At 42.4% G+C, this 974823-nt stretch overlaps 13 protein-coding genes, 4 non-coding genes and 1 pseudogene across 54 annotated transcripts; 12 read left to right on the forward strand and 6 right to left on the reverse strand.

Annotated features, from left to right (window-relative positions):
* The first annotated feature begins 332 nt into the window (after positions 1–332).
* On the forward strand, positions 333–88602 carry AP1G1 (adaptor related protein complex 1 subunit gamma 1). Of its 3 annotated transcripts, none has more exons than XM_007993750.3 (23): positions 338–693; positions 27356–27559; positions 42793–42917; positions 44177–44318; positions 46264–46360; positions 47814–47890; positions 51630–51725; positions 52528–52608; positions 52799–52897; positions 56117–56172; positions 58739–58852; positions 61582–61722; positions 63652–63706; positions 67101–67223; positions 67452–67541; positions 68726–68853; positions 70423–70527; positions 71504–71645; positions 71843–71969; positions 78440–78547; positions 78677–78837; positions 82819–82917; positions 84438–88602. In XM_007993750.3, exons 2-23 carry the CDS (start codon positions 27359–27361, stop codon positions 84537–84539), a joined length of 2469 nt encoding a protein of 822 aa, XP_007991941.2. In that variant the 5' UTR covers positions 338–693; positions 27356–27358; the 3' UTR covers positions 84540–88602. The 3 variants fall into 3 exon arrangements, with proteins under 3 accessions (XP_072871644.1, XP_007991941.2, XP_072871645.1); XM_073015544.1 differs by lacking the exon at positions 338–693 and adding an exon at positions 714–952; XM_073015543.1 differs by lacking the exon at positions 82819–82917 and having other exon boundaries at positions 333–693; positions 84438–84700.
* Positions 36084–41618, forward strand: LOC103233177 (uncharacterized). The gene is given in 2 exon segments (XM_073015691.1): positions 36084–39579; positions 41611–41618. Coding segments are annotated over 2 exon segments (291 nt in total). The 5' UTR covers positions 36084–39296.
* On the forward strand, positions 59178–59263 carry LOC119627770 (small nucleolar RNA SNORD71). The gene has a single exon (XR_005244003.1). It is a non-coding gene; the product is annotated as a small nucleolar RNA SNORD71 (small nucleolar RNA).
* Positions 88603–94245: 5643 nt separating the features above from the next.
* Positions 94246–171202, forward strand: PHLPP2 (PH domain and leucine rich repeat protein phosphatase 2). 3 transcript variants are annotated; one of them, XM_007993714.3, is made up of 19 exons: positions 94246–94600; positions 104348–104637; positions 117304–117437; positions 125667–125857; positions 131817–131942; positions 134540–134694; positions 136427–136573; positions 136973–137203; positions 139335–139537; positions 144073–144133; positions 147071–147166; positions 148830–148985; positions 152172–152372; positions 157125–157287; positions 157574–157704; positions 158944–159054; positions 160556–160750; positions 162806–163037; positions 166068–171202. In XM_007993714.3, exons 1-19 carry the CDS (start codon positions 94250–94252, stop codon positions 167220–167222), a joined length of 4329 nt encoding a protein of 1442 aa, XP_007991905.3. In that variant the 5' UTR covers positions 94246–94249; the 3' UTR covers positions 167223–171202. The 3 variants fall into 3 exon arrangements, with proteins under 3 accessions (XP_007991905.3, XP_007991908.3, XP_007991910.1); XM_007993717.3 differs by lacking the exon at positions 152172–152372; XM_007993719.3 differs by lacking the exon at positions 104348–104637 and having other exon boundaries at positions 94496–94600.
* LOC119627761 (small nucleolar RNA SNORA70) lies at positions 120892–121026 on the forward strand. Its single transcript, XR_005243996.1, has one exon. It is a non-coding gene; the product is annotated as a small nucleolar RNA SNORA70 (small nucleolar RNA).
* On the reverse strand, positions 149956–150062 carry LOC119627817 (U6 spliceosomal RNA). Its single transcript, XR_005244039.1, has one exon. It is a non-coding gene; the product is annotated as a U6 spliceosomal RNA (small nuclear RNA).
* A 2862-nt stretch (positions 171203–174064) lies between the features above and the next one.
* Positions 174065–189808, reverse strand: MARVELD3 (MARVEL domain containing 3). 2 transcript variants are annotated; one of them, XM_007993722.3, is made up of 3 exons: positions 189296–189808; positions 186576–186703; positions 174065–175702 (listed from the first exon to the last, which is right to left on the reverse strand). In XM_007993722.3, the coding sequence occupies exons 1-3, from the start codon at positions 189754–189756 to the stop codon at positions 175065–175067; spliced, it is 1227 nt and encodes a 408-aa protein (XP_007991913.3). In that variant the 5' UTR covers positions 189757–189808; the 3' UTR covers positions 174065–175064. The 2 variants fall into 2 exon arrangements, with proteins under 2 accessions (XP_007991913.3, XP_007991911.3); XM_007993720.3 differs by lacking the exon at positions 174065–175702 and adding an exon at positions 180489–181961.
* A 38487-nt stretch (positions 189809–228295) lies between these two features.
* TAT (tyrosine aminotransferase) lies at positions 228296–237691 on the forward strand. The gene is made up of 11 exons (XM_007993724.3): positions 228296–228539; positions 228695–228799; positions 231098–231165; positions 232016–232174; positions 232380–232518; positions 233030–233082; positions 233858–234010; positions 234295–234423; positions 234750–234833; positions 235878–235976; positions 236402–237691. The coding sequence occupies exons 1-11, from the start codon at positions 228305–228307 to the stop codon at positions 236540–236542; spliced, it is 1365 nt and encodes a 454-aa protein (XP_007991915.1). The 5' UTR covers positions 228296–228304; the 3' UTR covers positions 236543–237691.
* A 1843-nt stretch (positions 237692–239534) lies between these two features.
* ZNF19 (zinc finger protein 19) lies at positions 239535–322676 on the forward strand. 5 transcript variants are annotated; one of them, XM_073015546.1, is made up of 9 exons: positions 239557–239603; positions 256149–256201; positions 308865–308974; positions 312334–312383; positions 313238–313399; positions 315805–315865; positions 317036–317162; positions 317687–317800; positions 319752–322676. In XM_073015546.1, the coding sequence occupies exons 6-9, from the start codon at positions 315833–315835 to the stop codon at positions 320852–320854; spliced, it is 1377 nt and encodes a 458-aa protein (XP_072871647.1). In that variant the 5' UTR covers positions 239557–239603; positions 256149–256201; positions 308865–308974; positions 312334–312383; positions 313238–313399; positions 315805–315832; the 3' UTR covers positions 320855–322676. The 5 variants fall into 5 exon arrangements, with proteins under 5 accessions (XP_037864227.1, XP_072871647.1, XP_072871648.1 ...); XM_073015547.1 differs by lacking the exon at positions 239557–239603 and adding an exon at positions 289003–289121 and having other exon boundaries at positions 256148–256201; XM_038008299.2 differs by lacking the exon at positions 256149–256201 and having other exon boundaries at positions 239535–239603.
* On the reverse strand, positions 262408–266312 carry CHST4 (carbohydrate sulfotransferase 4). The gene has a single exon (XM_007993725.3). The coding sequence runs from the start codon at positions 266076–266078 to the stop codon at positions 264912–264914; it is 1167 nt and encodes a 388-aa protein (XP_007991916.3). The 5' UTR covers positions 266079–266312; the 3' UTR covers positions 262408–264911.
* Positions 317691–348652, forward strand: ZNF23 (zinc finger protein 23). 21 transcript variants are annotated; one of them, XM_038008296.2, is made up of 8 exons: positions 317691–317800; positions 333900–334060; positions 334992–335109; positions 339421–339485; positions 340097–340146; positions 342015–342191; positions 342884–342991; positions 346355–348652. In XM_038008296.2, exons 6-8 carry the CDS (start codon positions 342158–342160, stop codon positions 348145–348147), a joined length of 1935 nt encoding a protein of 644 aa, XP_037864224.1. In that variant the 5' UTR covers positions 317691–317800; positions 333900–334060; positions 334992–335109; positions 339421–339485; positions 340097–340146; positions 342015–342157; the 3' UTR covers positions 348148–348652. The 21 variants fall into 21 exon arrangements, with proteins under 21 accessions (XP_037864224.1, XP_037864221.1, XP_037864223.1 ...); XM_038008293.2 differs by having other exon boundaries at positions 342065–342191; XM_038008295.2 differs by lacking the exon at positions 340097–340146 and having other exon boundaries at positions 333900–334609.
* Positions 348653–365258: 16606 nt separating this feature from the next.
* On the forward strand, positions 365259–368351 carry TLE7 (TLE family member 7). Its single transcript, XM_038008058.1, has 9 exons — positions 365259–365566; positions 365681–365703; positions 365850–365908; positions 366263–366478; positions 366585–366826; positions 367042–367183; positions 367330–367483; positions 367862–367935; positions 368247–368351. Exons 1-9 carry the CDS (start codon positions 365286–365288, stop codon positions 368349–368351), a joined length of 1296 nt encoding a protein of 431 aa, XP_037863986.1. The 5' UTR covers positions 365259–365285.
* A 3281-nt stretch (positions 368352–371632) lies between these two features.
* On the reverse strand, positions 371633–371705 carry TRNAM-CAU (transfer RNA methionine (anticodon CAU)). Its single transcript has one exon. It is a non-coding gene; the product is annotated as a tRNA-Met (tRNA).
* Positions 371706–388760: 17055 nt separating this feature from the next.
* CALB2 (calbindin 2) lies at positions 388761–421529 on the reverse strand. The gene is made up of 11 exons (XM_007993713.3): positions 421366–421529; positions 408036–408112; positions 405425–405514; positions 402387–402467; positions 397243–397299; positions 396529–396606; positions 395939–395994; positions 395584–395623; positions 394181–394234; positions 393366–393437; positions 388761–389459 (listed from the first exon to the last, which is right to left on the reverse strand). Exons 1-11 carry the CDS (start codon positions 421457–421459, stop codon positions 389343–389345), a joined length of 816 nt encoding a protein of 271 aa, XP_007991904.1. The 5' UTR covers positions 421460–421529; the 3' UTR covers positions 388761–389342.
* A 68533-nt stretch (positions 421530–490062) lies between these two features.
* Positions 490063–497053, forward strand: CMTR2 (cap methyltransferase 2). Of its 7 annotated transcripts, none has more exons than XM_073015552.1 (3): positions 490063–490171; positions 490687–490768; positions 493413–497053. In XM_073015552.1, exon 3 carries the CDS (start codon positions 493433–493435, stop codon positions 495743–495745), a length of 2313 nt encoding a protein of 770 aa, XP_072871653.1. In that variant the 5' UTR covers positions 490063–490171; positions 490687–490768; positions 493413–493432; the 3' UTR covers positions 495746–497053. The 7 variants fall into 7 exon arrangements, with proteins under 7 accessions (XP_072871653.1, XP_007991889.2, XP_072871654.1 ...); XM_073015553.1 differs by having other exon boundaries at positions 490081–490187; XM_073015551.1 differs by having other exon boundaries at positions 490131–490237.
* On the forward strand, positions 490064–970117 carry HYDIN (HYDIN axonemal central pair apparatus protein). 3 transcript variants are annotated; one of them, XM_007993708.3, is made up of 88 exons: positions 532186–532273; positions 535634–535732; positions 543652–547314; positions 588879–589035; positions 590803–590928; positions 597364–597483; positions 600740–600874; positions 613997–614196; positions 624137–624261; positions 641591–641792; positions 648797–648980; positions 662617–662716; positions 676264–676382; positions 681981–682204; positions 690680–690747; positions 701937–702172; positions 704113–704213; positions 706657–706792; positions 709176–709340; positions 710806–710958; positions 745620–745858; positions 749460–749733; positions 752182–752325; positions 757449–757592; positions 763435–763748; positions 789720–789842; positions 790524–790602; positions 793556–793675; positions 793935–794144; positions 796263–796400; positions 799676–799853; positions 802259–802386; positions 806347–806480; positions 806945–807081; positions 807314–807441; positions 807593–807784; positions 808328–808477; positions 811051–811290; positions 817064–817232; positions 819796–819975; positions 822172–822345; positions 826527–826700; positions 829443–829657; positions 835769–835906; positions 837877–838060; positions 840942–841083; positions 843535–843697; positions 856458–857084; positions 859241–859459; positions 869175–869383; positions 869601–869783; positions 870536–870655; positions 874262–874421; positions 874529–874701; positions 877093–877291; positions 882175–882274; positions 883752–883851; positions 885792–885960; positions 886451–886689; positions 888632–888749; positions 893796–894000; positions 895023–895258; positions 898445–898596; positions 898708–898897; positions 901468–901570; positions 901795–902082; positions 904212–904354; positions 907639–907857; positions 910143–910303; positions 913219–913316; positions 914143–914350; positions 915505–915717; positions 916199–916337; positions 918541–918706; positions 921807–921954; positions 927018–927225; positions 927727–927948; positions 933280–933449; positions 935943–936141; positions 937983–938141; positions 940813–941090; positions 941906–942125; positions 945133–945345; positions 946528–946691; positions 947576–947726; positions 958592–958822; positions 967692–967916; positions 969635–970117. In XM_007993708.3, the coding sequence occupies exons 4-88, from the start codon at positions 588901–588903 to the stop codon at positions 970115–970117; spliced, it is 15348 nt and encodes a 5115-aa protein (XP_007991899.3). In that variant the 5' UTR covers positions 532186–532273; positions 535634–535732; positions 543652–547314; positions 588879–588900. The 3 variants fall into 3 exon arrangements, with proteins under 3 accessions (XP_072871650.1, XP_007991899.3, XP_072871651.1); XM_073015549.1 differs by lacking the exons at positions 532186–532273; positions 837877–838060; positions 840942–841083; ... (40 more) ...; positions 967692–967916; positions 969635–970117 and adding an exon at positions 490064–490171 and having other exon boundaries at positions 835769–836616; XM_073015550.1 differs by lacking the exons at positions 837877–838060; positions 840942–841083; positions 843535–843697; ... (39 more) ...; positions 967692–967916; positions 969635–970117 and having other exon boundaries at positions 543652–545667; positions 835769–836616.
* LOC103233166 (small ribosomal subunit protein bS16m) lies at positions 852808–853404 on the forward strand. Its single transcript, XM_007993700.3, has one exon. It carries the CDS (start codon positions 852880–852882, stop codon positions 853291–853293), a length of 414 nt encoding a protein of 137 aa, XP_007991891.3. The 5' UTR covers positions 852808–852879; the 3' UTR covers positions 853294–853404.
* On the reverse strand, positions 924585–924699 carry LOC119627773 (U6atac minor spliceosomal RNA; annotated as a pseudogene).
* Positions 970118–974823: the final 4706 nt, after the last annotated feature.

Here is a 974823-nt window from a genome sequence, read left to right on the forward strand (position 1 = left end):
TGTTGCAAAGACACCATAAAACCATAGAATACCACCTGGAGCATGCTCCTTCAGTTAAAAAGAAAGCAAAAATCTTACAGGAGACAGCAAAGAGCTTGGGATGCCCGTGGATGAACACCATTTCAGCCCTGCTATCTTCTCTGCCCCCACCTGCCTCGCCTGCTCCCACTTCCTGGACTACCTGACCTAGCTCCACCTCCTCCAGGTGGCCCCACCGCTTCCTGGTAGCCCAGCCCCTCCCCCGCCTCCCGCCAAGCGGAACCAATGTCTGTCCGCTCTGGGGTCGGCCGGATCTTTCTCGCTCAGACTCTTCGCAGCGGTGACTCGGCAGCAGCGTCTCGCGTCATCAGTGACAGCCCCGACCCTTGCTACGCTTTGCGTCGCTCTGCCAGAAGCAGTCGCCTCCTCCTTGGCAAATAGTCCTCGGCAGGGTCTGAGTTCTTGGTTAATCCGAGAGGAGAGGCACGAGAAGTTGCAGTGCGGGGACACGGAAGCGACTAGACGAGGAGGCCAGGGAGCGAAGTTTCCTCAGTAGTGTGTGAAGTTAGTTAAAAACTCTCTCCTTCCTTAGGATCCCTCCGCCTGCAGTAGCGGTGGTGAGGCCGAGGGAGCCGCCATTTTGGATGTTCGGTTCCTGCTGCCACTGCTGCCGCCGCCCCCGGAGCTGCTGGTTTCATTCGAGGTTTCGGGCCGGTGAGTGTCACTGGCGGCACTGAGAGCATATTGCTGCTTTTTGCCCCGCCACTGGCGCGGGCGCTCGACCGGAAGCTTCCTGTCAGTTTCAGGGGTCCGGTCCCAGGCTGTGGGTCTTGAGAAGAGAGGACAGAGAGGCTGGGCCAGGAGGGGCCGGGAGCCCCAGGGGCTGCTCCGACTTCTGGAGGCCCGACCGCGAGGCCTCGGACCGGGAGGTTCCGCGCGCAGCGGTGTTCCGGGTAGTGGCGTTGCCCCGCGGGTACGGGCCTCCTTGAACCTTTGACTTTCTCAGGCTGCGATCTTTGAGGGCTCATTCAGGGAGCCTGGGGTTTAGCGCGGCGGGCCCCACCCCCGCGTGTCTTCTCTGAGCCACGTACCAGCGTTCTTGTGTCTTGTACCCGTGTCAGGTCTCTTAGATAACTCTCAGCATTTCCAAATGCCCAGTTAATCGCTGCCTGCCCCTGCGGTGCCGTCCTCTCGGAACCAGACATCGGCCTCGCCTCTCTCTAACCTTCCGACCAACTTCTTTCCCAATTTTCCGCGCGCGCGTGTGTGTGTGTGTTTGTTGTTGTTTTGTTTTTTTCAGCCTACCTGCGAGTGTACTGTTTACCCTTTTCTCAGTTCCTGGGCCTGCGGACGTCAGCGTCTAATAATTCTCCCGGGCTTCCTGATTGCCTGAAAGAGTCGGGACGATTCAGTTGATTGTTTCCCGGTTAGGAGACTTGGTGTAGGAGATCCATCGAACCACTCGCTCAGAGTGTGCTTCAGCAGTAATGTTTATGAGGCAGATTAAATGGCTTTTGGGAGGCGGGAGCTGTCAAATGTTTTCTCATTTGTGGATTCCCTCCCTGTGCTGAACACTTAGCTTTTTGGTACTCACTGACACTTGTGTGGTGTTTTTTTTTTTTCTCCTCCCCTATTACATATCCCTGAGCATGGAAATCTGTCCATGGAGAAAAATATTAATCTGAGGTAGAAAGGAGAGTTGAGCTGCTTTACAGTGATTCGTTAACCGAGGAGAGGAGTTAGTGCTTTCTTAGTGACCTTAACTTTGAGGTGTTTGTACAGTAATGATCTTTGCTGACTGATTCTAAAAAATACTTGTAATGACTTCATGTATTGGGTTTTTCTGGGGATAGTTGAATTTTAAATATTCACTTCCACCCTTCCCTAGAATACTTGTCAAATACCTAAGTTGTCATACAGCCTAACTTTCAAGTTTGAAAAATATGAACCCTCTAAGTACTAGTAATCTAGTCACTTTTATTCTAAAAGCACGTTTGCAGTCTAGCATGCTTGAATGAAAAGTATTTCTTTGTTTTAATTTTTATTATTATTATTATTTTTTGAGACGGAGTCTGGCTCTGTCTCCAGGCTGGAGTGCAGTGGCACGGTCTCGGCTCACTGCAACCTTCGACTCACTGCAACCTACGCCTCCCGGATTCAAGCAGTTCTCCTGCCTCAACCTCCCAAGTAGCTGGGACTACAGGTGCACGCTGCCACGCCCGACTAATTTTTTGTTGTTGTTGTATTTTAGTAGAGATGGGTTTCACCATGTTGCCCAGGCTGATCTCGAACTCCTGAGCTCAGGCAATCCGCCCTCCTTGGCTTCCCAAAGTGCTAGGATTACAGGCGTGACCCACGGTGCCTGGCGAATAAAAAGGATTTCACAGTAATTCACTGATATATTTCCTACGTTTCAAGTTAGGCGAGTGTGATTGAATCACCCTTATTTCATCTCAGCCTGGGTTTTTACATCTGCAAAAGAGAAGTTAACTTATTTGAGATCACAGTCTAGTGGATGAAATTTAAATTTATAACTTGAACTGAGTCAAGCTTTTTAATACTGCTAAGCCACATATATAGATGCATTATTCTTATCAGGTTATTGAAATGAGATTGTAGATAAATTCCTGTATAGGTCATATGATGTCTCAGGAGAAAACAATATTTTCAGTGTAAATACTCAGTGATCTTGTTATTTGTTTTAAGGAGATTTTTCAAAAACATGTTAGTTACTATTAGATATGTAAGTTCTGTATTACCCTGAAGCTATGTAATTTTCTCTTTTGGTTTAAAGGAACTGTCAAACACTGAACACCTGTGTAATGATCGCTCATTTACTAAGTATGCCCTCACAGTTACTACTGAAATGTGCCATTTCTGACTTAGACTTTTCAAGTAAGGTGTTAGCAGAGCTATCACATAGATGTTAGTTAACTCAGTGTTTTTCATGCTTTAATATATTGGTATTTAAATGTCATTCAGGCGGTTGCTCTGTGGCTCATGTTTGTAATCCCAACACTTTGGGAAGTGGAAGGTGGATCCCTTGAGCCCAGGAGTTAGAGGCCAGCCTGGGCAACACAATGAGACTCTGTCTCTACCAAAATATTTTAAATATTAAACTTTAAAAAATTCATTCTTTGATAGTTTGCATTCACTGGGGGAAGGGTCCTTTTGCCTTAACAAATTCCTAGCAAAGTGTTGTTTAGTGCACCATTGATCAGTGCATATTTGAATGTCTGCTTTGTGTTTAGGAAACCTCCGTTTCTTTTGGGAGCAGTTGCTTATTCTTTGGTCTGACCTCTGTCATTGATAGCAGTTCTAGATTTGAGGGCAGATTTTAGAGTGAAACTATAAAGTACAGAAATTGCCAGGAATGCCTTGGTGATATTTCACCCCAGTGTTTATTTTAAAAAGGAGTTTTAAAAATCAGTGGTATGCAAACCAAAACCAACTTCTTTATGATTTATAAAAACTCTTATTTTTTATTATTTTTATTGTTTGAACAGGGTCTCACTCTGTTGCCCAGGCTGGAGTGCAGTGGTCTCTGCTCACTGCAGCCTGGACCTCCTGGGCTCAAGCAATCCTCCTGCCTCAGCTCGCCACGTAACTGGGACTACAGGCGTGTGCCACCACATGGGGCTAATTTTTGTATTTTTTGTACTGATAGTATTTTGTCATGTTGCGCAGGCTGGGCTCAAGCAATCCTCTTGCCTTGGCCTCCCAAACAAAGTGCTGGGATTACAGGTGTGAGCCACCTCACCTGGCCAAAACTCTTTAATTTTTACAAATTTAAAAAATTGAATGAGTATTTTCCAAGAGATTATTTTTAATTAAAAAAGTTGAATTGGCAACCTACATACCAAAACACATTTTCCACAATGCTTAATCCCCTTATTTGCATTTGATGAGGATTTTAAAATTTTGTGTATATAGCAGGACTTAATTGCTATCAAAACTTTAAAACTCTTACTTAGAGCTTCAGAAAATTAAAAAATACTATTTTAAGTGCTTGTAATTTAGTCTATCCTTGCTTCATGAATTGTTTTCAGTTCTTGTTGTTTTGTTTTGTTTTTTGAGACAAAGTCTTGCTCTGTCTCCCAGCCTGGAGTACAGTGGCTGGATCTCGGCTCACTGTGCAACCTCCACCTCCTGGATTCCAGTGATTTCTGCTGCTTCAGCCTCCCAAGTAGCTGGGGTTACAAGCGTACGCCACCATGCCCAGCTAATTTTTGTATTTTTAGTGGAGGTGGGGTTTCACCATGTTGGCTAGGCTGGTCTCCAACTCCTGACCTCAAGTGATGCACCCACCTTGGCCTCCCAAAGTGCTGGGATTATAGGTGGGAGCCGCTGCGCCCAGTCTGTTTTCAGTTCTTGATTTTGGCTTTCTTTATTCTCTGTTGCTTTTACTCAGTTTCTAATGCAGAATAGTGTTGAAAGTAGCAAACAATTTTTTTTCCAACTCCTCTCAGCTTATAACTAACAAGCAATTTTATTTTTATTGATGTATTGATTGAGACGGGTTCTCACTCTTTCACCCAGGCTGGAGTGCAGTGGTGCAATCTCAGCTCACTGCAGCCTCGACCTCCTCCCAGGTTCAAGTGATCCTCTCACTTCAGCCTCCTAAGTAGCTGGGACTGTAGGCATGTGCCGCTGGATTTATTATTTTTCTTTTGTATAGACGGGGTTTCGCCACATTCCCCAGGCTGATTTCGAATTCCTGGGCTCAGGAGGTCCTCCCACCTCTGCCTCACAAAGTGCTGGTATTAAAGGTGTGAGCCACCATGCCTTGCCCACAAGCAATTTTAAACTTAAGAGAGTAGGCCGGTGCAGTGGCTCATGTCTGTAATCCCAGCACTTTGGGAGGCCGAGGCAGGCGGATCACTTGAGGTCAGGAGTTTGATACCAGCCTGGTCAACATGATGCAATCCCATCTCGACTAAAAATAAAAAAGTTAGCCAGGCATGGTGGTGCGCATCTGCATTCCCAGCTACGTGGGAGGCTGAGGCAGGAGGATTGCTTGAACTGGGAGGTGGAGGTTGCAGTGAGCTAAGATCGTGCCACTGCACTCCAGCCTGGGTGACAGATGGAGGCTCTGTCTCAAAAAAAAAAAAGAAAAAAAAATTAAGATAGCCTATAGGTTTATATAGTCTTTTGTATTTCTTGGCTTACAGGTTTTGAAATTATCTTTGTTAGCCGGGTGGCTCACGCCTGTAATCCCAGCACTTTGGGAGGCCGAGGCGGGTGGATCATGAGGTCAGGAGATGGAGACCATCCTGGCCATCGTGGTGAAACCCTATCTCTACTAAAAAATACAAAAATTAGCTGAGCATGATGGTGCATGCCTATAGTCCCAGCTACTCGGGAGCCTGAGGCAGGAGAATCACTTGAACTCGGGAAGTGGAGGTTGCAGTGAGCTAAGATCGTGCCACTGCACTCCAGCCTGGGGACGGAGCGAGACTCCGGCTCCAAAAAAAAAAAAATCTTTGTCAAAATGTAGTAGCATTTTTCCAGTTGCCTTTTTGTATAGAAAATTTTATTTCAATGAGGTCAAGAAAGAGAAAAGAGAAAAAAAGAGTTGTCTTTTTTTTTTTTTTTTTTTTTGAGACGGGAGTCCCCCTCTGTTGCGCAGGCTGGAGTGCTGCACTGGAGCAATCCCCGCTCACTGCAACCTCTGCCCCCGGGTTCAAGCAGTTCTCCTGCCTCAGCCTCCCAAGTAGTTGGGACTACAGGTATGCGCCACCATGCCTGGCTATTTTTTGTGTTTTTAGTAGAGACGAGTCTCACCCTGTCGGCCAGGCTGATCTCGAATTCCTGGGCTCAAGTGATCCACCAGCCTTAGCCTCCCAAAGTGCTGGGATTACAGGTGTGAGTGCGGTGTCATTTTTGCTTTGAAGATACATGTGAAGTTTTTTCTTCACTGACAAAGTAACACAATACACTTAATATGGCATGAGTTTTGGTTGCTGAAGAAACTGATTAAAGTTTGAAGGGTCCAGAAGTGGGAGGAAAAAAACACACTTGACAAATGTGTTGAGTCAGCATTAACACTTTAGCATAAAAGGGCAAGGTTTACGATGAGATGATTGAAATGAAAAATGCTTTTTTTCACTAGGTACTCGGAAATTTTACTTTTAAAAAAAGCCTACTCAGACCATTGGAGAAATTTGATTAGTAAATTATAAATGTTGTTGGCAAGAAATTAAGTAGGTTTAGAAGGAAGAAGGCAGTTTTTTAAAAGATGAGGAAAAAATACATGTGATTTTTGTAACTTATAAATAATTAAAAACATCTTATTTTTTATTTACTTTTTTGAGACAGGGTCTCACTCTGTCACCCAGGCTGGAGTGCAGTGGTGCCATCTCGGCTTACAACAGCCACCACCTCCCGGATTCCTGTAATTCTCATGCCTCAGCCTCCCTAGTGGCTGGGACTGCAGGCACCTGCCACCACACCTGGCTCATTTTTGTATTTTTAGTAGAGACGGGGTTTTGTCATGTTGGCCAGGCTGGTCTCGAACTCCTGACCTCAGGTGATTCACTTGCTTCAGCCTTGCAAAGTGCTGAGATTATAGGCATGAGCCCCTGAACCTGGCTGAAATATTTTAAATATTTCAAAGATATGTAAAGATGTTACACATTTTCTAAACCTAAAAATAAACTTCACTGGCCAGGCCTGGTGTCTCATGTCTGTAATCCAAGCACTTTGGGAGGCCAAGTCGGAAGGATCACTTGAGGACAGGAGTTCGAAACCAGCCTGGGAAACACAGTGGAACCCTGGCTCTACGAATTTTTTTTTTTTTTTTTCTTGAGACAGAATCTCCCTCGGTCACCCAGGCTGGAGTGCAGTGGTGCGATCTCGGCTCACCTCAACCTCCGCCTCCTGGGTTCAAGCGATTCTCCTGCCTCAGCCTCTGAAGTAGCTAGGATTACAGGTGCCCGCCACCATGCCCAGTTAATTTTTGTATTTTTAGTAGAGCTGGGGTTTCACCATATTGGCCTGGCTGGTCTTGAACTCCTGACCTCGGGTGATCCACACTCCTTGGCCTCCCAAAGTGCCGGGATTACAGGCATGAGCCACCATGCCTGGCCCCAAATTTTTTAAAGTAGCTGGATGTGGTATCTTTGCCAGTAGCCTTAGCTGCTTGGGAGGCTGAGGCAGGAGGATCACTTGAACCCAGGAGTTCAGGGCTGCAGTGAGCTAGGACTGTGCCATTGCACTCCAGCGTGGGTGACAGAGAGAGACTATCTCAAAAAAAAAGAAGTAAAAAACACTTCTTTTGCTTCTTTTTATGACTGAACAATTTCTCAACAGTGAGGTTTAGTTAAATAGGTTCACTAACTTGAGCTGTAAAAACAGTAATGGACCTCCTTTTGCTTTGTGTTGTACAACTGTATAATCATTTATATAAGTTAGCTCTTTCAACCAAATACACATTGAGTATCCCTTATCTGAAATGCTTGAGACCAGAAGTGTTTCATATTTTGGAATTTTTTGGATTTTGGAATATTTGCATTACACCAGTTGTACATCCCTAATCCTAAAATCCAAAATCTGGAACACTTGAAGAGCATTTCTTTTTTTTTTTTTTTTTTTTGAGATGGAGTCTCACCCTGTTGCCCAGGCTGGAGTGCCGTGGCGCGATCTCGGCTCACTGCAAGCTCCGCCTCCCGGGTTCATGCCATGCTCCTGCCTCAGTCTCCTGAGTAGCTGGCACTACAGGTGCCTGCCACCACGCCTGGCTAATTTTTTGTATTTTCAGTAGAGACGAGGTTTCACCTTGTTAGCCAGGATGGTCGCGATCTCCTGACCTCGTGATCCGCCTGCCTTGGCCTCCCAAAGTGCTGCGATTACAGGCGTGAGCCACCGCGCCCGGCCTTGAAGAGCATTTCTTCAAGCATCATGTCAACAATAAAAAAATGTCAGGTTTTGGAGCATTTCAGATTTTGGATTAGGGATGTTTACCCTATAGTGTTACATCATCTATTCTATGACAGTCGTAATTACCCAAAATTTTAACAGATTATCAATGAATATGCTTCAATATTTCTCTCAGTGCTTAGTTAAGTACTGTATATACTCATATAAATGTACATATGTAGAATTTTTTTGTTTTTACTAAGGAGAGATCCTATTATTTATATTACTCTATAACACGCTTTTTTTTTTTTTTAAACATGTCATGGTCAGTAAATATAATTCTTTTTCTTGTTTTGTTTTTTGAGACAGAGTCTTACCCTGTCGCCTAGGTGGAGGCAACCTCCACCTCCTGGGTTTAGCGATTCTCCTGCCTCAGCCTTCAGAGTAACTGGGATTACAAGCACCTGCCACCACACCCAGATAGTTTTTGTATTTTTAGTAGAGATGAGGTTTTGCCATGTTGGCCAGGCTGGTCTCAAACTCCTGACCTCAAGTGATCTGCCTGCTTTGGTCTCCCAAAGTGCTGGGATTACAGGCATGAGCCATCACCACGCCCGGCCAATATAATTCTTTTTTGTTTTGGTTTTTTTTGAGACGGAGTTTTGCTCTTGTTGCCCAGGCTGGAGTGCAATGGCGTGATCTCAGCTCACTGCAACCTCCGCCTCCCAGGCTCAAGTGATTCTACTGCCTCAGCCTCCCTAGTAGTTGGGATTATAGTCATGTGCCACCATGCCCCACTAATTTTGTATTTTTAGTAGAGACATGGTTTGTCCATGTTGGTCAGGCTGGTTTTGAACTCCTGACCTCACATGATCCGCCTGCCTCGGCCTCCCAAAGTGCTGAGATTACAGGCGTGAGCCACTGTGCCTGGCCAATATAATCTTTATTATTATTTTTTAAAATAAGAGATGAGATTTTGCTGTGTTGCTCAGGCTGGTCTTAAACTCCTGGGCTCGACCAGTCTGCCTGCATCGGCCTCCCAAAGTGTTGGGATTACAGGCGTGAGCTACCGCACCCAGCCACTATTAATTCTTTATTATTATTGTTGTTGTTGTTGTTGTTGTTGTTGCTGCTGTTGTTTTAAGATGGAACTTCGCTCTGTTGCCCAGGCTGGAGTGCAGTGGCATGATCTCGGCTCACTGCATACTCCGCCTCCCAGGTTCACGCCGTTCTCCTGCATCAGCCTCCTGAGTAGCTGGGACTACAGGCACCTGCCACCACGCCTGGCTAATTTTTTGTACTTTTAGTGGAGACGGGGTTTCACCATGTTAGCCTCATGATCTGCCCGCTTCGGCCTCCCAAAGTGCTAGTATTATGGGCATAAGCTGCCGCACCCGGGCTATTATTTTTTTTTTTTTTTTTTTTTTTTTTTTTTTAGGCGGAGTCTGGCTCTTTTGCCCAGGCTGGAGTGCAGTGGCCGGATCTCAGCTCACTGCAAGCTCCGCCTCCCGGGTTCACGCCATTCTCCTGCCTTAGCCTCCCGAGTATCTGGGACTACAGGCGCCCGCCACCTCGCCCGGCTAGTTTTTTGTATTTTTTAGTAGAGACGGGGTTTCACTGTGTTAGCCAGGATGGTCTCGATCTCCTGACCTCGTGATCCGCCCATCTCGGCCTCCCAAAGTGCTGGGATTACAGGCTTGAGCCACCGCGCCCGGCTATTTTTTTTAAGAGGAGATGAGATATTGCTGTATTGCTCAGGCTGGTCTCGAACTCCTGGACTTGAGCAGTCTGCCTGCCACGGCCTCCCAAAGTGCTAAGATTACAGATGTGAGCCACTGCACTCAGCCCACAGTAAATATAATTCTATCTTGTTCTTTTAAATAGTCGTATTGTGTCTTGTAGCATGGCTGTACCATAATTTATTGTTATTTTCCTGTGAACATTTAGATCATTTCTAGATTTTTGCCACTTAACAAAGTGCTACAATAAATATCCTTGTACATGCCACCTTATTTGCTGATGCTTTTATTTCTGTAGCGTCTCCAAAGTGGGAATTCTGGGTTAACAGAGAAATATATTTTAAATATTTTAATTTCTAGATTACTCTCTAAATAGGTTACCATAATTTTCATCCCAAGTAGCTTCTTCATATCATCAAACCACTGGGCGTAAATACATAGTTTAATTTTTACTAGTCTGCTAGATGATAAATGGGTCATGCAGTTTGTCTTAATTTTGACTTCCCTGTTACTGGGGCTAGCCTTATTTGGTATGTGTAATGGCCACTGGATTTCCTTTATTCAAAATTGTCTGCTCATGTCCTTGGTTCATTTTTCTTTCTTTCTTTTTTTCTTCCTGTAGGAGCATTTATGGAATATTAATTCTTTTTATATGGCATGTGTATTTTTCTTGTCTTTCATTTATCCTTTTTTTTTTTTTTTCTGGGAGACGGAGTTTTGCCCTTGTTGCCCAGGCTGTAGTGGTGTGATCTCAGCTCACTGCAACCTCCGCCTCCTGGGTTCAAGCGATTCTCCTGCCTCAGCCTCCTGGGTAGCTAAGATTACAGGCGCTCACCACCATACCTGGCTAATTTTTGTACTTTTAGTAGAGATGGAGTTTTGCCATGTTGACCAGGCTGGTCTCAAACTCCTGACCTCAAGTGATCTGCCCGCCTTGGTCTTTCAAAGTGCTGGGATTACAGGCGGGAGCCACTGTACCTGCCCTCATTTATCTTTTAACCTTATTTGTTTCACAGACATTTTCAGTTAATTCTATATATTCCTCTTTTCCTCTTTGGTTTCTGAAACTGTCTTAGAAGAGTCCATTCCAGCTGGGTGTAGTGGCTCACGCCTCTAATCCCAGCACTTTGGGAGGCCGAGGCTGGCGGATCACAAGGTTAGGAGATTGAGATCATCCTGGCTAACACGGTGAAACCCTGTGTTTACTTAAAATACAGAAAAACTAGCTGAGCGTGGTGGCACGCGCCACCGGGAGGCTAAGGCAGGAGAATTGCTTGAATTTGGGAGGCAGTGCAGTGAACTGAGATCGCGCCACTGCATTCCAGCCAGTGGGACAGAGCGAGACTCCATCTCAAAAAAAATTTGTTTATTTTATTTTCTTGTAGACACGGTCTCACTGTGTTGCCCAGGCTGGTTTCTAACTCATGGCCTCAAGTGATCCTTCCACCTTGGCCTCTAAAGTATTGGGATTACTGGCGTGAGCCACCGCACCCGGCTTTAACAGTTTTTGATGATAATTTGTGTGTGTCTATTTGTTCAAGTTTATTTTAGGTCTTTCAACAAATGTTTTATAGATTTTATTTTTTTTTCATATAGTTCCTATACCTTTCTTACTAAATTTATTCCTATGTATTTTATTTTTATACTATTGTCAATGGGACTGTTTATCCTCCATTTCTAACTAGTTAATATCAGATACATCAATTAAAAGTAAATATTATACCATCTTTAATTATCTGTGGACAACTCCCCCACTCTCCTTGTATATCCAGAGTTAATAGAACTTGGATTCATGAAGAATATGCTAGGGAAAATTTGTCATCTTAGTATTATATTAAGTAACTTTTTTTTTTTTTTGAGATGGAGTCTTGCTCTGTCGCCCAGGCTGGAGTGCAGTGGCACAATCTCAGCTCACTGTAACCCCTGCCTCTCGGGTTCAAGTGATTCTCCTGCCTCAGCCTCCTGAGTAACTGGGGTCACAGGTGCGCGCCACCACGCCCGGCTAATTTTTGTATCTTTAGTAGAGATGGGGTTTCACTGGGCTGGTCAGCCTGGTGTTGAACTCCTGACCTCGTGATCTGCCTGCCTCAGCCTCCCAAAGTGCTGGGATTACAGGGGTGAGCCACCCCACCTGGCTATATTAAGTAACTTTCTAATGTTTTTGCTTGTCATCCTAGGGAAGAGTACCCTTAGATACATTTTTCTGGAATGAATGACACCTTACTAACTTCGAAAGTTTACAGTTGCTTTATTTATATGTTTTTGTTAATTTGTTTGATTTTTTTTCAAAGCAAGTTTTATTCCAAGTTTTACATGCTCATTACTTGAAAGATAGCAGACTATATATATAAGTTAAAAAGGCATCTATATTTACATCAGATAACCTCCTTCAACATTAATTATACACTTTGGGTGATGTTTTTAAGCCAAATTTTTGTTTTGAGAATTTGAAGATACTTCTTGAATTGAGAGTACTTTAGTATGGTTTTGCTAATAAGATTACGGTTGGGAGAGTGAAATTTTTTAAAATTTCATTAGTGTCAGATGTTTGTTTTGTTTAGCTATCATTGTTTACTGGCCTTTATTGCTTTTCGTGCATATGTACACACACACACATATATATATATATAAAGTTTTTTAAGAGTCAGGGTCTTACTGTGTTGCCTAGGCTGGTCTTGAACTCCTGGGCTCAAGCAATCTGCCCTCCTTGACCTCCCAGAGTACTGGGATTACAGGCCTGAGCCACTGCACCCAGTCTGCTTTTTATGCATCTCAGTGCTGTTGAATTGTTAGTAGGCATGTTTGCATTTACAGGCATTTTGCTTTTTAGAGCTCAGTTCTTGTGAATTCTGGTTATGGATAATTAAGCATAAAAGATTCCTGTGATTACTGTGACAATTTAGGGAGAATTGAACTTAAGTCCTCTTAGAGGGATGCCAGCTGGCTGCCTAGACAGGGTGGGGTGGTATCTCAATGTGATCATGCATTCCACAGCCTATTCTTTAGCCTTGAAGATCCAGAAATTCCATTTTAGTAGTTCATCTCCTAGGGGTGATTGAGACCAATCAAACACACTGATTTGTAAGTTATAATAATACTTTAGTATTGTAATTCACAAGGAGGGGATATGCTTTTCTCCTGAATTACCTGTGTCTGCATTCCACAGGACACTATTCCTTATATGGAAGTACTTGGGAGTTGAAGCGCTTAAGGAAGCATTTAATAATCAGAAAGTTGCACTGTGAGTCTGAAATCAGAGCATATAAAGTTGGTCTTGAGTGTTTCATCATTTTAGGCCGTGGTGAAACCTGATTAAAGAGTTATGCTTGTCTTACAATGGTGTTTGCCTCTCTAATGACCAGAATACCTATCCCCAGATTTATTTCATTTTATTATTACTAGTTTTGAGATAGTCTCACTCTGCAACCCAGGCTGGAGTACAGTGATTCGATCTCAGCTCACTGCAACCCCTGTCCCCTGGGCTCAAGTGATCCTCCCACATCAGCCTCCCGAATAGCTGGGACTACAGACGCATGCGCCACCACGCCCAACTAATTTTTGTATTTTTAGTGGAGACTGGGTGTCGCTGTGTTGCTCAGGCCAGTCTTGAACTCCTGGACTTGAGCAGTCTACCTGCCTCAGCTTCCCGAAGTGCTGGGATGACAGGCGTGAGCTACCACGCCTGTAATCTGGCCTGTCCCCAGATTTAATTTCTCCTGTTCAGTGAAGTTCTCACTCTGGTCTTTTCCGTTTATTCACTCTGTAGACCATTTCCCTTCTGTGAACACATTTCTTCATATAGGGGAAATAGGTGTGCACCCCTCTACTCCCCTCAAAAGAAAGAAAAGCACAAAAACACAGGCAGTGAGAAAACCAGCTAGGCTAGACCAGTGTAATCATAGCCAGAATATCTAAGATGTATTGTAAAGTAAAAGTCTGATGGAAGCATAATACAATCAGTTGATTTGGTTTAAGCTTTCCTAGTGTCACATTCTAGTCATAGTATTTTGCAAGTTGTAAATGCGTTAAAGCAACTCAGATATACCTATGAAATAAAAATCTGAAATAGGGGTTCTGTATGGCACATAATATAAAAATACAGGCCATCTGGAGAATGCAAGAGGGAAAGCATGGTAACTTCTTTGGAGGGTTTTGCCTAATGTTAACTTACATCCCTTGAACATTCTCAGTCATACTTAAAGTCTGTGACTGACACGGTATTCAGTGGTGAAGTTAATTGAAGTCTCATTTATTTGCTTGAGTCTTTTCTCATTGTTTAGCCAGAAAGACTTCTTCAAGTACAATCTTTGTTGGTTAGGAAAATAGGTGATTTTCATGGTGAAAAATTAAATTTTAGAATTTTGTTTTTAGATTTAGTGCTCAAATAACCTGAGATCTATTAGGGGAAGACAGACCACATAGCTGCAGGAGCTCCAACTTTTTGGTTGTGTCCTTGATGGTTGGCTATCAGTAGCTGAAAGTGCACAGTGAGCAGTGTGAGTTCTGAAGCAGGGAGAATGTTATCTGGGCAGGGTAGAACAGAGAACTGGGTTGAGTTCTGACAGCCTTTTTCCATAGCTGTTGGTGAGCAGCCAGTACACCTTTATTTTGTGTGCTTTGAAAAGGACAATTTAACTTTTTTAAAAGATATTTTAGCATTTAGGATTTAATAAATACAGTATTTATCAAGTTTGTATTCTTATAGGAGGATACAAGAGTGAACAAGGCAAATGAGGATCTAGCCTTAGGGAGTTTATTTAGTGGGAAAAATGGTTTTTCAAAGTTTTTTTTTTTTTTTTTTTTTTTTGAGACGGAGTCTCGCGCTGTCGCCCAGGCTGGAGTGCAGTGGCGCGATCTCGGCTCACTGCAAGCTCCGCCTCCCGGGTTCACGCCATTCTCCTGCCTCAGCCTCCCGAGTAGCTGGGACTACAGGCGCCCGCCACCGCGCCCGGCTAATTTTTTGTATTTTTAGTAGAGACGGGGTTTCACCGTGGTCTCGATCTCCTGACCTTGTGATCCGCCCGCCTCGGCCTCCCAAAGTGCTGGGATCACAGACGTGAGCCACCGCGCCCGGCCTTCAAAGTTTAAAAAAAAAAAAAAGGTACTTCTCATGGCCTGAGAATGGTATTGCTGTATGAGAAAAATCTTTATCCTTAAAGGGATTTGTGGAGATGTTGGAAAATAGCCATCTTCCCCATCTTAGCCATAAATTTTGGGGAGAATTGAAACACGCACACATTATTTTTTCTTCTTCTGTTTAAATTTTTTTTTCCCTTTAGTTTGTTTATAATTTTGATTCCTTGGGCATGTAAAGTAATCTTATTTAGTTTAAGCTTCAAAACCCAATTTTGCTTAACCATTTTGGGTAGAAATTTTTCTAAAATGAATTTTATGTTTCCTTTTTTCCTCTGTTTTTATCATTATCATATAACTGTTAATGAAAACTGAAACACATTAATCTATAATCCGTGTCCCTTAAGTCAGACTTTTAGTATTTTTGTGTTCCCTTTCCATCCTTGTTTTAAGAGATGTTTTTATTATTTGCTTTAAAAAAACAGGACAAAGAGGGACACTTTATTTTGTTAGAGTGTACAAGCCATAATGATATAAAATATGGAACACTTAAGCATAGAATGAAACCATTGACATACTAAATGTAAGTGGTTATATATAAATGGAGAAATTGAGAGAAACACAATCATAGTGGTAGAGTTTAACACACCTTTCTCTGTCTTTGATGGGTCAGGTAGTTAAATTAGTAAGGGCAGATGGTGTCTGAACTATAAAATTTTTAGAACTTGGTTATAATACAGATATAATTTTGTATTCACGTTTTTTTCCCTATGCATTGAATGTTAAATGTTAATCTTATTTTAACCACTTCTTGGAGAATCAAGGTCTTTTCGTAAAACCACATTATGGGCTGAGTGTGGTTGCTCACGCCTGTAATCCCAGGACTTTGGGAGGCCAAGGGGGGCGGATCACTTGAGCTCAGGAGTTTGAGACCAGCCTGGGCAACATAATAAAACCTCATCTCTACAAAAGATAAAAAAAATAGCCTGGTATGGTGGCTTGCGCCTGTAGTCACAACTACTTGGGGAGCTGAGATGGGAGGATCGCTTGAACCAAGGAGGCAGAGATTGCAGTGAGCCGAGATCCCGCCACTGCACTCCAGCCTGGATGGCACAGTGAGACCCGGTCTCAAAGAGAAAGCGAAGAACAACAACAAAAACTACATTGTAGTACTATTTATAATTTATTGGTGCTCCTAGGACCTTAGTGGGAGTTGGCTACTTTTTGGATACACACTAAGTAGCTCCAGACTGTTTTAAAAATGCTTGTTTCTGCTGTATATAGGTTTTTATTTGTTTGTTTTTGTTACTGCTTTTGTTTCTTCCCTTGGTGTTGGGTGACATTTTAACTATCATAAGTGTCCTTTTCTAAAGCAGTTTCTATCTCCTGGGTCCACCCTCCTCCCCTCTTTCCCTTACAGTTTTCTGATTTGTAGCTTCTATTCCAAAACAGGCTGAATGAGGACCTCTATTTGGAGTAAAGTAGATGTTTTAGTGTGTTGATGTGTCAGTCTGTGTATTGGCTGCTTGAGATAATAAAAATGTGTTTTTGGATTCTCAGCTATGTTCTGTATAGTTTCATTACTGTGTTCAGCACTTTTTAAAAAAAAGTTAGAGTTTATTATTGTTATTTCTTTTGTTTGTTTGCTTTTTGTGTTTTTGAGACAGGGTCTTGTGCCATTGCCCAGGCTGGAGTACAGTGGCCCGATCTCAGCTCACTGCAGCCTCACTCCTAGGCTCAGGTCATCCTCCCACCTCAGCCTCCCAAGTAGCTGGGACCACAGGTGCATGCATGCCACCATGCCTGGTTCATTTTGTTGATGTTTTGTAGAGACAGGGTTTCGGCATGTCGCCCAGGCTATTATTGAACTCTTGGGCTCAAGCGATCTGCTCGCGTCTGTCTCCCAAAGTGCTGTGATTACAGGTGTGAGCCACTGTGCCCAGCCTCACTTGTAATACTTGTAATTCTTTTTTTTTTTTTTTTTTTTTTTTTTTGACAGAGTCTCGCTCTGTCGCCCAGGCTGGAGTGCAGTGGTGCGATCTTGGCTCACTGCAATCTCCACTTCCCGGGTTAAAACGATTCTCCTGCCTCAGCCTCTGTAAGTAGCTGGGATCACAGGTGTGTGCCACCATGCCTGGCTATTTTTCGTATCTTTAGTAGAGATGGGATTTTGCCATGTTGGCCAGGCTGGTCTCGAACTCTTGACCTCAGGTGATCCACCCCCCGCCCCATGCTCCCAAAGTGCTAGGATTACAGGTGTGAACCACCGTACCCGGCCTTCTCACTTGTAATTCTTTAACTTCCTGTTACTTCCAATGCTTGTTCCTGTGGTGTGCCTCCTTCCTTTCAGGGCTTTGGCCAAAATAAGGACTCACATTTCTTTGTTTTTCAGGGTTGGAAAAGGCTGAGATTTTCAGAATAGACTTTCTTATATATCTAGGGGTAGAAATAAGTAAAAGTTCCTGAAGATTTGTCCTTGCCCTTCTCCACATATGTGAAGCATTGTCTTCTCTTTCAGTCTGATTTTACCAGTTTAGAATGCCAAAAGGGACATAGCTTAACAGGTGGCTTTTTTAACCTGCCTGTGTTTGGAGGGCGCCGTCTTTCTTTTTTTTTTTTTTTTTTGAGATGGAGTCTCGCTCTGTCGCCCGGGCGGGAGTGCAGTGGCCGGATCTCGGCTCACTGCAAGCTCCGCCTCCTGGGTTCACGCCATTCTCCTGCCTCAGCCTCCCGTGTAGCTGGGACTACAGGCGCCCGCCACTTCGCCCGGCTATTTTTTTGTATTTTTTAGTAGAGACGGGGTTTCACCGTGTTAGCCAGGATGGTCTTGATCTCCTGACCTCGTGATCCGCCCGTCTCGGCCTCCCAAAGTGCTGGGATTACAGGCTTGAGCCACCGCGCCCGGCCGGGCGCCGTCTTTCAACCTGCCATACAGAAACTCCTGTCTAGACATCTTGACACCTTTATGGTTCAGATTAATAGAACTTTTTCTAGCCTTCCATGTCCCATAGTTCCCGTCTCTATTTTACTGACTCCGAAAATGACTTCATCTTTGAGGGAGACTACCTTCAGCCATCGCTTGTATAAGAGTTTAGTGTTGGCCTGGCACGGTGGCTCACACCTGTAATCCCAGCACTTTGGGAGGCCAAGGCGGGTGGATCACCTGAAGTCAGGAGTTCGAGACCAACCTGACCATGTAACATGGTGAAATCCCCTCTCTACTAAAAATACAAAAATTAGCCAAGGATGGTGGCGCATGCCTGTAATACCAGCTACTTGGGAGGCTGAGGCGGGAGAAGTGCTTGAACCCAGGAGATGGAGGTTGCAGTGAGCGAGATTGTGCCATTGCACTCCAGCCTGGGCAATGAGCGAAACTGTCAAAAAAAAAAAAAAAAAAAAAAAATTCAGTGTTAGCTTTTATAGGCCCAGCCGTATGACCATATCTTAATACATCCATTACACACAACCGGTTTTTTTTTTTTTTTTTTTGAGACCGAGTCTCACTCTGTCACCCAGGATGCAGTGTCACAACTTACTGCAGCCTCAACCTCCAGGGCTCAGGCTATCCTCCTGCCTCAGTCTCCCAAGTGGCTGGGATAGTAGTCGTGTGCCACTATGTTCGGCTAACTTTTTTTAATTATTTGTAGAGACAGAGTTTCCTTATGTTGCTCAGACTATATACAGCATTCTTCACAAGATTTTGCAATAATGTTTTGTTACTTGAGTGGTTAAATATGCCTTTAAGCAGGTTAGAACAATTAGTAATTTTCTCAGGTATATATTCTATAACTGATCAAATAGGTCTTAATTGTTTAGCTCAAGGCCTTTTTTGTTTACTTTAAAATAAACTAAAGTTAACATATGGTAAAATTGACGCTTCTGGTTTGCTGTTTTACAGTTCTCTGAGGATTTTGTTTTTGTTTTTTTGTTAATATTTTTTTGTTTTTTGTTTCTTTGAGACAGTCTTGCTCTTGCTCTGTTGCCCAGGCTGGATTGCAGTGGTGTGATCTTGGCTCACTGCAATCTTGCCTTCCAGGCTCAGGCAATCCTCCTGCTTCAGTATCCCAAGTAGCTGAGACTACAGGTGTGTGCCACCACGCCCAGCTAATTTTTGTATTTTTTGTAGAGACAGTGTTTTACTATGTTGCCCAAAATGATCTTGAACTCCTGGGCTCAAGCAATCTGCCCACCTTGGGCTCCCAAAGTGCTGGGATTACAGTCATGAGCCGTCACACCTGGCCTGGTCCTGTGAGTTTTAATTCATGTATAGGTTTATGTAAACATCACCACAATTAGGATATAGTTTATTGTCTCAGAAAAATTCTTACTGTCCCTTTTTAGCCATCCCCCAACTCTAACTACTGGCAACCAGTGATCTGTTCTCCATTGCTATAATTTTATATTTTCAAGAATATCATATAAATGGAATCACTCAATACCTAACCATTTGAGACTTTATTTCAGCATAATGCTTAGAACTGTGTATGTTATGGTGTGTGGTAATAGTTTACTCCTTTTTATTGCTACATAGTATTCCATTTTATAGATTTACCACATTTTGTTACAGTTTTTGGCAATTATGAACAGAACTTCTCTAAACAGTTTATGTACAGTTTGTGTGAACATAAACTTTCATTTCTCTAAGGTAACTTCCGATTACTGGGACATGTGCTACGTGTATGTTTTAGTCCATAATCAGCTGCCAAACAGTCTTCTAGGGTGGCATTATCATTTTGCATCCATACCAGGAATGTTTGAGAGTTCCAGTTGCTCTGCATCCTCCCAACATTTGATATTTAGCCAGTCTAATAGGTGTCAAGAGATTCTTATTTTGATATTAATTTGCATTTTTCTAATGCCTAATGTAGTTGGGTATCTTTTCTTTTTTTTTTTTTCTTTTGTGATGTTGTCTTCTCTTTCACCCAGGCTGGAATGAAGTGGCACGATCTCGGCTCACTGCAACTTCCGCCCCAAGGATTCAAGTGATTCTCCTGCCTCAGCCTCCCGAGTAGCTGGGATTAATAGGTGCCTGCTACCGTGCCCGGCTAATTTTTGTATTTTTAGTAGAGACAGGGTTTCACCATGTTGTTCAGGCTGGTCTCAAACTCCTGACCTCAGGTGATCCACCTGCCTTGGCCTCCCAAAGTGCTGGGATTACAGGCATGAGCCACTGTGCCTGGCCTCTAATTTTTGTGTTTTTAAAATTTATTTATTTTTGAGACAGAGTCTCGTTCTGTTGCCCAGGCTGGAGTGCATCTCGGCTTACTGCATCCTCCACCTCATGGGTTCAAGTGATTCAAGCAATTCTCATGCCTCACCTCCTAAGTAGCTGGGACTGCAGGCATGCGCCACCACACCCAGCTAATTTTTATATTTTTAGTAGAGACAGGGTTTTACCGTGTTGGCCAGACTGGTCTCGAACCCCTGGCCTCAAGAGGTCTGCCCGCCTCTGTCTTCTAAACTGCTGGGATTACAGGCGTGAGCCACTGTGCCTGGCCTAATTTTTGTGTTTTTGGTAGAGACTGGGTTTTGCCTTGTTGCCTAGGCTGGTCTTGAACTCCTGAACTCAAACGATCTGCCCACCTCGGCCTCCCAAAGTGCTAGGGTTACACAGACATGAGCCGCTGCTCCTGGCCGTGTTCTGTTCTTGTTGGTTGGGGTATTCTATAAATGATAGTTTTGTTAGTTAATGTTAGATACATTTAGTTGATGCTGGTCTTCAGGTCTTCGTATTCTTGCTGATACTCTGTCTACTAGTTCTGTCGATTATAGAGGGAGGCATGTTGAAGTCTTCTAACTATAATTCGGTATTTGTTTATTTTTCCTTTTATATCTATTTTTGTTTTATGTATTTTTAGCTCTATTGTTACATACATTCACAACGAGGATTTGTTGTTGTTGGTTTTGGTGAATTCTCTTATCAATCAGTGGATGGATAGAGAAGAGAAAGGAGAGTGACTTGTCCCATGTTATTGGGATTAAGCTCCATTGATCAGAGAAAAGAGGTCTCCTTCTCCAGTTTTTAGTGTCTACCTGTCTGTCACTGTTATTGCTGTTCTGCTACAGCCATGGGTATTGCAGTATTGCCTAGGGGTGGGGTGGGGGGATGGAAGTGGTTGGGGGAATAAAGGTCCAAGCAGAGAACTTCTGTTGTCCTTGATCTTTCTTTTCCTGCTCCTTGTACCAGAAATGTTTTTTTCTTTGAGCTCTTTTTCTCTGCACCCAGTGAGTACTTCTTGGTTTTGGGCTGCTGTTGGGTTCCAGCTTGACAGCAATACTAGAGGAAAAATGATGATTTTTTTTCTCCAGCCCCCTTTCTGTTACTTACTTTTCAGAGTCCTCAAGAAGCTGTGGCATACATTTTGTCTAGGATTTATAGTTGCATCCAATGGGAGAGACAAGGTGGAGTGTGCTTGTTCCATCTTTCCTAGAACCAGAACTTTGATCTTAAAATGTTTTTTCAATGCTTAATTTTTTTCTTTTTTTGAGACGGAGTCTCTGTCGTCCAGACTGGAGTGCAGTGGCATGATCTCTGCTCACTGTAACCTCCGCCTCCCGGATTCAGGCACTTCTCCTTCCTCAGCCTCCCGAGTAGCTGGGATCACAGGCACGTGCCACCACGCTCGGCAAATTTTTGCATTTTTAGTAGAGATGGGGTTTTGTTAACCAGGCTGGTCTCGAGTTTCTGACCTCAAATGATCTGCCCACCTCGGCCTCCCAAAGTGAGCATGAGCCACCGTGCCTAGCCTCAATGCTTGCTTCTTTACTGTATGTTAACTTTTGTTTTTCATCCATGCCTATTTAAGATATTTTCTGGTGATAAATAAATCAAATAGTAGTAAGCTATCAAAATTCAAAGAAAAAATTACTGCTTTTCTCTAAGCTAGAGGCAGCCTATTATTGGAAGAAGAGGACTGAATTGGGGCGTTACCAAAGGTGAGTCAGGCCAGTAACTAACTCTGTGACCTTGTACAAAGTAGTTAAAGCCTGTATCCTCAATTTCCTCCATAAAAAGCTAGTGGCAAGAACTGTATTTCTGTGATTCTGTGAGTGATAGCTGGGAATTTACTCTAGATAACTTGTTTTTCTCTCAGCTGGCTTAAAACTCTTATGATTGTTTTCTCATTTGTCTACATGTTTTAGGTCTAGATTTAAGCCTTTTTCCAATGGTCTTTTCGTTTAGTTTGTAGGATCATTGAGGCCTCGGTAGAGAAAAGTTATTTTCTTCTTCTTTTTTTTCTGAGATGGTGTTTCGCTCTTGTTGCCCAGGCTGGAGTGCAATGGTGTGATCTTGGCTCACCGCAGCCTCCGCCTTCCGAGTTCAAGTGATTCTTCTTCCTCATCCTCCCGAGTAGCTGAGATTATAGGCATGCGCCACCACTCCTGGCTCATTTTGTGTTTTTAGTAGAGAAGGGGTTTCTCCATGTTGGTCAGGGTGGTCTCGAACTCCCGACCTCAGGTGATCTGCCTGCCTTGGTCTCCCAAAGTGCGGGGATTACAGGCGTGAGCCACTGCGCCTGGCCTGTATTAGGCCATTCTTGCACTGCTGTAAAGAAATACCTCAGACTGGGTAACTTGTAAGAAAAGAGATTTACTTCGCTCATGGTTCTTCAGGCTTTACAGGAAGCATAGTGCCGGCATCTGTTTCTGGGGAGGCCTCTTCTTTACCCTTGGCAGAAGGCAAAGCGGGCACAGACACTTCACGTGATGAAAGCAGGAGCAAGAGAGAGAGAGTTGAGGGGGGGAGATGGTGCCACATACTTCATATGAACTCAGAGTGAGAGGTCACTTATTGACAAGGTGATGGCTTATGGTGCCACAAACGTTTAAATGACCATGACTCATGTGAACTCAGAGTGAGAGCTTGCTTATCAATGAGGGAATGGGCCAAGCCATTCATGAGGGATCCCGCCCCAATGATCCAAACATCTCCCACCAGGCCCCACGTCCAGCATTGGGGATTACAATTCAACATGAAATACGGGCAGGAGCAAGTATCCAAACTGTATCACTGTCTCCTCTCTCTCTCCTCAGTATTTTTTTTTTCCTTGAGTATTTTAAAACCCAAGCAATCATATAATTTCCTCTGTAAACGTATTGTACATTTTTATAATGTTGGGAGAACTTCAGCCTTGGAGTTCTAAGACCTGGTTCAGGTGTTAGGTTAGCTCTGTCCCTTATTACCTTTGTGATCTTGAGGAAGTTGCATAATTGCTTTGAAATGAAGTTTCTTCATGGGAAAAATGGGGATAATGATCTCTACTCTTTTTTTTTTTTTTAAACGGAGCCTTCCTCTGTCAGCCGGGCTGGCGTGCAGTGGCGTGATCTCCGCTCACTGCAACCCCCACCTCCTGGGTTCAAGCAGTTCTGCTTCAGCCTCCCGAGTAGCTGGGAGTACAGGCGCATGCCACCACACCCAGCTAACTGTTTTTGTATGTTTAGTAGAGATGGGGTTTCACCATGTGGGCCTGGCTGGCCTTGAACTCCTGACCTCAAGTGATCCACCCGCCTCGGCCTCCCAAAGTGCTGGGATTACAGGTGTGAGCCACCGCACTCGGCCAGTGATCTCTACTCTTAACTTCAAGATAATCTAAAGGAACAAATGAGATAATAAATGGAAAAGTATTTTATAAACTTCAAACGCTAGACCTTTGAGTATTTTTATTAAAAAGTAACAAAAACAGCACTATACAGATAGCTTTATATAGTAGTTTAAGACACACAACCTTAAAGGAGACAGTATGGCTCCTCTTGGAGGAGCATATCAGTACCTAGGGAGTTTTTCTAAATCCAAAATGCGCTAATCCCTACTTTGAGGATTAATGCTATATTGACTGGGATATCCTCCTGGTGTGTTGGGTTAGAAAAACATTGAGAATCATTGACTTAAGGATTCTACAGGTAATAAGTACTGAAAAGGATTGTAATGATATCTTCATCAATTTTACTATCGTTTAAAATGTTCTTAGTCAACATTGTTGACTACACATGATACACAGTGATGTGTTTTTTGTTTGTTTGTTTGTTTTTTAATTGGGAACAGAGTCTTGTTCTGTCACCCAGGCTGGAGTGCCGTGGCACGGTCTCAGCTCACTGTCAGCCTCTGCCGCCGGGTTCAATCGATTCTCGTGCCTCAGCCTCTGGAGTATCTGGGATTACAGATGTGCGCCACCACGCCCAGCTATTTTCTTATTTTTTTTTTATTTTTAGTAGAGACGGGGGTTTCACCATGTTGGCCAGGCTGGTCTCGAACTCCTGACCTCGGGTGATCCGCCAGCCTCGGCCTCCCAAAGTGCTGGGATTACAGGCGTGAGCCACTGCGCCCAGCCACACAGTGATGTTTTTTCCATCACTGTGGCTTAGCTTTGTCCTAGAATTTCACGTAAATGGGATCATATAATATGTACTATATTGTGCCTGCTGCCTTTGCTTAGCAGAATGTTAGCTTAGAATGTGTTTGAGACTCTTATGTTGTGTATAACTGGTTCTGTTTTATTCTGATAAATATTCCATTATATGGATATACCATCATCCATTTACCTGTTTATGGACATTTGGATTGTTTTCAGTTTTTGACAGTTATAAATTAAATTTCTATGAACATTTTATGTACAAGTTTTGGTGAAGATACATATTTTCATTACTCATGGGTAAATACTTAGGTAAACATTGAGTAGATTTGCTGAATTATATGCTAAGTGTATGTTTAACATCATAAAAACCTGCCAAACTGTTTTCTAAAGTGGTTGAACCATTTTTATTCCCGTGGGCACTTTATGAAAGTTCAGTTGTGCTATGTCATTGCCAAGTCTTGGTATGGCAAGTCTTTAATTGTAGCCGTTTTTGTGGTATCTCATTATGGTTTTCTTTTTTTTTTTTTTTTGTAACTGCAGTGATCTGTCATCATGGTTTTAATTTGGTTTTCCCTGCTAACTAATGATATTAAGCATCTTTTCATGTGCTTACAACCATTTGTCTGTTTTTTCGAGAAGTGTTTGTTCTAATATTTCAGCCTTTTTTTTTGTTTACCCACTTTTTTTTTTTTTTTTTTTGAGACGGAGTTTTGCTCTTCTTGTTCAGGCTGGAGTGCAATGGTGCGATCTCGGCTCACCACAACCTCTGCCTCCCGGGGTGCAAGCGATTCTCCTGCCTCAGCCTCCAGAGTAGCTGGGATTACAGGCATGCGCCACCATACCTGGCTAATTTTTTGTATTTTTAGTAAAGACAGGGTTTCTCCATGTTGGTCAGGCTGGTCTTGAACTCCCGACCTCAGGTGATCCACCAGCCTCGACCTCCCAAAGTGCTGGGATTACTGTCGTGAGCCACCATGTCCAGCCTTTTTACCCACTTTCTAATTAAGATTGTCTTATTATTGAGTTGTAAAAGTTACATACCCTGAATGCAGGTCCTTTGACAGATATGTATATTGAATATTTCTCCCTTTCTGTGGCTTACCCTTTCTTCCTTTCTCTTTCTCTTTCTTTTCTTTTCTTTTCTTTTCTTTTCTTTTCTTTTCTTTTCTTTTCTTTTCTTTTCTTTCTCTTTCTCTCTTTCTCTCTTTCTCTCTTTCTCCTTCCTTCCTTCCTTCCTTCCTTCCTTCCTTCCTTCCTTCCTTCCTTCCTTCCTTCCTTCCTTTCTTTCTTTTTCTTTCTTCTTTTTTCTTTCTCTTTCTCTCTCTCTCTTCCCCCCCCCCCCCTTCTTTCCTCCTTTCCTTCCTCACTCACTGCAACCTCCGCCTCCCAGGTTCAGGCGATTCTCCTGCCTCAGCCTCCCAAGTAGCTGGGATTACAGTCATGTGCCACCACACCTGGCTAGTTTTATATTTTTAGTAGAGACAGGTTTTCATCATGTTGGCCAGGCTGGTTTCAAACTTCTGACCTCAGGTGATCCTCCTGGCTCAGCCTGCCAAAGTGCTGGCATTACCGGCATGAGCCACTGTGCCCAGCTGGCATGCCTTATTTTCATAATGATGTCTTTTGAAGAGCAAAAATTTTAGACTTTGATAGAGTCCAGTTACCAAGTTTTTCTTTTATACTTCCTGGTTGTGTGTGAAGTCTCTCTGTTTAACCTGTTTGCAAAGATTTTCCTCTGTGTTTTCTTCTGGAAGATTTTTAGTTTTAGCTTTAACTTTTAGGTTTGTGATCCATTTTTAGTTAATTTTTGTGTATTGTGTGCGGTTAGGATTGAGGTTAATTTTTTTGCCCCATGGAGAGATATAGTTGCCAGCACCATTCATTGAAAGACTATCTTGTTCCTATTGAATAACTCTGGTCTCTTTGTTAAAAATCACTAGTGCATATTTGTATGGGTTTATTCCTCAACTTTTAGTTTTGTTTCATTCTATTCTTTTTTTTTTTTTTGAAATGGAGTTTCACTCTTGTTGCGTAGGCTGGAGTGCAATGGTGCGATCTTGGCTCACTGCAACCTCCACCTCCCGGGTTCAGGCGATTCTCCTGAGTAGCTGGGATTACAGGCATGTGCCACCATGGCTGGCTAATTTTGTATTTTTAGTAGAGATGGGGTTTCTCCATGTTGGCCAGGCTGGTCTCAAACTCCCGACCTCAGGTGATCCACCCGCCTCGGCCTCCCAAAATGCTGGGATTATAGGCGTGAGCCACCGTGTCTGGCCTGCTTCAGTATATTCTTAAATTCAGTTAGTTCCACATTTCCCTGATTACTATAGCTTTGTAGTAATTATTGAAATTAGATGGTGCACATTCTGTTTGTTGTTGTTGTTTTTTGTTTGTTAATTATTTAGGCTGTTTTATGTCCTTTGTTAACTTCTTTTTTTACTTTTAAAAGATATTCATGACACTAATAGCATTATTTTCTGTGATTAGTTTATTTTTTCCTCATCACATTTTCAAAGTATATGCAGTGTACTGAGATGATTACAGTTTGTCGAATGTGTTTTAATCTGACAGTTGGTCTTCTCAATCTCTCATATTTTGTTGAGTTGAGCTATGATTGTGACCATATTTATTTTTGTTGAGCTATGTGGTGTGTAAGAGCAGTTGAACAGAAAATATCTATCTTTTTTTTTTTTGAGATGGAGTCTTGCTCTGTCACCCACGCTGGAGTGCAGTGGCCGGATCTCAGCTCACTGCAAGCTCCGCCTCCCGGGTTCACGCCATTCTCCTGCCTCAGCCTCCCCAGTAGCTGGGACTACAGGCGCCCGCCACCTCGCCCGGCTAGTTTTTTGTATTTTTTAGTAGAGACGGGGTTTCACCATGTTAGCCAGGATGGTCTCGATCTCCTGACCTCGTGATCCGCCCGTCTCGGCCTCCCAAAGTGCTGGGATTACAGGCTTGAGCCACTGCGCCCGGCCAATATCTATCTTTTTTAAGGTTAGGCATAGACCTTTCCTTATTACTTTAAGGATTGAGTAAAGATTTGAGTTGTATTAGTTTCTGAGATATTTTGATATTAGTGATGGACTTTACATATTTAGTGTATTCTTTGTCTTATGTTGCTTAATGTAATACTTAGCCATTTTTGTTTGTAGCCTTTCCAGAAATGTACAGAGTTGAGAGGTCTGTATGTAATAGCTTTGCTGAAGCTTAGCAAGCTTTGTTTAGCTTAGCTGAGCTGAATTTGGGAAGTCTTGAATTCTTAAAAACTAGTCAGAAATTTAAATGTGAAGTTGTGTGAATAGTTTTGGTAGTAAAAAATGTGAACATCTCTATTTAATGTCTTTGCATATCCAGAGGATGCCAGCCCCCATCAGATTGCGGGAGCTGATCCGGACCATCCGGACAGCCCGAACCCAAGCTGAAGAACGAGAAATGATCCAGAAAGAATGTGCTGCAATCCGGTCATCTTTTAGAGAAGAAGACAATACATACCGATGTCGGAATGTGGCAAAATTACTGTATATGCACATGCTGGGCTACCCTGCTCACTTTGGACAGGTAGGCTGGGCTGAGACTACATGTAGCAAGGGTATTCTTTGACACTGTTGCTCAGGGATTGTCCATCTTTTTCTGGTGGGGAGGTGCTTTTGATAGCCTTGTAGTCTGATTTTTGTGGAACTGAGGGTAAGATTGAGAGAACAAGCTGCAGATCCAGAAAGGCATGATACTGCCATCAATTATCCTTTCCATTGGGAGTCTGATTATGCGGATGAGAGAATATTTTGATGGTGACAGCCAGCTTGCTTAAAGATTGACCAGGATTATGTGATTGTTCGGCCACAGTGCCTGGACTATAATGAATATTTAAGAAAATGTTTCTTGCTGGGCATGGTGGCTTGTGCCTGTAATCCCAGCTACTTGGGACACTGAAGTGGGAGAATCACTTGAGACCAGGAGTTTGAGATCAGCCTGGGCAACATAGTGAGACCCTGCTCTTAAAAAAAAAAAAGAAAATAGCCTGGTGTAATAGAGCATGCCTTTAGTCCCAGCTGCTCAGGAAGCTAAATCAAGAGGATTTCGAGTTTCGAGGCCTCAGTGAGCTATGATTGCACCACTGTGCTCCAGCCTGGGCAACAAAGTAAAATCCCATTTCTTTCTTTCTTTTCTTTTTTTTTCTTTTTCTTTTTTTTTTTTTTTTACAAAAGGGCTTGCTAAATGTCGTCTTAATTATTTTCTCTGGGCACAATGTTATGTGGAGAAGTTCACAGTATTTTTTTTTTTTTTTTTTTTGAGATGGAGTTGTTTCGCTCTTTTTGCCCAGGCTGGAGTGCAACGGCACGATCTTGGCTCACTGCAACCTCCGCCTCCCGGGTTCAAGTGATTCTCCTGTCTCAGCCTCCCGAGTAGCTGGGATTACAGGCACGTGCCACTGCGCCTGGCTAATTTTGTATTTTTAGTAGAGACGGGGTTTCTCCATGTTGGTCAGGCTGGTCTTGACCTCCCAGCCTCAGGTGATCGACCTACCTCGGCCTCCCAAAGTACTGGGATTACAGGCGTGAGCCACCGCGCCCGGCCCACAATATGTTTTTAAGGAAATTAGGTGGTTGCCAATTGGTGGTGTCTATTTTGTTCTAATTACTTTGTGCCTTGATTGCTATAACTTGAGCAGATCTGGCTGCTGATTGTCTCCCATGCACAAATGGTTACTATTTAATATGTCCAGTGTGGGTTTTGAGAATGATAGTCTCAATGATAAGTCCTTTCTTCTTTCCATGTTTGTATTGTCATAAGTGGAGTTTAGTCACGGAAAAGGAAATAGTGAGTTATTTTTTATCTCATATTAATGCTATTAAATTTTATTTTAATAATTTAAGAATTGTATTATATGCTAAATAGTCTCTCTAAGGAACATACTGCAAAACTGAAAGAAAGAATGTTTAACACTATCAGGAAAGATAGCCAGCAGCTTATTTTCTGTTTAGGTCAGTAATTTCAGTGGAAGGAGATCTCCTGCCCCCAAGTTAAAACAAAAAAGTACTGGATTTAATGTTACCAGACTGACTTGGGTTTTGTGCTTATCTTCGGGTTTGGAGTAGGGTCAACATCTTTAGAAATATATGATCGAGAGTGGGAGTCCATTAGTTTCCCAAAGAAAAATTGATGTGTTAGTATCAGAGGAAAGGGGACTGGATCAAAAGAAAAGGGGCCAGGCAGAAGCAACTACCGGTTCATCAATATATTCACGTATTTGGTTTGGGACAGAATTAGTGTCATAATAGTATTCTTCTCTTTCACAGGAATTGTTTCTAAAATATAATACATTCTTTGAAATATATTTCATATTTCATTCATACAGTGTTAGAAGTGGAATTAAACCCTGAAGCTCTGATGTTTCAATTATAAGCTTTATCACATCAAAAATTGATCCAGGTGGTTATCCATATAGTACGTGCCATAGTATAAAGCAGATTGATGCCCATGTGTTCTTGTTGATTGATTTTAAGTATTAGGTTAGATTTACAGAAATCGGATATATTAGAAATTGGGCTATAAAAAAGTCTAGTGAGGGGGAAGACTCTTAATTCCTCAGTGATAACCATTATTAACATTTTGTAAGCAGTACATTTATATATTCCCGATTAAGTTCTTTAAGAGCATATTCTTTTTTTTTTTTTGGAGGCAGGGTCTTGCTCTATGGCCCAGTCTGTGGCTCTGTGATGGCTCACTGTAGCCTCAACCTGCTGGGCTCAAGCTCTCCTCCTACCTCAGCCTTTCGAGTCACTGGGACTGCAGGTGTGTGGCACCACACCTAGCTAATTTTTTTTTTTTTTGAGATGGAGTCTCGCTCTGTCACCCAGGCTAGAGTCCAGTGGCGTGATCTCAGCTCACTTCAACCACCTCCTACCGGATTCGAAAGATTCTTCTGCCTCAGCCTCCCAGGTAGCTGGGAATACAGGCGTGTGCCACCACACCTGGCTGATTTTTGTATTTTTTGTAGATGTGGAGCATTACCATATTGGGCAGGCTGGTCTCGAGTTTGTGACCTCCTTATCTGTCTGTCTCGGCCTCCTAAAGTGCTGGGATTATAGGCATGAGCCACCACGCCAGCCCCAGCTAAATTTTTTTTTTTTTTTTTTTTTTTTTTTTTTTGAGACGGAGTCTCGCTCTGTCGCCCAGGCTGGATTGCAGTGGCGGGATCTCGGCTCACTGCAATCTCCGTCTCCCGGGTTCATGCCGTTCTCCTGCCTCAGCCTCCCGAGTAGCTGGGACTACAGGCGCCCGCCACCACGCCTGGCTAATTTTTTGTATTTTTCAGAAGAGACGGGGTTTCACCGTGTTAGCCAGGATGGTCTCGATCTCCTGACCTCATGATCCGCCCGCCTCGGCCTCCCAAAGTGCTGGGATTACAGGCGTGAGCCACTGCACCCGGCTCCCCAGCTAATTTTTTGAGTCAGAGTCTCACTCTGTTGCCCAGGCTGGAGTGTACAGTGGACACCACAGTCTTTCTACTCAGCTCACTGCAGCCTCGACCTTCTGGGAACCACACCAGGCTAATTTTTGTTTTTTTTTGTAGAGACAGGGCTTTACTGTGTTGCTCAGGCTGATTTTGAACTCTTGTGCATAAGCAATCCACATGTCTTGGCGTCTCAAAGTACTGAGATTATAGGTGTGCACTACCATGCTTGGCCAGCTAATTAAAAAAAAAAAAAATTTGGGCTGGGCGTGGTGGCTCACGCCTTTGCCCAGCACTTCGGGAGACCGAGGTGGGCGGATCACGAGGTCAAGAGATTGAGACTATCCTGGTCAACATGGTGAAACCCCGTCTCTACTAAAAATACAAAAATTAGCTGGGCATAGTGGTACGCACCTATAGTCCCAGTTACTTGGGAGGCTGAGGCAGGAGAATCGCTTGAACCCGGGAGGTGGAGGTTGCAGTGAGCTGAGATTGTGCCACTGCACTCCAGCCTGGCGACAGAGTAAGACTCCTTCTCAAAAAAATAAAAAAATAAAAGAATTGTAGAGTAGGGATTCTGCCACATTGCCCTGGCTGGTGTTAAACTCCTGGGCTCAAGTGGTCCTTGGGCCTCAACCTCCCAAAGTGCTGTGATTATAGGTGTGAGCCACAGTCCCATTACTAAGGGCAAATTCTTGAATTTGGAATCAGAGTAGATACAAGATTTTGGGGGATATTTCATTTTGTAAAAAAATCTCTATATATTTTCTAAGATTCATTTCTTTAATGTGTTTAAATAGAATGTGCTTTTAAGGTTAGGTGGCATTTTGGGGTATTTTGGGACTTAATTATTTGATAAAATATTTAACTCTTAGGTAGAAAGTGTAAATGCTCAAGAAAACTGCTAAAATTGTATCATAAAATATTTTTCTGAATGGGACTAGGAATCATAATTTTAATTTCTTGTTCTGTTTCCTCTGTTTAAATGAGTCACCATCTTGTTCATATCAGTAATTTGGTACCCCACCCGTTGGAATTACCTTTATAATACACCTGTGAAAGGTTCATATCTAGGTTTTGTCACCTGCATGTGTGAATCACAGTGCTGTTTTCATCTAGTGTATAATAACAGCCACTTTTTTTTTTTTTTTTTGAGATGGAGTCTCACTGTGTTGCCCAGGCTGGACTGCAGTGGTGTGATCTCGGCTCACTGCAAGCTCCACCTCCCGGGTTCACGCCATTCTTCTTCCTCAGCCTCCCTGATAGCTGGGACTATAGGCGCCCACCACCATGCCCGGCTAATTTTTTTGTGTTTTTAGTAGAGACGGGTTTCACCGTGTTAGCTAGGATGGTCTGGATCTCCTGACCTTGTGATCTGCCCACCTTGGCCTCCCAAAGTGCTGGGATTATAGGCGTAAGTCACCATGCCCAGCCTACTTTTTTTTTTTTTTGAGACAGAGTTTAACTTTTGTCCCCCAGGCTGGAGTGCAATGGTGCAATCTTGGCTCACTGCATCCTCTGCCTTCCAGGTTCAACTTATTCTCCTGCCTCAGCCTCCGGAGTAGCTGGGATTACAGGCGCCTGCCACCATGCCTGGCTAATATTTGTATTTTTAGTAGAGACGGGGTTTTACCAAGTTGGCCAGGCTGGTCTCAAACTCCTGACTTCAGGTGATCCACCTGCCTTGGCCTCCCAAAGTGCTGGGATTACAGGCATGAGCCACCACGCCCAGCCTGCAGCTACTCTTTAATTGCATTTTATTTGTTAGATGCAGTGTTTATTATGGTAACCAGTAGCTACATGTAGCTATTGACCTCTTGGAATGTGGCTGTTTCAGCTCAGGTGAATCCTAAAGGAAAATAAGGTTTTTTGGGGTACTTGATTTAGTTATTGGAAAACTTTTTTTTTTTTTTTTTTTTTTTTTGAGATGTAGTCTTGCTCTGTTTCCCAGGCTGAAGTACAGTGGCACGATCTCGGCTCATTGCAACCTTCACTACCCAGGTTCAAGCGATTCTCCTGTCAGCCTCCTGAGTAGCTGTACTACAGGCACCCGCCACCACACCAGCTAATTTTTGTTTTTTTGGTAGAGACGGGGTTTCACCATGTTGCCCAGGCTAGTCTTGAACTCCTGACCTCAAGTGATCTACCCGTCTCAGCCTCCCAAAGTGCTGGGATTACAGGTGTGAGCCACCACACCTAGCCTAGTTATTATTTTTTTTTTTTGAGGCGGAGTCTTCACTCTGTCGCCCAGGCTGGAGTGCAGTGGCTCGATCTTGGCTCACTGCAAGCTCCGCCTCCCGGGTTCGCGCCGTTCTCCTGCCTTAGCCTCCGAAGTAGCTGGGACTACAGGCGCCCGCCACCGCGCCCAGCTAATTTTTTTGTATTTTAGTAGATTTCGTGATTTCGTGATCCGCCCGCCTCGGCCTCCAAAAGTGCAGGGCTTACAGGCATGAGCCACCGCGCCCGGCCCCTAGCCTAGTTATTATTGGAAGACTTTTAAATATGTTTTAAACAACCTGGGTATGTGAGTCTACTTTATAAATAGTAAATTTTATGAACTCTAAATACAGTTCAGCTATTTCTTTTTTTTCTTTTTAGTTCAGCTATTTCTGATGAAAATGTACAAATTGAGATGTGCTGTAAGTGTAAAGTACATACTTTTATTGAAACTTTAGTGGAAAAGCAAGTGTAAAATACCTAATTATAATTTTTGTGTTAATCATATGATGAAATGATATTTTAGATATATTGATTAAAGAATATTATTAAAACTAATTTTACCTTTTTAAAAACTTTTTACTGCAGTATCTAATATGATGCTGATAGAAATAAAATATAAGCCACATTAGAAATTTAAAAATTTCTAGTAGCTATATTTTATAAGTCTTAAGTTTTACAGTAAAACTTAAGGGGTAGGGTAGGATGGACACAGTAACGTATGCCTGTAATCCCGGCACTTTGGGAGGCCAAGGTGGGGGGATCACCTGAAGTCAGGAGTTTGATACCATCCTGGCCAACATGGGGAAACTCCATCTCTACTAAAAATACAAAAATTAGCCAGGCGTGGTGGTGGGCGCCTGTAATCCCAGCTACTCGGGAGGCTGAGGCAGGAGAATTGCTTGAACCTGGAAGGTGGAGGTTGCAGTGAGCCAAGATCATACCATTGTATTCCAGTCTAGGTGACAGAGCAAGACTCTGTCTCAAAAAAAACAAAAACAAAAACAAAAACTTTGCCCTTCCTTGCTGTACAAAGGATTTGAGATGGCATAAACTACCAGCATCTACATTAAAGAGAAAAAAATAGTAGAAATTGAAAGTTGGAAAAAGGAAGCATTTAGAGCATAAGGCCTGTGTAGTTGCTGTTGGCGTGACAGCTAGGGCAAGAAAAGAGACAGTCACCTGTTAGGTCGTTGTTATTGCCAAGATGGAAGGACGAAACTGCAGAGAACCAGACTGCCTGGATGTGACTTCTGGCTTTGAGCACGATTTTTAACCTTTCTGTGTTTCAGTTTCCTCATCTGTAAAATGGGGACAGTCTTAATGCCTACTTTATAGTGTTGTTATGAAGAGTAAGATAGTAAGTGTTAGACACATATTTTGTATATAGAAAGCCTCAAACGTTATGCGTTTTACCATTTCCTAAAGGACAGCAATGTTTTTTGAAGCACTGAATTCTAAGAGATTTTTTTATATGGACCTTTGGTCTAGGAGTCTCTTAATAATGTAAGAGATAGTATCCTCAGCATTTTTATAACAAAAGTGGTCATAGATTTCCTGTACTGTGTGTAACCTTTTTCCGTGTGTGGGTTAAGCACAACCCAGAAATATTAATGAATTATCTAAAGAAGTAGGTAGATTGCAGGAGTAGAAAACTGGTGGCTCGGGGCCAGATTCTTCCACAGATGTGTTCTTTCTTTGTCCTGTATGGTATTTAAAATGGTTTCTGCTAGTATGTAAAAACAAAAAAGAATTTCCATAGAAATCTGGATTCCTAATTTCTCTTATAAAAATAATAACATTTGTGAGATGGAAATCTACGTTTCCACATGTCAGTAGTATGCTGCTTCTAGGCTGGGCCTGATTCTGTTTTTCCCCAGTTCCAACCTTGCTTGCTATACCCAATTACCTGTGTAGGATATTCTTCCCTTCCATCTGTGTAGCATAGGACTGCACTTCTTTAGATTCTCTAAATTTTGCAGTGTTCTCCATAAATTCTTATACATCTTTAAAAAAATTTTTTAAAAATTTCCCTTAAAACACAGGATTTTTAGGTCTTACACATCTTTGGAGAAATATATTTGTAGGTTCTTAAGAGCTCTTGTTTCTGTTGCAAATAGTATCCTTTAAAATTTTAAGGCCGGGCTTGGTGACTCAAGCCTGTAATTCCAGCACTTTGGGAGGCCGAGAAGGGTGGATCACAAGGTCAGGAGATCGAGACCATCCTGGCTAACACGGTGAAACCCCGTCTCTACCGAAAAAAAATACAAAAAACTAGCTGGGCGAGGTGGCGGGCGCCTGTAGTCCCAGCTACTAGGGAGGCTGAGGCAGGAGAATGGTGTGAACTCAGGAGGCGGAGCTTGCAGTGAGCCCAGATCTGGCCACTGTACTCCAGCCTGGGTGACAGAGCGAGACTCCGTCTCAAAATAAATAAATAAATAAATAAATAAATAAAATTTTACATAATTATGTTTTAGATCTATAGTGATACAATTGATTTTTAAAAATATTTATCTACTTTGCCACATTATTGAACTTGGTTCTAAGAGTCTCTGTAGACGTCATTGTTTCCATGTAGTCAGTACTACTATTGTCTGCAAACAATGGCAGTTCTGTTTTTTTCCTTTGACATCCTTATACATTTTCTTATTTTCTTATTACAGTGTACAGGTAGTACATTATTGCAAATAAGTGATGATAATAGCCACTCTTGTTAAAGCTGTAAACAAATGCTCTACAGTAATATGTGGGTAATTCATATAGGGTTTAGTAGACACGCTTTTTCACATTAAGGAATTTTTTCTTAAAAAAAAGTGCTTAAACTGGTACTATGCCTTGAAAAGCCTCAGAATTAATGACCAGACCCATAGCAATGAGCTATCCTTAAGCCTAGATTGTGGTCTCCAAATACTACTTTCAGCCCATTTGAAAGATGGCTGATCCCAAATCCAGGGTAAGAAAATGTACAAAATAACGATGTTACTATGCCAGAAAGCAGGGAAGACTGCAAAGATCATGTCAGAAGGTTTCAGTAGTCACCAGAAGAGGCTGTCATACCCCCAAAAGAGATACTTTGAACATTAGTAAGAAGAATAATCACCTGAGCATGATGGCTCATGCCTGTAATCCCAGCAGTTTGGGAGGCCGAGGCGGGCAGATCACAAGGTCAGGAGTTCGATAACATCCTGGCCAACATGGTGAAACCCCGCCTCTACTAAAAATACAAAAAATATAAAAATTAACCGGGCGTGGTGGCAGGTGCCTGTTAATCCCAGCTACTCAGGAGGCTGAGGCAGGAGAATCGCTTGAATCCGGGAGGTGGAGGAGGTTGCAGTGAGCTGAGACTGCGCCACTGCACTCCAGCTTGGGCAACAGAGTGAGACTCCATCTCAAAAAAAAAAAAAAAAAAAAAAAAAAGAATAATGATGGTAGGCGGGGTGCGGTGACTAACACCTGTAATCTCAGTCTTTTATGAGGCTGAGGCGGGCAGATTGCTTGAGCTCAGGAGTTCGAGACCAGCCTGACCGACATGGTGAAACGCCATCTCTACTAAAAATACAAAAATTAATCAGGCATGGTGGCAGATAACTGTAATCCCAGGTATTCTGGAGGCTGAGACTTGAGAATTGCTTGTACCTGGGAGGCGGAGTTTGTAGTGAGGCAAGATCGCACCACTGTACTTCGTCCTGGTTGGCAGTGAGACTCTGTCAATAAAAAGAAGGATAATAATTGTAATTGATTGAAATAAACATTTATATTACCTTTCCTTAGCAATAGTATGGCCTTTCTTCTATATAGAGAAGTTTCTTCTTAGAGCTATAGTCCAACTAATAAATTAAGAGAAGAATTCGAATATAATGATTTTGCAACCCATGATGATCATCAGTGCTGCTAAAGTCACAAAAGAGAGACAACTACCAGAAATAATTATATGCCTCCTGATGAAAGTTCATACCAGTGGCTCTAAGTGGTGCATATTTGCAAAATGAGATCACAACAGAACAAAGCAAAACCTGAAAAATCTGAATTTGATCAAGCCTCCTTAGGTATATAACCCAGATAAACTGTCCAGTATACAAAAAGTACTTAAGCTGGTACTATGCTGGGGTACTACCCCCCAGGTGGATAAATTGTCCAGTATACAAAGACATGTATGTATAAGAGTATTCATTTCAGCAGTGTTTCTAATAGTAAAACATTGCAAACAATCTCTTTGTCCTCAGATAATAGGTAAGTTGATATTCAAAAGTGGGATACTATGTAGCAATGAGTTTTAACTGAATTGGAACATCTTGTCTTGATGTGAGTAATACTCAAAGCTGTTGAGCGAAAAGAGCAGGAATACAGTTTGATATTTGTTTAAAGTTTAAAACATTTAAAACCACCTGTCTCTCCATGTGCAGTAAGAGTATATGGCATGGCAGTCATGAGCAGCAGTTTGGGGTTTTGATTACTTCTGGGATGGAGAAATGAGATTGAGGCCCAGTACACAGAGGGCTTCAGTTGAATCTGCAATGTTAAAAACTTTAAAATAAATAGGGTGAAATGTTAAGATTTGATAAAGCCGCTTGGTGGGTCAGTGACTGTTAAGTGAGTTTTATGTATTTTGAGTGGAATATTTCATCATTTTCTCAAAAGAAAAAATTGGACTCACTAGGAATGTCAGGTTTTTGTTTTTTTGTTTTTTTGTCAGAAGAATGAAAACGCAGACTCTGCTCTATATAGATTTTATGTTGCCAGGCCTACATAGTGGTAGTGCAGCTATAATAAGCTTGCTTTTCAAAAATGATGATTTTAGGTGTGTGTGTATAAACCAGGCAGTTATTTCTGAATATTAAAAAGAAATAGATTGGGTATGGTGGCTCATGCCTATAATCCTAGCACTTTGGGAGGCCGAGGTGGGCGGATCACTTGAAGCCAGGAGTTTGAGACCAGCCTGGTTAACATGGCAAAACCCCATCAATAATAAAAACACAAAAATTAGCTGGGGTTGGTGGCACGCATCTGTAGTCCCAGCTACCTGGGAGGTTGAGGCATGAGAACTGCTTGAACGTGAGAGTCAGAGGAGGTTGCATTGAGCTGAGATAGCACCACTGCACTCCAGCCTGGGTGACAGAGTGAGACTGTCCCTCCTACCCCCCAAAAAAGAGAGTCATCTAGAAAAATTTTGTAAAAATTAAATTGTTGATGTCTACATCAAATTTACTCCATCATAATATCGGCAGGGGTGGGGTGGGGGCGGTGACCCATAGTTTTCAAAACTCTCCTACCTGTTCTGACCAGTTAAGTTTGGGAACCACTTCTTCAGGCACTATATTTGTTACAAAGGGAGCTGAAAACTTCAGTCTCTTAGGCTTGTTGCTAATCTCTGACTAGAATGCTTCTGCTGTGAAGTAAAAGTTTTCCGTTAATTGTGTGGAGTGTGGATATAAAAGCTGGACTGTTTACTCTGGTCTTAAAGTGTCTGCTACAGTTGTGGTTAGAAATGTTTCAGGTGGGTTTTTCAAGTAGCTTTAAGTGGAGTAGTAGTACTCCACTGAAATATTTGAGATTGTTACCTAAGGGGCAGATGCATGTAATGGATTACTTTTTTCCTTCTGTTCTTTAACTCATGCAACAGTGTGGAGTTTTGCTTTTGGAGATTTGGAGATTGCTGTGGAAAAATGGATGCCCTCCTTTTGTGTGCATCTCCCCCTTTGTACTTTTTTCCCCTAACCTTTATCTTTCTTTTTCAACATTTGAAAACTGATAACATTTTTTTGAGACGGAGTCTCGCTTTGTTGCCCTGGCTGGAGGGCAGTGGCACGATCTCAGCTCACTGCAACCTCTGCCTCCCGGTTTCAAGTGATTCTCCTTCCTCAGCCTCCCAGGTAGCTGGAATTACAGGCGCATACCGCCACGCCTGGCTAATTTTTTGTATTTTAGTAGAGACAAGGTTTCACCGTGTTGCCCAGGCTGGTCTAGAACTCCTGAGCTCAGGCAATCCACCCGCCTTGGCCTCCCAAAGTGTGTGGTGTGAGCCACTGTGCCCGGCCTTGATAACATTCTTAAAGATTAAACATGGTATATTCTCAGCACTGTTGCTGGCCACTTAAGTATAAAGTGTGATCAGAGTTAATCCATCACTGGAGTGTATATATCAGATGCTATTTCCAGTCATATAACCTTACGTTTTCCCTTAGATTTGTCACCTTCAAAAAGCAAATGCTTGTTTTTGAAGCAGAGTCCCTGTATAAATGGGGGGACTATTGAAATATTGCTTGCCCCTTTAACTTTTAGTTTTTCTTTTTGCAGTTTAGGTTTTAGGTAAGGGTTTTTATTTTGTTTTTTTGCTTGTTTTTTTGGTTGGTTGTTTAGTGTTTCCCCCTCTTCTCTATGACTGCTGCACACAGAGAGAGGGTGCAAAGTTTAGGTATGTCTTAAACAAATGTCACAAAAAACAACAGCTTGTATTCATCAGTCACTGATGACTTAGTGTGTCTATCTTAAAACTTTACCCGACTGAGCAGCCACTGCTGCTGCTGCCACAATGCCAGGTTCCAGCCTCAGTCACCCTCCACTGTCCAGGGCCCCTCTGTCTTGGTCCTGGGACCCTAACTCCCTGCCAGCCCCAGTCCCAACACCATGTTGGAGAAAAGTGTGGAGGCAGTGGCTGAATTGGGCACCAAGGACGTGAAGGAGAAGGTGGAGGAGAAGGCAAGCCAGAAAGAGTGAAAGAAGGAAGTGGTGGAGGAAGAGGAGAATGGGCCCAAAGAGGAAGATGATGATGATGAAGGGCCCGAGCTGAAGAGAGCTGCTGAAGAAGAGGATGAACTGGATCCATAGTAGCAGAAGACAGAATGGGGCATTGGCATGCGCCCCTGCCAACAGGCTGGGGATGGGAGGCCTCTCTGGGCCTGGAGGTTGGGTGGGAGCAGACAAGTCCAGCCACTCTTCACCTGGCTCCCTGCTCGGGGCCCTGCACCAGAGCCCCCACCCTCTTCTTTCTACCCAGCTTTCTCATTTCCACCTCTCCAGACACTGACCCCTCCATCCTCACTCTGCCATTGTTCCACCTCCTCACCTGCTCCATCTGAGCTCCCCAGCTGGCCCCAGTTGCTCCTGTCTCTTTGTTTTCTTCTTGCCTCCCTCCTGCCTAACCTCTGCATCCCTAGCCTCATGTCCTGCCCCATCCCTATCAGCTGCCTGGGATCTCCCTCAGATTCCCTCCTTTCAGACAGCACCAGTCTGGGGGTGGGACCAAACCCCACAGCTGCCCCCCTCCCCTCCCTTTCTTGTATAGTTTTTTTTTTTTTTTTTTTTTTTTAGACGGAGTCTCGCTCTGTCGCCCAGGCTGGAGTGCAGTGGCCAGATCTCAGCTCACTGCAAGCTCCGCCTCCCGGGTTTACACCATTCTCCTGCCTCAGCCTCCCGAGTAGCTGGGACTACAGGCGCCCGCCACCTCGCCCGGCTAGTTTTTTGTATTTTTTTAGTAGAGACGGGGTTTCACCATGTTAGCCAGGATGGTCTCGATCTCCTGACCTCGTGATCCACCCGTCTCGGCCTCCCAAAGTGCTGGGATTACAGGCTTGAGCCGCCGCGCCTGGCCTAGTTTTTTTTAAAATTATAAACAGAGTTTGGCTCTTCTGCCTAGACTGGAGTACAGTGGCACGATCTCAGCTCACTTCAACCTCTGCCTTCCAATTTCAAAAGATTCTCCTGCCTCAGCCTCCCAAGTAGCTGGGATTACAGGCACCCACCACCACACCTGGCTGATTTTTGTATTTTTAGTAGAAACAGGGTTTCACCACGTTGGCCAGGCTGGGCTCGAACTCCTAATCTCAGGTCATCCACCCGCCTCGGCCTCCCAAAGTGCTGGCATTACAGGCATGAGCCACTGCTACCAGCTGCCTTTTTTGTATAGTTTAATAAAGAAACGGTCATCCTTAAAAAACAAACAAACAAACAAAAAAACACTTGACCCTAAAACCACAAAGTAGTATTAATGCCTAAGAGTATGTCCTATTCCTAATAAAATGTTTTTGGATAATTCATTTGTGCAATGCTTAGGGTTTGTCAGAAGTAGGATTGAATGAGTATGATGAAAATTCTGATATCTGATTCTTGGAACATTTGCTTTCACTACTAAAATATTTATAGAATTATGAAATGAGAAGCTTGAAAAACCAGTTTGAAAAAGAGTAAGATTTGTTTGATAATATTTTAGCTTCTGATTTTCTCATTCACCTTAGTAAATTTTCTGTTTACATTGTAAAGATGACTTTCATCAACTTCTGTTTCAGAAATTGCTTTTTAAATTTTAATTGAACGTGAAGAAGAAAGGGAAGGTTTGTTACTTACATAATCTTTTCAATTTCACAAGGCATTTATGTTTTCCTTTTTGATCCTGGTTATTTTCCTTGGAGACTTCTTTGAAATGCTCGTGATAGTATTCAGCTAACTTTAGATGTTTTTAATGCAGGTACATTGAGAAAGCAATTTTTAAATAGCTTGAAACAACTCTGTGGAACTGTTTTACTTTCCTCAATTTCACTTTTGAATTTAGTAGATAAATTCGTAATGAAAAGTAGTCTCACGTGATTTTAACTTCCTGTTACACAGGTCTCCATTTGAGCCCCTTTCCTTGGGATGTATGATTCTAAAGGGGATCATGGTTTTTAAAACTCTTCCTTGTTAGTCTGTCTTGTGTTCGCCCTTTGCATACTGCTGTAGAGGTAATATTTTGGCCTTTTCCATGTTTGTCAAGATGGAGTGATAAAGTATGTCAGTGATTTTGAAGGTGTTTCAAGAAAGGCCAGGTAGAGGGACAAACTAATTTACAAGATCTCTTGAGCCGTAAGAAGCTATTTCTATCAATGATGTAAAGAAGAAATCATGTAAATCATTTTAGCTTAATTCCACTACTGAGTTTTCCTGTTTTTTGTTTTTTCTGGATTAGATTCCTAAACCCTTGCCCTCTCCCATAGTACTTGGATCAAGCTCTAAATGTACTTGATTCACATACTTTCCACATTATATTAAACTTAGTTATTGCCTCTCTTTTTTAAAATTAATTATACATTCCTTATGGTTAGAATGGGTTGGTGTATTTCCAGTTACTAAGTTTTTTAATTCCCAAAATGGAACCATAGCTTAAACACACGTTAGGTGCTCATTTAATGTAACTTGGAGATTAAGAATTTGATTTGTTAATCTCTTATTACAATACTTCTAGTTTATGTTTGTTTGAATCTGCAAAACTAATGTAAAACAGATTATTTGAATGGCAAGTATCATGGGGCTTTGCTAAAATGATCTGTTCTTGAACTTGATTTCTATTAAGATATGCAAAGGTCTTAAATCTTTGCCTTCTAAAAAGATGTAGGTAGTTTGGCCGGGCATGGTGGCTCATCCCTGTAATCCCAGCACTTTGGGAGGCTGAGGCGGACGGATCATCTGTGGTCAGCAGTTCGTGACCAGCCTGGCCAACATGTTGAAACCCTGTCTGTTCTAAAAATACAAAAAGAAAAATTACCTGGGTGTGGTGGTGAAGGCCTGTAGTCCCAGCTACTTGGGAGGCTGAGGCAGGAGAATCGCTTGAACCCAGGAGGTGGAGGTTGCAGTGAACTGGGATCGCACCATTGCACTCTAGCCTGGGCTACAAGAGCAAAACCCTGTCTCAAAAAAAAAAAAAAAAAAGAAAAAGAAAAAGCCAGGCGCAGGCATGGTGGCTCACGCCTGTAATCCCGGCACTTTGGGAGGCCGAGGCAGGTGGATCAGCAGAGCTCAGGTGTTCAAGACCAGCCTGACCAACATGGTGAAACCCTGTCTCTGCTAAACATAGAAAAATTAGCCAGGTGTGGTGGCTAATTCCTGTAATCCCAGCTACTCGGGAGGCTGAGGCAGGAGAATGGCTTGAACCTGGGAGGCTGAGGTTGCAGTGAGCTGAGATCGCACCATTGCACTCCGGCCTGGGCAACCAGAGTGAAACTCCATCTCAAAAAAAAGAAAAGAGTTAGGTAGTTTGATGAAACACGTTTGTACTTTAGCCAACTGGGGACTCTGGGTTAAAAACATTGCTTTTCTAGATTATGGTAGCAAGTTTTTAATTTCTTTTTTTTTTTTTTTTCCTTTTTTGCAGTTGGAGTGCCTCAAGCTTATTGCCTCTCAAAAATTTACAGACAAACGCATTGGCTATTTAGGGGCAATGCTGCTGTTAGATGAAAGACAAGATGTCCATCTTCTCATGACCAACTGTATCAAGAAGTAAGTCTTACTTTTCTTTCTTCTAACAACTATTAAATACTTTGTTCTTTTTTGTATTTTCTTTGAGATGGAGTCTCGCTCTTTTGCCCAGGCTGGAGTGAAGTGGCTTACCCAGGCTGGAGTGAAGTGGTGTGATCTTGGCCCACTGCATCCTCCTCTGCTGCCACCACCCTCTCCCGCTCCCCGCTCCGACCCGGGAAGTGATTCTCCTGCCTCAGCCTCCTGAGTAGCTGGGATTATAGGTGCCTGCCACCACGCCTGGCTAATTTTTGTATTTTTAGTAGAGACGGGGTTTTGCCATGTTGGCCAGGCTGGTCTTGAACTCCTCACCTCAGATTATCCACCCGCCTCGGCTTCCCAAAGTACTAGGATTACAGGCTTGAGCCACTGCGCCTGACCTACTTTGTTCTTTTAAGTCTTTTTTGTAATATAATATCAAGAACTTCTATTTACTGAGTTTATATTTACTTTCCAGAGTATATTTGAATTGCTTTTAGTTCAGTAGTTTATATGTAAAGAGGTTAAGCAAAGGGTTAAAATTTGTGTAGGAGGCTGGGTGCGGTGGCTCATGCCTGTAATCCCAGCACTTTGGGAGGCCGAGACGGGCAGATCACGAGGTCAGGAGTTCAAGACCAGCCTGGCCAATGTGGTGAAACCCTGTCTCTACTAAAAATACAAAATACAAAACTAACTGGATGTAGTGGCACGCTCCTGTAGTCCCAGCTACTCGGGAGGCTGAGGCAGAAGAATCTCTTGAACCTGGGTAGCTACTCAGCCTCCCGAGTAGTTGGGATTATAGGTGCCCGCCACCACGCTTAGCCAATTTTTACAGTTTTAGTGGAGATGAGGTTTCACCATGTTGGCCAGGCTGGTCTCGAACTCTTGACTTCAGGTTATCCGCCTGCCTTGGCCTCCCAAAGTGCTAGGATTATAGGTGTGAGCTCCCCCCCACCACCCACCAAGTTTGCTGAGTTTTCTAAAGTGTGTGTCTTTGACATCCAGTAGATAATATGTTTTTCAACTTCTACTGCTTTGGTACCTGAAAACATTGGCTTGTAAGCCTGGTCAGTCTGTTTTCTGTATTAATAATATGTAATAAAGTTGGGATAAACATTTTCTACAATAAATAATTTTATTAATTGTTTTTGTTGATTGGAGAAATCTTGAGTTATTCTGCACTAGTTTGAAATTGTGAAGCTGCTTCTTGGGGAGCACCAGGCAGAGCATGCTTGTTCCTACCTTCTTCTTTTCTTTTGCAGTGATCTTAATCATAGCACGCAATTCGTCCAGGGGTTAGCACTTTGTACCCTCGGCTGCATGGGCTCCTCAGAGATGTGCAGAGATCTTGCAGGAGAGGTAGAGAAGCTCCTGAAAACCTCCAACTCTTACTTAAGAAAAAAGGTAACTTTTAATGAACCAAATGTCTGTTTGGATTAGGGAGTATTATGGAGATCAGAAGGCAGATTACCAATTTTTGAAAGATCTGATGATAATGTCATTTTTTCTGTGCAGTAAATTTATTTTACATGATTTTGTATTAACCTTAATTCCTCTTTTTTTAAGGAAATGATTTATAAACAAACAAATGTCACTGGATATATCCTAGGTGGCATACCAAATTCCTAAGTTATCTGATTCTAAACAGTATTACAACAAGGTGATTATGAACAGATTTTTATGAATTTACTTTTGTCCTAATAATTAGTGCCCATATCTTTGTATTAGTGCCTTTGTATCTCTGGAAGGGCAGTTCCGTTGGTACCTAGATAATTATTAGGGAGTGATGTAGAACCCACTTTCCGAATGAATTAGTAATAGAAGAGAATTATTCTTCTATCTGATTTTATTTGTTGATATAAACATTTTATTGAGTTTTTAAAAATTGCTTGAACCCTACAACCTTTGAAAATGAAGTGTATGGAATTTAGAAGTCCAAGAAATGAACATAAACTGTGATCCGTTTGGCATTTACTGTGCCTCTCTATTAATGGTGTGGGAAAGAGGCATTGAAAGGGCCAAGCCATTTCCCAGGATGATATGCAGTTAATGATGGCTGCAAACAAAGTTAAATTATTTTTTTAATTTGTAAGCTGGTCCTTTTTCTTAAAGAATATGTGAGCTACTCTTGTTCAGAAAACTCATTATCATATGAAAATGAAACGTACCTTCAGGTTAGAAAAAATATATTTTTTTCCTCCCAAATATAACATGGGTGGAATTAGTAGAAATTTTTTTTGTTAATACATCTAACTTTTATGGTATTTGACTCAAACATTTAGTAGTTATAGTTACTTTGCGGAATATGCAAAATCAGTGTTTAAATGTACTTTTATTTTCCAGTGAACAAGCTAGTAAGACCATCTTTAGTAGAGACTAAGTATTTTTCACATGATTTTCTTGATGTCTGCAGAGTCATTTGAGGGCCACATAGATATTATTAAACATAACAGTAGATTTATAGCATTTACAGTATATATCTTTCAGTTGTGTAATGTTTTTTAGCCTGTTAGTCATCTCACTCAGAGGTATGATTATCACAGATTGAGATCCTTATCTATTTTTACTTCCTCAAAACTCCACATAAGTTATGTTTAACTTGTTTGATAAATTCATATTAATCATATATAGTCTAATGTAGAAAGTTTTTGCCTACTTGTCTAGGCAAAAGGGAGAGGTGAGCTAGAAGATCTCTTTAATATAATAGTATAAACTGGAAATCCCCAACCAGTTAATAAATACTTTTCTCTCCTCTTAATTTTTTTTTTTTTTTTGAGACGGAGCCTCTCTCTGTTGCCCAGGCTGGAGTGCAGTGGCGCGATCTTGGCTCACTGCAAGCTCCGCCTCCTGGGTTCACACCATTCTCCTGCTTCAGCCTCCCCAGCAGCTGGAGTACAGGTACATGCCACCATGCCCAGCAAGGATTTTTAATTTTATTTTTAGTAGAGATGGGGTTTCACCGTGTCAGCCAGGATGGTCTCGATCTCCTTTACCTTGTGATCCGTCCGCCCCGGCCTCCCACAGTGCTGGGATTACAGGTGTGAGCCACCATGCCTGGCCTCCTCTTAATTTTTTTAAAAATAGAGGCAGGTTCTTAATGTGTTGCCCAGGCTGTTCTTAAACTCCTGGGCTCAAGTGATTCTCCTGCCTTGGGCTCCCAAAGTGCTGGAATTATAGGAGTGGGCCATCACCGTGACCAGCTGTAAATCTAATATCTAACCTCTTCTTCTTTATTTTTCTAGTGGATGAACAAGTTGGTGAGATTTTTGTGTTGGTGGTTTTTTTGTAAGATTGGTTGCCCTGGCATAATTGAAATAAACCTTTTGTTCTTTTATTGTTTTTTTTATAGGCAGCACTATGTGCTGTTCATGTCATCAGGAAAGTTCCTGAACTTATGGAGATGTTTTTACCAGCAACAAAAAATTTATTGAATGAGAAGAACCATGGTAATGTAATTTGGATGCGTTCATGAAGTATTGAGGGAGAAAGGGAAAGAGAAAAGGCTTGAGGCTGTGTTAGTCCTGTGTCTCTCAGTATAGTGGAGTCACCTTTCTGCTGTGCCTTAGACACTTTTCCAGGTGTCTGGTCTGACAAACCTTTCTACTCACATATCCTAGTTTTATATTAGAGATTGATTCATAGTAAACTTATCTTTCATCTCTGATCCTCTTTTACTATATTAAAAATATTAAGTTATTAATATCTAGTGTAATATATAAATGAGCCTACCCATAATTTTCATGTGTAAAATCCTTTGATTTCTTGCCTATTTTACAGTAAAAGAAAAAATTTCATTATCATGTGGTAGGAGTGTAAGATTTGTGCGTCTGGGCGTAGTAGTTCATGCCTGTAATCCCAGCAGTTTGGGAGGCCAAGGTGGGCAGATCACTTGAGCTCAGGACCAGCCTGGGCAACAAAGTCAGAACCCATCTCTGCAAAAAATACGAAAATTAGCTGGATGTGGTGGCACATGCCTGTGGTCCCAGCTACTTAGGAGGCTGAAGTGTGAGGATGGCTTGTGCCTGGGAGGCAGAAGTTGCAGTGAGCCAAGATTGTACCACTGCACTCTTGCCTGGGCTACAGAGCCAGACCCTGCCTGACTCAAAAATTGTGAAAATTCTTTTGGGTTATTTCTGATGGAAGCTTGTATTAGGTACTCAGAATCTTTATATAAAACAGAGGAGTTAAATGGAATGGGGCTGTTCTTTTCCCCAAACATTTTATTCTTATTTGAAGTCAGTGAAATAAGTTTTTGAATAGAGAAAATTCATGTGTCTTAAATGCTCAGAGAAAAAATTGTGTGGTATATTTACTTTGACAAATTCAGTGCTGTGCCCAGAATGCTCCAAATATACTTGTTGAACAACTGAATTACTTAGAGCACATATTTATTACTTAGTGAAAAGAAAAGCATTGTGAGATTGTTTTTACTGACTCTGGAGTAAGTAAATTTACTTTGTCATCCACAGTTAATCTCAGAGTTTTGATACGTTTTATCTGGAAATTTAAAATCTTACTAAGATTTTTGCCTCTTGAATTATCTGTTAGAACTCAGATAATAGCTGATTAAGTATAGAACAGATGATACCTAGCTTACATTGTATGTTTTTATGGATATTATCAGATGGAGAGACACATGTATTGGTCGTCACTTTTTAATAATTATTTTGGTCACATAATTATTGAAAACATTCGGATTTTACTGACTTGGCCAGTTTTAAATCAGGCATCTATTAAGTTCCTCCTTTGTATTCACTTCAATGCTTAGATTCTTTAGGGGATTAAAAAGCAAAAGTAGCAACTATCCTTTTGGAATTGACCTTCAGGAACTCAAAGCCCTGTTCTATAAAATTGAATAATAGGCCTCATTTTTAGTTTTTCTTTGATCTTTTCTTTCAGGTGTCCTCCACACATCTGTAGTCCTCCTCACAGAAATGTGTGAGCGAAGCCCAGACATGCTTGCGCATTTCAGAAAGGTAGGTGCCATTCTCTATGCCTGAGCCTTTCTTGATTGAAAAATGATTTTCCTGAAAAGTACATGATTTTCTTACTTATTTATTTTTTTGAAAGCAAGCTATGAATCTGAATAAGGGTTTTAACTAGCCCTGCTGTGCAGTTGGGCTGGAAGCCAGATTTAGGCATATAAGTAAGAGCTGGCACTAGTATTGTGTTTTTCTTTTCATGATAGAAGTTTTCTCTCATTGTTGGCAGAGACACGAATCTCGCGTGTTTTATCTGCTGTTTTCACATTTGAGTCAGGAAACATAATCTGAGGTCAAATTAAAACTAGGAGTTTTGTGTGTATGTGTGTTTTTGTTTTTGTTTTTGTTTTTTTGAGACGGAGTTTTGCTCTTACTCCCCAGGCTGGAGTACAGTGGCACGATCTCGGCTCACTGCACCCTCCGCCTCCTGGGTTCAAGCGATTCTCCTGTCTCAGCCTCCCGTGTAGCTGAGATTACAGGCATGCGCCACCGTGCCCATCTAATTTTTGTATTTTTAGGAGAGGTGGGGTTTCACCATGTTGGCCAGGCTGGTCTTGAACTCCTGACCTCAGGTGATCAGCCTGCCTCAGCCTCCCAAAGTGCTGGGATTACAGGTGTGAGCCACTGCTCCTGGCCTGTTTTGTTTTGTTTTTTTTTAAAGACAGGAATTTCTTTTCTATTTTTTTAAGGTTAAAACTCAAAATTTTTTTATTGCTTTTCCCCTACTGTTCATTTTAGGCCATTGACTCCTGTGATGGAAGTCCTAGCTATCTTAAGTACCCCCTTCTCTCTCTCCCTCTTTTTTTTTTTTTTTTTTTTGAGGCAGTCTCGCTGCGTCACCAAGGCTGGGGTGCAGTGGTGCAATCTCGGCTCACTGCAACCTCTGCCTCCTGGGTTCAAGTGATTCTCCTCCCTCAGCCTCCCGAGTAGCTGGGACTACAGATGCCCACCACCACGCCCAGCTAATTTTGTTTTGTATTTTTAGTAGAGACGGGGTTTCACCATGTTAGCCAGGCTGGTTTCGAACTCTTGACCTCAGGTGATCCACCTGCCTCAGCCTCCCAAAGTGCTGAGATTACAGGCGTGAGCCAGTGTGCCCGGCCTATTTTTTTTTTTTTTAACTAGTATTTTAAAGTGGACATTTCTATTTCTCCACTTAATTTTAGAAGACAGTAGTAAGGAGCACTCAGAGGAAGACTGTTCTTTGGGTAGTTACATGCATTGAACTTCTTTTATAGGATGCTGGTCATTCCATAAATAGGACTCGCTTTGTACTTTAGATCTAGTAAGGCTCTAACAGGAGTTCTTTTTTGGCTTTTTTTCCCTTAGATGTTCATGTCTTGATTAAATTATTGTAATATAGTATGAGACCCGTATCTGTCCCTAATGCTTGCTTTGTATGTTTTGTTCCTGTTGTCTGTTTGGAATCCTGCTGTATGTTAGAATGAAAAGGTAAGAATTAACCCTCTTTTAGATGGTGCATGCTGGCATTAGGTCCTTAGTAGCTTTTGTGTATCCATCCACAAATGTGGCTTTTAAAATATACTAATGCTGAAGCTGTGCTTAATACTGTGAGTTATTGTTCTAGCATTTTTGGCTAACTTCCTAGTCTAGTTTTTGTTTTGTCACTTAAACTCCTGACTCCAAAGTCAGCCTTGGATTTCAGTTGCAGCCTTTCCTGAATTGTAAACCTTCTTCTCTGCCTTTTCTTTATCTTTACTTGAGAAACTTTGAGCAGTTTTCCAGTGACTTTGGTGATGGCAATTCCAGATCAGTCTGGAGCTTTGACACAAAATGCTACTGCTTTTTGAAGTAGATATTTTAGAACGGTATGTGGGTAACCTCATACTTTAAAAAGCTCTGTATGTACTGCTGAGCTTTCAGTTCAGACTTAGAGCTTTTATTTCTCCCTTACCTGTACTTACTCTTACACAGAAGTTTTGAAATATTAAAAGGATTTTGAGGTAGAGTAGTGGGCACCAACTGATTTTCATGGCTGCAGCCTTCCCCTATGTCATCTTATTTTGTTTGTCCTGTCGTCAGTTTTAATAACTTGCATTTTTGTCTGAAAAATGAAACTGGGTTCCAAGAATTGTATGCTGAACATTCAGACATTTGTGCTCTGTGTCCCAGGGTAATCTTATGTGATGTGCTGGCCTTTTGGCAGTGGATAAAACAATTTCTGAATTTAGTAGCCCAAGGAAAAATGACTTTTCCAAGAAATAAACCAGATAAAAAATAACTTGGGTTATATGTAGTACAAAAAAGCAGACCATTGGGAAGTGTGCAAAATAAGCTTGGTAACTACTTGGTCTTCATTTTATTATAAAAATATTGATTTAAAGTGGTTTTAAAAGGTATATTACTATCTCTAATATAACTTTGCCCATAGTTGACAGATGTAATGAATTTACAGATCTCCATGGCTTAGATTTGTCTTATTTGGAGTTGTCCAAATTAGACTTTGTTTAGGTGACTTATAAGAGTTAATTCCAAACTGTTATGGCTCAGCTTATTTAAATTCATACATACTGTGTTTTCTTGTATTTAGAAGTGGCCTTAATGTTTTGAATGCTTTGAGTGCATGCGTTGGATATAGCTTGGCTTTTCATCTCAGTCTTGATCCTCTTTTAGGCTTGAGGAGTAGGGAAGGGACAGAGTCTAAATACAGTGAGAAAAAATAATTGAGTTGCAGCAGAGTTGTAGCTAAAATTGCCTGCAAAAGAGATGCAATGCAGTTCACTTTGCACACTTTTTAACTTAATTTTTGGTCTTTAAAGTTGTTTATATAGCTAAAAATTGAGTTTTTAGTTGGAAACGTAAAGAGTTCCTGTTGTGGCAAACTTTTTGTTTTAATATCAAGTAATTGATCAACAGAAATGAAATGAGTGCCAATATTTAAAACATCTTTGGCTTGACAGTAAAATTGCCTTTACAATGTGTTAGGACTCTTAATGGATAAAGTAAAGGAAGGACAGAAAGGAAATTCCTGATTATAAGGAATGTATAGTCTCATTGAAAAGATAAGAAAACAGACCACAAAGCTGTATATGTAAATAAGTCCTGAAATTTTAAAAAATTGTATCATATGAGTTAAGAATAGGAAGAGGAAATTATTCATGGCCTTGATATCTCTTAAGATGAAAGATGTAATTTTTTCATGTGTCTTTTCCATTTGATTACTGTATTACTGTTGTCAGCTTTGGTATTCCCTGTTGTTTGTTGGAAAAGGGTATAACTCTTCTATCTTAAGAGTTTTTTTTCTCTATTTGAGGTTGTATGTTCTAAAGCTATAATGTGAATAAGATCACCAGTTGTATTTTGGTGTGATGACATGTTATATGCAAATGTTTGAATGGATGAAAACTGAACATGTTTTTGCCACCTAGGCATGTCAAGTTCTGCAGAAGTAGAAATGCAGTATGCCCCACAGGCATCTGTTTTACCTGGTTCCCATAGGCTTTCTGATCCAGTATTATTTGTAATATCTTCACATATAACTCTGGCATAAAAAAGTCTGGTTTGGTTTTATCCAGATAAAATACATACTTCTTCTTGAATATTGGCCTAATTTACTCCTAAGTTTATCAAACATCTACAGTATGCTAGTATATTAAATCACTAGAATTTGCTTGGACTCGGACCCTTACACCCTTTTTCTAAACCAAAGGACCTGCTTATTCATGAGACATTCTTCAATATTCACTGTTTTTTGATGCATCTTTCTCTGCAGCTTGTGCCCCAATTAGTTCGTATTTTAAAGAACCTCATCATGTCCGGATATTCACCAGAACATGATGTTTCTGGTATCAGTGACCCCTTTTTGCAGGTGAGGTTGAAATAATGTTTTAAATAAATGTTATATGAATTTAATATCTTTTAAGTAAACCATTTCCTTCCTCTTAAGTTTGTGTTGAGTAGAAATTTGGTAGTTAATTGACTAATTATATTAATGAATAGTGACACAATTCTGTATTAGATTATGAGGATACAATTACAAGTTTGTTCTTTTTTTTTTTTTTTTTTTTTTTTTTGAGACAAGGTCTTGCTCTGTCACTTAGGCTGGAGTGCAGTGGCACAATCTTGCCTCACTGCAGCCTTGACCTCCCAGGGTCAAGTGATCCTCCCAGGTAACTGGGATTTCAAGTGCATGCCACCGTGCCTGGCTCATTTTGTATATTTTGTAGAGACAGGGTTTTGTCATGTTGCCCAGGCTGGTCTCAAACTCCTGGACTCACGCAACCTGTCCACCTCAGCCTCTCAAGGTACTGGGATTACAGGCAAGAGCCACTGTGTCCCACTTAAAATTACAGTTTTAATAGTCAAAATCATTTACTATTTGGATTATTTACTATAGCTCTGCAGGTTGTGGTATGTGGTAGTATGCTTTAGCTGTGGAGTACTGAAGTGTGGGTTGTCTTATAATAACGTTATTAGATGTAGAAGCATTTATAGCTTCTCTAAAGAAAATGTTTTCAATTCTTCTGTTTGATTTTTGACCATTTCTGATATGAATAAATGGTTCCAAATGAAGTTCTAAGACTTCATTTAGTCATTTGAATTTCATACCAAGATGAGATTTCTTTGTGTGAGACATAATTTGTTGACACCTCTCATATTTTGCACATTAGGTACGCATTTTGCGGTTATTAAGAATTTTAGGACGAAATGATGATGATTCAAGTGAAGCTATGAATGATATATTAGCACAGGTGAGTAGACCAAACTTAAATATTTATTTTAGTTTCGCAGGGAGTAGAATGATTATGGTTATATGGAGCAGTTTTTATTTGTGTTTCCTCATTCATAGCTGTAATTACAAAATGCCTCTTGTTACCTGTGGATATTTTTTGGAAGCATTGTTTTTATCACTTACGTACTGCCCTTAATATGTCTTTTCAGGTTGCCACTAATACTGAGACTAGTAAAAATGTAGGAAATGCTATTCTTTATGAAACGGTTTTGACTATCATGGATATTAAGTCAGAGAGTGGATTGCGAGTAAGTCGTTTTAAATCTTTTCTTCCCCCCTAAATGTTTCATTTAGAATGGTTGACTTGGACTGGAGTACTTCAGAGTTGTATTCCATTTGGAACTCAACTTTAATAAAGAATGATGCAAAATGTGGAATGCTTGATTTTTGGTATCTGAAATACCATTCCTTCCCGCTGAAGGCTTAACATTGATTATAATAAACTTTGGGAGATCTTAGATGTAGCAGTATAGTGAATATATTTGTCTTATCATTGTTGATGTTAACCTTGATCATTTGGTTGAGATGGTGTCTGCTGGGTCTTTCCACTGTAAAGTCATTATTTTTTCCTTTGTAATTAAAAATATTTTGGCAGATATTTTGAGACGATGTAAACATCCTATCCTCAGATTTTTACCTATCAGTTTTAGTATCCACCAGAGGATCTTGCCCACAACAATTATTAAGATGGTATTCTAATGACAAATTTTCCATTTCCCTCATTTTTTTCTTATTAAATAATTGGAATTCTTCTATAGAGAGGAGTTGTCCCTTCTCCTTCATGAATTAGTTCATTTTGTCATTTATTAATATTAGAACTGTTAGCCCATAGCCTTGTAAAAAACAAATGTACTAGAGTATAATATTTGTGTACAGTTCTTTTTGTCTTTAGCATTATAGTATCTAGTCAGATAACCAAAGTAATTTAGGTTAAGTCCTTTTCCTCTCCCCACCTTTCAAACAGAATGGTAACATAGTATATATATTGTTCTGCACCGTACTTTGTTCACCTAACATTATCTTGGAGCCAGTTCCAAATTCATGTATAGAGATAAGTCTTGTTCTTTTTTTCTTAATTGTGATAAAATATATATAACACAAAATTTACCATTTTCAGCATTTTTAAGTGAACAGTTAGTACACTCATCTTGTTGTGTAACCAGTACTGTAGTTTATCTCCAGAACTTTTTTGCCTTAAAGTCTATATCCATTAAACAATAACTCTCCATGCTGTAACTACCTCTAGTCCCTGGCAACCACCATTCTACTTCTGTCTATGAATTTGACTACTCTCAGGTACCTCTGAAGAGATATAAGGAAAAAACCCAAAATGTTTTTTCTACTCTTTACTGTCTACCCTCACAGAGTCATTCAACACTTCACTTCTTTTTTGTTTTGTTTTAGGGACAGGGTCTCTCTCGGTTGTTCAGGCTGATCTTGAACTCCTGGCCTCAAGCAATCCTCCCACCTCAACCTCCCGAGTGATGTGAGCCATCATGTCCAGCTCCAACATTTCACTTCTGACACCATATGTGTTGGGGCTATTTCCCTATACATCAGGCAGTTTTCTGGTGGATACCAGCTGGGTATCCTCTAATTGAATTCAATTCTGACACTGTCTCCCTGGAGATAAGGTGTCACATCCCGCTGGGTGCGGACCTATAATCCCAACGCTTTGGGAGGCTTAGGAGAATGGATCACAAGTTCAGGAGATTGAGACCATCCTTGCTAACACAGTGAAACCCCGTCTCTACTAAAAAAAAAAAAATACAAAAAAATTAGCCGGGCGTGGTGGCAGGTGCCAGCTACTAGAGAGGCTGAGGCAGGAGAATGGGATGAACCTGGGAGGCGGAGATTACAGTGAGCCAAGATCGCGCCACTGCACTCCACTGGGCAACAGAGCGCGACTCCGTCTCAAAAAAAAAAAAAAAAAAAAAAAGGTGTCACATCCCATGAGGGCTCAGTCCCACAAGACTGATCCCCCCACCCCAACTTCAGATGCCACTCCCAAGCTCAGGTTGTGACCTGTGCTTCTCACCAACCAGCTGTAAGTCAGGGTTCCCACAACCCCCGCCTCAGATTTAGTTAGTTTGCTCGAGTGGCTCACAGAACTCAGGGAAACACTTCACTTATGCTTGTTGGTCTGTTATAAAGGATATAGATGAACAGCCAAATGGAAGAGATGTATAGGGCAAGGCATGTGGGAAGGGGTTGGAAGCTTCCATACCCTCTCCAGATGTGCCGCCCTCCAGGAAGCTCCACATATTCAGCTATCTGGAAGCTCCTCTGAACCCTGTCCATTTCAGATTCTTGGAGGCCTCATTATGCAGGCATGATTGATTAAATCATCGGTGATCAGTTTAACCTTCAGCATCTCTCCCCTCCCCAAGGTCGGGGGATGGGACTGAAAGTTCCAACCTTTTAATATCATGGTTGTTCCCCTGGCAACTAGTCTCCATTCTGAGGCTATCTTAGGAGCCCATTGAGAGTCATATCATTAGAACTAAAGATGCTGTCACACAGGAAATTCCAAGGGATTTAGGATTTGTATGCCAGGAAACAGGGACAAAAACCAAGTATATATTTCATCATATCACAGTACCTCATATAAGTGGAATCATACAGTTTTTATCCTTTTGATAAGCATATTAATGTCTTCAAGGTTGAACCATGTGTCAGTCAGAATGCATTCTGTCTTAATGGCTGCGTGACATTCCATTGCATGGGTGTGCCATGGTATAATTAGCAAATTTGCTATTAACGGAGTTTTAGGGTATCTCCTATCATTTGCAGTTATCAGTGGTGCCACAGTAGACTTTTGTCTATATGTACAGTTGTTTGTCAGATCAATTCCTAAAAGTGAAATTGATAAAACAGAGAATATACTTTCACTTTAAATATAGTTATTTCCAGATTTCCCTCTAAAGAGGCTGTACTAATATTATTCTTCCACTAACAAAACACTGTCAAAACATTAAAACGACCTTCCAGCACTTACCTTTAGTGTATGATTTTAAGAGTTTGCCTTTGGATTTTTTCCTTTTTTTTTTTTGAGATGGAGTCTTGCTCTGTTGCCCTGGCTGGAGTACAGTGGTGTGATCTTGGCTCACTGCAACCTCCGCCTGCTGGGTTCAAGCGATTCTCCTGCCTCAGCCTCCTGAGTAGCTGGGATTACAAGCATGCACCACCTGCCCAGCTAATTTTTGTATTTTTAGTAGAGACAGGGTTTCACCATGTTGGTCAGGCTGGTCTTGAACTCCTGACCTTGTGATCTACTGGCCTCGGCCTCCCAGAGTTCTGGGATTACAGGCGTGAGCTGCCGTGCCTGGCTCCAGTGTGGTTTTTTTTTTTTTTTGGTTGACTAGCAGTCTGTGAAGCACCAGAGGCCAGAAAGTTACCCTTTAAACACAGGAAACAATATAAAACTTTAATTTTCCTAAATTTTGACCTATGCCATTTCTCTTTAGGTTCTAGCCATAAATATCCTGGGTCGTTTCTTATTGAACAATGACAAGAATATTAGGTAAGTCAACTGAAATATGTCTTTTATCTTGGGTATTGTAAGCCCAGTATTTTAAGAGTGATTTTGCTCAAGATTACACATGTATTGAGTCACATATCTAGAACTTATAGCTCAGAATTTTTATGTTTTTCTGGTCTTAACACTACTGTTTTGTAAAGACTTGAGGATTTGTCTCATGGCATATAGTCCTATTTGTTCTGTAAATCGGGAGTCAGCAGAATTTTTCTGTAAAGGGTCAGATGGTAAGTATTTTAGACGTTATGGGCCATGGAGTCTTTGGTAACTACTTACCTCTGCCCCTTAGCATGAAATTAGCCATAGACAATATGTCAATGATGAGTGTGGCTGTGTTGAATAAAATTGATTTACATCAAACTTGGGAACTAGTATGAAAAAAATATTTTGATATACAAAAACAGCAGAGAGCTGGATTTTACAGGTAGGCTATAGTTTGTTGACTGACCCCTGCTCTAAATTAAGAAAAATGTAACATTTCAGGTAGCAAATCTGGAATGTCTTTGTGAACTCCAGCTAGTTTTAGCTAGTTTTTTAGGTAAATGAATTGATCAGTATTATCTTTTATTTTGGTATTTTCCTGTATGTAGTACGTATTCCTGCTTACCTGTTTTTCTAATCAGGAGAAGTTTTTCTTATATTAAACATGAAAAGATGTGGAAGCTAGGTGTAGTAGCTCACACCTGTAATGCCAACACTTTGGGAGGCAGAGATGGGTAGATCATGAGCCCATGAGTTCGAGACCAGCCTGGGCAACATGGCAAAACCCTATCTCTACAGAAAAATACAAAAATGAGCCAGGTGGCTTGGTGGTGTGCACCTGTAGTCCCAGCTACTCTGGAGGCTGAGGTGGGAGGATCACCTGAACCCAGGAGGTTGAAGCTGCAGTGAGCCGTGATCATGCCACTGCATTCCAGTCTAGGTGACAGAATGAGACCCTGTTTTTTTTTTTTTTTTTTTTTTTCTCTCTTGAGACAGAGTTTTGCTCTTGTTGCCCAGGCTGGAGTGCAGTGTGGCGCAATCTTGGCTCACTGTAACCTCCGCCCTCCGAGTTCAAGTAATTCTTATGTCTCAGTCTCCCGAGTAGCTGGGTTTACAGGCACACGTCACCACGTCCTGCTAGTTTTTTGTATTTTTAGTAGAGACGGGGTTTCACCATGTTGGCTGGGCTGGTCTCTAACTCCTAACCTCAGGTAATCCACCTGCCTCTTCCTCCTGAAGTGCTGGGATTACAGGCAGTGAGCCACTGCACCTGGCTGAGACCCTGTTTCAACAAAAAAAAAAGATGTGGAAATAATTATTGTGGCATCCTGAATTATCTTCTCCTTCTAAAGAACACTTGGATTGCTAGGCGCGGTGGCTCACACCTGTAATACTAAGTAGCACTTTGGTAGGCTAAGGTGGTAGGAACGCTTGAGCCCAAGAGTTTGAGACCAGCCTGGGCAACATAGCGGGGGACTCCATCTCTATTAAAAATAAATACATGAATAAAATTTTAAACCTTAACATACTAAGTTAAACACGTGGATTTTAAACTCAAATTTTTATAGAGGCAGTTTTGGTACCAGTATCATGTAAAAGCAGAGAAAACTCAAATGGTAAAATTGAAATTGCATTATGGGGCAAAGGCAGCCTTAAAAGGCATATTATATGCTCTCTTTGTTTTACTATTTGGAAAACTTTAAAAGAATTGAGTCAATCACTTTTATTTACTTTATATTTAATTTAATTTAATTTTTTTTTTTTGAGACAGAATCTCGCTCTGTTGCTTAGGCTGGAGTGCAGTGGCATGATCTCGGCTCACTGCAAACTCTGCCTCCTGAGTAGCTGGGACTACAGGCGCATGCCACCACGTCCGGCTAATTTTTTGTATTTTTAGTAGAGACGGGATTTCACCGTGTTAGCTAGGGTGGTCTTAATCTCCTGACCTCGTGATCCGCCTGCCTTAGCCTCCCAAAGTGCTGGGGTTATAGGCTTGAGCCACTGCACCCAGCCCCAATTTTATTTTTTTTGAGACAGAGTCTCACTCTGTCGCCCAGGCTGGGGTGCAATGGCGTGATCTCAGCCCACTGCAACCTCAGCCTCCCATGTTCAAGCAATTCTCGTGCCTCAGCCCCCCAAGTAGCTGGGACTACAGGCACTTGACACCCATGTGCCCGGCTAATTTTTATATTTTTAGTAGAGATAGGGTTTCACCGTGTTGGCCAGGTTGGTCTTGAACTCCTGACCTCAGGTATCCGCCCGCCTTGGCCTCCCACAGTGCTGGGATTACGGGTGTGAGCCACCATGCCCGGCCTACTTTTAGAAGTTTAAATGGACTTGACCATGAATGCAAATCTAAAATCCAGAGCTTCTCCTGGTTGCCCTTATTTTAGATTATGGTATCGCTTATACCTTTGAAATGTTACTTTTATGCTCACTAACTTTCTTTTAAATATTTAAAAATATGTGCTTTCTCTTATCCATTAGACGTCTGTCTATTATTTAAACAGAGAAAAACTATCCTGAATTTTACATTTTAACTCTGTTATTTTGCAACTGTTTCATCTAGATACGTGGCTCTTACATCTTTGTTGAAGACTGTACAGACAGATCATAATGCAGTACAGAGGCACAGAAGCACAATTGTGGACTGTCTTAAAGATTTGGATGTCTCAATAAAACGGTAACAAACTGAGAGCCTTTCTCAGTCTACTGTTTTTGGTAAATTGAGTGACAGATTATTGATAGTTCTGTGCCCCTGCCATGTGATACTTTGTAATAGTTTTCAGAGCAAGAGTGTTGACATTTGTGTATTTAGTCATTGTGTTCATAGATGGACTCTGCTGAGTGAATCCTTTTTTAGAAGGGATTGGCAGGGAGAAGTTTAGGTTATTAAGGAGGCCAATAAGAATACTTAAGTGCACACTGAAGTTGTCCTTGGCTCTTTGAAAAGTATAACAGGCACAGAGAATCTTGGCAAAAGTTTACCTAAGGGAGGTACTGTGCTTTGTGTGTTGGAGGATGAAAGTATGGAGTGATCCATCGGCTAAGTGTCTTATCACAATGCTGACACTCAAACTGCTGACAGCACACGTTTTTCACAGTACTTACCCCCCAGGATCCTGAAGGCAGCGTGTTTCTTAGAACAGTGTATCCTGAAATGACTGTTAGGCAGCAGATAGCACTCTCAAAAAGCATAAATCCCTTCCCTCAATGGAGTAATTCTACTGGAAATCTTTTTAGAACTCTAGGTGTTTGTAGAACCTAGCTAAAGTTGGCCTCTGAACTTTTGGTTGTATGTTCAAATCTAGAACAAAGTATATTTAAAGCGATCTCTGAAACCATTCAGTCAACAAACATTTATTGATGCTGAGTTCCTTTGATTTACACAGAACAGGTACAAATAAAAGGTGCTAAGTGCTTGAGCAATCTATAGATAAGACCTAAATTTAATAACACCAACTTTTATGTAGCACTTTGCAAAAGATTTTTTAAGTACCCTCTCAGTGGGTTCTCAGAGCAAGCCAATGAGAGAGCCTAAGCAACTACTTCTATCCCTAATTAACAGGTTAGTTAAAATTCGGTCCCACAGGGATCAAATGACTTAACCTAAACCTTAATCCTTGTAAGGGGCAGTCCTGGGAATAGATAGTAGCCTTCTGACTCTTTTTGTGTTGTTTCTCTCTAGCTCATTACTGGGTTGTGAATTTCAAAAGAAGTGAAACCTGTGTCTCTTTGACAGGATATATAACAGTAAGAGCTTAGACTCTGGAGCCAGACTGCCTCATTTCATATTCTGACTCTGCCTTTGATAGACTAGGTCAAATTACTTAAACTTTCAGTGCCTCAATTGCCTCATAAGTAAAATGCAGATAGAAAGGCAACCACTTCATAGGGTTATGCAGGATAAATTGAATTAATATATATAAATTACATAAGCACCCTATAAGTTATTATATCTAAGGATTGAATTTTTGCTACGTATGTGTTAGCTTAGCTAAGATGAAAGTATCCCCTACTTGTTGATTTTTTATTTTTTTTTGGAGACGGAGTCTTGGTCTGTTGCTCAGGCTGGAGTGTGGTGGCGCGAACTTGGCTCACGGCAACTTCCGTCTTCTGAGTTCAAGCGATTCTCCTGTCTCAGCCTCTTAAGTACCTGGAATTACAGGCGCCTGCCACCACACCCAGCTAATTTTTATATTTTTAGTAGAGACGGGGTTTTGCCAAGTTGGCCAGGTTGGTCTTGAACTCCTGACCTCAGGTGATCTGCCCGCCTTGGCCTCCCAAAGTGCTGGGATTACAGGCGTGAGCCACTGTGCCCAGCCTAAGTTGTTACTTTTGAAAGTCAGTGTACATACAGTGTTTGATATTATTGACCAAGTATGGAAAGATGCATATAGTAACCTTACAACTTTTACATTTTAAACATTCCTATTTTTCACTTCATTGCCAACTTTGAATAGGCAGTTATAGAAACTCTTATTTGTCCTCATAGCACATGCCATTTTTTTCCTTCTCATGGCCCTCATTTTCCCTTTGAAATTTTTTTTTTTTTTGAGACAGAGTCTCGCTCTGTTGCCCAGGCTGGAGTCCCTTGCCTCACTGTAATCTCTGTATTCCGGGTTCAAGCAGTTCTCCTACCTTGGCCTCCCTAGTAGCTGGGACTACAGGCACCCACCACCATGCCTGGCTAATTTTTGTATTTTTAGTACATAAGTGGTTTCACCATTTTGGCCATGCTGGTCTCAAGCTCCTGACCTCAGGTGATTCACGCACCTTGGCCTCCCAAAGTGGTGAGAAAACAGGTGTGAGCCACTGTGCTCGGCTTTGAATTCAGTTTTTAATCTGAATTTCTGCATACCTTTTGATAGAAACTATGTTACATCATCTTTGGACAGAGTAGGGTGTAATAAAAGTAGAATATGGTGACTTCACATGTCACATTTTTAAGGAATGAGGCTGGTAGGTATTATTATTGGGTAATACATTTGTTGCCCCTCTTTTTGAGACTCTTAGGTATTCTAACTTCCACATTTGTAGAACAGCCTGTTGAACCCAAACTGCATGTTTGGACTTTAGTGGTATATCTCATAGGGACTTTTGAGGAAAAATATTGCATGAAGATTCAAAATATCAAAACTAACTTTGATTACATAAAAATACATCTCCTTGGTATCTCATAGGGACTTTTGAGGAAAAATATTGCATGAAGATTCAAAATACCAAAACTAACTTTGATTACATAAAAATACATCTCCTTGGTTATTTTGTGTGCAAAGATTGGGATCACAAGATTGTGCAAGGACGTTAGCACATCTGGCAGTGCTTGGTGTTCACAGAGTGCATACCTGGGTCTTTGTTTCATTTCCACTATACATTTTGTAACTGTTTTTAATTTTTCCCTTCTGCAAGGCGTGCAATGGAATTGAGTTTTGCCCTGGTAAATGGGAATAATATCCGAGGCATGATGAAAGAATTACTTTATTTTCTGGATTCCTGTGAGCCAGAATTTAAAGCAGACTGTGCATCTGGAATCTTTCTTGCTGCAGAAAAGTAAGATTTAATTTTTACCTTTATTGGTAAAGTCTGCTTGGAACTTTTGGAAGTGTCTTTAAAACATGGGGAGGGGGCTGGGTGCGGTGGCACACACCTGCAGTCAGCAGTTTGGGAGGCCGAGGCAGGCGGATCACGAAGTCAGGAGTTTGAGACCAGCCTGGCCAACATGGTGAAATGCTGTCTCCATTAAAAATACAAACATTTGTTGGGCCTGGTGGCGCGCGCCTGTAGTCCCAGCTTCCCGGGAGGCTGAGGCAAGAGAATCACTTGAACCTGGGAGGCAGAGGTTGCAGTGAGCCGAGATTATGCCACTGCACTCCAGCCTAGGTGACAGAGCAAGACTCCATCTCAAAAACAAAACAAAACCAACAACAACAACAAAAAAAAATGGGGAAACGACTGTAAATATGTTTAAAACACATAACATTTATTTCAAGCTCTCAGCTGAGACCAAAAAAATGTTACACTTTTATGAAATCTTCTCGTTTTTCTGTTCTTTAACCTCTCGTCTCTGATGCTGTTTTTTGTTTTGTTTTGGTTTATTTGTTTTCGTATTTTTTTTTGAGACAGGGTCTCACTTTGTCACCTAGGCTGGAGTGCAGTGGCATAATCTCCCAGCTCGCTTCAACCTTGACCTCCCAGGTTCAGGGGATCCTCCTGCCTCAGCCCCCCAGGTAGCTGGGACTACAGGTGTACGCCACCACACCCTGCTAATTTCTGTTTTTTTTGTAGAGATGGGGTTTCACTATGTTGTCCAGGCTGGTGTCGAACTCCTGGACTCAGGCGATCTGCCTGCCTCAGCCTCCCAAAGTGCTAGGATTACAAGCGTCAGCCACCACACCTGGCCTATGGTGCTGTTTTAATAAAGGAAATAGAAAAGTTACAACATCTGAATTGCTGCTCTATGCAGAATTTTGAGGAAGTACCTTATGATTTTAGTAGTATAGCTATTCTTTCTCTTCTTTCCACTCTGAATTTAAGGAAACAAGTTTTTAGTTCTAATGTTGTCTTGGTCTGAAAACAGTTCGTTTTTTTCTTTGTTCTTTATCCTCTCCTGCCCTGACTGAATGATCATTTTCTCTGAAACTGAAAACAAATCTCATTTCTCAGCTTAGCAACTCTTATTGCGATCTTATGGGAAATATCTGAGTTTGACTACATACTCTCTCTTTTTTTTTTTAGTTTTAGAAATGGGGTCTTGCTCTGTAAGCCATGCTGGAGGGCAGTGGGCCAGTCATAGCTTACTGCAGCCTGGACTTCTGGGCTTAAGCCGTCCTTCTGCCTCAGCCTCCTGAGTAGCTGGGACTATAGGCGCAAATCATCATGTGCCACTAATTTTTTAATTTTTATTTTGTAGAGATGGGTTCTTGCTGTGTTGCCCAGGTTTGTCTGGAACTCGTAGCCTCAAGCACTCCTTCCTCCTTGGCCTCCCAAAGTACTGGGATTATAGGCATGAGCCACTGAAGTCAGTTGACTGTATAACATTTTATCACTCTCTGAAATGGCATTTGTGGCTAGATTTGAAGTTGAAATGTTTCCAGATATGTTCACTTATCCAGGGAACCTAGAAAAGACTGTAGGACAGGATTTTCTTTTCTTTGTTTCTTTCTTTTTTTCTACAGTGAGCCGGCTCACTGTAGCCTCAACTTACAGGCACAGGCAATCCTCCCACCTCAGCCTCCCAGAGTAGCTGAACTACCGGCACCCACCACCACACCCAACTAATTTTTGTATTTTTTGGTGAGACGGAGTTTCACCATGTTGCCCAGGCTCGTCTCGAACTCCTGAGCTCAAGTGATCTCCCACCTCGGCCTCCCAAAATGCTGGGATCACAGGTGTGAGTCACCCTGCTTGGGCAGGATTTTCTAGTCACTGAAAACAGTATATTTTGCTGGTTCCAATTGTCCCTCTCCATTGTTTTTTCAGGTATGCACCTTCCAAACGATGGCATATAGACACAATTATGCGTGTTTTGACAACGGTAAGTACTTTTCTTCAGACAGCACATACAGAGTGCTGGGATATACTAATAAATGTGGCATACAAATCCTTTGTTATCGTGAGGTTTATGTTCTAGTCAGGGAGGTAAGAAATTCACAAGTAAATAGGTAACATTAATGTCAGTTAAGAATAAATGCCATGAAGAAAAACCTAAAGCAGCATGGAGGAATATAATGATGGCAGGATAAGGTGGGATATAGGGCAACTGGCCAAGTGTTTTAGATTAGAGTAGTCAGGGAGGTCTCTCAGAGGAGATAACCACATAACATTTGAGTAGAGACCTGAGAGACATGTGGTACGATCCATGCAGAGATCTTGAGGAATAGTGTACCATACAGAGGGAACACTAAGTGCAAAGACCCGAGGTAGGAGCAGGCATGGCTTGCTTGGAGAGCAACAGAAAGGCAAGTAAAGCTGTAAAGTGAGAGAGGCAGAGAATGGTAGGAAGGATGTCAGAGACATAAGCAGGGGCCAGACTATGTAGGCCTCATGGGAGCTTACATTTTATTTTGAATATGTTAGGAAACCATTGCAGGGTTTTGAATGGCTAAAGTTACTCAGGATTTGAAATCCTGTTTTGGGTGGGATCCTTTCTTTGGCATTCTTGCAGAAATTTGGGGTTTCTGTGTTATTCAATTAGTAGGCAAGGATTAGGTATTTAAGAGTAAAAATGCAAGTGCAGTGACATGTAAGAAAAAACCATTTCCATCTAATTAAGTCACTACAAGTAGATACTGTAAAGGAAAAGTCACAAATTTAACCATATTAAAATTAAAAACTTGAATAACAAAAAGGGGAATAGTCTATAGATTTAAAAGGCAAATAAGGCCGGGCGTGGTGGCTCAAGCCTGTAATCCCAGCACTTTGGGAGGCTGAGACGGGCGGATCACGAGGTCAGGAGATTGAGACCATCCTGGCTAACATGGTGAAACCCCATCTCTACTAAAAATACAAAAAACTAGACGGGCGAGGTGGCGGGCGCCTGTAGTCCTAGTTGCTCGGGAGGCTGAGGCAGGAGAATGGCGTGAACCTGGGAGGCGGAGCTTGCAGTGAGCTGAGATCACACCACTGCACTCCAGCCTGGGTGACAGAGCGAGTCTCCGTCTCAAAAATAAATAAATAAATAAATAATTTTAAAAAAAGGCAAATTAACAACTGGGGAAAAAGTGAGGTATCATTTTTTCACATTTCATAATTTCTAATCTAATTCCCAGTATTAAAAAATAGAGAAACAGGCAGTATTCTTCACTTTATGGGAGTGTAGGATGATGCCATCTTTTTTACTGTGCAGTTTGGTAGTATGTAGGAAAAACCTTAAATTGTACCCTTTGATTAATTAATTCAATTTTTAGGACTTTAGCCTGAAAAAATAATAGGACAAGTACACAAAAATGTGTATGTAAAAGTATTCATCCTAATCTTGTTTATAGTAGGAGAAAACCGGAAACAACTGGTAGTTCCCAAATGGGGATTAAGTAAATTATGAAACATCTGTAGGGAAAGAATGATATCATTGAAATTATGACTTATGTATTTGTTGACATATGAAATTATGACTTATATGTATTTGTTGCTGTGGAATTCTCTCTGGGGTGTACTCACGTTTTAGTTTACTTACAATGAATTAACTTGGTAAAAGGTTAAAAGTTAATAAATTTGATTAACAAGGGGAAAAATTATAATCTAACAAAATGTAATGAACATAATGATGAATCAAGACATATTTTCCTAGTTTTCATGAGGCTCAAAAGAAGGGAGAAATGGGCACTCCTGAAGGAAAGTGTTTATAAGAATTCAAAACCTTTTTTAATATGCCCCTGATTTTATTTTTCTAATTGACTTGTGTTCTCTTATTATAATCATGTGATTTGTTTTCTTTAGTCTGTTATGTGCTGGATTACATTGATATTTGAATGCCTAACCAGCCTTACATACCTGGGATACATGGTCAGAGTATATATATATATTTTATATATTTGTTGGGTTTGATTTGCTAATATTTTGTTATTTTTATATCTATATTCATGAGAGAGATTGGCCTATAGTTTTCTCTTATAAAGTTGTTTTTGACTCATGTGTTATTTAGAAGTATGTTCTTTTAATCTCCAAATATTTTGGCATTTTTTTGCAGCTGTCTTTGTGTTGCAGATTTCTAGTTTAATTCTGTGTGGTCTAAGAACATACTTTGTATGATTTATGTTCTTTGAAATTTGTTAAGATATTTTTTATGACCCAGAAGGTGCTCTTTCTTGGTTCATTGTTAAGTTTGAGAAAAATGTGTATTCTGCTGCTGTTGAATGAAGCAGTCTTATTATACATGCCCATTAGAGCACCCTGATGCTTTCTTGTATTTAATGCACTCTGCTTTAGGGAAGGATGTAAATAAGCTATACTGCAAATTACCTGCTTTTTAGCTTCTCACCTTCCCTTTTGACCATTTTCCCAAAATTCTTCCTCTTTGTGTTTCTTAACCGTAGTGGTCTGATAAAACCGTGATCACCTAGCTGTTTTTTTTTTTTTTTTTCCTTTCCAGAATACACATGGTTAGGACTGGTCTCAGTCTTATAAATTAAATCTGTTGTTCTATTTAGGAATGGGAGATTGACCAAGGTTGGGTGATAAAGTTTTAAACCTTTACATCATCATCATCATCATCATCATCATCAGTAGTAGTAGTAGTAGTAGTAGTAGTAGTAGTGATGGAGTCTTGTTGTGTGGCCCAGGCTTGTGTCAAACTCCTGGCCTCAAGCAGTCCTCTTGCTTCAGCCTCCCAAAGTGCTGGGATTACAGGTGTGAGCCACTGTGCCCAGCCTTGCTTTTAATTTGGACAAAGAGAAAATTTTTAAAAATAAAATTTAAAAATTTAACATATTTAAGTAAGACTTTGAAGTTTGAGCTGTTATGAACCTGAGAATTGGAACCAAATTTATCTTTGAGGGTGTTTTGTAGAATTCTTCTTTTAAAAACAACAATAATAGCTGGGCGCAGGGGCACACGCCTGTAATCCCAGCACTTTGGGAGGCCAAGGCAGGTAGATCATCTGAGGTCAGGAGTTCGAGACCAGCCTGACCAACATGGTGAAACCCCGTCTCTACTAAAAATAGAAAAATTAGCCAGGCATGGTGGCATGCACCTGTAGTCCCAGCTATTTGGGAGGCTGAGGCATGAGAATCACTTGAACCTGGGAGGTAGAGGTTGCAGTGAGCCAAGATCGCGCTTTTGTACTCCAGCCTGGGTGACAGAGCGAGACTCTGTCTCAAAAAAAGAAAGAAAGAAAGAAAAAAGAAACACACAGTAAAAAGAAACACATAGCTAACGCTTGTTATCATCACTGCTGTATGTTTCTAGGGGTAATTGTCTGCATTTCCTTTTAGGCAGGAAGTTATGTTCGTGATGATGCAGTCCCCAATTTAATCCAGTTAATAACTAATAGTGTGGAGATGCATGCCTATACTGTCCAGCGCCTGTACAAAGCAATTCTTGGTGATTATTCTCAAGTAAGTACTTCATTCAGCTATTTTAGCTAAGGGATAATTTTACTCTCAAATTTTCTGGTGTATTTTTCTTCTTTTTTTTCCCCTCCTCTCTCCCCTTTGGTATGACTTTATTTCTAATACTCTAGATATGCACAGTTTTGATCTTTATTATGAGATGACCTATTATTTGCATTAAATGACTTTGGAAAAATTGAAGTCCTTGAGAAATGTTGACTTTTCTTTTCACAGCAACCTTTGGTACAAGTGGCTGCATGGTGTATAGGTGAATATGGTGATCTTCTTGTATCTGGCCAGTGTGAAGAGGAAGAGCCTATTCAGGTACTCCTTGTCACTCTTGGTTAAGTGGGGGAAAATAGTGGTTTTGGTTATAGGAGAGTAGTGTTTAATGGGGAGTTGAGGTTGATTCCTTGAAAACTTTTTAGGCCAGGTGTGGTGGCTCATGCCCATAATCCCAGCACTTTGGGAGGCTGAGATGGAAGTATTGCTTGAGCCCAGGAGTTTGAGACCAGCCTGGGCAACATGGTGAAACTCTGTCTCTACAAAAGACACAAATATTAGCCAGGTATGATGGTATCTAGTCCCAGCTACTCAGGAGTGAGACCCTGTCTCAAAATATTTTTAAAAATACCCAACTTTTCAAAGAATCAAACTAGAATTATATTGGAAAACCTGCCATTTTTTGAAATGGAACTTATTGAGCCATTGTGAGATTTTTTTTTTTTTTTTTTTTTTAAAAAAGAGTCTCACTCTGTCACCCAAGCTGGAGTTCCGTGGCAGGATCACAACTCACTGCAGCCTTAATCTCCTGGGTTTCAAGCGATCTTCCCACCTCAGCCTCCTGAGTAGCTGGGACTATAGGCATTCACCACCATGCCTGGCTAATTCTACTTTTTGTAGAGACAGGATTTCACCATGTTGCCCAGGCTGGTCTTGAACTCCTGGACTCAAGCAGTCTGCCTGCCTTGGCCTCTCAAAGTGTTGAGATTAACAGACATGAGCTACTTTGCCCGGCCCCATTGTAAGATTTTAAAACCACTTTAGACCCAACTCCCTGTCCTAGTGGACTGAATTAATTGTTTCTCTTACCTTCTGGCTGATAAACAAGAAGAAATGAGACATGTGTCTATGTTCTTATTTGCACATTAAAGGACTGGCTTTAAAAGGGAAAATTGTGGCAACAGCACTTGAACTCTGTATGTTTTTCTTTTCTTCTGTTTCTGCCACTTGAAGTTCTAATATTGCTTCTTAGCCCCAGTGGTCATTTTTCACTCTTTTAACCCTCACCTGCTCTGGTTGATAGAACCAGAGCACTTTTTTTTACCCCCACCTACTCTGTTAATAGAACAGCTTGGACAGTTACCCTAGTAAAGCACAGGTTGAGTTAGAGGCTTTTGTAATGGTAGGATTGTCTTTCTGGCTGCATCCACTGACTTAATACCAGATTTAGATGCTTAATCGTGCTACTCATTCTTCATTGTCTTCTTTTTCCTCCTCCTCCTCAGGTAACAGAGGATGAAGTATTGGATATTTTAGAAAGTGTCCTAATCTCTAATATGTCCACCTCTGTGACACGAGGTTATGCCCTCACTGCCATTATGAAGCTTTCTACTCGATTCACTTGTACTGTAAAGTGAGTATTGAAGAAACATAGGGTGAACAGGTTTTGTAATTAAAAAACAAAACAAAAAAAAACTTGATATCATGGAAAATTTCAAGCATAACAAAAGTAGAGGGAATAATAACACAAATTTGCATTACTTATTTCTGAACAGTCACAATGATCAATTCATAGTTAATCTTTATTCATCAGCACTTTGTTCCCTCTCATTCTTTTACTCCCTTGTGGATTATTTTGAAGCAAAAAAGTTAGGAAGTTTTGTTTGTTTGTTTGTTTGTTTGTTGAGACAGGGTCTCGCTCTCTTACCCAGGATGGAGTGCAGTGGTGCCATCATAGTTTACTGCAACCTTGAACTCCTGGGCTTAAGGGATCTTCCTGTCTCAGCCTCCTAAGGAGCTGGGACTATAGGTGCACACAATTGTGCCTGGCTATTTTTAAATTTTTTTGTAGAGAAAACATTTTTAAATGTTTTTGTTTGTTGCCCAGGCTGGTGGTCTTGAACTCTTAGGATCAAGCGATTCTCCTGCCCTGGCCTCCCAAAGTGCGGGGATTACAGATGTGACCCACTCCACCTGGCCTAAAAGTTACGTTTTTAGAATGAGATTTCTAATACCTTTTTTTTTTCTTTTTAAGTTGAGAATCTACTTCCCCACATAAAGGTTTTGGTTTATTTGTATTTTATATTTCATTTTGTTTGATGACAGTCTTGCTCTGTTGCCCAGGCTGGAATGCAGTGGCATACGATCTCGACTCACTGCAACCTCCACCTCCAGGGTTCTAGCAATTCTCCTGCCTTAGCCTCCCGAGTAGCTGGGATTACAGGCGTGCACCACCACGCCTGGCTAATTTTTGTATTTTTTGGTGGAGATGGGGTTTCACCATTTTGGCCAGACTGGTCTCGAACTCCTGACCTTGTAATCTGGCCAAGGTTTTGGTTTTTTATATTTTGACATGTCTTAATAGGAATACAATCATGAATGTTTTGGTGATTAAATCTTTTAATTCTTCTCTTTGCTATTTTGAATAAAGTAGATTCTCAGGTCAGTTTCCCACCCAAGCATATTTAAGGCAAACTTAGTTCTTGTAGTCTTTCTGCTTCACTTTTAAATATGAAGTCTTGTAAAAAATGGTATTGAATTACTTTTAAAATTCTGAACTGGAAGAATGTGGGGTCAACATTTTGATGCTCTGACCCTTTTATAGATAAAAAATTGTTTTAAAATTATCAAAGAAGAGAATGAACAGTACAGATTTTTTTTTGTGGCAAAGTAATAGTTGGTACTTTTGTCTAGCAAAGTTTAGGGAGTGGCATATATATATGTTTTTTCCACACCATCATTGCTGCAGAATGGGGGCGGCATGTTTAATGGCCAAAAATCTAGTGTTGTAATGAGAATAGTATCATGTGAATGTCAGATAAATGGATGAAAATGAAGTGTTTTGTTTTTGAAAAATTATATAAATCAAGAAAAGAGTATTTCAGTATTATAACCAGAAAATTCTGGCTTATTAAACATTATCTCTGCTTATTTGTGAATTTTCTTTTGGGTATTTGATTTTGTTTGTCATTTTATCCTATAGCCGAATTAAGAAAGTGGTTTCCATCTATGGAAGCAGCATTGATGTGGAACTCCAGCAGAGGGCAGTAGAATATAATGCACTTTTCAAGAAATATGACCACATGAGGTGAGCGAAAGAAACTAAGCAATGCGTGTATATCTTAGCATCCTGGCTAAATTGTCATGGTAATCCATAAAGAAGATTCATTCCTTGTGCTTTATTAGTTGGTCCTCATATCCCTATTTAGTTCTAATTGCTTGACTGCTTCTGTTTTGTCTGTCTTCTGTTCTGCCTAGTCTCTAAAGAAATAAATTAACTCCTTTCTTTCATTCCATCTCCAACCCTTACATTTTTTTTGGTATGGAAAGTTTGCTTTATTTTCTATTTTATTTAGTTAAGAAGCGGGAGGCCGGGTGTGGTGGCTCACGCCTGTAATTCCAGCACTTTGGGAGGCCAACATGGGCAGATCACGAGGTCAAGAGATTGAGACTGTCCTGGCTAACATGGTGAAACCCCATCTCTACTAAAAATACAAAAAAAGTAGTTGGGCGTGGTGGCACACGCCTGTAGTCCCAGCTACTCGGGAGCTGAGGCAGCAGAATCATTTGAACCTGGGAAGTGGATGTTGCAGTGAGCCAAGATCATGCCACTGCACTCCAGCCTGACGACAGAGTGAGACTCTGTCTCAAAAGAAAAAAAGAAGTAGGAGTTGTATTTTTTCAAGACAAATAATCTCATTCAAATTCCATTACTGTTAACATTTTAGTGTTTGTCATTCTTGTTTTCTTCTATTATGTAGTATCTTCTTGACTGTTAATACCTATGGATTTACGTTTCTTTCATCTCAATCTCCCTACCACTGAAATATATGCTTTGGGATTTAGCTGGATAGTCTGTTTATTCAAGATTTTTTTGTCTGCCCTTAATCCAGCCAGGAATTTAGGTCATGTATTCTTGTAATCTACCTTCTATTTTAGTGTGTGTGTTGGATGGGGAGGGGAGATGGATCTCCATGCTTGGGCTCAACATAGTTAATGGTGATTATTTTGGGTAGGGAATCTAGGTTAACTGCCTAGAATTTAACCACTTCAGATTCTTCTAGGTCTGCTCTACTTGAGAGAATGCCTGTCATGGAAAAAGTGACCACAAATGGCCCTACTGAGATTGTGCAGACAAATGGAGAGACAGAACCAGCTCCACTAGAGACCAAACCACCACCCTCTGGGCCACAGCCCACCAGCCAGGTAGCCAGCCTTTCACTTGCTCATCTGGGGCTTCTTATGATTTTATAGTCCCTTATAGCTTGTCTCTTAGCTGAGTCCTTTTAATGTTCCTGGGTTGGTTGATGATTTCCTTCCTTATTTTTATATACTGAAAGAGTTTTGCTTTAGATGTAAACTAGACAAATAATAATGAATTGAGGTGTTGTTACCTTGTTTAGGCCAATGATTTATTGGATTTGTTGGGAGGAAATGACATAACACCTGTTATTCCAACTGCACCTACAAGCAAACCATCTTCTGCTGGTGGAGAACTTCTTGATTTGCTGGGAGACATCAACCTTACAGGTGAGGCCAGTCTGGAGCTATTTAATACCTGGGAAAAGATAGAGGCCTTGGGGAAAAACTAAACTGAACCCAGACTTTCCAGCATGTGAATCATTTGAAGATGGGAGAGGCTAAATGAGAAGCAAGAATCAAATCTTCACAATATCCGGGTTATACGTTGTCATGCTGATGCTCTTAAGATAATTTATAGGGATTTCTTAAAGGCAAACTTCTAATTTTGGGTGAATAAATTATTCATAGTTTTTTAAGATAGAAATTACTTTCCCTGGCCGGGCACAGTGGCTCACGCCTGTAATCCCAGCACTTCGGGAGGCCAAGGCAGGCAGATCACCTGAGGTCAGGAGTTCCAGACCAGCCTGGCCAACATGGTGAAAGCTGTCTCTATTAAAAATACAACAATTAGCCGGGTGAGTTAGTGCATACCTATAATCCCAGCTACTCCGGAGGTTGAGGCAGGAGAATCGCTTGAACCTGAGAGATGGAGGTTGCAGTAAGCCGAGATTGCACCACTGTGTACTGCAGCCTGGGTGACAGAGCAAGACTCTGTCTCCAAAAAAAAAAAAACTACTTTCCCTTTCAAGCTCAAAAAATATATCCTATATCACCTTTGCTTTTAGTGTCCCAAGACATGACTTCTTGGTTCCTTCCCACTCATGGTTAGTTTTCAGTAGCTGTGACCATTTGTGGAGAGATGTTAACCTACTGCCTACCTTTTATCTTACTTCCCTTCCACACTTTCTATAATTAAAGCAACTGAAGGAGCAATCACTCATAATATTCAAACGTAACTTTTCATTTGGGAATATTTTTTGTTTTGTTCATATATAACATTCATTTGTAATCGACATGTTCAGCAATATGATAAACCCGAGTCCAATACAACTTTTTTTTTATTTTTATTTTGAGATGGAGTCTTGCTCTGTTGCACAGGCTGGAGTGCAGTGGCGCGATCTTGGCTCACTGCAACCTCCACCTCCTGGGTTCAAGCGATTCTCCTGCCTCAGCCTCCTGAGTAGCTGGGATCACAGGCGTGTACCACCGTGCCCTCCCTAATTTTCGTATTTTTGGTAGCAATGGGGTTTCTCCATCTTGGTCAGGCTGTTCCCGAACTCCTGACCTCATGATCCACCTTCCTCGGCCTCCCAAAGTGCTGGAATTACAGACGTGAGCCACTTTGCTCGGCCTTTTTTTTTTTGAGACAATCTCACTCTGTCACCTAGACTGAAGTGCAGTGGCGTGATCTCAGCTCACTGCAGCCTCTGCCACTCGGGTTCAAGCAGTTCTCCTGCCTTAGCTTCCTGAATAGCTGGGATTACAGGTGCCTGCTACTGCACCTGTCTAATTTTTGTAGTTTTAGTAGAGACAGGGTTTCACCATCTAGGCCAGGCTGGTCCCAACCTCGTGGTCCACCCGCCTCAGCCTCCCAAAGCGCTGGGATTACAGGCGTGAGCCACCGTGCCCAGCCCACAACTTCTGTCCTAAATTGCAGTGTAAAGTATAGCTGAAAGGTTAAAGTGTCTTTTTTTTGTTTTTTTTGTTTTTTTTTTGGAGACAGAGTCTTACTCTGTCAGCAAGGCTGGAGTGCAGTGCAGTGGCACGATCTCGGCTCACTTCAAACTCTGCCTCCCGGGTTCAAGCAAACCTCCTTCCTCAGCCTCCTGAGTAGCTGGGATTATAGGTGAATGCTACCACGCCCGGCTACTTTTTTGTATTTTTAGTAGAGATGGGGTTTTGCAGTCTTCTTTAAAAGGATAATGGAGAGTTAAAGCGTACCTGACCTTGAGTAAAAAATAGACATAGGATAACAAGTTGAATGGTTAGCTAAGCTCATTCCCACAGGCTGATTTTTTTTTTTTTTTTTTTGAAACAGAGTCTTGCTCTGTCGCCCAGGCTGGAGTGCAGTGGCCAGATCTCAGCTCACTGCAAGCTCCGCCTCCTGGGTTTATGCCATTCTCCTGCCTCAGCCTCCCAAGTAGCTGGGACTACAGGTGCCCACTACCACGCCCGGCTATTTTTTTGTATTTTTTTAGTAGAGATGGGGTTTCACCATGTTAGCCAGGATGGTCTCAATCTCCTGACCTCATGATCCGCCCGTCTCGGCCTCCCAAAGTCCTGGGATTACAGGCTTGAGCCACCGCGCCCGGCCCTGATTTTTTTTTTCCGTAATACAGTGGAGTCACAGAGTATAGGATTTATATCTGTGTCTTGACAAAATTTCAAAATGCTACTTGTCATGTACTTATGAATCATTTATAAATGGTCAATTTCAAATCCTGAAATGCACTGGCAAAGAAAAAACAACCCCATAGTTAAACCATAGCATATACTTCACCAAACATGTTAGTATTTCCATGTTAGTATATAGCCTTCATAATTATAATTTTAGGTGACTAATACTTTATCAACAAGTTTGCACTATTGTTTACTCAGTTCCTTAGTATTGGGTAGTTTGTTTTTTGTTTTTTGTTTTTTTTTTTTAAAACAGAGCCTCGCTCTGTTGCCCAGGCTGGAGTACAGCAGCACAATCTCATCTCACTGCAGTCTCTGCCTCCCGGGTTCAAGTGATTCTCCTGCCTCAGCCTCCCGAGTAGCTGGGATTTATTTATAGGCACGTGCCACCATGCCCAGCTAATTTTTGTATTTTTTTTAGTAGAGATGGGGTTTCACCATGTTGGCCAGGCTGGTCTTGAACTCGTGACCTCAGATGATCCGCCTGCATTAGCCTCCCAAAGTGCTGGGATTACAGACATGACTCACCGCGCCTGGCCAGTATGGGGTATTTTGTTTCTAGATTTTTCTTACCTAGCGGCCTCAACAAATATTACATCAATTTGTTCTTATGTTGGATTAATTTTGTAGACTAAGTGACTTAGTCCTTCTGAATCTGGTTAAAATTAGGATGATTAATACTTACTGCATAAAGTATTTGTGAGGCCCATTGACCTATTCAGTGCATGATACATAGTAGTCACTTGGTAAATATTAATTTACCTTTTCCTCAATTTATATGTTTAACTGCATAGTCATAAGCATTGTATATTATTATTTTTAAAAGCCCTATTGGGTGAAAATTTGGTCTTATTATATTTTATTTTTATTATTATTTTTTAAATTTTGTAGCCCTCTGCCGGAGTTGGCCAGCAGGGAGGGGCCCTATTATTTTTTGATCACAGGGAATGTTTAATATTTATTCACATATTTGTATTATAGATGAGGTTCCTTTCTGAACATTCTCCTTGTATCCTTAACTCATTTATTGTGGAGTCTTTTCTTTTTGTTCCTACTTTCTTGTTTTCCTAGTGTTATATGTTAAAGCAAAATGATAAAATATTAAAAAGTCTGGGTTTTCTTTCCTTATTCATAATGTGTTTTAAAGATGGTTTTCCACTTTTTACATTAAATTTAAAAATTTTGAATTCTAGATCTCTTAATTTATCATTACAGTTTTACACCATTATATAGAAATTTAAGTCAGTAGAAACTCAGAAGTAGATTTAGCATGTGTTTTTAAAGGATTTCGAGCAGTAAGTTTCTGCTCTTCTCCCGAACTACCTTGCTATACTTTTACAGGACCAAAAAAGGTGAAAATTTGAGGTAGTTGGGGACCTATATGCTGCCTGTATATCTTGAGTAGCCTCTGATTTTCCATGAGAACACATTTCTAAAGTAGTTTTGAAAATGGGAATTGGGGAAAATTTTCTCGATTAGATTTTTTAGACTAGGAGAACCATAGGAGTATTTGTTTGTCTACTTCATTGGTAACCTGCTGGACTGCACAAATGGTGTTTGCATTTATTTTAGCTTCTTGTGCTTGCTTAGCCATCTGTATTTCTGTTTTCTTTGCTAATTTTTAGTATGTCATTTACTTTTTTTTTGTTTTTGAGACAGTGTCTCGCTCTGTCACCCAGGCTGGAGCGCAATGGCGTGATCTCGGCTCACTGCACCCTTCACCTCCCAAGTTCAAGCCATTCTCCTGCCTCAGCCTCCCAAGTGGCTGGGACTACACGCGTGTGCCACCACACCCGGCTAATTTTTGTATTTTTAGTAGAGACGCTATGTTGGCCAGGCTGGTCTCAAACTCCTGACCTGATTACAGGCATGAGCCACCACGCCCAGCCTGTCATTTACTTTTCTAGTGTTCTTTAGTATCTTTTTTCCCCCTCATTCTTGCTGTCAGTTTCTTTAAAAAAAAAGATGATATTCTAGCCTTCCTTTATTTCATTGTGTTAATGCTTTTGTAAATGGCATATTTTCAGTTAATTTCACAAGTAGTTTGAAATCTATTTAAATATAAAATACATTCTGGCTGGGCGCGGTGGCTCAAGCCTGTAATCCCAGCACTTTGGGAGGCCAAGACGGGCGGATCACGAGGTCAGGAGATTGAGACCATCCTGGCTAACATGGTGAAACCCCGTCTCTACTAAAAAGAATACAAAAAACTAGCCGGACGAGGTGGCGGGTGCCTGTAGTCCCAGCTACTCGGGAGGCTGAGGCAGGAGAATGGCGTGAACCCAGGAGGTGGAGCTTGCAGTGAACCCAGATAGCGCCACTGCCCTCCAGCCTGGGCGACAGAGCAAGACTCTGTCTCAAAAAAAAAAAAAAAAAATATATATATATATACACACACACACACACACACACACACATACATATATATATATAAAAATACATTCTCTTACTTTTGCTGTATTTTCTTATGCTGCTTCTTCGAATCTTGATTTCCCCCATGTTCTATGAATTATCTTCTATTGTGTGATTGTCAAGTTGTTCTTACTTGGAAAGATTAAATAAGAATGGTAATCTATTTCTTTTTCCCACCCCACTTTATACCACCCCTCACAGGGGGTGTGTGTGTGTTTGTGTGTGTGTGTGTTAAAATTTGTTATACAGCATTTAACATCTAGAAAATTCAGTGAGTGTTTTGATCTACCTAGTTTGTAAAATAAAATATTAAGAGGGTTGATGTTCGTTGTGTATTTCCTTCTCATCCCATTTCTTTTTGATTCCAGAGGTAACTACTGTCTATCCTAAAGTAATGTTTAACATTGGTGTTTGCCATTCCTGTGCATTTCTTGATATAGTACATAGTATTGTTTTGCCAGTTTTTACCTTTTTAGACATGGTATCCAACTGAATGTGTTCTTTTCTGCACCTTTTTTTGCTAAACATTGTAATTGTGAGAATGAGTTATGAATAATCCATGTTAAGTGTATTTCTAGGGAACTCACTTTTTACTGTTGTACATGTGTAGTATTTTAGTATATCAATATATCAGTTTACTTATTCATTATCAAGATGATATTTTGGTTATTTCCAGTATTTCACCATTAGAAGTGTTCCTGCTATGAATGCTTTTGGATGTATCTCCTAGTGAACACATGCAAGAATTAATTAAAAGCATTGCTAAGAAGGGGTAATGGGTTCTCAACTGGGGAAGATTGTGCCATCCAGAGGTTGGCAGTGTCAAGATATTTTTGGTTGTTACAACTGGGAGGATGCTACTGTCTAATGCATAAAAGCCCAGGGATGCTACTTAATATCCTACAATAAACAAGGCAGCCCCCTACAACAAAGAATTAGTAAGCCTAAAACCTGTTACTGTCAAGGTTGAGAAACCTCAGTTTAAGGATATACTGATGTTCAGCTCTACTGCTGCCAAATTACTCTCTAGATTGGTTGTGCCAGTTTACCTTCCTATAGCAGAGCTTAAAATTTCCCATTGTTCCATGTTCTTGCCAACATCTGAAATTATCAGGTATCAAAATTTTCACCATTCTTATAGACATGAGGTAGTATCTGACTATAATTTTAAATTCCACTTCCATCATTACTGGTAAAATTGAGCATATTTTTGTAAGATTCCCTTTTCATTCAGGTTTCCTCTTTTGTGACTTGCTTGTTTTTATATCTTGACGCTTTTAAATTGGGTTATCTATTTCTTATTGGTTTATAGAAGACAGTATCGTTTGGATACTTATAGCAAACGTTTTCTCACGTCTGTGGGCTCTCTCTCTCTTTACCTTTTTTTTTTTTTTTTTTTTTTTTTTTTTTGGTGACAGGGTCTTGCTGTGTCCCCCAGGCTGGAGTACAGTGGTATAATCACAGCTCACTGCAGCCTCAACTTTTCCGGCTCCAGTGATCCTCCCACTGCAGTCTCCCAAGTAGCTGGGACTACAGGCGCACACCACCATACCCGGCTAATTTTTGTATTTATTTATTTTTTTTGTAGAGACAGAGTCTTGCCATGTTGCTCAGACTGTACTTTTTCTTACAGTATTTTTTAATAAACAGAAGTTGCTTGTTTTAAAGTACTTGAGTTTTTAGTTCTTTCTCTTTGTGGTCTGTGCTTTTTGCATCTTGTTTAAGGAATCTTTTCCTCAACCTGAGATTGAAGTAATTTTCCCTATAATTTCTTGATAAGCTTTGTCATGCTCTCTAAGGTTAACTTTCCATTGAAATATTTCCTTTAGGTGCTCCAGCTGCTGCTCCTGCCCCTGCCTCAGTCCCACAGATATCCCAGCCCCCCTTCTTGTTGGATGGGCTTTCATCACAGCCTCTCTTCAATGATATTGCTGCAGGTACGATGACTGTTGTTACCATCATTACGTGGAGCACTGAGTAATGAGGTGGTTATTAAGAAAAAGAAGTAATAATTCTGCAAGCATTAGGCTGACTACAATAAGACTTATCTCCCTGTACTTTCTCAGGCATCCCCTCCATCACAGCATACAGTAAGAATGGCTTGAAGATAGAATTCACCTTTGAACGGTCAAATACCAACCCCAGTGTAACAGTGATAACGATACAGGCCTCCAACAGCACAGAGCTAGATATGACGGACTTTGTTTTCCAAGCTGCAGTACCAAAGGTACTACAATGTCTTCTTTAGATGTTTCCTTTGATTAAAGATTGGCTGATTTTTTTTTTCATGTGTTTGGTAAAGGATATGTTTTAATTTTTACAGACTTAATTCAAACTAACAAGTTACCTGTGGTTCATGGAAGCATATCATTTTTAGTGAATAATTTTTACTAGGTTACAAGTATTCTGATGGTTAGTATTGTAGGATAAAGAAAAACAATTCTAATACTAGTGAGAGCAGAATTCTACGAGGTGATCAGTTAATGCTCAGGGCATTGAGGATAGGTTAGGCTTTAGTAATACAGTGTTAAAGGCCTAAAACATAAAATCTGGCATAGGATGAAAGTTAAGTAAGATGAGAGACTTTGTCTATCTGGTATTATCTTCTAGTTAACCAGATCAGAATTGAAATTTTTTGTGTCTTGATACATATGTGAGAGAAACATTCCTCCTTCATTAACATCCAATTTATTATAGATATAGTAACTGTTCTTGTGAATCAAAGTTTGGTTTACACCAAATTTTAGTTTAAGGATATTTATGTTCATTTTTCAGTAGTGAAAAGTCTTGAAGCCAGGTGCAGTGCCTCACGGCTGTAATCCCAGTACTTTAGGAGGCTGAGGCAGGCAGATCACTTGAGATCGGGAGTTCGAGAACCTGGCCAACGTGGTGAAACTCTCGTCTCTACTAAAAGTACAAAAAAAAAAAATCAGCCGGGCATGGTGGCGGGTTCCTCTAATCCTAACTACTCGTGAGGCTGATGAAGCAGGAGAATTGCTTGAACCCAGGAGGCTGAGGATGCAGTGAGGTGAGATTATTATGCCACTGCACTCCAGCCTAGGTGACAGAGCGAGACTCCATCTCAAAAGAAACAAAGAATTCTGAATAAAGAAAAGTTGAGAATGAGGAGTGGGTAGTTTTTCTTAAAAAGGTGAGACAGTAAGTATTTTAGGCTGCTATCTGGTCTTTATTGGTACTCAGTTCTGCTCTTATAGTACAGAAACAGCTGTAGATGACATGTAAATGAATGAACATAGTTCTGTTCCAATAAAATGTTATTTGCAAAATCAGATGTTGGGCCATTCTTGGCCAATGGGCCATAGTTTGCCAACCACTGGTTTAGACTGTGCTAACCTAATCTTGGCAGTGGCATGTGAAATACGGCATTTAGACATTCTGACAACACACTTTTGGAAACTGAGGATGTTTTGTTTGTGGGTACTGCTGATTTGCAGTCTTTTTTTATTTTTTCCCCATCCTCTGACTCTCATGCAACCTTCTTTGCTTACACTTTGTAGGAGTCAGAATAATTTAGATGTTTAAGAAGCAGTTAGCTGGACACGGTGGCTCACACCTGTAATCCCAGCAATTTGGGAGGCTGAGGAGGGTGGATTGCTTGAACTCAGGAGTTTGAGACCAGCCTGGGCAACATGGTAAAACCCCATCTCTACCAAAAATACGAAAAATTAGCCGGGCGCGATGCTGTGTGCCTGTGGTCCCAGCTACTCAGGAGGCTGAGGTGGCAGAATCACTTGAACCCAGGAGGTGGAAGTGGCAATGAGCCAGGATCGTGCCACTGCACTTTAGCCTGGGTGATAGAGTGAGACCCTGGGTGATAGAGTGAGACCCTGTCTAAAAAAAAAGAAGAAAAAAAGAGGGGGAGCAGTAGTGTCATGTGGTGAAAGACCACTAATGAACTCTAGAGCCATTCTGTTTGGATTTCAATACTAGTTGTATGACATCAAGAAAGTCACTGAACCTCCATGCCTTGGTGTCTTCGTTTGCAAAGAGGGTGGTGATAAAGATAGCCACTTCCTAAGGTTGCTTAAAGGAATAAACAAGTTTTTTGAATTAGGCACGGTTTGAAGCACTTTTCATCTGTTCAGTGCTCAGTGTATTTACATTCTGCAACTTAGGTTTTATACTTGTTACTTTAGGCTGCTGCTCCAGTGACGTATCACCTCTGCTATTAAACCATGACCTTATTTTTGGTGGTGTACTGTACAGTGCAGTATGATAATGTATTTTCAACTTAAAATACCATATTTTATAGGTTCCACTATGTACTATTTTTGTGTTTTAATGTTTCTGAAATTGGGGTACATTTTAAAATTGATATCTTGTCATAATTCAATGGGCAGCATGTTTTCTATCTCAGTGGTACATAAAATAATGGTGTGAATTACAATTGATGGTATCTTACATTTAATGAAATATAGTAATTAATAATTTAGCTTACATAATTTAATGTGGCAGTAGAATTATGAATAAGACCCAATATTTTTATAATTTTATATGTGTGTATATATAATTTTTTTTTTCTTTTGAGATGGAGTCTCGCTCTGTCACCCAGGCTGGAGTGCAGTGGCCGGATCTCAGCTCACTGCAAGCTCCACCTCCTGGGTTTACGCCATTCTCCTGCCTCAGCCCTCGCCTGGCTAGTTTTTTTGTGTTTTTTAGTAGAGACGGGGTTTCACCGGGTTAGCCAGGATGCTCTCGATCTCCTGACCTTGTGATCCGCCCGTCTCGGCCTCCCAAAGTCCTGAGATTACAGGCTTGAGCCACTGTGCCCAGCCTTTTTTTTTTTTTTTTTTGAGATGGAGTCTCACTCTGTCACCCAGGCAACCTCCGCCTCCTGGGTTCAAGCAAATCTCTTGCCTCAGCCTCCTGAGTAGCTGGGATTACAGGCAGGTGCCACCATACCTGGCTAATTTTTGTATTTTTAGTAGAGATGTGGTTTCGCCATGTTGACCAGACTAATCTAGATCTCCTGACCTCAGGTGATCTGCCTGCCTCGGCCTCCCAAAGTGCTGGGAATACTGTGCCCAGCCCCCAGTGTAATATATCTGTACGTTGAGAGTGAATCTTCACTCTTGTAACTTTTGGCCCTAGAGAAGACTAGTGTCTCTCTCTCTCTGTCTCTTAAATATTTTAAAAGTTTAATCTACTTTTAGGAAAGATTTTCAAATTCTAGTTTATAGAATAGCTACATAGTATAGTATGGTTTACCTAGCTTGCCCTATATAGCATTTTTGAGATGGAGTCTTGCTGTGTTGCCCAGGCTGGAGTGCAGTGGCATAATTTTGGCTCACTACAATCTCCGCCTCCTGGGTTCAAGCGATTCTCCTGCCTCAGCCTCCCAAGTAGCTGGGACTACAGGCATGTGCCACCATCCTCAGCTCATTTTTGTATTTTTAGTACAGACGGGGTTTCACTGTGTTGGCCAGGCTGGTCTGGAACTCCTGACCTTGTGATCCACCAGCCTTGACCTCCCAAAGTGCTGGGATTACAGGCGTGAGCCACCGTGCCCGGCCAGCACTTTCATCTCTTATTTCTATAAGTAAGCAAATAAACCCTACCAGCATTCAACAAAGTAATAGTGTTTGGCTTATCTAGGTCTTTTGCTGTATAGGCTGGTTCTGCAAATCTTTCCTTTCCTTCTGTCATGTGGAGAGGAGGCTCTGACACATTCTAGATTATGTAGGCTTTAAAAAACAAAAGTTCAAGTCTCTGGGTCCCAGTCATCCAATCACACAAAAGTTTAAAAGCTCATAGTTGGTGACCCGTATGTTGGTTTGCTATTTTTGGAAAGCTTTTCTTTTGGTTTCTTTCTGCCTGTTTTTTAAGCCAAAAGCACCCATATTTTACTTGCATAGTTGAACAGTTACTATTAAGTGAAGTTGCCAGAACAAGAATTGGTCAGCTTCTGAAAAGAGGTAGGCTAAAATTCCTTCTGCCAGAAAGGAGAATGTGGTTTATTGCTAGTGGTCATGATCAAAGAACTGAACAGTGGATTTTTGCAAATACCACAGTGAGTCAGTTCACGTGCTGTGAATTCCTGATATCTAGAAAACTAGTAGTAGGCAAAACTTAGTAGTAGTGAAATCTGTTACATGACCCATCATCTGGCTGTCTAAATGTTTTTTGATATCTCTGACCTAGCATTGTGTATTTCTTTTTCTGAAGAGTGCCCTTTGTTCCCCCCTAGACATTCCAGCTGCAGCTTTTGTCTCCTAGCAGCAGCATTGTCCCAGCATTTAACACGGGGACCATCACACAAGTCATTAAAGTTCTGAACCCTCAGAAGGTGAGTAGCACATTTGTAGCCAGTATCTGAGCTGAAGTGTAAGCATATTTCCTGAAATAAAATTCTGCTTTGTTTCTTTTTTCTGACTCATAGTTAGAGAAGAGATCAATGAAAATGCCTGGTCTAACTTCCTTGCTCTTTTGTAAATAACAGATGGAACCCAGAGCCATCAGGTGGCTTAGTGGCATCTTATTAAAATGCAACTTCAAAAAAAGCTAGATTAAAGGTCTAGTTTTGGGGGGTAGGGGAGAAGCTTAGACATTTTAATTTATACACAAGTTGAAATCTTAGGTAAGAGCATTTGTTGAAACCAAATATCTACATTTACTGCTACAGTTATTAAGAATGAATAGCAAAAAATGGAGGCATTTTAAATGAAGCAGCCAAATGAAAAATAGCTTTAGAAACTGAAATTAAGCAATATTTTTATTATCTCAAAAAAATAAACTCACCTTAATAGTAATCAATTGGTTTTCAAACAGTTTTTGAAGATGGTTCAGAGAATTTCTTTAATAGAGCTCTACTAGTTGCTCATAAATAACAGTATACTTTCCTTCTCTTGTAACACTTGCCCTTCCTCTGCTATTCACTACATTTTGAGCATCTGCCTCTATAGTACAAGCACAAATTCCTTTGACCATCTGAAACAGAGTAAAACATTTCTTAATGCATTTGTATTTGAAATCTGCCACATAAAGTAAAAAGTACCTAATTGAGTTCTCTTAAAACTACTGCTATTACCTGTGAGTTAAGTCATTTTTAAACATTTTATGCCTTAGGAACAAAAGGCACATTCACATTTACTGTAGGTTTTTCAGACAAAGCAACAGTATATCTGAATGGAGAGCATACGATGAGTATATGTTCATCTCATTTTTTAAGAGACTTGGATACAAGGTTTGAATCTTTTTGAAAAGGACTCAGCAAAATGTTACGTGGAAAATGCTCCACAGTGGCTCACGCCTGTATTCCCAGCACTGTAGGAGGCTGAGGCGGCCGTATCACCTGAGGTCAGGAGTTCGAGACCAGTCTGGCCAACATGGTGAAACCCCGTCTCTACTAAAAATAAAAATATTAGCTTGGCGTGGTGGTGGGTGCCTGTAATCCCAGCTACTCTGGAGGCTGAGGCAGGAGAATTGCTTGAACTCGGGAGGCAGGGGTTGCAGTGAGCCAAGATCGTGCCACTGCACTACAGCTTAGGCAATAAGAGCAAAACCCTGTTTCCAAAAGAAAAGTGTTCCTGAGGGGTTCTGTCCTTTTAATGCAGTTCAAGGATTAAAGCTAACCACGTGTTCTGGAGATGTGCTTTCTCTACTTGGTGGCATGGTGTTGTTTGTTAGCTTCTTGACTGAAGCCTAGAGTACTGGGTGTTTTTTGTTGTTGTTTGCCTGTGTGTCATTCTTGACAGACAGCTTTACTTCAAGTTTTGACCTCTAAGATTAAAAGTCTATTTGTGGACTGGACAGATGCTGGAGATTTTATTTCAATATATAATTTGCACTTCTCTTTTCCCCTTATAGCAACAGCTGCGAATGCGGATCAAGCTCACATATAATCACAAGGGCTCAGCAATGCAAGATCTAGCAGAGGTGAACAACTTTCCCCCTCAGTCCTGGCAATGAGGGTTTGGCACCATTCTCATTCTTATCCCACTCAATCAAAGGAACTCTGGGAAGGAGGTTGTGATTGCTGGCAAGTCCCCCCAACTGTACCACGGGCATGAGGAGCTGAAGAGAACTGCTGAGGAGGATTTTCCTAAAGTTACTGCTGACCTTGAAGCATTGTTAAAGACTAATGTCCTCTCCTCCACTGTTGAGGCTGGCTGCTTCTGGAGGCTACTTTGCACTCTTCCTCTTCTTCTCCTTTTTCCGCACTGCTCCACCCCTCCCACATTTACAGCCAGAATCAACATTCCCTGGGCCCCTGAGGAAATAAGCAGCTGGTCTGGAGGAGAGGACTGCAATCCATGGCGAAAAACACTCACTTTGTCTCTGCAGCAAAGAGTTGCCCCTTCTTTCTACTGTTGTTTCTCTGTGGACTGGGCAAGGTGGGGTATTTATTCCTCACTAGCTGGGTTACCATCTTCAGGCGCTTTCAACATCTGGTATTCGGAATAGAAATGTAATAATGGACATTAGGGAGCCCTGCCTTTTTCTACTGGTTCCCCCAATGTTTGAAAGAGGCATTAGGCTCCTGGTAGCCTATTCTGTGCATTGCTGTATACACACAGACACACACATGTATGTTTGTTATCAAGAACTGGTCAGACCTTGCGAGTTTTTGTAAACACTGGACAGATGGAGTTAAAAAGAGCTTTTGTTGAGATTTGGCATGAAGGATATGGTGCTCTATTTGTAATAGAAACTTCCAAGGCTCTTCCAGCTCCCCTTTCGCTCCATTCTTTAGCTGTAGTCATGAATAGTTTCCATGATATTCAAAACTGATTCCCTTTAAAGTACAAAATGGTCACCTTCTAAAAGATATATTCATAGTTATTAATGACCCTGTTCCCACCGCAAATTTTAAAGTGCTCCTAAGCCCATAACTTGCCTGTTTGAACTATGGTAATGGGTGGAAGAGGAGTTCACCAGTTTTAAAGATCAGACTCTGTATCAAAAGTACCTTTGCCCTTAGGAAGAGTGAGTATTGGAGTCATCTATTACTCCAAACCTCCCTTTTTATTTCCTGAGCCTGGCTTGGACCTTGGCATTCCGTTTGAATTCCTTCTAACTGGAACATTTGTGTTGTATCTGTAACACTGGCACTGAAATAAAGACCACACGGTTAAAGAAATCTTTCCTATATTGTACTTTATGGTGTTGGAGTGAAGCCTTGTAGCTTCCATACCCCTATGTCAGAGGAGGTCTTACGGACACCATAGGGTAGGAATAACCTTTCCTCAGTCTGAGAAATTGGTCTCTTTTAAAAGACAAATCTCATGAGTATCCACATCAAAGACCTGAGCTTTTTAAACTAGTGAGAGTGCCAAGTGCTTTTAAGAAAGGACCCATGTGTTATCAAACTTTGAAATTGAGTAGCTGGAGTGAAGTAGAGGTGACTCTCTCTGTGGTACACGTTGAATGTACTATGTACGTTCAAGTATTCAGGCGCCGTGTCTTATATACTGAAGAAAGAAAAAGTGAGGCCCACCTTGCACTTAACAATGTTTGCAATTGTTACTGTATTGAATACAGTATAATGACTACTATGGCTTCAATCTTAAATCTGGAAACAAATATCCTTTTTTTTTCCTCTTCATTTCACCAAGCCTTCACTTAAAATCTTCAGTATCTTGTCAAATCTAGCTCTGTATCAGATGCTGGACTATTCCTAACATTTGACAAACTGGAGTTGAACTAAAGGCTCCACAGGGGAAAGTTCCTGGTCTTATTAGGATGTATGAGCAAGATCTGCTAAAACTTACTCCAGTGGGTAAATGGTTGACTGAGTCAAGGACAGGATATTATCTCCTGCATAGTTTTCAGTAATGTAAGTGTGGACTAGTGCATATTTCAGACAACTGCTCTGCCTGTGCAATGAAAAAGAGCCTTTAAGGGTTTCTTTGCAGACTGATTTCATTGGATGGATACTTAATGCTGTGAAACATGATAGGATTAACATAATGTTGGTGGATTTCTTGAATAGAATTTGTCTTAACATTCCTCTTTGTGTAGAGGCTTTATTTTCTCTCTTATATTTGTAGCTAACCAGCTCAGGTTTTTTATTTGAACTGGGTTGAATTTCTGAAGAAATCTGTTCAAGACCATGCTATAAGACACTGTCAGCTAATGGAGCTGGGAAGGGTCTACTCTGCTGACAAAGCATTTCCTTGGGTGATCATAGTTTTGAGGTAGAGTTTATGATCATTCATAGCTTTGTCTAGAAGGAGTAAAATATCATGGCCTTAACACAAAGGGTGCTGCGTAGAATATGAATTGATTTCGGAATCTGAACACAAGCACCATACTGAAGGACTAGCAGCCAAATAACTGCCTAGGATACTGATGGTTGTGAAGACTGTTTCAAATGATTGGATCTTTGAAAGCTTCAGCGTGCCTTAGTTTCTAGGATCAGAATTAGTTTTCCTCTCCCTTGGCCTTGCAGCTAAATGGAGAAATGTTTCAATTTCTGTGAATACTTGCACATTTCAATAATTCCTTTCCCGAGTATAACCACTCAAGGGGGAGCAAATTGGGATGGATTTACAACTTCAGAGGTATTGTGAGGAAAGAGCATTTTCCAAGGCTGTTTTAATAACCATGGGGTGATAAGCAGTGAGCCCTCACACACTTACTTTGACAATTTCACATGCACTTGTACCTCATTATTTCCCTCTTCAAGAGTCGATTTATTCTAGTCTCTGCCCCATCCCGGGGAATCCTAAGGGAGAATTAATTCATCTAAGTAATCTCAAAAAACTGTAGGAAGGATGCTTTCCCAGAGAAGCTTCTCCCATAGTGCTTTGGTGCTGTTTCCTTGAGGTGGTTTGGACAGTCATGGAAGTTTTAGGCTGTGCATAGTTATCATCTGTTAATTTTAAGGTCTTTCTCATTTAAACATTCCTCAGTGTAACATTTGGGAGGGGATTCTTTCCTCTTGCTGGTTTAAAGGTGTGATTCGTACTCCTTGTTTGTCCCATTCATATATGAAAATAGACTTTTAAAACTGTCCAACACTAATGATTTCTATAACATGCTTCCCATTTTTTTTTTATGTCGTAGAAGAGATTGGAAGTTAGGGAGTACTGCTTTCAAGGTTCAACTTCATTGTCTTCTGCATTGGAAAATATTTGGGCCATGAGAACTAGGGGAAAGGAGTTTGAATGTGTATATTTTTTTCTAGTGAATGTATTTTAACCACAGTGTCCTAAACTGAGAAAGCTAGAGAGGAAAAAGTGGGTGTTCATGAACTTTGCGGTTGGGAGAGTGGTTTTACATGTCTGTGTATTCATGACTTTGGGAGTGGGGAGGATCATTGGAGAGAGAATTGCACAGAAAGTCCTGAAGTTTAAAACACTTTTGACCAGCTTTGGCTCGGGAGAGTGGGGCTGCGTATAGAACTGGAAGTGAATAACTTTTTCAAGCAATAGCAGTGAGTGGGTCCCATTGACAGGGTTCCAGGACCTGGAACACTTTAACAGAAGGAAATGCTGAAGCAGCTTGCACAGTTGCTTTACAAACTTCCAAGACGCTGATTCTGGCTTCAAGATGGAGCATTGGAGTTGGTTTTTTGTTTTTTGTTTTGTTTTTTTCCTCAAAGAACCTGCGGTTGCGCTTTGTGTGTTTTGTTTTTGTTTTTGGTTTCTATTTGGGGGCCCCATGGGAAAGAGCTTCTGAACTCTTTCCTTTATGAACTCCCACTGTGTTCCTATAAAGTCCCTTTTCTTTCATAGTGTTGTAAGTTACATTTTCATTATACCCCATCACATCTTCTTTACTGTAAAAATATTAAGAAGCTGTTTCCAAGTGGGACAGCTAATGAAGCTCTAATTATTGCAGACATATTTTTGAGATGTAAAAAAAAAATTTAAAATTAAATGATAAGTCTTAGAGGCGAGTGAGGAATAAAATGGATGTAAACATTTACATGGGATGCATTAGAATTCTGCTGTGTGTATTGTCTTTTGGTTGAAACAAATTATGAACAGTGACTAATAATAAAAAGTCAATACTCAATGATTTAAAATTTGCTTCCTTGCTTCTTACAATTGGATTAGAAGACTTAGATGAATTCTTATTCCAGAGGTTGAGCTAAACTTACTGACCTGTTAGTATTCCTTTTACACATAAGTCTCACCAAGAGACGAATTTGAAACACTTCAAAAGTTGTGGTAGTTAGGTGCGGTGGCTCACGCCTGTGATCCCAGCAGTTTGGGAGGCCGAGGCAGGTGGATCACCTGAGGTTGGGAGTTCGAGACCAGCCTGACCAACATGGAGAAACCCTGTCTCTAGTAAAAATACAAAATTAGCTGGGCATGGCGGCGCATGCCTGTAATCCCAGCTACTCGGGAGGCTGAGGCAGGAGAATTGCTTGAACTCGGGAGGTGGAGGCTACGGTAAGTTGAGATCATGCCATTGCACTTTAGCCTGGGGTGACGAGTGAAACTCGGTCTCAAAAACAACAACAACAACAACAAAAAACTTGTGTTATAGACAGTGAAAAAGTCCTAAGTGCAATTGGACATTTTAACTATAATATGATTAATTTCATGCTTAATATTCTACATAGGTGAACTCTCAAGGCACAGAAATCAAGATGAAATGTATATTAAGGGTGGTTTGGGTTTTATTTATAAGCTGTTTTTTGTGAATTGTTCACGTGTATCTGTGACTGGGCAGAGGAAGGCTTGACCAGTCAAAATGAGCTGTATTTCATGGTTTTTTATATGAACTGTGTATTTTGTATATATTAATTTTTGTAGGGATGTGGGCTTGCTGTGTTGCCTAGGCTGGTCTCGAACTCTTGGCCTCAAGCAATCTTCCTGCCTCAACCTCCCAAAGTGCTGGGATTATAGGCGTGAGCCACTGCACCTGTCTTATGAACTCGTTTTGTTTTTTTAAGACAGAGTCTCGCTGTGTCACCCAGCTGGAGTGCAGTGGTGCGATCACTGAACACTTCAGCCTTGACCTCCCTGGTTCAAGCAATCCTCCCACCTCAGCTATTCTAGTAGCTGGGACTACTGGCATGCACCACCATGCCTGGCTAATTTTTTTATTTTTTTTTTCCTTTGGTAGAGACAGGGTCTCACTATATTGCCCAAGCTGGTCTGAAACTCCTGGGCTCAAGTGATCCAGTAGCCTTTCGGCCTCCCAGAGTTATGGGATTACACACATGAGTCATCGTGCCTGGCTGCCAGCTCTGTTTTTTGGAGGTTGGAAGCTTTAGATTTTCTGTTACTCTGATGATCCCTGACAGTCCCTTGATGAGAAGGGGGAGGGTGTGATAGTCGATTGAAAAGGAAGGGTGTAGGCCCTGGCAGTTATCTAGTTTATGCAGAAGTGCCCTTTGGTACTGTTTGATAAGCAACATTTCTATGATCTTATGTATGAGTTAGTTAAAATTCATAGTTGTTTCTAATATTAAATTTAGTTGGCACCTTCATGTAATATAGAAGAAAATATAAAAGCTACAATAGAAAAGTTTAGCTAATAATAGACATTTATTTAACAATACAACAAATAAGCTGGGCGCAGTGGCTCAGGCCTATAATCCCAGCACTTTGGGAGGCTGAGGCAGGTGAATCACAAGGTCAGGAGTTCGAGACCAGCCTGGCCAACGTGGTGAAACCCCATCTCTACTAAAAATACAAAAAATTGGCTGGGCGTAGTGGCAGGCACCTGTAATCTCAGCTACTCAGGAGGCTGAGGCAGTAGAATAACTTGAACCTGGGATGCGGAGGTTGCAGTGAGCCGAGATTACTCCACTGCACGCCAGCCTGGGCAACAGAACGAGACTCCGTCTCAAAAAAACAAACAACAACAAAAAAACAATACAACAAATAGTATTCAGATTTGAATTTCAATTCAGAAGCAAAAAAATAATAATTTTTATCATTTTTAAGGGTTTTCTATCCTATATCCTCTCCCCAGTTCAATTGTCTCCATATTTGAAAAATACCAAAATGTTCACGGAAAAAAATTTCTCCAAACTTTGAAGCTAGGTAAATACTGCCTGTTTATTTGGAACCAAAATTAGGAATATCCAAATCTGCTCAACCTATTGGGAGAATAACAGGATTTAGGTCCAAAGATGACTGTGGATCACTGGAGTAGGTACTAGATATAAATAAGTAAATATAAGTCTTTTATGGTTCCTCTCCCAACATCTGATAGGAATGAGCTTTCCTTCTCCAGACTTCCCATTTTGTAGTGAAGATCTGGAAAAGCTCCTGTCATAAAGAATGTGTGTGCGTGTGTACATACCAGAGAGATGGAGAGGGGAAGCACAGCTGCTATAGGAAGGAGACAGAAAGGAGAGATCCTGATGACTTCTCTGTCTCTTGGCTTGATCTAAACAGTGATTTTTGTAATGATGAACCTGCAGTGAGGGCAGATGAATTTTCACATAAAAAAAATCCCAGAGGAATTTATTTTTAGGGTTAGTCTCAGCTGTTTACCATTTCCAGAAATTGTAGTTACATAACCCTTGGCATACATAATGCACACTGCCTTGAACTGGGGGAGAACATCACTATGTGACCTTTGAAACAAAGTATAAAATGTTAATGGCACTACATGATTTGAAAAAAATCAACTGGTTGTCACTACTGAATTGGATCTTAAATCATGGGAACCATTAAAGGTAGTTACAGCATAAATTAGCCCCTGAAACTTTTGGGTGGATGGGCTTTTTTTTTTTTTTTTTTCCCCCCACGTTTTCCCTTTTGAAAGAGGGACTACTGTTGCCAGAATGAAGAAGTAAATAACAATGCTTTTGCCCACTATTCCTTGAATTAAACAATTATTCACCACTGCTGTTCCCCAGCATGAGCTTAAACTTTAGTTCTGGAACAAGATCTTTCCCTTTTGTGTAGTCAGTTAATAAAGAGCTTCTACTCATGAAATCTGGAAAACGTAATGTATAATGCCTCAAGAAACAGGCTCTTACAGCCAGGTGTGGCTCACACCTGTAATCCCAGCACTTTGGGAGGCTGAAGTGGGCGGATGGCTTGAGCTCAGAAGTTCGAGACCAGCTTGGACAATATGGTGAAGCCCTATCTCTACAAAAAATGCAAAAATTAGCCAAGCGTAGGTGGCGCTCACCTGTGGTCCCAGCTACTGGGAGGCTGAGGTGGGAGGATCACCTGAGCCCATGGAGGTTGAACCTGCAGTGAGCTATGATTGTGCCCATACTGTACTCCAGCCTGAGCAACAAAGTGAGACTCTGTCTCAAAAATAAAAAAATATGGCCGGGCGCGGTGGCTCAAGCCTGTAATCCCAGCACTTTGGGAGGCCGAGACGGGCGGATCACGAGGTCAGGAGATCGAGACCATCCTGGCTAACACGGTGAAACCCCGTCTCTACTAAAAAAAATACAAAAAACTAGCCGGGTGTGGTGGCGGGCGCCTGTAGTCCCAGCTACTCAGGAGGCTGAAGGCAGGAGAATGGCATGAACCTGGGAGGCGGAGCTTGCAGTGAGTGGTGATCGCGCCACTGCACTCCAGCCTGGGCAACAGAGTGAGACTCCATCTCAAAAAAAGAAAAAAAAAAAAAATATATATATATATGTGTGTGTGTGTGTGTATATATACACACACACACATATAAAAAAGGCTTTTTAGAAACACTTTTTTTTTTTCTTGAGATAGAGTCTCCCTCTGTCACCCAGACTGCAGTGCAGTGGCGCGATTATCTTGGTTCACTGCAACCTCCACCTTCCAGGTTCAAGTGATTCGCCTGCCCAGCCTCCTGAGTAGCTGGGCCTACATGCTTGCGCCCCCACACCGCCTAATTTTTGTATTTTCAGTAGAGACGGTGTTTGACATGTTGGCCAGGTTGGGTTCAAACTTCTGACCTCAGGTGATCTGTCTTCCTTGGCCTCCCGAAGCGCTGGAATTACAGGCATGAGCCACTGCGCCCAGCCAGAAACACTTGTTCTAAACCACATTTCTTTCTTATCACTGCTTGTCTGCCCTTGGTAAAATTTGTTTCTGTCATATTGGTGCCTATTCGTTATATACCAGTTTTCCTGTTGGGAGAAATTACCCAGTAAGCACTGAAATGGGAATCCAACTACTTTGAGTACCTTTCTTGAACATAATTTCAAGGTGGAAGGAAAATCCAGGAGGTGGATGACCTAAGAGTTTTCTCCCCACTTAAACCAGGCTCACAGTGACAAGTTGTTTTTAATGCATTAACATGAGACCAAGAAATGAAGATTACTGGAGACTGGAAGTTTGGTATATACAAAGCTAACTCGTGAAGGGAGAAAGTAGGTCAGAAAGGGGTCGGAACCTGCAAGAGCCAAATTTGGTCCTGGCATTTAAAATTATCTCCAAATAGATACATATCTCAGATGGGGGACACAGACTGCCCTGCTAAATCTAAAAGTCTTGTACTAAGCCTGCAATTAAAGTATTCTAGACATACAGTTAGTCTGAATGAGGCAAACTGAAGCAATGGATAATAGGTGATTTTTTTTTTTTCCTTTTGAGACAGGGTTTCACTTTGTCGCCCAGGTTGGAGTGCAGTGGCGCGATCGGCTCACTGCAACCTCCGCCTCTCGAGTTCAAGCGATTCTCCTGCCTCTGCCTCCCAAGTGGCTGGGATTACAGGCGTGCGCCACCCTGCCCAGCTCATTTTTTGGTATTTTTGGTAGAGAAGGGATTTCGCTATGTTGGTCAGGCTGGTCTCGAACTCCTGGCCTCAAGTAATCTGCCTGCGTTGCCTTCCTAAAGTACTAGGATTATAGTTCTTCAAAAGTGAAGAAATTACTATTTTTTTTTGCTGTCTAATTTCTTACATGTTACTTGAAGATTCAACAACCTGTGTACGAGGTGAAGCCCTAAAAATCCGCAAGTCTAGAAGCCTTCCTAGAAAAATTTAGGAGAAATTCACAGAGTACTTTCCGAGAAACCGATTGGATCTTCAATTTAGAATTTCAGAATTACAATGGCTGTTATGAATCCCCACTATACATTAGGCACTTTGCATGCACTAAATCTTCATAACTACTTGGTAGATTTTAATCTCTATCTCACAGCTTAAGAACGAAAGGCTTAGATCAAGTAACTTGCACAGGGGTATAGAGCTAAAGAAGGGCAGAGTGGAGATCTGGAATCAGGTTGGCTGACTCCAAATTTGGTTCATTGGCCACAAAACTACCATCACTGAAAGAACGAAAAGAAAAATACAAAACAAACAACGAAAAGGAAAAGAAAATGTTACCTTTTAAAAGTTTTTTTTCTGAATCAGCCTTGCAAATAAATCATAAAACGGCTCGCAGGCCATATTACTGCTTGAAGCAGAGCTCCAGGAGGAGGAAAGGGAATTAAAACATGGTTGGGAGGTGAGCTGACGTTTTGTACGAGGTTGGGTTGAATTTGCTTAAGAAGGTCGCACGCATCTCTGATAAGGAAGAGAAAAGGCCTTGCCAAGGTGAGTATTCTCAACAGTTCGTTCAACTGCTTGGCCAGTGAGGGAAGTTACAAGAGCCACCCTGGGCAGAGGGCAGCGTCCTGTCACAATTGACAGGTGCCGGCGCCACCTGCTTCTTCCTCCTGCGGGTTTCTTAGAGGGCGGGGAAAGCAGCAAATAACCCTCCTTGCGCTCTAGTCCTCCAAGCCTAGGGCGGCGGGCAGTGGAGGCCCTGCGCCCTGCGGTGGCGCCAGGTTATGCCACGCGGGCCGCGGCTGGGATGCGGCTTGGCGGCGCCCGGGCCACTCGGCGCCCGCAGCTACGCAAGTCCAGCGAGGCTGCGGAAGGGGCGGGTCCGGCGAGGCTGCGGGAGGGGCGGGGCTGGCGAGCCGCCGGAGGGGCGGAGCCGGAGGGCCGCGGGGGGCGGGGCCGCCGGCTGCTCGCGCGCGCCGCCGAGGTTCCGCACGCCGTCGCGCGGGCCCGGCGTCCCTGTGCAGCCTGGGCCGCCGATGGGGGAGGTGGAGCCGGGGCCCGCGGGCCCCCTGGAGCCCTCGGAGCCGCCCGAAGCGCCGGCGAGCCGCCGGCCAGGAGGGATCCGGGTCCTGAAGGTGAGGCGGGCGGACGGACGAGCGAGCCGGCGAGCGGGCAGGCGGACTAGGGAGGGAACGAGGGAGGGTAGAGGCCGCTGCCGCCTCCGCCCCCGCCCCGCGCGTGGCTGAGGCAGCCGGCGACCCCCGCCCGACGTCAATCAGTCGGCCGACCCACCTCCGGCTGGGGACGCCGAGGCCTCCGCGCCGCGCCCCCGTCCAGGCCTCGGCCGCCTCGGTCGCCTCGGTCCCCTGCTGCTGCCCATCCCTGGCCGCGCGCCGCCCGCCTCGCAGGCCCACGCCTTCGGGCTGCCGGCAGCCGCCGCCCACCCGGACCCTTCGCCGCCCCCGCCTGCCTCACCGGGCTCGGGGCCCGGAGGCCGGCTCCTGGCACAGGAGCAGGGCTGGAAGTACGCAGGGCTTTCTCCTCTCCCGGACACCTGAAGACATCACCCCAGCAGGAGAATGGCGGCGGCGATTGGCCGGCGCCGCGGAGGGCTCGGGGCCGCGCCGGGTGGAGCCGGCTCCTCTGCCCTCTGGGCTCGCTACGCGAGGTGCCGGCTGGGAAGGAGGACCCGCCCCGCTTGGAGAGAGAATTCCCGCTGGAGCTGCGTCGCGGGGACTCGCTGGGCGTGATGTGGAAGGGAGGAGGGGCCGGGCCGAAAGGGGCATTCCTGCTCGCGGCAGCGGGGCCCACTGCCCAGGGAGACGGAATGGGGGAGCCGTTATGCAACAGGCAGCTAGCGGGGCTTCTTGGCAGGAACTGGGGGAGTGGGAGGATATGAAAACAGATGCAGGCAAGAGGGGAGTGGAACCTTGAAGGTGATGACAAGTAAGTTTAAATACGAAGGAATGCACAAGGTGGGGTGGCGATAGTGGGGAGGAGAAGATGGTAAAAGGGAGGGGTTGTGCGAGGCTGACTGGGTGGAGTTTTTTACTAGCGTTTGACAGAGTTGCAGAGAAATTTTTCTGTAGGTCAAATATGTAAACTAAATGTCCTTACGCAGGTGGAATGGAATTCCTTCTAGAGTTCTACATGAGGAATTCAGGATATGAAACTTGCCCAGTAGAAGGATGGAAAGGACAGAAAATTTAGATTTGATGTGTTTCAAAAATACATTGCAAAACAATGAAAACGTATGATGTTAAAAATACATTAAGTAGTAGTTTATTGGGATTGAGGTTGAGCAGTATTTCCATGTTATGAAGGTTGTTAGTACGATGTCACAAAGATGGGAACACGGAAAAACAATAATAGAACCTGGTGAATCCATGGAAAACCATAAACTGTAAAATTTAAAACATTTTTTGTGCTATTGCCTCTCAACAATTTTTTTCTTTTATTTATTTATTTTTTTTGAGACACCTCACTCTGTCACCCTGGCTGGAGTGCAGTGACTTGATCTCTGCAATCTCTGCCTCCAGGGTTCAAGCGATTTTCCTGCCTCAACCTCCTGAGTAGTTGGGATTACGGGTGCCTGCCACCACACCCCGCTGATTTTTTTGTATTTTTAGTAGAGACAGGGTTTTGCTATGTTTCCCAGGCTGGTCTTGAACTCCTGATCTCCAGTGATCCGCCCGCCTTGGCCTCCCAAAGTGCTGGGATTACAGGCATGAGCCACCGCGCTCGGCCTCATACAGAAGTTTTCTTAAGTAGCCGAGTGGTTGAATTTTGTGCCAAGTGATGCTGGAAAAGAAGTAGTACAGTAGAAGACTCTGAATTGGAAAGAGTCATCTCCCACCCATTTTTCTCCGAAGACCCTTCAGAAACTTCGTTCTTTTTTGTAACTCTTTTATACCTCATACCAAATCATGAACATCATTATTGTCAAATAATACAGATATTCGTCAAAAGACTAATATAACTAAGCCAGTCTAAGCCAGACTAGATCCAGTTCCATCTATCCTGGGATACTGGAAAATTGCCTTCAAAATGTGCCCCCAGATTGATTTAGTGAATTGGTGGACCATAGGTTTGTAAGTTTTCCAGATGTTTCCTACAATTTGGGGTTTATGGTTTTTTAGTAATGATTAACTGTTTTTTACTCAGCTTATAGAAGATATGAAGTTACAACTAATATCGGTGTGTGCCATGAGATTCATTTTTTTTTTTCCAAGAATAGTTTTGGGTGCTTAGCAAAGTATGTATAAACAATTAATGCCAAAAAATAAACTTAAAAAGATGTTTTTTAGAGACATAACCTTATTGTGTAGCACAGGCTACACAATAGTTCAGTGGTGTGATCACAGCTCACTGCAGGCTCAAACTCCTGAGCTCAAGTACCTCAGCCTCCCAAGTAGTTACGACTATAGGCACATGCTTGGCTAATTTTGATTTTTATTTTTGTACAGATAGAGTCTTGCTATGTTGGTCTCAAACTCCTGGCCTCAAGTGATCCTCTTAACGTTGAGCTCTCAAAGCACTAGAATTACAGGCATGAGCCACTGCACCCAGCCCAAAAACGTTATTATTATTATTATTTTTTTGAGGCAGAGCCTCTCTTGCCCAGGCTAGAATGCAATGGCGCGATCATGGCTCACTGCAGCTTCTACCTCGTGGGCTCAAGTGATCCTTTTTCCTCAGCTTCCTGAGTCGCTGGGATCACAGGCACATTTTTTTGTTTGTTTGTTTTTTGTTTTTGAAGTAGAGATGCGGTCTCACCTTGTTGCCTAGGCTGGCCTTGAACTCCTGGTCTCAAAGGCTCTCTCACCTCGGCATCCCAAAGTGCTGGGATTACAGGCATGAGCCATCGCACGCTGCCCCAAAACATTTTTAAAGCACTGACATATTCTTCCTCTATCTCATCCCACCCCTCCGCACCCCTTTCACAATATTTCATAACGTGTATATTCCCAGATATAATAAGTCTATATTGTTTTACAATAGTTTCAAATGCAGAAACATCTTCCACCTGAGAGTATTTAACATTTTTTTTTCTTTTGTTTTGTTTTTTTTTTTTGAGATGGAGTTTCACTCTTGTTGCCTAGGCTGGAGTGCAATGGCACGATCTTGGCTCACCGCCTCCCAGGGATTACAGGCATGTGCCACTATGCCCGTCTAATTTTGTATTTTTAGTAGAGACAGGATTTCTCCATGTTGGTCAGGCTGGTGTCAAAGTCCCGGCCTCGGATGATCCACCCGCCTCAGTCTCTCAAAGTGCTGGGATTAAAGGCGTGAGCCACTGCACCCGGCCATATTTCACATTCTTACAGAACTAACTGAATATGGAGAGTTACTTTACCAGACCCTGTTTATACCATGTATATTTTTTTATTGTATGTGAATGTGTAATAGTATATCACCTTTGGACTGATCATTGCCCTCATAGATCAGCTTTATTTTTAGAGTTAAAAGTATAAAACTGGGCTGGGAACAGTGGCTCACATCTGTAATCCCAACACTTTGGGAGGCCGAGGCGGGTGGATCACTCGAGGCCAGGAGTTTGAGACCAGCCCGGCCAATGTAGTGAAACCCATAGTGAAACATAGTGAGAAAAATATATATTGTTTTAAAAATTAGCTAGGCATGGTGTTATACCCCTGTAATCTCAGCTACTCAGGAGGCTGAGGCAGGAGAATCGCTTGAACCTGGGTGGCGGAGGTTGCAGTGAGCCGAGATCTCGCCACGGCGCTCCAGCCTGGGCAACAGAATGAGACACTGTCTCAAAACAAACAAACAAAAGTATAAAATTGAAGCAGTGGGTACTTAATTAATGGTTTACCCTCAAGACTTCTGCTTTCTAGAAAGATTTTTTTTTTTCTCTGAGACGGAGTCTTGCTCTGTTGCCCATGCTGGAGTGCAGTGGCGCAATCTCAGCTCACTGCAAGCTCCGCCTCTCAGTTTCATGCCATTCTCCTTCCTCAGCCTCCCGAGTAGCTGGGACTACAGGCACCTGCCACCACGCCCAGCTAAGTTTTTGTATTTTTAGCAGAGATGGGGTTTTACTGTGTTAGCCAGGATGGTCTCGATTTGACCTCGTGATCCACCCGCCTCGGCCTCCCAAAGTGCTAGGATTACAGGCGTGAGTCACTGTGCCCGGCCTTTTTTTTTTTTTTTTTTTAAAGACCAAGTCTCCCTCTGTCACCCAGGCCGGAGTGCAGTGGCATGATCTTGGCTCACTACAGTCTCTACCTCCTGTGTTCAAGTGATTCTGCTGCCTCAGCCTCCAGAGTAGCTGGGATTACAGGCACGTGTGCCACCACGCCCGGTTAATTCTCTTGTATTTTTAATAGAGACAGGGTTTCACTATGTTGGCCAGGCTGGTCTTGAACTCCTGACCTCAGGTGATCCCGCCTGCCTCAGCCTCCCAGAGTGCTGGGATTACAGGCATGAGCCATTGCACCCGGCTAGAAAGATCTTTTTTTTTTTTTTTTTTTTTTTTGAGACGGAGTCTTGCTCTGTAGCCCGGGCTGGACTGCAGTGGCCGGATCTCAGCTCACTGCAAGCTCCGCCTCCCGGGTTTATGCCATTCTCCTGCCTCAGCCTCCGGAGTAGCTGGGACTACAGGCGCCCGCCACCTCGCCCGGCTAGTTTTTTGTATTTTTAGTAGAGACGGGGTTTCACTGTGTTAGCCAGGATGGTCTCGATCTCCTGACCTCGTGATCCGCCCGTCTCGGCCTCCCAAAGTGCTGGGATTACAGGCTTGAGCCACCGCGCCCGGCTAGAAAGATCTTTAAATCTTAAATACGTTCTTTGTATACTTGTTGGATGTGAGAGGTGATTGTAATTGTGTTCCCTTTTAAATAAATTTGTGATAACAGTTCTATAAGAGTGAGGGGAAAATAGTTTTCTCAACCTAGCAATTCCAGTAAAATGGTGATTCTAAAAGTTGAAAGCACCTCAGAGGACAGTGTCATCTGCAGTCCTGGCTGCTAGGAAGGTTTTTCCAGCAGGTCACTGATGTGTTAAGCAGTGGAGCAAGACATTCTTGAGAAGAAGGAAACACTAGGCAATTCAGCAGTGGCTAATAATAGCTAAACAGTCCATCTAGATTGTTGCTATAAGCCTTTGCTTTGCTTAATATCCAGGCCTTTTAAGTGCCCATTGGTCAGGTTTAAGAGAATGATATCTACTGAAATTGTAACTTAGCAGTTTATCTTTTTAGGGTGGAGTATATCATGTAAACAGGAGATAGATCCTTTGAGGTAAATGATGACCAACAGCATGTATATTTTGTTGTTGTTTTAATCTTTATTTTATTTCATTTTAATTTTTTTAGAGACGCAGTTTCACTCTGTTGCCCAGGCTGGTCTTGAACCCCTGGCCTCAAGTGATCCTCCCGTCTTGGCCTCCTGAAGTGCTGGGATTGCAGGCATGTATTTTTTTTGTTGTTATTTTTGTTCTGTTTTTTTTTTCCTTTTTTTTTGGAGATAGAGTCTTGCACTGTCGCCCAGGCTGGATTGCATTGGCGTGATCTAGGCTCACTGTAACCTCCACCTCCCAGATTCAAGTGATTTCCGTGCCTCAGCCTCCCAAGTATTTGGGATTACAGGCACCTGCCACCATGCCCAGCTAATTTTTGTGTATTTTTAGTAGAGACGGGTTTTCATTATGTTGATCAGGCTGGTCTCGAACTCCTGACCTCGTAATCTGCCTGTCTTGGCCTCCCAAAGTGCTGGGATTGCAGGCATGAGCCACTGTGCCCAGCCGAATGTATGTTTTGATAATGTAAAGTTCCTTACGGAATTTATAATCTAGGGTAAATATTTATGTGCTAAAAATGACTGTTAAAAATCATCACAGGGCCAGGCGTGATGGCTCATGCTTGTAATCCCAGCACTTTGGGAGGCCAAGGTGGGTGGATCACGAGGTCAGGAGATTGAGACCATCCTGGCTAGTACGGTGAAACCCCGTCTCCACTAAAAAAACAAAAACTTAGCCAGGTGTGGTGGCGGGCGCCTGTAGTCCCAGCTACTCGGGAGGCTGAGGCAGGAGAATGGTGTGAACCCAGGAGGCGGAGCTTGCTGTGAGCCGAGATTGTGCCACTGCACTTCAGCCTGAGCGACAGAGCGAGACTTCATCTCAAAAAAAAAAAAAAAATTCTCACAGAAGAAAAATCAGGCCTGGTGTGGTGGCTCGTGCTTGTAATCCCAGCACTTTGGGAGGCTGAAGCAGGAGGATTGCTTGAGTTCAGAAGTTCAAGACCAGCCTGGGCAACATAGCAAGACCCCTTTTTTTTGTATTAAAAAAATACAAAAAATTAGCTGGGTGTGGTGGCATGTGCCTGTAGTCCCAGCTACTCTGGAGGCTAAGGCTTTAGTATCACTTGAGATCAGGAGTTCGAAGCTGCAGTGGGCTATGATCACGCCACTGTAGTCCAGGCTGGGTGACAGAGGGAGACCTCATCTCAAAACAAAGAAACAAAACTTCCTGGGGTCTTCCTTGACTTTTCTAAGATTTAGAAGGTCAGTGGACCATTATTTGACCTTAGAAAGTTTTTCTTTTTTTTTTTTTTTTGAGACGGAGTCTTGCTCTGTTGCCCAGGCTGGAGTGCAGTGGAGCCATCTCAGCTCACTACAAGCCTCGCCTCCCTGGTTCACACCATTCTCCTGCGTCAGCCTCCTGAGTAGCTGGGACTACAGGCGCCTGCTACCACGCCCGGCTGATTTTTTTTGTATTTTTAGTAGAGACAGGGTTTCACCGTGTTAGCCAGGATGACCTCGATCTCCTGACCTCGTGATCTGCCTGCCTCAGCTTCCCAAAGTGCTGGGATTACAGGCATCAGCGGCCGTGCCCGGCAACCTTGGAAAGTTTTCTGAAGAAGACTTTTTTGTTGATTATGTGGAACAGTGTCTGCTTATTCTTTCTTCTCCACTGAGTACAGAATGCAGAGCTTCGTATAAATATTGCTGTACTGTATGGAATACTGTTTTCAGATGGTCCGGTTAATCTTTCCAAAATATTAAAAATGAGGAATATTTAACATTTAGCAGTATTTACCTGCTAAATATTTAACTATTAGCAATATTTGACTATTTAGTGGTTAAAATTATTTAGTAGTACAAATACGATGGTGCCTATGTTTACACAGTGAGCACTTGAATGCCCTTTCATTCAGAGATGTTCAGCTTTGAGAAAATGCATTTGGTGAGAAAACTAGTTCTCACTTGTAGCAGGGGTTTATCCTACTTCTGTAGTTAGAATCAATAATCCTCATGGTTTTGAATAGCAATGCCTGAATCCCCAAGATCTGCAAAACAGTCAGTTTTCCTGAGTTCGTCTGCATTTAAACAATAAAGCCATTCTTACTCTGGTTTTTCTTTCTTCCCACATAGAAATACCTGCTAACTTTTCATTCCTCTTTCTCCACCATCTTTAGAAATGTATTACCTTCAAATATTTAATCTTAGTAATTATAAAAATATTTGCTGTATTTATAGGTATTTCTATTTTCCAGTGAGGAATACTACTAAAAGTATTTTATTTACTCCCATTCACTTTGCAGCTGCTGCAAATATGTAGGGTTCTCCATAGAAATGGGGATTTTTTCCCCCCAAGTTTGTTCAGCTTCTTGCCAGAGCTAATTGGATTAAAGTACAGATTGGGAATAAATTTCTATGATGTCAGCTGAGTTCTGCAAACACTCCTGTGTCACCCAGGTGTTGACCTGCTAGAAGTGGAGAAGAGGAAGAAAAATAAATAAATAAAACCCATTGTCATAGATGTGGTATTAGAGGTGTATTCAGGGTGAAGAAGTTCTTAATTCTGTCTAGGTAATTCGTTAGTTCTATCTAGTAAAAATGTCTGGTAGTCATTAATTCTGTCTAGGGAGAATGAGGATAGGAGATATGGAAGGCTCCATAGAGAAGGTGATGCCTGAGTAGGATTTTGAAGAACAATTTGTCATGGATGAGGTGCAAGTTGAAGAAGGATATTTCAGACAAGCCACAGAATTGTGGTGTACTTGGTGTGTCTGGAGAGCTGCAAGTAGTTGGATGTGATTGAAACATGGAGTAAAGGGCAGCAGTAGGGAATGAAGCTGGAGAGGTGCAGCTGTGGAAGTGTCAGTGGAAATTTCTTTTTTATCAAAAAGAACAGACATAGCCCATCATAAAAATAGAGCAGGCAAATGTTGATCTTTAGAAACTTGTTATATTGCCTGTAGAAATTGTTTTTGCTTTGAGATAACTTTGCAATATATGAATTTCACATACTTAAATTATCAAATGCGACATTAATTTGTTTTGTTTTAAACAGTGCAAGAATAGAAAGTATATTTGTGCAGTATTGTGCCGACATTGCACTTGGCTTATTTGGGATGTAAAGTAAAGGGTTAGGACCCTAGAGAGACACACATTTTCATAAGGAGACATGTCCAAAAATGTTTATTGCTTAATTGTTTCTAGCAGTGAAAAATTGGAAGCAAACTAAATGCTGTCAGCAGGAGAGTGGATAAAGTTTGGTGTATTTGTATAAGGGAATATTATTCAAATGAATGAACTGGGTATAAACACAGTTGTATCTCTAAAGCAATATTGAACTAAATAAAATTACAGGGTGAAGCATAAGTATTGTTAAGGATTAGATGAAGTTTAAATTAGATAAGACAATACTATGTATGGTTTATAGATAAAAGTTTTTGCTTTTTTTTTTTTGAGATGGAGTCTCACTGTCACCTACACTGGAGTGCAGTGGCACAATCTCGGCTCACTGCAACCTCCTGGGTTCAAGTGATTCTCCTACCTCAGCCTCCCAAATAGCTGGGATTACAGGCACGTGCCACCACACTCGGCTAATGGCTAATTTTTTTTCTTTCTTTTTTTTTTTTTTTTCATTTTTAGTAGAGACAGGGCTTCACCATGTTGGCCAAGCTGGTCTTGAATTCCTGACCTTAAATGATTCACTCACCTGGGCCTCCTAAAGTGCTGGGATTACACGTGTGAGCCACCTTGCCCAGCCTAACGTTTCTTTTTTTTGAGATGGAGTCTTGCTCTGTCACCCAGGCTGGAGTACCGTGGCACTGTCTTGGCTCACTGAAACCTCTGCCTTCCAGGTTCAAGCAGTCTTCCCACCTCAGCCTCCCAGGTAGCTAGGATTACAGACGTGTGTCACCACGGCTGGCTAATTTTTTTGTATTTTTTAGTAGAGATAGGGTTTCACCATGTTGGCCAGGCTGGTCTCGAATTCCTGACCTCAAGTGATCCACCCGCCTTGGCCTCCCAAAGTGCTGGGATTACAGATATAAGCCACTGTGCCCAGGCAAAATACTGAAATTTCTATTTTTGAGAGACAAGGTCTCGCTGTGTCACCCAGATAGGATTGCAGTGGCACAATCACAGCTCACTGCAACCTCAAACTCCCAGGCTTAATCTGTCCTCCACCTCAGCCTCCCAAGTAGCTGGGACTACAGGCATGTGCCACCATGCCTGGCTAATATAAAAAAAAATTTGTAGAGATGGGATGTTGCTATCTTACCCAGGCTAGTCTTGAACTCCTGGCCTCAAGCAGTCCTCTCATCTTGTCCTCTCAAAGTGCTGGGTTTACAGGCCTGAGCCACTGCAACCCACTGTTTTGTTATTCTTGACACGTTTTGAAAAACACAAGAGAGGGTCAAAGAAGATGATGGATAGAAACACAGCAGTAAAGAAAATTAAGTTATCTGAGTTAATAATGAATGAGCATGACAGCTGTAAAGTGCGCCACAAAAGGAGGGGATACATGAACAGAGTGTTGGGGAATATAAAGTAGAGAGAGGTGGGGTGAGGACTGAAATGTTTAATTCAGTCAGATGTTCTAGCTAACGATTTCTTTCTCTTGATATTTTTTAGAGAAATATGAAACGCAATGGGAGCAGAAATTGTTTGAATAGGAGAAGTAGGTTTGGTTCTCGAGAAAGAGACTGGCTAAGAGAAGATGTAAAGAGAGGCTGTGTTTACCTTTATGGAGCAGACAGTACCACTGCCACTACAACCACCACCACCTCCTCTTCCTCTTCCTCCTCCTCCTCTTCCTCTGACTTACATCTCGTCCTTTGCACTGTAGAGACACCAGCATCGGAAATATGTGCTGGAGAGGGAAGAGAAAGTCTTTATTTACAGCTTCATGGAGACCTGGTCAGGTGAGGTCTCAGTTTTACCACTCTAATTCTACTGTAATATAAACAATGTTTCTGCTTAGAACTGGACTTTAGGATTTTAATTCTGCCGGAACTAGTGTTGGTTATGGACTCACTGGGCCTCAAGATTTGTCCTTGGAAGGCTGACTTTATGAATCTTGAATTTAAAAACTACTGACCAAGGAAAATTTGAGAGTTCTTTGATTTGGAATACACCATAGGTCAGATATCTAAATTTAAAAATAAGTATTTTAAAAGTTAAATTTCTTTGGCTGGGCATGGTGGCTCATGCCTGTAATCCCAGCACTTGGGGAGGCTGAGGTGAGTGTATCACTTGAGGTCAGGAGTTCGAGACCAGCCTGGTCAACATGGCGAAACCCTGCCACTACTAAAAATATAAAAATTAGGCATGGGGGTGCACACCTGTAATCCCAGCTAGTCAGGAGGCTGAGACATGAGAATCTCCTGAACCTGGGAGACTGAGGTTGCGTTGAGCCGAGATTGGGCCACTGCACTCCAGCCTGGGTGACAGAGCAAGACTCTGTCTCAAAAAAAAAAAAAAAAAAAAGTTGTTTTTTTTTTGAAAAGTGTAAATAGAATGAAATTTTAAAAAGGGTATAGAGTGAGATGTACTTTTCTGTCCCCCATTCCTCAACTACCCAAGCCTGTTTTTGAAGATAGTTATTACCAGCTTCTTACGCATGCTAGGAGTATTCTGTTTAATTGTAAGCATGTATGTGCCCATGCATGAGTATGTCTCTACATGTATTATAAATTTTAAAACTCTGGTGCTGTGTGCAACACATTATTGACTTAATATCTTTTAGATATCTTTCCATGTTAATATTTATATAGTTGTCATTTATTTAATGGCTGCAATAGTGTTCAATTTTGAGTCTACTATAATTTTAGCCAATCTTCTATTAATGGACATTCAGGTTGTTACCAGTTCTTTGCTACTACAAGAAGTGCTGCAGTGAGTATCCATGTACCTGTGGTATCTCTCATATGTGAGAGTCTGTATGATAAACTCCTGGAAGTGGAACAGCTGGGTCAAAGGATATGAACATTTTTAATTTTCATAGTTACTGTCAAATTCCTCTTCATAGAAGTTATATTTCCATCAGAAATATGAAAGTATATCTGTTTCCCCCTCACTTTCTCAAAAACATGTTAGTATTAAATTTTATATATAAATAGAGACATACACATGCATGAGCTCAGACTTGCTCGTAAATAGAAATGATTGTTAACAGTTTTAAAATTAGAGAATCATAAAGTCAGCATTCCGGGCCAAGTGACTTAGATTTCTGCAAATGTGATAGGAATTTTGTTGTTTTGTTATTTTAATTTTCATTTATCTTAATGAGCATATTTTCATGGGTTTAAAAGCCGTTTATGTCTTGAAAAATTTTTATATAAATGTGAAGGAACTATTTTTATAACAGTCTTATACTATGCATGTGAACTCTTTCATTCAGCTTTTTAAAGAAAATCACTGTTAGTTCTTTGAATTAGATGTCAAATAAGAGCTCTTTAAATGCCTGACCATGATTTTTCTCTCCTCCCTATTTCCTGTCATTAAAAAAATGTCTTGAAACAGAATTCAAAGCTGTGGATTTAATACTGTTGAAAGTGAAAAGGAAGCTCCCACTTACACCTTAGAAGTGTGGTAATAATAGTAACACCTTTAGCTGAGCTAAAATTTGATGTCATTTTTAAAGTCTAAACGGAGATCTACTATGTGTTCTTTTTAGGATTTGGACTAATTCCTGAAAAAGTAGATTAGCATTTGAATGTTTTCCTTGTTCACCAGTTAACTACATTTGCTAAATCCATTTGTAAAACGAAAGGATCAGACAGGGTGATCCTTAGGCTTTTCTAAATCTTAACACTGACTCTGATCTAATTTTATCAGGTGGAAAGCCTTGACCTAGATTATATCTGGTAGTGGTTGATTAACTTATTTAAGTGTATGACGTATTCATTTGTGTAGTAATGTTTATGTATACAAAGATACTAGAAATATGAAGAAAACCCCACTGGAATTGACTTGCTACTAGTAGTTGTGTAGTTAAGAATCTGAATATGATAGTTTATTTACTTATGTGAATCTCAACTGTACTTAAAAGTGAGGAGGTTGTTTCTTTTTAGCCCTGTAGCCTTCATCATTTATAATGAAATAGCCCTTTGAAGGTATAATTGATTAGAAAATAATGAAAACACTATTGAACTGTGGTTTCAAAGAGTAAATATATTTTCATTGCTGGAGTAGGAGCTCAATAACTTTTATCCAGCTAAGGATGATGATGATGGTAGATTTCAGCTGACATTAAGTGCTTTCATGTGTTAGTGTGCTTAGTGCTTTATGCGCATTTTCTCATTAAATCTTCACAGTAACTCCAAGGGAGTTAGTATCATTACTTTTAGATGAGGAAGATTGAGTCCTTGAGGGAGATTCAGTAACCTGCTCAGGGTCAGGCAGGTACTGCCCTGCAGTTGGAATGCCTGAATCATTCAAGGTAGATGATGGACTTCGTTCTAAGTAAAGGCCAGCTGTGACAGAGGAACTGGCACAGCAGCGACCTTTCCTCAGTTTCACTATTTAATCGCACTTATTTCAAGATCGTTTTTGATCTGTTACTCAGCTGTTTCTTGTTTATGATCAGTCTTACATTATCTAATCAAGGGAGTAAGTACTTTCTTCTAATAGCCCTTTATCAGCTAATTGACAATCTAAGGCATTATCTTTTTAAGGAACTTTTTGCTGATTACTGAAGTATGTTCACCAAAGAAATTTTGGAAAATTAAAAAGCATAAAGAGAAATGATAATAATCAATGCTTATGCTTTATGTAAATTACCTCATTTAATCCTCACAACCATCTTGTGAGGTAAACACTGTCCCCATTTTATAAATGAGGAAAATAAGATTTCACAGGGTGAAGCATCTCATCTAAGTGCAATCAGCTACTAAGTGGTAGAGCTGGAGTTTGAATCCTGGCATTCTGACACTACATCTGTCTTCTGTATTGCCTCCCCATAGTAACATTATTTTTCCCCAGATCTTTTTTCAATTCCACATACTTTTAAATATTTATGTATTTGGGCTCATATATTCAGTTTTATATCCTGTCTACTTAGTGGATCGTCTTAATTTCTTTCTGTCTTTTTTTTTTTTTTTTTGAGACGAAGTTTCACTCTTGTGGCCCAAGAGGCTGAAGTGCAGTGGTGTGATCTCAGCTCACTGCAACCTCTACCTCCCAGATTCAAGTGATTCTCCTGCCTCAGCCTCCCAAGTTGCTGGGATTACAGGCATGAATCGCCATACTTGGCTAATTTTTTGTATTTTTAGTAGAGATGGGATTTCTCCATGTTGGGCAGCCTGGTCTTGAACTCCTGACCTCAGGTGATCTACCCGCCTCGGCCTCCCAAAGTGCTGGGATTACAAGCGTGAGCCACCGTGCCCGACTGGATCATCTTAATTTCATGGTGTCATTAGAAATTCTTTAGACACCAGTTTTAATAGTTACAGAATATTCCTCTGTATGGATACACTATAAGTTGAAACATAATATGCAATAATGGTTTGGAGGTTGGATTCTGGAATGAGAGTGTGTGGGTTCAAATCCTGGCTTCGACAGTTACTATACAGGTTATATATAATGCTGTGTGCTTCAGTGTAGTAATCTGTAAAATGGAAGATGGTAATATTTACATTATTGAGTTGTCATGAGGATTAAATTAATTATACGTGATATGAAGATTAAATGAATTAATACTTGTAGTGCTGCTTAAACTGTCCACCTGTGGGGCTTGTTCACATACAGATTCTGTTTCAGTAGGTTTAGGTGGGGCCTGAGAATGTACATTTCAATTAAGCTCCTAAGAGATGTACTGTACTTCAAATAGCAAGGAAGTAAAGTACTTCGATTGATGTCTGGCACCTAACAAGTGCTCGTAAATATTACCTATTTCAGTTGTTTGAAATCATGCAACTCTTAGAAGTGGTGTTGCTTTGACTAAACCATTGCCTATAAATTGTCACACTGCTGATTTCCCTAGGCTAGGTCCTGGAAATGGGATTACTGGGATTAAAATTACCCCACATTTTCTCTGAGTTATTCATTACTACTTTTTTTTTTTCCAACCATGAGTTATCACTCAAATATAACTCAAGATTATTACTAATTTATAGAATTTTAGCTCTTGAAGAAACCTTAGAGAGACCATCTGCTGGTGAAACTAAATCTACCCTACAGTCGTCCCACCTTGCCATTTGGAAATGTGTGTGGGGACAGGGTTTTTGGGTTGTCATAACTGCTGGGAGGAATTACAGAATTTAGGTGGCAAGGGCCAGAGAGGCTTATTGAAATGTGTGTGTGCCAGGTGCAGTGGCTCAAGTCTGTAATCCTAGCACTTAGGGAGGCCGAGGCAGGAGGATCGCTTGGGCTCAGGAGTTCTAGATCAGCCTGGGCAACATGGTGAAACCCTGTTGCTACCAAAAATATTAATACAAAAAATTAGCCAGGCATGGTGATGCACACTTGTGGTTCCAGTGCACGCAGTACTTGGGAGGCTGAGGTAGGAGAATCGCTTGAGCCTGGGAGGCGGAGGTTGCAGTGAGCCAAGATTGCACCACTGCATTCCAGCCTGGGCGACAGAGAGATCCTGTCTCAGAAAAAAAGAAAAAGAAAAATGTGTATCGGACAACCCTGTACAGCCAAGGATTTTCCTGCCCCAAAAGTCAGAAACTTCCCCATTAGGAAACACTGAGGCCATTACCCGTTGTTTAATAAATGTGAAAATAGACTCAGAGGGTTCAGGTTGAAAGCACATTCCTGCAGCTGGCTGATGATAAATTGGTCTTGTCTCTCAATATGCTGCTGCTTACAATTAAAATATTTGGCTTGACTTTTCTATTGAACTGTTTTGAGTGATAAAAATGACTCACTAGTGAAGCTTAGTGTAATCATTGCCTCCTGTCTGAGAAGTTGTTAAGATCATTTGTGATAACATGGATTGCCCTTTGGCTGATGGTCATATACTTTTATTCTTAGTCATCAAAATAACCAAGAGTTTTTCTTTTTTTAATTTTTATTTTTTCATTAATCAGATGAGAAGAGAAACTAAGATTTCTGAATAGTCAGTAGCTATCTTTTAAAATTATTTTAGAACCAATAGGGTGTGTATAACAGAAAATAGCGCACTTGGGATTTAGGATGCTGAGTTCTGATTCCCGTTTGCTGAGTCACTAAAATTTTGTTTGCCATATTTTGAAATTATAAAGGTGGAATGAAAAATTCTGTTTTAGGATGTGTACTGAACTGATTACCACTGAATGGGGAAAAGGAGTTTTTTTCCCTACATATTTTTGTACTATTTAAAAATTTTTAAAGAGTGCTTTATATGTTACAAAATTGGAATATAGGTAAATAATTTATTTTGAAACATTTTTTATCCATTTTAAAACTTCCGAAATCAGCATATATATTAGAGTTGATGGTAGGTTACAGTTTAATTGGCAGAATTTTTTAAAATTTATTTTTCTTTTTTAAAAAATATAGAGATTGAATCATGCTATGTTGTCCAGGCTGGAGTACTGTGGCTATTCACAGGCCCTATCATAACACACAACAACCTTGAACTCCTGGGCTCAAGTGATTCTCCTGTCTCAGCCTCCTGAGTAGCTGGGACTACAGGGGCACGCTACTGCACCTGGCTAGATTTTTCTCTTTTTTTTTGTTTTTGAGATGGAGTCTCACTCTGTTGTCCAATCTGGAGTGTAGTGACACAATCTCAGCTCACTGCAACCTCTGCCTCCTGGGTTCAAGTGATTCTCCTGCCTCAGCCTGCCGAGTAGCTAGGACTACAGGCACGCACCACCACTCCCAGCTAATTTTTGTATTTTTAGTAGAGATGGGGTTTCACCGTGTTGGCCAGGATGGTCTTGATCTCTTTGTCAAGCGCGTCTGTGTGAAGAGACCACCAAACAGGCTTTGTGTGAGCAATAAAGCTTTTTAATCACCTGGGTGCAGGTGGGCTGAGTCCAATAAAGGAGTCAGCAAAGGGAGATGGGGTGGGGCAGTTTTATAGGATTTGGGTGGGTAGTGGAAAATTACAGTCAAAGGGGGTTTTTCTCTTGTGGGCAGGGGTGGGGTTTACAAGATGCTCAGTGAGGGAGCTTCGGAGACTCATTACCCACGAGAAGGAATTCACAAGGTAATGTCATTAGTTAAGGCAGGAGCCGGCATTTTCACTTCTTTTGTGGTTCTTCAGTTGCCTCAGGCCATCTGGATGTATACGGGCAGGCTTGGACTCAGAGGCTTCACATTCTGGTCTTCTTATATTAATAAGAAACACAAAACAAAATAGTGGTGGGGTGTTGGGGTGGCAGAAATTTTTGTGGGTGGTATTGCAGCAGGATGAGCTGTGGACAAAACCCCTCAGACACTGAGGTAGTGAAGGGAATGGCTTTAATCAGCTGGGTGCATTGGCAGGCTAACGTCTTAAAATCCGAGCTCATCAGGTGCTCAGCTTCTGTCCCTTTTAAGGGCTCACAACTGGAAGGGGGTCCGTGTGAGAGGGTCATGATCGATAGAGCAAGCCAGGGGTTATGTGACAGGGGCTGCAAGTACTGGTGGTCAGAGTGAAACAGAACAGAATGGGAGGTTTCACGGTGTCTTTACATACAATGTCTGGAATCTATAGATAACATGAGTTGCTAGGTCAGGGATGGAATTTTAACTACCAGGCTTAGGTCAGGCAGGCCCAGGCCTGGTTTCCAGTCTGGTTCCTAGGCGCCGGGCTACCTGCCTTTAGTTTTGCTTCTCTTTCCTTTTCTGAGTATAAAACAATATAAAACAATATGAGAGAGTCTCTCTCTTCCCTTAGTATGGAGAGATAATGGGCGATGTTTCTCAGGGCTGCTTTGAGCGGGATTGGGGCGGCGTGGACACCTTAAAGAAAGGCTTTGACCTCGGTGACCTCGGGATTCGCGCACCGCTGCCTCCCAAAGTGCTGGTATTACAGGTGTGAGCCACTGTGCCCTGCTGATTTTTCTTTCTTAATGGTTATTCTGACACCAGCTGGCTTGCTGTAATACAGTTCTGACACTGACTGCCAGAGTTAGTGCAGACTTCACAAGTTAAAGGGCAAGGTCCCCAACAAGACTGCCCTTCAGACTCCAGCTGCACTTCTGACCAACTGTCTACAAAGAAGAACTTGGCAGAATTCAGGAAGGTGCAATACTTACAATTACAGTTTTAGCTTGATGCAAATCAGCACCAGCCAACTGAAGAGACATATAGGGTGAGGTCTAGAAGAGTCCCAAATATGGAACTTTGTGCCCTCTCCCAGTGGAATCAGGGCCTGTCACCCTCCTACCATATTGAGCAGTTCATCAACTAGAAAGCTCCACTGAGCTTCAGTACAATGTTTTTATTCGGGATTCTTTATGAATGCTTGATTGGTTGAATCTTTGACCTCATAATTCAACTCAATCTCCAGCCCCCTGTGCTTCCTCACCCAGGTCAGGGTGGCTCAGAGCCCCAACCCTCTAATCACATGGTGGTTGTCTTTTCTGGTGACCAGCCGCTGTCCTGAGTCTTCTCATCTCTTAGCATAAACTGAGGGGTGATCCAAGGGGCTCATGAATAACAAAGACACTCCTGTTATTTAGGAAATGCTAAGGATTACAGTCTTCTACCAGGCACCAGGGACAAAGACCAGCTGTATTCTTTATTATTCAGCAGTGGTGCATAAAAAATATTGTATCTTTTAAATCGTGATATATGGGACTTATCGAAATAATGGTAATTTTAAAATGTAACTCTTTTAGGTTTCTTGGTGTGAATAAGTTAACACAAGTGGTTTGAGCTCTCGTCTGTTTAAATTATTTTAACTATATATAAAATAATTTGGTTTGCCTAAAAAGAACCTAGGTTTTATGAAACCGACACAGGTTCCTACCCTGATATCATTATGTGCTAGTTGTGTGACTCTGAATCTTATTTTTCTTTTTTTTTTTTTTTTTTTGAGACGGAGTCTCGCTCTGTCGCCCAGGCTGGAGTGCAGTGGCCGGATCTCAGCTCACTGCAAGCTCCGCCTCCCGGGTTCACGCCATTCTCCTGCCTCAGCCTCCCGAGTAGCTGGGACTACAGGCGCCCGCCACCTCGCCCGGCTAGATTTTTGTATTTTTTAGTAGAGACGGGGTTTCACCGTGTTAGCCAGGATGGTCTCGATCTCCTGACCTCGTGATCCACCCGTCTCGGCCTCCCAAAGTGCTGGGATTACAGGCTTGAGCCACCGCGCCCGGCTGAATCTTATTTTTCTTATTTGCAAAATATACATAGTTTTGTAATAAACACTTTCAGCAAAACTAATATACATAGTTTTGTACTAATTAAACACTTTCAGTTTTGTACTAATTAAACACTTTCAGGTATGAAATAAACATTCATCGAAATATCCCTATTGTTTCTATTTGTATTATCTGTATTATTGATTTTAACATTTGCAGATTTTACCTTTATAGGTAAAGGATTATAGGCAGTCAAGGACTGAGTTTTAATCTGAATTTGATGTAGAACATGGTACTGTTCTTTGTTAGGGTCTTTGATTCGATGTGTTTGATTTTAAAAGTGTAAGATTTGGCGCCCCCCACTATTAACTAAAACTCTTGTGAAATGATACTTGGAATGAAATTTTCTCTTCTCTTCTTACATATATCTTAACTACAGGGACTGCTTAGAATAAATAATACAGAATGATACTACTCTTGGCTAAGAGGTATAATCTGCTGTTAACAGCATTGCTGTGTCCATTGGCTGGTTTGGAGAGAAATTACCATATGCACCTATATTCAAATTTACATGTACTGCAGTAGCTCTTACAAGCATTTGAAGCAAACCAAAACTGTTACTCCAAAACTATTGTCTCCTTAAAGCAGTAGTAGAAGTAATTCAGTTGCTGAATAGAACTTTTTGTTGCCAGCATTACTTTCTCTCACACCTGTTTTGCAGTATATAATTTCCCTTTGATTGGTGAGAGATTTAACAAATAGCTAATTACCAGACTCTTAAACTTTTGGAACTTTGAAACACAAAATTGAACTGTAAGCACATTATAGCATTTCCCTCCCCAATACTGTCTACTTTTTTCAGCAGATGAGTTTAATGAGTAAATGGAATTAGTCCTTCATTTTACTTGTTTTTGTACTTCTTGAAATACTACTCGTTTACTTAGAAGAAAGAAAATACTTTCTTAGGGTAGATATGTATAAGGAGGTCCAGGTACGGTGGCTCATGCCTGTAATTCCAGCACTTTGGGAGGCCAAGGCAGGCAGATCACGAGGTCAGGGGTTCGAGACCAGCCTGGCCAATATGATGAAACCCTGTCCCTACTAAAAATACAAAAATTAGCCAGACTTGGTGGCGTGGGCCTGTAGTCCCAGCTACTTGGGAAGCTGAGGCAGAAGAATTGCTTGAACCCGGGAGGCGGAGGTTGCAGTGAGCCAAGATTGCACCACTGCACTCCAGCCTGGGCAACAGAGTGAAACTCCGCCTCAAAAAAAAGAAAAAGAAAAAGAAAAAGACCTGTATAAGGAGGGTTTCCAAAATCTACAGAGCCTTTTTAGGTCAGGACATTTGGTCGTGTGAAATATGTCAGAATTAGGATGCTTCCATTTCTCTCAGTTTTCTAAAGAGAAATAGAAAAATAGAGCACACGAGATTTAGCCTGAAAGTGTAATTATTTGTTGGGCCTGAATATGTGATCATTATATGGAATGATAGTGTTTAAATACATTGAACTGTAGGGGTCAGGTAGAATTTGTATTATATTAGGAAGGTATCTTAAGATACTTGATAGACCCTTGATTTCTGAGATGCTCTAACAATCATCTGGCCCAGTTTGATTCTCACAGGTGTTTCTTCTAAAATATCTGTGACAGATGGCTCTCCAGGTCTCTCTGAGCAGTTTTGAGAGGCAGTTCGTTTCATGGTTGATCATCTCTAATCGTTAAAATTCTTCCTCATATTTAGCTTAAATCTACGAATGCACCTTCTCATTGTTCCGAGTCCCATTCTTCGGAGCAGTATAGAGTAAGTCCAATCCGTCTCAACATTTGAAGATCTGTCTCTTTATATCCTTACTCTCCTTGTCTTCAAGTTATCCTCCCGTCAGTTTATTCATATTGTATGGTTAGTTGACCTGTCTCCAGGATGCAGTTTATGAAAAGTCCTCCTTAAAACATATCTTTCTCAGAAGAATCCCGTCATTGTGCTGGGAAAATGCCTAACGTTGTCATAGACAATGAATTTTGTAAATTTTGGTTTTTGTTTGGCTAGGGATTAATTGTAATTGATGTCTACATAATCTGAAAAGTTTATTTCCCTTTTCTCTTTAATTCAGTCTTTATTGGTCATTATAGGCTTTTGGTCTTTGATCATTCCCCATGTAGCAGTTCATTCTGAGTTTATTTGATAGTTTCTGGAAGCTAAAATACTGAACCGAGCAGTCAGGAGAGGCCAGGTGGTGGTTTTATTTTTGTCTTTTTTGTACATCAGTATGATTTCTGTTCCTAAATTATCATTTTGTTACAGTTGTTTATGTTCAGCTTTGTAGTTGTTCAGCTTGTTGCCAACAGCATTTTCTAATTCTTCAGCTACAAAATGCAGACGTTGTTCATATCTTTTTGTCATGATGGGAAATGCATCATGTTTCTTGTAGTTAATAATATAATTCTTAAGTTTTCTTTTCTTTTTTTTTTTTTTGAGATGGAATCTCACTCTGTTGCCCAGGCTGGAGTGCAGTGGTGCGATCTCGACTCACTGCAAGCTCTGCCTCCTGGGTTCACGCCATTCTCCTGCCTCAGCCTCCCGAGTAGCTGGGACTACAGGCGCCCGCCACCACGCCCGGCTAGTTTTTTGTGTTTTTGGTAGAGATGGGTTTTGTTTTTTTTTTGTTTTTTTGAGACGGAGTCTCTGTCTGTCGCCCGGGCTGGAGTGCAGTGGCGCAATCTCCACTCACTGCAAGCTCCGCCTCCCGGGTTCACACCATTCTCCTGCCTCAGCCTCCCGTGTAGCTGGGACTACAGGCACCCACCACCACACGTGGCTAATTTTTTTTTTGTATTTTTAGTAGAGGCGGGGTTTCACCATGTTAGCCAGGATGATCTCGATCTCCTGACCTCGTATTCCACCCGTCTCAGCCTCCCAAAGTGCTGGAATTATAGGCGTGAGCCACTGCGCCCAGCCAGAGATGGGTTTTCACCGTGTTAACCAGGATGGTCTTGATCTCCTGACCTCGTGATCCTCCCACCTCGGCCTCCCAAAGTGCTGGGATTACAGGCGTGAGCCACCGCGCCCAGCTATTCTTAAGTTTTCTAAACAGAGTTCTTTAAATGTTCTTTTAGACCTTTTGAACACATATGGACTTTGCTGTGCTTGCTTTTGGTTGTTGTTTGAGATGGGAGAAATATTCTATTTTTATTCTAACTAAAATTGTTAGTCTCAAAAGTTTTTAGAATAATAATTGTCAACATCTTATTGAACACTTACTACATATGAGATATTTTGCTAAGCACTTTTCATACTATGTAGTATCTTGCTGTAAGTATATAAATAAATTTAAACATCTTATGAGTTAGGTATTATTGTTATTCCCATGATAATGATGAGGATTTAAAAGAGTGAGAGTGAATAACTTGTACTGGGGCATGCAGTTGGTAAGTGGCAGGACTAAGACTTGAACCCAGGCAGTTGACTGTTGGAGCCCATATATTTAGCCACTGTATTTATAACTGTTTGGTTTCTGGTAAAAGCATTATAAAAGAGCTATCTTGCTATTATGACTGTTGTAGCCCCTTGTATCAAAATACACATTGATCATTTTTTTTTTTTAATTTAATATTTTTCAGTATTTTAAGTCTGTAATTTAAAATACAGTGTTACCAGAGGCCACAGGTGATTGCAGGACATTCTGGTTTTACCTTAGCTTTCAGTTAGGACCATGTAGTAGAATGATTTTTAGGGAGTTATTTTAAGGCGGATAAATAAATGGAAATTCTCAATTTTAATTTCTAATTTGGTAAATATCAGTAGATATAACACATGTAAACAGAAACTCTTTGTGATCCCCAAAGTATAAAGGGGTCCTGACACCAAAAACTTAACACTTGTTTAGATTAGTTGTATCATAGAATATTAAAGAAAATCTTGACCTAGGAATAAAAATCAAGACCAGATTTTTTATATTGAGTTACTAGTTAGCCATGAAAAGGAATGAAGTCATGTCTTTGCAGCAACATGGATGGACCTGGGAGTCATTATCTTCAGTGAAATAACTCAGAAACAAAAAGTCAAATACTACCTGTTCTCTCTTACAAGTGGAAGCTAAATAATAGAGTGTGGGGTGATAGGCATTGGAAAAGCAGAAGGCTGTGAGGGTGGGATGGGGATGAAGGATGAGAAATTACTTAATGAATACAATATACATGATTCGGGTGAGAATTACAGTAAAAGCCCAGACTTCACTACTAAGCAGTATATTCACATAATAGAATAGCACTTGTACCCCTGAAATTTATACAAATAAAAATATTAAAAAATTACATGAACCATTTTTATTACTTACCAAATATATGTATTTTTTTGAATTGTGTAATCAGGAGACTGGAACCTACTGAACGACCTCTTCAGATCGTTTATGATTACTTATCCAGGCTGGGATTTGATGATCTTGTGCGCATACAGGAGGAGGCTACAAATCCTGACCTCGGCTGTATGATTCGATTTTATGGTGGTAAGAATTTATCAGTGGCTTTGTATGTTAACTACTTTTAAGTTGGTCATTTGTGCCTCTGTCTGCCGTCAGCTTTTTAAAAGTATTTTATCAAAATTGAGTTTTAAGCCAATTAACTAACGTAGTTAACACCAACCAAACAATAATAAAAACCAAGAGGTCAAGGGTAAGGGAACACTTTAAAAATATCTTCTCTTTTTATTTTTACTTATTTTGCGCTTGTATTTTGCTAACTTACTAGCATTATTTTATACCTTTGCCAGAATCTTGACTGGATCATGCTTTAGTAAATTATTTTTTCAAGCTCCTGATAAAGCCTGTAAACTTCTGGATAGCTCAAAAATGTTGAGACTAAGTAGTTATTATCATATATGACTTGACGTTGATGAATATACCTGTCAAATTTGTATATTGGTGAATTTAGTGGGGTTTAAATCTAGGATTTTTGACTTCTGAGAAAAATATTTTAAGATGAATTTGAAGAACACAACCCATCTATCACTATAATACTTAGTTAAAAAAACAAAAACTTGGAGCACAACAATTTTCTTATCTGATTGTGGTTGAACCCTAGTTCTGCATTGTGGTAGCCTCCCGTTGTCCATGGGGATTATATTCCAAGATCTTTAGTGGACAACTGAAATCACAGATGGTACTGAACTCTATACATACTATGTGTTTTCCTGTATACACATACCTGTGGTAAAGTTTAATTGATAAATTAGGTAAAGTAAGAGATTGACAATATTTAATAATAATATAATTATAGCATTATACTGTAATAAAAGTTAGTGAATAGTCTGTCTCTCAAAATATCTTGTCCTATACTTACCTATTTTCAGACCATGATTGACTGCAGATAACTGAAACCTTGGAAAGCAAGACCACAGGTGGCAAGGAGGCTACTCTGTATATTTTTGTTCTAGAATGAAAGTTGAACTTTTCTTTTACATGCAGTTATATTGCACAGTGGTTGGCTCTGATGCCCCTACTTTTCCTACCACCACCTGATAAATTATAGCATATGCAGGATCTTAATATACTATACCCTTAAGAGGATATTTCCAGTAGAGTCTAAAAGAGTACCAGTTTGTAGTACTTAAATTTTGAGGGGTCTTTCCAAAAGTAAGCTCTGTTGATGTAGAAAAGCTGGTATAGTTTGAGTGAGAAAGTTAAGTTTGGGATGAAACTTAATAATTTTTGAAAATAGTCAATAATGCACCTGGTACCAAAAACAGAATTTGGATAGATTGATAGATGAATTAGTTATCTGTTGGCTCTGTAACAAATTGCCTCAAAACTTAGGACTTAAAATGGTAATACATACTTAATAATTATGTAGTTTTTTGTGGGCTAGAAATCTAGGAGCAGTTTAGCTGGAGGGATAGTCCTGGCTTGGGTTTCATGAGATTTTAGTCATCTGAAGGCTTGAGTGGGGCTGGAAGATTCACTTTCAGCATGGTTCACTCACCAGCTGCTGGTAGGAGGCCTCAGTTCCCTCTTCTGTGGATCTTTCCATAGGGCTTCCTAGGTGTCTGAGGCAGGAGAATGGCGTCAACCCAGGAGGTGGAGCTTGCAGTAAGCCGAGATCGCACCACTGCACTCCAGCCTGGGCGACAGAGTGAGACTGTCACAAAAAAAAAGAAAAGAAATGAGTCACTAAACACAGCCCATACTATAGAGAGAGGAATTAGCTCCAGTGTTTGAAAGGAGAAGTGTCAAGGAATTTGTGGGTCTATTTTTTTTTTTTTTTTAATTTTTTATTTTTTTTGAGACAGGGTCTTACCCAGTTGCCTAGGCTGTATGTAGTGCAATGGTGCCATCATGGCTCACTGCAGCCTCAACCTCCCAGGCCCAAATGATTCTCCCACCTCAGCCTCCCAAGTAGCTGGAACTACATGCACACACCACTGCACCTGGCTAATTTTTGTATTTTTTGTAGAACTGAGGTCTCGCCATGTTGCCCAGGCTGGTCTCAAACTCCTCGGCTCAAGTGATCCTCCTACCTTGGCCCCCTAAAGTGCTGGGATTACAGGCATGAGCCATCATGAGCAGCTAGATCTGTAATAAAACTGATGCAGGATTTTTTCTTGACGCCTTTATGGGACTTGTGACAGTGGTGCCCCATTTACTCAGCCCACCCTGCTCATCCCTTGTGGGAAGGGAACGTGCAGGTGAATGAGTGTGGGAACTGGCTAGCTGATTGGACACTGGTGGGAACAAACTGTGTTCATTGGGTTCTGTTGTACTTCACCCTTTGTGGGATGTAGCACATAGAAGAGTGTGAGTGCAGGAACTGGCTGTCTGCTTTAGCACCAGCAGGAATAGATTCTTTGCAGGCTTGCAGCAGTGTCCAGGTGGGGGTGTCTGTGATCCCAAAGCCCCAGAGGACATGTTATAATGCTCTCTTAGCTCCATCATCTGCAGACAGCAGTGTGTTATCAGCTCAGTGTTCCTTTTGCCTTGTTGCATGGGGCGGGTGCTGTCCACCAGCGAGGGCAAAGAGCCAGTGTGACAGTCTTTTTGAATACCAGCACTTGATGTGTCTTGAATTCTTGTCTGGTGCCCAAGAGGAATGAGGTCATGCAGACAAATTGAAGGATGGTGAATGCGGAGAATTTTATTGAATGAAAACTGCTCTCAGTGAAAGAGTGGAGCTGGAAAGGGGATGGGAAGGGCAGGTCGCTCTCCCTTAAAGCTTCTGTCTTCTGAAGTCAAGTCACCTCTCCCTGATGTCCGGCTGCTTGTCTTCTCTGCTGGCTGAGTCTGGCGTCTTTATAGGCACAGGATGGGAGATGCTGTAGGTAGTTTTGGAAAAGGCAACATTTGATTGGTAAAAAGACATTGTTCAGAAAGAACCATTCGGGAGAGAGCAGACAAATAGGGATGGGAATTCTCCCTTTGGGCCACAAGTTTCAGGCTTTTCAGCTTGCAGGTGGGGTTTTGCTGGAGACCCGCCTATGTCTGCCTGGAATTTCTCTGCTTCCTGCCTCTATCAAAACTATCATATAAAATATGCTTCACTCTCACCTTTTTACTCCAACCACCCAGTTCCTGAAACCAGACACAACTATTGTTAACCGAAGGAAAGAGTTGAAGTATTCTCTTTGAAGTAAATAGCTTAGTAATCAGCTTTAAATATTTTATGTGTAGAATTTTTGGTGCATTATCTTAGTTGGATTATAGTGTTAATAAGGTCAAAGTCATAAGGGCCTGAGTGCAAACCAGTTAATGTTGTGTTCTCTGGTTATAAAAGGACACTGGGTAGTGTCCCAGTCAGCCATTATGCAAATGCCAGTTATCAGTCTTGCTGGAGAGGGAGTGCTAGGGGAAAAGTGAGTGGAATGACTAAGTTCAAATTCATGATATAAAAGCTGTGGAAATAACATTTCACTAAAGTCAGGTTGAGTAGGTAGCATGATTAATCATGGGATTAAGAGAACATATAAATCCTCTGTAGCCAGTTAAGCTGACTGTGTTCCTTTCCTCATGGGGGCTCAGTGTGCAATGGCTGCACACAGCAGCTTCCTTGGTAGTATACTCAGCCTGATTCTTGTATGGGTTGCTCTAAGGGACCTTGGAGACAGGCCTTTATCCCCAGTCTAGGCTCCAAACAGGTATGCGAGGTGCCTTTGGAAAGCCCCAGGGCACTGTGGCCGGGGTTCACATTGGCCAAATTATCATGTCCATTTGCACCAAGATGCAGAACAAGGAGCATGTGTTGAGGCCCTATGCAGGGCCAAGTTGAAGTTCCCTGGCCGCCAGAAGATCCACATCTCTAAGAAGTGGGGCTTTACCAAGTTCAGTGCAGATGAATTTGAAGACATGGTGGCTGAGAAGCAGCTCATCCCAGATGGCTGCGGGGTCAATTACATCCCCAACAGTGGCCCTCTGGACAACTGGCGGCGGGCCCTGCACTCGTGAGGGCTTCCACTGTGTTGCCCCCTCTTAATGCTTGCCAATAAATCCTACTTCCTGTTCACCTTAAAAAAAAAAGAGAGAGAGAGAGATAGAGCAAACCCCTTACTTGTGTTGGAGAAAGTGGCATAGAGAGAGTGTGATTTGTTAGGGAAGTTGTAGCTCTGGGACTGTATAGCTCAGGTAGCACAACTCTGTGCCTGAACATTTCTCTGTGTACTACATTCTCTGCACACATTGTTTAAAACAGCTTTGTCAAAAGAGCATAAATACAAACATCAGAAGCCAGATGCAAAATAATTACATCGTATGTTTCCATTCATTTAAAGTTCAGAAAACGGGCTAAACACAGCCATATTGTTTTGAAATGTGTGGCAATACTATTCTTTATCAAAATCTGTTCTTTCATAATAACAAAATTGTAGTGGGGCATATAACTGCCTGGCTACAGCCCATTTTGCAGCCTCTCTTGCGGTTAGATGTGTACATGTAACAAAGTTTTCTTCCATGGTATGGAGTGGACTTGATGTGCGCCACTTCTGCCTGTGCACACAAACCCCCAGTGTGTGCTTCTCAGGGCTCTAGTGCTCTTTTCCGCTCTGGTGGGCTAGGATGGCAATAATCAGAGCAATTGAAGTCAACTGTGGAAAATTGCAGACCCTGAGTTACTTTAAAAAAAAAAAAATTTATTTATTTATTTATTTATTTATTTGAGACAGAGTCTTGCTCTGTCGCCCAGGCTTGAGTACTGTGGTGCCATCTTGGCTCACTGCAACCTCCGCCTCTCAGACTGAAGCAGTTCTCCTGACTTAGCCTCCTAAGTGACTGGGATTACAGGAACCCACCACCACAGCTGGCTAATTTTTGTATTTTTAGTAGAGACAGGGTTTCACCATGTTGTCCAGGTCTCAAATTCCTGACCTCAAGTCATCCGCCTTCCTCGGCCTCCCAGAGAGCTGGGATTACAGGTGTGAGCCAATGTGCCTGGCCAGAACCTGAGTTTTTGAATGACAGTGTTGACCCCTGGTGAAACAGAATGCTCACTTGAATGAATTAAATTCCCGTTGCTTGAGCCATTATATTCTGTTTGCTACAGCCATAGTTAATACAGGACATATACAAAAGCGGCAAAAATAAAAAGAGAGCCAGGAAATTGTTATAAAAGTCAAGGGAGTGACTGAGGAGTGCAGGGAAGAGGACATGATTCTTACAAGTAGAATTTTTTTTTTTTTTTGAGATGGAGTCTCACTGTGGCCCAGGCTGGAGTGCATGTTGTCCAGGCTGGGTGCAGTCTTGGCTCGCTGCAGCCTCTGCCTCCTGGGTTCAAGCAATTCTCGTGCCTCAGCCTCTCAGGTAACTGGGACTACAGGTGCCCACCACCATGCCTGGCTAATTTCTGTATTTTTTAGTAGAGACGGGATTTCACCATGTTGGTCAGGCTGATCTCGAACTCCTAACCTCAGGTGATCCACCCATCTCGGCCTCCTAAAGTGCTAGAATTATAGGCGTGAGCCACTGCGCCCCGCCACATTTAAAATTTTGACTCAGCATTCCTAAATTGCACAAATAGGTGTTACTAGTGTATACTCGATTTGGTAGAATTTGAGAGTACTTATTTCCCTACACCTTTGACAACATCAGGTATCATTGTTAATCTTTGTCCCAATTGCAAAAATACTATCTCATGTTACTATGCATATTTAAAGCTTCTTTGTTAAAATATAGGAGGAACGTGGTAGAAAAACATTCCACCACCCTAATACAATTACTTTTATGATTGCGTATTTTCTTAGTCTTAATTTATACGTATATTTTATATTTTTATTCATATATTTTTGCTTTTCAAACATTTGGTTTTTAACTACGCAAGTGTAATGTGAATATGGTGTCTTTATCTGTGGTGTTTTAATTTGTTATAATTACCTCCTAAGTCCATTAACTGCTCTATAGATAATCACCGTCAATTTGGTGCATACCTGTTCAGAATTTTCCAACTTGATTATTTCTATATAGTATATATTCATAGAACCATTTGGATTTTGTTTATATAAGTGGTATTATTTGGTATTGATCTTTGTGCTTTTTTCACCCAAGAGTTTGTCTTGGAGATCTTAACTTGTCAGCATTTGCAGAACCATCTTCTGTATGCATTTCTTTTTTCTTTTTTTTTTTTTTGAGACAGAGTCTCACTCTTGTTGCCCGGGCTGGAGTACAGTGGCATGACCTCGGCTCACTGCCACCTCCGCCCCCCGGGTTCAAGCGATTCTCCCCCCTCAGCCTCCCAGGTAGCTGGGATTACAGGCGGGTGCCACCACACCCAGCTAATTTTTGTATTTTTAGTAGAGGTGGGGTTTCACCATGTTGGCCAGGCTGGTCTTGAACTCCTGACCTCAGGTGATCTGATGGCCTTGGCTTCCCAAAGTGCTGGGGTTACAGGCATGAGCCACTGTGCACTGCCCTGTATACATTTCTTTAAGGAGCATAGTATTGAACATCATGTATGCATTATAGTCTGTGTAACCATCTCCTTAGTGATAGATATTTACTTTGTTTCCAGTTTTGGATGGTTAAAACAGCCATGTTAGTAAAATTACTTCTTTGTACACCTGCGTTCCTTCAGAGTGATCTCTAAGCGTGAAATTATTGGGTGATAGGTTACTCACATTTAAAATATTAATAGTTACTACTGCAGAACACTTTTATATCCTGTCAGTATAACAGAGTACCCCTTTGCCTCCAATATCACCTTTCAATATTATTAGGCTTTAAAATGTTTACTAATCTAATAGATAAAATGATGGTCTTTTTGTTTAAATTTCTTTTTCCCTAATTGCTAGTGTGGTTGAGAATTATTTCATGTTTTCATTGGATCTTTCGGTTTCTTTGAATTACTCATTGATATTTTTGTACATGTTTCTGTTTCTCTTTTTTCATATTGATTTAAATGACTTCTGCGTGTATTCTGAATATATATCTTTTGGGTACTGTATTTGCGACTCAATTTTTTCCAGCCTGTAGCTTTATTTATTGCTTTTTATGGTGCATATGTTTAAAATTTTTCTTTAGTCATTATTTAGTCAATTTATTTATTTATTTATTTATTTATTTATTTATTTTTTTTGAGATGGAGTCTGGCTCTGTCACCCAGGCTGGAGTGCAGTGGCCGGATCTCAGCTCACTGCAAGCTCCGCCTCCCAGGTTCCCGCCATTCTCCTCCTGCCTCAGCCTCCCGAGTACCTGGGACTACAGGCACCATCACCATGCCCGGCTAGTTTTTTGTATTTTTTTAGTAGAGACAGGGTTTCACCGTGTTAGCCAGGATGGTCTCGATCTCCTGACCTCGTGATCCGCCCGCCTCGGCCTCCCAAAGTGCTGGGATTGCAGGCTTGAGCCACCGCGCCCGGCTTTTTTTTTTTTTTTTAAAGACAGGGTCTTGCTATGATGCCCAGGTTGGCCTTGAACTCCTGGGCTCAAATAGTCTTCTTGTCTCAGCCTCCAGAGTAACTGGGACTACAGGTGCACACTTCTTTTAAAAATAGTGCTCTTACCAAAAACTTCACGTCTTTTCTGTTTTAATGTGCTGTTTTGTTCACTGTATCTCAGTCATATGAAGGCCTCTGATGGGAAGTAGAATTTCCACCACCATGATCAGGATAGTTGATTGAAGTACCAACCATAAGCTTTTCTGTATTAGTGGCAGAGAGATGGAGGATTATGTACAAAATTAGAGTACTCCTATAGTTACTAATATATTCCTTCTAGAGTAGACTGATAACAATAGTGGTTGTCATTTATTCCATGTTCTTTTTGTACCTAAAACTGTGCTTAGTATCTTATACTCATTATCTTACTTAGTTTTTATAAGAATTCCCAGAAGGTAGGTTGTGTTAAGATTCAAACTATATAAATGAGTAAAGTAAAGCTTAATGAGAATAAATAGTTCAAGGAAACAAAGTGACAGAACCAGCATTCATGTTCAAGTATATCTGACTCCAGAGTTCATGATCTTAACCACTCTACCATACTGCCTTTCTCTAGGTACATAGGAGATATAGGTGTTGGAAGAAGGGTTAATTTAACAATAGCATCCAAAGTAAAATTTTACTTCGTAGACCAAAACTCACAGGTAGTCCTACTGTATATAATTAAGTGATGGATAATATGTGAGGACTAGATCTAATTTTGTCATAACTCTATTGCTTGGTTACTTATATCTATGAACAAGGTTGCTGAATGTTGACACATATTTTTCCCTTTCTGTATTCTTATACTACTTTAATGATGGATTCTGAAATATTGTTTCCTTTTCAGAAAAACCATGCCACATGGATCATTTGGATCGAATCTTACTGTCTGGCATCTATAATGTACGCAAGGGAAAGACCCAGCTGCATAAGTGGGCTGAGCGCCTAGTTGTCCTCTGTGGTACTTGCCTTATCGTCTCCTCAGTGAAGGACTGTCAAACTGGAAAGATGCACATTTTGCCTCTGGTTGGTGGAAAGGTAAGACTCATAAAGTTAAATTATTTTTCATTTGGTCATCTTAATTAAGAAAATGTCTCCTATGCTTTTCATAGCTTTTATTCATATCTTTTCAAAGAAGCCAGTATGGGCATTATTAAAGATGATATGAGAGACTCCGAGAGGTTCAGAGGCTATTATGCCCCAACTCCTGTTGCAGAACCATCTGTTCTAGACATCCCCCCCTCCACTGCTAGGCACTAGATTCTGGGACTGACAATAGCCAGAGTCGACAGTGGATGCTACCAGTAGAAGTTGCCTTTGGAAATTAGAAGTAGCTGCCAGCGTCTGTCACCAAATAGATTCTTTCTGGGTTTTTTTTTTTTTGGTTTTTTTTTTTTACCCCAATTAAATTAAAACTCAGAGTCTGAGGTAGTCATAAGATGTGATCCAGCAGCCAGGGAGCCATGCCATTTCTTCCGTCTGTCCTAGAGGAGTCTCCATCCCAGGAAAGGAGTTCACCTGTTAGTCAAACAGAATGAATGACCAATTACCATAAACAGATATTCTAATATTTATAGAAGGTATGTATATATGATTTTACTCTGTTTTGAATCTTAAATGTCATAAACCAATCTGAGTTCAGGAGGACTTCCAGACAAAATTACCTCATGAATTCACACTTTGGATCAGGCATCCAATCTGATCCAAATACACAGCAATATAGATAGAACACATGTATTAAAAAGATAAATAAGCTGGGCGTGGTGGCTTGTGCCTGTAATCCCAGCTACTCAGGAGGCTGAAGTGGGAGGATCACTTGAGGCCAGCAGTTTGAAACCAGCCTGAGCAACATTAGCAAGACCCTGTCTTGGCTGGGCACAGTGGCTCATGCCTGTATTCCTGGCACTTTCTGAGTCCTAGGTGGGTGGATCACTGAGGTCAGGAGTTCAAAACCAGCCTGGCCAACATGGTGAAACCCCATCTCTACTAAAAATAATCTTACAAAATTAGGTGGGCGTGGTGATGGGTGCCTGTAATCCCAGCTACTTGGGAGGCTGAGGTAGGAGAATCACTCGAACCTGGGAGGTGGAAGTTGCAGTGAGCCAAGATCATGTTGTTGCTCCCCAGCCTGGCAAACAGAGCAAGACTTCGTCTCAAAAAAAAGAGAAAAAAAAAAAATTAGGTGTGGTGGTGCGGCGCCTGAAGTCTCAACTGCTTGGGATGCCGAGGTGGGAGGATGGCTTGACCCCAGGAGTTCAAGTTGCAGTGAGCTATGATCATGCTACTGTATCCTAGCCTTACGTGACAGAGTGAGACCCTGTCTCTTAAAAAAAATAAAAAAAAAAAAAATGAATGAATGAATGAATGAATGAATGAAAAGACTTAACTGAGCTTAGAAATACAGAATAGAAACGTAAAATGATCAGAAGGTCTGAGTCTGTGGGCCTTCTGGGCTCTGGGTCTGAAAGATTGTGGCAGCCCAGGAATTCGGCTCCTATAAGTATTGAGGTCTAATAGTTTGCTGTTCATAATGGGGGTCCTGGGTTAGGCTTATAGCATAAAGCCAGGCTGATTGGTATTTTTTGTTTCTGAAAGAAAGCTAAAACAAAAACTGCCATTAAGCACTGACTGGAACCAAGGTTTATTTCTAGCTGTGGTCCTAAAGAGGTGGGAGAATCCAGTTATATGGCCTGTGACCAGGAAAATGAATGAAATCCCTACTAGTTTAATGAATGAATGTAACTCCAGTATCAACCATGGGGCAGGAACCCACCACTGTCAGTATGAGGTCTTGGGGGCTGAAGAACAAAGTGAAGAAAGTAAGTAGAGTTGTTTGAGAGGGAATGAGTGAATGAGGACAAGGTTGGGGATTGGTGGAGATGAAGCAGCAGATAGGGTAAGAGAGAAAATGAACCTACCATTCAGGTAAACCTGAAACGTAAACTCCCTCTCACACACATCAAAAAAACAAAAAAACAAACAAAAAAAACCCACAGAGAAATTTAATACTAGGGAGGATTTCCACAACCTCAACCATCAGAAGATAAACTCACTTCAGATTGAAATGAAAATAAATGAACATCCTGAAAAAACTTGAAAATAAGTGTGTTTAGAATTTTCTAAGAGAGAATGGAAGAACAAAAATGGAAAACAAATTCAGAAATCAGAATGTCTGCCTATGAAAAAGCCAAGTAGAATATTGGAAATAAAAATATAGTTACTAAAATTTAAAACTTAAGTGATTAAACTCTAGATCAGACAAAGAATTGATGAAGAGTAATTTTGTCTATTCTGTTTGCTAGTACAATTTTGTTCAGGGTAGCAGTATGTCTAGGATCAAAAACTAAATCTTCCAACCCCTCTTGTAGCTACTGAGATATACACAGAAGTTTCCTGGAAGGGCTTTTGGAAAAGCTCTTTAAAATGGATAGACTTTTAAAGAGCTTGACCTTTAAAGGTCATAAAGGGATGGCTTGACCCTTTGCCAGTCCCTCAGTGTCAGAGGTGGAGCAGTCATACGATGACTGTGAGTTGGCAAGCATATGTCAACTATGGCATTTGAGGAAGAAGCAGCCTGGGTCCTTGCTGGCATATGGAGCCGTTAGCCTAGTCCTGGACTGACACCTCTATTTTTTTAAGCCACTGTTTAGTAGCTGAATGTAATTAACTGATGTACTGAAGAATTTAACAGATAAAAAAATGATAAAAGAACCTTTCAGAAAAGCTCTGGTATACATCTTACAGGAGTTCTAGAGAAGAGAGAGGAAGAAAAAAGAGAAGTAATATATCTGAAACAATAATAGCTGAGAATTTTCTAGAAGTGAAGACAAACATGAGTGTTTAGATGTGGCAATGTGTTATTAAGTGAAGTGTGATACACTCTTGGGATAAGAGGCTGGAAGCATCAAATAATCTTAAAATTTATTAGAAAAATTAGAAGAATTTAACAATAGCCACTAAAATTAGAGGAGGAAAAGAGAATATGGAAAACTTTGTAACACTAAAATAAGGCAAGAAGAATTGAGAAAAATAGCATGTTAAATTATCACGAATTATAGTGATAGTAATAAATCCGAATATATCAGTAATCACAATGATTGTGATAGTCAGATGTTATTTTAAATACTATTTGCTGTTCATAAGAGACATAATTAAAACTTACTCTTAGAAGGTTGAAGGTGAAATGAAATAATATATACTCGTCAAATAGCAATCAAAAGAAAATTGGTGTGGTTATATTTATTAATAGCATATGAAACATATGAAAGTTTATGTGCAACAAAGGATTTGTATTCAGAATATATAAGGAGCTTTTGCAACTAAGTAACAAAAAGACAAACCCAGTAAAAAACTGGGCAAGAGATTTGGAGAGATCCATCATCAAAGCAGATATACAGGTAACAAACACATGAAAAGATCTTCAACCTCATTTGTCTTTAGGGAAATGCAAATAAAAATCACAGTGAGATACTGCACACCACTAGAATGACTAAAATTAAAAGACTGATGAATAACAAGTTTGGCAAAGATGCGGAGCAACTGGAACATTTATACATCATGGTAGGAATGAAGTTACTTTGGAAAACAGTTTATTCATTTTTTGTAAAATTAAGCATATGCTTTTCAAATGACCCTGCAATTCTATTTCTAGTTTTTTATCCAAAATAAATGAACATATGTTCTTACAAAGACTTGTACATGAATGTTCATAGCAGCTTTATAATGGCCAAAAACTAGAAACAACTTAAATGTTCATTGACTTGTGAATTGATAAACAATTGTGATATATCTATACCAGGAAATACTGCTAAGCAAAAAAAAAAAAAAAAAAAAAGGAAAGAACTGCTGATGCAAGAGCAAGGATAAATCTTGAAAGTATAATTCTGAGTGAAAGAAGCCAGATACAAAAGTCTATTTATTGAATTATTCGATTTATATGAAATTCTGAAAAAGGCAAAAAATTGTAGTGTTAGAAAACAGATCAGTGGTTGCCAGGGCATGGTGGGGAGGGGGCTGACTGTATAAGAACACAGAGGGAAGTTTGGGGGCCATGGGGTTGCACATTGTATTTATTCATTTATAAAAACTCATGAAATTGGTTATTTATAATCAGTGAATTAAAAAAAAAAAAAAATCAAGGCCAGGCGTGGCACAGTGGCCGACACCTGTAATCCTAGCACTTTGGGAGGCTCAGGCAGGAGAATTACTTGAGTCCAGGAGTTCAAGACCAGCCTGAGCAACGTAAGTGGGATTCTGTCTCTACCAAAAAATGAAAAATTAGCCAGGAACGGTGGCAGACACTTGTAGTCCTAGCTACTCCGGAAGCTAAGGCAGGAGGATCACTTGAACCTGTAAACTTGAGGCTGCATTGAGCCATGATCATGCCATTGTACTCCAGCCTGGGTGAAGCATGACCTGTCTCAAAAAATTAAAAACCAGTGAATTTTATTTTAGGTTATACCTCAATAAAGCTAATGCCCAGAAAGACTTTTGTGTGTGTGTGTTTGAGACAGAGTCTCGCTGTGTCACCCAGGCTGGAGTACAGTGGCACGATCTCGGTTCACTGCAACGTCCGCCTCCCGGGTTCAAGCAGTTCTCCTGCTTCAGCCTCCCAAGTAGCTGGGCCAAAAGGACTTTAATGCAAAAAGCATTAGTAGGGATAAAGAAACTCATTACAAAATGATAAAAGGAACATTTCACCATGAATATTTAATAATTCCAAAGTTATACATATGTAAATATAATATCAACGTCTGTAATACAGAGATTAAAATAATTACTCAGGGAAGTTGACAAATTATAGTGAGATTTACAGATCTTTCTCAGTGTTTGACATTATATGATTCTCTGTACTTTTCTGTGTCAAGCATTCCAAAATATTTAAAAGATTATGCTAAAACAATCAGTATCTATTCATTTCAATAATATTCTTTATTTTGACACAGACTCATTCAGTTGCAATGATTTGTTACTAATGAAAAATGGTTATGTTGTATCACAATTTAATATTGTGAAAAGTATTTAATTTTAATTAATCTTTTTAATATTCTCTTTTCTCGAAGTATTTTGTTTCTGCCACTTGGTTCAATCTTTAGTTGGCAAAGAAACTTAATGTAAGTTTCCATCTGATTTGCCAAGCTATGACATAACAAGTGAGATACCAGACAAAAAGATGTAAGTGGTTCCATAACTATAAAAAGACTGCTTCCTCATCAAAGCTATATAGGTTGAGTTGTTGGGATTTGGGGGAGAATTTCTTTTTTTTTTGAGACAGAGTCTCTCACAGTCGCCCAGGCTGGTATGCAGTGGCACACTCTTGGCTTGCTGCAACCTCCACCTCCTGGGTTCAAGTGATTCTCCTGCCTCAGCCTCCCGAGTAGCTAGAATTACAGGAGCCTGCAACCACACCTGGCTAAGTTTTTGTATTTTTAGTAGAAACGGGGTTTCACTGTGTTGACCAGGCTGCTCTCGAACTCCTGACCTCGTGATCCCCCCCGCCTCAGCCCTCCAAAGTGCTGGGATTACAGGTGTGAGCCACCACGCCTGGCCGATAATTTCTTTAAGGAGCTGTTTTTGTATTGTGTATTCCTGCCACCACTCCAAATAGGAATGGGGGAAGTTTTTGCCTCTTTTCTCAAGCCTAGTAAAAGAGATTTGAATTGGACTGAAGAGGACTTGGTAAGAGTTCCATGCAGTAAGGGGGACATAGCGTACTGGTATCCTGCTTCCTGACCAGCAAGTCCTAAGGACGAGAGGTCCTACCCAGCTGCTTGTGATAGAGCAAAAGCACAGCTAATGTGTTGGGATCATTGTGTACTCCTTGGTTGTGTTCATGTGTGACCCATTGGCAGGTGGAAGGGGACAAGTGGGGAGAGAGAAAAAATAAAAAGTAACTCTATTTTAAAAAATTCAGTTGTTCGTCTTGTGATTGCTTTTTGCTTTTTGACTAGGATTTTTTTTTTTAGTGGTTCTGGTTTTCTCCCCTCCTCTTCTTCAGATAGAAGAAGTGAAGCGACGGCAGTACTCCCTTGCTTTCAGCTCAGCAGGAGCCCAAGCTCAGACCTATCATGTCAGCTTCGAGACTTTGGCTGAGTACCAGCGATGGCAACGGCAAGCATCCAAGGTGAAAAGTGGTAGGATGTTCTGATGTGTAGATAAGAATAGAGAACCCCAGGCTGGGCGCAGTGGCTCATGTTTGTAATCCCAGCACTTTGGGAGGCCGAGGCAGGCGGATCACCTGAGGTCAGGAGTTCGAGACCAGCCTGACCAACATGGTGAAACCCTGTCTCTACTAAAACACAAAAAATTAGCCAGGCGTGGTGGCACACACCTGTAGTCCCAGCTACTCGGAAGGCTGAGGCAGGAGAATCGTTTGAACCTGGGAGGCGGAGGTTGCAGTGAGCTGACGTCGCGCCACAGCATTCTAGCCTGTGACAGAGCAAGACTCCATCTCAAAAAAAAAATAGAGTACCCCAAGAGAAATGTATTTTGAAACTGATGGCCGGGTGCAGTGGCTCATGCATGTAATCCCGGCACTTTGGGAGGCTGAGGCAGGTGGATCACCTGAGTTCGGGAGTTCGAGACCAGCCTGACCAACATGGAGAAATCTCATCTCTACTAAAAATACAAAATTAGCCGGGCGTGGTGGTGCATACCTGTAATTCCAGCTACTCGGGAGGCTGAGGCAGGAGAATCGCTTGAACCCAGGAGGCAGAGGTTGCAGTCAGCCAGGATTGTGCCATTGCACTCCAGCCTGGGAAACAAGAGCAAAAGTCCGTCTCAAAAAAAAGAAACTGAACTTATTCCCAAGATGGCAAATTATAATGATAGCAAATTATAATTTTTAATTTCCTTTCTAGGCCTTTCCTGAGTATGTAGTGAGTAAAATCATGGAATTCCACCAGATCTTTAACTTATTTATATATGCATAGTACAAAATGCTGTCAAAAATGTTTGCAGGTGCATTTTCCTCTGTACTATCTCTGGGAGGTAGGGCCTTAGAAGGAATTAAGACACAAAGAGATTTGACCCTTGAAGGAATTGAGATACAATGAGATTTAAATGACCTTCCCTTGACTGTAGTAGTCAGTGATAGATGGATGCATTCCATAACTTGTGTCCCAGTGCTTCTCGGTCTGCATATGTTCAGAACAGCCTTGGTGAACCACTTCAAATGTGCAGTTATTGATGATGGGACAGTGACCTCTCATGCCGTCACAAACCATTATTCCTATATGCCAAGGATAATTAGTCTTTCAACTTCAACATCATTTCTGCTCTTTAACCTTTAAAGAGCAATAAAGTGTATTGTGATTTCCAAATTCTCTTTTTCTTCTAGCTGTCTTTGCAGGATTTTGTATAAGAGATTGTTATAGTATAAGGACATACCATCAAAACATGAATGACTTCTCTTTTTTTTTTTCTTTTTTTTTTTTGGAGATGGAGTCTTACTGTCACCCAGGCTGGAATACAGTGGTGCAGTCTTGGCTCACTGCAACCTTTGTTTCCCGGGTTCAAGGAGGTCTCCTGCCTCAGCCTCTGGAGTAGCTGGGATTACAGGTGTGTGCCATCACGCCCAGCTAATCTTTGTATTTTTAGTAGAGACAGAGTTTCACCATGTTGACCAGGCTGGTTTCGAACTCCTGACCTCACATGATCTGCCCACCTTGGCCTCCCAAAGTGCTGGGATTTTGGTGTGAGCCACCACGCCCAGCCATGAATGACTTTTCTAGTGATACATTGTTTCTTTTTTTAGATCAATTTTTATAACCCATATTATATTAGCATACTGTTATAGAACTATAAAGCTTGTTTTGATTTTATTATTTTATAGTTATATTGTGTTGGCTGTAAAATCTGCTCTGAATAAAACTGGTCCCAGTTTTAAGTAGCTATTCTATTCTTCTGCCCTTTTAAAGAGAAGTTAATTTTTTTTAGTGTCTTTTGCGTGTTTAGCAGTGTGCTGTGTGCTTGGTTATTTACTTTTATCCTCAAAGCAGTTGAAGAAACTGCTGATAAGTGGCAGAGCTAGTGTGGCTACAAAAGGCCATGTCTTTTCATATCACACTGCCTCTTAAAGTTTTTTCCAGTTATTTCAAATCATTTTAAGATAACTCCTTGCGGCCGAGCGCTGTGAATCAGGCCTATAATCCCAGCACCTTGGGAGGCCGAAGAGGGTGGATTAACTGAGGTCAGGAGTTCGAGACCAGCCTGGCCAACATGGTGAAACCGTCTCTACTAAAAAAAACATTAGCCTGGCCTGGTGGCACATGCCTGTAATCACCGCTACTTGGGAGGCTGAGGCAGAAGAATTGCTTGAGCCCAGGAGATGGAGGATGCAGTAAGCCGAGATCATGCCACTGCACTCCAGCCTGGCTGACAGAGCATGACTTGTGTCTCAAAAAAACAAACAAACAAAAAAGAAGAGTACTTCCTGCATGAAGTGTTAACTTTCCATCTTTAATGATATGTGTTTTTCTTTTTTTACCTTGTACTTATGGAGACTTTATAACTTGTACCCTTGTTTTTCAAGTAGCTTATGGTTTTAGGAAAAAGTAAAAATTAACTGGTATTTATAAATGAGTAATTGGATCTTATTGCCTTTTTATTTTTTCCTGTCTTTTTAATTAGTGTCTTTTTGTGTAAATGTCATTGCATTCTTTGCTGGGTGATAGACATCCAGTACTAGCTCAGAAAGCTCTTCTCTTTGATGTTATTCAGGTGGTGTCTCAGCGAATCAGTACCGTGGATCTCTCGTGTTACAGCCTTGAGGAGGTTCCTGAGCATCTCTTCTATAGTCAAGATATTACCTACCTCAACTTGCGACACAACTTCATGCAGTTAGAAAGACCCGGAGGCCTCGACACACTCTACAAGTATGTGGAGAATGGGTTTCCAGACCTGTTAAAACCAACTCATAATCAGTATCTTATGACTTCTACTTGCTACCATTGGATGTATATTCTAAAATTTCCCCTCCCTTTTGAAGAGGAAGTAAAAATTTTTATTCACGGAGTTCTCCTACCTGCCCTTTCCCCCCATAAAACAGAAGATTGATGTAAATGTTCTATGAGCTTCTGTTGATCTGGGTGATCTTTTCATGTAAATCATTGACACTGATGCGTGATCTGCCTCCAAGTTACATCAAGAGATTTCGTATATGGGAAATTTTTGAATTAGAAGTATAAAATTTAAATAACGTAAAGGAGATAGGCCTAATTATAAGAATTTCACTCTGAGAGATAAGGCTGTATCTTCCCTTTGTACCTTCCACTGCCAGCTCTTAAGCGTTTAGTCAGCTGTGATGCTTCTCTCTTCTAATACGGGAACCATTTTAGCCCTACAGTACTATGACCTACTTGTTATTCCATCTCCTTTATTAAAATATATACCCCATTCCCACCCTCCACTCATCCCACCTCACTCCTCCACTTAAAAATGGACGCAGTGAATAAATATGTGTTGTAAGTAATTGTCTGGGCTTCTGGAGGAAAAGGTAGAAATTGGAAATTAAAGCATTCAAAGTGATTTAAATTAGATGGTGACTAAAAAGATAATATACATTAAAATTACATATTTTACATCCTTCCTTAATAGCTAATAATTTTTGTGAGTTGCTATGAAAAAGTAGTAGTCCAGTTTGAGGGCTGGATCATAAATTCTGAATTTAAAGCACCAAGCCAAAGGAATAATCAGCAGTCACGGTTAGGTCATCTGAAAATCACAAGTTGAAAATTTGAAAAAGAGAAGCATTAGAGTGAGGTATCTAGAAGCAGGTGATTCATATGTAGAAGCAGGTGCTTGATCATCATCATGGAGAACTTCTCAGCCTTACCATCTTGCTCTTGTATAATAACAAAACATCCTACTCCCTAGTGGAATTACCAGAGTCTCTCATAAAAAGTTCTTACTAATGAAACCTTTAACATCTTAATTTTAATACAATGGATATCAAGAAGAAACCCAAGAGATCCATTTTATAACAATGCCATCTCTGGGTAAGACAATATAGATACTTCTACTTCCATGAACAAAATAGAAGCACTAAAAGTTACTATTTTGTGTATCAGGTCACATAATGGTAAAATGCTGTCACATTCATTATTTTCAAGCTCTAACTGGTTTATTCATTTTATATGACATTTGAGCCAACATAATTTCAGTATGAAAAAAGAAGTTGCTTATTAAAAATGGGATTTGATCTACATATTTGTTAGCTGTTGCTCTATGAGTTGATTAATTCTTGCAAGGCTTTTGTATATTACATGTAGAAATTTAATGAAAAATTTCAAGCATATCAAGTATGATGAAATACAAAAGAATTATACCAGCATGAGCTGTTCTTCAAGATTGTCTACCTTTTTAAAGAGAAAAGAGAGCTCCTGTAATGCTAGACCTGGTTTCCTTCATCACATGGACTGTGCATTAGTCATCTTGGTGTCCTCTGTCCCCACTCAATGTTTGATGTGTAGCGAGTGCTCAATAAGTATTTTTGGAATACTATTATAGTCATTTAAAATGGATTATCAAAGGCCATTGATATCCCTCGTAAAGATATAGTAATAGATGTATTGAAATGCAGTATCCATTTTTGCCTTTGCTCTTTAGGTTTTCTCAACTGAAGGGCCTGAACTTGTCCCATAATAAACTTGGGTTGTTTCCTATATTATTATGTGAGATCTCTACCCTGACTGAGCTCAACCTTTCCTGTAATGGATTTCGTGACCTACCAAGTCAAATTGGCAATCTGCTAAAGTAAGTAACTTTTACTAGATTCATCTTTTCCCTTGCAGGATAAGGAACTTGCCTGGGGTTTGGAATGAAGGTAGTACTGTGAGCTCTTGCAGTGGAATAAATCATGTACTTACTAGGATTCTAGTCAGCAGCAGTTTTTGACATCATAGATCTACCTGCCTGTAGCAGGGACTGATCCCTCAGCTTCAACAGCAGAGGTCTTAACTCTTTTAATGTTGGGGTGACCATTTGTGTAAGTTATGTGTAAGTCATCTGTTAAGTCTGTATAGATGGAGAGTTAGGACACTACTATTTTTGGATTGATAATTAATTAGTGACATAAATCAATCCCTAACTCTGATTCTATGCATTCCAGTGAAACCTTCCATAAAGTAGACTTGTTTTGTTTTCTTCCTATAGTCTTCAAACCCTCTGTCTTGATGGCAACTTTCTGACTACTTTACCTGAAGAACTGGGAAATCTACAACAGCTTTCCTCCTTGGGAATTTCGTTCAACAACTTTAGTCGAATTCCTGAGGTTTATGAGAAACTCACTATGTTAGATAAAGTGGTTATGGCAGGAAATTGCCTGGAAGTCCTGAACTTAGGGATGCTGAATAGGATGAACCATATCAAGCATGTGGATTTAAGGTAAGGTTATTCTTTACCGCAGCTTCCTTTAAATTGACTCCGTTGGACCTTTATGTCTTCTCTTTATGAAGATTTGTTTAAGACATTAGGTTTTTTAAAATTTTGTTGTCGTTGTTTTGAGACAAGGTCTCACTTTGTCACTCAGGCTAGAATACAGTGGCACGATCTCAGCCCATTGCAGTCTTGACCTCCTGTTCTCAGGCGATTCTCCCACCTCAGCCTCCCAAGTAGTTGGGACTTCAGGTGCGCACCACTAGGCCTGGCTAATTTTTTTTCTATTTTTAGTAGAGACAAGGTTTCACCATGTTGTGCAGGCTGGTCTCAAATTCCTGGACTCGAGCAGTCCACCCACCTCAGCCTCCCAAAGTGCTGGGATTACAGGTGTGAGCTGCCACGCCTGGCCCATAACATTTAGGTGTTTTGAACAGTGTAGAAATGTGTATTTTCAAAGGTATAGTAAGACTTTAGTTATCATTCAGTAGCAGAGAGATTAAGGATCATGTAGTTGTACCATGTGATAGAGACTACCAAATTGCCTTTGACAGAGGTGGTTTTTGCTCACCTTCCCATCAATGTATATTTTTTATTTTTTAAATTTTTTGTAGAGATGGAGTCTCACTGTGTTGCCCAAGCTGGTCTTGAACTCCCTGGCTCAAGTAATCCTCCTGCCTTGGCCTCCTAAAGTGTTGGGATTACAGGTGTAAGCCACTGTGCCCAACCCCTCCAACATTGTAGGAGAATTCCCATTTTCTCATATCTTTGTCAGTGTTGGATTTTAGCATTTCTTTTTCTTTATCATCAGTCTAGTAGATTGAAACAAGTATTTCACTGTTTTAATCAACATTTATTTACATAGCAGTGAGGTTGAACATCTTTTTATATGTATATTAGTAGTTTGTAGATTTCCATAAATGACATTTTTCTGTTGAGTCATTAGGTTTCTTCTTGATATCCATTGTATTACAATTAAAATGTTAAAGGTTTCATTACTAAGAACCTTTTATGAGGGTTTTATTTTCTAGTCATAACCTTTTCCTAATTGAAGCTGGTAAAAAGACACCTATTGGGTGTTCTGTAATTTACAGTAAACCATTGATGTACCTTGTAAAGACAGTAACAGAGAGTTTTTGTTTTTGTTTTTTTAACCACACTGGAGACTTGAGAGATTTATAGAAATACAGGAAAGTGAGAACAGACCTGCATAAATTAAATCATATACTTGTACAGAAAAGAACCCAGAGGTCATTTTGTATAGTTTACCTTTGAACTCTTCGATATATGTGTGTGTGTGTGTATATATATGTGTGTGTGTATATGTATATATACATACACAGATTATTTCTTTGTCTGTTAATTAATTTTATGTGAACCTTAGCACTAGAGATAGAGCAGGCATAGCAATAGGAGGCAGTATGGTTCTATCCTTATACTCTGGACATGGTACTGTTGTGACTGCTTTGCTACTCTCTCACTCAAAAGGTTGTGTTCATCTTCCTGTTCCTTTGTCCTACTTAGTGCCCACCTGACCTTATTAGGTGTTTGGATATAAGTGTTTAACTTGTTTATAGATATGGCCTCTTTTTTCCTTCTCTTTATTAGTTTGTATATGTATTTGCCAATCTGGATTGTCTGACTTAGCTGTACCTTGATTTATTCATCAACTGTAGTTATTTATATAGTATCTTGCAAAATGAGGCAAGTAGTGAAATTCTTAAATTGTTTAGGAAACAGAGAAAGGGAGCCGGGCACGGTGGCTCACACCTGTAATCCCAGCATTTTGGGAGGCCGAGGTGGGCAGATCATCTGAGGTTAGGAGTTCAAGCCTGGCCAACATGGTAAAACCCTGTCCCTACTAAAAATATAAAAAATTAGCTGGGCATGGTGGGGGTGCCTCTAATCCCAGCAACTTGGGTGGCTGAAGCAGGAGAATCACTTGAACCCGGGAGGCGGAGGTTGCAGTGAACCAAGATCACGCCATCGCACTCCAGCCTGGGCAACACAGCGAAACTCCGTCTCAAAACAAAAAGAAGAGGAAACGGAGAAAGGGATCATGGCTGTCCTATTTTTTATTCTGGTAAGCACATTTAATAGACTCTTGTTTCTGATTATTTTCTTGTTTCTGCATATTAAGGATGAACCATTTGAAAACCATGGTTATTGAAAATCTGGAGGGAAATAAACACATCACCCACGTGGATCTGCGGGACAACCGACTGACTGACTTGGATCTTAGCTCCTTATGCAGCTTGGAACAGCTGCATTGTGAGCGGAACCAGCTGAGGGAGCTAACACTCAGTGGCTTCTCCCTTCGGACCCTCTATGCCAGTTCCAACAGTGAGTTTTCTATCCAGCCTTTTGTTTTTTCTCTTTCAGCTGTTGTCAGTGCTTTCTAAGAACAGTGGCATCTGTGGTGTTCCTCAGCCACTCTGCAGGATGGGGTTTGTGGCTCATTGAGGCAAAGCTTTATCATTTCACTTTGCTGTCAATACTTAAGTGGTTGCAGTGTGCATAAAAAGACATGGCAGGATACTTTGAGCTTTACTAATTGAGCATAATAAGAGGCATTCCACAGAGTAGTGGTGGTGGGGAGGTGGGCAAGCATGTTCAAAACAGAGCATCAATAATGGTCTAAAACGGGTTGGCAAACTATACCCCAGGACTGCATCTGGCCTGCCACCTCTTTTTGTATGGCCCATAAGGAATGGTTTTTACATTTTTCTAATGGCTGGGTTAAAAAAAAAAGTCAAAAGGAGAATTTTGTGACTGAGCATGGGGGCTCACGCCTGTAATCCTAGCACTTTGGGAGGCCGAGGTGGGCTGATCACCTGAACTCATGAGTTTGAGATTAGCCTGGGCAACATGGCGAAACCCCATCTCTGCAAAAAATACAAAAATTAGCCAGCATGGTGGCACACCTATGCTCCTAGCTACTCGGGAGGCTGGGGTGGGAGGATCACTTGAACCTGGAAGGCAGAGGTTGCAGTGAGCTGAGATCATGCCATGTGTGTTCTCTTTTTTTTTTTGAGATGGAGTCTGGCTCTGTCACCCAGGCTGGAGTGCAGTGGCTGGATCTCAGCTCACTGCAAGCTCCTCCTCCCGGGTTTACACCATTCTCCTGCCTCAGCCTCCCAAGTAGCTGGGACTACAGGCGCCCGCCACCTCACCCGGCTAGTTTTTTTGTATTTTTTAGTAGAGACGGGGTTTCACCGTGTTCGCCAGGATGGTCTCGATCTCCTGACCTCGTGATCCGCCCGTCTCGGCCTCCCAAAGTGCTGGGATTACAGGCTTGAGCCACCGCGCCCGGCCTGCCATGTGTGTTCTCATGAGAGAACTGGGTGAGACTTGTGAGACCCCATCTCAAAAAAAGAAAGAAGAATAATTTTGTGATATGTGAAAATTACAATGAAATTCAAGTTTCTATGTTTCTAAATGAAGTTTTACTGGAATGCAGCCACAGTGGTTTGTTTGCATGTTATTTATACATTCTTGCTCTTGTGCTACAGTGGCAGAATTGAATAGTAGTAAGAGAGACTGTCATATGGTCCACAAAGCCTAAAATGTTTACTGTTCAGCCTTTTACAGAACAAGTTTGCCAATTCGTGATTTAAAAGCTTGTGTAGCCTCAGTGCTAGAATGAGAAGCCCCTGATTTCAATAGTGATATGCCCTAAGAATATTTTTCAATGAAAAGGTCCTCATATTTGTTGAGGCCATTCTTTTTATGGAAAGTTCTTTACCATTCTTTACTTTCGATATGTGTTTAAGGAAGGAAAGGAAAATAGGTTAAATTTTACTGTCAGAAAAAGTGCAAATTTAAATAATAACGTTTTATACTCATCAAATTTAAAAAAAAAAAGGTAATTCTGAGTGTTTCCAGAGGTGAGGATAAGCATCTTCCTGAGCACTCACACACTGCCAGTGAGAGGTGACTGGTAAAACCACCCCAGAGAGCAACGTGACAGTGTTAGAGATGTCGAGACACACACATACCGTATTCTAGAAGTTCCCTGCTTGGGATATATCCCACAGACACCCACATGTGCAAAGGAGATATATACCAGATTGTTTATCACTTTTTGTGAGCACAAAAAAGTAGGATTTTGAGGTGGAGTCTAGCTCTGTTGCCCAGGCTGGAGTGCAGTTGCCTGATCTTGACTCACTGCAACCTCTGCCACCCAGTTTCACGTGATTCTCTTCTCTTAGCCTCCTGAGTAGCTGGGATTACAGGAGTGTGCCACCATGCCCATCTAATTCTTATATTTTTAGTAGAGACACGGTTTCATCATATTGGCCATGCTGTTCTTGAACTCTTAACCTCCAGTTAGCTGCCCACCTCAGCCTCCCAAAGGGTTGGGATTACAGGCGTGAGCCGTTGCACCTGGCCTAAAAGTAGGATTTTTAATAGGAAAATGGGTAAATCAGTAGTGATATATTTATGCAATCGAATATTGCACAGCAATGGAAATGAATGTACTAAAGCTTTGTATGGTAATATGGATAAATTGCAAACTTTTTTTTGAGCAAGGAAAAGTGCATAATTAAATGTATATTGTGATAGTTATATCAAAATTTAAAACACAGATATACTGTTTTCTTAGCTATAAGTATGCCATTAGTATGAAAGAATACATAAGAGTGATGAAAACCATATTCAGGATGATGTTTACCTCTTGGTATGTGTGGTATTTTAATTATTTAAAAAAAAAAAGTCTGGGTTGGGCACGGTGGCTCACGCCTGTAATCCCAACACTGTGGGAGGCCGAGGTGGACGGATCACCTGAGATGAGGAGTTCGAGACCAGCCTGGCTAACATGGTGAAACCCCGTCTCTACTAAAAATAGAAAAGATTAGCCAGGCGTGGTGGCGCGTGCCTGTAATCCCAGGTACTCGGGAGGCTGAGGCAGGAGAACTGCTTAAACCTGGGAGGTGGAGGTTGCAGTGAGCCAAGATTGCACCACTGCACTCCAGCTTGGGCAACAAGAGCAAAGCTCCGTCTCAAAAATGAAAAAAAAAAAAAGGTCTACAGCATATAAAGCAGAATGTAGATTTGTTAAAAGCTATATGATAGGTGAAAGAGGGTTCATAATTTTATTCTCTTTATTTTTCTGTATCTGTAAACTAGATTATACAGATAAAAGTTGAGGACTTCTATTTGCATTGCCTTTTATTATATTATAGAAGCTTCAAATTATAGCTTAGATTAATTGCTTGGTCAGAAGAGTGTTAAAACTGGTGAGTGTTGACTTACACTGTTTATAGATGCCTGAAACTGTGGTAAGTCCTAGCCGTGGAGATTTTTGTTATCAGGCCCATCCCTATCCTTAATGTGTCTAAAGAGTCTGAATTCCAGGCCGGGCGCGGTGGCTCAAGCCTGTAATCCCAGCACTTTGGGAGGCTGAGATGGGCAGATCACGAGGTCAGGAGATCGAGACCATCCTGGCTAACATGGTGAAATCCCGTCTCTACTAATAAAATACAAAAAACTAGGCGGTCGCCTGTAGTCCCAGCTACTCCGGAGGCTGAGGCAGTGTAAACCCGGGAGGCGGAGCTTGCAGTGAGCTGAGATTCGGCCACTGCACTCCAGCCCAGGCAACAGAGTGAGTTTCCATCTCAAAAAAAAAAAAAAAAAAGAGTCTGTATTCCTGGCCTTACTGGAAAAGACCTCATCAACAGGCCTGCAGTCCTAAATATTTACTCTTTGTAAATATTTATTTACAAATAAATTAAGTATTTTAATAGTATTTAAATACTTAAATACATAAAAACTTGCAGTTTTGATGCCTCAAAGTCAAGAACTCTGCTTTGCAGAAAGAAATTATCTAAATGTGATCAGTTAATATTGGGAAAGCACTGAACTTGACTAGTCATCAGGGATATGCAAATTGAAACCCCTATGTGGCACCACTACACACCTACCAGAATGACTAGAATGGACTGAAAATCCCAGGGGCAGCTGTTGGAGTGTAAATTGGTATAACCGCTTTGGAATACTGTTCAGTAGTATCTCCTAAGGTGAACAGAAACATACCCTCTACCTAGCAGTGCCTCTTCTAGGCTTATGCTCAAAATAAGGACTTATATTAGTTCACAAAAGCCATGGACAAATATGTTTATAGAAGTACTATTCATAGTAACTGCAAACTGGAAAAGACTTACATGTCCATCAACTCTAAAATGGGCAAATAAATTGTGGTATAGTCACATAAAATAATTTTATACAGGTATGAGAATGAATGAACTATAATCATATGCAACTGTATAAACAAATCCTGTAAACATACTGTGGAGTGAATGAAGCCAGAGAAGTAAATTATACATACTGTGTGCATATATTTATGTAGATAGACAGAAGTAATTATACCTACTGCTTGCATATATTTATGTAGACAGGCAAAAGTAATTTGGTACTTGGTCAGGATAATGTTACCCTTGAGGGGCAGTGACTGGAAGGGGAAACATGGGGCAATTCCCAGGGAACTGGTAACGTTCTGTTTCTTGATGCGGGTGTTGGTTCCATTAGTGTGCTCAGTTTGTGAAAATTTACTGAATTATTGCACTTTTCTGTATTTATGTTATACTTCAATTAAAAGTTAAAATATTTCCTGTTAACGTTTAACTACTGCTTAACCTTGTATAAAGGCAGTGCGGTACATAGGATTCTTCAATTAGCTGTTACATTTGTTTTTCAAGACAAATTGGGATCAAACAGTTAGTCAAAGTGAGTTTTCAGTAGTTTTTGTCTTTAACTGGTTTTAGTAGAAGACATCAGTTTTCTTTCTGGTGATTTCACTAAGCTGCTTTTCCCTTGTCAGCTCTCAGTTACTTTCTTTTTTAGAGGACGTCACTAACACCTGTTTGTTTATGGATTAGGGCTGACAACAGTGAACGTCTATCCAGTACCCAGCCTGCTCACTTCCTTGGATCTCTCCCGGTGAGTGTCGCTGATGAGGGTGGTACCATTTAAGAGATACATGTGGATTCTTTGGCAGTTTTGATGTACAAGAAGTCTTAAGTATTTTGAAATATTTGGATAACCTGGAAAAAGGAGAAAGGATGAGTGGATCAATAAGTTTAATAGCCTTACTGTATAAAGGAAGGATTCTCTTGAAATAGTAAGGTGTCTATGAATTACTCTTTCTTAAAGACTATAGATGTAGAATGAGATGCAAACAAAGAAGACCTGTTATCTTCATGGCACTGATTCCTGTTTTGTCAGTTGGACTTAGATAATTCTTGATTTTTAGATAATGGGTTTTTGTTTGGTTTTGGTTTTTTGAGACGGAATCTCACTGTGTTGCCCAGGCTGGAGTGCAGTGGTGTGATCTCGGCTCACTGCAAGCTTCGCCTCCCTGCCATACTCCTGCCTCAGCCTCCCAAGTAGCTGGGACTGCAGGCGCCCGCCACCACGCCCTGCTAATATTTTCTATTTTTAGTAGACACGAGGTTTCACCATGTTAGCCAGGATGGTCTTGATCTCCTGACCTCGTGATCCGCCCGCCGCAGCCTCCCAAAGTGCTGGGATTACAGGCATGAGCCACTGCACCTGGCCAGATAGTGGGTTTTTAAAATACTATTTATTTATTTTGTACTCCTATAACTCATATTGGTCTTATTTTTGAAGGAATATTAATTATATTCAGGACTTTATTACTCCTCTCAGTGGCCAGAAACAAACGTAAATGAGGTTTGTTTTTCTTTTATTCATTTTCAACAACTGTTGGGCATTCTGGGTTCAGTGGTTGAGTTTTGCAGTCTAGTGGCAAGATGAACAATGAAACAAGCAGTGACAGGGCAGCATCCTAAGTGCTGTGAGTACAGGATGCCCAGAGCAGATCAGAGGGGCAGTGGGCAGGGTCCTATGCGGTCAGGGCTGTTGTGAAGACTCAGTGAAGTGATAGATGCAGAATGCATGGGATAGTACCTGATGTGTAGTCACCCCAAGAAATACTAGCTGTTGTAACCAGGTTTCTTTTTGTTGATTTCATTACTTTATCATTATCATTTTGAGCTAATGTTTTAGACTCCATTTCTTTCTGCTTATCTTCCCAGCAAAACCCCAGCATGGATCAGTACTAAAATTTTACCTTTTCCATTGGGCTTGATCGTTGCGAAAGAAAATCACATCCAAGTAGACACCACTGCAAACTCAAAATTTCCAACCTTATCTGGAGCTTATTGGTTCTTTCTTTTGCCAGCTCCTTCCAGTGTCCTCAGCATCTACCTCCCTCAGTGTACCCCTCCCCAGTCTCCTCCATACTGGAACTTAGCGTCCCACTTGATTGGGAAAATAGAGACCATTGTGGGTGGTTTCCCTCAGCTTCTGAACACCCACCTTGCTTGAATTTATATAGATGCATTTCATTCTCAGCTTCTCTCCTCTGTTCATGGCCAGTCTAGCTGTCTGTGCCTATGACCCCTCCACTCCCACTGCCCTGGACCTTGCTCTGTTCGTACTCATTGTCCTCCTCCCTCCCCTTCCCCTTCCCCTCCTCTCGTGTGTGTGTGTGTGTGTGTGTGTGTGTGTGTGTGTATGTGTGTGTGTGTTTTCAGCCTCTTTTTTCTTACTCTGTACACACACTTTATCTCTTCTGTCATAACAAAGTTCCCTTTACCTCACAACCCCCCAGCTATTGTCTTAGTTCCTTTCTTCCCCCTTTTGTCCAAATTTCTCAAGAATTGTGTGCATTTGTTGGCTTAGTTTCTTCAGTCCCCATCTGCTTATCCCTCTAACAATTCAGTTTAGTTCTGCTCTTATTGGAACTTTTCTGTATTGACACAGTTAATCTTGCTCTCTTTTCTCCAAACATGCTTTTTCCTTGACTAGCTAATACAGTCTGATTTTTTTCATGCCACTTTGACCATGTTTCTTTTGCGTACCCTTCTTCCTCAGCTAGCCCTTTAAAGGTTGATTATCCCCAGGGTTCTGTCCTTGGTCCGCTATACTCCATTGGACGCGACCTCATTTACTCCAGTTATTTCAGCTACACTCACATCTCCAGCCCAGGCCCTCTCCTCCGGGTGCTCCAGCATCACCAAGCTGCATGTTGTTCCCCATACACATCATGTGTTTCTTCTCTTGCCTCTGTGCTCTAGCTCATGTTGCCACCCAGTGCTTGTAATGCGCTCCTCACCTCAGGCTATTGTATAACACCTTCATATTCTAACCCACGTATTTCTTAGAGAGCTTGTTTTGATCCATTTTAGGTAAAGGGTTTCCTTCACTAAGGTATAGCAATATGTGTGTTTCTCTTACATAGTGCTACTTCATTCTGCCTCATTTTATCACTCGATAAACCCATAGATATCTTGAGGCCTAGAGAAGCTGTCACATCTGAAAAAAAAATTCTCTTTACTGAATATCTGCATAGTGCTCTACTGATTATTTGAGCTCACGTTCTAAATGGTTTGAAACTTTTCCCCCACTAGTTATCTGTTGCCTTTACTGTCTCACTTTTATTCGTTCTGTTCATTTTCCCTGGAATTTGCTTCTTTTCTTACCCAGTCATTACCTGTGGAAGTCTTAAGTCATCTTTGTAGGTTTGTTAATTATAATTCCTTATCTTTCCCTCATCCCATCCCATCCCAAGTGTGCTTTTTTATTGCAGGAAGCCTTTTTATCTTCTTTGAGCATATAGCATGATTGATCCAGTATTCTACATTTTCAAGTACTTGTCTCTCCTCTCCCTTCTAAGTCAACAGCATTCATTGAGCACCTACTATATTCTAGGTAATGTACCAAGGGATGCCTTGGAGACAGTGTCCATGCCCTCAAGGGCTCACAGGCTGGTTAATGGATACATTACAGTCTAGTGAAATGAGTTCCACTTGTCATCTTAAATGTTGCCATTTAATTATTTATTTTCTGCAGAAACCTGCTAGAGTGTGTCCCTGACTGGGCCTGTGAAGCAAAGAAGATAGAAGTATTAAATGTGAGCTATAATCTTCTCACAGAGGTTCCCATAAGGTATGTGTGCCTGAATGCATATATTACGTATATATGTATGTATGTACTAACATTTACGTGTGTGTGTATTTAATTTTTTTTCTAGATTTGGGTTGCTTTTTATTCAGTGAGTGTTGAGTACCTGTTGAGCATGAGGCAGTGTGATGTGCTGTAAGGAACATAGTAAAGGCTAAAGCATGGGCTTGGCTTGCAGGGAACTTAATGAGAAGATAGTGTAACATATGTGGATAACTGTGATGAAATAAATATACTAAGAGTTGCTGCCATAGGTTGGTGACATGATAGTAACAATAGTTAATTTTTTTAGGATGAGCTATTATAAGCTAAGCAATGTTGTAAGAACATCACTTTTATGATCTTACCTAATCCTTTAAAAACCTTATTATATATTTAATAGGTACTCTTCATCTTAGAAATGAGGAAAGTAAAGCTTAGAACAGTTAGGTAACTTGTTGAAGGTTGCACTTAACCAGGAAGTGATGGGAGCTGGCATTTGAAGGTAGTCTGTCTTTTTGGGAGGCAAGGGTGTGGGACGGAGACAGGGTCTCATTCTGTCACCCAGGCTGGAGTGCAGTGGCACAATCACTGCTCACTGCAGCATCAACCTGCTGGGCTCAGGTGATTCTCTGGCCTCAGCGCCTCCCTCCCAATAGCCGGGACTAAGGGTGCACACCACCACACCCAGGTAATTTTTGTATTTTTAGTCGAGACGGGGCTTTGCCATGTTGGCCACACTGGTCTCAAACTCCTGGGCTCAAGCGATGGGCCCATCTCAGCCTCCCAAAGTGCTGGGATTACAGGCATGAGCCACCACACCTGGCCTTGGATGTAGTCACTTTTACTGCAGAGCCCTCACTCGTAATCACTACACTGTATAAATTAAATGGAGAAAATCAGAATAAATTTGAATAATTAGGGAGTGTTTCATGGAGAAGATGGCATTTGAATTGACCCTTACCAGATGATGGGATTTTTTTCTAAGTGGTGGGAGAAAGAGAGTGGCGCTTAGTGAGGGGGGCAGGGAATGATATATTCAAAAGCACTGAGGTATAAAATATATGGTTATTACCTATGGAGTCTTTAAAATTAAACTACAGGCATTTAACATAGTAAATATGAACATAATCTTTGGAGTCAAAACTTAATTCAAGTCTAGACTTTACTATTTACTATGCAGTGTGAAATCTTAGGCAAATCAAAGTTACCAAACCTTTCTGAATGAACTTCATTTTAATGAACTTCATTGTTAAGTGGCTTAGCACGTTTTAAGCACTCGATAAATAGTAGTTTTTATTGTAGTGAAATGTTACGAATTTATTCACAAGATGTGTTAATATTAATATACTGAATTTTTGGTGCTGCTTAGACTTAAAATCTAAATTGATTTATTCTAAAATTTGCCTTTTTAGTTTAGATCTCCTCTGTGCTGTTTGCCTTTATTAATTCACCTTTTCTCAGAATGACCTTAATGACTTCCTGGTGGGTGGTAGGTAAACATATGGTCATAGCTGCTTTCTTGGCTCAGGCACTTGTCAGTGAGTATACGGTCTAGGAGAATATGTTTCTGTAAGTTAACTGAGTTCAGTTAAATGGGCCAAGACAGCCTCAAAAAGAATGAGTTAACTAAGTTTTTTATTTGTTTGTTTGTATGTTCCCCCCCTAGAATTCTGAGTAGCTTGAGTCTTAGAAAACTGATGCTAGGACACAATCACGTGCAAAACCTCCCAACACTGGTAGAGCACATCCCCCTCGAGGTGTTGGATCTTCAGCATAATGCACTCACGAGGCTGCCAGACACCCTCTTCTCCAAGGCCTTAAAGTAAGTACCATAGGATTTTTTTCGGAAGAGCAGAATCATTGGCTGAACAGACTGCAGTAACTTATCATTGAAGTGACCTTTGGAACTGTATTTACAGAGAGTTTACCTATAGTCCAACTATGGGTGGAGACTTATTTGCAATTTTTTGCAATTTGCAATGAAACAAAATATGACAGTGTTTTATGAGGCAGCAATTCCTAGTTGAAATAACTGTCAAATCCTTAAAGAGGTTTCTGTGTTGTAAACAGTTTCAGAAAGGTTGAGAAAATTCAGGCTTTCATCTCTGAAAATGAATACAGTTATGATATTTAAAGATAAATGACATTCTGCTCTGGCTTCTTTGGGCAATGTAGAGCTTTTGCATTGGAGAGAAAAGGACATACCACTAAAGTTAATTTGGTTTTTGCTTCTAGCTTTACCAGACTGCCTTTGAATTATAGTCTTTATGTGCGAGCTTTTTGGGTACTTTTTGAAAACTGTATTTACAGGTAATGTCCTTCCAAAAGGTGTCATTGCCTTCTCACTATAAATTAACAAATAGATGACATGTCTTCCTATTTTAGGCCTGTAATCAGGTTTACCTAATGTGTACATCACCTTTAAGTGAAAGCTAGTTTTGTGGGGTTTGTTTGTTTTTGTGGGTTTTTTTTTTTTTTTTTTTTTTTAGAGACATGATTTCACTCTGTCACTCGGGCCGGAGTGCAGTGGTGCAATCATAGCTCACTGCAGCCTTGACCTCCTGGGTCTAAGTGATCCTTCCTCCTTAGCCTTCTAAGTAGTTGGGACCACAGTCATGTACCACCACACCTGGCTAATTTTATTTTTTGTAGAGACAGGGTTTCACCATTTTGTTCAGGCGGGTCTCAAACTCCTAGACTCAAGTGATCTGCCTGCCTTGGCCTCTCAAAGTGTTGGGATTAACAGGCATGAGCCACTGCACCCAACCTGAAAACTGGTTTTTTGTTTTTTTTCAAATATGGAATGGTTCACAAATTTGCCTGTTATTCTTGCTCAGAGTCCTTGCTAATCTTCTCTCTGTCGTTCCAGTTTTAGTATATGTGCTGCCAAAGCGAGCACTGAAAACTGGTTTTTAATTATATTTTTCTAGAACATGGAGAAGGCAATATTGTCTTCAATTTAGAAATGGAGAAAACAGAGATGAATAGTAGTTAATGAACAGGAGACGTAAAAACTGTTCAGCGCACAGTTGTCTGGCTTGTTCTCTCTTTAGCAGCTTATACATCTCTTAATGTATAATACAGTTGGTTGCATATTCTTCAGAATAAAATCTTTGGAAATTCTAAAAAGTATTTAAAGGAAACTTTCTTTATGTAACATTTATATGGAGTCTTGATGCAGTTGTTAATCTACAAATGTTTGTTAGCAATGCATAATGCTGCATTTGGTCCTCATGATAGTCTGAATAAAATTAGTTTACAACCTTAGAATCTGTAGTGAGTAACTTAGCTGTAGTGAACTGTCAGTGGTATTTATTTCATGCTAACTCTGGACAGAGCTTTGTTGAGACCACAACACAAGCAGACACACAGTACCCACCATTAGCTTAAAAGCTAATTCGTTAATGTAAAACTTATATTTCAATATAAAAAGTGAATTAGGGATTATGGATCATACAACATGAAGAAGACCTGAGAGCACACAAGTTTTTTTTGTTTGTTTGTTTGTTTTTTTTGAGGCGGAGTCTTGCTCTGTCACCCAGGCTGGAGTGCAGTGGCACTATCTCAGCTCACTGCAAGCTCCGCCTCCTGGGTTCACGCCATTCTCCTGCCTCAGCCTCCCGAGTAGCTGGGACTACAGGCGCCTGCCACCACGCCCGGCTAATTTTTTTGTATTTTTTTTAGTAGAGATGGGGTTTCACCGTGTTAGCCAGGATGGTCTTGATCTCCTGACCTCGTGATCCACCCATCTCGGCCTCCCAAAGTGCTGGGATTACAGGCTTGAGCCACCGCGCCCGGCCGAGAACACACAAGTTTAATAATAATAGCTGCCTTTTATTGAGAATGTTCTGGACCGGGCGCGGCGGCTCACACCTGTAATCCCAGCACTTTGGGAGGCGGAGGCAGGCGGATCATGAGGTCAGGAGATTGAGACCATCCTGGCTAACATGGTGAAACCCCGTCTCTACTAAAAATACAAAAAATCAGCTGCGCGTGTTGGCGGGCACCTATAGTCCCAGCTGCTCGGGAGGCTGAGGCAGGGGAATGGCGTGAACCTGGGAGGCGGAGCTTGCAGTGAGCCGAGATCGCGCCACTGTACTCCAGCCTGGGTGACAGAGTGAGACTCTATCTCAAAAAAAAAAAAAAAAAAAAAAAAAAAAGAGAATGTTCTGTATATACCAAATACTATGTTAGGCAAATTTTTAAATTATTCCATGTTTTGTCTATTAGATTGGCAAAGATTAAAATGGATTTGTAATATTCAGTGTTGACAGTTGACAAATGTGTGACAAACTGGCATTCTTAATAGTCTTCTTGTGGAAGTATAATTTCTTTTTTTTTTTTTTTTTTTTTTTTGAGACATAGTCTAGCTCTGTCACCAGGCTGGAGTGCAGTGGTGTGATCTCGGCTCACTGCAACCTCCGCCTCCTGGGTTCAAGCAATTCTCCTGCCTCAGCCTCCTGAGTAGCTGGGACTACAGGAGTACTCCACTACGCCCCAGCTAATTTTTGTATTTTTTTTTTTTTTTAGTAGAGACAGGGTTTCACCATGTTGGCCAGGATGGTCTTGATCTCTTGACCTTGTGATCCGCCCACCTTGGCCTCCCAAAGTGCTGAGATTATAGGCATGAGCCATCGGGCCCGACCTAGACAAAAGTTTTTCAAAATGGTGTATTTGTAGTTCAGAAATATGTGAACATGATATTCAGCAACATCCTTTCAGGAGGCAGTTTGGCAGTAAAAGATGAAGTTAGGTTAGAATCAGGCACTCCAGAAGCCTGGGAAAACAACCAGACTTGTACTTTCTTCTCTCTACTTGGTTTGCATGACTTGAGTAAAAGGAACTTTGGGTTGGATAGGATCAATTAGAGAAAAACTACTTGGAGAATGTTTTTTTGTTTTCCATTTGGGAGCTTGGAATGGCAGCATTCCATACTGAGGTGACATGATGGTTTCTATATAGGAAGGCAACAAATAAAGGAGGTGATGATCTGTGTGTGTTCTGTCAGTCTCAGATACTTGAATGCATCTGCAAATAGTCTGGAGTCTTTACCATCCGCCTGCACTGGCGAGGAGAGTTTGAGTATGTTGCAGCTGCTTTATCTGACCAACAATCTCCTGACGGATCAGTGCATACCTGTCCTGGTGGGGCACCCGCACCTGCGAATCTTGCACCTTGCAAACAATCAGTTACAGACCTTTCCTGCAAGGTAAAATGAATGCAGACTTTGTTCATTTCAAATACACAACGTTAATTCTACATTTGTCAGAAAAAATGTAGCCATCTGACTATGACTCTTTGTTTACGTTGACTGACTTACAGATGCTATGATTTTACTAGTTGAGTGGCAAAATCTCATCTTAATAGTTAGTACCCTGTTGCTAAAATATGTTTTATTTTTAGTTGTGACTACTTAATTATGGTCTAATAATCTAGAAAAGTACAGGCTTATGAAACAAATTGTGAAGACAATTTTTTCTTTTCTCTTGTCAGCATTGTTTTATAAAATGCTGTTATTTATTCATAGTACAAAAATGGAATGCTTACTGTATGTCAGGTATTGTGTAAGTTACAGTCTCTGCTCTCTAGGCATGTACAGTCAAATTGGGGAAATAAGTGGATAGGCAGTTGCAGTGCAGTCTAAGAAAGGTAGGGTGTTTGGCTGGGAGTGGTGGCTCACGCCTGTAATCCCAGCACTTTGGGAAACCAAGGCGGGCAGATCACAGGTTCGTGAGTTTGAGACCAGCCAGGGCAATATGGTGAAACCCTGTCTCTACTAAAAATACAAAAAAATTAGCCATATGTGGTGGCACATGCCTGTAATCACAGCTACTCAGGAGGCTGAGGCAGGAGAATTGCTTGAATCCTGGAGGCGGAGGTTGCAGTGAGCCAAGATGGCGCCACTGCACTCCAGCCTGGGTGACAAAGTGAGACTCTGTCTCAAAAAATTACTAAATAAATAAAATAAATAAATAGAAACGCAGGGCGTTGAAGAAGATATGTACACATTGCCAGTCACGTTGCACAGAGCCTGGGGATGAGGTTAGGCTCCCTGAAGGAAGAGATGAATAGTAGTTAGCCAGGCTACACCTATAAGAACACGTAAGAAAGATGTTTAATGCTGTCAAAGTTTGAGACAGTGTCAGTGGATAAGTAAATACCTTTCAAAATACATTTGGTTAAAACAGCAACTTTAGAACTTTTTTTTTTTTTTTAAAAGAGATGGGATCTCGTTACGTTGTCCAAGCTGGTCTCGAACTCCTGGGCTGAAGTGATTCTCCTACCTCTGCCTCTCAAATACCTGAGACTGCAGACGCATGCCACCATGACCAGCTAAAACTTGGAAAATTTAACACCAGAAAAATTTATGCCATGAAAGTAGTCATTAAAAATAATACTTTCAAAAACTAAGAACTTGGGGCAATGACATTTGATATTAATAATTTTTGATGAAATTATATGTATGTAAATTATAAAATTTTAATTTTTATGAACATTTACCATTTACAAAGTGAGATAGAGCTTAAGAAAATACACAGGAGAAACTTGATTGCAGTTCAGGTGATTCTCCTGCTTTAACCTTCCAAGGAGATGGGACTACAGGCATGCATCACCACACCCAACTAATTTTTTTTTTTTTTTTTTTTTAGATGGAGTCTTGCTCTGTTGGCCAGCTGGAGTGCTGTGGTGTGGTCTCGGCTCACTGCAACCTTTGCCTCCCAGGTTCAAGTGATTCTCCTGCCTCAGCCTCCTAAGTAGCTAGGATTACAGGCATGTGCCACCACACCCAGCTAATTTTTTGTATTTTTGTAGAGACAAGGTTCCACCATGTTGACCAGGCTGGTCTCAAACTCTTGGCCTCGTGATCTGTCTGCCTTGTCCTCCCAATGTACTGGGATTACAGGTATGAGCCACCGCGTCCAGCCCATACCTGACTAATTTTTTAAACAAAAACTTGTAGAGGCTGGGTGTAGCAGATCACGCCTGTAATCCCAGCACTTTGGCAGGGCGAGGCAGGTGGATCACGAGGTCAAAAGATCAAGACCAGCCTGGCCAACATGGTGAAACCCTGTATCTACTAAAAATACGAAAATTAGCCAGGCGTTGTGGTGGATGCCTGTAATCCCAGCCACTCAGAAGGCTGAGGCAGGAGAATCGCTTGAACCCAGGAGGCGGAGGTTGCAGTGAGCTGAGATCGTACCACTGCAACTCCAGCCTGGCAATGGAGCAAGACTCCATCTCAAAAAAACAAAACAAAACAAAACTTGTAGAGGTGGGGGGGGGGTCTCCCTATGTCCAGGCTGGTCTTGAACTCCCGGCCTCCAGTGATCATCTCACCTTAGCCTACCAAAATGCCGGGATTATAGGTGTGAGCCACTGTGCCTGGTCAGCCTCCTTGAAAAAATTCAAATAAGAGCTTTTTACTTTTTATTTTTATTTTTTTTTAATGACTTCTAAAATGAATGCAGAATCTTAATTTCAGGGTGTGGTAGATCTCTTGAAATGTTACCAGATTAACCTAATTGATCTCAAATATGTTCATATAAAGTGAAAATAATGGACCACTGACAAATTATATTAGTTTATGAAGCTGTTGGATGACACATAATTAGCTGCATAATGCTGTAAAACTATGAATCTCACCTAATTTGATGACACTTTTATTGTTGGAGGGGTCAAAAGCAGGTTGATATAAAACTTAAAGAAAATGAAAAAAAGTTAGTAATAAAGACAACAATTAGGCCGGGCACGATGGCTCATGCCTGTAATCCCAGCACTTTGGGAAGCTGAGGTGGGTGGATCACTTGAGATCAGGAATTTAAGACCAGCTTAGGCAACATGGTGAAACCCATCTCTACTAAAAATACAAAAATTAACCGAGTGTGGTGGCGTGTGTCTGCCTGTAATCCCAGCTACTCAGGAGGCCAAGGCATGAGAATTGCTTGAACCTGGGAGGTGGAGGTTGCAGTGAGTGAGATCGTGCCATTGTATTCCAGCTTGGGCAACAAAGCGGGACTCCATCTCAAAAAAAAAAAAAAAAAAAAAAAAAAAAGACAAGAATGAACATCACAAAAAATAGAGTAATCTGAATATATATAATAAAACTGAGTGGAATTTAGGAACAACATATTTTTAAAAATGAGTGTTCTCTACTAAATAGCAAATCCACTATCAGTTCATTTCCTGAGCAGTGTTATAATTGTATACGCCCAATACAAATCTTGTTTGTTTCCTTTGAACTATTTTCAGAATCTAGCACAGTTCTGGGTACTGAGTAAGAAACTGAGTGAGGAGGCTGCATTTCTATTTACAAGTCAGAAAAATCCAGGCAGGATAAGGGAAAACAACGTGAGATTTGGACATGGGAACACTTTAAAAATATATTGTTAAGTAAAAGAAAGTCATAAATACAATGTATATAATATAGTACCTTTTTTTGTTTTTGTTTTTGAGACAGGGTCTTGTGTCGCTCAGGCTGATGTGCAGTGGTGCAGCAATAACTCATTGCATCCTTAAACTCCTGGGCTCAAGCGATTGACCTGCCTTAGCCTCTGAAAGTACTGGAATTACAGGTGTGAGCCACCACACCTACCTGGCCTATAATACCATTTTTTAATTTGAAAAGTATAGTTTCATTCCTTAAGAAAGACAAGAATACTATCTACCAAAATGTTATCAGAGATTATCTTTGGCAGTAGCATTAAAAGATTTTTTTCCTGTTTGTCTCTATTTTTCAGTTTTTTTCAGTGAGTATATATTATCAGAAAAAATAATTGCAATTTACAAAGCTTAGTCATTTAAAATTATGAAATTTCTAGGAGTAGAAATTATTTACGATATATGAAAAAGGCAAGATATAAAATTTATGTAAAAACAAATATGAAAAATTTGGTAGGAAATTCAGCAAAATGATAAAAGTAATTCAGATTGCTGGTATTGGCGATTTCTTTTCTTTATTTTGCAGACGTTCTCTCCAGGTTAACAGCAGTTGATTATTTTTATAATTTTTAAACCAATAAATCAAAATAAATTAGAATGATTTGTAATAACCTAAAGGTGTTAGTCTTAAGGTGTTTTGCTTACCATGTAGAAAGCTTTGCTCAGTCATGGAACAGTGTGAATCACTTGCCTCACAGCACAGTGCTGTGTATATAATAAGAACTTGATAAATGTTTAGTGGAGGTGAGTTAATGTCATGAATGGGTAAGTGTAGAGATTTAAAATTCAAAAGAATCTTAGCGATGGGCTGGGCGTGGTGGCTCACACCTATAATCCCAGCACTTTGGGAGGCTGAGGTGGGCAGATCACCTGAGGTCGGGAGTTCGAGACCAGCCTGGCCAACATAGAGAAACCCCGTTTCTACTAAAAATACAAAATCAGCCAGGCGTGGTGGCGCATACCTGTAATCCCAGCTATTCGGGAGGCTGAGGCAGGAGAATTGCTTGAATCCGGGAGGCAGAGGTTGCGATGAGCCAAAATCAGACCATTGGACTCCAAACTGGGCAAGAAGAGTGAAACTCCGTCTCAAAAAAATAAAAAAAGAATCTTAGTGATGATTTAGTACAACCTCATGTTTTACAGCTGAGGGTATTGAAGACTGCTGACATTGACTTACTTAGTATTTTGCTGCTAAATACTAAGTGGTATAGCAAGCAACAAAACTAACCCCCAGTTTGAGGCCACTCCTTTTCCAGCCACTTTCTGTACATTAGGTAACAGGAAGATGTTCCTGCCCACAAGATCCAACAGCCCTTGAAACACACTGAGGGAGATCAGGCTTAGTTACAGCAGGAGTAGTTATCTTCTTGAGCCGTTGCCTTTCCTGGTATTCCTGGTATCGGTTTCATTTCTCACCAGTCATCTGGCAGTGGACCGTGTCGGCCTTCTATACTCGGAATAGCACTTCCTTGGCAGCTGCTCAGTCTTGGTACATTCTAGTATTCTAGTGTTTCTTTTTCAGCAAACTAAATAAATTGGAGCAATTGGAGGAACTGAACCTAAGTGGCAACAAGCTTAAAACCATTCCCACAACCATAGCAAACTGCAAAAGGCTGCACACCCTTGTTGCACACTCCAACAACATCAGCATTTTCCCAGAAATACTGCAGTTGCCTCAGATCCAGGTACTTCTGTGTGCTGGAATGATGTCCTTACTGGGGGAAACGGCAGGAGAGTGAATGAGGTTATTCTCCTTTTATAAAGAAGAAAGGAGTGTGAATGAGATCGTTCTCATAAGGAAAAATATTATTGTCTTCTCATGTATTCTGGTTTGGGACCAGAGTGTATGTAATGAATTCCTGGGAAGAAATTAAGTTCCTCTTTGGGGATATAGTAAGAGATTGGACACTTGGGAGTAAAGAACTAAGTCTCTATGATGTATTTTCTTTTGATTTCTCTATTTTTTCTTAGTTTGTAGACCTAAGTTGCAATGACTTGACAGAAATCCTGATTCCAGAGGCTTTGCCTGCTACATTACAAGACCTTGACCTGACTGGAAATACAAATCTGGTTCTGGAACACAAGACACTGGACATATTTAGGTAGGAAAAAATTTGAAATGGAATCTCTGTGTGCTCTTAGGCCCACCAGCCATGTGTAAGTCTTCCTTAGTACTGTGGAGATCTCTATTAATGAAAGGAACAGAATGAATTTAGGCCATAAAGCCCCTAGGTTCTCTTCTTTGATTAAGTTATGAATAGATGTTGTATCCAGTAGCCAATCTGTTTATATTAGGACTACTCCATGGCTACTACCCACCCACATACTGAATATTTTCACAACAGGCATAGATGTTTTAGGTGGCACAGATTATATAACATCTAAGAGACAATACAAGTTCATCCATTGTACCAAGACTTCATTGTATCAAAATACTTAACATAAATAGATGGTTGGCTAAAACTTGGAAATCTTTGTTGTGCTTAGTTTTTGATTGAAACTCTTACCCCTTTGATCCTCCTACCCCTTTCCTTTCTCTCCCCTCCTCCTTTGCCAGTAGTTAAGCATACTATTTTCATCAGTCTTTCTGGAAATGAATCTTAGGCTGTCCATAGACTATTTTATTAAAAGATATATTACTGTTGGCCGGGTGCAGTGGCTCACGCCTGTAATTCCAGCACTTTGGGGAGCCAAGGTGGGTGGATCACCTGAGGTCAGGAGTTCAAGACCAGCCTGGTCAACATGACAAAACTCCATCCCTATTAAAAATACAAAAATTAGCCAGGTGCGGTGGCTCACACCCGTAATGCTGCACTTTGGGAGGCCGAGGTGGGCAGATCACTTGAGGTCAGAAGTTCGAGACCAGCCTGCCCGATATGTTGAAACCCAATCTCTACTAAAAATACAGAAATTAGCTGGTGGTTGTGGCAGGCACCTGTAATCCCAGCTACTCGGGAGACTGAGGCAGGAGAATCGTTTGAACCCAGGAAACAAAGGTTGCAGTGAGCCGATAATGCGCCACTGCACTCCAGCCTGGGCAACAGAGGGAGACTCTGTCTCAAAAAAACAAAAGAATAAAGAAATACAAAAGTTAGCCGGGCACGGTGGCATGCACCTGTAATCTCAGCTGCTCAGGAGGCTGAAGCAGGAAAATTGCTTGAACCCGGGAAGCAGAAGTTGCAGTGAGACGAGGTCATACCACTGCACTCCAGCCTCTGTGACAAGAGGGAGACTCCGTCTCCAAAAATAAAATAAAATAAAATAAAAGAATACTATTGTTGGGATAGTTTTTTGTAAAATACAGAAGAATATATGGTTTAATCTTCCTTCACCTCCCACAGCCATATTACAACCCTGAAAATTGATCAGAAACCTTTGCCAACCACAGATTCTACAGTTACATCAACTTTCTGGAGCCATGGACTGGCTGAGATGGCAGGGCAGAGAAATAAGTGAGTATATTGGCCGTGGAGACTGAGAAAGAAAAAAGGCAGCCCCTGGCATCTGAGAACTGGCCTGATGCTCATAATAGCTAGGCCATGTTGTACTGTTGTACATAAACAAATCATAGAACATCAGTGTCGGATAAGATCCCTTTGAGATCATGATAAAGTTTTAAGACAAAAACAACACAAATGTGCAGTCAACAGAATACGAAACACCCTCTTTCATGGCTAAGATGGGTAGATGCTACTTTCTTTACCAGTTACAGCTTTATCCTCCTGCTAATTTTCCTTCCCTATAGATAAGATTTATACCCAGCCATAGAATGGCCCCACTTTCTGATGACACCCAGTCTAGTATGATCCTCTTCCTTAGACCTTCCCCAAAGTGACCGAACCAAAGTCCAAACCCTGTAGTGGGTTCTTTTTAGCACCCCTTACCTGTATACCCCAAGGTTCCATGGGGTGCACTCTCATTTGCTATAAGGAGTAATAAACTCAACTTTTTCACCCCTAGGTGTGCTCTGGTGGTCTTTGGCTGATGGGCCGTGACAAAAGTAATCCTTAGTCACTACTAAGAGCAAGTGTTTTATCTTACCAGCCTTTGGCAGCATTGCAAAGCTAATATGTACTGCCCATGAATGCGGCTGTTTTCCCTTTCCTTAGGGCATTAGCTCTTTAAGATGTAGCTTAATTATCATGTCTAGGGACTTTTCTTATGTGTAGATTACGATTTGCTTCTAGTCTTCACCACCTTTAGTTAATACTTACGTTTTTTTTTTGTTTTTTTTTTTTTGAGACGGAGTCTCGCTGTGTCTCCCAGACTGGAGTGCAGTGGCACAATCTCGGCTCACTGCAAGCTCCACCTCCCAGGTTCACGCCATTCTCCTGCCTCAGCCTCCCGAGTAGCTGGGACTACCGGCGCCCACCACCACGCCCGGCTAATTTTTTCTATTTTTAGTAGAGACGGAGTTTCACCGTGTTAGCTGGGATGGTCTCGATCTCCTGACCTCGTGATCCACCCGCCTCGGCCTCCCAAAGTGCTGGGATTACAGGCGTGAGCCACCGCGCCCAGCCAATACTTATGTTTTAAAAGAATGCTCCCGGCCAGGCACAGTGGCTCACGCCTATTATCCCAGCACTTTGGGAGGCCGAGGCGGGCAGATCACAACGTCAGGAGATCGAGACCATCCTGGGTAACACAGTGAAACCCCATTTCTACTAAAAATACAAAAAAATTAGGTGGGCGTGGTGGGTGGTGCCTGTAGTCCCAACTACTCGGGAGGCACTACTCGGGAGGCTGAGGCAGGAGAATGGCATGAACCTGGGAGGTGGAGCTTGTAGTGAGCCGAGATTGTGCCACTGCACTCCAGTCTGGGCGACAGTGCCAGACTCCCTCTCAAAAAAAAATCTCAAAAAAAAATAAAAATAAAAAAAGAATGCTCCCTGAAGAATAATATTTTACCAGTAACTTTTTTTGATGATTGTGTTTCTCATGTTTCTGTTATAGGCTGTGTGTCTCAGCGCTTGCTATGGATAACTTTGCAGAGGGAGTGGGAGCTGTGTATGGCATGTTTGATGGGGACCGAAATGAGGAGCTCCCACGCCTGCTGCAGTGTACGATGGCAGATGTGCTTTTAGAAGAGGTACAGCAGTCGACTAATGACACAGTTTTCATGGCTAACACCTTCTTGGTATCTCACAGGTAAGCAGGTGGGTTGAAAAATCCCTAACTCAGTTCTACATTTGGAAAATATGTCTTTCTAAACCAAAAGGTCAGGGTCTAAATTAGGGTCTAAATTATGGATACAGGATCAAGGAAAGAACTCACGTTGTTGTCTTCTATGATCATTCTCTATATGAGCATGGAGTGTGGGGACTTTGGCTCTTTCAAAAGTCCATGGGGTCATCTGTTTTCTCTGTTGAATCCAAAGGCTGCTGAGGATCTGGGAAGCCCAAAATTTATGTGCAAAAGGTTGTGTGTGTATATATATATATGTGGTTGTACATTTTGAGGAGGAAGGTGGTCAGCTTTCATAAGATTGTCCAAGGAGTCAGTGACCTACAAAAGAGTTAACCAAATACTTATGAGATTCATAGGTTTAGAATACCTCTTTCTGGGGTTTTACCGAACTCATCTTCTAAGTAAAGTCTAAGCCACTTAAAGGCAAAAACCCTATACAGATGCTCCTCAACTTCGAATAGGGTTACATCCTGATAAACCCATCATAATTTGAAAATGTGATAAGTAGAAGCTACATTTAATACACCTAACTTACCAAACATCATGGCTTCACTTAGCCTACGTTAAATGTGCTTGGAACGCTTACCCCATTAGCTTATAGTTGGGCAAAATCATGTGGTGACACAGGGCACTGTATTGGTTGTTTACCCTTGTGATCAAGTGGCTGACTGGGAGCTATGGCTCGCTACCTCTGCCCAGCATCATGAGAGAACATCGTGTCACTAGCCCAGGAAAAGATCAAAATACAAATTACAGTTTCTACTAAATGCATGCAGTATTGCTTTTGCACCATCGTGAAGTCAAAAAGTCTTAAGTTGAACCATCGTTAAGTCGAGGATATCTGTATAACCTAACTGTAATGGAGTATTTGCATATCAGGTGGACTGATAAAGGATATGAACAACTGAGAGGTTGTTTGTAAACTTGTATAATCCAGGTTGAAATGGAACAGCTTGGAGCTTGAACTAGTTTTTTTTTTTTTTTCTTTTTTGAGACGGAATCTTGCTCTGTCTCCCAGGCTGGAGTGCAGTGGCGCAACCTCGGCTCACTGCAAGCTCCGCCTTCCGGGTTTACGCCATTATCCTGCCTCAGCCTCCCGAGTAGCTGGGACTACAGGCACCCGCCACCACGCCCAGCTAATTTTTTTGTATTTTTAGTAGATACGGGGTTTCACCATGTTAGCCAGGATGGGCTTTAACTAGTTTTATCTGTCATAACAAAAGCGAAGTGTTAGGAAGGAGTCTGTTTTTCAGTAGTATAATTGAACTAGAAACTTTGCAAAATAAAGGGTTTAGGAAAGGGAACTCAATTTATGAAGCAACTCTTGAGCCAGGAACTGTAGTAAGTATTTTTCATGCTATATATTTTATCAGAGAAATTTCTTGGAGGAATCGCTTGCTGAGGGTCTGTAGCCAGAAAATGGCAGAGCTGGGATTTGAAACTAGGTCTTTTGCTAATGTCTGTTCCTCATTAACATTGTTTCCAAGTACAGATGCGTGGATGCCCTGCATATGGGGGAAATGCAAGAATCATGGTCCTTCCCTCGAGAAACTTAGAACCTAAGTGAGTGGTTCTCAAAGTGTTGTTCTAGGACCAGCAGCCTCAGAATCACCAGAAATTTCTTGGAATGCAGTTTACTGGGCCAGCCTCTTACCCACTGATTCAGAAACTCTGAGGCTAGGGCCCAGCAGTCCCTGTTCTGACAAGCCCTCAGGGGATTCTGATATGCTCAAGTTTGAGAGCCCCTGAATGAGGGAAGTCTTTGATCAGACAAAAAAGCTGTGGAGAAAGATGCAAAAGGGAGATTCTCTCCCTTTCGTAAACCTTTTCCTCAGCTGAGAATGGAGGCAGAACTGTCTTCACCACCATCAGCCACAGCAAGTCTGCAGTTAGGTGGATAGGGTCAGGCTGGTTCACGATCACATGGCAAAAAAAAAAAAAAAAGATGTACGTGCAGGACCACCACTTTCTTCTAAAACTAGCCACCACGTCTTCTTTTTCTTTCTTTCTGAACAGGAAATTAGGAATGGCTGGCCAGAAGTTGGGCTCCTCCGCTCTCCTGTGCTACATTCGCCCTGACACTGCCGATCCAGCAAGTAGCTTTAGCTTGACTGTAGCCAATGTTGGCACGTGTCAAGCAGTCCTGTGCCGAGGTGGGAAGCCAGTGCCCCTCTCTAAAGTCTTCAGCCTGGAGCAGGACCCAGAGGAGGCGCAAAGGGTGAAGGACCAAAAAGCCATCATCACAGAGGTGTGTTCCGCTCCCTGCCAGTCACTTCTGCTCCCCAGATCCAGTGGAGGCTGCTTTGTGTAGAGGTGATGAAGGCCCATTTTCTTCCTATCACGCCCTGTAAATTGTATCCAATCCAGATAAAAGTTCAATTCAGATGGTTTCAGCTATAGTACTAGAAGAAAATCTGATCAGTGACTAGCACAGAGAAGAAGCAAAGTGAATTAGAAATACAAAATCCTCATTTGTCATCCTGTATATTGATAGCTAGCTTGTAAAATGGATGTTAAATGTCCCCTTAGCTAATTTCCAGCTCATCTGGTTTGTTATTCCAAATAGAAGAAAGAGTTCTCTAGTTTGACATCTCCATTCTGAAATGCAAAGTTTCAAAATGTTCTGTGTTTATACTCTTATGTGGTGTAGTGCTCTGGTTTTCTGTTTTGATAATGAAACATCAGTATTTCTACTGTTTTTTAGCTTTTCTCCTTTTTTAGAAATTAACATTTTGCTCTCAGAGAAACTTTAGCAATTACTTGTGAACATTGTTTATCACAAAGTGGAATTCCTTTCAGATCTTTTGAGAACTGTAAATTGGATTGTTTGTTTCTGTATTGTTGAGTTTTAAGAGTCTTTGTAGGCCCGGCGCGGTGGCTCATGCCTGTAATCTCAGCACTTTGGGAGTCCAAGGTGGGCGGATCACCTGAGGTCAGGAGTTTGAGACCAGCCTGACCAACATGGAGAAGCCCTGTCGCTACTAAAAATACAAAAAAAAAAAAAAAAAAAACCAGGCATGGTGGCGCATGCCTGCAATCCCAGCTACTTGGGAGGCTGAGGCAGGAGAATTGCTTGAACCTGGGAGGTGGAGGTTGCGGTGAGCCGAGATTGCGCCACTGCATTCCAGCCTGGGTGACAAGCAAAACTCCGTCTCAAAAAAAAAAAAAAAAAAGAAAAAAAAATCTTTGTATATTTTGGAAACAAGTTCTTTATCAGATACATGTTTTGCAAATATTTTTTCCCAGTCTGGGGCTTGTCTTTCCATTCTTTTAACAGTGTTTTTTTGGAGAGCTTTTAGTTTTAATGAAGGCCCACTTGTCAGTTTTTGTCTCATGGATTGTGCTTGTGGTGTTGTATCTAAAACTCATGGCCAAACCCAAGGTCACCTAGATTTTCTTCTATGTTATCTTCTAGAAGTTTAGTTTTGTGTTTTACATTTTGGTCCACGGTCTGTTTTGAGTTAATTTTTGTGAAAAGTGTAAGCTCCCTGTCTATATTGGTGTTTTGCATGGAGGTGTCCACTTGTTCCAGCACCATTTATTGAAAAGACTATCCTTTGTATGACCTTTGCTCTTTTTTCAGAGATCAGTTGACTGTATTTGTGTGGGTCCGTTTCTAGACTATTCTGTCAGAATTCTGTATTAAAGTTCATCTAAGGAAACAAAAATCAAAAACCATCATTATTAAGTGATTGATACTATTAGGATTCTGGAAATCTGAGACATTAGTTTTGGGAGGCTCAGTCAAAACAAATGAAAGATAAAAGATAGTATTTTAAATTTTTCATTATTTTTAGAGACAAGGTCTTGCTGTGTTACCCAGTTTGTACTTGAACTCCTGGATTAAGTGATCTTTCTGCTTTAGCTTCCTGAGTAGCTGGGACTATAGGCACATGCCACTGCGCCTGGCTTCAGATAACTTTTTGTTTGACTTGTCTTTTTATAGAATTTGGATAATGTTTATTCTTTTTTTTTTTTTTTTGAGGCAGAGTTTCATTCTTGTTGCTTAGGCTGGAGTGCAATGGCGTTATCTTGGCTCACCGCAATCTCTGCCTCCCGGGTTCAAGTGAGTCTCCTGCCTCGGCCTCCCGAGTAGCTGGGACTGTAGGCGCCTATGCGCCACTATGCCTGGCTAATTTTGTGTTTTTAGTAGAGACAGGGTTTCTCCATGTTGGTCAGTCTGGTCTTGAACTCCCATCTCAGATGATCTGCCCACCTCGGCCTCCCAAAGTGCTGGGATTACAAGCATGAGCCACCGCACCTGGCCAGTGTTTAGATTTCTCTTAGGGGATTTTAGACAAGTAGGAAGTATTTTTATAAATGTTATTTTAACCACAAACATTTATTGTTTGTCCATTATTTGCCAAGCACCATACCTTTATTATTTTACTTAATCTTAACAATAACTCGCATGAATTGGTGGGCCCTAGCCCCAGAGTTTCTGATTCAGTGGGTAGTTGTTAAACTCTCATTTTCATTTTTCAGATGAAGAAAGTACAGTTTAGAGTTTATGACAAATTCTGGCAGATAAGGTCAGGTCTTCTCCCAGAGGGTAACTGCAACTATGAAATTAATTTATTGATGACTTTAGAGTTTTGTTTTGTATTTTTTTCTTTTCTTGAAATCAGTACTACAAAGTGTGTGACTTGTGAGCATTCCCAGCCTGCAAGCAGGGTTGCTCTGTTTCCTCTAAGTTTGGAATTACAGAGGTTTTGATTTGATCAGCTGTTTATTCTTGGTGCAGTCCCCAGAGCGTAGGTCAATGATGCTGCACATCTCAGACTTTCCCTTTTTAGGCTGAATAACCTTAGAGATTATTCGATGCCTTAACTACCAAGATTGTCTTTACCATTGGTATCTTTTCAGTCCCAGCTAATATCCCTTTAAGTGAAAAATCACTTTTAGTGACCTTTCTGTTTCATCCTCTCTGAGAGTACTAGTGATAGAGAATTAATGATAGTTCTGCTTGTTGTTTTTCTATCATGTTTCTCTATTTATAGACATACTGAGGCCTGTTTTTCATGTTAAAGCAAACGTCTTTTGGGATGGTGGTGCCTTTTAGTCACCTATTTTTACTTGACTCTATAATAACCATATAGCATTTTGTCTTTTAAGACTTCTTTACATTTATTTCTGTGCATCCACTTAAAATTACACTAATCCATAGGAAAAATCATATAGTTTTATTGTAGATCCCTAAGCACTGTGATCTAGAAAGATATCAAGTTGCCTATCATTGTTGCTTGTTTCTCAGAATTTGTGTCCTGCTCTTCTCTAGGACAACAAAGTGAACGGGGTAACCTGCTGTACCCGGATGCTGGGCTGTACATACCTCTACCCTTGGATCCTCCCCAAGCCCCACATATCTTCCACTCCACTGACCATTCAAGATGAGTTGCTGATTCTGGGAAACAAAGCATTGTGGGAACACTTGTCCTACACAGAAGCTGTCAATGCTGTACGTCATGTACAAGACCCATTAGCAGCTGCTAAGAAGCTGTGCACGTTAGCACAGAGCTATGGCTGTCAGGACAACGTAGGGGCGATGGTGGTTTATTTGAATATTGGTGAGGAAGGCTGCACTTGTGAAATGAATGGGCTCACCCTCCCAGGTCCTGTGGGATTTGCTTCAACCACCACTATAAAGGATGCCCCTAAGCCAGCCACTCCATCCTCTAGCAGTGGGATTGCCTCTGAATTCAGCAGTGAGATGTCCACCTCAGAGGTGAGCAGTGAAGTGGGGTCCACTGCTTCTGATGAGCATAATGCTGGGGGCCTGGATGCTGCCTTGCTTCCAAGGCCAGAGCGGCGCTGCAGCCTCCACCCAACACCCACCTCTGGGCTGTTTCAGCGCCAGCCTTCTTGTGCTACCTTCTCCAGTAACCAGTCTGATAATGGCCTGGACAGTGATGATGACCAGCCCGTTGAGGGGGTCATAACCAACGGCAGCAAGGTAGAGGTAGAAGTAGACATCCACTGCTGCAGGGGGAGGGATCTGGAGAACTCACCCCCTCTCATAGAGAGTTCTCCTACCCCGTGTTCTGAGGAACATGCTAGAGGGTCGTGTTTTGGGATCCGAAGACAGAACAGTGTGAATAGTGGCATAGTCCTGCCAATGAGCAAGGACAGGATGGAGTTACAGAAGTCTCCCTCCACCTCCTGCCTCTATGGGAAGAAACTCTCCAATGGCTCTATTGTGCCCCTAGAGGACAGCCTCAACCTCATTGAAGTGGCCACAGAAGTGCCCAAGAGGAAAACTGGCTATTTTGCTGCCCCCACTCAGATGGAACCAGAGGATCAGTTTGTTGTACCTCGTGACCTGGAAGAAGAAGTGAAGGAACAAATGAAGCAGCACCAGGACAGCCAGCTCGAGCCTGAGCCCCACGAAGAGGATCGGACCGAGCCTCCGGAGGAGTTTGACACAGCACTGTGACCACCCCACTGGGCACAGTGTGGGAGGAGGCTATGCAGGGTTGGGGTAGGAACCTGCCAGAGGCATTCTGCCTCTACATTTCTTTTTGTTGGTTTGGGTTTTGTTTTGTTTTGTTTTGTTTTGTTTTGTTTTGTTTTTGAGATGGAGTCTCGCTCGGTTGCTCAGGCTGGAGTGCAATAGTGCAATCTCGGGTCACTGTGACCTCCGCCCCTGGGTTCAAGCCATTCTCCTGTCTCAACCTCCTGAGTAGCTGGGATTACAGGCACCTGCCATCATGCCCAGCTAATTTTTTTTTTTTTTTTTGTATTTTTTTAGAGATGGGGTTTCACCATGTTGGCCAGGCTGGTGTTGAACTCCTGACCTCAGGTGATCCACCCTCCTTGGCCTCCCAAAGTGCTGGGATTACAGGCGCGAGCCACCACGCCCAGCCCTGCCTCTGCATTTCTAAACCATAGCTGTGTGGGGTTGAACTCGGAGCCAAAAAGAGTGAGAGCCATCAGTGGCTGGCTCTGGATAAACTAGTAGCCACCATCAGTGTTAAGTTTGATATTTAACCTGCATTGGAATTCCCAGGGGTACTGGGAAGAAAGCAGCTGTTCTGTGTCAGTCCTACCACCTGCCATTAACCCTTTCTCTCCTAGGATCATTTTGAGAATTTGCCTGCCTGGGCAGGAAAGGGACTATTTCTGTGGAGGAAAAAAGTGAAGATCGATTCTCTTTACTAATTGCTGCTGATGGATCTCTGTGACAGAGAAATCACCTTATCTCAGACTAATGGGGTGTGATGTGACTAGTCACATGGCTTTTCATTCTTCTCTACGAGAATACAGCCTATCAAAATGATGTCTGTTGGAAATGTAGAACCAATCAAACATAATTTATGTATGTAATGTAATAAGAGCACTTTTCATTGACTGTGAACTTTTTATTTTTGAATCTGCACTCGAGCCAATCTTCTTAGAGGCAGCCCGGCACCTTCATCCATAGGCAGAGAGAGAATTGGGTGTTGGAGCCTTATGGGAGGGTATAGGAAAAGGACCCTGTGAAGTTGATTTAACTGTTGGATGTCAGACTGTGAAAGCTCCTGAGAAACTTGGGGTAATAGGATCTTCTTTTGGGGGTGAAAATGGGGAAGGAGTGAGGACCAAGACTACTTCTCCCTAGATCAGAAAAAGAGAATTACCCCTTGACACGTATGATACCTGCTAGGTATTTCCCAAGGAAACTGAGAGATTGGCCTCTTTCCTTAGCACGTGGAGGAATTGGCAGGCAGCTTCCTAAGGGGGAGGGCCAAGGCTGACACTGCTTGCATCCATATGACCTTAAGTTATGGCAGATGACTCTGAAATGGACTGAGGCCAATGAGAACAGATGAATGGAGCGCTCAGGTTAGACTTGTTCCTTCTCCTGTGCTGGAGGAGAGGGATGGTTCTCTAGAATATTGGAAATGAGTTGAAGGCTTGCCTCTTGAATGTTGAACAGTGTACTCTTCTGAAAACTGCATACTCTGTGTGGTTTTAGAATACTGGGCTCAATACTAACATAAGAAAGACACTTCATTGAGAAATTCTTAAGCTTACAGAAAACCTGTATTTTTTGCACATTCCACATAACCCTAGCAAAATGCAGTTTCTTCATATTTCTGTCACTTTTTCCACTTGAAGATTTGCTTAGGAAAATTCCTATTCCCACAAAATGTTGGCATTGCTTGATTTTACCCAATGGGGAGTGTGCTTTGAATTTTTGGAACACTTCTACAATTAAAAATAGAGTAGAGCCATTTTTTATTTGTTTCATCAGAAACAATACATTAAAGAGAGGGTTAAATATAAATATATTTTCGTGTGTATTTTTGGGAAGTTTTTGTTCAAAGCAGTAGTCAAAAACCAGATGACCTGTCCATAATAATTGTGTGTCTTCATCTTCTCAGAGGCCCCGTGCCCATATGCACGTGTCATTGAGGTACACTCTTGGGGGATTTGGTACACTCTAACGGATGTCTAATGTTCAACCCCTCGAGAATCTGAACTTGATTCCCCAAATTGTCAAACTACTGGTCAGCTATTGAAAAATTTTAGAACTCAGGTCTTCGATTTGAAGTAGGGAACATAGTGGCTCACGCAGAGTTTAGGTGCTGTTAGAAAGATGGGAACAAGAGTGTTTTGCCACCTTATTTTTATATGGGAATTTTTTTTTTAAATGAAGAAAAAATGAAAATGAAATAACCCAGGATGATAGTGATGAATGATGTAAAATATCTTACTCAGACGGCAGAACCTTCAGGCTATAGAATAGTGATGTCCAAAAATTAAAGTTATTTTGGGAATATACCACTTTAATAGTATAGTCTCATAAAAATTATTATTTATCGTGAACCCCTTTCTTGTCTGCTATTCGTTTCCCACCCTACTTACTGGAACTCCCTCAAATCCCAGTTCTGAAATCACCTTACCAAAAGTAAATGTATTTACTTTTTAGTCAGCAGAACTCTGTAATTCCAAATGTTCGTCTGTGTGCTAGAATTATTTTCAGGAACCATTAGGTTGTATTGAAAATCTTTATTATAGTCAGTACCAAAACTGATTATTATTTTTTGCAGTCTCCTTTAATTCATGTCCTTTTGTAGTTGCCCTGTATTAAAACAGAGGGTAAAAAGGCCATAGCCCATTATGAAAAATATGATACAAAACTCTTTGACCTATGAGGTAATTTACAGACATTGTGTTTTCTAAACAGGCTGTCGGTGAAAGCCAGTATCTGCTTCCAGGTGAATGTAATCCACTTCCGAGTACTTTACCCAGAGGATGTGTTCCCTGGGTGGGCAGAGTACAGTTGATCTCTAGCATAGAGATTCTGGCCTCTGCATATTCTCAGGTCTCTGTGTGTACCTCCCATTGAATAGAGAAGCTTAAGATAATTTCTGAGAGAAGAACACTGCTGATTATGGGAGCAGTTTGGGAGTCCATGGAAAAAAGAAAAATACATGTGTCTTGGCAGCTACCGTATATTTCAAATGGATTGGAAGGATATTTGAAAATTTGAATGTGGGTATGATGTAAAGCTGCAGTGCACTATGAAGTCAAGTCATTGAATTACCACTCCTGATACAGGGCTTTATTGTACTACTGTGAAGTGTATGTGTGCAATACATTGGTGAGTTCATTTACTGGTGTACGGAAGAGCTAGCAGGAGCAGTGTGGTCATTGCTGGGTGCTATTACAGGTGCTTGTAGTGAGTGCTTCTTTCCAGGAGATGGAGCCAGTTGGGTGTGGCAGATCTACTGAATATCAAATGATGCTCTTCTTCCCATTTAGACCTTTAGCGAAAGCTGGTACTTGGAAACCACAGGCTCACCTTCTCTGTCTATCCAATAATTATTAATGAAGAGACCTCCATAAGGGAGCAGCTGGCTGTTATCGATAAATGTACCAATTATTAAATAATTAGTCTCCAAGCCATTCAGTGATGTCTTCAGCATCACTATAGAACTGTCTTGTGTCACTTTTTACTTCCTTCTGGGTGGAGGCTTTCAGACTCCCAATCATGAAGGCAAGTTAATCTTTCTCTCCAGTTAGTGACTTTTGCCCCATAGTTGGGTAAGCACTTCCTAGATTGAGAAAAAGCAGCTACAGTCAATCCTGCTCTGTTTCCCTCATTTGGTGATCAGTCAGTCACACATAAGCTCCTTGTATTCTAAATTTCATGCACTTCTCCCAGATGCTATAGGGTTTTCTCTCACTGTTGCCAATGGATGTCATCCAGACAGTGGGCTCATATCTTATGGTTTTGTGCAATCACTGTTGTATTGTAGTCCTAAGACTCATTATAGTGTATTTTTGATATTTTTGAAATGTGTTAAATTTTTTAATTCAATAATATGAGCCAGAGCATGTTGCAGCAAATCTATTGTTTGTAAAAATAACAATAACAATAATAAATAAAATAAAGTGGAATCTCTTTTTCATGGCTTTGTTTTAAAATGGAGTGCTTGTTATTTCGTAAGTATTTTAGCATGAAGCTATAATTTTCTCTCCTAACTTGTTTGTAGAATTGGGTTCTTAACCAAAAGCACCTGCAGGATTTTCCTGGGGAAGATAAGTGAGAACAAGCACATTAAACCACATTCCATGACACTGCAAAGCTATGAGTTAAGGTAAGAATAAATATTTTTGATCAGCTTTTAAGCTGAAATGGCAATACAGATTTTTACTTCATGAAACACTATGTTTTGCCTTGGTTTATGTGCTTACAGAAATCACAGAGCCAGGAAAAAGGAAAAAAATCAGGAAACACTGTCCTTATTGACATGCAGGTTATTAGCTGACTACCAGAAACTCAATTGTAAACAATCCACAGCTCCATCTAAATGACAGCTGATGACATCGTGGAAAAGCCGGTCATTATGTTTTTCATGACAGCTTTGGTGTAAGAAGGAACTTCAGAGTCTTGGCTCATGAGCTACTTAGAATCTAGTTAAGCCTCTAAATTGTTGCTCGCCTACCTCCACTCCCGTGGGTGTCTCCCATAATCTCTGGACTTTGAAGCAAGAGTAGCTACCTCTCAACTGATTGATTGAGAGGTTGGGTCAGGGTCTTGCTCTGTTGCCCGGGCTGGAGTGCAGTGGTGTGATCTTGGCTCGTTGCAACCTCTACCTCCCATGCTAATGCGATCCTCCCACCTTAGCCTCGTGAGTAGGCAGGGCCATAGGCAAGCACCATCACACACAGCTCATTTGTAATTTTTGTAGAGACATGGTTTTGCCATGTTGCCCAGGCTGGTCTCGAACCTCTGGGCTCAAGAGATCTGCCTGCCTTGGCTTCCCAAGGTGCTGGGATTACAGGCATGAGCCACTGCACACTGCCTGCTACCTCTCATTTTAAATAAAGGTCAAGATAAAGTCATTTATAGGTTTCCTCTTCATCTACCAGAAGGAACTTTATTTATTTTTTGAGACAGAATCTTGCTCTGTCACCCAGGCTGGAAGTGCAGGGGCGTGATCTTGGCTCAGTGCAACCTCTGCCTCCCGAGTTCAAGCTATTCTGCCTCAGCCTCCCAAGTAGCTGGGACTAGCACTGCCATGCCTGGCTAATTTTTTGTAGTTTTAGTAGAGACAGGGTTTCACTGTTACCCAGGTGGGTCTCGAACTCCTGAGCTCAGGCAATCTGCCCTCCTCGGCCTCCCAAAGTGCTGAGATTACAGGCATGAGCTACCGCGCCCGACCGTTTATTTTTTTTGAGTCGGAATCTCGCTCTGTCGTCCAGGCTGGAGTGCAATGGCGTGATTCCAGCTCACTGCAACCTCTGCCTCCCAGGTTCAAGCGATTCTCCTGCCTCAGTCTCCCAAGTAGGTGGGATTACAGGCATGCGCCACCACACCTGGCTAATTTTTGTATTTTTAGTAGAGACGGGGTTTCACCATGTTGGCCAGACTGGTCTCTGACCTCAGGTGATCCACCCGCCTCGGCCTCCCAAAGTGCTGGGATTACAGGCGTGAGCCACCACACCTGGCCAGAAGGAACATTTTAAACACTTGGTTCAACAACTATTTATTGAGCACCTTCAACATGCTTTTATACCTCAGTTCCACCAGACACACACCTCCCTCAGCCAGCATGGCAGAAATGAATCAGTGTCATGCGATATAAATTCCCTCATACACCAAAGGCCACAAGAGTATGTCAGTCACTCAGAACACCTTCCAGCGTGTGATTCGGTGGGCCTGAGTTTTGCCTCTGCTACTTAAAAGTTTTGTGACTTCAGGCAGTTACTTAACCTCTCTAAGGCTGTTTTTCTCATTAAATGTTAATATCTTTTATCAAAGGACTTGTTTATCATGATACTGTACATACCACCTAACCTTGAACCTTGTCTCCTCATCTGTAAAGTGTGAACAGTACACCTTGGCCTGACTGACAAGCGGTAGTAAGAGGTTTGCTAAAGCATGGTGAACGTTATAAAGCCGTAAGAAGTGGGAGTGGTGTTGTTACAGTGATGGTTCCATTCCCTTGAGAGGAGCTGCCATCTGGAGCAGTACTGGAGTTGGACCTGGGCACAAGGTTGGGGTCAAATAGGCCAAAGTCTCCATTTTATCAAGCACAGGACCCAGACGTGGGCAAGGATCTAACAAGGACCTATTTCAGGGAATACGTGCTAGGTGAGACTAGCGGCTGGGCTTGGTGGTATTTCTCTGGAGGGTAGGTGGAGAGTGGGTCGCTTGATTCTGGCTGCAGTTAGACTTCTCCTCTACCACTCAGTGAAAATTGTGTGGGACTTAGCCACTGTCTTGGGCTAAGGGTGATGGAGTGGAGACACTTTTCTGTGTTTTTATTTTTTTTTGAGACAGAGTCTCACTCTGTCACCCAGGCTGGAGTGCAGTGGCGCGATCTCGGCCCACTGCAACCTCTGCCTCCCAGGTTCAAGCAATTCTCTGCCTGAGCCTCCCGAGTAGCTGGGATTACAGGTGCCTGCCACCAGGCTGGCTAATTTTTTTGTATTATTTGTAGAGAGAGGGTTTCACCATTTTGGCCAGGTTGGTCTTGAACTCTTGACCTCATGATCCACCTGCCTTGGCCTCCCAAAGTGCTGGGATTACAGGCGTGAGCCACCGTGCCTGGCCAAGGCACCACAACTTTTAACCTAGCAATGTAGATATCCAGTTGATTATTTTCCAAGCTTTATTTTTATAAAAGTACAATCTAGGTCTTTTCCGCTTAGGTAGGAGGCTTAGCTTCAATCCTTTGTCCTGAACAGGTTCCATAAGAATTCACTAGTAAAGAGCAAGAGGACAATTAGAAAAAAGAACATAACGAGAATGTATATTTCTAGTTGCCTGTGATTTGAACTAATATATTTGGGACTAGCTGTAAAGTATAAGAATAGGTATAAAACACGCAAGATTAAAATTACTAAAAGAACTTTATTTTTAAGATTCAGTGTTAGTGATCTGTTAGATTATGAGAGCAGTCCAGGGTAATGAGATTACTAGCTACCTTTGAAGGCCTACTCTATGGAGCACTGTCAGGAAATGCAGAAATGAAAAAGCCTCTAGTATGCCTTCATGGTCTAATAAAATCAACTGTCCTATCTTTTTTGTTGTCGTCACTGTTGTTTTTGAGACAGAGCCTCGCTCTGTTGCCCAGGCTGGAGTGCAGTGACGTGGAGTAGAGTTTGCTCACTGCAAACTCTGCCTCCCAGGTTCAAGTGATTCTTGTTGTTTAGCCTCCTGAGTAGCTGGGATTACAGGTGTTCACCATCAAGCCCAGCTGATTTTTTTTTTTTTTTTTTTTGAGACAGAATCTCGCTCTTGTTGCCCAGGCTGGATTGCAATGGTCTTGGCTCACTGCAACCTTTGCCTCCTGGGTTTAAGAGATTCTCCTGCCTCAGCCTCCAGAGTAGCTGAGATTACAGGCATCCGCCACCATGCCCAGCTAATTTTTGTATTTTTAGTAGAGATGGGGTTTCACCATGTTTGCCAGGCTGGTTTCAAACTTCTAACCTCAGGTGATCCGCCTGCTTTGGCCTCCTAAAGTGCCGGGATTACAGGCGTGAACCACCACGCCCAGCAATTTTTTTGTATTTTTAGTGGAGACAGGGTTTCGCTATGTGGGCCAGGCTGGACTCAATCTGCTGACCTCAAGTGATCCGCCCACTGCAGCCTCCCAAAGTGCTGGGATTACAGGCATGAGCCACCGCGCCCAGCCTCAATTCTTTAACTTTGCCGCAGTCCAAAGAGAGCATTTGTAAAGTCAAGTGTGTGAAAACCATAGTTGTCTAATGTGGGGTTTTAAAAGACCTGTCTTTTTAAGAGAAACAATGTGGGTTCACACTTAGGTCCTGGAAGATCTCAAACTGTTCCAGACCACAGGTATTCCGGTGCCTCACTGTAACTCCTGGGCTGTTCTCGGCTGCCTTTGTAGCGCTTCTGTTCTCGGTAGCTACGCAGGGCCAGCACCACGCTGGCGCCGTACATGATCACCAGAAGACAAGCAAAGGTGGCTGCTGCTCCATCAGTGCCTGCCAGCTGGCAGTTCATCCAGGTGAGACCCCTGCGGGCATAGAGCCTCTCTCTTGTTTTGCAAGTGTCGGTGCTATTGATCTGCAGAGCCACGTGGAGGTAAACACCAATGCCTGTGCAGTAGCCCACGGCCGCTAGGAGGCTGAAGGCGGCCTCCGTGAGGAGCCACTTCCCTGACAACATTGTTAGACTCTTGGCTCCTTGGAGTAAGACGCCCATGGTGAGGACCCCCAACCCCAGAGAAACAGCCACGCCACCATATATCAGGGGCGACCGGAGGATCGTGTACTGCTGGTCCAGCTGCCGAACCTGCTCTAGCTCAGTGCCCTCGAATGGTGAGTAGTAGTTGTTCCCAAAGCCACCGCCACTGGAAAAGCTGGCACTGAATCCGGCAAGGACAAAGTAGGAGGCCACGATGCATATGAGAACCATCCCATTCAAGACCACCTCCACTATCTGCACCACACCTAGGAGAAGAGAGATTCGGGCTTTAACACTGACATTACGCAGCCTGGCCAAGCCAGAGACATACCACAGGCCACCTGATTTTAAGGACGTGGTCAATTCAATGTCAACATTTTTTTTTTTTTTTTTTTGAGACAGGGTGTTACCCTGTCACCCAGGCTGGAGTGCAATGGTGTGATCTCGGCTCACTGCAACCTTCACCTCCTGGCTTCAAGTGATTCTCCTGCCTCAGCCCCCTGAGTAGCTGGAACTACAGGCACATGCCATCATGCCCGGCTAATTTTTGTATTTTTAGTAGAGACAGGGTTTCACCATGTTGGCCAGGCTGGTCTCGAACTCCTGACCTCAAGTGATCCGCCTGCCTTGGCCTTCCAAAGTCCTGGGATTATAGGCGTAAACCACCTCACCCAGCCTCAACGTCAGTACATTTAATTTGCTTTTCGTTTTTGTTTTGTTTTTAATCTATGTTTGAAAAATCGAAGTACCACTCTGAAAAAATTGGGGGCAGTTTCTTAAAAAATGAAGTTTCTTTAAAAACTTACCATGTGACCCTGCATTTATACTAAAGAAACAAAAACATGTCCACACAAAGACGTGGACATAAATATTCATTGTAGCTTATTTATAATAGCCAAATATTGGAAACAACCCCAATGCCCTTCAGTGGGTGACTGGTTACACAAACGGGTACACCCATACCATGGGCTACCCTACTCAGCGATAAAAAGGAATGAACTCCTAGGCTGGGTGCCGTGACTGACGCCTGTAATCCCAGCACTTTGGGAGGCTGAGGTGGGCAGATCACTTGAGGTCAGGATTTGGAGACCAGCCATGCCAACATGGTGAAACCCCATCTGTACTAAAAATACAAAAATTAGCCAGGTGTGGGAGCAGGTGCCTGTAGTTCCAGCTACTCCGGAGGCTGAGGCAGGAGAATTGCTTGAACCCAGGAGGCAGAGGTTTCAGTGAGCCGAGATCATGCTATTGCACTCCAGTCTGGGTGACAAAGTGAGACTCCATCTCAAAAAAAATAAAAAAATAAAAAAAATAAAGGAATGAACTCCTGATACATGCAACAACTTGAATGGATCTCAAGGGAATTGTGATGAGTGAAAGAGAACCAGTCTTGGCTGGGCGCAATGGCTCATGCCTGTAATCCCAGCACTTTGGGAGGCCAAGGCGGGTAGATTACCTGAGGTCAGGAGTTCATAACCAGCCTGGCCAACATGGTGAAACCCCATCTCTACTAAACATACAAAAATTAGCTGGGTGTGGTGGCAGGTGCCTGTAATCCCACCCACTCAGGAGGCTGAGGCAGGAGAATCACCTGAACCCGGGAGGCGGAGGTTGCGGTGAGCCAAGATCGTGCCATTGCACTCCAGCCTGGGACGACAAGAGCGAGACTCTGCTCAAAGTTACATACCGTGTGATTTTGTGTATGTAACAGTCTCAAAAGGACAAAATTATAAAGAAGCCCAGATTGGTGATCAACAGGGGATAGGAATGAGTAGGGATGGGGGAGGGAGGAAGAAGATGGGTGTGACTATGAAGAGTTAGCACAGGGATGGATGTCCAGGGTAAGGGAACAGTTCTGAATGTCGTCGTGATGCCGCTCACAGAAATCTGCACATGAGATAAAACTGCTTAGAACTAGGAACACATACAAATGTGTGCAGGTAAAAGGGGGAAATCTAAATGAGCTCTGTAGATTGCTACTTTCCTGGTCTTGATATTGTACTAGTTATGCAACATATTATCATTAGAGAAAAGTGGGTTAAGGGTACACAGGAGTACTCTGCACTGTACTTTTGTGACTTCTTGCAAATCTATATTTCCAAATTAAAAGTTTCTAAAAAATTGAAATGACATAAGGTATAAACTGAGAAATTTCACTCATATCCAGTCTCTTGTCTATTGCCAACCGCTTTCATTGGTTTCTAATATAATTGTCCAGTGTTCCTTTATGCAAATAAAAAGCATGTTTAAATCTGCATTTCATTCCCTTCCCTGCATTTTTGCACAAAAGTAAGTGTACCACGTACACTGTTCTGCATTTTGATTTTTTCATTTCCTATATCCTCCAGATGTTTTCCGATCAGTTCCTACATTTTGTTAAGTGGCTTCGACTTCGTTGTATGGATGGATTCATCTATTCAACGAGGACCTTACTGACAGATACTTGGACTGAAAGGAACCCACAAATGGCACGAGGCAGAGGAAGCCAACAGGCCAACAGACTAAAGATCCTCTTGTCCGAGGTGAGCTTTTATTTGTTACTGACAGAGACCCCAAACCCTTCTTAGGTGTCCTTCTGGGAGAGGGTCTCCTGCCATTCCCTTGGCGTTCAGGGATGAGCATGAAGAGAAAAGCAAATGAACCAAGAGCAGGACCACCAGGTTCAAGTCCCCACTTTTTACTGCCTTGTCATCTTGGCCAAGCCATTCAGTCCTTCTAAGCCTCAGACAATCTGACAAATGAAGCTAAGCCTGCCAATCTTCACCCACAGGGATGTGGGGAGGCTCAAATGAAAGCAACTGTGTGAGGGGAGGCTCAAATGAAAGCAACTGTGTGATACGTCGGTGTTGTGTGGGAAGTTAACAACAAAAAAAGCAAGTATGTGAAAATACTCTAAAAACAAAATATTATACAAATGGATGGTGACGCTACTCAGCAATGTTTCCAAAATGGAAGGGGATTGGTGAGAAACATAAGAAAGAATGGGATAAATGTAAGAAAAGTGTGGCTTCCCTGAAATCAGGACAACCCTTAACACACTAGGGGGTACCATGATGTTTATAATCACGGCAGTGAAAGACTCTAAAGTTACTTAGGCAACAGCTACTCAGCTTGCTAATCCTATCTCCTGCTGGGCCCACACGAATTCCTAGTGGTCCACAGGGACGTAGCAGTTGAGGGCTCTGATAGTTGAGAAGCTACATTCTTTAATTTAAAATTGAAAATAACATCAGACTAAAACTGTCCACTCATCACTCAGGCACGGTAAGCTACTGGTTTATATACACTCTCCCTACAGCAGAGCAAGTGACTTGACCCAGACATCATTCTAATTCTTGGGGGTTAGTGGACCCAACACCTTTCTCTCCCTTGGTTTTCCTTCTGCATGGACGTTAACATTTCACCCCCTGAAGGGAAAAGAAATACTCTACTAAAAATGTGGAAGAGTGGGACGTTTTCCTCTGGGATGGACTCGCAACCCAGGCAGCATCTATCTCTTAGGCTACAAGGGAATAAATCTAGATCTTGCCAACCACCCATTGACTGCGCCCATTGACAGGAATAATGGTCTTCTGCCATTATTTGTGTTGGGACTGTTGAAAGAATATGGCCAGGGAATATTATCCTAGGTTCCAGTCAGGGTTGGCCTGGCTTAGCTATCAATATCAAGCAGGCTCAAGTATTTCCAAGCATGCTGCTAGTGCAGAAAGACACATGGGGCAGGGGAAGGGGAAAAGGGTGGTGAGCAGAGCTAGCAGTAGTTTATGGTGGGATGGGACAAGTCTCCGGAAAGACAGCAGAGGGTTTGGTAGAGGGAAGCAGAGATCCTGAAACAACATGAGATCTTTGTTGTAAATAACGTCTTTCTGGGTCTGGCATGGTGGCTCACGCCTATAATCCCGGCACTTTGGGAGGCTGAGGTGGGTGGATCACTTGAGCCCAGGAGTTCGAGATGAGCCTGGGCAACATGGTGAAAGCCCATCTCTTCTAAAAATAAACAAATTAGCCAGGCACAGTGTCATGGGCCTGTAGTTCCAGCGACTCGGGAAGCTAAGGTGGGAGGATAGCTTAAGCCCAGGAGGCAAAGGTTGCAGTAAGCCGAGATCCTGCCACTGCACTCCAGCCTGGGTGACAGAGCCAGATCCTGTCTCAAAAATAAGAAATAAAAAAAAATAAAAAAAGGCTTTCTGGGTGAGGCTGTTTTTGTGGCTGATCATTTAATAATCTGCTTAACTATATACCTATACCTGCCTTTGAACTTTAAATGTGGTCCTAAAAAAAACTGAAGAGAGCAAATCAACTTTTTTACTTTTTATTTTTCTAAAATACATGTGCAGTCAAGCCATGCATAAATGAAAAGTCCCCTTCTCTTCAAAAGCAAAACTGTTAATACTTTCTGATGTTATTCTTGAAGAAATTTTCCAATCATATACAAGCATATATATATATTTCCTTTTCTAAACCCAAACGGAACTCACCTTTTAAATGTGACAAATGGTCTGTGTTTAAGAGAATATGATAAATGTATTGTAAAGAGGACATCAACTCCAAATTAAAATTCTTTGGATTTTTTATTGGATTCACATAAAGCAAAGAACTTATTCACTGGACTGAGAATAGATTGTAATGTTCCATAAGTCATAATTTAATGTGCAATAAGAACCCATGAAGTTGGCCAAAAGTAACACTCTTCTGTTGGGAAAGGTTTTACATTCTTTTATTCTGGATGGATCCTGAATTCTAGATGCTGGGTTTAATGCTTCACACAATGGCACATTTACAAGAGGTACAAAACACTTATTGAGCTTTCAGGGCCACTGTGGGGGGCTTGCAGAATAGCCTCTTTGCAACCCAGAGAATTAATCTGATTCCTGTTTCCTCAGCCCACGCCTACCTCCAACTTAAATTTTACATGAGTAGTTTCCCAAGAGTCCCCACCCCCTCCATTTGCAGAATTAAGGAAGTAGAAGGACTGGAGAGTTCAGTGTGGAAAAACGTGTGGGCTAATCTGCTTGAGACAGCTGTATTTAGAAAAATTCAGGCTGAAGTGTGGTCTCATGTCTATGTGGCTCTCCATGGACTTTTTTTTTTTCCTAGTATTTTGGCAATAAGGTCTTGGTCTGTTGCTCAGGCTAGAGTGTAGTGTCACAATCATAGTGCACTGCAAACTTGAACTCCTGAGTTCAAGCAATCCTCCTACCTCAGGCTCCGAAAGCTCTGGGATTACAGGTATGAGCCACTGTGCCTGGGAACTTTGAAGATGAGGTTCATCAAACTCTCTTGGTGACCTCCTTTTGCTGACTGAAGAGGTGCACTCTGTTGTAGCACGTGCCTTTTCCGTGTGGCTCTTGGGCTCCAGATTTTTGCTTTTTTTTTTTTTTTTTTTTTGAGACGGAGTCTCGCTCTGTCACCCAGGCTGGAGTGCAGTGGCGCGATCTCAGCTCATTGCAACCTCTGCCTCCCAGATTCAAGCGATTCTCCTGCCTCAGCCTCCCAAGTAGCTGGGATTACAGGCGCCCACCACCACGCTTCGCTAATTTGTTTTCTATTTTAGTAGAGACGGGGTCTCACCATGTTGGTCAAGCTGGTCTCGAACTCCTGACCTCAAGTGATCCACCCACCTCAACCTCCCAAAGTGCTGAGATTGCAGATGTGAGCCACTGAGGCCAGCCAATTTTTTGCTTTTTGAAAAATAATTTTGGTTGTTCCCTCACTCACAGAGGACTCCAGAAGCCAAGGTCTGTTGCATCCATGAACACCGCTCCACGTGACTGGAAGCTCCGCCCACCACACCAACGCTGGCTCGATGCTTTTCCAGCATTGGAAAGTTCCACAACGAGGGATTCTTGGGAAAGACAGTGGCTCAGACTAACTTCCACCACCACTTGCATCTGGCAGAGTGTTTTGGAAACCCTTAAAACTCAAACATTTCTGCTGGCTTCTCTTTTAGCTTCCTGACTTTTCGGTAACCCTTTATGGCCAGGACAGCCCCCAGGGCAAAGACCACAATGCCCAGGGCAGCAAAGATTCCAGCTCCTACATCTGCCCCGTGGAAACTGCATCCAAAACCACTGTAGCCTTTGCTTTGGTACAGCGCCTGCCTCTCTTTACACACAGGGGAGGCGTAGGCAGCAGAGAGGTAGTGGAAGTAGAAGTACAAGGCTGGGATGTACCCCCCTGAGATAAGCACGTCCAACAAGCCTTCAGTCACCAGCAACAGCGGACAATGCCACGGGACTCGCAGGACACCCAGAGCAATGAAGAGGCAGCAGAGGGCCATGAGGGCTCCACTGCAGGCCATTGCCGCAGTGACCGTGGGCAGCTTTAGCTGGTAGAACTGGACATCCAGCTGCTGGGCTTTCTCCCCATCAGCACCATCAAAGCCACTGTAAGCCCCTCCGAACTGGTAGTAGTAAATGCCCCCTAAGCTGGTGATGCCCGTGTAGCCCCCTGTGGAACTGTAAGACACAGAGCTGCAGGCCAGGATCAGCAAGTTCAGGAGAACCTCCAGCATTTGGCAGCAGGCTGCAAAAAAAGGGTGTTACCATTTTTGAGTGATGCTGTTTGGCACCAGGAGACTCTTCCACCTGAGGCCCACCTTCCGCACAGGGCTCAGACCCCTGTAGGCTTCTGCCCCTGAGGAAGGCCCGAGGCCAAAGCAGCATGATTAAAACTAGAGGGTAGCAGGGAACTGTGGTCTCCAGAAACGGTGCCAGAAATACTATGGACTCAGAGGGGTGACTCTCAAAAGAGCAAAGCAGTCTGCCCTGAGAGAGGGACAGGAGGATGGTGGGAGAGATCAGGCCAGTGAGCAGAAACAAAGCCATCCTGGATGGAAGGACAAGAACATGCCACCTCCCAGCACCAGAAAGATGAAACAAGGCCGGGCGTGGTGGCTCACGCCTATAATCCCAGCACATTGGGAAGCCAAGGTGGGAGGATTGCTTGAGCCCAGGAGTTTGAGACCAACCTGGGCAACATAGTGATACCCCATCTCTAATTAAAAAAAAAAAAAGACTGGGTGCGGTGGCTCACGCCTATAATCCCAGCACTTTGGGAGGCCAAGGCAGCTGGATCATTTGAGGTCAGGAGTTTGAGACCAGCCTGGCCAACATGGTGACACCCCATCTTTACTAAAAAATACAAACATTAGCCAGGCGTGGTGGTAAGCACCTGTAGTCCCAGCTACTTGGGAGGCTGAGGTAGGAGAATCGCTTGAACCTGGGAGGTAGAGGTTATAGTGAGCTGAGATCGTGCCACTGCATTCTAGCCTGGGCGATACTCTGTCTCAAAAAACAAAAACAAGCAACAACACAAAAAACTAAACAAGTTATCTCCTTTTTTTTTGAGACAAGGTCTCACTCTGTCGCCTAGGCTGGAGTACAGTGGCACGATCACGGCTCACTACAGCCTTGACCTCCTAGACTCAAGCAATCGTCCTGCCTCAGCCTCCCACATAGCTAGGACTACAAGTACATGCTGCTGGGCCTAATTTTTGTATTTTTCTGTGGCATAGGTCTTGGTGTGTTGCTTAGGCTGGTCTTGAATTCCTGGCTTCAGGTGATCCTCCTGCCTTGGCCTCCCAAAGTACTGGGATTACAGGTGTGAGCCACTGCGCTGGTCATTATCTCCTCTTTATATATGTTTGTGGTGAATACAATTTGTAAAGGGAAAGTTCTCCAAGTCTGAAGAAAATCACAGAGCTTAAAAAATACAATAATTCAGAAAAAAAGCATGGAAGTTACACATCAAAATGTTAACCGTGGTTCATGTATTAGAAATAAGAAAAATTGGCCAGGCGCAATGGCTCACACCTGTAATCCCAACACTTTGGGAGGCAGAGGCAGGCAGATCACCTGAGGTCAAGAGTTCGAGACCAGCCTGGACAACATGGTGAAACCGTGTCTCTACCAAAAATACAAAAATTAGCCAGGTATGGTGGTGCATGCCTGTCATCTCAGCTACTCAGGAGGCTGAGGTGGAAGAATCTCTTGAACCCAGGAGGCGGAGGTTGCAGTGAGCTGAGATTGCACCACTGTATTTCAGCCTGGGTGACAGAGTGAGACTCTGTCTCAAAAAAAAAGAAACAGAAAAAATTAAGTTAATTAAACCCTTAGTGCTTACTGAATTAAAAAAAAATTTTGTTTTACTGTTCTTAGACTTTAACTCATAAGTATGTCTTAATGTTTAATGCTGTTTTATTTAGTTCCCTAAAGAGTGTATCTGGGCTGTGATATTTTCCCAGAGCTGGATTTTTCCCGGGCCCTTGGCTTCTTTATCTTGGAAAAGGAAAACTGGCCGCTTTCCTTAAAATAAACCTTAGCGAAATATAACTTATATGCAACAAAACGATCCACATTAAGCATACAGCTTGATGAGTTTTGACAAATGTGTGTGCCACGTATCCATAATCAAGACACAGAACATTCTCATTAGCCCAGAAATTTCCCTAGTGATGCTTTGTAGTCAATCCCTCACTTTCCTTGTCAGCAAACCACTGATCTGCCCTCTCTCATTAGAATCTAGTTCTGCCTTTTCTAGAATATCATATAAATGGAATCATACAGTTATGTGCTTTTATGTGTGTGGCTTCTTTTGCTCAACAACATATAAGCTGGGTGCTTCTGAGCTGGAAATTGTACATGCTGCCAACACCGGCCTGTCAATATCCCCCTGATGTTTGATAACCAGATTTTATGCCTGGTTCCAGTTGGTCTATTCATGAAACCAAGCTACACATTGTGTCATTGAAATGATGATGCTCTCTCAAGTGTGATCTTTATACTGTATAATTTTCCCCCAGAATGCAAACAACATTATTGTTTTTTTTGGTTTTTTTTTTTTTTTTTTACACTCTCTCATCATTTTATGTATGAAAGTTATACAGCCAGGTGTGGTGGCTCATGCCTGTAATCCTAACAGTTTGGGAGGCCGAGGTGGGCGGATCATGAGGTCAGGAGTTCAACACCGGCCTGGCCAACATGGTGAAACCCTGTCTCTACTAAAAATACAACATTTAGCTGGGCATGGTGTCACGTGCTACCTCCTAGCTACTTGGGAGGCTGAGGCAGAAGAATTGCTTGAACCGGGACCTGGAAGGCAGAGGTTGCAGTGAGCTGAGATCATGCCACTGCACTCTAGCCTGGGCTACAGAGCTATACTCTGTCTCAAAAAAAAAAAAAAAGATAGTTATACTTACTTGTAACAACAAAAAAAGAAAATGTGGACTTAAGAAAACATGCAATGTAACAATTGCCTATAATAACAACCAATTAAAAAAAATCACTGTGAATATATTTTTTCCTGAACTTTATGCATATATTCATAATTTTTTTTGTTTGCTCTCAATAAGAACACAGTCCTCTGGATATCTTACTGTACTTCTCTGAAGCTCAGGAGTTGTTGACAGAATTACAGGCCATGAGGTTGTGCAATATCTGCAACTGGAGTAATGATCCTTGTACGTGCATCACCCAGAGCCCTTTCCTCAAAGTTCCTATAATCCTATAATCATATGCATCTTTGGAATCACCCTGAGATTACATTGTCAGGTATGAGCTCCATGAGTTCTCTCCCTTGGGCTGGAACGTTTTCTCCCTTAGTCATAGTAAACCTAGAAACATTTCTCACCAAATCATGTGACCTGTAAGCTCTCACCCAGACAAACCAGATTTTCTTCATTGCTGGCAAGGCCAAGACCGCTAGAATGGGGAACCTGGGGACGCCACATTTGGGGTGGATACATGATAGGATGAAAGTGTTTTTCAGACTGTGGGTCCTAAATAAGTATGGTTTTTTTTTGTTGTTGTTGTTGTTGTTTTTTTTTTTTTTGAGACGGAGTCTGGCTCTGTCGCCTGGGCTGGAGTGCAGTGGCCGGATCTCAGCTCACTGCAAGCTCCGCCTCCCGGATTTACGCCTTTCTCCTGCCTCAGCCTCCCGAGTAGCTGGGATTACAGGCGCCCGCCACCTCGCCTGGCTAGTTTTTTGTATTTTTTTTTTAGTAGAGACGGGGTTTCGCCGTGTTAGCCAGGATGGTCTCGATCTCCTGACCTCGTGATCCGCCCGTCTCGGCCTCCCAAAGTGCTGGGATTACAGGCTTGAGCCACCGCGCCCGGCCATAAGTATGGTTTTTAAAAAATGATTTTGTTTTTAATGAATGGGATAGAAAATATCAGAGTACTTGGTAGATAATAGGGTCCGTATGGTTTCACAACATTTTTGTTTGTGTGTGTGAACTCGGTCTTAATGTAAAAAAATATATATTTAACAACCTTGTGAATATGTGTGTGTATATATATACATATATATATATATTTTAATTTTTAAATTCATTTTTTTGAGATGGAGTCTCACTCTGTCACCCAGGCTGGAGTGCAGTGACATGATCTCTGCTCACTGCAACCTCCTCCTCCCAGGTTCAAGCAATTCTCCTCCTCACCACGTTAGCCAGGCTGGTCTTGAAGCCCTGACCTCAAGTGATCCACCCACCTTGACCTCCCAGAGTGTTGGGATTACAGGCGTAAGCCACTACACCGGCCTTTTTTCCTTTTTTTTTTCTTAAACTAGAGATGGGATATTGCTGTGTTGCCCAGGTTGGTCTCAAACTTGTGGGCTCAAGAGATCCTCCTTCCTGGGCCTTCCAAAGTGCTGGGATTACAGGCATAAGCCACCATGCCTGGCCTCAGTCAATAAAGTTAAAAAGCCACTGATCAAGTGTTGGGCGTCAGATCTTCAAGGAGAACAGGTGCTGCAACTTGGCTGCCCACGCCAGGTGATTTTCCCTCTCTGTTAATTCAGCCGCCTCGCCAGAAGATACCTCCTCTGACAGCTGGCAGCTCATAGCCAGTTCCACCTACAGGCCTCTGCACTTCCACCTGGAGTCTGAAAGCTGCAAACATGGCTGCTTGCCTCTGCAAACCCAGGGCACGTTTAAGGAGAAACACAGGAAATCTAGCAGCACTTTTGAGACGTTCTACTTTTTTTTTTTTTTTAAGAAAACAAGAACCTCACAAGTACAGAAATGAAAATGCTAGGAACCCACAAGGGAATGTGCTTAAATTTTTGCTTCACCAGCTCAGACCATTCCTTCCAGAACCACCAGTGACAGTAAATGATTGAACAGCCTGCAAAACAGCTCACCTCTCCCAGTGCACAAGTATTTGCATTTATGGCATTCCAGGAGTCCTTCTGCCTCTGACTGGTAATATTCCACCTCCTCTCGTCCAGGCCTGGGGGTCGAGGGCAGATATCTCCCCGAAGGGGGTTCACTATAACCAAAAAGCATACATGGCCATTAGGAAATCTCTCGTTCAATAATCTCTCATTCAATAGTGTTCAGGATTAGAACCCTTGACTCCTTGTGCTGGGCCCAAACATTAAAGACTATGCAGAACAGAAATAGAATTTGTCCCAGTATTTTAAACTCCAGAGAATTCTCTGGTTTAGCGGCCCCACAGGACATCCGAATACTTGGCCCAACTCTGCTAGCTAACCACGTGACAGATGCTGTGCTCTGCACCCCTGAGCACTACCTTTGATGGTTTGTCTGCCCCTGGGAGCTGTCTAACCAGGTAGCTGCGAGCTGCCTTCCTGTGAGTGTGAGTTCTCAGTTCAGCATGCACCAGGAGTCTTCAAAACCAGTTTGCATTCACATGACTCCGATGCCCATCACATTATTTCTTCCCCTGCCAACCCTAGCATTTTCTGTCCCTTCTCTGCTCGCTTTATGCAGCATATCCTAGGCTTTGTCTGAGATTCAACAGGGGGCTGCATTCTACTTGCTGGGCTCCCACAGTCTTTCTAGAACATCATGTCTCTCTTAGGTTTGAAATTTTAAAAACTTTTAGCATGCTCAGGAGGCCCCTGTTCATCTCACTACACTCACGACCTTGGGCTCACAGACCCAGCCATAATGAACTATCCTCTTCCCCTCAAAAGATGACCGCTTTCCCATGGCTCTGGGTTACTTCAGAAGCTATTCTGCTTGGGACACCTTTCCTCTTTCTCCCGAGTCTTGCTTTTTTTTCTTTTTCTTTTTTTTTGAGATGGAGTCTCACTCTGTCACCCAGGCTGAAGTGCAGTGTAGCAATCTCAGCTCACTACAACCTCCACCTTCCGAGTTCAAGCAGTCCTCCCACCTCTGCCTCCCGAGTAGCTGGGATTACAGGCATGTTCCACCGCGCTCGGCTAATTTTTTTGTATGTTTAGTAGAGATGGGATTTCGCAATGTTGGCCAGGCTGGTCTCGAACTCCTTACCTTCAATGATCCACCCGCCTCGGCCTCCCAAAGTGCTGGAATTACAGCCGTGAGCCACCACATCCGCCTGGCACACTGGTTTTTAAAGAAACCTAAAAATGCAGCTCTGGATTCTCCCAGGTCCTGCAGTTGCAGTGCAATGGGCTTTAGTCAGGGAAACAACAGCGGTTTCCCTGGGCGCAGCTTTGACTGTATCTGGGCGCACCCTTTGTCATGCTAGTTGGTTTTAGATAATGTAACATAAACTCAGGATAGGAGCTCTCTCGCTGTGTGGACATAGCAGGGAGAGAGACTGGGCTCAGCCGCCAGGTCCCCGGGAGAGGGGAGCCTGACTCCTCCCCCAGAGAAGAGGCCAGGTGTCAAAAACCAGAAAACCAGAAGCAGTCTCACCCCAACCTGTCTCCTGTTGGAGCCGGCAGTGGTGATGTCGCGTCTGCTCACGGTTCACCGCGGGGGGCACATTATCTGCGTATTCAATGGATGGAAAAAAACACCAGGTCCCCTCTTGTCTTCCCTTCCACCCCCACCTTCCCCTAGCTCAGAGTCTTCCAGTACACCCTGAACCTTTCTCCTTACAAGGGGCTTATGGGAATTCTGTGCGAGGCAGAATTCTGTGCAAAATTTTTTTATTAGGAGGGTGGGGTCTCAAGCAGCGTGGGATTCGAATGACGCTGCTTAGACCTCACTGGCAAAAGGGAAAACAAACCTGTACCCTTCAGTGGGGGAATTTTACGTAGACTTAGTTCTTTGGTTAAAAATGTAGCGTCTCCTGCCTTTTTTTTTTTTTTTTTTGAGACGGAGTCTCGCTTTGTCGCCCATGCTGTAGTGCAGTGGTAGGATCTTGGCTCACTGCAACATCCGCCTCCCGGGTTCACGCGATTATCCCGCCTCCGCCTCCCAAGTAGCTGGGACTACAGGCAGCCGCCACTACGCCCGGCTAAGTTTTTGTAGTTTTAGTAAAGACGGGGTTTCACCATGTTGGCCAGGCTGGTCTCGAACTCCTGGCCTCAGGTGATCCGCCCGCCTCGGCCTCCCAAAGTGTTGGGATTACAGGCGTGAGCCACCGCGCCGGCCCATCTGTTTTTGAAGGCCCATGTTCCTGGGAGGGGTAACATATTAAACTATTAACTCTTCATTGGACTTCCCAAGTGGGCGGCCCGGCCACAGGTAAGGGGACTTTGGAGTCGGGAAGGGCTGGCTCTGGAACACGGGACAAGGGTCTGAACCCCAAGGCGCAGTCCTGTGACCATGCGGGGCGGGGCGGGCCGGGGAGGAGCCTGGGGTGAACCCCACCCGCCTGGTCTCCTCCCACCCCTCCCTCTCCGGTCCCGGGCCTCTCTTTCTCTTCTCCAGGCCCTCCAGTCCGGCCACTGCTCACACGGGGGTGTTTTGCTTTGTTAATTGGGTTCAGGCCACAAGAAAGGGGAACCCTAAAGTTTTCCTTCCCTGCCAGGTCGCCTCCGAGAGCGCAGAAGGGAGAAACGGCATTTGTTCCTTTAAACGGGCTCCTAGAACGAGAACCGGGGGACGCCAGGGCCTCGTGGGCCGGCCTGGGCCGCAGGCGTCCCCGGCGCGGAGGTCGCAGCGCCCCGGCCCCTCTCACCTTTCGGGTCCTCGGTACCCGGGGCCCCCCTTCCTGTGCGTCTGCGGCGGCTCCGGGGCTTCCCAGGGCGCGGGCCCAGGAGGCGCGGCTGAGTCCCAGGTTGGTCCCCGGGCTCCGTCCCGCGTCCGGCTTTGGCGCGGCTTTTCCCAAACTCCGTGTTCACCTGCGCGAGGGCCCGCGTCCCTGTGTCTGTCCCTGCGGGGGCCTCGGTCCGGGTCTCTCTTCCTCTCCCTCTCCCGGTCCCGATCCCGGTTTCGGTCCCTCTCCTGGTCTCTCTCCCGGTCCCGGTCCCGGTCCCGGTCCCTTCGCCGGTTCCCGTCGCTGCTTTGCTCCCTGCGCGTGTCCCCGGGTCGGTCCCGCTGTCGATCGTGGGCGCGGTCTCGGTCCGGGTGGTGGCGCCGTCCCGGGTCCCGCTCTCTCGGCTGGGCCCGGGGCTCGCGAGCCCCCGACGGATCTTCCATGGCCCGGTTCCGTGTTCCCGCCCGGGAGCGACCCGAGGGCAACAACCAACAAGTTTCCTGGGCAGGTGGCCAAACCAGGGGGCGGGGCGGGCACTCACCTGTGCGCGTGCGCGCTAGTCCGGGAGCGCACCTGAGCACGGGCGCCGTCAGGGGGCGCCCTGAGCGCGGCTGGGGCCAGGGCAGGAGGGGTGCCTGTGTGCTGGGTGGGGGCTAGGGTGCTGCTGCTGGAAACTCGGGCGGGGCGACCCACAGCCGCGGCTTTCTGTCCCGAAGTAACCCCTTGGTGACCCCACAAGGTGGGCGGCCTAGGGGAGCCAACTGTGGCCACCTCCCCTGGCTCAACTTACACAATAACTTGGATTTACCTTCCCAGAACGTACCCATCCTCTCACTCACTCAGCCAGCCATCCATTCATTCACCTACCCACCCACTACCCGCTCATCCACTCACCCACCCATCCACCCACTCACCCACCCATCGACCATCCATCCATACCTCCACCCACTCACCCACCCATCCAACCATCCACCCATCCATCCATCCCTCCACCCACTCACCCACCCATCCAACCATCCACCCATCCATCCATCCCTCCACCCACTCACCCACCCATCCAACCATCCACCCATCCATCCACCTATCCTTCCACCCACCAACCCTCCATCCATCCATTCATCCACCCATCCACCCACTCACCCACCCATCCACCCACCCACTCACCTGCCCATCCACCCACCCACCCACTCACCTATTCACCCACCCACCCACTCACTCACCCATTCACCCACTTACCCACCCATCCACTCTCACCCACCCTTCCACCATCCATCCACCCCCCATCCACCGTTCATCCACCCACCCACTCACCCACCCATCTACCAACTCACCCATCCATCAACCCATTCACCCATCCAACCACCATCCATCCACTCACCCATTCATCTATCCATCCACACACTCATTCACCCATCTACCCATCCATCCATCTGGCCACTCACCTACCTACACATCCACCCCCCCACTCACCCACCATCCACCTCTCCCTCCACCCATCCACTGTCCCTCTTTCTCCCTTCTTCTCCTGTTTTCCTTATACCACCTATGTTGTAAGGGGCTTTCAGCCAGTTCATCTATTACAATAGTTCTGGGCTTACAAATAGCCCTGTTTTTTAAAAATGGGGACTTACAAAATTGGCAGCTTTTAATTCTGCCAAGTAAGGATATTACAAAATATATACAATTGCCATCTGGTAATTAATTCTTTCAGCAAATATGTATGAGCACTTCCTTTAGCAAGTACTGGAGATATAGTGTAAACTTTGCAGGGTGATTCCATTCTAGGGTTTCAGGAAATGGAAAACAGGTAGTAAACAAAGAAATAAGACAGTGTCTAAAGTTTAATGGGCAGGGCAGGTTTCCTTATATAGACCTGGGAATATGTCATTTGAATTGAGTTCTGGATGGCAAGAAGGCTGAGAAAATGTCCCAGAAAGAGAGAAGGTTGAGGAACGCAGGAGCTGGACAAGGAGGTCCCTGGGAGTAGAGTTGGTGAGCACGAAATGATGCTGGAGAAGTGGACCAGGCAGATGGTGTAGACGACAACAGTGTGCGTTTCTATTCTAAACAATGGGAGAACATTGAAGATTTTGAGGGGAGAGTAACTGTTTCTGACTGATATGTTTGAAAGACCACTCTGGCTTCTGTGAGGAGGATGGATGATGGGGGCCCACAGCAGAGGGAAGAGATGAGTTATGAAGCTGCTGAAGGAGTCCAGGTGAGGGTGATGGTGGCCATGGAGACAGTGACAAGTGGACAGGTCTGGGTTGTAGTTTTGGGGAAGAATTTATAGTATGGATCGGATGTGGGGGAATGAGGGGAAGGGAGGAGTGACCAGGTTGATGGTGGGGTTTTTTTACTGAGACAAGGGAGACTGGATAGAACCAGGTTTCTGGGGACATTAGAGAGTTCCATTTTGAACATGCTAAATTTGAGATGGCTATCATTCATCCAAGTGTAGATATCTAGTTGCAGTTGAATATATGAGTCTGAAATATGGGGAGAGGGTTGGGCTGGAGATGCTCCATGGGAGTAGAGAAAGAGAGAAAGTAAAATGGAAAAGAGACTTTGGGCAGAGCCCCCAGGGAATTCTAACTTTTAGAGCTAAGACTCAAGAGGATTAAGAAGTAATGAGTTAGTAGACCGGAAACCAAGAAGGTGGGGGTGACCAGACATCAACCTCCAACCCACAGAAGTGCTGCTGTGAGCCCTGAGCCTTTCTTCCCAGAGTGGAGAGGATGGGGCCAAATTCTAGGACCTTCCACAGTCTTTATTGAGCAAAGTCCTGTTCTGAGCCCGGGACAACTATGGATGCAGAGGAAGCCTGGTGAACAAGCAGACACAGGATAGTTTGTGGAACGGCATAGCCATTCCTCTCTTATACCTTCCGTCTTGACCTCTGCAGACCTCTTTCAGAATAAACAAATCCTCAAACCAGCTTGCCTTTTTTTTTGAGACAGAATGTTACTCTGTCGCCCAGGCTGGAGTGCAGTGGCACCATCTCAGCTCACTGCAACCTCCGCTTCCTGGGTTCAAGCGATTCTCCTGCCTCAGCCACCTCAGTAGCTGGGATTACAGGCGCGTGCCACCACGCCCAGCTAATTTTTGTATTTTCAGTAGAGACAGGGTTTCACCATGTTGGTCAGGTCTCGAACTCCTGACCTCATGATCCGCCCACCTCGGCCTCCCAAAGTGCTGGAATTACAGGCATGAGCCACCGTGCCCAGCCCCAGCTTGCCTTTTAGTTTCATTTCTCTTTGTTTTGTATCTTTATATGCAAATTATTATCATTTTGCCACATTTATTCCATCTCTATATGGATGTAAACTTTAAAAAATGAAACATTTGTGCTAAATTCCAGACACATGGCTCTCCCCCTAAATACTTCAATATGTTTTTCCAAAGAATAACTTCCTCCCACACAGCCAGATTACAGTGAGCACAATCCAGAAATTTAGCATCGATATAATATTATCAAATATATCCTCTATAACCCAATTCCCTTATTATCCCAATAATGTCCTTTATATATACTCTCTCCCCACTTAAAATCCAAGGATTCAATTAAGGATTATTCATGATATGTGAATAATGCATTGTCATGTCATCATCATCATATCTGTTTAGTCTCCTTTAAGTCTCCTTCAATCAATAAGTTTCCCAACAGTTTTTTTCTCTTTCACGAAAGCACTGATTTTTTTTTTTTTTTTTTTTGAGACAGAGTCTCACTCTGTGGCCAGGCTAGAGTGCAGTGGTGCGATTTCAGCTCACTGCAACCTCTGCCTCCTAGGTTCAAGCAATTATCTGCCTCAGCCTCCCAAGTAGCTGGGACTACAGGCATGTACCACCATGCCCAGCTGATTTTTGTATTTTTAGTAGAGACCGGGTTTCATCATGTGGGCCAGGCTGGTCTTGAACTCCTGACCTCATGATCCACTGGCCTCTGCCTCCCAAAGTGCTGGGATTACAGGTGTGAGCCACTGTGCCGGCCTGCTTAGGTAATCTCTAAGAAGCTTGAGGCTTTCTCTACAGCTGTCCTCTCCTTCTGATCCCTCGCCAGAACTGCCCTTTACAGTATGTTTATGGCAATATAGGATTTTTCTAGTGTGCTCTTCCAAACTCTTCTAACCTCTGGCCACTACCTAGTTCCAAAGCTGCTCCCACATTTTTAGGTATTTGTTACAGCAGCACCCCACTTCTCCTACCAATTTCTGTTCAGTCCATTTGGGCTGCTATAACAAAATACCATAGACTGGATAATTTGTAAAGACAGAAATTTATTTCTCATAGTTCTGGAGACTAGGAAATCCAAGATCAAGATGCTAGCAGCTTTGGTGTCTGATGAGGGCCTGTTCCTCATAGATGATGGCTTCTAAGTGTCCTCACATGGTAAAAGGAGCAAGGAAGCTCCCTTCAACCTCTTTTATAAGGGACACGGATTCCATTCATGAAGGCAGAGCCCTTATTACTTCATCGCTTTCCCCAAGGCTCTGTCTCTTGATACTATCACATTGGGTATTGGGTTCCAGCACCTGAATTTTGGGGAACACTGACATTCAGACCATAGCATACCCTTTCCAAGTCAGGTGGCCCTCTGTTGGGTGGCAGGCAATTCCCCAGAGAAGGAACAGCTGTGACTTGCTGTCAGTCAGTGTCATCGTGGCTGGGGGATGGGTATATCAGCAGGCAAAGGGGATGCAGAGCCCCTCTCAACAAATGATCATTGCAATGATTTCCTTGTGAATTGTTCTAGGGTTCGATTCACATAAATACAAGCAGAACAAATCTATATACACTTCTTCCCAATTCACACAAAAGTTAGTATAGTTTTCTGTTTTCTGCCTTGCTTTTTTCATGAAATTTTCTGAAGATCTTTTCATATTGGTAAAGAAAAAAGTTCCTCATTCTTTTTTTCAAGCTGCATAGTACCCTGCTGTATGAATGTAGCATAATTTATTTAATTAGTCCTCTGTTGATAGACATTTGGATTATTTCTAATCTTTTGCTACTATAAAGCTGTATGAATGACCTTGTGTGTTATTTTGCATTCTCACATGTGCATCTGTGGTGTAAATCTCCAAAAGTTTAATGTCTTAAAAGTGACCTAGCCATCCAAAGGTGGGAGAATCACTTGAATCCGGGAGGCGGAGGTTGCAGTGAGCTGAGATCGCGCCATTTCACTCCAGCCCAGGAGACACAGCAAAACTCTGTCTCAAAAACAAAAAAAAAGAGCCTGATGTATTGTATCTGTAGCCTCAGTGGTGAGCATGGCAGGGCTTGGAATGGAGTGAGTCTTTAATGAAATGGTGAAGGGACCAGTGGTTAATGTCTAAAAAGTGACCTAGACATTAACTTGTTTGTTTGTTTGTTTTTGTTTTTTTTTGAGACTGAGTCTCACTCTATCGCCCAGGCTGGAGTGCAGTGGTGTGATCTCGGCTCACCGCAACCTCCACCTCCGGGGTTCAAGTGGTTCTCCTGTCTCAGCCTCCCGAGTAGCTGGGACTACAGGCACCTGCCACCACACCTGGCTAATTTTTATATTTTTAGTAGAGACAGGGTTTTGCCATGTTGGCCAGGCTGGTCTTGAACTCCTGACCTCAAGTGATCCACCCACCTCAGCCTCCCAAGACATGAAACTTTTGACAGATTGCCAAATGTCCCCCACAAGAATTATATAGATTTGTATTCCCAACAGTTATACATTAGAGTGTCTATTTCCCAACAACTTCATCAACAGCATGTATTACCAAAATTTTGTTTTTTTCTCCCTAAACTAAATGTCCTTTAAAATCTAGGTGGAGGTAGCCATGGCCCCACAGCTCTTGCACTCTGTACATTGGTGGAAATGTGATTAAAATCACCTTCCCAGTGATGTTAAGAACTGTTTTTTTTTTTCTGATTATAAAAATAATACACAGGCTAGGCTTGGTGGCTCACACCTGTAATCCCAGCATTTTGGGAGGCTGAGGCAGGAGGATTGCTTGAGCCCAGGAGTTCAAAACCAGCCTGGGCAGCATAGGGAGACCCTTGTCTCTACAAAAAACACAAAAATCAGCCGAGTGTGGTGGTGCGCACCTACAGTCCCAGCTACTTGGGAGGTTGAGGTGAGAGTCTCACTGTCTATCCCAGGCTAGAGTGCAGTGGCCCAGTCTCGGCTCACTGCAACCTCTGCCTCTCCGGTTCAAGCGATTCTCCTGCCTCAGCCTCCCAAGTAGGTGGGATTACAGGCGCATGCCACCACGCCTGGGATAGACAGCGAGACTCCCATCTAAAAAATAAATAAATAAATAAATAAATAAATAAATAAATAAACTCTCATATAGATATAAAATGAACATGTTCAAGATTTTCTTTAACTCAATGATCATTGAAGAAATCAAGCAGATATTATAATAGGTTCAAAAAAGAATATGAAGAACAGACCCATTTGTAGACCAGGAATAATGAAATAAATGTGCAAATGGAGACAAATTTGTTTTGTTTTATTTTGTTTTTGTTTTTACAGAGGGAAAGCAAAATCAATTGACTTTCTACTAGACAGAATATAATTTGCATGTTTATAGACAAGAATTTTTTTTGCATTGCGACCAATTAGCTATTTTGTAAAATAGCTCAGAGTCAATGAAAGACTAGAGTCAGATACCCTGGAGAAGTGTTCTCTAGACAATGAAGTTTTTCACTGAAGTCCAAGTGGAAAGGCATTAGTTTTCTTCCAACTGGAAAGGTGAGATGTTAAATGGTCTGGGAGCTTTGGGGTTTGGGAAAATCTGGGTTTGAGGCTAGTCCGGAGAAGCAGTAGCGCCTCCCGGTGGTTCTGATTCAGCAGGCTGGGAACGGAACCCGGGCATCTGTGTTTTCGCATAGCTTCACGAGGCACCCTAATTAAGAACCGGTGTGTTAATTTAGCACTCAATATTCCATCCTAAAGAAGTCTAATGTAAGAATAATCCAAATACTTACCTAAGTTTTTCTTTAAGCAAATAAACATTTCTGTTGGCTTTGGGTACAGGCAATGGCATTTGGGGACACAGAGTTGACTTTTTCCATTTGGTTTCTTTGAGTGGTTTCTTTCAGCCTTCGCTTATGAGGGCGGCAGTCCTTAGCTATGTGGGTCAAGGGGGAAATCCTTGCACAGTCTCCGCGAGATCTTCTGATTCTCTTTCCCACTCAGCACATCCTGTGCTCGCTGTCAGACCCTGGACTCAAGCTCTGCCGGCAGAGGGGACTTCGGGCTTGGTTAGTTCCTACGCAGGCGGCTCTAGGTGGGAAAGGGAGCCTGCAGGTGGCGCAGAGCTGGCCAGCAGGGGGCAGCACAGGCTCAGGCTGGAGGCGCGGGAGCCCATACGATACAGTCTTCCTCAGTTTTGAGAATTCCCTGCCCCGACTCGGCCGGGGTGACCGGAGTTCTCTCATCCAGCTGTGAAACAACGCGTGGAGTTCACTATTTAGGTTTTACTAAATAGGTTCATTACTTCCTGAACTTCGCGTAATACATAGGTGAGACTGAGCTAGGGAAATTACTCACCCTCCCTCTGCCCCAAATGCAACCCTCTCGCTTGCAAAATGGGGATAATTGTACCTACCTCATAGGCTTAAATAAATAATGTGCATAACACTCTGGAGCAGTGCCTAACGTATATTTATACTACACATGTATTCGCTATTCTTTTATTTAAAAAAAATTTTTTTTTAGAGACGGGGGTCTTGCTATATTGCCCAGGCTGGTCTTGAACTCCTGGGCTCTAGCCATCCTCCTGCCTCAGCCTCCAAAGTCCTGGGATGACAGGTGTGAGCCCCCACGCCTGGCCTGTATTAGCTATTGTTATTGCATTGCTATTGCTTATCAGGCACTGTGGATGCCATTGTGATGCAAGGAAGAGAAATAAGATAGTTGTGCTGGCAGAGAGCTCACAGCCTCATGAGAGAGGCAGCTAAGTAAATTCTTTGTGACACTGGGAAGAAAAAGATGAGCATGAGGTGGGGGCAGGGTATGGAGGCAGAAGTAACCAAAAGTCTTTGGGAGGCTGAGGCAGGCGGATCACCTGAGATCAGGAGTTCGAGACCAGCGTGGCCAACATGGAGAAACCCTGTCTCTATTAAAAATATAAAAATTAGCTGGGTGTAGTGGTGTGTGCCTGTGGTCGCAGCTACTCAGGAGGCTGAGTCAGGAGAATCGCTTGAACCGAGGAGGTGGAGGTTGCAGTGAGCTGAGATGGCGCCACTGTACTCCAGTCTGGGCAACAGAGCAAGACTCTGTCTCAAAAGAAAAAAAAAAAAGACAAAGGAGTGAAGGGAGAGCCTTCATCTTCTGAAGGGTCGCTGAAAATTAACTGACAAAAGGCAGATTTATAGGAAAAATAGAAATTTATTAATGTGTAGGAGAGTCTTACAAAATATAAGATCTCAAAGAAAGGGAACAGAGTTGGATGCTTTTTTTTTTTTTTTTTTTTTTGGGAGATGGAGTCTCCCTGTCACCCAGCCTGGAGTGCAGTGGTGCGATCTTGGCTCACTGCAACCTCCACCTCCCACGTTCAAGCAATTCTCCTGCCTCAGCCTCCGAGTAACTGGGACTACAGGTGTGTGCCACCACACCTGACTAATTTTTGTATTTTTAGTAGAGACCGGTTTTCACTGTGTTGGCCAGGCTGATCTCAAACTCCTGACCTCAAGTGATCCACCCACCTTGGCCTCCCAAAGTGCTGGGATTACAGGTGTGAACCACCGCACCTGGGCTGGGTTGGATGTTTTTATACCATCTTGAGGTTACAGGAAGAATAGGGGCTTGGACTCTGGCAAAACAGGTTGTGGGAGAGGGAAAGGAGGACTGGCTAGCGAAGGTGGTCTTGTTATGTAGCTAAAACTTCACAGGTAACCACTCTCAGAGAGAATAGATATGAATGTTTCTTTCAAACCTTTATTTTTTATTTATTTTTATTTTTTGTAGAGATGGGGGGTTCTCACTATGTTGCCCAGGCTGGTCTCGAACTCATGGGCTCAAGTGATCTGCCAGCCTCGGCCTCCCACACACCCAACCCCTTTCAAACCTTTAAAGGTGTTAGACACTTACTTAACCTTCCCTAGATTTGGACAAAGGAGGGCTTCAGAGAAAGCCTGGCTGCATCAAGGCAGATTTTCTCTATAGATAAAATCTCCCACAAAAGACAGCTTTTCAGCTATTCTTGTATTTCCAGTTCTTCTGAATAGCCAGCTTGAAATGTATCAAAGAAGTCTATTTTGGAGCAAAATATTTTTGTTTCCTTTAGTGGCTTCCAGGAGAGAGAGTGCTTAAGGAGAGTTTTTAGGAATCAGTAGGACAGTAATCTTTTTTTTTTTTTTTTTGAGATGGAGTCTTGCTCCATTGCCCAGGCTGGAATACGGTGGCATGATCTTAGCTCACTGCAACCTCTGCCTCCCGGGTTCAAGCAATTCTCCTGCCTCAGCCCCCCGAGTAGCTGAGATTACAGGCGTGTGCCACCATGCCCAGCTAATTTGTGTATTTTTAGTAGAAGTGGGGTTTCACCATGTTGGCCAGGCTGGTCTCCACTCCTGATCTCAAGTGATCCACCCACCTTGGCCTCCCAAAGAACTAGGATTACAGGCATGAGCCACCACTCCCAGTCCTGTAATCCTTACGTTTGATTTCACAAGGGAAGAAGTAAAGGGGAGCAAGGAAAGAACTAAAGGAAAAAAGGCAGAAGAGGGAGGCAGGGTCAGATTATAAAAAGCTTGGAAAGCCAGGCATATGCAGTTAGTCATTTCTCCTACTCTTCTCACTCAAGACACAGTCTGACTCCTTCCTGGGAATCTGAAAATGATCTGTCTAAGGTCACTGACAACTTCCGAACACAAATGACACATTTCGATCTTGAACTTACTCAACTTCTCTGTAATAAAAATGTTATAACTACCAGTATCTGACATTCATTGAGCACCTGACATTCACTGAGTATTTTGAGCATCTGTAGTTCACTGAGTATTTATTTGACCATCAGTGACTCATTGTTCTCAGGCAACGAGTCACTGATCGTGTATTCTCTCTGGGTCTGTGGTCTCCGAGCAGGTGCACACAACCTCTCACTGTAGTGAAGGGAAAAAATCCGAGACCTCTATTTAGTTTGTAAATATTATCTTTTTGGGAATCTCTTTTTCTGTATCTGATTTATAAAGTAAATAGTATGTTAGTACAGCAGTTCATAGATATAATTTATAAATACATGTATTCATGTTGGGATTAGGTTTGAGAGTACAGGCTGTATGGAGCCACCAGAGATGGCTTTTAATTAGAGAAGTACCTCAGTCAAATTTGTTATAAAAATAACATTGCAGGCCAGGCACGGTGGCTCACACCTGTAATCCCTGCACTTTGGGAAGCCAAGGCAGGCAGATCACAAGGTCAGGGGTTTGAGACCAGCCTGGTCAACATGGTGAAACCCCATCTCTACTAAAAATACAAAAATTAGCCGGGTGTGGTGGCGGGCGCCTGTAGTCCCAGCTACTCGGGAGGCTGAGGCAGGAGACGCGCTTGAATCCGGGAGGCAGAGGTTACAGTGAGCCTAGATGGTGCCACTGCACTCCAGCCTGGGTGACAGAGCAAGACTCTGTCTCAAAATAAACAAACAAACAAAAACCCAAAAAACATTCCAGCCTAAGCTTGGTGGCTCATGTCTGTAACCACAACACTTTGGGAGGAAGAAGCAGGAGGATTGCTGGAGACCAGCCTGGGCTACATAGGCAGACCCCCATCTGTTAAAAAAAAAAAAAAAGTTAGCTGGGTGTGGTGGTGTGTGTCTGTAGTCTCAGCTAATTGGGAGGCTGAGGTGGGAGGATCATTTGAACCCAGGATGTCGAGGCTGCAATGAGTCATGACTGTACCACTTCACTCAAGTCTGGGCGACAGAGTGAGACTCTGTCTCAAAATAGAAAAATAAAAAATAAATAACATTCCAAAATATTCTGGAGGGAGAGCAGGTCCCAGCTGAGGCCTTGGGAGGGAGAAAAAGTGAATGTGAGAGATATTAAGAAGGGTAATTACATAAGCAAGAAGGAGCAGGTGATCAATATTGAGTGAGAACAATAAGTTACTGATGGTTGAATAATGAACTACAAATGCTGAAAATATTCTCTACCACACTGCGGATCAGAAATTCAGGAGTGGCTTGACTGTGGGTCTGTGAGTCTCCCTCCACGTTACAGCCAAGAGGTTGTCAGCGACTGTAGTCATTTAGGCTTTAATGGGGCTTATTCTGTGGAAGGGCTGTGTATGCAAAGCAACCCCCAACCACAGAAGGAGCCAAGAAACTAAAGAACAAGGCAGGTGAATCCAGTTTGTCAGTAGAGGATGAATTATTGGGGAATTTACAGGTGGAAGTGTGGTCTTGGATGGCAGCGAGACAGATCACTGCGCCGTTGCTTCCCAGAGGGCTTAGACACCAGAGGGGAGGGGTGCATATGCCTGCCGTATAGACGCAATTGAAGAAATTAAAGGCAGCCCTCCAGAGCAGGCAAGAATGCTATGTGTGTCACAGCCTATAATTTGCGGGATAACATCAAGGTTGCTTTGGCTTAAAGGCAGGATTTATAGTGAGTACATATTCTTACATAAAGGGTAGTAAACAATGTTGGAATCAGGAGGCACTCTTGGGGCCTGGGGTTAATCAGCATGGTGGATTAGCATCCAAGATGGAGACACTTGAGTCTTCACAGGGCTTGAGGATCTGCTCCAAAGCTGGCTTGCGCAAGGTGAGCCTTTCCACAGGGCTGCTGTGGTGTCAGCAAAATATGGCCGCTGACTTTTTCCAGAACAAGAGAGCCAAGAGACCAAGATGGAAACTCAATGCCTTTTAAAAAAAAATTTTTTTTGAGATGGAGTTTTTGCTCTCCCAGGCAGTGGTGCAATCTTGACTCATTGCAACCTCTGCCTCCCAGGTTCAAGTGATTCTCCTGCCTCAGCCTCCCGAGTAGTTGGGATTACAGGTGTGCACCATCACGTCTGGCTAATTTTGTATTTTTAGTAGAGATGGGGATTCACCATATTGGCCAGGCTGGTCTCGAACTCCTGGCCTCAAGTGGTCCACCTGCCTTGGCCTCCCCAAGTTCTGGGATTATGGGTGTGAGCCACTGCACCCAGGCTGCAATGCCTTTTTTGACTTTTACCTTGGAAGCCCTGTGCTATTAGCTCCACAGTATTCTATTGGTCACAGAAGCCAGCCCTGGAATGTGGGAGGATCGCGACAAGGCTGAAATCACAGAGGGCAAGGATCGTAGGGACTGTCTTGGAGACTGGCTATCCCACATGGGAATTATAGCTTTTTTTGGTTTTGTTTTTTTGAGATGGAGTTTTGCTCTTGTTACCCAGGTTGGAGTGCAATGGCACGATTTTAGCTCACTGCAACCTCTGCCTCCCAGTTTCAAGCGATTCTCCTGCCTCAGCCTCCCTGGTAGCTGGGATTATAGGCACCCGCCACCATGTCCAGCTAATTTTTGTATTTTTAATACAGATGGGGTTTCGTCATATTGGCAAGGCTGGTCTTGAACCCTTGACCTCAGATAATCCACCAGCCTCGGCCTTCCAAAGTGCTGGGATCACAGGCGTGAGCCATCGCGCCTGGCCTTTTATTTTTTTTTAATGATATGAAGTTGATGTTGTGCTATGTTGCCCAGGTTAGTCTCAAGCAGTTCTCTTGCCTCAGCCTCCTGCGTAGTTGGGATCACAGGCACATGCCACTGCACCCAGCTTTATCACTCTTCTTTTGATATATGATATCCTTAAGAATTTTCCCAGATTGTGAAGACCTTTTCAGAGCATCCCCTGTTTTCAGAAAAGGTCGATACAATCATGTATATATTAACTTTATTTATTTTTTTAGACAGAGTCTCACTCTGTTGCCCAGGCTGGAGTGCAATGGTGGAATCTTGGCTTACTGCAACCTCCGCCTCCTAGGTTCAAGCGATTCTCCTGTCTCAGCCTCCCAAGTAGCTGGGATTACAGGTACACACCACCACACCCGGCTAATTTTTGCATTTTTAACAGAGATGGCATTTTGCCATGTTGGTCAGGCTGGTCTCAAACTCTTGACCTCAAGCAATCCACCCACCTCGGCTTCCCAAAGATCTGGGATTATAGGAGTGAGCCACTGCACCTGGCCTTATTAATTTTAAAAGTAATGTCATAATGTAAAAAATAACCCCTCCCCTAGTTATTTTTTTGCATATATTATAAAGGCTTTGTCTGCAAAAATAGTTACATGTTTTATTTTGTTTTATTATTTTTAAATTTTACTTTAAGTTCTGGGATACAATTGCAAAATATGCAGGTTTGTTACATGGGTACACATGTGCCATGGTGGTTTGCTGCACCCATCAACCCATCATCTAGGTTTTAAGCTCCACATGCATTAGGTATTTGTCCTAATGCTCTCCCTCCCCTTGCCCCCACCCCCCAACAGGCTCTGCTGTGTGATCTTTCCCTCCCTGTGTCCACATGTTCTCAGTGTTCAACTCTCATGAGTGAGAACATGCGGTGTTTGGTTTTCTGTTCCTGTGTTAGTTTGCTGAGAATGATGGCTTCCAGCTTCATCCATGTCCCTGCAAAGGACATGAACTCATTTTTTATGGCTGCATAGTATTCCATTTTACATGTTTTATATTGTTGTAATCATAACGTGCGTAACATTTTGCAGTATGATGATGAGATTGAGGCCATGGTCTCTGGAGCCAGATTGCCTGTGTTCAAGGCTTGATTTTGCCACTTATTATCTATGTGACTATGAGAAAGTAACGACCTTGCTTTGCCTCAATTTCTTTATCAGTAAAATGGGGATAATAATATCTCATAGGTTGTTGTGAAAATTAAATGAGTTAACATATTTAAGGCATTTAAAACACTGCCTGCTACTTAGAAAGGGCCGACTATGAGTTTGCTGCAATTATAATTTCTCTTAGCATTATGTCATAAAACACTGTTTTGGGTTAACTTGTGTCTTTCCCCCAAAAATATGTGTTGAAGTCTTAACCCCCACTGCCTCAGAATGTGACCTTATTTGGAGGTAGGGTCTTTTTAGAGGTGATCAAGTTAAAATGAATTCATTACGGTGGGCTATTCCAATATGACTGGTGTCCTTACAAGAAGGGAAATTTGGACACGGAGACACACATAGAAGGAAGATGAGGTGAAGACTCCCAGGGAGAAGACAGCCCCTTACAAGCCAAAAAGAGAGGCCTGGAACGCATCATTTTCTCAAAGCCCCGAGAAGAAGCCAACCCTATCAACCTCTTGATTTCAGACTTGTAGCCTCCAGAACCGTGAGACAATACATTGTTGTTATTTAAGCCATCTAGTTCATACTACTTTCCTACAGCAGCAGCACTAGCAAACAAATATACACACTTTCTTTTTTTTTTCTTTTCTTTTTTTTTTTTTGAGGCAGAGTCTTGCTCTGTTGCCCAGGCTGGAGTGCAGTGGCATGATTTTGGCTCACTGCAACCTCTGCCTGCCAGGTTTATGCCATTCTTCTGCCTCAGCCTCCTGAGTAGCTGGGACTACAGGCACCTGCCACCATGCCTGGCTAATTTTTTTGTATTTTTTTTAGTAGAGATGAGGTTTCACTGCATTAGCCAGGATGGTCTCCATCTCCTGACCTTATGATCTGCCCGTCTTGGCCTCCCAAAGTGCTAGGATTACAGGTGTGAGCCACTGCGCCCGGCCTATGCACACTTTCTCATGATAGTATATAGTCTTGATAATTGTTATTATGGCTAGGTGCAATGGCTCATGCTTGTAATCCCAGAGGTTTGGGAGGCTGAGGTGGGAGGATCACTTGAGGAGTTTGAGATCGCCTGGGCAATATAGCAAGATCCATCTCTACAACAACAACAACAAATTAGCTGATTGTGGTGGCATGTCCCTATAGTCCTAGCTACTTGGGGAAGCTGAGGTGGGGGGAATCACTTGAGCCCAGGAGGTCAAGGCTGTAGTGAGCTATGATCATGCACTCCAGCCTGGGTGAGAGAGTGAGACCCTGTCTCTTAAAAATTTTTTTAAAAATATATAATTGTGATTATAATGGATACCTGCACCTTTGAATTGATGTTATCACAATTTGCTTAGCTGTTCCCCAATTGTGGGCATTTAGAAAATTTTCAGTGTTTCAATATTAGCGCTCATGCAGAAATAAACATATTAGTAATGACAATGGCAGCTGGTAGTGTGCTGGAGATGGCTTGCACTGGTTCACAAGAACTGCTTATATATTTCTCCAACTCAGCATTCAGTGACAGCATATTGGCAGCTTGAAATCAACCATGGTGGAATATTTATGCCAAAGAAATTGCAAACATTGTAAATCAGGGACTTACCACTGTGAGAGCCAGTTGTTAAATATTCATCCGCACACCACTGATTGCAACCAAGGTATATTGTTTACTAAGAGATTACTGTGTGCAGGGCTCTATGCACTGCTTTTCTTTTCTTTTTTTTTTTTTTTGAGAACGAGTTTCACTCTTGTTGTCCAGGCTGGAGTGCAATGGCGCAATCTCGGCTCACTGCAACCTCTGCCTCCCAGGTTCAAGCCATTCTCCTGCCTCAGCCTCCCGAGCAGCTGGGATTACAGGCATGTGCCATCACGGCCTGCTAATTTTGTATTTTTAGTAGAGATGGGGTTTCTCCATGTTGGTCCGGCTGGTCTTGAACTCCCAACCTCAGGTGATCCTCCCGCCTCGGCCTCCCAAAGTGCTGGGATTACAGGCATGAGCCACCGTGACCGGCCTTCTATGCACTGATCTTTACTGCATTATCTTACATATTTCTCAAAAACTCTGTGAAATAGGAAGATGATGATGACGATGATGATGATGATTATTATTTCGAGAGCAAGAGGGATCTTGCTATTTTGCCAAAGCTTATCTTGAACTCCTGGGCTCAAGCAGTCTTCCTGCCTCAGCCTCCCGAGTAGCTAGGATTGTGGACACATGCCACCATGCCCAGCTCAAAGTAGGAAAATGATTATCTTCATTTTGCGGGTGAGGAAGTGGAAGTTAAGTAACTCATCCAAGGTCACACAGTTGGCTTAAGTGGCAGATACTGGATTCAAAATCTGGGTTTCTCACTTAGTTATTTTTTTAGGGTACATTTTCAAGAGTAAAATTCTTGGACCAAAGAATAGAGATCTTTCTTTTCTTTTTTTTTTTTTTTTTGAGAAATTGTCTCGCTCTATTGCCCAGGCTGGAGTACAGTGGCACTATCTTGGCTCACTGCAAGCTCCGCCTCCTTGGTTCATGCCATTCTCCTGCCTCAGCCTCCCGAGTAGCTGGAACTCCAGGCACCCACCACCACACCAGGCTAATAGTTTGTATTTTTAGTACAGATGAGGTTTCACCATGTTAGCCAGGATGGTCTCGATCTCTTGACCTCGTGATCCGCCTGCCTCGGCCTCCCAACGTGCTGGGATTACAGGCGTGAGCCACTGAACCCGGCTGAGATCTTTTTGTGTCTCAATGTGTTTTGCCACTTTGTTTTTCCAAACAAAGGGAACTGTTGTGGCCTACGTCTGAAACATAGCCATAGCAAATTGGAGTCCTGTGTAATTATTTGTCTCTCTTCTGGGCCCCTCCACGGTTTCAGGACTGCACAGTGCCCTCTGAACATCGTTTTGTTTACTACCATAGCACCCAGTGATGAAGTCCAGGAGGTGCTGGAGAAAACTGCAGTTCTCTAGACCTTAAGAGGTCAGTGATGACACGTGTACAGTCCTTGCCAAGGAATGGCACCTGCATCAGCTCATCTGTGGGCCCGGGCTACCTTCTGCTCGCTGACGTCCCCTGTGTGCCCTGTCCTGCTCTCAAGCCCTGCCTCCCCGAGTCGTACCCTGGTGTTGGTGATTCCCAACTTCGGTTTCACAATCTCCCAAGGAAGGCGGATGAAAGAAGGAAGTAGGTTAGGACCAAGAAGGGTGGAACTCTGGAGCTCTGACTCTAAGAGCCAGTTTCCAGTAAAATCTGGACACAAACAAAGCGTGTTGCTCACCACGTCGAGACTTCTCCATTCAGCATCCATCATTTCCTTCTCTGGGAATCCATGTCCACCTCCCAGCAGGCTGCAGTCTCTACCTCCACATCCCCTATCCCCCAGAATTTGCTCCAAGTTAACTTTTACACAGAGGAACAAGTGATCTGTTTCTTTTTTTCTGTTTCTGAATTTTTTTAATTTTCTTTTTTAAATTTAGAGACAGGGTCTTGCTCCGTGGCCGAGGCTGGAGTGCAGCGGTATGATCATAGCTCACTGCAGCCGCAAACTCTCGGGCTCAAGCCATCCTCCCACCTTGGCCTCCCAAGCCGCTAGATCTATCTACAGGTGCTAATTTTTCAATTTTTCTTGTATTTATTTATGGGCTTTTTTTTGTTTTGTTTTTTTTTGAGTCAGCCTCACTCAGGCTGGAGTGCGGTGGCGTGATCTCAGCTCACTGCAACCTCTGCCTCCCAGATTCAAGTGATTCTCCTGCCTCAGCCTCTGGAGTAGCTGGGCCTATAGGTGCGTGCCACCACACCCAGCTTATTTTTGTATTTTTTTGTAGAGACGGGGTTTCACCGTGTTGGCCAGGCTGGAGCGAAAAGTGTTTTTTGTTTTTGTTTTTGTTTTTTGAGGCGGAGTTTTGCTCTGTTGCCCAGGCTGAAGGGCAGTGGCGAGATCTTGGCTCATTGAAAGCTCCGCCTCCCGGGTTCACGCCATTCTTCCTGCCTCAGCCTCCCGAGTAGTTGGGATTCCAGGTGCCTGCCACCACCCCTGGCTAATTTTTTTGTATTTTTAGGAGAGATGGGGTTTCACCGTGTTAGCTAGGATGGGTCTCGATCTCCTGACCTCGTGATCCGCCTGCCTCAGCCTCCCAAAGTGCTGGGATTACAGGCGTGAGCCACTGTGCCCGGCCTGGAGTAAAAAGTTTTAAGCAATGATGAGGGAGAGAAATGTGATGTGATCAGAAAATACTTTGGGATGATATTACTCTGGCTGCAATATGGAGAACAGATTAGGATGAGGGAAGATTACCAAGCAGGTGATTACAAATTGTTCTGCCAAGAGGTGATGGTGATGTAGCTAGGGCTAGGAGGAGATGAAGAAACAAAGAGAAGGAAATGGATTCCAGAGATATTTAGGAAGTAATTTTTTTTGTTTATTTTGTTTATTTTTAAATTTTTCCAAAAGTTATTGGGGCCCAGGTGGTATTTGGTCACATGAATAAGTTCTTTAGTGGTGATTTGTGAGATTTTGTGCACCTGTCACCCATGTGTACATTGCACCATATTTGCAGTTTTTTATTCCTTGCTCCCCTTCCACTCTTCCCCCCAAGTCCCCAAAGTCCATTGTATCATTCTTATGCCTTTGTGTCCTCAGAGCTTGGCTCCCACATATCAGTGAGAATGTATGATATTTGGTTTTCCATTCCCGAGTTACATCACTTAGAATAATAGTCTCCAATCTCATCCACGTCACTGCAAGTGCTGTTAATTCATTCCTTTTTATGGCTATGTACTATTCCATCTATATATATACCACAGTTTCTTTATCTAGTCATTGATTGACGGGCATTTGGGATGGTTCCACGATTTTGCAATTGTGAATTGTACTGCTATGAACATGCGTGTGCAAGTATCTTTTTCGAATAGTGACTTCTTTTCCTTTGGGTAGATACCCAGTAGTGGGATTGCTGGATCAAATGGTAGTTCTACTTTTAGTTTTTAAAGGAATCTCCACACTGTTTCCATAGAGGCTGTACTAGTTTACGTTCCCACCAGCAGGGTAGAAGTGTTCCTGGTTCACCACATCCACGCCAACACCTACTGTGTTATGATTTTTTGATTATGGCCATTCTTGTGGGAATAAGGTGGTATCACATTGTGATTTTTATTTGCATTTCCCTGATTATTAGTGACATTAAGCATTTTTTCATGTATCTGTTGGCCATGTGGATATCTTCTTTTGAGAATTGCCTATTCATGTCCTTAGCCCACTTTTTGATGGGATTGTTTGCTTTTTTTCTTACTGATTTGTTTGAGTTGGTTGTACATTCTGGATATTAGTCCTTTGTCAGATGTACAGATTGTGAAGATTTTCTCTCACTCTGTGGGTTGTCTGTTTACTATGCTGACTGTTCCTTTTGCCTTGCAAAAACTTTTTAGTTCAATTAGGTCCTAGCTGTTATGTTTGTTTTTATTGCATTTGCTTTTGGGTTTTTGGTCATGAAATCCTTGCCTAAGCCAATGTCTAGAAGGAGTTTTCCAGTTTTACCTTGTAGAATTTTTATAGTTTCAGGTCATAGGTTTAAGTCCTGAATCCATCTCGAGTTGATTTTTTTATAAGGTGAGAGATGAAGATCCAGTTTTATTCTCCTATATGTGGCTGGCCAATTATCCCAGCACCATTTGTTGAAAAGGGTGCCCTTTCCCCACTTTATGTTTTTGTTTGTTTTGCAAAGATCAGTTGGCTGTAAGTATTTGGGTTTATTTCTGGGTTCTCTATTCTATTCCATTGGTCTATGTGCCTATTTTTATACCAGTAGCATGCTGTTTTGGTGACTATGGCCTTATAATATAGTTTGAAATCAGGTGGTGAGATGCCTCCAGATTTGTTCTTCTTGCTTAGTCTTGCTTTGGCTATGTGGGCTCTTTTTTCGTTCCATATGAATTTTAGAATTTTTTTTTTCTAATTGTGTGAAGAATGATGGTGATATTCTGATGGGGATTGCGTTGAATTTGTAGATTGCTTTTGGCAGTGTGGTCATTTTCACAATATTGAGTCTACCCATCCATGAGCATGGGATGTGTTTCTGTTTGTTTGTGTTGTCTATGATTTCTTTCGGCAGTGTTTTGTAGTTTTCTTTGTGGAGGTCTTTTGACCTCTTTGTTAGGTATATTCCTAAGGTTTTTAAAAAATTTTTTTTAAATTTTTATTTATTTATTTATTTGCAGCTATTGTAAAAGGGGTTGAGTTCTTGATTTGACTCTCTGCTTGGTCGCTGTTGGTGTATAGAAGAGCTACTGATTTGTGTACATTAATCTTGTATCCGGAAACTTTGCTGAATTCTTTTATCAGTTCTAGGAGCTTTCTGGAGGAGTCCTTAGGGTTTTCAAGGTAAACAATCATATTATCAGCAAACAGTGAGTTTAACTTCCTCTTTGCTGATTTGAATGCCCTTTATTTCTTCCTCTTATCTGATTGCTCTGGCTAGGACTTCCAGTACTATGTTGAAGAGGAGTGGTGAGAGTGGGCATCCTTGTCTTGTTCCAGTTCTCAGAGGGAATGCTTTCAACTTTCCCCATTCAATATTATGTTGGTTGTGGGTTTGTCATAGATGGCTTTTATTATATTTTGTGTGCTGATTTTGCTGAGCCTTTTAATCACAAAGATATGCTGGATTTTGTAGAATCCTTTTTCTGCATCTATTGAGATAATCATGTGATTTTTGTTTCTTAATTCTGTTTATGTGGTGTATCACATTTATTGACTTGCATATGTTAAACCATCTCTGCATCCCTGGCATGAAACCCACTTGATCATGGTGGATTATCTTTTTGATATGTTGTTGGGATTCAGTTAGCTCGTATTTTGTTATGGATTTTAGCATCTATGTTCATCAAGGATATCAGTCTGTAGTTTTCTTTTTTGGTTATGTCCTTTCCTGGTTTTGGTATTAGGGTGATGCTGGCGTCATAGAATGAATTAGGGAGTGTTCCTTCCTTCTCTGTCTTGTGGAATAGTGTCAAAAGGATTGGTACCAATTCTTCTTTGAATGTATGGTAGAATTCTGCTGTGAATCCATCTGGTCCTGGACTTTTTTGTGTTCGTAATTTTAAAATTACCATTTCAATCTTGCTTCTTATTATTGGTCTGTTCAGGGTATCTAATTCTTCCTGATTTAAGCTAGGAGCATTGTATTTTTCCAAGAATTTATCCATCTCTTCTAGGTTTTCTAGTTTATGTGTGTAAAGGTGTTCATAGTAGCTGTGAATGATCTTTTGTATTTCAGTGATGTCAGTTATAACATCTCCTGTTTCATTTCTTAGTGAGGTTATTTGGATTTTCTCTCTTCTTTTCTTGGTTAATCTTGCTAATGGTCTATCAATTTTATTTATCTTCAAAGAACCGGCTTTTTGTTTCATTTATCTTTTGTATTTTTTTTTTTTTTGGTTTCAATTTCATTTGGTTCTGCTTTGATCTTGGTTATCTCCTTTCTTCTGCTGGGTTTGGGTTTGGTTTGTTCTTGGTTCTCTAGTTCCTTGAGGTGTGACCTTAGATTGTCTGTACTCTTTCAGACCTTTTTTTTTTTTTTTTTTTTTTTGAAACAGGATCTCACTCTGTTGCCCAGGCTGGAGTGCAGTGGTGTGATGTCAGCTCAATGCAAACTTCACCTCTTGGGTTCAAGCAATTCTTGTGCCTCAGCCTCCCAAGTAGCTGAGATTACAGGCACATGTCACCATGCCCAGCTAATTTTTGTATTTTTAGTAGAGACGGAGTTTCACCTTATTGGCCAGGTTGGTCTTGAACTACTGACCTTAGATGATCTGCCTGCCTCGGCCTCCCAATGTGCTGGGGTTGCAGGGCTTGAGCCACTATGCCCGGCCTCTTTCAGGCTTTTTGATGTAGGCATTTAGGGATATGAACTTTCCTCTTAGCACTGCCTTTGCTGTATCCCAGAGGTTTTGATAGGTTGTGTCATTATTGTCATTCAGTTAGAATAATTTTTAAATTTCCATCTTGATTTTGTTTTTGACCAGTGCTCATTCAGGAGCAGGTTATTTAATTTCCATGTATTTGCATGGTTTTGAAGGTTCCTTTTGGAGTTGATTTCCAGTTTTATTCCACTGTGGTCTAAGAAAGTGCTTGATAAAATTTCAATTTTCTTAAATTTATTGAGGCTTGTTTTATGGCCTATCATATGGTCTATCTTGGAGAAAGTTCCATGAGCTGTTGAGTAGCATGTGTATTCTGCAGGTGTTGGATGGAATGTTCTGTATATATCTGTTAAGTTCATTTGTTCCATGGTATACTTGAAATCTGTTTCTTCGTTGACTTTCTGTCTTGATGACATGTCTAGTGTTGTCAGTGGAGTATTTTTTTTTTTTTTTTTTCTGAGATGAAATTTCACTCTTGTTGCCCAGGCTGGAGTGCAATGGCGCAATCTTAGCTCACAGCAACCTCCGCCTCCTGAGGTTCAAGTGATTCTCCTGCCTCAGCCTCCTGAGTAGCTGGGATTACAGGCATGCACCACCATGCCTGGCTAAGTTTTTGTATTTTTAGTAGAGACGGGGTTTCTCCATGTTGGTCAGGCTGGTCTTGAACTCCCAACCTCAGGTGATCCACCCGCCTCAGCCTCCCAAAATGTTGGGATTACAGGCATGAGCCACTGCACCCTGCCTCTAGTAATTGTTTTATAAATTTGGGAGCTCTAGTGTTAGGTGCATATATGTTGAGGATTGTGATATCTTCTTGTTGGACAAGGCCTTTTACCATTATATATTGTTCCTCTTTGTCTCTTTTAACTGCTGCTGCTTTAAAGTTCATTTTGTCTGATATAAGAATAGCTACCTCTGCTCGCTTTTGGGGTCCATTTATGTGAAATGTCTTTTTCCACTCCTTTAAGTTTATGTGAGTCCTTACATCTTAGGTGAATCTCCTGAAGGCAGGAGATAGTTGGTTGGTGAGTTCTTATTCATTGTGCGGTTCTGTATCTTTTGAGTGGAGCATTTAGGCCATTTACATTCAATGAGTATTGAAATGTGAGGTATCATGCTCTTTGTTGCCTGTGTACTTTGGTTTTGTTTTTTGTTTTTGCTTTTTTTTTTTGAGACAGAGTCTCACTCTGTCACCTAGGCTGGAGTGCAGTGTTGGGATCTCAGCTCATTGCAACCTCCGCCTCCCGGGTTCAAGTGATTCTCCTGCCTCAGCCTCCCAAGAAGCTGGGATTACAGGCACCCACCACTATGCCTGGCTAATTTTTGTATTTTTAGTAGAGATGGGGTTTCACCATGTTGGCCAGGCTGGTATCGAACTCCTGACCTCAGGTGATACACCTGCCTTGGCCTCCCAAAGTGTTGGGATTACAGGCATGAGCCACCTTGCCTGGCCCTTATTTATCTATTTTTTTTTTCTGTTTTAAAGAAAGGAAATAGGAGTTCCTGGGAGACCCCAGAATAGCCAGCATTCTCATTTCTTATAGTTATTGATTGTTGCTCTGACATCAGGCAATATTACATCACCATCTCTGCACTTTCTGTGGGCTTTTGTACAAGGAACTTTGCAGGATCAATCGTTGGTCATTGTTTGTTGGTTCTTCCGTCACCCTCTTGCATCCCTGGGTGGCCCCTAGTTCTTCCCCATCTCATTTACAGGGATTTAGCTTTGCTTTGGCCACCTGATTCTCATTTGTGGAGGGAGTGGGGGTGAGGGGGATGAATAGATTCATCCCTGTGGCACACGCAATAAGGTGCAACACTAAACTCATCGAGCTCGACATTTCCCAATATTTGCTCTGGCAGAGGTAGGGAGCTAAAGCTGATCTTTTGTTCCAGGGGACCAAAAACTATTTTGTAAAGAGAGGGGAGCAAATACACCCAGCCTTAGGTCGAGAGGGCAAGAGGTTTGGAGGGCAGTACGACCAGTGTTCCTTTGCTTGTCCACTTGGCAAACTGTAATTCCTCCTTCAAGTTTCAACTCAAGGGAGACACAGTCCCTGCTCTTCCCCCAGGTTCATCCTGAACCTCCTACAGACCTCCATGGTGAAAATAATTTGTTTACTGGCCTCTCACCTCTGTATTGGGAATGCCTTATCTACCTATCCCCAGCAACTAGCACAATGCTTTTCACATCAAGGGCACCCAGCAAATGTCAATAAAACAGAAACCAACCAGGGCAGGTTGACTTGGTCTTACTTTTGCCTCTTGATATTCACCAGCCAGAAAACAAAAAAGCCTAATCAACTGGGGGGGCTGAAGGGAGGTCACTTTGGTCACCAAAGTTAATAATTTTTGTTGCTTTATTGATTTCTTAAATGCCACTTAAGTACTGTACCAATAGAGAGAGGGAGGGAGGAAGACACACATACACACACACACACACACACACACACAGAGAGAGAGAGAGAGAGAAAGAGACACAGAAAAAAGAAAAAAGATCACCTCCAAAAAACAAAAGAAAACAAAACAAAGCAAAAACCTGGTTGAGAAAGATGCCACTGAATCTCAGTCCCATATCTGACCCTTCCAAGTAATTTTGTAGAAAGAGGTGGAATGACATCAGTTGGAGGGTGTCTTATTGGTCCTTGCAGGTAACTATCCTTTGGGAACAAAATCTATTCTGTATTAGGAGGACAGCAGCTTGGTGTGGTTTTGCCATTAGGAGTCTCCCAGTTGAGGAATGTTTGCAAGCACCATAAACCAGAACCAATTTAGGGGACACAAAAATCCCTGTCCTCATCACCATTGCAATGTAAACTCAACTGGATTGCTCACCCCTGGAGCCCATTCTCCATATTTCATTGCCAGAAAGATCTCAAACTTCACACTCCTCCTTTAAACCTTCAGAGGGATTTACCTTGTACTTGGAGTAAAATCTAAACTATCCAGAAGACTCCCCCCCCACCATTCTACCATATTCCCCCCAACTCTCCAAGCTTGGCCACACCAGCCTTTTGGGTCCCATTTCACAGGGAAGCTGAGGACTGTTACAGCCGAGGAATAATCTCCGCTCAGTCTTTGACTTCCAAAAAGGATCCTTGAAATCCATTTTAGAAGTAATAGTTGTAAAAGTCAGAGCTTTTGATTCTCTTCACTTTAGAAAAGGAAAGAAAAAAGGCTTTTGGCAAATCAAATGAAGGAAAGTTCATAGTTTACATGCAATGGATTGAGAAGACAGCTCAGATGAAAAAGCAGAACAACCCTTCCCTAAGCAGGGGATTACAACGGGGACATGGGAGGAGGCAGAGTGGCTGGGAACTCTGTTGCTCTCAGAGTCCTCCTGCCACCCTCCTGCAGATGACTTCCCACTTTAGAGACCAAATTTGGAGACTCATTGAACTGCCCTGTGTAGACAACCACTGTCCAACAGCCAGTGACATTCACTAAGCTCAGGATACAGAAGGTGGGCCCAGAACATGGGATGGAGAGGAGGGAGGAGAAAGGGAAGTTGTCTAAGCTTGGATGGGAGAAGCCCAGGCCCAGCACTCAGTGCGGTGGGGGGGATGGGGGTAGATGAAAGCCAGTTGGCCCCAGATAATTTCCTCCCAAGTTGTGACAGTCTATGATTGCCCAATTCACCCTTGTTAAACCTGATTAAGATAAATCCTATCTAGCAGTCAACTGGTCCAAAACTAATTTCTAGAACAAGACTGAAACCAGTGCAGTGGCTCAAGCCTGTAATCCCAGCACTTTGGGAGGCTGAGGCAAGAGGACTGATTGAGGTCAGGAGTTTGAGACCGGCCTGGGAAAGATAGTGAGATCCCATCTCTACCACAAATAAATAAATAAATAAATAAATAAATAAATAAATAAATAAATAAGCCAGGCACAATGGGACATGCTGTAGTCCCAGCTACTCAGGAGGTTGAGGTGGGAGGATTGCTTCCTAGCAGTTCAAGGCTACAGTGAGCCATGATTGTGCAATTGCACTCCAGCCTGGGAAACAGGGTGAGTCCCTGTCTCTAGCAAAAAAATAAATAAATAAATAAATAAAATAAAATAAAAATAAATAAATAAAAATAAAGAGTGGGATATTAAATAATTAATAGCTTTCAAATTCCTCTTATAGAACCCATCAGGGGCTGAAATCATTGTTCTTTGAAACCATCTATCCATAGGACTCTCAGAGAAGGGCCAGGAAAATGGCTAGATTTGAAGATCCTTTGGTGAGATGAGTGTGTGTGAAATCCCTGTGCTGGGAGGAGTGCAGAGCCCTGGTTCTGTGCAGATGTGAGCAGAAGGACAGCCCTCATCTGCATCTGTGTTTGATCCCACAAGTCTGAGCCCAACTCCCACAGAGTAGGGTGACCCTGCTGACCCACTCTGTTAGCAGCACATGTCTACTATGGATTTTATTATTTTAGTTTCTGAGTGGGGCAGACACACTCTCCCATCCCTTCATGTCCAGAGGCATTCATAGGTGACTAGTTGACATCTATACAACTGGGGACATGAAAACAAATTTTTCTGTGTTGAACCAGTAGCCCTTGTTCATCCTCTTGGAAGCAAGACAAAGCACTTTCTCTCTGACATCATCCCTGCCACGTTCTGCTTTGCTTACCCCAGCCCCCTTGGCTGGTTGTGCCCTGAGCACACCAAGCACAGTCCCACCCCAAGGTATTTGCCCCTGCCATTCCATCTGCCTGGGGCGTTGTTCGCCCAGTCATCCACAGGAATCATACTCATCTCCCATTAACCGTCACTACCTTAGGGGACCATTCTAGTGATCATCCATAAAATACTACCCTTTCTAACCCCACATCTTGCTTTATTTTTCTTTATGGCATTGGTGCCTTCTAACACCTGTTTCTCTGTTTATCACTTCTCTCTCCCAACAAGAATGTCAGCTTCATGAAAGTAGGGCTCGGTTTGGTTCTTTCATTGTGGTATCTCCCACATTCAGGACAGAGCCTGGCTCATAAACACTTACTGAATGAGTGTATTAACGAAACATGGTTGCAGGACTCTTGCCATGGAAGAGCTTTAAGTGACAAGTAGGCACAATGTCCCACCTCTCCTGTCCCACCTCTTCAGGTTTAACTTGGTTGAAACCTGAATCCTCTTATTTGACTTGGTTCACTCTTATTCCATCTCATTCTTTTTCATTCTCTCCCTAGCAGTCCTCCCATGAAACATATGTACTCATCTTCTCCAATCCTGGAGACCCCATTGTGTCTCATCTTTGTTTTGCCCATGGTGCTGCAGGAACTCGATGTTCCCAGACTTGGGTAATTCAACTGTCATTTGGCCCTATCAATGGTACTCTCCCTTCTGCAGATTCTGGAAGTGAATCTGGATAAAGTTTGCTGAGTTGCATCACTCTAGCACTTGTTTCCGGGCAGAATAGAGAAGGAGTGGTCTTGAGGCCTCCCTGCGGGATGGTCATGACAAACCCTTTTACCTTTGGAGCATTCTGTGCTTCTTGGCTGACAGAATTCTTCAGAACTACAGACCATGGGAATCTACTCAGGCCTCTCTACAGCATAGACGCTAAGCTCAGTTCCTGTCTTGTATGGAAAGCAGACCTTGTATTACCCACCAAAGCACAGAATAGGGAATGCTTCAATATACTGTGCTACCCCAAGATACTCTTCCTCATGAAAAGCCCTGTCTTGTGCTCAGAGCTCTCACTGCAGGGGGAAATGTAGACCTGAGTAAAAGGCCAAAGGATGGAACTCCCAAGGCCAGGGATCCCAAATAGGTCAGCAAGAGAGAGAAAGGTTTTGTATTTCATGTCATTATTTAAACCATATTTTTGGTTGATTGCTCAGAAATCAGGCTTGATGGGAAAATAATCTCTTTCTTTCCCTTTGTACATATATTATAGCCACATCTATATATCTTCCTCTTATTTATAGAACTAGTTAGATGTTTACAAGAGGAACTGGGCTCCATTTTGGATACTAACATTCATGAAATTTTTCCAGGAAGGACAAGGAATAATATACAAGGGCTGACCAATTATGGGACCTTGGAGAAAGCTACAAAAAATTGATTTGTTTAGCCTGGAAGAGAAAAAACAAATGATGCTTTCTTGAGAGTACAGGTAATTCAATATGTAGCAGGATGCTACCTCTGCTCTTGAAAGTAGCTTGTGAAAAGTCTTGAGATTTAAACACTGAGGTTCTGTGTTTAAAAGAGGGTGACTAGAGACCCATGTATGCAGGATGACCTAAAGCTGATGACTTTTCAGGATTATCCCAATCTCTATTACTCATAGGAACCTGTGATCCAGGTGAGAAGTGAGGGGTGAGATTTTGGTTTCCAGACACTTTTGGTTGTGGTTTGGGGTTGTGGTTATGGGGTCCCAGAAGGAAACAGATGTTGTGCACAAACTAGGCAATTTGAAAGGAAATTAATAAAGGAAACATGCAAAGATGTTCTGGCATAAAGTAATTTACTTTTGATGTCTTGTACTTCTGAATATTGACTGGAAATATTTGAGTGAATCTGACTTGGGATTTCCCATACAGTTGCAGCCATCTTGGTCTGGTGTCATCTGAAGGCTCACATGGGCTGGACATCCAAGGTAGCTTCCTCACTTACCTGTCTGGTACCTCACTGCTTCTCTCTGTGTCCTCTCTCACCAGCAGAGAAAACTAGATTTCTTACATGGATGCTCAGGGTGCCAAGAGCGGGAAGCAGAAGTTGGCATGGTAACGAGCCTATCCCTGGAACTGTCACAGCGCCACCTCCCCCAACTTCCATTGATCAAAGTAGCCACAGATATATCTATATATCTCTTTGGCTATATGGCTTGAATCTGAGACAGCCAGATTCAAGAGGGTAGAGAAATAAACTCTACATCTCAATGGAGACCTGGCAAGGTTGCATTGCTGAAGAGCATGTGGGATGGGAGTGTTGCTGTGGTTATTTTTGGAGACTAAAGTGAATCAATTACTGCATGCATCTGATAGAAAAATCAGCAATGGTTTCTGTAAAGGTGATCTTTTGGTGTTCCTGTGTATTTGTTTTTAGCTATTGCCACTGTTTGGCTGTATTTTGTTTGTGGGCTAGATATGGGGTTGAGAAGGAAGATATGCTGTGACACCAGATAGTCAACTAGGAAATGAACCAAATTTCCATTAGCTGGTGAACAGATACACAAAATGTGGCATAGTCCATGTGAATAATGGAATATTATTCATCCGCAAAAAGGAATGAAGTGCTGGTACATGCCATAACATGGGCGAACCTTGACGACATTATGCTAAGTGAAAGAAGTCAGATACAAAAGACCATATATTATGTGATTCCATTTTTATGAAGTGTCTGGTATAGACAGATCCATAGAGGTGAAAGGTAGATTAGTGATTGCCAAGGGCTGGAACAGAGAGAAATGGGAGTAACTGCTGATGGGATAGGGCATGGGATTTCCTTCTGGGATGACAACAGTGATCTGAAATTGGATAGTGGTGATGGCTGTATCATTTTGTGAATATAATAAAAGCCACTGAATTATACTCTTGAAGAGGATTAATTTTATGGTATGTGAATTATACTTCAATTAAGAAAAACACAATCAACAATGTGTTACTACAAAAATAACAGGACATTGTGATCCAGAGGTAGGCTGATAGGTTGGACCATGGTTTGGACTCTAGATTATTCTGAATGTCAGAATGGCAAACATGCAGAACAATTTCCCAGGGACCTAAGTGTATTTTCTTGGTGGCTTCCTCTGTGAGTATAAATGACACCCTTTCTTGATGAACGCTAAGAACTAGAGTGGGATTCAGGTTTTAACCATTCTAAGTGAAGGAACACTAAGTTCCAACTAAATGAAAATGACTGAGTTAATGGCCATGGTTTAAATGGTTATGCAAAGCACAAAACAAACAGGATGATGTTATTTGCTAAGCTTCATGAGAAAGTGGCCCGCAAGCATTTCAATCAGCAAACAGATGAAGATTCTATTTTTTTTTTTTTAACCTTTAGAGCTCTGATGTGGAATGAGTGGCCGTAACTTTAAAAACTTAACTGGTCTTTCCAGGACCCATGAGAAAAATATCAGACAAACCCAAATTCAAGAATATTCTATACCAAAACTGCCAAGGTCATGAAAAACAAAGTCCAAGAAACTGTCACAGACCAGAGGGGGCTAAGGAGGCATGACCACCAAATATAATGTGATATCCCAGATGGGATCTTGGAACAGAGAAAGGATATTAGTAGGAGAAACTAGTGAGATCTGAATAAAGTGTGGAGTTTAGTTAATATTAATGGGCCAATGTTTGTTTCTTAGTTGTGACTAAGAATTTACCACGGTAAATATAATATGTTTAAACAGGGAGAAACTGGGTGAGAGGTATGTGGGAACTCTACTATCTCTGCAGCTTTTCTGAAAATCTCTCTCTCTCTCTCTCTTTTTTTTTTTTTTTTTTTGAGACAGAGTTTCACTCCATTGCCCAGGCTGAAGTGCAGTGGCATGATCTCAACTCACTGCAACCTCTGCCTCCCAGGTTCAAGTGATTCTCCTGCCTCAACCTCCAGTATAGCTGGGATTACAGGCATGTGCTACCACGCTCAGCTAATTTTTGCATTTTTAGTAGAGACAGGGTTGTTGCTCAGGCTGGTCTCAAATTTCTGACCTCAGGTGATCCGCCTATCTTGGCTTCCCAAAGTGCTGAGATTACAGGTGTCAGCCACCACCTGGCTGTGAAAATCTTTAAATAAATAGTTTCACTGAAAAAAAGAAAGCTCAACCAGGCTCACCTCTCTATTCTGACAGCCTTCTCCCTGTCTAGCTTACGGGGTATGTGTATGTTTGAGAGAGAGAGAGAGAGAGAAAGAGAGAATGACATGAGATAATTGAGATAATGAATGGGAGAGCAAACCAAAAAGCACTGTATAAATGTAAGGCATTATACATTATCAAAGTCCAACCTGGTCTCTTAATCCCTCCTAAATTCTTTACCCCACCATCTACAAATACAACAAATATGCAAAGACTTTGGTTTCTCTTCAATTACCACTTCTTCCACCGTTTTTCCCCCTCTGGATTATGTACTGTAATTCATTGCCAACTGGCTAACGAGTATTGAACACGGCTTCTGTAAAGTGCTGGGCCAGACATGAAGGAGGATATTGAAAGTATTAAGAACGTCTCCACTGTGCACTTCCTCACCTACAGTCGGCTAGGGGAATTCGAACATGTACATTCTCTGTACCCAACAGTTGAGTGATAACCAGTGATAATTCAGGGTGCAAAGACACAAAATAATTAATAAAGATGAGCAATAAAAGGTTGGAGAGTAGTCCATGCTCAATCCACATAGTTAATTCACTATTTTCTTAAGGCTTTCCCAGTTGGCTCTGTCTTCATGTTTTCTCTTTTTATATTTCTTACAGAAGAAAAGACTATGCTTCTTAACTTACTTTGTCCTCTAAAGAGAGGCAGCCTTATGTGGTGAGATCTGGAGCCAGATTATGAAGCTTGAACTCCAACTCGCCACCAATTACCAATGTGACTTAGCTTTCATTTGTGAAGTGGGAATGAAACAGGCTCTACTTCTAGGACTGATGTGAAGATGACATGACTTGATTCAGGTTCAAGATGCCAGATAGGGCTAGGTGTGGGATAGATGCCCAATCTGCATAGGTGGAGAAAAGAAAGGGTGTGAGAAACAGGTTTGTAAAAATGAGGGCCCTGGGGTTTCAGGCGACTATTGAAAAGCAAGTTTACAAAAATTTTTATATTCTTAGGAAAATGTTCACAATATATTGTAAAATGAAAACCATGGAATAAAAAACTCTGTATATCTAGAAAAAAGTAGAAATTTCAAGATGTTAATTGTGGGCAAAATGGTTAACAGTGGTTATCTCTAGGTGATGGTGTTATTTTACAAATACTTTTCTATCAGAAAGTAGAAAGGTGGTTGTGAAGGGCTAAGGGGAAATTGAAGGGGGAATTCGTGCTTAATGGGTGTAGAGTTTCAGTTTCACAAGATGAAAGAGTTCTGGAGATCTGTTGTGCAACAATGTGAATAAACTAAACTGTACATTTAAAAATGTTTAAGTTGGCTAGGCATACTGGCTTATGCCTGTAATCCCAGTACTTTGGAAGGCTGACGTGGGAGGATCACTTGAGGCCAGGAGCTCAAGACCAGCCTGGACAACATAGTGAGATCCCATCTCTATGATAAAATAAAAAATTGGCAGGGGGTTGTGGTGTGCATCTGTAGTCCTAGCTGCTCGGGAGACTGGGGTATGAGGATCACTTGAGCCCAGGAGTTTGAGGCTGCAGTGAGCTATGATCACACCACTGCACTCCAGCCTGGGCAACAGAGCCAGGCCCTGCCTCTTAAAAAAAGTTAAGATGGTAAATTTAATGTTAAGTTTTTTTTTTTTTAACCACAATTAAAAAATTTTAAATACAAAATGGCAAACAACAGTTTTACGCTTAAGAAAAAAAAAAGGCCAGGTGCGGTGGCTCACACCAGTAATCCCAGCACTTTGAGAGGCTGAGGTGGGTGGATCACCTGAGGTCCAGAGTTCGAGACCAACCTGGCCAACATGGTGAAACCCTGTCTCTACTAAAAATACAAAAAATTAGCCGAGAATGGTGGCGGGCACCTGTAATCCCAGCTACTTGGGAGGCTGAGGCAGGAGAAACGCTTGAACCTGGGAGGCGGAGGTTGCAGTGAGCCGAGATCGTGCCATTGCACTTCAGTCTGGGCAACAAGAACGAAACTTTGTCTAAAACAACAACAACAACAACAGCGAGTGCTTCTACAATTTACTGGGTCCTGACTTCGCTGTAAAGTTTATCTGGCATCAGGAAAGCTTCCCAGGTACACTTGGGTCCTCTCATGTTCTCTCTGTCTGCTTTTTTTTTTTTTTTTTGAGATGGAGTCTCGCTCTGTCGCCCAGGCTGGAGTGCAGTGGCGTGATCTTGGTTCACTGCGACCTCCGCCTCCCAGGTTCACGCCATTCTCCTGCCTCAGCCTCCAGGTGGGACTACAGGAGCCCGCCACCACGCCCGGCTAATTTTTTTATTTTTATTTTTTTAGTAGAGACGGGGTTTCACCGTGTTAGCCAGGATGGTCTCGGTCTCCTGACCTTGTGTTCCGCCCGCCTCAGCCTCCCAAAGTGCTGGGATTACAGGTGTGAGCCACCGCGCCCGGCCCTTCTGACTGCTTTCTACTAAGGGAAAACATTAGCTGCAGAAGAGCGCGTGACTAAAGCTTGTTTGCCTTGTCTGTTTTCCCCTCTGATTTAGGTTTCGTTGTCAGCTGCCAAATCCGAGGCAAGGGTGTGTCCATGGTGATAACTTCTGGTACAGCAGCCCTTGTCCCCATCACACACCCCTTGGCCCTGCAGATTCTGCGTCAGTGGCACTATTTGCAGGACAACCTGCCAAAATTTTGTGCTGGTTGTTGTTCTTTGATCTGTAAACCCGAGTCTCAGCCAGTTAGGTTGAAACAGAGGAGACTGGGCCAGTGATCTCAAAGCAGCTGTCTTGTTGCTTTGCAGTGGCTTCCTAGGCCAAAGTCCTACCTGTGAAAAAGATGAGTCCCCCTGTAGACAGACGGGTGAGGGACATGAACAGACAATTCACAAAATGGCAAGAGCAAAGAAACATGAAACATGACCACCCTCGCTAAAATAGAGGGGACAGAGTTAACAGAAATAACAGCAGCACTTGGATACCATTTTTCTTCCATCAATCAATTTGGTAAAGGTTTTTTTTAAAGAAAATAATTCCCAGGGTTTGCAAACAATTACTGTTAGAAAGGTAAATGGCCTTTCTTAAAGCAACGTGGCTGTGTGTATGAAGAACTGTAAGAATGTTCATTCTGGAATACAATATTCTGGAATAGCATATGCCAGAAACAGATTCAAGAAGACATAGGAATTTAGTACAAAGTGACATTTTAAGTAAAGAATAAGACAGATTTCCTTTTCTGACTATACTGAAGACAGGATAACCTAGATAATCTTCACTTACAAAAATATTTAGACATACTTGATAAAATATAACCAAATGCCTGAGCTCCCAAGATAAAAAGGGAAGACCCCAGGGGTCACAACCTGTAAGGGAATAATCTAAGTCTCCTGGTCTAATGTCCAGTTGGAGACAAGACACCAATCTTACAGGCTGTGTGAATGTGGGAGGGGGAGTTGGATCTGAGTCTCCTTGAAAATCTGAACCTTGAGGCCAGGTGCGGTGGCTCACGCCTGCAATCCCAGCACTTTGGGAGGCCGAGGCAGGAGGATCACTTGATGTCAGGAGTTCAAAACCAGCCTGGCCAATATGGTGAAACCCCATCTCTACTGAAAATACAAAAATTAGCCGGGTGTGGTGGTGTGTGCCTGTAATCCCAGCTACTCGGGAGGCTGAGGCAGGAGAATCGCTTGAATCTGGGAGGCGGAGGTTGCAGTGAGCTGAGATAGTGCCATTGCACTCCAGCCTGGGTGAGGAGGGTGAGACTCCCTCTCAAAAAAAAGAAAAGAAAATCTGAACCTTGAGTGACAGAAATCAGTCATAGTAGTCTTCTCACACTGAGAAAAATCTGATCCTTGCTTGATCTAACTCTTCTAAAGACCAATGGTCTCAACCTCTGACAAAGATTCTCTGGTTGACCAGACTTTCGTCAGGCTTCTGGATCTTCTTCTAAGCCCACCTGCCCTTCCTTGCAAGATCCAGTTTTAGCAAAGAACCCTGAGTCATTATGGCAAGATTTCCCAGCCTGCATATCTGACCGGGTTCCTCATTCTTCGCTGTCCCCCAGGGGATGTTTGATCACCATGACCTGTCTTCAGCAGGATGACACTGACACTGGCCTTCTAGGTCAGTTTAGCAGAATCCCCCTTATTCCTGATGATTCCTCTTACTTTTTCCATCCTTGGCTATAAACCCACACTTGCCATCACCATTTTTGGAGTTGAATCCAATCTTTCTTCCCCACTGGAAAATCCATTGCAGTGGGCCATCTAGCTATTGGAATGGTCCTGAATAAAGTCTGCTTTATCATGCTTTAGCAAGTGTTATTGAATAATTTTTTTAACACCTCTGAGTCTCTGTCCACCTGGAGAACCACTATAGTATCACTCAGTGGGGTACCTGTGTCATCTCTAAAGCACAGTATATTGTCATGACAGATAGTCTGAACTCCAAGAGGTTGTTCAAATTAAACATATTTGCATTGCTTTCGTCTTTGTATAGTCCGTCATTGATCAATTTGGCAGCAGGTCTATCAATATTTGGAATGTGACTCCACATCTAGGAAACTATCCCTCAAATAACAGGATATGCATAAAAGTTCTCTATCAATCATAAATGTACAAGGACATTCAATATGCCTTTATTTATTTATTTATTTTTTGATATGGAATCTGGCTCTGTTGCCCAGGCTGGAGTGCAGTGGTGCAATCTCAGCTCACTGCAAGCTCCGCCCCCTGGATTCACGCCATTCTCCAGCCTCAGCCTCCCGAGTAGCTGGGACTAGAGTAGCTGGGACTACAGGCGCCTGCTACCACACCCGGCTAATGTTTTGTATTTTTAGTAGAGACGGGGTTTCACCGTGTTAGCCAGGATGGTCTTTCTCTCCTGACCTCGTGATCCGCCTGCCTCGGCCTCCCAAAGTGCTAGGATTACAGGCATGAGCCACCGCGCCCGGCCTTATTTGTAACAGGAAAAAATATTGGAAGCTGTCCCATGTCTGATGAGAGTAAACACTATGCAGACATTAAAAAGAATGAAGTTGATCTCTCTGTATGAAAATGGAAAAACTGTTCACGCAACGCATTATTTACTTATTTTTATTTTTTATTTTTTGAGACGGAGTCTCACTCTGTCTCCCAGGCTGGAGTGCAGTGGCACGATCTTGGCTCACCACAACCTCTACCTCCTAGGTTCAAATGATTCTCCTTCCTCAGCCTCCCGAGTAGCTGGGATTACAAGTGTGCACCACTGTGCCCGGCTAATTTTTGTATTTTTAGTAGAGATGGGGTTTCGCCATGTTGGCCAGGTTGGTCTTGAACTCCTGACCTCAGGTGATCTGCCTGCCTTGGCCTCCAAAGTGCTAGGGTTACAGGCATGAGCCACCATGCCTGGCCCACACATTATTAAGATTTTTAAAAAAGCAAGCTACAGAACAGCCCTGTCCAATAGACAGAGTGCAAGCCACACAGTGACTTCAAATTTCCTAATAGAAATATTTTAAGACATAAAAATAAATAGGTGAAATTAATTTTAAGAATGTATTGTATTTTATTTTACTCAGTACACCATATATATATATATATATATATATATATATATATATATATTTTTTTTTTTTTTTTTTTCCCCCTGAGGCAAGGTCTCATTCTGTCACCCAGGCTGGAGTGCAATGGCATGATCACAGCTCTTTGCAGCCTTGACCTCCTGGGCTCAGGTGATCTTCCTACCTCAGCCTCCCAAGTAGCTGGGACTACAGGTGCATTCCACCATGCCTGGCTAGTTTTTGTATTTTTTTGTACAGACGGGGTTTCGCTATGTTGCCCAAGCTGGTCTTGAACTCCTTAGCTCAAGCGATCCATCCACCTTGGCCTCCCAAAGGGCTGGGATTACCGAAGGTGTGAGCCACCACAGCCGGCCCCAAAATATTCTTTAAACATGTAATCATATAAAATTATTATGAGATATTTAATATTCTTTTTTTATACTAAGTCTTCAAAACCTGATGTGTACTTTACAACAACACATCATTTTTTTTTTTTTTTTGAGACGGAGTCTCGCTCTGTTGCCCAGGCTGGAGTACAGTGGCATGATCTTGGCTCACTGCAAGCTCTGCCTCCCGGGTTCATGCCATTCTCCTGCCTCAGCCTCCCGAGTAGCTGGGACTACAGGTGCCCGCCACCATGCCCGGCTAATTTTTTGTATTTTTAGCAGAGACAGGGTTTCACCGTGTTAGCCAGGATGGTCTCTATCTCCTGACCTCGTGATTCGCCCACCTCGGCCTCCCAAAGTGCTGGGATTAGAGGCGTGAGCCACTGCGCCCAGCCACAACAACACATCTTAATTCTGACCAGCCACATTTCAAGTATTCAACAGCCCCTTTGACTAGTAGCTACGATATTAGACAGTGCAACTATAGACCACTTTTAGTCTCTATTTTTTTAGCAACTCCCAAATCAGCTATATACGTATTGTAATAAACATAGAAAACATTTGGAAGGATATACAAGAAATGACTAGAAATGTTTTTTTATATGAAATGGGAATGCAGGGAGGGAAGGTGATCGAGGTTTCATTCATGTATCTCTCTATTTGAATTTATTATAAAAGGATATATCATATTTACTAAAAACATAAAAGAGAAAATGCTTATTCTTTTCAACACAGTCCATGTATAGAAATCTGTCTTAAGGAAATCATAAAATATATAAACTAACATTTATGACAAGGATGCCCTTGGCCCAAGACATGAATAATTTTGTCTAGTGTATCCATGCTATAGACGTTACCGGCCATTACTGTATAAGAAAAACATAGCGTATCTAGGGTTCAGTACTACCCATGGTTTCAGACATCCATAATTTCAGGCATGCACTGGAGGTCTTGGAGTGAGCTCCCTGTGGATAAGGGGGGACTACTATATTCAACCCCACTGGAGGCGTGACTCCCTGAAAAGTGGATGGAGAAGAACAAACTGATGTGAAAAATCTTTGTCTTCTAACAAATATACAGATAGGATCTGAACGTGGGGAGACCACTGAGGCTTCTCCTAACCCTTCAGTGGGTGGTCTTTTCCATCTGCTCACAGGAATGTTGAGATTTTGGCTGTGGACCTTGTGTTTTGCTTAGCAAAGTTGTTTTGTGTAGATCGCACCTGACATTTTAAATTCTTCCAATAACCATAGGAGGTAAGTGAAGAATTCATGCACAGTGCAAGGATAAAACTGCACAAGTTTCCACTGCCTTGGAAACCCTGTGCTTTTCAGATATTTGTTGAATGGAACTTAAGTGCCCAATTTGTTCTGATTGGAGCAAACCTTTGTGGATTGACAAGGAGGGGTGTCCAAGATGTAGGAAGTAAAAAAAAAAAAAAAAAAAGTTGCCAAACAAGGTGTAGAGCACGATCCTATCTGCGTTTTGAAATCTATAAAATTATGTATCTATGCACCTATATCTAATGTATCTATCTCTGAATGGAGAGAAAGAGCCTGACCATTACCACCCTCTACCCCTGGGAGTGAGAATGAAGTATCCAGGGAGCAGGTGCAAGGAAGGATGCTCACTTCTTACTTTATATTTCTGTACTGTTAAAATTTTAACAGGCTGTTTTGTAACAATAAAAAACATTTAATAAAAGCTATCAGCTGTAATAAGAACTACCCTCTGACAGTAGATATTCTCAAATCATCTCACCAAGGGCCCAGAAAGAGTTAACACAGGAGAATTCCAGATGTTTGAAGTGAGGACAAATTCCTGCTTTGAGGGTGAGAGGTGGGCTTAGGGATAAGAGGCAATGAGGAGGGGAGAGGAGGAAAGAAGCTGAGGGGAGGGCTGGCTGCTGAGCTCTCATTCCCAACCAATGGCATGAAAGTTTCAGGCTCAACGCCCGTTTGTGGAGACTATTTCAGGAGTCAGGATTTGCATCTGAGTTCATTGCCACTGTAACCTGTCAAAGAAGAGCTAAGGGAGCTTTCAGGCTTCGCTTCTTGGAGGCTGCTTTCTCCTTTACTTGGAAGGTAAAAATCTCAAGCCCAAGCTGATCAGGCAGTGGTGATTGATTGGACTATTCACTTTTTTCTTTTTGGTGTATTGATTTCTTTTTCCAACTAGGGCTATAGGATCCTTATGGGATAAGGTTTTACTTTTACTCACAATGATATTTACATGGAACTTCTAACAAGATGGAGTGGTTCTTCCTGGTTCTCTGCAGATGACAAGAAGTGTTAGGTAGATTTTCTTGGATAGGCTCGCATGGAAAGGAGGGAGCACCTATTCTTTGACTGACGAACAATTTTCATGTTATTCCTTCTTGGTTTCACATAGAGCATGGCTAAGCTTTGACAGGAATTACAGATGCATGTAGCAAATCCTACTTAAGTATGATGGGTTCTTGCTTTATTTTCCATCTCAGTAAAAAGTCTTAAAACTCCCCTCATTCATAGTAAAGCTACTTTACGAGAGAAAGTAGAAAAAAAAAGAGAGAGAGTTTGGAAAGACACTTTTAGTGAATTCACCCCAACGTTTAGGTCCAAATGTAGCTCCTCTCTCTCCCAGTGCTGTTTTCAACATCACAGGGACCTTCTTTCCCCTCGCAGGCTTCGCTAGTGATGGACCCATACGTGATTCAGATGAGCAGCAAAGGCAACCTGCCCTCAATTCTGGATGTGCATGTCAACGTTGGTGGGAGAAGCTCTGTGCCGGGAAAAATGAAAGGCAGGAATACCAGGTGGTCCGTGAGGCCCTCAGACATGGCCAACAAAACTTTCAACCCCATCCGAGCCATTGTGGACAACATGAAGGTGAAACCAAATCCAAACAAAACCATGATTTCTCTGTCCATTGGTGAGTTGGGGGACACTACTGAGGGGCTGTCATTGTCCCCCTCTACTCTCATGTTCACAGACTGGTTGGAGAAGATAGGAGTTGGGGGTGAGTCTAAGTACTGAACATGGGAGAATAACTTCTTGGCTTCTTTTGTTTTTTCCTCCCATAAAAAGGGGACCCTACTGTGTTTGGAAACCTGCCTACAGACCCTGAAGTTACCCAGGCAATGAAAGATGCCCTGGACTCGGGCAAATATAATGGCTATGCCCCATCCATCGGTAAGCCCCTTCTGACACTCCATACCTGGTGGCTGCCAAATCTTTAGTGCTATAATAACAGGACCAAATGTCTAGTAATTCTCTTCACTTTCCTGATGCATCATTCCTAAGGAGAGGCTAAGATTACACGGCCCTTTGGATTTGGGAAAGGGGTCTTGGAATGCTTAAATACAAGGCATCAAGGTCCAACTTCTTTCCTGGCTTTCTTTAGCATATGGGCACTTCCTCTCTAGGCTCCCAAACATACTTATTTGTCAAGTAAAGTGCCTGTCCTATCATTACTAATTCTAATTTGAAGGCCTTGAGTCTGGCAGGAGCTTTGTGTTTGCTGAGCCTCTAGGTCCTAAATGGATTTACTTATTGCCCTGTGTACATAGCTCCTTTGCTTTCATTTCTGCTTCTCTATGTATTGAAAGCCTATTTTCATTATGTTCCTGAGCACACTGAAATGCAATTGTTACTATTTAAGACTAAAGAGGTTAAACAAACAAATAAACAAACACCCAAGAACAACAAAAAATAGGCTGTCAAACTGAAGGATAGAAGGTTGTTTCTGATAGATTGAAATTACTCCTTTTTAGGTTTAATTCTCTCCATCTACTAAAAATTTCTACCCTGAATATTTTGGTAAAGTACATGATTCCTTGACTTTCAATGTTGAACATTTTTTTTCCTTATGTGTACATAGAAACACATTCTTAATGCAGAATAAAACTCCAGTTTCATGATAAAATCAAATTTTAAAAACACTTTAAAGAGTTATATCGGGGACTTCGTGGTTTTTCGGTTGATTACTTACATTATATAAAGTTTCATACAACAAGAATAAAAACAAAATCAAGACCAAAAGTTAAGTTGTAAGAAAAGTTTCTAATGACTTTAATATCCAAAGTATTAGGAAACTGGTTTAACCTGAAAAACCAAAACCAAATCTCCATTTGACAAATGTTCAAAGGTTCTGATCATTTCATTTCAAAGGAGATACAGGTGTTAATATATATCTAAAAATGTGTTCTTCCTCATTAGTAATTAAGGAAGTGCTGATTTGCATAATTTTGAGAGACCCATCTGTACTTATTAAATTAGTAAACATTATGAAATAGTGCCTCTAGCCTTGCTAACTTGTCTTTTTGAATATAAATTTTGCAAAATATTAGGATGAGCATGAAACTGCTGATACTTCAAGCTTGTAAGCCAACATTTGGAAATATTGCACAAAAATAATTTGAAATAAAAATTTGTACAAAATACTGATAGGAATATTACATAACATAAAAATCTTAAAGTGGATCACATGAATTGAATGCGTTGATTACAACTTCTTTTTTTTTTTTTTTTCTCTTGTTGCCCAGGCGGAGTGCAGTAGCGCGATCTCAGCTCACTGCAATCTCTGCCTCCTGGGTTCAAGCGATTCTCCTGCCTCAGCCTCCTGAGTAGCTCAGATTACAGGCACGCGCCACCAAGCCCAGCTAATTTTTGTATTTTTAGTAGAGATGGGGTTTCTCCATATTGGTCAGACTGGTCTCAATCTCCCGACCTCAGGTGATCCACCCACCTCAGCCCCCCAAAGTGCTGGGATTATAGGCATGAGCCACCGCACCCAGTGATTACAACTTCTTACAAAATACAGTCCCTAGAACTTAAAGTATTAAAAAAAAAATACAGTCCATAAAAAAGATTTAGGAATAATAGAAATCCTTATTTTACACAGAATAAAACATAATCACAGAAATCAAGATGGTACAGAGTATTTGGGGAGCTCTTCCTTGTTATCGTTTATAAGTTTGTGCTTATACTAAAACTGTAAAACATAAAATGTGAAGTGAATCTCCTTTATCCACAGTGGCTGAGAGCTGAACTAAATAGAATGCCTTATGAGCAGGGGCAGAGGCAGCCTGAAGCCCATGCTGGACCTCCAGGGCATAGCTGTCAGTTCAGGGATGAAAGCTTCATCTTCTGGCCAGGCACAGTGGCTCACCCCTGTAATCCCAGCACTTTCAGGAGGCTGAGGTGGGAGAAGCCCATGAGCCCAGGGAGTTTGAAATCAGCCTGGGCAACAGAGGGAGATTCTGTCTCTACAAAAAAAAAAAAAAAAAAAATTCAAAAATTAGCTGAGTGTGGAGGTGCACAACTATAGTCCCAGCTACTCAGGAGGCTGAGGTGGGAGGATCCCTTGAGCCCAGGAATTTGAGGCTGCAGTGAGCTATGGCTGTGCCACTGCACTCCAAGCCCAGGTGACAGAGTGAGACACAGTCTCTAAAAACCAAAAAAGTTCCACTTTCCACTCTTTTCTTTCAGGCTTCCTATCCAGTCGGGAGGAGATTGCTTCTTATTACCACTGTCCCGAGGCACCCCTAGAAGCTAAGGTGAGCCTTATACAAAACACAAACTCTGAAGCAATTTAGGGTAAACTATCCCCTCTTTTCCTAGTTTCTGTTCCACAAGAAGTACAGGTGTCAGAGGGGGAAAAGCTGAGAATAATTTCCCTTTAGCAATTTGAAGACTTCTCATAGAGTTGGGGTCACTAATCAGTGATTACAGTTAATGTCATTACAGTGTGAGAATGACCATCCCATACAACTTAATGTGGTGTCTGTCTCAAGGAGGCTGAAAGGATCCAGAGAGCACCTATATTTGATTGTCTGTAAAAGATCATTTGAGAATAACTCATTAACACCAAAAAATTATTTAAAAAAATTTTTCCAATAGGATCTTTAAAAAAAAAATTGTAGCTTTTCTCATTTACTGTAAGGTCATTTAGAGAGAAAGACAGAAGTACCAGGACATACTGAATTGATGGCAGTGCCAAGTTTAAATGATGTCCTTCCCTCTATGGTCTACTGTGTGGGGTCAGCATTTTCTAACATAATATGTGTCTGTTCCCGTGTGTCAGACAAGAGCCAGGCTTCAAATCTCTGGCCAAAAGTAAATAAATAACCAGGCGAAAAAGGTCCAAGGCCATCATGCTCTCTCATGGAAGTCTGCTGAGTCACAGCCAACCTGTCCGTTTTACAGTGATTTGTTTAAGTGGCCAACATTTCAACAATCGTTATCAACATATATAAATTTCTTTTGGTTTTGGCTTAGTACATTTCCTACTACTTACAACTTGTTAAAGGAAGTTCACAATTGCTCCCAATTCACCCACCTGACAACTTCTTTTCTCCTGTTGCTGTTGGAATCCCTAATGAAATTAACCTTTTATTTGCTTCACAGGATGTCATTCTGACAAGTGGCTGCAGTCAAGCTATTGAAATGTGTCTAGCTGTGTTGGCCAACCCAGGGCAAAACATCCTGGTTCCAAGACCTGGTTTCTCTCTCTACAGGACTCTGGCTGAATCTATGGGAATTGAGGTCAAACTCTACAATTTGTTGGTAAATGACTTTTTAATCTTAGACTCAAATGCTCAGTTATTACCCTGTAAAAAATATGTGACCATTACTTCAGCAGAGGAAGGTCTCAAAGTGGTGGTTGAAGCCAGAGACAGACTTTATTGCTTACATGGGACCCTTGAGATAAGTGAGGATTCCCCCTAAATGTTTCCGAATCATCTTAGTCTCATCCTTTCTTTTTCTTCAGCCAGAGAAGTCTTGGGAAATTGACCTGAAACAACTGGAATCTCTGATTGATGAAAAGACAGCTTGTCTCATTGTCAATAATCCATCAAACCCCTGTGGGTCAGTGTTCAGCAAGCGTCATCTTCAGAAGATTCTGGCAGGTATGTCCAGCAGACTTCACAGAGGACGAGGTGGGGACAGAATCCTTCAGCTGTTGTGTGAAATGACAAAAACCAGTCAAGTTCCAAGCCTGAGGTGGAGGTGGGGAGCTCCATTGATGTCGCTCATCAATACTGTGCGATAGGAGTGGTAGGGCTTGCCTAAAAGAAGAAATACTTGTCTCTTTATCACTCCCAGGAGAAAAGTAAATAATACTTGCCTCTTCATCACTCCCATCATGTTGAAGATAGGGTCTGAAATATCTAGTTACCTAAATGGCAAATTCAGGCTCTGCACTCTGGAAGAGTATATTAAGAATTTACAGTTCTTAAATAGGAAGACAAAACACACAAACATCAAATGCAAAGCACACTTTGTGCTTTTTGTCTTCCTCTTTAAGAATGGTAACTTCTTAATATTACAGGATAGGGAAATTACATGATATTATGTGACTATTACGTGATAAAGCAATTCACATTAAAACTGATTTCAGCATGTTTCTTTTATTTTTAGTGGCTGCACGGCAGTGTGTCCCCATCTTAGCTGATGAGATCTATGGAGACATGGTGAGTCTTGATCAGGATATATCACTACAATAATCTCAAATTATTTTATGAAAACTTTAGAAGTGGAATAAACGGAAGCAACTCCTAATTGTTTCATTACAGCAAATCAGTATCCCTGCACTTTTAACAAATATACAGACCCACAACTCCTTAGCCAGTTTTCCAAAACCCAAAGAACTTTGGAAATCCAAACATTCTTGGAATTCACTTGGTTGCAAAACCTGATTTGACCTGATATTTGTAAATTTTTATTTTTCCCACTTATGGATCTATATATTTGTTAAGAGTGTGGGGAAATTGGCAGAAATGTCAATATTCTTGATTCAGGTTACTATCCTAGACAGCTCTGAGAGTGTTACATAACATACGGTAAATGTGCTACGTGGCCTTTCTAAAGCCCAAACCATTCTGGATTATGAAACATACCTGGCCCCAGGAATTTCAGATAAGAGATTGTGGACTCATATTTTAAATCTCTAACTCCTATAGACAGGAATTTCATAGAGTCAGCTTCATGGAGTTGTAAATATTACTGGGCTAGGTTCAGTTTCCTTATTTTAGGCTTCCTTTAATCCAGTCCAGATACCAAATTAAATGTCTTTGTGTAGTCCCCTTTGAAGCCTCTTGCAATCCCAATCATGCTTCAGGGTAGGGATGATCCCATTAATCCAAGGACCTGTCCCTAGTGATAGAAGGAAACGGGTAGGAGGCATGGGATCTGGGATTGCATTGAGAAGTAGACAAGAAAACAACCACAACCAGTACCTCTTCTCAGGTGTTTTCGGATTGCAAATATGAACCACTGGCCACCCTCAGCACCGATGTCCCCGTCCTGTCCTGTGGAGGGCTGGCCAAGCGCTGGCTGGTTCCTGGCTGGAGGTTGGGCTGGATCCTCATTCATGACCGAAGAAACATTTTTGGCAATGAGGTAAGAACAATATGGTGAAAGATTATGTGTAATTTAGGGTATATATTTACTTCGTGAGCACAGTGGAGACAAGGGAGGCTTTTTTCTTTTTTTTCTCCTTGTCAGTCACACAGCAGGTGTGTGGCAGAGCTGGGCTATGAACCCAGATGGTCTGATCTAAGAACGCCACTAGACACCATCACTTCCCAATATTAAAAATCTGATAGAAAGGTCAGAACAAGAAATCCTAAGACAGAGACGCTTAAGAAAAGCTAAACAACATGTTTCTTGTGTCTGTCTTTTAGATCCGAGATGGGCTGGCAAAGCTGAGTCAGCGCATCTTGGGACCCTGTACCATTGTCCAGGGAGCTCTGAAAAGCATCCTACATCGCACCCCGGAAGAGTTTTACCACAACACTCTGAGCTTCCTCAAGGTAAGGGCAGTTCCTGCCTTCCACTTTGGGAATTTGGGAGTCAGAGAATGCCACCTGTGGAATTAGGAATAATTGGTTCTCCTTTCTGGAGTCATGTTCCAATATTAGGAGATGGCATCGGTGTAAGCATCCACCCACATGTTTCTCACTTGCGGCCATTCTCTCTGCCCCTGGTGAAAAGCTTCAAGTGATAGAGCTTTTTCTTTTTCACTCCTTATGCCAGAACATCACACCTACATTCTCAGTCTTCAACGAGGGGTCTGTTTTTAATGACTTGTCTTTTACTTAAATTTTGATCCTTGATTTCTCCTTGCCTCCTCTTGTAGTCCAGTGCTGATCTCTGTTATGGGGCATTGGCTGCCATCCCTGGACTCCGGCCAGTCCGCCCTTCTGGGGCCATGTACCTCATGGTGAGTATGTGGGTGGCAGGCCCTAGATCTATGCATGTTGTAAGGCAAAGGGCAGTCATTCAGCAGAATTGCCACTACGCAGGGTACAAAGACAACCAGCTAGCCTCCTGGGCCAGGCAGTTTAGGAGTTGTCTTCTTCTGAATTGTCCCACTGAGGTAATTTAGCCTCTATCAGTTCTCATAAAACTCTTTAAATGACTGAATTAGGCAGGGCATGGTGGCTCACGCCTGCAGTCCCAGCACTTTGGGAGGCCAAGGTGGACGGATCACTTGAGCACAGGAGTTAGAGACCAGCCTGGGCAGCATGGTGAAACCCTGTTGTCTCTACAAGAAATAAAAAAACATTAGCTGGGCATGGTGGCACACTGCTGTAGTCCCAGCTCCTCAGGAGGCTTGAGATGGAAGAATCACTTGAGCCTGGGAGGTCGAGGCTGTAGTGAGCCCTGATCGTGCCACTGCACTCCAGTCTGGGAGACAGAGTGAGACCCCATCTGAAAAGATGAGGAAAAAAAAAAAAGATTTATTTCTTCAGTACAGAGAATCATTTTATATATGTAGATACAGGGAAGATTTAAGACACAAAAAAGAGGCTTTTTATACCATTGTAATTCTCAACTGGGAGTGATACTGGTTCCCTAAGGGTATCTGGGAATACACGGGAATCTTGTTTGTTTACAGAATGACTAGGGCTGCCATTTTGTGGGTCAGGGATGTTAAATATCCTCCAAGGGGTGGGCTAGTCTCATGTCATAAAGAATTGCTTGGCCCTAATGCCAATAGTGTCTCTTTTGAGACATACTAGCATTCTATTTCCAGCTTTTATTTATCAGCGTCTGGGAAGGAACTCTTTAATAAATTATTAATAAAAACATATCCTCTCTTCCCTGAGAAAAATTCCTAAGTATTAGCCCTCTTATTTAGCAGGGATCAGTAGTACAGTTCCAAGACATCTTTTAAAGTAGCCCCTATCTTAATTTCTGGCATAGGAAATTGGCCTGTTCTCCCTCCTTCTGATAAGTTGGCCTCTCCCTCCTGTTGGTATAGGTTGGAATTGAGATGGAACATTTCCCAGAATTTGAGAACGATGTGGAGTTCACGGAGCGGTTAGTTGCTGAGCAGTCTGTCCACTGCCTCCCAGCAACGGTGGGTGCCTGTGTCTCTCAGTACATTCTCAACAGTTTCTAGAGCCCCAGGGCAAGCTCTGAGCTGATTTTTAGTCTGATCTTTTCTCCTCCAACAAAATATCTTCTCATTTGAAAAGATTCAAACTGATGTGTCTCATGGAGCCTATTTAAAATTTGCTTCTCCCCCCGATCATAATTCCATCCATATTGGGAAGAAAAGTTGTAAACAAACGTTCTAGGTGAGAGGAAATCGAGCCTGTCCCACAAGTCCTTTTAAGATGAATGAACTCAGTTGCTGACTTAGCATTCCAGTGATGGGAACTGAATGAACTGATGGCCCTGATGAAATGGTACCACTTCTTGTGGATCAGGGTCCTGACCATTTTAGGGTTGTCCAGTACCAGACTCAATTGCTCTGAAAGTAACAGGCTTTTCTTTAAGCAGTGCTTCGAGTACCCGAATTTCATCCGAGTGGTCATCACAGTCCCCAAGGTGATGATGCTGGAGGCGTGCAGCCGGATCCAGGAGTTCTGTGAGCAGCACTACCACTGTGCTGAAGGCAGCCAGGAGGAGTGTGATAAATAGGCCTGCATCCATTCTCCTGAGGATGTGTCCCATCTGGGGAGGGCTGGACTAGGCCTTGCGGCTCCTCAGGGACTCAGGTGGCCCTACTGGAGAGGGGCCTCAGATGCACCATGTCAAGAGTTTAAGATTGTTCCTGCTTTTCCCCAAGTACGATCACATCCCAGATTCTCCCTTGCTCTGTGCTGCTGGAGTGACTCACTAATTCATTAATCTGCTTCCCTGTTGTAAGATTTCTTCCTTTTTTTCTTGAAAGTACCAGGTGAACAAAGTTTACCAGAAAGCAGTTGAGACAAGAAAATAAGAGCTCAGGATGAGGGAAAAGAAAAAGATTGAGAGAACTTATGCCCCCCAACCATTTCCTCAGACTCAAAGAACATACTCTCTCCAGGCAGGTCTGAAGGTCAATGCTCTTATTGCCTCACTTCAGGTATACCTCACTTTATGCAATAGAATTACAACTGGAAAGAAGTTGGGGACACATGTATTTGGTTAATTACATTTTAAACACATTAGGAAACGTTGCTATTTTAACTTTTTATTGATTTTTGGGGGGAGTAAAGAATTGTGATGCAAATGAATATCCTTTAATTGATTGACTTCCTAAATTTAGATTTGTGTGCATCAGGCTTTCGTTTTTTTCTTTTTTTGGAGACAGAGTCTTGCTCTGTCACCCAGGCTGGAGTGCAGTGGTGCGATCTCTGCTCACTGCAAGCTCCGCCTCCCAGGTTCAAGCGAGTCTCCTGCCTCAACCTCCTGAGTTGCTGGGACTACAGGCGTGTGCCACCATGCCCAGCTAAGTTTTGTATTTTTAGTAGAGACAAGGTTTTACCATTAGCCAGGCTGGTCTCAAACTCCTGACCTCAGGCAATCTGCCCGCCTGGGTCTCCCAAAGTGCTGAGATTACAGGCATGAGCCACCACGCCTAGTGGCATCAGGCTTTCTTAAAGTGACAGCACATCTGTACTAGAGCAAGCAGGAATTAGAGACCTTCCAGAAATACTACTGTGTAAGGGCGAGAAATATCTTCACTTGTCATTGTTATACGATTATTACTTTTGCTGTAATGTTAATATTGATTTATTAATATATATTATATTATCTTTTCATACATTTTCTAAGAAACATTTATATTGACGAGATCTTTTATTTTGCCGAGGGCATAAATTATTGTTTTTCTTTTTTTTTTTTAATAAACTTTACTAAGTATGACTCTTCTGTGATGTGTTTTTTTTTTTTCCTCTGTTTGGGAATTTCTAATCCCAGGCATTGCTCAGTCTCATTGTTTCATTACCTATGAGGTTTCATTTACTTCTTTGTAAATGTACTGGCTTTTGGAGTTAAGAAACACAATTCCTAAAACATTTTATTTGGGAGCTCAACTTCTGGCTTCCTACTTACAAACAAGGCAAACTAAGAAGCAGTAAGTTATAACCTCTGGCCTTTGTCTTTAATTTTCAACTTTTTGGATCCCTAATCTCTGGTCCCAAGTTACTACCCTTGCCTAGATCCACTAACCACTCACTAGGTCACAAAGTTGATGCCTCTGGCTTGACCCCACGAATGAGAAGTGTCCTATTTTTTTTTTTTTTTTTTTTTTTTTGTTGCAAATCTTCGTAGGCACAGTTGCCTGTTTAATTATTTTCCTCAGTCCTTCCCTTAGAGTAGGGAGCCTTAAGTTACCTTTCAAGGTTGGGGGTTAGGAATCTATCACAACCAGTCTAGAGATTTCTCACCAAGGGAAATTTTCCTTATGTAAAAGAGGAACTTCAGGTCTCAACCCTGCCAATTAATGTCCTTCACAAAAATAAACAGCATATGTTCCCTTTTAATTGAAGTTTGAGTTCACTGAGCTCACAGCAAAATTCACCTTTTAATTTTCTTCAGCAAATCCAAAATGAATATACAAAGGATGAGATGAGATAAAGATTTCAGTTTCCCGTATGTCACCGCTGCCAATTTTCCAAAAAAGCCAGGCTCCTCTTTTCCTGTTCCTCCATCCAAGCTCCCAAAGATCTCTAACCAGAAATAAACAGGAAGACTCCGTGATTTACAAAAGACGTTTTAGCTTCACACGTACAGAAACTTCTACCCAGCATTACAGAATTCTACTGAGACTTCTTAAATTCCTGAGTTTCCTTGGTATGTACAATTTGATAAGGGAGCCAATGGCTCTTCAAACATTTAAAAAGAACACATGCACACTGGGCAATTTCAAACGATACAAACAAACGCAACTGTCCTTTCTCATTCCTGTCCTTCAGTCACCCACTTTCTTCTCCCCTGAGGAAATCAGTTATCAGTTGCTGGTCATACTTTGCGATTATCCTGTGCCTATGTAAATGTGTGTGTGTGTGTGTGTGTGTGTATGCACTTCTCCTTTTTTCAAATCAACTATTACTCAACTTTGTAATTCTGCGCGCTATGGAGGTCAAAGGAGGGATGGCATTGCTGGGGTGTCCCCCACGTCCCGGGTGTCTCTAGATAAAAAAGGAACTACCGGGCGGCGGCTGCTTCCCACACAAGCTTAAAATTCCCGAGAGTCAACTGCCAGTTGCTTTGGGTGGTGGCGTCAGAGTGTCTTCAGATAACACGAAGAATGTGTGTAAAGATCGGAGACGGCCGGGCGCGGTGGCTCATGCCTGTAATCCCAGCACTTTGGGAGGCCGAGGCGGGCTGATCACTTAGAAGGCTGAGGCAGGAGAATCGCTTGAACACGGGAGGCAGATCCGAGTGAACCGAGATCCCGCCACTGCACTCCAGCCTGGGTGACAGAGAGGGACTCCGTCTCAAAAAAAAGGTCGGAGAGGAGGGCTCTCAGCTGCGAATTCACCTTTTCTTTCTGTGACCGAGACCCGCCTTCAGGGTAACTGGAGAGTATCAACACAGGGTGATACCAAGCGCCTCACAGCAGACCCTGGCCCACATCAGCATCCCGGCGACCTGCGGCTACGCAGGCGCGGATGCGTGTTTAGGGGCTCGCGCTGCTCAGTGTGCATGCGCCGTCGCTAGGCAACAGGGCACTGCTCCGGGCGTCGGCGTAGAATTTGAGCTGCGGGCGAAGGTTAGTGCCTTTATTCCGCCCCTACTTTCTCTTAGGATGTTACATTTTGTTCCCTTTTTCAGCCTGTCTACCCTGGTCACACCCTGCTTCGAGTTTCTTTTCCTCCTTTGCCCCCGGTTTGGGCTCTGACTGGTGGAATTGTTCCAGGAAGTTGACGAAACATCCTCGGCTTTGTAATCACCTGTTAACCTCTCCCAGCTCTAGATCAGAACCAGCAACTTCCATGAGTTGTGACGCAGAGCAGAAAATCCTTTTAGCTGGTAATCGCAGCACTTTGGGAGGCCAAGGCAGGCAGATCACCTGAAGTCAGGAGTTTGAGACCAACCTGGCCAACATGGTGAAATCTCGTCTCTACTAAAAATACAAAAATTAGCCAGGTGTGGTGGCAGGTGCCTGTAATCCCAGATCCTGGGGAGGCTGAGGCAGGAGAATTGCTTGAACCCGGGAGGGAAGTTTTACAGGCGTGAGCCAGCTCACCCTATCTCTTAAAAAAAAGTCCAAAAAGCTTTCACATAAATGTCCATAGCCATATTATTTATAATAGCCAGAAAAAAAAAAAGGAAACAACCCAAATGTTGGATAAATAAAATGTGATGCATCTATACAATGGAATATCATACGGGAGTGAAAAAGAGTGAAATACTGATTCATGCTACTATAGTACATGAAAGAATCTTGAAAATGTTAGTAATCAATATAAATGTCCAGAATAGGCAAACTCATTGTATTGCTCCATTCTTGCACTGCTATAAAAAACTACCCAAGACTGGGTAATTTATAAGGAAAAGAGGTTTCACAGTGCTAAGAGTTATGTGGGCTGTACAAGCCTCTCCTTTTGAGGAGACCTCAGGAAAGTTACAATAATGGCAGAAGGTGAAGGGGAAGCAGGTACATATTCACTTAGCCAGCAGGAGGCAGAGGAAGGCACTACACACTTTTAAATGAGCAGATCTTGGGAGAACTCTATCACAGGAACAGCAAGGGGGAAGTCCACTTTCAAGATTCAATCACCTCCCACCAGGCCCCTCCTCCAACACTGGGAATTACAATTTGACATGAGATTTGGGTGGGGACACAGAACAAAACCATATTATTCTGGCCCTGGACCCTCCCAAATCTCATGTATTTCTCACATTGCAAAATACAATCTCTCCTTCTTAACAGTCCCCTAAAGTCTTAAATCATTTCAGCATTAACTTAGAAGTCCTCAGTCCAAAGTCTCATCTGAGACAAGGCAAGTCCCTTCCACCTATGAGCCTGTAAAATAAAAAACAAGTTAATTACTTCCAAGATGCAATAAGGGTATAGGCATTGGGTAAATACTCCCTTTCCAAAAGGGAGAATGGCCAAAACAAAGGGGCTGCTGGTCCCATGCAAATTCAAAACCCAGCAGGGCAGTCATTAAATCTTAAAGCTCCAAAATTATCTCCTTTGACTTCATGTCTCACCTCCAGGCCACATTGATGCAAAGGGTGGGCTCCCAAGGCCTTGGGCAGCTCTGCCTCTGTGGCTCTACAGGGTACAGCTGTTGTGGCTGCTTTCAGAGGCTGGAGTTGAGTGCCTTCAGCTTTTCCAGGTGCATGGTGCAAGCTGTCAGTGGATCTACCATTCTTTGGTCTGGAGGACGGTGGCCCTCTTCTCATAGCTCCTGTAGGCAGTGCCACAGTGAGGACTCTGTGTGGGGGCTCCAACCCCACATTTCCCTTCAGCATTCCCCTAGTAGAGGTTCTCCATGAGGGCTCTGCCCCTGCAGCAGATTTCTGCCTGGATATCTAGGCATCATCATACATCCTCTGAAATCTAGGCAGAGGCTCCCAGGCTTCAACTGTTGCCCTCTGTGCACCTGAAGGCATAACATCACATGGAAGCAACCAAGGTTTTTGGCTTGCACCCTCTGGAGCAGTGGCCTAAGACATATCTGGGGCTATTTTAGCCATGGCTGGAGCTGGAGCAGCTGGGGCACAAGGCACCATGTCCCAAGGCTGCACAGAGCAGTGGGGCCCTGGGCCCAATCCATGAAACCATTTTTCCCTCCTAGGCCTCTAGGCCTGTAATGGGAGGGGCTGCCATGAAGGTCCCTGAAATGCCTTGGAGACATTTTCACCATTGTCTTGGCTATTAACTTTCAGCTTCTCTTTACTTATGCAAATTTCTACAGCCAGCTTGAATTCCTCCTCAGATAATGGGTTTTTCTTTTCTACCACATGGCTGGGTTACAAATTTTCCAAACTTTTATACTCTGCTTCCTTTTTAAATATAAGTTCCAATTTCAGATAATCTCTTTGTGCATGCATATGAGTGTATGCTGTTAGCAGCAGCCAGGCTACATCTTGGAACACTTTGCTGCATAGAAATTTCTTCTGCCAGATACCCTAACTCATTTCTCTCAAGTTCAAAGTTCAACAGGTCCCTGGAGCAGGGGCACAATGCCGCCAGTCTCTTTGCTAAAGCATAGCAATAGTAACCTTTACTCCAGTTCCCAATAAGTTCTGTGAAAGAAAAATACACCTTGGGGCCCCAAAATCACTAAGCTAAAGGGAAAAGTCAAGCTGAGAACTGCTTATGGCAAACCTGCCTTTCATTGCATTCAAAGTCATCCTTATGCACACTGAGATAAATGCATATTTGATTGCCTCCTTTGGAAAGGCTAATCAGAAACTCAGAAGAATGCAATCACTTGTCTCCCACCTACCTGTGACTTGGAAGCCCCCTCCCTGCTTGAGTTGTCCTGCCTTTTCAGACAGAACCAATGCTTATCTTACATATATTGATTGATGTCTCATGTCTCACGTCTTCCTAAAATGTATAAAACCAAGCTATGCCCCAATGACTTTGGGCACATGTTGTCAGGACCTCCTGAGGCTGTTCATGGGTGTGTGCCCTCAACATTGGCAAAATAAACTTTCTAAATTTACTGAGACCTGTCACAGATATTAGGGCTTCACAGTTTCTCATCTTCATCTGAGACCTCCTCAGCCTGGACTTCACTGTCCATATCACCATCAGCATTTTGGTCACAATGATTCAACAAGTCTCTAGGAAGTTCCAAAGTTTCTCCCATCTTCCTTTCTTCTTCTGAGCCCTCCAAACTTTTCCAACCTCTGCCTGTTACTCAGTTGCAAAGTTGCTCACACATTTTCAGGTATCTTTATAGTAATGCCCCTCTTCTATGGTACCAATGTTTTGTATTAGTGCATTCTCACAATGCTATGAAGAACTACCTGAGACTGGTTAATTTATAAGGAAAAGAGGTTTAATTGTGCTCATAGTTTTGCAGGCTGTATGGTTTTCTGCTTGTGCGGAGGTCTCAGGAAACTTACAACATGGCAGAAGGTGAAGGGGAAGCAGGCACATCTTCACATGGCCAGTGGGAGTAGGAGGAGGTTCTACACACTTTTAAACAAGCAGATCTTGGGAGAACTCTATCACAAGAACAGCAAGGGGGAAATACACCCCCATGATTTAATCACCTCTCAACAGGCCCGTCCTTCAACACTGGGAATTACAATTCGACATGAGATTTGGGTGGGGACACAGAGCCAAATCATATTACTTATAGAGATAGAAAATAGTTACTTCTAGAGCTAGGGGTGAGGCCATATGTGGGAGATGGAGAGATATGGCTAGTGGGTACAGAGTTTATTTTTGGAGTGATGAATGTATTCTAAAATTGATAATGGTGATGGTTACACAACTCTAAAGAAAGTAAAAACCATTGAATTGTACAATTTAAGTGGGTTGAGTTGTGTGGTATGTAGATCATATCTCATTAATACTGTTTTTTGGTGTGTGAAAAAAAGATATAAAGGAGTCAGACTTTAGGAAGATCAACTCAAATATCTGTGCAGCATTTAAAAGATTTTTAGGTTTTTAAAGAAAATAAAAAGCAGGTAAGATTGCCAGTTTGTATCTATCTGTTCATGGTGGAAAATGGTAACTTTTTATCATGTTCATCCTAGTCACAAACATTGTGATGTTACTTCACATAATCATTCTAAAAGGCAGAGACAAAATTCATTTTTTTAAAGATAAGGAGTGCACACTTACAGGAATTACTTAGTTTGGGGACTAGAACTAGATGGGGTGACCTCATCATTGTTGTTTTATCTAAGGGTACAAAGTACTTATTTTTCCTGACTCTGGTATTTCATAATGGAAGCAGGGCAAAGGGTCAGTTGGGCTTCTACACTGGGAGCAATAAGAAATTTCTAGAAAAACATCTGAGATGTTTCTGTAAATAGCAGAATTAGCATGTGTGCTAAACTAGTGGTTTTTACACTTTTTTGGTTCATGCGTTCCCTAAAATAATTTAGAATTCTTGACTGTGAAAATTGAAACATATATAAAAGTAGAAGCAGTAGTATAATTAGCACCAATATACCCGTCACTCAGATTTAATGACTCTCAAGATATTGCCATGTTTGTTCCTTCCTTCTTTTTCTTGTTTTCTTTGCCAAAAGATTGTAAAGCAAATCCTAGACATCATGTTAGTTCTCCCCATAAGCCTCAGTACACATCTCTAAACACATCATTTCTTAACCACAGTGCCACATCATATCAAATAGTAAGATATTTTTGGTTGCCTCCAAAATGTCTACTTATCCAAACAAAGTTTAAGCATTACTTTTTAGTTTTATGTCTTAAGCTTAAATATCTCTTACTCTAGAGAAGGCCCCTGTTTTTTTCCTCTTCTTTTCATACCATTGACTTGTTCAGGAATGGCTGTCTTATAGAATGTTCTACATTCTGGATGTGTTTGTTTGCTTCCTTGTGGTGTCATTTAACTTGTTCATTTAACTAGAGCATGCATTTTTCAACAGAGATGATATTGGATATTTACTAGAAAATTACCTTCTTTTTTTGTTGTTGTTGAAACAGGGTCTTGCTCTGTTGCCCAGGCTGGAGTGCAATGACATGATTACAATCACAGCTCACTGCAGCCTTGACCTCCTGGGCTCAAGTAATCTTTCTACCTCAGCCTTCCCAGTGGCTGGGACCATAGGCACATGCCACCATACCCACTTAATTTGTGTATTTTTTGCAGAGATGGGGTCTCACTATGTTGCCCAGACTGGTCTCCTGGGCTCAAGTGATCCTTCTGCTTTGGCATCCCAAAGTGCCAGGATAATTTTCTTTCTTCATCTTGTATTTCTGTTTTATGTTTTACCCTAGTTTTACGTTAACGTTATCCTTATCTTTGAAAGTATTTTATTGATCATAGTTCTTTGCCACAAAATTACTGACTAATATGGCAGGTTGCTAGATGTTCCCCAATGCCTTTCTCTCCTTCTTTTGTAGTATTAAAACTGCTGATGAGGCTGGGCATGGTGGCTCACACCTGTAATCGCAGCACTTTGGGAGGCCAAGGCAGGCAGATCACCTGAAGTCAGGAGTTTGAGACCAACCTGGCCAACATGGTGAAATCTCGTCTCTACTAAAAATACAAAAATTAGCCAGGTGTGGTGGCAGGTGCCTGTAATCCCAGATCCTGGGGAGGCTGAGGCAGGAGAATTGCTTGAACCCGGGAGGGAAGTTTCAGTGAGCCGAGGTCGCACCATCGCACTCCAGTCTGGGGAACAAGAGCAAGACTTCATCTCAAAAAACAAACAAACAAACAAAACAAAACAACAACATCAAAAAAACAAAACAAAACAAAAAACTGCTGATGGAATGGATCAGGATCACTTTTCAGTGAATTTGTCAACTTTGGGGTTTCCAGACCATACGGGTAGGTTACATTTGAGCACTAAACCCATGTAAAGGAATGCCTATGCTTACAAACTGTCATGAGAGAGTTTTCTTTTTTTCTTCCCAAGGGCCAGAAAAAGAAATATTTCTTTATAATCCATCTTGTTACTCAACCTTAACATTTGGAAGGGCTTGGCTTCGTGGAGAGGTCTAAATTTTAAATTCCTGCCTTACATGGGTCTAAGTCCTCCTCCGCTAGTGTTAAACTTTAAACCCATGATTACTGAGATAGTACGAGCATAAGCATACTCTTATTTTCCAAATTTTCAGGCCTCTCTTTGTTTTTGCTTCTTTGGGGAATTCCCTTACTCTCTTGCAAACGTGGCTCTGAATTTGAAAATACGTTTGTTATATTTTATCCATAATATCTAGATGTTTTGAAGCCCAAACATTTTCGTATGATCTTTCTTGTGATGTTGCTTTGGAAGTCTCCATACTTCTCTTATATCCGTCCTTCTGTTCTCCTCCGCCCAAAATATTTGTTCCATAGCAGGTACAATTATCTGCCATTATCAAACTGTTTACTTCTTTGCCCTAAGTGTAACTTGGCTCTTCCCCTAAAATCACTGTTCACTGTTTGTCCTTTTTTTTTTTTTTTTTTTTTTTTGAGACAGAGTCTTGCTCTGTCGCCAGGCTGGAGTGCAATGTTACCATCTCGGCTCAGGGCAACCTCTGCCCTCAAGTAATTCTCCTGCCTCAGCCTCCCAAGTAGCTGGGATTACGGGCATGTGCCACCACACCCAGCTAAGTTTTGTATTTTTAGTAGAGATGGGGTTTCACCATGTTGGCCAGGATGGTCTGGATCTCCTGACCTCATGATTCGCCCACCTCGGTCTCCCAGAGTGCTGGCATGACAGGCATGAGCCACCGTGCCCGGCCAACTCACTGTTTGAAATAGCTTTTTCCCCACATAGTCCAGACTCTAACTTACTGTCTTTTTCATATCTGTACTCCCCCAGACTCACACAATAACCAGCTTCCTTTAAAACATGTGCTGAATTACTTTATATCCTTTCTGTGCACACTCCCTTATTTATTTAGGGCCTGATATGTGGGAAATTTCAACATCTCTGTGGATGGCCTCACCCACACTCTAACCTCAAGGCCTCTTGCTTATTCCAAACATGAGGAGCTATGCAATCTACCCCACGATGGCCACCCACTCCCAAAGCCACACCTGTGTTCCTTGTCATCACCTGAACTAGACTATTTTAGAATTCGTAATCCCGGACATATAATTTACTAACCGCAAGCTGCTCACCCTCCAACCGACTCACAATCTGACACCTGCACATTATTCAGCCGTTTAATCTCTTCAAACATTTCCCAAGTCCATTAACTCCCTTGCATTGTTCCACTTCTTTTTTTCCCCATGGTGCTATACTCTGCCCACATTCCTGCCAGCAACCTCAACTTCTTAGCTTCCTTATAATTCCACAGCATCTACCATGCATAGCCTCTACGTGGGATTAATCTGATCCTGAACCTTCTCAATTTCTGTACTTAAAGTAAAAATAAAGGTAAATGGGTGCCACTGGTACACGGTCTCTGGCCTCGCTAGGGTCTCAGGACTGTTTTAGTAATCCAAACACTGGACCAAGTGCTTCCTTGAGTTGAAGATGGCAGGCCCATAGAATGAGAGGAGCCTGGGTGCTTCAATTACTGCTCAGAGAAAAGCTATTTACTGACCATGTTGGTCTTCATTTGAGCAAGAAAAAAACTTCAGTTGTGTTTGAGCCATCAAGCATTTGGTGTCTGTTTGTTGTAACAATTACCATTACTTTAATGAATACAATGAGATAATCTTAATTTTCATCAGCAATAAGAGAAAATGTTATTTTATTTATTTATTTATTTTAGATGGGGTTTCACTCTTGTTGCCCAGGCTGGATTGCAATGGCACAATCTTAGCTCACTACAACCTCCGCCTCCCGGGTTCAAGTGATTCTCCTGCCTCAGCTTCCCGAGTAGCTGGGATTATAGGCATGTGTCACCACACCCAGCTAATTTTTTATTTTTAGTAGAGAGGGGGTTTCACCATGTTGGTCAGGCTGGTCTTGAACTCCTGACCTCAGGTGATCTGCCTACCTCGGCCTCCCAAAGTGCTGGGGTTACAGGTGTGAGCCACTGAGCCTGGCTGAGAAAATATTATTTTAAACCAGCAATATAAAATTTAATTTCTTTCTTTCTTTTATTTTTCAGGCAGGGTCTCACCTTGTCGCCCAGGCTGGTCTCGAACTCCTGCCTCAGCCTCCCTAAGTGCTAGGATTACAGGCGTGTGCCACCACACCTGGCCTAGGAAATGTCCTTTCATTTTTGCTTCTCATCTCCCTGGTCCTATGTGCCTTATCCCCTATAGGGCTCACTAGTTTTAGTTTCTCATGTATTCTTCAGAGTTTCTCTATGAGTATATAAGCAACTTTGAGTATAGTTTTATTCTCCCTTAAAAGATAGCATGTAATCCCAATTTTATACTTTCCTTTTATTTCTCCTTTTCCTTCTCCTTCCTCTTCCTCTTTCTTTTCCTCCTCCTTCCGCTCTTCCTCTTCCTCCTCCTTCTCTTTCTTCTTTGCCTTGCTCTGTTGCCCAGGTTGGAGTGCAATGTTATGATCATAGCCTGCCGCAGCCTCGAACTCCTGGGTCAAGTGACTCTCCTGCCTCAGCCTCCCAAGTATCTGAGACTACAGGCATGTGCCACCATGCTCAGCTAATGTTTTTAATTTTTTTTTTTTTTCTGACGGAGTCTTGCTCTGTCGCCCGGGCTGGAGTACAGTGGTGTGACCTCGGCTCACTGCAAGCTCTTCCTCCTGGGTTCGCACCATTCTCCTGCCTCAGCCTCCCGAGTAGCTGGGACTACAGGTGCCCGCCACCATGCTCGGCTAATTTTTTGTATTTTTAGTAGAGGCAGGGTTTCACCGTGTTAGCCAGGATGGTCTTGATCTCTTGACCTCGTGATCCACCCACCTCAGCCTCCCAAAGTGCTGGGATTACAGGCGTGAGCCACTGCGCCCGCGCCTCAGCCTCCCAAAGTGCTGGGATTACAGGCGTGAGCCACTGCGCCTGGCCTTGTTGTTTTTAAATTTTTTAACAAAAATGAGGTCTTGCTGTGTTGCCTCAGCTACTTTCAAACTCCTGGCCTCAAGCAATCCTCCTGCCTAGGCTTCCCAAAGAGCTGGGATTACAGGTGTGAGCTGCCATGCCCAGCTTGCCTTTTTGTCTTTAACAAAATATACTGGGGAATTGGGGAGTTTTCCATATTTACACACAGAAATTTCTCTCTCTGTCCAGCTGCACAATATTATAGTATGGTTGTACCATAATTTTTGCCAATCACTAAGAGATTGGTTGATAAGATAATTGCTTAATAAAGAAATTAGGGTATACTTTGTTTCGTACCTTTGGGGAACAGAAGCCCAAGGGAAGAGCAGCTTGCCCAAGAAGCAGTAGCAACAGACATGTGCCTGGAGGGAGCATGATAGCATCTGCCACGTGGAGGAGAGCATGAGCCGTTCTCCAGCACTAGAGAAGATGGCATTGCAGCCAGCAGGAATGTGGCATCATTCTAAAAGCAGTGAGAATGACACTAATGCTGTCTCCGAGTTCACCACTTCCCTCTTAGGCCTGCACTCAACCCCTCTACTGCTGATTTCCAGTGTTTCTACATTAACTACCACCTTCTTTTTAAGAACCAATGAATCTCAGACATTCCCATGGCCCAAACTCTCCCTTTTCAACACCATCTTAACTGTGCTTCAGTAAACATGAGTTGTCAACTCTCAAATGTATGTCTCTAGTCTAGACTTCCCTTCTGAACTTTAGACTTGCGCATCCAACTGCCTTCTCCCATCTGTACTTAGAGGTCACTAAAGTTTTACCAATTCATCATTTCCACGCTCCCTCCAGGCACCTGTGTGTTGCCACTGCTTCCTGGGCAACATGATTCCTTAGGACTTTCTACACATAAGATTATGTCATCTGAAAATAGAGATCATTTTACTTGTTTCTTTCCAATCTGGATACCTTTTATTTCTTGCCCAATTTCCCTGGATAGAATCTCTGGTATGATATTGACTATAAAGGTGAGAATAGACATCCTTGTCTTATTTTTCATCTTGGGGGAAAAACATTCATTCTTTCATCATTAAGTATGATGTTAGCTGTGGGTTTTTCATAGGTGCCCTTTATCAGTTTGAGGAAGTTCTATTGTTGATTTTTAAATCATGAAAGGTTGTTAGATTTTGTCAAGTGTCTTTCTGCATCTATTGAGATGGTCAAGTGGTTTTTATCCTTTATTCTATTAATATAGTGTGTTATGTTAATTGATTTTACAATGTAAAACCAATCTTACATTTCTGGACAATTCCCAGTTGAAAATGGTGTATAATTCTTTTTACATGTTACTGGATTCCATTGACTAGTATTTTGTTGCTTTTACATCCATAGTCATAAGATATATTGGTATGTAGTTTTTTGTGTGATATGTTTGTCTGGTTTTTGTATCAAGGTAACATTGACTTCTAGAATGAATTGGGAAATGTGTAATATTTTTCTGTATTTTGGAAGAGTTTGAGAGGATTTGTAGAAATTATTTAAATGTTTGTTAGAATTCACTAGCAAAGTCATCTGGGCTTGGGCTATTCTTTATGAGGGTGTTTTATTTTATTTTATTTTTTTAGATGGAGTCTTGGTCTGTCACCATGCTGGAGTGCAGTGGTGCAATCTCGGCTCACTGCAATCTCTGCCTCCCGGGTTCAAGTGATTCTCCTGTCCTAGCCTCCTAAGTAGCTGGGACTACAGCTGCGCACCACCACACTCAGCCAATTTTTGTATTTTTAGTAGAGACAGGGCTTCTCCATGTTGGCCAGGATGGTCTCCATCTCTTGACCTCGTGATCTGCCTGCCTTGACCTCCCACAGTGCTGGGATTACAGGCGAGAAGTTTTAAATTACTAATTTAACCTCTTTACTTGTTATAGGTGTTTTCAGATTTTCTATTTCTTCTTGAGTTAGTTTTGGTAGTTTGTATCTTTCTAGGAATATGTCCATTTCATCTAAGTTATCTAACTGGTTGTTTTTAGTATTCCATGATAATTCTTTTTATTTTTGTAAGGTCAGTAATAATGTCCCTCTTTCATTTCTGATTTTAGTAATTAATCTGTTTTCTTTTATTGGTCATCTAGCTGAAACTGTCAATTTTGTTGATCTTTTCAAAGAACCAGATTTGGTTAGACTGTTTTTTGTTTTTTTTCTTTCTCCCCCTTCTCACTCTCTATTTCGTTTATTTCTGCTCTAATTTTTATTGTTTCTTTCTCTCTCGCTCTCTCTTTTTTTTTTCCTTTTTTTTTATGAGATAGGGTCTTGTTCTGTTGCCCAGGCTGGAATGCAGTGGTGCAATCATGGCTCACTGCATCCTCGACCTCCCAGGCTCAAGTGATCCTCCCACTTCAGCTTCCTGCTGAAGCTGGAAGTGCACACCACCATAGCCACTAATTAAAATTTGTTTGTTTTTTTTGGTTTTTGTTTTTTGTTTTTTTTTTTAGAGATGGGTGCTCACTATGTTGCCCAGGCTGGTCTCAAACTCCTGAGCTCAGGTGATCCTCCTGCTTTAGTCTTCCAAAGTGCTGGATTATAGGCATGAGCCACCATGCCTGGCCTATTGTTTCTTTCTTCCTTCTTGCTCTGGGTTTAGTTTGATTTTCTTTTCTTGTTTTCAAGGTGGAAGTTTAGTTTATTGATTTGAGATTTTTCTTCCTTTTTTAACATTGATGTTTATAGCTAAATACTTCCCTTTAAGCACTATTTTAGCTCTATCCCATAAGTTTTGGTATGTTGTATCTTCACTTTCATTCATTCTTTTAAAAATATTTTCTATCTCTTTATTGATAATATTTGTTGGATGAGACATTGTCAACATACCTTCCTTTAATTCTTTAAGCATGGTGTCCTTTAGTTCTTTGAACATGTTTACAATAGAGGCTTTGAAGTCTTTGTTAAGTCCAACATCTGGGCTCCTCAAAGGCATGTTCTATTGCCTGATTTCCCCCCTTTTTTTGGGTCACACTTTTCTATGTCTTTGCAAATCTCATTATTTTTGTTGAAAATTATGCATTTCAGATAAATTTTATAGATTCTGGATATTAATCCCCCTCTCACCTTGGGCCCGTTATTTGCTTTTTTATTTCTTTAGTGACTTGACTGGAACAGATTATTGAAATCCATTTCCCTCATAGTGTAATGTTGCTCCTTAGAGAGTGAAGCCTTGGCCATGCACATAGTCCCTCTGATGAGCTAGATGACTGGAGTTTTAGCAGGGTTCTCTTTAATTATGTCTTCTCTGGTCCCCTGTTAAGCTTCTTTCTGGGCTGACTTTATTGGTAACATATCCAGCTGTTAGCCACCAATAACTGCTAGCTGGTTGCTCTATTTTTTTTTTTTACACTGTCTAGGGCATAAATTGCTCCATCACCTGATTCAACTAGTCAGGTCCCTTTGCTGGGGCAGTCTTTGAGGCTTGCTTCGAGCCCAGGAGGGCTCTGCTTAGCTGTCTCTTTCTCTGGTTCTCTGTTAAACTTCTAGCTGGTCTACCATTTTATTTGTTGCTAGTAGTTTAATGGAGCTAAGAGCCTCCTCCTAATTGTTTACCACCAAAATCTCCACTGTTTTTGACAGCACACTTAGGCATGAACTTCCTCACATTTTCCTCTAAATAAAATGAGTCTATTTCATTTCATTTTTCATTTCATTTTTAATTTCATTTTTCATTTCATTTTTCATTTCACTTTTCATTTCACATTTCATTTCATTTCAATCTCCCGGGTTCAAGTGATTCTCTTGGATCACCCTCCCGAGTAGCTGGGATTACAGGCGTGTGCCACCATGCCTGGCTCATTTTGTATTTTTAGTAGAGGCGGGATTTTGCCATGTTAGCCAGGCTGGTCTCAAACTCCTGGCCTCAGGTGACCCACCCCGCCCCGGCCTCCTAAAGTGCTGGGATTACAGACATGAGCCACTGCACCTGGCTCAGTAAGTCCTTTTAGAAAAAGTCTCTGAGTTTTTTATTCTTATGGCCTTCTCTCCCCCTGGACAGAATCTCTACCACTACCTCAGAGTAGGGGTCCACTTCTTCTGAAATGATACACCTGCCTTGCTCCACAAGTGGAGCCTTGGATTTGGATGGTAGCCCGTAGTCTTTCTAGCCTGCTCCTCCTGGCATAAAACCTATGAGTGAACTGGTGTGGAGGTAATTGAGACACAATTTTCTGAGCCTTCTGTGCCTGGGAATAGCTTCTGCCATACAAGTGGGGACTGGCTTTGGGAAGGAAACCCCAATTGAATCCCCTGCCTCAACTTCCAAATAGTAAAAGAGTTTCTGAATAGTAATGGAAGGTGAAGTATGCTGAAAGAAAAGAGATGAGAGACCAGTTAGGAGGCTCTTGTAGAAGCTCAAGAGAGATTTGAGGTTTCTTTGGATTTGAGGTTGGATTAACACTGTAGCAGTAGAGATGGTTAGAAGTGGTCTGATTCAGGGTATATTTTGGAAGTTGAGCTCACAGGACTTGCTAATGGATAGAATGTAGAAGGTGAGAGAAAAGATCAAAGATGACTATTCTCCCAAGCCATTCCTTTAACCATTCTTGGCCATTATGAGAGTAGAGAAAGAAAACAAGCCAGAAACTTTCTTCTTGGAGATTTGGCTAAAAACCAGGTTGTAAAGCAATCAGTCAGCAAGTATTTGCCAAAGGCTTGCAGGTGGCAATCGATTAGTTCATAAGCTTCACCCTATGAACACATGTGTTGCCAGAAAGGGGTCCTGATCCAGACCCTAAGAGAGTATTCTTGGACCTCATGCAAGAAAGAATTCAGGGAGAGTCCATAGAGCAAATTAAAAGCTAGTTTATTAAGAAAGTAAAGGAATAAAAGAAGGGCTACTCCATAGGCAGAAGAGCGGCATGGGCTGCTCAACTGAGTGTACTTATAGTTATTTCTTGATCATATGCTAAACAAGGGGTGGATTATTCATAACTGTTGTGGGAAAGGGGCAGGCAATTCTTGGAACTGAGGGTTCCTCTTACCTTTAGACCATAGAGGGCAACTTCCAGACATTGCCGTGGCATTTGTAAACTGTCTTGATGCTGGTTGGAGTGTCTTTTAGCATGCTAATACATTATAATTCATGTATAATGAGCAGCGAGGATGATCAGAGGCCACTTTCATCACCATCTTGGTTTTGGTGGATTTTGGCCAGCTTCTTCACCACATCGTGTTTTATCAGCAGGGTCTTTGTGACCTGTATCTTGTGCTGACCTCCTATCACATCCTATGACTAAGAATGCCTCACCTCCTGGGAATGCAGCCCAATGGGTCTCAGCCTTACTTTGTCCAGCCCCTATTCAAGATGGAGTCACTCTGGTTCAGACACCTCTGACACATGCAGCTCTTCAGAAAACCAGCCATCATTTTCAGCCTCTCTTGCACAATAATATTACTATTAAAAATACAAGTCAACTTCACTTTTTGAGTCTCTGCTTTGCCCACCCCCTCACTTGTGCTAACCTACTCGACCCAGCACTTCTGAGCTGTTGGCTTTAAGATTCAGCTTCCCTTATTTCTCTCAAAGAGGAAACTTTTAAATGGTGGCTCTGTCTTATCTGGATCTCTAAGGATGTCACTATGTTTCTCAGAGTAAAAACTTCTGTTATTGGCTGAATATGCCCTTTTTCCCCCAAATACCATATAAAGGATGACCCCTTTACATATAATGCAGATAGAATCAAGGTCTTCATTCACTAAGCAAACATTTATTGAGTGCCTACTATGTGCCAGGTACTGTGCTAGGCATTGATTATATCATAGCAAAAAGACAGTCTTTTCCCTCAGAGAGTTCAAAGAACATGCAAATTGAATGGTTTTATAACAGTGTTATATTATATAAACTATGATTATATAAATCGTACAGCAGTGGCTTCCAACAGGGAGTGGGGAGGCAAGGCAGGCAAGACTTTCAGAGATGTTGAAACACGGAGGATCAAAAATATTAGCCACAAAAGTTGGGAGTGGGACAAAGTAGGGTACTCCATGTAGGAGAAATAGCATGATCTAAAATCCAGAGGAAGATGTGTATATGGTAACTTGATAGATCTACAAATATGAGTTGGGTAGAAAGTAGAGTCTAAGAAGGAGGGATAAGAGAGGGAGACAAGGGTCAGATCATGAATGTAGCATTCTAAATGACATTAAGCAATTTAGACTTTCTGAATTTTTTTTTTTTTTTTTTTTTTTTTTTTTTTTTTTTTTTTTGAGACGGAGTCTCGCTCTGTCGCCCAGGCTGGAGTGCAGTGGCACGAACTCGGCTCACTACAAGCTCCACCTCCCGGGTTTACGCCATTCTCCTGCCTCAGCCTCCCAAGTAGCTGGGACTACAGGCGCCTGCCACCTTGCCCGGCTAGTTTTTTGTATTTTTTAGTAGAGACGGGGTTTCACCGGGTTAGCCAGGATGGTCTCGATCTCCTGACCTTGTGATCCGCCCGTCTCGGCCTCCCAAAGTGCTGGGATTACAGGCGCGAGCCACCGCGCCCGGCGACTTTCTGAATTTTTAATACAGTGTAGATACTGGATTGATGTTGGCAGTTTGGAGGCAGGATGATAGTCAGTGGTTCAGGGAAGAGGTGATGGTGGCAGGAACAAGGCAGGGAGGAGGAGGTGAAGGGAAAAGAGAAGCAGATGAACTTAAATGCTGACCAGGTAGAATCAACAGTTCTTGGTGAATGACTAGGGGAAGAAGTCAAGGGTAAAGTCCAGGTTTTGGATTTGGCAAAAAGTTGGAAGGTGGGAAAGAGACCCAGGAAGGATGAGGAAGCTTGGCATGGTCTGGTCTGGAGGAGGGGAAAATCATGAATGCAGTGTTTGGACACTGAATCTGAGGGTCTTTTGAGATGTCAAATCAGTGATAGGATATATAGATCTGGAACTTAGAGAAGACTGAGCTGGGGATATACATTTGCAAGTCATCCACATATAAGTGGTGTTCAAAATCATGGGCATGGATGAGATTGTCTAAAGGGAAAGCCTACAGTGAAAAAAGAAGAGGCTCGTCTATGCCTGAGCCTTGAGGAACTCCAACATTGAATAGCTGTGTAGAAGAGAATATTCTATAAAACACTAAGAAGTGTCCAGAGAAGTGGAAGAAAAATTGGGATACAGTGTTTTAAGGAGAAAATGGTCAATAAGGTTAATTGTTGCTGAGAGTTCAGGTGAAATGAGAATTGGAAAATATCTGTTGGAGTGAGTGAGCACCATGGAATTTAATTTTTATTGTTTCCTGGAGCTGGTTCAGGGGACAGAAGGGAGCAAAATTCAGATTGGAGTGGGTTGAGGAGGAAGTGGAAGGTGAGAAAACAAGGCCCATGAATGTAGACAACACTTTAGGACAGTTTGGCTGTGAAGGTGAAGAGAGAGAGGCTAGTAACTGGATCAGGATATGGGAACGAGGGCGGGGGCAGGGTGGGTGAGGGGGGTTTCAAGAAGGAAGATCATTAGGTTAAAAAAGCCAAAGAGAAGGATTTAGTGGAAGAGAAGTTCAGCAGAGAAGAAGTGAATAATAAAAATGTTTAGTTCTTGAGAAGGTGGGAGAGGATGGAATGCAAAGCCGTGATGGTGGGACTCGCCGCCAACAGCATATGGAACATCTGTACCATAATGTGGTAGAAGAGGGAAGATGGGCTATGAAGGGAATTTATATGTTTGGCATTGGAGAGTTGAAAAGTTCCTGTCTGATGACTTTTTTTTCCCCTCTGGGAAGGAGCAGAAGAAATGTGGTCAGGAGATGAGGAATGAGATGACCCATAAACTGAGGTAGGTGATCGTAAGTTCCATGTGAAGTAAGCTTCCCTTGCGTGTGGGTCTCTGTATTCAGCATTTGCCTTGCTGGGGCTTAGGAGAAGACAGGGCGTTAGGTCCATCCAGAGTTATGATTGCTAGAAACAATTCAGCATTTCCCAAACGAGTCTTTCTCAAAATACTCTCCTGACAGATTGTAATAGGTATGTTGAGAAAACAAAAAATGTTCCCTGGTCAAAGTTTGGGAGAATCACTCTATTTCTCCCTCTCTCTCTCTCTCTCTCTCTCTCTTTCTTTATTTCTCTTTCTATTTGACGGAGTCGTGCTCTGCCACTAGGCTGGAGTGCAGTGGCCAATCTCAGCTCACTGCAACCTCTGCCTGCCAGGTTCAAGCGATTCCCCTGCCTCAGCCTCCCAAATAGCTGGGACTACAGGCGCGTGCCACCATGCCCAACTAATTTTTGTATTTTTAGTAGAGACAGGGTTTCACCATGTTGGCCAGGATGGTCTCAATCTCTTGACCTCGTGATCCGCCTGCCTCGGCCTCCCAAAGTGCTGGAATTGCAGGCGTGAGCCACCGTGCCCGGCCACTCTACTCCTTACTTAATGTAACTCCAGTTAAATTTAATATAATCAAGTTTTTCAAGTTTATTTGCATCCAGATTGCTTTGTGTGTGTTGCATCTATAAAGGCCTCATAGCTTGGTTTATGATACATCGTAAAAGAACCAGGGGCCTGTTTTCCTTTGAACATGTTTCCATCATCAGCACTTAACCATCGAAATCCACATTGATTTAGGGCAGAGCAAGAGCTAAGGCCTGAAAGATGCCTCATTCTTTTTTTTTTTTGAAATAGAGTCTTGCTCTGTCCTTCAGGCTGGAGTGCAGTGGCGTGATCTCCACTCACTGCAACCTCCGCCTCCTGGATTCAAGCGATTCTCCTGCCTCTGTCTCCTGAGTAGCTGGGATTACAGATGCCTGCTACCATGCCCGGCTAATTTTTGTATTTTTAGTAGAGATGGAGTTTCATCATGTTGGCCAGGCTGGTCTTGAACTCCTGACCTCAAGTGATCCATCCACTTCAGCCTCCCAAAGTGCTGGGATTACAGGTATGAGCCACTGCGCTGGCCGGTACCTCATTCTTCATGAAGAGCAGCTTCATGTGTTTACTGCATGTACGTTTCTGTCATTAAAACACAAACAATAAACTAGCCTCCTTATTGTCCTTTTAGGTTCATAAGAAGCCCACTTGAAAACTGGTCAGGGGGCAGGCACAGTGGCTCATGCCTGTAATCCCAGCACTTTGGAGGACTGAAGCAGGAGGATCACTTGAGCTCAGGAGTTCGAGACCAGACTGGGCAATATAGGGACTCCCCCATCTCTACAAAAAAGAAAAAAAAAAAAAAGAAAACTAGCCAGGAAAGCAAGCCAATGCCCATCCCACACGGTTAGGTTGAGGGTTGGGGATGGGGAGAGGACACTAGTCAGAGTTACTTGTATTGTTATTATTTTTTTATTATTGAGAGAGAGTCTCCTGCTGTCACCCAGGCTGGAGTGCAGTGGTATGATCCCAGCTCACTGCAAACTCTGCCTCCCAGTTTCAAGTGATTCTTCTGCTTCAACCTCCCGAATAGCTGGGATTACAGGTGCCTGCCACCGTGCCCTGCTAATTTTTGTATTTTTAGTAGAGATGGAATTTCACCATGTTGGCCAGGCTGGTCTTGAACTTCTGATCTTAAGTGTTTCACCTGTGTCAGCCTCCCAAAGTGCTGGGATTACCAGCATGAGCCACCGCACCTGGCCACTTGGGTTATTTTTTTTACTACTGCAACTAACTGACGTTGTCATAGGTCTTTACGGTTTGAAAATTGCTCTTCTATGTGTGACTTACTTAATCACAATTAATTATTGTTGAGCAAGGAACATAGTTGGGGGTTTGACAAATGAAAAGGTATGTTGAGAAAAAAAGAGAGGGGCTGGGGAAGGAGCTGAAAATATTAGGGACAGTGGATTCAATCATACATTCTCAAGGGAAGTGACTGTGGAGTGGTAAAAGTTGGTTCTTGGGCAGGGGGCAAAAACCCTTAGATATTACAATGGTTTGTAGTCCTTCAAAGGGCCACAATACATAAACAAATTGACAGTATATTTGTTTTGTTTTGTTTTGTATTGAGACAGGGTCTCACTGTGTTGCCCAGGCTGGAATGCAGTGACACAATCGCAGATCACTGCAGCCTCGACCTCCCAGGCTCAAGAGATCCTCCCACCTTGGTCTCCTGAGTAGCTGGGACTACAGGTGTGCACTAACACTTCTAGCTAATTTTTGTATTTTTTTGTAGAGACAGGGTCTCACCGTATTGCCCAGGCTAGTCTTGAACTCCTGAGCTCAAGCGACCCACCTGCCTCAGCCTTCCAAAGTGCTGGGATTATAGGCGTGAGCCACCACGGAGCCCAATGGTATATTTGTGATATTAAAATTTTGTATGGGGCGGTGGTGGCGATTAGGAAAACAACGTCTACAAGGCTTGCTGGAGTGGTGATTGGGGATGATAATGAGGGAAAAAAAAAAAAAAAAGGTTGAGAAACACTGCTCTCAAGCCTGCAGTGTCTACAGAGCTTTTTGGCATTCATGAATGGTGTCTCTGTTCCCAGTCACTTATACATGTTTGTCTAGCACATTTGCTTCAGGCTTCATTCATCCTGCCCATTTTACCTGAGGCCCTAAATGGTCACGTTTTGCTTCTTTAAACCCTTTCCTCCTCTGGCCACAGGTGCCTGAATTAGGGTGGACATGAGCCATGACTAGTTAAGGCACAGAAAGTGAGTGGTCCCAGGAAGGCTGACTGCACCTCACTTCCTCTCCTCAGTCTTTTCTTGGTTCACCTTGTGTGATGCAGCTCTGTAGTTTTGTAATAGCTACTCTACTACTCTCCTCTTGAGATGGTTACCAATGGAGTGGGTATTAAAAAGCCCTGGTTATATCTCCCCAGTCAGGACATTTGGGCTGGTGGCACATCCATTTGAATGAGGTTGGATGAGATGAAAGGGAAATCCATTTGAGTCATCAGCTCTTTATCCTTATCCCTGGTTGGTGTAGAGTGGGGGTTTTCAACGACTGCACAATTGACATTTTGGAACAAATAATTCTTTGTTATAGGAAACTGTCATGTGCTTTGTAGGATGTTTATTTAACAGCATCCCAGGCCCCTACACAGTAGATGCCAGTAACACCGAATCCCCCACTCTCCAGTTGTGACAATCAAAAATGTCTACAGATAAATAGATAAAATTATTGTCAATTAAAAATAAAATATAGTCGGGCTTAGTGGCTCATGCCTGTAATCCCAGCACTTTGGGAGGCTGAGGAGGGTGGATCACTTGAGGACCGGAGTTCAAGACCAGCCTGGCCAATATGGCGAGACCCTGTCTCTACTAAAAATACAAAAATTAGCCAGGCATGGTGGTGCACACCTGTAGTCCCAGCAACTCAGGAGGCTGAGGCAGGGGAATTGCTTGAACCTGAGAGGTGGAGGTTGCAGTGAGCCGAGATCACATCATTGCCCTCCAGCCTGGGTGACAGAGTGAGACTCCATCTCAAAAATAATAAATAATAATAATGATAATAATATAATAATAATAAAATAAAAATGTCTCCAGACATTGTCAGGTGTTCCCTGTGGAACAAAATTGCCTCCAGTTGAGAACCACTGTTGTAGGTAGAGAACCTAAAAGATCAGGAAGTATAAATCTCATCATTTCAGTATGATCAGAAATGCCATAGAGGGGTTCAGATCAGAAATGGGAGAAAAGCATCGTAACTATGACAGTCACAGCTAATGCTGAGTGAGTGCTCGCTAAGGATGTTCCACACATTGACTCATTGGCCCTCCCAGCAACTCCAAGGAGTCATCCTGCTGTTATTCCACCCATTCTATACTTGAGGGATTTAAGACATGGGGATGTTGAGGAACTTGCCTGAGATCACCTAGCTGGTAATAGCGGAGTCACCCAGACAGCACGGTTCCAGTGCCCAAGTGCTCACAAGTGCATAACCTCTCCTCTTACTGTCATGGTTCTACTTCCTTATCCTCCAGGGGGCGCAGCACAGTACCAAGCACACAATAGGTTCTCATTAGACTCATTGATTCTGTCCATATTGACTTGGCATCTCCTGGGGCACTCTGTTCCCAGATCTCTGCATGGCAAAAACTCCCTTACTTGGAGGGGGTCTCTGCTGCAATCTCACTTTCTCTGCGAAGAGGTCTCCTATTGCTTCTGTAGAATAGCACCCTCCTTCACTGCCAAGCCCCTTCCCTTTATTTTTCTTCATAGTACTTAGCATCTGACATATATTTTTTGTTCTCTTGCCCGCAACAGACTAAAATGTCTGTTGTATGAAAGGAGAGGCTTTGCCTGTTGTGTTTGCTGCCATATCCACAGCACCTAGAAGACTCCTAGGCATATAGTAGATACCTATTAGTTGTGTGGAAAAAATGAAAACATCCCTTAGCTGAGTGGTGTATTCAAATTTCCTTACTCTGGTTATTGGTTACACTTTTCCTTGTCACTGCATTGAAAAAAACAAAGCAAAACAAAACAAAACAAAAAACACAAAAAATCCTTTCTCTGAATGACCAGGGACCTTTATCCAGAAGTGGGGCATAACCCTTGACACAAGGGGCAGCGTGTTGGAGACCCTCAACTAATGCCTATCAGAGGTCTATTGTTAATTGGACTAGGTCACTCAGAGTTCATTTTTACTTTTGCTTTGTTGGTCTGTGAAAGTAATTCAACAGAGTCATGATAATGTACATAGTTAATGAAGTTAATTTATATTTAGCTTGGGTATAAATCACATAGTAAATTATAAATGATATTTTGAGAAACATATTACAGACAATTCAATGGCAGATTTTTGCATAAAAATTAACAGACATTGATTCTCTCTCTCTCCATAACCACTATTCATAAGCTGAAAAAATGTAGTTTTAATGAAAGTGTATTAAAAACTTAGCAACTGCTCTCATTCTATAGAACATGAAGCCACGGCTGGGTACGGTCTGTAATCCTAGCATTACACGGCCTGTAATCCCAGCATTTTGGGAGGCCAAGGTAGGCGGATCACCTGAGGTCAGGAGTTCAAGACCAGCCTGACCAACCTGGCGAAACCCCGTCTGTACTAAAAAATACAAAAATTAGTCAGGCGTGGTGGCGGATGCATGTAATCCCAGCTACTCGAGAGGCTGAGGCAGGGAGAATTGCTTGAACCCAGGAGGCAGAGGTTGCAGTGAGCAGAGGTCATGCCACAGGACTCTAGCCTGGGTGACAGAGCGAGACTCCATCTCAAAAAACAAACAAACAAACAGAAAGAAAGAAAATGAAGCCACATAGTAACTATAGATAGAAACGTAGTTAAGTTACTGTTGACACCCCTTTGCCTAAAACCTATTCTCTTTTCACCATCCAGATAATTATTTATAAATTTTGAGACCTCCACTCCCTGACTCCCAATTGCAAACAGTAGGACTTGGAGCAGTTGCCTAGTTTGGCATTTTGTAAAGAAATCTATTGCTGCATTGCAATTAGGCAATTCAGGATGTTACGGTTACATTAGACTTGAGAGAGGCTCATTCCCTAAACCCTAAAAATTAGCTTTGAGAAATTTGATCATTTCACCCCTAATCTGGGTTTAAACTCATGTACAGACTCTATGCAGCTAGACAGGCTGAGGTGGAAACACCTTTCTGTTGTTGGGGGTTGGGGATGGGACAGATGTCTCTGAATTAGAACACCATCCTGTATGCTTGTCACCAGTTCTCATGTCCCCAGATGCCTCGTATGTCACAATTGTTGCCACTCTCACCACTGAATCCCAGTTCCAGCCTCCTGAACACTTCAACAAGAGACTGTGCCATTGTTCACTGCAGTCTTGTTCAACACTGGGTCAGGCTTTTAAGATTATGTAGCATTTTTTTTTTTTTTTTTTTTTTTTAGGCAGTCTTGTTCTGTCACCCAGGCTAGAGTGCTGAGGCGCTGTCTCAGCTCACTGCAACCTCCGCCTCCTGGGTTCAAGCAATTCTCCTGCCTCTGCATTCCGAGCAGCTGGGATTACAGGTGTGCACCACCATACCTGGCTAATTTTTTGTATTTTTAGTAGAGACATTGTTTGTCCATGTTGGCCAGGCTGGTCTCAAATTCCTAACTTCAAGTGATCTGCCCACCTTGACCTCCCAAAGTGCTGGAATTACAGGCATGAGCCACCACAACCAGCCTATATAGCATGATTTTATATTATGCACTCTATGCTATATAAAAATGCCATGATATTATATATTCTTTAGACTTTTTGGCCTAGGAGGATGGGGTTGAATGAGGGATTAGATGACACACATATAAAAATGAATTTAGACCAGAGTTGTCCAATCAAACTTTTGCAATGGTGGACATTATATCTATGCTGTCCAATATAGTAGCCACTAGCCTCACGTGGCTATTGCGTCCTTGAAATGTGGCTAGTGTGACTGAGGAGCTAAGAATTTATTAAATTTTAATTAACTTAAATCTAAACAACTATTTGTGGCTAGTGGCTACTCTATCAGAGAGCACAGATATTTTCTTCAAGGGTGTGGCTCTTAGATTCTGGACCTCATTGGATATCTCAGACTTGGAATGCAGGCAATTTAAAGCTGTTCTAAAGTGGATCTTGAATAACTCTGAGACTTCTGTGTGGCTAGTCTCTTTTCTTGTATCAGGATGGGGTGATCTTTTTGGAGAAGGACAAGCAGGCATCACATAGGGATGGCTCATAAAGAGGTTACTAACTTTAAAACAATTCAGACAGAGACCAGACTTTCAGAAGGGAAATCAGAGGTAGTTGAGTCTACCACTGTCTCTTTCCTCACTGGCCCTCTTCACTGTGTTCACACCGTCATCTGCTGTTCTGGTTTTATTTTTAATGCTGGGAAATTTTACTCTGACATTGTTTAGGGGGTCAACATTTGCCTTGTAGAGGCAAGCGTTTGCCTGGGAGATCCTAGGCTCTTAGGAGTTTTTAAAGATTTGGACATTAGATTAAATTAGCTTCTTTAAAGCCACATGTAAATTAACTTCAAGAGACCCAGCTGGGAAAAGTAGCTACTGAAGTATCTCAGGCAGTGGAGAAGCTCAATCACTACTCGGCCGAATGGAGTGCAAGAGTTCTGACCCGACATCCAGGACGCTTTATGAAGCTCGTCAAAAGGTGGCAACAAAAAGAAAGAGAAAATGACACAATCTCTCAGACTTGGACAAAGTGAGATATTTAAAAAGTCAGGACTCAGAGGTCCACAGAATTCCAGACATATAGGGAGCTTCCTTCTATTCTTTCTAACACACGGACATCACCCGTGTCAAGAGCAAGTGGCATACATACTCTGCGTTTGTGGAAGAGTCACCTTTCTTGGAGCAAGAAGGCGAACAGTGTTGCTGCCTGGTGCAAGGTGCGCTAGTGCCAGGCTAGCCATGGAAGAGTCACCAGAACTCCAGCCCCCATACTGGGGGATTCTGATTCTAGCAGATTTGAGGTAGTGCCTGGCAATCTGCATTTTTTAACAGGTGAGATTCTATTGTAAAACTACATCTGGGGGCTCCTGCCAAGATTGGTAGTAACAACTTTTCTTATTGGGAGAAGTGGCCAGGAGGAGCGAAATAGCACCAGTCATACTAGAACTGAGGTCCTCTGGCTGAGGGATCAGAGTAAAAGAACTCTCTGCCCAGACCCTAGGGTGACACATATGGCATTATCACAACTTATACCTCACACAAGAAAGAAAGGGCTTAGCTGCTGATTGTCTGTTTTCCACCATTTCTTGAGAGGGCATAGACTTAGTTCATCATCTGAAACCAAACATTATCTTAGCAATTTTCCATATAAATGGGTGATAGATAATAGCAAAGGTGTTTTAAAAAACCAATAAAGATGATTACATCTATTCTTAGCTTAGGATCCCATAAGAATGAACATTTACTGCTAATAATTAAGAAGTATAAAAAGGGACATTCTAAACAGAATCTTATTTTGGAATTTTAGTATTAACAGATGGCAGCTTCACAGGTCAAAGTCTCCTATGTGATAGGAAAATGCAGAGGGGAAGTGATATTCAAATGCAGCCCAGGCACCCTGTGAACTTAAGAGCTTGCTCTTTTGTGCAGAGATTTTGTTTCATATTTCTGATTACCGATAGCTGTGATGATCAAGCTCACAAGTAGGCATCCAACCTTGTTCCCACTTCCTTCCTTGAATCCACTGGGAACTCCGAGGGCTCAGAATTTGCATCTCTGTGGAAAATGCTGGTGAGCTCTTTGGTGAAAGATCCATTCCCCACTGGGCAAGATGTGGACAGGGAGGTTTATGGATCAATTCCACTGATACCGTGTCATGCTTAATAGGGCTCCAGGCCACAAAGTCTCTGAAGTCTGCCCAGACAGGAAGATCAAGAAAAGAAGAAGAGCAACACCCTGTTTCACTGGTGGGATGTGCTGCTCACATAAGGTTCCCGAGTCTGTTTTCTAGACACAAGCATGGACACAAAAATCCTTCTGCTTGAGTATGTGTGGGCACAACTCACACTCAGTGTGATACCCACAGACATGTTGTTAAGGCTCAGAGATGTAGGCAAGGCTCAGAATCATTCAGAGAAAGCGACTGAGGCTGACACCCAGGTGGAGGCAAAGCCTTCTCAACCCTCTTAGTGGTTTTGCTCAGGGACAGTCCAGGTAGACAGAAGATCCAGCAACAGGTTTCTCTGTTCTTGTTCAGATCTAACGTGACGGTAGCCCAGCAAATTCATGGCATCGCCACAGGCTTTCTGAAGTCGAGAAACCTTTTCATAGGGCAAAGACCAGCGCCAAGCCTGGGAGACATTTAGGGCATCCCTGGCATTTGTTTGGAAGGCGTGGTCACCCATGCCCTTGCCTCGGGTGATGTTATGCACCCAGGTCTGAAGATGGGGCAAGAATTCCAACCCCACAAATTCATACATTCGGGAAGTCTGGGCCACAGGGGCTCGGACCAGGTCCTCATAGCGCACGAGCAGGTAGCGTTCCTGCAGGGCCTTGGGCAAGGACTGCATGGTCTTGTAGATCTCCAGGTGGCTTTGGCAGATGACCTGCATTACATAGTAGGGTTGGTCCTCCTCCTTGAGTTTGTGCTCATGCTGCCCCATCACAATGTGACTGTCAATCATGAGATCTCCCTTTGTGCGTTCTCGGGAACGGAACACGGCCCGGGGGTCCCGGACCAGGTGCACGATGTGCAGGTTGAGGGAAGGGTCTTTCAGCAGCGGGTAGAGGGACTGCAGGTTGAAGAAGCGCACCTCCTTGAGCACCACGTGGCTGTAGGAGTGGCAGGCCTTCTCCACCACCTCAAAGGGCTGTTGACTGCACAGGAGCCTGCAGTGAGCCTGGGGGATGATTTCTTCTCGTGGGATGATGTCACAGGCAGGTGCGGAACACAGGGCCCGGCTGTTCTCCCACTGGAAGAGGCTGGACTGTCTCCGGGGACCAGGTTCCATGTAGGCATCAAAGACGCTCATGTCACACAAGAACACGGCCCGTATCAGATCCCGCACTGCCATGTGAAGCGTCCAGGCGGTGCTCTGCTTGAAGGTCATCCACACATGCCAGGCAGGCTCCATCAGGTAGAAGACATCTGGGTGCTGCCCAAAAAGCTGCCCCACAAAAGAGGAGCCAGAGCGCCAGGAAGACAGAACCAGCACGTGCACGTGCATGCGCTTGGGCTGTGCCTTCATAGACAGGGAGCTGATGTTGTGGCTGTTCATGTAGAAGAATAGAGCCAAGATGGCCATCTGGAAAACCAGAAATAGCAGGAGCTTCATTTTTTTAGGCAGTAGCATTGTGCTGAAGTGGCAGACCTTTAAGGAACAAATAGAAAGGGTGGAGTTGGGCTGCTGTTTTACTGTTTGCCTTCTATTCCCCTTCTGGCCAAAGCCACCTGCTCTCTGACCCTCCACCAAGGAGCAACATGGGAAACCAGAGGATTCCTGCCAACAGTGGCGCCAATTCCTCTCCACATCATTTCCTGTCCGTTACACATAGTGTGTTGATACATTCTCCTTCAGGGTCTTTAATTCCTCTTTCCTGGTCTTTCTAAACCAAGCCGCCTTGCCCATTGGTTTACCAAAAATATCTGAACTGAGCCATATTTAATCAACATAAGGAAATGGCTCCATCATGGTGCCCTGCCGACAAGGATGTCTTCAGACAGGCCATGTAGGGGAGGCTTCACCTCAGTCTAACTCAAGTCTTGGTTGAATGCCTTGTGATTCCTGCAGAAACAGAGGGACATAAGCCACCTAGTGGAGAACTGCCTCGAGGCCACTGCTTACTCATCCCTCCATCATAAGGGAGACCGCAGCCAAGACTGTGTCTCATCTCCCTCCCTCACTGCAATTAAGCACAGGACTTTCCACTCCAGTCCCTCAAAGGATAGGGCTGCAGGCTGTACAGCTGCTTGGCTTTAGTTGGAATTGTCTCCTCAAAGGCAGAGCCAGGTGCTCATGGTGCCTGTCACCTATTTATCTGCTAGCTGGTGTTCTGCCATCAGTGTACAGTGAAAAGTCTACTTCTAGCACCTGACCTCACCTGCCCATTTCTCACCCTGCCCTAGATAGCAAATCCTTCTGATTTGGTGTCATCCCGTGGGACCAAGGCCATGGGGAGTTGATCCAATGTTGACCTTGTATCTGTAGGTAATAAACTGTCTGACTCTATTTGAGCTGAATTAGAGTTATTTGAGCTATTAGAGTCTCCTTACCTGCCAACTCTAAGAAAGCATGGCAAGCCAACCTAAGTGCTACAGATCTCAGAGCTGTGTCACTCTTACTGGTGATACTTGTGACCCATGACTCCCACACTGCTGCTTGAGGCATGCTTGATTACGTGGGACAGCCTACTCAGGGCAGCTCAGTAGAGTTGGGCAAGCATGTGTCACACAACCCTAGGGAGTGCCATCCCATCAAGAATTTAGATATGTATTTTCAAAATGTTTTTTTGTAGGTGACAGTAAAGTATCTTGGTCCAACAAAATAAATACATTAAGGCCAGGCGCAGCGGCTCATGCTTGTAATCCCAGCACTTTGGGAAACTGAGCTGGGCAGATCACTTGAGGTCAGGAGTTTGAGACCAGCCTGGCCAACATGGCAAAACCCTGTCTCTACCAAAAATACAAAAATTAGCTGGGTGTGTTGGCGCATGCCTATAGTCCCAGCTACTTGAGAGGCTGAGGCAGGAGAATCGTTTGAACCTGGGAGACAGAGGTTGCAGTGAGCTGAGATCACGCCACTGCACTCCAGCCTGGGTGAAAGGCTGAGACTCCATCTCCAAAAAAACCCACAAATAAAACAAAACAACAAAAAAATAAGTATATTAAGATGGTTTTCCAGTTGATAGACAGTAAATATCTAGAGAAAGGAGTCTCACTTTGTGATTCGTACGGAGTCTCATACTGACTGAAGGCAACATTTTGCAATCAGGGCTTGCTTTGTGTGAAAGGGCCATGGTTCCCAGTGCTATGCTAGCATGTTATTCCAAGGGAGATTTTAACCTCCTTCCCACATGACTTTGTCATTCTGGATGACCTTCTGACATAAATAACTATTGGGAGAGAGAATAGCTATTGCACATAGTAAAATATTCATAGTAGTAGTAAGGCATTTATTTGTATATCACCATATACACAAGAAATTCTCCCTTCTGGCTTTAGTAAAAAATAGAGGCTAGATTTCCAGATGGTAACTGGGGCTGGATTTGGGGGTCAGCTATTTTTGTGGTGGCGGGTCTTATACCATTTTTTAAAAAAGTTTTTATTATTTATTTATTTATTTATTTTTGGCAGAGATGAGGTCTTGAAATGTTGCTCATGGCCGAGCACAGTGGCTCATACCTGTAGTCCCAACACTTTTGGAGGCCGAGGCAGGTGGATCACATGAGGTCAAGAGTTCAAGACCAACCTGGCCAACATGGTGAAACCCTCTCTCTGCTAAAAATACAAAAATTAGCTGGACATGGTGGCTGGTGCCTGTAATCCCAGCTACTTGGGAGGCTGAGGTAGGAGAATCACCTGAATCCGAAAGGTGGAGATTGCAGTGAGCCGAGATTGTGCCATTGTACTCCAGCCTGGGCAACAAGAGCAAAACTCCATCTCAAAAAAGAAAAAAAAAAAATGTTGCTCAGGCTGATCTTGAATTCTTGGCCTCAAACAATCTTCCTGCCTCAATCTCCCAAAGTTCTAGGATTACAGGCATGAGCCACCATGCTCAGCCTAAAAAGTTTTTAATAGGTAATAGTCACATGATACGAATTGTTTTGAAAAGTATCTACAGACTTGGAATTTAAAACAAGTGTTTTCTCAGATTCTGTATGCAGGAAGGAGAAAAGTGCCTGCCAGCCTGCAGCCCAGCCTGACACACCCCAGGCTTTTAACATATGTCACTGCAGAGGGGAAATCTTTTTTTTTTTTTTTTTTGAGACGGGGTCTTGCTCTGTCGCCAGGCTAAAGTGCAGTGGCGTGATCTCGGCTCACTACAACCTGCTGCTCCCGAGTTCAAGTGATTCCCCTGCCTCAGCCTCCTGAGTAGTTGGCACTATAGGCTCACGCCACCAGGCTCGGCTAATTTTTGTATGTTAGTAGAGACGGGGTTTCACCATGTTGACCAGGATGGTCTTGATCTCCTGACCTTGTGATCCGCCCGCCTCAGCCTCCCAAAGTGCTGGGATTACAGGCGTGAGCCACCGCGCCCAGCCAGGAGAGGAAATCTTATGAGAAGCACTTGTGCCTGTGAGGGAGGCCTGTAGTCAGAAATTAGGAACTTCTAGAGCTATTTGTCAACATGGGTAGTGACATATCTTTAAAGGGGTCATAGTATTTTTCCAGAGGAAAGAAAACCTAAGAATTTTACTAGCTGACAAATCAGTCCTCTCTTCTTTTCGTACTGACAGCTGCTATGTATCTGCTAGCTGGCGTTTTGTCATCAGTGTACAGTGAAAAGTCTATTTCCAGGACCTGACCTCACCTGCCCATTTCTCATCTTGCCCCAGATAGCAACTAAGTTTTTTTTGTTTTTGTTTTTGTTTTGAGATAGAGACGTGCTCTGTTGCCCAGGCTGGAGTGCTGTGGTGTGATCTTGGTTTGCTGAAACCTCCGTCTCCCGGGTTCAAGCTATTCTTCTGCCTCAGCCTTATAAGTAGGTGGGACTACAGGCACACACCACCACGCCCAGCTAATTTTTGTATTTTTAGTAGAAACGAGGTTTCACCATGTTAGCCAGGCTGGTCTCGAACTCCTGACCTCAAGTGGTCTGCCTGCCTCGGCCTTCCAAAGTGCTGGGATTATACAGGTGTGAGCCACTGTGTCTGGCCTAAGTTCATTTTTTAATGTGTCTTTTCAGTTGCTTTATGTGTACACAAGAACATTCAAATGTGTATGTGTTCTTAATTTTTTTCCTCTTTAAAATGTAAAAAAAAAAAAATTCAAGTTATCTGTTCTGTGCTGCCCTTCATTTTTAGTTGTCAATATGTCTTAGGGAGCATTCCAGGGCAGCTTGTAAAGCAGTTCCTCGTTCCTTGTTGCTTCGAAGAAGTATTATATGGACTAACCACAGTTTATTTAATCAGTTTCCTCATTGATGGGCTTACAAGTTGTTTCCAGTCTTTTGCCATTTCACATGCTTCAGTGATGACCTTTATGTTCACAAACCATCACACATGTATGTAAGATCACACATGTATGAAGGCAGCCTTCATACTGATCAGAAACTATTATCTATGTCCAGGGCTCCAGAGACCTGCGAGAGTGGATTTTAGGAGAGAAACTGGGCAGCCACAAAGGAGACTCTTGGCCCTTATAGCTTTCTTCCTGAAGGGAGAGCATGCTTTGCCAGTTCGTGGGTTTTCCTTGGAAGTCCCCTGAACCTTCTGGGAAGTATGAAATGACTCAAGCCAAACCTTGGGTGGCAATAGCAGAAAAACCCCTTTTCTTGCATTCATAATAACTGCTTTTCCTCTGGATGTGCCAAAAAGATCCAGTGAGGATCATCTCACCTGCATGCCTGAAAATCACTTGCTATATGGCAGGAAAATGTCAATGAGTGGTAATTCCTGCCCTGTAGTCTTAGCCCTGTAGATTAGAACAGGACCGGCTAGGCTGGGCGTGGTGGCTCACGTCTGTAATCCCAGCACTTTGGGAGGCCGAGGTGGGTAGCTCATGAGGTCAGGAGATCGAGACTATCCTGGCTAACACGGTGAAACCCTGTCTCTACTAAACATACAAAAAATTAGCTAGGCATGGTGGCGGGCACCTGTAGTCCCAGCTACTCAGGAGGCTGAGGCAGGAGAATGGCGTGAACCAGGGAGGCAGAGCTTGCAGTGAGCCGAGATCGTACCGCTGCACTTCAACATGGGTTACAGAGCAAGACTCCATCTCAAAGGAAAAAAAAAAAAAAAAAAAAAGAACAGAACCAGCTAGGATGTGCTCCTAGTTCTTAAAACTTGAGTGCAAGAGGAAAATGATTAGAAACTAGGCTATTATTGATCATGGTCCAAGGATATCCTTCCTCCCCGCAAAGACTGAAGAGGTGACTTTAGCAAGAGACTTCTCCTAAGGGCAATGTGAGTACGAGAAAAAGTTTGGAACAAAAATAGGAAGCAATGGAGCAAAACCAAAAGGAGAGGAAAATGAGAAGAACTTAACCTGTATACACTTATAAGGAAATGGTGATAGAATTTTATAAGCAGGGCTTATAATTAGGAAAACGCTAACATTTCCTAGGGATTAGGAGAATAGACCTTTCAAAGTGACACCCTCCCTTCCTCCATCCAACTTGGGGCCAGTTCTGTGTCCTGTGCGGGGGCTTGATGGCTATGGGCCCTCCTTGCCTGCCAACTGCTGCTGGCCTGAAGCCCATTTCCTCCCCAAGCTGGAGCTGGGCCTTCTAACTGCCCCCAGTTGTCCTCAGGTGTTAGTTGTCCACGGTTCTGAGGCACTCCCGTGGAAATCCTCTGACTTATTTTTCTTTCTGGGAGCACTTGCCCTGGCTAGAAAGCGTAGCTTTTGTGAAGCAAGTTCCATCCCTTGTCACTGAGCCTCAAGACACATGAGGATCTAGACGACACATGATGGGCTGGCCGGAGAGCCAGGGGATACTTTAGGATGTATCTTGGGCAAAACTCGTTTCTGAAGACTATAATGAGCAGCAGAGGCAGATGCTCCTGGGCCTGGGCAGAAGCGAGGTGATGCGAGTCAGGGCGCTTCATGGAAGGGGACTCTTCAATAGTGTCCTCGAATCCCGCTCTCCCATTGCCAGAATTCCCAGCTGTTCGTCTCTAGGGTGGCCTTTGACGTCGACCTTTCTATTCTGTCTCTCAGCATCTCCCCATCACCCACGGCTGCCCAAAACTACCTTTTTCATTTTTAAAAAAATTACTGTTTTTTTTGAGATGGAGTCTCACTCTGTCAGTGATCTCAGCTCACTGAAACCTCTGCCTCCTGAGTTCAAGTGATTCTCGTGCCTCAGCCTCCCAGGTGACTGGGATTACAGGCGTCTGCCACCATGCCCAGCTAATTTTTGTGTTTTTAGTAGAGACAGGGTTTCGCCATGTTGGCCAGGCTGGTCTCAAACTCCTAACCAGAAGTGATCCACCAGCCTCAGCCTCCCGAAGTGCTGGGATTACAGGTGTGAGCCACCACGCCTGGCCCAAAATCTTTTTGTTTTCTTTTTTTTTTAGAGTCAGGGTCTCACTCTGTCACCCAGGATGGAGTACAGTGGTGTGATCATAGCTCATTGCAGCCTTGAACTCCTGGCCTCAAGTGATTCTCGATCCTCCTGTCTCAGCCTCCCCAGTAGCTGGGATCACAGGTGTGTCCAATCACACCCAGATAATTTTTTTATTTTTCACTAGAGACTGGACCTCGCTATATTGCCCAGGCTGTTGTCAAACTCCTGGCCTCAAGCCACCTTCCAGCCTTGGCCTCCCAAAGTGCTGGGATTACAGGTGTAATGTAATCCCACTGCACCTGGCCAAAAGTATCTTTTTAAAGCACAAGTCTATCAACTTCCTGCTTAAAAATCCTTCAATAAATTTCCAGTGTATATGGGATTAAATAAACATCCCCACGCTTTGCACCTGGGGTCCTTCATGGCCTAGTCTTGATTTTGCATCACTCCTCTCTGTTTTAGTGCCTTAGGCTCCCAACTTTCAGTTCTTCCAAACTTGCCCTGTGATTTAAAAGCCCTGAGATTTTTGCAGGACAGCCACTGTTCCTTCAAGAATCTGACCACAGCCTGCCTTCTCCCTGAAAGAAATTCTGTCTCTTCCTCCTGAGATTTTTTTGTTTTAATTTTATTTTTTAGACAGAGTCTTGCTCTGTCACCCAGGCTGGAGTGCAATGGCACCATCTCGGCTCACCGCAACCTCCACCTCCTGGGTTCAAGTGATTCTCCTGCCTCAGCCTCCCGAGTAGCTGGGATTATAGCCACGCCCAGCTAATTTTTGTATTTCTAGTGGAAACGGGGATTTGCCATGTTGGTCAGGCTGGTCTCGAACTCCTGATCTCAGGTGATCCGCCCGCCTGGGCCTGCCAAAGTCCTGGGACCACAGGTGTGAACCACCGCAACCGGCCCCCTCCTGAGATTAATTTGTTTCCCAGACCTTCTGTTAGCAGCCTTCCATCTTGACAGTAAAAGGCTGTATAAATGCCTCTCTTTTCTCTGGGCCGCTATAGCTTAAGGGAAAGGCTGTGTCTTATCTTACAGGTAAATAACAGTTCTACAAATGATCAGGGCTCGGCTCATTAAACACTTGCTAAATAAATGAGTAAGTGAGTAAATAGATGAGCGGGCTCAATCTCCTGATCAAGATTGCGCCACTGCACTCTAACCTGGGCGACAGAGCGAAACTCCATCTCAAAAAAAACCAAAAAACCAAAAAAACCGCACAGCAATTGCTAGAAAGCAGAAAACCAAAGGAGCTCCTTTAAGAGAATGAAACGTAAGTATCCCTTTCTGAAATGCACACGGGACACTCTTCAGCATCACTGACTAAAATTTAGGCTACTGCATGGAGCAGTGAGCACATAACCCATGCCGTCTCAGTTACTTGGACCAAGCTACTAATAAAGTCAGAGGCATGGGTTAGATGCAATATGGCACAGTAACCCTCAGTCCAAAAAACAGTTACTATACCAGGCATGCATTAATTAAAACCAGGAGGGAAATTATTTTTCCCTACCTGTATGAAAATTAGTTTTAGAAAACATTTAAAACATAAAAACCTCATTGCTGGGTGACAGGCTACCTTGCTGGAATCAGCTCAGTTACTAGGCTGACAAAGCAAAACAAAAAACAAAAACAAAACAAAAAAACCCAACCTCAGCACATTCCATCATCACCACCCCAAAAAATTAATTTAAAAACATGTTGCCCCAATGATGGGTGAGCGGTATCATCTTAAAACACAAAGGACAGCCATTTCTGAGGAGTCAACAGAACCTTAGGATCTTGAAAACACCACCAAAGAGGTGGTGAGAAGGGAGAATCTATGTTTGGCACAGGAACCACGAAGGTGCCTAGACTCTCCCCAGACAGTGTCAGGAGGATTGGACCTGGGTCCCACCAGGGCTGTGTCACTAGTGCCAAGGACAGTGCATGGCACATAGGAGGTGCTCAAGGAACATCTATCAACAAATGACAGGTGAACATATATTGTACAGTGTTTTTTTTACTATATGAGACCCAGAAAGGAAGATTGAGCAAGATACTATAAACCAAAAATAAAATTCTAAGTCCCCCCCAACCATCTGAAAGGACTTCCTCCTCAGCCAGGACTCTGTTTTTTTTTTTTTGACATGGATTCTTGCTCTGTTGTCCAGGCTGGAGTGCAGTGGCATGATCTCGGCTCACTGCAACCTCGACTCCCCAGGTTCAAGTGATTCTCCTGCCTCAGCCTCCCGAGTAATTGGGATTATAGGCACGCGCCCGTGTAATCCCATGCCTGGCTAATTTTTTGTATTTTTAGTAGAGACGGGGTTTCACCATGTTGGCCAGGCAGGTCTCGAACTCCTGACCTCAAGTGATCCACTGCCTCAGTCTCCTAATAGTGCTGGGATTATACCCGTGAGCCACTGTGCTCAGCCAGGGGTCTTTTTAAAATTTAACTTGAGAGACTGTTTCAGGCCATGACAAGAAGTGGGGGTCTGACATGCCTCATTATACCTCTCCAGCATTAACACCAACACAGACCTTAAGTCTGATAAGAAACATGTTACAACCTGTTCTCTCTGAAGCCTACTACCTGAAGGCTTCCTCTGCAAATAAGAACTTGGGTCTCCACAATCCGTTATCTTAATCCAGACACTCTTTTCTATTGATCTCAGGTCCTTAGATAAACTCAACCAACTGTCAACTAGAAAAATTTTAAATCTACCTATAAGCTGGAACCTCCCACCCATACTTTTTTTCTTTCTTTCTTTCTTTCTTTTTTTTTTTTTTTTTGAGATGGAGTTTTGCTCTTGTTGCCCAGGCTAGAGTGCAATGGCAGGATCTCAGCTCACTGTGGACTCCACCTCCCAGGTTCAAGCGATTCTCCTGCCTCCACCTCCCAAGTAGCTGGCAGTACAGGTGACTGCTACCTTGCCCGGCTAATTTTTTTTGGTATTTTTCGCCATGTTGGTCAGGCAAGTCTTGAACTCCCGGCCTCAGGTGATCCACCTGCCTCAGCTTCCCAAAGTGCTGGGATTACAGGCGCAAGCCACTGCACCTGGCCAGATGTATTTCTTAAATGTATTTGATTAAAGTCTCATGTCTCCCTAAAGTATATAAAACCAAGCTGCACCCTGACCACCTTGGATACATGTTCTCAGGACCTCCTGAGGGCTGTGTCATGGGCCATGGTCACTCATATTTGGCTCAGAATAAATCTCTTCAAATATGTCACAGAGTCTGACTCTTCATCGACAATATTACATTTATTTTACACATAGAAAAGTATTTCAGTTCCAATTAGAAGTTTCAAACTTGTCCAAGGCCATGCAAGATAGACGTATCTTCTACCTTAGCTGATATGCTGGCGCCATAACTTAATCATATTGCACATGGGCATGGCGTTCCACATTTTTAAAGCCCTTTTAGCTGCAATTATGATAATGATCCAGTTAGATATTTTAGACAGTGATGAGCCATTTCCTCATTTTTCAGAATAAATAAACTAAATTTTAATTGATTGGCTCATCCGGGATAATAGCCCTTTCTGGATCAGAACCCAGGTTTTGGGGGTCCCAGGGCTGAGAGTTTTCAATGGTCACACTATCCCTCACCGGAGCTAGAGAAAACCTACAGTTCCTTACACCTCCTGCCTTCCACTCCCCAGCAGAAAACAGAGGAGAAGCTGCAGGAAGTACAGAAATGTGAGCTCCAAAGCCGGGATCTGAACTAGTCTGTTGCACCAGGGGACCATCTACAAAATATACATCAGAACAGCCTGACCTGCTTTCTGGGCTCTTTTGGACCCATTTAGGGATAGAGCTGGTGGGGCTCGGGGCTGCTGGTGAGCAGCTTGTGTTTTAGTTTACCCAGAAAATTCCCCAGGTGATCTGATTTATCCCCTCTACGCAAACCGCCTTTGCCACTGTAATCTCCAGCTTAGCTGCCAGAGGTTATCTGTTACTCTTGCTCAAGCAGCTCTGGGATAATGGCTCTGCATTGGAGTCGTACACAGAAATTCTCTCCTTACCTTGTGGCTTGGGCTTCCCTGCTGCTTTTGAGAGGCTCACTGCTAGCCGGGCCGTGCGCTTTTCTCCTCTGACTCACCAGCTCCCCTCTTGGCTTCCTCCTCCTGCTTGCTTTTGCATAACCGTCCCTACTCGGAGCACATTTCACTGTCCTCTCCCTTCTGCCAAAAACAAAAAAGGACCCACCTTGCAAGATGGGCTTGAGAAAGCACTCGCTCCCAGGAAGCTGTGAAAGTAACAGCTTTAACACTGGTGAGACTCGAGGGGTGGGGAGACTGCTTGAGGTGGGCTGGGAGAAGCAAAGGAGGAAGCATTTTCCCCTAGACTGGAGGCATCCTGGAATGTTGACTCCTGAAAGGCAACTGTGAAGGTCAACTCCCTTGGGGGAGAGTAGGGAGGGGGGAAAAAAGGGAAAGAAAGAGGGAGAGAGACCCAGGGAGAGCTAGTAGATGAGGCTGATAGGGAAATTTCTTGACACTTACAACCGGACAGGCTACAAAATCTCAAACCTGATTCCTAGACCTTATCTTATCTCTGAGGAGAAAATGTGAAAGTTATTTCTTGCATTGCACCTGCCTGCTCACTCCACCCTGGGTCTAGGGAGGTAACATTTCTCAGCCTCTGTGTCGTGTTCAATATCTTCACCCTTTCTACAAGAGGTAATAAATATTTTCTGGGAGGACATAGATGTACTGGCTTGGTGGTACAGGAGAAAAAAAAATCCCATTTAAGAAAAAAAGAAACAAGTTATCATTAAAGATGACAACTTCTCCCTTGCTGTGTGCCCTTGGACCAATCACATACCTACTCTGTGCTACTTTACACAGTTGTCATGAGTCTGAAACAATGGATGCCCATGAATAAACGTAAATTGTGGCGGAGAATGGAAGCCTCAGACTTTCAAGTCCAAGATCTTGCCGGGCAAGTCATACCACCTCTTTGAGCCCTAGAATATTGTCAGTGTTAAATAAGGGTAACAATAGCTATCTTACAGTATTGTTGTGAATGTTAGGATTAATGCATGAAGCTCCTAACACAATACTATGACAATATAAGAGTTAAAAAGTGGTTGTTATTATCGAATAATAATACCTCCCCACCCCCGCACAACTCAGCTGCCAGTTCCTTTTCCAGACCTTGGAAGAGAGAGAGCAGGCAGGGATGTGTGAGCTCTGGGATGATCTTTGCCGATTTCCATCAGCTGAGTCCACTAAGCACAAATGTCAAGAACCTGTGGTGCTTGCCTTGAATTGATTTCAGTTGTGTGGCTCTTCCTCCCTTCTTGTTTCTCTCTGGCAGAGAGAAGAGAAATTTCTCTTCCTCCAGTGAAGGACTTTGGGCAGAGGTGTAACTGGAAGCACTGGAACTGGGCAGTTGGTAGTTTTGCTTTTATGGACAAAGAGATGATTCAGGTGCTGGCACGACAGAGTGAGATGGCGCAAGGCTTCATCACGCATAGTCAGAATAGTATGTAATAAATGAAGTTTATTTCTGGAATTTTTCCATTTAATATTTTCAAATCGTGGTTGATGATGAGTAGCTAAAACTGGGAAGCAAAACCGTGGATAAAGGGGGACTCCTGTAGTTTTACTCCAGCCCTTTCTAACGTTCTTTTCATGTTTTTTCAGAGCCTTCCTAAATACAGTGAGGTCACTCAAATACACCATAACCCCAAGTAATTCAGATCACCTGCCATCTTTCCCTTGCTAGGAATTCATGCTGGTAGAATACCATCAGCCAAAGAAAGGTATCATCTGGTCACTAGTATACGGTGGTAACCAGCATATTCAGATACTGGACTTCCAAGGGTCTACCACATTCCACAGCACTGGGAAGAAATTTGAATGTTGGTGTCTGATATCCAGGCCTTCCTGTGGAAGTCCTGCAGTCCACGTCTCTAAGGCAGCACTGTCCAATAGCAGTCTCTGTGATGATGGAAATGTTCCATATCTGCACTAAACAGTAGCCCCTGCCCACCTGAAACGTGCCTAGTGCTACCATATTGGATCATGCAGTCAAGTAAGAGATCTAATCTTTTTCTTTTTGAGTTTCCAAAATCTGATAACAGATATAGACCTCTGTAGAAAAATGTACAGTTGTTCATAGTAGAAAAATGTGCAGTTGCTCATTTACAAACACAAAATCATATGCAATGCCAAGGAATCCCAAGTTTAAAATCCCTACAAAAGGCTGTGGGTACTTGAAGTGATTTAGACAATTATCTCCTGGGGACCACTATTCAGCAGAGTGGCTGTTCTCATCTTTGCCCTTGGAAGTCTACCATCTTTACTGTCGGGGGACCCACCACGCCTGGCTAAATTAGCCACCACGCCTGGCTAATTTTTGTATTTTTAGTACAGACAGGGTTTCACTAAGTTGGACAGGCTGGTGTTGAACTCCTGATCTCAAGTGATCTACCTGCCTAGGCCTCCCAAAATGCTGAGATTACAGGCATGAGCTACGATGTCTGGCCTGTTGGGATGTTTTTAAGCAGAGGCTTAAAAGTAACTTGTGCAGCTGGATGTGTTCTTGCTCTTGTGTCTAAGTCACTGCCATGAGATCATGCCTGCTGGGTGAAAAGCATGGGAAGCACATCCAAATTACCACAGTTGTCCTAGCTGAGGCCATCCTAGATCAGCCAATGGCAGCTAACCACCAGACACTTCAGTGAACCCAAGCCAAATCAGTAGAACCTCCTAAGCGACCACCGTAGATGCATGAGAAATGAGATTTTTATTGTATACCACTGAAGTTTCATGGTTGGTTGTTACTCTGCATTCTGGTAGCCTTAGATAATTGTTGCAGAGTCCCTTCAGCATAGCCCTGTCACAAGCCTCAGCCATGTCTGTCTTCCCAACTCATGTTGGGAGAGAATCACCTTTTATCTGTGTATATCACCTCTTGTCTGTGTATATCTAGCACTCAGCACAATGCTTGGCCCATAGAAGGCGCTTGGTCAAAGTCTGGGAAAGGAAGGAATGAATGAGCCTTTGTTCAACCTTAAAAAAGGAAACTTTTTTTTTTTTTTTTTGAGACAGAGTCTCACTCTGTCACCTAGGCTGGAGTGCAATGGCATGATCTCAGGTCACTGCAACCTCTCTCTGCCTCCTGGGTTCAAGCAATTCTCGTGCCTCAGCCTCTCGAGTAACTGGGATTATAGGCATGTACCACCATGCCCAGTTTTTTTTTTTTTGTTTTTTTTTGAGATGGAGTCTTGCTCTGTCATCCAGATTGGAGTGCAGTGGCGTGATCTTCGCTCACTGCAACCTCCGCTTCCCGGGTTCAAGCGATTCTCCTGTCTCAGCCTCCTGAGTAGCTGGGACTACAGGCGCCTGTCCCTACGCCTGGCTAATTTTTCTATTTTTAGTAGAGACTGGGTTTCACCATATTGGTCAGGCTGATCTTGAACTCCTGACCTCAGGTGAACCACCCACTTTGGCCTCCCAAAGTGCTGGGATTACAGGCATGAGCCACCGTGCCCGGCCTAATTTTTGTATTTTTAATAGAAACAAGGTTTTGCCATGATGCCCAGACTCATCTCAAACTCCTGACCTCAAGTGATCTGCCCACCTTGGCCTCTCAAAGTGCTGGGACTACAGGCGTGAGCCACTGCACCTGGCCGGAAAAGAAAACAAAACAAAACATGAAACTGCAGAAAGGTTAATAGCTGCAGGGCATATGTATCACATAAAGATGTGAAAGCACTTCAATCTCCAAAGCTCTTGGTTCATGTGGGCCACCGCGCCTGGCCTTTACTTTTCATTTTTAAGACAGTCTCATTCTGTTATACAGGCTGGAGTGCAGTGGTGCAATCACAGTTCACTATCACCTTGACCGCCCGAGCTCAAGCGATCCTCCCACCTCAACCTCCCAAATAGCTGGGACTATGTGTTTTTATTTTTTGTAGAGACAAGGTCTCACTCTGTTGCCCAGGCTGGTTTTGAACTCCTGGGCTCAAGTGATCCTCATGTCTTGGACTCCTAAAGTGTTGGGATTATAGGTGTAAGCCACCGCATCTGGTTGCTTTTAACCTTTGAGCAAGGGAATGACATAATGAAGTGTTGGGTCAATCTAGCTGCTAGATTCTAGCATTATGGTGGAATGGTTTTTGCAGAAACATGTTGAACGTCATATCAAATAATTTAATGCCAAAATACTATTATGCAGATGTACCCATTTATTTAAAAATCACGTATCTCTTAAAGTCTAGATTGATGCGAGGATACGAATGAACAAGAAATCATTTTAAGATCATAAGGTTTGCTCTTCTCTTCCTGACAGTCATCTAGTTTGTGGCCTATTGTGAGTCCATGAATTACTTGTTTCTTTTCCGGGTATTGGGTTGTCCTCATTTTCCTTTGTTGTGCCTTTGATACTCTCCCTTGGGTCCTGTTGGTCTAGTTCCTTGAAAAAATAATTATAGTCAGGGGTAGAGGTCAGAAGAATGAATGAGACTCCATGAAGCCAAAACTAGAATCAACATTGGGATAAACTGTTCTAAGCTCCTTTTCCAAGAACACAGTTCACCTGAGTTATTATAGCATTTACCTTTTGGGTGTGAGGATGTTATTTTGCCTTTGAAGTGTGTTTTATAATCCACTGATTGGACACATTGCTATATTGCTGTCACTATTTCTTTTTATTCAAGAGGAACTTAGAGTTAGGAAGGATAAATAACTTTGTCCAAATAGTTTTGTTATGTTAGTCACAGAAGCATGTCTTTTCATACTCCATGCCTAAGACCTGCTGTTTCTTCTAGAATGTTCTCTTCCCCACCTGACTCTTATGCCACCTGCCAAAAATTCAGCCTTCTAAACCCTGTTCAGACATGCCTTTCCTGCGTAACCTTCCCTTCTCCCCGTGCCAGTTCTTTCTTCCTGCCCCCCAAAGTAAATTGTGCAAACCTCTGTAATGATGCACATGCGTTTAATAGGGGTCTTCCCTTTTGTGGTCCTAGTACCAGCATCTAGTACACAGTAGGTGCTTAATTAATGTCGGATACAAGGGGAGAGAATCTAAAGGCAAAGAGGAAAATTTTAAACTCTTCCAAAATCTAAGCAAAAGATAAAAGAGGCAGCACCTAAAACCAGTACCTCTTGGATTAATTTTTTTCTTTAAGATGTTGGGGAAGGAGGCTTCTCAGTCCTCCCGCAGCCATCAGGGGGTCGTCGTGGGGTCGCTTTCCCGGCTTCACCTCAGGGGCTCCCACGCGATCTCCGCAGCCTCCCTGGCACCTTACCAGGGCGTGATCTCTCCCAACACCTCCCCGCAGCCCCTGTGCTCTACACAGTGCACATGCGCTGTGTGCCTTGTTGCGTTTCACACGCTGATGCACCCTCTTCATTCCTCTTTGTCCTTTTCTCACATTTCCTTCGCCCAGGAACTTTGTTTTCACCCTTAGAGGACATCTGCCTTTCTGGCCACATTCTCCACCCAGAGCCTCCCTGGAGAGCTGGCAGAGCCCCACTGCGGCGCCGGGAGGGGGCTTCTGAACCCTGGGCTGCGCTTTCTCTTGGCACGAGGCGTTTTCCTTCCAACTTCTCTAATGCTCAATCGGGCAGTGAGGACTCAAGGAACGTGAGCACAATTTGGTTAGGGGGCGAGGAGGAGGCCTACCCTGGCAGGCAGGCCGGCTTTTCCAGCTGCTTCTAGCTCCTTGCAGACAAACCACTGGTCCCCCAGGCTTAGGGCTGAATCCTGTAGGTGGATAGTCCTGGGGTCTCATGCACAACCCATGCCAGAAGAATGTTTTTATTTTCTTATTTTTGCTCACTTGTATTTTTGGGGGGGCGAGGGGGCAGGGTCTGCTCTGTTGCCCAGGCTGTAGTGCAGTGGTGTTGTCATAGCTCACTGCAACCTTGAACTTCTGGGCTCATGTGATTTTCTTGCCTCAGCCTCCCGAGTAGCTGAGCCTACAGGTGTGCACCACCACTGGAAAGAAGATTCTAGAAGAAACACCTGGCCCCCCCCCCTTTTTTTTTTTTTTTTTTTTTTGGAGAGATGTAGAAGTCTTGCTATGTTTGCCCAGGCTGGTCACTCCTGTATTTTCTAATTTTTAAAAGTGCACATGTATTTCTTATGTGATAAAAACCCTTAAATGCAAAAATATCTTCTTTGGTAGTAGGGATCCTTTGTGCAGCAGACTTGGCGGAAATCTCAAATATTTGTTGAAAGCGCATAAAAGAAAGTGTGCATCAACTTTATCCCGAATCCTGCCTCTTCTGAAGTTGTAACTCAGATGCAGCCTTCTCATAAAACATTTCCTTATATCTTCAATTACATGGGCCTACAAAGCCTTATCTGATCTGGCCACGCCCAGCCCATCCCTCACTTACCCGCTCACCTCCTGCTGTTTCTCATTCCCGAGGCTCTGAAACCTTGGCCTGTTCCTCCGGGTTGTTCCTGGCACACTGGAGAAAATCGATTAATATTTGTTGAATGAGTGAATGAATGTGACCTCTTCCTGGTTTGTATCATTCGGACAAAATCTGTTCTGTTCTATAGTTAGCTATTTGTCCTATGTCCCCTACTGTTAAGCAACTCGAGCCCTCTTACACCCTGTGATATGACCCACGCGGTGCCTGGCACAATGCTTGGTATGTAGTAATAACAAATATTAACAATAACAGTAGGAAGAGTTGTTACTTGGGTGATTACTAGGGGCCAAGTACTGTATTAAACATTTATAAGTATTACCCCATTTATATATTTAATGACTGTGAAGATACCCAGATTATAGGAATGCATACAGCCATAAACGTAGACTTCTATTCTTAGTGCTGCTTTAGAGTGGAGGAAGCTGAGGCTTAGAGAAGTTAAGTAGCTCACCCAAGGTCACATTGCTAAGATGTGGCATTACAGGAAAATGCAATCCTAAATTATTTATCAGATCCATAGTTTTCAAAGTGTGGTCCAGAAACCACTGGGGTCCTCAAGACCCTTTCAGGAGGTCTGTAGGTGCAAAATCATTTTCATAATCATGCCAGGACATTGTTTGCCATCTTCATTCTCGTGTGTGTGTATGGTGGTATGTTGGAGTTTGCTGCAGGCAGATTGTCGGAGCTCAGGAGTTCAAGACCAGCCTGGGCAACCATCTCTACTAAAATAGAAAAAATTATCTGGGTGTGGTGGTGTGTAACTGTAGTCCCAGCTACTCAGGAGGCTGAGGCACGAGGATTGCTTGAACCCATAAGAGCGAGGTTGCAGTGAGCCGAGATCGTGCCACTGCACTCCAACCTGGGCGACAGAGTGTTTAAAAAGAAAAAAAGTTTATGTACTATAAATTTAGATATACAATTGCTTCTTGGCCTTTTGGCTAACATCAAGTTAAACTTAGATATAAACAGTACTATATATTACATATAATCTACATACTGAATCTACTTTGTACTTTTTATTTATTTGTTGGTGTTTAATTTAATCAGTGATTTCTTCAGGTTTTGCTTTTATTGTTTTCTCTGTATTTTCCTGTGCTGATGCATTTGGAGAAAGCAGGTAAATGCAGGTTCTATTCCCAGCCAGGTCACCTATTTGCTGTGTGATCTTTGGCAAGTCTCACCATGGGTCTCTGTGACCCACACCTGTTGCACAAAGGTGAGCTTGCCTTTGAGGGACAATTGAGAGGGAAACAGAAGATCCAGGCAGCAAAGTCATTCAGAAAGGCAAAAGTGCTATTCAAAACCTAAGTAGTACTGCTAACTCTTCTTAATGCTGAGGACTAAACTCTGATTTTTAAATCTTGCCCAAATTCCTATCTAAGAGTTCTGAGAATCATGCTCTACAAACCATAAATTCTCATCAGATGGGTTTTATTTAACTTTATATATCATGACTTACTTTCCAATCTGATTGTGGCATAACATTATGTGACAAAGAAGAAAGTCAAAATATTTTACCCCAAAACTCGTTTCTTTGCCATGTTTTGAAATGGTCCTGCAAAGCTGTCCTTTGTGGCGGAAAATGTGCATCTAAAGAATCTCTATTAACATAGTTAGATCTTTTTCTTCCAGATCCTCCCAATCTTGAAGAGATTAAGTAAGAGTCTAGCACCTTTTAAAGGTCTGAATAGGAAGCAATTTGTCATCTGTTGTCTCTAAGGGCAGCCACTATAAGACTTCAAAAGAACCTTGGTCTCCACAATCTTTTATCTTAACCTGAACATTTTCTTTCTATTAATTGCAAGTCTTTAGACAAACTCAACCAACTGTCGATCAGAAAATGTTTAAATATACCTTTAGCCTGAAGCTTCCCACCTCTCAACCCGCTTTGAGTTGTCCTGCCTTTCTGAACCAAACCAATGTGTTTCTTAAATGTATTTGATTGATGTCTCATGCCTCCCTAAAATATATAAAACCAAGCTGCACCCCGATCACCTTGGGCACATGTTCTCAGGACCTCCTGAGGGCTGTGTTATGGGCCGCGGTCACTCATATTTGGCTCAGAATAAATCTCTTCAAATATTTTACAGAGTTTTGACTCTTTGTGTTGACAATGCTTAATTCTCGAAATACCTTGAGAAAGAAACAGGAAACTAGATATTGATTCCAATTTCAGATTAGCACAGTAAGACATTAAGGAGTGTTCTCCAAGTTTCAAAGCAAGTCAGTAACGGTTGAGACCGCTGTTATCTGCCTTTTTCCAGTCTTTTGAGGAAATATTCTCAAAGCAAGGGGTCGGCAGTCAGTGGTCTTCAAAGTGGGAAGAGCAGAGTGGACAGTTCTAAGGGACTCCAGTTTTAGATCCTCAGCTTCATGTGTGGTCTTCTGGGAATGGCCCTGGTTGCTTGTGCAGATGCTCCTTTCCCAAGTGCCTCCTGTAATCTGTTCTCTTGCTTTGCAAAAGGAGTGCATACCCTTAACCTGCCCTGAATTGCCCCTGGGAGGCAACAACTCTGGGGCACCAAACAAAGGGACACTTTCAAATATGGACTTCTGAAAAGGCTCCTTTAATAATCAAAGAGGAAGAGGGGAAAACTTGCCTACCATTTACCTTCCATTGTCTTGTACATTTTCCTATTGGGAGGAATTGGCCTGCAAGTGGATATTCTGAATTGAATATTGTGGAGTAGGAATAGTGGAATAGAAGTTATTTCACCTCTTCTGAGAGAGGTTCCGAGATGGCTGAATAGGAACAGTTCCAGTCTACAGCTCCCAGCTTGAGCAATGCAGAAGATAGGTGATTTCTGCATTTCCAACTTAGGTACTGGGTTCAGCTCACTGGGGCTAGTCAGACAGTGGGTGCAGCCCACAGAGTGTAATCCGAAGCAGGGCAGGGCATCTCTTCACCCCAGAAGTGCAAGGGGTTGGGGAATTCCCTTTCCTAGCCAAGGGAAGCCATGACAGACGGTACCTGGAAAATCAGGACACTCCCACCCTAATACTGCACTTTTCCAACGATCTTAGCAAATGGCATACCAGGAGATTATATCCCATGCCTGGCTCAGAGGGTCCCATGCCCACGGAGCCTTGCTCATTGCTAGCATAGCAGTCTGAGATCAAACTGCAAGGCGGCAGCGAGGCTGGGGGAGGGGTGTCCACCATTGCTGAGGCTTGAGTAGGTAAACAAAGTGGTTGGGAAGCTCGAACTGGGGGAGCTCACTGCAGCTCAAGGAGGCCTGCCTGCCTCTGTAGACTCCACCTCTAGGGGCAGGGCATAGCTGAACAAAAGGCAGCAGAAACTTCTGCAGACTTAAATGTCCTTGTCTGACAGCTTTGAAGAGAGTAGTGGTTCTCCCAGCATAGAGTTTGAGATCTGAAATGGACAGACTGCCTCCTCAAGTGGGTCCCTGACCCCTGAGTAGCCTAACTGGGAGACACCTCCCAGTAGGGGCCGACTAACATACAGCTGGATGCCTCTCTGAGATGAAGCTTCCAGAGGAAGGATCAGGCAGCAACATTTGCTGTTCTGCAATATTTGCTGTTCTGCAGCCTCCCTCCACTGGTGATACCCAGGCAAACAGGGTCTGGAATGGACCTCCAGCAAACTCCAACATACCTGCAGCTGAGGGTCCTGACTGTTAGAAGGGAAACTAACAAACAGAAAGGACATCCACACCAAAACCCCATCTGTATGTCACCATGATCAAAGACCAAAGGTAGATAAAACCACAAAGATGGGAAGAAACCAGAGCAGAAAAGCTGAAAATTCTAAAAATCAGAGCGCCTTTTCTCCTCCAAAGGAACGCAGCTTCTTGCCAGCAACAGAACAAAGCTGGATGGAAAATGACTTTGACGAGTTGAGAGAAGGCTTCAGACAATCAGTAATAACAAACTTCTCCGAGCTAAAGGAGGATGTTTGGACCCACCACAAAGAAGCTAAAAACCTTGAAAAAAGATTAGACGAATGGCTAACTAGAATAAACAGCATAGAGAAGGCCTTAAATGACCTGATGGAGCTGAAAACCATGGCATGAGAACTACGTGACTCATGTACAAGCTTCAGTAGCTGATTTGATCAAGTGGAAGAAAGAGTATCAGTGACTGAAGATCAACTGAATGAAATGAAGTGAGAAGAAAAGTTTAGAGAAAAAATAGTAAAAAGAAACAAACAAAGCTTCCAAGAAATATGGGACTATGTGAAAAGACCAAATCTGTGTTTGATTGGTGTACCTGAAAGTGACGGGGAGAATGGAACCAAGCTGGAAAATACTCTTCAGGATATTATTCAGGAGAACTTCCCCAACCTAGCAAGGCAGCCCAACATTCAAATTCAGGAAATACACCACAAAGATACTCCTTGAGAAGAGCAACTCCAAGACACATAATTGTCAGATTCACCAAAGTTGAAATGAAGGAAAAAATATTAAGGGTAGCCAGAGAGAAAGGTCAGGTTACCCACAAAGGGAAGCCCATCAGACTAACAGTGGATCTCTCAGCAGAAACTCTACAAGCCAGAAGAGAGTGGGGGCCAATATTCAACATTCTTAAAGAAAAGAATTTTCAACACAGAATTTCATATCCAGCCAAACTAAGATTCATAAGTGAAGGAGAAATAAAATCCTTTACAGACAAGAAAATGCTGAAAGATTTTTGTCACCACCAGGCCTGCCTTACAAGAGCTCCTGAAGGAAGCAGTAAACATGGAAAGGAACAACTGGTACCAGCCACTGCAAAAACATGCCAAATTGTAAAGACCATCAATGCTAGGAAGAAACTAATGAGCAAAGTAACCAGCTGACTTCATACTGACAGGATCAAATTCACAATATTAAACTTAAATGTAAATGGGCTAAATGCTCCAATTAAAAGACTCAGACTGGCAAATTGGATAGAGTCAGGACCCATCAGTGTGCTGTATTCAGGAGACCCATCTCACGTGCAGAGACACACATAGGCTCAAAATAAAGGGATGGAGGAAGATCTACCAAGCAAATGGAAAACAAAAAAAAGCAGGGGTTGCAATCCTAGTCTCTGATAAAACAGACTTTAAACCAACAAAGGTCAAAAGAGACAAAGAAGGCCATTACATAATGGTAAAGGGATCAATTCAACAAGAAGAGCTAATTATCCTAAATATATATGCACCTAACACAGGAGCACCCAGATTCATAAAGCAAGTCCTTAGAGACCTACAAAGAGACTTAGACTCCTGTACAGTAATAATGGGAGACTCTAACATCCCACTGTCAACATTAGACAGATCAATGAGACAGAAAGTTAACAAGGATATCCAGGAATTGAACTCAGCTCTGCACCAAGTGGACCTAATAGAACTCTCCACCCCAAATCAACAGAATATACATTCTTCTCAGCACCACATCACACTTATTCTAAAATTGACCACATAGTTGGAAGTAAAGCACTCCTCAGCAAATGTAAAAGAATGGAAATTATAACAAACTGTCTCTCAGACCACAGTGCAATCAAACTAGAACTCAGGATTAAGAAACTCACTCTTTGTGGCAATAAGATACCAGATTATAAACAGGACCTAATGCTGTGCCAGGCAAGGGTTAAGTTATGCACTCCTACACTTAAAAAATCAACTATGTTCTAACTGACACAAGGTTTTTCTTTTTCTCTGGCAGTTAAACAAGCACTGGCCTCAAGATAAGCAATGTTAAAGTAATCTGCAGCTCATCTACCACCAGGCACCAACTTACTGAGTCCACCTATTCCACAAGCCATAACTACAGCTTTGATTGGACAAGAGGCTGATTTTAGTAACTTTCTCCAGCTAAGAGATCACAGACCATGGACTGGTTCTGGCTGGTTTACAGAGGTTGTGCACTTGAGGGCCTTTATGTCCCAGCTTCACCTTTTTATGTAACTGTGATAAATTTAAATGTTAAGTCTCCACCCCAAGGTGAACATGGGTCATAAGTTACATGCATGTTTGTTCAGTATGCATGCATTAGGATCACCTTCATGAATATCCATAGTTCCTCCAGTAACCTGTTGAATATATGTAATTGGCCAACCCACTCAGCTCAAATTCCTGCCTTACCCCTCCCTCCCTCAAAATGCCTGCTTCTGGGCTTTGACAAAGGCTACATTCCCCAGCCTGTTAGGATGTAGGCTGTGACCCTTTATAAGAAATAAAGTCTCCTTTCCAAATTTGGAGATCTTATGATTTTTCAGTTAATACAGGAAAGATTAAAATAATGTAGCTCTTGCTGGATGCAGTGGCTCACACCTGTAATCCCAGCACTAATCAGTCAGTCTTATGATCTCGATCTTAATATTAATGCTGGTCAGTTGTGAATAAACTACAAAAGGGAGGGGATATAATGGGGCATGTCTGACCTCTTGTCCCATCATGGCAGGGAACTCAGTTTTTAAGATTTCTCTGGGGTCCCCTTGGACAAGAGAGGGTCTGTTCAGTGGTTGGGGAGTGATATAGTTTGGATGTTTGTCCCCTCCAAATCTCATGTCAAAATGTGATTCCTAATGTTGAAGGTGGGGCCTGGGGGAGGTGTTCGGGTCATAGGGGCTGATCCCTCATGAGTGGTTTGGTGCTGTCCTTTCCATAGTGAGTGAGTTCTCATGAGATCTGGTTGTTTAAGAGTGTGGCACCTCCCCTCTCTCTCTTGCTTCCAGTCTCACCATGTGATATACCTGCTCCTGCTTCACCTTTCACCATGATCATAAGCTTCCTGAGGCCTCACCACAAGTTGAGCAGATGCCAGCACCATGCTTCCTGTACAGCCTGCAGCACTGTGAGCTAATTAAACCTGTTATTATTTATAAATTACCCAGTCTTAGGCATTCCTTTATAGCAACACAAGAATGGCCTAATACAGGGGGCTTAGAATTTTTTTTAGTTTAAATTCCTCCTACTTTTATTTTTTATTTTTATTTTTTTGAGACAAGGTCTCACTCTGTTGTTCAGGCTAGAGTGCAGTGGCGTGATTTCAGCTTACTGCAGCCTTGACCTTCTGAGCTCCAGTGATCCTCCCACCTCAGCCCCCCAAGTAGCTGGGACTAGAGGTGCACGTCAGCTCATCTGGCTAAGCTCTTCTTTTAGTAATGTATCTTACAAGATGTGTTCCATAATTTATTTCTCAGTAATTTTAATAGTATTCCTCAATAATGCCTATTAACACTTTGCTATAGTTCGTTTTCCCTCCAAATCTCATGTTGAAATTTGATCCCCAGTGTTGGAGGTGGGATCTAATAAGAGGTGTTTGGGTCTTGAGGGCAGATCTTTCATGAATAGCTTGGTGCCATCCTCAGAGAAACGAGTGAGTTCTCAACCTCTGGATTTCTGCAAGAGCTGGTTGTTAAAAAGAGTCTGGTATTTCCCTCTCTTTTCTCTTGCTTCCTTTCTTGTCATGTGATCTCTGTGCATGCCAGCTTTCTTTTGCTTTCTGCCATGACTGGAAGCAACCTGAAGCCCTCACCAGATGCAGATGCTGGCATCCTGCTTCTTGTCCAGCCTGCAGAACTGTGAGCCAAACAAACCTCTTTTCTTTGTCAATTACCTGGCCTCAGGTATTCCTTTAGAGCAACACAAACAGACTAAGACACACATTTATTTGAATTTTAAAAGTCAGTGCTGGGCGCAGTGGCTCACGCCTGTAATCCCAGCACTTTGGGAGGCCAAGGTGGGCGGATCACCTGAGGTCGGGAGTTCGCGACCAGCCTGACCAACATGGAGAAAACCCATTTCTACTAAAGCTACAAAATTAGCCGGGCGTGGTGGCGCATGCCTGTAATCCCAGCTACTCAGGAGGCTGAGGCAGGAGGACGCGAGGTTGTGGCGAGCTGATATCATGCCATTGCACTCCAGCCTGGGCAACTAGAGTGAAACTCCATCTCAAAAAAAAAAAAAAAAAAAAAAAAAAAAAATTCAGAGAGAAATTAACTCTGATTATTTTTATTGGTTTGAAAATGAGGATCAGAGTGTCCAATTAGGTTATATGCTGGGTATTTTTCATAGGTGAAATGAAATAGATTTCCAAGGCTTTTTAACAAGAATGTATTTAAAACATGGGATGAGATAAAAATATTTTCATTGAAAAAATATTAAATTGGTGATAGTGGTTTGATATAAATATTTTGATTTTCCAAGATTTTTTGAGGATTATCAGGTTAAACAAGGTCTATCTTAAGTGAAAGAATAATAGCAGGCTGATGCACTGTAATCTTAGTGCTTTGGGAGACTGAGGTGGGAAGATTGCTTGAGGCTAGGAGCTCAAGGCGAGCATGGACAACATAGTAAGACCCCCATCTCTACAAAAATAAAAATAAAACAATTTAATGGGGCATGTTGGTGCATGCCTGTAGTCCTGGCTACTTGGGAGGCTGAGGCAGGAGAATCACTTGAGCTCAGGAGTTCAAGGCTACAGTGAGCTGTGATTACGCCACTGCCCTGCGCTACAGCCTGGGTGATACACAAGACCTTGTCTCAAAAAAAAAAAAAGAATAACTGGTATAATTAACTATAATTTCCTGTCTCAAAATTAATAATTAGTAAGTCTAATTAATAAAATAATTCTCAAAATTAATAATATAATAATGATAATTTCTGAAGTTGAGTATACTAGTTTCTAAAAATTAAGAAAGTGGTGACTCTAACAACTAGGGAACAAATTCTTTTGCAGGTTTCCATTTACTGACTTTCATGAAAATTGAAGGAGGATCTCTATTTCATAATGATGGATCCAGGTCATATCATTGATAGCTGCTGAAACCATTAGATGAAAAGCTAATAACACTGAACCCACTGCACACACCACCTGGGAAGGATTCTTACCAAAGTATAAAATCTGAATCTGACCAAGCCTTGAGATCTAAAGATCAATTTTCAGGAAATTCAGGGGCCAGAAGAGCATGTTAAACAGTAAGCCAAGGAGATGCAAAGAGACTTAAGAGAAATATCAGCCAAATGCAATTTGTGGGCCCTGTTAGGGTCTTGAGTTAAAAAACCAACACTAAAAAAGAAAAGAAAGAGAAGAAAAACCAACACTAAAATCTAAACCAAACCAAAACAAAAATATGTGTGAGACAATTAGGGGAAATTTGCACGTTGGATGGATATTGAATGACTTGCATTTCTTAGGTGTACTGGTTTATAGTTATGTTTTCAAAACATCCTTATTTTTAAGAGATACATAAAGTATTTACAGATGAAGTAAAGGTGTGTAACCTGGGATTTGCTTCAAAACAGTTCAGCAGTGATGAAGTGGCGTGTGGTGGAGAGGAGATGGGAAAGGTAGAGATGAAACAAGATTGGCCATGGGTTGATGATAACATTGTTGACTCTGGTGATGGGCACATAGGGATTCTTTTTATTCTTCCATATTTGTGTAGACTTGAGCTTGTCAATATAAAAATTAAAGAATAAATAAAAACAAGCCTAAAAAACAAATTAATGCATTGAAAGAATACCTAATCTAGCCATGAGCTGATAGATCACTAAAGATACATTTTTGAGGAGGGGTGTGGTGGCTCAGGCCCGTAATCCCAGTGCTTTGGTAGGTGGAGGTGAAAGTCACTTGAGGCTAGGAGTTGGAGACCAACCTGGGTGAGACCCCTGTTTCTACAAAAAAACTTTTAAAAATTAGCCAGGTGTGGTGGTGTGTGCCTGTAGTCCCAGCTACTTGGGAGGCTGAGATGGGAGAATTGCTTGAGCCCAGGAGTTCGAGGTTACAGTGAGCACCACGGCACTCCAGCCTGGGTGACAGAAGGAGAGACTCTGTCTTAAAAAAAGAGATAATTTTTTTAATGATTAACAACTGTGTGATTTGGGACATAAAACTCAAAAGGATTGAGTGACTGACACTGATATCTCAAAACTCTCCATTTCCATCTTCTTGTTTGTGTAGACATTGCTTATATTTCTAGAAACAAAATTTAAAAATAGTTTATGATGAACTCTCATTCTAGCGTAATATTTATCCACAAATGTGTAAACAAACAGAAAAAAGCCCCACCCAACCCATTAAAACATCTGTATTTTAACAAATTTTTTATTTTTGTGTTTAATAATTATTTATGTTATTTATCTAATACCAATAATAATCAATTGAGAATAAGTTTCCACTATTTGAAGACTCTGGTGTCAGTAGAGTTTTTAAAGATTTCTAATTTAAATTATATGGATATTTTATATATGATAAGATAATTGGGAGAAGACTTTCAAACCTAAAAAATTATACAAGGTTGAAAGTTTGTGGAGTGGTGTAATGGAAACATAATTTCAACGAGGAAAAGAAATGATATAAAATGACAGTTAAAGAAAAGATTGTTCATATACTTTTTAAAATAGGCAATCAAGTCTGAAATTAATAGTGCATTAAGATTGTGTGGCTATATTTAAAAGAATGATGCAACAGTTTTATTTTAAATTAAATCCTTTGCAACTATTTATACTTATGTTTGAAAATATTAAATATTAGCTAAAAACACATGGGGGATCTGGGTTTATTTTCTTTTATGGATTTTTAAAATTGACTAAAATTCATATAACATAAAATTAACCATTAACTATTTCAAAGATTACAATTCAGTGACAGTACATCCACAATGTTGTACAACCATGATCTCTTATTTCTGAGACATTTTCATCACCTCAAAAGGAAACTCTGTACCCCTGAAGCAGTTACTCTCCATTCTGTCACACCCCCTGCAACCCGCAACTGCTTGTTTGTTTTCTGTCTTTATAGATTTATTTGTTCTGAACATTTTGTATAGGTGAAATCATGCAGCATGTGGCCCTTTCTGTCTGGCTTCTTTTGCTTAGCATGTTTCAGTACTTCATTCCTTCTTATGACTGAATAATATTCAATTGTATGAATACACCGCATTGTATTTGCTCATCAGTTGATGGACATTTGGGCTGTTTCCATCTTTTCACTATTGAGACTGGTGCTGCTGCAACAAACATTCCTCTACAAGGTGTTTGTTTGAGTACCTGTTTTCAGTTCTTTTGGGTACAGAGTATTCCCCCTTTCTGCTATTTCAGTTATTCTTGGTCATCCATGGCCTGAAAATATTAAACAGAAAATTTCAGAAGTAAACAATTTCTAGGTTTTCAATTGCATGTCACTCTGAGTGGTGTGATGCAACCCCTCCCTGTCCCACTCTGTCCTGCCTGGGCCATGAGTCACATCTTTGTTCAGCGTATCCACACTGTTGATGCTACCCATCTGTAAGTTACTTGGTAGCTGTTTTAGATATCAGATCGACTTCATCACATTGCAGAGCTTGTATTAAAGTAACCCTTATTTAATGGCCCCAAAATGCAAGAGTAGTGATGCTGGCATATTGTTATTGTTCTATTTTATCATTGTTGTTAATCTCTTACTGTGCCTAATTTATAATTAAACCTTATCATAGGTATGTATGTATAGGAAAAAAACATGGTGTACTATGCACGATTTGGTACTATGCACGATTCCACGTATTCACTGCGGGTCTTAGAACCTGTCCCCTGAGGATAAGGGGGGACTACTATATACTTAGCAGTGGAATTGCTGGTAATTTTATGCTTAACTTTTTGAGGAACCACCAAACTTTCCCACAGTGATTGCACTGTTTTACGTTTCCACCAGTGATGCACAAGGGTTCCAATTTCCCCACATTCTCCACAACTCTTGTTATTTTCCATTTTAATTATGGCTGACCTAGTGGGTGTGAAATAGTATTTTGCTCTTTTTTTTTTTTTTCTGAGACAGAGACTTGCTCTGTTGCCAGGCTGGAGTGCAGTGGTGCGATCTTGGCTCACTGTAAACTCCACTCCCCGGTTCAAGCGATTCCCTTGCCTCAGCCTCTGGGCAGCTGGGATTACAGGTGTCCACCACCACGCCCAGCTATTTTATTTTTCTTCTATTTTTAGCAGAGATGGGGTTTCATCATGTTGTCTAGACTGGTCTCGAACTCCTGACCTCAGGGAAGCCACCCACCTTGGCCTCCCAAAGTGCTGGGATTACAGGCGTGAGTCACCGCGCCCAGCCTCTGTTTTGATTTTGATTTGCATTTCCCTAATGACTAATGACATTGAGCGTCTTTTCATGTGTTTGATGGCCATGACTACCTAAACTAAATTTTTAATAAAACTGTTTTAATTGGTATGAAAGCAAAAAAAGGTTGCAGACCATGGCTTATAAGTGAGAACATGCGGCATTTGGTTTTCTGTTCCTGTGTTAATCTGCTTAGGATAATGGCCTCCAGCTCTATCCATGTTGCTGCAAAAGACATGATCTCATTCCTTTTTATGGCTGTGTAGTATTCCATGGTATAGATGAACCACATTTTCTTTATCCTGTACAATGAAATTTGAATGCCAAAGTGAGTCCCTTGCATACAGTGAATGTTTCCCATACTGGTTTGTTGGTTTGTCATAACAGCCAGAAGGGACCTTCTATCCTTGCAGATATTCTTTAGTGAGAGTTCACTGGGAAAGACACTTCTATGTCAGGCTGGAGGAAAGTGAAGGAACCAGGAAGCATGTGGGCAAATGGATTTGTGGCTGGCCAAAGAGTTGTGAAAGTAAGAAAGGAGAGTCTCCAGACTCTAGGAAAGCAGGGAACACTGTGAGTGGCAATCTCCCCAGGTACATTGCTAGATCACTGGATAGCATCCTACTCCTATAATCCCTACGTGCTCCCTAACATGGAATCTGGTGCATAGTAGGTACAGGTGTCTGTTGAATCATGTTGGTCACTGTTGATCTCTGTCCCGTGGTGGCTCTGTCGACTCCCCCTTGTCTCCTTGATAGGAATTAAGAAGTAGACATCTTGGGTGCTGCTCCTACTCTGCCCTCATCCCTGCCCATCTCAGTCTGACATCCTCCATGTTTCCCCATGAGTTCCTATCAGTGTGTCCCTTGGATCACTAGTTTTAGTGCTAAATATCCCCGATACTTTTGATCATTATTTCTAGAAATCCTCTTCTTCCTTGTCATTTCTATTATGTTTGTGCTACCTATAGGCATGGCTGTGTTTGGGATCCTAGAATCACACCCAGTCCTCTGTGGTAAAGAAGAAATTGTGAGACTATGGCATTTTTTTTTTTTTTTTTTTGCTGATAGACCTTTACCGCAGATGTTTTGTAGGTTTATCTAGGGTTATTCACTGCCTCTAAGGCTCCTCTGCAGAGGGTATAAGCCTGCTTGATAGCGTTTTGAGAGCCAGGTGGGACAATGGGGCTGGGGCAGTGGAAAGACCTTGTGATGTTTGTCTGTTCAGCATGCACACTTTTAATCATCTCCTTGTTTTAAATCCACTGTCTCCATCTGGCCCTCTGCTGGTTTTTCCCCCAGAGAATAAAGCTCCTGTATTGCACGGTTTGGGAGGAGAGGTCTCTGGCCTTTGAAGGTGGGAATGAGATCGGCGGGTCCAGTTGATCCTTATACATCTGTCACACGGCTTGCCTCTGCCTTGTGAAGTCTCTGATGCCCGATCCCTGAGCCTTTCCACTGGGTGAATCGGCTTGCTTCCTGGTATCACCCAAACTGTGAACATCTCTCATCTGCATTTGTCTCTTTCTCACTCTCTTGTCCTTGGGAATCTGCATCCTTTTCATCCTTTAAGTGTCATGTTATGGGGCTCAGGAAATGCCCGTGTTCATTCCACTCATATCTAATATGCAACTATTCCTTAAAATCAAGTCCATGCAATGTAATATTCTGCAGTTGTTATGGGAATAACATATATCTACATGTCTGGACATGCTAAATGGGTAATATAGAGCGTTAAGTGAAAAAAGCAAGTTGTAGGTTGGCTTGTATAATATGACACTATTTGCATTTCAAATTTTAAATATTATCTGTAAATACACATGTGTATACATATAGTATGTATATATACACATATATAGAGAGTAACATATATTTTCCTAGCATTATCTGAGATAATATAAATAAATGTCAAAGTACATGTGGAGGGCTAGTGGAGTATTTTCATGTAGCCAAAATATTTAAATATTTCATGTAGCCTGGACTGGGCCAGGCGTGGTGGCTCATGCCTGTAATTCCAGCACTTTGGGAGCCTGAGGTGGGAGGATCACTTAAGGCCAGGAGTTTGGGACTAGCCTGGGCAATATGGTGAAACCCTGGCTCTACAAAAAAATTAAAAAATTAGCCAGGTAAGGTGGTATGCACCTGTAGTCACAGCTACTTGCAAGGCTGAGACAGAGGACTGCTTTAGCCCAGCAGGTCAAGGCTGCAGTGAGCGGTAATGGTGCCACTGCATTCTCCAGCCTGGTCAATAGAGTCTCTCTCTCTCTCTATATATATATATATATGGGACTGATTTAAAAGGCTAGGCATTCTGGTGAATGTAAAATTAACTCTGAGGGTCATGCAGCCGGGGAGTATCATTCACATTGTGTTCTATATGCCTGGTTCCCCCTAGAGTTTCACAACTGCAGTGGCCCTTCCTGGGAGGTCCCCAGTGGGAGAAGCTGTCATTCTGTGAAACATTAGGGAGTGTTCATTTGCAAAGGAGTTGCTTCTCCCACATGTAATTCCGAGTGACCTGTGCCCCAGGATGTGTGTGTTTCACTGTGGTTAATGATCCTCTTGAGCTATGCCAGGGAGGCCAACTCACAAGGTGAATAACGACAGATAGACTTCTATTTACAGAGATGCCAATTCTAGCACGTTGTGGGAAACCTAGATTTTCTCATGAAAGCAACTAGCTCTTCCTTCCTCCAACCACCCTCACCTCCCAAACAAACAACTCCCATATCAAACAAGAAGAAATGGAAAATTTTCAGTTCAAGCTCGATGGCACGAGGTTGAGAGGAATTTAGCCACATAATTGAATGTTCTCTAGGAACAGGTCTCTAGCAGTGGTTCTCAAGCTTTACTGCATAGTATAATCACCTGGGGAGGTTTCAAAAATCCCATGCCCAGGCCGAATGCATATGGAGAGTTGTATCTTTGGACAGGGTTTCTCCACGTTGGCACTATAGACATTTGGGAACAGATAATTCTTTGCTATAGGAGCTCTCCTATGCACTGTGGGTTGTTGAACTGCACCCTTGGGCTCTACCCACTAGATGCCAGTAGCACACTTACCTAGTTGTACTGACCAAAAGACATATCCATGTATTTCTAGTAGTGGGGCAAATCACCTAGTTGAGAATAACTGTTTTGTGGGGTGGGTCCCAGGCACTATATTTTTTTAAAAAAACTTCCTAGGTGATCCCAATATGCAGGCAAGTTTGAGAACCAGTGCTCTGATGGATCTTTCCCTTCAGAAGCGTAGCCTGGTGGTAAGTCCCAGAAATTTTGGAGTACGTTTTTATAAACTGTGATATAATATTGATTCAGTAAGAACGGATATATTCTGAACCAGATGAGTGGATCCACTCATCCTATCTAGTAGACATCTGTTTCTTTCCATCAAGGGCAGTATGGAAAACAAACAGGCTGTGAACAACTTGATGAGCCAGATGAAGGGTGTCATGAGCCAGATGAGCTTATAGAAGACAGAGAACCTTTACAGCGAACAAGGTATGCAAACTAATGAAAGGTCTAAGCAACACTAGAAAACCACAGGGAGTACGTTATTGGTGACAAGATAATGTCTATCACTGACTGGAGGTCCTCTGTGGATCAAAGTCTTCTGCTAGAGAATCTATTTACATGTCATCAAATAAGAAGGAATCTAAGTTAATAATAATAGTAGTAGTAGTAATAAATAGGGCTGATGTAAAGAACACGCATGTCAATACTTCTGAAACGTGCTTTAACCTTAACTGTTGTATATAAGCACTTACGTAATTTGAGTGCTTCTCAGTCTCACTGTGGCAGGAATTGTAGATGGGCTCACGCAAAACCCCCCTTTCCATCTTCTTACTACTATGGAAGCAAGAAAGTAAAAAAACTTGCCTTCCAGATTCCTCTGCTGTTAGGAGCAGCCATGTGACATAATTTTGGCCATTAAGAATGTACACTCTATGAGAACAAGGGTTTTTAAATTTTTTCTATTTTGTTCTCTGCTGGCCAAAACCCATCACATTGTATACTCTAAACATCTCTGGTCTATTGTACATTAATTTTAAACCCAATAGTGTACAAAATTAAAGACCAATTGTTAAGAAAATCCAAAGGCAAATTACAAATTGGAAGGAAACATTTTCTTGGCCCTGAAGGAAATTGAGGTAAGGATCCTGAGGCACTGAGACCCTGCGCTTAAATTTCAGGTAAATTGCAGAGCTAGCTGAAATTTATCCTGCTGACACTAGATGTCACCATTGTGCTATGTAAATGTAGTTGCTGCTCAGAGTGCTGTTTAATATTCAGGATAGAGTCAGGCTCTTCAAATGGTTGAAGATTGTTAATTTTTATTCCGTCTTGATGCCAGAATATGGACTGGTTCAAAAATGATGACGCTAATAATGATGGAGGAGAGCAAAGATCACCTGGTGGCCATCAAGCAGACCATCTGGAGGCAAAACTCCTTGTCTGAGGAATTAGGAAGTAATTAGACTTCCCTATTATCTAAAGCTGGCATCTGGTACCAGACTTCTTCCCCCTAAATGTATAAGTAACCACGAGTTCTATACATCTCCGAAATCCATGCACGTTGAAACTCTAGCACCTAATGTGGTCCAAATTACCCTTAAGCTCCTGCTTTAAGGTCCATAAATACCCCTGAGGAAAATCCACCAGCACGCTCAGCCCTCTCTTGCTGAAGTGCCCCACTGCACTCTTCTGCAGTGTTCTTCTATCTAATAAAACTTTCCTTTTCAAATCTATACTGTAAATTCTTTTTTACCACCTGCAAGCCAACCACTTTCCATTGCCGGGGCTCTGATACCTCGCCTGGCAGGGATCAGAGAAGTTTGTACAAGGAGCAACAAATAAGATAATTCTACCCAGTGTGAGACCACATTTACATTATTAAAGCAAATAAATATGCAAAAAAGATTCAAGCTATGTTGGAAAACACCTAAAATTAAATATTTGAGATGAAGTAGGCCGGCCGCGATGGCTCACACCTGTAATCCCAGCACTTTGGGAGGCCAAGGCAGGTGGATCACGAGATCAGGAGTTCAAGACCAGCTTGACCAACATGGTGAAATGCTCTCTCTACTAAAAATACAGAAATTAGCCAGGCACGGTGGTGGGCGCCTGTAATCCCAGCTACTTGGGAGGTTGACACAGGAGAATCACTTGAACCCAGGAGGCAGAGGTTGCAGTGAGCTGAAATCATAGCACTGCACTCCAGCCTGGGTGACGAAAAAAAAAAAAAAAAAACCAGATGAAGTAGGGCATAACATTGCAAATCACTAACTAGATGCAAACTTTGGGTGTGCTTGGGGAGAAGAGAAGAGGGAAGAGAAAGAGCTCAGGAATGAACAAAGAAGCTCAAGGGAAAAGTAGCTCAGAACACCACCAATGACAATCAAGTAAAATAAGAAGAAGTATGAGGATGGTTAATTACTACTTCAAGGTAACAGGCTTGGGAGGGAGAAACAGATTAAAATGGCATGTTGAAATTCTGAATGAAGTTGCTAAGACACTTGAACAAAAACACAGTAAATTCACAGAATTGCAGAACTTTGTGTGCAGAGTGAAAAGATGGGAAGAGAACAGTGCTAGCACACTGCGTTGGGCTGTTCTTGCCTTGCTATAAAGAAATACCTGAGACTGGGTAATTTATACAGAAAAGAGGTTTAATTGGCTCATGGTTCTGCAGGCTGTACAGGAAGCATGATGCTGGCATCTGCTCAACTTCTAGGGAGGCCTCAGGAAACTTACAATTATGGCAGAAGGTGAAGGGGGAGCAGGCACATCACATGGAAGGAACAGGAGCAAGAGCAAGAGACAGAGTGAGGAGGAGCCATATCCTTTTAAACAACCGGATCTCAGGAAGACTCACTCACTATGGCAAGGACAGCACCAAGGTGATAGTGCTAAATCATTCATGAGAACTCCACCCCTATGATCCAGTCACTTCCCACCAGGCCCCACCCCCACCACTGGGGATTACATTTCAACATGAGATTTGGGCAGGGACAAGTATCCAAACTATACCCAACACCATCTTTAGAAAACAAGGCACTGGAGCCCAAACTCCACACATGCTAACTCTCCATGAACTGCCAATATGTTCAAGGAGCCACTCACTCTCTCACTTGCAGGTCTAGCATCCGAATCTGCACACGATAGGGATCTTCCACAAGACAGGAGCATGAAAAAGAAATGTAAGAGATAAAAAACAAGAACGTATAAAAATAAAAGCTAATGTACTTAGCTCAGAACAAAGAACTAAAAACCAAGGTGTCACTTTGGTCTGAAACTCTTTTTTTTCTTTTTTGATGGAGTTTTGCTCTGTTGCCCAGGCTGGGGTACAGTGACGTGATCTTGGCTTACTGCAACATTCACCTCCTGGGTTCAAGCCACTCTCCTGCCTCAGCCTCCTGAGTAACTGGGACTACAGGCGCACACCACCATGTCCAGCTAATTTTTATATTTTTTATTAGAGATGGGGTTTTACCATGTTGGCCAGATTAGCCTTGAACTCCTGACCTTAGGTGATCCGCCTGTCTCGGCCTCCCCGAGTGTTGGGATTATGGGCATGAGCCACTGTGCCCAGCTGGTTTGAAACTTGTAGGACAAAGATATGTAATGAAATCTCTGCAAGCGAGCTGACCAAAGGCCCTTCCTCCTGTTTGGTGTTGATTAGATTCCAGAAGACTTTTGGGGGGGGTTGTTAGATTCCTGTAGCTCATTTTCATTTTATTTCACCTTACTATATGGATGTTCTCTGTGAGTAAGCCAAATCCTGAGGATAAATTATTTCAAAGGATCATCTTGGAATCAGAAGAAAACTATTTGGTAAATTTCTGTTGTAATACACTTAATCTGATTCCAGTGCTGAAGGGCCTAGTCTAGGGTTTTCAACTCTAACTTTTTTGTTTGTTTGTTTTTTTGAGAGACAGAGTCTCGCTCTGTTGCCCAGGGTGGAGTGCAGTGGTGTGATCTCAGCTTACTGCAAACTACACCTCCCAGGTTCAAGCAATTCTCCTGCCTCAGCTTCCCAAGTAACTGGAACTACAGGCGTATGCCACTTCGCCCAGCTAATTTTTGTATTTTTAGTGGAGATGGTGTTTCACTATATGTTGGCCAGGCTGGTCTCAAACTCCTGACCTCAGGTGATCCGCCTGCCTCGGCCTCTCAAATCAACTCTTACTTTTTAATAGAGGCTTTTACTGGTATAAGCAGAAGAAAGGGAAAACAATTTTTCTAATACTGTCTGATTTCATTTTTTACATTTAAGCCTACCGTGATAATTTATTTAGCTGTTAAAAAGTCTTAGTTTTTCATAAACTTCCATAATTTTATAAAACTTACAGTTATCTTCCAAAGTTAATTTGGAAATTAATTTTACACCCCAGAATGCTATTTCCAAGTGAATTAGCATCTTAGGTGGTGGTTAAGTCCCTACGTGGAAATGAAAATCAGTTTTTCCATAATGGAGCAATTTTGTTATATGTATATGTCAGTGCAACAAAACAATTACAATATTAGCAAATTCCAAGTAAAAAGTTCCTTCCATTTCATTCTCTTTATTAAGACAGCAGGTATAATGCAAGAGAAATTAATTACAATATAATGCAAGTTCTATAAATGTAAATATTTTTTGTCTATTTTATTCACTGCTCTATCCCCAGAACCATACCTGGCACATAACCAGTAAAATCTTGATAAATATTTGATGAATAGATAGCCATTGGAGAATTAGGAGTTTATTGAAGATGTTATGGAGGAGGCCTCCTGGGAATGTCTAAGGGCTTTAAAAGTTGATCTCTTAAACTATGGTCATTAATAACAAAATACAGAGAAAGCCAAAGGGTGGTTAATGGACGCAAAAGGAGAACTAGATAGCAGGACTGAGTTCTATCTTTCTAAAGCATAATAGAGTGATTATAATTAACAACAATTTATTGTATATCAAATAGCTAGAAGAGTGGATTTTGAATGTTCCCAGCACAAAGAAATGATAAATGTTTGAGGTGATGGATATACTAATTACCTGGATTTGATCATTACATATTATATATATGTATTAAAATATGACACAGTATCCCATAGGTATGTCCAGTTATTATATATTAATTAAAACTAATAACAAAAGCAAAAATATAGTTTTCCATTCCACATTCAAGTTTTATCTCTAGTTCGTCTACTATAATTACCCATTACCAAGGTCTTTTTTTTTTTAATCCAACACATTTAATGAAGAGGCAGAGAGGGAGACTGAGTTTTCTGAGAATATTTAGTAAATATTGAAAAAGAGAAAAGGGAAAACAAAGATGTTTAGGAAGAGTGTGCGAGGAGCCCCTAGAGTTGGACTTGAATAAAATAAAATCAAGCTCCTGGATCAAACTACCAACTCATACTAAGCTTGGTGGGGAACAAGGCAAGATGTTAAATAACACCACAGCCAAACACAGAATGGGAGAAATTCTGTAGGACAAATAGCCCAGTGTCTTCAAAGAACAAATGCCATTTTTAAAAGGAGGATAAATTGTTATATATACTTAAGAGACTTAAGAGACATATTGCTAAATGAAGTATGATGGCCTTGTTTGGATCATGATTAGAAAGAGCACCTGTAGACTGGGCTAGGTGGCTCACACTTGTAATCCCAATACTTTGGGAGGCCGAGGTGGATGGATCTCTTGAGGTCAGGAGTTTGAGACCAGCCTGACTAATGTGGTAAAACCCTGTCTCTACTAAAAAAATACAAAAACGTTAACTGGGCATGGTGGTGCATGCTTGTAATCCCAGTTATTTGGGAGGCTGAGGCAGGAGAATTGCTTGAACCAAGGAGGCTGAAGTCACAGTGAACCAAGATCATGCCATTGCACTGCAGCCTGGGGAACAACAGCAAAACTATGTCTCAAAAACAAACAGACAAAACAAAAACAAAAACAAATCCACCATAACAAAAAACAAACAAACAAAAAATCCACCTGTATAAAGACATTTTTGAGACAATCAGGGAAAATTGAATATGGCTGGGTATTAGGAGGTATTAACAAGTCTTAATATAATTGTATTATCTTTATTCCCTTATCTTTATCTCCTAGAGAAACACAGTGAAGTACTGACAGTAGAAGTGATATGATGTCTGAGATCAACTCCAGCAAAACAGATAAACAATAACAGCAAAAGTGTGTGTACACATGTTTACGTGTGTGTTTGTAGGAGCAGATGCAATGAGATGGGCACCACTGTTGAAGTTGGTGATGATGGATGGGCACTAGTGGGTCCATTATACTACTTTACAGTGTAACTTTTAAAAATCTAAAATTAAAAGTTTAAAAAGTATGGGCCAGGCACGGTAGCTCACGCCTGTAATCCCAGCACTTTGGGAGGCTGAGGCGGGTGGATCAACTGAGGTCAGGAGTTCGAGACCAGCCTGGCCAACATGATGAAACCCTATCTCTACTAAAAATACAAAAATTAGCTGGGTGTGGTGGCGGGTGCCTGTAATCCCAGCTACTTGGGAGGCTGAGGCAGGAGAATCTCTTGTACTCAAGAGGTGGAGCTTGCAGTGCTGAGATCGTGCCACTGCACTCCAGCCTGGGTAACAAGAGTGAAACTGTCACACACACAAAAAAATTTTTAAAATAGTAAGGAAAACAAGAAAGAAAAAAACTCCAGGCAACTCTAAAATAATAAGAATGCACACAGAACCATATTTAAATATATATATTTTAAATGTGGGCATGTGTATATTTGTGAGAAAGGGACAGAAGTGTGGCCTCAGAGCTTCCAGTTGTGAAAGGTCAAAGAACATAGGCAAGAGGAGCAAGAGGAAGGACGGCTGATTACATCTCCCACAAGTTTCCGCTAGGTGGTACTGTTGTGGTCCTTATTTTATTAATATAATTTTTATTAAAACTCTGCTGGTTTGACACAGTTGAACTCCCATTCCATAAAACCCTACTTCTGTGTCTTCCAAGATTCTACGTTCTCCTGGTTCTCCTCTCTTAATTTGAACCTATGTCATGAGAGGGTTCCTCTTCCTGTTTCCTTGTAAAATGTCATTGCTTTCTAGGGTTCCTTCCTTAACCCACTGCTTTCGTCCGTGGTGCTCAAACACTAAAGTGTGTCATAATCATCCAGGGTATATATGAAAAATACAGAAACTTAGGCCCCTATTCTATTTAAATGAACCATCTGGGCCTTTGAAATTGTAACCGAAGGCAGGTCTGGTCGCTTGTTGCTTGCAGAATCCAATAACAAGAGCGAGGAATGATAGAAAGAAAGTGACATTATTTACCAAAACTTGCAGTGGGGAAGTGGCCGGATTCACATCCAAAGTAACCACTTCAAATTTTAGGCTGAGGACAAGGGCTTAAAAAGGGGAACTTGGAATGGGAGGCATGTGAGAAGGGTACTGAGTACAAGGTCTGCGTGTCTTGTTCCAGTGGCTAACTTGAGCGGTGGTCCACTTGGAGTGTGGGCTGATATCATCTCAACAATGGCCAGGTTGTTGACTAACTGCCTTGAATTTCTGGAATTTTGCCTCTAGGTCCCTATGCTTGGTCTGTTTCAAGATTAGCCCCTGGAATTCCTAAGTAATCACATAATTAGATACCAGCATATAGTTAGATAAATGTGCATGTTGTAAGGAAATGTATGGTGAGAAAGCGAGGGACGTGGTGTTTCAAAGAAAGTAAATTTCAAGGCTATATTTTAAGACTAAGGAGAAGAAAACAATGATACATGCAGTAAGCTTCAAGGTTATATCTTCTTTATTTTTTGAGACGGAGTCTCGCTCTGTCGCCCAGGCTGGAGTGCAGTGGCGCGATCTTGGCTAACTGCAAGCTCTGCCTCCTGGGTTCATGCTATTCTCCTGCCTCAGCCTCCCGAGTAGCTGGGACTACAGGTGCCTGCCACCATGCCCGGCTAATTATTTTTTATTTTTAGTAGAGACGGAGTTTCACCTGTTAGCCAGGATAGTCTCTATCTCCTGACCTTGTGATCCGCCAGCCTCAGCCTCCCAAAGTGCTTGGATTACAGACGTGAGCCACTGCGCCTGGCCAAGGTTATATCTTGAGACTAGGGAAAAAACAGAGAAAAGAAAAAAAGGTTTTAAAATGCACTTTCAGGCTAGGCTGTTTGGTTACAAATTCTTTGTTGGCTTGGTGTGATCCCATCTGGTCTTACATCTTTATCCACCCATATCACTACCTCTGCCCTACACTTTCCCCTGGGCTTCAGACGATATGTCCAACTAGATGTGTTTCCATGCAGACATCAAAAATTCATTATTGCTTGTCCACCTCTCCCTTTGAAACCTCACCATCTACTCAGTTATCCCAGGCAGAACCCAGTATAATTTTAGCCTTCCTCCTCTGACTTACCAAATAATTAGAGTTACAATTCTGATAATGGTTTATATTAATTGAGTTTGATGTAGAACAAGTGTACTCTCACATGCTGCTAGTAAAGGGGAAATTGGTACAAGCGTGCTGAAAACCTGCATCTGACACAGACATTTAAGAGACATATTGTTAAACGCAGCATGAGGACCTTGTTTAGGTCATGATTAAAATAAACCACCGGTAAAAATGTATTTTTGAGACAATTAGGGCAAATGGATTATGGCTGGGTATTAGAGGATATTAAGAATTGTTATTAGCTGGGCATGGTGGCTCGTGCCTGTGATCCCAGCACTTTGGGAGGCTGAGGCAGGGGATCGCTTGAGCCCAGGAGTTCAAGACCAGCCTGGGCAACATAGCAAGGCCCCATCTCTAAAACATTAAAAAAGGAAAAAAAGTATTAATAGTAATAAAGTTGTGTTATATTTTTGCTTATACCACCTGGTCTGGTGTCAGTTATTGACTGAGGCGAAATGTGTGATATCCAATGACTCAGCAAATTTACTTATAGGTATGTTTAAGAAAGATAAGAGCTTATAATTATCTTATCTTTAAGAAAGATAAGATAATTCACTTATAGGTATGTTTAAGAAAGATAAGAGCTTACGTTTAAGAAAGATAAGAGCTTACCAGATGTGTGAAAATTTTTATTGCAATTATTCATAAATAATCTTCAAGGTTATCCATAAGAGCCAAAAAGTAAAAACAAAAACTAAATGTCCATCACAGTAGATTTTTTTGGGTAAAAAATGTGGTTTATTTAACAATGAACCATTAAACAATGACAAAAATGAATGAACTATAGTTATATCCAATAAATGAATCTCAAAGATATTATATTAGATGAAAGAAACAAGCTGCATGGTTCTATTACAATGTGATTCCATTTATACAAAATTTAAAAACAGGTAAAGCTAAGGTGATGGAGGTCAGAATAGCGATTATTTTGGGGAGGCTATTAACTAGGAAGGGGTATAGGAGAGAGATTTCTGGGGTGCTGGGGACGTTCTTTATCTTGATCTGGTTGGAGTTACATATATAAATATTCATCAAGTTGTACACTTGAGATTTGTACTCTTTACTGAACTTAAATTATACCTCATCTGGGCACAGTGGCACGTGCCTATATTCCCAGATATTTGAGAGGCTGATTGGGGAGAATCACTTGAGTTCAGAAGTGCAAATCCAGCCTGGGCAACATGGAGAGATCCCTACTCTAAAAAATAAAAATAAACCTCAATAAAAATGAAACAATCAATTAATTAGAAATGTAGTAAATGTTTACAATAAGTTAGACATGAAAATAAGTTATTTTCATATGTTGTTTAATCCTCTCAACAGCCTACAAAGTATTAATATTGTACTTATTTTATAGGTGAGAAAATTGAAGGCACAGAGAATCTAGGTAGCTTGCCCCAAATCACAGTTAATCAATGGAGGCTTGGAAACATTAGTTTGACTTAACATATCTCAACTTCTTCACTATGAGACATAGAACTACATATCTGAGGCAGTGATAGAGTGCTTATGTGTGTATACTGAGGCCAAACTATCATGGTTTGAATTCTGGCTCTGCCACATAGGAGCTGTGCATGACTTTGAGCACGTTGTTTAATCTTTCTGTGTTCAATTTCCTCATCTGTAAAATGGGAATGGTATCATCATATAAGGTTCTTTGGCCCTTATTTCAGAATTTGATGATTTTTCCTCTTACAGTTACTGTTGCTCTTCTCTCTCTCTTCCTGAAGGGACTGAGGTCAGAGAGCTTGTGTCCATGGTGTGAGAGCATAGAAAGGCATATTGGGACTTGGAATACCATCTAGTATATTGTTCTGGAAAGCCAGTTTGACATGGTGGAAAGAATCTAGGGTTTAAGTCTTAAGTCTGCTACCTATTATATGCTGTGGCCTTACTGAAACTCTTTGAGTCTTGATTTTCTCTTACTCATAATTCATTCTGCATTGAGTGCCTATATTATCTGTCTCACTCTCCCTTATAGTAAGGGAGTATAATCATTTATGTCCAACTCTTTATTCATCAAAAAATGCTTATTGATCATGAACTGTGTTATAAACAGTATTCTAAAAACTCGGGATACAGTCATGGCCAAGATAGAAAAGCCTCTTTCTTGAGGAGTTTACATTCTGCAGAAAGCCTGAGGGTTGCTCGTGAAGACCCGGGTCATGGTCCCATTTGTCCAGACTTGTGTTGTGGAAGTCCCAACCAAACAGCAAGTCCAGCTCGTCATCCCCTCATCCTGGAAGTCGTCAGCTCATGATGAGCTAGCCATTTTGGCACTCTGATCTCCTAAGAACCAACCCTGAACTGCCACCAGGCTTTGCTTATACTATCTGGTCTGGTAGTAACAAGTGTACAGATGCCCAAACCCACTGAGGTTTATAACCATTTTCAAATGTTTTAATTAAAAAGGTTGAGCACTGGATTAACTCCAGAGCCTATTCAGGCTCAATTCCTAAGCTATTAATAATCACTAATATCTAGTGAGTGTAATAATTACTAATATCTAGTGAGTGTTTAGTATGTGCTAGACACTGTACTGATTTACATGTACTAACATCTAATCCTCACAACGATCCTGGGAATAAATATTATTATTATCCTAATTTTAGAAATAAGAAAATAGTGACACTTACAGGTTAAGTAATGTACCAAAGGTCATAGAGTGGTCCTTTGGCCTTTGAAACAAAGCATCCTGATGCCAGGCTGTGCTCCTTACCAATGTGTTATACTGTTGTAAAGGAGACGGGACTGAGAAACTCTAAGTCCCCTGTTTGTTTTGTAATTCTGTGACAGTGATCACAAACCTTTTGACAGTCCAGCAAAATTCTGGCCAGAGTTCTCTTTTGTGGACCCAGAAAGCCATAGGTACTAACACTGTAGAGCTCTCTCTCTTACCAAGCTTGGGATAGCATATGCCCTGTGCTTTTGGCATTTTCTGTTTCATTTAGAGGGCAAGGAGGGCAAGGGTCTGAGGAGCCTTGAATGTTGACTTGGACTCCAGGAGTAGTGGCAAACCACTGGAGGTTACAGTGCATAGAATTAAAGACACCCTGAATGGTATAATCTGGTTCATTTTACAGAAAACAAAAGCTGCTCACAGACACAAGAATCTTCCTCAATGGCCTCTGAGTGGCAGAGCTTGTGAAAGGAAGCTGATTCACTGCTAGTGAACCAGAACTCAGGAAGACCAGTAAGTATCCAGGAAACACCACCACTATCTAGGCCTGTGGTGACGGCGGTATTATCATGAATTCCTTCCTGACAGTCAAATGCTTCCGGGCAGAGGCGATAGTTTTCCTAACCCACCCAAATGGATAATGACCCAGGCGTGATGTTCCTCAGGAGAGAAAAAAGTGTGTACGAGGAAAGGAAGGGGATGTCTCCCAATCGTAAACACCGAGATGCGGGCAAGTTGCACCTTAGAAAGAGCAGCCGTGCGCATGACGCACTTCCGGCCTCCAAGCGACCCACGCGTGTGACGCACTTTCGGCCTCCTAGCGCCTCTGGCTAGTAGTGCACTTCTGGCCTCTGTTTTGTGTACGCGCTCAAAGGGGCCAAGGTGCAAGGACTCACGGTTTGGAGGAGCTTGGGTTGGGAGTGAGGCAGCATAGCAGTCCAGACTGGTCCCTTGAGCATAGCTCAAACAAGGAGACGGGGAAGGGCGTCACTGTACAACTGTGGCTGTGTGGGACCTGGGTTTGCTCCTTGGAGGCTGTACAGCTGCAGGCTTTACTGCGCACACACTGGAGTTGGAGAAAGAAGCCCCCAAGGATGGGAAGATGACAGAAATGTCTGCAGATGGCACTGAGGCCAACTAAGAGATGGCCCCACTCTTAGTTGGGGACAGCTTAAGTCTTTAACCAAGGCTGTTACAGTGTCTGTTTCTTTTGAAGAGGCAGATTTGGAGACCTGTGTACAAACAAGTATCATTGTCCCGTAGTCTTTTTTATGTTTTTGTTTGTTTTGTTTTGTTTTTGAGACCAAGTCTTGCTCTTGTCACCCAGGCTGGAGTGCAATGGCACCATCTCTGCTCACTGCAACCTCTGCCTCCCGGGTTCAAGTGATTCTCCTGCCTCAGCCTCCCGAGTAGCTGGGATTACAGGTGCCTGCCACCACAGCCGGCATAAGCCACTGCACCCGTCTAATTTTTTGTATTTTTAGTAGAGTTGGGGTTTCACCATGGTAGCCAGGATGGTCTCGATCTCCTGACCTTGTGATCTGCCCACCTCGGCCTCCCAAAGTGCTGGGATTAGAGGCGTGAGCCACCGCGCCCGGCCACAAGATACTCTTTAGAAGGGAATCTCTCAACACGTAAAAAAATCTAAGCAAAGGCCGGGCGCAGTGGCTCATGCCTGTAATCCCACCGGCCAGGTGTAGTGGCGGGTGCCTGTAGTCCCTGCTACTTGGGAGGCTGAGGCAGGAGAATGGCGTGAACCCAGGAGGCAGAGCTTGCAGTGAGCCGAGATCACACCACTGCACTCCAGCCTGGGCAACAGAGTGAGACCCCGTCTCAAAAAAAAAAAAAAAAAGCCATAATCATATACCATACTCTGGGTGTCATGATGTGATAATACTCATAGCTTCAGTTAAAGATAGTGTAGGAGTTAGAGGGAGAGCTGGATAGTTAGGCTGTGAGGTAACCAGAAAGAAAGGTGGTTCCCATTGGAATCTAAGGAATGGTGGAAGCTTGAAAGTAATTATGTTTGATGGTAGAGACTGTGACAGACGTGAGTACGAGTATTGTATTAGTTCGTTATCACAGTGCTATACAGACATACCTGAGACTGGGTAATTTATGGAGAAAAGAGGTTTAATTGGCTAACAGTTCCACGGGCTGTACAGGAGGCATGCGGGGGAGGCCTCAGGATACTTACAATCATGGTGGAAAACAAAGGGGAAGTAGGCACAATCTTCACATGGCCACCAGGAGAGAAATAGCAAAGGAGGAAATGCAACACACTTCAAAACAACCAGTTCACATGAGAACTCACTATCATGAGAACAGCAAGGGGGAAATCCGCCCCCATAATCCAATCACCTACCACTACCTCCTCCCCCAACACTGAAGATCATAATTCAGCATGAGATTTGCCTGGGGACACGGTGCCAAAACATATCAAGTATACATTTCCTTAGAGGTGATACACTGGCTGGGGAGACATGTTGATGTGAATTAGCTATTATTATTAATAATCTTGAAAACTCTCTGGGAGACTTTCTAGACAAATGAGAGTGGAAATTTTCTTCCTTTCCACTCCCTGCAAAACAAAAACAAGTTATTCCCAACTCTTTTTGTTTTTTATTTTAGTGTTCTCATCTTCTGCCCAAGAATACATTCAATTCTTCACCGAGTTAACACACAAGTTCCCATGTTTCTAAAGCCTAATAAAATTAACAATAAAGACTTGTTTTTGTTTTATATCCAGACTTAATAGTCATTTATGTAATGTAAATATCCAGAATAGGCAAATTTATAAAGTAAGAAAGTGGTTGTCTAGAATTGGGGGAAGAAGAGAGTTGTGTACATGTGTGTCTATTAATTTTCTATTGCTGCTGTAACAAATTGCCTTTAGTGGCTTAAAACAACACTAATTTATCTTAGAGTTTTGGAGGTCGGAAATCCAAAGCGGGTCTCACTAGACTAAGGAGAGAATCTGTTTCCTTGCCTTTTTCATCTTCTGGAGGCCACCTACTTTCCTTGACCCTTGGCCCCTTCCTCCATCTTCAAAGCCAGTGCAGTTGGGCCAAGTCCTTCCTGTGCTGTCATCTTTGTGGTTCTCTTTCAGTTCCCTCTTTCACGTTCAAGAACTCTTGCGATTACTCTGGACCCACCTGAATAATCCAAGATAATCATTTTTTTAAAGACAGGGTCTCGCTTTGTTGCCCAGGCTGGAGTGAAGTGGCTCAATCAAGGCTCACTGCAGCCTTGACCTCCCAGGCTCAAGTGATCCTCCCAACTCAGCTAGTAGCTGGGACTGCAGGCATGTGCCCACACCTGGTCAATTTTTGTTCCTTTTTGGAATTTTTTTTTTTTTTTTTTTTTTGGTAGAGACAAGGTTTTGTCATGTTACCCAGGCTGGTTTGAACTCCCAGGCTCAAGTGATCTGCCCACCTGGGCCTCCCACAGTGCTGGGATTACAGATGTGAGCCACTGTTCCTAGCCCCAAGATAATCTTAAAGTTGGCTGACTAGCAACCTTAGTTCCACCTGCACCTCAATTTCCCTTTGTCATGTAACCTAACATACTCACAGGTTCTAGAGATCAGGACATAGACATTTTTGAGGAGAACAAAACGCCATTCTGCTTACCAGAGGGAAAGTGAACAGTGACTGCTGATGGTTATGTGGTATCCTTTGGGGAGATGAAAATGTCCTGAAATGGATTGTGGTGATGCTTGCACAAGTCTGTGAACATACTGAAACCTACTTAATTTTATACTCTGCATGGATGAATTGTATGGTGTGTGAATTAAATGTTAACAAGGCAGGTGTGTGTGTGTGTTCAGTATTTCTAAAACTAAATTCTTTCCCTTTCTTATCTGAAACCAGCTCCTCTTCTTCAATTCCTGATCTCAGCTAATGGCACCTTCATCTATCAGGTAATCTTAAATTCATGGCCATCACAAATTTCTCTGGCTGCCTTGTATTCAGTCATTTAAAAAAATATCCACCGTTTTCACTTCCTAAATAGTTACTTAATATATCCCTCTTCAGACCTGGTCTTTCTTTCTTTTTTTTTTTTTTTTGGAGATGGAGTTTCGCTCTTATCGCCCAGGCTGGAGTGCAATGGCGCAATCTCAGCTCACTGCAACTTCCACCTCCCAGGTTCAAGCAATTCTCCTGCCTCAGCCTCCGAAGTAGCTGGGATTACAGGCGCCCACCATTACACCTGGCTAATTTTTGTATTTTCAGTAGAGGCAGGATTTCACCACGTTGACCAGGCTGGTCTCGAACTCCTGACCTCAGGTGATCTGCTGGCCTTGGCCTCCCAAAGTGCTGGGACTACAGGCTGAGCCACTGCGCCCAGCCCACTGACCTGGTCTTTCTTAACGTGTCGGGGTCTTTACCTCTAAGGAGGGCAGCTTTTTTGTCCAACTTCCCTTTGGCAATCTGATGACACCTTCAAAACCAAGGAAAATACAATTAAACAGTTTTTTAGAATTTGTGATACAGAAATGTAAGTGCATCTTTACCAACGTGATGAAATGAAATGACAAGACTTAAAGGTGGGCCTCTAACAACAAGAATAATTTCAAATTAGTGACGAGAATAGCCATATTCTGAGATCTGCATCAACTGTAATGTGATATGAAAATATCTGTGATTTCTATCGGTGACAGTCACATGTGCGGCCGATACTCCTGTAGTTTGTTGCCAACATATAACAGAAGAAAATGCTAAATTTCGGTTAGAGATTAGCGAAAACAATGATATACTTTCTTTCCTATTCAAGGTCTCTGAGGATCCCCGGGGGTGAAACTCCTCCTGGGGGGTAAAAGCACACAACCACTGAGAAGAGCGCTGCGGCATCCTAGAGAGGACGCGTGTGAGGCTTGGTGCAAGGCCAACGTAGTGACGCACTTCCGTTCACGGACCGCTTTCTGTTTTTCCTGAGGTGAGTGTTGGGGTTTGTCGCCTAGGAGTCCTTGCTAGGCTCAGGCACTTCACCTGTAGAGAAGGCAGTCGTCTTCGTCCCTGATGCCTCAGTGGAGGGAGACAGGGCGGCCCCTCCAGGTCCCGGCAGCAGAGGCTGCTCGCGGCCCATCCCTGTCTCCGTCTGATGCCTTCGCTCCCCCTTGCCCGCGTCGGCGCCTTGGGAAATGTAGGCTGTGGATATGGGCGGCTGGATTGAAGGGATGCCTGTGTTCTCGACGCCGCCCAAACCCATCTCCTCATTGGGCCACAGCTGCTTGCTGAGCAGCATTGTGCCAGTTGCTGCTCTAGATTCTGGGGATGCAGTGGTGAATGAGGCGGAGCGTCGGCCCCGCCCCCAGGAAGCTTTCCGCCCAATGGGAAAGCCATATATTAATCAAATCTGGTCATTTCACTCCACCTGCCCGTGACTTAGTGCATGTAGATCGAAGACCAAGTTCCTGACCTGCGCAAAGCGTGGCTTTGTCCCTTGTGACTTTTTCAGCAACATCTAGCAGCACACTCTCCCTTGACTGCTACTACAGCCTTCTTGATCCTTGACTTCTAGAACATGATTTTGCGTATGCTGTTATTTTGTAAAGATTTCCTTCATACCTTAGTTAATTTATATTCTTAAGCTTTCCCATCCAGGTTACTTTCCCCTGGCAGTGATAAGTTGTGAGCTTAAAAGTTATTTGAGAGAATTTTGTTTAATGTGTCTTTCCTTTAGACTAAGCTCTGTGCGGGACGGGGTTGTGCCCCTTCTCTCTACTTCATCTCTTGTGTGTCACACGTGGCCTTGTATGAAATATGTATGAGATAAATATTTGTTGAATGAAGAAAGCACAAATCAATATATAATTTCAAACTGGGTTAAGTGGTATATAGGAAAAGGAATACGGCACGAGTGGAGCGTTTAACAAGGGCACCTGACCTGGTCTGTAGAGAGATCATGATGTGAAGATGAAGGGTGGCTAGATTACTGGAGAAAATGGCAGGCGGAGAATCTCAGTTACAATGGTTCTGAGGTTGGAGAAGAGTAGTTCATACAGAAGAAACAGCAGGTATGAAGGTCTTGAGTTAGCATAGAGGAAACAAAGAAGGCCATTGTAACTAAACTAAGGGAAAAGAGGAGGGTAGTACAAGATGAGGCGCTCAGAAAACAGCATCATGCATTGAGTCCCTGTAGGGAAGACAATGGCTTTTTATAGAATATTGCTGTTTAGAATACAAAGTGTCTGTAAGAGATGATATAGTTAAAACAACAACCCAGATGTCTTAGTGTGTTGAGGTGGCCCTTCAGGGTCCTTTGGTAATCAGTTTCTGGTTTTCACAGCCCTTGAATGGGGCAGTGAACAAAAAAGATGCCTGCTCCAGGTCCAAGCAAAGGAAGACTTACTCTGAGATTTTTTTCCTGAATTTTCTTGGCCATTCTTGTCTATTATTTTATATTAACCTTAAAATCATTTTGCCAGCTTCTAAAAGCATTCCTGTTAGGATTACTATTGGATAGAATTTAATATAGTTATTAAAGGCATGACTTGATGAGGTGCGGTGCCTCATGCCTGTAATCCCATCACTTTGGGAGACTGAAGTGAGCGGATCGCTTGAGGCCGGTAGTTTGAGGACTAGCCTGGGCAACATGATGAAACCCCGTCTCTACTAAAATTACAAAAATGAGCCAGGTGTGGCAGCACATGCTTGTAATCCCAGCTACTTGGGAGGCTGAGGCAGGAGAATTGCTTGAACCCGGGAGGCAGTGGTTACAGTGAGCTGAGATCGCGCCATGGCACTCCAGCCCAGGTGACAGCAAGACTCTTGTCTCAAAAAACAAACAAAGAAACAAACAAAAACATGACCTTTGAAGCCTGGTAGATCTAGTGTGCGATCTGAGTTCATCCATTCACCAGCTGAGTGATCTTGGTAGAAGAAATTATTCTGTTAGCCTTGTCTTCTCATTTGGGAAAAATTAAAGGTTCAAAAGATTGTTGTGAGGACTAAATAAGAGAATATGTATTTTTCATCCAAAAACATGATACTTGCTGTTTTTAACCTTTTATGTTCTCAGTCTGAGGTCTGAGATTCTTCTCGTTAGGTTTTGCTCTGAGTTTATTAGTGTCTTTTGCTTGTTTTGCTCTTCATTTAGCTTGGTGTTAGTGAGGACATGCTCTGGTGTCCTAGGACAAGTTGCTTACTCTTTCAAAATCTGTTTCCTCAGAATTAAAAATTCCATGGTATGATGTGGATTAAAAAGTACGCATTTATACACCACTTACCCTGTGAGCATTTAGTAAGTGATTGCTGCTTGTTATTGGCAAATTTATTGCTTTAAAGAGAGCATTTTACTGGGCTGAGCTCACTGTTGGTTCCCTCTGTTTCTTCCTTCAGCCTTTGCCTGCTAGAGGGAGCCCAGGTCATGGCAGCCATACCTCTGAAAGCTCGACACCAGGTGAGCTGTGGATTCCTGAGGTCAGCTTTATGGATGTCTGATTTGAAGGAAATGAGGGGTGGTGGGAGGTGGATAAAGGTGATTCTGGCAAGTCTTAGGGCCAAAACAGTAGGAAAACCCCTGAGCCCAGGAGTTTGAGACCAGCCTGGGGAACGTGGCAAAACCCTGTCTCTACAGAAAATACAAAGATTAGCCAGGTGTGGTGGTGTGCACCTATAGTCCCAGCTACTCAGGAGGCTGAGGCGGGAGGATCACCTGAGCTGGGAGGTCGAGGCTGCAGTGAGCTGAGATTGTGCCACTGCACTCCAACCTGGGTGACAGAGCGAGACACTGTCAAAAACCCTATTCTTTTCTGTTCAAAAAAGAACAACAAAAAAGAGAGAGAGAGAGAGAGAAAGAACCGAAACCAAAAGAAAAAAAAAAAAACCCCAAGAAGCATGAGGCTTGGTTGGCAGAAGCTGTTACAGATTGTCTTGGAGCTGTAAAGATGAGCTAAAAGAGCTACCCAGCAGCAGTTTAATTCTAGAAGCATCATTTTCTAGGAAAAGCCATCGAGGAGCAGAGTGGATTGTGCCAGGAGAGTCTGAGCTCCCTCTACAGGATGCTCTTGAGCACAGGCAGTGCAGCCCTTTATACAAGAATCTAATGGGAGTTGGATGAGATAGGCCCATCAGTGCAAACCATGACTCTGTGCTTGTTTCATGGGCATAAGGTTTGGGGCAGGGTGAACACATGTGGGAACAGATAGATTGGCTGGGAATAGGGAGTACCTAATAGGAACAGGTGGGTCCTGAGATACCATTTGAAGCAAATTGTCCACTTGTAGGTATAACACTAAAAGACTGAAAATATTTACTAAATCAAAGAGATTTTTACCCTAGGAAGGTTAACTAATAAGAGACTTTTTTCCTAGGGTTTAACAAATGTTAAATAACATTTTATGACAGTAAATTTTATATCCTAATGGAAGCTTCTCTGGTAGTGAGAGAAGTTCCAGATTTTTCGTTGTAAAAATAGTCATATAATGGTCTAATATCCAGTTCTTTCACCTTTTCTCATTACCCATCCCTCACAGGACTTTCCCTCAAGCCCCTACCTGTCCCCTCTGCCCCACACTCTGGCCCGGAGCCAGAGGATTGGCTCTGTGGCAGCAGGAACCTGTTGTTTTAGGAGATGGTGACCTTCGAGGATGTGGCTGTGCACTTCACCAAGACAGAATGGACTGGCCTTTCCCCTGCCCAGAGGGCCCTGTACAGAAGTGTGATGTTGGAGAATTTTGGGAACCTGACTGCTTTGGGTAAGGCCATTTTCCTCCTAGGACTCAGATCTGTACTTTTCCAGTTTCCTTCCTTCTTTTACAGCCTGGGGGGAGGGGTGTGGAGTGGAGAGGAGAGGTTGTCTCTTGTGTCCTCCACTAAGTGACTGCAGAGCTGAGGCTCAGTGACCAACTTCAAAGATTGCTGGGTAGGGAGAGGTCTTGGGTCACTTTGGTCTCTCAGTGAAGGGAATTACTGTCCCCTGGTAAGAGTATGTCCCATCTTCCATGGGGCTTCCAAGGTAGTAGTTGTTGTCTGGGGAAGGGTGTGTCCCCTTCCCTGTGTTTGCTTATACCTTGTAGATCTCACTGACTGACTTATCCTTGAGTGTTTTTTTTAGGAAGAAGTAACAAATGCTCGGTTTCCTCTTGATCAGAATCTCTTTGGCCTTCTCCAGTTGAGAACCCTCTTCTATGAGTCTTATTCTTACTGAGACTCCTGGGATTTTCCTTCTTTTGACACAGCAGATACAGGGCTGAAAAGTACCATTTTCTTCTGTTTTCAGGGTACCCAGTTCCCAAACCTGCATTGATCTCACTTCTGGAGGGAGGGGATATGGCTTGGGGCCTGGAAACACAGGATGATCCCCCGACAGAGAGGACCAAAAACATCTGTAAAGGTAAGTGAGGCAGATTTAGAACCAACAACTATAGAGTTTTATGGAGCACTATATTTTAAAATGAACCATGCTGGGCAGGATTTAAATAAAATAGATGATTTCACCTAATAGGTAAAATATGAAACCTTTTCCACCAATCTTAACTCTTACCAACATGTAATCACTCAGTATGTCTCATCTGCAATCCTTGAATCCATTGCTTCTTTCTGAGTTTCAACATTGCCTACCTTAGTTGTCCTCCTTGGTTGGGATGGATTTATTCAGGAGCAGTGTTTGAGCAACTTGCCATGTACCGAACTTTGTTTAAGAAGTTCTGGAAGATACAAGTTATGGAGACAGATGTAAAAAGCGAAAAAGAAAAGTATTAAGTGCTATTGGGAATGGGATGGAGAATGTGAAGGTAAAATGGGCCAGATCTTCCCAAAAGTTGGCCATAAACGGGGAGAGTTGAGTCATATAACACTAGGAAGTCATGGCATGGGAGGAGCTTTTTGAATTCATAGGAATTCAGAGCTGAGCACAGAGTGTGAGATTCCTTTAGAATAGGCAAGTGGTTAACTAGAGCAGGCCATTGAGAAGGTGGGTGGAGAGTCTGAGATAAAAAGACAGGTCTGAAAGGGTACTCTAACACAGCTGGGTTGAAATGACCCCCAGGAAGAAAAAAGGAAGGCTGAATCTTAACCATTAAGGGATATTTAATTTCAGTGAGAGAAGGAAGAGAAAGTAGACAGTCAAATAGTCTGATGGGGGCCACCAAGAGCAAACAGTGAAATTGAAGGCAGAGGCAGGAGTTTCAGAGCAGGTGGTTTGCAGAGAGCAAGTAACATGGAAAATGGTGAAGCTGGCACAGCACTTCAGCCTCTTATTCTAAGAATCTGAAAAAGAATCATCAAGACAATTGAGAACCTGGTGGTCTGTTCTCACATACTTCCTCTCTCTAGTGATGATTCTTTTTCAGACTCTTGATTACCATGTTTACTTCAATCTCAGATTACTCCTCTCCCAACATTCTCCTTCAGGGTTCCCTTACTCACACTTATATGATGAACTTGATTAACCATCACGTGAGTCCCAGGTAACCCAAATTAATGTTAAAACCAAGCCCAACATTTCATATAAAATAGATTGACTTTAACTCATTCAAAATGTCATCCAATGTTTAGGAACACAAATGCCATTTTATGGGCTGTTTGTCTCCTTTTTGCTGATAGGAGAAAGAATACTATCAGTCTAGGTGTGTCTAAGTAAACTGTTCATCGCTTTTCAAATAGTCTAGGACAGTAGTTTCTCTGCATGTTTGAGGTTCAGCAATTTTAGGGCATTTCCTCATCATATGTAGTCCATCTGTGGGTCTGCAGTTAAGAACCTCTGGACTAGGTAATCTTACAACGTATTAAGAATAATGCTCTCTAAGCACTTCTATGTTTTTCTTTTTCTCTGTCTTGCCACAACCCAGTGTCCTTAATATGCAGTGTCTTAAGTCTTTTGGGACATCTGCAGGGTGTGAGTTTTTAAAAAGAACAACAATTCATCCTTTGCCTTTGCTTTCTGATTGATGCTGTTCTGTTTCACTTTCTGATGCTGAGTCTTGCCAGCCCCAGTGTCACTACTTGTTCTTAAGACCTGTGCCTTTGGCATTTTACAGGCTGTAAGTAGCATCAATTCGAAAGATATTAAATCATGCCAGGGACAACCAGAAGTCATTCAAATATTGGAGTGGAAAAGCTTAGGAAGGAGTCTCATGTGTGATGTGTCCACTGATACTCTATTCCACCTCGATGTTCTCTGCCTGTGTGATATTTGGCACTTTCATTTTAACAGCCTTTTCTTCCTAGCGTGCTGATGTGAAAGTTGAAATGATCTCTTTTAAAGCCTTACCATTTTCAATGCTCTATTGTTTCTAGTGTAGTTCTCAGGTGGCATTATTTGTGTTTTCTATCTCTTATGTCAGATGTTGAGACCAACATTGACAGTGAGTCCACATTAATCCAGGGAATTTCTGAAGAAAGAGATGGGATGATGTCACGTGGTCAGCTGAAGAGTGTCACTCAGAGAACTGACTTCCCAGAAACATGTAATGTGGAAAAGCACCAGAACATCCCCACAGTGAAAAATACCCGAGGAAAGGTTCCAAGAATCCCCTGTGCAAGGAAACCTTTCATATGTGAGGAGTGTGGGAAATCCTTCAGCTACTTTTCTTACTATGCTAGACACCAGAGAATCCACACAGGGGAGAAACCTTTTGAGTGTAGTGAGTGTGGAAAAGCCTTTAATGGCAATTCTTCATTAATTCGGCACCAGAGGATTCACACTGGAGAGAAACCCTATCAGTGTGAGGAGTGTGGGCGAGCCTTTAATGATAATGCAAATCTGATCAGGCATCAGAGAATCCACAGTGGGGACAGACCCTATTACTGTACAGAGTGTGGAAATAGTTTCACCAGTAGTTCCGAGTTTGTTATACATCAGAGAATCCACACTGGGGAGAAACCCTATGAGTGTAATGAGTGTGGCAAAGCTTTTGTTGGTAATTCACCCCTACTTCGGCATCAGAAAATCCACACTGGAGAGAAACCCTATGAGTGTAATGAGTGTGGCAAAAGCTTTGGAAGGACTTCTCATCTAAGCCAACATCAGCGTATTCACACAGGGGAAAAGCCTTATTCTTGTAAAGTATGTGGACAAGCCTTCAATTTTCATACAAAACTAACTCGACACCAGAGAATTCACAGTGAGGAGAAACCCTTTGACTGTGTAGATTGTGGAAAAGCCTTCAGTGCTCAGGAACAATTAAAAAGGCATCTGAGAATTCATACTCAGGAGTCTTCCTATGTGTGTGATGAGTGTGGAAAAGCCTTCACTAGCAAAAGAAATCTTCATCAGCATCAAAGAATCCATACTGGAGAGAAACCCTATGAGTGTAGTAAGTATGAGAAGGCCTTTGGGACTTCTTCCCAGCTAGGTCTTCTTGAGCATGTCCACTCTGGAGAGAAGCCTGTGCTGGACATTTGTCGTTTTGGCCTCCCAGAATTTTTTACCCCCTTTTACTGGTAATAGTACACTCCAGTGAAATGTACTGAGTGGATTCCATCTTCTACTCAGGAATGGAATGTGTGACAGAGGCCTGACTCAGCCTCTGATCCATCCCTCAAGCCGCAGTTACTGATTCAGATGTCAGTAGATGGTCCAGTTAGAGTCCCAGGATTGCAAGAGCTAATAGGAAGAAATATTCTCCGCACCCCCCCCACCCCCATTGGTTTTAACGCTGAGAAGAACTCCTAGACTCTCACAGAGGCTGAGAATGAAGTCCTCACAGCAAAAAAGGCATCTGAGAATTGGAGAGCAGTCAAAGACTGAAGATGATGTTTGAACAGCCACATTAAACCATGCCTGAAGCTAAAAATACATACGGGTTTTTGAATTGCAGCAGCCAATAAATTCCATTTTCATTTGTTTGGTTTTGGCTTTGGCACATTTGAGTTAGGTTTTCTTCCTTTGGAACAGAATTTTGACTTAAACAGTATTGTCAGTGTAGCAGTTGTTTGAAGTCTTCAGGGATAACAAAGCCGATGGAGAAATGTTTTGTGTGTATGATATGTGGGAAAGTCTTTAGTTATAGTCATGGCAGCTCCTAAACCCCATGATTGTGATGAGATTGGGAATCCCATTGTAACACTGGAGAGCCCAGGTTATATCAGACACCACCAGTAGATAGAAGTTCTAACAACTTGAGCTCTGTAACAAAAATCTCATTGTACTACAAAATTATGTCTGCACCAGTGACTCCATTCTCAGGAAAAGTCTTAACTAGGAAACTAAAAGCTTTCACTCTTAAAGCTTTCATTTTCTGTTTATTCAGTTTTTTATTTGGAATGGATGCTACTCTAGGCCTTAAACTGGGAAATGCCAGGCTATTGTAGCTATTATAGCTTGGCATTTGCCATCTTAATTCCTAGGACAGCATGCCCGCTTTGCCCTTTGCCCTGGCTAGGGAGCCAAGGAAATGCCACGGTTCTCGGTCATAAGACACACTGCAGAGATCTCTCAGTAGGAAAATAGAGCTGGCCCTTTGGTGATGAATGTAAACTGCACCCTTTTTTTCTCACATGTGCCCTTCTGCTGCCAGCCAGTGTTGGAATCTCCCTACCCAATTCCAGACTGACTGACTTACTCATTCTAGCACCTGGGTGACTTCACCACCTCTTCCTTACTTGTCAGCAGATGGATGAGCAGTTGTATCATGTGCTTGGGTTGACCAATGAATGATAGACTTGGGGAATTAAGTAAACACTTTTTAATTGAAGTATAACACAAACACAAAAATGCATGAGTCAGCCAGGCGCGGTGGCTCACACCTGTAATCCCAGCACTTTGAGAGGCTGGGGTGGGCGATTCATGAGGTCAAGCGATGGAGACCATCCTGGCCAACATGGTGAAACTCCGTGTCTACTAAAAATACAAGAATTAGCTGGGCGTGGTGGTGCGTGCCTGTAGTCCCAGCTACTCAGGAGGCTGGGGCAGGCGAATCGCTTGAACCTGGGAGGCGGAGGTTGCAGTAAGCCGAGATTATGCCACTGCACTCCAGCCTGGCAACAAAATAAGACTCCTCAAAAAATAAAACCATGAGTCATGGTTGTACAACTTGAATTTTTACAAAGAACATAGCCTTATACTCACCAAGATAAAGAAATAGAACACAGCTCCTTACAAGTCTCCCTGTACCTTATAGTCCTTACAGAACCTGTACCCTGACTTCTGTCACCAGAAATTATTTTGCCTGTTTTTGTTCTTTTGTGTCAATGGAATCATCAGTACAGATTAATTCTCATTGCTATGTAGTATTCCATTACATGAATATACCACAATTTATTGCTTATTGTTGGTGGGCATTTGGGTTATTTCTAGGGGGATCTTTTTGAAGGCAGAAAATCTAAAAGACACTCAGAAAAAAAAAAACCTGTTAAAGTAACCATGGTTAGGGACTGCTTCAAATGGTGCTGCATCAACCCAGCTGCCCTGTAGTAAATAACAGCAGATATATATATATATATCTTTTTTTGGCACTTAACATGTGACAGAGACTTTCCTAGTCACTACACACATTTACTCAATATGATAACTTTTTGAAGAGTGTGCTATAATTAGCTCCATGTTACAGCTGAGAAGACATTAATTAGGTTTCCTAAGGACACAGTAGTGGAGTAGGTATTCAAACATGGGCAGTCTGGTTTCAGAACTCATGTTCTAGCTGTTGTGCAGTATGGCCTTATAGAAGTTGTATGTAAAGTATGTGACACTGTGTCTTGGTAAAGGAAGAGAGATTATTGGAAGAAACAGATATGGTCCTTAGGGGTGGAGGAGAATATTAGGATCAAGTCATGATGGGGAGGCTGCATTTGGCTTCACACAATGGGAGGTGGAGAAGTGGCATCAGAGAGGAAATGATAGGTTGAGATAGAATCATAAAATATGTCTAGTACAAACTGTCCCACTAGAGTTGTCATTGAAGGAGGTAGCATGCTTCTTGTAGGGAGAGGATCTGGTTCTTAGCACTGCCTCCCTGTCTTATTGGCTATGTACCTCTCAGCACCGTCTGAAAATGGGTGTCTTCATATCATGTACCTGAACCAGAGAGCTGGCTCCACTGAGGTCCAAGTGAGCTTTGTACCCCCCCCCCCCCCACCCACAACCCCACTTCAGCTTTGAGGTGTAGGGATAGCTGAGTGAGGTTTGTTTCCTTTTCTCTGTTCTTCACTACTGAGTAGTTAGCTCCCTTGGCCCCTGACCCCAGTGCCACTGTCAGGAAGCCCCCTCGAATTGAGTAACTGTCCTTGAATCAGTTATGATTAATGTATTAGTTTGCTTTGGCTTAACAGAAATCGATTCTGACAGTTCTAGAGGCTAGAAGTCTGAACACAATTTCCCTGGGCAGAAACAGTTTGTCAGCAAAGCCACACTCCCTCAGAAGGCTCTGGGACAGAATCTGGTCTTTCTTTAATCTGCTGGTGGCTGCCGGCATTCCTTAGTGGCAACATCACTCCAGTCTCTGCTGTCTTCACATCGCCTTCTCTGTGTCCAATCTCCCTGGTCTCTCTCATAAAGGCATTTGTGATAGCATTTAGGACTCATCCAAATAGTCCAGGATAATTCCTTATCTTAGGACCCTTAATTTAGTGACACCTGCAAGAACTTTGCCATTTAGGGCAACATTCACAGGTTCCAGGAATCAGGACCTGGTATCTTTGGATGGCTGTTACTTAGCCCACCACTGTCACTGAGGTTCATCTGTATATATCAGAAAACCCCTAAACAAGACACCCTAATACAAGATAGAATTTTTCTCAGGAGTCTCGAGATAGCCCAGGGCAGCTAAGGCAGTTCTACAATGTTAGTGGGGACTGAATCTCCTTCCAAAGTACCACTTGGCCATCCTCAATGGGGCCATTATCCTCATGGTCCAAGGTGGCTGCTAGAACTCCAACCATCAAGGGCTTGTTCCAGACAGTAGAGGAAGGGGAAGAAGAGCATGCCACTTTGCCTTAAAGAAGACTTTCTGTAAGTACCACAGAACACTTCCAGTTAAATGTTTATTTCAAGAACTTAGTCACATGACTATACCTGGCTCCCAAGGACACTATATCCTTCAGTTGAGTGGCAGTGTACTACATCAAATAACTTCAAGATTTTGTTTAGGAGGAGGAAGGAGAACAAGTGCTTGAGTGGGTAGCTAGCAGCCTCTGCCATGGCACATGACTGCCATCGAATTCTACATGTCTAAAAGCTTTGGATAAGGAAAAAAAATCGGTGTATAGCTGGCTGTGCTATTTGAATTTCAGTGTGCATAACAACTCTAGGATAGGTGCTATATTTATCCCCAGATTACAGGTTGGCAACAGTGAAATCCAGCAGATTGATGGGAGAACAGAGCAGATGCCTCTGAGATGCATGCCCATCACTTTGGCACACCTCTCGCTTTTGCTGTAGCTGTGGTGAACAGTTGTATGTGAACTTAGATCTCCCCTTGCACTGCTCAGACACTCCACATGCCTTCTGACATTCTGCCTCAGGCACTTTTCCAGAGCTCACTCAACTAGGAAGCACAGCCTGTGAATACATAGGGCAAGTTAGCAATCCCAGAAAAACCCTTAACGATGCTGGACAAGAGCTTGAGGATAAAGGTTCCAGTTTCCCATCTTTCAAGTGGACAATTAGAGGAGGAATTCTTTACTCTTTTCTGGAGGTCCCAGTGCTCATAGCATCAACCTTTAGAACACTTTATATTGTCATTTCCTCCTATCCTGTCTCACTCCTTGGGTTCTTTTAGTCCTGCTTCCTGGGATCATCTCCTGAATAAATGTGCATTCGAGTCCTTGTCTCAAGCCCTGCCTTCAGGGAAACCCAAACTAAAGGAGTGAGACAGAACTTTCAGGCAATAAGAATGTGTCTTGTATTCCAGTAGTGAATATTAGTCTACTCAACTGAAATTCTTTAGATGTTAGAGGATGGCCCAGATGAGCATTTTTGTGATGAAATCCCATTCTGTTTTCAGTGGTGGCTGCATTCTCATTTCTACTTCAGAGAAGCTTCCTCTCAGAGCAACTATGCTGTGGGGCACAAAGTCTTTCTGTGTGTCACTGAAGTGCATAATCTTACATAGACTAAGTTGTTTATATAACTGTAGCTCTGTGTGGCCAGGAGTTAAAACATGGTAAATATCACAGTTATCAACTTGTAAGGAGGACCTGGCAATGCATGTCCCTCAGATTATCAAGTAAAACAAGCACTTGGAGCCATGCAGATAAAATAATCCTTAGAAGTGTGCCACATACAATAAATGGTTTTATTACTCACTTTATTTTTTTTTTTGGACACAGGGTCTTGCTCTACCACCCAGGCTGGAGTGCAGTGGCACAATCATGGCTCACTGCAGACTTGACCTCCCAGGCTCAAGTGATCCTCGTACCTCAGCCTCCTTAGTAGCTGGGACTACAGGCATGTGCCACCACACCCAGCTAATATATATATATATATATAATTTTTTCTTTTTTTTTTTTTTTGAGATGGGGTCTCACTTGTTGCCCAGGCTGGAGTGCAGTGGCATGATCTCAGCTCACTGCAACCTCTGCCTCCTGGGTTCAAGCGATTCTTCTGCCTCAGCCTCCTGAGTAGCTGGGACTACAAGCAAGTGCCACCACGGCTGGCTAAGTTTTGTATTTTTAGTAGAGATGGAGTTTTACCATATGGGCCAGGCTGGTCTCGAACTCCTGACCTTGTGATCCGCCCACCTTGGCCTCCCAAAGTGCTGGGATTACAGGCATAAGCCATGGTGCCCAGCAGTTTATATATTTTTTGTAGAGACAGGGTTTCACTATGTTGTCCAGGCTGATCTAGAACTGCTGAGACCAAGCAATCCTCCCACCTTGGCCTCCCAAAGTGCTGGAATTACAGACATGGGTCACTGTGCCTGGCAACAATTATTTATTTGGTGACTTCTGTGTGCTAAGCAACATGCTAGATGATAGCACATGATGACAGAACATGTTACTGATGAGCAGCATGGAACTTCTCTCCAGTTCCTGGTGCTGCTGCCCTGTTCTGAGCCACCAACATTTCTTTCCTAGACTACCACAATTGCTCATAAGTAGTCTCCCCACTTCTGCTCTTGAATCTTTCTAATCTATCTGCCAGTCAGCAGCCAGAGTGTGCTTTTAAAAATATGAAACAGCATGCTTTTCTTAAAACATTTCAATGGGTTTCCATTGACCGTGGAATAAAATCCAAACTCTTTAACATGGCCTGCAAAGCTCTAATGACTTTGTGGCGTAGCACTTCATCCCTCTTCTCTCCCCATGATGTGTCAAGCTTTGTTTTTTTTTCCCCCACTGAAGGGCCTACACATGTTATATCTCCTGCCTGGAATGCTCTCTCTTTGATTATGTGCCCAGATATTTCATTCTTATCTTTCAGGTCTCAGCCCAAGATCACTTCCTCAGGTCTTTCCTTACCTCCAAGTTAAAATGGTATTCCCTTCATATTATCTCCTGAACACCTCGCTCTTTACCTCCCTCACACAAATGAAAGTTTACAGTAATATATTTATCCAGGTGTGGATTTACTTAAAACTTGTGTCCCCCACTACACTCTATGTTCTACAAAGACTGTAACATGTAAGCTTTGTTTTTCTTCATCTACAAAATAGATATAATACCTTTTGAATCCTCTTCAGTATGGATGTGAAGAAAGCATTACATAATAAACATAAATGTGTCTAATAATAAGGTGCAATTCCGATGAAAGATGTCTTTGGGCCAGGCATGATGGCACATATCTATAATCCTAGCACTTTGGGAGACTAAAATGGTTGGATCACTTGAGGCCAGGAGTTCCAAACCAGCCAATGCAACATAGCGAGACCCCATCTCTACAAAAAAGAGAAAAGAAAGAAAAATGTTTTCATGGCTCAGAACACCTGAATGCAAGCTAACTCACTAGGAAAGGAGTGTAACGTAGTTGAATAAAGCAATTGGGATACACGAAGTTTCAAATTTTATTACATTTTTATTATGTTCAAGTAGTGTTGAGGTAATTTATTGTTAACAACAAGAACAATACATAGTTCCTTGTCTTTTAAATCTTTCAAATACAAATAATTTATGTTTACAAAAATTTTTACGATGTAAGAAAGCTTCCCAAAAGAGCCTCTCTTAGCCATTTGAGTCCACAATAAATTCTCATCCTTGGAATCTCTGAATTTTGAGGCAGAGTGATAGAGAAGACAAGTAGGAACTGGGGCACTGGGTGATATGTGTCAGGTTCTGACCAAATGAGCTCAAAGAAAAGAATAGGGTGAGATTAAGTATCTGGATATCAGGCTTAAAATATAGCCAGCGGGAAGCCGGGCGTGGTGGCTAATGCCTGTAATCTTAGCACTTTGGGAGGCTGAGGCGGGTGGGTCACCTGAGGTCAGGAGTTCGAGACCAGCCTGACTGATATGGTAAAAACCCATCTCTACTAAATGTACAAAAATCAGCCAGGCGTAGTGGCGGGCGCCTGTAATCCCGGCTACTTGGGAGGCTGAGGCCAGAGAATCGCTTGAACCCGGGAGATGGAGGTTGCAGTGAGCTGAGATTGTGCCACTGCACTCCAGACTGGGTGACAAGAACAAGACTCCTTCTTAAAAAAAATAAAAATATATATAGTAAGAGGGGACCAACACACCAGGTTGGAGGACAATGGTTCTGAGGCCAGCCCCAGAACCTTGGAGAGCTCCACAGACACCTTACTGAGTCGGAGCTAGCACCTTGGACAGCACCATGGCTTCTCTGTTTTCTACTGCTGTTCTTTGTACCTGATGACACTATAAACACACATTGCAGTGGTCACAGTTAATTTCCTGGGACTTTCGACTCCTGTGTACCTGGCAATTGTAATCCTCTAAAATCAGCAGTCTTTTAGAAGGTTCTTTATGACAAGGTGGGGGTTGAGATTCTTTCTCTTCCTTCTAGGAACTTCAGCATCAGAGCTGATAATTGGACCGACTCCCTTGGGAGGTCTATGGGATTGGTACCAAGTGTCATTGTGTTATTCTGGAGGCCAACGTCCTTCAAGTTGGGAGAAAATGTGTAATACCTGGTTGTACTATGTAAGGAAGAATGCTCAGGGCTCTTCCTAGGGACATATAAGCAAACTATCAGGCAATACACGTGAGAAAGATGGTATGTTATACTGATTTGGAGACAGGCTGCTTGATTCTTTTTCACGCCCTGTCCTCACTTGTTAACCCCAACCTGTTAACCTATTTTCAGAAACATACAATGGATTGGATCTGCTTTCTCTGTGGTAAAAAGCTTTTTTTTTTTTTTTTTTTTTTGAGGCGGAGTCTCGCTCTGTCACCCAGGCTGGAGTGCAGTGGCCTGATCTCAGCTCACTGCAAGCTCCGCCTCCCGGGTTTACGCCATTCTCCTGCCTCAGCCTCCGGAGTAGCTGGGACTACAGGCACCCGCCACCTCACCCGGCTAGTTTTTTGTATTTCTTAGTAGAGATGGGGTTTCACAGTGTTAGCCAGGATGGTCTCGATCTCCTGACCTCGTGATCCACCCGTAAAAGCTGAACTTGATTGTTGTTAGCAAGTTTCTGTGAGGTTATGCACAAAAAACTTTGAAGGAGTTTGGCACTGTAGGTCTTTCTCCTAGTTATAATATGTCATATTTACAAACTTATGTATTACTAACGTCCTTATTGACAAATAAAAAAGTGTAATCAGGTCCACAAATAATTCAGAGGAGGGGAAAAGTTAACATTAATTGAGCAACTACTGAATCCTGGTCCCTGTTGTATGTACTTTAAGTAAAAAAATATATGTACTATTTACAGCAACTGTGCACTATTATCTCATTTTTCAGATCAATCAATGGAATTTCAGAAAAGCTAAGTGGTTGTCCAAGGTCTCATAGATAGTAGGTGAAGAAATCAGGACTTCTCAGTCCTGTACCTTTATTTTTAATTTTTTTTTCTGTGTTTCTTTTTGAATAGTTTCTATTGCTATGTCTTCAAATTCACTCATCTTTTTTCTGTAATGTCTAATCTGCTGTTAATCCCATCCAATGCATTTTTATTGCACATTATAGGTTTTCATCTCTAGAAGTTTGATTTGGGCCTTTTTTATATCTTTCATTTCTCTACCAAACTTTTAGATGTATCAGATGTGGTTGTAATAACTTTTAAATGTCATTGGCTATGAGTTCTGTTGTGACTATTTCAGAAGTCTCTCAGGATTAGTTTTTAATGTAATTTCTTGAATTGTGAGTTACTGGTCCAAGTAGGTAGTATTAATTTAAACTCTACTTAATGATGCAAACTATGATTATAAATTTTTAGAAGACATTTCTACTACTTCAAAGCTTAGGCAAGGATCATAAGATTTTTTGTTATCTCTCTTTGTTCATGAGATTTAAAAGAAAATTATCCTTTCATGAGTCCAGGCATTTGGACGAGTATATGTGTGTGAGAAAAGTCTCTCTTCCTATTCCTTGTTCCTATAATATGTCTCCTGCATATTATAATTCTGCTTTCTCAGATATCAAGACTTACAACTCTTCACCATTCCTACTCCTGTTGGCCAAAGCATCAGCTGAGCTCCTCAGTCCAAACCAACCCCTCTGGTTTTAGTTTCTTGTTTGGTTTTGGTACCTGGGTACACTTTCCTGTGAGTTAAGTATTTGAAATCATGTTGAATGTTATATCTTATTCTAAATTTCTAGATTCTAGTTTATATTATTTGTTACATTGCCCTCAATAGAATTCTGTCTAATAATATTTATTGTCTTAAACTTATTATTATGAGATACTAATATAGCTATGCCATTTTTCCTTTAACTTAATACTTGTCAGATATATCTATTTTCCATTCTTTGACTTTCAATACTTGTGCATTCCTAAGTTTCAGTAGTACCTTATAAGCATCTTCCTTCCTTTGTTTCCTTCTCTTTCCTTCTCTTTTCTTTCTTCTCTTCTCTTCTCTCTCTCTTTTTCTTTCTTTTTTTTTGACAGAGTCTCACTCTGTTGCCCAGGCTGGAGTGCAGTGGCATGATGTTGGCTCACTACAACCTCTGCCTCTTGGATTCAAGCAATTCTCCTGCCCCAGCTTCCCCAATAGCTGGGATTACAGGTGTGTGCCACCACGCTGGGCTAATTTTTGTATTTTTAGTAAAGACAAGGTTTCACCATGTTGGCCAGGCTGGTCTCGAACTCCTGAGCTCAGTTGATCCATCTGCCTTGGCTTCCCAAAGTGCTGGGATTATAGGCATAAGCCACTGTGCCCAGCCACTTCTAATATTTTTTCTATGTAAACTTTAGAATCATTTTCACAAGTTTTAAAACAAATCCTATAGGGGTCTTATTTAGTATAACATTGGACTTATGGATTAAATAAAGAAAACTATCCTTCTTGCTGAAGGATTACCTGTGCCTTTCCATTTATACAAGGGGTTTTCATTGGTTTAGTCCCCAAATGTTTAAAATTTTCTTGATATATGTCTCATACATTTATTCATAAACTTATTCCTATGTATGTTTGGTTGCTTTGAGAATAAGACCTCACCCTACCCTAGTACATTTCTCCACATAGATTAAATGATTTGTTCACAGCTCACATCAATAAGTAAGTAAAAATTTTATAGCATGAAAACAGCCTTGAACTCCTGGAATGAACATCAACCAGACTGTTGTTTTGCCACAGTTTTAACGAGAAGCAGCAGGCAAAGCCATCTTTACTCTGTCCTATTAAAACCAGAAACAACAAGAAAGATTTTTTCTTCTTTGAGATGGAGGTTTGCTCCTGTTGCCCGCACTGGGGTGCAATGGTGCAATCTCAGCCCACCACAACCTCCGCCTCCTGCGTTCAAATGATTCTCCTGCCTCAGCCTCCTGAGTAGCTGGGAATACAGGCATGTGCCACCATGCCCAGCTAATTTTGCATTTTTAGTAGAGACAGAGTTTCTCCATGTTAGTCAGGCTGGTCTCGAACTCCCAACCTCAGGTGATTCCCCCCACCTCAGCCTCCCAAAGTGCTGGGATTACAGGTGTGAGCCACCACGCCCTGCCAACAAAAAAGATTTTTAACATGAGAAGATTGTCAGCTTTCCCTGGTGGTCAGAGAGGAAGGGCTTTGGGGAGGTCTTGGGGCTGCAGGACAAAGGGTGCAGGAGAAGAAGCCTTAGAGCTGAGCAGGAGGAAACTGACACTACATGGCTGCAGGCCTGGTGTGGAAATGAATTTCTAGAATGCTGTGGTCGAAGAGCCAGCTTAATTTTTTAACTGTTGTGTTGTGTGACTTTTCCATCCTTCCTCATTTCTAGGGGTATTAGTTAGACTATGGGCTTGGAAATTAATTTGAAGAACCCAAATAAATGTGGTTTAAATTTGATAAAAGTTTATTTCTCTCTCATGTATCATCAGAAAATAAGCCATCTGGGGCTGATATAGCAGCTCTGTGACTCCTCCTTTTGGTTGCTCTGTCATGCCCAGCAGCCACACCCTTATTCACATGGTCCAAAATGCTCTGATGCTCTCCCTTGTCAACGTTCCACCGGGTCGATGAAGGTCTGGGGCCAGGGAGGGCATGTCCCTTGTCTTTAAGGACACAGCATCACATTTTCTTACGTTTGCCAGAAGTTGGTCACATGGACACACTTTGCTTTAAAGAATGCTGGGAAATGTGTGCTTTTTCCCTGACCTTTTATGTTCCTTGTTAGAAATTCTGTAACCATATAAGAATGGAAGAACAGGGGATGACAGACGAGAACTGATCTTCATCTCTCCAGACCTACCGTAGAGCTTTTGAAACTTGGTTTGTGCATTATTATCTCATTTTTCTGATATGTCTGAAGTAGAGTAGGAGTTTTGTGGTTATTTAGAGAGCTTTATTTTCTCATCTGTAAAATTATGCAATGGGTTTGTGATGCAAACATTTGGGGCCAGCATTTATGTGATCTGCTGATTCCTTCCTATTTCTTTCAACAAGTCCTCACTCCTGATTTCTGACCCTAGAAAGACGTGAGAACCAGAAATTATTGACAAGAGCAACGTAATCCCCAGCTATTACTCTGCCCAATCATTTTCTTAATGAGCTCATTTTGGAAAACAGTGAAGATCAGGGTCAGGGCAAGGCAGAGAAGGGCACCTGGCCATGGTCACTGTCATGGTCCAAGGCATAAGACATATCCTACCCTTGGGGACACACAAAGTAGGCTTCTGCCTAAGAGTTATGGCTGGAGCCTTTGGACCATTGTCAACAACAAATGTTTATTGCTCTCCTTCTTTCTGCCAGGTTATTCTCTAGCTGAGGATGATGATGTTGAACAAGATAGACATAGTGTCTGTTCCCTGAAGCCACCAGAGAAGACAGACATATAAATAAGCTATCACCATTAAATAAGTACACAATGCTGTGATGGCACATAAATGAGTGTCCTGCCTTATTCTGGATGATCAGGGAAGGCTTGCTTCCCATGCAAAAATTGGATTTGAGCTCACACTTCCAGTAACAAGTCAAAATGGAGGGTAGGAATGGGAAGGGAAGGGCATTCTAGATTTAGATAACAGCATTTTTAGCATGTAGGGCTGAAGTGGAGTCAGGGAATGAATGGGAGTGATAAGAGGCCACAGAGGCAAGTGGGGGCCAAATACCAGTTTCCCAGTGCAGTAGCGTTGGATGGATCAGTGCTGGAAGGAAGAAAAACCTACATTACCAGGGTTGGGGTGTGTGTGAGGGGGTGGGTAATTTAAGAGTCGTTCAATCTAGTGGCTTTTAGTACTGTCTGCCTTCCCCCAGAGCTCATTTTGGAATTTTATGGTAGGTATTTTGTTATATTTGGTGTCAGTGGTAACATTGCTACTAGTGTTGTGGATGGGAGCCAGGATCCTGCAATGTACAGGACAGTCCTGCTCACTGAAAAAATGTTCACTTTCAAATGTCTTGAACATTCAGGTAGGTGAAAATTCTATGTCTAAATTATCTGAATCTAAACCTGTTTTCTGGATAAACATGTATTTTTGCACAGTTTTAACATACACTGATGTTCCAGGAATGTAATTATTGTATAATCAAGAGACGATTGTCCTGTGTTTCATTCAGAACTTCACCAAAATGTGTTTGCCATTTTGCATCACAATTTTGTGATTTTTGAAACAATATAAGTCACAGCTTTGTGGCTGTGGCATTCAGACAACGTCTATGTGTAAAGGCGACCACCTCATTAGGTCTCCTGAAGCAGCCAAGACCAAACACATTGAAGTATGTGACAGATGACGTTCCTCTTTTTTTTCCTCTTTCATTACACTTAAGGCATAACATTAGTTTTTAACATGTAGGTGTGTATGTTATGTATGATTTTCTAGGCCATTATGTATGAGTATCAGGTCAGGAGAGTAAGATGGACATTACAAACTATTTGTTAGCAAAAGGGGGCAGTGGGTGTGAGTGACAGCACGCCATCCACTGGTCCAGTTCCAAGACTCCCACACGTGGCCGCACCTGCAGCTTCACCTCCCCGGGCTGGGTCCCTGCTTGGCTCTAATTCTTACCTGCCCTATTCCCCAGAGGTAACAGTCTGCGTGGGCCAGACCTGAGCTAGCCGCCCGGGCTGTGGCCACAGCTGGCCGGGCGTGACCACCGCCAAGGCGGAGAGACCTTGCTCCTAGAGAGGCCCGGCCGCCTGGTGACGCACATCCGGCAGCGCCGGGGAGCAGCTGGCTGCGGAGGTGAGTGCAGGGCTCCGGGCCCCGTGGGCCGTGCCCTGTCCCACAGGCTCTGGGTCTGGCTGAGACTCACTCCCACCCTGGGTGCAGCTGGGTCTCCGGTGGCCTACGCTGCCAGGAGGCCCAGGCTGGGAGAGGGAGCAGGGCGGCGGCCCGGGGTGCTCTTCCGCGCTCCTCGACTCCAGCTTTGGGGTTTGTGGCTCAGTAGGTTGCGCCCATTGGAAGGGGAAATCCATGTTGCTGTCCCAGCCACGAGGTCCCGAGCATTTAGCACTTGATCAGCTGGGGGAAGATGTGTCGGTGCAGCTAAAGGGTGGAATATTTGCGGGCATGAAGCGGCCCGAGGTGATACCACAAGTCGTTTGATATGCTGAGGTCTGGCAGGAACATTAACCTATGTGCATCCCAAGTATGGACCGTGTGGTCCCAGGCTCCTGACATAGGGTCAAGAATTAGGGCCGCGTGGGAGCACAGAGCCCCTCCCAGTCACCCGGCAGCAGAAGCCCGGCTTTTGGAGGACACTGTCTCTTGGAGCAGTGTCAGCCCTAAAAGGTAACTGAGCCCTACTTCTCTTGGCTCTAGGGTGACAATGACCTGGGAATGACTTCCACAACGTAATTACGAGTTCACTCAGTTTTAGAATATGTTTAATAGTTTCAGAATCGCTAATTCACACCCCCATGAAAAGCAAATTTACTACCTAAAGTACAGTACTTGAATACAGGTCTTTTTATCTTTAATCTTATGGTGTTTAGTCAAAATACTGTTTTCCAAAGTTGCTTACCCCTTTTGTTTCCTACCACTTAGGTGTAGTTATGTTCATTGTTAGGCACATTGGCTGTTCTTTGTATTACATTTTGGGTCCTCACTTTCACCCTATCCTTCCTGGTTTATATATTTATTTACAATATGTATTTATATGTTATATATATAGTAATAAAAAGCATCCATGAACATACCACTCAATTAAGAAAGAGAAGATTGCCAGTACTGCTGAATTTATCAATGTATTCCTCCTCCTCAACCCAACTCCCAGCCTTCAACCCCTAGAGGTAACAGTTATCTTGAATTTTGTGTTAATTGTAGCCCTATTATTTTAAAAAATAAGTACATATGCATGTGTCTGTAAGCAACGTACTTAAAATTATTTTTTTTTTGAGCTTCATATAAGTGGCACCATTGTGTGTATAAGTCATCTGGGACTCTCATAATTCGATGTTAAGTTCCCAAATTCTTTCTGTGTGTAGCTTCTGGGTTATGTTCCATTGTAAAAACTGTATGAAAATTTATCGATGTATTTTCAGTGAACATGTGGGTTGTTTTCAGTGTTTTGTTATTAAAATGTGCTGATAACGTTTTTGTACATACCTCCTATGTATGAAAGTTTCTCTAGGATGCAAATTTTTAAAATTAGGCACAAATGTTGAATTATGTTAAACACCTTTGGTATCTGTTTTGTTTTTTGTTTTTTTTGAGACAGAGTCTCACTCATCGCCCAGGCTGGAGTGCAGTGGCATGATCTCGGCTCACTGCACGTTCCGCCTCCTGGGTTCACGCCATTCTCCTGCCTCAGCCTGGAGTAGCTGGGACTACAGGTGCCCACCACCACCATGCCCGGCTAATTTTTTGTATTTTTGGTAGAGACGGGGTTTCACCGTGTTCACCAGGATGTTCTCAATCTCCTGACCTCGTGATCCGCCCTCCTCGGCCTCCCAAAGTGCTGGGATTACAGGCGTGAGCCACCGCGCCTGGCCTGGTATCTGTTGAGATGGACAGTGTGTTTCTCTTTCTTTGATTTATTAATGTGAAAAATATACTAATTAGTATCCTAACGTTGAGGTTTATCTTCGTGGGATAATCCTACTTACTCATGATGTATTTAATGAACTACTGGAGTCTATTCCTTGATAGAATTTTTGCATTAGAATTCATAAATGAGACTGGTCTATAGTTTTGCATCAGTATTGTGCTGGCACCATAAAAAGAATTGGGAAACTTACTTTGCTGTGCTCTGCTACGGTTTACATAGTGTTAGAATTACTCATTTCCGAAACATTGAAAGGATTTGCTCATGACACATCTGAGCTCAGTGTTTTGTGAGAGTTACTTCTTCATTGGCCATCTTGGTTTAATTAGGTAAAAGTAATCAAGGATTATGTAGAAAATCTGTATAATATCATAACGGGAAGGATTGGGAGGGAGCCAAGAGACCAAAGAATGCCTTGGACAAGTCCAGCTTGGCAAGTAGATGAGTTTATCAGGACTTACATACTTACTCCTGGATGGCAGCAGGACAGCTTTAGAGACCTGTGCTGCCCCTCGTCTCAGTACTTTTAAGAGAATTTTCTGGCTCTCTGTCTACTGCATTTAAACGATGAGACTTTTCTTGGTAGGTTCTCAGTACTTTCTAGGATGTTTATGTTCTTGCAAACACCTGCTCCTCTGCTGAGCCCCATGGTCTTGACTCACTGCCCAGCCTTCAAGGTTCAGGCAGCGGGTATACACCCTTGACTAGCTGAGTGGGGTACCTATCACACACTACGTATGTAACTGGTAGAGTTGGTTTATCTAAAAATGGAGTTGTATATTCTCCCATCACAGAATAAGTTTTCTTTTTAAACACCAGATAATATATTTTTTTAAAGGGACACGAGTCACAGAAAAATCCTGAAAAATGTGTAAAGTAGAATTGGTAGATTGAATTATATAACCAGCATGCAGTAAAGCCAGAACTTATAAACAGAAGAAATTAGCAACAGCAAACAATCCTAAGCAATTACTAGGTCAGAGACAAAACAGAATTGCTGACTGACTATAAAACAGTAATTAAAACATGAAATATAAAAACCTCTGGAATATGGCAAATAGTGTATCCTGAGGAAAATTTGTGGCCTTATAGGCTTTAATTGCCAAACAGGAAAGAATGAAAATAAATGAATAAGTCAATAGGAAAAAGCCTTTTGTAGTCTAAGCTTCCCCAAAAGCAGAACTTGGAACAAAGATTTGTATGTAGGAATTTATTTAGGAATGTGGTCGCAGGGGCAGAGTGAAAGACAAGGGGAGTGAAATAGAGATGGGAGAACTGGTACAAGGATGCATTGGTGTGCTCGGCCCTCAACAGGCTCTGCCTTGCAGGGCCTTTGAGGAGCCTTGGAGTCTTAAGGCTGCCCTGCTGGGGGATCGACGGGGAAAACATTTATCCATTGGTTTCTCTCCGCCATTGGTCAAGGGGGTCCCACAGGTGTTTACACCCCTGCACTTCAGGGCCCAGCAGGTGTCTACAGATGTCCCACATAGGACACCAGAGAAGCCCCAGGGCAGGAACCAGGTATAGGTGATGTAGGTGCTTGTGAAGGTTCCGGTAGGTTGCAGCTTCACAAAGCTGACTAAGGCCTCTGTAGAACTGGACTAAGGATGAGACAAGAGGATTGGAGTGGTGCTTACACTGCCCCTTACAGAGTTGAAGGAAGAAACTAAGACAACAGAAGTAGTGAATTTGAAACAAATAGAAGAAAGTAGTGTTGCTCAGCTAGAAAAGCTGGTTCTTTGAAAACAAAAGGAAACCACATTAAAATAAGTAAACCACAGCTCAGCCTAACTGTATTAGTTTGCTTGGGCTGCCATAACAAAATACCATAGACTAGGTGGCTTCATCAACATACTTACTTCTCACTGTCCTGGAGACTGGAAGTCCAGGATCAAGATGCCAGCTGATTTTGGCTCCTGCCAGGGCTGTCTTCCTGGCTCATAGATAGTAGCCCTCTCGTTGTGTCCTCATATGGGGGAGGTAGGGGGTGAGTGGGTGCGTGGGCTCTGGGTCTCTTCTTCTTCTTGTAAAGGCACCAGCCCTATTGGACCTCATTTAACCTTAGGACCTTTAGTCCCACCCTTAGGACCTCATTTATCCTTATTACGTCCTCACAGGCCCCGTCTCCAAGTACAGTCACTTGTCTCATGAAGCTAGAGCTTCAACATATGAATTTGGCAGGGACATAAATGTTTAGTCTCTAACTCTAACCCTGGGAAAAAGGTCTAGAAAGCACATATATTCAAAAGAAGAAGTGGGAAAAGCAAACTAGCTCTGGATATGGAGGAAATGGAAAGAATCATGAACCAGTATTTTCTGCAACTCTGTACTTGTAAAGTTGAAATCCTGGAAGAAATGGATGATATTCTTTAGGAAAATGTAATTTCAAGAATGACTTCAAGGGCAGTAAAAGTCAGAAAATTACCAGTCCATGTGTTTTTGAATACAGTGAACAAGAGGTGCTGGGTCACGGGACTGGCTGCTACAGTGATCTTCTCTCTCAGGAGCTGAGGCAGAAGTGCAGGCCTTGGCTCATTCACTATCAGAAGACTGGAAAGTATGGGAAACAGCCTGGTCCCTAACTTCCAGCTCAGCTTCCTAAGGATAGCCTGTGCTGTCCTTAGGAGGACTGACCTCCTAAGACCTCTCCAGAGGTGTTAGGATTCTTGAAGACATTCAGAGCTCTGAGGAAATGGGGCAGGATACTGGGGGGCAGCTTCCCTCTTCTCCAGGCGCTGCCTCCCTGAGGCTTGACTCCCTAGGCCTGTGTACTGGGGCTGCAGCCCAGCCAGCCCAGCTTCTCCTGCTGTGATACTGAAGATGATACTTGTTTTGAGAAAGAGAAATAAGTCAAAGATCTTGGTATTGTCCTATTTCTTAAACTGAATTGTTGATACATGACTCTTTGCTTTATTTTTAGGTTCTGCCTACATTTTATTTATTTTTATTTTTTATTTTTTTGAGACAGTGTCTCACTCTCATCACCCAGGCTGGAGTGCAGTGGTGTGATCTTGGCTCACTGCAGCCTTGACCTCCCGGGCTCAAGTGATCCTCCTACCTCATACTCCCGAGTAGCTGGGACCACGGGCACGTGCCACCACTCCTGGCTAATTTTTGTAATTTTTGTAGAGACAGGGTTTTGCCATGTGTCCAGGCTGGTCTTGAACTGAGCTCAATTGATCCACCCACCTTGGCCTCTCAAAGTGTTGGGATTATAGGCACAAGCCACCGTGCCCAGGAGGTTTTATATGTACTCTTCTTCTTATGATTATTTTTAAATTTTTGTTTATTTTTAAATTTTATATATACACTCTTCTGTGTGTGTGATATGTATCAGAATTGTAAAGTCCTGGGTTTCCTGGCAGTGAATTTCAGTGTCATAGCCTGGAGTCCTAGGCACTGAGCCAGTGAACAGATCACTCCCTTCTTGGGCAGCTCCTGTTCGCACTCTTATTTGGAGGCAAGCTGCCTGTGTCTTGCATTTTCTGTGAGGGGCTGTGTTGCTCTGGTGGGGGTGGCTTGCCTCACACTTGTCTCTCGTTGTGTTTCTCCTTAGCTCCAGTCCTTCTCTGAGAGGGGGACCAGGGGATGGCAGCCATGCACCTGACAGCCTGGCCCCAGGTGAGCTGTTGGTCCTTCAGCTCTTCCTCTGGGCAGTTTCAGATTGAAAAACATTGAGAAGGGGAGCTGGTGAGCTTCGGGATGACAGCTGCTTCCACCTGCTGGACTGGAACTTACGGGAAAGAGGTGTTGTGCGGGGCAGGTGGCAAAGACCAGGACAGTAGCGAGTGGAGGCAGCGGGAGAGTGAGCAGGAGAGCAGGAGGGTGGTGGTCTTCTGCACACTGAGGGTCTCTGTTCCTGTCTACAGAAGCACCCCCAGCATAGGGCTCTGGGTGAATGGGGACATGGAAGCTGCCCCTGTGGGATGTTCTGTGCAGGAGTGTGAGTGGAGGACAGTCACAGAGGATTGGACTATCTGTGGTGGGGATGTAGGGAAGAGGAATAGCAGGACCTGATCAGAGAAGGATGGCTGTGCCTCTTAATTCAGGGATAAGGGAAGGTCACAGGGAGTGGAGTCAAGGAAGGGGAAAGAGAGTCACATGGGATGAAATGTCTCATTGTCCTTGTGAAGCTTTCAAAGCTTAGCATGCAGACTTTAGGTATCTGAGAACTTTCCACCCTGTCCTGCAGAAAAATAAACCTGCAAACCAAATTTTCCATACACTTTCAGGGACTTCACGGATCCCCCGAAGCTCATCCATGGACTTCCATGGACTACAGGTTGGGAACAATCATAGCCATAGTCATACCAGTTGTATCGTTGGAGGCTTACTATGCTCCAGGCGCCATGCTAAGTCCTTTGTACGGTCGTTTGGTCCTGACAGCCGCCCTCTGTGATAAGTGCTGTGTTGTACTCTTTCCACCTAAAAAGAAAAGGCAAAAGGGGAGCAGAGTAACTTGCCCAGGATCACAGAGTTATTTTGTGATTCAGAACTGCTCAGCCATAAGGCAGCTGTGGAACCAGTGATGTTAACTTGGTCAAATTTGTGATGTGTATGGAATAACTGGTAAGGAAGATTCAAAAACACGGTGACCACTTCACAAAGAAGAATCCCACTGGTCCCGTGACATGGGCTTCATCAAGGAAAGCCATCATTAAAGAGGGATCCAATTCAAGTAATGCTTAAGAGAAAAATCACGGCCCGGTGTGGTGGCTCACGCCTGTAATCCCAGCGCTTTGCGAGGCTGAGACGGTGAATCACTTGAGGTCAGGAGTTCAAGACCAGCTAGCCAACATAGTGAAACCCTGTCTCTGCTAAAAATAGAAAAATTAGCTGGGTGTGGTGGTGCGTGCCTATAGTCACAGCTACTCAGGAGGCTGAGGCAGGAGAATCGCTTGAGCCCGGGAGGCAGAGATTGCAGTGAGCTGAGGTCACGCCACTGCACTTCAGCCTGGGTGACAGAGTGAGACTCCATCTCAAAGAAAAAAAAAAAAAATCTTTCAGACATAGAGAGTCAAAGGATTCATGATAATAAGGAAGGCGGGAAGTCAAGAACAATTCCCAGGTTTCTGGCTGGGGTTTGTTGTATGGATGATTCTGACCCCATCTGAGGTGTAAATTCAGAAGGAAGTGCCAACTTACTGGGGTTGTGGTGGCAGCACACAGTGAAGACATTATATTTTGTGCGCAGAAGTTCCTTGTTGAAGGTCACACAAAGAAGACTCACAGAAACACCTAGAGTTTGGACTAGAATTGCTGTTGGGTGGAGGTCAGTAGACTCCAGGAAGACACATCCTGGCAGAGAACAGTTGAGCAGCAGATCCCTGCCAGTGAGCCCCTGTGGTTGTTAGAGCAGGTTGAGGTGGGCAGAGGGTGGGCCTGCCAGAGGCTGCGGCTGCCCAGGAGGGGTGGTTGGGCCTGAGAGCGACATGCAGCATCCCTGAGTGGTGAAGCTTTTGCCAACCACATAGCTTAGTGATGTAAAGGTAGAGTAGCCGGCCAGTGGGAAGGCTGATCTCCCTGCTTTCCCAAATGTTCTTGGAGAAACAGTGAAGCTTTCAGAGAAGCTGGAAAGGATTAGACTTGAATAGGAGAGGGTAAGGAAAATTCTGGCTTTCTAGGAAGACCCCACAGCCTGGGCAGCATGGAGCATCTGTGGCTGGAGGTGCTCAAGCAGAGGCTGCACAGCCCCTTGTTAGGGGGGGTGTGAGGGGAATCCGGTGGGGCTGAATGAGACAGAAGCCGTGGCTGATGTTTGGGGGTGGCTTGAGCTGTGAGGATGAGGGTGATGGGTGGGCAGCGGAACAGGGCTGAGGTTAGGCACAGGGGAGCCAAGACCTCAGGGGAGTGGTGTGGGAACTGCTGGTGGATCTGCCCCAAGTTTGCCGAGAGGGAGCAGCTTATCTAAAAGAGTGGAGTTGGCTTTAGAGAATTTGCTTATGGAAATTTTTTTTCTTTCAGCCTGTCTTATGTTACCTCTTATTTGTGTGAAAAATGGCATGAGGTTTCCCTGCTTTGGGAGAAGTTGGATGCTCTGTAGTTTACTTTCTCGATGTTTTTTCTGAGATCTTTCCCTTGTTGTTAATATTTTGTGCTCTCACAAGCACCCTCCCCAAGCCCTTATACTGCCCTCTGCCCCTCACTTAGGGCCTGAGCCATGGAATTGGCCCTAGGGCAGCAGGAACCTGTTGTTTCAGAAGTTGGTGACCTTTGAGGACGTGGCTGTGTACTTCACCCAGGCGGAATGGAATGGTCTGTCCCCTGCACAGAGGACCCTGTACAGGGATGTGATGCTGGAGAATTATGGGAATGTGGCCTCCCTGGGTAAGTCCTCTCTGCCCTGGGAATCTGGACTCTGCCAATTGGGGTTTCTGGCTTGCTTCTCCCTTACAGGTTACTGGGGGGATCTCTGGTAATCCTTTACTGAGTGAGAACCCCAGAGCTGTTCCTAATTTCCTAGACTAAGAGGTTACTGGCAGAGGCAAACACCAAGCTTTTTGTAGGCCTATATAGGACTTTGCTTGGAACTGGTATGTACTGTTGATCCAACACATGAAAGCTATATTTTGGAAACACTGGAATCCAGTGACTTCCTGTTCCATAGTGGCATCTTCAGTTCCCCCCTCATCTTACCTATCTTGAGTCTTTTCAAGGATCTCAGTGTACTCTGGATATTTCAGGCCAAGGTCGAAAAGTGGTATCCCTTTGGGCAGAATCTCCCTGCTTGCCCTGCATGAGGTCTCCTAGGCCTACGGTCTGGGCCCTTCCCAGGCGCTCCCACACTTTCCCAAGCCTTCACTCCCAACCCCCACACTTGCCTCCCAAAGCCTTAGACGTCTCCAAGGTCTCTCTAGTCCTTCCTAAGCCCCACAGTACTTTCCTATAGTCCTGAGGCTTGGGACCTCCTGGGGTTCTTACCTTCCCTCCCCACTGCTGAGACAATCTGAGAAGAGGCTTAGGAATTTATCTGTGGGAGATTATTCATCTGTCTCTCCTATTTACCTCTCCCAAACCAGGATTTCCACTTCTCAAACCTGCTGTGATCTCACAACTGGAGGGAGGAGGTGAGCTGGGGGGCCCATCTCCACTGGCTGCAGGAACAGGCCTCTGGGGCCTCCGGACTGGTAAGGAAGGTACATATTTCCCATTCTGTTGGAATTTAGCACTTTAGGCATAAATCCAACTTTAGCAACATATAAACATACTATGTTTATTGGCCGGTCATACAGAGTAAAGTTTAAGTACATTTTGATGATTCATAGAGATAGGTAGTCCTTATCTGTCTTCAAAGTTTGTTGTGTCTAATTCCAAGAACAGATCTTTTTTCAAACCCTTCATTCTGACTCTTTTCAGTTCTTAATTTTGGAATCCTGCCTTTCTCAGACAAAATTAATGGACTCAGTAATTTGGGGGTTCCTTGGCATTTCTAAGCATTGTTCATATAGTGTGGAGGATACAGAATTAACAGCCTTTTCACACAGACAGAAGTGGTTAAAAGCACAGTCTTTAGAGGAGACTTTTCTGAAGTCCAGTCCCAACTGTGTTGCTTCCTAATTTGTGTGACTTTGAGTGGGTTGAGTGTTCTCATCTCTGAAAATGGGTTAATAATAAAAGAAGGTAATAGTACTAGTCTTGTGGGTTGAGGATTAAATGAGATAACACATATCAAGTGCCTAGCTTATAGTGCATGCTCAGTTCAATATTTTTATTTTGGTGTTGGGGAAGACAGCTGTACACAGGGAAGGTAATGTGGAAGGGAGGAAGTGCTCTTGATTTTTGCTTCTTAAATGTGAATGTGTAAATGAATCCTGAGGTCTTACAGATATGCAGTAAGTGTGGAGTCTGCATTTCTATGAAGTTCCCTAGTGATGTGGCGATGCCAGTACTTCTGGTTACCAGACCACACTTGAAAGAGCAGGGCTCCAATTGGTGCCAGCAGAGTAGCTGCCAAATGACTTCTCATTCCCCCGAGGCCCCCTATTATTTCTTGCATTTAGGGTCTGTGAGATTCTCTTGCATTTTTCAGTGAGTCTTCACTTTTCTTAGATGGTTTCTGTGGGTTTTTATTCCCTTTGATCATTCTGTCAGATGATACCTGACCAAGGAAGGCATGCTTTGGAAATGGAGAGTTTGCCATATAATGGGCTTGACAAATACAGGAAAAAAAGTGATATTGTGAGGTCCTTAATCAAAGGACCCTGTATTTTGTCCTGTAGGCAGCTGACTGTCCTGAAGTCTTTGACTTTTCCAGGAAGCCCATCATGATCCTAGCTGGGGATAGAAACATTAATGTGGTCAATGTGTGTGGGTTAATTGGGATGAGGAATCAAGCAGGCAGAAGGGAGGGCAAAGGGCACGAGGCCCATGGCAGCAGTGTTGACTTTCTTTTTAAAAATCTTCAGAAGCCCACTCAGTGATACCTGTTTAAGACTCGTTTGCTGGAACTGCGTCAAATGGCCATCCTTACTGCAAGAGAGGAAAATGAAAACAAGGAGAGATATTTCACCTGTGATATTGAGAATAATTAAATTATATTCAGTGTTGGTGAGAATGCAGCAAAACAGGAATAGACTTCTGGAGAGGATTACTAGACATCTGATAGAATGATGTCTTAGTCAGTTTGGGCTACAATAACAGACTGCCATAGATTGGATGGCTTATAAACAACAGAAATTTATTTCATACAGTTCTAGAGGCTAAGAAGTCCAAGATCAAGGTGCAGGCAGGTTCCTTCTGGCAAGGGCCTGCTTCCTGGCTAATAGACAGCCATCTTCTCACAGTATCCTCACATGGTGGCAAGAAAGGGAGCTCTCTGGGATCTTTTTTAAGGTCATTAATCCCATTCATGAGGGTTCTGCCATAGCCCAACCTCCTAATACAATCACATCAGGGGTTAGGATTTCAGAGTATGCATTTGTGGGGAGGACAAACATTCAGTCTATAGCAACAGATGAGTATTATTTTTTCAGTTGGGAAGGGACCAATATTATTTAGAAAGTGCTTGCTGGGGAATCCAGGCAATTGGAGGGGCTTATTGAGAGCAATTATGAAATATTGGGGCAGGGGGCATATTACATATGGTTGAGGAGTGATGAAAGATGAAAAAATATGAGGCAGCATTTTGGGACTCAGCTTTTGAGAAAGTTGGGAACAAATGCAGAGATCAGTAGTTCTAGTTGTAAAGACTATTGGTATTATAAAAAGACTTTTAGGGTATGATCAAGTTTAGGATTGGAGGAAGAAGTGAAAGGAAAAGGCAAGGTTAATGCAGTATTTGGAGGGGAATAGGAAGAGATGGGATGAGATGGCCCTTAAATAGAGCCTGTCTAAAGTAGAAATGAAGTTGAAGGAGGAATTTTGGAAAGCCCACAGTTAACATTCTAAGAAAAGAAACAAAATTATTTCCATTTTGCTCCCTGGTGCTGCTGACTTTTGTCATCCCCCAAGTTGCCACATCCTGTTGGATCCTGTGCCTTTTCCTTCTTCAGCATTTTCTTTTTTTTTTTTTTTTTTTTTTTTTTTAAGTAAGGAACTGAGTGCCATAGGAACAACTAAGAAGAAACTGCAGGGTGTAGAAAAGCATGGTGTGATTAAAGAATGCTGATCTGGTGGACAAGACTTAGAATTTTATTCCACTGCTGTCACTTTTTTTTTTTTTTTTTTTTTTTGGGATGCAGTCTCACTCTGTCGCCCAAACTGGAGTGCAGTGGCATGAACTTGGCTCTTTGCAACCTCTGTCTCCTGGGTTCAAGCAATTCTCCTGCCTCAGTCTCCTGAGTAGCTGGGACTACAGGTGCGTGCCACCATGCCCGGCTGATTGTTTGTGTTTTAGTAGAGACAGGGTTTCATGGTGTTGCCCAGGCTGGTTGCAAACTCCCAAGTTCAGGCAATCCACCTGCCTCAGCCTCCCGAAGTGTTGGGATTACAGGCGTGAGCTACCACGCCCAGCTGTCACTTTTAACTTTCATGTGATTGGTTATGTTCTCTACAGTGGCCTTGCTTTAGGCACAGTGAGACTGGTGATTTTTTTTTTTTTTTAATCATTACTTTCATTGCTTTATAATATTGACACCTACTCAACGGTACAGAAAGTGTATAAAGTAGGGAAGCAAGTCCACCAAACTTCCTATGCCAGTTTGTTTAGTTTCTTATGGATTCTTCTGGAAGTTTTCTAGATATGTACAAGTATATATATCTGCCTTTTATATTTTTCTTTACACAGATGAAAATCTATATACCAGTTTTTCAACTTGTTTTTCCATTTGATTGTATCTTTGATGTCTTTTTATGTCAGCATGTATGGATTTATTGTATTCTTTTACTAGTTACATATTAGTTATTCCACCTTATGGAGAAACCCTAGGTTTTTTGACCTAGTCTGATGATTTTAAGGAGCCCCCTGATTATTATGGTCTTTTATAGCACAGTTCTCTTCTTTTTTCTAACATGGTTCTTACATGACATTTTATGTTCTCTGTTTTTTATAGTAGATATTCAGACTGACAATGATTTGACAAAGGAAATGTATGAAGGAAAAGAGAATGTATCATTTGAACTTCAAAGGGACTTTTCCCAGGAAACAGACTTTTCAGAAGCCTCTCTTCTAGAGAAACAACAGGAAGTCTACTCAACAGGAAATACAAAGAAGGAGAAGAGCAACAGCATTGATGGAACAGTGAAAGATGAGACAAGCCCCATGGAGGAGTGTTTTTTTAGTCAAAGTTCGAACTCATATCAGTGTCATACCATCAGGGGAGAGCAGCGCTCTGGGTGTACAGGATTGGGGAAAGCCATCAGCTTTGATACAAAACTCGTTAAGCATGAAATAATTAATTCTGAGGAAAGACCTTTCAAATGTGAAGAATTAGTGGAGCCCTTTAGGTGTGACTCTCAACTTAATCAACATCAAGAAAACAACACTGAGGAAAAGGCTTATCAGTGTTCGGAGTGTGGCAAAGCTTTCAGCATTAACGAGAAATTAATTTGGCATCGAAGACTTCACAGTGGGGAGAAACCCTTCAAATGTGTGGAGTGTGGGAAAAGCTTCAGCTACAGTTCCCATTATATCACACATCAGACAATCCACAGTGGGGAGAAGCCCTATCAGTGTAAGGTGTGTGGGAAGGCCTTCAGTGTTAATGGAAGTCTAAGTAGGCATCAGAGAATCCATACGGGAGAAAAGCCCTATCAGTGCAAGGAGTGTGGAAATGGCTTCAGCTGTAGTTCTGCATATATTACACATCAGAGAGTCCACACTGGGGAGAAACCTTACGAGTGTAATGACTGTGGGAAAGCTTTCAATGTTAATGCAAAATTAATTCAGCATCAGAGAATCCACACTGGGGAGAAGCCTTATGAATGTAATGAATGTGGAAAAGGCTTCAGGTGCAGCTCCCAGCTTAGGCAGCATCAGAGCATCCACACAGGAGAAAAGCCTTATCAGTGTAAAGAGTGTGGAAAAGGCTTCAATAATAATACAAAACTAATTCAGCATCAGAGAATCCACACAGGTGAGAAACCCTATGAATGCACTGAATGTGGAAAAGCCTTCAGTGTCAAAGGGAAGTTAATCCAACACCAGAGAATTCACACAGGCGAGAAACCCTATGAGTGTAATGAATGTGGGAAAGCCTTCAGGTGTAACTCCCAATTTCGGCAGCATCTGAGAATTCACACTGGGGAGAAGCCCTATGAGTGTAATGAGTGTGGAAAGGCCTTCAGCGTTAATGGGAAACTAATGAGGCATCAGAGAATTCACACTGGGGAGAAGCCTTTTGAATGTAATGAATGTGGGAGATGCTTTACTTCTAAAAGAAACCTACTTGATCATCACCGAATCCATACTGGAGAAAAGCCCTATCAATGTAAGGAATGTGGGAAAGCCTTCAGTATCAATGCCAAACTAACTAGGCATCAGAGGATACATACTGGGGAGAAACCTTTCAAATGTATGGAATGTGAGAAAGCGTTCAGCTGTAGTTCTAACTATATTGTGCACCAGAGAATTCACACTGGAGAGAAACCCTTTCAGTGTAAAGAGTGTGGAAAAGCCTTCCATGTTAATGCCCATTTAATTCGGCATCAGAGAAGCCACACTGGGGAGAAACCCTTCAGATGTGTGGAATGTGGCAAAGGCTTCAGCTTTAGTTCTGACTACATTATACATCAGACAGTCCACACTTGGAAGAAACCCTATATGTGTAGTGTGTGTGGGAAAGCATTCAGGTTTAGCTTCCAGCTCAGTCAGCATCAGAGTGTCCATAGTGAAGGAAAATCCTAATAATGAGAAAGATGTAGAAAACTCTCAAGATTAATGCCAAAATGGATCAAGTATCATCAGATTCACCCATTGAAAAACCCCCAAGAGGGAAAGAATATGGCAGAGTCTTCATAGGGAAACAGTTTTTATTCTATTCAATTTTTAATCAAGAAAGGATGACCACTTAAAGAGAAACATCCAAGAATAAAGAGCTTTGTTTTATACCAACAGGAATTAGAAAATATAATGAAAGAAAAGATTTCATTCCCAGCAGCATCAAGAAAAGTAGATTTTCTAGAAATAAACAGTTATGGAAGACTTGTATGGAGAAATTTAAGTCTTCACTGAGAGCCACTTTAGAAAGGAAATTTGAATAAATGGAGAGAGAGAGAAGCCTTGTTGTTGGATAGGAAAACCCATACTAAAGATACTCTACCCGCATTAATTTATTTGTTTAATTTTTGACAACAAGCATGTATTACTTTTGAAAAGATGAAAAATAAAGATTTATTTAAAAAAGGAAAAAGATATGAGTACATTTTTAATTTTCATGTAATTGAGAAAACCTCTCTAAGCATTAGATGAAAGTCAGAAACTAGCCACAGGGTATGTACTGATAAATTGACTACTGAAAACTAAATATTCATGTATGTTTTTGTTTTAAAGTTTAAAAGATAAAGCACAAAATGTGGAAATAGTTTTGTAAAATTTGTGATATAAAAGTATAGTATTTGGGCATGGTGGCTCAGATCTGTAGTCTCAGTGCTTTGGGAGGCTGAGACGGGAAGATTGCTTGAGGCCATGAGTTCCAGATCTGTATGGGCAACATAGCAAGATCCCATCACTACAAAAAATAAAAAAAGTTAGCCAGGCATGGTGGTGTGTGCCTGCAGTCCTTGCTGCTTGGGAGGCTGAGGCAGGAGGATCACCTGAATCCAGGAATTTGAGGCTGCAGTGAGCTATGACCACCACTGCACTACAGCCTGGGTGGCAGTAAGACTCTGTCTCTTAAAACATTAATATCTAAAGATAAGTAATTTAGACACTGACACTAACAGGCAGCTTTTAAACAGATATAAAAAAATGACTGTTAAAGTAAGAAGAGATACTCAGTCTTGGTGGTACTCTAAGGAGTGAAAATTAGTAAGTTTTTTGCATATTACATTGTTATATATGCATACGTGGAATACTATGCAGCTGTCAAAAATGACATTTACTATAGATGCCCTTTATGTAAGTATAAAATGTAGTCAACAAGATAGCATGTTACAGCATTTATATTTTGTAATAACTGGAACTCTTGCATAAACACATGGCTTTTCAGGTCCTGAAGGAAGGTGGCTGTCTTGGATTCCCAGTCTCATTGATGGTTTTCAAGGTCTCTGATGAAAATCTTGGAAGCCTCAAGATACTCTTTAGAAGGGAATCTCTCAACACTTAAAAAAAATCTAAGCAATAGGCCGGGCGCAGTGGCTCACGCCTGTAATCCCAGCACTTTGGGAGGCCAAGGTGGGCGGATCACGAGCTCAGGAGATGGAGACCACCCTGGCCAACATGGTGAAACCCTGTCTCTACTAAAAATACAAAAATTAGCCGGGCATGGTGGTGCATGCCTGTAGTCCCAGCTACTCAGGAGACTGACGCAGGAGAATCACTTGAACCCAGGAGGCGGAGGCTGCAGTGAGCCAATATTGTGCCACTGCACTCCAGCCTGGGTGACAGAGCGAGACTCTGTCTCAAAAAAATAAATAAATAAAAAATTCTAAGCAATAATAGGAGCAGGCAAGCTAACTCTCAGGAAGCCGAAGAACAGCAGGCCCAATAGTAAGTAGTAAGAAAGGGACCAGAAAACACAGGCAAGAAAAGGACAAGATAACTTCTGCCATCCCCCAAGTGCCACACACCCTCTCCTCACCATGCCCACCTGTGAGCTTTGTAAGGCGTATGCTGTCTCTGGCCCCCAGGCTCCTTAGAACAGAAGCTAGTCTGCATTTAGTTTAGAATGAGGTTCAAAACCACTGGAGGTTTTCTGAATGTGGGACAATTATTTAAGATAATTGGACTGGGAGCATCACTGTTCCTTCAGATCCTCATGTTCCAGGTCTTCTGACATGTCACAGATAAAAACAGGAGAAAAGCAATCGCTAGTAAATGAGACTTAACCATCACCAGCAAACTCCAAATCCTCATAAGCATCCCTGCAGGCCCAGAGATACTTAAATGTCCTCAAAGTCAGATAGATGAATGAGGCTGCTCAGAGTGACAATAAGGAGTAGGCAGGGTGGAGAATTGAAGAGTGCATGTCCTACCTAAAGAAGGCAGCCTCTACTCAGCTGTAGCAAATTCTGGATAGGCAGCAAAGCAATTCCAGTAATGCCAAATATTCTGAGTCTTCAAGAAGTTAGAAATCAGATTTTTAAAAATCTGAAATCTCTCTCTGTCCCTCTTTTTGCATGTTAAGGTGAGGATTTATTGTCCCAGAATCCTTGAATAATTTTTAGTAAAAGTCCATTTCTAGGTGATGGTTTTCTTCAATAAATCCTACAGCAGAATCTATTTGTGGACACCAGGACAGTATAACTGAGTATGGAGAAAATAGGGTCATCACCTGTTACTGGTAGTAAAGAAAAACTGCTTTTCACGAGACCTTTGATACCAAATGTGTTGGTTTTTTACACGATTCTCCAATTCTCTGCAGACACAAACTGGGTGTGCTACAGTTTTAACAATTGACACTTCCAGAGTTAGTGAAGACACCACAGGTTAAGGGCTCAGTTCCACATGACTGCCCCGCACTTCAGACACAAGTTATAAGTAGAGGGTCCCCAGGTTACCCATGCTTCTGTGTGACATGGCTACAAATTGGGGGTTCCCATGACCCCCTCTTCCACTTCAGTAATTTGCTAAAACAGTGCACAGAACTCAGGAGAAAACGTTACGATTACCATTTTGTTGTAAAGGATACAAATGAACAGCCAGATGAAGAAGTACTTAGGGTGAGGACTGGAGGTCAGGTTATCTTCTCAATCAGACAAATGATGTCGTCCCACCCTTAAGTTTGCTGTAAGTTTGCTCTAAGTTCACAGGGCTGTGAAAGGGCGGGGCCCCAATCAGAGGTAGTCAAACTGAATTTTATCCCTGGGAGAGTCCGAGGACAGCTGGGGGAGAAATGCATAGAAAATGTATAATATATACTTTTAAAAGCAACATAATCATCATTTTGCCCATTTCCAAGTTTTGGATATCTCCCCCCCCCCCCCCCCCACACACACACACAGATGAGAAAACTGAGGTCTGAAGTGTCTTCACATCTCTGGGCCTCCATTTGATCATCTGTAAAACGGAGTAATAGAGAACCTGCCTCCCAGATATGGTTGTGAGGCCTGAATTACTTGCTGCCGGGAAAGGCTCAGCCAGAGCCTGGCCCAGAGGTGGTGAAGGGGGTGGTGGTTTGAGTGCGTGCACATCTGATGTACAGTCATGCACAGATGCACACATGCAGGAGGCCCCCAAATCATCCTCCCATGGGCACAAGCAAGATGCACACACAGACCCTCCCATAGACACACCACATGGTGTACCCCGCAGACCTCCACATACACAGACACACACAGTGCACCTTGCAGACCCCCACATCTACAGACACATATAGATCACAGATACCCATGCACACATAAGCACACGCACAAGGACACACACAGACCCCCAACATACATACACACACAGACACACATGTGCACACATAGACATACAGATCCCCCCCACAGACACACACAGACACACAGAGACCCCTCCCACACCCATAGACACACATAAGACACACATGCACACATGACACAGACCCCTCACATACACAGACACACATGGAGTACCCCACAGACCCCTACATCCACAGACACACCTAGTGGTACACATGGTACACCCTGCAGACCACACCCTCACACAGGCAGTCCTGCACCAGCTCTCTGCAGCTCGAGGGCTGGTGTCGGCCAGGAGTGCTGCCTTGAGTATTTCAAAGGAGCCATTCATATCTGAAAGGTTGTCACGTGGCACGGGACCTTGGTAGAGTGTCCTAGGGATGCCATCGTGTAAGTCTGCTCCACCCCAGGCATCCTGGGAGCTGGGCATGGGAGGAGGCAGCCCCTGGAGCCCCCAGACCACACCTTGGGGAGAGGGGAGAGCAGGATTCTTCTTCCTTCTTCCCTTTGACCAGCCAGCCCTGTTCCTCTGGGCTGTTCCAGACCACGCACTGAGAGCCTGGAGGGACCTGGCCACAGGGTCCAAGTCCTGGATTTACATTTTGAGAAACTGAGGCCCAGAGATGGATGGGATGACCCCTTGGTCATGCAGCAAACCAGGGGCTGATGTGGTCTCTCACCGGGGCCAGAGGAGAACTGAGAAGGCCAGGGCTCACCGCAGCCTTTCCGGCTGATGGACAGCCTCTGTAGGTCTCTGAGACATGACAGTCCGTAGAGAGGGACAAGCAGTCCTGCAGCCCTGGCTTCCCGCAGCATCCACAGTTTCTTTGCAGTGGCAGGATCAAGGCTCGGACTCATGGAAGATTGAGAATCCCAGAGGACATAACCTGATATCTCAGATCTGCCATCGATGTCCCATGTGACCCTGGGCCTCAGGCTCCTGGTCAGTGCAGGGTGGGGATGGTCCCAGGACTCTGATGGTTTCTTCCTCTCTGTAGACTTGTTACTGTCCAGGGCAGGTCATCTGCTCAGACCCCAACGACCAGAGGGTGAAGAAGGCAGTCAGACACCTGCAAAGCCTTGTGAAGTCACATGACCCCACCACCCAGGAGACCTTGTAGCTTCGGTGTTCACCACACCCGTCTTGAGCCATGTGGGTGCAGTGGAGGCCCTACCAGGACAGCAAGAAACCCGAGCACAGGAGACTCCAGTACCCCGCACAACAGCACTTCTGCTTGTCTTAACTGGAGCCCTGGGCCTGGAAAGGGGAGGATTAAAGTCTTTCTCCTTCAGTCGGGATCTGCATGTTCTGTCCCTGCAGTGCAAGGTGCACACACCCACCTTGGCCTGTCACATTGGAAGGGACCTCAGAGAACACCTGGGCCTGCTCTGGCCAGGTCGGGAGGGGAAATGGAAGCTCAAAGGGAAACATGGCTGTCCTGTCTCAAGGCACCCGCAGGTAGAGGGGAGAGCCTGGTGAGAGGCCTAAGCAGGGCGTCCATGTGCTGAGGAGCAGAGCTCCTGTGTCATCTGCACAGCCTCCCGGAGGCCTGGGGGTCCTCTCTCTGCAGGGGCTGGGGGTTCTGGGAAGAGGCTTCTGGATTCTCTCCTGTTCTCTCTGCCTCTGAAATCTCCACTCCTGCACATGTTATCTTCTGGCCTGGAGAGGATGAGGACATCCTCGGACACATTCCATTGCACTCCATTCCATTCCAGCACTGTCCGCAGGCCCCGTCCACAGGTCAGGGCTTGACCACCTGCTGGGGAACCCTACATGGGCCAACCTTGCCCTTCTCTTGGGGTACGGCCCAGCCTGGGTGAAGGCGGGGATCCTGTAGCCCCTTCCCCTAGCTCGCAGGCCCGGAGACTCACTACAGACCAGGTGGTCCTTAACACATCTTGTACCGGCCAGGGTCTCAGAGGCCTTCCCTACACGGTCTGGGCCACCTCTGCTCGCTTTCCGGCTTTCTCCTCCTCCTGGATCTCCCATTGTGCCGCCAGTTCCCCAAGTGGCTCCAGTGTTCCTGAGGCGTGGCCCCCACCCCCTACCAGCCACCGAAATCCCACCCACCCTCAGCTCAAGCCCAGCCTCCAGGAAGCCTTCCCGACTGCCCTGCGGCACCGAGCCTGTGTCCTCTGGTTGCCCCGAGGGACCCCAGCGCCCCCGCCACGGTAAGGGGCTGTTCTGCCGTGGATCCCCGCGCGTCTGCTGGTCCCCATCCCGCCATCGGCCCGCAGCCCCGCGGCCCACGTGCTCCCAGGCTGGGGCCTCCCGGGGAGGTGCTGGCGCCGGCGAGGCCGGCTGGAGTTGGAGACTGCGCGTGAGCGCCCGAGGGCCCGTCTGCCCTTGCGTCGGTCGTGGGCCCGCGCTTCTGACCCTGGGCCTCCGCTCCGGCCTCGGTGTGGAAGGGGGCAGGGGAGCCGGGCCCTGAGTCCGGAGGTCTGCGCCCTGCGCGGTGGGTGGAGAAGCCAAAAGGAGTCTTTGCTGCCCCCGGCCCTTGGTGCCCCCTGGCGGCCGGCGCGCTCGCGGCACCCCTGCCCGCTTTCTGGGAGCGCGGGAGGAAAATCCAAGAACCAGGCCCTGGGGCGCCGGCCAGGCGAGGGCTCGACCCCGTCGGACCCGGAGGAGTAGCCCTATCACAGCTGCCCACGGCCGGAGTCCTGGGGTAGCGGGGCCGAGCTCCTGGTGGGAAGCTTCCCGTGGATCCTCCGGGCGTGGGGGCATGGGGGTCTGTGGGGGGCGGAGATGACCTCGGAGACCCTGGCGTAGGAAGCCTGGCCGCGCACGCCGCGCCCTGCAGGCCAGAATCCCAAGGACGCTCTGTGCGGTTAGTGCAGCCATTGCAACGCGGTGGCGCACGCCTGTGATCCCAGCACTGTGGGAGGCCGAGGCGGGAGGATTGCTTGGGGCCAGGAATTCAAGACCAGCTTCAGCACAGTGAGACCCTTGTCTCTACCAACAGCAACAAAAAGTACCCTTTTCTTACAAAACAAATCGACTGAAATCCTGCTCCGAGGCCCACGTTGTAGAGTTGCTGTCGAGGACTGTGGGGGAGGCGGAAAGTTGCCGGCGGGCTCCTGAGAGTGACTGAGCAGGGGGCTTTGGTAACAGGTCCCTGGGGAGATAAGAGATGGACCCAGGGCATAAATCAGAATGCAGGACTTGGAATGCAAGCTCCCCATGGCAGGGACGGGACGCCAGGTGGGTGGGAAGAGCAATGCATGATGCGGGAGACGCCACCGTGCTGGTGGGAAGGGCAACGCCACCATACTTGGCAAGGAATGCGGAGTTGGGGCTCCCCGTGACAGGGAGGGAGGAGGTGGGAGGAAGCGTCAGGGACTAGGGGAGCAGCGAGGAGGGCCCGGGCCATGCATTACCTCTCCAGGTGCCCGCCAGAGGGCGCGCCAGCCCTCAAATAAAGATATGGAGGCTCAGTCGCAGTTCTGCCCAGATGAACCCATCTCTGGCCTTTATGTTGGCCCACTAGGTGCTGGGGCCCCACCCGCCATTTGACTGCAGCTGCCCATAGCCTCCGGGCTGGGGCACCTGCAGCTGAGTGGCTCTTCTAGGGGAGCAAAGGGAAGAAAACCACCAGCTAAACTGCCTGGAGTTTGCTGGCTAAAGGGGAAGAAGGAAAAACGCTGTTGGGATTTGCAGGACCCCTAACTCAGTCACCATGTCTGGTTTTGGGTCTTTCTTGTAAAATACACTTAACATGAAATTTAACATTTTAGCTTTTTTTTTTTTTTTTTTTTCCCGAGGCAGAGTCTCGCTCTGTTGCCCAGGCTGGAGTGCAGTGGCCTGATCTCGGCTCACTGCAACCTCCATCTCCTGGGTTCAAGTGATTCTCCTGCCTCAGCCTCCCGAGTAGCTGGGATTACAGGTGCCCACCACCACACCCAGCTCATCTTAGCTATGTTAAAGTGTACAATTCAGTGGCATTAGGTACATCACAATGTTGCACAACTATCACCACCCTCTAGTTTCAGAATTTTTTGTCACCCCAAAAGGAATTCCAGCAGTGGTATCCCATTCCCCTTTGCCAGCCCCTGGCAACCATTCACCTGCTTTCTGTCTCTAAGGATTGGCCCTTTCTGCATAGTTCATGTAGATAGAATCATGCAGTATTGGCCTTTTGTGTCTGGCTTATTTCACGTAGCGTAATATTTTCAGGTTCACCCTTGTGGTAGTGTGTATCAGAGCTTCATTCCGTTTGATGGCTGAGTAATGCTCCATTGTATGGTTACACCACATCTTGTTGATCCATTCTTCAGTTGGTGGACACTTGGGTGGTTTCTTTTTGGCTGTTGTGAATAATGCTTCTGTGAACTGGTGTACAAGAAATGTTTAAGTCCCTGTTTTCCATTTTTGGGGCATATACTTACGAGTGGAGCTGCTGGGTCAGATGTTTAACTCTGAGGAGCTACCAAACTGTTTTTCACCGTGGCTGCCCTGTGGCATTCCTATCAGCAACATAGGAGGTTCCACTTTCCCGACATGCTCACTGAAATTTGTGATTTTCGGTGGTTTTGGTGGCCGTCATCGCCATCCTGGGGTGTGTGAAGTCATCTATTGCATGTGGCTTTGATGTGCATTTCCCGGATGACTGGTGATGTGGAGCATCTTTCTTTTAGCTGGGTGCCAGCCTCCAGTCTTGTTCCCTCCGCCGCAGTCGATCCGTAGAACAGGCCGAGTCCTTCTTCTGAAACCCAACTCTGATTATGTCTCCCCAGCTCAGAACCACCCCCAAATGCCTTCCAACTCTCTCTGGAAAGGAGGACACATTCCTGCCCTCCCTGCCTCCAAAACACACACCCTCTGTGCTCCAGCCCCTAGAAAATTCTCCTAACTGGTAAAATCCAATCCTTTGCCTCTGCCCTTCTGTCTGCCTGGAACATTCTCCTATGCTCTCTGCTACCCCACTTACCCCGCTGAGTCCTTCCATCCTTCCGACCTTACCTACTCCCTATCACCTTTCACTTCCAGGTTATGTGACTTTCTCTGGGCTCACACACCCTGCCCCTCTACAGCCCTCCTCCACCATGTCACTTTCCAGTCTAACTTGTAATCTCCAGTTCAATGGTCAGTTTCCCTTCAAAGAGGGAATTCCACACGGGTTATGGTCAGCACTGTGGGCCCGGCCTCGTCTCCTCAGTGCCCAGCACAGCAGGGTCAGTAAGACTGTGCCAACTGACCACGGGAATGGAAAGGTGGTGGGGAAGGGGCACAGGTGTGTTTGATTACTATCATCAGCCCTGTTTGCTTTCTCTGCGTGGAATCCACTTTACCCTGATTCTGACAGTTTTGGTCAAGGGGGTCCCACCTGTTGCCCACATACATCTGAATTTCAGCTATGGCACATCTGAGCTCAAGCTGGGTCCCTCTATCCACGGCCGAGGGACAATAGGATGCACTGTCTCTCCATCCAGTTATTTCTAAAGCACCAGTTGCCTTTAACTTGCCTCTGGGTTTAAGAACCACGGCTCTCTGACTCTTGCAACTCCTCAGGCTGTCCCCATTTTCACTTTTTTTTTTGAGACGGAGTCTCACCCTGTCACCAGGCTGGAGTGCAGTGGTGCGGTCTCGGCTCATGGCGACCTCCGTCTCCCGGGTTCGAGCGATTCTCCTGCCTCAGCCTCCCGAGTAGCTGGAATTACAGGTGCCCAACACCACGCAGCTAATTTTTGTATTTTTAGTAGAGATGGAGTTTCACCATGTTGGTCAGGCTAGTCTCCAACTCCCGGCCTCAAGTGATCTGCCCACCTTGGCCTCCCAAAGTGCTGGAATTACAGGCATGAGCCACTGTGCCAGGCTGCCATTTTCACTTTTATTCAAATGTGTCAGTTGAGTCCCCTACCCCCATGTCCCCCAACCCCACTTCCGTGTCTTCTCAGCATCTGACACTTCCATTCTTAGCAGTGTATAGTGTCTGGCCCAAGAGTGTACAGAAGCCACCCTGTCCAGATTGTTGAAGGCAAATGGCTCAGTTCCTTCCGCTCCTCTCCCTGCAGCCTGTAGAGGGCCATGTGGGGTTGTGGAGGCTGGGCTCAAACCCTAACTCCACCACTTCCTTGCTGTGTGGCCTTGAGCAAATTACTTCAACTCTGTGCACCTCAGTCTGCTTAAACGTAAGCTTCCCTCCCAGGACAGCTATGAGAGTAGACTACGAGAATTCAGACAAGGCCTGCCAACCGTGATCCAGACCCGATGCCCCTTCTAGAAATATCTTCTAGGAGCTGCCCTCGCTCACTATAAGGGCCCTCTCACCAGCCTCACTTTACTTTTTCTCCCCTGAAGCCCCGGAGAATTGCCAACCCTTAGTGAGCATTTACTTTTTAAGAATAAATTTTATTTTTCATTGTACCTTGTCTGAGAATTGAGCATTTACTTGAAATCCGGCACAGTCAAAGGGCTTATTAACCTCTGGGTCTGACTGTAGCTTCAGGAAGGATCTAATCTTGTCAACACCATTTCACAGATGAGAAATCTGAGGCAGTGGCTGGTAATCCATCGAAGCTCATACTGCTTGGAGGTGGCAGGCCTGGGGTTCTCACCACCATGCGTGCTGCCTCTGCTTAGGCCCAGGATGCTGACCTGTGTCCTTTGTTTTCCCTGCAGTCTATTTCAGATATTGCCAATGTCCTGAATTTCATAGACATAAATATGAAAGGTAAAATAATGAAGCTTCAGGCAGAAAACCAAGGAGCATATAGCTTCATGATGTTGGGATCTGCAAACGTTTCCCAAATAAGACTCAGAATTCACCTTAAAAGATAAACAATATAATTAAAATTAAGAATTTTTTTTCAGTTTTCTTTTTTTTCCACATGTGCGGAATTTCCAGGTTTGTGACATGGGTATACATGTGCCATGGTGGTTTGCTGCACTTAGCAACCCGTCATCTAGGTTTTAAGCCCTGCATGCATTAGGTATTTGTCGTAATGCTCTCTCCCCTTGCTCCCCACCCACTGACAGGCCCCAGTGTGTGATGTTCCCCTTCCCGTGTCCATGTGTTCTCATTGTTCAACTCCCACTTATGAGTGAGAACGTGCAGTGTTTGGTTTTCTGTTCCTGTTAGTTTACTGAGAATGATGGCTTCTAGCTGCATCCATGTCCCTGCAAAGGATATGAACTCATTTTTTTATGGCTGCAAAATTAAGAATAATTATATATCTAAAGACACCATTAAAAGGCAAACCACAAACTGGCAGGAGATCATTGTCACACGAGTGTCTGATGAAGGATTCGCACTCAGAATAAAGAACCCCTGTGTTAAGGCTCGCTCATAAACACACATTTTTAAAAAGTCCTACAGGCCCAGATTTGTAGCCTAGCTTGCTCTTCTGCCCATTTAGGGAGATCTTGGACAAGTCTCTTTGAGGGACTGAGCCCTCGAGTTAATGATCCCATTTCCAAATTTGGGGATAAGACCCGTGCTTTGTGTGCCTCACTGTTGTGTTTCTTATGAGAATGAAAAAAGAGAGAATGCACCAAAAATGGATCACGTGTCAGGATGGGGATTTATGTGTATGTGGCCGCCTCGTCCCTACTTTCAAATTGGAGCTCCTCAAGGACTTGGGCTGGGCCTTAGCCCGATGTCTGGTCCCTGGTACCTGGCACGAGCCTGGCCCAGAGTGCATGGAAACATACACGTGACACATGTCATGAATGGAATCATAAATGTGACCCATGAGTGGGCAAGGAACAGTATTCCTGTATAAGGGAAGCACATGAGCAAAGCATGAGTGTGGAAATGTACAGTTCAGTCCATTGGGAGTGAGCTTTGGTGGAAACAGAGTACAAGACGGGGACGAGTGGATGGGGATGGATCTTCCATACCAGGCTCAGGAGTTGGGATTATTGTTAGAGGAACCCTTGCTTACCAGGCCTCTGGTTTAATAAAACATGACTAAAGTGACTCCATCTTGAAATGAGCAGCTTAATGCTTATGGTCTGAAAATAGCCACATCCAAAGCTGACCACCAATTATAATTACAGAAAATTTATAGCCATGGAGAGCATCTCCCACTAAGCCTGCAGAATGTCCAGGTGTCCTAAGAACACAGCCCACTTTAATTAAGAGTAATGTTAACAAGTGTGTTTAGGTTGAAGGGTTAATGGTCACTGATAGCACCAATAGCCCTTACCTTTAGCGAGCACATCTGCACGTTCCAAGTTTAATTACAGCTCCTTATGGTTTCTTTTCTTTTTTTTTTTTTTGAGATGGAGTCTCGTTCTGTCACCCAGGCTGGAGTGGAGTGGCACAATCTTGCTTCAGTGCTCCGCTTCCTGGGCTCAGGTGATTCTCCTGCCTCAGCCTCCTGAGTAGCTGGGATTTCAGGCACCAACCACCACACCTGGCTAATTTTGTATTTTTACTAGAGACAGGTTTCACCATATTGGCCAGGCTGGTCTCGAACTTGTGACCTCAGGTGATCCACCTGCCTCGGCCTCCCAAAGTGCTGGGATTACAGGTGTGAGCCGCTGTGTCCGGCCACTCCTTATGGTTTCTTATAAGTAGAGACACTAACAAAAGATGGTGTGTTCTTCCTCCTGCTTTCTGAGGATGCTCCACTCTACAACAGAGTGGTTTCTAATAGACTTCTTTCTTTCATACTGTGCTCTGTGACCTGCCTTTAATTCCTTCCTGTATGAGATCCAAGAACTCTTGGGGTCTGGATCAGGACCCTCTTTTTCCAGCAACATTATCTTGAAGGCAATAGGCAGCCACAGGTGTTCTGGGGATAAGGGGTGTGTAAGTGAGGTGGAGGGGAGAAAGGAGAGACGGAGAGCTTTGGAAATTGGGGATCAGGGTTAGTAAAAGATTCCTCTGTAAGTAGCAGCCATCTCAGGACTTCTTCAGAAGAAGGAAGCCAATGAATAAGAAAGAAGCCAGAGGAGAGGAGAGAGTAGATTCAGTGGGGGAAAAGGGGTGATCAGGGAATGGAGGCAAAAGCAAGGAATGGAGGAGGAAAGGGGTCCAGCTTCATCACCCCTTCCTCTCCTTCCAGAAAGGGGCCGTCAGACCAAAGGGTTCCCCCAGTGCCTCTCAGATGCGGGTCCCCAGCCTGGTGGCAGCGGCAGCAGCAGCAGCAGCAGCAGCAACAGCAGCAGCAACAGCATCGGGAACTTGTTAGAAAAACAGTCTCGGGCCCCACCCCATGCCTACGAAATCAAAATCCCTTCCCTTCCCTCCCTTCCCCTCCCTTCCCCTCCCCTCCCCTCTCCTCCCCTCTCTTCCCCTCCCCTCCCCTCTCCTTCCCTCTCCTTCCCTTCCCTTCTTCCTTTCTTTTCTTTCCTTCCTTCCTTCCTTCTTTATTTCTTCCTTTCCTTCTCTCTCTCCTCCCTCCCTCCCTTTCTTTTCTTTTTCTTTCTCTTTTTTTTTTTTTTTTTGAGACAGAGTCTCACTCTGTCACTCAGGCTGGAATGCAGTGGCACAATCTCAGCTCACTGCAGCCTCCACCTCCCAGATTCAAGTAATTCTTGTGCCTCAGCTTCCCAAGTAGCTGGAATTACGGACACTCACCACCATGCCCAGCTAATTTTTGTATTTCTAATAGAGACAGGGTTTCACCCTGTTGGCCAGGCTGGTCTCAAACTTCTGACCTCAGGTAATCCACATGCCTCAGCTTCCCAAAGTGCTGGGATTACAAGCGTGTACCACCATACCCAGTTAATTTTTGTATGTTTAGTATAGACAGGGTTTCACCATGTTGGACAGACTGGTTCTGACCTCAAGTGATCTGCCCACCTCGGCCTCCCAAAGTGCTGGGATTACAGGTGTGAGCCACTGTGCCCAGCCCTGAATCAGAATTTCTGGGAATGAGTCCACCACACTTAACAAGGCCTCCAGGGAATTTGATGTGTGCTGCAATGTAAGAACCACTGGCTGAGACAGCCATGAAAAAGAGCCATGAAAAAGAGAGGGTTCCTCAGTCTTTGCTTTCAGGGACACTGGTAAAAGATGGGAGGCCCAGAGCCAGGCAAGTTGGGACCAGACCAGGGGAGGAAGAGGAAAGTGGCCCCATGTCCCTCCCACAATCACCCACTATTGGCTTCAGGCCAAGATCAGCCTTCTCAGGCAAAGGAGATTCACCTGGAGCTGAGAAGCTGACTCTTGGCTCTGGCGAACAGCTCAACTCAACTCCCCATCTTTGCACAGACACTGGCTCTTGTAGGGTGGTTTGAATTCAGTCCAAAGACGTATCCCCCTAAAAATGTGTCCCTCTATCTTGCCTTCTGCCATGAAAATACTTGGTGGATCCCTGTCTTACTACCCCCAATTCAAGGACTCACAGGTTAACTTGAGATACCACCAACAGCAGCTTGGCTCAGCTGGGTTGGTTGTGTGACCACACCTGGTGATTGACTGACAGCCATTCAGGGCCAGGATACCTGACTGAGGTTCTGACCCAGGGGTGGATGATCCATTAGGCCCACGTTTAAAAGCAGCAGCACCGCGGGATAGGGGCAGCACCTGGGTGTGGAAGGGAGGGTCTGGGGCTGGGAGAGGGGGTCGGAGTGCTTATTCCTGGCTGGGTCTTAGCTTGGCTGACTTCGCATGTCTAGGGTTTGACCTTCTTCCTTCAGAGGTGAGTTTCCTGCCATGGGGGTTTGGGTGAGCCCCCAGCACCAGCATTTTGGGGGCTTTGAAAAGAGAGTTGTCTGGTAAGGAGGTAGGGATCTCTGTGTTCCTAGCTCTGGGAGAGAGAAGAGAAGGGAATCAGTGATATTGACTCTTCTTCCTGCTCTTTCTAGAAAGCCTTGTTTTATTCTTAGGGTGAAATTCTGGCGAATTTGGAGTCTGAAGCCCTGGTTAAATAGCTTCACTGCTTTTAAGCTTTATGTAGCCTGCAAAACGGGGTCTGAGCAGTGGTGGTCTCTGCTGGGAGTTTCTCTGCTCTATACTCAGTCCTGGTGTCTCCAGTTAGAGGAGCCTGATGCCAGTCAGGCAGTGTGTGTTAAATTATTTAAACAACTGAGAATCAGGAGGATCAACATTTGGGGCAAGATGAGAAAGGCTCCAGATCCAACCATTTTTAACATAGGTTTGAATATCCAGAAATGCAGAAAAGGTACTGAGTTACGCAATGACAAATCTCCCTCCCATGCTTCTTTCCTATTTGCCAATTTCCATCTCTGAAAGGCAACCCCTGTTTCTAATTTCTTATGTACAAAGATAAATTTAATTTCCATTTTTCTTTTACATAAAAGTTGCACCTTTGGCACATTTTTCTGAACCTTGCAGTTTTCACCCACTTAATACACCTTGGAATATTCCATATCAATGTATGTGTCCTTGTTATTTTATTTTATCTTATTTATTTTGAGACAGAGTCTCACCCTGCCACCCAGGCTGGAGTGCGGTGGCACAGTCTCGGCTCACTGCAACTTCCACCTCCCGGGTTCAAGCAATTCTCCTGCCTCAGCTTCCTCAGTAGCTGGGATTACAGGTGCGTGGCACCACACCTGGCATATTTTTGTAGTTTTAATAGAGACAGGGTTTCACCTTGTTGGTCAGGCTGGTCTCGAACTCCTGACCTCATGATCTGCCTGCCTCAGCCTCCCTAAGTGCTGAGATTACAGGCGTGAGCTACTGTGCCCAGCCGTGTCCTTGTTATTTTTAATAGCTGCATACTATTCTACCATATGACTATACTTTAACTTACTGCACCAGTCCCCTCCCATGGCCATTTGGGCTTTGGCCAGTCATCTGCCAAATCCCAGGCTGGAATGCAGTGGTGCAATCTTGGCTCTACAAAGGTTATAACAAACAATGTTCCAACATTGTCACAAACAATGCTGCTGTTCTCCAGCTGGTACATGTATTATTTTGCATATATCCAAGTGCACCTCTAGGGTACATTTTTAGAAGTGGAAGTACTAGGTTAAAGGTCACTGCATTGGTAATAATGGTGGATAGTGCCTTCCTTCTAATAGGGAGGTAGGAAAGGAGGTGGTTTAGAGCTATGCAGGACAGGGTTCGAACCTCCTCTCTGTGTTTCTCGCAGTTTGATCATGGACCCAATGCTCTCTGAGCTCCAGTTTTTAAAAATCTATAAAATGGAGCCCCTACAGTTGTGAGCATAAAATGAGATCAGCTATGTAAAGCATTTCATTCAGGGCCAAACACACAGAGAAGTAAAACTCTCCCCTGCATCTTCCCAAGGGCAGGCAGCCTGGGCCTCCCCCCCAGCCCCACCTGGTGCTTGCCATAGAGTTCGTGGGTGTTTGAGAGGCAGCTATTGAGCCTGGCGGTCAAACTGGTGGGTTTCACTGGAAGATCCTTTCCCCGCCCATTGTCTTGTCCCATCCCTAAGGCTCCTGATATGCTGTGTTCCTAGAACCCTGGGTGTCTTCAGGGCCTTCCTAGGGCTGACTGTTGGTCAGGAGCCTTCCTGAAGGGAGGGTGTTTGGTCTGCTTAAATATTCAAAGCTCTGGTCCCTGACACAGGCCTCAAATAAGTGTACTATCTTCCATTGATTGTTTACCACTAGCCTTGTACAATGCCGAGTATTCTACTTGAGTGATTGTAGCCAGTTCTCAGAATTATCCCATAGTGTAGGAAATAGTAATCATCTCCAAGCCAACTTCATCATTAGATAGCCTTGCCCCGTCCAAGTAGGACACCTTATATTCTCATGGTCTCTTGGGGTTTCCTCCAACCCCTCTAGGAGGTGAGAGACACATGGTGTGTGTGGAGTTTCCTGTTACCTTATATTTTATTTAGCTTAGGTATGAGCCCTCACTGGAAATATGTACACCTGATGAAAAGGTGAGTTTGATTTTTTTGAGACAGAGTCTTGCTTTGTTGCCCAGGCTGGAGTGCAGTGGTGTGATCTCACCTCAGTGCAACCTCTGCCTCCTGGGTTCCAATGATTCTCCTGCTTCAGCCTCCCAAGTAGCTGGGATTATAGGCATGTGCCACCGGGCCGTCTAATTTTTGTATTTTTAGTAGAGATGGGGTTTCACAATGTTGGCGAAGCTGGTCTCAAACTCCTGACCTTGTGATCTTCCTTGCTTCGGCCTCCCAAAGAGCTGGGATTACAGGCATGAGCCACTGTGCCCAGCCAGTGAGTCTGATTTTTAAATGACCAGAAATGCAGTCCGTGTGCATAAAAGGAAAAACACAATGCCTGGCACTAACCTCTCAGAGTGCCTGTGTGACGCTTTCACCCTTAACGTCATCGCCGCCAACACCTAATAGAAAAAGTTAGTTGGCAACCAGTCTTGTGAATCTTTTCATCAAAGGAGCCATTCTCTGCCCCTTCTAAAGAGATCCTACAGAGCACATGTGCATAGCTGCCTCTCCTTTTTTTTCACCTTACAGGGGATCAGGACACATTGGGAACCCGGGATCTGTTTGGCGGGTCTGTTTCTCAAGATCTAGAACCAGGTGGTCCAGGCAACTCACTGATCTAAGAACGTGAGTGGAGAGAAGGAAGAGGCATCGTTCAGAATGCTCGGGGCTGATGGTGATCCAGAGGAGAGGAGGGATGTACCAGAAAGCTCTGGCGTTTCCTCTCAGCCTGAGCCACAAGTGCAACACCAACTGGGCAGTCTGTATGGAGTGCCCTGGCAGCCCCCGGGCCCCCCAACACAGCACAGCCCTGCTGATCAAGAGACAAGCAAGGTGACCCAGCAGCAGTGGCACCTCCATGGCCTGGGTAGATCTGAGCTCCAGGCCGCTGGGCTCCCTGAGGCACAACTAGGAGAAGCAGCAGAGTCCAGCCCAAGCAGGTCTTGCTTGAACACAGCTGGGTGGGGATGGCAAACTGGCCTGGGGAAAGGGGATCCCAGCAGGAAGCTCTGTGGCTCACGTTGTGTCTCCCTCCCTCTCTCCATGTGTCGTAGCTTCCTACTGGGTTCTGAGGTTGGTGAGTACCAGTCGTGGTGGTGCGTGTGGTCGCCCAAGCTGGGCCCCAGATGGGGGACTGGGAACGGGGGCCTGGTGTCAACAGAGCAGTCTTCTCCCTGAAGCGTGGGACTCTGTGAGCAGGTGGGCATTGCTCTTTCCCTGCAGGCCAGCCTTACTCTTCTTCCCCTCCCAGTGAAGAAGTCCTGTCATTGCTCAGAGCAATTGTAAGTGTCTCGTTTTGTTTTGTACTCAGGATCTTTCCTTTCCCACCTACCCCCAATCAAGAAACCATGTGTCCGCACTTTCACTCTCTCTCCCATAGGTAGGGGGGGTGTCCTGGGCTCTTGCTGCTTTTGAGCTATGTTCCCTGTTCCCCCATCCTGAGAAGTAAGGTCTTCAGCTCACAGTGTCATTTCTTTAAGAGCTGTGACCCTGGGAACCAGGGGCCAGGTTCTGCGGTTGGGTGGGTGAATGGGTGGATGGGTGGGTGGTTAAGAATCTAGCTGGAAGACAGGGGTGGGCTGTCCTATTAATGATAGCAGGTCAGGGCCACTGCTACCCACCCTCTCCTTGCCCAGCCCCCCATTCCAGATGAAGTTGTGGTCAGGCAGAAGAGGGCCCCACACGGCTCCTGGAAGGTTGGCACGCTCCTCCATGGAAAGAGAGTCTACGCTGTGGCCATCAGCGGCTCAACCCACCACGTGTACACGTGTGGCTCTGGCTATATCAGGGTGTGGGATGAGAGTGCGCTGCAGGCAGGGGACAAGGCCCCTCAGGCCCAGCTGGATTTGCAGGTGAGGGGGATCCAAAGCAGGACTCAGGGAACTCTGACAGGGCCTCTGATTTGAGACCCAGGGTCAGTGCCCTGAGGGGATACCAGTGTGTGAACCCTTCCTACAGGATCCCCAGGACTGTGTTGTCACCTGCAAGCTGTTCCCTGATGAGCAGAGCCTGATCACAGGGGGTGCATCCCAGGCTGTGACTCTCTGGGACCTGGCACCCACCCCCCAGGTCAGGGCACGGCTGACCTCAACGGGCCCCACGTGCTATTCTCTGGCTGTCTCCTCTGATGCCCATATCTGTTTGGCTTGTTTCCATGGATTTGTTGAGATTTGGGATTTGCAGAACCAAATCTTGATCAGGTATGAGCTCCCTCCAGAGCCACTCGGGTGTACCTGGGGGAGGGCTTGCCAGTGAGGCTCACTCTCCTCTCTTTGCATCAGGGCTGTTTGCATTAGGGCTGGACCAGTCAGTGTAGAGGATATATCTGGGGTAGTCCTAGGGGCTTCCTGACCCTGAAACTTCCTGGGGGCCCAAACCACTCAGTGACCCTCTGAGTTGTTTTTCCACCCACCAGGAAGCACGAAGTTCCTGTATACGGGTCCCGATGTGTGGACATCACCGGCAATATATTCTGGACAGGAGGTGAAGACACCACCCTGTATTCCTGGGACCTGAGGAACTACCAGAGGCTGCACCAACACGACTTACAGAATGAGGTGCCTGGCTGGCCACCACTGGCAGAATGCCACCTGCAGTGGAGTCATGCATGGAGGCAGGGGTGGGAGTGTGAGCTTGAGAGGTGGACACAAAGCATGGCGTTGGCAACTTTGAGTGCTGACCTCAAACCTGCTTCCACAAACAGATCCTCAGCATTACCCATGACCCCGGTGAAGAATGGGTATTGGCGGGCTTGAGAACAAGTGATATCGCATTCCTTCACACTCGTCGGAATGAGCAGTTTAAGGCTGTCATGAAAAAATACACCCGCCACCACAGCCTCAAGTTTGCCTCCTGTGGTGAGTAAGAAGCCGGGTGACACCTCTGGGTGTCCGATTGTGAACTTGCTGTCGTCTCTTCTTTCTCTATTCACCCCCCTTTCCTTTTCTGGCTCGCTCCGTAATGGGAGATCCTGCACAGAATGATAGCCCGAAGACGCAGGCAGACTGAAGAGGCATGAACCCAATCCGATTGTTCTGTTGTTCTGTGATAACCATCATCCTGTGTGTGGTAGGAGGGTGGGGGCAGATAAGGGAATGGCTTGGGTTGTGTGTCTGATTTTCATCGATAGGGAAACTGAGGCAGAGAAAGACTTGCCCTTAGTCTGGTTGGGGACAGTGCTGGAACTAGAATGCAGGATTGGTCTCTGGCCTCTCATCTGTTCGTTCCTTCACCAGGGAGCTATTTTGTGACCGCGATAGATACGCGCCTCAGTGGCTTGGAGGCCCCTTCTCTACAAAAGTTGTTTCAGGTACTGAACACATAGAGATGCCTGAACCCAGGCACTTGGAGCTTATAGCTCCAGGTCCCAGTTGGTTGGATTCCAGTGGGTGTTGGAAAACACCTCTGAGATGGCACCCAGGGCCATTTTACAGAGTAGAGGAAAGAGGACTTCAGATCCTATCGACTCCCAAGTCACCTTGAGCCCTGAGACCTGGCCCTGTCCTCCACCTGAGCCTTAGGTCTACACTGGGCCTTGAAACAGCCCTAAACGAAGCCTCCATGTCTGGCCCAATCCTTGCCCCAAATGTGATCCCTTTTTTGGCCCTTCCATCCATCTAGATAGAGGAGTCTTCAGGTATCCTGTGCTGTGACGTATCCTCTGACAACCAGTATCTGGTCATGGGCTCCAAGAGCAGTGCCATCGTCTACCAGCTTTTGTATTAAAGGTGGCATGGCATGGTTCTGCCAGTGAAGACCCAGTCTTTGGGCTGGTGTGGCTGTGAGGATGGCTTCAGGGTGCTGGACACCTCTAACACCTGCCATCCCCTCTGCTTTAGCTTGGGTGGCAAGTCATTCCTCCCCTCCAATACCCTGCCTTCAGCCCACACTCCCAGATTTTAATCAGATGGCTTGGAGCTTTTTCCTTTGTTATCTTTCTACTACTGATTTCTGGGTTTTGATGGGAAACTTGAGATCCCTTTGTAATGAATAAAATAGCAAAGCAGAAAGCAAAATGGCCTGGATATGTGTCCCTTTCTTTCAAGTCACAAACTCATTGTGATGGATTGCTTATGCCTTCAGCAAATTCCAGGGTGGGGAAGGAATTTTAGACCAGACTTAATTTTGTTTGTAAAGTTTTTTTTTTTAAGTGGGGAATTTTTGGAATCTTAAAGCTCAAGAAATGTAAGACCATGTACCAACTTTCAGACTGTGATAGATAGACCAACAATGCTCAACTCTTGACTCAGGTAAAACTCCTAGAGCTGGTCTAGCCATGTTCTGAGGACAGGTTCCCTATTTGTGCCTAACTTCAATGATGGAGAAGCTCCTTGCTTCATGCTACTTCACTTCATTTGACTTTTTAAAAGTCCTGATGCTAATTCTGGTGTTTAGTGCTAATCAAAGCTACATAGCTCACTGTCTCAGGACAGTTTCCTCATGTTTGAAAATGTGACAATGTAGTAGTATATCTGGGCTTCACTGGGCTGGAAAGGCCCCAGCTCCTGGAAAAAAAGCCATAAGGCCTGCTTTCTAGTCTTCTTCCATCAGCGTCCTCTTTTTGGATTGGTGTTTGTATAGCTGAGACTGCCAGCTGCCCACTGAAGTTCATGGCTTAGAGTTTTCCCTGGGAGGAAGCTGCAATGCCAAGGTCCAAGTTTGCCATCCTTTGTGACGTGTAGGTGTTGTCAGGAACTGAGTTCTTGCCAGTGGATCATGAGCGAATAATATGTGTCAGCTTTGGGCTAGGCCTAAAGAAGTAGGACCGTTCCCTCCGGGGTCTCCTTCCACTTCTGCCAGCTCAAGGCAAATGATGTGGAGGCCCCAGGGCATTGCAGAAACACAGGATGCTTCTATCCTAGAAGCATCCTCTGTGCATGAGTCAGACATCGAGATAAGCTGTTCACTTTGGACTATTGCATGGAAGAAAACAAACCCAAAGGAGATATCACTTAGCATCTGTTAGAATGGCTAGAGTAAAAAAGACAGTAACAAGTGTTGACAAGGATGTGGAGAGATTGGAATCGTCATATGTTGCTGGTGGAATTGGAAAATGTTGCAGTCACTTTGAAGATGTTTGGAAGTTCTTCAAAATGCTTAACATAGATTTACCATATGATTCAGTAATTCCACTCCTATGTCCAAGAGAATTAAAAATAAAGACATACAAGTTGGGAGGGTAATAATTGGGAGTGGGAATACAAGAATTTTAAAATGCTTTCTGGAAATAAGAGTCCTAATTAATAGCAGTGTTGATAAATCAAGGAGTAGCATTGTAATCTCTAGGTTAATTGCTAAAAGAATATTAAACAAGTGTACAGCTTCCAAGCAAAGAGGGAAAATATTGGAATAATATATAATAATAATCCAAAAAAAGAAGGAAAAGGAAAAAAGGAACAAAGAAGAACCTGAAAAGGAAAAGCTTACTGAAATGATAGATTTAAATCCAAATATAGCAGTAATTACATTAAATGTAAGTGGTTTAAATGTTCCTATTAATCTATAGAGATCATATAACAATTTTAAAAATCACAACTGTGTTTGAAAGATACATTAAAACATAAGGGCACAGAAAGTACAGCATAATGAAGATACTTTCTGCACAAATCGAAGAAAGTTGATGTTAATATTAGACAACGTATTATAAAACAAAAAATATTTGAGATAAAGGTGAACATTTCATAAGTGTTAGTTCAGGTTCAATTCATCAGGAAGTACAATAATTCTATTTTTATGGAGTTGTTATTGTAGCCTCAAAATACAAAAAGAAAAATCAACAAATTAAGACAAATTTATATCTCACAGTGACCAGCAGTTCAAATAGACAAAAAATTTATAAGGGTACAGAAGCTTTGAATAACATGATTAGAAAACTTAGAACAAGGCCTACAACCACTGCAGAATACACCCCCACCCCTCCCACACACACAGCATTTACAAATGACCATATACCTGAGCCATAAATTTCAAAGGATTTAAGTTTTACAGAATATATTATTTGACCACAATGCAATTAAGATATAAATAATAAAAACATAACTAGAATTTTTCTATTTTGGAAATTAATTAATATACTTCTAAATAACTAATAGAGAATAAACTACAAAATAATTAGAAGGTATTGTAATGAAACATACAGAAGGATTCAGCTAGAGATAGAATCAGAGCTTGTCATTTAACCCACGCCCCATCCCCCTCTCCTGGATCTCTTGAGGCTGGGCGCTGACTGACTGGGTCTTCCTGGCTCTTGGAAGCTGGGTCTGCAGCGAGGGTGGAGACAAGGCCTTTCTCCTAGCCGAGGAAGGTCAGGGGAAAAAGAGATTGGAAGTGGTCTAGGAGACTGTGATTTTCACAGATGTTGCCAGAGGAATTGACTCAATTTAGCTTTCAGCAACGCTTAGTGTACATTTGCCTACATTCACGCCAACAGTGTGTGTTTTCTCATTTGTGGAGGGTTTTGTTTTGTTTTGTTTTGTCTTTAAACCCAGGCTGGAGTGCAGTGGTGTGATGATGGCTCACTGCTGCTTTGACCTAAGGGATCCTCCCACCTCAGATGTGCTGGGACTAGAGGTACTTGCCACCACGTCTGGCTATTTTTTAATTTTTTTTCATTTTTATTTTTTGTAGAAACAGGGTCCCATTATGTTGCCTAGGCTGGTCTCTAAATTCCTGGGCTTAAGCTATTCTCCCATCTTGGCTTTCCAAAGTGTTGGGATTACAGATGTGAGCCAATGCACCTGGCCTCATTTGTGAATTTTAATTCTGTGGCTGTGATCTGAGTTTCTTTTGTTATGAGCGAGGTTGACTCATTTGCGAGTTTACGTAATACGCCGCCCTGTGGCTCGGTACCCTGCTTCTGTACACCTGGCTCTCGGGTGGTGACACATCCTTACCCTCTGGTACCTGACTGGCACACCTACTCTTTGCCCGTGGTCCAAAGTGCTTTGCTTCTAGAAGCTTCTAGCTGCTTCTAAGCATCTTTGCTGCCATCGTACACAACAAACAGCTGCCCTCTCTGAGGCTCGAACTCAGGACCTTCAGATTATGGGATTGATGCGCTGCCCACTGCGCTAAGAGAGCGACCTTTGTCTGTGTAGGGTTTCTACCTTCCATAATAAAATGCCTGCAGCCCATTGCGCTCACACAGTCGACTCTGCAAGGTCGGCCTCTGCAGGGAGCAGCCCCTGGTCTCACCCTGGGCTTGTGCGCACACCTGGGGACACGTGGGTGGGAAGGTAGCTCTTGCAGCCATGGAGCGGCCTGGGCTCAGGGAATGAGCCCCGTGCAGGGAAGAAAGCTGCCTGCCGGTCGCAGCTTCGTGGGGACCAGGACCCGAGCCACCACAGCTCACCGAGAGGCAGTGAGGCCCAGCGGTGTGTGTGGGATACCCGGCGGGCAGACTCTGGGCACGGCCAGGTGGGGACAAGCTCCGAGGTGTGACCAGGCCGGGGTGCAGGGGAAGCGGAGGACGAGCGCTTGGGTCTGGTGCAAGTGGCGGGGGTGGCGAGGACTGGCGAGCATGGGAGAGGAGGCTGCAAGGGGTGACCCCAGCAGGGGTCCTCAGTCTCCAGGGCGACGGCCGCTTGATGGGGCTGGAGAGGGGCTCGCGTGGCTGCCAAATGCAGGGTCCCAGGGTGGACTGAGGCTGGAGCGTGCGACGTCAGCCGCGGTTGGGCGGGCGTCAGGGGCGACCCCGGAGCGAGGGGTGGGTAGGGCCCTGGGGAGCAGGAGGGCGTGACAGACGGGCAGGAGGGCAGAGAAGGGGTATGGGGTGTGAAATCTCCAAGCCCAGGCCCTGAAGTCGGGGTGGGGCGAGGTGGAAGCAGGGAGGGAAGGTTCCAGAAGATTCTTGGACGTGAATTCAGTCGGCAAATGGGGGGAAGAAGTTATGGTTGCCTTGGACTTGCCAATTCTTTTTCTTTTTCTTTTTCTTTTTTTGCATCCCGCGCTTTTCTTTTTCTCTCTTATTTTTCAAATACTCTTGCTTCCTGGTTACACATAGGGGCCTCTCATTTTGAAGGGCAGCAGAGTCGCACTGCTCGCTCCGAGCAGGGCTCTCCAATTTATTGTCACATGAAAAGATGACAGGAATAAAGGGTGCGGGGAGGGATGGGCGAGTGGATAGGTGGGTGGAGGGAACTCTCCCCATCTCAAGATTCCCTCCTCACTCTTTCAGGGAAGTTACTGGCTCAGGGAGTCTTCACCCCATCCCATTGCCCAAAAACCATCCTGGGTAAGATGACGATGTTGAACTTGCCAGCTTACTCATTCTCTAAGCCCTTGTGGCATTTTTGCTTGTTTTCACCAGATAACCAATCATATATTTCAATATCTGATAGGACTAGTCTCTTCTACCCCCAACCCGCAACGCACACGCCTGCTCTTCTGTTCGGGTTTCGGTACTCCTTTGGGAACTGGTTTCGGGTGATTTCTTGCACAGCGGTCACTCTGATTCTTCCTTCTCTGATCTCCTAGGGCACGTGGTGACTAGCACATCCCAGGGTTTGCGAGGGTTCTCAATTGTTCTCTGTGTATCAGTCCTGTCTTCTCCATTAGGCTGGGACCTCTGCGATCCAGAGACAGGATCTGAGCCACCCCTGGGCGGGCCGCATTCCACGTGCCCAGAGGTATGGGGAAAGGGGAGCTCTGAATCCCACCCCCAAGTCGCCCTCTGCTGCTGTCTCCATTCCAGGTTCAGCGCAGGAGGGAGAGTGTGAAGGGAGGAAAGCACTGCCCGGAGTCTGTGTCCTGGGTGTGGTTCTCTCTGCCACCAGCCAGCCTTGAATTTGGGGCTCCCCTCCTGTTCATCTTGGGGTCATACACACACTGCCCTGGGGAGCTGATGGACAGACAGCATCCCCAGTAGGGGTGGTTCCCAGGTGCTCTGAAAAGCTGCTCAGCCAGAGAAGCTATAGAGGGAAGGAATGTAGTTAGTTCTAGCAATCCCTTTAAACACATTTTTCAAGATGTCTGTGCTCCTAACCTTGAGTGGCTTCCCCCAGCCTTTGGGGAAATATTCCACAGGGTCCTGCAAGGACAAGGCCAACCCACACTCTCCCACCCGGATGAAACAGGCCATGCACTTCCACAGACCCGTGCAGAACCTTCCTGCCATCCTCCCACTTACCCAGTCCTACTCCAGCATTCGTCGTCCACAAAACTCCTTCCTTCTGAGTTCCCCTTGCCACAGTGGCCTAGAACTAGCAGGGAATGTTCTTTCTCTGCTACTTCTTTGTGCCTTTCCTCTTTCCCTGAGCTGACTTCTCTTTCTTAGGGGCAGAGGCTGGTATGGAGTTTTCTGGATCCCTTGCAGCATGTATGCAGGAAGAAGGTTTTGCGTATCGATTTGTGAAATGTCGAGATTGTAGACAGTTCTATGTAGGGAGCAGAGATCTGAGCATTCAGTGTTAGGGGTGGGTGTGTGAGGCTGGGCGCGTGGTGAGAACAGGAGACATGAACAATGCCGGGGGCAGGGTGGCTGTGAGATGCGGCTGGCATGATCAATGGGGAGGGGGGAAGCAGTGGAAGATTGGAAGGAGTCAGCCATTGGAGCAGCCCCGGGACTTTGGTGCGCAGGGAGGGAGGAGTGGAGGGGAGGCAGCAGCACCAAAGACCAGTGAGAAAGGCACCGGCCATGCCTTCTCTGTCTCCCCAGGCATTTCTTACTGTCTTCTTTATGCCTGAAACCGTTCACCTTTCACACTCAGCTCAGATATGATCCCAACTGTGAGGAGACCCCTCACTTCTTTGGCTGACATTTGTGTGTTTGTTTTTAGACAGAGTCTTGCTCTGTTGTCTAGGCTGGAGTGCAGTGGCATGATCTCAGCTCACTGCAACCTCCGCCTCCCAGGTTCAAGTGGTTCTTGTGCCTCAGCCTCCTGAGGAGCTGGGATTACAGGCATGTGCCACCACCCCCGGGCTAATTTTTGTATTTTTAGTAGAGATGGGGTTTCACAACATTGGCCACGCTGGTCTCAAAGTCCTGACCTCAAGTGATCTTCCCACCTTGGCCTCCCAAAGTGCTGGGATTAGAGGTGGCCCCTGCGCCCGTCTTTGGCTGGCATTTGGCCCTTTCCCTGGCCTATCCCAGCTCTCTGCTCACCAGATTGTGCATCTGAGACATCCAAGAAGTCATAACTTTTGTGAAGACAGACAGCGCCATCCACTCAGGTTTTGTCTCTACTGTATCCATCCCAGTGCCTCTGACATGGAAAGCCATCTCTCTCTAGGTGTTTTTTTTTTTTTTTTTGGTTTGAGAGACAGGCTCGCAAGCTCTGTCACCCAGGCTGGAGTGCAGCAGGGTAATCACTATTCACAGCAGGCTTCAACTCCTGGCCTTAAGCAATCCTCAGCCTTGAACTCCTGGCCTCAAGCAGTCCTCAGCCTTGAACTCCTGGCCTCAAGCAATCCTCCTGCCTCAGTCTCCGGAGTAGTTGGATCTACAGGTGCACACCACCACACCTGGCTAATTAATTTTTTTTTTTTTTTTGTAGAGACAGGTGGTCTCAAAGTGCTGAGATTACAGGCATGAGCCATGGCACTCGACCCTTTCTTTCGTCTTTTTTGTTAGGGACTTCCTGGAACTTGAATCTGTAGGTCTTGAGAGAGTCAATGATTTCAGTCATGCAGTGAGAGGAAAAATTCCCTTGTGTATATGGGACCCCTGATATGACTTCACCAACAGGGTCCTGAAGATTCCACAGTGGGGCACTAGTAAGAGAGGAGCGCATGCAGTGGCTCACGCCTGTAGTCCCGGCACTTTGGGAGACCAAGGCAGGAGGATTGCTTGAGTCCAGGAGTTTGAGACCAGCCTGGGCAACAAAATGAAACCCCCATCTCTACAAGAAAAAAAAAAAAAAGTTAGCTGGGTGTGGTGTCATGCACATGTAGTCCCAGCTACTTGGGAGGCTGAGGCAGGAGGATCACTTGTGCCCAGGAGTTTGAGGCAGCACTGAGCTAAGATCATGCCACTGCACTCCTGCTTGAGTGACAGAGACCCTGTTTCAAAAAATAAAGACTGGGTGCGGTGGCTCACACCTGTAATCCCAGCACTTTGGGAGGCCGAGGCGGGCAGATCCCCTGAGGTCAGGAGTTCGAGACCAGTCTGGCCCACATGGTGAAACCCGTCTCTACTAAAAATACAAAGGAATTAGCTGGATGTGGTGGCACATGCCTGTAATCCCAGCTACTCAGGAGGCCGAGGCGGGAGAATCACTTGAACCCAGGAGGCGGAGGTTGCAGTGAGCCGAAATGGTGCCACTGTACTCTAGCCTGGGTGATAACATAAAATAATAAAATAAAGTAAATAAAAAAGAAGAAGAAAGGAGAACCTCCTGGGGCAGGTCACTAAATCCACCATCATGCAGAGTGAAGCTGCCCAGGGCCTCTGGTAGGGCTGTCTGCAATTTCCAGCCCTTCCTCCAGGGAGAAGCCTTGCATTGCATCTTACACCCCAATACATGGCTGTGGATGCAAAGGGCCCTGCGTAGGAGACCTGGACTGGCTGTGTGACCTTGAGAATCTCTCTTCCCTCTCTGGGCTTGTTTCTTCTCTATGAAATGATGGGGTCAGTCCTGGAAACAACTGTGCGCAGTTGCTGGAGTGATCTATTCATCCCCAGGTCTGCCATGCTTGGCTGTGAGACCTTCGACAAGTATCTTAACCTCTCTGTTCCCATAAAATGGTGATCATACCTGAATCTACTTCACTGGGCTGCTGAAGGGAGGTTATATTATAGAGTGGACAGAAGGTGCCTAGCACGAGAAGGCAGTGGCTGATTACTGATTGTCACTGATCACTGACTTGCGGCCACTTAGAGCTGGAGGATCCCTCCTGGCCTGGCTGAGCCCTCTCTCCTCACCACCTGGTATGGAGTGGGTCCAGTTATTCTCAAGACCCTCTGCTAGGAAGTAGGAGCGGCTTCCAGAGCTGCCAGATTTCAGGCCCGTTATATTCCCCTGGTTCCCACTGGGATAACTGAGGAATGCCTGCTACTCACCCACAAAAAAGGATTTATTTACAGTGTAAAATTCATCATACATTTCTTTTCTTTGAAGTGAACATAACGTCAAGATTTTATTGTCTTCATAATAAAACAAAAGATAAATTTAGAACTGAATCACTTGGCCTTTTCTCTTCTTATCTCCTCCCAGTTCAAGATGCTTGCATGTCCTCATAGCCAGCATTGTCTTAGATCTGCAGCTGGGCTCAGCGCTCAAGCCTCGGCACCATCTCCTTTGTAGTTTTAGCCTTTTTCTGGAAAATCAGCTTACAGAAATCAATGGCGTTGATACACACAAACAATACTTAGATAGCAACAAAGAAGATTAAATAGAGATAAACTTAAATGTGCAAAATCTATAAAAGGAAAATTTTACAACACTTCTGGAAAGCACAAAAGCATGTGGAGTGGGAAGACATCCCTTGTTTTTGGCTATCACAACTCATTATCAAGATGCCCATTCCCTCCAAGTTGATTTATAAATTGAATGCCATTCTTATAAAAATACTAACAAGCTTTGTTTCATGGAGTTGGTAAGTTGATACTAAAGTTTCTATGGAAAATAAACATGCTGGAATAGCCAGGGAAAAACTGACACAAAGTGGGGGCCTAGCCCTATGGGCTATTAAAACAAACTATAAAGGCTCTGTAATTAGAACAGTGTGGCATTGGCCACATGAACAGGCAGACAGACCAATGGAATAGGAAAGAAAGTACAGAATAGACCTAAGTACAAATGGGAGTTTAGTATATGATAAAGGTGGCATGTCAAATCTCAGAGGCAGTGATGGACTTTTTATATTTATTTATTTATATTTTTTATTTATTGAGGTGGAGTCTCGCTCTGTCACCCAGGCTGGAGTGCAGTGGCACGATCTTGGCTCACTGCAACCTCCACCTGCTGGGCTTAAGCAATTCTCAGGCCTCAGCCTCCTGAGTACTCAGCCCAAGATTGCTGCTCTGCTTCCTGTCATGACGCCACTTTCCCCGCGCATATACAGCATCCTTGACCTTCTTGTCCTGTGCCACTTTGTGGGGTTGGTGCTTGCCACACTTCTTACAGCTCTGTCCTGGGGAACTGCAGCTGCAGCAGGGCAGAGGATGCAGGGGGCTGTTGTTCTGTGGGAGGGAGGGCGGAAGCCTCTGGTGCAGAGGGTGAGTTAAGCACACTCCGCAGTGCATGGTAGGTCATGATCAGGGGGTCTCTGTGAGGTCCCCCTCTTGGTTTATTCCCTTTGAATGAGATTTCTCACTCCTAGGCCTCCCTCTCCCACTGCAGGCGTCATTCTGCTTTGTCTTGGGTGCCTTTAGAAAAATGCTCTAACAAAGCCCTGTGGCTGTTTTGTGTGTAGGCACTTTTAATTCACATAGATGGTATCATTCTGCCATTTCTTCTCCTCCTTCCTTTCTCAATCAATGCTACGTTTTAAGGTATGACCTTCCTTTCTATGGTCTTAAAACTTCCTGAGATTTCCCAAAGAGCTTCTGTTTATGTGGACTAATGCTATTGATGTTTACTGCATTAGAAATGGAAAGAAGACACTTAAAAGAATTTGTCTGAAAATAGCAGTGATGGACTCATTGCATGTTAACATAAGTAACAGTTTGGCATTATTATGAAAATTGTTTTGACCTTGCAGAATTCCTGTCCTAGTTAAGTGTCAGTTTGTTTTAGAATGTGAAAGGGCACCGTGAAGCACAAAATTTGGAAAGTGAATTTTATTCATGTTGTTTTATAATACCTGATTCTGGAAAGAAACTATGAAATGTATTACATTTTAGTAAAATCTGCTCTAGTTTCATGAGTTTGCCTCCTTGGTTGCTGATGGATACCACTGCCTAGGACAGGAAAGGTTATTCTGGATAGCAAAGATTCTGTGTCATAACAGAATACTTGATAGTGTTTTATGTTTAATTTGTAATGCCCTAGAATAGGGCACAACAGAAAGTCCTCACTCATGAACAAGCTGTATGTATGCTTCTTTCTTTATTTTACTTATTTATTTTGCAATTCATGTGTGCATAGGCTTTTTAAGAAATTGAGATCTTGTTTGCCTTTTTAAAGAGTACAGGTCAATGGTTTTTAGTATATTGCTAGGCTTTGCAAACACCACCACCATTTACTTCCAGAACATTATAGAAGGAAAGCCCACGCTTATTAGCACGCGCTTCCTATTACTCTCTCGCTACCCCTAACCCCTTGACAGTCCCTGATCTACTTTCTGTTTCTATGGATTTTCCCATTCTGGCCATTTCATAGAAATGGAATTGTATAATATGTGGCCTTTTATGTCTGGTTTCTTTCACTGAGCATAATGCTTTCAAGGTCCATCCATGTTGGAGCATGCATCAGGGCTTTGTTCCACTTAGGGCTGATTGACACTCCATTGTATGGGTATACCACATTGTGTTTCTCCAGTTATCAGGTGATAAGCATTTAGATTGCTCCCACTTTTCGCTATCATGAGTGATTCTAGGAACATTTGTGTGCAAGTTTTTATGGGGACGTATGTCTCTTCAGTACTCTTGGGTCTGTTTATTTTTAAATGCTTTGTTATCACTTAATTAAGCGAGTCGCCAAAGATTCTCAGCCACCCATGAGCATATGTGAATCAAGCATCTAAATCTCTGACAACTCTTTAGATGTTGCCTTGTGAAATTAGACAGGAAAAAAAAAATGAAAAGGAATTTTCGGGAGATCTTTTACACCTACAGGCCGGGCGCGCTGGCTCACGCCTGTAATCCCAGCACTTTGGGAGGCCGAGATGGGCGGATCAGGAGGTCAGGAGATCGAGACCGTCCTGACTAACACGGTGAAACCCCGTCTCTACTAAAAATACAAAAATTAGCTGGGCGCGGTGGTGGGCGCCTGTAGTCCCAGCCACACGGGAGGCTGAGGCAGGAGAATGGCGTGAACCCGGGAGGCGGAGCTTGCAGTGAGTGGAGATTGCGCCACCGCACTCCAGCCTGGGCGACAGAGTGAGACTCCGTCTCAAAAAAAAAAAAAAAAAAAAAAAAAATACACCTACAATAATTTCCCAGAGGAGCCTTGGAAAATCGCAGAGATTTGTTCTTCCACCTTATAAAAAGAAAGATGCTAGGTTTGTTTGATTGTGTTCTTATTATAAGATTTACATGAGAAGAATTGTCAGATTGGAAGAGATGCTCATCCTTCCCCAGGTTAAAGTTATATAGACAAAATGTTATTAATGAATTATTAAATATTTCAGAAAATGTGTGTTTTATGGGAAGTCCCTGGCGATTTGTCAATGCGCTCACTGCCCAGAACTTCACCCTCAGGAAAAACACAGACCCAGACTGTTGTGAAGCAGGTTAAAAGAATTCGTTTGAAAATGATGGGCTCATTGCATGGTAACATAAGTAACATTTTGGCATTATTATGAAAATTGTTTCAACCTCGCAGAATTCCTGTCCTAATTGTCAGTTTGTTTTAGAATATGAAAGGGCATGGTGAAGGACAAAATTTGGAAAGTGAATTTTATTGATGTTGTTTTATTATACCTGATTTTGGAAAGAAACTATGAAATATATTACATTTTAGTAAAATCTGCTCTGGTTTCATGAGCTTGCCTCCTTGGTTACTGATGGATACGACCTAAGAGGGAAGTTTACTCTCCTCCATTCTGACATTATTGGTTATGGTAATAAACTAACCACAGCTATGAAGTCTCTGTCATCTATAGATTGTGTTTGTTTTTCTCTGATGCTTGCTTGAAGGTTCTGCTCTAAACTACAGGCTGCAGTTGGTGTCATCAATGAAAAAGAACAGTTTTAGAGCCGGTGGTAAATGATTGGACCAGATACTTCCAATTGTCTGCATTTTATAGACTTGTGAGCACAGGCATCTGAACTGACATCACTTAAGCAGCTCTCAGATTATAACAGTGGACTGAGTCAGGATTTCTAGGACTCTTTTTTAATCCACAAGCAGATGACTTCATGAAAGCAGAGAATGCGGATCCAAGATCCAGTGGAACAAGAATTTATTTCATGGGACTGCATGAGGTGCTGTGGAATTTCATCATAGTTATTTCTTTAAACTCTTGTTAATGTTATTTCAATGTTCTATCTTTAGGCTCTAAGAGGAAACCTTTTCTCTTCTTTGGCTCCCTGTAACCCATCACAATTTAGTGGACTCTGCTTTTATATACTGCAATACGACATTTTAAAATGAGACTTGGCTCTGGCTGGTGTGCAGGGGTATCTCATTGTGGTTTTAATTTGCATTTCCCTAGTGGCTAATGATGTTAATCATATTTTATGTGTTTGTTTGCCACTTGTTTATCTTTTTCATCAAAGGGTTAGGAAGTAAGATTCTTTTTTTTCTTTTCTTTCTTTCTTTTCTTTTCTTTCTTTCTTTTTTTTTTTTTTTTTTTTTTTTGAGACAGAGTCTCGCTCTATTGCCCAGGCTGGAGTGTAGTGGCATGATCTCAGTTCACTGCAGCCTCCGCCTCCCAGGCTCAAGTGATCCTCCTGTTTCAGCCTCCTCAGTAGCTGGGACTACAGGGACGAGACACCACACCCGGCTAATTTTTTGTATTTTTAGTAGAGACAGGATTTCACCATGTTGGCCAGGCTGGTCTCGAACTCCTGACCTTGGGTGATCCACTGCCTTTCCAGCTCCAGTGGACGGAGATCCAAAGTGCTGGGATTACAGGTGTGAGCCACGGTGCATGGCCTAGGAAGTAAGATTCTGAAGGACACTTTGACGCTATCTGTACCAAGCTCCCCATTCTACAGATGGGGGACTTGAGATCCGAAAAGAGATGTCTGGCCATTTTCCCACAGCCCACTGTGGTCTCTGGAAACTAAGGACAGATGTGGGGAGGACGGAGCACACTGAGCCAGGCCTCTGGGCAGTCTCTGGAGCCCCCGTCTGCCCCACTGTGGGATTGGTATGTGCAGGTCAGCTCAGCACAGCTGCTCCTTGGCAGACAGTTCAGAGGATTCACGCTCGCTAAGCAGGAAAGAGCGTACCTGGTAGGCACCTTGTCTAAGGACTTCCAAACATGGAAGTACCTGAGTTCCTGTGAGCCCTAGGGCAGCCACAGAACATACACCCAAAAGTCGAGGCAGCATCTTCTGATCCGGAGGTCAGAAGTCCAAACTGGATCTCACTTGGCTGAAATCAAGGTCTTGGCAGGGCTGTGTTCCTTCCCGAGGCTCCAGGGGAGAGTCTCCTTCCCTGCCTTTTCCAGCTTCTAGACACCACCTCTTCCATCTTCAAAGCCTGTTATGGCTGGTGGAGGGTTTCTTCCATCATGTCACTCTGACCCTGACAATTCTGCCTCCCTCCCTCACACAGAAGGGCCCCTGTGATTACATTGGCCCACCCAAACAAGCCAGGATAACCCCCTATTTTACAGTCATCTTATTAGCAACCTTAATTCCCTTTTGCCGTGTGAGATCACGTATTCACATGCCCCGGGATTAGGACACAGCTTTGGTGGGGATTATTCAGCCCTCCACAGCTTGTTTGGCCCCTGAGACTTGATTGTTCTGAGGAGGAGAGGGGTACTCGGTGAGGAGGAGCCCTGAAAGGGGCAGGTACTCGTAGGTGTGTGGGTTCAGTGGATGTAGGCAGGAAGAGCAATACATGAGTCAGCAATCCCTTGTGGGCTTCTACTGGCGGAGCCGCCAAAACCTATCTCACATGGTCAATGTCCTATGGAGAAAAATATGACAGGGGAGGTTGTAGAGTGTAGGGGGTGGTGGAAGGCTGCAGCCTAATCAGGTTTCAACGAGAGAGGTGACATTTGAGCCAAGCCTGGAAGGGGAAAAGGAGCCACGCTGTAGGCTGGGGAAAGAGTAAAGTCCAAAGACCCAGCAGGCCTGCGGGGCCCTTCATGAGCTGGTCCTGGCTACCCTTTGAGTTTTATTTCTTGCTTCTCCCTCTGAGCTTCCTCTGGGTTGAGCGGCTTGCAGTTCCCTGACATGAGCCAGGCCACCTCTGGCCTTGGTGCCACTGTTGATGCTATTTTTTTTTCCTGCTTGTATCTGTCTGTTCTCACGCTGCTAGTAAAGACATACCTGAGAGACTGGGTAATTTATAATAGAAAGAGGTTTAATTGACTCACAGTTCATCGTGGCTGGGGAGGCCTCAGGAAACTTACGATCATGGCGTTAGGGGAAGCAAACCTGTCCTTCTTCACATGGCAGAATCAAGGAGAAGTGCTGAGCAAAAGGGGAAAAAGCCCCTTATAAAACATCAGATCTTGTGAGAACTCACTATCATGAGAACAGCATGAGGGTAACTGCTCCCATGATTCAGTTCCCTCCCGCTGGGTCCCTCCCACAACACATGGGGATTACAGGAACTACAATTCAAGATGAGATTTGGGTGGCAACGTAGCCAAACCATATCACTGCCTGAGATGGTTTTCTTTCCTTTTACCCCTTCTCCCGACCAAATCCTACATTACTTCCAGGTCTCTGTTTATTCATCACCTTGTCCAGACTTCAGCCCTACTCCAAATCTAGGTGAGGGATCTCTTCCTGGGCTTTCTTTGGACCCACTAGTATCATCACACTGCGTTTCTGGTTTCTTCTTCTCAGTCTTTAAGCTTCCAGCAGCCAGAGATTGTCGCCTTCACTACTGTGTCCCTAGCATCTAGCCTGGGGCCTAGATCATAGCAGATGTTCAGTAAATATCTGAGGTGAATGAACACTCTCTGCTATTTATTCAGCCCCTGTACCGAAAAGTACAGCCACTGTGAACAGAAGTCGTGGGATCAAACTACCTCTGGTTGAATTCTGACTCTACCACTGACTTGCCATGTTACTTTAGGTAAGTTGCTTCGCTGATCTGTGCCACTGTTTCTATAAAGAGAAGACAATAGTAGTACCTTTCCCACAGGGCTGGTATGAGGATCAAGCTAGCCAACCCCAGGAATACACTTAGGAGAGAACCCGACACAGGGTATGTGACCCTAAAACCTGTTCTAAAGGTATCACTGTGTATTGGTCTCTAATATTTTGTGTGTATGCTTTTACCTGCTCAACTTTTAGCCATCAATTACCCTGAAACAAAACAAAACAGGGCATGAAGTCAAGGTCCAAAATACTTTGATCATCAGAAGAGGAGCCCTGTTGAGGGATTCCATGGTTCTCTGTGCTGGGCCATTTTCTATTTCCTGAGCAGTTTTCCTGATAGGACACTTGGAGACACCTTCACCCCACATGTTCTTCCTGGCTTTAGCTAGGAACTACATCTTGCCACTATACCTTCAAAACAAGAGTCCCTGCCTATATGTGTGTGTGGCTCCTGACCCAAAGCCCACCTGAAAATGTAATGGCCACTCCCTCTCTGGTCTGTCTTCTCCATCAGATCTAGTCAGTGCGGTGCTCAGCACCCAGGCCACTTTAAGGAACACACAAAAACGTCCTAATTTCTTTTTAAAAGCTGAGGAAAGATGACATCTTAGGTTGAGTAAAATGTTTTAGCACAGAATATCAACATATTCATCCTTATACTAATTCAGTCATGCGGTATATTTTACAATACTTTTTATGGAGAAAGGTGTTCACCAAAGCAAAAGTGCCCAGGGCCCGCAAGAGTGAAAACACAGCCCCATTCCCTCTGTTTCTCTCTTCATCCTTACCCAGAACTACAATAAGGAGGGCTGAGAAGTTTCTAATTTGTTATGACTCCAACAGGACACAAATATGCCTTGGGAAGAAGGATTTCTTCTGGATGAAGTTTGAGTCTCACTGTATGTATCACGCCCAATCCCGTGCCCCCTCCACATCCACCATCAGTCCTGAGTGGTCTGCCAGACCCCTTGTTGGCTACTTGTGTACCTGTGCACACGTTGACATATGCATCCTGGGCCCTCTTGCAGGTTCATTTACATACATGCCCACGTATTGACATATGCATCCGGTCCTTTCTTGCAGGTTCACTTACATACATGCCAACATGTTGACATAGGCATCCTGTTCCCTTCTGCAGGTTCACTTACATACATGTCCACGTGTTGACATATGCACCCATCTTCCATATGCATTCAACATCCCTTCCCCCGAGTTTTCAAGTTCTAACATGTTAATTCCTATTGTCTTGCCCTTTCCTCCTTCAATCCTTTCTTACTGTTAGCAGGCCAAGAGTGAAGAAGACCTGGACTCCAGTGCTTGAGCTAAACGTATGGCATTCTCTGCACAGCTCTTTCCTTCTGGGTAGTCTTGTGATCTGGGGAAAGATACTTAAACTTTATGGCCTCGATTCTTTTCATTTGTAAAATGGGGATTTGTTGGGTGACCACTGTTCCCTGCTGGGGACTGGATCACTCATCTACTCTTTGAAATTCCCATCCCCTGTACCACATGTCTGATTCTAAGAGGATCACCCCACCTGCTGGCCATGGGTGATTGGTCGGTGGTGAACATGTGACCAAAGGTGGGTTAATTAGAGCTCCTTCTCCGTGGCATTTTGAACTAGAACTAAGGGAAGAGAAACAGTCCTTTGCCAGATGTGTAGCTTGGAGCCAATGAATTCATGTGACAAATGTTTATTGAGCACCTACTGTGTGCTTGGCATCGTTCTAGATGGTGGGGATATAGCCAGCTAAGGTCATGTTTCCTGCCATATGGAAGACATCAGTTTGAGAAAATAAAGCCATCAGTTACAGCAAAGCAGAAACAAGAGAGAGAAGAGTAGTGGCAGTATGTGAGTTCCCAGTTCAGGTTGTCCAGGAGGCCCTTCCAGACATATGAGATAGTCCAGCTTCTATCCACTAATTCTCTGTTTTGCCTGAGCCAGTTGCACCTGGATTTCTGTCACTTTCTAAAGACGTGACTACTGCAAAGGTAACATTCTGACTAGCTCATGTCCCGAGGTTCTTGGAGTTGTTATTATTTTATCATTCCCTAAAGGGTTTCTAAAGTTCAGGCTCACACCCACCCTCTTTCCCTGATGGTGGAGTCACTCATTCATTCATTTGTGCACTCTTGTGGCCATGCACTGCTCAAAAAATACAGCCCCCACCTCTAGGAGTTCCCATTATCTTTTTGGAGGACTTGGATAAGGAGACAACCAGGCATTGAAATCTCAGCCCTCATACATCTCAGCAGTGTCTGATACCTTTGATCACTTACCTCATTTTCAGACACCACTTTTCACTTGTCTTTCAGGAAACCATACCCTCCTGGTTTCTCTCTGCCTGCCTGGCCATGCCCTTTTCCCTTCCAGAGCTCTCACTATGGGAGGACACAGAGATCCTATCTCAGATGTCCTTTCTAGTATCTCCTGGGGGAATCTCATGCCATTCCCACCACCTTAAAACCCATCTTTGCACCGATGTTTTACAAATTCATATTTCTAGCTCTGACATCATCCAGAACTTCAGGTTCACATATTCAGTGCCAACTGGTGTCTCTAGTTTCTGAGTATGTTGGGTGTGTCCTCACTGACCCTCTTCGTCACTCCCCACCCTTCCCTGCTTGTTTTCTGTCCTTGAGGCTGGCCTGTGTGGACTCCATTAGTAGGCTCCTTGCCCTCTGGCTTCAGGCAATGTGGAACCCTAGAAGGAGATGAGAAGGAAGCAGGGAGGGGAGGGGGCATGTGTTTACTCCATAAGGGCTAACCTGGGCTTGGCTGTGTGCTTGAACAGAACATGTGATATTCCCTGGACGACTCTTCCTTTCTGGGTTCCTCTCATTCCCTTGGGCCTAAGTGTAGTGACAGCAACTTCCCTATCACTAGTCCCTGGTTCACCACTATTCCTTATGAGTCCCTTATATTTCACCCACATGTATATAAAAGCTGTTTGTGAACAAATCCTCCTTGAATATGATTGAAAGGTGAAGTCTGTTTCCTATGGGGATCTACACTGAATTAGTAACTGGTACTGGAGATGGCCCTAGGAAACAGGATCTGGATATTCTGGGGTTGGGTTGATAAATCACTCAAGAAAGACAGGGATGGCCTCTTTGTCAGAGGGAAACAGAACATGGATTCTTCATCACAGATGGTGTCATCACAAATCCTCAAATGACTACTGGTAGCGACAGGGAAAATAGGTGGGTAGAGGGTAAAGCACTGAGGTTTCAAATGGTGCTTCAAATGGTTGTGGTACTGAGTTCCTATGGCAACCAAAAGGAATTTAAAGATTGTGGGGTCATCTGGATTATTCTTGTGGCTCTAGAGGGTACACATAAGGAAAAATATTATTTTTTGAAACAGATCTCACTCTGTCACCCAGGCTGAGTACAATGGCGTGATCTTGGCTCACTGCAGCGCCTCGACCTCCCAGGTCAAGCAATCCTCCCACTCTCAGCTTCCCGAGTAGCTGGGAGCACATTTGCATGCCATCATGCCCAGCTGATTTTTTGTATATTTTGTAGAGAGGGGTTTCACTATGTTGCCCAGGCTGTTCTCGAACTCCTGAGCTCAAGCCCTCCACCTGCCTTGGTCTCCCAAAGTGCTGGGATTACAGATGTGAGCCACCTTGACCAACTGAGAATTTTTAAAACTTCAAATATACAATTAAGAGCATACATGAAGATTAAGAAGACCTCTAGGATGACCTGGAAGGAGTTCCTCGTCTCCTGTGGTCCAAGGGCAGATATGGCTGAACTGACAAGGGCTGCAAGTTTGCAGAGGCAAAGCTCCTACCCCAAGGTAAGGATGCCAGTGGGGGAAGCGTGGGGCCCTGAGACATGAGTGAGGCAAATAAATTTGAGTCCCTAATTTCCCCTGACCCCATCCCCTAATGTCTTTGAGCCTTAGTTCCTTTATCTGAAAATAGTATCCATCTTGTAGGACTGTTGTGGGATTAAATGAGGTAGTGTTGTTAAAATATGTCTTGTAGACAATCAATATGTGACAGCATGAAAAAAAATCAGTCATCTCTCTATTCTAGGATCTAAGAGCTCTGTGGACCCAAGCTGGCCCTACACCAAGAGGCATGTGATCGGGTGTTGGGTAACTTGCACTTCGAGGAGGAGAAGTTAAGTTCTGGTGGTCTAGAGCTTCTGGCTGGAGGTCCTTCCTGCTTGGTGGAAATCACCTAGTCCCAGTGGTAGGGACCCCATTGGTATAAAGTGGATCCAATCTGCTGAAGTCATACCCTGGCTCTGCCCAAACTGGCCAGGGTTCATTACTAAACCTTTTTATTTATATATTGACTTACTTATCTATTTTTTTAAATTACTTTTTGAGACAGAGTCTCAGTCTGTTGCCCAGGCTGCAGGGCAGTGGTGCAATCTTGGCTCACTGCAACCTCTGCCTCCCAGGTTCAAGTGATTCTCATGCCTCAGCCTCCCAAGTAGCTGGGATTACAGGTGTGCACCACCACATCTGGCTAATTTTTTTTTTTTTTTTTTTTTTTGAGACAGAGTCTCACTCTGTTGCCCAGGCTGGAGTGCAGTGGCATGATCTCGGCTCGCTGCAAGCTCTGCCTCCCAGGTTCATGCTATTCTCCTGCCTCAGCCTCCTGAGTAGCTGGGACTACAGACACCTGCCACCATGCCTGGCTAATTTTTTGTATTTTTAGTAGAGATGGGGTTTCACTGTGTTAGCCAGGATGGTCTCGATTGCCTGACCTTGTGATCCGCCTGCCTCAGCCTCCCAAAGTGCTGGGATTACAGGTGTGAGCCACCACACCCGGCCTAATTTTTGTATTTTTAGTAGAGACGGAGATTCACCATGTTGGCCAAACTGGTCTTGAACTGTTGACCTTAGGTGATCCGCCCACCTTGGCCGCCCAAAGTGTTGGAATTACAGGCATGAACCACCACGCCAGGCCCAAAACCTTTTTAATCTTCAGTTTTCTTGCCTGGACAGTAGAGACAATCACAGCACCTCTCTCAAAGGATTAAGAAAGATACTCCAGGTCAACTGTTGAGCACAATACTAATACCACCTGTAGTAAGACTTCCATGAACTTGTAAGCTATGTTATAATCTCAGAGATACAGAAACAAACATGAAACAAAGAAGTGACTCAGGTTGGTGAAGAGACAGGCAATGAATGGTGAGTGAAAGCCCTAGAGTCTTGAGGGTCCTATGCCCCACTTAGGTGGGTCCCATTACGCTCCTCCACCCATGTGAGAATAGGCCCTCCCTTTGTCAAGCAGAGCTGCTAGCTGCAGAGAGAAGCTGACCACGAGACAGGACTGGGTAAGCTTCCACAGCAGAACCTTTCCATTTTATTGTCTGTAAACTCTTCTTTGGTAAACAAGAAACCTAAAGAGAAAAGGAGCACGCCAAGTAAAAAGGCAAGGAAAGGGCGGGCGCCCTCCACACACAGGCGTTCTGAGAGGACAGCTACACCATTAGCAAGGTGGCGGATGGAACCTGGAAGTTTGGGGTGGGTGGTGGCATGGGGGACCGGCAGAGGGGAGCGAGAGGGAAGAGTCCACTCTGTTGGACATAGAAGCCTAAATCATACAGCGAGGGAGCTCATGCATCACAGCGAAGAGAATTAGGGATCCTCCACCCATGCCCCCATCACCTTCCGTGTGTGTGATCCACTGAGGCAGAGTAGTCTGCCTGGGCAGGGGTGGGTGCAGGGGGCTCAGGACAGCCCCCCAGCGGCCCATCCTCCATCTCTCCTTTCCAGCTCTGCAGGCAGGTGTGTGCAGGCTGCAGGGGTGGGGGTGGGGGTGGGGCGCTCATGGTCTCTGGGTCTGGGTAGAGGCATCAGGGCAGCAGGAGCACGGTTTGGGGGAGGTGGAGAAGCAGCCCCCATCCCCACTTTACATGGGGGGCTCGCTGCAGAGCACAATCTCCAGGTCCTTGCGGTAGAGCTTCCCCGCCTCCGCCAAGGACATGACGCTCTTTCTGTAGTTGGTGAGCTGTTGAATATTCATTTCCTAGGAGATACAGGGAGAGGGTAAGAGCAGGTTCAGGGGATGGCCCTGACCCAAGGAGCCCACATCCACATTCACAAACGCCCACAACTTTCCCTCATCTCATCCCAGGATAAGTGGCTTAGATGAATGCAAAGCACGGATTTTGGAGTCAGACAGATGGAGGTTAAAGCCTCTCGTTCACTTACTGGCTGCACTGCTTTGGGGAAGGTAGTCAACCTTCCTGAGACTCAGCTGCCTCACCTGTAAAATGGGTACACTAAAAGTTCATGCCTCATTGAGGTGTTGCGATGATTATATGAGGGAATGAATATAAGCCACATCAGCAAGCACTTGAAAAATAAAAGGTAGCTATTGTGACAGTCATGATCTACATATAACTTGTATATATTCCTCGACCTCATTGGGCCTTTGTTAACTCGAGACCAATCTGGCTCCCTGCTGGTGATGAAGAGAATGCCAGGAAAGCTCCCTGGTCTTGCCTTCCAGCCTCCTGGAGTACTCTTTCCTAGGTCTCATCTATTTAAGCAAGGAATTTTTTTTTTTTTTTTTTTTTTTTTTTTTTTTTTTTTTTTTTTTTGAGACGGAGTCTTCCTCTGTAGCCCAGACTGGAGCGAAGTGACGCGATCTTGGCTCACTGCAACCTCTGCCTCCCAGGTTCAAGAGATTCTCCTGCCTCAGCCTCCCGAGTAGCTGGGATTACAGGCACCTGCCACCATGCCCAGCTAATGTTTGCATTCTCTTTTCTTTTCTTTCTTTTTTTTTTTTTTTTAGTAGAGATGAGGGTTCGCCATGTTGGCCAGGCTAGTTTCGAACTCCTGACCTCGGGTGATCCTCCCGCCTCCACCTCCCAAAGTGCTGTGATTACAGGTGTGAACCACTGCACCCAGCCACTATTTAAGCAACAAATTCTAAATCCCAGCTTCTCCAACAATAAAGCTTGCTAGCCTCCTTCTTGTTCACTGGCTTCTTGTGGTGTTTAGGGGCCAATGAGACAGGTGAGCCACGAACATATGCCCATTGTCTCATATAAATGGAGACTCATATTAAATACCAACACCTGATATACCTGATGTTAAATCCCTGCTTTACAATCATTGCTTCAGATACAAATAACCAATGGGTCTGAAATATAGCAAGGTCATCATCAACACTGGAAAATCACATAAACAACCTTTTCTTTCTTTCCTCCTTCTTCTCCTCCCCCACTCCATCCCTTTTTATTTACTTTTTTTTTTTTAATTTTTTTTTCAGACAAGGTCTTCCTCTCGTCACCCAGGCTGGAATGCAATGGTGTGATCACAGTTCACTGCATCCTTGACCTCCTGGGCTCAAGCGATCCTTTTGCCTCAGCCTCCCAAGCAGCTAGGACTATAGGTGGGCGCCACTACACCCAGTTCTTCTTACTTTTATTCTTTTGTACTGAAAATGTTGGCAGATACTTAATTTTTTTTTCCCTTCTAGGCTGATGGGTCATTATCTCCATCCTGCTAATAATAAAAGTGAGGTACAGTCATGCTCATGAATATCTGTAATCTAATCATGAGCCCTGAAGTCTAATGATTCACTGTGCATATTCTGTCACCTCTTTCTCAGGGCTTGAAGGCCAGTCTTTTTTTCCCATTGTGCCAGGACTTCTCTTTTTATGTCATTAATTTCTGGTTTGGTGCCATGAAAACCGAAGGGCACTTTGCAAGCATGTCTAGCTTTGAGAGGCATTTTCCCTAAGTTGTGATGTTCTTGGAAATGTCACATAACACTGGTGTGCACCTGAGATATCTGCCACTTAATCAGGAGCCAAGGAAGGGACCTCATCTATCAACCCCAAGCTTGGGACAACTTCCACAGTGAACTGTGGCAGCGAGAGATTTAGCAGCATGGGGGGAGGGGCTGCTTCCTATAAGTTTCACTTAAAGCTGGGGAAGGCTCTAGCAAGTTGCCACGGCCTCAGGAGTGGTGAGAAATACTGAAGTTCAATCCCATCAGCTTGTGCCCTCTAGGTACCTCAAACATTAATCTGGTCAGAAACCCTTATCACACTCCATGCAGGCACCATCCAAATGGAATGCGTGCATCTATGTGGGTTTACAAAAGATGGCGCTTCCCTTCCAGCACAGGTGCTGTGATTTAGAGTTATGCAGCTCTCTGTTTCTACTCATTCACTCTCTCAATCCTCAGGCGCCAAATCTGAAACTTGGTACAGGTGGAAGGCTCTCAGGTAAACAGCTTTGTTAATATTCTTGCTGTCTGACCCTCAGAGTGGCTTCTGCATCCCAACAGCAGAATCTTTTGTTTCCATACCTGGAGTCGAGCTGTGCAGCACCACAAGCTGTCCTTTGTGTGAACTAAGGAAGAGCTTAGTGAGTTGATGACCAGGAAATTCGGGTCACTCTGAGATTTAATGCATGTCTTCAGGGTTTATCCACCTCACGTATAAGGCAGAGTCTCATGAAGACAAACTATGCCTCATTCATACAATTACACGTAAAGATATTTTCCACTATGGTGCCCAACATTCCTTGGATACATCAGGGCACACACATAATTTTCTCCTAGAATTTAGTGCCAAGAAAAAAGTTTGCCGAGTTCAAACACCTGGTGAGTACTTCCTTCTTCCCGGGAAGTATCTGCTTCCTTATTATTTATTTTCTGCCTTTTTCAAGAGTAATTGTAGGTAACATTTAAATAAAAAAGATGAAACAAATGAAGGATGATATTTAAGACAAAGAGATCAGAAAGCACTTGGAAAGAGAAATAAACAGACTCAGAGGCTGCAGATAATTTTTTCCTGAAATTGAGCATTAAATGTAGCTCTTGCTTGTCAGCCAAGGCGGTGAGACCACTCAAGGAATTGTGGAGCTTTCATTATCTAATTAAAGAAAGCAGCAAAACCATTTGCTCAGAGAAAGACATTTTCCGGGTGGTGAAGGAAGACAGGTGCAAAGTTTTGGCTCCTGGCTGCCGTTCCACCTAACTCCTCCACCCAGGGACCAAACTGCGCCCATTGGGAGGGTCTCCCGGGGTATTCCCAGGAGGCAACATCAGGCAAAATAATGGAGTTCATTTCTTTGCCTTTTCTTTGAGAGGAACAAACTCTTCAGTGGCTCCTTTTAACCCCTCCCCCAGCTCCTGATTCTGCAGTTCATCAATCCAGACTAGCCCTTCCCTTCTCACTGGCCCCTGTCCTCCAAAATCTCTCTTTGGGTGGAAAGTGTTTTTTGGTTGGCAATCTGGCTAACACTTTCACACATCAACACTGTCATGGCCTCACAGCCGCATCCCCCACAACAGTCAGCAGATGGGTGCAACCCAAACGTCCACAGAGGAGAATGGGCAAACAAAATGTGGTATATTTATATGATGCAGCGTTATTCAGCTTTAAAAAGGAAGGGAATTCTGACACTTGCCACAACATGGATCAGCCTGCAAGGACATTATGCAAAGTGAAATAGGCACAGAAAGATTATACGATCTTCTTTACATGAGGTACCTAGAGCAGTCAAATTTACAGAGGCAGAAAGTAGAGGGGTTGGCAGGAGATGGGGGACAGGGGAATGGAGAGTTATTTTTTAATGGGTACAGGTTTTGGCGTTGCAGGATGAGCAGGTGGCCATGCATGTGCAATATTATGGATGTGTTCAATGCCACTGGACTGTACACTAAAAATGTGAAGATGGTAAACTTTCTGCCCTGTGTTTTTTGCCGCAATTAAATTTTAAAGAGAAACATCAATTAATCAACCAACCAGAAATTTAAAAACCTAAAGCAAAACCACAACATGGCTATTGCCTTGCTGTGGCAGATCAGAGGGGAGCAGAGAGCAGAACCAGGCACCTCTCCCCTCTTCTCCCGCAGAAGCCTCTCCCGTGCCCTGGGGACGGTGGCCAGGCCTCAGGCCCAGCTGCTCACCTTTTTGTTTTTCTCATACAGATCCTTCAAAAGGGCATCCAGCTCATGCTCGTCAATGTAGCCGCTTCCGTCCTGGGGATGGGAGCAGAGTCAACCCAGAGTTCTAAAGCCTGAGCCCTTATTGTCCCGACCCATTGCAGGGATGTCTAAGAGTCTAGCCTCTCCATTACTCTGTGCAAAACGGGGTGTTCAGATCGTGTAACGACAAAATAATGTGTCCCTTCTGCCTTGACCAGTCATGGCAGGAAGGTGGCAGTGGGCGCAAGCTTTGGGTAGCCTTTCATTGTGGTGCTTTTCATCTGCATTGAAAATATAAGTGAGGTTCAAGAAGCATGTGGTTAACTCCCTGAGTCTGGGGGCTATTTAAAGTATACCTCCAATACTTTGGTTATGAAGAAGACCACTGGAGTCATGTGGGCAGGGGACAGCCAAGGAAGGGGTGGGTATGGAGGTCATCCAACTTCCAACTTCCCAGAGAAAGACCTGGCCCTGGGCAGAATTGTGATCTGGCACCAGGGCAGTTTTGAGTGTCTCTTCCCTTTGGCTCCTGACAGCGTGGTAACACCCTAGTTCTAAGCACAGTCCTCTTCTCCCAACGATCCTTGGCTGCATTCTGCAGAAACCAACCCCTTGGGCTCCATAGGCCACCGGTGGAGAATGACATTTGCCTTCTAATACAGCAGAAGGTGCGGCAGGAAGAAACCACACGGCCCAGGCCGCCCCTGGAAAGCTGTCTCTTCCCATGGATGCAGCTGAGCCCTCTGGCCAGGCTGATGGGCTTATGATTTTCCCTCCCATGCCGACTCCCGCCTTACCTTGTCGTAAAACGTGAAGATCGCATTAAACTCCTCTGAGGTCAGCTTCATGCCCTGCAAGAACCAGGGTATTAAAGACAGAAGCAGAAGTGCAGTGGTGTGTGTGTTTATGTGTGTGGTGTGTGTGTCGTGTGTGTGGTATGGTGTGTGTGTAGTGTTTGTGGTGTGCGTGTGGTCTGTGTATATGTGTGATGTGTGGTGTGTGATGTGTGGTGTGGTGTCTATGATTGTGTGGTGTGTGTCTGGTGTGTGTGATGTGTGTGTGTTGTGTGTGTTGTGTGGTGTGTGTGTTTGTAATGTGTGTGGTGTGTGTGTGGTATGGTGTGTGTGTAGTGTTTGTGGTGTGCGTTTGGTCTGTGTATATGTGTGGTGTGTGATGTGTGGTGTGGTGTCTATGATTGTGTGGTGTGTGTCTGTGGTGTGTGTGATGTGTGTGTGTTGTGTGGTGTGTATGTTTGTAATGTGTGTGGTGTGTATGTGGTGTGTGGTCTCTGTGTGGAGTGTGCATGAGGTGTTTGTGTAGGTGTGTGGTGTGTAATGTGTGTATGTGTGTGTGGTGTGTGGTCTGTGTGTTGTGTGTATGTGGTACATGGTCTGTGTGTGTGGTGTGTGGTCTGTGTGTGTTGTGTGTGTGATGTGTATGTGGTATGTGTGGTGTGTGTTGTGTGTGTGTTGTGTGTGTGATGTGTATGTGGTATGTGTGGTGTGTGGTGTGTGTGTGTTGTGTGTGTGATGTGTATGTGGTGTGTGTGGTGTGTGTGTGTTGTGTGTGTGATGTGTATGTGGTATGTGTGGTGTGTGGTGTGTGTGTGTTGTGTGTGTGATGTGTATGTGGTATGTGTGGTGTGTGGTGTGTGTGTGTTGTGTGTGTAGTATGTGGTGTGTGTGGTATGTGGTCTCCGTGTGATGTGTGCATGAGGTGTCTGTATATGTGTGTGCTGTGTGGTCTGTGTGTGTTGTGTATGTGTTGTGTGGTCTGGGTGTTGTGTGTGTGTCATATGGTCTGTGTGTGGTGTGTGTGTGGTGTGTGTGTGCTGTGTGTGTGCTGTGTGATGTGTCTGTGTATGTGTGTGGTGTGTGTGGTGTGTGCTGTGATGTGTGTTGTGTTGGTGTGATGTGTGGTCTCTGTGTAGTGTGTGTGTGATGTCTCTGTGTATGTGTGTGGTGTGTGTGTGTGATGTGTATGTTGTGTGTGTGGTCTGTTGTGTGTTGTGTGTGGTGTGTTTTGTGTGTGTGTGGTGTGTAGTCTCTGTGTGTGATCTGTGTGTGTTGTATGTGTGGTGTGTTTTGTGTGTGTGTGGTGTGTGTGTAGTGTGTAGTGTGTGGTGCATTGGGGGAAGGAGAGTGCAGGGCCAGGCTCAGAGGGATGAGGGAAGGGGGAAGGAAGGAAAGCAAAGTTTTACCTGAAATTTAAGCAGGAAGTTTTCCTGGACAGGCAAGAGTCTGGGGAGAAAATGTTAGAGCAGAGGTGAGGAGACTGCCCAGGCAAGGGCAAGCGGGAGAGGGGAAGGCAGAGGCAGCGCCTGCAGTTACAGAAACGATTTCTGAGCACTTCATACATAATAAGGAATCAGGGGGAAGGTCAAAAATGAGGGAGACAGACAAGGTGAGGTGTCGACGGTCACAATTCTATCTCGCTTTGTCTTGAGCTTCTTGACACCCGCACCTGTCACTTTCCCACCAATGGATCTCAGCGATGGATCGTAGCACAGGAATGACCTGCGGGAGTCAGTATCACCCCGGGGGTGAGGTGCTTACCGGGACATCTCTGAGAGGCCCAATTTGCCATCCCCGTTCAAGTCAAACATCCGTAGCTGTTGGGGACAGAAGGAGGTGCCTGGGTTATTTGCTGTGAATTTCTCTGACCTGACATCCCCTTCTACTGGAGAGGACAGCAAGGAGGACAGGTAGCACCTGCTCATGCTTCCTCTGAGGTCCCTGGGGGCCAAGGACCAACATGGCCTAAATCAGTCACGGGGGTCCCGTCGGGGGATCACAGGGACTCGTTCACTGCTCATCTTTCCCCTCCTCAGGGACAGGGGCCGCTGGGGCACAGCAGGCCGGCACTAAAGGCTCACTCTCTCCAAGATCATCCTCTCCTGGAGCTGCAGAGGTTGCCATGGAGACAGACGCTCACATTGGCCCACGAGTCAGCTCACACCCAGGACCTCAAAGGGTATGTGAAGCCACGAACTAGCATCCCTTTTTGCCAGCTGCCACTGTGAAGCACTTCCCCTGAAGTGCTTGCCCTGAAGAATCATCAAACAGAGACCCTGCACACCAGAGCCCCAGTGCCTTGGGGACCAAGTCCTGCACCCTGGGGGAGAGGGACACTTCTGTCCACTCACTATGGTTTGGGTGTATTCCTGGAGCTTGGGCTCGTCATATGGCCGGTTTGCCTTCTTCAGCAGGTCTGACAGGAATCCCTGCAACACAAAAGGTCTCTTTAGTACTCCTGACTCATGCATTCAGTCCCTCATTCATTTCCTTACTTGCTCATTCAGACAGTCTTTCAGTGTGTGTGTGTGTGTGTGTGTGTGTGTGTGTGTGTGTGTGTGTGTGGGTGAGTGTGTGTGTGTTTTCAGGTCTACCAGTTCTATGACTCAGGGCCCTCATAATTCTTAACTCTTGGGGAGTGACTTCAAAGGCTTTACTAGCTGGTGGTCAAACCCTGCCCCACAGAATAGGCGCTAGATATTGACTCTGCCTCCTCGGAGCCCAGTATATGGAGCTAAGCAGTGCCTGGGGAATCACTGGGTGATAGTCAGAGGAATTTGGCGGTGGACCTAGGAGCCAGAGGCCAATCTTCTGGAATTGCCTGGAGGACACCTGTCCCGAGCACAGAGGTGCAAAAGAGCTGGGTTTGGTTGAACTCTACAGCCTGGCGGCTCTATGTTACCGATTTCCCGACTTCTATGAACAAGTTCAACAATTCAGTGCCAGGTCTGAGTATTCCTAAGCAGTCCGCAAACCCATGCCCCTCATCCAACATCTCCTCCCTCCCCAGGTACCTTAAGCCCACCGCCACTCTGGCCTCACACCCTCCCCAAGGCCCATCCTACCTTGAGCTCATTGGCTTCGATGTAGCCACTCCTGTCTGTGTCGTACTTCCGCCAAGCCTGCAACAATGGGAATGTCAAACTCCTTGCAAAGACGTATCAGAATCTACCTGCCTGCCTTCCATTCCCCTTTAATGGGCCAGCCAGAGTCTTGAGCTTCAAGAATATCGGAAGGGGACAGAGACATAGAGATGATGTAGCCCAGACCCTTCAAGGTCACAGAGAAGGAAATGAGGGGAAGTATCTCGACGGTGATCTCATGAGCGCCTGAGCCAGAACCATGCGGCTAAGCTGTTTCCAAATTCCTGACCATAGAAAGTGGGATGTAATCAATGCTTGTTGCTTCAGGCTGCTAAGTTTTAGGGGTAGTTTATTACACAGCAATAAGTAACTCATTCAATGGTCCTGTATACAACTGCTGTGACATCCCTGCCTTTTACCAAGTCATCTGGTGGAGACGAGGGAGAACCACAGGAGGGGCAGTGGTGCAGGGGAGGGGACTGCCCACATCTGTGGCAAAGATGCCTGGAGAACCATGTTCCCCTAAATCTTTGGTCTGTTTGGCGCCACATATTCCTAAGATTTTTTCCCCTCCCTCCCTCCCTCCCTTCCTTACTTCCTTTTTCTTTCTTTCTTCCTTCCCTCTTTCCCACCTTCCCTTCTTTCTTTCTTTCTCTTTCTTTCTTTCTTTCCTTCTTTCTTTCTTTCTTTCTTTCTTTCTTTCTTTCTTTCTTTCTTTCTTTCTTTCTTTCTTTCTTTCTTTCTTTCTTTTTCTTTCTTTCTTTCTTTCTTTCTTTTTCTTTCTTTCTCTTTCTTTCTCTTTCTTTCTTTTCTTTTTCTTTCTTTTTTCTTTCTCCCCCTCTCCTCCTCCCCCTCTCCTCCTCCTCCTCCTCCTCCTCCTTCTTCTTGTTCTTCTTCTTCTTGTTCTTCCTCTTCTTTTGTGAGACAGGGTCTCACTCTGTCACCCAGGCTATGGTGCAGTGGCATCCAGAGCTTACTGGAGCCTCTACCTCCCAAGCTCAAGTGATCCTCCCAGCTTAACCTCCCAAGTGCCTGGGACTACAGGCGTGCACCACCACACCCAGCTAATTTTTTATGTTTTTGTAGAGATGGGGTCTCACTATGTTGCCCAGACTGATCTCCAGTCTCCTGAGTTCAAGTGATCCTCCTACCTCAGCTTCCCATAGTGTTGAGATTACAGGCATGAGCCACCATGCCTGGCTCCTAGATTCTCTTTCAAGTTTTGTTCCCCTGACTTTTCTTCCCTTCTCCCCCAGCTCCAAACTGCACACCTGAAGACCAGCAACACTTGATTTTCTGAGAGTCAATAACCACCAATCCTTCTCCTACAGCTTATCCCCCGCCTCCCCCTCTTCTCCACCGCATGTGCCCCTTTTATTGTCAGGAGTGTTAGAGTTTATGGACATTTAGAGTTTAGTTACATTTTACGGAAAAGGTATTTTTTTAAACATCAGCAAACAAGGTTATGTAATTTTTATGGTGACAGGGTTCAGAAATTTTGGTCCTGATTTTTTTTGCTGTTGTCGTTACAAGACAGGAGCAAATCCCAAGAAAAGGGTAGATTTGTACTACATGCAACTCAGATCGATGGTATTTGATTACAAGAGTGTCTTTTCCCTGGAGAAAAATGCCTTAGACTTTGAAATATTCCTTCCCATGGCCAGAAAGTCTGCCCTTGAAAAGGTACTAAAAGATATGTGAGGATTTCCAAATATGACTTCACCAACAACCCTCAAGCACTTAGTGCATCAGAGTTTAGTTCGTCTAAGCTGAGTCTTTACTGAGAAGAGGAAGACACCCCCTCCAAGTTGCCTAAAAGGGCAATAACCTGAAGGAACCCCAGTCCCTGCACAGAGCAAAGCACCAGTGGCTGCTTTTCCAAGCTATCTTGCCAGCGGGTCCACTCCCGACCATGCACCCCCACAGGATGCCAGCTCTGGGCTCCCCCGCCTGCCTTCTCTCCCCATCCAGCACTTTGCTCATCATCATCAGTGTGTCCTTTCTCTTCTCATTCGAGGAAGAGAGTTCAAGAGACCTGGGCTTTGTGAAATCTCAAAGAAATCCTGAGGCATCCCTAAAGTGAGAAGTTGTGCTGAGTGCTGGGATGGGAGCTACCTGAGAGCACAAGCCTTTCAGGGCTACCGAGGGACCACTTCAGGCTTCCGGCTGGTAAAAATGGAACAAATGGAACAGACCCCAGGAGGGGACAGTGGGACGGTACTGTGGGAGGGTGGGGTCCCAGAAACCTTGGCAGGCATGTCTCCTCTGCAGTTATGCTGGGGCTTAGAAGGACAAATGCATGTAAGAATATGAAATCCTGAGGCTGGGCATGGTGGCTCACGCCTGTAATCGCAGCACTTTGGGAGACCGAGATTGGCAGATCACCTGAAGTCGGGAGTTTGAGATCAACCTGACCAACATGGAGAAACCCCGTCTCTACTAAAAATACAAAATTAGCCAGGTATGGTGGCGCATGCCTGTAATCCCAGCTCTGCCGGAGGCTGAGGCAGGAGAATCACGTGAACCCGGGAGGTGGAAGTTGCGGTGAGCCGAGATTACACCATTGCACTCCAGCCTGTGCAACAAGAGCGAAACTCCGTCTCAAAAAAAAGAAAAGAAAGAAAGAAAGAAATCCTGTCAGCTGCAGAGAGAGAAGCCACTAATGATTTTGAGAAAGAGAAAGAGAAAAGGGTCCGGGGAGATGCTTTTAGCTCCTCTGTAAGCCTCCCTGCCCCCCTACAAGCTGCCCCATCCCTGTTTCCAGACCAGAGGTGGAATAGAGGCCAATTTTTGGCTGTCTCTCTATCAGGAAAGGAGTCAGGCATGATGCTCCCTTTTTCTATAGTTGGAAATCTTGATACAAAAGCAACACCCTGACAAGTTATAAGGATGCACAGAACTTTTTTTCTCCCAGGCAGGCTAGCGAAGGACTAAGAACAGAAGCCAGAATGTCAATTATCAGCTTGTGGAATCTTGCCATCTTGAAAAAACTGGAGAAAAATCTTTTAAGGCACCATAAAATTAAATCCATCTCTGATGCTCAGGCAAGCTGTCACTTAAAAAATGACTCTTCCACCCTGAGAACTGGTTCTTTCTCACTGACTGTCTGCCCAGAAGGGGAGCTTGCTGCAAGCAAGTTTCTGGGCCAGCTTTCCAGTTGTTACAGGCAGTGGATCACGGAGAGGGGATTACCGGTGGCTGGAAATGGATTTAACCCCGATGAATAGCAAAGAGAGTCACGTTGAAGGCCAGTCATTATTTATCAGAGCAGGCAGTTCGTGAGGTGGGTACGGGTTGAGTCTTACTCTGAGGGATGCACATACTGAAGGGTTAGAGTGCAGAGTCCCAGAAAGAGAGCAAGAAATAATTGGCAGTTTGCTGGACATCAGGATTAGTAATATATTTGGTTGAACCACATAGAATGTCCACATTTTGTAAGTAAAAAATCGTTAAATATCAGCAATTTCATATGGTTCCATTTATCAGGTGAATATTACTCAAGAGACATGAGTTTGAACATCATATTTTACATGAAGATCTTAAGGAAATTATATTGCCAAGAGGGGAATGCTAATTTTATTTATTTATTTATTTATCTATTTATTTATGAGACAGAGTCTTTGTCACCCAGGCTGGAGTGCAGTGGCACGATCTCGGCTCACTGCAACCTCTGCCTGCCTGGTTCAAGTGATTCTCCTGTCTCAGCCTCCTGAGTAGCTGGGATTACAGGCGTGCACCACCATGCCCAGCTAATTTTTGTATTTGTAGTAAAGATGGGGTTTTTCCAAGTTGCCCAGACTGGCCTCAAACTCCTGACCTCAAGTGATTCACCTGCCTTGGCCTCCCGAAGTGCTGGGATTACAGGCATGGAGCACAGTGCCCAGTCGGGAATGCTAATTTTAAAAAGAAAAACTGAAATCTTATCATAATCAAAGATGAAACGTGAAAGATACCAGAAACTGGAATCCTCACTGGACTTTTCCAACTATAGAATCGTACAAAAGTCCATCTTTCCCAAGCCTGCTTCTTGGAACTCTGACTTGGAGAGACACATTATTATTGAGTGGCATGAGATCCTGGAGCCAAACTGAGCGGCACAGTTTTCTTTATTGCTTGATTTCTCAGAGCCTGTAATATGCAAATGACCACAACAAATCCCCAAACGAGAGATGCATGTACACAGTATTTCTCAAGCGTACTTGACCGAAGCTTACTTATCTTATTCCCTACATTTTAATGTGCATACGCATCATCTGGGAATCTTGTTAAAATGGAGCTTCTGATTCACTGAGTCAGGGAGTCTGTCTGCCTTTTATTTTTTTGTTTTTTCTTTGAGATAGGGTCTTGCTCTGTGGCCCAGCCTGGAGGGCAGTGGTGTGATCTTCAGCCTCGAACTCCTGCTCTTCCTGCCTTCACCTTCCTGAGAAGCTGGGACTACAGGTGTGCACCACCATATCCCACTAAGTTTTTTATCTTTTTTTTTTTTTTTTTTAAATCCTGTTCACTATTGTAGCTTTTTGTTTTTGTAGAGACAAGGTCTCACTATATTGCCCAGGCTGGTCTTGAACCCCTGGCCTCAAAAGATCCTCCTGCCTTAGCCTCCTTGAGTAGGGATTACAGGCCTTTCTCTCTTTCTTTCTTTCTTTTTTTGAGATGGAGTCTCTCTCTGTCACCCAGGCTGACAGTGCAGTTGTACAATCTCGGCTCACTGCAATCTCTGCCTCCCGAGTTCAAGTGATTCTCCTGCCTCAGCCTCCTGAATAGCTGGGATTACAGGTGCCTGCCACCACGCCAGGCTAACTTTTTTGTATTTTGGTAGAGATGGGGTTTTGCTATGTTGGCCAGGCTGGTCTCAAACTCTTGACCTCAGGTGATCCGCCAGCCTCAGCCTCCCAAAGTGTGGGATTACGGGCGTGAGCCACTATTCCTGGCCCCTTTCTCCTTTTCTAACAGGCACCCAGGTGATACTGATGCTGCTGGTCCACAGACCATATTTTGAGTAGCAGAGTTCTAAGGGGTTTAGCATCTCCCAGGGACCATTACCAGGCAGGAGGGTGGGCCTGGCTCTGAACACAGGAGGAAGGCAGGTCCCAATGCTTAGAAAGAAGGTGGTGCCTTGGCCTCACCTCCATAAACTCGGCGCTGGAGCCCACGTGCTGCCTGAAGCACAGAAGGAAGTTCTCTTCGGTTGGCAGGATCTGCGCCAGCTGTGAAGATACAGAGAGCGACACTAACGTTACATAGGGACTTGCCAGTGAGCAGAGCAGACTTTCCCCTAAGAAGGATGGAAAGGGCCAGTGGCAAGGCAGTGTGGGAATTGCATTTTGCTTCCTTCTTTGAGAACCAGTGCTGGCAGTCCTTCAAAGGGAAAGAAGGATGTTCAGAGAGGTGCTTTTGAGTCACCCCAACCTTAGGGGATGAAAGTGGTGCTACTTTAAAATGCAAGCACCCAGACTCAAACGAATACTTAATAGATGATTCCATGTATGTACAATTCTGAAAAATGAGAACTAATGTAAGTAGATGGGTGGTTGCCTGGGGTAAGAGGGCCTGCACCAGGCTAGAGGAACATTTTGGGGGTGGTAATAGAAAGGCTATATCTTCATTGGGGTGGCGATTTCATGGCCTAAAATCTAAACTCAAGGAATTTTACACTTCAAATTGATGCAGCTATTATATGTAAATTGATACTGCAACAATTCGATTTTTGAAAAATGCAGGTACCCTCTTGCAGTAAGCACTGCTGGCTGCCCACCCAACCGGCCTTGCCTGCTTCTTTGCTCCTGGAATGCTTGTGTCACAGGCCAATCCTGATGAGTCTACGTTGGTGAAGTGTGAGCCTCTCATTCTTGCCAGTGATTGACTTACAAGTAGGCACGTGACCCAGTTTTGACCAATGAAATGTCGGGGAAGGGCTGCCGTGGGTACTTCTGGGAACATTTCCTTGCACTTAAGAAGGGCCCTTTCTGCAGCTGGACAGTGGTTGTATATGGATATATGTGGATGTAAGTAGTTGGATGTGGTTGTACGTGGGTACATGTGGTTGTATGTGGTTGTATGTGGGTACATGTGGGTGCATGTGGATGTATGTGGTTGTATGTGGGTGCATGTGGATATACGTGGGTGTATGTGATTGTATGTGGATGCATGTGGTTGAATGTGGATGCATGTGGGTGTATGTGGTTTTATGTGGATGTATGTGGTTGAATGTGGATGTATGTGGGTGTATGTGGTTGTATGTGGATGTATGCAGGTGTATATGATTGTATGTGGATGCATGTGGGTGTGTGTGGTTGTATGTGGATGTATGTGGTTGAATGTGGATGTATGTGGTTGTATGTGGATGTATGCAGGTGTATATGATTGTATGTGGATGTATGTGGGTGCATGTGGTTGTATGTGGATGTATGCAGGTGTATATGATTGTATGTGGATGCATGTGGGTGCATGTGGATGTATGTGGGTATATATGGATGTGGTTGTATGTGGATGCATGTGGTTCAATGTGGATGTATGTGGGTGTATGTGGATGTGATGCCTACGGCCGTGCTACGGCGGCCATCTTGCTAACAACCTGAGGATGAAGGTATTTTGAGGGCAGAGAACAGAACCAAGAGAACTGCAGAGCAGGAGCCCTGGCTTCCACCTGGAACCAACCCCACCCCTGGCCTTTCTTTTAGAAGCCTCTCATGGTAAGCTATGGCCCTCAGGCCAAGTATGGCCCAGAAGTTGTTTGTAAAGTTTTATAAGACATGGCCACACCCACTCATTGACATAACACCCGTGGCTGCTTTTGTGCTATAGTGGCAGAGCTGAAGAGCTGAGGCAGAGACTGGATGGCCCACAAACCCTACACACTTATCTTAATCTGTATTTTTAGAGAAAAAGTCTGCCAACTCTTGGTTTAAGCCCTCTTATATCAGCATGGGCATCTACAATGGCCGCTCTTGGTGCCTCTCCCTGCTCCTCTGTAACTAGGCTAATGGTCATCCCTCAGCTGCTATGAAGTCAGACTGCTAATAGCTCACCCCTGCCCCTGCATGAGAACTGCCCTCAGTCAGACCAGAGCTGCCCTGCTGGGGAAGTTCCACAGGTCTCCTCCTTGCCCAAAGAGGGGCAGCCTGCATCCAAATGACTGATTGACACAGGGGTACAACAGATCAGCCCCCTTGCCTCAAGGTGGGACCCACTCTGTGGCACAGTCTGCACTCCAGAGTCCCTGTAAGCCTAGCCAAGGCAAGGCTCCAGTTGAGATCACATCCTTGCACAGCACCATCCCCTGCCCTTTCCTGCTGCCCTTCTCTAGAGAGTTCTGCCTCAGTAAGCCACTTCCACTCAAATCTCTGTCTCAGGCACCCAACCTAAGGCAGCATCCCAACAATATACCCTGGGTGGAGCTCTGCCCTAATGCCTGTACCACCATCATCATTCTTATATATTTATTTATCCATATGGTTTGTCAAGACGGGGTCTTCTTATACTGCCCAGGCTGGTCTCATACTCCTGGCCTCAAGGGTCCTCTGCCTTGGTCTCCCAAAGTGCTGGGATTATAGACATGGGCCACGGAGTCCAGCCAGCACTCTTGAGCCCTTGACCGTGGTCACTGATTACCAGAGGTGTTTAACATGCACCTGTATATGAGTATGTGTGAATGTATGTGTGTATGTGTATATATGTGTGCATATATGAATGTATGTATGTATATATGGATACGTGTAAATTATATGCAAATAATATGTTTATATATGTAAATTACTGCTGTGAATTATAAATGTATAGATTATATGTGTATGAATTATGTATGTAACTTTTAAAAATTATCTTTTGGATGTCTTTAGGTGGGGCATGGAGTCTCTTGTTCACCTGTCTTCAGCCTCCCTAGTGTCTTCAGCTAGGCTTGCCACTTGGTTATAATACTTGTTGGCCCCTGTGGGCATTTAAGGTCTTCACCCCATCTTTGGTCATTGTTTGTCGCTTCCTCCTTCCTTGGGTGACACACAAGAAAAGCCCCTGCTATTCTCTTTGGTCAGCCCAAGTGCTGGGGGTGCCAGAGCTTTGAGGCCCCCACCTCACTCCAATTCTCAGCAGGATGCTCATGCCTGGGAGAGGCACAGGGACCCAGGCCCCCTCTCACACAGCTCTTAACCAGCGAGGCAGGGCTCACCTCTGCCATCTCGATTTTCCCATCCGAGTTTTTATCATATTTCTGCATGAACTCCTTCATCTTTTCTCCAAAGTTGTCACTCTTTGACATCTGTGGAAAGACAAAGGGGGCTGATTTTTGCTGCTGTATCTCATGTGAACCATGATCTCAGAGCAGCAGACTTGGAAATCATTTCCATCCTGGATAAGTGGGTGCAGCACCAGGTTCTGCTGATGCTCTGATTGATCCCAGCTGTGTTGTTTTCCTTTCTAGGTCCCCTCCAAATCAAGTCATCTCTTCTTCAAGGCTCAGTCATACAAATTTCAAAGGACACGTGGCCATGCTCCCTACCACGTAATCAAACATGCCCTGCTGCCTTTGAGAAGAATTAAGCTACAACTCTATAGGAAAGGTTTGGACTTGTTCCCGTCACTCAGATGTGAGAACTAAGGCCTCAACACTTTACTGAAGCAGCTTGTAATCAAACTGAACTTAATCCAGTGCCCCATAATAGGTTAGCACTTCATTATAGCAAGGTGGATTGCTCATGTTCTTCTTTAAAGACTAACTGGCAATTCCACACTATTTTCACTCCTGATTTTCATGTCAGGAGGAACATGAGGAGGAGGTCATCATGTAGCCAAAGGGTAATTTAAATTGTCCATCCAATTATTCTGACTACTAGAAAGCAAAGAACTTAAAACATTCCTTTAGGCCCACAGCTGCCTATCTTAAATATAGACCTGAAGCTCTCGAACCTTCCCCTGATTTGAGATAGTGCTGGTTAATTATTTGCATTAAGGAGCTCTTTCTTCTCCCTAATCGATGATGAGCCCACCTGGCATGGCTGATGCTCCTGCGTCACTCAGCTGATGACTTCCACATGAATTGTGTGCTCCCCAGGACTGGGCCAAGGGAAATCCTATCACTTATGAGAGTCTCCTGAATCCCTCTGATTGCTTTTTACTTTTGGAATTAGTATCAATTTGTCAATATTTATTTGTTTATCAATATTTATTTATATTTACAAAAGTACATAGTCTGATCCCAGGCACTTGTCACAAATGTGGCCATCTTTTTTAAGTTTTACAGTAGCTCCTGTGAAGTTAGTAGCCCTTCCATTTGACACACTAATGGAGGTCGAGATGACTCCTCTAGAGGGCACCCAGGGAGTATAGTCAGAATTTGAACTCATGGCTTTTGCTTCCAAGGCCCATATTCTTTCTACCATATAACAGCTGCTCTGAGAACCAGTCCTGGATGACATCAGTTGGGATTGTTGACAGACTTGAAAATTACCCCGATGACATCTGAGGAAGGGAATGACTAAGAGAAGGATTTCAGATGCAAAGCACTCCATAAAAACACATTTCTCCAACTAGCCCATGATCCCAGAGTCAGTTCTGAAGCCCATGCTTTCCGTGATCCAGGCTTCATTATCCTAGGAGTTGACGGGAGAACTGTTGATAAACAAACCCATGAATCGCCTCCAACCCTTTAAGCCCGTCACTTTGACCTCCTTCTCATTGGGGCATTCTGCCGAGCTTTGAACCAGGAGCTCACTGACGGATTTGTGACTCATCTCCCAAACTGCTCCCTGAAGAGCTGCAAATAAACCGTGGATTGGCCAACAGACACGCAGCAGGGGACAGTAGAGATACCTCCAGAGTACCCGAGGGAGTTGATGGGAGGGTGTGGGGCTGACTCCATGTACTCCAGAACCAGACACGGGAATCACAGCAGACTAGTTCCAATCACCTGAGCTTTGCAATATTTCACATACCTCCCCCAAAAGCCTTTAGCAAACTCAGTAGTGCCATGTTGGCACCAGGGAAAGGAACATTCCTGTCACTAAGGGGCTGGGATGTGATCTGGAGTCACTTTGGGCAGGCTTAGAAGGTTGTGACACCACCACGAATGAGGCCAGCCAGTGCTGTCTGGTTCAGATACTGGCTGAGAGCAATCCTTAATTTTCCTCTAGTTCCTTGTGGGGGATTCTAGCCTGTGTTGCTCTAGAACAGTGGTTCTCTTCTGAGGACGATTCTGCCCCCAGTCTCCCACCAAGGGGACATGTGGCAATGTTTGGAGACATTTTTGATTGTCACAGCTTGAAGGAGGATGATAGTGGCATCTCACGGGTAGATCCAGGGATGCTACTAAACTCCTACAATGCACAGGGCAGCCGCCGCAACAAATTATTCAGCCTCAAATGCCAACAGTGCCAAGGTTGAGAAACTCCGGTCTAGAATTAGGGCACTTGAAACCTCCTAGGCATCCAATCTGGAATCATGACCCCTAAGCACCTTAGGGCAGCTATGGACTCTGTCCCTAGGGAAAAAAATACTGCAAATATATTAATATATGCATACACAGACATAAAGCTTTGCAGCTTTGCAGGAGGGTTCATCAACCCCTGGTGTCCATTCATGAATAGCCCCCAATTCCAGACACCCAAGGATATTGAGATAGGGTACTCTTAGGTGATAGCCTATTTTTTTTATCCTTACAAATAAAATGCTGTGTCAAGACCAGCGATATGAGGCCTGTTTATGGCATACATAACTGGGACAGAGCATGCTCAAAGGCATAGGTCAGGAAAATCCCAGACAATGGGAGACAGGGCTGGGCTTACCATGCCAGAGCCTTTTCTTGCCTTCTCCAGCTCTTGGAAAAAGTTTTCTAGCTCTTTACCTTCAATATACCCATTTCCTGGAAAGAGAGAGAGAGAAAATCAATCTCAGCGCTAAATAGTAAGGGGAGCGTGGGGTGGGCATGCCAGGGGCTTCGTGGAGGATGTCTTCTCCCAGCTGGCCCACAGGCAGGTGTCTAGGCCAGTGGAGCTAGGGGTGTGGGTCCAGCCCCCAGGGCATTTGCACCTAGAGATCCAAGACGAACAACATACATTCAGCAGCTAGAAAATACTGGGAGGAACTAGCACAGGGTCCGAGAGGACAGAGGAGAGCAGAAGCTGGCAGCTTCTGTATCTGTCCCTAAAGTCTGAGCAAGCACTAGGTGGCGGAAGTGTGACAGGTCGTCGGCAAGTGGTGGGCTCTGGTCAGAACCAGAACGGGGTCCCTGGGGTTCCGAAGGTGTAGTGGGTTGGAGTACTCCCCCAGAATGGGACCTTATTTGGAAATAGGGTCATTGCAGATGTCATTAGTTGAGTCATACTGGATTGGGGTGGGCCCTAAATCCAGTGGTTGGTGTCCTTATAGGAAGGCCTCGTGGAGACACAGAGACCCCGGAAGACCACGTGAAGATGGAGGCAGAGGCCAGTGTGATGTGGGTTCAAGCCAAGGAACGCTGTGGGCTGCCAGCAACCACTAGAAGCCAGGAGGGAGGCAGGGAGCAGATTCGCCCTCAGAGTTCTAGCAGAGCCTGTCGACGCCTTGATTTCACACTTCTAGCCTCTGGAAATGCGAGAGAATACATTTCTGTTGTGTTAAGTCACCCAGTTTGTGGTGCCTTGCTATGACAGTCCTAGGAAACAAAAACAGAAGGGCCCAGAAAAAAGAGAACCACAGGGCATCTGTCCTATGGGATGTCACCTCCCACCCCCCACTCCACCTGACACTTGGTCACAGGGATCAAGGATAGGAGAGGCATCCCACCTGGTAATGAAGAGAGGAGGCTCTGAGGCCTGTGGATGCAGATTTAAAGCCTGGTTCTGCTGTACTTAACAACAGTGTGACTTTGAGACTGTTATTGAACTCATCTCATCTGCAAAGTGGGTTATTATAATTAAACAGGATTTTGTATGGAAAGCCCGTCCTCTAGTCACTATGAGGGCAGCATAAATGTTGTGACTGAGTTCCATTACTAGAACCCGTGTCTAAGGTGGGAATGAATCTGTGGGAAAAGTGCAGTGATCAGAACCAGGTCCCGAGGTCACAGCCTGACTTGCGAGATCACATAAGTAGCGGGAGGTCCTTTTGATTCTCACGCCTTCAGCCTGGGTGGTCTAGAGACCAGGACTGAGCTGAATGCATAGTCAAGGTCACTGGTCAGTGCTGTGATGGGGAAGGAGGCATTTGTGGGTGGGAAATCAGGCAGGGCTCAGGCAATGCCTCCTAGACGTTGCTGCGGCAAAGAATCTCCTGGGGATTTTTTCCTATTTTTTTGAGACAGGGTCTTGCTGTGTTGCCAGGCTAGAGTTCAGTGCTGTTCATAAGTGTGATCATAGCACACCACAGCCCCAAACTCCTGGGCTCCAGTGATCCTGCCTCAGCCTCCCAAGTAGCTGGGACTACAGGTACCTGGCACCCAGGGATCTTTAAAAAAATATGGATATCTGGCCCCCACCTCTAGACTTTCTGATGCAGTTTGTTTGGGGTGTGAACTAAGCACCATGATTTCTTTTTTTTTTTTTACACTCCCAGGTGATTTCCTGTGTAGCAAAGTTTGAAAACCACTGACCTAAAGTCAAGGTCCAAATTTGATCTAAAGCCATTGAGGAAGATTCCCATAGAGAAGATTCAACTCGAATGGGAAGGGAGGTGGTAGCTTTCACCAAGGGCAAATGGAATTACAAACGCAACAGAGAAAATAAAGGAGCATTTACCCTGGCCACTGCGAGGGGTTGCGAAGGGAGGCTTTTCCCAGCCTCTCCTCCTAGGGTCCCCTGAGAATTTAAATTCTGAATAAACTTAGAGGCACTCTCGACTGAAGAATATGCCACAGTAAATATTGTATGGCAAGAATCACATGAGATAAATTATGTATTTTTGTCTGCAGGGAAAAGACGTGATTGTAATGGGCTTGCAGAGTGAGACTTGAGTTCCCTTTTATCCTAGAATGGGGTGGTTATCTTCCTTCTAGGATGTCTGTAAAGCTTCTTAGGAGAACTGGAATTTCAGAAGAGCGTGGTTCCTGTGAGGCCGGCTAAAGTAGGTGAGTGAGGGAGAGGGAGATGGGCTTTCTAGGCAAAAAAGACATTCATCTAGTTGATGATACTCTGAGTTGGAAGAATGAGGAATTTTTCTCTTCCTGGTTACTCCCTGCAGCGATCTGGCTATTCTCCTATCGCTGAGGTGCAATTTCTTGTCGACTGAGAAGGCAAAGTCACTTTCTTCTCCTCGGAGGCTTTGTAGAGTCAGACGGGGAGGTGGAAAGCTGAGCTCAGCCCTGGGTGCATCTGCAGCTTCCAGAAGCCCGAGGCTAGGGCAGGAGGTGGGGGCTCAGAGCTGGCACCATGAATGCATGGCACGGTTCAGCAAAGCAGAGACCACAGGAGCCACGGCTGGGCAGACACAGGAGCGAGTATGTGTCTGTGTCATAAGTGTATCAGGAGGTGGCTGAAAGGAACTGGGTTGGGGAAGCCCGCAGAGCAGCATGGTATGTTTCCAAGAGCTGCCTCCACTTAGCTCTGAACAGGGTCCCTCATTCCTCTGTGGAGCCCTGTTTTGCACCAGGTCTTCGATGTTCTGCCGTTTCTTCTCTGGCCCCCTCACCTACCATTTAGGGGGTCGGCAGAGTAACCGGCCTTTCTTGCTGAGGCACCGACACCTGGTTATTCTCCTCCCTCTGTCGTATCCAGATCAGAGGACGCCACCTCTGTGAACCTCAATTTCTTCTCCTATGAAATGGGGACAACGATAGCACCCTCCTCATACGGCTGCCGTGAAGATGAAAGAGGATAATAATACACTTGCCGCGCTGGCCTGCAGCAAGCCTCAAACGTGCGGGCGGACATTGCCATTATGGCCGCTGTTTGCGCCTCCCGCCCATGCTGCAGACACCTTGACCCTGGGCTGCTTTCTTCGGGTTGGAAAGATTTAGGGGCGCAGAGGGAGGCTAGAGCAGGCAAGGCTAGCACCGAGCCCCGCTCCACTGAACGCTCTGAACCCAAAGAAAAAAAGTACAGACCTCTAGGGGCCACCTTTTCCTTGGAGTTTTTCTGGGACCTAGAAAGAATAAGTATTTATTTTTACTCCATCTTTTTTTCTAGAAAGGTTTGAAGGAGGCTTAACAACCTCAAGAAACTCAGACAATCAGCCAGTGCCTCGCCCAGCAGGAAAGTTCTGAAGGTCAACGGAATGTCTGTAAGTTTTCAAAGCGATTTTGCTGTCTTGCTTTGCTCCAGCAGATAATCTGAGCCCTCACTATGGGGAAGGTGTGCGTGGGTTGCTGTGGGGGAAATGAACCCACACACAGTGTTTCCAGACACACGGGCATGGCAGAGTAGAATCCTTTTCTGCGGACAGAAGACACTGAGGCACACGACAGAGAAGGTAAGCAACTTGCTCAGGACCACACAGCCAGGGAGGACCAGAACGGAAGTGTCCTCATTCCTGATCCTGGCTTAATTCACTGATTCATTCATTTGAGGAATTTTTTTGTTTTGTTTTTTTAGACAGGGTCTGCTCTGTCACTCAGGTTGGAGTGAAGTGGCTGGATCATGGCTCACTGCAGCCTCAATGTCCTGCATTCAAGCCATGCTCCCACCTCAGCCTCCTAAGTAGCTGGGACAACAGGCACATGCCTGACTAATTTTTTTTGTTTGTTTGTTTTTGGTAGAGACAGGGTTTTGCCATGTTGCCCAGGCTGGTCTTTAACTACTGAGCTCAAGCGATCCACCTGTCTTGGCCTCCCAAAGTGCTGGGATTACAGGCGTGAGCCACCGTGCCTGGCCCATTGGAGGAACCTTTGTTGAGCATCTGCACTGTGTAGGCACTGGAGGTGCAAAGGCTAGCTAGGCCCTGCCATGGTGGGGCTTATGCTCTAATGGGGTGTGGGTGGGGCAGGGGACAGACAATAAGCAAGGATATGAATTTAAACATGGTGTTTCCAGTGTCGAAAGCAATGAAGGAATGATGGTGTCACAGAGTAGATACCGATTTCCAGGGCTTCTTGGAAAGGACGAGCAGGGAAGACCTCCCAAGAAACCTCAGCCTCCGGGAAGGGGGTAGAGAAAGGAAGGAGGAAAACTGGAGGCAGGGAAAGAGGTCCAGTAGCTAGTAGCTAGAAGGGCAGCCCTGTGGAGAGAAGCCACTTCCCTGAATTCAGCTTGAGCAGCACAGGCAGCAGGAGGTTTCCGGGGCAGGAGGAACCCCCTCCCCATACTAGGAATTCCACCATCTCCCTCTGGGCACCTCAACGAAAGGACAGAAATGTGGTTCAGTGCAATGAGCCTTGATGTTTTTGAACTGAGCCACAGTTCCACCTTGTGCCTGGTGCTCAGGGAGCTATCACCAAGGTTTAGATGTGGGCCCATTCCCCACAAGCACCAGGGGTCAGCCTGGGAGAGGGAGGCAGACAGGCAGCTGACGGCAGACAGTGAGGAGCAGAGGAGAGACTGACAGGTGGCGCTGCAGGGCCCAGAAGGGACACTCCACACCCAGCCCTCCATTGTGGATGGAATATGGCCTTCACTGCTCCGGCTTCCCTCAAAGCAACTCCCCATCCATCGCCAGGAGGCCCTTATCACTGGAGGCTCGGGTAGAGGAGAGGCTGGTGGACACCCTTCTAGGAGGACATCAGCATTGGATGAATGGTCTGCTGTTTCTATGACCCTCTTGCAGTGGGTGGGGTGACTGGTCACCAAGCAAGGCTCATGCGGATGGGCAGCGATAAAGATGTGGTTACCGTGGCAACCGTCACTTCTAACCTGTTGTCAAACCACGTCCTGTGAACACGAGGGAGCAGAACTGAGGTGAGACCAAGGGACCCTGCTTCCTTCCTTACTCTACTCTTGCTACCATTCTTCATCACCACCGTGCCTTGGTTTCCCCCAATTTAAAGTGAGACAATACTTCTTTACCTTTCATCTGGCCACAGACACTTGGGAAGCCATGCCTGGAGGAGGCTTCACCCCTCAGTGAAAAGAGACCTCAGGGAGGCCTTGTTCTCCATGAGCCTTGTACATTCAGATTTTCTAGGAGTTGAACAGGTAAGAGGTACCTGAGTAAGTGGTATAATATTAAGAATTCTACCACCTGCTCTATGACTGTCCATGTGATGTTGGGCAAGTCAATCTCTCCGAGCCTCAGTTTCTTTATCTCTAAAATGGACATAACTATTTATGCCCTCTCTACTTTATAGAGTTCTGGTGAGAGCTGTACAAGGTAATGTTGTGGAAGCACTCTGGAAAATGTAAAATCTCACATAAATGGAAGGAACAAATATTGCCTTCCATTTATACTCTCTCCTCTTAAGTTCCTCTAAATCAGTTTATAGGTGAAAACCTGTTAACCTGAAGAGTTCCAGCACCACTGCTTTCCTTAGAATACTGGTTCTCAAGCCAGGTATGGTGGCTTACGTCTGTAATCCCAGCACTTTGGGAGACTGAGGTGGGTGGATTGCTTGAGGCCAGGAGTTCAAGACCAGCCTGGCCAACATGGCGAAACCCCATCTCTACTGAAAATATAAAAATCAGCTGGATGTGGTGGTGTGTGTGCCTGTAATCCCAGCTACTTGCGAGGTTGTGGCACGAGAATTGCTTGAACCCAGGAGGCGGAGGTTGCAGTGAGCTGAGATTGTGCCACTGTACTCCAGCCTGGGTGACAAAGCGAGACTCTCTCAGGAAAAAAAAAAAAAAAAAAGCCAGGTGCGGTGGCTCATGCCTGTAATTCCAGCACTTTGGGAGGCCGAGGGGGGTGGATCACGAGGTCAGGAGATGGGTGCCTGTAGTCCCAGCTACTCGGGAGGCTGAGGCAGGAGAATGGCATGAACCTGGGAGACAGAGCTTGCAGTGAGCCGAGATGGTACCACTGCATTCCAGCCTGGGCAACAGAGCCAGACTCCGTCTCAAAAAAAAAAAAAAAAAAAAAAAAAAAAAAAAAAAAAAGAAAGAAAGAAAGAGAGAGAGAAAGAAAGAAAGAAAAAATACTGGTTCTCAATTGAGGCTGTGTATTAGGATCACCTGGGAAGATCTGACAACAACACTGTTGCCTTGGCCCCATCCCCAGAATTTCTCATTTAATGGATGAGGGGGAAGGGGGTGTTTTCAAAGCTCTGCAGGTGATTCTAAAGCTCAGAACAGTCAAGGTTCGGAACTGCTTCAGAGCAGCATGTCTCAAACTTTAGGGTATATAAAAAGTACCCAGGGATCTTATTAAAGTGGAGATTCTAATTTAGTAGGATTGGAGCATAAGGGCATGCTGTTCAAAATGCAGTCTGTGGACCAGTAGCGTTGGAACTACCTGGGCGCTTGTTAGGAATGCAGAATCCCAGGCCCACCTTGGACCTACCGAATCTCTTTCTCTGGGGGGTGGTGCCCAGCAATCTATTGATCACACTGTCTTGGTGATTCATCAATATGCTACAATCTGAGAAGCAATGGCTCAGTGGTTTTCAAATTTTGTTCTAGGCCAGACATATCAGTGTCACCTGGGGGCTTCTTAGAAATGCAAATTCTAAGGACTGACCCAGGACCTACAGAATCTGAGTCTCTGGGGATGGGGCCCAGAAGCCTGTGTTCTAACCAGCTCTCCAGCACACTCAGGATGTTGCATCCAGTTGCTTCTAGTGCACCAGCCTGTGTAGCACTCCGCGGTCCATAGATTAGCGAGGTCAAAGGAGGGAAGGTTCGCGCCTTCCGAATTTCGTCGTTAAGTTGCACCAGAAGGCATTCAGGAGGCCAGGCCACTTGTTGGTCTATCTGGAGTTCAAATTTACCGAAGGCGAACAGTCCTTTAACCTCCATCTGGACCACCCTCTGGGACAGTCAAATCCTACCCTTTGTGGTAAGAAATTGGCTTCCCCAGGCTCTGCCCCAGTATTAATCTGGCTTCGCATGGTGTGCATCCTTCACAAAGAGCTTTCCGCTTCCCACCTCATCTGTTCTTTACCAACCTGCCTGGTAAGCAGTTATCAACCCCATCTTAGAAAGGAGGAATCAGAGGGGGGAGGAGATTCAGCCACAGCTGACAGAGGTCTTGGCCTCCTTCTGTTTGTCACAGGGACAATGTCTGTCCATATCTGCTTTTGTTCTGGCTTCTCACTCTCGCTCTCTGTCTCTCTTTCTCTCTCTCTCTCTCACACACAGACACGCACATACACACACACACACGCTTCTTCCAGTGGCTTCTGGAAAAAAGAGTAAGCCCCAGAGTGAAGAGCTACCAGCTACCAGCTGAATGCTTGGCCACTTGAATTTCAATCTGTTTCTGGGCTGTGCTGCTTTGGACCAGTGGCTCCGGAGCTGGGCTGGGTCCCCTGAACCTGTGGACATCTGGCAGCCTAATTCTGGGCTGAGTCCCAGGCACGAGGGAGGCCAGAAGGATAGGGCAGATTGGGTGAGAGGGGAGATAGTGGAGAGCCAACAAGGACAGGGGGAGGGCTGAAGCCAGAGGCCCCAGATGGGCCAGCTTGGCAAAGGAGGGCCTGTGATGCAATCCGCCGGTGGGCTGGGGCTGGAGAGGGACTGTTCTTGAAGAGCCTCAGGCCTGCTCTATTAATTCTGGCTCCCTTGGTGTTGGAATTGATTTCCCTGAGGGGTCTCCTTAGCCCTGGAAACCTCCCCCAGGGGCTTGGCTGGTAAAGCGACTGAAGTCTGGAGGGGAAGATACAAGCTGAGTAGGGCAGGGATAGCTGGCCGGGCCGGGCTGGTAGCTGCCCTGGCAATGGGGGGCTGGCGTCTTGTTTGTGAAACGGGTCCCTTAGGCGGCCTCCCCCGGGAGCCCCAGCTCTTCACAGACCAGCTGCTCCCCGCTGCCGGCTGGTGCAATCAGAGTCAGAAGCAGAGCCATAGCGGGCAAGAGCCCACTTGGAGGTTCCCAGCGTAGAGCTGGTGCGCATGGACACTGTTAGTGAACTGGGGGGTTGGGGGTGGGAGCAGAGCCAGGGGTGGGGGACATTTTCCAGGGCCTACCCCAGATGGGTCAGGCAGCTGTTCCCTGAGTACCTCATATCCTGACATCACGCCACGCCCAACTGAGAGGTATACAGACCCCTAGAGGTTCACTAACAGGGTTCAGAGAAAGCTCTCCTCTGACAACTTTAATCTCGGTTCCCAGTGTCAGACCCTGTTGATTTTAATGGGCCAAGACCCAATCGTTTTGATAAATCCTATGATTACCTTATAAACGTCATAGGTATGCTGCATTGTAACTGTTGTGTCATTTATATAAACACTTAATGTACATCACGTGTGTTGTGACCCTATTTCAACGTGTCTTTCGTTTTGGTACTGCAGGACCCCTCATGCAGCCGCCCGAGGCCAGTTGCCCAGGTTTCCATCCATCTCTGAGAGGTGCTGCTGTTGTGAATTTCCTCCCTATTCCCGAAACCAGGGACAAACAAACGAGCAGTGGCCCGTGCTCTGGAAGAGCCTGCCTGGGCCCTGCAGTCTGGCCGTGAGTGGTCCCCAGTGTTGTGTGGGCTTAGAGACGACTTCCACCAGGTCACTGGGTTTCAGAGGGCGAGGATGGGAGCCTGGGCAGAGCCATCCTCAACCCTTTGTGGCTTCTGTTGTTATTTTCAAAACCCCTCAGGGTCCACATAGATAAGGAGCAGGACTCAGTCCCTGTGAGAGGCTTTGAGCACCCCCTGCGTCACCTGGGCCACTTGGAGGTGAATAGGAGCCCAGAAGAGTCTAGACAGATCCCCCCACCTGGAGACATACACATATTTCTTACAAGGGAAGAAAAGGTGTCTATCACATTGTTTTCTTTTTATATCTTTATTTATTTAGTTTTTTTTTTTTTTTAAGATAGGGTCTGGCTCTGTTGCCCAGGCTGGAGTGCAGTGGTGCAATCATAGCTCACTGCAGCCTTGGACTTCCTGGGCCCAAGCCATCTTCCTGCCTCAGCCTCCCAAGTAGCTGGGACTACGGGCGTGCACCACCACACCTGGCTAATTTTTAAATTTGTAGTAGAGCAGAGGGTGGGGGGGTTTTCACTGTGTTGCGCAAGCTGGTCTCGAACTCCCGGCTTCAAGTGATCCTCCTGCCTCGGCCTCCCAAGGTGCTGGATTACAGGCCTGAGTCACTGTGCCTGGCCTCCCTTCTTATATCTTTATTGTTTTGCTGACTACACAGGAAACAGATACTCTTGTAAAATTTTCAAGTGCTACAGAAATTAACTTAGAAAGTAAAAGAAAATCCCCTTTCATGTGGCTTATCCACTCTTCAGAGAGAACCGCTATTATTCAGTTGTATTTTTCTAAATATCCTGCAACATACATACGTCATTCATAATAAAAATGGGCTTATATCATAATAGTGTTCTGCTACAGTTTTAAACAATATCTTAATAATACATCTTGGACATTTTTCCATGTCACTACAAAAGCTTCACTTTGCCCTATCATACTCCATCATAGAGATGACCATATTTATTTTTCTGTCCCCCAGTGAAGCACATACCCCCATGCCCGTTGAAATTGTTAGTAATTCCAAAGAACACTGTAATAGACATGCTTGTTCATATAACTTTTTGCACACATACGAGTATATCTATGTAGGTTAGATTCTTGGAAGGGAGTAGGATGTTCAACTTGGCCCCATGAATGTCCGCTTGCCCCTGGAAGAGAATTCATCTTATCTCTACACTCTTAGTTTCTTTCAAAGGGGTAGCAAAAGCTAAGGCACTTCTCTTTGGAGCTACAACTTTGCTGCTTGCAGATGGTCAGTAAAATAGGAGCCTGCTGGCCTGTCTAATCAGAACCACAAATAAAGGACAGTGTGAACTCTGAACTGGGCATCCCTCAGCCACCTGGGTCCTTTAGAGGGGGAAAGTTTCTGATACAGAAGCGATCAGGAAGCAACAGGGCAATAAGCTCAGATACGTAAGACCCTGTCGGGGCCACTCAGAGCATGGAGGTGATGTGTGAAGAGCCCTAGACCCCACCAGGGTCATTGGGTGGGCTTGGCTGTGATCTTCCCTACCTCAGCCTTTCAGAGGCAATGTTGGAACCCTCCCAAATGCATGCCCTTGGCTGACTGCTGAGGCAGAGTTGGTGGAATGGTATTGTGGACTAGGAGACCAGATTCCTGGTTTCCCCTTCACCTCTTCCTGCTTTGCTATGTGATCTTGTGAAAAGAATTTTGCCTCTTTGAGTCCTAGTTTCTCACTCTCCGAACACACACGTCTTCCTTTCTCTACCACAAGGCTAATAAGAATTTTGAAAATAATCCAGCTCTTTAGGGTGATGGTGGCTTTTTCCATTTTGAAATGGGCTAAGGATCCTCCTGCCCCCATCCTCCCTCTCGTTGGGATTCAGCTGCCTCCTAAGATCTCTTGTCTTTGTTTACTACCAGCCAGCATCCAGAAGGGGTGGGGAGGTGGTTCCCACTCTCGGGGCTGTGGTTAATTGGGCTCCAGTGAGCTCACTCCAGGGACCTGGAGAGCTGCAAGGGAGAGTTCTCTCAGGCGTTTTTAAGATTGTGAGTGGTGGGGGGCACTCTTAGAATTGGGAAGAAACCCCATGTTGAAAACGGAAACCAGAATTGGTAGGAGAGAGGCCTAAATAGGGCTGGGAGCACCTCAAGCAGTGCAGTGTTCGGCTCATCTGCAGCCTTTGGGTGTTCAGGAGGGGAGGAAGGTCACCCAAAGCCTAATTCTGGATCCTTTTGTGGAATTCCAACTTGGCTGTATACCTATTTTCCTAAGTCACCTCTCCCTCATCTCTGGTATTTTAATCCTCATTGCCTTCCTTCTCTGTCGGGTCCATGGCCCTTCCTTGGGACTCCCGTGAGGCTGTGATGCAGAGATGGCAGTGGGAGCCTGATAGACAAGGAAGATGCAAGCATCGAGCTCCCCCTTCAACCCGGAGCAGGAGGGAGCCAGAGGCACGATGACTGTGGGAGGCTTTGAAGATCTTGGGTTTGGTGGTAGCTTAACTACACTGTAGCCAAGCCAAGGACCCCATTTTGGGATCCATGAAACTGCCCATCACCCCCAAGGGTGGGTTGGGGGCTTTTCTTTGGGGGAATGGGAGGGAGACGTGTACCTATCATCCTGGAAAAAATCCCTCTTCCAAACCAAGCCGGTGTCCAGGAACCAGAGTGGGGGAATAAACGCTGGCTAGGAACCAGTCCCACCAGTAACTTGCTCCATGACCTCAGAAAAGTCAACCCCTGTGTCTATTTCCTCATCTGTATAAGGGGAGTCATGGTCTGCCCGGCAGCCTCACAGCTTGAGAAGGTGCAATTGTGCTTAAGTACAACGTCTCAGATAAACGTAAAGATCTGCATGGTTATAGACAGTGCTCTTGGTTGTCCCTCTGAGAATGGGGGAAAGTAGAACTGTAGAGTCCTCTGTTTATAGCTGACTCATCTACCAGGAAGCCAGTGGTGTAACCTTGACTGCTTGGTAACTTTCCTTGAATCATGCAAGTCTCTGGTGCAGATAAACTGGCAGGAGCCTCCTTAGGGAACGTGCATGTCATCTGGAATACTAAAAGGCTGCACTTCTCTTAGGAGAGCCCTTTGTACCATGGGAATTTTATGGCAGGAGCTGGGGATTAGAAATACAACCCCTCCTTAGCCCCATTTTACAGATTTAACAATCTACCCACCTCCGTCAGTAATTCATAGGCAGATCACAGTCCTAACGCAGGTATTCAAATGCCTAGTCCCCTACCCCTTCAACTTTGTCAGTTGGCTCTAAGGAAACAAAATTTCACCCATTAGCATCCCCAGACATTAACCCCTGCCTCCCCATAGCACTCTGGGCAGAGGATCTCTGTTCAGCCACCTCCACACACAGCCAAGGCAAGGAAGGGAGGAGGGAAGAATGGAGTGAGGCACACCTGACGCCCCTCTGTTTTCCATCCTCCTTGCTCTCAGACCCCAGGATAAACTCCCTGAGCCACCAGGCTGTCACCCCACACAGATCTGGGACAGGGGCCTGAATGACAGGTGTCAGAGCCCACAGGACTGAGCCTGGCCCCCTGGGGGGCTGTGCAGTGCAGTGGTTAAGAACTTGTGTTCTGGAGACAGCATCTGTCTTAGCCTTTCCCGTTGGCCTCCCTTTGGGGTCAGCCCCTCCAGGAGCCAGTAGCTACCCCAGGGGAGGGTAGCTACAGACACCACAAAATGTGTGAGATGCCAGGACATTTTGAATGCTCATCTTAGCCAGGTCTGTGCGTAGAGAGGGACATCAGATCACTTATTTTTTCAGAGTGACAGAAACAGAGTCTCTAGTGATAGCAAAAGCCTCTAAAAGGGGACCACCCTTTATGCCTGAGTCAGACCACCACAGACTCTCGGAATCCCAGTGCTGGGGGCTACCTCCAAAGGTCATTCTGTCTGGCCCTTGCTTTTTGGTGGAGTCAGTGTCAAGACCACACAGAACAGAGGGTTGGTCACTGAGGCACTTAGGGTGGTGCCTCCCCCTACCCAGAGATGAAGTCACCAAGAGCACCAAGGATTATCACTATGAGGGAACAGGTCTGGGACTGGCACCCCAATGCTGTCCCCACCACACCCACTGCTGCTGTGTCAGGAAACCCACATGCCGATGGCGGCTGGAAAATGGACAAAGGAAGCCAGGGGGTGCTCAGGGTCCCCAATGCCATTTTACACTCCTGCTCCCAGCCAATCAAGCAGGGGAGGCCAAGTTTCCCTTCAGGATCCCCTAATTTATCCCAGCCTCCAGCAGTGTAAGGGGGCTAACCTGACATTCAACGAAACGGGAAGAGGAGGAAAGAAATGAGTGGGCTTCTGAGACCTGTGGCTGGAGCAGCTGAAGGCAGGCAGGGGAGGTGGGGGAGATGGCAGGGGGAACCTGGAGGCCTTCCCAGCCCAGGCCACCTCTCTGAGAAAGCTCCCACCTGCTCAGAGTAAAGCTGCAAATGCGGTGGGCTCTGGGTCATCTATGTTAGGGAAGAAAGTTACTGACAGTTGTGCCCAGAGCAGCCGGATGTCTCCCAAACTCGGGAACCCTACCCCATCAGGCTCTGCGACCAGGCCACCTCCTAAGGGCAAACGTACACCTGCCCGCATTCAGCGCCGCCCCCTGCCCCCTTCACCGCAGGTCCCCTGGGTGCCAATGGGCACAGAAGTTGGGAGCTTTACTAACCGTCTGCGTCAAAGTGCTTCCAGATTTCCAGGAACTGGGACGCCGTCAGCTCGGCCAGGTGCAGGTAAGGGGGCTGCTGCTGCGGGCCAGCCATGGCGAGCCGCTCGGAGACCTTAGCCTGCACCGCTCCCGCTCCGCGCCGGCTGGGCTCTGGCACTCGCGCTGGGGCTGTGCGCCACGCTGCCCTTATATACGCTCTGGAGCCTGCGCCCGCGCCCGGCTGCCAGCAGGGGGCGCGCTCGCTCAGAGAATCCGGCCGGGGCGCGGCGCGGCGCGGCTGGGGCGGCGGCACGAGAGGCTGGGCCCGGACTCGTAGGGGGCCCTTACCTCTGCGCTGAGACCCCTCGGCGCCGGGCCAGGGACACCCGGAGGCTTTTCGGTGAAAAAGAGGGAGAGGCTGACCTTGCCTTCCCTCCCGACCGTCTTGAGTACATCCACCACTTATTATTGCTGGCAGTAGCAATAATAACAGTAGTAACAACACTAATAGTGATACTAACACAAATTTGACAAATATTTAGCACTCGGGCTTCAGAGTTCACTAGGTCTCTATCGTGCCTCCTCTCTCCTGATCCTTCCACAGCAGGAAGAGCAGGGACCACTTTTCTGATGAGGTATTTGTGACTTGAGATGATTAAGTGACTGGCCCAGCGAATTAGTGGCAGGGCTAGAATTTGAACTCAGCACTCTTTCCACGTCGCACGTGGCTCCTTCATGGGGCCTGGTCTTGCAGAGCAGCCAAGAGTTCTCAAGGCTTTAGTGGGGAGCAGCTAGAATCAGCAGTGCCCCGGGAGGATTCCGATGGAAGTGGCGTGGGGGTGGGGGTGCGGGGCTTCCACTGTCTGTTTGGGTCCTGGTATATCCGTCCCTTTGGAGCCTCCCTCCACCCCTGGTACCTGCCTCACCCTGGCCGTGCTCTGGGGGGCTTTTAGACATTTGGCCAGGGGGTGGCAGAACTAGATCAACCCGTACCAGGTCTTAACCACGCCCACCTAGGGACATCGTGGGAATGTGCCTGCTCCAGTGGGCAGAGAACAACGTCCAACTCTATCTTGGGGATGTTCTGAGCTGGTCTCAGAGAAAAGAGACGAGGCTACTGAGCGCACATCCTGAGGGCAGCAGACAGGACTCCCCAGCAGGGAGCTGGTCCCCCTCCCCATTCTCTCCTGCGGTCTGAGCCCTTGGGGGTCTGTCCTGACCTTGTGGTAAGGTAAGACACCTTACCCACAGAGTGACAGCATCCTCCCTCCTTTCTCCCCTCTCCTGCCACGGAGTGACTGAGACATGAATTGATGCTCATTAACATGTGCTAATAAGTGTTAGCTGAACCACCTTCCAAGAGGAGAGTGAAAGGGAAGGAGGTAAGTGAGAATGAAAAGGAGGTCGCTGCGGGACAGGGGAACCCAGGAGGAGACAGAGAGGGGGTTGTCCCTTGGAGGGAGGGCCAAGCCCAGAGAGAGTCTCAAAAGGGCAACAGAGAATGCAGGTTCCAAAACCATTTGTTCTTTGGCTAGGGTGAATGTGTTTAGAGTTTCTTACAGCAACAGACTAGGAGGGAGAAGTCATCAAAAGCTAGCTTTAGAGGTACCCACCCACCTTGCTGAGAGATTCACAAAAGCCCCTAGGGAGGCAGGATGGCTCAGTGGTTAAGAGTAGACCCTCAAGAATCAGGCTGCTTGGGTGCGAATCCCAGAATCAGCTGTGTGACCTTGAGCAAATTACATAACCTGTCTGCCTCAGTTTTTCTCTTCTGCAAAATGGGCATGTGGGCATATGCCTCTTAGAATTGTTGGCCAGGTTCAGTGGCTCATGCCTGTAATTCCAGCACTTTGGGAGGCTGAGGCGGGCAGATCACGAGGTTAAGAGATTGAGACTATCCTGGCCAACATGGTGAAACCCCATCTCTACTAAAAAAAATCCAAACAACAAAAAACAAAAAACAAAAAAAAGTTAGCCAGGCGTGGTGGTGCATGCTTGTAATCCCAGCTGCTTGGGAGGCTGAGGCAGGAGAATTGCTTGAACCTGGGAGGCAGAGAGACTGCAGTGAGCCGAGATCGCACCACTGCACTCCAGCCTGGGCAACAGAGCGAGACTCTGTCTCAAATAATAACAATAATAATACAATTGTTCTGAGGATTAAATGAGTTAGGGCTCCTGCTGCCCTTCATGGAGCCAGTGATCAGTGGTTGGCTTGGCAAGAAATTTCTCAGTCAGCATCCCCTCCCCTGCCGTAGCTAATGGCTCCTGGAGGGGCTGACTCCAAAGGGAGGCCAACGGGAAAGGCTAACACAGATATTGTCTCCAGAACACAAGTTCTTAACCACCGCGCTGCGCAGCCCCCCGGGGGCCAGGCTCAGCCCTGTGGGCTCTGACACCTGTCATTCAGGCCTCTGTCTTAGATCTGTGTTGGGTGAGAGAGCTCATCCCTGCTTCTCCAAGAAGCAAAGCCAGTGTCTCCATGCTACTTTGGTTTTCCTGGTGAGGAGCCAAAGTGAAGCTCCTACTTCCTGCTTTCCAGAGCTGTTGAGATCAGGGGGACATGGTTCTGGGTGTGACAGCAGGGTGGCCACAGCGACCTTTAAACTCTCTACTGGGACAGTCTTGCATGGTTCATTTCAGATGCACAGTTGATCTGTTTCTGGGAGGCCCATTCCTGGAGGACTGAGGAGCCCAGGCTGGTGCCTTTGTGCTTTATCTCCAAGTTGAGTCCTGCAGAAACAGCCACATTTAGCAGTTACAAGTTCCTGCCCTGGAGTCAGATAGATATGGGCTCAAAATACTCTTGCTGGTTGTGAGGCCTTGGGCAAAGCTATTTAACCTCTTTGAACCTTAGTAAAAATCAAGGTAATTAGTCTCACAAAGTCATTGTAAGGACCAAAAAGAATGTAATCAAGGGGTTAGCTAGCAAGAAGCCCAGCAGCTGGAAGTGCTTAATTAACAGGTAGGTATTCTTACCAATGCAAGGATGTGAGGAGGGATTTTTCTTGTTGTTCTGAAATAGTGGTACTTAGGTCACATCTGGAATCACAGGAATCAGACATCTCGTGTCTTCCTGGCTTGCTCAGCCTGCCTGCCACCAGCCACCAAGACCAGGGATTATCAGGGGAGATGTCTGGGTGCAAGAGAGAGGAGCATTGGCCTTCGGGGAGTGCCGCCTTTGTGGCTGTCCTGAAGTCAAGTCTTGTTGGAGGAACCCGCAGAAATCCTCTCCAGGTTGTGGGGGATTTCTGCAGTAAGGAGAAACTGGAGATGCCCCCTGGCTCCAGAGTGGGCTGGGGTGAGTGGTATTCTGGAGTTTGGCCCACATATGAAGATGGACTGGTGCTTGCTTCTTACTCAGAGCTGTCCGAAGCCCTATGAAAGCAGCCTAGACTGCCCCGTCCTGCGTCTAGAAGGAAGATGGGAGCTACCACGGTTCTCTGCAGCCCTTGGGGGTTGCTGTGGCTCCTGGGAAAGGTGCATATAGTTTAAAGGGGGGCCCGAAGCCAGGTACCTGCTGGTGTTTATGATATCCTCAGTGTTTAGGAAGCTAGAGCGGAGCTGAAGACTGCTCCAAAAAACCTTCACTCCACTATGCACAGGCCCTCAAACTCCTCAGAGACCAGCAACAGGAGCCAGAGCCTGGGATGCTCCTACAACCCACAAGGGACCAGAGAGGTAGGAAGATCTCTCACCCCTCATTTCTCCTTGCAGCTCCCTCTGCCCTACCAGAAGGGGATTGTCTTGGAGCCAGCCACCCCTTCTCTCCAGGCTCAGCTCCAGACCCAAGCCCCTTGTCCAGTTTGCAATGGGAAAGGAGAAGAACTTTGCATTGAAGAAGAGACTGGAGTCTTAGTTGGACTGGTCCAAGTTTCAATAACCGAATGTGTGAGGAGAAACATGGACTCAGGTAAGAAATCATTCAGGGATAGGAAAGTGAGGTTCAATGAGCATATTTTAAAGCAGTGACGGTAAAGACAGAACACTTTTATGAGCACATCTCCATGAATTGAGGCTCTTGCAAGTAATTTCAGATGTCTGGGGTTCTGCTTCCCTTCCAGGACTTCCTCTCAAGTTTTATTATGATGATGATAATGATGATGATGACGACAATGATGGCGATAACCATGAGGATACCTCTCAGTGCCTTGACAGAGGGTTTTGATGTGTCTTGCTTTGTTTGGTCCTCACAACTACCCTATCAGATGTGCAATGCAATAGTTTGACCCATTCTAAAGATAGGGAAATCAAGGCTCAGAGAGATTAATACCCAACCAAGACCTGGGAGGGATGGGGTGTCAATAACACTTTGTCCCTTCAGTTTCCATGGTATATGAAGTCTTTGTGGACCAGGTGCCAAGCTCCTGGGCACTATGTATAAAGTTCTTCCCGGACCCTGGTCACTGGAGCCACAGGGCCCCTCCCAGTGTTAAGGAGTAATGCCAGGCCCACTGTTTCCAGGATGCCCCCCAGTTCTCTGATGGCTGGTTCCTCCCTTCACCAGAAGGGCAAATTGGGGACCACCTTCACTTTTGCATCCCCAGCCCACCAGCTCATCCTGAGTGCCATGATCTGACACCAAGGACTGGCAGGGAGACATGGCCAACTGTCCCTCTGCCCCAGGACCCTAGAATCACTCCCTCAAGAAGGGAGGGAGACCTGGTGACTGAAGTGGTGAGATGTCAGAGGAAAAATGACAAACAACTTTCCAGCCAGGATCCACTGGGCTTCGGTAATTGGCTGAGCTCCTCAGAGCACCTGGTGTTGTTTTGGAGCACTTCAAAGGGAAAAAGAAGAAGCCTGACCTGGTACCTCACTATGCCTAGAACTGTTTCTTCCAGATACTGCTTCCTTGGTTTTTATAATGGTCAGGCCTGGCTACCGGAGTGCTGGAGAGTTGGCCTTGCTTCCCAGAAAGGAGGATGAAAGGGATGCAGGAGCCCAGCAGTTTCCATGGAAACGGACTGAGGTGGTGGAGAAAATAGAGAAACCAGAGGAACCCAGAGGTGGAAGCAGAACTTTTGAATAACCCAGTCTGAAGCTTGAGATCTAAGGACAGCTCCCTCTGTACAAAGGATTTGGGTCACCAGGATAGCAACAGGAGGTGAAATAGCAGTAGCTGGGGGCTGTTGGGTGATCCTCCCTCCGCAAGCAGGGACACAGGGGCCGAGAGCTCAGGCTCCAGAATTCCACAGGCCCCTTTCAGCTCCTGGATCTGCTGCGTATCGGCAGCTCTGCTATGTGTTAGTTTTGTAACCCTGGGTAAAATGTCGACGCTCTCTGAGCTTATATTTCCTCATTGGTAAAATGGGGATAACACTAGTAACTGCCTCAAAGCCTTTGCGAGCATTAAGACAGGTAATGCATGTTAAGAGTGATGCAAGGCCTGGAACAAAATAAGCATTCAAATGTTATTACAGGGGAGAAAACCGAAGGCAAGTGATGGCGAGTTTAATCCAAATGAGTGCAATCCATCTCCACCCTGGCCAAAGCAACTGGTTCAGGGATAGGCAATGAGACATCATATCCCAGAATGCAAAGGAGCTACTGGGACCCTGTCTCTATTTGCAGACAGTCTAATGTGAAGCTGTGAGGTCTGGAATCATTGCAGCTATATTGACACCATGAGTGCAGAGCCTGGGGTGAGGGAAATGGGAGAGGGCACAGAGTAGACACCGAGGATGAAGCCAATGTTTCAAAAGACAGAGCAGAGAGACTGCAAGAAATCAGGTCACAAGTGACATCATTTGAACTGCTGGATCAAGCTGAGCCTGAAGTACCTTTGGACTTCTCAGTTGCACAAGTCAATACATACCTTTTAGTGTTCAAGCCCATTTATGGTAGATTTTCTTTCATTTGCAACCAAAAAGGCCTGACTGATAATCCATGAAGAGAACAGTTGTCCTTGTGGAAGCTGGAAACAGGAAACCTTTTGGAACCAAACTTCTCTCTCCCTCTTTCTCTTAGAGCACAGGGCCGCTCTTTCACAGATTGTCTGTGTGTGCTCTGTACCTCTATTTTCTTCTCTTCCTCCCAGCAGTCATCCTTACAACCTTGCCTTTTACAGTCACCAGCTACAACTTGTCCCCAAGACTCCTCTACCTTCCATTTCCCCTGACAATCTTGCCCCTCTTTCCATATTCCAGACTCCTGAGAAAAGAATCTGGTTGATCTAGCTTATCTTTTCATGTGAAGCCATTCAAATCATTGGCTGCTGTCCTGCCTTGCAAGGCCACCTAGGGTTGGGCACCCATCTCTTAGTCCAATCAGCTGTGGCTGGGGACAAGTCTCAGGAGGGCAGTGGGCAGCACCGAGAGGGGCCTATTTCCCTTAGGGACACCTATGGGCATGGTGGAATTAACTGACACCTCTAGTGTTGGGTGCTCAACACAGAAAACTCAAACAAGCTGTGGAACATGTTTGCTTTAACATTGGGTAAAAAAACATTCGGACCAACGAATTCAAATATAAAAGGGACAATCTGGGGGAAGGGTGTCATCTAAAACAGGGGTTGGCAAACTTTTTTTGTAATGGGCCAGATAGGAATTTTTTGGGGGGGGTGCTTCGTGGGCCTTAGGTTCTCAGTCTCAACTACTCAACCCTGGTATTATAGTGTAAAAGCTGCTGTAGGTAATATATAAACAGAAGAATATGACTCTGTTCCAATAATACTTTTAGTAATAATAGTAATTAAAAAAAAATATGGTGGGCCTAATTTGGCCTGTGGGACATAGTTTACTGATCCTCATCTAGTAAATGAATTCTAGGTTCTCTCTAAGCCTAATGAAACCTATGTAGAAGGATTGTTGTAATGATTCCATAAAATAATCTATGCAAATTGCTTAGCACAGTGGTTGGCACAGGGTCGATGGGGTTGGCCATTTCTATTCTCTTTTTTATACAGTGGGCTCTCGGAATAACTGGGTTCCAGATCCACCAACATGCTTGATTAATCTAGAAGAGTCCCTTCATCTTCTCTGAGCTGAGCTGGAAGCTGATCATGTCCCTCCGTATGGTGAGATGGGATTTCTAAGGAAAGGAGTTGCAGGAGGAAGAGAAAGGTGCAGGCAAGGAGGACAAAAGGAAATGTAGCGTGCATGAGTCCAGATCCACAGGGCATCCGTGTGAGGCAGGCTTGGCTCTGCCTGGGGGCCTGGCAGGGAGCCCTGGGCTTGATTTGCAAACAAATCTGCTCTATTTCCTGCCAGAACAGGATTTCCAGGTGGCCAGGAATTTGGACTCTTTTACCAAGAATGGGAAAAGTGTCCCTAGGGGGTCAGTGTCCCACTTCCAGGATTCCCCAGAATGCCGCAGGGATGTGAGAATGAGATGCTCAAAGATAAGGGCTGCATATCATTCACTCATGAATTCATTACAAATGTTATTCATTCATGCTGTGGAAAAAATATTGATTAGCCAGCTACTTTGTGCCAGGCACTGTACTAGGGCCTAGGGATTCAGTGGTTTGCAAAACAGAAATGGTTCCTCCCTTCAGGAGTTTAAAGTCCAGTGGGGGAGACAGACATTGATCAAACCACACAACACACATATAAGTGAAAACAGAGTGAGTATCAGGGAGCGACCTTATCTAGCATGGGTAGGAGGCCATCCTGAGAGGGAACTAACCAGGAAGAGGGAGGAGGTGAGCATTCCTGGATTTAAACTCCATGCACCAAGACTCCGTGCTGGCGGAGCTGTAAGAAAGCCAGAGGGATGGGAGAGCAGTGGGACGAAGGGGTGCATGGTGGAGGTGACCCTGGAGAGGCTGGCAGGGCCAGACCCTAGAGCACTGGGAGGTATCAAAGGGCTTTCTGCCAGCAACAAACATAACCAGGATTATGGTCTCCCTCTGGCTTCTGTGTAGCGGGTGACTAGAAAGGAGGCTAAGTGGATACAGGGAAACCTGTCAGGTGACTCCTGCGACTGCCCGGGAAAGACGGCCGTACCTGGGCCTCCAGAGGGGCAGTGGTCATGGAGCAAAGTGGTCAGGAACTATGTAGGCAGAAAATAGGATCTGACCATGAGTTAGATATGGATGGTGAGGAAGAGGGAGATTCACTCTTGGTATTGGCACCTGGGAGAAAAGCAGACACTAACTGAGATGGGGGGGTGCTGGCAGAGGACTAGATTTGAGAAGGATACACTCTGCATTTGTTGGAAGTGTTGTTTGAGTTGTCTTTGAATCAATCTACTGTGGACAAATGTTTGTATCCCTTCAAAATTCAGATGTTGAAAGCCTAACCCCTGATACAATGGTATTCAGAGTGGGGTCTTTGGGGCATGATTAGATCATGAGGGTGGAGCCTTCATGAATAGGCTTAAGGCCCTTATAGAAAGAGGAAGAGGCCGGGCGTGGTGACTCATGCCTGTAATCCTAGCACTTTGGGAGGCCGAGGTGGGCAGATTACAAGGTCAGGAATTCAAGACCAGCCTGGCCAACATGGTGAAACCCCATCTCTACTAAAAATACAAAAATTAGCTGGGCGTGGTGACAGGCGCCTATAGTCCCAGCTACTCAGGAGGCTGAGGCGGGAGAATCACTTGAACCGGGGAGGCGATGGTTGCAGTGAGCTGAGATCATGCCACTGCCCTCAAACCTGGCCACAGAGCTAGACTCCGTCTCAAAAAAAAAAAAAAAAAAAAAAAAAAGAGGAAGAGACACAGGATCTCTTTCTGTGCCCTCTGGCATATGAGGATACAAGAAGACGGTCATCTGCAAACTAGGAAGCGGGTATTCACCAGACACTGGATCTGCTGGCACCTTGAACCTGGACTTCCCAGCCTCCAGAATTGAGGGAAATAAGTTTGTGTTGTTTAAGCTACCCAGTCTATGGTATATTTGTTATAGAAGTCTGAGCTGACTACAACATCATCTAAGGGAATGCATAGACCAGGTAGGGGGATTTAGGGACCCAGAATTTGGAGGAGAGGTCTGGGCTAGAGAGGTAAATTTGGGAACCCCTGGGTGTTGAAACTGCACCGGGCCTGGCCTTACACACTTGGCTGGTGTGTACCTCGGGGGTCCTTCGGCGCTGTCTCCAAGCTTGTTTCCCACTGCTCCCATGCCCAGTAGCCACTCAGGGCAGAGGCAATGGTTCCAAGGTTGAAGGTATTCGTGGCTTTGCTCTTCAAGTTTCAGATCCATGAGTTTCACTGAAAGAGAAGGTAGTTGCTTCTAAGACGGACATGTTAGCTAGAACCATAAATAGGTAAGTTTAAGATATTTCTTCACCCCATTCCCCTCTTCCCTTGAAGAAGATCAGATCAATTACAGGAAAACAAATGAACGATATTTTCTTTGCACATCTATCGAAGTGAATCTGTGACCCTACTGTGCTCAGTCTTATTTGTCTCCCTGGCTAGAATGGAGGTAGGGCCTTGTCTACCTTGTCTGTTTTGCTCATCACTTTTCTTCTCAGCTTGCAACACCATTCATGGGCCATATGCACTCAAGGGATCATTGTTTTGTTTGTTTTGTTTTTGTTTGTTTGTTTTTGTTTCGTTTTGTGTTTTGAGATGGAGTCTTGCTTTGTTGCCAGGCTAGAGTGCAGTGATGCGATCTTGGCTCACTGCAACCTCCGCCTCCTGGGTTCAAGTGATCCTCCTGCCTCAGCCTCCCCAGTAGCTGGGAGGTTTGTGCCACTATGCCCAGCTAATTTTTTGTATTTTTAGCAGGGATGGGGTTTCACCATGTTGGCCAGGATGGTCTTGATCTCTTGACATCGTGATCCATCCACCTTAGCCTCCCACAGTGCTGGGATTACAGGCATGAGCCACCGCGCCCAACCAGGATAATTGTTGAATGAATGAAAGACTGAATGAAGATCAGAGGAGTGGAAAAGGATGTTTCTGTGTATAGAGTCAAGACCCCTCTGGAAGCTCTAGAAATGACCCCTTGCACGCACTGGGACAGCTCAGCTCCTGGCAAGTAAGTGCCAGGCAGCAAGCCCACTTGGGCTGCCGTCCTGAGGGCAGCTGCTCGCCCTGCTGGGGGCCGCGGCACCGTCTGGTCAGGAGGAGCTGCCTGCCTCATAGCTGCTCCCTGAGCTGCCTTCCTAAGCACGTCAGTGGGAATCCCCTCACAGGCAGGCCACAGGAGGGGGCAAGTGGTGAGCAGGCCGAGGCCGGAAGAAGCCAAACTAGGGTGCTTCCTGGAGTCTGCAGATCAGCTGTCATTGCCGATGGTCTGATACAAGAGCCAGAAGCCTGGGTGCAGCCCAGCCCACCAGGTAGAAGATCAAGAGAGAAGAGAGGAAGACGGAGGTGGAGGGTAGGAAAGAGAAAGGCATGTGATTTTCGAGGGATTGCAGAGCCAGTTAGTGATACCTGGGCCTCCTGGGTCTCCCACTCATAGTAGATGCCAATGGCACCTGCCAAGATCCCCTCTGACAATCGTGCACCATTCCCCAGCTGCTGTGGGTGTTGGGTGCCAAGGCTCAGACATGGACCATTCTCTGGAGAATTGTCACCTTGCACAGAGGTGCTCCTCCCACCCCAACCATGGGACAATCCGTAGCCAATGACTGATATATAAGAGGTATAGAGGCTGGGTGCCTTGCCTTGAGGTGGGAAAACCCTGCAGTACCATTCATGCCCCAGAGCTCCCCATGGGATCCAGCTGGGGCCAGACTTCAGCAGAACCTGCACCTCTACTTCTTCCTTGCCCTGCCTTCTCCTCTGGCTCTTTACATGCTTTAGAGCCCTTCTGTGATAACACACCTGCACAAGCCTTTTCCAATAGACACAAGACATGCTCTCGGGCTACAATTTGTCTCTCACTACTTGTTGAAGCCCCAACCCTTCATTTAGGACCCAAGTTTCTGAAGCTTCCAGAAATGTGCATTTTCACATACAGGCAAGTGCCCCTACATCTCTCCATATCAGTGGCGTGCCAACAAAGCATTCTCACACCACCCTTTACCCACTGTATGAACTTGGACTAACACTTTGACTTCTCAGAGTTTCTATTTCTGCATCCAAAGACCTGGAATCCTAATACAATCTTGCAGAGTGGCTGTGAGATAGGGAGAGGCGAGGGCACCTGGTGACAAAGAACCTGGCTTTAGAGTCACACAGACCCACCCAGCTCTGTGACCTTGGGTGTTGTGAGCTTCTCTGGCCTCCGTTTTCTCATCCATGAAATGAAGTTAATAATAGCACTGGAGCTGTAGGTGCCTGAGCGCACTAGTTGCATGCAAAACACTTCACACGGAGCCTGGCCCACTTAGTGAATACAAGCCAGAGAGCTTAGCTCTCACCTAGCACAGACTAAGTACTCAGTAAGAAGTGAGTATTGTTATTTTTATTAATGGGAATGATATGTGTAAAGTCAGGTGGTAATAATGACAATAAATACCCTTTGGATTCGTGAGAGGTGCCTGAAGAGTGTCCCGAAAGCGTGGCAGATGGACCTGATGACGCCTGATGCATGGGATGTGGGCTGGGGAGTGGCAGGCAGACGGAGCCCACCTGGGCTCACTTCTCAGTCAACTGGCATGAACCCTGCAGCCACTGTTCTGTGGCAGCCCGCCGCTGGTGGCTCACCTGCACGCCAGCCATTTGTCTCCCTGTCATCACCTCCACACTTGAAAGCAGATCCTCAGGGATCATGGACAAAGCACACAGAACAAGGAGCCACTTTTTTTCCCTCTAGGTCTGGAGAAAGGGAGGCGAGGATGGCACCCAGCAAAAAAAGACTGAGGGCTTGTCCTTGGGGAGAGGGCATCTCAACACGATGGGAAAGGGGTCAGGGCTCACAGGCAGATCCAGCCACCTCGTGTGTGTGTGTGTGTGTGTGTGTGTGTGTGTGTGTGTGTGGTCTGCAAGCTAAGAATGGCTTTTGCATTTGTAAATGGCTGGAAAAAATCAAAAGAGGAATAATACTTTGTGAACATTATATGACATCCAAATTGCAGTGTCCATAAATAAAGTTGTTTTGGAACACAGCCGCCCTCATCCCTTTGCATATTGTTTCTGGCCACTTTTGTGCTACAATGGCAAGGCTGAGTGGTTGTGACAAACTCTATGGCCTGCAAAGCTGAAAGCATTTGCTATCTGGCCATTTTCAGATGAAGTTTGCTGACTCCTGACTAAGAGCATTGGGCTGGCCAAGATTGGGTGGAAAGGAAAGTCACATCCCTCCTGCCTACAGTCCCCTCTCTCCCCACCCCTGCCAAAAATGCCATCCCTTTTCAGTAAGCTTTCTCCTCAGATCGTTGGTATTTTCTTAACACCTGGCTGATGCAGAGGGAAGGATCTGATTCATAAATTCACACTAAGGTGTTGGTGACTTCATGTATTGCACCCTCCTTCTCCCAGGAGGTTGGACTATAGGAATAAATCTTTCAGTGGTGGCATTTGAGGAACTGTGAAACGTGTCTGACTGTACATGTGTGCATGCACATGTGCAACACACACACACACACACACAGATTTGTAATTATAAAGGGTGGACACTTGGATGATTCAGGGCCCAGGACCAAAGGAAATAGAGAAATAGATTCTTTGGGGGATGAACCATCTGGGAATGTGTAGTATGCACACCACATTATTGACTCCCAGAACCTCTAAGGGCAGGTTAGAAAAGGTGCCTCCCTTCTTGATGTGAACTCTAAGCTTCAATGGGCCGGGCATGGGAGCTCGTGTCCATAATCCCAGCACTTTGGAAGGCCGAGGCAAGAGCATCCCTTGAGGGCAGGAGTTAAAGACCAGCCTAGGCAACATAGCAAGACTCCAACTTTACACAAAATGTTTTTTAAACGAACTAGGCGTGGTGGTGCACACCCACAGTCACAGCCACTCAGGAAGCTAAGACAGAGGATCGCTTGAGCCCAGGGGTTGGAGGCTGCAGTGAGCTATGATTGCGCCACTGCACTCAACCTGGGCAACAGAATGAGACCCTGTCTCTAAAAAAAAAAAAAATCAAAAACCAAAAAAACCAAATAGGGTGATGAGTACACAAAAAGGCAAACTTTACCACTGTGCAATATATCCATGTATCCCTAAATCCATAAAAATGCACAATTAAAAAATAACAAATAAATCAACCTTTAGTACAAGTCTCCTTTGATAGCACTAGGAGGTCTGGGAATCTGTGAACAAGTCATGACAATGGGGGTACTGTTCCCCCAAGGAGGTGGCCAGGAGGCCAGCACCCCTTGGCCTGGCCCAGAGGACAGGTGACAGCTGGCTTTGTGCCCTTGCTGGCCTTGATGCTCGCTGTGCGGGCCTTTGGTGCCCTGGGTGCCAGCTGCTTGCCTTTCCCCAGCGGTGCACCTTTGTCCTCTTCCCTCTGCTGCCTGCATCTGAAGGTCAGTCACAGCCGGAGAGCGGGGCCTGGTCAGCCTGGCTACTGCTGTTCAGCATCGCACAGACTGTGGCATCAGCCATTCTTCCGACAGGGCTTAATTGGCTGGACAGCTGCAGTAGGCTCTCACTCCAGCCTGCCACCTCCAGCCTCTGTTCTCTAAATTGTGCTCTCAACCAAAACCAGGACGAGCATTCCAAAATGCCAGCCTCACTGCAGAACTCCTCGTTTATAATCTTCATTGGCTCTCCATCCCCGAGGGTGTACTCTCCTCCCGCCCGGCCTCATCTCCCCTTACCACCCCTCTCAGTCTTCACTCCACCTACGCCGAACTCCTCGAGGCTGCTGGAATGTGTCCGTTGTTCCCCACCGCCTAGCTTTTGTGTTGCTGTGACCTGTGTTGGAAAAAGCTCTTTCCCCACCTTGGCAACTCCCACCCCTCTTTCAAGATTCCCCGGAGCCTCCTTCTCTGACCTCCCTGATAGGATGACTGACGAGGGCTCTGTTAGAAGTTCCTGCTAGTTACATGCTAGATTCCCTATGACCCCTGTGTTCCCCAAACTCAGTGCACGACCAGCTTCCAGACACATCCAGCTTCCTCTCAGTGAGTGCTTTCTGTGGGGTTGGTGCTGGGCTGAGTACTTTGTCTGTGTGATCTCATTTCATTCTCAGCTGCAAAGTGGCCTCAGATACTTCCCACCCCTAAGTTTGTGGCAAGGAGTAAACATGGAAATGTATGTTGGCCCAAGGCCTCGTCCCTGTAAAAGCGTTCTAAATTGGAGCAGTTATTAACAGCTGAGGCCAACCCATGAGAGCTCTGCCCGGATCCCCTGCATTCCCCGTTACACATTCTGGGCCTCCCCGCTGAGCTTCTGTGGCTTTTGTTCCTCCCAGCTCACACCTGCTGCCTCTTCAGGGCCTCCCTGAGTCGATTCACCTGTCCGGGACCCAGAAGGTCTCCCACAGGAGCAGGCTGGGGCAGGATGTTGCCCGACATCACACCGTTGGTGGTCTCTTTTCCTTCACTGTCCTGCTTCCCTTGCTTTCTCCTTGGCTTCTCCTGGTCGCACTTGCTTGGTAAGTCGTTTATACCCAAATTCTCATCTCAAGCTCTGCTTCTGAGGGTCTGAGCTAAGGCAGGGTTGGCAAACTTCTTTGGTAAAGGGCCGGATAATATTCTAGACCTGGCACTGTGGCTCACCCCTGTAATCCCTGGACTTTGGGAGGCCAAGGCGGGCAGATCAGTTCAGCCCAGGAGTTCGAGACCAGCCTGGGCAACATGGCAAAACTGTCTCTACTAAAAAATACAAAAATTAGCTGGGTGTGTTGGCACGTGCCTGTAATCCCAGCTACTTGGGAGGCTGAGGCTGACCTCTTAAGCCCAAGAGGTCAAGGCTGCAGTGAGTCATGAATGTGCCCTGCACTCTAGGCTGGGCAACAGCGTGAGGCCCTCAATCTCTCTCTCTCTGTCTCTCTCTCTCTCTCCTCTCTCACTCTCTCCATACACACACACACACACATATTTTATATATATATATATATATATATATTCTAGGCTTTGTGGGCCATGTAGTCTCTGTCACAACTACTCAACTCTGTAGCAAAGAAGCAGCCATAGGCAATATGTAAATGAATCTGCATGACTGTGTTCCAATAAAACTTTATTTATAGAAACAAGAGGTGGGCCGGATTGAGTCTGAGGGCCATAGTTTGCTGACCTTTGACTGAAGACAACACCCCTGGAAGCTTAGTGCTCTAAAGGTGAAATACCCCACCCAAGGTCACACATTGGTGAGCAGCAGGGCCAGCAGATTGGCTCTGAAGCTCCTCTGCTGAAATGCCCCCTGCAGCAGGGGTTTAGTACATTCTGGTCAGTGAGTGGCTCCAGGTGTCTCCAAGGATGAAAGAAACAATGCTGCAGGTGAGAAAGTTCTGACTGGCTTAATTAGAAGGAAGGGTAGCAAATATATGACGGGGTGAACGCATCTTCCCCTAAAGCTCTGGGTGATTTCCACTAAATTATTAAATGGTTCATTTGCCTTCCTAGAGCACTGGGTGGACTGAGAAGAAGAACTGGAATCCTTTATGAAACCACATGTGTTGGAAAGATTTTAAAAATAGCACCAGGCCCTTTGACAAGTCTAGCGCTAATTACCCTGAAGCTCTGGCACCCTTGCTGATGTGCCACCGAAGCTTCTGCTGCGATCCTGCACCCTCCCAAACCCCAGCTTTGCATCGCGAAGTCCTTGTTGAGAAGGGAGGTGAGGCTACCAGTATGTCTTAAATTTTCCTGCTCTGGCCAGGGACCTGCCTCATTATAGGGGTCTCCAACCTGAGTGGGACTTTAATGGTGCAGAACCTCATTTTCTGCACACAGTGGAGTGTAGGATGGGGGCGTAGAGCAGCTCAGGTCCCCTGTGCCCAGTGGCCAGCCAACCTGGAAAGCTTTCTGGTGAACTGTGTGTGTGCACGTGTGTGTCTGTGTGTGCCTGTGTGCATGCAAACTTTTTCTTTGCAAAAATCTTTTTTTTTTTTTTTTTTTTGAGACAGGGTCTTGCTCTGTCACCCAGGCTGGAATGCATGGCTCACTGCAGCCTCAATCACCCAGGCTCAAACAATCCTCCTGCCTCAGCCTCCCAAGTAGCTGGGATTACAGGCATTTGCCACCATGCCTAGCTAAGTTTTTCATATTTTCTGTAGTGAGGGGGTTTTGCTATGTTGCCCAGGCTGGGCAAAAATAATTTATATTCATTGTAGTAAATATTGCTAAGTAAAACCAAGACACAACACCCACAATCCCACTCCTTGGGTTAGCCATTATTAACATTTTGGTTTATTTTTTTCCAGTCTTTTGCCTCTGCATACATTTACATATTATTTATTACAAAAAATGAGATTCTACTATATGTATTGCTTAGTTTCAGTGACATATTTTGACCATCTTTCCTTGTTGTTGCGCACTCTTCTACAATGTCTTTAAAAATGACCATGCATGATTCATCTTTTGCGTGCATGTATTATAACTTTATTTTTCAGTTGCCTATTATTAAGGAGAAGCTGTTGTCTAGTCATTTTGCTATTACAAAGTAGCTAAATCTTTGTTCAAGTTCTTGATGATCTTCTCACATTTTTAGGTATGGAGTTGCTGGGATTTAGGGGAACTTTGGGGGAGGTTGGAATCTTATTACTCTGTTTTAAATTATCCATAGCTCTTTGGCACAGACACGCTAAGGAATAATTGGAGGCACATGATTAAAGATTGAGTGGCTGGGTTTGAATCCCAGCTCTGCCTGGCAAAGGTTTGGGACCCTGGGCATATTCCTTAACCTCGGTTTCTTCATCTGTAATGTGGGAACAACAGTACCCCACTCTGTCGTGTTGCTATGAGGTTGATGTGACCACCTGGCCCCCCTCCTACCTGGTCTTCCAGCTCTCACCTTGTCCCTGCTCCCCAGCCTCACTGATGGAACATGGCAGTAGCTTGTCTGCCACAGGAACTTTGCACTTGCTGTTCCCACAGTGTGACACCTTCTTCCTCCAGATTCCGCGTGGCTCTCTCCCTCCCCTCACCCAGGTCTCAGCTCAGATGATCCCCTTTGGACCCTCTTCCCTTGCCATCATTCTCTGTTACTTTACTGAATTTTATTTTTCTTAGACTACTTATAACCTCTTGTCATCTTACATATCTATTTGGTTTTGTCTATCCCCCCCTTCCCAAGAATATAAGTTCCTCGAGTACAAGGAGTTTATTTTTTTCTAGGGCCATGTCACCAGTATCTGAATTATATTGCCTGTTGCATAGAAGGTGCTCAAACATGACTTTAATTTTTTTCCCTGCAGCTACTAAATACTATATATCTGCTTCGTTTTCTCTGTACCTATTGCTAATACTTTCCACACTCATAAAGACTCTATCAGTATAATTTCCTACAATGTTAAATTTGGTAGTTGGATTCTCCCCCTCCATCCCTATCCAGAGACCCCTGTTAAAGGAGAAGTTTAGTTACTCTCTAAGATGGCTACAAAGCCATCGTTCTGTGATTTTTTTCTTTCTCTTTTTCTTCTTTTGAGAAAGGGTCTTGCTCTGTTGCCCAGGCTGGAGAGTAGTGGCATGATCTCAGCTCACTGCAGCCTCTGCATCCTGGGTTCAAACGATTCTCATGTCTCAGCCTCCTGAGTAGCTGGGATTACAGGCGAGCACCACCATGCCCGGCTAATAGTGATGGGGTTTTGCCAGTTTTGAGATGAGGTCTCAAACTCCTGGCCTCAAGTGATCCACCTACCTTGGCCTGCCAAAGTGCTAGGATTACAGGCATGAGCCACTGTGCCTGGCCCTAAGTTTCTTTCTTTCTTTTTTTGAGACAGGGTCTCATTCTGTCACCCAGGCTGGAGTGCAGCGGTGCAATCATGGCTCACTGCAGCCTCAACCTCCTAGGCTCAAGTGATCCTCCCACCTCAACCTCCCGAGTAGCTGGGACCACAGGCATGCACCACTATGCCTGGCTAATTTTTAATTTTTTGTAGACACAGGTTTTACCATGTTGCCCAGGCTATCTTCAAACTTCTGGGCTCAAGCAGTCCTTCCCATTTCAGCCTCCCAAATTGCTGGGATTAAAGGTGTTAGCCACTATGCCCATCCTCAAACATGGTTTCAGAAATGAATAGATTTTGCATGGAAAGTACTGAGCACAGTGCCACTCCTGGGTTCATGTGCAATAAACTGTTATTCACCCCCTAGAAGGGTTGGATGGAATGATCTGGAAGTTGCCACAGCATGATCCTGTAGATTTAGGCAGCAAAGATGCTCTGAGCAGACAGAAGGTTGGAAGGGGGGGCGTCCTGTTTGATTGCTTCTCCAGCTCGTGGTTGAACAGGCAGTGGGGGGCTGTGGCCACGTTGCCCCCCCTTTACCCTCTTAGCTCCTTTCTTCTTGAGGATACTACCCTTCTCCCTCAAAACACAGAACCTCCTCTTAGCTAGTTATCAACTAATCTCTTCCTGGGCTGTTCCACTTTAAATGGAAGCCAGGCAACCAAATGCCTGCAGAGAAGCAAGGGACCTTCCTTTTTCTGTCCCTACATTTTTCTTGAACTGCAATTCTTCTTGTCTTTGCCTTCATCATTCATTCTGAGCCAGTGACTGAGCTACTCTTTTTTTTTTCTGAGACGGAGTCTTGCTCTGTTGCCCAGGCTGGAGTGCAATGGCGCAATCTCGGCTCACTGCAACCTCTGCCTCCTGGGTTCAAGTGATTCTCCTGCCTCAGCCTCCTGAGTAGCTGTGATTTCAGGCTTGAGCCACCACTAATTAACCTGGCTAATTTTTGTGTTTTTAGTAGAGACGGGTTTTTACCATGTTGGTCAGGCTGGTCTTGAACTCTTTACCTGGTTATCTGCCCCCCTCGACCTCCAAAGTGCTGGGATTACAGAAGTAAGCCACCGTGCCCAGCCGACTGAGCTAGTCTTGAGGTGCCTTGGATGGAATGCTCTTCCCCCTGTTGGGCTTTTTCATGTGTCTTTGCCCGGGGCCCTTTCATCCTTCCTATGCACTCCCCACACCATCTCAGCTACACCAGCTCAGCCCTCAAGACTCAGGTTTCACCTGGAAAATACCTTTGACCCCATGCCTGGGCAGGTGTCTCCGCAGTCCCCACACATCTGCTGTCATGGTTTTTATTTTCTTCTTATTATTATTTAAATCACACTGGGTTGCCATTCTCTGCTTTTTTATCAACTTCCTCATCAAAATTGCCTTGGTGACCACAGGAACACCGCATTATTCACCATTTAACCTCAGCACCTTGCTCAGCACAGAGAAGGTGCTTGATGTTATCTAGTGAATGAATGAATGGATGATGATGACATAGGCCCTACAAGTGTCAGCGGGAACACAATCTGGGTAGAATGCCTGTTCACAGTGCATTGGTGCCAGGACCTGGAGTCTCTCCCTCTCAGACCAGGTGCTCTCCATGGTTTCTGGATAAAGCATCCTTTGTGTCTGGTGGAGTGACATCCTCTGCTCGGCGACCAGACCCCGTCAGATTCAAATGTTTTCAGCCACTTTCTATAAATGGGAATGTTTTGATTGGACAGCAGCTGCCATGGTAACTGGTTGATTTTTAGAATGTGGGGACTGGGGACAGATCGGAGACCAGGTATCTTTGAAGAGGTTCTTTTTGAATTATTCTGGTGTTTGGAAGCTCATCAATGAGAACTGACTTTGCGCAAGTGCTCCATGATGCCAACGCTCGGTGCTTTCCTCTCTCTGGGCAGGGGTCTGAAGCGCTTTCGTGGGTCATATTTGTGATATTTCCAGCTTATCCTCTTGATCCCAGGTTGTTTGAGGCTCAGATGAGGCAGGCTGAGATTTTCTTTGGTATACCAAGGTGATAAGATTGGCAAGGAGGTACAGAAAAACAAGGAGAGGAAGGTCACTTTCACCTTTAATATTTTGCTCCAAACATCCAAATGACCCTCCAGACTCCCCATCTGGAGCTTTACTAAGTGGCAGGACAATGCTTTTGAAGCCCTAACTAATGTTATTTCCCCAGTGGAATTTATTTTCCCCATTCAGAGTGTATGGCTATGTGGTCAAGATTTCTGCAGCACATACAGCTGTGCGTACCCATACTGCAGTTCAGGTCGTGCACTGAATCAGTCCACCCAGGCTTTGTGCACAATACTCCCTGGAATTGCACAACATGGTAGCCCTGGTAAGGGATGTGGTAACAAAGCAAAAGGGTGATGCTTCCAAAATTTTGCATACAAAATCCTGGCCTTAGGGGGAACAAAAGGAACTGGTAGCATAGATTATTGGTAACATTATTATTATTGTTATCATTATGCCATCTGCTAACAGATATAAATATAAATAACATATAATAAAAAGGATGAGAGATATTGGCTAATTAAGAACAAGGATACTTTAGCCCAGTCTACATAAAGATTCCTTGGACTGTAGAAAGGAGAAGCAACAAGTATATAGAAGTTAGTGGTTCACTGAGAAGATGATCCTGCATCTTTGCTCCCGGGGTCAAATCCAGGTTAGGGCAGGTGGATATGGCAAAAATCCTCAGGTCAGTTTATGGAATGTAAGAGTCACAGCAACTCATTTCCCATTTCTGGGTGGAGCTCCAGAAAAAGAAAGGGTTGTATGGTAAATCCAATCTAAACAGCCAGGGCCTCTGAGGGTGTAGCCCCATGGGATGACTTCAGTGCTATGCATATGGCATCAGAGCTGGCCAGGGAGCTGTGGAAACTGAACGACCCCATGGCCAGAATGAGCCATGACTTAGCAGCAGCCTTCTGTGAGACCCAGCAATGAGGGTGGATGAGGTGATGGCTGAATCAGATCTCCCTCTACTCCCACCCCTCAATGCTCCTGGGAACTTAGAAGCATATGTGGGGAAGTGGGGTTGGGGTCATCATTTTGGCCAAGATTTGGCATCTGTTTTCTGGTGCAATGAGAAATCAGAACAGATTAAACTGTAGTAAAGAAAAATATGGTCATGTTTCTTGCCGTCCTGAGTCTTGGATGCAAGATTTGCTACCACAACAACAAGCTGCTTTGACATTCTCCAAAAGAGGCCTGCTTGGGTGTCACTGGCTTAAACTAGTGATTTGTCCACCTGACTGCTGCTCAGAATCACCTAGGAAGCTTTGCCAAAACAGGTGCTTGGACCCGCTTCAGACGTAGAGCATCAGAGTATCTGCAGGTTGGGGCTGCCCTGTGATAGCTATTGGATAGATCAGTGCCTGCAAAGTAGCTGGTCGGAATCTTGGCTGAATTTGCTCTGTGCTTTTGTGAAAATTTCTCCCTCTTTTCCTATTTCCTTATCCATTAAATGGGTAAATCCTATCTCTTTTTGTAAATGACTCTGAACACTCAGAAATTATTCAGAGGAAAGATCTCAAAAGAAACATAGCAATGCTGTTCACTTAAAAGCATTTCATGATTACTACTTAAAAAGCAGAAATCTTTCTTTGCCATTTGGAAATGCATTCTTTTTATTTATATTTTTATATGTTATTTATATTTATTATATGTTATTTATATTTATACCTGTTAGCAGATGATATAATGATAATAATAATAATTTTTGAAAAACTAGTTATCTATCAGGAGAGGGAAGGAACAGGTGGAGGGAACAGGGACAGATGCTAGACTTCTTGGAATGTACCCTTTTTTTTTTTTTTGAGATGGAGTCTCACTCTGTTGCTCAGGTTGGAGAGCAATGGTATGATCTCGGCTCACTGCAACCTCTGCCTCCCGGGTTCAAGCGATTCTCCTGCCTCAGCCTCCTGAGTAGCTGGGATTACAGGTGTGCACCACCACACCCAGCCAATTTTTGTATTTTAGTAGAGATGGGGTTTCAACATGTTAGTGAGGTTGGTCTCAAACTCCTGACCTCAGGTGATCCACCTGCCTCAGTCGCCCAAAGTCCTGGGATTACAGGAGTGAGCCACTGCGCCTGGTCTGGAATGTACCTTTTCTGCAAATTTGACTTCCATGATTACAAAACATAATTAAAAATGAAAATAACAATCCCTGAACCCCAAAAGAAATGTGAAACAAGCAAACCTAATTGTGTGTCCAGTTGGAGGCACACAAAGATAATTTCAAATGACTTTTAAAACACAGTAATTTAATTGTGCATATGAAGTGAAATACATTCTGAGGACAAAAGAACTAAAAATCAACTATTGTCAAGTAAAAATATCATTAGAAATAATATTAATATTATTATTCTAAGATTATTTCGGCCAGGCGCGGTGGCTTACGCCTGTAATCCCAGCACTCTGGGAGGCCGAGGCGGGCAGATCATGAGGTCAGGAGATCGAGACCATCCTGGCTAACACAGTGAAACCCCGTCTCTACTAAAAAATGCAAAAAATTAGCCTGGTGTAGTGGCGGGCGCCTGGTGCCTGTAGTCCCAGCTACCCAGGAGCTGAGGTAGGAAAATGGCCGTGAACCTGGGAGGCGGAGCTTGCAGTGAGCCGAGATCGTGCCAGGGCGCTCCAGCCTGGGCGACAGAGCAAGACTCCGTCTCAAAAAAAAAAAAAAAAAAAAAAAAAGACTATTTCACACACACAGACATATATATAGTAAAATGAAGCAAGTAGATAATGATGTAATTAGAAACCAAGATTTTCAGCATAAAAGAGATACAAATATAAAATTAAAGAGTTCAAGTAAAAGTTCTGTAATTTAAATTTTGAATTAGAAATATCTGTTTAAACTTACACTGTAGCTTCTGTTTTAAACATACACACACAAACACATATATACACACAGTTTGTATTTCCTACTTCTGTAAACCCAAGAAGTCCTAGAAGCAGTGACCAACTCTATAGCAATGAGAAATCCAGAATCCAGTTTATAGTCTCCAAATACCATTTCCCACAAAAGCAGGATGTTTGAACAAAATGCAATGTGTGAACTTCATTTTGGACTTGATTTGAATACAACTATATAGAAACACTTATAAAATGATGGAGAAAAATTGAAGGCCAATTTGATATTTGATGAAATTAAGGAATTATGAGAATTGTATTTTGGCTATGTTCTTAAAATGATACATTATATTTTTAAGATATATACTGACATATTCACAAATGACACATCTTGGATTTATTTCAAAATAATTTAGTAGGACCCATTAAAAAATGGGCAAAAGACATGAACAGACTCTTCTCAAAAGAAGACATACAAGCCACCAACAAACATGAAAAAATACTTCACATCACTAATCATCGGAGAAATGAAAATCAGAACCACAATAAGACACCCTATCACTTCAATCAGAATAGCTATTATAACAAAGTCAAAAAAAGAATAAAACGAAACCCCACAGATGTTTGTGAGGCTGTCACAGTGGAAAGCAGTTCAAAGATTTCTCAAAGGACTTAAAATGGAACTACCATTCAGTCCAGCAGTCCCTTATTGGATATGTATCCAAAAGAAACAAATCATTCTACTAAAAAGACACATGCACTCACTGCAATGTTCTTTGCAGTACTGTTCACAATAGCAAAGACATGGAATCAACCTAGGTGCCCATCAATGGCAGACTGAGTGAAGAAAATGTGGCCCATATACACCATGGAATACTACACAGCCATAAAAAAGAATGAAATCGTGTCCTTTACAGCAACATGGATGGAGCTGGAGGCCACTATCCTAAGCAAATTAATGCAGGGGCTGAAAATCAAATACTGTGTGTTCTCACTCATAAGTGGGAGGTAAGCATTGGGTGCTCATGCTTAAAGATGGCAACAGTAGACACTGGCAACTCAAAAATGGGGGAGGGAAAAGTACAGGGTTGAAAAACTGTTGGGTACTATGCTCGGTACCTGGGTGATGAGATCATTTCTACCCTAAACCTCAGCATGGTGCATTAAACCCATGCATGCACATGCACCCCCTGAATCTAAAATAAAAGTTGAAAAATAATAATCCAGTAGGAATGGGGAAACATTGGGTGGGTGTGTAGGAGAAAAAAGGATGGAATGTGTTGATCATTGTTGAGGTTACATGGGGGTTCATTATATTATTCTCTGTAATTTGATGTATGTTTGAAAATTTCCATAAAAAAAATATTCGAGGAGAAAGACAAGAAAAGGAGGAGAAGGAAGAGAGGGAGGAAGAGAAGAAAGTGGGGAGTGCATTTTGTAGACCCTCAAGTTGAAAGCATTTTGGATTGTCCACCAAGAAAGAAGGCAGGCAGCTCCAAGGAGCACAGCCACTTTCCTCTGCACCAAAGGTCATAGTGCCCCCTGGGCAGAGAAACCCATGATTGGTGAGTTAGGTAGTGATTCAGAAAATGTGGCAGTGAATTGAATAATCCACTTACAGGCAGCTGGCTGAGCTGGCCTGGTGGAAGGCAAGCTGGCCCAAGCAGGAAATGGGGGCCAGCTATGGGCCCTGACCCCTCTTTTTTCTGGCCATGACATTTGAAGGAAACAAATTCTAGTTTTAAGGTGGACTGGTCCTGCTTAGAACGTAACAGTTGGGAAGGTGTCAACTGAGTCAGGTTGAGGAGGTCCTTGTGTGATTCCAGGTTTAAAATATTTTACAACATTAATGAATTTTTTTATATTAGGAAAATAACATTCTTAAAAAACATAATGCTGAGAGAAAGGCGTCAGTCCCAACAGAACACAGACTATGTAATTCCATTTATATAATATTCAAAATGAGCAGAATTAACCTACATTTTTTCGAGATACATGATTAGATGGTGATTTTAAAGGAAGACAAGGTCATGACGACTTGGCAGTGAGGAGAACAGTTATCTTTACGTGGGAGGGAGCTGTGATCAGACAGGGCTCCTGGGGTGCTGATATAGATGATGGTTCCATGGAGTTTATTCTATGGTATATTAAGCTATAAATTTATGCTTTATGCTTGCTTTCTAAATGTGGTATGTTTCACAATATAAATATAAAGTAATATACCTTGCTTGCAGAAAATTAGGGAAGAATACAAAATAGTACAAAGTACAAAATAGAAAATCGTTCCCTATGATCGCTCCACCTGAAATTAACCACTGTTGACATGTTGGTATGAATCATTTTGTAAGGAGTTGGGCTTGGTGATTAAGGAGATGGACTTTGGAGTTTAACAGACACAGGCAATGTTCAAATCCTGGCACTGCTTCTTACTAAATGTGAGAATGTGGGCAAGTTGATGCAGTTCTTGTCTGCAAAATCAGGATAATAATAACACTTGTTTTAAAGGGTTGTCGTGGGGATAAAAAGAACTAATGAATGAAGAACACCCAGAATGCAATACATCTTCAATCAGTGTTAACCATTTTTAACTCACTGAAATCTTTTAAAAAACGTATATGTACTATATATATGAAATCTCTTTATTATGTATGTATAGATATTTATAGTCTATATATTTTTATGAAACTGTGATTGTAGTTCTTAGCAATTATTACTTGAAACCATTTTTTTTAAAGTAATGATCCTTTATTGAACTTCTCAGAGGTACAATTCTACGTGATAATGCTTGAATAATCTGGTATAACATCCAAAGCTGTCTGTAACTCATGCTACTCCATCTTACTCCAGAATTGATTATTTCCCTGTACTGGTGCTTTGTCTGGTCTCCTTACCCCTTTTTGCTAGTTGAAATTCTTTTTTTCTAATTATCAATGATGCTGAGCTTTTTTTCATATGTTTGTTGGCTGCATGAATGTCTTCTTTTGAGAAGTGTCTGTTCATGTCCTTTGGCCATTTTTTAATGGGTTTGTTTGTTTTTTTCTTGCAAATGTGTTTAAGTTCCTTGTAGACTCTGGATATTAGACCTTTGTCAGATGGATAGATGGCAAAAGTTTTCTCCCATTCTGTAGGTTGTATTTTCACTCTGATGATAGTTTATTTTGCTTTGCAGAAGCTCTTTAGTTTAATCAGATCCCATTTGTCAATTTTTGCTTTTGTTGCAATTGCTTTTGGCGTTTTTGTCATGAAACCTTTGCCCATGCCTATGTCCTAAATGGTATTGCCTAGATTTTCTTCTAGGGTTTTTATAGTTTTGGTTTTTACATTTTAGTCTTTAATCCATCTTGAGTTAATTTTTATATAAGGTGTAAGGAAGGGGTTCAGTTTCAGTTTTCTGCATGTGGTTAGCCAGTTCCCGGCACCATTTATTAAATAGGAAATTATTTCCCCATTGCTTGTTTTTGTCAGGTTTGTTAACAGTCAGTTGGTTGTAGGTGTGTGGTCTAACTTCCAAGTTCTCTATTCTGTTCCATTGGTCTATACGTCTGTTTTTGTACCAGTACCACACTGTTTTGGTTATAGAATAGTTTGAAGTCAGGTAGCGTGATGCCTCCAGCTTTGTTCTTTTTGTTTAGGATTGTCTTGGCTGTATGGGTTCTTTTTTGGTTCCATATGAATTTTAAAATAGTTTTTTTCTAATTCTGTGAAGAACGTCAATGGTAGTTTAATGGGAATAGCGTTGAATCTATAAATTACTTTGGGCAATATGGACATTTTCATGATATTGATTCTTCCTATCTATGAGCATGGAATGCTTTTCCATTTGTTTGTGTCCTGTCTGATTTCCTTGAACAATGGTTTATAGTTGTCCTTGAAGAGGTCCTTTGCTTCCCTTGTTAGCTGTATTCCTAGGTATTTTATTCTCTTTGTAGCAATTGTGAACAGGAGTTCATTCATGATTTGGCGCTCTGCATGCCTGTTGTTGGTGTACTGATCATTAGAGAAATACAAATCAAAACCACAATGAGATACCACCTCATGCCAGTCAGAATGGCGATTATTAAAAAGTCAAGAAACAACAGATGCTGGTGAGGTTGTAGAGAAAAAGGAACACTTTTACACTGTTGGTTGGAGTGTAAATTACTTCAACCATTTTGGAAGACAGTGTGGCAATTTCTCAAAGATCTAGAAACAGAAACACCATTTGACCCAGCAATCCCATTACTGGATATATACCCCAAGGAATATAATAATTCTATTATAAAGAACCATGCGCATGTGTGTTCATTGTATCATTATTCACAATAGCAAAGACATGGAATCAATCCAAACGCCCATCAGTGATAGACAGGATAAAGAAAATGTGGTACATATATACCATGGAATACGATGTAGCCATAAAAAGGAATGAGATCCTGTCCTTTGCAGAAACATGGATGAAGCTGGAAGCTGTTATCTTCAGCAGACTAACATAGGAACAGAAAACTAAACACTGCACGTTCTCACTTGTAAGTGGGAGCTGAAGGATGAGAACACATGGACACATGCCGGGGAAACAACACACACTGGGGCCTGTCAGGGGAGTCGGGGGAGGGAGAGCATCAGGAAGAATAGCTAATGGATTCTGGGCTTAATACCCAGGTGATGGGTTGATCTGTGCAGTAAACCATCGTGGCACTCTCTTACCTAGGTAACAAACCCGTACATCTTGCACATGTAATCTGGAACTTAAACTAAAAGTTGATGAAAAAAATTAGAAAAATTCTGTGAGAATCAATTGGCTACATTAAAAGTACTACATATTTTTTAAAAGAAATTCTTTTTTAAAAAAATCCAAAGTTTCCCACACTATTAATTATTATTATTATTGTGATAAATACAGTTAATGTAAGATCAATCTTCTAGTATATGTTAACTATAGACACTGCTGGATAGTAGGTCCCTTGGACTTCTTAATCTTGTATAACTGAAACTTTGTGCCCTTTGACTAATATCTCCTCATTTCCTCCTCCTCCTATCCCCTGGTAATCACTATTTTTTACTCTCTGTTTCCATGAGTTTGACTATTTTAGATTGATCATAGAAGTGGTTGTCCATCATGTAAGTATTTGCCCTTCTATTTTTGGCTTATTTCACTTAGCATAATGCCCTCCAGGTTCATCCATGTTTTCCCAAACGGCAGAATTTCCTTCTTTTTAAGGCTGAGTGATACTGCATTTTCTTTATCCATTCATCTGTTATTGGACATTTAGGTTGTTTCCACACCTTTGCTATTGTGAATAATGCCACAGTGAAAATGGGAGTGCAGATCTCTTCAACATTCTGATTTTATTTTCTTTGGATATATAACCAGAAGTAGGATTTCTCAATCATATGGTAGTTCTGGTTTTAATATTTGAGGGAAACCCATATTGTTTCTTGTAGTGACTGCACCAATTTACATTCCCATAGACTGTGTACAAGGGTTCTCTTTTCTGCACAGCCTCACCAATATTTGTTATTTGTTTGTTTTGATGATAGCCATCCTAACAAGTGTGATATCATAGTTCATTGCAATTTTGATTTGCATTCCCTGATGATTAGTGGTATTGTGCACCTTTTCATACATCTGTTGACTTTTTGTATATCTTCTTTGGAGAAATGTCTATTCAGTTTCTTTGTTCACTTTTTAATTGAGTTCTTTGTTTTGTTTTTTGCTGTTGAGTTGTAGGAGTTATATGTTTTGAGTATTAGCCCTTTGTCAGATATGCAGTATGCAAGTATTTTTGCCCATTTTGTAGGTTGCCTTTTCATTTTGTTGATTGTTTGCTTTGGTGTGCAGAGCTTTTGGTTTGATGTAATCCCACCTTTCTATATTTGCATTTGTTGTCTGTGCTTCTTGTCATATCCAAGAAATTATTACTAAGGTCAAAATCAGGAATATTTCCCTCTGTGTTTTTCTTCTAGAAGTTTTAAGGTTTCATGTCTTACATTTAAGTGTTTAATCCATTTTGAGTTGATTTTCGTGTATAGTGTAAGATAAGGGTTCAATTTCATTCTTTTGTATGTTGATATCCAGTTTTCCCAGCATCACTTATTGAAGAGACTAACATTTCCCCATTGTGTGTTCTTGGCACCCTTGTCAAAGATGTGTTAACCACATAAGCATGGGTTTATTTCTGGGCTCTCTATTCTATTCCATTGGTCTATATGTCTGTTTTTATGCCAGTGCCATGTTGTTTTGATTATTGTAGGTTTGTAATATTTTTTGAAACCAGAAAGTATGATGCCTCCAGCTTTGTTCTTTTTGCTCAAAATTGCTTTGGCTATTTGCGGTCTTTTGTGGTTTCATATAAATTTAAGAATTGCTTTTTCTATTTCTACAAACATGTCAATGGGATTTTGGTAGGGATTACATTGAATCTATAAGTAACTTTGGATAGTATGACCACTTTAACATTGTTAACTCATTAACTCTTCCAATCCATGAACATGGGATGTCTTTAATTTCTCTCATTAGTGTTTTATAGCTTTTAGGGTACAAGTCTTTTACTTTCTTGATTAAGTTATTCCTATTTTATTCTTTTTGGTGCTATTGTAATTGGAATTATTTTCTTATTTTCATTTTGTATAATTTGTTGTTAGTGTTTAGAAACACAACTGATTTTTGTATGTTGATTTTATATCCTGTAACTTTGCTGAATTTGTTTCTAACGATTTTTTATATCCTGCAACTTTGCTTAATTAGTTCTAACAATTTTTATGAAGTCTTTTTAGGGTTTTCTACATATAAGATCATGACATTTGCAAACAGGATAGTTTTACTTCTTCCTTTTGATTTGGATGACTTTTTTTTCTTGCCTAATTGCTCTGCCTAGCATGTCCAGTACCATGTTGAATGGAAGTGGTGAAAGTAGCATCCTTGTCATGTTCCAGATCTTAGGGGAAAAGCTCTCAGTCTTTCACCATATGATGTTAGCTATAGATTGTTCAGATATGAATATATATTGTGTTGAGATAAGTTCCTTCCGTATCTAATTTGACAATTTTTATTGTAAATTATGTGTTGAATTTTGTCAAAAGCTCTTTCTGCATCAATAATCATGGGGTTTTATCTCTCCTTTGTTAATGTTGTATATCACACTGGTTGATTTGCATATGTTGAAGCATCCTTGCATCCTAGGAATAAATCCCACTTAGTTGTGGTATATGATCCTTTTAATGTTTTGTTAAATTTGGTTTGCTAATATTTTGCTGAAGATTTTTGCATCCATATTCATTAGGGATATTGATCTATAGTTTTTGCTTTTGTTTTTTTTTTTTTTTTTTTTTCTGTTGTGCCTATGGCTTTGATATCAGATGACACTGGCCTTATAACAAGTTTGGAAGTGTTCTCATGCTGATGGAAATTCTAATCATTGTTTAAGACCTAGCCCCCAAAATAAAACCCTCCATGAAATTCTCCTTGGTTCTTCCAGTTGGGATAGGAGAGAGTACTTCTCTACTTGAAGATTTCTGTGTTATAAAACCTTAGCAGAGAAGCTAACACTACCTCCTGCTTCTAAGGCGTGGGTGGAACCTTAATCAATATTTACCAGTAATGATGATGAACACGTTTCCAAACTTGCCTCCCACTGATTTGAAAGCCATTAGTAATGAGTCTCAGCTCAGGGCTCAGGCTGGGAATAACCTACTAGGCACTAGGCCTCCGAACAGAATTTTAAACAGTTGAAGTTAGTAAGACTTCTTCCTGCCATATAAAAGCTGGAAACAATACAGATTTAAACATATAATGGTTTATTCTCTCATGTAGAAAAAGTCCAGAGGTGATCGGTCCATGCCTGGTAATGGAGGCTGTAGGCTGTCATCAGGCAGAAATCCTTTCTCTCTGCTTTGCTACCTCCAGTGCATGGCCATCCTGAGTCACCTCTTAGTCTAATATGGCTTCTGGTGCACTGGCCAGTGGATATCCATGCCAGGCTGTAGGCCTGGTCATAAAGGGGGAAAAAAGGGAGAAATGACTTCCTTTCCAAAGAGTTTTTGCAAAAGCTCCATAAACACTTCTAGTTACATCTTGTTTTGACCACAACATAGTCACCTGGCCATACCTAGATTCAACAGAATCTGGGAAATATTGCTGCTTAAATACAACTGGCATCCTTTTATAAAGGAGGAAGGTGAGAATGGTTGTTGGCATAGCAACAAGCAGTCCTTGCCATAGCTGGAAGGCTCTGATGACAGGCAGTGTTACCGGCATGACTCTCACCTGTGAAAGGAATTGTATACAACGGGCATTTTTGGGGGTGACGGTGGGGTGAGGTGGGGAGCATCAAGATCACAATCACATAGAAAACACCTGGAGCCCTGGAAAGTGGCCTGCCTGCACTGCAGGGTGTCCTTGGACCTCCTATATCTTGCTCTGGAGTGTCTTTCTTTGGATCCTCCTCCAAGGGTCTTTCCTAACCCCAGCTCCAAAATGTGGTAGACTGATTTCCAGAAGGCTTCAGAGTCTTTTCAGTCCTTCATACTTTTCAAAGCACTTTACACACATGGTTCTGTTTTATTCTTACCAAAGCCCCATTTAATAGTAATAGGTGGTGTTTCCTGATCTTGCTAGAAGCCATTCAAGTGCTAAACATTTCTACGTGCCTCATCTTGAGTCATTTTTACAATGACCCTGAGAGGCCAGAATTGCTGGAAGCCCATTTTTCAGATGAAGGAATGGAGGCTCAGAGAGGTGATGTGACTTGCCTGAGGTCACACAGGACATAGGTGGGAGTTAAACCCAGTTCTACTTGATTCTGAAGCTCCAGTTTCTTAGCCATAAGGCGAGAGTGGTTCTTATTTCCATTTGACAATTGAGAAAAAGAGCCTAGGGCGTTTAAGTGTAAAAGGTTATAAACAAGTGGATGATGATGTCCACATGAGGACCCAGTTCTCAGCCCTCTCACCACTGAGTTGCCCGGCCTCATTGCCCAGGACCTCTGAGCACATGTACATGCACCAGTCCATGTCAGGCATGCAGCCCAGATTACCTTTAGATCCTTGCCCCCTCCATACCGTTTCCAACTTAGAAGCATCCAGGCTAATCAAGATCAAAGCAGGATTTGTGAGGTGTCTGGGAGAGGCTGCAGATTTAGTGGCAGGAAGGGAAAAGCATCTTTTGATTTGTGAGCTGAACCCCTCTGATCTGAAAATCAATAGGAGTAAATTGGTTAGACCCAGGGAGGCCTTTCCCTGCTATGCCCTGCTGCAATAGCCCTTGAACGTGCTGGTGTCCTGCTGTTCCCGGCTGCAGTAGCTCTTGAACTTGCCACTGTCCTCCCGCATTGTGACTCCCTCCAGGATGGCCCCTGCAGCGGCCCCTGTGGAAAAGCAGCATCAGATGAAGTTATTATTCTGCCAGGGCCAGACAAGTGTTTTTTTTTTTTTTTTTTTTTTTTTTTCTGGTTCCAGCCCATGATGTGACTTTGATAGCTCTTCTTTACTGTTTGTCAGGGGCAGCTGTCCTGGAGTCTCAGTTGCAGAAGAAAGGCCTGGATTTAATAAGTTTTTATAGCAAATGCCAACTGGACCTATCAAAGCTGCCTGGAGACCCCACCGGGCATGCCATGGGCCTCTTTCAAGACTCCTCAGCTCTGTTCAAGAGCTGAGCACTGCAGGCATTTCAGATGCATGGACTGCTAGAGTGAAACACAGCCCAGGAACTTGTCTCTCCTCTCAATCACTCTGGGCAGAAATTACCAGGGGGGCACTCATTGGCCTCCTAAGCAGTTTCAGGAGCACCCAGGATCGTTAGACCCAAAGCTGGAAGGGAACGTTATCATCATCTTGTTCACTCCTGGATCTCCAGGCTGAACCATGGTAAACCAGACCTACGGGGAATATTTTCCAGTTGTAAATAATTTGGTAGAGGGCCTTGTACCCTGCCTCAGTGCTGGCACATCCTAGGTACTCTATGAATAAACATTTATTGAATGAATATATGAATAAATTGTCTCTGTAACTAATGACTTTAGAGCCGGGAAGTTCTTCAGGGAACTCTGAGAACTCACATTTAATCATCAGCTGTACAGGAGTTTAGAAAAGCGTGAGCTCAAAAAACTAGCACCTAGGTGTTCCTAGCACTGTGCCTCCTGAGCACCAACCTATTACTCCATTCCTGCCCCATCATAGGTGGGTTTCATGGGCTCTGGCTGCTGTAGCAGGATGGTCAAGCCTTAGCATCTGACAGATTTAGGTTGAAATCCAGATTCTGCCACGTGTTAGCTACTTGACCTTAGGCAAACATCTTTTGGAACTCACTTTTTCTCATTAGTAGAATGAGGCAGCAATTTTATCTAACCCTTGGGCTGTTTACAGGTTGCCCGAGGCAACGCATGTGAAGAGTGCGTGTCACCTGGTAAAGAGATCACAGTAATGGTTACTGTGACATCACTGTGACAGTAGGTCCCTGGATCATTCTTTTCTGTCCACTCCCACCCCTGCATCCAGTCAGGTTCTCCCTTCTACAATATAGACCTCACCTTTTCCCATTTTGCCAAGGCCAGAATTGTACTTGTGGAGCTTCACTAAGAAAAGAAAGATTGATAAACCCTTCTATTACTCAAAACACTTATTTTCCTTAAAAAATTCAGGAAATAAACATTCCCCTGCCATATGTTGGATTGGCTGGCGTAGCTTACCTGATGTACAGTCCTAAAACACTTCTATTTCATCATACTTGCCTCAGGATCCTTAATAATACTGATTTATTATTGACAGATTGACTTATTATTTATTATATATTTATGGTGACCCAGGCTTGGGGAATGCAGTGCTGGGTTAAACAGATAATAAATAGTTAAATATTTGGAACACCAGAAGGTTGTCAATGCCCTACAGCCAAAGAGCAACGGGATTTTACCTGTCATTGAGTGAAGCTGCCTTTACTGGATCTTGGCAGTGAAAGAGAATGTATGCTGGGGAGCTGCATTATCCGGATGTCCTTAGTTTTTACCTAGTGTTCCTTTTTCATTCTAGGATCTCATCCAGGATACCATTTTCCATTAGTCCTCACGTCTCCTTAGGGTTTTCTTGGCTGTGACCGTTTCTCAGATTTTCCTTGTCTTTGATGACCTTGACAGTTTTGAGGAGTGCCAATCAGCTATTTTATAGAATATCTTTTAGTGAGAGGTTAGAAAGAAATAATGATAGGATTTGGAGTTGTGTTGGGTGATTTGGGGGATGATTCAAGGAAGTGGTTCTTTGCTCCAGATTGGATGCTTCCAGGAAGCAGGAGTCATTCTGCATCTGGTTATCTGTATTAGTTTCCAACTGCTGCCATAGTGAATCATCATAAAGCTAGTAGCTTAGAATAGCAAAAAATTATCTTACAGTTCTGGAGGAAGAAGTCCAAAATCAGTTTCGTTGGGTTAAAAGTGAAGGTGCCAGCAGGTCTGGTTCCTCTCCCCTGGAGGCTCCAGGGGAGAACCTGTCTTCTTGCCATTCCCAGCTCTGGATGCCACGTGCATTCCTTGGCTTATGGCATCTTCCTTAATCTTCAAAGCCAGCAGCATGGTGTCATCATATCTCCTTCACTGACTCCAACCCAACCGTCTTCCTCTTACAAGAGCCATTGTGATTACATTGGGCCCGCCGGGATAATTGAGAATAATCTCCCCTTCTAAAAATCTTCAATTTGGTCATATCTGCAAATCCCCTTTTGCTATATAAAGTGACATGTTCACAAGTTCTTGGGATTAGGATGTGAACATCTCTGGAGGGGCACTCTTCTGCCTATCACAGTACCTCAACAATTCTCATCTAGAAGGCAAGGCGAACAGAGCAAGGCCAAATCTATCATTGCTGAAGCAGCAGCAGTCACTCCTATTAGCAAAATATCAGGATGTTTGATCGCTGCTGTGTTCTGGACAATGCTCATGTTTTTGTCTATGTTCAAACATGATTATGGAGTGGTCTTGTTTTTGTTTTGATCCATCATGGTAACAGAGGGGTCTTGTCTGATCTTGTTCTGTGAAGTTGTTTATGTTCAACAGGAGAACACCCCAGCCTAGCTGAAGGTATCAGGCAAGCTCTTGACTGTCAGGGACTGCTTTTTCTTTGTCACGATGATAAATTCTATGAAGAACAGTAGGACAGTTTGAGGGGGATGGGTCATACTGTGGTGGAGTGTTCTCTTATTTTACAGGCACAATCAGGAAAGGCCTCAGTGGTGAAATTGACAATTGAAGGATATGAAGGAAGAGGCTATGTGATCATCTGGGGAGAAAGAATTTCAGGCAGAGAGATCATAAGGTGGAAAGCCCTGAGGTGGGAGTATGTTTGAATGTTGGGTACTGGGTGTAGAAAAGATAATGCAGCCAAAGATGACTCCAAAAGTTTTGACCTGAGCAACTGGAAGAATGGAGTTCCCATTTATTGAGATGGAAAAGACTGCATTTTATTCATTTTATTGTAGAAGGAGTTTAATTTTTTATAACCTTTTGGTTTTAGGAAAGTTTTAGATTTACAGAAACATTGTGACAGTAATACAGAGTTTCCATATATCTCACACTCAATTTCCCCTATTCTTAACATATATTAGTATGCATTTGTCACAGTTAGTGAACCAGTATCGATGGACTATTAATAACTGAAGTCCATATATTATCCAGATGCCCTTAGTTTTTACCGAGTGTTCCTTTTTCATTCTAGGATCCCATCCAGGATACCATATTCCATTAGTCATCACGTCACCTTAGGCTCCTCTTGGCTGTGACCGTTTCTCGAACTTTCCTGGTCTTTGATGACCTTGACAGTTTTGAAGAGTGCCAATCAGCTCTTTTGTAGAATATCCCTGAATTTTTTTTTTAATTTTTAAAAAAAAAAATTTTTTTTTTAAATTTTTAAAAAAAAAAATTTTTTTTTTAAATTTTTAAAAAAAAAAATTTTTTTTTAAAATTTTTTTAAAATCATGATTAGACTGGTGTTATGGGTTTTTGGGAGAAAGACCCCAGAGACATGGTGTCCTTCTCATCATATCATATCAAGGGTGCATAGTGTCAATGTGACTTACCATGTTGGTGTTGACCTTAAGCATCTGGATAAGGTAGTATTTTTCAGGTTTTTCTACTGTAACGTTACAGTTTTAACCCCTTTCCATGCTGTACTCTTTGAAAGGAAGTCCTTATGCACAGCCTATACTTAAGGAATGTAGATACTCTACCTCCTTGGTGGAGGAGTGTCTACATACATTATCTGGAATTCTTCTGCATTCATCTGGTCTCCTCCATTTACTTACTTATTTAATCATTTATATCTGTATGGACTCATAGACTTTTATTTTATACCTTGGGTTATAGTCCAATACTACTTTATTTCATTGCTCAAATTGTTACAGCTTTGACCATTGGGAGCTCTTTCCTTTGACTACTAGGTGTTTTTCTGTTTGTTTGTTTGTTTGTTTTTGTTTTTGCTTTTGTTTTTTTGAGATGGGGTCTCACTCTATTGCCCAGGCTGGAGTGCAGTAGCATGATCTTGGCTCATTGCAACCGCGACCTCCCAGGCTCAAGTGATCCTCACGCCTTAGCCTTCTGAGTCTCTATGACTACAGATGCATGCCATCACACCTGGCTAATTTTTGTACTTTTTTTTTTTTTTTTTTTTTTTTGTGGAGACAGGTCTTGCTATGTTGCCCAGGTTGGTCTCAAACTCCTGGACTTAAGTGATTCTCCCACCTCAGCCTCCCAAAGTGCTGGGATTGCAGATGTGAGCCACCGTGCCCAGCCTTGAGGTCTTTTTGATATACCACCTGTGTGTGTGTGTGTGTGTAGCACTTCCATACTTTCTGGCACTAGCATATGCTCCAGGCTGGTCTTTTTAATTTTCTGCCTCAGCCCTAGAATCAGCCATTTCTTTAAGGAACCCTGGTTCCTTTTATTGGAGAATGATACTTGAAACCAAGGTACAGGGTACAGATGCCAGGTTTTCCCTTATTGCTACTGGGCTGCTATTGTTTCTAATCCAAGAGTTCCATTTTGGTAATATTAAGCTAAACCCTCTCATTTTACATGCAAGTAGATATATATACACAAGTGGCAGTTCTATAGAGAGGGCTGGAGTTCAGGGGAGGGTCTGGGCTGGAGATAAACATTTGAGAGTCATCATAATGAAAATGGCAATAAAGTCATAAGACTGGATGCAATTTTCTAGTAATTAGAAAACAATTATCAATTGCAAGATGACAAGTGAGCAAAGAATGTTCAGGAGTGGCCAGTGAGATAAAGTGAGTGGATTCTAGGAGGCAAGTGAAGAAAGATTTTCAGGAAAGAGAGAGAGAGAGATCATCTGTGTCTATGATCAAGTGAAATGATAGCTGAGAATTGATCAGTGGATTTTGTCATGGGAACATCTATGATAATCCTAACCAGAGCTCCTTTAGGGAAGTAGTAGAGATAAAAGCCTGACAGCTTCAAATGAGAATGGCAAGAGAGGATCTGGAGACACTGAGTTTGAATAACTTTTATTTGGAGAAGTTTTGTTCTAAAAAAGAGCAAAGAAATGGGGTGGTATCTGGAAAGGGGTATGGATCAAGAGATGGATTTTTAATTTATATATATATATATATTTAAATATATATATATATATATATATATTTAAAACAGGCGCTATTGCAATGTGTTTTATTCTTATGGGAGTAATCCAGTGGAGAATAAAAAAACTGATGTTTCAGTAAAAAGAGGTGACAATAATTACAATGTGTTTTAAGATGTTACTATTTGCCTTCACTCTGCTAAGTGCTTTATATGAATCATCTCATTAAATACCCACACAAATTCTGCAAGGCAAGCATTATCCCACTTTAAATATTAGAAAACTGAGGCCCAGAGAGGTAAAACAACGTAGCCAAGGTCAAACAGAACCAAGGTTCAAATCCAGGTTGTTCTAACAGCGATGTCCATGGTCTTAGCCAATGTGCTCTTAAAAAAAAATCTTTGGGGAACTCTCTTTTCTTTTTCCTTCATTTGCTTCTTTCCTCTTCAGGAAAAAGAGTCTTTAGGACAGTGGATATAGCATGGGGTAATAACCGTTTCTTTGGCTGGGCTTCGGGGCCCCTGTACTTCTCCAGAGCCACACTAACAAGGCAGTGGTGTCTGATGACTTTGAAGTGTTCCACATGTTCCCTTCTCCAATGAAGGGCCCAAGATCTTTTTATCTACCTCCTTCTCCCTCCTTCCCAGGTGTTCCCTCTCCATTCATCTATTGCAGAAGTATATTAAGCACCTGATATGTGTGAGATGCTGGGGATATAATGGAAAATAAAATACACAAAGAGGTATATACACAAGTGGCAGGTCTATGCTTGCCCTCATGAAACTTACCATTTCCATCCACGTTGAGTATGTTTGGACAGATGTGGCCAATTCCACGATGGGAAGTAACAGTGACCTTTTACCATTCTCTGGTCTCAGGCTGGTAATACAAGGAAGGCAAAGAGGTTGGGCATAGCACAACAGAGGTAGGTGGGGTCTGTGGCCACCTGGAAAGTACATGGCCCACCCAAAGGGGATAGTCATTTCTCAAATCGAGCTGACTGTGGTCCTGAGCCCAGTGTTGCCAGGTATTTACATTTTGTCACAAGAAGATGGAGATTAACACTTTCATGTGAGAACTCCTAATTTTAAGATTTGGACAATTTATTTTAATAAATCCTCTCCTGCCTGCCATTCCACACTTCCTCTTCTATGAGTCTGATCCAATCTGTGGGCTGTCAGTTTACAATTTCTGCTGTATAGCACTTCACTTGGTTAGATAAAGTGTGACAGTTCCCATTTAACATCTTGTTGCTTTTTGGTCTGTTAAACAAATTCAAGATTGGAACTTTAGTCCTAATATCACCCCTTAAAAAGAATTTCTCTGAAATATGCCTTTTGCCTAGTAAGATGACTGAAGTGTGCATAATGAATGTATGCGTAAACTTACATTCAGCTTCGTGAATGTTCCTTTCATTTTTAAAGCCATCTTGCTTATGAAAACTCAAAGGAATTTATTATAGGAAACCCCTTTGGTATTTTGGAATCTACTTTTACATGAACAATAGAAGCAAAGGAATAGGAAACACAACTCAGAAATTTGAAACTGGGACACACACAGTCTTTCACGTCTAGGTCACTGAATGGAATCCAGCCCAAGGCAAAATTGTCTAAGCATGCAAGCATCAACAGCTGCTCAGCAGACCATGTGCGAGGGACTCAGGATCTCAGTTTGCTGTCATCGCTGGGTTTTCTATACCATGCTGTGGCTGTGCTTCGGTGCTGCGCTTCATAACAATTATGCGAATACTGCTAGCATTGTCATCCCTGTTTAGTGGATGTAGAGACAGAGGCAGAGAGAGAAAAGGGGAGGCTATTTTGGAAGGCCTGAGAAGAAGCCAAGATTCAAGTCCTCATTTTGAGTTTAGATTCTTTGTCTACCATGTGTTATACAGTGTTTCTTAAATATTACGTGTTCTTAAGCTGCTGGAATGACTCTTACTATATCTTTGTACCACCTGCACTCTTATTTACATAGTTTTTAAAAATGCACCCACATTTTCACTCAAATAATGTGTTTTATAAGGAAAATGGCCAGTACAATGGCTTATGCCTGTAATCCCAGCACTCTGGAAGGCCAAGGTGGGCAGATCACTTGAGGTCAGGATTTCAAGACCAGTCTGGCCAACATGGATAAAACCTGTCTCTACTAAAAATATAAAAATGAGCCATGCATGGTGGCATATGTCTGTAGTTCCAGCTACTCGGGAGGCTGAGGCACGAGAATTGCTTAAGCCCCAGAGGTGGAGGTTGCAGTGAGCTGAGATCGTGCCACTGCACTCCAGCCTGGGTGATGGAGTGAGACTCTGTCTCAAAAAAAAAAAAAAAAAAAAGAGGCTAGGTGCAGTGGCTCATGCTTGTAATCTCAGCACTTTGGGAGGCCAAGGTGGGCATATCACAAAGTCAGGCGTTCAAGACCAGCCTGACCAACATGGTGAAACCACATCTCTACTAAAACTACAAAAAGTAGCTGGGCATGGTGGCACATGCCTGTAATCCCAGCTACTCAGGAGGCTGAGGCAGGAGAATCGCTTGAACCTGAAAGGCAGAGGTTGCAGTGAGCCGAGATCATGCCATTGCACTCCAGCCTGGGTGACAGAGCGAGACTCTGTCTCAAAAAAAAAAAAAAAAAAAAAAAAAGAAAAGAAAAAAAAGAAAAAGAACATTTATTTCATTACCATTAATCAAAAACCAATATTACTTGCCATAAACAGGAGGTTAAAAAAAAGTGTGATAATGTCACATCATTATTATAATTTTATCAATATTTATCTATGTATTAATTACACTTGTCTTGCAGGTCATTAGCAGAATACATTAGGCTAAATCCTTCTGTGAGGAAAGAAGAGTATGCCCAGCTCTGAATTATCCATAGGTGGCAGGTCAGATTTACCATTCTCCTATGTCTTTTTCTGGGGAACTGTCAGTTCATTAATTTATTCATTGAGTCAACATTATTTAAATCTCTATTCTGAGCCTGGCAAAGGTCCCCATACCTGTGATTCCTTCTAAGTGAGATTATTTCTGTGGGTCACGAATGCTGGGGTGTTTTGGCCTGGGTTTTTGTTGTGCTTCTTTGGCTGCAAACTGGGCTTATCTTTAGCCAAGACACCAGCACAGTCACACCAGATCTATGGCTGACACCTGTTCTAATTGCTTAGTGCATCTGGTACAGATGGAATAGTTTTTCAATATTTTGAATACCCCTCTTAGTGGCAGGCAATAGAAACAGATTCAAATTAATTTAAGCACAGGGGAATTCAATGGGAGGAACTGAGAGCTCACAGATTTTTTTTTTTTTTTTTTGAAGGCTGAAGGACCAGGCTGGGGACAGGGCAGAACTAAGGCCAATCTGGAGAGCAACAGTGCTGGAGTCCTCAGCTGATTAGAACATGGATGCTGGTCAGGAATAGACCCCACCAGGATTAGTCTCTTTGACCCTCTGCTCATGAATAAAATTCTAGGGAAGGAGGATCTGACTGCTGAAGGCTGTGGTCACAAGGACGCACCTTGAGTGGCAAAAGGAAAGACCTGAGTGCTTGTATCCCAAAGAGAAGAGGCACATTTTCAAAGGAAACAGCAGTGTTTTTAGAAGAGAGAAGTGGATGCTGAGTGGTCAAAAGGCAACACATATCCAAATACGTTGCCTTTTCAGATGTGGGAGAGAAAAATGTAGGTCCCTTGCTAATTAGTAGAGTAATTGTGGGATGGAAAGATGAGTTTTGCCATAAATAATCATTGAAAAATGTTGGCAATATTTATGCTCTAACCATTTATGAGAAAGAAGTGTCTTTTTCTCTCAATCATTACATATGTCCTTATTACACAATTATACTAACTAGGCTTGTATATTTAATGAGGAGGATCATTGTAACTGGAATGAAAGATTCTCATTTTGCCTTTGTTCAACTCTGAGCTTAGTATAGGGAAAACACATACACACACACACACACACACACACACACGCGCGCGCAGGAGAGATTTAATGAACAGGATATTTTCCTCTGAGTCCCAGCCCTCCTCTCATTGAGTAACTTGTGAGATCTTTGGTGAGATACTTTCTAGGAGCCTTTTCTGAAGTCGGAGACCAAGACATACTTCCCAGTATGTGTCTTGGGTTGATAGTTACACAGATTGATGTTCTAAGGCAGAAGGTGACTCTGTCGGCTGGCTGTGGTGGCTCACACCTGTAAGCCCAGCACTTTGGGAGGCTGAGGTGGGTGGATCACGTGGTCAGAAGTTCAAGACCAGCATGACCAACACGGTGAAACCCCATCTCTACTAAAAATACAAAAATTAGCCAGGTGTAGTGGTGGGCACCTGTAATCCCAGCTACTCAGGAAGCTGAGGCAGGAGAATCACTTGAACCTGGGAGGCAGAGGTTGCAGTGAGCCAAGATCATGCCATTACACTCCAGTCTGGGTGACAGAATGAAACTCTGTCTCAAAGAAAAAAAAAAAAGTGACTCTGTAGAGGCCTCTTCAATTCATAAGCAGTCTTATTGATGCCCAACAGTGAGCCAACTTCTAGTGAAAATTCCCTAATTTGTAAATTTTGTGGAGAAAAATATTTCAGTTTATTTTTTAGCATCAAGTAGATCAAGTCCCAGATGTCTGACTGAAGTTTTGACTCAGGTGTTTGACATTTGGGGTACTAGCCTAAGCTCCCCAGAGATGTAGTTTGCCGGGCCATTGGGACTGCTTTATTTACTGTGGCTAGACCAGGAGAAATGACATGTACAACTTTAATCAGAGGCAGAGACCAGATAGTCCAGCCAGAAATAGTTTGAGAATGGATTTTTCTAGAGAAAAGTGATCTAATGGATCAGTGGTCTCCCAACTTTTGGCTTCACTGAACACACAAACACACATACACACACACACACAAACACACACCCCAAACAGAAACAGGAAAAAACAGAACAAGACAATAGGTTCATCAAACAATACTTACCCTGACTATGTGCAAATACACTATGCATTTTTATTTCATTCTTTCCTTCTTTATTTTAATACTAAAGTGCTGTGACCAGCACTTAGTATAGGCCCACAGTTTTAAAAACACCGATATAGCTGGGCATGGTGGCTCACGCCTGTAATCCCAGCACTATGGGAGGCCAAGGAGGGCGGATCACAAGGTCAGGAGATCGAGACCATCCTGGCTAACACGGTGAAACTCCTTCTCTACTAAAAATACAAAAAAATCAGGTGGGCATGGTGGCGGGCGCCTGTGGTCCCAGCTACTCGCGAGGCTGAGGCAGGAGAATCACTTGAACCTGGGAGGCGGAGCTTGCAGTGAGCCAAGATCGTGCCACTGCACTCCAGCCTGGGCGACAGAGTGCGACTCCGTCTCAAACAAAACAAAACAAAACAAAACAAAAACAAACAAACAAAACCGCTGATATAGACGGTCTAATTTTGAAGCCAGCACCACCTGCCCTTATTTGCAATTAATGGAGCTGTCCACAGTGCTGATTTCTGCCCACTAAATTGACTTGGTACATAAGAAAAAAAAAATCCTAAGACCTTTTGAGAAAGATACACTTTTATACTCAGATTTTTCTTTTGCCCATCCTGGAATATATTCTCTGTCTACAGTGCTGGATATATCAGTGCAGAATTGTGTGCAAGTGTGTGACTTACTAGCAGTCAGCCACTATCCCATGCACTTTGCATATAGTATCTCTTTTAATTCTTATGATCACCTCATTCATAAGAGGTACAAGGTCAGCTGGGCATTGCAATATTTTACAATCCAGACAACTGGCATGAACCAAATGGTCCCCTTTTTCTTTTATAACAATGTGTTTACTTCTTCTCATCCTCCATCTGAGCAAAGGCTCAGCTCTCCATGATTCCTTGACTTCTAATCCTCATTGTTGGCCAGTCACCCACTCATCCTCATTTTCCAGATGAGTAATCTGATGCTTAAGGATATTGTATAACTTGCTTGAGATTATACAGTTACATAGAGTGGAGTGGAAATTTAAGTCCAGACCTCTTCTGACTTCAAACATTTTTAGTGAAATCTTCTCCTTAAGATTTGTAGGTATGCAGGCTGATTAATTTAGATCAGTACCAGTGCACAGTATTTACTTTTGACAGACGGTCTTAGTTTTCTGTCCAAATAACAGTACTCACCCCAGGGCCCAGAGCTGCTGGTGGATTGTCACAGTGCACAACTGCACATGATGCTCAGTGTGGGTGACTGGCCAACACTGATGACTGAGCCTTGCTGATGGACAAAAACACATTCCTCTGAACTCCAAGCACCCTGCCATCTGGAGAAATGCTTCCCTTATGTTTTGGAGGATTGCTAAACACAGCAGACCCTCCATAGCCGCAAATGTACCTTCCACATGCCTATATGTTGATTTAGAGCAAATTCAGCCAACTAGAACACAGCCAATTCAAGAAAGCAGGAAGAGAGCACACGTGTTCAAAGCGCACCTATATTTGCAATCCCCATAAATACACTCTCTAGCTTAAACCAGAGAGTTTAATATAGCTACTTAAATGGTCAATGTTATACCAGTGCAAGCTTTCTCAAGGTCAGCTGGGCATTGCAATATTTTACAATCCAGACAACTGACACGAACCAAATGGTCCCCTTCTTCTTTTATAACAATGTGTTTACTTCTTCTCATCCTCCATCTGACATTTATGGAGTACCTGGTCAGATGAGCAAAGAAAAACAAGACAAGGCTCATCTACTATTGAAGCTGATGCAATCTCCTTCCTTCCAGAACTGCTTATTATGGAACTTTGCGTATTGCCTGAGGCTTTAACTTTCTCTTTCTGTTCTTTTCTTCTGTTTCTGCAAACTCCTCCTTGCTCTCCTTGGGGATAAACACAAATTAATGTGTGTATTGGAAGTCAGCACATGGTGACATCAAGATTTTAAGGAAGCCAGTTTTCTCTGTGTAGAAATGAGAGGCTCAGCTCTCCATGATTCCTTGACTTCTAATCAAACATGCTAATTAGAACCCCATAAACAAGCCAAGGCTCAGAAGAGGGTAGTTTCAAACAAGGTAAGTGTGGAAAGCTATTTTGAACTCCACTAACACTGTGGGTTAATACTTCTTACCATTTTTTCCCATCAAAAAGTACTATTCTGCTTGTTCAACCTGCATTCTCTTAACTACTATACAAGATAATAATCTCTACTTTTTTTCCTGAAACTATTTTACCATCATCTTTATCATGGTTGACAAGTAACACATAATTTTGGTGTTCAATTAATTGATACTCTATGAGAGTAGGTATTGATATCTGTTTTGATCACCCTTTGACCTTTTATGGTAGGTGTTGAATACATGTTTGTTGAATTCATTAATGAAAAAACGATGTGGGTAAGTATCTAAGTGATACTCATAGTGCAAATATTTTCAATAAATTCCAGATTCATCTAGAAACCTTTCATTGTTCCTGGGTGGTCTATGATGGAACATTCTCAAGAGAAAATACTTATGGGAACTCTGAGAGTCAACAAACATCTCTGGATTTGGGGCAAAGTTCATATCAGCCAGTTAGTTGATCACAACCATCTTTTCTGATAATGCCTTATGCTTGTGATGAGATGTGATCACAGAGCTATAAAGAAGTGAGAAAGTTAAACCTAAGAGAGACTTGTGAAATATTACAGTGAGATAAATTTTGGGGACATTTGGATAAAATGTATCTTTTTTCAGTTACATGGAAGATGACTACAACCTTGTTCTCAGATCTGGTAAATATCATAAATAGCGTGTCCTAGGATTCCACAATCCAGACCTTTCTCTCATCTCGCTGTTGGCTTAGGACCCCAAAATGCCCTAAGATTATTGGAATTTAGAGCTAGAAAGAAATTTCAATATCACTGTATCCAAGTTACTGTGTTTCATAAATGAGTCTTGAGCCGATAAATTCCTTCATTTATTCATTACTTCAACATCTATGTATTGAAGATCTCTTAGATGCCAGGCGCTGAACTCATGGACTGCAATATCACAACTAAAAAGGTTCTCCTAACCACACTCTTTGCTCTTATGTAGTTTGCGTTCTGGTAGAATGACACAGAAGAGAAAACTAGTCAATAAATAAATGAGTAACATAGTTTCAGATAATGGTGAATACTGTGGAGAAGATAAAGCAAGGGATGGACACAAGAATAAGGGAATACAACTTAACAAGGAATGATATCTGAATTGAGCTCTGAATGACAAGAAGGAGCCAGGCTTGGAGAGTTCAAGGTGAAGGATTTTCTGGCTGCTTCTCTGGCAAATACCACAAGGGGGGAATAAGTTGCTAAATTCAAATCAGAAAGCCGGTTTGCCTGGATCATAGTGAAGAATGGGGAGAAGAGAGACACAGTGGCTGTGTCAGGTATGGGTAGTGGTTGTGTCAGGTGTAGCTCTGTAAGTCAGGCCAAGGGTTTTGGGTTTCATTCTTTGTGCAATGGGAAACCACTGGAAAGCTTTAAGTAGGGAAGTAAAGTGATATATTTATTTTTAAAAGATTACTCTAGCTGTCCAAGGAGAAACTAGTCCATTGGGGTTGGCATGGGAGAAGTATAGGTAAGAGGCTATGCTATGATCCAAATGAGAGCTAAATCCTCAATCGTATAGTGACTTACTGGCAGATCGTAGGGTAAAAATTCAGGTTTCCTCCAACAACAAATGAATTCAGTAGAGTTAAAAAATATTAAATAAAAGAGTAGTTAATATTTATTAAGTGCTTAGTGTTTGCCAGGTCCTTTATAGGCATCACTTTAATTGACTGCTTTCTAAGCACCATATTATTTAATATTTGTCATAATTATCTGAGGTGGATTCTAGTCTTTCTATTTTACAGATGAGGAAACTGAAGCCTCAAGAATTTAAGTATGTTTCCCATGTTTACACAGATAGCAAGTGACAGAGTGGCAGGGTGGGGGCTAGAACCTAGGCTGGCCCAGAACCCATAAGTCTCAAAGACCAGTCTCACTAGTTGTAGTGAGAGGCAGATAGTAGAGTGGTCATGCAGGTAGGTACTGGGGCCAGAAAGCCTACAATCAAATCTCAGCTCTCTTGCTTATGAACCCTGTGATCTTTCGTGAATCACTTCATTAACTTCTCATTGCCTTTATTTCCCCACCTATAAACTAGGAAGAAGAAGAATAGATTATGCTTCATAGACTTATTGATTTAACATATGCACAGAGTTTAGAATGGTGTTTGGCACATAAGAAGCATTTAGCAAATACTGTCACTGTTATTTAGTCATACCATGTGAATGTGAGCCACATTTTAGACTATAATACAAAGAAGGCTCCTCCTTTCATCTTCTGGGTAACTGAAACGCTCAGCCCAGACCAGGGGCTCAAGAGACGTTTGTTTGAAGTTATTATTTTCTTGAAGCCAGATGAACTTCTTATTTATTTGGATTCCAGGTGAGCTGGGAGGAAGTACTCAAGTGATCCATCTCTGCTAGTGTTCCCTAGTTTTGGGTGTGTCCCCCTTGGAAGCTCTGCTTTGCTAGGGGGCAACTGAGTATCTGCCACAGTTTAATCCTCAGAACAAGAGCAGGGGAAAGAGACCATCTAGGAGGAAGTGTGTCCTGGGGATCGGGCTTCAAGTCAGGTGGTGGTTAGGGAAGTTGTTCAGAGAGGTCCCTCCTCAGGCATAAAAACAAAGAGAAAGATATTAAAGGCTTTCATTTTCAGGCAACATTTCAGGGAGAACCAGACACTCTAGATTCAGAACCAAGACAAAGATCCAATGACCTAATGAGATTGTAGAACTTTTGTAATGTGGTTTCAAGGTGTGCTACGTTGCATCCTCTCCCCTCCCCATGTTCCCATGGTGATTAGTATTATAATAAAACTCGGGAAAGAAATATGACCCCTGAGCTTTGTCTTTGCAAAGGATAGAAAAATGGGGAAGCTGGATCCCATGTCACAGCCACAGTTTATAGAATGGATATGGCAGCAGTGACTGAAAAAGGGAAAATGCTGATTCTCTGGCTCCCTGGGGCAAAAGATAAAAGAAAGTGGGGGAGGGGGAGTTTCATTGAACTTAGGGCTAATAAGTGGCTTTGAGACTGGGCAGGCAGAAGTCCTCATAGGTTCCTTGGTACATGTGTGGTCTAAAAGACCACCAGCCTCTCACCCTCTTGCAGCCTCTGCTCGTCTCCCCAACCCAAGTTCATTATTTCAACCGGCCGTCGGCGTCTGTGCTTTTACACATAATGGTCAGCAGGGGGCAGTGTAGCCAACATATTACTTGTGAGTGAGGGGCTGTCTGCTTTTCACACGAGGGTCAGGGAAAAAGTTTATGCAACCTAAAACTGCGCGTAACTGTGCAGGCTCTGAGTAGAAGACACCACCCTTTCCCTTTCTTGCCTCCAGGATTCTACTCTTCCCTCTTTCACTCTTGTCTCTTGTTCTATTTTGCTTCCTTGCTGTCTCTGCTCAGCCGCCTACCTTTTATCTGTGCAAAGCATGCTCACACCCACTGCCTTCTTGGGTCCTCCCAGATATTCTGTGAGAGATGGAGCCAGGTTAAATATCGAACATTTTGCTGATGAAGAAACAGAGACCTAGAGAGGTGCCTGGTCCCTAACCCCTGTTCTTTCTTCCCATACACTTAGGGGACGTGAAAGCCAACAGCGCAGGTGTACGTTGTTTTTAATTGCAGAGAAGGCTCTTCTACCCCCCAGGGGCACTTCACACACACGTTGGAATTAGAGCAAGAGCTGCCAAAGTAATAAATTGAGAAGGGGCTTGTTAGAGGCACAGACTCTGGGGTACTGTCAATTTCATCAGGCCCTCCACGGAAAGGATGAAAAGTCAAAGGACTATATAGCCTTTGAAGACACACTTGGGACAAGGACAAGGTGGGAGGAGATCTTTCTTTGTGCTTGTTAAGAAAAGATGTCACCAGTACTCCTGGATCAGGGCTCGGTGGTTGGACTGAGCCAGCGAAAGCTAAGACTACATCCTCCATACAGGAGTGTGAAACTGTGAGTACCTTTCTCCATTTCTTTAAACCTTGGTTTCCTCTCATAGGAGGGGTGATTGTAACAGTGTTGATCTCACAGAGCAGTTTTGATGGAGTGCTGCGCATACTCTGCATTAAATCAATATTGCCGTTAGTATCAAAATAAGATATTGACTGTTTTCATAGCTACTCTGTGTGAAAGATTGATTATATTGATGGCCTTGGTTAATGCCTGCTTGTAGTTACTCTTTGTTATGGCACTTTCTAGTCTCTGCCCACTCTGAGTCCAGGCTGTATTTGGGTCTTGCTTTGGCCAAAGGGACTCTGTGATAGTTTCAAGCCTGGCCTCCAGGATCCTTGAACTCTTCTGTTCTCTCTTGCTTGCACTTGAAACATTGCCGCCACTGTATGGAGAAGCCCGGGCTAGCCTAGTGGAGGATGACAATGACATAGGGCAGAGTGAGTCCAGTTTCCTAACTGAGGTTATTATTGGATCAGGCTCAGACACTGGACTTCCAATCATGTGGGAGAGCCTAGCTAACATCAGCAGAACTGCCTACCTGACCACAGCTGACCCCAGGTACATGAGTAGGTCCACGTGCCACCAGAAGAACTTCTCAGCTGACCCTTACTGACTTGGGAACAATCATAAATACTTATTGTTTGATGCCACTGAGTTTTGAGAGAGTCTGTTTCACGGCAATAGCTAATGATCGACTAAAAGTTTTACATAGCTTCATTGAAGGAGGGGGGAAATGCTGGGTAGGACTATCTGAAAAGTGACCAATGTGTTAGCTATATTGCCAAATACTTAAGACAGTAGTGGTATTTGTAAAGTCTCAAGTTTAATGATAGGTGCATCATGATTCAGAGTAAACACTGGAATAAGACAGACCTGATTCCAAATGCCTGCTCCACCTTTGGCCAAATTTCGGAACTGCTGTATGTCTCGATCTCCTCTTCTGCAAAGTGGGGATAATAATAGTTGGTGGGAGGAATTGTGGTGGGAATTACATGGGATAATCTATGTAGAGTGTTTAGCCTGGTGCCTGGCACATAGTGAGCACTCTATAAATGTTAAGCATTTTTATTAATAGTGATGAATTAAATCTTCAGAGAACATCTCTACATACCACCATGTGTTTGCTGCAGATCCAGTTGATAATCCAGGACAGAATTTTGCAATTAATACATTTAAAGCTTTGAAAAAAGAAGAATTACAATTACATATATATTGTGTGTGTGTGTGTATATATATATTTGCTTCTTTAAAAAAGTAACATATATGTTACTATATATATATTCCAACATATATGCATTTCCTTCTTTCTTTAATTAAAAAAGTAATGTATACTATATACCTTAATCCAAAATTTCTCCTACAGCAAAAATGCTGATTCGAAACAATTTAAATTGTGAGTTATGACTTATAATTATGAAAATCGAACTCCACTTCATTGCATTGAGGTCAACTTTATTTTCTTAGAAAAAAAACATGCACACTGTGCTCTTCTGTTAGATGACAGCATAAATCTCTTCGGGTTGTGAGTGGTAATGATTTACCTTACATTTTGTTGAACAAGGAAGCAGAGCAATTATCTACAATATCTCAGGTGAGAAAAAAATCATCTAGGTAGCTGTTGTGTAAAGGTTTAACTCATCAGGAGATCTCAAAAGGAAACTAGACTTAGGTTTAATTCAAATTCAGGGTGATACTTCAAGGAACAATTCCTTACCAGCTTTCAGATTGTACGTGGTGTTTATTCCTAATGGAGAGGAGAAACTGGGGAGCAGATAGGAGTAATGGAGAAATTCTCCCAGTTTACAGAGGAATGCTGTGTCAACTCCTTGTTCCTGGACAGAATTACGCTGTGCGAGCACTCACTGATTTTGTTGAGTCTCAGTTAATTAAAAAAAAAAAACAAAAAAACAGGAAAAATAAACTTGACCCTCTCCCCAAACACTGGCTCTTGCATTTTTTGTCTTATCTTGGTCCTGTCTTTGGAGTCCTGTCCTGTCCTATCTGGTGTTAGCTACATGCTTGTGGATGTTGCACATAAGATCAAGGGCTTTCTGATCCACAGACCCAGGTTGCAGGTCCTGTTTTAGAGTTTCTTTTTTAAGAAACTTAAAGTTTCTTAAATCCCACCACGCAGAGGTGGCTCTTTCCAGACCCTGCTCACGCAGATCAGATGTAGGCTTTTCATCCCTGTCTAGGGTACTCGTGTGTGTTCTTTGGGGAATCACAGTGAGCGAGCCAGAAAAGCGCTGGACATTGTCTGAAAAGCTTCCGCCGTGAGTTGTCTGCCAGAGATACTGACTCCCCAGAGGGTTACAGCGCAAATCTGTAGTCACATTGAGGTTTCTGTGCTAGGCCACCGTGACTCACTGCTGGTGATCTGAGGTTCTTAGGCCCCACCTTTCCCCAGCCTGCCTGCCTCCAAGCTGCAGTGTGGTCAAGGCCAGATTGCAGTGGCCTTGGGATGGCAGACAGCTGGTGGGTACCCAGCATTCAGCAGTGGGACCACACCAGCTGTTTATGGTGAGCTCCTTCTGGATTGGTTGGTATTTGGACCTTATTGGTTGTTAAATGTTAACATTAATTCATCTAAAGCTTTGAAAAAAGAATTATTATAATTGCATATATATATATATATTCTCTATTCTTGTTTAGTTAAAAAAGTAACATATACTATACACCTTAATCCAAAATCTCTCCTAGGGCAAAATTGCTGATTCAAAAAAATGGGAATGTAACCCCTGGTTGCATGTGACGGAAACCTAGTTTTTATTGTACCTTTCCAAACTCAGGGGAGGAACCACAACCATCCTCTCTGTCTCTCTCTGTGTCTCTCTCTCTCTGTCTCTATGCCTCTCTCTCTCTCTCTCTCATATCCAGCCATCTCTACTTACCTTTGAACACTGCAGATGATGGCTGTCCCAAAGCTCCCAATTATTTCATTTCAAACCTCTAGCAGAAACCAACCAGGGTCTCTGAATTGCAATTCAGAATTCCTGAGGGAGAGAATCTAATTGGCCTAGCTTGGATCAGGTGTCCATCTCTGGTCCAGTCAGCTGTGGCTGGGGGCGGGGGTTCACAGTCACAGAACACAAGCACACCATTTAGCCTGCCCCTGGGAGCGATGGGGCGGGCAGTTGTCTGAGAAGGGCGCGGTGGTAGGCGGCTTCTGAAATGCCTCCCAGTGATCCCGACCCACTGGTATCCACACCTCTGTGTAATCCCCACCCCTTAAGTAAGGGCTGGACCTGGTAACTCACTTCTAATGAATCAACTCTGCCAATAGCGAGGAGCTGTCACTTCCAAAATTAGGTTACAATAGACCATGACTTCCATTTTGCACAAACTCTTTCTCTCTGGTTCTTTTTGTTCACTTGCTCTGAGAAGGCAAGCTGCTGTGTGCGCCCTGGGGAGAGGTCCATGTGGCAAGGGACAGAGGGTGGCCTCTGGCCTAGTGCCAGTGAGGGACTAAATCCTGCTAACAACCAAGGAGAGAGATTGAGAGTAGACCCTTCCCCACTCCAGCCTTGAGATGGCTGCAGCCTTGCCTGTCACCTTGATAGTAGCCTCATGAGAGACTGTGAGGTAGAGGCACCCTGCTAAGCCATGCACAGATTCCTGACCCACAGAAGCTGTGAGATAACAGATGTTGTTTTAAGCCACTGAGTTTTACCCCACCATTCCAGAAATCCTGCTCCTAAGCTACTAAATGTTGGAGCAATTTGTTATGCAGCAATAGATAACTAATACACGTATTTCATGATTGGAGAGACTCTGAGGTCAGATGCCAGTGTATTGTCCTTGCTTTGCCATGTGCCAGCTGTGGTCTTGTGCAAGTCATGGAACCTATTCAAGCCACATTCTCCTCTGTGAAGTAGAGATGGTAAGAACAACATGGTTGCTGTGAGGATTAAATGAGATAATATAAACCCAGTGCTTCCACTTAGTTTAGGTATATTAATATTGACTAATTAAAATGAATATTAGCAGTATCAATAAAGCTTAGCTATTGTTAGTGAGCTGTCACAGCTCTTCTAGCCCTATACATTTGGGTCATTGGTGCCTGAGTTCCATCTTCAAAGAAATCTGGAGAATTTTATGCTCCTTACAGAAATGATATGGAAAGAAACATAAAATATCCAAAAATCTTGAAGCAAATGGCTATTGAACTACTAAATATAGAGAACTATTTTCATTTAACTCATTTTGGTCATACAGCAAAGAACCATTGCATATCGTGGAGAAGACAGATAGAAATTGACCTAGTGCTCTCAGATTTGAAATATAAAAAACAATTTGAGTTGATGGAATAAAATTTGTTTTTGTAGTTTCCTCCCACAGCAAGGCATCCGACAACTTTCTGCTGCCAATTACTTTGTGTATGGAAATACCAGGGTGCTGTGCAGGTGGCAATCCACCACAGAGATGAGCCTGAAGATGAGGGGCACAGGCGTCGTCACTGGCACTTTTAAGGTTTCTGCCTTCTGAGGCCAAAGCCCATGATGTCAAGGGTTTGATGGGATTTGTTTATTAATTCCAAACACAAATGCTCAGTGCCTGTGTTTTCACTCCTCCTTGGGATGTTGTCTTTCTACCACTGGGAGCTGTAGACCTTCTTTGGTAGTGAGAGAGGCTAGATATGCAGATCCCCTACCCCACCTCACCTTCATCCTTTCACTGCTCCAGCCCAAGGCCACTGTTGGAGCCCAGAGTTCCTACCCGCCATGGCTGTGTGTTTGTTCCAGGAGCCAGGAGCTCAGCCTACTGGCCCCCTGTTCTCCATCCATTCACACCACTGTGCCTGTTCCTTCTTGAGCCTGGCTGCTGGGGGTGAGGGTGGTGTAGGTAGCTTCCTTGGCTTCCCCACTTTTCCTGTCTTAAAGTCAAGCACAACAGAAGCCCTTTCTGTGTGGAAAGCAGCATTACTCCTTGCTGAGAAAACAAAGGGCAGCAGAAAGGTTGAATGAGAAGTATGGTGGGCAGGTACCCTTTACAAAAAAATACCAAGTCCCCTGAAGACAGACTGCCTCTGCTATGAAGCTGGGTGCTTCTGGGGTCTGGTAGGGGTCACTGCATTTCATCACCCTCACCCCAACCCTGTCCCTAAGGATGCTAGAAGAAAATTGGCAGTATGTGTGTATGTGTGTGTGTGTGTGTGTGTATATATATATATATATATATGCCTATAGGCATATATATATGTTTTTGCTTCCTGAATGAAATAAACCAATTAAAAAAATTAATGAAATAAACCAATTAAAAAATTACTCAATGAAATAAACCAATTAAAAAAGTTACCAGTAACAACTTGAAAAGGAAAGAGGCAATCCTTTTGCTATAAACTGAAAAGTGTCCAATAAGAAGAAAAGCAGGAGATTTTAGTGTGACTTAATGCAGCCCCTCTTCCTACAAGATGATGCAAAAGGAAGTGAATTGCAAAACCTTGAAAATTCTCACCAATACCCCCTGATTTGGATAGAAGCAGACAAAGTTGGGAGTAGGGGCTTAGAAAAAAGTCAAAGAAATCTTGGCTCCTATGTGTGGTGTCAATACTTCCTGACTCAATTCAAATTGAGCCAGGAAAAACCCCAAAATGTTACCATCTTCCAGGACCCGGTGCTGAATCTGGGGACTGATTTGAAGCCTGAGAATACCCCCACTCCGTGAGAAGAGGGAGTACCCCAAACTGGACATCAGCAAAACGTTAGAAGAGAGGGTAAGCCCAGTACCATACCAAAGGCTGCAGAAAGTTTGCCAAGCTCTTTCCAAGTTCCTATCCCCAGGCATTAAAATAGTATCTGGAAGGGAAAAAAGACCCCAGGTAAGGTTGAGAGGGTTTCACTGAGAATCAGTTTTCTTTTTGTCAGAGCCAAAAGAAAAACTGAACAGAGCTGTCTGCTTGAAGCATGAGCAAGACGAAAAGAAGCAATGTGGTAACTAAGCAAGCATTTTGCAGGAAAATACAATGAAAGCAAAGAAATGAGCATGGCAGGCATAAAACAGAGGACAGACTGCAAGAAACAATAACCCAAGGAACCTAGGAAAAGTTTCTTGCAATTGCTTTGAGCTGCAGAGGAAATTATTAAAAACATGAATTCAATAAGACAAGAGCCAAAACCAAATCAAAACAAAACCCAAATACTTCAGTGATGAAATTCAACAAACCAAAAGAGAAACAGAGAGGCCAAAGAAAGAAGAATGAATGCAACACTCATTCCCAGGCAATCATGGAGCAACTGCTGCAAACCTATGGGAGAAAGAAAGTATAAATGTCCTTTGGGGATAAAGGCAATAGGAGACATTTATTTTTATTTTTTAAGGCAGAGTCTTGCTCTGTCACCCAGGCTAGAATGCAGTTGCATGTTCTTAGCTCACCGCAGCCTCAACCTCCAGCGCTTAAGTAATACTCTCACCTCAGCCTCCTGAGTAGCTGGGACTACAGGCACGCACCAGCATGCCTGGTTAATTTTGTTTATATTTTGTAGAGATGAGGTCTCACTATGTTGCCCAGGCTGGTATTGAACTCCTGAGCTCAAGCTATCCTCCTGGCATGGCCTCCCAAAGTGCTGTGATTATAGGTGTGATCCACCATGCCTGGCCAACAGGGGACATTTTAAGCTTGCCCAAACTTGGCATCTATGAATCCTCTTGAAAAAAGGCAACAGTCTTGAAACCATATATATATATATATTTTAAAGCATAAATAGAGAAACCATAGAGCCCTTTTACTAAAGGACTCAAAGTGAATCAACTTTTATATATGATGACAAAAAGATGTGCATCTGCACAACTGGGAGAATGAGTTACCGTCTCATTCCGGTCCCAAACAGTTGACTGTGAGAGGCTATGGGTGGAAGAGGTGTTTGGAACTGAAATTCAATTTTAACTCCATTTGAGAAGCTAATGAGGCATCCCAGGGAAGATGTTGAATAGGTAGTTGGATGTAAGAGACTAGAAGTTGGAAGACGGGTCTGGGATGAAGATATACATTTGGGAGTCACAGACATACAGGTGGTATTTAAGGCTTGAGAGTGGATGAGATCACTCAAGGGGTGAGTGTAGAGAAGAAGGCCAAGGAATAAGCCTTTGTTCCCTCCAATATTAAGAAATCGGGCAGAAGAGGAGGAATGAGCGAAGAAGACTGAGGTGGAAAGTCAGTGAGGACGGAGGAAAACCAGAAGAGGGTGGCATCTGGAAGGCCAAGTGAAGGATGGATATCAAGGAGAAATGCCATCAGCTGTGTCAACTGTGGCTGAAAGATCAAAGTAAGATGAGACCTGAGAATTATCCACTGCTTTTAGCAATGCAGAAGTCACGGGTGACCTTGACAAGAGAGTTTCAGTGGAGCTGTCTAGTTGAAAGCCTGTGTGGAGGGAGTTTAAGAGAGAGAGTTGGAGAGGAATTGGAGCAGTAAATATAGACAAGTTTTTCAAGAAGTTTTGCTGCAAATGGGGCAGAGAAATAGGTGATAGCTGGCTGGGGTGGTGGGGTCGAGATTATTATTATTATTTTTTTTTGAGACGGAGTCTCACTCTGTTGCCCGGGCTGGAGTGCAGTGGCGCGATCTTGGCTCACTGCAAGCTCCGCCTGCCGGGGTCACGCCATTCTCCTGCCTCAGCCTCCCGAGTAGCTGGGACTACAGGCGCCCGCCACCACGCCCGGCTAATTTTTTGTATTTTTATTAGAGACGAGGTTTCACCATGTGAGCCAGGATGGTCCCCATCTCCTGACTTTGTGATCTGCCCGCCTTGGCTTCCTAAAGTGCTGGGATTACAAGCGTGAGCCACCGCGCCGGGCCGAGATAATTATTTTTTTAAGATGGAACTGGATGTGGTAACTGAGGCTAAGAGGGGTGATTTCTAATTCTGTTAGGCAATTGCCCCAGCTAATTCTAGCCTCAGTGATGAGCTCTGGATTGGAAAAATAAACTTGAGGATCATCATTATATTTAAAATTGCCTAGAGATGGCCCAGTGCAGTGGCTCATGCCTGTAATCGTAGCACTTTGGGAGGCCAAGGCAGGGGGATCGAGCTTAGGAGTTCAAGAGCAGCCTGGGCAACATGGCGAAACCCTGTCTCTACAAAAAATACAAAAATGAGCTGGGCGTGGTGGCATGTACCTGTAGTCTCAGCTACTTGGAAGACTGAGGTCTCAGCTACTTGGAAGACTGGGGGTCGCTTGAGCCTGGGAGGCAGAGGTGACCTGGAGGCGGAGGTTGCAGTGAGGTTGAGCTGCTGCACTCCAGTCTGGGTGACAGAGCCAGACCCTGTCTCAAAAAAAAAAAAAAAAAAAAAATGCCTAGAGATGAGATGATATGTCCTAGGGGAGCATGTAGACTAAGAGTCGAGGGCCTAGCAGAGAACTCTGAAGATACAGATTTTTAAGAAATAGGCAGTTATTTGTTAAAAATCTGCATCTTCAGAGTGTTGGGGGCATGGTTTCCTCGTATGGTCATTCAGGCTTCTTTGTAGGTCTACAAAGCCAACAAAGAAGCCTAAAGGAGAATGACCACAGGAGGAAAATCAGGAGATCATGTTGTCGTGAGAACCATGGAAGAGAATGCTTCATTTCAACAGGGTTGACGAGCACCAGAGATTTAGTAAAGAGCAAAGAATTCTAAGGTGAATGTAACACCACAGGAAGTTATTTGGGATCTTAAATGAGAACGTTTCAGGAATATAATGGAGGAGAAGCAGATTTGTCATTAGTTGAGAAATTAATGGAAGATGATGAACTGGAGACAGCAAACACAGAACCCTATTAAGAACTTTGACTGTGAAGGAGGTAGAGGGAGAGAAAGGGCAACAACTGGAGGAGGAGAGACTTATTTTCAAGATGGTAGAGCTACGCATGACTAAATGTTGATGGAAGGTTTCCAGGAGAAAAAGAGAGAAGGAAAGAGGGGAGCGTGGGGAGAGGAAGGCAGGGGAGGAAAGAGGAAGGGAGGAGGGGAGAAAGAACTCTGAAACTTCCTCCACATATAAAATAACAAACTATCTGAAATCAGTTGGAACCAACGTGGAAATGGACTGAGCTTGCTGACATCACAGCCTGAATTTCCACTGCATACTTTCCCATCAGGAAGTATAAAGCATGAACTGCGCATGCCCAAGGACTTTCCAGCCCTCCCCTTTTATTCCACCAATCACCGGCTAATCCTAGAATCCGCCCCCAAACAGTTTCTAACGCAATTACTGCCTCGAAGCCAGCAAAAGAAGACAGATTTGAGTTGGACTACTCTCTTCTCGTCTGTCAACTTGTAATAAAAGCCATTCTCTTCTCAAACACCCAGTATCATAGTATTGGCTTCTAACACACTGAGCATCGAGCCACTTTTTCCAGGTAACAAGAGAATGTTCAACAAAGAAAAAAGAAACTAGACATGCAAGAGTGTCTATTTATCATCTTCTACAGCAAGCGTCCACAAATAAGGGTCCACGAGCCAAATCCAGCCCACTGCCTGTTTTCGCCATAAAGTTTGATTGCAATCCAGCCACACCTACTTGTTTACACATTGTCCATGGCTGCCCTACAGCTACATCAGAGTTGAGTGGTTGTGACGGAGACCTTATGATCTGCAAAGATGAAAGTTTTACTATCCGGCCCTTTACAGAGAATTTTGTCAATCCCTGTTCTATAGGAAAGATGGGAAGGTTTTGGAGAAAGGGCAACCTTCAGAAAAATCCAACTTCTGAGTCTGTTTCCTTTTCTGCAAAATAAGGACACCATTCATTAAATCAGTCTTTCATTTCACAAACATTTATTGATTGCTACTATGTGCCAGAAGCTGGGAGTGCAGAGATCAATAAGATCTAGCCTTGTCCTTTCAAAGCCCATGGTCTAGTAGCAGAGATAGATGGATAAACAAATAGTTGGAATACTTAGAGCTAAATTCTATGTGCATGCTGTGCAGATGAAGGGGTGGCATTTTACCTGGCTTGTATGGGGCTAGTAAGGAATCACTGGCATATGAGGTTGCTATGGCTGAGAATGAAGCCAGTCAGTGATTAGTATGGCACGAGGAAACCTCAAAGAGAATTAAAGAGGAAGAATTCTGCAAAGCACTAAGATAGAAGGGCTAAGGGGAGGGGACTGAGAAGGAGCAGTGAGAGAGGTAGAAGAAGAATAAGGAACGTGTTCCTGGTTGATTTTAGAAATGTAGCACCCTACCTTCCAAAAAAGAACAGATGTTTTTTTCCAGAGCAGCTAACATTTATCAGATACTGGCTAAGTGCAAGAATCTGTTCTGTACTTTACATTCATTTGGTAATCCTCAATACAAGCTGGTGGGAGGGGGTGTCTTCCTAACCCGGGGTTATACAGCTAGTAGGTGAAATATCAATGGGACACACGTAGGGTACCACTCCATCACTCTGCCCTTGACACACCTCCCTAGCTGATCATTGCTCTCCCTGCTGAGTCTAGATGTGGCTTCACAATGTATCTCAACAGAGCTTTCTGGGCAGCCACCATCAATCAGTTAGAGTTGGCCCCTGAGATGAACTCTATTTGTTATCCCTTGTCTTAATGCATACACAAGCACTTTGTTAAGTACAAAGCGCCCCCCACCTAAAAATGTGGTATTACTATTACTATTGATTGTTAATAAAATTAAACAAAATAAAAACCTAATAACGATATGATAATATGTGTGTCATTCAACCCAGATGTTTCAGAATCTGGAATATATTTTGGCAATGTAAACATAACACAAATAAACAACCGATCTTTTGTAGATTCTTTGTACTCTTTTCAAATTGAGTCTAGGATGCATACTCATTCCTGGAAATCATTCCTACATGTAATTTAACCGAGCAAATAAGGAATAAGGAATTTCTAAAATGTACAGGAGATTGAATGGATTTAGGAATGGGGCAGATAGTCCCCTTTATTATGTTTAACATTTTAAGGAAATATTTCAAACATTCAGTAAAGAGAAAAGTATAACACCCATGTATTCACTACCTAGATTTTAAAAGTAGACATCCCTCAGTATCCATGAGGGATTTGTTTCAGGTCAGGACCCCTATACCAGCATACTAAAATCCATGGATGCTCAAGTCCTTTATATAAAACAGTAGAGTATTTGCATATAACCAATGCACTTCCTCTCATATACTTTCAGTCATCTCTAGATTACTTGTAATACCTAATACGATGTAAATACTGTGCAACTGGTTGCTATGCTGTATTGTTTAGGGAATAATGATAAGAAAAAGAGTCTGTACATGTTCACTACAGATGCAACATGGATTTTTTTCCTCCAAATATTTTCTGTGATTGGCAGAATCCACAGATGTAGAAGCCAGAGATACAGAGGGCCATCTGTACTAGCATTCTGCCATTGCATCAGAGATTAATGAAAAGAATACAATTATTACAGATACAGTTGGTGTTCATTTTATGCCTCCTTCCCATTCTGAATTCTCTCCTTCTCCCTGGAGGTTACCACTCTTCAGAGGGTGGTGTGTATCCTTTTCATTCACGTTTTTATATTTTTACTATATTTATATAAATGAACACTAAACAGAATTGTTTCACATGTTTTTAAACATTACAAAAATGCTAAGGCAATGTAAAATTGTTCTGCAACTTGCCTTTATCATTCCATACTATGTTTTTGAAATGCCTTTGTGTTGATTCCTGTGTTCATTAATTTTATAGCCTGTCTTCTTTCTATTCTTTGAAACCTGCCCGAATTGTTGAAGACAGAAAGCAGAGATATCTGACAGCTTTTCTGTAGCAGATATGAAATCATTTGGCCTCAATTGTTTTCTGTTTTTTCCCTTTTTCCTTCTTAGTCTCTCCCCTCCCCTTTCCTCTTCTGCTCTATTAAGGATTTTGAATATAAAAGGAAATAGCAGGAGAGTGAAAACTCTACATGGAGGGTCTGAATTTAGCACCCTATCTTCCAAAAAAAAGAACGGACATTTTTTTTTGGAGCGGCTAACATTTAACAGATACAAGCGAAGTGCAAGAATCTGTTCTAAGCACTTTACATTTATTTGGTAATCTTCAATACAACCTGGTGGACAGAGGTGTCTTCCTAGCCCAGGGTAAGTGGTGATTTTAACCCGAGCATTGAGATGCCAGAGCTGATGTCCTTCCCTATTCAAAATAAAAAGTCATATTGATCCCAGCCTCCCGCAGTGTTAGGCAAACTATGAACAGCGAGAGTCCCCAGGGCTAGTGCTTTAACAATTTTGGGTATTGATTCCACTACTAAATTAAGTATCAAAATGAATGCTAATAATGAATAGTAATAAAGTAGGTACTTGAAAATCCACAGGGCTGGGTGTTACCTCAGTTCAATTTTCTCACCTGAATTTTAGCCACCCATTGATTTCCAACTCCCCTCTGGATATTTCCATTTGACTACACCGTGACTGTTCCTAACTCTGTAAGAACCAGGCTTAGTTATTTCTTTCCCTCTTGACCATTTCTTATTGCAGCAGATCTGGTGCCTCAGTCTGCCTTCCACGGTCTTCTGTACCCTGGTTCCTCAATACCCACTAAAGACTGAATCCCACCACCCTCCCAAATTCATATGTTAAGGTCCTAATCCCCAATGTGATGGTATTTGGAAATGGGGCCTTTGGGAGGTAATTGGGTTTAGGTGAAGCCAGGAGGATGGGGTACTCATGATGGGATTGGTGCCCTTCTTGAAGAAGAGACAAGAGTGCTTGCTTTCTCTCCACCATGTGAGAATATAGCAAGAAACTGGCCATCTGCAAGCCAGTAAGAGAGCCTCGATCCCGAACTTCCAATCTCCCAAACCTGAGAAAATAAATTTCTGATGTTTAAGCCACACCCTCTGGTATTTTGTTGGAACAACCTGATGTGGTTTGGTTCTGTGTCCCCACCCAAATCTCACTTTGAATTGTAATTGACAGAGCAGGAGTATCACCATCTTGGACAAGGACTGTCATTTAAAAATTCACCTTAATCCTTGAGGAATCGCCATACTGTTTTCCATAATGGTTGAACTAGTTTACAATCCCACCAACAGTGTAAAAGTGTTCCTATTTCTCCACATCCTCTCCAGCACCTGTTGTTTCCTGACTTTTTAATGATTGCCATTCTAACTGGTGTGAGATGGTATCTCATTGTGGTTTTGATTTGCATTTCTCTGATGGCCAGTGATGATGAGCATTTTTTCATGTGTCTGTTGGCTGTATGAATGTCCTCTTTTGAGAAATGTCTGTTCATATCCTTTGCCCACTTTTCGATGGGATTGTTTGTTTTTTTCTTGTAAATTTGTTTGAGTTCTTTGTAGGTCGATTCCTCAAGGATCTAGAACTAGAAGTACCATATGACCCAGCCATCCCATTACTGGGTATATACCCAAAGGATTATAAATCATGCTGCTATAAAGACACATGCACACATATGTTTACTGTGGCACTATTCACAATAGCAAAGACTTGGAATCAACCCACGTGTCCATCAGTGACAGACTGGATTAAGAAAATGTGGCACATATACACCATGGAATACTATGCAGCCATAAAAAAGGATGAGTTTGTGTCCTTTGTAGGGACATGGATGCAGCTGGAAACCATCATTCTTAGCAAACTATCGCAAGAACAGAAAACCAAACACCGCATGTTCTCACTCATAGGTGGGAACTGAACAATGAGATCACTTGGACTCGGGAAGGGGAACATCATACACCGGGGCCTATCACGGGGAGGGGTAGGGGGGAGGGATTGCATTGGGAGTTATACCTGATATAAATGACGAGTTGATGGGTGCTGACGAGTTGATGAGTGCAGCACGCCAACATGGCACAAGTATACATATGTAACAAACCTGCACGTTATCCACATGTACCCTAGAACTTAAAGTATAATTAAAAAAAAAAAAGAAAAAGAAAAAAAATAAATAAAACAAAAAAAGAAAAAAAAATTCACCTTAATCAAAAACCACCTAAATCCAAAGGCCATCAACCTAATGGCTAAGGTCAGCATGACCATAAACCACAAATAACATCTCCAACCAGAAACATTCCAAACTCCTCCCTGATCAGAAACATGCTAGCCCCAAGATAAGCCCCCTCTGGCCAGGAAGATGCCAGCCTCGAAATAACTCCCCTCTGGCCAGGAAGATGTCAGTCCTAAGATAACAGAAACATTCCAATCCCACCATAAACTTCTCCCCCCACTCAAAGAAACACTCCAAGCTTATGATAAACCCCCTCACCCTAAAACCAATTTACACTCTTAGTTGGTAAGAGAAAGTGCTCTTGACCGAAATCAACCAGAAGCCCCCTCAGGTTTTTTCTCTAAAATAAACCTGTCTTTGATGGTTAAGCCTTGTTTCATATTTTTTTCCTCTTTCTTTAACTCTTAAAGTAATAATCCCCACATGTTGTGGGAGAGACCTGGTGGGAGATAATTTAATTATGGGGGCGGGTTTTTCCCACGCTATTCTCATGACAGCAAATAAGTCTCATGAAATCTGATGGTTTTATAAAGGGGAGTTCCCTTGCACAATCTCACTTGCCTGCCGCCATGTAAGACATGCCTTTGCTTCTCCTTTACCTTCTGCCATGATCATAAGGCCTCCCCAGCCATGTGGATCTGTGAGTCCGTTAAACCTCTTTCCTTTATAAATTACCCAGTCTCAGCTATGTCTCTATTAGCAGCATGAGAACAGACTAATACACAGCCCAAGCTAAGACACTATATATAGCACCTAAGCCACCTATTTAGCATTTAAACGTATTAACTTTCCATCCCTTTTCTGCAAATCTACATTACCTGTCCTCTTGCCTGTTTTTTCTCTCATGTTATTTTCCTGAACTAAGCAGGCACTCCCCTTCCCCACGTAACTTCACCATTAAAAGGACAGAAATTAAAGTTTCTTTTTCCCTAGTCTTTTCCCATATTTTTCCTACTAACTTCACATTCTTTTTTTTTTTTTTTTTTTTTTTTTGGGATGGAGTCTCGCTCTGTCACCCACCAGACTGGAGTGCAGTGGCACGATTCTGGCTCACTGCAAGCTCTGCCTCCTGGGTTCACACCATTCTCCCACCTCAGCCTCCCGAGTAGCTGGGACTACAGGTGCCCGCCACCGTGCCCAGCTAATTTTAAAAATATTTTTAGTAAAGGGGTTTCACCGTGTTAGCCAGGATGGTCTCGATCTCCTGACCTCGTGTGAGCCAGGATGGTCTCAATCTCCTGACCTCGTGATCCACCCGCCTCGGCTTCCCAAAGTGCTGGGATTACAGGCATGAGCCACCGCGCCTGGTGCTCATGCTTTCATTATTTTTAGAAATGATATTTATTGCTAAACATCTTGTGTCTGCAATGAAATGATAAACTCTTCAAGGGTGGGCCACATATTGCATTCTTCTTTCATGCAACAGTGTTTCCCAATATTTTTAAATGTCTGAGCCCATCTCATAGCAATATACATTCTCTTTTTTTTTTTCCGTTCTTTTTATTATTATTTAAGTTTTGAGATACATGTGCAGGTTTGTTACATAGGTATATATGTGCCATGGTGGTTTGCTGCACCCATCAACCCATTATCTACATTAGGTGCAATACACATTCTCTATTAAACTCTTACGATGTTTTCTTCAAAAGTCATATCGGTCATTTTTGCATGAAAGAAAATAAAGAAGTGTGTATTAGTCTGCCTTGACTGCCATAACAAAATATCACAAGACACAGCGACTTAAACAACAGAAATTTATTTTCTCACAGTTCTAGGGGCTACAAGTCCAAGATCAAAGATCCAAGTGCTGGCAGGGCTGGTTTCTAGAGAGGCTTCTCTTCCTGGCTTGCAGACAGCTGTCTTCTTGCTGTGTCCTCACATGGTCTTTCCTCGGTGTGTGTGGGGAGAGAGAGAGAGAGAGAGGGAGAGGGGGAGAGGGGGAGAGGGGGAGAGAGAGAGAGAGAGAGAGAGAGAGAGAGAGAGAGAGAGAGAGAGATTGAGATTTCTGGTGTCTGTTCCTCTTTTTAAAAGGGCAACAGTCCTATCAAGTTAGGGCCCCACCCTTAGAATCTTTGTAACCTTAATTGCCTCCTTTAAGGCCCTAGCTCCAAATCCATTCAGGAGTTAGAACTTCAACAGAAGCATTTGGTGGGGGGCACAATTCAGTCTATGAAAAACTAATTTAAGTAAAAATATATTTGGGGTCAGCATATTATTAATGACTGTATTATAAATCTTATTTTAAGATTAATCTTAAACATAATCTTTAATGATATTTATAACATATAAAATACACTTTGAGTTTTCCCCAACTTAGTGACTCACACTGTTTAGTTAACTTTAAATTCACTATATAAGAAAAAAACCATGAATTACTGAGAAATAAATTTTAAGAAAGACATTTCACATTGAATTTTAGTCCTGAATGTATAAAGTGCAAAATGAAGTTTAATTGTGTGTTACAGTGTTAAAAGTAGACAAAAACTGCTTTCATGACCTGATGTTTAGAATTCTTGTATTTATCCTTACAGATCAATTAATTTGTTTTCATAACTTTTGCTTCTAAATACTAAGAAAAAAGATTCAAGCTGCTGCTTACAAGCACTTTCCCACAAATACCACAATGTAGATGTTCTACCCAATAGTATAACACATGAATTGGTTATAATTTTTACTATATTTTATCTTAACATTGTATTTTGATATCATAAGTGCTATGTGAAAATTTTGATCAGAATGCTATATAAAGATCTAGTGAAGGGGTGGGTGCAGTGGTTCATGCCTGGAATCTCAGCACTTTGGGAAGCCCAAGCGAGACGATCCCTTGAGCCCAGGAGTTTGAAGTGGCAGTGAGCTATGGTGGTGCCACTGCACTCCAGCCTGGGTAACAGAGCAAGACCTTGTCTCAAAGAAGAAGGAGGAAGGAAGGAAGGAAAGAAGGAAGGAAGGAAGGAAGGAAGGAAGGAAGGAAGGAAAGAGGGAGGGAGGGAGGGAATGAGGGGAGGGAGGGAGACAGGGAGGGAAAATAAAGAAAGGAAGAAAGAAGAAAAGGAAAGGAAAGGAAAAGAGAAGAGAAGAGAAAAGAAAAGAAAGAGAAAAGAAAAAGAAAGAAAGAGATCTAATGAAGCTCTTAAGGAAGACTGGAAGAATTATCAAGTTCAAAGTTCATATCAATTTCTGAATTTCAACATTAGTGTTCCCTTAGGAGCACTGTCTTTGCTGCCTTTAACCAGTGGTTCATTCTATGCAACAAGAAGAGAGTAAATGGAACACCAGGTGACAAAGAATAGGAACAATTTAAGATTGTATAATAGCCAAAACCAATGCTGTGTGGTGTTCCACTGAATCAGACAAAAAGATCAAACAAATGAGCTATAAGAACATTCCTCTTGTCTCCACCAAGTCCGATGCTGTTCACTCAATGCTCACTCAGAGCTCTGTTTTATATGTTAATGGGAAATACTAGACACATACAACAGCATGGATAAATATTTAACTGAATCTAAAGGGGCTGGAAACAAAAAGGCCTAAGCTGTAATGATTGAATTTATATAAAATTCTGGAATAGGTAGAACTAAACTATGGTGATAGAAAACAGATGGGTGGGTACTTCTTGAAGGTGGGAAATGGATTGGGATGGAGCGCAAGGAAACTTTCTGGAATATTTAATAAGCATTTGTCAAAAGGACAAATGAATGCTTATTAATTAATAAGCATTTGTCAAATAGGACACTTAAGATCTGAGCATTTCACTGTACATATGTACACCTCAAAAAACTGAAATATAAAAACAACAACAAAACAAAACAAAAAAACAAATAGAAAACAAAAGAAGAAAAGGCAACCAACCAGTGAGTCTGGAAGATCATTTTCTTTCAAACGGTTTTTCAGTGGTTTCTCTCCATTGTCCCTAACACGTTTTCAGTCTTTTTCATTTTAGCCATTCTGGTGGGTGTGCAATGATATCTTATTGTGGTTTTGGTTTGCATTTTCCTAAAGACTAATGAGATTTAACACCTTTTCATATGTTTATAGGCCTTTTCGATATATCTTTTTGAAGTGTCTGTCCATTTTTCTTTCTTTCTTTTTTTTTTTTTTTTTTTTTTGAGACAGAGTCTTGCTCTGTCATCTAGGCTGGAGTGCAGTGGTGTGATCTTGGCTGACTGCAACCTCTGCCTCCCGAGTTCAAGAGATTCTCCTGCCTCAGCCTCCAGAGTAGCTGGGTTTACAGATGCCCACCACCAAGCCCAGCTAATTTTTAAAAATATTTTTAGTAGAGATGGGGTTTCGCCATGTTGGCCAGGCTGGTCTCTAACTCCTGACCTCAAGTCATCTGCCCACCTCAGCCTCCCGAAGTGTTGGGATTACAGGAGTGAGCCACCACGGCCAGCCTCTGTCCATTTTTCTACTGTATAAATATATGTAGTTACACACACACACAGACACACACACACACACTCATCTTCTCCCACTCTGTAGGTTGCCTTTTCACTCTCAATGGTGTGTTTTGATGAATAGATATTTTTAGTTTTAATATAGTTCAATTTATACATTTTTCCTTTATGATTAGTGTTTTGTGTCCTGTTATAAACTTTTTGACTACTTCAAGGTTGCAAAGATGTTCTTTTACGTTTTCTTGTTAACTTTTAAAATACAGACTGACAATCCAAATGAAATGTATTTTTGTTTATGATGTGAGCAGGGTCCAAATACAATTTTTTTTCCATAGAGAGACGCAAATGACCTAGCACTATTTTGTGAAAAAATAATCTTTTCTCCATTGGTCCATGTTCTGTAAGACTTGTAAAAAATGAATTTTACATTTATGTCTATATATCTGTTTACACAAATGGTTAAAAACTCTACACATAGTTCTAATATTCTATTTTCACGCAATACTGTTGACACATATAGCCTATTAATGGCTGCATATAATGCATATATGTGCATTATATAGATGTACTGTAAATAATTTAATTCTCTTGAAGTAAACATTTACAGTATTTCCATTTGGCTACGTTATTGAGATGCTGAAATGAACATTTTGTCCAAAGTGAGTGCCAGTTGTTTAATTATCTCCTAAGGATAAATTGCTAGGAGGAGGAATTGCTGGATTAAAATGCATGTCTTCTTTTTTTTCCGAGACAGAGTCTCGCACCGTCACCCGGGCTGGTATGCAGCGGCGTGATATCGGCTCGCTCCAACCTCAGCCTCTGGGGTTCAAGCGATTCTGCTGCCTCAGCCTCCCGAGTAGCTAAGATTCCAGGCGCCCGCCACCACGCCGGGCTGATTTTTTGTATTTTTAGTAGAGACGGGTTTCACTATGTTGGTCAGGCTGGTCTTGGACTCCTGACCTCGTGATCCGCCCGCCTCGGCCTCTCAAAGTGCTGGGATTACAGGCGTGAGCCACCACGCCCGGCCAAAATGCATGTCTCTTTTTAACGTTTGCTTTCTGGGCTAGGTGGCGTGGCTCACGCCTGTAATCCCAGCACTTTGGGTGGCTGAAGCCAACGGATCGCTGGAGTCCAGGAGTTCCAAACGAGCCTGGGTAAGATGGGGAGGCTCTCTCTAGGAGGATCTCTTGAGCCCGGGGAAGTTGAGGCTGTAGTGAGCCGAGATTGAGCCACTGCACACCAGCCTGGATGAGAGTGAGACCTTGTTTCAATAAACAAACAAAGTTTGCCTTCCATAAGGTTTATAATAACGTTTTTCTTCCATCCGCAGATATTAACCTGTTTCCCCACAGTCTCACCAACAGTGGCCATTACCAATGTTTTACATCTTTGCTAAACCGAGTAAAAAGAAAACTTACTGTTTTCATTTCCATTCTTGTCTAATAATAGTTTAAACAGCTTTGTATATCCTTACTATTTGTTTAACTTTTTTGTTTTTTGGGAGGCCTGTTCTAATCTTTGCTCATTTTCCTTCTGGGGTTGTTGGCCTTTTTCTTACTGGCTTATTAAGGAACATAATTAATATATATTATGTCACTATATATAAACAATCTTATCTCGCAGTTCCCTAGTTTGGCTTTTAACCTCCTATTGTCTTTTGAGCTGCAGTTTTAACCCAGTCTGTATAGGAACTAACATCTGTCCAGAAGCGCCTGAAAGCCTTTGGGGCCAGCGGCCAGTGGGCGGAACCAGCACGTCCTGACAGATTTGCCCGGTCCCTTTCCTCCCTCCCCTCCCCTTCCCCTCCCCATCCCCTCCGCCTCCCCTCCGCCTCCCCTCCCCCTCCCCTGCCCCTCCCCTCCGCCTCCCCTCCCCCTCCCCCTCCCCTCCGCCTCCCCTCCCCCTCCCCTCCGCCTCCTCTTCCCCTCCCCTCCGCCTCCCTTCCCCCTCCCCTCTCCCTCCCCTTCACCCCCCTCGGGGGCGGAGCCAAAGAACGCTCCGCCTGCGTGCGCCGCTTCCGTTGCCATAGCGGCCGGGGGAGGGAAGCTCGTGCTTCTGTACCCCGCGAAACAAAACCTGGGGAGCTGAGGCCTACGCGAGGCGAGAGTCGCCGGCGTGCGTAACGTTGGCGCACGTGACTCCGGCCCGGGCTACAAGGCGCGTGCGCAGTGGGACTTGAGCGCCCCTGGTCCCTGTCTGGCGGCTTTCGGCTGCTGCGCGGCCCTGAGGTGGGACCGGCTTCCCGGTGCCGCGAGGGCGCGACCGGACAGGCTTCCCGCCCGTCCAGCGCACCACCTCCTTGCCTTGTGGCTGGAGGCACCGCGGACCCAAAGGGAGCGACCATCCCGGGAAGCAGCCCCGAGAGCGGAAGTGCAGAATGGCTTCCTCGAGGGAGTAAAGTGCAGCCTCCCCAGACACTGGGACCCAGGTGGGCGTGGGCGAAGGTAATCCAGGCCTGGGTACGATCCCGGGCCGTCCTTCGACTTCCCAGCGGGTGAGCCAGGGGCTGGGACCGAGTTTCCTCCAGGTCAGGGACCGGGCCTCTGGAGTGGGGTTTGGGACTTGACTAGATGAAATGATATCTGGGGTGCCCAGCCCAAAGTCAGCCCTGGATACTCACTGGCCATTGTTTTCAGTTGCTAGTAGGAGGAGTTGGCGCAAGCACTTGGAACTCCTTTGTAAGTGTCAGTTGAGAGGTAAAAACTGTTGATGAGATCTTGTGGGTTTTGTTTTGGGTTTACGAATTTTACAAGTATTTCCTTGCGCGGGGGCTACATAACTGCCTACTTGAGTTTGCAATATGAGAATGGTAATAGCGATCCACTTAGCAGAATTATGATGCCACAAAGCTCAATGGAGTGTTTAATGAAAGGCTCAGGATCATATACTGGAAAATTTTTCCACACACGCTGTAAGCCACATAGTTTTTTTTTTTTTTTAAAGTCATGCATTTAAGTGCTGAAGTGAAGTTGAGGTGCACTATTATGACTCATATTCAGAACCTGAAGAGAGAGATACCTTTTGTGTTAAGTATGATATCCACTCATTTATTCAGTAAATACTTACTGAGTGCTTACTGTGTACCAGGCAGTGTCCAACTTCTTGGAATGGTTTATGTGTAAACAAAACAAAGATCTCTGCCCTGTGGAGCTCACATTCTAGTTTGGGGAAGACAAATAATAAACAGTAAACATGAAGCAAGTTATAGGTTGGAAGGACATGAGTACCATAGGAGAAAAATACAGCGAGATAAGAGGCATGGAGAATGCAAGATGCAATCTTAACTTAGGTAGGCTTCACTGAGAAAATGACATTTGAGCAAATATTGGAAGGAGGTGAAGGAGTTAGCTATGCTGATAGCTGGGGAAAGAGCATTCCAGAAGGAGGGACAACCAATGCAGAAAGACTTTTGGCTTGGAATGTGCTTGGTGTCTTCAGTGAACAGCAGAAAGGCCTGTTTGGCTGGAGTAGTGAGTAAGGGAGTAGTAATAAAAATTAGGTGGCAACACAGCAAAAGTATAGTCAGAACGGTGGAGTGTCTGAATCACTTAAGTTGTCCTCATGTGAAGGTAATTACCTATTAGCTTAGGTAAGATTTCACAGCTTAACTGTAGCCATTAATTAGTATGTGAAGTTAATGACTAAAATTAGACTTTTTCCAAAATAGAATATAGATGAGATCTAAACATGGCTGTCATTTCCAGCAAGCACAATGCAAATTAAGACAGAGGAGCTTGTAAAAAACTTTTATTTGCCCTTATTTAAGATTTTAGTGAATGTGGAAACACCTCAGTTTTGTCTTCCTTTAGAAGTTTGTCTAAATATAGCTCTACCAGTAAAAAACAAACAAACGAAAAACAGGCATAATGGCTGACATCTGTAATCCCAGCACCTTGGAAGGCTGAGTTGGAGGGACTGCTTGAGCCCAGGATTTTGAGACCAGCCTGGGCAACAGAGCAAGACCCCATCTCTACGATTTTTTTTTTTTTTTTTTTTTAACTAACTGGGTGTGGTCGTGCACGTCTGTAGTCCCAGCTACTTTGGAGGCTGAGGTGGGAGGATCCTTTGAGTCTGGGAGGAGGTCAAGACCTCGGGGAGTTATGACCTGTGCCACTGCGCTCCAGCCTGGGTAGCAAAGTGAGACCCTGTCTCAAAAAAATTTTTTTTTAATCTAAATATAGTGTGGCAAACAAATGACTAAGAAGACACCTGTTACTTCAGGGAAATTACAAACTAGTAGAGTAGACTTGCAAATAATTTAAACATAAAATAAAGAATGAAAAAAGTGTGCTAAAAGAACAATACAAAGTAAATGCTAAAAGACACATCATTTGAATATTATTGTATGTATTACGGCAGTAGTTCCCTTTATTTCTCATTTTGTTCTTGAACATCTGCTTTTCTGGAATGATGATTTGATTGTCAATTTTTTCATATTTAACAAATTTAGATTTTTTGGAAAATCATTTGTAGAACGCATTGTATATGCTAAATAAGTGCAGAATTTATGAACTAGAGCATCTGTTGATTAACATTACACTAACAGGTACCATGTAATACTCATTGCTCTCCCTGCTGGAATTCGTAACTTTTCCAAAACTCTGCCATTAAGCCATACTTCTCATATCCTTTTTCCTCTTCAGAAGGAAGAGGTTTCTTTGTTTCTGGTTTCTTTGGCAGTGTTGACTGCCAGAGTATGTAGAGTGACTATTTATAATTTGTATATTTAATACGTATATTTCTTCAGTATAAAATTCTGCTGTCCAAGTGTTAAGAAGTTTTAGTGGCTAGAAGAAATAATGATATTTTATGGTGGAAGTGTGGAGCTGTGTGAACCATATGAAAACCAGGGATCTGTAGTTTGAGACATACCAGGGTAAAGTGTTGGTCAGTTTCAGCATCAAACAGAAAGAGGCTAACCACTCAAGTATAGCACAGTTTACAAGTAGTATGGTGATGAACATTAGTTGATGACCTATGTAGGTGATTGGTACCATCAAAGTGCCTGTCTTAGAGAATGAAATCTGGACAGAGGATGTATTCAGCAATCCTACTAGGGGGGTAAGTGGCTTGTGGCAGGATCAGTACTGGGTTCAGGTGCATGATCCTTTCCCTGAAGGAGGTAAGGTATGATGGGAACTAAAAAAAACAAAAAGTCACATGTTGGAGCTTGAACAAAGGTCATGTCCAGCAATGAACCTCTAAGGGTGTGTGTGTTTGAGGTCATGTAGGTTTTGTTACAGCCATTGGTGTGAAGAAGTTTGGGGAAGAGTTAGATGGGTTACTATGATAATCAGAGCTGTCATTCACTGACAATTATTCTTTGTTATATTTTTTTATATACTGGTATGTTTTATCTTCTTCTTAAAAAATGATAGGCCTTTTTTTTTTTTTTTTTTTTTTTTTTAAATGAGAAGAAACCAAATCCCAGAGATGGAATTTGCCCAAGGCTGCTTATTAAGCCTTAATTAGCAAAGCTGGAATTTGAACCCAGGTCTTGGATATCAAAACCTTTTTCATTATTCCAATTACCTGGTTAAATAACAGAGTATGCTGACTTTAGCCTTCACATTTTATGGAGTTTGTCATGAGTGTGATCACATTTGCTGCTCATGAGATTTCACTCACTAAGAAATTTGATTCATTTAATTATGTGTTTTCTCTTCCTAGATTTTAATTTGATTTGAAAATGAGTAAGTGCAGAAAGACACCAGTTCAGCAGCTAGCAAGTCCCATGTCATTCAGCCCAGATGTTCTTGCTGACATTTTTGAACTCTTTGCCAAGAACTTTTCTTATGGCAAGCCACTTAATAATGAGTGGCAGTTACCAGATCCCAGTGAGATTTTCACCTGTGACCACACTGAATTTAATGCATTTCTTGATTTGAAGAACTCCCTAAATGAAGTAAAAAACCTACTGAGTGATAAGAAACTGGATGAGTGGCATGAGCACACTGCTTTCACTAATAAAGCAGGGAAAATCATTTCTCATGTTAGAAAATCTGTGAATGCTGAACTTTGTACTCAAGCATGGTGTAAGTTCCATGAGATTTTGTGCAGCTTTCCACTTATTCCACAGGAAGCTTTTCAGAATGGAAAACTGAATTCTCTACACCTTTGTGAAGCTCCAGGAGCTTTTATAGCTAGTCTCAACCACTACTTAAAATCCCATCGGTTTCCTTGTGATTGGAGTTGGGTAGCGAATACTCTGAATCCATACCATGAAGCAAATGATGACCTCATGATGATTATGGATGACCGGCTTATTGCAAATACCTTGCATTGGTGGTACTTTGGTCCAGATAACACTGGTGATATCATGACCCTGAAATTCTTGACTGGACTTCAGAATTTCATAAGCAGCATGGCTACTGTTCACTTGGTCACTGCAGATGGGAGTTTTGATTGCCAAGGAAACCCAGGTGAACAAGAAGCTTTAGTTTCTTCTTTGCATTACTGTGAAGTTGTCACTGCTCTGACCACTCTCGGAAATGGTGGCTCTTTTGTTTTGAAGATGTTTACTATGTTCGAACATTGTTCCATAAACTTGATGTACCTGCTGAACTGTTGCTTTGACCAAGTCCATGTTTTCAAACCTGCTACTAGCAAGGCAGGAAACTCCGAAGTCTATGTCGTTTGCCTCCACTATAAGGGGAAAGAGGCCATCCATCCTCTGTTATCTAAGATGATCTTGAATTTTGGGACTGAAATGAAAAGGAAAGCCCTCTTTCCCCATCATGTGATTCCTGATTCTTTTCTTAAGAGACATGAAGAATGTTGTGTGTTCTTTCATAAATATCAGCTAGAGACTATTTCTGAGAACATTCGTCTGTTTGAGTGCATGGGAAAAGCGGAACAAGAAAAGCTGAATAACTTAAGGGATTGTGCTGTGCAATATTTTATGCAAAAATTTCAGCTGAAACATCTTTCCAGAAATAATTGGCTAGTAAAAAAATCTGGTATTGGTTGTAGTACAAATACAAAATGGTTTGGGCAGAGGAACAAATATTTTAAAACTTATAATGAAAGGAAGATGCTAGAAGCCCTTTCATGGAAAGATAAAGTAGCCAAAGGATACTTTAATAGTTGGGCTGAAGAACATGGTGTATATCATCCTGGGCAAAGTTCTATTTTAGAAGGAGCAGCTTCCAATCTTGAGTGTCACTTATGGCATATTTTGGAGGGAAAGAAACTGCCAAAGGTAAAGTGTTCTCCTTTTTGCAATGGTGAAATTTTAAAAACTCTTAATGAAGCAATTGAAAAGTCATTAGGAGGAGCTTTTAATTTGGATTCCAAGTTTAGGCCAAAACAGCAGTATTCTTGTTCTTGTCATGTTTTTTCAGAAGAACTGATATTTTCCGAGTTGTGTAGCCTTACCAAGTGCCTTCAGGATGAGCAGGTTGTAGAACCCAGCAATCAAATAAAGTGCCTGCTGGTGGGCTTTTCGACTTCCCATAATATCAAAATGCATATACCATTGGAAGTTCGACTCCTAGAATCAGCTGAACTCACAACTTTTAGCTGTTCATTGCTTCATGATGGAGATCCAACTTACCAGCATTTATTTTTGGACTGCCTTCTACATTCATTGCGGGAGCTTCATACAGGAGATGTTATGATTTTGCCTGTACTTTCTTGTTTCACAAGATTTATGGCTGGTTTGATCTTTGTACTCCACAGTTGTTTTAGATTCATCACCTTTTTTTGTCCCACATCCTCTGATCCCCTGAGGACCTGTGCAGTCCTGTTATGTGTTGGTTATCAGGACCTTCCAAATCCAGTTTTCCAATATTTGCAGAGTGTGAATGAATTGTTGAGCACTTCGCTCAACTCTGACTCACCCCAGCAGGTTTTACAGTTTGTGCCAATGGAGGTACTCCTTAAGGGGGCACTGCTTGATTTTTTGTGGGATTTGAATGCTGCCATTGCTAAAAGGCATTTGCATTTCATTATTCAAAGAGAGAGAGAAGAAATTATCAACAGCCTTCAGTTACAAAACTGAATATGTTCTTTGAGATTCAACTTTATGACTTCTTATAATTTGCCCAGTATTACATCCTGTTGTTCTATTAATTTAAAAACCTTTTTATTTTGGGGGAAGGCCAACGTTTGTATCATTCAAAGTCTCAATTCTGGAAAACCATCCATTCTGATCTCTAGGGTATATACACCTACAGGCATAGAGCTCTTCCACGTGGTGGAATCTATGCAGTGATAGATATTCACACTCTAAATATGAGGTGTGTGTATATGCGTATGGGTGGACACAGCCATGCTTACATATGCTGTTTAGTTGGTCTTAATCTGCTTAAGATTTGCATCTGTGTCCCTTTGTTCAGATTAGTTTTTTTTTTTTTTCCCCCAGCCGATTTCCTCTTGGTGGCTAATGCTGTTAGTGAATTTTCCAACTAATTTCCACTCATTGGTTAATATTGTTAATGAATTGATAGAGGTAATTGAGGAAAGGAAATGAGTGAGTCACTGTTCAGCAACACTGATTTCTGTTAACATTATCAGTTATGAATTTCAGGGAATTCATCTCGCCAGATTCTTGATAACATGCCATTCATTGCCCTTAGGGGATTGACCCTATTTTCTTATATGGCTCAAATAAAACTAGTGTGCTGTTGTATGAATCTTTTACTGACTACACCGTCCAGCTAAAAAAAGATAACGGGGCAGCTTTAAACCAAAGATCAGGTTTAGAACAATGAAAAATTATTTGTTGTATCTAATACATGCCTGTATCATGAAAAGCTTCATTTAGCAATGATGTAATAATTTTTAACTTCCAGGAAATAATCTGTGAATGGAAAGATTTTTTCAAGATTTTGAGATCGTGTTTAGTCTCATGTTGGGAACACATGAATGTGATGAACATAGTGAATACTAAAGAAAACTCTTCAGACTTTCAGAATGATGGTTTAGAATTTAAATTTTTAATCTTTACTGATTTCTTTTTTTCAGTATGAAAATAGCACTTTACCAAAAGATTAGCCATGAAATGGTTATTTTGCCAGTTGCATTTGATTTCTTTTGTATTTGCAATGTAATGAGTCCTTTTATTTCTTCTGTATTTGCAGTGTAATGAGTTTTTGTGGCAAACTGTATTAAGCAATTTTTCATTATCTTGAAGTTCCATAAAGTGGAGAATATTTATATTCTCACATGCATTTTAGGCACTTTTGTTATGTGAAAATAGATGTATTTCTGATGCATTTGGTTAATAAATATTAATCTGAAAATTTTCATGTTCTTTGCTATTTTGAATTCCGTTATAGATTCATGAATAAAGTCATTACTAGAGAGATTTTGTGTTCATCTTTTTTAAAGGGAATTATGGAAGAAGTTAAAAATATAAGCTGGAAACAGACATTTTTAAAGGGAGTTTTGAATGACAGTTAATGTTCTTTCATTTTCTCTGATATGCTTTCATTAAAATTTAGTCCTTAATATTGTAATATTTTTGGAAGATCTACTTCAGGAAAGAAACTGAATACTTAAGGGGGGTTGGGAGAGGAGTGTGTGGAGGCCTGGAAGATTTTTGAAAGAAAGCTGATTTCCTACTGGTGACTCTAGGAAGCAATTCCAGTTGTATGATGATGGAAGTCTGATAGAAGGCTGATTACCAGGAGGAAAAAAAAAACACTCTTAGAAAACCATTTTGCACTTAATAGTCTTTATGCCTTGCTAAGTGGGATTCAATATACTAATAATGCAGCTTATTTTTTGCTTATTTTAACTATTTGATAAGAATGAAGTTGAAAGCATGGGTCCAGATTCTAGCATTATGACTGTCTTTAAGCCCTTCAAATAAGTATTGAATGCTTAGTGTTTTGTTGACTCTAATCTGTATTGGAATATGTAACACTGGAGTATTCTCAAGTGTACTTTGCTTTTTAACATGGCTTTTGGAATCAATTCCTCATCTGATTCATTGGATTCAAATTACCTTAGAGGTAGAGATGACTTGAGGAAGGTTCAGATTGAACTGGATGTATTAATAGATGACAGGTACTAATGATTTATATGAATTTCTCTTTGAGAGAAAGGAGAGAAAAAAATGCTATTCAAAAGATGAATGGAAAAGTAGAAGAGGACAGGAAGAGATGAGAGTACGCATGTTTTACCAAGGTAGACTGTTCTTAAAAACTTTTTTCCACAGGTTTTGAGATTTTTAATTTGTAATGTCTATTAAAAAACAGATCAAATTAATTCCTTTGTAATCTGTTTAATTTCAACAAAACATACACTTAATGTAAGTATTATACTCTTAAAATGATGACAAATTATTATATGGAGATGGGACAGAGATGCAAGACCTGGCTGCAAATTTGTTTACTACATAGTTAACACTGAAAAGAGAGATTCAATTATTTTATAGTAGGCTTCCCACACCTTTAAAAAAAAACTGGATAAAACATTTCAGGGTGATCTTAGGAACAGAACTCACTATAAAACAAAAATTTCAATATTGAAACAAAATATGAATATTTCAAATTCAATATTGAAATGGAAAATGAATTTCCATTTCAATGGTAAGCATTTTTTAGGGTTGGCCTAATGGGCCAAGTAGCAAGTAAACTCAAAACTTGACACTACATATGGTAACTCATAGTATGTAGGTATGTTTTAGGACATGTAATTAAAAGAATAATCCTCAATAGATGTGTAATGGGTTGTTATTATTTTGAGCCTCTAATGCATTTTTTAGTTTATATAAAATTGCAGGCCTTGAATAATGAGTTCTCCCCTGTCCCCTTATACTCTTATTGTCTGTTTAATATTTGCTTTTTCTTTGTTGGCCATAACAGAAATGCAAATAACTTATTTTTGATAACTATGAGTTTATACTGGAATGACTTGGGAGGAGGTGAAGCTTCTTTATGACCACAGATACATGAAAGTGCATTATTAGTGAAAAGATTTAAAAATTATCTGTCATTAAGCATAGTTAGCATTTAATTTCACTCAACCCAGCCTGTGGCTGATAGTGTGGCTGAGCGGTCTAACTTCACTCAACTGAAAATTTTAGGCCAATCTGCTTGTGTTCACATATAGGTTGTGTACTCATTTACAAATTGTATCCATGATAATATTTCTCTGAATTTTTTGAGATCTTGATCTTTGTGTCTTTTCAAAGCCATATCAACTAGGTGTGATCATTCTTTGTTCATACCAAGTGCAGCACATCAGTTTAGCTTGTTATGGGACAGGTAGTATTAATATTGTGGCCATATTTTAATTTATGACTTAGATTGTTGTGATTTAAGGAAAACATTTGTAAATAATTTTCTTTATTTGTGTTCATTACCTTGAAATATTCTACTGATCTTTGCTGATAAACATATTTTATGTGTTTCTGCATTTTTTTGCTATTTAAGATTGTGCTTCAACACCAAATTATTTTACTGGGCAAGACAGATGTGTTTTTTCTATCTACTTTTGAGAGTTTCTATTTTGCTTCCTTTGAATCCCAGCATTGAAAAATCTGTATCTATAATAGAATAGCTGGGAAAATTGGAAACAAGCAGAAATATTTTTGAGTGGATTTCTTTTTAGTAGGGTAAACAATACCCCTGCAACTACAGTAATGTTAATCTTTTTGGAGCTATTTCTCTTACTGCTTGCATCGTTCAGTTTGAGCATTACTTTGAGTGATCTTACGTTGTTATGTCTTTTTTAATTTTCTTTTTTTTAGGATTATAAATTCATCAAGCACATGTGTTTATTGTGAATAAGTATAGGATATATACTTATTTTGTATGCCGTATTATCAATATAGGTTTCTACAGAATGCTATTTGATTTTGTTTTTATTATAGAAAATCTTCAAACATACACAAAATTAAAATGATGTAACAACCCCCACCCCCACCCCATGTACCTGCAACCCAGGTTTCGTAACTATCAGCATTTTACTGAACTTGTTTTACCCTCCACTTTTTTTCTTGGAGTATTTTAAATTCATGAAATACATATCTCTACATACAGACAGACATACAAATACATATCTTTCACAGATAAGCAATTTACCACACCTAACAATATCACCCAATACCGAGTCCATGTTTAATAACAATTTTCAATATCACCCAATACTTATTTTCCACGTTGTCTCAGAAATACCTTTTTATCATATTTTTTTCCTTTCAGATAAGGAGCCAAATAAGGCTTCTTGTGTTTATTTGATGTCTCTGAGGTCTCTCTTAATCGATTTAGTCCCTGTCCCCGAGCCCAGCCCCAACATTTTGTTTGTCATGCCATTTAAACTGCTGAAGAACTGGTTATTTGTCCTGTAACCTTTTTTATAATCTGAATTTGGCTGATTAGTTATTTGTGATTACTTTTTAATTGCATTTCTATGCCACAGATTTCCTATAGATTGGTAGGTAGATCTGCAGAATTGGTCGCTTTTGGCAAGAATAGTTCATGAGGGTGGTGTGTACTTTCTTTTTGTCACTTCACAAGCACAAAATGGCTAGCTGCCTCCCTCAGTGATATAAAGGTTAATCAGTTTAGATATTGTCAGCCTAATCCATCAGTTAAGTTTTCTATCTTTCACTTAATAGGTTTAGCATTCACTGAATGTCGATACTAGCTCTATTTATTAAGGGTTGCAAGCAGTGTTTTCCTAACCATATTCCTTCTGAATTAATTGAACTTTTATGAAGATGACTTCATCAACTATTTTTTTCTGAAGTAGTTTCAGAAAGATAAATTTGTATCTTAGCAACCTTGAAAGGTGACCAATGAGATTTCTTTGTCGTGGTTGTGGTTGTTTTTAAACTCTCTAGGAACTCATGGTTGGTTGTATACTGGATATATTTTAATCAATTATGACTATTCTTACTTGATGTTCAAATTACTCAAATTTTGCTTGGGTGGGTAGGGGAAGGGGTCCTTCATGTTGATGCCTATGTCATGTTTTAAAATGTAATTCAACAGTCTGATAGCTTTCACACATTCTGGCATAATATGCACCTGTTTCATTGTGTATATTTTCTTCCCGGAGCTGACATCCCTCTGATTTTAGTGGCTATAGTGCAGTAGATCTCAAAATGTTGGGCCTCAAAATTTAGTCTCTCAGTAATTATCAAGGAACCCAAAGAGCTTTTGTTTGAAAGTTATATCTGTTGATATAATTCATGTCAGGAATTAATAACAGACATTTTATTAATGTTAATATAACAATGATAAAACTATTACATGTTATAAATTTTTATGAAAAATATCTTTCAAAACAATAAAATTTAGTGAGAAATATGATATTGTTTACATTCTTACAAATCATTTTTATGTTTTTATAATAGGAGACAGCTGGATTCTTATCTGATTCTACATTCAATCTGTTGGAATACATTGTTTTTGTTGAAATATTTAAGAAAATATGGCCTCATATAGATATGAAGTTGGGAAAGGGAGGAGTATTTTAATAACCTTTAAGGTAATTATGGATTTTTTTGATACTACATCAAAATTTGGCAGGTAGTAGTTTCTTAAACATTGGTTGCAATGAAGAATCAAGCTATACTATGAATTTTTTGGACTCTTACACTAAAATCCATTGATCTGTCTTGCACTTTGAGTGGATCATTTACCTGTATGGGGTTTTTTTAACACCATGAATTTGTCATTTGAAAAATATTGGTTCACTGAGTTATGCAGATCATGCAAATGTTGACATATTTGATTATACGTTATGCAAAAAATTACATTTTAAAACATCACCACTGATCTCATCAAACAAATCTAAGTATTGGGAAGCTGTCAGGCTCAGAGTGATGGACACAAGTTTTATAAAATTCTAATTTTTCCTTGAATGCTCAAATTTTATCATGTCAAAAAATACATTTGTTTTCCTTGAAGTGCTTGCTCACTTTATTCATTTTTGAGAAAATACCTGCCAAATACTCAAGTTTTAATAACTATAGTTTGCTAGTTTTTCTTTCCAGTAAAAATGGTGTTTCATGAAAAATGCAGCATTTGACTTTGCAACTTAATTACACAAATGCTTTTCCTGGAGGCACGCATTCTACTTTGGTGTGCAGCAAGAGCTTTATGTGTACACAACTTTCCATTTCTTCACCAATATTATTAAAGTCATGTACTCTTGAGAGCAAGACTTAATACAATTAATGTTTTTTGCTACTTCATCAGGGACCTTCTTAAGTAAAAATGGCTCCCTCTGACCCCCATTATGAGCATGTATGATGAAGAATACAATGCCTACTACGATAGTTTGGTGCCCTGCCTTGATATGTGCTAAGGCAACAGCAGTTTTGCTCACCACTTCTTTGTACCATCAGTGCAACTACTGACATTGTGAAAAGGGGAAATGATGCATAATATCTTGGTTTCAATGCAGGCAAACCCCAAAATTGGGGCTCAACCCAGGAGGGTTCTTGGCTTCACACAGGATATAATTCATGTGTGAACCAACAGTGCAAAGCCAAAGCAAGTTTATTTGAACAACAGACAGCAGCAGCAGCCCTGTGGATTGCTGGCTAGCAGTATATATGGCTATTCCTTGACTATATGCTACATAAGGGGCACATTATTCATGACTTTTCTAGAAAAGAACTGGGGAGTTCCTGGAACCAAGGACTTCTCCCCTTTTAAGCCATATAAGGTAACTTCTAGGGGTTGCCATGGCATTTGTAAACTGTCAAGTCACTGGTGGGAGTGTCTTTTAGCATGCAAATGCATTGTAATTAGCATATAATGAGCCATGAGGGTAACTAGAGGTTGCTGTAGTCACTATCTTGGTTTTAGTTGGTTTTGGCTGGTTTCTTTGCCAAGTTGGGTGCTGGGAACACAAGTCCTGCTGATCTCCTGTCTCAGTTTTACCATGAAAATAGTTTTGATCTCACAGACCCTTGAAAAGGTCCTTGGGCCACACTCTTAGAACTGTTACTTTAGTGTTTCCCCATTAGGTGCTGATTTTTTAGTTTACTATTTTTATTAAGGAGGTTTTCCTAATTTGGGGGGTTTTTAAAAAACATAAATGTTTGTTTAAATGTTTCAATTTTTTGAATCAGTGGATATGAACATATTGTCTTTAGTTCTGTTTTAATTACATTATTTCTTTGCTTTTCTTGTCTAAGGACTGCTGTGAATGTATGCTGTATATTAGCACCTGTCTTCTGTATCTGTTACTTTCTCTTAAATTATTTTTTATCTTTTTTTGTTTGATTTTTAATTTCCTTTTTCTATTTCTATTACTGTTTTCCATTATGTATGTTAGCTCTTATGTTTAACATTTATATGTGAAGTAATTGGTTTCTTCTTATTTCCTTACTGATAAAAGAAAAACTTCAACTGAATTAAATTTAAAGGAGTTTAATTCAGCAATAGAAAATCTGTGAATTGGGCAGCCTCCTGAGCCAGAGTAGGCTCAGAGACTCTCAGTGCAGCCATGTGGTGGAAGAAGATTTATAGAAAGAAAAAGGAAAGTGATACACAGAAAACGCAAGTGAGGTACAGAAACAGCTGGATTGGTTACAGATTGACATTTGCCTTATTTGAACAGGGTTCAAACAGTTGGCTACATTTGATTGGCCAAAACTCGGTGACTGGCACAAGCGTAAGCTATGGTCTGTTTATATCTCCACTTGTTATAGTTCATGATGTACAGAGAAACCTTTAGGACGAACTTAAAATATGTAAGGTGGCAGCTTCAGGCTAAACTTCATTTAACATTACTGAGTTCTATTTTTTTTTTTTTTTAATCTTCCTGCTGACTAATCATATAAACTGTATTTTTCTATTTTAATTTATGTTGTTCTTTTAGAGCTTCTATTTTCTTCTTTAATATCACTTGAATTCATCTTGCGACTTTTTTTAGTGTGTTTTCTTTGTGGTATGTTTCTCATATCATTTTCTGCCTTTTGCTTGCAACATCACTGTATCTAGGTTTAATTACAGTCATTTTCTATGGCTCTTGTTTAAATGAGATTTCATTTTCCTGAACTTTTAGAAACTTTTATGTTCCTGTGTGATAGTGGAAGTGGACCAAAATAGATAGCTTTCCTAGCACAATATTTTCAGGGCTTTCTCCTTTAGTGTTACTTTAAAAGATTTTAAAATATGCCCTCTGCGTGTAGCCACCTTTATAGTGCTTTTTAAGCTCTGTCTTCCCTGGTTCCCTCCTTCACTAGTATCTGAACCTTCTCTTTTTTTTTTTTTTTTTTTTTTAACCTCGTCTATGTCTGGTTTCTTTCACTCATTATGTTTGTGAGATTAATTTGTGTTGTTTCATGTATAGGATTCTATTATATAAATACATCTTATTTATTCTACTATTGCCTGATACTTGGGATATTTTCAGTTTGGGCTGCTATAAACATTCTTCTATATACCATTTGATGCTCATATGAATGCATTTCTGTTGAATATTGGATTAATTATCTGGGGCTGCTATAACAAAGTACCACAAACTAAGTGACTTAAACAACAGAAATTTATTATCTCACAGTTCTGGTGGCCAGAACTCCAAGATGAAGATGTTAGCCAGGCCTATCCTCACTCTGAAGGCACTAAGGGTCTGTTCCAGGCCTCTCTCCTAGCTTCTGGGAATGCTTTGACTTGGAGTAGCGTAACTCTAGTTTTCACAAGGAATTTTCCCTATGTGAGTGATTCTGGGTTCAAATTCCCCCTTTTCATAAGGATACCAGCTATCTACATTTGCAACAACTACTTCCAAATAGGGTCACATTCTGTGGTACTGGGGTTAGCAGTTCAACATACGAATTTTTGGCAGACACAATTTAGACCATAACAGGTATGTACCTAGAAGTGGAATTGCTAAATCATCAAGTGGCTCGTAGATACTACCAACAGTTTTCCACAGTAGTATACTAATCTACACTCCTAGTAGTCATGTGTCAGACTTCCAATAGGGTATAGTAATTTTTGGCAACTTACTTAGTTCAGTATAATTTCAAAATGAACAGAAGAATTGCAAGAATAGTACAAGTAACTCCCACATATCCTCTATCAAGATTAATCAGTTTTTTACGTTTTTCCCTATTTGCTTTATCATTCTGTGGGTGCATATAATTTTATTATCTGAACCATTTGAGAGTAACTTAGAGACATTTTGCCCCCTTAAATACCTAGGTATACATTTTCTAAAAACAAGGATATTCTCTTGTATCACCACAGTATAATGATCAAAGTCAGACTATTTAACATTGATGGAGTACTATTATCTAATTCATAGTCCATATTCAAATTTCAATAAGTGTCTAATTAATGTTCTTTATAGCTCCTCTGCCCCTCTGTCCCTAGTCCAGATCCGATCCGTGGTCATTCATTGTATTGGTTTTTATGTCTGTTTAGTCTATTTGAATCTGGAAGAATTTCTCAGCCATTCTTTGTCTTCTTGGCCTTGGAATTTTCAAAGTGTTTAGTTCAGTTATTTTATATATTGGCTCTCAATATGCATTTGCTTTATGTTTCCTCAGGTTTTGATTCAAGTTATAGATTTTTGGCAAAACCCCATAAAACTGATAGTATTTCCTTTTCAATGCATCATGTCAGGAGGCACAGGATGTTGGTTTTTTCCCAATGTTAGTAATGTTAACTTTGATCACTTAGTTAAGATGTTGTCTGCCAGGTTTCTCCATTACATTACTATCCCTGAGTTTACAGATTCTTTTTTGTGCCATCTTCAATCTGTTAATTCCATCTAGAAAATTTTTCATCTCAGATGTTTTAGTGTTCAGTTCTGTGATTCCCATTTGATTCTCTTTTATAGTTTCTATTTTTCTGCTGATATTCTCCATATGTTCATTTCATATGATCATATTTTTCTTTAAGTAAAATATGATCTACCTACTTATAATGGTGACTTTAAATTTCTTTTCTACTAATTCTAGCAACTGGGTCCTTTTAGGGTCAGATTTTATTGACTGGTTTTTCTCTTAACTGTGGATTACAATGTACTGTTCCCTCACATGTCTAGTAATTGTTTTGGCCACCAGACATTGTGGGTGATATGTTGTGATAATTTCTGAATCTCTTGTATTACTCTGAAGAGTGTGGATTTTTGTTCTAATGGGCAGTTAACTTGGCTGGCTCAAATTCCAGACTCCTCCCATGTTTTGGGCAGCCCCTGAAAGTTCTGCTTAGTTTTTTCAACCTTTCCAGCTGTTGTCATTTGCTGGCAGTCTCATAGTCTTCTCTGTGTATTTATAGTTCAAGGGTTTGTCAAAGATTGGGTAGGAAATATAGAGAGATTTTAGAACTCCTATTTCTTTGACCTCCTTCTTATTGGGATTCCCCCCTTTTCACCTACTATTGGAGACCCCAACTCTTATTATCTGACTTCGTAAGCCAATAGGATTACAGATTTCTGCTTGCATTTTAGTCTGCCCATGGGGAAAAGACTAGAGAGCACCCTTAAGCAAAAAGCCTTTGAAATACAAATATTCCTCCGTCTTAGTTACCTTAGTTTAGAGATCAGTTCCCCTCTAATTTCTGCCACCTTTTGGTCTGTCTCTCTCCAGTGCCTTCAAATAACTGTTTTTAAAAAAACATTTTGTTCACAGTTACAATTATCTGTTAGAGAGAGTTAAACCTATACAAGCCACTCCACTATAAATGCAGAGGTATTTTAGAACAGTATTTGTTTTTAGCTTCTCTATACTTAAATTTAATTACAGTAATGAAAGTGGTTTTATTAATATAGTTCACACCTGGCCTAATAGTCACTAATTAGTCACCAAGGAACCTGTGGTATTTGAACACAGTTACTAGTGCCTGAGCACGTCAGTTTTAGGAATATACATATTTCTGCTAATGTTGATTAAATATCTTATGAAAATTGAGGTGGTACAGAAAACTCGGAGTTCATTTCAGGCTAAATAGGTCTCTGTGTGAGATAGCTGTATTATTGTATTTCTGGTTCCTAAATCAATTAGCAGAATAAGGGCAAGTAATTAATGCTTTTTAATTTCCAAGGTTCCATTAACTAGACTTCCAGAGTTACACTGTACTTTGCTTACTTAAATATTATTTCTGCCCTTGTGCTATTGAAATGGCAGATAATATTAAATAATTTTTTTTCTGCAAACTCTGCAATTAAGGGGGTGAATTTTTGAGACTCTGATAGTTAGCAGAGGAATGTTAACTAGGATTTCAAAGACCAGGAATACAATAGTATACAGGAAAGTTGTGTTCTAATCTTTGTATTTTAAAATTGCTTTGACTCACAAAGAGTTCCAAATTATGTCATCTGTAACATGTATTCAAGAATGTATAATTCAAGATATGCACGTTTCTTTTTTTCCCTCCAACTTTATTTTTTGAAAAATTTGAAACCTACAGAAAACATTCAAGAATTGTACAATAACTCTCTTATATCCTTCATCTGGATTTATCAATTTTCAACATTTGGAATTTATTGGTCAGTTAGTTTTTACATATGGATATAGGCTTATTAATTTTGTTCCTGCAGAGAAATGTCAATAATTGCTAAATTGCTCCCCATCACCTTTTAAGATTTGCCTGCCTAATTCCTGTTGCTTAAACCTTGTGACCTTCTTACCTTCCAGCCCACCCTCTCCCTTATCAGTTGATTGGACCAAGTTTGGTCAGCTATCTGGAATGTAAGACCAAAAGATGATTTCAGCTGATCAGAGTCTTTTGCAATTGGAGAACTTAGAGAGAGGCAGTAAGAAGTGAGCTCTGAAGCTGTAAGTTTAGGAGCTGAAAAATCCTGGATAGAGCATAACATACAAATTCATTGTGTGTGTGTGTGTAATTTTTTTTTTTTTTCATGGCTTGCTTTACTCTATCCTTAAAATTTCAGCTCAAATGTCATCTCAGAAAAACTTTCACAGATCACCTAAGCCCTAGTCCCATTCACCTTCCCTGACCATCACCATTCTGTAACACAGAATCTGGTTTTGTTTTTCTTAGTATGAGTCATTTATTTATGTACTTATTATTTCTTCCATTTCAGTCTCTCTGTTTTTTATTTCATTTTCTTGCCATTTTACTCTAGCTAGAACTTCCACTATGATGTTGAGTAGGAGTGCTGTGAGGAAGTACTTCCTTACCTTAGTCCTAATCTTAGGGAGAAATGGTCTTTTATCATTATGGGTATTAGATATAGGGTTTTTCAGTGAAAGTCCTTCATCCTATTAAGAAAGTTTCCTTCTATTACTATTTTTTTGAGATTAAAAGAAAACACATGAATGGATGTTGAATTTTGTCAAATGCCTTTTCTGTAACTGTAGAGGTGACCATGTGGTTTTTCTTCTTTAGACTGTTAAGATGATGAATTATATTGACTGATTAAAAAACAACTTTGGCCGGGCGCGGTGGCTCAAGCCTGTAATCCCAGCACTTTGGGAGGCCGAGACGGGCGGATCACGAGGTCAGGAGATCGAGACCATCCTGGCTAACACGGTGAAACCCCGTCTCTACTAAAAAATACAATAAAAAACCTAGCTGGGCGCGGTGGCGGGCGCCTGTAGTCCCAGCTACTCGGGAGGCTGAGGCAGGAGAATGGCGTGAACCCAGGAGGCGGAGCTTGCAGTGAGCTGAGATCCGGCCACTGCACTCCAGCCTGGGCGGCAGAGCGAGACTCCGTCTCAAAAACAAAACAAAACAAAACAAAAAAAAAACACAACTTTTTTTTTTTTTGTAGAGATGAAGGTCTCACTATATTGCCCAGGCTGGTCTTGAACTCCTGGGCTCAAACTGTCTTCCCTGTTGGTTTCCCAAAGCACTGGGATGACAAGCGTGAGGCCACTCACCCAGCTGTATTGACTAATTTTTGAATGCTGAATCTGCTTTGTATTCCTGGGATAAACTCCACTTGGTTATATTATCACCTTCATATATTTCTAGATTTGATTTGATAAATTTCTTGGAGAATTTTGATATCTATGTTCATAATAAGTATTTGTCTGCAGTTTTCTTTTCTTGTAATGTCTGGTTTTTGCATCAGAGTAATGCTGGCCTCATAAAATACTTCGGGAAGTATTCTCTTTTCTGGAAAAAATTCTGTAGAATTGATTTTCTTTCTTAAGTGTTTGGTATAATTCTCTATTATTATTTTTATTCCATTTCTAGCATTATTTGTTTCTTCATCTAAATCTATGTATCTGGTATCAAATTTCTCTTTTCTAAAGAATATTCTTTAAATTTTTTATGGTTTAGTCCTGATGACAATTAATTTAATTAGTTTTTTTTTCTAAGAAATATTTTTATCCTTTATTTTTGAAAGATATTTTCACCAGGTAGAGAATTCTGTATTGACACTATTTTTTCTTTTAGTCCTTTAAAAATGTTACTCTATCGTCTTCCAACTTGCATGGTTTCTAATAAGATGGCTGTTTATTTCTCTGTGTTAATGTGTCTTTTTTACCCCTGCTGGTTTCCTTCAAGACTTTGTTTGATGTTTTCAGAACCTGAATATGATATGTCTATCTCTGGCTTGGTATTTATCTTGGTTGTTGGTTTGGATCTGTAGTTTAATGTATGTCATTAATGTTGGAAATTCTCAGGCATTATCCCTTCTTATATTTATGCTACCTCATTTCTCTCTTTGTTCCTTCTGGAATTCTAGCTATACATCTGTTAGATCATTTTATGTTGTCCTATAGTTTCTGGATGCTAGGTGCTGTTTTTATTTTTTGCTCTTTATTCTCTTTCAATTTGGATGATTTCAAGTTCACCAATTCTTCCCTTAGCCCTGTCAAGTCTACTGATGAGCCTGTCAATGACAATCTTGATGTCACTTGATCTTGTTACTGTGTTTTTCACTTTTAACAGTTTCATTAGATTTTTTTCTTACAGTTCTCATTATCTCTACTGAAATTACCCATCTGACAATGCATGTTGTCCACTTCTTTCGCTGGAAACTTCAATATATTTGTCATAGCTATTTTAAATTCCTTATCTAATAGTTCCAATATCTGTATCACATATGAGTCTGGTTCTGTTGATTGCTTTGTCTCTTGGCATTGTGGGGCTTTTTATTTTTGTTTTTGCTTTATATACCACGTACTTTATTTACTTTTTTATTGAACACTGGACAGCACTGATTGAGGTAAATAGTTTTTATGCCTGCAAATGGGGTACATTTTTTCTTTTTCTAGATTTTTAGTGTGGAATGTGAATCAACCCAGACAGGCGTTGAGGTGGCTTTGGGGGTTTGTTGTTCATAGGGCTATCCTCAGTGTACCAGAGTCTTCAGATTCTTCTAGCAAAATGTTGTATTAGGAGCAGGGCTGGTTTACCCACTGAATAGACTTTTCTCAATGTCGGGCCTACCCTTAGCCTTACACTTTCTCCTTATGCAGTGACCCCTAGAGAGTTTCTCTCCATGTCCTTGCTTCTCTCTGGGCCCTCTCGGCAGTAGTCTGCTGTTGCTGTGTGATGCTTCTTGCTCTGGTGGTGGCAGGTGAAGGAAGTGTTCCCTGTTGTTCTGATTAAGCCTCAGTGTTGAGTGGATACTGTGTCTCTGGGTCTCAGGAGTGTGACCTTTTTCATGCTTCTGTTTCTCCCCAGTGATAGTTCTGAGCCCAGCATATACTCCTGCTCCTCCCTGAGGTGTGGAGGATTTTTTTTTTTTTTTTTTTTTTTTTTAACAATTTCCTTCCCAAAGCTGCAGTTGGTATTCAGGAGTGCTCTAAGGGCGATAGTGTTTGTTGCCCTTATTCCCCACTCTAGGTGAAGTTGTTGTGTTTTCTTGTATTGCTTTTGTTTTAATAGGGGAGATAGGGAAGAAGGATCTGGGCAGGTATCCATGCCCTTCCTGCAGCAACTGCTTCTCCCCTCCCCTACGCATGTCTTCTTAGCACTGCTGCCATCATTGTTTATGAGCACCCACTAGGGCCTGTAGAGGGAAGCCTGTGAGTGGTGTAAACTCCCTTTGTATCTGAGGCCATAGTCTGTAACCTGCCAATACTCAGTTTCTTCACAGTTCTTCTGGGTGTTCATCTGCCCCACGTAAACAAATGCTTGCATCTGAGTTTTCCTGTAGGCACTTGTCTTTCCTTTGATTTTGGGCTAGTTGGTGCTTCTTCAAAGAAACTAGTTGTTTCTTTAACTCTTTGATGAATCCAAGAAAAGTTGTTAACTTTAAGTTCGTTCAAATTTTTATTTATTTATTAATTTTAAGTGTGGGAGAGGTATTCTTCGTAGTTCTTTTCCAGCTCCCCAGCTCCAGAGTTGAAACCAGAAACCTGATCCTCCTTTTTACCCCTAATATCTTCTATTCATACGGTGACTGTTCGTCCTGGTTTACACCAGTATAATTATTAATAGCACTCACTTTTCACTCAGTTTCTCTGTTTGCATGATAAATTGTATGATCACCTTTTCTTTTGGTAGTTTGTCCTTGAAAATATTATATAATGAGGTTTCATCAGCAGTATATGTTAGGTTTGGACAGATTTAGTTACCCTGGATAAAAATCAAATATTGAAGATCATTTTGGTGATATTCAAAAGGACATGGAGAGAAAAGGTGTAAGTGAAAGACATATTAGCAAAATCTAATGTGTAGACCTTGTTTGGATCCTATTTCAATCCAAAAGGATTTTTTTTTTTTTTTTTAGAGAATCAGGAACATTCGAACTTGGGCTAGGGATTACAAGATATTAAAGAAATATTATTATATTGTTAGATTTACAATGATATTATAGTTACGTTTTCAAAATCTTATTTGATGGATTTGGAGGTTAAATGGTATGATAGCAGAGGTTTTTTTTTTTTTTTTTGGAGATGGAGTTTCGCTCTTGTTGCCCAGGCTGGAGTGCAATGGTATAATCTTGGCTCACTGCGAGCTCTGCCTCCTAGTTTCAAGTAATTCTCCTGCCTCAGTCTCCCAAGTAGCTGGGGTTACAGGCATGCATCACCATGCCCAGCTAATTTTGTATTTTTAGTAGAGACGGTGTTTCTTCATGTTGGTCAGGCTGGTCTCAAAGTACTGACCTCAGGTGATCCGCCCCCCTCGGCCTCCCAAAGTGTTGGGATTACAGGAGTGAGCCACCACATCCAGCCAGAGGTTTATTTTAAAATACTCAAACACAAAAAGAAAAGTGAAGGGAGAGAGAAAGGTGGTAGGTAAAGACAAGAACAGCAAAATTTTGATAACCACCGAAGCTAAGTGATAGATACTTGGGGATTCATTATCTTATTATCTCAATTTTTTTTTTCTGTTTGACAATTTCCATAATAAAACCTTTTTGTTTTGAGACAAAGTCTCACTCTATCACCCAGGCTGGAGTGCAGTGGCACGATCACAGCTTACTGCAGCATTGAACTCCTGGGCTCATGCAATCCTCCTGCTTCAGCCTTCTGAGTAGCTGGGACTACAAATGTGCACTGCCATGCCTGGCTAATTTTTTACATTTTGTAGATACAGGATCTTGATATGTTGACCAGGTCTTGAACTTCTGGCCTCAAGTGATCCTGCTCCCTTGGCCTCCCAAGATAATAAAAACTTTTAAAGAGAGACAAGGATATGATCAGGAACCTATATCTTAAAAAAAAAGATGATTATTCAACCATTTAAACTAGTAAGCTGATTTTTTCTTGTGGCAGAGGCTAGGCAGCTATGCCTCCAAAATTCATTTGAAAAATTTTGGTTCAGTGATTGTTCAGCAAACCAGATGATTTATGATATGGCAGGTCAAGGAGAATAGAAAGAGGTGAAATGTCATAGTTTCAATGCAGTTCAGTCCTGCAGACCCACTCTGGACCAGGATGGCGGAAAGTGCCTTGCAGATGTCTTCTTAAACCTGACTCAACTTACTGTGTATTCTGTGCAAACTTCAGAGGGAGAACGCTGTGATTTTCTTCCCTTTTATCCAGGTTCTCATTGTTGTTTTATTATCTCCTTCTCATAATATGCAGAGACAAATGCCTTGGGAAGGGAAGTAACAAGGCTGTAAATCCAATGGAGGAAAGGACTGTTCACTGTTTTGAACAGTGAACAATACACTTACTGCCATTACTGGTACATAAAAGACATTAAATAAATATTGTATGAAGGAAAGAATGATCAAATCCATATTTGCTGCTTGCCACATAGAAGATAAATAAATATTGTCTACATTGAATGGAATTGTGTGTGACAAAATTGAAAAAAGAACTTGGCCCGGCGCGGTGGCTCAAGCCTGTAATCCCAGCATTTTGGGAGGCCGAGACGGGCGGATCACGAGGTCAGGAGATCGAGACCATCCTCGCTAACATGGTGAAACCCCGTCTCTACTAAAAAAAATACAAAAAACTAGCCGGACGAGGTGGCGGGCGCCTGTAGTCCCAGCTACTTGGGAGGCTGAGGCAGGAGAATGGCGTAAACCCGGGAGGTGGAGCTTGCAGTGAGCTGAGATCTGGCCACTGCACTCCAGCCTGGGCGAGAGAGCTAGACTCCATCTCAAAAAAAAAAAAAAAAAAAGAACTTTAGAGTTCATGTTGGACCATTTAATGTCGGACCTCTTCAAAGTCTTTTGGAGATGTCCAAATGGACAAAATCAGCCAGTGTGATGTTCATGACCAGGCAAGGGAAGCCAAAATGAAGGGCAGCTTTATTTAAAATGTACAGAACAAGATATAGTTACATACATGCCACTGTTCTTTTAAAATAGATCCATAGAAATGATTAGTCCTTTAAAAGTCCTCATGCCACAGTTCTGCAAAGAAATCAGGAGACTTTGTAATATCCTGTCCGCAAAAAGTTAGAATGACAAGCACCCTTAAATAAACAGGAATCATTAATCATAGTGTTGTTGTTTTGATGAGCATGCAAGAGTGACAAGTTAATAAATCAGCAGTTCATACAGGGAAAGTGGCTAAGGAGGCGCTATGGTTTAATTTACATCTTTGGAAGGCAACAAAGATTTAATAATCTCCCTGCCTCATACATCAAACGAATACCCCTGAGGCAGAAAAGCAAAATGTTTTTAACTGTTAATCTGAGAAGCAATAAAATCCTGCCTTGGGTCACAAATAAATTGAGTTGTGGTCTCCATGAACCCCTAGTATGTGTGATTTATTCAGATTCTAAAGCTACTCAGGACCACTTAAAGCCTTCGGGGAATGCCATGGGAGTTACCAATCTAATCAGAAGTTCTAGACTAAGGGCAATGACTGATCTTAGCTCACCCAATAATTTATTTTACCTTCTTGGTCAACTACAAATAGATTATGAACTACAAGCATATGAATTTGAGATTCAGTTCTAAACGACTGTTTTTAGTTGGGGTTGTAACTATCTTTGTGCTTATGTAGTACGTGTGTTTAAAAGATCAGAAACTGTTTTGAACTTTCTACTTTCTAAGTGTAGGATTTTCACTGACTAGAGAAACTGGGATGCCAAAAGGGAAAGAACTCTCCATGGCATCATGAGCCATTTGTGAAATCTAAATACTTTTCAGGTTTCCAAAGCAACTTCATTTCTTAAGCCCCTAAGCTATGGGGTATATTTGTTACTGGAAAGCAGTCCCAATCTAGATCCCCAAGAAAGGGTTCTTGGATCTCGTGCAAGAAAGAGTTCGGGGGGAGTCCACTGAGTAAAGTGAAAGCAAGTTTATTAGGGAAGTAAAGAAGCAAAAGAATGGCTGCTCCATAGAAAGTGGGTTGGCTATTTTTATGTTTATTTCTTGATAATATGCTAAACAAGGGGTGAATTATTCATGAGTTTTCCAAGAAAGGGTCGGGGATTCCCAGAACTAAGGATTCTTCCCATTTTAGACCGCATAGGGTAACTTCCCAATGTTGCCATGGCATTTGTAAACTGTCATGGTGCTGGTGGGAGTGTCTTTTAGCATGCTAATGCATTATAATTAATGTAAAATAAGCAGTGAGGACGGCCAGAGGTCGCTTTTGTCCCCCTACTGATTTTGGTGGGTTTTGGCCGGCTTCTATACCACATCTTGTTTTATCAGTGGGGTCTTTGTGACCTGTATCTTGTGCCAATCCCCAGTCTCATCCTGTGACTAAGAATACAGCCCAGCAGGTCTCAGCCTCATTTTACCCAACCTCTATTCAAGATGGAGTCATTCTGGCTTGAACACCTCTGACATATTGATTTTATTAATTTGGAAAACTTTACCCTTATGAATATTGACATAGAAAATATTACCTTTCTTGTTTAAAGGACAGGCAAGGATGGTTTCAGAGAAAGGAGAAGGTAATTTGCATTACATATATATGTGTGTATTTGTTTCTCCAGTTTGTCATGAAATACTTTTATAAAGGAATTTGATTGTGAAATATGATCTCTGCTCATCTTTTTACTAATACTGCTTATAATTTCAACTGGATCATTTGTGATGCCTAATGCAATGCTGTAGAAAATGGACAAAAAGGTCCTAAGTTGTTGATATGAAAATATATAACTCTCTTTCTTTGACCTACCTCCACCCTTGGAGCTCTAAATCACAGCTGTAAATTAGGTTTCTATTTTGTCATGTCTTCCAGGGGTGCAATGATTGACACAAAACACGGTTCAGACTATAATTAGCTCATTCATCCAACTTAGCAATAAGGAAAAGACATACCAACTCAGATTTACCTGGGCTGCTCCTGCCTGCCTCTCTCTGAGGTAGGCTGGATTCTCTTGGTTAGGAGTTTAGGTTGTGCCAGGCAGGAGAGGGCTTAGAGGAGAATCTCCTCCTTCTTCAGCAGTTCACTTAGCAAACATTCATGGAGTACTCTGCATGTTGGGCACTGCCTTAGGTCCTAGGGTGTAAGGATCACAGAATGACAGAGGCAAAGAGCACTGCATCTGTTTCCTATGGATGCTGTAACAAATTCCCATGAACTCAGTGGCTTAAAACAACACAAATTTCTTATCTGACTATTCTGAAGTCCAGAAATCTAAAATCAAGATGTTAGCAGGGCTGTTTCTGTTCCCTTTCTGGAGGTTCTAGGGAAGAATCTGTTTCCTGGCCTTTTGCGACTTCTTGAGACCATCTGCATTCCTTGGCTCATGGCTCCATCATCACTTCAACTTTTGCTTCTCTCTTCTCATCTCCTCCTACTCAACCTGACTTCCTACCTCCCTCTCAGAAGGACCCTTGTGATTACATTGAGCCCAGTTGGATAATCCAGAATAAACTTCCCATCTCAAAAATCCTTAAACACATCTGCAAAGTCCCATTTTCCATATTAAGTGGTGTTCATGGGTTCCAGGAACGAGGATGTGGACATCTTTGTGGGGTCATCAATCAGCACAGATTTGGGCATTGGACTGCTCTGTCACTCTCCAGTTTAATATGGCTATTATGTACATTTCTTAACCTTCCTGCAAAGTGGAATAAATAATGCCCATCTCACAGAGTTGCCTGACAATTAAATGCCTGAAAGCAATTAGCACCATGTCAGACTTGCATGACAAGTTCAATGAATGGGAAGTTTGGGAATTATTGTTCTTGTAATTCAGTGATGAAAGGGCACAGTCTTCCCTTTCGGAGGACTTCAAGTCTGGTGAAGAAGATGAACAAGTACACAAATAACTACAACTCAGTATGAGACAGTGTGATAATGGCTATATTTGTCTGAAGTCACAAGGGTTCTCGTCACCTGACTTCAATCAGTCTTTTAAGAGATGATCAGCTAACTCTTGAGTTTTGAGGTGAAGGAAGGCAAAACAAAACATTGTCTGAAGCTATGGTTGATATAAAATGCCAGGTACTGGAAGGCTGTGTATTTTAATTTTGATGAGGTCATATTTTCTTTTTCTTTTTTTCATTTCTTTTTTTTTGAAACGGAGTCTTGTTCTGTCGCCCAGGCTGGAGCACAGTGGCAGAATCTCAGCTCACTGCAACCTCCACCTCCCGGATTCAAGCAATTCTCTGCCTCAGCCTCCCCAGTAGCTGGGATTACAGAAGCCCGCCCCCATGCTGGGCTAAGTTTTGTATTTTTAGTAGAGACAGGGTTTCACCATCTTGGCCAGGCTGATCTTGAACTCCTGACCTCGTGATTCACCCGCCTTGGCCTCCCAAAGTGCTGGGATTACAGGCGTGAGCCGTCATGCCCGGCTGGTCGTATTTTCTTTAAGAGAAAATAATATCCTGGTCTTGAGCTATTATGTTAACTCCTTTGGGCTTAGGGAATATGCTATTTAACATGTGAGTGCCTTGGAGGGCTAAGACTATGTTGGGTGGTAAAAGGAAAGGCAATAATGTAAGAGAAAGTTGAAAGTTCATTCTGTTCCTCTTTCCTCTTCTTTCCTGTTCTACTGCTGACTTTCATACCCTCCCTCCCCAAGGGGAAGGAGTGCCAATATGATTGGAAATATTGCAATATTCTGGTTGGGCCAAGTTTCCTAGTGACCAGAGTCCCTCTGTATGAAAAATTCAGCACTCTGAGTGGGTGCCATTCATGTGTTTCTTCCATAAGTTTTTGCTTTGTTTAGTTTTGTTTTGTTTTGAGACAAGGTCTCCCTCCATTGCTCAGGCTGGCATGCAGTGGTGCAATCACAGCTCATTGCAGCCTCAACCTCCAGGCTCAAGCAATCCTCTCATCTCAGCCTCCTGAGTAGCTGAGACTACAGGTGTGTGCCACCATTCCCAACTAATTTTTCTATTTTTTTGTAAAGATGGGGGTTTTACTGTGTTGCCCAGGCCGGTTTTGAACTTCTGGACTCAGGCGGTCCTCCCGTGATCTCAGCCTTCCAGAGTGCTGGGGTTATACGTATGAGCCACTGCACCCTGCCTGTCTCTTCTGTAGTAAGTACCAGGGTCCACATTCTTCCTTCTCTATAGCAGCTGGCCTGAGCACATATGCTGTCCTTGTTTTGTCTTGTTTCCTAATTTGATCCCCATCTTAATCATGTAGCAGCATGTGACACAAATTCTTGTCTTGACCTCTAGAACACCATTTTCTCCTGTTTGCCTCCTATCTTGTGTTCACTGCTTCTCAGTCATCTCTGTTGGGTCCTCATTTCCCAAAATTAACATTCAAATACCCCAAGGCTCAGTCCCAAGACATCTTCTCCCTTCTGTCTCTAATCATTCCACTCTTATGGACTTAAGTATCATCTCTATATTGACGATGTTGGCATTAATTTTCAAGAGCTGCTTAAAACGACATGAATTCCCCTTACAACTTTTAGGTCAAATGTCTGACATGGGTCTCACTGGGCTGAAATCAACCTGTCAGTGGGGCTGCCTTCCTTTCTAGAGGTTCTAGGGAAGAATCTCTTTCCTTGCATTTTTCAGCTTCTAGATGCTACCTGCATTTCTGAATTTGAGGCTACCTTCCTCTGTTTTCAAAGCCCGCAAAATCTTATCTCTTGGAGCCTCCTTTGGCCACAGTGGGAAGAGTTCTCTGCTTGTAAGGACCCATTTGATTCCACTGGACCTGCCCAGAGAATCCAGGATAGTCACCCATCTCAAGGTGCATCCCTTTAATCACATCAGCAAAGTTCTTTTGTTGCCGTGTAAGGAAATATATTCACAGGTTCTGAGGATTAGCCCATGAACATCTTTTGGGAGGACACTGTTCTGCCTACCACAATGGCCAAATATATGTCTCCAGACTAGACTATTCTCCTGAACTCCAGAACTGTATATTCAATCACCTACTTGGCATCTCCATTTGGCTGTTTGGTAGACATCTCCAACCTACTTTGTCCAAAACTGAACTCTTGAACAACCTCCCCAAAACCTGCTTTTCTCACATTCTTCACCATGTCAGTGGATGGAACCTCTGCCCTTCAAATTGCTCAGGCCAAAAGTCTAAGGATTACCCTTGGCTCCTCTCTTCCTTTTGCTCCTATATCTAGTTTTTCAGAAAATCTTGTTGGCTCTACTTTTAAAAGTTATCAATAATGTGACAACTTTTTGCCTCCTTCACTGCTATTGTCCTTCCTTAGCAACCATCACCTCCCATAGACCATTACAATAGTTTTCTAGTGGTGTCTTTGTGTCTGTCTTTCTCCCTTTCATTCTATACCCAACATAGCAGCCAAAGTGATCTCTCTGAAAAATAAGTTGGGTGAAGTCATTCCTCTGTTCAAAAACCAAAGACAAATTTCCATGTCACTTGGAGCAGAAGTCCAAGTCCTTCAAATGACCTACAAGACACTAGGTGCTTTGTGTCCCCAGCCCTCACATTCTATCTTTGGCCTTCTATCTTCACCTTGCACGAACCACCCAGCCACAGCAGTCTCCTTATGATTTCACAAATATTCAAAGCACTTTCACATGTCAAGATCTTCACACAAGCTGTTTCCTCTGCCTGGAACTCTCTCCCTCTAGAAAACCACATGGCTTACTCTGTCACCTCCTCCAAGTGTTTGTTCAAATGTCGCCTTTTTAGTGGGGGCCACCCCAAAACCTTTTATTTAAAACTGTGTCTCCCCTGCATTGCCCTTTTATGCTTTGTTTTCCTTGCACTTTATAATTTACTTATCTATCTTGCTATGGTCTATTTCCTCCTTTAGAAAGTAAACTCCACAAAGGAAGGAGTTTATTCTTTGTGTTTGCTTCCACGTCCTCAGTACTAAGAACAGCCCATAGTGGATTCTCAATTAAATGGGTGTGTGAATGAGTAAATGAATTCTCTCTAGCATCAGTGAGTGGATTTTGTTTTCGTCTTCATTCCATCAATATAATGAAGACCTCACTTGATCACTGGGAGGCTGGGATGAACAATGCAACACTGGCCAGCTCTCGTTTTAGGATGAGAGGCTTCTGAAAATTGACCTGCTACTTGTACATGTTTTTTACTGAAGAAATAAAACAAACAAGTCAACTCACTGATCCGTCCCTCAGTGCTTGCAATGAGAAAAGTTATAAAATTTAATCACTGTCTGTCATTTCTGATTCAAGGGAGTTAATAAAAGGATTAGATTAGTCCTCCTCCACCAGATTCCCCCCACACTAAGAAGCAGGTGGTTGTCATGCCCACAGAGTCTGACTTGGAGTAAGCTCCTTTCTGTGTGCCATTCCTCTTGGAAGGAGTTCAAAACTAGTCAGACATTTGAGGGGAAAAAAAGAAACAAATTTCAAGGGAGTTAAGAAAATACGGTGTTCTAAATTTTTTTTCTCCCTATCGCTTTGTTTCCCAGGCTGACCTTGAACTTCTGGGCTCAAGCAATCCTACCAGAGTAGCTGGAACTACAGGTGTGAGCCACCATGCCCATCTACTTTTTTAAAAGGGAATTAGTTAAGTTCATTTAAAAGGGAAGGAATTCTCCTCTGAATTCAAGGTCTAAAAATTGATTCCAGGTTTGGGATAGGAAATGTAAATGATGAATCTGGAACCTTTTGTTATGTTCAGGAAGGAAGAAAACCATTGACTGCCAGAGTTGTGGTGAATGGAACAGGAACAATTATGAGAATCAAAAAGAATAATCACTGCAACTGACTGAAGCATATCAAACCTAAAAATATCTAAGCTCATACTGATACGTTAGAAAACTGTCTTCATTGTAAAATTCTATGGCACCAACTCATTACTCTGGAAATTAATGAAGGTTCGGAATCAAGAAGTTATTCTGTTTTTTCTATATGAACTCTATTCAGGGAAAAATAGTTGATGAGGCAAGTTATTCTTTTTATTTTATTTTATTATTTTTTTTTTGACTTTGAAAGTTACTGAAGATGTCAGGGTAGAGCATAAGAAACTACTTTTTTCCCCCTGGGCCATTTGAGAGTCAGTTACCAACCTGATGCCCCATCACTCCTGAACACTTCAGTGTGCATATCCTACAAACAAGGACACTCTCTTAGATGACCATGGTCCAACTGATAAAATTAGGAAATTTAACACTGATAAGCCATTTGTTCCAATAACATCCTTTATAGCAAAAGGATCCTTTTTTTGCAATCATGTGGTGCATTTATTTGCCAAGTTTCTTTAGTCTTTTTCATTCTGGAACAATTTCTTAATCTCTGACTTTCATGACCTTGGCACTTTTGATGACTACAGGTCAGTTACTTTGTAGACTGTCCTCAATTTGGATTTGTTTGATGCTTCCTTGTGATGAGATTCAGGCTGTGCAGTTTTGGAAAGAATATCATAGAACTGAAGGTGTGTTGTTCCTTTTGCATCTTATTATCCCACGAAACATTGTTTTGGTGTGTCCCACCTCTGATGAGGTTCACTTCGATCACTTGATTAAGGCAGTGCCTGTCAGCTTTCTTCACTGTGAAGTTTCTCTTCTCTTTGTAACTAACAAGTATTTTATGAGGAGATACTTTGAAAATATTTAAATATCCTATTTCTCGTCAAACATTCATTTTATTCATTTATTTATATCAGTTGGACTCATGGATTCTCATTTTATTCAGTGAGGTGTAGATCATTTGTTACTATCATTATTGATTTTGATGCTCACGTTTCTCAGGTTAGAAATGTCAGCCGTCCATCAATCTGGCTTCTGTGTCCACTTGGCACACCCCATCTTTCTTTGAGTGCATGAGTGCATCCTTGCTTTCTGGCTCAGCATGTTCAGGCATATCTGGTGTTCTCTTTACTCCAACTCTTGAAACAGACATTTCTCCAAGGACTCCTGATTCTTTTTAGTAATGAATAGTATTTAGAAACCAAGATCAGGTGTCATTACCATTAGGGCATTATTGCTGCCAGCCCCTTTTACACTCCTAGTGAATAGAGCTAGAGAAAAATATGTAAGTGTGTATGAGTGTATATGTGTGTGTGTAATGCAATGAGTGAACCTTGTGTGTATTCTGGTTCAAACGAACCAATTGTAGAAACACATTTTGAGAGAAGTGGGGGAAGTTTATATGAACTGAGAATTAGATGATATCAAGGACTTGTTAATTTTGTTATACATGACAAAATCATTGTAGTCATGTTAAACAAATAAGTCCTTATCTGAGAGAGACAGCTGACATATTTACAAGTGAACTCTACCTTCAAGAGGGGTAAGTGAGATACAGGTGGAATATAGAAAGGACTATCTAATTTATTATTCCATATATATATACACACACACACACATACATACACACGTTATATATACAGATACAAAATGTGAAATTCAACTTGAGCTTATTATACGTTATATATATATAATGTGAGATTAAACTTGTGCTTATTTTACAAGTATCTGAAGTCTCAGTGCTTTACATGCAATGTTTGAGCTTATTTAAACCAAAAGCTTCCTGTTGAAAGTAAACTTGAATCACAAGCCCCATTTTATAAGACGCAAAAAGACTTTGATCATGTCTGGAGTAGAAGACTTGTCTCCTGACCTTGAGTTTAGTGCATAATATACATCTTATCCCAAAGACAGAGTTGATAATTTGGACTGTCATAATGTATTCTTGGTTTTGGCTCAGGTTATGTGACATTAAAAGGTTACTTAGGACCAAATGCAAAACGTATCCTTCATAATCCTGTCTGTGAACTGTTGCTGGTGTGAGCCGAGGGGCTGAGATAGACATAAGGACATCTGTCCCTCACTGGGCAGGGGAGCTGGCCTCTAGCCTCTACAGCTGTTCCCTGCTGGAGCGGCCATAGTTCAGTAGTGCTTATTAACATTTTGAGCAGCTGTGGCAGCAAGCAATTTGGTAAAAAACAATCCATCAATTAATCTCTTTGTTATTGGACTCTTCAGACGCTTGTGCCATGGTTAATGCTGTAAAAGGGTTGAGAAGGGCGTGACTCTTGTCTGTTACAGACAGTGACCCCCCAGGAAGCTTCAAAGCCTGGAGAAGAGTGACAGTGTCAGGAGGTGGCAAGACAAATAGTGTGTGGGTTGTACACAACTCGCTCAGCCCTGGCTGGCTGTGGCTTTTTCTCCCACCCCAGGAAGCACATCAGAATGGCAGCGAGGAGACAGTCAATCTCAGCTCCTCTTTATAAAGAAAAGTAAATTATTGGAAAACTTTAATACTTGGAGCATTGCTAACAAACTCCTGATTCAGAGGTACTGTTCTAGTGGAATACTTTTAATAAAGAAAAGTAATGAAAAACAATCTCTACACACTTCCACAGAATTGTCCAGAGGCCCGACTCTTGCCAACGCTGAAAAATCCCTTGGAAATCTTCAGCTTTGCACTTAATTACCACCTCCTTTGGCTGTCTGTCTTTTACTGCTTTTCTCTCCTTCCCCTGTGATTCCCTTCTTGTTGCCAAACACACTTTCTCTTCCAGATACCATCTGCTTTCAGAATACATTTGCATTTTCTTTTTCCTACTCAAAGTGGCCCTACTCTAGGGCCTACGTTTTTCCCTTTCTGGACTGCTGCTACTGTGTTAGCGCCTGGGTTGGTGGGAAGCACAGCTGTGACTTGCAGAATTGAAATATAGTTGGGAACCCAACACAGACATTGTTTTCCGGTCTGGAAGTATGATTTATGTTCCTGGTGCCCCTACCCTCTTAAGAACCTCAGGGCTCAGGGATTGGTTTGTGGTATGTCTTTAAATATATTTTGTTTGTTACACAAATTCAAGGAATTCCTAAGCATAGAAAGGAGGAAGTGAAAGTAATTCTCTGCAACACCAGTCACTTTCCCTAAAGGTAAGTGACACGCACAGAGACCCTAGGGACTGTTCTCCAGTGTCATGTATGGCCTTCGGTCTTTTTGGTATGCATGTATCAAAATGTGTAATACAAATACATAGAAATGGGATCATGCCATATATACATCTGCAACTTGCTTATTATTACTTTTAATAAATATCCTGGGCATCTTTTCATGTCAGTATACGCACATTTTCTCATTACGTTTAACAACTGGTATTCCACAGTGTGCATATATATGGCTTATTTACTCAGTCCATTACTGATATATATTGTTTCCAGTTTCTCATTATTATTACCAATGTCTGGCACATTTCTCTTTACACATGTACAACTGTATCTGTAGGAGAGTTGGAATGGCTGCATCGAAGGGTATGGTATGTGGATTTTAAACATTGGTAGATACTGTCCTAAACTTTATATCTAATCACTAAAGTGTTTTCTCCCTGAAATTATCAGAGATTATTTGGGATAAATGATAATTGATGTGTAAAATGTAAAGTATTTTACCAAGTATTTTTGTTCAATTTATTTAACACTCACAGGTATTCTGTAAGGGAGTGTTACGAACTCAATGTCTGTGTCCCACTCGCACCCCAAATTAATAGGTTGAGATCCTTGGCCCCAATATAGTGGTATTAGGAGGAAGGTCCTTTGGAAGGTGATGAGGTTATGAGGGTGGAGTCTCATAAATGGGATTAAGCCCTTGTGAAAGAAACCTCAGAGAGTTCCTCACTCCAGTGAGAAGATGGACATCTATGAACCAGGAAGTGGGCCCCCACCAGACACCAAACCTGCTGTAGCTTGGGTCTTGGACTTCCCAACCTCCAAGACTATGAGAAACAGATGTTTGTTGTGTAAGCTGCCCAGTCCATGGTATTTTGTTATAGCTGTCCAAATGAGCAGTCATCGAGGGAGGCAATGTTATCTCCAATTTACAGGTGAAGAAATTGAAGCTCACTGAGATTCAGTGATTTTCCCAAAATAACATAGCATAGCCCAGAGCCCAGAAGTGGCAGAGCTGAGCTAAGCTCCAGGCCCTCTTCTCTCTCTCTCTCTTTTTTTTTTTTTTTTTTTTTTTTGTGAGACAAAGTCTCACTCCAGCCCAGGCTAGAGTGCGGTGGCACGATCTCTGTTTACTGCAGCCTCTACCTCCTGGGTTCAAGTAATTCTCGTGCCTTAGTCTCCTGAGTAGTTGGGATTACAGGCACACGCCACCACACCTGGCTAATTTGTGTGTGTGTGTGTGTGTATATATATACACACACACATACATATATATACATACATATATATATATATATATGTTTTTTTTTTTTTTGGTAGAGACAGGGTTTTGTCATGTTGGCCAGGCTGGTCTTGAACTCCTGACCTCAAGTGATCTGCCTGCCTTGGCCTCCCAAAGTGCTGGGATTACAGGCGTAACCACCGCGCCTGCCCTCCAGGCCCTCTTCTGTCTCCAAACCTGAGATTCCTTGTCCTGCACCTACTGCCTCCCCATGAACGTGCACTGAGCCTTCTGCTGTGATGGATCCATTGAACGCAGGCAGAGAGGAGGCTATGGAAGGAATATTGGCCAGCAAACTTCATCCTAGTGTAGCACAGCTATAGCCATACAGACATTTCTCTCTCTGCTGTCACTTCCTTAGTGATCTCATCTGGTCATAGCTTTAAATACCATTGATATATCAGTGACTCCCAAACTTCTGTTTCCAGCTTAGAACTCTCTCCTTAACATATTCTATGCTGAACTTTTGATCTTTCATCCTCAACCTGCTCTACCTACAGCCTTCACCATCTCAGTGGGTTACTTAGTTCTTCAGGCCTGAATCCTTGATTCCTTTCATACACCTCACTGACAGGGAATATACCCAAGCCCATACTGCCAGGTGTGAACTGAAATCCAGGCATGTCTTGCTGTAAAGCACACCTAGATTATACTGCCTTATTGTAACCCCTTATTCTAACTGAAAATAGAATTCTGACCCAACCCCTGAAATGTGTCCTCTAATTTGGGAGTCAATGGGCTGAGTGAATGTTTAGTGATGAGATCACGTTCTTAATAAATTTATTTCTACTGGTTTCTAGGACCACAAAAATCCAGAGTCTGAGTTAAACATACTGAAGACATAATTTACTTGCAGCTGAACTCAGTGGACACAGTCTCTTGAAAGCACACAAATCTTCCTAAGATCAGTTTTTTCCACACTGCATGCAAATGGGGTGGGGGAAGAATGGCAGAGGGAGAAAAATGGAGGGGAGGTAGTGAGTCTGGGAAAGGAGCTTCTTGCAATTTTTTATTTTTTTTTTATTTTTTGAGACAGAGTCTTGCTCTATCGCCCAGGATGGAGTGCAGTGGCCCAGTCTTGGCTCACTGCAACCTCCACCTCCCAGGTTCAAGTGATTCTCGTGCCTCAGCCTCCTGAGTGGCTGGGATTACAGGTGTGCACCACCAGGCTGGCTAATTTTGTATTTTTAGTAGAGATGGGGTTTTGCCTTGTCGGTCAGGCTGGTCTTGAACTCCTGACCTCAAGTATCTGCCCGCCTTGGTCTCCCAAAGTCCTGGTAATACAGGCGTGAACCATCGTGCCTGGCCTGCCTCTTGCTATTTATTCTTTCTCAAAATAATCACGGTCAGAAGGAATGTCTTTCCACAGAAGGCTGCTGAGTTAGGGGGTTTGGACAGGAGGTGGCAAAGCCATGGCTCCTTCCCAATGCACAAAGGAAAGAAAACTCTTAAGCAAACTGTGGTGAAACTGAAATTCTGGACCAGGAGGGGGATTTCACTTGTCATGACACACTTAGCATTTGAGCATATACTTTTCATATTTGTGTTTCTGTATATATGTTCATGTGTTGAACATTGTCAAACCCAGAAACCAAAAGTTGAACAGTCTAGGTGCCATTTTAATTAAAATTCAGTTATCAACTGAACGTCCTTGGTCCTAAGAAATTTAGATAAACAAAACTCAAACCTTCAATTGTACATTCTGGCTAAAATTTGCCTGGGACAGAGGGGTTTCCTGAGTTGTGAGACTCTCAAGGCTAACACTGGAAAAATCCTGGACAAACTGTGACAAGTTTGTCACCCTGAGCTTATCTGAATCCAGAGCCCTCACCACTATTTTTGCTCATTCCGAACAGCTTAATTTTTTTCTGTCCCCTTCTTTGTAGCTCCTGTATTGAGGCTTTCTTAAATTCTACCTCTGGGGGACCTGCATGAAAAGCTGAATTCCTTTATGGGTTTTTGCAAAAGATTCACTCTCACTCTGCATTTAATGAAGTAAGCAGCTTTCTAGGAGACTGAAGGGGGTCGCCGATTCCACTGAACACCCTTTAATCATCCATTCCACTTCTCACTGTTCCTCTTTTTCTTTCTCCTCCCTTCAATCTTTGTCGCAATCAGGAAATTTGTTCTCTATCTTATCTGGAGTATTCCTGCCCCCCAAGGTCCCTGGTAGCAGGGGTCCTCACATTTTATTTCATGAGGAGATTATACCAAGAAGTCTTCCCAACAAAGTTGGGTCTCACTAAGAGGAATTCTTAACCCAGTGACTAAGATAATGAAATCATGTTTATTACATAACATAATGAAGACTATTTTATATACACATGGATATAAATTTTTGATCTAGTTTGGGAATTATTAAGCTGGCTTCCTTTTTTCCCTTTCACAAAGATTCTGTAAGATGTAACTCCACCCCCAATTACACAATGCTGGTTATTTTGTTTTCTCCTGGAGTTTACCAGTGGGAGCTAAACTGAGGGTGCAGCTTAACTGTCTTTTTGCTTTGGGGCCAGTGAATTTTCCTCAGAGGTCCATGGTTTGATGCATTAACAAATCCCTCAGGATACTGGCTCTGCAAGGGGAATTGTGTGTGCATCCTAAAAACCAAGCAATGCATCTTTCCTTCCTAACAGAAGGCATTAAAGATTCAAGTCAGACTTGGATAAGAGGCCCTAATAATGAGAAAGTTGTCAAAACCATCCATCAGGAAGAAGCTAGAGGGAGTGGGGCCAGATGGATGAGATTCCAGGTGGTTTCTGGGGGAGGATCCTTTCTGATTCTCTTGGAGGTGACACATCTGTGAAGCAGGGGAACCTGGTTGGGGGGCAGGTCAGAAGTTTCACCTGGCTTTTGGTTCCTGTTATTCAGCATGTCTGCACTCTGGGAGAGGCTAGGAGTGTTATTTACAGAGAAGTTAACCAAGAGAAGAGGGAGGCATAGGGAAACGCACACATGGATGATAATGGTAGGCTAAGAAAGTTTAACATTTAAAACCTTCCCCAAGTCTCTGCCCGTGTCCCCACCAATTGAAAAAGTTGAGTTTCACTGATCAGAGAACAACAGTACTAATGATAATAGCTAACATTTGTTGAATGCTAACTGTGTGCCAACACTGTGTTTAGTCCACACATGAAAAGATGTTTAACTTTATTGGTCACCAGGGAAATGCGAATTGCAACCACAATATGATAGTGCTACAGATGCACTAGAATGGCTAAAATGAAAACATCAGAAAAATGCTAAGTGTTGGTAAGGATGTGGAGCAACTGAATTCTCACACACTGCTAGTTGGGATTTAAATGGGAACAACCACTTTGGAAAATTTGCTGGCAGTATCCGCTAAAGTTGATACCTCTGACCCAGAAATTGTAAATGAGTGCAATAATTTTTATAGCACCACTATTTGTAATAGGTCCCAAACTGGAAACAATCCCAATCTTCATCAACATTAGAATGGATAAATAAATCATAGTCTATTTGTAACATGAACTATTATATAGCAATGAGAATGAATGAACTCTAACTACACGTGACACTATGGACGAGTCTCATTTACTCCTGATAGTGCAGTTCCTATGATTACTCCCATTTTACCGACAAGGGAAGCTGCTTACTTCATTAAATGCATAGTGAGAGTGAATATTTTGCAGAAATCCATGAAGGAACTAAGCTTTGCATGCAGGTCCCCCAGAGGTAGAAATAAGAAAGCCTGAATACAGGAGCTACAAAAGAGGGCACAGAAAACATTAAGCTGTTTGGAATGAGCAAAAATGGTGGTGAGGGCTCTGGATTCCTCATTTGTAAACTAGGAAGTGCAGTAGCTATGATTCAAACCCTGGCTGCTGAGATCCAACCCTTCACCAGGATGCACCACTGCCCCCTGGGCCTCTACTCATACAAGCAGCCTGCATTTGGTATGTGTGTGGGGGTGGAAGTAGTGCAGGCTGACTTTGCGAAAGGCATCTATCAGCTAACTTTGACTACCATGTGCTAGGCTTTGTATATTAACATTACTTAGAGCATAAAGTTTAATCCTCGCAACAGCCCTTTGCAGTGGGTTCTATCATCATGCCCATTTCTACAAAAGGTAAAACAGATGCAGAGAGGTGAAGTCAGTCATCTGAGGTTGTGTGACCTTAGCTACCTCTGCATCTAGTATGTGATGGAGCCAGGATTCAAAGTGAGCCTTCCCCATCCCACTACCTGGCTCTTCTCAGCACCAAGAGGACAGCAAAGCCATGGGGCCACAGTGCCAACAGGAACCATTGTACCCGATCACAGGGCTTGAGCTCCTTGAGCTATGTCCCTTGACAACAACAATGGAAATTTGAGACTAAACCCTGGAGGTTTCATGAGGCCACCTGGCTTCTGAGCAAACTCTCTGCCACAGGTTGTCTTCACTGTTTTCAAGAGAAGAGGAAACCTGCATGTCCATGGCACTGTCTATGTCTTACTGGAAACAAAAAAGACTGTTAGTCGGTCCTCTCTACAGCTTCCCAGCTTCAAAATTGGAAGCTATGTTGAAGTGCTTCTGGAAAGGCTGCTTTCTAGCAGGCAGAACAGAGAGGACTTGTACTGGAGAGAAAAAGTTACCCAGCAGATGGTGGGCAAGTGTGTGGAATTCCCCAGTGAGCTCTGGAATGGGCATGGGCCTGTACCTTGGGGCTCTCGAATAAGAAGCCTGGGCCCTGCCAACCTCTGGCTTCTGCTGCTCAAGAAACAGATGTTAGGCATTCCTGCATTGCCAAGAGCAGAGGCCTTCGGGGAGTCAAGTTTGTTTGGCTTGAATGTGTTGGTGGAGAAATGAGAAGGTAGGAGTGAAGGCGTCTTTTAAGATTATCCCATGATTGTAGAACTTCATCCTCTCCAGCCTGAATTATGACAGTAGCCTCCTCCCTGGTCTCCCTAATTTCAGCCCTTCTTCTCCCTAACAGACCTTTCTCACAGCTCCCAGGTCGTGAATCCCTTGCCGGTTGCTCCAGCTGCCACTTACCCGAGCAAATGATGCTGTTGAATGTCGTTGTGTTTTGCAAATGTTGAATCGTCTGCCTACAGTACCTTTCCCACTCAACATGGCAAGGACCTACCTATTGAGGCCCAGTTCACAAGATCTTTCTTTGGTGTTGCCTTCTCTCACCACCCTCCTGGGTAGGGTTCATTGTTCGTGTCTTAGCACTTCCAAAATACTCTTTTTCTTTTTAACACAGAACATCCTGGTTCTAGCAGTGTAATTATTCGCCATCCTGTCTGTAGAATAGACTGTGAGCTCCTCATGGGCAGCGACGTGGCTCATTCACACATTTATCCTCATATCCCTAATACCTAACAGTACCCAGCTTGCCCAGGAGGTGAGTGTTTGCTGGGTGAAATCCAAAGGCCCAGAGATCACACACCCACCCACCCACTCACCCCCTCCCACTGCCATGTACGTGGGGTGCAGTGGCTCATGCCTGTAATCCCAACACTTTGGGAAGCCAAGGCAGGAAGATTGCTTGAGCCCCAGAGTTTGAGACCAGCCTGGGCAACATAGTGAGACCTCATCTACATACATATGCACAGACACACACAGAGAAACAGAGAGAGAGAGAGAGAGAAACAAACAAACTCAAAGGCACAGTTTTGAAGTATGAAGTCATAGTACCTTTGCAGCCCCAACTCAGCCATTGAAAAAAACATGTCCTTCTCAGGCTGGCTTTCCCCTCCACAGTCACATGACTATGTCACTCATACATGCCCCTTCTGGCCATTTCAACATCAGTACAGGAAACTGTAGCTTTTACGCAAAGGCAAGGAGTTGCTTTCTGCCATCTCAGCTTTCTCATCCAGGTAGGTGGTCGTTATCAGTGATGTGGTCTAATCTGTAATGGAGTAATTGCAGATGGGGAATAAGAGCTTATTTAATCTGTGTCCCCCAACTCCCATGATGGGTTACCAGATATCAAAAGGTATTATTATTATTTTTTTAGATGGAGTCTTGCTCTATACCCCAGGCTGGAGTGCAGTGGTGTGATCGCAGCTCACTGCAACCTCCACCTCCCGGGTTCAAGCAATTCTCTGCCTCAGTCTCCCGAATAGCTGGGATTACAGGCGCCTACCACCACGCCTGGCTAATTTTTTGTATTTTTAGTAGAGATGGGGTTTCACCATCTTGGCCAGGCTGGTCTTGAACTCTTGACCTCGTGATCCACCTGCTTTGGCCTCCCAAAGTGTTGGGAATACAGGCATGAGCCACCGCACCCGGCCACAAAAGTTTTAATAATGGCTGGGAATGGTGGCTCACACTTATAATCCCAGAAGTTTGGGAGGACAAGGCAGGAGGACCATTTGAGGCCAACCTGGGAAACACAGTGAGACCACATTGCCACAAAAAAAAAAAAAATGTTAAAATTAGTCAGACGTAGTGGCATACACCTTTAGTCCCAGCAACTCAGGAGGCCGAGGAAGGAGGATGACTTGAGCCTGGGAGATCAAGGCTGCGGTGAGCTGTGATGGTGCCACTGCACTCCAGTCTGGGCAACAGAGCAAGACTTTGTCCCCAAAAAGAAAAAAATATATCAACTAATCAAACAAACAAAACTTTAATAAGCAAGCCCCCCACCCACAGAATTCTCATAGGTTCTCCCCAAATCCCACTCTCCACAGTTTCTCCTGTTATTAACATTTTACATTACCATGATACATTTGTTTCAATTAATGAACAAATACCGATGCATTATTATTCATTAAAGTTTACAATGTATTCAAATTTCCTTAGTTTTTAACTTGATATCTGACTTTCTCTATTCAAGGATCCCCTCCAGGGTCCCACATTGCATTCAGTCATCCTGTCTCCTTCGGCTCCTCTCTCATCTGGCAGTTTCTCAGACTTTCCTTGCTGACCTTGACAGTTTTAAGGGGTACTGGGCAAGTGTATTATAGGGTGCCCCTCTATCGGAATGTTTCTGTTGTTTTCACGTAATTAAACTGGGGTTATGGGTTTGGGGGAGGAAGATCATAGAGGTAAAGTAGTATTTTCATCCCATCATATCAAAGGAGTAAGCAAATTGTTTAAAATGTGAGAGTATGATCATTTTTCCCTCTTCCTCAAACCTGTGTTCCCTCCTATAGTCCCTGTTTCTATTAATGGCCTCATCACACACACATTCATAAAGGCTAGAAATTGCATCTACTCTTTCTTCTGCATCCTCCATCCACCTAGTCATTTTCTAAGAAGCCATTGCCCCAGAGCTTCCATATTCTCCCCTTCTCTCATCCACACAGCCTCTGGTTAACCCTGTATTATTTTTTCTATAAATGATTACCATAGCCCCAACTGGTTTGCCAGGTTCTACTTCCCTACCTCTCCATTTTATTCCTCTTAATAGTTTCAGCTTACTAGTGGTTTAATACCAACTCCATCTTCAGAAATCTTAGAATGGTTTTCTGTCACATACAGAATAATGTTCAAACTTCTCAGTATGGAATTCAACCTCTTCAGGTGCTAGCTCCAAATTACTTCATGGTAAACATTAGTTTCCTTAATCTATAACTAATGGGTTATAGGCATTTAATTAACTCAAAAAGAAATTGGCATTTTCTTAAGTTGTTTTCTCCAGAAGAGTTAATGAAACTGTGTGTATATTTGTGTGTGTGCATATATGCACATGCATGTATGATGTGTAGACCTCACTGGAGATGCATATCTCTCTGCAGGTATCCATGGCCCAAAGGGTGGTGAACACACCCTGCCCACTTGCTGCATTGTTTGTATCAAGTTAGAAAAGCTGAGAAGATGGTAAGGAGAAAATATACTTGCCCAGAAGTGTGTGTGTGTGGATGTTCAACAAGATTTCTACTCATTTTTTCTCTTTTAGTGGCTTAAAACAAGAACACCTTTTATCTCGTGGTTGCTGTGGGTCAGGAATCCCCTGCACAGCACAGGTGGTTCCCCTGGCTGAGGGTCATTCACAAGATCCTTCATTGAGGTGTTGACTTCTCCATTCTTTTTTGCACTTCAATCACAAACACTTCTGAAAATTCACTGGCCAAACCTCAACTTCTTGAAACTTATATAATGCAGAGAGCCTCTGTCACACTCTGGGAATGGCATTTAAATGCAAATTGAATTCCTCCTTTCATGGGATAGCCAGTTGTCTATGTCACAGGATGTAAAAAGAATTCATCATGCTTGATTGTGTAATACGGCTGTCCTATATTATACTTTAATGAACAAAAATTGGCTTTCAAATTCCATCTGTCGTTATTCACGTAAGTCCACAATCTTCGTTATTAAAATTTAAAAGTGCATGAGGCATTTGTGAAATTCTTATAGGCAGCCTGCTGGAGAATGTGGGAACAGTCTAGACTGGGGACCCCTTTTGTTATACGCTGCCCAACAATAGATGAAGAGAAGGGCTGACCCAGATGGGGAAACCAGAGTGGAGAGAATAGGAGCCCTGGGTCCAAGAGCACTCATAGGCAAGAGCTTGGATCAGTTACTGGATTAATTCATCAGGAAGATGAATGCTGTCTTTGCATATTTATGAAGACTGAGCTGTTACCAGCTCAATGAAGCTGTGCTGTGGGAAAAGGCAGAGACTGTGCAGAAATAGTCACCACTGATTTGGAAACTCTTTCATTTCCTGAGCTAATAACCAAACTCTTTTCTGAGAGAGGAACAAAAACTGTTATTCTGGGATGGGAAAACATCCATGGATCATCTGATACAAGCAGCAGCTGTAACCAAACCACTGGTATTGTCACCCTCTTTGGGAGTCCCATTTATTCATGGTAGAGAAGGTTTCAGTTTTCCATGGCTCTTGATAACTCTGGCAGTTAGAGTTGCCAGTAGCGTAAGTTAAGACTGTTTATTAAGGGTTTTGTGGCAGGGTGCAGACATTGATAGACAAAGTTGGTCAGAAAGGGGAAGAACACACAGGAAAACATGGCATGTATTCCACTTTATGTGGATTTAGGTTTGTGTCCTCATCTTCACCTTGGCTCTCAAGAGATATGCATGAGCATGGGCGTGTGCGTCGTGCACACACACACACACACACGTACACACACACACACATACACACACGTCAGCCACTATGTTCTTCCACTAGACTTCCAATTTAGACTTTAGACTTCCACTATGTTCTTCCACTAGACTCCTTAATAGAACCACTAAGAATATTTTGAAATGCTTTTTTTTTTTTTTTTTTTTTTTTTGGTGTTTTATCCACGGCATGACTAACTTTCTTAGTGCAGGTAGGCAATATTTAAAAAACAGTCTGCAACATTGCTATTATTCTGTTTTAATTTTTGCTTCTCCTGTTTTTGTTCTATTCCTATATAGGGGAGTTATTTTTCTTTTTTTTTTTTTAATTGTAACATCATTTTAGATTTTGCCTTGTTCATTCCCCACCAAAAGTCAGTCCTTCAGTTTTCAAAGTCATCATCATCTCTGGAGGGTCAAGAGCTAGGACTAAATCAGATCAGGGTCATCACTGGCTGCCATTAACCCCTCTGATACATCCATCTGCTTTTCTAATGAGCCCAGAGGCCTGACGACTCACCAAAGCCTCAGGCTTGGTCTAATGGGAGGATAAGGGTAATGGGGTACTTTTAAGTGTGACTTTCTTGTTTCCTCCTAATATCCATCCCAGTTAATTTATGAAAGATCATTGACTCTGCCAATTTCTGGCCCCCACACGATTGTCACCACATCTGGATAATGAATCTGCAGACAGCCATGCATCCCTCAGTCAGCACAGGGCAAGATTGCCAGGTGGGAACTTTGTAGTTTACAAAATGCTTTCATGTCCATGACCTCCCTCGAACTTACAAACACTTTGGAATGGGAAAGGCAGGTATGACTAGACTTACTTTATAGACGTCAGAACTAATATTCAGAGGGGACAAGTGACGTGCCTGAAATGACTTGGATAGTAACTAGCAGAGTAGGACTTGAAGGTCTAGGACTCCTTCCATTACATCATGGCTTTTGGGGCAAGGCCTATCTCTTATTAATCTTTGTATTCTCAGTGCCTTTTACAGCATCTGGACCCAGAAATATTCAAATAACACTGACTGGATGAATAAATGAATGAATGAAAGATTCCTCTGATAACCCAGGATTTCCCCTTGAGGTGCCTACAGAAACCTTAAACTTTTCAAAATGTACTTTCATAAACCATAAAGCACCACAGAAAGGAAATTATGTATTGTGATTCTTCTTCCTTTTTCTCTAGGCCAAAGAGAGACCAGGGCCCACAGGGTGCCTGTTTGTGCAGGAGTGAGTGCATTCTCCCAGAAGTTAACACTCCCATTCTTGCTGTTGCTTTTGCCCATCAGTGCTGGGCTGGTCCCTTTAACTCAGTTGTGGAGAGTGGCTCAGTAAATGAATCTTTCTCTAGAGTGCTTTGCTCATCTTTTCATCTCAGTTCTTGATGACCCTCTCCCTAGTGACTTTTCTTAACTATTTATTTTTTCTGTTAATGAGGGAAGACCATGAGTCTTGGGACTCCCATTGGGTTTCACTTAAAAGACAGGCCTGGTGCTCAGCCTCATGTGAGACAGGGCTGTGTTTAATAAGTTATAAGCAGCTCCATTAATCAGGCTGTTAGAGGCCTCCTGTGGCCTCCAGGCTTTCCTGGGCGTGAAGTGTTATTTAAAGATAAGAAAATGTGGAGGAGGCTGGCCTTTGGACCTGTGGACTGCAAATTCCATTCTGAGTTCCCCTACTAAATAATGCTCGGATTTGATCAAGTCCTTCATCCTGTTTCTCCACCTTTAAACTGGAACTAACCTCACTTGCCCTGCATTACTTCCCAAAGTAAGGATGACCTACTTTATGATGACAACTATAAATGGGATGGAAATAAGGATGAATTTCTCAGGAAGTGTGGCCAAGGTGCTATTACAGAGACTATCCCCCTTCACATCTAGTTTAGCTGGATAATACAGAACTGAAGATTTTCCTCTCTGTGCCCACACGGGTATGTGACATAGCTGATATGGCCTTGAATGCCCAGTGTCCGGGGATATGTGCTTACATGAATGAAGGAACGAGTTCTCGCATCTTCCTCTCCATTTCTGTAATGGGGATACTGTAATTATCAGAGGAAAATTCTAATATGGGCTCAAACATTTCCTTCTTCTCGTCTAGGTCATCTTGTCTGGGCATTTTGCACATCCTTCCTCAGTTTTCCAGAAAAAGAAAAGAGAAGCAGATGTGTCTCAACCACTTCCCTCCAGACTCAAAGAGGTAGCCCATCATGAATTTCCTCTTTGTTTAGTGCTTGACTTTGTTTGTTTGTTTGTTTTTGCTTTCTAGACTTTTGTTCTCGTCTCTAAGATTAAATTTTATCTGAAATTGTCATCTTCACCATGGGTGAGCCCTGATGAGCTGCTTACAGACATGTCACACTCCCCCTGCAAATCTGGAAGCCCCACCCCTTCTTTCCTCTGCGCTGGTGAGCTCTAACTTGTTCACCATCATATCCTCAGTGCCTGCTATGGAGAAAGTGCTTGCTGAATAGCACTAAAGATGTCAAATAAATAAATGGAGGGGGCTGAGGGCTTTCAGTGGCCCTACAGTAGTTGGCACAATCTGTTCTCGAACAAAAATTGAATATAATATTTGATGAATCAGTCAGAGAACAATTTTAGTAAGTGAATCACAATTTTACTGGTGGCCACCTCAATGGCCACTCTGAGTTCAACCTCCCATGAAACCTTCCTGATAACTCCAGCCAACCATGGTCTTTCCCTTCTTAACCACTCTTGTGTTTATTGATTTTTATTTTTTATTTTTTTGAGACAGGGTCTTGCTCTGTCGCCCAGGCTGGAATGCAGTGATGCAATCTTGGCTCACTGCAACCTTTGCCTCCCAGATTCAAGTAATTCTCGTGCCTCAGCTTCCCAAGTAGCTGGGATTACAGGCATGCACCATTACACCTGGTTAATTTTTGTATTTTTTATAGAGACGGGGTTTTGCCATGTTGCCAGGCTGGTCTTGAACTCCTGGCCTCAAGCAATCCACCTGCCTCGGCATTCCAAAGTGCTGGGATTTTAGATAAGAGCCACTGCGCCTGGCCTATTGAATGTTTTTGTGAGTTATCACAATGTTATTCATTCTGCGATGTGTTGTCTATTAATATTTGCATGTCTGTGTGCCTCCCCTCCCCTTGATTATAAGTTCCATCCAGAGGCTAATTCAGATTTTGGAGGGTTTGAAGCTTATACAGTTCTGGGGGGATAAAAGGATAGTGCAACTCTAATTGTATGCATTACAGTATCAAGTATTTTCCTAACAGAAAACAACTTTGCCTTTGCCTGGGTATTGGAAAGATCAAATCCTCTTGCTACATTTGTACACACCTGATCCTTGATTGGAAGAATTTTTGACAGCCTAGCTTCTGGCTCCACTCTCTTTTCACCTTAGCTCTTCTCAGCCAGGTGCTTCCAGTTCCAGAACCCTATGGCACGGTCACAGCATGAATCAATCCAGGATCCTGGGTGTTCATGTCTACTGCTCTTTACATTTTGTCCCAGGGCCACATCAGACACAACAAGAGTCTGGTGTCTCCTTTTGACAGGTGTTTCTCTCTGGTTTTCTTGTTGACAGTTAATCACTGACGGTATAGTCTTGTTGGCAGTCCTTGGATTTGCATTTTTAGGAAGTTCAAAACAGAATAAAATCTGCTTTTAAACTTTCTTCCAACCAGACATAGTCTATATTGACTAATCGGACATAAAGTAAGATATATTTTCCCTCTGTAAGCAAGAGAGTGGGTAATTAAACATGGTACCCATAGCTTCTCTTCCTAGGCCCTTGTGTGAGTATTATAATTAGTCTTTTCCTTGTTGAACTTGAGTCGGATGTTCTAGCAAGATAAGTCCAGTTCTACAGATTGAATGAATATAAATCATTGATAGCAGAGGGGCGGGTGTGGAAGGATAGAGTGCTACAAAGAACAGATGGTGTTGGGAGAAACTAGAGGTTGTGTTATCTTGATTAAGACATTAGATGTGAGTCAGACAGACCTAAGTCCTGCCTCTTAAAACCTGGGTGATTTGAGGCAAGTCATGTATGCTTTCTGAGCCTTAGTTCTTCATTGGTGAAACGAAGAGAATAACCCTATGAGGATGTGAGGATTCATGAGCATAAAGCTCTTAGCACAGACACATCATCTAGAAAGCACTTCAGAAATGTTAGATATCATTTCTTTACTTCCAACATTTCTCTCTTCTAGGTCTGTCTAGATATCTAGATATCTGATGTCTTTGGTTGTGTTCACCTACTCCCAGAATTCAACCTCTTTAGCTGTTTTCTAATGACTACTCTTTTTGACCTCTGGGGCCAGAACTTAGTCATTTTCTCCTCCTACTTGCCTAAAAGAAGTGTCTTGTACCTAATAACCCCTCCCATTCATTTAGCAGTCTGTGGTTTACAAAGTCTTCAAAACGCCCCATAGGGGGTTGCGTCACCTTGGGCTCGCTGGCCTCTGCCTTCCTGTCCTCGCTCCTCAAGCTCCTGCTCAGTAAGGAGGCTCCATGCTGGGGACTCCTGGTCTGTGAGACTCCCCCATGCTGACCCTTGACTCCTCATTCAGACCTTACCACTGGGGTTACTTCAGAGAGACCTTGAGCTTCCACCTCCTAGTCACTCTGCATCATAGCACCTTATTTTACTATTTCACTGCATTTTCCACTCTCTGATATCTGACTTATTATTATCCAACTTCTCACCTTAGAATATAAGCTTTGTAAGGGCAGCAATTTTGCCTCCTTTGTCTCCTCAGGATGTGCATTATCAGCAGGGGCAATAGCACACTTAAAGGGACAAAATTTGGTTCTTGAGGGGCCAAAAACATCTTCCTCTTTTTTAAAAAAAAAAAGTTTTAAAAATTTTTGGCTGGATGCAGTGGCTCACGCGTGTAATCCCAGCACTTTGAAAGGCCAAAGCAGGTGGATCACTTTGAGCTCAGGAGTTCGAGGCCAGCCTGGGCAACACTGCAAAACTCCGTCTCTACAAAAAATGTAAAAATTAGCCAAAGGTGGTAGCATGCTTCTGTGGTCCCAGCTACTCGGGAAGCTGAAGCTAGAGAATCGCTTGAACCCGGGAGGCAGAGGTTGCAGTGAGCTGAGATCATGCCACTGCACTCTAGCCTGGGCAACAGAGTGAGACCCTATCTCAAAAAAAATTAATTATTATGGCTCCATGATAGGTGTATATATTACTCTTTTATGTATAAAGCACAAATGCAGCACGCAAATAGGTATATAGTATATACACGGTATTAACATTTGGGACATAATGAGGACAAAAATATTTTAAAAGGCTCCTTAGGAAAATTAAAAAAAAAAAGGTTGAGTACCCTGTCTAGTCCTGAGCATATAGTAGATTCATCAATAACATCTTTTAATGATTAAACATACCCTTTAATAGCTGCAAAAACTGAAGTTCAGAGAGGTGAAGTAGCTAGCCTCTGGGCATAAGGTTAATAGACAGTAGAACTGAGTCTCCAACTTCTGTTTCCCCTGAGTCTCATGTTTTTTATTCTAAGCTACCCAGTAAATGCTCCATACGTGCTTTTTGTATTGACTTGAACATATTAGACATTCCCACAAGAGGAAGCAAAGAAAAATTGTGTTTTCTAAGTGACACAGCAAATGATCTCAGAAAGTCATTCTCTTCAGAAGAGTCCAGCTAATCTTCTTTCTCAGGCGGCATTAATGATGGGTTATACGTGGCTTACCCTTAAAATGAGAGTCAGTTTCATCTCCTACTCTCAATAAAATAAGGAAGAAAAGGTGAGTAATATTTTTAGTGTCTTAGTAATTGTTTCACAGCATCTCTGAGCCAAAAGAAAGAACTAACAGTTCCATTTATGAAGTAGTCAGGTCGAAATAGCTTAGTAAGAATTTATATACAAACAATTTAGTGCCTGTTGGACACTGCACACTTTCTCATGCCTTGGAATTTGATCAGACACCATCACTCTCATTTCTTGTTCCACACTGATTTTTTAGAGGTACTTGCCTTTCATCGCAGCCATGGCTGGAAACCCAGCTTTGAAGACATTTGATGTCACTGGAAGAAATATAATAACCTAATTTTGAAACAATGAACTACCTCAAGTTAGTCGTTTGTATGGTGTCTGACAAATGTTGCTGTGATTCCTTTGAAAATCAAAAACGTCCTGAGCCACTCCTTTGAGTTCACTGTACACCCTGAGGTGCCCAGTGCAGTTTGAAAACTGGCAGGGGAGCAAGGCAAGGTACAATGCTGGTGTGAGGTAGAGCAGTGGCAGAGGAGTTAAAAAGAAGGGAAATTTTGAAAAATACTTACAAGTGAAAAGTTGGAGGCAGGGAGAACTGGTCCAAAAATGCTGAATGCACAGGAAGTGGAGATGGAGGAAAGAAGTTTGGGAAATGGAGTTTGAACCTGGGTGACTGGTCAGCTCCAATGTAGTAGGCAGCTCTTAGCTCCACCTCCACTTTCTTGAGAACAACACCCATCCTCCACACAAGAATGGGCCCTGGCAGCCATATTAATCTCATGCAACTCATCTCTCTGGCAGAAGATAATTGGACCAAGGGATCTGTTGCATTTGAGTCAGCCTAAACCAATCAGATTCTCTCCTAAGAATCTGCAGTTAAGATTTGTTTGTTTTCTGTGGTTGCTTCAGGAAATGACCACAAACTGGGTGGTTCAAACAACAGAAGTTTATTCTCTGATAGTTCTGGAGGCCAGAAGTCCATACTCAAGGTGTCAGCATGGCTGCGCTCCCTCCGGAAGTTCTAGGGGAAAGCCCTTTTAAGATAGGAGGCCAGACTCAACTCTGGAGGCAGGACTCCACTCTGGGGGTGGCACTTGGATACCAGAATAAATGGAAGGCTAGCTAAAACAGGGACACAGAAGCACCTTTCCATAAGACATGCCCATCAGTGCGCCATGTCAGTTTACCCTTGCCATGGCAACACCTGTAAGTTACTGCCCCTTTCCATGGCAACAAACCAATGATCTGAAGTTACCACCCTTTCTCTAAAATTTTTGCATAACCTGCCCCTTAATTTTCATATAATTTAAAGTGAGTATAACTATGATTGCAGAACTGCCCTGGAGCTGCTACTCTGGCCACACTGCCTGTGGGGTAGTCCTGCTCTGCAAGGAGCAGTACCTTTGCTGAACACTGCTACTTCAGTGAAAGTTGCTGTCTAACACCACCTCCTCATCCTTTAATTCTTTCCTGGGTGAAGCCAAGAATCCTCCTGGGCTGAGCCCCAATTTTGGGCTTGCCTGCCCTGCATCACTTCCTTGCCTCTTCCAGCTTGTGGCTGTTGGTGTTCCTTGGCTCCTGTGGCTGCACTTCTCCAATCTCTGACTATGAGATCACATTGCTTCTTCCTTATTATGTGTTTGTCTTCTCTTATTCGGTCTCTTACAAGGTCACTGGATTGAGGGCCCACCAAGTAAGTAATTCAGAATGATCTCATCTCAAGATCCTTAGCCTAATTACATCTGCAAAGACCCATTTTCTGAATAAAGTAACATTCAGTCTTGGTATCAGGCTGTAGACATCTTTCTTGGGGCCACTGTTCAATCCACCGTACTTAGAGATGCATGTGAGAAGACAGATAAGTGGGGGACTGGGATGACTATTTTGCAAGTTTTAGGAAGAGAAGCAGAGAAACACAGTACTAAGGTGAAGGAGAAAAGTGATGTAGAGAGAGAAGCAAGAATAAAGAGACATTTGAGTGCAAAGAGAGACCAAGAGACAAGCTCTACTTTGGTTATGTTTAACTTTCCAGTTCTTAGTATCAGTCTCTCAGGAAGCCCTGCCATTTTCAGGTTCCACAGTTTACTTGAAATTTTAGCAAATTTTTCCATTTGCTGGTTTGAGTGGGTTTCTGTAATTTATAACAATTTGACTAAGACAAAATAGAACAGCTGGACGAGTAGGGAAGTTGGTGAACCTTCAATCTTCTTAAGACTGTAATTAATGCCACACAAACATCAACAGAAAATTCTGATAGTAGCTACTCACAAAATAAGGATGAGTAAAAAAAATTTTTTTTTGTTTTACACAAAACAGAAGTTGTTTGTTTCTAGAAATAATATTGCCAGAAATCATATTACATGAGAAGCTGCTGAAGATGCTTGGGAAGTTTACCCCAAAAAACAAAGGGCCGTGATGGATGGTTTTTGAACTTGAAGGACCATCATATATAAGAATAATTAGATGTTTTATTGGGAGTCACATTCTGGGTTAATTTAGGAAGAAGTTTCCAAAAATTTTAGCAGTTCAAAAATGAAGCAGCCAGGTGCCTGATCTTAGATTAGAGAAAGTGTAAGAAGTAAGCATCCTAAAAAAAGACCATGAGGCCCTTGAGGTCAGGGATTGTGTCTTGTTCATCTTGGTATTCTCAGTACCTAACACAGGGTCTAGTGCTTAGCAGGTTCTCTGTCAATGCTTGCTTAATAAATGAAAGAATTAAGAGCAGAAGTTTTAACAGAGACTGAGTGACTATTTGGGGTGATGTCAAAGAGATAGAAGACTGGACTGAAGAATAATGATTATTAATAATAATGACAGCTTTCATTTGTTAAGCCTTTGGTTTGTGTTATCTTATTGATTGATTGATTGATTGATTGAGGCAGGGTCTGGCTCTGTTGCCCAGGCTGGAGTGCAGTGGTGTGATCTTGGCTCACTGAAACTTCTACCTCCTGGGCTCAAGCAGTCCTCCCACCTAAGCCTCCCAAGTAGCTGGAACTATAGGTATGCACCACCACACCCAGCTTATCTTTGTATTTTTTGTAGAGATGGAGTTTTGCCATGTTGCCCAGGCTGGTCTTGAATCCCTGAGCTCAAGCCATCTGCCCACCTCAGCCTCCCAAAGTGCTAGGATTACAGGTGTGAGCCACCATGCCCAGCCGTTATCACCTTATTTAATCTTCAAGAACCTTATATGGTAGTTGCCCCTGTTTTACAGAAGTGGGAACTGCAGCACAGGGAGGTTAAGTAGCAAACTCTACATAGGCTTAGTAAGTGGCAGAATTTGAGCCATTTCCTAATAGAAAAATTATTGCACATGTATTGAGCAACTACTGTGTTCTAAGAGTTTTATAAACATTGATCTGTAAGGTGTTTCACAATGATGAGTCTATGATTTCTTGGTATCTGCTACCCATGTTCTTGCCCAGGACCCTCCTCTGCCTGAGTAAGTCAGAGGCTTGGGGCCCTCAGCGTAACCAGCTTCTTTTACCATTCTGAAGTCTAAAGAAGCTCAGTTTTCACTGCTCATTGACTCAATTATCTGCTCATACCTTAGAAAAAACAAGGCATTGGCCTCATCTCTCCAGCTCAGTCCAAGTATGTTGTTCCTTAGGAGTCAGGCATCTCTCATTAAGAATGGAGAAGTCTTCATCCTTTCAGTTAGCCTCTTTAATTTAGGGGAAATGTAAGTTAACAACAACAAAAAAAGATTTTCAAATCTGATTTACTCTGTAATAGTATAATTAACCTTCAGTGGGCTATCCATTTCTAGCTGAGTGGCTTTTTTTGTTTTTGTGTGGCTTTTCCTGGGAAGGCTGCATGCCTGTCTGCCTGTCTATCTGACACTAAGAACATACCAGCCTTCCATCATTGGGAAGTTGCTGTGAACAGCCTCAGAGGAGCAGCCCCATAGCTGCTGGCCGCGGGTCTCTGCAGCCTCAGCACCCCTAAACCCCTGGTAATGGGAGATTAAACACTGGTCTTAGGTCTGAGGTGCAGGTGCTATATGACTTTATATAATCCATATTCTTCCCTGAAATAATATGCACTTTAATATTTCACTTTATACATCTTCTACTGTTCTGTATACTTCAAGATGAATACGTGTTTCTGTCTTTATTTACAGCCTCTTTCATATTTTTAGGAAGCCCTTGAACCAAACAAGCATGACTTGTGGGTAGCAGTCATAAAGCAACTTAATATTTGTCTTCTAGTCGCTCTTTAAATTTCCTCTGTGTGGCCAATTATTTCCCTGCCCATGGGTAAACTCAGTTAGGTGCTGAGACTTTTATGGACCTTTGTAGGTGTTAAAACACAGCCTCAATACAATTGCTCAAATGTTCTGTCTAAGGTGATAATCAAAACTGTTAAAAGTTGCAGCTTCTCTCCTCTTTTATTTTAGGCCTGCTGCGGACAAGAGACCTACAGTTGGAAAATGGAAGCACAGCCACCTTCTTCTCTCCTTTCTGTTGCCTTTTTGTGGGTTCATTGACATCTCTACACCTGTACCCTCAGCTGGAGAACTGTTTCCTGGCCTCTCTGGCATTGGGGTATAGGTGGAGGAGAGGAAAGGACAATAAGAAAGTTTTTACTTGTTGGATACTGCTGTGATTAAGCTGATACATCCTCTGGTGGAGCACTTTCAAGAGTCTTTCAAGATAACTTACCCTCATTGCTGGAAATCCGTATCCTGCAGTTCTCTTACTGGGGCATCTTTCTTTTGGCTGGTTCTTTGGTTTTTCTTGACCCCTGGGTAACTAGCAATACCCTCAGTATGTTAGTCAGTTTGTGCTGGTGTAACTTTTGTACTTAAAACTGGGTGATTTATAAAGAACATAAATTTATTTTTCATGGTTCTGGAGGCTGGGAAGTCCAAGATCAAGGCAACAATGGTTTTTTTGTTTGGTGAGTGGGTAGTCTCTGCTTCCAAGATGGCACCTTGAATGCTGCATCCTCTAGAGGGGAGGAACACTGTGTCTATACATGGCAGAAAGCAGAAGAGTCAGAGGTGTGAACTCCCTCCGTCAAGCCCTTTTATAAGGTCATGAATCCCATTCATGCAAGAGGAGCCCTCATGACCTAATCACCTCTTTAAGGCCTCACCTGTTAATAGTTATCACATTGGCCATTGAATTTCAACACCTGAATTTGGAGGAGACACTTTCAAACCATAGCACTCAGTTTCCCTTTTCTGAGACCTCTTTATCTAACAAGATGGAAAGGGTCTAAAATGACCCTGTACACTCTCTTGAGTGAACTTCATCTCCTTCATAGAAAGCACTCACACATCTTTTATCTATAAATCCTAGGGGAAGAAGGAGGGTTGTTCCTAACCAAACAGTTCTTCCTTTGCTCTGCGGTCTGCTGACTAGTAAGCATATCTCTTGCCCTTTAGAATTTCCAGGTGGGATTCAGACACAAGCCCACTGTGCCCTCTGAACTGCAGGTGCCACATATTAAACATCCAGTGGCTTCCTCAAAGCCCTTTTCTTTTGACTGGAGATTTGAAGGTGGGACTCACAGCTCAGCTCTTTTTGAAGAAATCCTTCATGAAGATCTTCTTTAGAAATCCTCTTCAATCCCCCACTCCTGACCACCCCCCACCCCCGCTTGGTTGTTTTTGTTTTTGTTTTTTTGAGATGGTGTTTTGCTCTTGTCACCCAGGCTGGAGTGCAATGGCGCGATCTTGGCTCACTGCAACTTCTGCCTCCTGGGTTCAAGCTATTCTCCTGCCTCATCCTCCCAAGTGAGCTGGGATTACAGGCACCCCCCACCATGACCAGCTAATTTTTTGTATTTTTAGTAGAATGGGATTTCATCATGTTGGCCAGGCTGGTCTCGAACTCCTGACCCCAAGTGATCCACCCGCCTCAGCCTCCCAAAGTGTTGGGATTACAGGCGTGAGTCACTGCACTCGGCCTTCTCCTGACCCTTTTATACACTCAATGTGCAGAAGATTTAAGAGTTGCCTAACTTGTTTTATTTTTAAATTCTTTATTTGAAGTTCGCTATTTATCATGCCTCTACTAAAATGTCTCCTTTAACATCTGTAACAAGAGTTCACTTGTTTATTCAAATAGCATTAAGCTCCCACTAGACCAGCACAGTCTACTAACAATATAATATGATGTGCTTCTGTGATTTAACACTTTCTAGCAGGCAGATTTTAAAAAAGAAAAAAACAGGTGAAATGAGTTTTAATAATATATTTTATTTAACATATCTGATGCATTATCATTTCAATATGAAGTCAATTTAAAAATACTAATGAGATATTCTACATTCTTGTTTTGCACTAGGTCTTTGAAATTTGGAGTCTACACTTACTCCACATTCCATTTAGGACCAGCCACATATTCAGTGATCAATGGCCACGAATGACTAGAGGCAACTGTAGTGGACAGTACAGCAGTAGACTGTAAGTTCTGTAGGCAAAGTTGGTGTCCGTCTTGTTCATTGTTATAAACAACAGTGTTTGGCATAGACAGAGTTTGGCCTACAACAGAGTAGGCATTCAGTATTTGTGAAACTGAACTGAAAAATAATTGAAAGAATGAAGAAATTACCAAGGGAATCCTTCAATGTCTCCCCATAGCACTTACAGTCTAAATTATTCAATTCTGCTCGCAATTAGTTGGCCCACATAGTTTGTAATTAAACTATTCCACAAGCATTTAAGCTTCACAAAGGCGGAAGTGTCTTCATCTTGTTATCTATTGTATCTCCCAGTCAACCACAGTTCCTAGTATTGTGATGTGTAGATTCATGCAATCAACAAATATTTATTTAGTGTCCATGCCAGGCCAGTCACTATTTTAGGTGCTGGGGATACTGTAAGGGAGACACAGTCTCTGTTCTCATGGAGCTCACAGACAAAAAGTTACAAGAGCTTTGATGGAAATAAATAAGGTGACATGAGAGGGTGTGATGGAGGATGGAGGAGCAAGGAAGTACGGAGTAGAAGGAGACAGTATTGTGAAGAGCCAGGGAAGGGCAATCTGAGTGTGTCTCTTTGAGGCAGTCACATTGACTTTTCATTTTCTCGAATGCTCCAAACTCATTTCTGCCTGTAACTTTCTGTTTCTTTTTCTTGTGCTGCCCACCCTCTCCCTTGCTCTTCTATAGCTGGTATCTTCCCACGTCTCAGCTCAAACGCAATTGTCTCCTTAAAGACGCCCTGTCTAACCACCTGTCTACTGGGCTCATCACCCTTGGCACTTCCTATCACATCCTGACATTTCGTTTAGTACCACAATCTGAAATGATCTTGTTTATGCGTCTGTTGTCTCCCACATCAGAAGTAAAGCTCTAAGAAATTGCCTTGACAATTGCTATCTTTCAATGCTTAGAAAAGTGTCCCTATGACAAATATATGACCCAAAATTCGTGATCAATAGATACTTTATTAAATGAATGAATGACTGAAGGTCAAGAGTTAAAGTCTTTGGGCGATGTCTCAAGTCATGATTTGAATAAATGTAAATGAAGTCTAGGAAGAACCACACTCTATTTGTCTGGTTTCTCTGAGAAGGAAGATGGGGTTAATGGATGTGGGATTTATACTCTTGCGCCGTCTTGGGCATCGGGCAACCTGAGTTTTTGTTCCAGCTCCTTTGCGAATCTACAGCTATGGACCATCTGACTCGGTAAATGGCCACAAACTTTTGCTTATAACTTGAGGGGGTTCGTGGACCTCCTGAAGAGCTCAAAGGACCACAGGTTAAAATTTCCTGTAGAGATAAGAGATTCCCACAGCAACACTGGGAGGCAGAAGGCAGGTGTTCAATGAGATAATGCACGAAGCATCTTTAAAGAACTAGGCCCGGCGAAGTGTGGCTTTGGGGAGAGGTGGTGTCGGAAGAATCCTTGGAAACCAAATTCTTTTGCAACTAGCAGCTGGGGTGGCGGTTGCTATGGACGCTTGCCTCCTCCAATCATCGCGCGGCTTGCTAGGTTGTGCGGCTCCGTGGTTACCGTGGCAACGGACGGCAACAGCTCCAGCGGCGCAGCGGGAGCGCGGGCGGCTTCAAGCTGGGTATGGAGCTCCTCAGCGGCGGCGGCGTCTGTGAGTTGGACTCGGGGTCTTGGTGGGGAATGGCGGTAGAATAAACGTGGGACCCGGAGTGCACCAAGGTCAGAGGTCCTCGCAGAGATTGTGGTGTCAAAGTGTGGGGGTCATGGGGACTGACCGGGGCGTCCCCTCTTCTCGTCTTCGCCCTGTGTCCCAGGGGTTCTCCAGACTTTGCAGACCCCTCCCCTCCTCAGCCTTCCCTAGCCACTTCTCACTCCCATGAAAGTTACGGGACCTCGGATTTTTGTTCTTGGGATTCCCCTGCCAGACAGGTAGCCTGAAGGGCAGAAGGCCTGAGGTGTTGCCTTGCTTCCAACTTCGAATTAGCCCCAGGCCTTGGACGAATCATTTCCCCGTCTTACCTGGGAATATGGTAAAATTCACCTCTTTTAGGTGTACAGTTCCAAGAGTTTTGAAAATATAAAATACTGTATTAGTCTATTATCACTCTGCTAATAAAGACATATCTGACGCTGGGTAATTACAAAGGAAAGAGGTTTAATTGACTCTCAGTTCCACATGGCTGGGGAGGCCTCACAATCATGGTGGAAGGTAGAGGAGGAGCAAAGTGATGTCTTACGTGGCGGCAGGCAAGAGAGCCTGTGCAGGGCAACCTCACCTTTATAAAACCATCAAATCTCGTGAGATTAGTCACTATCATGGGAACAACCCAGGAAAACCCACCCCCATGATTAAGTTACCCACCATGGGGTCCCTCCCATGACACATGGGGATTATGGGAGTTACAATTCAAAATGATATTTGGGTGGGGACACAGCCAAACCATATCATGTACTTTCCACAGTAAGTATGTAGAATGATTCCATTAGCTCAGAAAGTTTCTCTTGTACCTCATTGTAGTCAATGCCCCTTCCCCACTTCCAACCCATAGCAACTAATGAAATGATCTGTTTTCTGATTCTCCATTATCCAGAATGTCACATAAATGGAATTATGACATACATAGCACTTTTTGTCTAGCTTTTTATACTTAGCATATTGCTTTTGAGATTTAACCATGTTGTTGTATGTAACAGTAGCTCATTTCTTCTCATTGTTGTGTACTATTCTATTGAATGGATGTACCATCAGCTGATAGACATTAGGATTGCTTCCAGTATTTGGTAATTATGAACAAGTAGAACCATTATAAATATTCCCATACAGGCATTTGTATGGACATATGTTATTATTTTGATAAATAACTGGGAGTAGGATTGATAGGTTATATGGTAAGTATTAATTTTACAAGAAACTGCCATATTGCACCCTTGTTAGCAGGTGATCATTTTGTTAGGTTTAGTTATTCTTATAGCTGTGTAGTGGTCTCATTCTGCTTTTAATTTGCATTTCCCAGTGATTCATGATGTTGAATAATGAGCTTATTTGTTATTGTATCTGTGGTGAAGAAGTTTGGTGAACCTGGTGAAGTTTCTGCTTGTATCTTTTGCACATATCATTCATATATATATATATATATATATATATATATGTCATAATTCCATTTATGTGACATTCTGGATAATGCAGAATATATATATATTATATGAATATATATATATATGACAAAAGTTAGATATTTAATTTGCAAATAATTTCTCCCAGTATGTGACACATCTTTCCTTTTTAAAACATTTTGTTACTGAAATGCCAGGGGTTTGATCTAGATCTCGTTGTTTACAGCACAGAAAGCCAATCACTGGAACAAAGAGTACTACCAGGGAAGAAGGCTTTATTTGGGTGCTGCAGCTGTGGAGATGGGAGAGAGTCTCAAATTGTCTCTCTCTAACTGTCTAAAATTGGAGATTCAAATACCAGGGAAAGAATGTAGAAAGCAGGAATTAGGGAGGGGTAAGGAAGAGGAATTTGGTCTCTCACTGTCCGGATGCGGTGATCTGGTGAGTTTCAGTTCCTTTATACTATCCGAGAGGCCCAAGGGTCAGTTTTCTAAGAAAGGAACTCAGATAAGGTAAATTTCAGTTTCAAGCTTAAGATCAAGAGGGCCAATTTCTGTTTATTTACAAAGACCATAAACATCAGTTCTATGAGGAAATTGGACTGGTTTCAATTTTCTTCATAATGCCTTTGAAGTCAAAAGTTTTAATGAAGTCTAATCTTATTAATTTTTTCTTTTATGTTTTTGTGTGATATCTAAAAACCTTTGGCCTAACACAAGGTAACAAGATTTTCCTCTATGTTTTTTTCTCAGAGTTTCATAGCTTTGGGTTTTACATGTAGGTCTTTGATGGATTTTGAGTTAATTTTTATGTATGACGTCAGGCAAGAGTTGAGGTGTATTTTTTTCATAAGGGTGAATGTTCCAACCCCATTTGTTAAAGAGACTCTCCTCTCTCCACTTACCTGGGCACCTTTGTCAAAAATCAATTGACCACATACATGTGAATACATGTTTCTGATTTATCAATGTAACAGAATATTCCAGAAAAATATGAATAATTTTTTTTCTCAAATGAACTGCCAGTCATTTTAACAGCATAAAATCGATTTCTTGATAACTTTACAGTGTATTTTGAAATCTGGTAGTTCGAGTCCTTCTACTTTGTTCTTATTTTTCACAATTGAATTGGCAACACTGGTTCCTTTACCTTTCCATACCAACTTTAGAATTAAAGGTTGATATCTCCAAAAATATCTGCTGGCATTTTCATTAGATTTCACTGGTATACCTCCTTTGATTTAGGTCCTCTTTAATTTCTCTCAATGATGTTTTATAATTTTTAACATGCAACTTTTGCTCATGTTTTGTTAGTTCTGTATTTATTTTATGTTTTTTTGATGCTATTGCATATGATACTGTTTTAAAATTTTCAGTTTCCAATTCTTCATTCCTTGTTTTATACCCAATCAAATGTTAAACCTCATTCAAATGTCTTGAGGGGGAAAACTGTGTTGTGTTTGTTGCAAGCCCCTCCTCCCTCTTTCTGAACCTCAAGTTCTAAGCACCAAGAGACTATAGCAGATTTCACTCTGTATTTCATCCCACAATACCTGTGGCCGGAATCACCCCAAAATGATGGCAGGAGATTTCCCACAAGGAAGCGCCCCAAACTCTCCAGAGATGGGGCCGGTTGGGATTCCAAAGAAAGAAGGAAAGACTAAATGCCAGAGTGGTCAATCCAAAGCATTTATTAGGGAAACTTACAGAGTGCTGCAGCAGTCCTCAAAATGGACAGCAAGAGAAAACAGGTGTTCTACCTAGCTATGACTACAGTGAGGGGGTTCAGAGTATGAGTAAGGATTTTGGCTCAGGGCCAGGGCTAGTTTGTTTTTCAGTGTTGTGGGCAGCAACCTAGATACCTTTATCAGTGGCTAGGAATGTTCAAGGCCCAGGTTTGGGTGCAAGTCTGCTACGAAAAACTTGCAACTGGCTAGATCACAGAGCAGTCAGGACACAGAAAGAAAGTAGTGGGAAATGGAGAACCCTACACTCTTTCTCATTCAACTTCAGAACTCTCATGCTGTTCCACTTCTCAGAAAATCACCCATAGGAGAATCTGGCCCTCGCTTTTTAGGTTCCTGTTCATCTTGGCAGATTTTACAACCATCAACTATTCTGTTGGTACCTCTTCTTACCTTAAGAATCCTCTACCTGAGCCAAGCTGGATTGTCCCCCTGTGCCTAGAATTAGCAAATGTCCTCAGAGAAAAACACAACCAGTAACCTCAACTCATTGATGAGAGGCCATTTCCCTTCTGAAATTTTAGTTCTAGTCCATTGTTAAAAGAAAAAACTTAGCCAAATTAACAGAGTTTAATTTAATTAAAAAATGATTCATGAATCATTTCACAGCAAAGAACAATTTGCAAATTGAGCAGCCTCTTTTTAAATAATTTTATATTTCAAATCATTTTTGAAGTACAGGTGAATTTTTGTTACATGGATGAGTTCTTTAGTGGTGAATTCTGAGATTTTAGTGCACCTGTCACCTGAACAGTGTACACTATATCCAATATGTAGTCTCTTATGTCTTACTCTACTCCTGACTTCCCCAACTGAGTTCCCAAATTTCATCACTCTGTATGTCTTTGCATCTCATAGCTTAGCTCCCACTTATAAGGGAGAACATATGGTATTTGGTTTTTCATTCCTGGGTTACTTCAGTTAGAATGATGGCCTCCAGCTGCATCCAAGTTGCTGCAAAAGACATTATTTTGTCCCTCCTTATGGTTGAGTAGTATTCCATGGTATACACATTTTACATTTTCTTTATCCACTTGTTGGTCAGTGGGCACTTGTGTTGGTTCCATATCTTTGCAATTGCAAATTGTGTTGCTATAAACATGCATGTGAATGTGTCTTTTTCATATAATGACTTCTTTTCCTTTGGGTAGATACCCAGTGGTGGAATTGCTGGATGAAATGGTAGATCTACTTTTAGTTCTTTAAGGAATCTCCCTACTGTTTTTCATAGTGGTTGTACTAATTTACATTCCCACCAATAGTGTAGAAGTATTCCCTTTTCACCACATCCCCACCAACATCTATTTTTTTCTGACTTTTTAATTATGGCCATTCTTGCAAGAGTAAGGTGGTGTCTCATTATGGTTTTAATTTGCATTTCCCTGACAAACTAGTGATGAGCATTTTTTCATGTTTGTTGGCTGTTTGTATATTTTCTTTTGAGAAATGTCTCTTCAAGTTTTTAGCCCACTTTTTGAAGGGATTATTTGTTTTTTTTTTCTTGCTGATTTGTTTGAGTTCCTTGTAGATTCTGGATGCTAGTCCTTTGTTGGATGCATAGCTTGCAAATACTTTCTCCCACCCTGTTTACTCTGTTTATTATTTCTTTTGCTTTGCAGAAGTTTTTTAGTTTAATTAGGACCAATTTATTTGTTTTTGTTTTTGTCATATTTGTTTTTAGGGTCCTAGTCCTGAATTTCTGCTTAAGCCAATGCCAGAATAGTTTTTCCAATATAATCTTCTAGGATTTTTATGGTTTCATGTCTTAGATTAAGTCTTTGATCCATTGGGAGTTAATGTTTTTTATAAGGTAAGAGATGGGGATCCAGTTTCATTCTTCTACATGTGGCTTGCCAGTTTTCCCAGCACCATTTATTGAATAGGGTGTCCTTTCTCCAATAGATATCTTTATATGCTTTGTCAAATATCAGGGTGTCCTTTCTCCAATAGATATCTTTATATGCTTTGTCAAATATCAGTTATCTGTAATTATTTGGCTTTATTTTTGGGTTCTCTATTCTGTTCTATTGGTCTATGTGCCCATTTTTATACCAGTACCATGCTGTTTTGGTAACTGTAACCTTGTAATATAATTTGAAGTCTTGTAATGTGATGCCTCTAGATTTGTTCTTTTTGCTTAGTATTGCTTTAGCTATGTGAGCTCTTTTTTGGTTCCATGTGAATTTTAGAATTGTTCATGTTGTTCTGTGAAGAATGATACTCGTATTTTGATGGGAATTGCTTTGGGTAGTATGGTCATTTTTACAATATTGATTCTTCCCATTCGTGAGCATAGGATGTGTTTCCGTTTGTTTGTGTCATCTATTATTTATTTCAGCAGTGCTTTGTAGTTTTCCTTGTAGAGGTCTTTCCCCTACTTGGTTAAGTGTATTCACAGGTATTTTGTTTTATTTTTTTGCAGCTGTTGTAAAAGAAATTGAGCTCTTGATTTGATTCTCAGCATGACTGTTGTTGGTGTATAGCAGTGCTACTGTTTTGTGTACATTAATTTACCTCATACTTTACCAAATTTGTTCATCAGATCTAGGAGCCTTTTGGATGAGTCTTTAGGGTTTTCTAGATATATAATCATATCACTGGTGAACAGCAACAGTTTGACTTCTTTTCCAATTTGGATGCCCTTTATTTCTTTCTCTTGCTGGTTGCTCCGGCTAGGACTTCCAGTATTATGTTGAATAAAAGTGGTGAAAGGGGGCATCCTTGTCTTGTTGTAGTTCTTACAGGGAAGGCTTTCAACTTTTTCCCATTCAGTATGATGTTGGCTGTGGGTTTGTTGTATATGGCTTTTATTACTTTGAGGTAAGTCCCTTCTATGCTTATTTTGTTGAGGGTTTTTACCATAAAGGGATGCTGGATTTTTTCAAATGCTTTTTCTGCATCTATTGAGATAATGTATGGTTTTTGTTTTTAATTTTGTTTATGTGATGTATCACATTTATTGACTTGTGTATATTAAGCCATTCCTGCATTCCTGGGATGAAACCCACTTGATCATGATGTGTTATCCTTTTGGTGTGCTGTGGGCAGCCTCTTGAGCCAGAGTAGGTTCAGAAAGACTCCAGTGGAGCCATGTGGTAGAAGGTGATTTGTGGATTGAAAAAAGAAAGTGATGTACAGAAAATGGAAGTGAGATACAAAAATAGCCAGATTAGTTACAGCTCAGTGCTTGCCTTATTTGAACACAGTTTGAAAAGTTGGCCACTTTTGGCCAAAATTCAGTGATTGGCACAAGAGTAGGCTATGGTCTGTTTACAGCTTCGTTTAGGTTATAGTTCACAATGTACGGAGGAACCTTTAGGCCAAACTTAAAATATGTAAGGAGGCAGCTTTAGGCTAAGCTTGATTTAACACTATATTTCTTCTATACCTCTCTAATGTCTTAAAATATATGATTTTTGTAATTTATCTATTTTATTTTCTAGTTGTTGAAGTAGATGAAAGGGTCCCCTACTATCAAATACATTCTTCTTATAGTTAGGTATTCTATTAATTGAGTTTTAATTTTAATTATTTTAATTTTCATTTCTTGAATTTCTTTTCCTACAGGATGTTTTTGCTGGTTCTTGTTCAGGGTGCTTTTCCCACTCTCTTAGTATGCTTGTTTATTTTGACCAAGAGCTGCTTGTCTTCCTTGGAAAATTATTTATGGGAAGTATTTGATGACTAAGTTGAAGGAGAACCTCAGAGAGGCCCTCAGAGAAGGAGGCTCATCAGAGAGGGTTTGCACTTGCCTCTGTTAGGTACCTCAGGGAACTACCTGTGCAGGCTCATTTTAAAGTAAAAATCACACTTTGAGGCTTTTGGAGCTCACAGGTGATATGAATTTGGGCTGTACATCTCTAAAGGAGTTGGCTGTGATTCTAACCTTTCAGGTTTTTTTTTTCTTCTTTATACCTTTCTCTCTGTTGGGTGCCAAGGAATCTTCCCCTGCATTCAGTTGGGAATGGTAAAATAGGAAGGCTTTATTTTTGACCAAAACATTGAAAGTGTATGCCTTTGGAGTGGAGTCTCCTATCAGTCTCCCCACCTTTGATGGGCCCTGAATGTTGACCTTTCCTGGAAGCCCTACCAGGCAGCCACAAGCAGAGCTCAAGGTGTCCTTGTCTAGAGGATGATCTCCTACCAAATTTGTTTCAGTGCTCTACTTACCTTTCTTGGTTCCTGTTTTCAGTTAGATATTGGCTAGGTAATTCCTTATGGTCTTGTTAGCTTTTTGATGTTTTTGAGAAGCTTAAAAAATATTTTAACCAGCATTTTTAGTTGTTTTCAGCAGGAGAGTTGGTTCAAACAAACCAGCATAACCTATATTAGAAAACAATGTATTACTTTGTAATCTTATTTTTTAGCACAGTCATTTACATACTCATTGTAAAAAATTAAATACCTTAGAAATGCAAACGTGAAAGGCTTCTCATTACTGCACTCTCTCTCCTAGTCTGGTTCACTAGAGATAACTATTCTTAATAATTTTTGTATAGAATTATTTATTGAGAGCATCAGAGTAAATCTTACATGAAACCTGGATGTCTTCGCTGTATACATGTGTGACAAAGATGGAAAAATTCAGGTTTAGCAAATGCCAGCTGAAGAATATATACATGCAGACTAGTGACTTAAATATTTTCTTTTTATGTGAAGTGTGTATTTTATTCTATATTATATCTAAAGATGTGACAATGAATGCATGTCTGAGAAGCTCTTAGAAAATGATACTTGTATGGTGGTATTTTATTTTATGTCTTGTATACAAGGCAAAGTTAGAGTTATCTGGGGGAAGGGATACTTCTGGCTTATGTGTGAGAATGATTTATGCAATCACAAAATAGAAGGAAGTTATTACCCCTTAGTAGTTATATAGTTTCACAGGCTTCAAGAATAGTTTTGAGAATGTTTCTTCACTTTAGCAGCAAAAACATTTAGAACATGAAAACGCTCATCAAGTTTGAAAGAAACTCTCATAGCCTGTAAGTATTGAAACCATGTTTTAATTGGTACACATTTGGGATCTGTGTAATAGATTCTTGACCCTGGATGTGTCGGCCCTCAGATTTTATGTTTATGTTAATCTTTTGGGGAATAGTGTTCATAGCCATCATCAGATTCCCAGTAGGACCTGGACCACAAAGGTTAAAGATCACTCACTGGTTTGGGATGAGCACATTTCAGAACGCAATGGACCAAAATATGCTCAATCACAGTTACCATCATTAAAAGTGAAACGGCAACTCATTCCTGAGGGCAAAGTTTTTCTTTCAAATAATTTCTTCCAAGATCTGTTTCCTCATTAACGCTGCAGAAGCACTTAGCATTTGGCTGCTCTTCATACAAAATGTCTTTTGTGAGGGATGGGGGCTTGAAATAAGGCAAAAATAATTGTAGGATCATTGCTGGAAGAGTTTCAGGTTGGGCAGAGAAGGAAAAGTGAGGAAAATGGACATATCATAAAATGCCTCTAATGTAATTTAATTTGAAAAACTGTGCTGTCAATCTTTTAATTTATTTGGATTTAAAGTGTTTTAGTTCTCTGATTTTTTTTTCTTTTTTTTTTAAATTTTACTTTAAGTTCTAGGGTACATGTGCACAATGTGCACGTTTGTTACATATGTATACATGTGCCATGTTGGTGCGCTGCACCCATTAACTCGTCATTTACATTAGTTATATCTCCTAATGCTATCCCTCCCCCCTCCCACCTCCCCACAATAGGACCGGGTGTGTGATGTTCCCCTTCCTTTGTCCAAGTGATCTCATTGTTCAATTCCCATCTATGAGTGAGAAGATGCGGTATTTGGTTTTCTGTTCTTGCGATAGTTTGCTGAGAATGATGGTTTCCAGCTGCATCCATGTCCCTACAAAGGACACGAGCTCATCCTTTTTTATGGCTGCATAGTATTCCATGGTGTATATGTGCCACATTTTCTTAATCCAGTCTGTCACTGATGGACATTTGGGTTGATTCCAAGTCGTTGCTATTGTGAATAGTGCCGCAATAAACATACGTGTGCATGTGTCTTTATAGCAGCATGACTTATAATCCTTTGGGTATATCCCCAGTAATGGGATGGCTGGGTCAAATGGTATTTCTAGTTCTAGATGCTTGAGGAATCGCCACACTGTTTTACTGATTTTTTAAAAGGGTCATATTTATCCTTTGAGATGGTAGGAGGAAAAGTGGACTTTTAAAAATTGTTCTGTGCTTGATAGAAAGGCTTGTTAGAAAGTGTTGGTTCAAATAAACCAGCATATCCTATATTAGATCCTATATTCTTAAAGTGGTGATTTTCATCTTAATATGAATACCAAATCCTATACTAAATCCTATATTCTCAAAATGGTGGTCTTCATCTTAATATGAATATGAAAAAGTCAACTTGGTTAACTTTAAAGAAAAATTAGTATGAAATGACTAGAAAAAAAAATCTTTTGTAATTTCACTGGCAATTCATAAATTCCCCTCTTATTTTATTTTAAAATGGCATCTTTGTGCTTTAATAAGCTATCTAAAATGTCCTGAATGTAAAGTTGCTCTAATAACATTATGATCTGACTGTATCTGTGTCTGTTTTTATTTCTTTAAAGTGCCTAAGTTAAACAACTTTGCCTAATTCTATGTTCTGTACAACTATGTTGTTGATGCTCATTTTTATTATAAACAATCCACCCAAGTTTGCAGCAGTGGCTTTGAAAAATTCCTAATTAAAATAAATTTCAAGGTTAAGCTATTTTTATTGATGTCTGAAAACAATTACCAGTACTGATGACTTTTAAAATAATAACAGTGTGGGAAGCATATTTCAAAACCAGGAAAGCAGAAATTTGTGTTTATGAAAGCCAAAAAGTAGTCTTGCAATGCTTTGGAATATGCCTAGTAATTAATTATGGATGATGTGTATCATATAAAACCTCGAAGATTTTGGTGGGAGATGGAAACAAAGGGGCCTTATGCGTTTCATTTCTGATATAATCCCTTCACTTCTAGAGGGAATTATGATTTAATGAAAAGCAATAACAGGAGGATGTAATCTAAGAATACTAATTAATACCTTTAGCTCTACCAGAATGAGATTCTGTAAAAAATGGTAGGTTGTCAGTTGCCAAATCATGAAATATTGCAGGAAAAGGCAACGTACTCTTTCACAATATGGCTTGTTATGTTAAAACTGTTAGTGGTAGGGAATTTTGTACTTGTTAATCATTTGCGTTTTTACATCGCTGTTTGTAATTACAATTAAACAGATGGTTCCGAAAAAGATAGTGTGTTCTTAGCAATTAAAACCATGGCAAACAGCTTTTCCTCCTCCCCAGTATACAATTAAACTGAATAGAATCACATAACCCACTGGGTTCTTCAGAAGAAAGGTTCTGTGTGGATTCCAGTAGATTAGTATTCTGCTCCCCAGCCCTGTCATCTTGACCTCTTGCCCAACTGAAAGCTTTGCAGCTGGCTGAGGACTTCCAAACATGGGTTTTATGGAGTAGTTATCCCTTCTCTATTTTCTCCCCATATCCTATTCTTACCACATTGGGATTAATAGAATATGTTTTAGAATGGATCTTTGGAACAGTCTCTAATAACCACTGTGTGTGTTGAATCTAATACAGCTTGCTAAATTCTAGGAGTTGGCTAGTGCATGAAATTCCTCAAGGGCAGAGGAAAATTGGTCTTTTTTTCTCTTATTCAGAAAACTAATGTTGAGATGTTTGTTTATGAAAAAAATCATTTCAGGGTTTGTAATCAAAAGAATATGGAATTTACTTTGGGTTCTAGGGAAACCAAAGTCTCACTTTATTGACTGATCCCCTCATCCCTATTACAACAAATTCAGGAGATTTTTCAACAAGGATTCGGCACCCCAGGAAATATTTCACCAGTTGATATTGGCTTTGTGGCCAGTCATCCCTCCCTTGGACCAGACCTCAGCAGCGTGAATGGCTCTCCCCCAAAGCAGGGAGTTGGAGCTGGCTGTGATCTGTTAGCAGATGAAACCTTGGAAATGTGTTTTGTTTGCCATGAGCATAAATAGTCCCAAGTATACTTTCAATGATTTTAGGTACAGGCTTTTGTGCCCACAAGTAAGCAGTTATTTGCTGGTGCAATTAACCATCTGCACCTTATTATGAGGGTGCAGCTGGCTAATTATGCTCAGCTCCATAGGGCAGGTTCAACTTCTCATCTGCATAGGGACTGTATTTGCAGCAAAAGGACACTGACCTTTAAAAATGAGTCTTTAAATTTAACCAGTTCATTTTGAGGTTACCACTCGTGGATTTTTATTTTGTTTTGTTCAGAAGTGAAGTTCTTATATAGGTAGTGTATTTCTACTTGGGCAAAGTAATTAATACAGGACTGTAGGACAGACATTATCATGAGTCAGGGACAAATGAGATCTCTGCTTAATTCAAATGATTTTGGCTCCTCATTTTGGAGAATGGTCCATCAATATAGAGGTAACTGTATTCATGAACTTGGCTGAATGACAACTTAGGGCATCACTGAGACTTAAAATGGGGGTAAATTTGTGCATAAGTCAGTTCAAAATCATTTTTGGCAATAGTTGTACATTATTCTTATGATCTATTGGATGGATTTGAGAGAACAGCAGAATACTGGACAGGAGAACCTTAAATTTTAATGTGGGTCAAATTAACAGTCAATGCAAGTTTACCGGATAGTAAGCATCATTTAACTGGAGACTTACGGGAACCTGTCCAAAAGGTACCTACTGCTATCACTTCCTGTGCCAAACCTGTGAGCCTGCTGGCTGTAAAACTCTTTTTGTAGGACAAGAGTTGAGCCCAAAGGCAAGGGATGTCTAGTCCTCACTGATACAGTGGAGAGAGCCTTGTGGTGGGATTGGGAAGCACAGGGCAAATGCCTTAGCCACCCATGGAATCTGAACTCAGCTAAGAACTTCCCGAACCAGGGGACCTATTTGAAAATACCAATGCCCAGGACCGACGGTAGATTGACTGATCAGAATCTCTAGGGTAGGACTAGGTGATCCTGAGGTGATGCTACCTTGGGAAAAACTGAGTTGCAGAATTTTAAAGATGCTTCCCAAATTTTAAGAAATGTTTAATTTTCAAAATGAACTCTCCTTAGAATTTTAGTTATGAAATAGAACATACACGTAAATTTTTGAAACACATTTAACCATTTAACAAATAAAGGGAACAGATGTATAACCACCACCTGGGCAAGGATTAGGATGTGGGTATCCCAGAATCCTTCTCCATTAGAGCCCTCCTCTTTCCCACCTTAGAGGTAACTGCTATCCTGACTTTTACAGTCATTCTTGGGTTCTAATACAGTTTTGCTATTTTTGTATACATTCCTAGAAATGTTGTTCAGTTTTTCCTTTGTGTGTACTTTATATAAATTGAATCACACTGTATGTATTCGTGTTTCCTGTTGCTTTTTTTCCCCTCAACTTGATGTAAAATTCATCCATATTGTTGGTCTCTGGGCAGATCATCTTTATTGATTTATGATATTTGATTATAGGAATATAGCAATTTTTTCTATATACTATCAATGAAAACTTGAGTTGTTGCCAATATTTCACTATTATGAATAACACTACTGTGGACAGTCTTACTCATATATCTGTAGCATGTGCATACATTTCTCTGGACTGTCTACCAGGGTAAGACTGCTGGGTCATCAAACATACATATCTTTAAGTTTACTAGATGATAGAAAATGTTTTCTGAAGTAGTTTTACGTAGTTACAGTCTTACCAGCAAGTGCTTAGCATTTCCCGTTACAACACAGAGGAGCCAATATTCAGAATTATCAGACACAAGTTTTGCCTATTTACTACATGTATAGGGGTATCTTGTGGTTTTAATCGCATTTCCCTGTTTTTTTATTAGTTTGGGCATGTTTCATGTATTTATTGGCCATTTAGATATTCTCTGGTAAACAGCCTATTCTTTTGCTTTTTTTTTCCCATATTGGATTGTCTGTTTTTTTAATATTGTTTTGTAGGAGTTCTTTAAATATTCTGGTATAGGAGTTTTGTTGGTTATGTGTCATAAGTACCTTTTCCCATTTTGAGATTTGTCTGTGATAGTCTGTGATAGTATCCTTGCTTTCAGGCATGACCAGGTGTTTCAGGCTCATCTTGTCTGTTTCCTGCCCCAGACTTGACTTTATAATAAGTGTTGATGTCTGATAGAGCAGGCCTTTCCTCTATCTTATCCTGGATCTCTGCCAAAGAGACAGAGCTTGAGTCTAGGACTTGAGTGTTGGTAGTTTATTTTTGCTAAGTGATTGCAGGGGAGGAGTGAAGGACTGAAAGAATGAGGCAGGGAAGGAGATAAAAGCAGTTTGAGGCTGTGTTCTTAAGTTGGCTATCAATGTGGACAACTGAGGTTTTGTCCCACTGGGACCCTCTGAAGAGCCTTATAGGAGGTACCTCAAAATTGTCTGTCCAAAGAATAGAAGAATGTAGCTTTTATGCACTGACTTCCATCTGTCTCCCACTGGTCAAGGAATATGTCCTTCACACTTCCAGGCTGCATACGTGTGAGCACTAGGAGGTTCCTATCAGATAAACCAAGGACGGAAAAAGTGAAATAATGCAGTGCAGCTGAGTAGGTGCTTCCAACTTACACTGTGGGAAGCTATTGGTGGGCTAGAGGATGTGAGATTGAGTAAAAAAATCCTCCAATAATTTAATTTGTTCTTCTTCAATATAATCTTCGTTATTCTTGGCCCTTCTCATTCTCATAAAAATCTTAGACTCAGCATGTCAGGTCCCATACAAAATTCTGGTTCTTTGAGTACTAAATTTTTTCAAGTTTTGATTTATTTGAAGTTCCATTTCCAGTTCAATCTGGAAAAAAGCTGTCGTTACAATACTGAATTTTCTAACCCATGAGTGTGGTATATCTCTTTATTACCTAGGTCATCTTTAATTTTTCTTAATAATATATTATCATTTCATCTGTGTTATAGCCCTAGGAATTTGAACTTGGTTATGGTATTGTAATCAACTCTTAGGTTGATTTTTTTTTTTACTTATTTACGTATATAGAAATGCAATTTTTGGATGTATTTATTTTGTATTTAGCAATATTGCTAAACCTATTGATTCTAACAATTTATGTTAGCTTACTGGATTTTATACAAAAGTTAAATATTCATATTATCTACTAACAATTCGAGTTTTGTTTCATCCTTTTCAGTTTTTCTTTTTTTCTTTTTTGTCTTCCAGCATTAGATAGGACCTTAAATTTCTGTTGATTGGAATGGTGATAATGGGTATCAATAGATAAGGATCTTGTTCTTGATACCAAGTGAAATTTTTCAATGTTTATTGATTAAGCATTATGCCTACTGTAGATTTTTATACATTTGTAGATATGCATTATTAGGTTGGGGAAGTTACTTCTATTTTTAATTTGCTAACAACTTTTTAAAATCATGAGGGACTTTGAATTTTATCATATTCTTTTTCTGCATCTATTGAGACTATTATATAATTTTTGTTGAATGTTGAACTACATTGTTTTGCTAATGTTAATATAACTTTACATTCTTGGTTGAATTCAACATATTTCAATATATTATTGCTGGATTAGTATTCTTTTTACTATTCAGTTTTTCCCTCTTCTAGTTTGGGCATTCTCACTCTCATTCCATTAATTCAGTACTTCCTTAGGAATCCAACATGTATATATACTTAACTAAGTTAATGAAAACTGTTCTGTTTCTCCTGGACTTTAGAGAGATCTCAGAACTCTTGAACTTCATGTACCCAACTCCTGACTTAAATGTTGATATTGTTTACTTTAAAATCTATTTAAAGTCTATTTTTACTGTTAATATTATAAATGCTATTATTATTTTTTAAATTCATGACAACACTCATGTTCATTTTAAATCACTTCACTGTTGACCATGTTTCCCCCACCATTTCTTCTTGCCTCTTAGATTTTTCCATTTGGGATCACTTTCGTTTTGTGTGAATTGCATCCTTTAGATTTTTCTTTATTGAGAGTCTGCCAAGGTGAATCCCTCAGATTTGTTTGTCTTAAATTGTCTTTTATTCACCCTTATTCTTGGGAGATATTTTTCCTGGTTTTAGAATTAAAAGATGACAGTTTTTCCTTTCAGCACATTTGAATGCATCATCCTACTGTCTTCTGGCTTCTAGTCTATTGAGAAGTTAGCTCCCAATCTAACCATGTTTCATTTGGAGATTATTTTTTTACTGGCTCTTTTTGTAATTTTCTCTTATTTTTGGTTTTCTTCACCCTTACTAGGATGAGTCTAGGTATGATTTTTTCCCCCATTTATCTAGTTGAGAAGTTTTGGTCTTCTTAAATCACCAATGGTAGACTCGATAAAGAAAATGTGGTACATATAGATCATGGATAATATTGGTCGTTTTCAACACTTCGGTAAATTCTCAGCCGTTATTTGTTAGATGTTGCCTCTGACTCATTATCTCTCTCCTCTTCACTCAAGCCTTCAGTGATGTCAGATCTCCATCCTCCATGTTTCTTAACTTGTTTATTTTTTGTCTTTTTGTCCCTCCATATACTGTCCTGCATAACCCTTCTGATCTATTTTCTACTTTAGTAATTTTTCTCTTCAGCCATTTAAATAATTTTTTCAAAAAATAAACCCCTGAATTTATTGATCTTTTATATATTTTTTTGTATCTCTATCTCCTTCAGTGCAGCTCTGATTTTGGTTACTTCTTGTCTTCTGCTAACTTTGGGGTTGGTTTGCTCTTGCTTCTTTAGTTCTTTTAATTGTGATGTTAGGTTGTTTATTTGAGATCTTTCTAACTTTTTGATGTGGGCATTTAGTGCTATAAATTTCCCTCTTAACACTGCCTTAGCTGTTTCCCAGAGATTCTGGCATGTTGTGTCTTTGTTCTCATTAATTTCAAATAACTTCTTGGTTTCTTCTTGATTGTTTACCCAGGACTCATTTGGGAGCAGGTTGTTTAACTTTCATATAGTTGTATGGTTTTTAGTGTTTTTCTCGGTTTGGATTTCTATCTATATATATATATGCTATGGTCAGTATGTTTTTTTGTGTGTGTGTGCGTGTGTTTGCTGAGGATTGTTTTATGTCAGATTGCATGGTCAATTTTAGAATATGTACCATGTGGTGATGAAAAGAATGTATATTCTGTTGTCTTTGGGCAGAGAGTTCTGTAGCTGTGTACTAGGTCCATTTGATCTAGTGTTGAGTTTAGGTCCTGACTTTCTTTGTTAATTTTCTGCCTTATCTGTCTAATACTGTCAGGGGGTGTTGAAATCTCCAACTATTATTGTTTGTGAATCTAGGTCTATTTGTAGATCTCTAAAAACTTACTTTATGAATCTGGGTGCACCTGTGTTGACTGCTTATAGATTTAGGGTGGTTAGGTCTTCTTGTTAAATTAAACCTTTCATCATTATGTAATGCCCTACTTTGTCCTTTTTGATCTTTGTTGGTTTAAAGTCTGTTTTGTGTGAAATTAGTATTTGTCTGCTTTTTTTTCTGTTTCCATTTGCCTAGTAGATTTTTCTCCATCCCTTTACTTCAAGCCTATGGGTGTCATTGCATGTGAGATGGGTCTCTCGAAGACAGCATACCATTGGGTTTTGTTTCTTCATTCAGCTTGCCACTCTGTGCCTTTTAATTGGGGCATCAAGCCCGATTACATTGAAGGTTAGTATTGATATGTGTGGATTTGATTCTGTTATCATATTGTTAGCTGGTTATTATGGAGACTTGTTCGTGTGGTTGCTTTATAGTCTCACTGGTTTGTGTAGCTAAGAGTGTTATTGTAATGGTTGGTAATGGTCTTTCTATATTGACTGCTTTTTTTCAGGAGCTCTTGTAAGGCAGGTGTGATAGTAACAAATTCCATCAGCATTTGCTTGTCTGAAAAGGATCTTCTTTCTCCTTTGCTTATGAAGCTTAGTTTGACCATATACAAAATTTCTGGTTGGAATTTCTTTTCTTTAAGAATGTTGAATATAGACCCCCAATCTCTTCTGGCTTATAGGGTTTGTGCTGAGAAATATGCTGTTAGTCTGATGGGCTTCCCTTTGTAGGTGACCTATCCTTTATGTCTAGCTGCCATTAACATTTTTTCTTTCATTTCAGCCTTGGAGAGCTCATGATTATGTGTCTTGGGGATGATCTTCTTGTGAAGTGTCTTCTGGAGGTTCTCTGCATTTTCTGAATTTGAATGTTGGCCTCTCTAGCTAGGTTGGGGAAGTTTTCATGGATGGTATCCTGAAACACGTTTTCCAGGTTGCTTCTTTTCTCCCAGTCTCTTTCATGGTCACCAGTGAGTCATAGATTTGATCTCTTTCCATAATCCCATATTTCTTGGAGGTTTTGTTTATTCATTTTTATTCTTTTTTCTTTATTCTTGTCTGATTGTTATATTTCAGAAAGTCAGTCTTTAAGCTCTGAGCATCTTTCCTCAGCCTAGTCTATTCTGCTATTAATACTTGTGGTTGCTTTATGAAATTGTTGTAATGTGTTTTTCAGCTGTATCAGGTTAGTTACATTCTTTTCAATACTGGCTATTTTGTGTGTCAGCTCTGTATTGTTTTATTGTGATTCTTAGCTTCCTTGGATTGGGTTTCAACATTCTCCTGAATCTTGATGATCTTAGTTTCTTTCCATAATCTGAATTATATTTCTGCCATTTCAACCATCTCAGCCTGGTTAAGAACCCTTGCTGGAGAACTAATGTGGTTGTTGGGAAGAAAGAAGACACTCTGACTTTTTGAGTTGCTGGAGTTCTTGCATTGGTTCTGTCTCATCTGTGTGGGCCAATGTTCCTTCAGTCTTTGTCCTTTTGGATGGATTGTTTTGATTTTTATTTTCTTTGATGCCCTTGAATGTTTGATTATGGTATAAGGTGAGCTTGATTGACTGGCTTCGATTCTAGTCTTCTGGGTCTGAGAGGAGCCTCCTTCAATTACTGTCTCTGTGTCTGTGTTTCTTTTGTTGGGTATTCTGGTCCACAGGCTTCCCTCAGGCTGGGGCTGCAGTTGGCCAACAAGACATATCCTTGCCAGGTCAGCCCTAATCTTCTGTCCATGTGCTTCCTGAGGAAACACAGGGTCGTGTCCACCTACAGGGTTCAGGTGGAAGTGGGACTGCTGAGTTGGAAACTCTAGTGTGTGTGGCCCATCTGGTTATGGGTCTTTGGGGTGGGTAGGGTTGCCAGTCCTACTGTCTGGGTGTTTCCAAAGCAACAGGAGGCTGCACCTCACAGCAAATTCAGGGAGACATAGGACTGCTGGGCTAGAAGCTCTAGCAGGTGTTGTCTGCCTGGCATCAGTGGCTGAGGTCAGTAGGGTCACATGCTCTGCTGTCCAGGACAACAGGAGGCTGTGCTCTTTAGCTGAGTTCACACAGAAGCAAGACTGCTGAAGCTAGAAGCTCTAGCAAGCATTGCCCACTTGGCTACCTGTGGCAGGGGTGGGTAGGGTCTTCCTGTGACAACAGGAGGCTGTGCCCTCCAGCTGAGTTCAGACAAAATGAAACCACTGGGCTGGAGGCTCTAGCAAGTGTTGCATAGCTGGCTACCAATAGTGGGGTAGGAAAGGTGGCCAGCCAATTTCAGGCTGAAGGTGGGCCAGAAGCTGGCACTGAGCCCTGGCTGTCAAGCAGTGGCAGAGCAATGTTAGTGCTCCCCAGAACCACAACTGTGGCCTCTGTTGGAGCTGTGGCACTGGTGCTTGTCTGCTCTGGGGCCCAAGGCTTGTGGAGGTCTCCTTGGACTCTGGAATTACCCCTGCAAAATGCTGGGGTGGCTCTCTGCCTCATTCTATAAATTTTGGGGATGGGTTTCAGGGGGACAGGATGATTCTCTCATTCCCAGTCTTGCACAGGCCTCTGTGGAGAGCATGAATCTCCCAGGGGTACTCACTCACTTGCACTTTCTCATGTTGGAGAGCCTCTCCTGGCTCCATGCTGAGCCCAGACAGGCTGGTGCCCAGTTTGCTCCTCTCTATTCTCTGGGTTCCCCTGTTGTCCCGATGCATCCCAATGTGGTTTCTCAGATGATCACTCTGTAGGGTCCGTATTCATTGGCCCTTTTGTTCCTTCTCTGTGATAGTGGCCCACGTGAGCTCCTTCTGGTCTGCCATCATAGTGCCTGACTTCTATCTCATCGCCTGGTAAGGCCACCAAAACCAAGGCCCCAATTTTTCTGCATCAGCAAATGCCTTAAGGGCAAAAGTGACTATGGTATTCCAGGGCTTTGCTTACTTCTGTGGTGCTTGATTTCTTTTGTGGTTTGGTCTGGTAATCATTTACTATCTTGACAGCTCTTTAAGATTAATTTTTTTTTTCACCTAGAGCTTTTCATTGTGTTCACGTGGATGGTTGGTTCAACTAACTGTTACTTGCCATTACTAGGAGTGGAAGTCCTCTTTAATTTTAGAAGAATATCTTATTGTTTTCCTTGTTACAGATATAGAGTGGATACAGATATTTTTCATGCTTTAAATGGGAATTGATCTGGCCAAACCCTGTGAAAGCAGCACACTAAGAATTTCCTCTCAATATTTACCAATGTGATAACTGAAAGAAGAAAAATGGCCCTGTTATATGCCAGACAGCTCAAGTACAGTGTTATACTATATAACCAATCTCTGTCATTGGTTTTCATTACTGAATTCTGTTATGACACACATCCGATATGAATTAAAAGAATTACATTTGACATTTTAATAAAAAGTAGACATGTAGCATTTAACAAGTATCTGCTCGTAAGGATGTACGAGCCAGTGATCAATGCTGAAAGCACTCAATCGGGAAGGGTCAAACTAGCTTGCTGTTCGCTTGCTTCTGGAAATTGCCACATCCCTAATGGCTGGTGGAGATTGATGAAAGCACTAGTCCCTTTCTCTACTGATTGCAGTTGGAGCCATGGAAGTGTCAGTGAGTAAATCCAAGTTTGCTCTTATGTTATAGCTGATTTTATTAAAATAATTCTAAGCATTTTTTTCTGTGAAGGGAAATCTGATTCCCAGGTGTTACTTTTTTGTCAGAATTTGGTTAACAAATAAGATCAATTTTTAATAATGTTTGCAAAAATATTAATATGTTTAATAATGTTTGCAGAAATAACTCACATTGTTAGCACTTGGGGGAAAATGCATGTACAATGTGTCAGTTTTCCAGTCTCTAGAATGAAATATTTTCATTCTGATATGAAATATTTTCTTTTCTTTTTTGAGACAGAAATATTTTCTTTTCTTTCTGATAATGATATTTTCTTTTCTTTTTTGAGACAGAGTCTGACTCTGTCACCCAGGCTGGAGTGCAGTGGCACAATCCCAGCTCACTGCAACCTCTGCTTCCCAGGCTCAAGCCATCCTCTCACTTCAGTCTCCCAAGTAGCTGGGACTAAAGGTGTGTGCCACCATGCACGGCTAATTTGGGTATCTTTTGTAGAGATGGGGTTTCACCATATTTCCCAGGCTGGTCTTAAACTCCTGGGCTTAAGTGATCTGCCCACCTCAGCCTCCCAATGTGCTGGGGAACTATTTTCTATTATCTGTTCTGGACTCACACATTTGGGATGACCAGAATTCTTTGGAACCACATGAGCCTCTGCAAAGACACTGGTATGTGCTGGTCATATTCAAATGTGAGCTTCATAAGAACAGAATAATTTGTGTATGGAATTACACAATTACCTAATTTTTACCTAATCCAGAGATGCAGCAATTTTTCTTAATTCCTAAATTTCCAGGCATTGTAAAGCATACTTAACTGTCCTTGGCACAGATTAGTCTATATATTAGATAGAGGTACAAAAAGTATAAGCTTATTCTCTCCTATTCTAATAGAAATGAGGCATTTTTAACTTGCTTGGAAATAGCAATTCATGCCATTGCATAGTAGTTATTTGTAAATCTTCCTAATAAACTCCAGGAATAAATTTCAGGTAAATGTATGATGCCTACAAATATAGTAATTATCATAGAGAATGCTAGATCTCAAGTGACAGAAACTTACTTTAATAGAGCTTAATCAAAATAAGAAATTTATTAGTCCATTTAGTTAGGACACTAGAGTGGCTCACAGGATCAAAAGATGAACCACAGACAGCAGGGTCTCAAAGTTTGGAACTGCTATTGATGTCTGCTATGATTCACTTGTATTCATCTTTCTGACCTCCTTCTATCCGTCTATGCATCCATCCACCCTGCTCACATCTCTGCTTTTACTTGGCTTTGTTCTACAGAAGGACTTCTCCATGTGATAGGGCTGCCAATACCTTTAAATTCATTTTTGGCCCAGCAAGCCCAAAGAAAGAACTTCTGTTTGCCAATGTCTAGCCATCATTCAAGGCAAGGATTATGATTGGCATTGTTAGGGTCACATGTACACCCCCAAGAGCAATCAGAGCAGAAGAAGATAGGATACTATGATTGGCTATATCTGCCTACCTCTCTGGAGAGGGCAGTGGGTTCTTACCCACTGGAGAATAGGGGAGGGACAAGGGAGAGGAAATTATACTGCATAGCCAAAAGAAATATTTTAATAGATTGTTAAAAATGGTTAGGAGCAGTTAAAGAGTATTTTTAACTGAAAACACAAACTTGAATCCAAGCAAGATAAATAGGTTTGAGAAAATGATCTACTAAATTCATTATATCTGCATATAAGAAGACATTTTCTCATGTTAAAAAATTCTGTAGATTAGGAAAACTGGTACAACAACTGGGTGAAAGGATGGATTGTTGCAGGTGTTAGGAAAAGAAATTAATATGCTCAGGGATTTATTTTGCTTAGATTTCTTTCATAAAGAAGTCACTAAGAAATGGTAGACTGCAGCTTATTTATTTATTGTTAAGCAAGCAGAAGAGGGCCATTACATCTCTTGTTTACTTTAAAATATGAATAAGCCTTCATTGATTTGATGGTTGCATCCAAAGTAAGGATTTTTAGTTATCAATAAATGGTAATTTCATTACCTGTTCTTCACTGTAGCAAATGTGTAAACAAATGTGTATTTAAGAATTTGCTGCAATGAAAATAATATGAATTGAGTAGCATTCATAAGAATCTTATAAAGTAGATTAGCTTAAGTGGTGTGTATACGCATGCACATACTATGCATGTGTCTGTAATAGTTGAAGCAAATTCTCCAAATGAGCATTCATCATGTGTAATGGCTGCAGAAACAAAAGGTGTTCTCACTGTGTGCTCCTGAAATCCTACCAGTCTTTCAGACTCTGGTGTTGACAGAATCAAAGGCATACAAGATATAAGTTAGTATATTTTAGTAAGGCAAACATGGCTTTAAAATAACTTGTCTGCCATGTTTAAATTAGCATATTAGACAAATTGAAAAAGATCATCAAAAACTGCTTTTGCAAGTTACAGTCTGGATGATTATTCAAGTTATTCATGCTATGATAATACATTACAAATAATAGATGGGCTGCAATTATTTATAAGGAATTCACTTTGTCAGGATACTCTGGTCACAGCATACAGCTCAGATGACACTTGTGTCAAAAAACATTGACTGGCTCAGATGACTCAGAAGTTCCTGGCTGGATCTAAGAATTCAAATGATGGCCTAAGAACTCAGTCTCTTGGCACTGCTGTCATTTGTGTGGCTTCGTTCTCAGACAGCCTCTCCCCTCCTAGGGGCAAGATGACTGCCAGCAGCTTCAGGCTCAAATCCCAGTTTCAGCACCTCAATACAAAGAAAGCATTGCCTCTCTTGTAGCAGTTTCCCCCCAAAATCAGAATTAAGCCTCATTGGCTTTGATAGGCTTGGCTTGAGTCATGTGCTGTGTTCTGAACCATATAGCTAGGGAGGTGTAATGCTGGCATAGTCCACTCCTGGATTGGAGTGAGGGGTTTCCCTAGGGAAATCCATGACATTGTTCCAGCAAGGGGGTGGGGGGTGGATGCAGGATAGTAAAAACCAATAAATATCTGCCAAATTATTCTTTTTTAAATGTAGATATCTTTGAGAAGGAAAATGTAATGAACAGATCAGTGATTCAGCTGTCAGTCCAGTCATTCAACAAATATTTATTGACTCTATGCCAATCACTATGCAAGGGATGTATAACAGCAATGAACAAGATGGTTGAGATCTCTGACCTCATGAAGCTTACTCTCTGGTAGGGAAGGAAGACATAAAAATTTAGTTACATATTTATATCTTATGTGAAAAGTGCATTTTTCTGAGGACATATAAGAAGGGGATGTCAGAGAGGTCAAGGGTCTAGAAAGCCTTTAGAGAAAGGATTTCTAGATTAAGTGCTGTTTCAGCTGAGATCTGTGGGATGAGTCTAAGCATGGACAAGGGGGCAGGATGGAAGAAGAAAGTTCTAGGCATTTTACCCTTAAACAGTTTGATCAAAGGAAACAGGGAGAACCTAGACAGAGGAGGGAGAGAGTGTACAAATTGGGTTAATGGACTTGGAAGGAGAGGCTAGATGTTTCAGACATAAGTACTGTGCCTTTCCCCAGGGTGTCCGAGGGTGTTCATGATAGTGAGTTTCCCAGTCTAGATCCATGCGTTGATCAAGACTCTTTCTGAAAGAAGATCAGTGGCCCAGGCTTGAATTTGATAAAGTTCAGAGAAACTCAATTTTAATGTCTTTTCAAAAAATGTATTGTTCTTTTGTGTTCTTCAAGTGAGAAGGGTCTGGAAAATGTGCCCTTTCTTGTTTGGTAGATAAATAAAAAATTCACTTTTGGCCACTGTAATTCAGCCATTCAGTGTTGATACACTAAATGTCCATCTCAGCTAACAGGAATTGTATCTCAGCCTGATACCTAAAATGAAGCAATCAAGATGTCAAGACTTCAGCTGTACAAGTCTTGGATTAGGTGGCATGAATCGACGATCCAGGTTCATTTCAGAAATCTGAGCCGTCCGCTCAGTAGACTTTTACTAGTCCTGGCCACTTCCTGTGTTACTGGAAAGGGGTCCCGATCCAGACCCCAAGAGAGGGTTTTTGGATCTTGTGCAAGAAAGAATTCAGGGCAAGTCCATAGAGTAAACTGAAAGCAAGTGTATTAGGAAAGTAAAGGAATAAAAGAATGGCTACTCCAGACAGAGCAGCCCCAAAGGCTGCTGGTTGCCCATTTTTATAGTTATTTCTTGATAATATGCTAAACAAGGGGCAGATTATTCATGCCTCCCCTTTTTAGACCATATAGGGTAACTTCCTGATGTTGTCATGGCATTTGGAAACTGTCATGGCGCTGTTGGGAGTGTAGCAGTGAAGACGACCAGAGGTCACTCTCGTGGTCATCTTGGTTTTGGTGGGTTTTAGCTAGCTTCTTTACTGCAAACTGTTTTATCAGCAAGGTCTTTATGACCTGTATCTTGTGCTGACCTCCTGTCTCATCCTGTGACTTAGACTGCCTTAACTGTCTGAGAACGCAGCCCAGTAGGTTTCAGCATCATTTTACCCACCTCCTACTCAGGATGGAGTTGCTCTGGTTCACATGCCTCTGAAACTTGTATTATTCATTTTTGCCATTTTCTCTTCAATTTTTGTTTTTTTAATTCCTTTTCTGAATTGGAAAGTTATTTAGGCATGGATTAGTATCTCTCCCTGTATCATGTTATAAATGGGGGATTTCTGCTTCTGATAATGGTAGGCTAGGTAATTCAGGCCCACCCCACTCCTGAGGGTGACTAGAAAGGCTGGACAGATGATAAACAAAAGCTTGCTTCAAGGCTTTAGAAGGCTTACAAGATGGTGAAGGATTACTAGGCCAAGTCTAGGGGAGGGTAGAGGCCCAGGGAGGTGAACCCCAAAATTGGAGCCCCTTCTTTCCCTGAGAGCACATGAAAATTTCAAGAGCTATGAGGCTAAGTGGATGGGCAGCCTTTTGGGGCTAATACAACAGGGATTGGTGACCAGAGCCTAGTGAACTCCCATCTCTTTGGGTTTCTATTTCAAAGGGCTGCCTCGAAGGAGTAGGAATAAACTGAAAGTAGGCCCATGAAGCCTTTTAAAATGCAAAAACAAGCTGTAGAATGAGAAAAGATATTTGTAAAAACATTTAACTGACAAAGGGCTTCTATTTAAAATATTTAAAGGTCTTCTACATATCAGTAAGAAAAAGACAATCTAATAGAAAAAAAGCCAAGAGACTTGAACACTTCACAAGGCATCTCACAAAAAGGGAGATCCAAATGGCCAACAAATGTATGCAAAGATACGCCATCTCATTAGCAAACAGGGAAATGCAAAATAAAACCACAATGAGCTATCATGCACATCCACCAGATAGCTAAAATTAAGATGCCAATAGCAAGTGCTTGCAAGTTTGGATGGCAACCAGATCTCTCATATACTGCTGATAGGAGTATAAATAGGTACAACCACTTGGGAAAACTAGTCAGTCTCAACTACTATAGCTTAAGATATGCATACTATGAAGGAGATTCACTGTGCACCAATTACCAACTTGTTTGAGTTTGTTGAGACAGAACACTCACATACAACAGATTACATGAAGTCAGTTTATTAGAAGGGATAACAGAAACCCAGGAACCCAGAAACCCAGGATTCATTGCAGACCAGTCCCCCAAGGCTCAGGAAAGCTGCCCAAGGCAGATGAAGTCTCACTTTGCCCCGCAGCTGAGGGACCCTGGAAAATAGCCCTCCCTGGTTTTTATACCCTGGGATAATATGACTCACTGGGCTAAAGCATTGAAAGACATCCTGTTCTCCGGGTGGGTGTAGTAGAACAGAGCCCAGACAGTTCCAGCCATTCCCTTTCCATCTCAGGATGTTGCATTCCTAGCACATTCTACAGTTATTCTTCAGAACTACAAGCAAGAGATGGGGGAGGATAGAGTCAGTCCAAGACCACAGAGAGAGCCTATCCTGCACGTACTCTATGATCCAGCAGTTTCTTTCCTAGATACAGACTCTGATTGCCTTTGTGCATGGAAAGACATTTGCAAAAATGTTCATAGCGTCACAGAATAATAGGAAACAACCTCAAGTTGGAAACAACCCAAATGTTAATCAGTGGTAGAATGGATAAATTGCAGTAAATTCAAACAGTGGATTATTATACACAAAATGGACTACAGCTGTATATAATAAAATAGATACATTATAGTAAAATAATCTAGACACAGAAAGTATATAATATGTGATTCCATTCATCTAGATATTAAAATTCAGGCAAAACTATAATGTTTAGGGATGCATGCTTAAATCATAAAAGAGAATTAAGGGGCCAGGCTCAGTGGCTCATGCCTGTAATCCCAACACTTTGGCAGACCGAAGCAGGCAGATCACTTGAGGTCAGGAGTTTGAGACCAGCTGGCCAACATGGTGAAACCCTGTCTCCACTAAAAATACAAAAATTAGCTGGGTATAATGGTGGATGCCTGTAATCCCAGCTACTCGGGAGGCTGAGGCACGAGAATTGCATGAACCTGGGAGGCGGAGGTTGCAGTGAACTGAGATTGCACCACTGCACTCCAGCCAGGGTGAGTAAGACTCTGTCTCAAACAAACAAACAAACAAACAAAGAGAATCAAGAAGTGATTTCTACAAAAAGTGATGATAGTGGTTACCTTTAGTGGGGAGAGAGGGTCTACGGATGAGAGGGGCCTTCTGGGGTGTTGGCAGTGCTCTGTTTCTTAACCTCCGTAATTAATATACAGGTGTTCACTTTGTAATAATTCTTTATGTGAGGCACTTTTCTGTATGCACATTATATTTCACAATAAAATCTTTTAAACGGTCATATCACTTTATCTCTTATCTACCTCATTGAAACTCAAATTAAAATTGATCACCTGCTCAATCAAACTGTAACAATGCTTTTCACTTAGAGATGTGAACCAAGCCTGAATGTGGGCAGATATGCAGAGTCAAGGTCAAAATTCCGTTGGGTTTCTAGGTGCTTATTACTGTATGCTAGTAACTGTATCACTAAGTTTCATCTTTACTCCTCAAAAACAGTATGTTTTTATTTAGAATTAATTAACATAGTTATTTGCATATAGTAGATACTGTACTGTTTTAAGTCAGGGTTTTCTAGGGAAACAGAACAAATAGCATATCCACATCTGTATTTATATCTATATCTATATCTAGGAAGACATTTACAATAAGGTATTGATCTGTGGGATTATGGAGGCTGAGAAGTCCCACAATAAGTTTTTGGAAAGGGGTCTCGATCCAGACCCCAAGAGAGGGTTCCTGGATTTCACACAAGAAAGAATTCAGGTCAAGTCCATAGAATAAAGTGAAAACAAGCTTATTAGGAAAGTAAAGGAATAAAGAATGGCTACCCCATAGGCAAAGCACCCCCGAGGGCTGCTGGTTACCCATTTTTATGGTTACTTTTTGCTTATTTGCTAAACAAGGGGTGGATTATTCATGCGCCCCTTTTTTAGACCATATAGCATAACTTCCTGACATTGACATGTCATTTGTAAACTTTCATGGCACTGGTGGGAGTGTAGCAGTGAGAATGACCAGAGGTCACTCTCATCACCATCTTGGTTTGGTGGGGTTTAGCCAGCTTTATTTACTGCAGCCTGTTTTATCCGCAGGGTCTTTATGACCTGTATCTTGTGCTGACCTTCTGTCTCATCCTGTTACTTAGAATGCCTAACTGGCTGGGAATGAAGCCCAGTAGGTCTCAGCCTCATTTTACCTAGCCCTATTCAACATGGAGTTACCCTGGTTCAAACTCCTCTAACAAATATACCATCTGCAAGCTGAAGATTCAGGAAAGCTGATGGTGTGGTTTGAAGGCCTGAGAGCTGGGAAGTCAATGATTCCAGTTTGCATCTGAAGGCCTGAGAACCATGAGCACTGAGGGCAAGAGATTGATATCTCAGCTCAGGGTAGTCAGGCAGGGAGGGCAAATCCTCCCTTCCTCCAACTTTTTGTTCTATTCAGGCACTCAGTTGATTGGATGCTGCTCACTCATATTGGGGATGGCAACGAACTTTACACAGCCCATCGATTCAAATGCTAATCTCTTCCAGACACATCTAGATAGACATACCCAGAAATAACGTTTAGCTGGATATCTGGGCATCTCATGACCCAGTCAAGTTGACACATAAAATTGCCTATCACATCTACTACTTATTAAATTGTAAAATAAGATAATTGAATTTCCTTGTGACAAAAGTAGTCTGTTTTGAAACTATAATAGTTGGAGATTCTTGGTATGAGTCATGAAAATGATGTAAATTGGGGCTCACAAATAATAAGCACTTTTTGCAACCATACCTTTCTCTGTTTCTGTTTTTTCCTTCCTGCTACATGATCCTTAGTTGGCTATTTGATTTTTTTCTTTGCCTGTGTCTAACCTGGAAACTTCTACAGTTTGAACAAGTTTCCAATACCTGATACTTTCCTTTGGAGAAGCAGTTCATTTTGTAATTTGAGGCCTTGGAAAAACTACTTTTCATTATATATCTGCATTTTCCTTTTCTTTAACATGGGTCAAATAAGTGAATTCTTAACAGAATTTGTCTTTCTTTTATCTACCTAAGATATAAGAAGGCACATATCCTGCAGAGACAGATTGTTTTCAAGAAGCTTTTCAAGGAGAAGACAGCAGAGGCCAATGTGAAACCTATAAAACCTGAAATAATCCAATTTTAAAAAGATCAAATAAATAGAAAAACATAGCACATGACAGCTTTAGAGACAGTAGAAAGCTAGAAGATGAAGCAGAATTAAAAAGCGAAAATTAATTCTTATACTCAGTGAATGCCTAGAAAACCCCCCACTGACAATCAAAGTCATATGGTATTTGAATATTTTCCTTATTTTTAATTTGATATTTTCTTGTAAAAATGGTGTTTTGGGGTGAAAATAATACTTAACATTTCAGGGTATAGTAGCCCTTGCCTTCACTGTAGCAGAAGCAGAAGTTGAAGACGTGAACAGTTTTATGCATTCACATTTACTTCCAGAAAACAAGGTTAATTGCATAGAATTCCTTTCGCTTTAGTTTTTTTCTTTTCTTTTTCTTTTTTTTAAAACCAAACTTTCTGCTACTAATAACAACTATTAACAATTATATGCCAGGCATTGTGCAAAGTGAAGTACTTTACAAACATCTCATTTAATCTTCCTGATAAATGCATGAGATGGATGTGATAGGTGGATTCCAAGATGGGTCCAAGTTATTGTCACTTTCTGGTATTTAGATTCTTGTAAATGTGACTTCACACACTGTCAAAAAGAACACTGTAGCTTCTCCCATGGTCTCTTGGCTTGCTTACCCTGGAGGTAGCCAGTCATCATGCTTTGAGGACACTCAAGCAACCATGTTAAGAGACTTGTGAGAGGAGGAACTGAGTCCTCCCACTAACAGCCAGAACCAATTTGCTGGTCATGAGCCATCTTGAAAGTGTATTCTCCAACCTTAGTCAATCCTTCAGATGACTGTACACCTGGCTGTATCTTTGACTACAATCTCATGAGAGACTCCAAGCCAGAATCACATAGCCAAACTTCTTTTGAATTACTGAATCATGGAAACTATGATAAATAAGTAGTGTTTATTATTATTTTTAACCACTAAGTTTTGGGGCAATTTGTTAGATGGCAATAGGTAATTGTTAGAGTGGGCTCACTCTTTTTATTGTTATCTCCATTATTTGGGTGAGGAAACTGAGGCTTAAAAGGATTTAAGCCTAGGTCTGATGACCCCAAGCCTTTGGTCTTAATGCAAATAAAATAGTTTCTCACAGTTTTGGTTTATTACTGCTAACAGCTCTTTCTGAGAGGAAAACAAAAATTATTTTATTTTATTTTTGAGATGGAGTCTCACTCTGTTGCCAGGCTGGAGTGCAGTGGCACGATCTCGGCTCACTGCAACCTCCGCCTCCCTGGTTCAAGCGATTCTCCTGCCTCAGCCTCCCAAGTAGCTGGGATTACAGGCATGTGCCACCATGCCCAGCTAATTTTTGTATTTTTAGTAGAGATGGGGTTTCACCATGTTGGCCATGATGGTCTCGATCTCCTAACCTTATGATCCGTCTGCCTCAGCCTCCCAAAGTGTTGGGATTACAGGCGTGAGCCTCCGCACCTGACCCCAAAATTATTATTATTATTATTATTTTAAATTATACTTTAAGTACATGTGCACAACATGCAGGTTTGTTATTTTTTTAAACTGGGGGAAAACATTTTTATCAAGCAATGTTTGTATTTATTTAAATGTGTTAAAGGGTCTGGGCTACTGTAATGCATGTGTAAATAGAAAAGGCAGTGTTTGACGTTTAAGTTCTTTAAGATTTGTTTACATTTTACATGCTGTGTACTGGGTAGAAAGAATTTTAACTTGTTCAAAGATTTAACTGGGAGCAAAAATTTTTTTTGCTTGGCTTTTCTGCAAAGAAGGGAGGGGCTTGGGAATAGAAGATGGCAGGAAAAAAAAGTATAGGAAATGAGTTTTTTGAGACATTTAGGATAAAGAAAAAGCAAAGAGAGATGATAGAGATGGGGGTGAGGGTATGATTATGGTGATCATGATAGTTATTAATGTGACATGTACACATCCCTGCAGCATCTGGAGGCATTCACTAATTTAATAATACACATTATGAAATTCTGCTTTACCAGGCTGCAATCTACTCTAAATTCGAACTCTTTTAGACTTAGCTCCCTTGTGTGTTCCTAGAAGTGAACAGAACTCAATTCCCTACAGAAAAGGAATTTTGTGCTTAAGGATGTCTACTCCAAAACATTTCTTCTTTTTTTAATTTTTTAGAATTCAGTGGTGCAAATCTATAAAGACAGAGCTTTAATGGTAAACCCTTTTCTATCTGGTTCTCCTTCTTGAGGGTTAGCTGAGAATATATTTTTCTAACTTTTCTTTTTAATATTCTCTGAAAGAAGACATTATATCACAGATACTGAACTCTTACTTAACCTGGACTCTGTTAAGTAGAAACATTGGAAGGAGCCAAAGGTTGACATTTTAAATTAAGAAAAACAAACCAAATGAGCGAAATAGTTCCTCTGAGAAATGTTTTGGCCTAGTGAAAATTCTCTTTTAATAAATGCAATTTAATATTCATTCAACAATTATTTACTGAGCTTCTTGTATGTGCCAATTACACATGATCCCTACAGGCAAGAAGCTTACATTCTGGAGGTAGAAACAGGCTTGTAAGCAAATAATTACAATGCAGTGTATTCGATGCATTTAATTAGAAGGGCATATGCAAAGGACAGAGTTATAGCACTCCTTGAGCGCACTAGAGAAAGCCTTCCTTCTGCAGATTCTTGAGATGGGTTTTGTAGGATGAACAGAAGTTTGCTAGACAGATGGAGATCAGGATGTGAGAGGAAAGGATGAGGCTGTTAGAGGTGTGAAATAGGCTGGCACATTTGGGGATTTGGGAAAAGTCATTTTGATGGATGGATTAATTAATTAATTAACCATATTTATTAGATTAGTATGTGTATGAGGCCCTGTACAGGGTGCTGGGAATACTGTGATGAAAAAGACAAATTTCCTGTCCTCAAAAAACTTAAGAGTCCAGGGGGGAGAGAGATGGATCAATAACCATGATAGGAGTGAGCACAAGGACCTGCAAGATCATAAGGTGGGGGCAGCCTTGGGAGTCATTCGCAACTTTCTGAAAGAGGTGACAGCTGAATCTGGAAAGACAAATAGGAATTAGCTGCCATGGGGTGGGAGAGCAAGAAAGGCATTCCTGGTGTTATGTGTGAGTCTGTGGTGTGTGAGCACAGGACACATTCTGAACTGCTGGCTGGGCATCAAGTGCAAGACGGGCAAGTTCCAGGGATGAATGGCATGCTAAGGAGTGTGGAGAGTGTTCTGGACTAAAGGATTTTAGGCAGGGAAATGGCATGACCAAATTTTCCCTTTGGAAAGGTCACTGTGGCTGCAGCGTGGTGAATGGCTAGGGTATGAGAGGGGCATGATTTTGGAGTTGGGTAGGTCACTTAAGCTGTTGCAGTCATCCAGGCAAGATGTGATAGTGACATTAACAAAGGAGGGGCAGCAGGGATGGAAAGGAGTGGTGAATTTGTGAGATACTAAGGAGGTAGATTCACAAGCAAGGTAAGAGCAGAATTATGTCATGATCAAAAGTGTGGACTCTGGGACCACAATGACTGGTTCTATTCTGGGCTCTATGCTTTGCTACTGTGTGAACTGGGGCAGGTTACTTACCTCCTCTGTGCCTCAGTTTCCTTATCTGTGATATGGGAAGGGTAATAATACCTTTATCTAAGGTTGCTGTGGGGATTAAAGTAACTAAAATATATAATGCTTGGAACATTGTCAGGCACATAGTAAGTGGTCCACAAATACATTATTTTATGGTTAGTTTGAGGAAAGAGAAGTCATAGGTGATGCCTGTACTTGGGATATGGACAATTGTGTGAATGATACTTCATTCACAGAGGGAATATAGGAGAAAGCAGAGTTGGGGGAACATGCTGAGCTTGCGGTGCCTGTGGACACACTAAGTAGAAGCATCTTGTAGGCAATTGGGTCAATGGAGCTGGAACTCAGAAAAAATTCAAGTGGGATAAACCCTCTAGAATGGCAGGAAGAGAAATAGCTGCCGGGAAGAAGGCTGGTAAAGGAAACAGATGAGGTGGTCTGAGGGGCCCAGCAGAGGCTGCAGACGCTGAATTTGCAAGGTTGTGAGTCTAGGCTGCTGTGTGGTTTTCTCTGGCAGTCATAACAGCCTGGGTGTAGTAGAGAACTGGAACAGCTGTATTGACCAGTGTAAGGGTTTTGCTGGCTATGACAGCAAGACTTGGAATCACGACGTTGACAATATTGCTTGGACATGGTGACAAAACTGACTGTGAGATCTAGGCTGAAGAGGGAAGAGAGTAGACATGAGATGGTTGAGTGAGCCAAAGAGGGGCCAGGAGATGAAAGGGCATGAGGAGGCTGAAGCCATGTATAGTGGAAGAGAGAGAGAGAGAGCGCGCGCTGGAAAGTGGCAGCTCAGTATCATGTATATAGAGAGGGGTGCCCTCTCCACCTCTCATCACAGTGTTTATTATTTTTAAATGTAAAAAGCAGCATATGTTTTCTGTTAAAACTTCAAACACTTTAGAAATATCAAATCCACTTAGGAAGTAAAAGTCCCTTATGATTCTTATAGTTTGTTATGATTGTATTGCTTTAAATGTATTTTTTAATAGTTTGGGATATCTTCTTCAGTATTTTTCCACCCATTAGTCCTTAGTATTGTTTCAGAAATGAAATCATACCATATATACTGTTCTGAAACTTGCTTTTCTTCTCCTAATATGTTTTGGATGCAATAATTTCTTGTTACCCATAAATCTTTGAGAGTGGGCTATTTGAACTAAAGATTATATTTAGATAGAGAGCAGCATCTGGCAATGATGAGGTCTAGAGGGTATCTGTGGGAACGCAGATTGAAGTGTAATGGAGGTGAAAGTGTCTTGATTGGGTTTTTAGCTACATAGTTGCTGCAGTCACCCGGGACTGTAGCAAGAGTTGAGAGGCAAAGAGCAGTGTGATCCAGCTGGCAGAATCATCAGTGAGTGAGTGTGAAGGTGTCAGTAGATGGAAGAGGTGAAGGCAGGGAAGCAGGTGTAAAGCTGAGTGGCAGGAGCCGCCATGGAGCAGCATGGTTGAACAGTACGTCTCCTCCTGCCAGATAGGAAATGAACCTTCTGTGTCATTTGAGAAGGATGGACTTTATTCCATAGGAAGTGGGGTGAAGGGGGAGTAGAATAGGACATTTACATATTTTAAAGATTTTGAGGGGTAAGAATGTGAAGACTAGAGGTCTGCAGCCCAGTTGGGATACTATTGTACTAGTCTTGGAAAATATATAAGGGCTTGGAGATGTTCACGAATCCAATTGGATAGCACTTCATGACTGATGGGGAGGGGGTGAGGGAGCAGGAGGGTTGAGGAAGATTCTTGTACTACTGACTTGAGAGACGACAAACTGAGATTATGAGAAATAGAGGAAGAGGCAGAACAAGGAGTGTGTATGTGCTTACATAGGGGAGAAGGGGTGCAGAGGAATAGAATGGCTATTTAATGAAAATATAATTCTAGGAGTTTGTGAAATTAACTTTAAAAAATAAAAATTTATTCTAGATGGAAACTGAAGTTTTTGAGATATGTCTCACTGGTACAGTAAATGTCCTATGAAAAGTAGGTGCTTTGCCAACAGGGTGACTAGAGTCAACAATAATCATTTCATTGTATTTCTAAAAATAACAAAAAGAATATAATTGGATTGTTTGTAACACAAAGGATAAATGCTTGAGGTGGTGGATACCCCATTTACCCTGATATGATTATTGCATATTGCATGCCTATATCAAGATATCTCAAGTACCCCAGAAATACAGACACCTACTATGTACCCACAAAAATTAAAAATAAAAATTTTTGAAAGTAAGTACTTTGTTATCCAGACCTTTTTAGCTAAAAAATTCTTTGGTTCATGGACACTTTTACTATATCTTGACCTGAGCAAGGTCTTTAAAAGCAGGGTGTTCAGCTGACCCATGGATTAATGCATGACCCAAGGCATTCCAGAGACACGAAGGCATGTGACCCACTTGCATCAATTCAGTTCTTTGTTAGATATTGGAGCAGTGGACTAGGTGACTCATTTTCAAATAATTTTTTACCCCTACTCCTGAATGTTGACTCTGTCTAGCCTACTGGTAGATTATTCAGTAGATATTCACATACATCCATTATAGACAAGTCACTATGCATTACGGTCTCTACCTCGAGGAGCTTATAAAGTCTATTAAGATTAGAATAAGCACATACATAACTGCCAAGTAGGTACTATAAAGGGGAACAAAAAGTAAGCAACTAGAAGGTCAAAGAGGCTGAACAATCGCTCTCAGCTGATAGAATCAGAAATTGCTTTAATAAGGACATTTAGAATCAGAAATTGCTTTAATAAGGAAATTACATTTGAATCAGAGAGTAATCTGTACAGATGTGGAAGGACATTGTAGTCGGAAGGAGCAAGCATGAGCACAGTTTTAGGGAAAATACCTTAATCCTTGATACAGGGCTGCAAAAGCATGATCTAACTACTACAGGCTGAAATTGCAACATATGGTTAGTGATCAGGTACAAAAGGAAAGTGGCCACATGCTTTAAAGTACTTAAGAAATAAGTGAGTTTTGATTAAAAAAATACCTTGGTCATCAGATTTTAACAAGATACCTATATTTTGGTTTGATAAAAGGAGGACATTCTGTTCAAATAGAATGGCCAGTTTAAATTTACAACAAAGCTTGTGAATACAACTTTTCATATTTGGGATAAATTCTTGCCATGATATCTATGCATCAAAGGATATGCACAGTTTTTAAAAATTGCCCAAAGGAGGTTACTGATTTACATTCTACCTATAGCATATGAGAGTGTCCACCTTAAACATCCTCGTCAACAGAGTTTTGCCAGTCTTTCTTTTTTCTTGAAAAATTAAAAATATTGAAATAGTTATACACAAAAAGTTGCAAGGAAAGTACAGAGAGGTCTTTCATACCCTTGACTTCCCATTTCCTCCAATGATTATGTCTTGTGTAACTAGTACAGTACCAAAAGCAGAAAATTGTCATTGGTTCAATGTGTGTATGTAGGTCTATGTCAATTTATCACAGGTGTAGATTTGTTTAGCCAATACCACAATCAAATACAGAAAATTTCTTTATCGGATTCAGTAATATCATAGAAATGAACTCATAGCTTATAGGAAGTAAAAAATTTCCTACTAGCCAATTTTCTTTTTTTTACACCAACGCCTCAAGACTTTGTCATTTTATTTCTTCTTTATGTGTCTGTTCCATCACCATAAACATCTCCTTGGTGCTATCCCTTTATAATCACCTCCTCACCATCCCTAATCCCCAGCAACCACTAATTTTAATTTGCTCTTCATCTCTATAATTGTATCATTTTGGGACTGTTATATAAATGAAATCACATGTTATATAAATGACCTTTTGAGATTGGCTTTGTCTCTGTTTTTGCTCGAGATGCATCCAAGTTGTTGTGTGTATCAATGGTTCATTGCTTTTTATTGTCGAGTAATATATAGTTTTCTATATATTACTTTGTGGAGTAAAGTAATAGTTTTCTGTCTTGCTGGGCGGTTCTTTTTCTCTTCTTCTTCTTCTTTTTTTTTTTTTTCCTAGAGAGAGCATGAATTTTTGGGAACTTCTTTTGTCATGTTTGTTGGCCTTTCCAAACTGTTGGCTCATCCAATACAAAGTCTGGGGTAAATGAAGCAAAAGAAAACTGAGGGAACTCATCAGTCTGTTATTCCTTGGATCTGAGGTCCCTAGCTAGTCTGCATCCTTTTTGGAAACTTTCAGTCTTCTTTTGCTTATTATATGTATAAAATGCCTATAATTTTTAGCTATTTTTAATGGAAGGAATAAGTAAAAATATGTCTGCTCTATTTTATCAGTAGTGGAAGTCCTTTGCCAGTTTTAAAAATGGATCTAGTATATTAATATTTTTCATTGTGAAAATTTTAAAACATACAAAAATTAGAGATAATAGTAAAATCTGGCTTCAACAATTCCCAACATTCCTCTATTCTTATTTAATCTGTCCTATACATGCATACAGACACACACATTTATTTAATTGTTGTCACAAATATTTAATGAGTAAAAAATATAAATGATTTAAATATTGAATATTAGGAAAACACGTACATTGATTATGGTTGACTGATATAATAGAATATTATGTAAGTATTAAAACTGATGTGTTTTCATGTAGATTATTTTCATTTTTCTATTTTTTTTAAGTTCTGGGGTACATGTCCAGGATACGCCGGTTTGTTACTGAGGTGAACGCAAACACACACATTTTTTCCTGTAGTATTTTAAAGTATATCAGACAAGATTTATTTTTACCTGTAAATAATTCACTAAATATCGGATAATAACTTTTGCAAAAAATCAGACCCATAGTACTATTATCCTTCCCAACAAAACAAACTGATTTTTAAAACCATTTTATGTTTATTAACATACTTAGCAAATAATAACAACAATAACAATAGCACCACTAAGTTTTTGGAATGGCTATAGTTTGATAGGCGTATTAGTTAATGAACTGAAAACAAAAATGTTTAATCTGATGAATAGTAATTATTTTATATCATCCATTATTCAGTTTTTAAAATCATAATCCAAACAAGGTCTATTCTTGTATTTTAATTCATAACCTCTCTCTCTCCTTCCCTTCTTTTCTCCTTCTCACCCCTCTCTCCTCCTCCTCCTCTCTCTTTCATGCTATGTTTATTATGAATAAACTGAGTCATTTTCCTGTAACATTTTTCACATCCTGGATTTAGATTAATTGTATTCTTACAGAGCATACATGTTCTTCCTTTCCCTCTATTTCTTGCAGTTGGGCTGGTAGGTCAGAGGCTTAGTTAGATTTAGGTTTCGATTTGTGTCCATAGTACTGCATAGGTGGTGCTGTGTACTACGTCACATCAGGAGGCACGTAATGCCTGTGTTTCACTCTTGTAGTGTTAGGATTAATTTAGAGGACTCAGGTGTTGTCAGCCTGATTGAACCATTATCAGGTTCTTTCTTCAGCAACATCTTACCTAATTATTTTAGCACTGATAATCCTTCATTTCATTAGGGGCTGCAAAATGGTGATTATTTTTCTGTCATTTTTCTGCATTTATTAGTTGGAATTCTTTTATAAAGAGTAATTTTCTTTCATCAACTATTTGGTTAACCTACAGTGTAATTTATACAGAAATAGTGCAGAATAAATGGTTGATTCTTTCCTTTTATTATTTCCAAAGTAATTAGTTTGTTGCTTTAGCAACTTCCAAAGTTGACCAATTATTTTTTTAAAGTATCATTTAAATTCAGATTTAAACAAACGAATCCACTGCCGACTTTTTTTTTTTTTTTTGATGCTCAAATTGTCTCATCTTTGGTTAATGGGAATGCTTTCAAGTTGCTCTGGATCCCTGGCAACCCTGGTAGCTCTTGATAACGTTCTTGTTTTATGGTATGAGGCAGTGTGCTGCCAAGTTCACTGTATACATTTTGTACCCTTGTCCTCAAATTACCCATTTCTCCAAGGAGTTGTGATTCCTTTTAGTGGGAAATGGTGCTTGGAGACCACAATCTAGGTCTCAGCACTGTCATTGCCACCGGACTATCGTTGCTTATGGGCTTTTTCAGTGGGCAGGTTTTTTAAAAAGAGAAAATCATCACAAGCTTGTATTTATTTTCAATTCAAATGTTAAGATTATAGGGTTTCTTAATATAAAAACTTTTCTTGGTTTATACTTTTAAAGATACTGAAATGCTTGGTTCCTAACTATATTGATGTAGCTACTTACTTGTTTTAAAAATATTATTACTAATATCATGACCAACAGCAAGACTACTGGATAAATAAGATTTCTCTGCTTTTCTCTGTATTTTGACAGCATATCTCATTAAGAATACAGTCAAAATATGTATGTATTTTTGAGGCGGAGTCTTACTGTGTCACCCAGGCTTCAGTGCAGTGGCACGATCTTGGCTCACTGCAACCTCCACTTCTCAGGTTCAAGTGATTCTCCTGCCTCAGCCTCCTGAGTAGCTGGGACTACAGGCGCCTGCCACCACCATGCCTGGCTAATTTTTTGTGTTTTTAGTAGAGACCGGGTTTCACTGTGTTAGCCAGGATGGTCTTGATCTCCTGACCTCATGATCCGCCTGCCTCGGCCTCCCAAAGTGCTGAGATTACAGGCGTGAGCCACCGCACCCGACCAAAAATATTGTATTTTAAAGTTGCTTGGAATAATTGTTTTCTCTCTGTGGTTATGGCACCAGCTGGATATACAGCAAGGTTCATTTGTTTCAGGGTTTTTTTTTTTTTAAGAATTGATTTTCCTTTCACGTTTCTTTTTTCATTTTTGATATGTAAAACACTTATATGGTTCAAAATCAGCACTATATAGTGAAGTGCATTCAGAGAAATCTCTCATTCCTGTCTCCTCTACCCTGTTCCTTTACTCCTCCTGTAGGTAACCACTCTTATTGGTTTATGTATTGTTTCATATTTTAGCTAGTGTAGCATTTGGATAGATTCCTAGAATAGGGATTGCTGAGTCAGATGTACCTGCATATGTAACTTTGCTAGATATTTTATAACACCATATTTTTAGCTCTTTGTAACTGTAATCGTATAATCAAAAACGATAATGTAGTTTCTTCCTTTCATGGATTTTTACTTTATGTTGTCCTTTAATAGAAGGCTTTAAAATTTCCAGGAGAATGGACCTTCCTGTTTCTTTGTTTTGTTTTTAAGTTTCTAGTTTTGTTGTATTATGATCAGACTGTTGTTTGTAATATTTCTGCATTCAGAACCACTGGTATTTTCTTTGGTATTATATTTTTAATATATAACCAAATTTTTGTGACCATTCCATTTGCTGATGAGGAGGCATATTTTCTGTTATTAGGATGTAGTGTTTGATACCTATTCAACGTGTTATGTCATTAAAATATTTTATGGTCTTATGTTTTTGTCCACCTAACAGGTCTTACTGAGAGTAGTTTATTAAAATCTCCTAATATTTGTGCATTTGTTTTTCCTTGCATCTCCCATAATTTCTGCTTTATAGGGATGGTTTCTGTGCTATTTTGGTGCATAGATAATAATTGTTGCATCATCATTTTGAATTATGGTGTTTCGCACTCTAAAATATTCTTCTTTGTCTTGTTAATGATTTTTTAAAAATCTATCTTAAAATCAAGATCACAATCTATGCTTTTTTATTGCTACTGTTGTGGTCACCACCCAGCTCTGACAGAATGGGCTCCCCAACCAAAATTTGTCTTGAATGTCAAAATTGGTGATGCCACTCATGCACCTAGAAGATATGAAAAGGTTATGGTTCACATAAGGAGGCTTTCTGTGAGAGCAGGGCAGGCTCCTAAACAGGTTCAAAAATAACTTGATTCCAGTAGTGCCAGCTGCTTGGGAGGCCTAGGTTGGAGGATTGCTTGAGCTTAGGTGTTCAAGACCAGCCTGGTCAACATAGCAAAAACCTGGATGTGGGGAAAAAATAGAAATCCTCTTGTTGGGAAGAAATATTTAAAAAAAATAAATAACTTGAGGATAGGGAAAAGATACTGGTTTGGCTTTTATTGTGGTTAAGGGTGGGGCTATAATAATAGTTCTTCTGCAGTCTAGACCTTGTGTTGTTTGAACTTTCCACTGGTACCAGAGGAGGGAACACCTGAGTTTTCTTACCAGCTTGTCCAAAGGTAGGGCAATATTAGTTTCATTCCATTACTTTATTGTCTTCTTAATGAGCTCCAATTATAGCATGTTGGATCTTCTTTGACTGTCTTCTGTTTCACCAATTGCCATCTTAGAGGCTTTCTGCCATAATGACCTCTTTTTCCTTTTTTAAAATTTCATATTAATTTCCTTTGGTGTTTTACTGGTTTATTTCAGTGTGCCTTATTATATTTTCCTTAAAATCTACTTTCCTTTATACAGCTCTTCCTCCTGTGTCTTGGTCTGGTACTTCCTTACTGTCTTGTGAGTTTTTTTTTGTTTTTTTGTTTTTTAATGGTTTTAGGGTTTTTAATTTGATATTTTATCAAGAATTTATAGTTAGTTCTAATTTTTAGCACAATGATTGGATAACCTAGCCTGCTATTAATAAAAATAGAAATCCCTACCTAGTCATAGATGGTTTTCTGAAGTTGCAAGTGTTCTGCCAGAAGTCTGAACAAGAATATGCAAAAGGGAGATGCCATATTTCTTTGATTCAGAGATATTGGGTGGCTATTCACTGGCTTATTTATGACTATAAGCTTTAAAACTTTTCCCAGAAATTTCCTTTCCCCATCTTATGTCATGCTATTTTGAACTCTGTCCAGCTGTGAAGGCCTGTGACCTTGTGTTTATTCTGTTTGAAGCGTTGATTCTCATAAGAGAGAGCTTTCAAATATGTAGATAAATTATCAAACTATTTAGTATGTTTAATTGGGCAGCATTTGTTTTTCTCATTGGGAAGATAAAAGGGGCAAAATGTAGAAATAACTCGTATTTCCATGTCTTCCTGAGCTTAGTCTAGAATCCCTTATTTTGTCTAAAATGGATTCTAGATCTTGGGAGGAGGGTAAATCAAGTCACATGGAATAGAATCCTTTGTTAAGATATTTGTTCCAAGCATTTGGATTTTGGAAGATCAGTATTTTCTAAACTTTCCTGTATTTGAAAAAGCTTAAAAAAAATTGTGACCTGTGTTCAGGAATTAACTGTATTTGTTCTAAGACTTTTTTTTTTTTTTTGCTCTTAGGTGAGAAAAAAAATTACTAAAAATGACAAGTAGAAGACTTGAGGAGTCCATGGGGGCTGTTCAGATGGGATTGGTCAATATGTTCAAAGGATTTCAAAGCAAGGTTTTGCCACCCCTGAATCCAAAGGTGGTTACAGAAGAAGAAGTAAACCGAATGGTAGTGTATCAGGGAATTAATATGTAAAATACTTAATGCAATCTCCTTAGGAGAATGACAGTTGCTACTTGGCATTCTCAGAATGCCAAACAGAATTACTGACTGATTAATATCAATTTAGTTATAATGATAGCTTTCTGCAGAGTGTAGGTACCTTTTAAAGTCTGAGAAGTTTTGAAATTGCATACATACTTCAAAGTAGAGGCTTGATTTGCTAATCAGTTGAAGTGAGACTTTACAAATGAACTCTTAAGATTTTCTAAATATTAGGTAGCACCATGACAAACCGTCATTTGTTTAGTTCAAAAACAGTCAGATATCAGAATTTCATAGGATTCAACCTAATTATTTACTGCCTACTGATTGTCAAGAGTAATTTTTGTTTGTATATTTATAGAACACAGAGCATTACAATAATGACTAAGTGGTATTTAAGAAAAATATGTATTTTTCCTATTCTTTAAAATAAAACATATTTATAGCTTTAATTATTTATGATTGGTGATAATTTAATTATGAACCACATGCTATAGAAAATATTAGTAAAAATGTATAGTGCCAGGGATAGCATTCACTACATTTTAAAAACTAATCTTAAGTTGCATTCCAATTAGAGAAATAAAATCAATCATTATTCTCTTTTATGGTGGTTGTTGGTACATATTTAGAGAAACTCCTGGCATTTTGCTTGTAAGACCTAATTGTTTTAATTTAAATCACAATATAGCTGATACCTCTTAACTTTTTATTATCCTTATCTGGGTTCCAATCAAAAAGAACTTAACCAAGTTGAAAGCTGTATTAGAAATATACCTTCATTTAAATGGATTCAATCACAGCAATAAAATTTGTAGAAAAATAAGCATTCGTAAAATACATTGTATTTAACCCAAGGCAACATAAATCAGCTAAGTTATATACCCTCAAATGTTTTTAAAAAGTCTTGGCATATACTTAAGCATTATGTAGCTGCCAATGATCATAATCTCCCTGCACACAAAGCAAGAACATTCTAGAACCACAATAACTATCATTGGTTCTGGGTAACTAATCCCTTGTTGGGTTAGTTTTATTTAAATGCTGGGTTACTTTTTTTTTTCCTCACAATATTGGAAAGGGTAAAAGCATTTTGTCTTCTTACTGAGGTGTGTGAATGTGACTGTGGGATCTGCTGATTAGCTCAGAGCTCTTTCAAAGCGAGGTCTAAATGTGCTCTTGTGATGTCTCTAAAGTTCAAACTCATTCCTAAGTGATGTAGTCACACTTCCTAGATCTTTGCAATTTTATAAGATTTCTCTCTAACATCATATCATAGTTAAACACCCAAAAGCTTTGTTTGCATATTGTAATGTTAGTTGAGAAACAGAAGTATTTCAAACTCCTGATTTTTGAAGCTCTTGAGTAACTTTATAAACTGAGAGTTTTATGCACAGATGCCTCTTCTGAGCATAAATGTTAAGCTCTTTGGACATGTTCCTGTGCAATTTCTTGACTTTTTTCTCTCAGGTTCTTTGATGTGATTCCTTCAGAATCATAAGGAAACAGCAACCACATGTCATTTTCGGTTACTGTGCAAAGACTTCAAAAGTGGATGGGTACTTCTCTTATATAATTTACTTATTTTAAATATTTTATAAGGGAACTTAGTGGCATTCCAGAATTATCCTGAAAGCTGCAAACACAAATTATTAATTACTGGTACTTATGAAAACACTTTTTCAGTACAACCACTTATGAATCTTTGGTTCTTATTGTTTTACATTCTAGCTTACACCCTCAGAGTTCCTGAAGGAAATGTCCCTCACCACCGAGCAGAGACTGGCAAAAACACGTTTGATGTGCCGACCACAGATCATCGAACTCTTAGATATGGGGGAAACAACGCATCAGAAGGTAGCTGCTCTCTGTCATACTTGCATATAAAGTGGGCCCTGGCACAACACGAAAATTCGAGAACAATAACTAAGTAAAATTTGTTTCCTGGCTACCTAATCCTTTATTGGGTTTGTTTTCAGTCCTCCTTTTCTGCCTCTGAATATCTTCATATCTTTGATTTGGTATGGTGAAGACTGCAATAAATAAGTGCAAACCTCTTTTAAAATAACTTTTGACTAGTCACACTTCTTTCTTAGCTATTTCTGAATACTATTTGACACCATAGTTTATACAGGGTAGGAGTAACTCTAAGAATTATATTAGTCAAGCCCAATTAAGTTATTATCTTAGTGTAACAAATAATCTCTCCTTATCTGAGCTGTCCACTAGAAAAGGAGGAGTTGGAATTTTTAATTAAAGTAGGCATTCATTGTCTGTTCTGGCTCATTTCCAATAACAGACGTATCCTTTTGGTCTCCAAAGAATAGCGATTTTATCATGTTTCTATATTCAAATGTAAACCATACATTCCAGGCTTTAGGAGCATATGATTATAAAAGGTCTGGTTTCCTATTTTTAAATTAGTTTATTAAATTAAAAACAAATTAAATTAATTAAATTTTAGTTAAATTAACAATTAACTAAACTGTTAATTAATTTAACAATTTTAATGGTGGCTTAAACTGGAATGGTGGTGGAGAACATGGTGAGAAGTGGTATGATTAAAGATACATTTGTGAAGGCAGAAATGTATCTTTACTGTTTTTTTTTTACTTTAATGTGTCTTTACTTTTTTAAATCTTTTACTTTTAATGCACAAATTATGGTATGAACCTCCAATAGTTGGGCTGCTGAGGAGATTAACCTCTTCTCAAAGAGTTCCGCAGAATTTTCCTCTGAAAATTCCTGAGAGTTTTTCAATGTTATGTTCCTCATGAAGAATGAGTGAGGCTTGTCTGCTGTTACTGCTACATCATTGTTTCCCTTGTCTAGGATTTGCATAAACTTCACCGTTCTGAGCATTGCTAACTTTTTATTGCTTTGTCTGTTCCCCACAACCACCCTCCAAATTTGAGGGGAGGGAACGTGGTCTTTTCCAAGACATTTCTTCTAATTAAGGGCCATTTCCTCTTTTTTGAAAGCATAACACATATCAGGCTATGCGGAGTTTTTCATGTGTACTACTAGTGTATGTATTTTAATGGGTTTTGACTCTGCTATAAAGGATGAGGCAATCAGATACTTTACATTACACTTTCTCTCCTCTCCTCTTCAATTTAGTTGGTTATTTTTAATTTATATTCTGAAATTTAATCATTTATCTCTTAGATGGGAGACAGTCATCTACTAATTTCTTCAATAAGAGCTTATGAAGACTGTATTTCTTTGTTTTTTGTGTTTTATAACATTTGTGTCTTGCCTTTATACTGAACTGCAGATTTGTTACTTATGAAATTCTTGGGCCACAAATTGTCATAACAGTTTTGCAGGCATTTTTCCCATGACTTTCTGACTTTAAATAATGGTATGTAGAAGTCAGAAGCCAGCTTGATTTCTCCCCCTATAAGTTAATCTTTGAGCTCATGTGCCCAAAGATTGATTGTTATTATTTAAAGTTCAGTATTAGGATACCACTACATTTTTCCTGAGGTACTGTGGGCCTTTATTTTATTTTTAGAAAGTTTTTCTTGAATTATCAAGTATTTTTTCATATCATTTTTCAATTATGAATATGTTGGACCTTCTTTGTCTGCCCTTCTTGTAAAGCTTGCATTTCCTCTCTTATTCATTTTTAACTTTCTGTTCATTTCCATTGCATTGTCATTACATTCATTAGGCTATCCTCTGTGTCCCTTACTTTGAGTTATGTATATATTTCTTTTATGCTTCATTTTTGACCAGACCAGACCTGGTTCAACAGACCTCTTTCATCATCCCACTTCTCACCACTTCCTCCACCACCATTCCAGTTTAAGCCACCATTATGTAGAATACTGACATAGCCTTCCTGTTTCCATCTCATTCTTCCTCTGCCCCCGTTATCACAAAGCAGTAAAAGTAATTTTCAAAATGTAAATCAGAACATATTGCTTCCATGTTGTCTCATAGCATTTGATACAGTGAGCATCTCTTTTTTGTACCCTTTTATTCACTTATATCTGACCTGGCATACTCATTTGATTTTCTTCCTACTTTTCACTGGTTGATTTTTGCTTATTTTATTGGTTGGATTATTCACTCATTTCTGATCACTAAATATTAGAGCTCCCAGTACTTGGTACTTGAACTTCTTTCTCTTCTAGACTCACACCTTAGGTGACCTCTTCTAGGAAAAAAGGCTTTAAATTCTACTTTTTGATGATTACTTTTATATCTGTATCTCCTGCCACTGTCTATCCCCTGAAATCTAGATCATATAGTCAGCTTAATGTATGGTTGGCAGCTCAAACTTAATATATTTAAGATCTAATTGTAACTTTACATTCCATCTCTAAAAGCCTGATCTTTCCTCTTTGTCTCTTTCCTCCTGCTTTTCATACCCCCATTTATCTGTTTTCCTAGACCAAACACTTTGGAGTTGTATTCCTGATGCCTCTCTTCTTTTTACATCTTATGATCCAGTGATAAGTGCCTTAAATTCTGCCTTCACAAATGTATCTTTAATCATACCACTTCTCACCATGTTCTCCACCACCATTCCAGTTTAAGCCACCATTATCTAGAATATCAAAATTGCCTCCCTGTTTCCATCTTGTTCTCCCCCGCCCCCATTATCACAAAGCAGTAAAAGTGATTTTTTAAAATGTAAATCAGAACATGTTACTTCCATGTTTAAAACCATCCAGTGACGTCCCATTACTCACATAATAAAATCTAAACTCAGTGCCATAACCTCTAAGGTCCTGTACCATCTAGTCCTGCCTCCCTCACGGACCTCTTTGCCTTCTTTTTTGTTGTTGTTGTTGTCGTCGTCGTCGTCGTCGTTGTTGTTGTTTTGTTTTGAGACAGAGTCTCACTCTGTGGCCCAGGCTAGAGTGCAGTGGCGCGATCTCGGCTCACTGCAAGCTCCGCCTCTTGGGTTCACGCCATTCTCCTGCCTCAGCCTCCCGAGTAGCTGGGATTACAGGCGCCTGCCACCACACTCGGCTAATTTTGTTTTTGTATTTTTAGTAGAGACGGGGTTTTACCGTGTTAGCCAGGATGGTCTCGATCTCCTGACCTCGTGATCTGCCTGCCTCGGCCTCCCAAAGTGCTGGGATTACAGACGTGAGCCTCTTTGCCTTCTACTCTTCTCCCTCTCATTCTCACTGCATTTCCCCTATGCTGCTCTTCAGACACTCAAAGACAATTTCCACCTGAAGGACTTTGCACTTGCTTTGCCTTCTAACTGGAGTGCTATTCTAAAATCTTAGCGTGACTTGCTTCAGACCTCTACTTAGAAGTCATCTCAGAGAGGCCTTCTCTTGACTGCCTATCTAAAAGAGCAGCTACCTGCCAGTCCCCTACCTCCTTGTCCTGCTTTAGCTTTTTTACACAGCCTTTTCACTACCTGACTTTATGTTCTGTATTTCTATATTTTTTGTATGATCGCTTGAGCTTCAAGAATGTCAACTTCATGAGGTTAGGGCTTTTCTTGGCTTTATTCACTATGTTCAGCATACAAAAAAGAATGTGGCACATGTTGGAAACTCAATATTTATTGAATGAAGACATGAATTTTTAATCTCTCCTAACTACTCACTTCTTTACATTCTTAAATATTTGCTTTGTGCTCTTTGATTTTTTTTTTTTCCCATTATGCTCTTTGAGCTTATGGTGAAATGGTGTAGTTAAGACTGATTGCTTCATGGCAGAAATTTAATTAGCCAGAAATTAAAGAGTATATACTGTATTATTCCACTTATATAATTAAGAAAACTAACCTATGATGTGAGAAGTAGATTACCTGTGTTACCTTTGTCATAAATCATGTGACCATATATTTAATAATTGGTTTGGAGGCTTTCTAATCTGGTACATTTATTTTTATGGTAAATCTTGTGCTAACATCTCATTATTATTACTGTGGTAAGTAACAGTATATCATATGTAATAATATAATTATCATGTTGTGCTACATGATATAGCAAATCCTCCTCTCTTGCTCTTCAAATGTATCTTGTCTATTCTTGTTCCTTTGCATTTCCATGTAAATTCAATGAGCTTTTTTGTTTCAAAAAAAATCTGTTAGGTCTTAAAATTCAAAGATCTTAAAAATTCAAGATCTTAAAATTTTTAAAAAAATTTTAAAAATTAAAAAATTAAAGATCTTAAAAATTCAATATATTGCATTGAATTTTTAGATAAATTTGGGGAGTATTTGACATCCTGAAAATACTGAGTCTTTTAATTCATGAAAATAGTATATTCCTGCATTCAATTAGGTCTTCCTTAATTTCTCTCAATAATGTTTTTAGTTTCTGGACAAAGGTCTTACACATCTTTCATTAGATTTATTTCTGTGTGTTTTACATTTTAGGATACTATTTTAAGTAACATTGTTTATAAATTTCATTTCCTAAATGTTCATTGCTAGTACCTAAAAATCGAATTTGTTTTTGTATGTTGACCTTGTACTCAGTGACCTTGATAAATCACTTATTAATTCTAATAGAATTATTAGAATGATTTATTTGTAGGTTATTTTGAATTTTCGAAATAAACAATTACTTTGCCTGGGGAAAATGACAGTTTTCTTTCTTCTTGTTTGAGTTCTAGTACTAAAACAACCTTGAATTTCTGAGATGAACCCAGCTGATCATGATGTGTTATCATTTTTATATAGTGCTGGTGCCAGTTTTAGTTTCAGTTTGCAAATTTTTTTTTCCTCTCTCTCTTTCTTTGTTTCTTCTATCTGTCTATCTGTCTATGGTTTATGAATGAGACTGGCCTACAGTTTTCTTTTCCCTTAGTGTCTTTCTCAGGTATATAAAGGAGGTTATGTTAACATTATAGATGAGTTGGGAAACATTTCATTTTTTGTTTTTCTTTTCTTTGAGACAGTTTCTATAATACTTGAGTTGTTTCTTTTATGTTTGGTAGAATTTTCTTATAAAGCTGTCTGGGTTTGGAGTTTTCTCTGTAAAAGATTTTTATTTACAGATCTAATTTCTGTAATAGTTTTAGAGCTATTCAGATGTTCTGTTTCTTCTTGTGCCAGTTTTGATACATTTTTATTGTATTTTTCTAGGAGTTTGTATTTTTACCTATATTTTCACATTTATTGACATAATAGTTATTTATTATCTTTTTACTGAGTTCAGGTTCTATTGTAATATTCCCATTTCCATTCTTTGTATTTGTTCTTTGTGCCTTCTGTCTTATTTTCTTGATCAGACTCACTAGGTATTTCGTCAATTTTATTAATCTTTTTAAAGACCTGAATTTTGCTTTGTTGTTTTTATAGTATAGTTACTTTTATTTCATTAATTTCCTCTCTCGTTTTTGTCATGTCAATTTTTTTCTTTCTTTGGATTTATTTTGCTATTTATTCTAACTTATTAAGATGGATACTTACAGCTACAGTTTTCAAACTGTGTGCCAAGGTGCCCCAGGGTGCAACCGTGAACTCGCAGGACATCATCAGATAGTCTGAATTTTCAGGGGAAACCTGGCAATACCCAAAATCTATTGGATGCTAAACAGGCTACTAGCTTGGGGTAATTCATAGTTTCAGCTTTAGATGATACTATACACTTTGATGATGTCATGCTTTACAAACCTAGCTCCTCAGTGGTTGGTGAAATAAAAAGCAAGTACTTTGTAAAAATCAAAATAGAACAGGAAATGAGGGGTGCAAGACCAATTTGGTTCTCTTGTGCAGTGCCCAACCAGCGCACACATCCCGTTAGTAAGCTAGTTATTTGTATTATTATTTTGTATGATGAGAATTCATTTAGAGTAACCACATATTTACCCCTTTATTACTCTCCTTTCCTTCCTGCATCACTGAACTTCTAAGAGAAATTCTCATCTCCATAAAGAATACCCTTTGGTATTTTCTTTAGAAGTTGGTGACAACATTTTTCAATTTTTATTTCTCTGAAAATATGTTTATTCAAACTTTGTTTTTGAAGGGACTTTCCCCAGGTGAAAAATACTATGCCTGCAGAGTTTTTTTTTCAGGATTTAAAACGTTTTATTCCTCTGCCTTCTGACTTGTGTTACGTTGAAAAGTAGGCATGCGCTTTTGCTCCTTGAAAGTTAAATACTCTATTTTTTCCCTCTAGTTTCTTTTACACATTCTTTTGTCCTGTGTTTTCAGTGCTTTTACAATGATGTACCTGGGTATGGATTTCTTTTTGAATATTTCACATGTTTAGTTTTAATATCCATAGATCTATGTAGTATTATCTTCCCCAGTCATTTTTGTCAATGTGTGACTATAACAATAATTTACTCTTTCAATTGCAGTTTTCAGGAATTGACCTGGATCAGGCATTATTCCAGCCCTTTCCATCAGAAATTATATTTCAGAACTACACTCCCTGTGAAGTCTATGAAGTTCCACTGATTTTGAGGAACAATGACAAAGTGAGTATGTTCACTGGGGTAGGTGAACTCTTCCAGGATATATGAGAATGGGTTATAGTAAAGTGGGATCTTGAGGGATCTTTGATAAGTTCTTTAATTTAATAGATTTAGGAAAATAATATGAAAACATGTTCTTTGATTATAAACTTAATGAAGACAAGGCTGTATCTGTTTGTTGCTATATGTTGAGTCCTAACCAGTGCCTCACAAGTAGTGAACTCCCAACATGTGCACTAACTTTTGTTGTTTAAAGGATTGACCAGATGAATGTCACGGGGTTCTCATGTATGACAAATTGGGCTAGGTTTTTATTTAAGACAGGGAAATTACTATTAATGCTTATGTAGTCTTCATTAGAGACACCATTTCCCCAATTCAAGATATAAACTCTACTCCTGAGAATTGCAATTGTTGAGCATATATGTATGTGTATATATGTATGTGTGTGTGTGTGTGTGTGTGTGTGTGTGTATATATATATATATATTTTTTTTTGAGACAGAGTTTTGCTCTTGTTGCCCAGGCTGGAGTGCAATGGCATGATCTCGGCTCACTGCAACTTCTACCTCCCGGGTTCAAGCGATTCTCCTGCCTCAGCCTCTCAAGTAGCTGGGACTATACAGGCATGCACCACCACACCCAACTAATTTTGTATTTTTAGTAGAGACAGGGTTTCTCCATGTTGGTCAGGCTGGTCTCGAACTCCTGAACTCAGGTGATCCACCCACCTCAGTCTCCCAAAGTGCTGGGGTTATAGGTGTGAGCCACTGCGCCTGGCCAAGCATTTATATTTATATTCTCCAATGCATTTATATTCTGCAAATTGTACCTTTTAAAACCCCTTCTTTTCACTTCTAAAAAATGTAGGTCCCTTTCCTTCTTTTCTGTCTTCTCCTTTCTATAGAAGATAGCCTTCAGAGTTTGTCTACAGTCAGTTTTGGAAGGCTTCTCTCACTGTCTGTCTTGTCTCTTTGCGATTGCAACGGAAGATTTCTTTTTCAGCCTTATGACTTTTTCTTTAGACATAAATTAGGGTTTCTTTCAAGAAAAGATATTAAATGCCTGAAGAGTTTCTTGACACTTAACAATAATGAAAGAAAGAGTAATGCGGAAGTTCAGCATGAAGCACACTTGAAATATGAAAAGTAATCAAATGGGGAGGAAAGCATTGGAGAGATGGGATATCTGGGCGTAAAGACAAGGAGGAATACTTTCGGGGTCTAAGAATGTGGAGACAAAAAATTTTACTTATAAGACAAAATGGAAAATAAGTGAAGACTATGTAAGAATCCAAAGCAAATGGGAAGACTTGCAGTTATATTTGGTACAGCCGCTCATTAAGGGAATCAGCGATGCCTTGCAGAGATCAATGGGGTGACTTAGTGACAGCAAAGCCAGACTCGGGAGAAAATAGTCTGTTTCATTTTTTTCTGCAGTAGCGTTAGTAAGAGAAGCTCATGGGCAGAAGTGAAAGAGAAGGAAAAGAACCGGAGGTGCTCAAGGTTGTGTTCCTAGACCTCCAGAAGAGGTGCATTGCACGGACAGGAGGGCTCTGTCTTTTCATGCACTTCAGTTCTCACTTCTGACTCGCTTTTTCCATTTCTATATTACTTTTGACTCTTGCTGAGGTATTTTTAGGCTACTAAAGTGGTACAGTCCAAAGCGTCCTTTGGTCACCCCTCTCTGACCTTAAACAAGAAACGGTCATCAGTGGTTGTTTAATAGCAACTCGGGGTAAAGGGCATGTGTGAGTTTTGTCTGCCAGATGCTCAGTTCTCATGGATGACACAACATCTCTTGATAAGATGCAGCCAGAGTGCTGGCCACATGGAAAGAGGGTCCCATCCTAGGAACATCCAGCTACTAACAAGCAGACAGTTCTCTCCAGGCGAGGCAGGCTTGTCCTCTGGTGACTCCAGGACCCTCATACCAGGTGGCTGATGTAACCCTGCTCTTCTGCTTCCTTAGTTCACAGTCTTCTAAAGAACCATGGAGAGAGATTTGGGGCCCCAAGAAATGCTTTCTGTGCCATTCACCTTTTATTTGCTTCCTCACTGTCGTGGGGTACAAAAGATAGAGCCTGTCAGGTTCTTATTTTTGTGTCTCCATCTCTCACACACAAGCATAAGAATGAACCAGAATACTTACTATTTTAATTGGGTTAAAATGATAAGAACCCATACTCCAGAGTCAGATTGATCTGGGTTCAGATTCCAGCAGAAGAATTAGACTTTAAAAGAATGGAGCTGTTGGGAGCTGCTCTGAGGCTGTGCTGGGGGATATCCTGATGCTCTTTGCTCTTGCTTTGTGGTGTGTTTACTCAGGACCATCCCATGGAGAGGTGGGGTGGAGTTTGGCTGGGACTTGACTCGCAACACCTTTGCTTGGTGAAGCTGTACCACTTTGGGCAAGGGTCTGTAGCATGGGAGTCATAATGAAGCTCAAAGGTTATGGTGAGGATGAGGTGGCATGTCATGTGCCGTAGATGGGCCATTGAAGGGGTGCAGGAAGTGTGACTTCTTCTCTCAGAGCAGTTCTCAAATGCTCAAATGTTGGGAAATCCAGCTTAACTCTGTTATGTGGGTGACGTTTGAGCTGATTAAGGAGTTAGCCCTTGAAGATAGTCACTTTTATTTTTATTTATTTATTTATTTATTTATTTATTTATTTATTTATTTATTTATTTTTGAGACAGAGTCTTGCTCTGTCCTCCCAGGCTGGAGTACAGTGGCCCAATCTCAGCTTACTACAACCTCTGCCTGTTGGGTTCAAGTGATTCTTCTGCCTCAGCCTCCCCAGTAGGTGGGATTACAGGCGCATGCTACCACACCCAGCTAATTTTTTGTATATTTAGTAGAGACGGGGTTTCACCGTATTAACCAGGATGGTCTCGATCTCCTGACCTCATGATCTGCCCGCCTCGGCCTCCCAAAGTGCTGGGATTACAGGCATGAGCCACCACGCCCAGCCGATAGTCAATTTTAAATGATTTAATTTAAAAATGAACAAAGACTTGCAATAATAATAAAAATAAGTAAGAACAATAATGTTAATAAAAATTAAAACTAAAAGGTAGTGGGTGCTTACTTTTTATGGGATAAAGATAAGTACTGTCATCTCCTTGTATAGTTGAGAAAACTGAAGTTCAACCCTGACCAAGGTCACATGTCTAGTAAATAGTTGATGGAGATTTCAGTCTATGTTTAACTCTCTGCTTTTTCACATGCACAGTGTTTATCATCATGTTTCCCTGCAGATTCCAAGGTTGGTGAAGGTTGTGGAAGAAAGTTCGCCTTACTTTAAAGTAATCAGCCCCAAAGATATTAGTCACAAAGTGGCTCCTGGAGTGCCTTCCATATTCCGAATCCTTTTTACTCCGGAGGAGAACAAGGTAATACCAGGACTGGCAAGAAATTGGACACTTGTACTGGCAGATTGAAATTCAATTCTGAATATTTACAGAGGTGGTGGTGGTGGTGGTGGTGGTGGTGGTATTGGTGGTGGTCTTGGTGTTGATATTTGTGTTTGTGTTGGTGGTATTGGTGGTAGTGCTGGAGGGTGGTGGTGGTGGGTAGTGGTGGTAGTGTTGGTGGTGTTGGTAGTATAGATGGTGGTGATATTGCTGCCATTGATGGTGGTGGTGGTGTAGATGGTAGTGGTGGTGTTATTGATGTTGGTACTGGTGTTGTTACTATTAGTAGTGTTGGTGGGTAGTGGTGGGTGATGGTGGTGGGGTGTGTAGATAGTGATGGTATTAGTAGTATGGTAGTATAGTTGGTGGTAATATTGTTGTCATTGATAGTGGTGGTGTGGTGGTGTAGATGGTGGTGGTATTGTTGTCACTGATGGTGGTAGTAGTGGTGTTGTTAGTATTTGTAGTGTTGGTGGGTGGTGGTGGTGGTGTAGATGGTGGTGGTATTGGTAGTATTGATGGGTGATGGTGATGGTGGTACAGATGGTGGTGGTGCTGTCATTGATAGTGGTGTAGGCAGTGGTAGTCATGAGAGGAGTGCTGAGACAAAGGATAAAGATTTTGGCTTCTAGGAAGTTTGGGGCCTTAGTTGGTTATGACTTTCCTCCCCAGATTCTAACTAGTTTGCGAAAGAGACCCAAGACTCAAACATAATATCATAGTATTGGCCTCAGTAATGGTAAAGCTAGAGCTGAGAGCAGAGGCCTGCCTGGCCTGCTCATACCGTCAGCTCACAGGCAGTCTAGGAAGAACCTGCAGTCAAAAAGGAGGCCATTTTCTGTCAGCACCACTGCAGTGGTGGGGAGGGGAATGGAGCCCAATCTCACTCTCCTCAGTCATAGAAATTCCAGTTCCTCCTAGGAGGGAAGGAGCAGATATGGGGGCCTGAGGGTGGAGGCTTCCTCCCCACCCCTTCTCCAGGGAGTAGAATCGTTGGTGAAGTTTTCTTCTCTGTGGGCCTAAATGGGGACTTATGAGGAGGAGAAAAGAGTTTTACCAGCATGATTGAAGGAGTGAGGACAGAGAACAAGTCTTAAATATGCAGAACAAAATGCAGGCTGTATATCATGTTAATAGCAGGCATGCTTATCTGTGTTGCATTCTATGGTTGGAATCAGTAGAGCACAGTGGAGTCAGACAGAACTAGCATGGAGTCCTTGCTTCCCCACTGCTAGTACCTATCGGCTGCTGTCGATATCATTACCAGTATTCCCTCTACTATTGCTGTTGTTACTACTTTTCTGGAGAGCAAGGATAGAGAATTTAATGTGGCTTGTTAAGTATGTACTCCTTGTGGTGAGTGGTTAAAACTACCATTATAATAATACCATTGTTATAATTCTGCCACTTTGTAGTATTACTATTTATATCTTAGGTTGTGTTTAGGAAACTACAGTTTTGTTTGAGGTTCTACTGAAATAAATAAAAAGATAAATAACTCCAGATGTAGGGCTTTTTGTTGCATATTGTTGAAGTCCTCATTTTTTCTGGAGGCTTTTTATCTGGATACTGTCTGTGGGGACAACAGGGTCTGGATTTACTGTGGGTGTGAGACTCCTACACCATCATTTCTGTAGGAAGCTGATTATAATCCTTTGTGCAGCTTGAAATACAAAGCATGCTGGATTTGAGGAGGTGGCTTTTCTTAGTTTTTTTCTGTGATGGAGAAAATATGTCTTCTGTTGGATAAGTATCATTGTATCTGCACCTAGTCTGACTGAAAAAAGGGTACACGAGACTTTCTGGAGATGGAATGTTCTATATTGGCATAAGGATTACATGGCTGAATTCATTTGTCAAAACATTTAATATTTGTGCTTTTCAATATATACGTAAGTTTTACCTAAAAAAAACTTGTATAACAATAGAAGGGGGAGGGAGTGGGTAGAGGTATAGAGGGAACCAGAATAATGGAATGTTAAGAGTTGTTGAATTTGAGTAATGGGTACACTGGGGGTTTGTCATGCTAATCTGTCTTCTTTGTGCATGTTTTAAATTTTCCATAATCAAAAGCCAGAAGAAGAGAGAGATTTTATTACTGTTTATCTATCCAGCAAAGAAATAGTTGAAATGTATTTAAAATATGTTGCTATGTAGTTTATAAATATGAAATGCTAACATTCCTGGTGAGGATTATTGCTTCACTGTGTTTTGTAGCTGCTTATCTTACGCTCAGCTCTTTTATTCTTTCTTACCATTCCACTTATCCAGCATTGCATGTCTATTGAGGAACCCCTAATTTAAAAAAATTAACTAAGTTAAATGTTGTTATACTTTTACTTCTAAATATTTGAAAGTTATCAAAAGCTACATGCATGTTTGAGGAGATATAGTGAGGATAATGGTTACTTATGAGAAATTCAGCTATCCAATTTTGGAGACACTAAGATCTTGTGTTGGACTTGGCTCTAAACTCTATATAGTTTATTTCCAAAGACAAGAGTTTTTTTCTCATTTTGCTGGCTAGCTAACACGATGATGACATAGTCAGTTATCTACATTCGCTTTCACTGTTGGAAAGTCGACAGGGCAGTGCGCAGAATGACCAGCTAGGGTTGGGCATGCTGTCTTTCGGGCTGCTCCAGAATGCAGCCAACAAGTGACTAGAGCCAGATTTATTTTAGGAAGAAAAAAAAGTAATTCATTTCACCAAGTGTCAGTGTTTCTTCACTTGGCCAAATTGATAGCCAAAGTACATACTTTTTTCCTTCTTATCCCCTGCTGATCCCAGCACACTCCATTCTCATTTACCCTCCTCACATCTGGAGGGTGAGATGTGTAAATTGCAGCATGCCACAGTTAATAAGCCAGCCCTCTTTCAATTGGATTTTCAGTACCATGAATATTAGCACGTCGAAGATGATAATGCAATTTACATTTTTCCCCTGTCATCTATTAATCTGGCTGCCTGGGGATGGAACTTGTTAAGAATGCCAAATGCCCAGATAACAGGTGCAGTAAATTTACTTTGGCTTTCCTTATCTTTCCTCACTCAGACTTTTAAAAAAATGATTGGACATGTTATTAATATAATAATCCTAGTGTACATATCATATACTGTAGAAATATAGCCAGTATCATCATAAAATAACACTATACAATTCTAGAGCCTGACATTTTTCTTGACCACTTAAATTTGTATCTTTACCATTAAAATGAGAATGAAAAATATTAGGATTTTGTGGGAAAGCAAAAGAGAGTACTTCCTTGGACTTAAGAAAGCATCTGTTTGCAATGTGTTGTCATATGGAAAAGGCAGCAAGCTTTGAAGAAAGCATGCAGTGATGCAACTGGGTGGCTCAGTTATGGTTTAAGAAAATGTCTAATTTGTTATCAGAATGGTTTTTCCAATTTGTCACCATGAAATTTAGAAACCATAGCCCAAGAAGAATAAAAAATGTGAGCATGTTTTATGTTATCTATGTATACAATAATAATAAAACTATATTGCCAGCAATTTGAATTTAAATGTCGGTATCATACAAGTGGCCACAATCAATGACTTTTGTTGGCAAAAATAATATTAGGATTTTGTTTTCCTTCTGCCTGAAATTCTCGCTCCCCAGTTCTATCTGGATCACCCTTATAGGCCCAGTATCTGGCACAGGGCCTGACACATAGAAAGGGTGCAGTAAATATTTGTAGAGTGAGATAAGTAAGTAAAAGTTAGTCTAAGAAATTATAAAGAAGTTTCTTTGACTTGAGGTTGGCCTACAGATGTTAAGAGCATGTAAAAAGGGCTCAATTACCTTTTTGTGTCATGAATATATTAGATGTTAACTTTCTTCTTTGTCATTTCAATTAACAGTAAGATGTCTAAGAAATCTTCTCTAAGAAGTGTTTCTCTTTATTTTGTTTCATATTTCCAGATAGTCACATCCATACTTTTTAGCTTTATGGACCTCATAAATATAATGTGATAATAAGGCTAACAAGGATTTTAGGAAATTTCTTTATAAAAAAACTCTTGATAGTGTCGTACCCAGAAAAGACATAAAAAATAAATAATATTCTTCCATTTACTCAGTGCCAGGCCCAGTTTTCTGAGCCAGATCCAATGGAGAATAGAAGAACAAGCTTTGGCCTTCGTGGAGCTTACATTTCACAATGAATAAACAAACCAACAAATATATACAATTTAATGTAGGAATTGACATAGTAGAGGGTAGGGAATGATAAGGGCTTTGCTTGCTTCCAAAAGTAAAGTCAAGGAAGCTTTCTCTGATAGGAAAGTCAAGGGAAGACTCCTCTATTGTGGTGACATGTGGGCAGAGAACTAATTTAAGCCACACAAATATCTGAGGTATGGGCTGTCTAGGAGAGGGAACGGCAAGTGCAAAGGCCCTGTGGTAGAAACATGCTTGGCAGTCAGCTCGGGAAAGTATGCGAAGGCCAGTGGGGCTGGAGCAGAGGAAGCTGTTGGAAACATGGTAGGAAATGAGATTCCAGAAAGTGTACTCGTGAAGGATCTTAGAAGTCATACAAAGTGGGATAGGAAGCCACCATAAAGTACTTCAAATATTTTTATTATGGAAGGCTTTCTTTTCCTCATATGCAAAAGTAGAAAGAACAGCAGAATGAACTGCCATCACCCACCTTTTCAAATCTCAGCATATGACCAGTCTGGCTTCATCTGTTCTGCCCCTTCCCCCAGTAGATTTTGAAGCAAGTCCCATATAGCATGCAATTTCATCTGTAAATATTTCATGATTTTTCTCTGGAAAATAAGGGCCTTTTAAAAAGTTAGCATAACCACAGTACCATGATCGTGCCTAAAAAACCACAGTCACTCCTTAATATCATCACATATTCAGTCAGTAGTTTAGATCTTGATTTAAGAAAACCAACTTTAACAAGTTGTGTTTTTTTTTGTTTTGTTTTTTGTTTTTTGTTTTTTGTTTTGAGACGGAGTCTCGCTCTGTTGCTCAGGCTGGAGTGCAGTGGCGGGATCTCGGCTCACTGCAAGCTCCGCCTCCCGGGTTTATGCCATTCTCCTGCCTCAGCCTCCCGAGTAGCTGGGACTACAGGCGCCCGCCACCTCGCCCGGCTAGTTTTTTTTTTTTTGTATTTTTTTAGTAGAGACGGAGTTTCACCGCTTTAGCCAGGATGGTCTTGATCTCCTGACCTCGTGATCCGCCCGTCTCGGCCTCCCAAAGTGCTGGGATTACAGGCTTGAGCCACCGCGCCCAGCCACAAGTTGTTTTTTTTAAAAAAAAACATTGTGTACTAAGTGCAACAATGGTTCACAATTAAGAAAAAGTTTTTTTTTTTTAAGTTGGTTTTCTTAAATCAAGATCCAAACAAGGTTTGCTGATTGCATTCCCATCACATCGTTTAGAATGGCCCCTTGCCGCCTGTTGCCTGTAACTGATAGTTAGATCTATAACCGTGATTAGATTCATTTAATTTTTTCTTTTTTCTTTTTGGTCAAGAATCCTTCACAGGTGATGTGGTACTTCCTAGTGCATTACATCAAGAGGCACACAATGTCTGTTAAATTTTGTTTTGTTTTTGTAATGATCCAATAAAGATCATTCCCTACATCACTGAGGGTTAAGTTTCTAATTCTATAATTTATTTTGCACTTACTGGTTGAAATTATTCTAAAAACAATAACAACAGTGAAACCAAAACTTTCCCTCACCAGCTTTTCAGCTCCCCTGAGGTATAGTCCATTCAGGAAAGATAGGAGAAATGCTTGATTCTCTCCTTTTATCCAGCCTGATGGGTTGTGATTAGGGATGACACAATCTGACTTACATTTTAGGAGCACTCTGGCTGCCAAGTAGAGAATAGACTGAAGCGGAGGCACGTGAGGCATCATAGCTAGTGGCCTCCCCTTGACATTGATTTTCTCTTTCCTCATTGGTAAGAGAACCACAATTTAAAAAAAAAATTGTAATTGACAAAAATTGTATACATTTGTAGTGTTCAACATGAGGTTTTAATATATATATACACATTGGAATGGCTAAATCAAGCTAATAAATATATGCATTATCAAATTAATATATATATAACCTCACATACTTATAATTTTTTTGTAGTGAGAACATTTAAAATCTACTTTCTTAGCAATTTTCAATTTTACAGTACATGGTTATTAACCATGTTGTATAATAGGTCTCCTGAACTTCTTGTCTAACTGAAATTTTGTACCCTCTGACCAGCATCCCCCAATTCTCCAACCTCAGCCCCTGGGAATCACTGTTCTACTCTCTGCTTCTAAGCGTTTGACTGTTTTAGATTCCACATGTCAGTGAGATCATGTAGTATTTGCACCTCTATGCCTGGCTTATTTTACTTAGCATAATTGCCTCCAGGTTCATCCATGTTGTCACAAATGATGGAATTTCCTTCTTTTTTAAGATTACATGATATTCCATTGTGTGTATATACCATATTTTCTTTTTCTTTCTTTCTTTCTTTTTCTTTTTTTTTTTTTTTTTTTTAACAGAGTCTCACTGGAGTGCAGTGGGACAATCTCAGCTCGCTGCAGCCTCCACCTCCCAGGCTCAAGCAATCCTCCCACCTCAGCCTCCCTAGTAGCTGGGATTATAGGTGCTCGCCACCATGCCCAGCTAATTTTTTATTTTGTTTTATTTTTAGTAGAGATAGGGTTTCTGCACGTTATCCAGGCTGGTCTCGAACTCCTGAGCTCAAGTGATCTGCCCATCTTAGCCTCCCAAAGTACTGGGATTATAGGCATGAGCCACTGTGCCCGGCCAACGTTTTCTTTGTATGTTCATCCACTGATGGACACTTGGGTTGATTCAGCATGCCGGTTATCATGAATAATGCTGCAGTGAACATGTGGGTTCAGGTAGCTCTTCCACATACTGATTTCATTTCCTTTGGATATATACCCAGAAGTAAAATTGCTGGATCATATGGTAGTTCTACTTTTAATTTTTTGAGAAACTGCCATACTGTCTTCCATAATGGCTGTACTAATTTACATTCCCATCATCAGTGTACGGGGAGAACCACAAATTTTAATTGGACACTTCTGCCTGAAATAAGAGATTACATTTCCCAGCCTCCTTCACAGCTGCGTGTAAGTGTCGACCAATGAGATGTGAGTAGGACTCCAAGGCACTTGCTTGAAGAGAGCTGACACAGCAAGAGGTGCCCTGTCCCTTCTACCTTCCTCCTTCTGCCCTGCAGCTTGGCTGTGAAAGAGTCGGGTCCCAGGAATTGCTCTGCCCCATAGGGTGACATCGAGGATGAGAACTGCATGCTAGAATGGTAGAGCAGGAATTTAGAAATTTGAGTCTCTGATGACACTGTTGAGCCACCCGACCGACCTGGCCTGCCTACCTCTGGACTTCTTTGTGTAAGACAAGTAAACTTCTACCTAGTGTAAACTGCTCTGATTTTGCTCTTTTTCGTGTTGTAACATAGCTGACTGATCCCTGATGCATACAAGGGGCAGAGGCTACTATAGTAGTTCAGGTAAAAGATAAGGAAGTTTGGATGAGGGTGGTGACAGCAAAGGTGATGAGAAGTAGGAGGAGTAAGGATGTATACTTTTTTTTTTTTTTTTTTTTTTGAGGCAGAGTTTTGCTCTTGTTGCCCAGGCTGGAGTGCAATGGCGTGATCTCTGCTCACTGCAACCTCTGCCTCCCGGGTTCAAGTGATTCTCCTGCCTTACCCTCCCGAGTAGCTGGCATTACAGGCACCTGCCACCACGCCCAGCTAATTTTTTGTATTTTTAGTAGAGATGGGGTTTCACTGTGTTGGCCAGGCTGGTCTTGAACTCCTGACCTCAGGGGATCCAGCCACCTCAGCCTTCCAAAGTGCTGAGATTACAGGCATGAGCCACTGTGCCCAGCCGGATGTATACCTTTATTGTACAGCTGCCAGGATTTACTGATGGATCGATGAAGGATACGAGAAAGAAATGCACCTAATTTGAACTGTAGGATTTTGGCTAACAGCTGGTCAAATGGTGGTGTCATTTACAGAGACAGGGAACAGAGGAGGAAAAGCAGGTTTGTGAGGCTGGGTGTTCAGTTCATCAACTGAAGTGACTGCTTAAGCCTGCAGGCCGTCAGAGCCTCCCAAGTCATAGCATCTGAATTAATTGTAAGCCAGCAGAGCAATATATGATGATGTATAATCTAATATAGTCATATTAAGTGCATAGCTTCAGAGATTGGAATACATTGTAAGGGACTTTAAAGAACCTTATATTCTTTTATGGGTGTGTGAATTAATTATGAAAAAATTTATAATTCGAATCAAACTTCAAACCTTCCTCATTTGGGAACTTGAAAAGGTCTGAAAACATCTCTCTCAGTATTTCAATTAGGTTCCTAAGCTATTTACAGCTGCTTTTAATTCCTTCTAGAACAAGGCAGCGGGTATGTGAGTATAGAATACAATGAGGCAAACACTTCAGGATCTCCTCTTATCCTGGATTCAGCAGCATCTTTTGTTCTAGCTCTCAACGCCTCAGTTAATGCTCAGTCTTCACGTGTGCCAGGGGCTTTTCAGTTTATAATTCCCAGCAAAACGTGTGCTGGCTGGATTTGATTTCCGAAGAAAAAGCGAAAATAGTACTTATCTCTTTAGGACTCTGTAGGAATCGGACTAGGCTGTTGCATTGTTGAATTCTGTGGGGTTTTCTAAGATCAAGTGTGCTTAGTGCAATTTGTACTTCCTCATGTCTGGATAGCGTCAGTTTTGAGTCTGGCATTCCCATCTGGAAACCAGAATTAGTTGCAGAGATAAGAGCCTAACAACTCAATTTTTTAAATTTTATTTTTATTTTTTATTTTTATTTATTTATTTATTTATTTATTTATTTATTTTTTTGAGACAGAGTCTCACTCTGTTGCCCAGGCTGGAGTGCAGTGATGCGATCTTGGTTCACTGTGGCCTCCATCTCCCGGGTTCAAGCAATTCTCTGCCTCAGCTTACCGAGTAGCTGAGACTCCAAGTGCAGGCCTCCATGCCCAGCTAATTTTTGTAGAGACTGGGTTTTGCCATGTTGGCCAGGCTGGCCTTGAACTCCTGGCCTCAGGTGATCCACCTGCCTCAGCCTCCCAAAATGCTGAGATTATAGACCTGAGCCACCACGCCTAGCCATTTAAAAAAAAAAAATTAATAAAAAGAAGTTTTTGTGGGTACACAGTAGGTATATATATTTATGGGATACATGAGATATTTTGATGTAAGCATGCAATGTGAAATAAGCACCTCATGGAGAATGGGCTATTCATCCCCTCAAGCATTTATCCTTTGAGTTACACACAATCCAGTTACATTCTTTAAGTTATTTAAGAATATACTAGCAACCCAGTTTTAATCAATTTCATGAATCCTATTTATTCCTTTTTATGACTCACTCCTGCCTTAGGACTTGTATGTTTGCAATTCCCCTTGGCAGGAACACTCTGTTCCTAGATCTCACCCAGCTGGCTCCTTTTACTGTTCAGGTCCCCATCCAAAGGTCACCTCCTCAGGAAGACCTCCTTAGTTATTCTAACCTAAATCAACCCCATCTGATATTATCACTTTCCTGTGCTTTATTTTCTTCGAAGCCCTCATTACTTTCTGAAATTATGTTGTTCTATTATTATCCTTATCAGTATATGGATGGCTAGATGGCTCCCTACCAACGAGAATAAACATATGTTGAATTTTTCCTATTTGCCTTACACATATTGTACTTAATACAAAAGTTTGATAAGGACAACTAACATTTATCAAGTACTTACTACTTGCTAAATGCTAGGCTAAGTACTAGCCCACACAAGTCCACATCTGTGTCGTCTCATGCCTGGACTACAACAGTGTCTTCCTAACTGGCATCCCTCTTCCCACTGCAGTCCATGGCCCACATAGCAGCCAGCGCTTTTTCTTTTTTTTTTTTTTTTGCGATTCTCCTGCCTCAGCCTTCCAAGTAGCTGGGACTACAGGCATGTGCCATCACACCCAGCTAATTTTTATATTTTTAGTAGAGACAGGGCTTCGCCATGTTGGCCAGGCTGGTCTTGAACTCCTGACCTCAGGTGATCAGCAGCCAGCGCTTTTTCTAAAACGTTACTCAGGTTACATCAAGATCAGCTTTCAGCCTCGGAAAGGCCTTCAGCCCTCTCACATCCTAACAATGGCTTACAAGATCTGTGGGATCTGGCCCCCACAATCTGTTGGCCATGTGTCTAACCACTCTCCTTCCCTTGCGCCCCTCTGGCCACAGGTTCCAAATCACACTTCTCCCAGACAGCCATCCATCCATATGGCTTCATTTGTCACTCACGTCTCTGCTGAAGTGTCCCCTCCTCATAGAGGCCTTTCCTGACTGTCCCCCCCGCCCCGCCCCATGTGAAAGAGCTCTCCAGTCTCTCTGTCCCCATATCATGATTTAGTTCCCGTCCCTCATCACTACCGAATGTTCTGTTACTAACTTGCCTTCCTTCGGGAAGTATTTGTTGAGTAGTTGCTGAGTACTAGGCTCTGTTCTAGGTACTGGGTATACAGAAGGCAAGAAGATGGGCAGATCCCTCTTGACATGGAAATATGGGGGAGACATGCAGTACACTCACTGGGGAGGTAGAATATACGATATACCAGATGGCTCTGGGCAAGACTGAAGCTGGACAGAAGGCAAGGGAGTGATGGGGCAGGAGAGGGGAGAGTTCCATTGAAAATAGGGCAGTCAGGGGAGGCCTCAGGGAGAGAGTGGATTGCTGTGCCAAGCGCTGAAGAGGTGAGGGGGTGAGCACCATGAATAAGCAGAGGGAAGGAGAACATCATGTGTGAAGGCTCTGAAGGGGAAGCCTGTGGCTGCAGAAGGACCAAGGGGAGAGAAGGAGATATGGCCAGAGAAATGATGGGGGCACTAGGCCACCAGACCCTCTATAGTACGCCACCCTCAGCCTAGGTGCTTTTCAGCAGAGAAGCAGCCTGAGCTGACTTACATTTTTGCTGGATCCCTCTGACCCTTGGGTGGAAAATAGACTTTAGGAGAGCAAGGGTTGAAATAGAAAGTCCTGTTAGCCTGGGAAAGATCGGAGTGGCTAGGACCAGGGTGGCAGGAGTGGAGGTGGTGAGGAGTGATTGCAGTTTGGATATATTTTGAAGGTAGATCCTATGGATTGTATCAAGAAATTGAGAAATAGAGCATGAAGGGATGCCTCCTTTCAGGGTTCTAAAGCCAGACCGCTGGAGGGATGCAAATGCCAGTACTGAGACCAGGAGGCTACAGGTGGAGAGAGGGTCAGACCTTAGCTGTCTTTGTGGAGCCTTTGTCGGTACTAGAAAAAGGTTCCCCCTCTGGGCTGAAGCTGTTTTGCCTCCATTCCTGGCCCTCAGCAGAAATCTTTATGCACGGTAGCAGGCAGTGACATTCATCAGGAGCTTTGGTTTGGGACATAAGTTTATATCCAATGAGATGCTGACTGGGCAGCTGGTTATGAGTTTGGAGCCCAAGGGGACAGATAGAACTACAGGCGTAAAGGCTATTTGTGAGCATTCCTGGCAGTTTTAGCTTTATATTTATTTGTATGTGAGTTGCACTGTGTGTTACATATCCTTTATTCATCTGTTCATCGTCTCCTCCATCCTGATGTGAGCTGGAGAAGGACCGTGACCATGTCTGCATTTCCTAATTGGTTGTATTGCTAGACCTAACACAGTGCCGTGCTGGCACCTGGGCACTTAGTGAACATAGTTGAATAAATAAACTGGGGATGCCACTGCTTTATGCTTGTTCTGTGGCTTCATGAAGTTGAGTATGTGGCCAGCCCTGTATGCCAATTTGTATGCCAGATGGTCCCATTCTTATTCTATGCCCAAAGCCCAAAAAGAGCTTTTGTTAAAACCTCCACCACTTACTACCAGTTATCACATGGTTACCAAAAGGAAATTTATGTTCAAAATGGCTTTTCATTAATCAAGATTGCCTTGCAGCTAAAACACACAATAAAAGGATGAGAAAACTTAAAATGAAGGAAAACGAAGCTTTTTAAAGATGTCAGGTACCTTTTATGGTGACTTAACTTTTTCTTTGCTACATTGCAGGCAAGTATTCTATTTCTGTCTTATGAGATGGCATAAAGAGTGACTTTATTCAGCATTTCTGTTGCATTTAAACTCATTACTGGGGAAGAGAGATGCCTAGGGCCTCAGCATTTTTATTTGGAGTGGTCAGAAATGGCTTTGTGCAAGAAGTGAGGTTTCAACTGACTTATGCATCAGTTAGCTATTGCTATATAATTACAAACAATCCCACATTTAGTGGCTTAAAATAATAAGCACTTATTATTGCTCACGAGACTATGGTTCAGCTGGGTGGTTTTTCAGGGTCTTGCCTGGGCCCTCTCATCAGGTAAGGAACTCTGTTCATTGTAGCTGGGCTCACATATCTGGGGATCAGCTGGCTCTAGGCTGGTCTAGCATGGTCTTGGTTAGAGCATCCAGGGGCACATCCTGCAGTAGGCTGGCCCAGGCTTGTTCACATGCCATTGGCAGGGTTCCAAGAGCAAGACTGGATAGGCCCAAAGCTTCTTGAGGTCTCAGCTTGAAACTGGCATAGCATAACTTCTGCCACCTTTTATTGCTGAAAGCAAGTGGAGTGGAGGCTCCTTTCTTGATAGAGGAGCTGCAAAGTCACATTGCAAAGAGTATGGGCAGAAAGAGGCCATTAATTAGAAACATCATTCTAATACATGGGCTTGAAGGAGAACTAGGGTTTGGAAGGAGGACCTGAAGGAACTGTTGTGGATCTTCTTGGATCTACAGGAGAAATGGGCCTGGCCTGCCACTGACCTTCATCCTACCTCCCTGTTGCCTGGGAGACACATGAAGCATAGCTTCTCTACCAGCTGTAGGTTTTAACACTAGATCTGTTCTCTCTCTCTTTCTCTCAGAAAAGACAATCTCATTGAAAATACTTCTGTCATTGTCTTAAGTTTTCATAGAAATATACTAAAAGTTGTTTTGCAAAATGCCTCTCATCGATGCTTTTTCTTGCACAGTTATCATGATCATGTTGTTTTTTCCACAAATAATGATTGTACCCTTCCCTTGTAGGATTACTCCCATACGTTGACCTGTGTTACTGAAAGAGAAAAGTTTATTGTACCCATCAAAGCCAGAGGGGCACGAGCCATTCTCGATTTTCCTGACAAGCTAAATTTTTCCACTTGTCCTGTCAAATACAGCACCCAGAAGATTCTGCTGGTACGAAACATTGGCAACAAAATTGCTGTATTTCACATCAAAACTTGTAGGTATGCATGCCTTTGGCTCTTGTTTTTGATTGATTATAGCTAAATCTAGTCAGCTCAAGTAATCTGCTACCATAACATTGGGGGTGGAACTGCTTGTTACAATCTTCAGTTGTAAAGCTGGGAGACCTCGCTGACGTAGGGTAGACTTCCTCTTCATCCTCAGAGGAAATTAAAATTCCAGGTTTAATATCTTATATCCATATTATATTAAATCCTCTTACCTGTTTGGTTTTTCAAAATGCTGGATAAAAACGCTTGTTTTAGTACAGAGAATGGCCCATGAGAATATAGAAATAAATTGGTCTTGACTGAGAATTTTTATAACTGGCTTGGTTAGTTTTCTGTTGCCATTGTAACAAATTGTCACAAACTCAGTAGCGTAAAACGACACAAATTTATTATCTTACATTTCAATGGGTCAGAAGTTGCACTGTGCTAAAATCAAAATGAGAGCAGGGCTGCATTCCTTTCTGGAGGCTTCAGGGGAGAGTACATATCTTTGCCTTTTCCAGTTTCTAGGGACCATCCACATTCCTTGACTCGTGGCCTTCAGGTTTCTCCTCTGAAAAATGGGGAAAAGTACACCAGCCAATTCATAAGGTTGTTGGGATAATCAACAGAAACTGCTGGTATATATCAAGTGCTGTATAATCGGTGTTTGCTCTTTTCTTTTTCCTTCAAATGAGCTATGGCCAGTGTGATAGACAGAATGATGACTCTCCAGATATGTCCATATCCTAATCCCCAGAACCTGTGACTGTATCATGTTGTATGGCAAAGGGGAATTAATATTGCAGATATAATTAAAGTTGCTGATCAGCTAATGTTAAAATCGGGAGATAATCCTGGATTCACTAGATGAGCCCAATGTAACCAACAAGGACTTTTAAAAATAGAAGAGGGGAGCAGAAGAGTTCAGAGTGATGAGCTGTGAGAGGGACTCAACCTGCTGTTGCTGGCTTTGGAAGATGAGAAAACTGAGGGATAGAGAAGTAACATCATTTCCTTAAGAGCACAGAGCTAGTAAGTGATAGAGCTGGATTTTAATCTGAATATTTGTGGACTAACCACAGTGTAGACACCATAGGACAGTATAAAGCAGGGGTCCCCAACCTCCGGGCCATAGACTGGTACCGGTCCAGTCCATGGACTGTTCAGAATCAGGCTGCACAGCAGGAGGTGAGCGGTGGACAAGGGAGCAAAGCTTCATCTGTATTTACAGCTGCTCCCCATCGCTTGCATTACCGCCTGTGCTCCACCTCCTGTCAGATTAGCTGTGGCATTAGATTCTCATAGGAGCACACACCCTATTGTGAGCTGTGCATGTAAGAGATCTAGGTTGCATGCTCCTAATGCCCAATGATCTGTCACTGTCTCCCATCACCCCCAGATGGGACTGTCTAGTTGCAGGAAAACAAGCTCAGAGCTCCCACTGATGTACCTTATGGTGAGTTGTATAATTATTTCACTATATATTACAATGTAATAAGATAGAAATAATGTGTGCAATAAATGTAATGTGCTTGAATCATCCTGAAAACATCCAACCCACCCCGACTCTGTGGAAAAACTGCCTTCCATGAAACTAGTCCCGGGTGCCAGAAAGGCTGGGGACTGCTAGTATAAGAATGATGAGACAATCCCATCTCTCAGGGACCTCTCTTATCAGATGGAAAAGAAGGATTTGTTCTGGGGCATGAGAGCAAGTGACTGACCAGTGGGGTCTTAAAAAGAACAACCATCTTGGGAAGACAGGAAGCAGGGGTTCAAGTTCTTTTCCATAAAAAGTAGTATATAGATACTGGATTTAAGTTCTCTTTCAGTAGGGCCTTATCTGTGGCATCTTTTGCTGACTTAATGATGCATTTGTCCAAAAGGAATTAGAATTTGCTTCTACCTGTTCCCAAAAGTTAGGCTACCATGGAGTACTCTTTTGGTAATTTCCTGCCTTAGGAGTTCCTGGACTGATAGCTCATATGCAAATCCCACACCTTCATAAGATACAAGTTCAAGTTATGAATGTCCTAGAGAAACATTGTTCCTTTAATTAAAAACTCAGACACTTTTTCTTTTGCTGATGGGAGTGTGTTGGAGGAGTTCTTCATATTTTTCACGATTATACAGGGATCTGGTCCCAGTCCCCTAACTTAACCATTGTGAGGCCTTGTCTCCTGCTCCAGCGGGGCTATTAAAAACCCAGGCTTCTGGGCTACTGGGAGCTCAGGGCAGACCTATCATTAGCTCAGTGACTTACTGGTGTGGTTCTTAGGTTCCTCTTTGTTTTGGAATGATATAAGTTTTTCTTATTTTTGTGCATACTCAGTTATGCATTTATTTACATTATCTTTTATCCAGTCTTTCTAGGTATTTTCTGGTGGGAGAGTTTTCAAGTGACCCAGTTTGCCATACTGTAGGGAGCAGCACTGCTATATTGCCAGTTGAGGGCACATCCTTTGGGAGGGAATTTGTGTTTATTTCTCCAAGTATTCTAGGTGAATCACTCTCTCTGAACTATTTCATGTAGAACCGCGTTTCTGTCTGATATCCTATTTTTCCTGGCCTAAAACTACCTTTAATATTTCTTGTAGCACAAGTCTACTGTAAATTCTCTGTTTTTGTTTATCTGGAAAAAAAAAGTCTTTATTTTTCCATCATTTTTGGAAGATATGTTTTTCACCATATAGAATTCTGGGCCAACAATCATATATAGGTTTTTTCCCTAGTACTTTAAATATGTCTCTCAATTGTTCTTCGACTTACATTTTTCTAATGAGAAGTCTGCTGTGATTCTTATTTTTGTTCCTCTCTATGTAATTATCTCTTTTTCTTGGGCTACTTGCATGATTTATTTTGTTTTTGCAGTTTGGAAATGATATGTCTAGGTGTAAGTTTGTTTATGTTTTGTTTTTTGTTTTAAGGATTTTGTTTTGCTTTTGCTTGGTTTGGGTTTTAATTTTGCTTAAGGTTCTCTGAGCTTCCTGAATCTTTCATTATTTTTGGAAAATCTCAGCCATTATCTCTCCAAATATTTTTTTTTTTGTTCCATCCCCTTTCACTTTTTCTTCTGCTTGCAGGAAAGTTCTGCCTGCCACAGGTAAAAGCCACAGTCTAAATTGTATGTACATGTCCCATCTCCCTTGGGGGAAACGGGTTATCTGTCTTTAGATTTCAGGCTATTTGATGTGCTACCTCAGCTCTCAGACAGGCACAAGAAAAATTGTGATTTTGTTATTATCTCACTTTCTCTCATGGTTAGGGTAAAAGAAACATTCTTTCCAGCTTTCTGCATCCTAGCTAGGAGCAAGATTCTGAACCACTTTAAATAAATCAACCACTAGAGGCAAAGGAAAAGTTCTTTTGGAAACCAGTGTCTCCTGACATTATTCATAAATGCTCTACAGGCCTTGTTTGTCATCTCATGGCAAGCTTCACATATTTTGATAGAGGGAGAAGGAAGCAGGTTGTTCAACTGGCTTCCCATGAATTAGAAATAACCCATCTTGGCCTGGCATGGTGGCTTATGCCTGTAATTTCAGCATTTTGGGAGGCCAAGGTGAGTGGAGCACTTGAGTCCAGGAGTTTGAGACCAGCTTGGACAACATGGTAAAACCCTGTCTTTACAAAAAATACAAAAAGCAAAAAAATAAGCTGGGTGTAATGGTCCATACCTGCAGTTCCAGCTACTTGGGAGGCCAAGGTTGAGCTCAGGAGGTCGAGGTTGCAGTGAGCCATCATCATGCCACTGCACTGCAGCCTGGGTGACAGAGAGAGACCCTGTCTCAAAAAAGAGAAAAAAAACAAAAAAAAAACACATCTTTTTCCATTGAAAAATGGTCTCCCACAACCACCATTCACAATACCCATGAAAAACTGTTACATTGGTATTTTTTTCTGTGAAAAGAAAGAATCTACCTAAGGTGGAAATGCAAGTGCAGGAACATATCTTCCTGGGCTGTTTGGCTGAATCTGAAAAAACCACCCCAAAATGGCAATTTTGTATATTTTAGATTCGTGTGAATGTGAAGCAAAAATCACTTCACAGATTTAATAGTGTGAAGTTGCAAAAAAAATCTAAAACCTTTCTATCCATCTACCTTTGAATATGAATTATCATGTTTTCCTAATATAGAAACAATTCTAAGGTAAAATGGGAGGCAACTCAGGGACTGGCCAAGAATCGTCAACAGTAGACATGCTGGCCCAACATTCCCATTTTATTGTGAAGGGAGTAAAGCCCGAGGAGTGAAATTACGTACCCAAACTCCCCCAGTAAGTTAACATTAAAACCTGGATTCATGCAAACCTGGGCCAGCTCTGGGCTTGTTTGCCCTCAGGTCCATGTTTCACCATTCCCCTGCACTGCTCAGTGTCACTGTGGGGCTTTGTGAGTCTTCCTAGCCTCCTGGCTCAGCTGGATTCCAGCTAGGTTTGACCAGTCAGGGACACTAGCAAGAGACTGGAGAGTAGGAAGAACGAAGAAACCTCCTCCCTCTTTGTCTTCAGCAGAGTCCCCAGCCTCCACTGCATCTCCTCCATGGTTCTAGCCACTGTCAGGCTGGCCTGCCATGGTTCTAACTTCTGCCAGGTGACCCTGGTCCCCAGGATCTGATAACACTTCCTCCTCTCCTTTTGCTTCCAGTCCAGGGGTGGAAAAAGCTTACCACCATTAGGAATCTCAGAGCTGTCTCACCTTCTTCAGTTGGGTTTCTCGCCTCTCCCATCTTCTGTGTAACCAGGTCTCTCAAATTCCCTGTTTGCAAGTATTTTTGTTTTCCTGTTTAGACTCTTCATGAAATAATAGCTTTATGTTTTCTCCACAAAATGCATGTTTTTCAACCATCATTGCTTCTGTGAGTTGCCTCAAGTCCTTCCAGTCAGTCCCTTTTCTGTTTAAATTAACCACAGCTGGCTTCTGTTGTTTGCAACAGAGAACACTGATGGCTTCAATGAGAAAGAATGTGGTTAAATTTGTGGTCACATCCTATTAAATTAGAATCTCTAGGGAGATCCCCTGACAAGGATCCATACTAAAAACCACACAGATGATTCTGTTCCTAGACAGTGTTCTTCAGTTAATGTGGTTGTGAATAGACGTGGCAGAGCAGTGGATATAGTCTGAGAATTTAGAGTCAAAAGCCCATGATCCTGCCACTTTTAGTGTCAATATACAGCTAGAAATAATGTCCCACAGGAAATTGTTTAGCAAAACAGATCATCTTTTTCTCATTGAAATAATGATTTTATTAGTGGTTAAGTTTATAAAATGCTTAGGTTCTTATAAATCACAAAAACTAGAACTTTCTTTGCATGTCTGTTATCCTTATTCGAATGTGAGCTTCTCAAATGGAAGGATTGTATCTAACTCTTTTCATTTGTACGTCCCCAGCATCTGTCTAGGATAAATAAGCACCCAATAAATGTTTATAAGATGCCTAACCAACGATATATCACAAAGGCAAAACTACAACTATAAACCTCTACAATAAAATAAAACATGTTCTCCAAGTACTATAAAATAAGCATAATGTTTTACACTAATAAAAGAGGCTGCAATGCGCTATAAAATGTACAAAGAACATAAGCAATTATTGTTAAATCTGATCTAAAACTCTAGTAGGTATCAGAATAACTTTGATGATTAAAGTAGGATTAACATTGGAAGGTGAAATAGGATTAAGAAGCAATTTCAAAATCTAAAATCTCAAGGAATTAAACAAGAAAGATCATCTGAAGAATAAACACTAATGTTATATTCAATATTTAATATTGTAGGATCAATATTTAGTCTTCTGCTAAAGTATTGAATCATTTGGATAGTTTTAGTTCTTGAGAAGAGCTCATAATTGATTGAACAAAAACTCAAATCTTTCTCATGGCTCATGATTTTTCACAAAACCAAACTCCCTTCATAATTGTTTGGTATTAATCAAGATATGATATCAAAACCAAATATTTTGATAGACTGAACCATCCTTATACCCTTGAAGAACAACACTTTCTACTTCTTTGTAAGAGCCTTTTCTGATACTTGGTATTTTCTAGCCCGTTCAGCCTGTCTGCATTTTAGTAAAATGAAATACAAAATCAAATTATAGACAATGTATAACTACCAGAACTTAACACACTCTACCCAATTAACATCTGTTAGGCAGCTGTAAGTAACAATAGCAATCCCAGGTGATTATAACTACTGAAGAAGTTTGTGTAACCTAAACCCAACGATTAGCACAAAGGCAAAGTAACCATTACCACTCCATGGAACTTGGATTCCTGGAGGTCATACGGATGGGATACTAGTGCCATTTTCTCTGTAAAAATTATTAATAGTTTAGGTACTGCAATATAATAATACCCAATTCATTTTAAAGCTATTCTTTTGCTACCAATAAATATTTGAAAATAAAATGAAGGAAAATATTAGGAAGTAGGGAGGCAAAGGATAGAAGTAAATATTGTGGTGGTGTTCCCAAAGCCAGGAAACTGGGCCCAGTTCTCACTTCTTCCGATTATTCCTGAGGCCGTAAGGAAGGAAAGAACTTTGAGACTGGGAGGCTCACTGTCACTTCCCACAAGGCACGGTTTCTACTGAAGGTTTGCTCCTTTTTGTTCCACCACGATGTCATAGATACTGATGGTTCATTACAAATATTTTTGTTTTACCTTTAAGAGTTTATTGTAATTCAATTAAGCAGCCTCTTCTGAGAGGCTCCTGAGTAAAGCACCATGTATGGGGTGATGAGTGACACAAAAATAAATTTAACCACATGGCTTCCATATTCAGGGTGGTTTGGGGTGGGCAGAAAGAACAGGGACTTCCCTCCTGGCACCACCACTGAGTTGGGCAACCTTGGGCAAGTTGCTGCCCTTGTGAGCATCTGTTTTCTCATGTCTGAAATGCAAATAACAATATGGACTTTCTCGGGGTTTGTTTGAGGATTAGGAGAATTGCTATATGTAAAGCACCCAGCGTAGGACCCAGCATAGAATATGTGCTCATGACTGTGTTTTCCCTTCCAGCTCTTCTCAAGGGTTTCTAGCTATTGGGAGAGGTAGGCATGAAAACCAACTCAAGTACAAAGTAAACCACTGTAAAAACTAAAAGGGAAGTTATAGTCTTTGAGAGGAAGGAGATGCAATTTACAAAAGGGAGAATCAGGAAAGATTCTATTTAAGAAGTGACTTTGAGTCTGGGCTGTGAGAGGTGGCTTCAGAAGGAGTATGGCATGTGGGAAATGGCACATCATCTGATGTGATCCTAGCAGTTCCGATTGTCTATGTGGGGGCCACAATCTGGTGGGAAGAGAGAACAGGTGCAGTGCTGGGGGAGGCTGTGGGTGAAGAGACTAAAGCCTGCCTCCCATCCCACCCCAGCGCTGACTTGGAACATGACGGGTGTATAGGATATTTGGACAGATGTATGTGTGTAATGAAAATGCAAAAACCTGTTGGGAACAGATTGTGTGGGACCTGAAATGCCTAGGGGTTTGAACTTGATTGCACAGATGATGAGGACCACTGAAGGTGTTTGAACAAGAGATTGATGTGTTATGACCTGTGTGTGTTTTTTACACTCTCTCTAGAGCAGTGTGAAGGAGTGAGGAGAGAATGATAAAAACTTGAACTCATCGAAACACCCAAACACATCCACAGATTCATCATGCAGCATCTAGAGGCTGCCAGTGAGGGAGATAAAAATAGCCATAACAAAAAGAATAATAAACACTTGTATAGTATTTCCTCTGTGCCAGGCATTATTCTAAGCACTTGACCTATATCAACCCCTTTAGTCCTCACTATAACCGTATGAAGTAGGTGCTATCATTACCCTCCTTTTAGAGGTAAGGAAACTGAAGGTTAAGTGACTTGCCCAAGGTCGTGGCAGAGCTGGATTTTGAACTTGTTCAGTTGGCTCCAGAGGTCAGGCTAGTAACCACTGCCCCAGAATGCCTCTGCAGCAATGCCTGGGGTTCACTGGTGGATCGGTGCCACAGGCATGGGGACAGGGCAGAGGAAAGGAAGCAGGAAAATCAAGAAGTGAAAGGAGGGGAGATCCACTTATCTGTGGGATCTAAAAATCAAAACAATTGAACTCATGGAGAGTAGAAGAATGGTTACTGGAGCCTGGGAAGGGTAGTGGGAGTTGGGGGTGGTAGAGTTGGGGAGGGTTAATGGGTATTTAAAAAATAGTTAGAAAAAATGAGTAACACCTACTATTTGATAGCACAACAAGGTGACTGTAGTCAATAACTTAATTGTACATTTAAAAATAACTAAAAGAGTGTAATTGGATTGTTTGTAACACAAAGGATAAATGCTTCAGGGGATGGATACCCGATTCTCCATGATGGGATTATTTCACAAAGCACGCCTGCATCAAAACATCTCATGTACCCCATAAATATATGTACCTACTATGTACCCACAAAAAACTAAAATTTTTTTAAAATTTAAAAAAAAAAAGAAAAGAGAGGAGAGGAGATCGGAGATCAAGTAGAAAGCACCAGAGAAAATAACCAATTGCTCACAGTAGGGAACACCTGAGGTCCTGTGGTAATACTCTCAGACGCCACCCAGTGCTACCCTTGACATAAACTCTGTGTCCTTATAGCAGAAAGCTTAGATTTTCTGAAATTGAGTTCATCATCTAAGGTAAGATTTAAGGAATGACAACTCTAAGAACTGTTGTGATCGAAGTAAATAATCAGAAACAGCTCGGTCTGCCAGATGTATTACACAACACATTACTTTGAAAAACTAGCAATTTAAAGAAGTGAAATGGACCATGAAAATAATTAAATGGGCTAGGTTTCCTATTTAGGAAGAACTCTCTAAGTTATTTAAGGTATTTCACCATCAGATCCAGCTTCTCTCTTTAACTATTCCCTTCCAAAACAATTAAACTATTTCCTGTTTCTAAATCAACCCTCACTCCCCACAATGTCTGCATCCCAAATTATATTTTCAAGACACAGAATTTGTCCTCAGTTTGCCTTTTCAAATGCACTCTCCACCCTTCTTCAGTTGGCTCTAGCCCCGGAGGCTGGCTTCTACAGCCTGGGTCAACAGCCCTCAACTCCCATTTCTGGCTCTGGTTGTGTTCACCCAGTGAGGGTCTGGTAGACAATGAGATGGGAGGGGATGTGAGGTCAGGATATTGTTTCCCCATTGTCTTCCCTGGGAGACCACCTGGGCTGCAGTCTCCTTGGCTCCATCTCCTTGCTCCCCATAAGGCAACCTTCTCTTAGGCCTCTCCTTGTGGATTTCAAAACCATGCCTTCTCCATGGCTCTTTGGTGGCAGCACTACTGTTATTTACCACCTGAGCTATTGCATCATCTCCTGTAGTTCCTCCACACCCCTCCCACCCTTTTAAAATAGACCCTCTCTTCATCTGTCCTTAATTATCCTAAGGCGAGTGAGGGTGCCATCCCTTTCCTTTTGGGGCTCTGATGTGTTTTTCCACTGTGATGCCCTCTCTCCTGTGAACTCTCACAAAACTTGATTTTTATCCCTTTGAAGGCACTGTTCTTTTGAAAATGACAATATTTGCATACATATTTTAAGTCTGTTCCTTACAGCAATCTCAGTGTTTGAGGACAAAGGCTGGATTTGATTCATTTGCAGTCACCCTAACTCGAGTGCCTGAACCCAGCAGGGATACTCAATGAACGTTAAAAGCAGGGCTGAATGGCAAGGACACAAACAAGAATACTGTTGCATCATTTAAGTTGCCCTTACACTTGCTAATCTAATACTGTCATTTTAACATTAAGACTAAAGTTCTTTCACATTAGGTAGCAAAAGTCTACTTCACTTCCGGATCATGAAATTGCAGTGCTGGGCCTGAGCTGTCTGCAGAACTAGAACTCCCGTCTCCTCTCCTCCCCCTCTCACACTAGTCAGAAATGTGCTCTGATGATGTGCCTCTCCGTGTGTTGCAGGCCTTTCTCTGTAGAACCGGCTGTTGGAACTCTTAATGTGGGAGAATCCATGCAACTGGAAGTGGAGTTTGAGCCACAGAGTGTGGGCGATCACAGTGGAAGACTTATCGTGTGTTATGACACAGGTATGCGGTATTCTTCGTTAAAGGTTCTACATGTTAAGAAAGGTCAGATGGGCATGTTCTCACTCATAAGTGGGAGCCAAGTTATGAGGATGCAAAGTCTTAAGAATGATACAATGCATTTTGCGGACTTGGGGGAGAGGGCGGGAGGAGGGTGAGGGATAAAAGACTGCACACTGGGTACTGTGTACACTGCTCAGGAGATGGGTGCACCAAAATCTCAGAAATCACCACCAACGAACTTATTCATGTAACCAAACACCACCTATTCCCCCCAAAAAACATTGAAATTATAAATAAATAATAATAAAATCAATTTTAAAAAATTAAAAAATATGATAAAGCTGAATAGGAAATGGTTATTTTGGCTGCATTTGAGTAAGCTAAGATCCACAAGACAAAAGTAAACAAACAAACAAACAGTGAATGCCTCCAGTAGAAATGATGTGGAGTCAGATAGAAATCCCCTAACAGGTGTCCCAAGTGCTTGAAAGCCTGAGGAATACAGGACACAGGAAGGAGCCCATCCCCATCCCCAGAAGCCACACTGGTGGACTGAGGTTGTCTGTATATTAAATTTGCAGGTAATTTAATGCCCCATGGATTTTCCATTTGATTTATTGTGATATTTGTCTAACATTTTAAAAATGTAAACCCCAATTCAGAATGTTCTTGAATGTGCCCACTAGTCTATGTAAGATCTGTTACTTTCATCCTTAGAATGTGCAAATATCTTATGCAAATATCTTACGTAACATCTTACAGGAATATAGGACTGTGTCTGTTGCCACTAGCGTTTTCTTGAAGGTCACACCCTCCATAATCACGAAAATTACACATTGTTGCAAATTTTTAATTTACGGTCATGTAGATGGCATATACATTATGCAGTCTCCAAAGTTGACTTTCAAATTAATATTTTACATTGCCATTTATTATTTTATGCTTTTTCTCATTTCCTTCTCACTTCTGTTTTACCCATTCATGTTGATGGACCCAGATTATCTGCTGAAGGGCATTGTAGGGAGAAAACAGAAGTACACAGCCAGGGAAAAAGTAAGCTCAGATCCACAAGATAAAGAACCCATAGAAATCATGTCGAGTCAGATAGAAATCCCACCTAACTTGTGTCCCTAATGTTTGAAAGCTTGAGGAATGCAGGGCTCAGGAAACAACCCATCCCCAGAAGTCACACTGGTAGATTGGGGTGATCTGTGTGTAGATAGAAGCTTGAAGGTACACCTAGAGAAGGAGCAGCACAAGGCATCTAGGGTACAGGTCAGAATTGCTGGCTTTGTGGACCCGTATCTGAGCAGGACGACTCAAGCCCTTGCCTTAGGACCCATGGTTAAGTGGCACTAGCTCCACATTGCCCAGCAGAACAACGCCACAGACCAGCCAGTGGCGTGGTCTGTTTTATCTATTAGTTTTAGCCACACTCACTGGCTGCTAGCTAGAGAAACTAGCTTAAGCAAAAGGGGGAACATTTGACCCATGTAACCAAGGGGTAGAAGGCTAAAAGCACAGCTCATAACATATTGGGGCATCAGTTTTCCAAGATAGTTGTGTCATTTTACATTCCCACCAGCAAGGCATGAGAGTTCTAGTTGCTTCACGGTCCTCACCAACATGTAGTGCTGTTTTGTCAATTTCAGACATACTAGTGGGATAAAGTGATGTCTATCAGTGGTTTTAATTTTCATGTCCCTAATGATTAATGATGTTGAGTGCCTTCTCAGGTGCTTACCAGGTCATTCGTGTATCTTTTTAAGTGTCTGTTCAAGACCTTTCTTCGTTTATTCTTTTGTTATTAATTTGTAAGTACCTTTTATTACTCAGTATTCTAAATACTAGACCTTTATTTATTTATTTATTATTATTATACTTTAAGTTGTAGGGTACATGTGCATAACGTGCAGGTTTGTTACATATGTATACTTGTGCCATGTTGGTGTGCTGCACCCATCAACTCGTCATTTACATCAGGTATAACTCCCAATGCAATCCCTCCCCCCTCCCCCCCCCATGATAGGCCCCGGTGTGTGATGTTCCCCTTCCCGAGTCCAAGTGATCTCATTGTTCAGTTCCCACCTATGAGTGAGAACATGCGGTGTTTGGTTTTCTGTTCTTGTGATAGTTTGCTAAGAATGATGGTTTCCAGCTGCATCCATGTCCCTACAAAGGACACAAACTCATCCTTTTTTATGGCTGCATAGTATTCCATGGTGTATATGTGCCACATTTTCTTAATCCAGTCTGTCACTGATGGACATGTGGGTTGATTCCAAGTCTTTGCTATTGTGAATAGTGCTGCAATAAACATACGTGTGCATGTGTCTTTGTCAGATATATGTATTATTAATATTTTCTCCAAGTCTGTAGCTTGCCTTTTCATTTCCTTGATAATATTTCTTAATAAGCAGCAATTTTGAATTTTGATGAAATCCATGTTATCAGTTTTCTTTTCTTTTAAGATTAACACTTTTTGCCTCCGTGCTAGGAAATCTTTACCTTCTGCAAGATCATGAATATATTCTCCCATGTTTACTTCTGGAAGGGTTATAGTTTTAGCTTCTGTGTTTAGGTTAATGCCTTATCTTTTATTTAATTTTTGTGTATGTGTGATGTAGAGGCTGTGTGTCATTGTTTCCCCATATGCATTCTTTGCTATTTTCCATCTTGTTCTGGAACACGGAATACTCTGTTATTCCATTACTTAATCTATTATTGCACTGTTATTCACTCATTTTTACCTATATATTTTCCATTTCTTTTCCTCTGTAGACTGATCTGGATACTTTCTTCTTAACTATTATTCCATTCAATAATCCCCTCTTCAGTGAAGTCTCTCACCTGCTGAGTTTTAACTTTTTAATTATTATTATTGTTTTTATTTCTGGAAGTTTTATTTGGTTCTTATCAAATCTGACTGCTCTCCTCTCTTTTATTTTTCAAGTTGCCCTTTGATTTCTTAAATATATTAAATGTGGTTATTTATATTCTGTATCTGATAATTCAAAGAAATTAAATCTACTTATTTAGTTTGCTGTTTATTGTTTCTGCTGGTTTTCAGCCAGAGTGTCTTATGTCTTTTTGTGTTTTATAATTTTTTTCCAACCCTGGGCAGGCCCTGGACTTTATCTGCTATGCTCAGCACATAATGCAGTCTTTAAAGCAGAAGTCCAAAGGTTCACAAAAGCCATTAGGGCAAAGGCCAGCCTTGGCACTAGACTATTTCTTGGTATGCTTGTCTTCACATTGATGTCCTTATTGTCCTATGAGGTTAGTGATCAATTTAAAAGTAGTTGTAAACATACTTTCTCAGCCGGCTGCGGTGGCTCACACCTGTAATTCCAACATTTTAAGAGGCTACAGCAGGAGGATTGCCTGAGCCCGGGAGTTTGAGACCAGCCTGGGCAACACAGCCAGACTTCGTCTTTACAAAAATAAACAAAAATTATTTGGGTGTGGTGGTGCATACCTGTAGTCCCAGCTACTTGGGAAGCTGAGGTGGGAGGATTGCTTGAGCCTGGGAGTCGAGGATGTGGTGATCCTGCCACTGCACTCCAGCCTGAGCACCAGAGTGAGAGTCTGTCTCTAAAAATAAACAAGTAAATAAATAAATAAATAAATAAAACAAATAAAAATATTTTCTCAAGTATTTTGATGAAGTCTCTAGTTTCATTGACTGCCTGGAAGTGACTCCAGTGTATGCCTTTTTCACATTGTTCATTATTATTTATAGACTAGTTCCTTCTTTCCTACTACTTTATAGTCCTGTCTCTCCATCATGTTATAAACATAGTTTATCCTTCCATGTATTTGGTTTTCTTTACTTTTTCTCAGCAATAGTTTTCTGTGTAGAAGCCTTGAATATTTTCATTAGCTCTACTCCTATTCAAGTCCTTTCTTCACTTGTTCTTTAATTATTAATTTGTAAGCATTCAGTGGTTTTTGATGTTAGTATAAGTGGTTTTTTATATTTTTACTGATTTAATTTAAATATAATTTATGTAAGTATAATTTAAATATAAAATGCACAGAGTGTATACAGTTTGGTAAGTTTTGACAAGCATAACTACCTATGTACGCACTGCCCAGTTCAAGAGACTGAACAGCCACTGCCTCATGCTGATTCCCAGGCAATCCCTCCATCCCCCACCCAGAGGCTCTGATTTCTATCCCCCTATATTAGTTTTCCTTCTTCTTGGACTTCAAATAAATGCGCTCATACAGTATATACTCTTTTGAGTCTTGTTTCTTTCCCTCAATGTGATGTTTTTGAGATTTATCCATGTCCTTGTGTATGGTAGTAACTCCCTTTTTATTGCTAAGAAGTATTCTACCATATGGTTACATATAATTTATTCATTTTCCTGTTAATGTAAATTTGGATTTTTGAATTTTTTGGCTATTATGAATAAAGCTTTAATAACCATTCCTTGGGAGGCCGAGGTGGGCGAATTACCTGAGCTTAGGAGTTTGAGACCAGCCTGGGCAACATGGTGAAACCACGTCTCTACTAAAATACAAAAAAATTAGGCAGGCATGGCAGCATGTGCCTGTAGTCACAGCTACTTAGGAGGCTGAGGCAGGAGAATTGCTTGAACCTGGGAGGTGGAAGTTGCAGTGAGCAGAGATTGCACCACTGCACTCCAGCCTGGGCGACAGAGCGAGACTCTGTCTCCAAAAATAAAAAATAAAATAACCATTCTTGTACACATCGTGTGTGTGTGTGTGTGTGTGTGTGTGTGCAGATATACATTTGTTTTTATTTCTCTTGGGTAAATATTTAAAAGTAGAATTGCTGAGTCATAGAGTCATCATATGCTTAACTTCGTAGGAAACTTCCAAATGGTTTTCTAAAGTGGTTGAACCATTTTATTTATATTCCCATCTGCAATGAATGTATGAAACTCCACATTCTCATCAACTCTTGGTCATGTCAGTCTTTTAATTTTAGCCATTCTACTCAGTATAAAGTGGTACCTTATTTTGGTTTTAATTTGCATTTTTCTAATAATGAATGATGTTGAGTCTCTTTTCATGTGCTTTTTTTGCCCATTTTGATGTCTTTTTTTCTGAAGTACATGTTTAAGTCTTTTGCCCATTCTTTATGGGGAGTTTATCATTTTGTTGTTGACTGGTAGTTTTAAAAAATATATTCTTGGCTGGGCATGGTGGCTCACGCCTGTAATCCCAGCACTTTGGGAGGCCAAGGCGAGTGGATCACGAGCTCAGGAGTTCAAGACCAGCGTGGCCAACATAGTGAAACCCCATCTTTACTAAAACTACAAAAATTAGCTGGGTGTTGTGGCATGCACCTGTAGTCCCAGCTACTTAGGAAGCTGAGATGGGAGAATCGCTTGAACCAGGGAGGCAGAGGTTGCAGCGAGCCGAGACCAAGCCATTGCACTCCAGGCTGGGTGACAGAGTGAGACTCCATCTCAAAAAAAAAAGAAATATATATATATTCTTTATATAAGTCTTTCAGAAATAATTATTGTGAATGTTTTCTCACAGTGAGAAATTAATTTTCTTAATGTCTTTTTATTAGCAGAACAATTTAATTTTGATGAAGTACAGTTTATCCATTTTAATTTTATAGCTAGTGTGTTATTTTTTTCTAAGTTTATTTTCTAAATTTATGTGGCTTTATTGAACTACAGTTGAGTTTTGTATATTGAGCTTTTATCTGCAGACTTTGCTAAATTTACTTCTGACTTGTCTGTAGATGATTTTGGGTTTTATATATACACAAGCAGGTCATCTGCAAATAATAACAGTTTTTATTTTGTTCAGTCCTTATGCTCTTCATTTCTTATTCTTTCTTCCACAGGCTAGACATTTAGTATGCTGTGCATTGGAAGTAATGATAGCAAATATCTTTCTCTTGTTCTCAGTCTCAGAAGAGAAGTGCTCAGTATTTCATCATTTAGTATGATGTTTGCTATAGGTTTTTAGTGGGTACTCTATCAGGTTAAAAAAATTTCCTTCTATCTCTAGGTTTGTAAGACTTTTAATCTTGAATGGATGTTTAATTTTATCAAATACTCTGCATTTGTTGACAAGATTGTACGTTATTTCACCTTTATCCTTCTAATGCGATGATTGATTTTGAAATGCTAAATTCCTGCTGTGTTCTGGGATAAACTCAAGTTTTGTATATTGTCATTTTAATAAATCATTGGATTATATTTGCTAATTCTTTGTTCAAGAATTTGGTATCCAAATTCATGAGAAAAATTGGCCTATTATTTTCTGTTCGTGTAATGCCCTTGTCAGAACAAAACAAATTGGTCTCATAAAACAAGTTGGGAATTGTTCTCTCTTTTTGATTCTCTAGAGAAATTGTTTTAAAGATTCATGTTATTTCTTCCTTAAATAATTGAAAATTTTATTCTTCAAGCCATTTGTTTAACCTCACTTTTTAAAATGGGGGCAGCTCTTTAATGATTGGTTCTGTTAAACTTTTTCAATAAACTTTTCCATTTGATCTAAAATCTTAAAATGTTGGCATAAAGTTGTTCAGAACCCTTCCTAATCATTGTTTGCTCTAGGATCCTTGGTGGTATCTCCTCTTTTCTTATTGGTAATTTGTATCCTCCTCTTTTTTTTTTCTTAATCTATATTGTTAGGGCTTTATCAGTTTTTTTAGTTTATTCAAAGAACCAACTCTTTATTGTTCACTTCTCAATTTCATTGATTGCTTTTCTTCATTTTTTCAGTCCTTCTACTTTCTTTAGGTTTGATTTGTTATGATTTTTCTAGATCTTAATAGGGATGCTCAGAGTATTGATGTTCAACCTTTCTTCTTTTATAATACATGCATTTAAGACAATACATTTTCCTCTAAAATTGACTCAATTTTCAGCCCATATGTTTTTACATATTTTGTTTTTAACACTTGATTGAAAATGTTTTAGAATTTACATTTTTATTTCTTTTTTGATCCATGAGCTATTTAGCAATGTGTTGATTGATATTCAAACATTAGGGAATTTTCTAGATCTCTTTTTGTTGTTGATTTCTTGTTTAATCCTACCAGTGACAGAAAGCAAGTTCTATACGATTTCAGGCCTTGAAATTAGTTGAGACTTACATTACGACCCAAAATATGTTCCATATTGGTAAATATTCCCTGTACACTTGAAGAGGGTTCACCTTCCATAAATGTCAATTCCGTCAAACTTGTTAATAATGATGCCATTCAGTCTATATCTTTATTAATCTTTTGTCTCCTTGTTTTATCAGTTATTGGAAGATGTCATTAAAATCCACAACTACAATTTAGGTGTTCCTGTTTTTTGGTGCTAACAATTTTCATTTTATATATTTTGAGGTCATGATACTTGATGTAGGATTGTTATAACTTCCTCTTGAATTAACCATTTTGTCATTGTAAAATGTCTCAATCTTTAGTAAGATTTATAACACTAAAGTCTACTCGATCTGATATTTATACAACATAGAAGTTTTTTTTTTATTAGTGTGGACATAGCACAATCTTTTCATCCTTTCACTTTCAACTTTCCTCATGTTTAAAGTATGACATTTGGAAGCGTCACCAATGAGGCTGATTATTAAATCCGGTCTGAAAATATTTGTCTTTTAATTGCACTATTTAGTCATTTTATGTTAAATGCAATTACAGATATATTTGAACCTTCTGTTTGACTATTAAGTAATTATTCCCATTATGGTAAAATTATTAGCTGAATTTCAGCCAAAACCATTGTGTTAATGGTACTGATAGTGGATGAAACTGAAGAAACATATGCCTGCTAATAAATATGGTCAGTGATACATTTTTTTTTCTGTCTGGATCTCCATGTCTTTGTTGATTTTGTGTACATCTTACATCTTATATCTTATATCCTTGTTGATTTTGCTTATGTTAGTTGCTGAAACTAAGTATCAGAATAAATGTGGCCTTAAAATTACATTTGGGTCACTGTATCACAAGATTTTAAATCAGGAGTTTGGAAAAGAATGAAGCATAGTCAACCCTTTTACTCTTATTAAAATAATTGTTGGTAAACATAGTGAATACATTATCTTTAAAATGATTGTTTATTTCATCTTTATCTCATTCTTTCAAACATTTGGTGGTATTTTAAATACATTTGACACATGAACAATCTAGCATATGGGTATAATTTATAAATAAACAACTCTACATATGTTGGGATGTAATTTCAAAAAATGCTATTTGGTTGGGTTTTGAGTTCAGCTGATTTAGAGTGCTTATAGATCAATAGAATCAGTGCTTATAGATCAATAGAATCAAAACTTGAGTGACGACTTCAGTGATAACCTCATCCAACCCTTAGATTTTACAGATAAACTGAAGCCCTAAGAAATTAAGTGGCTCACCCAAGGTCACAGAACTAACCAGAAGGCCAAATAGAAGCCCAGTTAGAAGCGGGACTCAGCTCTTAACTCCTGGGCAGTGTTCTTTCTTCCATATGACTATATGTGCATTTTTGCTCTCTTGATCTGCTGCCTTTGAAATGCAGCTGCATTTTCCCAGCCTCCCTGGATCTCAATTTTACTTTTATATAAGTATTTGGAATGATGCCTATGCTTACATATATACTGCTGTGCTAACGGAAAGATAGGATGAACTACAATAAATATTTGTGTATTAAAATTTAATCATTCAGCTGGGCGTGGTGGCTCATGCCTGTAATCGGGAGGCTGAGGCAGGCGGATCACAAGGTCAGAAGATTAAGACCATCTTGGCCAACACGGTGAAACCCTTATATTTTTAGTCTGTACTAAAAATACGAAAATTAGCTGGGTGTGATGGCACGTGCCTGTAATCCCAGCTACTTGGGAGGCTGAGGCAGGAGAATAGCTTGAACCAGGGAGTCGGAGGTTGCAGTGTAGCAAGATCGTGCCACTACACTCCAGCCTGGCGACAGAGCTAGACTCGTCTCAAAAAAAAAAAAAAAAAAAAAAATTAACCATTCATAGAATAGTTGGTTTCTACCCCCTCAGGTTCTGATGTCGCCTTTGGTGAATGAATAAAGTCATACTCTGAAGATTGCAGAGGTAAACTGTCTTACAGAATTTTTCCTTACATGAAATGGACTGCTGCTAAGAATATGCTTTCAATCTTTATTGTGAACCGGTTATTAATGACCAGAATCCATAACCTTCCATTAGTGAAAAATGCTAATAACTGCCTAAACACAATTAATCATGAAGCTTTTCCAAGCAGCCATGATCATTGGCTTTTCATTTCATCAAATAAGCATCTGATTGAACTTTCTGCAGCTGTTTGAAATATGAATTTATTTGGGGAAGGAAATTTAACATGGGCTCTTGATGAGTCTTTTCCTTGTAATTCCTAAAACAATGTTCCAGAAGAAGCAGCATTGACACTCCTCAGCAGGAAGTACTCAATCACGTTCCTAACAGTGGCATTTGTTCCTTCCATTTCTGGCCCTCCACTGGATATATTCTTGATTAAATGAAGCTAGGAGATTTCTTTGCTTTTTCTGACAACCAGAGTTTGAACCAGTGCTCGAGCAATTAAGGAGGTTGAGTATAAAGTTTTAGCAGTATCTAATATTTTACCCATTAATGTTTTCCTGAACCAGAATTCTCCCCTCCTTTCTCTTTTCCTCTTTCTCCCTGTGTGTGCCTGTGTATAGTAAAATCAAGTTTGTTTAAGCAGCTGATTTTACCTGAGAAATGATTTAGTTATCTTTTTTATTATAGAATTGAGAAAGAACTGATGCAAGGTGATACCTTTTATAAACTCACCCCTCCAGAAGAGATTAAAAATACAATTACACAAGGTTACATTGATAACAAAACCAAGCCAAAACCAAATCCAAAACCGAACAAATAAGTGGAAGTATCATTTGACTCTGAAGAGACAAACAAATGGTTGTTTAAGTTTTGCACTTTTCACCTAGTCTTGAGAAACTAAATATAATCACAGGGTTCAAGGAGATACTGCTATTCAGAACAGCATTTCAAAAAAGACATTTGAACAAAATTTTAAAAAAAGAAAAAGAAAAAAGACATTTTTATTGAGACTTTGGTTACTAGAATGAGTACCAGAAATAGTAGTATAGGGGGTTTCTTCTTCAATGCCTGGTGAGGTTGCTCTTCTCACCTTAGAAGTGACATTAACCATTGGCATACTCAGGAAATAGAGACGATGCATGTATTCAGCATTTTTAAAAGTGTTATGTCTCTTACTAAAGAGGAGATACTTTAGGAGTCAGAAGTTGGCAAGTAACCTTTTTCCCCAAAGGTGTGATGATGTGTTATTATTAAATATACACACAGTCGTAATATTAGTGCTTCACACGGCAGCTTTATAGTAATTTACATATTTTACTCTAGTAAACTTTCTAAAACTATAAAGAATTTTTCTTTTTTTCCTCATAAAAGCCAGTAGAGGCATACCAAAATATAATATAGTCAGTAATTGAGTGTGATGTTGCTACTTTGCAGTTAAAACTGCTAAATAATGTCTATCTGAATCTATTAATATCTGTGCAAACTTACCCACATCAACTTTGTTTCAATGGTGGGATTATTGTTAATTATAAATGTGTGCTGTTATAACTAGAAAATCTAGCCAAACATAGGTAATGTAAAAGAAGCAAATGTTTTAACATGGCTTTAGAAGCAATGGAAACATTACTTGACCTTGTTTTCTTTGTTTCTTATTCCATAGCTTAGGATAGGGAGTAGCAGAAGTTAAGACACTCAGATTGTCAGGGATTTAAATGTTTAGGGAAGTGAGATAAGGTTTCCATAAGTTCATAGCAAGTGAAGATTTGCAAATTACCAGGTGTTAGTATTTAAAGGGACATTTCTTTAACTCCCTTCATTTTAGTGATAAGTAAACTGAAGCCCAGAGACGTTAAATGACTTTACAGCTCACTAAAGCTGGAATTTGAACCCAGGTCTTCAGGACCCCCTGAGACCAGTACACTTTCTGCATCTCACACTGCCTTCTGTGCAGATTGAGAATTCCGGTTTTGGCATTACCACCGACAATCAGCAATGTGTATCTACATGTTTAAATCTTTAAAACAACACTGAATGAAAAAAGCAAGTTGGAGAACTGTATGTACAGTATGATACCATTTATTGTTATATAAGTGTTGCTTAAGTTTCCCGAACAAAGAGCACTTCCAAATAGTTTGGTTCAGCAATGCCCTACCATAGTGAATTTGACCCTGTTGTGACCAAGTGATGAAAAACTTTCCATCAACTTGTTAGTTCCCTGGAAAATCTGTGGTTCCACTCATATATTTAATTTAGTGTCCTCGGTTGTCTGAGAGTATTGAAACCACAGTATGAAGTATATGTGTATATAACTATATACACAGTATGAAGTATATGTGTATATAGTTAGCTTCACATTCATTTTTGTAAAATTAATTTTGTTCATATTTGTTTTTACATGATTGATGGTAGCAAAACTGGCAAGAGATAAATGAGACCTTCCACAAATATATCTGTACTGGGATGTAATAAAAGATTGTTCCTAAACCCATCTATGATGACTGCAGCATGCAACTCCAGAAACCAAAAAGGTACCAGTGCGGGAACAGGTCCTCCAAGGACACAAAAAATGCTAATGTTGAGGAACAGCTTCCCCATCCATTCCTGGAGACATGACACCACTTCCATCCTGTCAGTCTTCAAAGTAGCTAAGGGTTGGGGAGCCTTTTTAAGATTGTCTCTATAAAAGTAAGTATTATAAAAACCAAGTACTTCAACAGCTTTGGAGATAAGAGAAGAGTTATTGCTTCCTTCACTTTGTGGAGCTGATGAGTTTTGGAAGATAGTGGTGAAAAAAATCAATATTAGATGGTTCTTGAAAAAAATAATAACTTTTGCTATATTTCTAGGAAGGAAGACTTTTGCAGTGAGCAGCTCAAATTAATGATATCAGTCTCTCTGACCCCTAGGTTGCGTGAAATAAGCCCTTGGATCTTTTATTCCCTTTGATTAATTTTTTAAACAATTACATATTTCAGATAACCACAAAAGCACAGAGAATAATATAATCAACACTGTTATATTTAACACATCTCAACCTTTTGCCATACACATTTCTTTCTAGAGGTTTTATTTATTTATTTATTTATTTTTGGATAACCAAACTGATTACAGACCTGAAGCCACTTTGTTACCCTTTTCTGATCTAATTCCCCTATCTTGCTCCTCAGAGGAGCTTTACTGGGTGCATTTTAATGCTATTGCTACATATTTACTTATCCATAAACAATATATAATATTGTCTTGAGCAGTTTTAAAGTTCATATAAATGGTATCATACTGTGCATACAATTCTCCAACTTGCTTTTTTCAATGTTATTTTAAATATTTAAACAAGTAGATATACATTGCTCTGATTCATTTCAATTAATGTGCCACATTCCAGTATGTGAAAATTGAAGATGTAACTTCTTTGCTATTACAAACAGTGCTGCATTGAGCAGCTTTGTATAGTGTCTTCTTGGGCAGCTGTGTGAGATTTTCCTTTAGGATAAATACCTACAAGTGCAATTGCTGGGGTATAGGGCAAAATTATCCTGAGCTTTACGGGATACTAGACTGGCTTGTCAAGTTGTTGTGGCAATTTATACTTTCATCAGAAGTATACAAAAATTCTTTTTCCACATTCTTGTCAATATATTGCTAAAAGGATATCATAAAACTGATTTTTGTTAATTTGATGGTCATGAGATGATATTTTATTTTATATTTCTTTTATTACTAGTGCTATCTTGCAGCTGTACATGTTTCTTGGAGGTCCTATATCCTTTTTACATTCAAGTTTTTGGATGGATCATGTATTTATTTCTTTTGAATGAATTTGTTTTTTATTTTTAGGTAATCAAATTTCTTAGTTTTTTAGAGGGATCTGGATTTTAAGTCATAGTTAGAAAACTTTCCCCTCTCTGAAGTTATGAAGAAATTCTCATTTATATCATTTTATATATATGGCTTTATATTGAACATTTAAATATTTGACTCACTTGACATTTATTCTGATATAAGATATGAGGTATGTTTTTTCATATGGCTATGAAGTTGTCCTAACAATATATATTTTTTTTTTTACGAAGTCTGTCTTTATACCAATGATTTGAGATACTGTCTTTATAATATACTAAATTTCAGTGTACATTTGGGTCTGTTTTGGCTTCATTCTGTTCCATTGATCTCTCTCTCTTCATGTACTGCTACCATGCTATTAATATTTTAATTACTGAGACTTTACTATATTTTAATTCTATCAATCCCTGTTTTATAGATGTTTTTAAAATGCATTTTGAATTTTGTCAAATTCATTTTCAGCATCAGTGAAGATCATACCATTTTTTTCCTTAGATCTACTGCTACATAAACAGATTTCTAGTAGTGGGACATTATTGTATTTCTGGAATAAATTCCACTTAGTTATGAAGTATCATTCCTTTAATGTGCTGACATATTATGATTAGCCATTTTTATTCAGAAATTTTACATTGTTATTCAGAAGTGCAATTGGCCTATAGATTGGCCTATATCATTGTTATATCTTTATCAGATTTTAATAACAGTGTTATACTGAAAAATAGTGTTGGAAATTAAGAACTAATTGTATGACTTTAGCAGCAAAATAGATACTGCAAAAGATAGGATTAGTGAACCCGAAGACAGATCAATAGAAAATACCCAAAAGGAAGTACGGAGAGAAATAGAAAAGAATGGGGAAAAAATAGAACAGAAAGAAAAAGCCAAGTAAGACACAGTCAAAAGGTCAAAATACATGAAACTGGAGTCTCAAAAGTAGACGAGGAAGAATGGGGTAAAAAATAATTTAAGCAGTAATGGCTGAGAATTTTCCAGAAGTGATGCATGACATTAATCCAGAGGTTTACAAACACTTAGCAAGCCTGTGGTGGTACAAGTACAAAGAAAACCAAACTTAGGCATATTATGGTTAAATGGCTGAAATCTAAAGCAAAGAGAACATTATAAAAGTACCCAGAGAAAAAAGACACATTACCTTAACAGGAACACTAAGAATACTGATGGCAGAATTTTCTGCTGAAATTATGGAAGCTAGAAGACAGTCAGATGGCATTGTTGAAGTGCTGAACGAAAACAATGCTAATTTATACTACTGAAAGTATCCTTAAAAAGTGAAGACAAAAGAAAGATATTTGCAGACAAAAAAAAAAAAAAGCTGGAAAATTTGTGTAGAACTCTTAAATGGCATTGTTTTCACCTTTGTATCATTCCATTATTTTTTGGTTTCCATTGTTTCAGTTCAAAAGTTAGGTGTAATTCCAAGTGTGGATCCTTTAAAAATAATGTGTTTTTTTCCTCTGGCTGCTTTCAGGATTTTTTCTTTGTCTTTGGTTTTCTTCAGTTTCAGTGCAATATATTTAGGTCTGATTTTTAAAAAAATTATCCCATTTGACTTTCACTGGCCTTTTGAACTGTGAACTGATGTCTTTAATTCCAAACAAAATTCTTAGCCATCATCTTTTGAAATACGGTCTTTGCTTCATTATCTCTTTTCTCTCCTTCTGAGTGTTTCCAATTCAATACTTTTAGACCTTCTCACTTTATCTTCCTTGTATCTTATCTACTGTATTTATTCATCTATTTTTATTTCTTTATATTGCCTTTTGTATTTTCTGAACTACCTCCCATTTCATTAATTTGTCATATAGATAATAAAATTATTTTATTAAATACATATTTTGAGTTTTTTGTAATTTAGACTATTTTATTTCTATAAGTCCTCTAGAGTGTGACTTTTTTCAAAATTTTAAAGGGTCTTATTGATTTTCTGTTTTCTACATATGGCTTCAAACTAATCCATTTGTTTCTTTAAACATACTATGTGTAATTGGTTCATAGTTTCTACCTGATGATTCCTACTATCTGATATTTTTGGGGGCCTATTTCCATTTTTCTTTTATCTGCTGGTTCCAACACATGGAGTTTTATTTCCTTGCATTGCATCATTATGTTTTGGTTATGTGCTTTTTAAACAATGTTGAAAATTTTGAAACTTTGGATGCAAGTACCTTTCCCCACCCCAAAAAAATGAGTTTCTTTCACCAAGTGTCTCAGGGCATAACCAGTCAATAATTGTGAAATTCAAGGTTTGAAGTTATTTGCAAGACATAGGCAATTCCAGCATGATATTCAACTCTGAACTAAGGCTAATCTACTTCCAGTTCATCCTCATCTTGAAGGCATAGTTCTTTTTTTTTTTTCTTTTTTTTTGAGACAGAGTTTTGCTCTTGTTGCCCAGGCTGGAGCGCAATGGCACGATCTTGGCTCACGACAACCTCTGCCTCCCGGGTTCAAGTGATTCTCCTGCCTCAGCCTCCTGAGTAGCTGGGACTACAGGCATGCGCCACCATGCCAAGCTAATTTTGTATTTTTTAGTAGAGATGGGGTTTCTCCATGTGGATCAGTCTGGTCTTGAACTCCCGACCTCAGGTGATCTGCCTGCCTTGGCCTTCCAAAGTGCTGAGATTACATGTGTGAGCCACCACAACCAGCAGAAGGCATAGTTCTTTGAGTATTGGCTTATTTGGAGGAAGGGTTTTCCCTTTGGTTTAAGCCAATTAATTTATGAAAGGGTGTTCACCACCATCCATAATTAAGAATATTCCAATTAAAGTAACAATGAGTTTTCACTTGTCAGATTGTTACATTTCACTCAAAGAAAGTTTAAAAGTTGACAAGAGTGCATACCTTTTTTTGGAAAGGATGTACACAAAAATATTGACAGTTCTTACCTCTAAAAATCAGACCTGGAGTTAGGTGAAGGCGAGAAATATATTTTTTAGTTTTGTTGTATTTGCTTTTATAGTACTTGAAATTTCAACTCTCTTTATGTTTTTTAAATAAAAATTTTAAAGTCAAATGCCTAGATACTTACTACTTCTTTCTTTGGGGAAAGTTTTTTCTGCATCCAAATTTATTGAGCCTAAGGAACATTTAAAATGTATAAAGAGTTGTTGATTTCCTGAATGACTGGTTCATACAATAGTGAATGCAGCAGAAATGTTTGCTAAAAAATAAGATGCAGGCCGGGCGCGGTGGCTCAAGCCTGTAATCCCAGCACTTTGGGAGGCCGAGACGGGCGGATCACGAGGTCAGGAGATCGAAACCATCCTGGCTAACTCGGTGAAACCCCGTCTCTACTAAAAAATACAAAAAACTGGCCGGGCGAGGTGGCGGGCGCCTGTAGTCCCAGCTACTCGGGAGGCTGAGGCAGGAGAATGGCGAGAACCCGGGAGGCGGAGCTTGCAGTGAGCTGAGATCCGGCCACTGCACTCCAGCCTGGGCGACAGAGCGAGACTCCGTCTCAAAAAAAAATAAAAAATAAAAATAAAAATAAAAATAAAAAATAAGATGCAAATAATGATGCTTTAAAACTTCAGCAACATAAGTCAACAAAACATTCATGGTATTACAATATTTATTTTTTCTATATGATGTCAGAGTAATGTACCTGCTGTGACATTGCAGAGATCAAATCAAATATAGTTTGTAGGTTTGCGTCTTCTCGAAAGCTCACTTATGTACTTAGAATCAAGGTAATTGGTGCATCCTGAATAAAGTCAGGGGCTTAAATTGCTATACTGAATAAAGATATTCCTAATATTTAAAAATATTTAATTTTAAATACAATTTTTGTCTATTTTTGTTTTCTTTTTATGTAGCCACTATCCAGACATGTTAGGGGTGTGTGTGTGTGTGTGTGTGTGTGTGTGTGTGTGTGTCTTTTGTTTTGTTTTAATTGCTGTTTAGGGATGTGGTTTCTTTTAAATAGTCAGTTTTCTATTTTTGAAGTTACTGAATTTTCCCTTCTGATCTGTGTTCTCAAATGGACTTAAATTCTCTCATGCTGATCAGCTCTTCTTAAGTATACTTGGTACAAGCATTTTAAGGATAACAAATCAAGCTCATGCATGAGCTAAAGATGAGGCATAGAGTAAAATTCTGTAACTCGATTGTCCTCCCGGTCAGGCTGTAGGATTGAAAGCTATTTACAAAGAAGAAAAAGTTTTGGAGTGCCCACAACAACAATGCATATTTTATATATTTATTGCAATGACCAGGCAAGATAGCTTGATTTTTCTCTAACTGCCCCAAGCATAGTATTTGTTTTCTGATCGTATCTCATCTCTGGACTGATGGGGGTACAGTGGAAAGAATGAAATCTTGATGCTTATACTATTTTGCCTAACTTCATCTTGAAAAAAAGATAGCCTAGGCGTGTCATTTTAGAATAAATCTTGAAGTGTGTTTGTACTTTGTTAATTCCTAGGTGAAAAAGTGTTTGTATCTCTCTATGGAGCTGCCATAGACATGAATATAAGGCTGGATAAGAATTCCTTGACCATCGAGAAAACCTACATATCTCTGGCCAATCAGCGAACTGTAACCATTCACAACCGCAGTAATATCATTGCCCATTTCCTGTGGAAGGTATTTGCTACCCAGCAAGAAGAGGACAGAGAACAGTATAGGTCTGTAACAAAAATCACCTATATGCAGTAATTTGAAGGGGGGGGGGTGAATGTAAAACTAAGTTATTATGAAAAATCAGTGAATTTTGTGCTAATTTTTAGCCAACTCAACCAATGTCACATTTTTCTAACTTGGTTCTGGTGTAAGATCCTTTTTTGAAGCTGCTCATCTGAACAACCTGAGCTGAGCTATGTGGAACAGAATGTCCATCCTGAGTTAATGTAACCTGGTTATAGTTTAGAAGTAATGGAATGCCTAGATTTTGAAGACCAAACCTATCATTCTTCACTATTCTTTCAAAACAAGTCTCCCTGTCTCTATTAAATACTTTTCATAACCCTAACCAGGTTGATAAGCTTTTTCTTTTTCTTTTTTTTTTTTTGAGACGGAGTCTCGCACTGTCGCCCAGGCTGGTGTGCAGTAGTGTGATCTCAGCCCACTACAACCTCCGCCTCCTAGGTTCAAGCAATTCTCCTGCCTTAGCCTCCTGAGTAGCTAGGATTACAGGCTCCCACCACCACGCCCGGCTAATTTTTTGTATTTTTAGTAGGGACACGGGGTTTCAATATGTTGGCAAGGCTGGTCTCAAGGTCCTTGACCTCATGATCGCCTGCCTTGGCCTCCCAAAGTGTTGGGATTACAAGCATGAGCCACCGCGCCTGGCCAGGTTGATCAGCTTTCATAAAGAGTTCCTAAAAATAATCTATTTTGGATTGGCATCAGTGCAGAATTTTTTTCAGTGAAAAGATACTTCTAGAAAATATGAAGATTGAGGAAAAAGAAGGGCTTAGATATAATGGCTTTTATATTCTTGGTTTTAGTAGCATTGCTCAGTCCCTGCAAACTATATAATTTAATAATGATTTCTTATTGGTATCTTTAATATTATTATGCTTTTTAAAATGGCACTTCAGGCAGTGGAGAAAATTAATAAAATGTAAAACCAAACTGTTGTAGCTAATCTCATCACTGTTAAATTTTGAAGATTTCTTTTTACTGAATCCATGCTTGCCTCTTTTAAGCTCCATTTTCATTTTTATCTCCTTCCAGCCTCCCTGAATTAACACTTTTGCTGCTTTCATTGGAATATATTTCAGCCTTTTTTATTTGCCTTTCCGTTTTCATTAAAGATTAGCCCTGGGAAGCTTCAAAGCTTTATTTAAAACCAAGTTCATATGTGATAAAAATAAAAGTCTTAGGTCCGTGGAAACCAGGAAGAACCGCCCCCCCCCCCCCCCCCCCCCAGTGTGCAGTCCCTAATTGAATCAGAAGCCGCGACAATGACAGGACACAGTGGACCAGAAGCTTTGTCATTCAGACAATGAGCTTTAATCACTGAATCACTACTGTGCCATTTTTTAAAAAATGAGGAAAGAAAAACCACTTATGCCTAAAATCTTCCTCTGGCCTTATGGCATAGAAATATCTGTGGTTTTAAAAGGCACAAGGAAAAGGATCTGCTACTGCTTCCTTTGCCCTGCCTGGTTCCCTGGCTCACATGTGCTCACCAGCGATCAAAATGGCCCAACATGCTTGAAGGGAAAGTGGGAAAGGAGATCCAAGTAAAGAAAGTCAAACAGCAAAGTAGTGTTTCAGTATCATTCTTGTCCTATGGGCATAACCCTTTGTGGAGAGTGAGTACACACTGTAAGAAGGAAAGCCAGCTTTAATTTCAGCCATGTCTGTGTGTTTGGCTATATGGATAGTATGTGACTGATGCCATGCCAATACCAAAAAGTATGTAAGGTTGATTTCAGCACTTAAACTCTAGAAAAATTAAAACCAGTGGTTATCAGAGATGCTTAACTATAGGGAATATAATTCAGCCCCAGTGGATGGACATTGATTTTTGTTTTTTTCCCACTTCACCTGACACATCCCTCTCTCTTTAATATTGTCTTTTATTCTTCCCTTTCTCTTGCATCATTTTCTTTTGCTATCTCCCTTGCTCTTTCTATTATTTCTCCTGGCAACTTCTTTGTAACAAGGGGAAAAATGTAGGATAGCATTTTTATATCTATGATTGGAAGCCTTTATCATCTAGAATCATGACCCTCTTTTAACCAATAGACTTGAAAAGCAGCTTCACATAAATAAGAATATCACCACTTTCACTCTGGGTGACATACAGGCCCAGAACTCCTGTTTCTCCAAACTGTATTGCTTTATCTCTGTAAAGAGTCTACGACGTGCTGCCCCTTCTCTTCCTCCCACCTCTCTCCTGAGTGCCAGGAGCTCGGCCAAGGGGGAAAAAGGATACCAGTCATGCTGATCTCTTGTCGCACCAGGGTGGCACTTCTTGTTCTTCTCTCTATTGTTCCTCGATACAGCCCCAAGCATAATAATAAGAAAGCAAACAACTTTCCTATTATAAGCCATGAATTCTTATCCTTGAGGTAACTGTCATAAAATGCCCAACCTCTTGGAAAGGAAGGCAAGTACAGACAAGTTTGCCCTTTATTAAACATTTAACTCTTGCCTTCTGGACAGGGCAGTGGTGCTCTTGCTGTGAGGGTAGGCCCCTCCTCCTCCATGTCACAAATTCTCAGATTGTGTCCCAGGCCACACATCGGGGTCAATAAAGCAGAGTGTTCTTTGGTAACTTGCTTATGGGCAGAGGTCCGCCCATCCCTGAAAAGCAGCAGCGAGATCTTTAGCGAATGGGGTGAATCCTCTCTTGAGCACCCCAGCAAGGCCTACAGAGGTGAATCAGACGTTATCCTCTTGATGTCTGACTCTCTTGCTCATGATGGGGTGCACCTTCTTCCTTTGTTCCCCCTCCTTCAGCAACCTCTATGGTTAAAAGGTTTAACTTCTGTGTAAACTTTCAGGTCAGATTCAAGAGCCTGCCCACTGTTTTCCTGGCATTTTAACATGGCTTAAAGCGTGTCCCGTGGCATTCATCTCCAGGGGCTGAATGTTGCTCAAAGGTGGCTTCAACAATGCTGATAGCTCTAACAGATACACTCAAGTCCCATTCTAGCCATCAAGGTTTCTTGCCCTCTTGTGGCAAACACTTGGATATCTCTTCTTCCAGTGGGGGAATTTCAGCCCCAGGAATCCCTATGTTTCCAGCAGTTGACTGTTTGGCCTTCCTCCACACCCACCTCAAAGTATCGCTAAAAACTTTAGGACACGTGTCCAGGTTTGGGGATAGAAGGTTGTTTCCATGCTACACTTTTGGGCAATGATGTTCCTCCCCCTAGGAAGAAGTTCTGTGCTTTAAAAATGTTTTCTTTTCTTTTTTTTTTTTTCAACTGGAGAATCAGATGTATAGGGACCTCTAAAAGATCACCTTTTTGTTCTTTCTCTTGATGTTTTCCTGAGACTTGCAGAGAAATTAATCTTTTCAGAAATGGAGGCTGCATTCATCCCTCCTTGCTTCCTCAACCTTCTCCTGAGGGATTTTAAAACATTCTGCAAGATTCTTTCATACTCATTCTTATCACGTTCGCTGTATTCGGAGACCTGGCATGGGCTTTAAGGATTTTTGCTCCCCATTTCCCCAGCAAGGTCACAGCCATTTTCTCAATAGCAGCTGGCTCTAATTCTAGATTTGCTCTGTACAAGAGCTCCTACAATTCTGAATACAGCCCCCCAGGGTGGTCAGCATGGGTTTATTCTATAATATGCAGATGTAGGAAATGACATGTTTCCTTAGATAAATCAGTTTTAACTGGGCTTTGAGCCTACCATCTGAATCATAATAAACTGAATCTCAGTTATGGTTAGAGGCCCCTTTCTTTCCCTATGGTTTATACAAAAATCTGAAGATTTACATGGTACTGCCAAACAGGGGAAGGATCTCTAGTTCTTCATTTGTAACATCCATCCAGAGTTGCTAACTGTTCAGAGTCACATGGTTCGTTTTCCGTTTGAAGGTGGATGGCTCCATTTGTTCCAGGCCAAGTGTGGACATGGGAGTATTTCTTCCAGCTCTCAAGACCATGGCTCTTGGTTTTTCATCCCCTTAGCCTTCAGTTGGCATCTCTTGTGGGTGGTGAAGGGAGCAGGTTACAGGCCTTGAGTACCTGAAGATGAGGGACTATTATTCATTCAACCCTGCTTCACCGAAGACTCCCCATTGAGTATTAAAGGTGCTGGTAGCTACTAGACCATTTGTAAAATGGGTTAAGTCCATGGTTTTATTGAAGAGAGGGCTGGCCTGCTGTTATGCTGTCTGATGAAAGGTCTCCTCATCTATAAAAGAGAACAAGCTCTGAGTGCAAGAAACCATGACGATCAGCGGGACAAGATGGCAGAACACTAGGACTGAGATCTATGGAAGCCCTTGTTGGAGCCAGGCTGCCTGAAGGTGTGGCTATACACCTCCTCCTCGACTCTCAGTCCTGTCTCCAATTCTCCATCAGAGGGCAAAGAGGAAGAACCCAGTACCCGCTTTCCTCCCTTTGGCTTCTACTGGCTCTTACCAATTTGGAGTTTCAACAGCATGGGAGAAGAGCAGCATTTTGGAATTTGTTTTGTTCTCTTTGCTTTCCCGTGCAGGGATTGCATTTCTCATACTCCTCAGTTCATGGAGCATTATCATCCTCATCCTTGGTCCACACAAAGAATTTTATTTATTCTCTTACATCCCCACACCCCACTCCTGTTAATTCCCCCAAATATACCATTCTAATATGTTAATGTATCTATCTTTTTATGTGTATCTGTTCTTTCAAAATGTATATTGTCTTGGGGGAGAGACAGAGAGAAGTCATATTTTGTATTCCATTTTCTCCTTTTTCTCACGAGGCTGTGTGCTTAAGATCCATTCATGTTGCTATGTGTACATCTAATCCATTGCCTCCACCTTCTGCAGACCAGACCACATTGTGCCACCCCCACATTTCACCTGTGCATTCTTCCAGAGGTGGCATCCATAGGCTCATGCCAATGCAGGCATGTTAGGCAAACAGGTCAAAATCTTAGTGCCTCAGCCTGAGAATTAATTAACATTTAATTTCTTAAATGACTTGTTTTCTGGCTTAAAAAGAAATACATTGTGCACTAATACAATTTAGAAAATATTAAGACAAGCACAAAGATGAGGGCAAAAATCCATTCTAATCCTTCCAACTAGGGAAACCACAGTCAATATTTTGGTATGTCTAAATTTTTTTTTTCCCCTAATAGGTATGTTTCTTTTGCTTTTTTATTACAAAAGTGGGATTATTGTATATGTTACATTTTGCTACTTTGTTTTTCACCTTAAAATATTTCAGACATTTGAAAATGGCGTTAAATATTCTATTTAATACCACTTTACTAGCTGCTTATTGTTCCCTGATATTCCCTGGATTCCCGGGAGGCAGTGTGCATATTGGTTAGCACCAGGGGATTCAAGCCTCCAAAGACCTGAAGTTCAGGCTGTCTTTCAGCTACATGATCTGGGACGAGTTACATAACCTTTCTAAGCCTCAGTTTCATCATCTATATAGTGGGAATGATGATCATAATGCTAATGGCCCCTCTGGTAGTTATGAGTATTAAATTATTTGATGCATGTGAAAAGTTTGATAAGTGCCCAACAAATGTAATGTTTATGATTCCCATTTTTGTTCAACCAGTGCTTCATTATCTTACATCAAATTTACCCACTTGATCTGGTAGCATTCCAGCACTTTAATGGACATCTTTGTAGATGTGTCTTTGTTTATATCCATGATTGCTTTTAAGGATCTGTTCCTGCAAGTGGAATTTTTTGGTTTCTAATATAATCTATAAGTTTTCCAGATCAGTATCAGATAACAAAATATCAAATGAAAAAGAAATGGACTCCTTTCTTTCTGCAAACTGAGCTGTCTTTAATTTGCACTACTGTGCCCAGCAGTGTGGAAGGAATGCTGCCAGTCACCTTGGACACTGCCTCCTACCTGGCAATAAAAATCAAGCACAAGATGCTTTCTTCCTTGGAACCAGAACACACTGAGCCCATTTCTTTGACTTCTTTTTGCAGTGTGACCAAAGCACCCTGAACACACACGTTATTTAAAAAGAGTTATTTGACAATATTGACAAGAGTTGGAACTGGGACAGGAATTCAGTGATCCTGGGCTCCCACTCAGCACTTACGTTGCAAAATAATTGGTCTCTCAACCCCGGTAATACCAGTACATTGATGGGAATGTGGTCATATGTCCTGGGAGGAGATAAAATTCAGCTGCAAAGTTCAGGAGAAATGTGAACACAGCTCTGATGGGAGCAGTGAGTGGAGGATTGGGGAAAGCTGCTGTTCTCACTTATCAGGATGGATATTAAGAGCAGGAAAGAGAGAGAAAAGGAGGTGCCTTAAGGCATAGCTTGAGCATTTTGTAAGCTTGACAGCTTGGTGATTGCCTGTGGTGGACAGAGGGAGAAAACCGGTATGTATGGAGTTGCTAGCTTTGTCCCAGGAACTGCACTAGAGCCTTGATTACATTTAACCCTCAACACATCTTTCTGATGGAGCAGCTTCTATGGTCTCTAGAAGGAGAAGGCACTGAGGCTTAGAGGAATTGGGGAACTCCCAAAGTCACAGAGCTAGTAAACAGATCATAGAATCGGTATGCAAACCTAGTCCCTGCTGGCCCCAGGTTCTATTCTCCAGGTAACTAACAGCTAAGAAAGAATTAAAGCTAAGCAAATTTAAAAGGAACAAAATTGTCCTTGCCATGTGAGGAGCAGAATAGATGTTAAATATTTAAAACGCAGCCTGGAAATCACAATTACCTGAAAGAAAATATTTGTCCAGATATACATAAGGGTTCAGGAGTAAAGCAATGAGTATTGAATAGGAAAGGAATCCAGGGAGGATCTCTTAAAGAAGGTGGCTGAAGATGAGCAAACGGAGGCTCTGAGAGGTCTGAGGACTGAGTGCCAGGGCAGCAGGTTACAGACTCAGGGCAAGGAGGGACCACCCCAGGGTGAGGGGTGAGGACAGTTCCAGGAGGAGGGACTGGAGGGAAGCCAGAGTTCTTCATGGGAGTACCCACATGAATCTCACATTGCCTATTTTCTTTAGGGCCTGTGATGACCTGATTGAAGAGGAGAAGGATGAGACTGATGAGTTTTTTGAAGAGTGCATTACTGATCCTTTACTCCGAGAACGTCTTTCTGTTCTCTCCCAAACCTTTGCGAATCAGAGGAGGCTGGTGCAGGGAGACAGCGTGCTCTTCTTCAATAACATTTTCACTGTGGAGCCCCTGGTGAGCATATAAATAAAAGCTGACCATACAGGAAACATAAGTAGGAGCACAGAGCTTGCTTTGAAAAGAGCGCTCACTTGGGGATTGAGACAGTGAGTTGCAAGAGAGTGAAGAGTCCACCTGAGGAACTTCACCATCACTGTGAGACATTATATAGACGATAATGGTAAGAATGTCATGGGACACGTATATAGGTCACGTTTTCCATGCACCAGTTGCTGTGTTAACCACTTCCTCGGGATTATGCAGTTCATCTCATTTGAATATGTATTAGCTTACAAGTGTACAATACAAGATCCCATTAGAATCCCATTCAACAGATGAGGAAATTAAGACAGAAATGTTGTGACTTGCTCAAGGCCTAACAGCTGGGGTCAGTGGTTAGAAATTCATCCCTGATTGGCCTGACTGTATAGCGGGACTTCTCAACCCTGGAACTGTTGACATTTGGGGCTGGATCATTCTTTGTCCTACACATTGTAGGATGTTTCATGTAAAGCATCCTTACTTTTACCCACTAGATGCTAGTGTGACAACCAAAACCGTCTCTGTACACTGCCAAATATGCTCTGTTGGGCAAAATCACCTGGGTTGAGACCTGCTTTGTCTTTCATTCATTTATTGAATACTCATTGACTGCATGGTCCATATCAGGCACTGTTGTGTATACCAGACATTGATGGACAAAACAGACATGATCCGTGACCTCATAGTCTGTCTAGTGAGAGCTGTGCCAGAATTAAAATGGGGTCTGTCTGATTCCACAGACTAAACTCTTAAGCACTCTTTCTCTCTACTGCCCCCAAATCAAAGAAGCTAGCAGCTTTGCTATTTACTGTATGCTGGTGCTGTGCTACAGGCTTCCTGTGCATTAGCCCACTCCTGCCAGGCAGAGAGTGATGTGAGGATCAAAACAGTGATAGGAGGTGAGGAAGCCCGCAGCTGGTTAGAGCTGCTGAGTTGTTGCCATTTAAATCAGATGGAGAAGAGACATGGACATGAGGACACTTTAGAATACAAGTACACTTGTGAGAAATGCTACTGACTTATGCAGGCTCATTTTCCTTCTGTCTGCACTTCCAAATTGTTGTTAAAGCATATAACATGGAAAATGAGTTCCATGGCTAAGTAAGTTTGAGAAACACGAGGCTGAATATTGTTTGAAAGGTTTCTTGGTTATAAAACTTTGGAAAGCCTTTAGTATGCTAATGTGTGTTGTTAATCTCCAAGAGGGAGCTTTTCCCTTGGAGATACCCTCTGGGACACTGTTTTTTGGGGCCAGCTATGTGAGTCACTGGAGAAGACAGTAAGGTATTCTAGTTCAGAGGCTGAGGTGATTTTCATAGGCAAAGAAGTTGGAGAATGCTTCTTGAGAGAAGAACCTGGGCCTGAGTATTCCAGGACAGGCCTTTCGGAGAATGAAATTGTGAACCATGGCATGGTTCACCCAAGGCTCCACGAGTAGACTAGTTTCTTGAAGTCAAGCGTTCACATAGGGAAAGAAGGTTGGAGATGTGTGTCAAGGCTGAGACTTCTGTCATGTCAGAGGACTATCCAGGGCTCAGGTGAGCAAAGGGATCTCCAAATATAATGAGTTAGATCAAGATGAAGACCAAAAGTATAAAAAGGTCAAGCCCTGAGATATGGAAAAGGTCAAGAAGGAATTATTGATTGGTGCATGCAAGCAGGTGGCTGAGCTGGGCTGAGGCAGGGAAGAGCCATCAGTTGTGGTAATCTTAAACATACTGGTAAGGTCCATGTTGTCCAAGACTGTTCCCAGCTGCACGGGACATCCAGGCTGATGACTGCTTCTCCTGGGCAGCCCTGGGACCACAACATGGTGGTCAGGAGGAGGCCAGGGATAAGCCATAGGTAAGTCCTGCCCATTTCTATTTCAGAAGTAGGAACACTGGAATTACCTCCGATTAGCTTCTACTCATGCTTCCTTCCATAACCTATGGTTCAATGAAGGAGATGTATGTGTGTGAAAATATGGCATCTAATATGATAGTTTTTGAATTCCAAGTGGGAACTGAATTGAGCATTCTTATCACGAGGCATCTTTTCATCCTTAGGAAGAAAAACGTTATAGTAATACACAGAAATGGTACCAAAATAATGAGACTAATTTTATTTGTATTGTGGGGGATGGGAGTACCAGAAATAAGCAGAAATATTCGCTTCCAATATAAATGGTCTTTATGGAATCTATCATGATTTTGTTTTCTTCCTGTACTATTTAGTCTTTCTTCTCATAATATTCATTAGCTGGTTGACAATTTTTGCAAAGTGAAAATGAAGGCATGAAACTTTCCTAGTTTTTCCAAAGTTATTCTGGTCAAAACAGCAGAACTCAATATCAGTTATAGTGAATTCTTTATTGATTTTAAATCTCCTTACTTAAAAACTATAGTTCTTGAAAGTTTTATGTAAATACAGTTCTTGTTTGTGAATGTACTGTAATCTTACCTTGTACATTACTTCTAAAGGTATTTAATAGGAAAATTCTACCATTTCACAGACTTCTTGGCACAAATGTGAGCCAAGAGTGCTTTTTACTGTTGAAATTTTGGTTTTCTGATTCAGGTAAATAAATGCTACAGTAGTCTCAGATGAGGGAGTTGGGAAAGGATTTTTAGAAGAGATGAGATCTGAACTAAATATTGGAAGAAGGGTAAGATTTAATTAAGTGGAAAAGGAGACAGAGAACGTTTCCAATTGGGAAAATTACAAAAACAAAGAAACGTATCCGAGGTAATTCCATTCTTCCTGCTTCTGAAATAGAAATGGGCAGGACCCACCGGTGGCCTACCCCCAGCCTCCTCCTGACTGCCATGTTGTGGTCCCAGGGCAGCCCATCCTCAGGAGGAGCAGTCATCAGCCTCAATCCCCAGTGCAGCTAGAAGAGTCTCGGCCCGGTATGTCTAAGATTACCACGACTGACTCCTCTTCCCTGCCTCAGCCCAGCTCGGCCACCTGGCGGCATGCACCAGTGATTCCTTCCTGACCTTTCCATGTCTCTGAGCTTGACCTATTTACATTTTTGGTCCTCATCTTCATCTAACCCATTGTATGTGGAGATCCCTTTGCTCACTTGAGCCCTGGATAGCCCTCTGCCATGACGGAAGTTTCAGCCTCGACACACATCTCCAGCCTTCTTTCCCTGCATGAACCCTTGACTTCAAGCAATGTTGGAGAATGTTTCCAATTGGGAAAATTACCAAAACAAACCATCAAGGAAGGAGCTACCTGACCAACCCACTGTGCTTTAGACTGCAGGCTGCCATCTCCCACCATGCTCTGCGGGGTGGTCATGTGCGTTCCTTGCAAAGAGGGAGTTCTGTGGTCAAATAAGCTTAAAGAAATACTTGTTCAAGAGAAGGTGATTCTCCAAGCAATGGAGTGCAAGCAGCATTTCCCTATGACCACAGACCCCCCTCCACAGAACATCCACGGGGGTCCATGTTCTGTGGAACATGGACATGACAGAGGGTGAGATGGGTGGTGCAGGTCAGATAGTGGAAATGCCCAGTGCAGGAAGGGTCAGGGAGACTGACCATCTCTGCAGGCAAAGTCAGGTGATGCACGAGGGTGCTGTTGACTTGGAACAGCCCAGGGGTGGTCAGAAAGGAAGGAAATGGCAGAAATCCAAGATGTTCAAAAGAAAGACACAAAAGTGGTTTTTGATCAACTGGCTGTTGATGGTGAGGTGAGACATTGTGAGGAATTTCATTTGTGTTTCTCCAAAGTTGTACTGAAGATATCGGGAGAATTATGATGTCTGATAGAAATGAGCAAGTCAGGAGTCCTGAGTTTACCTGCTAGCTTTGCCAATAGCAATATAAGCTTAACAAGCCATTTGATCTCCTTGGCTTCAATTGCCTTGTACACAAACAGGGTATTGCAGTTAGGTCATATTGATCCTTTTTGATCTACAAGTTCTGACTTTCCAATTTAGGATCAGACTCTGAGCTTCTTGAGATCAGGGAGGTCCTTATCCTCATTTGTGGCCAGTGCTAATAAACGAATGAATGAATGAACAAATGTAAATCAACAAATGATGATGAGTTTGGCTCTGCACATGTTAAATTTGAGATGACTATAGATATCCAAAATGTTTGGCAAATGCAGGACTAAAACTTGTGGAAGGGGATTCAGGACTGGAAGCAAGATTTGTGAGTGTGCGTGGAGATCTTCATTGAAGCCATGAAAAGCAGATGAAAACTCTAAGAACAGAGCAAAAAGGAAATTGCAGAGGGCTGAAGAGGGCCTCCAGGCACTCACATTTAGAGTCTCTGCAGAGAGAGGAGAGGCTGTGACTTCACAGAGAAGGCATCAGTAGGCGCGCTGGCCAGCTGAGAGCCTGTCATGGCTTGTATCTTTGCCTACACCTTCTGTGCATGGTTCAGCACCACTTGCTTCTGAAGATCTCTTCTGAATCTTGCTCACTATCAGGTCAGTTGTGCCAAGTGACTACTACTTAATTTCTGACAGTGGAGCTATGCATCAGTGATTGGTTGTTCCTTAAGGTGTGATTCTTTTTAATTAGCTTGTTGATATGAGTTAAGTTCACAGTAGAAGCAGAGGAGATTGGAACCAAGCAGTGTTTCCTGCTCATCTAATAATCAATCTCTAATTGATACTCTGCTCAAAAAATAAAAAGAAAAGAAAAGGGTGATGAAGAGGCTTAGAGACCGCCTTGCTTCCTGATGGACTCTTCAGCTTCTGACCACTGAGGAAAGACATTGTGTTCAAATGAGATAAACTTAAAAAAAAAACCTAAAACTATTACCTCAAGGTCTAGAAAGAAATAAGAAACATAGGCTTACTTTCTCAGACCTATATCTGTCTATCTCACTTCTTTAACTGCATCAGGGAAAACAAAAGGTTAGTTTAGTCCTGGTTGTGTTCCCTGCATATCAAGTATTTTATGGAAGCATTGTTCCTGTTTCAGAGGCTCTTTCAATTTAAAGCAAGGAGATTCAAGATCAAGAGATTAGACCCTGTTCCTAAATTGCCAAGAGGTGATGACTGAATTTAAATAAAATCTTGTGAATAGTATCATGTGAGAAGCAGTTTGACTCAATGTTATAAGAATGACAGACTCAAATCTCTAGAACTACAAGTCCTTCCTCTCTCTTACCACCTGCCAACCACGTGGCCACAGGTTGTGTCCCTTCCATCACCTTCTCATGCTCATCATTTAACAAGGCTGTAGGGTCCATTGCTCAAGCCTTGAGGAGTTAATCTTGGGCATCCTGGGCACTGATGTCACTACACAGTACCAGGCCTGCTTGCTTCCCTCTCTTCCTTGTGATCTGAACAGATGGAGGCTGGTAGCTGCTCCAGGGCTCAGAGGTGGGAGTTTGTCTTTTGAGAGACCCCAGAGGTGTTCATTGGTGGAGAAAGGGAGAGTAATGACCCAGAGTATATTAATCTGTTCTCACACTGGCAATAAAGACACATCTGAGACTGGGTAATTAATTTATAAAGGAAAGAGGTTTAATGGACTCACAGTTCCACGTGGCTGGGGAGGCCTCATAATCATGGCAGAAGGCAAAAGGCATGTCTTACATGGTGGCAGACAAGAAAGAATGAGAACCAAGTGAAAGGGGTTTCCTCTTGTAAAACCATCAGATCCCATGAGACTTATTCACTACCATGAGAACAGTATGGGGGAAACCGCCCCCGTGATTCAATTATCTCCCCCCAGGTCCTCCCACAACATGTGGGAATTATGGGAGCACAATTCAAGTTGAGATTGGGGTGGGGACACAGCCAGCCCATATCACAGAGTGACCACCGGCAGAAGAAAGTCCAGTACAGAGGGCTGGGAGGAATTTTTTAAAATCTTTACTTGATAGTTTATTTATATTGTTGAAGCATCCGAAGAATTGTTTTTCTAGTCATTAAAGCATGGGGTGTGTTATCATTGTGTATGTCAAGTTTTTCATTAGCCTGAATTTTTCCATTTTTTCCTTACCTAGGGAAGGTAATGGGTTCTGTAGAATACTGATCATCCTCAAGCCACCTGCTTCCATATGGGTTTTTTCCCCCTTTGGAAAAGAACGGCAAAGCTGAAGTTCTATTATGCATGTTTTGTGCCTTCCAGAAAATCAAGTGGAATTGGCTACTTTCAGAAATATAATATCCTATTTGTATTGGATGGACTCTGGCTTTACAGAATTTTGACAGTCTCATTCTGTTATTTTTTCTGCTTGGGTCTCTTGGGTACCCTGAGAGAGAGAGATTCAAAGACAAAAAACAGTCCTGAGAATTGAGAGGCCAAGAGTATCATAGGGCAGAAAGAGAGAATTAAGCTTTTGCTTTCCATGGGCATCGAGGAGTCCTCTGAGGAATGGCAGCACAAATGTGCTGGCCTTGTATCTGAACCCTGATGCTGCTGGCTCAGGTCACGCTTTGAAGATGCAGCAATTTTCTGAATACTGAACCCTTGATATTTTCTCAAAAAGAAAGGTCTGAGAATTTAAAGGTATTTACCTAAAGTGCTCCTAGCTGATTGGTGGACATTAGCGAGCAGGGGAACATTTCTGCTTCTGTTAGCAAATGTCTCCTGGATCAAAGAAAACTTCATCCAGTATCCCTAGGGAAGTTTAAGCCTAATTTAACTAAGCCTTAAAAAGAGAAAGAAACTTGATAATTTCTTTATTACCATGTAAGTAATAGTAAACCATGCTTTGTTGTCATCTAAGCCTGCAGAAAACCTGCTGTTCCAGCAATTCATACTTTGAGAGCACAGCTCAAATTTAGTTTATTTTTCCCAAGCGGGCATAGCATGTGAGCTCAGCAGAACCAGGTTGGGTGGAAGCCCAGATGGCTAGCAAAGAAGAAAGACCCAGCTTTTCACTACACACTCCTTCCACTTCTCCTACCATTATAGCCTTGAGTCACATTGCAAACATGTAGAAGCTGACTCTTTGGAAATGGAAACCAGAGAGGAGAAAGAAGGACAGGAATCTGCTGAGAGCAAACTGTCCTTGACAAGTCACAGCTTCTCCATCAGTGTGGTTTTCCCACTCCTCAGCCTTTGTTTATCAGGATCATTCTTTCAGATCCTTGTGCTCAGCGACACTTTTTCCAATTGTTTGGTACATTCGCTGTTGTATTGGAGTACCAGTATAGGTGGCAGGAGGCCTGGGAAGCCTTCGAAACAGCATGGTTCCTCAGGGCTCATTAATTAAGTTAACAACCTTCCCTGCTAGACAAGACACAGTTCTGTTCTCTCCAGAGAAAGGCATGAACATCACACACAACTATCTCCGCTCTATAGAACCTCAGTGCACTTTTCACTGTATTTGGGTTGGAGGTGAGATCAAGATAGAATACTCCTTTTGTGAAGCTTCCTCTGACAGAAGGTGAAATCTTAGAGCCCTCTCTGAGAAACTTTTATGGTCATATTTTGAGAATCATAACTTAACTTGATTCATAGTTTCTTGTCCCAGGAAAATAATGAAGCAGAAAAATCTCTTTGCATGTCATGTGTCAATTCGAACTTTTCTCTCAATGATAACTAGGATAGTTTGGCTTCAGTTTTTTAGCTTTCGTTTATTTTTCTGTTTCTCTTTGAGACAACTGCTGTTTGCCCTGGGTGAATTTATAGAGAGCCATGATTTCTCTTACTGATCTGGAAGGATCTAGACAAGCAATTGAGGGTAGTGAAACAGATTATAGCTTCTGTAATCTGTGGTTCTTTTTTCTTATTCTTTGATAGAAATGTGGCTTTTGGAGCATGTTTTCATTTCCCAAGAGAAATTTTTTATGTTGATGTTTTTTTCTAATATTTAAAGGAAAACTATTAGACAGCTGAAAATATTTGTTTATGTGGTCAAGAACATTTCCATTTGGGTGAAACATGGTAGAATTCATCACCTATTATAGTTACTCTTGATATCATTATTCCCCTCCGCTGCTGTGAACTGACTGGACCCTGATCTTCACCACAGGATAGCTTGATACAGATCCACCATGCGTTTCTCAAGAGCTGCAATATACTAATGTTGACTTTGTCATCCAAAGGAACCTCCCATGTGTCACCTTCCAGAAGTGACTGGAAGGATACAAGCATGCAGGGTGCCGGGCTATGTTTACCAGACAGGAACACCAGGTCTTACGAAGCCTGCTTGAATTGTAGTGTTTTTCAGTTTCTTCTGGCCTTTTTTTATGATATTGTGAAAAAGGTGAGGCCTGACTCTTTTTATAATTGCAGTGGGTTTAGGGAAGTTAGGGAAAAAAATATTACAGAATCTTAGCTCTGCCACTTACTGTTGGTCTGACTTTGGGTAAGATACTTCTTTTTGCCTTGATTTTCTCATCTTTAAAGTGATAATACTACTTTACAAGGTGGTAATCATTGAGCTAGTTAATGTGGATAAACACTTAACACAGTGGGGGGAACATGAGCTCTCAGTGGGTGGTTACGAATATTATGATTTGTAGTTAAATACATGTGTCTCTTGTCAGATTAGAGAGTATGATTGCAAAGCATAGCATTTGAGTGGGCAAACACGTGGATCATTCTTCTAAGTGTAAGTTGGGAACTAGAACATAACTATTTTATTTGATAAATGTAAAAGTTGAGTCATATTGTAAACGACTTTTTAGATAAGCCAGGTAAATTAAATATGTATATAAGTTTCTGTTCTTGCACTTTGGTTTTTTTGGCAAGATTTATAAGAAATAATCTTTCAAAGAAGGAAAGAAGGAGGAAGTAAGGGAGAAACGAAGGAAAGGAAGTAGAGGTATAATAGAGGGGAAGGAAGGCAATTTTTCAAAAAGATTTTTAAGGATTTTCAAGGGAGTTTTTTTAAAGAGCCGCTTTAAGTATTGCTGATATAATTTTTAAAAGGTGAGCACTTTTAAATGACACCTTTCTCGTGATCATATTTATCATCTATCACAAACCAGTGGCTGTTTGTTCATAGACAGCTTTCAGAAAATCTCAGAACTGTGGCCATCGATTCACTTGGTTGTTTATTCTTGTTCCAGAAGGAAGCATGAAGTTCCATATCCACAGATATTTAATAATTTGGGTAGAAATCACAATATGGGAATTAGCTTTAGGCTTGAAAATTTAAAGTTGATTTTTTTCTAGCAGGTCACTTTATTAATAACTAAAATGCAATTACTTTACTCATTACGGATCTGAAGGAAAACATTAAGACCAAGAAGGAAGATAATTACAATAGAACTGAAGGCCATTTTGATAATTCTTTTGAACTAACAAGGTCATAGTCACTTACAGATTCAATCCTATGTACCCAACCTCTCATTTGGAGCAGGAAAACGGGCAGTCATGGGAGAGGGGTCACATGTAGAAGGCTTGCAGAATGGGGGACGCAGATCTGTGTGATGAGGCAGGTTTTGTAGAACTGGGAAGAAGGGAGATTGATGTCAGTGCCGGGAAGAAGGGATATTGATGTCAGAGCCAGGAAGGAAATTTCTGGATGTTTTGATTTTCAGAAACGTTAGAACTGAGTAATAAAGAAAGATTTTTTTTTCAGAGACATAAATGACATGGAATTTAATTTCAGAAGTGTTAAAGAAGTCATATGAAATCTTTCAAATATATGAAACTGGAAGTGGGGTCTGAAGTTGAGGCTTATTACCTATTTCTGAGGTTTGCTCTCCTATTTGATAGAAAATGCTATATTGAGTTTTTGCTGTAAGGAAATAGAAGTTCTTTCTCTTTTACTTAAATCCCAACTGAAAAGTAGAAATATCTTGCATGTTCCTAACTCCTTCAAATGAAAGAACATTGAAGCATCCCTCTGTGAGAGGAAACTGAATGAGCATCCTGCTTTCAGATACACATAACCCTCTTGATACACAGTACCTGCTCCAAGCCCAGGAGAGGAGTTTATAATACATAGGATTTGTCCTTCCTTTATCTCTCGGGCTCAGTGAAGGCTGCAAGTTACAAGTGGATGTCGCAGGCAGAATAAGACAGCTGCAGCCCACAATAAGTAAGCACTGAGCCCACAGCTCCATTTGCTCAGTCTGAACCCTGTGGATTCGGATTTCTTTGCGCTGGTCTTCCCGCCAAGCAGAAGGGCTTCTCCATCTCCCAGGAGCCTCCATATCAGATGATCTCTCACTGATGGCTTCTGAATGTCAATGCTCCCTCCCCTGGGGAGATTCCAGTCACCTCTCTGAAGTGTGTCTGTCACCACTCACTCACATCCCTCCAGTTCTGCTAATCAGACCTCTTTAATGATGGAAGTCTAAGAGTGTTTCTGAGAGAAACTGAAGTGTGTTACCTTCTTCTGCACATGGAGTCTGGATACTTTTGAAAGCATTCCCAGTCCACTTCAAACCATAAGACCCTTGACTTGCCCACTTGTACTGAGCTTATGTGATTTCCAGTGGGGGCCGCTTCCTATGATTCTGGTGAGACTTCCCTACCGTGGGTTCCCTCAGGATCTAAGATAGCCCCTGGCCCTTTGGTCAATCCATTTGTGTAGGAGCAGGTTAGCTGTGTCCATTCTGTTTACCCAAACAGAGCAGAGTATAAACCCACCAAAGGAATGTGTTTGTGTCACGGGTGAGTAAGGAGCCCAGGATTTCAGTAGTCCTGAGATGAGATACCTACCGATACACCAGTTATTGGCTGAGCTGCCTCATCTCCTGGCCCCCTTAGTCAAATCTAGCCATGAGTGTTTCCAACACTCCATATCACTAAAACCCCCACCACCAATCAAAAGGGGCCAGGTATTTGTCATTTATCAGAAGAAAACAGATACTTATTTCAAGATTTGGAAAGGCGCCACAGTGAAATGCCTAAATAAATGAAAGTGCTCAGGACTTCTGTGTTCCCCATATGATCTCATAGATGTCTTTTGGCTCTACAGTTGTGTGACTTTTGAGGTTCTGGATGAAGAGAAAATGGTAGAAGTAGGTTGCAGAGATGAATAGGTGTCTGCTACTGACTACACAACGTGCAAACTGAGTAGATATGGCAGATTCAACAAATATTTATTGAGCACCTGATAAGAGCCATGAAGAATGAAGTCTCCTTGAGTGTCATTGCTGTTCTGCCCCTACCCAAACCAGGGATGGCTTACTCTGGTCTGGGTTGGGGTAGAATGGCAACTACCCCCTGGGAGACTTCATTCTCACAGGCTGATCTGGGGATGTGAGCTCTAAAGGAAACTAGGACATATAAGACATTTTTAAAAGTATATTGAGTGACTGTTCACTGTCTACCCAATGTGTTCCCAGTACCAGGGCTTCAGAGAAGCAGAAAGGTGTGGGCCGTGACTGCAGGGAACTCATACCTTAGCAGGATGATAAACATGTATACAAACATTTTACAGCATATGTGGTAAGTGCTGTGTCTATATAAATACAGCCCAGAGGGGTCACAGAGGATGAAGTACTTGACTTCCTTGGTGGAGGCACCATGTTCTTAACTTTTGAGGTGACAGCATAAGAAAACATTCTTATTCTGTAAAAATAGAGCCATGGCCCGAGGTATCATACCTGCATGATTTTACAGCCCTCTCTGCTACCCCTTAAGCCCGTGTGCCTCCCTCATTCTGAAGTCAGGAGAGACCCTGCCTGCAGAGTACACTGATCAGACTGACTGTGTTAATAAATAAACCCAAATTGACTCTAGATTTTTATTTTCCCCCTCTTGTTTGATGTCTGCATTTTTAAACCATTTTATTCCTTTTGAAATTATTTATTCCAGAAGTATGTTCATTTCTAGCCAGACTGCAAATAGAGAATGCACCAGGGACTGTCTGGAGCTGGAGCCTAATTATTTATCAAGTTGTCTTTCCTTAGTTTTCTATTTAGCTGGCGGGACTGTTTATAGATTTCTGGATGTGTTGATCACTTATGCTCATTTGGCCCTATTTACAAAAATCATACAAAAAACACACACATCTTTTCCCCTTTTGAAGACTTTCATCTTAGTCCTTCTAAGTAGTACAAAAATAACATCGATCACAGTAGTCAGTTACTTACTGAGTTCTGACTGAGCACGGGGCAAAGTGTTTTACCTGCATGACTTCATCAGACCTCAGGAACCCCTTTGAGGCAAGTGCTATCAGGATCTCCTTTTATAGCCTTGAGAAGCTAATGCAGAGGCCACAGATTACATAGTTAAAAAAATTAAAGTATACCTAACAAGGAGATTCTGATACATTGCATTTTGCATTACCATTTTAAAACTTGGTTTCCTGATTCTGACTTTTGGGTGGTTCCAATTAAAGGGAGAAATGCCACACTGGAGTAGAAGCAGGGTTTGACCGAGCTATTCTTCTACCTCGGGCCATTGCTATGTTTTTATAGAATAAGAATGTTTTCTTATGCTGTCACCTCAAAAGTTAAGAACGTGGTGCCTCCACCAAGGAAGTCAAGTACTTCATCCTCTGTGACCCCTCTGGGCTGTATTTATATAGACACAGCACTTACCACATATGCTGTAAAATGTTTGTATACATGTTTATCATCCTGCTAAGGTATGAGTTCCCTGCAGTCACGGCCCACGCCTTTCTGCTTCTCTGAAGCCCTGGTACTGGGAACACATTGGGCAGACAGTGAATAGTCACTGAATATACATTTTAAAATGTCTTATATATCCTAGTTTCCTTTAGTAACTCATTATATGTTCATAAAGTCACTGAAGTTATCTTTGAAGTTTGTTTCCAGTTTGTACCACCTCATAAGTTATCAAGAAGTGTATGTTTACTGTCTGCTGGGTGAAAGAATGCTTTCTTGTATTTATTAGAAAAATGTTCCCTTGAAGTTTCCTGGAATTGAACCCTTGTACACTGTTGGTGGGAATGTAGATTGGTACAGACATTATGGAAAACAGTATAGAGATTCCTCAAAAAATCAAATACAGAACTGTCATGTGATCCCACAATCCCTCATCTGGGTATATCCCCAAAGGAAATGAAATCAGGATCTCGAAGAGATCTCTGCACCCCCATGTTCATTGCAGCATTATTCACAACGGCCAAGTTATGGCAGCAGCCTAAGTGTCCAGCAACAGATGAATGAAAACATAAGTGTATGCATACAATGGAATATTATTCACTCTTACTAAGAAGGTGTTCCTGCCACTTGTGACTACATGGATGAAACTGGAGGACATTGTGCTAAGTGAAATAAGCCAGACACAGAAAGACAAATACCACATGATCTCACTTATTTGTGTGTGAAATCTTTAAAAAAAGGTCAAACTCATAGAGACAGTTTGGTAAGAGGTTGGTGGTTACCAGGCATCAAAGGGTGGGGTGGGGGGGAAATGGGGAGATGTTGGTCAAAGGGTACAAACTTATAGTTATTAGTTCTGGAAACCTAATGTAGTGCATGGTGACTATAGTTAATAATAATGTATGATATGCTGGGCACTTTCTAAGAGAGTAGACAGACCAGGTGCTCTCACCACACACACAGAAGTTAACTATGTGAGGAGATAGATATGTTCATTTCCTTGACTGCAGTAATCATTTCACTATGCAAATATATATCAAAACATGTTGTATACCTTAAACATATACAATTTTATGAAAACAAATTTCATGGAGTTATAATATAATAACATTTAAAAGCAGTGTCTTTCTTTTGTCATATTATTTTTCAATGATTCTTTCATGTTTTTCAGGAAGGTGATGTCTGGCCCAACTCATCAGCTGAAATCACCGTGTACTTTAACCCACTAGAAGCCAGGCTCTATCAACAGACCATTTACTGCGACATTTCAGGTAGTGACCTCCTCCAAGTGGTAAACTCAGGTAACCAGGCACCCAGAGCATAAAGTGTGGTGCCTGTGTGTGTGTGTGTGTGTGTGTGTGTGTGTGTGCACGTGCATGGCAGAGCACGATATTGATTAGGGGAATTATGGATCCAACCCCTGCCCCTCTCACTTCTTTCTAGAACAGATCAAACTTTAAAGTACTTCACAATTGTGGTGGTGTTTAGAGAAAATGGAAACTATATTAGTCCATTTTCATACTGCTGATAATAACTGCCCGAGACTGGGTAATTGATAAAAGAAAGAGGTTTAACTGACTCACAGTTCAGCACGACTGCGGAGACCTCAGGAAACTTACAGTCATGGTGGAAGGCAAAGAGGAAGCAAGGCAACTTCTTCACAAGGCAGTAGGAGGGAGAAGTGCTGAGCAAAGGAGGAAAGAGCTCCTTATAAAACCATCAGATCTCATGAGAAGTTCCTATCACAAAAACAACATGGGGGAAACTGCCCCCATGATTCAGTTACCTCCACATGGTCTTTCCCTTGACACGTGGGAATTATGGGGATTATAATTCAAGATGAGATTTGGGTGGGGACACAAAGCCTAACCATATCAGGGACCATGACTGTTAGAGCAGTAAAAATATTGCTTGTGACAAATTCCACAATCTCCTTTTTTATTCCTCTTATAGTATTGGGTTACTAATTTTTTTCTTTTTAAGTTTTACCAAAATAATTCCAAGTGGGATGGGAAGGCAACCTGGCAGAGGCCAGAGCAACCAGAAGGGTGCACAGGTGAGATGGCAACCTGGAGACTTGATACGTACAAGGAAATAAGCAGAAAAGTCAATACATTGAGGATGATGGGAGCCAGTATTTCTCACTCTTGGAGGAAGCAGATACAAACATGGAAAAGACGGTGAAGCCAAACTCTTTGAAATTGGAATGGAATTAGAGTTGTCAGTGTGAACTCAGAGTTGTTGAGTTCATACTGACATGTATGGATAGATATAAAAATAAATATACATGTAAATGTGTGTATATGCATGTGTACATGCCTATGTGTATATCCTAACTAGGTCCGTTGAGAAGTCCTGGAAGCTTTGAGACTCTATAGCAGTGAGCACACCAATCACCCAAAGCTTGGTTTCTAAATGCCACTTATCAGTGAAAGGAACTGATTAACTCCAGGACCAAGGTAGGGAAAGAACATGATGAGCCTGGATTATCTCCTTTGCTAGACAGTAAGGAAGTGCTCAAAGAATGATAGGCACATGTCGAAATGACACAGAAGCCAGCAAAGAAACTCCCACTGACCATATTTGGAATAAGTCAAAAATCAAAATAATAATACTAATAGATTATTATAATCCATTGAATAAATAGAAATCTTTGAATCCATTGAGTGTACCATTTGGCAATCATCATTAGAATAACCAATTCAGGTAAAAAGCATCAATGGATATTAAGAAAATGGGTGAAAGTGGGGCATGGAATAGTTTCAAAACATCTTTCCTCAAAATGCTTTTATAAAGGGGAGAAAACTAACTTTGCAGTGAAGAAGCCTGGGAGATGCTATCTTAGTTTATCCCAGTAAGCAAATCAACCTCTCAGACCACACGCCAGGATGCAGTGAGAACACAGCGTCCCATCTATGACATCAAGGCCAAGATACATAAATTGGATCTAATCAGGAAGAAGCATCAGGCAATCCAAAATTGAAGAACAAAGTAAAATGACCAGCCTGTAATCTTTAAAAATATCGAGGGCTGGGCACAGTGACTCCCGGGTATAATCTCAGCACTTTGGGAGGCTGAGGTGGGAGAACTTCTTGAGTCCAGGAATTCAAGATGGTCCTGGAAAACATAGTGAGACCCCATCTCTACAATAAATTAAAAACGTAGTCAGGTGTGGTGACACATGCCTGTAGTCCTAGCTACTTGGTGGACCAAAGTGGGAGGATCACTTGAGCCCGGAAGTCTGAGGCTGCAGTAAGCTGTGATTGCACCACGGCATGCCAGCCTGGATGACAGAGTGAGACCCTGTCTCAAAAGAAAAAAAAAAATCAAGGTCATGAAAGTCAAGAAATCCTGAAGAATTGTTCCAGGTTGAAGGAGACTAGAGAGACGTGGTAACTGGGTGCAATATGTGATCCTGGATTGGGCCCTTTGCTATAAAGGACATTACTGGGCATGGGATAGATATTTAATAGAAGTTCTTGTACTACTCTGGAAACCTTTCTGCATTTTAAAAATGTTTCAGAATTGTGTTTAAATGCCAAAGCCAATAAATAAGTAAAACATGCAGATAGTAAAATGTAGAGGACTGTGTGCTCGCAAACGAGAAGTTCCCGATAAGCCCTGCTCTTGCAAACAAAGCAGGACATTCCTTCTCTGCGAACAAGAAGGATAAAGGAGCCAGCTGTAAGCAGCGGGCTCTGGGAACTGGTCAATGTTTTACTGATCTTGCGAGTCAAGGAAAGGTCAGAGAAGCAACACATGTCCCGTGACTTGGCAACATTCCACAAACGGCTGGATAAAATAAAGCAGTGTGTGCCATTCGGCACGGCCGCCATGTATGTCTTGTCCTGTGTTGTCTTGTGTGTTCATTCCTTTGTTTAGGAAACACGCGGACCCCAACAGTAAAATTATGAAGCTAAATAGTAGTCTGTGCCACCAGTGCTACTTCTAAGAAGTTCTTTTGGCTGTTTCTTGTGATGGTGGTTTCCCTTGCCAGCTCTATGCTTGTATTGCTATTGGTGGATTTATTAACTTTGTACATTTTCTTTTGACTCTCCAGTGTGAAAGATAAGGGTTTAGTTCACTTATCAGTTCCTAGATTTTTCCCCTTCCTAAGTTTATTGAATTAGGATTTACATGCAGCGAAATTCATCGTTGTTTGCGGCATGGTTCTGTGAATTTTGACAAACCTAAATAGTCATGTAACCACCAAAATCAAGACGTAGAAATATATATCTGAGATCACCCCATAAAGCTCCCTATGCTCCTTTGCAGACAATCCTGTCCCCCAACCTCAGCCCCTGACAATCCAATTATTTCATTTTATTTTTTGAGCTTTATTTATAGCCTTAAATAATACATTTAAACCTGTATTTTTTGTTCCATCAACTTTACATTATCTCTTGATATGTAAGGATTTTGGTGCCTATAATTAGGTTAGCCCTGACTAAGTCCACTAGCCTTCTCCCTCTAGCCTCTGTGAGCTGTTCCATTTTTATATAATCATTATTGATAACCATTGTTAAGTCTTCTTACATAAATATTATACATCGAAGAGCCAAATAGGTTCTAGGATTACATTTTATCCTGTTTGTTCACTGCTCTGGTTCCTAGTCACTCAAAGAATGTCCCTAAGGTCTATGTCAAGTATGTTTTTTCTTTACCAATTTATCAGTTACTCACAATTATGCCTCATTTTAGTTTACTTCTTTTTTTTTTTTTTTTTTTTTTTTTTTTTTTTGAGACGAAGTCTCGCTCTGTCGCCCAGGCTGGAGTGCAGTGGCGCAATCTCAGCTCACTGCAAGCTCCGCCTCCCGGGTTCACGCCATTCTCCTACCTCAGCCTCCCGAGTAGCTGGGACTACAGGCGCCCGCCACTGCGCCCGGCTAATTTTTTGTATTTTTAGTAGAGACGGGGTTTCACCATGGTCTCGATCTCCTGACCTTGTGATCCGCCCGCCTCGGCCTCCCAAAGTGCTGGGATTACAGGCGTGAGCCACCGCGCCCGGCCTTTAGTTTACTTCTTAACTGACTCTTTTGTACAGCTTTTGATCCCCCCCACCCGTGGTTTCTAATTCCTTATTTCTTCACTCCTATCTAATTTTATAATTCATTCTCTTCTTCTCTTTGAAGACACTGATCAGAGCCTATCAGCTTCTTATTTTAATTCAGATCAATCACCTCCTGAATGAACAGTTGTTATCCAAGAATTTAAAAAAATATTTCTGTGTGTTCAGTCGCACCTTTTCATTCTCAGTCTGCTCAAGTAACTTCCTTAGAAATGATATATATATATATATATATATATATAATGTGTATATAAATATATAGAGCTGGAAACTTTGATCCTTGAATGCCCAAAAATACCTTATTTTGCCTTCATACTCACTTGGTAGTTTAACTGACTATAGGATCCCAGGTTCAAAATCATTTCTCCTCAGAACACTGGAGACCTTGTGACTACTTGATTGTAAAAATTCCAAAGCCTGAGGTCATCTAATGTCCATTCTTTTATAGACAGCGTTTTCTTTATCTCTGGATGTTTTGGGGGCCTTCTTTCCATATTTGGGGTCTGAAATGTGATGAAGTCATGTCCGGGAGTGGATTTTTCTTATTCATCCTCCTCAGCCTTCTATGGGCCATTTGAATCTGATAACTCCCATCACTTCAGCTCTAAGAAATTTTATTATGTTGACCGGGTGCGGTGGCTCAAGCCTGTAATCCCAGCACCTTGGGAGGCCGAGTTGGGCGGATCAGGAGGTCAGGAGATCAAGACCATCCTGGCTAACACGGTGAAACCCCGTCTCTACTAAAAAATACAAAAAACTAGTCGGGTGCGGTGGCGGGCCCCTGTAGTCCCAGCTACTCAGGAGGCTGAGGCAGGAGACTGGCGTGAACCTGGGAGGCGGAGCTTGCAGTGAGCTGAGATCCAGCCACTGCACTCCAGCCTGGGCGACAGAGCGAGACTCCATGTCAAAAAAAAAAAAGAAATGTTATTGTGTCTTTGATATTCTTTCCTCCATTTTTTTTTTTTTTCATTTTATTCATCTGGAAAACCTATGAATCCAATGTTAGACCTGGAAGATTGATCATTTGTTGTCAAAGAACAAGATTTTAATCATCAAACACTACTAAGAAATGACACTAAATATAATTCAAGGCTATGCCTAGAGAAATACTGATGTTCATGAATCAAGAAAGATGGCAGGTGCATGCTGTGTAGCTGCAGCTCTCCGCAGCCACCAGCAGACCTATGGCCAGCACCTGTGGCATCATTCCTGATGTGCAGAGCCACTGCCCTGAACTTAAATAGTCTGCTTGGTACCTTACTGCTATTCAGTTATTCAAATGGCAGTTTTCCCTTTTATACAGATGACAACAACAAACCCAAATTACTCTGACTCAAATTGTTTCCCTTTGCAGTTGAGACTTTCCTTGCCTGTCTTGAACAGGTTCAAGAAAGCATTTTGCCACGGTGGTTTCAGGGCATCTTCCGTTTTGGAACTTTCTTGGTACCGCTTGCAGAGATACAAGCGGGTGTTAATCAAAAACTTGGAATGTTTTCTTTTTTGCAGTCAAGGTCAAGCACTGAACTTTAGCGTTTGCCAGTTGCTTTGCAAGACACGTAGCTCAGTTTTTTCTGAATACTTCCTAGCAATCTTTCATTTCTGCAATCATATTTTCAATTTTCAAGACCTCTTTTGTTCTGTATTCCTGTTTCATAACTAAGTGTTCTTTTATGGATGCAACTTCTTCTCATTAATCTGGGGTAATCATTTGAATTTTAATTTCTTAAAAAATAAATCTTATGTTCTCTGAATTGCCCATAATGTCAGCTGTTTGTCTTTCATGCTTTCATGGGGTTCCTTTCAATGCCTTCTGGTCCATGGTCATTCATTCGCATATAAGCATGAGAAAATGGCTTTCATGTTGATGGTAGCTAGTGCTGCTTATCCCTGCTGTTGTATATCTAGGTTTCCCAGGAAAGTATGGCTGATGTGTTTGTGAAGAGTATAAGAGTGCACTGTCAGCAAGCATGCACATCATTTGCATCCTTCAAGTGCAAAATTTCCCGTGTTCTGCCACAACCTGCTGTTTTCAGTCCGTGTCTATGCAGTCACTTTTTTTCTGTGTAAAAGAGGCTCAGGCAGTCTAAGAATGTGCAGAAGGATGGGCCAGGGGGCCCAAGCCTATACTACCCTGCACCTCCCCCAGGTGTGTATCTTCTCCTGATGATGTTTCCCTCACCTTCCCTCGATATAACCATCACCTCGACTTTTATGATAGTTGTTTTCTTGCTTTCATGTATAATTTTACCACCTACATATTCATCCGTAAGCAAAATAGTATAGTTTTGTCTGTTTTGGAAGTTGATATATTGATATGTATTTTTGAAACTAATACACATATATACAGGACTCATCCTGTATATCTTATGCTGCTAGCACCAAGAAAATAAAGCTACTCAATAAATGTTGATTAAATAAATAAGCAAATAACTGGAAAAAAAATGACTGAGTGAGTGAATCCCGGTTTGATCTGACCTCTCCTTTGCATGTGAGTGTAGAATTCTCCAGACGTCCCCAGAATGAATGCAGAATGGACTAGGAGTTTTTGGATTGATGTGAGTCTGTCTCCGTCCCGCAGACCAGCATCACCTGCAATGGACAGCCTAATAGGGTCTAGAGGAAATGTTAGCACAGCAGTGTCAGGCGTGGGCTGGAAATGCTCCAGTGACCCCCATGGCACAGGTGGTGGGACCTCCCTCCCATCTGCAGCTCCCTGTGGACCTCGTGCTTGGCCCTCTTCCAAGGGGTTGGCTACTCTCCAGAAGGTTCCCAATCCTTACACAACAAGTGAGATTTCCCTTTTGTTTCGTTTGTAATTCTGAATTCTCCCACACAATTCACATCCTGGGTAAGCTGAAAAGTATAATTTTCCATCTGCATGACATTCTTCTTTATTTTATTAGTGGATTATTAAAAGATACGCTTGCCAGGGAAGGGCTTTGCTTACATAGTAATTCCATATTATCTTCCCTGTAAATTATGTGCAATTCTCTGTGTCTTTTCAAGAGCTGACGATGATTCCTTACTATTATCTTCAACGAGTTGGTAAAACCTGTTGGTCTTAGGTCACTAAGAAATACTTGTTAGACAGATAAAAATGCTCCTTCCCTTGTTTTGTTTTGTTTTGCTTTGCTTTAAGATATATGTGGCATGTGGAAGAAAATACATATAAATAAAGCTTTCCTCCTCATGTCGTTTTGCATAAACGACAGTATACTTTGCATAATGGTTTTAACATTGCTTTTAAAATATTTCCCAGATTATACATAACACTAAATAAAATATGTCATTCTTTTCATGATTGCATTGGAATCCTTTGTATTTATATACCATAATTTAATGTTTAACTTTGTGTCATAATTGAATAGAATACAGATTCAGAGATTACATAATACATTTAGTGGGAAGCACAGAAGTGACCTCCCAAAGATGTCCAAGTCCGAACCCCCAGTATCTGTGGACATGTTACATTAAATGGCAAAGAGGAATCAAGGCAGCAGATGGAATTAAAGTTACTGACTTTAAGTTAGGGAGACTATCTTGCATCATGTTGGTGGCTCAGTATAATCACAAGGGTCCATAAATGCCGAAGAAGTAGGCAGAAGGATTGGTCTCAGTGTCAGAGGGCTGTGATACGAGAAAGTCTCAACTAGTCATTTCCAGGCAGTAAAGATGGACAAAGTAAGGAATTCAGGGAGCCTCCAGAACGTAGAAAAGGTAAGAAAATGAATTCCTCCCACCCTAGAGTCTCCAGGAAGGAATGTAGCCCTGCGAATACATTGATTTTAGCCCAGTGAGACCCACCGTGGACTTTGTTTATAGTTGTGTCTTCATCTTGTAAAATATTTTTTTAATTGACAAATAATAACCATACATATTCATGGGGTACATAGTGATGTTTCAGTATGCATAATGAACAGCAATCAGATCACTTTGAACTTTTGACATCCAGAACTTTCAGATAATACATTTGTACAGTAAGCCACTAAGTTTGTGACAGTTTCTTGTAGCAACTATTGGAAACTTATACACATACCGGTACATTATAACAAATAATTATAAGGCAAACACTATGTTATTGCCACCAAGATCAATAATAGAATATTTTCAGCCCCTAGAAGCCTCAGTGTGTTCCTTCCCAATCACACTCCTCTCACTGCAGCCTCCCCTGAAATCACCACCATTCTGTTCTTGATGACCATCAGGTCCTTGCTTTTGTTTTTTGTTTTTGTTTTTTTTGCTTATGATTTTTTAAAAAATTTTAACTTTTATTTTAGGTTCAAGGGTACATGTGCAAGTTTGTTTATGTTGTACAGATTTTTGTCTTGTCACACCGGTTCTAAGCCTAGTACCCAGTAGTTACTTTTTCTGATCCTCTTCTTCCTCTCATCCTCCACCCTCCATTAGGCCCCAGTGTCTGTTGTTCCCTTCTTTGTGTCTGTGTGTTCTCATCATTTAGCTCCCACTTATAAGTGAGAATATGCAGTATTTTGTTTTTCTATTTCTGCATTAGTTTGCTAGGGATGATGGCCTCCAGCTTCATTTGCATTTGGAGACTTCAGGGTCATTAAAGGGGTTCTGTAGTACATCTCCCTACTTCTCATGTGTGAAATCAGAACACTACAGTCATAGATGAGAAGTGCTCTATGTTTTAAAATATTTTGGTCTTTTAATAAGGAGTCTGCCCTTAAAGTTTACTAGTTCCTCCATGCTTGTATCTCTTGCTGCCTTTTGCCAAGACAAGAAAAATATCTGCTTAGAAAATCTTGTGGAAAAGTAGCATTTGTAATGTGACCCTAAAATTTAGACTATCACTTAGAAAATCAAGGCTGGGCATTACTTGTACTCCTGTTCTGGGTGAGGGAAGTGGCTAGCTACAAATGAGACAAACTCCTTTGAAGTAATTAATAACTACCAAATAAACTTTGGCTCACTGCTTTATTACAACACATCTCCTTGTTTTTAAAGAAAGGCAGTCAAGGTAATAGATGGAGAAAGTTTTAGGCATGACAGTTATAAATAGTCCTGCAGTTTATTGCATGATATATTTGCAATTCTCTTTCTTTGCCATTCTGAAAGTTGGATCTCAATCAAATGCTTTTCTCTTGACCAAAGAGTATAAATTATTCCCAATAGTCTAGACCTCAAAAATAATAGAGTAGAGTAACGCCATTTGGGCCCTTTGAAAGTTTTCTTTATAGTCTAGAGTATTGCCACCACTAACACCTGATCTTTAGAGGAACGTCTTTTCCAGGGATCGGATGAAGCAGGGGAACCCTTTCAATAAATCAGTCATCCCAAGTGTGGCTTTTGCTTCTTATAATCAAAGTAATGCTTGTCGAATGACCACTATGTTGCCAAGCACTAGAAGGAACAAAAGGACAAGTATTCTGTCTTTAAAGGACATTCATGGGGAAAAAGCATTAAAGATACAAAAGCTAAACAGCAACAGAAGACGGTGGAACATAAAAAGTCACAAGGCGTTAAAATGATGATAATAAATTAGAAATATCACTTGGCTGTTCTAAGCGTACTTTCTGTAATACTGAAAACTACATCAACAAAGCATTAAAAGTATTTTGAACATTCAAAATGTCCTATATATCCTCTTTCCTTAGAGAACTTGAAATTATATGATATACATTTAAGGAAAACCATAGAGCTATCAAAGATTTCCAAAGTGGTGATATCCCCACTGCTGGGGAGAATGTGGAGAGAAGGAACCCTTAAATACTACAGATGTTTGTGTGGAGTTAGCACTATTCTTGAGGGCAGTATGGCTATAGCTATCACAATGTCCAATGTGCATCCCTTTGTTCTGGAAATCTTTCATAAATGATAAGCTGGGTAATTTGAATTAACTCTCTCTCTCTAAGAACACCTAGGAAAGCAAGGCAAAATATTTTTTTAAATCTGTTTTTTAAGGCAAGAGAGAACTACCAGAACATGGCCCAAGATCCAGAAGAAGGAAATCAAGACCATCAGACTTTGAGGGCCACTTTATCCTTAAAGACACTGCGTTTTTGGTAAAAACTGCAGAGAGGCTAACAAGTTAAGTAAGGTGAAAGAAGAAAAGTCCATGGTATGTCCCAGGAGGAAAGGCCCTTGTCATCTAATCCACCAGGCTTTAGAGTAGGACCCAGTGAATTAGAAATGGGCCAGTCCTCAAAGAGACTGAAGTTCAGCAAAGAGACTGAAGTTCAGCTTTGAATAATTATTCAGTTATTGGCTTAATTTCAAACAGTTTTCCACTCGAGATTCAGAAGATAATTAATCCCTAGTGTTCTAAGATATCTATTGTTTATGAGGAATTAATTTATCTCTGTTATACCTACCCTTCTTGGGAGAGTTGAGAAAATAATCACTCAAATGATTTGCTGCAGGGCTTAGTTCTCTCACAAAACCTTAGCTGAGAACAGCTAAATTAGGTTGTCTAGGATTACTAATGCCCCCCAGTCACCAGCTAGAAGCTGGAGGGAGATATCTTCTTATGGCTTTAAATTATGTCTATAATTTTATATATATACTGATCAGCACTCAATCAAAAAATGACCAAGCACATGAGGAGGTAAGACAATCTGATAGAAAACCAGAGTAAACAATAGAAACAAACCCAGGAGAACCAGATAAAAGAATTTTCAGACACAGATTTTAAAAACGTTTTTATCAATATTAAGCAGAGATCGGAAAACTAGAAACGCTCTAATGAAAAGTCTAGAACTGAGAAGTTATAATAACAAATTAAAAACTCAGTGGATGAATTTAACCGCTTGTTAAGTATATCCAGAGATAGAGTTTATAAACTGGAAATTAGATAAATCAAATAAAATATCTGAAAATACTGAAGCATGCAGAGACAAAATATAGAAAAAGAACACACACATACACAGAAAAGACAGAGAGGTGAAAAGTGGAGAAGAAACGATACTTGAAAAGATAATGACTGAAAATTTTTCAGAATTGATGAAAGACATTTATTCGCATATTCAATAAGTGCTACAAGTCCCCAAAAGGATAAATGCAACCATGCCTAGGAACATTATAGCAAAATCACTGAAAGCTAAAGATAAAAATAAATCAGTATGTGTGCATAAAAATTAAATCTATCAGAAGACAAGATAGATTGTTTCAAATGAGCAATAAGACTATGAGCTGACTTCTCAAGAGAAACAGTGGAAATGCTATAATATCTTCAAAGTGCTGGAAGAAAATATGGAAAAATTGTTCACAGATACATGTTTGATGGTAGTAGTTACACTACAAATTGTAATGAAAGGTTGGACGCCACTTAAATGTCCAATAAGAGTTTTAGAAGTATTTGCCTCCCAACAGTGGACCACATAACCATTAAGAAGAATAAGGTAGATCTTTAGATATAATATGTTAATGATATGTTAAAATGTTCCAAAGCTATTATTATTATTATTATTATTTTTTGAGACAGAGTCTCGCTCTGTCGCCCAGGCTGGAGTGCAGTGTCCGGATCTCAGCTCACTGCAAGCTCCGCCTCCCAGGTTTACGCCATTCTCCTGCCTCAGCCTCTGGAGTAGCTGGGACTACAGGCGCCCGCCACCTCGCCCGGCTAGTTGTTTTTTTTTTTTGTATTTTTTTAGTAGAGACAGGGTTTCACCGTGTTAGCCAGGATGGTCTCGATCTCCTGACCTCGTGATCCGCCCGTCTCGGCCTCCCAAAGTGCTGGGATTACAGGCTTGAGCCGCCGCGCCCAGCCCAAAGGTATTATTAAATGTAAAAAAACAGGTTGCAAAATAACATAGTATGCATTCCCATTTGCATTAGCAGTATTGTGATACAATTAAATATAAAAAGATAGGCACCGACATGTTAACAGTAGTTATCTTTGGATGGTGCAATTATAAGATAATTTTATTCATATTCTCTTTAAATTTTGTAATGATCATGTATTATCGAACAAAGATAGTTTCATTTGTAAAAGGGGGAACAAAACCAGTCAGTACTTCAAAGGTTGTGTGCTCTGTATTGACCGTGGGTTCACTGTAGATGTATTATAATGGATATTGTTAAGTGCATTTCATTACCTCTACATGGAAGAAATTCAGCAAAAGTAAGCATCAGGTAAGACCCCTAGACTCAGATCCCTAATATTCTGGATCTTCCTAAATCTAAGGAAGATCTAGGTGAATAATGTCGCTTGGAGCCCCACGTTGGCTCTCATTTTATGAGAAGCATCAATGGTCACCCTTCTCTGATTTAGAATTACTTTTCTTTGTAAGAAACTTTGAAATAATGTTAAGAATTGGGTTAAAATTTTTAAATTTTTTTCCTGCTAAAATGTAAGCCTAAATTGCAATACAGTCTGCTCCCTAAGGATAAGAAACTAGCAGTATTCTTATTTTCTTAAAATGTTTGGATCACAATACCAAACAACACAATTCAAAATGCCATAATCCCGAATCTTGAGTTCCCAAAAGATCAAAACCCCTAAGGATCAAAATCCCTAAAGTCTAACATCCCTGGTATCTAAAATCCCAAAAATCACAGTCCTGAAAGATTAAAATCCCAAATGTTGAAATCCTGAAAACCAAATTCTGGGGAAGGGGTTAGTGTGTTTTCAGTTGCACATGGGATAGTTGCATTATGCTGATTGTACCATGTTAGGTGGAACTGTTACTCTGTTGTCTGTATTGGGAAATTTAGTGTGGTTTAACACATGGGTGCCAGGTTGACAAGGTGTGGGCTTGTGGTCTTAAGTTTAGATGTCAACTTGACCAGTAAAAACTGTTGGAAACCTGTTAGAGCATAATTCTGAGTTTATCTGTGAGAGTGTTTCCAGAGATTTGTGTGTACGTCTGAGTGGACTTTATGGGGAAAATCTGCCCTCAATGTTGACAGGCCCCATCCAACCAGCCAGGGTCTTGAGAGAGAACAAATACAGAAGGCACATTGGTTTGTCTCTGATAGCTGGGACAGACTTTTCGTCTGCTGCCTTGGACATTAGAAATTTGACTCCATGAAAGTGTATTATCATGACGTTGTCTTTGTGCATAAGTATTGTGTGTGTGTGTAAAAATGCAGACACTTCCTCAATAAATGAAGAGATATTCTTTTTGTACATCTGAATTTGTGAGAGTTAAAATTTCTGGAGATCTCAGCTCTTTGGGAAACTGCCTAAGTAGGGGTGACCCATCATGGTTTTTGATCTATCTTCTCAAAAGACTTAGGTTGTTTATATGGTATTTCAGGTGATCACAGTTATAAAGCTGGGTGCCTGCAGTTACCAATCCTAATGACATGCATTTGTACATTGCCCTTTTTCACCTGTTCCTTTGTAAATACAGTTTGTGTGCTCATAACTGTTATACCCACGTGACTGTTGTTAGTCTACCTGTGTCTACGCTTGCAAAAATATGTATTTTGTTGCCTATTTTATTGCATAAAGTGGCCTTTGAAGTGTTCTGTTGTGTTTTTATATGTTTCTCAAGTAAATCCCTCTTTAAAATGTAAATAAATATATTGTAAAGAATGTCTTTTGTTTTTCCAGAATTATATCTTTCACAATTTCAACAGTCAGGATTTTGGCATTCAGGATTATGATTGGCTCCCAGATAGGATGAATCTTCAGCATTAGTTAAATTGCAGTTCCCTCAGTGCAGTGCAGGGAGCTATTTAATAATTTTGGTTATTTATATTGGTAACTAACGTACATGAGGGAACATGATTTGGGGTAAATGAAGCACGATTTGGATGATAAAGTCAGAATTGTTTTTCTAGGCCGAGAAATCCGTCTGCCCCTTCGAATCAAAGGGGAAGGCATGGGACCTAAGATTCACTTCAACTTTGAATTGCTGGATATTGGGAAAGTTTTCACCGGATCTGTACATTGTTATGAGGTAAGCACTAGAGTTGTTCGTTGAGACTTCAAACAGTACTTGGCTTTTTGGGTTTGTTGTATCTTATGTGTTTTTATTTGACGGAAAGTGTGTGCAATCACATTCATTTGCCATTACTCATCCTTGTTGAGACCCCGGAGTGCTTAGATTCTTCCTCCTTTTGCCTGGCCATCATGAGGGAAACAACTTTTTATCTTATTAGCCCTCTCTCACTTTAGTAAAAGCTAAAAAGCAACAGAGCCATAGTTTAACTGGTTTTATCCTCATTGTTTTGTAGATTGCAAAGGGAAAACCCATAAATACATCTCCCCATCTGTTTAGTGCTTGTTCTCTGACAACATAAATTCCACAGATCAGAGGATGGAGAACCTTTTACATTTTCTAGAACGTCCTAATTAGCATAGCTCTTTTCACACTTCAGAATTTTCTCTTAATGCACTGGTCTCCAATCTATTTTTTTTTGTTTGTTTGTTTGTTTGTTTGAGACGGAGTCTCGCTCTGTCGCCCAGGCTGGAGTGCAGTGGCCGGATCTCAGCTCACTGCAAGCTCCTCCTCCTGGGTTTACAGCATTCTCCTGCCTCAGCCTCCCGAGTAGCTGGGACTACAGGCGCCCACCACCTCGCCCGGCTAGTTTTTTGTATTTTTTAGTAGAGACGGGATTTCACCGGGTTAGCCAGGATGGTCTCAATCTCCTGACTTCGTGATCCACCTGTCTCGGCCTCCCAAAGTGCTGGGATTACAGGCTTGAGCCACCGCGCCCGGCCTCCAATCTATGTTTTAAAAACCGATAATAGTTTCTGGAAGAGACTTTCCTGCTTTATCTTTCCAATTAATTAGAAAATGAAATTTTATAGGATGTCTGCATGAGTTCTTCAGGATCAGTGTTTACTTCAGTGTTTCACCATCACTAAATTTGTATGTAGGGCATATTTTTTACACTGTGTCAGACTGTAACCCTTGAAACTGCATTTTGGAAAGATTCCTTCGTTGTATATGTTTGTATTTTTATAGAGGTATTCAAAGCAATTATTTAATGAGTGACAAATAGATGTCAGGTTCATACTTTATTGTGTGTGCATATCTATGTGTCTGTATGTGTGTGCGTGTGATTTCTAATCCTTACCAAATTGTGAAAGTTAGGCTTTATTACATCTATTTTGCATATGAGAAATGTGGATCGTGTAGTGGCTAATATCATATACAACATCTCCCTTAATGTGTGTTGAGCACAGTGCTAGTGCTTTCACATTCACTCGTTCATTTAGTTCTCACAAAAACCCGATTTGTATCCTAGCACTTTGGGAGACCAAGGTGGTAGATCACTTGAGGTCAGGAGTTCAAGGCCAGCTTGGCCAATGTGGTGAAACTCAATTGCTACTAAAAATACAAAAATTACCTGGGTATGTTGGCGGGCACCTGTAATCCCAACTACTTGGAAGACTGAGGCAGGAGAAGCACTTGAACTCAGGAGGTGGAGGTTGCAGTGAGCCAAGATTGCGCCACTGTAGTCCAGCCTGGGCAACAGAGTGAGATTCTGTGTTGAACAAAAAACAAAAAACAAAAACCGCCCCCAAACAATAAAACCTTATTTGTGAGAACTATTTCTGAGGTACAATTAACTATTTCCATTTTATAGCTGGGTAAACTGAGGCTTAGAGAAGTTAAGGTAGTGCTAGATATTGTAACAAACAAATACAAAAATACATAATGTCTCAAATATTCTAGAAGCTTCTTTTATACCTTACATAAAGTCCAAAACAAAGGTTTCTAGTGAACAGGTGCTCTCTTCCAGCAGAGAAGCTGGAACACTTCATGCTTGGCCACCCCTACCACGTGGTCTTCAAGGTTGCGGAAGGGGAAAGGGCATGGGGGAATGTATATGATATTTTTATAGACAGTAGCGCATTTCACTTACATTCGTATTCCATTAGCTGTATGCACAGAAAAAGAGGAAATGCATTCAAGGAATGGCAAACCTGAATGCCAGGGGAGTTAAGTAACTTGGCAGGGTCCTGCAGCATGTAATGTTAGTGAGTCCTGGGGGACTAGGGCTGTCTCTCCTGTTCTGGGAAGAGAAGGCCTTTGCTGGCCTCTCAGCCCTTCACGTTCTCAGCATCCCACCCTCTCACCTTGGGTAAACCCAGCCTCCAGCCCACTTGGCTCTTAGCCCAGCCTAACGTGGTGTGGGGACAGTGCCCTGTGTCTCCCACATTCACAAGGGAACTGTGGCCTAAATGGGATGATGCAGAAGGTAAACAGAGATGTTAATGTCACAGTGAGATGGACTGTGCATAGGAACACAGTGTAAATGAAGAAATCAGTTGCATGGCTGTCATGAAATGACAGGTGACACAGCTATATCCCACACTGTCCTGGATTGCACGTAGGGGAGAAGGAAAAAAAGTCCAGTAGCCCTCATTAGACTGATATTCTGTCTGCAATTTATCCAGTGTGAATTTCCTTTACATCTTACAGACTGAACTTATGCGTGGCACATCAGAAAAGAACCTTTAATTCTGATGTAAAATGGATAGGGTTTCCCTGAATGTAAATTTAGCAGAAGTGTGCTCGAGGCCACCACTTCCCACCGTCCCTAATTTTAATAGTAAAGCAAACCACAGCCAGTTAAATAAGTGTTAAATGAGGTGATGCATCAGATTGGACAGTTTGGAGAGCTGTGCAGTGGCAGAGAAGGACTCGGTAAGGTGCTTCTTATGGGAATATTTTGCACTCTGCATATTTAAGGCTGATGTTTCATTGCATTTCTCTTTCAATTTATTGCATTACCTACTTGAGACAAATTTGAATAACTAGCTATTGCCCTTAGTCATTGCTGAGCATAGCAGATACATAAAGAATAAACCATAACCCCAAGAGTATACACTATTCCCCGGTGTAATTAAGAAGGAAAACAAATGAGAGGCAAAGTTTGATTATAAATTTTCTTCTCTCCAAGGAGCTAGACCTCAAGGAAAGAGTATTATCAGTAATCAAAAGGCCTCTGAATTGTGTCCCAAAACTATTGCTGGTTTCTGTATTCGTAAGTGGGTGCTTGTTTGTCAGGAGGAGAAGAATGATGTCATATTCTTAAAAATGGAGGAATGCTCACCATACAGAAAATATGGGCAAAACATTTCTGCTAACCAAAAAAACTAAAAGGCAATCCATGCATCTTCTGAAGGAAAAGAACAGGGTCCTCCAAGTTACCACTAATGCCTTCAATTCGCCTTCATGTTACCACTAGTACATATTAGTCACTTCTTATGCACAGGTAAAATTTAAACCCATCCTGTTTGGCACTGAAGATATAAATAGCAGTCACTGACTATGTGTGGTGTCTCACATCTGTAATCCTAGTGCTTTGGGAGGCTGAGGTTGAAGGATCACTTGAGCTAAGGAGTTCGAGACCAGCCTGGGCAATACAGTAAGACCCCATCTTTACAAAAAAAAAACCCACAAAAATTAGTTGGGCATGATGGCACATACCTATAGCCCCAGCTACTCAGAAGGCAGAGGTGGGACGATCACTTGAACCTAGGAGTTCAAGGGTACAGTGAGCTGTTATGCGCCACTGCACTCCAGCCTGGACAACAGAGCCAGACCCTATCTCTTAAAAAACAAAAAACAAAGAAACAAAAACATATCAACAGTGTCTGTCATTTTTAAGCACTATTTGCCAAGCACTATTCTAAAAATTACATAAATTAATAAATTTAATTTTACAGCAACATGAGAAGTTAGTAGTACTTACATTTTAAAGATGGGGAAACTGGAACACAGAGAAACTAAGTAGAATGTCCGAGGTTACAAAGCTAGTAAGTCAATGGCAAAGCTGAGATTTGAACCCAGGCAGTTTGGCTGCAGAGTCGCTGGCCATAATCACTTTTCTACATGGTCTCTTTAAATGGAATGAAGGGTGAAGCCTGGTTCCTACTACCAGGGAGCTTAGAATGAGGAAGATGGGGAAGAAACATAAAAAGATGAATAAAATAGCAAGCAGCAATTATTTATGCTTCTATTTTGGTGCATTGTCCATCTTCTCTTGGCAGAAGAGGCTGTCTTCCTCTGCTCTGCCTCTGCTGCTGACTCTTTCTCTCCACCATATGTTCTGGATGCCCTCTTCCCTGCACCCTGAGCCCCTGAACTCATCCTCCTCTGCATCCACTCAGACCCCATTCTCTTAGTTACCAAGGTCTCTTCTCTTACAACAACAACAGGCAGCACTTTGGTGAGTGCTTCCTCTAGGCTGAGCAATGCATATGCATTATCTCATTTATTACAAATATGCTTTCTCCTCTGCAGTACGTCCCACAGCCTTGCCACTCCCATTCTCACCTTTCACTACTCATCTTCTCAAAACAGGAATCTAAAATAGCCACTATTTCCTGTGCACCCACTCAATCCCCTAAACATTTGTCCTCTGGATTCTGCAATCATGCCCCACTGGGATTACTCTCTTCCTCAAGGTCACGGATGACAATAATCTCTAAATAAAAATAATAAATCTATAACCTTTGCTCTGAACTTACTCTCTTGACCTCTATCTGCATCTGACTTCATCTGGGAATCCTCCTCCCTCAGCTTCTGGGTTCCTGACACACCTCACATTTGCCTGCTAACCTTCTGAAAGTTTCTTCAAGATCTCTCCTGCTCTTTGTCCTCCAAAGCCTTAGGTGTAGGTTGAGGGTGGTTCCTATATAAATCAGGAAAACATGCTGTTCACCCTCTAGGTATAAGGACAGCATTGGCAAGGATCAGAGGTGGTGTCTTTGGAAGCCAGGATAGAACAACATGGCTGTAGTCAAGGTTCATGCCCAAGAATTGTAGGGACAGTAGACTGAGGCCTGCCGTGTAGGATGCCAAATGTCATGAGTGTGCATGAAGGAGCTCAGGCATGAGCTCTTTACATGCACACACGAAACCCAGTGCACAACCACATATGGGCAATAACATGCTTCCAGAACACTAGCATATAGGAATACAACTTTTCTATAGTAAAACAGTTGCTTGCATAAGAATCTCAAAGCAATCATCCATCCAGTAGAATTTGAGATGAAAGTATCTCAATAGGATGAAAACTCATAGCACAACAAAGAGAACCCTTGTCATCTGGGATCCACAATGATGTCTCATCTACATTCTTCAAGCTACATTATAAACATAGGTTTAGGTAATTCTCACTCTGCTATTCAAACTTCCTTTTTATTTTTAAATATGCTGCTTAGCCTCAGCCTTCTCATGCATATAAGAGAAATACTTGCTTTCCCTTGGTTACTTTATAGAGAGTAGCAAAAAAAGGGGGTATTTTAAGGCTCTTCATCAGTATATGTGATTATGATAAGTCTTTATAGCACAAGCATAATATATATGACCAATTTCATTTTAAAGAGGAGACTAAAAATGTAAAATTACTTTCTGGCTTGGGAGTTCTATCTTCGAACACTCAAGGCATCAGACTGTTCATTTGTCCCTGAGTGTTCTTTGGTTCTAATTCCTGCAACTTTCCCTTTGTTGCTGCTAAACAGTACAGACACATGCTTATATGAAAATAAGTCAGAGGCCCATTGACCTTCACATTCTTGCCTTTTATTGATGTAGGCGATACTGTACAACAAAGGCAGCATCGATGCCCTCTTCAACGTGACCCCTCCAACTTCAGCTTTGGGGGCCTGCTTTGTTTTCTGTCCCAAGGAAGGCATCATTGAACCAAGTGGAGTCCAAGCTATCCAGATCTCCTTCAGTTCTACCATCCTGGGAAACTTTGAAGAAGAGTTCCTGGTCAATGTCAATGGGTCACCTGAGCCTGTGAAACTGACCATTAGGTAAGGTGCATTTATAACGAATGTAGAAACTAACTGAAGTTTTAACCTGTTGCCTTTTTAGCTTTTTAAATAGATCCTGTCTGGATGTTCATAGCTGTCTTTGTTGATATGAACACATCAGCATAATAGAGTGTGTTAAATTTCCATCAGTGTTTCCCTAGTGAACATGTATAAGTTATTATAATATAAATACAGATGCTGTTTGGAGATCTAGTTTTTCTGCGAGTTATAATCTTATAAAATAAGGATTTAGACATTAAACTAGCTTCTAGTCACTCTCTATGTCTTAGGATGTTTAGAGAAAATAAGTTATTACAGTAACACCTGAATGAAATCATCTGGGCTAAGCTTTGGCCATTATCACAGTTTCTCTAAACTTTTGTCTTTTGTTCTTATTTTAAGGAAATTGTTTACATGATCTCACTATCATGTCTTCAAACATTGTAAACACATTGCTCTGACTCTATTTGGATTCCCACAGCAGCAGGTTGTTAATTACCATGGCAGTTTCTCTTATTCTGGTAACTGCTAGCAAGACCTCCCTCCATCTACAAGCTGAGGTCTCCCTTGGGGCAAGCCCTGGGGATAACGTAGAAAAGAGATAGAGACATATGACCTGAAGGATCCAAGGAAAATGTACTGATCTCATGATATATACTTTATATTCAGAATCTCAAGATTAGCTGAAAGGTGATTACTATTTAGTCTCAAACTCTTGCACCTCAGTGTCCCTGTTATGCACTGAATTGCTTCCTGCAGAATTTATATGTTGAAGTGTTAACACCCAGTACCTCGGAATGTAACTCTTCTTGGACATAGGGCCTTTAAAGAGATAATTAAGGCAAAATGAGGTCAGATGGGTGGACTTTAATCCAATATGATTGGTGTCCTTATAAGGAGAGAACGTTAGGACACAGACATACTCATAGAAAAGGGTCATGTGAAAAAATGAAGAGAAGCTGAAGCGAGAGACCCTCACTTGCAGTCACCAACTCTTCTGACAGCAACAGAAATAAATTTCTGTTGTTTAAGCCACCCAATCTGGGGTACTTTGTTATGGCAGCCCTAGCAAAGTCATACAGCCCCCAACAACTAAGGAGAGTGAATGTGTGTGCCTCAAGGGTTCTGTGGCATGGCTAAAGCAGCCTGTCATAATCATAATCTTTTATTTTTAAGTCTCAAGACTTATCTGAAACATTCGCAAGACATTTATTTACATTCTCTACCATAATACATGTGTTTGTTATAAGAGAAAAATTAGGGTTGTTTTCCAAATATTTGAATAACATTGACTCTTCACGAATATGTGTCATACTTATCCCAGCTGACATCCTTTGCATATGTATACAATATGGGAAGTGTGGGGATACATTTTCATATTATATGAACTTCAGCCCACTTCCTATCTTCATAACATCTCATCTCTCATGACAAGCAGTGAAGGGTGGTTATCTGAAGAAGTAGGAAGAACAAACTTGTGAATGTAACCGTGTCTCCAATTCATGGATCCTCTGGTCCCATAAGGGTCTTTGATAAGATCCAGCAGATCAACTATTGGAAGCTTTCTGACTACTGGGCATCAGGAAGTATTGCTCTGAATCATAAGTACCGTTGACAACATCCAATATCATCAGCAAGCCTTCATACATAAACAGCAAAGATAAAACCTTTAAGCTCTGCTTTAAAAACATTTAAGATAGAAGGAATAATGGCCCTATGTGTAGGAAGGAAAGTATAGGATAATAAAGGAGCAGTTTTACTTTTCAGGTAGACGAGAGAAGGAAAAGTGCTAGCCAAGGAAGGCTAACTGCCCCTCAAGTTTAATAAGAAAGCTCATCCCAATTTCACCTGGCCATTCCCCATTTTAAGTTCAGGCCTAATAATTAATACTGTGTCTTACCATCAACATACATACATAGCTACCCTTTTTAGGAATAATTATGTATTTTGGATATTGGTTTAATAAACTCTTATTGAGTATCTCCTTCAAGCAAGGTTGTATATTAGGTGCAAGAAGTCCTGTATTTGGGTTTGTTAGACATTCCTGATGCATGACTACTACTGCCCTCACTTTTGACTCTGAATTATTTATCCAAATTCAAGATTGCCTGTTCTCTAAACTATTCCCTAAACTAACTTAAAAATATAGTAAAAGAGACAACAAGGGAATTTAAAAGGGTAGAAAATATCCATTTAACACAAAGAAAGGCAGTCATGGAGGAATAAAGGAACAGAAAAGACATGAGACATATAGAAAATAAGTAGCATGAGTCCTGCCCTATCAACAATCACATTAAATGTCAATGTATTAAATACTTCAATTAAAAGTTAGAGAATGGCAGAATGGATTAGAACAAAACAAACAAACCCCCCAAAAATGATCTATCTATATGCTTTTTATAAGGTACCACACTTTAGATTTAAAGATATGAATAGGTTGAAACCAAAAGGATATAAATATCTATACCATGCAAACAGTATCAAAAGAAAGCTGGAGAGACCATGTTATACCAGACAAAATAGACTTTAAAACAAAAATTGTTACTCAAGACAAAGAAGGGCATTTTACAATGATAAGATAGTGAATTCATCAAAAACATATGGCAATTACAAACACACATCTAATAACAGAGCACCAAAATATGTAAGTGCAGACAGACAGAATTGAAGGGAGAAATAGACAATTCAGCAAAATAGTAGGGGATGTCAATACCCCACTTTCAATAATAAAAAAACTAAGCAGAAAATCATAAAGGAAATAGAAGAGTTGAACACTATAAACCACCTAGACCTAACAGACATCTACAGCACACTCTACCCAACAGGAATAAAAGAAAGGACATTACTGCCAACCTTACAGAAATTAAAAGGATTAGTGGATAATGCTATGAACAATTGTATGCCAAAAGTTAGATAATGTAGATGACATGAACAAATTCCTAGAAAGACATGAACTACCAAAACTGACTCAAGAAGAGATAGAGAATCTGAATAGACCTGTAATATATTCCAACCAAAAAACAAACAAACAAAAAACAGGATCAAGTGGCTTCACTGATGAATTCTACTGAATGTTTAATGAAGAATTGTCGTAAATCTTTCACAAACTCTTCCAAAAAATGAGAAGGTAGGAACACTTGTCAACTCATTTTGTGAGGCCAGTATTACCCTGATACCAAAACCAAACAAAAACATTACAAGAAAAGAAAGCTAAAAACCCATAACCTTTATGGATATAGACCCAAAAATCTTTGACAAAATACTAGCAAACCAAATCCAGCAACATGTGGAAAGGATTATTCCCCATGACCAAGTGGGATTTATCCTAGGAATGAAAGGTTGGCTTAACATATGAAAATCAATCAATGTAATACAACATATTAATAGAATAAAGGACAAAAACCACATGATTATTTCAATAAACACAGAAAAAGCATTTGCCAAAATTCAGCACCCTTTTATGATTAAAAAAAAAGTAACAAACTAGGAGTAGAAGGGAACTGCCTCTACATGGATCAAAGACTGCAATGTAAGGGCTGAAACTATAAAACTGTTAGAGGAAAACATAGGGGTAGGCCCGGCGCAGTGGCTCATGCCTGTCATCTCAGCACTTTGGGAGGCTGAGGCAGGCAGATCACCTGAGGTCAGGAGTTTGAGACCAGCCTGACCAACATGGTGAAACCCCGTCTATACTAAAAATACAAAAAAATTAGGTGGGCATGGTGGTGTGTGCCTGCAATCCCAGCTACTTGGGAGGCTGAGGCAGGAGAATCACTTGAACCCAGGAGGTGGAGATTGCAGTGAGTGGAGATTGTGGCACTGCACTCCAGCCTGGGTGACAGAGTGAGACTCTGTCTCAAAAACAAACAAACAAACATAGGGATAAATACCCATATCCAAAAACAAAATAAGCAATAGTTTTCAGATAATCAGCATCTAAGCACAAGCAACCAAAGAAAAAATAAATAAATTAGACTTCATCAGAATGTAAAAAAGTTTGTGCTGCAAAAGTGATACTATCGAGAAAGTGAAAAGACAACCTACACAATGGGAGAAAGTATTTGCAACTCATATATCTGATAAGGGACAATAATAAATTATTAGACAATTATAGCCCAATAAATAATTCAATTTTAAAATGGATAAAGCGTTTAAGCACACATTTCTCAAAGAAGATATACAAAAGGCCAATAACACATGAAAAGACTGTCAACATCATTAATCCTCAGGGAGATGTAAATCAAAACCCCACAATGAGACACTACTTCACACTCACTTGGATGTCTATAATCTTAAAATGGAAAATACAGTAGTTCCCCTTTATCTGCATTTTTAGGCCCCAAAGTGCAAAAGTAAAATTAGCGTTACTCAAACACAAGCACTGCAATACTGTGGCAGTTGATCTGATAACCAAGACAGCTACTAAGTGACTAAAGAGAGGGTAGCATCATGCAGCATCGATACACTGGACAAAAGGGTGATTCATGACCCAGGCTGGACAGACAGTGGATGACACAGGACTTCATCACACTACTCAAAATGACAGGCATTTAACAGTGTATGAGTGATCTACTTCTGGAAATTTTTTATTTAATATTTTTGGACCGTGTTGACCATAAGTAACTGAAACAACAGGAAATCAAAACTACAGATGAGGAACTACTGTAAGTGTTGGTAAAAAGGTGGAGGAAGGAGAACCCCCATACACTGATAATTAGGAATGTAAGATATGGCAGCCACTTTAGAAAATGGTTTATCAGCACCTCAAACAGGTAAACACTGAGTTACCGTATGACCAGCAATTCTATTCCTAGGTATATACCCAGGAGGAATGAAAGCATATATCCACACAAAAACTTGTACATGAATATTTATAACAGTATCATTCATAGTAGCCAAAGATAAATGAAATGTGGCATATCCATACAATGGAATGCTATTTGACCATGAAAAGGAATGAAAAAAAAAAAAAAATGAAGCACTGATAGATGCTACAACACGGTAGCATGGATGAACCTTGCTACCATGGTCTTTTGTGACTGCTTCTTTCACTTGTCATAATGTTTTCAAGGTTCAGCCATATTGACACCATTATAAACCTTGAAAATAAGGTTCTTCCATTATGAACCCTGAAAACATTATGAAAGAAGCCAGTCACAAAAGACAACACATTACATGATTCCATTTGTATGAAATGATTAAAATAGGCAAATCTATATAGATCTGAGTTGGATTAGTGGTTGCTTAGGGCTGGTGGGTGCAGGATAGAGGGTGACAGCTAAAGGGCATGAGGTTTCTTTTTGAGGTGATGAAAATGTTCTCAAATTGACTGTAGTGATGGTTGCATATATTTGTGAATATACAAAAAACATTGATTTGTGCACTTTAAATGTATAAATTTTATGATGTGGGAATTATATGTCAATGAAGCTGTCATTTAAAGGAAAAAAAAACACAGGAGCCTGTAATAGTGAGCGATACTTCTGTAATTTCCTGGTTGAATTTTTTAAATCTCTGATCTCTTCTCCTAAAGATCCCAGAGTAGTCATGCATGTCACTTGCAATGTCTAAATAAGTTAAGGTGTACTTGGGTTCTCCACTGTGAATAATAGAATTTAGGGATCTCCCAGAAATCTGCTCACAAGTGAACTTGGACTAGTTAGTACTTCACCTGCTCTGTGGAGGGTAAGCCTCCTGTTCTATCTTCTGGACATTTCCATTTACCAGAATTCACACACCACTTCTTGATTTTGGATGTTCATTTCTAGTTTCTTTCAACAGAACTTGACTATGGAAAGAATCTTTATGGGGATTTATCAACAAACTCATGATCGATTGCTAAGAGAAATAGACTTACCTAAATTTTCTCCTCAGTTCACTTCCTTTAAAGCTTAGTGTTTCTTGTGTCCAATAATGTTGCATTGTTAGTGGTTTCTAGCATTTCAAACCACTAACAATAATTTTGAAAACCTGCTAAAAATCTAGTGTCATTAATAAATGTCTATTCATAAAGGGTAAAAATGCATGTATAATAATACATCATCTGTTCTCAGCTCCACACGTTAACACTGACTTGACTTGTTATTTTACTTTGTCAGAAATACTTTCTTGGGCCTCATAGCCCAGGAAATGTCTATAAAGTTAATATTGTAGGTTCTGGAATTTTGTTTCTTTTTTATTGCTGGGTACTCATTTCTCAATACCACGTAAGCTAGTATTTTAGCTAGTATGCCTTGAAAGATCATAACAAATATACTTTTACTCTTCCTATTTACTCTTCCAATTCATGACACGTATTTTCAGTGGTTGGATAAACAACACTGTAAAATTAGTGTGATTTTAAAAAATTACCCGTAAGCAATTTTCTTCCCTCCTATTTTTACATATGTGATTTTATAAAGTTTGAACCATAGCACAGATATATTTTGTATTCAACTTGTCTCACTTACATATTGTAATCATTGAATCATTCTCTCTCTTTTCTTTCAAATTATAGTTTTAACAGACCCCTGCATTGATTTATGGCACAACCTTGGCATAGACTGTCCTAACATTCTGAATCCCTGTGAGAATTAATGTGACCATAGCTAAGTCCAGATGGGATTGTTCAGCCACAGTTCCCTCAGTTACATGTGCCTTTGGACAAGTGTCATGTATCTCTGGTTGTTTAAACTTCTGCATTGATTAAATGTCTGCTTCGTGTACATTTTTTAAACTTCTTTCCTACTTTCTTTAGCATCTCGTGCATGTCAGACAGACACTTTTGGTCTGTTTGTTACTTTGGTCCCTAAAAGCTTCTTTTCAAGTGAAGCATATAGCCTGTCGGCCTGTTTGTTGACTTCATTCTCAACTGGATCCTAATTCCTGGCTGAGTCCCAACCGCTCCCTTTAAAATCACTTTAGATCATCAGCGTGAAATATAATAAATGCTCAGGAGAAAGTTACACTTGAAACTTGTTGCAGTGAGTCTTTGCTGTGGCCATTCCTCCCAGGCTTACAACAGCCTCTCATCACATTATGGTCAGAGCTGGAGCAACTGGAAGTACCACTAAGACATCATCATATTCTGCATGGTGTGACACATACAACATCTGGAGCTTGGTGAATTAAAAGATTCTTGCTTAATGTGTTTTATGCTATCTGTGTGTCTATAACGTTTAAAAGTTTTGCCACACAGATGGGACACTTTTCAGTTCTTGCTTTTGGCCTACAGATAAAGACATGGATCATGGAGAAAAATAATTGTTCCTCTGAAGGTAAACAAGATAACTTAATAGATTAGTTTTCTTTTGCTGCTGTAACAAATTATCACAAATTTAGTAGCTTCAAACAACACATATTTAATATTTTACAGTTTTATAGCCTTAATGCAGGTCTAGCTGGGCTAAAATCAGTGTTGGCAGGGCTGTGTTTCCTTCTGAAAGCTCTAGAGGGGATCCCATTTCCTAACCTTTTTTGGCTTTCTGAGGCTGCTCACATTCCTGGATGCATGGTTTCCTTCTTCTGTGTTCAAAGCCAGGTTGAGTTCTGAGATTGCAGCACTCTGACCTCCTCTTTTGTCTCTGTCCTCTATTTTTAAAATCACCGTTGTGATTACAATGGGCCTACCAGGATAAGACAGGATAATCTCCCCATCTTAAATTCAATTAAGTAGCAACCCTAATTCCATCTGCTACCTTAATTCCTCTTTGCCATGTAACCTAATATATTCATAGGTTCTGGGAATTAGGACATAGATATCTCTGGAAGCCATTATTCTACCTACCATACCTTCTAAGCTAGAAGTCATAGAATCTCTCTATTATTTATTTTAAGCTAGAGCATCTCTCCAAGATCATGAAGCCTTGCAGTGAGAGAGAAATAGACCAACATTTACAGTAAAGAGTCATTCAATGTCACCTAGTCCAGTCCTCTCTTTTATGCATGAGGAAGAGAAACAGAAGCTGATAGAGATAAAGTGGCTGGCCAACATCACAGTGAGTGAATGTCACAGTGGTAGGAAGGTCACAGCGGTAGGAGTGGAATTGGAACAGTTTATATGACAGCATGGACAGGGATTACTAGTATCAGTGATAGTCTTTGATGTGTATTGCATGATTAGACCTATAATTTTTATTTCTCAACACATTAATAACTTTACATGATGTGTGTCTCATTCAAAATAACAACATTTTGTGCCCTTGTTTGATGATCCATCTGCTCTGCCTCTCACCTATTCATTGGTAGAAATAAGACAATCAGTTAACCACAGCATTGTTTGTCAAAACCCATGGTTTGAGTCATGAAAGAGAATTTTAAGAACCACTGTGATCATCATGATGTGACCATCATGTCATCATTTCTTTAAATCCTGGATACTGTAATTGACATAATGTCAAGCTATGGTTTTTGTACTTATCCTTGCCCCACTTCTTGATTGTGACTCTGATTCACTGGGTTCTCTCCTTCTCCCCCACCTTGTATTCCTCCTTCCAGAGGCTGTGTCATTGGACCTACCTTCCATTTTAATGTTCCGGCTCTACACTTTGGTGATGTTTCCTTTGGTGAGTAATTTTCCATTTTAAATTAGAAATTGAATAGCATTCCTTTTCTCTACATGGAAGGAGGAAGGTTTACAAAGGACCCCCGTTCCACGGCCCTGGAATACAAAGTCCAGCACAAGGACATTCAGAACACGTGCCCTATATCTGATTGCCCTGTGTAAGGAAACAGAGTCCACACAACCATCCCAAGTCAGTTACCGCCAAGAAATCTCATACTGATTCATTGTTTTGAATCTACTCTATTGTTCAGCTCTGAAATGTTAATGTAAATGCTATATATCAGTGGTAAGCCCACTATTGAGCTCCAAGAATATCTGAAACTCTTATCTAGAAGTCAGACCCTTAGAAAACATCAAGGCCCCTAATATAGTACGTTTCAGTAGAATATGGCAAAGGAGAAGCCTATCCCCAAGATGCCACTGATTTCCTCAAAATGCTCTTCTGCTTTGAAGTATCTACAGTTTCCAGTGAGTGCCAATGGCCATAAATACATCAAAAACACAGGGCTTTTAAAGTGCAGGTATTGATTTTTATAAATGGGGCTACTTCTAACATGAATCACTTCATTTAATGTGCTCCACGTTGAGTAGTAGAGGTCACTAGTGATTTCAAGTTACAGTTTTAACAGTGGTGGCAGCAGAAGCCACGTTGTGATAAGATAAAAAATAATTGGTAAAGATACTCAAAGTAATATATATTTGACAAAGTGTAGTCATTCTCTTAAATATACCTATGGGACAGATTTTGTTTATAAGAAATTATCCTCACTAGCTAAAGAGTTTTTATGGTAGCTCTGTAATTTAAAAATAAATACATTTATTTTGAACATTTGATATGTTCCTTTTGCATGATCCTTAGATGCGGCCTGAGTTGTAGATCCTAGATGCGGCTGTTCAATCCCCATTCATTACCTACCCTCATTCTACACAGCTTGGCAACTATGCCTCTCTCACACTGGCATAAGACTAGGCATTTATACATGAAGTGGGTGAGCCAAAGGACTTATGGATTGCTGGACACCAGGTGTAGCTGAGAGTAGGAGTATTGTACTGATATCAAGGAATTAAGTACAAGTCAGCATCATGAATTGTGAGACTCCTCCATGCCCTACCTGTCCCTTCCACTTGAGCTCCCCAAACACTGACAGGCATAAAACTTATATATTGACACATGACTAATGTTGAGAAATTCATCCAGAATGTAGCACTGAAAGCAAAAGAGTTAGACTATATGAAAGGGAAATAAAGGGACATGGAAAATAAGATTTAAAAGTTCTAACTAACTTGTGTATAATAGATACAGGTTCTAAGTTTAAAAGTTTTAACTTGTATCTAATAGAAATTCTAGATGGAGAAAGAATGAAAATGGCCAAAGAGCAATATTTGAAGAGATGGCGGCTGAGAATTTCTAAACTGAAGAAAAACATTTGTCCTTATGGTGTGCAGCTGGATGCTCCTTCAATTCTGTGGCTCCACCATAGGTGGCATGTAGCTTCTATGTCTTGGTCAAGATTTCTGTTCTAACCTTAGCCGTCATACTCACATTCCAGCCAGCAGAAAGGAGGAAGAGACAGGAAAAGGGTACACCCCTTTCTTTTAAGGACACTTCCTAGAAGTTGTACACACCATATACAGTTATATCCCATTGGTGAGTACTTATTTGTGTGGCCACAACCAAGCTGCATGTAAGGCTAGGAAATACAGCCTCTGGTTGGCCACATTCACAACCAAAGCTTAGGGATTTCATTACTTCCTGAAGAAGGAAAAGGATAGTGGGAGATAACCAGCAAATTTGGCGTAACTTAGCAAATCTGGGCAACATCAGCCAGGCGTAGTGGCTCACATCTATAATACTGGCACTTTGGGAGGCCCAGGAGTTCAAGACCAGCCCAGGCAACATAGCAAGACTCCATCTCTACCAAGAAAAAAAAAAAAAAAAAAAGCAATCAGCTGAGTGTAGTTGTACATACCTGTGGTCCCAGCTACCTAAGAGGCTGAAGCAGGAGGATCTCTTGAGCCCAGGAGTTGAAGGCTGCAGTGAGCTGTGATTGCACTACTGCACTCTAGCCTAGGCAAAAGAGCAAGACCCTGTCTCTAAAAAACCAATAAACAACAACAACAAAAAAACCCTCATAACTCTTGTTAGGAACCAGGAAAGAAATACAATTGCAGATATTTAAGGCAGTAGAAACAGATAAGAGAATGCTTTAAAAATAGGAGAAATGGATGAGTTGAGGGAAAATATATGTTATTAAAATTACCATAAGGAGTAGACCCTGAATAGAAAAATAATCATAGAATATACTGAAAAAGAAGTCAAGTATCCAGCCCTGAAGAAAAGACACTAGGTCAAACAGCTTTACAGTGTGTTCTACCAAATGGTGAAGAACTGGATGTATCTCACATCACAGAAAAATGTAGAAAGTTATCAACTCATTTTAGGAGACAAATAAATTCACAGTAAAACAACACAAGAAAAGAAAAATATAGACCCATCTCTCTTATGAACATTGATTTTAAAGCATTAGTAAATCACATGCATAGAGATACATTTTTAAAATTACATCATGACCAAGTAGAATTTATCCCAGAAATGCAAAATGGTTTAATAACAGGAAATCCATTCATGTAATTTACTACAATTTGTATCATCTCAGTTCATGCTGAGAAAAATATTCCACAGAATCCAACACTCATTTATAATTAGAAATAAAAATTCTTAGAAAACTAGGAGTAGGAGGGAAATTCCTTAGTATGATGAATGAAAAATAGAAAAAACCTATAGTGGGAAAATGTATTTGCTGGGGACCTTTGTTCATGTAGTAACATACATTTAGTAATATTAATTTATCTATGTTCTAGACACTATTCTGGGAACTGGGATATTACAATTAAATGTTGAAAGCATTCTCATTCATTTTCAGAGGCAAAAAAACAAAATCAAAAAACTATTCTCAAGCTATCATATAACATTGTCCTGGAGGTCCAAGCCATTGTGATAAGAAAATAAAAGGAAATAAAAGATAAGTAGTTGAAAAGAAAAAAACAAAACTATCATAGTTTATAGAATGTATTATTCTCTACCTAGAAAAACTGTGGTAATTAACTGACAGGGCATTAGAACTAATAAGAGTTTAGCAAGGTATTCAAGCAAAATATTATTAAAAAGTAGATTTTTAAATACATCAGCAATGATTAACTAGAAAATACAATAGAAAAATGTCATTTAAGAATATAAAACTATATAATAACCTAACAATAAATATGCAGACACTACAGGAAGAAGATAATTGGCTAATTCCCTGGGGAAAAATTCACAGAAAGAGCCAATAAATTTTTGAAACAAAGACCAATGACTGTGGACTTTATCAGATATTAAAATGTACTGTAAAGCATAGGCAAATAGACTAATAGAAACAAAGCCATGACTACAGGGGAATTCACACATGCTCATTGTGAAATTTCAGATCAGTGGAGGCGTGAGCTGCTTCATAAAAGGCGGAGAAACAATTGGTTATCAATGGGAAATAATAGAAAAGTTAGACTTTTACCTCAGATCTTTCACAGAAAAAAATCTCAGCTCTATTACACAGCTAACTGTGAAAAACAAACTTTTTAAAATATCAGGAGAAAATATAGGTAGTTATGTTTATATACTAGCAAGTGTGAAGGTCTTAAACAAGATGCCCAATGCAAAAGCCATAAAGAAAAAGGTTGGTAAGTGTGGCTCCCTAGCATTAAGCAAATTTCCAAACAAAAGATTTCAGAAATACAGTAAAAAGACAATGCTTGCAACATAAATAATAGGCAAAGCAATAAAATCAGAATACATGAACCTTCAGAATATGTGAAACTAACTCCTGCTAATCCATGAGGAAAAGTGAAATTATCCAATAGAAAAATTGGCAAAATAGATGAATAGACATGTATAAATCGGTAAGTGTATAAACAGAATAGAAGGTCTATGAAAGACATATTAAAAGATGCTTAATCTCAATCATCTTAGATGTTTTTTGTGAAGAAAATATAAATATTTTTTATAATCCAACTAGTATTTCTCATGTGTTCCCACTCTACCAAGCAAGCATGGCAGGAGTTGGGGAGCACTGAGACACTGGCCTGTGGGTGCCTCATCTAGCTAACCACTTACCTGTGGCGCCCATTTCCACTGAGGTATTGCGGGAACACTGATGACTTGTCCTTTTGGCTCTATCAGAGCCAACACTGACTTGGCTTCCACTGACCCCATCCTCGCTAGAGCTAGACCTGTGCTTCCCCCATAAAGCTACTGAGCACACTGAGATGTGCTGTAAGTGTAAAATACTATTGATTACATGTTGAAATGATATTTCTGACATATTGGGTTAAATACACTATGTTGTTAAAATTAATGTCACCTATTTGTGTTTTGCCTTGTATTTCCATTGGACAGTGTTGGGCTAAACTCTCCTTTCCCTTCATAGCCATTGAGGTATGGTTGTCTGGCCTCTTGCTATGGCAGCCCTGTTGTAGACCCATGGCAAGTTCACTGTTCTCAACCCAACTACCTTCCAGAACCATGCGTGGGAGGAAGGGTGTCATGTATCCGTGTGTAATGCCTGGGTCCTTCTCCAGCCACACAGGAACTGAGAGATACTTGAGTACTAAGATTCCCTTTTGACCTAAGCATACCATTTTTATCCTGAGTTAGCTGCCCCAGGCAGGTATGAGGATGTTCTGTGAAGTGGTCTGCTCTGAGATTCCCAACTAGAGAGCTAGGCAGAAGACCCTTTGCTTCCAGCATCCCCTCAACCTATTTAGCCACCCTATCCCTGAGATTCTGGCCTGTAAGGCAGATGCCATGATGTACACATCTGGCCTCTCTGTTATTCTTCCCCTTCCCACACTCCACTGAGACAAAAGGAGTAGCCTTTCCACTTCGTCTTCCTGTTTGCCAGAACTCTCATATCATCGCCTCCTTTTCCTATATGCTGTATGCCAAATAAAAGAATAACCTGTGTGTCCATTTAAAGAATAACCTGTGTGTCAATTGAAAGGCTCTTATTCATTTTCAAAGCAATGACACTGATAACATTATTCTCCATCAGATCTAGAATAGGATTTTTGATGTTAGGGAGCTCTGGGTCACACAAAACCAGGTACGCATGCTCCAAGGTTAGATAGGTTTTTCTCTTAACCATCTTCTATTTGGGCCTCCTTTATTAGGACACAGGAAAGATTATCATTGGGTAATTTATCCATAGTTTCCTTGAGCTATAGAAATAAAAATCAACAGCTGTTCCTCCTAGCTGGTTTTGGTAAGTTTTGGTAATTAGCTAAGCTGAAAATTAGAAACAATTTACTTTTCTTTTGTTGTTTAATATCTTATTGAACCATTTGATGATATAGCAGTTATACAAGAGGCCAGAAGACACTGCAGAACCATGTCCCCCAAGATTTCCCAAACCTGAGACAAGGAAACTTATCTCAAAAACCAACTTAATCCACCTTCAAAACCTAAGTTATATTTTCTTTTAGTTTAGCTATGAATGCTATAAATTCTTTAATCTTCTCTGTATCGTGGCAGGAAATGTCAGCAATAACATACCTTTTGGGCTTGCCAACAGGAAATCTAAGGCAATCTGGTTTTCAAAACCACATGGGTCAGTGGATTTAGGCTACTTTGTTTTGCTTCTGGAGTCTGCAGTGCATCAACCAAAGTGAGGGACAATTTTGTGATAATTTCCAATTATATGACCCCCACAGTTGAAGCCTCATGACTCCAACAAAGTACCATTATTTCCCCAGGTGGATTGGTCTCTCATCAATCAGACACAAAGAAGCATGGTGGCACTGGAGAGGCATTTGAAACTTTGAAACTTACTTTTTCTTTCTTTCTTTCTTTCTTTCTTTCTTTCTTTCTTTCTTTCTTTCTTTCTTTCTTTCTTTCTTTCTTTCTTTCTTTCTTTCTTTTCTTTCTTTCTTTTCTTTCTTTCTTTCCTTCCTTCCTTCCTTCCTTCCTTCCTTCCTTCCTTCCTTCCTTCCTTCCTTCCTTCCTTCCCTTCTTTTCTTCTCTCTTCTCTTCTCTTCTCTTCTCTTTTCTTTTCTTTCTTTCGACGGAGTCTCATTCTGTTGCCCACGCTGGAGTGCAGTGGCACCATGTTGGCTCACTGCAATCTCCACCTCCCAAGCAAGCAATTCTCCTGCCTCAGCCTCCCAAGTGCTGGGATTACAGGTGCCTACCACCACACTTGGCTAATTTTTTTAATATTCTTAGTAGAGACAGAGTTTTACTATGTTGGCCAGGCTGGTCTCAAACTGCTGACCTCAGGTGATCCACCTGCCTCTGCCTCCCAAGTGCTGGGATTACAGGTGTGAGCCACCATGCCTGGCCACATTTGAAGCTTTCTAATTATTACCCCACATGTGCAAGTAGGAAGGCGTTAATGAGACAGATGAGCATAAGCTTGTTATTAGCTCAGGAATGAAAGACTAATAGGGATGCATATAGTTCCTGATGCAAAAGTGAGACTGATCGTTCCAGAAGTAAGCCAAGAATTGGAGGAATATTTTAGTTGTTTCAGAATGACAGACATATTGGGTGGGGTTAAAAAAGGTTTGCAGAGGCTAATATAGTGCTGGGGAATACTTGAAGCTAACTAAAGTTGACAGTATTATCCCTGTATTGGCATTAATTCCAGTCCTAAAAAGAAGTCTATTATAGATTAGGGTTGGAGATGTGGCATTCATTTTCTTGGTGGTAAAGATGTAGATTTTGCATCAGGGTCTGCTGGAATTGATGATGATGTGATAAATGGATGGTGGATAAATAGTACTATATGTTGGTTTCTGAAATTTCTATGGCTATAAAGATTTTTGATGGTAGGATTGGATGTTGGATGACATACCCAGTAATTAGTTCTGTTCACTACAGCTGCAGTAGCATGAGAGAGTCAGATAATAGAATTGGGTGGTGATTGTCCTTGAAGGAACATTGAGGCACAGATGAATCCTTGGATGGGTCAAAGAATAAATGGACCAAATGACAACTAGCATGCTAGCTGATACACTAAAGGCCTAGGTAAATGTCTGCAAACCCACTATTTTTCAGGAGGTACAAGGATGTGTTGAATGAAAATAAGGAGTTTGAAAACCTCCAAGTATTTATTGAACTCGGCCATTGAATAATGTGGACAGAGAAGTTATTACAAAATATGATAACCTATCTGGGATTTGGGGACAGAGTTGTTCAGATAAAGCATCGAAAGATGCATTACCGGTGTCTCTTCTGTGGCACTGATATAAACTGGCAGTATGTAGCTCAAAGAGAAATATCTAAGTTGACCTTAGGAGGGTGTAAAGTAGGGAGTCGGGAGCAAAACCGGATTGTAATGATCACAGAATGATCTTAGAAAGGTTGGCAGAAGAGATCATAGTAGGTGTGAGCAAAACATGCCCAAAACAAGTTGTTGATAACAGTAAGGGAGACATCACAGGGTGTATCAAAATTGTGTAACCTTAAGATAGGAAACAAGGAGTAATAAGGCAAAATGATAAAAACAAAAGTACACAAGGGATAGTGTGAGAATCAGTAACGTCAGGCATCTAACAAAATCTCATCCCATCAGTCTTGAGCAGAAGCTATCTACTGTGGGTAAAGTCTGCTTATTCTAAGGGACTTGAAATAGCAGTCTATTTCTGAAGGTCATCTGCTTCTGAAGGTTTTTTCTGTTTTTTTTAGAAAACTTCTATTTGAGATCTCCAGTGAGAGTATTTTTCAACATGTTTTCAGCCAATAATTTAGCTTCTGTGGGCATCTTTTTCCTTAGATATCTACCTCATAATTTAACTGCAAGGTCAGTTGTTAGAAGGCTCTGAAGAAGACCTTCATTGGTGTATTTTTCAGGGTACTCATTCTTCAGGTAGAAAGAGGGGAGGACTTCTGAGGGTGGGATTGTAGGGAAGTCTTCTTAAACTTAGAGATGAGCTGGTTCTCACAATATTTTGTTATGTCTGCATGAAGCAAGGTTGACTCAAATTGATGAAATACTTGTAATCACATGGATCTTCTAGTTATTATTTCATAAAGTGAGTAGTCTACGAGTTACAGAGGGAGCTAATCAGATCCGATGGCCATCAGAGCTAAAGGTAAAATTCTTCATCAAGGAATGATGAGAACCTCAGAGAACTGGGCCAACTTAAGATCAGTAATACTATTTTTATGCTTTACATTTCCCAAAGATTGTGGATTGTGAAATTTTTATCAAAGGGCTAACACACTATAAAATTCTTTTTAACTCTTGTAGTGTAAGGTGGCATTCCCCAGGTGGGAAAATTATAGTCTACAATTTATTAGTCACCGTCATAGCAGTGATCTTTCTGTACAGAAAGGCTCAAACCCATCCAAAGAATTTACAGTTACAAGCATGTATTCTGAACTTTGTGATTTGGGCCCAGTCCACGTATATTCCAGAGACCCACATCCCACTTGTACAATGTTTCTGGATATGGTAGCAGGATGTGAGGCAGGAGCCAGCCACATCCGCAGCTGCAGAGGAGAAATTTCCCCATTGATTCTTATTCAGAGATTATTTCATCTCTTCTATTTTACCATAGGTAAAACATGTTTGTCAAAGACCATCTTAGATTTGGGGACATAGTTGGTATTCCAGAGACCATTGGAATGAACAGAGGTTCCCAATTTTAGGCAATGTTTGTTTTCTAAATCTGAGGCTAAATTTTATATGTCCAAAATGAGTTGGATATATGTGCTTATTGATCTCCCATATTCTGAATTATTTCTATGGACAATGACAAAAATGCCACCGGATTTGCATAATGATCTGCCAACACAGTTCCCTTTGCTTTGTGGAGATTTTTACTCTACTAGAAAAATTAAAAATCCATTGTCTAAAATATTCCATGAATCCCCCAAAGTCTCTCAATTATAATTTAGTGTTTAGTCCTGCATGTTGATGAATCAATTTAATACTCTCATTAGATAGGGTCCATTCTTTAGTAGAAAGGTCATATTCCAAATAATATACCATATTTTTAAAGAACTGTAATTTTTCCTTTACAGCCTTGTAATCTTCCACTGCTAGTTTCTGCTGGTCTTCTTCAGGGTTTTTTAGGTCAGGTGAAAGTAAGCATCTTGAAGGAGAATTGAACCTCTTGAGAATGTTGTGTTTTAAATCATTATACAAGTATTGGGAGAAAGATCAGGTGCCTCTGTGAATCCTTGAGACATTCCGTGCAATTATGTTGTTAATTATTTGTGGAGAAGGCAGATAAATATTGACTTTTTATTTACTAGACACTGAAAAAGGGAGCGTAGAGGTCTACAACTGTAAAGTACTTTCATTCAGGTAGAACTGTAGATAGAATAGTATTAGGATTGGTTGCAACTAGAAACCTAGAAGTAACATTCTTATTAATGACCTTCAGTCTTTAACAAATCAGCATCCCCTTCATTTAGGCTTCTTGACAAGCAATATGGGATATTATAGGTACTAGTACAAGAAATTGTAACTAGAAGGTCATAATTGGCTTTATTCTGTGAAAAAGTTCTGGCTTTAAGGAAGCAGTCTGGGCAATGGTTTGGAAGACCCACGTGAATCTTTATAGAACCCACTTTCCATAATATGCTCCACAGTCACAGAACATCTAACTCACAAATGGTCAGATCAAATAAGGTAAGCCATCTGCAGTTTCAAAAGTTATTTGGTAAGTTGAGGAAAGTCACATGTAGCATGATTGTGAAACTGACTTTCAAGCAATTCCTCTGGAATTTCCAAGAATAACCCTTCAAGTGCATTCAATCTCACAGTTCTTTTTCCATGAAAGATATCTTCCAAGTAGGTTGGCAGGAGTGTTATCACAAAGGATACATGAATGTGTTTCCTCCAATGGCCTAATGTGTGGACAAAAACTGAGACATGACGCAGAAGTAGATCAACTCAAAATACCCCTGACAGCAACAGTCATTACTCCAAGAGACCAAGTACATTTTATTACAGCAGAGTTCAAGGTAGAAGAGTAGCATTTCCATCCAGTAGAAATATGCATTTTTGTTCTCCTGTGTCTATAGATTATTATTCTTGTTCTGAAAGTGGTATCAGGTTCAATAGCTACCTTGGGAATCAAAAATCAGAGCTTAGTGGCTGGACACTGTGGCTCACGCCTGTAATCCCAGCAGTTTGGGAGGCCAAGGCAGGTGGATCACCTGAGGTCAAGAGTTCAAGACTAACCTGGCCAACATGGTGAAACCCTGTCTCTACTAAAAATGCAAAAATTAGATGGACGTGGTGGTGCATGGTGGCACACACCTGTAATGCCAGCTACTCAGGAGGCTAAGGCAGGAGAATCACTTGAACCTTGGAGGTGGAGGTTGCAGTGAGTTAAGATTGTACCACTACACTCCAGCCTGGGCGACAGAGCAAGACTCTATCTCAAGAAAAAACAAAAAAGAAAAGAAAGAAAATCAGAGCTTAGTGTATGCTTGCCAAGCAAGGAAGATCCACATCGCTCAAGAGAGGAGCCTCATGGAATGAAAGTGAATATGATGACAAAGCAGCTTTGTGTAAGAGAGGTAAAAGCCAGGTGTTAGTCTCTGGCTGGCTCTAAAGCAGTTCGTAAAGTCTCTCCTGGGAAAGGCTATTTTTTGTTACTGTGTCATCAGCCCTACGAGCGTGATCCCCAGTCAGGTCCAGGACACAATCTATCATGTCTTGGCAAGCTCTGGGTCACCCAGCAGGCAAAACCATGCAGGCTTCTTCTTTCACACGCTGGCAAATAAAAAGAGCAAGCATGATTCCATGCAAAACTGTGTATTTTTATGTAAGAAATAATGCAAAATATACTTCTGCAAGACTACTCAGCAAACTACTAACAGAGGCTGCCTCCCCAGAAGGGCCTGGGTGGCAATCAAGGGGCTTGTTTTGTATCTGGTGTTTAACCTCCCACATAGTAAATGCATAGTAAATATTCATTGAGTGAATGCATAAATAAAAGAATAGATATGTTAATGAATGAAAATGTGTTTATTGATGGAATGAAACAATAAAAATAATATTTAGGGTGAGTTAGAGTTAAGTAGCAATGAATTGCACAGACAGTTCATTCAAGAAGCTTAGCAGTCGCTAGGGGAGATTGAGGGTCAAGGGAGGTGTTGGGGGGCTTTTATTTCTCACATCATATTTTATTTTCCAGGGTTTCCTCATACCTTGATATGTTCTCTCAATAATACCTCTTTGATCCCCATGACTTTCAAACTGCGTGTCCCTGGGGATGGCCTTGGCCGTAAAAGCATTTCATATTGTGAGCAGAATGCAGACTACAAAAGACCGTCTTGGACCAAGGAAGAAATATCCTCAATGAAACCGAAAGAATTCACCGTCACTCCTGACGGTGGCACCATTCGCCCCCAGGGATTTGCTGCTATCAGGGTAAAGTGCATAGCCTTCCTGCACACACAGCCAAGCAGCTGAGCCTTCAAAATAGCCACTGGGCCCTCATCCCTTCCTGCTGTCCAGTGTCAGCAGGAGGGGATGCCTGTCAATTTACAGGGAAAAGTGAGCCTATAAGGAAATAAACCAGACACAAATACATTGAGCAAAGCAATGGGCACTGCGCCAGTGGCTTTACCTTCATCTAGATGCACTGCCTTCACCAGAGGAGTGGATTCTAGGTATTTCTAGTGAAGCCACTGCTATCCAGACAGTACACCCATCGGTAATAATATAAACAGATTTCAGAACTTATTGATACTTAGGTTTATCTTTCCTTCAGACTCAGATCCTTTAGATACCAATACATGGCCACTGTTATGCCAAAGATGATATCCGGTTTATTCAGCTTTGTAATCTGAATCTGGACTTCATTCATGGTGGATGTGGATGTGATATCACTAACAGTGCCTTATCTTGAGTTCCGCAGGAAAAGCCATGAGAATTCGGCTTCCTTATACTGAGGAACACTCGTCCTTCCGTGTTTTGTCTGCAATCAGGATAGTGCTTTGCCTTGGTTATGGCCTCACAGTGCCACCAGTGGAATTATTTCACCCTTAACTGTCTTCCCTCTTTTCTTTTGCTGTTGTTTGTTGTTGTTGTTGTTGTTGTTGTTGTTGCTTCCCAGGTATCTCAGGAAGATTTTAAAAGACGTAGCGTCTTGCTAGCAGCCTTCTGCCAAAATCACTTGTTCTTCCTTCTAGCCACAGCCCAGATACATAAACAGGGGGTTACAGTCACACTAGGATTCTCTGTTTCTTTCCAAATCGATGACTTCATCTTCACTTTATTTTTCCTTTATATTTGGAAAAGCTTTCTCCAAGCTCCAGTTTTCCTCCTGATCTGCATTTCAGCCAGGTCTTTGTGGATTCAAATTTAAAGCATCCAGTGATTCCCTCTGCAACTGAAAACATTTTAATTAGTACCAGATACATAATTTATAGATAGAAAAGCCTTAACCCATGCCAGAAGCTGTTTTCTAGACTTGCAACTATCTCTTCCAGTACATATAATTTTGAAGCAATTAAAAATCGTAACAAGGCTTCTGAAAGCCTAAATGTACAGCTTCACAGCAGCAAATAAAAACACAGGGTAAAATGTTCTGAGCCCCCCAACAGCCTCCCTTGACCCTCAATCTCCCCTAGCAACTGCTAAACTTCTTAAATGAATTGTCTGTGCAATTCATTACTACTTAACTCCAACTTGCTAGAATTGGAATCTAAGTACCAATGAGTTCTGAAATCTGTTTATGTTTTGACCTCAAATCTGTTTATGTTTATGTCCTCAAATAGACCCTTCTTTGGAACTTTCTATTTTCTGCTGTAATAAAGAATGTGGGATGGTGGGGGCAAGATTTTGGTAAAGCAGACTAACTGATTTCTTCCACCATTTTCTGGAACTGACATGGTTATTGCCACTCTTTTTACTGTAAGAAAACTTGTGCTATAGTGTTTTACGAGTATATTACATTTTCATACTTCATATAGCCCAGAAGTGGGGAACAATTTAAATTGCAGTAATTAAAGTTGGCTTGATATTGCTCATCGTTTATGCTCATTTTTCCCCTTATGCAGGTATGTGGCTTCTTTGACAAAACCTCCTCAGAAATGAGCAAAGCCATTGTACTAAAAGCCATTTGGTTTCTACCCTGGCATTTGAAAACAACTAGCATGTCCTGACCCCACAATGTAACTTGTTCAACTAAAAATGTAAAATGCTATGTATCCATAAAGCGCTTAGAAACCACACCGATCAGCATAGTCCTCCAGGGGCTCCTCTCCCCCCTGTAGAGAGAACGTGCTTTTTAGAAACCCACCCCCCACTCCCCGTAGAGAGAACGTGCTTTTTAGAAGAGCAACTTGCCACCTTTTTCTTTCCAGGTGACCTTATGCTCCAACACTGTGCAGAAATACGAGCTCGCGCTGGTCGTGGACGTGGAGGGCATTGGAGAAGAGGTGCTGGCGCTCTTAATTACAGCAAGGTACCACTCCCCAACTTGCTCTTCTCCCGAGTCTCCCCTGAGCCTCCAGTCATGGGCTGCCTCCCAGAAGGCAGCTCGCCTGCCAACCCAAGCACACTGGGTTTGTCCTGCCTTCCTGGGAATTCAAATGACAAAGTAGCAAATGTTTCTAACGCACCTTTAGTGGAGATAAGAAGTGTGTGTGTCTTGTAGAGCTTAGGCAAAGAATCCTAAGAATAGTGAAGAAATGGGTGAGACCCTCTCTAATGGGTCTGACTTTCAAAGTATGTAACCAGAAAGGTTTTAGCAGGAAGAGGTGAAGAGCTGCTCGTTTTTATTTTCATCTTTCAACATAGTGCTCCAGAGTTATGCAACAGGAAGGTGTTGTTGTCAGTCCTGCAGTGGAAGATCTGTAAAGCCAAGAGGTCCTTGCCCTGGGACACTGTGGCCATGACTTGAATTGCAGGATAGGAGCGGGCCTCCAAGATGAGACTCATCTTTAACAATGCATACTCCTCAGAACCATCTCCAACTCCTCTCTCTTTTTTAGAGAGGCAGCCGGGTTAAAATCCTGGCTCAGTCATTTGCTGACTGTGTCTTTTTGACCAAGCTACAGTCATTGCAGCAGTGCTGATGAGAGTAGTAGTGTCATCGATTAATAATGATGTGATCCTAAGTGAAATCCTGGGGCCGCACTCTTCCCAAAGCAATCAGTGTCCAGATCTGGGACTTTAAGGTGTATGTATGAAAATGCTATATATAGGAAATAGAGAAAATGACTGAGTAAAACTGATAATTATGCTAATATGTCAACCTCTGGAATTCAGATCTCTTGTGAATCTTAGGAAGACATACACTTTAAAGATGGGGCAGATGTGCTGGTTGGTGGGGAGATAACCGACACCATTTCATGTGTCTTGGGCTTGGATGAAGATAAATAACAATGCAGAAATAACTTAAATTAGGGATCCCACTGTGTTACCTTGACCTACTTAGTATTCCTTCAAGACCTAATTTTTTCCTTTGTTTACAAACAGTGAAAACCCAAATGTGGTCCTTTCTATGCGCAGGTTTGCCTTTCAGTGTAATCCTGCATTTCTCTTCTATGCAGGCGCGTTCAGATACTTCCAGCCCCTTTCCCTACAACTGTCAATAGGAAATCCGAGATTTAAAAAAAAAAAACAAAAGGTCTAAAGAGGCTGTGAGTTTTCTACTTATATTCTGTGACCCAAGTCAAGTAGTATAAGCCCTCTCCGTCACAGTATTTCAAGCAGTAAAGGATTAGCTTTAAGAAAGTCACTGGGTCAACAGACAATTTCCATTCCAACTAAAAATGAACACTCACCTCGTGCAAAATCACAAACTTTGGGGTTAAAGAAAGGCTCTTTCATGTCCTTATTTTTGGTGTAATCTATAGGAACTACTCACTGACTCTTAAGAGAAGAATTGCTTTTAGAACTGCAGCCTCAAGTGACTCTCTCCAGAGAGCCAGCAGTGACAGCCTGCCATGATTCTGCCACAGGCCCACTACCTCTTACTGGGCACTTACCTGGTGCTGGGCTGTGCTCTTCCAACACCCTAAGAGGAGTTTATAACACCAATATCAGTCCCTAGAATTAACCTCTTTTTACCTATGAGGGAAATGGGACTCTGAGACAGAAAGCAGCTTGCCCAAGGTTGCACAGGTTGTACTTAGTAAGGTCAGTCTTTGAAGCTGCCTCTGCAAATTCAAAAGCTGGTACTCTTCACCATTGCATTATATTGAAACAATGACATAGGGTAGAGTAGACATTGAGAGTCACAGACAGCAAATAAAATCCAAGTCACCTAATAATAGACCAATGGCAAACACAGGGCTTCAACTCCTCTCTTTCCTGCATACAACCCTCCCTCCCTCTCCCCCCACCTCACCCCCTCCATGTCGGCACACTGACAACCCCGTCACCGTGCCAGTTCTGGACCAAGCAGCCACCTGAGCCTCTGCATCCAAGACAGCTGTTCTGCATAGGAATTAGCATTATTACTGCGATTTAGATGGTATGAGCTGTTGCTAGTCCTTAGGGGGCTTTCTGACTGGCCCAAAGTGTCACAGCTACTTAGGACCACATGCTGGTGGCACTGACCCTGTTTGGCATGGAAACAGATTCATTACCCTAAGGATCTTGCGCCATGGCACCCCTTGCCCAAAGAAGGCCAAATATATAAAACAATGGAAATGTGAGTCATTACCTACCAGACAGCTCTTCAAGGAGTTCTGCTTCTAGTCCTTTTTTGATTAAAAAGTGGTGACTGGGGGCCAAGAGACAGGGAAGAGAGGAGGAGAGAAGCTTTGGAAGTGACTACTGCGGTTATTAGAGAAAAACTACTATGTTACACTGACAAATGCATCTCACTTGGGGCTCTACGTTTTCTGTATGTAAACAAGCTCTCTGTTTTGAATTGTGTGATGGGATTCTCCGAGCAGGTGTATTGTACCTGCCCTCCATCTGGTCAACACAGAGGTGGACTTCGGGCACTGCTTCCTGAAGTACCCGTATGAGAAAACACTCCAGCTTGCCAATCGAGATGACCTCCCAGGATTCTATGAGGTCCAGCCTCAGGTGAGTTCCTTTCTCCTTCTTCAGTATTAATTCTTCCATTGGGTTCCCTTGATGAGAAACAGAAATCCCTCTGAAGTGCCACCTCCCTGAACACATGACCTTAAGTAATGCTGATTTTTAACCCTTAGATAGTCATAAGGATGGGGTTATAAAGTCATGGTTGGATTGCTAGCTGCATGCCTGAACAGCTGCAGGTGTAAACTGTTGTTAATTTCCCAGGGAAATTACCCTTGATAAAGAAGGGAAAGTGTCAATTAAGCCAACATGCAGAATTGCACCTGCAAATAATTGCCTGTGAACTAACCATGCATGGGAAATGAGCTAGGAGTTTTCATTATGTCCATGGCTGTGATTTGAATGGCATCAGTAAGTAATGCAATATTTATAAGTAGATTTGTTGGACCAGAAAGCTAGAGACAATACAGGAATAAGAAAGGAGGAATTGTCTCTTCATGTTTTATGAAATGTGTCTGTCCATATGCCACTACACCCAGCTAGGTGGGAGACTAAGCAGTTAAACACAGATGGATAAACATTTTTTTAAAAATCTATTCAGATTAGAGGAATGGAAGGTTACTACTGAGATGCAGTTTACCAAGAATGCATTTGGGTATAAAACTCAGTTGTATAAGTACAATATTCTAACAAAAATGTATGCACAAATATCGTATGGGGGTGTATTTGGCTACAAGATCAATGGGAGTTAAAACAGCAATATGAAGGCCACAGAACCAAGGCAGGTTTAGGCTGCAGCAGAGAATTACCACATTCAAGTAAAGGAAGGAGATAGCTGCCGGTCAGAACACAGCCAGGATTTTGTCTTCAGATGTTGTCATTGTATTTTTCTAATGGAAACTTGAAGAAAAAGGCATCATGTTCACAGTAACCAAAATGACAGTCCATGGCATCTGCAAATCCAGTCATGTGTGTGTTTAATCTGAAACAGAATAGACTTAGCTAGGATAACACAGCTACCTTTCATGAGTCACGGGGCTGTTATGTAAGAGAGAAATAGAATGGTTCTATGAGTTTCTCTGAGACAGAACCAGAAGCCAAGGGTGGGCGTGAGGGGAGACAGGGTCTGACACCCACTCAGATGCGTCATGGCAGGCCAGGTCAACCCTTCTCAGTACATGATCATTTCAAGAACTCAGAGTGGAGCCTGCATCTGGGGTCAGGGGGAGTTGCTTCTGCACGGCAGCGCTGGGCATAGGATGAGGCACTTGCCTTGGGGACAGAATTTAAGGGGAAGCCAAGCACTCCATCAAGATACTTAGTATTTCCATGCCATATTGTAAGAAATCAAAATTAATTCCAAGAAAATCCATAATGAGCAAGATGTCAAAACCTAGGTAAGAGATCAGTCTGACCTCAGGCTGTCATAAGGCTCGGTGGAGCACTGTGGCACAGGGAGGAGTTAGACTGGGCCATGTTAGGCCAGACCAGATGCAGAGAGACTGTGGTGTACCCCCGGCAGGTGACACCTGTGTGCTCTGTCTTCCTCCCCAGCAGCAGAGGCTCTGAAAAATGGTTCCCAAGATTATACAGTGGCATTTAAAAATTTTTGTTTGTGTTCTTGTTGCATAAAAGCTGGTAATATGCTGCAGAACAGGTTTCTGAGAAACACAAATTGGTCAACACTGGACACTTGTTCATTCGTTCATCCATTCATTCATTCCTCACTTTAAAAACTGAGCATATGCTTTGGGTCAGAAAGTAGGCATGTAGAGAGGAGAGGCCCCTGCTGTGTGCTAAGAAGTTGTCAGCGGGACATGCAGGTGGCATGGTGCTGTCCAGTGCATGCTGTGGAAAAGGACTGCACAGGATGCTCCCTGGGGACAGAGGAAAGGTTCCCACCCTAGAGCCCTTGAGGAATGGAGGGAGAATTCAAGGTGAGTGTGCCAGACGGGTTGACGGGAACGGACATTCTAGGAGGAGTCACCACGAGTGCAAAGGAGTGGAGGTGAGAAGCAGCATCATGGATTCAGGAAACACTAGCGGCCTCTATTGATAGAGCACGAAGGGCAAGGGAGCAGGGACGATGCGTGAGCGGGCAGAGGGCCAGGTTAAGGAACTCGGAAAGTGGAAAGTGGACCTTTTCCTTTTCCTAAGGAAAGTGGAAAGCTGTTGCCCTGAACTTATTTGTGTTGCGGATAATTCTGCATCTTGTTGGGCACTTTGAATTTTGGGCCTCATGCACACCCCACTTAACCAAACTTCCTTTTGGTCCAATTGGGGTGCTCATCCCCATTTACTAGCATGAATAATAAGACATTTCTAAAAGACCTCTATGGACTCAGGAAAACACCTACTTCAAAATAAGCGAATACGCTATTTGTTCCATGATGTGCTATCCTTACCCCTCTGGTTTTCTCTCCCCCAGGTGTGTGAGGAGGTGCCTGCTGTGCTGCTTTCCAGCCCCACCCCTAGTGGGGTCATCCCCCCTAGCAGCATCATCCACATACCACTGGCCCTGGAGACCCAGGTCACTGGAGAACACAGATCCACGGTTTACATCTCGATCTTTGGGAGCCAGGACCCCCCTTTGGTGAGAATCCATTTTCAGAACTGCAACTGAAATTGTTGTGCTTCTTCTCAAACATTTTGAGCTTTCTCATTTAAGGCCCACACCATATTCACATATGTCCCAGTTTCTTGGAGTTGTAGAGTTTTATGTTTTCACTCTGCAATGGTAAAATACCAGTGCAATGTGACTTGACAGAATCTGTTTATGGCTTCATCTAACAGAAGCGGTGTTCTACAGCAATCATCCTTAAACCTAACAGGATACCAGGAGTCTCTCTCTCTCTCTCTCTCTCTCTCTCTCTCTCTCTCTCTCTCTCTCCCCCCCCCTCTCTCCCCCACACACACATGCACACACATATTCCCACACGCCTGACCCCTCTCCAATCCTTTTAAATCAGAATCTCCAAGGGGAGGAAGCCAGCACATCTGTATGTTTAATAAGCTCCTTGGTTGTTCCTGGTGCGAAGCTGGGTTTGGGTATCACTGGTTTGTCACCTATGGGCTGGGAGATCAGTTTCTTTCACTGTTCACCTGAGTTTTTCTTGTATATTGACTTGACTTATGGCTCATATTAACCTACTGAAGCTGTTAAGAGAAATAGTCTCTCCAAGAGGAAGAGGGATTCATGGAAAGCTCTCCACTGCTTAGGCTGAGTTGAAGGAAAAACATTGAATCCTCCAGGTTGCCCAACAGGCTCTGTATTCCTAGACATGTGGTTTTCTTGGGAACTAGTGATGTCACCTTACATTTCTTTGACGTGACTCTGATTGCTTAGACAGCATGAAACACTAGGATTTTGCTTTTATCTCTTCCATATAAGATGCTGTAGATAAGCCACCTAACTTATAAAGCAGCATCACCAAGGCAGGCCAACCCCAAAACATGCCACCAGTTCAGGTCCCCCACGAGGCTCACTGTGCCCCTCCCCTACCCCCCTGCACAGATGCAGCCCATGAGAGGGTAGCTTGCTGAGCAGCCAGAACTTTGTGAAAGAAAAAGGCCACCTTCCTCGGGCAGACACAGTGCCTGGCTCAAGGGACAGGGAGAAGAGAGCAGAGCAAAGTGGATTTCAATCTCCAACCCTCACAACTATGTGCAGTGGCCCTGCCCTGCCACACCACTTGTAAAGCAACAGAACTGGAACTCAAACCCAGCCACATTGCTGACCCTTAACCCTGTACTAAGTGTTGTTGAGGCTGGAGTGCTGTGTGGGATGGAGCGGACCCAGATTCTGGTTTCCCCTCAGTGCATGGCTCTGGTCTGACCTAGGAAGCTGCTCATCCTTTCTGGGGAGGAAATCCAGGATGAATTCACAGGTCTGACCAGCATGGCCCTCGCTGTGTCCCTGAGACCACAGCAGACCAGTGGGAAGGAGTGCCAGTTCCCATAAGCATCCTCTTATGCCCTTGCTTTTTACTGAAGGAATGACTAAAAGTGGCTAGCCATTTCCAGCTGTTCCTGTGTTCTTTCTCTCTGGCGGAACTCAGGTATGTCACTTAAAGAGCACCGGAGAAGGCCCAGTTATCTACGTCCATCCCAATCAAGTGGACTTTGGCAGTATCTACGTCCTAAAAGACTCTTCCAGGATTCTCAACCTATGCAACCAGTCCTTCATTCCTGCATTTTTCCGGGCATGCATGGTAAGTCACGGAACGTGATGAAACACAGCTTTGGCTTACAGGCAATGGCCCTATTTTTGCAACATGTCTTTGAAAATGATCACCAGAAGCAGAGATTTGCATGGTTATGTTGTTGCATTAAACCACATCATTCCCATCCCCAATTCTTCTTTATTATAATGAATTATTAACATAATGATTTATGCATCAATTAATAATTTTGTTGATTAAGGGATGCCTTAGCTTAAGGGACACCTATTATAATACTTTTGTTGATTAAGAAACACAGTGTGCATGTGTTTTGGTAAACAGTCAAGTACAAACAATAGAATCCCAGTTCAGGAAGATGCTTCAGAGGTCAACAAGCTCCCCTCCTGAACTGTACCTAAGCCCAGCTCCAGCCCTCAAAAAAACACTTTTTACATGTCTCTTTAATTTGAAGTGCTTCCTTTAATTTGAGTCCTTTTGGCTACAAATGTGTTGGTGTGTTTATTCTATTTTTGTTCTCTTTTTCTTCTAGCAATATTTTAAGGTAGTTTGTAAGGATGTATGAAATACAGGAGAGTATTCACCAAAAACAGAAATTAAACAGCAAAGACAGATACAAAATAGATGTAAAATGGTTTTAGAAATGGTTTTGTCTCATTTTTATGTACAGTTGACCCTTGAACAATGTGAGGATTAGGGACACCAAACCCCCATGCAGTTGAAAATTCACATATAACTTTTTAAAAAAACTTTTATTTTAGTTTCGGGGGTACATGTACAGGTTTGTTACATAGGTAAATTGTATGTCACAGGTTTGGTGTACAGATTATTTTATCACCCAGGTAATAAGCATAGTATCTAATAGGTAGTTTTTATATTTTCTCTTCCTCCCACCCTTCACCCTCAAGTAGGCCCCAGTGTCTCTTGTTCCCTTCTTTGTGTGATATTTGGTTTTCTGTTCCTGCGTTAATTTGCTTAGGATAATGGCCTCCAGCTCCATCCATATTGCTGCAAAGGACATGATTTCATTCCAGACACATAGACCAATGCAACAGAATAGAGAGCCCAGAAATAATGCCACACAGCCTGCAACCATTTTATCTTTGACAAAGTTGACAAAAGCAATGGGGAAAAGATTCTGTATTCAATAAATGGCATTTGGATAACTGGCTAGTGATATGCAGAAGATTGAAACTAGACCCCTTCCTCATACCATATGCAGAAATCAACTCAAAATGGATGAAAGACTTACACATAAAACCTAAAACTGTAAAAATCCTGGAAGATAACCTAGGAAATACCATTCTGCACACGGCCCCTGGCAAAGATTTTATGACAAAGATTCTAAAAGCATTTATAACAAAAACAAAAATTGACAAATGGGTCCTAATTAAACTAAAGAGCTTCAGCACAGCAAAAGAAACATGTAACTTTTAACCTCTCAAAAACTTACTGCTAACAGCCTACTGTTGACCAGAAGCCTTTCCAATAGCAGTCTATTAACACATATTTTGTACGTTATATGTATCACATACTGTATTCTTACAATAAAGTAAGCTAGAGAAATGTTATTAAGAAAATCATAAGGAAGCACAAATATACTTATTCATTAAGTGCAGGTAGATCATCATAAAGATCTTCATCCTCATCATCTTCACATTGAATAGGCTGAGGAGGAGGAGGGAGAGAAGGGGTTGGTCTTACTGTCCCATGGGTGGCAGAGGTGGAAGAAAATCCACATATAAGTGGACCAATGCAGTTCAAACTCCTGTTGTTCAAGGGTCAACTGTATTTCATAATGACGTTTAGATCTGCTTGTCTTCTATAAGCTAATTTTTATTTTTTTTTTGCACAAGAACAGACATGAAATGATGGGGTTTTGTAGAGTTTAGGAATTTCTAATTCAATAATTGAAAGTATTCTTGATTTTAGAAATAGTTTTCTAAGTTTAAATATAAAATGTTTAATTGTATAGCCCTCTGCCTATCGTCAAATTATTGCATTTGAATGAGAACTAACATTTAGTTTCAGTATATGTCAGGTATTTCTGAATAATCAAGTATTATTAATTTCATAAAATTTAAGGCATGTCACCTTCTGCTGACTTGTGACAGCTTACCAGAGACATTGGTCCCAGTTATCAGCCGTTTATCGTCATTATTTATTTTTATTATCATTTATCTCTACTCGTTATGAAGGCAGCCACATTCACATACAGTCACTGGTCTTTTTAATAGAGGTTTTCACACAACCCCAATCGTGCTCTAGCACTGTGTGAATCTCATGTAAAGAATATTGTTTCATAATGTTTAAAGAAAAATCCTATAGAAAAGACATTTTTACTAGTCTTTATCCAATTAGTTAATTGATGTGTTTGGTAGAAAGCACAGGGTACTGCTTAGGAAGTGTTGCTTCCTGGTTTAGTGTTGAGTTGATGCTGGGAGAGGAAGAGTCAATCTCTGTCCAGTGAGCTGAGATCACACCACTGCACTCCAGCCTGGGTGACAGAGCAAGACTCTGTCTCAAAAAAAAAAAGAAAGAAAAAAAAAAAGGAAAAAAAGAAAAGTGGTTTCAACTTCAAGTAGTTCTCATAGGGGAAAATTAAACTCTTATTTCAGCTGAGATTTTTGTTGGATGTCCTAGTAAATATGATATGTATTAACATTATAAAAATTGAATTATGCTAATTTGAAATTAACTACAGTGGAAGGAAACTGAAAAATTTCAACTTGATGTACAGTACCAAACCTTCAAACGCATTCTTACAGGAGTTACTAAGCATTAGGAGAGAGCTTCAATTAATAGTTTATTCCCCAAGCCTATTACAAATTCAGGTGCTGGAAGTTCTTCTCTTTTCTTGTTGGATGCTGTGACAGGAGGGGCCACTCTCTCTCCTCTTTTGGCCATGAGTGAATGTCAGCCCTTCCCGGATGTGGCAGTCACTGTCAGCCACCTGACACACTCAGCCTCATGTGTGGCCACACAGCACAGCACCACTGTGATTAGATTCACCCTTTGCAAGAAGCATCTGTTTGTTATCAGCCAGAGGGGTCAGGAGATGGGAAGCTGGAAGCCTACCTCCACAGTGATGTTGGAAGATAAATGACACTTAGAGCAATTTGTAGTGTCTCCGAAACAAACACTATACAGAAAAAAATGATTTTTAAAAACACCTGGGACCTCTTCATATAGTATGGAAGGAAGAAACAGTGAAGACTGTATTTTTTATATTCCATTAAAAATTTATTTTGAGTGTAAAAAACAAGGAAGAGTATTTTGTGACCTGGAGCAGTAGGCTCTCCTTTGCTTTGGAATGCCTGTGCCTGGAATATCAGCCTCCACCAACAGTTCCCAACAGGCTGACTTATTTGGAACAATCGAATAAGGCACCTCTGGTTTGGAGGAGAGAAAAAAAAAAGTCAGAATATGAGAACGGAGAATGGAAAGGCCCTGTTGGCAGGAGAATGTGGACTCCGCTTGTATGCAGGGAGCTCTGTCAGGAAGAGAGACTTTCCCCTCCCTGTGAGCAGCGGAAATAAGGGTGCGGATGCAGCAGTGCCCCAGGGCCCTAGGGACCTCAGCACCGGGCTGGAGGACAGATGCCTCCTTTTAATGGGTGCCCCTTGCTAGGCAGAGGAAGTGCCTTGCTTGGCACTTGTTTGGAAGCATCTGGAATCATTTTCTTTTTGCTCTTGGCTCTAATTCAGCCTTGGCTACCTTTAGCTCAAACCTTGGGTCCAGATGTCAGTGCCACCTTGGGACTCAGATGGCACCAAGACGTCTTTGTAGCGGCCTTCTGCCTCCGTGATCTGCAGGGAAAGGTCATTGTGAAGAGATACTTAGAATTCCTGGATTCAGGAAACAGGAATTCAGATGCCTCATCCAAGCATGGTTCTTTTAAAACATTTATTTTTCTTTGTCACTTGCCACAGCCATACACAGTGATATGGCAGCAAGGGAGAATTATTGGGCTTTCAAAGCTCCTTCAGACCCTCAGCCACTGGGTTATTTTCTCATTTAAGTAGGGACCCGCTTTCTGTATGTATTTGTTGATGTGTCTGTCTCCTTTAAATGACAGTAGTCTCTGCACTGACTTTCCAGCACCTAGCAGCTGGCTTAACAATGATAATGATGACAATATGGTGACACTAAGTTAATTCTGACTAACATCTATTTCATTCTACCTATTTGTCACTTTATATACAGTATTTCATTTGCTACAATTCTGTGAGAAAATACTGTTATTATCCCCATTTTGACCAGGTAGAAATAGGTTAAGTTAATTGCCACAACTTGTAAGTGGCAGGCCTGGTTCTGGCCCCAGTGGTCTGACTTCCGATTCCTTCTCTTTTCCTCTGCGCTAATGAACTGCCTAACTTTACCCCAGCAGTGATTATGAAAATGGACTTGGAAATGGTGAAAGGAGCATGGTTTCATGTTCATAAATGATCCTTTAAGGTAGACACACCTAGAGGAGTAGGATTTGTTAAAAGGGCAGGAGAAGAAATTAAGGAGTATTTCTGAAGTAGAGAAAAGGACTGGATACACTTCATTTTATGCAGAGAGGTGTTGAAATGTCCATATACAAATTATCTCCACAATGCCATTTTTCAGCCAACCAAAATTCCTTCAATTGTATATCTGAAATAAAGACACATAATTTACTTTTTCACTTTCTTTTTTATCCTTTGTAGTATAACATAGAGCATTTAGTTATGTATATAAATGTGTGTACAAATTCTTCACTAGTATAGCTAGTAGAAGTTTAAAATTCAAAGTTATGTCCCCTACTGTAACAAAAGAAATAGAGAGGAACAGAGCAAGATGGCCGAATAGGAACAGCTCCAGTCTCCAACTCCCAGCGCGAGCGACACAGAAGACCGGCGATTTCTGCATTTTCAACTGAGGTACTGGGTTCATCTCACTGGGGAGTGCCAGACCATCGGTGCTGGTCAGCTGCTGCAGCCCGACCAGCGAGAGCTGAAGCAGGGCGAGGCATTGCCTCACCTGGAAAGCGCAAGGGGGAAGGGAATCCCTTTTCCTAGCCAGGGGAACTGAGACACACAACACCTGGAAAATCGGGTAACTCCCACCCCAATACTGCGCTTTAAGCAGACAGGCACACCAGGAGATCATATCCCACACCTGGCTGGGAGTGTCCCACACCCACGGAGCCTCCCTCATTGCTAGCACAGCAGTCTGTGATCTACCGGCAAGGCAGCAGCGAGGCTGGGGGAGGGGCGCCCGCCATTGCTGAGGCTTAAGTAGGTAAACAAAGCTGCTGGGAAGCTCGAACTGGGTGGAGCTCACAGCAGCTCAAGGAAACCTGCCTGTCTCTGTAGACTCCACCTCTGGGGACAGGGCACAGTAAATAATAACAAACGCAGCAGCTCTGCAGACGCAAACGACTCTGTCTGACAGCTTTGAAGAGAGCAGTGGATCTCCCAACACGGAGGTTGAGATCTGAGAAGGGACAGACTCCCTGCTCAAGTGGGTCCCTGACCCCTGAGTAGCCTAACTGGGAGACATCCCCCACTAGGGGCAGTCTGACACCCCACACCTCAGAGGGTGGAGTACACCCCTGAGAGGAAGATTCCAAAGCAAGAATCAGACAGGTACACTCGCTGTTCAGAAATATTCTATCTTCTGCAGCCTCTGCTGCTGATACCCAGGCAAACAGGGTCTGGAGTGGACCTCAAGCAATCTCCTACAGCTACAACCTACAGCTGAGGATCCTGACTGTTAGAAGGAAAGCTATCAAACAGGAAGGACACCTACACCAAAACCCCATCAGTACATCACCATCATCAAAGACCAGAGGCAGATAAAACCACAAAGATGGGGAAAAAGCAGGGCAGAAAAGCTGGAAATTCAAAAAATAAGAGCGCATCTCCCCCGGCAAAGGAGCGCAGCTCATCGCCAGCAACGGATCAAAGCTGGACGGAGAATGACTTCGACGAGATGAGAGAAGAAGGCTTCAGTCCATCAAATTTCTCAGAGCTAAAGGAGGAATTACGTACCCAGCGCAAAGAAACTAAAAATCTTGAAAAAAAAGTGGAAGAATTGATGGCTAGAGTAATTAATGCAGAGAAGCTCACAAACGAAATGAAAGAGACGAAAACCATGGCACGAGAAATACGTGACAAATGCACAAGCTTCAGTAACCGTCTCGATCAACTGGAAGAAAGAATGTCAGCGATGGAGGATCAAATGAATGAAATGAAGCGAGAAGAGAAACCAAAAGAAAAAAGAAGAAAAAGAAATGAACAAAGCCTGCAAGAAGTATGGGATTATGTAAAAAGACCAAATCTACGTCTGATTGGGGTGCCTGAAAGTGAGGGGGAAAATGGAACCAAGTTGGAAAACACTCTTCAGGATATCATCCAGGAGAACTTCCCCAACCTAGTAGGGCAGGCCAACATTCAAATCCAGGAAATACAGAGAACGCCACAAAGATACTCCTCGAGAAGAGCAACTCCAAGACACATAATTGCCAGATTCACCAAAGTTGAAATGAAGGAAAAAATCTTAAGGGCAGCCAGAGAGAAAGGTCGGGTTACCCACAAAGGGAAGCCCATCAGACTAACAGCAGATCTCTCGGCAGAAACTCTTCAAGCCAGAAGAGAGTGGGGGCCAATATTCAACGTTCTTAAAGAAAAGAATTTTAAACCCAGAATTTTATATCCAGCCAAACTAAGTTTCATAAGTGAAGGAGAAATAAAATCCTTTACAGATAAGCAAATGCTTAGAGATTTTGTCACCACTAGGCCTGCCTTACAAGAGACCCTGAAGGAAGCACTAAACATGGAAAGGAACAACCGGTACCAGCCATTGCAAAAACATGCCAAAATGTAAAGACCATCAAGGCTAGGAAGAAACTGCATCAACTAACGAGCAAAATAACCAGTTAATATCATAATGGCAGGATCAAGTTCACACATAACAATCTTAACCTTAAATGTAAATGGACTAAATGCTCCAATTAAAAGACACAGACTGGCAAACTGGATAAAGAGTCAAGACCCATCAGTCTGCTGTATTCAGGAGACCCATCTCACACGCAGAGACATACATAGGCTCAAAATAAAGGGATGGAGGAAGATTTACCAAGCAAATGGAGAACACAAAAAAGCGGGGGTTGCAATACTAGTCTCTGATAAAACAGACTTTAAACCATCAAAGATCAAAAGAGACAAAGAAGGCCATTACATAATGGTAAAGGGATCAATTCAACAGGAAGAGCTAACTATCCTAAATATATATGCACCCAATACAGGAGCACCCAGATTCATAAAGCAAGTCCTTAGAGACTTACAAAGAGACTTAGACTCCCATACAATAATAATGGGAGACTTCAACACTCCACTGTCAACATTAGACAGATCAACGAGACAGAAAGTTAACAAGGATATCCAGGAATTGAACTCATCTCTGCAGCAAGCAGACCTAATAGACATCTATAGAACTCTCCACCCCAAATCAACAGAATATACATTCTTCTCAGCACCACATCGTACTTACTCCAAAATTGACCACGTAATTGGAAGTAAAGCACTCCTCAGCAAATGTACAAGAACAGAAATTATAACAAACTGTCTCTCAGACCACAGTGCAATCAAATTAGAACTCAGGACTAAGAAACTCAATCAAAACCGCTCAACTACATGGAAACTGAACAACCTGCTCCTGAATGACTACTGGGTACATAACGAAATGAAGGCAGAAATAAAGATGTTCTTTGAAACCAATGAGAACAAAGATACAACATACCAGAATCTCTGGGACACATTTAAAGCAGTGTGTAGAGGGAAATTTATAGCACTAAATGCCCACAAGAGAAAGCAGGAAAGATCTAAAATTGACACTCTAACATCACAATTAAAAGAACTAGAGAAGCAAGAGCAAACACATTCGAAAGCTAGCAGAAGGCAAGAAATAACTAAGATCAGAGCAGAACTGAAGGAGATAGAGACACAAAAAACCCTCCAAAAAATCAATGAATCCAGGAGTTGGTTTTTTGAAAAGATCAACAAAATTGACAGACCACTAGCAAGACTAATAAAGAAGAAAAGAGAGAAGAATCAAATCGACGCAATTAAAAATGATAAAGGGGATATCACCACTGACCCCACAGAAATACAAACTACCATCAGAGAATACTATAAACACCTCTACGCAAATAAACTGGAAAATCTAGAAGAAATGGATAATTTCCTGGACACTTACACTCTTCCAAGACTAAACCAGGAAGAAGTTGAATCCCTGAATAGACCAATAGTAGGCTCTGAAATTGAGGCAATAATTAATAGCCTACCAACCAAAAAAAGTCCAGGACCAGATGGATTCACAGCTGAATTCTACCAGAGGTACAAGGAGGAGCTGGTACCATTCCTTCTGAAACTATTCCAATCAATAGAAAAAGAGGGAATCCTCCCTAACTCATTTTATGAGGCCAACATCATCCTGATACCAAAGCCTGGCAGAGACACAACAAAAAAAGAGAATTTTAGACCAATATCCCTGATGAACATTGATGCAAAAATCCTCAATAAAATACTGGCAAACCGGATTCAGCAGCACATCAAAAAGCTTATCCACCATGATCAAGTGGGCTTCATCCCTGGGATGCAAGGCTGGTTCAACATTCACAAATCAATAAACATAATCCAGCATATAAACAGAACCAAAGACAAGAACCACATCATTATCTCAATAGATGCAGAAAAGGCTTTTGACAAAATTCAACAGCCCTTCATGCTAAAAACGCTCAATAAATTCGGTATTGATGGAACGTACCTCAAAATCATAAGAGCTATTTATGACAAACCCACAGCCAATATCATACTGAATGGGCAAAAACTGGAAAAATTCCCTTTGAAAACTGGCACAAGACAGGGATGCCCTCTCTCACCACTCCTATTCAACATAGTGTTGGAAGTTCTGGCTAGGGCAATCAGGCAAGAGAAAGAAATCAAGGGGATTCAGTTAGGAAAAGAAGAAGTCAAATTGTCCCTGTTTGCAGACGACATGATTGTATATTTAGAAAACCCCATTGTCTCAGCCCAAAATCTCCTTAAGCTGATCAGCAACTTCAGCAAAGTCTCAGGATACAAAATTAATGTGCAAAAATCACAAGCATTCTTATACACCAGTGACAGTCAAACAGAGAGCCAAATCAGGAATGAACTTCCATTCACAATTGCTTCAAAGAGAATAAAATACCTAGGAATCCAACTTACAAGGGATGTAAAGGACCTCTTCAAGGAGAACTACAAACCACTGCTCAGTGAAATCAAAGAGGACACAAACAAATGGAAGAACATACCATGCTCATGGATAGGAAGAATCAATATCGTGAAAATGGCCATACTGCCCAAGGTAATTTATAGATTCAATGCCATCCCCATCAAGCTACCAATGAGCTTCTTCACAGAATTGGAAAAAACTGCTTTAAAGTTCATATGGAACCAAAAAAGAGCCCGCATCTCCAAGACAATCCTAAGTCAAAAGAACAAAGCTGGAGGCATCACGCTACCTGACTTCAAACTATACTACAAGGCTACAGTAACCAAAACAGCATGGTACTGGTACCAAAACAGAGATATAGACCAATGGAACAGAACAGAGCCCTCAGAAATAATACCACACATCTACAGCCATCTGATCTTTGACAAACCTGAGAGAAACAAGAAATGGGGAAAAGATTCCCTATTTAATAAATGGTGCTGGGAAAACTGGCTAGCCATAAGTAGAAAGCTGAAACTGGATCCTTTCCTTACTCCTTATACGAAAATTAATTCAAGATGGATTAGAGACTTAAATGTTAGACCTAATACCATAAAAATCCTAGAGGAAAACCTAGGTAGTACCATTCAGGACATAGGCATGGGCAAAGACTTCATGTCTAAAACACCAAAAGCAACGGCAGCAAAAGCCAAAATTGACAAATGGGATCTCATCAAACTAAAGAGCTTCTGCACAGCAAAAGAAACTACCATCAGAGTGAGCAGGCAATCTACAGAATGGGAGAAAATTTTTGCAATCTACTCATCTGGCAAAGGGCTAATATCCAGAACCTACAAAGAACTCAAACAAATTTACAAGAAAAAAACAAACAACCCCATCCAAAAGTGGGCAAAGGATATGAACAGACATTTCTCAAAAGAAGACATTCATACAGCCAACAGACACATGAAAAAATGCTCATCATCACTGGCCATCAGAGAAATGCAAATCAAAACCACAATGAGATACCATCTCACACCAGTTAGAATGGCGATCATTCAAAAGTCAGGAAACAACAGGTGCTGGAGAGGATGTGGAGAAATAGGAACACTTTTACACTGTTGGTGGGATTGTAAACTAGTTCAACCATTATGGAAAACAGTATGGCGATTCCTCAAGGATCTAGAACTAGATGTACCATATGACCCAGCCATCCCATTACTGGGTATATACCCAAAGGATTATAAATTATGCTGCTATAAGGACACATGCACACGTATGTTTATTGCAGCACTATTCACAATAGCAAAGACTTGGAATCAACCCAAATGTCCATCAGTGACAGATTGGATTAAGAAAATGTGGCACATATACACCATAGAATACTATGCAGCCATAAAAAAGGATGAGTTTGTGTCCTTTGTAGGGACATGGATGCAGCTGGAAACCATCATTCTTAGCAAACTATCACAAGAACAGAAAACCAAACACCGCATGTTCTCACTCGTAGGTGGGAACTGAACAATGAGATCACTTGGACTCGGGAAGGGGAACATCACACACCGGGGCCTATCATGGGGAGGGGGGAGGGGGGAGGGATTGCATTGGGAGTTATACCTGATGTAAATGACGAGTTGATGGGTGCAGCACACCAACATGGCACAAGTATACATATGTAGCAAACCTGCACGTTGTGCACATGTACCCTACAACTTGAAGTTTAATAATAATAAATAAATTTTAAAAAAAAAAAAAAAAAGAAATAGAGAAACTCAGAAAGAAATTGGCTGGCAGGCATTTAACATCAAGGGAGATTGTCAGTGCCGGACTCTTTCCATTTTCGGAGAGTGAAAATTGTGGCTATTACCAGAGAGCTCATTTTAAACTTCTTGTAGCAACTGGTCTGTAGAAAACTGCAGCTATGCCTCGTACACTGCATCACCGCTGCATACTGGAGCTCACTGTAGATCTGAAACTCTGTCTTCTCCTTGGGGAATTGACTATATTAGAAGATTCCATGCTAGAGACATTTCTAATGGACAAACAATAAGACTCCAGGGCCTTTTGACAGATGACATCATTAAGCTATTCCACCCCACACTGTGTGTGAAGACGAGATAGAATGGGCTGTTTCTCAGGCTTCAATGGGTAGATTAGCTCTGTCCTCTAAATTGTTACATCTGTGGAGGGAAATGATGAGGAAAAAGGCATAAGGAAAAAGGAAAGAAATGTACATGAATCAGAGACCAACTACAGTTGTTAAGCCTCCTTATATTCTTTTTGTTTCTGATGGGTTTTACAAAATAGTAGCTTTGTTTCCTAAGATGTATTCACAATATACTATTTAGTTTTTAGCTCACAGCCCAGCTCTTGTGTTAATGTGATTCATGCCTAGCACGTGCTGTGTTCTCAACACATACCCACCCCTCTTAAAGTCTGCAGTGTCCTCATTCAGCAGATCAGTTAACCGAGATTCTTTTGGTTGAGAGAATTGGCCAAGGTTGCATGATAAAAGTCAGTCATCACTCAGCTTCTCTACATTTTAGTCTATTTTCTGTCTGTTCCACCACAGAATTATTTAATTCTGGAGGTCAGACACTATGTATATGAAACATATTTTAATACAGAAAAAATCAAGAGATATACGTGATATAAAAATTAACGCATGTTAATCTTTCCCCACATTTATTTGCCTCAGATCCTTTACTTAAAGAAATCAAATATTAATGTTAATGTCTATGGAGTTCCATAGATTCTCCTTGCCAGTCCTATGTCCTTTCTCTCTGCCCAGAGGCAACCGTATCATGAATTTGATGTGTGTCCAAGCCATGTTTTTATATTTTATTACATAATATATATTATATGTATTCGTAAATACTATATTGTGGCATTTTGTTGCTTCTAAAATGTATGTAAATCATATCACTGCATATGACATTCTGCAACTTATTTTTCAGGCTCAAAATTATGTTTCCAACATCTATCCGTGTTAATGCCTATAAATCTAGTTATTTCATTTTAGTTGCTGTGCATACTCCATTTACCATTTATTATGTTTATTTCTTTGCCTACTTGTTGACAGTTGGGTTATTATAACAATGCTGCAATGAATAGAATAGTTGTCTCCTTGTGTACATAGGCAAGAGTCTTTGGGTGTATGCACATAGGGAGTATATCTAGGAGTGGAATTTGTTGGCTCTTCAGGTAGGTACATTTTCAGCCTCATTAGATCTTGCCAAATTACTCTCCAAAGTGATTATATCAATGTGCCCTTCCAGGAGTGTTTGAGGTATCTGTTTATGTAGTGGCTAAAACTTAGTGTGGTCTGATTCAAGTTCTTGCCAGTCTGAACATGAAATGATATCTTATTATAGTTTTAATTTGTATATCCCTTATTAGTATTACTTATTACTGTTTCATTCAGGTGTCCTCTTCTGTCAGTTATCTATTATCAATTATTTATTTATAGATGTTATATATTGTGGATACTAGCCCTTTCTTTGTAATGAAGTTTTGGATTTTTTAAAGATATTTTTAGTTTTGATGTCAATTTTATGAATCATTTTCTTCACTGTATCTCTTTCTTCTCTCTTTCTCTCTCTCTCTCTCTCTCTCTCTCTCTCTCTCTCTCTCTCTCTCTCTCTCTCTCCCCCCTTTCTTTATTTCCTTCTTTTCTTTCTTTTTTTTTTAATAGGTTCTTATCCTGTCACCCAGGCTGGAGTGCAGTGGCACAATCGCAGCTCACTGCAGCCTTCCACCTCCCAGGTTCAAACCATCCTCCCACCTCGGCCCCCAAGTAGCTGGGACTACAGGCACACACCACCACGCCCTGCTAAGTTTTGTAAATTTTGTAGAGATGGGGTTTCATCATGTTGCCCAGGCTGGTCTCAAACTCTTGGGTTCAAGCAATCTACCCACCTCAGCCAGTGCTGGGATTACACGTGTGAGCCACTGTGGCCAGCCATATCTGTTTTCTATGTATGGTTTAGGAAATCCATTCCTGTCCTCCTATTTGAATAGGTTTCGACTCTTACTTTTCATGCCTTTAATCCAGCTAAGTTTATTTTTTTATCTAAGGCAAGTAAAGTCTGTTTTTTTCATGAAGAAAGCCATTCATCCTATCACCAGTTCTTGCTACTCTTTCCTTTTTTCATGCATTGATATTGCTTCCTCTGTTATACTTCAGACTTCATATGTGCCTAGGTAGGTTTCTGAGCTTTCTGTTAATATTCCATTTATCTATCTCAGTGTCACTATCCTTACTGTCTTAAACGCTACAGCTTAACAATAACAATAATAACACTTGTTATATATCAGGCACTGTTCTAAGTCCTTTTGTATGTATTATTTTACATGATCCTCAACAACTTAATTAGGTAGATTTTATTATTATCTCTATTTTACCAATGTGGAAAATGAGGCACAGGGATGATAAATAAGTAGCTCAAATTTGCACACCTAGAAAATAAACGCTGGAACTTTACTATGAATATCTACTAGGATTTCTTTTATGTTCTTTAATTAAGGCTTATAATTTTCTTCATAAAGGTCTTACACATCCTTTGTCATCTCTCCTAAGTTCCTTTGTGTGAATGGTACCTTTTTGGCATTGCATTTTCTAACTAGATAATAATTTATAGGAACTATTGAATTTTCTTGTATCAGCTTTCAATCTTGCCACACATCTCTTCATTAGTTCTGTTTGTAGATTTTTATCTGCAAGTTTCCTTTCCAATCCTTAATTCTTTGCTGCTTTTTCCTGACTCATTGCATGAGATAGGCTTTTCAATGCAGTGCTGAGTAGTAGAGGTTATATAAGACATCTCTGTCTTATTCCCCACATTAATCAAAAAGCCTCAAATGTTTCATTTTAAGCATAACATCTCTTATAGATTTTTGGTAAATGCCTATGTCACATTAAGAAAGTTCTAATCCTTTCTTATTTGTTATCATTAACACATGCTGAAATGTAATGCATTTCCTGTATCTATTCAGATGATTTATGGCTTTTTTTCCTTACCTGTTAATATAACAGATTAAATTAACAGATTCTCTGGTTGTGAATCACTTTTACATTCCTGGGGTGAATCCAACCAACCATAACATACTATTATTCAAGTATGCTATTGATATGATTGCTATCATATTACTTACATTTTTGCATTTGTTGTTTTACATTTTTTATGTTACATTTCCCTGGTTTTGATATCAAGAATACTGCATTCTTATAATGTGAGTTATCCTTACCTCTTTTTTTAATCTTTGGAAAATATCTTATATAATCATTATATAAAGTAGGATCTATTGCTTAATGATGAAACCATTTAGTCTCAGGATCCTGGTGTGTCTGTGGATGTTAGGAGATTAATGGAAATGTATGGAAATTGTAACTAATGAATGATTTTCTATAATGACTATTCAGATTTAAATTTTTCTAGACTTTTTAAAATTTTATCAAAGTTTGCACATGTATTGGTATAAAATTATTCCAAATACTGTCTTATGATTTAAAATGGTAAAAAACATGGAGGAAACTTACATGCATATTACTAACTGAAAGAAGCCAACCTGAAAAGGCTACGTATGTATGATTCCAATTATATGACATTCTGGAAAAGGCAAAACTATGGAGACAGTAAAAAGATTAGTGCTTGCCAGAGATTAGTGGGAGGGATGGATGAATAGGCAGAGCACAGGGGAATTTTTGGGCTATGAGTCTATTCTGTATCACTCACTAGTTACCAAAATAGTTGGTTGATTTTTCTCTTCTTTTATTTCTTGTATTTCTCTGCCTTTTTTGTGGTTATGTTTCTTTTTTACTAAATTATATCTTTCTAATGCTAGAGGTCCGTAGTTTATGATGCTTGGTTTAGCTGAGCATATGATTCTATTTGATGGTTTTTCTCTTTTCTTTCCACTCTTTGAAGATTGACCTCTGGCATTAATTGTTGGTGATAAAAATTTTGCTGTTAGTCTGATTATTATTCCTTTATAAGGAACTTGTCTTTTCTCACTAGCTGCTCTTAAGATTGTGTTTTTATCCTTGATTTTCTTAAATTTTCTCTTTAATGTATCAGAGGATTTGAGCCTTAAATTCTGGAATGTCTCAGCCATTATCTCTTCAAATATTTCTTCTCTGACATTCTTTCTGTTACCTTCATTAAGAAAACACATGCACGCATGCACACACACACACCAGTGTGTGTATATTTTATATATATATAATATATATATATATTCTTGTACTATCCTACATATCTATTTTTATTTTACTTCTTATATATATTTTTCACCTCTTCATCTCTCTCTGTTGCCACTTCAGTATGTTTCAATTTACAGATTCTGATTTTGGCAAGTCTAAAGTTTATTCCATCTCTTTACATTTGTAGTTTAATTTTAATGACTACATTTTTCAATTCCAAGATTTATAATTGGTTATAGCTGCTTATTCTTGAGTCTTATCTCACTGTTATGGTTTCATAATCTTTGTTTTCTGTATATTATCCTATTCTGTATCTCTTTAAGAATCTTGGGTGCATTTTCTAATCAATTTCAGTTTGCACTATTGATTGTTACAGAATGAATTCATTACCTGATTGTTTGCAGCTGTTCTTCTGAGCATTTGGAATTTTAAATTATAAATCAATCTGATATTGGGGATGTTTCTCTCTCCTTCTCAGTACTCACACCTTCTTTTCTAGCATTTTTACATTTGCCTTCAGCCTAGACAGTGACCACTAATCCAGAATCAAATTTGAGCTCCTCCCATGGGGATGCTGGAGAAATCACAGGTTCAGTCACTGCATTGACGAGTGGCTTGGCCTCAGGTTTGTCTACATAGCAGTCTCTACTTTAGCACCACCACGTCCACCACCACTGGCACAGTCTGTGTATAGGATATAGCTTCAGGAACATCACAACTTTGTTCAGCCGTCTTTGAAATGCGGGGAGGCTGTCTTAGCGGGGGACATTAGGCCTCATTCCTTGCTTCCTGCAGGATCATTTTGGTTCCTGTTTTTCTTTCTCAAGCTGCCTCTACTGGTTTCAGAACCTAGAGCCCAGGTGTGTAGGTTCGGGCCTCTCTATTGTTTCTGTTCTACTTGTGGCTCATATGATGTTTATCTTAGTTTGGAGTAAAGCTATACCTAGTTCTTCATTTTTTCAAAATTGTGCCTGTTTTTCTATATGAGGGACATGTTTTAAAGCTTCAACTCGTTGATTTACAGTCAGCCCTTGTAACTACTTTTTATAGTGTTTTATGTATTATCACATGAACACTTACAAAAGGGTAGTAAAATGTGTTTTCAGTTGGCATAAGAGAGCAGAGTTCTTCTTTTAACTTTTACTTTAGATTCAGGGGTGCATGTGCAGGTTTATTATATAGGAAAATTATGTGTCATGGGGGTTTGGTATACAGACTATTTTGTCACCCAGGTAATAAGGTAATACCCAATAGGTAGTTTTTTAAATCTTCTCTCCCCTTCCACCCTCCACCTCAAGTAGGTTCCAGAATCTTTTGTTCCCTTCTCTGTGTCCATGTGTACTTAATGGTTAGCTCCCATTTATATGTGGTATTTGGTTTTCTGTTCCTACATTTTTTATCTTTGCCTTAATAGTGAAAAATCTATAAAAGAAATTCACATGCATATCAACACAGTAAGATATCATCTCACCCCAGTTATAGTGTCTATTATTAAAAGGACCAAAAATAACAAATACTGGCAATAATGCTGAAAAAAGTGAGCTTTTATCCACTGTTAGTAGGAATATAAATTAGTACAACTACTATTGAAAATAATGTGGAGACTGCTCAAAAACTAAAAGTAGAACTATCCTATGATCCAGCAATCCCACTACTGGGTACTTATCCACAGGGAAGGAGATCAGTGTTGCAGAGATGGCTGCACCCACAAGCTTACTGCAGCACTGCTTACAAAAGCCAAGATGTGGAACCAACCTAAGTGTCCATCAGCAGATGAATGGATAAAGAAAATGTGATATATAGATACAGTATAATACTATTCAGGCATTAAAAAAAAATGAGATCCTATTCTAACAGCATAGATAAGCTTGGAGGATATTACGTTAAGTGAAATAAGTCAGGCACAGAAAGATAAATACCACATGTTCTCACTCATATGTGGGAGCTAAAAAACAAATTGGGATCATAGCCAGGCGCGGTGGCTCACGCCTGTAGTCCCAGCACTTTGGAAGGCCGAGGCGGGCGGATCACGAGGTCAGGAGATAGAGACCATCCTGGCTAATATGGTGAAACCCTGTCTCTACTAAAAATACAAAAAAATTAGCCGAGCATGGTGATGGGTGCCTGTGGTCCCAGCTACTTGGGAGGCTGAGGCAGGAGAATGGCGTGAACCCGGGAGGCAGAGGTTGCAGTGAGCTGAGATCGTGCCACTGCACTCCAGCCTGGGCAACAGAGCAAGACTCTGTCTCAAAAAAAAAAAAAAAAAAAAAAAGGAGATCATAGAAGTAGAGAGTAAAATTGTGGCCACAGAGGCTAAGAAGGGTAGAGGGGAGGTGGGGAAAGGAGAGGTTGGTTAACAGATACAAAATTACAGCTAGGTAAGAGGAATAAGTTCTAGTGTTCTGTAGCACTGTGGGGTGACTGGTTAACAATATTTCATTTATATTTTCAAATAGCTAGGACATAAATGTTCTCAACACAAAGAATGATAAATGTTTGAGGAGCTGGTTATGCTAATTACCCTGATTTGATCATTACACATTGTATGCATGTATCAAAGTATCACTCTGTACCTCATAAATATGCACAATTATTGCATGTCAAATAAAAATGAAAAATACATCATTTAAAAGAGAAACTGACAGGAATAAGGGAATAAGAAGAGAAGAAAATTCTAGTTTATCTTAGTGGACATCTATCCTTTTGCCACATAAAAGTCATGGTCATTCCAAAATGGATTGGGTTTTTCATGAGCCATCTGAAGTAACCCATTTAGTGCCAAAGAGGGTAACAGTGATAACAGTAATAATAGTATTAAGAGACTTCCAGAAGCACAGGTTTGTGCTTAACAGAGAGCTGTAAGCCCCTCACCCCCACCCCCAACCCCACCTGAGACCTTTTTCATTTTGCCAAAGCTAAATGTAAAACCCAAAAGATAGATTCCAGCAGTTTATATATTGATTACAAGCCACAGTGAGAGAAGGAAAGCTGTTGATGGAGTGTTACTTCACATGGTGGGTCAGCACCTTCCTTGAATTTAGAATGAAAGCTCTACTGATTGAATATGATTCATATGAGAATAGTATGAAGCCAAAATTAAAGGAGGGAGTTTGGTTTCCTTGTCACTAAGGGCTGTCCAGAAAACAAAAAGAAAATACCTTGGTCTCCTGCATGCCTTGTAAGCTTGTGCATCTTCATCTCGTCTGTCTCAGCTCTTAACTAGTTTTTAAAAATTATTTTTTCTAACTAAATTATACAGCTAGCACCTATCATTACAAAAGGAAATTAAGGTAAAGCTTCCTTTTATGGATCTAATGTGGGGTTTTTTTCTTTAAATCCCAACTCTCTCCCCCATAAACATTTATGTTTCTTCCCCATTACCGGCATCATCATCAACCCAATTTATGTCACTTTTAAGAGATGGCTGTCATTGGGTCATCATCAGCTAAAGCATTTACTCTCCCTGTTTTGTGCACTGATAGTATATAGTCATATTCAACATTAAGTCAGTAAAAAATCAAATAAGTGTTTTTATGTAATGAACAAAAACAAGAAGTAGTACATTAAGTAGCTTAGTATAGAGGTTTATTAATGATATTAAATCCGCAACACAAATCCATCTAGGTTATATGATGTTTATCAGGGATAAAATTATATATTCTCCCTCTGTTTCTTTTCTCTTCCCTGTCACAAAGAAAAATACAGAGACTGAAGAAGTGTATGCGACATGATAGAACTCTATGTAGGATGGCACCTGGAGTATGTCTTCTTTTAATGTCAGTTGCAGTGAAATTGCATGCAACAATAAGTTTCATGCTTTGGAGGAAAAAATATCTCCCTCTGGGGTGTTAGGACATTGAATTGGGATGCATCTCGGAGGGAAGAGCAACATTGTCTGAGGGCAGATATGATCATGTGCCATGTATAGTTGCCTTACATATGGTAGTCATTCAACAAACAGTTGTTCAGTGTATGAGTACTAAGGTAGTATACTGTACCATCAAAAGTGAGGATGTTGTTTTCAGACATAGCTGAAATTATCCTGGTTCTGCATGTACTAATTCTAGGCAAGTTATTTAACCTTTCTGAGCCTTTGGTTCCTTCTCTTTAAATGGAACTAATAATGGCATTTAGGAGATTAAATATGTGAATGTATGTAAAAAGTACCTGTTGAAAAAAATAAGCATTCAACAAATGGTAGCTTTGGTTGTTAATGTTGACAGACAAAAAGAGCCAAGTGAAATGGCTTGTGAAAAGACATCACTTTTTGTGACGCTACATTTGAAGGTCTTTTATTTTTCTCAGCTAAGTAAAAGGACAAAAGGGACACTCAGATAGGCCTTAAAGTTTAGAACAAACTGATCCACATAGTACAGATCTCTGTGAAATGGGAGTTCTAATGCTGTCTTTTCCATACTCTTGACTTGTTTCTCTTAATTTTTGACAGTGAAGCCATCTTATAAAACATAAAACATCTGTATTGATGAATGCACATATGTCCTTCCATAACAAAGAAAATGAGTTTATTAGGAAATCATTTACTATTTAGAAACTTTAGGCTCATTAACTTTCTGATTTTCTATCTTCTTGTAGCTTACTTGTTTGTAAAGATGCTTCCTAGCACTGTGTAAATCGTGCCTGCGTGCTCAGGAGCTCTCCTGTTTCCTTTTATTTAACCATCTTTCCTTTCATTTTAACCATCATGCCTTGCATTTGATCTGACACCTTTCATTGAGTTTTGGGAAGACGATGACTCTCAAAAGATGGTGGTCTTTGTTCAAGGATGCTAAGCTAGTAACCTAAAAGTTTATTGGTACATATTACTTGAAAGCAATGTGAATTAGATATACTTGCCTCCCTAATAATCAAAGTCAGTTAGCCTCATAATTCTTACAGACTATTTTTTCAACAAATAGAGAAATCAAGCAGTAGAACAATTGCTTGACCAAAAGGGACTTTCAGCACATCAGTGATCAAGGGCTTTCTATTCAATCTGTCATCCCAAACTCTTTCCCTCTAAGAACAAGGAGAAAAGCTGGACAAAATGAGAAAATCATGAGCTTGAGAAACCAGGGAGCAACAAAGCTAGTGACAACACAAAAGGAAAAGAAAATCAAGAGATGTATGCCCAGCATTTGGGATTGCTTTTCCTATATGCCTCCAGAAGACACTGAAAAGTTAAAAGTAGCTTTCTGAAGACCAACCTGTCCAGGGAGATAAAAATTGGAGTCAAGTCAGGCTAGGGAGATAAAAATTAGAAGAAGATGGGCTCTGGTAAAACGTCTGGACTTTTGCTTGGGACTCTGAAAGGATGCACACTAGGAACAAGGATAAACTAGAACAGGCCCCCAATTCAAATCATGTCAATCTCCACCTGAAAGGTGGAAATTCTAGTTTCCCCCATAGCTTTCCCAGAAGCAAACGTATATCATCATGGGAAGAAGAAAACTATTCTAGGCCTCAAAATACCTCTACAATTTGTGTATACAATATCCAATAGTTAATCTTAAAATAACCAGGCATATAAGGAGACAAGACAACTTAGTAGAAAACTAAAATATGCTCAATAAGTTCAATGAAATAAAAAATAAATTTTAGAAACGTGATGGACTTCTGGAGACTATAAAAAAGAACAAATGAGAGTTGTAGACCCGAAAAATACAATCGAAATTAAGGCTCAACAGATGAATTTAACTATATATTAGATCCAGATGAATAGAGGCTTGTTGAAGTCAAAGACAGGTCTGAAGAAACTACCAAAAACGAAACATGCAGAGATAAAAGGTTGAGAAATACAGAATAGATGATAAAGCAAACAAACATGGGGGGTATGGTTACTGGAGTACCAGAGAAGAGGAGAGATGGGGAAGAATAGATAAAGGCTGAGACCAAGCTATCAAAATGCATTATGAAAACCAGGCAAGATAAAACCACAAAACCACATTTAGGCACATTCTTGTAAAGATGCTGAAGATCAAAGAGTAAATCTTAAAGCATCAGGGGAAAAAGGTTGTTTACCTTAAAAGGAATAATATTAAACTGAGAGCTGATTTCATAGACACTGCTGAGGGCAGGATACCATTATGAAAACAAATGAACTACATAAAAAGTCTTCACACTAAAAGATACAATTCTAGCCCCCTTCTCCCCCAATTCTCAGAATATATGGCCAGAAAACTGGAAGGTTCTTCTGTGGGCAATTTGACCAGCCACAAGGAAGGGCAGAAAGGCAGACATAAACTGTTAGTTGGGCATCTAAAATGGCCTGTGGTGGATTGGCACCCAAGCATACAGTGGCTTTAGTCTCTCTCTCTCTTTGTCTCTCTCCTTCCTAACTTCTTTCCTTCCTTCCTTCTTTTTCTTTCTTTCTTTCCTTCTTCCCTTCGTCCCTTCTTCCCTTCCTCCCTTCCTCCCTGTCTTTCTTCTCTCTCTCTCTTTCTCTCTCTCTCTCTTTCTCTCTCTCTCTGTCCTTCCTTCCTTCCTTCCCTCTTTCCTTCCTTCCTTCCTTCCTTCCTTCCTTCCTTCCTTCCTTCCTTCCTTCCTTCCTTCTTTTTCTTTCCTTTCTAGATGAGATCTCACTATGTTGCCCAGGCTGGTCTTGAGCTCCTGGGCTCAAGTGATCCTCCCACCTTGGCCTCCCAAAGTGCTGGGATTACAGGCATAAGCACTGCACCCAGCCTTAGTGCTTTACTCTTAAACATAAGTACTTAACCAGGCTCCACCAGGAAAGCCTGTAATGCAGAAGAAAGAAACCAAAAACTTAAAAATGAGAACTTGGAGAAAACAAATACAATTCAAGAAGAAGAAAGTTTAAAATAAAATGATAATTAAAAATCTCAGGAAAGTAAAGATGACTTTGTATCCATGAACAAGAGCAGAGTGATATTTTTTAAAAGAACAAAAACAAAAGTATGCTCATAGATACTAAAAATATAAGCCAGATATTTAAAATTTGATAGAATATCTGGAAAATAAAATTGAGGAATAATCAGAAAGTAGAAAAAGAAGAAAAAGATTAGGAGAAGGAAGAGAAAATTAGACAGTTTGTTCAGGAGTTCTAAGACCCAATATGTGCTGCAAAAAAAGAGCAGGTTCTTTTTTTTTTTTTTGAAATGGAGTCTCGCTCTGTCGCCCAGGCTGGAGTGCAGTGGCCGGATCTCAGCTCACTGCAAGCTCCGCCTCCCGGGTTCAGGCCATTCTCCTGCCTCAGCCTCCGGAGTAGCTGGGACTACAGGCGCCTTCCACCTCTCCCGGCTAATTTTTTTGTAGTTTTTAGTAGAGACGGGGTTTCACCTTGTTAGCCAGGATGGTCTCGATCTCCTGACCTCGTGATCCGCCCATCTTGGCCTCCCAAAGTGCTGGGATTACAGGCTTGAGCCACCGCGCCCGGCCAAGAGCAGGTTCTTAAATGCAGATGAAAAAGTTACCCAAGAAATAATTGAAGGAGTGTTTTCAGAACAGAGGAAAGGAATTTATGGAGAAGGTTCATCAAATATGCTGCATGGTGGATGGAAACAGGCCCATGTCAAGGCACACCGTAACTAAGTTCCAGAACACTGGACACAAAGAGAAGCCTGCAGGAACTTCCAGATTAAAAAAAAAAATCATGGTCAAAACCAAAAAATATATGAACCGAGGGGCATCAGACTTCTTGACAGAAACACTAGAGAAAAAAAAAATTACTTTCTGAAGGAAAATAAATCCTAATCTTAAATTCATCATCTAGCCAAAAGACTAACAAAATCTGGGGATGAAATACATTTCAGATATAAAAAATCTCAAAAAATTTACATTCCACATACCTTTTGTCAGGAGGCCACTGAAGAGTGCTGCACCACAGTTAGGAAGGCGTGGATTCAGCAAACAGGGGCTCAGACACAGGAGAGAATGCCGAGGGATGCACAGGATGATGCTGCCTGCTGGTCCTAGGACACCAGTCACATCGCAGGCCCAGAGGGCAGCCTGCCCAGATGGGAGTTGGAGAACAGGCAGCTCCAGGAGAGATTTGTCTCCAAGAAGATGGAGCCTGTGTAGAAGATGTTTCTGAAAGTACTGAGCAGCAATTTGCCTCTTTGGTTGAGGGGATGAGTTTGTGATGAATGTAATGTCCATGATAGATACATGAAAACCACATGAAAACAATTCCTGGAAACATGAACGTTGTATAAGAAAGGAAATGTCATCATAGGCCATTTTTTTTATAGCTCAGCTGAGTTTAGTATTTGCATACTCATGATGGTACAAATGCAAACATCTATCTCACCAAAAAATAAATGTTAACTATATTGGGATGATGAAGAGAAGAAAGTAAAAGAGAGAGAAAGAGAGACATGGAGAGAGGGCAAGAAAAAAGCTATTAATATTTACCACGGGGAGAAATAAATGAATACCGTGCAAACTGAAAACTTAAGAAGTAGCAGTAGGGTACTTAGCAATATAGAGGCAAATCCATAAAGCAAAGGCTAAAAGAACTGACAGTGGTTGACTGTGTTAATGGTCAAGGATTTGCACCATGGGGAAGATGGGAGAGTGGATTCCAAGGACTGCTGCTTTCCACAATATGCCTTTTCCAGAACCTTTTGAAATTGTGTGTATGTATACCTTTGATACAAATTTTCAAAATTTAAATCACAGTGCAGAACAGTCTGCAGAGTATTGCACCATTTATGTAAGGAAAAACATGTATGCAAATATTGATCATAAAGTATATCTGGAAGGATCCTCAGAAAACTCTTAACAATGGCTGCCTCTGGGGTTGGTAACTAGTGACCATGCACCGGCAGAAGAGAGACTCTTTGCCCTTTAAATCCATTTGAATGTTACACTGTCTACATGTATTATTTATTTTTTTAAAAGCTTCTGAGAAACAAACTGGGAATGAGACTGCAGCAAGAGAGCAAACAAAGTTAAAATTAAATGAGCTCTAAAAAGAGTGACCATATCCTTTTAATATGAGTTATTTATTATATAAATATAAATGTGTGTCTCCTTGTTACACGAGTAACATAGAACAAATAGAAGTTAAAGATAACAAAAAAAAAATCACTCGTCATCCCATCATGCAGATAACCACTATTAAATTTTTGTTGTGTATCATCTGAATTTTTTACGGTATGTGTGGTCTGTCTGTATTCCTACTCCCTCCCATGGGATAATACTATTTTGTTACCAGCTATTTTCACTCAACAGTATATTGTAGTCACCTAATATGAATTATTAAGGAATATTCGTCTACAGATCATTTTTACTGGCTAATTTTGTTGCATCATATGACTCTACCACAGTTGATTTAACTAATCCCCTACTGATAGATTGTTCCCAGTTTTTTACTACTATAAGTAATGCTTGTGTCTCAATTTTGCTGACATCTGTAACTGTTTTCATTGACTAAATTTCTAGAAATGCAGTTGCTGGGTCAAATGATATGTGTGTAACTAAGTCTTGATACATATTGTGAATTCTCTCCCAGAGAATTTGTGCAGTTTATATCCTACCCCCAGCACTGTTTAAAAATTTCACTCCTAGATTCTTGCTAACATTTCTGTGGATTTTTTTTTTTTGGCCAAGTCTGACAGATGAAAACATATTTTATTGTTATTTAAGTTTGTGTTTATTTGGCTTATTGGTGAGGCTGAACACCTTCCATATATTTACTGACCAACAAATAAATACTACTTTTGAGCCCTTTTCCTATGCCTGGTACTAAGGGGAGAGATAGAGGGTAAATAGAATGGTTTCCTTCTTCAAAGAGTTTATAATCTCATAAAAGAAACAAATATACAAACAGTACGGCTGGGTTATAATGTGAAGCACAGAGGAGGAAGTGATTGATTCTCCTGTCAAATTGAAGTTTTTCATGGGTCGGAACATTTGAGTGAAGACTTGAAGGCCGAGGAGAAGAAAAACAGAGAGATGGGGATATGCTTTCTGAGAGCAGCATATTTAAATGCAGATGACGCTTCGAACACTTGGGAAAGGTAAATGACCTGGTGTCCTGGAAACTAAGCCTAGAAAATGCAGTGGGGCCCTCTGACGAAGATTTGGGAGCAGATCCTCCAGGCCAGAAGCTCCTCTGGTACCCCAGTCTGGACTGTGGGCCGCCGTGTTGGCAGAGAGTCCGGGTGACTTCTCAAACGGCAGTGCAATCCTGCCTCCCACCAAGATTCACACAAAATGATGGATTCCCCAGATAGAAAAAGTGAGTCCACGTATGGATCAAACAGAAAAAAGTGGGGTCCCTGAATTCTGGAACTTGTATGTAAAGTCGTGGCGGGGAGAGTGTGTGTATGTGTATTTTTTGATGACGGGGTTCCATGACTTTCTCAAAGAGGATAAAAAGACTCATTGCCTCTGATCGGGACATTGGAGAGTCATGCAGAATCCCCAGCAGGAGAGCAGCAGGATCAGATCACTGAAAGATAAACTTGTTGAAGCAGGATATTTCCCTGACCCCTTCACGGGACTCGCAAAGGGAGAGTCTCCTTTACTCAGCCCGCTGCTCTCAACACCTTGCGGGAGGGAGCACGTGAATGAGGTGGGAACTGGAGAGCATGAGCGTGAGGGCGGAAACCAGCCAACCGCGTCGGCACCAGCAAGATCAAACTCTACTCACTGGGACCGGCTACGCCCCACCCCTCACAAGTGGGAGTGCGCAGGTGAGTGGGTGCAGGAGCCAGAGTGAGCACTCCTGGGTGTGAGCAGGAGCAAACTACATGCAAGCCCTGTGGCAGCATCCAAGCATCCCTTGGGGGTGGGAGGTCGGGTAGGGGGCGGGGGGCGGTCAGTGCCTGCAATCCCTGAAGCCCCAGAGGGTGTGTTACAGTGCCGTTTTAGCTCTGCCCTCTGCTGTGGACACCTTAGGTGTCGGTGCCAACCAGGGCAAAGGGCCAGCGCGACAGCCTTTTGTATCTGCACTCAGGGATCCCGAGCTCTTGTCCTGCAGCCAGGAAAAATGAGGTCACATGAACAAATTTAAGGATGGTAAATGTGGGAGATTTAAATGCCGATGAAAGTGGCTCTCAGGGGGAGAGGGAGCTGAAAAGGAGATGAGGCAGGTAGGTGATCTTCCCCTGAAGTCCGGCCATCTGCAGCCGGATTCTTCTCCAAAGTTATTCCATCAAGCTGTCCCCTCTGTAATCCCCAACATGCAGCTGCTTCTCCTCTCTGCCAGCTGAGTCTGGAGTCTTTATAGGCACAGGCTGGGGCATGGGGTGGGGCCGTGAGTGGTTAAGGGAAAGGCAACATTCAACTGGGAAAAGAGGGATATAAGTTCTCACTTTGGGCCATGGGTTCAGGCTTTTCAGCTGAAAGGTAGGGTTTCACCAGGGACCCACCCTTTCCTACCTAGAATTCCTCTGCCCCCAGTCCCTATCACTGTCAGTAATGTAGACTGGGGAGGGTGCCAGCAGGAAGGAGAACTGAATGGGAAGTTTGGAAAATAACGTTAGTAGCGATCAACGCTGACTGAACATGTAATATATGATAGATGAGGTGCTAGACGCTTAGCACCCTTTTATTTTATCTTCAAGTTAACATTTAACATAAAAGGAAACCAAAACCTAGATTTTAAAATTAGTGCAAGGTCACTTGGCTATGAATGGCAGAGTCCATAGTTGACTACCAGGTCATGAGACTCTCAAGCCCACACTTCTGATTGTGACCTTAAATTGCCTCCCATGTAAAGCTCTACACCATTTCTTCTGCATCTCATCTCCTAATTTTCAGTTAACTCTCTTAAGCAGCAAAGTGACTCACTTCAGGGAAAAGAACTGTTATGACAAGAGACCCCATTTAGAAGACAAAAAGGAGAAAGGGCCTGTAATCCCAGCACTTCGGGAAGTTGAGACAGGCAGTTCGCTTGACATCAAGAGTTAGAGACCAGCCTGGCCAACATGATGAGACCAAAAAAATATAAAAATAAGCCAGGCATGGTGGCACATGCCTGTAATCCCAGCTGCTCAGGAGGCTGAGGCAGGAGAATTGCTTGGACCCAGGAGGCAGAGGTTGCAGTGAGCTAAGATTGTGCCGCTGTACTCTAGCCTGGGTGACAGAGTGAGTGAGACTTTATCTCAGAAGAATTTTTTTTTTTAAAAAAAGAAAGGCCTTGGTGACCCTTCATTGTTCTTGTTCCACAAAGTATTGGTCATCTGCTGAGATAATAGTGTAACTCCAAAGAAATCCCTCACTATGCACATTGCTTCCTATTGTTATTTGCTCTCTCTATTTCATGGAAGGAGATTCTTGCAGATTTCAATTGGCAAATGAGTTATTTGGAAGAAAGGCGCACAGTGCTATTTTCTTCAAGCTTCCTAGTTATTAGCACTACAGAAAGCAAGTCTGTGTGAGCACAGCCACACTCCCAGTGATTGTTGAGGTGACATGTGCAAACAATGGTGTTCAGTTGTCCCTTTTGTGGCCAATATTGAACACACAATAAGGAAACCGATAAAAGCTCTGGCTGCTTTACCTTGGGAGCTGAGCCCTGCATAAGTGTACTGCTGCCCTATTGTCAAATAAAAAGCAAATGTTATCTTTAGATATGTGAAACCTCAGAGGGGAGGGCTTAGCACTCATCACTGGTGGTCACGGAATTCTGAATTGCAAAAGATCATAAATTTTCCGTCTTTCGCACAGTCATATTCCCTGCAGGCACGCACATACCTCCTGTACATGTTGTTTACGAGCTGCTGAAACAACTCTGGCTTTCTAGTTCCAGACTGCAGAAAAAACAAAGGCAGGTATGGCTGACATTTTCATGGAAAGCTTAGGAAGGCTCATATTTTTTTTATCATCCTTGGAACAAATAGATGGAACCCTGTATTAGGTTTCTCTTGCTGGGTACCAAATTACCACAAACACAGCAGCTTAAGGCAATACTAACTTACGATCTCAGTTTCCGTGGGTAATGGGTCCAGCCATGGTCAGGCTGGATTCTCTCCTTAGGATCTCAAGAGGCTGAGATCAAGGTTAGCCAAGCTCCATTCCTTTCGGGAGTCTTGGTGAGGAAAAGATCCACTACTGGTCCCCCCAGGTCATTGGCGGAATTTTTTTCCTTGCAGTTGAATGACTGAGTCCCTCAGTTTTTTTGGTGGCCTTCAGGGACTGCTCTCAGCCACTTTGGAGTTCCTCGCCATGTTGTCCCTCCCTTAGGCTGTCTGTGCTTGGAATCTTTTCACCAGAAAGAGTATAGTCTGGTTAAGTCACAACTGCTGAGGATAATCTCCCTATCTTAAAGTCAACTGATGCCGGGCGTGGTGGCTCACACCTGTAATCCGAGCAATTTGAGAGGCCAAGACAGGGGGATCATAAGGTCAGGAGATGAAGACCATCCTGGCTAACACAGTGAAACCCTGTCTCTACTAAAAATACAAAAAATTAGCCAGGCGTGGTGGTGGGCACCTGTAGTCCCAGCTACTCAGGAGGCTGAGGCAGGAGAATGGCGTGAACCCAGGAGGCGGAGGTTGCAGTGAGCCGAGATCACACCACTGTACTCCAGCCTGGGCAACAGAGCGAGACTCTGTCTCAGGAAAAAAAAAAAAAGTCAGCTGATTTGGGACCTTACCTACATGTGCTAAATCCTTCACAGCAACACCTGGATTTGTGTTTGACTAAGTAACTGAGGGAAGATAATCGTGCTCCAAGAGGTGAAGATCCTGGAGGCCAGCTTAGAATTCTGCCTATCACAGCCCCACAGCCTCTCCTTTCCTGGCAAGAGTCTTGTATGTTAAATGCTTCCTTAGCATCCATCTTTGTTTTCTGTTTTGTAATTTTTTTTTTTTTTATCAAATACTATTGAACTCATAATTGTATGTCACGTGGGGCATTTCAGATTTGGGGAAAATGATGACAATAGTTTCCATTCTTGAGGACTTGCTTTGTGCCCAACACTGTGCTGAGATTTTACCTGCACTCTCTCACTCATCCATCCCCACAGCTCTATACGGAAGGTGCAGTCAATATCCTGAGCTACAGATGAGAAACCTGAGACCAGGCATACATAGTTAGGAGGCATCCCCAAAGTTCCACATCTGGAAAGCAGCAGAGCAGGGACTCAAATCTGCATCCCTTTGCTTCAGCGCCCTCCCTCCTACCCTATTTCGATCAGCTACTATTTTGCCCTATTGTGGTTCCGAAAGAGTTACGAAATGCCCTCCACAGCTGTGATGATTATCATTCGTCCTTTCCTTTTTTAGTCAAATTTTCCATTTAATAACAGAAAGCGTCACGCTGACCAAGCCCTCCCTAAAAGCAAAAGATAGCCCTAAAAGTCAACCACCAGAGAGACACAAGAATGATAGAGTAGTTTCGAGGCTGACTCATGTAAGGTAAGAGCAGTTCAATGCCTTAGCATCTGGCATTTTAATGTGTCTTGGTCTTGGATTATATGATATATTTTCCTGTCTGGTTTTATGCCAAGCATTGATTAATAAGCTTCATCAGAAAACTCACCAATTCAGCCCTGAAGAACAACTTCAGGTCTTTTCAGAAGAGCCAACCTATGTCAGCAGGAAACAGAAGAGAAATGGTACACATCCACTGAAAACTAATGTCCCCTGACTTGAAAGACCACTTATGCTGATGACACTCTCACTTTATCGTGAGCAGAGGTTTGGCCTGTGCTACCAGCTAGAGGAGGAAAACAAATTATTGGAATAGGAAAGATGACATTGATGGTACTCTCTCTTTCTGCAAGGCATTTTGCTTTTTGATGAAAAGACAAAAATGGCATTATCTCACAGGGTGAGATGTCAAACATAAATGGCATTATGTTTTCATTGTAAGCTGAGTCACATAAATGAGCAAAGCTATGTAGGATGCTAACAGGCCACCAGTTTGGGAAGAAGGGTCAACACAGTGAGATCTTCTTGCCCGGAACTTTCTTAGTTTCTCCTCTTAGAAGTTTCTCCTCTTGAGTTTCTCTCAACTTTCTTAGCTGCCCCTCCATTTGTCCTAAAAGCAGATGGATGTGAACTCTAACCCTGAAGTTCCCATAGGATCTGAAAGGCAATTCCCATAGGATCTGTGTTCTGATGGAATAAGCTCTTCACCTTTCAAAATGTGAGATGTGGGAGAGTTGGGGGAAGATCTGAGGATGTGGCAGTAAAGTGAACCAACAAGGAAACTTTGGCAGACAGCAGCTAGCAGCTCAGCACACTCATCTCTCTTTACTCTGGACCCAGGGCTAGACTGCATTTCCCAACCTCCATTGGGGTTAGGCTGCATTGACTCAGTTCTGGCCAGTGGAATTGAACGGAAGTGATGTGCACCACTTCCAGGCATGGTGCATAAAATCCTAGCACACAACCCTCCTTTCTGTTTCTTCTCTTACTGGCCAGATGGATGTCAATATGGATCTCTTAGAAACCAAGAGTTAAATATGTCGGAATCTGTTTAGTAGAGATCCTTGAAAGACTAAATGGAACAGAAGCCCATCCTCACACCTGTCACCAATTGGAATTCACGTGGGCCTGAAATAAGCTTCTGTTGTATAAAGTCATTGAGCATCAGGGGTCTTTCTGTTGCAACAGCTACCACAGACTTATCTATAATAATAGCCTAGAATTTCAAAACAGCAAGTAGGGAAAACAGTTCTAAGAAAGGAGAAGGTCTGGTTACTCAAGCATGAGAAATCCATTTCCATCTATTGCTTTGATTGTGTATGCCAACTGAAAATGATAAAAGTCAAAGATTCCTATCTACTGTAATATAAATTCAAGATGAAATGAAACTACCTTGATCCATTTTAAAATTTCTACAGAAAATTGAATTTGCACTTACAGCTCTTTTAGAACACATTTTTATGTCATTTTCTGTGATTAATGTGTTACAGGATTTTAGTGTTGTCACTTTGAGATTGTTAAAACGTTTCTTTTGATAAATTAGGAAGATGCATCAGAAATTATTTCTTTGAACCTAAGTATGGATAGAACATTGTAACATTCAATCCTTATAGTTTCTCTTGGCAATAATAATTAAGCTACAGTCCTGAAAATTAAATGTATAAGATTATTACCTTTTACTAATATTTTAATACAAAATTATAAACAAATACAGATTAATGCTCCGGAGAGACAGAGACTTTGTTTACTGTTTTCTGATTATTTTCGTTCTCTGCTAGAACCAAGTTACTATGAGTAGGAAAGTTATCGGAAAATTTTGAAAAATAGATGAGTCTTTCAAGATTCATCATTTTTTTCATGCGCATCCTTTGAATACAGACAATGATCATACAAACATCGCCATCCAGGTCGTACTTTATCTAGTGTGGTATTTAATGTTTAATTTTTTTTTTTTCTGTTTCTACGTCGCTTTGGGATTTTCCATATTTGAAGATTTATGAGTAATAATAGGACTCTTGACTTAGTTATATCTGTAGTTTCCATTAATACCAAAATTAAAATTTCCTCATTATCATTCATCTACATCCTCATTTATATACAATTTAAAACCTTGAAAAATGTTCTTCTTTCCTTTATTTAATTCATTTAAATTTTAAAATGCAATTTACTTATTTCCCATGTAGATTTTCAAACCAGGAAGAAATGTAACTAGCCTTTCTGCTCTGTCTTACATTTGTCCTTAATTATAAATTGGGAAATTGACATTTTGCTTTAAATATTAGATTTTCCTTATTTAAGTACCTGTGAGCCTATTCCTAAGAGAGTGGCCATCGGGCCCACTGACCGAATCTATTTTTTTAATCTGCAGTGGCGCCAGACCAGGATTTTGGTGACATTCCAAGGCACTGTCACCCTGTGAGATTCTGCCTGGATGAAATCTCTAACTCTTGCCTGCAATCTGCAATGTACATTTATGTCACTTACAGAGATCATCAGTGTAACTCTGACCTAAGTTTGTCAGGAGGTTTCCAGTTCGTGGTACCTAAGCCCCGGTAGAGCTACATGTGTTTTTACATTTCTCCTTTTTTTCCTTTTTGTAGAAGAAGTATATCATAGAATTAAGTGAAAGAAGGATAATCTTAGGCTGGAATGTCCTCTGGAGTCCCGCTCAAATAGTAAAGTTTGCATTTGTTTTCAAATCCACTGTTTTCTACTGTATACATTACTTTGCAGGGCTTCTTCTGTGGCACCAAACTCAGGGAGCTTCGTGAAGCTTCCTGGGAGAGTCACAAGGAAGATTCATGAAGGAATAATCAAACTCTTTTCTGATGAACTGGAAAGTGTGGCTTTTCCTCTCAGTTATTATCCTGGAAGCATCTAAATACTCTCCACATCTCTTCTTTTGCAGCTTTTTCTCAGTGCATATTGGTAGTAACTAAATATTTTCTATAAAGATTAATCTACATAAGTACTTCTGAGTAATGTCTTTCCCAAAATAAAACAAGACTTTCATAATTGATCTAAATGACAGAGCAATCAAAATGGGGAAAGGATTTATTTTATTTTAAGTTCTGGGGTACATGTGCAGAATATGCAGGTTTGTTACATAGGTAAACGTGTGCCATGGTAGTTTGCTGCACCTATCGACCCACCATCTAAGTATTAAACCCAGCACACATTAGCTATTTTTCCTGATGCGCTCCACCCCTCTGCCTCCCGACACCTGACAGGCCCTGGTGTGTGATGTTCCCCTCCCTGTGTCCATGTGTTCTCATTGTTCAGCTCCCACTTCTGAGTGAGAACACATAGTGTTTGGTTTTATGTTCCTGTGTTTGTTTGCTGGGGATAATGGCTTCCAGCTCCATCCATGTCCCTGCAAAGGACATGACCTCATTCAAAAGGATGTTTTTTTATTTGATGCTCTTTATTATCTTTGAGATAGTTGTTTATATAGGCAGTTAAACAAATTAGAATTTTAGTAATATTAATAATATAGTGCAATATAATTAGGAATCACACCACCTGATAATTAAGCCCAATTTCACATTTGGAGGGAAAAGAAAATGTGTGTGGTACATTTGTCAGACATTCAAAGGGTTTCAACATCCTTTGCTCTTGTTCTTTAGATTCCCCTGAAGCACTTTCACTCTGGCCTCCTTCTGAATTCCATTTTTGTTGTTGAAATATTGGTCTCACTAGTGTCATTGCTATCAGCTCCTCAGGGTGTTTATGTATTTCCCACAACACCTGCACCTGAGTGCCATTGATTATATATTTGTTATATTTACTTGAAAAGTCCAAAAACAATTTGCTCATTAAATTTGTAGAAGACTTGGAGGGGCTAGGAGGAGTGGGCCCTAATTATTAGTAGTAGTAGCTAATAAGTTGAGTGTCATAGTCAGAATTATAAAAGTTCTCAAAAGATGAAAACCTTGTAAAAATAGAAAATACTAACACCTCAATTCAAAAATACAGAAATAAAAATTAAGGAGAAAATAGATGTGTTTAATAGCATATTACACATCACTGAAGAGAGAGCTAGTGAACTGGAAGAGAGCTCAAAAGAAAGCATCAAAAATGAATCACAGAAAACAACAAACAGAAAATGAAGATGAGGCTCAGAAACAGAGATAGCTTGAGATATACAAATACTATAGTGTTACAGTTGCCTACAACGTTCAGTACAGTAACATGCTATACAGGTTTTAAGCGTAGGAGCAACAAGTTACACCATGTAGCCTAGGTGTGTAGTAGGCTCCACTATCTCACTCTGCAATGTTCACACGGCAGCGAAATCACCTAATGACACATTTCTCAGAATGTGTCTGTGTCGTTAAGCAACACATGACTGTATTTCAAAATAAGTTTGCAATTTTACCTAATGAGATTCTGAGGCTAATTATTATTATAAATTAGTAAAAATCCAGATGACTTCTTATATTGTATTTATTAATGAAATTGGTTCATCCTCACTAGAACACTAGAAATTTTGCATTTGAAAAACGTTTCTTTTAAAAATTTCAAACTCAAAAAAAAACAAAAACAAAGGAAAAATAAATAAGAATGAAAAATAAAAATTTCAAACTCCATAAAGAATATTGTGCCTTCTTTGGTGTCTCAGAATCTGGAGATTATAGCAGATAATAATTATAAGTTTGTTGGAGAATTGGGCTGTTACCTTGAGAAAGAGATGTAAAAATCTTCACAGAGCATTCAAAAGTAAAATCGTAGGTTTGGTCTTCAGAATCAGATTGCTTTTTGAAAAAAGAAAAACTAACAAACATCCAGCTGCTTTAATTTAAAAAATAATGTTTGTCTCTGATGTTGAATTCCACAGTGCCACCCATTTGAAGTGTAGAGGGCTTTGACATCTATAGAATGAAAAGCCAAGAATATCTTCCCTGTGAACTTTTACTCTTGTGTTGCAGGCACACAAAAAATCCCTTTGGACGATTGAACCCAATGAAGGCATGGTTCCTCCAGAAACTGATATTCAGCTGGCACTGACCGCCAACCTGAATGACATACTGACGTTCAAAGACTGTGTCATTTTGGACATTGAAAATAGCAGCACCTATCGGATTCCCGTTCAGGCTTCCGGAATTGGTTCCACTATTGTTTCAGATAAGCCCTTTGCTCCAGAACTCAATTTGGGGGCACATTTTAGGTAAGGAAATACCATGGACCAATTTTTATAGATGTCACATATGTTGCATATGCTGAGCATCACCTCTACTTTAGAAAATTATTTTAAGTAATTAAAACTAGCCACCTGAGTCCCTCTCCTTTCCCATCCTCACTCTTCTGCCTCCTGATGGGTATGTCAGCAACAAGAAGACATTTTCTAGCCATAACTTGGTTGCGTTCTCTAATCTGTGTCCCTTTACATGTGAGAAGAATATGGTTTGTAGGAAATGCATTCTTCTCTCAAACTGGCTACTCTGATTAATTTAGACTCTCAACCATAATTTCTCCTCTTTAATTCTAATGCACTGTTAATCCCTCTCCATAAATATAGAAAATGCAGATACAGCTTAGTGGTAACCTAAGCAGAACATACCTAGGAAGGTAAAAATTTACTGCAAGTGTATTTTATCAGGTATTGCAGAGCCAGCAGCTTTTTCAAAGCTTATGTCCTCTACTTGACTCCCCACCATAGCACCAACAACTGAGATGGTTTCCACTGGCTTTGCCTGATTACCCAGGAAAAGCTAGAGGGTCTAAATATTTAAATAAGATGTGGTACAGTATAGACACCACTGAGCAGGACAATCTAAATGTGGATGTAAAAATCAGATTTGGGCCGGGCATGGTGGCCCAAGCCTATACTCCTAGCACTTTGGGAGGCCAAGGCAGGAGGATCACTTGAGTTCAGGAATTCAAGACCAGCCTGGACAACATGGGGAAACCCCATCTCTACAAAAATACAAAAAATTCTGGGCGTGGTGGCGGGTGCATGTAGTCCCATGCAGTCCCAGCTACTCAGGAGGTTAACAGGTGGGAGAATCACTTGAGCCCAGGAGGCAGAGGTTGCAGTGAGCCAAGGTGGCACCACTGCACTCCAGCCTGGGTGACAGAGTGAGACCCTGTCTTAAAAAAAAAAAAAAGAAAGAAAGAAAGAAAAAACACACACATATACATATACACATACACATATATATGTGTACACACACACACATATATGTAGATATATATGAGGAGATATATGTGTTTATAGGGCTAGGAGCAGTGGCTTATGCCTATGATCCCAGCACTTTATACTTTGGGAGTCTGAGGTAGGAGGATTGCTTGAGCCCAGGAATTGGAGACCAGCCTGGGCAACATAGGGAGACCCACCACATCTCTACAAAATAAAAAAAAATTAGCCTCGCATGGTGGCACATGCCTGTTGTCCTACCTACTTGGCAGGCTGAGGTGAGAGGATTGCTTGTACCCGGGAGGTTGAGGCTACAGTGAACTAGGATCACACAACTGCAACTCCAGCATGGGCGACAGAGCAAGACCCCATCTGAAATTAAATAAATAAATAAATATATATATGAGGTTTGAGTGTTAAGTGTAGAGGGTATGTGTGGGGATTTGTTCTTGATTCCTCAGGAAAGTCATGTAGCTATCACTAGTTGGCTCCTGGGGGCCAGTTGAATTTGAACTTACCTGTTGCAGTACTGTGAACAGATCTCAGAAGGGTATTCCCCCTGCCTTCTGGGTTCACAGGCCCTGAAATCAAGTCATATATGCTGTGCTTGGAAATGTGACTGACATTAATCAGTTAGGAGCTCTCCCCAAAATCCTTCCCTCTGCTCCATATACAAAATATGGGACTTGATTGAAAATGCTGTAAACTAGTGGAAAATTAAGTAAAAAGCAAGTCACATGGTTGAATTGCATGCTTTTAGACAAGTATCCAATTATATTTTTCGAGTCAACTAAATGTAAGAATCCTCCTCTCTGCCTGTCTGTTGGCCGTAAGCTAGGGTAGTTTATCATTGCATACCAGTGCTTCTAGTTTCAAATTTCTTTTCGTGCACTCAAATATAATTGTGGAAAACAATACATGGCAAACCAGACCTAATTACATGTTCTTTTAAATCTACAAATAGTGTCAAGTAACCTTCGAAGGATATTCTGACACATGGAATTGGAGGGTTAGCTAACAGTTTTCTATCAATATAAAAGCAAACTGTAGCTTTTAGTTGCTAATTTGACCTCTGCCTAAACGTTTTGACATAAAATCACTATGCCTGCCATCTCCAGAAGAATTGCCAAAAGCAGGGCTGGGTAAACTACACCCCTCTGCCTGCTTTTGTCAATAAAGTTTTATTGGAACACAGCCATGCCCATTTTGTAACATATTGTCTATGGCTGCTTTCACACTACAAGGGAAAGTTGAATAGCTGTTACAGAGACCATGTGGCCCAAAAAGCCTAAAATATTTGTTAGTTAGTCCTTTAAAGAAAAAGTTTGCCAACCTCTGGTCTAAAGAAATAGCCATATGCCGCCGCTTCTAATTGCATATTTTTAGACAACTCCCTTAGGTTTTCAGAACTTCCATTTCTTGATCTATAAAATGGTAGTAAATATACTTACCATGACTGGATTGCTGTAATGATTGAATGATATACTGTGAATAAGTAACAGACATCCTGCCTAGTAATCAGTATGTGTTTTTTATAAACAGCATATGGTTTTATAAACAGTATATGTTGTTTATTATTTCCCCCGAAAGCCTACTGCTAGCCATAAACTACCAAGTAAAGTAACTCCCTTGAGCGTGCCCCGTGGACACAGATTCACAATGTATTTAGATAGAAATGGTTATACCTGACAACTAGCAAATATTCCTTCTGATTATTTATTTGATGGTTCGACTTACCAGGCATGATGTCATTTCCTAAGGAGGAATAGATGGGATGAAATCTCAAAGCCTAATAAAATTTAAAAAATAAAAAAAAAATCCTGAGATGAGTTTTTCCCTAAGAATAAATTTTAAAGTAAGCCTGTGGGGGGGAAAAAATCCCAAACAAACAAAAACACATTTGAACCATATCCAAGATCTTAGAAATCCCAGGTTTTTTTAGCAAATAGCCAGGCAATCAGAATGTTCATAGTAAATATTTGTGGAATATATGAATGCATGATGAACAAATGAATACATGAAATTGCAACATCTTTAAAGCACATTAGTCTGAGGTAGGTGACCAGTCGCGGTGGTGTTCTGGCCCATTGCAGTCCCTCTGGCCTTTGTTAAAGCTTAGAGGATATGCATGGGTTTTCTTCAAAGCTGCCTTCAAATTGAGCCCATCATTACGGGATATTCCACTCAGTCAGTAGTAATTTTCTCAGCACAGCTTGAAACCTGCTTCTCCTCCAGTAGGTGTTTTGCTTTCCTTTCACTCCTCAGAGCTATTTCTCTAAATAAAATTGCTTTTCACATGAACTGAATGTGTCCTGCAGTGTGTGGGGCCTACTGGGGAAGATTGACGGGGAATGGAGATTTTCCACAGCCCCTTATGTGGTGATGCCAACTCTGGGACCAAACCCAGGTCTGTGATTCCACACCTCTTGGCCCCCTGAGTAGATACTACCTTGTCCCATCACTGTGTTAGTTCCTAGTGGCATCGTGACTTAGTCTTCCTACATTAAAAAAAAAAGTCTTATATTGTGGCTCACTGTTTTAAATCCTTCCAGAAGAGTAAATCCCAAGGGTGTAGAGCTGAACAGAACATACCTAAATGGAATCCTCTTAACACCTGCCTCTTCTTTTTCAGCCTGGATACCCATTATTACCACTTTAAGTTGATCAACAAGGGACGTCGGGTCCAACAGTTGTTCTGGATGAATGATAGCTTCCAACCCCAGGCCAAGCTGAGTAAGAAGGGCCGGGTTAAGAAGGGACATGCTCGTATCCGGCCCCAGCCCAGTGGCTCTCAGGAGCCCAGGGATCCACAGAGCCCCGTGTTTCATCTCCACCCCGCCAGCATGGAGCTGTACCCAGGCCAGGCAATCGATGTGATACTCGAAGGCTATTCTTCTACTCCCAGGGTAAGGGGACAGCACATTTGGAAGCTATTGCTTTTTCCTAATTAAATCTCTACTGTATCTATTTCTTTCTTTTTTTTTTTTTTTTTTTTTTTTTGAGACAGAGTCTCGCTCTGTCGCCCAGGCTGGAGTGCAGTGGCCGGATCTCGGCTCACTGCAAGCTACGCCTCTCGGGTTCCCACCATTTTCTTGACTCAGCCTCCCGAGTAGCTGGGACTACAGGCGCCTGCCACGTCTTCCAGCTAGTTTTTTGTATTTTTTAGTAGAGATGGGGTTTCACCGTGTTAGCCAGGATGGTCTCGATCTCCTGACCTCGTGATCCACCCGTCTCGGCCTCCCAAAGTGCTGGGATTACAGGCTTGAGCCACCGCGCCCGGCCTGTGTCTATTTCTTAGGAAAGTCCCTTGATATTTATCTGAGGAAGGATATGGTTTCTCAAGGATTGTGTACAGTCCTGAGTTACCATGGTAGCATCTGTTGCTTTTGGGGTGCAGCTCTGCTCAGTCGTCGATTTGTTTCTATAGCTACTGTGAACCCAATCTTGAGGGAGGTTCTCATGCCCAGGGTCCACAGTGACAAGCCAGCAAGTCTCTGGTAGAAAAACATCCAGTTTTTAGCCAAAGCAGATTCTCCTATTAACAGTTAGCAGGATTAATTTAATATTCATTCAAAAAGGGTGTTTACATCAACACTCTGGGCTGCCTCTCCTATTCAGGTATTGGGACATCCCTGTTCCTTTCTTTCCAGACTGACTACAACTCACATTTCAAAACATCTTCTTTTTATGCGTTAATAAAAGAACCACATTTATCTTCAGCAACTCTGATTCCCTGCTTTCATTTACATGATCTCCATACATTCTACCTAAAACATTTCAGTAGATCCAAATCATCTGTCTGTTTATCCCTATTCTCTCACAGTGTGGAAATCGTTAAAAAACTAAAGGAAAAGCTTTCAAAGTCACTTAAGAGTCTCTCCCTCCCCACAAAATGCAGACCTTGTAGATGAGAAATGATGCTTGCTTAAGATCCTGCTTGTGTCGCCAAATTTGGAGGTAATACTGACTTTTCCCCACATGAAAGAGGAAGGAAAAAGAAATTTGTCTCCCAGTAGACACAGCTGGAAATCTAGTCCCTTGCTTAGCTTCTCTAAGGTCACAGATTCCACTTTATTTCATTAGATTATTTCTTCATAGAACATTTTCAGGTAAAATGCATCCTCAGTTCCAAAAAAAAGAGGGTTATCTCTCATTGTGGAAACAGTAATGTGTTCCTTCTCTCTGTTATTCAGGTGATCAGCCAACTTTTATTGTGTGTATACCATGTAACAAATACTGTGCTAAGCACTGAGGATGCAAAGATGAATACAACACAGGCCATTATCTCAAGACACTGACAGCTGTTGGAAGAGCGTATTTATAATGTGGTTATCAAGAGTTGTCCATATTTTTGAAGGCATTAATTCTGAGCTGCTGGGGGACTAAACTCAGCTTAAGCTTTACTAAAAACTTCCCTGAATGTTCTCCTAAATCATGCTACATAAATGAGAAGAGACTGGAATGCACTAACATCCCTATACTCTTAAATATAACCTATTCATGCTACAAATTCACTTTTGATCTTTCTGCTTTATAAAAATCTAGGCTTTTTGAGTCCAAAGAAATATTAATTCCTAATGCATGATTTTGAAATGTTTAAGTATAAAAGGCCAAAATTTGGCTGGGCGCAGTGGCTCACACCTGTAATCCTAGCACTTTGGGAGGCCAAGCTGGGTGGGTCACCTGAGGTCGGGAGTTCGAGACCAGCCTGACCAACATGGAGAAACCCTGTGTCTACTGAAAATACAAAACTAGCCGGGCATGGTGGCACATGCCTTTAATCCCAGCTACCTGGGAGGCTGAGGCAGTAGAATCACTTGAACCGGGGAGGCAGAGGTTGCAGTGAGCTGAGATTGCACCATTGCACTCCAGCCAGGGCAACAAGAGCAAAACTCCATCTAAAAACAAAAAATAAAAATAAAAAGGCAAAAATTTTCCAACTACAGTTTTCAATAGTTTAATAAGAAATCATATAACTACCATTGAACTATAAGCCCCATGAAAGATTTTATCTGTCTCATTCATCAATGTTTTGTACTCCCAGCACCCAACACAGCTCCTGATGCATAAAAGATCATAATATAACTATACATATGTATATAGAACTGAATGTAAATCAACTGCCTCAGGACAGTCAGAAATAAATACAGAATCCATCAAAGCCATGTTTAACTAACAAAAACATAATCATGTGACAAAGAGCAGCCCCTGAAGCGTGCTATTCAGAAAAGTGCTCTTCCTTGTGTCCCCAGGCAGGTAGTGGGAAATCCATTTTCCCTCAGTGGGTAAATAAGTATTCTGAGTAAGTATTAAGTTATAGTTGTTCCCCAAATGCTGGCTTATCTCATTGGCAGATAGTTAAAGAGAAGCTGGTGTGCCACGCCATCATCGGGGCACAGAAAGGGAAGAGCTTGTTGATGGCTGTGAACATCACCTGTGAGTTCGTTGCGCCTCTCATCCAGCTCTCCACCAAGCAGCTCATCTACAGACTGGAGAAGGTCAGTGGGGTGCGCTGGCAAGGGCTGGGTGCTCCGACTGGGGTCAGCATGTTTACATTTTCATTTCGAAAGCTAAATTAACGGGCATCCTTTTCCACCCATTGCTCAGCCTGTGTTTTTTAAGCTTCAGAGGCCAGTACACATTCAACTAAAAATTTTGAATCTAAACCTACAATCCTTTGACATGTAAGTTGCTGTGGAAATTCTATTTCCATCATTCCTGATGTCTAAGACCTAAGGGAAGTGGTATTCCAGTGCACTGAATATGCAGTTTAGTCAATCATCTTACTTTAACCAGGTAAAATAAACTTGAGGCAGAGGAAGGATTGGAGTAGAATTATCATAGAATTATCGATAATTATAATTATCAGTAAGAATATCTACCACTGATTGATTAGTATGTACTAGACATGGAGCCATGTTCGTTACATACATTTACCCAGTAGTCCCTCACAGCAACCGTATGCAGCAGGTTCTGTTATCATTCCCGTGATGCACACGAGGAAACTGAGATACAGGTTAAGCTGGAGAATAATCAACTTAAAGTATTAGATTCACACTCTTTAACTTAAATGGCTCTACATAAGTGCAGACAGTAAATGTCAGAGTCAAGGGAGAGAAGGTAGTGGCTGCTGCTCAGGGCAGGGGATCAGGATGGTGAAGAGGTGGGCTGGAGGAGATATCACAATAGGCTTGACCTGCCCCTAGACGTGCTTCCATCCAGAATTAATTAGCATTCAAGACATGTAAGGAATGTCTGTTCTGAGTTGGGGATTGAGCTGGTACTGGAAATCTAGTGAACCGGACAGACATAACCAAAGCTAAGCCGGTTGACTTTAAACAAATTATTAAAATGTAATTGTTGAAGTCACCTTTATAAACATTGCTATGAGGAAGAGGTGCAAGGTGCTGGGAGGGCATGTACTGGGAGACATGATCTTGTTCGTCCATGTGGTCATGGATGGATTTCTTGAGCAAGTGCCTCAAGTTGAGACTCAAAGTAAAAATAGAAGCTAGTCTGGTGACAAGGGATGGGGAGAGAATTGTAGGCAGAGGGAATAGCTCACGCAAAGGGCTCAAGTTAGGAAAGGCCACCTTGGACAGAGAATGTGCCAAGGATGGCAAAAGTCCATCTGGAGATGTGCACCCTGCCTGGGAGGCATCATCTGAACTTTGGGTTTTGTTCCAGATGGCCATTGGAGGGCTTCCAGGAAGGGAGTGACATGGTCAAATTGATTCACTGAAACCATCATGCTGGCCACTGAGTGGAATGTTTATTAAGGCCTCTCATGTGCCAGGCAGTGTTGGGGGCTAGAGATACAACAGTGAGAATAGTCCTCCCTGATAAATGTCACAGCCTGCTGGGAAGACCAAGCATTAAGTAAGTCATGGCCCCACAGTGTGATCTTTGCTGTCACATAAAAGCAGTGGGTGTGGCAGTGCCTAACCAGTCATGAGGAATCAACTGGGCTTCCTTTCATTACCTGAAGGTTTGCAGAAGAATGTTCAAGACCATTTATTTTGGTAGTGGATTCCATCATATTTTGTTCATTAAAACAAATTAGTATCTATTGATTATCACCATGGAAAAGATGTTCTGCTAGGAGATGAAAAAAGGAGCCTGTGATCCAGTAGGAGAGATGTGAGGTACAAGTTCAATTCAAATCAACAAGTAACTTTTGAGCAGGTGCATCAGTCACCTACAATATATGAGGCAGAAAAGACACAGCAGAGACCATGGCTTATCATTCTCAGGAAACTTAGACTGGAACAGAAAACCAAACACTGCGTGTTCTCACTCATAAGTGAGAGTTGAACAGTGAGAATACGTGGATGCGGGGAGGGGAACATCACACACTGGGGCCTGTCGTGGGGTCGGGGGCAAGGGGAGGGAGAGCATTGGGACAAATGCATAATGTATGTGGGGCTTAAAACCTAGATGACGTGTTGATAGATGCAGAAAACCACCATGGCACATGTATACCCATATAATAAACCTGCACGTTCTGCACATATATCCCAGGACATAAAATAAAATAAAATAAAATAAAATAATAAAATAGAATAGAATACAATAGAATAGAATAAAATAAAATAAAATGTAAAGTAAAATGGCTTAACAGATGAGTGGGGAAGGTGGACGTTGTTAGTTTAGCTTCCTGTCACTGAAACCCAAGCTAAACACGAAGCCAACAAGCTCCATGAGACATGTAAAAGGAAACTACGACAAGAATTCCTGCTACAGTTATTAAGCTTTATTGCTCCATTTTAAATTCTTCATTTTTAAGTAATCAGGAAAGATGTTTATTGGCAACAGCTGCACTGAAGTTGGTGGCATTATATTTTCCCTGAATGCTGTTATTGGGAGAAAACTCAGTGAATATGTATTGAATTGCTATTCTGGGCAAGATGTTGTAATATATGTTAAATATGCAGCCTAGTTTCTTATTAGATTTCTCTAAGCCCATAAACACTCATTAAAATGTGTGGGTAGTGCTCTTTTTCTTCTCTTTACATACTTACGCCTTTTGCGGGGGCGGGGGTGAGCATGTTTTTATTTAAATGTCTATTGTTTGAATTTGTTACGAGATTAAAATATGCACATATTTTGAATATGGCGGTAACTTCTTATTGAATTAAAAAGTGAATTGAGCTACAGTTCCCTGCTTACTTTTTTCCACCCTTCTCTCTTTCCCCACAAAGATGAGAAGTTTGAAATCTGTCCTACTACTTACTGTATTTTTCATTTTCATTTCCTGCTCACATTTAATCCACATCGGGGACAATGAAGAAATGCAACTTCATTACCCAGCATATGCAAGAGACTTGTTAGGTCTCAGTATTCAGATTTAATTGTATAACATCCAATTATCTGTTCTGTCTCCCTGTTTTCAGCTCAAGGCAGTGCATCTGATTTGGTACATTAGAATATAATTATACCAACCCTGTCTATGGGAAGAATTTTTCTATAGCTGTTTCCTCAGATTTGGTCTACTTTATAATTGTCACACCATTCGTAAGCCACGGAGATGAAACCACATCTCTGTGAGATCGAAAAGGTCAATTGAAACTAGCAGCCACTTTTTTCATGAAGTTCCAGCAGCACATTATGTCTGCTGATATCTGGGGAGACAAACAACTCAAAGAGAAGGGGTCATTTTAAAATAGAATGGCCTCTCTGTGCTTGACTCCTTCTCATCAGTAGCCTCTAAATGGCCTCTTGCCAAAACCAACCAAGTGTGGCATCTGCACTTCAAAGCCATCTGCAGTGACACAGCAGCCTTCAGGGAAGGTCACTGGGTGGACAGTTCTCCATGCAGCCTTTGTAGGGCCCAGAGTACTGCTTCATCCCTCCCTAAACTGTAGTATACAACCCACAGAGGCAAGGTGAGTCCAGTTCCATGCTACCCCATATTACAGGGAGGGAAACATAGGCTGGTATTTCATGGTAAATGCCAGACCTAACCCCTAAAGTCACCTGGGAGTGCACAGGGAGACTCATGGAGTACAACCAAGGCATGAGGCTCGAGCCAAGGGACACTGGTCACCCGAGCTCACCCAGGAACCACAGTGGAAGGAAGAGACTGTGCTAGGCATAGAACTGGAAGACAGAGTCATATCAAAGTAGGAAATTAGAAGGGTTTAACTGACATTGGCACAAAGAGAAAAGGCAAATGAAAACAAGAAGGCCTAGGAAAGACAGGCTAGAGTTGTCGGAAGACCCAGGGGATGATTGGAGGGAGTTTCTTTTTGCAGGCCAGAGATTGAGGCTCCTGGTCACCCCCGATGATACTAAAGAACCCCCTTTCTAGGGAATACAAGAAATAATGTGGGCCCCAACATCAAAATGAGAAAAATCTAGTCTGGCCAGAAACTCTCAACTCGAGATGCATTTTCGATGCCTTCTTGAGTTGAAAAATTAAATCTGGGCTGGGCATGGTGGCTCACACCTGTAATCCCAGCACTTTGGGAAGCTGAGGCGGGTGGATCATGAGGTCAAGAGATCAAGACCATCCTGGCCAACATAGTGAAACACCATCTCTACAAAAAATACAAAAATTAGCTGGGCATGGTGGCACATGCCTATAATCCCAGCTACTCGGGAGGCTGAGGCAGGAGACTCGCTTGAACTTACAAGGCAGAGGTTGCAGTGAGCTGAGATCACACCACTGCACTCCAGCCTGGGTGACAGAGCAAGACTCTGTCTCAAAAAAAAAAAAAAGAAAAATTTAATCTAACATATCTAACAGTGTAAAAAGATGCTTCTAAATCAACTATCCTGGTATTATCAGGAAAAGTTTACAGGAAATAGGTCTGAGCATTTGTCAATGTAACAAGATATTTGCAAATCGGGTGTTTTAAGCCTGGAAAAATATTATACAAGGGAAACATGTTTTATTCATTGTAATGATAGCTATATTTATGCATAAGATATAACTAACGTTTTAGACTTTGTCTTATGACACAGTGGAAGCCCCTATAATAATAGTTCTATCCAGAAGCCTGGCTTCTGTAGCTTTTCTCAATTAGGCACCAAGGGGGTAAAAAAATCTAATCTGTGTTATCTGGGTTGTGTAGGTCCACTTTTCAGTAGTTCACTGTACATCATTCCACATGATTTATCTTTTTTTTTTTCCCTGAGACTGAGTCCCACTCTATTGCCCAGGCTGGAGTGCAGTGGTGTGATCTCAGCTCAGTGCAACCTCCACCTCCTGGGTTGAAGTGATCCTCGTGCCTCAGTCTCTGAGTAGCTGGGATTACAGATGCCCGCCACCATGACTGGCTCATTTTTGTATTTTTAGTAGAGATAGGGTTTCACCACGTTGGCCAGGCTGGTCTCGAACTCCTGACTTCAAGTAATCCACCGGCCTTGGCCTCCCAAAGTACTGGGATTATAGGCGTAAGCCACTGTGCCCGGCCTCCACATGATTAATCTAAAGTTCTACAAGGGAGAAAAATGTATGTATACATCTACATATATATGCATATATATATATACACACACACAGCGAAAGAAAAAGAAATCAATAAATTTGTTCTAAATAATGAACCTGAGACTTGTTGCTAAAAGCTTACTGTATTTACCGTAAGTTGATTTGTTTCATCTTTTTCTGTTTTTGCAGAAACCTAACAGTATCCTGAAACCTGATTTCCAGCCCTTGGCCATAAAAAATGTTTCCACCCTGCCGGTGAACTTGTTGCTGTCAACATCTGGACCGTTCTTTATATGTGAGACTGATAAATCCCTGTTGCCGGCAACTTCTGAGGTACCTTAATAGGGGGCTGTTCTGGCAAGCCGGGTGGGGGGAGGTGGGGCAGGGTGTGATAAAGGAAGAGAAGAGTAATGATACGCCACCCAACTTCAGCTCAGAAAGATGTAAAGGATCCGGGAAGCAAACAGGGAAGACTACAGAAAATTTAAAATGAGTGGTAAATCCATTCCAATATCAATCTGTAGAAACACTGCCATTCATGGTGAGAGCTTCAGCTCATTGTAATCACCCTTCGCTCCTGCCCATTCCAATGAAGCCAATCCGCAGAAAGCAGGAACTTCCTACTGATGATAGTAAAGATCTTTTCATTCTTCTCCCTCAAGTCCAACCAAACCTCCATGCTGAAGGAAATGAGAAAATAGCCAAGTCCAGTCCCCAGACCAGTGAGCCCACCTCCAGATACTGAGAAGTCTGAGTAGGGCTGAGGGAGGAGGCTGAGGGCTCACGCCGGCCACCAGTCTGCAGTGGGATTCAGTGTTCTCTAAACAACCCTTCAAGATTGTCCCTGTGATCCTTTGCCGGGTGTGAGGACACCAATGGGAAAGGCAGGTCCATGGGCCAGTGACACTGTAGGAGAAGAGGATTGAAGGAGAAACCAGTCCCCACATGCCATTTTGCTCAGCCTCCCTCTCTAGGGAAACAGCTAATGAAGATGGGGTATGAAGGGGTGGGGGCAGGCAGCAATCATGAGATCTCAGAAGAGGGAGCCTGAGACTTAAGGAGATTTACCATGAGCCACACTCAGGGAGATGGATCTTTGGGGAGAGCAGGGACAGCATACTTGGTGACAGGGTGTCCCAACAGTACCCAACTGGAGGCTGTGGGCTGTGCCCCGCCCCTCCACCACAGATGTTTTGAATGAATAGGTCTCATTCAAGCAGGAGCTGGGACCAAACCAGCTAAGATCTTTGAATGGAGAAAGAAAAAGGGGAAATGATTATAAGCAAGAGGCAGATGAAAACAAACTGCAAGGAGATGCACCCAAGGAAGAAGACCAGAAGCACAAATATGTGTTCCCTAGAGTCTCACACAAATTACAGATAACATGGCCTGTCCTTAGAAAGAGCCCAAGGAGGAGATGCAGGTATTGAAAGAGGAGATGCAGAGTGAACTCACAGAGCACAGGAAAACAAATGGGTGGGAAAAGGAAGATTCAGACGTGCGCACCTTTCTCAGTCTGGGTGGTAGACAAGACCCACTTGTATCTCTCCTGAGATCTTTTTTTTTTTTTTGAGATGGGGTCTCACTCTGTTGCCTAGGCTGGAGTACAGTGGCACAATGTCAGCTCGCTGCAGCTTCAACTTCCTAGCTCAAGCGATCCTCCCACCTCAGCCTCCTGAGTAGCTGAGACCACAGGTGCCCACCACTGTGCCCAGCTACTTTTTTAATTTGTAGAGAGGAAGTCTTGTTATGTTGCCCAGGCTGGTCTTGTTGAACTCCTGGGCTCAAGTAATCCTCCCACCTCGGCCTCCCAAAGTGCAGGGATTACAGGTGTGAGCCACTGTGCCCAGCCCCTTCTGAGATCTTAATAGGATAAACATAGAAATTTTCAAAAGAGAAGGAAGCCAGAGCAATAATATAAAGGGGGAGGAGGATGGGCATCACCAAATAATGAGAGATTGAAGCCAACTTCTGGAAGATAGAATGAGGTTGGGAGTGGGTTGAAAAGAAGACACAAAAAATCTGCGTCCCAGAAAATACTCAAATGAGGTCATGAAAGATGAAGGAGTTGTTTTGCCCAGTGGTCTGGAGTAGCTCTGGGATCACAGGCAACAATTATGAGAAGAGGGCAACAATTATAGGGATTCTATGTGCACCAGGCCCCATTCAGGAAGCATGGACAGCTGGCTTTTATCTTAAGAAAAAAAAAAAAAATAGTGCTGTTCTCCAAAGAAATTGGTTAAAATGTCTGGGGAAATCTAGCGCTTCTAATGTTGCCAGTATTGACACCCCAGAATAAGCCCTCCTCACTCCACATTCGGATATCTGGGTGTGTCCCCAGCTTGATGGCCACCTCTCTGCCTAAGGAAATTATTTCCAAGACAAACCCTACTACGAGAATTGAGAAACGGTGGCCTCTGAGTTGGTGGAATGACACAGTGGGTCAGGAACTACCGTTTTTTATAATAACTCTTATAGTACAGTTTCACTTTATTTCATTTGCACATATAATTTTAATAAAACCACACACATAATTTAAAAAATAAAGAGCTTCTTCAAACCAACAAGAAAAATACTAACAACCAAACAGAAAAACAGGCAAAAGAAAAGAGCAGGGGTTGACAAAAGGGAAAATAAAATAGCTTTTAAACGTGAAAATATGCTCAACTTTATTCATATGAATGAAAATACAAACTAAAATGACCATGAAATACGTTTTTTAACCTATCAGACTGGCAAAGAGCAAAAATCGGCTAGTGCTGTGTTTTGGAAGGGCTTGTGGAAACAGTCTCTTGCCGTGCCGGACAGTGTATGTCACACATTGGAAGGCAATATGGTGGTAGCTATCAAGAATTTAAATGCTCATACCATTTGGCCTGGAAACTCCATTCCTGGGAATTTATTCTGCAGACATAAACACAGTACACAGTATGACTTATATACAAGGATAAAACTGCAATGTTGATTATAACAGCAAAAGATTGGGAACTAATATCCATCAGTAGCACATTGGTTAAATAAACGGTGGCAGAATAATATGATGGAATGAAATGCTGCTATTAAAAAGAACCAAGCAGCTTCATATGCACTGATATTGAGTGATCTTCCAGTGAGAAAACTGAACTATAGAACAGTGTACGTGATATGCTATCATGTGCAAAAAAGTAAAAGAATATATATAAATATGATATTATGTTCATAGAATATCTCTGCAAGGGTAAACAAGATACTTTTAACCTTGGTTTCCTCAGGGGAGGGAAACTATTGGCTTAGGTAAGAGATGGAGAGATGGGCACAAAATCAACTTGCTTTTCATTGTTCTGTCTATCCAAAATATCAATGAAATATTTTTTAAAGATTTTTAGAAATAAGGCTTCACCTTGTCCAGGGACAAAATGATATAAATATTTTTAGAAACAAGGCCCCACCTTGTCCTAGGACAAAATGATATGGAATATTCAAGAATGAGACATATTTTAGTGAAGTTACAGGACTTATTGACAACCAAGGAATTCTATGGCATCTAAGCATAAGGGACTAATCAAGGGAAGATTTTGGACTAACCTCAGCCTTACACTTTAATGCCACATGGCAACAGAGCAATGACTACAGAGTTTTTTGACTCAAGAAGTTTATAACTAGCTAAAGTATCCTTTGATACTATTTGAGTGTAAAGGTAACAGACACTTTGAGTGTAAAGATAACAGACAGGGATGCTCAAGATGCAAGGAAGTGTTTTCATTCCTGAGCATTTTATTTGATTCTTCTAGATGATCGCATGTCTTCGGCAAATTAGTTTTTCCAACAGGGGTGCATGAGTGCTGTATTCAGCATTCCCTTGCATCTTTGAATTCCACACTCATGCACCCCTGTTGGAAAACTAATTTGCCAATGACATGCGGTCATCTAAAAGAATCAAAATAAGGTACTCAGGAATGAAAAAAACTGAGGAAAAGATGGATAGGAGGACTCAATCCAGTTAACTGTGGAACTGAGACTACACAACTTTGACAGAATTTCAGAGCAGAATGTTTTAAACCTCAGCTTTTAAAATTCACTATAGCCAGTAAAAACTGGGAGGTGAGGGAAGCATGGGTGTACTGATTTCATTCCTTTTACTTTTTGAGACAGAGTCTCGCTCTCTCACCCAGGCTGGAGTGCAGTGGCACAATCTCAGTTCACTGCAACCTCCACTTCCCGAGTTCAAGCAATTCTCTGCCTCAGCCTCCTGAGTAAGTAGGGTTACAGGTGCCTGCCACCACGTCCGGCTCATCTTTGTATTTTTAGTAGAGATGGGGTTTCACCATCTTGGCCAGGCTGGTTTTGAACTCCTGACCTCATGATTCACCCACCTTGGCCTCCCAAAGTGCTGGGATTAGAGGTGTGAGCCACCATGCCCGGCCGATTTCATTCCCTTTTACAGCCAGGTGTCAATAAGAGGTTGTCTAAAGTTGAAACTGCTTAACATTTAGCCATCTCTTTCTGTTATTGTAAGGGGATAATAGTAATAGCTACCATTTAAATACCTTGCACTATGTGCAGGCACTGCCCTAAAACACCTCACATATACATTAACTAATTATATCCTCATAAGAAGAGACAGGTACTATTGTTACCCTTGTTTTACAGATGGAGAAACTAGGCCCGGTATTTTGCCCAAGGTCTCACAGCTAGTAAGTGGCAGAACCAGGATTTGGACCTAACTGCTCTGGCTCCAGAGCCTTTAATCTTAGGAATTAATATCCCTTGTATATGAAACATTTCTTCAAGTTTTTTTTTGAGAAAAAATTCAAACATGATGTTTTTTAAAAAATAATGTAGTCTAATTCCATTTTTGTAAAATCCTATTATTCCTCTCTCACGTCTGGACTAACATCTACCAAATGATAACTCTGAGAAATAATGTATTGTGAAATTTGGGATTAATTTCTCATTTCTTCTTTGTGCTTTTATATATAATGTAAATTTTTGTATCATTTCTACAAAGAAATAATGTCATTTCCCTGAAAAAAAAATTAAGTCAATCTTCAAAACATGTAAACATGAAGCGTGGCGATACCGAGTGCTGCAGATGCCATGATTACAAGGGTGGGTCCTAACTTATGCCCAGCCCCTTGTGCCAGTGGTAAGATCAAAGGCCAGGTGGCTGGCCTGGCTTTCAGCTGGGATTAGGCCAATGCTGAAGAGTCATTACTCTCTCTCTGATTGTTGAATGAAGTGAGTGGCTTTATCATCCAAAACCATCTAATCATGTCATTAAATGTACAGTTAAATACCAGAATCTTTTAAGCCCAGTGGAAAGATGAGGCACACAGAAAATAGATTCATTCCTGTGTTCATTCTTTCCGACTGCCTCAGGACACTTGCTGCAAAACCACGAGGTGGCTTTCATGCCCATTAAATGTGGGAATTGAGCAATGCCTAAAAAAGCCAACTCATAGCCAGCCTTTCTACGGGAAGGTGTTACTGCAGACACTGGCATCAAGGAACACGTAGGGATTGGAGTCAAAGACAGAAAAGAACAAATAAAATGTACTGAACAAATGCTGTACAGCTCTGGACTGTCATTTCAAGTTGAATACAAAACAGCAGAAAGTGGATGACACTGTGCTTAAAAGTTAGGATTGCTGACATTGGAAAAGAAATTAAATTACCTAATCTGTCCCTTTCTGGGTCACTCTCTACAGAGCCCTCCCACCCCCACCCCCCAGTGCTTTAGAAAACCCTTTTAAAAATTTCTTAAGCAAAGAATTTTTCCCACTTGCCTAAGGGCATTTCACAACAGATTTATTTTTAGTTAAGAATATTTTATAATAGTTATTCATTGTAGACTTTTCCTTTACAACTCCTCAGTTCTTATAACCCCACATGACACTCATCAAAATCTCTTCCTTTAAATAATTCCAGATTTTCGTTGCTTTCATTTTCAACTAATAAAATGTATATCCATATACGTATCTATACTTAGATGCAGTAGCTGTTTACATATGAATGTGTATATGTATGGTTTTCATACTAATATGTGTGTATGTGTGTGCATAAATACGTGTGTATCTGTGTGTGTGCATAAATACATGTAATGTGTATGTGTAAATACCTGGCTGTCCTATTTCATGTACCAGGGTGGAAATGCATAGTACAAAAGTTAGTAATTTCCCCATTATCTTGTTTGTAGCCTATTAAACTGGAAATTGATGAAGAAAAAAACCTGCTGATCAAGTTTGACCCCTCCTACAGAAACGATCTGAACAACTGGGTGGCAGAAGAAATTCTAGCAATTAAGTATCTGGAACACCCTCAGATAGACAGCCTGGACCTGCGCGGAGAAGTGCTTTACCCCAACCTCAGCTTTGAGACGATGGAGCTGGATTTTGGCTGCATCCTGAATGATACAGAGCTCATTCGCTACGTTACCATCACCAACTGCAGCCCGTTGGTTGTGAAGTTTCGCTGGTTCTTCTTGGTGAATGATGAGGAAAATCAGATAAGGTACCCCTAGCGCAGAACTCTCACAGAACTCTGCTTTTCATTTGTTTTCTCTTTCAGGCTTTTCACAGGGTTTTCTATTTTCCATGTACTGGCCACTCATGAATATTTTCCGTTTTGACCACTAATTACTGACTGAATTAACAAGGAGCTTAAAATCACAATCCATCCTAGATTTGCTAACAGGAAACATAGATAAAACATCTTTGAAAGTCCCAATCACCACCGAATTAACAAAGCAATATCCATAAGCCCACTTTAATTTTGAATCTAGTGATAAGATCATTAGAAATACATCACTAAAAAATAAAGTCTTTGTAGAATTTTTTAAATTATTATTTTATTGTGATAATATATATACAACTTAACAAATTTTTAAGTGTACAATACAGTATTATTGATTATAAGTAAGCCAGATTTCTAGAACTTATCTTGCTGCACTGAAACTGTATGCCTGTTGCCCATTCTCCTTTCTCCCCAGCCCCTGCAACCACCATTCTATTATTTGATTTTATTAACTATCTTAGCTACCTCATATAAGTGAGATCATGCAGTATATTAGTCTGTTTTCATACTGTTATAAAGATCTGCCTGAGAATGAGTAATTTATGAGGAAAAAGTTTTAATTGACTCACAGTTCTACATAGCTAGGGAGGCCTCAGGAAATTTACAATCATGGCAGAAGGTGAAGGGGAAGCAAGGCATATCTTTCATGATGGCAGAAAAGACAGCAAGTGAGAGGGGAACCGCCAAACCCTTTTTTTTTTTTTTTTTTTGAGACAGAGTTTTGCTCTTGTCAGCCAGGCTGGAGTGCAATGGCGCTATCTAGGCTCACTGCAACCTCTGCCTCCCAGGTTCAAGCGATTCTCTTGCCTCAGCCTCCCGCGTAGCTGTGATTACAGGTGCCTGGCTTTTTTTTTTCTTTTTTTTTTTTTTTTTTTTTGGTATTTTTAGTGGAAATGGAGTTTCACCATGTTGGCCAGGCTGGTCTTGAACTCTTGACCACAGGTAATCTGCCCATCTCAGCCTCCCAAGGTGCTGGAATTATAGGTGTGGGCCACCGCACCCAGCCCTGCCAAACACTTTTAAACCCTCAGATCTCATGAGAACTCACTGACTATCACGAGAACAGCATGGGGGAAACCACCTGCGTGATCCAGTTGCCTCTCATCAGGTGCCTCCCTCAGCATGTGGGGATTACATTTTGAGATGAGATTTGGGTGAGGACAAACAGCCAAACCATATCACGTAGTATCTTTCTATGACTGGCTTATTTCATTGAGCACAATGTCCTCAAGGTTCATCCATGTCATTTTTGAGGTTGAACAAAATTCTAGCCCCTTGTATGTATATAACAAATTTTCTTTATCCATCCACCTGTTGATGTACATTTAGCTTGTTTCTACATCTTGGCTATTGTGAATATTGCTGCAATGAACATGAGAGTGCTAATGTCACTTTGAGATTCTGATTTCAATTCTTGGATAAATACCCAGAAGTGGGATTGCAGAATCACGTGGTAGTTTTATTTTTAATTTTTTAAGGAACTTCCATGCTGTTTTTCATAGTGGCTGCACCATTTTGCATTCCCATTAACAGTGTGCCAGGGTTTCAGTTTCTCCACATCCTCACCAACGCTTGTCTGTCATTTCTTTAGTAACAGCCATCCTAACAGGTGTGAGGTGATATCTCACTGGGATTTTTATTTGCATTTCCCCAATATTTAATGATATTGAGCATTTTTTCTATACCTGTTGCCATTTGTAGATCTTCTCTGGAGAAATGTCTATTTAAGTCCTTAGCCCATTTTAAAATTAGGTTATTAGTGGATTTTTGCTATTGAGTTGTAGGAGTTGTTATATATTTTGGAGATTAACCCCCTATCAGATATCTGGTTTGCAAATATTTTCTCCCTTTCCATAGGCTGAATTTTCATTCTGTTCTTTCCTTTGCTGTGCAGAAGCTTCTTAGTTTGATGTGGTCACACTTGTTTATTTTTGGTTTTGTTGCTGTTGAATTTTCTTGAAAAGCATTTCAAACTCAAAGCACAGACTGAGTAGGACCCTACATTGAGTATGTACAACACTGAGCTCCATGTTGCCTGTTTTACATATTTCAATGGGTTTCTGTTCTAATTCATTTATGTATATGTATAGACATACACATGATTATAAAATAGTGAGAGGCAGAAATTGCTGCATTTTCTTCTTGGTTGGCAACCAGAACTAATGGGCTTTATATATTTCCTTCTTGGATGCTGTGACACTCAGTTTTTAGCATGTGAATATCGAACGGCCATTCTAAACTGAGGAAACCTCGTGTTGTTTCCTTAGGGGTTTGCAGTGCTTCCTGTCCATAATCCTCATCTTATGTATGACAGTCACCCTTTTCTCTCCTGCACTTGTTACCACGGTAACGATGGCTCGCGCTGAATGTCTTCCGTAGACATCTAATGATGACCTAGCGAAGCATTGAAGCCGGCAGCCAGTCCTGGGCCTGAGCATTGGAGTCTGCTCATTAAGTGCCAGGGACTGTTTGGGTTTGGAATGAAATTCTGTAGATGGTGAACATTTAATATAATTATGGGAAAATCAGCCAACCCAACCTAATGCACTTCAAATACCAGATTTTGTGAAGTGATTCTGGTGTAACATAGCTAAATGAGTTTATTCCATCTGGGAGCAAGGACATGCTTCGTTTATTTTTTTATTTTTGAGAGGCTACTTTCATAATTAAAGGGATGAAATTTTGAAAATGTGCTTGGCCACTGCTGAAGATGATACACTTAATTTTTCATTGGTTTAAGCATTTATTTAACCATTTTTCTCTTTCTTCAGTATCTTCCTATGTCTTGATATTGAGCCTCTGCTTATAACTTGTTTGTTCTTTCATTTATTCAATCAGAGAGTCAGTCAGAAAACATTTGGTAAGTGATTACTGTGAGCCACATATTGAGGAATCGGCAATATAAAAGTGAACAAGATGTGACCCCTGTCCTCAGGCCAGTGGGGAAAGCAGACATGTACCAAAGTGGACTTGTGGCCATGCTGGGCTCTGTGGGTGGGAGGCCTGTGCCCAGAGAAGTCAGAAAAGGCTACGCTGAGGAGCCGCAGTTAAATGTTCCAGATGGAGAGGCAGGAAGACGTTCTGAGTAACAGGAAAAGCATGTTACCTATTAGTTCGAATTCATGTGTTCACTCTGTTGCAAGTCATTGAAAACCTGACCCTAAGCAAAAATTAAAGGAAAGGAAATTCATTGGTTTTTACAACTCAAAATTCCAGATTCACTTTGGCTTCTGGCCTGGCTTAAAGCGAGGATCATACAATATCATCACTGGAGCCAGGTTCTCTGCCTCTCAGCTCTGCTCAGTTTCATGTGTTAACCTCATTCCCAGATTAGCTTTTCTCTCCTAATCACCCAATGGCTGCCAGCACTGCTGGGGCTGTGTCCTTTTATACTCTGATCCACTGGAAAACAGCATGAGGTCTTTCTCCCACAACTTCCGGGAGATTCACTCTGATCAGACCAACTGAGTCACATTTCTGTCCCCAGTCCTCATCAGTCACTGTCAGGGGAGGGTGATGCACTCATCATGGTTGACCTGGCCACATGCCCCACACCAAAGGCTATGGATCATGATCTCAGAACCAAATGGACTGGAGGGGTGGGCATGGGGTAGATCATCAAACAAAAACTGACAGAGGGAGAATTGATGCTGGAGAGCAAATGACACGCTCCTACCATGGTGCTGGCAGAGGATATGTCAGTGTGGCTGGTGTGCAGACCTCACTGGGTGGGAGAAGTTATGGGAGATGAGTCTGGAGAGGCATATTGGCAGAACTGTGTGAGAGGCCTGGTATTCCAGAAGGAATTAACGCTCTTTCTTGGAGGTAATGATGAGATTTGTAATCAAGAAGGTGACAGAGGTTTTTTCAGAAAGATAACACTTAGCAGCATTCAGCACAGCGACCAACCCCACTTTCCTGAAATACATTCCTTTCTCAGCTTGCAGAACACCGTATTCACCTGCTTTTCCTCTTGTCCCCTCAACAGCTTCTCAGTTCTCTGCCAGCAACAAATCCGCTGGAGTAGAAGGATGGAGGGCTCCACCCTAGCCTTTCCCATCTTCCTAGAAATTGATGTGCCCCCACAGCTCCAGTCAGCTGCTTTTGCCGAGGCTTCCCGGTGCCTATCTTCACCGAACCCCCTCTGTTGAGTTTCAAGTCTGTTGCCTTCTTGACATCTCCTCTTGGACATCCCTTGGATGCCTCCCAGGTGATCTATGCCTAATGTGTTCCACATAAACTCTGTTCCCTCCCTGCTTACCCGCCGACTCTCCTCCAGGGCACCCTGTCCCGGTAAACGACATCACTGCTCTCCTGGGAGGCATTAGGATTTCTTCCTCTCTCTAACCCCACCCACCCCATCAAATCTACCACCAACTTCTATCTATTCTGCCTTCTGAAAACCTCATTCCCATTTCCACTGCTGTTACCCTGGCTCAAGCCACCATTGCCTGTTGCTGGGACCATGGTCACAGCCCTACCTGGGCTTTCTGCTTCCATGCATGCACCAGAGCTCCTACTCCCCTCAGTAGCCATGACACTGCCATGGCGTTAAGCCTTTCATAACTACCTGTGCTTCTTGGAGTCAAGTACAGAGTACTCTGTTCTACAAGGCTCAGCATGTGCTGGTCCCTGCGTTCCACTCCAGTTTCGCTCTCTCCTTCCGGCACCAACCTTTCTGTTTACCCAACACACCGGCCTCTGTCCTGCCCAGTGCTGTTCCTGTCCAACTGCCCCCTTCTTTGCTGGAAGCTCCTCCCCAGCCCCACCTACCTGTCCCTGCCCCTTCTTCAGACTTCAGCTTCATCATCCTTCTGCAGGAAAACCTTCTCCAAGACCCATCCTTAGGCCAGAGCCCCTGTCAGGGACATTGGTACCCCCATCTCCTTGGTGACTCACATCACGCCTCTACTTATGGCTCAGTGTCCATCTTCCCAGCATCTCTTAATCCCTGTGAGGCCAACAAGCACACCTGCCCTGTCACCTCTGGAGCCCCAGAGCCCAGTACAGTCCCCAGCACAGAGTACATCCTCAAAGGGTGTTTCTTGGAGAATCAGCTGCTCCCACCTTGGTATTTGTAGAGAGAAGGAGATCATTTCATACCTGGCTTGAGATTCCTCTCTTTCAGCTTCCTGGCACCCACCAAATAGAAAGGTTCCAGGCAAAAATGTCACCTAGAATAGACAAAAAAAAAAAAAAAAGGCCACCTGGTTTCCAGACAGACTGTCTCTGTGTAGGACGTCTGAAAAACATAAACCACTCTGACTAAAGGTCACTTTTATCAGATATACACCAACACTAACCTTTCTTATCCAGTTAGGATTCTTCTAAGCCTTACATTCAGCAAAAGAAACAGAAGTGTAAGAGAGGGTTTTCTTTTTCTTTTATCAGGCAGGTCTGAGGTTGCCTAGACACTCTCATGTTCCTTCACAACACAACACATCTGCGGTGCATGTGCATGCATGTGTGTGCATGTGACTTTGTAGGCAATTCTCACTCATCTATTTAAAGCATCCCTCTTGTTTGAGCACCCATTTTTCCCCCAAGTTGGCCCTCATGTCACATCTAAGAACAAAGAAGTAAAACGGACACGCATGCTAAATAAGTCCTCGGTAAGAGGAAAAGGCAGCCCTTGCCTTTGAAGCCTATGAGTTTCTGCCCGTGACAGGAACCTGGGTCAACCATGGTGGATGGCAGTCTCTCCCCCTCCCACATCTGCATGTAATGAGAAAGCTGGCATAAAGTGCCAGGGCTGGGCATTCATGCCCACAGAGCCGTGGCTGCAGGAGCCACCCTTTTATTAGGTCCATCTCTTCGGTCTAACTGATCGGCTTGATAAGAACACAATGCTTCATGGCACCTGTGTGAAAGAGAAGCGCAAGGAAACAGTGCACTTGAACCAGCTTTTACCTTTAAGAGGCCAGAGTAGAGAGCCAACCCTCAGGGAGCCGAGCAACCTCTGGCTTGGCTGGCATCTCTACCCAGTCTCAGAGCAGGGGAGCTGAGACCGCGCTAGAACCTAGAACATGTGGGCCAAGTGGTCTCCACGGACAGCTTTGGCTTTTCGTTTCCGAATCAGATTATAAATAAATCGAATACAAAGGCCTAAGGGGAGCCAAGTCCTGCAGCAAAGGAACATGTTATTCTTACATTGATTTTTGTATGATGAGTGCCAGCCAGCCAATATGGAGATTGGAAGAGGAGGGTGGAAGCCCTGGAAGGAGGCTGGAGGAAGAGCCTCATTTTCTGGATGCTTCCATCTGTGTCTTCATCATTCCTCAATTCTGTTGCTTCAAAAGTGGATTTTTTCTTTTTAAACAAAGTCTCACTCTGTCACCCAGGCTGGAGTGCAGTGGCACAGTCTTGGTTCACCACAGCCTTAAACTCCTGGGCTTAAGCCAAGGACTACTGTAGCTGGGACTACAGGTGTGCATCATTATACCTGACTAATTTCTGGGTTTTTGTTTGTTTGTTTGTTTGTGTTTTGTAGAGACAGGGTCTTGCTATGTTTCCCAGGCTAGTCTCAAATTCCTAGGCTCACGTGATCCTCCTACCTTAGTCTCCCAAAGTGCTGGGATTACAAGTGTGAGCCACTGTTCCTGGTCCAAAAGTGGAACTTTTCTAAGATGTGGTGTGTTAGTGGTAGTTGGGGTCCTGGGCTGCAGAGTCAGACGTGGCTAGTTAGAATCCAAGCGCTGTGCTCCTAGTCATATGACCTTGTGCCACGGTTGACTCACCTGTAAAATGGTAGTCTAAAAGCGTTGCTGTGAGGATTAAATGAAGTGTGTCTATAACATGCATATGTCCCTGAGACATGCCAAGCACTCCCAAATTGGTGGCTGTTTTTAGGTTCTCTAAGGGTGCCTTCCTTTGTACCAAATGCTGCTACGCGAAACAGCCCCAGAATCCTATAGGGCCTCCTACAGGTCCTCCTACAGGAGCTCTGGGGTCCTTAGACAACCACAGATTGACCCAGATTCCTTTTACTTCCAACAAATGGTAGAAAATCCTTTCCTTATACCAGGCTGTATTCAGCAAGGCCAAAGCCAGGCTTTAGCCAAACTCCACCGTGGCCTGTGTGTGGCTCAAGGGGGCCAGGGCCAGGCAGGCCTCCCCTCCCTCCCTATCACTCCTCTCTGCAGCCAGATAAGGCCAGACCTTGGCTTAGAGGCAGTTCCTTGCTCTGCCCAAGGGCCCAACAAGAAAATAAAAATGTTTAGGTAAAATGTGATTATTTTTTTCTTTCAGAATAAGCATTGTTTAAAGCTGTGAGCTGGAGTATTTGCGTTTTTCTTTTTCACCTCCCAGAGAAAAGTTTGGATTGGAGCCAAAAGTAAACATTTAGCCTTGGGGCCAGAGGGAAGACAGCCCTGAGGAGGGGGCAAAAGGGTCACGAAGGGGAAACAGAATCGGGGCCACAGTCCATTTTCTGCCTCCTCAGCCCCCTTTCTTCCCTGACTCTCTCCGCACTGAGTCTGAGCCAGGATGACAGACTTACAGCCCCAAGAGTGAGCCCAGGGGTAATGGGGCCCTCCCCCTAGCAACTTCCTGTGGCTGCTGCAACAGATCACCACAAGCTGGGGGCATTGGAACAACACAGATCTCTTCTCTTCCTGTTCTGGAGGCTGGAAGTCTGAAATCAGTTTCACTGGGCCAGAACCAAGGTATGGACAGGGTCATTCTCTCTCTGCTCCCTCTGGAAGCTGCAGGGAAAATCCCCTGCCTTTGCTGACTTCCAGAGCTTTGTTCCTTTCATTCTTTACATTCCTAGTCTCTGGCCTTTCCTCCACCTTCAAAGCCTACTGCATAGCATCCCCTTCTCCCCTCTCTGGAGGAGCATGGCCCTCTGCCCCCCTCATATAAGGGCACCTGTGGTTAGATCATTGGACTGACTCATATATTCCAGAAAAATCACCCCTCCTCTAGATCTTCAACTTAATCACATCTGCAAAGTCTCTTTTGCCATATAAGGTAACATTCACAGGTTCCAGGGATTCAAACATTGACATCTTGAGGATGTCCCTTATCCAACCTACTCAGAGCCTCCAACATTACCAGCATTGAGTTCTTGTGCTCTCTTCCACGCCAAGCAAGCTTTTGAAAATGGATCCTCTATTAATGGCCATATCATTAGAAGCCTTTGATTGTAAGCAATATCAATGCTGACTCAAACTTACAAAAAAAAAAAAGAAAAACAAAAACAGAATTTGTTGGTTCATGTGTCTGGAAAGTCTAGGTTCAGGCTCAGGCACAGCTTGATCCAGGACTTGAATAACATCACCTGCACCTAGTGTCTCCTCCATCATCCCTCGGCTCTGCCCTCTGCCATATTTCCTCCATTCTCAGTCAGGTCCTATATGTACATGGTTGCAAGATGACTCAGCAGCTCCAGCTCTTCATATGCCAGGTTCCAGTCTAGCGGGAGGAGGTAGAGTCCTGGGAAAGGTTTTGCTGTAACTCACTGGCTCTGGTCGAGAGGTCTGGGGAACTCACTGCTACTCCTGAGCCAGGCTGAATGTCAGAGATAGGCTAGTTCCCAGAGGGAAATGGAAGGTACCCGACCAGAGAAAGGGAAGTGGATGCTGAGCAGCAAAAAACCAAGATTCCACCTTCATGACTGATCAGACTCATTGCATTTCCCTTGCTAGTCCTAAGCCAAAGAGATGGACATCTAGTTATGAAATTAGGCGCCACCTGTGTGGAAGGGTATTTGAGGAACAAGACCACCTTACCAATGCCCTGAAACATGATAAGCTGTTTTACTCCTCAGGCACTGTGGAAAAGCAACTCATAACCAGACTTCATTCCCAGAACAGCCCCGTCACCGTGCAGCCCTAAGCACCAGCTGTGCAGGCACCTTCCCGTTTTCTGTATGAAAAGCAACCTGCCTATTTTTGATGACTTAGAGTAAGACCATCGGTACAGTGTGAACAATTCACATCTTTACCTTGGGAAAATCTCTTTTAACAGCTTTCCAGAGCACAAAGAATATGTCCAAGTAGGAAATATTTCCTGTAGACAGATGTTTATGGCCAAATCTTCAACGTGGAGCTATTGGGAGCAATGAGAGGAAGCTTCCGTAATCTTGACCAATAGCAATAACAATGATTGAGTACCCACCATGTCAGGCGTCATTCTAACTCATTACATGTCATGCAGCAACCCCAGAGAGTGAGGATGAATACCTGCTTTTAGGGATCCAGGCACCTGAGTCCACACAGCAGATCTCAGACCCCATTTCTTTTTGTTAATAATTTCAACTTTGATTTTAAATTCAGGGGATACATGTGCAGATTTGTTACCTGGCAATATTGCATGATGCTAAAGTTTGGGGTACGGATCCCGTCACCCAGGTACTGAGCATACTACCCAACAGGTAGTTTTTTAACCCACATCCCACTCCCTTATTACCCCCTCTAGTAGCTCATAGTGTCTATTGTTCCCTGTTCGTGTCCGTGTGTGCTCAGTGTTTAGCTCCCACTTATAAGTGAGAACATGTAGTATTTGGTTTTCTGTTCCTGCATTAATTCACGTAGGATTATGGCTTCCAGCTACATCCATGTTGCTGCATGATTTATGGCTGCATGGTACTCATGGTGTTTATGTGCCACATTTTCTTTATCCAATCCATTGTTGATGGGCACCTGGATTGATTCCATGTCTTTGCTATTGTGAATAGCATTGCAATGAATATATAAATGCATGTGTCTTTTTGGTACAATAATTTATATTCCTTTGGGTTTGTACCTAGTAATGGGATTGCTGGGTCAAATGGTAGCCCTGTTTTAAGTTCTTTGAGAAGTCTCCAAACTGCTTTCACAATGGCTGAACTAATTTACATTCCCACCAACAATGTATAAGCATTCCTTTTTTCCTCCACCTCACCAGCACGTTATTTTTTTAATAATTGCCATTCTGACTGGTATGAGACATTATCTCATTGTGGCTTTGATTTGCATTTCTCTGATGATTAGTGACGATGAACATTTTTTCATGTTTCTTGGTCACTTCTATATCTTCGTTTGAGAAGTCCAAGACCCCATTTCAGCACTGACTGACTATAAAGCCCCTGTTTTAACCACTGTCTTCTACTGACATATCAAAGCCCATTTTTTCTGTATATCTTATTACTATATATCTATTTTTAAATGAAACTTCTCTGAATACCTGAACACTGTGCTATGTGCGATGGGGACTACAAAGATAAATAAGACTTATTGCTGTGCATGGAATTGATGAGCCCCCAAAGACAAACATGGAAACTGCTCATGGGGAACAAGGTGGGTGGATAAGCAGTGACTGTGCCAGACATTTCCAAAGATGGGTTCACTTCATATTCTCAGTAACCTTATTTACATGGCAGTTATTTAGGAAACACTATTATATATGGCAGTTATTTAGGAAACACTATTTTACAAATAAGGGAAGGGAAGCACCCAGAATAAGCACTAGATAAAAATGGGAAGGAAGGAAGGAAGGAAGGAAGGAAGGAAGGAAGGAAGGAAGGAAGGAAGGGAGGGAGGGAGGGAGGGAGGGAGGGAGGGAGGAGGGAAGGGAGGGAGGGAGGGAGGGAGGGAGGGAGGGAGGGAAAGGGAGACAGAGAGAGAAGAGAAGGAGAGAGGGAGGGAGGGAAGAAAGAGAAAGGGAGAGAGGGAGAGAAAGGGGTGAAGTGGGGATAAGTAGGAAGCACAGTCTTTTCCCATCAAGAGTTTATAAGCTGAATGAGAAAACAAGAGGCTCATAAAAATCCACAGCTACTGTTTGTTCCACAGTTCAGCACTTTGCCCTCTATTTTTCAGCCTTGCAAATATTACCCAGTGAAGAAATCTGGTGGGAACACTGATGGGGATCTGCTGGGCGGGCTAGATGATCAGTCCCAGCATGGTGAAGAGACGCCTGCTGCCCCTAGAGGGCTGAGTGCAGGGTGGAGGGAAGGAGCCTCTGAGTGGTGGCTTCCAGCCTTATCCTGAGTCCCTGCATGTGAGAGCTGCCAGAGGTGGGGGCTCTCATCCTGAGACTGTGCCCTACAGGGGGTTTTTAGTGATAATCACACCCTAACTGCCTGTGATAGCCAGTGGTTCCTGATTCAGGCGGGAACTGAGGATTTCCTTGGCCTGGCTGGCTCCATACCAGAGTCATCAGGAACCTCAGGGATCCTCTTAGTTTTTGCCTTAACTGGGTGAGGCCCCACCAGGGAGCATGTTGGCAGCAAACCTGCTTCCTGTTACTCTTTCCCATTGACCTCTTTTTTGAGGCCACAACACCATCACAGGAGGGCAATATTCCCTACTTGTTGCCACAGACTGGGTAGACTGTTTCTGTGGGGCTGTCATCTTGCCATGAGGTTCTGCCCACAGGTTCATCACCAGCTTCTAACTGATCATCCTTTAGGAGAGGAAGTAGGTAGCTCTAGGAGCAGCCATCCTGCATCTGTTCAGAAGGACTTGAAACCTCTTACTCTGTCCTTCTATTAACAGGTTTGGAAATTCAAGTTCAGCCCTGTGTCATAGGAGTGGAATTGTTTTTCCTTCTAGACATCATTCCTACAGCTTGGTTCACTGCCACTGAAGGAAGGGCAATATCGAATATCTAAGATCTGTAGGTTTACTTTGCTCCTTGAGAAAGAATATCACTTATTTAGATAAACTGGAAATATGTGTATAATTATAATTGAATACAATAGATGTATTACATATGATATATAAATTAATCAGGTTGGCTATAAAGCAAATTCTTAAATAGACACACACACATATATATATGTATTATTAAACACAGTGGTATCCTGGCTTTTTACAGCAGAACACTTTTTATGTCAATCGCTTCAGAACAGAGATGCTAAGTGAAAGAAAGGGTAAAGGAGTCCTCCTTTCTCCTTCTTCCCAGCCTCATCAGTTCCTGGGCTTCCTCTGAGGAACCCTGACATCTGTAGCTAGGGCTGAGTTAGCTGATGCCTAATTACTATTTAAGAATTACGTTAAGTCACAAAGCAATGTTGAATTTTCTACACTTAAGTATAATGTATTACACTATATTACTGAGCTCAGGCTACCATAACAAAACACCACAGAGTGCGTGACTTAAACAAGAGATATTTATTTCTCAGTTCTGGAGGCTGGTAGTCCGAGATCACAGTGCCAGCATAGTCAGTTTTGGTGAAGGCTATCCTCCTGACTTGTAGACAGCCACCTTCTCACTATGTGATCACATAGCAAAGGGAGAGAGAGAACACTCTGGTGTCCCTTCTTATAAGGGCACCAATTCCATGAGGCTGAAATCTAAACCAAATTACCTCTCAAGTCCTTGATGACCACATGTGGCTAGTGGCTATGTATTGGACATAACAGATAGAGAATATTTCTATCATTGCTTAAAGTCCTAGCAAACAACACTTATAGACAATATGAATGCATTAATAGGCTTAATATAATTGACATATGTAGAACACTAAAAAAAATCTTCTGGCCCCATGGAACAGTTATGAAAAATTACTGTATACTAGGGCTTAAAGCAAATCTCAACAAAAAATCTGTTCTGTCAGAAATCAATAGCAAATAGATGACAAGAAACAAACAAGTAAACAAAAACACAGGCTTAGACGTTTTCAAAACATACTTCTGAATAACCTTAGATAAAATGGATAAATTCTTAGAACAATACATACTTCTGAATAACCTTAGATAAAATGGATAAATTCTTAGAACAATACAACTTGCCAAAACTAACTTTTTTAAAGCAAGAAATCCAAATGGTCTTATAACCATTAAAGAAATAGTTTCAAATATCCCCATTTTTAAAAACCCGCTAAGCCCTGATAGATACAGAAAAGTTCATCCAATGATTTAAGAAATAAATTATTTCAAACTTAAACTCTTTTCAGATAAAAATATAAAAGACAGTATTACCCAACTTATTTTATAAAACTAACTTAATTTTTATACCAAAATCCATTAAACCCAGTCAGGGACATAAAGATTTCAGGCCATTCACACTCATTAATTCAAAAATATAAATGTAAAACATTCACCAAAATATTAGCAAACTAAATCCAGCAAAGCATGAAAAGGTAAGCTATGATGAGGTTGAGTTTATTCCAGGAATGCAAGGTTGGTTTAATATTACAAATCCAATAATTCAGTTTCCTATACTACCCCATTAAAGAAGAAAAAAACATATGATCATCTCAATAAATCAAGGAAAAAATTCAGTAGAGCCAAACAACTATTCTTGTGAAAATTGCTTAACCTGATCAAGGATAACTTTTTTAAATAGGAAGATGTGTTAAAGTCATCTCCTTTAAAAATCAAAAATAAGACGAGTTCTATTTCTTTTTTTTTTTTTTCTTTTTTCTTTTTTTTTTTTTTTGAGACAGAGTTTCACTCTTGTTGCCCAGGCTGGAGTGCAATGGCGTGATCTCAGCTCACCACAACCTCTGCCTCCCAGGTTCAAGTCATTTTCCTGCCTCAGTCTCCCAAATAGCTGAGATTACAGGCATACACCACCACGCTTGGCTAATTTTGTATTTTTAGTACAGACAGGATTTCTCCATGTTGGCCAGGCTGGTCCCGAACTCCTGACCTCAGGTGATCTGCCTGCCTCAGCCTCCCAAAATGCTGGGATTACAGGCGTGAGCCACCGCACCTAGCCAAGAGTTCCATTTCTATTCAACAATTTACTAAATATCCTAGCCAGTGTAAGAAGATAGGAAAGTAAATAAAAAAGACTACGCTTGGAAAGGAAGAAACAAAAGTCATATAATAATTACATGGAAAACACAAAATAATAAACAAATTACTAGAATTAATAAAAGAATTGAGTGAGGAGGATGGATTGATATAAAGTTATAAAATTCAATTTTTTTTTTTTTTGAGATAGAGTCTCGCCCTGTCCCCTGGGCTGGAATGCAATTGTGCAATCTTGGCTCACTGCAGCCTCTGCCTCCTGGGTTCTAGCAATTCTCCTGCCTCAACCTCTCGAGTAGCTAGGATTACAGGTGCCTGCCTCCACACCCAGCTAATTTTGTATTTTTAATAGAGACAGGGTTTTACCATGTTGGTCAGGCTGGTCTCGAACTCCTGACCTCAGGTGATCCACCCGCCTTGGCCTCCCAAAGTGCTGGGATTACTTACAGGCATGAGCCAACGCACCCAGCCTCAATTGCATTTCTGTATAGCAGCAACAAATAGAAAATAGAATGCAGTAAATAAATAAATAAATAAATAAATAAATAAATAAATAAATCTAATATAAAAATACAATATTTATGGATAAATGATAATTTTATTTAAAGTCATTAAAGAAGACCTAAGTAAATGGTGAGACATACTTGTTTCATTGATTTAAAAGACTCAGTTTAGTAAAGATGTCATTTTTCCCCAGAATGATCTGTAGTTTAAATGTACTTCTAATCAAAATCCTGACAGGTTGATCCTAAACTTTATATAGAAGAGGGATGAGACTACCCAAACTCCTAGATATCAAGGCTTATTGTAAAAATACAATAGTTTAAAATGTTGTATTTGTGCACAGATAGGCAAATAGAATAAAGGAACAGAATAAAGGCCCCAGAAGCAGGTCCTTACATGTATGGAAACGTGACAAAACTGAAATATTTGAATAAAGGAGAAGGGATGGCCTATTCAGTAAATGATCCAGAAACAATATGTCATCTATATAGAAAAAAGCATAAACGGATCCCTAAACTCACACTATAGAAAATCATGCCTGTGGCCGGGCGCGGTGGCTCACGCCTGTAATCCCAGCACTTTGGGAGGCCGAGGCGGGCGGATCACAAGGTCAGGAGATCGAGATCATGGTGAAACCCCGTCTCTACTAAAAATAGAAAAAATTAGCCGGGCGCAGTGGCGGGCGCCTGTAGTCCCAGCTACTGGGGAGGCTGAGGTAGGAGAATGGCGTGAACCCGGGAGGCGGAGCTTGCAGTGAGCCGAGATTGCGCCACTGCACTCCAGCCTGGTCGACAGAGCGAGACTCCGTCTCAAAAAAAAAAAAAAAAGAAAAAAAAGAAAATCATGCCTGTAATCCCAGCACTTTGGGAGGCCAAGGCGGGTCACACAAGGTCAGGAGTTTGAGACCAGCCTGGCCAACATGGTGAAACTCCATCTCTATTAAAAATACAAAAATTAGCCGGGCATGGTGGCATGTGCCTGTACTCCCAGCTACTCAGGAGGCTGAGGCAGAAGAATTGCTTGAACCCAGGAGGCGTAGGTTGCAGTGAGCCGAGATTGTGTCACTGCACTCCAGCCTGGGCAATAGAGTGAGACTCTGTCTCAAAAGAAAAAAAGAAATTAATTTCAAATGGGTTAAAGATATAAACATGAAAAGGGTAAGTCAATTTTTTTAATTTGAAGAAAATGTAGGTTAATGCTTTGATTATCTCTGACTCTGAATAAGGAAGATTTTTTTAAAAAACAGACAGGGTCTCACTTTGCTGCCCAGGCTGGAATGTGGTGGCATCATCATGGCCCACTGCAACCTCAAACTCCTAGGCTCAAGTGATTCTCCTGCCTCAGCCCCCAAGTAGCTGGGACTACAAAAGCATACCACCACACCTGGCTGATGCTCTTTTTAAATTTTTTGTATAGATGGGGGTATCACTATGTTACCCAGGCTGGTCTCAAACTCCCAGCCTCAGGCAGTCCTCCTATCTTGGGCTCCCAAATTACTGGGATTACAGGTGTGAGCCACCTCACCTAGCCTCAGAATTTCTTAAACAAGAGACAAAAAGCACAAAATCATGATGAAACTATCCATAATCTCTATGTTGAAGTTGAGAACTTTCTTCATCAAGAGATACCATTAAACGAGTACAAAGACAAGGCACCAACAGAGAGCAGTTTTGGTATACAGACTGCCTTCAGATGATCAGTCTACATACTGCATAAAGAATGCCCTTGAAGGAAAAGACAGAATTCAACTAAAATCCAGGAGAGAAGAATGAGCAGTTATTTCACAGAAGAAGAGATATGAATGGGCAATAAAGAATAAAAAGATGTTCCACCTCATCAGTAATCTTGTAAATGGAAATTAAAACATTTACAACTAGACACCATTACATACCCACCAGATTGGACAAAATTAAATATGATCATACCAAGTGTTTCCACCAGCTTTTCCTCCACAGTGTCTCCTGGATCTGCCCTGCCTTTCATCGTCTTTCCCAGGAATTCTCCCTCCAGGCTACCTAACTCACTCTGCTGGTGGCTTTCTTCCCTCTGGTCTCCCTTGGCTGTAGACCAACCTGAGATTACTTTTCTTAAGGATGTTGGTTTCACCACCCCATTTCCTTCCCTCTGACTCAAGAGGAAGATGAGCCCTTCACTTTTTAGAAATACATGAATGTTTGCAAATCTACAGTTGTCTCTCAGGTATCCACTGAAGGTTGGAGCCCTCGAGAATACCAAAATCCACAGATGCTCAAGTCCCTTATATAAAATGCTGTTCTATTTGCCTATAGCCTTCCAACACCCTCCTGTATACTCTAAATCCTCTCTAGATTACCCATAATAGCTCATGTAAATCTATGTAAATAGTTGCAGTATTGTATTGGTTTTTTATGTGTTGGTTTTTTTTATTATTATTATTGTTATGTTGTTGGGTTTTGTCGTTTTTTCTTTTCTAAGAAGTTTTTGATTCCTGGTTGGTTAAATCATTGGATGTGGGACCCACAGATGCAGAGAGTGACTGTATGGAAAAAAAAAAAAAGCATCTATTGCCTTTCCAGGCCAAGCTTTCTGTCTATTCTCCTCTCTAGCAATAATCTCCTCACACTCTCAGTGTCTTCAAGCTTCCTATTCCTTTGCCTACAGTACAAGTGCTTCACATCTTAGAAAACCCGTCTCTTAATCCTCTTGCATTAATCACCAACTCTCTACCAGGGAATGGAAGAAAACAGAGTACCCTGGTTGCCTCCATTCATTCCCCAACCCAATTTAAACTGACTTTTGGCCTCCTCACTTGACTGAAACTGCCCCTGCAGAAAGTCGGCAATGATTTTATTATTATGAAACTACATTGTATGTGCAAAAGTGTTTGTAACATAGATACATAGTTTGAGAAGCATAAATCAATGTCCGTGCCTCATGATCCCCATTACAACTAGGATACTGTTAGTAAATTTGAAATCCCCTGAGAGCAGTAGACCACTTTACACTCCATCTCTGTTGTCCCCAGAACCTTCCCAGGGCCTTCATCATCCAGGCCTCCTATAGCCTGTTCATCTAGAATCTCCCCTTCTGCTGCGGTGGGTCAGCTAATTTATCTGACTGGTGGGGGGCGGTCAGATTACCCACTGAGACTCATGAGAGGGCTGTCTGCCATCTCTGAAATCTGAGCTTCCAGAGACAGGTTTCCTGCCTTTGTAGTCAACCTGCAAGTGACCCAGGGGCAAGCACAGGGAAACTTAAGGAGCAGGGTAGGCCTTTAGCTCTCTTTATATTTAACTTAAAAGCTATCTCCATGTTAGGGCCCATACAGTCTACTTCTATTTGCAATTCTGCTTAGTCTCATTTCCTGAGTTACCATATCCATTACCCCATAGATAACTGAATTGGACTGTTTTTCATTTCAATTGTGAGTGTTATAAAACTTTTTGTCCTGCTTTTGTGTTATTATAGAACTCTAGTCACCTTATTATAGCTTCATTCTTTTTAAGACATTTTCCCAGTGTTTCCAATATCAGTGGAAGGCGTCAGCCCTCCAGAGATTCAATGTGAGCTAAGCCAGCTTCTAATGAAATCGGCGGAAGCTATCAGTGCATATCTGAACCGAAGTCAGGGTTGTGTCCGCTTGGTTCGTGGAGTGATGTTCGTAAAAAAAGGCTCATTTGGTTGGTCTACATGTTCATATTAATTAAAATCCTCCCAAAGCTAGCTACATCTACTGAAAGCCAGACATTAAAAGAAATTGACTTTAAAAACCATCCTGTTTTGAAAGTATTCCTAAAGAGCTTTGAAGTTGATTATAAGGGAGATTTCACAGCCTACCTGTTTGGCAGCCTTTCTAAGATCATGTAGCAGTGGGGACACCTTCTGGAGCTTTATAGAAGTGGCGTTTTTACACAGAAATCTCTCTAGACTAGAGCGCTTAGAGGTAGATTCTGGGCACATTCCTCCACTACTCACCTGACAGCAAAACTGTTTCCGCAAAGTTACTTCAAGGACAAGGTCAATGATGTCTTGCTCTTTCTCATTCAGATTACAATCAGGAGGGGTTCCTCTGCTTCCAAAGGTTCTAGATGACACATTGTATATTCCTTGTGTTGTGGGCTCCAGTTAGTTTGGGAATGAAAAGACCTGCTTTGGGAGTCACTGCCCTGGGTATGGCTGACATGATGGGACCCGGGAGAAGCCCTCACCTGTGGATTGGCTGGACTCTCCAGCAAAGTTACTAAGAGCATGAGCTTTGGTGTGGGTCTGACGCAGCCACTGACCTGTCCTCTGAGCCTTGGTTTTGTCATCTGAAGACAGGATAATCATAGTGGTTTACTCCTCAAGCTGTTGTGAAGATTAAATTAGGCAGTGCGTATCAAGTGCTTCATAGTTCCTGGTAGGGAATAGTGATGAATAAGGTCAGCTGCAGTTACTTAATTGGGGCTCTTACTTGATACAGTTGCTATACCACTATTTTCTTCATGACATTCTCACTACCATCTTCTAGGTCAGTGATTCTCAGCCATGAATGCACATTGGAATCACCTTGGGAAGTTTCAAATAGATTGAAGCCAGGTAAATCAGAATCTCTATGGTTGGGATTCAGGCTTCAGTCTTTCTTAAGGGTCCATGAAGGATCCCAATGGCCAGCCAACACTGAGAACCACCGTTCTAGAGGCTCCAATTGCAACTCCTTTTGAGAACCTTTTTAAAAGATGGTTTTCATCTCCTAAGCTCTGAGTAACTTGAGTTTCAGCCTCTCAGCAATCTCTCATCAGTTTCCACCTTAGCACACGTGGCCAGTTGGAAGTATTCTGTGGTATAATAACATCAGAGGGCCGTGGCCAGTTGGAAGTATTCTGTGGTATAATAACATCAGAGGGCCGGCGAGCGGGGGGCTGCTTTCCATAATACAGACATGTCTTTAGTTGGCTTCCCCTTCCCACGTGGCAGAGCTAGACCGTGCTGGTAGGGAAGGCACTGGGCCAGCCCATCTGTTTCCATCTGTCATTTGCTTCCCAATGTAGGAGAATCAGTAAGTGTAGGACCACAAATCCAGACAATAAATATGGAAGAATGGCAGGGACTTTGTGTTTGCACCAAGAGGGGCTTAGAAATATGCTCACTTTTAATATAATTTAAAGTAATATTATAATCTGCTCCCTTTAGAAACAGCAGTCAGGGGCTTGCCTAACCTGGAGCAGATTTGCGATGTGTAGAGACAGAGGAAGGAAGGAAGGAAGGAAGGGAGGGAGGGAGGAAGGAGGGAGGGAGGGAGGGAGGGAGGGAGGGAGGGAAGGAAGGAAGGAAGGAAGGAAGGAAGGAAGGAAGGAAGGAAGGAAGGAAGGAAGGAAGGAAGGAAGGAAGGAAGGAAGGAAGGAAGAGGGTCAGGGGGTTTACAAAATGAGAGAAGCAAAGTCAGATAGCTGAGAGCAAGAATAGCAATTTGGGAAGCCACCTGATAAGATCTGATAAGTAAAGATGCGTGGTTTGCACCAGATTATAAATTAGGAACAATGGAAATATGAGATTGGAACTGCAGGAGAAAATAATCTCAGCAATGAAATTAATTCACAGAGGTCACTAGCTCACATTCAGACCTTCAGAGTGCTGGATACTCTCAAAACCTCTGACCATGCAAGGCACCAGCGGCTACTGTGGATCACTTTCTCATTTTGATACCAGTGATATATAAGGATGATGACCAGCTTGCATGGCTAAGAATATTGACATTTTCTTTCCATACTTGAAATGTTTTCATTCTACTTGTTCGTTCTGTAATTGTTTACTGAGGGTAATTGTGCAGGGCACTGTGCTAGGGAGAATAAAACCAATCTGTATATGTTAGCTTTTGTCACACAACAAGATACTCGAAACATAATTGTCTAAACAGAAAATGTGTATTAGTTCTCATGAATCTGTGAATTGGCTAGGTGATTTTCAAGTTGCCGTTTGCATCACATTTTCGAATGCCTCGTTGGCCAAGGAAGTCAAGCCAAGCCCAGATGCAAGGCCTGAAGAAAATAGACTCCATCTGTTGATGGGAGGAGAAGCAAAGTTGTGTTACAAACAGTTGTGCTTACAGGAATTGGAGGGATTACTTTTTTACAAATAGTAGACCCTCTGATATAACATTTGAACAAAACAAGATCTGTATAACCCTTTTTACTACCGGGAGTTAACTGCAGTACTCCTGACTAGAACTTCATTCAACAAATGTCAGGCTTGACTCTAAGCTTGGTGTGCTGCCCAGTGCTGGAGACCGTGGGGAGAGAGGCAGATGTGGCTCCTGCCCCTGCTGATGAGTCAGTTACAATGTGGGGTGTAGAAGCATGGAGATGACCCCTGAACCTGGACTTGGGGGTCAGGGAAGATGTTCCAGTGAAAGTAACATCTAAGCTAATGCTGAAAGGTTAGGTAGATGTTAACTGCTCAATGCCAGGAGGAAGAGGTGCATGAGAGCAGACAAAGTCACTGCTGGGGTCAGTGCCAGCCTGCAGTGGCAGTTGGGGCATCAGCCCCTCCCCCTCCCCATGGCTACTATCTCCCTTCCTGTCATGCCTGCCCCCAGTGCCAACCATCACTGACCCGACCTCATTGCTTCTGTATTCTTCATCATCATTGTCATCATCATCACCTGCTTCCATTTGGCACCTACACATACGCTGCACCCACAACAGACTTCTTCCCTGTCCCTGGGGAATCCACGTTCTCTCCATCCTATTTCCTTTGCAGCAGGGGTTCTCAACCCCCCACATGACAGTACCAATTTGTTGCCTGTTAAGAACTGGGCCACATGGCAGAAGGTGAGCGGCAGGTGAGCAAGCAAAGCTTCGTCTGTATTTACAGCCACTCCCCACCACTCACATTACCACCTGAACTCCGCCTCCTGTCAGATATGCAGCAGCATTAGATTCTCACAGGAGCACAAACCCTATTGTGAACTGCACATGTAAGGATCCCAGTTGCATGCTCCTTATGAGGATCTAATTCCTGATGATCTGTCACTGTCTCCCATCACCCCCTGATGGGACTGTCTAGTTGTAGGAAAATAAGCTCAGGGCTCCCACTGATTCTACATCATGGTGACTTGTATAATTGTTTCATCATATATTATGATGTAATAATAATAGAAGTAAAGTGCACAATAAATGTAATGTGCTTGAATCATCCTGAAGCCATTCCCCCCACCACCCCCACCCAGTCCATGGAAAAAATTGTCTTCCATGAAACCAGTCCTTGGTGCCAAAAAGTTAGGGACGGCTGCTTTGCAGGCACCTTTCCCTCAGCCTAAACGTTCCTTCCACTCTTCACTTGAAAAGAATCATTTTTTCTTTTGTGCATAGTTAGACCATAACCTCCTCCATGAAGACTTCTGTGTGCATCCAAGAAAAGTTAGCATCTCCCTTGTTTGAATTCCAAAAATGATGATAATCCTCACCAACCCCACACAAGAGCAGCTCACATTTATTGGACATTTGCTATGACCCAGCTTCCACGGGGCTCCTTACATGAACTAGGGCTCACCGCAATCAGATGCAGAGGGTTCTCTTACTAACACAGCCCCCAGGCCCATCGTGCACAAGTGGGGAAGCTGGAATTCAAACTCAAGCCCTCTGACCCCACAGCCTTGCTCGGAACCCTTGTGCTCTGCCTGGCTCCCTGCTGGAGCACTTGTACCCTAAAGCACAGCCATTCCTGTGGCTCTGACTCTGATCCACTGGCCTCTTAGCTCCTTGAAGCAAGGGTTGGGTTTCTCATCTTTGGAACCCTACAACACTATAGTGGATTCCCTAGAAGGAGAGCCCGAGAATGTGGTTCTTGAGGTGATTTATTGAGGGAGGGCTCTCAGGAGAAATTATAAGAAATTCAGGGAAGCAAGATAGGGCCAGAGGAGAACTCGGGGAAGATGTGATTTCAGAAGTCTAACCTCTGCCTCATCCCATGGGGAGCTGTGGAGTGTAAATTACATCACAGTTTGTCCCACTCAGAGACAAGGAGGCTGGGCTCTCATAGTCGCCACCCCTAGCAGTCACTCTTTCCTATAAGTCATACCCTAATGAGAGGGAAGACAGCTCAGGGTGGGTGAGGCATCTCCCATCAGGCCAGGGCAATGCTCCAGAGGAAGGTATAGCCACACACACAGCACCTGGGTGCATCACCCTAATAAAGTGCACCGGCAGCACCTGCTGCAGTCATCAGTTTTTAAAAAGTGTTAAACAGCATATGCAGGCCCTTCTTGTCCAGCCAGTGGCTAATTTCATCCTCTGTAGTGGACACTCCCAGAAGCCAAGTCTAATGAACGAATGAATTAGAAGTCTTTGAGTCTCCTACAGGGCTGCCCACCCCCACCACCTTTTCCCACAAGACTGCACTGCACAGACTTCAGTGGGTGTCCAGCATCCACCATCCCATCTGCAAAGATCATGGAAGCTGCAACACAGAACATTAACTGAAATACAAGCTTGTTCATTAGGGTTTTATTTTAGCACTACACTGCTTCCAGTGAAGAAAGAACAGGAAAAAAGTATGGTGGGTTATTTTTTTTTTTTTTTTAAACTTTGCAGCACAAAAGATTGTGGTGATCCTTCCCCCAGAGTTGAAAATAAACCATGAGGAGGGAAGCCACTGCCCCCAAAGCCAGTGCTACTGATCAGTGGGTGTCTGATATGTGATTCTCCGGCAGCTGCAGGGGCGTTTCTCTCCTGGCTTCTCCCGTGATTCTGATACGAGGAGCTCTGGAATTGGAGCAGTATCGATTGTTCCTGTTTGCTATGCACTCTCTTTTAAAAATAACTGAATCTACTCCTGTTTGGGTCAGCATACCAGGAAAGTAATCGTCTGTTCCTGAGGGTAAAAGGAAATCTGATCCAAAAACCTCTACCAACATTCTATTTCAATATTTTGGAGCAGGTTTTCCAGTTTGAATACCTTAAAGCCCTCATTATGGTAAATGCTTCACTGTCTCCTGTGGCTCAGGTGGCAAGCAGGGAGGGCCGCTCTGCCTTCCTCTGTTGATTTCCAGAGACCTCTCACTTCCCAGTTGTCCAGGTAGCATTGTCCATTGAGGTGTTGTTTTTCCTGAGGTATGAAGACCCTCTACAGCTTCGTATTTTTCCTTTACAGAAATTCCCATGTGCTTTCTCTTTATGCAGCGCAACATCTCACAGGGGTGCAAAGGCTGGATGGGAGAGTGCTATTATGTGGGGCAGCGAGCCGGCAAAGCTTCCCTGCTGACCTGGGGTGATTTAATAAGTGTTCAGAATTGTCCTTGGCTGATTTTCACTGTCCCTAGCTGTTAAGGCTGCAGTGATAGCCCCATATTAATTATCAGCTCCATCCTCAGCTGTCATGTTGCCATTCCTACCCATGGCAGCTCCTAAATCTAGCTGCCCATTAGAATTGCCTGGGAAGACTGCTAAAAATCTGACTCCTGAGACCTGCTGAATTGTCATCTGTTGGAGGACAAGGTTCAGGAATCTTTATTTTAGCGACCTTCCCAGGAGATTTTTTAGCACCCAGCCCAACATGTGTTCTCTGCCCCTAACGGAGTGGTTTCAGCCAGAGGTAAAGTCAACTAGAGACATCTGGCCTAAAACAAGTCAAATGGAAGCTCAGGCCAAAAATGAAAAGAGTTTTTCCATACTCTGTGACTTCTCCATGCTTTCCCATCCCCACTTTTTATCCCAGGTTGGCAGAGAGGGTGCAGGACAGTCAGATGCTGACTATTCTGCATAGTGAATGCTCCATGCTATTCAACTGTTCTCATGCAACAGTCCACACATCCATCCATCCATCCATCCATCCATTCAATCAATCAAACATCTGTTGAGTTTGGGCTCTATGTATGAGACCCTGTGCAATAGGGTCTGTAAAGAGGGGACACCGTGGATCTTTCTTCCATACAGTAATAAGCCCAGCCAAGATCATGCCGGCCCAGTGTTTTCCCTTCTTAAAAAAGCAACCAGAACTCAGCTCAGAGCCTTCACCAGGCAAGAAAATAATTACGTTGATTTTTTTCAGTTGTGTTGATTTTTCTAAATATGAGAGATAATACTGTGTTTTCATTTATAGTAATGACATAGCCTATTAATGAACCCCACAATGTGATATCACCATATGCTCATTTGAATGGCTAAAATGTAAAAGACTAAATACCAAGTGTGGATGAGAATGCAGACCAACTAGAACTCTCATACAATGCAGGTGGTAGTGTAAAGTGGTACAGCAACTTTGGAAAACTGGTTGGCAGTTTCCTGTAATGTTAAACATACATATACCATACAACCCAGCAATTCGCTTCCAAGGAGTTTACCCAAGAAGAATGAAAACATATGTCTACAAAAAGACTTTTACACAGATGTTCATAGCAACTTGATTCATAGCATCTACAAGCTAGAAATAGTCGAAGTGTCCATCAACAAGAAGGTGGGAAAACATCCACACTATGGAATACTGCTCCAGAAAGAAAAAGAACCGCTCACTGCTACATGCAACAACATGGACAAATCTCAAAAACATCACGCCAAACAGAAGAAGTCAGACACAAATTTGTACATATTTCCAATTCCATTTCTATGAAAGTGTAGGCAAATTAATCTCTGGTGATATTAAGCAGATGAGTGTTTGCACAAGGCAACTTTTTAGGATGATGGAAACATTCTGTGTATTAATGTGGTGATAGTTCCACAGATGTGTGTGTAACTCATCAAACTGTGTGCTTACAAATCACGAGGATGGTAGTGGCATGCCTGAAATTTAGGAAATGATCCTCTAGGATGTGGTTAGAGTGGACAGCGTCCTAAAAGAAGTGCAGCTGAAATGCTATGAAGCTTCCAAGGGAGGGAGATGGGCCAGTGGTGGAAGCTTCACATAGTAGATGACATTTGTGCTGAGCCTCTGAGTACAGATGGAGCCAGAATGAATATATAAGTGAAATGGATTGAAATTAGCATGAAAGGCTTGAGATAGGTTGGGGAGGGGCAGAGATGGGTCCAGAAAAAGCCACATACCAAGGAGAAACAGGAAGAATCGGGGTGACCCCACCACCTTGGCCTTTGTCACATCCAAAGACCTTTTAAATCACTGGAACTTGGACATTTGGGCTTCAGCACCAGCCGGTACAGTTGCTTCTTTTCCCCTGGGTTCCTCTGCTCAGAGAACTCAAGTGGCAGCACAGCTTCGTGGTGGGACCAGGACTAGGGTGTGGCGAGCAAGGCACTGAGGTCACATTTAGGAGGCAAGGTCATGTAAGAAACCCGAGCCTGCACTTCCAGGCCCCTAACAGAGAGTGCTTCCCAGGCCTCAGCTGAGTCTTAGCCCTGCTTTCTGGTGATCTGGGAGCAGGATCCCCAGTGGTTCATTCATTCATGACCATGCCGACTACTTACTCCAGGCCGGGCTCTGGATTAGACACCGTATTGGATACCAGTCCTCAGCGAGTCCACATCTAGCAGGGATGGTAAAGATAAGTGTGAAAGGGGAAGCCCAGGGGGCTGTAGATACTCAGAGGAAAGAAATTGGGCCGAGGCTGGTAGTCAGAAAACTTTTTAAGAGCAAGTGAAACCTTAGCTGAGATTTGAAGAAGGCAAGTTCAAGGGAGGGTGTAAGGTGGTCCCTGCTAGACCTGCCTGGTCTGGGATTTGGAGTTTGGCCTTAGAAACTGAGAGGCCACTGAGCACTGATTTGCAAAAACTGATGTCTCCTGTCTCCCCCCATTCCCTGTCCCATGCCTTGGTAGGTTTGTGACATTGCCGAAGAAGCCCTACAGTGCCCCACTGGCCCAGATGGAGTCCATCCCAGCAACCTCAGAGACTGCCAGCTCACCAGCAATCCCCGAGATGGATTTAAATGATTTTGTTAAGTAAGTGCAAATGCAAAGCCAACATGGATTTTTTGTGGTAGCTTTTCTTTTCTTTACACAGTCTTACATTCTCAATATTCATCCCTCATTGGTTCATTCATCTAGTCACCAGTCAACAGTTTAATAAGTGTTTTCTATGTGTAGGCCCCAGACTAGACATACAGGATAGGGAGGGGGTACCATCATGAGTCCTGGGGGTCTGAGCCCTTCCTATCATATTGTCCAAGGTCTACATATGTCCAAGATCTACAGCCAGGATTGGGTCCAGGGTAGCAAGCAGGAAAGGACATAACAATTCACCAAACATTATATCCTCACAATAAAATGCTCCAATAAATAGGGAAACAACATTAAGCACATAGGGCACCCACATTGTCTGAAGAATTGCTAGAGCTTCCTAGGACTTTTTGTAAGTTGGACATCGGCTTGATGGGCCAGTAAAGAAGGGTTGAGTCCCATGAAAAACTGACAAGTTCAGTGGCCTAGACCACATGTTTGGGGGCATAGGGCAGCAGAGCCCTGACCAGCTGACCTCTTGAGAAAGGTGTCCCTTGATTGAGAAGCCCCCTTACGTATGAGGGTGTGGTAGAGGGAGAAGAGGAAGACAGGGCATTTATGCACCTGAGACTGTGGTGATGACGGCCCAATGAGTGAATCTCTGCATCTCATTAAACTTCTCAGGACTATCCTTGTGGATGAAGATTCCAGGCCTGAAGAAAAAGAACCAAGAAAAATGAAAGCGTCCAGTGTGATCTCAGATGTACGGTGTCCTTTCCCTGCGGGGGGTAGGCAGGTCAAGGGTCCTTCCCATAAAACAAAGGCAGAACCAGAGCAGAGTGGCCAGTGCAATGCTTGGGTTTAGTTGAGACAAAGCCGTATAGCTTTACCCACATTTCTTCCCAGCCAAACACCCCAGAGCCAATACTCAGTGAGAGCCCAGGACACCTCAGCACATATATATTCTCTACAATGGAAAAGCCAGTTATCCCTAAACCTTGGTTATCCTGTGATGTTCCTACACCCTAGATAGAGGATACTAAAGGAAAAATATTTTCTTAATAATTCTGTAGCAAAAACAGAGGGAGCTTAAAAATTAATAGCGTTAAATTCTCCTTCTAGAATGATGGCCTAAGCAAACTATTGGAGATACAAAGATGTGCATACAAAGATGCTTGTTACAACATTTAGAAATAGAAAACAATGAAAAAAATAATGAAAGATAAATTGCTTTATGTCCATGATATGATGCAATCTTTTAAAATAGTGTTGAGCGGGATTTTCCTACGGTGTGGGTAGGAGTATGAATTGGCGTAACCTCTGTAACATACAACTTGGCAAGTATATCAAAATTTAAAATGCATTGTCCCCCTTCTAGAAATTATCCTCCAGATACACCTCCGCATTTGCATAAAGCATGTAACCATCCTTGTACGCTGCAGCTTTGTTTGTAAAAGCAAGAAATATTGGAAACAACTTAATTTCACCAATAGGAGACCGTCTGAATAAACTAAATTACATCTGCGCAAGGCAATACTATGAAATTCTTTTTAAAAAATGAGAAAGTTCTCTACATACTAATTTGGCACAATCTCTGATATATTAAGAAAAAATACTCAGTGCAAAACAAAACAAAGTACATTGTGTGCTACCATTTGTATAAAGAAAAATGTCTATTAAAACAACCAACACTTATTAAGCACTGATCTAAGCTTTGGTTTTTGGTTTTTTGTTGTTGTTTGTTTGTTTGTTTGTTTGTTTGTTTTTTGAGACAGAGTCTCACTCTGTTGCCCAGGCCAGAGTGAAGTGGCACCATCTTGGCTCACTGCAACCTCTGCCTCCTGGGTTCAAGCGATTCTCATGCTTCAGCCTCCCAAATAGCTGGGATTACAGACACCTGCCACCATGTCCGGCTAATTTTTGTATTTCAGTAGAGACAGGGTTTCACCATGTTGCCTGGGGTGGTCTTGAACATCTGAGCTCAGGCAATCCACCTGCCTCAGCCTCCCAGAGTCCTGGGATTACAGCCATAGCCACAGCCCCAGCAAAGCAGTTTTTTACATTAACTCTTTTACTTCTCCCAGCACCCCTGTGAGGTGGGTACCACCATCTTTCCCCATTTTACCAATGCAGGGACATGTCCATCAAGCCAGGGAGCTAGAAGACCTGACCATCTGGCTTACTCTTAGCTACTGTGTTACCTCTCAAACAGTTACATAGGTATCTTTGCTTGTGCTTGGAATATCTCTGGAATTTAATCTTCATGAGGGCAGGATTTTTTTTCTGTTTTGTTCACTATCATATCCTCAGGATATAGAACTGGTTCTTAGTAAGTCCCCAGTAAATATCAGCTGAATGAAGAGGAATAACTAATTGAACATATAGGAAACTGGACAGTGGGTGCCTTAGGAGGGGGGAACTGGAGAACTATAGGGATAGGAGTCTTTTTTTTTTTTTTTACCATATATCCTTTTGAATATTTTAAATTTGTATCGTGTACAATCAACTTTCTAAAATACTTTAAGTGATGTTTGTGAAGAATGTTCAGTCATATGGAAAGATGGCACTCATATTAGGTCAACTGAAAAATCAGAATACAAATATATATGCACACAATACACAGTGTATATATACATATATATTTATAATATATTCTATATATACATATATACCTATATAATATATATTTTATATACACATATATAATATATAATAATATTTATCTACAGTATAACCTGAGATGGATTTTTCTTTCTTTCCTTGGAGCTTTCTGTATTTTAAAATTTTTTTAGAATGAGTATGTGTGAGTATGTAAAACATTTGTCTTTTAAATGTTAATTCTTCTTTTTCTATTTTCAAAGATGCTTATCATAGAAAACTCAAGAATAGGCCAGAAACAGTGGTTCACACCTGTAACGCCAGTACTTTGGGACCCAAGGCAGGAGGATGGCTTGAGGCCAGGAGTTCAAGACCAGCCTGGGCAATATAACGAGACCCCAGGGTGTGGTGGTACTCGCCTGCAGTCCTAGCTACTTTAGGGAGGCTGAGGTGGGAAGATCACTTGAGCCCAGGCATTCGAGGCTGCAGTGAGCTCTGATCATGCCACTGCATTCCAGCCTGGGTGACAGTGACAGACACCTTGTCTCAAAAATAAAATATATGTGTACAAATATATGTACGTATGTGTACATATAAACTCAAGAATACAGAAAAATTAAAGCAAACATCCTCAAAATTCCTATCTTCTTTCTACCACACTGAGAAAAATTCTAATGAAATTCTTAGCAAACAACTTCCCAGATATTTCTATTTGCCTATGCAAATCTCTGAAGGAATTTACACACACACGCACCTTCAGACACATGAGGCATATGTAATTTCACATGAATGGAACTGTTTTCACTCAATAATATATTGTGCACATCATTCCCATCCATAAATATACATGCATTATCCTTTATGGGTAGACGTACTACACACACTTCCTTTAAAGTGACCACCTATTGATGGGCACCGAGTTGTCTTCCACAGTTTTGCTGTTATAAATAACGCTGCCATAAACATCCTTGTGTGTACATTATAGTCACTTGCTCAATTATCTCCCTGGGAAAAAAATGTACTATTTTTATAATCGTATACAACATACTTTATTTTTCTGTCAATTGATGATCCATTTTGAATGCTTGCCAGCTTTTCCTCACATCTTTAATTTCTAGGAAATAAAAATTAACTCTGATGAAATAGAAAGAATATACTCAAGCCAGAGCCAGGTGGAGGATCAGGAATCCCTACAGACCTGTGAACAGAATGAGATGCTTTCCATCGGGATAGAAGAAGTAAGTGACACGGTGTGAATCCTGACCTTATCAGACACTAACTTTTCTTTCTAACTGAGCACCTGCCCCACATTAGAAACTTAAATCTCACCAGAGCACTGTTACCATCATTACCATTGTGTGTTTTCAGGGTGCCGGGCTACCTTCTATCAAATGAGTTAAAGACTGGAATTAATGTGTAAATTGACATAACTTTCACTTACCCTTGGCAGGCATTCATCCCATCAGCTGCTCTCTTATAGAATGACTTTCTCTGCAGGTGTTTGATATTTTGCCCCTGTTTGGAGTGTTGCAGCCACACAGTAGCCACCAAATGTCATTCACCTTCTATGGACACTCTAACATCATTGCACAAGCTAAAGCTCTGTGTGAAGTGGAAGAAGGACCCACCTACGAAATAACACTAAAGGGAGAGGCGTCCCTGGTCAACTATTCCTTTGACACCAAGGATATTCACTATGGATTACAGGTATCGCAAACCATCGGGTGGAGATTTTCTGGTTTTGCCTTAAGCATCTTAAACAAATCTCTCCTGAACCCCAGTCATCGTAGTCTTGTCATCACCCCTGTCCTTGATCTCCCATCTGCCTCCCTAACCCTGACCATCCTCCTGCTGCCAACTGTTTGCCAGATACTTGCATTTGCTTTTCTTATCGTCTCCTGAAACTGAGCATGTTAGATGCTCAAGGTCACTTCTTCGCTTTCAACCAGAAACCTGTTCCAACTTCTGCATTTCTTTCAATAGCACTACCATTTTCTCCACCCTTGGGTTCACAATCTCCAAGGCTTTTCCTCTGTACTCTCTCCTTCACCTCTCCACATCCTTCTAAGCATCCAGGGTTTGCTGAATCATCACCAGGGTCCCTCTCTGAGTCAGTTTTCTCTTCCCGTTGCCACTGATATCACATTGCAGGGTCTCATCAAGCCATGCCTAAATTATTACAGCAGTTCCTCCCACACTATCATGTGCCTATGAATCACCTGGGAGTCTTCTTCAAGTGCAGATTCTGATTGAGTAAGTCCAGCGACATTTTCCAAAATGGTGTTGTCATCCCATCAGTCCCTGACCAATTAAGCCCAGCAGCATTTGGCAAAGCAATGTGATATTGACCAAAGAGCATGGTTTCGTATTCCGGTTTCACTTCCTCTTCGTATTCTGGTTTCACTTCCTCTTCGTATTCTGGTTTTACTTCCTCTTCGGATTCCAGTTTTACTTCCTCCTGACTGCATGACCTTGGGCACATCACCTCTCCAAGCCTCATTGTCCCTCATCTGTAAGGTGGGAATGGAGTAGCAGCCCTATCCCACCAGGAGTTGTCATTGCTTAAAGCGTCTGGTCAGTGCCGTGCTGGGTCAGATTTGGCTGTCCATTGTCATGAGTTCCTTTGGGTCAGAGCCCATTCCTCCACCTGGGTGAGGCTATCCTAAGCCTCTCTATTAACTGGTGATCTTTACACTGTAAGTTTTACTTTCCATAATTCCCTATTATAGTCCATACATTTCACTGTGGCCAAGCTGGTCTATCCACTGGCCCCAGTGCACCCCAGCCTTTCATGAGGTTACACTTTCTCTTACCTTATCTTTCCCATCCTCCAGTCTACCAAGCCCAAACCTCTATATCCCATAAGACCCAGCTCAGCTCCTTCCACAGTTATCTTTTACTTTACATTCCCTTGGCACTTAATGATAATCTTTGCCATAATATAATATACTTTCCCATTTTTGTTTTGGAATAATTGTCAATTCCATCAGTACACATTCTCTTCCCAATCAGATTTTGTGTTATGCACTTGGAGACCATATCTCCTACCAAATTTCAGTGAGGATTGAATCTCCATTACATAGCTCCTTCATGTATAATTACTGAATCGTGTGCATGCATGTGTGTTTATAGATCAAAGATTGTGCCTAAAATCTGATTCACCTAGCACCTACTGAGACCATCTCCATGATGCTGACCAAATAGAATTCTCTTTCCTTCCTCGTCTCCAGGGTCCTTTGGGCACTTGGTTTTGGCTCATCTCTGAGTATAGTCTTTGAAGCAGTCAGTTCTCATCCTAGCTTTTCCTAAGGACCCCCAAAGTGGCCTGTTTGTGGTTATTGGGCCTGCTAACCCAGCTGGTGAATTATGTTAGCGAAATCCCAAGAAAAAGAACATGACTGGCCTGTTACACCCATGGTTCTCCATCTGAATGGAAAAATTCATTCTAGAACATTCTAAACTCACATCTTTTGTTTTTCTTACAGTACAGAATCCAGAAGGCAAATGTTTTTAATGTAGAAATCTTACTTTAAGATTCTCTATTACAAATTCCTGTAGTGAAAAAACTGAGACCCAGGAAGGTGAAATGCTCAGCCCCACAGCCATACCTAAACTAAATCGGTTCTTAGAAGAACTAAGAGCAGGTTTCCGAGTCTAGTGCCCCAGTAGGCATTTGTTGTGATGCTGAGATGTAGATTGACCAGTCTTTATATCAGGAGCTGTCACACCTTTATCCATGAGGCGTGTTTCTGCACCTTTCTCACGATCAAAGCCATGTCCCAAGAGTGGGTGGCAAAGGAGTCACTCATCTCCTTCTCTTTCAAGCTGTTTGACCACGTCACAGAGAGGGAAATCACGCTGACGAACAAGGGGAAAGTCGGCTTTGAGTTCAAGGTTCTGACTGACCCCCAGTCTTCTCCAGACAACCTTCTCCCTGGAGTGCCACTAGTCCTGCCTCTCTCTGTAAGTAAACAGTGGGAGGGGCCCGAATTCAAACCTACAAGCCCCACCCCGATGCAGGTGAGTATTCATGGCCAGGATTACAAGTGTGACTTTTTCTTTTTATTAAAACTGAAGAACTCTCAGAAGCAGAAAAAAAATAATAATAAATCCAAGCCACTTCACTCATTTATTAAACAAATATTTAGTCCCTCAGTAGCCAGTTTCCAGGCACCAGGGATATAGCAATCAACAAGACAAATGCAACGCATGGATTTATTTTCCGTGATAATGAGACTAGTTTATTTCCACCCATGTCTTCACGCTGCCCTTGTAATTCCCGAGGGCTTCCTCTCCACTGACTTCAGCAGCTGTGAAACACCAGCAGACTGCGCTGAGCCAAACTGGTTTCAGAAGCAAACAGAGAAAGTGATTCCTTGTTCATATTATGTTGATCGACCAGTTTTAAGGAACATTTGCTGAATTTTTCTCATTATGAAAATAGCACATAATTGTTATAGAAAAAAATGGAAAATATTTTTAAAGTGTAATTATTCATAATCTTGTAAATCCAAAGATAATGAGCACCATCGTCTTTGATGATAAAGTCTGTTCTTCCTCTAAATTATCTCACATATTTGGGTTTACTGCTGGTCTCTTTATTCTTCATTGCTCTGTCTGTCCCTACATTAATGCTATACTATTTTAGTTGCTATGGCTTTAAAAATACATCTTAATATCTGTTAGGTCAACTCCCCTTTTGGTTTTTTCCCAATTTGTCTTAGCTAATCTTTTGAATTCACTTTTTTTGGTTTTTTGTTTTTTTGTTTTTCTTTTTGAGACCAGGTCTGGCTCTGTCGCCTAGACTGGAGTGCAGATCTCAACTCCCTGCAACCGCTGCCTCCTGGGCTCAAGCAATCCTCCCACCTTAGCCACCCAAGTAGCTGGGACCACAGGCATGCACCACCACACGCAGCTAATTTTTGTGTTTATTATTTTATTTATTTATTTATTTATTTATTTATTTTGGAGACAGGGTCTTGCCATGTTGCCCAGGCTGGTCTTGAACTCTTGAACGCATCCCAAAGTGCTGGGATTACAGGCGTGAGCCCCATCTCACCCGGCCCAAATTCACTCTTGTGTTTTGTTTCTCTAACTTCCTGACTTGAATGCCTACTTTTATTTTTTTTCTTAGTTAATAATGAAAAAATGTAAGGCTATCCATTTGCCTAAGGACACCTTTAGCCTTATCCCTTATATTTTAAGAAAATTGCAGATAAAGTAGATGTCAATTTTATGTGTTTTATACATGTTAATATTTAACTATTATAATTTTCATTATCTAAATTATAGTTGTCTTAAATTATAATTTTACTTACAAGTGTAATTTAAAATACATTTTTCTTTATTTAATTTCCAAATGATTAAGATTTTTGCTTCTGTTATTTAAATTGTTACTAATATTGAGGGTTTTTTAATCATGATCAGATAATATGGTCCTCTAAATTCCTACTTAGTGAATTTATTAATATATTTTAATGACCTAATACTAATAAATGTTTGAAAATAATGTTACCTGGGCTATAGAATCCAGATTATCATCTCTGGAATCTCTACTAAATTAACCTGAATAATTATAACATTAAAATCTTCTGTATCTTTTTCTGTTTAATTTTTCTAAGACTCAAGAGTGGTATATAAAACTTTTGTCCATTTCTCTATTGTTTTCTACAAATACATGCACCTTTTTGTTTTATACTCTTTTGTTTCTGTGTTGACACAGAAGATCTCATGACTATTAAGTGTTCATCATGGACTGTGTGTTCTGTCTGCCTTCAGTTGCCCTCTTGTTCCCTTTGAATGCTCTGCTTTGAATTCCGCTTTGTTTGGTCTTAATATTATGATTACTGCTTTCTTTTTGCGTTACATAATTTGCCCATAGTCTATGTCATTTTGTTTTAGGGTTATCATTCATAAAACATATGTATTGGGATTTTGTTTTTGAATCTACTCTGAGAGTCCTTAAGTTTCTGTAGGAACATTTAACACATTCTTATGATTAGCAAAACTGAAATGCTTGCTATTATTTCTTTCGTCGTATTTCATTTGTCTATTTTTAAAATTTCCTTAGAGTTTTGTTTCTATTCCATCTTTGTATCATAACTGCTGTTTTCCTTGCCCTTTTCTAAAGTTTTTTAAAGCATTTGAATTTACATTGCTGCAGTTATTGTAAATTGATAACAACTCTGTAGAGAATAATTTGGCCTTATCTATCAAAATTACACTTTGACCCAGCAATTTCATTTCTAAGAATTTATTCTACATACGTTTTCCCACATTTGCAAAACGATGTGTTTATAAGATTATTTCCTATATAATCTGTAATGGCAATAGCAAAACGTCAGAAACAAACTAAATGTCTGTCAGTAGGAAACTAGTTTTTAAAAATATATTAAAACTATGTAATGGAATAATACATAGCAACTAAAAAGGATGGAGCAGCTCTAGATGTACTAATATTGAATTAATTGTAAAATATATTGTTAGGTAAAATGAAAGGAAAAGGAAAACCAAAAAAACTCTTTATACTACCATCTGCATTTAAATATACATATAGTGCTGGGTTCAGTTAGCTAACATTTTACTTACAATTTTTGTACCTTTGTTAAGTGATCGTTGGTTCATAAATTTCCTTCTTCATGCTGCATTTGATCAGTTTGGATATCAGAATAAAAAAATGGGCGTTTCTGTCTTTTCTATTTCCTGAATGGCTCGTAAACTAAATTGATTATATGTTTTTTGAAGGAGTGGCAGAACTTGCTTCTAATGCCGTATATTCCTTTGTCAGGGTAATTATCTTCATTTTTCAGCTTCTATATAGGATACAGATCACTCCAGGGTTTTTACGTTTCGTTATTCATATTTTTCTAGGAAATTGTTAATTTCACAAAAATGTTTTAATATATTGACATAAAGTTTTCTCATAATCGTATATGATTTATGTACTATTTTACTATATATTTATGAACCATTTTTCTTTTTACATTTTTGGTGACTTTTCTCCTTATCTTCTTAATCAGTCTTGCCAGTTTTGTGTATTTTATTCATCTTTTTTCAAAAAACCAGTTTTTAGATGTATGAAGCTCTTCTGTTTCTTTGCACTCTATTTCATTAAATCTCTTACTCCTTTCCTTCTTTTTTTAGGTTTACTCTGTCATTATCGTTGTTGTTTTAAGTAATTTAATGAGTTGAGCCTGTAGCACATTCGTTTTCCCTTTCCTGGTCTTTCTACTGCGTAGGGCTTTATCAGTTCACATCAAGAGCAGGCATTGAAAGTTTACTACCTTCCTGGAGTTCCTGAGGTCTTTAAAAGGAGTTTCCAGATACAGATCGCCCACCTGGACCCAGAAAATATCACTCTGAGTGGAGAGGGAATCTTTCCCCAAATCTGCCTCGATCTCCCCAGGAACCTCACAGGTACTACTTCACACTGGAGTAGTTCCCCACTGGGGAACAAAACAAACATTTTAACTTTGCTTATTGGATGGTTGCTGGCTACTTACTTTATTTGCTTGGAAATACCCAGTGGTTCTCTTCCATGTCATTCCTCAATTGCCAAATTGGTGACCTGAGTTTGCCGAGATAAGAAATGGTCTATGGCAGCCCCAAATGAAGAACCGTGGCCAATTTGGCCATTATTGAATTACTGACAGAGGGATCAGGAAATTTATCTCCAAAGGCTTTTCCTCCTCCCATGCACTTTCCTTCTGGCCCCAGTCTCCTTTCCCTGTGACATTCTCCTAGACACCACTGGGAAGGTGAGAGCCAATGAGCTTCCAGGCATAGAATTCTCAAAGTATAAACTGCACAGAAAGGCAGACACAGATTCTGAGCCCTTATGTTGGCATTACACAGGGTGAAGTCTAAATTAGACTTTAGTAATTGTCTTCCCACTTACATTTTCCGGTTGTATCTGGACCCCAGGACTAGCCTTTTGTACCAGAATATTTCTGTCTTGGCAGATTCCAAACCTCAGCTGAGCAGCCCTTTTAGCTATAGACTGTCTGTGGCTCTTTGTTCCTGACGTAAGTTATAGGACGATGGGTCAGGGAAACCTCTCACTCTTTATAAATCTCTCTTCAAGCTCCTTGAAATCTATTTTCCCTAAAAAGCTTCAGACTAAGTCCTCCCACCCAGCCTTTCCTCTTACCGCATTCTCTGAAGTCACTAACTCTCCTGTTCATAATCATCCACTGAATTCTAATTGTCTGTTCCCTGAAAACTTGAAATATATATGTGTGTGTGTGTGTGTATATATGTGTGTGTATATATGTATGTGTGTGTGTATATATATATACACATACACACAACACCCTGTCTCTATTTAAAAAAGGTCTCGCTCTGTTACCCAGGCTGAAATACAGTAGTGCAATCATAGCTCACGGTAATCTTAACTCTTAGGCTCAAGGGATCCTCCCGCCTCAGCCTCCTGAGTAGCTGGGACTACAAGTGTGCACTGCCATGCCTGGCTAATTTATTTTATTTTATTTTTTTAAGAAGGGATCTCACTTTGTTACCCAGGCTAGTCTTGAATTCCTGGTCTCAGGTGATCCTCCTATCTCAGCCTGCCAAAGCACTAGGATTACAGGTGTTGAGCCACAGTGCCTGGCAATAAATGTCACTAACACTAAAACCATGTTACACTCTCGTATATAGAGTTCCAGCCAGATGAGGGTTATTCCAGCTCCACATATAATTTTCAGGAAGGAAAACCTTTGCCATACGGTTGAAAACTGGACGCCCAGCTGGCCTCATCAGGGCAGTAGACATGATTTGGCCAGTAAGGGCTTTAAAATAATTTGAACTTGAACACCATTAGTTGGGTCTTCTGTTCTCCAGCTCACTATATTCACAGCGTTTCCTATTGTTTTATAATAGGCTTTTTTTTATTATTTATGTATTTATGCATTTATGTATGTATGTATGTATTTATTTATACAGATTCTTGCTGTGTCACCCAGGCTGGAGTTCAGTGGCAGGATCTCAACTCACTGCAACCTCCACCTCCAGGGCTCAAGCGATTCTCATGCCTCAGACTCCCCAGTAGCTGAGATTACAGCCACGCACCACTATGCCCAGCTAATTTTTTGTATTTTTTTGTAGAGATGGGGTTTGCCATGTTGCCCAGGCTTGTCTTGAACTCCTGAGCTCAGGTACTTCACCCGCCTCAGCCTCACAAAGTGCTGGGATTACAGGCGTGAGCCACCATACCTGGCCTATAGTAGGCATTTTAAATAACTTTCCTACCTTGCCTTTCAAAGTATTTGAATTTGCAATGGCGTAGTGGTAAATTCAGGTGGGAATCTCTCCACTGATTATCTACCCTCCCTGATTCAGGATGACGTGGCATATTTAGTGTTAATTAAAGCAAATTGACCCAAACATATTTTTTGTTAATTGAGATTTAATAAACGTAAAAAGTGGCTTAAAGGGTGACTGGCTGGCTGGGTTTGTCCAGCACTGGGAGAGCTCCAGGGTGTAGGGGTTTAAGTGCTAGAACCAAGAAAGCCCCAAGCAAGCCAGGATCAAGTGGGTCACCCTACAAGTGGCTTCGAATGTTACTGCCTTCAAGTTCTGGAGAACCAGCCAGTCATTCAGTAAAGCCTAATCTCGTTGAACTCAGTGAGATCTCTGATACAAATTCAACTCTCAAATCACCTCACCCTCTGAAGCAGGGAAAGCAGGGCAGACGAAGTATCCAAAAGTCCACTTCCCTTCCCACCTTACCAGGGGCTGAGAGTCTGTGTTTAGGACATCATTCATATTTTCTGACCTTCCTGATTCTGCTCTCCTTCCAACCCCCACTCCCTATCCCGGCACAGCGAATGAAAAGTATGAAATGTTCTTGAATCAAGCCAGGAAAAACACAGACAAAGACTATAACAAATGTGAAACGCTCGATCACTTTGACATAATAACTGAGGAAGTGCCAGAGGATGAGCCTGCTGAGGTAAGGCAGCTCCGGCCTGCGCGGGATGCCTGTGCAGAAGGGCGGTGTGTGCAGAGTGCACAGAAGGTGTGTGCAGAAGGGCGCTGTGTGCAGAGTATGTGGGGTGCATGTGCAGAAAGGCACTGTGTGCAGAAGCCCAGGGGCAAGAACATGGACTCTGAGGTACAGAAAGGAGAAAGACAGAGATAAGGCAAAGAAGCAGGAAGCTAGGAGAGGCAAGATGAGCCCAGGAGGTGAGCTATCAGGTGACTGACCTATTAAGGTTTTTGGACTTTATCCTGAGGGCAACCAGAGGTGTGGCCTAATCGACTTTGCATCTTTAAGAGATCCCTCTGGCTGCCTCGCGGAGCTCTGAGGGGACAGGAACTTGGGGATGATGAGAGTAGATTCGAGAGATCAGTTTTTTTAGAAGCTGTTGAGGGCCAGGTGCAGTGGCTCATTCCTATAATCGCATTACTTTGGGAAGCCAAGGATGGCCTGAGGCCAGGAATTTGAGACCAGCCCGGGCAACATGGTGAAACTCCTCATCTCTACAATTTTTTTTAAGCTGATGGAGTAATTCTAGGTGAGAGATGGTGGTGCTGTAAGCAATGGTGATGACAGTGGGGACAGGGCGAACTGGTTCAAGGAATATTCCAGAAATGGAATAGTCAAGACTTAGGCATTGACTGGATATGGGCGTGGGGTTGAGGGGACCTCTAAGTCTTGCTTGGATGACAAGGTAAGGAGAGGGGCCTGAGACAGGAAACTCAGGAGGAGAAACAAGTCCTTGGTGGGAGGGGAGGGAAGAGAAAAGGAGTTCAGCTGCTTCCCGTGGCTACCGAATGTGAGATTTCTGTGTATCATCTGCGAAGAGCAGCCAGTAGGGAACCGGAACCACTGCTGGGCACCTCGGAGAGAGAGAGAGGTTGGAGAAAGTGACTTGAGAGTCATCAGATGATCATTGCAATCACAGGAAATGGGGAGATTCCCTAGGAAGTGTGTCTAGTGAGCAGGAAAAAAGACAGATTCAGAATGGAGCCCCCAAATACCCCAGCATCTGAGTGGGGGAGAGGGGTGGCCAAAAGGTTCTGGAAAAGTCAGGAGCATGTGGTGCCACAGAGGTGGGAGCCAAGTGAGGGTCTCTGGAGGAGAGAGCTTCTCAGCTTATAAATAAAGGATGGGATAGGAAGGCAAAATCCCTATATGTCCTCCCTCATCACCCCTGAAAGTCCTGTTTTAACAGTCTATTCCTGACCATGACAGCTGCCATCCCCCTGTGCTCTTCTTTCCAAATGCAAATGTGCATGAGAATATGTTCTAAGGAAGAATCATGTATGTGGCTAGAGAGCCCTTAGGTTGGTTAAGAGGCGGCTCTAATGTGGGGGAGAACGGTGTCATGGGAGAGACTGGGAGCACCAAAGCCCACTGGCGATTATTTGTTTTGCAGAAGCCTGGTTCAAGTACAGGATGCTAAAAGTGAACCTTAGCACCAAGGATGATCATAATTAATAACATCAGTTACCACTTATTGGACTCTTATACTAAGCCTGTGCCACACTGTTAACCTGCACTGTTGTCTTGTTAAATCCTCCCACAATGAGGGTGGGGGGAGAATGATGCTACTGTCATCTAAATTTTAGTTTTACAGAAGTGAAGTGCATGTCCCAAGGCAAGCACAGAGCTAGGATTTGAACCCAGGCCTGCCCAGCTGCTAAGATGATCTCTTAGCCTCTGCCTTCTCCTGCCAGCCCCGGGCTGCCCACTGGAAGCAATGATGTGTCTCCACCTGCTTACTGGGTTCCCAGGCTGCACCTTATCAAAGCCTAGGAGAGCAGTGGGGTGGGGTTTCTGTGAATGTGATGGTACGTGCAGAGCCAAGCTGGTCCCCTTGAGTAGGGCAGGGTGAACCACTCATGGCTCAGGAGCCAAGTTCAGAGTTGGCTTTGTTGCTCTAGAATCCGGACAACTGGGAGGGCTGTCAGCGGACCCTGCTCCTCTCCCAATTTGTCACACTTCCACTCTCACCTCCTGTGCCTCACTGGGCCATGGCACACATTAACCTTCCCTGCTGGGCCCTAGACCTAAGGATTAGCCCTTTGCAAACAGTATTTGTCAACCTTTTCCATTATCACTCCCTAAAAATCCATTTTAGACCTTTTTTCCTAATACTCTCCATGAAATATTTTTATTTGTTATATATAAAATGGAATCTCCTTGAATAGTTTGATATATACTTTTTAACTTTTTATTTTGAAATAATTGTAGATTTACAGGGAATTTTAAAAAAAGGGTTTTCCCAACAATAACATCTCGTATAACTATAGTACAACATCAAATCCATGAAATTGACGTTGGTACAGGCCACAGAGCTTATTCAGATTTCACCACTTTTCTATGCGTGTGTGTATGTGTGTGGTGCAGTTCTGTGCAATGTTATCACATGTAGATTTGTGAACCCACCACTGCAATTAAGATGCAGAACTATTCCATTACCACAAGGATTTGTCATGGTTCCTGGGGAAATAAAATTAAAAACAAAATCTCCTTCAAACCCAGAAAATCTATCCACAAAGGTAGAAGAGAAAGAAAACAATTTTATTATTGAATAACCATTAAACCAGAATGTAATGCACATCACAGGCAATCTGCTGAGAGATTGCAAAGACAGAAGGAAGTCTGCCCCTCCTATAGAGCCAACCAGATCCAAGCCATTTCATTCATGTTCTCAGAGTAAATAATGGCTAGTCTCAAGTAAGAGGACTTGACACCATCATTTGTCACACATAGTTTATCCTAAATCGACATGGTAATGGAGGTGACCAACTGTGTTAGCTAATTGGCTTTATCCAAAGGAAAAACAAACTTATCTTTCTAACAGGGCCCCATGGAAGCTAGGCTCCCATCCTCTCCCAGAAACTGGGACTAGGGACTTCCTCTTCCTTGTTAATTACATGTCAAAGAGATGGTTCCCAGGTCCTTGAGAAAGACACTTCTGGGTCCTAAAGCTGGCAAGAGGCTTATTTCACTTTTTAAAAGATTTATCTACATTTCAAAGAACTTAAAATTACAGATGTTCTAAACTAAATACTCTAAGCAAAGGGGAGGAGGAGAAGTCTCTTCCCTTATTTTCAACAAGGAGAACTAAGCCTCATTTTCCATTTGTTTTTGGCCTTACATGTGACTAGGTTATAACCACACCCACTCCTCTCTCCCTGTCCCTTACTTCTGGCAGCCACTCATCTGTTCTCCATCTTGAGCCTTTTATTATTTCAAGAATGTTACATAAATGGAATCATACAGCACATCGCCTTTTGAGATTCACTTTTTTCATTCCACATAATGCCTTTATAATCCATTCAAGTTGTGCACCTCAATAATTCATTCCCGGCCGGGCGCGGTGGCTCACGCCTGTAATCCCAGCACTTTGGGAGGCTGAGACGGCTGGATCATAAGGTCATGAGATCGAGACTATCCTGGCTAACACAGTGAAACCCCGTCTCTACTAAAAATACAAAAATTAGCCGGGCACAGTGGCGGGCGCCTGTAGTCCCAGCTACTCGGGAGGCTGAGACAGGAGAATGGCGTGAACCCGAGAGGCGGAGCTTGCAGTGAGTGGAGATCACGCCACTACACTCCAACCTGGGGGACAGAGCGAGACTCCGTCTCAAACAAAAATAAAATAATATTAATAATAATAATAATAATTCATTCCCTTTTACTGCTGAGTATTCCATGGTATAGATATACTGATTTGCTTACCCTCCCCACACCCTTCCCAGGAAAAATTTAATGCCTTAAACATACTGTGTATCTGTTTCTGTTCTGTAGCCCTTTGGGGGTCACAAGTCATTGTAATATTTAAGATATTTTCCACCACCCTCCAAGAGCTAATTTTTGCCTCTTTGGGGGTGATATTGTCCTTGTTGAGAATGCATGTTCCTAAAGAATTTGCTGACCTGCTCCTCTTTCTTGCTTCAGGTAAGTGCTCATCTCCAGATGGAGGTAGAAAGACTTGTAGTCCAAAGCTATGTCCTAGAACATCAGAAAACAACCACCCCCGATCCTATGGATGACACCTGCTTCAGCCATCGGAGTCGCCACAAACTGGCCAAGTGAGTGGTTTCCAGTGACCGCCCTTCTGTGCTGTGCTTGTTTCAGAGTGTAGCAGAGCAAGCAGTGCTGCCTCGTGCAACTCCCTGAAACACTGGCTGATCATCTCGGAATGAAATCCACTCATCTCAGTTACCCGCCATGCCCTAGCATCAAGCCAGCCGGGCAGGTTTCTGCCTCTTCAAGTGAGAACAATACAGCTATGTCGAATGGACAGGCTCCACTTCAGGTCCAGAAGGGCCCACACTGAACGTGTTCTGAGATAATGGCCAAAACAGCGATGTGAATCTCTGGGGGAGTTAACATTGTTTCTAGTCTCTGTTTGGGTAGCCATTCGTTGTTCTCCACTCTGGAGAATAAAATTGTGCACAAGAGGTAGAAAAAAAAAAAAAATCAGACTCTTTCACTTTTGGAAAAGTAGCCTTCCAGGTTTTAAAGGGACTAGTAAGTCTATTAACCATTTCAGAGTCCAGCTGCCAGAGTACATCCTGGACTTTGGCTACATCATCCTTGGTGACGTCCGAACCCACATCATCAAGATCACCAACACCAGTCACTTTCCAGTGTCGTTCCACGCGGACAAGCGTGTCCTTCATGAGACAGGTACCCAGGCTGGGGAGACCCTTTCCTATTGCACTTGGTCATTTCTCGCAAGGAACCCATCAGTATTGTCCTCCTGGAACAGCATTTGTGCCTCTGGGATCAGCTAAAAGGATTCTTGGGCTATTCAGCGATCCTTTGAGTAGTCATTCTGACCCAGTGGGGGCTTTCTCTAGAGCAGCTCTTGTTCACTATTTATCTTTCCCAGTAAGAAATTTTTTTTGTTTTGGTCCAGGATTCAGTACCAAGCTAGATCGTGTGAAGAATCTGCCTCATTGTGAAACGGAAATATTTGAAGTGAGATTTGACTCACAGGGGGCCAATCTTCCTGTTGGAAGCAAAGAAGTCATTCTGCCCATCAAGGTACAAGGCACCACTGGGCCCACTCGGCCCTGCAGGTTTCCAGCTCTGCTTGCGGATCGCCCTAAGATAATCCAGTTATTATGTCAGACCTGTGATTCTTCTTTTCCCCAAACCCATGCCACATGATAACTGCAGTTTATACCCTCTCCAGGTGGTTGGAGGGCCAACAGTTCACATCCGTCTCCAAGCCAAGGTGACCATTCCAACCATGACTCTCTCTCATGGAAAAGTGGACTTTGCCACAATTCAGTGTGGACAGTGCCTGGTGGAAACTATTCAGCTTTCCAATAATCTCCAAGTGCCTTGTGAATGGTTTGTCCAGAGCCAAAAGCCTGTTGACAAGGTAAACGAGCTGTGGCCCATTGGTCCTCCTTTCTCCATCTCCATTTCATCCGGATTTGTAACTCTAGGCCTTGGTGCTCATCATTTCAACCTCCTGCTCAAAGGTGCTTCACGCCTGTAATCCCAGCACTTTGGGAGGCCGAGACGGCCGGATCATGAGGTCATGAGATCGAGACTATCCTGGCTAACACAGTGAAACCCCGTCTCTACTAAAAATACAAAAATTAGCCGGGCACAGTGGCGGGCGCCTGTAGTCCCAGCTACTCGGAAGGCTGAGACAGGAGAATGGCGTGAACCCGAGAGGCGGAGTTGCATTCAGTGGCAACAGTTGCCTCCTGAATAAAACCTGGGCCCTTAGCCCAGCGCTTAAGGTCCTATCAGGCCATGCTGTCAGGTGGAATGTCTTATTCATTTTTGTACCTCTGGTATCTACACATTCCCTGACACCTGAGAGGTACTCAGGAAATGTGGGTTGTGTGAGTGGAAGGTAAATGAGCTCATTTTCCATAGAAGGTGATCTAATTGTCTAATATGTGTAAACCAGCTGGAGAAACACATGCCGAAGTACTTAAGACAGAAACTACGTGCTGAATTAAAGCCAAAGACACGGATCTTCGAAATCCAGCCCATTTCTGGAGTCCTGGATCCTGGTGAGAAGTCCAACGTGCAAGTGAAATTCATGCCAAAAGAAGAGGTGAGCTTTAAAGAAACGTGGCTTCATTTAGATTCTCTGGACCTCTTTGAGCTTTACTCAAAGTCCATGCTTGTTTGGGTCTCAAGGGAAGCTTTGAGTGACCTGTGCCTGGCTTTTCTGAATATGGCATCTCAAGCACTTCTGGTTCACATAGGAGCTGTGTGGCCTGGTGGTCTGGAATCATCAGACTAAAATATCAATTTTTATCAGAAGGCCAGGTTTAGTAGCCTTCTGCCTCTGCACACTTACATGCTGTGTGTCTTCGAGGAAATTACTTAGCCTCATTCAGTCTCAGTTTACTCATAAATAAAATAAAAAGTAGTAATATTGTATATCAAAAGTCCCTTATTGAAATTCTGAAACCCAATAAGATCCAAAACTGGGGGTGAGGAGTTTGAGATTTCCTAAGCTTCAGACCACAACTCATTTGGCAGAAAAATCTCATCTGAATTGACATGAGACCATTTAACCTTTATTTGTACCACTTAGTTTTCAGAGTCAAACATTGCCACCAACCGTTAATGTGTTTGATTACAGGGGACCTGCCCCAGACCCTGCTGAGGGTATTGGGTAACATAGGGTATATACACTGTGTTTACTATTTTAAAAATCTGAATTTGAAAGAATCTGGCCCCTGGGTTTCAGATAACTCATTGTCAACCTGTAATGACTACCTCCTGAGGTCATTTTGAAGATTCAACGCACAGTATTGAATAAAGTACACAGCATGCTGCCCTATGTAAGTAAGTCTCTCAATAACTATCATCATCAGTAGTTGTGAAAAGTACGTCCTGGTAGATGCCTCCTGGAGCCTCATAAATGTTTCTTTTGTGAACGTAATCAACTCAAAGCTACTTCTGACCAGAAACATAGTAAAATTAATAAAATCCTAGAACCGGAGAGCATCTCAAGAGGTTGCACTTGAAAGACTTTTATTCAAAACCTAAGGCACTTGGGAAATATATTTTTCTCTATTCTGTTATTTTAAAAGAAAAATTGATCTGTGTTTTATGGAAGAGCTATGGTTAACTCCCATTTTCCTTGTAATCGCTTTGAGGAAGTGCTTAAGCAGCTTCAGTGAGAAAGAGAAAGAGCAAACAACTTCCTATCTCATTCTAAAATAAAACCCATGTTTTTATCATTATCAAAATCTTCCCAGTCCGTTTAAAAGAAAATTAGTAATATGTTTGTCATTCTTAAAGAGTCTTAACATTTTCAAAGGGTTTACTCAAGATTGTGGATTTTTTCCATTACTTAATGAAGGAAATATAGTTTAAAAAAATAGATTTGTTCAAGCAGTTTCATGAATGTTGAGTTGGAATTGGTCAAAGTTAATAAAATGTTTCCACCAATTAAGAGAGAAATTTATTAGCTGTATACTAGGAATTGGTTAGCCCTGCAGGCCGTACAATCCATATATCTGCATCATCATCAACAGCAGCAGCGCCAAGAAATCAATGACATCCAGACCAACAATTCTTAGGCATTATAACATGCTCAAGAAAATGAATGAAATGTTTTAGAAAGATTTCCATAAGCAGCAATTAAAATATAGAAGTTTGAATCATAAGGTACTAAGCCCATAACTGTATAGAAACCCCTCTGAGCCAATAATTTATCTTATTGTGTCCAGCAATAGATATTTCTGTGTGTATGTCTGTATACATTCCATCCATTTGCTTTTTCCCCTTCAAGCTAAGACAGGAGGTCTTCAAATTGTGATTTTCCTAATTTCCACTCAAACCAAGCCACAAATCCAGCTATACCAGAATAACCTAGGCATCTGGTTAAAAATGCTGAATCCCAGCCTTACTCTGCCCCTACAGAGTCAGGGTTTCTAGGGATGGAATGAGAGGATCTGCGTGTTTAATAGGTTCCCCAGTGAAATCAGAGTAGGAACTATGGGATGGAAAGTAGATTTGGGTACCATTTTGAGAAAACATATGAGTAGTTATGATATCACTATTGACCAGTATCTGGTTGTAATTGTATCTGATGAACTGAATGCCCCAGCTCTGGCATTCTGCCAAACTCTGGGAAAATTTGCGAAGTACACGCTTCAAAATCATCACTCCTCGGGAGCAAGGGAGCTGGGGTCTTTTTACCGTAAATCGCCAGAGTCATTGCTTGATAACTAATTCCAGATGGTATCATTTCCCTGGCATTTCTGCCCCACCCTCCCCTGCCCATGAGCAGCAGGGTCCATGAAATGAGAACCTTTAGGCCCAGAGGTGCAGACAGTGGCAGTTTGAAGTCTGAGCACACTGGAAGATCCGAGGGATGTGACAGTGACACTCAGAGGGCTTGCTATACATGATGAAGCACTTGATACAAGTGCTGGAATGCTAGATACCCAGAATGGATTTGATATCTAGCACTTGGTACAATGCCTGCCATGCTAAATACCCAGTACTTATATTAATTCAGTAATGTAAATTACTCCTATGCAATTTTATTATAAGTTTTCTCTCTTAATCTAAATAGGTAAGTTTTTTCCCCTCAGCGGTGTTTTGTTTTACATTACGTGTAGTGGAAATAAATTCAGATGCTTGTTTTGTTTTTATGTTTTCCAGAAATTCTACAGCCAAACCCTGGTGTTTCAGATTGCCCAGAGTGCTGAAAAGCTTACCCTGCTGGCACGTGGGCAAGGTCTAGAGCCACGCCTGGAATTTAGTCCTTCAGTCCTGGATCTGGGGCCACTGCTACTTTGTGCACCTGGAGACGAGGCCGAGGTGATAGTGAAGAATCCCTGCAACTTCCCCATTGAGTTTTATTCCTTAGAGTTTGATCAGCAATATCTTATAGAAGAAAAGGTGAGCAGAGGCCAAAGCCAAACTCTGTTTTTCTACACGTGCTGGACCCTGCTATGTACTCATGCTCTTTTCTCTGCATGCAATAACATCCTCCTGGCCTTTCCTATCCTTTTCCCCTTGAATTCTTCCTTGTCAATTTAGTGATTACTTCTCTAGAGCCTTTTCTGAGCTACTTCCCTTGACCTGAGTAGAATCCTAGACATTTTAAGCAGCTAATTGAAAAGCTAATGCATGTTCATGGTTAAAATTCAAACAGTAAAGAACCATACGTAGCAACTTGCCAATATCATTGTATTTGAAGTTGGGTTACTTGTAGACAGCATGTAATTGGATCATTTTAAAAAATATATTTTGCCAATCTCTGACTTTAGTTGATATATTTAGACAGTTTACATTTAGTGTAATTATTGCTATGTCAGGACTTAAGTCTACCATTGCATGTTTTATTGTTTTTTGGTCTGTTTACTTTTTCCTACTTTCCTGTCAGTTGCTTCAACATTATTTAAAATTCCACTTTTATTTACTCAGGGTGTTTTTTGGGTGTATCTCTTTGTATAGCTCATTTAGTTATTGCTATAGGTATTACATTATCTACACATAACATTATAATCAACTGGTATTGACGTTTTACCAGTTCTAGTGTAATTTAGAAAACTTTCCTCCATTTAACTCCCTTCAGCCTTCCGATTTTTAATATAACTGTCTTAAATATTTTTCTTATATTAGCTAGCACTATAATTATTGTTTCAATGGCCGAACATACATTTGAAGACCCCAGAGGAAAGGGAAAATGTATTATATTTATCTCTCTTTTTACTCTTTCTGTTCTTTCTTCCTTTCTGATATGCCAAGATTTCTTCTTTTATTATTAACTTTCTGTTTAGAGAGCTACTTTTAGCTCTGCTGTTAGGGTATGCCTGCGGATAGAAATTTCTTATTTTCCTTCGAGAATGCCTTGACCTCCCCTGTCATCATTGAAGGATTTGTTCACTGGATATAGAATTCTGAGCTGACGGTTCTTTCATCCCTGGGAATATATGCCACTTTCTTCTGGCCTCCATGGTCTGATGAGAAATTCAATGTTATTTGAATAATTTTTTTTCTTCTGTAGGGAAGATTTCATTTCTCTCTCAGTGCTTTCAGGAATTTTTCTGTGTCTTAGTTTACAGAAGTTTGACTATAATGTGTCTTGGCATAAATTTCTTTTGGTTTATTCCGTGTGGGATTTGCTGAGTTTCTTGAATCTGTTGATCTTTATCTTCTTTCCAATTTGGAAATTTTTCAGGCATTATTCATTTAAGTACCTTTTTCAGCCTCATGCTCTTTCTGCTCTCCTTCCAGGGCTCAGAGGACACTCAGATATTTTGTTACTGTTTTATAGTTCTTTAAGGCTTTTTTCTTTTTTTTTTTAAGACTATTTTATCTGTTATCCAGAGTAAGTAATTTCTATTATTTTATCTTCAAGTTCACTGATTCTCTTCTCCATCCATTTCATTCTGCCCATATAGTGAGCTTTTATTTTGGTAACTGTATTTTTAAGTTCTAAAACTTTCGTTTAGTTCTTTTTTATATCTTGTATTTCTTTGCTAAGACTTTCTTTTTTTTTATTTGCTTCAAGTATGTTCATAATTGTTCACTAAAGCATTACAATGATGGCTGCTTTAGAATCTCTGAAAGATAACTAATATCACTATTACCTTGAAGTTGATATCTATTCATTTTCTTTTATCATTCAAGCTAAAATGTTCCTGGTTGTTACTATGATGAAGAGTTTTTAGTTAAAACCTGGGCATTTTTGGTATTATGTTATGAGACTCTGGACCTTATTTAAATTTTGTTTTAATTGGCCTTTTCTGAAACAACTTGGGCAAGGAGAAGGGAGCACTGCCTTCTTACTGCCAGATGCAGGTAATAGTCTAGGTTCCCTCCTTGGCTTTCTTTGACAAACAGTAGGAAGAGCTCTTCATTACTGCTGGCCAGGAGTGGTATTTCTGGCTGTCTGCAAGGCCTCCGTTGATACCTTCCTGGCTGGGAGAGGCAGGAGTGCCTTGTTGCTACTCTCCACACAGCCTCCACTGACTCTGCATGGAAAAGTAGAGGGGTAGCCGTATTATCCAGGACCACTGGGTAATGACAAAAGTTCTGACTCTCCACTAGACCTCATCTGACACCACCCCGGCAGAGGGGAGGAGGGGCATTTCTTTACCACCAAATGGACGTGGAAATCCAGGCTCCCTACATGGGCTTTACTGACAGTTTTAGAGGGGAGGGGATGTCTTGTTACCTACTGGCAGGGAGGACACTCCTAAGATGTCCCAGACTTGACAGGTTCATTTCCTGCCCAGATCTGGAGCCAATCATTTTTCCAAAGAGCCCTTGTTCCTTTCAGTATGAAATGGCATTTAGAAATCACAGTCTGGACCACTGGATTGTGACTTTCTAGGTCTTTTTAGTAAATAGAACTAGGAAATGTGATTTTTAAGAGGGGAAAAAAATCATAACACATAATGGTGTTTCAAATCCCAATTTAAGATTATGGGATTTTATCTAAATTCTTTGATGATACATTTGGTTCTGCTTTCTCTTGAAAATCATGGATATAAACTTACTTATCAATTTATCTTATAAAATACACATTTAGTCAGGCACAGTTGTACACACATAATCCTAGCATTTTGGAAGGCCAAGGCAGGAGGACTGCTTGAGCTCGGGAGTTTGAGCCCAGCCTGGGCAACATAGCAAACCCTATCTCTACAAAAAAAAAAATACAAAATACTTTGGGAGGCCGAGGTGGGTGAATCACGAAGTCAGGAGATCGAGACCATCCTGGCTAACACGGTGAAACCCCGTCTCTACTAAAAACAAAAAAAATTAGCCAGGAGTGGTGGCAGGTGCCTTTAGTTCCAGCTACTTGGGAGGCTGAGGCAGGAGAATGGCGTGAACCCAGGAGGTGGAGGTTACAGTGAGCTGAGATCACGCCACTGCACTCCAACCTGGGTGACAGAGTGAGACTGTCTCTGGAAAAAAAAAAAAAAAAAGTACAAAATAATTTAGCTGGACATGCTGGCACACGCCTATAATTCCAACTACTTGTGAGACTGAGGTGGGAGTTCCAGTTGAGCCTGGGAGGTTGAGGCTGCAGTAAACCAAGATCATACCACTGCACTCCAGCCTGGGTGACAGAGTGAGACCCTGTCTCAAAATAAAATAAAATAATTAATAAATAGCTTCAAAATAGTAATATCAATATTCCTACTAATAGTAAGACTACTGAGTCCTATTATCCATAAGCATGGTGAGGCCTCTGTGCTGTGTTCCAGCAGCTCCCCCAGATCCACATCTCATGCTCCCCACCCTGCTGCCCTACCTTGAACTACACCTTTGTTTAATAACCTTAGTGTCGTACTCTTTGAAACAGCCTCTTAATTCCCTCCTATGAGCAATATTAAAATTAGCTAGTAAGCTCTTTTTCTCTCTCCCCTTTCCATCCTCTAATTTAAAATGATTTTATTTCCAGTTAATACCAGCTGAGTAGTCATCTCATGTACCTTTCCCCCATATTTGCTACTTGTATTTTATCTATATTGTCAGAGCTTATAGTATTAAGGTGTCAGGACTTAATTTCCATCATGGAGTCTTAGTTTTACAGTAAGGCATATTGAATGCCCAACACCAGTCCTTACAATGAAGCTTCTCCAATCACTTCTGGATTATCTACAGTTCATTCTCTGGTGGATTTCTCAGGCAGGGATCATGGGAGTGATATTCTCTGAGTATTCAAACATTCATAACCATTTATCTGTGACTTTTGAAGATCAGATACAATATTCTTGGCTTACATTTTCTTGACTTGACTATTTTAAATGTGTTGCTCCATTGTTTCCTCATAAGGTATTGCTGTCCGTGAAGCCCAACGCTGTATTTGTTATCATTTGCTGCATAATAAATTAGCCCCAAACTTACAGACTTAAAACAGTAAACATTTGTCGTCTTGTGCTTTCTGCGGGTCAGGAATTTGAAGGTGGCTTAGGTGAGGGGGGATTCTGCTTCCTCTGGACCCTCCCCCACTCAGCCTTTGAATCTTCTGTCTTCTTTACTTCCAATGTTGATAGCCTGCTTACTTTGCAGTCTGCTCCCAGAAGTTTTTCTCAGAATGGAAACCTGCCCCTACGGGGCAGATTCTTGTGAGATCCTTCGTGGCTTCTGTTGGCACAGCACCTTCTGTTGAGAGTCAGGCTCCGTGGAAAGCACAATCTAAGACTTGAGGTTTGCATGTGGGAGGTTTCTTGGGGGCATTCTCAGGAACACCTGTGAAGAATAGGGCAGCAGAGTTGGGCGGAGCGAGATGAACTGTGATGAGATGGCAACAGAGACTTCAGCTAATCGCACAGGAAGCTCTGGAGCTGGGTTTGCCCTTTGGAGTTGCCCCAGTTGCTGCTTGTTTGCCAGGACTTTGTGCCCTGCATCACCCAGTCTTTGGTATATTGCCTCCTTTGCCCACTGATTCTCTATGCCGCCTGTATCCTTTATCACAGTTCCATAAATAAATAGGTCAATTCTGAGCTTTCTCTTCTATTTCATTGGTCAGTGTGTCTGTCCCAGCATCATTGCCACTCTGTCTATTACTACAGCTTCCTAATAAGGCTTGTCATCTGGTAGGGCAATACCCTTCTTTTATTGCTTTTCATTAATACTTTAATTTTGACCTTCCATGTAAATTTTAGAATTTACATGGATCTTATTTTACATGGAGCTTATTAGCAGTGGTGTTCAAATAACTAAAAATGGGGATCCTGAAGAAGGATTATCTAACAAAACAGATTTTTGATACCGATAAATCAGGCTGTAGAAGAAGTAAATGCTTTTTAAAACTTAATTTTACTGTCTTATAAATACACACTAGTATTGCCAGATTTAGGAGAAAAAAATATAGGCTGTCTAGTTAAATTTGAATTTCAGATAAATAACAAATTTTTTTAGTATGTCTCAAATATTACACAGGACATATTTATACTAAAAAATTATTCCCCTGTCTCTACTAAAAATACAAAAGGAAATTAGCCGGGCGTGGTGGCGGGCACCTGTAGTCCCAGCTACTCAGGAGGCTGAGGCAGGAGAATGGCGTGAACCCAGGAGGCAGAGCTTGCAGTGAGCCGAGATCGGGCCACTGCACTCCAACCTGGGCGACAGAGCAAGAGTCTGTCTCCAAAAAAATTAAAAATTAAAAAAAAATAAATAAAAGTTATTCATTGTTTATCTGAAACTCAAATTTAACTAGGCATCTTGTATTTCACCTGGCAGCCCTAGTACCCATTCACACACATGTGCACACGTGCACATACTTAATACTATTTTACCTCTTTTTTTCCCCGGATCCTCTATTTATGAGACCACACCCTTACTTAGTGTAAAATTGCTAACCACAATATTGTTTAAGAATGAATGTGTCACTCAAGGTAGATAATGGAGGTCTGAACTTTTGTCATGGGAAAAAAAAGGAAAAGAGTATATATTATTCTTAAAACAAGAAGAAAGTTTATTTCCACTTGTGAAATGCCTAGGCTGAAATGGAGCAAAATAAAGATCCGTGTATCCCCACAGGCTCAGAGCTCAGCTCTACTTCTGAGACCTCTCCAAAGGGCCCACTCTTTGAAATCCAGAAAGTATTTGTATAAGTCTCAGCCTCAGGCAGGAGCAGAAGTTTTACAAAATCAGTGACCTGCAGGGAGATTCCTAGTGAGACCAACAGGGTTCCTGTTCTCCCCTCGAGCAGATCTTGCGGAAGCTGAAGGGCTATGATTCCTACAACACCCTGCTGCTGCCTCCGCGCAACCCTGGGGAGAAGCTGCCCCCAGAACTGTACGAGTACTTTAAGGAGATGAAGAAGTCAAAAGAGGAGCAGATGAGGGCGAAATATCTGGAGAATCTGGCACAGGAGAATGGTGAGAACTCAACATGGAGAACCCCTGGCGCCCACTGTTGCCTTCGCCCCCCTGAACTACCCCTGCCGTGGGACCAACCCATTTCTGAGTATCTGCCAGGTGCAGGGCAGGTGCTGTCTGCCTTTTGTATTTTATTTCTAACCCTTACAAAATGGGTTGTATTATCCCCATTTTATGGATGCATAGGCTGGAACACATTCTGCTATCACTAGGGCCCAATTTGGGTAGTACAACCTAAACACTGCTAATACAGATGGAATAACACTTGCTGGATGCCATGTTGAGGGCTTTGGACGTACCGATGAGAAACTGAAGCACAGAGAGGCCAGGTCCACAGTTTTAAGTGGCAGAATCAGGATTCCAGCCCAGGGCTCTCTGACTCCAGAGTCCATGATGGTAACCACTGCCTCCTGTGGGTAGACCTAGGTAAGGCAAAGTAATGTAGAAAGGTAGAAATTGGTACCCTAAAAGCAGGGGGTGGGCATTCCCTCAAGCAAAAGACCAACCCCTCCATAGTCCTCAGGCCAAACTCCAATCGCAGAGCTGTCCTGTGCTCTCAGAATGGTGCCCTTTCTGGCCCACCACCCCTGAGTTATCCCATCATCTGCCCAGGGGCTCTTGTGTGCTTGCCCATAAAGGTTCCTCACTGACTTGTGGGACTGTGTGACTTATAAGGATGCGTCTTCTCTTTCCTGCTTCTCTGTAACCTCATCCTGGAAATGTACCCACCTTGTTCTTACTTGCTTTCATCTGTGTAACAGTCATACATGTAATTATTTTCTTCACGCTCCCTCCACCATTAGCCAAGAAGTCCATGTAAAAGCATTGATCAAATATTCCCCACGTGTAAAACCAGTGCATGGAACAGCAGTTGACCCGATAGTGCCCAAGAAATGGGTGCTATGTGAGTGAATGCATTAATGGATTGAATGGAGTAATTTTTCCTGCCACTGGACCTGTCTCATTGTCCAGGAAATAGAAGCTAGTCAGAGACCAGTAGTTTGGCTTAAAAGGAGAAGATGAGAGAAGGCAGCTGCCACCCGCCCTGTCTCCTAGTCACGTTCCTTCAGTTTGCTAGGGCTGCCATTGCAAATGCCACAGACTGGGTGGCCTGACCAACAGAATTTTCTTTTCTCCCACATCTGGAGGCTAGAAGTGCAAGGCTGAGTGTCAGCAGGGTTGCTTTCTTCTGAATCTCTTCTTGCAGTTGGCTGTCTTCTCCCTGTGTCTTCGCCTGGTCTTCCTTCTATGTGTGTCTGTGTCCTAATCTCCTCTCCCCATAAGGACACCAGTCCTACTGGATTAGGACCCACCCATGTGACCACATCTTACCTTAGTTACCTTTTCAAAGGCCCTATCTCCACATCAGTCACATTCTGAGATACTTGGGGGTTAGGACTTCCACATCTGAATTGGGAAGGGACACGATTAAGCCCATCACAAGGACCCACTGTGTTGCAAGCACTGAACTGAAGTGGTGGGGGAAAAAATTAGTGAAAAAAGTGCTGGGAAAAAAAAATCAAAAATGCAATGAATCCCTGCCTTTGAGAGCTCACAGTCATGAAGAGAGTGCGAGGAGAGACACACCATCAGAGAGACTGCCCAGCAGCCCAAGGCAGGGGCAGCAAGGGCTGCAATGTACAAAGGACCTCCCAAAGGCGGAGAAGGCCTTGGTGCTCCCCTTGTCCTCACACACCATGATTGTGGGCTCACTTATCCATTTGGCCCAATGGAAGGCAGTCTAAGCCAGGATCAGTGGGTGCAGAGGGAACCCAGAAAGACGCACGCCCTGTTTCTCACCGGTGCCTGTCTCTACTTGCTCTGCTCTCGTGCTATAGATCATCCTTCTCTGCCTCCCTTCCTTCCAGGGAAGGCCTGCAGCCCCAAGTCACACAGCCGCCATTCACGAGAGAGCTGCAACCCCTCAGGCTCAATTTCTACCTGTGTGACAAAGAGAATGTCTTGCCCTGTAGTAGGGGGGGTCACCTCATACAGTCACAGCCCATTGCACCCCTGAAATGCTATAGAACAAGGGCAATCAATGAGGAAGGTGTTGGGCCAATGAAAGGATAGCTGTCCCTAACGACACAGGAAATGGTCATGATAAATTAAAGGGGAAAGCAGGCTGCACATCAGTATGTACAATATAACCCCAAGCTTAGTTTCAAACAATTAAAAATTAAAAGTCTGAGAGGTTGCAACTCTCCTGTTCTGGTATGATAAAATTTAGTACAATTTCTCTGTCACCGTTTCTTTGTCTATCTCCACCTCTTTTTGTAGCTGAATTCCATCATTTTTGACTCCTCTAAGTTTTCCACATTTTCTAAGCAAATGTATAATTTTAGTTCCTGAACAAATGTCAAAATGTGGAAACACTGTACACAGAGAGACAGAGGAATAGCCGACGGACTGCAGTTCTTGTTTATTTGGGTTTAATGGTCCAGGGTGATGGGAACCCGTATGGTGAATCTCCTCTTCATCTTTTTTTTTCTTTTCTGCCCCCATCTCCCTTGTCTCCCTCCCAACTCTTCCGCTGGTGTTTTCATCCTTTGCTCCTTGGCAGAAGAGGAAGATATGACCTCATCAGATCAGGGAACCTCTAATAGCACGAAGAGGACATCGCTGAGCCGAGGGATCTCTGTCACATCCAACCTGGAAGAGTGGCACGCCCTGTTGGTTGAGTCCAAAACCTATCTAGAGGAAGAGGAGGATGAGGAAAGCCTGGAAAAAATCATGTTCCAAAGTAACCGAGCATTTTAATGTTTTGATACTAGTTCTCTCCAAGCAGAAGTAGGAAGATAATATTCAGTACCTTGTCACTTTCTCCAAGCCTCCTAGTATGGCTCCTAGCCCATCTTGCCCTGCCCACCACAGCTGCCCTCTGGAGAAGCTCTGATCTGCTGCTCACACTAGGATACAAGCTTGAGAGTTGGCTGATGAGCTTAGCATACAATACATTCTTGTCACAGTAATTTGTGTTTCAAGTAGACTAAATGAAGGCCTGAATCTTTCATGCTAAGATTCCGGCAGACTGGGAGGTGTTTAGAGAAACATTATGGGAATGGGGGACATTCTCCCCAGTGTCCCCCGAGTTGGACCATTAGAGAGCTCTTCTCTTGACCTCCCGGCATTATGGGCCCATTTTCTGGCATTTATTTTCCCCAAGTTTTACAAGATTTTGGAACCATATTTAGAAAATTAGATTCTGTGAAACTGGGTTCATGGGGGCCGTTTGCTGGTCATTATAAACCATGACAAGGGCATAAGCAACCTTGTCCTGTGCCCACCCCCAGAAAAGGAATCATGGGCGAGGCTCAGGAGATCTTTAGGGAGTTAAGTCGTCATTCATAGCCCTCATCAACCAGGTGAGTAAATTAAATCAGGAGCATGTAATGGCAAAACTGAGATTAAAGACAGAAATTCCTGGCTCCATGCCTCATAATTAATCCACCCTGGCTATGTTGACAGGCCCCCAAGTGGCTCCTGGTCTCTCTCAGCAGCCTTCCCCACCCCATACACCCTGACTCTGCTACCCATGCCTGGGCTCTTCCAGGGCTGACCCTGGACATCCCACAGAGAAGAAAGCATACCACAATGCTTAGGATGAAAAAACATGAAACCATCTAAATGCCCATCAGTAGGGAACTAGTGAAATTGTGACAAAGCCATACAGTGGGAGTTATTTAGCAGCTGTTTAAAAAGAATGAGCTAGGCCGGGTGAGGGGGCTCACGCCTGTAATCCCAGCACTTTGGGAGGCTGAGGCAGGCGGATCACAAGGTCAGGAGTTCGAGACCATCTTGGCTAACACAATGAAACCCTGTCTCTACTAAAACTACAAAAAATTAGCCAGGCGTAGTGGCATACTCCTGTAGTCCCACCTACTTGGGAGGCTGAGGCAGGAGAATCACTTGAACCCAGGAGGCGGAGGTTGCAGTGAGCTGAGATTGTGCCATTGTACTCCAGCCTGGCAACAGAGCGAGATGCCATCTCAAAAAAAAAAAAAAAAAAAAAAAAAAAAAGAATGAGCTAGACCTGTATTCACGCAAATGGAAAGATGTCCAAGATGTATTATGTGAAAAGCAAGTTACAGAACAAAATTCAGAGTGTCATCCTAGTTTTGTTATTAAAACACTGTATTTGTGATGACTATATGTATCTGGCTGCACACTACTCTACAAACTATTCATACACATAGGATCCTGCAACTTGCTTTTTTCTAGACGTTCCTCTAGGCCAATGCATTTGATAAATCAAGGTTTGGCAAACTTTTCCCATAAAAGGCCAGATAGTAAATATTTTGGGCTTTGAAGGCCATACGGTGTCGGCTGAAACTACTCAACCCTGCCTTTGGAGGGTGGCTATGATGACAAAGACAATATGTAATCAAAGGATGTGGCTACGTTCCAATACGACTTTATTTACGAAAACAAGCAGCAGGACAGGTTTGGCCTGTGGGCTATAGTTGACTAGTCTCTGATACCAAAGTCATCATTTTAATAGCTGCTGTGTATTGGTTCTATAATAGGAATTTGCTATCACTTATTCAGCCATTTCCCTTAATGCTGCAGATTTCACTCGTTTCTCATATTTTGCCACTGTAAGCCATCCTGCTCTCCACACAAATGTCCTTTTTACTTTTCAGCAAGAGAGATTCCCCAAAATAAAAGTAGAGTCAAAAAATCTATTTTTTTTTCATTTTAGTAGCTCTAAACAAATTATTAGCTATAAATGTTAGTAGCTCTAAACAAATTATTAGCCCAAAAGAGCTTTCTCCTATACTACAAGTGGGGACTGCTGCAATGTTTGCCATTTAAAAAAAAAAAAAAACACGGCATTTTAAAAGAAATATCCATTCCCGTTTCCATCAGTACCCATATGACTTCTGGCTGTGTAGCATCCATGCCATGTGTGCACACAGCATATATTTTAAATTTGCAGCTGACAAGCTTCAGAACATTGACAGCCACTCCATGGAGGAAGTTGGAGAGGTAGAAAACAACCCAGTGAGCAAAGCAATCGCTCGCCACCTGGGCATTGACATTTCTGCAGAAGGCCGCTTGGCCAAGAACCGGAAAGGCATCGCCATTATCATTCACGGGACACCCTTGTCAGGTATGCACCAATTCTGAGGGGAGGTTAAGACCAGCGGTGCCATATCTTCTCTGTAAAGTCTGCGGCTTCCAGAGTGGCAACATCAGCTGTGTGGTCATGACAAAGACTAATGACTTTATTTGAGGAGCAGCATAGGGTAGGAATTACACATTTATAGCTGTATACCTTTGGGAAAATTAAGTTGTCTATGCTCAGTTTCCCTGTCCGTAAAGTGGTATTAACACTATCTATTTTATAGGGTAGTCGTGAGAATGTAATGAGAACATTTATATAAAATGTTCAATACTTGGCACATAGTAAATACTCAAACAAAAAGCTGCTGATGTTATCATTTTTATTACTGTGATGACTGGCACATAGTAAATACTCAAAAAGCTGTTGGTGTTATCATTATTATTACTCTGATGACTATTAGCATTCACAATTATAACAATATCTGCAGTGTGAATCCTCATTGAAAAGAAACTTCCATCACATGCTAAGTATTCTCAATAAATATTTTCCTAACCATAAACCAGTCAAGGAGTGAGCCCTTGATAAAGAAAGGATTCTTGTTAAAGAATCCTTTATTATCTCCAAAATGACATATGCTAACTTCACCATCAACCCAAAGGAGCAAAATCACCTACAATGGAAAAAAAATCTTATTTGTATAGTAATTTGCAGTTGACAGAGCTCCTTCCCATCCATTTGTCTATTTAAACTTCAGAACCACTCAGAAAAGAGAATTTGACCTCCCCTAACTTATAGGAAGCCAAAGTTCAGAGAAATGCAAGGACATCTGCCCAAGGCCACCCAGCTAGAAAGCGGCAGAGCGGAGGGATGTTGGGAGGATGCCCTGCCACCTCTCTTAGCTTCAGCTTACTTGACGAAGGGCTGTGAAATCTTGTTCTGACCCAATAACTATCACCCATACAGACAGCGTTTATGGAGCATTTTTGATGTTCTAATCACTGAGAGGCCCAGGAATCTTAAAATGTCACAATTCATTACCCCTTCCTTTGAAGAACCTTTCCTTGAAAAGTTGTAAACCAGGACCTAAAAAGTAGAAGGCCAGATCTGTGGGCAACAGGCAGAAATCAAACAAGCCAAGTAAGAACATAACTGGAAATGTTTTGAAGACCCCACACACACACACACACACATCTGCAGAGGCTCAGGCCATTTGCAGTTGCACTAAAAGGAATGACAGAAGGATGGTTGATGGACCTGCAGAAACCGCAGACAACTGGAGAGTTCACACCAAAAATGCACTGACCTGGAAAGAGCCACCAGCCCTGTCTAGTGGAGGCTCAGTCACTTTCCATCTGCAGGCGAAAAGCCCCTTAGAGTGTGAACTACAGTAATAAGAAGCCTGGCATTTTTATGGAACTTTACAGCTTTCACAGAATCTTCGTGAAGAACAGCTTAACGGTCTATGTCAAAATCAGACTGATCAGTATAAGTTCTTTTGCCCCTTTTGTTTATGGTGAAGTTAGCACATATAACTTTTGAAGGCAGTAAGAGACTCTTTTGTTTATAATCCATATACTTAAGGATTATCCCCAAACTGTTAAATTGCTGACCTCAGAGAGGGGATTAAGAAGGAGAGGGAAGACACCTCATTTGGACTGTATACATCTCTGAATTGTTTGAATTGTATTCTTTCCATAATTTAAAAACATTAAAATATTAGAGAAAAAAATCCAAGACATTAAATTATTTAAAAAGAGAAAGAAATATATGTGCAGACTCTGACCTGGCAATGTTACTTCTAAAAATTTCTTAGGAAAAATAATTAATGATGTGGACAAGATGAACTGCTTGAATGTTCACTGCAGCACTGTATGCTGTAATAGAAACTCGGGAGCAACTGTAACATTCAGTATGGGGGACTGGTTAATCAGGCCACAGTACATTTATATAGTGAATTTTATTGCCATTAAAAACAGCGTCTTGTACACCCATGTTCATAGCAGCATTAGTCACAATAGCCAAAAGGTGGAAACAATCCAAATGACCATCAGTGGCTGAATGGAAGAAACAAAATATGGTACGATGTGATGCTATTCAGCCTTAAAAAGGAAGGAAATGGACAGGGCATGGTGGCTCACACCTGTAACCCCAGCACTTTAGGAGGTCCAGGTGGGTGGATCATGAAGTCAGGAGTTTGAGACCAGCCTGGCCCCCATGGTGAAACCCCGTCTCTACTAAAAATACAAAAATTAGCCGGGTGTGGTGGCAGGCGCCTGTAATCCCAGCTACTCAGGAGGCTGAGGCAGGAGAATCATTTGAACCCAGGAGGCGGAGGTTGCAGTGAGCCGAGATCATGCCATTGCACTCCAGCCTGGGCTACAGGGCAAGACTCCATCTCAAAAAAAAAAAAAAAAAAAGGAAGGAAATTCTGACATGTGCTGCAACACGGAAGAACCTTAAGAACCTTATGCAAGGTGAAATAGGACAGTCACAAAAGGATAAACACTGTATGACTCCGCTTAGATGAGGTACCCAGGCTGGCCAAATTCCTAGAGACAGAAAGAGAAACAGAATGATGGTTTCCAAGGGGCTGGGAGGGTGGTGCGTATTGGGGAGTTACAGTTTAATGGGTACAGAGTTTCAGTTCGGGAAGACGACAGCGTTCGGGAGGTGGATGGAGGTGATGAGGGCACAGCAAAGTGAATGTACTTAGAACCACTAAACCGTATACTTAGAAATGATCTAAGTTATAGCTGTTATGTATATTTTACCACAGTAAAAACAGTGTCATGCAGGTGTATTGAATGAATGGAAAATTGTTCATGGTATATCATTTTACATGAGAAAGGGTGCCATACTCGTGGTGTGTAGTTTGTATTAGTGTCCCGTTGCTAATATACCACGTGACGACAAACTTCATGGCTTCACATAATGCAAATTTATACTCTCATAGGTCCAGAGGACAGAAGTCTAAAATGGGTGAGCAGGGCTGTGTTCCTTCTTGGAGGATCTGGGGGACAATCCGTTTCCTTGTCTCTTCTAGCTTCTAGAAATGTTGCCTGCATCCCTTGGTTCCTGGCCCCTTCCTCCTCCTTCCCAGCCATCAGCATAGCATCTCCCAGTCTCTCCTGCTGCTTCCATGGTCGATTGACCTGCTCTGACTCCAACCCTCTTGTTCTCCTCTCGTGGGGACCCATGTGATTACATTGTGCCGAGTCAGATAATCCAGGCTAATCCCCCATATCAAGATCTGTAGATTAATCACATCTGCAAAGTCTCTTTTACCCTAAAAGATAATATATTTGCAGGTTCCAGGAATTAGGATGTGGAAATCTTTGGAGGAGCCATTATTCAGCCTACCACATAACCTATTTCTTTTTTTATAAGAAATACAGTTACATGTGTACTTAGCAACCATAGGCTAAGTGTACTATCCCTGAATGAGTAGATGATGGATTTTTTTTTTCTTTTCTCTTGTCTGTTATATCTGAATTGTCAGCTTTTTTTTTTTTTTTTTGAATGAAAGTACCTTGAAATGAGAAAAGAAATCAACACAAGTTATTCTTTAAAATAAAAAAGTCTTCCTGTTAGAATCAGAGACAGGAAGAACTACAAAGTATTTTAAAGATCATCTGATAGAACCTGTTTCTTAAACAGACTGGGTGCAGTGGCTCACACCTGTAATCCCAGCACTTTGGGAGGCCAAGGCAGGCGGATCAGTTGAGGTTAGGAGTTCGAGACCAGCCTGGCCAACATGGTGAAACCCCGTCTCTACTAAAAATACAAAAAATTAGCCAGATATGATGGTGGGCACCTGTAATCCCAGCTACTCGGGAGGCTGAGGAAGGAGAATCGCTTGAACCCGGGAGGTGGAGGTTGCAGTAAGCTTAGATCTCCCCACTGCACTCCAGCCTGGGCAACAGAGTGAGACTCCATCTCAAAAAAAAGAAAAAAAGAATCTGTTTTTAAAACTGAGGGAAAACCCAGTGAGGATGCAGATTGCCACAGCATGCACGCATCGGTGGCAGGGTTAGAATCAGACCCACGGCCCTGACTCCAGGCTGAGGTCTTCCTTCTCTTTGCTGCTGACACCTCCAGCCACATGGGAAGGAGGCAGAGCACTCAGAGAGATCACTTTGCAGGGACCTCTGTTCTTGAGACCTTTTCTGTCTGGGACACTGAGCAAATGAGCACCATTAAATTCAACCCACTGGTCTTTTTGATAGGAAAGTCAGCCACCGCGGTCAGCATGGCCAAGTACTACAATGCGGCCTGCCTGAGCATCGACTCCATTGTGTTGGAAGCTGTGTCCGACAGCAACAACGTCCCAGGGATCCGGGCCCGTGAGCTCTGCATCAGGGCTGCCATAGAGCAGTCCATGAAGGAAGGAGAGGAGGCTGGTAAGAACCCATTCTCCCGGCTTTTTGTGGCCAAGTCACCAGCACCCCCACTGGCAACACCCATCTTCTCTGTGCCCCACTGAGCTCTCCTCCCACAGCCTGGTTGAAGTCTGCGCTACAGCATGCTGCCAACTTCATAGCCCAGAGGAGAATTCTCTTCACGAAGCATGCCCGAGTCTCCTGCCCTGCCCACTGCCAGCGTGCTCTTGCCTCTGTAGGGACCAGGACAATGAATAAGACACAGCCCACACCTTTGGAAGTCTGACACCTGGAGGGGGCGGGGGAAGAAGCAGACTTGGGGTCAGTCAGAGCAAAGGAAAATAATTTTGCAACAGAAATACCAACTTCTGTGAAAGAGCAAGTTTGGGATGAATGGGTTCCAACAAGGGTGATTTGGGAAGTTTTCAAGGAAACAGGTTTGAAGAAGCAAGAGAATGTTAGTAGGCAAAGATGGGGACAAGGACATTCCGGAATGAAAAATCAGGGAAGCTGATCATAAATTAGGGGTGGGAAAGCAGGTTGAGGCCAATCATTGTTGACCTTGAATGCCAAGATTAGGAATTTAAGTTTTATGTTCAAGGAAAAGAGCCATTGGGACAGTTTTCACACTATGGAGAAATGGTCAGAAAACCACTGTAGGAAGGTAGCCCTTGACTATCATGTAAAGGAAGCGATAGTGAAGCTGCAGACAAATGGGCCTGGGCCGGCCAACCCGACAGCCACCTTCATGGTAGAGAATTGAAGGAGTAAGAAGGATTTAAGATGGCCACACCCAGATTTCAATCCCAGAAACCAGGAGAGAGTGATGTCATTTACCTAGATAGGGAACACAGGCGGAAGAGAAAGTTTGCTGGAGAAGAAAATAAATTGGGTTGGGTTTGGGGGAGGGGGGTTGTTTTCTTCCTTTCCATCTTTTTTTTTTTTTTTTTTTTTTTTTGAGATAGGGTATCTCTCTGTCACCCAAGCTGGAGTACAGTGGCGCAATCATATCTCACTGCAACCTCCCGGGCTCAGGCGATCCTCCCACATTAGCCTCCAGAGTAGCTGGGATTACAGGCATGCACTACTATGCCTGGCTAATTTTTAGGGTCTTACTATGTTGTCCAGGCTGGTCTCAAACTCCTGGCCTCAAGCAGTCCTCCCAAAGTGCTGGGGTTACAGGATTTAGCCACTGTGCCTGGCCTGAATTGAGTTTTGGAATCCTATAGCGGGGAGGCCTCATGTGGCCTTCCTACAAAAAGTTGAGAATTCTGGCTCCATCAGGTTATCTGAGGACCATCGGAGCAGGCAAGCAGCTGCTCGATGGGAAAATATACTAAACACCAAGCAGAGTGCCTGCTCAGAGCGGAAGCATTCCTATGTCAGTACCCACGGCATGATGTAATCCCAGAAATGCTTCCAGCCTGCTAGTTGATAAAACTGGCTGGGACTTTCAGGGTCATCCCCTCCCCTCAGTACCTCTGCATGGGACACTTAGGGACATGGAAGATTCTTTGCTGGGAAAAGAAATAGCTCTTTAGTGAGAACCTCTGGCTATGCCCTAATGCTGATTCTCTTAAATTTTTTATTTCCTTTTCTGTGAAATAATCTACATTTCATAGTGATCTGTGGAGCCATGTTTATGTCCTGTGCCTAAGGGTAAATTTGAGCTCCTGGTCTGAGAAAGTAACATCAAGCTAGAGACAGAGCTGGGAGAGTCTTTCTCCATGAAACCACTGGGGTAGATGAAGCAGCCAGAAAAGCCCAGAATGAGCCAGGAGGAATGGATAAGGCGGGTTAGGACCATGGAGAACACCTACATTTCAGGAGAGGTCGTGGGGAAGCCGGGAAGGCAGAGACAGCAGAGCCAGGGTCATAGGGACTGTCAGGGAAGTCAAGGAAAGGGCCCCGGAGCTTTAGGAAAGGGAGAAGCGAGGAGGAGTTTCACGTCCCTCACAGCCCTGCTGGACGGGGAGCCTTCCTGCTGGCCTGATCTCACAGCCCACTTGTCTAGCTAACCTAATAGTGATCTACCTCCTTCATTGTCCGCCCCCACCCCGTGTATGCCCTGGAGGCAGGGGCTTGTGTTAGTTTTCCCCACTGTAGTCCCAGCACCTGGAAGAATGCCTGGCATAGTTGACACATAATAAAGATTCATAAAGGATTCATTCAATCAATAAATGAACAGAATTAGAGACTGCTGGAAGCCCAAATAGAATAGGCCTAAGTACAGGGCAGCTGAATTTCCCAGTCAGGAGGTCCCTGGGGTCTTTGGATAGAGCCCTTGCAATAAGAGGGGTTAGGCCCTCACATCTCCCCTGCATCTGCTGTCACTGTGGAGTCGGTAGGCTGGAACAAAGTCGTGGCAGTGAACCCGAACCTGCCTGTGCCATACAGTGGCCACTGGCCCTGGGGGCTGCTGAGCACGTAAACTGGGATGGTCCAAACAGAGGTGTGCGGTGAATGTACAGCTCCCACGGGAACCCTGAAGATGTGATATAAAGAAAAGACTTGGAAATAACACAGGAGCAATTTTTATACATTACATGTTAAAACGATCACATTTTGCATATATTGGGTTAAAATGTGTCCCTAAAATTAATGTTTACCTTTTTAATGTGGCTACTAGAAATGTTTAAATTACATACATATGTGGCTCACATTATATGTCTATTGGACAGAACGGACTTCAGGATGCCATCCCCACTGTCGTTTTTTTTTATTCTAACGTGATTTTAATAAAAGTTCACACTCTCCTTATAGCCCAGGAGGCTGCTATGGGTCAAAACATCATAGGGCAAGGACGACTGAGCACTGAGACCTTGGGCAAGTTAACCTCAGAGATAACTCTGCTGGCCCCAGAAATTAAACCTGGAAAGAGTGTTCGTGGGAGTGTGGTCATGACCAAAAGCAAGGCGGACAGCCATGGCTCCGGGTCGCAGAAGCAGCATCACTCACACCAGTCTGAAACACCACAGGTACAAATCAGGGCTCTACCGCAGGAGGGCTGGGATCTTCCTCCTCCCCAGCGTCCTGCAGCCAGGTCAGTGCCCTTCATCCCTGCAGTGTTCCCACCAGGCCGGCCTGAGCGCTGTCCCTGTGCCCCTCCTTCTGAAAGGGGCATTCACCCAGCTGGTGTTCAGCAAACATCTTTTATGCTGTAGGCACTGGCGAAGTGCAAATAAAGAAAGCAGAATCCCTGCACTAAGACTCTGATGAAGGAGATAACCACATGTGCAAACATTTGCAATAAAGTGAAATTAGTTACAAAAGAAGTGTGAAAAGGGAATTAGGCTGAGCCACAAAAAATTGCCAAAATTCAATCCTTTTATAACTCCATAACAGCAATTTCCTATGGCTCAACCTAATTCTAAAGGAAGTTAAGGATCAAACCATTAATCTAAGTTGTGGGAGGGCTGCATGGGGAGTCCTGGAAAGTCAGAAAGAAGTCGCAGCATTTGAGCAATGTGCCAAGGAACTTAGCAGTCTCAGCCAACTGGCCGGTGCTACTGAAGCCAAAGACAGTGGGCGTAGTGAGTAATGAGTTGTAGGTGGAGAAGTGAAATCAAATGAGTGTAGGATTTTAGATTTTATGATGTTTGAAAGTGAAGGAGAAAAAACGAAAGAGTAGTAGAGGGGCAAAGCCAGGGTCAGGAGAGTCCATTCTCAGAAAAGAAGTAGAAGCAGGTCTATAAAGAATGGAGCCTCTGGAGAAGTGTCATGTGGCAATCCACTCAAGAGAGAATGAGATCCTGGGAGGCAGTAGGAAGGGCAGAATTCAACACAATTAAGGGAGAAGAGAGCCGGCTTCCTTTGGGGTCAGTAAAGGGTAAAAAACAGACACAGCTAAGGGTGGGAGAAGCCGAGTGGAGAATGGAGGTTGGAAAAGGCCTCGTTGAATGGCACCGTGATGCATGTAGGAGGCATGGTCTTTTGAGGGAAGCAGCGAGGAGGCTGGGGCTGCAGAGCATGCTCAAGGGGAGTGGCAGAGCACTGCTTCCACTATGGTGAATAGAAGCAGTAATTGGTGATGGATAAGGAATAAATAGTTGGGAATGATAATGGCACAACCAAGACTGGAAACTATAACTTCACAATTGTGAAGCTTCTCTCTCTCTCTCTCTCTCTCTCTCTTCTCTTCTCTTCTCTTCTCTTCTCTTCTCTTCTCTTCTCTTCTCTAGAGTCAGGGTCTCACTCTGTCACCCAGGCTGGAGTACAGTGACACAATCTTGGTTCACCGTGGCCTTGAACTCCTGGGCTCAAGCAATCCTTCCACCTCCGCCACCCAAGTAGCTGGGACTACAGGCATGTCCCACCATGCCTGGCTAATTTTTTAAATTTTTGTAGGGATGAGATCTCACTGTGTTGCCCAGGCTGGTCTTGAACTCTTGACCTCAAGCAGTCCTCCTGGCTCTGCCTCCCAAAGCACTAGGATTACAGGCATGAACCGCCACACCTGGCAAGATTTCTCTAAGTGGACCTGGCAGCTCCCATTCAGGAGTGGAGAGAGAAGAATGTCACCCTTGAGGAGAGGGGGTGTGCTCTTAGAACTAGGGGGCAAGAGAGCTGAGGGTGCCATCAGTATAGGAAGCCCAGCCTCAGTAGAGAAGGAATTAAGAAGGAACATAGAATGGGAGAAACAGGAAGGGTTAGGGGTGGATCTCGTTACAGCCTGAGAGTGCTATAGGGACAGTCGGGGAGGTGGATGGAGCAGAAGTGAAAGTCCTGGTAGAAGAGGAGGCCCATCCACTGGGAAGAACAGATGGATGGGGAAGAGTTGTAGGTCTTCATGGGCAATGAGACCTGTGAATTGGATAGAGCAGGTGGGTGGAATAAAGATGTAGGTCCTTAGGCCGGGTGCAGTGGCTCACACATGTAATCCCAGCACTTTGGGAGGCTGAGGTGGGTGGATCACTTGAGGCCAGGAGTTCAAGACCAGCCTGGTCAACATAATGAAACCCCGTCTCTACTAAAAATACAAAAAAAAAAAAAAATGTAGTAACAACTTAGCTGGGCATAGTGGTGCACACCTGTAATCCTAGCTTCTCGAGAGGCTGAAGCACGAGAATCACTTGAGCCCAGAAGGCGGAGGTTGCAGTGAGCCAAGATGGCGCCACTGCACTCCAGCCTAGGCAACAGAATAAGACTCTGTCAAAAAAAAAGTACATAAAAAATAAAGATATAGGTTCTTGTAGGAGAGGAGGCCCACATGTTAGATCAGGTAAGAGGATGGAGCAGAGGTAAAGGTCTTTAAGGGAGAGGAGACCTGCAGGTTGGATGGAACAGCCCACAGGGCTGAACTTGTGCCAGGTGATATCTTATTGTCACTTCAGTCTTATGTTTTTCTCACACCATGAAAACAGAAGCCATTGATTCATTTTCTTCTGGAGCACTATCCTTTTCACCCTCTTTTCCAGGATCCAGTAGAGTGTTCTTTACCCAGATGTTTATGGATGAACTAAAACTCATTTCTCTGTTACCATATAGGGTGTTATCCAGAGTCATTTCCTTTGGTTTTGTTCTGTCCATCTGGACAGGGAAGTAAAGCTTTTTAGAATTCTTCAAAGGCAGTAGAACACCCCAATTCTGACTCCAAACTCCTTTCAGTAATGAAACTTAAAGATCACAGTAGAAATCAGCTCACAGACCCCACATGTGGTGCCTGCACTGCCCAGTGTGACAGGACTCAAATGATCTGGACAACAGAGTCCCCCTGTGAAAGCACTTACCCAGGGAGATGGCGATTGGTCTTCTTAAAGCTCTCATAAAGCATGAATTTTCCAATGACTGATATTTCAGTCATGTTGCAAATGGGAAGAAATGTGTAAATATATTATATAACAAAGATGTGGCCCGTAAGCTAATTTATTTATAAATCACCTCTATCCAGGAAAGCACCAGTAAGAAATCCTGATCTTTTGAATGATATTTAATCCAACGCTCTTGCTTCTCAATTTCATGGCCTCTGCAGCTACTCACCTCCCTGACCACATCCTAGACGTTGTTCATCACTACCCATAAACTCCAAGATCTCTCTGTCACAGTCCTGCTTTCCCACAGCCATCCTCTCGCTTTCTAGATGACTAACTCTGATAAACACCTGGCCCCATTGAAACCTCCAGTCCTCATCCTCACTACCTATCACCCACCTCATGCCCTCTTTACCCAGTCTGGATGCCATGGTCTGCCACTATAGCACCCCCTTGCAACTTGCCCTTCACCACACTCTCAAGCAAAGCTTCAGCCCTGGCAAACCTAATCCCCCACCTACTCCATGCAGACCAGCTGAGCATAGCTGGGGAAGATTCTCACCTCTCCTGCAGGATCTTCATTGAAATTTAAGACCACAGGTCTCCGGTGGACCCTTTGGTCTGGCTCAGCCTTCCATCTATTCAAGATGACTGCTTTATTGCTCTCGTCACTCTCCTAGCCTCCAAAATATTTTCCTCTTCCTCATTGTCAGCCAATGATCCCTCTTCTGATTTCACTGAGAAAGCTGCAGCAATCAGAAGACAATGACCTCATCTTCTGGCCACCAAGTCTTCCAGCAGCCTCCATCCACACATGGGGCTGTGCCTTCCCGACAGCTGAGTGTCTGCCCTGCCTTCAGCCAGGGCTGATCCCTGCACATGGGCACCCAGCCCCACCCCTTCTCTTATCCAAGGGCTAAATTCCTGCAGTTGTCTCCTGTCTCCCATTTTCTCCCTAGTCTACTCCCGTCAGCATCTATGCATGCTGTATTATTATTCTCATCATTAAAAATGCTTTCCCATGACCCCACATCCCCCTCCACCTATTACCTCCTCTCTTAGCTCCCCTCCTCTGCTGTTCCTCCTAAGAACTGCCGCATTGCCTGCCTCCCCATCCTCACACCCTCCCCCATCCTCTCTTTCACTGCTTCCGTTGGGTCCTTTGTCCCCACCGTTCCACAGCTGCTCTTCTCAAGGTCCTTGGCAGTCTTCACCTGGACAAATCCAGAGGTCAGTTTTCTGTCTGCATCTCACATGACTTCTTGGCAGCTGATCGCCCCCCATCTTGGAAACACTTTCTTCATGTGGCTTTCCCTCCTCCACCTTCCCTTCTACCTCATTAGCAACTCCTTCCTCTACTTTCCCAGCTTCTCAATCTCCAAATTCCTGGTCATTGGAGTAGCCTAGGACCAAGTCTTCTACTACTACTTTTTGTTACCTGCATTGTCTTTGCAGGCATCTCAGTCAGTTGCATTACTTAAATATTTAAATACCTTTAACATGTTTGTGACTCTCGAAATTCTATTGCCAGCTCGAATTTCTTCCCAAGTGCAGGTTCATGTATCCACATTCATTTTCAATCTCTCTCGAAGGGCTTAGAGGCATCTCAAAATGTTTATATCCAAAAAGTGATTCTTGCTTCCACTGCTCCCCAAAAATTGTTCTTCTCCCAGTCTTTCCTTTCTCAATAAATAATTTCACCATTTTCCAGCTTGCTAAGGTCAAAACTCAAGGAATCATTTTTTGATGCCTCTTTCTTTATGTTCCATCTGAAGTCCTACTGGCCCTACTTCCAAAACGTATCCTGTATGAGCCACTTCTTGCCACCACCATTTTCGTCTCGTCTCCACCACCATCCTCATCCCTGTTGCCATCATCTCCTGTCCTGACCACAGTGACATCTTCCTGTGACTCATGTCACCTCATGTGATGGGTAAGGTGGTCTTTTAAAAATAAAAATCAGGCTGGGTGCAGTGGCTCATGCCTGTAATCCCAGCACTTTGGGAGGCCGAGGGAGGCAGATCACCTGAGGTCAGGAGTTCGAGACCAGCCTAGCCAACATGGCAAAACCCCGTCTCTACTAAAAATACAAAAATTAGCCAGGCGTGGTGGTGCATGCCTGTAATTCCAGCTACTTGGGAGGCTGAGGCAGGAGAATCACTTAAACCCGAGAGGTGGAGGTTGCTGTGAGCTGAGATGACACCATTGCACTCCAGCCTGGGTGACAGAGACTCCATCTCGAAAATAAAATAAACATAAATATAAATCAGATTATTTGTCTGCTGAAACACACCAACTTCCCATAATACTTGGAATAAAATACCATGGTCTACAAGGCCCTGCATATTCTGGTCCTGGCGGTGTGGTGTCTTTTTTTTTTTTTTTTTTTTTTGAGGCGGAGTCTCACTCTATTGCCCAGGCTGGAGTGCAGTGGTGTGGTCTTGGCTCACTGCAAGCTCCGCCTCCTGGGTTCACGCCATTCTCCTGCCTCAGCCTCCCGAGTAGCTGGGACTATAGGCGCCCGCCACCACGCCTGGCTAAATTTTGTATTTTTAGTAGAGACGGGGTTTCACCGTTTTAGCCAGGATGGTCTTGATCTCCTGACCTCGTGATCCGCCCTCCTCAGCGTCCCAAAGTGCTGGGATTACAGGCATGAGCCACCGCGCCCGGCCTGTGTCGTAGCTTTAACCTTAAGCCTGACTATCTTCCCCATTGCTCACTCAGTTCCAGCCCCACTGGGCTCTGTTTCCCCCGCCCAGATTCCCCAAGCACACTTGCGTTGAAAGTGCTTGCTGTCCCCTCCCAGAAAGGCTCTGCTCCCAAGATCTTGTCTCATTCTTTCACATAACCCGGGTAACATGAGCATCCTCTCTACAGAGTCATTCCCCAACCCTGTTAGGGTTCCTTATTACCTGGTTATTTCCTTCCTAGCACTCATCACTCTCTGAAATTGTATTGATTTGTGGAGGAAAGTGGCTTTTTCTGTCTCTTCCATTGGAATGAAAGGGCCCCAGGGGCAGCACTATTGTTTGTTGTTATATCCCTAGTACCTAAGCGTGCCTGGTGCAAGATAGGTACTCAGTGAATAATTGTCGAATGAATGAAAAGCTGCATGCAGTTCAGTATGCAAACAACGTACCTTCCACACTGTTGCCACTTGAAAGTTACAGCGGTTCTTTAAGATAGACAGGATCCTTCCATTTTATAATGCAATTCCCATTGTACAGATGAGGCAATGAGAGATTATGTGATCTTCCCAAGGTCCTGTGGCTGGTAAGTGTAGGCGTTGTTGAGATACAAGGCCGGATTCTGACTCCTGATCCTTCTCCCACTCAACAGATTTCCTCCAGCCCTCTCCTGCCGGGGCCCACCCACCGCCGGCTCAGTGTCAGTCCCAGTGTCGGAGGCGAGACTGGGCTGATGAGCTGTGTGCTCCCGGATGAACTTCTCGTGCAGATCTTGGCAGAGCGGATACAGGTGGGTCCATGCCACCTGCACAGAGCGGCAGGGCTTGGCACTCACACACCATCCCCACGCCCCGGACAGAGGTTCTGGGCCATCAGCCACCACAGCGGCTCTCTGACAGCTCTTGTCAGTCCCTGGCCCTGGCCCAATCTGCAGCCTGAGGCCATTCACCTTCTTAAAGGACCAGAGAGGAGAAGACTACACAAACACTTTTTAATGACCAGAAGCAGAGCGATGTGTTAAAACTTACAATGTGGAGTCATTCTGAAAGTGCAAATTTGGAGCTATGTTAATTGCTTCCAAAACACATTTTCAGTGTTATTAAGTGAAAAAGAAGTAACTAGGAAACAGTGGTTAAAACATAGTAACATTCTATGTAAATATTTATAAATGTATACTACACACATAGTAAAAACTTTTAAAATACATGTTAACTGTGGTTATCTTTGGGTAGCGGGATTATAGAATTTTAGTCTTCTTTATACATTTCTGAATTATTTTACAATAACATATTGCTTTTAAAGTCAGAAAAACAGTAACACTCTTTTCCAAGTTTAAAATTTTTTTCCATAAGAATTCTACAGTTAAAGACAAGAAAATAAGATCAGCAGGATTGAGGAGGGTATCACTGAAGCCTATTTCTGCTCATGGTTTGTAGACACAGCTACATTGCTTACCAGGTCCTGGAGCTGGGTGTTTGCTTTGTGTCTTCAACTAGGGCCACAATATTAACTGCACATTTAAATACAACAAAATTAACTTGAGGTTCCCAGAAGGGGAGGAGTATCATCACAAGAAAGTTTTTATGTGAAGATTTGCACTGCTGCTACGTTAAAGGCACATCACTCTCAACTGATTTGAACAAGGTGTTCCCATAAGCATGCCAATGTTTCAGATACCCAGAGTAAAGGCTGAGAAACGCTGGTAAGGCCCCACAGTCAGCCGGTGGAGCTGTGCTACTCAAAGTGCTGGTCTCTGATGACACATGGAGCTTACAGGGCTTGTTTCATCCACAGAGTCTCGCTACAAAGTTTAGCCGCAGAGAAGGAATGGTGCAGCCGTGGTACCTGTTCAGTTGCCAGCTGAACCAGACAGTGTGTTTAGCGATATGGGTCGTTGCGTTCTGACACAAGCTTCTTGTCTCATCCAAAACCTGATGCTCATTCATTGGTGGCCGGTCCACGGGCTACACTCTGAGTGACACTGAGTAAGGCAGAGGCTATTCTCCAATGGTTACTGTTACCAAAATCATTACACTCCAAGGCAGTAAGACCACTAAGAAAAATACAAAAGGCCCATCCGCTGCTGCCGCTGCTGCCTGTGACTCTGTGCTTGGGAACATCTTTCCCTTTTCATCTCATTTTTGCGTACCTCATGGATCTTCCCAGACCGGCCCTTTAACATTTTTGTTTGTTCATTTATTTCTACAGACAGAATAAACCCTTTACTCTACAAATAGGTACAATAAAAACCATCTGGCTGGGCACAGTGGCTCATGCCTGTAATTCCAGCACTTTGGGAGGCCGAGGCAGGTGGATCACCCGAGGTCAGGAGTTTGAGACCAGCCTGGTCAACATGGTGAAACCCCGTCTCTACTAAAAATACAGAAATTAGCCGGGCATGGTGGTGGGCATCTGTAATCCCAGCTACTTGGGAGGCTGAGGCAGGAGAATCATCTGAACCCGGGAGGCAGAGGTTGCAGTGAGCCGAGATTGTGCCACTGCACTGCAGCCTGGGCGCTGGAGTGACCGAGGGAGACTCTGTCTCAAAAACAAACAAACAAACAAAAAGACTGACTGATTAAACATTTTTATTCTTCTCTTTTATTTTATGATAGCACCTTGGATTTAGCAAGCAGAAAGGCATGGTGCTTGCATCAGGGCCAAGTAGGTCTGCAGAACCCTTTGCAGCCCCGGTAAAAGCATAAACAGAACAAATGAGGTTGCGGCCGTAGTAACTGTCTTTGCTGTCTCTGGTTGCAGCTGAGTGACTGCTACCGAGGAGTGGTGTTTGATGGCCTCGACACTCTCTTTGCTCGGAATGCCACGGCTGCCCTCCTCTGCCTGCTGAAGGCCATTGGCAGCCGGGAGCATATATACGTTCTCAACATGGCCCAGGATTATGCAGCCATGAAGGCCCAGGAGAAAGCCAAAAAGGAGCAAGAAGGCAAGGCCTCCCACCTTCCCATTGGGCTTAAATGAAACTTTGACATTTGCTATTCCATTGGCGCCTCACCTCTGCCCTGTAAGGTGGCCAGGAGTTTGTATTTCTGCTTTGCTGGGAGGGAACTGGGATGCATGTGGCTAGTTGGGAGGTTCTGCGACGAACACTCTGCTGACAGCAGGTGCATTCCTGCTTCCCTCCCATCACACCGTACCCCTCCAGGGTTTCTGCAATTACAGTCATTACAGATCCTGACTGAAGCAACTGATTTCCTTGTTGGTTTTGTTTAAGCCAACTGTGCATTTCTTATAAAACTCACGGTGCTAATACACTTTCCAAAACATTTACACCTTAGCCTGCTGCACACCAGGCACTGTAGCAGACATTTTGTATACTTTGGGGCATTTAATCCTCACAATTACCCTGTGAATCTTGTCCCCATTTTATAGAAAAGGGGAATATAGCTCAGAGATAGCAAAAGTCTTGTGTCAAATCACATTGCCAATTAGTAGGAGAACCGGGTCCTTTTAATTCTAAACCCGTTGCTTTTCCTATCATTATACCAATGGCCTGGGGAAAAATTTAATAACCGAAAGATTTGCTTGAAAGATAGGTACACACGCATACAAGTAATGTTAGCTTAAGTTCCCAATTTGTCAGAAGCAGCTCCAGCAAATCTTGGTCCCCCAGGGCAGGGGTTGAGGGACAGAGGTGGGTGGCGCTGTCCACGGGAGTCAGAGCCCCACCTCCTGGGAGCCTCAGCTCCAGCCACACGACTGCCCTTCCTTACTAGGGCTTGCTGCTCCCTTCCAGCACAATCTACTCAATTCATAATGCTTTTCCAGTTAAGGAAATACTTACAAACACTGAGCTGTCTCAGTCCTTGAACAGAACTCAAAGTCAGCTTCCTTATAGTCTCATCCTGAGAAAAATCTGGAGCAGTGACCAGGCATCCCTCAGCAGTCATCCAGCCTCCAGCTGCACAGTTTTCCAGAAAGCTCATTTCTCCATACTGATCCACTTGAAAATAATTACCACTTTTCCTTTTCCCACTTATCTTCAGAATGAAATTTCTCCCAGTTAAATTGCGGGCTCCTCTCCCCTAAATCATCTGAATTGAAATGTCCTAAGATGGCATACGGTCACACTATTAATACATTAAAATCTCATGCTTATTGAACATCTATGAACACGCCAGGCACTGGGGAAAGCACTTTACATGATAGCTTATTTCATCTCTACAACGGCCCTATGTTACTATTCTTATCTGTGATTATCCCTTGATAAGTGGCAGGGAAGGAGCTCAAATGCAGGTGTCTGAGTCCACAGCCCAAACTTGCAAGGATGATGGTGAGAATGCTGTGCTAGGGAGGTGTGAGGAAGAAGCTGGTGCCTTTGTCCTAAGTGTCAATCACATGCCTGGACCTGGAATCTGTAGGGCTGCGAAGGGGATTCCCCTTGGTGTGCAAATGGCCCTGTCACCATGAGCCCATTAGTGGCATATGCTCATAATGAGTCAAGTCAGTGGGTGGTATATGAGTCTTCTATCACAGTTGTGACAAATGGTCGCTGTCTGAGTCTGTTCAGACTGCCATAACAAAGTTTCATAGATTGGGTCGCTTATCAACAACAGACATTTATTTCTCACAGTTCTAGAGGCTGGCAAGTCCAAAATCAAGGCACCAACAGAAACAGTGTCTGGCGAGGTCACCTTCTGGTCACAGAAAGCATCTCACTAAGTCCTGAAACAAGCTCCCTCAGGCCTCTTATAAGGCCACTAATCCCAGCCATGAGGACTCTATTCGTGTGACCTAGTCACGTCCCTAAGGCCCTTCTTAATACCATCTCCTTGGGGAATTCAGTTTCAACGTGGGAATTTCAAGGGGACACAAACATTTACACCATAGCAACCACAAACTTGGTTACTTAACACAACACAGAAATTTATTGTCTTACACTTCTGGGGTCAGAAGTCCTAACATCTTTCCCTGCCACTTATTAAGGGATAATCACAGATAACAATGATAACTCCTCCCTTATAGGGCTGCTGTGGAGATTAAATAAGCGATCATGTAAAGTGCCTTCCCCAGTGCCCAGCATGTTCATACATATTCAACAAACATGAGATTTTAATATAATAGTAGTATGACTGTATGCTATCTTAGGACATTTCAAATGCAGATGATTTAGGGGAGAAGAGCCCACAATTTAACCAAGAGAAATTTCATTCCAAAGATCATGGGGAAAATGAGAAGTGGTAATTATTTTCAAGTGGATCATTATGGAGAAATGAACTTTCTGGAAAACTAGGCAGCTGGAGGCTGGATGACTGCTGAGGGACGCCTGGTCATTGCTCCAGATTTTTCTCAGCAGGGCCACATTCCTTTTTTGACTGTCGGGTAGCCCCTTTTTCTTGTCTTTTCTGGCTTCTAGAGGCCTCCTGCACTCCTTGGCTCCTGGCCCCTTCCTTGCAGCCCTCTGACCCCTGCTCCTACTATCACATCATCACCATCTCTGACTGACTCTCTTGCTTCCCTCAAAAGGACCCTTATAATTAGACTGGGCCCCCCAAGATAATCGGCCCACCTCAAGATCCTTAATTTAATCACATCTGCAGAGTCCCTCTGCTATGGAAGATAACACAGTCACAGGTTCTGAGTAATCTGATGTGGGCATCTTTGGGGGCCACTGTTCAGCCACCTGCAGACAGAACCCAAATGTGGAAGTGCTTTCATGAAGGGACCCCACACCCCCGCAACCAGGGAGGAGGCAGACCAGGCACCACACCAGCTGCCCCACACTAAGACCCTCCTTCACCCGCTTAGGCTGCTAGCAAGAGTGGGAAGGACTTTTCTTCACCTTCCCTTCTCTGTGGCCCTCACAGAACGCAAGCACAAGGAAGCTCTTGAGAAAGAGAAGGAGCGTCTCCAAAACATGGATGAGGAAGAATATGATGCCCTGACCGAGGAGGAGAAACTCACATTCAATCAGGGGATTCAGCAGGCGCTCCGGGAGCGGAAGAAGAGGTCAGGGCCTAGGGCTGGCCAGAGCAGAAGCCGTTCGCCCGGGACCGTCCCCACAGAGTGACCAGGACTGGGGTGTGAACCCAAGCCATCTTCTGGGGGGAAGCAGTAGCTGCAGAAAGCCCTGGAAGGTGACCTGCATGGAGCAGAAAGACACATCCCGCCCATCCAGGGTGCTGGCTGCTGTACCATTCAGGGTTTCTCCCACTCTCCTTACTTCCCACTGGAGGGCATTTCAGACCAGGCTGTAATGTCACGGGCGGCCCTGGGAGAGGGGCCACTGGCCTTTGCGCTGCCCTGGGGCCCCTGCTGACCCTCCTGACCAGCGCCCTCAGGTGTGGATTATCAGCCTCTGTGCTCTCTGCCTCGGTGCTTCAGTGTCCACAGCTGGTGATCCAGGATCCACTCTCTTGACCTGGGCATAGTGACTGCTCCCCAAATCTCAGCCCTTCCTCCCCCTGCCTGGGTCCCCTTCTTGGCCTTGGGTGGTGCCGCCCATTCCCCGAGGTCTAACTGCCATGGGATCCTCAGCCTGGGCAGATCCTCGATCCTGGGACCCTGGGCAGGCTCACAAGCCAACACCCTCAGCCACTTTCTGTACCCCTCACCGGGAACCTCACAAAAACCACTCGATCCCAGCATGCCTCCTAGTGCCCAGGATACTTAGGACTATCTCAGAGGGACGGGGACAGTGGATCATGTGTCCTTTCTGCCCTCAGATCTTCAAAGATTGCAGGGATGGGGTGGGGGGTAGTGGTTCTATTGCCTACCTCCTCCCTGGGATTTCAGGCACTGGAGGTACAGAGCCTAGATACCCACCTACTATTTACCCACTTCTCTCCTCTCCTCCAGCTCCACACTTCTCCCACTGACCTGAAACAGCTTTTGCCCTCCCTGCCCCTACAATATGTCCTAATCTTTTTTTTTTTTTTTGAGACGGACTCTCGCTCTGTCATCCAGGCTGGAGTGCCTCCATCACACCTCAAGCGGTGCAATCTCAGTTCACTGCAACCTCCACCTCCTGGGTTCAAGCAATTCTCCTGCCTCACACCACCATGCCCGGCTAATTTTGTTGTATTTTTTGTAAAGACAGGTTTTCGTCATGTTGGCCAGGCTGGTCTCAAACTCCTGGGCTCAAGTGATCCGCCTGCTTCAACCTCCCAATGTGCTGATATTACAGGCGTGAGCCACAGCGCCCAGCCGGGTGTGCCCTAATCTTTCTGCAGCATGGTCCACTATAGAAATGCCCAGTCCTCCAGACTTACAGAAAGCCTTGCTTTGAGATTTTAGAAAAAACTCCTCTTTTTCACCAGGGCTGTTGCTTTCAGGCATTCATCTCATGGTGGACCTGGAAAATGCAAATTTGATTCTCAAAGTGCAGCAACAACTTGTTTGTGTCACACCACACACACACACACACACACACACACACACCCCACATGAAGTAAATGAGTTTGCTTCAGTGGACAGAGAGCCATGGCAACCGGAAACAATTAGGAATTCCTGGATGAAAATAGCTGGGTTAACTATTTTCAGAAGTGCCATTCCTTCACTTGTTTGTGCTTGGTGCTTGGCTTTGGTCCACTCTCCGCTGTCAGCAGCAGGGGCAGGAGCAGCTGAATGACAGGAGAAAGAGAAAGAGGGTGGAGGAGGGGAACACGGCTTTCAGACTATGCACCATGGCTCTAAGCTAGCCACCATAGAGACTGCTTTGAAAATACTGTTTCGGACTGGGCGCAGTGACTCATGCCTGTAATCTCAGCACTTTGGGAGGCCAAGGTAGGAGGATTGCCTGAGGTCAGGAGTTCGAGACCAGCCTGGCCAACATGGCGAAACCCTGTCTCTACTAAAAATACAAAAGTTACCTGGGCATGTTGGTACACACCTGTAATCCCAGCTACTCAGGAGGCTTAGGCAGGAGAATCGCTTGAACCCGGGAGGCAGAGGTTGCAGTGAGCTGATTGCACCACTGCACTCCAGCCTGGGTGACAGAGCAAGACTCTGTCAAAAAAAAAAAAAAAAAAAAAATGTCTTATTGTCTGAACAGCAAACATGTTCAGCTATGGGAGGCAGGCCTCATCTGCACTAATACCAGAACAATCTTTGAAAGTTCCTTTTTTTAAGTGCTAATATCGTGCTTATTTTCAGCCTTTTTCTCACTGTCCTATGAGAGGAGACTGGACTCGAAATACAGATTAATGGAGAATTCCTCCTAGTTGATTTTCAGTGAATCAGAGTCTTGCTGAATGACCATTCAAACATAGATGGGAGTCATTTTTTCTTTCTTTCCTTCTCTTCCTTTCTCCTTTCCTTCCACTTATCCAGCTTACTTTGTTCTTTCTTTTTATGCTCAAGAAAGCTCTGCCCAATGTCCCTCCCCTGGAAGTCCCAGGCAGCGGAGGGGTGAGGCATGGGGGCCCCTGAACTATTTTTTCTCTGCCTGGTTTGATGAAGGGAGCAGGAGAGGCTGGCAAAGGAAATGCAAGAAAAGAAGCTACAGCAGGAGCTGGAGCGACAAAAGGAAGAGGATGAGCTGAAACGGAAGGTCAAAAAAGGAAAGCAGGGACCCATTAAAGAGGAGCCCCCCCCGAAGAAATCTCAAGCAGCAAACAAGCAGGTAACAACCCTCACTTGCTCCTCGCCAGGAGACCGAAGCGGAAGGCAGCCTGGTGCATTCCCCTTCCAGGAAATTAACCTGATCGTGTTGGGATCATGTGGTGGGACAGAAGGCAGGAGGAAAGGGACCAATGCTCGTTGAATGCTGATTGTATGTGAAGTGCTGATCCTGCGTCATACATAATCGTGTCGCCCTGTGAGGTTCAGAGATGGGAAGACACAGATCCAGGACCTCACCCTGTTGGGTCTGGCCACAGCCCTTGCTCCTTCCACCACCCCCTGCAGGACCCAGGATGGTGCCGAATAGGCTAATATTCAAGATATGTTCCCAGGAAGCCCCAAAGCCAATGAGCCCATGTGTCCAATCAGGAGCATACCCTTGGCAACCGTCAAGGAAGATGCTTCGGCATGAGCTTATCCTCACAGGCAAGTGCCAGCAGTTTGTCGGCCTGCCAAGCATAGCAGTCGCCTCCCTGCCCGCTGTGGCACTGGAAGAGCAGAGTGGCTAGAGGAGCCCCCACAGTGGTGATCCTGGCTGAGGGCTGTGACCAGCTGGTGTGGCAGCCACGAGTCCTGAGGGTGAAGCTATAACCCGTCACGGGACAGGGTAAAGACTGGCCCAAGTTGGTGAGTGAAAGACAGTGACAGTGGCTGGGCAGACATAAGGGCAGAGAAATTGGTGTGCAGGGGTCTCAGCCAGGGAGAGCTCAGGAAGGAGCAGGATCTAAGCACACAGAACTAGGCACAGATTTGGGATGCCTGATACTGACCTGAAGGAAATCTATGACATCTCAGGCTGAGAACAAAAGGGGGTCCCTAAGAAAAAATTACCAGGACTGATCCCTGCCTCTCCTAGGTGATTTTGTACATGAAGCCAGGAGGGAGAATTTGAGTACCTGTGTGTTTCAGCCATTATTTTTGCCATTAAACAAAGTCAATTTCTTATGTGGCATAAGTTCAGGATAATCTATGCAGAAGTTATCTTCCCAAGTTTGCTTTTAAAAGACAACATTTCATTCATCATTAAAAGAAAGACTATTTGCAGCACAATTAACCTCAAATTATACCCACTGACTCTATCACTGGTGTCTCCCTCTGGAATCTGTTGAAACTTTTAAGTAGGAGCATGTGGATTTTCCTATTTTACTCTCAGTTCAAGTTGCTGTCACCTGAGCACCACCCCCAGCCCCTGACCCCAGACCCCACTACTAGATTCAGGGCAGGTACTTTTGCATGTGCTTTGTTGACCTTGGATGAGGTGATAAGGACCTTATCACGGTCATCCATTTGGAAAGAGGCTTGTGTATCATTTGAGCTTAGCACAAAACATAATCAATCATGTTCCCTGGGGGGACTTCTTGAGACTCTTGGACTAATGTGGTTGTCTGGTCTGAAAACACTCAAGCTCAAGAAAAACTGCTGAGACTAGATGTGTTCTCAGGAAGTGAAAGAAAATTCCAGAGCGAGTGCCAAGGTGAAAGGGAAGGACTAAAGACCTTCCTGCTTCCTCATCAAAAGGATTGCTCTGTGTCTTAAACCATCAGCACACCGCCCTGCCCTGGCTTCAGCTCTTCTCATAGCCTTTAAAGATGTTCTCAAGAATCACCTACCTTAAAAATGAAAAAAAAAAAAAAAAACTTCCTTCAACCCTGGTGCCCCCAACGAGCACCCCTTTTCTCTCCTTCCCTTCATACTTGTCCCCACTTGCTGGCTTTGCCTCCTCACCCCTCATTCCTGCCTCCCCCTTTCCTACCCTGATTCCTGTCTCCACCACTCCCTCGAATCCAAGGCTCCAGCCTCTCCATTTCTAGATCTAATGGGCATGGGTCAGGCCTTGACTTGCTTGATGTCCTCCTACATGAGCTTCACACTGTAGATCATACCCTCCTTGGATCGCTCTTCTTTCCTAGCATCCTGGTCCACCCTTTCTGGCTTTCCTCCTCCCTGACTTCTTTCTGGACCCGCCTCCACCCATCCTTAGTCACTCTGCAGGTTTCCAGCCTCAACCTTTGTCTCTTCCTGCTCGGTCTAAGGCTGACCCACATCCCATGCATTACTTCATTGCTACCTGATCATACATAATGGGTTGGAGGAAGAGGAGGGGAGTAGGAGAAGCTTGCAAATTCCAAAGCAAAGTGAAGGGCATTCCAGGCAGAGGGACAGCCCAAAAGAGGGAGGAGAGAAAGGCAGGAGCCACATGAAAAAGAGCTAAACCAATGTTTAACAACTAACAGCTACGGTGTACCGAATTCCTGCTATGTGACACTCCCTTCTGGGAACTCTGAATAGATCCCATCACCTTCTACCTCCAATGTCGACAACACCCGCTGAGGGAGACATGATCATCACCATCATTTTGGAGATGAGGAAGCTGCAATGCAGCACAGTTCAGCGATGCACCCAAGGTCACGTGGCCAGAAGGCAGTTGGGGCAGGCCCAATTTGTCCAACTCCAAAGCAGGCACTCTTTTCCCTGGTTCTTGCACTGCCTCCCAAGCCCTTAGACCATCTACGGCTCCCGACACTTCTTCAGGTTGTCCCTCAGACACTGGTAACTCAACACAGCCCACACCAAGCTCATCATCTATTCTGCCTTCCTCCCAGACCTCTTCCTGGCCCTATATTCCTCCCCAACCCTTCTTCTAGCTCCCAGGCCCAATTGCCAGAGTCACCCTGACTCTGCCACTTTTGCACCTTCAATCCCATGACCAACCAGGAGCCCTGTGAGGGAGTCCCCCTCCTAAATCGTTCCCAGACTAGGGCTGTCCTTTCTTCCCCTGTCCCCAGCTGTCTCACCCATCTTTGCTGTGGTACTGTGTAACTACATGGTAGTTCCATCATCACACCCCCTGGTCTTCTGGTTCTGGAAACAGAGTGAAGAAGGGGACACAGTTTGCAGAAACATAAAGTGTATTTTTCTGTTTTTCTTGCTTGTTGCCAAATTAGTTTAATATCCATGGAAGGCAATCATAGTGGAGAGACCAAAAGTGTCTCACTTAGAGCTGAATCTTTGCACACATCCATGCTTATTTCCTTAGGCTACATTTCTAAACATGTCATTCTGGGGTTGAAAGGGGTGTATTTTACCCCCAACCTCACAGGCTATAGGTTTTAGCCTTCCTTTTAATCCTTGCTGATTAGATTCGATGGGTGAACAACTGAATATTTTTATTGCTTGGATTTGCATTTCTTGAATTGTTAGTGAGATTAACCTTAAAAAAAAAACATGCTGGTTGGTCACTGAACTCCTCTTCAGGATTTTATTTAAACATCCCAGCAAGGCCTTCGCTGGCCACTCTGTTTAAAATTGAATAAGACAAAAGCAAAAACGAAACAAACAAACACCAACAAAAAAAAAGCCCACTTCTTAGCCCCTTCCCTGTCTCTTAGCACTCATCACCATCTCACATACCATAGGTTTTTATGTGGTTTTGTCTGCCTACCTGCCCCTGCAAAATATAAGCCTCATGAAGGCTGAGGTTTTTGTCTGTTTTGATCACTTAATGAGTCTCCCACCTGGCGGAAAGGTGCTCAAAAATATTTGTTTTGTGTGTGGATATGTTTTTATTTATTTTTTATTTCTTTATTTTTTGAGACAGAATCTTGCTCTGTCATCCAAACTGGAGTGCAGTGGCTTGATCTTGGCTCACTGCAACCTCTGCTTCCTGGGTTCAAGCGATTCTGCTGCCTCAGCCTCCCGAGTAACTGGGATTATAGGCGCACACCACCACTCCCGGCTAATTTTTATATTTTTAGTAGAGACAGGGTTTCGCCATGTTGGCCAGGCTGGTCTCAAACTCCTGACCTCAGGTGATCCACCCACCTCAGCCTCCCAAAGTGCTGGAATTACAGGTGTGAGCCACTGTGCCTGGCCAATCATTTTTATTTCTTTTGTGGATTGTTTTAATCTTTTTTTTTTTTTTTTAGATACAAGTCTCATTCTGTCACCCAGGCTGGAGTGCAGTGGCACAATCTCAGCTCACTGCAACCTCCACCTCCTGGGTTCAAGCGCTTCTCGTGTCTCAGCTTCCTGAATAGCTGGGATTACAGGCACCCACCACCATGTCCGGCTAATTTTTGTATTTTTAGTAGAGACAGGATTTCACCATGTTGGCCAGATTAGTCTTGAACTCCTAACCTCATGTGATCCATCTACCTTGGCCTCCTAAAGTGCTAGGATTACAGGCATGAGCCACCGCACCTGGCCTGTTTTTACCTTTCTAATCAGAAGATTTCCTTCCATCTAATAGCCTACTGCTCTTTAACTGTTTATCCTATAAAATGAAATCTGCTGGTGATTCTGATTTTCTCTATATCAGCTTTTCAAATCTGAATATGCATGCAAATCACCCAGGAATCCTGTTAATATGCAGAGAGGTTCCAATTCAGTAGGTCTGGGCTGGGGCATGAGACTCTATTTCTAACAAGTCCCAGGTCACATTCATGCTCATGGCTCTCAGGTCACACTCTGAGTAGCAAGGCTCTAAGCAGTTGCCTAGCAGCCAACACTAACGTTAGCAAAACCATAGTCTCAAGTGGATACATTGTCAGGAATCTTTAAACTGCAAGAAATAGAAGACTCAATTCAGGCCATCTGTGGTAGTGTGCACCGATAGTCCCAGCTACTCAGGAGGCTGAGACAGGAGGATTGCATGGGCTCAGGAGTTCGAATCCAGCCTGGACAACACAGCAAGATCCTGTCTTTTTTTTTTTTTTTTTTTAAGGAAGAAAGAAAGACAGAAAACCCAATTCCAAAAATGTTTTAAAAAAATTTTATTTGCTCACATATATGAAAATTCATGGCTTGTTCCTTCCTGAATTCTTATTTCAGATACTGTATTTTTTACTTTTAAAATTTCCGGTTGGTTCTTTTTAAATTTTTCAATTTATCTGCCTGGATTTCCTTCTGCCGTACTGATCATAGTTATAACAGCTGCATATAGTTCTTGTCTGACCGTTCCTCCATCTGAGTCACCTCGGGGTTGGCATAGTTGACTGTCTTTTCCTTTGAGAATTTGTCAGAGTTTCCTGACTCTTCATATGACAAGTAATTTTGTATCACATCCTGCAATTTTTGAATGTTATGTTGCAGACTCTGTATTGTATTATAATTCTCCAAAGAATGTTGATACTTTAGATTTAACAGACAATTAGCTTGGTTGAATCAAGTTTTGGTCTTTTGCATCTGCAGCGGGTCAGTGACTAAGATGTCAGTTCCATTCTTTAAACCTTAATCACAAATTGTTTTCAGTTTGCCCCCCACACACATAGTTCAAGAGTCAGCCAGCCAGAGATTTAGGCTGCTGATACAGAAAATTTGGGGTTCCTCTTCTCTGACTCTCTCTCCTTTCTGGGGTTTCCCCTTCACTCTCTGGAGGCTCTGAATGTTCCAGGACTTCTTTCTGTGGCTCCTCTAGAATGAAGATTGGTGGGCTTTTCTTTTTTTTTTTTTTTTTTTTTTTTGAGACAGAGTTTCACTCAGTCGCCTAGACTGGAATGCAGTGGCGCGATCTTGGCTCACTGCAACCTCCGCCTCCCAGGTTCAAGCCATTCTCCTGCCTCAGCCTCCCAAGCAGCTGGGACTACAGACGTGCACCACCATGCCCGGCTAATTTTTGTATTTTTAGGAGAGACGGAGTTTTGCTATGTTGGCCAGGATGGTGTTGAACTCCTGACCTCAGGTGACCCTCCCACCTCGGCCTCTGAAAGTGCTGGGATGACAGGCGTGCCAGCCCGGTTGGTGGGTTTTTCCATTGTGGTGTGGCCACCAGCCACTACCACTGCCATGACTATCTTCAGTATAAAGCCACAAAAAAAGAGGAAGAGGACTCACTTTATACAACTCTCTTATTCCAAGTTTCAACAGCCCCTTTAAAAACTGCCTAATTTGTTTTTAGTCTCTAGAGCTCTCAGGGAGTTATGTTTCTATTTTATTCAGTCTGTAGCTGTTAAGTATGGGACAGTCAGTTTGCTGGTTGTTCATTCCCACGCAGGAGAACTATAAACCCCCATGCACAGTTCTTTGCCTGCATCTCTTGGCTCACCTGTGCTGTTTCTGGTCTCTGACTGATGCCCTCCACGTGAGAGACCCCGAAAGTTCTGGCCTAGACTCGCCCAGATCCAAACCCAGCTGGAAAGGAGTGCTTCATTAAACACCATATTGGCCACAGTGCTGGCTTTCACTCTCACTGGAGAGTGCCATGTGCCTGTTCTGAACCAGTCCCCTTGGCCAGGAGGATGCCATTCTGTGACTGGTCAGTTCTGAATCATCTGCTTACTCCTGGAAGAAGAGGTATTGCACAGAGCAAGAATCAAGGATGGGAAAATAAAGGGATGTTGGACTAGAAAAAAAAATCACAGAACCAGCTATAATGGGAGACAGGACAGGAAGTGAGAAATACACCTGTCAGTCTGGAAACTCAAAGATTAATCTGTGAAGCTATGAATTTGTCATATATCCTCTGGGCCAAAGTTTCCTTATCTCATCCCTTGATGATCTCTAAGTTCCCTTCCTGCTCCAGTCTTCTCTGTCCTCTTGAAAAGCCTGTTATCTCTTAAAATTTTTGTTTCAAAAATCTAACCAAAAAAGTGCACTTCAACTAAATCTGATTCTGGTTGTTGTTGTTGTTGTTTTGTTTTGTTTTTTCAGTTGGAGTTTCACTCTTGTCGCCCAGGCTGGAGTGCAGTGGCACAATCTCTGCTCACTGCAACCTCTACCTCCCCGGTTCAAGCAATTCTCCTGCCTCAGCCTCCCAAGTAGCTGGGATTACAGGCGTGTACCACCACACCCAGCTAATTTTTGTATTTTTAGTAGAGACAAGGTTTCACCATGTTGGTCAGCCTGGTCTCAAACTCCTGACCTCAGGTGATCCACCTGCCTTGGCCTCCCAAAATGCTGGGATTACAGGCATGAGCCACTGTGCCCAACCAAAATAATCCTGTTTTAAACAAATTAATGATGATTTCTCACTGTAGAAGAAGAAAGCCTTGCATTTGGCCATCGTCCTTGTTTCTTCTCTGAACTTTCCTTTGCTTGCTTCTTTCTTTCTTCTGTCCAAAATCTTCCTTTCTACCCTCCAGCTCAATCTTAAACCCAATTCCATCCCTCTCAACTTGCCTTCCTCCCTCAAATAAGCCCTTGCCAGCCATCATTTCTTACGCCAAATCTATAAAAGCAAATTTCTCCCAAATGTTATTCCTTAAAAAGAAAGTTTACCTTTATGTTTATATTTTGGATCAATGGTTTCTTTTGCATTGGCTGTTATTTACTAACGTACAATTGAACAAAGCCTAGTGGAAATTTGATCCATGTAATCACTTGACTAAATAGTGTGTTAATAGACTAGGAAGAGTCTTATTTTCTTCAACCACCACCTTCAAGTATTTCTGTTGAAGATGCAAGAGTCTTATAATAATTTAACCTCATTTAACCACATTTACCCTCTTTTTTTTTTTTTTTTTTTGAAGCAGGGTCTTACTACGTCACCCAGGCTGGAGTGCTTGGCGTGGACACCACTCACTGCAGCCTTGATCTCTCCCAGGCTCAGGTGATCCTCCCACCTCAGCCTCCCGAGTAGCTGGGACTGCAGGGGTGCACCACCATGTCTGGCTAATTTTTTTGTAGAAATGTGATTTTGCCATGTTGCCCAAGCTGTTCTCAGACTCCTGGGCTCAAGCAATCCACCCGCCTCGGCCTCCCAAAGTGCTACCCTCTTCTAAATTATATGCTAATGTTGTTATGTATTTGAATTCTCACTATATATTTTTAATGCAGAAACATTATTGTTATTAAAACAATCAATTTGCATTTATTTTTACCTAAATGCCCATTTATCAATGTTTATCAATATGCATTTCTCAGCACCCTCCTAAACAATCTTTAACTCCTTTCTACATCTCTTGTATCTGTTTTCTTTTACCTAAAGAACATTCCTGGGTGTTGTGTTTTGTTTTTTTAGGTACAGGTTCTTTGGCAACAAATTACTCAAGTTTTGCTTGTCCAAAATGTCTTTACTTCACCTTGATTTTTAAAGGGCATTTTTTTCTAGGCAGGCCTCTAGGTTGCCAGCCATTTTTCTTCAGCACTTTGATATTATTTTTCTATCTTTGTCTTCCATGTGGCTGTTGAGATGTTGTCTATCAGCATGATTGTGCTCCTTCCGTGTTAGCCGTGATGCAGGGCAGGTGAGCCCCACAGTGGGGCTTAGCCCGGAGGGTTCTTGGCTTTGCCCAGGAAAGTATTCAAGGGCACGCTGGAGGTGGAAGAAAACAGCTTTATTGAAGAGGCAGTGTGACAGTTCTGTGACTGCTCCTGCCCAGCAGGGCTACCCTGTAGGCAAAGAGTAGCAGCTCAGGACAGTTTATAGTCATATTTATACCCACTTTTAATTGCATGCAGATGAAGGGGCAGAATATGCAGAAATTTGTAGGGAAGAGGTCTTTTGGGTCATTGAGTCATGGCCATGAAAGGGGTGGTAACTCCTGAGTGTTGCCATGGCAATGATATATTGACATGGCACACTGGTGGGCGTGTCTGATTGGAAAGCTGTTTCCACCCTCACCCTGTTTTAGCGAGTCCTCAATCTGGTCCAGTGTCTGAGCCCCGCCTCCTACCTCTTTCTGACTCTAACTGCCTTTAAGATGTTTCTCTTTGTCTTTAAGGTCTCAACACCTTCAGGATGTCAGGTCTTCATTCAGTAATTTACTGTGATTTGCCTAGGTGTTGTTTTCTTTGTATTTTATCCTACTTGGGGTTAATAGTGATCCTTGAATATGTGAGTTGGGAACCATTAGCTACTAACTCTTCAGATTTCTTCTCCTCCATTCTTTCTCTCCTCTCCGTCTGGGATTCCAATCATAAATATACTAGGCCTTTTTGCAAACCTTTCACAGTAGTACATGTCTGTTGTGCTTTTTCTGTGTTCTACATACTTTTGTGCTCTCTTTATACTGAATATTTTCTTCTGACATATTGTCTAGTTCGCTGTCTTTTTTTCAGTGAGGTCTAACCTGCTATTCAAACTTCCTTTCAGTTTTTCATTTTGTTTTTGCATTAAAAAGCCATTGGGACTGCTTGGCGGTGCGGCATGCAGTTTGTTTCTGTCTGTCTTCTGCCTTGCTAAGGCCGTAGAGCTGGTGCGTGCGGGTAGCGGGGCACTCCGAGGAGCCGTATGCCGGCAGCGCCATGGTCCACCTCAGTGCTCTCCTCTACAAGTCCTACCATGGGGGCCACTTAACCATCCGCCTTGCCCTGGGTGGCTGCACCAACCGGCCCTTCTACCGCATTGTGGTTGCTCACAACAAGTGTCCCAGGGATGGCCGTTTCGTAGAGCAGCTGGGCTCCTATGATCCATTGCCCAACAGTCATGGAGAAAAAATCGTTGCCCTCAACCTAGACAGGATCTGTCATTGGATTGGCTGCGGGGCCCACCTCACTAAGCCTATGGAAAAGCTTCTGGGTCTTGCTGGCTTTTTCCCTCTGCATCCTATGATGATCACAAATGCTGAGAGACTGCGAAGGAAACAGGCACGTGAAGTCCTCTTAGCTTCTCAGAAAACAGATGCAGAAGCTACAGATACAGAGGCTACAGAAACATAAGTGAGCTGACTTTAGTGAGCATAGCAGTGGGAACAAAGTCAAGGTTCTCTTGAAACACTGCAGAGATCTTAATTTTGTTAGATTTGGAGTTCAATAAATGGAGTATCCTGAGTTGCCCTTTCTCTTCTGGCCTGACCTGCACAGGGCCCATGGAGAGATTTGTTCTTGTGTGACTTAGCACTGGATGTGGGTACTAACTAGCTTTTTTGGACTTTGTCTTGGGATAGACAGTGACTGTGGGAGGATTGGACTTTTGAGTGGGGCTCTGGGTCTCTTGGACAACTTTACAATCTGCTGGCTTCCAAGACATCCTGCTTCAAAACCCCCAGCCAGACTATTCACGGCCTGTTCAAATCTTCATGTTCATCTCGCAAGTGTAAAAACAGTTACCTTTCTTACTGATTTTGTAATTGGAGATTTATATTGTCTTGCTTAATACATATTCTTTTATTCTTTTTTTTTTTTTTTTTTTTTTTTGAGATGGAGTCTCACTTTGTTGCCAGGCTGGAGTGCGGTGGTGCAATCTCAGCTTACTGTAATCTCCGCCTCCTGGGTTCAAGCGATTCTCCTCCCTCACCCTTCCGAGTTGCTGGGGAGCTACAGGTGTGTGCCACCACACCCAGCTAACTTTTTTATTTTTAGTAGAGATGTGGTTTCACCATGTTGGCCAGAATGGTCTTGATCTACTGACCTTGTGATCCGCCCACCTTGGCCTCCCAAAGTGCTGGGATTACTGGCATGAGCCAGCACTCTCGGCCTTAATGCATATTCTTAAATATACAAATGTAAATTTGTTATGAAAATTGCTTTTGGGGTTTAATAACCTATCTTTTAAGAATGAGAAACTGCTGGGCTTAAGGGAGTTCAGAATGAATCAAGATTGAACCATTCAAATGTGGCTGTGATTTCTGCATATATCATAGATGGGATCCTTCTGAGAATACTGGAATAGGGAATTAGGACACCAAGCCAATTCAGCTGTGAACCTTATTCTTGTACTTTTCTTTCTTGCTGATAATTTTATGGAGACAGTTAAGAAACCTGCTCTGTGTTAGGATAAACTGTATACCAATAATTTTGACAACCTGTGATGAGTGATGCATTTTACTTCCTGTATCTTTTCCTTCCTACCTTGATGCCAGTAATTTATAAGGGATCTTACAGTTTGAATGTATTTGAATAACTTCAAAAAATAAAAAAATAAAAAAATAAAAATAAATAAAAAATAAAATAAAAAGCCATTAATTCTTTTCTTACTGTCTCTAGTTCTCTTCAAAATTCTCACTTCTCAATCGTGTTTTAATTCCCTCAGCGGAATAAGTATGTTTTAAAGTCCTTGTCTTATAGAGCCATGCATAGATCCTCAGCAGTCTGGTGTCCTGTCTGTCTTTTGCTCTTGCTTTATGGTCACATGATCTTATCTCTTTAGGTGCCAAGTATTTTTTTAAAGATGGGGGTCTTGCTTGCCCAAGCTGGTCTAGAACTGCTGGCCTCAAGCAATCCTCCCATCCCAGCCTCCCAAAGTGCTGAGATTACAGGCATGAGCCATCATGCCCAACCCAGGTTTTTATCAAGGGCCAGATACTGAACAGAAAAAAAAGTTCTGAGGCTCTGGAAAATGTTGTCTCCCTCCAGAGAGAATTTGGAAAATGTTGTCTCCCTCTAGAGAGAATCACTGTTTGCTGCTGGCAGTCAGCTAGGCTAGGAGCACTAGAAATCTTGATTCAATCAGGATTGAGATCATTTTAAACTGAACTTCAGTCCCTGGGAGGGCGGGGCTATTTCAGGTTGACCTTTTTTTTTTTCTTTTTCCTTTTCTTTTTCCCACTGTTATTTGAAGTACAGGGGTACATGTGCAGGATGTGCAGGTTTGTTACATAGGTAAACATGTGCCACCTTGGTTTGCTGCACAGATCATCCCATCACCTAGATGTTAAGCCCAGCGTTCATTAACTATTCTTCCTGATGCTCTCCTTCCTCCTGCCCCCCAACCTCTGACAGTCCCCAGTGTGTATTGTCCCCCGACCCATGTGTCCATGTGTCCTCATCATTCATCTCCCACTTATAAGGGAGAACACTTATTATTTGGTTTTCTGTTCCTGCGTTAGTTTGCTGAGGATAATGGCCTTCCAGCTCCATCCATGTCTCTCTCTGCAAAGGACAGGTTGACCCTTATTCCTAATATGGAACCTTTCAGAGACCTAACCCAAAGGCCAGGGGATTTACCAGGACCTCCTTTCCTTGGCAGGCCTGGAGTCTAATTTTTGAACCCCAGCCCCATGAGTCATGCTGGCCTGAACTTAGAGAGAAGAGCTAGACCTGGGAATGGAGACAGTGGGCTGCACTGCAGATAGCGGTCACTAGACTGGAATGGACTTTGCATAATATCATCAAAGAGTGACCCAGAAAACGATGGAGCCTACCCAAGGATTTCATCCAGGGGAGGAGAAAATCAGAGCCCACAAAGCAAGTTTAAAAGTGCAGCAAGAAAAAGAATAAAGTTGGTTTCTCTATGCCCAGTGCATTAAATAAATACATATTTTAAAAGCCTGAGGTGCAGCCAGATTCTAAACCCCCATTTGTTCCCAGCAATATCCATTGTATACAATACGTGTGTGGTTTTAATAACTGCAAAAGGACTGTTGTAAGCTTTTTACATGCATTCACACATTTTATCTTCAGGAGTCCTCTGGAGTAGGTATTAATATTGCTATCTCCATTATACAGATGAGGCAGAGAGAGGCCAAGTCCTCTCCCAGGGTCACAGCTACCAAGCAGTGCAGCTGGGATTGGACTACTACACGCTATGGCCTATCCCAGGGCACCTGAGGCAGGTGCAGATGGCTTGCATCTGTTAGTCTTTTCCCCTTGATCCTGCAGAACAGCAGCTCTCAACCAGGAGTACACATCAAAGTCACTCTGCACCTCTTCCAAAATGCACAATGCCAGGACCCAGCCAGATCTCGAACAGAGAAGGACCATGGAATGGATATTTAGATAAAAAACCCCAAGATGATTCCCAGGCACAACCTTAGCATGCAGAGGAGGTGCCCGGGTCCTCAGAGGCCTTCTCAAGAAACAAAATGTCTTTTTGCTCCTCCTCATGCAATTTACTGCCCCGTAAAAAACTGTTTGACGCATCTTTTCTGTGTCATGCCTTCTAGGTTCCTCCATTCACCAAAGTGGATGTCAAGACGGAGACAATTGAAAGGAAAATATCTGTTAGGGAACCAACAGTGTCTGAGAAGGAAGAGCTGAATAAGAAGAAAAGGAACATGGGTGATGTCAGCATGCTTGGGCTTCCTCTTGTCCAGGACCAAGAGGACAGTGAAGGGGATGTCTCAAAGGACCCCGACAAGCAACTGGCCCAGAAGTTTAAAGCCTATGAGTTGACACTGAAGGATGTCCAGAACATCCTCATATACTGGGACCGGAAGCAAGGAGTCCAGCTGCCTCCTGCAGGGATGGAGGAAGCGGCCCATGAGCCTGACAACCAGCGCCAGGTCCCCTCGGGTGGGCGCAGGGGCCGTAAGGACCGGGAGAGGGAGCGCCTGGAGAAGGAGCGCACGGAGAAGGAGCGCCTGGAGAGGGAGAAGGCCGAGCGGGAGCGCCTGGAGAAGCTGCAAGCCCTGGAGGAGCAGAGTGACTGGGAGGGGGAAGGGGAGGAGGACCACGAAGGGAAAAAGGAGAAGGACCTGGGTGTGCCCTTCCTTAACATCCAGACACCAGACTTTGAAGGCTTGAACTGGAAGCAGGCCCTAGAGAGTGACAAGCTTCCCAAAGGAGAGCAGGTAAGGACTCTCCTCCAGGGTGGGGAAGTCACAAGTCAGGCAGCAGGCACTGTGCTAAGATCATCAGGGGTGCTTCTCCCTACCCAAAACCCATATCCCCTCAACTGCATTCATTTCTGATGCCCCCTCGGAATTAAGACAATAATGTCTAAAGGACCTTTCCTACTTGGCAAGAGAAAATTTGTAGGAGATGTCACACATCTAAATTAGTCCATCCAAGCTTATGGAAAGCCACCTGTAACGGTTGATTTTTAATATTGATGATATGGGTGCTACAGAGTGACATGGCAGGTGAGGCTTGGGGTGAAGCAGGAGACCCGTCCACTCCAAAGTCTTCCCACTACCTCCCACAGTGACAGAAATTATCCTATAAGACAGCTCTTCGTTCCTGTAAACAAAAGTATTGTGTATTCAAAAGCCACCTTTGCTTGCAGTTTGGAGGAGAGGCTTATTATAGCCTTTTCTCCAGGGACAGGTTTTTTCTGTAAAGGACGAGAAAGTAAGTATTTTAGGCTACAGGTGATACTGCTTCTATCACAACTGCTCCACTCAGCCTTCGGCGGGTAAAAGTGACCACCAGCAACATGTAACTGAATGGACATGGCCATGTTCCAATTCAAGTTTATTTAGAAAAAGTAGCAGTCCAGATTCAGCCAGGGCACCATAGTTTGCTGCCTTCTGGTTTCGTCCATGACAAACTAGATGCAGCCTTTTTTTTTTTTTTTTTAGATGGAGTCTCGCTCTGTTGCCCAGGCTGGAGTGCAGTAGTGCAATCTCAGCTCACTGCAACCTCCACTTCCCGTGTTCAAGTGATTCTCCTGCCTCAGCCTCCTAAGTAGCTGGAACGATAGGCATGCAGCAGCACACCCAGCTAACTTTTTTGTATCTTTAGTAGAGACAGGGTTTCACTATGTTGGTCAGGCTGGTCTTAAACTCCTGACCTCAAATGGTCAGCCTCACCCTCCCAAAGTGCTGGGATTACAGGCGTGAGTCAACTTTTAAAAGTAGAGACTAGAGCCTGGGAGGAATATGTGGCAGGTCAGGGATGACAGGAGGATCAGAGTCATCCCTGCGATCCATGTGACTTCCATGTGCTGCAACCCACAGTAGAAGCCTTGCCGCAGTGGTCCCGGGTGGCACCAAAGGTGGGAAGGACTGCTGGGGGACATGCAACACCAGCTCTACGCCCTTACCAGTTTCACCTCAGGCCAGCCTTAGCTAAGGAATTGTGATTTTTTTTCCTCCAGAAATTTTTTTTTAAAAAAAGGACTATAACAAGAACATCTTCTTGCCTTGTTTTATACTTTCCACCTTCCAAATCATAGGTTAGACTGCTGTTTGAAGAGCTCCCTGGCTCTGGTAATTCAACAATTGCTACAGATCATTCATGCCTTTCCCCGTAGAGGTTCTAAATCCTGGGAGTTAACTCGGCTGCATATTAGTCAGGAAATGCCTTTAGCTCCTTGACACACAGGATGAGAAGCACAGGATTGCATGGAGATATTTAGTTACTTGCTGGGCCTAACAGGCCCAGTAGTCCACAGGCCGGGCCCTCAGGTGGGCTGTAACCTTTACTGTTGTGATAATGGCTATTAGTCTAGAGGTAACATGCTTGTTCTGAGGCAGGAAGTGGCTGTTAAATTTCCAAACCATTTGTTCTGGAAATTGCTCATTCATTATATATGAGAGCAGAATGGGAAAATGCTGGAGGAATAAATGTTTTCTCTCTCAGGTTATCTTTCACTTCTCTCTTCATTCCCATTCTCTACCCTAGTCCCAGAACCTTTGCTTTATTATTTTCTTTGCTGCATTTGACTTGCTCCCATCCCAACTTTCTTTCACCCTTGGAAGGAAGGAACATTTAACGCAAAAAGAAAAATTAACATGGAATCTGAAAATAGGTGGAACAACTCTATACTTTAGACATTAGAACGTTAAGAGCTGGCCTCTTCATGTTAAACAGAGGTTTATTGATTGCTTGCTATGTGCTTGGCTGTGTGCCATATCCACCTGCTAACCGTCCTAATGGAGTTTACAGTCCAGTTGCAAAGGCAGACAATTAAACAATTGCCATAAAGTGTAACAAAGGCTATGGTAAGAGAGGAAGAGAGGCATAGGGTTTTGCACAGGAAATTCACAATGTGCCTTTCCTTTAGATCCTAGACATCTTGGGTCTGGGTTCCTCCGGACCACCCATCCCGCCTCCCGCCTTATTCTCAATCGTCTCCTATCCTGTGAAGCGGCCGCCTTTGACCATGACAGACGACCTGGAGCATTTTGTGTTTGTGATCCCACCATCCGAAGAGATATCTCTGGATGGAAAAAAAGAAATGGAAATAGAATCAGACCTTTTGGCTGCCACAAACACTACAAAGGTAACGCATGAGCAGTTTATTCTCCTAACCTTGGCAGGAATTCAGCGGGCAGGGAGAGAAGGTCACCCCACACCAGACCAAAAATGGAGCCTGGCATGAGGTGTTCTGCTCACTGAGTTATTTTCCCTCGACTTGTTGGGGATCCTCCCTGATAACCTCATGTGAGCGTCCCTGAACTGCACCTTTCCTGGCTCTGACTTGTCCTACCTCCTAAGAGGAAACTGACAGTGATTGATTCTCACCTAACAACCTTTGCAGTCCCGTGGGAGGGTTTAGGGAACTTCTCAAGTTACTCTGCAGCACATCCACAATAAAAAAAATAAGCAAAACTAGCATTCTTAAAAAGATATCTAATCTTTTTTAAAACGTAAAAATATGTTTTGAAGCTAAGGTGATTGCGCAGTGTGTAAGAATATAAGAATCAACACACACAAGTTAAGGGGACACGTGCCACTACAGAAAGGATAAATTATGCCGGGCGCGGTGGCTCAAGCCTGTAATCCCAGCACTTTGGGAGGCCGAGACGGGCGGATCACGAGGTCAGGAGATCGAGACCATCCTGGCTAACACGGTGAAACCCCGTCTCTACTAAAAATACAAAAAACTAGCCGGGCGAGGTGGCGGGCGCCTGTAGTTCCAGCTACTCCGGAGGCTGAGGCAGGAGAATGGTAAACCCGGGAGGCGGAGCTTGCAGTGAGCCGAGATCTGGTCACTGCACTCCAGTCCGGGCTACAGAGCAAGACTCCGTCTCAAAAAAAAAAAAAAAAAAAAAAAAAAAAAAAAAAAAAAGAAAGGATAAATTATTAAAGAAATTAGGATGGGAAGATTGGATGTTTGGGGTAAAAGTCATTGTTTATGTCCTAGCCTGACACAATATAGTAAAATACATTCCAGCTGGATTAAAATTAAATAATCAAAATAAAATTGTGCAGAAATAGAAGAACATATATGCAATTAATAGAATAAATCACAAGAAAAATAAATTTGACCAATAATATGCAGAAAGTGTATATTTAAAATTATAGAAGGTTTTTTTATTCCCAGAGGAGAAGGGTGGCCCACAATTTGAATCTCTGCACACAGCCTTCTACAAACCATGCACATCAGCAAAGAGAGCTCGTAACTTCACCTATAAGTCCTGCTTACACGTAAACTGGGGACAGAGACTACCCCAAACCTCAGTTTACAAGTAAGTAGGAAATCAACATCTGAGATCAGTTGCATTGGTGGGCATGCCTCACCCGAGCAGAAAGTCCCTGGTGAAATTTCAAATTAAAAAGATAAAGAAGAAAAAATTGCTGTCAACCCCTTATTTTGAAAATCAGCCAGCTGGGCACTTTGGCTCATGCCTGTAATCCCCACACTTTGGGAGGCTGAGGTGGGCAGATTGCCTGAGCCCAGATGTTTGAGACCATCCTGGGAACATGGTGAAACCCTATCTCTACAAAAAATACAAAAATTAGCTAGGCATGGTGGCACGCACCTGTAGTCACAGCTACTCAGGAAGCTGAGGTGGGAGGATTGCTTGAGCCCTAGGGGAAGAGTTGTAGTGAGCCGAGATGGCACCACTGCACTCCAGCCTGGACAATAAAGTGAGATCCTGTCTCAAAAGAAAAAGAAAAGAAAGATTGAAGGAAGGGAAGAGAGAGAGGGGAAAGAAAAGAAAAGAGAAAAGAAAAAAGGAGAAAGGAAAGAAAAGAAAGAAAAGAGAAAAGAAAAGAAAAGAGGGAGGGAGAGAGAAGGAGAAGAGAAGAGAAGACAAGAGAAAAGAGAGAAAAGAAAGGAAAAGAAAAGAGAAAAGAAAAGAAAAAGAAATGGCACTGTAAGAATGCTCAGAATAATTCCGACTATAGGGTATTTTGTAAGGACACAAATCTGGTCTCTCTAAAACGGCAATGTGATTGAGAGGAGGGCAGGAGAGTCTGGATTATAAGATACTAAAGAAACATAACAGATCATGGCGGACGGGAGGCAGGACTAAATTGCAACTCCAACTTGGATGGACAGAGCAGCGTGTCTCACATTGTGAATTTTAGCTTCAGAACAACTGCAGGAATAAATCAAGAAACCTGAAGGGACCCGCAGACCCTCTGAAGCAAGCAGATTGCTCCTGCAGGACCCAGGAGACACCTCGAATACTGTGAGTGCCCAAACTGCAGAAGTGGGAAAGGAAGCTCCTCCACCCCTGGTTTCCCACCAGGGAAACTGAAGGTCTAGTTTACAGGAGAAGATTCCAACCTTACCTGGAGCTGAGTCAATTTAGAGAACTGAGTGAAATACAGGGTTAGAGGAAGCAGCAGGAAAGGCTCTGGGAGCTCCCTAGGTCCCCAACCAGGCCATTCCTGTCTGGCATCACAGGGATGCTTCAGGAGGACGGCCACAGGCCCAGGGAAAATGCCACAGGGAAAAGGAAGTCTCCAGCTGAACTTTGTAACAATTTGAACTGGATAAGAAGCCTCCTGGGCAGGACTCTGGGGAGGGCACGAATCCAGCATGCAGACTCCACAGGCAGGGGAAGAACTAAAGCCATACTTGCTTTCACAGCTGGGAGGTGGGTAGCCTGGGGCAGGTTCTCAGCCCTGCTCACCCACTGCCTGGAAACAGACTCAATGCTATTATTGGTGGGGGCACGGTGGGAGTAAGACCAGCCCTTTGGATTACATGGGAGCTGGGTGAGGCCTGTAACTGCTGGCTTTTGCCCCCTTCCCTGACAACCTGCATGACTCAGCAGCGGGAGCCATAATCCTCCTAAGTACATAACTCCATTGATCTAGGAACCTCACCCCTATCCCCCACAGCAGCTGCAGCAAGACCAGCCGAAGGAGAGTCTGAGCTCAGACATGCCTAGCCCTGTCCCCAACTGATGGTCCTTCCCTACCCACCCGGGTACCTGAACACAAAGGGCATATATTCTTGGGAGTTCTAGGGCCCCACTCACCACTGGTTCCTCTCCATATTACCACAGCTACTGCTCTCTGGAAAGTGCCACCTCCTGTCAGGAAGCCAACCAGCACAGAAATAGAGCATTAAACCACCAAAGCTAAGAATCCTCACAGAGCCCATTTCACTCCCCTGCCACCTCTGCCAGAACAGGTGCTGGTGTCCATGGCTGAGAGACCCATAGATGGTTCACATCACAGGACTCTGTGCAGACAACCCCTAGCACCAGCCCAGAGCCCGGTAGACTTGCTGGGTGGCTGGACTCAGAAGAGAGATAACCATCAGTACAGCTCAGCTCTCAGGAAGCCACATCCATAGGAAAGGAGGGAGCATACTACATCAAGGGAGCACCCTGTGGGTCAAAAGAATCTGAACAACAGCCTTCAGCCATATTTCCCTCTGACAGAGCCTACCCAAATGAGAAGGAACCAGAAAATGAACTCTGATAATATGACAAAACAAGGCCCTTTAATAGCCCCCAAAATCACAGTAACTCACTAGCAATGGATTCAAACTAAGAAGAAATCCCTGAGTTACCTGAAAAAGAATTCAGGAGATTAGTTATTAAGTCAATCAGAGAGGCACCAGAGAAAGGTGAAGCCCAGTTCAAGGAAATCCAAAAAATGATAGAAGAAGTGAAGGGAGAAATATTCAATGAAATACATAGCATAAATAAAAAGCAATCAAAACTTCAGGAAATATTGGACATACTTAGAGAAATGCAAAATGCTCTGGAAAGTCTTAACAATAGAATTGAACAAGTAGAAGAAAGAAATTCAGAGCTCAAAGACAAGTTCTTCAAATTAACCCAATCCAACAAAGACAAAGAAAAAAGAATAAGAAAATATGAACAAAGCCTCCAAGAAGTCTGGGATTATGTTAAATGACCAAACCTAAGAATAATCAGTGTTCCTGAGGAAGAAGAGAAATCTAAAAGTTTGGAAAACATATTTGGGGGAATAATCGAGGAAAACTTCCCCAGCCTTGCTAGAGACCTAGACATCCAAATACAAGAAGCACAAAGAACACCTGGGAAATTCATCACAGAAAGATCATCACCTAGGCACATTGTCATCAGGTTATTTAAAGTCAAGACGAAGGAAAGAATCTTAAGAGTTGTGAGACAAAAGCAACAGGTAATTAATAAAAGAAAACCTATCAGACTAACAGCAGATTTCTCAGCAGAAACCCTACAAGCTAGAAGGGATTGGTGCCCTATCTTCAGGCTCCTCATACAGAACAACTATCAGCCAAGAATTTTGTATCTAGCAAAATGAGGCATCGTATATGAAGGAAAGAGACAGTCTTTTTCAGACAAATGCTGAGAGAATTCACCACTACCAAGCCAGCACTCTAAGAACTGCTAAAAGGAGCTCTAAGTCTTGAAACAAATCCTGGAAACACATCAAAACAGAACCTCTTTAAAGCATAATTCTCACAGGACCTATAAAACAAAAATACAATTAAAAAACAAAAAAGCAAAAAACCAAGGTACACAGGCAACAAATAGCACAATTAATGGAACCTCACATCTCAATACTAACATTGGATGTAAATGCCTAAATGCTTTACTTAAAAGATACAGAACTGCAGAATGGATAAGAATTCACCAACCAACTATTTGCTGCCTTCAAGAGACTCACCTAACATATAAGGACACACATAAACTTAAAGTAAAAGGGTGGAAAAAAGGCGTTTCATGCAAATGAACACCAAAAGAGAGCAGGAACAACTATTTTTATATCAGACAAAACAAACTTTAAAGCAACAGCAGTTTAAAAAGACAAAGGGGGCATTATATAATGGTAAAAGGCCCTGTCCAACCAGAAAAATACCACAATCCTAAACATATGTGCACCTAACACTGGAGCTCCCATATTTATAAAACAATTGCTAATAGACCTAAGAAATGAGATAGACAGCAACACAATAATAGTGGGGGAATTCAGTACTCCACTGACAGCACGAGACAGGTCATCAAGACAGAAAGTCAACAAAGAAACAATGAATTTAAACTATACCTTGGAACAAATGGACTTAACAGATATACACAGAACACATCTAACAACCACAGAATACACATGCTACTCAACAGTTCATGGAACTTTCTCCAAGATGGACCATATGATAGGCCACAAAATGAGCCTCAATAAATTTAAGAAAATTGAAATTATATCAAGCACTCTTGCAGACCACAGTGGAATAAAATTGGAAATCAACTCCAAAAGGAACCTTCAAAACCATGCAAATACATGAAAATTAAATAACCTGCTCCCAAATGATCACTGGATCAAAAACAAAATTAAGATGGAAATTTAAAAATTCATAGAACTGAATGACAAGAGTGACACAACCTATCAAAATCTCTGGGATACAGCAAAGGTGATGCTAAGAGGAAAGTTCATAGCCCTAAATACCGACATCAAAAAGACTGAAAGAGCACAAACTCACAGTCTAACGTCACACCTCAAGGAACTAGAGAAACAAGAACAAATCAAATCCAAACCCAGCAGAATAGAGAAAATAACCAAGATCAGAGCAGAACTAAATGAAATTGAAACAAACAAACAAAAAAGCAATACTAAAGATAAGTGAAACAAAAAGCTGGTTCTTTGAAAAGATAAATAAGATTGATAGACCATTAGCAAGATTAACTAAGAAAAGAAGAGAGAAAAATCCAAATAACCTCAATAAGATACAACACAGGAGATATGACAACTGACACCACAGAAATACAAAAGATCATTCAAGGCTACTATGAACACCTTTACACTCACAAACTAGAAAACCTAGAAGAGATGGATAAACTCCTGGAAAAATACAACCCTCCTAGCTTAAATCAGGAAGAACTAGATACCCTGAACAGACCAATAACAAGCAGTGAGATTGAATTGGTAATTTAAAATTTACCAACAACAAATGTCCAGGACCAGACAGATTCACAGCAGAATTCTACCGGACATTCGAAGAAGAATTGATACCCATCCTATTGACACTATTCCACAAGACAGAGAAAGAGGGAACCCTCCCTAATTCATTCTACGAAACCAGCACCACCCTAATACCAAAACCAGGAAAGGACACAACCAAAAAAAGAAAACTGCAGGTCGATATCCCTGATGAACATAGATGCTAAGATCCTTAACATTTAGCTAACCAAAATCCTTAATATTTAGCTAATCAAATCCAACAACATATCAAAAAGTTAATCCACAATGATCAAGTGGCTTTCACACCAGGGATTCAGGGATGGTTTAACATATGCAAGTCAATAAATGTGATATACCACATTAACAGAATTAAAAACAACAATCATATGATCATCTCAATAGATGCAGAAAAAGCTTTCAACAAAATCTAGCATCCTTTTATAATTAAAACTCTCAGCAAAATCGGCACACAAGGAACACATCTCAGTGTAAAAAAAGCCATCTATGACAAACCCACAGCCAACATAATACTGAATGGGGAAAAGTTGAAAATGTTCCCTCCAAGAACTGGAACAAGATAAGGATGCCCACTCTCATCACTCCTCTTCAACATTGTACTGGAAGTCCTTGCCAGAACAATCAGACAAGAGAGAGAAATAAAGGGTATCCAAATGGGCAAAGAGAAAGTCCAACCGTCACTGTTTGCTGATGACATGATCATTTACTTTGAAAACCCTAAAGACTCCTCTAGAAAGCTCCTAGAACTGACAAAAGAATTCAGTAAAGTTTCTGGATACAAAATTAATGTACACAAATCAGTAGCTCTTCTATACACCAACAATGAACAAGCAGAGAACCAAATTAAGAACTCGTCGTCTTTTACAATAGCTGCAAAAAAACAAATAAAATACTTAGGAATATACCTAACCAAGGAGGTGAAAGACCTCTACAAGGAAAGCTACAAAACACTGCTAAAAGAAATCATAGATAATACAAATGGAAACACATCTCATACTCATGGATGGGTAGAATCAATATTGTGAAAATGACCATACTGCCAAAAGCAATCTACAAATTCAACGCGGTTTCCATCAAAATACCACCATCATTCTTCACAGAATTAGGAAAAAATTATAAAATTCATATGGAACCAAAAAAGAACCCACATAACCAAAGCAAGACTAAGCAAAAAGAACAAATCTGGAGGCATCACACTACCTGATTTCAAACTATACTATAAGGCTATAGTCACCAAAACAGCATGTTACTGATATAAAAATAGGCACATAGACCAATGGAACAGAATAGAGAACCCAGAAATAAACCCAAATACTTAAAGCGAACTGGTCTTCGACAAAGCAAAAAAAAAAAAAAAAGTGGGGAAAGGACATCCTTTTCAACAAATAGTGCTGGGGTGATTGACTAGCCACATGTAGGAGAATGAAACTGGATCCTCATCTCTCACCTTATACAAAAGTCAACTCAAGATGGATTAAGGATTTAAATCTCTTAAATCCAAGACCTGAAACTATAAAAAGTCTAGAAATACCATTGGAAAAACCCTTCTAGACATTGGCTTAGGCAAGGATTTCATGACCAAGAACCCAAAAGCAAATGCAATAAAAATAAAGATAAGTAGCTGGAACTTAATTAAACTAAAGAGCTTTTGCACAGCAAAGGGAACCGTCAGCAGAGTAAACAGACAATCTACAGAGTGAGAGAAAATCTTCGCAATCTGTACATCTAACAAAGGACTAATATCCAGAATCTACAATGAGCTCAAACAAATCAGCAAGAAAACAACAAACAATCCCATCAAAAAGTGGGCTAAGGACATGAGTAGACAATTCATAAAAGAAGATATGCAAATGGCCAACAAACATATGAAAAGATGCTCAGCATCACTAATGATCAGGGAAATACAAATCAAAACCACAGTGTGATACCACCTTACTCCTGCAAGAATGACCATAATGAAAAAATAAAAAAACAGTAGCTGTTGGCATGGATCCAGTGCATCAAGAAACACCCTTCTACACTGCTGATGGGAATGTAAACTAGTGCAACCACTATGGAAAACAGTGTGGAGATTCCTTAAAGAACTAAAAGTAGAACTACCATTTGATCCAGCAATCTGACTACTGCATTATCTACCCAGAGGAAAAGAAGATATTATACAAAAAAGATACTTGCACATGCATGTTTATTAGCAGCACAATTCACAATTGCCAAATCGTGGAATCATCCCAAATGCCCATCAATCAATGAGTGGATAAAGAAACTGTGGTATATATATACAATGGAATACTACTCAGCCATAAAAAGGAATGAATTAATGGCATTCACAGCTACCTGGATGAGATTGGAGACTATTATTCTAAGTGAAGTAACTCAGGAATGTCAAACATCATATGTTCTCACTGATATGTGGGAACTAAGCTATGGGAACGCAAAGGCATAAGAATGATACAATGGACTTTGGGGACTTGGGGGGAAGAATGGGAAGGGGGCAAGGGATAAAAGACTACAAATAGGGTGCAGTGTATACTGCTCAGGTGATGGGTGCACCAAAATCTCATGAAACTTATGTAACCAAACACCACCTGTACCCCCAATAACCTATAAAAAGATAGAAAAATAATAAAAAATAAAAAATAAACATAACACCAAAACACAATATAGGAACTTTGATTAGATGCTTATTTGGGAAAAAATATCTATAAAAGACATGCCTGAGACCAGGCACGGTGGCTCACGCCTGTAATCCCAGCACTTTGGGAGGCCGAGGCAGGCAGATCACAAGATCAGGAAATCGAGACCATCCTGGCTAACATGGTGAAACCCCGTCTCTACTAAAAATAGCGAAAATTAGCCAGGCGTGGTGGCAGGCGCCTGTAGTCCCAGCTACTCGGGAGGCTGAGGCAGGAGAATGGCATGAATCCAGGAGGCGGAGCTTGCAGTGAGCCGAGATTGCACCACTGCACTCCAGCCTGGGCCATGGAGCGAGACTCTGTCTCAAAAAAAAAAAAGACATGCCTGAGACAAACAGGAGAATTTTAATGCAGACTGTGTGCCAGAACGATGGTGTGGAATTATTGTTCCTTTTCTTAGGTGTGATGATAGTAGTTTGCAGGATTGCAGGAGAAGGTCCTTTCTTGAGGAGGTGTATTTAGAGGCAGAGTCATCATGTCTGCAAATGGCTCAGGAGAAAAAGTGGCAACTGTTAAAACTAGTTTTTACTGTACTAGGCCTTCAACTCTTAAAGTTTTCTTTTTTAAAAAACGGTGGAAATGATAAATAAATTAAAGGCAAAACATTTTTTTGATCAGGAAACATGAAAATACCACTAGAAAAATGGGAACTTATTAAACACAGCAGATTAAACACATGTTTATCTCTGCGTCTCCCAAAACAGTCAGATTTTCTATTCACGTATAATTCTAAGAATAAAGAGAAGGAGAGAGAGCTGGTGGTGAGGGGTATAGGCCCACAAAGTATTAGGAATTAGACAGCAAGCAGATGGGGATAATTGGCTTAGTGGTGCCAAGAAGGCTACAAGCCCCGCTGGCCATGGTAGGTATTGCCAGGAGCTAAGACTTGAGTTCCACACACACCCTCCAGCTTCAAGCTTTCTCTAGGGTTTCATCTTCATCCTCCGTCTGAGGGACTAGGGAGCCAAGGAATGCACTGCTCTTGTCACTACCCAAGACTAGACCCTGCCCTGCTCTAGGCTTCCTGACCCTGCAGCACCATCTCCCGAGATGACAGACATGTAGCCATCTCTGCCTTCTGTTTGTGTGTTCAAAAAGTGAATATTTAAGACCTTGTGCTCATTTTTAATTAAGGCTCAAGAGGAGCAGACCAGCTCATCTAAGGGGGGCAAACAGAAAGTGAAAGAAAAGATAGACCAAGTTGTCGAGACTCAGAAAGACAAGCGTCGCATGGCCTTAAACAGGAAAGTCATTTCTGGGGAACCAGCAGGAACCATTTCCCAGCTGTCAGATACAGACCTGAACAACTTCAATGGGCAGCACTCCCAGGAGAAATTCACCAGGTGGGCCTCCCAGCAACCCAAGGAGGGGAATGTGGGCTAGAGCCCACATTGAGGGTGTGGCTGTCACAGCACTGGAGGGGAACAGAGCTGTCCTGCCTGTGGGGCTCCAGGGGCCACCATGCCTACCCCAACAGGACAGGACTTCCAGGCAGCTCTCCTGTCTTCTCTTGGCCAGAGGGGAGCCTCTCACTTTACAAACCTGTGTGGTCATTTGCAGACTGAATCACTTCCGGTGGATCGTGCCAGCCAATGGCGAGGTAACGTTGCAGGTGCACTTCTCTTCTGATGAGTTCGGAAACTTTGACCAAACTTTTAACTTTGAGATCCTAGGAACTTGCTGCCAGTACCAGCTCTACTGCCGAGGCATCTGCACTTACCCATACATTTGCCAAGACCCGAAGTAAGTGTGTTTCATTTTAAAAGAAAAGGTTGACAGATGTGTTTTCGTTTTCCTCTGTGGCACTTTGAACAAGGCGGTTCTTACCATAACGTGGAGCTGGGGCAGCACCCCAGCACCTCTTGTCCTATCAGCTTCCATGTCTCGAATATTGACTAAGGAAGGGAGGACATGATACTACCAGGATTCCCAGACTGCAATAAAGAGAATGATCATAGGTGCAAAGGGGGAGGAAAAAAGCCTTCCTTTGGTGAATTAGTTTGCTTCTTTAACTATTAAGCAAATTTAAAGCAGTTCTATGCTGTAGTGTAGAAACCATGTGTGACTCTGCATGGGCGAACTTTTTCCAAGCTACTGAACACCACTGTGCAGCTCCTACACAGAAAAGCACCTGGCTGAGCAACTGGCCACGTTAGACCAAGGGACCCAGAAGCTAATTCGTATCTCCCAGAACTAGTTTTCCATAGGGATTCTCAGGAATGTTTTCAGCTGGGTGCACTGGGACGGAATATCTGACTCAGCTCTGTCACCACTCCTCATTATGGAAGACACCACTGGGGAGTCTTTTTTGCAAGTTCACATCATACTGTCTTCTCTGGTGGTGGGAAGGAGCTGGGGCAAAGAAGAGTCACTCTGTCTCCAGACGCCTGGACCCCATGTTGAGCAGGGAATATTGAGTTTATGTAAACATCACGTGGCAGCACGGAACTTCTGTTCAGGCAGCCTCTCCTCACCTCTTCCTCTCCTGTGTTCAGAGTGGTATTTCCTCAGCGGAAGATAGACATGAAGGCAAATGAGGTCATCTTTAAGAAGTATGTTATGAGCACGGAGACATACTACTTCGGGCCACTGCTTTGTGGAAAATCAAGAGATAAGTAAGTGTTCCATTATTTTAAAGCAGATTTCAGACTCCTGGGTTGGGCTCATGAACAGTATAAGTAGGATTCCTGTGTATATAGATGTGACTTTTACTAATGCTGCCTCTCTTAGCCCCAGCTACAAATCAGGAGAACTGGGTTCTTGTGTCCCAACTCCTTGCTGGACACCCAGAGGAATGAGGGTGCCATTTTCCCATATAGGAAAGCCTAGGAGAGACTTCAGGCTTGATCAGCATAGGATCAAGGGTTCGCTTTGGCTTATGTTTGGTTTAAGAGGCTAGGAAGATATTTCTGTAGTCACATGAAGCAGAGAATAGGTTATACAGCTTTGGTTCTCAAAGGAGAGGTCACTCTTCAAGGCAACAAGAGCCACAGACATAGATGAGATTGCCTGAGAGAGGACTGTACAGGTAAGAAGAAAAGGAGTCCTAAATAACTACAATATGTGCAAAAGGAGGAGCCAGGAGGTGAGAAAGAGGCCAGCGCTATTGGAGAAGCCAAAAAGACCAGTGTCATGGAGTCATGAGAAGAGGACATGGTTGCTACAGTGAATGCTGCAGAGAGGACAGAAAGATGAGGGCACAGATGTCCACAGGGTTCAACAACATGGAGGTCACTAGGGGCCTTAGCAAGAGTCCTGTACCCAAGCAAAGTGAAGTGAGAAGTCAGATGAAAGATAACTTTGGAGAAGCTTGGCTGTGAAGGGAGATGGGAGGAAAGCCTGGAGCACAGGGCAAGCTGTTTGTGCGATGTTGTTCTTATGATGCTTGCATGCCGAGAGGAAATGGAAGGAAGAGGTTGGAATTTCAGGAGTCAGGAAGGGCCGTCAATGGCATAGTTCCCTGAGACAGCACAGTGGGATGTGGGGAGGCTGGCTTGTGCCTGGAAGAGGGCCTGTCACTGCATGCCAGCGGGGAGAAAGGCGAGATGGCATCGCAGAAGGTAGGTTTACAATTTGATTGGAAGGGTGAGGAGGCTCCTACGCAATCATGTCTTTTTCCCCTTGACAAATGTTGTGTGGTCATCCCTTGCAAGTGAGGGGAGTGGAGGAAGTTTAAAATCTTGAGGAAATAGAGGGGGTATGAAAAACAGTTTTTGTGGAAAGTAGGAGAGGGAGCGTGTTAGAGAAACAGACTAAGATTTTTAGGCAGAATTGGGGACCCACAGGTGAGATTGATGATCAGACATTCTCAGCGATACTCATTTTTTCAGTTATATATAAATTTCTTTTTTTTTTTTTTTTTTTTTTTTTTGAGGCGGAGTTTCGCTCTGTCGCCCAGGCTGGAGTGCAGTGGCCGGATCTCAGCTCACTGCAAGCTCCGCCTCCCGGGTTCACGCCATTCTCCTGCTTCAGCCTCCCGAGTAGCTGGGACTACAGGCGCCCGCCACCTCGCCCGGCTAGTTTTTTGTATTTTTTAGTAGAGACGGGGTTTCACCGGGTTAGCCAGGATGGTCTTGATCTCCTGACCTCGTGATCCGCCCGTCTCGGCCTCCCAAAGTGCTGGGATTACAGGCTTGAGCCACCGCGCCCGGCCTGTTATATATAAATTTCTTATCATATAGGCAGGGAATTAAACCAAAACTGGAACCAGGTCTCCACCGTGACTTCACTTAACACAACATTTCTTGTGCTAAGTAGAGAGTGTTAATTTCTGGGCTTTCTCGGTGCAGCTCATGGGCCATCTTTGTCCTCCATTCCCTAATTACCTCCACTTTACTCCCTGAGATGCTGGATTAAAAAGTGAAGGTAAAGGTAATTTGCTGATGCTGGAGAGGATCTTCAAAGCCCAACAGGAGGGCTTCGGAGGGAAAAGTATGGTCAGGTTGATGGATATGAGGTACAGAACAGTCTGGGAGTAGGAGTCAGGGAAACGATGGTTATTCAAAGAGGTACATGTTTGGGGCAGCACTGGAATTAACCAGGATGTGGGGCCAGATGACACTGATCTGGGAGGACAGTGACTATGGTGATCCAAAACAAGTTCTAGTACTACTGGGTATTATTCACTTATTCTTTTTCTTTTCTTGTCTTTTTTTTTTTTTTTTTTTTCGAGATAGCGTCTTAGTCTGTCAACCAGGCTGGAATGCAGTGGTGCCATCTCGGCTCACTGCAGCCTTGAGCTCCCAGGCTCAAGCAATCCTCCCATCTCTGCCTCCCCAGTAGCTGGGACTACAGGTGTGTGCCACTGCACCTGGCTAATTTTTGTAGCGATGGGGTTTCGCCATGTTGCCCAGGCTGGTCTCGAACTCCTGAGCTCAAGCAATCTGCCTACCTCAGCCTCTCAAAGTGCTGATATTACAGGCATGAGCCACTGTGCCAAGCCTGTTCACTTATTCTTTTAAACCGTGCTGAGCCTCAGTGTCCTCATCTGCAAAATGGGAAAGCAACAGATTCATGAGGACTGAACTGGGTAACACACATGGAGCCCTTAGCACAGTGCCGGATGGAAGTGATTAGTGGTTGAGAAGGCCGCACCCCTTTGGCAAATATTCACACGGAGAGTTCTCTGTTTCTCTGACTCTCATTTGGTCTCTGTCATTCTCTCTCCTTTCATCCTCCATCGTGGCCTGTCTAAAACCTTCTTCAGGTGTTTCTGCTTTCCTAGCCTGTGCTGTCACCTCTGACGATGTGCCTCTTTTTCCCTTGGGCCTTCTGGTTTGTTTCGCTCAGTTACTATTAACTGAGTCTCCCTCAATGCCCACAGTGCTCAACTCTAAAGATCTCTCCTTAAGGTACAAAGGAACAGAAACTGCTTCCTAACAGGGAACAAGGCCAAATGAATTCATGTCAGAACAGTAACATTCTCTGAGGGTTTGAGAGAAGGAGGTAAATGAGGTCATCTGTAAAACAGATGTGAAATAAAAAATTACTCAAGTGAGGCCAGGCACGGTGGCTCATGACTGTAATCCCAGCACTTTGGGAGGCCCAAGCAGGCGGATCATCTGAAGTCAGGAGTTCAAGACCAGCCTGGCTAACATGGTGAAACCCCGTTTCTACTAAAAATACAAAAAATTAGCTGGGCATGGTGGCGTGCACCTGTAATTCCAGCTACTCGGGAGGCTGAAGCAGGAGAATTGCTTGAATCCAGGAGGCAGAGGTTGCAGTGAGCTGAGATGGTGCCACTGCACTCCATCTTGGGCAACAAGAACGAAACTCCCTCTCAAAAACAAAACAAAACACAAAAAAAAGTTACTCAAGTGATCATCTCTCTCAGGGACATAAGCAGGTGGAAGGATAGATCTACGTATTTCTCAGAATTCTTTGCAATAATCATAGCTAACATTCATTGGGCATTTGCTATGCACAGCTGTCCTGAGAGCTTTAGATGCGTGATCTCACTTCCTATTCAGCAATTCTAAGTTGTGTTATCACCCCGTTTTAGAGATAAGGAGACCAAGGCTTGAGGGAGTCAAGTCACAGTGTAGCATTTATTCTCCAAGGCAAGTCTGCACAACTACAAACCTCATGTTTTTAGCCACCATGCCACTGCCTCCATGCAGTCACACTGTCCCTCTGAATTGCCTTTCATGTCACAGCCTTCTTTTCCACCTGCATTCTCATTCAGTCTTCATACCCTTAGCCCCATTCTTGTTCATCCCCAGGTACAAGTCATCCTTATTCCCAGGCAACATGGAGACGCTAACAATCCTGAACACTTCCTTAATGGTGGTGGAGGCATCCTTCTATTTTCAGAATGATGTCAAAGCAAACACATACTTCCTGGAACCCAACACCATGGTCCTGAAACCCAATGAGAAGCAGGTACGGTCATATGGACACAAGTCACCAGGGGAAGGCTTTCTTGGGAAATTTGAGGCCTTGGCATCCTTGGTGTAAATGTACTTTCTTTTGACTTTTCCTTCCATCAGATATTAACCGTATGGGCCTACCCTACTTCTGTTGGTGTCTTTGAAGACAGCATTGTCTGCTGCATCAATGATAACCCAGAGCCAGCCATCTTCCAATTAAGCTGCCAGGGGATCCGCCCGGAACTAGAGCTGGAACCCAGGCAATTACATTTTGACCGGCTCTTGCTGCACAGGTCAGAGTTCTAGATCATGTCAGGACTGGAATGGAATTTAAAGAGTGTTTAGTTCTAGGGTAACAAACTCATCTTGATTTATTCTGGACTCTCTTGGTTTTAGCACTGAAAGTTCTGCACCCTGGGAAACTCCTTGGTCTATGCAAACCGGGATGGTTAGTAAACCTATTTAATCAACAGATTGTTAACTTGGGTTCAGCGGATGAACTTCAGCAGGGCCAAGGACCCCCACTAAGATGAACTACCAAAATATGCATACGTCTGTGTTTCTTCAGAAGAAGGACAAGCTTTCTTCAGATTCTCAAAGCAGTCTGTTGCCCAAGAGGTTAAGAATCTTTGCTCTAGAAGTTAGAGTAAAAGCAGAACATTAGACCAAAACTGGAACTTACATATTCATTAATTGGAATTATTATTGGAATTGGTATTATTATTCTAAATAGAAAAAATGTTTATTTCTGGGACTTCTGGGAGAGAATATTGTTATGATTGTTATGATATGTGTCCTGCATTCTTTAATCACCACACCAGCCCCATTTCCTGATAAATACCAGTTAAAGAACTAAGTAATAATTGAAGTAACCAAAAGTGTTTTTTCTTTCCTCTAGTGAGTCATGATCATGCCACTACACTCTAACTGGGGTGACAGAGCGAAACCTTGTCTCAAAAAAAAAAAAAGCAGAGAGAGAAAAATATTGGTAAAACTGAGCAGAACCCCAGTCAATAGTGGGGCAACATCAAGCAGTCTAATGTATTTGTGATTGGAGTCCCAGAAGGAGAAGAGAGAGAATGGGACAAAAAGTCTATATTTGAAGAGTAGATGGAACTTTCCCAAATTTGGTGAAAAAGCAAAAACTTACCTTTCCAAGAAGCTTAGCAAACCTTAAGCTGGATAAATATAGTTATAGCCCAAGTCTTGCCACTAAATTTGTGACTTTGGGGCCATCAATTAACCTCTATAAGCTTCAGGGATTTTTTTGTTTTGTTTCTTTTCAAGACAGAGTCTCCCTCGGTCACTCAGGCTGGAGTACAGTGGTGCGATCTCGGCTCACTGCAACCTCTGCCTCCCGGATTCAAGCGATTCTCCTGCCTCAGCCTCCTAAGTAGCTGGGATTATGGGTGGGCGTGCACCACCACACCCAGCTGATTTTTTGTGTTTTTTTATTTTTAGTAGAGACAGGGTTTCGCCATGTTGCCCAGGCTGGTCTCAACTCCTGAGCTCAGGCAATTCACCTGCCCCAACCTCCCAAAGTGCTGGGATTACAGGCTGAGCCACCACGCCTGGACGGTTCAGGTTTTTCATAGGTCATCTGGGGTTAATAATATCAACTCCACCTATTTTGTTTAATAGATTAATAACCAAGAAAGAAACCCACATTAAGTCAAAGTTTAGTCCAACTACTTAAAAGCAGAAATTAAGAGAAAATCTTGGAAACAGCCAGGAGAAAATGAAATGCAACATGACAGACTCCTCATCAGTAACAAAGGAAGCTGGAAGACAAGAGAATGGCATTTTTAATGTGCTAAAGGAAAATATAGTTGACCTTTGAACAATGCAGGTTTGAACTGGGTGGGTCTGCTTATATGTGAATTTTGTTTTCAGTGAAACACAAATTGAAAATATGGTAGACCTAAATAAAACAATTCAAAAAAGGGTTAAGAAATGTTGTTCAACACCCACACATGAAAGAGAAACTACGATTTTTAAAAAGCATATGCTTGGCCAGGTGCAGTGGCTCACACCTGTAATCCCACCACTTTGAGAGGCCAAGACAGGCAGATCACGAGGTCAGGAGTTCAAGACCAGCCTGGCTAACATGGTGAAACCCCGTCTCTACTAAAAATACAAAAATTACTGGGCGTGGTGGCAGGCGCCTGTAATCCCAGCTCCTCAGGAGGCGGAGGCAGGAGAATTGCTTGAGCCTGGGAGGCAGAGGTTGCAGTGAGCCGAGATTGCACCACTGCACTCCAGCCTGGGCAACAGAGCAAGACTCTGTCTCCAAAAAAAAAAGAAAAGAAAAAGAAAAAAAATTACATGCTAAGGATATGGCCATTATCCTTAGCAAACTAATGCAGGAACCGAAAACCAAATACCGCATGTTCTCACTTACAAGTGGGAGCTAAGTGATGAGAACCAGTGGGCACAAAGAGGGGAACAACAGACACTTGAGGGTGAAGGGTGGGAGGAGGGAGAAGAGGAGAAAAAATAACTGTCGGGTAGTAGGCTTAGTACCTGGGTGATGAAATAATCTGTACAGCAAACGCCCATGACACAAGTTTACCTATACAACAAACCTGCACATGAACCCCGAACCTAAAATAAAAGTTAAAAAGAAAAAAAATGTGCAACTACAAAATTTGAAATGGAATTTCAACTTCCTTTTGTCTCTGCAGACTGGAATCCAGGGTAATTCTTCTCCGCAACGTCACACTCCTGCCTGTGGCCTGGCGGATCACCAGCCTCGAGCACTTGGGTGATGATTTCACCGCATCCATGATGCAGGGGACCATCCCCCCCAAGGCTGAGTATGGCCTGCACCTGTACTTTCAGCCCACCAAGCCTGTCAACATCAAGAAGGCTATTCGGTTGGAGGTGAGGCTTCACACATCCACAGACTTGGTTATCAAAGCACGTACACAGACACACACACACACATACACACACACACACACAGAGGTCTCCCTGTTACATGCTCCCATCTGATCCCCTTTCGATACCCCCGGTCCACAATATCTTGCTGTGCACACAACTGCAGGCTCCATAGAGGCAATATTGCTTATGGCTGATTTCCCAGTGCCAGGAACAGAGCAATCAATGTGGAAGGAAGGAACAAATAAATGAATGAAAGAAAGAATGAACAAATGAGCAAATGGAGTTTCTGTACCTAGGTAAGCATCAGAGTCCTGATTTCACACACCTAAACCCAGTCACCTATCGGATTCCTATCTGGGTAAATGTCACCCTCCACCCTGTTGCCCCCAACAGACACCTGGGGATCAGCCTTAATTCCCCCTTTTCTTAATGGCCTCCCTTCCAACGCAGGCCTCCAACAAAGGTTGCTAATTTTACCTCCCAATGTATCTTTTTTTTTTTTTTTTTTTTTTTTTTTTTTTGAGATAGAGTCTCTCTCTGTCATCCTGGCTGGAGTGCAGTGGCGTGATCTCGGCTCACTGCAACCTCCACGTCCAGGGTTCAAGCAATTCTCCTGCCTCAGCCTCCCGCGTAGCTGGGACTACAGGCACGTGCCACTACACCCAGCTAACTTTTTGTATTTTTAGTAGAGACGGGGTTTCACCGTGTTGACCAGGCTGGCCTCGAATTCCTGACCTCAAGTGATCCTTGCACCTCAGCCTCCCAAAGTGTTGAGATTACAGGCTTAGTGCCTCCCAATGTATCTTTCCCATCCACTTCTTTCTCCTCGCTGTTGCCACCACCTTGTCCAGGCCGCCTGCAGCTTCCCTCACCTGGACTTCTACAGAGGTGTCCTAACTGGCTTCCCTGTTGGCATTCCCCACAGTGTCCAGAGGGATCTTTACAATGTCATTCAGACAGGTTATGCCCCCTCCTAATGCACTCTATTGGCTTCCCACTGCAGTAGGAATAAAGCCCGGCGTCCTCATCTGCCTCTGAGGCAATGCCTGCCTCATCACAACTTGCTCCACCCTCACCCTCACTCATTGGCTCCCATGCACTGTCTTGGTTCTTTCTTGGCTCAAGCCCCTGACCTTGCTGCAACCCTGCTGGGAATCTGCCCTTAAGCTCCTGCTTTAGGGCCCCCCAACATTGGTGTTTCAACTGGGCTTCTCTCACCATCCCTTTGAGAGAATCCCCCTTATGTGCAATAACCCACCCTGTCTTCCATCCTTCAGAGCACCACCTCTTCCTAACATTATCCTGCTTCTTCCTTTACTTTCTTATATGAACTGCATCAGGGCAGGATCTCACCTGACTTAACATCTGTCTTAGTTCCCCAGGGCTACTATAACAAATTACCATACATTGGGTGATGTGAAAAAACAGACATTCCTCTCTCACCGTTCTGGAGGCGAGATGTACAAAATCAAGGTGCCGGCAGGGCCATGCTCTCTCTGAAGGCTCCAGGGAAGAATGCTTCCTCTCTCTCCCCTTCAGCTTCTGGGGTCTCCTGTGAGTGTTCTCAGCTTCTGGCTGCATCACTCCAGTCTCTGCCTCCGTTATTACAACACCTCTTCTGTCTGTGTCTTCTCTTCCGTCTCTTATAAGAATATTTATCAATGGCATACTCAGATAATCTAAGACTATCTCATCTCTAGATCTTTGACTTAATTAAATCCACACATACCCTTTCTTCCAAATAAGGTCATATTCATAGGCTCTCAGGAGTTAAGAAGTAGACATACTTTTTGGAGGACCACTGTTCAACTCCCCATATCATCGTATTCCCAATGTCTAGCATGGGATTGGATGAAGTAGGCACTCAGTAGAATCTGATGAATGAACAAATGAATGAATGAATGAATGCCATTGAGTTTTAATACTTGAACTAGGCCGGGCACAGTAGCTCAGGCCTGTAATCCCATCATTTTGGGAGGCCGAGGTGGGTGGATCACTTGAGGTCAGGAGTGTGAGACCAGCCTGGCCAACATGGTGAAACTGTATCTCTACTAAAAATACAAAAATTAGCTGGATGTGGTGGCACACACCTTTAACCCCAGCTACTCGGGAGGCTGAGGCAGGAGAATCACTTGAACCTTGGAGGTGGAGGTTGCAGTGAGCCAAGATCGCACCACTGCACTCCAGCCTGGGCAAGAGGGCAAGACTCTGTCTCAAAAAAAAAAAAAAAAAAAAAAGTACTTAAACTGATTCTTCGACATTCAAGGGATCATCCCAGCTTCTCTTTGAATGCTTCCAGGAATAGAAAATTTACCACTACCACTTCAAGCAGCCCGTTCTCCCTTTAAACAGGTCTGTCAATTCTTCTTTGGGTGGAGCTCAGAATTTTCCCTGTCAATTACATGCATGAATCATGTTTCTACCTTTTGGGGCCACCCAGTGGATCTAAACTCTCTTTTCCCTTATCAATGGCAGCCCTTCACTGAAAGGGCTGAAAACAGATATTGATAGATGCATTCACTCCATGAATGTGTAGAAGCCCAGAGGTTCTGGTCAATGCTTTTAGCACCAGTCTCTGCACAGGCACAGACCTCTGAACCAGGTACCCAGACCCCTGGCTGGTGTAGGGCCTGAAGTCCCCCAGCTGTGCCAGCTTCGTCCTTTAGTTGCTGGATCATGGGGAGTCCAGGGGTTCCTGTGGTGGGGATGCATAGGAGGCAGGCAGCAAGGGAATATTGGAGAGGTCATCATGACAGCTGCTTACCAACTGGTACAGAAAGGTTTTTGTTTTTATTATTATTTTGTTTTATTTTTCTTGACACAGGGTCTCACTCTGCTGCTTAGGCTGGAGTGCAGTGGTACAATCTCGGCTCACTGCAACTTCCACCTCCTGGACTCAAGCAATCGTCCCACCTCAGCCTCCTGAGTAGCTGGGACCACAGGCGTGCACCACCACACCCAGCTAATTTTTGTAGAGATGAGGTCTTGCCATGTTGCCCAGGCAGGTACCAAACTCCTGAGCTCAAGCGATCTGTCCACCTTGTCCTCCCAAAGTGCTGAGATTACAGGCATGAGCCACTGCACCCAGCCACGTTTTTGTATTTTCACAACTGTTGTGACCATCTCTGTGTGTCCCAGCCAAACAGCAGCCTGATTAGGGCTCTGAACAAAGCAGCATGGACCTCCATTGAGCCCCCCAAAGTGAACTTATATTCACTTCCACATCCACAGAAGGAAATGCCTTCATCTCTGGTCCCTTTGGAAAGCACTTGGTGAATTTGTTTTATTTCATCTGTATAACCTTAAATTGTCCTTCCTATTTTCCTCAATTCAAAATTCAATCTCCCCACTGCCTCCGACCCACCCTGGGGAAGTCAAGAAATAGAAGGCTCCAGGCACTTGGCATCCCTCAGGAGAGAGGCGCGCATAAATCCTGTCAGCCCATCTTGTCATCTGTCAGAGGGCAAGCAGTCAGAGAAAGAAGGCGAAACTCAAGTCGGTCCAGTTTGCTCCGAGAAACATTGGCAAGCATCTAATGAAAGAGAAGATAGAAATTCTGAATTAAAACTTGAGTTTGGTGACAGCTGCAAATTTTCTCCTGGCACCCAAAGCACATGCAATTGGGAGTGGGGGCTTGGGCTTTAAACTGGAGCAGAGACAGAGGTGGACTCCCCAGAGCAGACCCAGGAGAGCTTTCCCCACTGCCCACCAGCTCTTTTCCTGGACAGATGGACCCTTTACCGCCTCCTAGTTAGCCTCAAGAGGCAACAGTTGGTTCCTGCCATTTACCCACTTTTTGATAGGATTATTTGGGGATTTTTTGCTGGTTTGATTGAGTTCCTTGTATATTCTGGATGTTAGTCCTTTGTCAGATGCATAGTTTGTAAATATTTTCTCCCATTCTATGGGTTGTCGGTCTAACCATTTGTACCCCCCAAAAGCTATCGAAATAAAATATGTGTGTATATAAAGAAGAGGAAAAAAGAGTCAACAATCAGGTCAGGCTGACAGCTGCAGCAGTTCAGAGGTACCAGAGAATAATGAGGGAGGGACCCCCCCCACAAGCATGACACCAGAGGGGTCCCAATCCCCACGATATTCACAGAAATAAAACATTTCATAAACATTAAACACTTGTTTTCTACGAAAAGTCTAGCACTTTCCCCACAGGTTGAGCCACAAACAAAGAACAGAATGATTCAATATTATAAAATGAGTAGAGCAAGGATGACTTGGAGCGTAAAGGTTTTCCGTTTCAACTGTCAGGGCAATGCCCACCAGGTTCATTTGATTTAGAAGTTAAAAAAAAAAAAAAATGGGCATGATGCCTCATAAATCCCAACACTTTTGGAGGCTGAGACGGGAGGATCGTTTGAGTCCAGCAGTTCAAGACCAGCCTAGGCAACATGGTGAAACCCTATCTCTACAAAAAAATACAAAAATTAACCGAGCATAATGGTGCACTCCTGTAGTCCCAGCTACTTGGGAGGCTGAGATGGGAGGATGGCTTGAGCCTGGGAGGTCGAGGCTGCCGTAAGCCAAGATTGCGCCACTGTACTCCAGCCTGGGTGACAGAGTGAGAGCGTGTCTCAAAAAAGAAAACCACTTTCCTGTAATGTCTACTCCAAGCCCAAACTTCAGTAATGTAGCAACGATAAAGAAAAGTCAGTCCCTTTTCCCCATTCTTGTATTCTTTATACCAGCATTCCCCTGAGAGTAAGAGGAGCATAAATCCTGCCAAATGCTTGGTAAACATAAAATACCTACAGGGGAATACATTTCAAAAACGTTCCCTGCCATATCCCCTTTAGGATGTTACATGTTTCAGACTCCAAGCACCTACAGGTCTTGCTTTTACTGAAGAATTTCTCTTACTCTGCCAGGTTTTAGATGCAGAAAATCTTCTTGGTGTTGTTCAGATTGAAAATATCATGGTCTTTGCAGAGGCATATGACATCGCCTTGGACATCACCTTCCCCAAAGGTCTGTTGGGCCCTTCAAGAAAAGGGTGTTTGGAAATTGGGTCTTTTGTATAGTGTATTTCTGTGTAGAGAAAGGCTAGTGTGTTGTCAGTAAAACAACATAAATGTATGTGTTATATCCCAACTTTATGCAATTGTCAGATTGGGAATGGGGCAATTTTAATAAATAATAATGTGAGCCCCAGAGTGATATTAGCAACATGACTACAAATCGTAATTTCTCCAACCAGAGATAGAAAGCGGGTGGTCATGGATGTAAAATTTGCAGAGCTCTTTTCAGAGCAGTCATTTGACAGTAAACACCTCTCTTCTTTCCTGTATTAGTTTTCTATCACTGCCATAAAATGTCACCATAAGCTTTCTGGCTTAAAACAACACAGACGTATTACCCTACAGTTCTGGAAGTCACAAGTGCAAAATGGGTCTCACTGGGCTAAAATCAAGGTGTCAGCAGGGCTGCCGTCCCTTCTGGAAGCTCTGGGGGAGAATCCATTTCCATACCATTTCCAACTCCTAAAGGCCACCCACGTGGTCCCCTTCCTCCACCTTCAAAGACAGCAAGGTTGGGCCAACTCCTTCTCACGTTGCCTTTTCTCTGGTTCTCCCACCCTGCCTTCTTCTTTTGTTCTTAAGCCCCCTTGTGATTATATTGAGCTGACCAAGATACTCCAAATTAATCTCTGTATTTATAGGTCAGTGAATTGATTCCACCTGCTTCTTGAATTCCCCTATGCCATGTAAGACAGCATATTCACAGATTCCAGGGATTGGGGGGTGGGGTGAGGCTGTTATCTGTCCCCACACTGCCCTAACACCCAAGTTTCAGCTCTCCCTTTAGCCTACAGCTCTCCATTTCCCTCCTTTCCCTAAGAGATCTCTTCATCGAAACTCACAGAATGTTAGAGCCATGTATTAGTTTAGATGTCATGAGTCTCATGTACAAAGATCTTTTATTGCAGCATTTTTATAACAATGAAGAGTTGGAAATAAACTAAATGCCCATCAATAATGAAATACTAGTATTATAGGAATAATATCATGAATTACGGAACTGCCATATCATGGGATATTATGCAGCCACTAAGACCACACCTATGGGGAGTTTTTAATTATTTGGGGGAAGTGCTTATGATGTTAATGCTAAGTAAAGCAACATAAATGTATGTGTAATATCCCAACTTTATGCAAGACTTTTTTAAATACTGGAAGTTTTAGCTGATGGTAGATGTGAAAGACAATAATCCTAGGATGGATGGAATCCAGAGGGACCAGCCCTGTAGAGTGCATCAAGAGCAGCATCTGTTGTTTGTTTGCCCAGACTCAATTATAAGAGGCTTTTCTAACCATAGTACTTTCAGAAAATAAATTCTCTTAAACTGTCACCATGCATTTTCCACGTGAATTTCAACAGGCACTTCCCCTGCTTCCCACTCTCATGCCCGCTCACCCCTGTCTGCCCTGGCCCCTGGTCTCTGCAGGAGCTGAAGGGGGCCTGGATTTTGGGATTGTCAGGGTCACAGAGGAGGTGAAGCAGCCCCTGCAGTTGAAGAACCGTGGGAAATACGAGATCGCATTCAGGTAACTGGAATCCCATTGGGTGTAAGGCCATCAAGTCCACCGTGGGGAGGAATGTAGGGAAATACGAGGTCGCATTCAGGTAACCTGGATCCCATGGGGTTTGTGGCCATCAGGTCCACCATTGGGAGGAATGTGGTCTGGGAAACTTTTCTTATCAGTCAGTCAAGGAAATCATAAGAACCGTCTCTGCTTTTTTGCCTCCCTTGGCTTCAAATGAATGGAATTCCACCTGTTAAGGCAGCAGAGATTTTCACATTGCTCTCAACTCTGCAGCTTAACAGGGGCCTTTAAGTGGCCCGGATGTACCTGGCCAGTTGGAACTGTAGGTGTCTGGGAGTGGAGGAAGAGACTTGGGGAAGAGGCTGGGAGGGGGAGATTCTAGGGGTGAGAAGAGGTCCCGGGGTGGAGGGAGAGACTGGAGATGGGTGACCTGGCCTCAAGCTGTCCTGCCTTCTGCCAGCTCTTATCTGCTTTACAAGGAGATAAAGAAAATCAGCAGATTTCATGTGAAGAAAGGCCTTTCCTTTTTCATTACATTCTGAGAACCATGATATTATACAATCCAAATAGTGACTTGGTGGAATAGAGCTCCAGCTTGTGCTCATCCCCTGAGATTAAAAAGGAAACAAAGAGGCTGGGTGTGATGGCTCATGCCTGTAATCCCAGCACTGTGGGAGGCCAAGGCGGGCAGATTGCTCGGGCCCAGGAGTTTGAGACCAGCCTGAGCAAAATGGCGAGACCCCCCTGCCTCTACAAAATACAAAAAAAGTTAGCTGGGCATGGTGGTTGTATCACTTGTAGTCCCAGCTACTTGGGAGACTGGGATGGGAGGATCACTTGAGCCCAGAAAGGTCAAGTCTGCAGTGAGCCATGATCATGCTGCTGCACTCCAGCCTCAGCAACAGAGTAAGACCCTGTCTCAAAAAAGAAGAAAAAAAAAAAAAAAGGAAAGAAAAGAAAAAGAAAAAAAGAAGAAACACGAAATCAGGGAGGTACCTCAGCAAGGAAAGGGTGGCACAGGGGAGGAGGAGGGAAACACCCCTCAGACAGGGCCACACCGCCCTTCATGGCAGTGCCCACACTTTTCATTCCTTGGAAGGTTCTCCTTCCCCAAGAATTCACAATTGACAAATAGACTTTTCCCCTGTCACTTTGGAATTAGCGCTAAGTGGAATCTTGCCTGTTGGTGAGTTTTCTTTTAGATTAAGACAGGGGCATTAGCTGTGCTCTTTGAGGTTGCATGGAATGGAGTCACCCTCAGGTTGGAACAGGTGATAGAGGGTTTGTTTAAAGAATGTGCAGGGAAGTAAGGAAGCACAGGGGTGCAAGTAATTGGGCAACCAGGGTCTCCTGGAGCATGGGGGTGACATTCAGAGCCCCACAGCAACTCCGGGTATCCCACCTCTGCCTAGGTGGGATACACCTTGAGCCTACGCCAGTCCCTCTGTCAGTCTCATGAGCCAGCTTCTTCCTGTGGTTCTTGCCTCACCTCCAGTAGGCCATGGGCTTCCTTCCCTAGTACCTCTGTTGCAGGGCCCCTGCCCACTCCCTGCTCTCTCCCCGCAGGTTCCCTGGTTTCTGTGTCATTGTTTGCTCTGCATGTACTGAAAGCCAGACACACAAACAGAGAAAGAGAGAATTAATTTAGTTGGTGCTTTTTCAGTATCCAGTGTCCCTGTTGGACAGAGATCTCCTGCAATGGCCTCTCTTGACCATGGGATACAGTATGGCTGTCTTTGCCTTGAGCATTAATTGCTGACCTTGTCAATCCTGGCTAAGGAGAGGCGATCACAGCCTACAAAGCACAGTGGACTCTGCCAGACGTAGTGGTTAAACAGGGTTGGAGACACAGCAGGCACTCAACCATGTAGAGTCTCCTCTCTCGGATCTTGAGTTCCCGGCATAATGACTTAGGCTGACTTTTTATTCTTGTCTTTCAGCTTTTCTGTGGACTCTATAGGGATTTCAACACCTAATATAAATTCCATGATCTCAGTCCAACCCAGAAAAGGTTCACTGACCCCAACAGAAAAACCCACAAATGTCCAAGTTTTCTTCCGTGCAAAAAAGGAAGTGAGGATCGAGCACCAGCCTGTTCTGCGCTGTCAGGTAAGAGAGCTCCAAAGGGAGGGGCTGCCTCAATGGCAGGATCATGGGACTCCCGTTGCAAAGAAGGATACATGACTTAATCCATGCTCCAGGAAGAAAAGGGGAGGGCTGGCCTGGGTGGCAACCGGATAGGATACACCGGGGTTCTGTTCTAACTAGCAGGCAAAGTCATCAGAATTAGAGCCAGAGAGGAAATGTGCCCCCAAGTCTTCAGGGAGCTTCAAAGGCAGGGAAGCTGAGTCTCATCATCAAGTGCAAAGAATGAGCAGGGAGTTGAAAACAGGAGGAAAAGTTGGCTATGTTGACCCTTGGCTGGTACACAGTAAGCTCCATTTTAGTGTTTGCTAATATCATTGTTGATGCAGTAATACAAAGACAGTGAAATAACGTGGCTTCATGTCAATGATGAAAATAGGGAATGGAGTAGATAATAATAATAATTCTGTAACTACAGCAGTGGCTGACTTGCTCATTCTTCTTCCCTTTCTAGATTATTGAGCCCAATATTTCGGAAGGAGGTGAGATCATTGCCAGCATCCCAATTAAGTTTTCCGTGAATGCAGTATATTCCAAATACAACATCACCCCCTCCTCTGTCATCAACTTTGGAGCTTTGATCTGTGGCGCTCGTAAAAGCACCACCTTCACCATAGAAAATCAAGGTGTTACTGACTTCAAGTTTGCCCTTTATAAGCTGACAGGGGAGAGCCCCATTCATCAAAAGAAAGCGTAAGACAAATATTGACTTAACTCACTGCATTCCCTCTTTAATTTGTGCTTTATATTTTATAAAGAGCTTTCATATATCTTACTTAAATTCACCCAATCCCCTTTTGTGAGTGAGGTCTGTAAGATTTAGAAATGGCTCATTTAGATTATGCACAAAAGCTGGGTGTGGTGGCTCACACCTGTAATCACAGCACTTTGGGAGGCCAAGGCGGGCAGATCATCTGAGGTCAGGAGTTCGAGACCAGCCTGGCCAATGCGGTGAAACCCCATCTCTACTAACAATACAAAAATTAGCCAGGTGTAGTGGCGCATGCCAGTAATCCCAGCTACTCTGGAGGCTGAGGCCGGAGAATCGCTTGAACCCGGGAAGCAGAGGTTGCAGTGAGCCGAGATCGCGCCACTGCATTCCAGCCTGGGCGACAGAGCGAGACCCCGTCTCAAAAAAATAAAAAATAAAAAATTTTTAAAAGATATTATACACAAAATTACCAGTAGATCTTGGTGTGAGCCCACATCTTTCGACTCCAGGTTTCATAGATTTCCTATAGAATGTATCATAAATTTTAGTTGAACAAACAGTCTTCTGCCTGGAATTTTGTCTGTTGTTCTGGTGCTTCTGGTGTGATAAAGGACTTATTAGATCATTGTCCTATGTGTCATTCTGTACAACGCCAAGAAATTATTATCACAGGAAGCTCAATCAAAAGAAATCATAGCAGTGCTTCATGGTGGGGCTGCCTTGGAAGCGTGGAAGAGAGCAAGTGCGGTGATGCCTTCAGCCTACCAGGGGCTGTTATTGTTACTGCCTGTTACTGTTATTGCCTTCTGCCCGTGAAGACACCATCACAAAGCTACCTTTGTAGTTGTACCAACAGCAAAACTCCATGTTCTTCAAAAGGAGGCTGTCAATCAATTCACCCAAAACAATTGGTCTTTTGAGTGCTTTTGGCTTCCATTGGGCTAACATACTCTTTTTGGGCAAATTAAGAGGGTTTTTACTGATTCCTGAGACACTTCTGATTTAATTTTGACTTTCTAGTTAATTCTTTTAAATAGGATATATGGCTTTACATTGTTTGTAGTTGTTTTATATTTCTGTAGCTGTTCTTTTCTGTTTTGACAAAGTTTGAATATTTTTTAAAGTACAGAGTTAAATTGTATAAAGTCTCTTTCTTCCTCATTTAATTTCAACCGAACTTTTTTACAATTTGTTTTATAACAATTTAATGTCTGTAACTATTATAACTTAATTCTGTTTTGCTTTGCATTGTTTTTTATTTATTTTTTATTTTAGTATGCACAAGTTCATGCAAAACACATGAAAGGGGGTTGAACTTCAGGTGTTCTGGTCATTAAGCAAGTGAATGCTTAAATATATAAAATTCTCAAAAGTTTAAGATGCATTTCAGATACGTTTGAATATTTTAGGTGAACTGGTCTCTAGGCAAACTAATTATTGGATAAACTGGTTTCAAGGCAAGTGAACAATTACCAAGACCTATATTTGAACTTCTGCTTATACTAAACCTTAAAAACATCACGACTATAAATGTGAAGATACAGAAGAGCTTAATTTATTTGCCATTTCCCTTTTTAAAATGAGATTAAGTAAAACATTTGACATCCACAAGTAATTTTCTACACACTGCTTTCCAGTGAACTCAAGTAGGCATTTAAAAATTACTATCTTCTTGCAGTAATTTTCAGTGTCCCTATAAATCATATTTAATAAGTATAATTACCGCCTAGTTTCCTTACAATTGTTAAATGAATTTGGTCAGTGATTAACTAGCTAATTGTGCCACTCCAGTGTCCTCTTGGGCAAAGACAGGCCCCTTCCCCCATTCCTAGGAGAAGGGACCTTGCAGGAAAACAGACAGGTGGTATCTAATGTTACCCCCCACCCCACAACCTAAGGGTATATTCTTGCTTCTTTAATCAGAGCCAGCCACGTCAGACATGCAAGATCCCGAGAAAGTGAGAGCTTCTACAAAACTGGCCCTTCCAGAGCAGCCAAGTTCTCTGACACGATTCAGAGAGAAATAACCACCACAGGCCAGGTGCGTGTCTTTTTCCCTGTTCTTACAGATACCCAGTAAAGCCAACTCTCAATTAGCTCTTGACACCAAATACCTCCCTAGGATAATAGGATTTGAATCCATCATGGCAGGAATATGAAATAATTATACTGAAATGTCACTTGCATTTTAAACTAAGATGTTATAGCCATTAATTTGGATATCCTCTTTTGCTTTAAAACCTTCATTGGCTTGCCATTGCCTTAAAATTGTTTCTACTCTTCATGAAATGTATTTTAATCAAGAATAATTTGTTTATAAGAAAGAGAAGCCCATTCAAACAGGCTTAAACAAAAGGAGATTTGAGGTTTGCTGTTTCTGGTAAGATCAACTAGATGTACTTTTCCCTATTCTTCCCAACTAAGTACAACTAAAAACCCTGGGCGTTGTGTATAAAACAGACAGACTTCAGACTCTGAAAGGTAGAGAGAAGAAACCAGACCAGCCCCAGGGTCCTTGGGACCCAAGGAAGATCAAGGTGGTGAGTTCCCAAGTTTTCTTTTTGCCTCATATCTCCCAAACTGGGTGCTGAAGCAGCCAACAACCCTAAAACATCAACAGACACAGACAAAAAGCAAGCCCCAACAGAAGCCTACTCCTACTTTCTTTCTGCCTTTCTAGGTTGCCCCTAGTAAGATAGAAAACTTCTGGATAATAACTGTTCTACTCCAGCCAAACACCAAAGAAAAATATCTGGTCCCACACCACCTCTGCTAGCAAAGGCCGAATAGAGATACTAGACTCCACCCTCTCCAAGCTGTCATGAGGTGCCCCACCCCCTTGCAAGGGTGGCATCAGAGAAGGTCAAATAGGAAGCCAAGACTTTCATTCCCATGGGTGGTAACATGCATCCCCCACCACCTCCAGTGCTGTTTGTGGAGATACCACATGGGGAACCATGACGTCCACCCCAACCTAGTGGACATGAGACATTCCCCCGTCCCCTGCTGGAATGGTGTCAGAGGACCCCTCCCTCTCCAATAGCATCAGCAGAACAGTAACAGGCACTCACCTATCCCTACCAGGAAGGTATCAGTTGAGGACTAGTGGAGAGCTGGGACACCCACCCCTGCCCAGCAGGAATGATGAGTCTGAGTGGGGAATCTGGACTACTGCCCCCCCCGGCAGTAGCAAGGCAGTGCACTACCTTCCCCAGCCAGGGTAGTGTCAAAAGAAAGCCAGCTCAACCAGATTTAAATCAGATCACAAGTGTCATAGCATAGCACCCAAAATGTCCAGGTTTCAAGTGAAAATCACTCATCATACCAAGAACCAGGAAGAATTCAAACTGAAGGAGAATAAATGCTAGATGACAACACTGAGATGACAGCGGTGTTAGAATTATCTGAAAATGTTTCAATGAGCAATTATAAGCATGCCTGGAAAAATTTTAAAATAGTATGTCTCAGCAAAGAAAGAAGATGTAGAGAAGAAGCAAATGGAAATTCTGGAATTGAAGATAAATAAACAAATTTAGAACTCAATGGATGGGCTCAACAACACAGAGGGAACAGAGGAAAAGAATCAGTGAACTTGAAGACAGACAATAGGGATTCCTGTGTTCGTTTCTTATTGTTCTCACAACAAATTACCTCAAATTTAGAAGCTTAAAGTATTACACATTTTTTATCTTATTGTTCTGTAGGTCAGAAGTGCTAAAATCAAGGTGTTGGAAGGGCTGTATTCTTTTCTGGAGACACCAGGAAAGAATCCTTTTCATTGTTTTTTTAGCTTCTAGAGGCAGCCCACATTCCTTGGCATGTAGCCCCCTTCTGTCATCTTCAAAGCCAGCAGCAGTGGATCGAAGCCTTCTCACATCACGTTACTCCAACCTCCTCTACAGTCATATCTCCTTCTAACTCTCTTCCATTTCTAAGGACCCCTGTGATTACACTGGGCCCATTATAATCCAGAATAATCTCCTCATCACAAGCTTCTTAATGTAATCATGTCAACCAAGTCCTTTTGCTGTGTTAGATAACATATTCGCTGGTTCCAGAGATTAGGATGTGGACATCTTTGGGAGGCCATTATTCTGCCCAGTCTAAACAAAAGAGAGAAAGTAGACTCTGTTTTGAGTCTCTTGAAAGTCTATTTAAGTCTAATGATAAAAAATGAATAGATGCTCAGGGATCTGTGGAACCATAACAAAAGATCTAATGCTGTTTTCATTGGAGTTCCAGAAAGAGTTACAAAAGAGGGTGGAACTGAAAAGGTACTCAAAGGAATAATGACAGAAAACTTTTCAAATTTGGAAAAAGATGTAAACCTACAGATTCAAGAATCTGAGCAAACCCAAATAGGAGAAACCAAAAGAAATCCTTACCAACACACATCATAGTCAAACTTCTGAAAATTAAAGAAAAGAAAAAAAAAATATTGAGCACATCAGGAGAGAAATGAACCTTGAATGACAGCAGATTTCTTACAAAAACCATAGAGACCCAAAAGAAAGTGGCATAATATTTTCAAGAGTAGAGAATCAATAACCGTGAACCCAGAATCTTATATCCAGCAAAATTATTTCTCAGGAATAAATGGAAAATCGACTTTCTCAAATGAAACAAGGCTAAAAGAATTTGTCACTGGTAGACTTACCCTAAAAGAATGGCTAAAGGAAGTTCTCAAAACAGAAAGTAAATAACAGAAGATGTAATCATGGAACATCAACAAGGAAGAAAAAAACATGGTAAGCAATAATGTAGGTAAATTCAGTAGACCTTACTTCTCTTCCTGGGTTTTCTAAATTATGTTTGTCAATGGAAGTAAAACTATAATACTGTCTGATATGGTTTTAAATGGATGTAGAGGAAATATTTTAGAGCAGGGTGGAGGAAAGAATCAGTGAACTCAAAGACAGACAAGAGGAATTCTTTATAAAAAGCAGGTGAATGAGCAGTTGTTAAGCAAGATGGTAAATACTATAATTGAGGTGCTTGTACATGGATAGACTCTAGAAAAATGGAAGAATGAAGTCTTGCTGTTCTGGGTAGCTGTGAACAGTTATTGAAGGCTTCACGGAGGAGGAGGTGCTTGATTTGTGTATCAGAATCATGTTTGGTTGCAGATAGCAGAAAATCCAACGTTAGTGGTTTAAACAAATATGGCATATTTAAATGGGGGAGGCAATTGCTGGTGTTGGTTTCACAGTTTATTGTTGCTTGTGATTCTCTTGGCCTTTCCCTCATGGTTCCAAGGTGGCTGCTGCAGCTCCACCCACGACCTCTGCATTGAAGGCAATGAGAGAAGCAGGTTTTCTGCACTCTGTGAACAGCAATAATTATTGATTGAAGTGAACTGGGTTTTCTACATGTTGGTTTTTATGTCTTTTCAAGTGGTTTCCTCTTGTCAAGCAAAGGCTTCTGTTTCATTAACATACATAATTTTCTACATATGTTTCTGTAACTCTCATCTCTTCTACAAATTTTTTTTCCTTCTTTGACTACCATATCTTCTCAGCCTTCAGTGAGACAGCCTCTCCAGCACTCTGCCTTTCAGTTGCAATGAACTTATCCTCTCCTCTACACTGGCAACTTATTTTAATGGTCACAGCCTGGATCTTGCATCACAAGAAACTGAGGTGCTTCTGAATCCTTGATTTCCAAGACCTCTTTCTCTGACTGCTTCCCTTTCTCCTAACTTTCTGCTACCTCAGTTCCACTCATTTCAGCTGTTCTTTGCCCCTACTATGACCTTGCTCCTTTGAGACAACATCATGCCATTTTCTACTATTCTCCAACCTTCTCTTCTGTCAGGATGGTTTATCTGGGAATCACCGGTGCCCAGGACATCTCCTAGCATATAGTAGGTATTTAGTAAATAGTGACCAAATTAGTTAATAACAGCTTCCACATATATTTCTGCAGTCACACTGCACAATGCTAGGGGCTGCATCCACACAGATGCCTGTGTGAAGAGTGCCACTAGACTCAGCACTAATTTCTGCTGTGGTTCCTAGATCTGGCAGGAGGTCCTTCACAAACCCCAGCTGCCAGAGGTTTTGCACAAATCCAGTTGCCAGGGTATGAGTCCAGTGCGGCAGAACACTCACACAAGTCATGCAAAGTAAGTTGTCACTCACAGATAGGTAGCAAGAACTAATAGAAACTTCGTATTCATGGACAGCTGGTCCCCCAAGGCTCAAGAAAGCTGCCTTGAACAAATGAAGTCCTGCCTGTGCATGCCCCACTTCACACTGCAGCTGAAGGACACCCATTCTGTCCTGGATTTTGTGCTCCAGAGGAAATGTGGATCTCGGAGCTGAAGGACATTCTGTTCTAGGAAGGATGAGAACAGAGCCTGGGCTGTTCCAGACCCTTCCCTTATCTCAGGCCGCTGCATTGTCAGCACATTCTACGGTCATCCAGAAAACTACAAGCAGGAAAAAGAAGAGCAGGGACATCTAAGGATTGCACCAACATCCTGGGTTTTTTGGGCTTTTGTTTGTTTGTTTGTTTGCTTGTTTGTTTTTTAGCACTAATTCTATACCAGATGCTATGCTACATGCTTCACACCTGTTATTTCATTTAAACCTCCAGCAATGTCTGGGGTTGGGGCTTTAGCCCCATTTTATAGATAAATAAACTGAGACTCAGAGAAGTCATTTGTTTAAGGTCAAACAGTCAATATTTAGCAGGGCTGGGATTCAAACCTAGGTGTGTCTCACTCAAAAGCCCATAACCTCACCCACTACTCCATTCTGCACCCATCTGATTCAAGATGCCCAGCTGAATAAGTGCTATATGATGTGGAGTCTGTCTGTTCCTTTAAACCCTTAGTTCAAACACAATTGGTCTGAAGGAATTTGCATAGAAGGAAGCACTGAGAGAGCAGCCTATCATTGAAGACCCCCTGCCCATCCCAGGCCCTCTGTCCCTCCAGGAGGAGAGGAGTGAGGGCCCAGAGAGTGCCTGTGAGAAGAAGCCCCACGTGTCTCTCGCCCTCTCCACACCATCTCACAGCCCCCATAGTCTGGCTGTCACTCACTCTGCCTCCAAGTCTCCTATCCCTCCCACCCTTGTCCTGCAGGCCCGCTTCGCCCATGGCATGTTCACCGTGTACCCTGGGTTTGGCTCCATCCCTTCCGGAGGACAGCAGGTCATCAACGTTGACTGTGTGGCTGACCCCGTGGGAAAGTGTGAGGAGTTTATAGCCATCGATATCTCCGGCCGAGACCCTACAGTTCAGCCTGCTGGCATTCCTTACACTTTGATGGCTGAAGCCTGTCTACCAGGTACTCACCACTCACATTGGACAACACCACTTAAAAGATGTTTGTCTGAAACCAGGTGCAGTGGCTCATGCTTGTGATCCCAGCACTGTGGGAGGCCGAGGCGGGTGGATCACCTAACGTCAGGAGTTTGAGACCAGCCTGGCCAACATGGCAAAACCCCGTCTCTACTAAAAATACAAAAAATTAGCCGGGTGTGGTGGCACATGCCTGTAATCCCAGCTACTCAGAAGGCACTCAAACCCAGGAGGTGGAGTTTGCAGTGAGCCAAGATCACGCCACTGTACTCCACAACAGAGCAAGAGTCCGTCTCAAAAAATAAATATATAAATAAGAGGCCTTTATCTGTAACACTTCTACCTCTTTCTTGCAAGTTTTTCCAAAGATGTCTGGCAGACATGGCTGGGCTGCTTCCTTTGGGGTCCTGGAACTTCCTCTAGTGTCTTCAGTTGTATTTTTCCAGGGCATATACCTAAGGGAGGAGGTGCAGCTTCACACTCCCAGGAGGCTGGTCCTGGATTCCCAGATGAATGGTGTTATCTGAGAATCATGGTGGGATGGGCTGTAGCACAGGACCCAGGAGCACTGAGTCCCGCTCATGGCCAGGCCACTCCTGGTGGGCAACATGTCCACAGAGAACAATGTTCAGGTACTGAGCGTACAAAATCTGTAACCCAGCAGGAGGGCACATGAGGTGCAAAGAGAATGCCTCATGCTTTGATGATAGGATCACTGGAGCCTTGAAGCATAGTGGCCCAGTTGCCTCCTTCCCTCCACAGCCCACCCCAGATCTTGGATCTTACCATTGAGAGAAAAACGCTCACTGGAGTATGGCAACCAGCAAGGGCAGTACAAAAGAGGAAGACCAGACAGAATGTTTCCCATCCCTCACACCCCCTTGCGTGACTTCCCCTATGTGTCCTCCACGATTCTCCTTTGTGAGAATCCAGAGCTCCAAACTAGGAATTACAGAGAGGGAATCCAGCGATCAGGCTGCACCTCATAGTCTCCCCTTCACTCCCCAGCCTTTGTGACCGAAAACAACGCCTTGATATTTGAAGAGCACCAGATATGTACCAGCGGCACCCTGCACCACATCCTGCAGACCATAGAGAGCGGGGGGCTGTTCGTCGAGGACGAGAACAAGTTCATCTTCTGCAACGTCCTCGTGGGTCGCCGAGCCAAGGCTCGTTTCAAGATCAGCAACGTGGGAAAGATCGCCTGTGATGTCAACATTGTAGTCAGGCCTATCTCCAATAAGGTAAGACGCTCCCAATGGCCCCGGCCCACCGTGATTGGCATAAACTTGGAAGAAGGGCTCTCAGCATCCTCGGCTCTGGAGCCTGTATGCGTGAGTGGAAATTATCTGGCCCTGCTGGAAGTTATGTGAAGTAACTGGGGGTTTCCCCTAGGCCAGTGGTGATACGTTTGTCCCAGTGGGTGTCTCCTCCGGGTACCTTTGTGATAAATGGGTATGCATGAGTGAGCAAACCGCATTCCTCCATTAAACGCTCACTATGTGCCTAAAATAGAGAAAGCATGGTGGGGAGAGGCTAAAGTAAGCGCCAGCTCCAGACAGGTCTGCCTCCAGCTGCATATTCTGCTGGTAAGGGAGATTTGGGGGCACCAGATTCTGAGGATAAGGTGAAATGGTGAGCATTTTTTAGCCTTTCCCATGTGACAAGCACTGTGCTAAGTGATTTATATTTATTGCCTCCTTTTGCCCTCACAACAACTCTTCCAACTTTGTATTATTATCCCAATTCTACAGTTAGGGAAACTGAGGCTTAAAAAGCTAAATCCTTCCCCTAGGTCCCAGAGCCTGAGAATATAGGGCTGGGCTTAAAGCCAAGCTTCATCCACATACAAGATGAAATAATTGCCCAATTCAGGGGTCTGCCAGGCTCGAAACTGCCTTTTCTCTCTGAGTCAGATCATACTTTTTTCACAGCAGAACAGAAAATTCAGGATACCAAGAGAGGTCTTAATCAATGGGTTTCCGTCACCCTTAATTTCCAATCCAATGTGTAGCAAATACTCTAGTTTTATGGTGACTGCTTCAGTTCTCTGCCCAAAAGTCGAATCTGGGCCCAGGAGGTCCTCAGCCCCTGCAGCTGGCATTATTCACAGCTGAGGGTGGTGGGGAAGTCACCAAGGGTGTTGGTGTCAGCCTAGAGCTACATATGGAGTGTACATTCCTGGGGGAATGTCAATGCAGAGAGGTGTGGTTGGGGAGACTGCATAATCCCTTTTATGACTTCCTTCAGACCCTGGTGACACCCAGTCATTCTCTGATTTTTTTTTTTTTTTTTTTTTTTGGGAGACAGAATCTTGCTCTGTTGCCCAGGTTGGAGTGCAGTGGCGCGATCTCAGCTCACTGCAAGCTCTGCCTCCCAGGTTCACGCCATTCTCCTGCCTCAGCCTCCCGAGTAGCTGGGACTACAGGCACCCACCACCACGCCCGGCTAATTTTTTGTATTTTTAGTAGAGACGGAGTTTCACCGTGTTAGCCGGGATGGTCTCGATCTCCTGACCTCATGATCCACCCAACTCGGCCTCCCAAAGTGCTGGGATTACAGGCGTGAGCCACCACGCCTGGCCTATTCTCTGATCTTATTTGGGATACTAATGAGCAACTTTCTCCCTATTCTGTACTAAAAACATAAAAATGAGCAAGGCCTGTAATCCCAGCACTTTGGGAAGTTGAGACGGACGGATCACCAGATCAGGAGATCAAGACCATCCTGGCTAACACGGTGAAACCCCGTCTCTACTAAAAAATACAAAAAAACTAGCTGGGCGAGGTGGCGGGCGCCTGTAGTCCCAGCTACTCTGGAGGCTGAGGCAGGAGAATGGCGTAAACCCGGGAGGCAGAGCTTACAGTGAGCCAAGTTCCAGCCACTGCACTCCAGCCTGGGCAACAGAGCGAGACTCTGTCTCAAAAAAAAGAAAAAAAGAGCAAGACTGATTTTTCTTTTCTTTTTCTTTTTTTTTTTTTGAGACAGTCTCACTCTCGTTGCCATCATGGCTCACTGCAGCCTCGACTTCCTGGGCTCAAGTGATCCTCCCACCTCAGCCTCCTGAGTAGCTGGAACTACAGACACGCACCACCATGCTTGGCTAGTTTTTGTATTTTTTGTAGAGATGGGGTTTTAACCATGTTGGCCAGGCTGGTCTCGAACTCCTGGGCTCAAGCGATCCTCCCACCTCCACCTCCCAAAGCGCTAGGATTACAGGAGTGAGCCACCGCACCCAGCCGCAAGCCTGATTTCTAAAGAGAGACTTTATAAGAGGATTTGCAGAAATCACATGTTCTCCTCCACCCTAGTTCGCAGACTTGAAGGCTATCCCTCGGAAAAAGCAAAGAGAAACCCAGGGACCCTCAGTTTAAGAACAAGAGGGAATAGTCAGTCTTAAATCCCACCTACTTCCCATGAGAATGAAAAATCCTTTTAAGGCCATGCCAGGGCTCCCTACAGTCCCAAAACACTGCCACAAGATGGGAACAGATAAAGTGCTGTGGGAGGTTGCTCTAGCCAAGGCTCTTGGAGTTACAAGGAGCAGAAACCCTCTCAGATTAGCCCAAACAAAGCAAGGCTTACTGCAGCAAATCAGACACCTCAGACACAGGTCAGAACACATCACGTGGCCGGGACTCCTTGGGACTGGCACCATCACCTGAGGTCCACCCTTTAGAAGACCAGTGGATGCTCTGTCCGTCTGTCAGTGGCCACATGTCTCTCTCACAGGGTTTCCATTGCTTCATTCTCTCATCTAGCTTTCTCATCTTGCATGTGATTCAGCCAGCTCGCAACTCAGCTCCACATTTTAACAACCAGCACAGGCCCGGCATGTTGGCTTACACCTGTAATCCCAGCACTATGGGAGGCCGAGGCAGGCAGATCACTTGAGCCCAGGAGTTTGAGACCAGCCTGGGAAACATGACGAAACCGCATATGTACAAAAAAATAATAATAATTAGCTGGGCATAGTGGCACTCACCTGTAGTCCCAGCTACTTGGGAGGCTGAGGTGGGAGGATTGCCTGGGTCCAGGAGGTCGAGGCTGCAGTGAGCCGTGATCATGCCACTGCACCCCAACATAAGTGACAGAGCAAGATCCTGTCAAAAAAGAATTTAAAAACCAACCAACACCAATCTTTGGGCATCCCAGTTTAGTTGACAGGGGTGGGGTAGCAGGGACAATATCTGGATTCCTGGCTTAGTTCATCGATTTCAGTCAAAAATCACAGGTCTAGCCAAATCTGGCCAGGCGTCATTCAGGGGTGGGTCCCAGGCTGTTCCCTCCAGGGCCCCTGACCCTGCAGGCAGTGGAGCATGTCCACCACGGCACTTAGACGAGAGGCGGGGGGGCTCTTGGAAATAAGGAGTAAGCCTGGTGAGAATCCAAAGGCACTGACATACTCTGGTCTCTGCCCCCATCACCAGCCCTTTGCCCGCATCACCGACATTTTTGAAGTGGAACCCAACAAGATGTGCATTGCCAGTCATTCCCATGCCTTTGCCACGGTGTCCTTCACCCCGCAGATCATGCAGAACTACCAGTGCATCTTTGAGGCTACCTTGGATGGCTTGCCCAGGTACCAGCTCCCAGCTCCCTCTCCTGCAGCAGGACTGCAGGCCACACTCCCTAGGGAGTGTCATTCCCACCATGCCAGACTGACAGGCTACAATCTTCCTGTTCCCAACAGCACCCTGGCCAAGAGCCGAGGCCTCGTGTTTGACATCGCTGGTGAGGGGAACCTCCCTCGAGTGATGGTTGTGCGGCCAATTCTTCATAACCAACGTGGAAACCCCTTACTCCTCTTTAAGAGGCTTCTGCTTGGTCATTCAGAGAAGCTGCCTCTCATCCTCAAGAACAATGGCGTCCTCCCTGCCCAGGTAATACTGGAGGACGAACCATGAGGCTGAAAGGGAGAAGAATCCAGAAGTTACACTTCTGCCATTGGGGCCTCTGCCATGCCTAATGTATGAGGACTTCTCTGTTGATCCGCATGCATTAACCTGTGTGTCACGGACTTGCAGAGGGGAATCTGGCATGGTATTTGTCCTCAAGGAAAGAAGGAAACTGGATTCCACAATATATCATTAACTACTGTCCAAGGTAGCGTGCAGTGATGTGCACCAAGCTGAGTGGGCAGGATTATGGGTATTAATATCTTCTTTAGTTTTTAATTGTTTTCTGTAATGAACATTGCATTTGCAATAAGAATAAGACAATAAAAGAAACTTCAGTAGGGGTGAGAAATACAACATCCAAATGTATTTTGATTCAATGATTAAATTGTGGTTTTATTTTACAAAAAAAAAGTGATGTATTGTGCTCTGCAAGGGACTGTAGGACTTTTGAAAAAGATCTATTCCCATCTAGACAATAAAGGGAAAATTCACTGTAAATGACATTGGAACAGGGCTCACTGAAGGAGCTGGGTTTCAGCAATGCCTTCAGTGGGCATTTGGCAGTCCATGCAAACCAGAAAGAGAGAGAAAGCTTCAAAGGTGCAGAAGCCAAGAAACAAAACAAAACAAAACAAAAACATGCACGCTACTGCAGGAGCTGGTAAGCATCCAGCTTCATAAGAGCATAGGTATAGGTAGAAGAGCAAGGAAGATAAAAATGAAAGGATACAGTAATGGAGCAACTTGTGGGAGCCTTGGGATTCTCTAAATATTTTAAACCCTACAAGACATTGCTACTGTTGTTATTGCTACTGTTCTTACTATTTATCCTTTTATGGCTCATTTAGGTTTATTCATTTATTAATCATTTTTATTGCTCTTTATTCCTGGGTCTCCAATTTTCTATCTGTATTTGTCAATTGTCATGCTACCAATAAAGACATACCTGAGACTGGGTAATTTATAAAGAAAAAAGAGGATTCACAGTTCCACATGGCTGGGGAGGCCTCACTATCACAGTGGAAGGCAAAGGAGGAGAAAGACATGTCTTACATGGTGGCAGCCAAGAGAGCTTGTGCAGAGGAACTCCCATTTATAAAATCATCAGATCTTGTGAGACTTATTCACTATCACAAGAACAGCCTGGGAAAGACCCGCCCCCATGATTCATTTACCTCCCCCCAGGTCCCTCCCACGACAAGTGGAAGTTATGGGAGCTAAAATTCAAGATGAGATTTGAATGGGGACACAGCCAAACCATATCTTATTTCTTGAACACAGTACTCATAGCCATTTTGCAGTCTGTACCCAATAATTCCAAAATCCAAAGTCACTGTGGCTCTTTCTGATATTTCTGCTCATCTTTTTCTACTATTTCTACTCATCTTTGCCCATGTTGCCCTGCCTCGTCACGTGCCTAGGATCCTGGTCTATTTACTCCTCATTCTCTTGATAGCTCTGTGATACTTTAAAAAAATTTTTTTTTTACATATTTCGTCTAGCAATTATTGTTGCCTTGAGCTCAGGTTACCTCGTTTACCATTACCCTGCATTGTTTCCATTATTGTGGCTTTATGTTTTAGCATCTAGTTCAGTGAATTCCTACCTACCCACTCCCTGTTTTTGTCATTTTTCTTAACAGTTTTCACCTATTAATCTCTCAAATGAGCTTTATAATTATTTTATAATGCTCCTTTAAAAATCCCATCGGGAAGCCTCTCAATTCAGGAGGATTTCTACTTGCAGAGTATTTAGACTCTCCACCAGGAACATTTAGGATTTCCACTCATTTATTTAGATCTTTTACGTCAATATTCTTACATATAATTCTTCCATATAGTTTCTTATTAAAGTTGTTTCTAAATACGTAATTTTTTATCTCAGAAGCTTCCTATGTGATACCACTATTTCTGCCTTCTCCATGCCTCATATTTTATATTCAATCTTTTTCACGATGGTGCCAGCATTACTATCTTCTAACAATGCCTGCTGATGTCTCATTATCTGAAATCAGATGCATAGCTTTAGTCTTATCTTCCTTACAATGGGCCAGAAACCACCACTTTCTCTAAGTAGGTCAAATGCCCGCCTTGTTTTTTCTCTTATTGTGGTAGGATGCTCAACATGACACTATCAGGCAACTAAACTAATGCATAGCACCTAGGAGATACTGTTTTTTTAGGAATTCACATCAATGCAGGCCCTCTTAGAATTATAAGTATTCATTTCCATTTTATTACCCTAGCATATATTCTATAACTGCCTCTGTTAATGACAGAGGTGTTGGCAACCACATTTTGACACTATGTACCTATGTGATCTGGAAAGTTCTGCATACTCTTTGGACCTCCAGTTCCTCACTCAGATAACAAGGGCTGATTTGACTGAATGTTCTTTTGTCCTCTCCAGGACAAAAGAAATTCAAAAACTGAATACTGGGCACAATAACTTTTTGGGGTCCCGCCCCAAACACAGTACAGTATCTCACCCCAGACTCAAAGCCCATGAGCAGCCTGTAAGCCTAGCACTCATCCCTGCTTTCCTTCTGCCAGCTGCATGTTGACCTGCGGGATGAACTAGGAGTCTTCTCCCTGAAAGGGAGGCCCACTACCTCGTACATCTACATCACAGAGGAAAACAAACCACATGAAAAAGGTAAGTGTAGGGAGGGTGCTTCTAGAAGGCAATGGATCTCAGTAGCTGCTTCATTAGGGTACCACTCAAGGCCCAACCAGAGGGGAATGCCCAGTCTCGTCACCACTGGTGTCTAGCCAAGGCTCGTTCCCATTCTAGGGTTACTTTCCCTTCAACCGGGGTCTTTATAGATACACATTTCTTGAAACTGGTTCTAAATCATACCTTCTCTCTTCTCTTTGCAGCAAAGAAAGCTCATACAGCCTCCTTGGTTGTTTCTCCTGGAGATACAGCTGAATTTGATGTCTTTTTCCACTCCCAGAAGGTTGGGAGGATAAGAGGTATCATCCACTTGTCAGTAATCAACAACCAATATGAGGAGACCACCATCCACATGGTGGGAGAGGGCTATGAGGATGACATCACCTTGGACAACATCCACGGGCTGGTGGCCCCCACCAGCCAGGAAGACATAAGTATCTCTGAGTTCACAGAGATAGTCGAGGACAATGATATGGAAGACTTAGTGGCAGGTGGGAGAAACAGTAGTGAGGTGTTGACAAGTGTTGGCTATTGGGTCATTTGTTTTAAATGAGAGTTAAATTTAAATAACGGGTTGGTTAACTCCCTGAGAATTTAGGACTGACTGACCTCTTCACTACGCTGTGTGCTGGTGTGCCTGGCTCAGTCATGGCATCCATCCTTCCATTTATTCATGTGTTCACTTGATGAACATGTATTGAGCACCAAGTACATGTTCCAGGCATGCTGATCCCTGGAGTTTCAAAATTAACAAGGAAGTCTCTACTCTTAGGGAGCTTATAGTTTGAAATTCAAATTCCAGTTCAACTAATAAGCAAATAAATGTCTTGCAGTTTTTCCTGTCTGCATTTATTAGCTGGCTTGTGTTGGCATTGTCTGTCTTGTTTAATTAGAGAGAGTATAGGTTTGGGTACTTCTAGAATATCACTCTGCACAGCCCTACTATTCAGCGAGCAGTTTGAGATCCTATGGCATCAGCATCACCTGGGAGCTTGTTAGAAATGGGGGTTTCAGACCCACCGTGCCCTGCGGAATCAGCATCCACATTTTAACAAGATCCCAGGTGATGTGTTTTTATACTAAAGCTTAAGACATGTTGTGCTGCAATCTATCAAGCACTAAAGCTTCATTTAATTGACATTTTTAGGGGTTGGAAAAATTTATCATCAACTTGTTATTATCAGAAAGCATTGGTTAAGCGCCCTAATTACGTGGTTGGTTGCTAAAAAGTGAGTTATAAACAGAGTCCCATAGTTTTTCTAGAAGCTTAATTAAAGTCCTAGAATGTACCATTAGGTGGTCTACACAACATGGGTTGAAATCAACACTCTTCATATACCTGGTGTTTCAGCTCTGTTTGAGGCTACAGGGTGACATCTCTCTTATGAAGGATCAAGCAGGAGCCAGCAGTGAATCTAAGTTCAGAACTCAGATTTCATGCCCATTATAGGATTGCCAGAGTTAGCAAATCAGAGTACAAGACTCCCCAATAAATTGGAATTTCAGTTAAACTCTGAATAATTTTTAGTATATGTATATCCCAACCATGGCATGGGACATACCTATCCTAAAAATTATTCATTACTTATCTGTAATTCAAATGTAACCGGGACTCCTGTATTTTATCTGGCAATCCCAATCCTTTATATTTTCTCACCGAACAAATGGAGTTGGGGACCTATGTTTTCTCTTGTACAAATGGATGTGAGGGCTAAGGTGGGTGAATGGCTGACGGATGGATGGATAGAAGGATGGATGGATGAGCAGTGGGATAGAAGGGATAGAGGGATGGATGGGTGGGTAGATGATGGGTGAGTAGATAGATGATGGATGGATGAAGGGATAGAGGGATGGATGGGTAGATGATGGATGGATGGATGGATACATGCATGCATGCATGGATGGGTGGATGATGGATGGATGGATGGGTGGGTAGATGATAGGTGGATAGGTGGATGATGATGGATAGATAGGTGAGTGAGTAGGTGGATGATGGATGAATGAATGGCTGGATGGGTGGATGATGGATGGATGGGTGGGTGGATGATGGATGGATGAATGGATTGGTGGATAATGGATAGACATGTGGATGGGTGGGTGGGTGGGGAGATGATGGATGGGTGGATATGGCTGGATGGGTGGGTGGGTGGATGGATGGCAGGATGGGGGAGGGTGGATGATGGATGGATGGATGGATGGATGGGTGGATGATGGGTAGATGAATTAGTGGGTGGAGGATGGATGGATGCGTGGATAATGGATGGATGAATGATGGATGGATAGGTGGGTGATGGATAGGTGGATGATGGATGGGTGGATAATGGATGGATGGGAGGGAGGGATGGATGGATAGATGGGTAGATGATGGGTGGATGGATGATGGATGGATGGGTGGGTGGAGGATGGATGGATGGATGGATGGATGGATGGATGGATGGATGGACGGATGAATAGATTCCTTGAGGATAGAAATCTTGTTACTCAGAGATTCTAGGTTTTTCAAATGTAACCATCCAAGGATGGAAGGATAGCATGTGGGTGAAGCACTATGGCTCCTTAAGGAAGAAGAGCCTCAAGGGAGGCCAGGAAAGACTCACAGCCTTCTGCTTCTAATCCCTAGCTGCTCTGGTGGACCACATCCAGTTTGGGGATTGCCACATTGGACACAGCTATAATGTGAGCTTCACAGTCACAAATCACAGCCAAGTGAACGTGATACGGTTTGAATGGCCTGTTTTAGCTACAATTGCTTTCTCCCCACAGGTAAATAAAAGTCGTTCATCATTTTTCTGGAATCCCTTAGGCCTAAGCCAACCACAGACTGATTGTCAGCCCTTTCCCATGGATGCATGGGATGGAATTAATACATCTCAAGCTGAGAGACAGCCCAGGAATCATCCCTCACTCATATCTGGTAGCAAAGAACACAGTTCATGTCTCCCCTGGTTAAGAGGGGAAGACAGAGAATGAAGTTGGCCAAGACTGTTGCTAGGCCGCTGTCAAGGGGTCCTGTGGAGGCCTGTATAGATGAATACAGGCCTAGTCTTCCTGTAGGTCCTAGTCTTCCTATCCCAGATTGTGGAGCTGTGTCCTCCTAGATGTGTGTCCTTTAGAGTATCAGTCCTTCAAAATACTTCACCAAAAGCTAGAATGGGGGTGATGAGTTCTGTGGATAACTGAGATTTAGAAAATGTTCCAAGCTCCATCCTTCTCTTAAAGATTCCTGGTTCTCTTTGGCATGTTAAAACCTAGTTAATTTTGTTTTACCTGGAATTTTCTAACCTCTTCTTTTAACATCTTCACAGCACACATTTTTTTGGAATTGCCGACTAAAGCTTGACATTGAACAAGGCCTAGGATAACGTTCTAGCAGATTGTTGCCTCTGGCCAGTGGTTACTTTTTGTAGATAGTTCACTTCTGAGTTCCCAGAACACTGGCACTCCCCAGTGTCTTCACTGCCTCCTGCTCTGTTGACATACAGCCACTGAGTCTGCTCAAGCACAGTTCTTGAGGGGGGTGGAGCAAAGGGGTTGGGGACTTTGTCATCTTTAAATCTTTGAGTGCTATTAGGGATAAATTTTGCTTTTTGAAGTGATATAAAGTTCATTAGGAATCTGACCACTCCATTTCATCATGGTCCAAATCCAACCCTGAATAGAGCTAGTATACCATTTTATTTGTAAATTGAGTGCTTACTATATGCCAAAAATAGTTCTAAGACCTTAGTTAATCCTCTCAACAACCCTATAAGGCAGATACTACTTTTTTTGTTTTTGTTTATTTGTTGAGATAGTCTCACTCTGTAACCCAGGCTGGAGTGCGGTGTCACGATCTTGGCTTATTGCGACCTTTACCTCCCAAGATCAAGCGATTCTTCCATCTCAGCCTCCCAAGTAACTGGGACAACAGATGCACACCATCACACATGGCTAATTTTTTTGTATTTTTGGCAGAGACAGATTTCACCATGTTGCCCAGTCTGGTCTCAAACTCCTGAGCTCAAGCAATCCACCTGCCTCAGCCTCCCAAAGTGCTGGGATTATAGGCATGAGCCACTGCACCCAGCCATAGGTACTACTATTATCAGCATTTTACCTGTGAAGAAACAAACACAGTATAATATAATAGGGTAATCTATTTTTGTGCATTGTTTTTATTACCAAAGCCTTAATCAAAGGATGCAGAGAGGCTGGGCACAGTGGAGATTCTCAAACCTCAATTCTTGACTTCTGTGCACCCACAGGCTCAACACCACATGGAAGCTGCCAAGTCTCGGGTCTTACACCCTCTGAAGCCATGGCCTGAACCATACCTTGGCCTCTTTTAGCCATGACCAGAGTGCTGGGATGCAGAGCACTACGTCTTTAGACTGCACACAGTACGGGGGGCCCTGGGCCACCCACAAAACATTTTTTCCTCCCAGGCCTCTGGGTCTGTGATGGGAGGGGTTGCCACAAAGATCTCTGACATGCCCTAGAGACATTTTCCCCGTTGTTTTGGCCGTTAACATTTGGCTTCTCCCTACTTATGCAAATTTCTGAAGCCAGCTTGAATTTCTCCTCAGAAAATGGTTTTTTCTTTTCTATCATCAGGCTGAAAGTTTTCTGAACTTTTATGCTCTATTTCCCTTTTAAAACTGAATGCTTTTAAGAGCACCCAAGTAACCACTTGAATGCCTTGCTGCTTAGAAATTATTTATGCCAGGTACCCTAAATCATCTCCCTCTAGTTCAAAGTTCTGCAAATCTCTAGGGCAGGGGCAAAATGCCATCAGTCTCTTTGCGAAAACATAGCAAGAATCACCTTTACTCCAGTTCCCAACAAGTTTCTCATCTCCATCTGAGACCATCTCAGCCTAGATTTCATTGACCATATCATCAGCATTTTGGTCAAAGCCATTCAACAAGTCTCTAGGAAGTTCCAAACTTTTCCACATTTTCCTGTCTTCTCGTGAGCCCTCCAAACTGTTCCAACCTCTGCCTGTTACCCAGTTCCAAAGTCACTTCCACATTTTCGAGTATCTTTACAGCAGTGCCCCACTCACTCTACCAGCACCAGTTTACTATATTTGTTCGTTTTCACACTGCTGATAAAGACATACCTGAGACTGGGTAATTTATAAAGAAAAAGAGACTAATGGACTCACAGTTCCACATAGCTTGGGATTCCTCACAATCATGGCAGGCAAAGGGCACATTTTACATGGTAGCAGACAAGAGAGAAAAATGAGAGCCAAGTGGAAGGGGAAACCCCTTATAAAACCATCAGATTTCGTGAGACTTACTCACTACCACAAGAACAGTATGGGAAAAACTGCCCCCATGATTCAATTATATCCCACCAGGTCCCTCCCACAACATGTGGGTATTATAGGATCTACAATTCAAGATGAGATTTGGGTGGAGACACAGCCAGACCATATCACCATATATCACATAACACACATAACCTCTAGAAAACTCCATTGTACACTTACAAGAAAAATGAGAGTGAAAAAGTCAAATAATATATTTGTATTACTATTAAAATAGTCTTGACCTCATTTATCCCCTGAAAAGGTCCTGGGGATCCCAAGGTCACTAGAACACCTTTGGAGAACTGCTAGTGTACTGTATTCCTCTGTCCATAATTTGTATAGATCGTGTTGATTAAGAGTGTGGCATTTGGAGCCAAACTGCCTGGGTCTGAATCCAACTCCTCAAAAATTAATGACCTCAACCAAGTTACAAGTTCTGTTGTCTGTAAAATGGGAATAATAGCTGTACCCCTCATAGGGTTGTTGTAGGGATTCATAGAATTGTGTAAAGGTTTAGAATAGTGCCTGAAGCAAGTAAGTTTGATAAATGTTAGTTGTTCTTCTTATTATTATCATGTTTCTACCTGAGAACCTCTTGTACATATTTAATTCTGTCTACATACACAGGCTTGACTGATGCATTTTTTTGCCAAGACCTTTGGCTCCTTCCCTTCTCTAGAATATCACCAGCAGGTATCAAGAGCCCTCAAGATTAGATTCTCAAAAATACTAATACCAGGCTCTTCCCTAGATGGGCCACCTCCACCCTGGGTGTGCCAAGGACGTAGTGGTGACCATGAAGTCAGACATACCCATCAACCTGAAGAATATGCAGATCAAGTGCAAGCTCTCCAGGATTATGTTTCAGCTCCCTGCAGACCAGGTCCCCGACTGGGATGACCGCATGCACACAGTCAAGTGGGTGGATGTGCCCAGAAACATGCCTGGGACTTTCACTACAAAACGAAAAGTAAGTGGGGACATTAAGCACCATTCTGACCAGGCCTCCATGCTTGGATTCCTACTGGTCTCAAGTCTCTCATCGTTTCCTTTTTTCACAGAAAAAAGAAAAGGTTCCCATTCTACTTGACCTTGATTCCAAAAGTGACAAACTAAACTTCTACACATGCTGCCTGCCATCCATGCTACACATACCACACATCTTCATTGGTAGACCTTTAGCTTAAGTCTTGATAAGTAGTTGAGCAAGTCTTCCCACCTTTTTCTTCTTCCAAAATGTCAATGCTAATATTTTAGTTGTTTCCCTTTTCCCTCAGGTATCCAGAATCACATTTGTCATAATCTTTGGTTCATGACAGGATCGTCCATGTGTGCCCCTCTTTTATTCATTCCTTGGTTAGGTTTTTTAACAACAATATAATACACAGAGACAAACCCACACCCAACACGGGAAGTAGAACATTGACTACCTGTGTGATTCTAGCCTTTCCATCCCTCTGCCTCCATCCTAGAGTAACCACTATCTTCACTTGACTTGTTTACTCCCTTGGTTTTCGTTTTTTGTTCTTTTTTTAACCTATGCATACTAAAAGATATATCAGGCCAGGCACAGTGGCTCACGCCTATAATCCCAAAACTTTGGGAGGCTGAGGCAGGCAGGTTGCTTGAGCCCAGGAGTTTGAGGCCAACCAGGGCAACATGGTAAAACCCCATCTCTACTAAAAATACAAAAATTAGCTGGGCGTGACTACACCTGTAGTCCCAGCTACTCGGGAGGCTGAGGTGAGAGGATCATCTGGACTCTGGGAGGTCAAGGCTGTAGTGGGCCATGATCACACCACTGTACTCCAACCTGGAAGACAGAGTGTGAGCCTCTTTCTCAAAAAATAAAAATAAAACATATATTGTTTAGTCGTAGTTTTAACTTTAAAAAATGTTATTGTATGTGATCATCCATATTGTTGCTTGTAGCTGTAGTGTATCCATTTCACTTCTACATAAGATTCCATTATTTTTTACCCTTTCTCCTTTTGAAAATTATTTGGGGTTTTGCTATCACAGACATATTGTTCACATGGTGTTCATTTGTAAGAGTTTATATTCCTAGAAGTGGAATTGCTGACTCATTGGATATATGAATGCTCAACTTGCCGAGATAATGCCCAACTATTTTCCAGAGTAGCTGTACCAATTTGTACTCCTACAGCAGAGAGCTTGTTGATCCGTGTCCTCTCCAACACTTGTCATTGTCAGACTTCCTGATTTTTATCATTTGAATGAATGGGAAGTGGTCTCATTATGAGCCTATTTTGCATTGTCCTGATCCCTGATCACAAATAAAGCTGAGTATTTCTTCGTATGGTTACTTGTCATACAAGTTATCCCTTACATGAATGCCTTTTCATGCCTTTTGCCTGTTTTTCAATTATGATACTTATACTTTGTGTGTTATTTTATCTTTTATAAACTCTTCTGTTCATATTATTTGTCTGCAAATATCCTTACCAAATTGATAGTTTATCGGGGTTTTTTTTTGCTTTTTGTTTTGTTTTGTTTTGTTTTGTTTTGTTTTGTTTTTTTGAGACAGAGTCTTGCTCTCTCTCCCAGGCTGGAATACAGTGGCACAATCTCGGCTCACTGCAACCTCCACCTCCTACAACCTCCACCTCCTACATTCAAGAGAGTCTCATGTCTCAGCCTCCCAAGTAGCTGGGATTACAAGCATGCACCACCACGCCCGGCTAATTTTTGTATTTTTAGCAGAGACGGAGTTTCACCATGTTGGCCAGGCTGGTCTCAAACGCCTAGCCTCAAGAGATCCACCCACCTCGGCCTCCCAAAGTGCTGGAATTACGGGTGTGAGCCACCATGCCTGGCCTAGTTTATCTTTTCTGTTATTAATTTTAATATCATCAAGTTTATTAATCCCTTCTTTTATGTTTATTACTTTTTGTGTCTTATTTTTAAAACTCTTTCCTCCCAGAAAGATGTTCACTTATATATTTTTAAGAGTTTTGTTTTTTTGATAGTTCAGCTCTTAGCCCACCTGGATTTTATGTATGTTGTGAAGCAAGGATCCAATTTCATATTTTTCATCTCGATGACTAATCTTACTAGATCCCTTTTTCATTTAGCCTCTCTGTTCCCTAGTGATCTGCCAGGACTTTATTGTTACATAGTGTACCTAAATTTTATATATGCCTAGAATGTTTCTGGTCTCTCTATTCTATTCCATTGTCAGTCTTTCTGTCCCTGTGCTCTGCATCTCTGAGGACACAGCTGCCTTTGTTACAGGTGATAGAGACGGATCCAGAGCCTGCTCACTCAGTACTAGAAGAAAACTACCAAGAACTGCAGCTTCAAATCAGTGCCAATGTGGATTTCGCTTCATACCACTGCCAAGCAAGAGATGTGCGCTTTAAGGAAACCTTGGTTTACCAAACCCGGGTGTTTGAGTGAGTCATCAAAAGTCTCATGACACTAGATGGAAAAGCTCTTTCATTCCATCATTCCCTCACTCACTCGTCAAACATCTATTATCTAGAACAGCATCTACTAGGCATCGTATTTGTGTAGCATGCACCAGAGTGTTGTCTTAGGTCCAGTGAAACATTCAGGCCTGCAGAGCTATTGAAATTCACACTTGAAATCAAGATATAGGCCAGGAAATGTAGTATACCAGGAGGGCAGCATCAGGCAATCCACTTTAGTGGGAACAGTCCTTGCAGCAGTCTACACAGCCACCCAGGATCTGTTCTTGTTGCCCATGCACCAAGTGATTACCCAGACAATATCCCCCCAAGAGGGTATAGGGTCTATCTAAGCTTAGAAGCCTGTGCCCAAAAGATTACCATTTCTCCTAACCACTCTGTAGATATGTCTTCTGGGGTCCCTGCAGAGAATATGCCCAGTTACAAGAGTCACTACACTCAGAGAACCCTGCAGCTATGACTTCCCTCTAGGTGGTCGTAGTTCCTCCCAGTGCACATATTATTTACTCATCAGAGGCCATTTTTAGTATAAACAATGTCACCTAATAATACAACTGACTTTCCTCCCTTATCAAGTTTTCAGGGGAACAGACCTAGAAAGCTATTTTAGAGTCAAATTCATCTTTGAGAAGAAGAAAAGGTTATGTTAACCCTTCACCCACACTCAGATGCAGGGACTCAAGGATGCCGTGGGCCCTGCCTTCAAAGAACTCCTAATCTGAGGGTGGCAGCCGGGGGACGGATAGAAACAGGAGAATTGTTCGTTACAGCATGGTGTCATGTGCATGGAGCAAAGGGGTATTTAAGGCAGATCAAGAGAGTCAAGGAAGGCTTCCTGGACAAGGTAGTTCCCCAGCTGAACTTTAGAGGACAGATAGGAGGTAGCCAAGTGAAGAAGTGAGAATGAAGGGTTCTCTCTAGGCAGAGAGAGCAACATGTGCAACATATACAAGGACAAAAACATAAGCCACTGACATTTGTACTGCATACAAATTAGTAATTAGCTCATTCAACTCTTCATGCATTTGTTGAATTTTAAATATCTTTGCAAATTATGATAGAACCAAAAGATAAATATCAGGAAGTGTGATCTTCTGCTGATGGTCATTTCACCGAAAGCAGGGGTCCGCAAACTGTGGCCTGTAGTCTGTTTCTGTAGATAGTTTTGCTGGCATGTGGCTATGCTCATTCATTTATGACCTGTCTGTGACTGCGTTCCCACTACAAAGGCAGAGCTGAGTCATTGCAAAGACCATATGGGACACAAAGCCAAAAAACTTACTATCTGACCCCTTACAAAAGTTTGCCAACCCCTAAACTAAGAACTCTTTTTATAAAAAGTACTCTGTGCCACTGAGATTTCTCCATGTTATAAAAATTATCGTTAGAATATACAAGTGCTCATAAATTTACAAAATAAACACAAGCCACTGTGGTCAAAGCACTTGATTTCAGGCATAACTGGAGAGTCTGTCTACCTGGAGTAGAGAGTGGGAATCTAATCTCTACATCCCACTGTAGACCTACTCCTCACCCAAACTCCTAACTCTTACTACTCCCCTACAACCAAGAAGGGCATGTGGATTTATTTCATCATCATTTTCTTGTACCAAGGCTTCATCTTTCTGCTGTTAACTGTGATCAAGTTTAATAGTGATTCCAGAAGAAAACTCTGCCTCCCTGTTCTTGTCTCTTTTTTTTTTTTTTTTTTTTTTTTTGCCGGAGTCTCGCTCTGTCACCCAGGCTGGAGTACGGTGGTGCGATCTCAGCTCACTGCAACCTCCACCTCCCGGGTTCAAGCAGTTCTCTTGCCCAGCCTCCCAAGTAGCTGGGACTTTAACTGAGCTAATTTTTGTATTTTTAGTAGAGTCGGGGTTTCACTATGTTGGCCAGGCTGGTCTCGAACTCCTGACCTCACGTGATCCACCCGCCTTGGCCTCCCAAAGTGCTGGGATTTCAGGCATGAGCCACCACGCCTGGCCCTGTTCTTGTCTTAAAGCAGGAAAATTTGAGGCAGGAAAAGCCTCTGCTGATTCAGAATTTGAGTTTGAAGTAACTAAAATTCAAATCTGTGCCTCAGTCAGGAAAGGGGTCACAGGCAGGGGTCAAATGGCTTCTGATCACAGGGACATTGTTTCTTTCTCTCTCTCTCTCTCTCTCTCTTTTTTTTTTTTTTTTTTTTTTTTTTTTGAGACAGAGTCTCACTCTGTGGCCCAGTGGCATGATCTTGGCTCACTACAACCTTCATCTCCTGGGTTCAGATGATTCTCGTGCCTCAGCCTCCTGAGTAGCTGAGTAGTTGGGACTGCAGGTGTGTGCCACTACACCTGGCTAATTTTTATATTTTTAGTAGAGATGGGGTTTCGCTGTGTTGGCCAGGCTGGTCTCAAATTCTTGGCCTCCAGTGAGCTGCCTACCTTGGCCTCCCAAAGTGCTGGGATTACAGGTGTGAGCCACCCCGCCCGGCCAGGGACATTGTTTCTGATGGGAGGTGATTCAGAAAGGAAGGTCTGTAGAATTTGTTCCTGGGGGAGGTGCTGTCATGTGAAATAGATTTTGTTTCCTCTCTCATGGACGTTTAGGATTACTGCGATGCATGCTGAGAGCTCATTGCACAGGGTGTTGGAAGAATGCAAAATGCTTTTAAGTGCTAAATATTTTTTATATTTGTACTTTTAATCACTATGTATATATTTTATTGTTCGAGTATATCATATGCATGATTTCTGATAAAATTACTTAAAATGTGCCTTTTAAAAAAGATTTAAGAAACAAAGTGACATGACTTCAAAAGGTTAAGTACAGTATAGATTATGTGCAGCCAGGACCAAAACCACCTACAGCACATTTCTCACATCTGCTCCCTGATCGATTTGCAGGTTTGACATGATTAATTCAGGACATGTGCAGCTGGAATTCAGCTGGGTCTCAGAAGATACCTCAAAGGTAGTCAGCTTTGCAAAACCAGATCACCAAGGTAAATTTAATGACAGGTAAAACCCAGGGCCTGGCCTGAGCCACCAGTTAGAAGAGCCTTGTTCATGGAGAGGCCAGCACTGCTCAGAGGGTCTCCTAAGTAGCTAAAGAAAAGCAAAGCAGAGACCTTGTGGTGTCTGCAGAGCCAAATGGACCTGAGGGACTCCAAAACTTACTTCCACCCTCCTGGAGTCTGGACTCTGTCCCTACACAAGGCCGACGTCCCATCTCAAGATAACTAGGAATCTTGTCTCTTAGGTCTTAACCTTGTGGGAGATTATAGATCCCTTGGAGAAACTGTTGAAAGTTATTAATCATTTTCCTGGGAAGATACACATGCATACCCAAGGTCTCAGTTGGTACATATGAAGCACTAGAAAAGGGCCCAACACTTGGTAGGCAAGTTGTTGTTGTTGCTGTTGTTGTTGTTGTTATTATTATTTCAACTTTGGAGATGCACAGACCTTTTGAATGGGCCCTTATCCATGAGTCCCCAGATTGTAAAGCCCTACTTTAGAACAGTGATTCTCCAAAAAATATGTTCACAGCCCATTATTCTGGGGCACAAACATCTTCTTGAACCACCCCCTTGAACCAAAAGGAAACGAATTTGAAAACCCTGTGGAATAAATAGAAACATTTTTCATGAGTCTCCTGTAAGCTATATGAGCAATTCCCTACCTCTAGTGCCCAAGGTGAAGTACAGCTGCTACAAAAGGTGAGTCCACCATATCCACAGAGGGCCCCTAAGGACCTGTGAGTGGGCTGCCTTCCACCTGCCTCTCGCTGCAAATGCAGAATATCGCCCACTCCCTGTGTGTCCCCAGGTTCACCTCAAAAAGATCAGCTTAGTCAGGGCACGATGCACACAGGCAGCACCCTGGACAGCGCCACGGACCACTGGACCGAGGGTTCCCCACAGCCCTTCTCTGTGGAGCCCTCCTCAGGAATCGTGCCCGTGGGGAAGACTCAGAAGTTCAAGGTGAAATTCTCCCCGTTGGACATTGGAGACTTCGAGAGCAACCTTTTCTGCCAGTAAGAAAATGTGCTTGCCACAACACCCTTCTTGGCAGGCACAAAGCTCTGTGGCTCTTACCCCCTCTTCTGTCCAACCGCTGCCACCATCCTTTCTGACCCTCGATCCCTGCACAGCCCCATATTATCCCTTTACCCTTTGGAAGGATCTAAAGGGTCCACCCTTTAGAGAACAAAGAGAATTTGGTCTTTGTCCTGCTCATCAACCTCTCCAGATGCTTCCCCTGCTTACTTTCCCCTTTCCAGTTGCATGGAGGATTCCGCTGAGCAACAGACTGGTGACAGCTAGGTGGGTTTCAGTCCTTGTGCAAGCATGAACTTGGGAAAGCTTTCTTGTACCTTCTCTGAGACTCAGTTTCCTCCTACAGAAAATGTAAATGTAATACCTACCTGGTGGGATTGTGGGGAAAGTTAAATGAGTTGATTCGGATGAAAAGCTCACAACAGTGCCTGGCACACAACAAGCACAACAGCCGTTAGGTGATGATGATGCTGGTGGTGGTGGTGGTCGTGGGGTTGGTGGACCTGGTACATAGCAGTGAGAGAAAAGCTAATCCAATGACATCTGACAATGAAAGTCCCTGATGTGGTACTTGCTCCCAGGAAAGCTTGAAGGAGTACAACCACTTTATAGAAAAATCCTGTGGGCTGTGGCCTAGGGTGGCAGAAACCTAAGTGAGCTGCCAGAGCCTCCTTGACCCCCTGCAGTCATACCACTGAGACCCCTCCCACACCTAGGCCACCTCAGCTTGGTCCTGGAGCTGAGCATCTGCTCATATCCAGTTCACCTTCTCTGAGGAGCTCAGGATATATTTTTAGGATTTCCAGGTCACTTTCCATATCCCACTAAATGCCTGTGAGAGAGACCAGAGGGTAAGACTGTGCTCATTTTGCAACAAGAATATTTTCTCAGCATTGATGGAGGAAATAACCTGCAGCCATACGTAGGTACACAGAAGGAGCCAAGTTCAGGCTGCTTATGCTCAGCCCACTCATGCATTCAAGGCACTGAGTGATGCTATTGACCAAGAGAGACCCAGCCTCTGCTCCCATAGAGCTCACATTCTAGCGGATATGATATTCATTTCCAACTAACTAAGAAAGCAACAACTGATGGCAAAATAAAACAAATAAAAATAATCTTATCCTCTCAGGATTCCCAACCTGCCACCTGGAGAGCAAGGTCCAGTCCTGGTAGCAAAAGGTCGGAGCACCTTGCCCATCTGCCATTTTGATCTGAAAGACTCAGACTACATCAGTGGCCATCAGCGCAGCCCAGAGCTCCGAGGGTCCAGTGGGGGAGCTCTAGATCCAAACACCCGGGTGATTGAGTTCATCACTGTGGGCATAGGAGGAAAGAATCTCCGGTGAGTTGCTTAGGTTTGCATTGATTGAATTCACGTCAGTCCTAAAGAACTTGAGAAGAATTCAGATAGATGAGCTAGACCTATTCCTATAAGCAGGCTTGATATCCTGGGGTTTGACCTGAGTTTTAGAGGTTTGACTTTAGAGAACCGTTCCATTAAGAAAGCTGAATTCTGTCTCCTTAGTTTTGCCACTGAGGAAAACATGGAAGGCACAAAAGTATAATCCCTTACCACCTCCTTAACCACAGAGGGTCATTGGCACAGTTGTGCCCTTGGCAGCACTGTTATTCCAAAGTCCAGAACCCTACCCTGACTGTGAATCACTAGAGGAGTGGAGTTTTCATTTCCACAGTAACAAAGTGCTCTGAACAGTTCTGCTTCCCAGATGGGGGACTGGGTTAGGCCCAGGTTCTAAGAAACATCTCTTAATCCTTAATCTTCTGTCCCACTCTCTTCTGTCAATTATCCCCACCCTGGCCAGGAACTTTACAATCCTAAACCCAACCAATAGCACCTACTCCTTCTCCTGGATCTCTGAAGAAATTGAAAGTCTCCAGAACCCTGCAGCATTCACATGCCTTACAGAGAAGGGCTTCATCCACCCTGAAAAGAAAGCCGAGGTATGTGCACATGAGAACCACTCAACCCAAGGCTTAGATCACTCTAGCCATTGCTGCGTAGAAAGTCTGCCATAGACAGTAAGTGGAATTAGGAAGAACTGCCTGAGGGTCTGTCAATCAATAAGTACTTAGTGAATGGCCGCCATATGCGCTGGGCAATCCTGATGACAAGACAGACCTGAGCTCTCTTGGGCTAGCCATGGAGAAGCAGAGAGCTCTAATATTTGCAATTTTTTAAAACAGAATATGTAAGCAGCAAAAGGTCACTGGACATCAATGCCTGGGGACCCTAGGACTCATACAGTAGCATAAAAAGTTATCTTTGTCAAAAGGACCAAAAATGGTAAAAGGAGTCTGATGTGTTTTTACTTGGTTAGGCCAAAGGGCAAAGTAGAGTGGAGCCATGTCCTGTGGCTTTGCCCTAAATGTTTACACAAATGATATGGGGCAGAATCAAAGAAATACAGACTTGCTGGCCAAAACAGGTCTGTGAGCCCCATGTCCAGCCAGTTGCAGAGAATCTTGAAGACAGACATAAATCTGTGAAACAAAAATTATGAATCCCAGTGCCCTCAGGAGAGTGACACAAATGAATAAAGTGGGCCAAGGAGACATTTGTGGGTAATATGGGGCACCAGGACCACTGGCCACAGGGCTTCTCTGGCAGATGACCACTTTGCAGACAAGGGAAGCCAAGGGGGCCAACTCACCCAAACTGTGGAAAAGACAAAATTCCAAATTTCTTTTTTCTTTTTTTTTTTTTTGAGACAGAGTGTCACTCTGTCCCCCAGGCTGGAGTGCAGTGGCGCAATCTTGGCTCACTGCAAGCTCTGCCTCCCGGGTTCACACCATTCTCTTGCCTTCGCCTCCTGAGTAGCTAGGACTACAGGCGCCCACCACCACGTCCGGCTAATTCTTTTGTATTTTTAGTAGAGACAGGGTTTCACCGTGTTAACCAGGATGGTCTTGATCTCCTGACCTCGTGATCCGCCCGTCTCGGCCTCCCAAAGTGCTGGGATTACAGCGTGAGCCACCATGCCTGGCCAAAATTCCAGATTTCTATGTGAAGCTCCCTATTTTATATGCTGGTAGCTGGTTCAATTTTTTTTTTTTTAACAATTCCCAAACCAAACAAAACGTATTTGTAGACTCTCCACCTGGTTTTGAACTCTGCATAATTTCAGTACCCAGGCCATCTAGTTAAATGTGATAAGGTCCAGGAGCTGGGCCCACCATGGACACAATCCTACCTGGATCATGGCCCCCACTTCAGCCCAGAAATGTTTCAAATGTGAGCTCAGTTCCAAGAGGCAAGTTCCAAAATCCATCATCCAAGGTCGTGCTGGTCTTTGAGTGACAGTCGTATCATTGAGGTGACACATCTCCAGAGCACCTGCCTGCATTGTTCTGGCAGTGGTATGGACCATGCATGTTGACCTGTGTGGTTCTTTTTTGGCCAAATGCCATTATTCTTTCATTCAGTCCTGATTGATTGATTGCAAAGAGACTCACTCAGGTTAGCTCAAAAAACAGACAGAGAGAACCAGGAGCAGCTTTTGAGGTTGGACTTTTCTCCTGGGACTGCCTGCTTCTCTCTTCCCATCTACTCCATTCTCTATCCACTGACCAGTTTCTTCACTGGTGATTGATTGATTGATTGATTGAGTCTTTAGTTGCTTTGTAATATCACTTAGCAAGTTGGTTATGGCATGCCATGGCCCAGCTCACCTGCATGGTACCTTTCACCATCAGCTCCACTGCCAGCTGGCCTGGCCACTCATTTTCTAATTCCAAACTTCCGAGAGAGAAATCTGGCTGGCCCATCTAATCATATTGTCTTTGGCTGTGTGCCCAGCTATTGACAAGTTTGGGGATTGTCTTTCCTTGGGATGCTTACCAACTCTTTGGTCCAGTCAGCTATGGTACAGCCATGCCATCCAAAGACCTGGCACAAAACACGACAGCTAAGCCAGCAGAGGCTGTGGATGGTGGAGACTCCCTTAGAAGGACATGTGGGCAGGGCAGATAGACATTGACGTTTCTGGTACAGCCACACCTACATACCCTTACATAGACTATAGAAAGGTAGCAATAACCTGGTAATATCAACCCCCATGACCTTCATGCTGACAGGTCTCCAGGGACACATGGAGTAAGCATAGAGAAGTGTCTCTCACCACTCTGTTCCAAATTGTCTTCTTAGATCGTGTTCCAGTTCACACCTTTCCATCTGGGCATCACTGAATCATCATGGACCTTCCTAATCCCTGAGCACAACATCACAGTCCCTTTCCTGCTGGTAGGCAAGACTACCGACCCTCTCATCTCTCTGAACAAGTCACACCTCAACTTCAGCTCTCTCCTCATTGGTAAGGCTGCCCTGCTGGTGTGTATTTAGAGTTGGCATGATCTGGGTAAGCTCATCGAGAGCTCCCGGAACAGCCTTGCATAAGAAACCTCTCCTGGTTCCTTCCAGAAGCATATCAGAGGGTCTCAATCAGTTTTTTAAAAGCCACAAAATATTTCTCTCTCAATCTAATTTCCACCAAGTATCTTTTAAACCGACAATTAATAGCTTAAGGAAATTTAGGAGCCTTGTTAAAGATCCTACTTGGCAGATTCCTTTAAAGCATGGGCTGACTGTTTATTTCTAGTGCCTCAAGTTGGCCCAGCCTTCTTGCATTTGCCCCCAGATTATGGGGGGTATCTGTCTGCTTCTTGGTCTGTGCTGCAGTGGTCAGATTTCTCTCTCATCCTTTCATGCATTTATTTGGTTCAACAAATATCACTGAGTCTGTGGAATGGCCTCGGTACTTTTCTGTGGACTGGGATTACACTAATGGATAAAGCCCAAAGTCCCTACCCTCCTGATGCTTACATTCTAGAATGTAATCTAAGAAACAGGCTACCAAAAGAAACATAAGTAAACTCTATACCATGTCAGATGGTAATAAGTGCTTTAGAGAAGAGGACAGCAGGGTAGGGAGAATAAGGAAGGTCAGGAGGCAGTGGGAAGGTGACATTTAAGCAGAGGCCTGAAAGAAACAAAGGAAGTAATTGTCATGTCCCTTATAACCCCATGTATCTTTCCCATACTTGTGACATCTTCGCTCCGTGTATAAAATATAACTAAAGCCAGAGGAATTTTTTTTTTTTTTTTTTGAGACGGAGTCTCGCTCTGTCGCCCAGGCTGGAGTGCAGTGGCCGGATCTCAGCTCACTGCAAGCTCCGCCTCCCGGGTTCCAGTCATTCTCCTGCCTCAGCCTCCCGAGTAGCTGGGACTACAGGCACCTGCCACCTCGCCCGGCTAGTTTTTTGTATTTTTTTTAGTAGAGACAGGGTTTCACCCTGTTAGCCAGGATGGTCTCGATCTCCTGACCTCGTGATCCGCCCGCCTCGGCCTCCCAAAGTGCTGGGATTACAGGCTTGAGCCACCGCGCCCGGCCGCCAGAGTATTTTTTAATAATATGTTAGATTTGGCCGGGCGCGGTGGCTCAAGCCTGTAATCTCAGCACTTTGGGAGGCCGAGACGGACGGATCACGAGGTCAGGAGATCGAGACCATCCTGGCTAACAAAATGAAACTCCGTCTCTACTAAAAAATACAAAAAAAATACTAGCCGGGCGAGGTGGCAGGCACCTGTAGTCCCAGCTACTCGGGAGGCTGAGGCAGGAGAATGGTGTAAACCTGGGAGGCGGAGCTTGCAGTAAGCTGAGATCCCGCCACTGCACCCCAGCCTGGGCGACAGAGCAAGATTCCATCTCAAAAAAAAATAGTAATAATAATAATAATAATACGTTAGATTTTTATTTATAAAATAATATTTTTATAGTAAATACACCAATGTGGTGTTGCATAAGAAAAAGTTTAATCTCTCTACATTCATCCTATCTCATCTTTCTCTTTCAACCCCAAAGGAAAGCAGTGTTAACAGCTGAATGTATATTTTACTGATACACATAAGTAGGTGGGAGGGGGAATTATGGCATTTATTAAGATTTTGAACAAATAAGCAATGTAGCATAAATATAACAACTGTAAGACAGAGTTTAATCCAGGAATTCAACAGTGGTACATTTGAATATAATCATTACATCAACAGATTAAAGAGGAACAACCATGTTATCATACTAATATACACTGAAAAGGCATTGCCAAAATTTAGCAGACATTCCCAACAAAAACTCTAATAGCAAAATGGACATTGATGGAAAAAAAGATTAACCAAAATCAAGAGGCAGATGTGATCCTGTAATAAATGACTAAAACTGCTTCAATTAAAATTAGGAATTAGGTAAGGGTGTTCATTATCACCATTATTATTGAACACTTGCTTAGAGACTTTAGCAAATATGACAAAACAAGAAAATAATTCGCATAAACATTGGGGAAAAAGGGAGAAAATCATCTTGTTTTGCTTTTGCTGATTATTTTATACACATAAAACCACAAGAGACTAGAGAAAAAGCAAAACAAACTACTAGACTCAACAGAATAATTTGGTAAGGTGGGTGGATGCAAGACAAATTTGCAAAAATAGTGACTTCTTTTTTAGTACTAGCACCTAGAAACAGAAAACCAAAGAAAACATCCACTTAATACTGGCAAAACCTATAAAATAGCTAAGGATAAATGTAACAAGACACACACAAGAAAAGACCTACATGAAGGAAACTAGCATATCTGATTAAAATCCGCCCCAAACGAGATCTGATCATTTGTTAGTTCTCCTAAAATTAAATGCAAATTTAATCAAGTTCCAATTAGAATCCCAACTAGGGTTGCCAGATAAAATACAGGATGCATAGTTAAATTTTAATTTCAAATAACAATAATTTTGAGTATGTCCAAATATTGCACAGGACGTATTTATACTAAAAAATTACTTGCTAAATCTGTTAACCAAAACCCAAAAGAATTGGAAGGGGAGAGAACTGGATAAAATGATTCTAAAGTTTATATGGGAAAATAAATGTGCTAATAATAGCCAAGAGGAAAGCAAAAGATGATAGTGAGAGAATATGTATTAGTCAGAGCCCTGGGCAGGAAACTCATGCCAATACCCAAGGTCTATTTTCAAAGAATTGGATGCAAGGATTATTTACAGATACATGGGCAATTAAGGGGGTCAGCCAAGGAGAGTGAAGCCCCCATTAACAAATTCAGGAAGGCATTACAATTATTGGGTCTAAAGGAGCAAGGGAAGAAAACTGTGTCACCAGAATCCCAAGAGAGCTGTGACCAGGGCAGAGGAGCCACTCAGCAGAAGCAGGCAGCTGATGAAGAAAGACGTGGAATCCCCGAAAGGAGGAAGGTGACTTGTAGAGGAAAAGGAAAGAAGTGAGGTAGACAAAGGCAGAAGAGGTTGGGGAATGTCTTCTAAATGTCTTGCCTGTGGAGCGGTGTCTGCTGAGAGACTCCAGCAGGCAGTCAGGAGGCCCCCACTGAGGGCTGGTGTTTCCTCCTCAGGCAGAGAAGCCAGGGAGACTGTGCAGATCATCAACAAGGAGGAGCAGGGGTTCGATTTTTCCTTCCAGGACAACTCCCGCTATTCTGAAGGTTTCAACAACAGCCTGCTTGTATGTCCCATGGAAGGCTGGATCCCACCACTGTCCAGGTAAACAAAAATGAAGGTCTCATTTTGTTTGCATCCTCCCAACATGTCCAGGTCCCCAAGTCTGCCAGTGCTTACAGTGCCCCGTTTATATGATTGCTTTCAACGCTAAGATTAGATCATAACAATTCCATCTCCATCCTACTTACTCCCTGATATCTGTTTTCCTGATGAATATGGAGCATTGAGAATTCTAAGCCCTTTATCTCAATATTTTCTCTTTGTATTCTTTTCCTTGCTATATTCACTGTATATGTGAATCTACAGTACAATATTCAGGCTTGCCTGGCAAATCTCTTTTTCAATTAAACTTTTAATTTTCAGGCCAGGCGTGGTGGCTTATGCCTATAATCCCAGCACTTTGGGAGGCTGAGGCAGATGAATCACTTGAGGTTAGGAGTTTGAGACCAGCCTGGCCAACATGGCAAAACCCCATTTCTATTAAAAATACAATAATTAAGGCTGAGGCAGGTGGATTATTTGAGGTCAGGAGTTCCAGACCAGCCTGGCCAACATGGTAAAACCCCGTCTCTACTAAAAATACCAAAATTAGCCAGGCGTGTTGGTGGGTGCCTGTAATCCCAGCTACTCTAGAGACTGAGGCAGGAGAATTGCTTGAACCCGGGAGTCATAGGTTGCAATGAGCTAAGATTGCGCCACTGCACTCTGGCCAGGGTGACAAGAGCGAAACTCCCTCTCAAAAAATAAATAAACAAATACAATAATTAGCCAGGTGTGGTGGCACACACCTGTAATCCCAGCTACTTGGGAAGCTGAGGCATGAGAATCACTTGAACCCAGGAGATACAGGTTGCAGTGAGCTGAGATTGCACCACTGCACTCCAGCCTGGGCAATGGAGTGAGACTCTGTCTCAAAAAATAATACAATTAAAAATTTGAAATAATTGTAAATTCACATGTAGTTGTAAGAAATAATACAAAGACTGCCGGGCGCAGTGGCTTATACCTGTAATCCCAGCACTTTGGGAGGCCAAGGTAGATGGATCACCTGAGGTCCGGAGTTCGAGACCAGCCTGGCCAACATGGTGAAACCCCATGTCTACTAAAAATACAAACATTAGCTGGGCGTGGTGGCCCACGCCTGTAATCCCAGCTACTCTGGAGGCTGAGGCAGGAGAATCGCTTGAACCTGGGAGGCAGAGGTTGCAGTGAGCCAAGATTACCTCACTGCACTCCAGAGCAAGACTTTGTCTCAAAAAAAAAAGAAAGAAAGAAAAAAAGAAAAATAATACAAAGATATCTCCGTACTGTTTACCAAATTTCTTCCAAGGGTGACATCTTGCAAAGCTTCAGTAAAATATCACAACCTAGTATTGACATTGACAGAGTCAAGACACAGAACAGATCCCTCACCACGAGGATTCCTCGTGTGACCCTTTTGTTGCCACACCCCTTTCCCTTCCCCCAAGCAACACCTCCTCACCCTCTGGAATCCAATACTTTCCTCTATGTCTATCATTTTTTCATTTCAGGAATGTTGTATTCACAGACACATACATTCCTTTTGTGATTGGCTTTTTTCACTCATAATTCTCTGGACATACATCTAGGTAGTTTTGAGAGTTTCTTCATTTTTGTGACTACCATTCCATAGTAGGGATGCACCACAGTTAGTTTAACTATTCACCCACTGGAGGACATCTGGATTGTTCCCAGTTTGGGCTGTTATGAATAAAGCTTCTATAAACTTTCATGTACAGATTTTTGTGTGTCTTCATGTCACTGGGGAAAATGAGCAAGAGTGCAATTAATGGACATATGATAAAGGCATGTTTCCAGAAAAAAAAGAAAAGAAAAGAAAAAACTGCCAAAATGCTTTACAGTCTGTCTGAACCATTTTACATTCCACCAGCTATCTCTGAATGTTCTAGAGTCTCTACAACATCACCAAAATTTGGTGTTGTCACAATTTTTTTGTTATTATTTTTAGATAGTGTCTCGCTCTGTTGCCCAGGCTGGAGTGCCGTGGTGTGATCTTGGCTCACTGCAACCCCCACCTCCCAGGTTCAAGCAATTATCTTGCCTCAGCCTCCCAAGTAGCTAGGACTATAGGCACGCACCACCATGGCCAGCTAATTTTTTTTGTATTTTTAGTAGAGACGGGGTTTCATCATGATAGCCAGGCTGGACTCAAGCTCCTGACCTCAAGTGATCCACCCGCCTTGGCTTCCTAAAGTGCTGGGATTACAGGAATGAGCCACCACACCCGGCAACAATTTTTTTTTTTTTTTTTTTTTTTTTTTTTTTTTTTTGAGACGGAGTCTTGCTCTGTATCCCGGGCTGGACTGCAGTGGCCGGGTCTCAGCTCACTGCAAGCTCCGCCTCCCGGGTTTACGCCATTCTCCTGCCTCAGCCTCCGGAGTAGCTGGGACTACAGGCGCCCACCACCTCGCCCGGCTAGTTTTTTGTATTTTTAGTAGAGACGGGGTTTCACTGTGTTAGCCAGGATGGTCTTGATCTCCTGACCTCGTGATCCGCCCGTCTCGGCCTCCCAAAGTGCTGGGATTATAGGCTTGAGCCACCGCGCCCGGCCAACAATTTTTTATTTTAGCTTTCCTAATAGGTGTGTAGTGATATCTCATTGTAGTTTCAATTAGTATTTCCTAATGACTAATAATGTTGGGCATCTTTACATGTGCTTATTTTCCATATGCCTGTTGTCAGGCCTGAGGGCCTCATCCATCATTGTCAAGGGGAGTACTAACCTTCTCTCCTTTCATATAACACATATGTGCTTATTTTCCTTCTATGGATCCTCCTCAGTGAAATGTCTCCTCATGTCTCTTGCCAGTTTCCTGCTCAGCCTATTTGTTTTTTATTGTTGAGTTTTGAGAGTTCTTTACGTGTTTAGGTAGTGCTCCCTTGGCAGATACATGGTCTGCAAATATTTTCTCCCAATCTGTAGTTTGTCTTTTCCTCTTCTTAACAAGGTCATTCACAAAGCAAAACCTTTTATTCTTGATGAAGTCCAAATTATCTATTTGTCCTTTTATGGACTGTCCTTTTAGTGTTTGTTCTGTATCTCTGAATAGCCCTAGATTCAGAAAATGTCCTTCCATTATTTTTTCCATAAATTGCATGGCTTTAAATTTCAGGTTGTAACCCCTATTTTATTAACTTATAAGGTATGAGACTTCAGTCAAAGCTTTGTGGGTTTTTTTCAACTTTTATTTTAGATTCAAGGGGTATGTATACAGGTTTTCTACTGGATTTACTGTATAGGTTTGGGGCACACATGGTCCCATCACCCAGGTACTGAGCTTAGTACCCAATCATTAGTTTTTCAACTCTTGCCTCCCTTCCTCCCCTCCCCCTAATAATCCCCAGCTTTTATTGTTGCCGTCTTTATATCCATGCATACCTGATGTTTACCTCCAACTTATAAATAAGAACATGAGGTATTTGGTTTTCTGTTCCTATGTTAATTTGCTTAGGATAATGGCCTCCAGCTGCGTCCATGTTGCAGCAAAGAATGACCTCATTCTTTTTGTGGCTGTGTAGTATTCTACGGTGTATATGTACCACATTTTCTTTATCCACTTGACAGTTGATGGGCTAGATTGAGTCCATGTCTTTGCTATTGTGAATAGTGCTGCAATGACCATGAGAGTGCATGTGTCTTTTTGGTAGAATGACTTTGCGTTTTTTGGTTTTTTGGTTTTGTTTTGTTTTTTGTAATGAGATTGCTGTGTTGAATGATAGTTCTGTTTTAAGTTCTTAGAGAAATCTCCAAACTGCTTTCCACAGTGGCAGAAAGATTTTAAATTCCCACCAATAGTGTATAAGCATTCCCTTTTCTGCAGCCTTGCCAGGATCTGTTGTTTTTTACTTCTTAATCGTAGCCATTCTGACTGGTATGAGATGTTATCTCATTGTGGTTTTGACTTGCATTTCTCTGATGATTAGTAATGTGAAGCATTTCTTTATATGTTTGTTGGCCACTTTTCTGTTTCCTTTTGAGAAGTGTCTATTCATGTCTTTTGCCCATTTTTTAATGGGGTTACTTGTTTTTTGCTTGTTCAATTGTTTAAGTTCTTTAGAGACTGTGGATGTTAGACCTGTGTCAGATGCATAGTTTCCGAATAATTCCTCCCATTCTGTAGGTTGCATTTTTTTTCTCTGTTTATGGTTTCTTTTTCTATGCAGAAACTTTCTTCCTTTCTTTTTTTTTTTTTTTTTTTTTTGTGGGATTAATTGGGTCCCACTTGTCAATTTTTGTTTTTATTGCAAGTGCTTTTGAAGACTCAGTCATAAATTCTTTCCCAAGGCTGATGTCTACAATGGTGTTTCCTAGGTTTTCTTCTAGTATTCTTACAGTTTGAGGTCTTACATCTAAATCTTTGATCCATCTTGAGTTAATATTTGTATATAGTGAAAAATAAGGGTCCTATTTTATTCTTCTGGCTTATGGCTAGCCAGCTATCCCAGCATCATTTATTGAACAGGGAATCCTTTCCTCGTTGCTTATTTTTGTTGACTTTTTCAAAGATCAGATGATTGTAGGTGTGTAGCTTTATTTCTAGGATCTCTATCTTTTTCCATTGGTTTGTGTGAGTGTTTTTATGCTAATACCATGCTGTTTTTTTGGCCGGGCGCGGTGGCTCAAGCCTGTAATCCCAGCACTTTGGGAGGCCGAGGCGGGCGGATCACGAGGTCAGGAGATCGAGACCATCCTGGCTAATACGGTGAAACCCCGTCTCTACTAAAAATACAAAAAAAAAAAAACTAGCCGGGCAAGGTGGCGGGCGCCTGTAGTCCCAGCTACTCCGGAGGCTGAGGCAGGAGAATGGCGTAAACCCGGGAGGCGGAGCTTGCAGTGAGCTGAGATCTGGCCACTGCACTCCAGCCCGGGCTACAAAGCAAGACTCCGTCTCAAAAAAAAAAATAAATCAATAACTATAGCCACAAATCTTAAAATCTCATCATAATTTCGAGTTATGTTTCCTTTTCCTCATAATGAATCTGCTAATTCAGTAGATTCATATTTTTTAAGGTTTTAACAAATTGGCCTAGTCAGGTAATCTGCTGTTTTGTTCCCCAACCAGGTTCCCAATTGATATTTTCTTCACACCAAAGCAGGAAGGAGATGTAAACTTTAATTTGATCTGCAATGTGAAAAAGAAAGTCCACCCTCTGACATTAAATGTCAAGGCCGAGGGCTACACTATGAATGCAGAGATAAAGTGCAAGGACAGGACAGGCTCCATCACTCTGCTGACTCCCAACCAGACTAACATTGTCAACTTCTATGAGGTAAAGGTGTAAGAAAACCTTGCTATCTATCTCAGCTTCCATTCTGACTGGGGAAAGTAGTAAAAATGAATATGAGCTGAGTCTTTCTGCTTCAAATGCCAGAGAGATCAGGAAAACAGAAACACTCCAAGAGCAACTCTATCCCCAGAATGTATGTAGATATGATGTGAATGCTTTTCTAACTTTATTTTCAGGGGGGTGGAGAGATGGTGGGGAGGGGAAATAGTGCTTGTGTTAAACATACAGGAACTAGCTGTATTTGACTACCAACAAAGGTCTAAGAACTAAATTGCCACTTTCTCTATGAGATATTGAGAGAACCCCAACACTTAGTAGCTCTTGCTAGAATATCTGACTCCATTAAGCTAAAGATAGTCAAATCACCATCGTCATCTGCCATCCTTATTTCCCAAAGGATATTTTTCATCAACATGTTACAAATGCTGACCCCAGACAAAGGAACTATGGTTTGCATTCCCTGCTCTGTTCTCTGTCTCCTAGGTGGAGTTAAATGAATGTGTCCAGTGTGAATTCAACTTTATCAACACTGGAAAGTTCACCTTCAGCTTCCAGGCAGAGCTGTGTGGCTCCAAAGCCTTGCTGCAGTACTTGGAATTTTCACCCATCAACAGCACTGTGGATGTAGGGCAGAGTGTACATGCCACCCTGTCTTTTCAACCATTAAACAAGTGTGTCTTGACAGACCTGGAACTCAGAATCAAGGTGAGTCCATTTAACATTGTCCAAACTCCAAAAGTACTCTCAGCATGCTGCCTTGGCAGGTTAATTCTCCTGTGTGTTCTTTATCTTCTCCATGTGCCCAGAAGCTCCTAGAGGGTAGCTGTGTTGGACACAGCCTCATAATGTCTAGTACAAAGCCTTCATCAGTGGTTAGGTGGCTGGGGAGTAAGTGTGGATTGAAAAGCAATTATATTGCAATACATTCACCCATTAAAATAAATATTAGTGATAGGCGGGGCAGGAAAAGAATGTGTACAACATTTTCTAAGATGAATTATTGAATGAAAAGGAAAAAAAACAAAGAATGGTGATGGCATCAGGAATGGCAGAGAAGGACATCCAAAATGCTGCTCTTCAACAGCAATGAGACCACTGGAAAAAATTTTCGAAGTCAACTTTTTCAGAACTCTGAAAATTAATGATAGGCTTTCAACAATTCTAGGAGTACTTACTCAAGAAAAATGGCTGAATACCCATAAAGACAGAGAGTTTTGTGGTATTTTGATTTGCCCTATTCTCTCCCTCCTCCCTCATCCCAGCTCTGCAGTGACCTTGAAAACCAACAATTTGGCAATCAAAGTGAAAGTCAGCAGTCAATCAGATCCTGGAGGAGGTAGAACAGATTGGAACTCCCCAAAAGTGGCCATTCTAAAAGAATTGTCACTATTTGACCTGTCTAGAAGTTCCATGGAAACCCCACTCACAGGGATAGCTTTTATTTGACCTGACTCCAGGCTTGCTCAAAAACAATCAGTTGTAATTGGTTAATACCACAGCTGACTGAGGGAGCATTGACCTTAGGGGTAAACAAGAAGTTCATTGAAAAATTTAAAAGGAGAGGCTGGGAAGAAGATATTCATGGGGGGCTCTGAAAAGCTTCAGCATATTCCCTGGAATCTAGACAGCCACGCATGTATAAGATGTGTGTACCTCCAGGCTGTGTTACTGCTCAGGAGAGACCTGAGAAGGCCCTAAGCTCTTACCTCTGACTAACCTTTAGGTCCCGGGAAAGATAAAGCAGAGTTGGCAACTGCCTGCCTGAGTGTCAAAGGCATGTCCTGCCACACACAGCCCCTCAGCAAAAGCTGTTCCAGGCATTTAAGGAAATGGTTCCAGGCATTTAAGGAAATCTCTGTTCAATCATAAGCTGACCACTAAACTAACTGAGCAGAAACTTTATTGGCCATGCATAAGTAAGAATATAGACTTTACTGAAAAAGTTACTAAACAAACTAAGAGTTACAACAGTAACCAACCCTGGGGGAGGGGTGATCTGATTTTCAGAGTTGCCACATTTATTTTTTTAAACCTCCAGTTTCCAACTAAAAAAATATGAGCCATGAAAAGAAATAAGAAAATATAACTCATATACAGGGAAAAAAGCAAAAAAGCAAAAAAATTATCTCTGAGTGAGCCCAGATGTTGGACTTAATAGACAAATACTTGAAATCATCTACTTAAAATATGTTCAAAGAACTATAGGACACCATGTATAGATAACTAAAGCAAAGTATGAGAACAATGTCTCACCAAATAGAGAATATCAATAAAGATATAGAAATTATAAAAATATACATTTTGGAGTTGAAAAACATAATAGCTGAAATGAAAAATTCGCAACAGGAGCTCAATAGCAGATTTCTTATGGCAAAAGAAAGAATCAGCTGTGGCAGATGGGATAAAATTGTTGAAAAGAAAAAGAAAAAATCAGCAAACTTGAAGATGGAGCAATTGAGATTATCCAATGTGAAGAACAAAAAGAAAAAAGAATGAAGAAAAATGAACAGAAATTCAGAGTCCCATAAGAGATTATCAAGCATAGCAATATACATGTAATGGGAATCTCAGAAGGAGAGAAGAGAGAAAATAAGAGAAAGACTATGTCAATAAATAACACCCTAAAACTTCCCAAATTTAATGAAATCAATTAAATATCCTGAAAGTTCAATAAATTCCAAGCAGGATAAACTCCAAAAAATCCATACCTAGACACATCATTACCAAACTGTTGAAAGACAAAGACAGATCATCTGGAAGGCAGAAGGATTAACAGCTGGTTTCTCATTAGAAACTTTGGAGGCCTGAAGACAGTGTGATGACATATTCAATGTGCTGAAAGAAAAAAAATTATCAACAAAGAATTTTATATCTAGTAAAACTATTTCTAAATAGTTCCCATTATTCTGCCAATTTGGGGGAACTAAACCAGGACACTCTCAGATAAATAAAATCTGAAAGAATTCATCACTAGCAGACTGGCCTATAAGAAATAATAAAGGGAATCCTTCAGACTGAAATGAAAAGACACTAAAGGATAACTCAAATTTACATGAAGAAATATAGAGCATCAGTAAAGGTAACTGCATAGATTATATAAAATCAGTATAAATGTATTTTTTATTTATAACTTTTTCTTTCTGATTTAAAAGACAATTGCATATAGCAATAACTATAAATCTGTATTAGTGGGCCTAATGTAAAGATGCAATTTGTGTGGTAATAGCACAAAGAAAGAGGAAGTAACAGATCTATATAAGAGCAAAGTTTTGCCTATTATTGAAATTAAGTTGTTATTAACTCAAACTAGATTGTTATAAATGTAGATGTTAATTGTAATCTTCCTTGCAACGACTAATACGACAACTCAAAAGAATATAGTAAAACAAATGACAAGGGAACTTAAATGGTACACTAGAAAATATCTATTTAACACAAAAGAAGGCAGTAATGGAGGAATAGAAGAATAAAAAAGACATAATTGGCTAGTAATTTTTTAAAAAAGATATAAGATATATAGAAAGCAAATAGAAAAAAGACATAAATTTTACCTTGTCAGTAATTACATTAAATTTAAATGAGTTAAACTCTTCAATAAAAAGATAAAAATTGGCAGAATAATGGGAAAAATCATGATCCAACTATGTGCTGTCTATAAAAGACTCACTTTGGATTCAAAGACACAAATAGATTTAAAGTAAAAGGATAGAAAAATAAATATCCTTTATTTAAATAACCAACAAGAGCTAGAGTACCTATGCCAATGTCAAACAAAATAGACTTACAGACAAAAACTATTCTTAGAGATAAATAAAGACATTTTATAATGATCAAAAATTATTCCTAGAGATAAATAATTTTATAATGATAAAAGGATCACTCCATCAAGAAATCATAGCAATTATAAACATGCAAGTAACAACAGAGTCCCAAAATACATGAAACAAAACAGACAGAATTGAAGGAAGAAATAAACAATTCAACAATCATAGTTGGAGATTTCAATACCTAGTTTTAAACAATGGATATAACTAGACAGAAGGTCAGCAAGGAAATAAGACGACTTGAACAGCACTATGAAAGCTCTAGGCCTACCAGACATATACAGAACATTTCATCTAACAACAGGAGAATAGACATTCTTTTCAAGTGAACTTGGAACATTGTCCAGGATTGGCCAGATATTAGATCATAAAACATACCTCAAAAAATTAAAAGGATTGAAATCATGCAAAGTATGTTCTTCAACCACAATGGAAAGAAATTTGGGATGCCCAGCCTAACACATCATCCTTATCAAATCCTCAGGAAGAAGGTGATTGATAGAAAGATGGGGGTAAAACCACTAGAACCTGTCTTCATCTGTTTTGTGCTTCTATAACAGAATACCTGAGACTGGGTAATTTATGATGAATAGAAATGTTTAGGCTCACGGTTCTGGACCCTGGGAAGTCCAATATCAAGTTGCCAGCATCTGGTGAGGGCCTTATGGCTGCATCGTAACGTGGCAGATGGCATCACATGATGAAAGGGCAATGGTTGGGGGAAGAAAGTTCGGGGGTAGGGCAGGAGGAAGAGAGAGAGAGGAAGAGAGAGAGAGAGCAAGAAGGAGTGAACTTATTCCTGCCATAGCAAACCCACTCCTACGGTGATGGCAGAAGTCCATTCATGAGGGCGAGCCCTCATGACCAATCACTTCTTAAAGGTCCCACTTCCCAATACCATCACAATGGCAACTAAATTTCAGCATGAGTTTTGGAGGAGACAAACGTTCAAGCCATGAAAAATTCCAAGGTGTGTCACTGGCCATTGAGAGTTCAGGAAGCTCCACTGGAACTCAGCAGCAAAGTCACAGCCATCTTCTCTGAGAAAAGCCCAGTTTGTGACTTCAGAAGGGACCTATTCCTTTTGAGAACTTTTTCAGAACTTACATTTCTTGGAGCAAACAGAAATATAACATGTTACAAGATCTTTCTACTCTGGTTGGCAGAAGAGTTGAAGGTGATAAATTTACATCCTTTTCATTGAATCAGCCACAAAATGTAAACACTTTAAAAGCCTTGGACATTTACCTATGTAACAAACCTGCATATCCTGCACACGTACCCCTGAACTTAAAAGTTGAAAGAAAAGAAAAAAAAAATAAAAGCTTTGAATAAGAAAATGTTTTTAAATTTATAAAGTTGTTTATGATAGCTTGTACCAATGACTGCTGACTTATTCTAATAATGTTTAAAATGAATGTTTATTCTAATAATGTTTATTCTAATGATGCTTAGAATGAATAATAGATAATTTATTTGGAATCAATTATCAATTTGTGAAAATTCACATTGTAAGGAGTTTGTGAAGAGCAAATTAAGTTCATGTACCAATGAGTCACATATTACCTTGTGATTGAGAGTCCAGATGATGACCTGTGCTCTTTCCATCTTTCCACTCTTTTGTCCTTGGCATATTAGCCTTGTTCTCCTTCTTGTCATCTCCTGGTCACAAGATGACCATTTTACCTGACGTCCTATGTGTGCGTTCCAGAGTGAAAAGAAAGGGGAAGAGCGTGAAGGCAAAGAACTTCCCCAGCAAGGCTTTGCCTCTTTATTCAAGATAGAACACCCTCTTGTCCTCTTCTGTTTACATCTCAATGACTGGAACTATGTCTGATGGCCATCCTGAGCTTTAAAGGAAGGTGTAAAATGAAGCATTTGCACCTAGGCACATTGGCATCCCAGAGTCCTGCTAGGAAGGAAGCCATGGGGAGTGGATGTTGGTAGTAACTAGCAGTGCCTGGTATGCCCCTGGACCTTCAAGCTGAATCACTGCTGCAAGAGCAAAGTGGGAGGCAATGTAGGACCTGATTACAGAGGAACTTTTCTTCAATACACAAACTTCTAACCTACTAAATCAGAATCTCTGAATGGCACCCTGAGACCTGTATTTGTTAAAGCACCAACTGCTTTCCAGCTTAACCTGAGGACTTAAGAGCCCTCACCTCCTACTTCTTCTAATTATGATCCCCCTGCCATTTCCTCCCCACAGATCAGCCATGGTCCAACATTTGTGTGCAGCATTTCAGGCTGTGCTGTGAGCCCGGCTATCCATTTCTCCTTCACCAGCTACAACTTTGGGACCTGCTTTATCTATCAAGCTGGGATGCCCCCATACAAACAAACCCTGGTAATTACCAACAAGGAAGAAACACCTATGAGGTAAGCAGGCTTCCCAGAGCCTCCAGATGATTCTGCAGCTGCTTGTGGGCCCTACAGACTCCACACAGGTGAAGCCCTGCCAAGACAAAAAAAAAAAAAAAAAATGATTATGTGAAAGAGTCAAACATAAGTGGCTATGAATCCTGGGTCCCTGTCCCCACAAGTAACACTAATACTTGGATAGCCATGAGCTACCCTGCTAAATAAAAATCCTCTTTGTGAAGTACGTAGAGCAATTCCAAATGACCTAATGAGAGCTTTTATGACTTCCATTTATTTTCTCATGTGATAGACTTGGAAACTGAGGTTTGAAGAGTTAAAAGGTAAATTTCTCTGGCCAGTGGCTTTGCAGTAAATAACAGACCTGTACTGAGCCTAAGCTTTCTGATTCAAATCCAGCCTCTCGGCACCATCCCTGTGTGGGATGTTCTAGTCCAAGGTTCTGGGCCCTGTTCAAGACCTAATGAGATAGAATCTCCAAGAGCTGGCCCAAAGACCTGTGTTTACTCAAATCTGTCTATCAGTACTTTAGAGAATTTCCATAATGATGAAAATGTTGTATTATTGCATTGTCGAATATGGTGGCCTATAGCTGAATGTGGCTTCAGAGCACTTAAAATGTGGCTAGCAGAACTAAAGAACTGATTTTTTATTTTATTTTAATTAATGTTAATTTTAATAACCACAAGTGTCTAGTGGCCACCATATTAGATAGCACAGATCTAAGTTCAAATTTTAACTCTTCCCTAGTTGTGTGATCTTGGGCAAATTTTTAAAACTCTCTGTGCCTCTGTCTACTTGCCTGAAGTGGTAGTCATAATAATACTGTCTATGACCGGGTGCAGTGGCTCATGCCTGTCATCCCAGCACTTTGGGAGGCCAAGGCGGACGGATCACGAGGTCAGGAGACTGAGACCATCCTAGCTAACACAGTGAAACCCCGTCTCTACTAAAAATACAAAAAATTAGCTGGGCATGGTGGCGGGCGCCTGTAGTCCCAGCTACTCAGGAGGCTGAGGCAGGAGAATGGCGTGAACCCAGGAGGCGGAGCTTGCAGTGAGCCAAGATCATGCCACTGCACTCCAGCCTGGGCGACACAGCGAGACTCCGTCTCAAAAAAATAATAATAATAATACCGTCTGTATAAGACTATTAGGTTGATGAAATTAGTTCACCTAGGAACAGTGCTTAGAACACTGCCTGGAACATAAGAAATGCCCAATTATCGTTAGTCACTGCTGCTGCTGTTGTTATTATTAGTACCCTGAATATTAAATCATAAGTATGTCATGTAATTTGAAATACTAATTTTAAATCTTATCTATCTATACTCCTTCTTGCATGTTTAATGTAATCTCAGTCTTACTTTGCTTAAGGTATTGAGCTCTATATGTTGGCCTAGCTAGACTCCTTCTCTACAGACTGTAAGGCAGACAAGGAGAGGTTGTAATGGAGAGGCCTAGTGCCTTCCTACCCACGTGTGGAGCAGGGTGGACATGATCTTTTAAGACCCCTTCTAGTTGAACAATGAGTCATAATAATAATAGGTCACTTTATGGAATATTTCCTCTGCACCCTATTTAATGACTGTTTCAGTCACTTTATCTCATTTAATCCTCACAATAGCCCTAAGAAATAGTTATCACTACCCCCATTTTACAGATAAGAAAACAGAGACCCATGTGGGCCACATAACTCTTCTGAGATCGTTTGGGTAATTAGTGATAGAGCCTGGATCCAGACTCCTCTCTGCCCGACTCTAGAACATACACTCCTCCCTACTGTGCTTTGTCACCCAGTTACTTCTGGAAGCACTTCCTTCTTATGAGAGTGTACAAAACCATCATGTATAAAACCATGAGATGCATTATCAAGAAATCAAGAATCAGGCTGGGTGCAGTGGCTCACACCTGTAATCCCAGCACTTTGGGAGGCCAAGGTGGGCAGATCACCTGAGGTCAGAAGTTCAAGACCAGCCTGGCCAACATGGTGAAACCCCGTCTCTACTAAAAATACAAAAATTAGTTGGGCACAGTGGCACACACCTATAATCCCAGATACTCAGGAGGCTGAGGCAGGAGAATCGTTTGAACCTGGGAGGTGGAGGTTGCAGTGAGTTGAGATCATGCCACTGCACTCCAGCCTGGGTGACAGAGTGAGACTCTGTCTCCAAAAAGAAAAAAGGAAAGAAAGAAAGAAAGAAATAGAGAATCGTTAGAGTGGAGAATATTGGGCAAAGGGTGATGAGCCTTGAGTTTGAAACCCAGTTCAGCCAAAGTCTCAGGATGTGACTTGGAGCAACTTGGTTGTGCCTAAGAGAGTGTGAGCTGGGTCATTGCTGACCTCCCTTCCAGCTCTTAAATGACTTATGTGACCTAGGACAGCAGGGCAGGAAACCCATTAGTGTCCAGCCCAAAGAGACGAGGAGACGGCATCTGCCTCTCTGGGTCAGACTTCTTGGAGCTTACGCCTCTTCCTCTTGATTTTCTGCAGCATAGATTGTCTGTACACCAACACCACTCATCTCGAGGTGAACTGCCGTGTTGATGTGGTAAAGCCAGGAAACACACTGGAGATTCCGATAACTTTTTATCCTCGAGAAAGTATCAACTATCAAGAACTCATCCCCTTTGAAATCAATGGGCTCTCACAACAAACGGTCGAAATCAAAGGGAAGGGTACTGAAATGAAGGTAACGGACAGTCGGGAGGCCTTCAGGTGTGGCACCCTCCTTTGTACCCTTCTCAACCTTCTTTGCCCCCCAGAACCCCTTCCCCACTCCAGCCCCTCTGCTTCTCTGCCCCAGGCTGCTCTGTTGGAGGTCAGCCAGTCCCACTGAGATGATGTTCCTAATAACACAAAGGGGCAAATTGTCAGATCAGACTCACTGAATCATAGATCTTATTCAATACCATACTTTACTGTATCAAAGGATACAGGTAATCACAGACACTAGAGAAATATTCTTTTTCTTGGAGAAATTTGAGACTTTCTGACTCACTACCCCAAGTATATCCTTTTCCTCCTGCATCAGTGCATGTTTGTTTTCAGGTTTAATAGATAACATTTTTAAGCAATGTACAGAGACTCGTGTTTCAGTGATGGAACATCTTTCCTTAACACCCCATTGATTAGCATTCTCCAGCCAGCCACAGATCCCTGGATGATATTTGGTTCAAGGCATTCCTTTTACCCAGGCACTCTGGATAGAAAGGGAATGGTCATATTCTGCTGCTCATTCATTTCCTTCTTGTATCTAGTAAACACGTAAGGTGCTTGTCTGGTGGGATTATCTGTATTGTAATAGAAGGTTTTGCAAGATTGAAATCCTTCCAAGGCTTTCAAGAATGCATAGCATATTTCGGCAACCAGGGGAGGGATGTATTCCAGCAGCCTTCCCATCAAGCCACAGGAGCAACAGGACATTGCCAACTCATGTGTCTAGACCCAAGCTAGAGACAAGGTCTCTTCTGATGCCATTGATTCATTCATTTTCCTATTGGTCTTTCACTTGTTTATTTAGCACCCATTATGTATTGGATATTTTGGGAAGATGCAGAAGTGACTTACACATGTTCTCAGACATCTAAGAGCTCATGACTGGTGGGAGAGACGCTCTTGCCTTTTTAGACAAAATGGAAACATGTGGCTGGGTTTAAAGATAGTTGGGTGGAGGGGTGCAGTTTAGTGACTGACCACATGACAGTGACCAGGGGGTGCTGCCCATTGTGGGTCAGGGCCATTCTGCAGGGCAGGCTCAGCCTGGCCTTGGCCTGACCCAGGCACCATTTTAATCAGTGTCTTACCTGAGGACTTGGAAGCATAACTACTTTTCTGTGCCTCTATTGCTGCTATTCTAATCCAACCACCATCATCTCTCCCTCCTGCTTTCTTTCTTGCCCTCTTCAAGCCCATTCTCCATAAAGGAGCCAGAGCTCTCTCACAAACACTCCATACTTCACTGACTTCCCATTGCTCCCAGAATGAAGCCCCGTCTCCCACTTCTCACTCAGCAACAGCCTACAAGGCCTTGCAAGACCTGACCACCTCTCTAAAGTTGTCTTCTCAGGTCCTAGCTCCCAGCCTCAGGCCTTGATTGAGCCACTCCCTCTGGCTCAGGGCCTGGCCACAGGTTGTCTCCCTGCCTTAGGTTGTTCCCCAATTCCACACTCACTCTGGCTGAAATTGACTAGCTCATACCTTTCTTTAGCTCTCAATGTACACATGCCATCTTCAGAAAGGCCCCCTGAGCCCCCAGCCTAGTTTCAGCCCCCTGTAATATGCTCTCAAGGTGCCCTGAGATTTTCCTACATATATTTTAACCCAGTTGTACTTGTATAATTGTGTGATGAGTAGTTCAGTGGGTACTTTAGGCGCTTAAATGCTTATTGAGCAGGGAAATGCCCACCCAATATGAAGAAGTGAGGGCACAGAAAGACAAGGAACCACCCTTGCCTCACCAGAGAAGACATATAATGTTTATTTTTCTCTTTAACTAATGAACTCTTCTTCCTACTCTTTCTTGTCCTACAGATTTTAGTCCTAGATCCACCCAACAGGATTGTGAAGTTGGGAGCTGTCCTACCAGGGCAGGTTGTGAAAAGAACAGTTTCCATCATGAACAACAGCCTGGCCCAGCTCACATTTAACCAGTCCATTCTGTTCTCAATTCCAGAACTCCAGGAACCCAAGGTTGGTGCTCAGAGGGGCTCCTAGGGGCCCCTTCATGCTCCCTGATGATGAGGATGGCCATGCTGGCAACACAAGCAGCTCACATTTCTTGTGCATCTGTAATGTGCCAGACCATTCTAAGAGCCTTCCCTGTGCTCCGTCTGTTCATTTTCACAAAAACAGTATAGGTCTTTACACAGTGAACTAGTCCCATACTGTTTTTGTGAAAATGAACATTATTTTCATTTTGCATTTTCATTTCATTTTCCATGTCATTCATTGTCATTTGTTTATTTACATCTCCATTGTGTAGACAGGCCAGTTCTCTATTTTTGTTCATTTCAGGTGTTTCTCCTTAAGCCTTTGTGTGCATCCATGACTCTGTGCTTAAGATACATTCCTAGACTGGGCTCAGTGGCTCACACCTATAATCCCAAGACTTTGGAAGGCCAAGGCAGGTGGATCACAAGGTCAGGAGTCCAAGACTAGCCTGGCCAAGATAGTGAAACCCTGTCTCTACTAAAAATACCAAAAATTAGCCAGGCATGGTGATGGGTGCCTGTAATTCCAGCTATTCAGGAGGCTGAGACAGAGAACTGCTTGAACCCAGGAGGCGGAAGTTGCAGTGAGCTGAGATCGCGCCATGGCACTCCAGCCTAGGCAACAGAGCAAGACTCCATCTCAAAATGAAAAAAAGAAGAAGAAAAAAAAAATATATATATATATATATATACACATAAACACACCCCACACACACACACCCCTTCCTGGAAGTGGACTCATTGTGTCAAAAGGGAAAGTGTGTTTCAATATGCATGGCCAGTCTGCTCCCTGAAAGATTATCTCACTTCGCACAGCCACCAGCAGTGAGAGAAAAGCATGTTTATTATCAAGTCTACTTCCTCAAGTTCCCTGAACATAGAAGCTACCAGTCCTGGCTGCTAGCTACTCATCTTATAGTCATTAGTCTTTGCATGACCCTTGGAAATGCACCAAATATGTTTGATTCCAAGACCAGACTGCATCCATTCCTTCATGCAGTTCATTCTTACACTTACTAAATAATACAAGCTAGGTGCTAGGAATAAAAGGTGAATATGACATAGACCTTGGTCTGGTGGAGATCTCAGTCCTTGAGGGTCACAGACATATAAATAGCCCCAGGGCAGCACAGAATCTACAGAGGCAGAGTGTGAATCAGGATCAGGGCTGCTCAGAGGAGGGTTTGGGGGATGACAGAAGGCTTCCCGTGGAGAGGGGCCTGTACTGAACTTTACAGTGTGAAGAGGTGTCCCTCAACAGGTTAGGAAGGGGCGTTCCTCGTGGGCAAAGGTATATACACTTGAAAACTAGATAGAACTCCATATGGAAAGAGCACTGTGGGCCATCTGGGGATTACAGGGTACAGAGAAACTGGCTGTGAGAGGCCAGCCAAGGTAAGAGACCCTGTGGGCGTCTCATTCCAGTACCCCATGTTCCCTACTTTGCCATCCGGGCAAGGTGGGGAGGACTTGTTGCTTCTCTTTCCTTAGTAATCCAAATTAAAGTCCTTGGTTCCAGCATGTCAGGTCCCTAACAGTTTGGCCATGGCAAGTCTGCCTCTTCAGCAGGTCAGATTAAAGCTGCCGGAGTGCCCCATGCTGGCGCCAACACCCTGAGGCTAGCTTCCCACATCATGTTGGAGAAGTCTCTAAGGTGACTTTCCTGTCACCGCTCCGCAGCCCATAATCTCACTCTCTGCTGCCACCGTCCACTCACTGGTGACTGCTCAGTCCTCTGTACCAAAAGAGAGCTTCCAGATGAAAAGGGAATTGATTTCCTTAAAGCTGTCTTGGATTTGATTTTTACCAGAACTACAGGGAAGAGAAAGCTGAACAAATTCGTACAGTGGTCCTTGATTTTAGAATACATGAGTCACCTGGGGAACTTTTGAATATGCAGATTCCAGGCCCCCCCACCCCTGCCCTGACCAGAGACTCTGATTCAGTTGGTCTGGGGCAGGATCCAGGAATCTGCTATTTTTTTTTTTTTTTGCTTTTTTTGTTTGTTTGTTTGAGTTGGAGTTTCACTTTGTCGCCCAGGCTGGAGTGCAGTAGTGTGATCTCAGCTCACTGCAATCTCCGCCTCCTGGGTTCAAGCGATTCTCCTGCCTCAGCCTCCTGAGTAGCTGGGATTACAGGCGTGCACCACAAAGCCTGGCTAATTTTTGTATTTTTAGAAGAGACAGGTTTTCGCCATGTTGGCCAGGCTGTTGTTGAACTCCTGACCTCAAGTGATCCACCCACCTTGGCCTCCCAAAGTGCTGGGATTAGAGGCGTGAGCCACGGCACCCAGCCAGAATCTGCATTTTAACAACCACACAGGGAAACTGAGGCAGGGAACACTCCTTGAGAAATGCCAGAGCTCTAAGTGTTTCTTATTTCCCATTGCTATTTCCTTTATCAGGGAGGAGGAAGAAAGAAGGAAGTGCACAAAATAAGTTAGGAAAGGGTCAGGAAAGGGAAATGATATTAATCTTCAACATAGAGTAAGTCACAGAAAGCTTAAGTAATTTACCAAAGCATACACAGCTGATGGGAGAGCAGGAGTGAGATCTGACCCCTGTTCCAATCCCAGCAGCAAGACCTCTGGGAACCAAGGCCTTAGGGGCCTCCCACTCTCAGCTGCTGACTCTGGGTGCTGTTTTATTCAGGTCCTCACCTTGGTGCCCTTCCACAACATCACACTGAAGCCCAGAGAAGTCTGCAAACTGGAAGTCAGCTTTGCTCCGAAGAAGCGTGTTCCTCCCTTCTCTGAGGAAGTGTTCATGGAATGCATGGGGCTCCTGCGCCCCCTCTTCCTCCTTAGCGGCTGCTGCCAGGCCCTGGAGATCTCACTGGACCAGGAACATATTCCCTTCGGACCTGTGGTGTATCAGACACAAGCCACGCGTCGCATCCTCATGTTGAACACAGGCGACGTGGGTGCAAGGTAGGGGAGCGGTGCCTCCCACCCTAAGGCTGCAGCAGAGGCCCCTGTCCCTGTACCTGACCTGGACTTGTTCTGCAAGAGCAGTCGCTTTTTACTTCTGTCCTCTCCCTTCTACATCCCCCTGCTTCCCTCAAGATGTGACAGCAGTGGCCTCACTGGGGTGATTGCTGCTACTATGATTACTACAATTGAGATAACAAGATATTTTCTCAATGCCCGTTTCATGCCTTGACGTGGCACATGTCATAATCCAACTATGGTTCTGTGAGACCAAGACTGCTACCAACGCATTTCACAGATAAGCGAGTGGCCGACCACAGAGGGAGGACCACACAGGGCCATGGGATACCAGTGCCACCCAGAACAGAGGCAACTCTCACAGGAAGGGATTGTCGCCACCATCCAGGATCTGAACCAAGAGGCAGTGCAGGGGACAGTTAAGGCCACAGTCCCAGAAGGGTTTCTGTTCTAGCCCAGCCACTTCCTAGCTGTGTGACCTTAAGTACACGACACATGTGTATGCGTGTTGATACCTACGTTCCCTGATGTGTCACTTGTGGATAATAAGATGCAGCCACTTCCTACCCTTGGCTCAGCTCTGCAAGGGAGTGAAGTCCACCTACCCAGGGAGTGACCTTGGCCCACCTTCCCCAGTGCTTCTGCTCTGTCTGGCAGATATTTCTCCTCCTAGGTCCTAGGATAGACTCAGGGAGGTGAACCTCACAGCCCAGGCAGAGTTTCTTGTTCTCAGTAGCATTGAGGACACCCTTACAACATCCATAAACTCTTTCTTGTCTTCTTTTGTCTTGGAAAAGGTTTAAATGGGACATCAAAAAATTTGAGCCTCATTTCTCCATTAGCCCAGAAGAAGGCTATATTACCTCAGGCATGGAGGTTTCTTTCGAAGTGACCTATCATCCCACCGAGGTGGGAAAGGAGAGCCTTTGTAAAAACATTCTCTGCTTCATCCAGGGAGGCGGTCCTCTGAGCCTAACCCTGTCTGGAGTCTGCGTGGGACCACCTTCAATAAAAGAGGTTAGTAGGTGCTGCCCAGGGTGGCCCCATGGCAGGAGTGACCCCAGCAAGTGAACTCAGCCGGGCCTCCTTCAAACATGCAGGCCTGCCCCCTCCCTCCACGAGGCCTGTGAATACATCGTTTCCACTGCCGGGATATTCATTCTCCCCTCTTCATTTGGTTTATTCCTTTCCATTCTTCAGCTCTCATCTGAAGCATTACATTCTCAAGGAAGCCTGCTTTGCCATCACTGGCTAGGTCAAATTCCAAGATCTATGAGTAAAGCATTAACACCTTTCTCCTTTTCTGCGGTTTTAAAACAAAAGGCCTTGGTATAGCCCTCGCTAGCCTTGTTACTGGAAACCTAACTGAACCATCTGCTGTGTTACCTGGCAACACTGCTTATGAGAGAAATGACACCCAACCTCCCTGTCTGTAATTTTGTTAAATAATGTTATATGAATGGAATCATACAGTATGCTATGAACTTGTATTTATAAGTCTCAGCAGCAACATACACTTTCATTTCTCTTGGATAAAGACCCAGTTGTGGAATGGCTGGGTCATGTGGTAGGCATATGTTTACCTTGGTAAGAAACTGCCAAACTGTTTTCCAAAGCAGTCGTGTCCTTTTGCAATGCCACCAGCAATGTCTGACATCTCCACTTACTTCATATCCTTGTCAATAGTTGATAGTCAGTTTTTTAAATTTCAGCTATTCTAATTGATATGTAGGGTCTCTCATGGAGGCTTTATTTTCCTAATGACTAATGATGTTAAGCAACTTTTCTAGCACTTTTTTGCCAGCCCTGTATTATCTTAGTTGAAGAGTCTGTTCAAATCTTCTGTTTATTTTTAATTAGGCCATTGGTCTTCTTATTAAAGTTTCGAGAGCTCTTTGTATACTCCGAACATAAGTTTTGTGTTTAGGTCTTCAGTCTATTCGGAGTTAATTTCTGCATATAGTGCGAGATACGGATCAAAAAAAATTTTGTGCATGGATATCCAATTGTTCTAGTACCGCTTGTTGAAAGACTCTTTTCTCTCCTGAATTGCCTTGGCACCTTTGTCATTGATTGTAAATGACAATCAATTGATCATATATATGTGGGTTCTGTTCTCATCCATTGATCTGTTTGACCATCTTTATGCCAATACCACATTGTTAAATTCAATGGCCAGCTCTTTCTTGAACTATGGGGAGCATTTGACACCATAAACCCGTTCCTCCTCCTGCAAACACTTCCTTCACTTGGCTCTAGCACACCACTCTCTCCTGGGTTTCTTCCTACTCACCGGCTTCTCCTTCTCATCTTCTGTTTGTTTTTAGTTTTTTGTTTTTCTGAGACAGAGTCTCACTCTGTCTCCTGCGCTGGAGTGCAGTGGCATGATCTCGGTTCACTGCAACCTCTGCCTCCCAGGCTCAAGCGATTCTCCTGCCTCAGCTCCTAAGTAGCTGGAATTATGGGCCCCCACCACCACGCCTAGCTAATTTTGGTATTCTTAGTAGAGACAGGGTTTTGCCATGTTGGCCAGGTTGGTCTCAAACTCCTGACCTCAGGCGATCCACTCACCTTGGCCTCCCAAAGTGCTGGGATTACAGGCATGAGCCACTGAGCCTGGCCTTCTAATTCTTCTCAGCATTGGAGTTTGTCAGTCAAGAACTAGTCCTTAGATTCCTTCTTTCTTCTACATACAATCATTTCTTGTTGATTTCAGCCAGTTTCTTGGCCTTAAAAAAACACTGTTAGGCTGGACACAGTAGCTCATGCCTGTAATCCCAGCACTTTGGGAGGCCGAGGCAGGAGGATCGCTTGAGCCCAGAAGTTCAAGACCAGCCTGGGCAACATAGTGAGACCCCATCTCTACAAAACAACAACAGTAACAACAACAATCAAACTGCTATACTGATAACTCCCAAATCTTTATCTCCAGCCTGGACTCTTCCCTTGAACCCCAGATTTGTAAATTCTACTTCCTGCTTCACTAATAGGCATCTCAAATTTAACATGTATGAAACCTGAGCTCCTGATCTCTCCCTGAAACCTGCTGCTCCCACAGTCAACCCCACATCAGTGAAGAGCATCTCCATTCTGCTCATTGCTCAGACTAAAAACTTGGGTGTCATTCTTGAACCTTCTTCCACTTACACCCAAGATACCATACAGCAGTAAATGCTATTGGCTCTTCCAAGTACAACTGGAATATACCCACTTTCCACCATCCCCAGTGCTACCAGTGCCACCCAAGCCACTGTTGATCCCCACCTGGCCTATTGCAAGTGTCTTCTAGTTAGTCTCTCTTCCTCTGTCACTTCTAAGCATCTAGAGCCATTCTGTTGGAGCATAGATCAGATCAGGTCACTCTACTCAAAACACTCGTAAGTCTTCCTTTTTCAATTTAAAAAAAAAAGTCTCTACCGTGACTCCAAGGCCCTGTGCACTGTCCCCTGTCACTTTATCTACCCCTCACTCACTTCACATTTGCCACACTGGCCTCCTTGCCTTTTGTCAAAACCAGGAGCTTTGTAACTGGTATTTCCTTTGCCAGTTACATTCAGGCTGACTCAGGCTCTTCCCCAGGTCTCCCCTGCTTCATCCTTCTTGGTCTCTAATCAAATACATATGCTCAGTTAGGCCCTCCCTGATCACACTGTGTAAAAACTCTAACCCATTCCCAATCTGGTACCCCCTCTGCTTTGTCTTTCCCTTGGCACTTATTTCTATCCTGCACGCTCTGCCTTCCACTTGTGTGTCTGTCTCCCCGCACTAGAATCTCAGCTTAAGGGCAGAGATTTTTGTTATTTCATTCACTGCTACATCTCCACCACCAAGAACAGTGCCTAGCACATAGACGGTACCCATAAGTAGGTGTTGAGTGAATGAAAGAAAAAGAAACGGACCCATTGAAACTCATGATGGGAAGCACTGTTAAAGTCAGTCTTCCCCAGCGCACATTCTGTACCTCTGGCCCTGGAGACAGACCAGGGGAAGTGCCATGGAAGATGAGGTGCCTGCTTTCTTCCAGGTGGTGAATTTCACGTGCCAGGTACGCTCCAAGCACACGCAGACCATTCTGCTGTCAAACCGCACCAACCAGACCTGGAATCTGCACCCCATCTTTGAGGGCGAGCACTGGGAGGGGCCTGAGTTCATCACCCTGGAGGCCCACCAGCAAAACAAGCCCTACGAGATCACCTACAGGCCCCGCACCATGAATTTGGAGAACCGCAAGCACCAGGTAGGCTGAGGTCCCCTGACCCCCATTGGTTTCCTGGCATAATTGAAGGTGGCACTGTGTGAATGAGGTTAAAAGACACTTTGGGGCCAGGCACAGTATCTAATACCTGTAATCCCAGCACTTTGGGAGGCTGAGGAGGGTGGATCGCCTGAGGTCAGGAGTTCAAGACCAGCCTGGCCAACATGGGGAAACCCCGTCTCTACTAAAAATACAAAAATTAGCTAGGCATGGTGGCGTACAACTGTAATCCCAACTACTTGGAAGACTGAGGCAGGAGAATCGCTTGAACCCAGGAGGCAGAGGTTGCAGTGAGCCAAGATCGCACCACTGCACTCCAGCCTGGGCAACAGAGTGAGACTCTGTCTCAAAAAAAAAAAAAACAAAAACACATTTTGGAAGCTGAGAGCTCAGAGAATGTTAGATGGGGAGCACCCAGATCATGTTGGAATAGTGAGGAATTGTGCAGATTAGCAAGCTTTGGCTTCCTTTTTTCTTTTCTTTTCTTTTTTTTTTTATGTAGAGGGGATTCTCATAGAGCCAGGGGCTTGTTTCTGAAATGGGGTCCAGACCAAGCATCAAGTAATTAATGTTTCGCTTAATTGCATAAATAACGTAATGGTGACTATAACAAAATGAAAAAAAGAAAAGTGGCCATAATCTTCCACCCATTAGAAATTGAACTTTTTTCTTCTATCTTCACTACCAATCCTTATTCAGATACAGCCATAACTGTCATCATCACATACCAAATTGTACATTCAGTTTGTTTTCACTTTACAGTATAGCACTAGCATTTTTCTATTTAACTATGTTGTCTCTGTGATAATTATTTTTAATAACTGCCCAATATTTCACTGAATGAAAGTTCCACAATTTGTTTTACATTTCCATTTGTTGAATGTTTATCTACAAATTTTCATCAACATTATAACTGGTTCTTATATATACACATAACTTTTTTCTTTGGAGGGATTTTTCTTCAATAAACTCTCTGAGCTAGGGCTCAGATACATATGAACATTTTTCTGTCTCCTGAAATATATCACCAAGATGCCTTCCAAAGTATTATGTTTCTTTCCAGGGCCTCCATTATCCTCCATTAATCCTGGGTCTCTACATGCCTGATAGGTACCTAATAAAGAACACTGTGTGTCATTCTGATCACATCCTTCTTCTCCTTAGGGCACCCTCTTCTTCCCCCTCCCAGATGGGACTGGCTGGCTGTATGCTCTGCATGGGACTTCCGAGCTCCCCAAAGCTGTAGCCAGTATCTACCGTGAAGTGCCATGTAAGACCCCCTACACTGAACTTCTGCCGATCACCAACTGGCTGAACAAGCCCCAGAGGTAAGGGGATGGGGCTAGCGGTCTGGGTGGGGAGGTGGAAGGAGGACTTTCACCATCTAGCCCGGTCCTTCCCCTACTTAGGGCCTCTAGAGGATGTTGAGGGGCTCGAGGAGTCAGAGACAGAGTTCCCTGATGTGACCAGGCATTTCCTGAACACTAAGCCTCTAGCGAGATTCTTTTTCTGTGCTGTTAGTTACTTGTAAGTCTCCTGGAACAATGCCTGGCACAAAATAAGCATTTGATAAATGTTAGCTGTTTTTATCATAATGATAATCATCACTGTTATTACCAAGTATTCTGTCTTATCACCTAAGCCACTGGCCAGAGAAGCAAGTCCTTGGATCTTGTCCTTGCAATAGGAGCAGAGTGGAAATCAGAACCGGAAAGCAGAGCTCAAGGCCAACAAGCATGGTCCCCTTCTTTTACAGAGAAGGAACTCAAGTCTGGGAGATGAGGCACAGTGTACTGAAGGCTTCCTGCTTAGCATAGTGGGTAAAGGCCCGACCTAAATTTGAATCCTGGTTCTGCCAGTAACCAGTCATCTTATCTTCCTTCTCTTGGAGCATCTTATCTTCCTTCTCTTATCTTCCTTCTCTTGGCCTCTATTTAGTGACATGGAGATGACAGTGATATGTATTAATACCTCCTACGGATACTGCAAGGATTAATGCCTGTAACACACAGGCCACTTACTCAGTCCCTGGCACATAATAGGTGGCCAGTAAATGGCAGTTCCCATTATTGTTAGTGACAGGGTAAAGACTAGAACCCTGGACCCATGCACTTCCCATAAAATCAAGAGTACAGCTGGCACTTTTCCTTCATTCCTTTGGGTTAATGATCTCATTTCGTCTCCCATCTTGTATTCTCCTATGCTGCCCCAGATTCCGGGTCATCGTGGAAATACTGAAACCAGAGAAGCCGGACCTAAGCATCACTATGAAGGGCCTTGATTACATTGATGTACTGTCTGGCTCTAAGAAAGACTACAAGCTGAACTTCTTTTCCCACAAGGAGGGAACGTACACCGCAAAGGTATCTACATGGCAAAGGCACCACCCTGGAACTCAGGAGGTTTGACCCTGAGTTTGATCCTGGTGTTAGCAAGTAAAGATGGCCACCCATACTCACTGCTCCAAGACATCACAGGGTCTCTCATTCATGAGTTGTTTCACCTCATCCATTCAGTGGTTTAACAAGTATTTATGGAGCACATATGCCGTGTACTATACTGATTGCTGGTAACACGTCAGTGAGCTGAATAGGCACAATCTCTATTCTCACAGAACACACAGTCTAGCGGAGAGAGATGGGCATTACTCAAACAATTGCACTGTGGATGTATAATTACAAAATGAGGTAAGTGTTTTGAAGAAAAGGAGCGTGTGTGGATCTGTAGCTCATGGGAGAGGCCAGGATTGAAGATAACATTTGGGAATTTTTCATTTGTAGATAGATTTTTCATTTGTAGATAGTATTTGGAGCTATGATGTAGGATGGAATCACCAGGGGAAACATTTTAAAGTTAAAAAAACAAAAACAAAAAAAAATAAAGTATCTAGGAACACACACACACAGAGAGAGAGAGAGAGAGAGAGAGAGAGAGATACTGGCAAGATGCATCCAGCAGTGTGAAATCTCCTTTTCTGCAATAACTGAGTAGGCTACTCCAGTCACATCTAATCAGATCAGCATTCACAGACAGACAAGATTTTAAGAGAACCTCAAAGTCAAGAAATCATGAAACATCTAAAAAAAGTTACCATAAAATAGAAACACCTACTCAATAAATCAGAACCTCTGAAAAGAATGAGTTATTAAAGCAAACAGAAAACTTCAAGTGGATATTATCTATCCCCAAAGGGAGAAAATCATACCCATGAAATAAGGATAAGCTATTGTGACAAAGAATCAATTAGGGACTCTAGAAATGAAAAATAGAATATTTAGAAAACCATACAGGAGGGATGGACTTTATAATGGGGATTACTAATAAGCTAGAAGATGGAACTGAGTAATATCACCAGATATTACTAGCCCTTGAAGACAAAGAAATGGAACAAAATGAAATAATAACAAGCACCAGCAAGGATGTGGAGAAACTGGGACCCTCATAAACTGCTGGTGGAAGTATAACATGGTGCAGCTGCCCTGGAAAAGAGTCTGGCGCCTCCTCAAATGGTTAAACACAGAGTTACCATATGATTCACCAATTTAACTCCTAGGTAATACCCTAGAGAAATGAAAACATATGTGCACACAAAAATCTATACACAAATATTCATAGCAGCATTATTTATAAGAGCCAAAAAGTAGAGACAACCCAAATTTTCATGAACTGGTAAGTGTATAAATAGAGTGGAATTTGGCAATAAAAAGAAATGGAAATAAAATATTAATACCTGCTATAAAACGTTATGCTAAGTGAAAGAAGCCAGTAGCAAATATATGATTTGAAATGCAAGTGAATGTATGATTTGAAATGTAAGTGAATGTATGATTTGAAATGTAAGTGAATGTATGCTTTGAAATGTAAGTGAATGTATGATTTGAAATATAAGTGAATGTATGATTTGAAATGTAAGTGAATGTGTGATTTGATATGTAAGTGAATGTATGGTTTGAAATGTAGGTGAAAGAAGCCATTCATATATTGTGTGACTCCAGGTAGATGAAATTTGAAGAATAAGCAAATCTACGGAAATAGAAAGTCGATTTGTGGTACTGAGGGCTGGAGGGGATGGGTTGGGGAAAAGGGGAGTGACTTAATGGTTATAGGGTCTTAGGGATTATGAAAATGTTCTAAAGTTTATTGTGGTGATGGCTATGCTGCCTTGTGAATATACTACAAACCACTAAATAGAACACTTTAAATGATGGTTTGTATGGTATATGAGTTATATCTCAATAAAGCTGTTTCAAAAAAAGTATGAAAGGAAGTATGAGACAATGTATAAATCAGGAAGTTCTAATATATGTAATAGGAGCTCCTGAAAGAGAAACAAGATACTAGAGGGAAGAAAATATTCAACAAAATAACTGGAGAAATATTTCCAGGGCTTTTTAAGAAGATCGAGTCTTCTAATTGAACAGGTCCATCAAGTTGCCAAACAGGATGAATGAAAAAATACTTACATCTAAATACATTAGAGCAAATTTCAGAAAACCAGGATGAAAGAGAAAGTCCTAAATGATTCTAGAGGAAATAAAAGGAACTAGTAATCATGGTAACATGAGACTTCTTGTGGCAACACTAAATACAAGAAGATAATGGAATAAGTTATCCAAATGTCTGAGTGAGAATGATTGTCAATCTAGAACTCTTTTTCCAGACAAAACTCTTATGACCCCAAAACTTGGACATACAAGGACTCAAAGTAACTGACCTAGGGCCAGGCACAGTGGCTCACACCTGTAATCCCAACACTTTGGGAGGCCAAGGTGGGCTGGCATGTGCCTATAGTCCCAGCTACTCAGGAGGCTGAGGTAGGAGGACTGATTGAGCCCAGGAGATTGAGGTTGCAGTGAGCCGAGATGACACTACTACACTCCACCTGGGCAACAGAACAAAACTATATCTCAAAAAAAAAAAAAAGTAAACCACCCATATGCACAAACTCCATCTGAAAATAAATACAAAATTAAACATTTTTAAATTAACAAACCTTAAAAAATAAGTAAGTGAGCCATGTGTAGTGGCTCATGCCTGTAATTCCAACACTTTGGGAGGCTGAGGTGGATGGATCACTTGAGGTTAGGAGTTCAAGACCAGCCTAGCCAGCACAGTGAAACCCCATCTCTACTAAAAATACAAAAATTGGCTTGGCATGGTGATGCATGCCTGTAGTCCCAGCTACTCAAGAGGCTGAGGCAGGAGAATTGCTTGAACCCGGGAGGCAGAGGTTGCAGTGAGCCAAGATCACACCACTGCACTCCTTTCTAGGCAACAGAGCGAGACCTTGTCTCAAAAAAAAAAAAAAAAAGTGACTCCAAGAAGAAAGTACAAGGATATAATAAGCAAAGAATCAAAATTAAATTGATAGGTAATTTTAAATAATTGTTGAAAGACAATCTAACATAAATATTTCATATGACCTGAACATAGGAAATAGCAAGGGGAAGAATAAAATAAGGCAATGAGAAACATTTCCTCATTCTGGAGGAATTGAATGGGGTAAATAAGAGAAGTTTTCTCATTCAGAGAGAAGAGTAGGAAGAGAATAGAGATATTCATAAACTGTAGATGTAAACAAAAAGTAAGTAAAGATATGTATCAAAATAGAAGTGAAAAGACTTTGGAGTAAAAATGACAGAGTGAACCCAGATCACCAGTCTCCTTACAGTAATACATATTGAAATTAAAAATAATAACATTTTTTAAAGAATAGAAAGCATTTCTGCTTCTGGTTATAATGATTATAATAATCCATTTTATACTCCTCCCACTATAAAAAAAAAACTACATAAAACTCAACCAAATCTCTGAGGCAACTTTTCTCAGGCATTGGACAACAGGTAGCACAATACTGCAGTCCTCCAAAGGGAAGGAAAACTCATAACATGAATCCCCACGATTATCCTGGTTCTCTGCCTAAGGACAATTTCCTGACTACAGTTCAGTGAGCTAGAGTCCACGCAAAGCACAGCAGCCCCCAGAGAGCTGAGGAGGCAGAAATCAGAGTTTGGGGCAGTCAAAAAGGCTGGTCTCTACAGGGTAGGACACCAGAGAGAAAGGACCAGTGCATGAGTAAAGAGGACAGGTCAGAAGACAGCATGGGGGTTCAAACCCTCACTATCCTTGGCTAAGAGTTGGACTGCACATGTGCAGGGAGAGACAACATGAGATTTACTAGGGAACAGCTGCTATTTGGTTGATAAAGAAATAGCAATACTATGTGTTAATCAGTGCTGGGGAACATTGGAAGTCTGGCCCAGCCAGAGGAAACAGATTGCATTAATACCTCATTAAAATCCTGAAAACCCAGCTAAAATACTAGAAAAGCCAGAAGAAAGGCTTAGGAGAAAGGGCCATTCCCTTAGTATAAGGCCTTCTCTTTGTTAGCCCTTTAAAAAAAGCCTAAAACTGAGCACATACAAGTTCTACAGGGAGGACAAAATCTGGAGATTGCATCCCAGCAAGTCAGAAGGTCCTGATACATACCTTGAGCTTTACACAGATGTGCTCTAACAAAGCACAAAACCAAACCCACACAAATTTAAGTCAGTGATTCAGCTACCTCTTAGAACAAAATCAACACTGTTAAAAGGAAGACAACAGAATCCAGAATCTCTACAATGATCATCAGCATTGTCCAGTACACAAACAAAAATTACTAGACCTGTGGAGAAGGAGAAAAATGAGATCCATAGTCAAGAATAAAAAGCAGTCAACGGAAACTCACTCCAAGATGGGTCAGATGTTGGATTAAGCAGACAAAGACTTCACGGCAACTGTTCTAAACATAACGTAACATTCTCTGGGAAGACGAAAATGATAGAGAATGTGAATGAGGCAGAAAATTAAATTACAGACATAACTCAGAAATACTGTGGGTTCGGCCGGGCGCAGTGGCTCAAGCCTGTAATCCCAGCACTTTGGAAGGCCGAGTCGGGCGGATCACGAGGTCAGGAGATTGAGACCATCCTGGCTAACCCGGTGAAACCCCGTCTCTACTAAAAAATACAAAAAACTAGCTGGGCAAGGTGGCGGGCACCTGTAGTCCCAGCTACTCGGGAGGCTGAGGCAGGAGAATGGCATAAACCCGGGAGGCGGAGCTTGCAGTGAGCTGAGATCTGGCCACTGCACTCCAGCCTGGGCAACAGAGCGAGACTCTGTCTCAAAAAAAAAAAAAAAAGAAATACTGTGGGTTCAGTTCCAGGCCACCATGACAAAGCTAATATTACAGTAAAGTGAGTCACAATTTTTTTTTGTTTCCTGGTACTTATGAAAGTTATGTTTACACTATACTGTAGTCTATTAAGTGTACAATAACATTAGGTCTTTAAAAGTAATGTATATACCTGAATTATAAATTACTACTTTGCTAAATAAATCCTAGTGATCATCTGAGCCTTCAGTGAGTCATAATCTTTATGCTGGTGGAGGGTCTTGCCTAATTTCGATGTTGCTGACTGCTGACTGATCAGAGTGGTGATTACTGAAGGTGGGGGTGACTATGGCAATTTCCTAAAATTAGACAACAATGAAATTTGCCGTATAAATTAACTCTTCCTTTCATGAAAAATTACTCTGTAACATGTGATGCTGTTTGAAAGCATTTTACCCACAATATAACTTCTTTCAAAATCAGAGTCAGTCTTCTCAAATCCTGCTGCTGCTTTATCAATTAAGTTTATGAATATGCTAAATCCTTTGTTGTCATTTCAACAATGTTCATGGCATCTTCACCATAAGTAAATCCCATCTTGAGAAATCACTTCCTTTGCTCATCCATAAGAAGCAACTCAACATTCATTCAAGTTTTATAATGAGATTGTAGCAATTCAGTCATATCTTCAAGTTCCACCTTTCATTCTAGTTCTCTTGCTATTTCTACTACATCTACAGTTACTTCCTCTACTTTTCAAGTTACTGAAATCTCGAACTCCTCAAAGGCATATGTGAGGGTTTGACCTTCCCCAGTGAATCACAGATGTTCTTAATGGCATCTAGAATGGCAAATCCTTTCCAGAAGGTTTTCAGTTTACCTTGCCCAGACCCATCAGAAGAATCATTATCTATGGCAACTATTACCCTATGAAATGTATTTCTTAAATAACAAGACTTGAAAGTCAAAATGATTCCTTCATCTATGGGCTGCAAAATAAATGTTGTGTTAGCAGGCATGAAAACAACATTCATCTCCTGTACAATTCCATCAGAGCGCCTGGGTGTCCAGGTGTATTATCAAAGAGAAGTAATATTTTGAAAGGAATCTATTTTCTTTTTTTTTTTTTTTTTTTTTTTTTGAGACGGAGTCTCACTATGTCGCCCAGGCTGGAGCACAGTGGCCAGATCTCAGCTCACTGCAAGCTCCACCTCCTGGGTTCACGCCATTCTCCTGCCTCAGCCTCCCGAGTAGCTGGGACTACAGGTGCCCACCACCTCACCCGGCTAGCTTTTTGTACTTTTTAGTAGAAACAGGGTTTCACCATGTTAGCCAGGATGGTCTCAATCTCCTGACCTCGTGATCCGCCTGTCTCGGCCTCCCAAAGTGCTGGGATTACAGGTTTGAGCCACCGCGCCCAGCAAGGAATCTATTTTCTGAGCAGTAGGTCTCAACAGTGGGCTTAAAATATTCAGTAAGCCACACTGTAATCAGAAATCAGATGTGCTGTCATCCAGGATTTGTTGTTCCATTTCTAGAGCATAGGCAGAGTAGATTTAGCATTGGCATCAACTGAAAGTCATCAGGTGCACTATCCCCGAACAAGAGTCAGCCTGTCCTTTGAAACTTTGAAGCCAGGCATTGATTTCTCTTCTCTAGCTATGAAAGTCCTAAATGACATCTTCTTCCAATAGAAAGCTGGTTTAGCTGCATTGAAAATCTGTTGTTTGTGTAGCTACCTTTAACAATTATCTTAGCTATATCTTTTGGATAACTTACTGCAGCATCTACTCAGCACCTGCTGCTTCACCTTATATTTTTATGTCATGGAGACAGCTTCTTTACTTAAACGTTATGAACCAACATCTGCTGGCTTCAAACTTTTCTTCTGCAGTTTCCTTACTTCTTCAGCCTTCATAGAATTTAAGAGAGTTAGATCCTTGTTCTGAATTAGGCTTTGGCTTAAGGGAATGCTATAGCTTGTTTGATTTTCTATCCAGACCACTAAAGCTTTATCCATATCAGCAATAATTCTTATTATATAATTATTATTATTTGTGAGTTCACTGGAGTAGCTCTTTTAATTTCCTCTAAGAACTTTTCCTTTGCATTCTTAATTTGGCTAAATGTTTGGTGCAAGAGGCCTAGCTTTCTGCCTATCTCAGGTTTTGACATGTCTTCCTCACTAAGCTTAATTATTTCTAGATTTTGACTTAAAGTGAGAGCCATGTGATGCTTCCTTTCATTTTAACTTACATGCCATTATAGGGTTATTAATTTGCCTAATTTCAATGTTGTTATGTCTCAAGGAATAGGGAGGCCCGAGGAGAGGGATAGAGATGAGGGAATAGGCAGGCAGTGGAGCAATCAAAACACACACAACATTTACTGATTAAGTTCACCATCTTGTATGGCACCGTTCATAGCACCCCAAAACAATTACAATAGTAACATCTGTATTAGTCCGTTTTCACACTGCTATAAAGCATACCCAAGACTGAGTAATTTCTAAAGAAAAGAGGTTTAATTAACTCACAGTTCCACAGGGCTGGGGAGGCCTCAGGAGACTTACAATCATGACAAAAGGGGAAGAGGCACATCTCACATGGTGTCAGGAGAGAGACAGTGGTGAGCAAATGGGAAGAGCCCTTATAAAACCATCAGATCTCCTGAGAACTCACTCACTATCATGAGAACAGCATGGGGGAAATCACCCCCATGATCCAATCAGCTCCCACCAGGTCTCTCCCTTGACATGTGGGGTTTACAATTGAAGATGAGATTTGGGTGGGGACGCAAAGCCAAGCTATATCAACATCCAAAATCACTGATCACAGATCATCATAACAGATATCAAAATAATGAAACAATCAGGCATGGTGGCTCATGCCCATAATCTCAACACTTTGAGAGACCAAGACAGGAGAATTGCTTGAAGTCAGGAGTTCAAGACCAGCCTGGGAAACACAGCCAGACCGCATCTTTATGAAAAATAAAAATAATGGAAAATGTTCAAATATGAATTACCAAAATGTGACACAGAGATACAAAGTGAGCACATGCTGTTGGAAAAATGCTGCTAATAGACTGGTTCAACATAGGGTTGTCACAAACCTTCAATTTATTTTTAAAAATGCAATATCTGCAATGTACAATAAAGTGAAGTGCAATCAATAGAGGTGTGGCTGTATTTGAAAAAACAATTACTGAAATTTTCCTAATTGGATTTAAAAAGAAAAAAACTATAGATCTAAGAAACTTGGAAAACTTCAAGCAGGAAAAATAAAAAGAAAACTATGCCTGTACACATCAGGCATTGTTTCATTTTCAAACTGCCAAAAAACAAAGATAAAGAGAAAAGCTTAAAGCAATCAGGGGGAAAAAATACATATTACAGAGAGAGGGACAGTGATAACAATGGCTGTCCTAGAGTTCTCGCTTCACCTAGGAAATAATGGAAGCTATCTGTAAAGTGCTGAAAGAAAAGGAAACAGTTCATCAAAATTCTTTATCCACTGAAAATGTCCTTTAAAACTGAGAGTGAAATAGACATTTTCATATAGAAGAACCTGAGAGCATTCATTATCAGCAGATTTACCTTACTGCACAACATGTTAATAGATCTTCTTCAGTCTGAAGGGAAATGATACTAGATGGGAACTTCAGTCTGCAAAAGGAAAGAGGAGCTCTAGAAATGGTCAATACCTAGGGAAATGCAAAATATATATTTGGAGGGTTTTTTCTTCGATTTCTTAAAAGACAACTGACAGTTTATAACACATATAATAACACTCTAAGGTAGATGTTCTTATGTATGTAGAAATAAAAGATATGACAACAAAAGCACAAAAGATGGAGTGGACAGGCAAATGAAGTGATGCTAAAGCAAGGTTATTATTAAGTGTGAGGTAGGGACCAGAAAGCGTCCATTGTCAAGTGGGAAGTGATAAAATATTGACATTTAATAAATGTTGATAAGGATTCATTTTTAGCTCTGGAGCAACCATTAAACATTGTTTTAAAGGCCAGGCGCAGTGGCTCACACCTATAATCCCAGCACTTTGGGAGGCTGAAGCGGGCGGATCACCTGAGGTCAGGAGTTCAAGACCCGCCTGGCCAACATGGTGAAACCCCGTCTCTACTAAAAATACAAAAATTAGTCGGGCGTGGTGGCACATGCCTGTAATCCCAGCTACTTGGGAGGCTGAGGCTGGAAAGTCACTTGAACCCAGGAGGTGGAGGTTGCAGTGAGCTGAGATCGCACCACTGTACTCCAACCTAGGTGACAGAGTGAGACTCCATCTCAATTAAAAAAAAAAAATGTTTTAAAATATGACTAAGAAGCCAGTATAGAAAATAAAATATCTTCCAAAAGATTATATATCAATCCAAAAGAAAGCAGGAAAGCAACAACAGAAAAATGAAAAATAAAAGGGATATGTGGAAAATAACTAGCAAGGAAGCAGACTTCGGGTCAAACATATAAATAATCACTTTAGGCCAGGCATGGTGGCTCATGCCTGTAATCCCAGTACTTTGGGAGGCCGAGGCGAGCAGATCATGAGGTCAGGAGATCAAGACCACGGTGAAACCCTGTCTCTACTAAAAACACAGAAAAATTAGCCAGGCGTGGTAGTGGGTGCCTGTAGTCCCAGCTACTCAGGAGGCTGAGGCAGGAGAATGACATGAACCTGGGAGGCGGAGCTTGCAGTAAGCCGAGATCGCGCCACTGCACTCCAGCCTGGGTGACAGAGTGAGACACTATCTCCAAAAAAAAAAAAAAAAAAAAAATCACTTTAAATGTGAAACACTAAACACTCCAATTAAAAGACAGGGAGTGTTGGAAGCTCTTCAAGACACAAAGAAGTTGAAAGTAAAAAGCCAGACTATATAAAGAACTATTAACATCTAATAATAATAAGATAAACAACCCAGTGTGTTAGAAAGGACAAACCACTTGAATAGACCCTATTGCATAAAAGCAGCTATGTGAATGACCAATAAAAACAAGAGAAGATGCTGAACATTATCAGTCACCAGGGAAAAGAACTTAAAAAGGTGAGCAGCACAAGAAGTCCGTTGCAGGGTGAAGGGACAGTATAGTGTTGTTACAAGTGTGAGCTGTAGAGTCAGTCTAACCTGGGTTCAAATCTTGGTCCTGACTTTTCTTTACGTGTGACCTTGGGCAAGATATTTGCTAAGCCTCAGTTCCCTCATCTTTAAAAAATAAAAATAAATAAAATAAAATAAAGGTGAAGTGGCATAATAGTGCCTATGAATTGTGTGAATTAACTAAGTAAGCATTTCTATTTGTTGCCTGGCACACAGTAATCATTAATTAAGTGTTAGATGCTATTGTTGTTTTTAAACTGTCCCAGCAGCAACAGGAATAGGAAGAAAGCCCGTTGTGGTCAGGCACAGTGGCTCACACCTGTAATCCCAGCACTTTGGGAGGTCAACATGGACAGATCACTCGAGGTCAGGAGTTCAGGACCAGCCTGACCAACATGATGAAACCCTGTCTCTACTAAAACTGCAAAAATTAGCCAGGCAGGCGCCTGTAATCCCAGCTACTTGGGAGGCTGATGCAGAAGAATCGCTTGAACCCGGAAGGTGGGGGTTGCAGTGAGCCGAGTCATGTCATTGCACTCCAGCCTGGGCAACAGAGTGAGACTCCCTCAAAAAAAAAAAAAAAAGAAAGAAAGAGAGAGAGAGAGAGAGGCAGGCAAGCCCAGCCCATTGAAACTTACCTCAGAGGTCTCGCGTGTTTTCCAGAGCCAGCCAGCTGTCCCCACCAGGAAAGTGCTGGCATTGGACAGTCCTGCTCTAGCCTCTTCTAACACAAGCCCAGGCTATTTAATAATCGCTCATCTGGGAGGAGCCGGACTAGAATCCCTAACTAGAAAGTCTGACTGGCAGGGATCCGGGTAGGCTGCGAGGGTCCTGTCAGCCTGGTACCCATGCTTCACATGCCAAACAATGCTAACAGAGAAGAAGCCCCTGAAAATGTGCAGAGGCCCCTGGCTCACCCCTACTCTTCCCTGTTTCCTCCCTCTCTGCCCATGAATGCAGGTGATCTTCCGAAATGAGGTGACAAATGAGTTCTTGTACTACAATGTGAGTTTCAGGGTCATCCCTTCAGGCATCATCAAAACCATCGAGATGGTGACCCCAGTCCGGCAAGTTGCATCAGCCTCCATCAAGTTGGAGAACCCTCTGCCCTACTTGGTGACCTTCTCCACGGAATGCCGGATGCCCGACATCGCCCTGCCCTCTCAGTTCGTGGTACCTCCCAACTCCGAGGTACGGCCCCTTGGCTGTCAGGGGCTCCCTGAGAGCTGTGACAGTGGCTTCCACCCACCAGACCTCTGGATTCACACTCTGCATCCCCGGAGGGTAGGCTGGCCCTAGCAGTGGTCAGGAAGGCAGGGGATGAGACAATCACCCTCATGTTCCTTTCCTTGTTGCTAAAGTCCTCACAGGAGCTTGGGCATGTAGTTCGGAATTCTCTCCTATGAACCTTGTCTCTATGATTTGTTTGTTTGCTTTGTTCCAGCTAAAACTATTTTTGTTGTTTTTTCATAATTATAAAAGTAGTAGAGAGTCCAGACGTGGTGACTCACGCCTATAATCCCACCACTTTGGGAGGCCAGGGAGGGCAGATCACTTGAGGTCAGGAGTTTGAGACTAGCCTGGCCAACATGGTGAAACCCCATCTCTACTAAAAATTCAAAAATTAGCCCGGCATGGTGGTGGACGCCTGTAATCCCAGCTACTCGGGAGGCTGAGGCAGAAGAATTGCTTGAACCCGGGAGGCGGAGGTTGCAGTGAGGCCAGATCGCACCACTGCACAACAGCCTGGGCAACAGAGCAAGACTCTATGTCAAAATAAAATAAAATAAAAGTAGTACAGAATAGGTGTGAAAAGGAAAACAAGGTACGTAATAGCATGTGCACACACACACGTACTACTTCAGGAAGGAGCACAAGAAAACTGACAGTGGTTAGGAGGGCATGGATGGAATTACAGAATTGTGAACTAGTAGGGAGATTAACTTTCTTTGGAGTCTTTTTATCTGGTTATCACTCCAAACTCTCACTGTCCGGATTCTATCAAGTCTCTTCTGTTTCTCCACCTTCAACCGACCTGACGAGTTCCCCTCACTCCAGCCCCAGCAGACTCCCTTCCTCTGCAGAATCTACAATCCATTTTGTTTTTCAGAGCAAGTCTCCATGCCCTTTATTTTATTTTGATCTTTTTCATTGTGAACTATAAAATCTATACTGAAAAGTCTATAAAACATATATATACCTGTAATGTATTAAAACGTGTGTTTCAAACAAATAATTATGAAATAAATATCTGTTTCATACCCAGGCCAAGAATTATGAAATTGCCATCACCCCAGAAACCTCCTTCAGCCATGTGCCCCTCTGCAATCACAACACCCTCCCTCTCTCACCCCTCAGAGTTGCCAGTGTTCTTATTTTGTGATCATTTTGTTGTTGTTGTTGTTTTTGAGCAATACAGTTTAGATTTGCCTGTTTTTGAACTTTCTGTGAGAGAAATCACAGCGTATGCTTTCTGTAATGTCTTCTTTCTTTTGCTCAATATTGTGATTGTGACAGCCATCTATGTTGTTGCACGCAGCTGAGGTCCATATGTCTTTGCTGCTGTGGCATATCCCATTGTGTGACTAGACCACAACTTAGATATTCATTCTTCAGTGGCTGGTCGTTTGTGTTGGTTTCAATGTCTAGTTATCCTGAAAAATGTGGCCATGGATCTCCTGGTACATGTGTCCTCCCAATGCGCATAGGCATACTTTGTTCCACAGTATGTGCCTAGGAGTAGAACCACTGGTCATAGAGTGTGCATAGCTATCACTTTAGTAGGTAATTGCCAATCAGTGATGAGAGTTCCTGATGTTCAACATCTTCACCAACCCTTGGTATTGTCAGGTTTTTCTTAAGGTTTACTAATCTGGTAAACTGCTAACTCCTCATGGACTTAATTTCCCTTTTTACAAACAGATTGATTTCATTTGGGTAATATTATGTAGAGGAGATCTGCATCTGTGTTCATGAGTGAGCTTAGACCACCGTTTTCCTCTCTCGTACTGTCTCTGTCCAGTTTGCATATCAAAGTTTTGCAAGCCATATAGAGTCAGGCATTTTCTCACTTTCTGGATTCTGTGAGTTTATAAAAGATTGAAATTATGTCTTTCTTGAACTCACAGATGAAACCACCTAGGCCTGGTTGGTTTTTGTATGCGAGGAGGTGGGGGAGATTGTCTACTACTTATTTGTCTACTGCTATTCAATTCCTTTAATGGGTTATTGGACTACTTAGATTTTCTGTTTCTACTTGAGTCAGTAATAAGACCATGTTCATTTCATCCATATATTAAAATGTTGGTATACAATTCTTAATATCATATTACCTTTTTAATATGACGTCGCTTTTTCATTTCTAATGTTGGTTGTTGTGCCTTCTCTCTCTGTTTCTTGATTAGTCTTACCAGAGGTTTCTTTCCAAAATGCATCTTTTGGCTCCATTGTGACTCTATCGTATGGTTGCTTTCTGGTCACTTGATTTCTGCTTTTGTCTTTATTATTTCCTTCCTTCTGCTTCCTTTGGGATACTGGGGACTCATCTAATTTCTAAGATGAATGCTTAGTGCTTTGACTTCTAGTCTTCCTGATTTTCCAATCTATACATTTAAGATTATAAATATCTAAGTACTGCTTTGGCAGTTATACAAATTGTGATTGTAGTGTTTTTTATTCAGTTCAAATAGGTTCTAATTTTTGTGATTAATACTTTTTTAACTAATGGTTATTAGAAGGGTTTCTTAATTTCTAAACATGTGGATTTTTCTAGTTATTTTTTGGATTACTTTATGATCTGAGAACATATTCTATATTATTTCAGTTCTCTAAAATGTGTTTAGACTTGCTTTTTTTGGCCCAGTGTGTGGTTTTGTGAGGTGGTTGTTTTTGTTTTTGTTTTTTGATCCTCTATCTATTTTTTTAAAAGAATGCATTTGCCATTTTGAGGTTTATTTTTGAGACAGAGTCTCACTCAGTCAGCTGGAGTGCAGTGGCGCGATATCAGCTCACTGCAGCCTCCGCCTCCCAGGTTCAAGCAATGCTCCTGCCTCAGCCTCCCGAGTAGCTGGGATTACAGGCGCACACCACTATGGCCTGCTAATTTTTATATTTTTAGTAGAGATGGGGTTTTACCATGTTGGCCAGGCTCGTCGGAAACTCCTTACCTCACATAATCTGCACTCCTCAGCCTCCCAAAGTGCTACTGGAATTACAGGCATGAGCCACCACGCCCAGTCAGATTCAGTTTCCTATATGCTTACTGATATTTTTGTCTGCTTTTTTTTTTTTTTAATCAGTTAAGAGAGTACATTAAAGTATATCACTATGATTGTGGATCTGTTTGTTTCTTCTTGTAGTTTGTCATATTTTGCTTCATATACTTTGAAGCTATGTTTTGGTTAAGTAAAAATGATAGTATTTTTCTGGTAACTTGAAACTCTTTTCATTACGAAGTGATCATCTTTGTCTCTACTAATGATTTTGCCTTGAAGATCATTTTGTCTGCTATTAGTACATCTTTCGTCTGGTTAGTATTTGCATAGTGTATGTTTTAATTATCATACTTTCAACCTTTCTGTGCCCTTATAATTTAAATGTGTCTTTTATAAACAGTATATAGATGAGAGGTGAGGGGTGGAGAGGGGCTTGAAACAGGGTCTCACTCTGACACCCAGGCTGGAGTGCAGTGGTGTGATCACAGCTCACTTAGCTTCAACCTCCCCAGGCTCAGGTGATTCTCCCACCTAAGCCTCCTGAGTAGCTGGGACTACAGGTGCGTGTCACCATGCCCGGCTAATTTTTATATTTTTTTGTAGGCTCATCTCAAACTCCCGGGCTCAAGCAATCCACCCGCCTCAGCCTCCCAAAGTGCTGAGGCAGGTGGATTGCTTGAGCCCAAGAGTTACAGGCGTGAGCCACCACATCCAGCCAGATTTTTTTTTTTTAATCTATCCTAGCAATCTTTACTTTTCACTGGAGTTATTTATATTATTTGTATTTAATATACTGACATAGTCAAGTTTATATTCCCCCATGTGCTTTCTCGTTATCTGGGCTGTTCTGTTCTCTTTTTCTCTTTTGTGTTGTAGATATCTCTTCCCATCTTGCCTTAATTGTTACTCTGCTCACATTCACTTTTTTAAGATGATAACTTTGTGTATAATTCTACCATCTTCCTTTTCCATTGCTCATGTTAGATTTTTCCATACTTTTGGAAGGAGAGGGTAACCTGTGTATCTAAGGCTTTCTCCTCTGTTGTAACTGCAAAATGTTGATTTTTTTTTTCCCAAATATAGCCTTATGCTTTTAAGATTTATTTTCTCTGCTCTCATCCCCAGTTTTTTCTGAACTCTATCCCTAGTGTCTCTGTTACAATCAAATAGATTCTACTTTCATAGATTTCTGTCAGTGCAGGAGTTTTATCTCAGGAAGGAGCTTCAGTCACTTGGTTTTGTGCATTCAAATGGCCTATACTGCCCCATATTGTCCAATCTTATTGCAACAGTTTCTGCGATTAACCATAAACTGGAGCCCGAAATTATTCCTCTAGCTTAGGCTGCTGTTGTCAAATTGTCCTCTCGGGTTTTCCAGGTTTTGCCTGTTCATGCAATGTCAAGGGAAAAAAAAGTTTTCCAGGTTGCATGAGAGCCCCCAATTCAGAGGCAACTCTGGGTTCTTGGGCTGTCAGGACTGATGCTCTTTTACCTTCCTTCTGCTTTTCCCCTATAGTGGCTGATACTGCATCCATCTGCTAGCTGTTGATAATTTGGTCCTACCCACTCGTATTTTGGGATTTCAGGGGTTACCTTTTCACTGAGTTTTGTTATAAATCGTGGCCATGTGTTCTTGCTGCTGTTAACCTAGTAGATCTGTGCATTTTGTGGGGAGATTTGGGGAGATACCAAACTATGCTGCTGCAATCATCTTGCCTAAAGCCTGAAATTGCTTTTCACATGTGAGCAGAAGTCAAGTTTTCTTTTTTTCCAAATGGATATAAATTGTCTCATACTGTTTTTACTTAAAAGGCTGTCTTTTCCCCCACTGCTCTGCAGGACCATTTATGAAATAAATCAAGTTCATCTATGCACGGGTCTGTTCTAGCTTTTCTGTGATATCATAATGATCTAATTACTGAATTTGTGCCAATATCAGCGCATCCTAATTACTACCCACTTAGAGTGAGCTTTGATGTCTGGTAAATCAAGCAATTATTCCAGCTTTATGTTGAGACTTAGTAACCTCGTATATTGTTGTTCTGCTGGAGTATCTTAGCTATTCTTGGCCCTTTACGTTTCCATATCAATTTTGAAATCAGCTTGTCAATTTCCTCAATAAAAAATAAAAAGTAAAGAAAAATAACCTGTTGGGATTTTGATTGGGATTACATTGAATCTATAGATTATTTTGAGAATATATTAGTTATTTGTTGATCTGTAACAAATTAACATTACTTAAAACAACAAACATTTACTGTCTGCACAGTTTCTGAGGATCAAGATTCAAGAGCAGCACCTTGGCCAGGTGGTTTGGGCTCAGGGTCTCTCAGGAGGCTGGAATCAGGTTGTCAGCCAGGACGCTAGTCATCTCGAGGCATGACTGGGGCTGGATTTTCTGTCTCCAAACTCACCCATGTGGTTGCTGGAAAGGCCTTACCTCCCTGCCAGTTGTTGGCTGGAGGCTTCAGTTCCTCACCATGTAGGTCTCTACCTAGAGCTGCTTTCAACATGGCAGCTCGCTCACTTCCCCTAGGATGAGAGATCTAAGAGAAAGAGTGCACAAGAATAGAAGCCACAGGCTGGGCGCAGTGGCTCACACCTGTAATCCCAGCAGTGTGGGAGGCCGAGGGAGGCTGATCACAAGGTCAAGAGTTCGAGACCAGCCTGGCCAACATAGTGAAACCCCGTCTCTACTAAAAATACAAAAATTATCCAGGCATTGTGGCATGTGCCTGTAGTCCCAGCTACTCAGGAGGGTGAGGCAAGTGAATTGCTTGAACCTGGGAAGCAGAGATCGCAGTGAGCCGAGATGGCAACACTGCACTCCAGCCTGGGTGACAGCAAGACTGTCTCAAAAAAAAAAAAAAAAAAAAAAAAATAGAAGCCACAGTCTTTCATCATTTAATCTCAGAAGTGACATGCCATCTTTTCTGCCATATGCCGATGGTCACACAGGTCAGCCTCTGGTATCGTGTGGGAGAAGACTGCACGAGGCTGGGAATCCCCAGAGGTAGGGATTATTGAGGACCATCTTGGGCCTGTGTATTAGAAGGAGAATTCATATCTTTACAAAATTGAGATTTCCAATCCACGAGCAAATCTCTACTTATTTAAGTCTTTTTTAATTTCTCTCAATAGCATTTTTTTTTTTTTTTTTTTTTTTTTTTTTTTTTTTTTGGTTTTCTATGTAGAGACTTCATTCATCTCTTGTTAGGCTTATTTCTAGGTTTTATATACTTTGATGCTATTACAAATAGTATCTTTTTAAAATTTCATTATTTGTTGTAAGCATATAGAAATATAATTGATTTTTGTATATTGATTTTATACCCCGTCATCTTTTACAATTCAGTTATTTTGGGTTTATTTGTTTGTGACAGAATCTCGCTTTGTCACCCAGGCTGAAGTGCAGTGGCATGATCAGGCTCACTGCAACCTCCACCTCCCGGGTTCAAGCGATTCTCATACCTCAGCCTCCTCAGTAGCTGAGATTACAGGCATGCGCCACCACACGTGGCTATTTTTGTATTTTTAGTAGAGACAGGGTTTCACTATGTTGGCCAGGCTGTCTCAAACTCCTGGCCTCAAGTGGTCCTCCTGCCTCGGCCTCCCAAAGTGCTGGGATTACAGGCGTAAGCCACCACACCTGGCTACAATTTATTTATTTTGTATAATGACTTTGTACCCAGCCATCTTCTAAAATTCACTATGTTCAGGAGAAAGACTGGCATCCAATTTTTCTTTCTCCTCTTATTATTGTTGGATTTTGGTATCAACTTTATGCTGGTTGGAGCGCATTCCCTCTTGGTCTTTTCTCTGAAAGAATTTGTGGAATACTAGAATTCTTTCATCCTTGATTGTCTGGTATAACTTACAAGTAAAGATTTATGAACCTGGAATTTCTTTAAGGTTTTTTTTTTTTTTTTTTTTACTATTGATTACATTTCTCTAATGGTTATATTGATAGAACTAAGTAGATTTTCTATATGTTCTTGGGTCTGATTTTTTTTTTTTTTTTCGAAGATGGGGTTTTGCTCTTGTTGCCCAGGCTGGAGTGCAATGGCGTGATCTCGGCTCACCACAGCCTCCGCCTCCCGGATTCAAGCAATTCTCCTGCCTCAGCCTCCTGAGTAGCTGGGATCACAGGCATGCGCCACCACACCCAGCTAATTTTGTATTTTTAGTAGAGACAGGGTTTCTCCATGTTGGTCAGGCTGGTCTCGAACTCCCAATCTCAGGTGATCCACCTGCCTTGGCCTCCCAACGTGGGGTCTGTTTTTATAGGTTATATTTGTTTATATACATGTCTATTTTATCTAGTTTTTAAATTGTGGTAAAATTATCTAAATTCTTATACTATATTCTTTTTTGTTAAACATCTATAACTTCAGCGATATCCTCTTTTTATTCTGATATTTTTCTTTTTCAAAAAACTTTTTTAGAGATGGGGTATCACTGTGTCTTCCATGCTGGAGTGCAGTGGTATGATCATAGCTCCCTGCAGCTTTAAACTCCTACAATCAAGGACTCCTCCTGCCTCAGCCTCCTGAGTAGCTAGGACTACAGGCGTGTGCTGCTGCATACACTCAGCTAATTTTTTTTATTTTTTTTGTAGAAACAGGCTCTCGCTATGCTGCCCAGGCTGGTCTCAAACTCCTGGGCTCAAGTGATCTTCCTGCCTCACCCACCCAAAGCACAGGTGTGAGCCACTGCGCCCAGCCTCTGATATTTTTCAATAAGAACTAGTTATTTTTTTAAATACCTACTCATAGTAAAACTAAATTTTACCTATATAAAAGCATATGAAATTGAAAATAAGTCTCCAGAATCCCGTTTTCCCACCCTAACATAACTACTGGGTAACTGTGTGGTATATATTCTAACAGTCTCTTTCTATACATGCATAGACATACTCTTCACAAAAAAGAGCTCATACTATATACGCATTTCTGGAACCTCCTTTCTTCCACTTTAAACATCATCAACACCTTTCATTTCAATGTGTATTGTTCTCTCTTTTTTTTTGAAACTGAGTCTCACTCTGTTGCCCAGGCTATGGAGTAGAGTGACATGATCTTAGCTCACTGCAATCTCTGCTTCCCAGGTTCAAGTGATTCTCCTGCCTCAGCCTCCCTAGTAGCTGGGACTCCAGGCATGCACCACTGCGCCCAGTTAATTTTTGTATTTTTTTAGAAATGGGGTTTCACCGTGTTGCTCAGTCTGGTCTCGAACTCCTGACCTCGTGATCCACCCGCCTCAGCCTCCCAAAGTGTTGGGATCACAGGTGTGAGCCACCGCGCCCGGCCCCGCTCTACCTCATCCTTTCTAGTGGCTACGCAATATTCCACTGAAGTGAGAAAACCGTAATTTGTTTAATCTACTAATAGTACATTTGAGTTGTTTCCCTTGTTTCGCTATATAAGAAATGCTTTTTGGTTCTGCTTTGTTTTGTTGTGCATAATAATGGAGGATGGCAGAACCCAGGACACTGTTTTGAGATTGGCCATGAGCAAAGAAGGAGCTGCCTAAGCTTCAGCCCTCCTACTGGCAGCACTCGCCCATCTCCACATCTCCCTATGTGTGCTTCTCAGGGGAGGGTCCAGCACCTGCACTTAGATTCATAGAGATTCCAGATATAGAATCACCTGAACTGGAGAAAGCTAGGAGAGGTACATGGGAGGGAGGGTGGGTTGGTTTGGACAGAGGTTCCCCAGGAGCAAGAGCAGCATGGTCATGTGCACTATTTCTGCCCCCAACCCGCTATGGAACCTTGGGCAGGTCTCTAGGTGGCAGGTGATGAGTTAGCCTTTCAGCATGACAGGATCCTGTGTTTTCTCTTCCAGGGCACGTTCTCATTTGAATTCCAGCCCCTGAAAGCTGGAGAAACCTTCGGAAGACTAACTTTGCACAACACTGACTTGGGTTACTACCAGTATGAGCTCAATCTGAAAGCCACGCCAGCACTTCCGGAAAAGCCCGTTCACTTCCAGACTGTCCTTGGCAGCAGCCAAATCATCCTTGTGAAGTTCATCAATTACACACGGCAGAAGACAGAATACTACTGCAGGGTGAGTGGCCCCTGCTCTACCTTCTGCCCGTCCTTCACATGAACGCTGGGTTCAAAAACAATGGGAGGAGACACGGAGGGAGCATAAATGTGAGACTCAGAGAGATGCAGGTGCTTCGTTGCCATAGTGACACCTGCCTCAGAGGCATGAATCTAGCCTGGAAACTCCTAGCTAGAAGCAAATAGCACCAGGCCTGGGTTCTGCCGTTATAGACTTTCTGTCTTAACAAGCTGTGATGGAGTGTAGGGGAGTTTTGTTTCACACAGCATGCTCAGTGATCCATAGGGGGAGACAGTATCGCTGTCATGATATCGGCTGTGGAATCAAACAGACATGGGTTTGAGTCCTGGCTTCACCACTTACTCTTTGTATGACTAATTTGCTTAAGCTCTCTAAGCTTATTTATAAATGGGGATAATACCCCCCAACCTTGCAGGATTGCTGTAAGGATTTTAAATATGTATCTAAAGCCATTTTCTTAGAGCCTAGCCTATAGTAAGTGCTCCATACCCATTAGCTGTTACATCAGTTGGAATATAGGTTCAACTGCTAAAACAGAAACCCAAAGCTAGGCACAGTGGATCACACCTGCAATCTTAGCCCTTTGGGAGGCTCAGGTGGGAACATCGCTATAGCCAGGAGTTGAAGACCAGCCTGGGCAACATAGCAAGACCTCATCTCTGTGTAAAAAAAAAATAATAAAATTATAAAAAACAGAAACCACAAATAACAGCAAATTAGATGTTGGTTTCTCTCACAAATAACAGTCTGGGCATAAGCAGTTTGAGCTGGAATGGCAGCCCGCTGACACCAGGCACCCAGACACCTTCTGTCCTGATGCTCTGCCCTCTGCAGGGAGCTGCTTTGGTCCACATGGGCCAAGACAGTTTATCAGGACATCCACATTCCAGCCAGCTACAAGGGAAGAGGGGACAATTGTATATATCACCTCCACCAATATTCCATGGAACAAAACTTCACAGGACCACACCTATCAACAAAGGAGCTAGGAAAGGTAGTCTTTGTACTGGGCAGTCACATGCCCGGGTGAAATCAGAGATCTTGTGGCTGTAGACAAGAGGCAGAGGCTCTTGATCAGTTGTTTCAGCCAAGAGACACTAGGTTATGTGCAGTAACAACCACAGGGGCTTAAGATGAAGGCTTGTTTCTCATTCGAGCAATTTTCCAGAGAAGCCGGCTGGGGACCCTGCTCATCTCAGTCCCTTGGGATTGAAGCACCATCTCAAATATTTCCAGTACAGTATCAGAGAGGTGAAAAGACCCTGACAGGAGTTAAATTGGCAATGAAAGGCTCTAGCATGGAAGTGACACCTTTCACTTCTGCTCACAGCTAGTTGTCTGGAACTAGCACCATCCATCCTCTAGGAGCCAGAACGTTTGGTCTTCCACGTTCATGGAAGAAAAGAACCGGATATAGGGGACCAGCCTCCATGACTGCCCTGTTGACATAATCTGATTGTGTGTCTTGGTACACATTATTAACATCTCTTTGCCTTTGTTTCTTTGTAGCAAAAGAGAAATAATAATTAGTAATACCTACCCCGCAAGGGAGTTATAAGGACACAACTTTATAATATTCCCAGTCTCACACAGACATCTTGCTTGATGTCCAGGAGTGGAGGGGCTGGGGTGAACTTGAGCTCCTGGTGTGCTCTTCAGGATCTCATGTGAGCTGAGTTTGTTTGTTGCCCTTTCAGACCGACTGTACAGACTTCCACGCAGAAAAACTCATTAATGCAGCCGCAGGAGGCCAGGGAGGCACTGAAGCCAGCGTGGAAGTCTTCTTCGAGCCCAGCCACCTGGGTGAGACCAAGGGCATCCTGATTCTATCATCGCTCGCAGGTGGAGAGTATATCATCCCCCTCTTTGGAATGGCTCTGCCTCCCAAGCCCCAAGGTCCCTTCCCAATCCGAGCTGGGTACAGCATAATCATCCCCTTCAAGAATGTTTTCTATCACTTGGTGACCTTCTCCATCATCGTGGATAACCCAGCCTTCACCGTTCGCGCTGTAGAGTCTGTGCGACCCAAGAAGATCAACAACATCACAGTCTCCTTTGAAGGAAACCCGTCTGGCAGCAAAATCCCCATCACCACCAAGCTGATTGTGAGCTGCCCTCCTGGCGAAGGGAGTGAAACTGGAATTAAATGGGTTTATTATCTGAAGGGGATCACCCTTTAGTGGTAACCAGGGTTACCTATATCAACCAAAAGCTATGCGTTGTCTTAGCCTGAAAAAGAATAAAGAAAACAATAAGAATTCTAAGAGAACTGTTTTTATTCTTCTCATACAATTATAGGGACAGTTATTTCCATATTATGTGTTTTCCAAATATAGATATGAAATATCTATTTCATATTAAACATTATAACTACACACAGCAGATCTATATTTTAGACAACTTAATCCTTGTAAGTCCCTAAATTTAATTTATTAACATAGCCCCAAAGCTCAAGTACTTTGTAATAATTCCCATTTTTATCAAGAAGGCACAGGTATCACACTAATGACCTTCCACCATACAACACTTAGCAGTGCATGACGCTGGCTACTGCAGTTTCTTTTTAACATCCGAAATGGTTTAAAAAGCCCCTAGATATGACTATTTTGATGTGGCATTTTATTCTGCTTTCACATAAAAGCCAAATATTTTCAAAGGGATGAACAGATAACATTAGGGCAATCCAGGGACACTCCCATCACTTTTTCTCTTGGCTTTTAATACCATCAGTGTTCGAATCCCACATCTCTCCTACACAGAAAGCTCTCACTGAAGTCTAGGCCTCGGAGAAAGGCTAATAGAGATCCCCCGCCACACACACACACACACACACACACACACACACCCAGCCTTGGATAGCACTCAGCGGGAGAGCAGGAACTCTCAACCCATCTGCACATCAGAACCACCTAACTCTCCCTCAGAACCTGCCCCATCCCCTTCTGCTGTCATTGGTCCAGAGAGGGGCGTGGGCATCTGTATTATATATGTATTTGACTTGTACAGCAGAGTTGAGAACCAGTGCTACAGATCAATCACCTGCCCTGCGCTGCAGCTGAGTCGGGAAATCCCTGCCAGGGGAAGGACCACACCTCAGTTTGACACGTTGCAACTGCCACTATTTTGTGTGCACCTAAAGCGTGGTGATCCAAGTCAGTGCCTTTCTCAAACATCACTCCGGAAGCTTCACCTCCAAGGAGCAGTGGGGCACATTCTTCAGCCCAGAGACTTGGCTTCCCCTGGGTCTTGTGGTGTGTATTAATAGGACCACTTACCTATCAGCGTCACCTGTTGAAGTAAAGATGGTTGAAGTCTGGCCCTGGAATGAGTTTGCTTCTGCAGACATACACCTCTGATGGAGGGTCCCCCTGCCTCTACCTCTTCCCCACACTCATCCCCCACAGTCTTCCTGCAAGAGGGGCAGGAGGCTGGAAGAAGATGGCCTCTTGGGAATGAATGCTGTAAAGAAATGGGTCTCAAAAATGGTCCCTGGGCCAGCAGCAGTACTATCACCTGGGAATTTATTAAAAATCCAAACTCTCAGTCCCCATGTCAGATCTACCAAATCAAAAAGTCTGTAGGTGTGGCCTGGCAATCTTTTAGCAAGCCCTTATACCTCAGAGGTGGCTTTCATTGGAGGGAGATTCTTCTACTTCTTCTGCACCTCCCCACAACCCTAGCCCAGTATACTCTAGGACCAAAGAGGCTTTTTCTAGAATGTCCATAAACCCAGACCTTGACAGTAGTCCTCCCTCATCCTCAGGGGATATATTCCAGGGTGCCCAGTAGATGCCTGAAACCACAGATAGTACTGAACACTCCATATGCAGTGGTATTTTCCTTTACATACATACCTATGATAAAGTTTAATTTATAAATTAGACACAGTAAGAGATTAACAACAATAACAATAAAGTGGAACAATTTTAATAATATGCCAGCATCACTACTCATGTGCTTCGGGGCCATTATTAAACTAAATAAGGTTTCCTTGAACACAAGCATTGCGATCCCATGACAGCTGACCTGCTAACCCCAAGTCATCTATTCAGTGACTGTCAAGTGGGTTGTGTCTACAGCATGCGTACGCTGGACCAGAGGGTGATTCACATCCTGAGCGGGATGGAGTGGGATGGCATGAGATTTCCTCAAGTTATTCAGAACAGCGTGCCACTTAAAATGTATGAATTGTTTATTTCTGGAATTTTTCATTGAATATTTTCATTCCATAGTTGACCACAGGTAACTGAAACCATAGAGGAGGAGGACTGCCGTACTTAATAGACGAGTTATTTTTATAACCTCTAAAGACACCACTAATAGGTATAAAGACAACTAGATGACAGATTTTCCCAATGGTTAAGTGAGCAAAGATCGCTCTGACCAATCATCTGAGAGAATGCTAAGATCAATGAGCAAGTATGATGACTTGCAAATATCCAGCGTCTGTATAAAGTCAGTGCTTCTCAAATATTAGTGTACATCAGCATCCCCTGGAGGGCTTACTAAAACAGATTGCTGAGCCCCACCCTCAGGAAGTCCCATCTAAGAGATTTGGGTGGGGCTTGAGAACTTGCATTTCTAACCAGTTCCTGGTGATGCTCCATGGTGATACCAATCAGACTGTGAGAACCACAACTCTAAAGCCTCCAGCCTCCTGGTTATTTGGAGTGGCCTATGGACCTGCAGCATCAGCATCACCTGGGAATCTGTTAGAAAGGCAGGCCCTCAGGCCCCACCCCACACCTGTTGAATCAGAATCTGCATTTTCATGGACCTGCAGGCAATTTGCATGCACATTGAAGCTGAGAGTGCTACCTTAAGGTCCCTGGCAAAACTTGACCTTTGCCAAACCCACAGCCATAACTCTCTTCATTACAGCCCTGAGAGGAGTCTTACCAAATGTGCATAGGACCTAGTTGATGAAATTAACCCTCCCCAAAATGTGCCTCCTTCCACCTATTCACCAGAGGTATAGCTAAGGGGTCATGGTAGGGGGAGGAGGGGATTAATTGGTCCATCACCCTACTCTTCAGAAGGGTTATGCCTTTTCAATAGTGGTGAATATGGCACACCAAATGGTTCCTAAGGCTGAAGAAAAGATGGAAGAAGCTATATGCAATCTTGGCAAACATGCCACCAGTCAGAGCATGGCTTTTACCCAGCTTTGGGGTGGGTTGGGGCAATCCCCCCACTTCAGATCTGTTCCAATGCTCCCCAAGTCACTGAAGTTGTTCTTATACATTTTATAAAATTAATCAGGGAGAAGGAAGGGGGAGAAACAAAAATGAACCCAGGTTGCAACATACTCAGCATTAATCACTAGATCAGCCTGTGCTCAGACCTGCTTCCTCATAGCTGTTTGGTGCCTGCTGCTTCAGAATCACATAGAGTAGACCCTGCTAAAGATCATTGTTCCCCTCAATGCTATGGAGGTAACAACTTGAACATTAGGAAATGTTATGTTTTCCATTTGAGATATTTATTCTTTCAAGTTCTGTGTACCAGTGAATCAACTGACATCAGCTGATCTGAAGGACCCCACGAGAAGCTGACTCACCAAAGAATGCAGTTTACACATCCTGATGATTTCATCCATCTTACCCAACCAGTGACCCAATTTTTCAGCCCATCACCCTCCAGGATCCCCTTAAAAACCCCAGCACAGAACTCCTCCAGGAGATGGATTTGAGGGTCTCCTCCCATCTCATCACTCAGTGCCTCTGATCATGGAACTCTTTCTCTGCTGCATCCCCACTGTCTCTGTGCATTGGTCTGTTACTGCGCAGTGGGCACATAAACCTGTTGGTCCTGTAACACCACTGAATCCAGGGTCCAAATTCTCCTAGCCCCTGAGAGAGGAGGAAGTTCCTTCTCCCCGGGACCAAGAGCCAAGCTCAGATCCTGCCCCAATGTGAACCCTCTTACAGGCTAGTTTGAGATTGGGTGCATTTCTTCCCTTTAGGTTTTTCTCATGTTTCCTTAGCGTCAAAAATAACAAAATAGTCTTATATCAGCAAATTTGGAATGGCAAAGTAGCTTAACAGGGGGCTTGATGAAAGTAACCCTTCCAACACATGCTTGTGGAAGTTACATTGGAGATTCCATTCTCAGCAAAGCAGACCAGGAGACTTCTAACTGGGGGATGTTCAGAAAATGACAGGGTAGTTGTGTGGCAGAACTCCAAGGAGCACTGTGCACAGAATACCATGGGAATGGGGCTCCCTGGCCTTGTTCCACACAGAGCCCCCAGTGAGTGTGGCATGCTAAGTCTAACCACTTCTTTAGGAGCCTCAAGTCAGAGGTGACAATATTATGACGTTGATGAGGGCCTGCCACAGCTCAAGAGCCTCTACCTAATACCTTAAAACCTGTTGCCCTGAAACTCCAGCTACAGTTACATTGCTGTTGGATAAACTGCTTTGTACAGTTCAAGATTTAGGTACAATTTCATACAATGTCACCAGAAGCCTCTTGGTGCAAGTTATGTCATAACTTTTATATACCTTGTAATAGCTATTATGCATAGTTGTTACAGAACTATTACAAGTTCTAACATAACAACCAAGCATCACACAGATGCAGATGAATTATAACTGTGAAATAATAACCAGTATGCAGTCAGGCACATCAGTTATCCCCCTAGTCTAGAAGAGCTTCAACAAGAATGGTCACAGGTCAGAGAAAAAGAACAAGGGTAGAAGGCAAAGGTGGCCCTTGCGCTTTATTTTTAGCACCACTACTAGTTCAATTATGCATAAACAATCTTACCTAGTTGGCGTTTTTCACGATATTAGAGAAAAGAACCACTTTCTTCTAGGAACTTCTGACATAAAGGTAGGCATTGGTCTGGGCCTTGAATAAAAAACTGGTTACTTAGCAACCT

The sequence above is a fragment of the Chlorocebus sabaeus genome, chromosome 5 (assembly GCF_047675955.1).
Source record: "Chlorocebus sabaeus isolate Y175 chromosome 5, mChlSab1.0.hap1, whole genome shotgun sequence".
Lineage (NCBI taxonomy): Eukaryota > Metazoa > Chordata > Mammalia > Primates > Cercopithecidae > Chlorocebus > Chlorocebus sabaeus.

Coding starts and splice junctions, on each gene's coding strand:
- AP1G1 (XM_007993750.3), top strand. CDS start 27,359: ATGCCAGCCCCCATCAGATTGCGGGAGCTGATCCGGACCATCCGGACA. Junction 44,319..46,263: donor ACTCTTACTTAAGAAAAAAG/GTAACTTTTAAT, acceptor TTTTTTTTATAG/GCAGCACTATGTGCTGTTCA. Junction 56,173..58,738: donor AACAATGACAAGAATATTAG/GTAAGTCAACTG, acceptor TGTTTCATCTAG/ATACGTGGCTCTTACATCTT.
- PHLPP2 (XM_007993714.3), top strand. CDS start 94,250: ATGCCACGCGGGCCGCGGCTGGGATGCGGCTTGGCGGCGCCCGGGCCA. Junction 104,638..117,303: donor CTTCATGGAGACCTGGTCAG/GTGAGGTCTCAG, acceptor TTGTGTAATCAG/GAGACTGGAACCTACTGAAC. Junction 117,438..125,666: donor TATGATTCGATTTTATGGTG/GTAAGAATTTAT, acceptor TTTCCTTTTCAG/AAAAACCATGCCACATGGAT.
- MARVELD3 (XM_007993722.3), bottom strand. CDS start 189,756: ATGGAAGATCCGTCGGGGGCTCGCGAGCCCCGGGCCCAGCCGAGAGAG. Junction 186,704..189,295: donor GGGTACCGAGGACCCGAAAG/GTGAGAGGGGCC, acceptor TTTTGGTTATAG/TGAACCCCCTTCGGGGAGAT. Junction 175,703..186,575: donor ATACTTGTGCACTGGGAGAG/GTGAGCTGTTTT, acceptor CTCTTCTCCTAG/GTGTGGTGCAGATAGTGGAG.
- TAT (XM_007993724.3), top strand. CDS start 228,305: ATGGACCCATACGTGATTCAGATGAGCAGCAAAGGCAACCTGCCCTCA. Junction 228,800..231,097: donor TGGCTATGCCCCATCCATCG/GTAAGCCCCTTC, acceptor CTTTTCTTTCAG/GCTTCCTATCCAGTCGGGAG. Junction 235,977..236,401: donor TCCACTGCCTCCCAGCAACG/GTGGGTGCCTGT, acceptor TTCTTTAAGCAG/TGCTTCGAGTACCCGAATTT.
- CHST4 (XM_007993725.3), bottom strand. CDS start 266,078: ATGCTACTGCCTAAAAAAATGAAGCTCCTGCTATTTCTGGTTTTCCAG.
- ZNF19 (XM_038008299.2), top strand. CDS start 315,833: ATGGCAGCCATACCTCTGAAAGCTCGACACCAG. Junction 317,163..317,686: donor TGGGAACCTGACTGCTTTGG/GTAAGGCCATTT, acceptor TTCTGTTTTCAG/GGTACCCAGTTCCCAAACCT. Junction 317,801..319,751: donor GACCAAAAACATCTGTAAAG/GTAAGTGAGGCA, acceptor CTCTTATGTCAG/ATGTTGAGACCAACATTGAC.
- ZNF23 (XM_038008286.2), top strand. CDS start 334,425: ATGCTGAGGTCTGGCAGGAACATTAACCTATGTGCATCCCAAGTATGG. Junction 339,486..340,096: donor ACCTGACAGCCTGGCCCCAG/GTGAGCTGTTGG, acceptor ATACACTTTCAG/GGACTTCACGGATCCCCCGA. Junction 342,192..342,883: donor TGGGAATGTGGCCTCCCTGG/GTAAGTCCTCTC, acceptor CTCCCAAACCAG/GATTTCCACTTCTCAAACCT.
- TLE7 (XM_038008058.1), top strand. CDS start 365,286: ATGCTCGGGGCTGATGGTGATCCAGAGGAGAGGAGGGATGTACCAGAA. Junction 365,567..365,680: donor GCAGAGTCCAGCCCAAGCAG/GTCTTGCTTGAA, acceptor CATGTGTCGTAG/CTTCCTACTGGGTTCTGAGG. Junction 366,827..367,041: donor CAGAACCAAATCTTGATCAG/GTATGAGCTCCC, acceptor TCCACCCACCAG/GAAGCACGAAGTTCCTGTAT.
- CALB2 (XM_007993713.3), bottom strand. CDS start 421,459: ATGGCTGGCCCGCAGCAGCAGCCCCCTTACCTGCACCTGGCCGAGCTG. Junction 402,468..405,424: donor GGAAAATCGAGATGGCAGAG/GTGAGCCCTGCC, acceptor GTATCTTCACAG/CTGGCGCAGATCCTGCCAAC. Junction 389,460..393,365: donor TGTATGAGAAAAACAAAAAG/GTGAGCAGCTGG, acceptor TGTATCTCCTAG/GAAATGAATATTCAACAGCT.
- CMTR2 (XM_073015552.1), top strand. CDS start 493,433: ATGAGTAAGTGCAGAAAGACACCAGTTCAGCAGCTAGCAAGTCCCATG.
- HYDIN (XM_007993708.3), top strand. CDS start 588,901: ATGACAAGTAGAAGACTTGAGGAGTCCATGGGGGCTGTTCAGATGGGA. Junction 869,784..870,535: donor TACATTTGCCAAGACCCGAA/GTAAGTGTGTTT, acceptor TCCTGTGTTCAG/AGTGGTATTTCCTCAGCGGA. Junction 895,259..898,444: donor TCAGGCCTATCTCCAATAAG/GTAAGACGCTCC, acceptor CCCCATCACCAG/CCCTTTGCCCGCATCACCGA.
- LOC103233166 (XM_007993700.3), top strand. CDS start 852,880: ATGGTCCACCTCAGTGCTCTCCTCTACAAGTCCTACCATGGGGGCCAC.